The sequence below is a fragment of the Anser anser genome (genome assembly GCF_964211835.1).
Source record: "Anser anser genome assembly, chromosome: 4".
Taxonomy (NCBI): Eukaryota; Metazoa; Chordata; class Aves; order Anseriformes; family Anatidae; genus Anser; species Anser anser.
This window is the reverse complement of record NC_139724.1, coordinates 12,839,835-13,993,267: the sequence shown is the minus strand read 5'-3', so window position 1 is coordinate 13,993,267 and position 1,153,433 is coordinate 12,839,835. Positions and strand designations below refer to the sequence as shown.

The following is a 1,153,433-nucleotide window of genomic DNA, read 5'->3' as shown; positions in this document are numbered from 1 at the left end:
TGACTTCACAACCGTTCTGGACACAAAACACATTTCATGTCCTGGAGCTCAGAGACATCCAGGAAGTCCTGAAAGACAAAGGTGTTACCCCATGAGCTGGACTACAAACTTCTGCCATATCATCACGATCTATAACTTCCTCATGGAGGGAAGCAGAGGGAGAGGTGCTGCTCTCTTCTCTCTGGTGACCAGTGTTTGGACCTGAAGGAATGGCATGAACCTGCATCAGGGGAGGTTCAGGCTGGGTGTTAGGAAAAGGTTCTGCACCCAGAGGGTAGTCGGGCACTGGGACAGGCTCCCCAGGGCAGTGGTCACGGCACCGAGCCTGTCAGAGTTCAAGAAGCATTTGGAGAACGCTCTCAGACATGTGGTCTGATTTTTAGGTAGTCCTGTGTGGAGCCAAGAGCTGGACTTGATGATCCTTGTCCTTTCCAACTTGAGATGTTCTGTCCTAAAAAACATGCTCCAAAAGTTTACTAACTTGTGCATGACTTAAAAATGATATTGTAAGTGAGAAAGACATCTAGCTGAAGATATAAATACATCTTATGAGTATAGGTACCAGCAAGAGATAAAAAACACCACTAAGCTCCTTGGTCAGGTTGATGGTTGGACATCATGATCTTGATGGTCAGTGCCAATCTAAATGATTCTACGATTCTGTAATCATTTGGCTAGACCCAGAAATGCTGCTCAACATCTGTGAAGATTTTTTTTTTTTTTTGTAACTTTTCAATTCATGGTCAAACAATAAGTAGAGCATGAACCTTTGGCATTTTAAGAGGGAACGTTGTCTGAACCTTCCCACACAACTTCTGCAGTGTGCAAAAACAGTAGTGTTCAACATCCTAATAAGAACAGTAGCCAGAAAACTATAGGGCAAATTTTATAATCACTAACATTTCATTTACTTGTGCATTCACCCATTTCATTTTCTTTCAGAAATCATCTTCCAAGGAGAAAATTTGCAGTAATTTTTATGTGCAATGAATTACTCACACCTTCTAGGACAATAAAAATCAATCACCGCATTGTTCAAATTCCTGTTGATTCGTGTTCCCACTAGAATACTTACTTTCACTTTTATTTTAGACAAAAAGAGAATTTACCCTAGTAGTTCCACTCACTGGCACCTGAGAAAGCTGCTAAGATCTACCAAAGTAATAAGAAAACTCACTATAATACAAAACCAAATAAAAATCACATGTTGACAGCTGACACCCTCAATACAAGTCTTTTCGTCTCAGGGCTCAGTTGTATTCTACAAAGGAGCAAACTAAAAACAAACACGGGGCCTAGTTGCTACATCCTTCCTGCTGATGGAAGGTCCATTTAGTACACCAGGAGAGTGCAGGGTTCATGGCTTAATTATATTTGATAGTTTTTATTCTCAATCTTAATTAAAAAAAAAAATCAAGAAAGAGAAGAACAGGCAAAGCCTGGAAACAATGGTCACAGGTATGTCATATTTAAATAAGAACCAAAACAGCTCACCCAAGGCAGACAGACCTCAGTTACGGCCATGTTTTGTTTGACCATGCATTTCTATGGAAATTAGCACTCATGATGCTACAAATTTAGTTCTCTAGAAATTGGAAGAAACCTGATGCAGGGAGAGAGAAAAAAAAATTAAGAAACAGAGACTCAACTTTTTTTTCCCATCCAGAACTTTCCTTTTCAATCAAACTCCAGTGGGAAGTGCATGATGAAACCCTGCTGCCAGCTAGAGCTCTGCCACACACACCACTCCAAGACTGCAAACTCATCTCCTGAGGACCCCAGAGCCCTCAGGACCACACTTTGCACTACTTTGATGACTGCAGTTATGGCTAACATTCCCTGTTCAATGTCAGATATTCTGCTGCTTTCTTAGCTAGATAGTCTCCTTAACCCTCTTTATTTTAATATTAATTTTTGTGTAAATGTTTGTTTTTCCTAAAACAAACAAATAAAATATATGTGTGTGTGTGTATACACATATTTAAAAAATTTCCAGTGAACACCGAATGAAAGAGCATTTCAGTTTTGCAAGAACAAAGATAATCCTACAGAACAAAATTCCAGGGAATTTCCAGTTCAGTTTAAAAAATTAATATTTTCTATAAAACATTCAATTTAATGCCTGTAGTTCTCTTCACCTAACTTTTTTGGCACCTAACTTTGCCACAGGTTATTAGGTTTCTGTAAACTGCCTTTACAAACCAACCAAAGCAGGCACGAGAAAGAGCACTTCCTGACACAACATGCCGAATTCTTACACTCAATTACTTCCAAGTAAATTTTTCACCAAAGATTTTAACAAATTGATGGTTAAGTCTGTTAATTGCAATAAAATGTATTATAGGAATTTCAGCACAATACAGTAAATAAGTTTGCAGCTACATTTATCTCCTCTGATGTTTTGAAAAATAGCACAGTGAATCAGCCCTGGAATAAGTGATATAGTTATAAAACCTGACAGGTCACACAAATGATTTGAGAATGTAAGTTACACTTTCATGTATGACTTAAATTTACTTTGAAAGGTTATTCGAAGCACAACAATGTGAATATATACCTAGTAAGTCAGATTACCAAGAAGAGTCCCAAAGAGGTGTTTCTTACTCCAGCATTGTCCACTGACAGCCTGGACAAAGGGATACGAAGTACTCTTCCAAAATTCACAGATGATCTGTACGTGATTCGGGGTCATGAGCAGGCAGAATGACAGAATCCAAGTAAAAACAACCTTGACGAACAGAAAATTGGTACTTTCAATGTATGAGATTCAGTCTGCATGGGAAGGTTTCTGCTCTGGGAAAGTGATGCACAAGTTCAAGATTGTGGAACAAGCTGGCTGAGGAGCACCTACAGCAGAAAATCCCTGGGGGGCTATCAGGTAGCATAAGGTCTCCACAGACTAGCCCTCAGCAAGTCAAAATAATCTGTCACAGGTAAGACAAATGTTTTGGCAGGAGATGTAAAAAGAGTAACCTAAGCAACAACAGACTGCTCCTAGTCTCAACAGCAGCGAGCTCACGGAAGAAATGTTCGGCATGGTTTGACAATTCACATAGGACATGGACAGGGCAAGAGAAGGCCAGAGGAGGACAACAAAAGTCAACTACAAAACATGTAAGGAAGGACTAGAAGACAGGCTATGACCTGCGAGGTCACTGCTAAAAGTTTGTTAAATACACAAAAGGTTGTTGCAAAGGGAATGATCTGTTTACCACAGCCATGAGAAAAAGGTCAAGAAATCACGGTCTAACACTTCACAGATACATCAGACTTTGGGGAAAATATTCCATCAAGAGTGAACTAAAATTGCTTAATAGGGATGCCAGGCTTTCAGCTCTGAGAGTTTGGAAGGATGGATCCTACTAAGCTAGCTGTGCAGAAGCAGCAGCAAAATTAGGCTAAGACTCCTCTTCTGCAGCTTCTTAACTACAGGGAAGTAGCAGAACAGCTTCAGCAAGAGTGGGTGTTCCTGCCCACGTCAGGAGGCTTGGAATTAGGTGATCTTTAAGGTCCCTTCCAACCCAAACCATTCTGTGACTGTGTGACAAGGCACATAAAAACTAGAGTTAGAATTCAATAGCTCATACTCAGTGACACAGCCTGCTCCCTTTCCACTGCCATATTCCCACCAAGGCAACAAACACCAGGCTTGCTTGTGCCAGTGGCCTGAGATGCTCTGACCTGTGCTCTTAAGCCATTCAGTAACATAAGTTATGGAGGAATCACCACGGGATGTAAGGAGGCAAGGAGTCCTGATGAATGTTCACGAAGGGCTACAGGTTTACAGAGATCCCGGTGAAGATTAGAATCCCCTGTCTTTTGTTCTCTCCCAAATACGTCATGCTGCTCATTTCTCTGCCTACAAATACACAAAGGATTCCTCAGAGAGGCTTACATACTGTCCATACATACACAGCTATACTTCTTCCCTGCTCCTTCACATCACGGGAATAAACAAGCGGCTTACTCCAGGATTGCACCTTCCTTTTTCATCTGTGTTTTGCATCAGCTTACTAGCCAAGGACCAAATGTCTACATCTGAGCACCTAGTGATTTTATTTGCCATTTCAGACAGCACCTGCTTAGTTAATCTCATCTCCTTCGCAATTCATTTTGCTAAGGGGCACCTAAACCTTTCCAAAGTGTGCAGTATCTTCAAATATTAGTACACAAATGAATAGTGCTGGCACACAAAAAACATTTTGCTGAGCACAGGGCATGAATTCTGGCAAGCTAATACACATATACTGTAATTTTAGCTTGATGACATATGGATATTTCAGACTAGTTTTCAGCAATGGCAGTGCTATACACACAAAATATTGATATAATATTTTCCCAGATACCAAAAAATCCAGAACACTACTAAAAATGCAATTAATTGACTCCTTAATCCAGATTAAGGAGTAATTCAAGCAGTGCTCTGAAACACCGGTCAGGACACAAACATGGGACTCGTTCTTTCATTATACAGAGTACCTTACGTATTAATAGGTTTCCAACCTCAGACTGACCAGAGAGACACAGAAGTGCATCCAGGCAGATGCCACAAACGCTCTATTTGCCAAATACAGAACAGAAAATGTCAGGGAGTTCAGGCCATTCACAGCTTCTCTTGCTGGAGCCATGTAAACTGCAGCAGCAGGGTGTGGAGAGGCTGTCAGAGACCACTTACATAAGGCACAGGTCTTCATGCTGGACAGTACATGTAGGTTCCTCCATCCCCTGTGTGAACATCTCTCCTCTTCCACAAGGCTCTTTACATTACGGTAGGGTTTGGCAAAGCACCAGTCAGCATGATTTAGATTTCTCACCCAACTATTTTTCACGAGCATGTTAATTTTAAGTGCTCTAAACATCTTTTAAAAATCAAGTTTGTTTATTTAGAAACATGAGTAAGACATGAGGATCCAAACTGGGGCCTTGAGGAATGTTTTCCGGATCCTACCTAAGCTTCTGGAAAGGTATCTGTAGACTGGCTCTAGGCTGCTTTCTGTCCAGTATCTTACTTAAACTGTTAGACTCACTCCGTTGAAGTCTACAAGGGCATTGAGCTTCCTTTACTGGCTATGCAAAAGGTAATCAGACTACCAGAATATGGTCCACAGCTTTCAAACCTTCACCTTCTTTCTCATTTGGTGATAAGAAAAAAGGGAGGTACTGAAAACTCAGGAGCTCTGTGTAATATCCAGTGCTGTATTCAAACAGCAACCAAAACAATGAAAACCATATTTCAATGAATGAAGAGCTAAAGGTTACAATCCAGATATATTCTCTTTAGTAGCATCTGATTTTTATCCAGTGAAAGATACAATAAAAAACCACTGTTTTTACCACTGTTATTTCTCCTTATAGAGAAGCATGCCTGGAAAAACAGTCCAAATCACTGCATCATCTTATAGGGGTGCTACATTTATTGAAAGATTACTCAGAAGTCTGGTAACACTTCTGTAGTAAGGGTCATTCCTTTACATACAACAGGTATTAATCACCTACTTCAACTTCATCATGTTCAGCAAAATCACAGCTGGGTAAGCCCTGAGCTGCTAAAGCTCTTCTATAACAAGATGTTAATTACTTTACTTTGTTGAGGGGTGAAAGCTTAATTATTATGGATTTGTAACCCCCGTTTGGCACTTTGGAACAGAATTTATAGTATTTCTTTCAATCATCAGGTAGTCAGGCTGTGTCATACACAAGGGGGTAGTATAGCACAAAGGCATAATCCTAGTTACATCATGTTGTAAGGCATGCAGAAATAGAAAAGCAATGCAGAAAACATTGGAGGTAGCAATTTCTTCAGCTTTCTTCTCTTCCCTCTCTCAAAAATAATCCATACCAAATCTGAATGCACATTTTGGATTACATTCTCCACAGTTGTAAACCAGTCTTTCAGTGACTTCATGGAGCTCTGCCAGCTTATGTCTGCTCCAAGCCTGAGCCAAATGGAAGTACGAAATGCTGTCTGTATTTTACCCTTATAGAATGTTCTCCCTTCACCTAGGTAAACATCCTCTAAAAGAACACACAAACTACCTCATTCCAAAAATGGAATTATTTCTGCTTCTTTAGCAGTTATCTCTTATCAGTTCCACTAGCAGCAAAGCAGAAGTTACCTGTTATTAGCCATTGGGCCTCAACAGAAGGCTGTTCTGTCTGATCATGTCATATATAAATTCTGGAGGATCAACTTGGAATGAAACCATAACAACTTCCTTACTGGGTTTAATGGTAATCTTTACGTTGTCATCTTCACATGTTTAGTATAAAACTCATTTTCCAACATAAGGAGATTAGAGTTATAAGGAAATAAAGTACAGAGAAGAAGATAACATTGCTCTTTGGCATGAAGTAAAGTGAAGAATTTCCATGCAAGGCACACATCTCAAGAGGAAACCTTTACTGGCCAAACTACTTGTAAATATTTTTGTTCCAGTCTCTTGCTGTACACTCTCGAGATCCTCAAGTTGATTCCCCAACCAACCACAAGACTTGAGGCATGGCTAACACGGTGAACACTACTGGTTTGAAGTCAAGTGGCACACGTGTAAAAGAATACAGCTGCGCTACATCCAGGCAGCCTGGCAACGCCAAAAATGCTTATTTTCACCTGGTAAACTTGTTAATTGTGTTTGCAGAGTCTGTAGCAACTTTTCTCATCTTCAGTGCTAAAATGCATGTGAAATATTATTTTAATTTGCTGTTTTACAGACTCTGAGGGCTTCTGCTCCTCCATATGGGAAAGCTGTGCTATACTTCAAAATGATGACCAGAGACCAAATGGAGACTCCACTCCCCACAAAATGGGTAGCCTTATTTCCTGCTATCTGCAGCTGGCACCGCGCAAGTTCAGCCCCTGAAGGACTCCTTGGTATGAAGAGAAGGGAGGAGGCTTTCCCTCTGCATACTAAATTAACTCTAGAGAATGGGGCAAATGATACTGAATGAAGAGAAAGCGGCACTGACCCAAATGCCTTCCTCATTTGTAGCCTAAAGGATTTAACACAGGGTTTCTATCGTTCCCTTGAGAGACTAGTGAACCTCATTGTTAGGAAATCTTACTTGACATTTTCTTTAATTCTCCTTCAGCCTATTTCTCTTAGTTACTTTGCCTTAGCACAGCCCAAAAAGCAATTCTTGACCTTTTCTCTGCATTAAACTCTTGAATTTCACTTTAGAAACACTTCTTCAGAGGGAAGTTGACCTCTGACAAACATGCACACAGAATCAAACCTAAAAACCTCACAAAAACAAACAAACCATTCCGTGTGAAAGCATTGTACGTGCCTGACTGTGGCTTTAGTTCGGCAAGCCCCTGTCCCCACCAACAGCTCAGGTTCCTCGAGGCACCACAACCCTTCCCCACCAAACGTCCTGGCAGCACACTGGGGCGAGTCTCTGAACTGTGGGGTTTGCAGGGAGGATTTACAGAAGAAAACAGATGGGCAAGTCACCTGCACAGCAACTTCCATTGCAACAGATGTATGAAAACCTGTTCAGGATTGCAGTAAGATACACACACAAATCCTCTGAAAACAAGGTACTTAAATGTACAATACATATACTGAGAAATAAGATAGGTGTTTTGAGCTTTTCCATCTAAAATGAGCCCAAAAACTTGTGGCTCTGAACTATACAGCTAGGTTATTTAGCAAAAATGCAGTTGTATGGGATCACAAAGTCTGAACAGAGTGTGATTCAGAACACCTGTGTCATCGCAATTAGCATGGCAAGATCTAACATCTACACAATGAGGGAGTCAGTCCCTTTCATTTTAAGGGTTCCTTTTCCTCAAGTCTTTTGTCCTTTCTTTGCAAGAGACAATTTATCACATTTGCTGAATAGAACATTATAAGCTATATCACAAGATAGCAAATGCAGCACAAACTACTTCTGAACATGACCTTTCTTATACAGGTACAATTTATAATGCATATACAATTTACAAAGTTTTCTGGAACTCATGCTTCAAAAACTAAAGGTGAAAAGTGTTACCATGGCTAGCAATTCTGTTATTTTTAAAGGATGTATTTCCTACAACAGAAATGTTTGACCTTAACTGAACAAGCTCTGGTTTTAACAAGGAGTCCACACTTTTAGATATTTATATTAAAAATAATTTAAAAAATATCTTTACAATATCCTGCATTTCCTAGGAATCTTCCTAGGAATCGTCAACATTTTAGGATGAAGACTGTGATTTTGTCATGTGTTTATATATAGTGTCACTAAGAGGCATCCTTGTCACCAGTCAGGTCTCCTAAACAGGTAATATGAACAATGAATTTGTAGAATTCTTGTCCCATAACTAGACATAGCAACTGCTTTCAGACAGTCTCTGAAAGTTTCCTTTTAAGGAGCTTTCTCATTTCTGTTTTAAAGTTAAACCCCAAATTGGTGAATATTGGTGTATCACTGTCCCCAACTCCTCTCCTCACTCCCCCTCCTCATGGGAAAATTACCACTGAAGGATGTTGCCTTCAGGTATATGTTATGAGCACTACTGCTCGAGGATATATCAAGGAAGTTTTCTCCCTTCCCATCTGGAAGAGTAGTTACTTCAGATAATTATGAACTGAGTTTAAAATACTGTCTTGCTGTCACTCCCCATATATCTCATGGAGGTTTCCACTGCCATGGTATTTCATCTTCATGGACTCTTTGATCTATGTATCGCACAACTACTGCAGCTAGCCAAATTGATTGGTTGATACGATGGTTTTAACAAGGATTTCTCTCCATTCTCAAAGAGAATTTTAATCCACATTGATAGTCTGCTTCCTGCACTGGGTGCTTCCATTAGCATGTAACTTCACTTCCAAGGAACTAATACTGTCATTTGTATAGACTTTGTATCCAAATACAGGAGAGTCCATTTTTTTTTTTTTTAACATTTCACCAAGTTTCTAAGATAGATGTTGTATCAGCATCTTCAATTATATCAGACATTTCCATTTGTTATGGCTACTTCCTAGTCTTCTCAGGAAGGTTGCACACATTTGGAGTCAGGCTGGATGTCTCCATGGCCTGATAATTTGTGACTTCACATTTTTCAAACTTTGCTGTTGTTGTTGTTATTCCCCATCTTATTCTTATCAGTTCTTGTCCTGCTTATTGTCTAATAAAATATTTTTGTAACTTCTCCCTGAAACGATGCTTCGCCCATCACCATCTCCCCTCAACACGTCTACATTGCTTAGCTTTCCCACACCTTTCTTTTGAAAAAAAGATCTAAATGAGCTTTAAATTTCAAACAGCACCTGGCTGGTTCAACATAGGTTTTCTCTCCCCATACAGCCTCCATCTATCCCAATTTTTCCTCCTTTTTTTTTTTTTTCTCTAAAGGGTATGATGTCCTTTCCCTATGTTATTTTCCTTTACTCCGCAACCTGAGATTTCCCAACTCCATCTGTCCCTGCATGTGGCACTGGCAGCATTTCAGAGAATGCTATCACATACTCTCGTCTCAAATCTTCTACCTCAGGCCTTGCTATTGGATTCTGTAACTCATCTTTTTCCTTTCCACTTGATGGGAACATGCATGCAGAGACCACAAGTAACTCCACTACAACATGACAAAGGCTGTGCTTGCCAGACACACACACACACACACATCCAACTAGTCTCTACACAGCTCGCACTGGCGTAAAAAGTCTTTCTATCTACATGTGTTATAGTCAAATTCCCAGTTTGATAACCTACCTCCTTCCAACAGCTGAGATATAAGTCCCACCTACATTATTTTTCTTAGCTATCATCCTTGTCAGGTCCTGTTACTTCCCCACATGCCATCAGCTCTGTTTCCCCCTCAGAGAATTTGGTTTCTGCATTGGCGCTGTCTTTCCTAACACCATCACTTTTAAGGGATAACACATGACCTTGAAACCAGGACTGAAATGAAGTGAAAATTTCTGAGCTACATACAGTTCTGGTCTCCACAGCAACAGAGTGATCAGATCCATGCCCCCTGCTGTATTTCAAAAGCAAGACATAAATATTGCTTAAATAATACAGGGCTGTGGAATCAACAACCACACATACTTTTAGTTTGAAATAAACACGTTCTTTACCTTCTTTTTTAAAAGAATTAGTCCTACCAGTGGCGATACCAAAACTAGACCTCCTTCAGCTTTGCCTTTCCTTTGGTTTCACTGCTCAGTTCAGACTCTCCCTCGGGTATGAATGCAATTCTTCCATAAAGTGTAACATGCACAGGGAATACAAACTTCTCTTAAATATGTCAGGACTCTCCGAAGAAGAAAGAGCTTTTGAGGTCTGGCTCATCTCCTCTAACGTTTTCCAACATCTAAATACAATGACATCTTGAATTAAATTAGAAAGCACATAATGGGTCAGGTAACATTAAGAGGTGAACTTTGGAGGTGGATATGGCGTTGGGTTCTTATGACAAACATTTATTTCACCAGGGAGATGACTGATAAAATTTTGGCTTAATCTTCCTTATCTGCTAAAAGAATAGCAGGTTGTAGAGGTAGTAGAGGTTGGCCAATCAAAAGAATAAAGAGACCCCAAAACAACAGCCCCTCTATCAATGCAGATTTTAAATACTAAAGGCATGTCAGTAGTAGGAAAGCAGACTGTGTGTGCAAGTAAGCGGTCTGATTTAGAAGCTAATAAACAAACAAAAAAAAATAAATCTTTGCATGTAATGAGGAACACTTCTAAAATTACCCCTTTCAGACATCAATAGCAGTACTGCAGGGCCTTGCTAATCTCTCCCTCCCCAAATCACAGTCACCTACTTTAGATCATTACAATTAGCACCAGCACCAGATGTTCATTTACACCTTCAGAGATCCAGGTTTGTAAACTGAACGCTTCTGTGTTATGCTAATGTGATTTTAACACTCTCAACAGGCTTCTTGTTTCTTTCTCCTCCGTTTTAGAATCTACTGATAATTTTAATCTAAGAATATTACTCCTGGCTCTAGAATAAACTTCAGTTTTGGTATCATTTACTGGGGTGACCCAGGTGCCTTGTTGGGGGTGTTTGTCAGCACACACTGGGTGCCAAGGACATCTACACGCAGATGACAAATATAACAGAAACTGTGGGGAACCTTCAACTTTCTGGATAACAAAGGTATTCAGATAACACAGTTATCTGTTACATACTTCAAACTTTCCTCTAGAATCTTTGATAACTATAAGGCTGAACAATATTAATTTTTCAAGTGACAAGTAGGAGGCTGAAACCTTAGTTCAAAGCCAGAATCACATTTTGCCGAGCACATACGTATTAGGATTTCCAAATTTCCTGCAGCCCGTGTCCCTGTGCACCCCAGCACTTCTGAATATTTTAGGTTAACCTCCTTTCTGTAGGCAAAGTTCTACTCTGTTTAAAATGTAGGCACTGTGATGCTTGACCAATCTCCATAACTTTACCTTCCAAAATCCGTTTGATCCAAAATCCACTCAAAACCAAGATGTATCCCTCTGATTGAGTCAGTCCTGGACAGGTATTGAGACTGCAGCATCCCCTGAAAGCCACTGCATTCTGGTGATTGCTCAAGTTCTAGAGTCAGAAATACCTCTTTAAAAACACGACAGCTCTTCCATCCACGAGTTTTCTAGGATGAGTGTTTCAGATTCTCTTTACTGGAAATTGAGGATGTTGGCCCAGTCTCACACTACCTCAGGAGGTGTTATCATGGTCTTATTAATAACAAATCAAGCCACTTCTTCACTTCAAAAAATTAAGGGGAGAAGTTTTTTTTTTTAATTTTTTTTATTTTTTTTGGGTGTGTGGTCTTTCCCAATACCTCGTTTTCCCTACCTCTTCAGTCATTCTGTGTCCCAAAAAGCCCTCAGCTACTCAGCCACTTCTTATTTTAACTCAGCAGAGGTTAATGTTGGACAGCAAAGCGTGGACGTGAGCTCCTTTTAGCTCACCGTCAAGTATAAGATTATTGGCAAAAGCCAAGATCTTCATTAGAGGTCTAGCCAAACAGTTCATCAAGATATTTACTTCTAAAATCAACACGTAAAATGACACACACCTTAATATAAGCTTTAGGGCATGAGAGGCAACCTTGCTGACCTTAAAATAATCAGCCAAACCAAGCTTCACCACATAAGGCAAATACCTGGCATCCCCAAGAGGAGTTTTTAGACCAGTTTGCAGATGGGCATGACAAGACTTCCAATAGCCCCAGCTTTGCACTGAGATGTATGACCGGGGTGGGCATTCAGGCGAGCCTGGGGACACCTCAGCATGCACAGCATTCACCTCCCCTGTCCTCATTCAAACTACCTCTGTGGGAATCAGAAGCAACTTTACTCAAGCATGGACAGGAGATAAACCATTGCTGAAAAATGAACAAGCTGAATGAGTTCCTAGAGGAGCCCCAGAGAGTTACTAACCTGGAAAGATGGTCACCAAATAAAAAGATGCTTGCGTATTTCTGAATCATAAAAGAGACAAAGATGCAAGAGGAGCAGAGAGATGATAATCAACAGCACTGCTTGAAAGGTACTAATGCCCGATAGCTAAAGAAACTGTTCAGTGTAAAAAAAGTTTTTGCTACATATAATGGGTGATTTGAAGGTAGGGAAGACATAAGGTGAACATCACAGTGGAGGACTAATGCTATGTAACAATTTGACAAAGGAAGCAGAAGTTTCTTGACCGGCACTCCTATTATTAGACCAAATCAAAACTTTACAAAGAACCAACTCTTCAAACAAGCTCAGCAACCTGAAGCTCCCAGCTGATCTCCTGAAAGCCAGAACAGCCAATTCTGAAATTTCTGTCACTTTATTTACTCGGTGCTCTCAGCAGGAGCTTCAGTACAGAGATCTGGCCCCAAACTCCCATTATCCAGCCCACGTAAGACTCCCTTCTCCACCCAGAGTTTTACCTCTAACACTATTAAAAGGAAAAACAAAGCACTCAATGAATTGCAGTGGCTTTTTCTTTTCTCCCCTCCTGTAAAGATGTTGACTAAGAAGAATCAAAAGGAGTGTGATAGAGAAAAACAGCTGCTGCTGTTTTAGATTAGCCTTACAAAAACCTGTTTAGTCTGAACACGATGATGATGAATTAGATAATTAAACTGCACTCAAATTATAATTGGAAATATCTTTTCAATTACAGCCAACCCTGAATATGTATTCCTGATATCTGTTCTTTTATGGCTTATACTGATGGCGATCTCTAACACGCACCTTCTCAGTTAAGTTGGTTGGATGCATTAGACATTGCTCTCGTGCCTACACGAGAGGTACACATGCAGAGGTAAAAGGACACAGAAAGGATTATTATTATAGCCAACATGTCTCAAAAGCTTCACTAAAAATATCAGCCACTGGAGTGGATTAAACCCATGAGTACTGAGTCTCATACCCAAGCACTGACAGTGGTTAATGCCAGATACCTCAAAAGAAGATGCACGGAAGACTTTTGGACCAAGATACAGAATGGCATCCTCCCAACTTTGAATATGCAGATGGTGATCCCTGTTGAAGTATGTTTTGTTTTAATCTCTTCCAAAATACTCTCTTTTGTTTAGTATTTTCTCTTGCCAGTACATAATCTAGTTATCACTGTAGTATCCAAGTTTATCTTTAATTCTGTTAAGATTTTCACCTGAAATGAGTTTCATAGGTGGCAGAGTGCAGAAAAAAAATCACTGCCTTTATACAGGTTTTTACCATGTTTGTTATCATGGCTACCTTTATCTAGAATTCTTCTGGCCTACCTACAGCCTAAAGACAAAGTACAAAAATCACTGTAGTGGTGGGTAAACCCTTCCTGGGGACATCCTGGGCATTTCAGCAGTCAGCTGTTAGGCTGCCATGAACTTTCTTCCTGGTATACTGACGAGTCTATGAAAAAGAAATTAGGCTGCAATATTCCTTTTGACATTGGAAAAAGCTGAGACTGAGCAGTTCCTGAGGTCACCAGGCTTTCTTTTTTTTTTTTTTTTTTTTTTGAGGGTGGCTTTTTCCACAGATGGGAGAGCAAGGAGTTTTCGTTTATAACAAAACCCCACAATGCTGGACCATGAAAGGGTTTTAATAGCTTGCTACTTTGCATTTATCAGGAGTGTACTGAACATGTATCACACAGGTGCTAATGAAAAAGAGAGGCAGAAAGACCAGGCATTCTTCGGATAAATAGTTAGCTATTTGAAGTAACAAAACAAAGAAATAACTGAAAGGCTTCGGCAATAAACGCTTAACAGATGATGCACTGACAAACCACTACAATTACAAAACGTATTTTCAGAATAGTATGGTTAGCATAATGTACCCTGCATGCATTAATGTATTATCAAGGCACTTGTAAATCACTTTATCAATTATTGAACTGCAATAAAATATTTATAAATGGGCCCTTAATATCAAATGCAACCATGACAATTTGTAACTGTGGAAAATGTAAGGGAATGTGTTTATCTTTTCATTAACAGAAACTTGTGGAGTGTTAATAAATGGCTTTGCTTTAACTCATGCTTCGCATGCTTCTATCTTCAGTAGTTCTGACTTCTAATGAAATACAAGTGAACAGTTTTGCCATGGTGTACCCAATAAAATAACCCATTTACAAGAGCATTTTGATATTGTCATGAATTACAGCCACTACTAGGTAAAGAAACTACCTAGTTTAAGTGGGTAAAACTGTAAGGAGATCTCCTATGAACTCTTTTTGGACTTGTTACTCGCTGTAAGAACTGGTTTGAAACCATTGCATTTTTTCCATTTGATTTTGAGGCAATCAGCAGAACACGTAAGAACATTTTCGATGAAATGTGTGTGTGCAGAAATACTCTGTTCAAGATAAATCAAAAAGTTTTCACCAAGGAGAAAGAAGTTTGATGACTGTCATCCCGAAAAGCCTGAGGAGATCCAAGGTGCTTCCCCTGCCTCCTTCCCTCCTCTTCCTTAAAGAAAAACAAGTAAACAAGACCATGAAATACCTAGGGCAAAACCTGGCCTTTCATTCCGAAAAGGTGATTTGGCCAGATGTATGTCACCCAAGAAGCCTTCTCAAAGGTTCTGTATAAACTCCAGTGAAAGTGGACATTGCTGTTGAAACAACCTCAAGAGTCATCACCATTGTCCAGCTTCCATAAAAATAAAACTTAAAATTACAAAAGCCAAGCGACAATTATAATAGAAACAGTTTATAAGGTGTCTTCTGGATCCCTGAATGAAAATCGTATGCTTGCTTTTTATTTTTACAAGGTTAAAATTTCCAAGATATTCTTCCATAACAAAACTGGAACAAAGTAGTCAGGCTACTATTAAATCCCACCTTGGTGGCACTGGCAACAGGGCAAAAGTTAATAAAATCTTCCCAGCAAGACATGACTGACTGCATTTTTAAGTGGGAATCTGCTGGTTTGCTCAGCACAGTGGACATGACAGGGCTTTAGTCATCCTGCCCTCGGGTTAATAAAAGAGAAGGCAAGGGTATACAAGAAAGGAGGACTCGACTACCATTGACAAGGGACTGTAGGCAGATATGTGTCTGACAAACTTCCACCGTCACCGACAGACTGTACAGGATGAAGCATACAGCCAGCTGCACAAATTCTTCTGCCAAGCCCTCTGGCCAAAACTCAGAGGCTCTTTGCAAGATCACTGTCAGAAAAGGAGTTTCTGAGAACCATCTTTGCTCCCATCACCACAGCCACAAAATTGCAGCTGTCAGAGAGATTCTGTATTGTAAACCAGCTAATCACAACCTGATTGCAGAGTCCAAACATCATCTGGAAGCCTTAAAGTGCTGCAGAGAGCATCATTTTACATTGTAAAACAAATTGGTAAATACGGGTATGCTTGATGGGGGTGAAACCACCAAACAAAAGTCTGTGTTAAACTCCTCCTGTCCCATCTCACGGGGCAGGTTCGGGAAGCTCTCAGAAGCAGGGGGATGCTCTGACACTCATTGACGTGCATGTGGCTCTTCAGAAAATACTAATACTTGCTTATTTTCAATGTTTCCCTCAGAGAATAAAACCTTAGAAAGCCACAGTGGATGAAAATGGATGCATCTTGTTAATCTCAGCCTAGGAGATCTAGCCCTCTCTCTCCAACACAGGTTGCCAACTGCTCCCTTTCTGAAGGCCTTCTCTGGTTCATCTTGCTGTGAGCAAAAGCCTTTGGGTAGAGTAGCTAAGACACAGCTGGTAGAACTGCCACTGCAAGCTCTTTCCTGCAGGGACAGCAGCAGCGTATCACAAAGCCTGAAGGAGACGAGTGCTTGGATGAAGGGCAGCCTGGCCAGATCCACCGCACTGCTTTGTCTGCCGCTTTCCTGAAGGGTGTCCAACCTACTGAGTATGGCTTGCACTGGGAAGTGCCAAGACACGGTGGGTGAGCAGACCAAACCTCCATGTATCTTGCCCTTTGGGAAGATTTCTACTGTTCTTTTCAAGTCAGTCTCCAGCCATTTTTAAAGGAGATAGACAAGGGAGGAAGAGAAAACACATTTATGGCCACTTCTTCTGGTCTCTTGAATATCTGGGCTGACCCTTCAGTTTTTCATGCTGGGCGACAGTGTTTATTGCCCAAATACTCCTTCATCCTGATCAAAAATGTGGAGAACTACCCATGTTCCTAGGTAAGGTGTTCGGTGGTTAATTACCTTTACACATACCGTTCCTAACAATGTTTAGCGTTGGCATCCATGCCCTGAACTCTTATCAAATTTAAACAGCATTTTGAAAACCTGCAGTAACGAATTAACCTTCAATTAACTTTGCTTCCACTGAAATTAATCCTGAGCCTCTAAGACTACACAGCTATGTTCCCCACATACTACTGGTGGCACACATAAATTACACACTCCCCAACACCATGCTGACTGCTTTACTGCATACAAAGAGTACTAGACTTTCTAGTTCACCATGAAAAGCATTTAAAGTGTCTTAGCTCCCCTTTGCCACATATCAGATACACAACCACAGCAAATTTAGTAAGAATGATGGAATAAAGTTAGATGCCACTGGTAGCTGGAGCAGTTGCTGACCCTACCCGCAGCAAATTCTGCCTTCAGAAATTACTTGGCCTCCTACGAAGAAGCTCCACAGTGGTTTGCAGCCCAATGTATTATGGTAAATCAAAACCAGTGCTGATTTACTTTAATGCACTAAACAGTAAACTCCAAAATTTTTTTCAGAAAAAAAAAAAAAAGCTACTTCTTTTTGGGTGGCTTTCCAAGAGCTGTAGCTTCCCTGCAGTGGCACAGAGTGGCACGACCTCAAGGTAAGAAACGTAATAGCATGGGACAGACAAACAAGTATAATACATATATGTTGCAAGCCCAGATGTGCCCTGCCACTTTGCGTGAGAACTTTAATTCAAGCCACCTGACAGCTGAGCAGTTATAAGAAAAGCCCAATTCATCCATGTTCAATGTCTGCCTGGTTTTAATAAATGGGCAGAAGGCACTGAAAAATGTCAGTATGCATATGAAAGGTCTACAGCTGAGATAGCCGTAACTGAAAAAATGTCTTGCAGGCATCTGTCTCCCTTGTCATTATTTTCCCTAGCCAACACATGGTTGACTGGGGGCAGAGCTGATGCACATCAGAGTCAATAGCACTCTGATCATAAGCCCCAGTAAGAGCCTGAGCTGCCCCATAATCTTTTGATAACTAACTCGCTACTTTGGCATCTTCATGTTTGTTGTGCACAAAAACCAGGATGAACAAGGAGTATGCTGCCTACTGCCACAAGACCAGCACCCACGCAGGCTTCATCTTGTAGGAAGGAAGAGATTCCTTTTAGAAGCTGAAGAGGTAGGAAATGACTACCCTGGCTACCCAGCACCCTTTTTTATTATTTATTTTTTAATTAAAGCTCTAGTCTGAGATCCAGTTCTTTTTCTAATAAAGCATTATTGTTTCACTAGCACCACAAAAGTAACTGTCTGCAATTTCCTAAGTGGAACAAAGGGTTCCTCTATTTTCCTCTAGCAATTTCTGCAACCTTTGTTAAAGAACTCATTACAGAAACACTTCTGAATGAATGACAGCACCTAATGATATTCTTCTTACGGCAGCAATACACAAGTGGGACTATTTTACCTAATTTTTCTGCAATGGCAGAACACCCCTGCCACAGTTATGCTAACTCAGGCTACCCTCATCTTCCCTAGTTATTACAATGACATTTAAAAAGCAGATCTTAAATAGACCCAGCAATTATCTGGGGTTTAGCTAACAATGCCTACATGATAGTTATGCTACACAGCAAAGATTGTGCATCCTTTACATTGCAGAACAGTCTCTACCTCACAAGACAATAATTGAGTTAGAAAAAGGGCTTTGTGTACCTAATGAAAGTATGGGGGAAATAATGGTCAAATTTGGTATTAAAATAACCCTAACCTAATAACTTTTTGGATTTTCTTATTTTACTTTTTTTTTTATGACAATTAAAACCTGATTTTTTTATTGAAAGTGTTTTTTTTATTTTTTTCTCCTTACTCTGACCAATTCTATTCACTGTCTGCAAGTCCTGTTGTAAGCCTAGACTAACTACCACAAGTTTGGAACTCACTGTGTCATCTTTGCAAGTCTTAGATTAGAAAGACACTGTGTGAGTCTTTAAAAAGTAAATCCCATAATATTTAAAATTTACCAGTAAGAAGCTTTATTTTCTCAACCTCCCTTCTCAACCTTCCCCAGAATACTATCAACTCCTCATTAACAAGTTTTTAATCCAGTTCATCTCATATTCTGCCCTCAACATATTCATCCTGCTTTATTAGGTATCTGCTGCTTTTATGATTTACCAGGACCCAAACCAACACTTCAGAGAGGAATAGAAAAAGTACCTCCATTAACAAACAAAAAAGTATCTGTACAATCCCAGTGTCCCATACAAACAACAAGAGTCTGCCTACCTTGAGGGTTAACCAACCTAAATCTCTCTGGGCTCAGTGGCATTTTTTTTTTCAACTGTCATTTATGCACTGCTATGGCATGACATTCATTAAAAAAAGCAGCATGACTGAAGTTCAGCAACAGATAGCGGTGTCACAGGATAGATCAAATGTTCCAATATTCAGCACTTGAGATGGGATGCAAACAGCTAGCTCATTAAACCCAAGCTAACAAAATTGTTGTCGTGTCTTCTGTTTTCCATCTGCTGCTGAAGGCTTCATTGCAAAGTTGGGCTGATAACTCAACTCTCCTGTTTTGCCACAGTTTAGATTTGCATTTCTGCTCAGGTGTAATGCTCCTATTCAAGAGAAAATGTCATCTCTACAAATTTTGAAGGGAAAGTCTGATCTCTCTCCAGGTTACAAGACACCTCCAACACAACCACCAGCACAAGAATGATATTAAAGACATTCGCTATTTCTTGTGGGTCACACAGAAGTTATCCATGTTCAAATTCCCCTCCTGTTCCTAAGCTGACAGATCACAAACACATCAGGGCAGAGGTCTCAATCTTTGAAATTATGAATGAGTTCTTTTATAATCTGTCTTTATGCCTTGAACTAGCACTGGCATTTGGAAATCAGAGAAGCTATAACATAAACAAACGTTCACTCTCAGTGCACTGAATGTACACTTGCAGTACACATTCAAATGCACTGGTCCAAATATACAATATGTAATTCTCGACAATCAAAATAGTCATTAAATTGGCTTACGAAGAAAGGAGCTTTAGAAAATGCAGCTTTGGTTTACTGTTAAAAACAGGTCTGCATGAATAGAGAATTCTTCGTAGAAAACAGCACGTTACTGGAAAGGAAGCAAATAGCTGACACACCGTCAGGAATCATACCCTACTTTCCCTGCTTGGATTGTGTCTCACAGCTGGAGAGAAGTCTTATGCAATAAAGATAATTGCCCACCAGCAAAGACGTAAGACGTATACAGGCAGCCTCTACTAGCCCTAAACAAATAACTGCTGACTTCTCCTTCTCTCACCATGCAAAAACAGATGGAATTTGCCAAAACTCTGAATTCAAAGAAGGTACCAGAAAAGGAGAGAAAGCAGGACTGGACAGAAAGCTGTGGACATATTAATGTGTTAACCTTTGAAAACTCAAGCTGCTTTTGTTTTTAAAAAGCTCTGAGTTCTGAACATGGGTTATTAGAAGTAAAGCAATGCCAGCTCAAGCAGAGGCACACTTACCCTATGGTAATTTCGGAGTCACTTGCTCACAACCTGAAATACATACAAAATCTGGTTCTACATGTTTGCCTGTTACACCACAACCTGCCTCAGGCTAAGGCACGTGGCACTTACAAACATACTTGCCCACAGTTTTGGACATATGAAGGTCAGCTTGGGACGACAGGGACAGAAGAAACTCTGCAACTGGAGGTTTAGGATGCTATCAGAGACTTAAAAAGGTGAGTCCAAGGAAAGCTCCTCTAGAATAGGAAACAGAAAAACATGACATTTAAGAGAAAAATACTGTCTCATAAAAGCCATGTAGGCTATTTTAAGTATTTCAGTAAATACTCTCAGCGATATGGGCATTGTCACTATCTCACTGAGTTTGTTCTTAACATTTAGACTGATCCAATGAGGCAAAGGACAGAAATATAGACAACAGAGGAGGAAGTTAAACATCTGGCCTCTCTTGAGGACATTTTCACTCGTAAAGCATTTCTTAGCCATTTCTTATGTTTTTAAACCTTTCTGATCTGAGCTTTAAAGGGCTTTTTCGTTTTTCTAGCTACATGCTCCTCATCACCAGAGAAGCTGTCACTGTACAGTCACTAAAGCAGATATAGCCCCAATACTTTTAAAGCAGAGAAGTATACATACCTGTATTTTACTGTTTTCTAGAATAACCACCGCTTTGCATCTTTCACTGAGATGGGGGACCCCACTTCACTCAAGATCACCTCCACTGCTATGAACTGCTTTGCTTACAACAGTAATAATATCTGTGCTTTTCAGAATACTTCGGCACTGCTGTTACTGAGCCCATGTAAAGCTTTAGCTATATTTTCTGGAGATTCAGATCTTATTTCAGACATCAGAACCTAAAAGCCCCCATTTTGTACAGGCTCCTTCTACCTTCCTTTTTGAAAAGGCTTTGAAACAGAAATGAAATCCAGTCCTCTCCCCTATATATTGACCATCACAGCAGTACTTCAGAATCCCTTCTAAATTTATTTATCATAAAAGGCTGATCAAGTAGCACAATTTCTCCTGATTTATGGGGTGGGGCAACAACTGCAGAACACAGTCTTCGGGGACACCCTCAGCTCCTCTGGAACCAAGCAGTCAGTCAGTCACTCCAGCTATACCAAGGTGCTCAGTGGTGCACACACTCCCAAACCCAAAAAATCTCAGACAGGAGCACTGACCACAAGCACAGCTGCAGACCTTCCAGTCTGCTGCTTCTGTCCAGAGATGCAAAAGCATAAGATGGAAGTACTCCTTCTAGAAATTATCCTTCTATTTAGTGCAGCTCTGGTCTCCCAGACAAGTTAGGGTGTGCCTAAAACACAAAGCTAACAAGCCTTGATGTGAATCCTGTAACAGGGCAACAGGATGCCTGTGTGTTTTCTTAAGGCTGTTTAAGAGCAATAGCTGAGCTGCACTATACAACAAATATGTTTATACACACCTTTTTTTCTTGGGTAACAGAAGGAGACCAATTATCATCAGCTATTGAAATGAAACTGAGAAAGAATGTGAAAGAAAACTGCTAGGAAAGGATGAAGATCCCTACTACACTAAAGTTTAAAAAAAAAAAAGACACACCTCCTGAAACCTCCTGTAACTACTTGGCAATCCTGGAGACAACCACTTCAAAGCCAAGTTGACAAACTTCAATAGGAGATGAGTTTTGACATTCAGAAGGAGGAAGATAACTTGGAGTAATCAAACCAAACCAAACCAAACCAACAGCTTTCCACAGCAAGATGGGAATAAAATAAAGGGCTACAGGCATAAAGAAAAATTCCTGCCACATCTTTGACCTGCACTCCCAAGGAAAAAATCTCGGCAATCTGGAGAGCAACCATCTTGGGTAGTCTCCAAAAGAATACAAAAGAAAGGAAAAATGCTTAAGGAAGGAGAAATGCCAGGGGTGATTCCAGTAGGATTAGACCTCAGGTACTCACCCTCTTTCTAATATGATATTCCTTTCTTGTTATTATTTAAGAAAAAATTGAGTTTCTTTTAAAATAAACAAAACCCACAAACATTTCCAGAGATTTCATTTCAGTTGCAAAGCTCTTTAAACTGGCCCATGGTCTCACAGCAAGTTTATTTTAATGCAAATTCCAAATGAAATGCATGTGATGATGCAAAGGGTATTTATTTCTGAATAGTTTCCAGCACTGTTTTGCTTTGAAAACAAATTCTATAAATAAGAAGAAACTACTGTATCATTTTGCTTCAATCTGATCTGGATTCTCATTCAAGATAAACAGGCACAAATTTACCAAGGCAGTGGAGCTGAACCCACTTACACTGCCTGATACTCAGCTCCTTATACGTACCTTAACCATGTGCAATATAAAATGCAGGCTTCAGAGTGGTACTTAGGAGGAAACGTGATTCTGCTGTAAAGCCCAATTTGTCAGGGCACTAATGCTCCTCACTACCACATCTATGAAAGACATGCTGAGGATTCCCTGATGACGTCACTGATGTAAACTGATATTTATCATTTACGCCAACCCTTTTCCTGAAGCATAAACATTGTAGAGAACCAAGGAAGTCAGGGCATTAGGAGCTTGGGTTTATTGATTTTTAAGCACCAAGGGTTGCAGGCACTAATAAACAGAAATATTTGCAACAGAAGAATTATTTGGGGCAAATACAGAAAACTGAGCAGTCCACTGATGCCCTGCTCAGTAACGATACCACCAGTTTTGGAGCTATTGTTTATTTTATCTGCAGTGCCAATGTATTTGTCTTGCAAAGCGATTCCCTCTGGATTGAGCTAGCAAAGCTCAGCACTATGGACAACAGTGATCAAAAAGGAGAGAAAGTCAGATATACCATGTGACTAAAAAACCCACACTTTCAAACTGCTTGATTGTAGATACCCAAATTTTACTGCTCTGCAATGGCCACGGGGCACTTGATTCCCTTAGGTTCCTTGAAAAATTCCAGAGCATATTGCTTCAGCCAAATCAGTTGGCATATCTCACTTTAATGTTGCAATTCTGAGGAAGTCCTTCACTCATTCCTTTAATCCTTTACAGTGTGAGAAACATCATGACTGCAAGTGGGCAAAACAGAAAGTTTGGGTCTACAGAGATTTGAAACTCCTTCCTGCTAGCAACAAAACTGCCTTAGCTCAAAGTCCTTCGAGCTGCAAAACCTACCCAGCACAGAGGGTAACGTCACGTGCAGTCAGCCCAGGCTGATCCTGCACTGTCATCCCTTCTTTGCTGAATAAAACCATTCATAGCCACTTGAGTTCCACCAGACTGGTGTAACTAAAGTCAAAATATTCATTGTGTTTCAATGTACAAGGTTTCAAGAACATAAATTCAAATACAGAACAGAGTTCCTTTATTTTGGGCTACCCTAACACACCATTTCCTTTTGGAATATCTTTCCCTAGGGAGAAGAAAATCATCATACATCAGCAGAACCTGCAAAACCAAGAACCATTCCTTGTGTGCTGTAATGAGAAACAGGATTAATCTGTTCTAACTCGGAGTGTCAAAAGGGAAAATTCATAATTCATAAATTCTCATTAAAAATCATCATCCTATAACGGTAGTTAGTTTACAGATGACAAACCTTATTGCTCAAAACCCTCCCGTAATGAGACAAAGTTGATATATCCAGATCCAAATCTATCCTGTTTTGCATGCACTACTTTTTACATTAAATAACTAAATTTGCTGACAGCATTCTCCCAAGAATTGGTCTTTGTTCTTCACAGAATGTTGCACCTTTCTGTTTTATACAAACACCATGTAATTTTTATTTACTCCTGTTCTCATAGACGCTCCATTCTTGGTTAGAGCTGATTATGTGATATACACCCAAATGCTTCCTGCTAGGTCGATCAATATTTTATTTACAAGTTAACTGCCTTATTTACATTGGGGCAGAAGCAAAATATTTGCTGAAACACTGGTGCATAAATAAAATGCTAAAGAAGAAGCCTGAATAGGAAATTTTATCTAAAGAACGCTGTCTGTCCCACATAGAGTACAACTGGTACCTTGAGTAAACAAAATCACAGGGCTAGCATTACATCATGTTATAACATCTGCTTCAGGGGCCTCACAGACAGCCGCCTACATCAGAAGTACTGAAAGCCTGCTAATTACAAGGCAAAAATCAGCACGAAGAGCTGCCCTCGCATTTTCACTAGCTATGCAGGGAACAGTTTCCCTTTCTTGGGACTCTCTTGTGTTCAAGGATCTTCTGTCCTGTATCCGGGCAGCATGGGTATTTTTTGAAAGGCTGCTTTTGTTTTGGGAAATTCTGTTTTTGCAAGGAAGTAGTATTGATGAGGAAGGGGGAGGTCAAAATAGAAAAGGAGAGGAAGAAGATATAAGGAAAAAGAAAGAGGAAGGGAAAAAAAGGAAAGAAGAGAAAGGCATTTCCCAGAACAGCAGGTATCTCAGCTGATTAAACACTCCCTTCCATAATGTGGCAGGAGAACTCGTATGAATTATGTTCTATGACAGCACATAACTTCGCTTTCCACACCCCACACATTTACCTTTCTTCTCTTGGCCTTCCTAAAGACTCTTGGCTTGAAGCTCTATCCAGAGCTTGAGAAGCCTTTTCCATAAAAGCTATTCTCAAAAATGGCGCCTTCTGGTTTCGATTCAAAACCAGCTCATTCAAAAATTCCCAGTCAGTTGTAATTCTACAACTGAACGGTCCTGAGAAGACATGATGTAGATACCTCTAAGATCAATTCTGTGTGATCAGAGTCCTTTTACTGCCTAGTTTCTTCTTCCTGTAAAGGTCCTTCAACAGCAATCAGGTCACCTCCCAGTCTCCTTCCTGATAAGCCGAACAGATGGAGTTCTTTAAACCTTTCACCCACCACGTATTTTCTCCAGCCCTCAGCACATTTTTATGGTTGTTTCCTGCACCTACGCCATTCTTCTAACAATTTTCGTATTATATTTAGGTATCTAAATAAAAGCTTGAGCCTACCTTCTAGGCATCTCTTATCAGAGAAATTGAACACTGTCCACCTTCAGTGATTATAATTAACATAGTCTCACATTCTGTACCGCTCAAATTAAGCCTTCTAACATGTATGGCACTACAGTGCATTACTCATCCTACAAATACATCACTACATTTTTCAGCGTTGACTGTTTTCATTGTATCACCCAGTCAGTGTGTTTTATTAGCTTACACAGGAGCTCTTAGCACTTTTTTGACACAGTGTTGACTACTGTGAATGCTTTACATTTTGGCAATCCACTTCCTCCAGATTTTAATTTCAGGTTTGTTTGTTTGTTTGTTTTTTAAGTCACGTTCTATTTTTCCTCAAATGTAGTATCTGCACACTTGTGTTGAGGTAAACACTGAGATTTCCTGTTTTAAATATATTTTTTATTTTTTAAATATTTTCTTTCAGGCAGGGTAACATAAAAATCACAGAAACATTTATGCATCTGCCTAAGGAAAAGAGAGTAAATAAAGAAATTTCATAGAATCACAGAATGGTTTGGGTTGGAAGGGACCTTAAAGATCATCTAGTTCCTACCCCCCTGCCATGGGCAGGGATACCTCCCACTAGACCAAGTTGCTCAAAGTCCCATCGAACCTGGCCTTGAGCACCTCCAGGGATGAGGCAGCCACAGCTTCTCTGGGCAGCCTGTGCCGGTGCCTCAGCACCCACATAAGAAAGAATTTGTTCTGAATATCTAATCTAAACCTACTCTCTGTGAGTTAAAAACTGTTGACCCTTATGTCAACGCTAAGACTTTTCCAGGTAAAAAGTCTCTGTCTTTCTGATAAACCACTTTATATACTGAAAGGCTGCAGTAATGTCTTCCCAGAGCTCACCTCATTTTAGAGGTGGGACTTCATCTCAGAAAGGAGATGAATAGAACACAAACAGCATCACAAACAGAAGGTCAGGTAGGAAGTTCCCATTCTCCTCAGCACAAAACCCAGAATCACAGCTAGCGACAGGAAAGCAAGGGGACAGACATCACGTCTCACGTGCTAGGACCGATTTCAGCCCTTTCCCATGTGGGAACAGGCAGACATGGCTGCAGGTTCCAGCCCACTCCCTCCCCAGAGCCCCCCCGGGCACAGCAGCTGCCCAAATCCACCAGCAATACCGGGTGCTCCCCTCAGGCTGGCAGTCAGAGGACCAGGGCAGCCTGAGGGATGAAGGTCCCCCCTTCACCACTGCTCTCCTGACTATTACCATGGTGTCTCCAAACAACAAAATACGCTTTCTGTCTTAAACTGGCGCCCACCTATTCCATGACATGAGTCTTTACAGCAAGACCTCTTCACATCCAGACCAGACTTTCTGGAAGAAACACTCTAGCCAGATGCTGGCTTCTGCTTGGAAGTAAGTGGATGAACAGGATTGTAACAGAACATTTCAGGAACCATAAAAGTGCTGTTATATAGTACCATTTTCCATGGTGAACTAGTATAGGCAAACAAAGAGTTTTGAGATATAAAAACTTATGTACTAGGAGCAGCAGGTCAGGAGAAGGAACAAGGATAGGTTTCTTATGCTTACTGTAACATGACAGCTTCCCGGATCCCCTGTTTTTTGTGTGAAATGTCATAAAAATCCAGCATTGCTTCCTAGCAGCTCAGTTTCTCTTGGAAGAAAGTAATTAAATAAGGAATAATGCTACTTGTCTACTCCATGTAACATTTGCTGATATCAAGGGGCAACTGGATAATGAACTGCATTACACTGTGGCACCTGTGCAGTTCTGCAGCTTGTTCTCAGTAGCTGACCTATCTTTTGTTCTAGAAATCAATAAACAATGATCAAGAAAAGGGTGAAGACTGGGTTTGTCACTTATATTCTGCAGAAAACTGAGAAGACAGCGCCTTAAAATAGCCAACTACCCATCCCACTAGCTCCACTCCTGAGATCCCAACCAGAACAGGAGAAGAAGATTGTGGAAGTATCCTCACTTGACTTGCTAAAAATATTTGCAAAATAAAGATTTGCAAACTGCCTGGAGTTTTTCTTTGCTTTAAGTTCCTACTTCTGCTTATCCACTACAAGCAGTATGTTTCACTTCTCAGTGCTTTGATAAGAGAGTAATTCTGGTGGCAGTTTCAAGCTTGCCAATGGAAGGGAATATTTACAGAGGCACTTCTGTTATTCTAGTTGGCCACCCTGTCTTCCCAATGTTCTGTGAACACTGTGCAAGGTCCTGGGCAGTGATCCACAGCAGCTTGTCTGTGGAAGCACTAATCTCATTACAAATCTTCATGGTTAGGGGGCCAAATATGATTCTATGAAATATTTTGGGGCAATTTTGAATAAACCCGACTGAAAACAGAGGGAGACAAGGACTTGGGAAGGAAGGCCACAGGACTCTGCAGATGGTGCACAGAATACCAGCAGGAGTGCAATGACTGTTTATCTAAACAGCCTGTGCCGAGGTCACATGAATATTCAAGAGCCTGATGAAGCCATAGAAATCTATGAGCGGGCCTTGAAGAAAAATCCAAAATATCCAGCTTCAGCAAGCAAAATTGGAAAAGCCCTAACCAAAACTCGTAACTATTCAAAGGTATTCTGTAAATACTCAGACTAATTAAACATTGATTTCATTATTGTGAACATGTGGGCTTTGCCAGCTTTTGTTTTGTTTTCAGGTTGAGTAGAAGAAACCTTTAATTTTATAGTAGTAAACAGACTTGTTATCCTGAAAGTAAGTTTGCCACGTAATACGTATCTGGCCAAAGTCACAGATACTGGTGGGTATAAACCTGACGAATTGTAGTTCTGGTGACACGCAGTTGGTATGGGCTTGGGCCAAGCACTCAAAACCATGGTTAGATACTTCTCCATTGGCCTAGCTTTGGCTTATTGTTGGAAAAATAGAAGACAGTTTTGGGGAAAACTTGTAAGGTTTTATGTTTTTAGTGTTAAAGTCCTTGCCTCCGTTCATGTTATTGTTATGATCAGCTCAGTATGATTCCTGTCTTGTGCCATGGTATTCCAGATCTGTGTGGAATAATCTAATGTACGGTGATTAAGGTTGGACCAGATGATCTTAGAGGTCTGTTCAAACTTAAACGATTCTATGATTCTATAAAAGGGAGGACACTCAAACCCAGACTTGCCCCATCTGACTCATGGTGCATAGCTGAACCACTTCAAGAATCAATGCAGACAAAGAGAGAAAAAGGTGTGCTGGATCACCCTCTGCAGAGGCCAGAGATTTGAACTGCTTTCCACATCTTGTTTTTCTCTGTTAACAGAGGTATAAGACGAGCAACGTGGAAGCACTCCCGGAACTAGCTAATGCACTCCCAGTTAAGCACGCAGCAATGGATGGGATAAGCCTCAGCACACTGCCCCATCCTCCACAGGCACCCCAGTAAGAGATAAATTTGCTGCGTAGGCACAGAGGACTTGAGCAGCAGGGTCTATAAAGCTCAAAAGTATCAGCCTTAGAACCCAGGGGAAAAATAAAGGATCAAGATACTCGTGTCAAGACTTACATTCGTAGAGTAACCTGACTGCATGATAGAGGCTCAACGTATTTTTCTTCCACAGCTCAAGAGCTGAATCTCAGGGAAAGATTCCATTAAGCCAATCCCTTCTCATCTTCTCCACTGCTGCAGTAAGTGGCTGTGAAAAATTAAGCACAAATGGTAAGTTCCTCTTCAGGACTTACTCCACTGAAGGCCATACTCCCTTATGAAGGGAGCTTCTCTTTGACATCTGCAGCCAGAAGTGTTTGCATCTTTTTCTGTCATTCACAGGACAAAGTGCCCTGTAAATTTTAAAGGGGTTGCAAATGGACTTCTCTTGTTAATGCCCTGTCTTTAACCATACAGGAAAATGCAGGCCACAGTATCACAGTGAAATGACCTTTAAAATCATCTTATGCTGCAGTGGAAATGGGCATGATGCCCCAGGGCAGGGCTGAGAAGCCTCTGGGTCAACCACTGAAAGTTAACCGTGACGGAGAGAAAAAAAAAAGATGGAAAAAGAATTGGGGATCTGTGGGGAGGCTAGGATAAACAATTAATCTGTCAGTAAGTTTGATGTGGGTGTCCCCCCCACCCCCAATATGAAAAAATAAATTAAAAAATATATATATTTTAAGTGGCTTTGGGCTGAGAGTATTTCAAACTTCCTGGCAAACTGAAAAATGTGTCTGTATTACATTCTTGGTTCTCAAGCCTTTCTACGTAAGAAATTTTGTCATCAAATGTGTTTCAACAAAACACTCAAATTCTGACAAAAAACTTTCTGAAAAGACTGAGAAAACATTGTAGCACTGTAAAAACGTTCCTAAGGAACTTGGATACCCCAGAAGTTTTCCATTAAGTATTTGAGTTGATCTAAAATTGCATCTGTGGGTGGAATGAATCTACTGAAGAATGCCACTTGGCTTTTGCAGAGGAGGAGGAATGGAGTGCCTGAATCTCACCCCAGGCAGGTACACTACAGGAGCACAGGGAATGGAATAGGCTGGGAAATGTGACCTAGCAAAGTGCAGAAGCAATAGAGCAACAGAGGGAAGCAGTTCTGTGGTCGGACACGTAAGCTACATTTGGTCAGAAAATGCCCGCTGCAGCACACAGCAGAGAAGGCAGTGATTCTCGCTGTCCTACAGGAATTGAGGACAGAAAGCAGTGTAAGATTTGCAAAAGGAACTAAGGTCCAGGCTCTCACCAGTGCTTCTGTTCATACTCACCCCCTAAATAATACAAAACAGGCATAGAAACACAGGGCAGCCAACCTGACACCGAACATAATACTTGGCAACCACAGCACCCTGAAGAGTGACTAGCAAAAATCACACACCTGAGATGCAGTCCTGAGAAACCCGCACCCTTGGCAAACATTGCCAGCAGGAAATACTAAACACAGCTCACCTGAACTCGCATCCCTCTCAGGGGTGATGAGCCCTACATCCCCAACCAAATAATCCCTGCAAAGGATAACCTATATATCTCTTTTTTTTTCCAGGCAGTGGGAAAAGCTGTGGTTTCAAAGTGCAGTAACCAGGGGAAGTCCAATCCACATCACTTTGTGTATCTTACGGACTCATCTCCTTGCTCTCACTGGTTGTCAGCCCCACTGTTTCCTTCCTGCATGACTGAAGATGAAGAAACTTTAGACAACAGCCGAGTCATCAACGCATTTTCCAGAATGGCAATAAAAGGGATTTAAATGGGATTTAGATCCCCTTTAAGCTGAGGAAGAACTGTCTGGAGGTTTCCCAGTCACCTAGTGAGTGCTGTGCACATGAAGCCCCTCAGGAAAGCTGGAAAGAATTTAATAGAGCTAAGGGTGGAGCAATGACAGTTATTGAACTGGGTCAGTCCTGGACGTAAGACAAGTCCCAGCTACGTTTCCCTTAAGACCCTAGGGAAAAAGAAAGATGATAACTTGCAATACCTTTGGTCCTTGCATCCAGCTTGCAGCTTTTTCTAATGACATTTTGGGATTCTGATCCCTAAATTGCTGTGAAGTTTTGCTTTCAGCACCTAAACATATTAGGAGGCTATTTCTGAGACACGAGGAAACTCAAGGCTCCAGGAAGGACAGCAGTACTTCAGATTGATTGGTACAAAAATCACTCTTCAAAATAGGACACGGGCTTCTAAATAGCCCCAGGCAATCAGATAGTTTTAGCCACTACAGATGTTCTCTATATTAAGCCCTCAACAAAGGTTTCAATCAGCAGAAACCAAGGTTCAATGAAGGGCTGAACCAAAGGCCTAACCCTTTAAACAGTCAATTTAGTGCCATGAAAGATGACATTTATTGAACTCCTATTTCTATCCCAGCAATCCTATGGTGCTTGAATCTTAATCCATTGTTCAAAGGCTGATTGGAGCAAGCCTGAAATAAAATGTTTGAATAAAACAGAAATATCAGTCATAAAATCTGCTTTCAAGTTTTCTGGCAGCCAGTGCAACCACAATAAAGCAGAGGGCTACGTAAGAGTACACTGGAATGGTTAAGACCATTCTTGCTTGAACTGTAGCCATGCCAGTTGTAAGTAGTCTTCTCTAAAGAGACCTCAACACAGATAAACATGCAGGTTTTTTTCAGCTTACAGTGGGCAGTTTCAGAGCACTGATGCAGTAAGGTAGCTTTTGTTCCCTTCCTCTCCTGTGAAGCCCCGTTCATGACAGCCAAGCTTACAGACCATTTTCTAGTGAGCACTGTGGGGTCTCTGCAGCTGACAGGAATTAACACCTGTGAGTAAGACCCCATCAGCAATGCAGGAGTACAGAAGCTTCGGAGAGATGGGGCAAAATCTGGCATCTTCCTTGCTCACCTAGAGCCAAAGAGACGCCGCAAGCTCCTAGGGATGGTCACTGCAGCCTACAGTAATGCTGCACAGACTCACGTGCAAATCAAAATCTAGTGACCCGTCACCACATCTTGAGAGCTAACCCAGGCCCGCCGAGGTTAGCAGCAGCAATTGGATGAAACCAGCAGTGACAGCCTATTGCAGGCACGCACTGAGGGACCTCAGTTCAATTACATGCCACTGCTACATCCTCCTACCCCTCCACACCATACGCTCACAAATCACAGCCTTCAAGCATTTCTTGCACGCAAATAATGAAATACCACTGTCTATAGTAATAGCTCATGTAAAGACAGAGTCTTCTGAGGTAAACCTTGGCACTGAACAGCAAAACTTTCGTTTCTCTTTGGGAAGTTTGTGAAAATTTGTACTTAGGAATGACCTAGCAAAGCCCAGTTCTCCTTTGTGCTGCTCAATCCCAAAGAGAGGAACAAAGAGAGTAAACGTGTATTCTTCCAGGACGGGAGACAAAACAAGGCCCAGCAGCAGCTACCAGGCTGGACAAGCCCAATGGAGGTAACTGCCTGGCCGAAACACAAAATGGCACACACTCATGCCCCTTCCTCAGCTGCGCAGGGTAACGACCCCATTTCAGGAATGCCACCAGCAGTTACCCGTTTGACATCACTGACAAATCAGACTCCTGAATTTTAAAGGCAGCACCAATTACCCAACCCTTTTGTGTATCATTAACAACCTGGAAGCTATTCATCTACCTAATTGCAACAGTAGCTTTGTGTCTGAGGACAGGACTTCAATCGTTAATATCTGACAGCCACAGACTTCTAATTACTATGTTTTGGAGTTAAATGGAAGTGGGGAAAATTGACAGGCAATCCTTCAGCTATCTCCACCTCAACCTAAGAGAGCTCTTACTTGCCATCCAACCTTAATACCCCCTCTTCTATTTTTCATCCTGGAACAGCACCCCTGTGCTAATCTAGCACGAGATCAATATTCCAGTAATCATTCGCAGAAATATTCTTGCCTGTTAACTGCAGGGGAAAAAAAAAAAGTCAGTTCAACTCTGCTATCACAAAATATACGTAGGATGAATAAGATTCAATTTTCAAACTCTAGACAGTAAGAAAATTAAGGATAGATATGAACTGAGATGAAAATTGAAGTACAATGTAGATTTGTGTTAATGAAGAATCAGTTAATAGGAAAATAGTGAAGGAATAAATTGTGAGCAGCTGTTAACAGGCTAAGGCTTACACGAAACTAAAGGAAAAGGTCATGAAAGACCACCAATGACCACACTGTAGCCCATGAGATTCATTCAGAGACCTGAAAAAGCAAAAGAATCATACAGCAGGAAAACCTACAAGTGTGCTTTTGAGCTCTCCGAGATTGCAGTTCTAACAGGGGAAGAAGTTGCAGTTTGCTTTTCCGATGAAGAACCAGTTTTCGTATGGGAATAAGAAAGTTCTCACATGAAATATGAGAAACAAAATGGAGGTCTGAAGCTATATTGCAAAAGTCAGCAGCAGAACCAGGACCCAAACCTTAAGGATATATTTGTCATTATATTACCTAGTAATTGGGATATAGTGATATACTATTGTATTTATAATACATAGACACACACACACAATTTATATATTGGCAAGTTTGCCAATATATTAAAGGGTGAAAGTCTTCCCTTTCCCAGTAACCATCACAAGACCACAAGAGGTGAAGAAAACATGATTTTTTATCTTCTTTCTTTGAGCGTAATGGCCACCTGACTTCCAACTTGCTTGAAAGAACCATTACTTTCTGCATTTATTATCACTTTATTATTTTACTGCACCACATGGCTGCACACATAATTAAGGATTTAAATAATGAATAGATATTAGCATTACGTAAATCATCATAATTTTCCATTAATGTGAACTGGTGGTAACTGCCTGTGAATCACAAGCATTAGAAGTCAGACAGTCATACATTTTTAAATTTGAAACTATATACCTGTTATAAATTACAATCAAAGCAGCTCTTTTGACTACTCTTAGATTGTTCCCAACTCAATCTGTTGCACATCTGTTAGCAAAACTTTATATCCAAGGCCCTCAAGAGAATATGGAATATATTAGTGTCTTGAATTAAGACAGCATGGAATGTTCAAACCATGATTATCCCAACCAAAATTAAATCCTCTGAGTTAACATTATGTATGTCTATTCAAATTACATTTAGCTAAGGTCAGTTATGAAAAACAATTGCCATCTCACCACTTACTGCTCTCATCCATCTTTTTTAATAAACTCATTACTGAGATATAATTGGAGAGGTTCGCTTAGCGGAGCACTGGAAAGCATTACATTTCTTAATTCTTCTTGCACTTCTTGCTCTATTTCCACTGTGGCTTGGGGCTTAGCCTGCTGACACCCCAAATAATGAGTGCAACAGGCAGGCAAGACAACAGAATCTATTCTGGACAGTACACTGCACAGTTCTCTTGTTCTACATATATATTTTATCTATATGTATTGTCGGTTTTTATATATTTTACCAGTTTCAGTGAAAGATACTGAATGAGCAGCAAAGGCTACTGGACACCCTTTTACACCACTCTGTAGTGCTCAGGATTCAGTGATAAGGTTCACTATGCTAGCTTCACAGTTATCCATACGCAAGCTGTATCACTCATCAGGAATGAGGTCCTTAAACTGTATTTCTTATGACATAACCTCTTTTTACATTCGAAGAGACCAGAAAATCTAGTGCTAACAAGACTAGTTCGATGATCATGCGAGGATTTGTAGAACAGGGTCTGGAACTGGAGTCTAGGGACTTAATCTGTTCTCTCTCTTTTGCTTCTGCCAGCACAATAAGAACTACAACAAAATAGTTTTGCAGTCTACAGTGTTCTACCTGATCCTACCCTGTTCGGCAGGGTAGGACTGGCTGTGTAAAAGTCTGCTGAGGGAAGTTCCACGTACCATTGTTTTACAACAAGATCACCCATCTAGTTGGCCAAAGGAAGCCAGTTGGTGTAATCTTTACGGATTTCAGAAGAGCTTTTGATACTGTCTCTCACAGTATCCTTCTGGACAAAATGACCAAACAGGTCATATCATATTTGTCTAATTGTGCCATGGTTTCCAACTCCTCCTGCTTGTTTCCCATGCTGTGTGTGTTGGTGTAGAGGCACTTCAGCTGGCTATTGGTCATGTCACATTTCCAGAACCCTTCCTGATTACACTGGGACAGTTCACAAGTATTTCCCTGTTGTTACCTGGAGTGATAGCGTTCACTAGTATTCTTTCTTCACTCAGAGGTGCATCCCATTCCCCCACATCTAGTTTAAAGCCCTCCTGATAACGGAAGAAACACTGAAAAGCATCTGTATCCACCCTTAAGCTATTTATAATTATATAGCCCTACTGTATATTCTGCAAAATTATGCTTTCCAGAAACAAATACACACAACTTGGCAAACTATTCCTTATTCAGAATCCTATCCATGCCTCTGATCTTTGCTGCTTGTCTGAAACTTCCTAACTCTCCAAAATGGTTTCTGAGATCAGAGGACAAAACCTGCGCACATGTCTCAAGGTATAGCACAATGATGTTTTCTGTACCGCTATTTTTTTCATAGCACCCAACTCTTCCTCCCCTCCCCACCACTTCCCAGCTCTGAGGTGATGTTTTCATGCAATTAGTTTTCATAGCTGCAAGACTGCTGCTTGGCAGTAATGATTCACTCAGAGGCCATTATTGTGTTGTTCTCCCCCAGCGCATCCTTCTGCTTTTGTCTACACTGAATTTCATCTGCGATTTTAATGCCCATTCACTCAGTTTTATAAGATCATTCTGTAAACCTTCAGACAGCCTTTGTCCTTGCAAACCCAAGTAACTTCATATGAGAAGCCAGCTTTATCACTTTAATGCTCACACCCTTTTCCAAGTTGTTTATGAACATCACAGACCTAGCAGAGAATCCAGAGATTGCTAACCTTTCACCAGAAGAGCCAAGCATTTACTGATGCTTTACCTTGCCCACGCATCCAAGTGCGCAGACTGCACGCCGAGGATTAATCACAAATGACAGGGATGCAGCTGATTTATGTGATGAAAAGCCCTAGCACCAACACTCTGAGTAAGGCAATAGTTTTAATTACAGTGGATTATAATGTCTGTAACTTAGAATCACAGAATCATGATCAATCAAACTTGTAGTCGCAGATCACCACTCAAGGGATGGTAGCCTGCTTTGGCAGTGGAAGTGAAACCTCTTCATTAGTCTCTGGGTTTGTCAGACTGGTCTTAAGCAGTTCAGGTGCCCAGATCGCCTTCCACCAGCTTCCTAAGCAGAAGCACTAGCATTTGCACTGCACTAGAACCAGCCTATCCAACTATATCTTAACTGGTCTTCATGTAGATATTTCAGATCGAGGTTCAGCATGTCTTAAGATGCTCTGGAAAATCATGGGAGGTTCGGGTTTTCTGCACATGCACTGTAAAGCTGATCTGCATAGGTGCAGGGCATTTTTGTGTGATTTCTATCAGGCAGGAACCTCTTTAAATCAACTGCCTGGCCTGAACTGCTCAGCATCCATGAGCACTTAGCAAACAACCCTAAGCTCTTTCTTGCCCTCACCAACACAAGATTTCTGTGTGAGATGGACAAGATGTTTGCAGGAAACCAGACAGACTGCAGCAATACACTGAAATAGCGACCCTCCTAAGTACTCTATGTTAGTCCCACAAGGTGTTGTCTTTTCTCAGATACAGAACAGAACGCTTGATAAAGTAGTGACATTTTGTAATGAAGCCCATGAGAACTGACAAAACAGCGCTGAATGTTATCTGTATTGCTTGCTTGTGCTGAAAGTGCTGCCCAGTAACCCGATGCTACTACTTAGTATTACAGGTTGGCTTTACCTTCTAATGGATGAACTTGACTACATCAGAAAAAGAAGTAACGCCCAGAGAAATTATCAGGTTGAGCTAACGAAAGGCAGGCATTAGATACTGGCTCACAACTCCGACTGCTTCTTTTCCTGGCACAACTCCCATAGATGATGCACAACAAAATACCAGAGGGAAGTTATGTGATCATGCTCCAACTGCAACACAGGGTTGACTGCCAATAATATGCTAATTCTAATTAGGAATATCAAAACAAACATTTGCAAAACGTCATTCAATGAGCCAGTGCTCCACAAGTCCCTGCTGCTAGTTAGAAGCTAGGGAGTTAAAAACGAAGCCTTTCCATCTCTCAGCCCTGCTTTAGCTATTATTGTCACTCTGATAAGTTTCAGCACACACAAAAAGCAGACAAGTTGTTGATCAATAAATTTATGTATTTTTAAAACAACCACAGAATTTTCATGACTGATTTTCACTGACTGGGAATTCTACTAATAGCTGCACTCCTTTCCAGTCTGCCAACCTCATACAGCTAGACAAGTACGTAATAATATGGGTGAACAATTGGCAGACAGAGCTCAAAGATTTACAGTAAATGGGGTTACATCAGGCTGGTGGCCAGTCCCTGGTGAGGTTCCCCAGGGCTCCATTTCAGGGCCGGCTCTCAATGTTTCTATAAATGATCTGAACGCAGGACTTGAAGGCACGCTACGTTTCTGGATGATACTAAACGAGGAGCTGTTGAGTCCCTCAGGGGTGGAGAGGCCTTGTAAAGAGGTCTTTACAAATTAGAGGGCTGGGCTACCACCAGCAATATGAAGTTTAATAAGAGCTAGGGCTGGATTCTGCACCTGGGACAGGGCAATCCTGGATATATGTACATACTGTGGGATGAGAGGCTGGAGAGCATAGGGAGATTAATGTAATTTATTGCCTATTATTAACGAGTTAGACCTGTGAGAAATTCAAAACAAACTAAAAACACCTTCCCCTCCATCCACACTCTTCTACATTCTACCTCCGAGTATTGCAGGGGAACAGAGAATGGGGGCTGCAGTCAGTCCATTGCACTTTGTCTCCCACTGCTCCTTCACGGTCACTTTCTGCCCCTGCTCCACGTGGGGTCCCTCCCACGGGATGCCGTCCTTCCTGAACTCATCCTACATGGGCTACCCACAGGCAGCAGCTCTTCAAGAACTGCTCCCACACGGCTCCGTACCACAGGGTCCATCCCCCAGGAGCAAACTGCTCCAGCATGGGTCCCCCACGGGCGGCAGCTCCCCCCAGACCCCCTGCTCCTGCGTGGGCTCCTCTCCACGGGCTGCAGCTCCGGCCCGGGGCCTGCTCCTGCGGGGGCTCTCCATGGGCCGCAGCCTCCTCCAGGCCACATCCACCTGCTCCACCGGGGGCTCCTCCACGGGCTGCAGCGTGGAGATCTGCTCCGTGTGGGACCCGTGGGCTGCAGGGGGACAGCCTGCTCCACCAGGGGCCTCTGCACAGGCCACAGGGGAACTGCTGCTGCATGCCTGGAGCACCTCCTCCCTCCTGCTGCACTCACCTTGGGGGCTGCAGGGATGGTTCTCCTCACTCTCCCAGCTGCTGTTGCACAGCAGTTTTTCCTCTTTCTTAAATATGGTCTCATGGAGCTGCAAACAAAATCACGTATTGGCTTGGCTCTGGGCACTGGCAGGTCCCTTTTGGAGCCAGCAGAAAACTGGCCCTTATCTAACATGGAGCAGTTTCTGGACTCTTCTCATGGAGACCACCCCTGCAGCACCCCACTACCAAAACCTTGCCACGTAAACCCAGTACAGGGTGCTACAATATGAGAAAGACATAAAACTGTTAGAGTGTCCAAAGGAAAGCTAAAAAGGTGATGAAAAATCTAGAGGGCAAGACATGAGCAGCAGCTGAGGTCCCTTGGTTTGTTCAGCCCAGAGCAGAGCAGGCCGAGGGGAGGCCTCATGGCGGCCTGCAGCTCCCTCACGAGGGGAGCGGAGGGGCAGGCGCTGAGCTCTGCTCTCTGGGGACAGCGACAGGACCCGAGGGAACGGCATGGGGCTGGGACAGGGGAGGGTCAGACTGGGTATTAGGAAAAGGTTTTTCACCGAGAAGGTGGTCAGGCACTGGGACAGGCCCCCCAGGGCAGTGGTCACAGCACTGAGCCTGTCAGAGTTCAAGAAGCATTCTGTCAATGCTCTCGGACGTGGTGTGATTTTTGACTGGGGCCACAAGTTGCACTCGATGATCCTTGTGGGTCCCTTGCAATTTGGGATATTCTATGAAAAATATATCTTCTAGAAACCAAAGGTGCAAGTGACTGAGTTGTAAATGAATCCCTGCCCAAATCAAGTTTCACAGTGTCTTTGCTCTGCAAGAGCAGCAAGATCAATAAGTGGCCAGTCTTTTCAAAACTGCCCTCTTAAGATCAGCCATTGCCCTGGGCACTGCTGCCAAATCAAACAATCCTCTGCAAAGCAATTCTGAAAGCCACTTCAGCTCCAGAGAAAAGAGAAAAACTTGTAACAAGGATCATCAGACACACACAGGCAGTATGGAAAGTTTCACTTCTCACACAGAGGAGACCTAAGGAACCTGCCCTAAGGGTCTCCTGAGCTCTCTTGAGCACCAGTAATACTGATGCAAAGCCTGACGGAGTTTAAGAAGCATTTGGCTGAAAAAGAGCATTAAGAAGCTCTTAGTCATATGGTCTGAATTTTTGTGTAGACCTGTGTGGTGCCAGGAGTTGGACTGGATGATCCCTATGGATCCCTTCCAACTCAGGATATTCTATTCTATGATTCTACTCACAGCCTTAGCACCTCACTCAGAGGGAGTTCCAGTATTTCTCCTTCTAGACCTGGAAGGAACCTGTCACAGCAGAAATGGAAAAGACAATGACAGGAAGGTTGTCATCAACACAACAAGATGCGTTACCAAGTTCAGGGAGTCCCACACCAGCAGCAACAGTTATCCTTCTCCCCAACATCATAAAACAAACTTGCAATCATTCCACATAAAAAGGCAAGGTCTCAAAAACTACAGCATGCAGCAGAAAGAGCAAAAGAGATCAAAAGTATACACCAATGTTAAGATCCGTGAATAGCAGGGGAGTTGTTAAATGAAAATACTCAAACAGTCTGACAAGCAGTCTCAGATACCACTATACAGACAAAAGAAAAAGTTTGGACCACCATTCAGCTGAGACATTAGCAATATTGAATGGGAGTAATAGTCTTCTGTATGAATTTTTATTATTCCCTTTGAGTCATGGAAAGAATAAATATGAGGTTTCATTTCACTTTAATGATTTTCAGAATGAGGCTCTGAAGATAAAGTCAGAAAATAAACTGTTTGGGTATCTATTTTAGCTTTACTGTCATACTGCCTCTAATCCCCAGTCCTGGATGAGGAGATCTCAGCCTGGCGAAGAAAAGGGCCTGCCCCACATGTAATCTATTAGGTAAGAAATGGACAGGCAACAAAACACAAGGAAACAAACTTGTCAGCAACATTTGTTGGACTGAGCACACCAAGGGGAATAATTAGACCACTTTATTTTAAAGTACTTAATTAAGAGCCTTGGAGAAGTACAGTGGGAAAAGTAATGGTATTTAAGTGCTTCAGAGTAATAAAATTAGGATATAACTAGACCAGAAATTAGTGGATTCAGGGAATTTTCCTACCACTGCCCAGGCACTGCGTAACTACCAAAATGAGCCTAAGTCCAGACTGCAACAGAAATATTAACTTCCTGGTTGTGTATCATAAGTATCCATGAGGTCAAAACATAGTCTAGAAAATTCCAGTCAAATATCTTTATCATGGATGAACATTTATCTGAGCACCCCTAGATAGCATACACTATCAGATGAGTATTCAGCCCCAGTCCTTTCAGCTGAATATGTGTGGGTGGTGGGTGGAGAACTCAGAGCAAAGAACTGTCCCTTAAACATTGTGAGAACTGCAGCTACTGTCAGCAGATGGTGCCAGTCAATGCTGAGGAGAATCTTTCTGATTTAGGCCAGCTTGAACATTGGGCCATTAAAGTTTCATTGAAGAGGCTGAAATTCAATACATTACACTGAATTTTAGCCACAAGTTTGGTGACTTTTAGAAACATAATACCTTTAGAAAATGCACTGATTTTCCTTTTTTCTTAGCATTATCAAAAAAGAAACCTTATCTATGCATTCTGATTCACATCTCACCTAAAAACAGCTGTAGCTTGCTATTTTTTATTAAGGAAATATTTTGCATAAGGCTGACATTCCTAAGAATTAGAAGCTATAATTTCTGCAGAAGTGCAATGCCTTGAAATCTCTCAGAACCTTCTCATCCATGAGTTCGAACCAAGGAGCATTTTGTATCCCATGACACATAAAGGAGCAATCTTATCTGGATAGCTAACATCTCTGTGACTATTTGCTCAAGTTCAGACCAGATTATTTTCCTGATCTTCAGGCCACACAAATCCATGAAATAAGCAGAGACAACAACTCACATAAAAATTGCAGTTGGGTCTTTGCGTAGCTGCTAACCTGTGATTAAAGATGGCCTAAACATATCTTTGTCATCATGTGTATTCAATTTTAAGCATTTTTCCATAAACAGGCCTTGTTTCCATCTTCTCTTCCCCCCCTCTTTTTTTTTTTCTTTTTTTAATTAAAGCTTTTCTTTAAGACACTTCCTCAAATGATCCGAGGAGTATTCCCCAATGATATTTTACTGTTGAGCAATAAACTACTCTTGGTGCTTTCCAAGATCTCTTGCCAATGTAACCATGGAGACCTTGCCAGCTGCTAGAACATCTTGAGGAATTTTGTATCTCTCTCAGTAGCTTCCCCAATGACAAAATCATTATTCAAAAATGGAGTCGCAATGGCTGCAGGATTTTTTGTTGTTGTTTTTACAACATTTACTAGCTTACATGCATATTTTGCCAACTGTTGCATTCATTGCACATTATTAAATAACACTACTTGCTATTTGCGTAAGAACAGCATCAAGGGGAAATGTACAGAGGTTACCAGGTAAAATGCATGCATTCTAAACTGTCAAAGGTAAAAGGCTCCAACACAATTCATGATATAAAATAGTACATAAAAACAATGAATTAGCTGAAACAAAAACCTGTATTCATCTGCCTTCAGATGGTGTTAGAATACAGCTACTGAATTAGAGCAGCGTGAACTTTCAAGTCAAAGAATCTAGAAGCACATGCCAAAAATTAAACTTAACTGCTGAAACTATAAATGTAAAAACAGGTTCTGTTTTTCATCACCTCCTTCCAGCATCCTTCATGTGGAACAAGTCAGGAAGCATAATTCAAGCAGGATGCCAAGAGAAAAAGTGGGTGGGGGGAGCACAATTACCACCATTTTCTTAGACCTTAATTGTGATGTTTTTCCACTCATGCTGTTACTGATGCTTCACTGAGATTCTGATTCCATAACAAGGCAGAGAAAAAGACCCTTCTAAGTCCTTTCCTTTCCCCTTCTTCATTTACTTTTTTTTTTTATCACTCTTCTCTTTCCTCCACAGGGCATGGCTTGCGCAAACAAGGCAGAATCTTTTGCAGCACTGCTACATACCAATAGATAAAAGCACAGTGGAAATCAAAGCCTTAAACATCCTATAACAAAGTAGCCCAAACCAAGCTAGTACAAACTAGCCATGACGAACAATGAGCCACGTCCATTTCTACAGCACTTAGGCTACTGGTAATGCCAACGCCAGGTGTAGTTTGTTTATTTTGCTCTTGTTTCCTCAACCCTCTGAGAAGTATTCATTCCTAATTCCTTTCAAGGAAACCTGATCACACTTCAGGAACAAGAACTCCAGCAGTTTTAGCCCATCTCACCTATTTTGTGCTCTTTTTCAATCTTTTAATACCAACAAAAGGCTTCAAAAGTATTCCTCCTCTCAATCACTCTGAAGAAAAAAAATAAACAATATTTGCTAACTACGTCTTACTGTTTAACCCTTTACATTTCTAACGCTGCAATCATATATATATATATATATTGACTTTCCTTATTGCATGTATAAATGAAACGTGGCCACTACTTTTAACAGGCATTTTTGCCTATGCACTAAGAGAGTTCAGGCACATACAGGGCTCCCCTACTTCTGACCCTATTAATTCACCGGTGTTGTGTCCACACACAGCAATAGGCAGCCTCCATCACAAACAGCTTGCATAAGCTAGAGACGCACAGATTGGGTTCACGGAGAAAAAATATCTCTCCCCAAAACTCTCTGCAAAACTGTCTCATAGATCCTGTCCACAGCAAGGCACGTTTCCTGACATGGTCTGGGGCAACTGATCCTGCTGGTCTGTGGTACAAGATCCAAGAGAACACTGACATCTTCAGACCATTTTAAACGATATAAGAGTGTGTCAGGAAAGGGACAGAGCAATGCAAACACCATGAACCTGCCTGTGGTCAATGGCAAACCACAGCTTGGCATTGCTGTGGTCATGGATATTGATTGAGAACGAGGAATGTTGAATGGACTGTAAAGAGAAGGCCTGTCATGAGATGCTGAGACCCTGCCAAAGAGCCTGTCAGGATTGTAGCGACTCTTTGAGAAGAAAAAAGAGGGACAAATCTGCCTAAGTGAGCCCTACCACAACCAGTTTTCCACCACCACCTCCAATGAGCTATGTCACAGGGTTTACCGGAACTGCAAAACACTCCTGATAGTTTAAGGTACTACAGCTTCTAGGTTATGTTTCTTTCTAGACTTCCCTCCATTCCTAAAATTGGTTTGAGACCGAGTAGAAGCTGCACAGCTTCTGGGGCTTTTGTAGCAAAGACGAGTCATTCCCACACCACGCTGTCAGGGAATGTCACTGCCTCTTCACAGCCTAAAAAGATAGGGCTTGAGATCTATTACAGGTAGCAGAGCATTTGCCAGAGCTCTAACTTTACTTCCACAGTATGCGAAGGCACCCAGTTATTACCTTTTTTTTTTTTTTTTGCTGTAAGGTTAGAATCTATTCTAATATGAGATATATAGTTCTCATGCTGTACTAACATGCTGCAGCGATGTAGAGCTGTCCAACTTAACAGGTACTCTTGTTCTACTTCAAAGGTCTCAAAGGAAGCTGAAGCATATCTGTTAAGTGCACAGCAGCTTGTTAAGCATGGGTGATCTTTGCTGAAGTAGCTCTCTCCCTGCATTTTACTAAGATATATTTGTCAGTCAAGAAAAAGTTGGATACTGCACCTTTTTGAAAGCTTGTAAGGAGAGGATGCTAAACACCAACAGCTCAGAAATACCCAAATCTGTGCTAGCCAAGCATTTCACTCATTTATTAGCCAACAGTTTTCACATAGATGATGTGAGCAGGCCCTTCGTATGAATTGGTCAATGGACTCTACAGCAGTAGCCCTCACAAATTTTGAGCTATTTCCCCCCCCAAAAAAACTTCTCCCCATCCCATCCACCTGAGCTATCATAGGACCTAGTCAGAAGACGTAAGTGAGCCTCACATGCATACTTGCCATAAACATTAGATAAAATTAGGTTGCTTATTTATTTTGATGGGAATCACAAGACTTAGGGTAGGAAAAGACTTCATACTTGAAGTCTAACCATTGCTTTACAAGTGGAAGAGAGCAGGCAAACAGCTTCCTAACAGTTCAGTCATGTGCAGAATACATGTATACCAGGGCAGCCAGCCTTCCAGGTGTCCAGGTGACATGCAGTACTGGAGAAGGGCGGGAGGTATCGAAAGTATGGGCTGAGAAAGGATTAATAATCTGGAGTAGAAAATGAGAAATTGAACAAACCCCCTACTACAGCTCCTTGAGCATGTTCTCTTGCTCTAGCAAAATGTCTGCTAAAGAGACAAGGATAGAGGATTCTGTAGGAGCAAGCTTCCTGCCCTAGGTAGTCTGGTATTAGACCCAGTTTGCCATGTGAGAGAAACAGAGGAGAGAGAGATTTAACACAAGGAGAGACAGATTTAACACAAATACCTTTCAAAGATGATCTGGCAGCAAGTAAGCATGTTCTTTCTTTTCCTTTTCTTCACTTTTGTCACTATAATAAACTTATTTGCATTGACTTTGCCTATTTTGTATTTCGTTAATATCTTTAACTTGACCTGAGTTAACTTAACCTGACTTTAAACTGCATAACAACACAGCAATCCATTCTTCTGTGCTGATAAATTTTCAAAGAAGAAATATCTTCTAGTGAGAGGTGTAAATCAGGACAACCCTAGCAGAGTGGGGCAGCAGGTAGAAAAAGCCAAAAAATAGAGTCTTGGGAGAGCACATAACACCCTGAAATCATGAACTTATTTTTAGCTTAAAGGGCAAAAGCCGTACCTTCTCTATAGGGGAGGAAAAAAAAACAGTCCTCTCAGCCCCACATAGATATCTTAGCTTTAAAAGGACAGTGAAGCAATCCACGTTTTTTGCAAGTGTTAGCTGTGAAGGTAAACTCTTCATTTTAAACTCACCCTGCTAATTCATGAGAAGATTAAAAACTGCTCTGGCATGACTAAGACTTTAATTGAAGTTCATTACCTTGAATTAAAGAACATCCTTTCTTCTCCACCACACCCCCCACCCCTCTCTGTGGCAGCAGTGGCAAGAAGCCATCCTATTCTGAGAGCATGTGTAAACAGGCTCCTCAAAGTGCCCGTCAGCAGCCTGCCAAAATTGCTAATCCCAGTAACTTCAGCAACAGGAAAGCAAGCCCAAGGCTGACCACTTCTGAAAAGCCTCCTTGGTTCAAGTATGTACAAAATTGTTCATCGTGATTTAGGTAAGTCTGCACCTTTCCTATTGCCCTCCACTCTTAGATGTGGTCCCTGTGACTCAGAATTTTAGGACAGCCTGGAAAGTTTTTCTCCTCCATTCACATATGACACTGACTTCAGCTTAAGCTAGAATTACTACAACAGATTTAGGCTAAAATGTTAAATTTTGATACTTCCTTGTGAAAACGTCAATTGGATGATGCCAAAATGTTTAGAAGTGTTTACACATAATATGAATATTAAAGAATTTTAAAGAATTTGAAAAAAATAGATTTCAAAGGCTTTTCATTTCAAATGCCCTGTTGGTGTGTGTTTGGTTGGTTGGTTTTGGGGTTTTTCTCCCCAGCAACAGCAGGAATAGTAGCAGAGAATGATACCAAGGTCATCTGAGCTTTCTTAAGTAAACACCAGCTATGTAAAACATATTCACAACGTATAAGATTTTTAAATTTGCAATACATAAAGAACTTTTAATCAGACTTCCAGAGGAAAATGTAGAGCTGAGGCCCAGATCAAAAGGGTAGATACCATGGGAAAACATATCCCGAAAAAAGAATTAGCAATCTCTCCTTCCACAAACTACTGATTTTAGATCACTTTCAGCCATGTAGCCTCCAGGTGATTATCGCTGGATTCACAGCAAATGAACCCCTCACAGCTCTCTTCAATTTCCAATCCTATTTTCTACCTGTAGGCTTTACCCCAGTGATTGCTGGGCTCTAAACACCACAGCGCTTCAGTTTAATGGCACTCTAGCTTAGCAAAACTCTTCATGGTCATTAAGAGAAAATGATTGAATTAATTCAGGAACTCAAGAGCATTCAGCTGAACTGATATTAAACCTCAAGAATACATGAGCCAAAGTCCATTTAGGAAAAGAGAAGGTAAAAATGGATAATAAGAAATAGGCACAATTCAGTTTGAATCGAACCAAAGCATCTTAAGATGAAAACACTCTAATGAAGCACTTAATGACTACTTAAAATTATTTTAACAACTGATGACTTCAGAGAGTTTAAGAGATAATTTCCCATCAAAAAGCTTTATGCAAAGTCACACCACATATCCATTAAGTCTAGGAATTTAGGTTGAGTAACCTTACATAGCTACTTCACAGAAAAAGGACATGCATGTCTTCTAAAGGAGATGGTAGTGTTCTGTGTTTTATTTATTTACATACACACAATGAACTAATGGGATTACTTTCACAGGAACATAAATTCATCAGATATAAGAAATTAAGCCCGGTTCTTTACAATCTGCACAATACTTACCAAGTCCAGTACAGCCCACAGTAGCAATACGTCCAGACTCCCCCAGACTAAATTTCACAAGCAAGAAACTTCTCTCAATGTGATATATAAAAATTTTAAGTCCTTCAGTAGCAAACAGGTCAAGACTTCAAGAATCAGAATGTGATATAAAAAGAAGGATCGTGAATGCCTAAAATCCTTTAAATGCCATGGACATTGTCAGATAGAAATACTAAGCTAGTTCTAGTAGTGAACCAGGCTCCATGTTATAGAGAAATCTGTCAACTGGTTTAAAACAGAGCTTGTAGCTCCCTGGGGGTTCTGAGTATGGTAGGTGTCCATCCTGTCTGCCCCCACTCCCCATTTTTCCAGGTTGTGTCAATATCAAATTCTTACCAGGAAGGTGGATATGGGAAGGAAAAAATAAAACACCACCACCACCAACAACAAAACTTTAATGATACCTTCATTTAGGAGACTGCAGTATGCTCAAAATAATTAGTCCATTTGCTCAAATAAACTCACACCCTTTCATTCTGGCCTAAGCTGTAGGTAGCAAAATCCTATTTATTACCTCCTCCTATATACGTTTTATTCCCTCCCATTCCTCTAGTAGCTTAAAAAAGTAGAATGAGGAGAGGTCAAAGGTATACCCACACCTACTTGGTCCACTGGGTTAGCTAAGTTATTTGTTTCCATAGCAATGGCACAAACAGGTGAAATCTGGCCAGCATTACAGTTCATCTTCGATCCCCTACCCCAAATGCTTTTCTACTCAATTTACAGCTATACCAACTGCACGCAGTTTTCAGCAGGAGCAAAGATCAAAGTCACGCGAGCTCCTCAGCAGAAGACATTGCCCCACCAGACCCCATGAGACTGCAAGTCCCAGACAGCTGTTCCAGATTTCTCCCTGTCAGCCTAAAGTAAGGAAAACTTGTTCCTCAGCTGGTCCAATCTTTGCATTTTTCTCCACTGCAACGTATTCTCTTTTTGTTCCTCCTAGAAGTCAGACAATCCCACCAACCTTCAAATATAAATGCCCTCACTCTTCTCTGTGACCCTTCTGATGTTACAAGGACTGTAACTGTTACAAAGACCGTAGGAAGATGACTATAAGTCGTCATCTTATTAACCACAGGGCTTGGAATTTTCCTGTATGTGGTAAGCCTTGCTCTACTCAGGCAAGCATCCAAGAATCTGGACTCTAGGCATCATAAAGCTGGCCCTCAGCTAATGTGTCTGCATTAGAATTATGTTATATTACCTCACAGTATGAGGAGTGCTGCTCAGCAATTCAGCTTTTCATCTAAGCTAGTCATGTACTAAAGCGGCAGTTCTTATACCTGATTCTCAGCAAGACAATTCCTTTACAGATGTTTTCATGGCAAACTGATTTCCCTTGTGTTTCACTGTAGTTACAGTCAGCACTGTTAATTTATTTTTCCTTCTACAAGGCAATAAACTGTTGCACGTTTTCCCTGGAAGGGAGAGATATTACTGATTTATGTTGCATAACAGGAAAGTCTGATACCAACCATTGATACAGATGAGCAAAGGCCACTGCAGAATCTTGATGGAGTCAACACAACCTACTGAAAAATATCACTAGCTTAGCAGGTGACAATGACATCTTCTGCCTTAACGTTTATCTTCACTATCTTCAGAGCAATTTATTTGCAGTATATTACTATACTTAAGCTGTATCTTTAGGGAAGTTATGATGCTTAATGTTTCATGCTTGCCAACTGTCTGGAATTCAGCTCAAAAATTTCCAGGTTATAGCAGCCATTCGCAGTACAGCTCCATGAGAAGTAGGATTTGTCGTGGTTGCAGCAGCTTGCAGATATCACGGACATGTACAGCACTTGCAAAGAAGAACCCCTCTCCCAAGTATCAATGCAGAAAGGCAAGGCTTCCCATGGTCTTCAAAGTGAACAGGAAGAGATGATCTTTCAGGACTTTTCACTTCAGACATGTCAGACTGCTCAGAGAAGAAGCACTCATCACCGACTGTCTTGAAAAGCCTAGAGGAGGTTCTGTTTGAAGTTTGGACATCTCTGGTATCTCACAAAAAAATTACAACTCCAGATTGCCTCAACCCACACACCATGTTTAGGTCTGCCTTTATTTATTTATAATACCCCATGATCTCCCACTGAGTAATGCAGGCATAGCAAAAGGACTGGAGTGGCATTGCTTCCTGTCACAGCACTTCCAAGTAGCCTTGCCACTAGGAAAAAAAAAAAAAAAAACCAAAAACATTGTTATGTGATGACACAGGGTTAACTCTGCATTCACGGGTTCATCGTAAGCCTACTAGGAGGCAGTCAAGAAGGCAATGCAATGGTTCCAGATAAAGAACCTCCCAATAAGCAGGGCAGGAGACTAGTAAAAAATGCCTGCAGTCAGTTGAAGAGACTGCTTTCCCAGAGCCATGCTGCTCTTATGCCAAGCTTAGGAAAGAAGAGATCTAATCGACCTGGCCCATGGGGATTGGGACCCAACCTACATGAACAGGGAGACTGAAACAGGACAACAGATTCCTGCTCAGGTCTAAGACAACACTAGTGTTTTCCTAAGTTTCCAGGAGATAGCAAGCCTTAGAACAGATGGAAGTATACACGTAGTCTGTTTTTTATTTTTATTTTTTATTTTGCAGGTTCCTCTCTGTCAGTCTTACCTGTTTCCCTTGTTATGAAGATTTCACAATGCTTTGGTTCAGTTATGTTGCCATATTGCACAATCGATAGCCTTTGCAGCTCTCTTGAGAAAACCTGTGTGTTGCCCACTGAGAAGTCATTGCTGATCCACACAACACACTGCTCTAGGAAAGAATCCACCACAGGGCTTTACCCTTGGGTAGGGGAGAGTAAAGGGTTACCCTACTGTATGCCTGTGCCCAGAAGGCAGGCAAGGTCACCACTGCACTTTGCTTGGCTGATTAACAAAAACACATGGGATGGAGAGGATATAAGCTATGTTTCATTATTAGACCAGTTACAAATGTTTAAAGTTTTTTTCTTTGAAAATAAGTCAGAAAGACATTTGTTTTTGACAAAAAAAAAAAAAAAAGGAAAGAAAAAAAATGTTTTGGAATATAATACAACAAAGACTATTTCTTCCAGACTTCCCTCTTTTGATTATTTTCATTAAGAAAAGAAAGTAACAACAGCAAAAAAAAAGCAGAGATGACAGATGACTGAAGCCAAAATATTAATCTGCCAACATTTACAGCTTTGTCAAATTATTTGTTAAAAAAAATCTTACAGAACAGTCAATTGCCTCACAAATTTAACTACCTACAGAAATAATTTTTCAGATAAGGAGAGCCTCAACACTAAAGGAAGATGTATTCTGCATAAGATGGTAACAGTGAAATTACTTGTATGTAGGCACAGAGATTGTACAGTTACAGTGAAGAATTCGGTGTCTGAAAGACAGTAAGCAAGTAGAGGCCTTAAGGCTGATTCTATCTGTTGAACACATGGCAAGCTCAACTGAAAGGCAACTCCTTACACCTTCCATTTGTGAAGAAGTCAGCTATGCTTTGTCTGTGCATTCACCCAAAATGCTCAGTCTGCTTCTTGTCAAAGTAATACCAGAGTCGTAGCCTCACATGTGCCCTGAGACTTTGGTAGAATTAAAAAAAAAAAAGAAAATAATAAAAATTTGTACCCCTTAGGAATTAGAGTCACTGAAACCAGCACATCATAAAAGAAGCATGCGAAGAACAAAATAAAGTATTTTGTTCTTCTAGTTTTATAACAATAATGCTTCAAAACTTTTGTTTTTGTAAATTTTTTGTTTTTGTAAATTTACCATTTGTATGCTATAAGCCAAAGAAGTTGACTGATCTCGTTATAATGTATTATCTTCTTGCGCTGTGTCTTAAGGAGCAGAAAAGTATACAATCACCGTATGTGTCCCTATTATGCCAAATAATGTCTCAGACCATAAGACACATTAAACAAGATCTGAGAAAGGTTTCAGATATGGATTTTCAAGGCCTATGAGGGAAGTGGCATGTAAATAGAGAAAAACAGGACCAGTGGTTCCATGAAGAGTAAGGCTAGTCATTCATGCCAGGGAATCCACAAAGGTGAGAGCAATAAGGAAGTAGATTCCATTCATTCTGCTGCTCAGAGTAAATGGCTGGTCCTGCAGTAGCTTTTACACTTGAACTTGCTGAGGTGAGGTCCTCTGTTACCAGAAATAAAGCACTGCCTTCAGAAGAGCTTGATGATTATTTCTTCGGGGGTGTATTTGGATTTGCATTTTTGAATTATTTTAAAAGTCTGGGTGCACCTCTCAAATAAGCACTTCCTCTTAGATACCTAAGAGACAGATGAAATAAGAACATAAATATCTGTCCCACAGTGTCCCCATACAGATCAAGGATTTTGTTTTATCAGCATTTCACAAAACAATACTGAAGGAGAGGGGGAAGCAATGTCTAGTGCTATAAATTTCTCCTCTTAAAGAGGGAAATTAAAGAAGAAAAGAACAAGGTAAGTGAGCAAGATCAGAGATTTAGCAGTGGAAGAAGGCAGAAGTTCAATGTTTCCTACCAGGAACATGTTGGGATATCTCCAGACTCTGCTATGAAGTAGGGACATGGACATCGTGTATCAGGTATATACCAGATCCATCAGTGGATGTTATCATCTCTACAAAAATTGTTAAGGGCAATGACTTGTCCACAGAATACCCTTAGAGAGGTAAAATTTTGTGCAAAAGAAGTAGATAAGATCTTCCAGCTGCCCGCACATTGCATTTAATGTGGCTTTTCATTGCAATTAACAATTTACCCAAGTAATTTCTTTTCTCTGTGGAAAGTAGGATAACTCAGAGTTCACTGAATTGACTCAGCCCATAGCTGAGTCAGAGGTGAAGTTTTACAAAGCAGTGAGAACACATTCAGGCAGTTAGTAACAGCCTGGGGAAAAATAAAAATAATAATAAAAAAGCCTTAATCAATAAGAAGTTAGGAGATTGGGAGGATTTCCTCATTTCTGTTTCAGTGTTTGTTATTCACCACATCCACCACCACTTCACACTGCCATTTCCCCAGCAGTGCTATTTCTATTTGTTCAATATGCTGATTAAGCCTCCCACAGTGCTTGCAAAGGTCTAACTGCTATACCTATTTTCTAAGAATGCTCAGTAAAAATTAACAGAAAACTGTTAATTTTTTTGTTAATAATCTGCTATCATAGACTGTGGTGAAACTAGGATCAGCTTTAGTAAACTGTATGTGAGGCAACCAGTAGGCTTAATAATTCAAAATCAGGTAGAAGAAAAAGGACCAAGTAACTTCCACTAAGTAACACAGTACGCCTTCTAATAATTTTTTGTTGTTGTTTTTCCTGAAAAAAAGGGGAAAGCTTGAGAACATGAAATCCTCTGGCTGCTTTAATTTATGAATGCTAGTCTGATAGTGGTGTTTTTTTCCCTGACTACAGGGAAAAAAAAAAAAAGGAAAAAAAAAAGTTTTATCTTTTGTGTCTTGCACACTTTTACTTGCACAACAGGGTGCCTGACAGCACAGTGCTGAGCCAAGAAAAATAAACTCTGTCTCCTGGCTAGGCTAATTGCAACAGGTTTAGTTCTATGTTGACATGGTTATACTGCCTCCAGACTTCGTGACAGGTCTGTCAAATGTAACTTGTTATTTCTGCCTCACTACTTCTGCACAGAGAAGACATGTCCAGTGTCTTCCTACACACACTCAGTTGCACCAGTTTAATTTTACTTCTGATGAAAGTGGGTGCAAAAAAAGTGGGTGTCCAGGCACAAGTAAGAAATCAGCTCTAAATATGTGTCTTTTAAACTGAAACCAACTGCGTTTGACCAAAATGCATGTAATCATAGAATCATTTAAGCTGGAAAAGACCTTCAAGATCAAGTCCAACCATCAACCTGACCTACTGAGTCCCATCACTAAGCTATGCCCCTTACTGCCACACGGGCAAATTCCTCTAAGCTGACTTAAGTGACTGAATTAAAGATTTGTGTAGATCCCAGGGCTACTGCCTGTCAGCTCCTTCCCCTTTTCCTCATGCTCTAGTGCGGTTATTATTTCATGATGGTTTACAACAGAAACAAATGTCCCCACTTGATAACTTGCTCAGGCAGAGAGTGGCTAGTGCACTGGCTACACTCAAGGCAGATAGCAACCACAATATCAACTCAAGCTAGGTGCTGAGAAACTGACAGAGGTCTTGCTCAGCAGCTGAGGGCCAACGGAGCATGTGCCAAAAAACAATATGACTATTAGTCCATCATCTTACCCCATAAATAGTGAGCAGACCAAGAGTCCTCTCAGCTCTTCTGCATGACATCTGGCTGCATGGCAGGATCTCCCCTTGACTAGAATCATTAAGGTTGGAAAGGACCTCCAAGATCCTCTGGTCCAACCATCCCCCTACCACCACTGTCACCCACTAAACCATGTCCCTAAGCACCACGTCCAACCTTTCCTTGAACACCCCCAGGGACGGTGACTCCACCACCTCCCTGGGCAACCCATTCCAATGCCTGACTACTCTTTCTGAGAAGAAATGTCTCCTCATTTCCAACCTAAACCTCCCCTGGTGCAACTTGAGGCCATTCCCTCTAGTCCTATCACTGGTTCCCTGTGAGAAGAGGCCGACCCCCAGCTCCCCACACCTTCCTTTCAGGTAGCTGTAGAGAGCAATGAGGTCTCCCCTGAGCCTCCTCTTCTCCAGACTAAACACCCCCAGTTCCCTCAGCCGCTCCTCACAGGACTTGTGCTCCAGGCCCTTCACTAGCTTCGTAGCCCTTCTCTGGGCATGCTTCAGGGCCTCGATGTCCTTCTTGTAGTGAGGGGCCCAAAGCTGAACGCAGTGCTCGAGGTGCGGCCTCACCAGAGCAGAGCACAGGGGGACGATCACCTCCCTGCTCCTGCTGGCTGCACTATTCCTGACACAAGCCAGGATGCCGCTGGCCTTCTTGGCCACCTGGGCACACTGCCGGCTCACGTTCAGGCGAGCATCAACCAACACTCCCAGATCCTTTTCCTCTGCACAGCTTTCCAGCCACTCTGCCCCAAGCCTGTAGCGCTGCATGGGGTTGTTGTGGCCAAAGTGCAGGACCCGGCACTTGGCCTTGTTGCCTCTCAAGGTCCCGCCTGCTGCAGAGATCCCTTCTTCCTTGTGAGAGATTCCTTGTCACAATAGATACTCAGAAACTGATTAATAGCCTTCTAAACCTCGTAAGTTTCAATAAGATAAGTATTTTCAATATATTAAGCTAGTAAAAATATATTCATTTTTCCAGTGTAAAAAGTTAGTGATTTTTTTCACTAAAAACTTAATAAACTATTATATATTCTGTTGCCCCAAGACTATGTTTTCCAAGTCACATGAAATTAAGAAAAATATGATTTTACTGAGAATTCATTCTGTCCCAAGCAACTTTGCTTTTGAAGAAGTCTGGGTTTTGATACAGAACTAATTTTTTGATCTAAAACCAGCTCACCAGCACTCAGTGCTTCCACATATCCATCAGTTTGCATCAAAGAAACTGAGAATTATACTTGGAAGGGATAAGGAAGAGTTAAAAATATGTACCATTTTCCAAGGAAAAAGTGTAAAATTTCTTTAGAGAAACAAGTATAATTGCCAGGCATTGATAAATTGTGTAAGGAACGCTATCGATGATTCATACCAGTAGAACTTGCTGCTAAATAAACTCTGACCTTGATACTCAAGAGACCCACTTAGAACATCCTGCAAGACAATGATATATTTCTCCCCACTAACCTTTGCAAGCAGTCTGCCTCTTCAGCTCCTTGAAACAAGCTAGTTCCAATTAAAGAGGAGAAGTGGAACTGTTTCATACATTTGTTTCAGTGACAGGATACGCAGGGGTTATGATGTCATAGTGCCAAGAATATCGGGCAGGAAAAGCTGGGTATGGGCTTTTTTTCAAATTTCAAATATGTATTGTTGCAACACTGCAGAAAATATTTCCTTCTTTATGAAAAAACCTGAGCTGTCAGAAGGAAGGTGAGGGAGAGAAAATGATTCAGAAGATAAAGCCTAGAGCTGAAGGGAGGTAGTTGTGTCCACATTCCTGTCCCATGCTCACTGTGCAGAAACAGGCAAGTTATTTCACCTTCCTGCCATTCAGGTTCTCAGCTGCAGTGTGGAGAGAATAATAAAAATGTTCTACAACTTCTACAGTGCTAGGCCCTACCTTCTGCACAGTGCACTCACAAACAACACAATTTGGTTTTATGTTACCAAAGGGATAACTCCCGGTAAAGGAATACTCAACAGAGAAGACAACCACGAGATGGCACAGTCTTCAAGGACAACTATCTCTATGAGAAAATGGAAGTACTTCCCACTAAAGGCAAGAAAGACACTGGGGAGAACAAGAACAGAAAGAGATCAGTAAGCTTCGGACCCCTTGGTCTCAGTGTCTGAACCTGAGTGAATCAAAATTTTGGAAGGGAGCCTGCAGCAGCCTGGAGGGAAGGACCCCACACTGCTACTCTGTTGGCCATGCTCTTCTGTCCCAGTTGCATTATTTATGCCAAAATATTGAAAACAGGTCCAAACAGCAGAACAAGTAGAAATCACTACCTGTGAATCTAGTTACTGAACAAGTTGTCTGAATTTCTATCGAATGGATAAGGAAATGTTTAGGGTGGCATCTGTGTCCAGAGTCACTTTCCCTTCACAACTGGAAAATTAGCCTGTAAAATCTTACCAGGTGTATTTAAGGCTTTCAGTAAGAAGCTGCTGAGCATCCAAGCCACAAAACGTGGCCTTGATCCTAGACCTTCAGGCAGTCCAGGCTTAGGATTCAAAGAGCAGCTGGGATGGACTTACTCAGCGTTGAGCAGCAAGTTCACACAGCAAGAGGAAGACAGGTGCAAATGTACTCCTGGAAAAGAGTAGCCAAGAAGCTGGCACAGTTTGCTTAAGGAGTTGAAGCACGGAAAGAGGCAGGAACATAAGAATAGGTGACAGTGATGGAAGTGAATAGGATGTAGGGGATGTTTCATAACATAACATTAGAGAGGCATTAGCATGTTTGAAAGCAAAAAGACAGTGACTGATGCAGAGCAGCAGTGGAAGGATGTAGGAAATAGCACGGCTGGTGAGGACAGGGAATAAGCAGAGTCAAGGGATTTGTTTTCATCCTGATGTATGCTGAAAGGAAGTCTCAAAACATTTATTTTCTCCTGTGAAGGAAACTCTATTCTCCAATCGCATTCAAAAGGAAAAACAAGGCTGGTGAGGACTCAGTTCTGAACTTCCCCAGGATGGAAGGTGATTGATTCAGGCTTGCTTCTCTTTGTTTTTTAAGTGTGAGTGGCATCCAGCTATGCCTATTACTATCAGTTAATGATAACAGAAATCAAACCATAAGTTAAAGCCAGAAAAATCCTTTGCATCATGGCATTTCCTCTGTGAGTCATTGTTGCCTGCAAATGAGGACTTCTTACCATACTCCCAATGTACATCAAGTCATTAACATTTCTGCTTTTGCCTCAGCTGTAGAGGAATAGAAAAAGGATAATTTCAGATCATTCTCAGAGTTTCAGAAATATATTTTAAGAGATTAAGGTAACTGAAACTTTTTTTCCAATTACCATGCTATTTTCCTCTAAGATCAGTCTTGTTGTGCCATTAAAAACAAACAGCAATTTCAGGTATTTGTGGTGGATCCCACTGTTACTGTACTTGTTCAAGTTAACAAAGTGACATTCTCTTTCTCATGCAAGCAATGACAAGGACCATTTAAAAACACTGATTGCTAATCTTACAAGTAGAAATGCAGTATACATAAGCAATAACAAGCAGTAAATAAAATTTTCTTCCTGTCTCCATCCTTACTTGTACAGAAAAAGTAATTTCAGCTGGTTGAATGCTGGATCCCTGTCCTCCATCTCAGAAGTTTTGTGTTTGTTAAAGACACTGCAGAAAGTTTCATTATTAAATGAAATTGGTAAATGAAAGTCCAAGCTATTAGTTTCACTAGAAGAAGAATGGTCCTACTGATCTGTTCGAACCTAAAGGCTGTTACTACAGACACTAATTGTTGTAGGCTGTTTCCTCCTGCCTTCCAGGTCTACTGCTACTATTCTCAGAAGATTCAAATTAATTCACTTGATTTGTTGCTAACCCTTACCAGAACAGACTTTTATACATTGCTGGTGCTTTAAAAACTCACATAGCAGGATTCCACAGTAAATTTTATATCCTAAAAAAATAAATAAATACAAAAAAAAAAGAAAAGTAGTACATATAATGCACAGAAACTTAGTATTTAACACAGACTTTTGGGTAATCATCTGTTTACTTGAAGGGGTTGTGCATTTTCCGTTTCTCTATAGCAGAGGCTTCATTTCCTACATGCTGAAGACTTTTGTGTTCACATGCATAGATATTTCAAATCTAGAACCAAGCCAAGACCAAAGACATGTCTCTGGTTCATAGCAGTCCTGTAAAAACTCCATTTTCAGTTTAATATGCAACGTTAAAAGTGTCCTTTTTAAATAGGGTATACATTATGTTTCTATTTTCATAATAATGATAGTCTCCACTTTACTACCTACAGCATATATCATCTCATATAATATTAGCAACATAAACAATCTGGGCCTGATCTACGGAAGTTAATGGGAGTTCTTCCCACTTTGAAAAAGATGCAGTGAAATCAAAATAGAAAATGACCTACTTTGAAACTAAAGATGCGATGGCAAATGTTTATGTGCAGCATAAACATTTTAATATGAAAATAAAGAAAGACCAAATTTACTATTATAAAACTCTTTGTGGCATAGGAAAGGGTATGTACAAAGAATGAAAAAGTGGTAGTAAATTAAAAACAAAACCAAAAAAAACACAGAATTCTTATTGTCTCTAAAGCAAAATCTTTGTTACAGCAGATCTGATTACAAAATAGAAGCCCTTCAAACTAGATGCCCTTTCCAAAGGAAATATCGATGTATAACAGTGTTTAGGAGGAAAACAAAACAAAACAAAACAACAACAACAACAAGCCAGTTTCTTGTTCCAGTCCCAAGAATCCCATCAGAAAAAAATGGGAATTTGTTGGGTGTGGGAGTCCAAGCTGGCTGCCTTACACTGCAGTACTGACAGAAGCTAGCTGCTTCTGTTCTTCCTCTGGTTGCTCAGGGTAGCAGGTCTCAGCTGTTAAGTCAGCCTTCTCCCAGGAGAAGTGAGCACAGAGATAAGATCTATCTTCTAGTACAGATTCCCAGCAATAACGTGAAATTTCCTACAGGAAAATCATCTGAAAATAATTTCTGAAAATGTCAAGACTATGCCTAACAAGTATGGGACAAAGGTTGAAGGTGCATGTCCTTTAGAAGAATTTCAACTACATTTCAGGTGGGCTTTCAAAACCATTGGCCTGGCCTGGACTAAAACCAAAATGTCTCACCAACTGTGTCAGCTTGGTACGGAGACTGAGACATCCACCACACACATACATAAACATTTCAAATTAAATGCTAAAAAAGCATGTTTTGCTCTGAACTTCAGCCTTAACACTACCTCCAAATTGAAGGTATCTGTAGGCCAGAAACTTTGAGGCACTGACTACATCTATATTTTCAAAAAGCTGTGGCAGACCAGCATTAACCATATCCAGAGCAGCTGGTTACACAGATTCCCAAGTACCTGCCTTGTATTGCTTTTGCAGAAGAAGAAATATCTGCAGTGCATCTGGCTGAGGAGCAAACACCTCGATGGCAACTTTAAAATATGACCACAATACTCACTTCAGCTTCCTAGTATAAGCAATGAGTATTAAATAAAGTTTAAATACATATAAAGTGGGTAAAAGATGATAATACAAATGCCTAAAAGCGGAGCTGAAATATCTCTGTCCTTACTTTGTAGTACGCAAGTTCACTAACACAGACCCAGCAGGCTGCAGAAGTAAAAATGACTTCAGATAATTGGTAAGATACAAAGAAACTTCTACTTGGACAAAAACATAATTAGAGTGTCCTATCCAAAAGGAGCAGCACAAAGCAGGAGATCTCAGAGCCACTGTGGTGCCATGGAAATATTTTAAAGGGGAGATTTTTGTCACATCCTTCCACGTAACATTGGAAGCATTCCAATATATAATATCACTTCACAATAAAAACGTAACATCTTTGAAGCAGCGAATATCTTAGTATCCTTTGGAGGGTGTGGGGGAGAATGTAACAGAGTACTGGACCTCTTTGAGAGTTAATTTAACACACCGTAAAAATGATTACACTTACAACAAGAAGAATCCAGAGATGAAACAATGACGCATGATACAGCAAATTACAGAGATTATATTAAGCGTTGACATTATTGGTGGTAATACTGCAACATGCAATTTGCAACATCATGCCCTAGTTTATTTCAACACGGAAGAGAGTCTAATAAAAGCAAATCAACTCTCACTGGAGCTGCAAGTATTTCTCATTTCCCAAAGCAATGCTTCAATCCTTCAAATCCTCTCTCTAAGAGGGGATCAAAATTGTGACTAGGAAATCTGGCCAAAACAGCACTGACAGCCTAGGAAGTGTTAGAGGGCTAGGGCTGGTGGGTTTATGGGTTTTTTTTGTTTGTTTGTTTTGTTTTTAAATTTTGGGTTCAGCTTGAACGAAACTCAAACTTCTTCCTTCCTTTCCTCTCAGAAAACCAAGATGCCCACGCTGATTCCAGTTCCATTCGAGCACACAGGCTGGATTCAAGCCTAGCCCCACCTGTACCAACTCCCCAGGGGCCTGACTCCATCTCTCAGAGCTGCCTCCCCTTCACCCAGAGAACCCCAAGGCCTCGGTACACAACTAAACAGCTCAAATGAAGCAAGCTCTATTTTTCTTACACGTTTACTTTCAGCCCAAGCCATAATACGTAGAGAAAGCCATATGGCCAGCAATGACAAACATGAACATTTGTCTGCAATCTCAGATGGTTTTGAAGTGGCTGTGAAGAAAAAGGTCAGCCCCTCCTGACACTGGTTTTACATCCCCACTAATGAGGCCATACATACACATTTGGTAGTTTTTTGCTCTAGAAGGTTTGGCAGCCTCATGGAGAATAGTCTTCACTGCAGCTGGAGATTTACAGTCTCTGGGAGTGCTCAGCTGGACACGTACCTTCCTTTATAAATCTCTTTCCTTTTGGGACGTGGTCAGAAAAACAGTGACATGAAAGATATGTAGCTATGGGAACATGGAGTTTATCGGTAGTCTCCGTATCAGGAGACAGAAGAAGTTCAGAGAGGAGCACAGTAACTTGGTCAAGAGAAACATGAAGCTTCATTCAGGCACCTCAACAGTAGCAGGAAAGGAATTTTCCAATCAATACACAAGCAGCAATCCTCATTGATAAATCAGGTAATAAAAGGGATAGCCACAAGAGTCTTGAATATGCCTAACCATCTCGGATAATCACTGACCTCACTGAGATCAGAGGCAAGTTTCTGGCCCTTAGGCTCAGGATCTTCCACCTTCAGCTCTCAAGGCACAGCTACCCCACACCTCATCCCCCACAGAAACTGTTTTCCTAAACAGAAAGCCATCCCTGCGAGGTCAGGGATGCCATTGGGAAAGCACTGATAGGATTCTCGGTGGATGTCCCATAAATAGCCCCCCATCTCAAATACAGTTCTACTCTTGTATCACACCACAACAGTACCAATACTAAAATAGGTAATTAAGTTAACTGAGAAGAACCAGTCTTCTGACCACTAAGCTCCTTAGGGAGCAAACTCTAAATTCAAGTAGTTATCCCTCAGGCAGCAGTAAGAATTACAATAATCCTCGTGTTAAAAAAGAAAAGTATTTTTTTTTTTTCACAAAGCTGGTGGATGGGAATAAATTGTTGTAGGGACTAGAACACTGATAGGGAGAAAAAGGGGGGCGGGAAGGAGAGGGGAAAGGATGAAGGAACAAAAAAAGTACACCTGGAAAAAGACTAGAAAGATGCTGATGTAGCATGGTCTTGTGGGCATCCTTTGTCAGGCACGTTCCCTGTCTTTCCTGACTAAAAACATTTATTTTTTCTGATTATAGAAAGAAAAGAGAAGACTCCGTAATTATTCATTAGATACAAACATAGAATAAATTGATCTTTGCACATCATATCACTTCAAACTTTAAATACACAGAGACATGTGGTTAAATCAATATTCTCAAAGGAGACAACACTCTCTAATAGCTGGCTTTAATAACCATAATTTTGCAACCCACAGTGGTTTGAACACAGGAACGAATTAACCATGGCAAAGCCAAGTCCCCCCAGGAAGGAGGTCAGCATTAGTATATCAGAGCCTTCTTTCAGCTGTGGAAACTGAGGCCAAGGGATTACTGGCAGCATTTACAAAAGGAGGAGGCATTTAAATACCATGATCCCACTGGCTTTCTGTCTACACTTACAAGCCTATTTCACTTCTGAAACACCATTTAGAAAATGAATTATTTTAATGGCCAAATTTCTATAAGCACGTTTGAAATCCCTCAAGACACAGGTAGTGATCCAGAAGGTAAGTAACAGCAGTCACTAGGAGAAGACTTGCTATGCACCTGTCTTGATTAAACAACAAATTCCCTCTTGGAGTCATATAAAGGAGAAGCACTGACTCTAAATTGAAACTGAATTTATCTCCTTTTTTGTTTTGTTTTGTTTTGTTTTGTTTTTGGTCACATCTCCACTTGAATTATGCATTCAGGTCTGGAACTGCACTCACAGAGGCTAATCTCCTATTGGTTTCCTTGCTAGACAGCTCAGTCCCTATTCCAGCTCTAATAACTATCAGCATGTGACATCTGTGGATCAGGATGTGAACAGATTTAATGATAACAACATTGGAGCAAGCAGATCCAAACAATCCCAGCATGGACACAGCACTACCAGAAGATGGAACAGAACCACTACGTTTCTTCAAGAACACAAAAAGAAGAACAATAAAGGCCACAAAAGGCTGAGAAGATTCTCTAACTAAGCATCTTTACTACAAACCACAGTGGAAAAAGCTCCACACCATTTTCCACAGAGAAATGTATTAGCAGACAGAACAGAGCCCAAGAAACAGCTACATCTGGGAAGATTTTTCCTATAACACAGAAAATCAGGCTTTATTTTTCTTGCAGATAAGTGTCCTTTAACCCTGTGGTCTGTCAGACACCAGAACTGTATTTTCGTGATGCACTTTACTCAGGAGAATATTGTGTTAGGACACCCAGGACCCTATCTCTCTACCCAACATTTGTCTTGGGGTTGCGTGCTTCCTTTGTCTCCTGTTTCTCTGTTGTGACCCTTTGTACCATTCAGAGACAAACAGGGGAATTCCAGATGGCACTGCACTCAAACACAGCAGTAGGTTGCCACAGACAAAGATTTCCAGGTATCAGAAACACAGCACCAGAAAAGTAAGAGGAGTCACTCGTGGCAGCACCCACAGAGAAAGCACTTGGCTCCCTAGGGCTTGTTCCTGTGCTGAACCAGCTGAGCACAGCCAGGTACAGTGGGAGGGACACACGAGCAATTGTCTGCACTAAATGCCACTTTCTGAAGTACCAGCACCACAACCAAAGTTTTCTATGACCCTTCTGAGACTCAGTGCATGCTGAAATTACAATACAAGGAGGAAATGCCAATTAGTTCAAAATTCATCCACGAATACCACTGCCATTACTATGAGCTAACCGTTTAATTGTATCGCTCAATACTTAACTCCAGATTTCTGAGCTCACAGGTTCTTGGAGAGAATGTCTTTCTCTACATACACGAGCATTTGAAGAATTAGATGCAAGGCAGGGGGCAGCCATGCCAGAAATTAGAGGAACTATGAGTAGGAGGAGTATCTTAGGGGAATATCTGCCCTGTAAAATTGAAGCCAAACAATTTAGCTGCATGAGGAGAGGTTTGTGTTTGCAGCAAGCAGTAGAAGCCAAGAATAAAGCAGTAGCACCACATTTTCAAGACCGATTTATCAGTCATAAAACATCCCTTAAAATATCTATCTTGTAGGTACAGTTTGATCTTGCATATAGTTATTTTCTGACACTTAATAGTGCAGATAAAGTTTCCAATATGTCCTAAATCTGTATGTGCATTCCCTTGCTTTACAGCTGAAATTGCCGAAGATGTTCTGGTGCCTGATAGCAAATGAAAGCAGCAAAAGCTCTGTAATCTCTGCAGTAGTGAAAGGTCTCACTGAAGGAACCTGATGCTATGTCAGGGACATTTGCAATAATCACATTTAGGAAGGGAATGAGACACCACTTGTTCGATGTGATTGAGTCTATTGCAGAGACTCATACTAGCTAATTAATCACCAGGATTGCTGAAGGGGAAGAATTCTTTCCAGGCAGATTTATAGGCGTAGCAGGAATATGCCTGAGAACTTTGTGCTCTCCTTCTGCGTGTGCAGAAAGGAGTCAATTGTGAGGCTGGCACTTGCATTGCTGATCAGCAAGTGCGCTAACAGCAAAACACAGTTCTGCTGGAGCTGGGAAGCTTACCCCAGCCTTAAATAGATAAAGCCCTTCTACGAATTTCCTCTGCAAAAGCGGAGATCAAAGTTGAAAAATTGTATCACATATCAGGCTCTGAGCTGTAGTGACAGCTGGAATAATCTGTTCAGTATTTAAAATATTTTAAAATTCACTTCTATTTTTAGAGATCCTGATTTTTGTCCTCCTTAAGCCATACAAAAAAATATGCAGATTGTCAACTTCCTACCATTAATGCAGATGAGATCTGCTTTTATTATCAATAAAAATTAGCTGTGTACCTTGCAAAATCTTCCAAATCACCCTTTTCAATTTTAAGGCCCAGATACTATAAAATTATATTCACATGCAAAATGGCAAGCTTACAAAGAGCATTGCTGCATGCAGGCGAAACACCAGTGATCCAATCAATTCCCAGGGGAAAATGCACCCTTCTTTCTCCAATGACTCAAATTCCAGTAGGAATGGGATTTTCCTTGCAAAAGCCAAGTGCATCTTAATCAGTGCAGTAAGAAAAGTGCAGGAAAATACTGTATCAAAAGAGAAAGAATGCGTTATAGAAAGATAAACACCAAAACAACAAGACAAGAGGCAGGCTGACTCGTATGTTTGTTCAGCAAGTTGTGTAGACACCTACAGCCTTCAAACAGGCTGGAGTGGTTAGAACTTGTTCCAAACTGAGAAGTTTTTTAATTGAATTCAGTGCATAAGATATTAGACTAAAAAGTTAGCTGGCTAATTATTCCATACTCAGGGAGGTGCACAGTGTAACTGCATTACGACATCAAAACAACCCACTACAACTACTAAGTGTTGATACAGATACAAAGAGTAGACAGAATAGCAAATCCTTCCGATTGGGTTTCTGTCAGAAGTATCTTTATCTTGATCCTAACAAGACAATTCTGCCTAATCCAGCTATACACACAGGTTTTCAGCATCTCAGTCATCCTCCTTGGCTGTTGCTGCATATGTGGACTTCCTCTGAGCTTCCCTTCTGGTAGTTCTGCTTTCAGACCACAGAATTAATGTTTATTTCTTATTCATAAATTTCCCATAGCATCCCGAACTGAGTCATTTCTTTTTTTTCCAGATGCTTACTACTACCCTAAAAAAAAGCTGCACAGGGTTTGTTCAAGGGAAAAAGATGAGTGATTTTCAAGAAACATGATAGCATTTTCTGAAAGAATCTATGCCTTGAGGCACAGCAATTGTGATTGCCTGATTGCGTAGCAGCACAAGTATTGCGTAAGCAGCACTTATATTCTTTTGTTGTTAAATACACCATCAAATTGGATTTTAAATACACCATCAAATTGGAAATGGAGGAGGGGGGCACTCCTTACTGTGTTGCTTCTTCCTCCTCCCTCCCTTCCTCTGCCCCCTCACCTTCTAACAAAAAAGTATTCCGTAGCATTTCTCAGATGACAATATTGAATATAGGTTTGCCCATGATGGTTCCAAGTGAAACAAACATGACCAAAGTACATTTACATGAAGACCAATTCCAGGAGACCCTGTGCTTCAGGAAAGCAGTGAAGCATATGACTATCACAGAAGAGATCAATATATGCTTCAGTAACTTTTCTATGCTGAGGTTTTAAGGATATAATCCAGAAAAATTCTCTTGCCCAAGTCCAAGTACCTTTCCTAGCTGGCAAAATATATTTTCTATTTCAGTATGTATTCCAGTCCATAGCAGGTTGAGCACAATCTTTTTGAAGATTTTTTTCCTTTCTTTTTCCTCCAGAGAAACACAGCCTTCTTATACCCAAGCAAACTCACACATGGCCATTCAAGTGGAAAGATGTTGTTCGAGATATTCATTTAACTCAGATGAAGCACGATCTCCTAATCCCACAAGAATCACCTCATCAGCTACCAGAAATTCAGGAGTGGGTGTCCCCTCCTTGATTTCAATCACAGACTCCTCGCAGGGCACATGGGGATTATTTTGCACAAATTGCAAAATGTGGTGCAGTGGAAGATGTCACAAAAGATTGAACCCCTGAACTGCTTATATGTGAATACACAGGAAGAGTCTGTGTTTGCTGGAGTAGGGTCTTCTTAAACCCTGCTCCAAGGACCTGGTGCTTAGGGACATGGCTCAGTGGGTGATATTGGTCATAGGGTGATGGTTGGACCAGATGAAATTGGAGGTCTCTTCTAACCTTAATGATTCTATGATTCTCCTTTAAGGATCATACACTTCCGGTGGGGAAGAGGAGTACTATCTGTGTTGCGATGCACAACTGAGAATGATTTAATGGAGTATTCCATTTGGTTCCCATCTGAAAAATTATAAGGTAAGAATATGCATCTCCCCAAGAATAAACTGTGAAATTTATTTAAAATGTATTTGAGAATGCTTACAGTCATGTTTCTGAGCCTCCTGCTGGTGGCAGTGATCAGGATGAAATAGTATTAGTGACATGAACAGCATGACAGCATTATGTAAGAGATTATGAAGCAGTTTCAAACCTGCTTTGATACAGCATTAACAATCAGCAGGAAAAAAAAAACAACTTTGTTTAATATTTCAACAACATGTTTAAAAGTTAAACACTTTCATTCCTCTGATGGTGTAAAATCCTGAGCAGTACTGAGATGGAAAAAGAAGAGGGAGACATGTTGAGTCTTTTGTCTACAGTGTAGGACTGTCACAGAGATCTTTTCAGAAAACATCCTTGCATTTTCACAAGATGGCCAACATCAGCAGAAAACCTGACTAGCAGCTGTTTCCACTGCATTTCCTTATGGGTACAACGTTGCTTTCCTTGTCATTCTTATACCACGAAAACTATATATGCAAATTAAAGCAATTTTATAGAGCCTGAACGGAGACCTCCCTCTTCACTTCCCTCCTCAGCCAGCTGCAGAGAACAGTAAGGTCATCTCTTAGCCTCCTTTTCACCAGACTAGTTAAACCAAGTGTCTTCTGACTCCCCTCACCGAACGTGCTCTCCAGCCTTTTCACCAGCTTTGTCTCCCTCCTTTGGATGCATTCAAGCACCTTAGCATCCTTTTTACGTTGTAGAGCCCACAGCTCCACACAATATTCAAGGCGAGACCACACCACTGGTAAATGTGAGAGAATCACCTCTTTTGGCCGGCTGTGTTTAATGTACAGGTCTTTATCTCACAGTTGGACAACTTGTCCAAGAAGGGTGCTTTGAGGGGCTGTGTTAAAAGCCTTACTAAAATCCAGAAAGATGTCTACTGCTTTCCTTTCATCGACTAAGTGGGTGTCCTTATCACAGGACGAGATCAAGTTACTAAGGCTGGACTTTCCCCTGATGAACACATGTTGACGATGCCTGATAATAGCTTTGTTCTTTAAATGGATTTCAGTGGCACCCAGAATAACCTTCTCCATATTTTTTCCAGGTACTGAAGTTTTGACTAATAGATCTTTAGTTTCCTGTGTCTTCTCTCCCACTCTTCTTGTAGATTGGTATAACATTGGCTAGCTTCCAGTCAGCACAGACCTCACCAGACGCCCAGGACTGATCTCCTCATTCTGGAGGCTGGGTGCATGTTTTCCCACTATTTTAGCCATATGGAAGACAGTGTCTATCTCAAAATGGGGTCAGACATTTTAAAGCCTCTTGAAAAAATGTATCACACTCTGAGCCATTACAACTGGCTTCCTATCAGACATTTCATAACAAAATGAGAGTAACATACTGATTAACAATTAGTATTTTTCATTATTGTGTGTGGATAATAATCAAGCAATGAGGCTACTCCATCAGTAAAGGAATTGCACCACTGTCGGGACACACATTGCCATTTTGGGCCTCCAGGGATCTTTCAGATCCGTTCAAAAAATTTTAAATGCCAGAAAAATTGTTTCTCTCCTTGGCATAAATCTAGCAAAGTAAATTAGCTCTGTTATTGTGAAGCACACGAAATTTGTTTTGTTGAAGTCACCGTGGAATTGTTAACACTGGAGCTGAGACCTGCCTACTGTAGAAAAGGTCACAGGTCTCAAAGTCTAGATCCTGGCAGGGATTAGGGAACACCACTGCAAACATTTTCTTGCCATTTGCCCGTGAAAACCCAGACTCATCTTTTCAAATGTCTTTGTCATACTTTATTCTTGTGCTCTATGAATCAAATTATCACTCACAAAATCATCATTGCATTGTTGTGCAATTAACTACGTTTAGATAATTTTAGGTAACGACTGCTATATTATTTAAGTATTCTTACTATGAGGAAATATGTGAACAGTCCATTTCCTGCTGAAAGTTTAATATATTTCTAATAGGCAGTTTATACAGTTTTTGATGGCACACTAAATCATCTAGTATTTAACTGTGGCACTAAGATTGATTCTGCTTTGCAGTGGGAATAGGACAACTGAATGCAGACAAGAGTGTCACCTAAAGCTGAAACATGCATAAGTTAAGAAATAATGCTACAGTACTAAATCATAAAAGAATATGGAATCTTATTCCTACGAAACTGAGCTCAAGTAGGATAAACAGCTTCCTGGATCAAGATACAGAATCCTGACCAGGGTTCTGATTTATTTTTTTTCTCCTCCTGGCTGTCCACTTCAGGTCAGTGAAGAAGGAGGGGGAGGAGGCGCTCCAAGCACCAGAGCAAAAGTTCCATTGCAGCCTGTGGAGAGGCCCCTGGTAGCACATGCTGTCCCCCTGCAGAAATTAGTGTACCACAGCAGAGTAGATAGCCATGCTCCAGCCATGGAGGAGCCCATGGTGGAGCAGGTGGATCTGACCTGAAGAAGGCTGCAGCCCATGGAGAGCCTCCACCGGAGCAGACTCTGGGTGGACCTGCAGGTGTGTGGGAAGGAGTGGAGCAGGCGATCTGGTGGGAGCTGTCACCTGTGGGGGGGACCCAGGTTGGAGCAGTGTGCTCCTGATGGATGGACCCCGTGGTACGGACCCATACTGGAACAGTTCTTGAAGAGCTGCTGCCTGTGGGCAGCCCCCGCAGGATCAGTTTGGGAAGGACGGCATCCTGTGGGAGGGACCCCATATTGGAGCAGGGTAAGACAGCGAAGTTCCCAAGTCCAGTAAAGAGGCTGATCTCACCAGACAGATCTGAGCATTTTCCATCGCTTCTCACTGCCTCTCTGCTGAAAAATTTTGCTGCCTTCCACCACCAGAGTGTCTTTCTCCAACCTGGCTTGGCCCTCATGCAATATCCCAAGCAGACAAAAAGCCCAGCACACCTGCAAATGCACTTCTCTGGTCTTTCCCTCCTGATAACGTTAAGAGGTCCATGCTCAGTTGCTTGCCTAGAACCACTTTTCCTTGCTCCTAATCCTCTCCACATACTGTAAGGAAAGCCCAAGACCTCACTCAGAATTAAGAATTTCCTTACACCGCATAGCCCTATGCATTAAATATCACAATGTTTAAACATAATCATCTACGTGTGCAAGGGCTACAAACAGGGAGATATTCAGATGCCAAATGGTTGCTTATTTATTAGGTGCCTGAAGATACTTAAAAAAAAAAAAAAAAAAAAAACTTTGGGTGTATGGTGGTTTTACTCAGCTGGGCAGCCGAGCTCCACCACCCCTGCAGCCCCCTGCTACCAAAACCTTGCCACATAAACCCAATACAGGTGCCACGATATGAGAAAGACATAAAACTGTTAGAGTGTCCAAAGGAGGGCTACAAAGATGGGGAAGGGTCTAGAGGGAAAGACATATGAGGAGCAGCTGAGGTCCCTCGGTTTGTTCAGCCCAGAGCAGAGCAGGCCGAGGGGAGGCCTCATGGCGGCCTGCAGCTCCCTCACGAGGGGAGCGGAGGGGCAGGCGCTGAGCTCTGCTCTCTGGGGACAGCGACAGGACCCGAGGGAACGGCACAGAGCTGGGACAGGGGAGGGTCAGGCTGGGTGCTAGGGAAAGGTTCTGCACCCAGAGGGTGGTCAGGCACTGGGACAGGCCTCCCAGGGCGGTGGTCACAGCACCGAGCCTGTCAGAGTTCAGGAAGCATTTGGACAATGCTCTCAGACATGTGGTCTAATTTTGGGGTGGTCCTGTGCAGAGCCAGGAGTTGGACTTCATCATACTTGTGGGTCCCTTCCAACTCAGGATATTCCCTGATTCTATGACTAACTACGGGGGACACACAGCTAAGAACTCCTATGGATTTCTCTAGGAGCTCTGTACAATAAAGCCTTCCCTTCTCTACTGGCACACTTTGTATTTCCCTCCTAGGGAGCTCAGCTGAAAACGTCAGTCATCCCCCGCTACAGAAAAACTTTGACACTCTTAAGTTTAGAGAATGCACTGACAGAATCTGTAATTATTTATTTATTTATATTTCCTTTATTTTTAATCCTTTGATTTGCAAGAATCACTGCCTAAATTTCCTGGCATAATAATTATAAATACTTCATGATAGTATATGAATGTAAAAAATTCTATTTGAAGTTTTGATGAGTCCGTGATGAAACATTCGCATATTGTGTTTTCACTCATCTGGGGACTTCGATGCCACAGTCATTTTCAGAGGATAAAACTTCTATGTTACTTCCCCCTTTCCTCATTATTTATCATTCCCTTTTCTCAGCTCAGAGTGCCATTTCCCAGCAGAAAATTCTGTTGATTTTAGTGTGAGTTACACACTTAAAAACTAGAAGGAACTGAGGTAGGTTCAGCCAGACAAAGAATATACTTGGCAAGAATGCACACATATGAAAACTTATTTCAGCACCAGTAACATCAAGCAAATGACAAGCTGGAAGCTACCTGTACCCCTGACAAGTGGAGATGGCTTTACAGCACAAGAGTACAACATAGCCCACTCCGTACACAATTCTGTTGGGAAAAAGAGAAATAATTTCCAAGACCAAACCACTGCTTAGCCCTGAACACATCATCACAGATGTGTATACTTCTATTTCCTCAATTTTCTCTGCTGGTCTCTAGAGGCTAAGTGACAGGATTCTTCAATACGTGTCACATAAAACCCAAAACAAAGTACTCATGTTAGTTGCAGCCCCTGAAAATAAAACTGTAAAGCTACCAGCAAGGCAAGGTTGGTTTTCAGTTCTGAATTTTGAGATGAAGCTACACCTGGAACCACAATGTATCATCTCCTCTGCGGAGCTCCTGCAAAGGGTGTGTGGTGATACTGAGAAGAGAACTCATCCTAAAGGATCGCCTTGGACTAGACATAGAGCATAATAGTGCAAAAGCAACATCCAGGCAAATGCAATATGGAGCAAGTAACTTACAGAGAGTGAGAGGGAAAACAATACATAGAATGTAAATTCCTACCTGTTTGTCACTTAAAATGTAAACAGCAATTAACTCTACACAGTAAAGTCTGTAATTCAAGGATACTAGCAACTCACAGTCATGAGCCTACTTGCACAAATGAGAACTCACCTAACACAAAGCGAGATTTTCCTTAGCAGATAGACCATAGGAAGCAAGCAGATGCCTTTCTTTTTCAGAGATCAGATGAGCAAAGGCAGCATGGTCAGAACAGAAATTCTAGTCTGCATGTACAGTTTAAGTGGAACCACGTAGGTGACTTCCCTATGAACAAGGAATTTACTGATTTGCACATATAGTCACCCATTCTACTTTAGCAGCAGCCTTCTGATAGGATATTGATGAAGTTTTGAGATTAATTGAGAAGTTGCAATGTGGGCCCTATATGCCTTTTCTTTCCCATACCACACTAACAACCATTCATCAGGCCACTAAGCAACCTTTGCAGTTCATACAACAACTGGCTTCAAGTAGGCAATATGGAAGCATCAGGTATCAGGAAAATGGGCTTCTGAAGTAGCAGTATCAAAAGCATTGGCAGCAATGAAGGAAAAGGAAATGTTATCTTAAATAATCACAATGATGACAGGGGTTTCAGGAAAAGAAAATAAATCCTCAGTTTTATTTCAGCTCCTCAAACATCACATCGGTAATTCTGAAGCAGAGACTAAAGTGTATCTGTAACTAGCTTTATCTTTATTACAAAGTTAGAGCTTTTATTGCAATTGTCACCTAAGCTTAGAAGTTCATATTTACATTTTACACAGTGCTTATGATTTGTTTACAATGCCGGCATTTTCAATCCAAGCTCCATAAAATATGAAGACAGAAAGAGATAGTGTACAACCAGCTACAGAAACTTTCAAGCAGTCCACTAAAGCTCCACAAAAAGGCCACTGAAGTTACCAGAATTTAAATGCTCCAAATAAATAAATAAATAAAATAAAATAAAATAAAGATGACAAGGAACAGCCTTGTGAAATATCATCTCCTTTTGCTTCTTCCCTGAAATGATCCATCTCAAATTTGCTTTTCAGGTTAACCCAAGAAAACAGATCTGTCATTTTTAAACTAAAATAATAAAAATAGTTTCTCCTTTGAAATCTTCATTAGCATGCATTATATCCATTTCTAGCATGGTAGCAGTACTGACATTTTTAGATTTTCATGATTCTGAATGTCAAGCTCAGAAAGAAGTAAAAACCACAATGAGATTATTCCTTTTGAAAACATTCTTTAAAAATAAAAGACAGAAATTCTGATGAGAATGGTGATAAAGCAGCCAAATCTTGATATGAATAACTATCATTATGCTGAATAGTGAAAGGAAAGACATATAAAAAGACCTTTAAAATCACACAGCCAGTTGCAAACCAGACTGTGACTACTGAATTTCTTACGTGATGATTGCTCTCTGAGTCAGGAAAACCACACGTGCAATCCCATACGCATAAAAGGATGGAAAATCAGAGGCACTTTTCCTTACAAAGAACTTGATTCATTGGGCCTTTACATAATTCACAGCACTGAAAGTGCAGAGGATATCCAGAGAAGTGTCATTTATGACATTTTTCCATTGCCCCAGTTTAAAAAAAGCTGCTAAACAGGATTATGTAAATTATGTGAATACGCACACATTTATGTATGGACACAAACCTCTGCCATTTCTGAGGCACACGTGCCCTTTCACATTTTTTATGTCACAAAGAACATAAAAACACTACTGCCAAGTTTTTAAGTCATCACCACTGCAAATGAGCTTTTTCCATTTGATCATTAATTTAAAAAAAAAAAAGAAATAATAATGGAGTACATGCTACTTTTATCCCTTTTAAAAATACCTTCTACTTGATGCATTATGTTTTGCTATATACCAGTCAAATTAAGCAGAGGCTGGCAACTACATATGGCAACCTGATTAATGACTTTTAATATGATTTATGGGCTTCACTTTAGTACATTGGGTCATTCTGATTTTTTAATATATTCCTACAGATGTGAATGAGCACCACATTAAGTTCTGCCTGAGTAAAAAATTTCCCATTGAGATTGAAATGACTGAACATTTTCATTTAATGAGGATTGTCTAAGGGTTTGGGATGATTTTTTTTTTTTTTTAAGGCAGCTCAAGTGCCATCTAACAGATTTTCAGAAAAGCTGATACCAGCAAATATCAGGCATTTTAAAGACACTAATAGCTATTGAAGTGCACATCTAGGTACCTGAAGCCTACAGAAGATTCATGCCTTTTCAGATTTGGTGGTTCTCTGGGGCTGTATCGGTCTGCACCAAAGTCCACTGACACCACTTTACTACAGCTGAGGTTTCTGCCCAGCCCCTCTATGTTTTCACATTTGCATTGAGCAACAGAGCCACCGAATGTGTATGCCCCAGCAATAAATGGTTCCAAATCATTCTGCATCAAGATCAGCTATCAAAGACATGGAGGCAGAAGAGACAACACCAGTCTCTTTGTATTTTTTCCTCCTTACAGCAGGTAATAATAGCAAAAGAAGAAACAATGGGATCCAACATTCCCTCTCCATCTCTCACCCACTTTCAGCAAATGCTTATATTACACACGGAAGAATGTCTGGATTGAATGAAATGCTTTGTTACACCATTGGTTGTCTGGAATGACGAGGATCAGTTGATTAGAAGTCTTAGGGAAATGCAATTTTTTCATTATTATTTTTTTTTGCCACGAGATCCTGCACAGACTTCTTTTTGTTTTGTTTTGCTTTGTTTTACAGTTCTGCAAAATTGAATGAGAAGAAACTAGTTTTGTCTTTAAAACAGCTACAAATGCAGCATTACTTTGGAGCTTTCTCCTGGCCCTAATACTGCTTCTTTTCATGTCAAACGACGAAAAGAACTAGGCCATTACTAAGAACTCTGAAAATCGAGCTCACTATTGAATACTTGAATTATCCAGCTTCTTTCTTTTGACAACAGTTTCAGAAATAATATCAGAAAGTAAGCTAAAAAGAGGGTATAAACACAGCAGCAAAATATTTGTTGGAATTCTGAAAATTTATAACCAGTCTCTACAAACCAGAGGGTAGAGGGAGACAATGGGCTAAAATGGAATCACAACATTTTCATTGTTTTTTTTTCTTTTTTTTTTTTCCTTTTTTCAGTAAACATGCTTTGGTCAATTGCAGATATTTCTATTTTAAAGAAACACAATTTTGCAATACCCTTGCATTATGCTTGCAAGAGCTTTTTATTATATCTCTTTCCCTTACAGTTTTAGGCAATGTTTGGGCCTATCTGGCAGTAAAGACAATTCAATTCATTAAGCTCAATTATATGGGATTGGAGTCAGGGATTAGTTTATTGCTTAAGTGTACACAGTTATTATTACTGATGTTAAGAAGGATATTTAATCACTAAGAGGATCCTACTGCATTATTGTTGGTGACACTGGCACCAGATTGCCAAAATTGTGTCTTCAGGGTTCATCAGCATCACAGGACGTTTCTCATTTTGTTCCTTTCAACATTTTTTACTTCCCTTTGTTTTGTGGACCAACACAGGAAATACGGGAGCGGGCCTGTTCATCTCATTTCATTGGGGAAAATTAGCAAGCACTAAGACTCAAGCAAATCTTACCGATACAACAGATTTTTGTCCCAGGACTTCAAAGTCCAACAAGTCAAAAGAGTCAACACACAAAGATGCTTAACGTTGAAGTTAAAACTGATGCAAGTTTCTTCATCCTTCATTCACAAACCGAGGCAGAGTTTGCAGGTTACAGCCTTCAGTAAAACCTTGCGAGGCAGTTTCCCATCCACCATACAGTTAAGGCTGTTTAGTCAAGGACCAGGCTGCGTTTTATGTGTTTGCAGCAATTCTGGATGCTTCTGTCTAGTTCTACCTTAGTTGGTCAGTGTGGTGTACGAAATACTGTCAGGAGAGTCTCCAGACTAGGGAGTTAGGAAATCAGTCTTCTATCAATGGTCTCTTGTCATCCTCCAAACCAGGCCAAATGACACCAAAGCAATAATCTGCCATAACAGAAAGCAGCAACTCAAACCTTTCCATGCCTTTGACCTTCTGGAATGTTTCCAGTCTTCACAAAATCATTATGATCTTGCCAGTGTTTGTTTCAGGACAGTTACGTAATCTACGTCCATTTTAAAGGGCATGCCAGAACAAAGTTGATGTGCCCTATTCTACCTTGTCTAATTTTAAGCAAAGTTGCTGGACTCTGCCCTTCTTTATACCTAAGATATATGAACCTGTCAAGTAAGTACGATTGTTTTTATAAACTCTCTAAAAAGAAATCCCCATCAATCCTGAAAACAGTAATATATGTTAATATTCTGATACAAAACTGAAAGTGCATCATTGTTATATAATCACGAGGGAATAGAAACACAGAATTAAGTGTGAGGTTATTTGCTATGTGTGTTCTCACAGCAGGTAATGCTGCAGCTCACTGTTCTGTAATATACTGCAGGAACTGTTCAAAGACAAGAACGATACTTTAACTCAACTGTTCATCATAAACTCATTTGGCTGGTAATAAACTATTTGTCTGGAATGCATTACACCAAATGATGGTAAGCTACTTGATGGGCAAAAGTATTATAGAGCTCTTACAAATAGCTTTCTTCATGAATAACTGAGAGGTTGCTTATTAAAGAAAAGATTTCCAAATATGGAGAAGGAAAAGAACTTGCAACCAAATCGTTTTTTTATTTATGATACATTAAAAGAGTATTTTTTGTTCTAGTCTACTAAAAGAGTTTAATGCTAAACTAAATCTTGTTTTCTGTGATATTCTTTAACTGCTTCTAAAAGTTCTGTTCTGTCTAGACCGTTTGTTAAACAACAACAACATCCTGTTTAACACAAGCAACTGATACGTTTTATTTCTAAAGTCTTTCCTCCGTTTTACTGCTATCAGTTGGTCTCAAGCTCAAAATACCTCAAAATACATTCTAACCTGACTCCCCTCATTGGGGGAGAAGAAGAAAAACTACAGAACATTGCATTCAGAAGCAGAAGATAAAAAAGAAAAGGCCTAAGTATCAGTAGCCTTGGTCTCATTTCCCATCCCCTGGGGCTGAGCTCATGGGAATATTAAGTGGTTTTCACTGCAGATTCATTTTGCAGCTTCTCAGCCTTTGAAATGACATAAACCATGCCTCTGCCAGCCACAGGAGGAGTCTGGTCTATGCTTCCCACTTAGAGCAGAAATGGAAACTCAAACCAGCTATTGGACATTGGCCGTAGAGGCAGTAACTGTTGAGGATACTACTATTATCCTAAGTTTCTGTTTATTTATTTATTTAGTCTAATTAAAGATATGTGAAATCAGCAACAACAATATTACTCTAGGGCAAAGAAAACTAACTGATCATAAAAGGGCTTCTTGTGAGAGAGAAGAAAAAAAAAAAACAAACGATTTTGGAGAGCAGATTCCTTCCTTCTGTATTTTACGGAAAACTAAACATGTGAGTAAAGCTCAAAAGGAAGCAGGAGTCGTACTACTTTCAGCTGTAGCAAGGAATTTTCTCTTGCAGTTTTTCACAAACCCATCCAAGCTCTGGAACCCACATGCTTACAAAGGACGGCTTCTCATCTTGTGCTGTTCTAATACTTGCTGGCAGGCCTCAAAGACTGCAGAGATATATTACCAAACCATTGCTCTCTACATCTGTGTTTTCTACCACAAGCAGTATTAATAAAAGAACTATTAATAGACAATAACGATCTGTGAAAATATTAACATCATCCTATTACTAGTCTATGATTCAAGCAAGGCCAAGTAATCTGAAGTACTCGGGTTTGATCAGGGTATCTATTTCCTCCTGTGGACTACACAGCTAGCCTGCAACTTTTAACAAATAATTTTTGGGGCACATGCACAACATAACATCGCAAGGTAGTCCTATCTCCTCCCAGAGTGCCCTTGTCTTCAAGCCCATCTATTTTCACTGTATCTCAAGGCTTTGGTGTGTGCTAACTTGTTTAACATGGTAACATTTTTAAGAACTTATTCACTGGATATGAATTCTATCTGTAACAAAATGTAGAAGGGAAATGCGAAGATGCTTCCCACGTAAAACACAAAACACAAAGCTTCCTAATTGCACTCTGTGGGCCCTACATTTCCAGGGTTACAGAGAAAAATGAAGCTGCATCCTAGTATAAAAGGTGACTTGGTCCACTGTGCGTTAACAGCAAAGCTACATGACTTTCAAGTGCATGCTGTCCTCAAATGCTAAAAATCAGGAAACACATGGTGCCTGAGATTAGGAAGCCAGGAGGGATAATGACCATTTCCTTCATCTGATCTTTTTCGTGTCATCATCCATGCCTCCTAATAACCATGACAAGCTCATGATGACCGTCAAATCCTTAGCAGCTACTTTACAAAGTTAAAGAGTTCATCCACATGATAGTGAAGTTGTACTAGTGCTTAGTTACCTTCCCTGACAAAACAAGATGTGCCTTATTCCTACCTGCTTGCCAGTTTTTATTCAGCAGGAACAACTGTAATTTTTAAATCCGAGTTTTCTGCTGTTGCTAAGCTTTCAGTCCTACTGGTGGATGAATAAAATGGCTCCATTTAATTAGCAAAATAAGTTCTACAGGGACAGCAGAGTTACCAAAAGAGCCAATACTGTAGCCTGTAATTCCAGTGCAGAGCTGGACGGCCCATCTGAGGACACACGCAAAGAAAGGAAGAACCCAAGGGGTGGGGAGGGCAAAATTTGGAGGGCGGGATGAAGTTTCAAGCCATTTGATTGCCACTTCCATATGGGCAAGTTTTCCCACATGCCCTAGCAACTTGCACTTGGAAATATGCCTGACTAATTACCTTCACTTGCCAATACTCAGAAAGTGAAAAGTATGTGCACAGAGTGTGCAGCTTTTATACAAACGCACGTACTTTGCTGTAAAAATGCTCTCTTTGTTCCTTACTTAAGTATAAAGGTGATAGCATCATACAATCAAAGGAAGAAGCAAGAGCAGTTCAAGGAGAGAATTATTTTTATTGTAAATTTCCAGAGGGAATTAACCAATTTTCTGTATTATGATAGAATCAGCATATTGTAGATTGAACCTGTTGATAACGTCAAAGCAGAAGAGGCGCTCTCAGATTTGTGTGTCTGCTGAATCTCAAACACAAAAGGCTGCCTTACTTTTGTTTGCTCGGCCATTTTTTCATCAGCGTGCACATTATTGGTCCTTACCGTGGTTGCGGCAAGCACTTCAGCCTGGCTGATGAGAGAAGTGAAAATACCCCTTGAACCTCGTATGATTCAGTACTTGGCAACGACCGCCCGTCCCAGCAATGCATGGGTGATGGAGAAAGAACAGGAAGGAAATGAGATCATGGCCATAGCCAAAGAATTTTTTTGAGCGTGACTACATACCACACTGTTTAAAATAAAAATACTTATTATTGCTATCCTACAACCTAATCCTGAATATAATTACTTTATACAGAAAAGAAGTTGGCAGACAACCAACATAAAAATAAGGGCAAACACAGAATACCTAGGAAAAGCAAGAGAGCTCATAACCTTCAAATCCCACTTTTCTACATTCAATTAGCATATATATTTTAATGGCTGCTGCAATGTTCAGGAAAATGACATAGTACCCTTCTGGATATATTTTATTGAAACTGGTGGATTCAGTGGTAGATTTAATGAAATAAGCATTAAAGATGATATTTTACTTTTAGTTTGAATTAATTTTTAGAAGAACAGGTATGAGTGAATAGGAAAAAGAATGGTACTGAGCTACTCCAGTAGCAAGCTGTCATTTTAATCTAATAGATAAGTAAATTTAGTAATATTGCAGAAATGGAATGCATCCTAACTTCCTGCCAGAGTTCCTGTATTTCTTACTGTTCTCCTTTCTTAGAGAACAGATGCAGCAGACCACTGCACCTTCTAGTCTTGAGAGCAGTAAATAGGACAGATCCAGTTTCGTAGAACTGAAAATAGCAGAAAATAAAAAATAAAAAAAATCAAGTAGCCACAAACTCAGGGTTAAGTACTGCACCAGAACACGGGTGGTACAGCCATTTAAGGACCACTTTGACTTTCTACCCTTAAATCTGGTATGAAACACCCTCTAGGACTGCTTTGTTATTTAATCTTCACTGTGGCACAGGAACACAATAACCCCTGAAAACTTGTTTCAGGCATTAATTACCCTGATCATTCAAACCGAAGCTGCACTTTCAATTTATAGTTACTGTATATTGCAGCACCTTCATATGGTAAAAGGTATCTGGCTATCCAATTTTTCAGACTTCCAAATTAATATTGCTAGACTGTGATCAAATTATTCCACTTTTTCTTTGAAGAAATAAAATACATCAAAAAGCGTGCTTATAACAAATAGCTCAATTCTCAGGATCTCAATTAGCCTTCTTGCACTTCTGCTCAAACTTCTCACTCCTGCTTACGCTACGGACATGAAAATTAAAGATGCATTCCATTAATGGTCACACCAGCACCAAAGCACAAGTAATGTAAACGCTGTTCTCCTATTGTGAAGTGCCATTTATGTATTCAGAATTCATATAAGTCTCTTGACTCATAATCACAGCGGGGCATCCATCATTCAGTATTGCATCCATCACCCATCATTTGGGCCAACCTATCTAGGTTCCTGATAGACACACATGTACTTCTACAGTGATTCTAGATTCACTGTCCAGGACAATAGAGTGATCAGATGCAGCCTGCATGGGTTTAAGAAAGGCATGTCCTTGCCTGACTAACCTGATTTCCTTCTATGACAAGATGACCCACAAAAGATGAAGGAAAGGCTATTGCTTTACTAAAACCCAGGTAGACAACATCATTTGACAATGTTTCCCCACAGCACTCTCCTGGAGAAACTGGCAGCTCATGGTTTGACCAGGTGTGTAACTTGCTGGGGGAGGAACTGGCTGGGTGGCCAGGCTCAAAGAATTGTCATGAATAGAGTTCGATCTAGTTGGCAGCAGGTTACTACTGGCATTCCCCAGAGCTGAGTATTGGGGCCAGTTTTGTTTAACATTTTTGTCAGCGGTCTGGATAAGGAGATCGAATACACCTTCATTAAGTTTGAGGGTGCTAGCAAATTAAGCAGGACTGCATCTCAAGTACTGTGTTCAGCTCCGGGCCCTTCACAAAACAGATAGAGTTTCTTGAGCGTGTGCATAGAAAAACAATGAAACTGGTGAAGGGAATAGAAAACAAGACATATGAAGAGCAGCTGAGGGAATTTGGGTTGTTTAATCCAGACAATAGGAGGCTGAGGAGAAACCCCATCGTTCTCTAAAACTACGTGAAAGGGTGTTGCAGGAAGGAGGATGTCATTCTCTTGTTTCTGGTGATGATAGGACATAAGGAAACAGTCTCAAGTTGTGCCGAGGGAGGTGTAGGCTGGATATTAGGAAGACTTTCTTCATGGAGACGGTAGTCACATATTGGAATGGACAGCCCAGGGCAGTGGTGAAGCTGTCATCCCTGGAGATACTTAAGAGATAGATGGGCATGGCCCTAAGGGACATGATTTAGTGATGGGACTTAGTAGGTCAGATTGATGGCTGGACTTGATGATCTTGAAGGTTTTTTTCCAACTTAAGTGATTCTATGACTCTATTGTAGTTTCATATGGACCACATTGATTTTGTACATTCCTGTTTAAGTAAAATGTCACGCAATACCATCTCTGCACTAAATCTCTTCTGCAAAATGGATAATAAAAGTACTTTTCTGCTTCACAGAGATATGAGAGCCTGTACTGAAACACTTTCATACTGTGGCATTAACAGGCAGCAAAGCGATGCAGATATCTGTTTTAAATTAAGACCATTCAATTTTTTCACACACACAAAAAAAAGTTCTGAAAAGCACTTACTGCTTTAGAACAAGACCTTACTGGTGGGAAAGCAGCGTGAAGAGATTTGTGTTTCTGAAAAGTCAGGCCCAAAGACTTCTGTGAACAGTCCTGGAAAGAGAGACCAAGTACTGGAGACAGTGCTTAGTCAAAAAAGCAGGCAAAGACCTGGCGTCATCAGAGGGAAATGAATGCGAATGCTAAGGGAGAAATTCTAAGTAGGTGCAGCGCTGAGGCAGCAGACCTGCACCAATCTAAATCCCTTGGTGCTATTGCCCGTTGAAACCACATCTTTCTACTGGAACCTTCAGAAAGAATCCCTAATAAAATCCCCAGTCTATGGGTGTACAGACAAAGTTTCAAACATGCTCATCACCTTGCAGCTCCCTTTGTTCTCAACGGGGAAGCTCTTCCCCATTGTTCTCAGTGAGAGCAGCTATGAGCACTTCCAAAAGCCTAGCCCGTAATCTCAGAACCCCTTCAATTTGCAGGATCAAAAATAACTTTCACAGTACATAGCTTTACAGCCAAGAGGAACGTAATTCACACCGATGCTGGGTAAATAATTTATCCATGTATTTGTTTTAAGTCTTAATGCCTCTTTTAAGCAAAGCAATAAGGATCTCTCTAGCAATGTTACTGTGCAGTTTTAATACCCAGAAATAAATTAAAGAGAGTACATACTCTAACAAAAAAAAAAGGGAAAGCATTTTTTTCTTCAATGCAGTACATAAGCTGCAGAATTGCGTTAAGTACAACTGATCACCAAAAGCTCATATGAATGAAAAAAGAGGTGCATTTTTAACATTTGATGGAGCTGTGTGATGTCCTATCCCTGTAACAAAGACACACCAGAAGGTTCTTGCAGTCTCTCTGATCAGTAGATTTAAGTAACAGATTACAAAGTCACACAGAAGGTTAGTAGTAAAAATGTGAAGAAAATACAAGTCCTTCTGCACTCCCTTCAGTATTCTGCCCACTAATAGTTAAGAAATCAATAGTGAACAATAATAATGAAAAGAATTTAATTCTCAGAAGGCATCTTCTCTTTCAAGGGCCAAGAAAGGTAATTAAAACGTGCACCCTCCATAAGACAGGCAGATTAATCTCAAGTTTGAACAATTTTTACATGCTTTTGTCATTGTCCCTGCCTTCCCACCCCCTTTTTAAAGTATGTATCCATCAATGTTCAGATACTCCACTCAACTTCAAAAGGAAAGTAGCATCCTTCTGCACACAGAAAGGAAGATCGTGATGTCCCGTAACTATCTCCCAGTACAGGTGTATCTTCCAGAGCCCAAGTCCAAAGTGCTGTGACAAAGCTCTCCAGACTGAGCATCTTGGGAGCTACATTACTCCCCACCTGGAGTACTGTGTTCAGCTCTGAGGCCCCCAGCACAAGGAGATGGAATTATTAGAACAGGTCCAGAGGAGGGCCACAAGGATGATCAAAGGGCTGGAGCACCTCTCCTATGAAGACAGGCTGAGGGAGTTGGGGTTGTTCAGCCTAGAGAAGAGAAGGCTCCAGACAGACCTTACAGCGGCCTTCCAGTGCCTAAAGGGGGCCTGCAGGAAAACTGGGAAGGGACTCTTTGTCAGGGGGTGTAGTGGTAGGACAGGGAGTAACGGCTTTAAACTAAAAGAGCTAAAAAGGTTTAGGTTAGATATAAGGAAGAAATTCTTCACTCTGAGGGTGGTGAGGCACAGGATGCCCAGAGAAGCTGTGGATGCCCCATCCCTGGAGGTGCTCAAGGCCAGGCTGGATGGGGCCTTGGGCAACCTGGTCTGGGGGGAGGTGTCCCTGCCTGTGGCAGGGCGGTGGAACTGGGTGATCTTCAAGGTCCCATTCAACACAAGCCATTCTATGATTACCTGCTCCACCTGGCAGCAAGCACTAGGCTCCATGATTCTCTAACTATCAAAAAAAAAACAAACCAGTGAACAGCCTCCTGAGGTGAGTCAGATTCCAGGTAGGAAGTCACAGTTTGCATGTGAACAAATCAAATAGCTCTGCATCTGGGGGTCAGGGTAACTGAAAAGCATCTTGGAAGATTGCCTAAGCCATCCCCTTCCTCTGCAGAAGTATGTCCAGGCTTTTCCTATAAAATCTCTGCTACCCGAGACTCAGCATCATACCCAGGCAGTCCAAGGCCCTTACCTACTCCCACCGTTACAAAATTTCACCTAACAAATCTTATCCAAACCTTCCTTTCTGAAGTTTAGGCCTACCACTACTGGTCCTATCAGTAGAGCAGCCTTGTATATAACCGCAAAAAGTCAGAGCTCTCCTTTGATTTTTCCTTTGTAGGAAAACCCTTTCCCTTTACCAACAGCAGAATATTACTTCACAGTGAGAGACAGACAAAAAAAACACTACTAAATGGAACAGCAGAAGCTCCACCAGTTAAGATGTGCCAAGACAAACAGACCAGATAAAAATCAGTTGCATTGGGAACAATTTGACATTTAAAGGAAAGTATTTGAACTGAATAACCCACGAGGAATATTCCAGTTCTTTGAGTCAGGGAACGGCTCTCAGAACACTTCTTTCATTTTCTTTTTTTAAGGGTCTTGTTCATACAGATTTTACGTTGAATATGCTTTGCCTGTGTACAGAACCTAACGCTCAGAGGCCTGATCTCTGCTGAGATTTTTAATTGTCTTTTTAGCAAGAATGCAAACTAAGCTGATATTTGATTCCAGTTAGTGTCAACAGCTTATCTTTTGAGCATCCTGACTGTCCTCGACCAGCTAGAAATACCATCTGAGTTATGATCCATGTATGTCTCACATTTACAGAGCACTTCAGAAATTGTGAGCTAATATTTACCTTATAAACCGATTTTGAATCTACTTGTTTCCTTCTACTAATTGCAATATAGTTGATTTGAAAACAAGGTTATATTTAAATCTTTCAAGCTACAAAATTATTACACAGCCATGGGGGGGGGGGGGGGGGCAACAGAGAATTATTTCAAGAACCCAGCGTATAACATGCTGTGTCTGTGAATAAGCATGCTAATCCTTTCCTGCTTTTATTTTACAAGGACTCAGCACCAGTCTATGCAAATGGACTGTAATTATTCTTGTAACCTACAAAGACCTCGGATGTCAGTATCTGGTGGAAAATCCACAGAGCAGGTAGCTGTGATTTTTCTAATTTGACATATTCCTGTTTGCTAAAGAGTTTTTTTTTTTTTAATTGGAAACTTCTCTGGTGTTGGAGAGATGTTTTAATCAGGCATCAATCTCCAACTTAAAGATGTAAAACAGGAAAAAATGAATTGTGAAACTAAAACACTTCTACGTGATGAATTCCCAGCTAGGTCCATTCAGGAAGATTTATGAGGAAAGATTTATATATTTAACTACCTTTTTTAAAAATTAAGTAATATGTCTTCTGAACATCTTGCTTTTCTTTATCACCTAACAAAATAATGTATGGCATATCATCTGCACATTGTCTCTTATCATGTAATCTGAATAGGGAGGGCTATGATTTTAAAAGAGATTTTAGGACAGTTTCCAAAAAAATGTAAAATAAAATAATTATCCTCATAATTAGGTCTGTAAAAGTCAGGTACATAGATCTTTTGCCGTATTGCATACGACAATCTTGCTTTGGGCAAGAAATCAATGCTGGACATTCGCAGCTCTTCTTCTATATCAAGCCTGTTTAAAATCATTTGGCAAACTGGGTCTTTCCAGAGTGATTTATGGCAAGAGGGTCACAGTCAGTCCTGGATGCTTTGGGAAATTCCACCAGGAGCACCCATGTCTTCATCAGTCATGAGGTAGTGCTCAGGATCTGCCGCTCTTCTTACTTGTTCTACAGTGTCTCTGCCATCAATAGCAAAGTTTGATTTCTCTGTGGCTGCTGAGCCATAACTTCGCCTTTCCCCATGATATTTGGGCTCAAGAAGACCCCTCCACCCAGATAGGTGAAGACAGACATCCATGAGGAGGAACAAGACAATTCCTGCAATTTTGTTTCCCAACTTAAATAGAGCCTGAATGCTTGTTTGAGAAGTGGAAGGGCTAGAAGAGTAAATACGCTCCAACAACATTTTAGATTCTGTGATGAAACAATCTGATTGCTATAAAAACAAAAGGGCTATAGAGCTTCTCATGCTGTCATCCTGGTAAGACAGCTGCTGCTCTAAGGAAGCCAGGCTTCTGTCATAAATTAGATTTCTCCTCTTTTTTTTTTTTAATTAATTTGATTTTTCTCTCTCATGCAAGATGAGATCATGGGAGCAACCTGAAACTGACCAACAATTAGAACAACGACAAAACTTAGTAGTTATTTTTCAACAGAAACCCAAAGAAAAGCTGAGCAAAATGCAGACGTGTCAGATACTAGGCCTTTTATTCCTCTCTCATGCTCTTTCAGTGCCTTTCCACATTTCCCACAGCAGACGACAAAAGCTGGACCTTATCCAAAGAAGAAACCACCCTAGCTAATGAAGGCATGATCTTTCCATCCCTGCTTAAGCTAAAACAAAGACGACTAAAGGCAATGTGACCATATTTCTCTGCACATCCTTCCAAATCCTCTCGACTCTCTCCCCCTACCTTTTATCCCTTTTAGACCGCTTGTGTGGCATCAAGCGTGATGAGATAGAAGCATGACTGAAGCATGCAAGCACCAGACTGACACAAGGAGATAACATGAACACAGAAAGCTACAAGGAACAAGTGAGGCATGACAGAAGGAGCAGTGCATCAAGTTAAGAATTACACTGGGTTTACAGCCACTGCAGATCACCAGAGCAGCACTAGTCAATTAGAGATTTCACACAGCTCAGGAATACCAGTGATCCTTACAGGAGACTTTTTGATCTAGCACACAACACAACATTATCTTAGCTAGTATATCCATTTTTAAAACATAAAGCTTGAGATAAAGTACTGAAATATACCTCTGTCTTCAAAGTGTACTTTCACAGTCTGTGTACTTTTCATAGCCTTTGAAGTTCTAGAGCCAAACTTCAAAGATAAATGAATAAACAAATCCCATCTCTGCTTGGATAATTTTTCCAAACTTTACCTATGCAAAAATTAAATGAGGTCTAGGTCTTATGACTCTTTCAGTCCCCCTTTTAGGGGAAGTATTTCCAAAACATTTCGGTCATTTAGGAACTAGGGCAACTTAATGTGCATAGACTTTGGAAGAACTAGGAGGCTTAAAAAGCTTAGATCCTTCTGAAAATTCCACCATCTCCACATTGCAATCTACTTTGATCGCTATCAACAATTTTCTGTGGTTAAACTGCCTCCTCAAAAGCAGTAAACTAACTGTCTTCCTGAACAAGGTACCGCACACATCGGTCATTTTAAATTGCTGTGCTAATGTTTCCGTTCAATACATATAACTAATCTCAGCAATAAAGTCTCTGTTGGTATGGACAGGGTAACCAGTGCCATGTAATCATATATTTGTGTGAAGGAAGTTAAACAGATACCCACGGACTGATGTTAATCCTGATACAACTGACAAATTGACACAGGAGTGAGCTGAGAATATTTTTCCTGCCATTTGTCTATTTGTTCATAAGAAACACAGCAGCAACTCTGTTTGCAGATGTGCTTGATATATTTAGATTTCTTCACCTGTGATACAGACTTACAGAAAGTTCTTATTTGGAATAACAAGCAGACGAAATAATTCAGTATGGAATAAACTGTAAATAGCGCCAGATTCTCAGGGCAACATGGAAAAGCAAAAAGAAAAGGTGAACAATTTCTCGTGAAACTAAGCAAATGCATTATTCAGTTACCTGCTATTTAATTCACCCACTGGCATTCTCTGCCTCTACCCAGCAACTGCCAGGACAAGCATTTCTCTTTGACATACTTACACACCTGCTTCAGACAAAGGACTTAAACCACCTGACTGCATTTTATTCCTGCAATCTCTCCTGCATCATAAAGAAGAGAGAAATATTTCCGAAGTTCATGAACTGCTAAGGAACCCCAGTTTCCAGATGAAAGTCACTGGGAGGTAGGGACCCAAATGTCTTGAAAGATTTAGGTTGTTAGGCCCCTCTGTGCCACTCAGCTGAACTTTGGTTTACACCCACTTAAAAGCCTTTGAAAATGGGTTTAAGTGCTTAACTCACATTGACACTTAAAAACTAGGTCCATGCTCAGAGTAAAAGACTGAGCAATAAATTCTCAATATTATCCTTGTTGTTCTTCCTAGGTTGGATGCTCACTGGGGACCTCATCCATTCATTATAGCTCTCCAAATCAGGTGTTGCCAGAGGGTAGATCTTGCAAAAGAATCACAGCACAACAAAGCATCTTCTTGTTATTCTCTGCAATAGGCATATCTCCTAAAATTACCTGGAAAGTATATGACCAGAGCACCACTCACTAATTTTACTTGGTGCTGAATTTAAGGGACAAATTGCTCAGTTCCAATTACCTAGTTTAATTCAGATATTACAGAAGATGAAAAAGCAGAAAGCCTCTCTCAAACATTACATCTACTGTAACTCTTTTGATTCCTACTTTTGGACACTCGCGTTGTGTTTTGATGCAGTGCATGAAACAAACCAGCATAGCCTATGCCAAAGGTAACATACCAGACATTCTGTCAGGCCACACAAAAAAGCACGCTGCAGTTTGGGTTATCAGGAAAGAATTTCTACCAGTGGTAGCATTTTACATGTCAGGTAAGTTTGCCTCCACCTCCAACTACACTTGTATTCGGTGATGCTGTTAGAAGGTTGAACCAGCCTAATCAAGATTCTCTCCAGGCCTTTCTCTTCCTCCTCCCATCATAGACCCCTCTTTTCTCATTTCAGCATAGAGGCTACAGGGGCTGTGGTCTCACTGAGCGAGAAAAGCACAGATCTACTTTGCAAGAACATAATACCTGGCTGTACGATCGAAAAGATCCAGCCTGTCCACCAGGATGCAAAGTTTTGGCCCAGCTGAGGCTTTCTCTTTAGGGAATAAACAATGTAACTTGGCAGAGGCTGCCTTACCTAACTTCAGTCAGCTATCCAGCCTATGCCAGTTAAATAAGCCTCCCATTAGGACCCAAAAGAGGCATCACCAAAAGGCAACTCATTTCGCCCACCAAGATATATTTTGCTCTACGAGAAATCTTATTCAGACATAGGAAGGGCCTAGACAACTAGCTCAGATGTTTGCCTTACCCTGGGAGAGATCACAATCCCTCTTGGTGACTGACAATGAACTCTGAGGTTCCCACAGTATCAGTTGGGACTATCCAGATTATTCTGCTTTCACCACAGAAGACAATTGATGGGGCTCTTCTCAGGACAAAGAAAGAAACATCATCTTGTCACCTGTACTACATCTCTTTTCAACATGTTCTTCAACTGCTGTGACACTAGAGAGTAGACTGTGAGCAAATACCCTCTGAAGTGTTCCTCTTATCCTGAAAGCTGTTCAAACTCCCCACTTTTAACTGTGCCTGAAATCAGCGGTACCACTTACGTTAATCATTTTCTCATGCGTCTTCATGCATAGTAGCAGAGCCATCTCAACAGGACTATCGCACAAGTAAGACTTGTCCCCTTCTCATCACCAAGTTCCCAGTGCATCAGAATATTATTGTCACACCTAATAAACTATTCCTACTTCCAACCTAACTCTAAAACATGCTGCACTTAGCTCTTTCCTACTATTCTTTCCCTGTGCCACAAGTCTGGGACGCATCCCTGCAAGGCGGAGGAAGTGAAAGCCTCCAACCATCCATGCCAATTTCTTATCTCACCCATTCAAACCAAAGAAAGAATTTTGGCAGATCTCCTGAAAAAATGAAGACATACTTCAGTATGTCTGTGACAAATGAAGTTTTTAGTAACTCCATGTCCAATTAAAACTTCTGTGATTTAAAGAAGAAATGTAAGAAAGGGAAACATACATGACAAATTATAGAAGCCAGATTGTAGATACAAGTTGCCATGTATCTGAGAAATTATTACATGTTGACTATTTATTACCTGTTGTAACAGATTATTGCATTGTAATCATTTTTTCTATAAAATCTGTGGTAGGAGCAATCACCAGGTTCCACCACCAACAATTCTGTTGCATTTTAGAGAAAGCCATGTAATAACGTGAAAGGGCATCACAGACTCTGACCTTGTGGAAAGGTTGTTGTAAAATGAATCACAGGAGCAGGCCTTGCACGCAAGGCCAAACATGCATCACTGACAGACACACAAATATTTTCCTTAAATCCTACTCAGAGACTTTCAAGACCAAATAATTTCCCTTCACACTTTGAATGTGACAGTAGAATAAAGCACTGGTTTTGGTCTTTTCTTCCATTATTTCCATGCAGATAATCACAGAAATAAAGCATTAACTACTTTACAGAGGTATATGCTGACAGTATGCACACAGGTGATGGGCAGGAAAAGCTGGCTTCAGGAGGAAAGCCAAGTATTTGCATGAGTTTCAGCTGGGCCAAGAGTTTGATGAAACAGAACAAGCTGCACCTCAGAATTCAAACCTTGCCACAAACACCTTCCACTCATGGCTAGGTACTTCAGAAACACTCCTCTCTACCAAGAGTATCTGAAATGAGAATAAATACAGGATAGGTATAAAGCTATATGTAACACAATAATATAAACCAAGTGTGCTGCTTAAAAGACAGTTCAGAAAAGCTCAGCTTGCTTTCCACTGCTTTAGAGTGAGGAAACATGCTTCGATCACATGAGCCAACAGAGCTCCAAATTGCGTGGTATTTGAACAACTATCGTGCAGAGACCTGCAAGGAGAATCTCATTGAACCATGAAGACAATGAAGGTAATTCTTTTTTGGCCCTAAAAAAAAAAAAAGGTTTTATAAAGACACCACACTTGGACTTGGCCAGCCTCTTGTGTCCCAGGTGAGTGTCCTAATTTACAAGCCTAGAACCTCAATCATTTTAACTTCTCTCTGGGTCAGTAGCATTTACAGAAAGTATAGTAATTTCTTACATGACAGGCAGCTGAGAAACTCACACTAGATAATCTTGTAGACTGATTTTCAATAGAAAGAAGAAAAAAAAATCCTAGCCCTAGCTCTGAATCATGTAAACCAGAGCCCTAAACCCTACCTCCAACAGGGGCCGAGAAGTATCCCAACTCATAAGCTATTCAATGTTCAACCAGAAAAGAGAATTTCCACCACGATTGAGGGATGGTTCCAAATCCCTAATATGAATTTCAGCATTTTGGAATGAACAAACTTTGTCAATACTTTCAGCAACCACAAAAAAATAAGATTAAAAATTAATCATTAAGAGCGGTTTGTAATTCTGCATTAAGTCTGTTATCTTCTCTTCTGAGCAGTTTCACTAATTCTGAAAGGGGTTAATTCTGCTGCCAGTGGCAAGATGCTATCTCTTCTTTCTTATTAAGTAACCCACCAATCAGGCCAGAAAAAAAAAAAAAATATACACATGCCTATGAAAGGAACTCAATAACTGGGACTGTTCAGCCTGGAAAGAGGAGGCTGAGGGGAGACCTCATGGCGGCCTACAGCTTCCTCACGAGGGGGAGGGGAGGGGCAGGCGCCGATCTGTTCTCTGTAGTGACCAGTGACAGGACCCGAGGGAGCGGCTGGAAGCTGCAACAGGGGAGGTTCGGGCTGTTATATCTGGAAAAAGTTTTTGGTTTTGTTTTGGTTTTTTTTTTTTTTTTTTTTTTTTACCAAGAGGGTGGTTGGGCACTGAAACAGGCTCCCCAGGGAAATGGTCACGGCACCTAGCCTGCCAGAGTTCGAGAGAAGCATTTGGACAACTCTCTCAGACACATGGTCTGATTTTTTTTTTTGGGTGGTCCTTTAGGGACCCAGGAGTTGGACTTGATGATCCTTGTGGGTCCCTTCCAACTTGGATATTCTATGATTCTATGAATTCATACCCTTCTGCATCTCTAAGTCCTTAAGATAAACTACAGAGAAAACTCGTTTTTTTTTGTTTTTTTTTTTTTGTTTTTGTTTTTTTTTTCTATGAATCTAGAGATTTGTACCTAGCCAGTAGAGCTGCCCAAGAGCCAAACTGATGATGCTTGTGTATGCCCTTCAAAAAGCATGATGATGGGCTTTTAAAACACTGCAGGGAGAGCCACCAGAAATGATGAAGCGGTTAAACGTTAAGTATCTGCTGTTGAAATGATTAAGATGCCCTAACTGATATTGGCAGTAGGGGTTTTGGGCTGTGTTAGAAAGCCACAACTTCATCAGGAGTAAGCTTGAAAGAAAAATTAAGCTTTTTCTCTTCTTCGCTGACATAATGAAAGCTTTTTACCTCCCTGTTCCCATCCATGTAGGTACAGTTACAGGTGGTTTTCTTTCCTAATCATCCTTGTAAAACACTTTTGCAGGATGATTTCCTTGGTATTGTCTGGCATTTGAATAGCACTTTTTCAGTTCCTTTTCATCTGTTCAGTCTGTATTATTAGATTAGATGAGCATCTTTATGGAGTATTCTCTGAAGCTATTTTTTCATCCCTGGCTTTCCTCAGCACTTATAGGCACAATCCGTAACAAGGTAAAGGGTAAGGGAGCTATTGATTATAGCGCTATCACCACCAATACCATCGCCATAAATAAGAGATTTTAACACAAACTGGCCATAGGACAAAACTGACAGGATTGGTTCTGCTTTGCCTAAAGAATATATATGCATGCAAGGGCTGTTGAGCAACTAACATTCATCTGCAGACTTACCAGTTACACTACTTTGAAAATTAGTATAAAATGTTAAGCAACAGCCTAAAAATGGACAAAGGAATGAAATCAAGACAGAATGAAGAAATAAGCGCCCAAAGAAGCGGTATTAGGTACCTGCCTCACTTTGGCCTTTTGTGCTTAGATTCTTTTGGTGAAAGCTGTGCGTGCTGCCATTATCCACCTGGAAATATTCCTAAAATCTGAAGGAACATGGATATCTTGGGAGAAGGAAATTTGGAAAGGACAGGCTCCTTAACATATTGAATTTGTTCAACTTTTTCTGCAAGCTTCCATGGGTTTTATAAGCTACTTATGCTATACATACAAGATGCACCTGATGAGATTCTGTTTCAAAAGATCAATCATCATATGACTTGTGATCATCACATCTTCTTGCATTATTCATAAGGAATTGCTTTTTTCACACACCCAAAAAAAAAAAACAACCACACCAACAATAAAGCTTTGGGTTAAAAGCCGTAGTATTGTATTTCACATTGTGCTTTCTTTAAGGTGGCTGGATGATTCAGCACATGGTTATTTAAGCACAGGCTTATTAAGCACAGGCTGAGGCAGTTGGGGTTGTTCAGCCTGGAGAAGAGAAGGCTCCGGGGAGACCTTACTGTGGCCTTCCAGTACCTAAAGGGGGGCCTACAGGAAAACTGGGGAAGGACTCTTTGTCAGGGGGTGCAGTGATAGGACAAGGGGTAATGACTTTAAACTAAAAAAGGGTAGAATTAGATTAGATATAAGGAAGAAATTCTTTCCTATGAGAGTGGTCAGGCACCGGCACAGGCTGCCCAGAGAAGCTGTGGATGCCCCATTCCTGGAGGTGCTCAAGGCCAGGCTGGATGGGGCTTTGAGCAACCTGGTCTGGTGGGAAGTTTCCCTGCCCGTGGCAGGGAGGTTGGAATTAGATTATCTTCAAGGTCCCTTCCAACCCAAACCATTCTGTGATTCTTCACTGAACACTCTTCAACCCCATTCAAGACAGCATTTCCTTCTTCAGGGGCCTGTCACAGCTGCGAAGGATTGTGGTATGATGCTAACCAATACGCAGAAAATTGGTATCATCACCATTACTCAAATAAGGACTGGAGGAAGGCAAACTGTGTGAGGAGCATTGTAATTACAACCACCTAAACTGAAACATGAAGGATTTTTGATTTTACTCTTCAGGGCATGTAAGATAATGCAACTCTATATAACCAGATCTGTTCCCATCTGCTGTAAAACTAAAAATGACTGACCACTCAATGCTATAAGCCAAGTTACTAGGCACACTAAGTTGATTTAAAAAATCTGCTTGATAACATTACACTACAGCTTTTTATTTACTGGGACGAATCTAAACACATGGAAACTTTTGTCACAACATCACTAAACCCAGGAGTGGTGGGTGCAACAGCTGAGCTCTGCTTTGAATAAGGCCTACTACTGTATTTTCAACAAATACATGTGGAGTCCAGTTTTCCACATATCCACTGATACCAGACAAGGTTAATGCTTGCTCAGCGGGCAGCTAATGGGTATGAAGGCTGTTTCTTTTTTAAGGGTCAGCCAGATCATTCGGAAACATTTGCTACGCTTACCTCTTCAACTCATGAAACTCTGCAGCTATGTCAGTGAGTGAGCCTACCAAGAGGTGGCACTGGAAGGACACCGTTTGGAAGAAGCCAGGCAAACTTCTGCCCCAGTCAAGGCTGGTGAGAGCTTGCACATAGAAAACCCCAGGAAACCCATGGATCGTCTGTTTCAACATGTTAACTGAACACTTCCACCTAGTTCTGCAAGCACATCACAGTAAAACTCATCACACAAAACAAAATAGATGCATACTCCAAAGAATGAAGGGTTCATGAAAGGTCCTTTCATTATTTTTTTTTTTTAAAAACACAAGTACTAAGCACTAAGAGAAGCTAGCTTCAATTATGTTCTTTTCACCAAAAGAAAAGTTATCAGAAGAACTATTTTGCTATTTTTTGAACAATGCTGATAATGAATTGGAAAGAAAAAGGCCAATAGCAAGACATTCAAACTTAGTTTAAAGCTCTATTTAACCTTACAACTCTGTACAAATCTATGACAATTTCTAAGGTTACTAGTTTGCTTTTAGTGAGTTTAAACCTAATACACAGGAATGCATATTTACCATGGAAAAAATTTCAGCTACCTACAAATGGGAGAAACAAAAATTTACAAATCACGGTGTTAGAAGAGTTCCTATAATATTACATATGGCAGGGCACCCATACTTGTAGTAAGCACAAATTATCATAACAGTATCTAAATTAAATTTTAGACACTTTGCTAATGAAACATTTCATTAGTATCCATAACAATACGGATCGATGATCCTGAATCAACTTATTGGAAATTTGTATTCTCTGGGAAGTTTCAGAGGCAAGTTTTTCTTTCTGGCTGGTGAAGAACAGCTCTCATGTCATCAGCCCTCCCTTGATCTTCCCCAGCAAACCAACAGTTTCTGGTCAGGCTGTTTTTGTTTGTTTATAGGCATTCCAACAAAACAATTTACCGCAATATATTTAAGTCCTAATCCTGAGGGAATTTATACACACGCTTTAGTTCATTGTAAATGAACAAGCTGCTGCAGTTAATCCGCTCATAAGTAAATCTAAGTGTGTATATTTGCATGACATGGACTCTAAAATCAGACAAAAACTTGGCCATGTTCAATGTAATCACATGTAATAGCATCTAAGTACACATTTGATGCATTTTGTTTATAGTTTATTTTGAATAATATATTTCTGAATTAAGGTTGCGTGTGCTGACTTGTGTGCAGTGGCCCAATTGGCTTTTTCTCCAGACATACTACAAGATGGAAATAAAAACATCTGGTTTAACTGACATTTGAGGTTAGGTTGGTCACTCGGTTTCATCACAAGGAAAAAGTTGTAATATAGCCTTTATAAACGTTTACTAAATATTGAGCAAAGTCTTTATTAAGTGACTGCATAGTTTTGCAATTCATCATAATCAAGAAGTAATTCATTTACAACATAAGGTAATTCTTACGACTAGCAGATGATAACCGCAGTGGCAGAGTTTATACTTGACATAAATTCCTTACAATCCACACCTAAATTACACCTCTGTATGTGCACGCTTAAATCTGTTTTATTGTCATTGGGCAGTAATAAATTTGTTGGTGGGTTAATTGATTATTTTTGGTTGGTAGGTATTTGGTTTATTTGTTTGATTTTTTGCTTCCAATGGACATCACAATGGAAAGAAACAAGTAAGACTGAAAAAATATCAAATGCTTCATAACCATCTGTACAGCAAGCAGATGGAAACTCATTTCTTTTGCCTGTGTGAAGGCAAAAAGAAAATATCTGAGAAACAAGTTGAACTCACCAATTTGTTCCAACACAATGTTATCAGAGTCTGTCACATTTCAATTACCTATGTAATCAAATCATAAATGAAAAAATCACACAGCATTCAAAATACCTCTAATGTTCCAAGTCAAAATATATTTTTTATAGAGAGGGGTAACTCACATCGTTATGCTTCAAATTGATTACCACAAACTGTACCTATAATTAGATATAACTAATGTAATTTAAAGAAGAGAAAACTAATATTTGAAACTAAACACTGTAAGTAATCTTGTTGCCTTCCAGTCAGTTACCATGTAGAAAATGTGCTGTCTCACTAATTTATTATTATTAAAAACATCAGACTCTTAATCAATTCTGAGGACATAACTATGTTTCTAAAGTAGTATCTCACAGCTGTATTTCAAAGGAACAAACTTTTTTTGTTTGTTTGCCTGTTTGTTTTCTGAAGTAAAAAGCACACAGTTCCTCCATTATTACTATGAAAGGACGAATCAGAAGAAGCAGACTAGGAGCTGCTGCAGTATAACTAATATTATAGAAATCTGAAATTAAAAAAAGGAAAATTTCTATGAAGGTTAAATGACAGCTGCTGTTATATATCCAAAGCAACATTTGGCTTCATTACAGCTAATACCTTTCTTAGAAACCTCAACAATTCCTGCAAGATTCAGGCGACGGGACACAACCGTTCAGGCAATATTCTCTAAGTACCACCTCCCCCAAGTCTGTCAGATGTCTCTCTTCTCTGACTGTCATTAACATGATTAGGACTTGACATACAAACAGTTTTTCCTTCCTACAGCAGGTATAATGGGTTCCACTACCTTCACACTAACCTCATGTTATGGTCTCATCCACCCAACAGTTTCAGATAAGCACTGCTACCACATGCTAACTGTTGAGGTTTGCACAGCAGCCTCCTTTGCTCCATCCATAATAGCTGAAGGAAGAGCATCACATGCCTGCTAGTCCCCACGGCCAAAGCTATCAGACATAGGCATTTTTCATCAACTACCCAAGTAGGAGGACTGAAAGAAGAGACCCTTCCGTTAGGACCATAGTAACAGTCTCTGGGCCCTCTCAAATATTAAATGACAAGGTTTCTTCTTCCTCCTAGCACCTTCCAAACTGTACAGTGTTCTCTCCTCCTGCACTTCGCCTGCTACAGCCAAGTCAGGAAAAACGGCTGAACCAGGAATCGTCCTGCTCTTCTGTGAGCAGCAGCTCTTGGTGCCTCTCCCTGCTGCCTCCCAAGGGCCCCTGGCTGGTGACAGAATATAACCCAAGGCAAAAAAAGAAAACAGTGCTACCTTAAAGTGCAGTTCTCTGAAACAGCAGCAAGTAAAATTTCAGCAGAACCTCAGGAGGGGTACAGTTCACATACCAAGCACTGCTCAAGCCTATGCCTCACAGCACAATTTGGTTTCAATTGCTTAAAAGAGTCAAACTCATGCTTGGCACAAATTAGCAACATGGCTTTCATCTCACATATTGCTGGAATATAGTAAGACTGTGCTCTTTTCCACATGCTAGAAATTATGATCGTCTCTGTCTAGTTGCCCACAGCCAAAGAAGAAACAAAGATTATGTACTGCTTATTACCAGGGCAAGAACAGCACGGCAGAAACAGGTAGGGCCTGTACTGCAGACCCGCTCTGAAGAACCCCACGCAGGACCAGAACTTGGTACTTCTAGATTCAGAAGATATAAAACCACAGTAACATGTTATTACAGGATGAAAAAGTCTTACTGTGCTAGCACAGGCAAAGCTCTGTTCTCTAAAGCTACGCGTCTGAAGCTCAGGACCACTGCAAGCCTCCATTACAATCTCCCAGATGATTTGCCATGCTGTTATACTCCCTGCTGGCCAGTGAGCCCAAGATACTGTGGTTTCCAAAGGTGACTCGTGGCCTGAAGGCTTCACATGAACAAGGAGACATACCAGGCATTTAAACTTACCTGATTTAATCTCAGTTTTCAAGCCCTCTAATACGAGCCCACGACACAGCAACACTTCATATGGAGCATGACTCATCCACCTGTACGGAAATGGTCTGAGACCACCCACTTCTACAAAGGCCACCAGACACTACCTTCTAGCAAATAACTTGCCAGCATAACTAAATTTAAACTCTTGGCATCACACTGAAGTACCATCATGCCTGAATTCATCACAACTTACAACAGCAGCAGCATTCTGAGGAGTATATTCACAATTTTCACTTTAGGGTAAGTACTGAATGCAGACCCCTTCTCCCACACAGAGAGAAATGGAAGAGGAAATCTTGTTACAAAGATGACTGTCATACAAATAATTCTGAGCTTTTGTGAGGCACAGTGCTCGCTTTAAAAGCCAGTTACACAGCATCCAGAGAAAAAAGTTATGTTTTTCTACACAGCTGTAGTCATTCTATAAAATTGAACAGGAAAGAGTAGCACCAACTTTATTTCTAATTTCCTCCTTAATGCCAAGTGCCCAAAAGCCAAGTGCTTTAAAGATCTCAGTTTGGCAGCAGGGCAAACCATAAAATTACAGTTCTTACTCTTGCATCCATACAATCTGATCTAACATTCGGGCAAAGTATTTTCTGACAGACCCTAGTGTTCCCTTTTTTACCTTGCAAGAGCAAACACCTGACTATTCAGAAAATTAAAACAACAGAGGCGGGCAGCAGCAATACTGTAACACTTGATGCAAGTTGGGCTTCAGCAGGTTCACCCAACTGACCCACAATTTCCCATATTGCAGGCTCTGAGCAAGCATCAATGTCTGCAGTCATGCCTAAATCTAAAGCCTTCCCGTCCAAATGTGAGCCTCTGTGGTGGAGAAGGCAAAATACAACACGTTTCTCACTAAGAACCAGTATCCACAAGGATAAAGGCATACTATGAAACATCTCAGAACAATAGGTAAGACCACTGCTCCCCAGCGTCCCCATGGCAGGGTGTCATAGGGTGAGGTAGCTGCTAGGGAAGTGGCCAATATCTCCATCAAGCCAAGATCTTGTTGCTCAGCATCTGTCAACAGTTTTTCTGTTGGACTGAGTTTAATTCCATGGACAACAAGGTAAGAAATATAAGAACCTGGTACCATATAAGCACACACCCAAGATATGAAATGAACACAGAAAATCAGTTGTCTTCTGCCATAGAAGAAATAAAAAAAATACATAAGCACAGAGCAACGCTGAGCATGTACACGTAATTAAAGAAATAACCAGAGATATTCAAAAGTCTAACACTAACGTTTTACAGGTGCTTTTTAGCAAGTTAATCCACACAACAAGGATGGTTGCTCACACTTGATATTATGCACACATGAACCATGCTCTTTCAAGAATTTTACCTCAGTTTCAACTGCTTCGTTTTGGGGGGTGGTCTTTCCCCCCTCTAAAAATCTCTTGCTCTACGACAAGAATAAGTTTGCATCACACACCGATATGTGGAATATGACCATAACACTGTGAAATAAGAAAACATAACTGGAGTGGGGCAGGGGAGAGGAGCAGAGCTGTCCTCTGGGAGAAAGAAAGTGAAGTGGCATCAAAGGAAAAACTACTTTCTGTAGACTGAGAACTGTTATTGCTCCAATATTTCATTTGGTGATGTTATCATTGAAATTCTCAGGAACTGCAACTTGTCAACCTTCAATGCACTTTTCCAATAGTGTGATCACATTAACCTTAACCTAACTGAAGGTCACCACACACACACTGAGAGCGAGAGAGAGAGAGGGAGAGAGAGAACCGGATATTGAAATTAGGGATTATATGCAAGGAAGAAAAGACAGACGCAGAGAAATTAGTATTATGCTCTTATAGCTCCCATGTTGATATTCAATGGCTGATGTTGAGTTTTAGTGGACACATCATTGGTTTGTTAATAGCAGCAGCCATAAAAGCCTTAATGAAGCCCCCATATGTGCTCTGGCCACATAAGCTAAAATCCTGTATTCTTGTTTCAGCACCTTAAAAAAAACAACAGATCTTTCCTATGTGTTCTTTTTTTAATTATTATTTTGTTGGAACATTAGGTTCATATTTTGTTTGCCTTTTCCTGTCACTAGCTTTCACTTTCAGTATTCTGATATCCTGAACTGTTAAGAGTCAATGTGTAACAGCTCTCAAACTTGGTTGTCAAAATACTGGAACAATTTTCTTGTGTTTATCTTCTTTGCTTTCTAAGCGTTTGCAATAAAACCTGCTTCCAAATTCAATGTTTGTGTTTAAGAGGCTGTAGTATTAGCTAGAGAGGCTCAGAGTGCAATCCTGGTGATATTACATACCATGAAGCTAGCGCAAAAGAAATCCAGAGCTTTCTATAGCCAACTTTTTACTATGTAATGCGGGAACAGACATTTATTTTTTTCCCTCTTACTCCCTCTCTGAGAGACAGTTCATTAAAAAAGCATCAGAAATTGCTTTCTCTTTTTTTGTGATGGATTTTGTGCTCGTAAGAAGTGACAGATAATGTTGGTAGCTGATGTTCAGTCTTTGGGATGTTCATCTGCCCAAGAAGCCATCCCAATTCCCAGTTCACCAGTCAGGTTTATAAATCGTGCAGCCGCAAGTTTTGTTAAATGGAAACGCGATGATGTTCATTGCCACAAAACACCATCTCTGAGCCTTTGACACCAGTGATTTAATAAGTTCTTCTCCATGCTGTTGCCACAGGGTTTTAAATAGGTCTTCCTTACAAATTATCATCAAACAAGACACAGGGCACTAAATTGCCTGCCATATAAAAACTGCCAACATTCAAAGCACTTGTCATGATGCCATACAACAGTGACCTGCCAACATAGGGCTGTTAAGGAGAATGCAATGCCTTTTATCTCATTCCACTGGAAGCACTGGCAGTTCTGCTCCACTACCTCCAGTGGCAACACTAACTTCAGAAAGTAAAGATCACAGCTGAATTTCACAAGACAATTCATGCAGTCAGATGGCACAATTAAATTAAGAGTCATCACAGACTCACAATGGAATAACTGGTAGCAGAGCACAACCATGTTCCTAGGTTCTTCCTTCTAACCCACTGCAGACCTAATAACCCACCATCCTTATCCTCCTCTGACAAGTCGAGACTGTTTCAGAACATGCAACACAGCTGCAAAAATTCCAGTGAGAGAACTGTACACAGCCCACCTCAAAGTCATTTTGCCAAAGCCCGAACTGATTTTTGCCAGTGTTGAGAAAGTAAAGATTTGCTTATTTTACACGCACAAACACCCATTTCCTAGGAAAGAAAATAATGTGGAAAATTGAGTGCCTCTTCCAAGTTTCACAGATCTCTATGACAGGCTAGTTCATAATCACAATAGCCTCCAGAAGCCTGAAGTCTATCAAAAGAGATTTCAGGGCCCTGAGAGGATGACTAAAGAATTCAGGAGCACAGATAGTGTTTTCTTCAGTCCTCCCAGTAATGGGGACAGACAGGAAAAGAAGCAGGCAAGTCCAGGTCAGCAGTGCCTGGCTCCAGGACTGGTGCCTCTGCCAGAATTTTGGGTTTATAATCATGGAAGAATCTTTCAGATGAGAGATCTGCTGGCACCTGGTGGGACCTACATGTCTCAGTGGGGGAAATGTTTCTTGGCCTATAACCTGGCAAGACCAATTGAGAGAGTTATGAGGTGGGACAAGTCTCATGATAGGAGTGCTATCAGCTGTTCAGGAGGGACAGGCAGGGCAAACGAGGTGGAGGTGTGGCACTGTACCTGCGGGAGAGATTGGACCGTACGGCCATTGCCTTTAGGGATGTCATGGTAGAGAGAATCTGGGTGAGGATTAAGGGGGTGGATAGCAAGGCAGATGTCACTGTAGGTGTACACTGTCAACCACCCCACCCAGGACAACGTCATGGATGAGCTGCTCTATAGGAAACTGGGGGAAATCTCAGGATCAGTTGCCCTCATCCTTCTGGGATACCTCAACTTCCCACACACAAACTGGGAACATCATAGCGCTGTGACAAGGAAGTCTGGGAAATTCATAAAAGATGTTGAAGACAATTTCCTGTTACAAGTACTGAGTGAAACGACTGGGAAAGGTGCCCTCCTGGATCTGTTGTTTGAGAACAAGGAAGGCCTTGTGGGAAAGGTGACAGTAGGTGCCTGTCTTGGCCATGGTGATCATGAAATAGCTGAGTTCAAAAATTTTGGTGTAAGGAGACAAGGTCAGAGTTGCCACGCTGGATTTTAAAAGAGCAAACTAAGTTTCACAGGGAACTATTTTAGCAGTGTCCCCGGGGAACTGGCTTTAGGAAAAAAATGTATATACACATATATATGACCTCTGGAAGCAAGGTCTGGCTTCATGAGGAGATTACAGAGCTGCAGTTTACATCTGCATGGAGAACACAGGAAAAGTCGAAACCCAGCTGGAGTTGACAGCGGCCACTGTGGTGTCAAAAAATAAAGTTTTTTTTCAAGTATGTCAACAGCAAGAGGAGGTCAAAGCAAAACACTGGAAAGACACTTGATGCAGATGGTCAGCTAACAAGTAAGGACAAGGAAAAGGCAGAGGCATTTAATGCTCTTTTTGTCTCAGACTTTAATAGTAATGACTGTTCTTGCCCAGACCTCAGAGTTGGCAGCCCACAACTAGGGAAACAGTGACTTTACATCTGCGGTCATCAGAAGTGTAAGGGATCAATTGTGTCAGCTGAACATTTATAAGTCCACGGGGCCTGACAGAGTACAACCCAAAGTACTGAAGGAGTTGGCAGATGTTATAGCTGGAGCCCTCTCAACAATTTACTGGAAGCTAGCCAAAGTTATACCAATCTACAAGAAGAGTGTGAAAGAAGACCCAGGGAACTGCAGACCTGCTAGTCTGAACTTCAGTACCTGGAAAAATTACAGAGAAGGTTTTTACTAAGGTGGGCAGCCAAGCTCCACCACAACCACTCTCTCACTCCCTGTCCTCAAAGGGAAAGGGGGAGAAAATACGAAGAAAAGGGCTCAAGGGTTGAGATAAGGACAGGGAGATCACTCAACAGTTACTGTCATAGGCAAAACAGACTCAGTATAGGGAGATTAGAAAAAAATATTGCCTATTACTAACAAGCTAGACCAGTGAGAAAAAAAGAAAAACTAAAAACACCTCCCCTCGCATCCACTCTTTCCCACCTCCTCCCCCTGAGCAGTATAGGGGAACAGGGCAATGAGGGTTGTGGTCAGTCTATAGCACTTCGCCTCCACCGCTCCTTCACGGTCCTTCTCTGCCCCTGCTCCACGTAGGGTCCCTCCCACGGGATGCCGTCCTTCCCAAACTGAGCCTGCGGGGGCTGCCCACAGGCAGCAGCTCTTCAAGAACTGCTCCCACACAGCTCCATACCACCGGGTCCATCCCCCAGGAGCCATCTCAGGACTGAAAAACATTCTTTCCAGAAAACAACACACACATTCCTTGCTGCTTCCACCCTGAGCTGTGCACTTGCTAGGCATCTGTTAGCAAATATGGCAGGTAAGCCTCTACACAGGAGCCAGCCTCACAGTGAAACCAAGCATGCTGGACCAACCCAGCTGTCAACGGAGCAAGCCAGCTGGGGGAGAAACTTACCTTAATATCAACCTACCTAGATCTGTTGTACGTAACTGAGCTCACCTATGACACGCTGTCCAGCCACTGTGACAAATAATTTGCTTAAAAACTGTCCAAACCACTTGAAAACAAACAGAAGCTTAGAGACACGTTATGAATGACACCGCAGCCAGGTAATATTCTGCATGATTTACACTGCATGATTTACATTAATTGCAGCAGAGTTTCAGTTGCATCAGGCCCTAAACCACGGCCTGGGCTGTAAATGTTGTTGCAAAATGCACTTAACATGTTCATACCTCCTGAAGAGATTAAATAATTAAATTAATGTCCATATGGTAATCTGGAGGTGAAAGAGTGTATGGACATCCTCTCCTGACTCATAAAATCCAGACTTCTACCACCGTAAACACAGTTACAACCATTAAGTGATCTAACTCCATTTAAATGCAGTTTGGTGATCCCATTGCCCCCCTTCAAACACATACAAGCTCACTGGGAGGCTGTTCCAGAAGTTCACTCCACTTCTATACAGCAAAATCTCTTCCAGTTTCTGGTCTAAGCTAAACCTGCAGTCAAGTTGTGGCCATTTGGCCACATGTGCCCCCCCCCCCCCCCAGGTGTTGTCAAGGAACTCAAGTAGCTCATTTCTTTCCCCAGCTTTTAACTCCATCTATTTAGAGAAAGCTTACTTTGTCTCTGGTCACAACGTGCCTGGTTAAAAAGTCACCTTTTCCTAGTTCTGTAGTTCTCTGAAATGAGACAAGCTTTCCCTTCAACACCGTTGCCCCCGCTGGGGCACCCACCTTCCTTGATCAAGAGACCCGATTTGCACACATCATTCTCCATCCTCACCTCTAGTAATTAAATCACTTATTTAAGAACAAAATGGTACACTGGGAAGAAAAAGTCTTCAACTGTGGAACACCTTGCACAGTTCCTAGTGATCACTGACCATCTTTCTCTTTGCTTACTCCTCCCACATACTCTTCCAATAGCACAAAGGGCCTAGTAAATAGAACCCATATCACCTTGAGCATTTCATTTCAGGACACTGTGGAACAACTCAGTTAAGGCTTTTGGACTGGAAGGGGGGAAAGGGCTGGTAGCGTCTTTCTGAAAGGGGACAACCATTCTACAGAAGCATTTGAAAAGTCTCCTCTGAAACCACACATACATTGAAGGTTCTGCTTAGACTTGATCCAGAGCTTGGTCTCTGCACAAAAAAGACAGTATTCACATGGACTCAAGGACACCTATCATGCACTTATTTGCACACCAAAATTAAAGTCTAGCAATAGATAAGCAAGTATGGGATGGGTAGCACTAGAAAGATATATCTGAACATGGGTAGCTGTAAGTTAGTTCCTTGCAGGAGCAGTTTGTGGTCTCTCTTAGGAAACCACTGCAACCTGCATTTGACTTCTCAGGAACCTAGGCTCCCAACACAAGATATAAATGCTAGCTACTCTCTTCAATCCATACCTGAACATTACGACACATAATAAGGTCTGATTTTTGCATCTGTCAAAGAGTAATAGTGAAATGCTATTTTATTTTCCATTACACCTCTAACACTAGAATGCAGAAGGTACTCTTCGTTTATCTGTTGACACCACAGAAAAATTTTAGGCTGGTGCCTCAGAGAGTAGAAGCTGAATTTCCTCTACTCCATAAAACCTGAAAGGTATATCTTCAAAGCAAGTACTCCATTTATCCAGAACTATGGAGTGTGCAACTTCACACATCTATCAGCCAGTCTATAGGCTACACTTTGCAGTGCACTGCTGTGTTTTCTCAGCTAGGATCATTTTGATGAACACAGTGTGAGTGACTAGCAGAATTTCATTCAAGCCCAAACAGGAGGGGGGAACAGACTGATTATGAAAGTGTTTGTCTTCTTGGGCAACTTTGAGGCCCTGCTTCCCAAGAATTGGCCTAACATTGCTTGCTTATGGGAAGCAGAGAATATCTTTACTCTTCTTTTACTTCCAGACAGTTTTTTTTTTTTTTTTTTCCTTTTCATCAGATTACTCCTATTTCAAACCCGCAAAGTTTTTTCCTCCATCTCTTTCCCCCACCATCCTGCTGAGGAAGTAGAATGAGAGAGCAGCTGTGTGGTAGTTAAAACAAAATGGGGGGGATGGATCCTTGGACTGTGTGCAACCCAAAGCAACTGAAATCTGTGAAATTAAAGTGGGACAAAGAAACTTGCTGAGCAGCGTGGAGCTTTTTAGGATTCCCATTAAAAGGCTGCTTCACTCAGCAGATCTGAACATTCCTTCTTTAGAAGCTTACCTTGCCTCAGTGCACTGTTTTGTCCTTCAAACAAAACAAATGACTAGAAGTCTTCACTTATTCTTATTTTGCCCTTATAAAATAAAAATAGAAATAAAATAATAAAAAAGAAGAGCAGACCAGCCAACCTAAAGACGGGAAAAATATGGTAGACTGTCCCCATTTTTCTGTAGTGAACTCAGCTCTACCAGGGTTCCACTGCCACATGGGCCACATAGTTTCAGTGTTTACTGTTAAGATGCTTTTCCTAGTATTAACCTTAGATTTTTATTGCTTCTAATTAGGTTAAATACTTCCTGGCTTAACCTCAAAGAGAGGCAGAAGACGTGTTCATTGCCCTCCTCTTGCGAGTGCTTTATACACTAAAAGAGACCTCGTTTTTAGATTGAACAAGCAGTTGCTTTTCTTAAAGGTAAAATTCAGTAACAGTTACAGCTTACCATTCTTAGTAGAAAGGGATAGAGGTTACTGTGAGACTCTGAGATGAATCTATATATTCTTGCAACACTCACAGGAATGCCTAAACCAGTAATCTAACTGGATTCTTCTATCAAATAATAGAATAAGTACCTCTCCTAACGTATACATTCCTATCAATGCATCTCAGCATATTAACAACTACATTTTCTGCAATGGCATTACCTTGTTGCCTGTACTATGTACTCCAGTACACCAAAAAGATTGTTCTCGCTGTTTCCCAACCTGTTTTACAGCTGCCTGAGATTCCAAGGGATTGTATGTGTCCAAACTGAAACCAAATGGCTGAATGCCTTCAGGCTCAGACCTTCTTTGTGGCCTTGGGTAATTGTTTTACCACTCATCACTTTGGAAGGCAAAAAGCTAAACCAGAACACTCCAAAGAGAACTAGAAAAGTTCATGACAAATTAATAATGTTTACACACAGCAGCTGGAGGCAACATCTAGCAAGAAGCTCCATAACTAATGATTAGTGCGATGTCATTTGTAGCTGACCACCTCTTACTACTTGTCAGCTCCAGTCCCTGCCAGACAGAATCCAGGGCTACCAGACAAGTTCAGCTGTCTGCCTCTTACATCTGCCGTATGTCCACACAATGCATGGAAGCAGATCTCAGGAAACATGTGTTCGCTAATATGGACATCTGTTCCCTAAACACAGTTGACTTCTCTGAGATGAAACCATGGCTCCACAGCCTCCCATGTCTGCAATTTAATTAGCTCCCCGCACCTTCAGTCCATTCTTCCACATTGCAGCAACTTCTCCGTGGGCTCAATTTAGAGAACAGTCAGGGTAGCTGTGTGAAATAGCCAGCAGTCACACTAGAGACAGGCTAGCTTCATTTGTTCTGCTGAGAGCTAGTAAATTGGTTGGGAAGCTGTCAAGTGTTGAAAAATTGTCCACAACAGTTTCTCCTTATTTTGAAGAATGCATTACTCATTTGATCTAGGTTTTTAAGCCAATGAGATTTTTCAAAATATCAACAAGAAACATACACTTTATTTATAGAAAAAAACACATAATCCAAGTATTTGAACAAAATGGTATCAACTTTAAGTTCCAAACTGGATTCGTTAATCCTGAAGTCTTTACCCTGTCACCCTTCAGAGCTAGATGAACGACTGGAAAACAGCTCTACTCCAAGTTCAGCCCAAACTTCCACTACTCCACTGCGAATTCAGCAACTGGAGCCTCCTCAGAGCAGGGACCACAGGGCTTCCAGTGCTCCCAGACTTGCAGTTTCACTACAGCCCAAAAGGCAGGGTGCTTTTGGAAGGAGGAGCTGTTAGAGGACAAAAATGCCACCTTTTCCCAGTCACAACCTTCTCAAGTGTCCACCTCACAGCAGGATCACTACAGAGAGCTGGAGTCCACCTCTACACCAAGCCTTGGCCCAGATCCTGAGAATGATCAATGCCCTCTGTCCAAATACACTGTCACCTTGCTGTACCAAGGAATGCATGCACTCCCAGCCCTATAACCAAATGCCTCTGATACATATGTCCTTGTGACACACCTGGGAAACAACTGAGTGCTATTAGCCCTTTTTATGCAGGGGTAATGAACTAAAAAGACCAAGGATTCATCCTCAAGGAAAAATTGATGTGTTCAAGCATGTATGGAAACTTAACAGTGTGACCAGTACCTGTAAAAGTTTATGTGGAATGGCAGCTCACATAAAGAGCCAAGGTCTTCATATGCTGTATCTTTTCTACAAGAAAATTAACACCGTTGTTCATTACTCGGCTACTCACCCATTACTCACTGAGTTTTCTATTCAAAGTCCAAGCAATGTATCTACAGAGTCATAAGGAATTCATGGCAAGGCCATCTTTCAACGCAGCTCAAGTGTATGCCAATTTCCTCACACAGTATACGGGAGGTTCACATCCTGGAAGTCTATTTATAAATCAATTCCAAGAGCAAAGCTTCCTCTTGACACGGATATTCTCTGCGTGCTGCACCAGGCAGGTGAATGTGGCTGAAGTGACAGCAGTTTTACTTCCTAAAGCCTCTTATTTCCACTGTAATTAAAATGCATTCACAGATAAAAGGTTTGTGGTTAGATTGAAAGGAATAGAAAGATCAGGCTGCAAGTGCCGTGCGTACTCTTCAAAATGGAAAGGTAAATCAAGTTTTAAATTCAAGGTGCTATTTTTGGAGTGGATTTGGACACATTTCCACTCTTAACCAGAAAAAAAAATGGAAGAAGGAGGAGGTAATGTCAAAGTTCAGCAGCACAACATTAAAATCAGAATCTCACTTTGGCCTCCCAGCAACTGATTTAATAACAAAGGCAGACAGGAAGCACAATAACGCACTTTGGCTCCTTATTATTATAATGCAGAGCATTTAAAGTCTAAATTGTCTCACAAAGGTAAGGTCTCATCAACCCCACAGCATGGAAAATTGAGATGGGAAGCAGTCGTGTGATCTGCTCCGCTCCAAGGCAGGAAAATGGCAAACACAGCATATTACCCATCAGACTATACCTACGGGGAGCTTACTGTGGACTTGGGCCTTCTACTATACAAAGAGATGCACAAGTTCAACATTCAAGCTCCAACGTATCATAGTTTATAATCTGTTAATGACTAGTACTGGTAGCAAGGCTTAGAGGGCTGGACAAAAGTCTCAAGTCCTCACAGGCCTGTTTCTGTTGCTAGTCCATTTCTGCGTTCATGAACTGTGTCAGGTTGTGCCCAAATACGAGACAGCCTGCTGCAGGAGGTCCTGGATGGACAGCAAGCGGATCCATCTCCACATGGATCAGATCCTGTTTCTACTGTGGAATCTAATAGGAGACAAGTCACTATTTGCAACACTTCCATATAGAGGAACTCACTGCCCAATACCACTGCCATGCAGAAGATAAACTTATCCTAGGGAAGCATAATTATCATTACAGCAAATCCTGCACAAAATTTCCTGAGGCATTACCACAGGGTAAAAAGGTTATGATCACTGACAGTGATAATTACAGCTAACAGAGAACTCCAAAATAGAAGTGTGCTTTGGACTAACCAGCACCATCAGATCATTGTTGTTGACAGGACTTGACCACATGGAAAAATTAAGACATTTCAACACTGCTTCATGCTAAAGTGTATGAATTCTCTAGTTCACAGCAGGTGCAGAATATTGATCATTATTCTATTCATAATTCTTTCAACAGAAGAGGTTTTATTAATTTATTAATATATGTGGCTGTCTCCCAGATAGGAACGTAGCACACATCATCTATATCTAACCAGTCTCAGCCCTGATTAGCATGTTTTCTTCAAGATCTAAGCTTTCAGAAGTCTCATAACAGAAAAACAAAACAAAGCAAAACCATTGTTTTCCACCTGTTCTTATAGGGAAACAATGCTGACTTATAGACAGGTTAGAAACCCAGCATAACTGGGGGGTGAACACCCTACCTGTATGAATGCAATCTTAAATATCAAGAAGTCCTCAAGACTACTCATTTATAATTCCAGCCATTCCTGATCATTCTTTGCTCCTAAGTTACATGGCATAGAGTGCACTTGATAACAAATTATCTCCCTTCGTCTCCTTGCCAGAAGAAGAAAGCTGTCACTAAAGCAGCATACAGTATATTTATTCTAGAAAATACATTTATATCCTTAAAAATGAAGCCTCCTTGCCTAAGTTTTGACAGGCCCTGAAACAATTCTGCCAGGCACTTAGCTTAATTTAAAAATAATAATAGTAAAACACACACGCACTGCTGTAACAGGCTAGTAAAGTTATGTATTGAAAAATATGGCTATGGGAAATGCATGATTAGATTTGAATAACTCCGTGACTAATGTATATTTGGAATGGTATGCGTTTCCAGTGGGTATGTACACACCATATCAAAGAACGGAGGAAGAGATGAGAAATGAAGAAGCAAAACAAATCCATCGTTCCCCCATTTGGTACTGGGGTGTCCAGCACTCATGTCTAGAACTGGCCCAGAGCTAAAGAAAGAAGCGCCGTTCTTTCATATCCCATCACCCTGAACATTTTTTTTTTTTTTTTTTTACTTCCTCAGAACCAAAACGATCCTCTAGGTGACACAGAGATGTTTGCATCTGTGATCAACTGGAAACATGTTTCTTGTAGCTGTGGATGATCATACACCTAGGTAAAAGCCAACAGCATCCTTCAGCTCTTCACAACACAAATTCCTTGCTGTAGACACTATCAACATCAGCACGTGCACAGAGTTTTCAGTTTTCCTTCAGATCCTACAGAAGATATTTCATTTTTCCTGTCCATCATCCTCTCTCAAACATGCCAAGAGTTTCTACTACTTTTTAGCTTCTCCTGTGGTAGAATTAATTGCACTCCAGTAACACAGTCCATGCTCCAGTAACACATGTACCATGCAGTTGAGTACCATGAGAAAAAGTTAGTCCAAACCTATTCAAATTATTACAGGCCATCTGCCATTTGAATGAGGTTTTGCTGTTGTTATTTTTCTCAAACTGATCACCAACACAGCCAAATGTCTTTCAACTATCAGAGTTCCCTCTACTTTTGAAGAGAGTAGTAATGAAGGGGTTCTGAACACAATCTTTCTGCAGTCGTGCTACAGATACTCAGCTTATACCAGGAACAGAAGACAGTACTCAAAATCTCACTTAAAAAAGTAAAAAACATGCACCCCACAACACCCACCACATCCCTATCCTTTGGCCATTCCAGAGAATATAGTTGATTTCTAACCTGGGAAACAAGCCATGTTGTTTGAAACAAGTCATAGTGCAAAGCACTATGTGATGTTGTCTCCCAAAAGGAGAGAAAGATGCTATTATTTTTTATTTTTGGTTCATGTCTGGACACTGCACTCTTATTCCCATTTTCAGAGAAATTTGAAGGATGTACATTTCTCACAGGAGACAATCGAAGCTTTGGGGACCCAAACAACATTCCTATGCTGAGGAATGCAACATGGACTGCTGCAAGAACTCAGCATAGGAAGAACTGGAAGGGGAAAGGTGGCAGAGTCAGCCTCAGTTCTTCGGTGGTAACTACATAGTTAAAAATACAAAACAAATACCAACACGTCCAGGAATGCCTTAATACCATATCTGAGTTTGTGTCACCTTTGACAGACCTGAATCTCAAAAAAAAAAACACACCTGTACTTACTTCTGACTATCCAATATATGTACTTTAGTCTGGATTAGACACATTTTCAAGTCTTTTCTTCTCAAATAGTTGCTTATATGTCTTCACTTTTCTTTAAGATAAATCCCTTGATCTCACCATCTCTATCATCAAGTAGATAGAACTACTGCGGTTATTTGCTGCCTCCATGTGCAACCTGTAGAGTTGACTTAGCCTCTTCCCTGTGAATCCAGAGAAGGCATTTTAAGCTACTGTTTTCATAAAAGCTGAAGATTTTCATATGGGCCATCTCTTATGAATGTTCAGGCTCACTGTTCAGAAGTTTATATTAAAAGTCATTCCCAAATATCATTTCAGCACAGAAATCTCTAAGTCTACCCTTTAGGAATCTCCTATGTCAATCAAGTCAATAAATAGACCTTCATTTATCAGAAACACTGTACACTGCTGGGCCAAGTAGTTCTTCTCATTACTATGAAAAGCTGCAGTTCAGATTAAAAAACAATGACATTAGTTATTATCCATTCTGCATCTCAGCATAAATAGACCCCCCCCTTTAAATGTACATATTCTGCCAAATAGTTATGAGGCTGAGTTTCTTTTTAACTTGAAGAATATCAGTCACTATCCAAGACACACTAGTAATAAGGTCAGCCAGTGGACAAACTGAGAAAGAAAACCGTAAAGCTTTCTGGGCCTCCCACTCACCACAGCATAGTATTCTCTGCCCCTGCTTTATCATTTGTTCACTGGTTGTTCAGAATATCAGCTCCTGAGCAGGTCTGTGAGTTCAGACAGCGCAATACCCTGCTATGCAGATGGACAGCACGTAGTGCTAGACACAGAACTAGGACTCAAATTAGCGGGGCTAGTATGATAAATTGTCAGTGCGTGGCTTGTCAGAACATTCGTTTTCAAGACAGCAATTTATTTTCTCTTTAAGATATGCTGCTTGTACCCATTTGCATGTGAAATGCAAATGCAATGTACTTTATATTCACTAGGGAATTGTTTCAGAAAATAAACATCTCAAGTCCCAAGCCAAAGCCATGAGTTCTGTGAGGGAAGCCAAAAAGGGAAAGTATATCTCTGCCCCATATTTTAAAAGCTAGGGTTGACGATTTCACACAGATAACATTCGCCATACGCCGTCACCTGCACATCACCCTGACAAGTCAGCTAGGTACCTGCATGGAATCAAGGCTCCTGATCTTCGGTAATACCCACTTTAAGTTAGATTCTACCATTGTTTCCATTGAGGTGGTGTCATGGCAAAACAGAAACAAATGAGGATCCTGTTGTCATAAATACAGGATACAATAAAAGTTTTTTGCGCCCAGGAGTTCTCAAAGGAAGCCTCATGTCAATCATAACCAAAGAAAAGGATCAAACAAAATGCCAGAAGTAGGATAATCAAATAATTAAACAGCATCAGCTAGCACCAGATCCACATTCCCTCAACTTTCCCTCAACTACAAAGACTTCACAGCGAGCAATCAGCCGCTGCCAGAAAGCTGAGCATTTGGGAGCAACACTGAAATGTCTTACACATTTGAAGTATTGGCATTTATATGGCAATGTAATGATCTGCAGCACCGGCAAATGCATCATGACAAACTATTATCCATACTGAGACTCCAATCAAGTCCCTGTTGGTAAAATCTGAAAAAAACTATTTTATAAAGCTTTTTGTCAAGCTTTATCAATACCCACATGTAATTGTAAATTCAGGGTTTAAAAAACCCTGAAAAAAAAAATCACAAATCTAGCACTACTCAGTCAAGGGGACTACAGTAAGAGAGGGATTCGTGGTTGTTCTGCTTGGATTTTAAGAGGGCACTAGATGGCAGCTGACTGCTTAAGCTTCTTTAAGTTTTGTTTTTGAAAAGTCTGCTAAATCAAGAGAGATAAGCCATTAACTTTAAAAGGCCCAAACGTTACTCCAGATCATTTTTAAACTGAGTTGTTCTACATACTCAGTGGTAACCATGAAGCTTTGACTTTCCTTGAAAAACAAAGATGCACTCATATAATTTCCAAATCACTTGTAAATCCTGAATCACTTTCCTCCCACCTATTCAAGGGGCTATTATGGATGTAGGCTTTATGCCAAGGTCATCAGTTTGCACATATTGTAGATGTTAGGATATTTTACTAGAGTTTAGGGATGGAAACCATCCCTTGCCTATTGATTTGATAACTAAGATTTACTCCTGAAAAATCTACATTTTCTTTCCAAGTTGAAAATCTAAGGCCATATGGTTGTTATATAAACACTTCACAGTGTCAGGTACATACAACTATTAATTACTATGGGAGAACCCTGCTTTTGTAGCTTTCAGTCTGAACTTTATTTAGTGCAAAGCATTTTGTCTTTATGTCTTCTTGTATTTGACATGCCCTGAAACTGCTTAAGTGCCCATAGAAATGTAAACGAAGCCATGAAATACTTCAATAATTACTGTGCCTGACCTCTGGCAAAGGATTCTCCTAAATTAAAACCTATTTGAATGAGCAGACCTTGTAGGAAAACATCCAGTAGGGATTAAAAAACGTCCAGAGTCAGGGACAACCACAGCCTTTGATAAATTGTGCTGTGGCTCATTACCCCATAGTAGGGTTCTCATTCTGTTTCACTACTTGAAAGTCCTCTCAGTCCTACAGACAGTTTCAATGCTTGGTATTTTCATTCCAGTCTGCCACAGCAAGTCTGTACAGCTCGGAATATGACCGTGTGCTGACCCATGCTGGCTCTAATTCAGCAAAGCACTGAACAGCATACTGAGCTTTAAATAGGCACTTGTTTCCACGGCTTGACTATGTGGAGTCACTGCTACCTTGACCAGTAGAGACCAGGGATCTGATCGGGACACCTATGAAAAGCATGAAGATAATCTTTTAGCTGGGACTGTAACAGATTCCATCCACTATCAACCAGGGAGGACCTCTTCTATCTGTTGGTAATTTGCTCCTACCAACAGATTACATGGTCACTTCACAAAATCTGGAAGGAATGCTTCTCTGGTCTGTTAGATAAAGGAAGGATTTTCATACATCAAACAATACATCTGAGTATAGGCACTTTATTTTCCCCAGAACTTACTGTCAGAGGAACAGTACTATACACACATGCACAGGAGCATGCCACAGTTGTTTCTTGAGAGCTCAAGATTTATTAATTATTGCAAATGATGCTGTTGCAATCACATGACTCCAAGAGTCTAATAGATAAAACCTCTACTCAGCTGATCCAGAGATTTATGTCATGTCAGTGAAGTAGTTTTCCCTCACAGGGATGTTGCAAAAGAGCTTAGGTTGTCTGTGCCATGGGCACTACCTCTCCCCCATGACCCTTAGAGGAACTGAATGTTAACTTCTTGTGTCCAGCCAAGGCCAAACAAGAATATATGGACACTCCAAAAAATGCATGTCCACAAAGACAGCAAGCCTCTTAAAGAGAACATACTACTTCACAAATACAGCTGGCAATTCTAGAAGACAAAACTTGGTCACTGACTGCTGATCTAGTAGCACAGCCTCATTTACCATCTTTCCTTCCTGAATGAACACCTCTTTCATCTTTTTTCCTGCATGCTACCCCTCATTTTGCCTTTTTATTATTTCCCTTGCCTTGAAATTAATCTACTCATTCTCCAATCTAACTTTTTGTGCAAGCAATTTGTGTTCCACAACTTCTTATTCCTTCATTCAACATCCTAGAAAGTAGCTTACGTTAGGGACAACAACAATAAAGAGAAAATAAATTTCTCTAATGAAAGCAGGCTGTGAACGACTTCCATTGAGGTTCAAAAGTCTCCTCCTCTACAGAGTTGCAAGGATAGCTAAAAAAAAATAAATCACAGTTTGTATTGCATTATGCTATGCATTTGAATGAATAAAACACAGGTGAATGCAACACCACCTTTAACACTAATATTTTGATCAATACGTTTAAAAAAATCAAACCTCCTGAAAAGACAATGATCCCCACAAATAGATAATTCTCCACGACATCCACAGAAATATATATATATGTTTTATTATTATTTTTTACACAAAAACCTTACATAATCTATAATGGGTTAACTTTTCTCAAGTATTCTTATTAAGCAGTCTCAGTCCCCTTGTAAAACCAGAGCAAAACCTGGTTTCTGTCACAGAAGCCACAGTCCAGTGAAAGATTTGCTTTCTGTTGTGTCTATGTTAGCTCTTAGACTACGCTTTTCATTCCTGCAGAAATTTTAATTGGGACCATAATTAGTCTCCACCTCCCTGCCTTCACATACCTTTTCCCAGCTCCTTTTTCAAAGTGCTAGATCCTAACAATATTAACATTCTCCTCTAGAACCTCTTGAGATCCTAGCAGTAATTTCATGCACCAATAATATTTTGCTGAAAATAAACAGACCTAAAACATTAGTAACTTGGGAATTACCAAGAAGTCACACGTGTCCCGATGCACAGCCAAACTGCCTGATGACCTCTATAATTACGTCACTCATTAACATATCCCTAGCCAGACCAATTTGCCTCTTGGTGATGGAAAGCATACCTATCCAGCTAAGCAGACTGAAAAGGTGTGACCGACAAAGGCAATGAAACCTAATTGGATAGAACCCAGGTGCCATAAAGATTTAGGCACACTGGATTGTTTTCTTGTAAGGGCTGATGATCAAATTCCAAGCCTACAGCAGGAAACTCTTATTTTGTCTGGCACAGCTCTCATATTATACTTTTTAAAGAATTCAAGTCACCTCTTACATTTCTACTAATTACAGGCCAACCTCTACCAGACCATTCTAGACAGAGACATGCAAGACTTCACTGCTGTCTAAAATGAGGAAACTATTCCCCTGCAAAGCACTAAGGTCTCCATATCCATAAGCCTCCTTCTCAACAGGCAACATGGGAACCTTGGTCATGTGCCAAGGAATGGGTGAATGCCAGAAGAGGAATACGTTAAAAATAATGGAAAAACAAAACAAAACCAAAAATATCGGGGCTTTAATCCTCCAAGCACTGAGATGCATTCAGAAGAATGAGACAATCTTCATCCATACTATATTCAGTAATCTCTTTGCACCAGTGAAACACTTCCTGTCATCCTTTACAGAATAAATGCCTGGTGTTTCTTTTCTCCAAATTATAAAAGTTGACACATCTGCACAAAGGAAAAAAAAAATAAGGCAGCTAGCATTTTAACCTCTAGACCATCTTTCTCAATTGCAACAGAAACTTCAAGGTTTTAGGCCTTGAAAGAGATTGCTTAGGGTGATGTGGAATCTTTGTTACCAGTGTGTTTTTTGGAACTTTCCAAACAAACATGCACCAAAGAAATATACAAGGGTATCTTTCTCAGGTCATGGGAATGGAGTACCTGGCCTTTGAGATTCATCCTTAAATAATTTTCCTGTGATTCCACATCATTTCTTAAGGAATTTTATAACAAAGTAAGTAGTAGATGGACAATACATGTTTTCCCCTAAATTCTTCTTTGCTTTCCAAAAACTCAACCACAAAACATCTTGGTCTGAAAAGGTCATTTCCTAAAGATTAACTTTCTCATCTAAGGTAGTCCAATGCAGAAAGACAGGTACTCCAAAGTTCTGTTCAGATACTGCCTTCCAGATCAGGCAGGTTGAATCAGCCTCTGACACATTCTCTGCCCAAAGGCTACTGGCAGAGTCTGATTTACTGTTTTAGACCCAAATCTAGCTACAAAGGAAGATAAATCCTTCCCTTGGTCTGGCTCAATCAACAGGCAACTGGAAACAGTTTCTAACACTAACAGGCAGAAAACACTACAATATTCTAGATCTTAAAGCAAATTACTATATTCTTAAAATATTTTAATTCAATTCCTATTTCTTTGGTCTTAAATACAACCGAACTCACTTGTCTCCATTTTAGACAACAGACATTTTTCTGAATTTTCCATTAAACTAAAATGTGGAGAATGATTTTGTGGTTTTCATCCATTTTCTTTTGGTTTTAGTGGCACATTCAAATCTACAGAAGAACAATCACTTGCTCTCATTATATTTCAATCTTCGATTACAGCACTACAGAAAAAATCTTATTTTGAAATTACTTTTCTAATGGAAATAAGTCAATCACAATTTATTGAGTTCTCAAACTCCAACTACGATGGCAAACACTGCATAAACTACATCAAGATAACAAATTACAGTAAGTAATATCCAACCACAGGAATGTAATTATGCAGTTTCAGCATTTCTTATCAGGACAGTTGAAAGAACTGAAATGAATTTGAAGTCTACACTGAGTTGTGTTACATCGAGCCTGAGATCCACCCAACGTGCCAGAGCCCACTGGATCCAGGCTTCAGGATCAAGCTCTGCAAGACGGTAAGTGCTTCAGGAAAAAAGGCGTTAAAATATCCTCACATCCTAGCCTTTACAGATTCATACTCATTCTCATTTCTGTTGAGAAGAAACTGGATTCCATTTCTCTTTCTACACTTACCAGTATCATTAAATACTATAATTCTAAGTATTAAAGACAAATCTCTAGTCCATCACTCCAGCACTAAGGACTGGGACACATCTGAGCTGCCTTTCTTTGCTGGACAACAGGTATGGATGAAGCAGAAGCAAACAGATACCTCACAACCTGTCATGCCATATATGAAAAGAGTAGGAGTGCACATATCAACAGTTAGATAAATTATGGCCCGACAGACAATGGGTTGCAGTAAGACTCCTAAATGATGCCAACTCTCTCCATCAGACTTTGCTATGACCCTGAGCCAACTGTTTATCTTCTTTCCCCTCTCTATCATAACAGCTCAGATTGCAGCTTCTTTAGGAAAGAAATGCATCTATTTACTTAGCATAAAGAGTAAGAGACCCTTATCTTAATTTGATCCTCTAGGCACCACTGTAATTACAAACAACAATAATCAGTGGAAATGATCAAATAATTAATATGAAAAAACACTGAGATGCATCTTATAAATTATTCAAGCAGCCACAGTTATTAATAACTTCCTAGATTACTGAAACTAAGCCAACAATAAAAATTATTATTTTTTTTATTTTTCCTTAACCAATTCCTTCTGCTACCATCGTTCTGTAAGACAGAAAACTACAAAGGCACATTTAGCAGCAGTGGTATCCTCACTGAAGTTAAGTGTTGCCTTTGGGTAAAAAGTTTTGCAAGGGAATTTTTCCATTGCAATGATTTGCGAAGTCATATTTGTGTCCATATTAAATTTTATAGATGCCTTTTTATTATTTTTAATTACCAAATATAAATTTGGGTCCTATATTACCCGCCACACCATCTTAAAATAATTCATAGAATCATTAAGATTGGTAAAGACCTTCAAGATCATCTGGTCAAGGTTATGCTGTCATCCCGTAACTCTGGAAATTTGTAATCCTAATTCAAGCACTAGAAATATAACGTGTAATGTACATCAAAAGAAACAACATAATGCCAAGCACAATTTTCTACTACAATAAGCTGGTGATTGGCTGAGCAGAAAATTCATCTTTTGTGTTGTATGCATCAGTAGACCATAAGTGAAGATCAGACCTCTATCAAATGCTTGAATGATAATGACTCTTGTGAAGCCATTTCCAAAGTGTCAGAAGACAACAGAAATGGTTTTCTGAAGTCCTGAAGTCAATTGTTGGCTCTCTAGAAGTCAAGGTAACAGAGAAATCTGGTTTTGCTCACTTTCACATTGTTCTCAATATACCCAGCCTTGGCTCCAGGTCCTCTGCATTCCACTTTATCAGAACAAAGTGTTCCTAGAAGATGCAACTTTTGCACTGATCCAGAATTACAAGGCAAAGCAGCAATGAAATGATTTAGCTTCCAGAAGCCAAGAGAAGGGAACTTACTTGTATTTTACATAACCAAGACGGTTAAAAGGCCAGGAACTCCATGCAAGATACTTCACAGTTGCATTGCCTGGCAACCTGTTTGTAAGAACTCTGTTTTGCCACACTGTGCTTTATGGTTTAACCCAGCAGGTAGCTAGTAGCCACTTCCTCCTCACACCCACCCAGCAGGATAGGGAAGAGAACTGGAAAAAGGTAAAACTCATGGGTCAAAATAAAGACAGTTTATTATGACAGAAAACAAAAGGAAAATAATAAATAATAAAAAGAATATACAAAAAATGAGGTACAATGCAATTTCTCACCACCTGTTATCCAATACCCATCTAGTCCCTAAGCAGCAGCAGCCCTGCCAGCCAGTTCCCTCCAGTCTTATTTTTCAGCATGACACCATATGGCATGGAATATCCCTTTAGCCAGTTTGGGTCGCCTGTCCTGGTTCTGTCCCCTCTCAGCTTCTTGTGCATCCCCAGCCTCCTCACTGGTAGGGCAGTATGAGAAGATGGATAGTTCTTGACTTGGTGTAAGCATTGCTCAACAACAACAAAAACATCAGTGTGTTACCAACATTATCTTTGTCCTAAATCCAAAATAGCACCATATCAGCCACTATGAAGAAAATTAACCCTATCTCAGCCAAAACCAGGGCAGCATGACACACCTAACATACTAAGGATTTCACAGCCCCGTGATTCAGCTTTCAATACATCAGATTATATCAATGATGCAGACTTGTCTTGTAAAGCAACCCAGCACATACTGATGAAAAATACCATTCATTGAGTCTTATTATCATTGTTTCATACTGAACTATAATTCCACTTAGTGGGAAGACAGCATGGCACACAAAGGTAAGAGAGAATCTGCTCACAAGTACCAGGTTCAGCCAGCAACACCTATTCAGTATAGTCCTGGACTACAAATGTCAATAAAGCAATAGCTTTACTGAATGCACCAATGTATGAATGTTCCACATTTGGCTCTATGAAACAGTATGACCTGCATCATCTTCACAGCTGTCTCTGTGCACACATGTAAGGAGATGGCTCATTTATATAGCTTTCTCCAAGATAGAAACAGTTGAAAAAGTAGATGAAGTCTGAAGACTTGCAGTTTTACAAAATTTGCTAAGACAAAATTATTAGTTGCTACACGGAGGACGCCTCCACTGTTCTCAGCAGCCCACATTTCATAGTTTTCCATAAAACATTCTTGAACAGGACCACAGAAAAAAAATGTGTCTGCCTCCACCCCACTAAAGGGAAAGTGCAATTATGTTATTTTTCATTATCATGCAAGTGCTTGAACTGCAGGAGCACCAAACCCTGATGATAAATGAAAGTGCAAGGAAATCAACATACAACATAAGAAATGAAGCACAGGTCAATGGCTTATGGAAAAAGTTCTGCTCAAAGAAACAACAGAGCAGAGACTAGCCATAGTAGGAAGAGAACCTGCAGTCTTACATCAGAAAAGGCACCCTTTCATGAATTACACAGAACAAGGCACTGTGCTAATACCATTTCTTCCTGTATAGTCAAACACCTGACAGAATGTAGCTAACAGCAGAAAAAACGTGTAGTGAACCCTTGGAAGAGACTTGTTAGCAAATCTAGTATTACTGGTACTGAAAATTACTAACACCAAGAAACATTTCAAATGTATTCCTCACACTTTGTTTCAGAGCCCATGACTTTGCTGTACTGACATGTGGGCTATGAATATCCACCCAAGAAATAGCACATAGCAATACTACCCCTTCCCACTCAATAACCAAGACACATTTCAGACCTATAAGGAAAATGAAGCACAGTAGAATCACAGGTCCTTTTTTTTTTTTTTTTGGCCTTAGGACAATTACCACTTTGTGACATGAAAAGACTAGCACCAAGTTAATAACTCCAGACACTAAGTTTTCACCTTTATCATGCTTAGCAACCATGAAGTTTTGCATGATCTTTAACAATGTGTCCCTAACTGTCCAAGTTGGAACACCTAGTCAAGGAACAGGAAGTACAACTGCTGCTGCTGCTGCTGCCGCCGCCGCCTAGAGACTGGAGTTTGACACCACAGAAGAAAACAAAAATTTATATAGCTAAATAATTTAATTGAGGTAATAAATGAATATTTTTACTGATTCTAGCCTGACTCCCTCTATGACTGAATCTCAGCTACAGGATGAAGCCAATAACAGTAAAATGTACAGTGATGACTCAAATAACATTAAGTATTACTCTAAGAAGCAGTCATTGCAAGTAACGATTGAAAAAAATAAACATCTCTTACCGTCAGAGCAAGATACAGACGGCATGCAGGTAGGAAACGTACAGGGACTGATTCTGAGAAGCACAACCAACAGTGAACAACTACCAGTCCGGCAAGTGCACTCTCTGCCCAGGCTGAGAAAGGGATCCTATGGGGAAAAAAAGCACAAAACATGATGATGTATCTAAAACCCTATGAGACCATACACATAGAAAGGGACAAGCGATCAATGCAAACCCATCCATAATCAGAAAGCTTTATAATTGTTCAGCATTGATTTGGAAAGCTTACCCACCTCTTTCTCTTTTCAGTGGTTCTTCAGTTTATAAAATCATATTGCTTAATCTTCCACAGAATCATTTAGGTTGGAAGAGACCTCCAAGATCACGTAGTCCAACCTCTGACCTAACACTAACAAGTCCTCCACTAGATGCAGAGCTTAGTGATATGGTTTAAACATCTTTTAAATACCTCCAGGGATGGTGACTCAACCATTTCCCTGAGCAGCCCATTCCAATGCCTAACAACCCTTCTGGCAAAGAAGATTTTCCTAATATCCAACCTAAACCTCCCTGGCGCAACTTCAGCCCATTCCCCCTTGTCCTGTCACCAGGCACGTGGGAGATTAGAGCAATCCCCACCTCACTACAGCTACCTGAAAGGAAGCTGTGGAGAGCAATGAGGTCTCCCCTGAGCCTCCTCTTCTCCAGACCAAACACCCCCAGCTCCCTCAGCCGCTCCTCACAGGACTTGTGCTCCAGGCCCTTCACCAGCTTCGTAGCCCTTCTCTGGACACGCTCCAGGGCCTCGATGTCCTTCTTGTAGTGAGGGGCCCAAAGCTGAACACAGTGCTCGAGGTGTGGCCTCACCAGAGCAGAGCACAGGGGGACGATCACCTCCCTGCTCCTGCTGGCTGCACTATTCCTGACACAAGCCAGGATGCCGCTGGCCTTCTTGGCCACCTGGGCACACTGCCGGCTCACATTCAGGTGAGCATCAATCAGTACCGCCAGATCCTTTTCCTCTGCAAGGCTTTCCAGCCACTCTGCCCCAGGCCTGTAGCGGTGCATGGGGTTGTTACGCCCCAGGTGCAGCCCCCCACCTCCGCCCCCCCCCTCCCAAGGCCCGGCTGTGTAGGGCCGGCCAGGGGGCCCTGCCGGCCCCGCCCGCGCCTCCTCAGACGCCCTCACGAGGGCTGCCGGGCCCTGGCGGCTCCCTCGGCTGTCTTGAGGGGCCTCGGGGCAGGAAAAAAAAAAACTAAAAAAAAAAAACAAAAAACCCTGCCCGCCGCCATGCCCCGCTCCACTGGGGCACGCCACTGCCCCGGAGCCGATCGCCTCTAGTATTACAGGCAGACAAAACCCACATGCATACAACGTGAAGGAACAGGTGTCAGGAAGGAGAGTGCTTACTGCCTGTAACAACCACACACCCACAGGGATGGAAGAGGCTTCAGAAGTCACACAGTCAGCTCCTGCATCAAGGTAAGCTCAGTTTTGCCAGCGTCATAACTGATCAATATTTGCCTGACCTGCTATTAAAGACCAGCCGCAGAGACTCAGATCCTGACCAGAAAGTCTAATCCACTGTATTTTTCTGTTGGAAAACATTTTCCTAATATCTACCTTTTTCTTCCAGAAATTTAGGTCCATTAAGTCCTGTGCCATTCACAACATTTCCCTCCTCTTTTTAAAAGGAAGCTTCTTCCAAAGATGTTGATATTCTGTAGATCACCATTACTCTTAAGACAGGAAAATACACCCAAAATCTGGCAATACACCTCCCTATCATTCTAGTGACAAATTAAACAGACACTGAAATGTTACTGTTTTGGGGAAAACATTTTCCCTATTGTTAACAAAGAAGTTTGTACATCAGAGTTTTTGCCTCTTGCAGTTAGCACTACTTACTTTCTGGTCAGCATAAGCTCATTTGCAAAGTCTATTTCTACAGAACATAAAGTTATACTAGGAATAAAATTGAGTCATTTTTATGTTATAAACATACCACAGAGGAAAGTTTTTGTCCTGTTTTTAGCAACAAGCACCCCAAAAATCTCAAAAGGTGAGTTTTCATCAGAAATAAATGAAGCCAGTCACCATTTTTATTTAAAGGAATTTAAAAAAAATCCCTCAAAAATACCAAGGAGAAACACGACTATAAACAATCCCCCTGCCTACTTTGCCTTCGCTGCATGTCTTCTATGCAAGGCTTCAGCCACACCTCCAAGGCTCTCTGGGTCATTGCAAGCTCTGCATGAGCCCTGAGATCCTGACGGTGTGCCCATCTGTCACAGCAGAGGCCAAACTGTGCATTCACTTCCTGCACTTTGCAGAGCCGTATGGTGACCTTCCATCTTCCCAACAGCCCTAAGTCTTCCAGCCTTCTCACAAAGTAAGACACGTATCAGCTCTCTTTTAAGAGATTAATTCATGCATGCAAAAAGTAAATCCACGCAGGCGTTTTTATAAGCAAGCTCTGACTCAAGGTAAGGGAAATGAAGAATGGGACTTTCTGGCAGGTTTACCATAGATCTGAACAGAAACAGAGTTAAACCAGTGATCTCTACATTATATTCACCAGTGGTAGTAAAATGTAGCATTACTAAAGCCAAAAAAAGTTCAATAAAGATTAAGGAAACTATTTAAAAAGAAAAATAATGATAATAATAATAAAAAAACAGCTATTCATGCTGTCAATTCTTCAAATGGTCTGATAAACCTGAAGGCAAACAAGCATTCTGAAGCCTGCTCCTCAGGAAAAGTTAGAGTAACAGATTCTGGGAATTTCTCACATATGTTGTGATCAAATGGCTAGCAGTATGTCTCAGAGTTGACATGTCTACACAGAGATGGCAGCAAGCCTTGCAGAGCATAGTTTTTGCTCTTGAATTGTCATCACATCTCTCCTGGTCCAACTTAGTAGTCTGAACCCAGGAGCATTCATCATTCACATAAGGTCCTTCCTTCAAAAAGTAAATGCCTGACTAGTTTAGCACAATCTCTTTCTGAGGGGTGAGGGATGGAGCCCCTTGGTGCAGAAGAGATAGCAAAAGGCAAGTGTTTTATTTTCAAAGTAAATCTGCTTGGAAATGTATTTGCATGTGTAGGATGAGCTTTAGCACATACATCCTTATACTTGATAAGCATAAAGCTAAAAAGAAGTTTGGTTTTTTTTTTCTCTGAAGGGAACACATGGACAAAGATAATCTCACATCAAGGGCAGCTCTGCAACTGCTGGCCCAAGGGGCAGTCACTGAGAACCAGCTCTTCATCTTTTCCATATACAATGGTGCAAGTCTGTTACCACACTGCCCATTGCACCTACTTGAAACCTAGTTGTGAACAAGAGCACTTATCACTAGAACAAGCAGGCCCTCAGCTTTCTTTCCTAACATGACTTTAGACAAATCTCCCACCTGCATTTTAAATCTATAAAGCTCTTCTTTCGAAATGACACTAAAATGAGGCTTGTGGGTATTCAAGATTAGCTTACAGTAAATGGAAATTAAAGATTAGCTCTCAGTCAAAAATAGTGGTTCACAGTTCTACACGCAGCTTGCAAACAGACTCTGGAAATATAAGACCCTAAATAACAGATGATATTGCAAAGTGAGTGGATGCCACATGGTGAGATACAAAACCGTCAAGGAAAGACGACATTTTGTAAAAAGTAAATAAAAATGTAGTACCAAAAAGCGCCTATATTTATTTCATACCCCCATAGGATTTGGTTTCATTCCCAAATGTTGCTATACCAATAAATCCTCCTTCCCTAGGAAGTTACAGCAGCACAAAGGATAGAGGAAATGACACATAAACAATCTGTGTGTTGACAAGAAGGCAATTTTGTAATATGTTGTTATTTATGGGCAACACTTAAGCAGATGGAAGATGCATCAAAATGAGAGTTTCATTTAGAACATGCAGGCCATGGACAAGTCTGTGCAGAAATGGTGCGCCACGGGGAAAATACAAGGAACTGCATTCCAACATTTAAAAGATACACATTGTATGTAAGGAGGAGCGTGGAGCGAGGCCTGAGGTGCACCTAGCTGTGAAGAGCCCTCTTGCTTCCAGAAGATGCAACGGGCAGATCATGCGGTCGATCATGCTGGAAGTCTTCACCAGCACTGAGCCCACAGTCCAGATTTTGCAGATGGACCTCCCTGCCATTTTACTGCTCCTTACAGGTAGAAGTCTTCCCTTTTACAAATGAAAGTCCTGAAAGGCAGTCACAACGGTGAAAGCAGCTGCAGGATTTGGCCTCCATTCTGCGCACTAGCTGACTGGAATTGCATTCATTACTCCACTTTGTTCATGAGATCCCAGAGGCTACAGCAGGGGGAAGGAACAGGCTGGCCTAAAAGGCCAATGAGCAATTTCCACCCAAACTCTGAGTAACACAGCATGCAGCTCCCCATGAATGCACTCATTTTAGCTGCATTGCTTTCCATCGCATTAGCTCATGCATGAAAGGGGGAAATAAATTAGCAAGGGAAAAATATTTATGCCTCCTCCTCTCCCTCCCCACTATTTCATTTGATTCTAAATCAATTTGGAAGCCCTGCTGGCTTCAGGGCCCTGAAGTGCTGACAGCCTCAGGGAGCTTTTAATATCTGAGTCAAACTCTCTATTTTCCTCTCAATTGGCAAGGACCCTTAGTCATACCATGGGACACAAGAGGGAGGAAAGCAGTTTTAAAATAGAAGTCTTTTTCTAATAACCAATTTCATTTCCTGATCAAAGCTGAATTTTAAGAGTTTCCCACCCACCATTGAAGCATCCGCACACAATGCTAGGATAATAGCCATCTCACCCCCCTCCCACACCCTCTGGCAGTCTAGCTCCTCACGTCAGATGATTGTGTTTACCAAGGGTTAGGTTTGTAGCTTGGTTTCCCAAACAGTTATGTGGTCTGAACGTGCCTTTCTGTCTCCCTCCGCTAATTCCGAGCTCATTAGCCTATTTCAACTGCTTTTGGCAGGAAGGAAGAGGCCTCAAAAACGCTTATGCTTTTTGCAGGAATCAGCTGCAAAGGGAGTGAACAGGCCATTTAGGACCTGGCTGAGGAAAAGGTTGTACTGTGAGTGCTCCCCCTGGCCGGGCACCAGAGAACCTACATAGGAGATGCACCTCAAGGAACAAACTCATAGGAAACTAAGGTTCATTAGCTGTGCTCCTCCTTGAGCTATTCTTTCTCTTCCTTCAGCTTCATCCAAGTTTCATGATGCTAAACACCAATTCAGCCTGCAATATTTAACAATATTCCGTGTCCAGCAAAGTACTGTATGCAATGTGGGAGGATGTGGGGAAGCAATGAGCAGAGAGCCAAAAGCACCAATGCCAGCAACAAGCAGTATCACAGAAGGACTCTTAATGCAATTCAGGTTCCTTCCACCTTGTGCAGCAAACATCATGCAGCAAACATCAGACCATGTAATAAAGCAGTGCCACTGCCAAAGGAGCCTGAGATGCCCTCCCTTCCCAGCAACTCATTCTTATCCCTGAAGCATGTTGATATAAGCACCTGATTTCCTTCAAGGATTCATGGGGCAGGGAAACAGTCGGGCAAAAGAAAGCGTCTGCTGCTTGTGTTGATATCCAGGCCCAAGCATATAGTTCACAGCACAGCCACGTTGTATTCATGCCAGGACAGAAACATTCACAATAAGAAGGGGTGGGAAAGAAGCCGAGACTAGGGTCTCCTTTTCTTTTGGTGATATAGATGGCTCAAATGCACGGTAAATTTCAGAGCCTATTTCTGGAGGTGATACCTGAGGTCTGTTATGTTGATAACTGCTAGACAATGCTCTCCATGTGAATATAGAATCAGCTACCAAGAAATACAAGTTTAAAATACAGTTTCGGTTTGTCTGGTACTACTTGCAAGCTCAAGTTAAATTTAGCTGATAGATACAGCAGGGAGTAAAAGACAGTAGAAATGAAAACGGTCAAACGAACTACTTAAAGATGCAGTACTTTGACGCTTCTCTTCAAAGTGTTTTTCTCTTCTCCAAAATTTGTGGGTTTTTTGTTTGTTTAAGCAGTATTGTCTCTCTCCACCACTGAAACAGTGTTTCACCTAATACTTTTTACAATTTTTGGTAGACTTTGAAAGGCTGAAGTTTCTGCTTTACAAAAAATATGGGAACAAAAATTTTCACTTTCAGATCAATAGGAAAAATATTTTTTTTTTTTTTTTTTAGAGAAAAGAAATCTGAAATTCCCTGAGAGCTTCTCTTCTACAGCTTTTCACAACTTTGCATCATTAAACTACAGAACAGGCTTGAAAGAGTTGTGACTTCTGCTTTGTAAAAATGCAAGTAGTACACTTTTAGGTGTGAAGCCTAAGAGGGCTTAGTACAACTTAAGAGAGCTAGCTCATAGTCAGTACTGAGACTACAGGCATGCATAGCATTAGCTTAAACACACAGGTTAGAACAAGCCCAAACATTAAAAGCTAGAGTGGAGAATACACATAATACAGCCTGTTAAAATGGGTTGGTTAAATGGCTTTCTAGATTTGTTTTGGCACTGGTAAACACCCACAAGGTGATTTAACAGTAACACAGCCATAGCAATACTGTGACTGCATTGCAATACTGATGTCAGGGAAATATTTTACACAATAGCCTCCTAGGAAGAGTTGCCCAGTGTTGCAGCAGGGCACATCCCCCAGTATTGTTTATGAGCTCGGCAGCAACCCAAATATGCAAAAAGAAGTTAATGTAGAATATATAAAGAAGCAAGATCAAGGTTTTTTCAAGAGTCCCTTTTCTCAGGGGTAATGATTATTAAAAACCTTGATTTGCTAATCATAAAGGTTAAACTAATTTTAAAAGCATGAAAATGAATATGGATTAGATACTGTAAACTACCTTGTCTCATTATTCTACATCTTGATAGAGATGACTGCTTTGGCTCTACAGGAGAAAAAGAAAAGTGAGGGAAAGAAAGAAATACTAATTCATTTCTTCCATGGTTTTGCTCAATACCTCCAGAGGCGCACATCAGCAGAAAGCAAGCCCCACGTCACAACAGTCCCTTCACCCACACAGAAGTCCCCACTGAGCATACTGCAGAAAAGAGAAACAAAATCCAGGTTTTCTGATCAAAAGACAGGAGTAAGCACAAAAGCACAATGCAGACATGCTAAATATGACCTCCCCTCTCTGCTTACTTTAGGGCTAGACCAGGCTAGGCTAGGCCAAGGGCAGAGGCACAGAGTGTTATTTCAGAATCCACTCCCTCGGCCTCTGGAAGGGTGATTAAGTCCCCCAAGCATTAGGGGCTCAGGTGCTGACCATTAATTAGGGTTATGTGAGCCCCCACCCTTCCCTACCAGCTGACATCAATGGCCAGTAGCTGCTGTGGCTATAGAGGCTATGGGAAGCTTCTAGAAGCAATAGGGAATGACAAATTACATCTCCTCCTCCACCCCAATTAATAAATGTTACAAATTTATTAACTAATAAATTACTGAAACACCAGGTTAGTTTCGCATCGAACCTGCATGCGTGGCAAGCTGCCATTTGTGTAGAGCAGTGCAAGGGGATTCCTGGGCTGCACCTTGCATCAGGAGAGATGTAAAGAAACAGACTTCTGAACAGCAAATAGCCTACCATCCAAATAAAAGGCATGAAATGCCTAATCATGGTGCTGGCAGAGAAGAAAAAAAAAAACATCTTTTTTGATGCAAACAGGATATTTTAAGTTCTATTCACCTCAAAGCTTCCAAAATGTGCCCTTCCTCTCAATTTATTTCATTCTTACAACGTAAGCAGTAGTCAGAGTATTATGAAAATGTTTACATGAGCTTTTCAGATGCAAAAGAAGAAAAAAAAAAGAGTGGAGAGGGCAGGAAGAGGAGAGGAAAGGCCAAGGAGAAGAGTGGTCATCCACCAGACCATAAGAATCACAGAATCACAGAATCGAAGGGGTTGGAAGGGACCTCGAAAGATCATTGGGTCCAACCCCCCTGCCAAAGCAGGTTCCCTAGAGCAGGTTGTCCAGGTAGGCGTCCAGACGGGCCTTGAATATCTCCAGAGAGGGAGACTCCACAACCTCCCTGTGAAGCCTGTTCCAGTGCTCCGTCACCCTCACCGTGAAGAAGTTCTTTCGCATGTTGGTGCGGAACTTCCTGGGCTCCATTTTGTGGCCATTGCTCCTTGTCCTGTCCCCACAAACCACTAAGAAGAGGTTGGCCAAATCCCTCTGTCTCCCACACCTCAGGTATTTATACACATTGATAATATCCCCTCTCAGTCTTCTCTTCTCCAGGCTGAACAGACCCAGGTCTCTCAGCCTTTCCTCATAGGGAAGATGCTCCAGGCCCCGTATCATCTTTGTAGCCCTCCGCTGGACTCTTTCCAGGAGATCCCTGTCTTTTTTGTACCGGGGAGCCCAGAACTGGACACAGTACTCCAGGTGAGGCCTGACCAGGGCAGAGTAGAGGGGGAGGATCACCTCCCTTGACCTGCTGGCCATGCTCCTTTTAATGCCCGCCAGGATCCCATTGGCCCTCTTGGCCACCAGGGCACACTGCTGGCTCATGGCCAACCTGTCATCCACCAGGACCCCCAGGTCCTTCTCCTCAGAGCTCCTCTCCAGCAGGTCATCCCCCAGCCTGTACTGATACATGCGGTTGTTCCTTTCCAGGTGCAGGACTCTACACTTGCTCTTGTTAAACTTCATTTGGTTTCTTCCTGCCCATCTCTCCAGCCGGTCCAGGTCTTGCTGAGTGGTGGCACAACCTTCTGGCGTGTCAGCCACTCCTCCCAGCTTCGTGTCATCGGCATACTTGCTGAGGGCAGACACTATTCCCTCATCAAGGTCATCGATGAAGATGTTGAACAAAACCGGACCCAGCACCGACCCCTGGGGAATGCCGCTAGTCACAGGTCTCCAGCCGGACTCTGCGCCACCGATCACCACCCTCTGAGCCTGGTTTTTTCCTTCCCATCCCCTGTTTATTGCTCATCTCACCTGCAGTCCCAATTTTTCACATATAAAATGCATGTGGCAATCTCAACTGGCAGAAAACAAGGGCCAGAACATATCAAATTCATTGATTTACACTTGCTTTGCCAATGGTCCTCTCTTCCTCCTCCGTAGTGCAGTACAACTCACGTGGTCATAAAACAATGAATAACAATAATAGAAGTGCTCTGCACACATTCTAACTCGAATAATTGCTTTCTGTCTCTCTACATTCCCCCCAAAGTCTCACCAGACCACAGCGACTCCCATTACTTACTTTGTTAACATGAAAAACCCAAGCTCTTAAAGCAACACATCCCCAGGGACATTAGGAATGTATTTACACAGCAGAGACACCTTGGCAGCAAACGCCAGCATCCCCGTGGCTGCCTTCAGAGATACGGCAGGGAAACAATCGCAGCAAGGAAGGCTTCAGCACATTTGCCAGGTATGGACTGACTAGGAAAACCAGGAGGGCTTTCAGCTCTTGCTCTAAACATCCAGCTTGTGTTCCTTCACTGTGGTGCTGCAAACTCATGTGCTCCCAGAGTAGGGCCAGCTAGTTGTCTCAGGCACCACCAGTACAGGCTTTTCTGGCTAGCAACACCAGGCCAGCTGCCTTAGTCACCTAAATATCTACCTAGCTCACTGAAAGCATTTGTACCCTTTCTGCAAGTATATATTTAGTCCTTGTTGGTACGTTATTACTGCCTTCCTTTCCCATGTCAACACAGAGCAGTACACGTTTTCTAGGCACTGCTATAGGCATGCTCATTTTACTACAGAGCACCGAAACAAAATGCCGAAAGAGTCCGGACAGAGACGATGTTGGCAGCCCTGTTACACACCAAGTGCCTCACTGTACAGTTCCAGCCATTTATAGAGAAGTCAGATTTACAGAGAAGTGAGCTGGTTCACTGACCCTCAGCTGTTTGCTCAAGACCCTCCAAGATCATGAAGACAGAAGAGGTATCTGCAGCTCTAAAGGTCTAGGTTCATCCTTGGTCCTTCGCAGTTACTCAGTCATCCTCTAATCCTTTCTCACACAGACCTATCATGTGCTTCCTGGCCTAATCTCCCCCATAAAAGAAAGAAATCAGTAAAAGAGCCCTGGGAAACAGTAGAGAAGAGAAAGAGGTAAACGGTTAGAGATTTGAGGAGATAAGGTTGGAGAAGAAAAAGAGATTGGTAAGAAACGGTGCAAGGTAGACAAACCTGGGAAGGCCATGTATGGTTTTATACTGAAATGGAACAGGGACATAAAAGGTGGGTTGCCAAAAGCTCTGTGTACTGGTCTGCCTCTTCTGTTTATTTTAGTGATAACACTCGTACCAATATCAATGCTCAGGTCAGTGCTAAACAGTTGAGGAGCTCCCCACAGGGAGTGTGCAACATAGATTAAAGTTAGCATGCAGAACTGGAGGAAAAGGGACTCAGGAAAAGAAAAAGACGAGGGAGAATAGGATCCTGCTGTGCTGGAAGACGTGCTCCTTTGTGATTATACACGCTCAGCAAAGTGCTGTTAGCTTTTCTCTCGGTCCTTGAGAGAGGGAAAGTCCATACCTATGCAACCATGACAACAGCACACAAATACAGATTATCTGCACAGTAAAATATGCACTTTAAGAGACCAACACAAGGCCAAAAAAAAAAAAAAAAAAACCCCAATCTACAAGGTTTACAGCATGAAACTATGAAACTCTTCAGTCACTGGACCACTAGTATGAAGCTGGCCACCACTATAGTCTCAGAAAAACTTCAGAGGTTAGTTCACATTTATTGGAAACATCTAACCACTTTTGGTATGTCTAAAAAAGCAAGCAAACAACAACAGTAACACTAAGCTGTAATTTCTCTCTAAACTTCAAAACTATTGATGTTTTTAGTATTGTCATTATAGCTTCAGTCTGGTGTAACCCTTAACATCTGAAATGGCTGCATTTATCCATTCATCACCATCTGCTGCCAGAAGAGTGACAAATAACCAGTAATGTCACTCAGCTTCGTTTGAATGCTGTTGGAAAAACAAGAGCCACTGTTCCCAAGGTAGCCACACCACACCAACCATGTCCCTCCGGCTACAGAAGAACATCTGTGAAGCCTCAGCACAGCCTCCCAGTCCCAGCCCTGGCTTTTCCTTGGTGATTCACTGGCCGCTCAAGTCCAGCAGAACCCAGTGCATCGGGCTATTAAAAGGTTAGCTTTGTGTTAGGGAGAGGTCTGTAATATGGCCAAATATGCCTCAAAAAGGATTTCATCTAGGGCCCTGTGGGAACAGCTTTGATACTCTGTCTGTAATGAGTTATTATTGTGAATCTTAATATTGGTTTATCATCTAGAAGCTCCAGGCAAGATCAGGCCCCCATAAATTTTTGTGTAGCACGCTGAGAGAAAATCTCTGCTGCAGACCTCTCTGGTAGAAAGCCTGGCCCATTTCAGTGGAGCCAGGATGTAATCCCGAGCCAAGAAGAAGGCAGAAAGCCACACAACACAGTAAGTCTCCAGGGGAGCTTGATGGAGAGTGCTGGACTCCAGATTCGCACTGTGATGCACCACTCGGCAGAGCACTTTTCCTCTCCAAGATGTAGCTGGTATGTCAACAGACTGATCCCTGCAATAGCAGCTTTGCAGAAGGGCAGCACTGGGCAATACAGGTAATTCTCCTGGGCAAAGAAACACACAGGCAGGTAGCTAATGCCACCTGCCCCTGACAGCCTTTCACATCACAAGTCTTCTCAGCAGGGCAGCTCCACTACCACTGCACGTATTCCCCGTTACATCGGTTTGTGTGAAAGCTGACTGATCACACAACCTATTCAAAGCCTTGCGTGAGGGCTCTCAGGGCTTGGTGGTGAGGAAAAGAAACTTAATGCAATTTGCCTGCCATCAGCCACAGCTGAGCAGCAAGAGATACACCAAAGCTACTGATCCAGCCGTCTTAGGAGGGGAACAATCGATGGCCACTTTGGAAGCATAACATCCTGCTTCTGTACAACGTGGAGCCTGCATTTACTAGGCCATACATCGAGGCTGATGCATTGGCTTGTGTAACAGGATGATTATTTTAGCTACTGAACCTGTAACTTTTACAGCCAAAGACTCTACGTTCAAGCCCTGTTGTCTACAATCCACCACAGGGTGCCTTACATTATACTATCTCTGTACAGTAAGGGTTACCATGGCTTCCAGCATCTTATATTGCTACTTTTAAATATCACCATGTCAACTAAAACTCTACAAGGAGTTGCTGTGTTTCTCAAGGGATTGGAAGTTCATGCTTTATGGCAGTAATTACATCTTTTTTTTTTCTTCCTGCCACTGGTACACAGTGAAATGCAAACCAGAAGCGGTGCCATGCACAAAACGGTGCTTGGGGTTTTTCAAGTCACTGTGATTCATTCTTGTGCCTTGTCATCCTTCCAGATTAAAAAAAAAAAAAAAAAAAAGAGAAAAAAAAGAAAAAAAAAGTGACATACTTCTCTGTAAAGTATAGCTAGCACACAGTGATCATTTCTGACTATACTAAGGGCGGATTGTCGTTGCTATGACAATACAGTAAAAAAAAATGGAAGGGTGACTCCTGAGTCCATGTAAGCCATCCTCATTCATCCCCACATCACTTCACATTTGATGCAGAAGCTTACTCAAAAGGATCACTTCTTTTAAAGAAAGAGGAGGGCTGGAGGGATATACAGTGCATTACTTGCAAGACCAGGAGATTAAAGTTTGGGAGCTCAAGGAGGGATTTTCAAAACAGCTCAGCTTTGGTGTAACTCTGCTTTTAACACAGCAGCGATAAGACTCCCATTGTCTACAAAGTGCAAAATGCTACTATTTTCCTTGGTGAAAGAGGATCAGCAGCACGTGGTTTCAAAAACGCCCAGCAGTTCTGAAGTTGTTTGGTACCACCGAAACATGTTTTATCGCTTCATACATGTGTTTTAATCACAAAAGCTTGGAGTCTAACAGAATTGCCTGTCTTAAGAAGACAGGACACTGGCTGCTATATACGTATAATAAATAGCCTTTGACTGAGACCTAACGACCCTGAGTGGGGACTGTGGCAGTTTGCAGAAGCTTGTCCTCGTTTTTCCTCAGCCCATCTCCTGGCTAATGCCTGTTGCTGTGCTCCAGAAAAAAAAAAGAAAAAAAAAAAAACCACTGTATGGGAACAGATGTGATATACCTAAGGAGATGGCAAAGGACAAAACAGAGACAGGTTAAGTGAAAAGACTTGGAAACAAATGTCCCTATCCACTGTGTCTCTATAAAATCTTTCCTCTTGCTTTCCAACTTCCTGAACAAACTCTACCCAATGTTGAGTGTCTGGAAAAATACACGTATCTACAAAATGAAGGAAAAAAAATAAACCGGGAAAGAACAGCAGAGCACTGTGAAGAGCAAGTGTTGTTGTGCTGTACCCAGCAGAAGGGATGGTGAAAGTTTTTAACGGCAATGTGGCAAAGAGAAGACAGAAAAAGGCTGGTGGACAAGAAATCTCATCAGAACAGAGGCAGTACAAGAGAGAGGCAGTTCTTTTAAGCCGATAATTTGGGGAGGGACCCCAGACAATAAGACCAGTTTGCATCTGCTGAAGGTACTCTCTTTGCTTACCACCATAGGCCCAACCATACCATCTACATTTGCTTTCTGGATGGCAAGCAAGCTGAAAGGAGAAATAGATTAAAGTGTCAAGGGATCACAGAAGCCCTCTAAGGGTACACGCTTCCCTTCCAAACTCAAAAATGCTGGCAGAGGTAGTGCCCACCTTGAAGCACAGCAGATACTGGCATGGCAGCGATGCTGGATATCAGTTCACAGTCACCTGTTCTTTACAGGCACCCAGGCCCACCCACACAGCTAGATTTGAAAGACCGTTGCCTAAGCAGACAGCTCTGAGGCTCTACAGCCACAAAACCACAGAGGCCATTACAGAGGGTGGTCCGTAAGCTTGGGTCAAGTGGTATCCACGATCTGTTGTTGCCCTAGAATTTACTTCCACGTACCACAAACTCCTAAAGCTAAGGTTTCCTTTTTTCTCTCTCCTGTTTTCCTCTTGCCATTTCTAACTGCATGATCAGCCCTTACTGTTTTTTATTTGTTTAAAATGAAATGAGCCTAAGGCTGTGCTTGGTTTCTGCATATTTTATTTGATCATGCTGTACTTCAAGTATTACATTCCTTCAGTGATGTCAGGTCTCAGCAGCTCTGCTGGAGCTCTAACACACAGAGAGGACAGATTCACTGCCTCATATATTTTCAAAGGATTTTTTCTCTTCGTTCACTGAGAATTATGCAGGAAGCTCAGGCAGAACCTTCATATATTCTGCAGAGACCTTTAATTATAAATTTCTAGGATGTATCCAGCTACTAGATTGTACCATTTGAGGATAAAGTAAGAGAACGTGGTGCCCCTTTGCCCTACCACTTACACATCACTTTGAGTCCTTAAATTAACATTGTGTGCCTGCTCTAAAGGAACACACGATCCTTAACCATGAGGTATGCATGCCCCTAGTCTCATCCATGCAGGTCTCTTGTTTGCACCCTACACACAGCCCTGCTTAGCTTTTCGCATCAAATTAATTAGGCCTCCTACTCATGTGATGTGGGATCCTTTTAGCTTGTCCCCAGTGGGAAGAAAGAAGTTAACCTCACATTGCACAAACTCGGTGAACAAATTTGAGAAATACGCTAGCCTGGCTTTGTCAGTAAAAGTCAGGAATCCTCATAAGGGTGTAGCTGCACTGATAAAAACATTTATACCAGTAGTGTTTCCCTAAGATATACTGTAGTATGCATAGTACAAGTATAGCTAAATTAGCTAGGCTGGTTTAGGCAATAGCTGGGATATTGCCAAAATATCCTATGACAAAACCAAGAGCTAGAAACACAAAAGAGGCAAAGTGACATGCCCAAGGTTTTAGAGCAGTTCAGTTGTAAAAGCAAGGCTAGACTTGAATTCTCAAAACTCATAATAGTGTCTGCCCATCACATATTGCCATCTCCTCGTTAGGACTCTGCCTCAGAAGTCAAAAACCTCCCTTTCCTGGTGTTCAGGGCTTTCCCAGTACGGTGTCCCAGCCGAGATGGGATTCTGACACGGGCAGAGGTCAGGAGCATCTTCCTCCCCTTCAGACAGCACGGGTAAGTTCAGGTAGTGCTTACAGACTGAACTGTCACAATAACAGATCACAAAAAGCATGTTCTGAATGAAGTTAATCTCAGGCTTTAGACACATTTATCTCCTTTCGAGCCCTACAGCCCTTACCTCTCACTCCGTAAAACAGACAGAGCTAAAGCCTATGGCAGTTGCCTTCACTTAATCACTAGATCATACAGCTTGTGAGGAGGAATGAGTCAACAAATCACAGGCATGGCCAGGGCCAAGAAACAAAAGTAGTTTTAAATGTCAAAGCAGACGTCTGATAAGCTCCTGGTGGCTGGGGTGAAGAAAGCTGCAGTTCAGGGAGGAGGGACACACACTACGCACAGTTTTTTGGCAAGGCAACGGGACGTTCAAAATACAGTCGAACTTGAGCAAGGATGCGAAGAGCAATTGGGGGGACAAAAAAGTTTGGGGGACAAAGCCAAATAAACAGAACAAGAAAGTCTCTCCCTCACCTTTTCTAAGTTCCAGCCCCAGAGAGAAGCGGCTTCAGCCTTGGAGACAGCAGCAGCCACTTCAGCAGGCCGTGGAGGGGCTAATATTAAAGGTTAAGCCAAACTTTCAGGACCTCTTTGCAAAAGTGTGCAAACACAGCTAGAACTGATACCCACGCACTCTAAGTAACCAAAAGTCTTCAAATAATTCTGCAGGCCAAAGAGATGAGCTTAGGAAAGGCAAAACAGCAAGGAACTGTGGAAGGGACTTAAAACAAACAAAACAACAGAAGAAAATCCCCAAGCACTGCAGGATGCAGAAATGACATTATAAACCAATGTATTACAATTACCAATTAACAGTTAAGAGCACCAGCATCTAACTTCTTTCTGGAATAAACTCAATGCACATGCTAGATGCAGATGTATTGAGTTCATTCAAGCATATCTTCCTTCGCATCAAAACCAAATCTATACCTGTATTTCAGTTTACCTGGTGGCATCAGTCGAAGAGCAAAGAGCTTTGTTTACTCTAATCATCTGAAACTCCGCGGGAGGCTAGAGCTGCCTAGTAAGCTGAGTCTCACATTTTAGAGACTGTGGAGCTTTTTCCTTATGAAAATTTTGGCTTCAGAATTAGTACAAATCTTACACTTTGCACACAGCAGGGCAGGAACAGTCAGTATTTTCTCCTACCACCAGGATAAATTCCTTGTAATGCTTGCGAACTAGTAACACTACTGAAACCATCCCATCCACTGCTATTGTTGAATTTCCAGCTTAATAAAGGGAGAGGAGGTTTAACACCAGCTCAGGGCTCCCAGATCTCGCTAGAAATAGCAGCTATATGGCTATATGGTGTTCTCTCTAATGTAAAGGAGAGGAGCACTCAGCTGTTTCATGTCATGCTTGACAGTAGCTGTCAAACAGTACGATTGGGTGAAGCAATCAGAGGCAGTGCTCTAGCTACATCATAGCCTTTGCTGTTTCTAACATCACCTGGTATCAAAAAGGGGTCTGGAAGCAAGCTTAACTTGTTTATATTGCAAGATAACCTGAGAGAAGGTAAAAAGTCGTAGAAAATAGAGTTTGGTTAGTTCTGCTACATACTGAACTGTTTATTCCAAGTAGCATATCCATAAATATGATTTCAGTGGAAGGTTTGATGAGCTGTGTTATTTAGGTAACTCTAGGCAAATAGAGAACTGCTAGAGGCACCCGGTTCCCTAAGGCCTGTATTCGTGTTTATTTTGTGCGTGTGTTTGAGTTTTGTTTGTTGAGTTGAAATGACCTGAAATTAATGTCTGTTTTACATTATTGGAAAACTTCATTCTGTATTCCAAGAGGAAGTACTGCTGATTTGGGGATGAGACTCTGCATCTTCAAGGCATAATAAAATGTTGACCTGTAGCCTTTGAGAATGGAGCACACCTACAGAAGTAGCATTCACATTGTCCCCTTGCATACTCACACACACACACTTAGCTAACACCTCCGCCAAGAAGCTTCCTACATGCTCACAACCACATAAAATAAGTGTTTTTCTTCCATGAAACACTTCTAATTCATTAATTTGACCGATTTTGTTTCATGTGGTTTATTCATTTCATTCCTACCACTTCATTTTTTGGGTGAGTTTCCCCCAAAAGTAAAGCATTAGCAGCTTCCTCAGGAATGGGAAATTTCATCTGCTATTGCACAGGTTCCCAAACCCTACTGCTCAAAGCCTAGCAGTGGTATTTTTATTAAGAAAAACAAAACTCAATTGGAAAGTTAGCCATTTCATTAACAGAAATCAGAACACCATGATTTTGGCAGCATTAGAACAGAACTGTGGCTAAAAAGCTTATCTCTATAAAGAAGTGCAGGAATGTTATGGAATTACATTGTTGCCATTACGGAGTTGAATTTCACACTATGTTGGCTGCAGCATCAAGAGATTAACTATTTTCTCATTTTATGTATTTTATGGAGACTCAAGCTGCACCTCTTAGGGGTTTTACAAGGAAATACAAGAAACATTTATTTCCAGTTTATTAGAAAATGTGAATAAATTTAATTGTAACAATAAGTGCAACTGGAAATAATGGTTGGTAAGAACTGGACATGACTAAAATTCTGGATGAGAAGTAAAATTTAAATTCTTTTTGATACCTGAGTTAGAACTACATTGCAGTGTGTGATATGCAGCACGAGAACTGAAAACAATACTGAAAACTATGTGGAAGAAACTAACGGGAGAATGACCGTAAGAACAGAGGGAGGATAAAAACAACTTTCCAGGAGGCAGATGACGTTCACATGCAGTACACCACTCATTATTTTTCTTCATGCTGTCCCACGCACATGTGAATAATGCACCCAGAAATGACTACAACAGAAACTCAAGATTAGAAACACATCCTGTCACCTTCCTCTGTTTGAGAACCATAATATCCAGAAATCATGGCACAGTTTTGTCTTTTTTTTTTTTCCCTGACATCTTGTTATATTCTGCATTTGAGACATCAAAGGGCCATCTCGTCACATCTAAAGTTGGGTTGCTCCACTAGTGGATGAACAACGTAAACCCCTGAGCTCCTTCTGAACTTAGCCTCATCTCTTGAAATTCTTTTGGGCATCCAAAATTATCTGATGGATTTAGATCTCTAACTTTCCCTTGGCTTCAGCTGTAGCCATTCAGAGATACTGAAATCCAATTCTAATGCAAATCTACTTTATCTGAGGGCAGTTAAAGCAACTCATTTCTTTGATTGTAGCTTTTAACACTCTAGAGATGTCATGCTTGTATGCACTTGCGAGGTGCACTTTAGTGTACCTAGCTCAGGGATGATGTGTAAAAACATCATCAGTATGGAAATAATTATTACTTATGAATTAAGATTAAATGATTTTGACTTCAGGGAAAAAAATAATGACCATAATAGAAAACCTGGTTACAAATGCTGTGATGTAACTACAATCTCTGAAGGACAATGTCCCTTCCTAGAGTAATTACTCCCCACTCTCATCTGGAGGGAAAAATAATTGATTTATGGTACATGATTAATAGGGTTCTACTATATATGCTATTTCATACTGTGAATATTTAGCAAACCTTTATGATGACTTTGTGCTCAGCAGGGAAATTCTCTTTGCACATCCATGCAAAAACAGCCCCCTTAGCTTATGAGACAAAGGCAAGGTGTCAGGTAAAGCAAAGGAGATACTAGTAGTTTTTATGGTAGAAAAACAATTCTCTCCGCTATTATACTTGATTTTTTAATTAAGATTTGAAATTCCTCATTGGAAACCACTGCCACCAGTAATCCTTTTAATTAACCAGTATCCAGAATCCCATAATTTCTGTGTTCTGCACATTAAACCAACTGAGCACTTGCGTGTTGTGTTTCTTTAACATTTTCACTTTCTGGGCTGGTGCTTCAGAAGAATTAGCACTTGAGGAGCATTAACCTAAGGAAAGACAGACGATGCTTTAAGGTCAGTCTTCAAGCCAGAGCATGGAATGAATTTGGCATCCACTGTGTCAATGGAGGTCTGCGTTATGTAGGAGATGGATGTATGCTATTTTATTACTATATCTCATTACTGATTTTATTAGGATCATTTTGCAGGTTTTCAGAGGGGATGCTTTTTTTTTTTCTTTTTTCTTTTTTTTTTTTTCCCAGTATTATTATTCAATGCCTTCTGGAAGCTGATAGGGGGAGCTATTATCACAAAATGTCAAATGCCAGTAATGCAGAGACATACCTTTCACTGCAGTACAGTGGAAGTAGATTCAACAAATTTGGTGCCCAGTCAGTACTGGGAAATGCTGAAAGCAGTTGCAGGGAAGGCAATTGTGAGACTGGTGTGATGAGAGAGACATTTTTCAGTGAAGTGGAACAGGCTGAAGTGATGCTCAGAAACCCTGAGAAGTATTACATCTAATTAGTGTGGCTGTGCAAATGATGTAACAAGGCATTTGAGAATGAAACTGAATAGCAGTTGGATAAAAGATTAATAATCAGTATGTCTGACATCTATCAGATGCCCAAGAGAGGAAAGGTCCAGATATAGTAATCCACACTGAAATAAGATGGTGCAGATAGATACTGGAATAGTCAGTTAGAGGGAGTAGATGAGCAGCTGCAGAGTGGAAAGCTGAGAACAGATGAAGTCCTTACATGTGCATTTCGCTTTGGACCATGCTTCTGGTGGCTTGGAAAGCCAGCTGCCACTTTGGCATCAGTGTTTTTTCCACTGCCTTGAGTATGATCTCTTACTTACCCAGAGTAGTATTTCCATCTTGAGTGCTAAATATAGGAAATTCCCTTTTCTCCTTGTCCTCCTCCAATATATTGACATTATTGTGTTGAGATGGTATTAGAAACACAGAGGGAATTTTTCACTTTCAGAATTATGGTTTCAGATTGTCTGCAAACTTGGGAGGAAATAATAGACTTATTTGCATGTTGATTATTACTTTTTTTTTTTTGAAAAAGTGAAATAGAAACATAATATAAGAGAAATAGATAATCCCATAACTCATGAAGCTGTGACTATATGCACCAAACTTGGGCCTGACCACTGGGATGTAAGCATGTCTCAGGATTCAAGTTTAATGTGTTATTTTATGGCTATTATTTTTACAGTTAAAGTAAGGGATAAAGGATGAACTTTGCATATAGGTCCGCTCAACAAGAAAAGTGTAAACTGCTGCTTTGCCAGAAACTTCAAAGTGACAAGGGCATCAGCCTTCACTCACTAGCCACAGGAAATGGCCAAAAATTCAAACAAAATCATCCCATTGCTCTGCCAAGACCATGAGTCCAAACGGATCATAAGTTATTTGGTGAGGGAGGGAATACCTCTATTAATATTAAAGAAATTACACTAACAACTCAGTTAGAATTTGCCCAATGGGCAATGACCAGACCTAGCTACAGTGATTAAAGGACCTCATTCATATCTAATGATCACAGAGAGTAATAATCTCATTGTAAGAGGCAATCAGACACTTGTTCGCTCTTATCTTTTCTCCACATGTGTAGTTACTAAGAAAGGATCTGCCTTTGATCATTTTTCCTGCGTTGCCCTTTAAGTCATTTCATTAAAGGGCCAGAGTTTCCTGGATTAATGGTCATTTGTCATTTCCCCAAATCAATTTTGCCTCTAGTCCGTTGAGACTTCACAAACATTTCCGCAAATGTTTTTCAGAACTTCGGTAGTTACAATGGTTTCTTTCTGAAAGAGCACTGTATTTCAATAAAATATGTGCCATACTAAAAACACTTCCTTCATGGGGAAGACTTGCATTGTCTCAGGGTAGCACAGCTGTTCTGATTGTTAATAAAAGAAATTCACTCCTTCATATCAGTAAAGGGCTGAAATTCAGAGGCTGTGCTTTTCTTCAGCATTCGGAGTTACCTGGGAGACTGTATTAATGCCATCTTAATAATTGGACCCGACTCTTTTCAGCAGGGATATATTTTTTATTATTTTTTTTTCTCAGACAGAAGGAACTTTTCATTTTTTCAAAAGCACAAAATCGGGGCGGGGGAGTTCAACTGCTCCATTCCCATCCTATGCCAAGACCGCTCCCCTTTCAACTCCAGCACGTTTACTAAGAGGTACAACAAATTTAACATAACTTCACAGAGAGATCTCATACCACTTTAAACCAAACAATACATCTTCATCCACCAAATGTAATTTATCCCACTTTTACAGTGGTGGTATAGAGATAAAGAGACACTAAGCATTCACTAATTGTGTTTTACTTGTTGGGCACCTACCACAAGACACTTGTGGCCAGATTTTCAGAGTGCTTTTGAGGCCGGTAACTCCAGCACGTAGATTTGCAAAGCTGTTAGTGTGTTAGTCATTAGGGTAACACCAGAGACCCCTCTGAGGCTCTCTAAATATCAATGCCAAAGTTGTTAGATCGTGAGTGGTACCAGCTAAGAGCCTGAGCAGGCCTTTTTACCTCAGCAAGTGAAGTCCAGGCCTAAACATGTGACCAGCTGGGCCTTCCCCGACATGAGGCCTGGGCAGGTGCCATATTTCTCATCTCTGCTGATCAAGTGGCTGCTCTGTAGTTTGGTTTGGGCAGGTGAGAAGACACATGAGCTTGGATATCAGGACAGACAGTTCCTGTTAACGGCAGGGCAAGAGCACACATGCTGCTGCTAGCAAGCAGTAGTAGGACATGACAAGTTGCCCACCCCTGACATCCCTCTTTAGTTAAGTCCATGCTAGAGCTGAACCTATATACTCATCACATTCATGGGGATTGACCATATTGAAAACTGGGGCTGTCAGGGTTTGCTCGTGGTCAGTCACAGCACTGTGCAAGCCACAATACCACATTCTGGTCATCTCATTAGATACCTTCATCAAGCACAATTGCAATTTGTAAATGTGATCGTGTTGCTTTTATTATTTTTGTTTTTAAAATAATAATTCACCTAAGTGACTCCCATCCAATTGACAGGCATATACAGGTTACGCTTCGTTCAATTCAGGTGTTTCAGTTCAATCAGCACTCAATTCTTTTCAATGAAACCTTCCAGAAGTAGGCTGGCCAGGACCCATGAGATGCAATTGTAATAATAAATGCCAGTCTTTTTGAAGTAGGTCTGAAATGCCTGACTGGCAAGACAGAAGGCAGCAGAGAGCTGAGGAATCGAATCTCATAAGAGTGCTTCTTAAACCCAAAGTGATGTGGCTACCAAGCATCTCAGTGAAACAATAAATACTATTTCACACAGATCCAGAGAAACAAGGGATCCAAGGAAATGTTTCTCCAAGCTGAATGGGCATTTCCCAGGACTTGTTGATTTTATGACCTCATCTGTGCCCTTAGCTGTCAGCAAAACAGTGCTGAAAGCTCCCCATTTAAAGCAGGCCATAGCAAACAGAGATTTACCGTCTGTCCAAAGCTTGTATAAATTTACTGTGGGCAAAAGCTCAACAAAAGCTTATAAAAGAGGTACCTGTGGCTTCCAAATTAAGCTCATTTTCTCTAATTAGCCTCCTTTTTCACAGTTTTCCTTTTTCCTCCACTCTTAAAAAAAAAAAAAAAAAGCTGCAATACCGTGAATGCCATAAAATTCATCTGCTTTTACTGAGCAGAGACTTGACACTTTAAAATTTTGCTGGAAGAGAAGTACAAACTTCTAGCTCTATTGCAAAGCAGACAAGGGAAAACAGGCACTCTGGTTGACTTGGATGTAGCGGTCAGAAATCTTATACGTTTGCCTGTTACTAATTTCCATCTGGTTATATTCCAAAAGAATCTGTCCTCTCCTTGGACATTAATTCCCATCATAATTGTTCATTGTTTGTAGGCCAGTTTCTGTGTTACCCCTCTCCACTGACAGACCAAAATTCATTTAATCTGATAGAAGTCTTACTGAAAGCAACCAGTACAGAACATGTTTATGGCAAATGCTGTCCTTGTCATTAGATTATCATTGCAAAGAAAAGGAGGCAGGCAATTTGTTCATTAACTTTAAGCAACTGCAAATAAAAGACTGGTTTCCTAGGACCAGTCTATAACAGAGGAGCTCTAAGCTCCTAAAATAATTATTTTAATAAGCAGCTTAGGAGGAGTTAATGGCTCTAGGAACTAGAAATGGGCTACAAAGCAAAGAATGAGGTGCTCTGTGAGCACCCTGAGTGCCCTGTGCTGGGCTCACCCTGAAATCTTGTCTCTGTGAAAGCCCAGTTCATCTAGCCTAGCTTTAACCTCTCTCTGCAGCACTGGGAGAGGCATGTACAGAGAGCAAAAAAAAGAAAATCTACAGTTAAGTTTGGTGCTCCAGCTGGATTCATCTGGTCCCAAGAGCATCTTAGCTCTCCCAGCTGTCCATGACACAAGGCAAAGGATACCTTCTGCAACCTCCCATGGGAACAGAAAGCATAAATTGGCCAGAAAACCACAGCCCGTGACATGCAGCAGAGCTATCGTGTCCTCATTTTCAGCAGTTTCACATTTCAACCAGTTCTGCCTTGCATTGGGCACGTGCTATTTTTTGTCTCAGAAGAAAGGTGAATGCGGCCCATGGCACTGGGGTTTATTTGCATATCCCTTCCCAGCAGCAGCTCTGCTATCTGAAGAGCTAACTCTTCTTCCCCACCGAGGCAGCCACAGCTGCTCCCTGCTGTGGGTTACTCATCCATCTCCAGATCTACTGCTCATGTGAGTACTCCTGACATTTCTCAACCGAAGTCAGAACTGTAGTTAATAACTGCTCTTTGCTAACATTGGTTCTCTTGGTTGAAGCAGATCTGAGGAGATGGAGACTTCTGAATGGGAGAAGGCAGTGAGCAGGATGGACGGTGATCTCTGTGCAGCATCTGCAGTCCAAGGATGCTACCCAAACGTACCTTCATTTAACTTAAACTCATCTGTCTCCACAAGGCAGTGAAAAATCACTGTGCTTTCAAACAGTCCTGTACCCTGACTTAATTGCAAGAGAAGAAAAATAAGTCCAACCACCAGGACTGTTAGCTGAATCACTCACAACTTAGCCTGCAGGAATGAGGCTGGATAGGCAGGGAGGCTCTTTCTGCTCCTAATACACATTGATCTATTCACTGCATGCTGAAAACCTTCAAGCTTTTATTCTGTACCAACAAACAGTGCAGTCATTTAGGTTGTACCAGATATTTACCCCCTCCCTATCTCTCCTCGCAGACATGAATACCATTATGAATGCAAATAAAGTACCTGTGAAAAACAAAGGGTCTCACAATCAGTGAAATGCAAACTGGGTTTAATAGAGCAGGCCTGGAAAATCTTCAGTAACGAGTTCTCCATAAATGTATCATAGGGAGGCAACGTGCATGTAATACAAGATTTTGAGTTGGCTCGTTTGTTTGTTTTAGCAAAGAGAGTTATTATCAGACTACTTTGAAATGTTTACACTGAAGATGAGGTTTTCTCTCTATTTATTTGTTGTCTGCAAAATATGTTCCATCTTTTCACACAAGGATCTTGATTTGTACCTGCATCCAAAGCTAATGATGCTGACCCAAAAATAATTCAGTAAACCTCTTTAAAAGGACAATAATAAATTCCTTCAAGATAAGGGGAGAAATTTAGGACTAATAAGCCAAAGAAATGATAGATCAGAGAGGATTTAAAAATCACCTAGTTGTTGCTCAGCCTAATTTAAATACAGGAAGAATATCACATTTCATCTTCATCTTCCATCTTCAAATTTAAGAGCTCCTTAAGTCCTCCTTTATACCTGAAGTGTCACTAGCACATACATTAATGCTGGCAAAATCCATTTACCGCAGGCAAGGTGTTCAAGTTCATCTCCTTGTTTTCCCCAATTGTGTTAATTTCTCTCAATGTTCTTTGTTTGTAGTAAAGAAACAAACAAGCACTTTGTGTTCATTAATCTGAAGTTCCTCCCCAGTCATTTATGTGCATTTTGGGACTGTGCTTATGAGCATTGCCAGCATTCAGCCTAACTGTGCTTTGAAATCCCCAGCTTATTTCGCCCTTTGGACATGGCTCCTCCATATCTCACTGAAATAAAATGTAAAATAACCTGGCGTACCTAAACACATTTCCTAAAAGTACTCAAGTCTTCTGAAAAAAATGAAACCATCCAAATTTTAAATAGTAATTAAAATTAAAAATAAACAAGGACTTTGTCAGAGACTCCCAGGCATTACTGTTCAAGGAAAGCCATACATCAAGGAAAGCCATACATCCTTTCCCATCTTCCCTCAGCCATAGAAAGAAACCCTGGGGGAGGTGACTCACCCTTTTGCAGCATCCTGATTTGTATCCTGATCTCTTCCCTAGGAAAAGAGCATCTTCTGCTTGTATCTGAGGAGGAGATACAGCAGGAATTTACCTTACAACTTGATTCTTTGGGATCTGACAGGGCACATGCTGTAAAGAGTGGGCCTCCTCCCTCTGCTTGGGCACCAAGTCTCATGAAACCAAGATCCTAAGGCATCTGCCACCTCAACCAACTGCACCTAAAATTGGCCCATTCAGTCAGATATTCCTGAAGAAGGACAGGAGGGAGTCAATCACTTCATACCAACCTCATATCCTTAATGATATAGAAAAAAAAAAAAAAGTCTTTCTCAGACTCCTATTCTTTACATTTCCTTTTTTCTTTTATTTCCTCCCCCCATATAGACATAGCCCTGTGACATGCAGCCATTCACACTCTTCAGAGAGGGGCCAGACAAGTCCATCCCAGCAGACATCCTAAGAAAAGCAGAGGAACCTTTAAAATTGTGTCAGTTCATCACCGAATCTCAACCTCCCCGACTAGAACTGTAGCTCCTTACAACAGCTGAAATACCGGAGTGAGTTCCTTACTGGTGTTAATTAGTTGCTCGCAGTTGATTTATACTTGCTGTCATCTGCTCCAGTCTAGCTGTATTTACAGTGCTGCGTAGAACATACCACTGGTAAAAAGCTTTGGATATTCCCTGCGGTAGCACAACCCTTCATCATTCAGCTATCGTATCTACAAGTACAAACCCCAGTGTTTCTGCACCAACACTCATAAGCACCCCATGACCATCCGTGGATTTCCAGCACCACTTTGGTCCCGTTTCAGGAGGTAGAGGGAGGGTGCTCAGGTCCTTCTGCTCTCTTCTCCCTGGTACCCCCTCATCTTTGCCCAAACTGACCTGGATCCTGCAGGGAGCTCAGCTCACCTTTCTTTGACTTTTCTTTCTTCAGAGGGGCAGCGACTGGGAAGCCAGAAATCAGACTTGAAAATGGGTCATTGCTCTACACCTTGAAAGGCCTGTAATGTGGGTTAAACCTGTTTTTAAAGCTCATGGTGGTTGTACTTCTGTATGGGTCAAAACCTACTTCAAGATGACTTCAAGAGTTTTCACCCATACCTCACACCGTGCTCCACTTTAAGGACAGACCTAACACTAAAGCCTTAGCTACATTCCATGTGCTGTTAGCTATGCCTTTAAGTCCCTATGGTTCAAAGCATCGGTGCACTCCCATCTATCATTTCTTCCCCTCATCTCCTCTTCCATCATAGACCACAGCTTTCTAAAACATTCATTTCTTGCTCAAGCCAGAGCCTAACTTTTCCCTTCCCCTCACTTTGCAAGCCTTGCTAGGACCCCTCTTGGTCACATGTATAGTCTCATGGGGACATATGTAGTGGATGGTGACATACCTGTACCTCTCCATGCTGACAGGCTTCTTCTCACAGAATCACAGAATGGCTGAGGTTGGAAGGGACCTCTGAAGACCATCCGGTCCAACCCTTCAGCCAAGCAGGATCACCTAGAGCACATTGTGCAGGATGGCATCCAGGTGGGGTTTGGATATCTCCAGAGAAGGAGACTCCACAACCTCTCCGGGCAGCCTGTCCCAGTGCTCTGTCCCCCTCACAGTAAGGAAGTGCCCTCTCATATTGAGCCAGAACCTCCTGTGCTTCAGTTTGTGCCCATTGCCTCTTGTCCTGTCGCTGGGCACAACTGAAAAGCGACTGGTTTCTTGTGCCTGCTGGACGAGCCCCAGGCAGGTGGGAGAGCACAGAGGACACAGCTTGTTTGCAAAAACACTGACAGTAGAGGCCAATAAATTTAGTTCACCAGAGGAAGAAAAAAAATAACAAAAGGATCTTTTGCCACTTAATTGCTCTTTTCTTTCTTTCTTTTTTTTTTTTTTTTAACTGCCAATTTCCTGCTTCCTTCTCATTTTTTTTCCTTTTTCTTTCATCCAAGGCTGTTTTCTTCCTGCTGTCTAAGAAACCGAAGCAAATTGTTTTCAGTGGATCTATCTACGTGTGTGAAGATAGGCATGAGCAGAGCTGCTCATAAAATCAGCACCCTGAAGAGATGAGATCATTTCACACGTGCTGTTTGTTTCCCGTTATACTGGGGAATTTACAGTGGCTGCTGGCCACTATAAATACTGGACTGGTATGAAGTATTTCTCATATATTTTACCGCAATGTTCACTGCTGTGTTTTTGTCCTAAGAGTCATTTGATTTGTTGTAATTGATTTGGGTGGGTTTTCTTTCCTAATTAACTGTTGTTATGATGGAATGATGCAATCCTTTTCACAAACCAGAGCTTAGAAATGAAATTTGGAATAGGGTAATAGCAGGAGAATGGAGGAGAGCCTTACCTACCAGGAAGGCCTACTGATGGACTGTGAATCCAATTAGCTGTGGCATTTTTTGGTGCTGCTCTCATTAGTGGTGTGAGTGGACATGCTCAGTTTTTCTGTGCTTGTGGTCAGCAGCCTGCAAAATGCATTTCTTTTTAAGACTTATTAAAAACGACATACATCAAGAAGAGCTCCTGAGCTAATGTTGTGGCAGAACTTGCCTTTTGCTGGTGGTTGCACACATCTGCCCATCACTAGCCCTACTAGCAGAAGAGTGAGGCCATGGAACTTGGCACACCTGCTGCCATCTCTGCAGAAGACTTCATCTGCACAAGGGCACACACACAACGGAAGGAGAGATCAGGCAAGGCTTGTAGAGAGAAAGAACACCCCAGTTGCACTGCCAACCAATCTTGATTTACTTTTGGATGCTTAAGTCCAGGATCAAATGCTGAAAGGCAGGCTAGAAGTGAAAGCATATCTCACCATTTATCCTTCTGTCAGGCCAATGCATTTACCTTTGTTTAACTGGAATGCATGCTGTTTCTGCTTGCTTATTTTCAACAGAGGGTTGAGAGTACTAAAAATGTCTACATTCAAATCTTTTTCAGTTGTTAACCATGATTTTGGGAGGGGACTGAAACCAGGACTTGCAGGATTTTTTTGAGAAAACATTTGCCTTGCCTTGCCTCGCCTTGCCTTTCACCGGGCCTGTTCAGCCTGGAGAAGAGGAGGCTGAGGGGGGACCTCATCGCACTCTACAACTTCGTCGCGAGGGGGAGTGGAGAGGCAGGTGACCTATTCTCTATAATCACCAGTGACAGGACCTGCGGGAACGGTGTTAAGCTGAAGCAGGGGAAGTTTAGGCTGGACATCAGGAAGAGGTTCTTCACCGAGAGGGTGGTCGCACACTGGAACAGGCTCCCCAGTAAAGTAGTCACTGTACCAAGTCTGTCTGAATTTAAGAAGCAATTGGACTGTGCACTTAAGTCACGTAGTCTAAAATTTTGGGTAGACCTGTGCGGTGTCAGGAGTTGGACTTGATGATCCTTATGGGTCCCTTCCAACTTGGGATATTCTATGATTCTATGATTCTTTCCCTTCCCTTCCCTTCCCAGAGATGCCAGGCAGTGAAAACTAGGGTTTGGTTTGGTTTTGTTTTAAATCAAACCATAAATTATGCGTATTTGACAATTTATTATTAAAAATTTTTTGACACTCCGGGGTTCAGATGCTGCAGGGTGTCATTCTCTTCTGCAGAAAAGGCTCTCGACTTGGTTTTATGATGCACCAAGGTCAGGATTCACATGATGTCATTGCCCTCCCAGGAGTCATTAAGGGTAGCCTGAATGGATCAAGCCAGGGTACTTTGGGCACCTGCTTTGTCTGTCTAGGTCAGGATTGCAACTTCTACAAGGCAAAATAGAAGCATTTCTGAATTAAAGTCTTTCTGGATATAAACCAAAAAAATAAATAAATCCATTTTGCACTAGAATATTCTAATACTGAAATTTCCACAGGGGAGAAAATCTCTGCCAAAAACAAAAAACAAACAAACAAAAAAACCAACCCACCCCCCCCCACTCAAAAAAAAAAGAAAAAAAAACATTTCTGGGCACAACAATCCCTTACCTAGAATGAAAGATATTACAGAAAGTCTTTTCCATTTAGTTTCAAGCAGACAAGCAAAGATAAGACAATGGCAAGCTTTCCTCAAGTCACAGCCTCTATGTCATTATCCATTTTTTCCTTTTATGGAGATGTCCATGCTGGGAAAAAAATATGGCTGGCTTTATCTGAAACAAAAATGAAGTTACAAGGAAGAAGTAACATTAACAAACTGTTCAAACAGTGTTTAGTAAGGAGCATAAATGATGCTTTCCTATTGGCAAAATATCTCTTCTGATCCTGGGTTTCAAGAAATGCTGGGTTTGTGGATGATGCACATAGAAAACAAATGCAGATACGCTTATTCTTTTTTTTTGGCCCTGAAAAATGTTGTTTAATTAAATAACCAGAAACAATTTTATTCAGCAAGAGTTGATCCTCCCTCTGCTTTGCTCTTTCTTGTTTCCTTTTGCTTCTCCAGTCCCTTAATAACAGATGGGCACAATGGTGTTAAAAATATTCCCGGCATTCCCAATGGCAATACTGAGGAGACCTATATGCTGCTATTAACATTAATTGGCAACATTGCCCTTGATGGACAAGCTATTATCTTCCTAAGCTTTAGTTGTCCCATTCTGAATACTTATCTTTATCCAACTGGTAAAGTCAAGGTCCCACTCTATTGTTTTCTCCCACAGAGGGTGATTTATTTGATAATACGGTTTCAAACACAATTTCTTCCTAAATTGTCCTATCCATTCCATTATTTCTTTTCTATTATCTCCAAACTCCAAAAGACTAGGTAAAAAAATTAGGTGCCAAATTCACTGGAAGTTTAGAAACTCAGACTGACATCTCTAAATCCCTTTGATGAGATTCTGTGATGTCCTTCTGTCTTTCCAATTAACTTGGAGTGGTGCAGTTGTGATAAAAAGATCTGGTCAGTATTTGTCTTCCAGACATTGTGTAAATAAAAGTATCTGTATTTCATCTACACTTAGTCATTGTCACAGTTGCAATGCACATTTTTTATTTGATAAAGGTCATGCTTACTTCCTTTCCATGCCAGAGACACATTCTGCATGTGCAGAGAGTGTCATGATTAAATAAAATTTAAAATAGACTGGAACAGGTACTAGTCAAAATGCTCTTGGGGAAAGCGGTGATGTTTATATTATCAGGACAGCCAAATCTTTAATGCTGTGATACTGTCATAGCAGTTCACAGCTAAGCCACTTTATAAATGTTAAATTCTAAGGAAATGGAAATTTGTGTTGTACTAGTTTCAGAACGTTACTTCCACATGTCACTTAGATCCTGAAAGTGCAGTCGCTGTAAAGCAAAGAACTTTTCCAATATAAAGAGGTAGGTGTCGGGATTTTCCTTCTATGTTTGTATGAAAAGCTCAATTTTTGCTGCTCTGTTTTTTTTCTTTTTCTTTTTTTTTTTTTTCCTGGAAGTCATGTAAAAGTCTTTCTTCTCAGCATGGTCTTCTGATCACAGGAAGATATCTGGGGCCCAGTTCTGCCAGTGCATAGACAAAAACCAGCAAAAAAAACCATTTCCCTATTGCCTAAGGAACAGCTATTTGAGGCCAACACTGTCTGTTGACCAAAACTCATCATCTGACAACAAGACCAAAAGGCAAATTGATTTTGTCTGGCTGGCAGGCAGGCTGGAGCGCAGATTCTGCAGCTCTGCCTCCTTGGCCCCATTCACTAGACTTTGCTCAAGACAGACGATTACAGAACAGGCACAGAAGCTGGCAAATTGACATGATTTTTTTTTTTTCACTAACACAACCCCTGGGTGTAGCTAGTTTGCTCATTTTCCATATACCCACTCTAAAGCACTGAGTCTATTTAGCTAGGTAGGACAGGGTGAACTCTGTTTCTTTGTTACTGCCTTGAAAGCTCTGTAATAATGCCTTACCATTTCTTCTTCCGCCAGGTGAGAGCCCTTCTCGGCTTTCAGGCAACATCTTGCAGACAGCCAAGAAGAGACCCGTGTGTTCAGCGTCTTGTAATAACTTGAATTCTTTGCTTTACTTCAAACTCGTGGCTTTCTCAAGAGCAGGGTCATTGTACTGAAACAGAAGAGAGCAAAGCTCCAAGCTATCAAGCAGAGTACAAGCAGATTAGGAAGAAATGAAATTCATCAATACAGTGCCCTCGTGGTCAAAAGTTCACTAAGAGAGAAGGGAGCTGTACGATGCCCCCATCTCCTTTTAATTGGCTTGGAGCTGTTTCCTACCATGCTCAAGCAGATGTGGTGTCAATAGAAGTCATGCAAAAGCAGAAACTTTTAATTATTTTAAAATAGCCTGCGTCATCCTGGGGAGCTGTACTTAGGACTTGACAGGGAGAGAGAGAGGAAAAAAAAAAAAAGAGAATGAGCTAATATTTGCTAGACTAAATCTCTGAATTTGCTTCCAAAATATTTGTGCCCACTGTTTATTAATGTAAGAGTTAAGTTGTTCAGCAGCACATAAGGAAAAATAAAACACTGTAAGCATTTTTGCAAACATGAGTATTTGTGGCAGAAGCATTGTGCGATTACATGGGATTTATTTAAATCCTTCTCTTAACTCAAAAAATTGCATCTGTCTGGCAAGAGAAGAAACAGGTCATCATGCAACCTACTGCAAAGCACAAAACAACTAGCTGTATATTGGGTATTTGAAACCTTGGCTATAGGGCAGAAGTTAGACTGAAATACCTTTGCCACAGTGTAGGCAAACCCATATTTGAAATATGGCCGCCATGGGACAGATCACAAGCTCACGATAATGTTTAGCAAGAATGAAACTTAGCTACAGCAGGCTCACCTGAAGATAAGCATCTCACCTTAGCACAATGAGCAACAAATGCATAACCAAATGTTATGAAAAGCAGAAAACTTCCTGTCTACCATCATGGCAAAAGTGTTTTCTAACACTGATTTGGCATTTCTCACAAATATTTTATTGACCCATCTTTCTTAGCACTGTGAAATTAAGCCACAACTGAAACTCTCTGGTTAAACCTAGCTCCAGGTCCTACATTATCCAAGTACCTCCAACCAATATGAGTTTTTAAAAGTGCTTACTGTTCATTCATTTCCCACTAGCTGTTATGAGGCACTTTGCCACTGAGTCCAAAAAGAGATTAATGAGGCTACTACAGCAAGCTTTGATATACCCCAACCTACCTTTGTGTTCTGCCTTATGAAGCAAAAGAAAGATCAGAGGAAATATTTGTTGCTGATCAAATATTGATTTATTACAATAAAAATTCTGGCCAGTTATGATTATCTGCCAGCCGTATTTTTGCAGGGCTGCTCTTGGTACCTATGCCTCCTGGGACTTAGTTTAGCACATCAAAGTGTCTGTCAGCACCAGTAGTTCTTTGTAGCACTAACAGGATCAGTTCAACAGTAACTCCCCTTGAGGACAAATGTGTAGAGCTGCTGAAAAGCATCCTAGAAAACAAAACAAACAAACAAAAAAATCTTACCAAAAAAAGAAGAAAAAAAAAGACGAGTTTGTGCAGGATGGGGCAATAACAAAGAGGAAAAAAAAAAAGTAAGCACTTGCAGTGAAGTCTCTAGATTTTTTTCTTATGACAAATACCCTCTTTTCAAATTTCAGAAGTGACGTGTAATGTTGTAATGTTTTACTTTTTGGCAACACCAAGTAGCCACAGCTAAGTCTGATTTCTGCAAATGCCCCCACACGGACTCCTTCAGGCAACACGGGCAGTCCTTCTGCAGTCTGTGGACAGTCTTGTCTATCCAAACAGCGTAGTTGGTGCTCTCCCCTCCCTATGGGCTCTCCAGCTTGGCACCATACAGAGTCACCAGCTGTCCTGGGACACCCAGATGTGTCTGGAGGTACATCCAGTAATGCCCAAGCCCAGGCTTCCAGGTAACACAAGTACACTTTCAAATGTGACTTTGATGACATGTTTGAAACCATGCACCCCTCACCTAATGTATCAGGTGTAGGATGCACTTAAATGCCTGCAGAATTAGGGCGCTGCTCGATACAAAACATACTAATAACCATCCTGAAAGCTTAACTGCTTCATGCTATAAATAACTGATTGCCTTTCTCCCCTGTGACTGTTTGTGTATTTCTTTAAGATTCTCAGTTTAAAATAAACACAGACAAAAACAATACATTAGAAGGTGCCAAACTGTACATAATGGAAAGGCATGTGGAAGAGCGCACGCTATTTCTGAAAGGCTGACAGACTCAGGCAATGTTTTTCTTAGTTTAATAATAAATAATCATAACATTCAAAGCACACGTATTGCATTAACAAGCACAGGATGACACGGAAAAATGCTCAGGTTTTTGGCTGGTGGAACTTACTTGCACAAACTGTTTGCCAGAAGTGACAGTTCGAAGGAAGATGGGAATACATCTCCTTGGATCATAGGGGCCTTTCATCTAATTCCTAATTACTGTAGGTGCCCCTCATTTGTCTGTTGTTTTGTGTTGACCTATTTTAGTCAATATGACTTCTGGTGTTTTGCAGCAAGGATCATTGTATGGGAGTCACAGTGAAAAAAGGTCAGGGACTACAGCTAAGCGAGAACTTTCTAACCCAGAGGGGAGCCCAGTACCTTGACCAAGGTGGAGCTGAGGCTGGGAGTCTGAGCAACAAGGATGGCCCAAAGGTAGTCCAATGGTCAGGGACATTCAAAGTCCATCAGGCAAGGAACAAGGCAAACACACACACAGAAGCGAGTCTAGATGAAAAGAAATCACAGAGAATACACTACAACTGAGTCCAAAATAGCAGACAGGTAACTCAGTCATGAGAGGCAACAAGACTTCAGCAGTAGAAAGCAAGAATAAAGAGGGATCTATAAGAAACGCAGCCACAACCAATTAGCAGGCTGAGCAGCAGAGAGATTACTCTTGGGTTCCTGAGAGGATAAATTGCTTGAGATTTCCAACTGATTATGAAGACCCCATTCTAGGCTCCCAGTTGCCTTGTTTTCTTAAGTGTTGGATGTTGGTAGATCGGGACATAAGTGGATGGATGTCTTCTGGTCACTTTGGACAGAACATTTGTTACCCATGACAGCAAAGGAATGGACACAGCAGGGCCAGACTATGTTGCTCTGGTTGGCTTTTGATCCACAGGATTACATTGCTGTTCCTCTCCATTTTAACCAAAAGAAGACACATCACAATGCACTCTTATTATGGCCTCACATCTTCCCACAACCTTCCTCATCTGGAAGAGCTTGACAGAATCCAGCAGCTGCTGCTCCCAGCTCACCTTCATTCCCTTTTCCTGTTGGCTTTTCTTCCAGCTCTCAAAATCAGAGAGGCTATTTGCTTCACTCCACACAATGTGGCTTTGCATTTTGTTGGGCTGCAAACCATGCTGGCATTCATGTTGACTTTGTTTTATTCAGCTGTTTCCCAGCCACACATGTACAAAAGCTGTTTTTATCTTTCACCTCTCATTCAGATGTCATATACACCTCGACTTTTCTGAGCTGTGCTTGCTTTATGACCCGCTCACTCAAAGTTGGCAGGTGTCTGCTGCATTCGTGTTGGGAATTTGTCTCTCATCTTCATCAAAACTGTCCTGGAGATTTTGGTCTAGATGACACCTTTCATATGTTTTTAAGATATCATCTGGGTTTAGCCAGGAAACCTGGACTGATATGACAGCCCACCCTACACAAAGGTAGAGCCAAACAGTACAAGTGCATTGGATACCTGTGGATGTGTCTCATCCCCATGAAGGCAAAAGGAAGATTTTCTCCAGAGTACCGTCCTCCATTCACGGTTTGGATTTCTCAGTGAGCTTGAGTAACTAACAGGTAATGGTAGTACTTAACTCAAACAGCAGAGCCTGTCAGGTGCAGAGGGGAAAGCTTTGTAGAGGGAGCAAGGAAGGAGCAAAATTCTGTCTCCAGAAGTAAATGCTGAGTGATGTCATACTCTGCCAGCGTGGCGGCCGCAGCTGGAAAGCATCCTGTTGCTTTCTAAATGTGAAAGTCATTGTATAGTTATATTTCATAATCATGTACACCTTACATTTTTAACGTTGCCGGGAAGACTGTTTAAATATCTTAGCACAAAGGGAGTGTTTGCAATAATCCTGTCTCCTGAAGAGACACAGCCCATAGAGCTCAGGATGGTCTCTGCTGCCAACTCTCCTTTTAGCAAATGAATTCCCATCTGCAGGGGGGTGGGGGCTGTGCTGGAGAAATTTCAGAGAGAGATAATAAGACATTTCTCCACCAGAATTATGGCTAAATAAAATTTGGCATAAATTCAGCCTTGTCTAGCCTAACAAATACCTGCTCCTCAGTTTTGTTAACTGGTTTGTCATAGTTACACATACAGGCACACCTGTACACACACATGGTGCTTTATTTATTTATTTTTTGACATTTTAAATTACTAAGAACAGAAATAGTACATTAATGCCCAGCCTGTGCAATCAGTACCCTTCCCACTAATGTTTTCCTCCTTGATTACTGATTACTCCTTACTGATTTCATACTGTTAGTACTCAGTTGTACCTTTCATCTATTTATGAAAAAAGTATACATGCACAATTGTACACTAGTTTTAGACAACATTTTGAATGTAAAGCTGATCAGACAATAAGCCTGTTTCTATTTCATGGTAGCTATGGAAGTTTTGAACTGTAGCGTGGAGCATAACCAAACCTCACTAGATGCTTTTTGCAAAAACTGAATCTCATGTCTTTTTCTCTCCCCTGCTGCCCATAGATCGAAAGTTAAAAGTTTTCCTGCATGTAGCCTTAGGGCTACTCCATTTATATAAGCTCTTTATAGTCCTTAGTCTGAATTAAGGCATGATTTTTCACCCTGGATGTCTGGAGCTGAGAGTGCAAAGGTCTGAACCTTTTTTTCACATCCAAAGCTAGTGTGTTAAACCCCAAGAGTTTAAGAAAACAGAAAGATGTGGAAACATCACTAAAAGGAATGCATAGCCCAGAAGTGTTATGGTGTGACGTGACATCATATACTGGCTGAGACTAGCTTAAACAGCAATGTTCTTACTGGTTCCTGTACAGTTTAGCTGAAGGCACCTCCTGTAAGCATCAAGAATGGTTATTGAATTGCAGACCATATTTTGTCTAGGGATCTGCTAATGAAATGAAATCATTTCTAGGACAGATTGCAGGCGCCAGCTTTTCAGCTGCTGTAAATCAGCATAGCTCCATACGTTTATACCAGTTGAGTGTCCAACACGTGTCCACCCCTATGCCTAGTTCATTAAGCTGGAGGAGGAAAGGCGTTTTGAGGATGGGGTGTACACCCTGTATTAAGTGTCAGTACCCCACATATGCTTACTTGTGTCCCTTGCATAGTCATTTGGTGGCAGACCTGTAGAGTGTATTCAGGACTGGACCCAACATTGCGAAATTTGCCTGGCCTCTGGTTCAGCATTTCAGTTGAAAGCAACCAGACTCCAAAAGCTACCAAAACTTGTTGGAGGAAAAGACTCCACATACTGCCTTAAAATAATTTATACAGGAGGAAAAATACAGCTTGGGGCTTTCAAAATGTGTTCACTTTGTACAGACGGGAGTCCTTAGCATGCTGGAACAGAGCAGAGCTTGAAGGAACATGGTTTTACAATGTCAGAGTAAATTAGAAAAATAGATAAAATCCCCTCACAGTTCACAGTTAAAGAATAATCATACAGCATCTGCCTTCATGTCTGAGGCTGCATTACAATGAAGGACACATTCAGTCTCGCAAACACACATTGCCAGCATGGCTTATCATCTCCTACCTCTCAAGCTGATCCTTCTGCCTCAGTTAAGTAGTTTTCCATTGACTTTTTCTGTTCCTCTTCAATGCAGCATGAGCTTTTGATGACATTGGCAGTTATGAAACTTCTAAAACTCAGATCTTGTTTAATATGAGGACAATCTGATTTTATGGTATCTTTTCTTTTGTACTTACCCTGAAATGGTTCAGCCTTTTTGAAAGGACTCAGACCCCTGAAACAGAGATGGATTTCTCTAGAGTTCAGCTCTGCTCCTGTAAAAGTCAAGAAGAATGGGCGGGGGGGAAGAGAAATGCATTACTGAACACATACCACTTCTGATATTCAGCCCCTCATTTACTTACATAGAGATGAGGGGTATTGCTAAAATCTCTTTAAAAACTCACTGATTCAAAAGTTTATACTTTCATATCAATTTCATGGTCCCTTCTGTCTTTGAAGAAACAATAACCTTTCCTCCATAACTTAACCCTCATTTATTTATCTTTGCCTTTTTCCACCCTCACAACCCCGCCCCCTTATATCTAGCTAGTAGCCAGTTTCTTTTAAATATCACCTGTTATGAGGAAGGTTGTTAACCTGTTACAGATCTCAGCTGGATCGTTACATACCCCCATCTGCTCTTGGTAATATTGCAACTCTGGAATTGTTAGTAAGTCATTACAAACTTCCTTTCCCAGATACTTGCATCTTTCATGGTTCTGTTACAGTGCTGCCTTGAAGCTTTTGGGCACTCCTGATTTATATAGGCGTGTCGGGCCACAAAAAAAAAGGCAGTTTCCATAAGGATGTCCTGCAGCTCCTTAATGTGACCTGCACAGTGCAGAGGATAATGTCTCCGCAGCATCTGTGTAAAGCTGATTTTGTCAAAGAGAGAAGATGTGACTCCTCTGTGGTCATGCATATGCATATATATATAGATATATGTATATATCTATCAAGAACCACCTCACTCCTTCTCTTAATGTTCATGATGGCACCAAAAGAAAAATACTCAGGGATTCTGCAAGGCTGCACCTCCTCGTCCCACTGCTCACAAGTGCAGAGGCTTACGCTGTTGCAGAGCAGAGGTGACATTGACAGAGAAGGATAGCTGGTGCTCAGGGAGGGCAAGCACAGCTCAGTGCTTGCATGCCACACAATGCTGCTTTGAAGGGCTGCAGCGTTAAAACCCTTAGGTCAAAGCATTTGCTGCAATCTGAAATGCTTTCCCCCATGCTGCTTTAGGGTCACCATCAGCAGATGGCAGGAATCACAGCTCCTTTAAGCCCAGCAATGATTCCTTCCTGTGCTCTGGCTAGCTTTGCTAGTAAGCCTCCGTGCTGGATCTTGATGCAAATCTGTGGTTTAAAGCCACTCGCTGCCTCTTTACTAACTGTCAGCACTTGGTAATTGTCTTAAATTTTGCTTTACGTCACCATCAATGCAGAATGCTATGGCAAACAAATACAGTGGAGGAGAGCATGGTAAATAAATCTTCAAAGACCTGTTTGTATTAACTGTCACAAAAATATCTGAAGTGTTGACAAGCAGAAATCAGAAGACTGATTCAGACATGTGGGGCAACCATTAAGAACATGCTTAAATGGATATATAGGTTTAAATGCCCTCCTGAACCTGGGACTAAATATTTGCAGATTGAATCTGCGCTGATTAGCACCAATAGCCATGTTAAATTTCCACTGAGCTCATAATATGCTCCTCCTTAATAGAGTGGCAAGGGAGTAGTGTACCCTTACTTCTTATTCAAACAATTATGAAATTATTTTGATTCCAGAACTAATTAACTGGACTGTATCTTAATCATTCGTACTAGTATCATACAGACTGTAAGCAAGCTATCATATGATTCCCTACCAGCCTGATATATTTCAATTTAAATGTAACTTAATAATTGCAGCACCAATTAGTTAAAATGTAAGTAGGAAAAAACATTGGATGGAGACATCTTAATTTAAATATAATCCATTAAGTAAAAACTGCTATTCTAATTAGTGATAATGTAGCACAATTAGGAAATAAAATTTGATTGGTACATTGGAATTTAAACTTAATTAGTAACTGCTATTCTAATTAGTAAATGCAATACGTTTGGTGCAGGGTTTTGTCAGGAAGAAGTGCACACACAGTAGAGATGACAGCGGGGAAAGAGGCATGAGGAGATTTGAGGTAGGTAGTGCAGAGTAGAGGAGTTCAACCAAAGTCAAGCTCAACATCCTGTCTGAACCAGCACTGACCTTGCAGTAGGAGAGGTTTGATATCACTCGAAATCCTTGACGTGGAAGAGAATTTGCCATCACCTTCAGGTGGTCTGCTCCCATGGTTAAATACTTCCAGTGCCCTGATTGAGAGCTTCACTTTGACTTTTACAGTTTTGTTTCCAGATATGGATCAGCAGGGCAAATTTTGATAAACTAGGGAAAATAACTGTGGAAGTCAGTTGTATCAGAGAACTCAAGGTTTTGAATTAGGAAGTGTCTAGGACAGCTTTATATCAAAGGCACTAAAACTAAGACAGATCTGCACTCTTAAGAAGGGGAGAAAATTGGAGAAAGGAGCTTGAGACCTAGCTCGATCAATAGCCTTCTCGGGAAAGATATTACAAATTTTTGTTTTAAAATGAGAGGGGAGGAACAATAACAAAAAAAAGGCATTGGGTGTTTTCTTTTTTCTTTCTTTTTTTTTTTTTTTTTTTTTCTTCACAGAATAACCACAATAATTACAGCATCTATTTCCTGGAAAACAGTTCATTTAAACTTCTTGCTCGGGATGCATATTTAGCACTGTTTTCCATTGTATTACTTTGCATTTATTGACACTGAATTCTGTTTTATCAAGCAGCCACTTCCTGTCTTCAACTCTTCAATGGAAATTTTAGTTTTGTTTTTCTGGGATAGCATATTACTGCTGGGGAATTCTGCTGCTTCCCAATCACCTTTATTCCAGTTGCCTCTGACTTTGCAGAACATACCAAGTCCTAGTACTGATCACTAAAGGATGTCCCTTTTTTCTTCCCTTCATTGCTTACCTTTTAACAGAGAGAAAACATTGTATAGGAACAAATCCATTACAAATAATTAATATATAGGAATGCTATATATACATCAATGAACATTTTCACTTATTCCATGGCTTTGGTGGAAGAGTCTTTGTCAAATGACTTTCAATATCCAATGTTTTATATTGATTGGATTCTCCTTTATTAATATATCTGTTGCTACAGAGAGCTTTAATAGATTTGCATGGTAATAACTTCCCCTTATAAAAACTACATAGACTTTTTTTTTCCCACTGTATCATATTTGTCCAAATGTCTACTCATTCCATTCTTAATTACAGTTTACACCAGATGCTCCCAGACTTCACTTCGAAAACATATGTTACATTTTCCATTCTCCTGGTACAATGGGCTATTTAAGGAGCACATGAAAGACACAGCTGGTAGGTCAGCACTTTCATACTTGAGTTCCTTTACACCCCTTGTGAGAATTAGTTAGTACTCACAATTGGTTACTGTTCATCTTGTTAATTTATTTGGAAACCTTTTGTATCAGTAATTTAATTTCTGATTGCTTGTCACAAAAGCATCCCAGAAAGATGTTGCAATGTGGGAAAACTCCCTCGGTTCCAAAAATAATTAATTTTTTATGACTTTTTATACATAGTCTGAACTTTCTGATTGTCCCCTATTGTGACTCAATCATTTATTACCCTTATAGACTAGATGGCAATATCCTTATTTCTGATGTGTTTGGGAAGTAGAAAGTATTCTCTTGTATTTAGCAAGAAACATCTTCTTGGCTCTTACTAGAGTTCAGCATTTAGCTTTCCAGAATTTGAGATTTCTTTGGTTTTGGGTTGTGGTTTTCTTTTTTTGTTTGTTTGTTTGTGTGTGTGTTGAAACAGAATTTCTATGTTTCCTTAGTGTCTTCTTTTAGCACCCTGTTTAACAATAATACCTTTATTTATTTATTTGTTTATTTTTATTTTATTTTTTACGGTGGATAACACATTTACTCTGAACTTCTACTCTGCCATACATAAATGTATAGATTACAGAATAAATGAATGCTGGTTAAATCCAATAATTTGACCCTTTCAACTGCTCCTTTCATGTATTTATTCCTGCTTGGTTTAGCTACATGACTAGAGAGTAAGCTTTCTCCTTCTTATTCATTCTTTTTTAAATTTCCCGTTGTGAAGTTAAAAATCTGGAAACACATTTTCTGTTTCTGGATGTAAAGGTGGAAGCAAAACACTAGTATGCATCCCCTGTGAGCAGCATGTAGTTTCCACTGCCTTCATGAACAGGTTACAAAAATATCAATTAGAAGCTTTATCGGGATAACTGGGTTGGCTTTAGGCAAGTGTGGGGACTAGTTAACCATAAATAGTTGCTTGCAATGTAGGTTTTTCTGCCACTTTACAAAATATATGAGGGTTATAAACACCATATAGAAAAAAAAAATATTTGTTTTTTAAGCTGAGGGCTAGAACTGGTACAAGTATAAATGTATTTAGCAAAGTCATGAATAAATTAAGGCTGCCAATTAGAAGGCAGTTCATTCCTATCAATGACAGACTTCCAGACAGAATAGTAGTTTAGGAAAACGCTAGTTTCAATATGGGGATTCCTTAATCTATGGGAAAGATCATGGGATTTGCTTTCTATTGTGGAAGAACTCAACTTGCTAACTGAAAAAGATCCAGGTCTTCAGGATGTTTTTTTTTTTTTTTTTTTTTTGTGTGTGTGTGTGTGTGCGCGCCCTTTTCTGTTGGATTAGAGAATCCTACCCTATGAAAAAACTTCTGTGCTTGAAAAGTGATTCAGGATGTAATTCCCTCCAAGATCACCCAGCAAGGAGCTGAAATTCCTCCTCTAACATTTGTCCAATGCCCCTCCTGCACAGATTGGTTGTCTGCTTTTCCAGTACATATTTTAAATAGGAGAATACATGAGCCTTTCAGTCCCAAGGAAAGATGCCAACCCAGCCAGCAAAATCTGCTTGTATTTTGGCCCTGCAGTGTCATATAGCTGTACTGTCAGAGGTGTTCTGTTAAACCAAACACTCTACCGATTTGAGTGCACAGAGATTATAGTCCATAGTAAGTATGTAAAGATACTTGTCTGGTATTAGGGACTCCTTGAGGCAGAGGAGATATAATCACACCAAACCAACCTTGATGGGTTTTTCCCTTCCGTGAACTTGTCTAATCTCTTTGAACCCAGGTATGTTTCTAGGCTAGCCCATGGTACTGAAAAAAAAAAAAAAAAAAAAAAAAAAAAGGCTGCTTTTGTTTGTACTGGATCTGTCACTTGGCAATTTAATGTTCCTAGCTCCTGAATTATAAATACAATTGACTTTCACCCCTCTACCACACTTTCTATAGGTTTCCCTTGTATATACCCCAGGAACTTCTTTTCCAAACCAAAGAACATTAGGCCGTTTAGTCACCCCTTATATAAAGCCATTTCATATTTCTGATAATCCTTATTGCCTTGTTTTGGACTTTGCCCAGCTCTGCTAGATCATTTTTGAGCTAGACAAACTGGAATTGCACACAGTGCTCAAGATGTAAAAACACCACACATTTAAACAGCAGCCTGAGGGTATTTTCTGTTCTCTTTCCCTAATAATTTTTAGCATAACTGCTAATGAGGACTGAGCAGATGTTGGAACTCCAAGACCTCTTTCCTTACTGGTAGCAGTCACTTCAGAGCCCATAACTATATGTGGGAAGGTTTGAAGATTTTTTACCCCATGCAGGGCTGTTGTTTCTAATGAGTTTTTTACATCCTGAAGAAAAAAAGGCTTTGAGTCACCCCAACTGGCAAAATGTCATCTCCAGCATATAATTCTCTAACTGATATGTACCAGAAACCACTCACAAACAGTTACATCCACCCAGTGTTCCAGACGCCTTGTAAACCTGGATTCTGGATATTTCTCTCTTGCAATGCTCTCTCCGCTAAAGAAACTCACGTAAGCATCTGCTTAATACCACTGCTGTTAGCTAAATATTTAAGCACATGGTTACCATTACACTCCTAGCAAATCTTCTCATCTCCAGCAACATTTCAGCATTTGCTTGAATTTAAGTGTAAACTTACGCACTTTCTAAGTGGAGTTGCCTTCCTGAAAAAAGATCTTACTGAATGAATTAACTAAACAAACCCACACTTCCTAAATCCTAGGTTTTCTCCTACTGGGAATGCATGGAGTGTGCATAGCTTAAGAAATGAACCCCGTGCTGAAATCACCCATCAGAATTATTTTACACCAGAAAGTGCAAATGTGTGCCTTCTTAAGAAATGAGAGCTGCATCCAAGACAAACTTTGCTAAAAAAGGAGCTGCAGACTGAGGGGAGATCTTGAAACAACCACAGCAGGCTACCAGGTGCACACATAGAATAGAATCACAGAATGGTTCACGTTGGAAGGGACCTTGAAGATCATCTAGTTCCAACCCCCCTGCCACGGGCAGAGACACCTCCCCCCAGACCAGATTGCTCAAAGCCCCATCCAGCCTGGCCTTGGGCACCTCCAGGGATGGGGCATCCACAGCTTCTCTGGGCAGCCTGTGCCGGTGGCTCACCACTCTCATAGGAAAGAATTTCTTCCTAATGTCTCATCTAAACCTACCCTTTTTCAGTTCAAAGCTATTACTCCTTTTGTCCTATCACTGCACCCCCTGACAAAGAGTCCCTCCCAGCTTTCCTGTAGGCCTCCTTTAGGTACTGGTAGGCCGCAATAAGGTCTTCCCAGAGCCTTCTTTTCTCCAGGCTGAACAACCCCAACTCCCTCAGCCTGTCTTCATAGGAGAGGTGCTCTAGCCCCTTGATCATCTTTGTGGCCCTACTCTGAATTTGTTCTAAGAGGTTCATGTCTTTCTTATGCTGGAGGCCCCAGAGCTGAACACAGAACTACAGGTGAGGCCTCATGAGAGCAGACTAGAGGGAGAGAATCACCTCCCTCGGTCTGCTGGTCACACTTCTTTTGGTGCAGCCCAGGATATGGTTGGCTTTCAGGACTGCAAGCCCACAATGATGGCTCGTGTCAAGTTTCTCATCAACCGACACCGCCAGGTCCTTCTCCTCAGAGCTGCTCTCAGTCCATTCTCGGCCCAGCCTGTATTTGTGCTTGGGATTGCCCCGGCCCAGATGCAGGACCTTGCACTTGGCATTGTTGAACTTCATGAGGTTCTCACAGGCCCACCTCTCAAGCTTGTCCCAGTCCCTCTAGATGGATCCTTTCCTCCAGTGTGTCAATCGCACCACACAGCTTGGTGCCATCGGCAAACTTTCTGAGGGTGCACTCAGTCCCACTGTCTATGTCATCAACAAATATGTTAAACAACATGGGTCCCAGTATTGACCCCTGAGGAACACCAATCTCCACTGGGACATGGAGCCATTGACTGCAACTCTTTGAGTGTGACCATCCAGCCAATTCCTTATCCACCAAGTGGTCCATTCACCAAATCCATGTCTCTCCAATTTAGAGACAAGAATATCATGTGGGACAGCGTCAGATGCTTAGCACAAGTCCAGGTAGATGATGTCAGTTGCTCTTCCCCTATCCACCAGTGCTGTAACCCCATCATAGAAGGTGTCACCAGATGTGTCGGGCACAATCTGCCCCTAGTGAAGCCATCACCAATCACCTCCTTGCACATCACATCACCATTGCCAAATCTGAATCAATATAAAACATCAACCTCTCTCTTTAAAAGCTTCTCTGACCTTGGTTTAATGCCACAGGAGCCCCTTGAGGTGTATGCACATCAGATTAATCGCACTCGTGGTTTTAAAAAAGTAATTATTGAGCTTTAGATTTCCTCTGATAAGTCAGTATTCGAATCAGATCACTGCCCTGATGTTCTGCCTGCTTTTTGTTTGGGAAGCAAGAGCCACTTAATCTGACCTTTTGTGTTTTACTGGGAAAGTATTTCTTCTTGGTCTTCTTTCGCTGCCCAGGACATGGAAAGCCACACTGCACAGAGGTGCGGAGCTGGGAAAAGCCTTTCCCACAGGAGCTCCAAGCACGGCAGTGGGTGTGGAAAGCACAAAAACCTCTCCAAGGAGAGAGATGTTGCTGTGACTGCCAGCTTGCATTAAGCTACACAAGCATATATTGACCTGCCTTACCAGTTCAGCACACTGCCTTCACATCCAAAGCTTCAAAAGCCTCCCCCAGCATTTTAGAGCAAGCTCTACCATTTTACTGCATGTTTTTACAGCCTCTAGCACAACAGCATGGTCCATGACCTGAACTCTTTGGCTAAAATGTGATCCCAAGACCTGATCGGTAATCAAGAGGTCCCTGTCAAGCTGATAAATGTTTTTCTGCAAACTGCCATGGAAAGTAAAGTAAATGGAGATAAGGGACTTGCTCTGAGTCACATCATGAAATAGTGTTTGAGGGAAGAACATTACCTGCCTGTTCTGTACAAATTGCATTTCTCCTCCATCTGCATGAACTGAAATTACAGTTTGGCTCATACAATGGACCTGAAATAAGCACAGCATTCACATTGAAGGACTTGTACCATTAGGCCTTAGTGGATAAGTAGTGTTTGTTCCCAGAAAATGATGGTCATGTCCTCTAAATGCCCTTTTGCAGTGATGTATTTTGATTAAGGATCCTGAAGAGCCCCTGATAAAGAGCCAGCGTGCCCTCACACCAAGCACTAAGCACTGCAAGAACATCTCAGCTAATTTCAGCTGTCAAAAGATTAACGGCCTCGTCACAGCAGTCACCTGGGTACACTGCACTCAAGGGAGGTTTGCCGCTCTGGCAGGCTTCGCTGTCCCCCAGAGATACCTGCCTCTCTGCAGGACAGGGTGATTCATGTTATCCTCAAATAGGCACGTAAACTAGGGATTTGCATCACATTTTGGTAATACTTCTCTCTCCTCCTCAGTCCCTGATGACTCTCAAGGGAGCCCAGATACCCAGGACTGACCCCAGGGCCAGGTAGTTAAAATAATTTAAGATAAAACCCTTGCAATGAGCTTTTTCTGGCCCCAAGCAGCCAGCCACCTAAATCGGGTAGATCTTCAGCAGAAAGCTCTACGGCTGTCAAGCCTGCTCCTCTGTGCAAGACAAATGCCATCCTCACTTACAGACATGGATTGCAAGTAATTGCATTTCAGACAAGATTTTCTATCCTTGTCTCCGCCGAGCCACGTGGGGATGTTCTCTTTTCAACATACGACTGAGCATGGCTTTGGCATGTTCTGTGCAGAGTATATTTGACATTTTAATTGATGGCATTTGTTAATTAAGAAGGATAAATGATGACAGGGAGAGGGGAGGAGATCTTATAAAGAATGAATAATAACCTCATTCAAAAGCAGGTAATGAGGTACCAAGCTAAAAATATGTAATAGCTTGCAGAACTGTCTAAATGTTTTTCAGAAATCCAGCGCTGCCTGTCTCTTCTTTTCCTTATCACAGAAATGTCAGGGAGCCAAATTCATCAACGACTCCTGACACAGGCTCTTTGCTCAAGGATTTGCTCTCAGGAAAGGCATACGGACCTTAGTTTTGCCAGCAGTGGCCACGGTGTAGATTGCCGTTTGCCCTTACCTTTCTCCCTGCTGGCTATCACCACAGTGTCCACCATGCAGAGGATGGGGCCACCATGCTGGGGCTGGACGGGGAAGCACCAAGCAGCATCAAGGAGGAAGGAAATGGAGTCAGTGGCATGGTACTGAACACTGATTCCCTTTCAGAGGCACTGGCTGTGTTTGGGGATTGTTTTCCCTGAATACTGTCTGTGTGCTGTGCAAAGCCCCTTAACAGAGATGAACAGAGCAGTGTCTGTTAGCCAAGATGTTTGCTCTACTGAAAAGCAGATCCAGAAATGCCTTGGGTCTTGCTCCTGTTCATGCAGACACACGGTCAAGAGAAATTGGAGGAAAGGCCAGGCAGAGGCTGGAGAGGAGAGAAGGGCAATTGGTGCCACCTGACATGGGGAGAAAGGATGTCACATCCAAATTGCCCATAAACTCCTCAAATATGGTGTTTAGCACAAAGCAGGGCTCTTATCACCATCAAGAGGCAGACTGTCTTTCCTCTCTAGCTTCAACTACCCTTTCCCACCCAGCTCGACATGGCACTTCTGCCTCTCCTTCTTCCCTTCACAGGGCCAGGCTTGGCTCAGAGATGCTCCCTACTGCCCTGAGCATGGCCCAGGCTCACCTCTGTCTTTCTGATCTTGCCCTCTCTCCTCTCTGCTCTTTGCACTCATCTGGAGAAGCACTGGTACCTATTTCCATCTCCGTATGAGGCATAGTACAGTAAATTCTTGCATCTGATATGGGCTAGAAAGGCTGCACACGTGGAAGCTCTTTACCATGGTCTATAATGAACATACAATGTATGCTTCCTAGGACAAAGGGTGAGACAGTTTACAGGAGGTCTCCACATCAAGGAGCACAGCAGTGAAGTTGTGTTGTTGGAGGAACCAGCAATGCACCAAAAGATCCCACGCCTCCGTTCTGGCTTTTCTTGGGAGTCTGGGTTACTGTCAGCAAGCCTCCCACTTTCACCGGGCCTCTGTTACCTCCAGTACAAGGGGGAAAAGCAAGGATGAGCATAACCCTATCCAGGGCTGGGAGATGATCCCAGTACTAGGGCAGTGGCAGGGGTTTCCACGTGCAGATATACTGCAAAACTGCCAGAAAAGTTCATCTGAACTTAAAAAAAAAAAAAAAAAGAAAAGTTTGCGGAGGTGATTAAACCCAGCTCCAGATTGGTGCAGGCTGATTGTTTGTAATTTTTATTTTTTTTTCAGTATTTGTTTTAGGTTGTTTACTCAAAGTATTCATTTGTTTACCTTGTTGTTTTTCCACTCCCTGCATCTGTTCATTTGTTTAAGTATGAGTCTCCTCATTTTCCACTTCTGTTTCCTCTCATTACAGTGGAGCATCTGCTTAGCACTTAAAAAATCAATCAAAAATAATCTTATACCGTGGAGCAGAAAGTTTTCATGAAGTACAATTGAAGAATGATTATTATCTGCATAATCCCCTTTATTATTACTGTTTGTTTAGACTCCAGCTTGACAAAAACTCTGGAAAACCTTGGCAAACCTTTTTTGGGGAAAAAAATGTGTGGGGAGAGGATGCTCTAATAGAATACCAGTGAGAAAAAAAATCAAAGAAATGAGACCATTGCCTTTCCCTTCCTTCCATAAATCTTTTCAACATCCAGCTTGAGAGAGGAATAATCTACAGAAGCCTAGGATGTTCCCTGCTAGCTGGAAATCCCAAGTCAGGACAAGGCTAGCTGTGACCTGCCTGTGGAACCTCAAATGGAAAGCTCAGATGGGTACATTAGTGCAGGGCTCCTGGGAAACACAATATGACCATTGCCTCCAACAGCTCCCCTTCCTTGCTGTGCCCTCCTCTCCTTCCCCCCATCCTTGACCAGCAGTTGCTGTGGACACTCACAGTCCTCGTCCCCTTCCCTGCTGTCTGGAGGGGAGCCAGGAGAGCATTCCTTCATTCTTCTGCCTCCTTTCTGGTGCAGAGCCAAAGCTCTCACTGTGTACTTGCATTGAAGAATCTCACCTGACCTGGTGAGGATTAGAGGGAATTGTTTTGTTGATTAAAAGGAAGGCATGGGGTCTGGGATAAAAAGATATTGGGAGCGCAAAACGTGACATGACACCAAGAGTCTTCTTGCTGACTTCTGGCTGCTATGTTGGGAGTTTGGCATGGGTGATTAAACAGCTAGATGAACCTCTTTCAGGGAGGGCTTGTGCTTTTCCAGCAGGCTCCCAGCCTATCTCCAGGTCCTGCTTACATCTAGGAGCTCATCCTGCTGCCAGCACTCAATCCCCGTGATTCATGATTGCACACGCCACATCCCTAGCTCAGTCCAACCTTCCAGATTGTTTATTTCATTCCGCATCCACTGCTTTCAAAGAATTGTGAGCAGTGACTCATTAGAGATTTCCCCAAGCAGGAGTGCAATGGGTTAGTTGTAGTAATTCTAAAGTAATAAAAACATAATTCTCTATTTTCTCCCTAGGATGTGATCACAGACTGCACTAATATCTTACTTCCTAATGTTGTAGACAGGTCTTCTTCACCAATCACTTGGACTTTTCTGGGTCTCAGTGCCCTGTTTTTGAACTTGGATGGCACTGGGGAGCCCAAATATTCAGAGGAGAGCAAGTATCACCCTCAGGGCTGCTTTCCTCCAGCACGTGTCAAAATGGGAAATGCAAGGAAGACCTTTAGAGCTGTGTTCAGCCATGGATTGGCCTCCCCTCTGCCACAGGCAGACAAGCTTGCTGTGTCCATGAGGGTGAAGCTTCATGGTGCCCATGTGGGGATGTGCCACCAGCTCACATTGCCACCAGTATCCAGTAAAAAGCTGTAAGGAGGTTTAGAAGAATTTGCTCTGAATCTACAATTGCCTGAAGCACCTGTGCCACCTGGTATGAGTCTGGAATAGTGCGTCTGCCCTAAGCATGTTGAGAGAGGTAGGATGAACCTACTCCCTGTGAATAAAGAGAAACTGTAGCAGATCTGTACTCATTCTGGGCTGTTTACTCAGACACTTCTTTCACCTCTCACCAGACACAAGATAGGGAAAGAGCTTCTACAACACAAGATAATGCTTACTATATAAAAGTACTGTTCCTCTAATTAGCAGAGATATTCAAGGTAGTGAGTAGAGGAGAGCTTTTTTCTGCCTTATTCTACTGTAAAGATATGCTATCATTGAGAACATCGCTTAATTAAATATTAGAAATGAGGACACTTTGAAATTAAATAATTCTTTTCTTTAACATTTCTTTCTAATGTTCAAATATTGGTCAGAGAAAAAGATAGCCCTGCCACAGTCATCTGGTACTAACTGGTTTTTTATTTAGTTCAGTATTAAAGCACAAATTTTGAGGAAAAAAATTAATTCATTGCTCTCCAGTGTGGACAGCTCACAACGAGTAATTGTGCAGAAAGAAAGAAAACAACCCGAAGTCTTTGTAAAGCCCAACATCTGATCTCAGTATCATCCATCATCCTTTACAAAACTCTAGCTGACGCAGGACATACATCTTTCCTATGATAAAAAGACATACATCTTTCCTATGCTTTCCTAGCATTAAAAAGCAAACTGAAGGTAGGATTTTCAAAAGTACTTACTTCCTTCTGTTCTCTCTAAATTCTCATTGAAGCCACTGCTAAAATGCGTACTCCCTTCCCAGAGACCAGGACAAGCCAAGCACATTCAAGCACCCCACATATATAAAAATCAATAAATGCTTGTTTGTATCATCTTGATTGTGTTGGGTTCATGGTATAGAGACCCAAAGGTCATTTGGACCAACCCAATCCACTGAGGTTACTCCTCCCTTCAAGTTGTCTCTTTAGCCCATGAAAAAGCTTTTCCCATGGTCCTGGTTGCTCAGGAAGCAGAGGAGACCCTGCAGGTGCCTTTTTCTCCTTTTGGCTTTGTTCCAGTTCACAAAGGTATAGAGAAAAGCAGCTAGAATCCCCAAGGGCAGGAGAGAAGAGTGGTGGGACTGCTTTGGGGTGCAGTGCCAACTTCCACAACGGGGGCTTGGCAGCCCATGTGGCCATCCCTGTGCTTTCTTAGACAGCATGCACAAGCATGAGCCAAATTTTCTGAAAAGCAATACCAAGACTTGTGTCAACACCAGCAGGAGCTGGAGGAGGGCTTTATACATGCCTGGTGCATCAGGGAAACATGCAGTTGGGGATAAAGGACAAAGACTTGCTCAGGCCTGCCAGAAAGCTGAGAGTCTGGATGCAGAGAGCAACTGCTGTCCCTGTCCTCCCCTTGTGATGGTCTTGCATGGATCTGGCACGGGGTTGCTGGTCCCCATCCCAGCTCCTGCATCAGCAATATTATGTGAGCGAGGATGATCACAGGGAAATTGCATGTGTGAGACTTCGCTGGAGAAAACCTTTACAGCAGACACTGTACAGGTGTGCTTTTAGGAGAAAGGGATGGGTTTGACCATGTAAAAAAGCAGATTAGTAAAGACAAGGCAGGTCCTAATTTCTGCTCATCAGCCAATCATTTCCTCTAACAAGCTATATTAAAAGTTATAGACTATCCTGTTTTGCATGGCTGGTTTTCAAACATATCATGCTCTGGGGACAACACTCTTCATGGGAAGACAAAGGAAAGGGGAGAGGGGGGAGCAGAACACAAAAGGAAGCTACAAAATCTCTGGAGAATTAACACACAAGGAGGTGGCAGTCTCTTCATTAGTACTGAATAGGAGCAGTTTCAAAACACGTGAAACACTTGCAGATCCTTTTGTTACACCATCTGTTTTGTCCGGCTATATTCTCATACTAATCATCTTTACTCCTTGTGAGTAAATCCCTTAGGAAAAAGCTACAGAGCATGTTTAAATTTATTAAAACTATCACAGTTTATTAAGAGTCCATACCCAGTATCTTCTCCCTTATGCACCTGCTGGTGCAGAGAGAAAAATGGTGGTGATTGCAAAAAGGTTTCTCTCATCTCTATACCTCCCACTGTTATGGGAGGTATAGGCAGTCACAAGCATTGGATTTGCTGTTATGTCTTGTGCACATCCACTGCAACGTGTAAAATACTGCACCAACATGCCACGTCTTTCCAAAGACCTTTTGTCAGAAGATTAAGAAAAGGTGCAGATACAGTTAACAGCCAGTCTAAGGAGAACAAGGATGTAAATGAGAAAAGAACAGCATCCATGAAAACTCTCAGCTGCTCTCCCATTACCTAGAGCAATGTGTTGACACAGCCAGACTTACCAGTCAGCATTGGCAGGCATCAACCACTTAGAGGTCCAGAGCTGACATCTCCCAAGACAGCAGAAGTAGTTTTCTGCCTTCACCATCCTTTGTCAACAGAGGAAAGCAGAAAACTAGGCTGGTGTCACACGGAGCCAGGGAGCATGTGATACACCACATGGCTGAAGGACTTTGTACTCAGGAGTTTTCAAGACAGCTCTGAAAGCAGCAAGAGGAAATACTGAAACAGTTTTGATTGAGCTCTTCAGCTACATCAAGAAGGAATGATTTTTTCAGTGATAGAAGAACAACTCATTTTTTCTGGTCTGAATTATCACACTGTGCCTCATTTTCCTCCCTATGTAAGGAATGCCAAAATATTTTCTTTCTTTATCAGTAGTGGAGGTTAATTTCCGTGCACACAGGGCTGCCAAGCCATGGCCAAAGAAAGAATAGGACTGCAAAGTACAAGACAGAGCTTGGACTCAGGTTCACTGAGCAGTTTCTTCACTGATGTTAACACTACTGCCACTGCTTTGGTTGCAACCCCCTGCCTAAGCCTAACCCACACAAGATGTCAGAAGAGCAGCTTTCCTAGCCCATCAGCCACACCATTAATACAAATCCAGCTTACTGGGCTACAAAGGGCTACTAAGATGGTGAAGGGCCTAGAGATGAAGTTGTACGAGGAGCAACTGAGGTCACTGGGCCTGTTCAGCCTGGAAAAGAGGAGGCTGAGGGGAGACCTCATGGCGGCCTACAGCTTCCTCACGAGGGGGAGGGGAGGGGCAGGCGCCGATCTGTTCTCTTTAGTGACCAGTGACAGGACCCGAGGGAATGGTGTCAGGCTGTGACAGGGGAGGTTCAGGCTGGATATCAGCAAGAGGTTATCCCAGCTCCTGTCAAGCACAGTGGGGCTGCACCTCTTGCAGGGAGCCACGTCTGTGAGGGGTGTGTGACCCCTAAGCCTCCCAAAACATCATTGTCACCCTCTGGTGGCACAGGGATCCCAGGAATGAGATGAGGAGGGGGCTGGAGGCCAGGGCACAGGAGGGGAGGCAGAGGGCAGTCCCTGTGCCCAAGGGGCAGCCTGTCTCTCTGGCAAGCAAAACGTCCCGAGAGAGCCACCACCAGAGAAGGGGCCCTCAGCCCCCCGACCCTCCTCCTCCTTCCACACGAGGGCCTCTTTCAGGCCGCACAAGCCCCCTCCCAACACGGCCATGTTGGGCCTGGGGCATGGCGCGCCACCACAGCGGCCATCACAGAGGCCTCCTGATGTCACAGTGGCATCTGCCCCCCCCCCCCCCCCCTTTGTCCTGGAACCTATAAAAGCCCCTGCGCCTGGCCCCCCACTCACTCATCTCCCAGGTCCTCTGGCGAGCACCAACCATGGTTGGAATTAAGAGGTCCTGGGCTGATGGTTGGCCACCCCTTTGTGGGAGCAAGTGGTTCGCAGAACCAGAGAAGAAGTGGAGGCGGAGGAGCGCTGGCCGAGAAGGAGCAGCCGCGGCGGATGGTGTGGAGCCCATGGAGGTGGATCCACCTGCGGAGGAAGAGCTGATGGAGGTGGATCCACCTCCATCCTATCTGACATGGCACAGCGTCATCGTGCCAGGGCTCCCACCAGCGAGACCATACCATCGTCTTCGCAGAAGCGCCCGGACTGCTCCATATTCCCGGCCCTGCCTCCGCCTCCGCAAATAGGGGGGAGAGGCCATCCAGTTACCATCATGCAGGCTTGCCTGTAGGATGGCCTCTTCCGCCCCCCCCCCCCTCCCCGTCCCTTCCCCCATCCCCACCTCTCCTGTAGAGGTGTCACCTCTTCTGCACGGAGTCCCAAGCAGTGGGCAAGAGCGCACTCGGCTTCCTCTGGGCTGCTGCACCGGGGCGACAGGAGAACCCTTCCGAAGGCCACGCTGGGCATGGGGTGTCTCGGCCTGAGGACGAGAAGGCTGCCCAAGAGGTGCCTGAAGACGAAGCCGCGCCCTGCAAGGCGGTGCACAGAGAAGAGCAGCAGATCCCTCAAAACGGTGACACAGACAGCTGCTCCTCTGAGGAAGCAGAAGTCTTCAGGTCTGCCTGGAAGAAGCGCAGGAGTGCAGCGTAAAGGCCCTTCAAGATGCTTGGTTACCAGTTCTTCCCAAGCCAGGGCAACAAACTGATAGAATTATCCTAAGAAAAATAATAAATAAATAAATACATTGCAACAAGAACAACAATAAGAACAATAAAAATAAACAACAACTAGTAAAACCACTTTCCTCTCTTCTTTGGTGTCATTTGTCCCAGCCAACAGGGGTTCACGAGGGGTGGGTCTTGTTAAACAAATTTGATTTCCTTTTATGATAAGATCACCCATCTAGTCGATCAAGGGAAAACAGCTGATGTGATCTTTTTGGATTTCAGTAAAGCTTTTGACACAGCTTCCCATAGGATCCAACTGGACCAACTTCCCACTGGACCAAATGTCCAGCATCCAGCTGGACAAAACCATCATACGATGTGTGAATAACTGGCTGACGGGTAGGGCTCAAAGGGTTATGGTAAATGGGGCTGCACCAGGCTGGCAGACGGTCAGCAGTGAGGTCCCCCAAGGCTCCATTTTAGGGCCAGTTCTCTTTAACGTTTTTATAAATGATTTGGATGTAGGACTAGAAGATGTTGTGAGCAAATTTGCTGATGATACCAAACTGGGAGGAGTTGTTGACTCTGTTGAGGGTGGAAAGGCCTTGCAGAGAGATCTGGACAGATTGGAGAGCTGGGCGATCACCAACCGCATGAAGTTTAACAAAAGCAAGTGCCGGGTCCTGCACCTGGGATGGGGCAACCCTGGCTACACGTACAGACTGGGCGATGAGACGCTGGAGAGCAGCCCCGCAGAGAGGGATCTGGGGGCTGTGGTTGACAGCAAGCTGAACATGAGCCAGCAGTGTGCCCTGGCAGCCAGGAGGGCCAACCGTACCCTGGGGTGCACCAAGCACGGCATTGCTAGTCGGTCGAGGGAAGGGATTGTCCCGCTCTGCTCTGCACTGGTGCGGCCTCACCTCGAGCACTGTGTGCAGTTCTGGGCACCACAGTACAAAAAGGACGTGAAAGTGTTGGAGAGTGTCCAGAGGAGGGCTGCAAAGATGGTGAAGGGCCTAGAGGGGAAGACGTATGAGGAGCAACTGAGGTCACTGGGCCTGTTCAGCCTGGAAAGAGGAGACTGAGGGGAGACCTCGTGGCGGCCTACAGCTTCCTCACGAGGGGGAGGGGAGGGGCAGGCGCCGATCTGTTCTCTTTAGTGACCAGTGACAGGACCCGAGGGAATGGTGTCAGGCTGTGACAGGGGAGGTTCAGGCTGGATATCAGGAAGAGGTTCTTCACTGAGAGGGCTGTCGCGCACTGGAACAGGCTCCCCAGGGACGCAGTCACGGCACCAAGCCTGTCAGAGTTTAAGAAGCATTTGGACTGTGTTCTTAGTCATAGGTCTGAATTTGTGTGTAGATCTGTGCGGAGCCAATGTGTGGAGTTGGACTCGATGATCCTTGTAGGTCCCTTCCAACTCGGGATATTCTATGATTCTTACTGAGGTGTCAGCTACTACATGAGGCCCAGGGCTGAAGCAAGGTCAGCGCAGGCACATAGTCCTTTCTGCCCACTTCTCTCTGAGGGTGGTAACTTCTGGAGGCTGCAATTTCCCAAAGCCACCAGCCCTTGTAAACCACAGACCACATCTGAGAACAGTTTCACCTCGTGGCTTGCGTTGTAAGAGCTATGCCAGGCTTGGTTTGTATGGGACAGAGTCACGTGACAGTTGAGCACATCTGAGTTTTCCAGCCAGAAACGAACAGATACAATTATTCCTGCAAAACTTTTTTTTTTTTTTTTTTTTTTCCCAAGCTTAACTCGCTCCATCCAGTCAACCGCTTTAATCTGTACTGGCCAGTGACTCTCTGATGAAAAAACTTGCTTCTCCTTGAGGAGGGTGCCAACCTAACTGGACTCATGTGCAAAACCCACTGAAACATGAACAGGCCATCTAGGGTTCTCAGAAACCTGTTCCTTTGTAATTGGTTTACTTAGTGACTCATGCACATATTCACAGAGTATAGGAAGGCTTCCCCCTCAGATTTGTTCACAGTACATACAGCTTTTCACCTGTAATATAAAAGTCTCTCCCCCCCCCCCCTTTTTTTTTTTCCTTTCCTGAATTAACCAGGCATGGAAAAAGGGGGGATCTGGCTGAGTACCACAGCTAAAGGCTGAAAATCACACGCACACAGAGAGTGAGCAGGGACATGCCAAAATGCCATATGGAGGGTAAACAAGCTGTAGTGACCTTCTCGGGCTCTATCAAATATTCATGGGAAGTAGGCTCGTGGGGATACAAAACTAATAATAATGAACCCACCCAGCATCCTGGCACTCTGGTTCCCTCTTTTGCAGTGCTACCTCCCCCCTTGCACACCAGATGCCTGCCAGCCCACCAGGTCAGGCCAGACCCAAACCAAGCCACCTGGTGGGCTCCAGCCCATTGGTAATACTTGAAGCTAAAAGCAAAGAAAGGGTTTAGTGTTGTAGGGGATTTATTTGCATCCAGGCCTTTTTAAATGAGAGAAGAGGTTGGCTCCAAAAATGATGCCAAATACGGTGGGAGAGAGAAAACTGTGAGGCCTTCAGGGAGACCTGGCAATCTGTTGACTCCATCACATTAGAAGATCAAGATGGCTGTTTTGCAATACCAGTGTCAATTTTTTTACATTTATACCTTAAACAAAGACCTAGGGGGTTTTAGCCTTGTGGAACATGTTCATTGGGTACTTTCTGGACATCGGGGAAGGCACATATTGCCAAATTACCGTCCTCAAACATGAAGAAAGTCATTTCATTAAAAGCCAGCCATTCAACCTTAGCAAGTTACAGTTCTTGAAGGATGTCAACCTTGAGTTTTCATTCTGCAATGCATTTCAAAGGAAAAATGGGACCTCCTATACAGATAGCTGGAAGAATGAACTACACAGGATGAGATAATTTTACCAAAGGACAATGATCTATTTGAAAGCAACAAGGATATGCTGAATGGGAATGATTCAAATTACATTGATGTGAATACTTAGGAAAACTAAACATGCATAAGTCTTAGCATCATCAGTGTTTTCAGCTTTAATCTCCTAAAAAGAAAGGGAAAAATGGCAATGTTGTCATTGCTAGAAAGACAGCAGCCGTATCTTGATTTCAGTATTCTCTGCTTCTCTTTGAACTGTTTTCCTTTCTCCTACATGCTTCAAAGCTAACAAAAGGTATTTTAAAGTAGATGCTATTGCCCAGAGGTGAAATGGAAAAGAAAAGCAAAAGAAGAGTTGTATGAAGACAGAGGGCAAAAATAACTAGACATGTATAAAAACAACCTGGTCCCCAATAAAAAGAGTTGGAAGCTTTAAGAAAGGGCTTAAATGTTGCAGAAAGCAGCTTATATCTCTTGCAGTAACTACCTGAAGGTGAACATTTAGGAGCCATTTGCAATATATACTTTTATATATATTTACATAGTAGTATGGCTGTAATTTTAATCACCTACCTTATGCTTAGCCCATTAATTCAGTATATATGGACTAACATCTAATAATCCAGACCTTTGAACAGATCCAACTGCTTAAAAAAAAAAAAAAAAAAAGCCATCATACATACAGGGAAAAAAAAAATCACAAACAAACCAAAAAGCAGCAAACAAAAAGAAGCAAAAAGCAACAGGAAAAGAGATAAAAGCAGAAAATATTTTTTCTTTGTTGTCCTATGAAGTTGCTGCAACAAAAATCACATTCATTTGCGGCTTATTGGTGGAAAAATTTGTGTTAAAGTATTGGGAGATGTTAAGTGAGGAAGGTCAAAGTGAAGGCAAAACAAAATCCTGCAGATACCTGGGAAGAAAAGCTTGAAGAGAGGAGAGAAAAGGTGCTTAGAAGATGATAGGAGCAGATGGGTATCTGTGAGGTACCAGGGATGAATAGAAAGACGAGAGCAAGCAGGTAGCTGTACAATAGGGCACTGCAATAATAGCTTATTGTTGATCATGATGTTATTTTAACCCTTGGGGTGTTTTGCTCTCCCTCATAACCTAGGCAAATGTTTTCCTCCCACAGGCAAGCACATGCACTCAGGCATGCATATACATACCCCTCTCACACAGCCTGGATCACGAGCAGCATCCACCACATTATCAGAAATGGTCTTTCTTTTTGGCCCAGCGCATCAGCAGTTCTGGAGGGAACGTCCTGTTATAATTCCTTATTTTGTCCAAGGAAACTCTCCTTTCTCCCCACACCAAGGGATCTTGAGCATAGTATTATGTACCAAATGACCTCTGGAAATACGGCTTGCTTTGTTTTTTAATTCAATCCACCCTTCTGTTCACTTTGGTATTCTTTGCTCAATGTCACAGCAAGAACAGCTTTGTGATTACCTTGCTACATGTTTATAATTAATTTCTCTCAGGAGGATTACAGCCAATATTGTTACCAAATGCATTTCCTAAGTATTGAATCAGCATTGGTTCCAAAAAATACATACGATTTATTTTCCCCCTAGGGAGTAGGTATTTGTAAGCAGCAGATTACTGACATGCTGCAACCGGAAAGCAAAATGTATTAGCAATTAATACAGCATTGTGAATAAAAGCCTGCTCACTTCAGAAATCTCTTAACAGCAGCAACTCAGCAGCACCCATGTCATGAAATCTGCCTCAGGACTCAAAATACCAACCAAGGTTAAGAGTAAGAGCAGGGAGTCTAAACTCACTGTGGCAGAGACTATCCTTTTATTCTGTCTTTGAACAGCACTTAACAGACAGTAGTCCTGCCCTCCACCTGGTGCTCTGAGTGCTGGCACAAGGGATGTAGGGTAGTGCATGCCCATGAGAAAGCTTCGTGTGTGTTGTAGAAGAGCTGAGGCCTTCTAGTGGGATAACTACCAGAACAAGTTTTCTTTTTAAAACCACCATTATTTCAGAGGGAAATGAGAGATTTCTTCTTCCACAAATCATGAGCTTCTCCCCGCCCTCCCCTCATCAGCTTTCTGTATTATTTTCCTTAAAACTCCCCTACATCTGTGAAAGAATAGCTTCTGTTGATATCGTCCTCAAGCAAAAGCAGCTTTTCCCAGGAACACTAGCTTCTGAAGAAGATATCTTTAACCAGCTCTGAAGTAATAAAGCAAATAACCATGGCGTGATCTGGTATACCTTGTAAATCAGTAACCCCTCAATACGAAGGAGCACAATAAGTCTCACAGTACTCGTTCAGTTGAATAGAATCTTACCCTTCCTTGCTGAGCCATTCATTGAAAGGAGCAAAAGAGTAGTATTTAATTAAAAAATACACACTGACTCATGAACCCAAGCCATGGATGCTTGCTAGAAGTACCTTCGTGAGGCTGGAGCAAGCCGTAATGTCACAGCCCATGCCCCTGCATGCATGCATGCTCTCTACAAAGCTAGTTGCACTGTGCAAGGTTTTTTGTTTGTTTTTCCTTTAGTGCAGCCCTAGAACCTCTTCCAGGGGTCTTGAAGGAAACAGTCTGTGCTCAACACACATTCTTCCTTAGGTTTATCTTTATGCACAGACAATGCAGGGAGGAAAGCATGTAGCAAGAGGCCTGCCAGCTGACTCTGTGGGCCTGAGCCTATAACCCTTAAGCCCTCTCCATTGTTAGCTCCAAAGAGGTTGCAGGTTGTGGGAGCACAAAGATGAACAAGCCATCCAGGAGCTCAGTAGCACGGGAGGAGGTTGCATTAAAGAGTGTTGGCAAGCCCCTGCTCACAGACAGTTTGAAAATCAATTTCTAATTGCCAGTGTAGGTGCGACCTCAATTGCTTCTCACACAAACACTTGAGATATTGTACAAGAAAAGCTGCTGAGAAACAACCAGTGAGGGCTTTTAGCCCTTTCCAATAGCACTTGGTCAGTAGGGCTGAAATGGTGTAAAGTGGATCTGCAAGTGGATGGCAAGAGTCCATCCCTCCCTCCCTCCCTCCCCTTTATTCGCCCATCTGTACAACCAGTATGTAAACCTTTACTGGATGAATAAGGTAATTTGCAAATGTTAGTAAAACATTTTGCAAACCAAAAAAGGGAGAGAGAAGGAAGGTTTCAACAGTGTGATTTTCCTTACCCAGTGGTAGCTTTTACAGTAGTCTTAAAGCGTGTGCCCAAGGCTAGTGGTAATTGGTGCACGGGGGAAGCCCAAACATCGCCGAGATCTCCCGGTGGATATCCTAATTGTTACAGCATCCAAGCTCTCACCTAAGGAAAATGGTCTGCGAGGTTTTTAAGATGTAATTAATAACATTTAAATGTCAACAGCCTTAACCTTTTCACTACCGTTTGCTGAAGCAGAACATCCAACTCCCAGTGCTCACGGTCTGCGGTTGCCCCAGTACCCTTTGATGCACTGTGCATTCGAGAGGATGGCATGTTACAATTAAGTCTGCAAGTCTGGATTTTGAAAAAAGTGCTTGGATGACAGGAATAAGTGAGCTATTCACCTCCAAATTGCACCAGCAGGACTGATGACGGTAATGCCAATTAAAAAATACAACGTGAAACTTGTTTTCCCCTTCCCTGACCCCAAAGCTCACATTGCTTCATGCTGTCTTTCTTTTGATAGCTATGAACTTGGAGTCTGGCTCTCAGCCAGCTTTGTGAGTTTTTCAACATTTTTTTAAAAAACTTCATGTGGTAATGGAAGCTCCTTGGAAAACAAGTGTACAGCAACTCAGCTTTTGTCATGTGGTATTGACTACGATAAAGTTAAGGCTATTAAACCACAAGATCTTGACAAAACTTCTGGCTTTTGGTCTTATTTGTGAGTGTACTTGCTGGGAGATATTACTGTATGCAAGCCTTGTTCTTCTTCCTCTTACCTCATCTTGTTTGAAAATGGGATACTGGGCCACATGGACCCAACGTCTGTCCCAGCAGGACCATTCTTACAATATTCAAGACATACAGGACAAAAAATCACTAGACTGCTGATTTGTCTTAAAGCATTTTGCTAAAATATTTCAAAATATATTTTCCCCCCTTGTTTTAACTAACAGAACAGATTTTCCAGCTGATGATGTCTTGAGTTATGGCACATGCATTCACTTGGTAAGAAATGGTAATGCCTGCAGCTTAGCAGGAGTGTACAAATGTGTTTCTCACAGTATAACCTCCAAAGTAGGGGGAAGTCAGTATTCTGAAGAACAATTTAAACAGAAACAGATTTGTTAACATACAATTTGGCTGCTTGCTTGAAAGTCATGGCAAGATGAATTTCTGGGTTGTTTGTTAAGGCAGAGCAAGAGTATTTTGTTTGCTGCCCCAGGACGTCAGCTCTGAATACATCCCTGCAGCACAACACATTTTAAACCTGGATTCGATGCTGCAAACTGCTACTGTTTGAAACAGTGAGCTGGTCCACAGGGAATCAGGATAACAGGGCAAGAATGACAAAATTTCAAAAATAACTCATTTTGGGTTCTCTGCATTTTTATTCTTTGATGTCAACAGTTTGGAGAGATATATTTTATGTCCCTTCCTGCACTGTAAAAGCAACCTCCTGGCTGGGAGGACCCCAAAGCTAAATGAATGAAGCAATATGTAGGGATCCCTGTAAAGGGTGTAAGTTTCCAAAGGTTAACTCTGGTGAATAAAAGCCTAGGTCTCTGCTTTCCAAGTGGTAAGCTGTTTCTGCATATTTATTTTTATTTATCTGTTTTGTTTCCCACCTCTCTCCAGCAAACAGTTATGAGGACAGAAGAATGACTCACGCATTTCGGGTATCTCAGGTAAGAGGAACATCTTAATTCTCACTGTGACACAGTCTGACCTCATCCTCTTCAGGATGTTACACTCAGTTTATTCACACCCTCACAAGGGAAAACACATTTCTCCATACATTCACTGGGAATTGCATACTACTGTATGAATTTTTATGTAATTTTATGTACCAGTGCCTAAAACTTGTTCTAATTACTCTCAACTTTGACAAGAACATGAGCAAAAATTCAGCATACTGAAACCAAAAGGGACCTGGATCAGATGCAATCCATGTGTTGAGTATGTAAATTGCCCCACATAACCATATCTCATAATCATAACTGTATAATCTGATTGTCTGAGTCCAATTATTTTAGATACTCCTAACAATCAATAGAGATTCATCCCTATAAACGTATTTGACCCCTTTTCTCAATGAGGCATGATTACACACATAACAGTCCTCCATTAACCTTTGCTTAGGTTGGAATTAGTGATCAAATCTGACATACAAGTGATGGAAAGTTGCCAGGCAGCCTCAAAAATCCATCATCAGAACGAACCCAACACTGTGGCCCTTTCAGGGAAAAGAATTTCACCTGACAAGGTGGATATTAAAAGATAAGAGAGGATTTATTGATCTTTCATTTCTCTCTACTGCTCTGTTGTTAATTGCAAATGTTACAAGGAAAAGTATTCAGAGTAAGCGAAGCTTTCCAATATTAACCTCAATAAGTGAATTAAGCAGCAATACTCCGCATAAAATTGGAGATCACTAATGGGTCAAAAAATGCAATTCATTCTTGCTCTGGGCAATCAAGACTCTCAGATGATAGACCTCTGCAACTTACTGCAAGCCTGGTAATTGCTACCCATTACTGCAATAATCAGAGTCTGACCCCAGGGATGAGCGATACCAAAATCCTGTTGGATTTCAGTGGCACTGGGGCAGCAGCCCCCACCAACGGGCCTGTCCTTTGAAAAGCCCAGCCAACAAGTCACCCTACACACTTGAACAAGACTAAGTAATTTAAAATGCTTCCAGAAGAGCAAGGGGTTAAAATCATCCTCAGGCTATGCTGCTCATATCATGGTAAATCTGGAGCAGTGTTAATTAACAACCACAAGAGATTCTTTTCCAATTAGCAGTAAAAAAAAAAAAAATCCACACACATGACCATTCACAGGCAGCTGTATTTCAGAAGTAAAGGCATAAGTGATGCTGAAAGCTTCCAGGTTAGCCTCCAAATTATTCCTTAGCATCGCAAAGCTCAGATGAGATACAGAATAATTCTTCTACAGGGGCAGGCATCAAGAGCAGCTGTGCAGGCATCAATAAAGTAAAACCAGGGGGCGGGAAAAAATGTGAAGCCTGGAATAGCAAATACAATATTGTTCCTTACCCCAATGCAATTTGCTTTTACAACACGCGGAATTTGTCATACCTGATTCAAAAGTCCGACGATGCCAGTAGCCTTCCTTTAACAAAAACAGCACCTGATGCTTTGAAAGAAGGCAGAAAAACACCAAGCCTGCGAAAGCACACACAAAAAATAACAATAATAATAATTTAAAAAAAAAAGTATATTGCAATGTAGGAAGGTTCCTACACATCATTCTACACTAGCTCCTGGGTTAACAGTACTAAACACCAGCTTGGCCTTGCTCTCTCAAGGGTATTCCAAAGTCTAAGGCTAGCTGCAGTGCAAAGAAATAGGTGAGCTACTGATCTCAGCAAAAGGGAAGACTAATCAAAGGTTACTGAAAGCAACTAAAATTGCTAAAGTAGCACTTGTGATGGTTGAAGTTCTCTGCCAGTATCTTTTTCTTTGTATGGCCCTGAGTGAAGCGAAGGAAAACCAGGTGGCTTTTGTCATTAACTTAGTGACGGCACCTAGAGAAAGACTTCAGAGACACACATGGGGTGAGTCTGGATTGATTTTGTGTTTGGCTTGTCTGTCAGAGATAGATGGAAAACAGTGGCAATATGCATTTTAATGAGTTAAATTGTGAGGATACCAATAAACCATGACATATTATGGCATAGAGGTAGTAAGGTCAGCTGTATGAAGATAAACCATATGAGAAATTATAACCTCTAAAGTATGAAAAAATTAACAGCAACTACCTTATATTTGAGCATATACATCCAATTCTGGTTTGAGCCACAAACAGCAGATGAACAGGTAGTAACTCAATCTAAATTGTTTTCTTCATCTTGCACATGGACTAGATCCTTAAACTTCTGCCCTAAAATCAGCATGACAGCTCACCCACTTGTTGATATGCAATACACTTGCTCTGTCCTTTTCTCAGCACTCTACCTGAGCCTCCCACCTCTGTGAAGCAATGGAGAGGTATTATTCCCTCTTTGCACAGGTGACAAATTAATATAATAAATAATAATTTAAAAAAGAAATAAAACAGCAAGCCAAGTCCTTTTAAATTAATAGAGTTAGGCATCTAAATAACTGGGTGAATATGGCCATTAAAGAGTCATCTGCTTTTAGGCAGCAATTCCTCCTGCTGTGCTTCACTTCTAATTTACAGATTCAAAGGCCTACCTTCCCCCTATTTTTTTATTACTTTTTTTTTTTTTGCAACTTGTGAGCTTGGAGCTGACTTGCACTTTGTGTCCTAAGAGCTGTTTCATGGGTCCTTCAGCCCAGAGCCAGCAACTCCCCTTTTCCACCTGCCACTTACAGCAACGAGCCTATGAAGAGCACACTGCTGTGTTTTAACCCATGATTTAGAACTCCCAGAGCAATGGTCTGAGCAATGGACTTCCCCATGGAAAGCCTGGGACATCCTGGAATAGCTCAAACCATCTCTAAATGGACAAGAAAGAAAAACACAACAAAACTCTGGCATATCAGGGATGTGACAGACTTTTCCTCTGTGCAAACACAAGTGATTCAGAAGTCCTCTATCTCTCCTTCAAGTTCAGCAGATACTTTGCTTCCTTGAAGCTCTTGTTTCAAACATGTAACACTGTGCTTAAAATACACACACCCATGTTGTACTTGCAGCCCCTTTTAATGAAACCGATGATGCCACTGACCTCAAAGACCACATCTAAAAGTTCCTTGCCAACAGTATTTTCAAGAGAAGATAGCAGGGTGACTACACTGGAGTTCTGCTGTGAAATAATTGTACTTTTTATGTCCTTTATCTTCCTCTAGCACTGATCTTGTGGGCTTCAATGTACTGGAGTTCTCTATAATTCAGTGACATGAATATAAGCACCTTTTCTATCCAGCTACAGCCAGCTAGTTCATATATATAGCCTGGGAGCCAACAGCAACCTACATTTGTGACAGTCATCGGTAGACTTTGGTCACAGAGCTATTCTTGACGATGTTCAGAAAAGGCTTTGTTCATTACAGACATTCCAGAAAGCCATCCAGGATATCAAAGAGCTGTTTTACATCTGCCTATCTCAGTGCTGTTTTGTGTATGTGACTAACTCCCCTATTAATTTCTTATCTCCAGTGTCCCAGTTTCATCTCCCACTATTAAGTTGTCTCCCTGTCAGTCACTAATGATTTCAAAAAAAAACTTTCAAAGTGGTATTTGCTCTTTTGAGATCAACCCTTTTACAATGGAATGAGTGAGGAAAGCAGGCACAGGATGATGCAAAGTATCAAGGGAAGAAGAGCCAAAAGAGCCCGTTAAAAAGAAGTTGCTTATGTCATTCATCCATTTCATACATAACTGCTTCTTTTCCCACAAGTAATCGCACCATGCTGAAGATGGGCAAAGTTCTCATTAGATAGCATAGCTCTTCAAAACAAACCCTGTGCAGTGCGGGCATGATTCATAAAGGGCTGTAAGGCGGTGCGAAACATGTTGGCACAACCGGATGCTCAGCAGCATGGGTAAAAGCACATGCAGAAATTATGACAATAGTGCATACTGAAACCCTCACAGAGTTCCTTCGCCCCTAAATTGCTAGGAAGTGTGATAAATCCCTTCTGCAAAATTGGTGTCCCTTTCTCTCTCCCCTCCCGCAGTTTCTGTAACGGTCTCTCTTGTGCTCCTACTTCCTTGCTGCTTCTCTGAGAAAGGACAGCAATTCATTGTGTGCGGGCAAGAACAAAGGTGCTTTAGTAAACCATTCTTTCATACATTTGTGATATTTTATTTCTCCTAGTTCTGCATGTTTGTTTGCATTTTGCGGCTTCCAACAATTTCAGAGGGCTGCATTCATAGTTTATTTTTATCTTGTCTCCATGGCTTGTAAAGGAAGACACAGTACTTCATCCTGCCAGGTAACACAGCAATATTTTTTTTAAGGCATTTTGCTTAAAGTATTCTTTGTTCTTTCCATGCCCTTCATCCTTCACAGCCCAACAGCAGTGTGTAGATAGTCAGACATGTGAATGGGGCAGCAGTGCCCAAGATGTACGCTCCTCATCCTGAGCTTTCTGCAGCCTGTGATGCTGTGCAACAGCAACAAGCAAACTCAACGTAACTACTGGCCTCTTCACACACAATTTGGCTTCATACCCACCTCTAATGCGTTACCTCCTCCCTGCCTCCATGTGTGTGGCTATACATGGGCACTGACTGAAGGGGGTCATTCCTAACTTGCATCAGTGCAAGGGAAAAGAGGATCAGGCTTAAATCCAACTGGTGCCCCAGGATCTTCCACAATGTATCGAGTGCACGGCAATTTTATCAGCAAGTCAGTCACACAAGTCTAACCAGTTTCCTTTTTAAGTGGTTGTTTTAGTATGTTTTGGCCCACCTAAATGTGTCACATAATTAGGAGTGATCAGCTGAAGTGCAGGCACAGGTGTCTCTGCTTGTTATTTATCTGTGCTGCATGACATTTAGATGGGAAACAGCAAATACCTGTGCAGTGCATCTTGTGACAGCCCCAGCCTCACTGTGGAGGAAAATATTCATCTCAAAAGCAACACAAAGGAGCTGGTGCCACCCTCTGCAGAGCCTTCTCTTCTACCTCAGAGATCCAGTACCCCAAGGAAGGCATCTCCACTTGTCTCACTGCTTAGCCACCATGGAGACAAAAAGATGCAGCTATTCTTTCCTGCATATTGAAAATCAGTTTCTTGTGTACTTTCCAGTACCTGACCGTAAAACTTCAGGGGTATTGATACTGAACTTGGGCAACGGGGCTACGGCATGCTTACGTAGTCCTGCCCATGCCAAAATCCATCTAGCAGCTACAGTGTGACTGCCACCTGGATCACCTCATTTGATCTGGCTGCACTGTGCTTACAGGGCTGGAGAAGTGCTACTGTACTCACCACTTCCAGCAGGATGTATCCTCAGGGCTAGGAGCAATTCCCTATGATGATTAGCAGAACAAGAAGCCAAACGAGTTTTAATCTAACTATTAACTACAGCTACAAAAGAGAGCTGCTGGGGGTAGGTGACTGCTAGACCACATAGCCCCACCAGTCCCTTCCTGCTTTCTTCTCAGCCTCTTATACCACAAAAAAAATATTAATTTCTTTGAAAGCAGGGACAGAATTACTCTTTATACTGCATTTTGAAAGTGATTGTGAGATTAAAAAGTGGGATCTATTTGCATTCAAATCCCAACAGAGCAGAAAGACATACACTTGTGACTTGTCCCTATTTAAGTCCACAAAGAAATTCTATTTAATCCTGTGAAGTAATACGAAGTAATGGGTCATGACCTCTGATCCAAGGGTGTAAACTGAGGTCCCTTCTTCAACCATCTGGTTGCTAATAGGGAAAAAGCATGTGCAAGAAGCAAGACTTCAGCTGGAGATATTTTCCCATAGTTACATTTAATTGTTTACTCAATGACTCCCATTCATACCCATGGACTAATTCCCATTTGCCCTTTTTGGAGTGGAAATACTCCAGTTCCAAAATCTTGTTTTATTTTAATGCATAGGGCATTCAGAGTAACAGCTGAGATCTCCAGAAACCGTATGTAACCCTTTTAATGTGGATTGCATTGGTTCCACACAGGCTACACTAAACTATATTATTTAGTAGTTCAAACCACATCTGTGAAAAAGATCACAATCTCAAAAACAAGCTGTTGAGTGGATTGTAGGAGAAAACTTGTTCAGAAAAGAATAGATCAAATCCTTGAAAACCGGGCCCTGATGTTTTCTATTGGCATTGCAAATGTGACTGTAATTGGAAGCTGTCAGCTCTCAGGTAGCAGTTGCAAATTAAGGTGATGAACCAAGGTAGGAAAGGGAGGCGATAAGCAGAGACACACTTTACTGTCTGCAGACACACGCTGTCATATGCGAAGGCTGTAACACAGAGCACTATTTATAACAACAATCCTTCGGAAAAAGCTCCTAGTACTATGCCAAGTAGCTACAGGTTTAAAAAGAAAAAGGGGCAGGGGGTGGTGCAGATTTTCACGCTGAGTTTTCTTCCGGTTGCTTTCCCCCTGCTCTGCCCCTGCTGAATTCTCCCTGCAGCTCTGCAGTGGGTTGCTCTGTGATGGTGGGAAAGTGCCTTCAGATCTGATACCACTCGTTGTCCTTCTTCGCCTGATTGTGCAGTGCATCGTGCAGGCCTTCCATTTTCTCTTTGCAAAGTTAACAAGAACTGCAAATGAAAGTACGGCTCATTTTCCTCCATAATCTGTTTTAACTACAATCTCACATATGTATAATAGCATGTGGCTTAGGCTACTGTATATCTCACCAGGATCCTTGCCTTCTGAAGCAGATTTTGATGAGCCACATCTCTGCACGAATAAAACAAGGATGTATTCTCATGACGCTTCGAACATTTTCTCTCAGAACTTGGATCAAAAGCAATGTGTCCATTGTACTGCTAACTCTGCTATGGATGGATCTTCTCTTATTCCTGCTGCAAGGGCAAAATGAGTTAGCAACCTGAATGGGCCAGTCATGCTCCATGTATTACCACCCAAACAAAGCCATCTATTTCCAAATCCAAGTTGTGCCTCCATTTACATACAACTGGGTAGATTGGGCTGTACACCAACTAGTCTGTGGGGGTGCCTTGCACTTCACATTAACTGTGGAGGGAGCCTGGATACCCAGGAGCTTGCCTGCTGTTGATGGCTAACATTAGGGGAGATGGCTCCAGCTATTTTGGCCAGGTCCTAGAACTCCTGAAGCCAAACGCAGTCTTTCCTCTGGCAGCTTGGGCTCACACGCCAGTAGTAAAGTGCAATCAGCGTTAGTTCAGCATCCATTTTGCATTGTGGCAAGTGCTTATAACACAATAAAGCACCAATTTCGGGGTTTATTTTATTAGCTACGTTAATTACTAATCACCCGATTTCATGTTACAAAACCTACTTTCACCAGCCTCTGTCAACTCCTCCCTAAGGCTGGCATAGGTTAGGGATGCAGCTCTCATTTTTCATGTTGGTGCTCGGACACACTTCTCCCCACTTAAGTTGATTATGGCTAATTAAAAGTTTATATTATAGAAAGACCAGATAAAATGCACTTTAAAGTCATTCCAGATATTTTGCCAGCAATAAAATGAAAGCCTTTCTTCCAGGCCATGTTTTAAATTCAGACTGAAGAGCATTTCCTGCAGTGGTTTATTCCACTGCATGTATATTTCAGGCTTCCTTCTTTTAAAGGAATTTATTAAGCTCAGGAAGATGTCCAGCATTGTGTCAGTTTTGTCTCAGGTTAGTTACAAACAGTTAATGGTGCAGTCAAAGTGGTTTGCAGGTGCACATCCCGTGAAGTGGCTATGCTTTCTTTCCAGCTCTCTTGTAATGCTAGAGCCAAAGATTTGTATCAACCAGGGCTGGGAGTGCCCCACGGTTTTGCCTGCTCCTAATTTGAGGAAGCAGACCTCCTCCTTCCTCATTTGGTGACTTCTCATTTCTTGCCCTATAGGCTAGATGTACTGCATGAAAGTTTCAACAAGATGTTTTGCCTGTGTGCTATACATACATAAGCCCGCAGGCTGAAGGGAACTCATCATAAACACCCTCTGTTACTGCTTTTTATCATAATATGCCAATATCCTGTTTAATATATCTCCCTTAGCATGTTTTACTTTAAAGATGACAGAAACTTCCCATTATAGAGCATGCTGACAGTGAAATAAATCAATAAATAAATTAAAATAAAGGAAAAACATCCTTTCAAATGCATAAAACTGCAGTAACTTCGACCATTACTGTTTTAAACATCAAAAGTTACACCAGTTTCCGACAGCTTTCCTTGATTTACTGACAGTATTTAAGAAGTGCATATTTTATAGCACGTGCTGCTACCAAGCTGTATTTCAAAGCATTCAGCCCACATCGCATCTGCCTGCTTGAGCATGGTGTAATAGGAGAGGACAGCCTATGCAAGCTTGGTTTGATAGTTCCAGGCATATTTTCCACCAAAAATCTCATCAAGTTCAAAGTCCATAATCTAGATGAGGTCAAGCACAGGATAAAAAAATACATTGACCTACCTTTGACTAGGACCATGTCTAGCTGTCCCACTTTTCCTTGCTGGATTGACACACAAAGGAGGACGTTCTCCCTTTATACCTCTGCTTTAGAGGTTCCAGAGAGAAAGCAACGCATGGGATTTTCCTGCTATCCACTCACAGAGACAGTGAAACCCTCCAGACTTACCTAAGATGGAATTGGGATGTCCGTTTTATGGGTATTTTGTAGCTGCTGACCTGATCTCAAGATCACTGAAGTCACTAAGAAGTTTCATGGCATCTTCAGTGACGACCCCAGGAAAGTATAATACAGAAAAGAAGCACTTATTAAGTGAAGGTAGTAAAACCAGCGATTCAAGCAGCATCAATCTCCACTTCTGTATCCCATGCCCAGGAGATCTGTCATGAAGATGTCTGTGGGTGGGAATAATCTGTTTTGTTTTCCTACTTCTATTTCTGTCCAGGAAGGTTTTTAAGCATCTCTTTCTTGAAAGCCTTAGAAGGTTTCAGGGTGTGTATGTTGGGGTGTGTGTGGAAAGGCTGGCAATGCTGCCACAATACCACCTAGGAGAGGTACTTCATGATCATATTCCTCCAAGTTCCCCCATGTGGACAGCCCATACCATTAGCAAAGACATCACCTGGAGTTACACCCAGACAAAAGAGGGTTTTTTCTGCCTTGCACCATCATCACAATACTGATGATTGTGGCCCTGAGACAGCACAGTCTTGAAGGATGTTTAGTTATCAGGCTTTATGCACTTGCTAGTTGGAATTACTAGTTGTTGTCAGATGACACTCGGAAACCATGAATGGCCATGTAACACTGTTAAAAAATAAATAAAAAGGAACTTCATATTTTCACTGTGCTTCAGTCCTTTAGTGGAGGAGAGCTCAGACATATCCTTTCTCCAAAGCCTTGCAAAGCAATTCATGTACCCAAGGGAGCTACCACTAATGATATACAGCAGAGGTGGTCAGGTTGGTGGGAGTTACACAAAGCAGGCAGAAACAGGCAAGGATCCAACCCTGCGTATATTTATAATGAAGAGGAAATAGCTAGAAATAGCTTTTACAATGCCTTAAATGCCATTTTCTTACTGCAACATGTGTCAGTGGCTGCCCAGCTTGATACAAGTGAATATAACTTTGCAAGAGCAACCAGGACTATGCCAGCTCTCCAGTGTTTCTCACAATAAAAAAGCAGTTCCTCTGGCCCTCCTGTGTGACCTCCTGTGGAGAATCCTGCTTGGAAATATCACTAGTGTAGCAGTTCCTCTGAGAAAGGAATGAGTCCCTGTTCACCTCCCTGTTCACCTCAGTACCATGCGTTTGTGTCATTGGCCACAAGCATTCCTACCCAGTCTGGTTTCCTCTGGCAGGGGCAGTTATGTGATCTTGCTGTGTGCACTCTTGCCTTTCCACTCAGAGGTTGTTTTTTAACCTCTCTGGCCATTTGTTCCTAAACACAACAGATGGATCTCTCACAGGCATTTAGATCCTACACGTGTGTGATGGAGTTGGGTTGTAGGTAGGGAAAAATTCCTCCCTCTCCTTAGCCCCCGGGGAAATGCCTAATAAGCGTTATTAAGCATTGGCATATCTGCACAGGAGAGAGGTGGTAGAAAACAGGCTTCACTACCTCCAGTGTCTGCAAAGAAGCCTGGTTTAAAGTACTTACTGCAATAGCCCTAATGCAACGCGCAACTTGTGTTTATTTGTCCTGAGGCAGCAAAGGGCTTTACCTGGATGAAAGACTGATTGGGACTGATAGACCAGCTGTGTATATCTAAATACGAGTGTGAGTCCAAGGTGGTTGTTCTGCACACAAGAAATTTCTGTGCACATTAGAAATTCCCATGCTGCCTGCATCGGTAACATGTCTGTGACTCCAGAAGATAAGACATACACAAGAGATCCAAACGTTGGAACATGAAGATGACTGGAGTGCAAGGCTGGGTTTATCAAAAGTCTATCACAGGCAGATGCTCTGCAGACTTCAATGAATACTTTGCATTTCAGTTCTTTTCAAATGCAGCTCTGTAAACAGTGAATAGTCCCACTGTTAATGACTAGCTTGCTGTATTTATAGAAAGCCAGATGTTATTTAGCTATAGTGGGATTTAACAAGCAGTCTAAGAACTGAGGGCTTTTTTTTTTACATTTTTTTTTACTTTTTTTTTTTACTTTTTTTTTAACATATTTTACCTTTAAAAAAAAATAAAATTTTCCAGCAACTGAATCATTAAAGTTTTGTTGCAACAACAGCCCCTAATAAAAGAGCATCTACGATGCTTAGCAGCACCAGCACAACACAGGACAAGGGGGTGATGTTTTTTGTAGAAAAAGTTATACAATCTGGAAAGGAGACCTGGGTTCAAACAGAAACAAATGTTCTAGCACTGCAGTGATCCTTCATAAATCAGTCTCTCTCCTCCTCCTCTCCCACTCTCTCCTGCTTTGAGCACAAACTCTTTGCAGAGAGGGAGTGCTTGTACAATACACGTGTAACAATACTGGGAATCTTGGGGCTCTCTTGTTGGCAAGAGCATTTTTTGGCATTACTGAGATACTGATAATAATCGTAAACCTCTTCCTACCGATTCCAAGTCTATTTTTTTTTTTTTTTGGTAAAATTAATATTTTGGTCCCCATCAGCTTTAGGTGCCTGCTGTCCATGTCAGACTGCTCTTCATCCAAGCAGCTAGGGCCAAAACTTGAAGTAGAGGTAGGGAACAGTCAAGACAAAAAGGAAGTGCAATAAAATAGAATTGCTAAGCATAACTGAAGGTCTGCTGGCTCTGCCATGGACTGATTCTATGCTGTAGATGTTGCTTTGATAATGCTGCTGATCAACTTATGAATATCAGCTATTCAAACTCAAAATCATGGTATTCAAACTTCTCTTTTAAACTAAGCAAGGGCCCAGGACCTACAGGACAGCAGTCTTTGCAACCTGCAGAAGAGGTCTTAAGACTCTACTGCTAGAGCTACAGCTGCCCAGAGAGCCCAAGCAACATTTTCTTCCTGATGTGACAGTCTCCCTAGCACAGCACTATGTAACCATCTGTGCTAAGGCTGGGGCTAACTCAGGAAGATCTCCAAAAAGCCAGTTCAGCCTGCAGCGCTCTTACTTGGGAAGGGGCATCCCTCCTTTTCATTGCAGCAAACCCAGTAACTCTCCACATCCTTCTCCCACCCATGGGGAGCCAGAGACTGGGGTCATGCCGCTTTTTGACAGCACATTCCCAGAGTACTTTCTCTGCCTTCTGAGACTGAAGGAAATTTGTTTTTTTCATGCACAAAATTGAGTCTCTCAATTCCAATGAGGACCCTTGCTCTGGTTGAGAATGGTCTTTCATTGAGTTTTATGTGGAGAAGAGCTGTCTTCCCTTACTGGCATTTTAAATTTTTATTTTATTTTATTTTATTTTTATAGCAGGTCAGGCTAGTTTCTTGGTATTTCTTCTGCAATGCGGCCCCTCCAGGTCCTGCACAAGTACGTTCACGGCATTTTGTCCCTGCCCTGAGCCTTATATACAGAATTCAAAAGCAAGCTGCTTTGTCTCAGCCAGCGTCTGGCTGTGTATGTGCAGAAATACAGACTCCTTTCACAAACCCAAACTGATTTCTTTCCTCCACCCAAGAAACATTCCAGCAGATATTACTGTGAGGCTGACAAGGCCGTCTTTCTTTCCGGGTTTAAGGCAGAAATCCATACCTCACTTCTGTGATATACGTGACTCACACTATCAACATGTCAGCCTGGATTTAAAGAAAATACATGATCACATCTCCTAGGGGATCTGAAAGCACAGACTAGAAATGGTAGGCCATCTGTCCCCAGATCAGGGAAAAAGTTGATGACAGGTGCAGTGTTTGCCCTGCTACCTTCAACGTCTCATTCTGCAACTTGTCTTTTCTTACACTCTTTTCCTCTGTTCATTCAGGCTAAGGCAAGGAGCCTTTGTTATTCAATGCGTAGAATACCTTGCTGCCTCCTAATGTAATGCCTCTACCCCATGGGAGAGGGAGGGAGTCAAACACTGGCCAGCCTCTTTGGGTTCAAAAGGTGCCACACTCTGTGAAACAACGTGATTGATCTCCAGGTGAAGGCACTGGAAAATAGTTCAGAAATCAAAAGGAAGCAAAGCAGGGAAATGCCATAAATTGGGAGCTGAAGAGCCTGCTGCCCCGTTTAGCAGAACAGTATTTTCCTTGTCAGGCAGCAAGTCATCGTCTGACAGATTCATAACAGCAACTATTAGCTGGTTCGTGCTCCTTATTCCTCGCCTCCACGTTTATGCTCAGCTGATTTTACTTTTCAGTGCAGAGGAGGCACAGGCAGATGAACCTGTTGTTGTTAAAAGCCTGGTTTCCAATCTTGAAACCCTCTGTGCATGCACCTACATCTGCACTTAGACCTAAAATTGGCACTTGACACCCACTGAAAAAGGTAAGCGCCGACAGGCTCTCTGAATCACTAATCAGTGTGCAGGTGTTTAATTGCTGAATTAAGAACCTGATTTTGAAAACTGAACTCTAAGTGTCTGCATTTCTGTACTAGCATTAATACTGCCTTCAGAGTTTTTCTAGGGGAAAAATAGTGTGCCTGGTTACACAGGACAGTTCCCATGTTTTTTTACACACTGATTCATTGCTGTGCCTCTGCCTAACATCAAGTTTCCACCCCGTTTTCCTTAGGCAAAGGGGATAACAAAGGGCAAATTATTTCTCTTGTAACTTCTGCTCCTGAAAGCCTTCCTCCATGTTCCTGGTCCTCCCAGCCTGTATGAAAGTCAGGGGAGATGAGACTGGAGGAGCTGCAGAAGACTTGGGGCATACCCCTGTAACTATTTTGCGGTGGCTCTGAGTGGCTCTTTTTTGTTAAGAGACTGGAGATTGAGCAATCAACTTTTTTTTTTTTCTTCTTCTTCTTTTTTTTTTTTTTTTAAATTCAATGCCTTGTCTTTAGAAATAATTATGGTTGAAATAAAAGTTGGGAGAGGTCAACTGAGAAATAAGTTGCAAGATTGTTAACAGCAAGATCCCATGAGATCTGATGCATCAGAAAATGTTGTGATTTCTCTCCTTTTAAGGTCATATAACTAAGACTCCTTTTTTTTTTTTTTTTTTTTTTTTTTCCATGAAGATCAGGTTATAAGTAAAGAAAGGTTGCCAGGTTCCCTGTAAGAGCAGCTGGATGAAATGTTTTGCCCCCGGTTCTTGAGGCTTAATGGAGGACACCGGCTCCGTTCTCGCTTTCAGATCTATCAGTTTATCATTCCTTTATAAAGGACAAGCAAGTCAGGCCCAGAAATAGTTAACAAAGAGCAAAGCCCATTTCACTGTCTAACAGCACAAGACTTCTGACTCCACACTGGAATAAAACTTGGTGATCCACCTAGGGATGCTGGTTTGTCTAAAGATAAACTGTCTGGAGACACGTTGTCAACAGGAAGCTTTGAGAGGCATGTTCGTTCAATTCAGGTGACCCCAAAAGCCAATACAAATAAAGCAGGAGAAGAGAAGGAAGTTTTTTATAGAGGAAGATGGTTTTGTAGGTATAAATTAGCATGCTACAACAAAAATGTAAAAGCAGCTGTACAGCTAAACATAATCTCGGGCTACACAGAGAAAGATTTTATATAAATATATAAAATTTCCTGGAAAAGGAACCAGAACAGTTCTGCTGGCATAGAATAATCACATTCTAGGGGGAAACTAAAATCTGAATGCCAGAGAAGAGAATTCAAAAATCATTTGCCTTTCCACTCAGGTTTTAACACACCGATGTCAGTAACTGGTCAGACTTCAAAGGTATGTAATTACGTCTACACTTAAACATACCTGAGTGAAGCAAGGCTGCAGGCTACAGAATACAAGACCTCTACAGATGGCTCATTCCAGGGCACTTCTAGACAGCAGTTAAAAACATTCATTTTCTTTGTGCGTAACTTGAATTCTTCTCATGGCAATTTAAGACCACCAGTCCTTGTCCTATCCACCATACAGAGGCAGCTGATCTCCAGACTCTGGTATCACTCACATTCTTATGCAACATAACTAACACCTCCAGAGAATTATTTCAGACTACCTGCAAGTTGTAGTAGTTGGTCTCTGCTCCAGCTTCTCATAATATGTGTGATACTCCCTATAGCAGAGGGACTTTTTCTATGAGACTGTTGCTGTAAGTGATCACCTTTGGCTCTGTATATTTAATATTCTCTTCTGATCTTTTCTTCCCTTTACAAACACTAGTCCTTTAAAAAAAAAAAAAGTCCTTTCAATGCCGCTGTATCATACTTTAATATTTAAACAATTGCCTTTTTAAGGAACTGTCTATAAATCTACACTGTTGTTACAGATAATTTGATGGGTTGATGGGTTGATGGGTTGATGGGCAGAGGCCAAGGGGATGAGGTTCAACAAGGCCAAGTGCTGTGCTGGGTCCTGCACTTTGGCCCCAACAACCCCATGCAGCCCTACAGGCTTGGGGCAGAGTGGCTGGAAAGCTGTGCAGAGGAAAAGGATCTAGGGTTGCTGATTGATGCTCACCTGAACATGAGCCAGCAGTGTGCCCAGGTGGCCAAGAAGGCCAGCGGCATCCTGGCTTGTGTCAGGAATAGTGCAGCCAGCAGGAGCAGGGAGATGATCGTCCCCCTGTGCTCTGCTCTGGTGAGGCCGCACCTCGAGCACTGCGTTCAGCTTTGGGCCCCTCACTACAAGAAGGACATCGAGGCCCTGGAGCGTGCCCAGAGAAGGGCTACGAAGCTGGTGAAGGGCCTGGAGCACAAGTCCTGTGAGGAGTGGCTGAGGGAGCTGGGGGTGTTTGGTCTGGAGAAGAGGAGGCTCAGGGCAGACCTTATTGCTCTCTACAGCTACCTGAAAGGAAGGTGTGGGGAGCTGGGGGTCGGCCTCTTCTCACAGGGAACCAGTGATAGGACTAGAGGGAATGGCCTCAAGTTGCACCAGGGGAGGTTCAGGTTGGAAATGAGGAGACATTTCTTCTCACAAAGAATGGTCAGGCACTGGGACGGGTTGCCCAGGGAGGTGGTGGAGTCACCGTCCCTGGGGGTGTTCAAGGAAAGGTTGGACGTGGTGCTTAGGGACATGGTTTAGTGGGTGACATTGGTAGCAGGGCGATGGCTGGACCAGAAGATCTTGGAGGTCTTTTCCAACCCTAATGATTCTATGATTCCCGTCCTCTATAGCTCCTCCACAAGGTCCCAAATGAATTGCTCACCTCTACAACTCAGCTCATGCTTTCAGCATACCTCAGTTCCCTCTTCTCATATTGAGCCTGTATTTAATTTCTGAAATGACACCCTGGGATCACCCGAATGGAAAAATCAGAAACTGGTTCACCAGAAAGTGGCATCACATTTGAAGGAGAAAATACAATAAAAAGTCCAGCTGTGTGTGGCACAGGTCCAAAGATTTATACCAGTCTTCCTTGACTTCTGATCAACTTTTGATATGTAATCCTAATTTCAATTGTTAGACCCAAGTTTTTGTACCAAATCACCCTCTATCATATAAAATAGACTAGGTGAAATTATACAAACATCAGAACATCTGATACCACCTGTGTCTTCACAGAGGACATGTAGAGAATTACCCCAGACAATGACAGCAAAGCCTTGCCTGGCCTCCAGCTGTTGTCACAATTATAACGAGAATGGCATGGGACCAGGTCAAGCTCATTTATCATAGAACCACAGAATCATAGAACAGTTTGGGTTGGAAGGGACCTTAAAGATCATCTAGTCCAACCCCTCTGCCATGGGCAGGGACACCTTCCACTAAATTAGGGTCTGACTTGTGCTCCTCACAGCCTCAGTGAGCAGTCTGCTACTTTCATATCAGCAAATAACTCACCCTTGGGGATGATGTCCACTGAAGTGGCAGTGCCCTGGTACCATTCCCCTGCTGGGGTAGTGAAGTCAAGCCAGTCCCATACACAGATGAAGCTTTTAACTGTATGTTACTAAGAGCTAAATGTCCCCACCTCATTTCTACGTAACCCGTTCCCTTTTTCCTCACACATATTGGTTGCATTTTTTCCACACTGCTGCATGCTCTTGGCAGTAGCTTAGCTCCCCAGGACAGCCTCAAAAAAATGCTTGCCCTTTTGCTTTAAAGGTAACTGAAGATCATGAGAGCAATGACAATAGAGTGTGGTCTTCCTTGTAGGCTCCTCCCTACTTCACTAATGTTATTTTAATACAAATAGCAAATATATTACCTTTAGTAATGTAACATATTCCCATTTGCTGAAATATATACTGAAATTATTCCAAGTTATTCTAGATCTTTATTGCTACTTATTTTCTAGATTTTTTTCTATAAACTATACAACACCTCATTATTGTATCTACTTACTTTCTGCACAGTACTTCTTGTTTAAATTTAGCTCAGTCTTACCATTTAACTTTTCTGAAAGTTTCAGAGCAGAGATATCATCTATTCCCTTTATTCCTTACACAGATACATCTCTCTGAGAGCAGCTCAGTGAAGATTCAGACAGTGGCTAATTCAACCTTCTGGGTCCTCCGGAGCTTTGATGTGCTGTCAGAGCAATGGGAAAGCCATGGCTAATCTGAATTTGGTAAGAGATTTAATATCAAGCTCAGATGGAATAAATGAAATGGAAAAAAGATGGCATCAAACACACATGGTGGAGAGATCATGGGGGGTTAATTGGCAACCTTTCCCTTTGATCATGATCCAAACATCACTGAGCCTAAAAGCCAGATGTTTGGTTTGCTACCTCGAGGAACCAAGGGGTATGCGTATAACTTATTAAAAATAAATAAGCTATGTTTTTTTTTTTAAATGCTACCTCTGTGCATGAACTTTTAAAACTTTCTTTGTGAAAGTCTACTCAAAGGCCTTTGAAATCAAGCAGGCCACAGATGAGGTCAATTTAATAGATGATTTGTGTTGTATGCAACTTTTCTACATCAAAGTTCTCTTTAGATAATAAAACGTTGACCACTTTCATTCTCTTTGGTTCATACTTTTTATTTTTAAACTTAGCTGCTTCAATATTGTTGTCAATAATAAATTCTAAGCACGCATGGGATAGCACACACCTAATTATACTCTGAGGACAGACTTCCAGAAAGAAAATCTACATTGTGGCCCATCAGCAGCATTTCTGTGCTGCACTCCACACATTGCAACGCACGTTGCTTTAAATGATTCTCACACTACTCAGTTCTGTCTTTCACTGCTTTTTGCACCAGACAAACAGTTCAATCATTAGCACAGTGACTTGCATTCCTTTATAGGAAAAATAGATGTTTATGATGGTAGGACAGGACCTGAGACACTGCTGCGTGTATAATCAGATCTAGTCCAATAAATGAGATGCAAAGGACCAGTGTATGGTGAAGATCCAGGCCAGACTTACAAATGAGGCTTTTTTTTCTTTCCTCTTTTCTTCTTCTTCTTCTTTTATTTTTTTATTTTTTTATTTTTTTTTTCTGGACATTTTAGTTGCGGATGTTTCTCTGATCCATCAAAAGAAATGCAATTACCCACTGAGCAATAACTGCAATAAATATATGAGCTAATTCTGTACTCTAAGTATGAAATAGGGGATTTGAAGTGCTGCCTTAGATGGCAAGTTCAACCCAGCTCTAGTTTGGCATTCCTACCAACCTCCTCCACTGTATATTTGCTTGCTCCAGAGATCGCTTCAAAAAAAGTTCAATCACTACCTTGGAAATTAGAACAAGCTTGTGACTTTGATAACCTTCTGTAAATCAACTTGTGTAGTGCATTTCTGAAATTGAAAAATTCTAAATCTTTTCATCAAATATTTAAAAAACAGCTCATATTAGACTGAACACAAATGCTCATTTTCGTGTTGAAACCTCTCCCGGAGCTTCCTAGACCTCTGAACACATCTAAGTCGGAATGGAAGTGCCAGCCTTTTTGTGGTTTGCAGCACCAAGAAGCTAGTTATAAGGTATTTTCGGACAACTAGACAAGCCTGGATAACAAACTGAGCTTCTGGTGCTCATTTGAGCTGAAGCACCCAAACCCTTTGATGTTTTCTCATCATTAATTATTTTAGCATCACTGTTAATTGCCTACACAATGCATGGAATTGACAGTACATCGAGGACTCAGCCTGCCTACTTTGTAGCCAGCTAGCTGGGGATGCAACTGCTTTGCTGTTCTCATTACTATTCTCATCAGGCCAGACATGAAATAAAAGCAGTGACTATTTTTTCCCCCCGACAGTCTGTTGTGGGTGCGAGTCAGATCAGATAGTTACCAACAAGAGAGAAAATGGACTCAACTGGCATCGCTATAGAAGTCCACAGACAGTGTTTTTCCCCTTTTAATTATTAGCTTCAAAAGATAAATGCAGGGATGTTAAGGCAGGCTTAGAAAAGGCTGCATAAAACCGTTATACATGCTCTTACCGCAGGGACCAATTTGCAAAATTAATACAAAATGGAAACAAAGAATTCAACGGATATAAAGCAAAAATATACTGAAACAAAGAAGAAAGGACAATAGGATTCTTCCTCCTCTGCTGCAAAAATGCATCATTAACATCATGAATCATACCAAAGTTAGTCCAGGCTCAAACAGCTAGGGCTGCTCAGCAGCCTGTGCAGTAACCCAGTGTGCCACAGTCCCGTAATTATAGCCGCAGCAGCTTGCACACGTTCCAGATGTGCACACTTTACATGCTCTACTCAGAGAGATGATAGCATTTTAACCCACAGCATGCAGAGGTAATCTCACGGTTTATGTCCCTCGTGCGTCTTCCTTCCTCTTGCCTCCTGGAGGATGCAAATCTGTTCCCAGTTTGAAACTCCTCCTCTTCTGCAGTTCAGGGTGGAGGAGCTTGGGAGGCTCTGCTCACATCCACACCTGGAAGGCAGTGGATATAGTGGGGTTACCCACACACGTGGCATGTATCCAGGCTCAAATCATCCTTCCACAATGTGGTTCAGTCCAAATGGTCTGGATCAGCAAAGACCGACCAGATAAATGCGTTAATCTTGGCCTGTTTTTGTTTTGCTAAGCTGGACTGGGGGCAATTACACTGCAATTATGTTGTTTGAACTATATGAAAATGATGATGACTGGCAGCAAGAGGTGAAGAGAGGGGAGGGAGCCCAGCATGGGGGTGAAAGGCTTCTTCCATGAAGCTGCAGGTGGAGCAGGATACACAAGCACAGCCTGGGCACTGCTGGAAAACCCTGTGCTCTGCCCTTTCTAACACAGCACAGTGGATGAATAAAGAAAGCAATACTGAAGCTATTTCCTTCTGCGGGGACTGCAGGAAGCTGACAGTGTAGCGCTGTTTAAATAACCAAATCAATCTTTTGCACAGAAAAGCAAGGTTTCACCAAACTCCCTGGGATTTAGAGGAGTCCAAAATCCCACTAATCTGCATGTGTCCCAGATGCAGGGGAAATGCAAGCCCCGGTGGCGATCTTTACATGCAGACTCAAAGGAGGACTGCAGAGATGCTCTATGGTGTTATCAGCTTCCCACTCCTAGGAGCAGGGCATGGAGGGGCTGGTTCAAGATGCTCATAAGTCATCAGAAAAAAATACCTTCAGCAGCCAGACAACAGCCAGCAAACTGTACTTCTGGGTTCTGATTAAATATAGCCTGATAAGCTACAGCAGCTGGTGCAGGAACCCCTCAAAAGCCCCATTTTCCTCCAGAAAGGCAATGTTTCATTTAATCAGCTAGCAAGTCGGCAATATTGATCCCATGTTCCACAGCACTTGAAGAAAATGTTTCAGTTAGTACCTGCAGCACATAACCAGTTCCACACAACTACATCTCATCAGCCCTTTCCCAGTTCGAGTTTGGGTTTATTTTTGTGTCTTTGTGGCAGCACCTCCCTGTTTCTGCACCCATGTCCTCCTTAACACTGCTAAGAAAAAGCAAATGCATGTGGATTGCCATAATAGCCATCTTCCACTGCACAGGACTTTCGTGAGCCAGATCGAGAACATTGCAAGTTGGCAAAACAGATAACCAACTGGCTGCTCCTCATACCATCCCAGAGGCATGGGGTTATAACCGAGGGACAAGGATACAGCATGTGCATGGCCTGAACACACTGACACAATAATCTCGTAGCAGCACAAAAAATCCCTGTAATGTTGGGCTGAATGTTCTGAGCTCCATGTTCATGTCGCTTTTCCCTATACCTCTCCTCTTGTTACTCAATCAAGTTTCTTGTTTATAAATCACTGTCATGGTGGCCGCTTCTACTTAGATGCCTAAGTCTTTGCAGGCATTATTATTATTATTATTATCTCCAGTTTTTCATGTTTCGTCTCACTTACTGCAATTTGAGAGCAAGTTGGCAACTGTCACAGACCTGTAATTGGAGTTACTTTGATGTCCCACCTAAGGAGCCAGTGGTAATCCAACAAGAAACCAGCTAACTCCATTTTACCCAGACTGGGACAACTCTGCACTCTGGCTTACTGTATATTATCAGCAAAGGTTTTAGGCATGCCTTTTGTCTCACTGTGGCTTGGGGTGTTTAGCACCACGGTGTCACTTAGTTCTTCTGCCAACTAACTTGCATCTTCTTGACAGCAAACAAAGAAGGTGATAATTTGAAATGTTTGCACCTAATTCAGCACCTGTAACAGTGTTTATGTCACCCAGAGCCTGTGCCAGTGTGGTTCCAGTTTCTTCCTCTGCAGTTTACAAAGACCCCTTTGTCACACACACACCTTTCCTAGCAGCCAACTCACTGCAAATCTGAGCCACATGTACGCTGAAATATTGGTGTGTTTTAGCAGAAAATGGTATCTTAGTGCGTTGTTCAGTCTGTACTACTTCTTGCATCATCTTCCAACCTAACACGTGCCAAGGCAGACAAGAGACCAGCCCAAGCAGCACAACAGTCTGGCACAGTCTCATGTGGAAAGCTAGAAACTTTGAGGCCCACCTCCCACCACATGCACATCTAGCAAGGAGTCCCAGCATCCTTCCAACCCTCTGGTCCCCTATTCCAGGATTGTATAAGTGTCACAGACTGTCATAGTCTAGTTTACACACAAGAAATTAGTAGCCAGAGTTATACTACTAGTTCACCATCCCTAGAAGCTTTGGCTCTAGAAATGGAATTGCAGCACACCCAGGACAGGCAACCTGCAAAGCTGAACCTGGATAGTCTGCCCTGCTTAAGGAGCACACTAGGTCTCAGGTCAGAGGAAAGCTTAAAGTATAAAACGTACAATTTTTGCGTCTTAACAGAGGACCAATCCACCCACCCATTCTGTTTAGGAGAAGGAAGCCCATATCAGCACCTGCTAAGAAATATGCCTGTGTCAGGCATCATAGACTGGGGCTCACTCCACAAACTTTATTTACTACACAGTCAAAAATGACACTAAGCCCTGGGTTGCCTACTTGTTTGCCCATGAGTTCAAAAACAAAAGCAAACTTTCCCTCCTCCTCCCCCTGCAACAAACAAGCAAAAAAAACAACCCACAAAAACGTACAGGGAGAAAAAAAAAACAGGAAAAAACCACAAAACAAACAAAACCAACCAACCAACCAATCAACAACAACAAAATAAAAAACACATACAGAGTTAGATCTGATCTATGCAATTATTTCCTGCATCAGGTACTGGCTGTCCTTGTAAAACCAGCATAAAACATGGTCTCATGTTCCCCAGTTGATTTAAGGAAAATGTGATCCTGTGTATGGCAGGGAGATCCTGCAGTACACAGATTTGGTGGGAATGGGTGGGAATGACCACCACACTTACCTGCTCACTATAGTCAGCAAAGAGAGATGGACAATTTTGGTCTCCAGGAGGACGAACCCATCTCCCTCCTTTGAGGAAATACCTCAACTCAAATTCCATATGGCTAAATTCTGTGTTCCGTGATTGTCCCCTTTTGGGAGATGCAGTCCCTGGTGAGTAGAGATTTTCCTGTCTGAAAAAAGCTATAGGTAGGTGGAGAGTGTGGGACAGAAAGGTAAAATGGCCTCTCCGAGGCATCCAAGAAACTGAACTGGTCACTGTGCCAAGTTATTGCTTGTCTTCTCTACTCCCTCATGCTGCCTTTCAGCATGAATCAGCCATCTGGCTTTCCCTTCGCTTGTGCTTTGCTATGCCAACAGAGCTCAGCTCCGCCACGCGCACAGAGCTATATTTAGGGGAAAAGGACTTCAGCTCTGTCCAGCCAAACAGGTGGTGGAAGGGCTTTTGGAGGCATCGCTCCTGCACAAGGGGATAGGGGAAGCAAAGCTAACCCCAGCGCCAGACATGCTACAGCTGTGACCTCTAGCTACCCCAGAGCTGCTCCTGTGCAGTCATGGCATTGAAAGCAACGTGGTACCTGATGCAAAAGCAAACCACACTGTGAAGAACATGGGGAAAAAAATGGCAAGGAAGGACATCTGCTGTGATGTGTATTTCCAGAGTGCCTGAGGAAGGGGCAGCTGGTCACACTCTCACTGCAGCCCTTGGTGTCTTACAACCAGACCATCTTGCTTGCTCTCTGCAGCTCAGTACGTTCAAAGTCTTTTCTTAACAGTGGCTACATGCTGGGACTGTCTTGCAGTGTCATTACACACATGCCCTCTCTGCTGTCCAACAGAGGTTTTCCGTTTCCCACAGATGCTCTAGGGCCCCACTTCTCTGCTCTTTGGCCCTGTTACTCTCCATCTCCCTCAGTCCATGCATCAGTACACATCACTCCAGCTCCTCTCAGCTTGCTTTCCCTCATCTGTCTGAGTAGGCAAAGAGTGAGGCTCTGTGCACCTCCATCCCTTGCACCTTGAAGGGGTTACAGCATTATCTTGGAGCAGAAGAGGAGAGAGGGATGGAAAAGGTTAATGAGGCAGGTTCCTGCCAAGCCAAGCACAATCCAAACAAAAGGCATTTAAGTGGCAGAGTGCATTTGCAAGCCTGAGAGACTTCACGATGAAATGCCTTTTCTTCTTTCTTTTTGTCTTCTTGTTACAGGGAAATAGCAACTGGAGAGGATTCTCCTGCAAGTTTCACACTGTCTTCACTGACAGCTAAATGATGTCTTGATTTTGAAACCCAGAGACCGCATCAAAGAGGATCTGAAAGGCTTTCTCTCCCCCTATATGCAGCAATCTCTTTGAAAATGATACGCAATCAGAAAGGCAATTGTCAGCAGGCACCGGTTCAGATGATGAATTAGGGTCAGCGGTCCACCTCCTTGCAGGTATCTGCTCTGTCCACTTGTGGAGGGACACAGGGGGCAGGACCACTGCTCACCCTCACTCCTTTGCCAAGGCCCAGAGACGAGGTCTTACTTGTGTCTGTACAGAGTGAATTGCTAAGTTTACAGGTACTAGACTTGAAACAGAAGAAATCTCATGAACAGATAAAGAGCAGCGTTATATTAAAGGTGAGGCAAGGAGCAGATCCAACTGAGATTCAGGGAACTCCCTCCTTTGGTCATGGTGCCAGCAGGGATTGCTAGCACTACCTGTTCCCCACACTGTGCTTCTGCCACCCTATTCCTCCTGAGTCCAATGTGGTTTTCACCTATCTGCTTGGACTGTAAATGCTCTGGAACCGGCTCTGTATCCTCTCTTTGCCCAAGGATGCTGACAGAGGACTGTTACCATGGTGCACGCAGTACACAGGCAGCCGGACCCTGCCTTGCTGGAAGCAGGAGAGGCCATGCCTCAATGCAAGTAGCAACAAAATAAAACAATCTCCCTCGTTCTCATTATTATTATTATTATTTTTTTTTTGCGTGCAGACTCTAGCCATCAAAACCTATTAATGTAAAGTGCATTAGCTTCAAAAGTCACAGCAGCCCAAACTACGCAGATGGCCAGCAGTCTCTCCACACTAATTCAACCTTGTCTAATACTTGCTAAAGAATTGTCAAGTCCCCTTTTCCTTAATGCTTTAAAAAAGAAAAAAGAAAAACGCAAACACATACCAAAATAATGAGTACAAAGGGTTATTTATCTTTTTTAAGCATGCAAATCATCCTTTTCTCTATCCTTTTAATCTCTCAGACTCATCTGACTGCAAAATTCAAAAGGCTATATTAGCCTCAACTGAGTAACTTTTATTATCATTTCCCTTCCTCCCCTCAATCAGCAGATGTAACTTTCCTCTGGAGCAGTGAAGCTTTACAAGCCTTCAGAAATGATTCCAAATAAGGACAAATTAACAGGCTGCCTTTTCTTTTCCATTAAGAGGCTCCCAGGGCATCTTCCAAGGAGTTCCTGTGGGTCTGACCTCAGACAACACTGTGCCCTCTGCAGTAACTCTTCACGTATTTCATCTCTCATCCTTAAGGACTCACCCCAAACCACTCGTCTCTGTAAGCCCTGCCTGATGAGCTCATCTCCTGCAAAGGGCACTTGGTTCCTGGGGACTTCTCTCCTGGGAATGCACCCCAGGAGGCACTAAGCCCTCTGGGCTGGCATTAATGCCTCTCCTCAAACACCCCTTGAGTTTCTCCTCCAGGAGTGACAGGACGGTGGTCACACACAGCTCTCCAGATGCTCTCCCTGCTCTCCAGTGACAACATGAAGACTGCCTCCTAACTGAGACATTAGACGAATGCCCGAAGCATGATGTGGGCAACCTGCTTCACGTCTCCTCTCGGTTTCCTCAGCAGCCCAAAGCTCACCTGGGAAGATGGGTTGCAAATGAACAGTCAAGGTTCAGGCTGTTGTGAAAAACCACCTGGGAGAAGCTTGGGGCTAAAAGCTGACAGTCTAAAACACTTATTAGTCTAATTGTTTAATAAACTAATAAACTGAAGGCACTTTACAGTCTTTTTCTACCTAAAAATAAGAGGAGGCTTTTTTAAAAAAAGATAGTTGGATGACTAAAAGATATTTTTTTTTAAACCACATCTACCTGTTATCACAAAATGCCGTTGCAGAAAGTGAGTCTGTAAGGTCAAATGGTATTTTACATCTAACTAACAAAACCTCACCTTGACAGTCGTTTTCATTGCGCTCCAAACTGACTGACAAATTGATCATTGCACACTCAGGCACGTCTTTCTTTCAGAAAAGAGAAGCAAGTGCAAAGCAGTCTTTGCTGGTTTTTCTCCCCAGACTATTTTCCTCCCCAGAAGTGCATTGCATTCAAAGAATCCCACACAAAAGAGAAGTAAAATACTACTTCTGCTGACTTGTATAAAAAAAGAACCTTCTAAAAGGTTCAAATTGTGATTATAGAGCTGAAATATTGCTAACCCACAAGTGGTTGGGAAAAATATATATAAATTGCAGTTTGGTGTTTTACAACAATTATATTTTACCTCTTAAACTGACTTGAAATCCTGACAGATTTACTGCAGATTCAAATTAACATACCATAGCTGAATCTTACCGTTGCCTTAAGTTTTATTCTAACAGTTATATTCCCAGCAGCAGCAACTAGACTTTTATTGTTGAATAATTTTCACTAAGTAATATAAACACCCTTTAGATTTCGGCTTTTGCCTGTAATTCAGCTGAGGATGTTACCACTCAGCACCAAACTGCACCCATCACTCTTACTACCAGGGAAGTCATACATCCATGTATTTTTGCTCTTTGGAGGCTGGAGGTAGCAGGAACTTATGAGTGGAAAGGGGGCTGGAGGACTAACCAACACTCTTACGGGCTGGGTGCTGTTGTCCACTGATGTTGCAATGAGAGAGGTCTTTGGACCCACTGGAGGACATCATGGACTTTGAAATAATTCCCATGATAAATACTGGATTTAAGAGGTATTGAGATGTGATTGTAGGGCAAGGCCTATTTATTTTTAAAAGGAAACAAAACCACAACTTTCTAACCAGAATTTGAAAGGCTATCTGGGGGTATTCAGCAACAGGAGAAACTGGAAAGATCTGGAGTTGGGTTACTTGGGAAAAATTCTCTTTACTAGGTATTGAGACAGGCAGCTGGATTCATACACCTGGGAGCTCTGCAGTACATTGCAGTACATGTGAAATTTGGGCAGGCAGGTACCTGCAGCCGTGCTGCTCCTCACAGGCAGTGAGCTGAAGTGCTAGTGAGTAACATTGTCCCTTGACCTGGGGCCAGCAGCACGGGCTGCGGGCACACGTCTGGTCTTACAGCAGCTACAGTCACCCGCTGAGATAACATTGCAGGATAACATCTTTCACAAGGGCTCGCTCTTGTAAAATATCCTCTACATAATTGATCACAGCTTCCTTTAAAGACCGTCAGGAAGACTTAACGTGAGATGTAAGGCACATTCATGGCTGCAGTTAATGCCACCAACGGGAACCTGAACCTGCTGTAGCCAGAGCCGTAGTATAACAATACGCATTACACAAAGGCTAGCAGTGTGACATAAGACAGACTGAAGTCATGGTTTACCCAGGAAATCCACTCTCCTTTCAGCAAAACAGCTCATTCACACCTTGCAATGCTTATGCTCCTACAAACCAAGCCTGAAAATGGCAATTTTCAGGTGACTTTCAAGTCTCACCCTTTGTGGACTCAAACCAAAATACTCAAAATCATCTGTTATTCAACATGATTGATTTGTTATGAATGCAGAGAGACTGCTTGCTTGCTTATTTATTTATTTATTTATTTATTTATTGGGGGGTGTCAAGTTCCAATGCATTTGGTTTCTCAGTAAAAATAAAATAATGCTACGGTACTTTGACAGACAGTATTTCAAGCCTGCAATTAAAATGAGCATTTCCTCAGCTGTGAAGTCTTCCTCTGCCTTCACTGTTAAGAAGCTTCACATCGTTACCTTGGACCACTGCTGACAAAGTGAAATTTATTATTAAATTCAAAAGATGACTTCATTATAACCTTGTTGGTCTGCTGATAGTTCCTACAAAAGTTGCTATACACATACATCAGCCAATCGTTACCATTTGTCAATTGGTATGTCCCATATATCAGTACAGATGGGAGAAAAAAGTTAATATGTCCAATGTCCCTTGCTTACACAAAAAGTTCATACCGAATTTGATGTTTCAAATCACACACTTGACAATTTTATTGTTGTCAGTGATAAGGGAAAAAGCTCAAATGAAACCAACGTCCTTTGCTGTCAAAGACAAGGGTATCTCGTGTCTTGAATGCCATCACAGACAGGAAATTGCCTGCACTGGTTTCAAAGAGATTTCTGGAAGAAGAAGGGAACAACTTCTTGACAAACCACACTCTTTTTGAAAATTGTCTGTCAATCAAGGAAACCAAATCTGCAGTTAGATGTTAACTCTTTCAAGAGACACCGTAACCTAATGTTGCCCAAATGGCATATTTAGACACATACTTCAGTACAGCTTTATTTGGCAGAGAATAGTTTTGTCTGATTACTGAAGTTATTGGGCCTATGCTACCAATTTGACAAAAAATTCGTTGATCGTTTTAGTCACCACCTATTTATCATTTCTTTCTGCAGGTGTTTATTGCCCTGAGCAGTGGCTCTGGAAATGCTCAAACAACCATTGTTTGATTCATAAGCCCGGAAAGAGACAACCATGGTGTTCACAGCTCACAGAAGATGTATAGAAACAGGGGGTGCAGATGCAAACTGGTGAGAGCTAAACAGCACAGGCCTGGACAACAGGAATCCTCGCTTGGGAGGGCTGAGTACTGCTATCTTCTAATAGAGAAGAAGGAAAAAAAAAAAGATGAAAAAAGATGAAAAAATATGACAACAACAACAAAAAATCCAATCCCAGCACAGGAAAATCAGAGGATATGTGCTTGGTTTGTGATTTGCAAGAGTACATATCTCCCACCAAGACCATCAGGAGCTGTTTCAGCACAGCCCCTCTGTGAAAATCTGCCCAGACTGTTTCGGAATCCCACAGCTCTCATTCCCACAGACATAGGGTTTACCATTTTATGCATACACAGCACCTAGAGCAATGATGCTAAGACTTTGATAGGGGATCCCCCTGGGCATGACTGCAAAATGAAATTAAACACTAAAGCTGGAAGTTTGGGAGTTACAGAAAAGAGGGCAGTAAGTTCACAGCAGCCTTTCCCTCTCTTCCACTGATGAGCAATTCAAACAGACCAAACTTTGTACCACGGAAGTTTGGAACAAGATTTGTGTCCAAAACTGCATAGAACAAGATCAGAAAATGCTAAAATGAAAGGCAGCACAAGAAAGCAGCATATTGTACATCACAAAATATTAGGATGCTGGCCACAGTAAGATGTTAACAAAGTCAAAATCAGTAAGTTCTGGCATCAGACATTTATGCAGCCCTTCAGAGCAGCAATAGAAAATACTACAGGGTTATACAATCCCCTGCTACAGGATTTAAAGTAATCTAACTATGAGATAAAATTAATATAAAGATCAGATTATTCACTCTCTGCCCACTCCTCTTTCTCCCAGGGCAGCTGGGTAAATTGTTCAGGAGACTTTCAAATTGCTGGGAGGAAGCCCACTAAATCTTTTTACAGCATTCTCTGGGTCTGATTGGAAATGGGATTTCAGCCCATGCATCATTTATCTGCTTTTGCAATTTTTATCTCAGTTGCTCTCCACTCTGAGACCACATCTGGCAATATCTACAGTCGTTCTCTACTCATGAAAACGTGATGAATACCAGGGATTGCCCAGGAGATTCATATTAAATCTAACAGCTTTATAATAGTCAATAACTTACCTGTCAGGTCAGGCTATTTTATTAAAGACCATACTAAAGGCTTTTCTGTATTATTACGTTATTGAATATTATAGGTGGTCTTCACCACAGAAGAAGAGAATGTCACCTCTTCTGGTTTAGTAGCTAAATAAATACAGATATATGTGGGGGAAATCTACATTAGTTAGCGGCACATTTTTGAAACACCAAGGCCCCACTGACATGCACATATGCATTTGCTCTGCTCCATGTATTTTTGTTTCTGTGTTGGCCTACTACTTTTCCCTCTGTGCCAAACTAGCATCCCCTGAGAGGTCCAGGACTGCTTCCTGCAGAAGTTGTTCTATTTCACCCTCTGTCGTGATTTGGTTTTTTTCCTCCCTTTCCCTTAGGGTAGGATTACTCTTGGCTAACATCAGCTGCTGACCATTTGCTCCTCTGAATTACCTCAGACTGGTTGCAGTGTGAGGGATGGGGGATCTGATTCAGCCCAGTAGCCTCCAACCCCATGAGCATCGGTACTGAGTGCTGCTCACAGCTCACAGCAAGAGATGCAGGTCAACAGCACAGGCTTGGGAAACTCACCTCATTTTGCTACCTGTTGGGAATATGTCTGGTTCAGTCCCAACTATTCATTACAGGGACAAAAATTCAACGATTAGTTTAAATGCTGTATTCTGGACAGGACGTACCCTCTGCCTCCTAACCTGATCTCCCATCACAGCACCTGATCTTATAACACTGTCCAGCAGGCAGTTAACCCATCCCATCTCCTAGGTCAGACTCTGCACATTAAAAACAGTTTTGTCCTCACTTGAAATTGCATTAGACTTGAACAATGCAAGGTATGATTAACCCAAGGCACTCCAGCAGCCAGTCACTGCAGTTGCAGACCAATGAGACCCTCTGCTCCCCCACTATGGGAATCACCCAAGATGTTTCCCACCAAGTGTTTTTTTTGGGGGGGGGGAACAGGGATGACCTGTGGCGTGGGAGAAGGATGAGAGGAAAGAGGAGCTGCTTTGAGGGGCTCAGCTTTTCTCCCAACAAACATACCAAAGCAATGAGCAAACACTTGCAAATGATTGATGGGTTGCATAAACAACGTGATACAGCACATCATGTTCATAAACAGAACAACTGCTCACTACAAACCCAGGATGAAGAAGCTGCGTTTTAAATCTCCGCTCATTTAGCAAGCAGCACTGAGCTCAGGCACCAGGCTACCGTGACTGACATGCGTGCTCAGGCTCCACCTCAAACGGGAACAAATGCTGCTACTCTTGAAGTCCATTCAGCAATGTTTAAGCTTGTTCAGCTGTATTGGGTTTACCTGGCAAGGTTTGGTAGCAGGGGGCTGCAGGGGTGGCCTCTGCGAGAAGAATCCAGAAGCTGATCCGTATTTGATAAGGGCCAGTATCAGATGGCTCCAAAGGGACCTGCCACTGCCCAGAGCCAAGTCAATAAGCGATGTTGTTTGCAGCTCCGTGAGACCATATTTAAGAAAGAGGAAAAACTGCTGTGCAACAGCAGCTGGGAGAGTGAGGAGAACCATCCCTGCAGCCCCCAAGGTGAGTGCAGCAGGAGGGCAGGAGGTGCTCCAGGCAGGCAGCAGCAGTTCTCCTGCGGCCTGGGGAGAGGCCCCTGGTGGAGCAGGCTGTCCCCCTGCAGCCCATGGGTCCCACACGGAGCAGATCTCCACGCTGCAAGGACTACAACAAATATACATGCGAAAACTAGAGACAAACGTGGAATGGAAATGCAAAAGAGACCAAAAAATTCTGAAGATGTTTTCAATGCCACAAAACTGTGACTCCCAGCACCCACTCCTTGTTAGCTCCGTGTGGAGCTCTCCTGTGCGCTTTGCTGAAATGCCATGATTTGAGGGCTAAGGCTGGGAGGAAGGGATGTCTCATATTGCAAGCTGCAGCTGGGTTCTGTTAAATATTGCAGGTGATGGCACCAAATTGTCTCCCTGACTGTGACCCCAAAGTGATAGTTCGCCCAGCCCAAGTAACACCGGGCACAAAACAGCACAGGGCTCATTTGGAAACGCAGGTGCTGAAACCAGGGCAATGGTACCCAAGCCAACAAATAAAAGAGAAGGTGCCACCTGACACAACCCCTCAGGATGCTACCCAAAAGCTTGTGCTTTGTGGCATGACAATGTCTGAGAAGGAAAGTCAGGTTACAAGCATTCCCAGAGCCCCAGTAGCAGAAAAACTGCCTTTGCTTCCCAGCCCCAGAAAGCAGCTGGACCCCACATCTCCTCTCTCCACTTGAACACCCCCTTACATGGGTGCATGCACACCCTTTCCCTCCCTCACCACTACGAAAATGCCCAAGGTGAGATTTCTCACTGATCAGTAAAAAGGCATCTGAAACTGCTAATGTTGTATAAACATTAGCATCTGAAACTGCTAATGAGTGTAAACCCTTAGAAGCCCATTTAAGCAATTTTTCCCCCATCTCAGACAACAAGACCAGAACTGCCTGGTTATGTTTCTTTCAAGGACTTGCTGGGTGTTACACTGCATATATGTGCTACAGAGGATGGAGGAGACAGTCTGGGGAGATACAGAGGTCTGTACGTACTTGCTGCAGTCATGTAAAGACTCTCTGAAGAGGACAGATCTCGCCTTCCCTTCCTTTTGAAAGGTGGGTCTGGAGCAGAAGTCCAGAACGGAGTTGAATTCATGGGTATGGGCAGCAAGCCTGGCTGCTGTGCTGGGCATGCCCTGCTTTTGGTGAAGCAGCACACTGGATCCTGCCTCAGTCTTTAGGAGGGAGAAGCAGTAGGAGTTGATTTCCTCATTTGTATTCCTGCTCAGAAGCAAGAAGCAAATCTGTTCTTCTGAATTCACATCATGTATCCAGCCAAGCCACTGTATGCCCTTTGGATGGATTAATCTACCTGCTCATAGCTTCACTCTCCAATTCCCTCTCCGCCTGAGCTGCTATACAGTATTCTTCATCATGCCACAGGAGCTCTTGTCCAAACCCTTTCCTAGCACTGCTAGACACAAGACAATGAATGCAAGGAGCTGTGCTGATGCCAGATGCCTCTTCCCCAATTTAAGCAGCAAGGTGTGCTGACAGAATGCTCCTGGGCCACCCACCCCTGAGCTGATCAGCATGGCCTGCTCATTTCTCCTTCAGTCTCAAGCATCCAACCAGTAATGCCAAATGAGCCATGAAAACTTATGGGAAAATGGTGACTTCAGTTTGCCAGTGACTTAATTTTTTCTTGTTACAACAGTGTATATGGAGAGTAATTATTTCCGGAAAGCCTTTTCATACTCTATGGAGTATTAAATAGGCAACATTGGATTCCCTTCATTTAAATTGTTTCCTCTGTCAAAGTAAATCCTGTGCTCAGATTCCCTCCATCTCTTGCTCATTTTCCTGGCTTTAGCAGGCTGAGTCTCCCTAATTGACCAATTATGACCACTGTAACTAAATCAATCATCCAACTAGAGGTAGATACCTGCATTTATTTATCTGGATCAGGAATGCTGTAGATGACAGGTCATTGAAAACTACACTTTCCAAGCAACAGATATCACGAGCATGACGGGCAAAGAATGTGCTTTCAGATAAGAAAGAAGGAATAAGAGGGTCAATTAGGTTATAATTGGCTTGGATCCCTGCCCTCTCATATACCAGCTTTATTAAAACCTTATAGTTGGAAACAATAGCTTATCTTTGCTTCAGCAGAATTATTTTTAAAATAGGGCTTCACAATATGGGGATCACCAGCATAAAATATCTGTTACCAACAAATCTGAGATTATAAAACCCTAAAGGCAATCAGATTGTAAAGCCAAAGGTCATTGTGGAGAGAAGATAGAGGACAAAAGTGCTCTTCCTCTGCCAAGCTAAGCTCAAGCTTTTGGAAAGCGTGATTGACTTCTGAAATAAAACACTATTGGTCTAAAAAGAGCCAGCCTGCCTGAAGTTACTTGAGCCCTGCAGCTGAGCCATTCCTCTTTGCACTACGGTGGGGTTTCCATAGCCTGGAAATGGCTCGGTGGCTCCAGGGATATCACAAAGCAATCTCTCATTATGAGCATTTGCTCTGGGGAAGGAGAGAGAAACTCCTCTTAAGTCTTTCTCAAACTGACTTTTTCAGCTCTCACTCTAGATATCTATTTTCAAACTAGCCATATGTGATGAAACTGGCCAGTAAGCCCCGAGCCAGGAAGCTGGTGATGAAGCACTGTCTGCCAGCACAGATCCAATGTCATTTCTCTGACCAGGCCTCCAGGAGCAGGGTTCCCACTTGTTTTCCTGCTGCCCACTGTCTGGTTTTGCAGACTACCTTTTCCCCCCAGCACTGATCCAAGCATCCTTGCTCTGTGGGGTCTGGCGAAAGTGTTGCTGTTGATTTGCTCCACGGCTTGGTTGGGAAATGCTGAAAAGGCATCTCATGGCTCCCCTGGGGGAAGCAGAGTTACGTGAGGTCAATCCTTGGGTATTTCAGGTAACAGGGAAGCCAGATTGCTTGGAGGGAAACAACCAGAAAAGCATCAGAATGAGCACACGGCACCTGGTGATCATCATCAGCTTTTTTTTTTCTTGTTGCACTACTGCTCTCACACCTCATCTTTGTATGACAGGACTTTGTATGAAAGGCATGGGAACTGAGAACTTGAATCCCAGCCTCATTTCTGCTCCACACTTGCCATTTGGCTTGAAGCAAGATATTCATAATCTTATATATCCACTTTTGAAGTTATCATGAGGACTAATCAGACCCAGGTTTATAAATAACAGCTTCTACATGCAGCATTGCACGGTTTACAGTCAGCATAATGCTGGGCCTGGGGGAAAATGGCAATGCAGTCCTTCTGATAGATCCAAAGTGTCCTGAGGACTGTTATAGTGAGGGCTTCTGAGATGGCTGACAATCATGACACCTTCCAAATAAATCTTCCAATTAGAAAGAAAGTCTAAGGATGGATTTGGAGAGTTGCACACAGTGTTTTTACTCATATAATTCTTCCTCATTTCTTACAAGCTATAATCTTCCTCAAACACTGGGGAAAGGAAAAAAAATATTGCAAAAATTTGCAATATTTTAATCCCTAGGAAGTATAAAAATTCTTTCAAATCTTGTCTCCATTTAATTCACCCTGAATATACATGCATGTCTTAACACTCAGAGTGGTGACAAAAGAAATTCCTCCTCTATAGGGGAAGCAGCAAATTTTGATTAAGCATGCATTTATAGAATAAAATTTCTGTAATAAGTGTCTGCCTTTTTAACCATATATTATAAAAACTGTCAGCTACATCTTACATGTATGTGCAACAGCCACATATTTAAAAAGAGAGAAAATGAATGCATTTTTTACCCACATTTAGCCTGGAGAGACTTCATAATTTATTACCTCAGTTTGCTGTTGCTATGATTGAGCGATGAAAGGGAAGCCTCCAAGCAGGGATCATGGGAATATAAAGGGAATTGGCACACGCAAGGAGCTGAGAAAGTCTTGGGCTTGTGGCCTCATTTTGACTCCTATCAATGCCAAGTGTAAAATAATAGTCTGATTCAGAGCTAAATGCCATCTAGATTTCCCACTGAGTCCATTAATTCTCTTCTTTTATTGTGGCAGAAAGTATTAAATACCTCATGCTAGAATCAGGGTTTCATGCAGGATCTGTATTCCAATTAAGCAGCATCCTTTTCCAATTCAAGACATTGTATTGATTTGTTTGGGGGTAGGGGGCATTCTTTTTTTTTCCAAGTTAAAATGAGCAATTTATTCGTTCTTTATCCAGTAGTTCAAATTGCAGATTTTTTGTCAAGCTGCTTCCCATCAGAGCTGGTGCATTAGTGAGGAGAGTGGTTGCTCTCAGAGTAATATGTGAATATTAGACTTGCTTTGTCCAGTCAGATCCCCTCTCTGCAATCTTTGAGGATTATCATCAACTATGAATTCCGAAGTGACACCTGCTAGAGGCAGTCCAGCTAATTATTTGCAAGCTTCTCTGCTTCTGCTGAAGTTTTGGCAACTGGCCTGTAAAGAATGACTCTGAGCTGTGTTTCCACAATAAAGTGCCTCTAGGAATGACACAAACTGCTTTTCCCAGCCAATGCAAAAGGCATTTGCCTCCCTATCACCACAAAAACAATATTAAGCAGCTGCTCAGCACTCTTTCTGAAGGCACTTCTGTCACTGATCAGAAGAATTTAATAATGTCCAGATTTAATCCTGCAGAACAGAGCTGGGCTCCCAGCAGAGACAGGGTGTGTGGAAGCTGGTTTTGAAATTTAAGTTCTCTTATAGGCAAGGGAACAGCTGGAGGTGTTCTGCGTTGAAACATTTAGTGAAGTCCAAACGAGCAGATTGGAAAGGACAGTGGCAAATTATACTTTAAAGTTTATTTTTCATTCCGTGCTGGAATCACTCTCCTAAGAACCACCAAAAAGAGTTCCCTATCAACTTATACATATATAAATATGAAATAAATATATATAATTTGGAAAATGCAGTTTACAGAAATGCAATGAAAGGTCTCATTTAGCTGGAATGAAAAGCAGCCTACCCGTTATCCAGAAATTTAAACAGAAGCACCTTTGGGGTACACAGATCCTATCAGGGTGGGTGAGGGGACATCAGTCTGGAATATCAATGAATTTCCCAGCAGGCAGACTCAGGAATTTCCCAACAGACTGTGTTGTAAAACAGAAGCCTCACCATCCCAGGCTTTGTGGTCCCTACACAGAAGTGAGGACGCTCTGAAGGTGGTCAGTGTACCCAGTGTTGTCCAAGATGCCTCAGTCGGGTTCTTCCAGTGCTCGGGAGTTAGTCTGTAAGAACCCTCCACAGCTTTTCTGTTTTACCTCACCCTTCTCTGTCCATCTACAGAAAGGTCATTTTGACACCAAGGTAATTCAACTATTCTTCATAAAATGTTCTTTGTCTGGTAATGGAGGGTATTTGGTGAGGTAAGCAGAAGCAAGTGGTTAGAAACAAGTATTTACAGAGGTTTGCGTAAAGCCCAATATAGATAATAGCTGCCGTTTATCCTATAGGACAGATGTCCTCCCTGTTCTTATTTTATTGTTTTACCCTGTAAGAGTGGGGCAAAGATTAAGTTAAAAATCACAAAATCTGCATAGAAAATAAGTCCCAAATGTTCAATTAGAGGGCTAGGTGCAGGGAAACATGGAATACTTAGCTCAAGGAAAGTCACCCTAAAAACAACCAACCAACCCAACAACCTCATATCAGATACCTCTCTTTTCTGCATTCACACCTGCCTTGCAATTACCACCTTCAAGCCTTCCTGCTCCCTTGTGCTGCCGGAGCCTCCTGCCTGCCTGCAGGAGGGAAAGCGCAAAGAGCTGATGGTGCTCGGCTATCTCCATCCCTTATTGTGATTTTCTTGCCGTCACAGGCAGTAAGGATGCTGGTTATTTTCAGACGTGAGATGTCTGGTGTTTTTATAAAGCTGAGCAGTCAGCCAGGTTATCCATGGGACTGCGCGAACCAAGAAAAGAATAGATAGGAGCTTTTATTCTAAGTCAAGGTGGTTAGCATTAGGAGGTCAATCAACATGTGCTCTGCTGGCCTGTCTCCTCCAGGAGGAGAAATGTTATCAGGAAAGGGTTTTCTTTGATACAAGCCTGCATCTTGACAGAGAGAGTACCCAAAGCCCCCGTTCTCTAACCACAGCAAACATCAGGGAGGAAAAACACCAGTTTCCAAAAACTTTCAAGATTTTCTTCCCCGAGCCTTCACCCCAGAGCACCCTCTCTCTGGACATCACCCCATGTAAGTCTGTCTGTGCTCTTCTCACTGATTGCTCCATTGTGTAGCTCTCTTCTCAGCCTGTGCCTGCTTGTAAATAAAAGAGCCCTGTCACATGCTAATCACTCCCCAGCATTTGCCGTCAGTTCCAGATATCCCCCCTCACTGAAACCACTTACTGTCTCTCCAGCCTTTCTGGTGACCCCGTTTTGGGTCACAGTTTTATACCTGCAGTCATCTTACTGCAAGATCCAGCTTACCTCCTCCTGCCTAAACAAGAAGCATCTGCCAGTTTCAGAGGGGCTTCACCTAACCAGCAGCATGCTGTGAAGATAACAATGGAGAAACATCTCTCTTTGCTTAACTGAATACATAAATGTGAATTCCAGAGTGCTTCTATTTCAGAGTTTAATAAAAACAGTTTGCAAAATTGACATTCTCAGCCAAAAAAATGTTTGCTCCCTTCTACCCCTTATCCTTTAATAAATCCTTGGCTGGAAGCAACCCCAAACCTCAGACAGCGCAGCACAGCATTTTATACCTTTCCTCCTTACAGCTGAAGCCAGACTGTACTTCCCAGAGTGGAGCCAAATGTCCCTTTTGGCTCAGAAAAGGGCATCCTGGGGAGGAAGCCCAGCCCATGGGCTATTTTTATGGGAAGGAGATGTGGCACTGGGGAAGGACAAGGCACAAACCCTTACGAGGTACCACCAGAGGTACATTTTAACCACTACAAATTGCAGATTGTTTCAAAAACTCCACAATTTTATACTTTTTCCTTGTTTTGAGGATCTTAAAGCATATCTTTGGTACCTTGCCTTGTCAGCAGAGGCCTTGCAAAGCCAAGCCAGAACCCCATTGCTCCTTACACTTGCACCAGAGATGCTGAGATCCTGCCTCAGCTGTTCTTCACATCCTTCATTAACCAAATTACTTCACACATTCTCGGAAGAGGGGGGTAGCTTCCCCATCACTAAGAAACAAGCAAGGCTGCGGGTTTTCTTGCCAAAAGTAACCTATTTTTTGTCTCCAAAACAAAAAAGTAATTCCGCATATTTTTCTCTTGATAATTCTGGGCCAGAAATTGAGCTCAGAAGGGCCGGTGTAACTTTCTGCTATTCACTGGAGCTGGGACAATTCCCACCAGCAAAGAAATAAATTGTCATAAATGAGGAGTGATAACACTTGGTTTCAGTAATGTGAGATTACAAATGAGAGATTTCTATTTTTATTTTTTACTTCTGGTCTCAGCCACGTATAGGTAGGGATATTTTTTTTTTCCTGTGAGTTTTTATTCCAGCCCACCTGCAGATGATGGTCTCTGAAAATTTTCCCCCTGAGGAAATAATAAATTCCATTTTCAAAGTTATCTCAGCAGTAGGTGGCACTGCTGGGACTGAAACCTCTGAAAGGGAAAAGCAAAAATGCAAATTTCATTCACGGAAAGGACTGTTGGGATTATAATTGCTATAAAATATCCCATACATGCAGGTTACCTTAATAACCACATATTGATTATAAATTGTTTCCATAATTGCATTTTTAATGCATGAAGTTTCTGAAAGCTTTGCACATGCTCTGTAGTACCAGACAGGGACGTTGCATGGCCGCAAGCAGACAGGCGGGCTGGTAGCAATTAAATTTTGATTTGTGTATCACAACATATACCTTATAGTTAAGCTTTTTTGGAGTGTGGCTGATTGTTTATCTGTCTTACAGGGTAATGAAGAAGCTTCCTATTGTGGGGAGCATTTGATTTATAGTCTGCAAAATATCCTTGCTATTATTTAACAGGATTAGGCTGAGTTCTTTTCTAGGCCTAATCTCTATTAGATATTGTTATAAAATGCGGTTACACATTATTTAAAGCATGAACATTTATAATACTCGGGTGGACTGAAGCTGTTAAGCGAATGTGCCGTATTTCTTTGAGAAAACCTGTGGGAAAGTAGGAGTACCGTGACCACCAGGAGAAATTGAGGTGACCTCTTGGTACAGAGCCGGACTTATCCCACCAACACAGGTGCTCTGCATTTCACCTTGTGTTCAAGCGATTCATCATTTCTCAGTCCTTAAAACAAGCCTTTTTAGGGGCTCAGCTCCAGGCCTGCAGGCTCCATTTTCATCAACATGGGTTACTTTGGGGTGATCGGATTTGTACTGGTGTGCTAGCATGCCAGGTTCTACATCAGATGAGAGCATCTCCTGCTTTGCTACTTCAGCATGGCAACCCAGCTTTAAAGAGGAGAACAAAGAGATCTTTTAGGGGGGTACGGGCTGTCTGCTGGCATTTCCCTTGTGGGTGGGCAAGAATGGAGATTCGGATATTGGTCAGAGATTCGGATTTGGTCTATTCTCCCACATTGCCCGTGATAGGACGAGGGGGAATGGACTAAAGTTGCAGCAGGGGAGGTTTGGGTTGGATATTAGAAAAACTTCTTTACTGAAAGGGTTGTTAGGCATTGGAATGGGCTGCCCAGGGAAGTGGTTGAGTCACCATCCCTGGAGGCCTTTAAAAGACGTTTAGATGTAGAGCTTAGTGATATGGTTTAGTGGAGGACTGGTTAGTGTTAGGTCAGAGGTTGGACTAGGTGATCTTGGAGGTCTCTTCCAACCTAGATGATTCTGTGATTCTGTGATATTTCACACCATTAGTGCCCAAACCCGTGGAACCCCAAGGGTAAATTTATACAAACTTATAGCTGAGGAAGTTTGGAAATTGCAGCTGTTGTTAAGGAAATCACTCTAGCACATCTCACTTAAAGGACACTCTTCTGTTCTTTTGATTTCTGTGGGATCTTAGGCTTCGGAGCAGTCAACCAAGACCTCTATTTGCACATAAAAACCTCGAGCCCGTGGAAGAGCATGCGCCTGCTTTGAAAAAACATATGACAAAGCAGAAGAAAGTACAATTGTATTTCTCAGTGGCACAGATGTCTATGAGTATCTGGATGTGCTAGTTCTTAGTAAACAACCATTTGCTTAGAAGAGATGGGGCGGGGGGGAGAGAATTAAAAAGCTGGGAGAAAGTATTTCCTCACATGTAAAAAATAAAAGAAGAAAAAAGGAAAATTGTGCAAAAGTATTTCTTCCACAGCGAGGCTCTGCCTGCCTTCACAGCTGCAATGCAACAAGCGAAAACAAAAAGCACCATTTAGGGCAAACTTCTCCAAAAATAAGATACGCTTATAAATTATGCACTGGAACAAAAAGGGATAAAACCAGCGTGCCAGCAAATGATGCGTGTGCCAGCAGCTAGCTCTTTTAGGTGCTACTTGCAAAACTCACTGGACAAGAAACTGAAAAGTGCTGTTACATGACTTAATCCTGAACTGAGCAGGGTTTTAGCTGGGTACCCCATATTCACCTCTGACTCACTTGCAAGTGCAGGTAGGCTGAGCAGCTCTCAATTTTGGGTTTGCAGGTCTTAATACCTGTACCTGCTGCTTGTTCTGTTTATGGGTTGTGCAGGACGGCTTGAGGAGGCTGGACATCCAAAACAGACCTTTTTTTTTTTTTTTTTTTTTTTTTTCCCCAGTCTGTGACCTCCTGAAATTGGGGAACAGGCATTCTTTTGTTCCAAACATTGATCTTATTTTCAATAATAGTAATAATAATAATAAATCACCAGATATAACTTTGGACATATGCTGGCAGCTTTTGTCACCATGCCAGAAAATGATTAAAAAAAATACAGAAATTACTTTTGAAATAGCTTACCATTTCCTCTTTATTTTTTTTTAATCTCTTTTCACTTTGTTTTGGTGAAAAGCAACAATAAAAAGTCAGATGTGGGAGGAAAGACATTTTTTTTTGACAGAATTTTGGAATATGCAACTGTTTGGGGAGAAGCACTTTTTTGTCATTCTCATTTGTATTCAATAATGCAGGTTTTATTTATTTTTTTATGTACACATATACATGTACAAACAAGCAGACACTGCCTGGATAATTTTTTTTTTCTGCATTTACAGTGCCTTTTCTACTTTGCCTTTGTTGTCATTGTTGTTTTTTAAGTAATAATCATTATCCTAGCATTTCATTTGAGAATCAGATCATGCCAGGAATGTAAAGATGGTAGCACCTCGTTTTCTATGATCTTAAAATCAAAATGTAAGTGTTCTGCACTTGAATTGTGTTGTATGTAAGCAAACAAAGAAACAGCACAGCTTTGTTGCCTTCTTTGGGTTTTGGATTCCTCCCCCCCATAAGAATAAAGGAACCAAAGCATTAAAGGGGGATAAGTATCATGGAAAGGGTTGTTGTTAAATAACAAAGCCTTTCTTTTAAAAGATTTAAATGTATTTTACCCACTTCTTTCAATCTCCCACTCTCCTGTTCCTCTGGCTGTCCTATAACTTCAGTGGTATTTTAGGCAGAAGGAGATTCACTAAGTATTGTTTATTTTGCTCAGCGGGGATAAACTAAAACAAGTTCTGGAGCAATTTTTTGGGGTTGCTACATGTGGAAATTCAACTGTGTCTTCTGTCGCCATTTATCACGCTAAAACCAAACTCGGGACTGGTTTCATTCAAGTCATGTTTCTCCAGACAGATGACTCCAGGTTGCTCTCTGTGTGTTTCAGAAGGCAAGACAGAAATATGACCCTGCGTTAATGTCTGGTCCCAGGGCCCCTAGACATCAGTGGAACTATTTCCACTGGTTTCAGTGGGGTTTAGATTAGAAGTCTAAGGCAAGTTGCATTTTTTTAAACAAAATTCTCAGCACTCGACAGCTCCTACTGCAACTTGATAGATACCTCTGGAGACCCCAGCTGGCTCAGTCATTTGTAAATCAAGCCACTTAACTGGCTGCCAAAACATGAACTTGGGAGTGTGTGTGTGTGTACATGTGTATATATATATATAAAAAATATTGGACGCAGTTTTAAGGTTAGCAGCATTGTAAATTCCAAATGTTCGTTTCATGGTGCCTTGGACAAGAGAAAATGTGAATGGGACTTGTCCTCTTTTAATTTACAAAGTTTTATCCTGGTGTCACTCTCTTAGCTTTAGTAGTGTTATTCCTGATTTATAGAAGAGGAAAGTGCTGTTTTGCTGTCTCTGCTGGTATTTTCCTTACTGTCTGTAGCATGTCCCTGTAGAGCAGTGGAAAAAAGGGAGGGAACTATTGAATATTTGGGAAACGAATGTAGCTATTGACTTTCAGTTTGATGGCACATGTTGTGGTGATCTCATCCTGACTTCTGACGATCCCCTTTATGCACTTCCTTCTCATCAGCAGTTGTGATTCAGGATGGCTGCAACAGAAATGAACTTCACTCCTGCAGCGTGGCTGGGGAGCCTAGCCGTGATGTTTCTGTAGGTATGAGACTAATAGCGATGAAATCTCTGAATCTACCTGTGAATTTGCACAGGAACACCAGGAAAATATATTGCACGCTTCACAGGTGCTAGGAAACACAAACCAGAAGACACTTTATTCACCAGTGCTTTGTCCCTAGGACTCATCATTTACACCCCCCCCCCCCAAGTTAACCATTCAAAAGGAGACAAGACACATGAACAGGAAGCTACCTGGGAAAACCTTAGGGAGTTATGCACAGCTTCAGGAAAAAGCAACATTTCAAGGATTTCTCCAGAGAAGACCTAAGCAGAGCAGACAGTCCGCTTGTGCTCTCCTTAGCTAATGATCTCGTCCCATAGCCTGGGTTATAAAATCAGAGAGGGACCTGCTCTGTCTATTCCCAGAAAATTGAAGATCCAGTTTTGCGTAAGAGAAATAGCAAAATATGGAGCCCTTAGCTTATCAATTTGCCTTGTTTCCTCGTGTCCCCCCAGCTATAACAGCAGGGGATAATACACCTTCCTGCATCCATCTCCTGCTGGCTCCTGCGGCTCCTGCCTAACCTATCTAACGATCCTGGCACCCAGCCTCCCTTTCACTGCAGTGGCCTCTTTTGTCACTTGTCAACTAATTAGACCTCGCAGGCACATTACCAGCATGTGCAGACAACAAGGCCTAAAACAATTATAGTTTTTATTTAAAAAAAGGTACCAGATGTTTACTGCATCTTATCCAAAGGGGTTTTATGACAGCCTCGGCACACTCCCAATAGAAGAGCATCTGCGAGTCTCCAAACTGAGAGATTTCATTAATTCCTCAATAGTCTCACTTCTATAGGGGCCTAAATTTTTCTTGTTTTTCTCCAAACAGTGCAGCGGATCTCAATGGAGAGGGATTGCTACTTGTGCCACGCAGCAGCATTTCTTGGCAGACAGGGCATTTTGCGAAGTTTTGGCGTGTCACCAGTCCTCAGCATCAGAACGTAAGTGAAGGATGCAGCTGAATTTTAGGACTGGCAGGGTGCCTAACTTTCTGTGAAGGCTGAATTGCACCTGCAGGATGGGAGACTAATTTGAATTCTCCATGAAAAAAAAAATAAAGACCAGAAACTAATATGAAAAAGCTCATTATCGCTAAAGGACTTCATGGTAAAGGAGGAAGGAGACGGTAGGTCTGTGGTGTGTACATGCTCTTCAGTCCCGTTTATTAGGAGATATCTCCACTAGAAGTGCGTTATCACCCAGTATTGTGGAGCAAGACCAGCCACCAGGTGATCATCACTTGCTGACAAGATATTATCACTGCACAAGAGCGATGTGCCAAGGCTCTAGTCCTCCCAGTGCTGGGCAGTGAGCTGACCCTTCCTCAGCAGCCTTCATGCTCCGTGCACCTGCAGCTTGGCTGGACTGCTGTTGGCTGTTGAGTCCCACATCGGGTGATTTATGAAGGCAAACTGTCTCGTGAGGCCCCTCTTTGTCCACAGGCAACACTGACACCATCATTTCAGTCTGTGGGAGACTGAGAACAGGCTCTTTCCTGGGAAACTTGCTACAGCAGGGCCTGGAAAGCTAAGGCTGCTCATAAATCACTGCAGCGGGGGAGAGGAAGAGACCCTTATGTCTTTATCAACATGACCCTTACGTCTGTTCTTTGTCTGACAGTCATGGTTCTGCAATAAAGGCAGAAATATTGTTGGCTTCCACAGCAATTTACTACAGGGGAAAAATCAGGTAGTGGCTTCAGTGAAAACTTGACAAGTACAACTAGCACTCAGCTGTGTGCTGAGGAAGCATGACCCTTTACCCTACAGGGAAGGAAGGTGGGACTGCTTAAGGTGTTTTCCCATTATTTTTCAGCCTTTACCCTCTTCCCACCAGTCTCAGACCCAACTCCAAATTCTGTTTGCAAAGAAGAAAGCCACGGAGGTGTGCATCCTCACTGCCTCCTTTTCCCCTCAGATTTCCCTTTGGTTTAACTTACGCTGCTTCTCTGGAGTTTTGTCCAAGAGAAGGAAAGAAAAAATGAAGCCAGAGGACAAACACCTCCTAAAGGAAGGATTGCCACAGGCCAGACAGCAACCAGAGCTAGGGATCTGTGTTTTCTAGACAGAAAAAGGAGCAGTGGTATCCTTAAAGTAAAACGTGTATGCAGAACAGTAATTTAGGTGACCAAGAGGACACACAGCTAAGTTCCTGCACACCTTCCCAGTGGAGGACTAGTTAACTGATAATTTTAATTAACCTGTTTCAAGCTCAGGGTGATTAAAAAATAATCAGTGGCTGGATGAATTAGAGCCAAGCCTCCTGCCCCCATCTTTCTCCTGGTGGAATCCGATAACCAGTGGAATTCCTACAACAGAGGGATAGTTTGCTCCAGTAAAAGCTTAGGTGTTGTTCAGGAGCTAATTTTCAGCATCTTATTTCATGTAGAAGTAAAGACATATTGAAACACCCAAGCTCACCTCCTTTCCTTCTGAAGAGTTTGCAAAGGGGACAGCAGGGAGGCATCTTCCAGCATCCAAATTGTCTAGCAAAGGAAATGCAAATCAATATTTTTTTCTTAGTATACTTTTTTGCCTTTTTTACAAAGCAATACTTTTTTCTTCTCCATGTCTTCCCCTTTCATTTTCTTTTTCTACAGTGACCTAGCCCTGGACTCATTTGCCACAGCTTAAGAAAAATAAAAAATAAGGATCTTCAGAACATCACCACAATCCTTACAACCACCTCTCCTCAGCTCCCAGTTTCTTCAGCTAATAGATTGAGGGCACACTGCAAGCAGTGTTTCAATGGATGGCAACTGCACGCCCATCCCCTCACAGGTGCTGAGATGTTTAGGGAGCCCCTCTTCATCTCTTCCACTACTAAGAAGAGCTCGATTCTGATTTGTGGGACAGGGGACCAGAGGGCAGGGGACCAGCTGGTTAGCCCCAGCGGATAGTATTCATCATATGAGCTTCACAGTGAGAAGTTAATGGCGGGAAGGCAGAGAACTGAAAATACTCCTTGAGAGCTAAATTCCCTCTCATCTCAACCCTCCAGATGTCCATTTTCCTCCTGCTTTTTTTCTTTTCATTGGTCTAGCTGAGAAGGTGCCTTCTGTCCTCAGCTGAGTGCAGGTCCCATTGCATAGACTAGTGCTGGTGAGGACCACGTCAGTGCAGTCACATCCACACTGCTGGATATATCTGTGAGAACAATCTGTCCTCCTCCTGCTGCATACCACAACCTCTGGAGGTGTGTGTGGGGTGGCATTTGGGCTGGTCTAGCTTCAAATATTAAAGAGCACATGTTCCCAAGGATGAACGATGAGTGCTGTTATCAGGGGAACTTTCAAAGGGCTGGTTTTGAGCCCATCTCAGGACAGCACCGATAACCCTTGCAGGAGCATGTCTCACCACTGTGTGTAGGAGTGGGGCCACGGTAGTCCCTCCTTACATGCTGACAGCTGTAACAGGAGCTGTGGGGTGCTGCAGCTGCTGTAAGGTCTTCCCACTTCATGGGTCTTCCCACTGTAAAGTCTTCCCACTGTAAGGTCTTCCCAATTCCCACTTGCTCCCTGCTGGAGCAAGCAGGCTGCAAGCTTCACTCTTCAGGGTAAATCAAGAAAACTAGAAGTAAAATTGACAGCAATAGTAATTTCGGTGGAATGGTGTATTACCAGCAGTGTTATTGCATCCACTGCCTTTATTAGAGTGTATACGCGGTGTGTAATAATGTAATTAGATTTCACAATGTGTAATAATGATTTTTATGCAACTCAACAACCGCACATTAGGGGAGGGAATTGGTTCCCATTATGGAGCCAGAACAGCTCTTGGGCTGATACTGCATACCTGATAGCACATCTGTCAGGCCACAGGCCCACGGCACACTCCAGTGAGAGATGGAGAATATCCCAGAGCAGGGATTTTATCCTCTGCAGCCCCCCAGGTGCCTGCACTGCCTTCTGCCCCACACCTTCCTGCACTGGCAGCATCACCGGCTTCCTTATCACATCCCAAGGGACCCTGATACACAGCTCCTTCCCGCAAACAAACAGCCTGAACTGTGTGTGGGAGGAGAAGACCCTTTTGGTGAGAAGGGAACATCTTTAGTTTCCTTGGAGAAGGCCATTTAGGAGCCAGGTTGTGCCCACGACAACTGAACTTGACCTGCTGGGAAGCAAATGAGGGGCACGGCATTAGATCAGGGAGGGAAAATGAGCCACCATGTAGCTGGGGGCTTATCAGGGGCCAGGCAGCGCTGGAAGCTGAAAATAGCACAAATCCCACTCCATCAACCTCTTGGGAATGTCTTTAAGTACATTTCCAAGCCTGGCCTGAGTGAATGGCTTGAGGCAGGAGAGGGAGCCAGCAAGGAGCAAGCCACTGACCACCTGAGGCCACTGGGAAGGTCAGGAAGAGCTGGGACTGCAGTGGGCCTGGAGCTAACAAAGGAAAAGGGAATCCTAAAAGCAGTCTTTGACCACTCAAATATGTGGTTGGGAATTAGGAGACGTTTCTTCTCAGAAAGAGCAGTCAGGTGTCGGAAGGGGTTGCCCAGGGAGGTGGTGGTCACCGTCCCTGGGGGTGTTTAAGGAAAGGTTGGACCTGGTGCTTAGGGACATGGTTTAGTGGGTGACAGTGGTGGTAAGGGGATGGTTGGACCAGATGATCTTGGAGGTCTTTTCCAAACGTTATGAATCTACGATCCTGTGATTCAACAACTGCACTGAAACACGTGCCGCACACACCAGGAAAGGGTGCAGCATCCACCAGCTTGCGCCTCCAGCGATGCAGCGCAGACCTGCAGCAGGAGTGCAGTGCTCAGCTTCATGGCAAAAGCCTCGCTGATCCCTGCCCGGCCAGGAGCACTGCATGGCTCCGCGCTGTGCACTCGGAGAAGCTAATTGTGACAACAAACATTTTACTGTTTCAGAATAAATCACTTGGCTTTCCCTCCAAGCAGGCTTGTTTCAAATGCCACTTGCTCTGCCACCACTGCTAATGAGCACGAGTTGACCCATTTATTCTCTGATGCACTTTCTGAAGCAAATCACAGCTTTACTGCAAAGGTACAGAATATTAGAGCCACAATTTCATTGGCAAGATTTTTTTTTGCTTGTGAACCCATTAGTATTTTTCCCTGAACAGTTTTCCTCCCTCGTCTTGCTAGACTGGAGAATTGCTCTTTTGCAGGTCTGTTCTTTCTGCTATTCCCTTGGCTTTGGTGAAATATATATGAGATGACTCAGAGTTTGAACTCTCGGTACTTGTTTCTAATACAAAGTCTGTGTGTGTCTAGGGACTTAAGACAGATATTTAATTTTAGATGAGAAATGCTGATGACATCATGCCTTTGATTTCCTTGCTGGATGCATGTGCAGCAAGCACATGGTGAAGCTGTTCAGCCATGAGAGCCTCACAGCACTTAGGAAACTGCTTAATATTCAGGATACCTAGAGACCCATGGGCAGCTCCTGGGTGCTGCTTACCAGGAGCATGCACCAGAGCACTTAACCCAGGTGAATCCATGATACGCATGTAAGGGTAAAAGAGCTTGCAAGGAAAAAAATGTGTTTTTCTGAAGAGTGTTTAATGCAGCTGCTGCACACCCTGGACACCAAAGCTCTAAGCAGAGGATGTCAGCGTGGAAATCACCCACCATCACCCCACGCACCATGATACATGTGCTGATTTACACACACACACACACACACACACACACACACACACACACACACACAGCCCCTGTCCAGGACAGGTTGGATTCAACCTCGCCATTGATGCCTTCAGCTTCCCACAGCAGCAGACGCCAGCAAGTGCATCCGAGCAGAAGGGAGCACGCACACAACAGATTCGTTTTTAGCTTTAAAGCTAAAAAAAGAGGCATGCCTCGATTTTATTTTGAAACATGACTAACTAAAAGCTCATCCGTGTGGAGGGAAGCTTGTGAAAAATCAGACTCCTGCAGCACCACCTTTTAGTCAAGGCCATTTTGGTGACATTATGGTGACAAATTTTCAGCCTTTCCTATGATTATATACCTCCCCTACACAGCAGGCATTATCCAAAAAGATCTAGGAGGGATATTAGCATGGATTAAACAGGGCATAAGACAGGAAATAAAATCTAATTGTTCAGACAAGAGGCAAACTACAGTGCTTGTACATCAGCAGGAGTAGTTAGCATGTAGAGTGACTTACCAAGGGGTCCAACACGTTCCTCATTCCTTCAAAAGCTGCAGTCACTTAAAGTACCTTCCTAAAGGATAGTCTCTGGCTCAGCCAGAAGTTACAGACATGATGCCAGCACCATCAGCTTCGTTGCTTGTGTTGCATGAGGTGTCAGTGTCCTTGGTTTGCTAGGGGGGCCTCTAAGCAAGACCCAAGCATCCTATGGTTAAGGACCATAGCTGGCATCCAGGTGGGCACAGAGCTGATTAAAACATCTCATTTTTAAGACCTTGTCAGGTGCATCTCCTAGTTGCCTTAAATTAAGGAGTAACCAACCTGCAGATTATGAACATCACAGATAAAATAGTAACTAGGTGAGAAGGAACAGTGGGAACCCACTTGCAAAGATGCCCGACACATCCCAAACAGCAGCTACAGTCCTGTTCCAAGGGGGCAACGCATCTCACACCCAGCAGTGTGGTTTGGTACGGCCCCAGGGTAAAATCAGCCCATGGTGCACTTGAGGATGGCGGGGTGTCGTGTCTGTCCTAACGCCTGAAAGTCTCACAATTAGTGCATTTCCCATTCCCGGTGCTACAAGGCCAAGAGCTGCCTCCTGTATAAACAGCTCATGAAGCATGACTAACTTCTTAGCTTGTACTGATGTTTTTGATTAATTTTGCATCGCTCACATTTACAGAGTCTCCAAGAAAAGCAACTAAAAACTTCAGTTTATGCCCCAAGGAGTGTGTGCACTAGTCCTTGGTGAATTGAGTTTTCCGAGGCTCAGCTGCTCTCACCAGATTTGCCCATTGGGGTAATTTCCAGACACTATAAGCTCTGCTGGCTTTGCAGGCTAAAGACCGTGAGGAAGCAGAAGCGTCCCATCATTTGCATGGAATATAAAACATGCTGGTTACATGCAGCCTCTGCTAAGCTCAATGCTGCCAAATATTGCTATTTGTGCTGACAAATAGCTGAGGCTGAAGGCAGTGCCACTGAGGTCCATGGGAATTGCATGGCTAAATAGCAGTCTGTATGGTGGCAGGCAACCTTCCCAAACATTCACAAGCGATGCACTGGCCATGGGAACAAAGCATTTCTGGACAACGATGCTCCCCGCGTGCTCTGCTCTAACTCCTAATAGCTCTGCAGTGAGGAGGTGCAAGGGTGTGAGGCATGTGTAAAAAGTTATAACATTTTGCTGAAGCTCGTTGTCCATCATCTTACTGGTGTATTGGGTCACGGAGTGCATGGGGTAATTGTGTGCTGGGTAATGAGGTAATGGTAAATGCCTTTAACTACATTTAAGCCTTCACCTCTTCGTTTCCCCACACAGAGCCACTTGCTGTATTACCTAAGGAGAACTGGCACGCTCAATTCACCTTCTCTGGACACTACTTATTATTTTATATCCCTCTAACATGTCACTTCTTATGTGCCCTGCACTAAAAATATTTCCATATGGCTCCTGAAAGGAAAGTCTCCCCCTTGGTTTAATAAATCCTCTTTACTCAGGATCCCTGCGAGGAGCAGCATGGTCGGAGGGCAACCCAGCTCAAAGCAAACACGTGCCATCCATCAGCAGCCTGGGATTAAGCCTCCTCACAGAATTATTCCAGCAAAAGCCCATTGTTGCCTGGCCACTTTCCCAGCTGGGGTGCTCGGTGGGCTGATGTCTTCCTTCCCCCCTTTGGCCAAGTTCTCCTCAAGCTGTTGCAGCAGAGAGCTGAGCAGCTCAAATCATTCCTTCCAAAGTGCGCTGAAGCTTTTCACTTCATTTTATCTGGAATCGGGGTTTTCTCATGATCTTTCAACCCAGCACGAAGCAGAGCCCTGGGTGGAGATGTAGCAGGGGCGATCCTCCACCTCCACGGAGGCTTCGGAGGCTGTCTTTTACAAATGCTGGCTGTGTTTTTCACATCACGTTGTGTTTACATATATATAACTACTGCCGAACGCTCAGAGGACAGCCCAGCCAGTAGCTTGGCACCTACAGCAATGCTTCTACATAGTTGGGGTATTTATGGTGACTCTGACATACTACCACTCAGATCTCCTGTATTAGGGTTGTATTTTTTTTTATGTGAAGGATTGCGGTAGCTAATTGCAATTACCAGAAAGCATATACAAGAGAGCTTGTTGATTGCCAGTAGACAAAGACACTTTGGAAATCTTGGATTTTTGCTATAGATGAAAGCCTATAAATTTAAAAATAGACACCATGTTATCATTTACAATTCCCGTTTGCTAACAAATTCCACTAAACAAAATTGGTGGCTGATTAAGTAAACATTTATACATAAATAAAACAGTGAAGATCTCTTCAGTTATTGAGATGCAGCCAGTTCAGTCTCTTGTAAATAATACAGTGATGAATTCTGTCGTTACAGTGCATGATAAACCTACCTAGCCTCAAAGTCTTAGGCAAACTAATCCATACGCATGAATCAATCAGTTCATTTTAGTCATACCAGCATTATATAAATGTCACTAAAATCAATGCCTGAAAGACGTAACAGATTAATAAATCCTCATGCGGTACATCTACCTGGGATGCAGACCTACAGCACGTAACTTGCACCGAATACAACTATGTGAGTGGTTTGAACGAGGCATTTTAACAAAAAAACTCAAAGGCAGGCCTGTAATGAGCAGGCATGGATGAGAATAGTCTGGCGTATTATTAATTTCAGACAATACCGAATTCTTTTTCATAATGTACATTTTATTAATGCTCTCCGTGATAGCTTTTCATATGGTTTCATCGACAGGAGTACAGTAATTACAATGTATTAAGATTCATTCCATGCCTGAGGAGTAAGGAAGTTCAGTTAAGATATGTAAAGCGAGTGAAACATAAATCACTGTTGACTTGGGGCTGGATTAAATCAAAACTCTGCCCCGGGGAACCACAGGGCCGAGGGGTTTGCTAATGGGATATGTTGGCTTTGCCAATTAAGTTCCTGGATCCCTTCGGTGGCAGCTGATTGTCTGCGTTATCCCAGGGCCCTGGAGAAGACCACGCAAAATGCACTGGTGCTCTTCCAGCGATTTCACGGTGGCTAATATCTGCAAGAGGTAACCTGTGTGCCATCGGTGTGGAGGCAGTAGACAGGATTCATCATTTTTATTGGGACTTGGGCTGGTCTCTACAGCCCTCACCATCAGTTACCAGGTGTCAGCCTTGTCAGGGCTGAAGAAAGAGACAGCGACCGTTGTCGTAACCGGCTCCAAGAATAACTCTTCTAGACATCTTGTCAAAGGTTTAAGGTGCAGGATGATAGGGTTGTCTGGGGAGAGAAACTAATAGTGAGGGCTTGAATGAAAAAAAAAAAAAAAAAAAAGCAATCCAGAGGATTGCTGCTTTCCAGTAATCTGTTCGAAAAAAACAGGGGATTTCTGCTTTCCTGCACTTGCAGCCCTCCTTTCACCCCAAGCAGCACCCCAGAGCTCCCAAGGGTTGGGCAGCCTCCGGTCAGGATTTAGCACTGCCCTTCTAGGCTCTAGAAACCATAAGGACCATCCCCTTGTGACTGGAAAAATCATGAGGTTTCAAACTTTTTGGAGCTTTTTATTTTCTTCCAAATTCCCTGTCTAGTTTCCAGAACCTTTCCAGCATAAAGCAGGGGAGGTTTTTCATATTTTGTCCCATTCTTTTTTTTCCCTGGTGGAAAAACTTACTGGTGTGGGTGCCTAAACCCCTTGGCAGTATCAGGCAGTTTCTGATAAGCTGCTGGCCTTTCCCTGCAAGGAATGAGGGCTCTGCCCCAAATATCATGCTAGATTTGTGCAATAGGTGTTTCTATAGCTACCAGCAAGCTACCAGATAGCCGTGCTATCTGGCTTTTCATAGGGAGGGGACACTTCCACATTGGCACTGCTTCACTGAAAAGTGCCAGGCAAAATAGAGGCTTTTACGTCTAGGGAAAGTTATTCTGGGCCATTTTTTTCCATGTGCTATGTAATTTTCTTCTGCTGCATGAACCTATGCTGTTGGACTCAGGGTAAGTAAGGACTAAGTAAGTTCTGAGTTGTGCAGGACGAAGGGGAAGCTCCAGAGCTCCCCTGTGGTTTCCACCAGGAGCACAGCCCTGCTCTACTGGGAGCACACAGCATCGGCAGGATGGCCACACAGCCATGGAGCTCGCTGCTGCTGCATCGCGTGCAGGGACAGCAGGTGACGACTCAGTGCAGAGGAGTTGGCCTAACACCACTAACAAGTCTTCAGGGTTTGGTGTACGTTTTCCCCTTTTTTTTTTTTTTCCTCTTTTTCTTTTTGTAATTAATATTAAAAGCCTCAGGGGAACCACATTGATGGGGTCTGCATCCCTTACTGGTGATTTCTGCCCATCCCACCTGCCATGCCTGCACGGAGAAGCCAAAGTCCTCAGCAGGCCATAGCTCCCTGGGGAGAACACGGGCCAGAGAGTTCACCCCGCTGACAGGAACGAAGGCGAAATGTCTGCTGAGCCCCCTGCCCACCGTCCTTCAGGTGCCTCCTGCACCTGCCGCAGCGGCACACCTGGGCTGCCAGACCCCTGCCGCAATGCCAGGCTGATGCCGTGGCTTTGCATATATCCATTCACAGCTGAGCTGATGGAGAATCGTTATCTTCGAGAAACTAAGGCTTATTTTTTCCAAAAAATATCTCTATTTACACATGACAGCGAAATCCAAGCAGCATTCCCTGGAAGCTTTTGCTGAGCAGAGCTGCTGCTAGACGTACGTGCCGGTCCCTATTTACAAGTGACAGCTTGAGAGCACTCTGCTGGCAAGTTCACCTTCTTCTGGTGTGAGGGCTGTTTCTTCATCCTTTTTTTTTTTTTCTCCTTCCCTTTTTGACCCTCCCTGTATTTACAATAGGGCCCTAGCTGCAGCAGGGTCGCCTTTATACAGCCCAGTATGTGAGCACATAGCGGGGTTCACGAAGGGGGGTGAGCACGCTCAGCTGTCTTTAAGCGTTTTCAAGTCAAGAAGCCGACATCTGGAGCAGAAAGGACTCCTTTGTTACTACAAAAGATATATATATATATTTTTTTTTTGCTTGTTCTGCTTAAAAGAATTGGCCAACCAACAAGCGTGCTTCCCGGGGCGCTGCCAGGCACAGGGCAGCAGAAATCTCAGCGGGGCTGGTTTCTCCGCGGGGATGAGAGTGTTTGCCGAGGGTTTTGTTGAGACTGGTTCTTGGGCCTCTCCTGTTGTGTGATCCCGTTGAGGGATGGGTAAACTGAGGCACAGAGGAGCTGAGGCAGCACAGCAGCACGGGCTCGCGGGGGCAGGCTTGCGGGTGCCCCGGGCGCTAGATGACACTGTCTTCCATGGTCACTCTTCTGAAGACCGGCTCCTGCTTGGGCGTCCTGCTGCTTTCTGTGGAGAACAAGGAGAGAGCTGGTAAAGCCCCCGAGCAGCACCCAGCCACGCTCCACAACCAGCCAGGTGTCCAACTGGATGCAGACCTCCCTGATGCAGCCACTCGCTACTTTTAAGAGCATTTTGACCCAACCAAAAGATGACAAGGCTTCCCTCAATATTTACGGGACAGCATCCCATCCTCCCACCCCTTCTGGTGGAGCCAGTGGTACGGATTTGCTTGGCTTTGTCCCCAGGAGAGGCAGTAGGTGGTTAAACAGCAGGATTAATGGCAGTGGCCACCACTGCCCACTGCTCACGGGAGGAAGTTGCCTGCTGCTCCTCGCAGGTAGCCCTGCTCCAGCAACGGGAGCCCAGAGCAGAGCTGCAACCCTGAGCTTACACCAACCCAGTGGGGCTTGCTTGAACAAACGGTGTTTTTCATCCACATGGATGTTCCCCATCCACACCCTTTTTAATCGGTAGGGATAACTGCAGAGTAAACATATTTGTTTTTATATCAGATATTATCTGTGCCATTTGAGGTGGAGTGGACACACGCAGACACTCTCATAATAACATTCAGAGAGAGGTTAAGAAAGACTAGACACATCCAAGAAGGATTAATGTTGTCCCTGAGCTGTTTCTTAAGCATAAACCATTTCATCCCATCTCCCACCCACCCGAGGGCCAGAACATCCCTGTTGCAGCAGATCTGCACGGTGCCATTGGAAATACCACCAGGAAGGTTTGGGGGTGGACAGAGCCAGAAACTACTGAGGCTTATCCCTCAATGTGGCTATTTTTGCTGCTCTTCCGGGGTTTTCGGAAGAGAAGGGAATTTCTTCAGTTCTCGTTGCTCATCTCTTTTTTTTCCCTAGCAGTGGGATGCCCTTTCTCCTTTCGTTTACACTGCTGCTAGCTCGGTGGGTTGCTTTGCATCGTGGCGTAAACTGCTAGCAGCTAAAAACGCCTGCATGCATATTGTAACCGTGGGGAAAAACTAGAAAATCCCACCTATTTAATATGAAGCAGTCTTTAATGTCATGCTACCCTTTTATCCATACATATGAGTGGCAGCAACACAGGCAAGAAGGAGGAACCTGCTCAGATGGAGGCTGTCGAAAGGCAGAGTACAGGTACATGCAAGGCCGTGAAGGCACCTGCACCAAAGCAGCACATTTACCTCTTGGGGTGAGCCTCTCACAAAAGGGCTGCCAAGGCTGTGAACCGTAAAACTTTCCTTTTTAAAGAGAAGAGACTAGGGGCGAGCTGGTGCAGGTGCCCGACAGCTGCAAGACATAAGCCTGCTGTTCCCAGCCACGCTGTGTTGGAAATGCTGCAGCTCCAACTGGCCCCCCATCGTACCTGGATGGTGCTGCTCCCTGAGTGCCATGCCCTGAATCCCCTTTTTATCTTCCATAAAATCAGCCTGGCTAACAAGTCTGTTGACCGCTCACCCCCCAAAAAACATTTATCGGCAGAGGTTACTGGAGGCTCGTGCCTCCAAGGTGGGACACAAAACCTTCGAAGCACAGGAGCTTGCTTGTGCTTTGAGCATTGAGCTTTCCTGCCATAAGGACCTGAACTAAACTCTGCGTGAGCTGCCTCAGAGGGAAGTGGGAGAAGACAGGTTGAAAACAGGTTTATTATAGCCATAATTTACCCACGGAGCATCCTGCTGCTGGAAATAACCTTTCTAAAGCCGTAACGGCACATGCAGCTGATTATAAGCGGCAGTCAAAGATACCAGGTCATCTGTGTGTGTGGAGTTCAGAGCAAAGCACCATTGCTTTTCTGCACCATAGAGGTATGTGTGCTGCCCCTCCGGTCACGGGGAGCCGGTGTGAATGATGGCATGTGTGGCACCAAGGGGAAACCATAAATATTCAATGCTTCGAGGCCAAAAATAAACAGAAAAAGAAAAGACAAAAAAGGAAAAGACACCTGTAGGTTCTTGCTATATTCACTCTTGTCACCAGGATGGAACTATTTGCCTATTAAAATGTGGATGCTTCTTGTCTTTGGGCATAATATCCCTTTTAAGGGTCTGGGATTCAGGCCCCAGTCATTGTGAGGCTGTGAGCTGCTGGCAGCGCTCCCGTCACACCAGCTGAGTCGGTCGTGCAGCTCGGCTTGTGCATTTAAGTTGTTGTTTGGGGGTTTAAGCAGCACTGTGAGAATATCAAGCATTTGCTTCCAGCACATAATAACTGCTCTGGGTTTACCAATATATATATTTTTTTATTATTGAGGTTTTAGTTTGGGTTTTTACATGTGTACAGAGTATTTAAGGAGTAGAAACATAAGAAAAGAAGCAAGGGAGGAGGAAATAAAAAAGACAGCAATTAGTTAGAAGCTGAGTTTTTTTGTTGGCATTGTGTGGGAGAAGACTATCACCACCTGGAGTACCAGATACGACGAGCAGTAACCACCTGTAAAAAGCTATTCTGGCGTGCAAAAGTAAGATTTCCAAGCTCTGGCTGTCCTGACTAGTCTCAACATTTCAGCATTACACAGATCACCTCTCCTGAACTGGGAAGACGTGTGACCAGGTGTATGACCCACATGTCCCCAGGGCTTGCTGCCCTCCTGCGGGTACCCCTTTAGGTGCTCTGCCAGCTCCCCTCCAAGCCAGCAATGAGCCCCTTGCTGCTGTCCTGCCCCTGGCCAACACCCAGCAGCAGAAGTCAGCAGCAGCAGTGATGATTTCCTCATCTATAGCCTCTGCTATTTCCTCATCAATAACCTCTGCTGTTGTCCCTGCCAAGGATGCCCATGGATAATGCGGCCACCGCTGCTTTCCCCAGCAGCATTAATCACTGATTTTATCTGGTTTCAGCTTCATTCCTTAGGATGTTCTCTGCTCTGTTACCAGAGAACCTGCGACAACATGACACTTATGTAGTAGTGTTCATGAGCACAGACTATTTAAACCCTGAAATATTCATTAAATAAAATTTGCATAGAGTCTAGCTGAATGCAGCAGGTAGCTAAAAATAAAGAACTTTTCTTTTTAAGTGTAAGGAGGAGATCAGGGTGTGACAGATGACCAAGCTAGTGCTCTTAGGCTTTCCTGAGAGAGCTTTTTATAAGATGAGCTACCCTTTTATTCCTGTTATCTAGGCAAGTCTGCAGGGTATTGCACTCTTTATAACCTCGCAAGATCAAGAGCATGTGGGATTGTACTGCAGAGAGGCTGGCCAGGCAGAGAAGAGCCCCAGCGGGGGAAGCAGGATGGAAGCAATAGGGACACAGGTAGCGAAACACAAAGACCTCTCATGGCTCAGCACCTCCCTCTCCCCCATCCCTCTGGAGCATCTTGCTGCTCATCGTCTGGGGGCAAGGAGGAAGGGAGCAGATTGGTTAGCAAACACAGATTTCAGGGAACTAAATGCAATCAACAGGAGGAAAGGAGCAGCACTGTGGTAAACAGTATTGCCTACACAGTGTCTCCAAAGCTGTGATGATCCCCCCCCTACTTCCAGCCTACATAGTCCTGTAGTTTGTCTTGGCGTGTGTTTCCCGTTGTGTCTCTCCTTCGCATTTTTTAGGGAGATCTTTACAGTCTTGTGCAGCTTGTCTCCTATGGTTCTTGCAGAAGACTGACAAGCAATGCCCATCAGAGCCAAAGTGTCCTTGCGCAGTAGGAAATGTAGTGATAGTCCAGCAAACCTGTGCATCAGGTAGCTATGGGGCATTCTGTGACAGGAATGCACAGGGAAAGTAACCCTGGTTATGTGCAGATTACAAAAAGCAGGGGGAAAAAGGGATTCACCACTTGCAAAACATCCCAAGATGCTTTCCAGGAGCATGCAATGGACAAAGCGTGGCTCAGTGCTCACCTCACAGCCTTGTGCTTCTCCCTTCCCCTTTCCCACTTGCAAGCAAGACTTTATGAAGGAAGGATGCCACGAGCTACATATTGACACTGGAAAGTCTCACTCCGTACATGCCCAGCAACCAGCATCTCTAAAAGGCAGTGCCATGTTTCCAAAAAGAGCAGTCTATGTATCAAGTGGATGGCTTTGTAGGACCAAGCACTGCCTTTTTGCCTTTAGTCTGTTTTTCATTGAAAGTGGGATGCTTACCGCAGCTGAATGATGAAGTTTTAATATTCTATCTATCTCTACATGCATTTTTTTCCTCCCTTTCTTTTAACAAAGCTCTAAAAAAGCAGATCCCTCCAGTACGGGGCTGGCTATACGCTTCGACCCGGCTTGCCAAATTGCGTGCCCCAAGCGTTGGTACGGATGTAATACTCTAATAGTTACTTCATCAGGCTATTGTGTGTGCCACGTGCTGTTCTCTCATATCTCTCCACCTTTGCCCACCATGAAGAAATGCCTTAGAAGTTCTGTAGTTCTCCCTCACACTCTGAGAGCAGTTTAGGCTCCAAGGGCTTGAGTTGAGCTTCATGTGCTGCAGTCTGCACAGGCAACACTGCTGTGTTCCCAGTCACATAATGCCTGCATCTACTGAGCCATTGATCAAAGAGCAGAAACCTTCACCATGCCCATAATCAACTATCTGACATGACAAGAGACTGCTTTGATGGGGAAAAAAATCATAAAAATAACCCCCATCCTGCTCCCTGCCCTCCCCGAACCAAATGTCAGTTTTAAAACATTTTCGGCTTAATGTAATTAATGATGTCTATTTCCCCTCTTTTGTGATTCAGCTGTTACCAAATCTATAAGAAGCACCAACAGCGAACCCTGTGGTGCCAGATCAGCCTGGGGACGGAAATAATCAGCTTGAAAATAAGCAGCAGTTTTTGCAATCAAAGCGCTAATAGGCAAGTAGGCCGGAGGAGAGACGCTCAAGAAAGAAGGGATGGAAAAGGGGGGGAAAAAGCCTGTTCACCAATAAATCAAAAACTCATGGGAAGAGAAAGAAAGAAAGACAAAGATATTCGGTAAGACACAAGTCACTCCATAGCAAATCCATCACTGGTTTGTTCTTGCATAGTTTCAGACACACTGCACCGATCACCCCCCTCCCATTTTATCATGGCAGTATTTGCTACAGTGGATCTCACTCTCTGCGTGACATTAATCCCACCTGGAAACCTGTTTTTTTGGAGACTAATACTAGTGGGTAGAAGAGACTGATACTAATGGGCCCTTTTAACTTTCTCCAAAATACAGGTGTGTCAAGTGTTTCAAGGCTTTGCAGCCTCGGTTGGACTGCTGCACAGATCGGCGTGGCCACAGGGTCTGAATTGCTCATTTTACTTGCATGCACAGCTCTGCCACACGCCTCCCAGCTCAGTCCCTGCTGGCGTGAAAAATAAAACCAAACAGGGAGGCACAACCTGGCTGGCTGACAACTGTTACGCTACGACACCAGGGGATTCCCAAGGTCAGGATGGGAAACGCTGAAATCTAGACCCGTCGGGAGGCACAGCTTGGTCAGGAATAGACCTCATTTCCTCCCCATGGCATTTTGGCTTGAGCACCTGGCTGCAGGAACATCTCAGGTGGCCCAAAACAGACCCTTGCACAGACCTGATTGCTCCTGAGGGATATGAAGACAGGCTGGGCCCTTGGCCGTGGGATGGGAAGGCTGACGGGGTCTCTAGTGCAACGTGGCTGGCGGTGGCAATGGCGCCTTCTGTGAGGAATAACTTTGCATACGCCCGGAGCAAGAAAATAAAGAGACAGCAAACAAAGACCGAGGAGGCCTAACGGGGACTTGTTTTACTCTTTGACATGCTACCAGCAGTTTTTAATCTCAGAAGAATCAAAATTTAAAAAAAAAAAAAAAAAAAAAAAGGAAATTACAATGATTAAAAAGTACGACACATGAAATACTATACTCAAATCATCTGCATGTCATCATCTAGTATATACAGTAGGCACAAAACAGACCTAGAATAACCTGCGAGAAATGTGGACCAGCTTTGTTCTCGCCCCTAAACAAGTCTCGCTAGCCTGATGTCTCTAGTCAGCCGTAGCCGCGTAACGTTTGTGCTTAAATTGCTCAGCTCGGCTTCCTTTCTTTGGCATTGCTCACCCATGCCTTACAGGAGAGGAAACGTACTGAAGACAGCAGTGGAGAGAGGAACAACAGAGAAGAGCGATTAACCGTACAGTACATACATACAGTGTCTTCTAAATTGTGATCAGTTGTTTATTGGTTGGCAAACAAGCTTCACTTTTACAACAAATATTAGTAATGAGGTCATTCAACTGCTGAGACCGTACAAAATGATCATAAATTAAAAAAAAAAAAGCGAAAAGAAAAAAAAACAAAAGAAATTATTCTCCGTGCTGCTAATTTACCTCTGGAAAGCCTATGTTACTTAAAATCCTGTCAAATAAATAACTTTCCTGTTAGGCAAAATAATGAACAGAAGACTTCTTTTCTTTAAAAATCACTGCAAAAGTACTTTTTAGATCACTACGCATCAATCAGTTTTCTTCGTAACCACTGCAGTACAAGTGCCTAAACTGGGGACCGGGCAGAGCCGTGAAGGCCCTTGAACTCCTACGGGGAAGTCGCCGTCTCATGCAGAAGCCCCGCTATGACTACAAAAACCTCTTGGCTTCTAGATGCGAACCTACGGCCTGGGTGAGGGGCTGCTTGCCAAAGATGCTTCACAGGATTACTGTTATGATCGGTTGTGCACTGTAAACAGAAAGTTTGCCCTGCTCTATTCTGCAAAAGGTCTGCCAGCAATACACCGGCTGAAGAGAGAGACACAGCAAGGAAATAGAAGACTCCCCTGGCTGGAAAGAAACTGTTATCGTGTTACTAAAAATGGTCCTTAGAAAGCGGTGTTTGTATTTTTATATTTTTTTTTTTGCCCAGTGAGACTTTTTACCAGGATGGGAGGGGCAGGGGAAGAGGCAAAAGGAAAGAAAAGAAAAATAGGAGTTATGAAAAACCTTGCTCCTACTGGTAGACAAACTTACAAGACCAGCACAACAGAAAAGTTCTTATTTTTTTTTTCCACTACATTAACAGGGACGCAAGTTCTGGAGGAACAGAAAGCAGACTATATGTGCAATGCTAGTATCTGTACATTACATAGAAATTGTTCGATTCTCTTTTTTCTGCCATTAGTTTTTTATCATCAGTTAATACGGCAAAACGTAAAATATGCGTTTAGCATATAATTCTAGGATTCCCTTCCGTCTCATTAATTTTTGTTTGGTTTGCTCCGGCAGCAAAGGGTACTGCGGTCAAACCGAGCTGTGAGTGACCAAAACCCATTACGTGATCTGGATTTGTAATAAACAGCTTTGCTAGCTTGTTTGTTTTGTGCAGCACTCCCACCTAGATGCGTCATCTCTACTAGTTTCAAATGCACATTTTTGGCCTTTTTTTTTTTCTTTGCTTTTTTTTTTTTTTCTTAAATCAGGTCTTCGGTATTAAGAGCAACACAGCATCAAGGATTGTTTAAACAAACACAGCATAACTTGAGAAGGCCACGAAGTGTGCCGTTATCTGTCCTATCTCTTTCATTAACATAATGAAGTCTGTCTGAAGGGAGGAAGGATGGGAAGGAAGGGGGGGGGCAGCAGTTCCTGTTTGTTTTTTTTTGTTTGTTTTTCCGGGCTGGCCTAAAAATTCCAGTAAAAAAAGTCCAAGAGTTTCATTTTGTTTAGAACAGCATGAAGATTTAGGAGTACACACAATATTACCACTGCTTGTATTAACTCAGAACAGTAAACCGAGTGTTACGGAGGGGCTGTTTGTTGTCTGTTTGCTTAATTTTTGCTTAATCTTCTATAGACTAGTGACCAAGTGAGCGGGTCCTTTTGCATTGCCGTCCGGGGGAGTTCCCTCTTTGTTTGGCGGGACTATAAAACCGTCGCTGCTGCCTCGACCTAGCTGGTAGTACGTGTGTAGCTGATGGACGTGGTTTCTGGAGCCTAGGTTGGGCATGCTTTTGTAGTAAACATCATCGGCATCACCGCTTTTGGCTGGCGGGGGGTCGGTCTGGGTGCTGGCGGTGACGCTCTCTGTCATGGGCATGCCAGCCAGCGTGGGCATGCTGGTGTACAGAGAATCCCTGTTGGGCGACTGGAGGTCGTCCGTGTGCTCGTTGGTCAGCAAAGGGAAAAAGCTCTCGCTGTTGTCTTGCGGGATGCGCCGCCGGCTGTAGAGGTGGGGCTGGTGGTTGTCTGCTGAGTACACCCGGGGGGGCAGCAGCGGGGCGTCCGACTCCTCGTGGATGAGCTCCAGGCCCAGGCTCTCCTCATGGGTGAAGGAGGTGGCGTCGTCCAGCACGATGGCGTCGTCCTCGCTCCCGCCGCCCACGCTGTTGACGAGTTTGTTCATCAGGTTGCGGCTCTGCTCGCTGGAGCGCTCGTGGTTGTTCAGGTAGGAAGGGATGTAGTTGGAGGTGAGTTCCTTCAGGATCTTTTTCTCGAGGGCGTTCTCGGTGTGGTTGTACCCGCGGTCAAGGATTTGCACGCAGTTGCTGAGGTACTCGCCGCTGGCGATGCTGTAGCTGTTGCCGTGATTACCATTCAGTGGTAGAGTATCCGTGACACTTGTATCCCTGGCATTGTTCAGAAGCCCCTCTGAAAAACATTACACAAGAGAGGGTGACTTGTACAAACAGGAGGACACTCACGCGGGATGTGCACACTCAAAACCCCCTTCCTAGGCTGCCACGCTGCTGGGGGAAGGCAACTGGTGGGCCAGGCTCAGCAGCGAGAAGAGTGCTTTGGCCAAAACAAGAGGGCATGGCTCCACCTCGCCGACTTAAGGTCTGGCCACTGAAAAATGGAAAAGTGCTGCCAGGTGTTTTACTTGATGCAGCAAGAGCCGGTGGGAAGGAATAACCTCTCCTCACCAACATAGCCTATGTGGCTATAGTGCACGGCTGCTTCCAGAGGCTCGGGGCTTTGCTCTGTATGTCTTTGGGGAGCTGAGGGATACGTGAGCCTGAGCTGGTCCAAACAGCCCTTGCTCCATGCTCTTTGGCAATTCACCCCAGCTGAGGAAATGTATTCACAGCACAGGTTAATCATTACCCTGACTTCACTTAGGACTGTATCCTTACTTGCTTTGAAGGTGAAAAATAAATCCTCTCTCCACGTCAGAGGAAAGGCATAGGCCCTAAAGGCAAGATTTGGTGATTAGCTTGTGCAGACATGCAAGACAGGGGCACAGAGCGCTTCCTGTCTGAAGCTTTTTGGGAACAAGGCTAAATGCCCTACCTCTCCTGGTCCAAGGCCGTGGCCAAAATAACTTATTTGATACCGGACACGTGGCATTTCTAATGTAATCAGTGCCGCAGACAGCTGCTGCAGGGTCTTGCAGAGCCTTTAGAAGTAGCTTCTATTTTACTTTCCAAGTTAAAGCAGAGGGCTTAATGAAGATAAACTACCATCACTGCCACGGTATCTCAGGCTCAGGGGGACCTGCACAGAGTGACAGGGTCTTGGGGATGCCACTAGGCCTGGCTCGCTACCTTTCTGCCTTGCCTGCTGTGTTGGAAAATGCAGCCCAGTGAAATTCAGGTGCCTGGCTTGCATGAGGAATATATAATGCACATACAGCCACAGATGAGACATTTGGATTTTAGCAACAAATGGGCCTGGTCGCTTCTGTCCCACTAACTGCCTGCGTCAACACTGCCAGCAGAAGTCCGGGGCTTGACTCGTGCCTCCCTCGCACTGCAGGGGATGGCGGAGAAGTGCTTTGAAAGCAATGTGGGACGAGTGGGCAAGGGAGGATAAAGTCGGGCCACTGGCAGTTTAAGCTGCCGTGCTTTCTTTTTTGTATTACTGGCCTCCCCAGAGCGAGGAATGCATGAAATCATGTATCTACCTTTCAGCTAAGGGTTTTGGGCGTTGCCAAAAAAATCACAAGCAACTCCCAGCAAGCAGCGGTTGATTAGAGGAGCCATTAGCCAACAATTTAGGATTAACAGTTGCTCACACCATGCTTGGTACATGGCATGTGTACCTTCTGAAAATACAGGGTTTAGTCTATATCTGCGATGTAGTAGTTGTGTACGTCAATGGCTGGAAAATGCTACTGCAGGATTTTGTTCTCTTTTGAGTGAAATGCCCCAAATGTGTCTGAGTTTAGGTTTCTGAAGCTTAGAGCGTGCTGCTGTGTCCCGTGTTTCCAGAAAACAAGGGAGCTATGCAAAAAAGTTAGCTAGCCATCACAGACATAGAGCAAAGCCACTTATTTTCATGTTGGAAGCTCTCCCAACGAGCCATGATGTTTAGGGAGAAATGAGAAGTGAGCGTTTTAGGGGAGGACTGTATGCAACGGGAACAGTGATTGTCTGATGGTTGGGCACTGTATGCATTGAGGCACCGAGTGCCACTTCTGCTGCCAATGCATAGAGCTGGAGGCCGGGGGGTTCAGCGGGGAAATAAAACGGAGGCATTGCATGTGAAAACAGAGTGGGTTCTGTAATGAAACACGCCGTATAAAAATGCTACGACCTTGCAAATTAAAAGGTGAAGTTCAAAAGAATTGTACGCACGGCTAAATGAAAAACTAGGCTGGGTAAATGATACCACAAAAACGGGAAATAAACAAAGAAGGCACCATCTAATCTTATCTCTCTCTATATATATGTATGTGCACATACATATATATACCCACACACATACACACGCACACATGTATATATACATATGTATATTCATAAGCTTTAGATTCTTCCAATTTCAAAACTGTGAGATGAATTTCCTTTATTAACTACATCATCTATATGTGATGCAATAAAAGTGAACTAAAAAAAATTACATTTGATATGCAATGTTTAGCTTTACTCCCATACTTGTCTCTCTGTAGGGCTCTAAACGACAGCATGAAGAAAAGGAAAGAAAAAACAACAAGTAAGCTTACAGCGACAGTAGGAGAAACATGAGTAAAAAGCAAGTTGATGATATGCAGAAGAGAGTTAACGGAAATAATTTTCACTGCCCAGAATACATGAATTTGTTACATGGTTTATTTCAGGTTAAAAATATTGACATTTTAGACAGAAAATTATTTTACGCGCAATATCAATATACTACATTTTATTAAAAAAAAATAATCACATTTAAAACTTTTTCCAATGCCATTATAAATGTCCAGTGTGCAACACAAATCAAGAAATAATCCCTGGAAATTTTAAGAAAAGTCTAAAGCTCGCAACAGTCATACTTGAAAAGACAGGCAATGTCAATGTCATTTCCAAAGTCTTAAAATGAATGGCTTTACTTACTGTTAGTTATAATAACCCCTGGCAGTTGAAACTGAAATCCATTTCCTTGCTAAAATGTTTTGCTGTCCATCCTTTGCAACAGTGCTTTGTAAGAGTACGACTTTGCTCATCATGGGGCTGCTGGCACGTTACAAACTTTTGCAAGGAAGCTTTTTTTTTTTTTTCTGGTTCTTTTATAACCAAAACGCATGGAAAGCTACATGGACTTTGCAAACAAAGGTGAGAGAAATAGTAGATCGAATAATGGCATCTCTAAATGAAGCTATCGAGAAGGAAGGATTAAAAAAAAAAAGGAGAGCCAGAGATGAAGATGAAGAGCCATTGTTAACTGTCAGCTTCCCACTCTGCACTGGTCTGTGGCACGCTGTGATTTAAGCAGAGCTTGTTACGTGATTTCCTTCTTCTCTTAAAATTATCAGTCATGGAAGCGGTTAGGCCATTTTGAGACACTTAGGCATCCAAGAGACTGAGCGAGCGTACATCCATCAGCTGCAAATGGCAGCAAGCGCTGTGCACGTGCTGCGGGGTGCCAGGCTCCTCACCTACCACCTCCTCCTTCTTCTACGCTCTGTCCCACTGAAGGAATTGCTTTTGCCACCAGTAAACAGGCTTTGGCCTTTTGGGTTCTCATCCCCAGCCTCTTTTCAATGCTTTTTAGGGCTCCTGTTGAGACTCTAACACAGATGTGGCAGCTTCAGCTTGAACAGAGAGGGTATTTTAATGCATGTAACTGGGGAGGGGGAAGGAACGGACAGAACAGGTAAGACCCCAGGTTTACCCTCTTTATAGTGTCCTGCCTCTGTCAATGGACAGCACCAGAAGTGGCAGATGAAGGTGCAAAAAAATCATAGCCTTGGTGACATGGAGTGAGTTAGTAGAGTGACGTTAGCTAGCGTGCCCTCACTGCACACCAGTCCTAGCCAAGGCACGCCCAGAGATGGTGCCAAGTGCCTACTTTTACAATGCACTATCCCTGCTTTAGCCTGGCTGCAGGGTCTTCAATCCCAAAGAGCCCAAACTGCTTTTGCTAACCTTTGTTTCCCCTGCGGGATCTCCTAATATTCACACTTTCTAATGGAATGCTTGGTCCCAGGACAATAACCAGTTTGAAAAGCAATAGCTATACCACTTTCTTTGATCATTAATTAACTTGCAGCTTCCTGAACACAATGGGTTGCATTCTGCTGCCTGGTAAAGTCAATGGTAAAGCTCCTGCAGCTTAAATGGGATCAGTAGTGGTCCCACTTTCTTTAATCTCCTACGGATGTAGACTAGGCAGGTTTCTCTGTTTTCCATCTGCTTGTGTTGCACCAAATAGCACTTTCAAATCAATAACACTATTTGTGGAACAATACGTTGTTAACTCAGGCAATTGTATCAGAATCCAGTCTTAAAAGCTAGAAGAACACAAGATTATTAAAATGTACGTAAAACCTTTTTGTCACATTTCTGCTCAAAACACTTTTGTTCGCTCAAGGCACCCAGACTTGAACATTAGGGCTTGTCTTAAGCCAGATGTTGACCCATCATTACCTGCTGCAACTTATTTTGAAAGTCCCTCAAATCTCAATATTATCATGCAAAGAAACATACAGAATATCAAAGCTTGTTTTGACATTTACGATACATAGAAGTTCCTAAAATGCAGAGCATTTCAAGCTTAACAGTAGTCCCTTTTAGAAAAAGCATTAGTGAAAGCAAATTTATTGCATAAAGTTAGCATGGCTTAGGAAATTTATGAACAGCAAAAAGGTCAAACACACATGCTTCCTTGTGGTTTGAATGAAAATACCCTAGTGATACAGTTTGATATCTATTTCTGTTGTAAACAATACCCTGCTATACAGCATACGGGGATTTTACTGTTTGCATGATAACCATCATTATTCTCCCTTCCTTAGGGATCCTTTACTGGTAAGGGACACCTTCACAGGGAGGGGACACCTGACATACTTGTGCTTGGAAGCAGCTTTACTCTGTAAGGATTTGGCCACCTCTCAAGCAAGCCCCCCAGAATCAAATGGAGGTGGCAGAGCCAGACAGAGCCGTCAGCAGAGAGGAGCTGGCAGAGCTCCATCCTCCCCAGCTGCCCCTCAGGTCCTGGTTAAACACATCTGCCTGTCCCTAGCAGCAGCACCAGGACATCTGCCTACAAACCCCAGTGGTCCCCACGGCTGGAGCAGAGACGCACACGTAGGTGACAAGAGGCTGATCTCCCAGCAGGAGCCTCAGCTAGGTACGACTGACTCTACCTATTCCCTTTTCATCGCCACAAGGAGGGTATGACAAGAGCTCCTAGTCTCCCCTACACCTTTTTCTATTCTTTCTTTCTTCTTACTTTCTAATAGCATATAGAAAACGTATTAATGCAAACGGCAAAACATTTCCTACAATGTCTAAGCTCTGCTTGTTAGAGACGACCTCCACTCCTTGCTTCAGCTGTCATTTTTTTCCTACAGATCAAGGGCGGTTTTGCTTTGTTTTGCATTTTTACTCGTGTAACCTCTGGCAGACACGCCGGTGCGCTGCTGACCGCATTTCTCTCTGCCATTTCGAACAAGCAGCTTTGGTGTCAAAGGCCATTTTAGCTTCACTTACCTTCAAAGGTGTTCCTGTTTCTGAAATGAATGGTTTAACGAGGAAATGTGCTGACAACAAAGAGAGGAATGGATACGTCTGACAAAACACAGACACAAGACCAAAACAATACAAAAGCACAGGGGTTAAAAAAAAAAATCAAAATAAAAACTACTATGAATGCTTTGAGTGGGACTGATGAGTGTCTCTCAAAGTGAACTTGATCGCTCATGGAAAAAAAGCCTAAGGAAAATGGAAAAATGCACTGAAATGAAAGGAAAGGGGGGGATCATTTTTGTGCCCAGTTCCAAAAAAACAAAGTGTGTGTGGGGGGAGAAAAAAAAAGGAAGAAAAAAAAAGAAAGAAATGGGCCAAAATAAGCCACAGAAAATGGAATTCTCACTAGAAAAATTAGAGAGAAACTCCAGCACACCTTGTGCGTTGTACATGCTGACAGAAGGGTTGTTATAGACCGCCGATTCCCCGAGCAATGTATTATAAGGGTTGTTAGTGCCATGAGGACGAAGCAGAGCATTGGTTATAAGATGATTAGCCATGGCTCCTGGAGCAGCCCGATAGAAAGACAGAGAAAAAAAAAAAACAACAAAAAAGGTCAATCAGGCAAATGTGGCATAAAAAAAAGGGAAAAAAGAACATTCAGAATGACAACAGTTGAAATAGTCCTGATTACAAGCAGCCAGCTAATTAGACTCAAAAACTGTAGGCCACTAAAGCAGCACAGATGTTACTGACGATGCACAAATCCAAACTGATGCAAAAGAAAATGGATCAGAAAGCAGATAAGCTACATTTATGGTGGTTCCCCAGTTGCTCTGAGTGTAAGCAAGGCTATGCCCACATGCTTGCTACAAATAAACACAGGAAGATGGCAGCCTACACAATGGGGGGGTGTGGGGGGGAACTCTCCAGAAAGTACCAAATGAAGAAGGAAAAAAGAAAAAAAAAAAGATTAACATAAAACAGCACATTTAATTCCCACTGTGTGTTAGGATCTCTTTTGTTTGTCCTTTGAAACACGTCTAAAATTGAAAAAAGCGTAATTAAAAAGAAAGGATGGAAACTGCATCCTCTCCTAAAGGCTCTCGGCACTTATCGGAGAGCTCTGCTTCACGAACCAGTTTCTCATTGCTAAGAGGGCAAGTTTCACTTCAGCTGCTGTTCCTGAAAGCTTCCCTGTACCTCCTGGCAGGTGGGGAGTAAGGGCACTGCAGCCCCAGCAGGTGTTCCTATCAGGAGCAAGAGGGGACCATGGAGATGTGCTTTTTTTTTTTCAGCACTCCCTGCCTTCCTTGCAGTCATTTCTGACCACGCAGCCAGCAGTCAGCCGCCTGCTTAGGTCTGTCCCTTGTGGTTGCAGCCTCCGGTGCTTTTTAGGATCATCAAGGTTGGCTGCTGAGACCCACCGTGTTTCCCACCACGGGCATCAACCCACGAAGCAAAGCCTCCCCCCTCCTTTTAGCTGACCTGCAGGACCACGAATCTATTAAGCCCTTGCCCCATTAAGACTCCTCTGGGATCCAGAGAGGCAGCTGACACAAAAACTCATCCCAGGGCAATCCCCAGGAATACTGAAGGACATATATTTTTTAACCTCTTGGGCTAAACCATTAGAGCAAAACCTTCCCAAGAACAAGTAAGTTTTTGATGGGGTGACTACAGCCAGTCAGGACAGGGCTACCAGAGAGCAAAGAGGAAGGGAAGGAGCACAGAAAACAGACCACCACCTTTTCCCCAGCCTGCTGCCATGCCAGGGCTGTGGCAAGCCTTCCAAATATTCCTTCCCAGCTTACCACACCCTGGCTTGGCCGCTAGTCAAACTGTTTGCCTTACCTGGCTGTCACCAATACCTGCTGGACCAAACCCAAACGAGCAATCAAAAAGCCAATTCCTCAAAACCAGCCACTCTCACAGCGATGCCTTTGTCACTTTTAGGGTAGGGGAGACCACCATCTGCTTCCTTTGGTGGTGGAGGTGGCCCTGTGGAGGCAGCCTTCGCAAGGCACGTGAGGTTTAGGGCACAACCTCTTCTCTGCAAATAATTACTTGGCTTCTGCTTTGCCTTGCCTTGCCTTATCAGCAAACCCTCTGAAAGCTCATACCAACAGAGTATCTAAAGAAAGCAAAAGCTGGCCAAACCCAAGGACCTCCAGAGCTCCAGAGTTGCCTCCCGCAGTGCTCGTACACTGGCTCCACGTCCCATGATGGCACTGCTGTACGATTGCAGAGGATCAGGAGAAAGCAGCCTGCTGTCCTGCCCCTCTTTTCTGCTCCCCCCCAGCCCTCCCACCCCGAGGCACATGGCATTAGCAGGTCACTTGGCCTTTTGAGCGCAGGACATGGTAAGAAGGCAGCACTGCATGAGGGCTGCATGCCAGGGAGGCTCCTCAACACATGCAGCTGGAAAAAATACTGTTGTCTCTCACCTGATGGTTTTGGCTATACTGATGAACTGTTGTGATTGGAAATAAGGAAACAAAGCTGTCTCCTGTAAAAAAACATTATATAAACACTTAACTAAGCAACCTTGAATATAACTCATAGTCAAATGAGTCAATCCTTTCTTTCAGGTAACGCATTTATCCATTAATCTCATGTACATGTGGGGCGAGGGACTGTAGGAACAACTTGTCTTCTTGCACTAGCTTTATACCAGTGTGACTATTAGCTGCATTGAAGTGTTTCTGCTTATGCCACTTCTAAACAAGCTGGGCCGTAAAAGATTTGAAAAGGGACTCGCTTTTGTTCAGGTAACAGGGATGTCCAGAGCTAATGCCAGTCATAAATCCAGAAGTGATATAATCCTCCCATTTGAGATTTAACCCAATCTCCAAGTTGGTCACTGTGAGATTTAATAAGGAAGAGGAGGATATACCTGCCACGTGATTTTGAATGCTTTTGCTCGAGGCGTCTCTAAATGGCAGCTGCCAGAAAGAGCACCTCACTCGATATATTCCTGGTCTGATCTTGTCTAGAAGACAGGGCTCCTGCAACAAAGACAGGGATGCTCATGGGGTTTGCTCCCTGTGTCAGCCGGGCACGTCGGACCGTTTAGCACCAGGGCTGCTTGTGCCGCATGACAAGAGACAAGAAGGGACAGATCTGTGTCAGCACGCAATGCTTGGCTTGCCTAGAGGCACCAGGGGGGTTCTTTGCTGCCCAGTGGGCTCTGAAACGAGCTAAATTCACACAAACCTGGCTCTTCTGGACTAGATCATTTCTGGCAACTTTTAATGCAGAGCCACGATTCCAACTATAAACACCACCAAAGGCTGAAAACTCAGAATAAGTCATTTTCTCTCTCTCAGGTGTGTAAAAGAGGATGCTTGGTATAACAAAACAGCCCGTATGCAGATACTAAGCAAAAATATTGTATCTTCTGCCTTCCTCTCCCTTTATTCCCGAGGGCAAAGATTTTTTAATTTACTGATCTAAATGCCATTTGTGATGGCAGTGCTGAGTAATTCTCCTGATGCAAAGCCAAAACAAACCCACCCATAGCACTTTCTGATTGCTTTCAATACTTTTAGGCACTGGGCTGGGCCCTAAGGACTCAGCAGCAGGTGCGCTGGCCACAGCGAACTTCACCTTCTGTGCAGGTCACGGAAAATTTAACCTCTGGCATCTTAAAAAGAAAATGGCATACACCTTGTATTCATTAATCTGGGCTCTTGTTTCTCCTTAGCTGCTTTAAAGCTGCAACAGTCCCTGCCTCAAAAGATTTTGAGAGAGAACTGCATTCAGGCTCCAGAGAGCCTGTAGTTAAAGCTTTAGATAAAACAATAATACAACAACCAAATCCCCATTATTGGGTTTCTCCTTCCCAGGAGGGAGAAAGGAAAAGGTAACACCAGCCATACATTTAAGTATCATCCTGCCTTTTTCATAATACTTTATCATTGCTATAGCAACCAGCAGGGCTATTAGAAAGGATGGATTAAGTCTGCAGATGAGGCACGAGCACAAGAAGCAGGTGGGCTACCAGACTATGACCCCGTTTGCATGAAAATGGCCTTGGTAATAAACAGCCAGCAAAGCTCGATAAAGAAAGCCTGGGATCAAAGCAGCACTCTCTCCCTAAATACGAGAGAAAGTAAATAGGCTTATTTGACCCTATGTGCCACAGTCTCACGTGTGGGTGCGCAGCAAAGACGGGCCACTGGCGCTGCGATAGCTGCTGCTGGCAATGGCCAAAGCAAGTCTGGGGACTGAAAGGCAGGAAGATCAGGGCTGCTTGTACCAACTGACTGCCCCGAATCTCCTCCTTCGCGATGTGAACCTCGGCAACTACCTGGCTTGAGGCTGGCCATGTGCCTAACATCCTCAGCAAGCAGCGTTTGTCCATCACTTGGTTTTCTTTACTCACTTATGGCTGGGTCCTCAGCTCTTGTCCGCTTCTGAGGCATGACACCGACTTCTCCCAGCAAATCACGGAGTCCTTGCTTCTCACCCTTTCGGCGGTAACATTCCCTACACAAATGATCCCTCTGCCATCTCCTGAAGCACCTGAGCCCAGCACGCAATTACCAAACGTGCTCTTTATTTGCTTAGTTACGCTGGCTGGCTTCGGCTCAGCTGCCTTGAAACACCTTCACTTCTGTTAGCCAAAAATACCCTGCTGAAATGAAATTCACTCCGTTTCCAAACCTGTCTTGTGTTGTGTGCATGTGGCCCTTACTTAAGGGTGGGAAAAAGATGAGGCTTCAAACTCAAAGGCTCACCTGGGCGTCTGCTTGTTCAGTGGGATGAGAGGACCACAACCAGAGCCCGTATTTAACATCAGTAGAGCAAGAATTTGGTGTTATGACCATAAGAGAAAGCTGCACCCTGTTAAACATAGGTAAAATTTAGACACTAGCTAAAAGCAAAGGATGAAAAGAAAGATGACAAGTGTGTGTCACCAGACTCTAGATTGTATCATTCGGAAACAAAATTCAAACAATTTCTCGTGGGCAGCTGGCTGACAAAGCCACACAAAGGCATTTAAGCTAACTTGAATCATCTGCGTGGTCTGCTCAGCAGGAAGGGAAATGTATCCGAGTGCTCTTCCAGACTTTCTGAAAAATAACGTCATTCAGCTTGGTCCAGCCAGGCTGCAAATGGCTTGAGCTTGACTGCTTTAGTCTGGGTCATCTGTCCACAAAGATAATAACGCCCTCACATATCACTCTTGGCTTTCTATCTCTTCAATCCCATGCCAAAATTGGCTCTAGCCTTGCTATGTGTATTTCAGCAGAGTGGGAACACGCTGGGGAAGGGAAGATTTCCCCAACACCCAGCAGACATGTCTGAAGTGCAGTTTTGCAGAGAAAAGAGACCAAAGCATTTAACAAATTGAATCTGACAAAGTAGTGAATCAACTGAGCATTTCAATAATGTCCAAAGAAAACCCCATGTTTTCCAAATGAAAATTATTTTTTTTGGTTGTTTCTAAAGAGTGGTTTGTATGAAAGCTGACTTGGACTTTTTCTTATGATGTCATCTTTTCATTAGAGTAGTAACAGAAATAAATAGCTTTGAAAAAGCACATCTGAGTTGTAACAAAATGTTTCATTGCCTCTGACCCGGGAGTCCCCAAATGTAATTTTTCTTGGTCTTTTTTCGTTGTTTCCCAAAGAAAAAAACAACAATGAAAACATGTACTGCTGTGTTTTTGGTCAACCTTAATCTTTCATCTTACTTCACATTTTCCCATCCGTGCAGCTCTTGCTACTTCCATCCCGCAGGGCTAGGATAGGGCGCTGTGCTCCCGCCCACTCTGCCTCCTGAAGCAGCCAACTTATCTTTCTGTCCACAGCCACCATAAATCAAGCACCTCAGCTTCTCACACTTCATATATTTGACTTCAGACCACCCTGCAGAGAGAGAACGGACCAGTCCCCGGGAGGTACTGCAGTGCCTGAACTACCAGCGAGCACAGGTGACTGGTGCGTCCTTGACACCAACTAGGTGGTTAGAGATGACTCTTTTACTCAGTGCTCATATAAAAACAAAACCAACCAACCAAAAAAAAAAAAACCAACAACACAAAAAACAACCAACAAAAACAAACAAACAAAAAACAATAAAATAAGCAAACAAACAAATCTGCCTTATCCTAACCATAGTAAATAAATCATTTCCTTAACCTGAATGTTACTGAACCAATCTTGCTGCGCAGATCTCAGTTTGTAAGTTCTGGCTAGCTCTGTACATCACTTAGCATTAACTTTTTTATTCCGCTTTACTTCCAGTGAAAGAAAATACATTCAAAGCAGGTTTGTATGAGTCAAATCTCCAGTTATTATCGTGACTGTCCTTATCAGCATTCAGTAGTGTCCTTTACTGTATTACACACAGATTTTTCATGTATTTAAAGAATGCTGGTCTTCCACATGTTCTCTTGCAGTTTATTCAAACGATTAATGCAATTATGAAAAGTGAAATCACACATTTGCTGAAGGACAACAGGCATCTTCGGCATTTTTCCTGGTTCCCTTCAACGAATGCTCTGATGTTTAGATTTATCGAACTGTGTTCTTATAATAGCCAACAGGATTCAGTTAATAAACTTCAATAAACCTCCCTATTAAATTTCTCTCAAATAGGTTTGTTGTCACTTGCAGCATCTAATCTATTCATTGAGAAGCTATTAATACTGACTGCAGTGAAATGGAATTTCAGCAAATGAGGTTGTTAAGCTCTGGGCTATCCAGAGCTTAACAAAATGAAACATCCCATGCTTTTATGCAGAGACAGGGCAGGGTAAGTATTTCTTTTTCCCTATTTTCCTCCTTTCTTACGTAATGATTTCAGATGACAAAACTCTGCTGGATTATAATCTGCAGGCCACGTTCCAAACATATTGCTAGTCTACAGTGATTTATAAATATTTGCCCCAGGATAGAGGCCATCACTGCACTGATTCCTTCTCAACTCCTCAGAGCAGAAACACGTACCCAGAATGGGACATTTCTTTTTACCATTGCTGCCCCTTCACAGGGTTTATAATTCTCTATACCGTGACTATACAAAGGTGCATTATCCCTCATTGTTCCTCTTTATACTTATTTCTCCCTAGTCCTAAGCTCTTACTTGTAGGGAGCCTTGCCTATGGCAGAAATTGGCCTGTACTTACAGGAATCTGTATAAGCAGCCATGCTTTCTTCCTCCCTCTTTCACAGTCATCATATTAAGATTGCTCTGCAGCAATACTCTGCTGGATCTAATACTCCCCAAAGCCCGCTCTGATTTCAGAAATTGCCTTGCCCTTACTTTTCCTCTTTAAATCTGATCCACCTAATGACTGAACTTCCAATTATATGGCTGTCAATCCTAAAATCAAAGCCAGTTCATAATATCTCCCAAAGGAAGAATGCCACGTCACTCACTGAAATCACTGCAACAAATCTCAGCTAACTCAGTCCCAGGCAGCAGAAAGGCAAAACAGACTAGAAGACAATCAGCACTGGGATTCATTTCGCACGTAAGCAGAAATATGAGTTAAATTCCTTAAGTTTTGATCCTTGATGCAGAAAATCATAATTTTCCTGGCACAAAATGTATGGCTGACTGGAAAAAAAAAGTACAACAGAACAATAAAAAGAGAGAGCATGGCAATCACTAGTCCAAAAGGATACTGCATTTACGTTACAAAACAGAAAATACTAATTTGCTTACAGCTACCTCAGCTCCCTGGAATTCATTTCTAGTTCATATGTAATTATCAGGATGGTTCATTCTGATGCCAGATACTGACATTTAGCCAAAACAACAGCCACTTAACAGGGTTGCAGAGATTTGTGCCTTGCAAACGGCAATCCCTCCCGGCTGATTCAGTACAGCTGCACGTGGACTGCTTCATCCAAATACGCCATCCGTTTGGGTGTGGGACCCAGGTGGGGGTATCCATAGGGCCAGGGAGTGTAAGGGGAGGATGTATGTGCTCTGTAATGGTTACAGAGAGGTAACAGAAAAAGCAGGGGGCACAGGGTGTGAAATCAAAGAGTTAAAACTTGGGCAGTTTCATCAGAAAAATGCCAGGGGCAGTGTGATGGTGAGGTAAAGAAACGGCCTCCTGCGCTGGGCAAAATGGAAATTTCAGAGTCTTGACATAAATCAAGCTTCTGAAATCCCTGGGCTATTTCTTCTGGAGGATCTCCCCGCTGTTGTGACCACTGGCACAGGCATTTATGGTGCTGGGACAGCATGTGCTCTTGAGCACCGCTCTCCCCAGAAAGGGAGCAGAAGCCACAGCACTCATGAAACTGTAGTTAGACAAGATGCTGGAAAAGAGCCTTCGGGCTTGCTCTGGATTAGCAGATGCCTCTGGGGACTCTCACCCTGCTTCTTGCCCTTTGACTTCCACCAAACATCCAGGGGACACATAAACACCTCAGAAAAGCACTACTCCACTCTCAAGAGGCAGTCTTGACCATAAAGAAACAGAAATTGAACAGCTAATCATACGCCTGAGGCAGGAGGAAAGTGGGTTTTCATTGCTGTTGCTGTTTGTGGATAAATCAGACGCCTCCAGGCTCCAGGACTGTTGAAACCCTTGAAACCAGGGACTAAAGGACTAAATTTCCCAGGGCTGGGGCTAAAAAGTGGGAAGGGAAATGCTCGAGGGCAAGGAGCGCTGTGTCCTCTGGGTCTGTGCAGCACTGTGCACCTGCTGACTCAGGGGAGCATTGAGCATAGCCACCTCTCAGCACTCTGCAAAAAGGACAGGCTCTGGGAAAAGGTGCCCTGGCTGAAAGCAGTGTTGATGATGAAATGAGATTTGCACATTGGCAGATGATGGTCTCCAAATGGTCACAGAGGCTGCATCCCCTACCAGGGCCATCCCTGGCTCAACTTCAAGAAGTACTCTGTATTTACTGCTCCTCTCCAGAAAACCCTGAGAATCACTAAAAAACTGAGCACAAATCATCTAAAGCATCTCCAGGGCAAAGCTCAGCTTTAAACAGATGCACCTCTTGCTCTGCACCACATCCCCAGTTGTGCAGCAATGGTACTGCCAAGGGCAAACTGTCTGCGGGAGACAGACACTTTCCTTTAGTCAAATTATTCTTGAACCATTTGGTGCTTAGAAAGAAAGAATGTAAAGTAGTTTTACACCCAGGAATGTTGTGATGAGTTCCCTCTAGGCATCTGCAGATTCATTCATGAACCAGGAAAGCAACCACAGGTGCCTTGGACGTACTGGCGGTCTGCTGTGCTGAACCTGCCTACGACAGTGCCACGACAGGAGTGAGGATAAAAGAAAAAGCGCAACCCAGCACATTTGAAAATGTGCTTAAACGTTGTACTGCTCACCATTAACTCTGCCTGCCAACTTGTGTGCTCATATAGCCACATCCTGCTAATTTATAATGAAAACAAAACTAAACAACAAACAAAACAAAAAATCAACAGACAAACTATCTTTGTGAAAGACACGATATGAAAACTGACTGGCTTCACAGGAGAAACTGGAGCACTGCCTGCTGCTAACTGTAAAAAGAAAACAAATGGAAAGAAACCAGAGAAAGTATTTATTCTCTAATATCTTCCAGCCACGAGAAGAGTGATTGGTGTTACTCAGAGCAGGTAAGAACCGTTTAGCCTGACTGTGATATATCAATTCATGGCGCCCTCCGAATATCCTATTGAGATGAGCAGAGGCATTCCCACCTCTCCCAGAGCTCAACTGCTCGCTATTTATCTTATATGCAACATAAATTCGGCAGAAATCTGACTGTCACACTGGTCACATAAATCTATCAGGGAGAGAATGAGCCATTTGAGAAAAGACTGACACCTGACAACGGTAACGCTTCCACGATCCACATTTCCACCTGCCCTCCACTTTCTCTAGGCACTGCCAGCAAAGGGTCAGCTTTTCAATGGGCTCAGATGAGCAACAATCACTCTTTGAAGTGTATGGGGATGGCTCACCACGGAGAAATTATTTAAGCTCATGAACAGGGGCTGACACGGCTCGCATGGCAGCTCGGATACCTGCTCTGAAGCCAGCAACTGGAAAAAAATGCTGAACCAGGTTAAGCCATTCCTGGGCAGCTTAAGTTAATTTGTGGGATAGGAACTGTTTTTATTTTTTTTCTTTTTAATTTTTTTTTTGCTGGGCACAGACACTGGCAGTTTTGTGGGGTATAATTTGGTGAGAGGGGCAGTGGGATCAGCAGGAGCTGCTGTTAGCGTGGCTTGCTGGAGCTCCTCTACCAGAGAGGTTTGTGGTTTGAGATTCCCGGGGAATGTTGATTTTTTATTTTACTCTTTCTTTTTCTTTCCCTTTTTTACCTCTTCTGTCTGTCTCTCCTTCTAACCACACCAAAAGCCACTGTTTTCACTGCTGTATTGCCAAGTTATGTCCAGACCGTGACACCTACTACCACCAACCCTATGCAGACAGCTTAACCCAAGCATCTTCATCTCACCCTATAAAAGAGGAAAATCTGGGGAAAGCAACCCAAACTGACTCACTTTAGTATTTCTGTGCTTCCCTGGTGCTAACCTGCAGCTACTGTCTTTTGGAGTGACAGCCTCCTGTCAAAGGCAGGATTTCACCTTCTGATGTGTTTCCTAAAGAAATATCTCCTAAAAATTCAGGCTGATATGGCCATCTGAAGGTAATTTAAAACTTCACCCACCCTCCCTAAAACACACACAGCCCTCCCTGCTGAGTTAATGGCACAGATAGGGTTTCAGAATGGAAATCACAGCTTAATTATATTTTTGGGTGGGTGGGAGGAATTTGATGGGAGATTTCATTTAGGAAACAATCAGGTCTCAGTTGGGTTAGAAATCAGGATATTAATGTTCTTCATTTTAATTTTCCTCTCTGACTCAGATTCCCACTGTTTGAATTTGAGCTCAATTTGTTCTGTTCATTATGAAGAAATCCACATGAATTTGACATTAAACTGATTATCTCTGAAAACAGTAGCAATAATTTCCCTTTTTCCTGTGTACGTTTCAGATTATGTCTTTGTGGTTGATATAAAAATACAGGGGAGAAATAATAAAGCAAAGGGAAATTGAGTATTTATTCTGAAGCACTACTTAGAAGATGAGACATGCAATGACACTTAGGCGTTTGGAAAGAAAAAGCAAGGGACAGGGACAAAGAATGCCCTCATTTCCATTTTCCGTTTCGGTTCATTTTCATGGGAAAAAACATGAAGTGAATGGTGTTTCTGATGGTGTTTCTGATGTTCATACCCCCATCCAGCATCTAACATTTGCTAGCAAGTACATGTATGCCTTCACCTTTGCGAGCAGACTCCAGGGCCACAAGGAACAATTCATATTTAAGACTTGCCACCTTGCAGGAGGAGTTGCCAGAGGTCCTGGACTCCAATCCTGCACCAGCTTTCAGGGTTTTTCTGATGTTTCTGCCTTCTAGGACATGGGGAGCAATGCAGACTACCAAGAAATCTCTCTAGGAGACCTCTGTGGATGAGGGTAGAGGAGACTGTGAGCACTGCTTTGGGTGTGAGTGGACTAAAGCGTAGAGCCAAAAGTCAAGGAGTGCACGTACTCGTGTTTCTCTAGGAAGACTGGGACTGGACTATTAAACTTGCTAGTTTGTAAGCCAAGACACATAGCACTGCAGTGGGAGTACAGCACTTGACCAAGCACAACAGACTTCTGGAGTAGTTTCTATTTTCTAAGAAACTTGGTAGCTCTATTCCTAGCTCATGTATTTTCCCAAAGAGGAAAAATCCACTGCTAATACACCAAGTATTACTAATACACTAAGTGCTTGCCACGAGTGAAGATACAGTTCCCCTTACCTGCTAACTTCAATGGACATACATAGCTCTATCAGCACATTTTCCTGTAACAAAATACTATGTCATACCAACAACAAACTCTTCCTTTTTCTCTAGTGCTCTCAAGTCTCACCAAAAGAAGCACTCCTTCCTTTAACAGGTAACTCCCACTTTTCCTCTAGAAAAATACATCAAACCCCTAACTTGAAAACCTGAAAGGTAACAAAGTACCATAGGGTTCATGATGACTTTTTCTCTCTCGGTTGTTTCATACCCTGAGAGAGAGAGTAATTACTGTATTACCTCTCACCTAAGACATGGATAAAAATAGGCTGGAGTCACATTGCTGTCTTGTGCTGACTGCTTGTTTGCAAGGTTGTCTAAGCTATCAGAGTGGTTTCTGACAGTAACGCTCCCGAGGTTTAAACAGACCTGTCCCTCACGCTCAGGATGTAGACACTCGGATGTACCCAAGGCTAAGGTCCATGCCATACCATCAGAGCCCAACATTCACATTTGCAGTGGCCCCCTGCAATCTGCTCCTCTTGCCATCAGCACAGTGCTGAGCAACAACTCCATTCCAACCCCGTCCACGTGTGCTGTGCAAGCCCGTGACTAGATTTCAAAAGCAGAAGTGCAATAGAATTGGGAAGACAGTAATGATGTTAATTGCTTTTAATCTCCTGCTCTTTTTAAATACTGTCTCAACCCCAGGTACCAAAGGATCTGCTGTTACAACCACACAGTTATCTGCTCCGTCTTCTGATGAACCTAAGACAAAGTGAAGTTCTGCCTGTTGATTTCTCTTTATTCCTTCTACTTTTCAGCCTTCATGGAAACATTTCTAGCCAACAGCCCATCCTTCAGGGATCCCAGCATGGTTTTTTGGTCCATTTTTTCAGCGTTTCTTCTGAGTGTCTGTATCAAGACCTCTTAAGCCTCCCAAATGTCCTATAGGCAAAGGAAGACTTATTTTTTCCGCTCACAAGGTGATCAGCTTGGTTCAGTTTTTATCCCACTCACCTTTTGTGGCTCACTCTGAAAGAGCTTCCAGTTATAACTTCAACACTGTGAGCATGCCCAACCCTAGCACTGATGGGACATGTCTGGCTTGGGCAGGCTGTTCCTCAGATGTTAAACAACCACATCTGGGATGCTAATTCAACACTGGTCTAGAGCTCCAGCATTACTTTGCCATGTGGCACTTGTCCGAGCTCAGCACAGACTCACAGCCTTGGCGTAGGTGTAGCAAAGTCTAAATAACTCTGCATCAGAGGAAGCAACTTGGGAGACTGAAGTCAGCTGGAAGTCATGGCATTCATATCCCAGCTGCATCAATTCCTAGTCAGACAAGAAGAATAACAAAATGCAGGCTTGGGGACTTTGCAAGCACGCTGTTCCACAGTGAATTACAGTCTAGTCATGCCTAACATAAATAAAGGGCAGTCCTTGCTGTGTCACACATGAGATATAACAGGACAGGAATGCAGAGAAAAACAGAAACACTAAAAGGATCATGAGCACAGGTAGATGAGGAAAGTCCCTGAAGTAATGTCTGTGCTTTTTATCTAGCAGGGATTGGAGTCACGGACAAGCTGGAGGACCACTGAGACTAAGTCCTTGAAGCAGCAGATCCATCTCAAATCTTCACTGCTGGGAGAAGCACAGGGTGGATGTGAAATAGATGGCGGAAACATCCAGCCAGACCCAAGTGGGAAAAATGAGGGCAAAGTTGCAGAGCTGGAATGTGAGGAGCAGGAAGGCCCCTGGATCCTGAAATGGAGTACATGTCTACAGGATGGACTGGCATGGTCTTCCTTTGACAGTAGAGGGGGAAATCCACAGCCAGTTTCTATTCCCTTCCTCCTGGTTTCAGTGGTATAACTATCCCAAACCCGCACACTAAGCTACGACAAGAAGCAAGGAGGAACAAAGCCTGAAACATTTTACACTAATCTATAACTAGAAGCTGCCTTCAGAAAATACCTGAAATGCTCATGTACGTCTTGGGAGTCAAGAGTGAGTATAAGTTTCATTACAGAACATGATACATCAGGCAAGTATGGGTTTATGTCTGAAATTCCTGGTAGGAGAAATAACATCAGGCAAGAGGTGAAAAAACAACGTTACAGCCAATGATTTTGTGGGGAGGTAGCGGGTGAAAGAGGGGCTGGAGCTGGAAAAAGCTGTAAGCAATGTGACTTCTGCTAAATCAGAAAAAGGTACATATACATGTCCAAAGGAGGGATGTGCCAATACAGGTATGATATTCCAGACATGCCTATGAGATTCATGGAAGAAGGAGAAAAAGGGATAGGGTGATATAGGTGATGTTAATCTTAAAACAGGAAAACAGATAGCAAGAGCAGACTTGCCTGGGACGTTAGCAAGCAGCAGGGGGCTGCAAGTACTGTGAATGCGATGAAGGAAAAAAAGGCTTCAATGAGAAAGTACCCAGTTAGAGGAAGTTTCACTGCTTTCCACTTCCATGACAGGAGCATGAAAAGTCAGCGACAGCTTAGGAAATATTGAGTCAGATCAGGAGCTGAAGGATGGGATGATTCTGCAGAGAAAGGATCATTTTTTTCCCTACTTTAGAAATTGGGTTGCTGTCTGAAGGTTCTGGGAAAAATACCAGTGCACAAAGAATGTTTAATTTGGGATTACACAGACAGTTTCATGTAGAAGGTATCTAGTCTGGGAGGCCTAGAGAGAGACTTCTGACAGGGTACACAAGCCTGCTGTATCAACCTCAGGCAGGGAAAGATACCAACCAGACAATTCAAGGTTTGTACTTGACTCCTCTGAGCTTTAATTGCACACTTGTAAATAAAACATTAATGAAATGGCTCCTTTAAAGCTTGAGATATATTAAAATATTAAGAGGAAGACAAGAACTGTGAAAACCACATTGCCCCACTGGTCCGTTCAGGCTTCAGCTCCCTCTGGAGAGATTGAAGAAACAACTTATGCTTTATGCAAAGCCCTAAGACCATGAACATTTCTTTCCAGCTGGAATAAACAGGATAAAGTGTGAAATATCTGGGGCCCCGTGCAGCTGGATTCCTGTTGATGTCAGGTGTATTTTCCTAGCACAACTGACCGCCTGCTGCTTCAGAGACACTAACTCCCAAGGAAATGTTTTAACCTCCATTTTGCAGATCTGTCTACCAAAAAAAAGACAGAAAACAAACAAAACCAAAATAAATAGTTTGCCTGCTTGTGTGAAAAAGAGAGAGGGGTGCCTCTGAGTAATAGTACAATTTATTCAAGTCGCTTAAGTTTCCCACCTAAAAGGCATCCCTTTGAAGACAGTTACCGAGCTGTTTATGCAGTCTGTGGAGAAATTCAGGCCCTTTGGGTGATTCATCTCATCCGATGGCACACAACAGAAATAGCCGGATGAAATCCACTTTGAAGATGCCTCCCCCAGCAGTTCATTTCCCAACTGACCTTCCAATAACAGGTACATCTAGCAACGGGCTCTTGCCACACTGGGATGAAGATTACCCACTTAAAGCCTCTTGATAGCTTCCCCAGCTTATGGTCATACTCCCATATTTGCAAGAAAAAAGCCAAAACTGAAAAGGGAGGGATACCTTTCTTCTTCCAACAAACCCAAGATGATCCTGTTTGCCAGAGCACTTCCCTTTTTAGCCTCAGCTGCATCAGAGAACAAGGAGAAATCTGTGCTAACTAGAGGAGTGAACATTTCATGCATAACACATTTTGGTTTGCCACTGAGACTGAGTGATGGATGGCAGAGGGGAACTGTGGTTCTTGCTGTAACCTTTTTACAACAACTGATCCCCCTCTAAATTAGCCCCAGAGAAGCCTGGTTGTAGCTCTCCACTCTTTGATGCAAAGATGTAGAGAAATGCAAGGGCAACACACATGGATAAATCAATATGAACAGAGGCATTTGCAGTAACGGCATCTTATAGCCATCTTTCTCAACAAATCTCCAGTGCAAAATGAAAATATACCGGCACAAAATCCTTCAGAGTGGTTTGAGGGATAAAATAACCTCCATGTTAACCACACTGCCTTCCCCTTTGCACTGATTTGGGCAATATATGTAATGTTCAGAGAAATTAATCATATATCCTTAGTTCCCCAGCACTCAGTTGTCAGTGCTACTAAGTACTAAGTGCTACTAGTCAAAATCCTTCAAGCCTATCCTTATATTATTACACAGGCCAAACTTGCCCTAAAATCAGTGGGAATAATGGGTGAATAAAGATTGAAATAGAACCAAAGTCCCAGTTCAATTTTCAGTTGAGCTTTCAGTCTGACCATCAGCACTGGAAATACTTTTGATTTTCACCGTCATGAGAGAACAGGTGGGCCCAGTGACTCAAATTCTGCCCCCTCTTAATTCCAACATAAAGTGGGTGGGCACTAAAAGCAGAATTTGGCATCTAGTTTCTCAAAGTTGAGCATTAAAGTAATTGCACTGGAGGTGAAACAAACCAATCTCTGAAGCTTTTTTTCTGGTATTCCCATACTGTTGTTTTCCCATAACTTACTGAAAAGACTTTTTTCTTAAAAAAAAGCTGTTCAGATTTCCTCTGGTGCCAGGCACCACATTTTGTTTGTCATGCCTCTATTTCTGTACTTCTCTGATAGCCTTTCCTCCACAGATGTCTGTAAAGTTCACGTTAGTCAGTTCTTCAGACTAGGTATTAACATCGACGCAGACCATTTTGTTCCAAGCACACAGTTTTCCTTACGTATGTGCTCTGCTGTTCATTTTTCCTTCCACAGAGATGACAGAACTGCTATGTACCCAAGGCAATCACAATGTCTATGATGCTTAACACAGGCTGTACAGTACTGTGACGGCCCATTTTCACCGCCAGCAATGAGGTCTAACACCTCAGCAACTTATGGCACTCAGTTTGTCTGGGGGAAGGTGGAGGTTTTTTTTCCACTTTTTTTTTTTTCCTTTTCCTAACTCCCTTCTAGAAATGACAGTTCTTAAAAATGCGTATGTAAAAATAGAGAAAGAAAAGAAAACAGGAAACAACCACCACAAAACCTCCTCCCAATTAATAACATAACATGTCTTGTGTGAGTGAATAAGGTCTGATGCCATCTGAGGTAAGGAGAGGGGAAAAAAGGGGCAATATATTTTAGACTCATTACAGCCATCACAAGAGTTAGAGATAAGAAAAATAGTTTATAATTACCTCTGTTGAGTGAAGCTGAACTGTTTATATCTCCAGTAATAAAGGAAGACTCGGACTGCTTTCGAACTGTGTCATTCCACATCCTACGAATCCGGCTCTGAAGAGGGATTGAACCACAGCAGGTAATGAATTTTTAGCAGCTGCAGATAGGTTTCTTTCTGCCTCACTAAAGATGGCTATTGGCATGTCTAGCTCAGGATGAGACTTGTTTCTATCCAGCTGTAAGCAAGCAGTTGCTGTTTCATTATAACCCGCCTCGTGTATACCAGACACTGCCTGCCTGACTTCATAACACAAATGCCTACCTCAAATAAGATGTGCATAATAGGATTGCTTGGATTGCTTACATCTTAATTAAAAAAAGCAATAGAAATCTCATATGAGATGAACCCAGACCGACACGAGCTACAGATTTACCAATATAGCACCCAATAACTGAAAAATAACTTACACAGGGAAGCATGCACGCCTCCTGTATTACCTTGCATAGCCTGTGTCTAGTTTTTGCAAAGTGTAACAGAACAGTTGATGTGTGTCTTGGTGTTCCTGAATGAATGGAAGTTTTCTACAGGTACGATCCATCTTGGGGAATACAGGTTAAAAAAAATCCACCACAAATGAATAACTTCTGTTCCCCTACTGAAAAGTGTGTTGATTTTGCCATCTGTGGTATAGCTTCTGCTGCTGTGTCCTGAATGTCCTGGCCTTCTGTTTTGTTTCTTAGATATACAGTGAAGCATCTACCTCCATGGCTTTTACACCACTGTCTTGCTCTTCCCCATGTAGACCTTGCAAAAAATCAAAAACTCAGCTACACACATCTCGTGAGTGGTCCAACTACAGCCCCCTTGCCAAGGGGGCTCACCTCACCTCAGAGACTATGATTGATGTATCCCATGGCTGTGTGAAAGTGCTGCCAGGTTGTCCTGGGGATCCAGAATGCTGTTTGCCACTGTGACAGACCATGTTTTTTGTAATAGCTAACAAGACAGTGCTCCCTGTAGTGGAATTGTAGCCATGCAAGATCATCCAGGCCTTACTCATGTGGTCACAGCTGGAAAGTGTGTCCTGCCCTACTCGTTAGCTATATATTAATGGCATCTCCTAATCACGCATTAGCCCTCTAGAAATGGAACCACAATGTAACATGCAGCCCATGCACTTTTATAGCAATTATTTTTCACCTGGACATTTAATCTGTTGTATTCCTCTGACATGATACATGTGGATTAATTATTCTGTATCCTAAGTGCTTCTCAGAGGTAAAAAAAGGATCTAATGAGTTTTGCTCCTCTTAGACTTTTCTAGTCATTAGTTAGGGGTCAGATATACTCAACGACTCAGATCTCCATCCACTCTCTGAGGCTTCTCCTGCCTGTGATAGGATTCAAGCATTTCCCTCGTTTCCAAGGACAAGCCTCTAAATGAAAAATAATCTGCCTCTGTACTTCAAAACTCCCTTGCAACAAGGGGGTTGCTGCCAGTGGCTTTGAAATCACCCACCTAAATGTTACTGGATACATTATTGTTGTACATTATTGATTACTATAGGATTTGATGGCCTTCTGGGGAGAAGCCCCATATTCTATCGCTGCTATTTTTCCTGCATAACATCCAAACCTAAGTAAATGTCAAAGTGGAGCTCTTGGATGACATCTTGGAAGCCATAGAAAATAAATAACAATTTGCTCCAAGACATAAATCGCACATTATGTTTTCCTGGGAGGTTATAGACTGTTATTCGCTGCATGTCTTTCATAATTTAATAGTTGAACTGTCATGTATAATTACTTCCATTAGTAATACTGAATAAATTTGTGTTTGGTTCCTATTGATTAAGAAGTAAGCTTCTTCATTTTATATTAACTGTTCTTCCATAAATCTGTATCTGTGTGTACAAGTTAGCTTGAAAATTACTAAGTGTACAATCTACACAAACCCCAAAATTTAGATGACCAGAGCATAAAAAATCCAGTGACTTAGTAAAATAATCTGGCCCCAATGGATTCTCTTAACAGATCTATAAACTGAGGAATATCGAGTGAGGCAACGGAATTGATCAAACCACTGAATGCCATAAAGCCTTTCACTGTGAAGGGCTGCAAGACTCTTGGAGTCCTTTTCTAGCAAGAAAAATACTTGTTTGTTATTATATCATTCCTGTACATGGCAATAGCAGTGACAAGAACCTTCAGATTCGCAATTAAAGGACATGCCAGGATGTAGAACAACGCTGACAAAATGCTCCCAGCTCCTGATCTCCATGGAAAGCAGGCGGTGCAGCTCTGGTTATGAGCACTCACTAGCCTCTGGGAGGCAAATTTGGACTTTTTGCTCTCCTTGCAATTATTTAGAAAGTTCTTGGAGAGGCACTAATTGCCATCACATCCCAAGAGAAGCAGTCATGTTGAATTCAGGTCTGTGAAGGAGGGAAATCTTGGCAATGTGCTCGGGATAGCTCTAAGGCAGCTTCTTGCTGTAATCTGGGAGGGTGAGGCATGGAGAAGAGCTTCCCACCCGACATGAACGATACTGGTGTAGAAGTGCCAAGTGTTGGGATGCGCACAAGAAGTGTGGGTTACCTGTGAGCCTGTGGAATATCTTCCAGGTGTCCGTGACCCCGAGGTTTTTCCTGAGCCAATAGAGCTCTCTGTACTTTTCCCACTACAGCAATGCGTACGCAGGCATTTTCCATACTCTTTACGTACCTAGCCAAAGAAACAGTAATGGTGGTTAGCAGGCAGCTCCTCCTCCAACCCACAGCCTTAAGATTTTCAACACAGCCCCTGATTTTTCCTTGGTGGTTCATTAAAACGATAGCTGTTGCAGGGAAGAAGCCTTGCAGCTGAATGCTCCCAACATGCTCCCAACATGTTAGCTCACCATTTACGACGGCATAAGGAACTGCTTTTATGCAGCAAAGCTGCTCGTTGACAACAGTTGGTTGTAGCTACCTCTGAGGCACATCAAAGGAGCACTGGAGAAACTACAGATACACTATTTATGACTGAAAATTAATATCCTCATAGATTTGATGTAAACTGGCATATTGGCTCATCAAGCTACTAGAAGTTATTGCTTCTGGCAAGGGACTAAGAAGAAAAAAAAATCCAAAAGAAACATATTGATTTTTTTTTTTTAATTTTGTTTCTTTCAGTCAAATTGAAATTTGAGGAAACTGTACAGCCAGCATCCCTAGTGATTATATTCACAGGCTGTAGGGGTGGCTGGAGCCACAGCACAGCACAAGCCAGTCATGGTTTCAATGGGCACTGCAGTCAAACCAGGGCAGCTCCTCACCTGGAGTAAAGCCTTGCCACCTTTTTGGGAGCTACACTGAGCTGGGCCAGGGCAGGAGCTAAGCTGCAGATCTGAGTACGTGTGATCTTAATGGGCAACGATACCCAGAAAGCAGATATGGACTTGACTGAAAATGAACAGACTGTACTGAAAAGTCAAAAGTCGGTCGTGTTGCCCATTGATGGGAAAAAAAAAAAAAAATACACGCCTACCCAAAACACCAGTTGAGGTTACTTGGAGCATGCAGTTAGCTGTGAAATTTCCCCAGACCGTCTATGAGCATTTGAAAACTCTGTGAAACAACTGTTTAAATAGCAAATTACAGCTTTTTCATTAGGCTTTTCCTTAAGCGCTTGAGACAAACACAATACCACGAGTGCCCAATATACTTGAGTGCCTAATCAATCCTTTGCTGAGGGAAAATAATTCAATTGCTTTAATTAGCCACCCACTGCTTGCCTCTCTGCAGCTTTTTGCTGATTTTCTAGTCCATGATAGATAGGAAAGGAAGGGATTTTTTTTTTTTCTCCTCTCAAATAATTCCTCCCTCAGCTCCTGGATCAGAGAGATGTACCCCCCCCACAGCCAGGTACCGGCTGCACTCTCCTCCCCTCTATGTAACCACAAATCAGGAGCGATCCCACAGTCATCGGGGATGGTTTAAGAGTGTAGACTGGCTTGAGGGAGAAGGGAGCATGGGTTTTGAGTGTCAAACGAGCACCCCGATAGGCAAGGAGTACAGTGTCGTACTGGGATGCCATGCTAGGGACTGACCCTTTGCGAGGCAGGTTGGAGGTGAGAGGATGGGACAGTGAGAATGGTGCAGAAATTCAAACTCCTTGTCAGAGGGGCACCTGCAGTTTTAATTAGCACTGGTGAAGCTTCCTACATTCTTATTATCATCTTGCCTGGAAACATTCTTGTCAAACGCTTTAGGATCATCAGCATTGCATTTGCATCTAGCTAAAGCTTTAAATTGCACAAATCTGAGATGAAATGTCATGCAACAAAACTCTGAACCACGAAAGTCTTCAGATTCAAAAATGATGTTTTCATATGGCTCTGCAGATCCTCCCGAAGCACCACTTGCAGAGTGCACTTGCTTTGAGGAATTTCGTTTCTGTTCTCCTAGGCCAGTTCTCACTTCCCATTCAAGGCTATAGGAAAACGTGTGATGCAGGAGAAAGCCTGAGGCCCTTGGGTGAAGAACAGACCTCAACCCGGCCCTGACTTTTCCCAGTAAGCCATTCCAGCAAAAGCCACTGGTCACGCTGGGAAATTGGGGCCCGGATGTACCCACATCTCTTCCCTATGTTTATCTTGGATGAAGAAACTGGCCTTTGAAACCACGATGTACATCGAAAGTTATCAGCACACATGCACAGATTGGGAGGGCTCTGCACTACTGAATTTCAGTGGAGAATAAAATGGTTCTTAAAAATATTTACTGCTGACTGCCAGAGGTTGTAAGTTTGATGTATATATACACAAAGATTTTTATTTTTCTTTTTTTTTAATCAGAGTTTACCTAAGTTATTCCACTGTTATCTTGCAAATGTTAATTGGGGCATACTTCAAGCTCCACCAAGAAGCACTTACTGTGCTTGTTTCAAGGAAGATTTTCAAAATCCCCCATTAGGACCAAGCAATGAGAAGTCGAATGAACTGTTGCAGAGCATAGGTCCTTCAGTCCTCAAGAGTAGGGGAAGCAGTCCCTATTACATACTTCCCCCAATATACACTGCTGCAGAAAGGGGTGATTTCCTGCAGGGCCCAAATGAAGATGTAAAGCCTCATTTTGCTGTGAGAGCACTCAGCCACACGAGGACCCTCTGGATGCCTGTGGAGTCGCTCCCAGCATCTCACACTGGCACAACGGAAAGGAGAATCTGCCCGAGAGCCGGCAAAGCCCTTCTACAGGTTTGCTACCGTAAAGCCCTGCAAACCGTGAGCTGTCTCGTGTGTTGCCTCCACCACACTCATCGGCAGCACCCCGGCTGCTGAAATGCCACTGGCACATATCTTCCTTATCACCTCATCCCCCTGCACCTGCAGCTTTCCAGCCTCAACACCGCCCTTGTTAGGTGCAGAGAGACAAATCTGCTAGATAGGAATTGAGAGCACACAGATAACGTTACGCTGCGGTTGTTAGGCAACAAAACACACCATTACCACCGCTTTTGCCACTGGGAACCGTCTGTCTTACCTTTTTCTGGAGGACACAATGGAAAATGAATATAAACATTCCCTGCAGAGAATTGAATATGGTGAAGAGATACGCCATGATGACTGTGCTTTCATTAATATACATGAGTCCAAACGCCCAGGTCAGTCCTAATAGGCAGAGTAGAGCTATTGCACCTATAACCCAGGACCTATTAGGAGAAACAAAACAAAACAAAAAAAAAAGGGAAAGAAAGGGATTAGTTTTTCGTCTACAAAAGAAGGCACATGTCTGCAAACAGGGAAGGCTTTGGCTGTGGTTTTAGCAAAAAGAAAATAGCATATCAATATGAGTTGTAGGAATTTTTGTCTTCAGTTGGATGCAGTTTGCAAGTCTTCAAGCTTGAGGAAATATACAGAAATGGAAATGTTATGAGCATGGAAATTTATCATAACCAAAGCATATTTGTATCTGCAATGTTTCTGGATTTTTGTTGTTGATGTTGTTTGGTTTTTTTTTAATGTAAAAGCAGTGCTTATGTAAATGATATGTAGATGCTGGTTCTGTACATGGCAGGAAAAAAAAGAAAATAAACCAACCAAAACAACAACTCTAAATGTCACTTTTTTAGTGTCCACTGGTTTCACTGGGGCAGGATTGCCAGCTGGACTAGCTGCTTTACCATTAACACCAAGACACATTTATTGCTCTATTTTAGCTAGTCTCCCATATACCTGTGAGCCAGACAAACAACGACAAGCAGGTGGGCAAGCCCTCACCTCCTGCTAGATCAGCTCCACCAAAGGAGGTTCTCTGTGACCCTGCTTCACACTTCTTCCACTGTGTGATGAGGGAAATACATATATATAAACATCTGTGCACTCTCACACCACGTTTGCTCCAACAGCAGCTGCTGCCCTGAGAAAAGGAGTGCCAATCCTACTTCACATCAGCTGCAAAACTAAGATTATTGCTTGCTCTGCCCCAGGACGGTTCTGTGAGCAGGGGGCAGCCACTACCTGGCCCAAAATATTCCTCAAGCAAACACAGGCAGGTTGTAATTTTGACTTGCTTACTCCCAGCAACCTTCTGCTAGCATAGACAGTCCTTCTGCTGCGCCTCTGGGAAACGGTGCCTGGCTCCCCCGTGGAGATGCCAAGGACAGGCGGAGGAGCCAGGGACGAGGGATGGCTGCTGCGTGTTTGTTTTTTTTTTTTTTTTTCAGGTGGATTTTAGGCAAGCTTTAAGCCCAGCTGAGATGGCAGGAGAAGCATTCCATGTCACCGTACTAAATAACAGTTAGCCATGTGCTAAATTAACTCCTCAGAGGCTAATCTTCCAGTTCCAGGACACAAGGTAAAGTGTGACAAGCAGGATAGGGACAGAGGGGGGACTGGGTCCTGCTCCTAACCATCCACCTAATTTCCACTTGCTAAATTACCTACAGCTATAAGGGAATAGCTGCTGCATAGAGGACAGAGTCAACTTCCAGCTGGAAAGCACAGCTGCATAGCAAGCAGCGCTGTGAGCATCCCTTTGCCCTTTCCCTCATGACCTTGATTTTCTTCTCTCTACCCCTGGCATAAACAGGTATAAAATCATAAAAATGAAAGCCGTGATACCCATCAGTCATCCCCATTCTTTGCTCCTTTTCCTCACCATTTAACCCTTTGGTTCCCCAGAGCAGACAAGCCTGCAGCCAACTGATAACTCTGCTTCCTTGCCTGCCCCGAAGCAGCCCAGGGTGCTACAAAAGGGCTTAAACGACCTGCCTAAATTTTAACTCACTAAGACACTTCAGCCTCGTAGAAACATGTCTGGAGTTTGGGCATATTTGGTTTTTCGTCTGCTAAGCAGGGAGGGCATGGGGCAGGGGAGAGAAAGATAAGGCAGCAGCAGCTTAGGGGAAAAAGAAGTCGTGTGCAGGGCAGGCTGACAGTCTCTATGGCAGCTGCAGCTTCGAATCCTCTTGCTTTCAGCAGGGCTTGTCACAAACAGAATCATACTGATGTCGTATTCATGTTCACTGTTGTTTTTCTTTAGGTATTAGAATGAAAATACAGCATTATGTCTTCCGCTGAAGTTTATAAAATATGTATTATTTAACCACATGACCAGCAGAGCTCCCTAAGGTAACCGCTTCCTTAGACAGTTCTTTAAAAATCCCTATTATGTATCTATCAGACCAGAACAGCTCCTTTGAAGCATTTCCAGTCAATCCTGCTAATAAATATTTACCGTGATGCAAATTGAAAATGCACTCTCAAAACACTTCGGGAAGGTAGCCACTAGATGAAGTTTACAGATTTAGCCACTTGGTTTATTATTCTCCCTGAGATTCCACCATCAGTGAGAGCACATTATCATCTTAATTGCAGGCCAATTTTTAAAATACAATTTTTTTTTCTCCTTAAAAAACAACCAACAAACAAAAATAAATGAAGTGGAAAACACCATTTTATTTCTTCCCCCTTCTCACCGTGATTAAAAGGTTCCTACATTAACAGTGTCTTTCAAAACTGATCCACAGGACATCACAAAACTATGCTGCCCTAAAGTGTAGCCAGCTCTTGAACCCGATCAAAGAGCCTTTGGCTGCAGCGGTGCGCAGGAGTGAAACAGTTATTTAGCAAGGAGAGTGGAAATATGCTACCTTCAGTGATGGAAAGGAATCTTTGGGTTAGAAGACCCTCAACAGGGCAAACTGTACGAGATACAGGGTTGTGCTTCAGAAAACAGACCTGGAGATAAAGAGGGCATGGAGATTACTTTGAATGGGTCCGTCCCACACCCGCAGAAAAAAGAACCAAGCAATGAAAGAGAATGTGTGAATGATGCTGCAGGAATGGACACAAAGGACTCTTCACCAGAAGAACAAACTGAAAGTCTACTGCAAAGTCGATCTGCTTCTATTTTGTGCTACTGTGCTTTACTTTTTGTTTGCAGGAGAAAAAAGCACGGATGCCCTAAGGCACGTAATTTCTAGGCATTTTTGGCTTGCTTGGCGTTTTTGGTTTTGTTTTTGTTTTGGTGTGGCTTGTGGTTTTTGCTTTTTCCTTTGTACAGACTTGCTGTTGGTTTTTCATGTTTTTTTCTTTTCCATAGTGCAATTTTGGAGCAATAAAGAAATAAAACCATCATGTTCTGGTATAATTGAAAATTAGAGGCGTACAATTAGGGACAATTGGGTACTCCAGTGTGTAAGGAGACTGTGCACTGAATACAGATTAGCATGCACTGCACCCATTAACCAGAATGTGAATCGTGTGGAGTACCACCCGTGTACCTTTTTTAAAATTGACTTCTGTATTTGTATTGTCATAAAGCACTTTCAGGGATAGAGCACAGCGGACTGGAAGGTTGCTATTGGTATAACAAGTCTGTACGACACAAGATTAATCGGGAACTTTCACCTTGAATTCAAGTTATGCCCAATCAAAGAACACAAAGCCAATACAGCGACAACTGGCTGGCGATACGCATGCAGCACATTTACTCTGCATGTTAGCTGTATGCCTGGCCATTTTCCTGCACAGTTTGCTCTTCTGCCTCAAATGTGAATGACAGAAGCTTTAATGATTTTTCAATATTGATCTGACAGCTGGTTCATGGGACCACACTGATAAATGAAATTTATCAGCCATTCAGGTCATTCTTACTTGATGAAGGGTCTGTTATCCTCATAGCTAAAGAATGCGTAGACATAAAGACAAGAACACCAACATTAGAAATATAACGACGTATAGAGAATATAGCTTGCTGCTAGTCACCCCCCCTTCTCCCACCAGCCATCACCAAAACCGAAGGCAGAACCACATCAGGTGTGCTTGGTACACACAAAACGTATCTCTCTGGAGAAAACTAGCTTTGAAACTCCTGCACAGCCACCATGGAAAGCTTGCACACATTCAGATGGCAAAACTTCACTGCACCTCCAGTGCTCTCCATCTGATGCACTGTAGTGTATTACAGGAACCTCCTTATTGCTTTTTATTTTTTCGTAAGCGTAACTCCCAAGTTGCTGACTTAGGAGCCAGACTACAGCGTTATCTTCTTTTTGAGATAATGGCATTAGGATCTTCTAAAAGCCTGAAGACAGAAACCAATGACCTATTTACTCCCATTTCACAGGGAAGGACAAAGAGAGGACTCAGCAGAGCAAAGAAGCCTGCTGCCACTGGTGAAGGAGCAGCTTGTGTCCCACTCCAAACAACTTTCTGCCACCATGGGGACAACAAAATTAGCTGTACCCATAACTCTGTGCCTCTCTCTGCCTGCATGATGGCTGATGTACAATGGGTGTAGAGGGTAGGCCACCTCCCAGGCCCTCTCTCCCCTCATTGCCCAGTGCTTTTGACCCAGTGATCCATGGCAGTGGCGCCACGGGTGCCAGAGGTAGAGGCTGGCTCAATATGTTCATTTCATGTTAGATTTAGAAAGAAACTGGATGATGCTGAATGATCTTCGGCAGTAACTTTTGACTGAGAGGGCTGCTAGGTATCTCCAAAATGAGGCTTTGTTTTTTTCTCCTTGCAATGGCTAGAGCCATGTAGGGACACCTTCTGCATTGTCCTTGGCTGAGACAGAAGAGGCAGTGATGCTGCTCCCAGCTTCACCCTGGCATGGTCACTCAAGGGCTTTGGGAAAGAATAGGAAAAATCACCGAATGGGCTGATCTGGCCACACTTTGCCCTACATTTACCCTAGCCCCCTTCTGAGCAGTGAGAAACAAGTAGATGGGCAATAGCCTTGCAGACTAAAAAAGCATTATGTAGGGTGTAAGGAGATCATTAGCATCTTTCAGAGCTTCATGGAAAATAGTTAATTGTATTAGTATGTGAACATATGAACTGGTTTGCTCAAGTTGGTACCTAAACCTATGCCTGGCTTCAACAGGGCTCATCTGCAGGAGGAAAAACCATGGGGGACAACTACTCAAGGAACTGCTGTTGTAGCCTCCTGGGACTGAACTTGCCTTCATCCTCACCAGCCACTGACAGATCCCCAAAGCTCTGCTCCAGCATCCAACCACCCTTTCATCTTCCCAGGCTGCCGTCCCTGCAGGCTCTCCTCCATTCATCTGCTGCCATGCTGAAAGCTGCATGCCTTAGATCTTGTGTCATATCTGCCGGCCCTCTGAGGACATCCAAGCTACCCCATGGCAATGAATGCCTCATCCCACACAACTGAATTGCACCGCTTCTGTCTGGGTATAAAGGCAATATATCCACTGTTCCTGTGCCCTGCACTCATCTCTGTGCTCAGAAAATGGGAAATTGGGCACGCCAATGCAAAGAACGAGAGCTGAGCCTCAATAACAGTATCTAATGACAAATGAGGAAAGCACAAAGCACACCTTGATAGTCTTGTTGCACCGGGGAAGTATTAATTCAGTGATAAATTCCCTTCAAATGCTTCAGCCTGTGCTGATCAGGAGGGATAAATGAGTGCAGAGGAGGTGGCTTGATGCAGGAAACTGAGTCCCCACTTCCAAGCCAAAGAAAAGCTCAGCTCCTTTGGCTTAGCACCTAGGGCTGAGGCAGTGTGCTCTTTGTGCCTGCAAATGCATCGCTGGAGGCACCAGAAACAGAGAAAAGCCTTTGGTATTTAAAAACCACAAGAAGAAAATAGGGCCTAGTGGCTCCTTTCTGGGTTCGGCTACAGACATGCTGCATAATCCTAATGTAGTGCCTTCAATGGATGGAAACGTGTGATAGGTACCCATGCGTGTCCCATATGATTTCTGTGCATAGCCACCAAAACGATGGCCCTGCAGAGGAGTGACTTTTTTTTTGGAGGAGTGACGGAGGATTTTTTTCTCTGTTGCTGCTACCCAGACCCTTGCAAACGTAATTCGGTGAACTGCAGTAGCCTTTCTTCAAGGCAACTGAAGGCTCTGTTTCACCTTTGTACAGACAAAACATGAAATCACTAAACTCGGATTGCTTTTTAGCTTGAGGATAACACTTCAAAGCAGCTCTAGAGAGAACTGTCAAAAACACCCAAGCAGTTTGTACCCCATTTCCACCCCATTTGGATATGGATGTGCCTAGGAACTACTGCCCAAAGCATGCAGGTGCCTAAAGAAGTGAGACATTCAAACACTTAACTCCCAAACACTTCACTTCTCTATACATATGGCCCATAGGACTTACTCTCTGATACTCCTCGTGAAATACAGATCCTTCCTTTTCATTTTAACAATTTAAATGTCCTAAGTAGCCTAACTCTTGTGTTAGCAACAATTCATGTCTGACAAAAATTACTCCAGAATGTTTTTGGTTTTTTTTCAGGTAAAATCTGTGAAATCTATCAGCGCTGCATTAATACAGTGTTATTATCTGCAACACGTTTAAAAACATCACTTAGATGAGAAAAAAGCCTTGGAACAGTCTTAGCTCAGGGGAAAATGTAGCTGCTAACTGGAAAACTGAGATTATGTTTACTAACAGTGCAAGCAAATAATAGCCGAAGCATAAATCCTTGGAAAACCTAGCCTTACACAGCCTGAGAGGCTGGAGATAAAATGGTTTCTCCAGAACTGATTGGGATAAATCCTTCCCGGTTCCTGGTGGTAACCATGGAATTCAGCCCGTTCAATTTTAACTATGCAGCTCTGATCTCTTCACAGTTAACAGGAGACTGGCACCCCCAAATTGCAACTTATCCCGACTAGGTATTTAAGGCAGGTGAGACTTTGCCACTCCTTGAAGAAATGCCCTTCTCTAATGACTAGGGAGGAAATCTGAATAACGTCTTAGTTGGGGGCTTAACTTTCAAATACCTGAAGTTAAAAAGTTGATCTTCAGTAGCTGTATTATCCCTATAACCCTGCAAATCTTACCTTCCTTCCCTTGAGTTTCTTCACAACCCAGATGATGGATAGTGGATGGCCTACCAATCCACAGAAATACCTAATCCATTTTCTAATCTTAAAAAAGCCCTGACATTACCTTGGGGCAAAGACTTCTTAAGGTTAATTACACATCATGTAAAACTCTTTCAAAATCTTATTTAAGTTAGATGTCTTTCATTTTCCCTAAGCACTTTTGTTGTAAATTATGAGAAAGAATTGTTCATATTACTTCCTACGTTCCAGTGATATTTCCAGATCAATACTGATTTTTAAAGTTGCTAATATTAGCTGCTTATGTCCTTGTTTGGATGCTTAAGAAATTTCAAAACTAATGCATCCTGGGCAGTTTTCAACACACAGAAAAGACAGAAGCTTGGAAGTCTCCTTCGAGCTGCCTGTCTTTTTAAAACCCCAGCATGTACCTTTTTGACACAAGGTGATCGAACTGCCAGAATATACTGAGACAGCTCAATACAGGGGCACAGATAATCTGTAAGTTATATATTACAGTGTAAACCACTTCCACATAGGTAGTTTGGCATCACTCTGGATTATTAAAGCCTTCACTTTTTGGAAGCAGGAACAGTAAGGCAAGAATTTACCTTTACATTCATCTTAGAAAGCTGATGAACTGACAATGCCTGTTATCGAAAAGCAGCTATGCAACTCTCATTTAAAAGAATAATGACTGTTCTTCGTACATTTTGAAGAGTTTTTTTTCTATTTAAAAAGTGTAGTTTTTAGCCACATTTACTGTAAAACTACACCTCTAATAAAACCTGTGTAACCAATCGACTTCACATGTTACCATTTTACTCAGCCCTTTATGGTTTAACTTCATCTAACTCTATCTTATCACTCTTTTCACAAGTTGAAGTATTTTCCCATATCTCTGGTATCAGCAAAAGGCCTGAATGGAGTAAGCATGTGGACTCAGAGCTTTGGCCCCAAAATACATGGTTTGGCTCACAAGCAAAAAATGCCAAAGTGAATGCACAGTGAACAGGACCTTTAGTAGCTGTTATGAGTGATGAAACCCAAATAAAAATAGATGGATGATGCGTACCCTCTAGTACATTCAGAAAGACCCATGGAATTCATTTTAATATGGCACAAATAGAGTACAGAGACAGATGTTTCCTGCAGAAAAGCACGAGAGACACAAAATAAAGCGTGCTATTGTGCCTCCCCACTGTCTGCCAATATGAGGCAATAGGGAGGTTTGTTTGTTTTTTCCTTTTTTTTTTCTTTTTTTAATTTCAAGGATTACAAACGATTGATTTATTGAACTTCTGAAAATCTACAGGAAGTAGCTGGAAAGTCCAGAACTGCCCTCATAAAGCAAACGAGTTCATCGCTAATTAGTGGAGGAGCATCTTCACGTTGAGAAAAATCAATAGCAAGCAATAAAGGAGTGCTTAAAGGATTTGTCTTCACATTTGGTGACAAAGTTACCACGTAAGTGGCATGAAGCCAAATCTTTTCCTAAGCACCTTCCTTAGGCTGCTGATGTAGGCTTCCCTGACATCACACAGGCTTCCAAGAAATAATCCCTAGGTCTCGTCTTTTGGCTGCTTCCCCGTCTTTGGCAACAAGTCTCCATCCTCCATTTCCCCCCAGCCCACTGGTGCTTATTTGTGGGTCTTGCTTTGAAGGAAGACTGTCTTGTTTGTGAAAGGAGCCGTGTGCCTTTCAGTTTCATTTGCAGAAGAAACCCCTGGCTTTATGCTCCTTGGAAATCTGTAAAGGTCGGGGTCCTACCTCCTGGCAGAAGGGAGATGCCAGGCAGCTCCTGAAGGCTACAAATCCTTTCACCCTTCCTAGGGAAGTGATGATGAGCACACAAGGGCTGTGTGATCAGAGGTGGACCCTCCATGGCACGTGTGGCCACCAGACATCCCATCTGCACTGGGGATGTGCCACCAGTAGCTCTGAAGATTTTATCCGGACAAATGAAACCAAATTTCCCTTGGCCCTGCATGATTTGGGGTGGCCTATGTCTGCTTTTCTCTGTCAAAGGCAGAAGTATCACCCTTTTCCCACTCAGCTTGCCTTGGGAAGTCATGGCCTGCTTTCTGAGATTTGTTCTTAATTATTGCAATTGGAAAGAGCAATTCTGTTAAGCTCGCCTAATTTTCTGTAAGTAATTAATTACCCTCTGAATTGCCTTCCCTGTTTATTTCCTTCCTCCTAGCTTTGCAAAGGCATGCCATGATTATTCAAAACACGCTAATGTGTAACCACATATCTGATTGTTTCCACACGATCCACATTCTGCACAGCCTTCAGACACATTTGTATTTCACAAACAGCACCAGCAGGGCTTGCTGACAAAATACTTAAAATGTATGGCCTTTTAAAACAATAATCATGATTTATGGGTTCACAGAAAGACCTTAGGTATTTAATATCTTCCAGAACACACTCTCAGATCAATAACCACTGATTGATTTTTTTTTTCCAAATTCTGGGAGGATGACACGTGTCAGTGGAAAGATTAGTGCTTTCCAATCACCGTGCAACATTAACACAGCCATCGCAAAAGCCACAGATAAAGACGCAAAACCCAAAGCCCAAACAGTCAGATATTAACCAAACCATGCTGTAAAAAACTGAGACAACAGCAAACAAAATCCAATGCTTCAGTCGACATCAGTGGGCAAGAAAGGCACATGGAAATACAATCTCAGATGGTTTTTCAGCATAAGCAGGGTTTCTGTCTCCAGGGTGCTCACACACTCCACGCCCTGACAAAATATAAATGTGTTATATCTTCTCCTGGTAGGAAGCTCGTAAATACTTCATTCTGTGATTCTCTAAGTGATTCTTCTGGGTTTGTTTTAGGCTGCCTGCTCAAAGTTTGCTATGGAGAGATGTAGATGAAGGCTATATAGAAATACCACTGAGGTAACCAGGGGACTACAAAGCATGGAGTTTTCTTGCCCAAGAGCCAGGAAGACAAGAAGCCAACCATTGGGCTGATGAAGGCACGGTATGAATGGATAAGAGCTCTCAAAGCCATATCGGAAACAAAGATCATAGCCTGAGCTCCTAAACTTTGTGCGGTGGTAGGATTTCTAAGGGAGATAAAAACCTATGCTTTGTTTTCAGAAGCACACAGAGCATTCAGATCATTTGACCATGCTTACAAAAAAAAAAAAAAAAAAAAAAAAAAAGTAAAGTCTTCCAGTGACAGAGAATGGGGGCTCTGGTTGTTCCCTGGTATCATGTTATTCTTCCCTACAGAGGAAATCAAAGGATGATTCCTCCCTGAAAGGCACCCCTGGAGCTGCTGTGCTCCCAGCCTGCTGTCCCCAGAAGTTAAAGAGTCCAAAACTGCAGCATACAGCACAGCTGGCAGGGAAGCAGAGATTTTCAGTGCAACCTTCCTGAACAGCCCACTCAGGTTGTCTTGTTACTTTGTTAGTAGGGCCATACAAAAATTTTAACAGCCTGTTTTTACAGGCACTGCTGTATTATTTAACACGCTAAGTTATAGGTAATGCACCAGTCAGGGTTTCAGGTCATGTTTAACAGAGGTTCACTGTGGCTCCTGTAACTGTTTGTATTCTGTAGCTTGTGTTTCAAACCCTTTGTACCTTGTCCTTTCCACCACTCCAGCCAACACACACACCTCCTAACATCCGCACGGGGTTCAGTGTGGGTGCACGTAACCCCCTCTCCCTGCATACTGCCCCAGCTGCTGTCTTCACAACCTCCTTTCTGTCAGTTTGCACATACCCTCAGCTCTTTCTCTGATGGGGATCGAGAATGCTGAACACACAGGATTGGGCCTTCTGCATCCACTACAACACCCAGGTGCTGTGCTGGGCGTGCTCCCAAGGGCTGGAGCCTTACACCGTGCTGCATCCTCGCTGCGCACTCCCAGGCAGCTGCAAACCCAGACGTATTGAAAGATTAAAGTGCTCTGCAAGTCCAGCCCCCCGGTATGAATCCAATGCGATATTCAATTCCAGAGCCTTTGGCATCACAAACTATATCCAAGTTATAGTGTCTTAAAAATAAAATAAAAAATCCAGAAACCGATAGGTGAATCGACTAAATCTCAATAGAAAAAATATGAAATAATCCTTGCTGTCTCCCTAGTTTCACTTGTTTTTAAAATGGCTAAAAGCACAAATTAATCTTTCTTTAGTAAAAGGATACCCTCCACAAATGATTTGTCTGCACCAGTAATGTAAGCTCTTCCTACCACAGGATAAGGAATCCTGCGTTTTCAAAAATCTAGCTCGCTCCTCACTGCACCAAACCCAGGATGTTTACTTTTTCTGCATTTCAATCAGCTGAGTAAATAAAATGAGATTGGTAAACCTCTGTTCCTGCCAGCACAATACTGCCGTGTTAAATCAAAGATTTCATTTAAACAGTTCTGCAGATGTTTTTTTGGAAGTTCTATTTAACCTTTAGTTTAAATTTTATACCTAACTCTCGAGGAGTTTTTTATGACTTAAGAAAAACTGCAGGACTGTAACAACAAGCTAATCTGGGGGATGGAATTAGTCATGTCTCTTTAAATAAAATACATATGTTGAGAAGCAAGAAAATGAGCAGATAATCACTTACACCCATACAACATATGGGGAGAGCAGGATATGGAAATGGTTTGTAAAGTTGAAAAGGAGGCACATTTTGGAAAAGGGGCTTCTCGTTTTTGCGTCTGATGCTGTAGTACACCTGACCATAATTCCCAGCACGACAGACTTTGTCTACAGCATGTAACTTCCCTCACCCCTCGCCTCCCCGTGCTTGGGCCAAGCTCCCAAAAAGAGCCCAGATTTGGCTATGTGAGGTTTTATATAGCAATATTAAATGTTGAGTCTTTGCATTTGGCTCCTGATTTTTGCTTTTAGGTCGCACATTCTCAGATTTATTTCTGTAAGCCTGTGAGCAAGAGACTCCTATGGAAAGAAAAAATAATTAGAGGAGCATGGTGTGAGTCTTGTTTAATTTGGGAGCTGAGGCTCTAAGGAAAAAAAAAAAAAAAAAAAAGAAAGGTCTACCAACTCAAGGTTTGCTGTAAACCCCAAATGGTATTGACAGTGAAGCTGTATTACCCTCCTCATTGTTGTTAGCTCTTACTAGAGCTCTGTGCTTCCGAAAATCAGGCCTGAGTATGCTGCAAAGGGGTGCCCTGTGAGTCACGGAGGCCAAATGCCTGCTTTAGACACTCAGCATTGGTGTCTTCCTCTCTGAATAAGACGCATCCTCAAGCAGGACAGTGTAGCAGGTTAACCTGCTTTTCTCTGTGCTAGTGGACACAGACAAATGGGTATTTCCCCTCTCCCAGCACCTCCTCCTGAGCTTGGTTCTCAATGATGGAGCCTACGACAGCCCACGGCGCTACTGGCTGCATTTCCTCGGAGGACAATTAGCAGATGAGAAACGTGGCCTTTCACTGTGGAGTAAGTTCAAGAGAGAAAATAATTACTGAAGTTAGCTGAGACCATTCAGCTTTCTTCAAGTCAGAAACCGAGGAGAGCATACACTTTTTTATTTATCCATTAAATCAGGGCCGTGTGCCTTGAGCCTCAGACCATTTGAGGCTCCCATGGCAGCTGGTGAGCCTGGGGAGGCTCACTTTGGTTACCTGGAGGCTAGGGGGGTGGGATTGATTTCTGAAGTGCTGGACATTTCTGCATCATCCACGTTAATAGGATTTCAGCATGTGTTCTTGTGAATCCAGCCACAATACCAGAAAACATTCTTTCCTGCGTGTTCAGAATAAATACATTTTGAAGGAAATTTCGTTTTTTTGACTGAGTGCTTATCCTATTGTCGAAGAAGAAGAGATGGGAGCACGTTTACACAAGAGGGAAGAAAACTGCAAGAAGAGCACAGCGATTAATGCCAGGATTAAACTATCACAAAGCCCCTAATTAATACTGACTCTTTCGAAACAAAAGGAGGTACCAGCTAGGAGTCTGGATATCCCTGTCTGAAAGAAAGACAGAAAATTGCATTTCCTGGATGATTTTGGGGCAGGTTTCTCTTGCACTGGACAAGCCTTTCCCACAAGCCCAGGACTACAGCCCGACACACTCTTCTTTGAAAGGGTCCCCAAAAGTTTTCCTTTCTAAAGAGCATCCTGGTAGCCTCAGCACAAGCCAAGCTATATCCTGGCTAAAACAACAATGCACCCACCTAAATAAGACAAAAGAGGAGGGAGCTGACAAAGCCCTCTGCTGCCTGCCTTCTTTTTAGTGGGTTTGTAACTGCGCTCAGCAGCTAAAGCCTACGTGTCACCCTTCCAAAGTAAATAAAGTAAAATCTCACTGCCACATACTGCAGTGCAGAAGGACGTCAGGAAGGCTCGTGTAGCTGCGGGAAACACTAACAAACCTCACCGCAGCAAGGCAGCAGGGGGAAGAGGGAAAAGCATCTGCGGGAGCTTCAAAGGGAAGATTGCATCTGTAAGGAACAGCAAGAGTGGCTTCTGGTCTCTGCTAGGAGAAAGCAGGTTTCACTCTCTCCCCTCTGGGCAATTGGAGATCAGCTGGGATTCCTGTGTAATTCCAGGCATGGCAGTGTCCCAGCCACACTGATGATTTCTTCTAAGCTGCCTACAGGACCTGCTTTTATTAACTAAATAACTGCTCTCCCTACCCAATTTTCTACCAGTTTGCCATTTCGTTAATTAACAAGCCCTATACTGTGCACCACACAGCAGAGAGGACCTCAGATTTCAGCAGACATGGTGAAGACCATGTCTGGATCAGTGTAGCCCATCTTTTTTTTTTGTTCCTTTACTAAAACCCTAATGACGACTCTAATGAGCAGTATTTAAACGGCTGCAGAACAAGGCTTTCATGTAAGCACTGTACTTATCCTGCATTTTGCACAGAGAATGGGGTTATGACTTTGGAGACATACGGATGCTTTGTCATGTTGCAGCATCTGCTCCAGGTCGGATGAAAACCTGACGTGTGAGGACCTAGTCCAGCAAGTTACGTGCCTTTGCACCCAGAAAGGATGTGATGGATGGAAAGCTTAAGAACCGTGCTGGACTAGTTCACATACAGATGCATTCTCCTTTGTCACATAAGGATTCTTAGAGGAATGTGAATATAAAAAAGATGCACTGTACTCCCGTCCCCGACAGTCTGAGACATTTCACACATCTAACATCTACCCGGCACAATGGCAAAGTGTGAAGGAAAGGCTTAGAGCTACTCGACTCCAGAAATCATTCCACACAGCAGCAACCTCCGGTAAAACAGCCTCACAGCTGGTCTAAAGTATTCCAGCTGGTAACATGTCTTCACGAGGAGCCATCTGCTAGCAAGGGTGCATCAACTCCGTACCGATATGCCTACAGTCTCCACCTCGCAGGCTATAGATGCAAGCCGCACAGCAGGCTCTCACCATCCAGAAAGCTGGCATGTCCCTGGCTTGGAAGAACTGCCTTCCTATCAGCAACACGCTTTCCTTGTAGGTTCGGAAGAGCTGCAGGACCTAAAACTCCAAAACAACACTTTACCAGATACCTTTGTTGATGGTGGATCAGTTTGGGTTTGTGAGTAACCTCGTGGACCATTCACACCCCAGTTACACTCTCAGATGGGCCACAAGTGAGACACAAATGATGCTGACAGAGCTACCAAAGCCTAAAGGATCCTCCCTGCTATCCATTTCAGCTAACCTGTGTTTGCCAACAAGCCACAAAGAGAAGAAAGAGTGATGGCCACAGTGGGCCTCGACCTTAGCACACTGGCTGAATAAAACAACTCCAACCTAGAAATGACCATTGGAAAAGGCTGGGAGGAAATCTTCCCTCCCACTCAGCATCTGAGGAGGCAGGGTCAAAAGCTACGTGCACCACCCATGCATGCAGCCTTTTCGGTGTCCTCTGCCCTGCTTCATACAGAAGTGATTTTTAAAGGGCAGAAGAGATCCCTACCCAGGGCAAGCTCTTAACGTTTCTGTTGAAATGCATTGAAGGCAGAAATCAAACCCTTCTGTTTCAAAAGATCCTGTTGACAGTACCTGTCGTGAAATGGCATCTAGTCTGCCCTCCTGGTGTCAGCAGCTGGCACAGAAACCCTTGCAAAGCTGAACAGCACATACACAAGCTCACATCTCCCCACCACACGGGAATTTTTGATATGGAAATACAAACAAAATAAAGCCTCTCCCTCCGAAAATGCAACCCCGCCATGAGAAACCACATGGCTGCAAAGCAGGACTGGAGCAGGAACCTCACTCTTTTAGGGGGTACAACCCCCTGAATTGGCTCAATACCCACCTGACACACGCAGGATGCTCTTCTAGTGGAGAAGTACTAACTGTGCCTACCCAACAACAGATTTGTCCTTCCCCAAAGTGCTGGGCTAAGCTGGAAAAGTTAATGTGGGTGAAAAGTAAACCAGCTATTTACTCGTTGAATCTCTTGCTGGGTAACCCCTAGGTACCCAGCACTCCACTGCAGGAATGTCAGATTCTCCCATGCTGGCACAATAATACAGAGCCTGTTCCTGAAGGTTAGGGAAGTTTATTTTTACAACTTTGCACAGTGCCTACAAATCTTTCAGCTGCACAGCATCTGGTTCAGGCACTGCCCTTTGAATGGCTTTTCTGTTGGTGCAGTAATTAAAGGTATCCCAGGTGACACCTGATCCCTTATCAAGTTCATTAATTTAAGTGGAGTTATTTGGCTCTCTATTTTCTATACTTCATAATGTATTTCTAACCTTTAAAGTGACATAGGCAAGCACCAGATTGCAGGAGCTCTTATTAACAGCCTATTAAAATATTTTATGGCCTTTATTTTTACACTGCCACAGGGAATCAAGTATTTTGCTGTTGTTGAACTGGCTCAGGATTTATGTTGCAAGAGCTTCGCCACAGCCCAACACAGAGCAGTGCTAGGAAATGAACTGGGAGAACAAACTCCCATTCAGCTCCCCATGTGCCGTAAAGCTGTCAAATGCAGATCACAGCAAGGGGCCCTCCAATCCAGGCCCTAGGTTTGGTTTGTTCTTTTTTTAATACAAACTGACAAGACAAGATCCAATGCTCTGGAACCACACTGAGAGCCACTGAAGTCAGCGTGCATATAGAGAAAGAGATCTGGGTATATTTTGACCGACCCTGTAAAGCCACAGAGGTAAGCTCAGAAAGGCTCTTTCTGGTCACCTCTAAAAAGATTTAGGAAGATCTTGTTCTTACCTAGAACAAGACTGTGATCCTACCTAAAGGATTTCTGGAGATGGTGAGTCCCTCACATCTCTAGGAAAGCTATCTCAAAAAGGTAAATTCCCCTCTCTGTTAAAAATCTGCACCTTCCCCTAACTCAAGTATATCCGATATTGCGATAACACATAACTTTGATTTAGAAACTTAAACATCTAATTTCTACTTAGGTTTTCATAAATTGCAATCAACTCACTTCTGAAAATCTTGTTTTGATAAACTCTGGCTGAGCTTGGGGTCCTCCTGAGTTTACTTTAAGTTCTCTCTTTTTTTTTTAAACAAAAAATCATTTGTAGTGAAGCAAAATGTTTGGAAGGCTATCAGCAACATACTTTAAAGAGTTTTAATTGCTTGTGTTTTCAAAATGTTTTAATGAAGTCAAATCACGAATAGACACTCATCTGCCAAAGAACCTATAAAATATTTTACAATGACATGGTAATTGACATAACTGGTTGTATAGATTCCTGGCATTTTAAACAAAGATACTACAGATTAGCACAAGCAAGATTATTCAGTAGGCAATTATTATCTCTGCTTTAATTATAAGGGTTTTGGTATTTTTTTTTAGTTGATTTTTTTCCCCAATTTTTAATTTAAATGTCATCCTGAATGGCTTTCTAGACAGATTTTGTGTGGGTAACCTTAGAAAGACTGTTTCAGCACACAACCCCATAGCACTAATGCATGACGAGTAGTCACGTTGCAAGTCCCAAGTGTTATTAAATGGACCATTCCTTTAGCGCCTCATCCAAGTCTGTCTGAAACGAATGAAAGACCGTCATGCTGGGCTCAGTCCTGGACATCCAGGAGGGACTGCTCCTGCAGTTTTGTCTTACAGCTGGGTGACGGCAGGAGAAACAGCGACACACCACAGAGCAGCCTGCCCACAAGCCGGGCAGGGACAGGTACGGCAGATGAACACCCTGCAGGTCCCTGAACTCACAAAATCACAGACTCACTTAGCTGTGCCTGCATGCTTGCAAAACCAGGTCTCCTGCATTTGTAAGGGAGCTGGTCCCGTTTCCTTCCAGCCCTCCAGCAAGAAGCTGAGCCTAAATATAAAAACTTCACCCCAAAGACCATGCCATGGCATGGTATGCCAGTGGCACAGCGAGCCTTGCCTGCTGGGGAGTTTTTCAAGGGGAAACCGATCTACTTTGAATTAAAGCAACATCTGCAAGAGCAGCTCAGCATTAACAACAACTTGCTGAGAATCGTCTTGCAACTGCGCTATTCAGTCATTTCCTATCGAGCTCCCCTCTCGCCTCTTCTCCTGCTCCTGTCATGGAAGAGAAGGGACAACCAACTTCCAGCAGCATTATTGCAAAACACGCTTCTTTCCTGGATGTGCACTAAAGCACTGACGCCAACAATTTCCTCCTGAAGTTCATTAGATGGTTTTCTTAATTAGCCGGCTCCCCATCTTATCACGCACTGCACCTGAAATCCCAGTCATATTTTCGAAGCAAGTAATTAAAGCCAGAAGTACTTGGATAAACAGGAACTGGCAGAAACTAATATTCTATCAATATAATGAGGCAGCTTGCTAGACAGTAAGATGCCCTGGCTCAGACATCATCCATGTCAAGGGCAAAACATGCCTAGGATGGCAAGTGCATCCTCTGCTGTGGGCACCCCCAGGTAAACCCTGGTAGCTTTGCTGAAACTAATCAGGTTGTGTGGAGAATTTGGGTCATTAAATCTGTCAGTGGCCAAAATAAACAAAAAAGAAGCAAGGCTGTGCTCACACCGCAGAGAAATAGTAATGATCAATAGTTTCAACACCTTCCCTGTAGAAACTGCAATAATTACCTGGTAATTACTGGGCACAATTTCCTCTTATGTAAAGGGAATAGGAGGTTACCTACTTCAAGGACAGCAAATGTAACTTTGCTTCCTTCATGCAAAATTGAATGGAAAATGCCACCACAGGCACTGACTGAACACTAATGCAAGCTGAGTCACTTCAAAGACAGTCCTTCATCATCAGCCACTTGTTGGTATCCATTAGAAACCACTCTGCAGCGCTGTAATCCAGTCTATTGCCCCTTATTATCATTGCTGTCAGCAGAGCTGATTCCCCTGTATGCCTTCAGAGAAGAACAGGGGTATAAACAGCAAAAGAAAGAAAGAGGCAGAGAGAAAGAAAAAAAGACAACCACTTACTTGATATTGTCAAGACATCCAGATTCGGGTTTCAGTATGGCAGTATGATGAAACATTTTATAGAGAGCAATCCCAAGGAAGATTACATTAAGCTGCAAAAGAGAGAAGGGAAAAAAAATGGTTACATGACACGGCAGAACGTGATGGGGAGAAAGTCAGTCTCTCCTCTGTAACAGATGAGTTGCTTTAGAAAATTAGCTCTCACTACAGTTTTATACAGACTGAATCACAGAAAATTGCCAAGCGTTTTATAAGGTGACCTGGCCTGTAGAGTGCGGAGCAGCGATGCCACAGCTTTACCAAAGCTGTGGTGCCAGGTGTGTTACTGATATAGGGCTGGTTCCAACATCAACTGTAGTGCTTCAAATGACGTTATAGAAAATGAAAAGCAGTTGCTCTAATGGCTCGTCTGTGTCTGGGAGGTGTAGTGTTGCAAAAAGTCACTCAAAGCTTCTTGCTTAGCTAGCCCCATAGAAATCAAACCCCCAAAACCCATCTTTTTCTGTGAATTTCTGTGACTTTGTCTTTTAAGTATGTTCTAATAGGGGAGATGGGCGGGAAATTGCTATTGTTGATGATGCTTAGCACAATTCAAAGTTGAAAAAAAAGAGTTTGATTTGTTCAGTAAAAGACATGATGCTGTTTCAATGCTTTAGTGCTAATAGGGCCACCAGTTCCTGGAAAAGAGTTTCCAAAAGCCCGGACCAGTGTTTTAAACATTATCAGAAAGGGAAGATATCTTTTCATTAATGCATTGCTTACGGGGGAAAAAAATACCACAACAGTTTTGGCTAGTGGTTCAGCCCCCTCCCTGATGCGGAGGGCTGCTAAACAGGCCCCCAGTTGCCGGAGAACCAGGGACAATGTCTGCATTGACGTGAGAGTGCCTGGTTTGCTGCATTAGCCAAACCCTCGCTATTCAAAACAACGGATGGTTTATTTAAGCCATATTGTAGCGATTAAAGTTTGAGAAAACTCCAGCTGTCTCTAAAGTTGTGTGCTCTACCTTGCCGCGGTGTTAGCTGATACGCTGGCAGCGTGCTAACTGTGAAGTCACAGGAGTTCCAACTTCTGCAGGGGAGGAAAAAACCCCCATAAAACCTCTCTTCCAGTTTGGGCTTTATTTCATCCCCCACACCTCAGATTTCCCTTTCTGCAGGATCCATACACAGGTTTATTCGAGGTCAAAAGGGGGGACAGCAAGTGGCACCAAAGCAGTTTGGCACTGCTACGCATCCAGCAGTACGAACCAAACTGTCTGAGCACCCGCTCTGAGGCAGTGTCCACAGCACATACCACATGCCCTCCCCTCCCTATTCTGATCAAGTGTTTCACAATGCAAAGAGCCTCCCGTAACGAGCATCTAATTGCTTGTGCCAGGTGGGGTCACAGAAGAACATGCCTTTCTCAAATTAATCTGTGTAAATTAAAGATACAGAGTAAAGGGACAGCAAAAGTTTTATTTCTTGACCTGAGAGATGGAGTAGTTAATTAGGAGTTCTTACCATAATTATCAAGGTCGCTGGTCCTATAAAGCTCCAAATGAAGTAGGTGTCAAGTCGGAGCCAACATCTGTAATGAAACACAGGGGAGAGAAGGCATTCAAGGACTGCACCCAGGACATACATCAAGAGTGAGCGAGTGACAGAGAAGAATGTGAGCTGCAAAACACGCTGGTGGGAGACAGGAAATATTACATTGCTTGTTCATTTAAATGCTGAATTATGTGCCCAATTTCTGACAGTGCTATTGATGGAGTAAGATAATTACCTCTGGAGAAAGGAGGGGGAAAATGGCACAAGGCCTAGTTGCTACAGCTTTCTGTGTCAGTTGGAAAAAAATCTTAAAACCATTTTTTTTTTAAGGAAGGAGTCCGATGAGCAGCCGTGGAGCTTCTTCGCTTTAAGCTCAGCTTTCCTCTCCAGCCCTGATGCAACACAAGCTGTCTGTCAGCTGTCAAGCGAGATGACATTTCTCCATCAAGCAGATCGGAGCAAATTTGGTGCAAACAGGAAGCACGATTTTGCTAACAGAAGGCTGAGGTTTAATTAGGTTCAGCAACTTCCTCTTTAGAGCGTTTTATTTCCCTGAACCTCCAGAGTGTTTTGTTTCCACTAATGTTTCGAGCATTGCATATGGTCTGTGCTATTCCATGAAGTTGATTCATGGCCTAAAACTAAATTATTAATCGCTTAATTTCAGCTGCATTTAATACTCCCCCCATTTTTTAGGCCCCTGGGAAATTACATTTCCATTCCTAGTTCATTCCAGGCGACAGGAAGATAAAATGGAAGTGACTGGTTACAAGACAGATGAATGTAAATTCTAAGAAAGTTTCACATGATGTTTAAAATAATAATATCTTGTCGTGTTTGCGATGCTGCAGATCACAGCTCCATTTATACGCAGAGGACTAAGAAAGCGTAAAAACACTCTTATACTAAACGTCCAACGAAATTTCATAATTAGATAAGCGACAGGAACTGTATATATGAATTTATCATGGTGGAAGAGACAGCGATTCTCACAAATGACAGCTCTAGTGCATGTGCTGAATTTTTTCCCTTCCAATGGACTTTGAAACAAGCAGAAAGGTTTGTGCCAGCAGCCCCACAGAAGAGATCAACACGAGTCTTCTGCTGAGAGAATAAAACATGCCCTGAGCCTCAATGGCTGGGAAAAGTCAAGATATGAATAAATTCAAGGATGTAGATAAAGCTTCCCATTTCCCTCCCTGACTATATACATTTCGTGTCTCAGCAGCCTTAAAGATGTATCAATGTTTACGATCATACCCGTATTTATCACAAATTAAAATACAGTCACTTCCATGACACCACTCCCGAACTGACTCCGCAGCTGTTCATCAAAAATCTTAATGTGACTGCATCCAAATTGTGATGCGAGCGGCAAGCAGAGGGGCCTTCAGAGCGATTGCATGGAAATCTTGTTTCCTCCACGGCTGCTGAAGTTCAAGGTGATTTAGATGCAGCTGGTGATGGAGCAACACGACTGACTCTAAAGTATTTCAGCCTGATTTCCTATAGGAAAGGGTTTATGCGATCATGACATCTGTGCATCACCCATAACAACGCCTGAAATGTCAGCCAATTGCAACTAGATTTGACAGAGGAATAGAGGTTTCAGAGACAATGAAGTACCTGTAAAGAGTCCCCCTGCCACGAAAAAAGATGTTTGCATAGCAGCAGCTCACGCATTATGGGACATTTAAGTCTTAATACCTACCCCATCCCACAGGGAAAAAAAAATTACCTAGTGCTTATGCCTCAGCTGCCAAACATAAATCGAGAAATAGACAGCCCCACAACTTCTTCCCACTGATACAAGTGCTGGGTGGAATGTGTGTGGGAGAGGACCCAGTGGTGTTTCTTTTTTTTTTTTTAATGTCAATATTTTGAGCCTTTTTGCAAATTTATCACCCACAAAATCCCCCAGCCCTGCTGCATGGGAGTTGGGAGCACGATGCATTGCAATTGCCCAACCACTCAGTTTTCCTTCGGCATGAAGTGCAAGACACTTCTCAGAAAGCCAATGGAGGACAAAAGGCATAAAACCTGTCTCCATTTCTTAAAACACATTGGCTAGCCACGTGGTCACAGCTGATGCATCTGGTTTTGATCACGAATAGATTGGGACACAGGGAAAACCTGCACCTATTTGCCTACACCCACGTCCTGCCTCGCCTCTGGGAGGGATCCCAGATCCCAGCTTCTGGATTCCCCACGGATCCTAGGACTGAAATACAACAAGATGAGGGAAAAGCTGTGTCAGGCGGAGCAAAGAAGTGGGAAGCAACTGGCTCCTTCCCTGCTAGCCAAATGAACTTTCTTGCTTTCCCCTAAAAAGCTGTCCCTGTGGTTATGCAGCGCAATGCGGTGACGATGGAGGGGTCCCGTGGATGGCAGGCAGCCAAGAAGGTAGGTCAGGGATTCATTATGCTGGCATGCAAAGGTCCTGTTCTCCAGCCACGTGGGGCAGACACTGAGCAGAATGGTCCCCATCCCCTGAGAGGCAGATCCATCTGAGCAAGAATGAGAACGCAGCTTGCAAAAAAAGCAGAATGGGCTTTCTCGCCTCTCTGCACGCTTTAAAGAAGGCGATGCGATTTTTTTATTTGTTTGAATAAAAAAATTGACTTTCTACGAAACTTTGTATGACAGTCAGTGCCGGGCAACTGAACTGAAAGCTGCAGGGTTGCATCTAATCCACACGGGGATTTTAAAAAGCCAGGCTTTTCGTGGTCATCGGCGAGCGGTGCAACTCTGAACCCATTTAAGTCCTACCTCATTAAAAATGCAAATTAAGAACAAAACATCAAAACACAGGCGTCCTGCCAATTCTGTTGCAGAGATGTAAATTGCTAATCAGACAAGTACCACACTGAGCTTTTCTTCCCTTAAAGACAAAACCACATGCACAATGAGCTGCATAAATGAGCTCCTTGAAACAAGGAAGCAATCAGGCAACTCACTTCCAAAAAGTTGCTAATCTTGGGCTGCTGAGTTACTTCTGACCCCCATGCACAGCTGCACTGTGAGCACGGACTTGCTTATTACAAGTTTATACTCTGCTGCCATTAAGCAAATGAGCTGCTTCAGGGCTCAGCACAATGCAGAGCAGATTATCTGCACATCCGCGGATGGGGAAACGCTGCTCCAGAGCCCATTACCGTTAGGAAGAGTCACACCAGCATAGTCAGTGCTGTGCCTGTAATGAGTGCCGTGGAGCTGCTTTCCTTTACTTTTTAATTTCCTCCTTTTCCACAATGACAAGTCGCTATATTCACCTACAGCTTTTTCGAAGTAATAAAGACTACAAAGAGTTTGCTCGATTTTCTGCATGAAGAGAAATCAAATACTAAACTATCCCTGGTGTGTATTAAATATAACCAATAAACAATCATTAGCTGCCATTGGACCATAAAATGCGAAGAGCCCTAACATATCATGTTGTTCATGGGAGTTCAGCAGTTCGTTTCAGATGGCCATACAGCCTCCTTGGCTGTGTGTGGTAATGGGATATGTATGAACAAGCCGTGCCTTTCAGGGGTGCAATATATGTTCTCCAGCATCCCCATTGCTCACGCTTCCTCCACCAAATACCCAGCACAAGCACTGAAAATAAAACAAGTTCATGGGGCCATCCAAGAAGTACCGTGTTGGTAGGAGCTATTTTCCAGCAACATTAACATGCAAGTGATGTCGGCAGCTGGCTGATGGAGTTGGAGGCTGTGTATATACACCAGGCTTTCATTTTGCTTTATGACAGCTGGATTTCTTGCCACGTATATCCTGCTTTATGGCATACCAAGGAGGGGAGGGAGAGAAACAATAGAGAGATTCCTGGCACGATGAATTTGATCACCAGTAGATGAATATACCTACAAGTACGTTTCGTAAAATATATTGAGCCATTCAAAGCAGAGCTGCTCTCCTCTGAGATTTGTAATAGGCATTGATATAAAACCCAGGGCAGTATGTGATATAGAGTAGCTTCTGACTGTCAATTTAGGATGGCCTGCTACTTGAGCAGGTCTTCTCACAGGGAGGCTGCTAAAGTCTTAATCCAGGTTTTTACTGAATTTTAAACACAAGTTATTTTCACACAACAACAACAACTGCAAATACGATATTTCCTCTGCATTTTGCAGCACTGCCCATTACATCAGATGTGGACAGGAGATAAATGGATTCGGTTAACACACAGGACAAGGCAAGTGCAGTTTTTAAAACTGCAATCCTGATGTCACATTTTTTTGCAGCAAAACTTGAGATGTGGCCATTTAAGATTCAGCACCTGATTTGTTACAGCCTTCAGATCATGATGCTTGCTTCCAGTTATTTTTTGAGACCTCAGGTTTTCTCGTGCTGCTGAAAAGACCTGGTCTGTAAGAAATGTCCACTTGGAGGTTCACGTGAGCACTGCCAGAATCACCTGTGGTCTCCTGACATCAGCGTCTGCAGTGGGGCTTACCTGCTTTTCACATTTACTTTAGAAATGACAGTCAGAATGAGGCGAGATGCAACATTTCTGATGAATTTGGGCGAAAGGGCAAACAGGGCTCAGCTTGCTCACATGAATATTCCCAACTGACCTGAATGGGATGGTCTTTTAATGTAATCGCTACGCTACTGCCTGGTTATAGCATCGAACTAATTAGCCCTAAATCTTCTGCTGTGGGTGATTTGAACTTCTCTTAAACAAACAATAATAAAAGGGAAAGAATCAATGCCAATTTTTGGAATAATTAACCGTAAGACAGTATCTTTACTGGGCAGCTACTCCAAAATATCAATATGAACACCGGGGCAGAAAATCACAAGCACCAACTGATGAGCAAAGAAACAGAGAGAGGAACTGTTTTTGACTGTATTTGCCTGTTTTTGACTATATAATGTGGGCATGAGGTTGGATTTGGAAAGGAAAATGAAATCAAGAAACCCTACATGGGGTGTCTAAGCAAATCCTTCTGATATGTATGAAGGGTGGCACCAAATGCCAGGCAAGAAACAAATAACACTAACAGCTCCATAAGTCCTGCTTAAACAAATGCAATAAATAATGGAGGGAGGCAAGTAATATATTCCAGAGGATGTTTTACAAAACCCGGCAAAACCAAGCAACTTCTTGCAATCAAATTATGTATGCCTGGCATATAGTTCACTACAAATTCTAATCAGTTCTACCCTTCTAATAACATTACACAGAAAAATACATCATCATCCATCAACCAGATGGAGCATGATAGTTATACAAAACATATTGTATGTTTTTTAGTTTTCCAGTATGAGAACGTGATAAAATTGTGCACTCTAGAATTAGAGATTATAAATAAATATTTTAGGCTCTACAAATCTCTGTAAATATTTATTTGCAAAATATTGTATATACATGTTTAGTCATTAGAAATACTACTTTATGCTGTGGGGAGGGGGAGAGCTTTTGCTAGCAGAAGCATATGGCTGCTGCCTCATCAACACAAAGACAGCAAAGTTTTGTTGTTCACCTCCAGCGAATTTCAGCTAAACTTTCTGCTTGTACCACCTATGTATGGAAATATTTGGGCTGGGAAAAGGCAGCGTCTTCCACGGAATATGTTTATTTTGCTGTGCTTCAGAAAGGAACTCATACACACTTATAGGAGTGGAAATGTTGCAGCAATGCAAAGCTGCCATGGTGCTTTATGGGCGCCATGGTTAGGTGCCATATGTTCCTGCTCTACCAACTGGCTGCTGCATGCAGGTAACTGTCACAGCTTACATTTGTATGTGGTTTGTCCCTGCAAAACATCCAGATGGACTTTGCAAAGACGGGAGAGATGCAAGTCAACCAAACTCTGATGTAGCACGGTTGTCTCATGTCCAAAGTGATACCTTGGGCTTGAGGAATTCCTTTAACTGCAAGAAATTCTCAATACCCAACAGCGACAGAGCACTGTAAAACAATGTGTTTAGTGCTACTTTTCGTCAAAAACTAGCTGCTGTGATGGGTTTTCTTGATGCACAGCACAAAACATTGGGAAAGTATGCAGAAGAATTGCTGCGGTGCTTAACTCCTGCAACAGAAATCATGGGGTGAACAGCGTGGGAGGCAGCCAGAAAAGCAAGCCTGCGCCTCGTCATCCAAGTTACTCCCTGAGGGCACTAAACAACCAGACTGCCAAACAGACTGGTGGAGATGCAGCTCCAGCAATGGCAGATGCAAAAGAGCATCTCAGCTGGCCTTCCAGGGGTCCAGACTTATGTCCCTTCGGCCCTAATGTGTCCTCAGTAGAAACACCACAGCAAGAACAAATTTGCCTGAAGGGATGAACAGACTATTGAGGCAGAATGTTTCAATACCTGATTTGTCATGACAGGATGTGAACAGCAGGAATCAACTGATGGAAACACTCTCACCTACTGCACAAATTCCAGAAACTGCAACTGGATGTTCTGCTACTTTTTCTCTAACTCATAGGCCTGTCAAAGTAGGATACACTACCTGAGATAAATTGGTAGAGCTCCTTGAAAACTAACTCCCTCTTGCCCTCATCCTGTGTGGGCCATTTCCTTTCCACCAAGTATGACACATACAAATTCAGGTTGCTTTTCTCCCACTCATGGAAAAAACAGGATGCAAATATCCAGCTGGGATCGACCCTACCTGTTGGCACAGTAATGGATCGTGAGCAGCTCCACTGCACTACAGATTTGCTTCTGCAAAGAATCGGGTTCATATATGGCGATGAGGTTTTCAGGCAAAAATTTTGCAGTTAGATTTAACAAAATATCAACTACTGCCACAGCCTGACCCAACCTCTGCTCAAAAAGAGCTTTAGAAACGCCACTGGCTCATTGCTACTTGTGCCTTCAGACCGAGCTCTTAACTGAGTTAAAATGACAAAGGAAAGGCAGCCTGACAAGGGAAAGCAACAAATAAAATAAAATAACATCAATAAAAATACATTGTTAGCGCTATTGTAACAAAGCTGGCAAAGAAATCAAAGGCTCAATTTTCCCTTTGTTTTCTATTAGACGGTGTTGCTGAGCATCTAAATTGTGCTTTGATACCAGCTTCAGCAATACCGAAGATATTTAAGAATATTCATAATGGTAAGCGATGTAGCTGTTCTGATTTGCAAAGAGGGTAATGTACCCTACAGTCACCACCTAGCTGAGCCTCCAAGCAAAATAATTTGATAGAACACATGAAAAAGAAGAAGAAGGCAATGTCTCATCATCTATGTGAGAAATACTCTTTGGTTAGAGAAAAAGGATGACCTTGCTGATACAGGACCAAACTGAGACTTGGGCTGTCTGGGCAGAGACTTGGGACAGCCACCTCTGCTGATATTATGAAATGATGTGATGAAATTTTCCCCATCAGACTTTCCCAGGAAAACACCTTTGCAAATCTCTTCATGGTGGGGAACAGTCCATGATCATGGACTACACTGGGAGACACAGAGCTATGCCCTCCAGTTGAGTGCTGCCTGCACAAGCAGCTTTCACCTTTTGGCTTCCCTTTGTCCTCCCCTCTCCCATCCTCCGGCCCAGATCCAAGTAATGCCAAGCCCCACTCACACTTTGTCTGTGCCATAGCTCCGGTAGTCCACTGCTGCTGACACAGCCACGATCAGTGCAGGCATGCCGTAGCCGACCAAATAGAAGTACTTCCTCCGGGAGTGTTCACTCTCAAAAACCTCCACCAGCATGATGTAGAGCTGCACCCCCTCCAGGAACATCCAGGTGAAAGCCGCCAGGAAGAAGAAGTGCAGGAGGGCAGCAAAGACAGCACAAGCGATCTGCAGACAGGTATAAAAGAGCAAGAGAAGGTGTTTGTACTATGCTAACTTAATGCAACAGTCAAGATTACATGCAGATAGGCTCTTACTGGGAAGTTTCATAAGAATGAGGGAGTTCATCTCCAAAGTAAGATTTTTTTTTTTCACTTGGGAAATGTGTAAGAACTATTTCCAAAGAGACACATCTGAGCATACAAACCATATTCAAATATACAAAAGGAGGTATGTATGTAATCTGGCAAATAAACATATAAAGATGTGTGTAGTATAAGCAGATTTTTATAACCTGTTGATTAAACACATACACGCGCATTATTTACAAAGAGCATACAGCCTCTGAAATGAGAGCAGACCTTTTCCATCATTCCTGTGATCTCTGAGTCAGACCCTCAGCTTCCAGTGTGTCTCCAGGGAGCGTGCATGTGTGTATACATATATTTACTTTTCTGACTGGTGTGTGTGTTGACAGACAGAGTCATGAATGCATGCATACATGTGCAGAAGTGTGCAGACTAGATCATAACTGCCCCAACACACTGGGGTTTTGTCTGTAGATTCACAAAGGCTGTGTTTCTCTTCCCAAATTCTCCCCATTGACTAGTTTTGCCCGAGTGACTTTCCAAATGTCAACATGCCTTGTGAATATCCTTGGGTGCTGTGGACACAGTAGGATGCACGCTGGGGGTTTCCCAACAAAACAGTTATAGTGAGAGGAAGGGAGTTAGGCAAAGGGATTTGAAAAGCTGGAAAGACTATGAAAATGCAAAATCCATTCCAGTTCTATGAAGAGGGCCTTTTCTTTTCAAAAACTGAACAGCAACATGCTGTCAAGAATTAAACAGATGCAGTAAGGCATCATTTAGGGAATAACTTTTCCCACTCATCCAGGAAGAAATCTCAAGACAGCTAATACTAGGAAGCGTCTTGGTCTTCTTTTGGTAATTAAGATCTGATTTCCAATTAACAACCTCACCCTGCAATGACTCATGCATGAGTTTAAGGCAGCACTAGAATATATCCCACTCCATGACTGAACATCCTATATGCAGAGGTGAGAGTGCACTTTCTGCTCCCTCCTGCAGCGGGAGCACGAAGTGCTTTGCCTCTTACCGGCTGGTCAGTCCGGTTGATGCCAATGAGGAAGAGGAGTTCTGCTACAAAGAGGCTGATGCACAAGTTCTTGTGAATCGTGTTGCGGTCACTCTGCAGCCCACGGAAGAAGCAGAAGGTGAAGATGCAGATCAGGAGGCAGACGAGTGACAGCAGGATGCCAACCCATGTGATGAAGTCCAGGAGCAGGTCATGTACTGCATCGCTGTGCTGGAGATAAAACCAAAAAAAAAAAATCAGTCATATGCTGTATGATTTCTAATTCATCCCAGGCAAAGGGTGAGGTTGTCTGAGACACTTCCCCAAATATTTTTTATCCAGTCACCAAGCTGTGCCACAAGGGACTAGTTTTGGCTAGGATACAGTTAACTGACTTCCTAGTAGCTGGTATGGTGCTGTGTTTTGGATTTAGGATGAGATTCATTTTTCACAAACATGGCAAACAAGAGGACACACTGTCTAAAGAACCATCACACACTTTGATTAGGTGTAAAAATGTTTCATATGAACAACATTGTGGAGATGAAAACCACGAGTCTGTTACAACCATTTACCAACAGTGAAAAAAGACTCTCTTTAAACATCCACAGAGGTGTATGAGCTTGAAGGGTTTGGACAGAAAAAGATCGCTTAAATGTCTTGTCTTTCTTTCCACTTGGGAAAGAGAAGGGAATTTTGAAACCCTGGAGCTGTATTTTAAAACTCCTGGGATGTCCGACTGAACCCTGGAACACTACCCAGAAGAAAAGACATCACTTTTCATTCACATTAATTTTGTTTTAAATTGAAACAGAACAGCAATTTGAAGATTGTCTAGAAAGTTCCCTGTGTTGAACCTGTAACACGGATTTACCCCAAACCATGCAAGCATGGCCATTGCAGTGGACTAATCAGGCAACCCAGCAGCAAAGTTTTGCAAAGGGCAGCATAGGTGTGCTTGGGTTCTGCTGATAAACCTCTGGATTCTCTGCTGATTATCTCTGCTGATAAATCTCTGGATTGCTCCCAGGCTTGCGCTGCATTCACTTCTCAAAAAAAGGAGGGGGTGCTGAGACCCTAACACCGAGGGTATTCCACCACCTTACTAAGGCTGTAAAAGTCACCAGTGACTCCACAGGTTTCCACCAGATGTGGTGAAATTAGAGATATCATTACTTAGTAAAATGTAAATAAGAAATGAGAAATATATGGTGAGTTACAAGGAGGCTGCTCGGGGCTAAGTGGTTAGAGTCAATGAGCTGAGGGAAAGATTGCCTGGAAATCTCCAGGGCCTTTTCAGCAAGACCTGAGAGCCTTGAAACCCAGCTTTGTGGTCCGCCAGCTTGTGTTATGAATGCTATTCACATTCTCCCCACTTCTGGCATTTTGATGACTTCGGCATTATATAGGCTGGCAAATACAATAGTGTCACACTTCAAAAAGCCAGGACAAACTGGAAACATTTTCCTCCCTGTAGGATAAAAGCCTATGACAGATGGAGGGAAAAGGTGATTAATTTATCCATTTTCTTTGCCTGCCTGCCAATGATAAAGCCACATCAAATGTCAGGCCTTTCCTGATATACACTCTGCTATGTCAGCACCCGTGAGCAGCAACTCAAACCTTTCAGCTCTTTGGCTTTATCAGCGTGAGTGATAGGCATCAAATGATAATGAAAGAAGGGGAGTGACTTTCCCCTCTATCTCTTCCATGATGGAAGTTTTCTTTCCAGGAAGACTCCCCGAAGGGGGTGGAGAGATGAGGGCTCCTTTCCCCAAATGCTCCTGCAGTTCTTTCTGAGCATTTCTGATCTCTAACGAGCTAAGGGTCTCGAGCACAACAGAGAGGCGAGAAATTCTCATGTGCTTCTTGCAGACCATGATAGAAATGCCTATTACATCCAGCTACTTCAGCAGCACCCAGAAAAACAAGAAGACGAAGTGCACATCATTTTCCTGGTGGCTGCGCATTGCTCTATCTCGGTGCCGTTCCAGCTCATCCATCCCTCTTAACTCAGTGCAGAAAAATGTTAATGCAAACATCGTGTCTTGCAAATCACTCTTTCTTTCATCTGAGGCTGCCGGTGGAATAGCAAGATAACATCTCCCCGAGCAATCGTGCCAGCTCACCTGATTAGATGGACCTGCTAAGCAGAAGTGACAGAAGGCTCTGGGGCTGGTAGGTGGGTGGATATAAGGAGAAAGCAACCACACAGACTTGGGAAGACTGAGTGACACAAGGCCAACGGCACAGACTCACATATCTCAAGAAAAAGCTAGCCTGGCACAAGGAACACTCTTGGAGCATCTTCCTCTGCATGAAGCAAACCTCACAAGGTCTCAGCTCCTGCACTTCTATCAAGAAATCACTGCTCTACTGACACGAAAACACAATGCAGGATTACGGGTGGTTTCGCTTGCGGAAAGGAATCTTGCTACCTATACAGAGCATGAACCTCAGGGAGGGGCTGCTTGCCCACGACGCTCACCCTACTTAGCAAGGAATGCCAACTTCATTCCTGTATTATTGTTATCACTCTTACTGCTCTTCTTTTTAATATTAATTGTAACGTTAATACTGCTTTTATGTACATCACCCCGATCCCTGGAGTACTGGGAAACGACCATAAAAACAACTTCTCCATAATTACAACCTCCTCCCCAGCCTCAACAAACTCGCAAAAGAACAAACAAGGAGGAATAATAACAATAAACTGGGAACAAGAGCAATTTAAAAACACCTCAGGGCTAAAAATAAAAAATAAAAAAAGATTTTGCAGCTATTCTTGTAAAGTCCAAGAGAAGAAGTGGGACAGATTTCAAAGGCTAGGTGTGCTCCATCTCGTTTGGGATAACCAATTTTGGGTGCCACAGCAGAATCCCCAGGGCCGTGAGGACTGGATAAGCACCGGTTTTCTTTCCCTGGCAGTGTCTCCTGTCCCTTGGCCAGATACATGCAGAGCTTTCACACGAGCAAGTCCAACAAAAGGGCGTTTTCATTTTTACTGGAGACCAAAACCTGCAGAATACTGCGCTGCCAACAGGTCAGATAGGGTGTGCCAACTTCACGAATACTGTGGAAAAAGGAGTAATTAGGGTTAATCACTCCTCAGTATCATGAGATTATCCTTGCCACCACCTGTATCACGGCATGACAAATAAGGCAAAAACATACCTGGTTTGTACAAACTGCATGTGGCTTTGCAGAGTTAAGTATGATAAATAGCAAGCTAAGATTTTGTACCTGCATCACAATGTCTGAGCCCATTACCCCGACCACAGAGACCCACAGAACAATAAATTCTTCTCTTTCCCCTTCTCCTGCCCAGCACTGTTCAAGCATTCCCTGACCGAGGACAAAATGGCTTCGATACAGGCACTAATGACATCATTCCAGAACTCTGCAAGTCCTAAGGTCCCTAAAGCACGTGAAATGCATCTGAAACCATCGGTGTGCTGGTAACAGTCAACTTGTGCTTCTCAATAATCTCCTGAAGACCTCGGCAACCAGAAGAGCCCATGGGAGATGACAGATGTCAGGAGAAGGGACAATTTTCTGATAGTATCAATCAAACACCAACTTGCCCGAACACGTCATGACTTTCAAGACTGGTGCTACATAACCCAGCGTGCAAGCCACTGAGTTTTGTTACTGCTAAAATGATGTAACTTTAAAGATAAGTTGACACACGGATTATTTTCAGCATAGGAACAGCTTCATAAGTAAACTGTGTGAAACCTCCCAGGTGGATTTATTCCTTTGAATTCCATAACTGCAGGGCAGGCTTAAAAGATAGCAGCAAAGTTTGCACGAGCATTGTAAAAATAGAAATAAAATAATCCACTTCTGTCAAAGGGTTTCTCAATTAATTAAGTTTTACGTCTGCAATTTGGGCATGAGCCTGACCCAAAATCTCAGCGAAGGAAGAGCTCCCTGGCTTTGGAATAAAGCCCTGCTTTTGGTCCAGAGGGGCCAAGAGTGCTGGTGGAAGGGAGCACTGATGGGAAGCTTTGCAGGAGGAGCTATAGGAGCGCTGGTAGCCACCACAACAGGGTGAGCAGGCAGCCGAGATATTATCCGGGCCGTGAAATCAATGAGCAGCTCTGGCAGTGCCTGCACACCAGAGCTGAGCTAATAAAAACAAATCCCAGGGAATGTCAGCTTATGACAGAATGGCTCTCCCCGAGATGAACAGCCATTTCCTCCCTTATTAAAAACATCAGTAGAAGAAAACAGCAGCCAAACTCAGCTGCCAGCAGCAAAGGACACATTCCTTTGCCTAATCTGTCCCTTCAGGAAAGGAAAGAGTAATATGTTTGGGGGTGGAGGAATAAGCAAGCAGTAAATAAAAACACAGTGTCATTGACTTGCTCAGATACGACTCCTTGGTGCCCAGCAGGAGCTGGCAGTGCAGGGCTGGGCAGAGACCCAAGTGGGACAGATCTGAACTCCTGCACGTTGCTAATGCTGCTCCTCAGATTTGTAGCTCTCCAGAGCCGCGTGGGCTCCCTCTGCCCTTTTTCCCCATCGCTGGTGTCAAGAGAGGATTACTGCTACAGCTTCGCTCTAATGCTTCGTGGCTAAGTACAAAGGACTTACTTTAGAAGCAAATGGTTTTGTAGATATGCCAGAAGTGTCAGCTGGGCTACACAGACTGGGAGGAAACCCCAAGGGTTCTTGTGGCACGTCTGTGCTGCCTGATGGCACCACTTGCCGTGGTTATGCAGGCACGAGAGGTTTCAAGGGGGCTTTCCCCTCTCCATGGCTATGCAGGACATGCATAGGACATGGGAGGGATCCCACTGCTCTAGCACCCATCCTGTCCCTCCTTTCTGTCCCTCTGCTCCACAAGGACAAAGCAGCCACCAACCAGGTAGCACCCCCTCCGTATTCTGCAAAGGCAGCACATCTCTGTCCTGCTGTCACAGGCACTGCCAGGACCTAATCCAGGAATAGAAGAACTTCATTCCCACCTGAAGCCCCTGTGCAATGTCACTGACTCCTGACTGTGGTCATTTAAAATAAGGCTCGCGTCCCCGAGCACTAACGCAAAGTCGCCTTTCCTCTCCTCGTCTTAGTCCTCACAGCTGTTTTTGCATTCTGCACAGGCTGCACAACCCATCCTCCTGCTCCTCTGCCTTTCTTGGTAGATGAAGTCCTCCTGCCAGAACCCTTTCCCACAAACTTCTCCCCCAAATGCAAAAACCAGACACAGCATCCAGCACAAGCCACTGAGCCCCTCACTGCCAGAAGAAAGAAATACAAGGCCATACACAGACAGATAAATGGGTGCAGATCTCACCTCACCATGCATTATAGACCATGCTGTGGATGTAGGGTGTGGAAAGAGCTCGGGGTTTCCATCTCATTTGCTCACACTGCTGCAACTTCCCTGTGGCAAGGAGAGACTCAGTTGTGTGATGCAGCGAAGCATCGGTTGTGTGAAGTGGCTCAGACCAGTGATTGCAACGTCCTGGCCCTCTCCCATGCTGGCTGGAGTTAGTAAAGCAGCACAGCTTTGCTTACTCATAAGGCATCTCTAGCCCAAGAAATGAGCTACGGCAGCGGTGCCAAGCTCACACTGCAGATGTCTAGCCAGCCTAGCTGCTGGCTCGTTTGCTTGAGTTCCCAGCAAAATCTGGTCGCAGCATCGCCAGCTTCTGCTGTCGCACACTGATGGCCTTACCCAGCCCGGCTCCAGGAGACAGCTGGGACGTGGCTGTGCCACACCATGACCTTCCCTTCAGTCCTCAAGTACTCAGCTACACTTTCTAAGCTACAAAACAGCACAAGCTGTGTGTCCTCTCGTCCACTATCTCATCCTGCTTACTCTTGTAAGAGCCAAAACATAATCTTTCCCTATTTTTATTCACCTCATTCACCTCTTTCAAAAATGTGACTTGAACTGGTTGCCAAAGACCAATCCAAATGGTTAAGACACACAGTGAGCCTGAAAAATTCAGCCTAAATATGATCAAGGCACAACAATCTCCCTAACTTAAGGACTTTATTTAGGGGATGGGATGGTAGGATGAATTGGACTGGAGGGATAAAGGTCAAAGAGATGCACATTTAGCCAGAGATGAATACTGTCTTTCATAGCCTAAAATCTGACCAAGGGGGAGCTTGCCCTGAACCTTACACTTAGTGAGAAAGGAAGGTGGTGGCAATAAAAAGGCAAGGCTTAGTGCTTGTGAACAGGAGCTATTTCAATGGTGAATTTTACAACAGAGGGGTGATGCAGTCCCCTCTCTGCGACACAGTTCCTTACCAAGGGTCTAGCCACAGCTCACGAGTCAGAGAGCCAAGAAGGATGACGCTAAGTAAATAAATACTCACTGAACTGGTGGGAAAGGAAGCTATGGCTGATAAGCTTCTGTGTGCTCAAATTTCTGGCACCTGTAAGTGCAGAGCTCAGAAACTGCAAATTCAGTAAGCAGCAGATTCCACGGTTCAGCCTAAATCTTTTTGAAGCCAGACTCTACATTTTTTTTCAGGCTAGGCACCCCATAGTTACCTGAGCAGATCTGCATCAATACTTCAGGGAATGCCCAGATGCTGACCAGCAAGAAAGTCCAACTGGCAGAACTAGGACTAGCAGGACAGAGCTACAGCTCAGTTCAAAACAGTGTGTGTTAAACTGAGGGTTGGGAACTCAAGGAACTCCCTGCAGTGATTTACTCGCCTACCTAGACAAAAAGCTCAAGGGTTGCCACTGGTTACCACTCCGAATCGACCCTGTAGGCATAGATTACTTGACCTAATAGGTTCACCATAGATAATTTCTGTGATTCATGACAGGGCAGTCAGAGAGCACGCTAGATATTCTTAACAACAAGGTTTGGGTAGTTTTCCAAGAGAGGCTAGACAAATGCTAACATCGTTTTGTAGGTAAAACATTCATAGCAACAGCAGTATGCAATATATAACTGAATGTGCCTTTTACGTCTTATTCTTGGAGTTCATCGGTGTCACAGATTTCTATTCCTAACACAAACTGAAATATTGCTGTATCTGGAATTTTAAAATCTCATTCAAGACAAGCAGATTTAATAACTTCTCTGCTTAATTAAAACAGTTCTTATTTAATAACCTTACAATAAGTTACGTATTACAATGTGTAATATACCTTTTTTTGAGAAATAACACTTTTGATGGTACAAAATGATTTGTCTTGCAAAATTCATCATATAACGGTTTCAGTAATTTAATTCTGCAGTTAGTGTTTTTGCAATCCTTCACCCACTTCTGCTTTCATTCACTGCTGTTTAATCCCACAAGTGCTAATATATGGATAAGACAGCACTGCAATAACTTTAGCTTGCTCTTTTTATCTGAAATGGCTGTATTGCTTTAGGCAATGGACCACTGCATTCCATTTAGACTTCATATATTTTTATTCCTTTCTCTCCCCAGCTTGCCTTATGCTTCCATTCCCCAAATAATTAGCATGATGTAATGTGTGTGTGGTATTGAATAACATTTGAAAGCTTCAGATTAATTGCTAGAGTTAAAACACCTTTCTTTTTTTTTCACTTTTCCTTTTTGTTTTATTTATTTTTATATTTATTTAAAGAAGAGTAAGCTCTGGCATTCACTACACACTGATAAGCAACATTTATCAACCCTAAGGTACCTTTGTTTATTCCGTTTTGGGTGATTTTTAATTGCATTTTCCCACTAGCTCTGAACTTGTTTTCTGGCTGCATATTTTTCCCATGGTACATTTAAGATGCATCTGCTATAATTATTATGATGCAAAGCGCAAGCTTATATGAAAAACAGCTTGTAAATTTTGAGAAGTAACTCTGCAGCAATTACATAGGAAGAATGGCTTATTTAACTATGGGCTTTCTCCCATGGCATGGTAACCTCTGTTTTTATAGCATTTAAGGGTCATAATGATCATCTCACTGATACAAATAACTGATAGATATTTCACATAGACCTCACCCATGTTGAATGTATCTCATAATTTAGCAAAATATCCACGAGACTGCAATAATCTTCCTATAAAACAAGCCAAATGCACTTCCCAGCTGATGAAAAGAGTGATTTGTTTCCAAGTCTTACATTCTCTCTCCAAAGACTGGTTCCCATTTTCTCTGGAAAATTGTCCAAAAGGGCAAGGACCACTATGGGTCCATAAGGTCAACCCTTGCTGGGAGAAAGCATGAGCAAGGTCCTGCTCACAGGTCACTACACGCATGCTGTTCTCTTCCCATGCTACACATGACCCTGACAGCAGCCTAAGGGGTACTGCAGGTACCCGTGGTGGCGTTGCTCTTCCCCGCAGCTATACACCCTGACTGTGTGCACAGCAGGCCTTTGGGTTGGGGCACTTTTATTTACCCTGCTGAAATATATTTGTCCCGGTCCTGGAAAAGAATATCTAAGGTAGGATTTTTCTAGGCGTGCCTGTTTTCCATGGCCACGCTTTCTAGAACAAAGTCACTTCCAGGGGGGCTTCTAGGTGCCTCCAAGTCACTGTGCATGTAAATCAAGTCTGCAGGGAGGCTTCCTGTTGGGGTGCATAAGCAAATCCGAGCCCAACTTATTTTAACAGGCAGAAAGCACCTTCCAAAGTAAAATCTCCTCCCCTTAATGGAAGTCCTATTAAGACTGGAATTGATACCAGCAACTTCGTCTCTTGATGCATACCAATAAATCCCTGCCACCCATGGTCAGCCAATGTCATTTTCTGCCCCTCCGGACAAAGACATATTGCTGTGTCATGCTGAGAGCCAGATGGCCATCAATCACCTGCTCAACGGTGCTACCTTCCAACTCCGCCTTGCCACATACGCACTGCTAATAATTAAATCCCAGCCCGCAGCTCCCAGAGCAGCCACTGAGGTCTCCTCAGGAGAACACGGTCTTTTGCCATGCTATCAGGGAGGGAGATCATTCATGATCAGAAATGACACTTGTCAGATTGGTACTGCCTTTTGATTAAGGAGCAGGACTCAGATGTCCACTTGCCATGACGTGTGGTGTTCAGTCCTGTTAGGTAAGGTTTTGAGAATACTCATTACAGTGAAGAAACTACGGTTTCAAAAACCCACCAAACCGAAGTCAGTAAATTACAGATCTCGATTACAGAAGAAAATTGTTTTTGTGGCATAACTTCTAGAATACTATTAATTGTGTATATGCCAGTCACATTTAGGGACCCTAGCCACTGACCAAAACGCCACTGTGTGAGGTCCTGTACAAGCACGCAGCATCCTTTCCCCAAGGACTGTCCTATCTCAAAGACGACTAAAAAGTCTCTGAGGCAAGGAATGCTTTTTGTACAAAACACAAGACAACAAAAAGACAGTAAAGTATGCATGCAAGATATGAGTGTGAGTCAATGGATGACAACAATCCCCATTTATTTTTAAACCACCACCTGTGGTGGTTTTACTCAGCTGGATAGCTAAGCTCCACCACAACCACTCTCTCACTCCCTCTCCTAAAAGGGAAAGGGGGAGAAAGTATGATGAAAAGGGTTCAAGGACTGAGATAAGGACAGGGAGGTCACTCAACAGTTATGGTCATGGGCAAAAAAGACTCAGCACAGGGAGATTAATGTAATTTTTCACCTATTACTAACAAGCTAGAGAAGTGAGGGACTGAAAGCAAACTAAAAACACCTTCCCCCCATCCACCCTCTTCTACCTCCTCCTCCTGAGCGGTGCAGGAGAACGGCTACGGGGGCTGCGGTCAGTCTCTGATGCTTCATCTCCTCCGCTCCTTCACGGTCCCTCTCTGCCCCTGCTCCACGTGGGGTCCCTCCCATGGGATGCCATCCTTCCTGAACTGAGCCTGCGGGGGCTGCCCACAGGCAGCAGCTTTTCAAGAACTACTCCCACACGGCTCCGTACCACGGGGTCCATCCCCCAGGAGCAAACTGCTCCAGCACGGGTCCCCCACGGGCGGCAGCTCCCCCCAGACCCCTGCTCCTGCGTGGGCTCCTCTCCACGCGCTGCAGCTCCGGCCCGGGGCCTGCTCCTGCGGGGGCTCTCCATGGGCCGCAGCCTCCTCCAGGCCACATCCACCTGCTCCACCGGGGGCTCCTCCACGGGCTGCAGCGTGGAGATCTGCTCCGTGTGGGACCCGTGGGCTGCAGGGGGACAGCCTGCTCCACCAGGGGCCTCTCCACAGGCCGCAGGGGAACTGCTGCTGCCTGCCTGGAGCACCTCCTGCCCTCCTGCTGCACTGACCCTAGGGGCTGCCTAGGGGCTGCAGGGCTGGTTCTCACTCCTCTCTCTCCCAGCTGCTGTTGTGCAGCAGTTTTTCCTCTTTCTTAAGTATGGTCTCATGAAGCTGCAAACAATATTACTTATCAACTCGTCTCTGGCCAACAGTGGGTCCCTCTGGAGCCATCTGAAACTGGCCCTTATCTAACATGGAGCAGCTTCTGGATTCTTCTCACAGAGGCTACCCCAGCAGCCCCCTGCTACCAAACCCTTGCCACATAAACCCAATACACCACTTCTCCAAACCAGCAGGTATTTGGATAGCAAGACTTTAAAATCAACTCATTGCAACAGAATAAGAAATGTGATACATGCTACTTCCATTATTTGCCTCAAGTTAGCCATAAGGCCATCTCCACCAGCAGACCAGAGGAAGATGGTACAATGAGGAAGAGCAAGGTGCTGAGTAGCTGGAGGGAAGAGCTACGGATGTTTGCAGGGCGAACACTTGCCCTCACCCTGAGACTAGCATGATCAGTAAGACAGACATGCCAGGAAGCTATCAGGTTGTATCAGAGTCAGGAAAGTGGGGCCAATTTGGCTGTTAAATCAACAATATTTTGGCTTCAGCAAAACAACAAAACATGACCTGAAAATCTTGAGAGCACTCACTAACACCCAAAACATCTGTGGGCAGATAGCACAGTGGTTTGGCACTCAGGAAGCTTCCAGTTGTAGGTCTTTCCAAACTGTTGGATGAGCATGGGCAAGCAAGGGTCTTGCTTTCTCCTGCAAGATGAGATAACACCAGCACTACTAGTCTAGTGTGGTTCAGGTGAAATGCCATGCAGACAAGGCTGACCTACTTGAAGTTTGGGAAGAGACCTGTTCAGTGCTAGCCCATATCTGCATCATGCAGTACAGCTCATGCTCATTCACACCAGTGGAGTGGAAAGCTATCTGCATTTCCCAGGTGCAACTTCTGACTTTGGTGACTCAGGTATATCTGTTAAATCCAGGCAGGTGATAACCAGACAAACATACATTTCTTGTGAAAATTCAAATAGTTGTGGGAAACTGGCAAAAACGGACTTAGACTGCTGAATACCATTATCCTGTAAGCATGTGCTCTGAATAGGGCATTTCTTCAGACAACCCCCAGGATAATGCCATAGCCATTTGATGACACATCTCCTGGACTGGTAGTGAATCCTGCAGAATACAATGAATATGTCATTCTGCAGCAGCAGATCCATCCTGTCCTTCTCAGCTGGACCCAGCTGTTGTGGCAAATGAGCCGCCAGGCTCTCATTTCTTTTTTGCAGAGCTTTGGTCATGCATGACAGTGCTTTAATATATATTTTATTGCAGCTCTTCACATTCCTCTTCAGATTATTAAGTGAAACAAAAATATACAAAGGAATGACACTGGAAGACTATTTAAGAAAAGGTCTTTTAAAATTATAATAGCTTTTGTGGTTATGCAGCCATGGAAGTGGCTCTGAAATATTCTGCCCGCACAGAAGCTCCTACAGGATCTAGCTCAGAACAGTGAATCCTGCAGTGGTGCCAGGCACACAAAATGGAGACATTACAACACAGAAAATCGTGAAGACAAAGTCCTTCAGGAATCAGGGCTTTCTCTTCTTTCTACATCAGGTGAGATTGTTTTCAACTAATGACTGCCAAGACAGCTCTGGAAATGGAGGACTGACTCAACCGTTCTCCTATTCTTGAAAAAAAATCCCAACTGAAAATCCCATATTTTCAGGAGTAACTTCATTAGCCCCAGTGGGGATAGTCATGTGAGAAACCACCACGGACCTAAATGCAGGCGAAGGAATTAACTGCTCATGTACCAGCCTTGGGTGGATGGACAATCCAGACAGGATGGTATAATAGCTTCCTTTTTATGTGTAGCTTGCTGCCACATAGTGAGACACAGAGAATGTATCTTTAGCTGGTGGCTGGAAAAAACGGCTCCACACATGCACCTCACTAGTAAGTGCAGCACTGTATTTGCCCTGCAAGCAGGGCACCCAACTCACACCCCACAAGGCAGGCTCTGTCCGATCCTGTCCCACCACCCACGGTGCTCTCTACTCCCAGATGGCACAGTGAGGACCCCGCAAGCAAGGACCCAGCCAGGAGATGTTCTGGACCAGTAAAGCAAAGGATGTGGTATTAACGGCCAATTTTGCTCACTTGTCTTCTGCAGCTCTGAACTTCCCATGCCAGGAGCTCAGTGCAGCCTTTGTATAGGTGTGACTGTCTCCTTTTTCACTATGTTGCAGAAAGAAGGTTTACATGCGATATTTCCCACCATTTGTTGGTGTGAGTTGCCACCACACAGCAATTTCCCTGAGCAGCTGCCCTTTGTGGGGGTCACACATAAATTGTGTTACATTAGCCACTTTTTCTGACCAGTCCATTGGCAGCCTGTGAATTTGCAATGCCTACCTTAACTTCCACGTGTGCCATCAGGACTGCGAAGTTGGTTAGGTGATTACATGAGCACGTGGTGTGTGTCTTGTTAGTTGTCAGGAGGCGACATCCTTGGGTGGACCAATACCCTGTCATTGTACGCTTGGTATAGCTCCAGAATGAACAGTTTGGATTGAAATTTTCTTCTGACTGCTGCAGGGAAGCAATGAGTAAATGCAGTAAAATGATAGGGTTTCAGAGATTTCTAAATGCGTTATTTATTTATTTATTTTTTCCCAGAGGCATTTTGTAACTCTTACCCTTTAATTTTAGATAAATAATCAGCAATGACTTAGACGTCAAGTATTACTTGTCAACACCAAAGAAAGTTAGGTTGTTGATCCTCTGTTTGCTAATGCAAACTTAGTTCTTTGTTCTTGATTAATTTCAGACATAGACTAAATTCAGCTCTAAAAACCAGATTACTTCATTTGCATTGCAGAGCAGAGAAATTAATTGCTTTAAGCAATCAACTTTTGCAATGACTGTGCTTGGCTAATAGGACTAGCTGTCCTCTTTCACTGTAATTCCACTTTCCTCTAATATCCCCTGCCACCATGATAAAATAACATTATGGCCCATTCTAATATATTGTTAGTTTTTAATTACAGAATGACGTGTGTCAGCAACTGAGCAATGGACATCAGCTCAAAGGAGACTTTCGTTACTTTTATTAATGCAATGTAAAAGAGACATTTGCCATAAATAACACAAAGTGCAGAGGAAAAAATGTATAATTCTAAATCTAATCAAAGTCTGCTGGAGGCCTCAGATCAGCCAACTTTTGTGGCACTTTGTTTTAGAAATTGAAAAGAAAAAAAAAAAAAGCTTTTCAAACTCACTCACCTTGATATGCTTGACAGTAAACACCACGGGATCAGCTAGGTAAACCTTATTGCTGAACTCTTTGTTTATTGCTGCCGTGATGACAGGTGAGTTGACAATGACGGAGTGATTAGTCGACATTGCTTCTGTTCCTAATTTCATGCTGGCATTCTCCGTGGAGAGATAGGTGCCCAGGTTGTTGTACAGCACAAAGGCCACCCTGATTTCACCTAGAAGGGTAGTGAGAAGTTCGATATCCAGGTCATCGCACTAGGTTTTGTTTTAGATGACAAACCTCTTCTCTGAACCAACTTTAAAACTTTTTTTGAGTAAATGTTAGAAGGACCAAGATGTGGCATATGAAAATTCATGTTCTCCTGCCTATTCCAATGAGCACCGTGAGGTGCGATAGGAGGTCCAAGGATGAGAAGAGCAGAAGCAAAGGTGGGCTTATTTTTGGCATAAGTGGGAGTAACGGGCTCCAGGGAAAAGAGGCCAGGTGGCCCATTTCCCATCTGACTTAACACTATTCTCCAGGCAATGCTTGGGAAACATATTTCATTCTGGTCCGCCATGGAGATGCCATATAAAATATATCATGCCATAATTTAGTCTAGTGCAAACTCCATTAATAAATTAAGACAACCTCAGAAAGTGTGGGGTCAAATCTGGGAGAAGAAATCCAAAACTTTCCAACACAATTCCAATCTCACATGAAGGATAAAACAGAAATTGCAGAAATTTGCCAATCAGATAGCCCCTCTTTCCATAAAAATCCACCAACAGGGAACCTGCAGAAAAAACCCCACAACATACTACCAACCATTTTTTTTTAAGCTGAAACCATCCAGTTTGCCTTCAGTTTTGCATATTATTTCACAGACTACAAATAAGAACCAAATGTGATTAGTTTGCCTTATAAATATTAGCTGTGTGGAAGCATCTTTTGTTTCACCCCAGCTTCTGCAGAAGGTGAAGCACTGATGACTCTGAAGGCCCTTCCCAACCTAAATCCTTCTATGACAATGTTATTCCCAGCTCTTTGGCAATCTCTGTGTGGGTGCCAAGCTGGTACAAATTGATGGGGGTCTCCTGATTTGACCAGAACTCCACTGATATCATGCTCAGAAATACAGACTTTCCCTTCCCTGCTGCCAACAAAATTTCTCTTTCTTGTTTTTTTTTTTTTTTTAATCTTCTCCAAAGTCCACTAGTGGAGTGAAATACAAATCCCACTGCAATTTTGCTACTCATTTTGGGTTTTACACCAACTCTAAATGAAACTTTCTTTAAATTGTACATACAAAAGTACCAAACCCCATCAAGGAATTCTATGGCAAAGCTCTCTTTCTGAACCGCCAAAACCAAATTCTTCTCTCAAAAACTGTCAGAAATTTTGGCAGTTTTAATGCATCTGGTCTGGCTGTAATAATGTCCTATCATTCAATGCTTTGCCTACAGTGATCAAAGTCTGTAGTAGAGTGCTTTCCCCCTACATACAGGTTAATGTTGAAAAGACAGCCCCCATGGAATGCAGACTCCTTGCAGTGTGGTAAAGTACCCAAATGGAGTACAAGCTTTAAAGGAACTCATAAATAGGAGCATGTCAGGCCCATTAGTAGAAAGCCTGGCAGTTTGAAGTTGGTCTATAGTGGGGCTGGAAAGATCAACAAATGTGTCTGTTCAAATTCCTGATCTGGAAATAAATGACTTGGCAGCTTGAAGACCGTTCACGTACAACATCATCTTTAATTTATGGTATATCAGGAGCTTCATAAGCTACAGAGAGAAAGGCACTGAAGATTTAGACTCTTAACAGTTAATCAACCTTTTCTGCTACACTGGCTCGTTACTAATATATGCTACTATTATTTCTTCCCTCTCTTTTCAGATACTTGCAGAGTGCCCCACTGTGGAACAGGTTACTCAAACAAGCCTCTTATCCTATATGAAGGCTCCCACTGCAGACAATAGTAGTTACAAGGACTTTTTTGGACTCAGCACAGTGCCCCAACAGAAACATCATGTAGGGATCTGGCACATTTTTACCAGCACGTAATGCTTTTGAAGGCTGTCGGTCACTCGGCAATACAATACATTCCTTGTCAGCCAACTTAGCCTGCAGTTAAGGGCTTGGTAAGCTGGTATTAACATTAATGTAAATATTAACACAGTGATTAATACTATGCTTACAATTGGTTAAACACAAAACAACGTTTACAAGCTGTTCATAAAAAATGCCTAAAGCATGACTGATTCAGAAGGCCAGCATGGCCAGAGGTTCTGGACCTACCATTTCGACCATTTTGTTTCAAGGTATTTGCTGACAGTTGAATGGCACTACCATGGCCCATGTTCTGGGGAAACTTAAGATCTTCCAGATTCCCATCTGTGCTCAGTCTTGCAACTTCCAGCTCTGCATGCAAGAGAGACCAACAATAAGAAAAATTACTACTGAAACAATCCTCTGCACAACACTTTGAAGTTAAGAAATGGTGCTCCAGACCACCTGAAAGTAGAAGAATCAAGTTACAGTGTTTCACACTAGACTCTGTTTGGACTCCTATTTCTTTTTAAATCTCTGCCCTGAAGAAGTTTTAAATTTAATTAAAAAAAAAAGGCAAATAAATTCTACTCTCTGTGGAACACAAAAGACAACCAGTTCTTGTAAACAAGAACCTCAGGATATTAAGGACAATGGTTAAAATGAAAATCTGAAAATGTTACTTCTTTGCCACTGGCGATTGGTACTTTCTGTAAATGTTATCAGTGCTCAGGATCTGTATTCATAGAAAAAGAAAGAAGAGTTGTTCTCATTTTACATATGCACAGTGGGAGTGCTGGTGCTTTCCATCATGCTTGTTTTTTAATTAAAATCAACAATCAGCCAAATAAAGACACAAATTTGTATGAAATGAAACACAATTGCATTACAATGAACCATCTCCCTTTGAAGCGATGCTCTCATTGCCCTAGCAGATATTTTGCACTTAAAGCCAGGAGTAATAAAGGCAGTTTAGGTGTTCATTTTCCATGGGATTTCAAGGGTAGAGAGTTGCCTTATTCCTTTAGGCTCTTTTGTAAAGACTTCTAAGTCTTTCAGACAAAATGCCAAGCCACATCTAACAGATTGCTCTCCATTTAATGTATGGCCAAGACAGAAGCCAGGCTCCCCAGCCCTTACTCTCCTTCTGGCTGCTCTCAGTATTTATGGGCTCTGCTTCTTACGGATATTGTCGGTGTTTTCCCGGACGATGTCCGTCTTCAGCAGGTTATCAGCCAGCACAAAGGCACTATCCTCCACGGTGTCGAGTAACTTGGTGGCTGCGCGCTGCTGTTCACTTGCATTCAGGTCCCTCCATGCATTCAGAGCCTGTGGCTGCAGGAGGTTGTTCACCGTCTCCACCATGGCCTGTAAGGGAGAGGAACTGAGTAAGAAAGGACTTTAGCGAACCTAAAGTCGAGACCTCTGACATGCACTCATTTCCCTCCTCCACACACATTAGTTTATAGGGGCAGGGCAACATTTCCTCTCCCTGACCATCGGGGCAGCCTAAAATGGAGTTAGTTAACATTTATTGCATTAGACAGGAGAGGGAGAGGTCTTGATTTTATTCTAATGCAGGTTGGGAATAGTGCTTCTGTGTTCATCAGCTCTGTGCTCAGATTAAGAAGGAATTAAGAGCCAGGGGTGACAGAGTGGGGATGGGGAAATCCCTAAGGAAACATGCACAAAAATATATTTCAAAACCCATTTGTGAAGCAGGTTGCTGCTATCGGCTGCACCAGAATTTGGAAGCAGGGCTGGGGCACCCATGGAAGCTATTCAGTAACTATCTGCAAGGGTTAGGCTCCATACAGAACACTTCCCACCACATAACCTCTGTCAGGCTGTCACGGCGATGCAGAGATAGTTGAGTTACACCGCTTCATCCAGAGAACCAGCAGGTGCCCCCACGGAGATTTTGATAAGCCGTGACATTTCAAATTGCTCCATTCAGGAAGGAGCCAGCCCCACAGTAACAACTTCAGGACCTCCTGTGGTGCACCTTACGCCCCGGGCTACCCTGCGCAAAGAGCTTTCCCATGGATAGCTTCCCACAGGTTAATCTAGAAGCACATCCAGGGTCACACGGAACCATGCTGGCCTTGTGATCGCTAAATTACAGCACTAGAGGCCTACCCAACCTGAAGGTTTCGTTCAGCCTTAAACCTCTGCTTAGTAACTAACCAGAACTGACTCAACTGTCTTCCAGGCAAGGCTTTTTAATGAGACCAGCCGCACCAGCTGGTGAAACTGATAGTGCGGAGATAAATAATATACTTTGACAGTGTTTTCTTCTGCTGGTTAGTGTCTAGCTATGAGGCAGGCCTGCCCCACAAAGAAACACCTCCAGCTATCACTGACTACAGAATCCAACCTTCCCTTTGAGATTAAGTTGCCATTCTCAACAATTTTCTGCATGTTGAAAGTGTAGCCATCAAACCCATACCTCTGATCTTCAAAGCAAAGACAGTCCCATGGGATTTCTACATGTTGCAAGCCTAAAGTACACTCCATGGCTCACTTTAATGAAAATACTTCAGTATTTACTCCTGACTGTTTCGAAACACACCCACAATGTGATGTGTGAAAAGAGGTTACAGCACGGCCTGTTCTCCAGCAGAACGCTAAGGAAGAGCATTACAACAGCAACACATTGCACAAATGCCTCATTGCTCTCTCCAACTACCTGAAAGGAAGGTGTGGGGAGCTGGGGATTAGCCCCTTCTTGCAGATAACTAGTGATAGGACTAGAGGGAATGGCCTCAAGTTGCACCAGGGGAGGTTCAGGTTGGGAATTAGGAGACATTTCTTCTCAGAAAGAGCAGTCAGGCATTGGGATGGGTTGCCCGGGGAGGTGGTGGAGTCACCGTCCCTGGGGTTGTTCAAGGAAAGGTTGGACGTGGTGCTTAGGGACATGGTTTAGTGGGTGACATTGGTGGTAGGGGGATGGTTGGACCAGATGATCTTGGAGGTCTTTTCCAACCTTAATGATTCTGTGATTCTCAGTGCAAGGCATGTTGATGTCACCTCACCAGTCACAGTCAGATACAATGGGAGAATAAAACCACATTGAACCAGAATTGGATTTTATTGTTATATCCACGTGACCTTCAAGAATTTTCAATTACAACAAGGTTAAAGGAGAAGCAAGGACATCTAGACCTGCCACTGCTAGTGCTCTTAATCCCAGCAAAGACGTTTCACTTAGATAATGCCATGTGTATCATAAACTTAAATGTCCTTCAAGTTGGATGGTTTCTCATATCACCACAGCTCCTGTTGGAAAACAGAGGCAGAATCGGGCACCCCTGACAGTAAAAAGCCCCTACTCTCCAACCTAATTAATGACAACTTAACTCAGTTGCTTTTGTGCCAAATCTCTCCTTTACCTTCAGCAGATCTTCCCCTCCCTGGAAGCTACTGCCCTGGTCCCATGATTAACAGACAACATTTCTCCTGAGCCTCACAGCTTGGTTTCCAAAGTATAGAGTAGCCAATGCTTCCATCACTGAAGCAAACTAAAATGGCGGAAAATCTCTTCCTTTATTGCTACTGCAAAAATCTTTTTGTTGTCAAGCTTTTACATTTCAGAGCTGGGATCCCGTTCTCATTTGCTGTTAAGTAGAAATTACTAACCATACATCAATTTCTTAAACTAATTATTAAACTAATTTTCCTAAGTAGTCTAAAAGTCATCTTAACAAATGTGGTGTGTGCACAGAAAAAACAGGTTAACTTCAATGGCCAAAAAGAAATACTAAAAAAACATTGCGTTTTAAGTGTGTTTTTTCTTCAGTGTTTTAAAATCTTGAAGCCTAATCGCTGTAGCTCTTAATAAAATTCTATAGTTTACTTCGGTAGCTTATCTCCTTGCAGGCAAAAAGGAGGTGTTATTCTTTCACAGTGACCAAAAAAATCAACTATTTTGCTGTGCTGGCTCTACACAACATGGAGTTTTCTCGCAAAGATCTTATATTCCTGGAAAGCAGAAAATAAGGATTTTTCTCACCTTTCAATATTACTGTGCAGACTACAATTTGCCTTACTTCTATTTAGCTCAGCTGCTAACAGTGTTTTTAAATCTCTGCTAAAACAATATGCTTTCATCAATATCTGAGTGGTGGAAATAGTCTTTGCAGCAGATCTAGCTCCTGGCTCTGGATGGAAAGGTAATGCTTATTTGTCTAAATATGAAACAGATGATTAAATATTTGTGTTATGGTTAAACATATGCTGCAAAATTATTTCCCCAGAAAAAATAATTTAGCTATTATTTATTTATTTATTAACAAAGCATGTGTGCATGTATGCATACAAAGCTTGACAGAGAACCTCGGTTTGATTCCTCCTGCAAAATGTGTGCTCTCCATCCAATGGACATGGTGATGCTGAGCATCCTCTAGAAATGACTAACTTGAAACCAGCTATGTCCTATCACTTTGGATCCTGGGTCTGACGCTAAAACCCTGGAAAGATTTCCAAGGACTTTGGTTCGGGTCCTTAACACAGATCTGAGTGAAGCTGGTAGACTGTCATCACTGGCATTACAACCAAGATGAATTTAGTCCATAGCTTTTCCCAGAGGGTCAATCCCCTCACCTGCCTCAGTGCATTAATCAAGTGTTCCCTGCATTATATTTCTGAGTGCAGCACTTCATTATGGCTGAGTGCTGCAGGCTGAAGCTAAGGAGATGAGGTGCTAATGAAATGTTTGCATTTTGGACATGAGCTGAGGTAGGTGTTTAAATGAAACAAAACAGCTGTTAAAGCAACAGTGTCTCTTGAGACAGAGATGCCAACTGGGAAAAGTTGGGCAGGGAACCAGGAACTGTGGAAAGTCAGGCACATGGGACAAATACTTGCCTGTGTCTTTGCATTTAAGCTGAGACACTGTGGTTTAGGTGGATTTGGCACCAACTCCAATGACTTTGTGGTCTGATGAAGCTCCAGCATAGGAGCAGCAGTGCCAATCTTCCAGCAAAGCCTCTCAGTGACCAGCAGAAGGGTTAGCCCTGACAGACGACCTTTGAAATGAAGAAGGCATGAGACAGGTCTGCTAGTGAGCTGATGACTTGTTGGGTTTTACCTGAGACTCTTGGTGATGCTGATAAAGGTGGGTATTTTCAGAGGGAGCTAAGGAAGTTTTGACCCAGTTTCATCCCACCTCACTTCAAAAATTTAACACACAGCCAAGTCAGGAGCCCAGAAGCTCTCTAGTGTCTCTTCCCAGTCAAAGTAGAAGGAATTATCATCTTCATGTAGGTGCCCAAAGACACGTGAGTTTAATCCTGTCCCCGAAGGACCCAAAACCTATTTAAGGGTTCTGCATGTTTACTTTACTGAAGACCTTGTCCCTGCTTCCCAAGCTGAAGGTATTCCACTGTTGTATTTTCCTTCTCTCCCCTGCCTTACTCCTCTTCCAAAAGCAGCTCAACTAGGCGAACAACTTCCAAGTGAGCCAAAGCACTCTTGTGAGCCTCATGGACTCCAACATAACTCTACATCCCCTACAGCACAGCACAAAACCAATGCCAAGGTTGCAGAGGCTTTAAGAATGAACAGCATACGCACATATATGCCCAGGGAGAAGGACAAAAGTAACTTAAATGACATCAAGGGAGTGCTTTCAAAAGGCATAGCTTGCTTGTTTGCAGCCTTAAAGTATGAAGAAATGAGGGAAAAAGAGCACCAAGAAAGAAGACTTCCCATCTGTGTTTTTATCCTGAGATCTGTAGGTGTAGCTGTATGCTGACTACGGTAACAGGGTACCTATACTTTCACTGAATGCTAAACCCTCTTAATGCAAGCCCATACAGAACAACCATTCTGGGTCTGATGACAGGTTCAGTGAGTCTAATATTCTGTCTCCAACAGTGGCTTCAACTGGACATTAAGAGAAGAGCAATGCCAAGTGCGGAAGATAAATCCCAGGATGGTGATTCCTTTCACTATGTGGCTATACAGCATCACAGAGTATACATTCTATGTAAATAAATGTTAACAAATTGCAGAGGGAGATTTTTTTTTCCCAAATAAGGGCATATGCTCATAGTTTCTTGATTTTGTCCTGAGGTTACAAAACAGAAACAAAATGTAAAACATCCTTCTCAAACACTTATAAATTGGTATTAAAAGATGTTTTGTCAAAAGGGCAACTAATTAGGAGTCTTACAGTAATCACACATTACTAAAAGGCTGATCATATATGTCCCATTGATTTCCTCTGTGACAGCTGCTTCATTCCGTAAAACTGAATTTTGCGTGTTGATTTATTTTTATCTTCTCCCCCTCTAGAAATGCCTGGCAAGAATATCTATGTGACACATAGTTTAAACCTACAGGATAGTACATACCCAGTGATACCACATCCATTTGTTTATCTCTCACCATAACAACACCTAAAGCATTGCTGTTTGACAAAAGTAGACTGTAATGTAAAATCTGGCTTCAACTGGGAATTGAACCTCGAAATTACCAAGAGATGTCAGACCTGCTAATCTCATTGCCAATTTTGGACCAGAGCTCATTGTGCCGTGCTTAAGCACAGCAATCGTAACCTTAGAAAACCAGCAACTCTCCCGGTGCTAGGTCCTAAAGGTGTTAGTTCCTAAATGTTTATAGTTCATTTTAGCCTTTCACTGAGCAGCTGATGGAAGAACAGAAACCCCAATGAATTTAGGACTGGAGTACATTTTCAAGGGTGTGTGAGAAAATATTGCTTCGTGCCAAGTGAATACCAGCAAGCCCTACAGGGAACGCTGGTTGAGCGCCTCTGCTCAGTAATTTTCAAATTCACGGGTTGTCCTTCCTTACAAAACAGCACCTCCTTAAGATGAGACTGAAAACAGTATAAATTATTTTGCATGCACCTTATATCAAAGTCTAAGATCCTATAGCAGCACTGGGTGAATAAGGACAGTGGCATATGGCATTAAAGTACCACTTTTGCAATGACATTTCTACTAAAACTATGTGCTTTTTATAATTTATAAAGCCCTACCTCACACTGCTAACACTCGTCTTCCTTGACCTAACAGGAATACTTGATGCAATGCACTTTCAAAAATTAGTACAGAAGGAGCTACATCAACAAAGCTGTGCTTTACATTGATAGACTGAAATCATGGCTGGTGCATGAAAAAAAGCAGTGCTTGTACAGCTGCCCCTGTACAAAAGGTGTTTGTTGGTACAGCTTTGCTAAGAAAGGTTTGCTCACTCTTTCCTAGAACAGTGGTGCTAAGACCATAGAGGGCAATCACATAGATGCAGCCTTTGTCTGTGCTTACAGTTTGAGGTTCTGGTCCTGTTTGAGGCCTCTGGGTACTACTCCAAAACAAGTGCATCATCATCTTTATTCAAAGCATGCAAAAAACGTTATTAGCCCACTTTTTAATAGCAGCTTGAGATTTTATGGTAAATCGGTGGAGAAAAAAAGCACGAAAACCCTTTCAGGTCTAAAGTGCACAGTGAAAATGAAAAACACTTCAGAGAATAGACGCACTGAAATGCGGATATGGTTCAATGATTGCAATATTGTGCTCTTTTTTCCCTCTTTCTACTAGAAACTAGTAGTACTTTAAAAGAGCTTACCTGCCTCCTTGCTCAAGAATAGCTCATTTTTGTCTGTATTCATATGAAACACCCAGTGCCAAAATAAACCCTTTTTTAAAGCTATCAATATTTGCAAGACTCCAAACTAATTGAGTTAAAGGCACAATCGATGATACTGAAGACAAGTTCTGCTGGAAGTTGTGCAATTGTTGCCTCTGGCCCTAAAAAGTACCAGTACAAGAGAAGCTCCCATTAACTCTGAATATACCCAGTATAGCCAAAATGGGCACTCCAGATAAGAGGATGGGGATGAAAGCCTGGATTTGGGCATGCAAGGAGAGCTGGTTCTGGCAAGGTAATTGCACTGAAAGGGACCAGCTCATGAAATGATGGACTTCAGAATGGCATCCCAATCTCTCTACAACAGGATCACCAATCATACCGAAACAGTATTCTGCTATGTAGGACTTAAGTCAAAAATAGATGTACACGTTATTTCCTCAGTTCCCTAAACAAGAAAAGCGTCTTTTTGGCTAAATGATGGCATTACATCCTGTTTCTTAGCTGAGATGTGCATTCAAATATGTCTGACAAGGCTCTTCACCCTTGCATGTTTTTTTCTTCTTGTCATTTACTAATTCCAAATTAAAATTAGTCTTTGGTCAAAGCATAAGTAAGCACACTGGAGACAATTTCTTACAGGGAAGCCCAGCCAGTGTCTAAGGCTTTTTGCAAAGCAATTTGGTCATCAGAAAACAACGATAATATTCACTGAAATGGATAGACACATATTTAGATTGAATCTATCTGAACTGTGGTTAAAAATAAAAATCATTAGAATACCTACTGCTAATTTCCACATCTGCCTTCAAAACTAACCCGGAAACACCAGTCTACGTCTAATACCAGAGCAGGTGACTGGCAACTGATGGTATCAGTTTTGGTGAACTGAACCAAAACCCACGATTACCACTCATGGTGAAGGCAAGTAGAGATCTTCAACTGGCCTTGCAGAGGAATTTCCAAAATGACTCCATAGATTCAGGGTATAGCTTTTCAATCTCCTCTTGTATGCAATCTCCTCTTCTAAATGCTACAGAAAATGTGTCTGCTCCAGGCACAGGAATTGTACCAAATCAGAAAGAGCCTGAATTTCTGCGGCGCTGAGAACTCACTGCAGTGGGAGTAAAGGTACTGACCTTTATTACAATTAGGCCATCTACAAAAGCTTTCTTATGGAATTAATGGTCTTGCACTAGGCATGCAAGGTTTGCAATCTTGGCCTTGAACTACCAGTAATCTCCTAGTGGGAGCACAAAAAAAATAGGAGATGTAAGAAATAAAAGAAGGTTACAAATTACAGGGTATGGTTTTTTACTTTGCTTAGTATATGAGGAAGAATATTTTAAGGTCAGAAGGCATATGTAGGACTGAAATAAAAGCAATTGATTGGGAAGAAGGAAATAACATATGATCTATTTCATCTAATGAGATCTTCCCTGCAGAATAAGCTGAAAACTGCATTTATGAATCATCTGTATTTGCTGCCCTACTGTTTGGGATTTGAGACTATACAAGCAACTGCTAGAATAATCACACAGGGGAAGTGAGCAAAGATGTAGAAAAAAAAGAAAATGGCTTGCAAACAATAAGTGCTTTTTTGATGGAATATCCATAGCCTTCAAGGGAACTCCTAGGGTGTCCATGAGATTCTTCTTTTCTCCCAGTGGTCCAAATTAAAGGGACATCTCCCACTGGCCTCTACAGTAACTCGTATTGAGACTTTTTTCTGTGCCACCAGATTTAAGGGCTGACTCAGCCTAAAGCAGAAAGTAAGCACACGGTAACACAGAAAACGTTAGGTTATTTTTTTTTTTCAGTTTTGCTGTGTTACATGTGACAGTATCATCACATATGTAGCTTCGTTGTAGGTAGAGGAACATGTGGTCACATTCCTTTTTAATATTTATGTGAAAAATTTGGGATTCCAGCGACAAACCCAAGGCTGCGGCTTTGATCCTCCTCTCCCCTAACAACAGGCTCAGTGCAGCAGAAACATGCGGGGTAGGGATTTATATTTTTGCTCTTACTGACACAAATCAAGTGCAGGTTTATCAAGCTGTGAAGTATATTAAGTTCACAGAGTTTTAACAAAGGGCTACCAAACCACAGAACCCTGCTGTGAGTCACACTTCTTTCAGATGTCCTTTTAATTATATTAAATGAAAGTCTGGGGCACTTTGATGCTTATGGGCAAACATCTAGATATCTTGAAAAAGCTGCTGAAAGTACTCCCCATAGCTATAGCTAATATCCTACATTGTATGCACACTGCTAACCAATTTATTCCAGCCACTTTAACAACGATACCTCTCCTGACAGGCCACGCAGAACAGCATCAGGAGTTGAGCAAGGCACGAATCATTAGAGGACTCTGAAAGTTGTTTGACACGCACCGCGGAGCTCTTTGTCATACAGCCAATTAAGTGACCAAACAAGGAACTCGAAAATCCTCATTAATTTGCCCCTTTCTCTATAAATGGAGGTTAGAGTCTTTCTTGTTGCAGGCACAACAAGAACACAGCTAAACGTGGCGTAATTCAATTTACTCTCCGTCTCAAGAGCTACAAGTTTCTTTCGTTTCATCCTCACAGAAGTTTGAGCCAACTGAGCAAGCAAGCAAGAAGGAGAAAAAAAAGAATTAATCCACTTTAAATATTACTGGCAAAGTCCCAGACATACCTTTTATCTACCAAGAGCTGCTGGGTTTGAAAAGAAAAAAAAAAAGTCTCTTCTTTTACTCAGTCCTAAACTTAATGGCTTGAATCCCCTGGGGGAAAGCCTTTCATTTTTGCTTAGTACAGCAATTCCAATTCCGTGTTACAAGTGTGAAGTGTTCAGAAAACTTCCAGGAGAACTGGAAGGCTGAGTCTGACTGCAACCACCTGCTGCCATCTGCTACCTGGACCCTGCCAGGGTCTCAACACTGGCTTCACTGGTGGCTGCAATGACACCTGCACCCAGAAGCTCTTGGGGTCCTCATGGAGCAGGTGGCACCTCCATATTCTCCATTTAGCGTACAGATAAGCTCCGAATTACAAAACAGGGCAAACTGGTTTACAGGAGAGCCCAGAGGATAGCAGGAACCAGAGCAGAAAATGCTGTTAAGCCAGGAAAATGCTGCAAAAGCAACACTCTGCTGCTTCCTTCCACACCTCCCACAGAACAGCCACTCTGTCTATCTATTGTATTCACCATCCTCCAGCTTTGAAGCAACTGAGACTGGCTTAAAAAAAATAAAATAAAAAAAAGAATAATGGGACCCCCCTGGGAAGTTTTTGCCCTCTGAGATCTGCATCTCAAATGCAGCACACAGTTTCACGTGGGAAGGGGCTGAGAAGCTGAGAAACAGTGAGCATGTGTCACTTGCTGAAGGGCACGGAAAAAATCTGTGACACCAAACCCAGTTTCACAGTTCTCAGTAGACAAATGTTTAGAGTTTCCTACAACTCCAGAGCTTCACTATAAGGAGAAACACCTTCGGAAAATGAGTAAGTTCTAAAAAAAAAATCCAGAAAATTCTGGCCAGCTTATGTCACACATCAGTCACCAAATGAGGCTACACTCACCAAGTGTGTCACCCATTGTGACTCACTCTCCTGCACAAAGACTTTTTCCTTCCATTCCCAAAATAGAGTGCCAAGAACAGTGCACTGCAGAAAGGTGGGCCTGAGTAATGCAGGGAGGTGCAGCTCCAAGGGGAATTGGTGCAGAGATCTTCAGCCACTGAAAAGCCAGTCACCTGCTCCAAGCTCTCCTTAGCTGATGGAGAACCCTTCCAAGTCCACTCACCCCATCCCTGTTGGACATCCACCTCTGTAAGCTCAGCCCACCTAGGTGACTCCTACTATCACAAATTAAAATTTATGTTGCAGTTTCTTAAACATCATGGTGATTGGCAAACCCCCAAGCTGTTGTCTGGTCATTATATTAACATGTATTTATCATATCACCCATCGGATTGGCTCTTGTTGGATTTTTGAGAGAAAAGAGATCATCTACCACATATGCAACTAAAAGAGGAGCATCCATAATCTCTGTCTTCACTAAATAAAATCCCTGAACTTATAACTCAGTAAATATTGTGGCATTTTACAGACATATCAAATCAATGCTTGTTTTAATTATTACATTACCCAGAAAAATAAGATGGTAATCTGATACTGCATCCCCACCGTCTCATCTTTGAATAACTCAGAAAATTTCCAGTTCCGTTTTACACATTTATTTGTATTATTCATTTATTTTGGACTCTATAGGACTTTACACCTCAGCTGACACAGGGGCTCTGTCATAACCACTTAGGTTTTGTCAGCCCAAAGAAACCACTAAGACTGATATTAGTAATTATTATCTTCTCAGGTTACCCTCCCCTTCCCACAAATTCACCTGTTTTCAATTGCACATTTGATTTTTATAGTTACTGAACATCTCTCACATAGACTTTGTACAGTGTTTTCCTCTGCCTAGGGAGCACAGCTGTGGATGCTCTTCATGACAAAGGGATCAGCAAAAGGAGGTCATTGCAGCAAGGCTGAAAACTACATTTCTCTGCCATCGGTGGCATATTTCCATGGAGTATCCACCTCCCATTGACTTCACAAGATCTGGGACTTCCCCATTTAAGATCTGTTGAAAAATTATTGCTAAGTTGTCTTTGCCAGCCCAGACATTTCACTGCCTGGTAAAGCATAAGTGGCCTGTAACAGGAATACCTGCAGTCACATTTAATTGCTATGACAGACAAACACTCCCTCACAAGATTTTTTGCTGACTTCAGCGACATGATTTTCCAAATGGAAACATACTGTATGAAAATATGTCTAAATACATTATTTTACCTCCATATATTACAAAGCTGAGCTGGAAAGGTTCAATTAGGTCATCTAATTCATTCTTCAAGCCCTCCATTACAGGACTGTCCACTTCAATAGATTTACCAGCTTTGTTCATATTTACACTAAACAGCTTAGGCAATGAGCTTTCATCAGCTTTGGTCTACTACAGATGTAGGCAAATGATTAATGTTTAAACATAGAAGTAGTCTTCCCAAGTGAAAGGCAAGGAGTCCTTGAAATTAATGGTAAGCTTAAGTCTACACAGAATTCAAGTTTTATTCTATCAATGCCAAGATTTCTGTAGAGTATATTAAATCCACTATTCAGTACTGTTCGAAAAAAGACAAAAAGACCAGGAGCCTGCAATGAGTCTGCAGAGTACACCTGTGCAGCTAGGGAAAGGACAAGGTTGAGTAGCATCCAATATCCCCAACAGGGGTGTGCAGTCCATGGTCAAACCAGCTTCACCATGTTTCAACTGTAGGTAAGATAGCTAAACTGGGAGTAAGCACTGCAGCGTAAAATTTCCTTAAAATGCTAGTTACCTTCTTCTGGATCTTAAGGGAGGTCAGTCCAGATATGCTACATATAACTCCATAACTCATCTTTATCCGTTAATGTTTATGGAAGGGAATAGATGAGGGATGGCTTTCTGTCATGACCAAAGGGAAGACAGACAGGCTACCAGCACAGAGGTGAACTGTTTTATATTTAATGCCCTAGAAATCTAAGCCATCTAATCTTCCAGATTAAATGAAGTATGCACTCACAAAATAAAGTCAATATGAGCTGTAGGAACTTCCACTATGCAGAAAAAAATCAGGTACTGACAGCCCCCTCCGCAAACGTGGGTTTCATTTTCACACCTCTGTTATATATACACATATAAATAATAACCAACCATCCGTAAGTTTAACATCGAAGTTCATAAGCACAAGACAGAAATTAGGAGGTAAAACATTCACATTTCTTAAAGCAGAATTAACTCACCCATAGTATACAAACAGCTTTATACAAAAGTCACTGGAGCAAGTGCTACAAACCTAGGTGACAGGATAAATAACATCATAACCCAACGCCCCACTCTTGAAAAGACTACAGGCAGGTCTTTCCAAAACACCGGAACTTGACTTCGTTCATGTAAATACAATATGAGCCTGCAAATTCAGGCCGCAGCTGGGTGAACTTTATGGGATGTTATGTTCCTAATCCTATATTTAGTTTGCAGCACTCTCCTCCTTCTTACATCCCTCTGCGAGGACACTCTGCATTTCATTATGATTCTACCCCCTCCCTCATGCCAAGTGCCGCAATTCTGAATTGTTTCTAAATTTGCAAGAGAAGAAGGAAAAACAAGAAATTGCATGCAGCAGCTATTTGAGTGACATGTTGCTAGCAAAACCCAGGTGGTCTGGAGACACCTCTGTGAGCAGAGGGTTTTGCATTCTGGAATTGCATGCATCCAGACTGCTCTGCTTATTCCAGTGTCTGAATGGGTCTTGTCAGATCTCTCTCTCTCTTTTTTTTTTTCTCCCCCACTTTCTTGTTCAGAGTTTTTGTCCCACATTTTTGTCAAGGCTGTGAACAACCGGGCAAGTGTGGAAGGGAAATGAATAATGAAATGATCATATTATCCTGTAACCTTAACCTTAGAACTTGCTGCCACAAAGATGGTAAAATCAGACAAGAACCACTTCACAGTCACTCAGTCAAACAACAACTGGACATGTGTATTAAAAACACAAGAAATACCTGGACATAGGCCCTGCAAGAGCGCTCCCTTTTCTGAAGCTGAGTCCATAAAGACAGCAGATTAAAGACGGAATAGAAAAAACAAGTTAGTGACAGAACAAGGGAAAAAAATTTTTGAAGAAAATGCCTATGCAAAAACCTCATTTCTCTTTTAAACAGCTCTTGAGAACAAACCAAACCAAAGGAAGCATGAGAGTTAGGCAGCAGTGGAAGGCTGGAAGGACGGGCTCCAGAAATAAAGGTTAGTCCTTTTTCAGTTAAGCACGCACCGAGAACTTTGCAAGAGCAGCTGTTAGATGGTAGAGACACTTAGGTAAAGTGGAGGTGGTCGGGAGACAACCTTTTCCTTACAGCTTGGAGTTTTCATGTCAAACAAGGCTGGGAAGGAAGGGGATGATTGTTATTTATGTGAAAGGAGAGTGGGCTCTGCAGCTGGAGAGTGCTGATGGCATAGTGAGCTATAACCCAGCTTTGGACAAGCAGGGAGCAAGCTGTATGCAGGATATATCTATAAACAGGCCTAGACTCATCCTGAGACTCAAGGCAGAGCCTCTCGTCTAGCTTTACCTCACCTTAATGCCAGCTCTGGAGCATGTCAAGTGCGATCACACCTGAAGCTGTGGGAGAGAGCATTGCCCAGAGTTCCTGAATGCATAAATGGCCATTGAAAAGCTTATAACTAGGAAATGGGAATCAGATTTAATATTTCCAGTTGAGGCCATTTTCTCCTCTTTGGATTAAGCTGCTTGTTTAGGACTGAATTTTCCAGTTTTCTCTTATACTGCATTGTGCTTTCCTTTGTAATTACTGGGCCTAAATACTTTATAAGCTGAATAGCTTTTCCATAAAGAATCCCGCCTTCTTAATAGGAGCCACATTTAAGACTGTACTTTGATATGCACTTGCATGCCTCCTGCCTGATAACTGCACTTCAATGTGTCATGAAATTCAAACAGGCACTTATTTACCTCCCTGGGACTTTGCAGGCTGTCTGCAGTAGTGAGCTAGAGATGAGACCGCTCTGCAGCAGTGCAACTAAAGTCAGGCTGCTCGGAGCCACTGGTTTTGCTGGGTTGTTTTTTGCTGATGTACCTGAGTTGGAAATGCCTGTCAATGGAGATTCGGGGTAACACACTCTCAGCTCACAGCAGTGCTATCCCATTAGGACAGCTGAGAGCCAGATTTGTACCCAAGAGTTCTGAGACTCTGAAACAAACAAAGTACACTCAGGTATCAGGCAGTGTCTAATTTCAATTTCTAATTCATCAATTTGTAACAGTAGAAACCTCCTCTGGGTAAACTTGGCCAGTATGAAGACTTTTCAGACACAAATGGAGATCAAAGAAAGCCTTGCTGGAAATTACAGAGCTATCCACTTGGGGGTCTCACCAGTCTGCTATAGAACGATTATCACCTTAATTAAGCCTGATCCAGGGGAAAGCACAACGCTTTTAGTGACAGGAAAGTGGCTCCTGAAAGATGACGGCTTTTAAAAACTCTGATTATGCCAGTTTACTTCAATTCATTGTACATTAGTTTGTAAAAAATAATAAAAAACAAAAGAGCACAGGTGAATGCTTTCAGATGGAGCATGAAGGCAAATCCCCAGCACATTTCCTTTAATGATTAAAAGAATATTTAATGGCTAGTGCTTACTTTATTTCTCCTTTCTGACTAAACAACACTAACTAAAACTCTTCGTAAATTACTTTTTTCTTTTTTTTCTTCTTTTTTTTTTTTTTTTTCTGGAAATACTCTTGATCAGTGAAGGGGAAAATGGAGCAGTAACTCTGCTGCCTTTTGTTTGCCCGATACTACTTCCAAGTTGAATTCATGCATTCTTAAATGAACACAGAGCAGTTGCTCTTCTAAAGAATTAAGTGGGGAATGAGAGCAAGTAAATTACCGAGCCTGTCATTTGGATCACCGACTCGCATCGTTGTTTTGCAGGACTCCACACGGTCCAGAATTTTAATGTGGAGTGCAATTGATTTGTATGAGCTGCTTGTGCAAAGCTGATGGTGGTGGTGGTGGGGGAATCTGCAAGGGGAACCACAGGAGGGACAGCAGAGCTGAGCAGCTCTGCCTTTCCGAACCTTCCCGTGACATCGATAACTCCCCCCTTTCCCCAAGATACAACCCCATTTCGTGTAATCGGAACAAATATTGGAAGGTAGGATATAAAAAGATGAAAAATATGTGTTTGCAAAGCTGAAGTGACAAAATGTTGGGTATGGCTCGGACATACTTAGAAGAGCAAGCAGACTAGAATCATGAAACCCGTTAGTAGGTGACATTAATTGCTGGTTTTACCTCATATTGTCAGATATTGCCATAATTTCAAATAAAACCATGGTTGGATTATAACAAAAATGTTATGCTGATGTAACAGTTAATACAAGTATTACCTACATTGTTATAAAATAGCTGGAAGCAGCGCTAATTAAAAGCATCAGGACAACCCAATTCATAGCACATGCAAAGCACATGATATGCAGGACTTCAATTCCCATGTGGCTGTAATTTTAAACAATCCTGAAGCCCTTCTCATTTAAAACAGAATAAGTCCACAATAATATTTTACAACAGAAAGACAACGTTATTTCCCTGAAAAATATGTTTCTTCAGAAGACACGGAAGAAATTTCAGGCTTAGCTGGGATCATTTATTCCCTGTATACCCTTGTGACCAAATTCTGTTCTCACTTACATGGATGCCTGAACTGTCAGAGCCAAATACATAGCTGAGAACAAAATCTGGTGTCTTATTTTAAGTAGGTGGCCAATATAACCATGTGCTGGTAGCCACAGGATTCAGCTTCTCTTTGTTCTGATGACCAGGCCTGCACAATGCACTACCTGAGTCCCAGATAATTCTTATCCCATGCATTTACATGAGATTCGGTGATGAAGGCGGCTTTGGACCAAGGAAAAACTCAACTTTAAATATATTCTTACAGACTCCACAGCCAATATTTTCTCCCATAATTGGCAATGTCTAGCATCTTTAGTATGTAGCAGGTGCACTTAAATATAGAAATGACAAAATGACTAGTAATTCTTTTTCTTCAGAGGGCACATAAACCACAGAGTCATCGTGCAGAAAGGTGCTTCTGGACTGTCACAGGTAATTATTACAAAGGCCCTCTAATACTAAAACATCGTAAGCACCTTAGACGTAAATAAGCTGCCATCTAATGTGACTTTGATAAATGTATCTCAAGTGTAAATAAATGTTTATCTGCTTTTATTTGTTCATATTTATGCATAAAAGTGCCCATTTGACCTTCACATCCAGTGTCTTTTAATGTTACAAGATGAAAAATCGAAACTCAGACTCTCTCTGCATCTCAGGGTTTTAAAAACTCAAATTTTCTGGATTATATTACATGTCATTTCACAGACAATTCAGCACTGGAAACGCTGGGCAAAAGTCTAGTCTCAGTCATGTTGGCACAAATCCACAATAATTGCCATGGTATCACTTGAGTTATTCTCATACCGAGCCACGAGTGCTGAGACCACACTGAAGTACCAGGAGTACATATATCTACACATCTAAAGGTATACATTTCCCAGCACCAACAGTACACTTGGCATTTACAACTGTTTCGTTTCTCAGCAGAATAAAATGCACTGTAAACGAAAAACTGCCAGGTACTCTTGTCTACTAAGAAAGAATGGCTGCCTTAAAATGGCACTCATTCAGAATGAGATTTCTAATAGCTCTCCAGGGACAGCCAAACCTTTCTTCAGCCTCCTGTCCTTTCCCAAGGCCCTTTGTTTTTACCTTATTTAAGCTGCGTGCAGCGCTGTCCTTCCCGCCTGGAGTCAGGTTTCGGAGCTGCACATCAAGCAAGTTGACCAGCTGGACCATGGCAGACACAGAGTACGTGATATCACCAGCGTACAAGTGGTTTTTCGTGTGCTCCGCAAGTTCTCGGGCGATATTGGCAGCCATCTCCCCCGACTTCATCTGCAGTTGAGAAAGCAGGGGAAAAGGTTGTCCCTAACTGTTAGTATGACATTACTCCAGGCCCCCAGCCCCACAGGTTTAAGTGAGTCAGCTCCCTGCAAAGTAACATTCTCAGGAAGGAAACTTTGATGAGGGTTTTCAGGACTTGATCACATACAGCATTTGAGTATGATTCCCATGCTTTTGATACACGTGGTCACCCACCAAGCTGGCTTCAACACAACCATTTCTGATTTTCTCACAAGGCACCACTGGAACTCAGAGGCTGCTAATTCTTCGCTCTGAAGCAGATGCAACCAGAGATGTCATGGCTTTCCAGGAAATGCTGATGCTAAGGAGAGCTTCAGCTAGCTTGTCCCATTGTTTTATCTATTCCACTTGAAAAACAAACAAACAAACAAAAAAAACAAGCCCCACCCAACAACATGTAAATAGGTTCTCCTATCAAGAAAGAGCTGATTCTGATTCCAGAAGTTTATTTGATAATGGAGAGATGATTTTTGTTACAACTCCTGCACAAAAAAGGTCCTTGAAAAGAAACAAAAATAGATGACATAGCTCAGACAAACAAGAGAAAAAAAGCTGACAAATTCCATTGCATGGATTTAGCAATCAGGTGTTAATTTAACACTTAGCTCTTGCACGCAAGAGATGTATTCCTTACCACAATGGCCACTACTTCTTTAATAAGTCTAGTGATTCTTAGCTTAAAAACATACTAACTCAGGAACAAAAGGTTTAAGCCTTCAAATAAAGGCTTGCTGGAAGGGAAAACCAAGTAGGCTGTTTGGTTGTATCTGCTATTAAAAGACTCTTATTGTCTAATTGAGTCATAAAATTCATGACTCACCTGTAGAGAAATTCACTGTGTAATTATTTGAGAAGCTCTCTCTTTCCATAATGTTTTTTCCTTCTTTCTTGCTCTGTATTGCTCTCCTCACCTGCTGTCCCTTTCCTCTCCAGTGCCACGAGGACTGGGGTCAGGGCAGCCAGTCCCATCTCCTTTCTATGAGCAGCCCACTACAGAAATACTATTGCAACTTTCTAATCTTCCTTCATTATATGCCACTCCAATTTGGAATGCATATCCATAGGGAATATGCGAGGCATAAGGAGAAATTACACAGGATGACATTTAAATGAAGGTCCCACTTCTCCATCAGGCTTAATGACCAACTCTGCTGGGTTCTTCATATGAAATTTCCAATTGTCTTATGTTCCAACAGTTAGAAATCAGATATTTCTCTTCCTCCCTCAATTTCTGGTGCTTATTGTAAAAGCAAGATTCCAGAGAAAGATTGCAGACAGAGCTTCTACCTCTCAGTAAATCAATTAGCTCAGTTATAAATGAATAACTTACTTCCATCAATTTGACAGCAACAGCCCATCTGATTTAATGAGATCTAACTGAAGACGTTCATATGCTCATCTTCAGAGAATTAAAGCATATGATGATATAGATAAGACAAATAAAGGAGATAATGTGTTGCTCTTCCCATTAGAGCAATGATAACATATATTCAAAAATTGAATGATTTCTTCCTTGTAACACACAAGGCTAACGCCATAGAAACTAGATCCTATTCTTACAGCTGCCTGATCTCCTAAGCAGCTGAAGAAAGCCACATGTCAGCACAGGGGCTGAATTTTAACCTCCTCCATTGGCACCCAGGCCTTTAAAGAATGACTGCATCAAATCCCTTTACATATAGAAATCAATGACAGGATTTTCCTGCAGTTTGTCCCTGGAGCTTAACATGTATCATGACAGACAATGTTTTTGTTACCCCTACAGAAAACTGCAGAAGTCCAAGAAGTGCAATTTTTACTGATGTGTCAGAAAAAAAACAAAAACCCTGCTACTCAACATTTGATGTATCCATTTTCTCTTGGACCATGCACCTTTGCAGACTGGCCTACTCATAACAAATGGCTCAGCTTCTACAAAGTCAAACCCAAGAGTTTTCCTTCTCTGGAATAACCGCTTGTTGTATTGAGCTGCAAGCTATCATCGCTCCTACCTGTCTGCAAAACCAGTTTGGGCTGATCATTAGCTCCTTTCCTTGTATCTTAGACAGATCACCAGTCCTAAAAACTGCCACTCTGAGGAGTTCTAGTGTGACCAAATAACTCCCCCAAAATAGGCAACAACTGATGAAATGCCTGAGGAGAGGCATATTAAAGATCAAAATTTGTCAAGTCTCGGGACCCAGAAGTATTTGCTCAAACTCACGCCGAAGCACCCAGATTTCCTGACGCACCATTCCCTTGGAACATCGTGTCTGGCTGCGCGGCTGATGAACTACTTCCTAGCACTGACACTCATTTCCAAACATCTTCATTGTCACCCAGAAGATACAGCTACAAGCCACCACAACAGTGCTGAGACACTCCTTCCATCCTGCCTGCGTGCATAATGCGAGTGGTGCCCACAGTGATGGCCATGAGACCTGTCAATGTCAACCTCCCTAACTCTTTCGAGCATTTGAAGCTGCAGTTTAGGTGTCCTCCATGCAGTCCTGTCAAAACCAACTTCTGCTATTAGTCCCTAAACACTGACTAAAATGTATGCCTGGTGTTGTGTAAAAACATGACTGAACTTTTTGCATTAATTATACGTAACACAGCAAAGCTCACTGCTGCCCAAGAGGATGCATTTAAGTAATATTCCTTGGGAACTTCCCTTCTGTAAAGCACCTCTCCACAGCTTCCCGTTCATTACTGCTGCACGGAAGACAAGCTTCTTATTAGTTATTTCTTCCCAAAAGTGCAGTACTCTTTAAGTCAAACACTAAACACAGTCACCACCATCCGCAGGAAGCAGGAACAATCTTACAAGGTTCTTTGAGGGTCAGGCTGTCGCTGCAAGGCAGGCAAGAAGTAGAGAAAAAAAGGTACAAATAACTGAGTTTTCTGCTGGTAGGCTGAAGAAAAATAAATGAAGTAAAAATAATACATCTCTTTTTGACTTGACACTATTTTTTTTTCCATTTTCTATCTTGATTGTGAAAAAAATTAAGATTAAAAATAAAGAGGATTGTGGGATAAAAGAAAACATTCTGTTCAAACTAAATTTAATTTCTGGTTGTTTTGGGTGGTTTTTAGCCTTTTGCAAATTGGTTAAATCTGGTCTTAGAATGCTAATTTGAAGGAGAGAGAATGTGTTCCCTGCCAAAAATCTAAGCACACAAAACCATACTTTTCTAGCTCTGTCAAAAAATGCTCCCCTCTTCATTTGAGCATGCTGGCAGGATTCAGTCCAGATTTACAAATGAGCACTGGCACACCTGAAACCATGCTGTGCAACCCTCACTAACATTTTTCTAATTTATACCACCGTCTCTTGTATTCTTACGACTGAAAAGACTGTGAAGTAATGGTTGTTGGGTAGGGCATGTTTTCTTGCCTGCTTCATATACTCCAAGGAAGAGAAATAGGGAGTTTTGTCTGGAAAGACTAACAACAAGCCTTCTGCGGCGTGCTTGCCGTTTCATCCCTACCTTTCTCAGAGGGAAATGAATGAAGAAGAGGACGGTAGAATAAACATGAGGGAAATTGCAGAGAAGACAACTTTAGGGAAGAAAAATCATAGGTAGTAAGAAAGATGCTGGGTACAGGAGCAAATGTGCTGAAACATCAGCAGGCATAATGGCAAAAATATTTTTCTGCAGCCTGGGGCCGACAGCGATATAAAAAAACAAGAAAAGATGATATGAAAGATTGAACTAGGATTTTTAAAAATAGTGGCATACAGATGGACCAGTCAGCTTTAAAGGCCACGGAGCTGATGTCATTTTCTGGAGGGACAAACATCTGACAGGTTTCATCAGGACTCACCAGCTGCCAGCAGGGCCAAAACAGGGGCTGTGGGACACCTTCTGACACTGCAAAGACTTCGTGGCCATTTTGTTTCCTTGGCAGAGGTTTCATTATGCACATGCATTCACACAGTAGGGTCAGAGCATATCTACCATCCTTCTCTTTTTTTCTGAAGAAAGTGTCACTCCAGCTAACTTCCAAATCCAATTAATGTCCAATTAATATCTGAGAGCTGTAGCACCTGCTGCACCAACTACATTACAGTGCTCTCAACACAGTCAAAAGCACCCTGGATGCAGAATTTCATGGTGGTGTCGCCAAGGCTGTAACTTCACCCTCAGGCCTGGACACAATGAGGTGGTGATATCCTCCACAAAACCCGACTCTTTCTGTCATACATGGCCAAGCAGATCTACGAGGCCTGATGAATGGACTTTGAGCAGTAGGGTTTATCTGCTCATTCTGCCTGTGTCATCTGAGAAGTTTGAGACCACCGCATGTGGCTTTTCGGGCATTCCTGGAGGACACTGCACTTCTTATTATCCTACAAAAAAAGTTATCTTCTCTTTCAGAGCCTCGAAGCTGGGCTTAGTGGGAGGACCCTCCACTGAAAGTCACAGTGAGGAAAAGACATCTTCAGGCATCTTGCACAGTATGCAAAGGCCAGTACTGATGGAAGTAAGAGATAAAACAAACAGGCTAAGGCTGAACGTATGACCTCATGATTAGGGCGATGCAATGTATCCAAGCTGACCTTTTTGCTTCCTTTTACTGCTTCACTCTGGAAGTAACCCACACAGCAGTGCATAATTCAAAAGCACTGGCAAGTTTATTCTCCTGCTACAGTACGAGGGCATAGTAGGCACCAACAATAAAGTTAAAGTAAATGTCAGGGGGCCAATGAATTGCTGAAGCAGACATTCGTTCTGATCTTCCATCAAGCACGATAACTCTAATGGAAGCTAATAGAGGGTTGTAAAACCTAATACCGTGATGCAAGCAGGCAAACACCCAGCGTACGGTTTGAGCAGAGCAGGAGAAAGAACAGAAGTAATAATCCTTACTTCGCTATAGAGATGTGAGTGCAAGCATGGCATTCCCCTACCATCCCTACCATCCCTACCAAGGGAATTGCCCTGTCCAGACTGGGGATGCGTAAATCCAGTGCCCAATTTATGAATAAATCAGTCTCCAACTCTAAGGCCAGTGATGATTTCCAATCTCCTTACTCAGGCAGGCACACCAAGTGGTTATTGGTTATTTCATAAGTAATTTAAAATTCTGTTTGCTATAAGAATTACTGAACGAAAACCCCAACGCAAGCCTCTAGGTAAGCCTGTCATGGCTTTCCTCTCAGAAGTCACTCCTGGAAAGGCTTGAGGCAGATCTCCATAGTGGCTGGGCCACACGGTCCCAAGTTCCCAGAAGATTCCCACACAGGCACCAAAACATTAGATCCAGAGCTGTTTGGCAGATCCCCCTAGTCTTTTCATTGACTGGTGAAAGGTCCCCAAAGCTGAACGTAGCTAAATTTCTCCAGAAAAACAATATCTTCCTACCCTTCCCCCCTCAAAAAAAAAAAAAATCATTCCCTGTTGTGGCCTGCTCAGCATTTCTGAAAACCTGGCTCTTCAATTTTAGCCTCTTTTGAAAGCACGTAACAAATTAAATGTGCCTCATTTGTTAGGCAAATGATAGCTGTGGTTTCAAATAAAATAAGCCTAACCTTGATGGAAATTTCATCAGTGCAGGCTATTATTTCCCTCTGCTAATGGCTAACGGCCTAGCCATCTTCACCGAGCAGCAAGAGGTCTCCCAGCTGCCTGGGTGAATTATGGCTAGAGTAAGTAATATTAACCCCTCCAGGATAAGTACGTGGGTCATAAAACAAGAGTTGCACAGCTGCTAATGGCAGCAAAGGCAGTCTTTATTAATCAGCTAGCCTTAGCATATGGCAGGAGAGCTGCCCAAGCTCCTGTGTGGGACAAAAGCACCGGGAAGGACCAGGGGCCTCATAATGGCTGTGCTGTACCACAGCAGCCCCACATTAATTGATGTCTTCCCCCGTTTTGGGGGAGGTATGGGTATAAATACAGATGAAGTTGATTGGGGGTAGTCAGTCACAGATTGCTGAGCCTCAAATAAGATGGGGGACGGGGAAGAGAAAGACAGACAGCCCCATCTGTAGGGTCATCCCATCCCGTTCACCAGTGAGCACAAGCTCTCCCAGAGCGCAGCACGGCTAGCCTGCAGTACTGGGAATCTCTTGCTCCAGCTAAAGGAGTGAATAAATCCACACAAATTGCTATAATAAGGATTCAGCCCACAGACTCTATGGCGTAAACACACATCTGGTCTCTGTTTGTAATGAAATCAGCTGAAAGCACCACTGTGCATTAATAACAAAAATGTTCAACATATTGCTACCAAATAAGCTCTGCTTGTCTTGAACTTCCATTGTCACATGTTAATGCACTTTTAACACTGATAAATGATGAAGTGCTACAAAACATTCATCAAGGGACTTAAAAGTCAAAAGATATGCATTACTGCAGCATTGTTTTCTATTCCACCACTCCTTTTACAATTTGGGAAGAAGTTAAAAACGGAAAGTCAGTAGTGCAATACAAACATTTCATACTGAGCCTGCCTTTCTTTGGTAAAGATTTCTCAGCTACAGGGTTTATCCTGTGCTTGCATGGCAAGAGAAAATCCTTGGGGATGCATGAAAGGGAAAGTTTCCTTTTGCATTAAGTCGGCACTTTCCATATGTCCATCTGCCTCCTCCTCTCTCTTCCTCCTTTTCTTGCCACAAACAAGAACTATCATTCATTCCAGTTTAATTCCACTCTCCAGCCCCTTTCCTTTTCCTTCCCTCACCCTCTTTACTTTATTTTCCATCACATTTTTACAGTCTTTTTTTTTCTCCTTGCAATACTTAGCTACTACACACGGCTCATGCTTTAAGAGTGATTGTTGGTGACTTTGGGTCCTCTGCTGTGGAAACAACCAGGGAGCTGAGGAAGGTCACTGCACAGACTTGGCATGGTCAACATGTGGAGAAGGCTTTACCTTCTGAGTGATGTGGTTGATCCAGGGAGAAGAGCAGTTGCTGAGGTCTGGTCCTTGGGGCTCCCAGATCCCATCTGGTGCAAGACACCGGAAAGTCGCAACACCTGGAACAGGAAAGGCACCGTGTTCAGTATTATCAGCTGAATTTCTCCCACAGGACTCCATCTCACAGGCTTCATGTCATACTGACTGGAACATCATGCAAAGCCTGGGAGCTTACTAGCGCTTAGGACCTCAGTAGGATGTCTCTGACTAGTCTCAGTGCTCTAATCTCCCATCACCTTATTGCTTAGGGCTCTAAGGCATAAAAGACTAATGAAGTAGGGCAGGGATACCATTTCCATTTCACCTAACAGAGACTATGGACAGACGTCTTTGCCTCAGGCCTGACAGGAAAGCTCCCAGGGAGTAAGAAACTGAAGTTGGATCTCAACCACTGAGCCAGCATCCCAAGTGCTGGGCTGGCCGTTCTGCCTGCTCTGCCCCGCTGTTGGTGCCTCAGCATCAGACCCCAAGCTTTGACTTCCTTGCCCCCCACTGCTTTATGAAGGTTTTACTGCTCTGAATCATCATTAAACCATTTGGGTGGAACCACGCAAAAGTTTAAATGCTAAAAAGCTAAGATGTAATGCTGGGCTTTACCATCCACCCCTGACCATTAAGAAGGACTTTAGAGGAAAGTTTTGTTTGGCAAATACCTCCCAGATCCCTGCTGCAAAAGACAGTAAAGAGTCTCTGGCCCTTCCAGACAAAGAGAAACGCATCCAAAATGATGCAGTTAAAGAACTTTAAAAAGCAAGAAAGCCAGTACATAGATTAAAGACTCTGCAACCTATAAAGTGCTCTACCCTGCAGAGCTAAACTTTTCAACGGGGGAGTGAATTACATACTAGGTCTGATAGTAGCGCCGATTAAAAACAGTGAGGGTTTGCTGATGCCTTCAAAGGGAGTGGGAAGAGGCCCACTGCTAATATACCATGGCTTTTAACAAATCACATGAATCACTGAAATTAGAGACTGGAAAGGCTTATTGCCTACACCAGACCATCCCCTGTCAACAAGTTGGGTTTGTTCTTTTTTTTTTTTCTTAGCTATTTCCATCCAATCCTTTGCTCTTCTGCTTAGAAAATAGCTCCCTACATCCAGCCTTCATTTTCCCCTTTTACCATTTCTTTCCCTTTTCACAGCTTCAGTTCAGACTACCCTTTCCTCTCTCTGGGAACCACATGATACCTTTTGCACACCTAATTTTACCAAGCAGGGCTGAGAAAGACAGTAAAAATGTTTTTTACCTACTCTCACCATTGATGTCTTTCCATGCCTCTCATACTTGACGTACATTTTATCAGCCTGACTTCACTGAATTCAAGAGAGTCAGAATTTGTATACACAGGTGTGAATGGCTCTCCAGGGCAATAGAGTGAAGAATTAATAGAGCCTCCTCTGCAAGCCAGATCCCTCCAGCCCTTATTTTCAGGCAATTTCCTCCACCTTCCGATTTCTTCTTGGCAAGCTGGTTCTCAGGTCTGGACACCAAGACTAGCTTGAAAAATAAACTCTTTCTCAAAAACTGCATTTGTTAAAATACAGTAAACTAAACCATATGTCAAAGCCCATTATTCAGTCCATTGTGTTTTAATTTGGAGAGAAAATCTCCAAAAGCAACCTTTCGGGAGAAAACAACTGAGGGGAGAGTAGAAGAAAAGGAACAAAACCCAATAAACCATAAACCATTTTGAAAGAGTTGGCTTTGTTTTCTCCCTGCGTTCCCTGTTGATTGCACCGGATGCTGGCTGCAGTTTGAAAAATCACTCATGGTGGTTCAGGAGTACTATCTGGGAATATCTGTGCTTGGAAAGGCCAGCCACTGCCTTTGAAATGCAAACAGTGAAGCAGAGAGCTTCATCAAAATGTATGTTTTGTTGATTTTTTTTTTTAGCCAAATGAGTGAAGTGTCAGCCATCAACACACCAGTCAGTGAGCCCACAGGCTACAAATACAGCCAGAGCAGGGATAACAGGCGTACTGTACACAGCTTGTGGAGGCAGGATTTCTTATAGCACATCAAGCTCAACCCCAAAAGGTTATTAGCTTCTCCTTTCCTTCAGCCATTGCTCAGGATGCCAAAGATCCTGCACAATGTGCTCAGCACATCAAGGCTTCAGCCAGGCCAGCTGTCTGCCATACTTCTTCAAGGTAGTATAGACCTGACAAAGGGCAGCAGCGTAATCCACTGATGAAAATGTGTATGCCACAGGGGCCTGTGGTCAGGCCACCTCTCGACTTACCTATCGAGCCCATGGGACACGGTTGCTTTGCCACCTGCCCCTGCCGGGTACGAGACCACATAATATCACGAGCTTCCATGGGGTCGCAGCTCTCTGCACCCGCTGGGGGCAGCTGGGAGGAGGCAGGCGGCAGGTGTGTGGTCATTTCGTCGGGGACGTCAGCCATGGGCGACGGCGTGCTGGTGCTCCTGTTCCTCCTGCCCAAGGCGGAGGTGGTGGTGGGGCGGCCGGTGCTGCTGGTGGCCATCCGCGGCGTGGTGCTGGCAGTGGTGCTCCCCGGGCCCAGCGCCCCTGACGTGGATACTCCTGAAACAAAGCCAAAGCTGGTTAAAGAGAGGGAGGAAAAAAGGCAGATGGAGTGGATTCAGTCCCGAGGATGTCCCCTCTGCCTACCACTCAAAGCAGCCTGCAGAGTGTAGCAGGAGCTACAGCTAGTGTGGTGCTTGCTGCCTTTAAGAGAGATGCTCAAACTCACAGTTAGGGAAGCACACAGGGGGGTAATGACCACTGGAGCACATCTGATTTTCCAAAAGCACTAGCATCTGATGAAAATAAAGCAGCATTTTATGCCCTCCCCATTTTTCTTTCTGGCATTTTAATGTACAATCTTATTTTCCATCTTTTAGGGAGCACCTAGCACAGAAGTGCTTTTAATTTTTTAGTGTTTCTGAAAACCCAGCTGGTTTGGACAGGAAAACATTTTCCATGGTATAATAAAAAAAAAAACAACAACCTGCACCACAAACCCATCCCCCCCAAAATGAAGCTCACGGAGGGATGAATACAGGGGTGCTCTCTGAAGCAAGTCCCTCGTTTTCTCTCTTGTGTCTTGCTGCCTCATCCCAACAGCAGTGCTCAACTCAAGCTGATGGCCACGCAGCAGGCACAAAAGCACACATCAGCCCAGCCAAATCCTCAAGAGTTTAATCCTCAAAAGGCTATTTCATTTACAACTAATGGTGGGCAGTCATGCAGCAAGAGGTGGCGAACTTCTTTTAGAAATGCATTAACCCGCCCTACATCCTGCCAGAGCTGCGCTAAGTGTGGTAAATATTGAATGATGTCCACCTTCTAATTACCTTGTTTTGCCTCCTGTTTATGTTTAGACCGAGTTTTTTGCACTGACTGCAGCTTCACGTGGCCTTCTTTGTGGCTTGACCTGAAATCTCAGGTCTGGAAGCCGAGGCTGGCTACCGCCACCACCCCTGCCATGCCTCAAAGTGCAGAGGCTTGTGCAGAAGTCTGCTTTTCCTCTGTTCCAAAGATAAGCACCCTCCTGCTTCTCTCAACATAACAATTCTACTCTAGTCAATAAGAGATGTTCACGACTGTCCCACCAATCCCCCCAGCAGTACAGACACAACGAGCCAAGGAGGACTTGTCTGTTATCAGTCCCTTTTAAATTCCCATGCCACATCTCCCTAATGTCTCTTCCAGCATCCAAAAATCATTCAATGTGATGGTTGTACCACGTCCAGCAACAGGAATTTGAGTTTCTACATTAAAGACAGCCACATGTGAATGCCAGCCTAGCCAGAAATTAAAATTAAATGCAGGAATCACCCTTTCACCCCGAGGAGCAGCGTCGTAACAATTCAGCTGTGTGAGCAGGCTCAGACTGCAATCTCCTGAGAGCCAAGACTTTCCTTTCTTTGAGGACTGGTGAAGCAGACCACTTTCAGTATTAATGTAATATTCGTTATTAATGTGTAATGATATTGCTGTCACTGGAGTTCAGGTAAACGTTCATTCAAGTCAACCTATTTAAAGCACAGAGATGACTGCCTTTAGTGTGGAGCAGGAGATCTTCCATCCTGAAAGCCTTTTTTTTTTTTGTTGTAATTTAAGTAATTACCTCGTGCCAAACCATGGTGCTGTGAGCAGTTCCCATGCCCCAGCATAATCAATAATGCGGCAGCTGAAGCGCACGCTTGCTCTGGGTTTAGATAATTTCAATCCAAGCCTGAGAAACCCTCTCTGCAAAATTTAAAACTAAGTCAGAAGCATCATAAAGACAACTTTCTGAGGCATCAGTGCTTTTGTTCCAGAAAATGTTCCACTTAAAAATACCAGCTCCATGATTTCTAGGAAAACTAGATTATCTTCTCCCCCAGCCTCCAAAAAGGTGAGCAACAGTGCTCACCTTTATACTGGGATATAGGTTAAGCAACGTGATCCAAAATCTAGTCTCCCACCTGAGCCAAGAGGTTGGTGGACAGCAGGACTTCAGAGATCTACTTGTGTTTGGTTTTTTTTCTGCTATTGTAGTATATCAGATGCCCTTGCATCAATTCCTTGCTCTTTGCATTTCTCCCCCTGTTAACATCGGCTCAGCCCCCAGCCTTTGCACAAGTTCCCCTGTTTTTAACTTTGCAGGGAGGCACTTCACTCAGATGCAGGTCAGCAATGCTCACAGGGACTTTGACTGATTTGGGTTAAGGGCCTTGACTGGAGACTCTCCAAGCTGTGCTTGTCAGCACGGGGGGCTGTGGTTTCTGCATGTGCACTTGCACACACACACACGGGATGCTCAGAGTTTTGGGAAATGTCGACATTTCAGCAATCACAGAACTCACTGATCAGACTTTCCAGCCTTCTCGTGCCACCTCCCTTCCACTAAGAGCCTTGGGTTTGAACGAATTCCAAAAAATACAAAGCCAAATTCTGCAGACATTGACAGATATCTTCTAGGTCCCGCTCAAAGCTGTGCTACATCACGAAGCGGCACGATTTCCATCTGACATTGCAGGGAGGACAGAAATTTGTAGAGAACTTCAACAAAAACTGTTTTTACTACGGCAGGTCTTGCCATGAGTACATATTTTATGTCTTCATAATAACAATCAGTCTGATAAATAACAACCTGCAGCTCTTCTCCCATTTAGTCATGCAGTAACAAGTTACTTTCCAATTGCAAAATGAGCTACACCATAAACTACAGGCACAGAAGTACCAAGTAGAAATAGTGGATGCAGTTTTAAGGGCAAAACTGGTAAAACACCCTTAAAATCATTCTTAGAGTCATTTGCAAGCAGATAGAAACAAATTTCCAGCAGCCAACAGAGAAGAGTAACTACTAGCTGAAACTTAAAAGACAACTTTTTTTTTTTTTCTGTAAAAGTTCCTGAAAATGAGTTGTATTGAGCCCTAATTAGGCCATGGAAGATGCAGCAAAGTGCCTAGGCACCCAGGAGCTCCCCTTGGCCTGCTTGCAGGGGTACTGCATTTCTGAACCTAGTTTTCACTGATGATTATTGAATATCTTGTGGCATGTTGCTTCTGGAATAGTCCTGGCAAGTTTACTGTGTCAGCTATGCACAAGGGACTTACTGATATTTTCCTTCAGCCATTAAAAAAAAAAAAAAAAAAAAGTTTTTATCTTTCAACCCCCCTTGGCATTGGTGCCAAAATCTCTTTGAGGGCTTGTTCTTATTTTTTTCTTCTTCAGCTGGGCTTTCTCTCTGTAAAAATACACATCTCTGCCATTTACATAGCATACATTATAAAAAGATACAAAAGAGCCGACCTGAAGTGGTCTAATGGAGTGAGATGGATGGGATAGCACTGGGTTCAGCTCAGAGGTCTGGTTATTCAACGGCTCAACTTGGTAACGAGCCCCAGTGAGCATGACGAATGCACTAACACCACCCGGTTTCAGAGGCCCTGCCACTTGCTGATGTTGCTCACACAGCTATGTGCTTTAAAACAAAGTTAATTGGTTAGAAGGGAAGGAACGAGAGATCAGCATCATTTACATATAAATGATTCTCAAATCCAAGCAAAACCACGCAAAGACTGCAACCTGTACCAAATTACCTAAGCGCAGACCAGAGATCAAACCTCCAGATTATCTCAGGCTGCCAACAAACTGCAATTTTTTAACTTGGAGAAAACCAGCACTGCTTGAGGTCACTTTAATAGAAGGACTCTTCTGAAAATACTTCGTAGTAAAATCCTTGCCCATAGACGAGTGGTGACCTTTAAAAATCATCCACACAGTTACGAATAGGAATGTATAGTCTTGATTATTTTAATTTTACTGCTTGCTTTCACCATGTTTTGCCATATCAAGAGTTTAAAAACACGTTTTAGGCAAGAATCGGTTTTTACTCCTACACTCAAATCCCAAACATTCACGAGACTTTACAAAACTCAATCCCACGAAGCACCATCCCCAGCACAGTGCTGGGAGAGGTATTTTCACAGTGCTCCTAAGAAAGCAAAGTGTGGTTGTGGAAACATCTCTTTCCCAGAAACACCCCAAAGTGATACTTCGCTTTTTTTCTCCCCTGTGCTATCCAGAGAGCTGGCACTAAGAGCAGAAGACTAAGTTTTGCCATCAGTCAGTCCAGAGTGGCAGGTATAAAAAAAAGCATTTCCAGTTCCACAGGGGAGTAATTGCAACTCCCAGAGGAACCTCTCTCTATTCCCTGCACATTTACTGGCGAGAAAAAGAAATGGCCAATCTTTTCCCCTTTCCTTTTTCCCGTACACATAACTCAGCCTCCTGGTGGAGGAATTTTGCATGGCCAGGGGAAAATCATGGGAGGAATTTGCTCACAGGAAAAAAAAAAATCTCTCTATATAAATAAAGTTCTCTTTCTTTTCTCTCTCCGTTTCCTTCTTTTCTTCTTTCCTGGCCTAAAATGACAAGCACACAACCAACCAGCACTTCATATTGGCAACTATGAAAATCCAGCACAGATGTCTTGCTTTCTACTCTGTTCACATCTTCCTGGTGCTCCCAGCCATGGGTGACTGGTCTTTGAATAGCGTTTTCCTATCACAAAAGATTGTGCAAAGCAGTCTTGATTGCAGGCAAGAGTATTTGCCATCGCTACCAAGCTTCCTTTTCTCTCTTTTTTTTTTTTTTTTCTCTTTTTGCACCAGTATCCAGCCTATAACCAGCTCTTGTAGTTGGAAGGAGAGACCACACTTGACATTTCGTGAGCAAGGTCCAAGCAAGCCCTGAGCAAGGTCCAAGCAAGCCCTGATGACTTCACTCTCCTGTGAGTTTTGCGTTCCCCAGCCTGATGCTGGAGCAGATGTGTTGGGGCACCGGTGTTCAAGAGCCCCCGCTTGCTCCCTGCGCTGCACATGGTGCATGCCAAGCCACTCGCTGGCAGCTCTCAAGCAACTGAGGTACAACTAATCCAAGGGGTTCAACTTTTGGGGGAGGATAAAGCAATCCAGCTACCCTCTTGAGCACGTCCAGGCTGTGTTCACAATTATTTATGCACGTTAACTGCTGCACAGAGACAAACGTAGCATGGCTGATTTCTGAAAGGCTGCACAAACCACAAAACCTGAACGTCTCCCATCTCCTTTAACTAATTTTGTCCTTCTTGTATTTGGCAAATGCATCATTTGCTTACATCAGTCCACTTCTTTTTTTTCCATTTCTTCTGCTGAACAATGGTGCAAATTGTATTTAAATAGCAATAAGAAGACTTAGGCATGTCTTGAAAGAAGAAGCCCAAACCTAATGCAGTTGGAGGATTATATCACAGCTGTTTTTCCCTTCCCTGGCACATAAATGCATCTCCTGGGAATTAGTTTTCTACAGGCATTTTCAAACGCACTTCAGAATATTTTCTGAAAGTCACTAGAAAAAAATATTATTTGAAAATAAATATAGCCCCATTTTTTTCCACATACTAGTGTTCTGCAATGTTACACCAAGCCCATGCCTCAGAAGACATCACCCTGCAAAACCATCTCAGACTGGATGTCCAGTGGAAGACCAAAGGCCACACATCAGTGCCACGCAGGAGCTGCAGCATGAAGAATCAACAACGCCAGATTAGCCCAAAATTATGTACACCTCCTTTCATTTGTTTGAGAGAAAATATGAACTTATTTTTATTGCAAGTGAAGGCCAAGCAGGCTTCACATCAGATGTCTGAACAGCTCTCACCTGTACTCACACACCCGGTGAACAGCTTGTGTAAGCTAGGCCAGAATCGTATGTGAACATAAAAGTTCACACACTGTTGTGCGTGAACAACTTCAGAGGGTTTTTTTTTTTTTTTTGGTTGTTGGAGTTTTATTGACTGAGACTGACGAAAAGCTCACAAAAACTATTTGTGGGAAGAAAGATTAGATATATGATGGTCCCAAAGTGTTCAGCATATCATGTCGTCTTGTACAACATGACTGCATGTAGTCCTGGACCCTGGGAAAGTTGTATAAAGTATGAGCGCATACTTACAGATATGTAGTTCTTTTTTTCCTCGCCCTTACCTAACATCTGAGATAGCAGAAAGGAGAGAAGAAAGGTGCGTTTCTGCACCTGAGAGAAGAAAGGTCCATTTCGCTGTGGACTGCTGCCAAGTGGAAACATCCTTTCTGGATTTTTTTTTTCCTACCTCGCGTAGCAGGGGACCGTGATTTGTGCTCAAGGCTACTCTGCCCACATGTAACAACTCTGCTGAGCCTGGATGGATGCTGCGATGGATATGGGCCAGATGTTGAGTGAGTTCCCAGCACTAGGGAGAAACTTTCTGCTGTGGTCCAAGATCTGGTGCAAACTCAGCTGTTTCTCTGCACTCCAAGCTGGAATCACTTAACACACTGTTTTGTTTTTTTTTTGTTTTTTTTTTTTCCCCTCTGGATCTCCATTTGAGAGCTTAAAATTAACCCAAAAGACAAAGAATGAGAACTCGAGTGTGCAAAATTTTCACAACAGGTTCAAATCCAGTCAATCTGCCCAAACTCATCCCTTCTCACTGCACCACAAATATCAGCAAGGAAAATTAAAAGCAACCACCACATGGGACCAATTTCCAACAGGCAAAAACCCATCTCTGTCCAAGCCCTTTTGAATCAAAACTTCACATTTCTGACAGTGATCAACTGCTCACTATGTACACCGAATTGGTATGGAAAGGTCAAGTTTTGTGGAAAGCGGTCTAGTTATTATTGTAAAAATTCCACATTTTGCCTGAAAAAAAAAATGAATCCAAACAACTAACTTTTTTTTCTTCTTTTTTTGGTGAGGTATCCACTTTTATGAGTCTTCTCCCTCCCAGAAAAGTGTGTGTGGGTTGGGGGGTGAGTACTTAATATCATTCTGGCTCCCAGCAGCTCTTGGTGTGAGATCCCCAGTCTAGTTGTCATTTGAGTAAAATAAGCTACTTTTCATTTTCTTCTTTCTCTTGGACCCATTCTTATCCAAGGAATTATGGGATCCTGCTTAAAATGAGTAACTTCAGAGACATCAGATAACATTTTACCTGTCACTGGCAGGGGGCTGGAGCACAGCAGCATACCTAGTAAGGACAGGAAATTCAGTGCTACAGCACATGAGCATCGGCTGCTGTCTCCACCACAGTCCTCTTCTGTCAGTCTCAGTGGCCAAAGACTGCACTTAAAGTCTTAGCCCTGTTTTTCTACCCAGGATCTCTGTCAAATCCACCTTTGCGAACCTCTCGTACCCGTCAGTGCACATCCAGTGAGGGCACTGATGCCATGTTGCTATTTCAAGACTTTGCAACTGATTCTGATTCAACCAGGAAGAAATTTAACTGGACCGTCATGTATAAGACATAAAAAACTAGCATCTTTTTCAACATCGTTCTGCAACGCTTTTAGAAACCTTGATGAACTATGCCCATAGGATGCCTGGTAAACAGGAAAAGATTACAGAAGAGCAGATCTAATAGACAGTACATCAGGATTTATTACAAATGGACTAATCAAATAGGTTTGAGAGTTCAGTTCAAGAGCTATTTTTAGGCAATCTAGCTTTATACCGCTCTAGTTCTCAAAACCACTGTCAGATATGGTTGCTTTTATTTTGAATTCATGGATTTTAACATATAAAATCTGACTATTTTTTTATAATCCACATGCTATTTCATACAGGGGGAAAAAAAGCACAAAATCCCTTTTTAAGGGCACACCAGCTGCATATTATTACCGAATGTATGGAGTGAACTTCTAACCTCCACAACAATCTCTGTCCCCTGGCATGATTTACATCCATCAGAGCCAGTGGTGCAGATCTTATGTACTGTCTTTCAACCTGAATCCTTCAAACTCTATTAAAGAGAAACCCAGTAGGAATTCCCCCGTATCCCATTGTTAGAGGAATCGCTTTTGATTTCAATAGCAGGTGCTGTCAGTTTTTCATTCAGACCATGCTAGAGCACAGACACGTGAGCGCTGTGCTTACAGCTTCAGGAGTTTCACTGGAGGCTGACATTTTAAGGTTTGTAATTTTTTTTCTTTTTAATTAAACCATGTATATGTTTTATTCGTGCGAGCTGAAATGCCCCTTTAGATTTCTATGCAAAACAAGCACGTGTGTAGCTGCTAAGGGGGAAAATAATTTTTCCTGTCCATTTGGCGACGGATGTAACTTTATCTTTTGTGTATTTTCTGCTTTTTACCTACACTTCTGTGTCTTTAATCAAAGAACTTGCAAGCCTTCTGCAGAGTCAGTGCCAGATGGAGCCAGTCCTTCTCCAGCAGTTCTCCACCTCTGCATTCGCGATGAATGGAAGCAAGTGCAGGAGCCCTAAAATGACTATTCACGCCCCAGCATTTTCTGACCTACCCAATCAACACGACAAGTGCTTCCAGGTGCCAACGGCACTCAGCTTATATTGCTGTCTGAAATGTTTCTTCAGTGCAAGCTCAGGCACAACTTTAATATGAGCAAACTATCATCTTCAAGTAGTCTCTGCTCATCTGTGTGTGTAATATCTCCAATCTCGATGCTAGGCCGCAAGATGGCCAATTGCATTCAGATAAATGCCTTGGACTCCTTTAAACATATCATAATCTGCCTGTGAAATGGCTGGATAGTTACTTTCCAATTTGTGAAATGGTTCAAAGACTGTAAATAAAAAAGAAATTGGACAGCTTTCAAAAGTACAGATTAGAGTTTTCAATTCTCAGTGATACAGTGCTTCCCAGCTACACTCCTGTGATCTCCGTATTAATATTTAAAACCTGATTGTGTTGTGCTCTTATCTTGAACAAGAGAGCAGAGTACGACCAAACCCAAGCAGACGATGTGCTGAAACAAGAAGATGGCAACTCCCCAGCCCTGCAGCACGCACTTGTGTGAGAGGCATGGGTGGAGAGGTGGGTGGGAGCCTTCTGGCCTCCCTTCCTCCCATCTGATTTGGCATATTAAAATTACGAAGGCTGCTTTTCGCATTTACTGGGCATCTCCCCTTACACTATGTGCACCATCCCTCAATCCCAGCTGCTCTGAGGCTCGGGATTTGAGTTCTCTCTCAGGTTTGCATGTCATTGTTGAGCATCCAAATAAGCCCTGATGCCCAGCATTTTAAGTGCAAACATGCTCCATGGGTGGGCTGGTCAACTGAAATAAATAAAAAAAAAAAAAAAGGGAAATAGGATCCCAAAATACAAAAGGTGGATTTAGGGCTGCTTGTACCCTTCTTCATCTAGCCAATTTTAGGACTGACTTTGTCAGTCCTAAATGAATGGGAAGGCTGAAAGCTGGGACTGCCGTCTATATAGTAAATGCTAAACCCATACCGCACTTCTAGCATCCTCTGGAGCAAGGGGAATGATAAACCTACCAGCAAAAGCTCACTTTTTGTCTTTCACCAAAACTGTCTATTTTCTCCTCCTGCTACAACCCACTGTTTATTTCAAACCTTTTTCAGAAAAACCAAATCCTTCTCCAAAGCTGCCAAGTGATTTTTCTCTACAGGGGAATTGCTCTGCTCAGTCTCTGACTGCATTGGCTTCTATGTTATTTATTTATTCCATTTATTCTTGCTCCTGCAAGAAAAACAGCCTGAGCTCTGAGGAGAGCTGATTATTCAAACTAGCAGGAATAGGGAAATGCTGAGAAAGGCTGCCTTGTCTTGTCCTTCAAGTATGCTCTCATGCACCTCAGTGTGGATGTGGGGTGAAGACCTCTCCTGTAAGTGACTGCTCCTGAAGAGAGGGTAGGGATGGCCTCGGCCTCTCAGCCACATCTCATTTTGCATTTTATAGTGCAGATTAGGTCAATCCTTTCACCAGACTTGCCAGTTTACCATACAGCCCTGGCAGGACAGATAGAAGAAAGGGAGGGAACAAGCTAGCGCTAAACACACAAAAATCTTTCATAAAACCAAATTCTAAGAAGCTGACAAAACTCCATTGTGAGAATATCAATATTCAGCTGCTTTAAGAAAATAAGCAGTTTCCCTGACAAACCGTAATACTGTTTAGCTCCTTTCCAAAACTCTTTATTGCTTATGTAGAAACGTCAATATTTCATAAAGCTCACTTCTAATAGCTGTATTCATGTTGGCTCAGGGATCTGCCTAAACAATGCTTAACTAGAGGACTGGTATCTAAATTTGTTTTATAGATATCTGGTGTTCTGTGGAGGGCTTTAACAATGAAAGAGCCATTAATATTATGAAAAACACATTTGCTTTGGCGAAGCAGATTTATAACAAATAAACAAATTGTGCGATACGGGGAGTTTTAAGTTGAAGCAAACTGGGTAACATTTTCATACGAGCATTTGGCACTTAAAGACACAGGCAAAAAAGTACACTATCAAAACCACACTGATGTCCTACCAAGGCTGACACACAAGCATCCCTTACCTGTATTGTGGGAGTATTTTTGTTGAGAGAGGACACTGGGGTGCAGGTAGTGATGCTGAATATGCAGTAATTTGCCTCAGCATCATTTTAAGGAGATGCAAAGATCTCCAGCCTGAAGACTCTGGTGCTGAAGTCATTGTCATGGCTAGTCATCTCTGTTGAAAAGTCACACTACAAAGCTGAGAGGCTGTAAGGACCAGCATCCAGCTTCAAAGAAGGAGGTTTATCCCTACTTGTTTGACTCAACACCACCAAGAGCTGCCAAATCTCATCAAGTCAGCTCTGGCCAAGGTGCAGTTTCAAACTCTAACTAGAGGGGGTTGATAACAAGGTGACAATATGTAAGAACAAGGTGGAAAAGCCTTCAGCACTGATTTCTAGCTTTACACCTCTCGGCTTTCAGATTATTCTTGCTAATGGCTAGTTCAGACCAGCACACTGCAAGTAAGTTTAGTATTTGTTCTTGTGAAGAGGATGAATATACTCATTAGCCTTGTGGGGCTTTGAATTAGTCCCACAGGAAAGACAGACATCAAAAACCTACAGGAAAGTGAGTAGTGGTGTTGAAGCGCACCATATTTTAGGACAAAGCCATATTCCTGCCTCCCCAGGTTTGGCACCTGGTTTTGCACACAAAGTGCAAAGAAAAGAGAAAATTGCTAAAGATTAGGTACCCAGAGGAATTACTGGTCCAAACCAGAGCACAAAACACACAGAGGAACATTAAGATGCTGCTGTGTTAGAGAGGAGATTTTCAATAATGTACTCTTGACCTGGAAGCCTAAACTGCACCTGATCCACCTGGGCTACCAACAAAGGTGTTGTGGATTCCTCCAAGCAGCAGCAGAATAAAAAGTTGGAACTGGTAAAAAAAAAGCAGGTAGGATGACACAGGAATGAGAGAAGTAAATGATAGCCTTTAGAGATTTTTAAAACGTGTAAACTCATTGCCATTGTGTAATATATATGCCAGTAGAATTAAGTGCCTGAGTGCAAAGCAGAAATGTGATACTTTGAGCAAAAGAATCATGTCTCTCGTAGGGGAAAAAAACAGATTCATATATTCAACATGTGAAAAAAGAGGAGATGGGAGAGAGAGAGAGAACAGGAAGTCTGACCTGGTCTAATGCACATATCTTAAAAATATAAATACTGTCTAGTTAAATGTGAACGCATTTTTATGTGATTAAAAGACTCAAAAGCATAACAGAAAACCAGGAAAAGAAAGAAAAAAAAAATAAGTAGCCAAGCAATTTGTATCAGATTCTGAAATACAGCAGAGACTCTTTGTTCAGATATTACTGTAAGTATAGGATAAAACTACTGACACAATACAGAGCTAGAGAGCTGCTGAATTCCTCTAGCACAAAGGCTAAAGCTCATTTTATAGCTCTCACAGGCAACATAAAATAAATACACCAATCTAGACTGTGATTATTATCCCCCTCCACCTTCAGCATCAAATACTGAAATATTTTTGTTTTGTAAATATTTCACATCGGACCATTTAGTGCATGTGTTGGGACCTGTAATGCTATTAGCCTTGAGCCTTTCACATTCCATACATGCATCAAGACGTCTTGTCAATTCATGGGGAAGAAGTATATTAGTTTTTTGAGTCATCGTAGTGCTTTAAAGGTACTAAAACCTCAAAATCCCTAATATTTTACATTATCCAGGCAGAACTCTCATTTTATAATAATGTTAACCCAAAATCTGCTCACTTATGTCATCAAAAGCAACTCTTCTTCCATTATCTTAAATGTAAATGAGAAAAAGCATGCAGCTGAAGCAGACAGAATAATTTATAACAAGAGGAAATCTGTCAGGCCAGGAATGCTAAAAACAGAGCATAATACTGAACTCATTCGGAAATAAATGAAATAACTGAATTTCGAATATGCTGGTCAGGCTTGAGATGGCAAGGGAGCAAGAAGGTCACCTGTGATAGACCCTCATGGTCAGCACTAAGCAAGACAACAAATGTTTAAATCTTCTAAATTAAAAAAAAAATAAAAAAAATAAAAAATAGGAGTAGAGCCTGACTGACCATTGATCTGAAACACAGAGATTCTTGGCATGCCAACCTGGAGCCACTCAGCAAAATGGAAATTACAAGTGTAAGTACTGCAGCAGCAACTGGCTTGCCCATTCTGTTCAACTACCACAGGGATTGACTCGGTTCAGAAAAAACACACGACTTTGCTTGAAGAGAGAGAAAGAGACAGAGAGGTTTTGATTTAAGAATCTGAATCAGCCAGTCAATGGACAGGGAAAAGTAGCAACCAAAAGCCCAGGACCTGAGGTGTTCTTTGGAGGTGCCTCACTACATTGATGACAACAGGAGCTTACAACATACAGGTTCCTGCAATGCCATCACCTTCACCATACTAAAATTTCCATGCCTGAGACTGCAAGTGCCTCAACTATTTGCTCACCTTTCTTTAGATGGTGCTGGGGAGGGCATAAACCTTTCCATGGATGACCGGAAAATCCCAAATTTCATCCAGGGTGGATGATGATCACAGACTGGTGGGCAGAGGCAGGGCAAAACTCAACCCAAACCAGACAACTGGCTGTCCTTATTTCCTTCTCCTCCTGCAGAGGACATCATCCACCACAGTCCACAACCCGCTCCTGGGAGGTGCTGAGATGTGCCAGGGATTACAGTAAAGCAAGGAGGGCAAGGAATGCTTTGGTCCCCCTGTGTTACAGTATGAGGAAATTGCTAGCTAATGCAATAGAAAGACCCCTTCTCTCGCTCCAGGCTATTCCCCAAGGACTGTCCCTGTGAAAAGTCCAAGGCTCAGACAAGGTATGGGACCGAATGGACTACTTTTCCCATCTGTGCCAAGCCTGGCATGTCCACAGTACATTTCTGAGTACAACATACAACTCTCTAATCCTCTTGGCAGCAGTCACTTGTACAAGGTCAGTCCCCCTGCCCTACAAGATGTTTTTCCAAATTAAACTCTTATTTTCCCTTATTAAACTTCATATTTGAGCTAAAACAGCGACACTGATTCAGTTAAACCACCGCTGTCTCCAGCTTTCGTCGAGAGCAGAGTGCACAGAAATCTCATAGACGCTGAGATGCCTGGGCGAACAGGCTCCAACGAAGCAACGGGTTGTCACAAAGGGAAATGCAACTTTATTTCTGCAACGTGCATCATTTCCAGCTCCAGGGGCACCAATGTGAAATTACGAAATATCTCAGTGAGGATGCATATTCAGTAATAGCAAGGTGCTGCATCCCGTACTGAAGAGATCCAAGAGCATGTCTGAGAGCAGCCTGCCCAGCGTGCTCCAAGCCACCCGTACCTCTCAGGGCACGGTGACCCAACATTTATTTGTCACACGGGGCTTTCAGCCCAGTGCCAGCTGCTGCTCTCAGTGGAGACAGGGAGGTGTGTCCCTGAGAGGAGCTGGTATTCACCAGCTGTTCACCACCACTGAGGGAAAGAGGTGGACGTAAGGAAAAAACTCACCTCCTGGTCCAGCCAGCTTATAGAGATGAGCAAGCACCCACCGGATAACAAATCTGATTAATCAGCTTTGGTTGAATATGCTCTAATAGAAAGGAAATGTTAAGCGTGTGCAAAGAAAACCAAATAAAACACATAAGGAAGGAGCTGGGTCTAAAAGCAGGTATTAGATTTCTTTTGTCTGTTGCACTCTGAGCAAATATTGTTCAAGGATGTTTGACAATCTGTTTGCCAGCCGAAGCGTGCAGCATTCCGATAACAATATAACAGAAAATTATGTGTCCGTTTCTGTCAAGCCGAGGCAAGTCCAAGCTGTGCTGTTTGCCTACATGAAAAACAAAACCACGGAAGAACTGACCTGGGACAGCGTGAGCGTATTGAAGGAGAAGGGACAGTGCTGGGGAGCAAGGGAAAGAGGGAGCCGAGGGTGTAAAATGAAAACCACGTGCCGGGGCCAACTCAGCTTAACGATTCCTTCCTTGTACAATTAATGTGAAGTTGACCCTCCCTAGGTGGCATGTTTTCCTTTTTGTACTATTGAAATCTTAAAGCCCAGCCTGGCTGGATGAAAGCAGTATGAGCTAGCCAGTGTCGCTGAACATTTTTTTCTTTGGAGACAATTTCTCTGCAGGGATCCTCCAAGTGGGAAATGCGGTGTTAGATTGCCTTCATCAGCCAAGAGAAACACTGTGCCGGCGAGGCTGAGCCCTCACAGATGATAGGATTCCTGCTGAAACTTCAGGCTGACATTCAGAAATCCCCCAATCTCCCTCTTACCCAGATTTCTCTCCCTGCATGCTGAATAAAACTTCATTCATGTGAAACCTGCATTACAGCTCTCTGGGCACGGTGCTGGCTTGCCTCCACCAAAAGGGAACTTAAATCACTATTTTTAGCTCTTTTCCTTATCCCAGGTCAGTTCCAAAACTTACCCCTGCATGCCTCACCTGTCATTGCCTACGAACCACTTCTCCATCTGCCCCTTGAGTAACAAGTTGCACCTTCCAGCTTTATTTCTCCATTGTTTTCCATCTGCTTTGCCTTCCCAGAAGAGCTCCTACTGGCAGACACATCCCGACCTGCACCTTTCCTCAGCCTCACGCCCAGATCTCAGCTATTTCCTTAACTCCAAAACCAAGGATACTCCCAGTGCCAACACGTTTGGATGTCTGTCCCCCTCCTAAAAGTCCAGTAGCCATAATTTAATTGCACAGCCCAGTAGCCACAATTTAGCACCCTAACTGTTGCCAAGTCCCCCCCTCGCCTGTTTGCAGACTCGCAGGGAATGCTAAGGCTTGGCTGCTTTGATAGAGCACCGAGTTTTTAAAATTGCCTTGCTTTCCCTTAGGGGCAGGAGGGTTCCTGTGCAGAAGGGGAACATATATGGCCTTTCTGCCCGGGGCTGCAGATCCCCAGAGCATGCCTCAAATTCTCCCGACAAACCTTTTCATATTCCAGGTAGGGCTCTAATGAACCGAGCGAAGCCCACCTGAGCACCAAGGGCAAGTGACGCTTACAACATCCCAGGCATTTTGCTAACATTGATCATCAGCTTTCCTTCTTCAAAACCCAACACAGCAGGATACAGGGAGGGGAGAAAAAAAGCCTGCTTTCTGGCTGACGTGCTACATCCCAGTGGTATTATTTGGTGAATTACCACTTTGGAGAGCCATCACCAGTAGGGCAGTGCTGAAGTCTGATTGCAAGGTGGAAACAACATTCATTTTCCCACCCTCAGAACCACCAGATGAGCTACCTGCGTTTGTGTGTGTGTTTATATTTCTGTATATACTCTTTTTTTTTTTCCTCCACAAAAAAATTATAATTAGAGTTAACTGCATCTGATCAAATAGCGCATGAAAAAGGATGTGACAGAAGATTTTCACTCAAAACACCTGTCTGTGTAACTGGTATCCTTTAAAAGTTTTGTTGTTTGTTTTTTTTTTTAAAGACAAGCTAAACCATAACTGATATTCATAAAAACCTTTGTGATTCAAGCTTCCTTAAGGTAGGTGTGTAAGGTAAGCAAAGACGTATTTTTGCCCATGATAGCTGAGCTTACAGAAAAAAAGTAAATTACAAGATACTTAATCCTCTAACAACCAAGCTTGAAGCCCAAGGCATCTTTCATAGGCCAGAATGCATTTTGTAGAACAAAACTTCCCAACATAACACACGTGTCAGTGAAATCTCCCTTGCTGCATGCCTCCCCGGCCACTCTGCCATGCAGCACAATGGGACCACAATGAAGCTCTGCTTAAACCTTCCTTCTGGCAGGGCATCCTCACTTTTGTCTTTGAAATACGGGCTCGCTTCACACTGTCCTTGGTGGCCAAGGTGAGGTGAGCTGCAGCAGATGCGCAGCTGGCACGTGGCAGGCAAGAGTGATGTGAGGCAATGATTTCAGGAGCACGGCCCCGTCATTTGGGCCCTCAGAGGGAGACACGGAGAAGGATTTGTCTTAATGCCTGCCTGCGGAGAAGGTTTAGGTTGCAGTTAGAGCAGCTGGAAATTTATTCCAGCCCGGCGATGCTGGAGGTGGCACAGGGTGTCAGGGAGGAGGAAGGCATCGCCCCCCAGAGCGGAGATGCCAGCGCGCATCCAGCAGGTCACGGCAGCCTCTCTCGGGTAAAGCAAAGCCTGTATTTCCCCAAGCCAGGAGGCCAAGGATGAAAATAGCTATAGAGAGTGAAAAAGTACTTCAGACCTTGAAAAGCAGGGCAGCTAGCCAGATGCTGTCCTGAGAACACCAACAAGTTGTGACAGAGATGTGCCGGCAGTGAGAGAAAGAGTCAAGCATACTCTCCTCGGGGAGCTCCTGCTCCGCAGGTCAGTGACAAAGCTTGGAAAGGAGGCATGATTTGGGGCTCCTTGGTTGTTTGAAATTATTGCCTTGGAGCTGTTGCAGTCCTATGCAAATAAAGAAAACTCCTCAGTCACTAGATACTTACAAACCCATTGTCTTACTGAGAGCAGGAAGAGAATTGTGCTGTGCCCAGAGCCGCACGCAGCCCATGCCCTTCCACGTGGGTCAGGCAGGACTCTGCAGGCTTCCCTTACCCCTAATTTTTGTTCTCATTATTTTTGCCATCGGAAAAAAAATGCAGACACAATGAATAAGACATGCAGGTCAGGACTTTCATAAACAGTACCCTAACGTTAGTCTCTGAAAAAGTGGCCTGATTTTAAAAGCACTAAGAAAGCAGTATCTCCCACTGACTTCAAAAAGCACTGCCTTGTGCTCAGCCCTTTCATGTATCAGGTTATTTAGGTGTCTTGGCCTTACTTTCCCTTTGAATTTCATCTTTGCATAGCATAGGTTCAGCTTGTGAGTCCAATCTAATGAACTCGCACATGTGAGGCCAGACCTAACCAAGCCCTAAAAGATTAAGGCACCCGTTTCGCTCAGCCTAGCTGGGAAATCCTGACTGCACCTTGCAAAGCATCGACTGCAGTATTTACATCACTCCTAAAATACCTGCAATTACTGGAAAACCACAAACATCCACTTCATGCATCTCTGCACGTTCAATTTCTGCATGTGCTTTTGAATCTGAATCTGGAGGTAATCCCTCAATGGCAAAAGGAACCCGACGAATAGTTCAGTCCATCTCACGGTGGCTGAAATACCTCCCATGGTTTGCTGTGGCAGCACACGTCACATCTTTGTTGGACAAAATTAGCAGCAAGGCCAACGTTTATTATGGTCAGGTTGGATTAGGGCTGGTAGCTAGAGAGCAGTGTCTCTGCTGGCGAACTAAGATTTGCTCTGAAAAACCTGCAGAGAGCCTGTGCTGCCCTATTTCTCTCCACTCACTGGCAAAGAGTCCTGTGACAGCCTACGTGTGCGTTCTGCCTCCCACGTCACTCTTAGAGCATCAAATAGAGTGCTTTTGGTGTTCGAAAAAATCTTTTCTTTTCAGCTTTTTACCAAGTTTCACTGCTGGAAACAGCTTTTCTATCCATGTATTCTGGGATTGCATCGTACAACATACTCTAGAAGTCTTCAGAAAATACTACGTGAAATAAAGCACTGGTGGGTTTTGTGGTATCGTCTTAGTGATATGGCTTAGTGGAGGATTGGTTAGTGTTAGGTCAGAGGTCGGACTAGGTGATCTTGGAGGTCTCTTCCAATTTAGATGATTCTGTGACTCTGTGATTTGCACCAGAGCTGAAAGAGACGGATAGTTTTGAAGTATTTTGATTTGCCTTTTCTCAAAATAAAATAAAATAAAAAAACTGTGTAATTACTAATAATTATATGTGACATAACTTTAAAAAAAACAACAGCTGACCGCATGTTAACCTTGCTAACATGGCAGTGCTGACCGTGGCAGCATACAGTTTCCAATTCGGTACAGTTTTTAAGCCTAGGCTTAAGGTTATTGGAGCCAACACTTCAGAATATAGCATGGGCTGAACTCCTTTCCTAGCCATAGACCCTAACTTCTAAACTCTCGTTCACTCCTGTTCTCCCCTGGGAGATGGAAAAAAAATCCAGATAAGGCAGAATTAACACGGGCATCCAGCATCTCCCCCAAACAGCATCTACCTATCGGCTGAGATCTGCCGAGTCCAGGTCAGATTACAGAGGAGAAGAGCATATGAAATGCATTTTGCTATGAACCACAGAACAAATGAAATCATATATAAGGGATCAAATGCTTCAATAGCACAAGCCAGGCACTGTTCTGTGTGCTCTGCCCATCAGCTCGGTCCCAACAAGGGGTGAATCTGACTTAATCTTCTGCACAAACTCCACCAAATGCCGTTTCAATTGAAAAAGGCTTAAGGTGAGATTTACTTTTTTCCACACAAACTCCTGCCACAAGCACTGTCGAGATACTTGCATGCATTAAAACATGACAGACACTAAATCACAGAGTGTGTTATATTTATTTTTAAGCACAAGCAGGCATTTCTCTGAAAAGGACTTGTACCATCCTAAATTTTAATTCAGCTCCTGTTTGTCTAAAAGAGGCATCCTCAGCCTCTGCAGCCTCGCCTTGCTTCTGTGCTGCAGTTAGCGAGGCTACCAAAACATTACCCACACATTACCCACGTGTAGGTAAGCACTTTTTTTGTCATTCCTCTGGATATACTTATAAAAAATGGATCAAGGTTTCTCCAACCTTGTTTGCTACTTGTGTTTGTCCTCTCCTTGTGCCAGGAGCACATTCTGGTTAAAAAAAAAAGAAAAAAAGCTATTCGATGCTAAAGTTACAATGCCACAGGCAGAGCTTGATAGGAAGGGAACACATAACAGAAATAAATTAGTCTCTTACTGAACAAGGACCCTGTTTCTGAATAAATGTCCTCAAGAGGAGGGAAAAGCTGTAATGAAAACATAAGATTTATAAAACATAACTAATTTGTTAAATTGCCTTGGAACAGATTTTTTTTTTTAAGATTTCCATGGAGATACCAGTGTTCCTTCCATAAAGCACTCTAAAAGCCAATAATATAAAATCTGCTGCTTTGACACCTCACAAGACACCCGACACTCAGCACTCCTCGAACTGTGCTGGTGCTCCAGGTGCTGGAGGTGGCGGTCCAACATTTTGGCTGTTTGATTAGAAGAGATCTGCGTCCAGTTATTGCTATTTCCAGGTTTTCGATTTTTCTTTCAGCTGCCAACAAATTTTCAAACATATTACACGCCGCAGATCTTGTGGTTTGGATTTCCTCCAGCACTTCGCTAACATCTGCCAAATTCCTGCTAAATCCAACCCTGGTTGATGAGCGCTTTCCGATGGTGTGAAACTTAATGCAAGTAACTAGTGGAAGCTTGGGAGCAATTAAATTTTAATCAGAGATAAGTTTAGTTTTCAGCATTGTGAGTTATCTCCAGTGTCTAAATAGCTAATATATATAATAATCCTCTGCTCCCCTTGTAATCGGCAGCGTTGAGCCACAAAAAGAGAGAAAAGTAACAGCGTAAGAAGCCCCGTTCCCAAGAAAGCCACCTACCGTATTAATAACCCATACAGCCTTCCTCTCTGACATGCCATCTGTAGCCCAAATTGCTCAGGTGTGTTATCCAGGCAGACTCAAGCATCTGGCCCTCTCTCCTCACTCTCCTGCCCAAGATCAGCCCTTGTCCCTCTCCGCCCGGCTCTGCTGGCAGAGCTCTTTATCTCGCTGCTCTCAGGCCCAAGAAGCAAGACTAGTGCTTCTTTTTGAAATCATGTTTTGCTGCCTTCCACCCTCCTTCTAGCATGCAGCAGGTCCTTGAGCACAAGTTTGCTTATTCCTGAGATCTTGGCTTGCTTTTACCTGAGATCTGGCTCCAGGTGCGCCCGCTGCAGCAGGACACCTCCAGCCCTCCTCCAAACCCCTTCTTCCCCCAGGCCACCAGTTTATGTTTGTCTCCTCCAGATCTCCTGCCAAACCCCTGTCAAAAGCTGCTGAATCCTCAACCTTCCATATCCTTGAGGATGCACACAATGAAAGAGATGGCTTCTCATAAAATAAACCAAGCCTTTCTATCTCTCGGTGAGTGACGGATGCGAGTCAGTCCCTTTACTACGCTGCTACAGTGGGCTCAAAGCTTTCCCACTGCTCTTCTGAGTTCAAAAATCTCCCGTTGTCAATCTAGAGACTATTTTTGTGTGTGCTCTGGCAGGACTGATGTAGCAAGTGGAGCTCAGCAACTCCCAGGCTGTTTTTAATGGAAAATGTACCCCCAAACACAATAGTTGGCAGCCGAGGGCTGGGAACCATTTGGAGATGAAGTGGAAGGATCCCTGCGAAAGCCACTCTTTGGCATGAAATCTTTGTTCAAAGGCAGCCCCACAATCAGAGCCAGGCTTCAGGAAAGTACAAAACACAGCAGTGGGCTCCCCTGCCTCAGAAGACTACACAGGAAAGGGGGAGAGATAACAGAAGCTGGGTATTTTTTATTTCTTTGCAAGTGAAAATATCCTAAACACCCGCAGCATGTGCAGCGTGGGGAAGTTAGATGAACAGCTGCCTGGAACCAAGCACTAATTCATCCATTTTCCTCTCCGTTAATGAATATGGACAATGGAAAATCAGTAGATGCAGAAAACCCACGATTTTTATGGATTTACAGACTGATTTTCCTTACCTCATCTAGTCATTTTCTGCCTGTGCAAAGTGACAGCACAGTTGGTGTAAAATAGTACCAAATCATCACGGTGATATTTTTACCCTCAGTTTCCTTCCACTGATGTAGAAAATGGCTACAGGTGTCAAAGGCATAGAAAACGTGTCTTTTAGCAGGGAGGATATCCCATTCAGCAGAACTAAAAATGAAATTAGTTTTGTTATCCCCACCGTTATCTCTAGTTCAGATAATGTGCACGAATACATTAGGCACTGTCTCCTATAAGCCATGTTTCCCTCTCTACCCCTGCCCCAAAATTTTGCCACGGCAAGTGGTGCGCCACCTGGGATCTCTTTAGAGAAGAGCCGGAGGAACACCAGTCCCAGCTACAGTTTTGGGCTAGAAACAGCTGGTTTCTCTCATGTTTTTCACACTGTTAGAATCACACCCCACTATACATTTCTCTTGGTACATCACAGCTTTCAGCTCAAATCCAGCTGGATTAGTGATGGCCTGAGCTGGGCTCAAGGGGAGATTGAATATGGAGTGAACAATCCGTGCTCTGACTTGCACAGCCCCTCCTGGGTCCTAGTTATAAGTTGTTTTTTTCCTAAACACTGTGTAGGGTGAGAGAAACATCTTCGTAAAATGTGAGTGCAGCTATGAGACAATCTTCTTTTTTTAGTTGATGGCAAACTTTAAGGTCACGTTCGTTATGACAAGACAGCTATTCCCATGCGCAAACACAAAATGCCTTTGATGTTGAATATATCAGCGGTTAATAAATGCACCAAATCCCACAGAAGGCTGAAAGGAGAAAAGGGGAAATTTCATTTCCAACCAAACCTGAAAGGATAATGCAGAAGGCCATTACAGGATGCACATTCGAAGAAACCATTGCTCTTCAAAAACACAAATGGACACTCTAAGAAGGCACAATGTCGGCAGCAGCTCTGACCTCTGGGGAGCATGGCCAGTTCTGTCCCAGCCTGGGTACCTCTGTCCCAAACAGGCTCTGGGGTTTGGGTTATCAGTCTTGCTGAGTAACTGGCACATGTGCCTGCTGAGAAAGCAGGGACTGTTAGCCAAAAATCTGCTTGCCAGCCTTTGTCTTTGATATAGGCATTGACTGCAGTGAGCTACTTACAGAGCTACTCAAGCTACCCCAGCATCATCAAGCAGAGCCCAAACAAGCCACCATTGGCCTTACTCAGTGTCATTTTTGTGCACACACACACACAAATACCGCATAAACAGACAAGCAACCCTCCCCAAAACTGCAGGTAGAGTACAACCAGACAAAATCTCCACTTTAAAAAACAGAGAAAATCCCATCACTTTTTTTTTTTTCCAGGTGAAATTAGCTACATCTATATTTGGTATCTGGAATGCAGCGAATACTACAGTCCCAAAAAACCATGGCAACCAGAAAATCTGAGCAACACCATTATTATTATTATCATTTAAATAGTTCTTCACATGGCTGAGACTCCTGCTTTGGTTTTTCAGATAAAAGTGAGGCGGCTGGGAGCCTCCAACCTGAAGCATGTCTGCTGGATGAGCTGTGCATCATTTGAGGGCTTTGGGAGATTTTGCACCGTGTTTCTTCAGCTTTTCACTCAACCACTTTCAATCAAAACCTTCAGCTATCCCCCACTCACAGCCAGTGTCTCCATCTGTGCACCCACCCTAGGAAGGGGTTTTTTCTATCTGACAAGCGGTCATATCCAACAATATGAGGTATTTGGACACAGACCCTTTTCTTTTCTTTTCTTTTTTTTTTTTTCAGTTCTATATTACATTCTTTTCCCTATAATCTTTTTTCCTTTTGTCCACTTTAAAAAAAAAAAAGGTGAAATGCCGTCAAACAAAAGCAGAGCAACAGCTTGCTTTAAGGCTTCCTCCCAGCTGAAGGAGCGTAGCAATTTACAGCTCTCTCCCTGCATCAAGGGTAGAGATTACTGCCATTTAAACCCACTTCCACCTTGCAATTTCCACCATTTCCTACTACTTTGCAGCCTGGACTATTAAAAACCAAGACACCAGAGCTGAGGTCTGACTTGAAGAGAAGCCCATCTCCTTCTGCTCGGGAATAACATCTTATTTCAAGGCACTGCACATCTTTCTGTGGACAAAATTAAGTCCAATAAAACCAATTTCCGCTCTGACATTATTCAAACATGGCCACAATCAAATAGAGTAGAAAGCCAAATGAAAATCCCAAGCACTAAAGTGATTTCATAGATGAAGGCTGGAAAGCTTCACAGATTTGAGCCCTTCCTACCAGTGAAGGATGTCCTGCAGTATATTATCATCTGCATACTGCTAAATTCTGAAGTCTGGAGAGTCTTAGCTATACTCATCATTTTAAGTGGACTCCCCTCTTTGATGGTTTAAATGCCACTATGTGATTATCTTTTCCTTTAATACGTCACTTTTCAGAATATCAGTCCATCAACATTGGGAACAAACCCCAGCAAAAGAAATATAAGGATGGAACAAGCACATGCGGGGTACAGACCAAAGGCAGCCTCAGTATCTATGCTGGGGGTGGCTGCAGCTCACCTTTGCTCGGGGCTGTTGCTGGAGCTAGGAGAAGCACCTTTGCCTTTTGAAAGCTGCTGTACAGAAAGCTCTCAGCTACCCAATCAACAACATTAGCTTCTGTAAAGATTTCTGATAAGCTGTCTTTAAGCGGAAAGAGAGAAAAAAATCTTCATACATTTGGATCCAATAAAAGTTCCCTGCATTTTCTTTTTCCCTTAGCTTGTTTCTTCACCTGTGCATCTTTTGGCCAGCTGCCCGCTGCTCTGCCCTGTCTCCTGAGGCTGCAAGAGAGTGGCAGAAGAGATTTTCTCTAAATCCTTGCTCATCTGACAGTGACTTGCAGTCCCCAAATCCGAACCCTCTCATCTAGCATGCTGTCACAAAAATGCACGGTTGCAGCTTGCCCCTGCAGCCCCAACACAGCTTCAGGAAACAAAGCACACGAGCATATGCATTTGTGCCATTTAAATACGGGGATGCATGTTAAAAACAAACATCTAAGCAGTAAACTAAACATACAACGTGCCTCCCTGCTCCCTGCCAGCCTGCAAGGCACAGAGAAGCAATAGCTGCACTACCACCCTGAGGACACAAAGAGCAGAGCCAAGGCTGCCTTTCAGCCCTGCCTGCAAACTGTAGCGAGTATTTCCAATCCTCTTCCTTTTGTTTTTTCCCTCTTGGTTTTTTTTTTTTTAATTTTTTTGTTTGTTTGTTTATTTATTTTTTGGCATGTGAACAAATGATAACTGAGAAAATCAGAGAACAAAGGGAAGATCAAAGATTGCAGGTAGCTAGATCATTATGTATCCTAGCTAGGGCAAGAGTTTAAGCCTCCAGAGCTTACTTGCCAAGTTATTTTAGAGTTATGCCAAGCGAGCTGTGCCCTCTGAAGCTTCCTGGCATAGGAACTGTTGCGAGGCAAAGCAATGAGGTTCCCAGTGCTGCAGGAGTGATGTCAGGCTGCAGGAGCCACCAACCACACAGGCAGCTAGTTAATTCAAGCGCAATTACAGTCAGTAAAAGCTGCTCGTTACTTAACATCTCTTCAGCATCGGAGCTGGAGAGGTGCTGGGGCCCTCTCTGGGGGTGAGGATTTTGGAGAAGAGGCTGGTGTTGCCACACAACCAAATGCTAACCTCATGCTGGTATTTCTAGCAAGCTGTAGATGGTGCTTGGTCTTACCCCATCTTGGTGTTCTTGAAACAGGGAGGTCCCAGGTGGAGAGACCCCTCAGAAAAGCAACCTCTATACGCAGAAACGCTCAAAGATGCAGTTTCAGTGGGTGGGAGAACCTACCTTGCTCAGCATGCACCTCTGTTCCTCCATCCTTACTGTTCCCATAACACACCCAGTATCTTCCCAGCACCTCCTGCATGGCTGAACCCAATTCATCCTAATTAGCTATTCACACAGCTCTTTGTTTTCTCCTATTTTGCCTTTCCTCCCCCATTTTTCTTCTTTTCCATTTCTATTGGATTTTTGCAAGACTTGTAGCTTGGAGCCAGCAGTACAAGCTACAAATGGGGCTAAAACGCTTTGTACTAATACATTTTCCCCTTCCCATGCCAATGTTCTCTTATAAAGCACAAACACACCTCTGGGAGTATACTTTCTTGATCTAATTTGTAATTGTCTGTGCAAACAAAACAGAAGGAATATGCTAATTTCACTAGCTACTGATTGCAAGAGTCGATGCTCCTTGAGCTGTTTGTGCCATTTCTCATCACGCCAATTCTTCCGAAGAAATAAATTGTCAGAAAGTGTAAAATGTTTTACCCATGTGTGCAGTTTACCACCAGCATTGTCTAGAGAGCACAACAAAGAAAAATGTATCTAAAAGTACTTTTTTTTCCCCTTTTACGTGTGTATAGGACAGGGCACATATTTCTGTCAATACCTGCTCATTTCAGAAATATTAGCACCATAATTAAGCTGTGTCAGCAGTAACTGGCCAGCTCCACGACTGCCTTTTCTATTTTCCCCCAAAGCTGGAACTTCTAAAGAACCAAAAAGACCACAGTACATGAAATAAATACCCACAGGGCGCCAGAGTTAAAAAACACTTACTACAGAAGCTAGATGTATTTGTGGAAGCATGAAATTACTAATCCCACAATCAGAACAAGGGAACATAACAATAAAATCTGCTCCCTGTATGACAAGAGATGGCTTCTTGTTTATGCCCAATGTTTCCCTGTACGACAAGCAATGGCTTCGTGTTTATGCCCAGCCTTTCGTGTTATTTGGAAGGAGCGACCCTTCATAAATGATATACCACAGGGTAGGGAATGAGTGGGTGGGCAAGGCAGTGCCTGGAGATGTGCCCCATCACATTGCTCACGGCAGGGCTATGCTGATCAACAGTGGTCCTATTTGTAACTGTTTGGGCGTTCTGTCATTCATTTGCCCACAAGCTTTATCCTTCTCAAAGCCGTTTTAGCTCTTGCTCTCAAGTTCGCTTCCATTTGGCAAAAAGGGGAAGCACATCTTGCAGGAGGGACGGGCTGAAAACCCTGTGCAGAATTGGTCTCTGCTCCATCAATACTGCCTGGTCCCCAGCTCGGCAGCAAAATTCAGCATCACTGTCATGCTTCCCAGTGCTGGTTTAAGTGACTGCTGCGAGCGAAGGGCTCTAAGTGTATTTAGTGAGCAGGCAGAGCGGCGCTGCCATGGCACTTTGGCAGAAAATTAAGCTCCTCAACAGGAACCATTTTACTGAAAGCAGAGAGCCACAGAGGTGCTGTCTGCATGACCACACACGAGCCCTGCATCTGAAAGCTGGGCCGCGAGGTTACGCCAGGAGCAGAAATCCCCTCCTGCTAAAGGAGGCTCGGCACCTGCCATTCTCCAGTCTTAGACATTCATTTGCTCCGGTAATGAACACCTTTGCAAAAATAGCTGTAGATTAGAGAAGGAATTAACCTCCAAACAAAGGAGAAGCTTAATTAAGCATTGCACTAAATGAAAACAGAGGGGAAGTACAGGTAAAAAAAAAAAGACATGACAGCTGCGTGGACTTAATTCCAATTTCCCCTCTTGTAGGTCATTTTACTCAGTGTAATTTCCTTTCTGTATTTGGACAAGTTTGTTACTGAGGCACTGCCCGTTAACAGAAGGGGTTTTGTCACTTTCCATTCACTCATACGTTTTTTAATGCTTTGCATTATGAGCCCTCCATCAAAAAAGCAAAACAGATTTAAATTAGACTTTGGGAGTATGCCATTTCATAAACTTCTCCCCAAAGAGATTCAGCTAATTAAACAAATGATTGCAAAATACTCACAGTGTCAACCCTGTCAGCTTATATGCGAAGTATCTACTCCAAGCTGCGGTTATTTAACCAAACACAATGTGGAAGAGCAATGTGCTTTAAAGATAAGCACAAACCATTGGCAATGAGGGGGCACACACTTTTTAAAACCATGGGTGGATTACTGGGGGGCAAAGACTCCAGACATCCCTGTCCGCAGCCATTGGAGCCAGCAGGTACAGATATTCTGATCTGAAAAGGACAGGAACAGAAGATTTGGGTGGTCCATTTGACAAGGAGACTTCAACAGATTTGAAAAACATGAGCGATCTGTGCCACTCTCAACTTTTGGGCTGAGCTCTGTATTACTGCAGGTTAGGAGCGGTTAATGATGCTTGAGGAGAATGCTGTATTTTTGCTGTTAGCTTGCAGAGACTTGGTGCAAAGCTAGGAAGAAGAGAGCTGGCAGGAACAGGTGCCTGGGGTGGGTAATCAGGAGAGTAAGCAGTATTTTATTACTGTGTGTACAGTTGCCGGAGGAGGTAGTTCATTTACTCCAGCAGCCAAAATTCCCACCTGTCCCAAACTAAAGCATTGGAGGAGGGACATTTTAAACCTCTGTACATGTTATGTATAACATAACACAGGCATTTTATCCTTCCCTTTCCAGTTCATCTTGCTTTCCTCCACTCTGAACTGTGTGACTTGCCCAACAATCCCTCTCCTCTCCTCGCCTCGCCTTCAGTTGCAAACCCTGTTCTGCTGAAAATGCTTGAAAATGATGGAGGCAGTAGGATGAGAAAAAATTATCTGCCCTCAAGTGCTGTGCCCATTATAACCCTAGCTGCTCCTGAGGACACTGTCCTGGTGAAATCAGCTACGTGCAGGGCTCGCACTGCAGGGTACGCGAGCATTCGGACGAGCTCCTACCCATTCAGCCCTCTCTTTGTGGCTGCTTCATGCCTTGGCAGCACTATTAATGAGGAAACAGTTTTGAAAGGGGAAAGTCAGTTCAGAACATTCCTTTAGGAGGAATGCCAAGATCTTTCCTTGTTTATTTTCCTTATTTTGTAAACATTTTTGTAATACTCATCAATACAGTCTGTATAGCATATTTTTTAAAATACCCAGCATGGACATCATTATCTTGCTCATGACTTTGTCCTTTTCTTTGATTTCATACACCAAAACTAATGCATTACATCGCCATTTTACTTTATGTATTGTGCTGTGTACTACTTGATTGTGGGCTCTTAGTGAATCAACCTAACATTAAATGAATCAGAAGGTACCTAAATCACATAACAACAGCACTGGAAATGGTCAGGAAACAGGAATTAAGGATGAATGTTCTGTTTACATGATCAAAACACATTAAGGCATGAGAAATGCTGAGAAATTCTTCACTGAAATGTCTGGTAAAAGCATTTAGTTTGCTTCTGCCAAGTTTTCTTTTAGCAGAGCTGGTTCCAGATCCCTACTGCTAAGCAAATTAAAAGTTCAGTAAATAAATTCTGTCAATTGTTTGGTTTTCTCACATTTTTCTCTTTGAATTCTTCTCAAATTCAAGCTTGCTTTTTGTCTTTAAATGTGACCTACAATCTATGGAGTATTAAATCAAAATGGTGCATTAACTTCACTTTTTCCCCCGTAACTTTATTAATGTACAAAACCCAGCTTGCATAGTTATTATCAAGAAATATTAACATAATGTACCTTTTCCTTAGCAACAGCTATAGTATCTGGGGAATGCAGCCCATAATAATGCAGCTTGATCTAGAAGCACAATAAAATATAAATAAGCTTGTTACACTTCAGTGGCACACAGGATTCCATCGCAAAAGGCCTTCATGAATTTAGAAACCTTGTCTTCTTCTTACTCTCAAGCACAGATTTTGTAAAGGAAGATTTATGGACACACATTCCTTTTTATTCCAGAAAATGAAATGTAATTGTTTACTCAGTATTATTTTGCTGCATGTCTACTACTAAATTTGTGGGCATAATACACACACACACACACACACATCTGTGCAAAGCAGCAGTCTGAAAGGAATAAAGATGAAAACAGGACATAAAGGAAAACAGCAAAGCTAAAGGGGAGACTGCCAGCATAGCACCCATAATTGTGGTAATTTTTTAAACGAAGAAACACAACTAATTTTTTTTCCAGGAAAAATACAGATGCAGTGAAGCAAGGGATATACTTGCTACAAATTAATATGCTTAATCTAAAGCTGTCCATTCATAAGACTCCCAGTGCACCAGATCTGTCAAAGGAAAAAACAAAGAGGTGAGAGCCTGCTTAGCCCTCACACCCATAGGGGAAGAGGCTTTCATGAAACTCATTTCCTTAGCTGAAGGTTGGTATATTTGGCTGCACTGAAAATACATCTAAAACACAGAGTTGCCATGTAAAGGTGTCTTCAGCTGGGTGGGAGCAAAATCTTCTCCTTGCCCCATGTCCAGCTCGTTCTCCCCATCCCTGAAAACTTGGCCAACAGCCCCACGGCCCGGATCGTGCCCTCACGTCCTTCTAACTCCTATAATTACATCTTATGAACCATGATCTCCCTTCTCAAAGGTAATCAAGATCTTTTAAATACTGTTTTCCATCAATTTTCCAGGAGAACGAAAAACATTGAACCAATTTGAAGGCAATAACAAACCATTTGGATCTAGAGGACAGCAGTTCTTGTCTTCTGAGCAAATATTGCAGTTATCAAGCCAAAGTGACTTGGCTGAAAGTCTTAAATAATGAGACGTCTTAAGAGAGAGCCAAGTTACAATCTTAACAACAGGTCTACATAATGTTTATCTGTTAATCAGTATGTAGTATGCATTTATTAAAACTGGGATTTCCAAAAGCACACTTCAAGAGCTGGGTACCCAATTCATGGAAATAAATTCCCTCTGAATGGATTATAACACGTCACCAGAATTCCCCTGTACACAGCAATATAAAAAGTGAAGAATCAAATTGCCTTAAGGAAATTCAAGAGCCAAAATGTTAGAAGGAATCAGACCATTGACTCTGTGGTGGAAATATCTCATTTTTTCTCAACAATTTCTGATTCAACCCAAAATAATTCCGAGTGTCAAATAGTGTAAAAAAAATAAAAGGGAACAAAAAACCCCACAACTGTTTACCTGCAGAAAATCCCACTGCAGAGCTTTCTGAAGATCCACCAAATGAACATGAAAACTCCTTCCCCTTTTGACTCTGTGCTGTCAACAGCAAGCATGAACCAAACATGATTTGCTCGTATGAGGAATGGGTTGCCTTTCCAGAGAGGCATGAGTCTGACGAACTTCAATGAGATTACATCAAACGTACTGACTGACTACTAAAATACTTCTATGCTTTATTGGAAGGCAGCCAGATACCACTAGTGAATAGCCCAAGTCTTTATCAGCTGCTTTTCCTAACTTGTCTCATATTCAAATCTAGACTTGACCACAGGGTCATTTTGGATCATTTTTGTCAAGTAATTTGCTACCGGTGAATGTAGTTGGACATCATTTATGAGAGGGACTGAGCCTGTTTTATTCCCAATCCAGCTCCATACCATAGATTTTACTGGAATTAAAGTAAACCTTACATTTCTTACATTTCTTTTGTAAGGGGAAAAGACCTTCCAAAGGAGTGATTTTCATTAAATACATACTCACAGTGAATTTTCTAGCAGCTTTTGTTGATGACATAAAAACTCTAAAATAACAATCACAGAAAAAGAAAAATATAAAGAAAAATATTTGCCAGTAGAAGACGTCATAGATGTAATGCAATATTCCACCGCTGCAAATATTTTATCATACATGCCACTCACAAATCCAAGTTATAAGTCTGGGAAGCATTAATTTTTTGTTAGGTAAACATACCATTCATTATCTAGTCTAAAAATCATTTTGTGCTGTCAATGGAAAACTCTATCAGACACTGAGAAGTCATCTGCTATTATAAATGGTGTTAACTGGATCGTTTTTCATCCAAATTTATACCTGATGAAGAATAAAACAAACACTACCTCTGTAGCTGCAATAGAATAAAACCCGTTTTCTCATTAAGTAACTACATCAACATTGCAACAAGAGGTGGCTTCCTATCTCGACTGCTAACTAACTGTCTTCCCAGATTTAGAGTATCAATTTGTTCTCCACCAGAGTTCTCCACCACCCAAACTAGGCCATATATTAAAAAAAAATCATAAAAATGCATAAAAGTAATTCTGCAATGGGACCTGTGTCTATCTGACCCTTTGAATTTGTATCTGTTTATGAATATCCACCGGTCCTGCCCCAAACAACAACTGGGATCTTATGTCCCACTCTAATGCAAACACATGTTTCTGAAGGACTCCTTTAAAATAAAACATCATCCTCATACGCCCCACCTTAGTTTTTCAAGTTATGATGAAATACTTCGTCATATAAGTCATGGAGCACTTCTACAAATAGGCAGCACATGACGCAAGAAGCAAGATATTGAAAACGATGCAAACAGCATGGTTGCCCTGCTTTCCAGGGGCTAGGTCCTTTGTGTTGGAGAGTTCCCATAAGAAGTGCTATCTCACATCGTATGCCTTTTAAACTTCTCTGAATGGGCAACATGAAGGCCAGTTATGCCTCTCAATCAAATTGCTACAGACCGATACCGTTCCCTTTTAAACATACCTATGGCTTCAGTAATCAGTGGACCTGAAATCTGATCTCTTGTATGATTTATTTGCCATCCTCTCCCATTACACAAATATAAATATAACAGGCATTTTTCTACAGGCCTGAAATGATTCAGAATTAATACCAGATGACAAAATGGACCATGTACCAGGAGGGGAAAAGTTACGGTAAAAGCTCCTTCCCATTAATGGGGCCATTCATTCATATGGCCACTATTCCACAGGGGAGCTGGACATAAATTATGTATTTGACATCTAGTTATAGACGATTATATCTGACATAATGAAGTTATAATGGAAGGAGTTTGCACATTGTTTGGTTATTAAGTGCCCATTTCTTGTCCCTGCACCAGGTGCAATGGTGATAGGCCATACAAATCATCCAGAAGAAATGCCAAAATGGGCTCCCTTACTGATAAAGCACCACACATGTTTATTAATTTAACAGCTTGTCTTATGTCTCCCCCATCTGCTCATTTAAAACAGTTATTTGCCCTATAAATATTTCAGAAAGAGAAGTGTAGCCAAAAATTAGTCTGGCAGAAAAGAGAAAAAAAAGAAGTTTGAGAAGAGTCTCATGCTGTACGCAGTGCCGTGTTCGTTTTCCACATTGAATTAGTTCCACGGCTTTTTTCTGAAGCTGGTAATAGGACATTCACTTTGGATTAGTGATGCTTGAGGGTGTACTGCCATAGCTGCCTCTGCTTTCCAGCTGTTGCCACTGTCGGATGGGTGAAAACTTCCCCTGCTGATGGCAACTGGCACAACTCAGTACAACAGAAAATGAAGCCCACTGTCAAAAGAATCTCCTGGGTGGACATCTCTGTCCACTTCGAACACATCAGGTTGTACCGTAGCTTAAAACAGCCTAAAAAATAACAAAATTTCAAAGCATCTTTAAATGATAGTCTATGCTGATCTCCATAGAAAAACTCCTAAAAAAAAAAAGGTAAAAAAGCAAGTCATAATGCCTTTTTTTTTTTTTTAAAGATTTGTAGGAATAATGGCAAAGGTGTTAAACATCACTCAGACTCTTTCTTCCCCTCAATTCCTTAAATATTTTCAAGTGGTAAATACTTTGAACAGTTCCCACCAGCATACAGGATTTAGCACTCCTCCTTGAGAGACTTTGTTTGCTCCGGTTTACTGCTAGAGAAAATGCTGTTATCTTATAAATAAACAGCAATGCCCTGAGGTGCCCCTCTGCAATGAAAACACACATTCCAAAGAAGTAAGAGCAACAGTTCAACACCACAGTAAAAAAGGAATCGGCGAAAGGCATTCAATTAACTCTTTCTGACTATGGATAGCTACAGGATGTAAAGCGGACCTTGCTGATCATAGCAAGCGAACAGGAGGATTGCAGGCTCGCTGCAAGGTTTCCAGGAGCTCTGGCTACTCTGGTTAGGATACTAGATATCCTCATTCATGCTATCTAAATGAGGAATTAATAAATACTGAGCATGGCCCATGTTCAAAGCAGACGCCTGCTCCAGGGAAATCAGTGTATTGCAGGCAGATGAACGTTTCAGTGCAGATCTGAACTGTGAGGACAGATTTTTGAAGAGCTGTGGCTGAGACTGGGAAAAGCATCACATACTTCTATCAGAGCTCACAATTAATCATATTCACAACTCAAACAGGCTCCATACCTGGCAGCCGCATCCCTGTGGCTGCATCTACCACACTACCCCCCAAAAAAACCCCTCCATCTCCACATTAAGTTGTTTGAAGACTCATCTCCAGCATGGAAGCTTTGAATGAGCAGCCCATCATGACAAAAAGCCAAGTTCAAATGAAAAATAAACAGCAAAGAAGTCAACAAATGGATCTGCACAGATGCGTTCAAGATAAGGCAACTGAAAATTCACTGCACATATGGTTGTTGCAAAACCTTTCCATTGACAGTAGGTTTACAGTGAGCTTACTGTGAATGATTGCCTCTCAGTTCAGTTGGTGAAACACCAGTTACCTCTATGCCTCATACACCCTACTTGCCTAAAAAGCCATGTGGGACAGACCCGATGAAAAAACACTGTGTTTTCCTTCCTAGCTGCTTGCTGCAGCTTAGGGGGAATGAGATTCTCCAGTGGGCACAAAGCAGCTGTGAAGGAGAAGTCCTAAGAGCAGCCATGGCTGGAGAAAAGGCTGAGCAAAAGCAAAGAAAACCAAAGGAGAGAGACAGGAGGAAGAGCAAGGGACTATGCAGAAACTCAGGTGGTGGAAAGGGAGTGAGGGCCCTGAGCATGGGAGACCCCGACTACAACCCAGTACATGCATCGTCCCATCTTGGCTCTAAAGCAGTGAAATAACCTCTCAGCTGGATACTCCCTCCTGAAAAACAGCAGGAAAATAATCTCACCTTAAGAAGCTGGAAACATATTGCTGTAACTAACCCTAAAGAGAAGGAGCAAGGTAAGTAGAAGTGAGACCTCATGGAAAACCAGAGAGGCACTGTAAAGGATTCCCAAGCTACGTAAATTAGGGGGACTCAAGCCAACGATGAAAAAGCCTGGAATTAGGAGGTATCTGGCCACCATCAGCTCAGAGCAGGGCCATCAAACAACACAACTCTCTCACAGCACTGTAACTGGGGAAGGAAGGCAGAAGGGTGGGTGTTTCAGGATGCGTGACTCCGTGTGTCAGCTTGAATTCATCCAGGACGTACCATAGGGCCTCACTGCCCTGATCCCCCCTTTCCCTGGGTCTGGGAAGGAGGACCGGGCTGCATCTGCAAAGCCATCGACCCTCTCTGGGACCTCTGGGAGGAAGAAGAAGGAAAAAGAAAAAAAAAAAAAAAAAAGGACCCAGAATGCATGCATTCAAAAATCAAAAATCTGATCTATTTTTGGTAATAAGATTTTGCAATGCTTCTGATGTTCAGGAACAGTTGATTATTCTTCAGACTTTGCAAATGCAAAGATAAGTGATAGAGTGGGCCCAGTTTTTGAAGCAAAAATGCATGAAGGGGCATACCACTGAGTTGGAGAGGAAAGACAGAGAAAGCAGCAAAACTTCTGTTTGTCTCCCTGACACCATGCCCTATAGGATTCCCTAAAGGAAGAGATTCTGCATCTACGGAGGTTGAACCACACAACCGAGGTTTAGAGGAGAAAAAACAAAGCCTGTACTGGGGCCAGAACAACTTCTTCACTTGAGAAATATGCATGGAAAGGTGAGAACCTCTCTCTCCTATTTGCTATGTACTTGTAGAACTGGGGACCAATAAATGGTTTTGCTTATAATTTCGTATTTTGGACATACACTGACTTCAAGTATATCAATCTCCAAGACAACTCTGTCTCCTGAGATTCAACTTTGAAGGAAACCATTACAAAATGCTAGCTCAACAGGGTAGGAGTGCTTCTTGGACTGCCTTGCTGTAAAAGCCAGGCATATATTTCATGTTTAATATGATTCCACACATACACTAAAATCTGCTTCTATAAAGCTTTATAAATAGTTTTAGTGTGTAGATTCAGTAAGTTTAATTCACTCTATTCGCTGTATTTTAGTACCTGGCAGAAATTGAGTCCAAACTCTAAATTTAATTTATTGCTATATATGATAATTCCATAAAATTCCTTTCTAAGCCAGAGTATCAGAATTACCATTTCTCTCTGAAATTCCTTGCTATTGTCAGTAACCAACGATCCATTTTTAAATGCAGGTTCAATCCTCAGCCTAGGAGACCACAGCTGGCGGGTACAAGAAAAGTTTGACTGGTTTGTCACGACAGACCAACGATTAACATCTACGGCTCAGTAAGACAGGGCTGCCCGAGTGAAAGGAAGAGGCTCCTGAAACACTAACAGCTAATAACTACTCATGGAGGACACGAAATAGAGCTCACTAAGGTAAATAGATTTCTGCTCTTTATGTATTAGCCTCAACATCCAGCCAACAGTCCCGGCTTGCAGTATCTTCAGGACCATGCATGATGAAGCTGAAGACACAACTGTTGCCTCAGCAATGTCACAGCATTTTACTTATTTCCAGTGGTGCAAGGTCTTGGCTACCCCTGCAATCATTCTGCATGCAGATGGTGTAAACAGTTGTGCAAAAATAATGTAACTGCATCTGGATCATCAGAATGAGAGGAGCTGTAAAAATAACGGTGAACAGTGCTTCGTATAATAGAATTAATTTTGAAACACCGTCAAATTAAAAAGGGGGTGGGGAAAAGTCAGTGTCTTGCTTCAAGTGCTGATTCAGCACCTTATTTCTATTAAGTGATTTACGGTGTCATTACTGCAGTACTATACAGAGCAGTGGCTCAGAGTAATTACCCTGTAATGTATGATGACACTAATGTACTAGTAAACTACTGGAGTTTATACTCTATTCAGAACTAGCATCAGGACTCTGAAAGGCAGGTAAAAATGCACTGCATGCATAAACAATGTGGGTAAATGTCACCAGTGATAAAATTTTTAAAAAGGAGAAGGAAGAAGCAGTTACAAATAAATCTGCCAGCTGAGAATTGCAGCTGCACAGACCCACAGCAGCACTAAATCTGTATCATTTTTAATACGGGAAGGAAAGATGTTTTTATAACCCTACCCTGGCTTCATTTCCATTTATTATAATTAAAACTTTAAGGTGGCTACCACCTTTCTTCTTTCTGCCACTGTAAGTGCAACATTGACCTGTACATGGTGTTCAGTCAGTGCTAGGGGGAACATGGAAGAGAAATGAAGGGCATGAGAATGATTATTGGCATAAACTCACATTTTTTTTTAAAGTACCAGCTACTGGAACTGTGGTGAATCAACAATAGCTTCAGAATAGAGGTTTTTTTTGCCCTCTCTGTTTAAAATAGCCCTCGTGGTTATGAGATAAGGCCTAGAACATAACCTGAGTGTGTGTTCCATGGTGTCAGGAAATGTAGCCAAACAAGCAAATGAAAAATCTCATAACCTTCATACACTCAGAAAAAAAATACGATTTTTAGAACATCCTAGTAGATTTGGGGTGCTGAGGCTGGAAATGAGTGAGCAGATGCATAAAGAGATGTACATGCCCCTGGGCCGAAAGAAAGCCTTGCTCTTCCCTGGGAGACAGTAACAATTACCACATTTTTAAGACCTCCCACAGTCACCAGCTAATGGATTGATGTCTTCAGAGCTGGCTGCCTCCCTGGCCTTCTCCTGTTAAATTATACAAGGGATTCAAGTCCTTCTTCCAGTATGTGGCAGCAGTAATATCACTCCTTCCACTCTAAGCAGTCCTTTCTTTAAGATGTCTCAGCTGGAGCGTGGGATGCCCCAGTGGAAGCAGTTAATGCAGCCATTTATGTTGAATAAACTCTATTTTACCTTCTCTTCAAGTGCTGCAACTGTTCTGCCTGACACACTTTGCCCTGTTCCTGGTGGCAGGAGCATCCATCTCACAGAGGTAGCTATGCCCTTGTGAACGGCAGACTACTAAAAATTTTTGTCAGTCTTTAGTTCTTTTACCTTGGAGAAAGCAAGGCATGGCATCATCTTTGCTGCTGTTTCATCGTCCTTGAGTCTTTCATAGACTGCTCGAGACCCCACGGCAAAGATTTACATTGACCTATTTTAAGTAAGCTCTGAATCATCACATTCAACCTCAAAAAAGTTTTTAGTGAGAAGGTGCTGGATGTCCCACCTGTCTCTGCGTTACTGAAGTGCTCTGCTAAAATATCTGGCTAGCAAATTTTATCACAAACCTGGAGGTTTTCCAAGTGGCTTAGAAGTTGACAATCTCAAGTGCATGTGTTGAATCTCAGGGTAACTCACCCAAAGTTGAATGGAGGTGGTGGACTGCCAGGAGATTGTATATGACCAGCCTCACTCATGACAAGCCCAGCTTTGGAGAGAGGACTGTGAATCTGGCATCCTCATGCCCAGGCTCTGCCACCCAGCACATGGTTCCACCTCACAGAGATGAGAAAGGAACCACCGATGAATAACCGTGCTGAGGCTGCTTTTGTACAGCAGAGTCAATTCCTTAGTTTCCATTACTGCATCAGCTAAGAAAACACGCATTCACACTTAACAAAGGGGGGGAAAAAAAAAGCAAATGTTTACTTGATCGAGTTACACATCAAGGCACATGGATGGTGATGGAAAAGCTCACTTGAAATTAAGGGAGCCTTTCATGCCAAGTGCATTAACAGTATGCTTTCATTTAGCCTACAAAGTCCTTGGGCCATTGGAGGTGCAGGGGGATGTTTGCAGTTGCAGCTGCAATTCACCGATACAAGGGTTGTTCTGTCTCAGAATATTAGCAAAGAAGTAAGATTTAGAAGACAGGTTTCTTCATATTACATAATGATGGTGGGTCTACCCAGATTAATCTTGCATTAATGTATTTTTCAACCGCGAGCACTTAGTGAAACATATACGCACACAAACTTACTCACAGCTTTACAGCACGGGGGCATGACAGCAACACCACTACAAAAGAAAAGCCTGTACCCCTCCTGTCACTGCAACACCATTCATACACACTTGTGGAGCTGATGAAGAAATCTCACCATATGCATCTTCACATGGCAGTATGGATGCATACTCTGGGTCCAAGTCCCTTTCCCCAGGCCACAGGGCAAACAGTGAGGGTTCATCACTACACAGACAGCTGAAGATCCTTCAGATCAGACTAGGAAATCAAAGGCTCACATTCACACCACTTTATTTTCACCACTTAGCAGAGGCACCTATGCAGGGCTTCTGTGGATTCAATGCATATATACTAGCTACTAGCGTTGCTCCCAAGGGCAATCAAGTGACTTAAAACTGGAGTTAACCTCTGGAGTGGACACGTCTCTCTACCAACTCGAGAAAAAACCTTAAGCAATGTCAATGTGGGTTGAATCCAAACCCAAACCACCGCGCAACTCCTTTTGTGCCTTCAGTCACCTGAAGGCAGCTGAAATCTGCTTTTCTACATCCTGCCACCAGCCCCCTTTCCCTGTGCAATACCATTAGGAAGGAAATGAGAAAGGCAGAGGGCAGGAGCTAAAGTACACATCTCCCTGCAGAAGTAAAGTAGTGAGGCAGCAACGTGGCTTGTGAAACAGATGGCATATTTAAAGCTACATAATGCGGCACATGGGACATGGTCTTCTCTCATACAACTGTCCCAGAGGAATTAATTTGTTCCCGAGAGTGTCCTTGGATGGAGCATGGTAACTTTGCCGTGGAGGCTCTATGAAGAAATGAATGAAATACACTCATGTCTATGGCTCTTTTGCAATGCATGTGCATGGAGACTGCATCACTGACTCACCCTTGGATGGTGGTCGCTCCAGATCAGAATCGAGGTGGATCGGTGGGGCAATATAGGAAACTTGCCCATGGTGAGCCTGCCCTGTGGACAAATAAGTGTTTTAGTGGCACTGTTTCCTGCAGAGATCTATCAGGGCTATAATTAAACATACAATATTTTTATGGCATGGGACTCAGAATAGGTTTGCAAGTATTTTTTCAAATGCATGTTTTTCACATTCGTTGACATTCAAAACAAAGATGAACTTCCATTTTGTGGAAAGTGATCATTTTTGTGATCGAAAGTTGAAAACACTCCCATTTCTTTTGCTTTTTCCTTGCAGATACAGGTAGCTATTCGGAACTGAAGTTATACCTGCTTTACCACTACCATGTACATTTTGCACAGTGTTCTCTTAAGAGGCCATATGCCACAGAAGACAAGCAATTTCACTCAAGCCCATTCAATCTGTTAATCTTACGCTGAGAGGGAAGCAAATATTTCTGTATCGCAACAATTTGTGAAGGATGTATGGCATGAAGTATAACTGCATCTGTTTGTCCCACCTGCAGATACGGGTTTGTGGAGCTTGGCATTGCTTTCACCTGAATGGAAGTTTTTCAGTTCTCAACGCTGCTGTGCAGTTTCCCAGTTGCTAAAGACTCATTTCGTCTCCAGCAATTTGGAGGTAACTATATCAAGAAACTTTTATTTATAATAAAAACATGTTGTTATAATTCATCTATTTACTGTAACAATTTACAGGGTTATTAATCTCTTTTTCTAAACACGGAAAGTTAATGACACATAGATTACGATAACAGCTAGAGTAACCTTCCTGTTTCAAGTAATATTCGTGCTGCAATAAAAGCAGTTGATTCCTCTTATGAGGCACATTCCAAATAATTAATACGGCTCCCTGTTGACACTTGCTGTTGTTGCTCCAAGCAATTTCCAAGCTAGCGTCACAGGCAGTGGAGCAGTGGTACAGTCTTCAGGCTTCTTTGTAATGACATCCAGGAATACCATGAGCACAGTATGCTGGTGTACATAATATGTTGAAAGCATCTCCTCAAGGGGATAAAATATTAATGGGAAAGGGGAGAAAAAAAAGAAGTGTGTCTGAATGGACGGGATATACTTACTGCTTTACACTGAGCCTGACTTAGATAATTTGCATTATTAGTAGCCATTACAACAACTGGACGCTATTCAGGTTTAAAATCTACTGACACATCATAAATTCTGTCTTTGCTTTTAAGTGCTTTAACATGGGAAATCTGCTTCAGGCAAACCCGTATTCTAATAATGAGTTACTCTGGTTTCCCCTTCTTGTTTACATGTTAAAAATCCATTTGATGTCATTACTGAATGCAAGTTATCATCTAATAGCTGCTCAGTTCTGCAGTGGAAATAGGTAGATGGTCTACTCTCACTCCAAGCTGCTCAATGAGCAGAATCGGTGCCCTTGTAACTATGGGACAGGCTCCCCATTTGCTGCATCACAGATACCACTGAAATGCAAAACAGCTGAGGCTGGAAGGGACTTCTGGAAATTGCCTAGTCTAGCCCATGGGCAGGAAGAGCTGGTTGCCCAGGACAGCATCTATTTGAGGTCTGAAGATCTCCAAAGCTCCAAAGAAGGGAGACCACACAACCTCTCTGGGCAACCTGGGCCAGTGCTCAGTCTCCTGAATAGGAACAAAAACAAACAAACAAACAAACAAACAAAAAAAACCCTTATTCTTAAGTTTAAGTGGAATTTCTTGTATTTCAATTTGTGCCCATTGCTTCTTCTCCTGTCACTGGATGCCTCTGAGGAGAATATGGTTTTGTATTCTTCATTCTCTATCACCACACTCCCATCATGTACTTATGTACATTGATAACATTCCCCTGGACCATGTCTTCTCCAGGCAGAGCAGTTTCAGCTCTCTCAGCTTCTCCCCACAGATCTTCAGTCATCTCTGTGGCCCTTTGCAGGACTCATAGAATCATTAAGGTTGGAAAAGACCTCCAGGATCATCTGGTCCAACCATCACCCTACTACCAACATCACCCACTAAACCATGTCCCTAAGCACCATGTCCAACTTCTTTAATACCCCCAGGGATGGTGACTCCACCACCTCCGCGGGCAACCTGTCCCAATGCCTGACTGCTCTTTCTGAGAAGAAATGTCTCCTCATTTCCAACCTGAACCTCCTCTGGCGCAACTTGAGGCCATTCCCTCTAGTCCTATCATTAGACCCCCAGATCCCCACACCTTCCTTTCAGGCAGTTGCAGAGAGCAATGAGGTCTCCCCTGAGCCTCCTTTTCCCAGACTAAACAACTCCAGTTCCCTCGTCCGCTCCTCCCTGTCTCTCTTCTGCTGCTAAGCCCAGAAAGAGACTCAGCACCCAGGTGTAGCCTCACCAATACTGAGCAGAGGAACAGGATCATCACCCTTAATCTGCAGGCAATGCTCTGCCTAATGCAGCCCAGGATACTGGTACTCTTTTTTGCCCCTTGGGCACATTTCTATCACATTGCTAATGATCCAAAACAGAAAAAAAGAATGATTCTGCAAGTTTGGAGGGCTAGGCTGGAGTAAAGATACATATGCAGTATAAAAGACTACAGAACATCTGTAAGTTTAGACACTCATTATGATTCAGTAATAACTAAGGAAGTTTATGAATGTTTTATAAAAGCTTTTACCTAATATGGAGGAAGCGGTAGCATCAAATGATTACATGTGATAAATGAAACAAGTTGCAGAAAGCTTTTATCTACTTGCTGCTGATAGAAAAGACTCTAATCCCAAAAATATCAAACTTGACTCCTGTTAGACTGTATATTTCTCACAATATTAATAAATCAAATTTTGGGTTTTAATACTCTCTCTATAAAAAAGCAATCCATACAATTGCTGTACTTCATTTTCTGGGCAAGAATGCCAACTTAGTTTCTCTTCAGACTCATTATAGCTTTTCCATAAGAGCAAAAAAAAAGCTCTCCACTGTTATCTATGGCCACAATTATATGCTCAGGTTCAAGATCCTTTGCAAACCTTCTTGTTAATCAACAGAAACATATTTTTTCTTTGATTTCACTATTACTTGCAATAGTTACATCTGAGTGGGTTGAGGGAAGGGAGGCAAGGCAGGGAGACTGGAGGAAGCCCCAGCAATGGGACCACTGTGCAAGTACACAGAGGAAACTGAGTCAGGGAATCAAACTTGAGTATCAGAGTATGGTTCTTCTGGCTTTAGCAGTATTAAAAGTTTTGCCAATGACTCCATTAAAAACCCCAGCTTTGTCAGTGAAACCATGCAAGATTTTGAGGCTGATATCACTGATGCAGCTCAAGACAGACTGACAGGACAGGTTTGCCAAACGATGCCAAACCCTGTCCATTTCATATGAGTTTAGCAGTTTCAGGTGCTTACTTCAAACCTCAGCTTTAGGACTGAGTGACCCCAGACAACCTCCCCTTTCCAGTTCCAGCTACCACAAACACTTGGAAAGGGGAATGAGAAAATCTTTTTTAAAAAAAGGGGGGGGGGGGGGTGCAGAAACACTCAACATCTTCCTCTCCAAATCCCCTAGTCCTTCTGGTGTTTGCATGTGTTTGGTCTGTGCTGCAAACCTTGCAGCACCAGGAGGTGGGATGTGGGCCTCCATTGCCCACATAACCATCTTTCAGTATATCAAGCTTTGATTTACACCTGCACATCTATTGCTCCACCTCCACAAACCTATTTGATCGAGTCTTCAAAAGCGTGAAGAGCTGCCCACATGCTAACCAACACTGGGCTGTTGTTCAGGTACCCATCCCTATGGGAGAGGAAATGGCTAGCGTCAGGCCCTCCCCAAATTTTACAGAACACTCTAAAAATAACTGCACCTCTTCAAATAAGTGACCCACTTTTAAAATATTTAAAAAAAAAAAGGAGAAAAAAGCCTGTTTCTAACAAAATACCAAAGGTCAAGATGTCTCCGTTTCTGATGGAAAGTTGGGCATGCCTTGTATTATAACAGCTTGCACGGCCCTCTCCAAATCCCACTCTGACTATAACCATCTGGTGTTTCTGCAGCCGGCTCTCAGGTAAAAAAGTAAACAGCAATCAAATGTAATCATCAAAGTAATGCGTGATGAAGTTGCCAATTTTGTATCTAATCACTTCAGTCGGGCTCCGTTTCCCTCACTCCTCTTGCTCGCAAGGCCCAGCCACCGTCATGGCGGCGGCCTCCTCAGGCAGGCGGGCACTGATGGCTGACAGTCTTGGCCCCCCTGTGAGTGGCAAGAGATGGGCAGAGAGGCTCTTGTGCCATACAATCTGCTAAAAACAAGGGCTAATGCTGGAGTGCTACAATGGTTCAGTCCCTGTCTGTTTTTTTTTTTTGTTTGTTTTTGTTTTTGTTTTTGTTTTTGTTTTTGTTTCTGTGTATCATGCTGTAAGGATTCAAGCCTGGCCAATGCTGCATAAAGATCAAAAACACCTTTGCCAGCAGCTTCATGCTCTCACCCGTACGTCAAGTCAGCCAGCAAACCCCGGCTCCGCTCCCTCCCACTGCGGCACAGACCCTCAGCCAAGGCAGAGAAAACACCGAATTTGACATAGGCAGCTACAAACGCCCTGCCTCCCTTCTTTCCACCCACACTGCCTCCCTCAGCAAGGATAGGGAGCATCCACAGCAGGCAGGCCAAAAGCACATGCTGTGGCACCGGGATGTTTGGTAGCTGCGATTTTGGGAGAGAATCATAGAATCATAAAAGCTTGGAAAAGAGCTCCAAGATCATCTGGTCCAACCATCCCCCTACCACCACTGTCACCCACTAAACCATGTCCCTAAGCACCATGTCCAGCCTTTCCTTGAACAACCCCAGGGACAGTGACTCCACCACCTCCCTGGGCAACCCGTCCCAATGCCTACTGCTCTTTCTGAGAAGAAATGTCTCCTCATTTCCAGCCTGAACCTCCTCTGGCGCAACTTGAGGCCATTCCCTCTAGTCCTATCACTAGTTACCTGTGAGAAGAGGCCGACCCCCAGCTCCCCACACCTTCCTTTCATGTAGCTGTAGAGAGCAATGAGGTCTCCCCTAAGCCTCCTCTTCTCCAGACCAAAAAACCCCAGCTCCCTCAGCCGCTCGTCATAGGACTTGTGCTCCAGAAGTATAGACATGGCCTGGAAAGTCCACCTGGTGACATGGCCTCCCTCAGGAAAAGGAAACAGAGGAGATGTTTGTGGATTACAAGGAGCACCTGGCTTTTCAGGTCTTATACATGAGAGATGCAGCACATCTTAAAAAGCCAGTAACTTACAAGAACAAAGATGGTATTTTGTGAGGACTGTGGGAAACATAATAGCATGCATGGCTTGAGGGATTTTTTTTAAGGGATCTGAATGCTTACAGACACAAAATAAACATTGACACATCTTCAAAAATCTGGCCTTAAATAATTTAGTCTACAGATTTTTGTGATAAAATTACAAAAGAAAATCTGCAAATGCATGAACTAAGAAAAAAAAAGTAGCAATACAGCAGTGTCATCCATTTATCTATTAAAAACACTTCTCCCTGGTTCTTTTTGGAAACATACCTACCATTTGTAGCACATAACAGTGCAGAACTCCCTTCTGACCCTATTCCAAGTTTCCAGTGCCTGGTTATCTCAATGTTATCTCTACTGTCCCCAACCAGGCGAGATCACTGCAACACATTTCTTTGCTGTCATGTCAGACTGTATCTCTTGCTTGTTTTTCTACCCATTTTCCAGCCTCTTTTGGTATCTTTTCTCCTTCCACTGACTCCTTTCTGTTCTTGAGATCCTTCTTAGACAGTCTAGCTAGCATTTCACCCAGAGTGTTTCATTTAATGTTGTGCCTGTACCTCTCACAACTCACTGCTCCCTTGCACTGCCTCTCCTATGCCCCTTGCTTTCAGCACCTCTGAATACAGCCACCTCTGTGGACTGAACTCTTCATTCTGTTTATCCATCCACTAACAAGTAAGTTAATAACCGTGAAACTGCACATTGATTCCTGAGACTTTGATTTCAGTTCTTCATCTAATTTTTTTATAATAATGGGATGGGCACACACCACTTAATCTTAATATACATATTCTAAGAAAAAGTCTCAGAAAACATACCAGCAATTTTAATAAAATTGTTACATACAAAGTTTAATTTACATGCTACAGCTCCCTCCTTCCCCCCTGCTCCTCTCCCCCTCCAGTTGAACATTTCCATTTTCAAAAGCAATCTAGTTTGTCTGGTATGATTGATCTGATCTGTAAAAAACAACATTACTTTTTGACCACATTTCTGTAATCCTCTGTTAACAGGATTTTTTTTTAAATCTAATTTATTATCGAGATGAAGACTACATTCACTTTGTTGAATTGCAATTTCCAGGATCATCACTCTCGTCCTTTTTAATTTCCAAAATTAGTACATTTTTCTTGTCATTTTTTCTCCAGTCATGGGTCTTTTTGAACTGCATAATATGTATGCATATATAAAAACATATGGAAAGAGAAATTAAAGAGCTGGTAGGTTTGCTAACAAACTCTTCTGACATGCCATTAAACAAATTTCATTCAGACCTGTTACTCTGCATATATTCAGGCTTCTCCCAGCAGCCTTTTTACTGCCTTTCATCAATGACTATCTTTGCAAAACATCATTTCCTCACTGCCCACCCTTTTCCATTTTGCATTAAAAGCTTTCTTTTTAAATAAAGCTTTTATAAAGCCATTCCCTACCTCAGAAATGTCAGAGTTAGCACTGATTCTGTCCACCGCTTCATTTATTCACGGACTTTTATGGGGTTTCTCTCTTTCATCTGTACATCTCTCTTTCATCTTTCATTGCCCTTTTAAATCCTTAAGGTTGTTGTAACTCATCTACTCCCTCTTCTTCTCTCTCTCCCAGGATTATTTCTTCATCCTCCCCTCGAAGTCTTGCACACTTCCGAATACAAGAAAACTTCTTTTCCAAAGGGTGCTCTCTGAGTACATTAGCTCTGCTCTTTCGCCATTTTACCTCTTTTATTTCATACTAGGAATGATTGCAAGCTTAAAGCAACTGCAAAGGGAAAAGTATGGTATCCGTGAGCAAAGCTGTGTCCAGATGCAATGTCTGTGGGAAGGGCAGGACTGCTAGGAGCAGCTCTGAAACGAGGAGGATGGGTTCCATGGCACCATGGTCGTAGGGTGGGCAGCCTGTTTGGGCACATGGTAGCTGCGTGTGGAGGATTTCCTGGTCACAGCTGCTTTTGGCAATTGGAAGTTACCAAAACCTCAAAAGCCTCAATGGGCATTTACAGACAGCCTACAAATCACGCGAAGGAGAGTGGTTCTGCACACAGTCTGCATAACAAGAAAATGTTTCTCCTCCCATTCTATTCTTGACCGAAGCGAAGTTATGTTATTGCAACTCTACCCATTGTTTAGTTATACATTGCTTCTGAAACTGTCTCAAAATGTACTTAACAGCTCTCACAAATGCCAATGCTGTGTGCTTATGTATCTTATCTTTCAAGAGTGTAGGGAATGCAGGAATGCACTTTTTACTTTTGCTTTGTTTTTTTCACCAGAAATCTGCTTTGATACATGAATTTCACTGCTCTGCCTTCCAAAGACAGGTGTCTACAGGAAAACCCATGAGGAATCAGTCTGCAGAAGAGGAGAAGGTCGGTTCTCATCTCCCTGTAGGAAGCTGTGGCTGAGTTCCCCAATACCGACAAGAGAAACCTGCAAGCACAGCCACAGGGCTGTTAAATGCAAAAAAACCCACCTTGGAGTTAAGGAAGAAACCTTGATAAAAGAGGCAGGGAGAGGGGTGAGTTGGGAAGATGTTTGGCTAAGTCCCTGTCCTACACGCATCTCATGTTTTAAAGTAAATGCAAATCCATGAACAGTGCCTGACAACGTATTTGTGTGAGTGGAAAGCATGGTAAAATGGTCTAATCTTCTCCAAGAACGTACTATTCTTGTTTTGAATCTGTCACAATAAACAACACCCTTAACCATGGGGGAAAGGAAATCAAAATGGCATTTTTTGATGACCAAACTGTCCCTCTTTTGACAGCCATTACACAGGAGGATCTATGCTAGCTGAATTTCTAGGAATGCTTTGCAACTCAGATTTGAACTATATACAAAGATAAAGACAAGAATAATGCCAGAGGAATGGATTAAAGACTGACTGTTACAGCAGCTGAAGCAACTGGAGACTTTTCACGAGTGGCAGCTGCATACTTTCAAATGAGCTTTTGGGACTCAGAAACTCAAGCCCCATCTGAAGTCAGAGGTAAGGAAGCTTCTTCAAGTTGTACTGAGATTCTTCCCTATGCTGTGCAAACATTGCAATTTGTGTTCTGTGTTTAGATGAACCTCACCCCTCAGTTAAAGACTTAAAACATTGGCTTTAGCAGGGCCTAGATTCCAGGGGTGCTCTGCAGACTCCAGCAAACGTCCCAGAATTTACTCTGCAATATAAGAGCCTGGTATGCGACGGAGCAAGAGGAAAAAAAGTCAGGAAATATTTCACGTATTATAATTGAATAATGTTAAATACCTCCTGTCTTCCCCACATACTGAAGAACGTGGAGAAAGGCCCTCTCCAGGTCTGGCTTTCCCCAGAGCCTGAGGCAGGGAGCTGACCTGCAGGGCTGTGCATTTTCTAAGACGTGCTCCCCAAAAGCTTGCCCAGCAGGCTGAAAGAAAGATGACACATCATATTATCCTTCTCCTCCCAGACGTGTTCATCGTGCTATGAAATATGATTTACCAGTCACCTGCACTGGAAACTGGGGAGGGGGGAGTGCAGACGAGACTGAGGGATTTGGAGCAATGCAGTGCTCAGAGCCGGGGAGGAGACAATGAATATCCATAAGCAAGAACTGTCCAGAGCGGCTTTAGCAGTGGCAAACACAGCTAAGCCCCAGGAGGTTTTCTTGGCCACCTCTCAAAGATTTAATCTGATATGAAGAGCACTGTGCCAGCTCTTGCTGTCCGAAACTCCTCTCTTTTCCCAAAAGTCAAACAGGAAGTTTTCAACTGCCTTAATGGGCTGTGGACCAAGACCAGCAAATTCTGCCTCAGATGGGACTGAAAAGACTTGGGACAGAGAAGTTTGGAAGAGGGGAAACCCAGCCAAAGCCATCCAGTCCATTTTCTGCAGAGGCAAAATAGTTCCTTATGTTGTTTTGAAAGGTATCTCCTCGAGGCTGCCCACTGCTTCCTCCAAGACACCAATCTACAGATCGTGCTGTCAAGATTACATCTTTGTTTTCCCTTTCCTGGGGGAGGGATTCTGCTGCCTTCCTGCCTGTTTCTGCCTTATTTTTTCCCGTTTCTTGTTGCTTTTCCCCACCAGCATTTCTTTAGCCCTGCACTTTGTTGCTGTGGTCTCAATAACGCTCACATTTCTTCCCTTTCCCACCTCCATGAGCTGGGCATTGTTAAACAAGGGTGCAGCTTCACATCATAGCTAACCCATTTAACAGTGGTCTCCTTTCTCTCAGGACACTGCCGTGCATTTCCACTCTCCCTCACAGCAGATCTGGCAATTAATGCAAGCAGAGAGCAAGCTAGAGCTGATCTGATGGAAAATGACCCACCGAAAACAGTAATTAGAGGTTTTCAGCTGGATCAATGAGCACCACCATTTCAGTCTGCCACGGCAGCAGCGCCAGATCCGATAAAACATGAAAGAGCCAAGGCTGGGGGGGTGATGGGACAGCTCTCAGTCTCGGTGTAACATAAAACCACACCTGGGAACAGCAGTAGCATTGTGTCTAGATGCCCCTCTGTTCCCACACAAGGCTCTCTCCCCACCCCAGGAGAGTCCCACCAGTTGCATCTTTTCTTTGCCACCTTTCAGACAGCTTTCAATCCACCTGCCAGGATAATTTAGAGAGCTACATCTCACAGCTCCAGGTCAAAGGTTCTACTGAAAGCCACCTGCATTACAGCACGCTCACTCCTTGCATATTGAGCTCGGGACACAGCCCTGTCTTTCAGTTAGTTGGGCAGCTGTTGTTAATGCAGGAAGGGGAGCAGTGGGGAAGAGAAGAAATCAGGCAGCACTTCTTGCAGTGTTGAGCTTAAATTTCAGCGGCAAAGCATCCAGGGGAGGTTGTCAGAGAAATCAGCTGAGATGCCGGATTACATGGTAGGAGACACATTTGAAGCAGACAGGTAGATATGTGACTCACCAGCACAGAGATGGTAATTGAAGTGTCTTGTGGTTTCAAACAGTGTGAGATGCAGTCCAAGAATTTGTCACTCTCGCTTTCTTCCATTTGTGACAGCCTGTAGCAGATGTCCACTCCAATATGCTTTTATTTTCCAGTCTGTATGTCTTTGCATAGCCAGCACGGTCTCCATCCCCATGTCATACCTCCCTGATACTGCCTATACCTCTGCTGTGATCCTCTCTCCCTCTGTCACCTCCTGAGTAGGTGAGCCGTTACTTTTGCTCACCTTCTACATCAGACAAGTCTCCCTCCAGGAACTCACGACTACAGCCTCTAAGAAACAATATAAAAACACGCAGGCCTGCTTCCACAGTTCCTTACATGCAACCTCTCACCTTGCTTAATGACCTGCATCTTCCACTGCCACAAAACCACACACCACAAACATTAACTCCTATCTTCCACAGCTTTCAGATGCACTTTCTGTGACTAGTCCTGCATTGTGACTGCAGCCCAAATGGGACTGTCAGACAATGAAGAGTTACAAGAGCCTTTCTCATCACGGGTATTTTTATCAACTTCTATCATTAAGGAAGTGCAAGAAGATGAGTAATTTGTTTTCCAAGGGGGTCCGTGCACCCTAACTTCATTAATCACTTCTTTTGATTGACTACAGAAGCTTTGAGATGAGCAGCACAGCCTGCCTGCCTCTGTTGCCAGCTTATTGCCAAGCTTGAGCTAAGCTAAGGTGCAGAGTTCCTGCAAGAGAGGATATACTTAACCCTAAAGCAAGTGATCAGACAGTAAGAGAGATCAATACTAGGTTATTTGGTAAAGAAATGAAAGGAGGGTGGATATTTTCTCCATGAATTTAAAAAAAAAAATAATCTAAGCCACCTCACCCCCTTCCTTCCTTTTTTTCTTTTTTCTTTCTTTTCTTTCATTTTCTCTTTCCTTTTTCTTTTTTCTCTCTTCTCTTCTCTTCTCTTCTCTTCTCTTCTCTTCTCTTCTCTTCTCTTCTCTTCTCTTCTCTTCTCTTCTCTTCTCTTCTCTTCTCTTCTCTTCTCTTCTCTTCTCTTCTCTTCTCTTCTCTTCTCTTCTCTTCTCTTCTCTTCCTTTTCTTCTCTTTTTGAGATAATATAAAGTATGTCTCAGCATGAAGGACACGGCTGCCTGTAGAGAGATTTTGACAACTCCCCTCTGAGTGCTAAAATGCTGTCAGCTGAAAAACTGAGCTGTTTGGGCAAATTGATCCAACTCTGACAGACTTCCTCTCTGTTTTCATGTTTTCTCTCTCAATCAAAAACCTTCTAAAAAAGCAAGGTTTTCAGTCCCATTTTAGAGAAGCGGAAGAAGAGAAGAGATCGCCTACCTTTGCTGTACTGCTCTTTAACCTAGGTGGCTGGACAAACCCACGAGAGGGAGAAGAAGGTCTCAGAAATCATTTGCAGCTCCCCAGTCGAGATGTCACACACAGAAAGAGGATCTGAATACAAGGGCTTCTCTAACTTGCAAATATCAGCTGTGTACGACCTTTCTGACTACCAATGAGGACTGAGTTGGTAGATTTTGCAGGTACACGGTGACAGCATAGGAAGCAGAGCTTTTAGGCCCGAGTTTATCTCAAATGCCAATAACATGCAAGCAGCTGGAGCAACTGCCCAAAGAAAGCCTCACTGAGGTTTTTTCAGTAATCATCAGGAATCATCTCCCCCTTCCTCAGCCCAAAGAAAATGAAATCTAAGCATTTTTAAGCCTTGTCCCTAGCTGTGAATATATCTGTAACCTTTCCACATCAGTGACAATTTTGAATACAATTTTTGATGGTCAAATCCTGGGAGCACTCTTACCACTTTATAGCAAAGATTAAGCATGCTGCTGTCACAGTCAGTAAAAGAGCATCTTTTTATAGTGCCTCAACTGGGAACTCTGGAAATCTCTAGTCCTCTAAGGTGAAGCAGGGCCAAGCAGTCTGAAAGCATCTTGCACAGACAACTTGGGGCTGCACTTTTTTGCACTCTTTTCACCTTTGCATATAACAGAGCTTTACAATTTGACTTCTAACTTGCTCATTGGGAGCTTCTGCACAGTTTTTCTAACCAACTATCAAAGCACGTTGATTTTTATTTCTCTTCCCACTTTCCTCACCTGCTGTCAACTCAGCTAAAGGAAACCACGCTCAATGTCACCAATTTTAAAAATAATTTTTAGAAGTTATTTTAAAAGACCTGTGCAGCAGAATTGCTGATTTATATATTCAAAGAAATCTAAAGTCTGTGGTGTAACAATTTTGGTGAAGCCCACTATGGACTCCATAAACATCATTACGTCCCTTTCCATTGCTTCACAAAGCCAGAAATGACACAGGAGGTTTCACCATCTGTTCCTGCCATCCTGCACTTACTTCCTTCCAGACGGCCAGGGACTGAGGAGTTTGCAATGGGTCACAAAGTGCATAAACCCACCAATATAGCTCTGTGCAGAGCATAGGTCCATATATTAAACATCACTCTACAAGCAAGATGTTTCGTACAAGGTCAAAAATATACATATCTATTTATATATATATTAGGAGTAGATATTCTGTATTTTGAATGTAAACTCTAATTCATTTCATTCAGGTCTTTAGATTATTCTTTTCTTAGTTCCCACAGTGTTACTGTAAGGCCTTTGGATGACAGTTTTGATTACAATTCTGCACATTTCCTAGAATAAAACAATCTTGATTGGTACTTGTTGAATAATACATACTAATTCCAGCCCAAGCTTCCTTCACACTGTATGAGCTATGCTGGATGTCTGTCCTCTTCACAGGTAGTAGCTGGATCTACAAGGGCACTGCTCTGTGGTACTAGCACTGGGACAAGAGTCTTGAGGCTGCCAAATTTCCTGACCCATTGATCTCTCTGTGTACACAGAGCGGGAAGAGCCATGCTACACGGTTTCTGATGCACCTGTCTGGCCCAAAGAAGGATTACAGGAAAAATACAGCATGATTGAAAATGAGGTCATGGAGTCTGAGGAGTACACCCAAAAGATGGTGAGTTTCAGCCCAAATGAAAACTCTTTCAGCTCCTTCTGCCTTAGGCTCCTAGTCTTTGCAGTGAAAGATGCTCCTTAAAAAATAATAGAGAGCTTTAGTTCTGAATATTTACCTTTGCAACAGGCAACGTTCAATTTGTCTTTAGTCATATACTTCCTCACCTCTGAAACATCACCCAACAGCGAGAAAAAATGATATATACTTTTAAATTATTTTAGGGGTACAACCCCTTGGTTGCTTTAATGAATATATAGATTTACATGTCCATATGCTGGTCCTGACCACTATCTCAAGCTAAATTTCCTCTAACAGGCTAACCTTTGACCTTGCATTTGGGTCTTAAACAGTCTTTTGATCAAAGGACTGACAAATGCAAGCTTCAATTCCCTGGCCAAACTGGCAGCTGTCAGTGACATGAAGCTCTTTCTTCACCCTCTCATGACCTGAGCAAAGAAGAAATGCCAGTATTTCTGAATAGCTGTCCCAATGACATGGGAATAAAAACTTTTAAAGAATTAGCTTCACACTGAACAATGGTAATGACTACCTCATTGCTGAGTAACCAAGGATGGATAAACGCTTGTCTTCCCTGGATCAGGGAAAGGACAAAACAACTGTGTTTAATCATTGTTTTGCATCTCAGCATTTGGGGTTATACTAATTGCATTTAGTGGCTTTGATGCCACTCAAAAGGAGGAATGATTTCTGGGTTGGCTCCTTGAAGACCCACTCTCAATAATACTGGCCACTCCAGCTCTGATAGTCACGATAGATTCAGTTTTAAGTAGCAGTGGCTAAATGGCTCACTCAGTGGCTACTAGAGCAAGAATTATGTGTACATAATGTACACATAAAGCTCCTTCTCACAGGAGATTTCTTTGGGTGGGAGCTCAATCTTCCATTGTCCTTCCCTCCAGGGATGACTTAGGGTTTTTCTTCTCAAGTTACTGGATTCAAGGAATCACGCTGTTGTTATTTCCAGGACATTCAAACAGAGGCAAAAATGGGCAGGAAATAGTGGGAAAAAAATCCCTAAACAAACCAAAGAAACACCTGACACATCTACGAACAGCACAAGACTTGCTTGCCTTCACTGAAGGTTGGAGATCCTGGCATTCAATCCCATATCACTACAATCATGGAGCTTTTAATTCTCAAGAAGCCAGCCAAAAATCTCCAATTAGTTTCACGTAGATGAGAGGCCGGATTGCAAAGTGTCCATTACTTGATGCAAAGGTGGCTTTTTGCTTAGGACAAGCAGAGGTTTAAAATACTAGGAGATTTTATTAAGGGATGAGATCAGGAGAAAGGTGCAATCACAAGACAAAGCAGAGGGGAAAAAAATACCTGCGCTATTGAGGGTAGATACCTATATCTTCTGCTTTATGAGCTGGATGAGCAGGGAAGCAGGTTTTCCCTGGGTACTTCAGTCATGCTGACTGCAAAGGTTACAAATGACTGGAACAAGCTTAGAGCTCCCAGGACAAACAGAAAAAAGAAAAAAAAAAGAAAAGAAAAAAGAAAAAAAAAGCCTAATGCCTAGGTTTGTCAGGAGCTTGAAATGACATTGCTCAAAAGCTGGTGCTCGTAAGACATTTCACTGTTAACCTCTGATATAAAAGTCTGAAGAGCCACTCCCTAAATTCTAAAATTATTCTAAGATTATATCCTAGGACTTTTAAGCAAAATGCAAATAAAACTCACAAGAAATAAGAATTATTATGTATCTAGGCTTTTCTTTACTATGTCCCAGATCTTCGTGAACTGTATTTTAAAGCATTTTTTCCGCTTAGAAATGCAAGAAGACTTTTGTATTTTTAAACAAAACTGAAAATACCATGATCACAGATGCTGAGGGTCTCAAAAAAAAAAATCATCACTGAGCTCAACAATGCTGTCACTAGAACTGACAGTCCTGGAATTTAACTTCAGAGATCAAAATGTCCTACCAGCTCCACTGGGAATATTGTCTCCCCCACAAGGAGATGATGAGTTGGGAACTGGAACATCTCTAAACAGCCAAAGTGTCTGGGCAGCTCAGGTCTGCTGAAATTCATGGCACCGTGAATTACAGCCATACATTTTAGCTATTCAAGGCCTATACCAGACACACGCACAAAAAACAGTGAGACGGCCTGAATTGTTCGGTGGGAGAAATCATATTTGAAACAGCATGACAGGTTTTGATTAAACTGGCAATTATGAAAGCAAGGAGCAACATGCCCTGGGGTTGCAGAGATGGTAAGCCATTTTCAAGACAAATGGACAAATCTTCAGGTGGTGCAACCAGCTGCATTGTCTTCAGCAGGGCTACACCCTTGCACACGAGCTCTGGACCTAGCCTCTCCAGTCTGGGACAAGACCAGTGATATAAACAGTAATGAACTGCATTCAGCTGGGAAGAAGCCATTGTGCAGGAAAGGAAAAATTGACACTTTTACAGTGGTTTCTGATACAACACGGGCTTGCAACACAGGGACTGGCTGCCAGCAACAATCCTCATCCGTGCTGACCTGCCTCGTTTGTCAGTAGGCTTCTTTAGAAGGGGCAGCTGGGAAAAAGGAAGAGATCAGGAGAGGAGCAGATACCTGGCATTACACTCTGAAGCTGGTAAGGATCTTCAATCCTGTTTATGAAGTTTGGCACCACTCAACAAACTGATGCATCTTACATTTTCACCATGCAGATGACAAGGAAAACAGCAATTTTACCATAATCCCCAAAAGTTAATGATTATCTACTAAAATTTCATCAGTCTCATCTACAATGACCTCCCATTGAGTAGAAGGTCTCCAGCATGAAGAAATGAGGGTCATCTGAGGTCAGCGGTCCTACTACTCAAACTTTAGGTAAGAAAATTGTCGTAGACAAATGAAGCCATTGAAAACTTCAGAACTGATCGGTATGTACCACCCAAGGATAGGCTGCTGTCAGGTAGAGATTGTGTAGGCACGCTTTAATGTCAGCAAACCCTTTTTGATCTGGTCCATGTCTCCCAATTTCAGACCAAAGGTCCAGAATTCAAGTTAAAATACTATCAATACAGCACTAACGTGGACAGAAAGGAGTACATGATAAGCTTAGCATGGAGTGCAATGAAATGAGAAAATATCATGACCATCTGAGGATGCAAAATATGACTTAGCTGGAATTTCAATGAGCATCCAAGCATTCAGGAGATGCTGTGCTTGAAAGAGGGCCCTATGATGTCAAGACGAAGAGTAAGCCTGTGCTACTAGGAAAGGACTGTGCACCCTTCACGTCAGTGAAACAACTACAAAATAAAAAGGGCCGTATTCACAGTTAGCTCTGCTGGCCACCTCTCTCTCAGGCCTCCACTCCTGGCATTGTGCATTTTCAGCCACATTATGCACATTTCAGCTCCCCTTGCTGGCTCGTTGTTAGTGTGAGGCACCCAACCATCACAACCCTGGCACACGCAGCATCCCCTGCTAAATGCCAACCCCACTGTACAAGCCTGAAGCTGAATCTCAGCCTTTGCATCTAGCAACGCAGAGGAAATATGCAGATTTGTCTTAGTATGTAATTAAACACTGGACAGTGCTGGCTAACTTGAGATACCAAATGCAGCTGGGGTGGAACACGAAGGTTTGCTCCCTGTGCAGACTTCATGTGTTGATTTTTATATAGACAAATATGTCACCAGCAGGCATAGCTATATCTTCCTAACACGAGATTTATGAAGATAAAAGATTCCATTGCAGAATTGCAAATAAATAAATCATCCAGTAATTCACTTGGCGTGCTCGCTGCTTTTGCCCCAAAGCAAAATACAGGACACATGACTGATCTTCTTACTCGGTGATCAACAAACTTCAACTCTCCCTGGTCAGTCCAGCAAGGACTGCTGAGATTTTCTGATGTTTGCCACCTGCATAGAAAAGCTACAAGCTACAGAAAAAGGCAGAGTATGAAAGAGTCACAAAATAGCTATAGCGCCAGCTAGAAAGGTCAGGAAATACTCCTTGTAAGATCCTCTCTAGGTAGTTAAAACACATGGTTTCTCTGCTTGGTCTAAAAATGCACCTTGGTCCAGGGTGTAGGGCTCAAATCAATCACAAGTACAAGTGCTTTACATTGCTCTGGCAGGACTGAGGAGCCAAACCAGTGCTGGTCAGAAAAACCTGCCCTCTGAAGGAAATTCTGACGTGTGAGGACCTATTTTTGCTATGGCCTTGAACACAAAGCTAAAAGTTCTGAAGGACTGTGGCTTTCAAAGAACACTGACTCAGAGGTGACCAAACCTTTCAGTTTCATAGAACTGATTTTTTTCCCCCTCGGGTAATATTAAAATGTTCCATGTTAAACATAAAATTCAAATAATAAAAAAAGAATAATTAACGTTGCTGAAGGCAACGGTAGCATCCAAGTTACTTGTTTTGATACTTTCCTGCCAAAAAAGGACGAGTGCCTGCCTGCAAAATATTTTGGTTTTATATCAATGGGACATTTTCCAACATAAAAAAAAAAATGTTCTAATGACAGTCCATTGCTGTTCTGTGGTCTAAATGTATATTTTTTTTACTTTTAAGCCCCAGGGTGGCATAAAAAACCTTTAACTGTAATGGAGGAGGATGCTGAAAGCAGCGGCGTCTCAACTGTCCCCATTTGCCACCTGGATGACTCTTTTCCTGCCTGTGAAATTCTGCCTCTGAATTTCCATCAGGCTGACGATCTCTCCTCTTCACAGCCGTGCCTATACTTGGGAGCATCGGAGGTCAACTCAGGAACCTCTGCTTAACAAGTCAAGAAAACATTACAGTGTCAGAGTTTGGACTGAAGTCGTTGCTTCACTACAAACTGTAGGAAGATGTCCAGATTATGAAAATCTGCCCATTCCCTCACAGCTGCTGTCCCAAGTCTTGCTGCGTCGCTTTAGTTTGGGGTAGGCCTTTTGCCAGAGCATTTAATCTTACTGTTGGTCATCCGATATTATCCAACAGAGCCCATGACTGTCATTACTTTGCTACAGTCCTACTTCATGCTAGTCTCACCCAGAGGATCCTGCAGGCAGGAAACTAGGTGAAGTGACGGAAATGTATCAGTTCCCTATACAGTATTTGGAGTACCATGGGGAATCAAACAAATTAATTAGGCCTGCATGGCATCTTGATGTCTGACTAAAGTCAGGGAATCCTACCAAACGCTTTTATCTATCAGAACATGTGCATTGCTTAGGGCAGCTTCATCCAAGGAGAAAAAAAAATTAAACATAAAAAAAATCCACCACCACCACCAAAAAAACCTCCTGTCTGTAAAGCTACCAAGTATGTCCCTGTCTTCCATGAGAATAAATGTATATTTAGTTAAATCACCTTGGCAACCGAGTCAACTTGCAAACCCTATTTTTCCAAATCTATCTAATTAATGTGCAATTATCTATTTCTATATATACACGCGTACAGACGTATCTCAAATGTGTACAACTTATTGTTGACAGTACTTCCTCCAGCAGCATTAGCTGCAGACTAGTCTATGCTCAGTGTCTGATTTCAGCTGCCGAGAGATGAAGCCTGAATACCAAACAGGCCTCAATAAACATCTCAGATATGCGGGGATGGCTTTTACCAGGCAAGTAAAAGGGCCCTCCAGATGCCTGTCCAAAAGAACTGTCCTGCTGAAGCAACACAAAGCCTTTCTAGAGAAGACTTCAAGTCAGGTTCTTCGTCTCCTGAAATTTAGAAATGGGGCTAACTTTGACCTTGAAGCACTGCTCATAAAAAAAAAAAAAAAAAGCAGTGTATTTCAGTAGACTACAAATCCAGGTACATAAAAGTCTGTAAAGACAAGATGATTTTTTTCCTTAATGCTTTGAAATTGCCTGAAGATTTTTCTTTTCTAATAACTGGATCTATTTTTTCAGGCATTCAGTAGAACAATCTTTATGTTGTTAATAAACACATTTGTCTAATGAATATCTCTTGGTAATCTTGCCTGTAATTCAGGAAACCCAAGTGCAGATGAGATAAAAATATGCACATACTAAAAGCTCAAATTGAAGAAAAAAAATCAATTCAAAGTTAAATTACCCATCTTAAATTTCAGTATAAAGGCTACTAGAAATACCGAGTTCTTGAACTTCAATTAATCTGTAGCTATTAAGCCAGAATGGAAAAGGATTCTTCAGAGCATCAGAAGGGAAGCTGCACAGAGCTCAGGCCAGCTCGTGGCTGGACGTCACTATCGCTTAAACTACCATTCATGGCTCCACTGGGCTGTTTAACTCGTGCTTCTCTCAGACTCCTTTGGGTTTCTTTTTTTTTCCAGGCATCCGCGTGTGACTGCCTGCATGTGTGTGGCACACATTTTCCAGCTTCACTTCTCAGGGATTAATTGGCAGAAGTGCTTGTCATGGTTAAATAATTTTATTTAATTTGCACTGTGTGAAGATATTTGGGCAAAAGGGAAAAATAATTAAAATTTAATTACTTTTTTTTCCCCTTTATAATGAGAAACAGTTGCATTCCTTGGAGACTCAGTTAGGAATAGAACATCACTCATTTTTATTGTTAAATATGCAATTTAAAAAAAAAAATCAATCATCAATCTGTTGTAGGAGAAGAGTGACATATAGCCAAGCCTAGAATAGGTAAAACACATTTCTAGAATCAACAACAGCTTAGGTTTATTAGGATACTTTGGGGACAAGATTACATCAGCATCCCATAGAGAAATTTTTAGGGGACTTTCACACAGTTTCTAGGTAAATAAATGCATACATACAAACATACTTTTACCGAAGGGCTCAGAGATGTCTCTTCAGTTAGTCACACCAGCTACGGGAAGTGCTACCCCCAATGATAGGTCAGAGGCTTTGCCACACATGTTAAGAAATTTCATGAAACTTGACAACCTCTCATTTTTTCTAGTTTCAGGCCCATCTCAGGCATGAATACTTCTGATTAAAGAGCTCACCCATTGCCAGACGCAAGCCTTGCATTTTCCCTGGCTCTCTGCTTGATCCCAACAGCTGCAGCCACTTTTGGCACGACCTGCCAAAGCTAACAGACAACCTCTGCAGTAAGATTCACCCACAGAGATGCCACGTTGGCATCCTTGGCTGGTCCCAAGCTACACGGTAGTAGATAACCATACAAATCAACCAGTGCATCTGCTCCCTCAAAAGCTCTTCACCTCCAAGAGAAGAAGCAACAAACTCCTCTAAGCTCCTCCAGCAGCACCACGATGCCAACCAGGTCTCTGCAACCCATGCACAGCAGCAAGACTTACGTTTAAACACGAGTCAGGAAGTTTCGGGTGAACCCCCGGTATGCACAAACCCAGGTTTGCTGTTTCAGCATCCACAAGACTTCCAGGGGAGATGGATTAAAGAAATGCATGCTGCATTTTTTAACAGGTATTCCTTTTGCAAATTAAAATCAGCTTTCAAATTAGAGCATGGAGAGGACAGTAATGTCTCTGTAACTAAACTGTCACCATTTTTTACAGATCTAGATCTACTCTCTAAAGCAAATACATTTGTCATTGATAAATGTCAACTAACTGTAGAGAGAAACTATTCCCCAAATCCTCCCCCCCAAGTCTGGAAGTAACAAGGGGGAGCAAATTCATTGCCGTGCTTAAGACCATGGTTGGGCAATGCAACGGAGCATATGCTTACTGCCTTCCACATCCAAATACAAGGCACCACCTTGTGCACCAGCTAGTCCCCAAGCCATTTAAGGGTCATTTTGGCTCGTTTGGATATATATTTGGCCACAGTTGATGCATCTGCTGCCAAATGCCAATGTTAAGGGAAGAGAGGACTTGCGTAGCACTCCTTGATAAATGGTCATTTTAATGTTTCTTCTTTCCAACAGAAAAGTGAGAAAGAGGGGGTAACACACCAGTTTTCACAGTGCTTAACGTAATGAAACCACAAGCCTAGATGAAGCCTCTCTCAGCTACCGTAGGTTTCTGGTGGTCAATAACCATAAAGAAATGCCCAAAGGTGAAGCTTACCCAGAATATCACAAAATATGGTGTTAGAATGAAAAAATACATTATTTATATAGTAATATCACAGTATAACAAGTGAGACATTTTTTAGTGCAGCCAATTCACGATTTCATATTAAGGAAATGGCAACCTCTTTCCACCAGAAAATGCTAATACATGTTGACATGAAAAACCCAGTGTGACTCTGCCCGTGATATAATTTAATGGCCATTTCCCAAAGCGCTTCTTCTATCCTCTGTGGTTCACTTCCTTGCCTGTCTTTTACTCAGTATAAATACAGGCTCCTTTAAACAAAATAAGTGGGGAAAACAAAAGGCAATAAACCTGAAGCAACAATCAGAAAACCCATTTGGAACTAAATCTTCCAATACCTTATGGAAAAACTGCTGGAACGAGTTTTTGCCCTTTCCAATGGACAGATGTTCTCATCAACGAGAAAATTAGAACTTGATGACAAACTCTGAGGTTTAAATGTCACTCCCTACCACACTGGTTCAAATAAAAATGGAAGTGGCATTAAGAGAGCAGTATGCAAGCACTGCAGACTGGTAATTTCTTCTAATTAAAAAACAGAGTTTACAGAAGCATTTAGCGACGCTCATCATAAAGAACAAATCCAAAAGTAGAAGGCTCCTTTCTTGTTTTCAGTGCCCAGCAAGCTACTTTGCCACTGCTAGTGAATTACTTTTCTCAGTCTATTCAGGAATTTCCAACTCAACATAAGAAATTTCTAACACCTTTAAAAAAACATAATCTCAGAGCTACCAGTGACTCCTGCAGAAGGCAACCTCCTGAGCACTGGGTGAGTAAGGTGCAAAGTGTGTAATTCAAGCAGCACTTCTGTGACTTTTACACATAATGCAAAAAGGTACAATTGGATTCAATGGCTGGGCAGTACAACCAAACATTTCTAATACAAGTATTATTTTACTTCTGTAGCATGGGAGAGAATACCCTCACAAGAAATGCACCACTCGAAGTGCCACACTGATTGTCTCTTGGAGCCTGGGTGCCCTTTCTGGAAGACACACTTTAGTTAAAGTCAAGTCATTAGGCTCACTCCAAAAGGAAGCAGATGAAATCCAATCGAATGCATTACAGAGGTCAGACTAAATGAGCTAATGGTCCCTTCTGGTCTTAAAAAATCTATTAATCTAATTTAATTCTCTGTTCTACTCTTCATACCAGAGTCAATTTAAACTCATTTATACGAAAAGAACACATTGCAGTGGCCTTACACAACACGCCATGCTCTCACCATACACTTTTCGGCTACCCAAAAGCTTCGCATAGTTCCCACCAAGCTCAGAAGGAGGCTTTTGTTGTTTATCTGCAAGGAGAGCTTGTATTTACAAGGAAGGCACCAGGCAGAGGACCCTCTCCCAGCCCAACACTGAATGAATCTCTAACTTGTATGTAGTGAATGCATCAGAAACTTTCCTGAGTGCTTTCCACCTTGGCTTGTTTGGCTGGCGTTCCTCACTTGCCCTGATCATTGCCGTGGTGAAGAGAATGATACTTTTACCAATAAAAGCAGTTCCAGGTGCTCTAAGGGTATTCCTAGTAACATAATCAACACTGGACCAACAGAATACTTGGCAGACACTGCCCAGTAAGAAAAACAAGAGCTTAGGTGGAGAGGGTCAAAAATATTCATTGCTCTTACTGAGGTTCCCACCTATATGTACCCTAGCTCCAGTCAAGCAAAGAAATTTTATTACTTCTCCCTCAATAAATAAATAAAAAAAATCATTCTTTTTCTTCTTCATTCTGCCTTCCCTCCTGTAGCCTCAGCACTCACGGAACTGTTACCAGTCATTTGCTTAATTCAGCAGTACAAGAGCAAAAAACACCACGTGAGTTCAGGCTGACCAACCCTGGCAAGCCTCAGCATCCTTCATGCATGCTTTAGACAGAGGAAATAAATTAATGCAGTTAGGGGGACAACTGAATTTAAGGCCAATACATGGAGGCTCACAAAAGTTCTTCTTCACATGGTGTGTTGGAAATATGCTACCAACTGACTAAGGAATTCTTCATCTTTGCTGGCACATCTCTACTTGTTGCCTTTACTTTTTCTCTCCATTTGCAGCACACAACAAAACCCTCCCCTGGCCCCTTCCCCGTGTCCATCTTAAGCACCAGCAGATGCAAAAGCAATGCAGAGCTGTCTGCTGCCTGATCTCCCAAGTGGCTGTGCCAATTTATTCCAGCTATTTGAGACAACCATGAATGGCACCCCAGTAGTTCTGCACAGACTGGTATAAAGGCAGCTGATATTCCCATCTTCTGTAATGGCCAATGTAAACATTCCTCTAGTTTTCAGCTCTGATATTTCGTTGCTTCCCTCTCCCCCAGCCCTTTTGAGCCTGAAGCACCTGGTACTTTGTGAGGACACAGACCTGAGTAGGTATGTAACATGAAACATTTGCTTATTCAGTGCCAGTCCTTTTAAATTGTCTTTTATGTTTCACTGAACGTACCTTAAGTCCTGTTTCCTCTCAGCGCATTTTAATCAAGGAAAAATCCTATTACAGTGAAGAAATCCTGTTGCAGAGAACAATCACTGTGTTGTTTTAATGGATGCATCTCTTTCAGCTAAGCCTTCATCATCTGCTTTGCCCCCCAATCATAAGCACACCCTGGAAAAAAGCCTTTTCAGAACAAAAATGCAGGGCAGATACTGTGACTCAGTTTCACGTGGGCAGTCACTATTTGTTTCAGCTTACAATTTATATTGTCCTCTTCTGATGATTTAGACATGAATTAGGAAATCAAAGTGCCCATTCCTTCCAGGACTCGTTCCTGAAGTCCAGGTCCAGACTCCCACCAACTTTGGAGGATTTATCTAAAGAATGGCTCTCCAGGAACTTAGGGATTTTGTTCCAGAAACTTTTTTGTTGTATTAACCTTTGCCTGTACATGCTTGGAAGACTGCTTACCCAAAACAAATGAACACTGTTTTATTCTTGCTTTCTTCATTACCAATTCTCTTGATTTAACATCGTCACTATGCCAAAATGCACTTCAGGAAGATATGCTTCAAAGTGTCCTTTTTTTTTAATTTATTTTTTTCTAGGCTTTGCCAGTCTTCCCATGTCAGGTTGTTGACAGCATCACTTACTAGCATTTCACAGCCCTTCATGGCTGGTCCCACTTCTCCAGAAATGTGAAGATCTACAAACCAACTACCAAAACTCTTTTTGCATGTTCAATGTAAATTCAATAATTTTCCTATAATCAACCCATCAATCCAACCCTACCATGAGAGTTCAGGTGGATTTCTGAGTATTAGGCTGACCTTTGCACTCCTCATATATCCTTTGGGTACTTTTCATCCCTGCAGTTATACCTTAGGTGTCTGGAAAGTTTACTTGCTGCTACATCTGAAGGATGTGGAGATGCTAAGGGCACAGCTTCCTCAAGTCAAGGGAAGGCTCTGTAAAGCTTCCTTCAAAGGTTCACTAATTTTGTAGCTTACTCCTAAAGACCTTTTTTACTCCTCTTTAACCTGAGTATCAAGGCCAGCATACTGAAAAGCATCCATTGCGTCCTCTGCTTGCTTTGATTCTAAAGCAGAAAGCATCAGGGCATCTGCATCTGCTTTTTTTGGCCTAAAAAGAGGAAAGAAAACCTGGCATGGCAGCACTGCGGAGTGCTGGCGGCACTGAAGAAGTTAATTAGCAACGCTGCACAAGGCTTCAGGAGACGAGTCTTAATAAGTGGTGCTAAAAATATTACAGTATTCATTTCCAGAACAAACACAATCAGTGGTAGACAAGCGAGGAGAGCCATGGTGGAGGTATTTTCAGTGGGGAGCAGGAAAAAGGCTGCTCATTGAAAAAATACAGTAGCAAAAAAAAAAAAAAACAAACAAGCTGGCACACGAAGAAGGCAGCCTTGTCCCCATGTCCTGAGCCAAGCGAGTAGCTCTGCAGCCACACCAGAGCAGAGCTGCAGGGAGCACAGGGTGTTTACACCCTATGGGGTGAGCCACGAGGAATTAGGTGCAGAATTATAATCTAAATCGAGAGGGCAATGCATTGAGAAGAAGCCTGGCAGGTTATACTCCTCTTCTAGGGTGAGAGGAGAGGATCTGGTAAATGTGACAGCTCAAAAATGGAATATTGTGGAGTCCCTCACTGGGCTGAACCCCCAGCCCCATGCAGACCTCGTTCCTTGCAGCCAAACCAGAGAAACCTGCTGGCCAAGGGCTAAATGCTGCATGTCAATAAAAACTGCATGTGAAAATGCAACACTTTAGTACTTGATGCAATCCTTTCCTCCTGCAAAAGGCTGTCTCGGGTGTTTGCTGTGTGTCGCCTCTTCCCCTGCTGCTGGCAAACCGCTCAAACTGCTCAGTCCTGCCCCTGAGATAGCTGGGTTTGGTGCACAGCATTTGCATCAGGCCGATAAGCTGAGCTGGATGGTAGTGCAACAACCTAGTGGTCTCGAACGTAATGAAACGACAATTAATCACAACTCCAGGCTGGTGCCTAAAGTCAAGCAGCTTGCTGCAGAAATGGAAAAGCCGCTATCCTTCACACACGTTTAATGTCTTTCTTCCCTCTGAGACCACCCCGCTATCTCCAGCAGTACATCCAAAAATCACTGGCCTCCTTTTGTTTTGAAGCTTGAAAGTCAAGTTTCGCTTAATCATTTCTTTCTCACTGACCTTCCTCTATGCCAACCCATGCTGGCTGCCCACCAGCCCAGTCCCAAAGCACTCCAGCTTGTAAGCCCCCAGGTAGAGGACACGGACACGTCCCAGCCTGTGGGGAATAGGAGCTGTGACCTGCGTGCAGATTTTATGGTAAATTCCCATATGGTTTGCAACAGGGACAACTCAACTCCAAAGAGATATAGCAGCAGCCCAGTTTAGCTCCCCAAGGGATTAGTTCTGCTGTAACATCTTCTGAGGGTGGCTTAAATAGGTGCCCCAAAGAGGACTTCTCTGCCTCTGCATGGTAAGGCTGCCTCCCATTCCACACCCACTGAGAGAAGTGTGTTGTTATTTAGGAGAAGGGAGCAACCACATATTTATTCGTACTGGAGAGGCAGTGAAGATACTCCCGCTGTGCTAACCAAACAGTATTAATATTTATGAAATGCTCCACAAAGGGAGTATTTTGAAGCTGAGGAATCTTGCATTTTAAGTTTTCCTTTTTTTTTTTTTTTGAAAAGATAGAGGAAGGAGCTCAAACTTCAGCTTTCTTGGTAAAGGGCAGAAATCACTAATTTTAGAAAAGTGTCCAGTGGTATGATGCTTTGTTATTTTGTAATCTAACACTTCTTTATAAAGAGGAAAAAAAATAAACAGGACAAAAATGAACAGAGAGATTAGGCCTCAAACTGGTGAACGAACATGGTTTGTGCACTTCTGGATCCCAGTGTATCCCAGTTAGGTGAAATATCCCCCTGTCCTTCTAAGCTTAATGTACTGCCTGTCCAACAAATGTAGGTTGAGATGCCAGCTTTGTTATAAAAGATGAAGAGTCTCTGTGCTGCTTTCCTCACCTCAGAACTTAGACACGTCTTTCTATCTTGAATAGCAAAAAGGGGACTGAAATATTTATAGAATAAATGGGACAGGCATATATGTGCAAATAGTGAAGGATAAAAGCCAAGACTCCAATTCATGATATGAATTAGCAAAGGTTGCTGAAAGCAAGGGCTGATCTCTCCAAAAACCTCCAGCAACACTGTGCAACCAGCAGCTGTCACTGTAAGCAACGAAGAGGAACGGGAGTGAGAGAGCTAGGGATGCTCCTAGATGGGAGGAAAGCAACTGGAAAATAAAAACACAGGAGAAGCTGCAATTAAACACTCAGCAGCTCCCTAAAAACGGTCCTTGTCTGCCAGGAGAAGCTGCTCACCGAAAAGGCTCAACTGGCCTTTTAAAATGCAGCCTGGATTCAACTTCAGAGATGCTAAGCATGTCTTATCGCAATGGGATCTCGGAGCGATAGCAATTCATATCCTGTGCACAAGTGGGGTTTAAGATTCGGCAGCCCTTTTGATGCATTTCCCAGGCAAGGATGTATGGCATTTAAGGCGAGCAGTGCAGGAAGCTGCTCTCAGCTACCTATTAGCACGTGACAGCTTTGAAACGTTCAAGATCCTCTGCCCACTATCCACATTACTCAGCTGTCAAAGTAAAGGCCTCAGATTTATGATGTGAAAATTACATTTTAACGAGGTGTCATATGTGTTTAAAGTTCTTATTCATCACCATACCGCCACATCTTTTACCCAAGACACAAATGCACTTAATTAGCATATTATAAGGACGGAGGGTTCACCTTATCTGCATTGTAAAACTGCTTTAGGAAAAAAAAAAAAAAACACATCACCCTTACCGAATAAAATGGTTGCAATCACATGTCAAGAGAGCATCCTGCAATATTTAAGACAAACGTGAAGGATAAAAGTTTGACAGGCACCCTCTGAGGTTTTTAAAATATCATAGATATGGATGGAAGGCTCACATCACATTTCATTACCAGACTGGCACTCCACAGTGTTAATATGCAATATAGGAAAGCCACTTAAGCACAAAGAGGCTGTATTATAAGTCCTATATCATGACACTATCTTTCTTATATATAGGGCATATTTATTTATTAACTTCTTACGGCCATTAAATAGCCAATATTGCATTTCCAGGGTCTCCTGGACATAACTTAATGGGAAGAACAAAATGTCTCCTCAAAAGTAGTAGGTCTGCATTTTCTTTCCCGCCACAGAAAATAACTAGTGGCCTAAATGGAGCTTTACCAGCAGAAGATAGCTACGGCCAGGCAATGATTGCAGCACTTCTCTCCCCACTGCCACATGCTCCAGTTCTACCATCCATGTGCCTGCAAAGAGCTCCGTCATCACCAAGTGTCACTGCAGATGGCTGCCACAAAACCCAGATCCCAAACGCGCACATTGGGGTCCTTATCTTGGTGCCGATTTATCTCGAGGCCTTACTGCAGCTGCCCAGGGAACTAACAGGAGCTATGTGTGCCCTGCTGAGGGGGTTGCAGGGAAGCCTGAAGCTTTAGAAAGCCACGGTCGTGCCCTGCCCAGAGAGGCCACGTACCCCTGGCCTCCACCAAAGCCCTCCTGTCAGGCTCCGCCACTTCAAAACACCCCTCCGCCAGAACGCAGCCTGACAGACCGTGCCTTTATAAAAGGTTACTGGTATAAATTGCACTGCAAATACTACCTTAGGGCAGATCCTTAATCACTCCGTGCCATCAGAGGGAGGTTGGGGTTGAAAAGGGTTGTGGCTACGGCTGCTGACCCCGTGCCACAGCACTCAGTGACACGTGTGTGTCACGGCACAGCCGCCCCCATCCCTGCAGGGTACAGCACCGGGGTGGGCACAGCGGGTGCTGGTGGTGTGTCACACCGCACTGAGCAGCCATCTGCCCCAAAAAGACCACTGAGAGAAAATCCTCGGCTCTGGGTTTCTTCACAGCTGAGCTATGGGACAGGGCTCCCCGCTCTTTACCTCTGGCCTGAAGGGACCGGGCATCCTGAGCTCCCTCACAGGAACAGCACTTCAAACCTTTAGAAGACAAAACTTTTCCTCTGGCCTATCTGCCACTGGAAGATACTGGCCATTCGGTGCTGGGCTGGGAGCTGTGGAGAAGCCACGAGGCGCTTGTTTGTATGCAGCGATGTGAGGGAGCGCAGGATCAGAGCTCTCAGCTTTTTGGAGAGGAGGATTTGTTGATATTTTCCTGAGTTTGTTTATGCAGACTGTATCACAAGTGGGTGATGATTAAAATGGGTAACTCTGCTGAATATTAAGATTGATTAGGTTGTAGAGAATTTTTCATTCTTGTTGATACAGGAAGGTTTACCTCTCTGCACATCTAGTGGGGTACAGAAAACATCAACCCGAACACTCTCTGGGTTAAGCAACTTGAAGCATGTGACAGAAAATGCTTCTAGATTTTCATAGCTATTCCCACTATCTCATCAAATCAGCAAACTCAATAGCAGCTACACAAGAAAAGAAAAAAAAAAGAAGAAAAATAACAACTCAGGAGCATTTATTGAGAAACACCTTCAAAAAAAAAAAAAGACTAATTTAAGAGGCCAAAAACTGAAGGAAAAATGCTTCAAAGATTTTTGTTGCCTTCAGGTTCACTTCTCGAAGTGACTGGTTTCATAGGGGTTTGCAGGCAATCAGGAGTATTTACTTTCAAAACTGCTTTTGTGATAACTGAAAATAATCCCAGGCAAATCCAAAAATTCAAAAGGAAAAGAAAAAAAAAATGGGGCAAATCCTTAAAAGGCACTGTTTTCAATTTTTGAGAAAAATTAACACTTGGTTTAATTCAATCCAGAGCCCTGAATTGCTTCTAGGTCAGATGAATCCAGCTTTGTAGCTCACCTAAGATTTTAGTATTTTTTTGTCTTTCCTTGTATCTTTAGCTGCTACAGAAGCCAAGCACAGAAACTTCTCATTTTGACACATTTTCTGTGAGATGTAAAAGCCCATTTTTTCAATCAACAAGTTAGAAAAGCTCTATGACATTGAAGATCTCACAAATGCACCAAACCTACTTGAATAAATAGACCTCTAATTAAAACATACAGAAAATGTTTAATCACTGTGAAGAGTAAGAGGATACGATCTCTGCCTTTCCTGTAAGACAAAAGACTTCTGCCTCCTCCCAGTTTCCCTGGACAATCTGGGAAAAGACTAAAAATGTTTGACTCTAAGTGAATTGGACCCTCCAGCACCTGTTTTTTTATTTCACATATCCTTGAAATGCATGATGCTAGAGATTTCAAATATGTTTCAAATATGTTACTGGCTATTTTGGTTGCTAAATACATCACTTCTCTTGTTATGATCAATGCTTTGGTTTTAAGAGCTCTGTTTCTAAAACTTCACCCTTAATTGTTTTTTAACAACCAATTTGTTTGACCCATCAATTTTACAATCGTTCTTTTATTTTCTAATTAAGCTGATATTGTTTACATATTTTGTTACTCAAACTGTAAAGCTATAGATAGTAGCTGCAAAAAGCATTCTCTGAACATTACCTTGCTCTACAGAAAGTGAGAAACAATGGCAATTTTGAAAGAGGGAGAACATATTCACAGTCCACTATTTGTAAAAATGAATAAATAGATAAAAGAATATTAAAAATATGTCCTGGGTTTTCACTGCTTTCCCAGTGTTGCAGTGACTCCTGTTCTGCTCTTTGATGGAAGCGCCATGATGGGTTTAATCCAGCCATATATGTAGTATTATATATGGAGCAATGCAGCATGAAATTTCACATTAGCCATAAAATGTGTTGCATTGGATCCTGAACTCAGTAAAAAAAAAAAAAAGAATCACATGGACCTGGTCTACCAGCTCCTCTCTACAAAAGAAATTGGTGTCGAGCAAGTGTTTGCTCACCTATCCAATTCAAAATCAGTGCTTCTGTTTCACTGACTAGCAAAATAATGTTCCCACTAATCAGGCTGTGCAGGTAATGGAGCAGTGAACTGCCTCTGCAAAGATATTTTTCTTCACTTTGAAATGCCGTGGCCCATTTGAGCTGTCTAATCGAAAATTTCACTTTCTTTCAGAGCAGTCCTCTCAAAAGTCCTGTAAACCCGTAAAACAGTGAGGTAATGGGATACTAACACAGTTCTGCCAAACAGGAAATCCCAGCAACTTTCAGAAAAGAGAAATGCATGTAAAATTCAGCTTCATGCCCACATTACAAAGCTATCAAAAATGAACGAAAGGAACATCCGAGAATGCTTACCAGATTCCTTGACATCAACTTAACCCTCTCCTTTCCAACATCAAAAGCCAGTATCTACCTCAGCTTTCCATTGTAGTCACTGTTGGGTTTTAAATTCTCATCCAGACATCAGCGAAATTAAAGGGGCAAACAGAATGACATGGGGATACATCAAAGCCTTACACCTAACAGATTTCCATACCTCTACAAGATTTTCAGCTGCCCTCACATCTCGCCAGCTTAGACTCCGTTGGGAAAATGGGATGTGGTGAAGGCATTTAGTTTTTTCACCAAAAAAGTGCAGATTTGAGTTTTTCATTGATTACAGCTTTTTTATTAAAGATGCTATTACTGAAAATGGTCACCGTATGAAAACGGAGTAGTAGAGAGTCCACTGTAATACCTGTAAATGATTCACTGAAAAGGAGAGAAACCCTGTGAAATAGAAGGGATGCAACTGATTTTCAGTCCTTGGGGATAACCAATAACTCACAAATTGCTCTGCTTCACTCCACCACTCAGAAAGTACATGCTCATCATTAAGCTGGGAGAATGAAAAGTATTACTTCATTTTTTGCTCATCTGAGATCTTGCAGAGGTCAACAACATTGAAAGGGTCCTTGCTCTTCCCTTAACAGTCACTTGGGCTTGTTCATTTGCCTCTTCATGATATCTTTCTCCTCTTCCTTACATTTTTGTATAAAATTGGAAATTCACTGCTCATTTACTACTTCTGTTCCACCCCTCCCCAGATTTTCGTATCGTCAGTTTCTTTCAGCATCTCTTTCTTTTTTCTTTTTTTTTAATATGGATGACATGCTGCACAAAGGAAAAGAAAAGGTCAGCAGCAAAAACCTCTTTGCTCGTCTTTTGGCAATCTGAAGCTTTGAATCCACTGATCTGCTTCCTAGTATTTCTTATTATCAAAAAAGAATATTTTTGGCATAACCATGTTACTAACCAAGTAGTTTACAGTTTACATTATATTTCTTTCACATTCCTTTTTCAGCATTTCTGAATACACAGTCCACCACAAGAAATACCTGATAACTCTGACTAAAATATGTTTATGTATAGCAGTAATCATTTGAAAGATATTGAGCTAATACAGTTTGGAAATTCTTGCACCATCAAACAAGTCTGACCACAATTTAGGCTAAGTCATGGTACTAATCAAGTAGCAACTGTAACCACAATAGTTGCAAAATGATGAAGTTGGTAATCTTTAGTGACTATAACCCAAATAAGTAATTACCAGTGTAATTTATGACACGGAAAACACATGAGAAAGCTGGAAATCCTCTGAGGACTGGATATTCTTATCTTAGAGAAAGTATTCTAAGACATAGACCTGAACGAAATGGAGGGAAAAAAAAAAAAGAAGAAGAAAGAAAACAAAAGAGCAACTTTAAAGAAAGGGAAACAAACCAACAGTTTGGTAGATTTTGTTGTCAGTTCCTCTCCTGACTCTAAAGATACACTTGTGGGTGCACGCTCACATGTGCAATTATTGTTGGCTTCTGTAAAAGGCCCAGACTCCCCCAGCTTAATGGAACTAACTCATTTAAACTAGCTGGCAATTTGCCCCATGCTGTTTGCAGTGACAGCATCTTCCATGCTTCATTTTGCCAAAATTCCTGCAGAAGGGATGATCATCTTATGTATGGAGCAAAATTCAATTAAGAAGAAAATAGTGTTACTATTCCTGTGATGTGAAATAGAACATGGACATTTGGAGACTGTTTTGGGTTAGTTATGGGTAGCACACTCCTTTCTCTATTTTGTTTCAAGCTAAGATGTTAAAAATACATTCTGCGTGTATTAACAACTGAATATCCATCATAGGTCTTGTGGTGGGGCTAAATTTACAAACACAGGCAGATCATTAACACAGAAGCATATTTCAATTTTACACCCTATTTGTGTGGACAAATAGAGAACCCAGTATATATTTTGGTTCAGTATCAAAACCCTTACCTGCTCTGCTGTCCAGTGGGCCAAAATCCAAGGAATACTTCACTACATGATAGTTGTTCCATACATAAAGGAGGTTGTCCCGGGGATTATAATCCACAGCAGCAATGTACTGATAGGAGTTTGGAAAGGGCACATCCACCATACTATCCTTGCTTTGGTCAGTGTTATATATGTAGTCTATTTTATTCCCCGTGGCTTCATTGTCATCATCTTCATACACAGACTTCACCACATATAAAATCCCACAAATCATGAAGGCGTTAGAAGCTGACCTCTTGTCATAGGCAGTATCCCATGTCCCTTCTATCCTTAATGTGTAAGGGTTTAACTGGCTAATGACTATTTTGCCATTATTTTGTTCTGTTGCATAGATTACCCACAGCCCGTTCTCATCCACGGCCAGGTCTATATCAGACTTGCCTCCCCAGCGGTAGGGAGAGGTGTCATGGTAATTTGCATTAGCTATGATCGCCTCCCCACTTTTTATTCTTGTCCGCAAGTCAAACTTGACTATGTTTCGGGTTCGCTCCTTGTTGAAGAACAAAGCCCCATCATACACCACAAATCCAGTGCCATCCACTCGGTGTGGGAGTTTGTAGGTTGTGGTTGGCCTCCCGGCAATGAAGTCATCCTTGGAGGAGTACTCCGTCAGCGTGTCTGTTCGGTATGGTGTCCAGGGCATGTAGTAGATCTTGTCAGATGCCTGCAGAGGGTCTTTGCACCAGGCACCGGACTGGTGGTCAGATTCGAATAAGTGTTCGCTCTGGTATACTCCTTTTAGCAATCCAGGGCAAAGAAAAACTGTTGGAGAGGAAAAGAATTTAAAACAAAAAAACAAAGTTAATGAGAGTCCGGGGGTGCTTGGCCCAAACATCGAAACAGCCTCTAGTTCTGCAGCAGAGGACAATTGAGATCAGAGGAAACCCACAAGCAATGACTTGTAACTGGAGACCAGCCTTTCCAGCGGCCAAGTCTCTAGAACAAGACTTGCTCCACCAAATTGATTGTTTTTCTGCTTTTTCTATCAACTTCGGCTCATTTTCTTATTGCTTTTCAAATCTATTTTCGCAGGTGTACTTACTTGGACCACTCGCCTTTGTAAACTCTGAAATGAGTATGTGCCCCCAAAGGATTTCTGGGTTTGTATTTCCAGATTACATTCTGCAGTGAATCTGTACCTACTAGGTGAAGGAGTAAACTCCCGGGGAATTGTTCCACATAGTTATTTTGAACAGCCCACTGAAGAGTGGCCTAGAAATGGAAATAAAAGAAAGAAAGTCCCATCCTTATAGCCCAAGTGATATTAAATATTTAAAGGGTACCAATAGCAAAGCAGAGGCGAATCCCTTAGCAACTCAGAAGAGCATTTAAAGCAAAGGGAGTGGAAGGGAATACCCAACTACAGACTGGTAGTGTAACTAGGAATGAGGTTTTTGAAGCCGCTACAGGACACACAAAACATGCAGTCCACACAATTGAAAATGAATGATGTATGAATGCTGAAAGGAAAAGGAAAGAAAGAAGGAAGGAAGGAAGGAAGGAAGGAAGGAAGGAAGGAAGGAAGGAGGGAAGAAAGGAAGGGAGGAAGAAAAGAAGGAACGAAGGAACAAAGAAAGAAAGGAAAGAAGGAAAAGCATCAAGTTCACTGGAGAGGAACCCAAGGTCTAGATTTTAATCAGTTAAAAAATGTCCTGTTAAATATAGTAGTAATTCAAACTTAAGAACATATACCTTCTATTGTTACATGAGAGGAGCACAGAGGAGCAGTGGGACTAACCAGGGTGCTTTGCTGCTCAGACTTCTGGGGGGATGCGGGGGACTGGCTCGTGGCCGAGGCATGGGAGGAAGCTCTGGGCAGATGTTGGCATCATGGAAAGGCCAACAGCCCAACCGGCTGCGCGGGGAGACAAAAGCGGTGTGTGAGGGATGCTGCGGAGCAAAACAGGCTCGCTTGGCCCTCACCATCCACATAAGCACCCTTCCAACCTGGAGGGGCTGCATGTGCTTCGGGGGAGAATATTTGTTGGTTGTTTGTAATGCTGATCTTCATGAGCTTGAATAACCACCATGATGAGATAGGCGGTGGGGAGCCATGAGGAGCCATCCCACCACGGGATTATGGTAGCAAAGGGCTAGCAGATGGGATCCCACATTTGTACTCCCTGCTTGGAGTTTAACCAATTATTTTTGAAAATTCAGAAATTGATAATATCCTCTGGAGAGCGAAACAGGAGGAAAATCAGATTTAGCAGCTGGTGTAAAAGCATATTGCTCTACTGGAGTCTTGGTAACCACCCCATGGAGCTGATAAAGGGGTGCCATTTCTAAAAGGCTTTTGCAGCGTAATTAGATATACTTATGCACATACGTATGTACGCATGCTTTCCAAATTCTTCGAGTCAGGAGAAAAGGGAATTATCTAAACCTTTGAATAGAAATTTAATGAAAGGAAGTGGTACTGGTAAAACTTTTCAGCAAAAATGAGTTATCTCGTGAAGTTGAGCAGCAGAGAGACTAAATAAACTTTAACAAAAAAGTAGTGAGAATTAATGACAAAGTATTTCAACTAAAACGTTAAACTGTTAAATAACTTAGCCTATACATAAGTAATATATATATATAATTTGAAAGGTATTTAATTACCTTTTTGTTCCACTTCTATTGTAGAGAGAGAAGTAAAGAGAGAAAGGAGAAAAGAGAATAGATTAATGGTACTGTATTGGCCAGGTACTTTTCTTTACCTCTTTCATATGAAAAGGAAGATTTAATAATTTACTTTAGATACTACTACATTATGTGAACATTTTATATATATATATATATTTAAAGCCCTTCTGCCCATATACACTGAATAATATGCAGACAAGCTGATCAAAATACAGGCATATTTTAACTTTACAAGTATTTTAAGAGGAAAAAAAACAATACTTGGGACATACCAAACCCCCTGAACTTTCTGAGATACCTTGTCAGCAGCCTTGGACTACGTTCATAGAACAAAATGAAATACCCATACTCTGAAATACAAGTGATCCAGATTTATATATAGAATGAACTCGTCCAAGGAGAAACATTATAAAATATACAACCTCATATATTTAGCCAAAAACCTGTAAAATAGAGATGCCTACTTTATTAAGCAGAAGAATATTCCCTTATGACACTAATAGAGAGCTTATGAGAGTCAAATGAAGCCCATTGGTAGACATTTGCAGAATATTGTCCCATGTCTCAGAGAAACAAGCTTAGGAGGACTTGGAAAAAAAAACCCACACATTTTAAATATTGTAATACTTACATGATTGTCAGTAAGAGTCTGAAGACTGATAATGATAACAAGTTAAAAATATCTAAGCGCTCTTTAAAAAGCCCAACCCCACATCTTGCAGAATGTTTTTATGTGAATTATTCACCATGCATAATAATGCTGCAGAAGAGGCTGTGTCCCTTTGGACAAAGCCCCTTGCAGTCAGAATAAATATATGCAGTGCACTTACTAATCTCTAAATGCTCGCTTTCTGTATCTAACAGCCTCCTGTGAGAGGCTCTGGGGGCTGTCATCTGAAAGCCCCCCCCCCCCCCCCCCCCCCCGTGGTTGTGGCACCAATCCCTTCTTCTGGCTGCAGCAGCAGCTGGGTGCATCCCAGGGGGATGAGGGTCCTGCCTGCCTTTGCCCCATGCTTGGCTGTCTGCAGGGCAGGATGCTGCCATAGGGTCAGCAAAGAGCTGGTGCTCTGGTTGGATCCCTGTATCGTGAGCTTGGCCCGTGCTGGCTCACGAGCCATGCCAAGACAGCAGTGCACAGCAATCACAGGGCTGAGTTGGGCAGCCTACAGAACAAGCCAAATGGCCAAATCTCTGGAAAACAAAACAAAACAAAACAAAACTATTTCTTCAGAGGAGGGTAGAACCTGGAAAATGAGGCACAGCCCTAACAAAGGAGCAGTGCTGTTTTCTGTGCACCTGCCTCTCCTTCAAGTGGTACACAGAAAACCACATGGCAATATACTGAAATGTCAGGATATCGCTCCTGCGTTTACCAGTTGCGATGTGTTGTGTGTGTCAGTGCGCACAGCACTTTTCTGAAAAGAAAACCAAGAATATGGCAGGGTGAGGCCCCCAAACAGCTTCCGCACTCCCCTTCCTTGGGTTTGCTGGTTCTGCAGGGCCTCTTCCCTGAAGGTATAGGAGAAGACAGACCCCATAAAATATCACCAAAGGAGAAGTGAGAACTTGCCAGTAAAACAGTACAGTTTTGACAGCTGAGAGATCTCTGTTCAGAGAAGCGAGACAGGAATGCAAAGGTATGCACACATGCTTTGTTTTCGCTTGTGCAGAGCTCACTCTGGCCCCTTCCAGACGGAGACATTTGCCAAATGACTGTCCTCCAGTGCTGGGATTGCAAACCCTCTGCATTTAAAAGTCTCGTTCATTTGGATGGGAAACTGCAGGCTAAATGGAAGATCAACAGGCTCAATGATTTCAGGATAAGACTGCAAATGCATTGGCTAGACGTGTGGATCTGCACTTCACCATGTGCAGAGGCGCGTGTCCAGAGCCAGCTATATAACAGAAGCTCCCAAAACGAACATTTTTCCAAGCTTAAGCAGTCTTTTTTACCTGGGCTTTGATTCAGACTGTTTTCTACCTTGTAACAGGTTGAGGTTAAAGGTAAATGTTTTCCCCATGTGGCTGTCAGGGCTCTAGTGAGCAGAGACAACACATTTCAGTGCAAGTACCTGATTTTGCAAGGGAAAAAGCCAGCAGACCTAAAAGGCACCGGACCCAGCGACTGGAGAAACTCACAAAGCAATTGCTCTTCCTGTCCCAGGCTGTGGCTGGGCACGGTTAATAAGGTATTAATAAAAACACCAAATATCCCTTGCAAAAGCAAGAAAGTAATGACAGACGTCCAAATATATGCCTTCACGCAACACCAATTCTTCTGGTCTAATGGGATGCTGTACCTCTGGCAGCGTAGATGGTTGTAATTTATGTTTCACAATGAGCAAAAGCTTTTGCAATGCACTCCAACAACCGAGCAATATCCTGAAGTATGAAAAGGGAAGCTTCTGCAGGATATAATATATTCACGACCAGTTGAGTGACCTGAAGCATTGATTACCCTTATCCCGAAAAGCTTGTGCGTGTTGTTAGTGGTCAGTGCCATAGCCAGTTCTGTTACAATCCCAGACACGGTGCCTGTTTTGATGAGCTCCTGAACGGTGCTTTTGGTGCTTTCCGTTGCATGCATCCTGAATAAATACTTTCTGATTTAAGACTACGCTTTTAAATGCCACTAACTCCTCTGCTTATACTGGGACAACATTCTGTTATTCAAACAGGTTGCAAGGAAAGCTTGGAGGGCTTACCTCATTGAATTATATCAAAAGGAAGGGTTGAATTAGGGTCTGATTATCACCTCATTTATGCAAAATACCACTGCAAATCTGTTTGTACACAGCATTGACAGGATTTTTTGAATTTTGTCTGATTACAGTCCGTTTTACACCTCTGCAATGCCAAAATACATTAGAAGTGCCAGTTTGTAGCATTTAAAAGTACAGGAGGCACCTCATCTTCCCCTACAGGGATCTAAGAAAAAAATGTGTACACACAGTTATTTCTCTTTCAGTGAGACCTTCTGCTTCTACTACTGACGGCAACATTCGTTTGAACACAACAAGGGTATTTCACCTTGATTTCCTATGCTGCTTGCAGGCCGGTGCCTTTGGCTTCCACAGCATGAGAGGCTGGAAGGAAATCAAGAACCCCTCGGTGAGGCTGGGGGAAGTTACAAGACTTTCCACGCGCCCTGATTTTCACCCATTTCTTCAGATGGGAGAGAAACCAAGCCCAACGTGTGACTGTCAGCTGCTGCAGCCTGCCCCTGCTGAGCCCAGAGCCGAGCAATCAGGCAGATTCCCTGCCACCCATTCAGAGAAATCACACAAACAAATTAATTAAATACTCTTCGTGCTGCTGGGTATAGAGGCTCTGAAAACACGCTCTTAATTTCCGGCACAATTAACACTTGAACAACATTAACTGCTCATTTTCTTACCACCACGTTGAGTTGCACTCAACTCTACAAGGCACAAGCACACTGTGGCATCAGTAGGGTCCTGTAGAGAGCTCTCTCTCCCTGGCACTACTTCAAACCCACAACATGAGCACAAAACTCCTGGAAAAAAATGATCCGAGTAGGGGGGATGTTATATGCAATTGCAAAAGTAAATAAAAAGTTGTGCCCTGTACTTTGCCACCTGTTTTCTTCAGGACAGATGTGTAACAGCAGAGTAAGCGAAATCCAATCCCTGTTGCTGTCCTTCCCAGGTCAAACTTAATATACAGACACTCAGCATTAAACACATAATTAATGATGAAATTGAAGGACTTCTAAAACAGTTTTTTGAGGCTGACCTTAGTGGTATAAGATGCAGCATTTCAGCTGTTCTGAGGGTGCTCCATGCCAGATTTGACTAATTGCTGTTATCTTGCCCCCACCAACCAGCTTGAGCAGATGCACGGGGAGGTGAAGCCAAGAAGTGGTGATGGCAGTAGGAAACAAACTGGGGAAAACTATCACCAGAAGGCACAGTGCTGGTTTTGTGCCTTCCCGACACATGACCCATAGTGCGAGGTGGTGACTGTCACACCATTTGTCCCTGAAGTCTGCTGCACCAGGCTCAAGCACTGAGCTCCCTCTAATGTGATAAAAATGAAATCTGGAAGCTGCCTCGTGCCAGGGCTCCTCGTACAAGGATGGTCTTGGGATTTCCAGCCTTTTCTTTTTCTAACCCCTAGACTCCAAGCTCCTTGGACCAACAGCAGAACAGCCACAACTCTCTCAGCCTTTGACTTGAGGGCTTTCCTACAGCACCCAGAGACAGCTTTCCCAATTTACATGGCTCTCCCCAGCACACACATGCCTTTCAGTGGGTCAGAGAAATATGGTCGGGAACCTGCAAACCTAGCAAGGTACCCCAAAGCATGCCCAGGGAGAACTTGCTCAGAGATGAAGATGCTCTTCCTTTTTGAAGACGCATCTGGGTGCAGGATTCTTGGTGTTTCTATACCAAAAGACTGTTAAACAAGAGACTTGTTCAAAATTCAGTCCACCAAAGCACATGTCAATAAACTCCCTTTTAGCTATCACAACAGAAAGCAGTAGTCTAGGCAATTAGGCAATACACAAATGATAACAGCATCAGATTCACAGCATGTTCAGCGTGGCGGGTCGTTGATGACAGGACCCAGCAGTCAGTGCTAGAGAAACTCCAGGCTACAGGAAAATCTGCTGCTGGGTAGGATGTATTCCCGGTGATGCTAATAGTAATAGAGCACACACGGTCCTGAGTGGTTTCTCTTCCCAATCCCTACAATTTATAAAAGTGGTTGAGGTTCCCAAGGAAATACGTCACCCAACAGACCATAGGCAACACAACTGGGGCATGCACCTTGCAGGAGGGTCATCATCTTCTCGCCAGTTCCCTACCTCAGCACCCAGCTGGAAAGGCTGAAGAGGACAGTACCATTCTTCATCAAGCTCCTGGTGCTCTACTCTACTTCAAGCTCCTGGTGCCACCAGGAAACATGGATGTTACATAGACAGATCCTAATCAGGTAGCAGAGTTACAGGAAAGCTGACCTTTGCAGCAGCAGATCTGAAGTAAACACCTCTAAACCCAGAGAATGGAAATATGTTACTGTTCATTATTTTGTACTTAAAAGCACACAAGCCACAACGTATGGTTTACCAAAAGAACAGTCAGAGAGATAGATAGCTCAGCATCTATATGACACAAGCTGTTTTGGCAACCTAAAGTTCAAAACACTGCGCAAATACCAGTCCCTGTTTTGTTTTGTTCTCCTGACACATAATTAAAATGACAAAGGAGACCACATAGCTAAGCTCAGAGCTCACTCCCTGCAGCACACATGCAAACCGAAGCACGTCAGACCATTTCTGTCATCCTTATATGAAAGCCTGGGGTCCCACTGTTGCACAGCAGGGTGGCTGCTGCACCCTAAACACCCTAATAATGAGCAAAAACAGTCACAGGCACTGCAGCAAGCTGCACCCAGCAGAAGGCTGGCTGACATTTGGACTTTTGGGAAAGGAAAAGCAACAGCAATACGGTACATAGCAGGTTGGTCTTTGGTCTCTGTCCCTTCAGTGCAACTGTTCCCGCTACGGAAGACACAAGCCTCCCTCCTCACCAAGCTGACCCCTTAGCTCCTGGCCTGTTTGCCCCCGTGAAGCATTTATTTTATGAGCTTTTCATGTGAAAATTTTGTAACGTGCAGCCAGAGAAGCTCTCTTGGGTCTAGGCTCAGGAGCAATCAGAGAGAATGGAGGAATTAGGTTTTCTGAAACTATTTTGCAAATACAGTATGTACTGTTGCCACCTTCCCATTTTTGCCACCTGATTCCATTTTACCACTTTTCTTTTCTCTCCTTTTTTTTTTTTTTTAATTTTTTTTTTACTTTGCCCTCAACATGACAGGTTTACTAGAAATCATTTCCCTTACTTTTCAGAGCAAGAACAATGTCAGGTTCCTTTAGCAAGGTACAGTAAATAAATACATAACAGATTGTGCTTTGTGCCCTGCCACTGCTTTACCTGGGGGATCTCCCCTGGGGGAACAGGCCCCATTAACGTTACCTGCCTTAGCAGTCCAAGAGCAACTTGACACTTGAATGTAAAGCACACAGACTTCCAGTCTCCAGCCAGAGGAATGAATAGATTATTCTTATCAATTATTGCTGTTAATTAACCTTCTCACAGCTGCCAATTTCTGTTATGAAAGAACCCCACACAGCTTTGAGCCTCCCTACTGCATTTCTCCTCCAGACCAAAACTGTTCTGCAAGCTAAGTTTTAAACTTTTTCCAGCTGCTCTTCCTCATGCCTGTCCCGCCCCATGGGGTTGTTATGACCCAGGTGTACCACCTGGCACTTGGCCGTGTTGGATGCCATACAGTTGGACGTGGCCCACCAATTTAGCCCATACAGATCCCTCTGCAGAGCCTTCCAACCCTCAAGCAGATCAACACTCCCACCCAACTTGGTGCTGTCTGCACATGTACTGAGGTTGCACTTGATCCCCTCATCAAGATCATTGATGAAAATGTTAAACAAAACTGGTCCTGACACTGAACCCTGGAGAACACCGCCTGTGACCAGCCACCAAACGGATTTAACTCTACTGACAATGACCCTTCGGGCCTGGCCACCCAGTTTTTTACCCAGGAAACAGTCCAGCCATCCAAGCCATGAGCAGCCAGTTTTTCCAGGAGAATGCTGGACAATCATGACTTATTGCACAGCAGAAATGCTTGCATTTCACAGCAAATAAAGCGCTAATCCTTTATTTAATAAAAGGGAGGAATACTTGCTCCGTTTCCAAATTATATTTTTCATATAATACCCAGGCATCCATAAACAAAGGTGCTCTGTAAGTACCTTGTGTTACAGGGGCCTCATATAACGCATTCCCCAAATTATCACTTCCTAATTAATCTCACTGTGAAGTTACAGAGATTGGAAATGTCAATAATCCATAAACGCTTTCACAAACCACAACCTAAATGAGATCCTTAAATACAGTATCTATGGATTTGCAGAAATCAAAGCTGTCATTTTTCATAAATGGATTTATTTTTTTTTTAGATTTTTATTCGTCTGATAAATTCGTGAAACCTTTCAAACCATTAATTTGGGCTTCCTTAAAATGTCAGTGCTTTCAGTCTGCTTTTTAATACATAATAACTAAATTTAATAGATGTTCACTAAAATAATACTAAGGATTATTAATGTTAAAACACACGTCAGCGTAACTTACAGTCATCAGGACCCAGGAAACCACTAATGTACATTAACTCTTGTCCACCAGAGGTTTCTGCCAGATGAAAAAAAAAGTTATAGCTTCCTACAAAATTGTTTTGTGTATTATAGATCAAATTTTGGACTTTTTGGGTAGAAGCCATCTTTTTGTTAGAGATTTGTATAATGAATGACAGGCATCGGAGGCCCTAGCCCTCATGTGGACTCTCCCAAAAATCCAAGAAATAACAAATGCTTTTCCATGGCACTGTCCCCTCGAGCCCAATTTTCTAGGAGCTTAAATATTATGACTTCATTTCCTCATTTTAGGTACCAAAACACACAAAAAGTTATGCCTTTAAATATTTTGTTAAGGGGAAAGAAACTAAAAAAAAAAACAAGCATCAGTCTTGCAGAAAGCCAATGAAACTTCTGGGTTCTGAGTCTTGGGGTTAAACAGTAAAACCCCTGCTAAGTGCCCAGCCCTGCAAGAGCCTGTGCTCTTTGGCAGAGCAGAGATCAGCGAGACAGTTCTCAACTGTTTTGCAACATTCAGATTTCCTGAAATTCTCTGAATAATTTCTATTCCTCCTTTGACTCTCTCCTCTTGTTATTATTCTAGGTGGCAGTCACAGTGACTGGCTCCCCTGAAGAGGCAGCCACTTCATCAGCTTCAGCAGATGCTGAATGTGATTGTGCTGTGCTTCTAAATGTATTACCCAAGAGGTAAATATTTTTTGCTCATGTAAAGATAATTCACTTAAGGTATAATGAGGCCTGAAATATACTACACTGAATAAAATATATATTAAAAAAAGAAAAAAGTAGCAGGTATTGTTATATTCATAGTTCATCTTCAGAAGAAGTATCTGATTTTTTAATGTGTATAAATCTCTTCTGTGGTGAGATTTTATGTTTAGAGTGCCATTCTAGAGATAAAGAAACCTGAAAACCCAATTCATCCTTGATAAGGCATTCAGGAGACAAAAAGGTTGCTTATGCTACTCAATGTGTTTGTCAGAGGTGAATCATTTAATTTTCTCTGCTCTGTCTGAAGAAGCAACATAACCAGGCAAAACGGGGCACGGCCGCACTATTGAGTAGATAAGACAATGGCCACCACTTTTGCCAGATGGGAGAAGTGCCACGAGCATTGGCCACTGCTCATCATCAGGGGCAGATAAACAAGCCAAACAGACTTCTGGTGTGACCCTATGGCTGTCGTGCATCCTTCTGTTACCTCTAGATTATATAAAAAACAAGCAGCAACTTCTTAATTTACTGCAACTCTCCCAAGTTGTTGTGCACCAGCATTTTCCTTTTGAAATTCAGCAATTAAAAAGAAGCAGCAAGATGAGTTTGGTGCGAGAGAAAAAAAAAAAAAAGGATCGTACAAATACTGTGTGAAATTCAATTACAGCTATACAAGTCATTCAGCCAAACTTTCGTTGGCAGTTGGCCTCGTATTGTTTCCAGCATGACAGCAGATGAGTGAGCTGCTACTAAATTGCAGCAGAATCAGCCACCTGGACAGCATTCTCCCATAATAAAAAAATAAAATAAAATAGAAAAGGAAAAAGAAAAAAGAAAGCCCAGATCCAGAAGGGGATGTGAGCACTGCAGGGCTAACTGTCTGCAGGGCTTTTGCAGCAGCTGGCTACTGCTGCCAATGACAAGCCTTAGGCTGAGCACCCACCAGCCTTCTGCAACACAGCCCTGCGGCTCTGAAGAGCAAGAGGTGGAGGTCTGGCCCCTGAGATGGAGGCTTGAATTAAACCTCATTCAGGCTGTGAGCTGCTTTCTAAAATAGAGAGGCATTGCTGTGCATTACTTTCAGCTCCAGGTTAAAAAAAATAGATAGCCAAGCATTTTCCAAGAACGTTTAGTGTCCCTCTGAAAAAAGTCTGGGCACAAAATGAGCACTGAGCTGCTGCTCCCCGCCATCAGGAAAGGCTTCTGCACATGTGGAGGTGGATCAAGAAGTGCTGGCAGCAGGGTTTTGTCCTCCAGAACTGCTGAATGCAACTTTCCAGGACAACAACCTACGGTGCACCTCATTGTCCGTGTTGCCCACTCAGCCCAGGAGAACTCAGAAATGGGGCACAGACAACAAAATGGTTTAAAACCCCACAAACAGCTTTTTCAGAAATAGTTTTGCTTGGTACAGTCAATCTAACCCCTGGAAGCTCTCGTAAGCAAGTTGGAGTCTAGGTCTTACCGGTCTTGGTCATTCAGTCCACCTGTAACTGGGTTAGGTGAACAGGGCCAGAAAACCACCCCAGTTCTTCCTCCTCCTGCGATGTTAAAAGCACTGAAAGATCACTTGGCAACACGGCAAATGTAGCTAATTCAGATAATTATTATTTGCATAGCTATTTATATCTTCTTTGCCAGATTAATTGTAAACCCTCCTTGTCTGACTTTAAAAAAGGAACAAAAGCCTGATGTTCATTAAAGATTTGTCCTCATCCAGGCACGAGATAAATTTGGGATGTCGAGAGCCCGACAGAGCCATCAAGGCAAACGTTAGGTACCTTGCCTTAAGCCATAAGTGGGAAGGGAAAACATCCTAGGTGGGGGACTGCTGAATTGAAGCTCTGTGTCTTTTGGTCAGATTTCTCTCCAAAGAGGAATAAACTGTTTGTCATACTGCCAGTTCCGAGACTAGCTATAAAATAATGGATTCCACAGGCCCAAATGAGGCTAATCATGATTGCCAAGGCATGTCTGTGCTGCGAGAAGTGAGTGAAATCTGATGCTCTTCAGAGAAAACATTTTTTGAAAAGCTCTTTGCTCTGCAATAAGCCTTGGCAGTTATCTCATGTCTTTGAGTATCTACCATATTTCTTGTTTGATTGCGAGGCATATTGCTGACACCGGCTGCTATGGCTGAGTTTCCTTTAATAATGCTTGGTAGGTAAAACACCACTTCGTTTTAGCTGTTGAGAAAACCTTGAGGACGGATTTTGCATCAGCTGCCTCTCTCAATAGTACTTATTCTTAAGTGTCTCCAACTGGATGCTGGAGTAAAATGCCCATCAAAACAAGAAAAGTCTTTCCACAAAACCGAGCAATAAACCAACACATTTGTTTTCTCCTCTCTGAATCGGGGAACACCTACGAAGTAGCTGGAGAGGTGGGATTTTACCACAACTGCTATGGAGAGCGAGTCAAGAGCAGAGAAAGGAGGCGTTGGAATTGGTGCTTTGGAACAAGGTTTTAAAAGCTGCACGGCAAATTTTAACAACATGCACAACTTAAAAAAAAAAAAAAAAGAAGAAAAAAGAAGAAGGAGAATCAGGAAAAAAATCAGGGCATAACTTCTAGTATTTTCAGGTGTAAGTAATTAACCCAAGTTACACGTATGCACAGGAGTGATTTGCAATATTTCAGATTTAAATAATTCACCCAACCATGTCAAATGCACATACACTCATTTAGGTACTGGCATAGATTATGCTTCAAGGCACGCTCCCAAAATGCTCTGAAGAAACAGTCACTGGAGCAGCAATAGTCTGACACCCACATCCAACTACACATCACCAAGGCAAGTATCGCTGCTTAGGAGTCTTCATTTCATCTTCTGTTTTCCTCCAGCTCTCAGCAACAAAATCTATGCTGAGATGCAGATTTTTTTAGAGGAGATCATGTCCCGCTGAAGGTGAAAGGCCAGGCTCCCGTGGTTTTCCCCCCGTCCTGCTCCAGATGTGCTGGGGAGATGGGAGAGGCTGTGGGCACGCCTGCATACGTGCAAGACAGACAGGCATAACCGCCTCCTTGAGGGATGCAGATTTAGGCAACACTAAACGTGCTGCTTCAGAGCAACTCCTCCACTAAACTTCAGGGTGTCCTCCAACCCCAGCTGAGCAAAACTCCCTCTCTCTGCTGTGCAGCAGCATCTTTCTTACCTCTGTTTCGCTTGTCTCCTCGCCGCGCCAAGAACTCATTAATCACTAGCTACAGGACCGCGCAGAAAGCCCTTGCATACTTGCCGAGCTGACGAAGGAGCAGAAACGGAGCCAGGGGCTGGCAGGGGTCCCCACGGTGCTCTGGGGAAGGCTGCACCAGCCAGGCTGCCACCGGCTGCGGCTGCCACACAAGCGGACCTCTGGCAGGTTGGCGTTGGGATGTGTTGACTTAACGAAGCACGCAGGTAAACGCATTAACGGAGGGCAGCTCGCACAAAATGTGTGCTCTGGGCCCACGCACGAATAAAAAGCACTTTTATGTGTTTCAGGATTTGGTTCCCTACTGTATGAACCTAGGACTACGAAGGATGACATTATATTTTATACTTAGTTTTTTAATGAATAAGCACTGATATAAAGCAGGGACCTAGCTGGAATGAACTGTCACTTTAAAGGAATACATCTGAGACCTTTAACTTGCACTGGTATATTCGGTGAAGTAAAAATATTATTCTGCTTGGGAGAACCACAAATTACAGCAATAAAATATATGCGGTGAATACGTAGAAATTTGGTACTATTTGCAATGAACTGAATATTAGGCACTACTAAGACCTATCATTTTCACCATTAATGAAAAAAAGACTATTTTATTTCTAATTTAAAGCATATGAATTTATGAAGGTTCAGAAAAGTCTTTTGTGTGCTTTTGCAACAGCTTAACTTCTAATATATTTTATATTCGGAAATTAGGATCCTTGAGCTCTTGCACAATATTTACTGGTGTACATTATTACAGCGGTCAGTATGTGGTGCCCTCTCTCTATTTCTTAGCCAATGCAGTATTTTCACCATGGCACCAATAGATTAAAAAAAAAAATCTCACTGAAGTAAAAAGAAAAAAATTATGTGACAATGAAACACACTCATTTTGCTATGAGGTAATTCAATAAATCTGTCCACTTTGCTAAGGCTTAGTTTTTATGTAAAACAACACTTACTTATCTTGCTAACTTCAAACTGGAAAAAGAATTAAGGGTGAGGTTCAGTTTTCAGCCCAGCTTTTAGTAACCTGAAAATAGGAAAAAGGGCTAAAAGGGACCCTAAGAGGTCAAAGAGACAAAGCCAGACGCCGGGGTTATGCATGGTTCAGGTAAATGCTCTTTTGAAATCTCTCTTTTGGACAATTTAGATGAGGAAAAACCCAAGAATCAAATGGTCACATTGCTGGAGGTTCCCAAAGAGACATCAGTGAAGTCATGCCAGTATGGTGGTGGTGATGGGACATCAGCCCTTTCCTTTCATTGTAGCCTTTCTCTTCTGTGTTGTTGGGTGGCCTCATCTAACAGATCTTACGGGAACACGTTAGAGCCTAAGCCCATGAACAGCACAAACAAAGCTTAGTGTCTCCTGGGAAAGGCTTCTGAAGATGCATCTTTCCACCAAACTACTAAATAACCTTGGGGGTAGGAGGGAAAGGAAGAAGCTGGGCATTTGAGAAGAATTGGACCAAACCCAAGCACACTTGGATGACCTAAGATCACCTGGTGAAAAGATGCTGTGCTAGGCTAGAAGTGAAACAGTTTAAGACGCATCACGGTTAAGATTGGTGAGAAAACACAACCCGGAGACCATGCAGCAACATGCATTCATCTTCCTGCCACCGCAGCTCATCACCAACCCAGCCCGCTTTCTTTTTGCACCTCTCTGAGAGAGGCAGCAGTTTCTGATGACCAGCAGAACAACAAAATGATAACAATACTTGAGGCTAAAAAAACCACATATCCCGGAAATCAGTGAATCATTATAAAATTCAGATGACATGTAGGCATAATCCAACAAAGGTTTGATCAACTGTTTGGCCTCAACAAGCTTATGAAACCCTAGGTGTTGCAAGCAAGAGCAGTGACTTGAGTGAGAGATTGTGGGTAGCCCACCCTTCTAGTAGAAGAAGCTCATGTGGCTTGATATTTCACAAATGCCTACTTTTATAAAAAATGTTAAGAACTTTCAGCGTGTTACCACGTTGTCCCTGAGCTAAAGGGAAAAACAAGAGAGTTCCTGTGATGGCTCTACCTGGCCCCAGTGAGCTGGAACACCCGCTTGTTGGCTTCAAGGGCATTCGTTTAAATTAACAGAAGTCCAACCCATTTTGAAACGCTCAGAAAATGGCACAGAAGAGCAGTTCTGGCTCTTCTCCTTCAGTGTCTGATCTAGGGTATTTTCACCTCGTGTTGGAGGCTCAAAGACTTTTAATAACACCAGATTGTGTGACCTGAGACTCGGAGAAAGGATGAAGTGTATGTATTATCTACAAAGGCCGAGACTGCCCTTCTCTGAAACAAAAAGGAGGGGGTGACGGGAGGCAGGGAGGGGGCTCCTGGCAGCTGGTGCTGCCTGTCCTGGTGTCAAACTCTGACACAGGGGAAGGAAAAAAGGAAGATGAATGGATCAGCTCCAGCTCTGCATGCTCGCAAGCAGCTGGGAGACACAGCTGACACAGGAGGTGGAGGAAAAGGCAGCAGAGCTATCCTGCCCTTTGGCACGCATGTCAGCAATGCGATGTAGTGAGTTTTTGATGACCCCAGGCCCAGCTTTCAGCAAAGGAGCTCGTCACTGGCTGCAGTGTTCAGGCCAGGCCAGCTCATAGTCTAGGATTTTTTTTTCATGATTTATGACTTCAACCAACAGAACGTGTGCCGCTGAAACACACCATTGGAAAGGAATACAAAATGAGAACAAACATGCTTTCTTTAGGCTTCCTCAGTCACTTCATACTGCCTTTCAGGGCGCATTAGATGAAGAAAAGGCATCCCCATCCCCACAAAAATCCCCACAGCGCTCTTGCAGGAAGGCACATCCAGAAGAGCCTGAACAAATCCACGCTTTCTTGTCCTCTGCTTATGTGACCACACATCCATCTCTTCCAGTCGACTTATCTGCCACTCTTGCCCCCGCAGCTGTGCAGCAAATAAAGTGTTCCCCACAACAGCTGCGAAATGTATAGGTAAAGACAGAGCCGATCAATTTACAGGAACCCCCGCCACCAAGCCAGGCTGCTAAGCAGTTCATAACCCCAGCAGATGCCTCTGGTTTCAAGCCTTGGGAACCTTCTTGACAAGGCTCTGGCATCGCTCTTTTCATGACCAACAGGCAAGAAATGCAAACTGGGAACAGCCCGCTTTGCTGGCTTCCACCTCTTTCCGAAGACCTCTCTGAGAGTTTGCAAAATACTAGAACTAGGTATTACACAGCTACTCCCTCCAAAACTGCACCTGGGTAAGAATTATCCCCATTTTACAGGTAAGGAAGCAAACACAAATGTCAGCACCCTGAAGCCTTGTCAGAGCAAGGCTCAGTGACCCCGCAGAGCTGGCCATTTGTCAGGTATCTAATTCACTGCTTATGGCAATTCTTAGTGCACAACTCTCTAGGAATACTATTACTGCAGTTTTCAGGATGGCAAAAGGAAAAAAGAAAAGATTTTACAGTTTGCTCCACATCGTGCAACAAGGTCAGAGGAAAACTGAACCAGGTGCTCACAACACAATCTGTAGCGAATTAAGTGAAGTGAAATTGTTTGACATATGCACAGCCATGCATGAACGCAAGGACAGGAGAAGTTTGTTCAACGAAAAACTGAGATGACAGGTCCAGTACTGTCAGAGCTCTTTGGAGATCTGGATGTCCCACAGAAGACCTCCATTTGCTAAACATGCATCATTCCTTCCTGAAACACAAGTGGAGCCAGGAGAAAGCATTCACGGTATAAACAGCAGGAGCACATTACAATCTCTTGTTCTCTCTCTCTTTTTTGGGGGAGTGGGGGCTGTGAAACTTGAATATATGTAAGTTTAAAAAAACAAACAAACAACAAAACACAACCACCCACACCAAATTAGGTATTTTAAAATATTTAAATAATAATAATAATAATAATAATAATAATGATAATAATAATAATAACAATTTAATTCCAAAGCCACATACCCTTTGGATTGGAGTTGCAATTTTAACTTCTCAAAAACTTGTTTTACTGCTTAAAATTCTGGTCGTCTCTGATTGCATCACAACCAAATATAGAGACAAAATACCAGCCAAAAAGAACAAGGCTCATTTTCCTAAAGAAAAGAGATGAAACAATGGCTTCATGACCTATGTGCACTGGAAAAAAAAATACTAGTTTAAGAACTATATATATAGTCTCAACTTGTCGTGCTGAGATAAAAAGGTATTTTGTTTTCACTTGGTAAAAGGTAGGAAAATAATATCAACACTAAATAAAAAGTAAAAATCTCTAAGACAGTCGGTTTTGCCATGAAGAAAGATGGCTTCTTCATGGATGTACCTCATTTTGTTCTTCATAATCCTATTTTAAACACAAGCCTCACAGATGTTGCAAAACTGCTTCTCTCAACATTCCTGTTATGTATGCTGGGATTAAAAAAATCCCAAATTGTGGATCAACAAGCCAGCAACAGCACTTCCACTGGGGGTGTGACTGCCACAGCTGCAAAGATAACAGGCAAGGAAATGTACTGTTGCTTTTGATGGTACTTTTCCTATAGCAATGCCCCAGGGCCTGAGTGGAAACAGGCAATGGTCCACTGCTAATGTGAGAAAAGACTGCTCTCCCAGCAGCTTGCAAGCTAAACAAACAAAAGAGTCAGGGTTAATTAAAGATTGACTAAGATTCCCATTTGGGAACAGCGGCAGGAAAATATTCCCTGATTTGTCGAAGGTCACTCAAGGAAGCCATGGCAGAAATAGGAAATGGTGCCAAACGTGGCTTTAACCATAGTCAAATATCAAATAAGACACAGTGCAAGGGTAAGGGGTGGCCATGGATCCTTTCTTCAAGAGATGATAACTGCAAATGCAACTATTGGCACCTTTCCAGTGTGTTGTATGCAAGTTGGCAAGGACACCTTGCCAGGTACTTTTAAAGGGTGGGGGAGGATCACACCACGGTAAATTCCTTTTAGAGATCACAGAATCATAGAAACATGTATAATGGATAATTCTTCAGTCCATCTAGTCCTGCAGCTTCAGTGTTGTGAACTCTTGTGGATCACTTCTTCTCAGGGTAGAGCATGGAGAGGTCAGATTCAGATGCTGTCATTCAGGCCTTTGATGTGTTTTCCATGAACTCAGAGCTATCTTCTCTCTTGCAGCCTACCTGGATGCTTGTTGGTTGTTGTCAGCAAAGCCTGGGTGAGACTAGAGAATGACTGTGCATGAGGGAATCTGATTGAAGGGACTGAAAACGTTTCTTGCCTTAACAGCATCGTTTTCAGCTCTCGGGCTTGCCAATTGCCCAGGCACTTCCCAGTGACAGACTCCCCAGTACATTCAACTCAGAAAGGTTGGTTCTTTGAGTAGCAGGAGGAAGAAAAGCCTGTGTGGAATGTTCCTCTGTCTTCTTCAGCTTGTCAAAAGCTTGTTTCTTTTCCTGTGAGAGCCAGGCCTGGCCTCTGCCATTTTAAGGTCGAACTCCCAGAACAGGCCGCACTTTCGACAACCACCAGGAGGTTAAATGTGACGCACAACACAGCTGCTCCCTTTTACACGTCAGCTCCCAAGAGGAGGGGTCGTGGTCTGTGCCCTGGACAAAGTGCCAGTTGCCTTCTGGATACACTTCAAGTCACCACAATGCTTGGCAAAGACCCCAAAGCGTCTCCCCCTGGCACCCTGTTGTTGGAGCAGCTGTCTGTGAATGAACCTGCTGACGGTACCCATCCCGGGAACAGGAACAGCCAAGGAGGAAACAGCCTTCATCTCCAGCAGTAAAAGCTGCTGAGATGCCACCAGTACGGTCACCAGTGGTGATCCATTGTTGTGAAGAAGGCCTGAGGCAGCTGGGGATGGAAAGGGGGATGTTGCTCAAGGGCACCAAATGCAGGGAAACAACATGGGGTTGGAGCCACGGCCCCTTTGGAAACTGGTCCAAGGGTACTGCTGTCCTTCACATCTCTAGCAGAGCACCAGGGCATATGGTGCTCTCCCTGGTGCTCCTTCTCCCCCATTCCTGGTGTCTACACAGCCTGATAGATGCCAATTTAATCATGAGGAAGAGTATGTGCCAATTCACCACTAATTTGACAAAAACAGAGCTGCCCCAGTTTGCACTTGCAAATAGATAAAGGCCTGTTTTCTTTTCTAGTGATGGCAAAGGAATCGAAGGATCACCAAGATGCCACCTTCAAAAAGCACAAACCAGACTCATCAGAAGTAGAGAAGACAACAGCAAGAGCAGGAGCAAAATGAGATTTCAGATGCTTCAGGAAGATAAATGCCAAGATAGACAGGTACCAGTGGGGCACAGCAGGGTAGGCCCTCTGTTATGTTTTCAGCTTTGCCTGGCCATGACTGCATGAGCGGTGTAATGCTGTGATATTTGTGACATGCACACATGCACACAACAACTTGTCACAGGACCTTTGACTCTGAATCCTACTGTAAAGGCAGCAATAAGCCTATTAGATTATACAAAAAGTCATTTAACATATTCATACAGTAAGGACAGAAAATAAAGAAAACAGCAACCCTTTTCCCCCTCCCCAAGAAACAGTATGACATGTAGTTCTTTCCATGAAGGGGTTAAGTGGCTCTGCAAAGCATATCGTGCTACCGCTGCTCACGCCGAGGATAAATAGAGAACATTTGGTGTTCAGAGAGGACCTCAGCTCCGAACACTGCAGTCCTCGGGGAGGAGCTCTGGGAGCAGCTCAGCATGATATTTTTTTGTTACTTTCTTTGTTAATAAATCTAAAGGGGACTTCGGGCTTTACATGCAACACGGACCTTATTTATAGAGCAGGTCAGGGAAGACTCCTGCTCACAAAGTCGATAGTGGAAAATGGCACCGCTGTACACAGTATCATCACACCGGGGACCTGAGTGTGCAGAGTGCTGAGCTTGTTGACTGTAATCAAAATTTCTGATTTGTCTTCCAACCTTTAGCCATATAATGACTATGTTTCACAAGCAGAAAACTGGAACAGAAAATAGTAGCCAACAGGTTAGGGCATAACTGGGTTTCCTTCTGGACCATCAGGATTCATCCAAGTCACATCCAGTCAACACAGTGTTTGCAATCGTGACCTTCTCTGGCAATTACAGCTCCACTTTCCTTTTAAAATGCTTTATCCAGCAACGATTTTGCAGCTCCATGAAGCATTCCTGATTAGATTTTCAACACTGTTACACATGAGGTCTCTTGTACAGAATAGTTTCCACACAGAGAATGTGAGAATCGCCATTCAGCAGTTTTCAGTGCATGTTTGGAAGAAAAATAGAAAGAGAAAAATAATATATATACACACTTTTTTTTTTAAAGGACTTTAAAAGTGCTCGAAAATTCTTTTAAAACAAGGCTAAGGCTTTTTTTTTTTTTCCCCGTCAATGTGTGCATTTAAGCAAATGCATATAAATAAATGAAGGTGTGTCCAGAGCACAAATTTAACAACTCATAGGATCATACGTGTTCAGAAACTGCAATCCAAAATTACAACCACTAATAGCATCATCATAGGCTATTGCCCTCAAGTTTTATGGCGAACAAAGGAGGAACAAAGAGACTTTTCAGCTTCTCTAAGATTAATTCTACATATTGGAGTTGGGGATGGGAAATACGAATGGGATATCCAACAGTCTGTAAGAAACCTTCAGTTCTTATCAGACAAAGCATTACAGTGAACGTTTTAAAGAGAAAGGGAAGAGAAGAGGAGAGATGCATTATGACCAAAATAATTTGCAGTCCAATAGGAAGAACACTGCGTTTACTAGTGTAAACTCATTGCTAGTTTATTTAAAAGCAATATCCAGCAGAAGGAAGGATGCAGAGAGAGATCTTACACCTGCTTGAAATACAGCCTGTAGCACCAACGTGAAGCTGTAAAGCCAAACCCTGTTTCCTTCCCAACAATGGAAATCTAATACTAGGGAGTCAGGGTATTAGCAAGAGCGAAACAGGAATGACAAAAAAAAGAGAAAAGAGAAAAGAGAAAAGAGAAAAGAGAAAAGAGAAAAGAGAAAAGAGAAAAGAGAAAAGAGAAAAGAGAAAGGAGAAAAGAGAAAAGAAAAAGGAAAAAAAGAAGGAAAAAGGAAAAAGGAAAAAGGAAAAAGGAAAAAGGAAAGGAAAGGAAAAAGGAAAGGAAAGGAAAGGAAAAAGGGAAGGGAAGGGAAGGGAAGGGAAGGGAAGGGAAGGGAAGGGAAGGGAAGGGAAGGGAAGGGAAGGGAAGGGAAGGGAAGGGAAGGGAAGGGAAGGGAAGGGAAGGGAAGGGAAGGGAAGGGAAGGGAAGGGAAGGGAAGGGAAGGGAAGGGAAGGGAAGGGAAGGGAAGGGAAGGGAAGGGAAGGGAAGGGAAGGGAAGGGAAGGGAAGGGAAGGGAAGGGAAGGGAAGGGAAGGGAAGGGAAGGGAAGGGAAGGGAAGGGAAGGGAAGGGAAGGGAAGGGAAGGGAAGGGAAGGGAAGGGAAGGGAAGGGAAGGGAAGGGAAGGGAAGGGAAGGGAAGGGAAGGGAAGGGAAGGGAAGGGAAGGGAAGGGAAGGGAAGGGAAGGGAAGGGAAGGGAAGGGAAGGGAAGGGAAGGGAAGGGAAGGGAAGGGAAGGGAAGGGAAGGGAAGGGAAGGGAAGGGAAGGGAAGGGAAGGGAAGGGAAGGGAAGGGAAGGGAAGGGAAGGGAAGGGAAGGGAAGGGAAGGGAAGGGAAGGGAAGGGAAGGGAAGGGAAGGGAAGGGAAGGGAAGGGAAGGGAAGGGAAGGGAAGGGAAGGGAAGGGAAGGGAAGGGAAGGGAAGGGAAGGGAAGGGAAGGGAAGGGAAGGGAAGGGAAGGGAAGGGAAGGGAAGGGAAGGGAAGGGAAGGGAAGGGAAGGGAAGGGAAGGGAAGGGAAGGGAAGGGAAGGGAAGGGAAGGGAAGGGAAGGGAAGGGAAAGGAAAGGAAAGGAAAGGAAAGGAAAGGAAAGGAAAGGAAAGGAAAGGAAAGGAAAGGAAAGGAAAGGAAAGGAAAGGAAAGGAAAGGAAAGGAAAGGAAAGGAAAGGAAAGGAAAGGAAAGGAAAGGAAAGGAAAAAAGCATGACTTGTCCTCCTTATACCTTTACATTGCAATGCTTCTGACCAAAGTATAAAACATTGAGATGCAACTGGTTTAAATTAGCTCCATAATCACAGACAGCCTTCTTTTGCCTAGGATGCTATGTGGCAAGCCCGGGCATCCCTTGAAGCACTTTTCAAACAGCTTGCATTTGGCAGCTTCATTCTGCCACCAGAAGCTAGGAGAACAAAAACCCCAAGCTGCAATTTCGGCTCTGCAGGTATATGCATGTGTTAGAGTAACAGCTTCATTTCAGGGGAGCAGGTATCAATAAGAGAGAGAGGTACTGGTGGTTAGTTCACATCAGTATTGGAAACTTCAATGTTTAGAAAAAAAAAAAACACAAAAGGAACTGGAAAAAAATGATGGGACAGACCAACAGCTGTCAGTTCCTATGTGGTTACTCTATTACTATGTCTTTCAGCTGATAAAGTTCTAACTCTTTTAAATCAATTTATTGAGAAGTTCAGATCAACCTACAGGTTCTGCACTTACTGTCAAGTATGCACAGGCCTGCAGTCAGTAGGCTTTTTATTATTTTATTTGGTCAATTTGCTTAAAATCAATGAAATCTTAACATCAACAGATTTAGTTAAGCTCCACCCTAAGTAACTAGACACGAGATTTTAAAATGTTGCTCCACTACCAGTGAAACTGTCAAGGATTAGTCCTTCTGGACTCTCTAAAAAAAGAGAAAGACTGCCCAAAAACTCTATTAATGATGACTTCACAGTAAATGGAAGACTATTTTTTCTATTATTTCACTTGCAAGGTTCACCTGCCAGGCTTGCTATTTTTCTCACTCATCCTTTTACAATTACTCAGTTGCTTGAGCAGCCAGGAGTATCACAGGCAGTACAAAATGTCCACTGCAAAGCACCTTTAGCAAGATAACCACCAAACAAGGGTGCATTAATCATTTCTTGCAGACTAAACTTTACAGAGACATGACCGTTTTTTTACAACACTTCACTATTTCTGTGTGCCTATTCCAAAAAATTGAGGGTTAAATTGCATGCTGCAGGTACACAACAGAGTATTTATACTTCCAGCACTTCCTTTTTCTTTTTGTTTTAAAGTCTGTGTCAATTAGGTTTGGAGTTTGGCACACCATGAAGTCGGAAAACCTCTTCCACTAGGTACTGTACTAGTGAGGAAGCTTCACCTTTGTACAAGCATGACAGATCAGGCATCTCCCTGAGAAACTACGGTGATTTTTGTTTAGATTGAGGATAAGAGGAGGGCTGAGGAGGGCTCGAAGGTTTAAGTAGCAGTGCTGAAATTCTCTTTTCTGCTCCAACCCATTTCAAGGCAGGCAAAAACCTTCCCAAAAGGCCAAACAGGAGCATTCTCCAGTTCAAAATTCAGGTCCATATGACACGCTCTTTTTCAACTAGAAAGACAAGCAAGTAAAGCCACAGTTTTCTTTACTTGCTGTCCAGAGCATCACTTGCTTTGCCATGGGTTTTTACAGAGCTGCCACACACCACCACAGAAATGTCTCTGCTGCAGGACTGGCTGAAAAGAGACATTGGGATGCTGCTAGGTTTTAATTTACATGTGAAAGAAATCTTGGCTTTTCCAATAAAACGTGTTTTAGAACAAGAGATATTTGCATATTTATTTTTAATGGAACTAACAAGCCACATAATAAAACCTACAATCAAAGGAAAAACACTATAACATTAATTTTCTCTTAGGTACCTCCAATTCAATATTTTCCGTAGCACATCATTCTTTGGAGCTTTAATGTCTATGCTTTTATAGACCTAAAACCTGCAGGGTGTGAAAAGGAGGCTCTAATTGACTTATTTTGTTTTATGAAAAACTGTGTCCCCAAATTCTTTATGCAGTAAATTGAATTTTCAAACTGATGCTTATCATATGCACAATTCTTTCCAGAAATGAATTTTTAAAACACTGATACTGGACAGACGACTGGGGGTAAAGAGCTTGCCTGATGTTTTTAAAACTAATGGTTGCAGTAAAAACGTCAGTCTGAAGAGGAAGTAACAATTTTGGCTTTTACTGCTAATTTCATAGGCTTCAAAATTGTATTAGGACTTCCATTTATTGCCAGTGTTAATCAGGAGACATATAGCTGTAGGTCAGTGCAATTATGTGCATTTAGAAGCAAGTCCATCATTTCTGCATAAGATTTTTCTTTTTAAGTGAAGAACAGTTTTACAGTGAATATATACTGTTATTCTTCAATAAAAGCATATTCCTCCTTATTTTTAGATCTATTACACATACACGATTCATTCTGGGAACTTGTGCAGTTGAGATTGGCGGGCTGTATTTAGAACAGAAGTTGTTCTCAGTTTGAGGCTTTCTTACTGATCATTAACTACCACGCAGCTGGCAATGAAATCAACCTCACAATTGTCTTCTGAATGCGATAAACACATAACTGGGTCATATCATTGCTGTGAATCATCTGTAGCCACTTTTACATCATGTAATTTAATATCCATTTGTAGAAGAGCTGACACTACCGCTCTATTCTTGTTCAATATTGGAAAATTTAATTGGCTACCTATTTGACTTCAGGCAAACAGTGATATAAACCAGACAAACTCTCACCTCTTGACCCTATTGATTGACCAAAGTAAAACACACCATTGATGCCGCAAAAGCCATGTGAGCATTAAGTTAGGCTAATTCTGCATTCCTGGGGCTGAGCAGACTTTCAGTACTCTCTGCCAGCATGACGAGAAAAAGTTATGAAAAAATGGCTTGAGCTGAGCGATTAGCAGTAAATCCAACGCTCTACAAGCTGACATCCTCCTGGAGCCTCGTCTTCCAGGAGACCCTCTGCTCCTGAAAGGTGAGGTCAACTGCAAGGAACAGCATTTGGATTTAAGAGGCTGAAGCTTGTAAAGCCATAGTCACATCCATGCAGGTATATTTATGGCAGAGTAAGCGAGAATCCGAGAAATGAAGTGGAAAGAGCATAGAAGGGGGAGAGGAAGGGTGAATTTTCAATAAAACCTCCCTGAATTCAGGCAGAGAGAAAAGAAAGCGATAAATAATCTCTCTGCAGATAGCTTGCATCTCCACACTGTTTAATGGCATTCTTATGCCTGATTTCCATGTACTCTGGATATCACATGAAAACCAACAAATCTTGGCTACCTGGGGCTCCTTCCAACAAATTCTGCTTTGCAATGAGCCTGTCAGCCTGCTCAGATTTACTCAGCCTGCAAACCGCACTGCAAAGGTAACGGACTGCCCATTAAATGGAGTAGTTCAGTGTTGGACCAGAAGCATCACAAGGAGGATGAGCAGGAAGGGAAGAAGAAAGCTTTCATGTCTTGTGGAGCTTCAAGTAGCCAGATTTGGGTGGTGGCAGGAGGTGCTGTCTGAGGTACTCTTGCCTACGTACTTTATCCATATCTAAGTCTGCTTCTTCTCACCCTGAAGTCTAGGAAAAAAAAAATCCTTTAGGCCTTGCACAACTCCCACTGCACTCCTGCAGAGAGTGAGGAAGACCCATAGAGCATATCTCGCTACAAAAAGACTAAGTATGCTTTTTCATTGGAAATCCTCTATATTCAGGTCTGACCAACAGTACAATACAGGGAGTTTGTCCCATGCTTAGCAAAGAACACTGCAGAATTCCCCCAATTTTTTCTGATAAAAGTGAAATAAATTGTTTCCAATTAAAATAAATACCTAACACAGAACTTAAGATTACAGCTTTATTTTGATTCACTTATTTTCTTTTCCTGAAGAGAGGGCTGCGTAAATGCTGCACTGTTAAGGGAAAGAAGTTCAAACTTTATATAAGGGCTTTTTGCCCAGTGTCTCTTGGCATGCTTCCTTGGGTTTTAGATTGCTTTGTATGGTGAAGCATTACAGAATAAGATAACACTGTGTTATCTAGGCACTAAGGAAGGGCTTTGCGCTAAAGAAATTGAGCCAGAATTTCTTTTCAAGGAGAGCAGAGAGTGCATTTGAATAAGCACTAAATTCAGCAGGGGAATAACTAATATGATTGGTTTTAAAGATGCAGAAATGAATATTTTGATGTATTATGAATGTTGTGTGAATTTTAAAAAGCTGGAGGAAGAACGTACATGCTTTTTACTCCCATTTCCAGCCAACATGCTGTAGCAATTTTATAAATCAGAAAGTAAGCAAATGCTTGTGATTTTATTTTTGAAAGGCTACTATCACAAAATACCTTTGGCTCATTTGTTCTGGCAATATGTGCCTTAATGATGTATTTCACATCATAGCCAGCAAATGTTTTTGCAGCATGTTTTGTAGAAGTGATGAAGATTTTTAACAGCCTGTTCTCCACCAAATTAAGCACTGATCCTGCAGATGCTTACACAGTTTACTTGTTTCCACATAAGGCATGTGCATAGATAGTAAAATAGTAAAGATAGGCGCATGCTTAGAGAATGTAGTCTCCAAGATGGTTAGTCCAGTTTCTGAAGACCACTGGGCTGGGATCATCTGAATGTAAACAAGTTACATCTTTGCTCTCATCTGGATTGCTCTTCAAGAGCCATGTTTTTATTCTGCAACGATCTTTCACGTGTTGTGTTTAGAGAAACCATTTTATTTCTCAAACAAAGCAATGCAACAGATATTGATTGAAAAGAAAATCGGCTTACTGAAGGAAAATGCAGCATTTTCTACAAAGCCAGGCACCTGAAAAAGCACTCATCAATGTCACCACAATATGCATTGGTCTTACGTTGCAAATTGGCCCCTTACAGTAGCACTGCAAAAACTTCTTGAATCTTCAGGTGAGAAGTTATGCAGGACCTCTATTAACCAAGGCCCCTTAGGAAGGGCTGACCGGTACTTGTGCTGCAACCATGAATTTCACCCTTGCCCAGACAGGTGCAGCTCTCACCAAGCTGAGCTGAAAAAGAGCAGGATCCTCTTACACCGGAATTGATGTTTGCTCACAGTTTTCCATCATGCAGTATTTCATGGTCTCCATTTTCAGGTTATTAAAATAGGATATTATCCAACAAGTGGAGGGGAAGAAGGGGTCAGGGAGTTGGTTCCTGTCTCAGAAATGGCAGCTAAAGCTGCTGAGCAACATGTGTTTCTCATTTGAAATGTATCACTCATTCTTAAAAACAATAATACATACCATCTGTTGTAGCCATTCATAATTGATAAGATTTGGGCTGAGTTTGACTGTGAAAACCCATTTTACCATGAGTATCAACATGCATACGAAGAAGTGTTGCAAAGCAATTTGTTGTTCCTTTCCATACATTACAGCCAATGATGGCCAACTGTCACTTGGCACACACATGCTGCTCTGGAAACCCGATTTATCGAGTCATTGCAAGGCATCAGCATCTGCCCTCCACAAAAACGGGTTAATAATTAGGCGCTGTTTCCCTCAAACAGTTAATAACCAAATTGCTAGATGTTTGTATGACTGGACAGGACGGTTGACTCTGTGTCAACAGAGCTATTAAAATGCAAGGATACACAACAGAAAGCACTCTTTTTCTCATAAAAAGTAAAAAACTGAATGGTTGTCTTGTATACTCTAGGGCTGGTTTGAGACTTTGATAGCCATTTAATTTTGTCTCGGAGAAGAGAAGGGAGGATGGAGTAGTCCCCTTTGAGAAAGAAAAGCCTTTCCTTTGCACTGCAAATGTCTCTCCCTATTAACATCACCGCAGCTCAAATTTCTCAGCTCACAAATCTGAAGCCCCAGACTCACCCCATTTATTAACCAAGGCTACGCTGATTCTAATGCTGCCCAATTTCAATCCGTACATTCAAATTACCTCTAAGTCAACGAGAAAACTCCCAGATGTTTCAGTGGGTTCTCATCAAAAGCATAGGCTTGGAGACAGCTACACCTTTATTAAGCCCATTGTTTGCTTGGTTTTAAACTCCAGAAATTAAAGATGACAATTTTACCAGGATGTGTTTGCAACGGACTCGATTTGAAACACTGACTTTTTGTTTCCAAAGCACCAGCACCAGCATGCGGATTTGTCACTTTATGATAATTACTATGTCCCCCCACACCACAGTCATCTGGAACATATTTCATTATTGACTTCATTTAAAACGTACACGGCATGTGCTCACTCTTCTGAGTAAGTCTTTAAATGGACAAAGGCTGATTTGTTCCTTCTTCAAAAATCCAGCCTCAGCATGTAAAGCTATCCCCAATTTAGGTTTATGCTATTTGTGTATAGCATATATAAAATGTAAACACGCTGACATTCATCAAGCATTTAAGCACATGCCTAGGTGTAAACACACAGGTGGTCTCCCTGGGAAAAGCCTCAGTGAAACCTGGGGTACAACTGCAGACGTTCTCTGTACATACAACCTGTGCAGTGTAAATACACCATGTGAATGAAACCTGTTGGCAGTACTCGCATACTACTGCATTTTCACTGCTACATTTTAATGTATGATGCCTCCACATTTTTAGCTTTATATCGAGTATCAACTAACAGTCTTCCCTTTTTCAGGTGCTGCTAACCTGAGTATAAATACTCAGAGAAGCAACAGGACACAAATGCAATTGGAGCAGGGCTAATTTCATTTTATGATAACAGAAAGACCACCAGTAGCGATTCAGTGTAATTTTACACCAAAGAGAGCCACTAGCCACTCCTTTCCTCTCTCCCAAGCGAGGCTACAATATCAAAGTCACGTACCTTACAATTTCAATGTTTTGTGCCAACTCTTACCAATAAAAAAAAAAAGTCTCCAATATCACTTACATATCGTTTCCTGAATTTTCATCTCCTTAGGGTCAAATTTTCAAGCCTGAGTCTGCATTTGCTACAACGCCTTTACACACACACCTTCCCTCCTCCTGCCCCCCTTTTAGCTTTGCTGCAAAAACTTGGGAATGTCTCCTAAGGTTGCATTCGGAATAGCACTTAAATGCACGTTATGTTGCTTTAAATAGTAACATAAGTGGAGTAACTTTAGAGTGTTTCATATATAGACATTGAAAGTAGATTTCCAGGGAAGCTTAGCTTTCATTAGGGCACCTAAATGTAACGGGCTCATTTTCAAAATCCCACAGAGTGCAATAGCTCCTATTCTGTTTAGCAGAACTATGATTTTGCAGATCTGAACATCCGAGGTTTCTGAAGCTTTCAGGTTTGCGTGTCTGTGTGGTCCCACAGGCCTATGCAAGAGCTTAAATTGAAGAATGTGCAATTATTAATTTTTAAAGCAAAAGGATAAATGCCTGACACTGCTTCTACTGTGTGTGTTATTAAAAAAAAAAAAAAGACGACGACTTGGTGGATTATGCAAGGATATGCTAGCCCCAGCCTCTGCTGAACTACTCTGTGCTCTCCAGCAAAGGAAAAGACAATAGTTTCACTATGACAGACCACTCAATGCACAAGAGAGAAAAAAAAAATTGAGAGTTAATGAGGCACTGCTGAATAATACCTTCACAGAAGCAGAGAGAAACCAGGTAGATGTCATCTGCAAGGTAAATTAAAATTATACATCTCTGAGGATTATCAGTGAAATTTGAGATCTGGAAGGGAATTTGCTTTTGATATTGGAAGGGATAAATACTCCACGTAAATCCTTTTATGTGGGCCTGTAGAGCGGAACAGAGAAATTAAAGATAAATGAGATTAAGGCGTTTTTTAAAACTACATTAGACATATTTAAGTTACCCATGGAGGGAAAAAGACTTTGGAGGAGGAGATTAGTTTAGACCCTCAGCAGTACATTCATCTGGGAAATCATTTGGAACAAATCTTTTCTAATCGGAATCGGTCGCTACCCTGGCTCCCAAAAGGCAGACAGCCCCCTCAGCCCCCTTCAGGAACAACCTGCCATAACTGCACAGTCTTTTCTGAAGCTAGACAGCATCTAAAAAATGCACTGGCCTTGCAGCTCGTTGCAGCTGTGAGCTAGGAATCGCTGGCTCTGCAGCTGAGGCCTTCCTCCTGCAGTGCCATGAGAGCTGGTCAGGCAGCTGGCAAGGACATGAGCCCATTGAGCAAGTCAACATTTCTGCACAGTCTGGCAACTGGCAAATTTTGGATGAGGTTTAGGAAAGGAAACTCATAGGGATAAGTTATTTTATTTTTATTTTATTTTATTTTATTTTATTTTTTCAAAAGGATGCCCTGGGGAGGCCCCCTTTGCCTTAGCTTCCCACAAATCCTGCCATTTAATTCCTCTTGGAAACGGAGACAGAAGCTAACCAAAATCAAATGCTGTGCAGTCTGTGTTTCTGTCTCCCTTGCCAGAGTTTGAGGTATATACAACTATTATGGTTTTATACAGGCCTATATTGTTATTAAAAGTTGACTGGAAATGTTGTTAGCAAGGAAAGTGGAGGAAATGAGTAAAAAAGTAATACATTCAGATCCATTTGGCTCTCTTCCTGGGAGCCCTTTTAATATAAAGGAACGCAACAAAGCTGTATTTTTAGATCTGGAAAGATGCGTTTTACTATTTCGCACACTAAAGGGATTTACCTTAATACACTCAAAATTTCCCCCTCCCTCCTCCTCCCTGATGTGCTAGAAGAAATGAACTTCAATCCTAAACTTAACCACTGGATACAGATATTCCCTTTTCCCTATTGGCCAGAATAAAAACCAATAAATGTATTTCATTTCTTTTGTGGATTTATAATAGCACCTGGCAAGGATGGTCTTAATCTCCTTACTCTGCTTGCACCAATGAAAGAAACCTTTGCAGTATTTATTGTGAGAGATATGAAAGGATAACAGGAATAAAATCTGGAAATATAAATATTATCTTCATGAAGATCTGTTATAAAATATATGAAATCCATATCAGCCTCTCTGGAGGGTGCTCGGCATAATAGCGCAATTTAGACAATAGGTTGTTAAAGATGGGAAGAAATACATTCCTCTTAATGACACAGAATTGTTCAGAAACAATTGTGAGCTATGGGGTCATGTTTAGATGGCAAATTGGTGGCAAATACCTAGAGGTACACCTGTCAGGAGTAGACAAGAAATATTGGTTAGTACAAAGGACCTAAAGTCAGTGGTTTCTTCCTGTATGTACAGCGGACAAGCATGATTGCAGGGGCCAGACTGCTATGTTTTCTAGCCATCTTTATTAATTAACCCTACACAGATATATGTCAAAAATTAGAAAGATGTTCCATTATTTGGATACGGAATCATCAGCCACTTAGGTGGGGGAAATCATGGATTATTAATATATTGAGGAATTCACCAGAATTTCATTATTCTTTCTGCCCAGCATGGTTACAATTTCCATTATTAGCTGAGATACTCTCAATTACTCACTATGCTGGAAATGGGTGTGACAAAGATGGATTTCTTGAAAAAGATGAACACCTTCAGAAAGCCTTGGGTTACTAGAAACCTGGCACAAAGTTTGCTATGTTGAAATAAAGCTTCCCAGTGCCTTTAAAGACTTTTTGATTCAGATGCAAAGGCATTCAGACAACAGATTTAAATATTTTTAAGCAAATTTTAGTTGAAGTGGCTAAACCCAGAGCAACGGTCTACACTTTCTCACCAGAAGTCGGACAAGACTGGAGAGGAATAACAGTGCTCTGAAGTCACGCTAGTAATTAAGTTACTCCCTTAAATTCATAATCTTCATAAAATGAGATAAATCACACTATTCATCACAGTTTTCCATCTTTAGTTTCCATAACAGAAACCAATCATAGAGGCCTTAAGGAGAACTGACAGAGGTCTACCTCAAGGAGAACATCCAACATGAGAAACACGCAGCATATCTATGGTAAAGTCTTTGACTTATTTGAAGTCTAGGTCTCTGCAATGCAAAATTTGTGAGCATGAGATGACGGTAGGGATACAGATACGAATGTACTATCTGTTCCTCTACCACAGGAAACTTTTCAGATTATCCAAAGAAAGGAAGAAACCTTCTCACAAGTGTATTTGCTAAAAACTTTAATGAACATTAAACTACTGTCATGCTTAGCATGCTCCCCGACATTCCCCTCAATATGTTTGTGAATTTTACTCTTGCAAACTTGTCACTGGTTTCCATTTCACTTTACACCTACTTAAGAATTAATTGGAAAGGAAAAAAATAATTTCTTCTTAATTATATCTGTCACCAGAATACTCAAGCTTTTACAGGAAAAGAATTGCACCACTCCTGCTGTTTCCCTCACATACGTTCAATGTTTCCTAAAAGATCCTCAGGATTTTCCAAAGAAATGGAAAAAGAAGTTCTGAATTTCCCTCAAAAAAAGTAAGCAAACATAAAGCCATTTTTCTTAAGTCTTTGTATTTGGGCTGCGGGTGTTAAATTTGTGCCACGTGTAGCCCAACACGTTGTGCCATTCAGACACCTGTCGGCAGATCATGCTCTTGGCTGCCGCTCTCATAGTTCATCATGTAACTGGTCAGTTCAGCCTTCAGTTAAAAAAGCCATTTTGTAATGCTGCAAAAAAAAAATATTTTTCTTTGGACTGAAACACAAAAAGTCTGGAAGTAATGAAAGTCTTACAATAGGACTGACAAAGAAGAATGTGGAGGGGTGTACATCCTCCTTGTGGTCAAATTAAACGCTCCCCTGCTATCTCCTGTAATATTTTGATCTTCACTGTGCTTGAGTGTGAGACCTTCAACAACTATGAAGCTTGTAGGTGTCCAGCTCAAATGTCAGACTTCATTTTAAGGCTTACTTCACTTCCATGATTACTTAGGAGTGCAGTTTGAAAACAGGATGATCAGAGAAGTAACTCTCAAAGATTCACATGACTAAACGTGTACTTACTGCAGCGACTCTTCCGTAACAATCTGTTCAGCTGGTAAGCTACAAAGCCATTTTTCTAAGTGATGTTAATACATGTCCATCAGATTTTGTCCCTACTAACTTTGACAGCAAATGTGGAATAAAACACCCCATGATTAGCTGACAAGTTCATGGATGCCCAAGCTATAACCTTGTCCAACCTTCTTCCCCTGCCACATTTCAGATCTAATCCAGTTCAGCTCAGCAGAAACATTATGATGTCTTTTCCAATAAATAAGCGTGCACAATTCAAAGACATCAGCGAACACACCCTGTCGGGCATGCAGATATGATTTTCAGAACCAATGTGCGCTGTAAAGACCGACACATTAGGTAATGGAGGCATTTCAATATGCTAAGCCTGGGTGGTGAGCCAGTTCAGGGGCTGACCTGCCGAACACTCAAGAAAAAAAAAGAGAAAAAAGATGACTTTTCACAGAAACACCCATGTTGGCACAAGTTGGGGAAGAAATGTCCCACAATCTAGAGGAAAGGACAGAGATGACAAGAGCCAGCAGGAGCTGGTTTTTCACAGGAACATGCTGGAAATAATGGATGGAGCACGTTGTGGTGGCCTTCATGATACAGAATTGGCTAACATTTGTCTAACTTCTCCTCACGAGAAAATCCACAGTACTCCTGCTGACAGCAGGCCTTTAAACAAGTATGCATTACAGGCATAAACACTTTAAATCACCTTGTTCTTTAATTTTACTCAAATTCAACTCATATTTAAAGATGAAGCACGTTTTCGTACATCTCATTGATTTCACCATTTCTCACAAAAAAAAAAAGATCTTTTTTTTTTTCATCTCAGGCTACTTTCAAATTTTCAAACACATTTATTTTCCCCATCTGTCAGCATGTAGTTTTCCTCCCATTCCTGAAAACCTTGCCTACACCTATGCAGATAGTTCAGCCTCCATGCTAAGAGACTTCAGGTTCGCAAAGCCCCGCAATATCAAGTTATTTTAATTAAGGGTGCTTTCCAAGCAGCTATTGTGTATGTGCACTCTCCCCACCAGTAAACAGTGAAAGAAGACTGATAGGGGAAGTAACAGGTCCTTTGTTTCTGCCTCCTTGGACAAAGGACCGACAAGCAAAGCTGAGAATTTCAGTGAATACAAAAGAGGGTTTTTGGCTGCAGTGCCTGTGAAATTGTATGCCTTGGAAGAAAGGCAATTTGTCAGCAGGATACAAAGTAAAGAGTCTTTGCTCAGAAATAATCATAATGGGTACTTAGTTATTTTTTTATTATTATTATTGTTCCTAGCCCACACGCACAAATCATTTATTTAACTAAAACAAAGGATGCCCAGCTTTAGAGGGGGAATTCACTCTTTACTGACCAAAGTGTCAATAGCCTTGTTTAATCCCTTGGCATTTTCTCCATTTTCTCTGGGGGAAAGTTCTCTTGGGGAGAAAAAGGAAAAAAAAAATAGAGCAAAAGAAAACTGGAGAAGCCACAAGCCCATTTGTTTACCAAAACATGGCATTGCTCTTGGTGGGCACAGGCTGCTTCTCAACCAATAGGGAAGGTGTCAAGAAAACACACAAAGGGAAAATGTGGAGGCCTCATAAGAGTCTTACAGCACTCCAGAAATAATTAAGAACCATGTTCTTGGAAAAAGTGGTCTCATTAAATTGTTTTCAGATTGTAATTTGCTCCCCCTTCTTTCCCTTTCCACCAGCAATCTTGGAGCGATGAAAATATCAGTTTGCTTTCTAGTGCTTGTATTCTCTTAAAAATGTCATTATTCAATTATCTGTCTATTCACTGGCCCGAAGGTCCAGCGGAGCAGATATTGTGAGCCTTCATTTAATGTTTTTAAATGCACTTCAGTCCACTTGTGATACAATAAAACTTTATTGAATTCTGTTCCCACATCACACTTACCATCCCTCACTTTTATTGATATGTGAGCCTATCTACTCTTCTGTCAGCAATAAAAGGAATATTTCTAGCAAAGAAATGACCTTTCCTTCTGTCAATATAGCAATTGGGAAATGTGATTTCAGTTTCCATGTTTAAAAATAATAATAACAACAACAACAACAAAAAGGCTTAAGAAAAGATAAACATTGCTCCACCACTGTTTTCCTTCCCTTTATTAGCATTAAAAGACTAGGAAAATGTCTGTACGCACCAAAGGTATCTGATCCCTCTCTAACATTTATTACCTAGAGGAATGGAAAGGGAGGACAATTTATCCTTCCTCAGAAGTCACATTTTTCCCTTGCAGGAAATAGTCCTTGGAATAGATCTTTCCGATATTAAAACCTGGTAGTAGACTTGTCGCCCGGACGAGCTGCAAGTTATCACAGTGTGATATGATAGGTGAGTTGCTGCCAAGCCCAGGGCATGAATCTCATTCCCTCCTGCTCCTGCAGTCCTTTCTATCAATGCAGCAACACGCTTGGTCCTGTGGAGCTCCCACCCTTTTTTTCCACTTTGCCCTGCTCTATACCTCAATATTTCTAAGCCTCCTGCAGGTTTTCACATTCTTTAATAAAACAGCTGGGTTTTGAAGGACAACAGCACACAAGATTTTTTTGTTACCTCCAAAACCTAGAACCTAGGGGACTTCAGAGCTCAGGAAAAACTGAAGGTAAATTTGACCTAGCTATCCCCTTTCCAACAACATGATGGATCCATGAGAGCCTGAATAGTTGTCTGAAGGGGAAAATGAACAGATAAAACACTCCAAAATACCTCTGCACTTCAAACTCACACCTTTTTCCAAGCTGAAATGGAATCCAAATGTAGGCAGTCCCCAGGTTTCAGCTGAAGCCAGTGGGAAACGCTTGCTCACAGATTGGAAAATCTGCCCGTGCTCTGACTTCAGGTGTGACCCACCAAGTGCAACACTATGGCCACAGCCCACCAAACATGTGTGCTCCGGGGACTGAGGGAAAGGAAGTTCATCAGCCTGGAGTATGCCCTTCTTTCTCTTTATCCGTCTCAGAAATACAAGCAAGACTACAGAGACACACAGGGCTTGAACTGCAAAGTGCATATACAGGCTATATTTGCATAGGCAAAACCAATACATCGGTTTGGATTTATCAGATTATAAATAGAAAATGTGGCTGCTAACGATGACAGCTAGCTCAGCAGCTCTTCTACCACCATTAGTCCTGGAGACTCTTGCTTGTCACCAGTCTCGTGTACGGATGGCAGTGGATAAACTGCTCATCTGCTTTCTGCACTGGCTCACAAGTAAAATGGGAAGTCCCTTAGCACATTACAAAGATGAAATAAGGAAAATTATACTCCTAGACATACAGTCACTACGAGAACAGGAGAATAAAAGTGCCATAAACAGATACATGCTGGAAGTGTTTCTGTAGTATCCACTAAGAGTGTTACACCCAGCTTCACAAAACCACTTCCAACACGGCTGTTTCCATTACCTGTTTAACACTGCCCAGAAAAGAAAGAAGGGGAGACGGATGTGCTAAGAAATAACAATAGAATACGGGATCACAGGGATCCTTGCAACACGGGGTTTCTCATACATACACACAGCAAAATGTAGCTTAAAATGCAGTCTCAGACATATCTCTGCAGTGTGCCACGTCTCCACAACAATGGCAAACTGCAGGTCTACAATAGCACATATTTAATAGAAAACCATGGAAAAGCTCTCTTGGTCTGTAACCATTAAAATAAAATTCAGCTAATCCATGTAAGAAACATGGATTGAAAAAAAAAACAGTATTTCAGAAGAAAAGGAAGGGTATTTCAAAGAGACATCAGAGAAAAAAACAGTATACACCAAGGTCTGGTTTAAGACAAGATTAATTTGGTGACTGTTTCTGAGATCAGAAAAATATGGTAACTGATGCCAGTGAAGCCTATCAAATTAGGTCATCTTTTTACTTGCTGCAATCACCTGCTGCTTTTCACCTGATTGTTATTATCAGAGAAAAAAAAAAACAGCACAAAAACAACACACACGGCTTCTTGTAATGACTCCCCATTTATGTACATAGCATCTGCCATCACATAAACTTACTGCAGGGTCAGGAAAATGAGGAGAGGATAGGACTACCTCTATAGTCATCTGTTTTCCCCACATTGAGAGTAAGTGCAGCCTCATGAAATGCTCCTTGTCAGGGGTAACCCTAGCAAGCACACAGGAGTGCTACAGGGAGGGTAATATAAAGGGTGTTTTAAAATATATGAGCTACTGAAGTTAGAAGAGGAGGTTTTCCCCTCCTGAGAGGAAAGGGGGATATTTTCTTCTTGAAAATGTTCCACGTTATTGGAAAAAACTAAAGTGAAAAACTAAATTAAAATAAAATAAAAAAATCACAAGAGAAGCGGGCAACCCAACCGAGAGTTTTAAGTTCCGTAATTTTTCTCCAAGGGAGTGTATACACTAGCACTTTATTGAGTGTAAGTGTCTAAGGTCAGTCCTAACATCTGTTAAAGACGACTCCTAAACGCTGCTCTGCTGAGACCCACACGAGCTCCCCTCTGCCACCAAGTCAGTGCTTGGCTAAACTGTACCTCGCTGTCTACAAGCAACCATTTGAAACCTTAGGGAGTAAACCATCCTACCCGACAAAGCAAGCTGAAATTGCACACAAATATACGTGCCTGCTGAAATATTAATTCCTTTGTTACGCAACTGCTGTGTTTCTTTAGGAGATGGCCATCTGGTAGATGCTGCTGTTCACCAAGGGCTTGGTGCACGAAACTGCGGAGCAAATGCCAGTGGCTGAGGAAGGATTTCCCTGGCATCGCCCTAGCAGCACTGAAGAGACCATACAGCCTGCTCCTCTCCTGCAGCCAAGCATCCAGAACTGTAGCTGGGGTCAGGCAGCAGTGCCAAGAAAAATGGATATGAAAGGACTTGGGCAGCAACCCAAATTGGGCTGAAGCACCTGGGCTTGGTGACAAGAACCCAGTGGGATACGGTGCTTCTGTGCAGGATCAGCTGAACCATGGCAAATGGCTGAGGCGTCACCGAGGGGGAAACAGATTTTATTCACCAGGAGTAGCTTTGGTCCAGATACACCCTTGCTGACCTCCTTCTCCTGAGCTCACCCCATTCCCCATTGCTTGTACGGTTTTTGCTTGTGGCACTAGCCATGGGGTGCTCCTGTGGCCCAAGTGAGGAACATCTGCTAAGTCACGCCAGTCATTTTCAGAGAGAAGAAGTAGAAGGCAGTAACAAAGCCAGGGAGAGACTGAGGTATGAGAAGGCCTTAGGTTTCACACTTCATCGCAGCAGATGAGAGTGCACGGTTTGCATGAATGCAGGCTTGTGAGACAACTTCCATGGTACTACACTCATGAGGATTTGACCCCAAATTTCTTAGTCAATGAAAGGACGCAGAACAATAAACCTGGGAGAAGGCATCCTATGTACAACATGCTTGTCCCCCGTTGCTTCCCATAACTCTACTCACATAGGCAGTATATTTGATTCATAAGCAAACAGAGCAAACAGCCACCAAAGTCACTAACTTAATTGCAAAGGTAGCACAGCTTGTTTTTGTTGTTGTTTTCCTCACATCATTCAGGTCATTAAAACACATTCAGTCCCTACTGTACATTTGGTACTGAGCAACCTCTCACAAGAGTTATTTTAAATCTTGTACATAAGGCCGATTAACACCTCGGGGCATAATATTCACATATTACCTTTCTCACAAGGCACCACTATTCCTCTTTGTTTTATATACAACAAAGGCTACAGAGGGGTACTAGGTAATGACTATTGCTTTACCAGCCCAGTCTCAGGAGGGAACAGCATACCTCATGCAAATCACAAATCATAAGGAAATACAACCTGCTATGATAAGTAGAAACCTATCCCCCCTCACCCTCCCTACGCACAGCGTTGTTTGTACAATGAAAGACCTCATTTAGAGTGGAATACCTTCAAACCAGTCATTTGCTAGGGCAGACCTTAAGCCCTTAATGTCACGCTTCCCATGGGTTTAATAGCTCACCCCATAAAAAATATTCCATCACCGTATTTAGAAGCTGCACATTTTTGTGTAGAAAAATCAAATACAGACCCGCTGAGCCCCCCCCCCTTCACCCGAAGGCAGAGAGACACAGAGTCCCTTAGCGAAGAGAGATCCTTCTGCTCAGAGATGAGGTCTCAGCTGTAGCCCTCACTTTGTGGTTTCCGACTGTCTCACAACAAACGAAACCCTCTGCAACCTTTCCATGTCACAGTGGCAGGCAGGCGGTCACCACACGAGGAACTGCGAGGTTATCGCTTCCCCTCCAGACAGCCTGCCTGGCATCTCTCAGCCATGTCTGCCCTCCTGCAGCCCATGCTTGAGGCGACGGTGCAGTGCCTGTTTGCAACAACGATGCTCTTAGTCCTCCAGCTGAATCTTAAGTTTCGTCAAATTGAAGTCTCCTGATACTCTCTCAACACAACTCTGTGGCTTAAAAGCACCCGTTCCTGAGCCTGTCTTCTTATTTTGAGAGGTATACTATGAGCTTTGGGTTTTGGCCTTCACAAACAGAAAACCTAGAAATAGCGCTGTTATTCACTGCTCAGCTCTTTACAACTGCTAATAAAAAGTACACTCCTGGTATTACCGGTCTTACTTCTTTTTGAGGTATGCCATTTCTGACAGCATGACCATAAGTGCATCTAACAGATTTGCTTTCCACAGAAAGCAAATTCTGAGGTACACTTAACTTTTTGCAACTCTGACATTTCCCATTCAGCCCATCTTGCTGTAATCCCAGATGACTGTCTTTCCGCCCTCAAAAATTCAGGCTAAATGGCAAGTATGCAATTTACCTTCATAATTTTTGAAGCTTACAAATTAGTAGTTTCTACCATCAAACATCACATTTCCCAAAACATAAGCTTTCTATCTCCTTGCTGTTACAATACTGTATTTAAGGCACTTATCAAATGTCACCAATTAAAAGGACACTAAAAGGAAGTGCACTGCTATTCAATGACAAGCATAAAATTCTGGAAAGAGAAGCTATAAGCTAGCAATAATGTTTTATTCCTACGGTATGCATTCACTAATGGAGCTTTACAAATGTTTTCCAAAAAGGTGACACATAACTGTAACACTGCATAACAAGGCAAACATGGGGTACTATTAGGATATTTTTAACCTAAGCACAAACCTTGCACAGAGGACAGTTTTTCATATCTTATCACCTCAGTCTCATATGATGCACATAGTTTGTCATTGAGTGTTTATTTGTCCTCAGGCAAGAAGAGACAAGCTCAAGGCTGGCCCATTCTCCACAATAAATCAGTTCTTCATTAAAGAAACAAATGCAAATATATCAAGATACATACTGTAAGGGACACATTCGTATTGAACTTCTAGGTATTTATATGTCCCAGGGCAAGGGTCTGGAAACACATCAGGGCCAGCCACAACTGCACATTGGGTCCGATTACTGCATCTGCAAAGCAAAAGAAGAGAGTCAGAAAATAGCCTGGGCAGAAGGACAGGTCTGGCACATCTTCTGGCACAGCACCAGCAGGAGTGAAGATGCAGAAACTGGAACTTCAGCATCAGCTCGGGAAGCTCCCCAAGAGAGCATACAAGGCTGATGGCAAACACTGACGTATGTCCACATCAGCTTATCACCGCTCTTTAGGCAGCCATTTTCTTGCATGCTGTCTAAATTCCAGCTAAATCATACCCATAAGATAATGCTTTGCCTGTACACATAATAAAGAGGCATTTTTTTTCAAAAGGGGAGATGAACAGCGGCAAAACCCCTTCCCCTCCAAGCAGTTCTTACAGCACCAAGAGGCATTTTTTTCAGAACAAATTGAGAGGAAGATTTATAAATAATGAATATGGGTGTGTGGCCCTCTAGTTCTTGAAATTAGCCTTAAATATCAGCGTTACAACTAAATGAAATGTAAAAACTAAAGCAACAACATTTGTGGCAAAAATAATCATTGTATATTTTATGGCAGGCATAATAAATAGATTTTACGAAATATTTATAAAATGTTTCCACAAAAACAGTCATCTTGAATGATGTTGTTTAATGCAAAGCAAATAATGGAAACAGTAACACTGAGAGGAAAAAGAACTATTCACCAAATATACTATCTAGATATCTCTGCAGAGAGATCTGAACAGATTGGAGAGCTGGGCGATCACCAACCGCATGAAGTTTAACAAGAACAAGTGCCGGGTCCTGCACCTGGGACGGGGCAACCCTGGCTACACGTACAGACTGGGTGACGAGACGCTGGAGAGCAGCCCCGCAGAGAGGGATCTGGGGGCTGTGGTTGACAGCAAGCTGAACATGAGCCAGCAGTGTGCCCTGGCAGCCAGGAGGGCCAACCGTACCCTGGGGTGCACCAAGCACGGCATTGCTAGTTGGTCGAGGGAAGGGATTGTCCTGCTCTGCTCTGCGCTGGTGCGGCCTCACCTCGAGCACTGTGTGCAGTTCTGGGCACCACAGTACAAAAAGGACGTGAAAGTGTTGGAGAGTGTCCAGAGGAGGGCTACAAAGATGGTGAAGGGCCAAGAGGGGAAGACATATGAGAAGCAGCTGAGGTCACTTGGCCTGTTCAGCCTGGAAAGAGGAGGCTGAGGGGAGACCTCATGGCGGCCTACAGCTTCCTCACGAGGGGCAGTGGAGGGGCAGGCGCCGATCTGTTCTCTGTAGTGACCAGTGACAGGACCCGAGGGAATGGTGTCAGGCTGTGACAGGGGAGGTTCAGGCTGGATATCAGGAAGAGGTTCTTCACTGAGAGGGCTGTCGCGCACTGGAACAGGCTCCCCAGGGATGTAGTCACGGCACCAAGCCTGTCGGAGTTTAAGAAGCATCTGGACTGTGCCCTTAGTCATAGGTCTGAATTTGTGTGTAGATCTGTGTGGAGCCAGGAGTTGGACTTGATGATCCCTGTGGGTCCCTTCCATCTCAGAATATTCTATGATTCTATGATTAAATTGGTTCCACAACATAAAAATTAAACCTTTTACTTAAGAAAAAAATAAAAAGACTCACTGAAAGTCTCCTCACAAGTACAGTAACCTCACCACATTTGTTTGAAAAAAATATATTTGAGGATCTTGTTATGCTGTAGGCAAGCTGTTTTGAAGATGCCTGGGTGGACATGAATTACATTTAGGAAGACACTTGTAGATATACAGGGGTCTATCTAAGATGCGCTAGATTGAAAACTAAATGTTCTTAGGATGCACTGGACAGCAGGTTGTTCCAAACCAGCCCCGCTTGTGGGAAAGGAAACGTGTGAGCCTGGGGCTCTTTCTTCTGCAGAGCTGCATGGCGGTGCACAGAGAGCAGCAGCAGATCCCTCAAAAGGGTGACGCAGACAGCTGCTCCTCGGAAGAAGCAGAAGTCTACAGGTCTCGTGAACCCCTGTTGGCTGGGACCAATGACACCAAAGAAGAGAGGAAAGTGGTTTTACTGGTTGTTGTTTATTATTATTATTGTTCTTGTTGTTTTTCGTGTTCCGGCTTCATCTTCAAGCACCTGTTGGGCAGCCTTCCCGTCCTCAGACCGAGACACCCCTTGGGGCTGGGGGCACAAGAGATGGCACCTCCTCATGCTCCAAGGGCAGGGGCAGGTGCTGGGGACGGCAAGGAAGGGCTGGCACACCACTCGAACACCAGCAAGGCTTTGATCGACTGCTGGCAGACCTAGCGCAGGCCGGCCGTGCCACCCTTTCCCACAGGTGGGATATCTGCATGCTTCGCCCCATCCCAGCTCCTGTCAAGCACGGGGGGCTGCACCTCTTGCAGGGAGCCACGTCTGTGAGAGGTTGGGGGTAATGGAAGACCCCCAACCCTCCCAAAACATTGTTGTCACCCTCTGGTGACACAGGGACCCCAGGAATGAGATGAGGAGGGGGCTGCAGGCCAGGGCACAAGAGGGGAGGCAGAGGGCGGTCCCTGTGCCCAAGGGGCAGCCTGTCTCTCTGGCAAGCAAAATGTCCCAAGAGAGCCACCCCCAGGAAAGGGGCCCTCAGCCCCCCTGACCCTCCTCCTCCTTCCACACGAGGGCCTCTTTCAGGCCACACAAGCCCCCTCCCAACACGGCCATGTTGGGCCTGGGGTGTGGCGCGCCATCACAGCGGCCATCACAGAGGCCTCCTGATGTCACAGTGGCATCTGCTCCCCCCCTTTGTCCTGGGGCCTATAAAAGCCCCTGTGCCTGGCCCCCCCCTCACTGATCTCCCAGGCCCTCTGGCGACAACCAGCGACTGTTGGTATGAAGAGGTCCTGGGCTGACGGTTGCCCGCTGGTTTGTGGGAGCAAGTGGTTCGCCGAACCAGAAAAGAAGTGGAGGCGGAGGAGCGCTGGCCGAGAAGGAGCAGCCGCGGCGGATGGTGTGGAGCCCATGGAGGTGGATCCACCTGCGGAGGAAGAGCTGATGGAGGTGGATCCACCTCCATCCTATCTGACATGGCACAGCGTCATCGTGCCAGGGCTCCCACCAGCGAGACCATACCACCGTCTTCGCAGAAGCGCCCGGACTGCTCCATATTCCCGGCCCTGCCTCCGCCTCCACAAATAGGGGGGAGAGGCCATCCAGTTACCATCATGCAGGCTTGCCTGTAGGATGGCCTCTTCCCCCCCCCCCTCCCCGTCCCTTCCCCCATCCCCACCTCTCCTGTAGAGGTATCATCTCTTCTGCACGGAGTCCCAAGCAGTGGGCAAGAGCGCACTCGGCTTCCTCTGGGCTGCTGCACCGGGGCGACAGGAGAACCCTTCCGAAGGCCACGCTGGGCATGGGGTGTCTCGGCCTGAGGACGAGAAGGCTGCCCAAGGGGTGCCTGAAGACGAAGCCGCGCCCTGCAAGGCGGTGCACAGAGAAGAGCAGCAGATCCCTCAAAAGAGTGACACAGACAGCTGCTCCTCTGAAGAAGCAGAAGTCTTCAGGTCTGCCTGGAAGAAGTGCAGGAGTGCAGCATAAAGGCCCTTCAAGATGCTTGGTTACCAGTTCTTCCCAAGACGGGGCAACAAACTGATAGAATAATCATAAGAAAAATAATAAATAAATAAATACATTACAACAAGAACAACAACAATAAACAATAACTATTAAAACCACTTTCCTCTCTTCTTTGGTGTCATTTGTCCCAGCCAAAAGGGGTTCACGGGGGTAGGTCCTGTTAAACAAATTTGATTTCCTTTTATGATAAGATCACCCATCTAGCCGATCAAGGGAAACCAGCTGATGTGATCTTTTTGGATTTCAGTAAAGCTTTTGACACAGTTTCCCATAGAATCCTACTGGACCAAATGTCCAGCATCCAGCTGGACAAAAACATCGTACAATGGGTGTATAACTGGCTGACGGGTAGGGCTCAAAGGGTTATGGTAAATGGGGCCGCATCAGGCTAGCAGCTGGTCACCAGTGGAGCCCCAAGGCTCCATTTTAGGGCCAACTCTCTTTAACGTTTTTATAAATGATTTGGATGTAGGGCTAGAAGGAGTTCTGAGCAAATGTGCAGATGATACAAAACTGGGAGGAGTTGTTGACTCTGTTGAGGGTGGAAAGGCCTTGCAGAGAGATCTGGACAGATTGGAGAGCTGGGCGATCACCAACCGCATGAAGTTTAACAAGAGCAAGTGCCGGGTCCTGCACCTGGGACGGGGCAACCCTGGCTACACGTACAGACTGGGCGACGAGACGCTGGAGAGCAGCCCCGCAGAGAGGGATCTGGGGGCTGTGGTTGACAGCAAGCTGAACATGAGCCAGCAGTGTGCCCTGGCAGCCAGGAGGGCCAACCGTACCCTGGGGTGCACCAAGCACAGCACTGCTAGTCGGTCGAGGGAAGGGATTGTCACGCTCTGCTCTGCGCTGGTGCGGCCTCACCTCGAGCACTGTGTGCAGTTCTGGGCACCACAGTACAAAAAGGACGTGAAACTGCTGGAGAGTGTCCAGAGGAAGGCTGCAAAGATGGTGAAGGGCCTAGAGGGGAAGACGTATGAGGAGCAACTGAGGTCACTGGGCCTGTTCAGCCTGGAAAGAGGAGGCTGAGGGGAGACCTCATGGCGGCCTACAGCTTCCTCACGAGGGGCAGTGGAGGGGCAGGCGCCGATCTGTTCTCTTTAGTGACCAGTGACAGGACCCAAGGGAATGGTGTCAAGCTGTGACAGGGGAGGTTCAGGCTGGATATCAGGAAGAGCTTCTTCACTGAGAGGGCTGTCGCGCACTGGAACAGGCTCCCCAGGGATGTAGTCATGGCACCAAGCCTGTCAGAGTTTAAGAAGCATCTGGACTGTGCCCTTAGTCATAGGTCTGAATTTGTGTGTAGACCTGTGTGGAGCCAGGAGTTGGACTCGAAGATCCCTGTGGGTCCCTTCCAACTCAGGATATTCTATGATTCTGTGAAAATAGTATTTTTTCATACATAGCCAACGCGCTTGTATTAGCTGTAAATGGCTAAGTTTTATTCAATCATTCTGCCCAGAATGGATGCATCTCCTGAGGTGGTATGCTTTCTTCTGAAGGCTAACATTATTCTCACTGAAGATCTTACTGTTCCCCTGCATGCAGAGGGAAGCGACCCTTCCCGTTGCAGAGAGTGTCTTTCAGGTGAAGAGCACACCCAGGCTGGGCCCTGAGAGATACCAACCCTGCAGCACACATGGCTCACAGTTATGGGTGATTGACTTGTGCGTGTGTGAACACCCACATTTGCTTCTGTTGTCATGGTACAAGCACTTCTGTGTACAACTTTCAAGTATTTTGTGGATGCAAACATTCAGGAAACAGCAATCCTATGGAGAAAATTCCTTTACTTTTTTTTTTTTGTTGTTTTAAACAAACAGGAGGCAGAAAGAAATACAATTAGTCTTTGATTTTTTATCGTTTTGCATGCCAGAAAGAGATCTCCTAAGGGCTAGACCACTACATTTACTTTCTCTAAGATGCTGCCTCCTCCGATGTGACATGGGACCTCTGACCCCACTGCTCTTCTGGCAGAAGCAACAACAGACAGTACAGAACACATTTAGCTCTGCAGTGGAAATGCTTTGTGTTTACCTGAGGCTATAGTTTGTCAGGCTTAATGAGGATTTTATTTGAGCCCATAAATTAAAATTGATTCATTAGTCACTGCCTTAAGCTCCATAATTTCTTTAATTTTACGGAAAGATTAATAAGAGCTGATATGCTTGCTCATCAGGCTCTTTTGCTGGATAACAGATAATCCAGAGGGCTGGGATGTTTTCATGTTTTCTTGTTGAAAGAAGACAGTTATCACAGCAAGTGACTAGTTTTATCATATACACAGAAAAATAATTTTATTAACAGAAAGGATGACTTTGTTGTCCTTACCCTCACTACTAACAGACAGGTGGCTTGGCTGGGATATCACAGGTAGTTTGGACTGTGTAAGTGGGCAGCCTTCCAGGAGAGGCACTGAACATCATCCAAAACTTCACTTTCAACAAAAATCCTTTACTGGGCTCAATGTGCCTTTCAAAAAGCAATTGCACCAGCCTAATCAATAGTTTCGCTGGCAGTAGGGACAACCCTGGGCATGTTACACAGAATATAAGAGCAATGGATCAAAGAGACATTTCAAAATCATGAGTCAGGATCCAAAATTATTAGGATTTTGAAAGGGGGGAGGAACATGGAAGGGAGCAAGAACAGACACATTTAGGGCCCATCTGCATATATTTTCTTGTTTTTCTGTCTGTAAAGAAACATTTGCTTTGAATGGCCAAGCCTTTCTCTAAAGCCATTTCTTTTTCATGCTTTCAAGGCAGCAAGAACTTGGAACCAGCATTTTGAATGCAAAAACCAGAAGCAAAAACACGCAACCTAGAAAGCTCCAGGTTCATAACCAATGTTTGAAAATCTGGGTTATAAGCCCAACTGCTTCGGGCTGCTAACACCAGCTTTAATATCCCCCGAGGTGTGCTGTGTTCTGGAATATCACCACAATATAAGAGGTGAATGGGGAACACAGGGTGCTAGGATGGGCTTTTTCCCCTAACTCTACCAAGTGCTGCAGCCTCCCTATACATTAGCAGTTCCCTACATAGAGGATGGCAAAACATGTGCCTACCAAGCACAGAAACTTCAGAAGAAGATGAGATCAAATTGTCAGTGTGTCAGTGCCACCTGGGGAAAAACAACTGAAAACAAAATGAAAAACTCCCAAACAAAATCTGAAATACTAAGTGGTATCAGTACCCCACATAACTTTCAAAGAAGGGCTCATAAAAACGATAAATAAAATCTTTCCCACACACATTTCGGCACATTTCATACTGGCAGCAAAACTGTGCCCTGTACTTGGCATTTTGAGTTTCTTTTTAAGACCCTGAGATGAAACCTGCAGGTTTTCACTCCAGCATGCTTAAGGAAGAAGGCAATTTGGTCTAAGAATGTTAGAAAAAACTAATACCCATTCAACCAACTATTACTGTCAGACATCAGCCTACAAAATTTTTAAGGGAAGGAAGGGGTAAGAAACACTCATCGGTAAAACTTTGGTTGCCGTGGTTTTGCTCATACTTTTTTCCACTTTTATAACAGCTTCTTGGTCTCTTTGGTTTTGTCATTTTTCATTCCAGACAGATTAAAGGCCCAGATGACGCTAAGTGACACACAAGAGGTGACTTAGAAAAGGAGATGCATAAAAGAAGATGCATCTGAAGCCTTGAAAAGGGAGGGAAAAACATATAATTGTACCTTATTCTTTTTCCAGCAAACCAGCCCACGAGCAACACTAGGTTTTCTTTCTAAATCATGGTATTTTATACTGATTTCTTGTGATTTCTTGGCACTAATGGCAAAGCAGGCTCCTTTTATTTGCTGAGATGAATTAGGGCAATTGCAGCCAGGGAAAAGATAACTCAGGGATATGCCACCTTTCACCTCTACCTTCGAATTCTGCCCAAGTCAGTAATTGCAAAAAGTCATTACCATGGCAAGAGCCCTTGGTGGCCTACTGCCTGCTAAGCGTCTAATGAGTTGGGCCCCATCCAGTTTCTGGTGGGGATATGTCTCTGCTGCAAAGAGGGCTGCCCTAAATGGCACCCTGTGCGTGTTTTTGTGGAGACCACTGAAGCTAGCCAGCTGTGGAAAGGGGTCAGCATCCCCCTGCATTACACTACAAAAAAGCAGCTCCACATCTTGCTTGATCCCCCTCCAACAGGGCAGGATCTGTTTGCATCACTGGCTCTAGGATAACAATATTCCAGGAAATCACAGTCACCCTTTTCCACATCCATCTATGCCTCTTACCACTGCCTTTTCACAAGCACCTCTTATTTCCAGTGCTGATCCATCGGCTCCTTCAAACAAATCTACTTCTTTGCAAAGGTACAGGTGCCTAACAAGAGAACTGAAAATGAAGCATAACCAGAGATCTCCATTTTCACCCCAACTTGTGAGACTGAACGCTGTATGCTCAGGAAAGGAGAATACCCCAAACCCTCCTAAAAATCAGCCTGAGGCACTCAGCAGCATTAAGCACCCAGCATCTGAGAAAGAGAAGTTCATGTTATTTACATACATGTTTTGGAGTGAAAACCCATCTCCTGGAAAGCACGTAAACTGTCCCACTCACAGGAAAAGAAGGGTAGCTTTGTTATTTTTTCAGCTATACTGATTTCCACTTATCAAGGTAGCTGTTTTGTCTTTCAGATAAGGAAAAATGTTTATCCTAGAAGAGAGGTGTTGATCCAGTACAACACATACACTGTAACAGAAAATCGGGATTATTTTTGCAGAACTTCTTCCTGTTCCAGTGGAAAATGAATTTCAGGAGTTTAATGTGAAACAATAATAATTCATGTGGTATTTGTTTTCCATTTACAACAGTGGGATTGAAGGAAACATTTGAGTTCAGAACCAGCTTCAGGGCTCAACTCTTGTTTGCAACTCTCAATTCAGACTTTAAAAAAAAAAAAAAAAAAAAAGAAAGAAAAACCACCACCAACAAAAACTTAATTTCCCTTCAGCATACTTCCATTCCTTCTCCCTAGCAACATTTTTATGATTTTTAAGTGACAAGGTCATCTTATGATAGTGAGGGAGAAGCACTTTAAGACATAAACAGCTGCTTATTCCTGGTCTGACATCTTTGATTTTTTCCAATGCTGACATTGTTGATATATTTACGAAACCAGAAAGAAAGAAAGAAAGAATAGTTTGGCAGGTGATGTTTATTTTAGGCCTTTCCAGAAACTTTAATAGCACAGACATGTCAACAGCATCAGGCTAGACATGTCTGGGGTGTTATGTTTGCCAGAAAAAAAAAATGCAAAGACAGCACAAAATAAAAGATCAATCCCAAAGAGAAGCCTTTCAGCACTAATCATCACAGGCACAACAGCAGTAAGCCTTCCAGCTCCCCCCATCCAGGCAGATGGGTCATTCGCCCCAGACAAGAAAAGCGAGTGCCAAAAACCATGGGGGCAGCCTCCTTAGAGCTAGGGACCTGGGAGAAGAGCAAGCAGAAATCTTTGCACAGGGCTGCAAAAAGCTTCGAGATCCAAATGTCCATTTCATCCTCAACACACAGTCTTCCTCCTGGTCCTTATCCCTCAGAGGCATTCTTCTGAGGTGGAGCAACCCTTACACAATGGTGTGGCCGGGAGCTCCTGTGAACGGGGTGTGCTGGAAGCCACTCCAAGTGGGGACATCACCCACCTCCCTCTGACTCAAGGGGAAAGCAAGGATGCAACTTATTAGACCTCAAAACCCTGGAGTAGGGTCTCAAACACCTTTGAGGTGCTTAGCCTCTATCTCTTAACCAGCTCTCACAGCCCTGGTAGTTTCAGAGCTGTATAATTTACCTTGCTCAGAAGATGGATTTTCCCGGAGCCACTGCAGTCACCTTTCTGACCCCGGCGCTATCCTCCCACTGAAATGCCTGATCTCACGCACACATAGCTCAACTTTTAATACGTGCTTTTAATAGTTAAAATGTTTATTGGCCTACAACTTCAGGGCGTTTTTACACTATTTGCTCTAGCTTTTAAAGACAGGAAGAATGAGAATTAGGCTATTGCAGGAGAGGTCTTAAACACAGCACGGAAAATTTCAGGCTACAAGGCCATGAACCTGGATTTAAACTGGAAAGCCCTGAGCTGCCATTTCCTTTACTGCTGTTGCCAAGCCCTTTTTGTAACTTGTTCTACCCTCCTCCTGTAGCACAAGGCAATTCTTAATGCCTACGTGTGCCCACCAAGCCTGCTCATCTGTGTTCATTAGCGCTAGTCACCAAAACCCAAAAATATTCTTTCCCTCTTCGCTCAGTTGAAACACCTATTTCACATAGACTATTTTTTATGTAAAGACAAGGAAGCCATCATGTGACTAGACATGCTAATATAGCCAAGACATCAATATCCAAGCCTGTTTCTCAAGGTCTATTATACTTTTCTAATGGTTTTACAGTAAGAGACAGACTTAATTCATTATCCTTCATGGCAATGCTGCAAGACATCCTTTTCCTTCTCTGAAACACGAAAATCTTCTCTCTGGATGACTGCTTAAAGAAAAAGCCTGTCATGGTGAATAAATCATCCAGGAGTGTGTACTTCCCTGTCAATATGTGATATTTCCAAATCAACCCTTTAGGAAGGGCCAAAAAGAAAGAAAAAATAATAATAATACCCTGGAGAAAGTAAACAGGAACCAAAGAGAAAATTCACTTATAAGAGGAATCTAAGTGGAGTCAACATGATGGCTTGCAAATAAGAGGAAAATTAAAGAAAAAAAAAAAGGAAAGGAAAAAAGAAAAGGAAAGGAGGCAGCGGAGTGTGGAGGGGGAGAAGAGAACCACAAGCCCTGGGAAAAGCCTTTGGTTCCCCACATTTGCTTTCAATAACGTTTGCACAAAAGCAAAGCTAAATCCTCCGCATGTTTAGCTTTCAAAAACAAAGAATTCCTCAACAGAATCTTTCTCTGCCTCTGCAAAACCTTAAAAGCAAAGGACCTAATGACAGGGAGATGAAAATCCAGTTCCTGTAACATTTTCCTCATTACGAATTGGTCTTTTTTATTGATCTCTCGAAGCATGGAGAAGCTGGCTTTCCAACCTCTGCTGTGCGGTGTAATTATCTGTGGTGTTTAATGCTAGCACAGACGAGTCCCACTGCACGCTGCATTTTGTTGTTTTATTGACGGGTTTTAATTATCTATCCAGGTGCCCGAGCTGTCAGCTAGGCTGCTTCTTATGTGATCAAACTAATAGAGAGAGAGGCACAGAGCACTCTAATTGCAGCCACACCAAGCGGCTCTGTGGAAGCATGCCAACGAGATGCATTTAAACTGCTATGGTTATTGTAAAATCTTACGATGTTTTATTTGAAATAGATTCCTCTCTCTATAGCTTCGACCCATTTCATTCCTCTGATTATTATTTTATATTAAGCAAAGCAAGATTGAAGAAAAACAAACCACCGAAACCACACCAAAACCCGAGCCAGGCAAACAGCAGAAAAATCCTGCAGAGCCAACCTGAATTTGAGCAGTAAAGGTCACCGAGGGGACTGCCTAGATGTATGAGGGAGAGCCTGGGAGCAAGATGGAAAATAGGTCCTGGAAATAATTTAAATACCAGTTTTACATAGGAAAAAAGAAAAAAGGGGAAAAAAATGTAATTAAGCCATTTCAACACATTGATAAGGCCCTTAAATTTTAACAAGAAACATTTAACAGCAAATTCACAAGATTTAACAGATTTAAGAGCAATCCAGGGCACCCCTTGACATGCTGCATCTGCTCCAATGCCAGGGATTCCTCAGCTCAGGAGGCTGAGGTCTGGGGCAACACCTGCCAGTGGGGACAGCATGGATTTGTCACCCACCCTCCAAAGGACAGTCCCCCCAGGCAACAAAAGCTTTCTCTTCCATGCTGCACCGTTGTGTGCATTAACTTTTCTCTCTCACATCCCCAAAGGCAAGCAACAAGCACCCCAAGAGGAAAGCCTGACAAGTGCCTTGTACTAATGTGCCTGGCTACAGCCACCCTGTGGCAACGGGGAACCCGAACTTGCCTGTTGCAAGAAACACTTGTCATTAGGTCAGAAATGACAAAATTACAATCTGTGCAAGCAATCCGGTGTATTTGGAAAAAAGGTTGGGGTTAGCATGGAGAAAAGCTCTGCACTGAGCACCTCTGAAGTAGTCGCAGTGTTGCTCCAGCTGCGAGGAGCTAAGGACACAAGCACATTTGCAATGCTATCACCTTTTCTTGTATGCATCTGTAGGGCTGAAAACAAAACCAGGCAAGCCTTATGGCTGTAAAGCTCATCTTTTAAAGGACTACATCTCCGCTTTTACAGGTACTTTACTTCTTCCAACTCCATAAACTCCTGTAGCACCCTAATAAAAATCCACTTTACAAAACACTGGCAGGAAATCTGGAGAGGAGAGTAAACACCTAAAACAAACCAACCCATAAAATGCTCGGTGGTTTAGCCAGAGTTAACACTAGTTAAAATAACTGTGAACAGAAAACAGTCTGGCTTTTAATTTGGGTTAGGAGGTCAAATTAAAGGCTAGAGGAGGTCTGGGCTGAATTTCAGCTGGCACTCCACCCTACTTTGTCTTCATTGCCATTTTAACACAAGCCAATGCAAGCTAAAGCCCATTTTTTTCTGCTTCTTCAGCGCTGCCATCAGGAGCTGGGATAGCCAGAGCAACAGGTAAAGGATTATTTCCTCTACGAGAGCTCTGAAATGCATTCAGAGCAGACTACCATTACCTACTCATCCCCTGTATCTACAGCACAGGGAGGTGGCCCATACACAGAGATGATGCTATGGCAGACACCAAGGTGCTGCACAAGGAGCCTCACACTCACAGAGCAGCCCACTGTGGTGGGTGGAGGTCCCAGCCTGCAACTGGTGCTGACAACTACTGATGCCCAGGACTTTTCCCTGTGTTTGTGCAAGACATTGGGATGTGCTCACAAGCCTACCACCGTCGCTGTGCCAGGCAATGCTGCCCCTGTGCATGCTCAGTCTGCTGGAGGGCTGCTAATTCATGCGGAGCCTTTGGGGCAGTTGCAGGCAGCAACAGCTTTGACTACTGCAGCAGGAACAGCCAGAGCTTGGGTCAGGAACACACATTTCAGGGCAGAGAGGAGAGGTGGCTCACGCGTGATGTGCTTCACCTTCCCAGGCATCAATAAAAAGACTTCATTTTCTTTTCCTGTCATTCTCAGAAGCTGCTGCTACATTCCACCTCTTCTCTCCTCAGAAGCCAGTCATACTTAGGGCAAATCCGAACAAGAACATTTAGACACTTTTTAAATGTATTAATAAAAGCTAATACAAAAGATATTCCGCCCTGTTCTTAAAAGAGGAAGGGAAAATCTTGTATTACTTCCACTGCATCCCCACTCAATAATTGTCACATTTCCTTGCAGTACAAGGAAGGAATTACACAGCCCATAATAGACGTGATGCTGCAGTTCACTGTCAGCACCCAACGCTTCCCTCCTGGCCAGTGACAGATTCCTGCAAAAGCAAAAAGTGAGATTAGAGAACACTGTCTCTAAACAGGCTAAAATAATCTGTATTCATGGGCTGGTAGGTTTAATGTATTAGCCTTTCACCTCTGTGAATAGGGTTAAAGAAAGGTTTGGGGCCAAAATCATTTGTATGGCACTCCATCTCAAATTTGACATAATAATTGAATGTCTGAATGAAACAAAAATGAATACGTCCAAACAGCACAGGAGGTCAAAGCTGGGCAACTCCCTGATGAACTCAGGAGTGAACTGGAGGCACCGATGCAGCACTGTTTCTAAAACTCAGAGCAACCTCTCTCTTCATCATTCTTGCCAATGGCATGATACCGAGGTGATTTTTTTGTGAAGGTCCACGCTTTTTAGTTATGAAAGCAAATGCCCCTCAGCCTTGTGGGGGGAAGGCTGAGATAGGGAGCTTCCCAACCAAGTAAGCCATAGGATCAACATGTGACAGGTTATGTCTTTAGCATCAGAGCTAAATCAGTTCAGACAAAAAGACGGTATTAATGAATGAAACAGCCTGCCAGGGTCATATACTATTAATACAGCATCTGTTAACAGCGCCTGAGTTTGTACAGCACCTTGTGCAAAGAAGTCTTGGCCAGTCTCTGGTTCAGGCACTAAAGCAGTAAAAATAATAATCAGAAACAAACCAAACTTTCTCAAAAAAAGAGTCCTGAAATGAACCAAGTATGGTTTTGATATTCAAAAGGGATTATTTTTTTATTCCAATGTAGCCAACTCTGCCTCTTTGATCTTCAGCCCAAAGCTTGAATAAAGGCAGCCTGCACTTTGATTCTAAGCTCAAGAGAGAGCACAGCATCACAAAACCTTCATGCGCTTTCCAGCCCAGTGTTGCCTAGCCAAAGCATATACAGAGGGAAACTTTTTTTTTTTATTTAAATAAATAAAAAGCCTGATCTTAGACATTTTACTTGAAACTGCCATTGTCAAGTTCCTCACAGTGTCTAAACGTATCACCAACCTTTCTGTGGGTGCATGCAGAAACGCGGGAGCAGATGAAGGGATGCATTTTTGAGTACATTGGTCCAGTAGATCCACTGGGCATTCTCAGTCGTGCTCAACACAAAGCTGAGAGAAGTCTGGGATCACACACCTCTATCCTCCCACCACGCCATTCCCTCCCCACTTGTCCTTCCCCATCCTTCCTGGGGGAGGTTTCAGCTCTACATGCACACCGGCTTTTCTCCCTACCCCATTCTCTCCAGTCACCCTCCTGAAGGGGACAGTGCTTGCACATCGTATACTTTATTTGCCCTTAGTTACATGGTTAGAATACATACAGATTTGGCCAGAAAGACTCCCCCAAGAAAAAATCTGTTAGGAAAGCAGCTTCTGAACATCGGTAAGACAACAACTACTAGGAAGAGAGTAATAGAGCTACGGGGAAACCTCAAGCCTTCTTTGTAAAGATGAGGAAAACACTGTATTAGTGGAGTACTGGCTATTTCGTACTGCAGAGTCTGTCTAATGCTATGCTCATGGAATTAAACTTGCTATATATAAAAAAGCTTCCTTGGAAGAAGCCAAAGTTTTCCAGAACAGTTTTGCCTCCCACCAGAGGTGAATTTTTCAAATGAGTTTGGTTCTTGGAGTAGCTACAAAAAGGCCCAGCTGTTTGAAAATAGCCTGGGACTCCTTGATTCTCATGGAGAACAGCAAAGCCGATGGCTATTAAGTGCTTTTCAGACAGCAGACAGCGGGCTATGTCATGGAGTGCCTAACCACTTGGGTAATCCAACCCAGATAGCTCTGTGGAAAACAAAACAAAACAAAAAAAACCTGCCTGGGATTGCAGAGCAGCATTAGGTGGGGCAGAAACTGGGAAAACCACATTCCTGAGCATGGAGCATGTCTCCCGCAAGACAACTTTAAAAAAAATGTGACTGATGCTGCTCAGACATACTAGCTGAAGTCCAGGGAGATGGATGAAAGGGTAAAGATGCAGGATAAATTCATCAGATGTCTCCATAAATCATTTCTATAGTTCACATTTGTTCTCTGCCTTTCATTACTTACATTTCTAAAGCCACTGGGTGCCTTGGTGCACTGGATCTAATAAAAAGGAAGATAAATTTTAACATCCTTTTTTGAAACATCTTAAAATGATCTAGCTTTCTTCTGCATGCTAATGGCAAGCATTACAAGGAACGCACTGTCTCCAAACAACTCACCAGGGCTGGAGGTGAAAGCAGAGCCCCACTGCGGCCTGGAGATTCACAGCCCTGGTTCTCCCCCTGACCCTCCCCTTGGCTAGTATAAAAGATCTTATTTCTGGCCCTAATTTTTTGGCAGCCTGAACTTTGTCACCAAATCCCGTCATCGCTTCTCACAGACCCTCTGACTCAGGGGCGAAATTCCATACTTGAGAAAAGGAGGAAATATTTTGGAGATTGGTAGTTTGCGAAAGAACTTGAGCTGCCTGACAGCTGTTGGGAGATGTGAGCTGCCCGAGGGGTCCCAGCGGAGCACACGGTATTACACACACGCACACAAAAATCATTAAAAGTTTCTGTCTCTAAAGTTTCACATTTAATGAAAGATAGCGTGCGAGATATCTGGAGAATTCTTGGGTTCTATTAACAGCTAATGATACTCGCTCTGCCAAGTGCTCAGCCCCGAGAACCAGCACGACAGCCCTGGCGGAAGCGATGCGGGGGACCCACCGACACGTAAGCAGGCCAGCAGGTAGAGCTGTCCTTCTCTTCCTCCCTGATGTCAGGAATTGAGCAGGGAGCTTGCTGTTGTATTGCTGGAGCTGTTGGCGTTGTTCTACTACAGAAGCAAAGACCTCTGTAACAGAGTTTAATCTGGCGCAGGTTAAACAAAACAAATGACTGCACAAGTGAGCAATTAAAGAGCATTCCATAGCCAGCACTGGGAAAGCCTCGCTGTTGATTAATTAGGTTCAAAGGGGCAAGGCTAACCTCCCAGTCCCCTGAGAAAGAGACCACTTAGCCCCTTTTAAAAAAAAATAAAATAAAAATCCAGCATTCTTATTTAACACTTGAGCATCAGTTAAACAGCTGCTAAAACAGTGAAACAATTACTTGGGACTGACCTACATTCAGCTGTATGACTTTATTACATTCAGGAGAAACTTAATTAAGCTTCTGTTACTTAATAAAAGCAAATAAAATCCTCCATTTTATGACAAGGAGCTGCACTGCTGCAGCCATGTGAAGCTCTCAGATTTGGCAGTGGGTTTCCCAAGAGAATGCTGCTCCCTCCATCTCATTCCTTCCCGTTGCATTTGAAAGCTAAGAACACACACGACATTTTTATGCATTAAAGCTCCTTGAGTGGGGCTAGCTCTGTCTCCTCGGTAGTACCAAGGTGCAGAGGGCTGTAGCCTCTGGCACTTGCCTAGGTTAACTTATGAGATCTACTGTACGTGCATGCTATGGTCTGCTCCCAGCAATGTCATGGGCTTGGCCATGAATACTTCAGCCCTGCCAGAAGGAAGTCATCCACGATCAAGTGCACTCCTCTCTTAAGAAAATGCATTAAGAGTTTTAGCAGTCCATTCACTGAATAGACTCCCCAGACTGTCCACCCAAGATCTCCCTTGAATAGAAGCATTTTTAAATTATAAATTATAAATTTAAGTCACTACCCTACATTGCGACCGTGACCAACTTTCCTCGAGGATTATCAGCCAGGTACCACATTCTCCTCCCTAAAATGCTCATTTTGCTTTCTTGTTCTCCTGCAGTCACACAAACAGGTCACAACCTCCGATTTACCAAAAGACCTGGTTTTGAGGGAGAAAATTTGGCCCCGGTATTTTACAAATAATAATAAAAAGTGCTTAAATTGCAAACATCTGTCTGAAAACACTCCCTGGCTTGCCCAGCCCCTCTGGATGAATAGGTTCATTGAACTGACCATGGATGCTCAGACAAATTTTGGAAGCTTTTGGTGAGGTCGTGGGAAAATTTCTTCCCTGTGAGGGATAAAACACAAATGGTGGTCCTTGCTGAGCTGGAGCCACAGCTGGGCAGCTCTACACCACTTGCACCACAGCCAGAAAGTGACTTGTGAACATATGGTAGCTCCTGCAGTGCTTCCCAGCCAAGGGGTGACTTGCCAACTGGCTTTTGGTCCTAGTGAACTCCGTGTTGGATGACTGACACCACAGAGCTGCTACCGGACCTTTTTGCCACATCCAATTCTACTCATGCCCTGTGGACACGTATATTTATAAAAAACCTTGATTGTCTCAAGGAGGGGAAGACACGGGTGCAGAGGTGACAGCTACAGTCCCGTAGGGCCACCTTAGAGCTGACTCCTTCCTTCTGCAGCCTCATTACATGGGGCCCCTTGCATCAGCTGAAGGAGAACTGCTCTGTCTGACAAGCTACCTGCCCTGCTTGTGACTAGCAAGACTTCCCCTGTTCTTGTTAGCCAGCAGGCTTCATCTCAACAACTCACAGAAATTAACAATAACGTGGCACCTCGCAGGCTTAAAAATCACAAAAATCTCTGAAGTCCTGCACCCCATCAGGACCATAATGCTGAGCATATTCGTTTGACCTTAGCTTGTCCCTCACTCCTCATTTGTTCCTACTCTTTGCAGTAATTCAGTGGTTGCAGGTTTTGTTCAGTATCTGCAAGTTGGATTTAATTCCATGGATGGCCATCGACCCTTAGTTTGCATCCTCTAGCAGAACACCATTATGGGGGAAAAGTCCAACTTCTTCCCTTTGCAATGGGCTTCACTTCTTCTCAGTAACTGAGGAAGCACTTTGATAGGGGCTGAAAATGCCATCCTATCTTCCTAGTAAACATTGGACTGCTAGAATAAAGTATTAGGCAGACTCTGCTGTTATCTGACTTGGTGAATATTTGACCCGTTTATGTGTGAGTGAGAGCAGCATTGGAAAAAGTGATACATTCAGTTCCATGTATTGTCATTAAAATTATGATGACTTAAAATCCTGCAGGACTTCAGTAATCCATTCGGCAGCCTGGCTCTCCCAAGTATTTTTCCAGTAAAAGTGAAGAACAGTGGAGAATGGTATCTCAGGTGAGGATATCTTGACTTAGCTTCATGGTTAAAGAAACTCTTCATATACTCACTACTGCTAACCCTGACGACTGAAGAAAAACAGGCTACGGGCAATGTTTTATTTTCTTTCTTAGTATACACAAAAATAGTATGTTCGGTCACAGGTGGCACCCAATTCTTCCTTTTTTTTTCTCAGTGTATCTATGGAAAATCAATTCTTTTTCAAATGTTGAGAAGATGGGATTTTTCTTATGCCATCAGTGCCCTTAATAGCACTGGTGTCACTCCAGGCATTTTAAACTGTTGTGTATGAATAGCCAGTGCCCTTCATCATGCTGAATTTAGTGTATGTAGGCATACAGACACTGCTGAGAAATAGTTAACTGTGAGCAGATTGATGAGCAAACCCTAAAATATTAAATATTAATAGTAAAATAGTAATATAAATATTAAAATTGTAAAGTAAGAAAACCCCTTTATCCCAAGCAAGCCTCTTATCTGTCATTCCCTGGAACCACACAGCCCAGGAAAGTGATGCTTCGGTTTCCCAGCTAACGACTACTTACCCTGTAAGTAATAACCAAGGGCTCAGGCACTTGATGCCATGGCCTCTGTCTTTATGAATACTCTGAAATCTCTCTAAAAAAAGCCAGTGAGTTTCATTTCACTTACTCCAACATGACCGAGTAAATAAATAATGCTATTTATGCACTGCACACCATTTGTCAACCCATTTGTCATTTCTGATCTTTCATTGCTCATGCAGTAAAACTATGCAGGATTTTATTCAAACCTCCCTTGCAGGTGTGATGAATGCTTTATTTATACAGCAGCATTTCATCTTGCAGAACTGTTACTATGCAAATACAGGCCTTTAGGACCCCGTGTGGTGTAAGCAGAAGGTGTAAAGAGATGAAAACTAGATGCAGTACCATTATTAAAGCCGAGAGGTGAATTGAGGATGGCTCAGCTAAACTGTGAAATATACGCCATAAAAAACATACCCCTTCAGAAAAAGTGTTCACTCTCCATCATCGGGCAAAATGAAGAATGAGGACCTGTTCTCAAAGACCGTTTTAAAGGTCGGCGTGATGCTGCGAGACCATGCCCAGCTTATCAGTGCAGCCATGACATTGGCACTCGCTGTTACTAGCAAGAGCGCTATTTCGAGACAAATCATCTCCCGTTGACTTCCCCCAGTCCAGGATTTCAGCCAAAGGAATGAAAAACCTGGAAAGAGAGGCTGCTACAAGTGATCATGGCTGAGTGAGTGACGAATGAATTCCCTCGGGCAGCCTCTTCCAGTGGCTGGAAGACCAGGTAGGGAGCGGTGAAGACTCTCCTGGGAGTTCTGCTACCAGGTAGAGTGAGCTTGGGGACATCTCTTCTTCTGGTACCTTTCTTCCTCCCCCTGGAAAATGGGAAGCATTACACTGACCTCCCCACAAAGCCATCTGAGATCCACAGATGAAAAAAATACTGTTACTACTACTATTATTTACTGAAGTGAATCTCCTGTCAAAACCTGCTGGTTCTTCAGGGACTCCTTTGGAAGTAAAACATCGTTGAGATTAAGAGTGTCAAAATATGTCCTCACTTTCTACTTCGCATTGCAAGCAATAAATCGTGGCTTGAGTTGCACTCACTTATGGCATGGAGCGCACCAAATGCTCCCCTGTCTTACAGGAGCTTCACATCCATTTGACTTAAGCCAGTTTGTAGTAAAAGAGTAAAGGATCAGCCCCACACCAATGGGTCTGGTAAGGAGCTTCCTTGGTAATTTTGATCAACATGAAGAGCATGGAGGCAATATCTCATTAGCTCCAACCCAATTTTCCTGGCAACTCCCGATTGCCTTAGATAAATCCAAAAGGGCTGCCACCTAGTCTTGTATTTTTGAGGTAGCTGGGGAAAGAAAAGGTGAGAGAAACAGCTGTGGGCTGATTTAAGATACCTTCGTCTCAAATCTCTCCTTCCTCCACTTTTTAAATTTCAAGATGGGGGGGATTCATAAAGAACTGTGTAAACAGACTTCAGAATCATGTTTATTGCCTAAGCAATAAAAGATTAGAATTGACAAATGGAGAGGTTTTTGGAGACACAGATGCTACAATCATTTTAATATAATTTGGATTTCCAAATCAGTAATTACTCTATCACATATTTATAATTTTGTAGATGCTACTAGAAATGCTGATGTCTTTTTCTATGCATAGTAATGAGCAACAACAAGGGCTGTTAATATAAAGCCTGTAATGTTTGTATTCATATGTAAATAGGTTATGTAAACGTTTTAGACATTTCTCACTAAACCGCTGAGTTCCACTCTAAGTGGCTCTATTCCTAAAGTAGAAAATCACACTCTGCATAGAAATTGTTTACTGGTCTGTCAGCAGAGCCGCCAAAGCAGCGAGCTGAATTTATAGGGGTATTTACATCTCTCCATTAGTGGTGATAACAAAATAATTGGCAACCTATAAATGCTCAGACAGACACACAGGTTGGTATTTAGAAAGTTGCTTGCTTGCATGTAGTTACACGCACATTCAACACATGCACACATCTTTTGTGTACACACACGTGAGCACAGGTAACCTTTTTGGGAGACTCCTTGCAGTAGTGTTTGATTTCATTAAACTAATTTCGTTAAGCTGATACAACCCCCTGGTTAAGAGTAAAAGAATCAGTTTAGTTTATACCTGCTCCTAATTGACTTATGATAAAACTGAATAAGGCACATTAAAACACCAACATGTGTCTCCAAGCAAGAATAAATGAAACAAATTCAAAACTAGAAATTTATTTAACTCCAAAGAATGCTCTAGACAGAGGGGATAAAAAAAGTGAGGTTAAGTGCCCTAGGGCCACCCTTTTCACTCTGGGATCTCTGTCCCACACAGGATGTTACCATTTTTCCTCCAACCCTTTATACTCAGGCACCTGCAACTGCAGTCTTCACATGTCCCACCAAGTGTGGAGAGCTTGGTGAAGTCCCCTGGGGCTTCCACAGGCCACTTCTAGCACAGCTGGAGCATGGATATACCACCATGGTACTGTCGTTTACATGGCTTGATGTGCCTCCCGAAGCAAAACCCTGGCTCTCACATCTTTGAATATCGTATGACTACCTCCTACTAACCTTGATGAGATCTGTTCTTAACTGTGTGATACACAGAATTACAGCTTCAGACTTGTTGTTTGGTCTAACAAATCACATTCAGCTTCATCCCTTTCTCTTCTGCTTGAACATATGTATTTGCAAAAATGATTAGTAATGGTAAAGGCTTTGGAAAGACAGCCTGGAGACCCCCACACCTCTGCTATAGCACATGAATAACTCTCATTTGTATAGAAGACAATAAATGTCTTTTCATCAGCAAAAGTGAAATGGAAATGACAACAAGGAAGCAAACATTCAGCTGTTTCTCCAGCAACTTTCAGCATCCTCTACCATTTAGGAATACTTGGAGAATACTTTCAAGATCTGTTCAGTCCTTTGTTTTCAACAAGACTGCCAAAAGCTGCCAGGGCAGCTGGTGGCATTTTGACCTTGCTCTCTCCTGCTTTCCCCGCTCCTCCTTCCTCCTTGATTTCTCTTTGTTTCACTTTGAGGCACTCCTGCTCTGCTCCTGGAACTGCATTAACACCTGAAGAGCCAGTGCACATTTATATCCGATGCAACTGTAGTGCTACTCACCCTGCCCTCTTAACTGCTGCCTTACAAAACAAAGCAACACCCTGCCATAAGACATCCGGGGAGAGCAAGGCCGACAGTGATACTGCAAGCGGTGCAATTATTGCCATTTCACCGGTGAGCTGAAGTGATGTGGGATGACCTGTGACAAACACAAGGTGGTTTCCACTGAAAATAGGGGAAAGAAAAGAAGGAAAACAACAACAACAACAAATCAGGCAGATAGCTTTACAGAAAAAGCATAATAAATTTCTCCAGGTCTAGAGTGTAGACTCTACTATGCCCCTGCCAAGAAGCGTTACTGATGCGAGTAAAATTAAGAGGACTACTGACGAGGTGAGTAAATCCTTGCACACTTTTTTTTGGAAGGAAAAAACCTCCCCCTGGCAAGGCTCTGTTTGTACACTGGTATAGCAGTATTGATTTCAGCAGTTATTCCAGTCCCTCAGCACGGGAACTCTGCAGTGAATCAAACCCTCTGCAGCTTTGCCCCTGCAATTACGTTTGTGCTAAGGAGCACCGCGATGCCCACTGCTAAGAAACTGGGTCATAGACTTCTTTGGATTATGTTCCTTCGAAAGGGGACACTCTGGGATATGATAAATGATCAGCACTTTCTCGTGATGATGTAAGTGTTAAAATCTGGTTGCATTTATTAAAAAAACAGTCCAATAACAGAGAAGTGAAAGTCGTTTTGCCTGTTCACCTGGAACTTGTTACATAAAGTGAAATAGCAGACAAGCACTCACAGCAAAATGAAAGCTTTTTGCTCCTGTTTGGTGAACCTTCACCCATAAATTTTAGGATGAAAAGGTAAATAATCAGACATATGGCACATTTGTTCAGCAGCACTGGTGGTCTGACATCACTAGGTTACTTCATTAGAGCTGTACACTTACCAAATCTGATCAGATTTCTCATTACCTAACTGTTTCCAAGCAGGACGATTATTTTTACTAGAACAGTTTGAAGAGTAACCCCCATTGGGGGACCAAATCCTGCTCTGGTATTGTAACATAGCTCCTGACCTGATGAGTTGGTAGTCCAGCCTGCAGGCCCTGCAATAGACTGGATGATCTAAATAATATTCTGAAATTAGGGCAGCATGCGGGACTCCTACATCATCCAGGAGAGAGGACCTTGGTTGGAGGAGCTAGCCTTTGCCCAAGGTCTGCACGACGAGCAAAGTCAGCAAACCTCCTAAACATTTCTGTTAAGAGTATCAGTAAAAGTAAGGTGGGATGAATAAGGTTTGGCATTTGCATTTAATAAAAATAATGCTTGCTTCATAAAAACCTCTTTCTGGCATAACCATATCTAAACTAAACCAACTCAACACCATCATGAATTAAACGAGGCTAATAATTGAGGGCCTTTTGCTGGTAGAGCTTTCCTCATCCTCTGTAAAACTGGCTACCTTGGCCTTAAATTATTTGCTAATAGAGCTGTCCTCAAATTGTGAGTCCTAGAGGTGTGGTGGAATGTCTTCCTATGCTGCAAACCAGTGTAACCACATTGGAAAGACTGTTTAATGCAGACCAGAGTGGAGACAGATGTCCAGTGTGACTGCCAAAGGCTTCCACACACATCAGGAAAATCCCATTCGGCTTTTCCGTCCTCTGGTGACAATGTATTGCTAAACATCTGCTCTTAAGACTGCCCCTCCACGTTACTTCACAGCATAATTATGAAGGCATAAACCTGGAATCTCCCTCAACATACACACCAAACCCTCTCACCCTGCCTGCCTTTTCGCATATCGTCCTGCAGTTCAGGCAAGTGCTGATAATAGCAACGCAAAGGGAATCACACACCTTGGTTCAGATGCAGCCTAAATATCCATCTACAGAGACTAAGCATTTATATTAGTAGGTCAAGGCCTTTCTGCTTCTTTGCCCCCTTCTTTTTTTCTTATTTTTATTTTTTGCTATTGATGCTATTTGCTACTATGGTCTTTCGAAAAGCTACTAAGAAATTATTTATTTCTGTTACAGCTGTGTCGTTTGCTCACATAAGAAATACTGTGACAAAAGATATTTAGGTCCCTATCGATTCATCCTAAATCCACTTGGTTGCGGGTGGGAGAGAAAGCAGGAAGGAAAGCTAAAGCAGGAATAAGTTTGTAATTTCATACCACGCTCCGGAGGGCTGCAGGGAACATTCATCTTGTCAATTCATCTGCTTAATCAAAGAGGTTTAATCAAAGTGCAGTTCTAGAAACCACTGGCTAACGTGGACAAATGATAAGAATAATTAACCACTCAAATCATCTGTAGCTTGTCTGTCATCTGCTTCTAAGCACATTGGAGGTTTGAAATGGCGTTATCTTGCATATTTAGTAAGCTGGATCCTTCGCAGGTCTGAGTCAATAAAGATTCCACGGGGCTCCCCCTGATATCCCCAATGCAAGCAGAGCTGTTACCGAAAACCACTGCACTGCTCCAGCCTCTGCTCTTCTTCAGACACTCCTAGGTGTCCACACAAATAACAGCTGGGTTGTTTTGTATCAGCACAGGTGAATCCATATAATTGAAACAGTCAAGTATTTTTGATGGACTATTTTCTCGTGGAAAATGATGAACTGTTGAATCAAAATGTCATGTGGGAACCTGCCACTTGTATAGTGTCATTTAGGGAAAAAAAAATCAGTTTAAAATGCATTTTATGTTCTCTTGTTAAAATTGATAACGTAGCTTCGAAAAGCAAAATATTCTGATTCAACAGAAACATCTATTTCAACGGAGAACTAGTTTTATGGATAATTTACAAATGTTTGATCTTGCACTGATTCAGATTTGTTTTACATTGTCATGCAATGGCAGAAATTCCTGCAGCACAGAATATTCAGTCTCCAGGCAACTCCAAGAATCGCTTTGTTTTCTTCACATCTTTTAACTCAATATACAGTTGCTCTCCAGCAGCTGAGTGTGTTTTCAGCAAATGTCAAGTAATGCAGCCCTTGTTCACTAGCATACAAACTACCTCAAACTGACCTGAGATTACTACGGGTTTTCTCAGAATATTTATAAAAATGTAATTGAGAGTTACTGCAAAGCCACTGACCTCCAGTACCCTTCTAGCCAGCCAAAGCCATTCCTTGGTTCCCAAATTCTGGATGCTTACCGTATTTCAAAGGATTGGCTGAACAGATCTGCAAGCATTAAGATGCAAAGCGAGTGCGATCATGACCATGAGAGCACCGCAGCCTGGGAGGAAGTGGTCAGAGAGAGACAACTCGAATCTTCTGCAGGAAGCAGGCTCACGAGAAGGGAAAGATTTCGGAATGGTCCAACTGCACTGTAATATCTTTTAAGATGCGCAATTTGTATACCACCGAGCATTCAGTTTTCGTAACAGCACACTTATTGCTCACCAAAAGGTATTTCCCAACTTTTTCAGAGAAGGTTTGCAAAAAGGACAAATAGCCACAGTGAAGGTAAGATGATGACCAAGGTGATTTTTCCATCACCGTTAAACCTAAGAACTGGGACTGCCAGAAGAATAAGGTCAAAATCTTCCAGTTACTCAGAAGAGTCAGGGAAAGAAATATTGCAGCGCACCCCTTGGGATGTGGGAGGGCTGCAGCAGTCAAAAAGAGGACAAGGGGATCTTTTACTCATAATCAGTAAGATGGACCTTTTAACTTGTGTCTCCAAACACCGAGACTATGAATCGGTAGGGAAACCAAAGCACCACCACAGGTTGACCATGATCTTTTTAAGAGCGAGCCCTAAAAAAGAAAGTCTGTTCAGACTAGCCTGGTGAAACTTGATTTTGTTCATCTGTTAATTTCCATATATATATATACAAACTTATTATCTAACATGTTGCAGTGGCAACTGCTGTTTATTACCACACGCTACGTCACTGTTCACTCAAACACCCAAGAAGAACAATTTCACTTCTCACCTCGTATTGTTCGTTGGGGTACACGTTCATGTTGATGCTACACGTCATCAAGCTAAAAATCACACATTAGAAATGTAAGTTTCTACCTGTTTGCCCCTTCGTTTTATCAATGATGATCAGATTAATCGAAGCAATGATTTTTTTTTTTCTTTCATCTGCTTCTAAACACATTCTACTGTAAGTTGTTTTAACTTGGGTCGGGAGACGGCTATATAATACATTAGACATTTGCTTTTGCAGCCTTGGAAAGGGATTTAATCAGTACATGAATGAGGCTTAAAGAAACAGAAAGCTTCCTAATGCAAATGCAGCTGTGACTGATAAGAAGGACAATGGACAGAAATCCTTGACTTGATTAACTTAGTGACCTAGAAAGAGGGATGTGTCTCATTCCAGCAGTGCAGAACAGAGAAACACTCATTAACTGTTCCATTCTGCTGAAAGGATCCGTGGCGCTCACTTCCGCACCCAAAGGAGCCATTCACCAGAAACTTGGACACACTAGGGAAGCCTTTCTTTAGGTTTCTGGCTGTACAAAGTCAAACAGAGGGACAGACTTCACATAAATAAGTGTCTTTCTCTCTCCCCCTCTCCCTCTCTCACTCCCTGCTTCGCCTTTTCAGAGGGTTCAGCTGGTCCTAAACCACATACAGTAAGAAAGATTATTTCAGAAGGGCTTAATTCACTTTGATGTGTTGTTTTGTTTTAATGGGATGTCTTTTCTAAAGACACACGAGAACGATTAACTGTTTCATATCTGCACACGTAACGTGTACATGTGTATTGTCATCATTGTAGAGGAAAGAGCAAAATTCAGCACAGTTAATCTTAGCAAAACCTTTAAAAATATTTCAGACACCCTGTACACCTTCAAAGCCGTGTGGACAGGAGCTAATTAAATCTCTCAACACTCCTCTGATACAGATGGGTTAAGAGTAGTTATCTCTGCTTTGCAGGTGGAAGGAGGGAAACAACATGACACGCTCCCGAATTTACAGAGGCTGCAGGCATTTTGTTCTCCAGCACCTGGCTCTAAGTGCACACCCCGAAACCTTGTGAAGCTGCGTGGGCAGAGGGGGTCACGGCCTGCCCCAGGGTGTTCGGGCACTCTGAAAGAAGATGTGAAGCCAGAGCCAGTCTCCTGGCCCTAAGTACTCACCCCACAGAGCAGCACTGACATTTTTACGCAGAAACTGAACACAGAGGCCTTGTAAAGAATCAATTAGACATTACAAGAGGATGCAAAATAAAGGGGGAGAGGGGACAGGCTATCAAATGGAGAGCAGAACCGTGTGAGTATTTTCTCCAGAGCGTTAAAGGGCTGGCTCACATCCCTACCCCAGCTATTGTGGGGCTGACTGGCAGGCAGGAGGATGGGAATTCAGAAGTGTAAGAGACCTGGAAGAGAAGACTGACCTTCCTTATCTTGCCACTGTGGTCCCATTCCTCCAAGTAACAGGGGTTTTGAAAATTAGTTAACATTCTGAACGAAAAACCTGACCGTAAGAGCAGGTTCCTAATTATCTACCGATTGTGCTGGCAGCCTGCTTAAGAGTCAAGGCTGACTGTACTGACCACGCAGGACAGGGTGCAGGTCCTGATCAAGTAAAAGCAAACAAACCTGGAGACTGCTTACTGCAGCGGTTCATGGATTTCGGGACAATAACAGCACACTAACATTGGCTTATGGGATGATGGGATTGCAGCATATCTCCAAGGATATTAACGGTGCTTCCTAAGAAATAAGACATGCATGCCTCTGAATGCCTGTGTGAGCGTAACTCTTTTTTTTCTCTCATCTCAAATCAGCAATGTACAAAAAAAAAAAAAAGCATACAAAGTTATAAGATCTATCTGGATAATATCACTAAGAATAACTCATGCTGGGTCAAGGATTATGGAAGGGATGGGATAAAGGTATGGGAAGGTGGTGGCAATGCCAGGACTCTTCAATGGACGTAGTTCTTCTACAATCCTAGGCAGGTAGAGTGAGAGTTAAATATCTTTGATGATCAAAAGAGCAACAGAGACCTTTGGGAGCTGGAACAGTGGTGACAATCTCTGGGAGAGCTGGCTGAGATTTCCAAGGTAATTTTAATCTCCCCAGTCCCACCAGCATCGCCTTCCACACACACACCAACTGCGTCTTCTCATAATGGAAATCTTCTCTTTTGGTGGGGTCCAAATTTCCCCCTGGAGCCACATCTGGATCAGAATAACGTTCAAGCAGTTAGGGCAGAAGAGAGTTTATGGAGAACTAGGGCAGGAGATAAGAGCTGGGTAATATAAAGTGAAAGGCACTGAGAAGCAGAGAGGCTGAAGACCACCTAAACGCAGCTGGATGCAGTTTGCAGGGAACGCACATCTTGAGAGCCAGGCAGGGTGAGGAACCAAAGGCAGGATGAGGAACCAAAGGCAGGATGAGGTGTGCAAGGGAGGGGGCCAGCTCTTCAGGGCACAAAGCACACAAAAAGCAGCAGCGAGTCCTTCCGGTGAGGATAAAGGAACAGTCCGAAAGTGGGATCCTTTGGAGGAGGGGGGAAGCAGGAGGTGCCAGCTTCTCCTGCCAGCCTCTGAGGCTGGCACAAGGTGATTGATGGGGAACACGTGAGATGCATAAAGAAAAGGAAGGAGAAGGAAGAACCGGCTAATTTACCCACAAGCAACTAACGGCGCCAAAATTGTGCTAGGGTCAGGAGCCAGGCAAAAATCAGCAGCTTTGACTAGACAGGAAGATGCTGGGCAAAGAGACAAAGACAAGCCAGTTTCCCTGCAGAAAGGCAGTGGAAATGGAGGTAGCTAGGAGGAACACAAGGAGTGGTTAAAGAAAACACTCAAAAACCACAGAAGGTATAAGAAGAAAGAAGGCAATGAAGGAAATTTGATCTAGAAAGGGAGTGGAGTATCTGATATAAAGCTGCAAGGATGAGCTAGTCAGTGGCAAAAGGAAGAGGAAGGAGAGATATGTGAGTTTGGAACAAATCACTTAATTACAGATGGAAGGAATAAAGCTTTCACCTAAAGCCTCCTTCTTAATGCAACTCCCAGACAGTTTGGTGTGTGCCTGCCGATAAGGAGCTAGTTCAAAATAAAAGTGCAAATCTTCGAGTGCTTAAACAGTTTGTGCATCTTACCCTGCCAACAAGGTTCATGTGACCACAGCCAGCAAAGTCCAAGCAATGGACGTTTAGCAGCCAGGCAGGACTGCAAGAGGAGCAGGGCTCTAATTCTGAGTGAACCAGCTGACAAGGGCACGTGGAAACAAACACCTAAGCAAGCTGCCAGAAACACAAACTACAGAAAGCAGCCTCTACGTAGTCCAAATTAGGGGCATACATGAGGCCTGATGAGAAATAAAGTCTGTAACTCTAGTCTGAAATGAAGAAGAAAAGCCCTATTACCTCTAAAGGAAGGCTTGAATGTTGTTTAATTCAAAGCAAATGATTGAAAAATTGCAGGAACCTCTCTAATCCCATCACTGACACCTTATTTTCCAGACACCTTATCTAATCTTCTTTCAGCAGGGAGAGAAAAAAAAGATTTTATTAATTGAATTAATAAAATCCCTTGTTGACTCCGGTCCATCCTTGGTGATAACAAATCCTTTCCAGATGGATTGTAATTTCCATTTAATCTTTTATTCCTCTGCCAGTCAGCAACCAACATGGTATGAGAACTCATTTCTGGCTATCACCAACATGGTGTTAGATGTTCTTCAAAAGGCCTCCGAACCCTTAAGGGGCACTTGGGAAAGATAACGCTAATTTAATAAAGGTGGGAATTTAAAGGTGATGAGTTAAAACTGCATGAAGACAACACACGGACTCTCCCAGTCAGAATTAAAGAGGCTCTAATTCAGTTCGGAGCATTTCGGAAGGGAAGTGCTCGATGTCAATTTTCCCCTTTACTCAGAAAATGAAACAAGCTACAAAGCATCAGAGGCACTTCTTCATACTGATGGAGGCAGCCATAAAATCCCATTAAATTACTTTAATTAATCCATTTTAAGAGTACATTCAAATCAGTTTACTTTAGTATCCCCACGTAGATAATGCGGTCAATTGGGCCTGAACCCTTCAGTTCTAGCTGTGAAAATCACTCCTCCTAAAATTTACCCGATGATAGCAGGGTCTGCTAATATAAGTTTGGTTCAAAGACTGGAGTCCTAGATTTCAAAACATGCTACATGTTAACTTCCATTCTCTAGCCCCTTAAAATCACAAATCACGGTTGTGGTGTTGCTCAATGTTGTCACAAACGCGCGTCCGTGTTGCTAAATTACTTACTGAGGCTGCTTGCACACAGACTTTAGGAAGCTGTATTAATAGCACAATCAAAGCATGCAGGAAGCAGGTGAGAAATGCCGTTCTTCTTATAATTAAAAAAAAAAAAAAAGAGGGAGAGAGACTGTGGACAATCAAGAGCAGAAAATTCTATTTCAGTGCTGCGGTTGTGTGTGTGCTGATCTTTAATGAACCCTTTGCACGTCACAAAATTCAGCCCTCCGGTTGTGCTGTAAGCTGAGTTACACCAAGGATGCCAGCAGCTCCCTCTCCTCCTCCTTTTCCTTCCCCCTCACGAAGCAGCCACAACGAAAACCAGCATACCCAAGGAGGGAGAGAAGGTTCCTCCTAAGTTGATCCTGGATAAGGAAAGGTGGAAAGAGCAATGCAGACAGCAGCTTTTCTCAGCCGTTTTTTAAACAATATATCCTTATATCATCAGTAATGCTTCCCTGAATCAACTTGAAAGAACAAGCTCCTTCCCTGCTCAAGTATAGTTAAGGGCTTAAAAAAAGAATTTCCTCACTGTAAGTGACTGTCACCCACAATACAAATTCCCTACCCTGAAGAAAACCCAAAGAAAACATTTCTTTAAAAACATAGGAGGGACAGAGGCAGGGGGAGACACCAAAATCCCTTCCAAAAAAAGAAGAATCTCAAAGCCATTTGGTTGTTGGGAAAAGAAAAAAATAATAATAATAAAAAAGTAATAACAGAGGGAGATGCAAAATGTAAAGGAATGGTCAGAACCACAACAAAGTGTTAAGCCAGACTTTGTTAGACCTAGGGTTTAGATTTCCATTCAAAAGAAAAACTACCATTCAAGCAAATCCAGAAGAGAAACCATCTCTCTCCTCCTAGCATAACTTTTTCAAAGCAACTCCAGTCGCATTAATTTACCTATGCTTAACTGTTGTAGTCACATAAAAGCAAGTAAAAGCAGCACTGAAGGCCATAATGAACTAGTATGTTAAATGAGTTCTGACTCCTCTCTTTAGTGGTCACTTAGCTCTGCATTGAGCCAACAAAAATAATGTTTATTTAAAGGACTAATAAAGAACAGCCTTGATAAAATTTTCCCTAATTATTTTTCCTGTTTCCTTGAATGATTTACCTATGCTTATTGAAATGCCATTACCAAGCACCAGCAGGTAGACAGCTAATGATTTTAATAGGGACGGTGTTTCAACCATTATGTTCAGATGTTAATCACATCTGTATAAAATCACATTCCTAACAATAGAATGTAATTCTGCACACATTCATACAAAGCAGTTACACGCAGGGCTATGCTAATAGTAAGTTCGTAGTCTGAAACACAACTTTACTTGTTTACTTGTGTCCTGGAGGCATACGTATACAAACGCACATACATATTTTCAAAATACACATACAAAAATATATACACAGGTAACATCCAGGTATAATATATTCCAGAAGACACCACCCAACAAACAAAAGAAGAGAGGAGTCCAAGTATGACCAGTTATGATGTACTAGCACGTGTAAGACTGCTCTCTGAACAGGTTTCCTGGAAATTCTGTTTGGATGGCTCTGAGGACTGCTTGCACATCTACGATGGTGAATGCAGAGATGTCCGGACAGCTGGTAGCCCAGCTGGAGCTACTGTAGGTCCAGAAATCTCGGCTGTGCACACTGTACAGGCACCAATGAAATTGCACAGCACAGGCACAAAGGGTCCAGTAATTTAGGGAAATGTTTGGTTTAAGGCACATGCATGAGGCAACTCATGTACATCCAAATGCTCATTTCCATGGAGCATTCCGCTGACTTTCTGAGCAGGAGAAAATCAAGCAGATAGCCATGGATACAAGCTGGAAGCCTCCTGCATGGCATCACTGAAGCACTGCTTCAAAGACACCTGGGACAGAATTACAGTACTTCTAAGATTCAAGGCAAGGAAATCCTCAGTGCTACATACACTGACATTTTTCTTCATTTTCATTCAATTAAACTTCTTTGGTTAAATGTGATACCCAAACCCAACACACCATCTGCTTAAAATATATTGAAAAAAATCTTGATTTACTACGTTAAATGAGAACCAAACTCAGTATATTAGGACATTTCTGATCTAAAGCATCTGAAGGGACTGTATCACAACCAAAATCTATTACATATTTTTTTTAGCTGTAGAAAAAGTCAGCTGAGAGAACTTTGACACACTTGCCATATTGGGCATTCTGTGCAAAAGTGTTCTCATTTCCCTCTCCTCCTCTTGCTGTCAAAATGAAGAATTGGGAAGCATTAACCCAAAGATTGGCATAGTCTGTCAAAGATTTAGCAGTGTAATTGATGGGAAATCTAGCGTGTTTAGACAGCACTGACTGACATTAGCCTCTACACCATAGTATGCCAAAATTCTTATGCCATTACAAAACACGTCCAATGAAAGTGGTCCAAGCTCTGGCAGCTTGCAATGGCAGCTTGTTTGGATATGACCAAAGCAGCTTCATCCAAATATAAAACACAGATTTACTCTGTGAACTATTAAAACTGGGTTTGTGGCCAGTAAAACGTAAACGACATGGGAAAGGACACTGTTAAACAACGGAGGCATAAGATAGGTGATAGCATTCAACAGTAAAGTTGCGTACATAAGGATGCAGCAGTTTCGTAACAAACACGGACTAACACTATCAACAATTAGTAGGAAAGTTTCAGAATAAAGATGATGTTCATTAAGACAAGAGGTTACTGACAGGGAAGAGCTCAATACATCAAACATGGTATCAACAAATGCTTATGATTCAACTGTCTAAAAATTTTTAAGTTGTATTTCCTGTGAGGCACATTATGTGTGATATATGCAGGCTTAACATGAATGCTCTACGTCTGTACACAGAGCTATACTACATCTTTGCTTTTGTTTGTTTGTTTTATTTTTGCTTTATTTCTTTTGAGAAAGTCTGTAGGCAGACAGAAGGTATACAACTCCAAGCTCCCCAGAAGACAGCTGAGAATATATATTAGAAGACAAGCTTTGAAAGATCGAAGAAATGTCCTTGACTGAAATAATAACAATAATGGTCAACTGAATAGCATCTCTTTTTTGACATTCTTTAAAAATTCAGTTTTAACCAAATTTCTCTCTCCCTCTGTCAACTTGTCATCTAGAACTAAAGCCATGTCGTGCCACTGCAAGCTTCTTATGCAATGATACCATAAGGTGTAAAGGTGTATGGACATAAAGCAAGGCAAGGTCTTTTATTACATCCCCTGAGCTATACTAGGACAACTTTTCAGATGCATAATCTCAAAAAAAAAAAAATTCTTAAAAGATTAAAAAAAAAAAAACAGAAAAGGAAAGTGCAAATTGAAGTATTGAAGCATTGGTCTCTAAGACATTAAAGCATTTACTTACTAAAATTAGTACTGTGATGTTAGGATGTGATAAACAACCTCAGATTAATTATCAGTAAGAAAATCTTTTTCTTTTTTTCAATGTCTGCCATACACCTTAAAGCAGGGTTTTATAAGAAAACAAACTCTGCAGTATTGGAATTTAAGAAGGGAAGGCAGCTTTATATAAATGTGCTTCCTGATTAGCATAATTTCCATGGGTAGCAGACCATACAAACCAACAAAAATATGGAATTCTTAAGTGGGAAAAGATGCACGCCCTTATTCCTAGTTAACAGTAAGGTGGTGATGTTTTCTTTATGTACAGTTTTTGCTGGGCTATTTCTTCACTGTAATAATAATTCTTCATTTCTTCATTATGTAATATATTATAGCAAAGAAATACAGGGAATTGAAGGAAGTAGTTAGGATTATGAAGAGTATAAATAGTGGCTTATTATTTCAGTATTTTGACAAAAGTTCTTTTTAGGAAATGGCTGAAATGAAAACAAGATTCACCCAAATCATGTTTTCATTAGCAAGAACCTATGCCAATTGTTAACTGAGTAGCACTGCCAAACGCAAATGCTTAAACATCATGAGTTAATCTCCTTAAAATTACTAAATTGGTTTAAGAAACAAACTATGTGAAGAGCAGAGATATTTGTCTTATACCTTTGAGCACAAATCTCTCTCAAAAAAAAATGTTTTTGAATAGCTGAACTTTAAAAATATTGTTTCAAAATGTTCAAATACAACATGCCTTCATCAGTTAGAGATTAAAGAGAAAAAACATTCAGTCTGCTAAAGGTGAAAAGAAAATTACTAGCATTGGAAACTTCAAAAAGCTACTCCTCGGTTTCTCTCCACTCTTCAAAGCTGGGATATTATTAAAGTTGGAAAACATCAGCTTCTCTCGTAGAAGCAAATGATGGTTCTGATCCCGCAAACAGATTGCTAGTGTTTCCAGGACCAGAGTGGATGAATTGAAATCAATTCCTTTTTACAGCTTGTAATAGCAGGATCATCTGTATTCTGCACAGAAGACAATCCATTGCAGGCAGGCAAGCAAATTAGATATTCTTGGGGTTTGCAAGCTGAGCCTGTTATTTATCATTAACAACTGCAGTAATTATGCTGCAAATAGCCACCTGTTTAAATTACTCAGGTATTTGTGTACCAGGCATAGTGTTAGGAAATCTAGGCACGTGGGGTTTCAAGGAAGGAAGTCCACAGTTCAATAATTGAGTCGGATCTTATTAAAAACAGAGGGATGCTTGGAAAAACTGTAAACACTTGCAGACTGGGGAGCAAGCATGCACACAAAATGCTACCACACTACACACACGCTTGCAGAATATGGATACATCCTACCTGCTCCTTTGTGGAGCAGTAACTTGATTAAGCAGCTTAATTCCTGATTTTCCTTCTGCCTCCCGATCCCTGGCTGCTCCCTTCCCACACCCAGAGCACTGCCTTAATTCAGAGCTGTTCCTTGATGTGCTCTGGCTTCCTCGCCTAAATTTAAACGTTCCCATTTTGTTCCACATTTCCTTGTCGCAATGCATTCAGCGTTTACCCATCCCAACTATTGTTCCCAAAAAGACGCTGTCAGATTTTGTGCAGGAGAAATCTGCACACAAGTTATTTAGACCATGCATCATCTTTGCCCAGGGAGCGTAGTTCTGGGAAGAGATCTGAACGTACAGCCCTCACAGAAGACTGATAGGAAGTGATCTAAAAGGCTTTAAATGAACTCTTGTTAACTGTCCATTTCAGAAACTTCAAGAAAAGCCACTAAACACAGAAATTAATTTGCTAACTAATTAGTTTACAACTTCACCATGTCACCAATGCACATGTACCTTCAAAGTACAAAGCAGTGGGACTCCCAGCTCAATGTAGCTTCTTGGTTATATTTTGTGTATTACGATCAAAATATTGCAATGATTTAAGTGCCTTAATGTGCTAGTACGGTTGACAGTGTCAGTACCCAACAATATTTTGGTTGTTAAATGAACTACATTGCATTTACTATGCAATGCAGGGAAGGGAACGAGGAAACTGCACTGACTTGCAAAAAGAGGCATGGATAGTTTTTGGCACAAAATGCAGTGTGATAGACTATTAATAGGAAATGCAGCCTTAAACAAATATTTAAGAGTTCCAAATAAGACGTGAAGAGCTTCTTGGCATCATATTAACGACTTCCATTTTCTTAAGATAATGCTGTTGCATCCTCAAACAAGTTCTTGGATACAGAATAGAAACGTTAAGCCTTAGTTCTTGCTACTACTAGCCAGTTTTCTTAGACAAAAGCTTTAGGGCAAACTACTTTTGACTGCTGGAAAATACCCATACTTTACTCAAAGGGTTAGTGATTTTATGGTATGCATTTCTTGCCAACCCTCTGTCAATTTACTTTTCAACTAATTTAACACATCTTGACTCTGAAGTGTTTTTTTATTTTCTTCCCTGCTGATATCACAATGTCAGAGATCAAAGGCTCACTCCCATCTTCCAGCTCGTGCTACACTGAAGCAAATTACCAGATATGTTACAGAAAATTCGCAGCACTCACCCAGACATGGTCACAAGCAACCCAACAAAGCCTTGAACACGTCACAGACTCAGGGGTACTGACAGGCTGGAGCTGGAACGGCAGGCTAATGAACTAGGAAAATGTGGCTCCTATACCAAACAGGCATGTACACATGTGTGGGCTGGAAAGAAAAACCCCAAATCCTATTGGGGAAAAAATAAAAGAAGGAAAAAAGATACAGGCAGTTTCATTTAGTTTGTTTTAATAAAGCTAGTAAAGAGATTTGTAAAGATTTGGCAGGTCTTTTTTTAACCTGTTCTTGCCCATACGCGTGAAGAAGGACTTGCAGAACGCTCAAAAGAAAATAATGAGCAAACGTCTACTAAAGACCAGGTCAAGCGTTTCTAGCTCACCTCTCTCCCCCTTTCAGCACGAGCTAATCCTCCTTTGGCACCGAAATAAAGAAATGCAAACAGAAATCCCTTCTGCGTTGGCTGCCTGCCTGAACTATAGTGTCTGTAAACTTTCATTGAAAGCCACGTTGGAGCGAAAATGAATTCAGCGAAGACAATTCATTGCTACAGTAAGTGGCCCTTTCATAACAAAACATACCTGACAGTTTGGTTTTATGACCTACATCGGAGGAAAAGACGTATGTATATACAACACATGGCAAACAGGCATGGAAAATAGTGAATAGATGGGTTCTGACTAAGTTTGGAAGCATACTTCAAAGTAAAAGACCTGTGATAGTGGTGATATTGCACATGGAAAATGAAAGGGGGGAAATTTTTTCTCACTTCTATTTTCAGTGCTTTGTTGTTTACAGCAACCACCCCCACCCTGCCCAAGAATTCAAAGTAATTAGCTCTGATATCCTTAAACCAGTAACTAAAAGATAAATTAACTATGCAAAAGGACTAAATCGAGCCAGCACCACTGCCTGGGGCAGAGCCTCAATCTGAGGTTATTCTGTGGAGAACTCCACAGCAAGCTAACCAACACTTAGCAAGAAATATCTAAAAAACAAAACAAAACAAAACAAAAAAAATAAAACCAAAAAACCTACCAACAACAAAAGCCTGAGCATGTGCTACTTGTTACAAATATAAGAAAACAAATCAGGGTGAAACCACTAACTGAAAAAGCTTCAACATCAATTTAATCTAATTCAAAACATTATAGAAATGAAAACGTTGCTAGTTTATGATTGCTGTCACATGAAGTGCATTTGGAAAGCCATTCAGGATCTTTCATGCCTCTCCCTTCTGCTCCACCTTTAATGCTTCAAAACAATTTCAGTAATACTTTTGCAAAACCCCAAACTGGCTAATAAACCAGAAGAAAAGCCACGTTCCCAAACACCTGGGCAAACCTAAGTGGAGTGTACCCAAAAATCCCAGCTGGATTTTTGGAAATGCATTTTTTTGACCATTTCCCAGCGGTTTTCACGGCATATACCTTCAAGCTATTCAACTGTACTACCTATCTATCAGATGTAATAGCTAGATGGATAGCAGGCGATTAGCATCAGAAATTTCTGGTTAGGTGCTGAAACACCCAAGGCATTCAAGAGGGAAAAAGGAGCAGGACATAAATAGTGTGAATCATATAGGGTGCTTGATAATTCAATACAAAAGGATTTTTTCTGCTTCTCCGGGAGGGTGGCAGTGACAACCACCAATGAGGAGAAAAACAACTCAAGACAATCTCAACAGTTAACTGCGACTACAAAGACAACAGCTTCCACAAAGAAAAAGCTGGCAGGTTACAGCAGCCAAGCATGGAATGAAGATATTTAAATTAGATAGTTAAGTTGTAATTTTTTTCCTCTTTTTTTTTTTTTGGACAAAATCAACAACCTTCCAGAGGTGTAAACTTTCTCCTACTTATCAGTGAAAAATCAGAATTTGATTGAAACTTCCCAGGCAACTCTGAAACGTGTGGTTTTAACACCCAATCACTTTCTTTGTACAGCAGTTACCAAAAGGCTCATACCCTCAAGCTGGCAGCTCCCTGTGTTGACACGGTGCTGACAATGTGCCCCAAACAAAGTCTGCCCAAACCACTCCTGAGAGCATTAGTCCAAAGTGAACTCTCAGAAACCTCCTACCAGAGCGCAATTCAGGGCTGATGGAGTTTTCCCCAAAGATTACATTACATGACACGCAATGCAAGGTACCATGTTGCTCCAATTTAATGAAGGGTGCAATGCCAAACCAGCCTGAATGCAAGATACCAGTGTGAAGTGCCCTGAATCACACCTATCGATGAAGTGGTAGCCAGCTGGCCCAGCCAATGTACACAGAACAGCTTTCAAAACAGGTAATTTATAGAAATTTATTCTATAAAACATCACACACTTATTTTCCCCATTTTACTAGCACACCGGTGTGAACATCAGTGATCATCCCACCCCTTCTGATGGCACACTACAGTTGCCATAGAGCAGACAGACCTACCAGTTCTAAGAAAACTGAAATGATGACTAGAGGACAGATGTTTTCAATTATGTTTTTAGGAATCTTATTGAGTCCTCTTTCCAACAAACGGCAATCGCATGCATCTTGCTCGTGTAAATGTGAAATACCCAGGATAAGGTTATACGAACGACTATCATATTTTCTGGACTAGATTCTCCCAAGTGCTCAGCTCCTGTTTAGGCTTTCAAGTGAGCCAGCCCATCCTTAAAAGGTCTGGCAGCCAGCAAAATAGTAAGTCACACTGTTATTCCCCAAGAAAGCTACTTTCCAAAATGACAAGCCTTACCCCTTTCAGTTGTCAAAACACAAGCACAAAGCCATACTACCATGCTTCGTCTGGAGCAGAGATTGTACCGACAGTAAATGCCAAATCCCTCAAAACTGGATAGTCACACGTATCATCACTGGAAGCACATAGCACATAAAGTTGTTTTCATTTGGATTATTCATGGACTCAGTGTTATTTAAAAAACAAACAAGTCTGTCTTCCAGACGCTTCTTGAGCACGCACCTCGTTTTAAGCTGGGGTCCATCCCACAGCCAACCACATCCTTAATTACTTCTGTATTTTCGTAAGTCAGATCATTCTGCCACCAGGTCTACAGAAATAGGGAATTAGTTGTTTTAAAAGGAGAGTCAGAATTAGTCTCAGCAGTGTGAATGAAATAGAGGTCTTACTAATGGTGAGAGCAGCTTGTTCACACAGAGTGAGCTGACTCAGGCTACAAAATCCATCTGAAACTCTAACCTCCCGCTTCACAGAGGGCATTTTAACTCAGGTTGATGCTGTCCGTCCAGTTTTAATTGCCCTTTTTCTTTCATCTGTTTACTCCCTCGATATTCCTTATTCTTTTAAATCCACACGCGATCCTCGCATGGCTTCTAACTCACACACTTCAAAGCCTCCTCCCCGAGCAGTTTACCATGTGCCGGAGCTGACTGTGTGCATTTCGGCACTGAACACTGATGCAATGAGAAAGGCGATTTTACCCACAGCTCCTTGAGCATGTGAGGGAGCTTTCTTTTACCGTGAATGGTCTGTTGTCACCTTGGCTGCAATCCTCCATTAACGTGACTTGGGAGCTGGTGCCAAGCTGCAGCCTCTGCATTGTGACCCCCCTTTTTATCAGCTTTTTTTTTTTTTTATATTAGCTCTGCATCTCGACAAAATGACACAGAATATCTTCCTCAAGAATGAAAGCGATTTTCTAGCCTTTGATTGCTGAAAGCATGTTTGATAAATTGAATGAGAAGGCATAAAAAAAAAGGGGGTGACCGAGAACAAGAGATGTTAACAATGGAGCTCTTATATGAGGAGGATTCAGGTCATCAATTTTCCTTCAGTATGAATCAAATACTGTTAACAACATGGAAGCGGCTCCACGATAAGACGCACAGACGCGCTCGAGAAATTTAATGCTTTGCCCCTCATCACAGAATTTACAGCATTTAATCGACCAAATGGAAAGGCAGAGGCTCTTATCAACTGGAAAGGGGAAGGCATGACAAGAGAACGGGCTGGGATAACGAATGCACAGTGAAGTCATAGGACTGCTTGTAAAGTCACTCCAGTGTCTCAGCGACACTGAGGTTCTCGCAGATAATTAAATTACATCTCCCCCATGGGCACAATCTAATTTGGGATATGATGGAAGTAAGGGACAACGTCCATTTTCTTCCATGCCCCAGAGGACATGGAGGATTGCTGAGTTAGATGCCTGACGATCCACATCAAAGTTTGCATCTGTATCAGCGAGCTCTTCTGCCTCTTACTTCTGCCTTCAACCGGAAGCTTTCCCTCTCATCTTCCTCAACTCCTCTCTCCAGACTCCTTTCCAAAATACTTTCCTTGAACTCTCTCAATCATCATGCAGACTTCCATCCCTGCAACCACCCCATTTAAGATTGACCACATTTGTCTGCCTCCAGGCTGTGCCCACTGCATGCCTCAATCTCTTGCCGTTCTCTGAATTAAACTCACTAGTATGTAGTACATCACAGGCAACACCAGCCAAAAAAAACAGCAACGAAACCAACACAACCCCAAAACAACAATAAAACAACCATCCAGGACTGTACAAGATCATCCAGTCCTCCACCAGACCCTCGTGCACATCTCTTCTACCCCAAAGGTGTTTCCAGTAGCTTGGGGGTTTGTTTCAATCTAAACTCCTCTAAGAGGCAGGAGTGAAAGAACTGCTTGGTATGGATGCAAACCCTTACGTGCAGAAAGATCTTTATTAAACACTGTAAAGGATGCAATGTTCAATTAAAATAAAAAAATCTACTAATATAGACTCTGTCATTCTTCCCCATTACCTTTTTAATGGTAACGGAAAGGATGCCAAGTGAGCTTTACAGATCATCCAATATGTTTCTGGCCTCTATTGATGTAACCATGTATTTTAATACACGAGAATGTCACAGACATGAAGTTTTCTAATATTTATTGGAAACGGAATTTTACTTACTGTTCACAAGTAACCCGTCCCATATAAATTAATGCTGAAATTAATATATAGCACCCATTTCCACATCAAACAACCTGTAGGCAAAAAATTGAACAGAAATTGAAGGTTATTGGCAGTAATAGTTGCAAACGGCTGTCCAGGGGAGTTCCCTCTGCTCATAACATTCATCTAAACATTGATTCAGCACACAAAAGTCATCTTCAATAATCTGAATTTGATCTGCTAGTACATTTATTTTGTATTTTTTATGTTAGTTGAATGAAACGGTCTTTTGGCTTCTGGAGAGCCGAGAGACAAATATATTCCTCTGGTAACTACGGCATCAGCCTCCCTCAACACATTCTTCCCAGGATTTCTGTGTTGACAAGTGTTTCATTCTTTCTATTGATCCAAAGCACACATTAAAATGGCTTGCAGAGGAGGAATTGCTCTTTTCTTACTTTGTTCAATAGTTGCCGTTCCATAGGGCCCGAAACCTAGTGCCTTCAAATTACAGAGAAGTGGACAAAGTGCAGTTTCCTATAAGATGTGGCAGATTCCTGTCACAACCAGCTTTCCTGTCCATTCTGGTCTCAGTGCAGCAGGGCTCAGTAGCCACTTTTCTGTGGAGATCCCAAAACTCTCATGTGGCCACAGGGACCAGCCAAAGATCTGGGAGAGGCTCCATGTGCACTGTGCCACTTGTGAGTGGTCACAGTCGATGCTGCTGATAACCTTCCTTGATAACCTAGTACAAACTCATCATCTCTGGTATAGGAAGGATCCATCCTGGATTCATGCATTTACTTACTGAGAAAGGGCACCGGTGACAAAATCTCGGTAAGCAGTCTGTAACCTTCAAGTGTCACAACAGTTATGGCAAAAAATAAATAAAAAAATACAGTACTCCCTTCAGCCCTGTAGGAATTGCTCACAGGACTGCAATCTCAACAACGCATTTGTCTCTTGATAAGCAACACTGAAGCTGAAAGAGTATATTTCCATATAACAATAACAGTCACGTGAACAAGGATTATTAAAGAATAATTCTCATACTGCATTCACATTTTGGTCAATACTCTATATGCAGGCATAGATGTAGACACAATCATTTTATCACAGGAAAGACTACACGAATGGCATCAGCTCTCATTTCAAAAAACAGAAGCTACTGCAAACCTCAGCTGAGGGGAAGTCTATTTTCTTCGGGTTGTTTCCAAGAAAGCACACAAGAAAGAAAATTATATGAACCTCTAGAAATGCCAGAGGTTTTGACCATGCAACTCAGCACCTAATGCCCTGCGGAAATTTTCATTTGTCTGTCACCTATACAAACAACAGAGGTACACACAGCCATGAAATACTGCTATTGTATCTTAATTCTTGACATGAACAGGTATATGCCTTCCTCTTTAGGACAAAAGAGAATGGGAATTATCCCAGAAATCCATTCATTGCATGTTTCTGCGTGGAATCAGGATGAGAGGTGGAGAGTTTGGGAATGAGCCCTTTTTCCTCTCTGTTGAGCTTGCCATGGGTGTGTCTGCACTGAAAAAGGGATCAAAGATCCCCACCATAGCATTATTTTGGCCTGTATGCCTAGTAAATTGTACACTGGTTCTGTTTTACTGTGCAGGAGTAAAGTAGGAAATAGAAAAAAAAAAGGAAAAAAAAAAAAAGGAAGCAGCTTAAGTTTGAATTCTCTATAAGTGTGACAACATTATTTGCAAGCAAACCACGTTTTATGATTTTCATGACTGGAGTGACAAATTCCTGACCATATTATTGCGGGTGTCATAGAGACAATTAAGCGATCACCCAGAGATACAGACTATCACACAATCCTGCTGTCAGCAGCAATCAGAAGCATGAAGTACATCTGCAACAAAATGGATCAGCAGAAGCAGGATCAGCGACATCAATTCACTCTAAACAACTTACGGAAAAGTAAATGCCACAGACAGGCACAAAAATAGAGATCTTTCTACATTGGACGGGTATATATGCATTAAAAACCCCAGAAGGTGTTTGCACTGAGAAAAGCAAAAGCACAGTGCTGGCAAGCCAGCCGGTTAGGACCACAGAAACTTCTGCCACTTGCCCCAAGGGTATCCAAGAGCTCTAACACAATATTCGGATGCCAGAAAAACAGAATAGAGAATAACATGATGTGTAATATTATATCTGGTGAAACCTACTAAATCAGTGACAGCAGGGATCGGAGAGGAGAGAAGGGAAGAATTTGCCTTGAAGGCAAATTATACCACAACTGCCTGCTTCACAGTGTCCTGAGCACTAGTCTAGTTAAATCTCCATGAAATCAGTAGGGGATGCAGAATACTCTGGGTTTCAAAAATCATTACAAAGATTAACATTTATAGTAATAGCATGCATTTGCATATACTGTAAGTGGAGAAGTCATTAGCAAATAGCACATGAGTTCAGACAAGACTCAGTCTAACAAACCCAGAAACCATTTCTCCCCTCTCTGCGTTAATTCTTGGTCCACAGCGTGCTGGACAATGACAAAGCACTGTATGGTTTTTAACCAGAGGATCAATGGCACCACAGACAACATTCCAAGGCTTTCTTTGGAAATGGCCCTTTTTCCCCACCCCTGCTTCCGCCCACCATTGTAATGTAAATCAAGTACTTTGCAGAGGTTTTGACTTCATAGAGAAGTTCCTCTGGCTTTGAGTAGAAAGTTTTCCCATACCTACGGCTTTGGCCTCCTTAAAGGTATGAGGAATAAAGATAGCCTGAGATACAGCCCTACAGGATAAATTCATTCTTTCAGCACAACCAAGCTGGAGGAGCCAGGAGTATTCACTTTTCATGTTATTAACTCAATTAAGCATGCAGTAAGGATTGCTGTATAAAATGCAGTGTATCTATGTGGACGTAAAACGCAGACTCAAGGAGTCTTAAAATGCACTTATAAATACAGCAAAAATAGACCAATAAAATATTTCGTAATGACTATTTATGTGTGTATAACAACTCATTATTTCAATTCTCCGCATCAGGGATTTCTTGTTTCTTTCCTCTACCCCTTAAATAAATCTAAATAAATTATACATTTAAAAACAGTCTATGCATCTATAACAACAGAAACAAATTTCATTTAACATCCAGCTGTCAAAGCCAACCCTTCTGTCACTCTTTATTCAAGTCTGTTTTACATAATTCATGTTGTCTTAATTATTTCCTTCTCTTTCTGGTTAGGATAGCACTTAAGGATGAGCCACTTACAGTGCAGTCATTTCCTTTGGAGATGACATGACTGGGTGACATGATCACTTACAAAAAATTACACTGATGTTATAAAGTCTACAGGTGGGGAATTATGTATACGCAGGGCCTATCAAGATAGGACATCAGTAGATCCGCATACTACAGCAATAAAAATAGCAGTGCATATGCATAATAGTAGGGTTCGATGCAGACATCCTGTGCTATTAATAGCCTTCCTTTTTGCTCCTTTAACTCCTTTACAAACAGAAGCTGATAAGTTTATGGCAAGCAAACGAACAGAGCCCTAGATTGAATCAGACGGATTTTTTTTTTAGGAAATCCCCCCAAAACTAAAAATTCTTAAGTCTCAGCCAAGGTCCTCCCCATCCTCCACCACTCCATGCAATGAGTCAGTTGGTAGGAATTACAAACAGAGCTTTAGTCACATGTACACTAAACTATATCTAAAGCAATACACACATCACTCCAGAAATATCCTGTCCCATTTGCACAGGATAAATAATTAAATTGTTTAAAGTGGTCTAATTTATTAATGCCTGGAGAGGCCTTCATTTGGCCACTAAATTTCAAGAAGTTATGTTCATCAGTTCAATATAGTTAACAATCATAAATCAGCTTCCTCATCATACATGACTAATGAATTTACAACATGATGAAAAAAGCCAATTCCTCAAATTAAGGTTTCACTCTAAAATGTTCTTCTTTCTCCCTACTGCCCTGCACTTTCTTCTTCCCTCTCCCTCCTCTCTGTGGGCTCCTGAAATCTGCAGCAAAAGATCTTCAAAAGTAATAGGCTGGATTCTGCAAAGATTTGCTCAGCAGACTGACCACTGCCCCTTAAGCAATGTTCTTGGTTAAACTGAACCATTGATGAAAAAAAAAAAGTTCTTTAAAATATTGCAGCCCTGCCAGAATTGGATCCAGGCTCTTGATATTCCAAAGCCCCACTAGAAACTTTAGTGACCGCTGCACACACCTCCACCACTACAGTCTCAGCTGGCTTTGTTCCTTTTATATATAGCCCTATACTTTCCACCGTGCTCTGCTCCCCTGATTGCTTTGCATCTCAAATTACTCAGAGCCTCAATGAAGCATGATCACTAACTCAAAGCTGAAATAAAATGGCAGGAACATCCCCCGTCTCATGGCTTTCACTATCCCACAATGCAGCCCGAGGCCAGGAATATGAACATGGATTTATCTGTTTCTGATGGCCATATAGAGCCACAAGCACAGCCCAGCAAAACTCAGGGGTTTTGCCTCCCTGCGTAGTGGAAAGATCAAAGGGAGTGAATGCTGTCAGAGGACAAAAACCTTGTAAAATATTAACGTAATTCTATAATAGCTGACCATGCAACACCAAAGAAATTACCCTCTTCACCAGTTATGTGATATATCCACCAACACAGAGACTGATGTCAAAACTGTTTGGTGTCAAATCTGGATGCAAAGATAGCCTACCCATCCAATGTTCATTATAATGCTGGTCATGGGAAATCACTGAACATGGAAACTGCCCTCCCTGGCATACAGGGTGATATCCCTGCAGAAAGCATTTGCTGTTGCAGCAACACAAGGGCTGTATTGAACAGTATAGAACCTCAGTGCTTGCGAATCAGGGTGCTCTGACTACAGTTGGCAAAGTGCAGCTAACCTAGAGAAGTTCAGGACAGAAGTCCACATAGTCTAGTGAAAGTCCCTGCAACCACATCAAAAAGATACAAGGATTAATCAGAAATATGCAACAGCACGGGTTTCACAGTTTCAGAGAAAACATGGTGATCACCTGGGAGCAGAAGGACTCTGAGAAGCACCTAGCAAGAAAGAAGGAATCGAGCAGATATAAAGTCAGGATAAAATAGAAAACATTAAAAGCAAGAGATACGGCTTCTTCCACTGCCTGATAATAAGATAATAATAAAGAGTTTGGATAAGATGGAAAAACTTAAGATGATAAAAGCCAAAGGCTATATGCTTGAGCACATTATGGAGCTAGCTCCCTTGGACCCTATTTGTGAACCATGGTCTTACACACCACGGGAAAAACAAGCAGATATGGTCACTCTGTCAGTTCATAGATTTGCAGTCATTAAAAGTCTGGAGGTGCTGAGCTGAAAGTCATGACACCTGCATGTGACAGCAATTTTTTAGCATTACATGTGGTAGAGCAGCACTAGTTTAACAGATATCCAGGGCACCTTACTTGCTTCATGGTTTGAAAGAAAAACAGATGACCAACAAATCACTGAAAGATACATAACATAACAATCTGGATTTGCTAGCATGCTGCAAGACCTTTAGGGTCTTCTGAACGTTGATACTGGCTTTAATTCTCCTCTAAAGAGATATGCATTGCTTCCTGACTTTAAATCAGTTCTCCTCTTTGTGTAAGTGAAAGACACAAATCGTAAAGTTTCCTCTTTAAAGAGGCTGTCATTTGCTATTTTTCTGCGCACATGTTGCTGTACTTTCGTATGTGTACATTCCTCTTTACATATATGCAGTCATACAAGAAGTATATACAAACATGCCAAATATTGCACATTAAAGAAATGCATATATTTAAAACATCATACTGTATATGGTCTATTATGGCAATAGCCATCTGGAAAGGAAAAAAGTAGAGAAGAAATAATTAAATGTAACCGTACTAGATTTTTATACTTCTGCCAACCTACAGGAAAAATAATTACTTGCTACTTCTTGCTCTGTGAGCAAATTAACCATTACTGCAACATTTTTTTTCCACACAAAGACACCCAAGCTACATTATATGGCAACGAACTTCAGCAGATTAGCTTGCACATAAGCATGTTTTTAACTGCCGCTGAAGGTAGGACAGGACAACTTTCATCACCATTAAAAGACACAGCTCTGCCAATCTCGATCTCTCTTTCAATAAAAAATCTATTTTGTCGTGTGGTCAAAACATCTTAGTACCATTTTGTTCTTGTTAAGCCCTCCCTGTGGTGGTTTTACCCAGCTGGGCAGCTGAACTCCACTACACCGCTCTCTCACTTCCCCTCCTCAAAGGAGAAAATGAGAGAAAATACGATGGAAAGGGCTCAAGGGTTGAGATAAGGGTTGATTCCTTCTTGGGCCTCAGTTTGACCAGCAGGGCCTTGCTCAGCCATCCCGGTTGTCTGCCCTCCCTGCCCGCTTCTTTACGCAGGCAGGTGGAGAGCTCTTGTGCTCTACGGAAAACATTCTTAAAGAGTCTCCAGCTCTGCTCAGCTCCTTTGTCCCTAAGGACAGTGTTCCAGGGGATCTCAGCTACTAGGTCTTTAAATAGCTTGAATTTTGCTCTGCGGAAGTTCAGGGTCCTGACTTTGCTCTTTGACAGGCCCATATTCCTCAAGATCACAAACTCAACCAGGGCATAGTCGCAGCAGCCCAGACTGCCTCCAGTCTTGACCCCTTTAATCAGCTCTTCCATGTTAGTGAGCACCAGGTCCAGTAACGCTTCTCCTCTGGTTGGTTTGTCTAATACCTGGACCAGGAAGTTATCCTTAATGCACCCTAGAAATCTTTTGGATTGCTTACAGCCTGCTGCGTAGTTTTCCCTGCAGACCTCAAAGATTATTCAACATTTACCTGTGGTCTTTATAGTCATGACTAAATACTACAGCCATTTCAGCTGCCAGTGCTAAGCATGTCTTTAAATCAGTGCTGCAGCTACTGCTGCTTTGTTTCTCTTCTAGCTGAGTAACACCGGACTGTAACCAAAGCCATGTATGTGTCCTATAGACTGCCTCCTTTCTGTTAGATCCTTAATAAAATTTGTGATATTCAAAAAGTGTCAGGCTCTTGATTTCACATTCCTCTTCCACAGCTGCCTTATTCTTGCTGAAACAGTCGAATGAAATTATGCATGGAAACTCTGCTGAGAATTTTCTTCTTCATGGAAGAACAAAAAACACCCGACATGCTCAGAATTCAAATCGGAACCAAAAGGGCCCTAATTCCATATACATGTTATCAATATGGTACACATTTGAAAATTGCACAGTACTTGCCAAATTTGAGGGTATGCCCCTGGGAAGAAGGGATTAAGATGCAACCTTGGGTCAAAAGAGGCTACACAATCAGGATTTCCCATACCAACACTGAGGAAATTAAATTCATGGTGGAGATGTTCAACTCCTAAAATGCAAGGAAACACTGGAAGAAACTAACATGATTAAAAAACATGAATTAATTCTTTTATGCAGGAGAGCCCAAAAACACAGATTTGGCAGGAACACTCCATAAACTCACTTATTTATTCATTCATTTTAGTGGCCATGCTCTACTTTGTGAATTATTACTGATAATTCAAGCAGACATGTAAAAATGAACTCAGTTTCCACATATTTTAATACATATTATAGAGTCTCAAAAAGCATAGTCTTTCACTATAGTAATAGTTTCTAAGTGTGCATATCTGTGTACATCTCCAAAGATGACAGCTGAAAAGGGGGATATTTGTTTTTAATTTCTTAATTATACTTTTTCCCTCGGTGCATTAATTTGGCAATTAAAGGTTTCTGCTCTCACTGAAGGGTGAGAAAACAGAGCCTATTGGAGCCCTGGTTTTTGGCACCACCTCACTCCTGCTTTCTGCTTGAGGCTGCTTCCCCTCTGACTGATTCTTAATTTGAATGAGATTTCACTGAAGACTGTATCAGGACTGCAGCAAGCTAATCTTATCAAACCATACGAGTTTAAAAACTCAGAGCTTGATGTCAGGCAGCTGTTTCCAAATTGGTATACTTAAGATCCAAATTAGATCATGAGTGAAATATTAAAAGGCACTAGAGCCACTTAAGAGTGAACTTCCATTTCCAAAAGAAATTTCTGGACACTGGGAACCTGGGACTCATGCCAGTTCAGTGGGAGTCAGGTTCCTGGCTGCAATGAGTTGTTTTAAGTGTTTTAACTCTTAAAATTTAAGCTATTGAGAAAGGCTGTTAAGACAACAAAGGATGTTATTTCACTTTCTCAATACCAGCACAAATGTATGGCCCTTCCCAAAGGTACTCCCACCCAAAGGCTCCTGACAAAATACACCTTAGGGGGACATGATGTTAACTGAAACTGAGCCTATAAGCTGATGCAATGAGATGTCTTTCAAGAAATGTAAAAGAAACTTTTCATCCTCTTCCTTCCGCTCCCTCTGCTCTTCTGGTTTTTAACTAATTGACAACTTCAGTTTCACTTCAGCCATCTCTGGATATAGAAGACTGCAGTAATTTGAAATGGGGGAAGTGACGACAGTAGGATGCCACCCACCCTTGGCTTGCAAAGCTGCTCACACATGCGGTTTGCAGGGAAGGAGATGGCTGCCTAGTCACCTGTATGTCCCATCAACCTCCAGCTATTGAGAGATGACCCATCAGGTGCCATCACTCTTCGGCCGTTTTCCAGACAAAAAAAAAACTAACTTTGCAGAGATCACCTTAAGCTCTTTTACCTCTGCATCGACTTCAAACAGCTCCTTTCACACATGCAGAGTTATACAAGCACATGAGTGTTTTCTGGATCCCAACCCAACACATCAGACATTAGCTTGCATTGTTTGATGCCTGACTTTAACTCTTTACATCTAACTACAAGTGCAACTAATCAACTGAAATTGATTTTCCAGAGCTCAGTCTAATCCACTGCATTGAAGGTGACCTATATTCTTTGTGTATACATGCAGTTAGGGTTTCTGGTTGTTGTTTTGTTTTGTTTTTGTTTTTGGTAGGGTCTCTTGAATATTATATGCCTGTGTTTAGCTGTCTGCAACTTTGCCAGTAATTCAGAAGGATGCCAAGGAACACTTCTGACACAGGCACATTTCAGAGGGATATCTTCCCTGCTCCTACAAATACCAACAGTGAAAAATCACTCATCTGTTTTTGCACAGTCAACCCTCAACTACCCAACAGAAGATTATTCAAGGTACTAACTTGAGCACACACCCTGATCCACCAACTTTCCAAGTGGCCAAAAGAGCTGATCATTTATCAGGAACAGAACAGACATCTAGGGGAAGGACATTATTATATCTGTGTGATTCGTAATACTGAGTCAAATGGGACTTTCTGTGTAATTCAAAGCCACCTGGGAAAGGGAGAGAGGAAGCAGGCTTTCCAAGGAGGCCTCAAAATCTTGTATTTATCACAAACAATTTTTTCTCCCCTCCTCTGTCCATTTGCTTGTGCTTAAGATAAAGAAAACCTTCATCATATGAGTAGGCTTCACAAGGAAAAAAAAAATGAGTACAAGTAATAAAAATAATATTTTGCCTTTCTATGGGTACATGATGCAGCCCGAACTGGAACGCAGTGTACAGTACAGCTCATCTTGTCTCAAACATGGCAAGACAGAATTAAAGGGCATTCAGAGATAAACAATGGCAACCTTCACACATACATGACAAAACCAAAAACAACTCCCCTAAATAAGTATTTGAAAGATTACAACTTTCTCCCTTGGAGAGAATACATTAGAAGTAACACGACAAATATATACAAGCTCATGAATGGAAATGGAAGAGGTAGCTCGGGTACCTCTGTCTTCAGTCTGAGGACACAAGATGAGGAGGACAGCAACGAAATTAAAACCTGACAAAAACCAATCCTTTTTTCACATATTAAGCTATTATCCTGTTGGACATAGAGCTCCTGGAAGTCAAGACCAGGGACGTAATGAAATTCAGAAAGGCTCTGGGCATTTGTGTGGATATCAAGAATACCCAGCAATTACAGTTAATGCTAACAAAGAAAATCTAGAAAGGATATGAAAAAGGTCTTGAGCATTCGGGTGAAAGCCCCTCTCGAACTACAAAGGATTAGGATGAAGTAAGGTGTGGGGGTGGCAGAGACAGTCTGTGTACCTGCCCGCAAAGGGTTGCCACGTCTTGCCCCATGAAGCAGGCAGGACTGGGCATTGCAGGGCACTAGGGCAGACCAGTGACTGCACGGGGAAACCCCATTCTCTTTCTGGCTTATTTCCTTCCAGCCAGCTCCAAATCCCCCCTTCATCCCCTGCATTAGTTTTATAGCTTTGTACATTTCTCTTGCCCATGACTCCATCTCCCATTCCTCACGGTGTCTCTGCAATAAAGTTCTTCCTTCTTTGTCACCAGTCCTACTCTGAGTAAAAGCATGTAATATACTGCCTACTACGAACTGCAACACTCAGTAACAGACTGAATGCTGAGGCCGTAATTCAGTCCAGAGGCTCTACTACTGCCCATAAACTACTTGCTGTCTCCCAGTTTACGATGTCAGCAGGACTCCAGCTGAATTAAGGCTTCTACTGTATATAACTGACACCAATGCATTATCTTATGCATAATGCATAGAAGATGGCTCTAATCATAAATCCCACATCCTGCCCTTCTTTTACATCACAGATGCGGCATGGCATCTCGTACGCTCTGCTTACTGATACATAAAATCCTTATCCTGAATCATAATGGCAGCAGAACCTTTTCTTGGGTCACTGCTTCCAATAAAAGCCTTTCATTCCCTCTTTTCCCCAAAGAGATTGAAATAAACTTCAGTTCATCCCACTAGCAAAACTCACGCTTAAATTTCGGGACCACATTGAACTGACGATCCAGGAACCCTGCCTGCGCCAGGCCGTATTTTTGACACTGGCAAGTGAAGGATTTGTGCCTAACAGCCATCTTTCACCTGTTTGGGTCTCATCATCACGCAGGCAAACACACTGAAGCTTCACAAGCATTTGGTATCAGCAGAGTGATCACAGAAAATGCAAAGCCCTGTGGTGGCTGCCAAACTGCTGGTGTGCGAAGGTGAGAGTAAGGTCTGCAGAAAGCATCTGCAGTCCTGCAGAGAAATGCAGAAATCCCAGTCACCCACATTAGGATGAGCTATACAGGCCATTGCTAGTTTTACCCATCTGAGAATAGAATAAGGAGTTAAAGCATCAAACAGTCCAAAAATGATGCAATCAGAAAAATCTACTAAATAAAAGCTCTGAAATATCCCAGGAAATTGAAAAACCCCTGTGTATAAAACCCGATTTTGACCTCAGGAATAAACTAACTGAGCTCTTTTGTACCAAAAACAAGCAAACAAACAAAACAAGAAACCAAACCAACCAACCAACCAACAAACCTACACAGCCAACGAACCAAAAAACAAACCCCAAACCACCACCACCAACCCACCAAAGCAAAACAAAACAAAACATGATATAGATGACTTTAAAGTCATCCTACATCACAACCCTTTAGCCATTATTTCTAGCTAGAAGACTAAATGAAAAAGGACCGCCCATGTATCTTTCTGCTCAAACTAAATTATTTCTTTGCTATTTTAAGATAGTATAAGTCTGTTTAACCTGAAAAAAAAAACACAAAACAAAACAAAACAAAAAAACTTACACAGTGTTGTGCAATGCTCCAAATCTATCTAATCTTTTTGACAAAAAGACCAGCCACCTGAAGACCAAGCCCTGTGACGGCCTTGTTAAGACTGTCACATTCAGGTAGGTTAAAGATGTAGGAAGACTGAGCAGAAGCATCTCAGTGCTCATCACTTCAGCAATTTAGGTGCTACGGTCAGGGTGAAGGTGCCTGAATTCAGATTTTGCACTTTAGGCACCTGAGATAATCGTACAGAACCTACTTCAGCAATAGGGGAGAACTGTACCTGAGGCCTAGAGCAGCACGTTCCTGTACTGCCCTCCTTGCAGTTACAGGAAGGCTTTCTGTGTGCTTGCACCCACCTCCTGCAACGTGGTAATGAATGCAGTACACGTCTCAACTGGCAGACTCCACTGTCAGCAACATCTCCATCTCTGCTCATCGGTTCCTCCCCGGGCACAAATTAGTAGCTGTTCTCAACAAGCCTCAAATGTTTAGAAAAAAACAGATGACAGGAGCACATTTCTCATAGGTCTTCTCCCACCGGCAAGAGCTACACGCGGCAGGCTGCCAAGGGTTAGCTCGTCCCTTGCCTCTGACAGGCTTGAGCCGGCCACTTTCACACTAGCAGAGTAATGGATGGAGTAACAAACCTGGATTTTCCCTGCACGGATTCCAGCACCTGGTACGTTCAGCAGTTCTGAGGCCTCTTCAAGCCATGAGTTACCCGAGAGATTATCCTACGTCTTCCATTTGTCGGTTCAGGCCAGCGGACGGTGTGGGGAACAACCGAAAAATAAAAAAGCTGGCAAACTGAAACAGCCTTAGAACAGTTGCCTGATGTTTTGCCAGCTCAGGCCTCTATTTCTTCAAACAGTAGCACGTTGGAGTCACATCTTAACAGCAACCAAAAACCAGCAGCCACTGCACACTGCGACTGTCTGCTTATTTATTTATTTTTTTAAGTGGGGTGTTTTATAGCTGGCCATGGCTACCAATTGGTACCTGGGGAAGCCTAGGGCATTACTTTTGATCTACAGAGCCTTCCATGGTTTGGAACCTAATTACCTTCCGAAACTACTACCTTCTCCTCATCTGTTACCATGGCAGCTGCAATCAGCAGAGATGTTGGGGCTGACAAGCCCTGATTTACTGGGATACCAGGGCAATTCCAGGGGGCTGTCGTTTGCAGAATTTACTCCTGCTTGGTCTGACAGCATTTTCAAGAAAGGAAGAGGTAGGATAAATTAAGACCGTACAGGCTGGGAAGTAGCGATCTTTTTTTAGAGTGATTCAACAGTTCAGTGCACACTGCTCCACTAGCATTTGATTATTTCTTTTTCCTCATAGTAATAGTGTACGTGCCCTTGTCCCAGGGTCAAGGTGCAGATGAGATTAGTAGACTTTGCTTCATTTTAATCTATCTTCCTGCACAGCAAGAAAATAGATTGCTTAACCAAGTGGTAAGGTTTGTTTTCTAGGATTTAAATTCAGAATCTGATGAACATGAGCTTCAGTATTCCCTGTTCATTTCTACTGGTTACAGAAAACACTGCTTTAACTGAAACATTAGTATTTTTCCATATTGATGCTTTTCATATGGTGATCTCAAAGCGCCAGACTCATGCTTCCCAGTGAGAGAAAAGCCTAGCTTCCCACTGCAACATCTCAGTTCTTCAGAAATGCACTTCCCATGCCATCTGTGTAATAACAAATTTAGAAAAATGAGTAGTATCTTGGCAGTCTTCACAAAATGTACTCAGGATGCAGGGGAAGGCGGAGGGGTTCCTATCAAATGGGGCATTCTGTATCTGAGTCAGAGGTGATGACGACGTCTAAGCAGGGTGCTGTTTTCTGAGAAATACGCCATCCATCTTTTAGGGCCTGATACAAGTGTGCTGCAATTCAGCTGAAATCTGCTCATTCAGTCCTACTGATGGCCTTGTAATCACATCACAAGGCAGAGCCTCCAGGTCTGCAGTTCTCCTTGTCCTGCACATCTTCTGCATGCTTAACAGAACAAGCTACTTTACATAAACGATTCCAGGAGAACATCCCAAAATTGGCACGATCAAAACCAGCAGACACTTTAGGAATGATTAACGTGAATTATTCTACCTGTAAAATAGAGATAACCCGGCCTCTTTACTTCCTAAGACAAGAGTAGATCACTGGCATTTGAGAAGCGTCTTGAAAATCACAGGTGCTGATAGCATCAATAACAGCATGCTACGAGACGCAATATTATTACAATAATAATGACAGTCGTTTCAGACTCTTGCATTTTTCAGGTCATCAACCAAAAACATTAACAAAACACAGCCCTTCAGGAGATGAAAAATCTTTGCAATGTAATGCAAGCTGGTTCGTACAATCTTCTCCCCCACCCCGTGCAAAGTGCCTGCCGGCATCCTTCCAGCTCCCAGGGAAATTAGAAGTGCCCCTCCTCACGTAAAAGAATCAGGCCCTCTTGTGGAGCCAAATGCTTCACTGGAAGCCAGAGAGCATCTAGGAGCTGACAACACTCTTATGCTCTTAATTTCACTGACTTTCTTTGTTGTTGTTGTGTTTTTCTTTTTCTTGTTTTTTTTTTTTTTCTTAGTATTCTAGGTCTTGACTTACACACTTCATCAGCAATCAGCAATGCCACCACAAAAACCACAGGGACCAAACCATGCATATTAGACTTGAACCTAAAGGAAACTACCTCAGCTATCGAACTGCAGCTCAGCAACTAGAAATTTTCTCTCTGCTCAGCCAACAGAGGTAAAATGCAATGCCCACTTGCAAGGCCCAGGCCCTGCACCGTGTCAGGGGACTTTGCTGGGGGGGCAAATGGCACCATGAACAGCCACAGCGGAGCAGATGGTACACAGCTCTGTGGGGGGGGCTGTACCTTTCTCTACACACTACCAAGGCAAAAAACGGGACTTGCACAAGCTGTGCAAGGACTTGTGCAAGTGGTCCCCTTGGCATACTGATCTCTGAGTTTCTGAGAGATACAGGAGAGCTCCCTAGCAAGAGCTTTCCATATTTTCTACCTTCAAAAATTTGAAAAGTGAGAAAGAATTTGGCTTTGATTTTGGGAACAGATGTTAAGACCTGTGAATATTTCTCCCCTGGCTCCTCTGTTACACCTGCTGGTTCTGTCTCATTCCTCTCTCCTTCTTCCTCTCCTTCCTCCAGCTTAAGAGCAACGGACAATGGCTGGGGTAGAGAAGAATCATTTTTTTCCTCATATCTAGAAAGCAACAAGAAAGCTTTGAACTTGCCTTTAAGGCAAAAACTGCAATTGTTTTTTTTGTGTGTGTGTATTCAGACTTTCCCCCTCATTTCAAGGTTAAAGCTGACAGGAAAGGACAAAAAGCTCAGTAAAACGGTCTGTTTCAAATTACTAAGTTAAAAACAAAGGTGGTACCAACAGCGTGCAGTCCTGCAAACATCCACGTGAAGCCTGATCCACCTACCACCTTCCTTCCATTGGCTTTAACTCAGGAAACTACATGGGCAGATCTTCGCTCAACAAAACACTTCAGCATGTGCCTAAAAAGAAGCACATGCTGGCATGTGTGTCCGAATCAAGGAGGAGGCAAATAAACATTTAACTCCCTTGCCTGAGCTGAAGCCTTGAATTTTTGGGTCAGTTTTAGCCAGCGACTAGCTCCAAAGACTGCAGTGAAACCACGAGCACGCAAAAAGAGCCACGCTGGTTTTATCTTTCTGGGACACGTATTTATTTCCTTGGCGGAAAGCATCCACAAGAAATGCAAGAGAGAATGCTGAAAGCAATTATTCTTCTTTTCTTTTTCTTTTTTTTTTTTTTTGTTTTTGATAGAGTAAATGACAGTGTTAACATTTATAAACACAAAGGCAATTCTTATGGGAATAGGAGGCTGCTTTTCCCTATTGTTTGAGGAGGACTCTGGCTGTCTGAATGGATGACACGTTAACTTTGTGGCATAGCTGCTCAAGGGAGAACATGGTGAAGTCTCCCATGGCACTGTACACACAGTTTACAATGGACCTGGTTAGAATTTAATTGTTTGTTACAGCCCTCAAAAAGACATTTCTCCAAAGCAAACATGCTATGAAATAATTTTTCTCTAATTATATCAGAATAACTTCAGTCCATAAAGCACTCTTTCTGAGCTTTTATGGGCAGCTGTTGCTCTCATGCTGGAAGGAAGAGCCGGCAAGTTTGAAAACAAAATAGGCCACAGAGATTTAATTTCCTATAAAATAGCTCCCTACAAGCTGTTTAAACTTTCTTTACTTAGAGAAATACTCTGAAGATTTTAGAGATTTTCAGGGCAACAGTTGCAGTAAGAACTCCTTGTATTCTCACTGCTCAGGGGGCTCCGCAAACACAGCATCAGATTTATGCCTTTCCCTTTCAAAATAACCCCATGCACTCATCTGCAAAATTAATTTAAATAAACATACAGAAGAAAGGAGCATGCCAGCTCAATTTCGGGGGGGAGGGAGGAGTCCTTGAGGGAAAAATTGCTAATATCTACCATAAATCTGCTCACTCGCAGCCTTGGCTCACATACTAATAGCTCCGTCTCTCAGACACACACTTTTCTTCCCTACCTTTCACTCTTCTCCCCGCAAGCCACGCCATGATGCCTGTAAGTTGACTGGACAATGTTGCTGATTAAAAACTGCTAGCAGTTAGAAAACTTATTATAAAACCTACAAGGGGACCGTGTATTTGTGAATACAATAATTAATCAATGCAGAATAAGCATGCACTGTGCATACGTTTTTTCTTTCCATATGCAAACAGCTTCGATTACCACGAGGGTTACGTTGCCCCCACTCTATTGCATTAGCAAAGACAAGTTAATTGTGTCAAAACCTGCATTCATCTGCAAAACCACCTAAATAATGCTGAATTGATTAATTTTGCAGGTAGAGGCTTTTGGAAGAAAATGTCACAGTGACTAGGCTGTCAGGATTTTCCTTTTACACTATTTTTTTCAGATGCTCAGCTATAAGGCATATTCTGAGCTGTGAACTGGCAGACTGGTTTGCATCTTAGGAATGTATTTCATGTTAATGGTTTTATTTTAATTTTTTTTTTCAACTCTTTGAATTAATGGAGATAAAACAGAAATGAGAATGGCATATAAATGCAAAATGGAGTGTCGTCGTCATCCCCCTCCCCTTTTAACTTGCCTTTTAACTAGAAGCAGGTCATATTTACTTTCAAGAAACTCACAAGTACCCAATTAATAACATGATTGCGCACTTCTTCAAGAAAATTGATCATCACATACTTAAATGGAAAAAGCTACCACCCTTTCCTGAGAGTCCTTACTGAAAAACAGCATCAGGCAAGGATATTAATACTCAGCCAGGAGGGATTCACATTTCCCTTGCAAAAAATCTCCCCCTCACTGGTCATTCCTGCCTAAATGGGAAAACAGAGATGCTTTGCCTTAGAGATGTGCTTCCCTGCTAGCTCTCTGCTAAGCAGTTTGGGCTGGCAGTGACAGTGTGCAGAGCCAAGTAATCAACGTGAGTTTTCATCCCAGCACTGTGGGCACACGATATGATTACGTGCTCTCCTTGAGCAAGGTGCCAACATTTATTGCAGTTTTGCTACACATGGGAACTGACCAGAAGCTTGCAGAGCTCTGTGTGTGGTTGGGAAGCTAGTGCTTGGAGGATGTTACCATATATATAAATATATATATATATATATTAATACTTTGTAATGGACCCACAAAGGGGATGACATGGTTTTCTTCTGCCAATATGCAGATGATAAAGGGTTTCTGCTTGAAGCGACTAACAACCCGTACAGGTGAATTACAGTAATTCTACTAAAACCATGCCGAATTCAAGGCACTGGATGATGTCATGTTCTTACCCTTGCCACTTGTTTTGAAAAAGTAATCATCACAATCTTACAAACAGGACTTCAAGCAGCAATGCAGGGGGGTTCGACTTAAAGAAGTGCCAAGTCAAAAGCCATTTGCAGCAATGAGCACATTTGTCACGAGACCTCTCAGCAACTTGGGTTCTAAATCTTTGACATGGAGCAACTCTGAAGGGAACTCAAAAATATCCATTAACGTGTCAAATATAGATGAAACTCATGTTTTCTTTTCTGTTGCTCACACAACTCCATTTTTAGTGCAAAGTATCTTGCAACAAACAATAGCAAGATACTCCATTAAAACCTTGCACTGCTTTAGCCATTAGGTCACCATACAAACACTGTTGTCATGACATCAATTAGCAGCACTTTGCTTATGTCGATACTATTATTAATATAAATTAAAACTCTCATTTCTATTACTATTTAATTAATAGCAAAATGTACTGAATAGTTATTCGTGTGTAGTTATTAAAAGAAGCACACTGAATGTGATTGAATATCAAGAACTGTGACTTAGAAATCCTTCCCACGCCACTTATTGTGGCGAAGAATATCCTGAAAAATTTAGCAATAGTTAAAGGCTTTTCATAACCAGGATATCTATAAATTGGAATAAACTGTTAGGCCCTGGCTCTGCACTACGAGAGTCTATCCACATGGAACGTACCTCAGTTCCCATTTTCAGATGCAGTGTTAGCAACTAGTATTTATACAGAAATTTAGTAAGTCTTCTGCAAAAGCAGTAATCCCAAACAAGTTCTTGACTGCAAATTCAGATCCCACCTAAAACTGAGGCTGGCAACATGATGAGCGTTGGAGAATTTCCTTTGTATTTTAGAAAACTGAAAATGTTATTCTGAACACAAAATATTAATAGTTCAAAGGAAATTACTGGCCATCTATATAAAGACAGCAGAGCAGAAGAAAGGCGCATATGAGAAAGACTTCACATATATTCATGAAGAGCATTGATATACAGGCATTTCAGAGGTAACATCGAGAGTCTGTGGATATCAAGAGGGCTGATTAGCAGTACTTACCGCAAATGTTATTTATATTGTTTGATCCTGACCTACTCTGGTAAATGCACAGTTTAGCAATGATAGCTGTAATTCTGTGCCCATACACAGACACTAAGTACCTGCGTTTTTTCATGCAAACACACAAACAAACTGGTGTGTACATACCGGATTAAAAAAACAACAGCCAGCAAACAAAGAATATTAAATGCTATACCTTTGAGTCATAATCTTATAGGCATCTGGCAGATAACAGCGGATATTCTCCATCTGAGCAGGATCAGAGTCACAGATTTTATCGTCAGTCCTCCCGTAGTTGGCACTTTCAATCATGATAACATCTGTTCCCGGGCAGCGGAGCTCGATGGGGTAACTCTCACAGGACAGCTCCCTTCGGACCACAGCCATGGGGACCGGGGCTCGGCTGAAAGCTGCAAGGATTAACACAGAAACACAGCAAACATTTACTTTTCCGCACTGATAGGAGGATTAAAAGCAGAATGACATTTAGCAGTGTTTTTTTGCCTCTATGCTGTAACGAGATGCACTCTGGATAGCTTCGGTACCCTCGCGATACGGCCTGCAGAAGTGAGGGCTGATCCCCAGCCTGCTGGCCACCTGGAGAAATCACTTCCCCGCTCAGCTGTTTGCTTTCCTCATCACAAAAAACGCAAACGATCCCTTTTGTAGAGGGCTTTAGAAACGCCGTATTGAAAGAGGTAAACAGCAACTATGGCGTTGTTATTACTTCGGCTTGCTAGGTGAAAAGCTCTGATATATAAAATTACAGCCCTGTGTTGTGCTTGATCAGCTGGGGGAAACTGTCTGTCAATGAGCAATGCAAGCACCAGGATCCCACCTGCTCAGCACGACTGCAGCTGCCCTGCTGCATATGTCCTAACATCTGCATTGCTCCCAGTCCTTTTCTAGGTCCTCAGAACAGAGGTGCCAAAAGGTTTTCAACACCGCCTGCAGCATGCCAGGGGCTGGCCTGCAGGTTCCGGTAACCACCCTGAAGTTTGGTACCCGCAGTGATATTTTCCATGGGAAGGCCGATCTATGTGCACTCGATACTGCCACATGCTTGGGAACTTCATTTAAGCAGATATCAGAAATCTTACTATTTAAAAAAAAAATGTTGGCTCCATGTTGGCAATGAAAAAAGAAACGTGCTTTGAGATGCCTTGAAAACAAAGCCCAAAGTATTAGTACACAAACTTGAAAGACAAGAAGCAGCAATACTTCTCATCTCCACAGTCTCTTTGATCCAAAGATCTTCAGCAGCCTGAAAAATGTGAATGCATCAATGCCCTCAAACCCACGTGAACTAGCTACGTGTTGTCACTCTCATTTGAGCCGCAGAAGCGTTATGTGTCTTCCAGAAGCTCTCTCAGGAAACCCATGGTGAAGCTGGGAACCAACTACTTGTTTTTCAGCCAAACGTTCGGCCATGAGCTGAAACAAAAGCCAACACCTACTTTTCCTAATTCTACAAGGATGAAAACCCCATAGCACAAAGGTTTCCAGTTGTGGGGACAATGTGCCATTGCATCGATGTCTTCTCCCATAAAACTTCAACCTGGTGCACACACTCTGTGCTTCCTTATGGAAAAAGAGTGCATTGCTGTTTGTATACCCCTTTGCTGTATGAAGGCTGCCTCTGTCTGTCTGTCTGGCAGGCAGCAATCCAGCACATTACATTAACTTCTGTGCAACATCCTATTACTGTCAATTGTCTCATTGAGATCCGCATTATCGGACAGATAAACGTTTCCATTTCTGTAAATTTGCGGGGATTACTCTAAAAGCAGATACTAGTGATGTGGTAGGGTTGTGGACTAATTGCCAAACTCCTGAGACAGACATGCATTTTATTCTTCAATAATAGCTTCTCCAATTACCATAGCTTTAGGGTTTGGATCATGTAGGATGTGCTACTTTCCCGAGATTAGAGTAACAGTTTTGCCCTGGACTCTTATTGCACCATACATCTGTTTAATGCAGTAAGCCCTTAGTGAAACCAAATTCTCTTGTTTCAGAGAGGGGAAAGCCAGGAGAAAAAGCACAAGCCTCCAAGATGTAATACCTCATTCTTACCTTTGGCTTTATATTACTAACCAACTACGAGGTGAGTGGAGGAGGAATAGGACATGGAGGCATAGACAAGATCTGAGCAAAGAAAAAAGCCGAACACTTGACTTGATGGCAAAAGGGAAGAGTTTCTATTTGCCTGCGTTACCTTTCGTTATTACAGGCCCACTGCTGACCAGAAAATTTCAGGCTCTGGAAGAAGCAGTGGTGAGCTCTCTCCCTGCTAGCTCCGTACTAAGCCTGAGCAGATTGGCGGTATGGGAGGCAGGTGGTTTCGAGCAGTTTTTGGCAGAATGCTGAGGCCAAGAGCACTCTCTCCTACTGCCGTGTGCTTAGAGGACTCTTATTAAGTGCCAAGAAAATGGCAGAATGAGGTATACAGCTCACATTAGCTGTTTGGGACTAAGGTTTGGCCAGTTTCTTGGGGAATTTGGATACTTTTCTCTAGGAGGTTAATGACCAGTTCTGTTTTATGCAAAAGAAAAGGGTTGAAAACAGAGCAGGCTCCTCTCTTGCCACTTGCTCCATTGGGTTGTGGATGTGTCTGTAGACTACCATAACTGCAAAGACAGTTGCTGAAACTAATTTATTTTTGCAGTTCCCACTACAAAAAAAAAAAACAAAAAAAAAAAACAACTCAAACCTCTGGTTGACATGCTTCAGAAAGTGCATTTTTGCCATTAATTCCTATGCCTTTTTTGCAGTAACTATGCTGTATTGTCAAGGAAGGCAGGCATCAAACATATGATGGCTGAGGAAAACCCTGCTTAAAAATCATAGAAATTAATTGACTAAGAATTCACTTATACAAACCTGGTGCATTTGTCAAAGAGCAATCCTGTACGTACGCAGCTAATCTTAACTCTCATGTTTTATTAGAAATAGGACATTAGGAGCTGCTACCAGCAATATGGTTTCATTAAAATAGAAGTTTATCTGAGGGCAAAGACAGTGTCCTAATCTCACAGCAAGTCTATCAACAAGGATGATGCAGCACTTAAGGTTTCTAGTGGAGGATTTTACAGTTAATATGAAAATACAGAGGTTTAATAAAAGCTATTACACACAGTTCTGTACCAGATGTGAGCACATTTCTTGTATGTACTATATGCACGTGAGACTTTATGGCATCCATCTACTAAAACTGCATGAATGTCAATAAGGGAAGGGAAGGGAAGGGAAGGGAAGGGAAGGGAAGGGAAGGGAAGGGAAGGGAAGGGAAGGGAAGGGAAGGGAAGGGAAGGGAAGGGAAGGGAAGGGAAGGGAAGGGAAGGGAAGGGAAGGGAAGGGAAGGGAAGGGAAGGGAAGGGAAGGGAAGGGAAGGGAAGGGAAGGGAAGGGAAGGGAAGGGAAGGGAGGGGAAGGGAGGGGAAGGGAGGGGAAGGGAGGGGAAGGGAGGGGAAGGGAAGGGAAGGGAAGGGAAGGGAAGGGAAGGGAAGGGAAGGGAAGGGAAGGGAAGGGAAGGGAAGGGAAGGGAAGGGAAGGGAAGGGAAGGGAAGGGAAGGGAAGGGAAGGGAAGGGAAGGGAAGGGAAGGGAAGGGAAGGGAAGGGAAGGGAAGGGAAGGGAAGGGAAGGGAAGGGAAGGGAAGGGAAGGGAAGGGAAGGGAAGGGAAGGGAAGGGAAGGGAAGGGAAGGGAAGGGAAGGGAAGGGAAGGGAAGGGAAGGGAAGGGAAGGGAAGGGAAGGGAAGGGAAGGGAAGGGAAGGGGAGGGGAGGGGAGGGGAGGGGAGGGGAGGGGAGGGGAGGGGAGGGGAGGGGAGGGGAGGGGAGGGGAGGGGAGGGGAGGGGAGGGGAGGGGAGGGGAGGGAAGGGGAGGGGAGGGAGGGGAGGGGAGGGAAGGGGAGGGGAGGGGAGGGAAGGGGAAAACCAAACAACTCATATTCGACTTCCTATTAAAGAATACCTGGACAGATGCAAACGTTTCCAGATGTGGCTTGCTATATACTGAAATTCACCTTTTTGTTTCTCACACAGTCACTCAACCACTTGCTATCAGAAGGACAGCTCTCGCTTATAGATACCTTACTGTGGTATCATGCAGTCAACAGTTATTTCCTGGATATGTGGCATAAAATAAATGTGACACCTTGGACAAGCTTTGTTTGGATCAGGAATTAGGGATAACTGAACACCATAATACAATAAAATAGGAGAAATCAATGGTGCATGTTTTCCATCCTGCCATTCTCTGTCAAATGAGTTGCTCCATGTGGCTTTTTTCTACCCTGATATCTGCAATAAATACTCCAAAGAGAGATTTGAGGTTGGCTGTTTATCTCCTTTGCAAGCACATTTGTTGACATTGTGTCCCTATGTGATAATCTCACTTTATCATTTTTACTGGTTTTCCAGTGAGAAGCAAAGATTTTTTTATTATTATTTGTGTGTGTGTGCTTCTTGCTATGAAATAAGATACATCAAAGCCCATCTGTGAAATACACAGCACGACTGTATTAATTCATTAATCCATTCTCTCTCCTTTGAGCAGCTCCCTATCTTTGCAGTCTCTCACTGAGCTCCTTATTTAATCTCCTAAATAAGTGACCTAATTGTTGGCTGGGAGTCAAGAAGAGCTGATGGCTGCTCACTACGTCGGAAAACAGGTGCCTTTTTCCAGGATCCTATGTGCAGACACCAATCTAGTACAGACAGCTGAACCTAAAAAAAAATTGAAGAACACTTTTTTTTTTTTTTTTAACATTTAATCGTGTGCCAGTTTGAATCTTCTAACTGTGGCCGTTTGGTGGAAACCCATGCTCCTGAGCTTATACAGGGCAAAGCGAGAGCACAGGGAGAAACAGTCAGAGACAGTGACAGGATTTTATCTCAGCGATTTAGAACTTCTTTGTCTCTGCTAATTTGAGGAGCTTGAAAATTAAGTAAGTCATCAAAATCTTGCGCTTTTTCTCCCCCTTGCTTTTGACCTCAGAACATAATTGCCTCTTGTCATGCCTGCAGGGCATGGGCTTGTAGTTATCACTGTGTGCTTAATCAAATGCTGAAATAGCCTTTAAATTACGTCTCTTCTTGGCTGCTGGAGACTTGTTGAGCTCTGTTACATTTAGAGGCATGATGGTAGTAGATGTACTTTTAAAAGAAAAGTGTGGGATGATGTTTTTAATTAGGTATTATACGCAATTTTCCCAGAGAAATGATGTTCTGGCTCAGATTTTTCAGAGTGAAATTTAAGTGCATATTTAAGTACGGCGAAACAAAAAGCTGGAAATGTAGAGATAATTATTTTCACAAGCTCTGCACTGGATTTGGTCTGCCCAGCTAAACACCTGACTTACTGTTCCCAAAGGCAAACACAACACGCCGGAGGAAAAGGTTTCCTGCTAGTTTGAAGAAATGCTTCTGTGTTTTAATTTCACAGTACTTAATATTCCCACCATTCATTTTGATTCTGCAGGAAAAAATAAATAAATAAATATATATATTTATATAAAGCCACCCTCTTATTCTGAAGCCTAGTCTGGCATGGGTACAGGCTGAAATCCCATTTGGGTTAAAAGGCCTTATATGACTGTCACTCCCCAAAGAAAAGCACATGCTCAAGTGCTTTTCTAAACCAGGGTCCCACTTTTCCTGTTAAGAAATAAAGCAGCGTTACTGCATTCATTTGCAGCATGCAAACATAGCTCAGTGTTTCTTCGCTCCCTTAATCCAAATTACATCTGGCCTCTGATCTCACGAACAATATTGGCAGCAAACAAAAACTCAAGTTAAAGATAGCGACAACAAACATTTCTCCCATTTGCACTGCGCCCATTCCCCCAGCCTTTTCACGCTCACAAATATTAGTTTAGTTCTGACAAGATTAAAAATACCGGTTGGTTGAAAGTTCTCAGAAAACTTGTGATTGGAATACAAACACGGAAATGCTGTTCTTTCTCCCCCACTTTCTTCTGCGTATGCTGACAACAAATTAAATAGCAAAGAAGCCCGCGTCTTTTCTAGCGGGACGGGGTAGAGGAGCCTTTCTTCTACTCTCAGCCCGCAGAGGGGTTAAAGGTGGATCCTACAGACAGTGGCTGGTGCCGAGTCCTTGCAGCAGATGCTTCCAGCATCCATATCCAGGTTCTCCAGGGAGGAAATGAAGACTGAAGGCAGCCAGCGTGGCCAAATGGCTGGAGCCTCCGACAGCGCAAGGCTGGAGCCAGGCAGTGCCGGACTCCACTCCGGGCTCACCCCTCTGTACCTCAGTTGATTGCTGTCTTATTTATGAAAATGAGAAAACTATCTTCACCATTAAGCACTCCAAAACCTGCTAGGGAAAGGAAGAAACCCCAGAAGGTGAAGAATGTGGCTTCAGCCTGTGTTTCCCCATATGAATTGAATACCCACACCCCCAGGCTATCCTGGGCTTTATTATTTTATAGAAGATATTCAGAACAATTTGTGACTTTCCTTTGTGCATCTTTACCCTAAGCAGAGCCCACCCCCACCCAGCAAACAGCCAGCTGTGAACAGACTTCACTAACTGCAGGATCATCCTCTGGAGTGGAGTATACAAAAAAGACCGTAAAAGAAACGCAATGCTGTGCAAGAACCCAGAAAAGACAACCAAATAAAAGTCAAAAACCAACCAACCAAACAAACAAAAAAAACCTCAAGTCCTTCCCTGTGCATTTTATGTGGAATTTGAGGTCATATATGGTTCCATAAATTGCTTAATCCACTTCCATTATAACATTCAAGTGACACTTGCTAGAGATTTGCTCCCAGGTGATATGAGTGAAATTACAAGGGGTGTTTGGCAGCATGTTCACATCCACCACACTCCCTCACGATGAAGAGGGGACACAGGAGAAGGATGTAGCATAACATGGAATGGATTTTCTATAGGGGCTGCCAAACAGACACACAGAGAGTGCAGCTTCCAGGTCAGCACAGGCAAGGATGCAGACAGGAGCACCACGAAAAGCTTGGCCACGTCAAGAAGAGCACATCTCTGAAGCAAGCCTCTGCCCCCAGGCACCAGCTTTCTGGAAGTTACCCTTTATTTCCGCAGGAGCTCTCTTCCTTTTGCATTTCCAGGCATCCCAGAGGTCAGATCTCTCAGGATAGTGCAGAAATAAACAGACCTTTTCACCACCCCCTGCAAGTCCAGAAAGCCCAGCAACAGCAGCCAAAGGATTAAGCACCTGAGAAGCTACATCCTGGGACACTTCTGCTTCTGCTTCATACCACTGATGGTCCTCACCTAATCCGTAATGTTAGGCCACCGTAATGTTAGTAACAGGACACTGTACTCTGAGAATTGCAACAAAAAAAATCTTTTCATGCACCACCAGCAAATCTCTCACTTCTGCAGCTAATATTTACCCTGGATCACATGGCAAGCAAGACATTGCCAAGGTTTCCATGCCACTGAAGAGGTAGAGAACCGGGATGAGCCAAGTTACCAGGCCACCGTTGTTGAAGCCCTATTCAGGCCTCTTGTCTCCAGCCCACGTGCTTCAGCTGCTGGTCCTGTGCCCATACTGGTGCTCACTGGAGCCTTTCATGAGGCAGGTTAACTCAGTAGTCTGCCAAGGAATGAAACCAGCAGGAACAAAAAGAAAATATAGGTTTCTCGTTGGGTGCAGAGTTGTTTCAGCTCACAAAAAGTTAGTTAAGATCACGGAAAAGAACCAAAGCATTCCAAAAGGAAGGGTGGGACGCTGAATTTAATGTGCTCTTAAAAAATACGTGACAACCTACCTTCAAATTAGAGGTCAAAAGTCCAGTCCCAGCCTGAGTTAAATGTTACTTAACTGAATTTAGTTAAAGTACAAACAACAAGTTGAGAACAACAGACAAAAGACATCCTGTCTCCAAGGGGACAGTCCAAAGCAAGTATATTAATATTTAGGCCACATCATGGGAAAAATCTATTCCCAAGTATATTTCCCTTGCAGTGAATCATCTCATTTGTAATGAAAGGCATGGACAAGAAGATACTCAGATACAACTGCTATTTAAATTCACAGTCTTCTTTTGCGGAAATTAACTTTCAAGCGTAGGAAAACTGTAAAGATAAGGTAAGAACCTGTGGTTTAAGTCCTGCACTGCAGAACAGAAGACCTATAAACAACTCTCATGCTAAAGTTACCCTCCAGTCTAACACAGACATCATTTAAATATCAGGGTTTCAAATCCTGAAATCCTCGTCCTCAAAATTCAGACGTTGGGGTTCTCGATACAGGAAACATTAAGTTCTGTGCAACAGAGACCATTCTTCTTTTTTGTTTGTTTGTTTTATAACGAATCCACATACCACAAACCACACCAGAGCCCTGAGTAAGGAAAAACATGCCATTTACCACCTACCCAACCCAAAGTTACTGCTGTTACAGTAGATGCTTAACTGTCTTCAAAAAGCAGGGGAGCTTTGACTTTGACATTGCCAAACAACCTTGAAGTCTCAAATTTAATTCAGTACAGATTAATGTGGTGAAGCGAGTGGAATTTGAGTAATAACAAAATTCACCTCATTTTAAATGACTCCACTGTAGCTTTTTATTATAGCCATTAGTAAGGTTAATTTTTTAATCTCAGATAAAAACTTTTATAAACCACCATAGCAGGTATGCTCATAGAGGCACTCAGGTAAATGAGTATCAAGGGTTTAGCCCTTGTAAGGAAAAAGGATCTGTTTATCCTTCTCAGATTTCATATTAAATCAGAAGTTCATTTGATATTACACTTTATTACTGCTTCCACCTAAAACACCAGATTAAATTCTTACAGATGCTAAAATAATGTAAATCTGGAATAACTTCCCTGTTAACCAGTAGAGGTTTTTTTTTTTTTTTTTTAGATGTCATCTGAATGGGCTTCAATGCATACTAAATCATACACACACAGGGATTAATGGTGTCCCCAGCTGGATATTGCCCAGGAGCTGAGGACATGCTGTTCCCCATCACCTGTACCACCATGAACTGGGAGGTAGCAGCATTGAAGCAGGACAGGGATAAAGATAAGGAGATCAAGGAGACTAGACCCAATTTCTATCCCACTGTGGGGGAAAACAAAAACACACAAATTAAAAAATTAAAAACAAACAAACAAGCAAACAAACAAACAAAAAAACACAAAACAAATTTAAAAAAAATCAGGACCCAATCCAGAAGCCAGCAGGTTCAGAAATCCTTTTTAAGGTAGATACAAATCAGACAGGTTAGACGTATTTGGGGTTTAGCTGAAAAACTGTGACAGCAAATAATGTATTCCTACCAAGTAACACCTCCTCAAAGTTAAAGTTTAATTTTGATTTACAGTTCCCTGAATAGCCTCTGAAGGGGAACATTAAAGCTCTTGTAGAAATATCTGCATTATTAAAGAAATGATGAACAGCATGGTGAGGATTACTCAGTGATGTTTATGGACTTGTTTAGCAAAGCAGTAAATCTATTTTTAAGTTTGCATTGCCCAGAAAGGAGAACTGTGTGAAATCTGAAGAAATGTCCAGAGAGAAAGGAAAGTAGGCAAAAGAGAAGAATTTCTCTGCAAGTTTTACAGGCTATTATTCAAAGACGTGTATACAAATTTTGGGTGCCAAACATTTAACATTTAAACCAATTCTGTCACATCACAGAATGCCAAGAATGACTCCCGTAGAGTTAATTTTACAAGAAGTTACCCAGAACTTGAAGCCATTTTTCAGGAAGTAATATGGCTAAACGGTAGACCATTAAATAAATAACTGTGATTTTTCTTGGTGCTTTAGACATCACAGCCTCTTTGAGTCTCTGCCATCAATAGCAACAGAGAATTTGCTCTTTCCACTAGCCGTAACTCTGTGAAAGTTTTGTAAAGAAGTCAGACTGCTTGAAGATCTTGCCTCTCAGAATTGTAATCCATCACAAATTTTATATATATATAATATATATGTATACGTAAACACACACACACTTCTATAAATGCATGGTATGAGTGCAACAGGCAAAATGGAAAGTGTAGTTTTCCAAATATCGATATGTAATTTGAGGTCTGCTACTTGGCACACCTTAGAAGTCACCGATCTTTAGAAACACCTGGGTGCTTATCAGCAAGTTCTGTGACTAATCACAGAATCACAGAATGGGTTGGGTTGGAAGGGACCTTAAAGATCACCTAATTCCAACCCCCTGCCACGGGCAGGGACACCTCCCCCCAGACCAGGTTGCCCAAGGCCCCACCCAGCCTGGCCTTGAGCACCTCCAAGGATGGGGCACCCACAGCTTCTCTGGGCCTGTGCCTGTGCCTCATCACCCTCAGAATAAAGAATTTCTTCCTCATATCTAATCTAGATCTACCCTTTTTTAGTTTAAAGCCATTACCCCTTGTCCTATCACTGCACCCCCTGACAAAGAGTCCCCCCCCCCAGCTTTCCTGTAGGCCTTTAGGCACTGGCAGGCCGCTGTAAGGTCTCCCTGGGACCTTCTCTTCTCCAGGCTGAACAACCCCAACTCCCTCAGCCTGTCTTCACAGGAGAGGTGTTCCAGCCCTCTGAGCATCCTTGTGGCCCTCCTCTGGACCCATTCTAATGCATCCATGTCCTTCTAGCGCTTTGGGCCCCAGAGCAGCACTCTAGGTGGGGTCTCACAAGAGCAGAGCAGAGGGGGAGAATCACCTCCCCTCGACCTGTTGGCCACATTACAAAGGCAACCCATCCCCAGCTGCTGGATAGGGATTTATAAAGCATGGCATCTATTAGCTCCATCTCAGAAACAGAGGCATGAGGTCCAGGATTCTTTTTGCTGATACTTTAACAAGAACTACAAGTAGGCTTTGTTAAGCCGTTCTTTGTGACCCTCCAAATCCTGACTCTCAATGAGGCCTTTAATGTAACTCTCCTCTGACTTTGAAAGATCAAGGATTTCACTCCAAATATACTAATATCTAAAAAAAGCTTTGCAGAAGTGTACGCTTTCATCTGAACGTTGGCCAACTTTATCTACTTCTACCAAGCTTAAAAATAAAGAACAATAGGAGAATTAATTCTGGGAATGAACTGAAATGCACACACATGCTCCAGGTGGAAATATATTCCAAATGAAAACAGATTTTCAGGGAATCACATTTTTGTTTCCTGCAGATAACTCTCCTCCTCAATGGAAAATAACAAAACATTAAGACTAATGAATTAAATTACCTCTACAAAATGGTTCGCTTGCTAGGAAGCAAAACCAAAAATCCTAAGTGTCCAGGTTTCTTACTGCACCCACCTGCTCATAGTAAACACTGGGGTTAAGTATTTTCCCCCTAATGCATCCTGTGCAGGTATTGATCTGGAAATAGTGAGTAGGTTCATGTGCGTATATATGAACACACACAATACTGCCCATCTCAAGGTGAGCCAGAGAAAAAAATCTGAAATAACGCTTACCTGTAGACTCCCCAAATGCTCTGAACAGATTAATTGTTCCCAAAAGAGCCAGGTGAAGAGGTCTGCAAAAGAGCTCAGAGCTCATAGGGTTCACACTGGGGAAGGGATGCTTGTCCTGCGGTACCACCATGACTGCCACTGGAAAACCAGGGTGGCTGGGGCATGCCAAGGTGGAAGCAAAAACAAGCATGAATAAAGTCACAAGGACACCGTGCTCGATGAAAGCAACATGGCACCAGTTGAAACCTGTCAGGTTTATGAAACTCCAGTTTATGAAAGTCTCTACAGCTCTGGATATCATGATTTATGGTTCGTCCTGTGGGAAAGCATAGGGCTCTGCCACAGGCCAAGACACAACTGAACCCAAAGAGGGTCTGTGCTGCAAAGGACATTTAAACTAAATTAACAGAAGAGGAAATATATGCACATTCGAGATGGGAACGATGGTAGCACAGAAAAGGATAGCCATGCAGCATGGATAACAAACAGATACAGATGTACTTGAGGGCACAATGCTCACCAGTTCCATGAAAATATGGCTGAAGAAAATCTAACTTGCTTCAGGAAAAACACACTGCAACCAACTATGATGGATGGAAGGCTTTATTTCTAAACACATTCACTAATCTCGTTTCAAATTCTCCTCCTGCAAGAGCTCTCTCTCTAGGTAGATGAAATTAAATATTTTGTTGATATGTCATCAACAACAACAACAAAAAAAATCTATCTACACAACAAAACCAGATAGAGATAAGGGCAAATGAAAGTTTTCAACATAATACCTGATGAAAGATTCCATTCCTAAAAATGGGGCTGTTCCCCTACAGATACAGCGTCAGAAAAAGCTGGGCCTTTTCAAACCCCAGATTAAGACAGAGCTGCTGGGACAGCAGAGGAATCACAGGCAGCAGGGATGCAATTCAGAGGCAGCCTGCAGCAGAATTGGAAGGGCAAAGTTAGTTAAAAGTTCTTAGTTAATTTTCTAATGTAATTATGTTACAGCGCATTTATGTGAGCTTTCTAATAAAGGATCCATTTCAAGCACTTTTTCCTGTACCTTTAATAGCCATTTCCTTCTGTAGGTATTTCAGGCATTGTTATCCTGGAGTCATATATATTTCACATCTAGAATTTTCTGCCTTTTCTCAGAATAAAATTGTTGCATATTTCCATCATCTTGTGCTTGCAATTCATATTTGAGGAAATTGTTCTGCTACCACTGCCCTCCAAGGGCACTGCTGGAGTACGAGGGAAGACCTTTATAAATGAAATCAGACTTTTTTAGTTTTTATTCTTCTGGCCTCCTATTATTCCACAGTAAAGCACCTTAAAAACATCCCCGCAGGATTTACCTTGGCAACACTCTGCAGAGGTAGGGTTACAGAACTGTTTGGCAGGGGATGTAGGGAACTACCTAAAAGTACCAAAGGTCACAGAGAAAGGCTGGTGTTGAACCCATTTTTTCTTAAAATATAGTTTTCAAAGCACTGGAACATTTGCCATTGGGACTTTTGGGTGAAGGTGCTACCACATGGGATGTTGCTCTGGTGGAGGGTTGCCATTTCCGCCCGACTCAGATAAGGAATGAGGAAGAGCAGCTCCTAAATCTCTCTCTGAAATTTTTTCATGGCATTACTGTCTGAGAAGTATATGCTAGAAGTCTCAGACATGACTGGCAAAACTAGTAAGGTATTGTTGCCTACTTTTGAGCACAAAAAGTTAAGGAAATTTTATAGCAAGATTGTCTGAGGGTAGTTTCATACAGGATCCTGTTCCTATAGTTTATGTCTGTTGAACAAAGACAAAGACAAAACAAAACAAAAAGGTGCCGATGGCCAAATAATCACAAACCAATTTAACTTGGAAAGCAAAGTTAAGACCACAGCCCTCTCTGGTAACTTATCTACTTGGGGGTTTTACCCAGAACAGCATCCTGTAGATGAAAATATTCCACACCAAACTGAATAGAAATAAAAATGTACGCATTTAAATGTGAACAGTAAATTGAGAAGTCCAATTCCAGGTGACAAAATTCCCCACTCTACAATCACGAGAAAAAGCTTCTTTTGTTAAAAAGTTTACCCTCACTTGAAAAAGAAAACAAAGGCAGCAATGTAGTTAACAAGTACAAATTGCAGTTTGGAAACAAAGCTTGCAGTTATGAAAGCTCGAAGTATTAAAAAACAAAACAACAGCAACACAGAAAACCTGCCTACCATCAGATTAAGAAAAATTATGCTTGTAAAAATTTTAAGTAGCAGCAGTATTTTTAAAATAGTAAGGTGTATAGGACAAACACAACCAGTTATCAGGCATTAAATAAACACTCTACACATGTTCCCCAATTCACTCCAACCTTTATTTGGAAAGAAGCAAACAGATGTACTCATAATTCAGAGAACAAAAGCACCTCTTTATCACCATCCGATATTAGGAAAGATATAACAGCAAGTGCTACAGCCTGGTATTTTTCATTCTGCAGAATTAGATACCTTATATCTAAGAGTTTGTAGAAAAAAGAAAAAAGACACCCTCTTAGGAACCCCGTGCTGCTTTTTAACTTGATCTGGGACACTGGCACATTGCTACTGGCAACTCTTAAAGAAATCAAGGTTATGAAAACAGAACATAACTCCTATTGCACACAGAAAAAAAATGCATTAGCTCTTGCTTCTCAAAAATAATGTAAACATGGAATTGTCATCCCTACTTGATGCATTTCTGGAAGTTCAGCAAGAACCTCATCAGTCCAGTATCATTCAACACACTTCTTGATGATCTGAAAGAAAATAAACTCAAGGCTTGCCAAATTTGCAGTCAGTGCAAAACTTGATAAAATGTTAAGTAATGATATGGACCTTGTCAGTTTTGCAGATTGATCTGTATAGTGTTCGAGCAGACCATGCTTTAACACAGACAAATGCAAGCCCAAGGAGGAATACAAAAAGTGCTCATTATGTGAGACCACAGCCTAGCAAGCAGTCACTCTGAAACAAAACTGTTTACATGATTGATAAGCATTTGAACACTACACAGTGGCTCAAAGGGCAAACATGATCTTTGTGAGTATTAGGAGGTGAATACAAGGAGAAGTGGGAAGACAAAATTGCCCTGCATATGATATTAATGAGTCCATTACTGGAACATGTACAGTGTGGTTTCTGTACTTCAAAAAGATTGTCAGAAACTTTGAAAGAGGTTTTGCAAAAGAGCTTAAGATAAATTTTAAAAAATAAATGAAGTAGAGTCTGGAAAACCAGATTTACAGTGAGACAGCAAAGGTGCTTAGTCTGTTTAACTAGTTCAAAAAAACACTGCAGTCTGGAGGTTTCTACAGAGGGAAGATATTTCTAAGGATCGTGAGCTCTTTAGCAGCAAAAGGCAAGCACGATGCAATGGTCAGAAGCTGAAGCTAGATAAATTCAGGCTAGAATTAAGGTACATATTTTAACAGTGTGAGTAATTTACCATGGAACAGTTTACTTAGGTATGTGATGTATTCCTTATCAGCTGAAGTCCCTAAGCTATGACTGGGTATTTTTCTGGAAGATATGTTACAGCTCAAACTGGAGATATGGGAGCCTGATTCACAAATCACGGGGTGAGATCTCTATTGTGCACAGTCTGGCTTGTTGATCATAGTAGTCTCTTTGTATTTTAAAGATCTATGAAGATTTAGGAGAAAGAAAACAGGAAGAGAGAGGGACGTTTGGCAGCAAGGAACTTGCCGAATTTATTATCTCAGTAAAAATAAAAAATAAAAATGTCTCAGTCAGCTTTTATGCAGATACCTGCTGCGCTCATCCATGCAAAGAAGGTTTGTATCTTGCCTTTATTTAGCGGTTGTGAACGGACAAAAATGTTCCAGGACAGCTTCCTTGAATTCCTAGGAATAAAAGACGCCAGGGAGGAGGAAGGGAATTGTTTAATGCAAACCAACAGATGGGATTTCAGTCAGAGGCTGGCTTTGTTTTCATAATGAACCATAATCTGTGTAATCTAAAACAGTTTTTATTTGTTGCAGGGAAACATAAAGACTGCAGCTATGGCACTTGAATTGCTTTCTCAACCATTTGTTACCAAAGGTGCCTCTTCGTTGCTGAAGGTGCACTGGACCTGGACCAGTCAGCCAGATGGACAGTTAGGACAGATGAAAGCATAGATGTTACACTGACATTTTCAGTAGGTTTGTCTGTGTGTTGTTGTTTTTTTTCCTTTTCCCTTTTTGTTTGCCTATTCATTTCTTTATTTATTTTTAACTTTAGCCTTCTAGTATGTGCACAGTACAATACCACATCAACAGCAGAGGCAGTTATGGTCCTGGTATGATGTTACTGGGATGGGTTGAAGGCATTATTTCCCAAACCCTACATCCCAGTCATGTTGATGCAAATGTCCCCTGTCTCGGCGTGGTCCCTTAAGTCCTTTTTGACTGTGCAGCCACTCGTGTCAGGCATGGAAAGTTAGAGAAAGCCAGCAGCACTGCACAGATACAGGGCCTCCGCTCCACTGACAGCTCTGTTCCACAAACCTGCTCTGCCATTCAGACCAAGCAAGGCATATGTTACCTTATATTACATTATGTACTATACCTCGACATAGAAAGGTGAGCAATTCAATGTTAAGGCGCAAAGAAAAGAAAAACTTAAGCTACTGGGAAGCCTGGAGCTGCAGACAGTGAGTGCCATGTACATTGCTTATTATGTTGCTACGGCCCAATATTTAGGTCTCAGCAATGTCAGACATCTATTTGTGGCTTCTCAGCACACTTACATCCCTATAATGCTTTGCAATTTAAAATACTGACTTCTATTCATACATATTTCCTCATGTTATTTAAGTTCATCTTCATATTAAAAATAAATGGATTTAAAATGTAGGCAGCTATGCATATAAGCACTCTGCTTGAAAGACATACTTTATCTTTAAATAGCAGCAATCAATACACGCAGTATATAACCTAAACAAATTTTTATTATGAATCCTTAATGGATGTATGCTTTGGTCATTTTTATTACTAATATATTATTGATTTACAGAATACATTACCACCTTAGGCACTGGGATCCACTGGAGTCCTTTGGCTGTGTATATAGTTTTAGTCAAAACAGAAGCTGAAAGTCAATAACCCATTTACCACCAGTGTAGACCCTCTCTAGTGTTAGATATTTTAATGATGGTCTGACTCTCATAGAGGAATCACTTGTCTTACAGTGGCATTTATAAGTCATCATTATTAATGTAAAATTATCCGTGAGGCCTACCTGCTTATCTTTCACACTGCTTCATTGCCAAAACGCTTTGGGAGTCACAATTACGAGGAAGGCATTCAGACTAACCTTGCAGAGCCCTCCCAGGGCAGGGTTTCTATGAAATCAAAGCACCCGCTTGGGCTCTTTTGCTCTGAATCAACGAATGGTTTCTCTGCCTTTGTTGCCATTCACATCAGGGAGCAGTGATTGACTCCTGCAGTTGCCCAGGAGAAAGGGAACCAAACAGCTTCCTTTGATATGAATACTAATACCACCAGACAGGCAGAAGACACGCCAATCAGCCCCCCCACTACCACCACAAGCAGGCTGCAGAGAACATATCCATCCTCTGCTACTCGGTTAGGCTTCAGGAAGAGTCTACAATAAGGTGGGTACGTCACAATATTGTTACACAAAGCAAATCCAAAATGTTCCTTTACTCCTATAGACAGAAGGGGTGGGGGGGACGATTAGGGTTACAGTTACTTTGGAGAAACAATCCCATATTGTTAACAAACAGCTCTACATTTTGAAGGCATGACAGTGTGCATGTCTTGCTGGGATATTATGCCTCAGGCAAGCGAGGCTTTACGCCAAAAGCCAAGCACAGAAATGGCAGAGATACGGTATCACAAGCATCACACGTTCTTCAGCTGCTCAATGAGATTACTTCACAATCTAAAAATCAGATACTTCCAGAGTAAATCCCAAGTAGTATAATGCTTTTCTGCTTTTAATACATGTTAAGAAACAGATGAGAAACTCATTGCTTGGAGAGAAATGTCTGAAAGTGGGGACCCCAAGCCATGCTTTTGTTTCCTCTTTGCTTCTTTTTTAAGCAATGCATGTGAGGACAAATTAATAAAATACATACAGAATAGGAGCGCTTTGCTCCCCTTTTGCAGCAGAACAAACTACTGCAACAGAGACAACAGTAATCAGAAACATGCCTGAGAAAATAACAGCTGCAAAAGCAAAAGTCATATCAATTGCTTAGGCCTCTATGCACACGAAGTTAAGTGAGGTGAAGCGAAAACGTTTAATTCACTGAAATTGCTAAAATTAAACTAATAAGCCATCTAAAAAGTGGGAAACGACTTCCTGAAAACCTTTCTGTAATGCACACTGTCACACTGAAAGCAGATTTCTTTCATTCTTTCTCCCATTTCTAACCTATGGCACAGTGCTCACTGTGCTTTCTTGCCCATGTAGGGATGGTTCCCCAGTAGGTGCCATGCAAGGGATGCACAGCATCAGCCAGACTGGGAAGCCAGCTCCGTCCTGGCCCCTGCTCTAACACCAAAGGCAACAGAAGAGCTCCAGCAGCATTCTGGGAGGTCCTAGAGCATAACAAGAGTGTGAATGAGACCATGATAGTGCTCTTGACAGCCCCAAAATGTTGCAAAATCAAAAAGACTAACCTTTGAAGCAGTACAGCAAAAAGCTTACAAAGGCCCAGATTACATCCACGAGGTATTTTGTAAGCAGCCCTTTCTGCTTTCACCTTCATTCACCAGTGCCAAGAAGAAAACGAGACCAAATACAAAGTTATTCTAATTAATTCTTCTTATTAATGGATCTGTCACGCAATGTGACAATGCCCCCTCTGGCTTGAGTCCAGAACCCCTAGGTTTGATGGCAATTCCCATTTTTGTGACCACGTTTACCAAATCGCCATCCCTTTTTCAGCATTTGCAGAGCACAGTGATTCTGGTAAACTCAAGAGTTATTTCTATACATCTTGTGCCAGGCAAGGACAGGACAAAACACTATGCTTCTACAACTAAATTCTCTTTTTTAGTAAAATTACATAAGGAGGTGCCACAACTTCAGTTAACTTCAAAACCATAGGAAGAAAGTTGTGGCAATTGCTTTTTATCAACTGTGTTATTCTCCCAGATTCACAATGAACACGGCAATCTGTAAAGCACACCAGAGCTGGAAAGTAATATTCAAGTAATATCTCCCTCTCTCATTTTTAAACACATAGCCAACACTGCTCCACTAAAATATCTTCCAAACAAAGCAAATACCTTGCAAAGATATTTTTCTTTCCCTAAATGATATTTAAAACAGCTAAGCCAAATAAACAAACAGAACCCACAGGAAATGTTTCCTTTCAGCCCAGCTGAAAAGCTTCGTTGGATCCGACAAAGCAGTTGGGGGGGAGCTTTTTTTTTTTTCTTTTTCCCGTTCTACTCCTCAGTTGTTTCATCAAGAGAACTGGGGCAAAGAGATGGAGAGATGCAGGGTAGGAGATGAGGGAGCTGTGGGCTATCAGCAGTTGGGTTTGGTTCAATTTGGTGACTTTGCCTGTATTTTCTATTGTCCCCCCTTTACGTGCACACAGATCTTTGCATTCTGATTTCTGCTGGTCATCATCTGTGATGTCTTTGTGCTCCTGTCACACAAATACCATGAACAAAAATCTCCATGCCTAGAAACCCTTCCACCACAGGCAAGTGTTTTCAGAAACACTGCAATCACTTCCTGACGTCAGGAAGCTGAGTAAGTCATCCAGGTCAGCTTGCCATAAACCACAGCAACAGCCATTTTTATTACCAGTAAAGAAGTGTACTTTTTCTCCTTGGCAACAGCTTCTTTTCTGCATCCGCGTTAATGTTCTTGGACTGAACCAACTCCTTGGTTTCCTAAAGGGCTCTCCTGATGCTGTCAGGCATGCACTGAGGATGGGGTGGTATCAAAGGATGCAATGATTTCTCCACAAACACTGGCAGTACTTTGTGCTTCAGAAGTCAAAGAATCATAGAATATACCAAGTAGGAAGGGACCCACAAGGATCATCAAGAACAACTCCTGGCTCCGCACAGATCTACACACAAATTCAGACCTATGACTAAGAGCACAGTCCAAACGCTTCTTGAACTCCGACAGGCTTGGTGCCATGACTACCTCCCTGGGGAGCCTGTTCCAGTGCGCGACAGCCCTCTCAGTGAAGAACCTCTTGCTGATATCCAGCCTGAACCTCCCCTGTCACAGCCTGACACCATTCCCTCGGGTCCTGTCACTGGTCACTACAGAGAACAGATCGGCGCCTGCCCCTCCCCTCCCCCTCGTGAGGAAGCTGTAGGCCGCCATGAGGTCTCCCCTCAGCCTCCTCTTTCCAGGCTGAACAGGCCCAGTCACCTCAGCCACTCCTCATACATCTTCCCCTCTAGGCCCTTCACCATCTTTGCAGCCTTCCTCTGGACACTCTCCAGCAGTTTCACGTCCTTTTTGTACTGTGGTGCCCAGAACTGCACACAGTGCTCGAGGTGAGGCCACACCAGCACAGAGCAGAGCAGGATAATCCCTTCCCTCGACCGACTAGCAATGCCGTGCTTGGTGCACCCCAGGGTACGGTTGGCCCTCCTGGCTGCCAGGGCACACTGCTGGCTCATGTTCAGCTTGCTGTCAACCACAGCCCCCAGATCCCTCTCTGCGGGGCTGCTCTCCAGCGTCTCATCGCCCAGTCTGTACATATAGCCAGGGTTGCCCCGTCCCAGGTGCAGGACCCGGCACTTGCTCTTGTTAAACTTCATGCGGTTGGTGATCGCCCAGCTCTCCGGTCTGTCCAGATCTCTCTGCAAGGCCTTTCCACCCTCAACAGAGTCAACAACTCCTCCCAGTTTGGTATCATCAGCAAATTTGCTCAGAACTCCTTCTAGTCCTACATCTAAATCATTTATAAAAACGTTAAAGAGTTGGCCCTAAAATGGAGCCTTGGGGCTCCACTGGTGACCAGCTGCTAGCCTGATGCGGCCCCATTTACCATAACCCTTTGAGCCCTACCCGTCAGCCAGTTATACACCCATTGTATGATGTTTTTGTCCAGCTGGATGCTGGACGTTTGGTCCAGTAGGATCCTGTGGGAAACTTGTGTCAAAAGCTTTACTGAAATCCAAAAGGATCACATCAGTTGGTTTCCCTTGATAGACTAGATGGGTGATCTTATCATAAAAGGAAATCACATTTGTTTAACAGGACCTACCCCCGTGAACCCCTTTTGGCTGGGACAAATGACACCAAAGAAGAGAGGAAAATGGTTTTAATGGTTATTGTTTATTGTTGTTGTTCTTGTTGTAATGTATGTATTTATTATTTTTCTTATGATTATTCTATCAGTTTGTTGCCCCGTCTTGGGAAGAACTGGTAACCAAGCATCTTGAAGGGCCTTTATGCTGCACTCCTGCACTTCTTCCAGGCAGACCTGAAGACTTCTGCTTCTTCAGAGGAGCAGCTGTCTGCGTCACTGTTTTGAGGGATTTGCTGCTCTTCTCTGTGCACCGCCTTGCAGGGCACGGCTTCGTCTTCAGGCACCTCTTGGGCAGCCTTCTCGTCCTCAGGCCGAGACACCCCATGCCCAGCGTGGCCTTCGGAAGGGTTCTCCTGTCGCCCAGGTGCAGCAGCCCAGAGGAAGCCGAGTGCGCTCTTGCCCACTGCTTGGGACTCCGTGCAGAAGAGATGATACCTCTACAGGAGAGGTGGGGATGGGGGAAGGGACGGGGAGGGGGGGGGAAGAGGCCATCCTACAGGCAAGCCTGCATGATGGTAACTGGATGGCCTCTCCCCCCTATTTGCGGAGGCGGAGGCATGGCCGGGAATATGGAGCAGTCCGGGCGCTTCTGCGAAGACGATGGTATGGTCTCGCTGGTGGGAGCCCTGGCACGATGACGCTGTGCCATGTCAGATAGGATGGAGGTGGATCCACCTCCATCAGCTCTTCCTCCGCAGGTGGATCCACCTCCATGGGCTCCACACCATCCGCTGCGGCTGCTCCTTCTCGGCCAGCGCTCCTCCGCCTCCATTTCTTCTGTGGTTTGGCGAACCACTTGCTCCCACAAAGCAGTGGGCAACCGTCAGCCCAGGACCTCTTCATACCAACAGTCGCTGGTTGTCGCCAGAGGGCCTGGGAGATCAGTGAGGGGGGGACCAGGCGCAGGGGCTTTTATAGGCCCCAGGACAAAGGGGGGGAGCAGATGCCACTGTGACATCAGGAAGCCTCTGTGATGGCTGCTGTGATGGCGCACCACACCCCAGGCCCAACATGGCCGTGTTGGGAGGGGGCTTGTGCGGCCTGAAAGAGGCCCTCGTGTGGAAGGAGGAGGAGGATCAGGGGGCTGAGGGCCCCTTTCCTGGGGGTGCCTCTCTTGGGACGTTTTGCTTGCCAGAGAGACAGGCTGCCCCTTGGGCACAGGGACTGCCCTCCACCTCCCCTCCTGTGCCCTGGCCTGCAGCCCCCTCCTCATCTCATTCCTGGGGTCCCTGTGTCACCAGAGGGTGGCAACAATGTTTTGGGAGGGTTGGGGATCTTCCATTACCCCCAACCTCTCACAGACGTGGCTCCCTGCAAGAGGTGCAGCCCCCCATGCCTGACAGGAGCTGGGATGGGGCGAAGCATGCAGATATCCCACCTGTGGGAAAGGGTGGCACGGCTGGCCTGCGCAAGGACTGCCAGCTGTCGATCAAAGCCTTGCTGGTGTTCGAGTGGTGTGCCAGCCCTTCCTTGCCGTCCCCAGCACCTGCCCCTGCCCTTGGAGCATGAGGAGGTGCCATCTCTTGTGCCCCCAGCCCCAAGGGGTGTCTCGGTCTGAGGACCGGAAGGCTGCCCAACAGGTGCTTGAAGGTGAAGCCGTAACACAAACAACAAGAACAATGATAATAATAAACAACAACCAGTAAAACCACTTTCCTCTCTTCTTTGGTGTCATTGGTCCCAGCCAACAGGGGTTCACGAGACCTGTAGACTTCTGCTTCTTCCGAGGAGCAGCTGTCTGCGTCACCCTTTTGAGGGATCTGCTGCTGCTCTCTGTGCACCGCCATGCAGCTCTGCAGAAGAAAGAGCCCCAGGCTCACACGTTTCCTTTCCCACAAGCGGGGCTGGTTTGGAACAACGTGCTGTCCAGTGCATCCTAAGAACATTTAGTTTTCAATCTAGCGCATCTTAGATAGACCCTTGTATATCTACAAGTGTCTTCCTAAATGTAATTCATGTCCACCCAGGCATCTTCAAAACAGCTTGCCTACAGCATAAAAAGATCCTCAAATATATTTTTTTCAAAAAAAATGTGGTGAGGTTACTGTACTTGTGAGGAGACTTTCAGTGAGTCTTTTTTATTTTTTTCTTAAGTAAAAGGTTTAATTTTTATGTTGTGGAACCAATTTCATCATAGAATCATAGAATATTCTGAGTTGGAAGGGACCCACAGGGATCATCAAGTCCAACTCTTGGCACCACACAGATCTACACACAAATTCAGACCTATGACTAAGAGCACAGTCCAAACTCTTCTTGAACTCTGACAGGCTTGGTGCCATGACTACGTCCCTGGGGAGCCTGTTCCAGTGCGCGACAGCCCTCTTAGTGAAGATCCTCTTCCTGATATCCAGCCTGAACCTCCCCTGTCACAGCCTGACACCATTCCCTCGGGTCCTGTCACTGGTCACTACAGAGAACAGATCGGCGCCTGCCCCTCCCCTCCCCCTCGTGAGGAAGCTGTAGGCCGCCATGAGGTCTCCCCTCAGCCTCCTCTTTCCAGGCTGAACAGGCCAAGTGACCTCAGTTGCTCCTCATACGTCTTCCCCTCTAGGCCCTTCACCATCTTTGCAGCCTTTCTCTGGACACTCTCCAACACTTTCACGTCCTTTTTGTACTGTGGTGCCCAGAACTGCACACAGTGCTCGAGGTGAGGCCGCAGCAGCGCAGAGCAGAGCGGGACAATCCCTTCCCTCGACCGACTAGCAATGCCGTGCTTGGTGCACCCCAGGGTACGGTTGGCCCTCCTGGCTGCCAGGGCACACTGCTGGCTCATGTTCAGCTTGCTGTCAACCACAGCCCCCAGATCCCTCTCTGCGGGGCTGCTCTCCAGCGTCTCGTCGCCCAGTCTGTACGTGTAGCCAGGGTTGCCCCGTCCCAGGTGCAGGACCCGGCACTTGCTCTTGTTAAACTTCATGCGGTTGGTGATCGCCCAGCTCTCCAGTCTGTCCAGATAAGTCATAGGGGTATTGCATGGATGGAGGGAATAGGAGAGAAGGCTGAGAGAAGAGGCTTACACTCACCTTGCACTGTAGACATTCTTTTCCTTCAGATGCATCCTTATGTTACATTCCAACACTGGACAAGGCCCAGACATCTGTTCTGCCTCCCCACTCCAGTATATTCCTCAGTGCTGTGCTACAACTACATCCATGCCTCACCATGGATGGTATTGCTGTACATCAGCTGCATGAACCTCCAGGCAAAAATGTATATTCTTGCATAGACTTGTTATCACAACATGCTTGTATTTGCCCACTAGTCTCAGAATGATTGCACTGTATCTCACCGAGGTTTGGTCATATTTCCCTAGGCTTATATTTTCCACTTATTAGTGTGGCTGGGATTACACAGATGCTGGCTTGGACACCCAGAGCAAATTGAATGGGCTGTTAACTTGTAGCATAGCTGCAGATATGCCAGTTAAATGTTTGGCAACTTATTCTAGGCAGACAGTAGGTCTGCACCTCCTGTGCTCTGGGTTCCTGCAGTCCATGTGTGCTTCTGCATTATGTTTTCAGTCCTTCACTGATTCTTTCTGTTAGTCTACACTCCTCCCGTTAATATGCATGCATCACATGAATTCCCTGCTAGAGAGTCTTTACTGTCTCCAGAAAACACATGCCAGAGCCACAGCTTTCAGCTGTATAACTGAGTTAAGTCTGCCTTCTCCTCTACCCTTGTTCTGGGGTAAAGAAACTACATTGCTCTTCCTGGCGCAAGGACACTCAAAACCCCAGTCAGCCTTGGGCAGTTTTCATAGTAGCAGCTTCTCAGTATGGGAGAACAGAGGCCCCAAGATAAGTTGGAAAGCAAATTTAATGGTTGCTTTCTTATCTTTATTCTCCAGGTAGGTCTGTGCACAGATTCACATCTTCCTTTCCATATCACCCTGCTCCTGAAAGGGACTTTTGTTCGGAAAATGTTTTGCTGTGTGCTTGCGATTTTGCATAAAGCTCTTCAATATAGTTTGATAGTGGCTTTCTTTTTCTTCTCCTTTTAATCACACTTTCATGTTGATGTATGGTTGGCAACTGTCCTGATTTGAGCAGGAAGTTGGACTACAGATCTCCAGAGGGCCCTTCCAACCAGCGCTGCTGTAATTCTTGCCTGTTGTGAGTCTCATTGGTACCACCATATTTTACACTTCATATTCTATATAACATCCCAGGCTGAACTGTTACTTCAGGAATAGAATTAGCAAAGGTAAAGTTACAATTTAGCACATACCCTGGCCATATTCATAGGCTGCCTTTCTCTTACTTCTCCAGTCTGGTTTCCTTCCTCCCCATACCTGTGAGTTTGCTATGGAGACTTCTTCAGAAACAGAGGAAAACAAGAAACACAAAGCACTGAGAATAGCATGGAAAGAGTAACAAGCATAATGGCGCAATATCCTTTGCGTTGATAAATGTATTTTCCTTAAATCTTCACCTGGAAACCTACTGATAGAGAACAGGTCCCTCAAATGCTCCTGCTCTGCAAGCACAATCCCCACTGTGCTTCACAGGCACTTCACTGTGCTAGGAGCCCCCTGTAACACAACACAGAAGGAGGGAGAGGTGGTGCATATATGAGTTCACATGTAAAAAGACTAAAGTAGATGACGTGGCATCAACTGAAACAAACAAACAAAAAGAACATCTCTGCACTTATCCTCTTCCCACCGAAGCAGAGAGTCCACTGCCTGGAACATCCTGCCAGCACTGCTTTTATGCAAGCCTTGCCTCTGCTACGAAGCAGTGTTAGGGGGCCAAGCTGCAATTGCACATGCTGCACAAAGTCAGGGAGAACCCAGACCCAGACGCTGCGCCAGCTGGGGCAGGGGTGGTCAGGCAGCATGTCAGTGTACACCTCCCCATTACGTAACGGGGACTACTCAATGTAGTAGAGTTGCATCAGGCTGGGGAAGTTCCAAAGATGAAAAAAGACAGTGGTTGGGCAAGCACGGGTGAGAGGCACTACACGTGCCTGCCCTGTTTTTTCTAAGAGCTTCTTCTACATGTCAGCAAGCGTGTCACCATGTTCTGACAGTGTGAGTGCTCCTACGTACTTGCAGGGGCTGCCATACAAATACAACAACTGCAAAATGCTGCAATCCTGTCAAAAGAAACTGCAGTACGTCTTTCACAAATGTATGTGCTAGGTCGTTTATGGCTCCTGGTGGGTGTTCTTTTCATCTTGTTTATAAACCTGGTTTGCCTCCAAGATTAGGGGCACAGGGAACTCATGAAACAAACTGGTCACAATGATTAGTCAGAACAAGCTATAAGACCTTTTTATGCTAAGAGCAGTTGCAAATGCCTTAAGTCATCACTACTGGCTTTCAACACTTTCTCTGAGATGTCCGTACAGCTCTCAAACAAAAACAAACTGGTAGGCAGGACAAAGGGAAGATGTCAAAGCAAGGAATGAGAAGGAATAATAAAGAAAAAAAACCACAACACAACTTGGAACAAAATTTAGTGGCAAATTACAACAGCAGCTCTGTTCTCAGCAGTACTCAGGGCTGCTAAATGATCCTGCAGACATCTATCACCAATACACTAAAAGGATGGAGAGAAGCAAGGCCTAAAAGAGATTAGAAAATAGGTACTTCTAACTACACAGACTGCTCCAGTTTTCTGGGTTATGCCTTATTTTATCTCCTTAAAACAAATGACAGCACCTGGTGGTTGTTCAGTGTTTTCAATTTCTCTGGATATTGACCTCGTTATCTTCACTTACTCCCAGTATATTTGTTGATAGAGCAACATTAGGACCTTAACCAGAGTCTGAAGACAAACGCAGTCCCCGGTCAAGGCTATTTTACACACTTACGTAGGCACAGTTCCCACAACATTTGAGCACATTTCTCATTTTTCTGCCTGCTGGGCAATGGCAGACAGAACAGTGCTCCTGTCCTCACTTTATACACTAATGTTGGAAGGGATTTTGAGGCAGGTCCAGAAAGGAATTGTTGGAAGGACTGGTATGAGCCTTGATCCAAGACAACACTCACCCCTGATTGTGCATCTCCCCTACAAGCCTTAATTTTGCAATTCTATCAGCATCTCTGATAGCCTCACGATTGCCAGAGCCGCATTCAAGCACCTTGTTCCCCCTCACCAGCCATCTCAGTGAGCTTCGTAACACATGGTAACGAGTCCAAGCACCTCACCAGACTTGCAAAGAGTCTATGCAAGAGCAAGACCCTCAGCCTAGATAGTTTTGCTAGCCAGTTGAGAGGGCTGGAAATTTTTGGGCAAGGAAAGCCACTGCTGTGCCTCTCTCCTTGCCTCAGGACTGGTCAGACTGTGCACAGTGAGCAGGCAGCATCCTGGTGCATGGGCATGCTGACAAGCTGTCTATGTGCATATGCCCCAAAGCACAAAGCCCTGTTATTATGAAGCACTCTCTCTCCCAAGCTTTCCCACACCAAGGAAGTTCCTTGCTCTAAGTAACTTTCTGGCTTTCACCGAGATCATTAAAGAATCAGCTATTAACTTGACAGGTAGGGGGAGGAGAGGCAATTCAGCTCTGCAAAGCACACGTAAGGCACGAATCTCTCATTGCTGCAGAAAAAGACGCAGACAGAGATGAAGGTACAGCAGCAAGTTTCATGTCTTCTTAAACTCCAACAGGCCCATCAAAAAAGCATCCCCATCTAGACTTCACTCGAAGGCTGCTTGGTTACTACAGACCAACCATTGGAGATACGGGATGGTGTCCATCCAAGGCAAAATTGAAGTCCTCTTTATAAATATGCTATGGAAACCCTGAACTAGCTTCATCAGCTTGGAAAAGAGACAACAGCAAGGAATATGCTTGACTTATATGACATCAGTAATGGTGTGAAGAAGGTAAAGAGGAAGTAATTTTTCAGTACTTCTCATGATACAACCAGGAGGCAACCAATAAACTGCTCACAGTGTCAAGGCTCAAACAAGCATGATGATGCAATTTTGCATGACATATAACTACTTTGGCAACTCATTGTCACAGAATAATGCAGAAGTCAAAGACATTCAGAAAGAACTAGACACATTCATGTAGCATAAGGTCCATCAGTAGCTTTAACATGACAGTCCAGATGTTATCTCTGGATTAGATAGTCTTTAAATCAGAATCATGTAGTGTATGCCACAACAAATATCACAGATATGCCCTTATTCTCATACTGCTTTTCCCCTTACCAACATCTGCTGCTAACAATGGATGGAGACAGGACACTGAGTCAGGAGGTCTTACAGCCTGATTCAGTAGGGCTTTCCTTATAGTTCTCACTTCGTGGAACAAAAGAAAGAGTAAGGTAGGGGGATGCTCGAAGTCACCTTAAAGTTCGTAAACAAAACGAGGTGTGATTGTGAGAAAGAGGGGAAAATCAGGACTAATTAATGTCAGTCACGTTCTATCCAGCTATTGCACAGAGAAAACCTTAAGAAGGACATGCATTACCCTCCTCTTCCCTGCACCCTATTGCTCTATTAAAGAAGGTATCATTACATCAGTAGAAAAAGTTATTTCCTAAAGAAAAGATTTTCAAAGCTTCCACTGGCTTAATACTGCTCTCCCTGAACTCTGTTTAAACTCCTGTTGAGTTCAATGATAGCACTGAAGGGAGGTAGCAATGGCAGCAGGGGAGAGCACATCTCACATGCTAATCCTCCAACTAAGGCTAAAAATCACTAAGGGAAACATTCAACAGGAGCCCAACACACGTTTTCTGTCTCTATCACCTCAAATGTTAAGAACTGAAGTAGAATATAAAGTTCTCAGATAGCAACACGACAAAGTCAAGTGTGATCACAGCAGCATGGCCTGGCTTGTTTGCACAAGAGCAGTAGAAACAGGGACAGACTGAAGACCTCAACTCCAGTATAACCTTATACTGTGCTTGGACTTAGCATTAGTCCTGTTTCAGATGGCAGCAAGTCTTGTGTAATATTGCTATGTCCAGATCTGTATTTATACAGCCCACCAAGTCACTGACGTTTGAGTAAAGGAAGAGAGATTCCACTGATGATTGGCTTCCTACCTATTCAGTAAGAATTAGCAGCCAAGCAGAAGAGAGAAATCCTATCAGCACAGACTAAGTTGTAGTTTGAGCTCAGTCCATAACAGACACTTAGAAAATCCAGTATGCTTTGTGCCTTCCCAAGCACCGTTTTTCACTCCCACATGTGAAGCACTGCAATGCGCAATGCCCGGCTAACCCAAACCCGATATTCAAGTCTCAGGAGTCCCCACCACACCAGAGGAGCCACTCCACACGAGAGTTTAACCTTGTTCTGCTTTCCAGTCATCAAAATACCTTTCCCAGTTCAGCCCCCTGCTGCCAACCCTGCAGGAATCAACCTCTAAATCCCTTCTTCTTGGATGGGTACCCTTCTTCTAGGGACCAGCATCCTAGGGGTTAATTATAAAACAAATATTGATCAAATCTAGTCTATCCCACACCCAGCCAGGTGGTGCAGCTGTCAAACAGCTCTGTCATTGTGTAGGAAGAACTAATTGTGTGCTACTGGTCCTACCGTAAGCTCACGGCAAAGTTACATTTTACCAGTCAATTTCAAGATTTCACTTTGTTCTTGCCATTTTAAATCACCATTTTAAAAAAAAAGACACAATATTTCCAGACTATAATAAAACACTTTCCTGTGATCTTTAGCATGGTTCTATTAATACACATCACTCAGCTTTTATAGCTTCTCCCAGCAAGCCTCACGTGAGATCCATGCAATAATTCAGGAAAGGTTTGCCCTCACTCCTCGTACATACCTGAGACACTTCTCGACTGCATTTTAATCAAATCTATAGCTTGCATAAAACTAACAAGGTATACACGGCAGCTCAAAATTCACCTACTAAAAGCTAAAAAAAAGCTTACTAAGCAGCATGTACTTATGCCATTCTATCAGTGTTTAAAATATTTATATTAAAATTATGTAATACATTGAAAATATAGAGGTATAGTGAAATGCAGTAACAGCCTGGACAGGCAAAATCACCAGGCCATTTCAGAAAACTGCTGTTGATGTCCCCAGATAACACAGGCAATGAAGTACCATCACAGATGCTGAAAGAACAGATGATTGGACTAAAAAGGCTTCGCTGAAGTAAGGAAATAAATCCAAAGAAACCTCAGAATAGTCACTTTGCTTAGCAGAAGTTGCTGAAATCACATGACATATAGCAGCACCCAGGTGAAAAATAATATTTAGGTCTGAATAACTGTCTACTGGAGTGTTCTTTCTCTTTCTTTCATATCGCGAAGAACATTGGAATTGCAGCTTTCGAGGTGCTTGAAGTGCTTGCACCATTGCATTTTAGGGCTTTGAAAAATATCTGCCTTCTGAAAGATAACAAAGATGATCTCTGAAAGTTAGTAGGGTGGGTGAGCAATAAAAAAAATAAAATAAAATAAAATAAAACTAATAATAACAAATAAATAAATAAAGGGAAAAGCAAGAGAACCACTACCTTCCAGCCTGGTCTACGGCAGCACCCCCAGCCCATGCAGGAAAATTACTGAAGAGCCTCAGGTTTCTTCCTTCTACTGTTGTCTATCTACCCTTTAAAAGATGCAGGAAAGACTATTAAAAATGCCTTGTTTCCACTAAGGTGAATACTGGAGTGTCTGTATCTGCAATACGGAGGGGTCTAGCGCACAAAGCCATCAGACAGCCTGGCAGGAGCAGCAAGCACCATCATCTTGCAAGGATCACTCTTTTCAGAAGAGCAGAGGCTGCCCGGCTCCACAGCCCACATCTAGAAGATGACCCATTGACAAGCGATTGAGGAAATCAGTTTTCTGCTATATTTCTGCTTGCATATGGGAAAACACGGTTAAGGGCTAACATCAGTCACACCAGCCTACCAGAGACCTCTGGGTTTACTGCATGTGGCTGCATCTCTGCTATCCCCACCTATAACACACGACCTGTCTTCTTTGGAAAGCCCTTTCACTTCACTGAAAAGGACTGTGAAAGAGGATTTACTAGAAAACATTTATTATACCTATTTCTTCAGAAAAACTTCGGGTTACTTAAAGCCAGGTTTTTAAACACTCTTTTCAGAAAAAAAAAAGACAATTCATTTTCACTCTAGCGTAAGAGCTGACTTCAAAAGCCAGCAGGAGAAGTTCAGGCTGCACCAGAGATATTTCAGGTATTTCAGTTTTGAGAACAGCAGCTTTTCTGAGAGAAACACAAGTGTGCATCCTACAAGGCCTGCCATGTGTACAGATGCCATCCCCACAAGTTATACATTTTCAAGCTACCCAATATAGCATAAGTATAGTCCATGGCAGAACAACACGACTTCCTAACAAAGAAGTATGCTACTACTTCAGTTTGACACTATACCACCCAATTTCATTGCTTTTTTCACTATAGAAATTACACACAGCTACTTTTAAGCTAAAAAAAAAATAAAAATCTGTAAGCCATCATTGGTTCATCTCTAATTTGCTGTGTTATTTGGGAATACCAAAAAGTTAAAAGAGACAACAAAATCTAAAATGTTTTTCTAGTTAGCATCTACCTGTTTTTACACTTGGCTTGACGCACATGTGGGTTAAGAAAGCCTGCTTGTCAGGCTGATGTTGTTCAGTATGTATAGCACCGAGAAAAGCTGGCTAAGAATTTTCTGACAAAACTTGTTCTTTCATCAGAAAATGATGATCTGTCAAAACTAAATCTGTTCATAGGAAGAGAGGAAATTCTGAAAAAAAAAAAAGGTTAAATAAAAAAACCAAACCATATATATATATGGTTTATATTTATATACATAAAACTTCCAAATTGTCAAAACATCCTACTTAAACATTTTCTAAATGAAAGGATTAAATTAGTTTAGAATGCCTTTTAATTTCCAAGCTCTTACGATTTTTTAAAAGTATTCAAAAGGTTTTATTATTAAAAATGTTGAAATTAAAATGTAGTGCTTCCAAATACAGTAAATACAATGCTTTCACTGATGAGTTGCCATGCCCTCTACCCTACTCCCAAATTATACACCGATTACGTTTGATAGACTAACATTCCAGTCAGGAAAAGGAAAAAATTTCCTTTCTTTCTACTCTGTCTTGGACATTTCAGCATGATCAAAAAAGCCTTTTTTCCTCTGACTTTTCTGAGTAGGTAGGGAGTTTGTACTGTCACAGCCATGCACACAGCCACACTCCACTGAGTTCCTCTAGGATTAGGATTTTATGGAACAAATAATCTCTAATGAATGTTGAATATGAGAAATAGAAGACAGCATGAGAAGAATAAGTACGTTTATCGTAAAATTCAGTTTCTTAGAGAATACCAGAGAAAAATCCCCATTACTCACTGCAAAGCCTCGCCACAGATGACACATTTTAGGAGCTAGCTGTGTAGGAAGAGATGTCTTGTAATTCACCACCACCACCACCACTTTCTGGTAAAAGTAACCTCTCTGACAACAACTGCAACACAACACAAATCCAGACTCAGGTGAAGTAGTTATAGCAGCAAAACCATTGCAACCTTTTTGCCTCTGAGCTAGAATTACCACTGCCATTTTCACCCCATGCTTCTGACACTCGAGACATCTGAAAAAAATCGTCCTTTTCTGGACGTCTGACTCAACCGGGAAAACCTGAAATGAGACCTGGTCATTTTCCATCAGGACGAGATGGAGAAAAGACAGTGCTCCCAGGAGATTCTTGCAGGATTTTATTCCCTTACCTGATGTGTTTTTAATTTGCTTTTCTTTTTTTTTTTTTCCTTCATATGAAGTAGTTTAATGATTTCTCCTTGCACTGGGAACTCACCTACCTGCGAAGTTTGAAGATAGGGCACACTATACCAGCACCATTAAAAAGTTTGCTAATTTGGTGAGCACCATCTGTCGCCGACTGTTCTCACCAGTTAGCAGAAGAGCAGCGATCAGCACAGAGCATAAAAGCCTTAAAGCCAGGCAGAACAGCTGCATTCACTATAGCCATATTAACGATTTATCATTTTTTTTTTTTTTTTTAACATGAGGAAATGCTACATGGCACAAGCAGAGCTGACAGTGGGTTTTTGAAGTTTCTGCAGGCGACCTTTGGGGTGGGCAACGTCAGAGAGCTGCAGCGTGGGAGCCAGCTCCTGATCCTGACAGTAATGGGCAACTCCAGAAGGTCACAGCTGTCGAGCAGCTAATTGTGACTTGAAAACCTGAGTTCTGGGTTATTAATGTTACTGCTGATCAACTCCCTACTACGCTTCCCCCACAGCCATTATCGCTTTTATTGTATTTCTGATACACTCCGTGCTATTTACGTGGTGAGCACCAGATCAAAGCCGTTTCTAAAAAATGCATGTTTTGGTATTTCTCCCGGTTACCTCCCTTCTGGCCCAGCAATGCCTCCTTGAGCTCCGAGACCGCTGTGAGCCTACTATGCCAGCTGTGCCAAGCGTTTGGTTTGAGCTAACTTCTCTGTACAAGCTATTCTCCTGTTGTCTGTCAGGGAAAAGACAAAGTTTCAGTCTCGTCGGGGAAATGAGATCACCCATTCCTTCAAGCCTTGCCTCATACACTTGCAGTGCCCACGCTGATCCTGGGGTAAGGTCCAGACAGTCGCTGTCAGCCATGAACGGGGCAGAACAACTGAAAACTGCTGTGCTTATTAACAGCAACCCGTTAACTAATCAACACCATAAACTAAAAGCAAATAGATTTTAGACTTGACTCAAGACCTCCTTGAAATGTGAAGTCATCTGAAACAAAAATGTTAGTTAAAATGAATATATCCTGCCTGCCACTTGTGGAAAATTAGATAGGCCATAAATGTCATTAATCCCCCAAAACATGTACGTCTCTCTGCCCTCTGCAATTTCAGTTCCGTTCCAATTTCACTCCCTAGCTGCAAGCAAAAGCTTGCAAGTCTGATTCAGCTCTGACATGCAGCTTGCTTACCAAAATAAATAAATAAATACACCGTGGCAGGGCTCCGATTTTATTGTTTCTGTGATTTCCATATTAAATGCCAGCAGCACATACACACAAATACCGCAGGTTTGCTGGGGTCTTTCAGACATGAAAACAGAGAACAACAGTGCCTCACTGCCAGTGCCAACAAAAACTGAGCCTGGAATGAGAAAACCAGCCCGGGATCCATCTCTTTTTGCATATCATCGTAAATAAGAGAAGTTCTTCGGGCAAATTAAATCATAGCTGTTGCAATTTAATGGCATTTATTGGAGATGCACAAGTGTAACTAATTATCCATGTAGAAGAAATTTAGCAAGCCATGCTTTCTCCAACACAGCAGAGAAAGAATAACTTTCTTAGTTCAAGTTTGCTAGCAGGAAGGTTAAAATATAAATATAGCAATATTGTTTTCTGCTGGGGCAAACAGGAGCTGGAGCAGGAAGGTGACATTGCATCACAATAACTTAGTCAAAGCAGGTGATCTCTTTACCTATGAAAAAGGACATTTCCATCCAACAGCTTCCTGAGCAACCAACTGTTGTAGTCCTAAAGAACTGAGCAGTTGATGCAAAGCATGCAGCTTTTTCTTCACTGCCTCTGGAGGCAGAGCCCGCTGTCTCCATAACCTGCTGAGACTACTGAGCATCCAAATCGTGACCTGTGATCCAACACTGACGTTACAGGAAAATCCACGCACAATTTAGTACTGGGATTTCTTTCTTTCATAAGTTTTTGCTCTGTTGAATGCTGAACACAGATATCCACAAAAGTACCAATGTTCTCACATCTATTTCCTAACTTCCCATGGATTTCAATGACAGCTGAGCTGCTTAATTATTTTCCTGGATCCAGCTGTAGCTCCCTTAAACCTCCCTGAAAATCCCAGCCTGAGTAGCAGTTGCGTGCCTGATCAGTAGGCAGCTCATATTGCCTGTGTACAGTTCCCCTTGTGCTAAGGGACTGCAGGTGAAAAAAAAAAAGACATATGCAGCGAGCCTATCTCCCTTCAGGCTGTGTGTGTAGCATCCCAAAACTCCCTCTCCAGTAATGCAATATGTACAGAGAGAGCATGGCTTGTGTTCTTATTAGCATACGTGGCAGCTAGTATCATCGCCCAGTAACTTTTCATCAAATTTCCCCCTTTTGCCCCCAGCACACCTATAAAGATGTTAAACTCGATTTGAGCCCAAATGCCTACCCAATTAATGTAGCTGTCATTTATCTTGGTGTTTTTGACATAAATCTTGCACTGCTAGTGATATCATGCCAATAGAATCAGATCATGTTTGTTAGGGATGCAAGAAAAAATGTTTTGTTATTTTTTTTAATGACCTCCCAGTCCAGACTGTTTAATCAAAACTATAAAAAGGACAAAGTTTCAGCAAAGGAAAGTCTCAGCACTCTGCCGTTCCTTCCCCGTTACCATCACAACAACTGCAGTACCATAAATGTACGTGGCACCTTCCCAAGCAAATAAAGATGACACAAATGAAACACGCTGTGCCCCAGAGAACTTAATTTCTGGCACATCTTGAGACAAAGAGCAACAGTTCAAGCATGAGAGGGCAAGGGATCACCCCGCAGATGGGGGAAGAGACTGACGGTAGAGCAAAAAGGTAGAGAGAAAAAAAGAAGTTATCCTTTTTCTTCCCCTTTTTTTTTTTTTCTTTTTCTTGCTGCACAAAGGGCAGATGGAAAGAGGAGGGGAGTAGGTAAGGAAAAAAAAATGCTTCAGTGAGTACAAAGCAGGAGGAAATACAGATCTCTACTAAAATACAGGAAGAAAGAGAAAACCAGTGAAGAGATGGATGAGACGAAGCAAGTGTTGTGGACAGAGCGAGCATCCTCATGTGTCTTACTGAAAATGTCAAGACAGTCTCAGAGCATCCACAGCACATTTAACTCCTGGCACAGAGGGTTTACAGTGACCTTGAGAGTGGAGATCTGTTTAAAGGACCATAAGCTTCTAACATTTGGAAGACAAAAAAAAGTCTTTTGGCAAAACACTACAACTGAAGTCCACTGTGCTCCCCTTCTGGATGCTAACTCCCAGCCTCATTCTTGCTGTTTTTTCTTTACCAAATTATTTACTAAGTGCATTAACATAAATGGAACCAGAAGATTTATTTTTAATTAAAAAAGAGAGGAAGAGACCTAAGCACCCTGTTAATATTGCCAATGCCTTTCATGACTTCATTAAAAAATAAATTTTAAGATTCACCTTTAGTAGCTATAGTAATAGAGCTATTTTTCATTGACTCAGTGAAAATTCCTTTCACATTCCTTTTATTATGAGAATGAAATGTAAAAACAGATCTCATTTTTCTAAACCAGAGACTTCCTCCAATAAGGAAGCAAAACAACTAAATTATTTAACTGCCATGTATAGGAACAGTGAAAGGAAAATTAAATCATTAGCTTTCTTCAAAACAGGAAAAGAAAGCAATCTCTCATCAGATACTTGCTTCTTCAGCTATGAATGTTGCACTAATTATATTCAGAAACACACAGCAGGATTATTAGGGGAAGAGGAGGCATTTTCTAGCACTTTCAAAATCGAGCTTGTCTGCCTGTGTCTTCCATGTTCTCCTGCACTGACCGATGACTCTCAACAGCACCCTGACTGTTTTTTTGAGGGCAAGGAATTGCTATCATCCCTACCCACGTGGATCAAGGGTAGAGGCAAACTACTGGCACAAGACCCATGAATTGCCTCTGGGGATTTGACCCACCTGATAGAATTGACAGATAGCCACACAGCACATGAAGGCAGCTGAGCCGGACAGTACCTGAGAAACGCATTTTGTCTGCCTTCCTCTTACCTCCCCACTCTTGACCCTACAGTCAAGAGAAGGAGCAGCCAGCGTGCACCCACCACAGGATGCCCGGCCAGTAAAATACAGGCTGCTCTCCACCACGAAGCCTGAATCAACTGCAAATTTCAAAAGCTCTTTCCCAGTAATCCAGGCTTCTAAACACCGTGCATATAAACTGCTATTTACAACTATTCAAAGAGGGTCTCAGTGTCCCAAAGTGCCAAACAATGAAGCTGAGAGCTCTGAGCTAATCCAACACTTGCTGTACAAAGGACTGCCAAACTGTAAGTAATTGCAAAAATCTAAGCACCATTAATATCTTCCCCCCCACCCCCTCAAGGAAGAGAGAGTAGCAGAAACAAAAGGCTATTACACTTTAGATAAACGCGTGAGGGATTATGATTTCCTTTTAGATATAAAACAGAACAAAAACAATTTGTTTCAAGGACAGAAATTCAAATAAGCAAAATTAGAGAACCTGTTTCCTTTGATATCCACGTCTGCATTTCATTGCAACCTATTAAACACAGAGGGCTAAGGCCTTCTATTTTTCAAGGAAGTGTGAAAACATACATATCACAACCTTACACAAACATTCCCACGTTAATATTTGCATTCATTTTGTTGTAACATCTACTCCATACTCCCCCACAGCTGCACCACGGAACAACACCAGGTATTTAAACGGTGACCTGAAATTTTCTAAGAATCCATTAGCAAATTCATCTGCACGTCCACACCCAGGCGTGCCGACATGGAATACAGCAGGAACTGTGCCACGGGGACAGTTTTGCTGCTAAATCCAAATTGTGATGGAGCCGTGCTGGAGGGAGTCCCTTGGAGGGATGCCAGCTGGGCCCGGAGGCACGGCGCAGGGCCCTACCTCCGTGGCATTTGTAGCTCTGCAGGAGATACGACCCGGGAGGCCAGTTGCTTTCCAGATTATCTTTCCTGGTCTCCTTCAGGGATTTTGGTTCAGTGCCACTAGATGCAGTCAAGTGTCCCTGAGGCCTCAGAGCAGCTGCCCATCAGCAGCTGCAGGGCAGGGCCCGGCCAGGCCGTGTGGCTCCCGCTGCCGAGCTGCTTGTGGATACCGCTGCTCCCTCGGGTTTCTTGGGGAGCAGGTATTGCTTTTCATGACAGAATGAGTTGTGTTTTCAGGAACCTGGGCAGTATCTCCAGGTGCTGCAGGGGCTGCGCCCTCCAAACCAGCACAGGATTGTCGGTATTCAAGCATGGCACCATATTCAGTGCGACCTGAGGCACACTCCTGTCACGTATGAACACAGGGCAATGTGAGAATACAACATATGCAAGATAAAAAAACAAAGACTGCCCCCCAAAAAAACAACACTGAGATTTAAACAAGACCAGGACATGGCCACAAACACCAGCATGGGATCTTCCACATAGAAGCTGTCAGCACTGGTCCCAGCGTAGGATTCACCTATAGCAACAACTTTCTTCCAACATCTGGCTACGGCAAAGGATTTAACATTGGCAAAGGACCACGTTGTCTAAGTCAGCTGCATGCAGTCACCCTGTTTTGGAGGTTTATATCTATAAATATCCATCTCAGAGCAACAGAAAATACCCAGGCCCATGAGACATCCCAGTGCATTTGCTGGGGGACAAGCAGAGCGCATCTAACTCTCATACCAATCCCTGTGATATTGCCAAGTGTTTGGACGCTGCCATGGCAAAGGCAGCCTAAGAGCCCGAACCACACAGACAGTATCGGCGGAATCCACCCTCAGCTGCCTTAGAAAATGGGTGGTCTGATCACCGCTCAAGAAGGAAGGAGTGAGCAATTCCTGGGAGTAAAGGATCTATAAGACATACTGGGGAGGGTCTGACTGCACCCAGTCAGGCAGACACGCAGACAAAATAAAGCAACCTCGAGATTATAGCAGCCGTGCACTTACAGCATTTATATTCTTGTTTATACAAGATAATAATTTTCAGCAGATCTCGTTATTTAAAATCCTTCAAACGCCCCCATGTAAAGCCGTGAAAAAGGTTAAGGTTTCATTCCCCCAGTGAATTCTGTACAGTGGTAAAGCACTGTTTTTGTTCATTGGGCTAAATACAGACCCTGACGCATCATTGGGGATGCTGTAGATACCAGGCTCTCTAACAGCCTACCGTGTATGTTTTGGCATGGGCTGTCTTTGTGCATGCATGTTTCTTACAAGAGATGGTTTGCAACAGCTTTTATGCAATGGTAACGGTGTTAATGTTTGTCTCTGCTTCCCAAAACACAAACTATACCCACTTCCCCCATCTCAAGTAGGTAATGTGACCCAGAGCAATGCCTTGAATATTTGGAATAATGACTGTAATCCTCAGAGTTTGATCTTGTGAGACTCTAGCTGCCCAGAGCTCCCATATAAGCCATCCAGCAATGAGATTACTCTGCTTCTGGCAAAGGACGCTTTATAGCACCTCACAGGACTGAGCTCTGCCTGGTCTCCTGAATCCATAAACCACGTGATATGGCTTGTCTAAATCGCTAACCAAAATCAAATCAGATCAAATCATGCACTGTAAGCATGACAGCCAAACAGAGCCCTTAATCTCAAATAATACAGCAGCAGCGCATAAAAAGCAGGAGTGATAGTGCAGATAGCTTTAAAATATATTTTTGCACTGTACAGCAGCCACAGGTTGCAAATCTTTCACTGAGGGATGAATCTTGCAGACTTGCAAGATGTCATGGTACCTACGAGGGGGAAAGCATATGTGCTCGCCTTCCTGATTTCTGCTAACCTACGAATGCATCTCCATGGATGCTGTGCATGGAAAAAGCCCCTTGTGCAGCCCTGAGAATTGCTGGGAGCAATGCTATCAAGGAGGAAGGTCGGCACATGGTCAATCCCCTTCATCCCAAGCTTTCAGCTTCTCTTGCCCAACCTTTGCTCTAAGTAGTCTGTCTGCAAAGAGAAGCCCTTATGAGTGTGCAGAGAAGGGCCGAGTCCTGCTTAAAGCAGGGTAAACCCCTCTGCACTTAGGGTGGAAGCAGGAAAAATACAAATGCAGAGAAACAAAAGCAAGACTACATTTTCAAACAGAAATACTAAAATATGTGGTATCTGTAAAAGGAGAGCTACAACAGAAGCATTACTAAGAACACACCTCACCTCAATCAGCATGTAAGGACATCTTTAATTGAGCCAGCGGAGGTACAGCTGGCAATTAGCCCAAAGCAACACAAGGTCTAGTCACCAAAACCCCAAGACATTACATTGAATATCTGCCACTGCAGCTCCTTCATTTCTATCACTGATGTGACCCAACAGAGATGGGAACCTGAGGTTTATGCTCAGCTGGGTACTTCCATGCACACAGCGACTGCCTCTGCAAAACGTACAGCAGTGACGCGGTCAGGTCTGAGCAGCTCCCGTGTGAGACATGAACCAGGTGAGAAAAGGGTCTGTTACTCAATATTGGAGATTCAATACCTGAGGCTGTGCCTTTCTGAACACTCATTCATATGTGATTTCAGTGACTGTGTATAATCTTCCACAAGAAAGTGATATCCACAGTCAGTGGTGGTGTTGATGTTAATTACTTAAGTTTAAATACAAAACATAATGAGATGCTGTAATTCCATTTTCAGACAGTTTTACCCTGAACATTAAACAGCATTCAGCTTATAAAAAAAAAAACACTTTAGCACAGTCATCTTAAGGGACTCGCATGTTTTAATCATCAGTTTTAATTAGGCTAAAAAGTAGAGTATAAATCAAGGCCCTTTTTGAGGCACTCTCAAAAGGCACAAAAAAGGTTCCATTCTTTATCTGACTGAAGTGTGCATTATGCTAAAGTGTTAATGAGAGCAAACGAGAGTAACTGAAATCAGTCTCCTGTTAATTTTCATAATTTGTAATAGAACACTTTTCTAATTAATAATAGACTTGTAGAGACATCTATGTTGACAAATACACACGTGCTGTACTTCTTTACCTTTCTGGCATCTCTCCTCAGAGAGATGAGCGGCACATGTAAGGGTGATTTCATACCTTGTTTCCTACAAGCAGGTTAGCATTGAGAACTTGCATTTCTCCATGAGCCTTTTGATTGCACTGCCCTGTCCAATCATTTGTGAGTCTACTTTAGATGATACTGATATTTTGCGAGTCTGAGAGACCCAGTAACAGCAACACAATTCTGCATTCAAATATACACTGAAAAAAAATGGGTTTTACAGAAAGGTTTGTCCAGCAGAATTTGTAAGAAATAATATGTTAAAAAAAAATAAAACGCGTTAATTAGGTTTGAATTTCTCTGTCTTTCAAGTCTACAGCTTAATTATGTTGCTTACATGCCAGGAGCTGACAGGTGACACAATAGTCCGAGTTAACCTATGCTATCAAGTGTATCATGGAAGGATGCATTTGTGTGCCTTCGGTACCTGAGGATACCAGAGATCGTTAATCAGACACCATAGGTCATGAAAGGTTACGAGGCTTTCTGCTGCTCACTCTGACCAATTTTGTCTTACACAGTCCTAGAAGTGCATGGAGAAAGGCAAATCATCTCATTCAACACAAAATCCACAAAGACGAGGCACCCCAGTCCTTGCTGTCTGTTTGCCATGTGAGTCCGACACATCACATGCGCAGTTCCCATGCTTGCAAAACCTGTCTTCCAGCACAGAGCAGCCTTAGTAGTCAAAACCGAATAACAGTGTGGTAAACAAAAACCACTTCTGCTACTCAGATGTATTTCGTTCTAGCTAGCACCCAGTTATAACCTGTTCATTGCATTTTCGTGTGTAGCATGATGAAAAAGCTGCTTCCTATACACTACTTGTTACTTACACACTTCTGCATGCTTTTGCTCTGGCTCCCTGAAAGCTGCTGTACGCTGACAACAACAAATAGCATCAAACACTGCTAGAAGGCAGCGTTCATTTACCAAACTATCCCACAATGCAAATCAATCGATTGCATTCCTCAAGCATTGCCCACATCAGCACTGCAGAAGTCAGTCGTCAGGCCTAGATTTGAAAGCATTTGCCTTGCCCTCCTAAGACAGGCAATTTCATTTCATTCTCATTTGTTTTAAAACGCTGTAATCTCTCTCAGAGCTCATCGCTTCTCCTGCCTGTTCCAGCTCCCTGACTCAGCTCACGTTCCTGCCATGCATACCACCAGTGCTTCTGAACGGCACGAGCAGCAAAAGGCTCACGGGAAAGGAAGGGGCACACCGCCGAGAGGCAGAGAAATCTAGGATGGTGGCAGTGGTGTGAAAAGCAAGGAACATGAATGTAACCAATGGCTTTGGGTTTATGCATGCAACAGCTCAACTCCTACCAGCTCTGTAAAGAGATTTTCCTACTGTTTTACTGCTATACACTATCCACCTCACATGTCCTTTACAGCCTAAGTCCTTACTCACATAACTTTGGATAAAAAAAGGTGCAGGCGGTATCTCCTTTGGGAAGTGTCCAGAGGAGGCCTACAAAGATGGTGAAGGGCGTAGAGGGGAAAAGGTACGAGGAGCGGCTGAGGTGACTGGGCCTGTTCAGCCTGGAAAGAGGAGGCTGAGGGGAGACCTCATGGCGGCCTACTGCTTCCTCACGAGGGGGAGGGGAGGGGCAGGCGCCGATCTGTTCTCTGTAGTGACCAGTGACAGGACCCGAGGGAATGGTGTCAAGCTGTGACAGGGGAGGTTCAGGCTGGATATCAGGAAGAGGTTCTTCACTGAGAGGGCTGTCGCGCACTGGAACAGGCTCCCCAGGGACGCAGTCACAGTACCAAGCCTGTCGGAGTTTAAGAAGCATCTGGACTGTGCTCTTAGTCATAGGTCTGAATTTGTGTGTAGATCTGTGTGGAGCCAGGAGTTGGACTCAATGATCCTTGTGGGTCCCTTCTAACTCGGGATATTCCATGATTCTGTGTACATCTAACCGCATTGACCACACAGAAGGGAGTCTAGCTTAGCACACTACGCTCATTTTTATCAAGCTAAAGAGTCAAACAGCAGGAGTCTTACATGACGCAAACAGGAAAACAAAGCCAAGCTTACTGTGAGAGGTAACTTCATACACACACATATCACCAGTTTTGGTGTGCCCAGCTATATCTGTATGGTGATCCTGTTTCCCTTATGGAGACAGCAACTTTAAGCCATGTCTTAAAAAGGCTCACAGCACTGCACGGAGGGTGATACAAGTTTTGCTTTTTTATTTTTAAATAGAAGTTGAAATTCTAAGGTAATCACTTCTAAATATTATGTATTTTAGTAAAAACACTAAAAATCACAAGGCATGCCACAAAATGTCACAAGATATAATTTAACCATGTCAACTTTGATGCTACGGGAAAGGAGACAAGCTTTTTCTGCCTAACACGTGATACGAGTTTTTCAATTTAATAAGTCCAGCCACCACAAAGCATCTCTAAGGTTTTTAAGTGTCTTCTGTAGGTTTATTTTGAGATAACCTAGGAGTTACAAATAACTGGTTAGACTGAAACATGATTAAAAAAATCTAAAAATGAAAAATAAAACATTTTGTTTGTATCCATGATGAAATATAATTTAATCCAAGGTGTTTTTTGTCAATAGGTTTCCTCCTGGTTAGAAGTTCCAACTTAGAAAATTGATCCCCCACCCCCCAAGGATTTAAAGAAATAACTATTTTTCTTACTTTATTGCTCCAATTTCTGGCCTGGCCTTCAAACAGAAAAATCACATTTTTCATGTGGATTTGTTTTTCTCCGTCCAATGAGGGCAAATGAAGCGTAAGAGGTTTCCAGGAGCCTTCACAATGATACAGAGCTTTCTTAACAAGCACATATTGAATATGTCTCCACCAAAACTCAGCCAACAGCTGGCTCTGATGGGAAAAATCATGCTACAGTAGGAAAAATGTCAAACCTCAAAATAGGAAATCTTATTTAAAAAAAAATAAAACCATGAGTCAAGTGAATTATTCCCTCTGTGAAAGTTTCCAGCATTTTTATAGAGTGTCTTTAACGTCAGGAGTTTCAGGAACTATTTGCATCTTAGCAGGGATCTAAGTGCATATGCTGTTTCTGATGATGACCCAGCTTGTTACTAAAATAGCTGGCCCAAAATTAGGGAAATACTTAATAAGACCCATTAAAGACAGAACTTACTCAAAGCAAATATTTTTCCTGGATGATTTTCTTGGACTTACCCAAGCTCATTCTCCACGGAAGTGTGAGGGAAGCCGTGGTTAGCTTAGGCTTCAGCAAGCACTGGGGTGTAATGAACAGCAAGACTGGATTTGACTGCTTTTACCTCAGTTCCTGGGGGAAGCATAACCCCAATATCAAGTCTCTTCCATCTCTATTGATGCACACACAGACCAGCTGTTGCTCCCCTTTAGATACCACCCTGTAATACCACTCTAATTACCAGGCAAAGAAGTTATCAACTAAGGTAAGGAATGACACCAACAAGGGTGTTATTCTGACTGTCCCCTCAATTTATCGTCATCCAAAACTGGGCAAAGAAAGGAGGCAGCCTATTTGGTAAACAAACGAATGAACGAACAAATAAACCCTCTGAGCTTCAGGGAAATGATATTCTTATCTGGTGATAAGGAAAGGCCTCACCTGAAGCACTGACATAACATGTTCAGAAAGCAATCCACATCGTTTGCACGGTGTAATGCCTGGTGGTGGTGGTGATGCTGCTGCACAGTATTCCCAAAGGCAGATTTAAATTATTACAGTGGCAATTCCTTGGTTCCTTCTCACAGCAGCCGAAACTAAGTCACCTTTGGGAGAGATCGCAGCTGAAGCCACAGTTGTGAAAATTACTCAGTGCTAGGAGTGCTAAGACACATAGATGCCTGCTCCCTCTTCACATTTTTCATTTTCTAACTTCTGCTTTTTAACTACTAAAATACTACTCATGCTCACATCTCTAAGAGCCAGCTCAGAAGTTTCAGTACATATCATCTAAGAATACTACATCGTTACCAAAAAGGGAGAGCTGCCCACATTTCAGACACAGTCACTCAGAAGCCCCATGTGAAGCCGTTGAGTGGAAACCACAGCATCCAGAAAAATCTAACAAAGACATTTGTTGCAGGGAAGACAAAATAGTTGATCGCACCACCACCAAGCAGATGGAAATAGCAACAAATGGCAGATAGGAATAGATGCTGGCATAAGAAGATGAAATGAAATGAAAAACTAAATGTACTAAGACACTACATAGCCTGCAAAGATGTTATGCTAGATGCTCTGCAATTAACTAGCAAGCAGACTTTGGCTCCAAAGACTTCATGTTTATAGCACCTCAGCAACAGGTGTCATTTTGTCAAATTCACCATGCCAAGGACACTTGGATTTTAGCATTTTGCTATTTTTCATTGTTACCTTTGCAGACTTAAAACTTGCATTAGAAGCAGAATTAAACTGAAGTAAAATCAAAATAGCACAGAACATAAATACAAGCAGCACCAAGCATATTTGTAAAGTACGGAGCACAGAGGGTATCTTCATTGTAAATTCACATTGATACATTCTACACGCATGAAATGTAAGGGACTCAAATTATGATTTAAGAGGCATATAGCCCAGTCTCAAAGAACATTGTTCTGTTTCTATTTTATGAGATTTTATTGAATTTTGTTAATAGTCTGTGCGAATTTCCACGTGATCTCCTGAACATAAAATAGGACTTCTCTGTCAAAAAAAAAAAATGCTTTGTATAAACACATTATGGTATTTTTCAAAAAAAAAATAATAAATTCAAAGCCTGGGAGGAATTAGTTTTTTGCAAAACACAAGAACTAAAGTATCAGTTTACTGCTAATTCACTATGCTGCAAACGCCCGCCCAAACGCAAATAAACTCTGTGTCCTTTAGGTCAGGTAAATGAAAATAGTCTTTACAACCTACTACCAATAAAAGGCATCTGTCAAATTTGCAATACGGAGATGAAAAGCATTTGAAAGTTAAATCTGAAACCCCAGACTGAAACAACACTGTGCTTTAATTTAAACACATTACACTGCATGGTTATTATTAAGCTCTTCACTCAGAGTGTAATTTAAGTGCCATTTTGATATTCTGTTTGAACAAAGAGGTGTCAAATTAAGGAAACCGGTGTCAAGTCCAGAAGCTTTGGGAAAATGAAGCTCTATGTGTAATAGTACCCTATAGGGTTTCATTTCAACAGCACTGTCGCATAGCTTCAACGGTGTTGGAGCATTTACCTCATATAGACCCCCACCTCCATGAGCATCCTCTTTCTGCTTAGCTATGAGTGCTGTTGACAGATTATATAGAATCAGCTTATTCTATACAACTTTTGCTGCAGTTTACATGCGAAGCATAGGACTGTGAATGGCGTCTGCGTTGCTATATGCGAAACCGCACGCTTACACCAACAGACAGCCCGTGTTTCCCTTAAAGCTTACTTGATATTCAAGGCTACGGAGTACTGTGGCCCCTACAGGGTTCCTCAACCTTATAATGCAGAGAAGGATGAAGGTGTTGGGCCAGCAGATGCCATCCACGCAAGGAAGAAGCAGGCAGCGATGAAGCAGTCAGAATGAATGAGGGTTTGGTTTTGTTTATTTTTGGTTTTGTTTCATTTTAAACTTGTTTTGGCTCCTTCTTTGAGGATACTGAAGCTAATACGAGCCTGCAGACTATGTCTATTGGTCAGTGTCCCCCTAATCTATTTTAGTCTGGTGTCCATTTGGATCCCAGTTGGGCAAAATGACAGAGGGCATCAATGATTTGATTTCTGTAACTTTCATGGAAGTGAGCAGTGGAGACAGATCCAGTGAAGAAAAGAATTCAAAACAAGAAATCAGTCTCCATTACTTCCTCTGCCCATGAAGCAAGTTACGTTTTCAAAATGAGAAAGCTTGTTTAGTATCTCCCCTAAGGAACACCAGGGAAACCTCTTCAGACTATTTCCCAGAAGTTCAGGGAACTTTTCTTAAGTTTTCTAACTTTTCAGGTCTTTTTGCATAGAATACAGTTATGTGAAGAAAAGAGTTTCCCCGACACCAACGTATGATCTGCACTGAAGCTGCCAGAGAAAAAATAAGATGGTTTCCTATGTTCCTTTCTTCTTGCTAAATGGATATATTGCTTGTGCTGTGCCCATAATTTCAGCTGGGGCTGCTGATGTAATAAACTGTTTGCTACAGCTCTGAATTAGAAAGGGAGTCAATTAGTTAACCGGCCATCAGTTAATACGCAGCAAGGAACAACACGAAGAAAGGGATTGTTCGGAAGAACACAGTTCCCGAAACAAAGAGTGTGCGTTTAAACCAGATACCCCTGTATTCAAGCCAATAGCTCGCTTCAGTGAATGCCTATTTTAATAGATAAGCGGTCACATTTGCTAGACATCCTGTTGACACCTATTTAATCCTGCCCCACTTTGGCATGACAGTCTTGTGCATTCTGCAGGGTTCAAATGAGTACTCAAATGTATTCAAAGCATTATAATGCAATGTATTTGAGGGCAAAAAGGCAAAAGCTTTGTTTCCCAGAACAAAGCCTGAAGGGCAGCATCCCCTTGAGGACCTCGCAAACAAAGTTACCCTGGAGACAGTCTCTGAGGAACAGTCACAATTTTCAGCAGACCAGATGATCTTCTCGGTTTGGTATTTTGGGGGGGGGGGGGGGGGGGGGTTCTCCGTTCCTTGTCTTGGAAGTAGGAAAGGAATGAAGGTGAAGGAGGGAAAACGAAAGTTGATTATAATTTTTATAAGTTTTTTAAGGACCTTTATAATGAGAAAAGTTCTTTGCTCCCTCTACAACACAAGAGAATCATTTTACTGGCATGAAATACATAGCATTTATAGTTTATTCGCTTTCTTTGTATGGTTTTCTCCCAAGTTTTGCTTTGAACTCTATAGTCTAATAACCTAATAAAAGCAGAACTTGATCAACCTCTCTGCTCAGGACTGGAAGAACTTGCAGTGTCTGCATACATGAGCTTTGTTTCGCACAGCTTATCTTAAAGGGTCAAGTCCAAAAGATTTGCCATAGATGTGAGACCGTTTAAGCTTTTAGCAAAATGCTTCATTTGCGTGACACCTCACATTTCATTCTGGGGCCTCGGGTAGGTGGCACAGAAATGTAACTCCTAAAATTTCTTTCAAATTAAACCTCTCCCTGTATTGATGGTATCCCATTTGCCACCTTCTCTTTTGACCTGCAAAGTGAAGGTGGGTTACCTTAGGAAATGCATTTTGGACGAAGAGACTGACCAGGAGAGGAAAACACCCGCAGGGAGCTGTGGGATTTGCGAACCACCTGAGACATCACAGCAAACGCTGTGTCAAAATAGATTTTTTAGGCTGTCAAAGCCACCTATTCAGCTTTCTAAACAAATATTCCCCCACGCTTCCCCAGAAAGAATACATGTGCTGTAACACTTCAGCACAGCTCTGGCTAGTAATACCAACCCTTCCAGACGATGCATCTCAGTGCTATACGTCTCGTACGTGTATTTTGCTTCCTATGTAAAGCCGTAGCAGTTTAGGCATTATTACTCCAAAACCACCAATGGATATATTTATAAAAAGTAAGCAACATTTGACAGCTTTGCAATTGCCACCTCTGTGAGATTTTCAGATCGCCATATCCCAGTGCAAACCATCAAACTCGCAAGCTGTGGGGAAGGGTACTGAAATGGTCTTGGCATCTAACCTAGCTGTGAGTCTAGCTTTCATAGAGGTCTGTAACTCGTAGCTCCTATTGACTTCAAAGTTTACCCTTTCTAATGCATTGCATTTTTATGAGTGCTAGCTAGACTGATCCCATCTCCTTGTATCAACTTTCTTGTGCCCTAAGCTTGTTCCTGTTTAAGCTTTTCACTACAATAGCGTTCCAGAGTGATATTGGATACGCCATCCCTCCTCAAAAGTTATTCTTGATTGCATTTTGCCAACTGGCCAAAAAGGGATAATGAAGTTCAACATGTCAGCACTCCCCCAAGAGCTGGAGAATTTCACATCTGTCATATATTTACTATCCCCAAAGAAAGAGGCTGTATTTGTACAAGGAATAGGGCCTTGAGAAACAGGGTCACACCAGATGTTCCAGGGCTGCAAGTCTGCATAGCCTCAAGATGTAAGGCTAATCAGTACAGACCCTAAATAATTAAGTTACTATGCTTTGTGAGATCTGCTGGCTAGTTAGAGGAGAAAGACCGCAATTCAATGCCGTAGTGAGAGAAAGGCAGGAAGAGCTCAGATATTATATATGTGGATGGGAGACAATCCAGCATTACTGGGGCGGACAGAGCACAGGACACAGAACATCAATCCATATCAAGCCAGGCATCAAAACAGACTGGTCCTGCCCCCTGAAGACTGCTATGAAGTTTTTGGCACTAGCGCTACAAATCATGGCATACAGCAAGACAGCCTAAATCATCCGGGTTTCTGCAAAACAGGATTCCTGCCTCCAGTTTTACATCAGTTCCCCAAGGACGCCTAACAGAGCATACAGGTTCATCCATTTTGTTCTTCATCTCCTCCATCTTACTCTTTTCCACCCCTTTAATCTATGGCTCCCGTGAATTCAGACGCTCTCTAAAACGAGGATTGTGGCTGCCAGGATGCAAAAACATGCTTGCAGCTCCTCGTGGTGACTGTTTTGTGCCTGGAGAGGTAGAAACGCTAAGCACATGCCAAAATCCTCTCACAACTAAGTGCTCGTCACCTCACACAATTTACAGCCAGACCTGTTTTGTCAGACAGCACAAAGTTAAGGAAGAACTTTATTTTTGATGGCTGTCTGACACTATAACATACAACTTCCAAGCCCTTTTATCAGCAGGGCTTGGAGACTCTGAGGTGTCTGCTGATGATACGAATTCATTATATATTTGGCTTCCGATCAACAGGCCTGTTTATTTATTTATTTTTCTCAATCAAATTAAGGAAAACAACCAAACATTATTAGATTTCTTAGGCCTCAGAATTCCCCCAGAGTAATATCTAATAGTAAGATTTTTAATTGCATATGCCTATAAAATTACAAAATGCAACGACAGGCCACGTTTCAAGTCACGCCGATGAAATGAAGGCTTGTTAAAGAGTTCCTTGCATTATTCTAAGTTTAGCCAGATCACCTCTCTACAGGTTTATTTGTATATATAGTATGAAAATTATATATGAGCACAAATACACATACACACATAACATACACAAAAAATTAATCCAGCGACGTGGATTTTCCTACAGATATTACAAGTAGGCATTCTTCCCTAAAACATGCTACAAATTACATACGCATAGATGTGAGCAGCAATTCTAGGAAGATATTAAGTGAGAAGTAGGATTTGGCCATCAATCTGCCTCACAGAGAACAGCCTTGCCTCCGCTGGAGGAGTAAGAGGGGGTCCTCACCGGACCACCTGTCAACACCAGTACCGACTTCTCCTCTGCAGCAGGGGAGCAGACACGTAGCAAAAGGGAAATGCCACATTTTTGAGATGTGCACGGTAGGTAACCTGGTGTGATTACCACTGCCTTTGTGGAGCACCACCCCAGTTTTCCCTGACTGCAGGGAAACCACTGCCATGTGGGTTTGTTCATCTGCACCCTGAACGCCAAAGGATCCCAGCTCCCAGCTCAACGCCAACTCGATGCAGCTAGCCTAGGCAGTCTGATGTCCTTGCTTGTAAACCAACACACATATTTCCCCTCCAGCCTCACAGAGAGTGGAGCATTACGTGAGATTCTGCTCTCTTGATACTAAATCAACCCTTATTGCAGCCTCCAGCATTTCAGTAATAAAACTAAAACACCGCAAATTAAAAATTGGAGACAGGTCTTTGAGCAACAAAAGCCACAGAGAAAAGAAGAAGAAACAAAAATCATTTGAATCAGCAGCACTGATGACTGCTAATTGTTCCTATAAGAGCTTGAAGGGGAACAGCATCCCCTGAGAATAAGGACTGCGTGCAGTGCTGTAGTTCTTGGGGCAGGTGAATAGCCCACGACCTGGTCAGCTCACTGAGCACTAAAATTTGGGAGAAGCTTTTGCAAACGCAAACCCAAGGTATGATCTCTCCCACATTACGCTCCAGCTTTCCCCAGCCCTCCAGGCTGAGTAGACCAGATTCAAAGTACATTTATATAGAATGCCTAACTTGCATGGTATTTGGATCAAGCCCTAAAAATTCTGTATTAACACGCCATTTATTTATGGCTTCATGTTCTGGAAATTTAAGAACATCAAACAATTTGACTGAGCTCCTAAAGCCCACCAAGCACTCCAGTTTCTACAGATTAGGACATAAGAGGCAGTAACAGTACCAGAATTACATACATCTATCCCATACTTCTTACTCTGCGCAACCACCCTAATGCACAGACTGACTCAAGGATCTTTGGCATCTATGAGTATTAAGTGAATCTGAAATTTACACCTCAGGATCTGCAGCAAGGCACCCAGCACTTTTAGCCACTTCAGAAAGCAGCACCACACAGCAAAGCACGAGGAAATATGTTAAAGAAGATATTGCTTTGGGTACAATTCCTTGAGTTTAAGGTGTGTGTTCAATACCGCACCGTGACTACAAGCACATTAATCCGCTCCTACATGCTTTAGGATGGGCAGACTGCAACATCTGTGTGGTGCTGGCCGAAAACCTTTTGAGCATCCCCGGGCTTGGAGCAGATTCACAAGAGGACATAGATGGTCCTGCCAGGCACCGGGAGGGTAATTCAGGTCGCTGCCTGGCACCAAACGATTTCCTGGAAATCATGGAAATTCTAAGTGAGGGAAAGCATCTAAATGCCCTGACACGCTTTTAATTTCTTCCCTTTCCAGAGTGTCTTTCCCAGATGAGTTGCTCATTGAGCAGCAGGAAACCTTTCCAGATTCAAATGAAACCACATTACCAAACAACATAACCAATTCAAGAAATTGTGATCGCTAAAGGAACCGACTGAACAACAGTGAATGTGCCCTAGAGTAATAAACATCAGATGGCTCTGGGATTCACTTAACATGACTGCAGAGTTGATAAAATGGATGTTAAAGATTTCTTCTAGGGAATCAGTAGTTTCATTTGCAATAAAGAGCTTCTGCTTGCTATTAGTGCTGGGCTAAGGGTGCTCTTTTTAACAGAGGAGAACAGCAAATTTGCCCCGATCCTGGGGGAGAAGGTTAGCAGGAACTGAGGAAGTGGTAAGAGAATGAAGGTGGCCATAATTCATTCCCCCATTCTCGCTCTTTTCTCATTTCAGCTTAAAGTACTTCACTGTGCCCAGCCTTTAAGGATGAAAGAACTAGGGCCAGATAACCCTGAGAAGTAATTTTTTCCCCCTCTCCAACCCCCGTGGTTTAAGCTTAGCTGAAGTTATTAGGAAAAGAAACAGGAATGACATCCCATCTGTGGGAGTATTCACTTCCAGAAAAGACGTGTTACAGATGCAAGCTTTCAGCCCTTTCAAATCCTAGCCATGGCTCCCTTCCTGCGCTGCTGGAAAGGTGGCTTTGCCCCAGCACTGCACAGCTACGTTGGCTGTGAAACTGTCTTCAGGTCCTGCACCTCCCCAAGCATCAGGGAGAAGATACAGCCTTTTGGCACAGCCTCATTCATCAAAACCCTGTACACAGCCCAGTACAGCAGGCTCTCTCCATCCCCTGGGGTAGCTTCCTGACATCTTCACCGTATAAAAGCTTTATCAGGAAGTTTAATATTAGCAAAGTATTAGCTAGAACTAGCGATGAGCCACATAGATTTCCATTTTCCCACTCAGGTAATAATGCAATAGGTGAAAGCAAACCAAGGAGGCAATTATCTCCACTACTCAGTACGAGTATGGTGTGAGGAAAGGGAAGCTGCCTGTTCCTATTCCTCTTTCTCTCTCTCCACTGCACTAGCCCTACTTAATCTTGGCACCAGTCCCTTTGGAGTATCCTACATGTCCAGGAGGACAGGGGGCAAGCTGTCCTCTCATGTCTAGAGGTAGCCACAGGTGTGAAAACAGTCCTGGTGCTACATGGTACCACTGGTTGTTGGCTAAGGAATGCCTGTATCTTTAACAGTCAGCTTGGACCCACTACATTTTTTTTTTTAGTGCTGGTTGCTTGGGATTATTAACTCCCAAAAGTTGTATAAAAATACCATTCTGATGTATTTAACTGTGAAAAATCAGTTGTTGCTGTTGGTTTTTTAATTACAAATAATGCTTACACCTAAACTCAATCCATACTAATTATATCACAGGCAGTTATGGCTTACACAGTACATTATCGTATTTTTTTCACTGGGACACTATAATGTTCCTAAAACCCAAATATCCACCAAGAGTGAAACAGCCTTAGCCCCACTAATATCCTGATCAGCTAGAAGTTTCTGGGATTATGAGTAAAACTGATTCAGAGAATAAGTCTCTTGGAAGAGTCCACTTTTAATAGCTATTGCATATTTATTTTGCATTTAGGCAGGACGAGGAGTAGTCAAGGACAGGACTAGGTAATGGTGCTTGCTATCCAGGTCTTTCTGCAGAATAGACACACCAGGATCAGTGTGGACGAAAAAATGCAACATTCACCTGAATCACGAGAGAAAGAAACATCCAGGCACTTCCCCAGAGATCCTGTCATCTAACCAATCGATGTCCCAGGTATGTTGGAGCTCTTTTATCATATCACTGAAAACAATTCACTGATAGGACAGTTTTATCCCAGCTACCCTTAAGCAATTAATCCCATCAGCCTTGTTTTTCCAGTGTTTTTTCACCCTCCCGCAGACAACCCATCCTCTACTCACTCATCACTGGCTAGGACCCAAACCAAATCTGCCAGCAGTAATGAGTTTCTGATGTGCACATTTGCATAGTCTGAACCGAAAAGAGATTAGATGGCTCAAGAGACTGGTTGGGAGCTAAGGTTTCCAGATCAAACCATACCAGGTCAGGAACAAATAAACCTAGCCATACTACTTAGCAACTGCTCGGCACCCGAAATGAAATGAATAGCTAGTGTTAGGTCAGTTTTTAGATGGCAGATGTCTGCACCACAACACCCATTCATTTCCTAGGGCTAATAACTACACAAATACACCTAAAAGCCTATAGATGCCAAGATTCAGCAAAACCTCTTCCCTCTTCTCCTAAAGCTCCTTATCCTGCTTTGTGACAAGATCTGTGTTGTACTTTTCAATACTGTGTTTTCAAAGATAACTTTCCTTAAAGAAGTTCACTAACAAAAACAGTTTTATAATCCCAGTAAAATATAATGGGAATTAAATTATGGTACAATAATTCACACTTAGCTGCACAGAGGCCATTTGGCCTTCATCTTTGTGCCTGAATGTGCTGGGCGTGAATTACTACACCATAATTCACATGCTGTCACATCTTATAGCTCAATTAACACTACAAAAATCAGAGTGCACAGAGCTGGTCACTAGAGATCAGAAACCAGCCTTGTCAGGAAACAGTTACAAACGCAACGAGCACCAGAGGTTATAGGCCTGCAGGACAATACAACTCCCCACTTCCTATTGCTATAAGAGCAAGAACTCTTTCTGTTGCTGGAGCCCACAAAGAAACGAGCATGTCCTGCTGCTCCATGCCATCAATATTCAGAAGGCTACAGGAAAGGATAACTTCCATACATTAATTTGGGCCCTAGTCACTAGTCTGCTTCTGTAGCTCCAGTCCTACAGCTTCAACTTCATTGCAACTACAGCTGTGCTGATGGCTATGGGTTGCATGGAAAGAGTGCTTCGGTGCACAAGCACCTAACACTGCAAATGGCAAGTGAAAATGGAAAAAGATCCTGTTTCCTACCATAATGTAGGAAGATGCTATGAGCACTTGCCAAACACTGGAAAAAAAAAATGGAGGGAAAAAAAAACACAACACACACACACGCAAAACAACCATTATCAGGTTAAAATCTCCTTCTTTATTTAGTGTGAAATTTGGAAATGAGTGAAGTGGGTCTGCACACAGACCTCTGCTCATGCTTAATGGTTTAAGTGAGAATTAAGTGGTGCATAGAGTCTTTGCAAGGTTGAATTTCACCCTCTATCAGCTTATAGATTGGTCAATCATCAGATGGAGAACTTAATACTCCTGATTTTAGTACACTCCTACTAATGAAAGCACTGTAGTATATACACAGAACAATCACCCTCTTTTGTCAGGGAAAGCCTTCCTTGATCACTTGTTCTGCTGCTGGAAAGGTGGCACTGCTGCAGGTAATACAAATTGCCAAGAATAGCAAATATTATAAATATTTCAAGGATGATTAATCTTTTAGAACAATGAAGTTAGGCAGAAGCCTGGAAGTCAGCTTGGCTATTTCACAACTAATAAAACATGTCTCTTGTATTTCATTTTGACTATATGAAGAGTATTGTACAAGTATAAAAGAAACACAGTATGTATTTTAAGCAGTGACAGCATTTTCACTGTATTAAAATAGTAGTGAGGCAAATGTTCAGCTCACATTAAACGGCACTCTGTCACTGAGGACCAGCTTGCTAGCATCATATATTCCCCCAAGAAAGATAATGCTGCTTGCCTTAACAGAATCATTGTCACCAGGCAACTGCCAGTGCTAGTCAGTAATAAATATTTCCACTGTTCCCACAGAAACTAGCTCGGCATCTCGACCTGCTAATGCCTAGAGAGATCAGCTTAACCTTCCAGGGCCACCTTCTCACAAAGACACAGCTGTACCTCACCATCATCATCTCCCAGAAATATTGGGACAATGCTGCAGAAGCGTAGAGGGGCACAACAGTAGACCAGATGAGGCTCTCTTTCTTGCTGCTGAAGTGATTTGAGAAGACTTCAAATTTCATTTCCTACTCTGCAAACAAGTTAGTTCAGCCCCATCTTGAAATCTTTGCTACACCTGCACCTTGCTCTATGATCAGATGACTCTTGTCTTGCCTATCCGTGCTGTAATAGCAAAAACTACTCTAGTACTAGAGATCTACTGATCTGTGAACGTCAGGCTTGGCTTTGGTTATATTATCACCTAACTTTTTTTTGCTTCAGTCTTGTTGAGCTTTGGACAAGTGTATGGTTCTGCCCCTTCCCCCAGAATCAAGTTTTATATGGAGAAAAAGATTTATAAGCCTAAGTAATCAGAGGAATCACTAACTAACCCCATGGATCATCTGGAGATAAAGTGCATAACCCACTAACAAACACAGTGTTAAAACATAAAAGAATAACCCCAAGCACACTGAAGACCCCAGAGGAAGAAGGAAGAAACCCCCACAGCTGACACTGGGTGTTGCTCAGGCAGGAACCTGGAGGCTAATGGTTCCCTCTCACAACGCACTGGCAGGACAAGGGCTTAGCAGCAGAGGAAACGGGCAGATAGCTGTGCCTGATGATTTGATTGCATTTGTAATGACCCCCAAAGGAAAATGGGCAATTTGAGTTATTGTTTCAATCGGAGTAATAAGCAGTTGTTCTATTTTGGATCAGACTACTAAAGCATTACAGTGACCAAAAAAACCCTCATTCTTGGATCCTCAAATACTGTATCTTTCAGGTGGCTGTTGTGAAACTATTTGCACAATACAATCCCTAAAAATAAACAATAAAACAATCTGATGGGATGATAAAGATCTTGGGATACAACAGGCCTTCAGCATTCTTCCAAAACCTAAGATAAGTAACTCGGTTGAAGACATGCAGAATTTCATTTTATAGTATCTTTTCTGCCCTGCTCTCAGCAGCATGACGTTTTGAATCTTGTTATTTCTATTATCATTTTTGTCCAGTAGCCTGGAAGTTTTAAATCTCAGCTCTCAGCCACACATGAGCATGAAAGCAATGTGACAGAGCAAGCGTACATCTCTTCAGGCTCGCAAGCTGAGCTGCTGCCTGTCACGTCTACCTCATTTTGGGTGAACTTTGACAGCACTCATTTGTCGGTAAAGAGAAATCTGCTCTGTTTGGGATCAAGGGGAAGAAGGTTGAGGAAGATGAGAACAGCTGCTCATTCCACAAAACGCCTGTGGGAAATTCACACATTACAGGATCAGTTTGCTCAGGTGTGCATAGGGTGGATGCAAGCCAAGCAGCACTTTCCTGGGAGCCCAGGCTTTTGGGTGCTTTAGAAAAAGACTTTGAACGAGCAGCGAGGAGGTGGGGGTGCAAAAGCAGAGTCCATTGCAGAGTCTTTGCAAAGACTGACAGCATTTGCTTTGTTGTTATTTGCTATTTTTGTTGGTGGTGGTATTGTTTTTTTATTACTATTATTATTTTTTATTCCCGGGCATTGTTGTTTTCTATCTCAGTTAATTCTCTAATTTTGTATATCTGGTTTAGTTTTACTCAACAGATGGATTTACAGACTTTGCTGGAGCTTAAAAGAGGGGGAGAGCATCCTGGGGTCTTTTGCACTGATCCACTGGCACACAACGCTATTTTCCACTGAAATAAAGAGCAACAGTAAAGAAAGCATGCACTACTCAAATCTGCTATTATCTTAAGTATTTCACATGTTTTGAGCATTTTCTGAGCTATGATTCAGAGCAGTCTGGGCAAAACCAGACATCACAGTGCCTCTGCATTTAGGATACAGTAGATTAACATAATCACCAAGAAACTGCAAGGATTCAAGACTCGTTCGCCTGTCATTACTGCTGCAGAACAACAGCAAGAAGGCACTGTACCAGGGCAGTATTCTGGGGGATTACTTTCCATCTTTGCAGATCACTGAAGTCATATAGCTGTTGACTCAACGCTTGTCATAACCCAAGACACAAAGTACACCCCCAGAAATGGGAGCTAAAAAAATGTCGGTCCTGTCCCACGTCCCGCCTCTCTCACCAAAAAAAGAACAAAGGAAAAAATAATAATTTATGGAATCCATCTATTATGTAACAATCACTGCAGATGAAGAGACTGTGTAAACTCAAACAGGGAATGAGATGTAGTGAGCCACGAACTGCAAAAGCAGTTTGTATCAACTCAGGTAATCGCTGCAGGACAGGAGCCCTTACAGTCCATGACACAGGGACTCGAATGTTCGAATACCGTTAAACGAAATACAAAACCTTTCTAGGTATAATGAAAGGGGATTACTAGAATAGAAAAACTGAGCAGGGCTTAAATGGATCATTTTTATATGCAAGGTGAAGTTGAAGGAACAGAAGGAACAACTTCTGCATTGACACCATCTTGCCATCTGCTTCATGCAGCTTTCTGTAGGTGCTTGCAAGGGGAAGGGCAGTGAGGGAGAGTACCTGAAAGCCATCAGATACTCAGTGTCCAATTTCAAAACCTTGGAAGCCGTATTAGACGATTTATTTCAACTTCCAGTACAACTCTAATGCACATGCCCTTTGTTCTCCATGGGAGACTGAATGGGTTTGACCGCCCAGCGCTAGCTGATACCAAACATACTCTTATCATGACACACAGCTATATTGTAGTTTTTTCCCTTTGTTTAGGATAAAGAACATACCACTTCTAAAAACCAGACACATGCTCAGTATCTGCTTCCCTCACAAAAAGCAACAGAACAAAGTTCCGAGATGCTAACTGCATCTTGGTCAATATTAGAGAACAAAACAAGGAGAGCTAAATTTGATTCCAAGTCCTTGTGCTCAGACCAAAGGTCTTCACTATCCAATACTCAAAAACGTCTAGGAGCCTCTACTGCACTCTTATTAGCAATTTACAGGGATGAGAAAACATGTAAGGGTCAGATTTACCACTATTGACTGCTACCAAAAAAAAACAACAAAAACAACACACCAAAAAAACCCAACCCAAAACAGACAGACAGACAAAAAAAAAATCCACAGCAGCCACCCCATATACCTACTTTGCAGAAAAGCATAAAGATTACAACTGTAACGACATTTCCAGGTGCCTAGTTTCTACATCCCTGGTATTTGCTCGTCTGTAGCACAATATGACTCTTAAGATACTTGTGACATTTTCATTTCTTGCAACTATCATGCAGGATTTTCCAGCTACAGTGGCACTTTGATTTAAAAACAGAACTGCCAGAGGCATGTTTACATTGTTAATTGCTTTAACTGTTAATATTGTTTAATTATAAAGATTTACAAAACATTTACCATTTAACTTTCCTGGAAAAGAATGGAGAGCACCTTTCCTAATAGCTCTTTCCATTCCACCCCAGTTGGTTTGCTCAGTTTAATTATTCATTCTAATTTTCAAATCAGTGAGGAGTTTTGCTTGAAGAATGATAGTACAGATAACCTTTGTGCACAAAGGTGTTATAAGTGATATGAGCAGACGGGTTGTGCTCTAGAAATAGATATGTTCAGTAAATTACATGGAATTCATTTTTTTTAGCCTTCTTTGCTGTAAAACTTCACTTTAGAGTCTTAGCACACACACAATAGATGCTGAGCATATAGGCCTTTTTTTTTTTTTTTTTTTTTTTTTTTGCATTTTCAATGCAGAGGCACACAGGCTAAATCCAAGGAGTTATCTTATTTACAGACATGCTCCCATTGAACTGAAATTAAAATGGCATACTCAGTGGAGCTCACCTTCCATTTGGGCATCACGTAACTAGCCAAATTTTCCAAAGCTCTGCTCTGACGATTTAGGAACCTAGATCGATTACTGAGATCGATTACTGAGAACAGGAGCTCCTGAACCCTTTAGCATTTAAGAAATCTGGACATTTACTTGTGTGGCCTACATTGGGGTTTCTCACATTAAAAACAAGAGCAAACAAACAAAACAAAAACAACCCAAGGCCTTGAAGTCTTATCCCAAGTAATTAATCATGTCATATTTCACTTAATTTTTTCCTGGCTAATAAAATAAACAATTTTTTTCCACTTAAATATATATATATAATGGACACTGTAGGCAACAGTACGCTGTACACAGACTTTGGAGTGAGAGCTAATATATCCCCACAGCATAGTAGTGGTGCCTTATGATCTTAGCTCAGCTCTCAGAGGCTGCCTGGTTGCATCAGCACAGTGCTACAGCTAATGACTCTGCGCTTCCAGGTGGGTTACACGGTATACCAGGCTAAAGGCAACTACACAGTTTTTGGTTCTCATGGTCTGACATGACAGTGATTAAGATCCCACCCTCGCTGGAGCTGTGGCTAAAGAGGGGGACACAGCCCCCTGTCGAACAGTATTCACAAAAGGGAAAATCATTTCCCTGCAGAGTCCAGGAGAGACAATCACAGTGACACACATCCAACAGAGTAGGCTTGGGCATGAGGAAGAAAGTCTGCCTTATTGTAGCAGCTAAACTCAAGAACAGAAATCTTTCTGTGACCAGAATTCTTTGTTTCAAGACTTAATTAGTCATAACGTAGCCTGGGAATTCAAAGACCTTGGGGTGGAAGTGGGAAGAGAAAACAACATCCTGGAAAAAACAGATTAGGTAGAAAAAGTAGAGACATAATCTTTGCTATTTTCCATTCTCTCTTCCCGTCCCACGGGCAAATTTCCCCGTCTCTCACTCACCATGGGCTAACGGTGTTAAGAGCATTGTGAAGAACAGCAGCTGTGATGACCACATGACTGTGAAGGAGGGCTTGAAAGTATCCCAGCAAACAAGGGTTCAAACAAAACAAGGTGAGCGTCCTCCTGCGCTTGCTTCCAGCACTTCGACTGTTGGCCTTCGACTCACATCCGAGAAAGGGGAAAAAGCCAATCAAAAATGATAATAAAAAAAAATAGTAATAAAAAAAAATCCCACAGACAGTATCCAGAATCTGAGACCTAGAAATGAGAAAGGAAAAAAAATGTCGTTAGTAAAACACTAAGATAGGTGTTTTCAATCAAGTCTTGCTGCATTTCTCTGCTGCCAACAGCTGTAAAGGCAAACATATCTTCCCCCCAGCCCTTCAGATGTTCTTTATGTACAATAGGAATTAAAACTTGTCTCCAAGAGAGACAGTTTGTACATCACTAATATTCCACTTCACCTCTTAAAGCAGGGCTTAAGGCAGTGGTTTTGAACATAATGCCCATGGGACCAGGGAGTCCACAGGCCTGAAAGGTGACTGGAAAAAACAAGTCCGTACGGATTGCACTAGAACCTACTACATACATGGGACTTCTAAAACAACCTGCAACTCTCTGGGAAACGCTTGTGTATTTACAAATCAAAAAATGAGAGAAATTTCATTGCTGAAAAGGGTTTATTTGGTGCGGAGGCTCTGGGCCTATTTCTCTGCAAGAGATTAATTTCCACCCCAGCTGCTTCCTTTCCACCCAAAACCCTCAGGTACAGGGCCCAGCAGTAAAATCAAGCTCCTGAAAGAGCAAACTTGCCAGCGTGTAGGCAAACCAACAAACTTCAGATGCCAGGGTTCACTTCACCATTTGGTCTAGGCCATACCCGTGAGCACACATGGAAGGCGCAACGCGCTTAAAATCATAGAGTCTCTTAGGTTGGAAAAGATGGATTAGTCGCAGCCTAGGGGTAAGATGCCTGCACAATACTCCTGCTTCTCGTTAATCTTTAATCTCTAATTTTAACCCAGGTCGATGCATTGGCCAGAAGTTATCCATGCACGTTGGCCATGTGTCCCGAATGCCGTGACTCAGGCAGCACCATGGTCGGCCTCACATTTGCACGCCAACAGCATGGGAGGCCTCTCAACAACTTCCTCCTCACAGCACCGGGGTTCCCTCTTCAGAGTGATGGTGAGCAAGGGAAGGAAGTTAGGTTTTAACCTTGCTGAACTTACCAAAGTTGACAGTCCTGAAGACTTGGGCAGAAACTGAACCCAGTTCTTCCCCACGTAGCTGGGCACCATATTACTCCTTCCTGCTAAAACCTTTCACTCCCTCTGTCGAGGCCCTCACCAAGATGCCAGTCAGTGAGGTCAGCAACATGGTTTGGGAGTATGTCTGCTGATAACATGCCTAAAAGCTTCTATATCCCCTCTCCTTTGAGGTCTCCTATATGGCTCTAAATCACCAAATCTGGACTAGGCTTTGAAGCCAAGTAGAGCCTGGAAGTCCCACTTACCCTGCAGCTACCATCTCTGGTTACTGCCAGTGGCTCAGTCGCTCACATCTAGTCGAGCTCACAGAATCACAGAATTCATTCACAGAATGGCTGAGGTTGGAAGGGACCTCTGGAGATCATCTGGTCCAACCCCCCTGCCGAGCAGGGTCACCCAGAGCACGTTGCACAGGATGGCATCCAGGTGGGTTTTGGATATCTCCAGAGAAGGAGACTCCACAACCTCTCTGGGCAGCCTGTCCCAGTGCTCCGTCACCCCCGCAGTGCAGTTCTTGTCCATCCCACACTCTTACAGGAAGGCATGGGGAAATTGGAATCTATGCTTGAATAGAAACATTCACTCATTTAATTGCAGAAAGGATTCCAGCTTCCCATCATTTTAATCTCTCAAGAAGGGGCTAGATGGCCACAGTGACTCAAACTTGGCAGGAATAAAACAACAACTGTACAGAGTTAAGCCATGGCATCAGTTTGAGACTTAGCTCCCTGCTGACTTTGAAATGATGATAAAATATGAGGAACTGTAAAGTACTTTGCATATCTGTTTTGAACTCGCTAGACTCTGCAGCCTTCACAGCACTGGTCTAATTAAAAATCTCTCAAAAAAATCTCTGATCAACAGAAGTTATTCTTCTCTGAGCAAAGAAGCTGTTTTTGCCAATTTTTGTTCTTACCCAAAACCCAGTTTGAGCCAAAAAGCTCTATGAAAAACTATGCTGCATGCCATTGTGATGTGGATATATTCCTGAAACTCAGGCATGACAAAGTGGCCTTTGTTCTGCCTCCTATCTTTGCTGATCAACTAAGTCAAACCCCACATTGTTCAGCACCAAAGTCTATAAGGAAGCTGCATTTTTTCTGGTAAGTATATCTGCTTGCTCTGCCAAAATTTTGTTCTCCCGCTTTTCTCTCCTCACCAGTCTCCCCCTGTAATTTGTTCATTTAAATGTAGCATTTAATGTCTGAGGCTTTTTCTCAGTTCTGACTGTGGTGACTAAAAAGCCCAAGGTCACTATGCAGGCAAGTGGCTTCTTTACAGACAAGCAAGAAATGGGAACTTGCTCAAGCTAGGACAATAGCCACTGACAATATTTAAAGCCTATTTTCCAAAGGAAGACAAGACCTATGAAGATTTTAAATTATATTTTTGAAATAGTGAACAAGTTTTCCATTTATATTATAGAAAACTAGCAGCGTACATCAAAATACCCCACGGGCCATTGTTTACGTGTGCTATTTCTATAGCATCATCATTATAAAGAGTTTTAAAAGTGAGAAGCTTTTTGTGCTACAAAATTTGAAAAGCTATACACAGAGATAGGGGGAAGCTGTCTGATCTCAGGTACACTGCCCTGAAGAAAAAAACTCAGTCAGGGAGCGAAAGAGTGGAGGTTTGTTTTCTAATTTTTATTTGTGTAAACTGATTCAAGTTCTGGATAATCTGAACCTGTTAGAAAGAGATAACATTATGATGCAATAAAAGCTTTTTGGGTATAAACTCAAGAAGTCACAAATGATTTATGATACCTATCCCAGAGAAGGGATAATTGTCAATAAATATTTACATGGTAGTCTTTAAAGTAATTTTTATTTGTCTGCCTGTGTTTTCCTACATGATTGAATTCAATAACTCTTCTGGGGTCTCTTGGGCTGTGACTCAGGAAGCAAAAGGATTCACCTGCTTTTCAGAAAGTCCAAACACTAAATTGGGGACCTGATCCCCTGCAACCTGACAGAAGTGCAAATAAACATTTCATCCTACCAGAAGGGACATTATCCAGTCACAGAGCTCCTGTGCAAAACGGAAGTGATAGGACTAGCTCATTAGGCACCCTTTACTCTGGTAAAAAGTCTGTCCCAATACTACATGTTCTTTCCCAACAGAGTAAAAAGAGCCAGAGACACAGCCTGTCCGGCTGTTTCCACTGGTGGACATGGCCTTGCCCTTAAGCTTGCTCCTACAAAGACTTGTTCAAACCCTTAAGATTTGTGCATGAGCCTACCAAATCCACAACATGCATAGAGAACTGTTGAAGTTGCTCAACAACTTCAGCACCGCTGTATGAACCAAACACATTGTAGTGCTACAAAATTCTGTTCGGTTTTGTATTTTTTTATGGTCAAATAATCGCACTGTGTTCATGAACATGAAATATGCAGAACAATTACATAGAAAACAAGTGGAGCAAACCTTTTTTTAACGGTCACACAACCTCTCTCAAGAAGCACTTATGAGATGCAAAAAGAGGTTTGCAAAACAAAATTCACTTCATCTTTGGATTATCTCCACGTAATGTACAGCCAAAGGGAGAAACCAGAGCACGTACCCGTGAACTTTAGAGTTCTATTACATTTATTGATGCAAGAAGGGGATATACTATCACAGTGAAAGAGTTAAGGGTTACACTTGACCTAAGGGGTTTGGATTTGAACCACGAGGATGACACAGCTCGCATTAATTTACAAGAAAGTTCTTCTGCTCAATGACCTTTCTGCCTATAGGGCTGCCCCTGACAGCATCATGGGCTGATCTGCTGCCAAGCATCACCCAAACCTGATTTGCATGCTGACAGTTCCCAAAATCCAACCCAAAGTGGTACTGACAGGGTAGGAGAAAGCCAAAGGAAACTACAGCTTTGTGAGGTAGAGATGTGCAATGAAGTATTTGTCAAGACATTCATGTATAAAGGAGTATTATGGATACACTAACTCAACATCTACCCAAGGCTCTCATTTGGTAGCTGATGGGAAGCAGCACGCTGGGGCGTTTTCTGAGCTCACCTCGTGACAGCGTCCAGACAGGGTGAAAAAGAAAAGGAAACCAGTCTATCTAGTGAGTGAACAAAGTCTGAATTCAAAGCAGAATTTAGAGCAGCACGAGCCAAACCTGTCACAAATCCCCCCTAATTACCGCCTTTGCCCAAACATGAGCATTTGCACCTGCACAAAGCCAGACACTCCTCTCCTTGCCCGGCAAAATCTTCCTGCCTTCCTCAGGCACCCAGCATGTTCTGAACAGTCATGGTGTGGCCACAGGAGGGGCAGGAGTGTTTTCAATGACATTGATTTGCAAAAGCCAGATAGAAATGCACCGCTTTTCTTGCCCAGTTTTACTTCAAAACAATTTTCTCCCCTCCCCTGAAAATGTGTTTAGCAAAACTAACTTAAAATTACAAATCACTGATGCAAGGATTGCTTTATATTCCTTAATAGAAAAGATTCCTACACGTATCTCCTTCTTTGGCAGAAGTTGCTTACTAAGTAAAAAATAAGTATGTTTCAAACAAATACTGATTAAATCCACTATTTACAGGAACAAAAGTTTGGCAGTAATAAACTGTTTGAAGCTGATGGGCCAAATTGGAACCATGGATGCGATTCTCAGCATCTCAGCATTTGCTACTTGCAGAGCAATTTATACCAGAAACTATTTTCAGAATTTTACTAAGAAAAGACAGAAGGGAAATAACCACAGCAAGAGAAAAGAAAAAATGCAATCTCTTCAGAAGTAAATAAATTCACTGGAATTTAAAGTTAAAGAAGTCTCTTTCAGGTAAGAGAATGTCCTGCATTGCTGCTCCCATTACGAAGAGCTAAACTAAAGAATTATTGCTCTAATACATTTGGTTACAAGTTATCTGCAAAACACTTTTTCTTTTTTAATTTTTTGCACCACTACAAAAAAAGAAGAGTTTTGCCCTTCCCACCTTTATCCAATTTTCAATCCTTTCCCCACTCAGGATATGGCTCCATGGTCACCTTCAGGGGCAGCAACGCAACCCACCATGTAAGGGTCATGTCATGGTACAAACCAGTGGGAGCAGGGCAGCACTTGTGGCATTTCAATGAAACCACAAGCACCTTCACTCCTGTCCACCCACCGAAGTTGCCACCAGAGGGACGGGGTTATTTAGGAATGGATTTTTTCAATGATCATTTTTGTAAGTCAGGAACACCTTACTGATACATGAACTCTGGATTGTCTGGCAACTTTTCTGTGTCTGCGTTTAGCCCAGGAGAAGATTCATCCTATATGGCAAATGCTGATAAAGTTAGAGATCTCACAAAGTTGAGGAAAACGAGTTTTGGTTACTCAGAATTAACAGTGGCAGCCCTTTTGGCGCTTCATTTCAGGTTTAAGTTTGTTAGATGGATGCGCTACGAGAGTCGGGGCAGTCGGCCCAGTGGCCCATCTTAGGGTGAGTGGGTGTACCAGCTTGTACTTCAACCTGCTTTGTGTCTACACGTCCTTTCTGTACCACAGCCTCTATTCCCATTTTTCCTCACGTCTCTGCTGGGCCTGCAAACGTCGAAGGAAGCTACGCAACCCTCTCATCCCAAATGCACAAAGCAACAAGATATTTCCAAGTCCCCATTCCCAAGCAAGGGTTCAGACAAGAGCACCTGCACCTCCGTCCCCAATGGCACATGCCTTCATTAATATTGTCCATATTGTTTGAAAACCTAGGTGCATTCTGCCCTTTACTCCTCCTCTACATCTCGCACTGTAGTGTAGCACTTTGAGAAGTAATTTTAAAAACCTTAAAAGCAGGCAACAATGGCTGATAAGTTCACACTCATTCTACGTTCTCAAATATCATTGCAGCGCTACTTACACTCCCCCAAGAGGAGCAGCAGAGGCAGCAAGGAACCACTGTCAGCTCAAACCAAGCCTCATCAACCACCTGTTTAGGCTGTAATTCAAAGTGACAAAGAACTCTTTAGATGTACTACAGGATTCACGGCAAAATAACTCTCAAGTGTTAAGTGAGTTAATTCATTTCAGATTAATCAAGCCTTTGATAGGAGCACACTCGAATACAGACCAGCTGAATCTAATAGCTTTTTTTTTTTTTCCTCCTCAGTATAGGTGAAATGGGAGGTTTTTGTGCTCTCCCAAAGGTCAAAGGGGGAATTTAAGCTATCAGCTGCTTGTTGGTTTTCCCATTCAATCCAGGATCAAAGCAATTTCAGAGGAAAATGGTAACCAAACTAAAAGTGAAACTACTCACATGTCTTGTGACTACACATTAGAAGATAGGGGGGAAGGAACAGAGAGAAAAGTAAAAGTCTTGGAAATGCTTTCCAGAAGCTTTTAAAAATTGTACTGAATTGTATCCACCACAATAGCACCGCTACTGAATGCTCTCGCTTTAAGTACCTGCCGGTTATCCTCTGCAACATACTTCATTACAGACTTAAAAGAGGAACGTACAGCATTCGCAATGTCCCTAAATGTATGCAAATATACGATAACGCTTACAACATTTCAAAAGGCAGAGTGTATTATTTGAGCATGTGGTTAAACACGCAAATATTTGTACTCCTTTACTGCTCCTAGATCAGCAGGTGTTCCCAAAACTGATGACAAAAAGCTTTGTAAGTCTCAGTGGTTAAGCACCGCGTGCTAAAGCAGCTCATAGATTGCAAGAAGCAAGTCATCCCCCTCCACTACTCCAATGTCAAGGAGAAATCCCCCCCATATGCCTTGCAAACAGCTAGGTAATCCTAAAACTTCTGACCACCTGAAACAATTCCATCTCATTATCACATACAAATCATCTACAAAATAATATACTGTTGTTACAAATATGGTCTGAAAACTTTATTTTTTGGATGGAGGAGGGGGAATTAAGATCATTCTAAAAATTTATCATACCTACATCATATGCCATCTTTCTCAAATGTATTAGGTTGTAGTACATCTCCTTTACGAGGCAAATAACACACAGGCAAACGCTCCTAAGAGCATTGCCAACAGTCATGATTTCATTGCGTGACTCTCAGTATGTGGCAATTCCTTGGAATAATGAAAATTTCAGCTTCATTTTCAAGTTAGTTTCTCCTTACAGAGAAAAGCTGAAAAATAGGACCCAAATGCAGTTTAGTGGCTCAGCAAATCAGTGGTAAATAAACACAACTCAACATATTTGTTTGATTTAAAATTCATATGACTTTTAATCAATCTCATAATTTTTTCTGTGAATGATTCATGCTGTTGAAAGCCTGGGTTTGACAATACTCTCATAATGCTTATTTGCATGTCACAGAGCTTTGGGCAATTCTTCCGTGACAAATAAAACATGTGGTGCACGCGTCGCAAATGGAGACAAGCTTATCTCCTGGGTCCGCATAAATTTAACTTCCCTTTGCTACCATGATCACCGCTTGTATTTTGAGGCATCACTTCTCCCATACATACTGGCCCTGCTGAATATATTCGAGTGTCTTATCAATGCTGTAATTGTGATGGCACCGATTCTGCATAGGGTCTTGCTTTAAACCAAGAAAGTGACAGCCTCCAAGAAGCAAATTAGCCAAAAGAAATTACAGAAGACTCCATGAGAGTTTAAATAGCACATCTTCAAGTGAAGTGCGATATTGGGGCCAGAGGACGCACACTCCTCAGTGTCACTGGATGTAACCTTTAAAATAATTTTCAGTATCTCCGCTCTCTCTCACTTCCCTTTCATCCCACCTCTAATTTTCTTCCTTTAGGATGGTGCACAAGCTTTCAGAGCTGTTTGCTGTCAAAAAGTGGCAGACGTTAAAGATGGCTTCTTGAAATGACCAATCTTTTTCGTGAATCGTGCAGTTTGGAAAAGGGGGAAAGAGACTGACTGCCTCGTGTCCACCTCTTAGTGGACTCCTTCGCAACCCAGCTGGCCCCATAGCTCTTTGCTGGGATATGAAGGTTAAACAGCAAAGTTAGACACTAACAGCTAGAGAGAGATGAGCAATGCTGAGCTGAAGCAGGCAGCCTAGCCTCTGTGACGGCTTGTTTCATGGGGCCCCAGCAGCAAGGACCTGACAGACAGCAGTGCGTGAACTGAAATACCAAATGCGGTCAAAACCACATTTGTCATAGGAAGCAGTACTTTTGACACTGCTGTATTTCCTCAGCCCTTGACTGACTCCAGTTGCAGTCACTACGTGCGTATATAACTAACTATATGCAGTAATAAAAAGGAAAAAAGTACTACTTGCCTGAGCGATTGCAGTGAAAATAGCGCCAAAGCTGTGATCTCTCTCCTGTATGTAAAATGTGTCTCCAGTGCCTTTTTATTCTGCTCTTGCTTACTATTCCTTTCTCAAATGGATGGTAACAGATATTTCTTGTTTTGCACTAAGAAAATGTAATTTCCTTCACTTTTGTGCTGATTAGGAAATTAACAGGCAGTATAACCAAGGTTAATTGCTTTTCCCATTTAAAATACACTGCTGTTGAAAGAATTAGAGCAACAACGAAAGATCACCTATACACGTGTGCACACAACTGTGTGCACGTGCACCCTATCAAATAAAAAAATCCCTGGCAAATGAAATTAATGGGAAAAGCCAAATGAATAACACTTTTTTTTTTAGAAGAAAGTTATCTAGGAAAAAGTTAAGTTTAATTGTCTTTCAGATCTGTTATGATGTAATAAATGTCTATTAATGTTAAGCTGCAAATTGGGTTTTAATGATCATTGCTATTTTTGGCTGGTGGGTGACATGTAGTTTAAATATAAAACAGATTTATGGTTTACACCGGGATGACTTTCTCGGACGACTCTCCTTGACTTAACCTCTTCACACCCCACAAGACATTTAATATAATTTTATTTCTAATAGACTTCAAGCCAATAGGATCATATTTGCTACTACTGATGTTTTCAATGAGAAATAAAATCAATGAGGTTTATGCTGAAGATAAGTGTAAGTGATTACTTAAGTATAAGTGGCTTGGAAAATATTAGGAGGGTTATATTATTCAACCAAATGATGCAAATTAAGAAACAGTCTGGATAGAAGTAAAATGTATGAAAAACTCCCGACCTTGCCACGTAGAAGAAACTGTAGATATAGATATACATATACATATATCTATACATATATATTTTTTTTTTTATATATGTATTTTTTTTTTATGTGGGCACTCTCAAAAACTGGTACTAGAAAGGAAGAAACTTGGATTCATTTTTCAAAACAGGTGGTTAACGTTAAGCATTCATACCTCATGGTAGGGAAAAAAAAAAAAATCTCTTCTTAGACCCAAAGACAATAAAGCAGCCTGGTTGCTAGGAGAAAAACAAACAGCACTCAATGTAGTCTAAGAAGAACGGGCAAGCAAGGCAAAGCCAGTCCACAGCCTGAGTGGGAAAGCAAGACAGCAACACAGAAGTGCCGTGTGTCAGAAATAGTAAGGGAGAGAGATGCATGCGGAAGAGTAAATGTGATATTTAAATTTGTGGGTGTGGTATTTTCCAGTGAGCTACACACACAGGGATAATAGAAAACCTAATAGACCACGTATCAGAACAAAAAGAATTTGCAGTTCCCTGTAACAAAAGGCTATGTAGTAATAACAAAGAGGCTGTTTTTTCCCACATTTTACCATGTTAATGACTTATGTTACATATTAATCAACAGTTCAGTCTCTTTGATCTTTGGAGAAGAAAAAGATTTAATTATCATACTCATTTTCTGCACAGTTACTTTTTTATTATTATTTATATTTTGGTAATAGAGGTCACCATCTAACCCAAAGTCTAGTTTAGAAAGGTCCCAGGCATTCTCACAGCAAAACACATCTTTTGTCCCCCTTCCCTTTTCCTCCCTGGTATTATCCAATCAACAAAAGATGGGAGAAAAAAACACACCATCTCTTTTGCAGAAAATAGTGTTGTAGAGATAACGGCTGGGATTTCCATGTGTGCCATTCTACAACTCCGAAAACGAAGCTTCAGCCAGTAAGTGGACTATTTCCAGCTGACTTTGATAACAAGTAGTAAATGTTCAGCACTTCTTTAATCCCTGAAGAAACAGCCCTTCCCAATGAAAGCAACCATACCCAAAACAATCTCTGATTAAAATATTTATTTTTTTCCAGTAATAGGCAGTTGCCTTAGCATTGTCTGTCTCCAAAGGTGCACGCTGATCCTTTGGGATCTCTCCAGACTATTACTTCAAGACTAATGTTCAGAGGCCTGCTCCAAGACTGAAGTTCAATTAGTAAACTGGATACTAAAGCTCTCATTGGACCTTCCAGAAATTAAACAACAACCCTCAGCATCCCTCTTACTGCCTTCCTGAAGATGAAGGACAAGTTTATTGCCAATAACGTAAAAAGTGCTGCTGCTAAACCCACCCAATGACAAAGCAAGGGCTCACCTGTTTGTGAATGTACCCCAGTGAAACCCCGAGCCCCTTCCTCAAACTCCAACTGACCGACTGCACTTTCTTTGGTTCCTTTGTAATAAGGAGCATTGTACAACTAGACATTACGGTGATTTACAACCACAAAGGGCCACTGCACTACAGCTGAAAGCCAACGCTTCTCTTGGTACTACAAAGGAAACATTTTATACCAGAAACTCTCGATGGATAAAATATTTATACAATATGGATCGCATACACTTCTCTTTTCCCTTTTGAAGTAAAACAAAGGCCAGATATTTCCAGCTGAAATTACAAGAGGGATCTTAACTAAACAGACCTTTTAAACATGGTTGGAACTTCACCAGGAACTTCCAGTTGAAGTCTCTGTGCTTGCATCGTGCCTTGGAGTTATCAAGAGCCATGTGGTGGCCAGTTCTGCTAAAGGAATGGCCCTCTAATTCTTGCAAAAGGCATTTTTAAAGGCAACATACGTCCTTGCAAAAGAGCAGAGACTAACTCTAGTTAAGCATGTATTCTTTTTAAAGAGGACTATAAAATGTCTAAACAATAAAACGTTTGGGTGGGTGAAAGGCTAAAATTAATTAATTCCTTGAGTGCTTTCTTGCTGAAATTAACTGCTAGGACAATCAGGACAAACGTGCTTTTTCAGAGAACTGTCTTGGGCAGCAGCATGAGGAACGTGAGACATTCACCCTATTTTCATGCCTCATAGCTGAGGATCAGTAACAACTGACCAAAACAGAGAATACACCTGTTGGGCAATTGGTCAAACTATAATCTGCCTGTCTTGATATGCCACAAATTAAACACGTTTCTTAATAGCCTATTATAGAGTATCAGTCTCTAAAATACTCGAGGGAAAACTGAATGTGATTCTTACCACAGAAGGTTGGATTGGGTATTGGGTATAGTATACTTTTTTTCTACAATACTTATATTAACAACAGTATGTACATCTGTTAGACCAGGCCCAGAAGAAGGCCACGACATTGATCAGAGGGCTGGAGCACCTCTCCTATGAAGAAAGGCTGAGAGAGCTGGGGATGTTCAGCCTGGAGAAGAGAAGGCTCCGGGGTAATCTTATTGCAGCTTTTCAATACTTAAAGGGGGCTTATAAAAAGGATAGAAACTTTTTGCTTGGACAGACGATGACAGGACAAGGGTTTTAACTAAAAGAGAGGGAGATTTAGATTAGATGTTAGGAGGAAATTCTTCACTCAGAGGGTGGTGAAGCACTGGAACAGGTTGCCCAGCAAAGTTCTGGATGCCCCATCCTTGGAAGTGTTCAAGACCAGGTTGGATGGGGCTTTGAGCAACCTATCGAGCAGGTGGCATCCTTTTCCATGGCAGGGCGGTTGGAACTAGATGATCTTTAAGGTCCCTTCCAACCCAAGCCGTTCTATGATTCTATATGAACAGAGCTGTAAAACGTTAACACCATGATCCACAAAATAAGTTTTCTTATCTTTGGTGTTCCTTGTTTTTGGAAAAAGATTTTTAAGTGAAACTTTCTACATGATTTTTCACCAAGTAGCTCCTACTTGACTACCCCTGAAATACAGATACTGAAATTAATCTTTTACATAAATTATTGCAGGACTGGAGAGACTGTATTCAACAACAGTGGTCTCATTTGTAGGTTTCCAAACTGAGGCGATGAACTTCTATAACATTCTGCATTTTTAAATACACATTGAACTTAAAATAATCAAGAAAATATAAATGGGTAGCTCAGAGGCATCTGGCAAAAATCAATCGCCACCAGATACAGTCAGACTGAAATGTAATGGCAGTACCACCGGGACTCTGCAATGAACTTAATTATTCAGTTTCTATTACTTCCAAAAAAACAGCAAACAGTAACATTTCCATATACCCTAAATATAATAGTTGTACAATTTGCACTAACACCTTTATTTATGGTGGTACATATAAACTAGGAAAGACCACTACTGATTTTAATCTTAATGCAGTGCTTCCACCTAGAAAAATGTGTCAGTAGATGTCTCAGTAGTCAGGGAGAAACATTTAATTGTAAATATCACATTTGATTCCAAAGAAGAAATTAAGCACTTCTGGTAACTATAAAGGAAGATAATTCATCTGATGTATGGACCTGTCTTTTATGATATTTTGCAAGGGAAAATTTATTAAAAAAAAATGTAGCTATGTTTGATATGCAAGATGAATTGGTGGTGTGGGGTGCATTTTGGTACTCCCTGAAATTTTCCCTATAAGAAGCCCACATTTCTGATCCTCTGCAGGTGAGGATTTTGAAAGCACTACTCAAATGCTAGATCATCTGAGGTAACAGGCAGAATCCCACTGATTTCTGTAGGAAGCAGCATGACCAAGAGAGGGCCTTTGAAAATATCACCCTACATATAGCAAGCAGCAAGTAAAACCTTTGTTATTTAAGGTCATAGCTGGAACTGGAACTGCAATAAAGTATTTCATTCAATTATCTGAAAAGCCATTCACGATAAACAACAAACTGACTTTTTACTACATCTTTACTTCGACTTATTTACTGTAAGAGGTGTAAGCACTCTAGTTTATAAAACAAAGGGGAAACTGACCCAAAGAAATAAAAATAAATAAATAAATAAAACAACTCTAAAGGTTTTGCTAAAGCAATCAGTCCTTTGTTCATTCTGTTCTCCCTATAAGGGAGATTCACAAGGGCAAAGAGGGAACACCAGGCTTCAAAAGTAACCAAAATTGGCAAATTGTGCAGAAAGATATATAGTGTCATTGTTTAGCACTTGGCACCAGCCTGGATCCAAGCAAGCAAGAACACAGATCGCCTGTGATGGGAAATCTATCAGATGTAACAGAGCCAACTGATGGCTAAAAATCTAACATTAAGATCCTTTCATCCACTGCTTACCTTATATTTACATAAGCTTAACTTCCAAAGCAAAAAGACACCAAAGAGGCAATGTCTGAATTGAAAGAAAACTGTATTTCAGCTCAGAGGAAGGCCAAGATCTTCTATGAAGCCAAACTGACCACCAACAAAAAGAGCAGTACCTAAAAGTAGTGTTCTCCAAAGTGACATTTTCCCATCCAGGCTTTGTTTGGATTGCAATAGAAATAGGGAGGGAAGATTGAGGCTGTCTTCTGACAAGTTCCTGGCATTAGTGTCCCTTCCAATAGCACTATTTAACACTGCCTTTACCCATAAGATACATTTAGCGTAAAATCAGCCAGTGTAATTCAAAAGTGTATCATACACAAACCCGCAAAGCAAGATCCCAGCCATGCTGTCTCACTACTGAAAACAGAAATAGCATTCATAAATTGGACACAATCACCATGAACAGTTTAGCATCAAATGCTTTGGAAATCTGTGTAGAAAGCCAAAATATAACATGCCAGTAGATTTCATGCTGCAGATAGCTTTGGATTGAGAAACTAGGGAGAACCCAAGCGGGACACCGCTTGCTATCAGACCCTTTATCGAAGAGTTTCTGTGTTATTTCTTCTTCATACATTAGGAGCTAAACCACTGATGATCAGCAGCGATGATCACTGAAGATCTACAGAGTAAAGGATGGAAAAAAAAAAGCACAAAAAAAAACCCCATACTTTCCCACAGCTCAACTTTGTAATCACAGCTATGGAGGGAGAGGACAATGTCTGCCAAAGAGAATTCTACTGAAGGCAGAGGTTGAGTCTTCATCCATGAGGAGTTATGCCGAGGTGCCACAGTCACACATTGCACATTAACAGCAGGCAAAAAAATGCTTTTTACAGCAACCAGGTTGGGAAACTTCTAGGAACTTCCTTCCCTGTTATAACTGCCCTCATTTTTAAAAGCCTTTCCTTTTTGAGAGCAACAAGGTCCACTCCAAACAGAAGAGCATTAGGTTGTCACAGGTGCTTTTACAGGCCTGGAGTCTTTATGAGCCACATCACCAGAAAAGGAAGGAGCTGATCATCTCAGAAGCAATGAAAACATCCAAACCCACCCAGCTACAGAGCTGAATTTTACTCTATGGCTCCAAAGACCCTTTGCTCACTTGACTGGGGTACAACAAAATCTCTTCAACCAACCTGCATGTAAACAGAGATATCCTCAAAAAGTTACCTTAATCTCTTCCTTGGCAGATGTAAATTATCCTTCTAGAACAATAGAAGATACAGCTTTGCTATGACCCCAGTATTCCTAATCCACATGAGGTTTTTTCTGATTTTTATGTTCTCCTGAAAATAATCAGGTTACCCATTTCAATATTTTTAAGATGAATTGTTCCAATTATCCAATTAAAAATTACACTTTCTGATAAGGTTTAATTTTATGGGATTTCATTTTATGAAACAAAGGTGCTCAGACTAGAAAAGATTTCAGTTTTGTTGAAACATTCTGGCTGGTACCTTATTTTGAAGGGGGGAAACGATCAGTTTGCTGGAGAAAATAGCACACTCCCCAGATTTTTTCTCCTAAAATGTGCCCAGTGCTTAGTTTTCTCTTTTCTACAGAGAAGATCTGTGCAATGCAATGAATCGAATCACTGTTGCATAAAATGGTCAGCACATTGGGCACCCTACTATGAGCTGAAGATAAAATTGGGAGGACAAAACATCCACAAAGGAAGGCTGGTGCTGGAAGGCCCGCCCTGGCCCCAGCAGTCCCCACCCCATTTCAGCTACACTTCCCTCAGCAAAAGGGCAAATCTTTTCTCCCCCTGGCTTCCTCTAATGCCAAACCCACATACATTTACAAGTGCATTTTTTCCTGCTATGATGTACACTTCAGCCCGTATACCCTTAACCTCCACCCCACTGGACTCATTCCCAAACCCCGTACTTTTTTCCCTGAACATCCTGCCATGAGCCCAAGTCTTTCGTTACTCTAGGCAAAAACAAGACTGAGAAGAGAAGTTACAGATCAGCCCATTGCTTAAGGCTAGTGAGTGAAGAGTACTTGAGAAAACAATTCTCTATGGAATTATATTCTCTGTACTAAGTAATTAGAAATTAGCCACAATTAAACCCAAACAGCTAGCCAAATGATGGAAAACTCCCCTGTACCAGCTGTAAGGATGAATGCAACGTGGTCTTCTGTCCATCCCTGCCAACTGCAGCATTACTTAGGCAAAAGAGCAGGGAGGTAGGGAAGAGAAGCAAAGAAATACAGCATGATCCAACATTGCCATCCTCAAGTGCTACACAATCAGTTCAAGCACTTTCCTCTGCCAGCCACACAGACTCTCTTATGTTTCATTTCCCTCTACATACTTCAGTTTCCACCTGCCTTGAAATACATTCACTAATATTTAGCTTTCCAAGAAGCAAGGCGTGAGACTGAAGAGTTATTTCACTGATCTTTCTCTGACCTAATCTGGGTTTCGCTATTCTCATCTACAAATGACTGGTACCAGAGAGGCAGTGTTAGAGTCTTCCTGACCACACATGACAGCATTGCCCAAGTCGACACTGAAGACCTAAAAAGCTCATGTCAGGAATAAATGGAATTAAAGTTTCTGTTCCAGGTTCTCTGTTTTAAAAGAGAGAGAGAGCATTTATAAAAAAGAAAAAGGGGGAATTCTGAATTAGATAGCATAGTACTTTTGATCTGTAGGACTTCCTTTTAATCTGTAGGCCTTGCTCTCCACAGCATTTCACCATCACTTTTGATTTTTTTCTAAATACTAATCTTCCAGTTGGCAGCAGGATTTTATCCACTTTAAGTGAGAATGTAAATTAGTCTGGTTTACCCTTCCAAATGAAGACATTGTCATATACATAGTTTCAGGGAATACCTGCAGTCCACGCTTCAAGACGTTACCAGGAATAAGCCTTCCTTACAGCCCTGGAGTGTCTGCACATCTCACTGCTGTAAATTAAACTGGAGAAATTCCTGTGAAACACAGCAAGCCCTAACTGTTAAAACATGCCCCTTCATCATCTTATCCAAATAACGCCTGAAACAGGCATATCAGAAACACCACAGTGTGCTTATCAGAGGCAGAAGCAAAATGATTGCTAGGATAACCACCAAAGTGAGAGCTCATCTTCACAAAGCCAATAATTCCATCCATGAGGCTAGCAATTCCAAAGGGAGTCTGTATGAAAATCACTGCAAATTGGAAACATGCAACTTTTTATCTCTGTGGTACCAAGTAAAGCTATTTTGTAGTAATAGTGGAAAAAACAAAACAAAACCCAACAAAAATCAATACTCTTCAGGGCCAATATTGGTAAGCCACTAACCAAAGAACAGCAATGTTGAACCTATTGATTCTGTAGAGCTTCACTTCTACATTATTTTCTTCACAGTGTGAAATGTTCCTATCACCTTACAAAACCGAAAATAAGAGACAAACTTCTAATTAATACTTCCTAAAAATCTGTAGTTACACTTACATAATTACAAAAACCCTTAGTGGTATGCTCTGCTTTATACATTTGTCAAAATACCTTATGTTAAGAACAAAAATGTGTGTTTTTTTTTTTTTTAATAATAATTATTTTTTAAATGATTCAGCTACAGGTTTATCAGGATGAATAGTTAGTTATGACAATCTTAGACAGCTTAGCAAGGATACCTGAACTGGTTCATAACATGGTACAGCTGACTGACAAACGTGCTTGATGACATCAAGATAATGCAAATGCACAAATATCTCTTAATATTTAAACCAGGACATCAATGGATGCCTCAAATAGTAGTAATTAGGGTCCAACTTACTGAGTTATGGTCAACTATTGTCCTGTTTGTTTACAGGTATGTATACACCCCCACAAAAATATATTCCCAGATTACTCAAAAACGTGTTTTTGCTATTAAATAGTGAAAAGGTTAGGCCAAAAACCCGATTTCCCTTAACACAATGTCACCTTAAGACCTGTTCATGAAAGGTTAGAAGAACAAAACTGTACACATCACTATATGGGGACAAAAACAAGTAAGTTAATGCATGGGATTATTTTAACATGTGTCTATAGGAAGAAAAGCACATCAGACACCAGAGACTTAGTTGGGAGTTTGCACGTCCTGGTCTTTCTTCCCAGCCAGGTGAAAGACTTCTGAAGATGCCCTTAGCTTCCCCTCCCTCACCTCCTCCTTGCTCCGTCCCCCCCCCATTCCAGGGTGAAAACCAGGGCACGATTAGAAGAGAGCTCCGGGATAAACACATCGCTAAAACAATAAATACCAGCTAGACAGCTATGAAGGTCAAGAGATGTTTAGGAAGATTACAAGTTCAAAGACCACAGTTGCAGCATGTACTGACAGATAAAGCATATTTCTTCTTCTGAAAAATATATGTAGGTTGTATACAGCTAAGTTTATTATTATTATTTAAATTTTAAAGAGAAAGAAAGGGGAAAAAAAAAGGCCTGGAAGATAAAGGGCTACTTTTCTTACTAGTGCTGTCCTACTGAGCACTGTCTCCACAGAGGGCTGCACGGGGAGGAAAGTCTTTGACATAGTACCAGAAACCTCCAAAGGGATTTCTTTAACAAGTTACAGGTTGGGGTTGTGGATGACAGGGTGTTTTGAAGAAAGCAGTGAGGCTAAGAACTGGCATTGTGAGTCCTGTGTACCACCTGAGCTGCTTCTCAGGGGAGGCCGTGCCCTGGGCCTCAGGGAGACCATGGCCGTCACCACCACCAGTGCTGCTCGCTCCCCTCACTGGGGAGGGAGGGGGTGAAAGCCCCAGTCAGGACAGCACCACCTCAGGGCACTCAGCCCCTCTGTGCGGTCCTACTACCCTCAGGGGGTATGGGGCCTTCCCCACAGCCACCTCCCCAGGGCTGACTGCCAAAGGGCTGCCCCATTCCTCACCACCAGAGTCCCCCAGGGCTGCAAGTACCTGTCTCCACTGGTGCCCCTCCGTGGAAATCTGTGCTAAGGGTCCCAAGGGGCCCCAGCCACCTGGGAGAGGAGACCCAGCCTCTGATGGTTCATTCAGATCTTGGTCCAGAGGTATTCAGTATCAATTTAACAGCCTCTTGGTATAACACGGCTTTTACACCAAGCAGGTCTATGCGCATGAATGGCGAGGAATAATGGTTTGCAGAAGACTCATCATCTGAGACTCAGTGTCTTGAAGCCATTGGGGAACCCCAAAGTGGCTCAACAAGCCAAAGTGCAGCAAGAAATTGGCTGCTGCCTTTCGCCAAATAAAGAAAATTTAAGTAGTGAACAAGCACCAACAATACTACTCTATAAACAATTCATCATTTGGAAAAGGTAGCCTAAGATCTATAATGCTTCCCTGCCCCTCTCCTCCACAATAATCACATTTTAAATATATCCTTTACAGCAATGGTCTAGCCATTAACAGTAACTGTTTCTTATGTGCACAGTAAAAGACGTAGTGCTACAGAGACTAAATGGGACTTATGGAAAAGAAGCCATAAATCTTTGTCAGCCTCTCAGAAATGAACACTTAATACAACTAGCTTGGAGTACTTCACTTCTCCCTCAGCCGAGGTACCAATTATAGTAACGCTATGATAAATTTTAATCATTGTTGTTAATGGCTCCCCCAATTTATTTTATCCCCTCTGTACACTAATGAGCTGTGCTCAAAGTCTCATGATTCAAATACTATTCCCTCCCCACACGTAAGCAGGATAAAGCAATCTTTTGGATATTGACCTATAATACTGCTGACCTATTCACTAGCATATGAAAGGACTCAGAGCATTTGGGAATACAGAAAGTTTGGTCGGAAAGTATAGTTATAACACGGCCAGAAATCATTTATTTCCACTTTCTTTCCCAAATTTCTACTCCAATTCTCCAATACTCCCTGTTTCCACCATTCCCTCCAGTGCTTTAATTTCCTTATCATCAAGTGAATACTTTCTTTTTGTGTTGTAAAAGTCAGTATAAAACCAACACATTGTTTAGGGCCACAAACAGAGTTGCCTCCTAAATCTCCACCACCCCTTTAGTTACTAGCTGGTACTAATTTAACAAGCAGTTTTACACTCACAGAACGGTAAAGCATGCTCTAATCTAGGGAGAAGCCTCATTGCTTCTACAAAACTTGGTACAACTCCGATCTTTTTATCCCAGTGGTGCAAAGGAAACCAATAATTCAGGTTCGCCAAAGCAAAAACAATCACAGATACCCTGCTTGCATACATCCTATGCACAATGGAGACACGTCACCGAAGGTAGACACCACTTTCAAAGCAGTGTTGAAGTTTGATTACAACAGATGGTTCAGGTAACCTGGACACTTGCTGTTCACCTTGCAGTAACATTAAAAAGCAGCAAATCAAAAACAGCCCGAAGAAATTCTCCCCGTCCCACCTAAGCCAGGGAACTCACTGCCACAACAGGGTGATGAAGCCAATCCACAAAGCAGCAAATGTTTATATACCGGCCCCTAATCCTCAAGAGCTCACAAAATCCTTGTGACCAGGTTATCCTGAAACCATTTATCAGACATTTCTTTCTACAAAGCAGAAAGTTCAATGTTGTTAACAGAGGGGATGAGAGGGACCTGGCAATTCCTGTACTGCTCCTGATCTAAAGAAACAAGAGAGAAAAGTCAAAACTTTCAGGTTTGTTGCAACAGTAAGTGTTGGAAGCAAACATTCTTACTAGCTTTTGCCATCACCCCAAGGAATTCATGACAAAAGTAATCCAAGCAAGAGCACATCAAAAACAACTTCTCTTCCATGTTAATGGCTAAAAATAAATAAGCAAGTAAGCTTTTTTTTTTTAAAAAAAAAAAAAAACATATTTCTATTCCCCCTCCCTTTCTATACTATCAACCATAGTCTTTTCTAGCTAGTTCTAAATTTTTAAGCTTTCTTCCTGCTGTGTACCAAGAATACGGGAATTTTAAGTAAGAGCCATTTTCAAAACTTTTTTTTTTTCTTCTCTGGAAAATACACTGATAAAAATGATAAATATTCCCAGTGCCCTCTCTGCATGGTATCAGCCATCTCCACATACACATGATCCTAACCATCCCCCAGAACACACTGCTCCCTTCTCTGTGGGTGGCAAAATCTTCCTTATAACAAAGTTTTGCTTGTGAGCTGTTTCATCTTTTGCAGAGCTTTGGATGCTGCTGTGACAGCAGGTATCTTCACGGCTCTGAAGACCTGCAGGCCTTCAGTTATGAAGAAGCATCCCCTTGTGCTGTACGTACGGGAGCCAGATTCAGGGTTTGATCATGGTGGCAGTTGAGTATGGAATGGTCCCATGGAACGCAGCAACATATTTCATGGGGAATTTCCTCCTTGCTCTCAGCCTGCAAACTATGTGCCATATGGAGAGCTGGCAAAAGGGAGAGGACAGATGTCTGGAGACATTACAGTTACTACGTTAACTGCCTGTGAGTTTATTCATCAAAAGGTGATCACCCTTTGTTCTGGTAGGGATTTATTTTAACTTCCTTTGCAGCTTTGAGAGGTTGACAGCAAATCACTATTACACAGTTTTCAAAAAGTACCAAGTGATTTGCAGCCTGATTAAAAGGCACATTTCTTGGCCTGCAATACCAAATGTTAAGTAAAACCTACAAATGAGGAAAACAACTAAGAGTTGACAGCAGCAGAAAAGGATATAAATGGAAACCCTCACTGTAGCTGTCTGCACGCTCGTGTATGACACTGGACCAGGCTGGATGTCAGGGCTGCACAGAAAAGTGTTGCTACATGAAAGAGAATCTTCCTTCTCTGAATGCAGAGAAGGGAAAGTTTGAAGCACTTGAACAAAAAGAAAAAAACAAGTTCCCTCTTCTTAAAAAAAAAGGACTTGGATGTGCATGCTTAGAATAAGAAAACAAAACCCACCACAAAAGCTATTCACTTTCCAGCAGTGTTTCACAGACAGATCTCTCATGAGACACCCTTTGATTCAACCTGGAGTTCATTTCCTGTGGACTAGGGAGAGCATTAAATGCCCATGTGGTTCTTGGAATATAAGAAGTAAAACTGGAAGACTTTCTCATTTTGAAAGCCTTTTTCAACAGTACATCTGCTTTTGGAGTTTGCATCCTTTAAGCAATGCTTCCTGCAGAGGAGTAGCCGTTGGCCATGCCTGTCTGCTGTCTCCTGTGCTGGAGAAGGAAGTTCGAGTGAGAATTCAGCTCACAGGCAGGCACAAAGCCCAAAACTTATACTGTTTTAGGAGCAGAGACACACAGGGAAGACGGTTTCATCCAATCCCAATTGATGTGGAGCCGAGGGGAGTCACCTGAGAAGTGAATGGATTGCAAAGATGAAACCACAGGCACTCAGTCAGAGAAAAGGGAGAAGAAGGTAACTATTCCTTTTTCCTAAGAAGGCACATTTTAGAAGAAAACTTGCAATGCTGCTCACAACAGAAATCTCAATCAACAAGTGATGGAGTAATTTGGCAAAAGGGGTAGGAGTAGGTAGCATTTTCCTCAAGTTTGCTACCATCACATATAGATAGTGTTCCTCAGCATAGCCCACCTATCAGGTATCTTCACCTAATTTCTGTTAAAGGGTTATAAAATTTTACCCCGTCCAAGCATGGCTGTAGAAGATGCTTTTTACTGTACGTGGCTGTGCAATAAAAAGAGAAGCCTTAAGGAAAGGAAAGGGGAAAGAAGGGGATAAAAGGGGGAAAGGGAAAAAAAGAATGAAGTATCCATTCTTTGTTTAAGCACCACTGTATCCTAGCACTACCTTCAACACAAAAATGGTTGTGTCCCTCCCTGAAAGAGTTTATCATTTACAATTGGATGGGAAAAATGGCTGGAAACCACACCAGCAGTTCAGGAGATAAAGAGCTGTGCAGTTCTCTAGATATAACAACATTTGCCAGTCTATCATCTATTTCTTGTGGCACTTGATGAAACTGCCTGTTTTTTCCACCAAAATTCAGGTCAGTCACTGTCCCTCCTTCACAGTGTCACAGCTGCTCTGAAAATATACATCAGAGCACTAGCTGAAATCAAACTGCCAAGCACCACTGCAATGCAGGTCAAGTACACGGACATTTTTCATTTTTTTCCTGAGCAAGAGGCCGTGCTTATCCCCCCCAGAACACAAACCCCAGCCATCAGCAAGGAGGCAGATGTAGTAGCTGAGCAAACGGTGCTGTCCTGTTGCTGTTAAGTGGGAAATAACACATCACCTCCCACAGACCTCACCTCAACAGGTGACACGCTGGGCCGCAGCACGTGCACGCACACCCTTCCTTCTCCAGCCTGCCAGCCCACACAGCCCATAAACAAGCAGGGATCTTCCCAAGGTCCTTGACACAAAATGGTTTTTAAATAGGTCCTTCTCCAAAGGAAAGGAGAACTTAAGAGCAAAACAGAGACTTCGATAATTAAGTGTTCACAAGGGCTTTATCTCTGCAGGGGAGGGATTTGTTGGTTTTAAGTTCTCAGCCAGCAGATGATGAAACTCCTCTCCCCAGGGTTTACTGACCAACAGTAAACAGCGTGCATATATGCATGCTTTTTTTTAAAAGCTCCTTTTACCTTTAGCATAGGTTTAAAAGAACCTAATATTGCACCTAAGCAGCAACAATTGCATAACAAGTGCAAAAACAAATTTCATGACTTGCTTCTATTTCTTTTTTTCCGCCTGCTACAAAGCCCCCACTCACCTGCTCATAACATATCAGCACAGAGAAGCATGAACACAGGACAGAAAGCATTTGTAGTATCAAAGGGCTAGAGCAGGTTCCAGAAGCTGGAACCTCTGCCCCGATGCTGAGACAAAATAAATAAGAAAAATAATATAAATAAATAAATGATGATTTTAAAAATTAAAAGGTAGGGCACAAAGGCAACCCTCAAATTGCTCTTAAATATCACTTCGCCTCGAAAATTGGGAAGTTAATTTTTAAAGGGAGAAAACCCATGCACACACAGGTACCTTCAGAACTGTTTGGATTAATTTGCCTTTTATGTCCTTCAATTGTGGGGGGGAATGGGGAGACGTACAGCTCAGAGACCAAACCTGAAGCTGCAGTTCTTCTGCAATAACAGGACTGGAAGAGCTGAGGCTTCGAGAAAGACAGCAAATACAGGAAGTTTCACAACTGAAGTGCTGGAAGAAGCAATTCTGAACAGTCATTCTCACCGGCTCGTGCTGCCAGCAGACACCATTCCTGCGTGTAAAGGCACAGCTCCTTTTCCCCAGCCATGGTCCTCTCTTCTGAGAACACAACGGAGGGAGCCTCTGAGCTTCCAGAGAAGCTAGAGGAACCCTCTTCTCTGAAGCAGCTGCTCATTAAACTGCGCTCAAGGCCAAAACATCCAATACACTGAAGTAGCATAAAACTGCCTCAGACAGGCAAGGATTTAGTCGGAGTAGAAGTTCTTTCATCATTTTCGAATGCTGTGTAATGGCCTCATCTAAACTGCACTCTGCCACAATAGGAAAGTACTGATGGATATGAATAAGCAGGGAACTGATGCCTAGCTGCAAACATGAAACATTAACTTTATTTTGGCCATCATAGTTTTTTTTAATTAGAACAATAAATTTTAACAATAAAAAGTTCTATTTCCCAGGGACCCAATTGCTTCTACCATAATTAAAGGAAGATTGTGGGAATTGGGCCAAAACAACACTGCCAGGAACAGCAAAACACCCATAAACCCCATGTTAGCACTGCACGGTCCCGAATGCTGTGTTCTGAAACAAGTTACCATAGATCACACTCTCTGGTAAATCCATACACACACTTAATTCCATGGTAAGCATGAGGCAGTTCTCACAGGAGGGCAAGCTCCTATCTCAAATCATGTCCTATTCACTGCAGAACAACAGCAGATGTGTGCCCATGGACCATGAAGTGCCAGCACGGGGTCTCTCACTGTAATTTCCCTATGAATTAGGTATCTAGCTGTGGATATGACCTTCGTGAGAAAGCACACCTGAAATTTCTGAATTGCACTCAACAAGAGTAGTGCAAAATGCTAAATAATCGGTCCTGTCCCTGCTCTGTAACTCCATTTCCTCCCCCAGCCTTGTGCTTATTTTGGTTACTTGGATGAGCAGCAGACAGCTCTTACATATCTGGCCATCAGTCAGCTGCAGCCTGTGTATATTACTGATACTGTAAGATTTATAAAAATACCATAGATTCACAATATATAAAAATAAACAGAGTTCTAAGTAGCAATCCTGCACCTTATTCTTTATTTAAAGCAAAACAAAACCAGAATAGAATCACATTTAAAAGTCATTTGGAGAGAAGATGCATACTCAAAGCAGGCAGACACTGCTGCTCTACTTCCCCACACATCCCAAAAGGGCAGGGATAACAGCAATACTTAGCACTAACTAAAACTTAGGCTACAGGGATCTAGAGAGAAGCAGCTCAATAAGTAAATAAATAAACAAAATCTCATTCCTGACATGCTGGAAGTTAAAATGGATGATCTAATGGTCTCTCCTAGTAGTAAAAACCTGTAATAGCTAAATCCAAAATGCCAGACAAATGGTTAGCCATCAATTATGTATTATCAAACACGCCAGCAAGGCGCACAATGGTTTCGAAGATGGAAACATTGGGAAAGTCAAGGCACTTGTGGCAGGCAACAGAGGAAATCACTGGCACCCAAGTAACCCACGAGACTACAGCTCCCCATATTCCATGGGCAACTTGCATTTCTTTACTCCTTGTTCAGGTTAGCTGGCAGTATTTCTGCTCTGTTTTTAAACACATACTGCCAAGATCTTATCGATCTCAAAAAAAATAAAATAAAATAAACAGTCTGAGGAGCAAGGAAGCAAGGTAGGTACTGCCGGACCCTCAGCTTTGGGAACCTTCCGGGGGAAGCACAACGGCACAAATTTCTTCCTACTTGTGTTGGTTAGGTTGTTAAAAGCATTGGCTGTGTTTTGTGCCATGTTATAACGTCCCTCTGAGAGGGAGAAAGACAGGTCAACGGGATCATTTAAATTGGACTCAATAGGTATGAAAGAGAGCGACCCTGTTGGAACCGATTCATTCTTGGGGGCTGAGTTACGGTCACCATTATTTCAGCCCCCCGGAGAGCGCAGCAGGCCAGAATACAAATTAAAAGATTATAAATAGCACCGAGCAAGGTTTTGTTACCATCTCTGAGGCAGCACTATGCTGACCTGCATTCAGGTTTCACTACAAATCTGAAATTCAGCTCGAGCCCCCAGAAGAGTTCACAGAAGTGTCAGCACCACCCCAGCGAGGGCCGTGGGCTGGGATAACCCCTCGCTTTCTCTCACGGTGCCAGACAAGTATTTATGACTTCAACTCAAAGCCAGATGTAAATGGACAATTTTGCACAGTCTTCAACCAAGACCTGACATTCTCTCCAAGCATTTTGAGCAGCAATTCAGCATGCTCTGGGGGAACAGAGAGACAGTGCGTGGTCCAAGACCAATAAGCGTATGCAAAGTTCAAATTTTCTTTCTCTGAGGTAAACTTCGGGCCAAATCGAGCTGCTTGTCGTACCCCAATGGAAACAAAGCATTCCTCTTGCCCTGCGTGGTGATGAGGAGCGGCACAGTCCATGGGAGAAGCATGAAGCTGGGATTTGGGAACCCGATTTCTGCTTGAGCCTCTTCAACTCATCCATGACGTAGGCCTAAGGAAAGCTCTTGTCTGGCTATCCCGACACACTCCTGCATCCCACCACTTACGCTATGTTTGGTTTCAGATCCCTCTTCTAAAGAGGACCACACTCTAGCTTGTTTATACACCTCACATTGACTCTCTGATATTTCAGAAAAAGACTTGGGACCAAAGACAACTGCTTTACCATGACTGAAAGATTTTTTGTTTGTTTGGGCTTCCGGTTGCAAAGCAAAATGTCTTCTCTGGAATAATGTCAGCAGAATGAAGACCTTGCTCCTGGCTCAGAGCCCCATTACCCTGGGTGGTATAATGACACTTTTTTTTACCTCCGAGAGCTCACCATTTCCAGGTGAAATAAGTGACATCTGATGGCAAGATGCCAAATAAACTGTAATGGCTAACCCTGCCTCTGCATAAATAGAGGTCATGAGACTCATTTTGCAAAGCAGGGCTCTTCACAGTCCCAGCTCGTTCCAAGGATGGCAGGGCTGTGCAGCAGCTCTGAATTCATGGTAATGCACCCACCGTTTTCTAGCAAAGAAGAAAGAAAAAGCAAGGCTTCGATCACTTTAAACTCGCCAGGGCAACAGCTGAACCTTATCAGTTTTGAGGTAAGACAGATGCTAAACTGACCTCTTAGTGCAATGTTTTCCAAGCCAGAGGGGAGGGTTTCTTGCTCTTGATCCTCCCCCTTCAGAGTTTTCCAGAAGAGCTGTGAAAAGTGACTGGTCTGAACAAAGGCATCCTTCACAATTATCTGGAAGCCTTTAGAGAAGGCTGATGTTAAATGTCATGTTTTATGCTGCTATCTCACAGGCCCGAAGGAAGAATGGAGCTTATGTCAGAGGCAGTGTTTGTTTTTCCTTCTGTGGAGATACACACTTCAGCGTGAAGGCTTCTCTCAATGATACATTTGTTGAGCGACATAGAAATATGAAAAGAAGGATAGTTTGAAGATTTCCCCCCTCCCTCTTAATTACGGAGTTTTAATATAATGCTCGTGGTAATAAGAACAGACTATCCCACCAATATTCACACTGAGCAGGGCTTAGCGCACAAAAGCTCTCACCAAAACCCATGGGAATCAGAAAACCAAGCTGCTGAGTGCAAGCAGAGACCGCAGGATCTGGCTCAAAGAAAATCTGTAGAACTAACAGCCCCTCATCTCTACAGAGACCATTTAATGATAACACGACTGCCACGCAGCTCGAAGATGGCCCATCTCTGCTTAACAACACGGATGCTCTGGGAGAGGTCTCTGCTGAGCAAGGATTCAGAAACTCCCAGTTCTCTGCCACCAGCTGTCTCTCAATCCCCTCATGCACCCACTCTGTCCCTGCTCTGCTCCCATTGCTGCCTTTCTACCTCAGCTGCTGCCTTCTGACCTTGCAGACAGGACCAATGACTAAGGGACCCGTTTGCAAACACAAGCAGACTCACGGCTCTTCCCGCAGGCATTCACCAGCACGTTTTAGGAAACTGTTTGCACAGATGGCAGCAGGTTGCTGGAAAACTGTTTAATCCTCTTCCATGTGCTTTGAAGACGGCATTATGCTTCGAGCAGGCAGCACTGTCTTGATCTGCTGTAACCAAACTATGGCTTTATCAGTGTTGGAGTAATTAGAAACTGGCAGTTCACTCTGAAAAAATGGTGCTGAGGCACTTTCCCTACACATCAGTCAGTACAAGCGTGTGCCCTACAGTGGGGAGGCCAAGCAACCTCCAGGACCGGCTCACTTCTTGTCTTCTACCTTGCAGCAGGAGCATGCAGTCTTTCAAAATTTTCTTCCCCTCTTGGAAAACACACAGCATGCTTTACAATATCCTTCCTACCCGGGGGTATGTCCAGCAGGAGCTACTAGGAGAATATCTGTGCACTTTTAAGCCATACTGCATCTCTTTTTCCTCTACCGTACAAATGTACAAAATGACCCAAAAGAATAATTATAAAAATAAACAGAAATCCCCTACCAGGAGGGCCTTCATCTGCAAGACCTTGTTGAACACCCTTAATTCAGTGACATGGAGTAAGTGCCGGAGATGCATTGGAAAAGGGGCAGGAACAAAATATATAAAAAAAATAGTTAAATGAAGCTGAGATGAGTACAGCCTGTCCAACACTTTAAAAAAATAAACAAAAAAAAATGCACAATCATTTCTTTCAAGCAGAACCTCCAGTCAGCCGCCCGATGTGCTACACCTGAGTAGAACCACCTGGGAACAGTCTGCCACGGAAAGATGAGAGGAATGGAAACCAGCGGCACGAGGAAGCAGTTAGGACAGAACAAAGTATCATGGCATGAACACTGGACAACTCTTAATGGCCATCTGGAAACAGAACAGCTCAATTAATTTTTCTTATTTAACAAACCAGCCTTCCTGTCCTAAAAGTCAGTGGGCCAAGCTTAGACAGAGGCAGGCACTAGGCACACAGATGGCTCAAACCATCTAAGCTAGAGGGACACGTGTATGGGAGCACACCTGGCTGAGCTTCCTTCCTAGACACTGCACCCAAAAAACTTTTGCAGAGCTCGTTACAATTACAGAACAAAAACGTCTAATGACAAAGGAGAAAATGGGAGAATAGAGCAAAGGCTAAATTGAAAGCAATTCTTTAGAAGTAAGCTGTTTCTTGTTTGGAGTCAGGCTCAATACTGCCACTGCCCATACCTGGTAAAACATCCACATAGGGTTTAGGATTGGGCACATATATTGGAATGATTCAAAAAAAAATGTAAAGGGGAACAAGATATGTAACTTTTTCTTTTTTGACAGAAATATGAATCATTTCAATTTCTAGGCTTTAAGATAAACTGCATACTTTCGAAACTGCGGAAGCCTCAAGGCACATTTGTATCTCTGTCAAAGGTGAGATTAAAACATGTCGACATACCTGCAGTGTGCCTGATCGCCCCAACTCAAGTGCCAGGAGGAGTGACAAGGAGCCTGTCCCACCACAGCTTCCCTGCCATTGCTGCCACAGTAAACTTGATCAAACAAGGTCTCGCGGTACAACTACAATTAACAATACTACTGTTTTGTCCTTCATAGACTCTCAAAAGAACTTTAGCTGACTTTTTTTTAGCTGCTCTGACAATTTTCCTAACTAATCCCTCCTTTAAAGATGCCCACATGACTGGAAAGCCTAAACTGCATCATTTTTAGTGGAGCTATGGGTTCTGACCAGCATATGGCCGCACATTGAAGGTCTGAGGGGCTTCACTAACTCCAAAGATACATAATGCCCTCCTGAATCATCAGCAATAACTGCTCTTGCCTCCCTTTTTCAAGAGCAGTTACTGCCCAGCCCTGCTCCCAATTCATCACATCAAATCTGATTTCTGGTATCATGCTCTGACGAGCCAAGGATTAAGTCACGAATGAGCACTACCTGGCTGTGCAGTAAGCCTGGGGACAGCAGTTGAGATGGAGAACTGACAGTCTGGCCTGAAATTAGCTCCAGAGTCAGCCCATTGCCCCGGGAAGGCATCTCATGCTACAAGGAGAGACACTCACATGCAATTAATTGTCACATGAGCTAGTTGTCCTGCCCCCCTTGTCTGTTAGGGCACTGGTGAAAGGATGTTGAAAAGAAAAATTGTATCCTCCCGTTCTCTCAAGAGACAAAGTCCTCTCCTTCCTCCTTCTCTAGTTGCGCTGTAGAGCCTGAGTCATGGTGCTTCCGATGCCACCTCATCCCTCCTCACCCACCTCACCGTGCTGTGCCTTCAAACTGCGACTGAACCCCTGCTCCAGTGACAAAAGAAGAAATTACCAGCGGGGATTATAATGCAGACAGCAGTGGCCACAAACAACCTAATTTCCCCCGGAGGCAGGCCGTGTATGTTTTTTGTTGTTCAGAGCCATCTGCAAGGAACTGGATATTTGCAAATAAAAGGAGATTAGGACAAGGCATTAATCCAGCGTCTGCTGCTCATTCATGCTGTCCCCTGAAAGAGAGCCCAGATACAACATTTAAGTTGCTGCATTCAGTTCTGAGCTGCTGGTAAATTAAAGAAAGAAGAAAAAAAAAAGATAATTAAGAGATCCACAAAGTTGGGATGTTACTTTCTATACCAACTAAGCCCCGGGAGGGCGGTAAAACACAAGAGCCGTAATGAAAGAAAATGAGATTGCCTTTGAGGAGAGGCAGCTCCCCCTCAGCTGTGCCCTTATGTGGGCCCAGCAGAGAAGAAACATGTCCCAGAAAGAGGGTGGGAGCAGAAATGGGGAGAAAACCTTGCTCTTAGGAAGGCCTAACTTGCTTGCTGTTGGATAGGAGCATGTGGCAGAAAATGGCACCCGCGCCTTTTACAAGAAGCTACGCTCTGCACACCATGAGAGAGCAAAGGCATCAGCACAGCAAGCTCACTTTCACATTTTGTTTTCTTCCTATCCACAGTAACTACGTAGCAGTCAGTGCTGCCTTTCCAAACTAATATTATTATTATTAATAAAGCTTGGGAAAAAGAAAAAAAAGAGAAAAAAAAACATCCAGTTCAGAAACAGATGAAAAGCACTTCATCTCTGCGTACTGTCAGTTTTTCAACCGGCAGCCATTTTCACAGAGAGTTTTGCCTGACAGAGCTGATGGGCGCTCACTGCTGCTGAAGTTTTGGGTTTGATACCTTTCAGATGTAGCTGGCGTGCTCAGCGTTCAAAGGCATCGCGCATGTGGCACCACCTGCATCCCCTGCCTTGGGAGCCGAGAGCGCATTTCACATCACAAACGCTGACTGTCAACCGCGGGTGCCTGATGCTTTCTGTTCAACATTTTCCCAGCTTCGTTTTGTTTACTTTAAGATAAAAAAAAAAAAAAAGATTTTATTAAAGGCACTTCCCATAGCCTGCTTTAAATGTAGATGAGCCAACATACATTTTCATCATGTCTGTGTCTCTTTGCTCTACCTTATGTCTTCAGCACTGCCTTGTGGATCATTATTCACTGTACCCTATTGTAATTCTGCCTCACTAATGCAGAAATATCCTATGTACAGCAAGCCAAACTTTCGTCCCACCAGAATTCACTTCACTAACATCTCAGAAAAAGTTGGTCTTCTGGTGAAAATTCAGGTCAAATTTCAGGTGAAAGACCTGGCCAGTCGCAAAAGACCTAGGCTGGGCTCCTTGGAGGAAACCCTTGTAATAATTTTTGGAAGAGACCTAAGGGGATTTAGGAGCATGAGTTTCAGACACACGGAATAGCCTCAGCAATCGGCCCCACTACGCCACACGAACCAGGGGAAGGGGACATTCAGCCTAACGGGCTGACTCCAGGTGGCAAAGCATGGTTCCCATTTGGGACCACGGATTGCAAACTGCCTTATGAGGCAAAACAGCATGCCAGATATCCTAAGAAAAATACCTATTTGCAGCTGAGCACATCCAGCCCAGCACAGCAGATAATAAATAGGTGGGCTGGCTGAAGCTCCTGGAGTTGTCGATGGGACACACAGTAACTTTCCCAGCTCCCTCCTCTTCCAGCGTTTCTGAAACCAGCCCAAGCATCACTCAACCCAAACCGTGTTTTGGTGTCCGTACGGCATTAAAGCCACCCATTTGCTGGCATGCCATTAGTTTAAATCTGTTCTACAGCCAGTTCCACGATCAATAAAATGCAGAAACATGACTGGAGAAAGGAATTAGCATCTGTAATCCCATGATTACATAAACCCCTTTGGTCAATCAGTTATTAATGGCTGTTATATTTATTGGGGTTTATAGCAGGCCTACAAACCTGAGCCATCAGAAGCAGACACTGAAGGAGACACTAAAAAAGCCATTTGATTACTGACTCCTCACAGCAAGTGCTGACAGAATACAAATTTGGCTCGCTCTCCCTCCTCTTAGCAAGCCTGCTAATGAGCTTGCCAATTAAGAGCCAATCTGAAGACCTTGGAGGGGAAGCTGTCAAGAACACAAACCCCTGTGCCTCCGAGAAGCAGCTGCGGGACGCGTGACAAGGGCCACCTCCGAGGCTTACTGCTCACACCACCCACTGACCCCTTTATCTCCCCAGACTCATTCCCTTCGCCCAGGAAACACAAACACTTGTCACACGTGCACAGTACAGCTTCTCAGGCGTGGACACTGAAAATAAACACACGGCAATGCACAGTAAAACCTCCCTTGATCCTTGACATCGCAAAAAGCTTACTAGTTCAAATGCTAGAAATACTGGGTAAGTGCACAAGCTTTAAAATAATAATAAAAACATCACTAATTAAACATCACCATGTCTATCTAATTATTTTGGGATAACTGTTTCATTTTTGGATGTATGTGTTTCTATTTCAGGAATCAAGGACACTTTGGGCAAGGGAATTTGGGCTCCTAACTCTCTGCGGGTATTTCTGTGCATGTTCTTCCCCTCGCATCAGCAATTAACTTAATGCAGTTTACGGAAAGGCAAAAGGATAAATATCCCACCAGATCCAATTCTCTGGTAACAAAGCATTATGAGTTTCAGTGCTGCTGGCCATGGAGTGCATCACCGTGACACTTGGATGGGGCACAGACGTGTGATCGCTGCACAAGTCTCCCACGACAGTAATGTCCTTAGGCAGCTGTTTCCACTACACCTCTCCTGCTGCCTGGCCTCTCCCTGCCACAGCAAAATTCATTTCAGAACCACACCACACTGTATCCCTTCATAGTTTTCCTCCAGCAAAAAACATGATCATTTCCAGTAGAGGATTACAACCAGCATACTTCACCCCAACACCTCCCCAGCAGCTGTTCGTAGGGGTCGGACAGTATCGGGACGCTTGCTTTGTCCAGGAGACTGGGACAGAACAGGAGCTGGACTCCTGGTCTCGATTTTCTTCCAAATTTATCAGTCGCCCATTTATTTCATCACACCACACGATGAGTAACCCTCTGGAAATAACCTTTAGCAGAAAGCCCTGTTACTGAAATAAAGAAATGCCATAGTTTCTCTGAAACCATATCCTTCTGCTGAAACTAATTATGAGAAAGCTGTTGCTTAATGAAAGTTTGCTTTAATATGACTTATGCTATTCATAAGTTTGCTTTGGACTGCATCCAGGTTTTTAAAATTAAATATTAGCAGTCTGCTAGCCTATCAAACAAACCTAAGCATGTCAGGTTAGTATTTTAATGGTGGTGTGGGTTTGTTTCTTTTTTTTTTTTTCCTTCTCCCCCTCTTCTCCCAGTTTAGGTTTGGCTTCCTAATTGACTTGCTGCTTTAAAGTTAGTAAACTCAGAAGTCTGAGGAGAAGATGTCACACTTTAATGGTTTAGGAGTACATACTTTGTCTGGGTGATTGATGGATCAAATGTGTGCCGAGGAATGCCGCAATGTTTCTTTCATCATCTCTGCTTCTCGTGGGGATGAGAGCTGGACTATCTCTAAACCTCTTTGCTGCTAGCAACAATAATCAAATTATCTCATTCATTATAAATGTAAAAAGCATCTTACTGTCCTGAAGGGATGTTATTGAACTGACATTACCGCATGAGCACTGACAAAGGTGTAAGTGTGAATTTATCACCTAGGATTCTGTTGAATATATGCACTGGGTCTGGTGCTCAGGCACGCTGGGCTCTCTCTGGCTCATTACGCTCCTTTCTGGTTATTGCCAGTCCCAACCTGTTTGGCAAATGAGATATGGAAGAGCTGCATTGACACAGTGGTGACAGGTCTTTCAAAAATACATGCGATAAGTGGGGTAACATTCACAGATGAATGGTAAAGGAAGGCTGACGCATTAATCGAGGGTTGCATATCTGACAAGAGACAGAAATGTAGACAGAGAGCACTTATTAAAGCAATATTTAATATTTTCAGAGTTCTTTTCAACTGTAATTATTTATTTTCAGTGCTGCCTAACCAAGTCAAGGACTGCAGTGTTTCTGATCTTGAGATAAGGGCTGAATGGTAGAAAATGTTTTAAAATAACATGTATGCCAAAGTTACTAATACAGGCTACACACATATTCACATGCTTATATCAGATTTGCTCAGCTTCTGACTGCAAGCCCTGCCAGTGAGATGTAAAAGTGAGGCAAGTTCCTTAAAGCGCTGACATCCCATTTATTAAAGGTTTTATACTTATAAAGCTTAGTTAACAAATCCGCTGACAACGCACAAGCCAGAGTAAAAGCCTGCTCCTTCTCTGGAGCGGGAATGCACTCCCAAATTAAACGTGAGCAGAAAAAGCGTTGCAGCTCACTGAAGTCAGGTAAAGGGGCTGGCAAAATATAATTAGGGCAAAGCTGCTGGATAGGTCCCACGAAGAGTGGACTGCAAGAAATCCCTCAAGACTCAGAGTCCCGTGCACTGGAGGGTAAGTAATCAATCAGAGGAAGAGTGGGGCACAAGGGATCAGGAGTCTTGCCAACGCCTTCGGGCCCTGAAATAGAGGATTTGCTAAATCCCAGGGAGTGGCCCCAGCTCTATTCGGCAAAGGAGAATAGAGCAAAGCCCCAGCAGTGACGGCAAGTCTAGAGGGGTGGGAGCTTCCCTCCTGATCCCAGATCTGGGGATCACAGCTCGAGCCAAGGAGCAGGGCGCGACAACCAGGTACCTGAAACACGTTTGTGCCCCTGCAAACAGCTGCCAGCACTGAGACCCCACAGGGATTTCAGCAGGAGTCAACTTGCATTTCAGTCCCTGAACAACGTGGCCTTTATTAACGTTGCTCTGGCATTTGTCTACATATTAATGTAGCTCTGGCATTCAGCTACACTCATCATCCTCGTCGCTTCCTCGAAGTCCCAATCTGTTCATCTGCAAGCCTAAAGGGAGAGGTTGGGTGCTTTATCTGTGAAATCCTCCTTGACCTGCCTCAAATAGTTTCATCACAGTGCTTAGCTATGCCTCTTGTTTGTTGTTTGCTTGTTAACCATTGCAATAAAAAGGAAAAGATTCAACACTTGCTGTGATATATCCAGTCTTGTACTGCATCTGACTACACTACATACCAGCAGCGAGGAGGAATTGCAGGAGCCAGCTGTGATTTTTCCTCTGCTCTTCCCAATTTAATTTGTAGGATAGCTGTTGTATATCTTCACATTTTACAAAGACCTCCAAGACTGCTTATTTATCTAGAAATCACCCTTGCCATAAAGACAAGTCAGGAACACCAGCCCCCATCCACTCTCTATAGAAGTAGAGAAAATAAAGCACTAGCACTGCTTGGGTAGGTAGACACCTACTTCAACCAACATTTTCCTTTGTAAAGAGTCAAGGTCAGGTGCACCCAAAAGCACGATCTCCCCTGCAATTTTTGCAGAGGGTAGATCGTTCCCACCAGTGTTGTGCACTGTGGTGCTGCTGATGTTTCACAGTACCACCTGCAAAGGAACTAGGGATTGAGTTGCATCCAGGAGAGCTCACTGGTCCTAGGACAGTCCTGCCTGCCTTTGTTACCCATCTCTTTTCTTCAAACTTGCCTGGTGCTTCCTCCCTTCCCCCCCGTGCTCTGGCAGGGATGCCAAATGCTGATGAGACAATACTTGATCCATCTTCAAGCACTTATTTTCGGGCAATTAACTTGGCATCATAGAAGCACTTAAGAAACCTGGCTTTCCGGAGTGGGAGACAACTGACTAAAAAGCTAAGCAAGGTAGTAAATTGCTGTCAAATGGCTGAAAAAGAACAGGAAAGGGGAAAAAAAATAAAAAGAAACTAACACTTTGATGGAAGATGTTTGCTGCTGTTGGACCAAGTCTGAGATGTGACAAAAAAATAGCCCATCTAACCATTTGAGCAACTATTAGCAGGAGTCCAATACCAGCCACTATCAACTCTGTCAACACAATAATTATGTATCAATTATTGTAGTAACCATAATTATGCTTTGCCATTCAAGGATGAATGCCTCTTTTCTGACATCTCCTCATTGTATGTTACAGATTCATCCTTGCAATAATTAGCCAATGCAAGCCATCTATCCAGATAGCTCCCATTACTCTAATGTTCAAAGACCTACCAATGACTAGTGGATTTTATTGTTAACTATTTTCACCCTGAAAAACTTCTTTCCTGCTTTCACCGGCAATAATTTACACATTATCAATGCTGTACTTATCGTCTGGGTCTTAATTTCAATTCAGGGAAGCAGAACCAGAAGCAAATAATTCTGTTTTCCATAAAGCAAAATCCCAAGTTTTCCTTGTGGCATTATTTTCCTGTCCCCAAAAAGGACATTTCCAAGATGCATTTGCTTTTCGCACCCTGCATGCAATTTATCCTGCTGTCTGACCGTTCTAGCTATTGCCTCACCCCATTTGTGCACTGCTGTCATCGGTGAGAGCGATGCCTTGGAGCCGAAGCCCCAGTGCAGCACTTGCAGACACAGGTACCAGGGCTGCTTTCAGAAACAAAGTGGAAGCAGGTGGGGACAGGTAGACATAGAAAGAAATTCCCCTATTTCTCATGGCTTGCAAAACTTGCCAACTAAAAATGTTCCTTTTTCCTGACTGAACTGACAGAATAATATAAAGCCAACATATGAAAAACCACAAAGTGCACAGAAAAATCAGCCTGCCATCCTCCTATATAGCAGCTCACACAAAGAAGCAGGGATCTCAGACACCCAGTAAGTCTAATGCTGTAATTTATGACTTATTCCTATTAACTATTCAGCGTTATAAATCAAGCCCTCTGTGTTCTGATACTTTATATAAATAAGTCAGGGCTCTCACACAATAGTATCCTACTTGCATACATTTACATTGTTACCTCAAAATAAATGTATATAGAAAAAAAATGTTTATTTCATGCAACACTACCCATGCAGTCCTCTTTGAAGAGAGTTTAAAGGGAACAAAACCTCAAATGAAGGCAGATGACATCTTTAAGAGGAAATACCTTTAAGAGAGATTGGCCAGGCAGCATACAGCTGTTCCAGGTAATGGGGCAAACTGAAGGCCACAACCCTAGGTATTACAATGTATGATGAACCAAGTTTTGGGTTGCACAAGAGAGGAAGCCTAAGCCAAACAGCCCCATTTTCCCCACCTGGTTCTCTTCTTTCTACAAACACCCTACATCCTACAGGATGAGCTGGTGTTGGTCCAGAGATACAACAGGGACACAGACATGCTATTATATTCCAACATTGCCCACAGTGGATGCCAAGCCCAGAGCACCAGGACAGGATAAGCATTTAGTCATAGCCCTAGACATGCTCTTAGACATAGCCACAGACATACTCTCCCAGACCCAAGCGATTCAGGGACCTGAAATTAGGCAAAACTCAGTTCTGCACAGAGGTCCTTCCCAACTAATGGTTTTCATTAGCACTAACCCAGCTGCAAAAATATTTGTCAGTGCTTCATTAATGCCAAATGAGCCCTGCAAGCATGCAGGTTTTGTTAGGAGATCCTGAGGTACTTGAAAGGTAGGACTTCTTTTTGTTGTTAGTTTGCCCTTTTTTTCTTCCCTGTTTTGATTTTTTTTTGGGGGGGGTCCTCCCCATGAAGTTCAAAAGCTGGTAGCAATTTAGAGCAATTTACAATTTAAAAAGGTATGCACATACATATGTGCCTGTGCACGCACACAAGCCAGAAAAGTCAGCAAATCTCTTTTAGGGAACAAAATCCCATTGCGGGATTCTGGACTCGGTACTCAACAGTCAAAAGGGGACATTTGCTGGCTAATCCTAATGACAGCTTCGGGCAAAAGATTTCATTCCGGCAGATGTTTCTTCAGAAAGAACACAGTGATCATTATATACTGCTATTACCAAATCAAGTTTGGAAATGCATAAATCTTCCTGCCCTGGAGTCATATATAGCACCTGCCTATAGACCGGAGCGCTCCATGCACCAACTCCACCTTGCTACTGCCCCTGATGAGGAAAACTCAGCAAGGGATTTCAGGCCAGTTTATTAACACTTAGAGATGTAAGTATCAGCACCGTTCAGGAAAGCATTATAAAATAATTTATCCATGCAGGCATGTTCTTACCCCAAACTCCGCTACCTATACATGCCAAGAAGGACAGACCTCTCAACATCTTATTCCATGTTTGCCACAGGGCTAAAGAAGATGAAAGGCAGAAAAAAGAAGTCTAGAGACCCTACTAAGCTACACTTTTCCTTGTCCTCCACTTACGCCTATGCCATGAGACTGGATACACTAGCAACATGTTTGAATGTCATATACATAAGCATTCTCATGGAGAACAAGCAGGCCTGTGCCTTCACCACATTTATTTGGGGTTTCTACCTGCTGAAAGACCAGGCTTAAGGCACCCAACCCGCAGGAGGAAAGCCTGATGAGAATTAAATCTTTGCTGGGGAAGCCAAATGAAATAGAGCAGAGACGATTGTAATCACACATAGCCATAAACCCACAGATCCTCAGAACAGAGTGCAGGATTACAAACACTGCTCAGTTTCACCACGGAGTTTGTAGTCTTGGTGAGCCTGAAAAGGATGGATTTCAGCACATTAAAACCCTAACAGAATGCCAAAAGAAATGGCACGCCACATGTGGTATGCAATCTTCTGGTTTACCAGAGTATTTCACAAACTTCCAAAACCCTTTCATGGAAGATCCGTGGAAATTATAATGGACATCCACACTCCATTGGGGATTTGCAGATCCCTGGACCTGAAAAGACAGACTCACGGGCTTTACAAGTACTGTCGACTGGCCTGCCTAGCTTTTAAATTTCATGAGCCCTGAAATGAACAACTAACTCATGGAGATTATAAAACATATCATTTTGCTACAGCAGTTTGTCGGCTCAATAAAACCCGAAACAAAGGACTTGGGGGCTATTTTAATTTCTACCAGAGGTGTCGCCTGCAGACGACAAACTCGGACCCAGACACATTGTATAGCCTCTATAGAAAAGAATAACGACTACTATTAAGTGTGTATATTCCTTCGGTAATGGCCAAGCAACCTCCCAAGCTCACCAAAGTACATGCTGAGATGACACAGAGCCAAAAGATGAGCCCTTTGCCTTCTTAGATGCTGATGCAAAAGGGAAAAAAACACAGTCTAGCATTTTGGAAACTCTGGCACCCAACCACTAGGAGCAGTTTCAAGTACTATTGCTCAATGAGAATAGACTGATGCACACTTAAATAGACCCAAGGCCTTTGTGAACTTTAAAAGATCTTTTACATATCAAAGAACCCTTTGTGAAATGTCTTCAAACCCTTTATCAGAGAAGTGCTCTCCTTTTCCCAAGCTGTTTCCTCAGTCAAGAGAGAAACAGGTCAAACCTCCAAAGGAAAAAGAACCTTCTATTCCCCCCCTCCTTCCTCCAGGAATTGTTCTGGGTTTGGGAAAATAACAATTTATATTTAAATCGTTTCACGATCTTCCTGAAAACATTTTAATTGCTTCCTCCAGGTTCTCCATTCAGCATGTAATGCTCAGAAACATCCAGATGGAATCCCAAGGGTTCATCAGGATTTCTAATTGCATCACTTAAAACAGTTTCCTATCAAGGATCCACACCAAAAGCAGGTTGGAGGCTTTCAGATCAAGGATATTTCGATGGGTGATGGAATAGAGATAAGAAAAAGGCAGAGGAAGGACATGGTGTTTTTATAAACTATGGCTAGCTAGTGTCTGAATAAGCACCCAGGTGCAATACAGGGCTTTGTTTTTAACATCCTCATTTTCATACTTCCCATAAGTTTTCAAAACATTGCTTATTATACATCTTTGTAGAACAGGCAGACTGGGGTTGTTCACATCTTTGTAAACACGCACATTTTAACAGATCATGAGTCTACACAGCTCAGAGGTGTCAAACGAAATAAAAATAGACTGCATCATAATGAAGTTCAAGTAAGGAAAGAATTTAATTATGCATACTTCTCCAATGCTTTGGACATCGCTTTTAAAGAAGAGAAAGCGTCATAACTCAAAGGTATTTAATCTAATGAAAAACTACAATTGTTCATGCTGTTTCCAATATATTCCAATAAAAGAAGATGGGTTGAGATTTTTCCCTTCAAGAAGAAAGCTCAGGAAATTACATTCCCTACAACCCTCCCCCCATCTTTTTGTCAGCAAATCCTATAAACCCACAAAATGCCAGGAATTAAATGCTAAGGTTGGCAATCTGTCATCGACATATGCTCTTGCCATTTTTTTTTTTTTCAACCAAGACCTAAGATAGGGCTGCAGTTTCAGCCTTAGCATGGAATTTCTTAGCAGGGGTTATTATTTGTTGTTTTTCATCCTCCCCCTTCCTTTTTCCCTTCCCCATCTCTAATCAACGTGATTTACTTTTCTGTCCTACATGCCAATTTTTCAGGAGTCCTTGGGAAAAATAAAACAACACGACTTGTAGGGAGTCAGGGCACTCAACGCATGTAACAGCATGCTCTGAACCACGATCATCAGCTTCCAGCATGACACTGGACAGCCCCACGATACGCTGCCACAACAAAATAGGTTCTTCCCTTTGGAAAACCCTCACCACAAGCTGTCCAAACATTATTTACAGTTTCGAGTGTTGCTTCATTTATTGCTGAAATTCTCCTGTTCAGTAGAGAGAGTAACTGAGTAACTTATTAGGAATGTTCCTGGGGAATGGGAGAAAGGGGGAAATGAGATCACTTGTAAATCCAGAAACATTTACAGCTTTTATGCAAAATTTGAAATTGGAGCACTATCAAAAGAAAAAAAGAAAAAAAACGCAACACAGCCTCAAGCTGGTAGTCTGCCAAGTTACAGGTGGGCTCTGTAAGAGGAAGAGGATTCCAGATTTCTTGTTTGGAGAAGAAAGCATGACTTCTGGGAAGATGAAATATTTGAGGTAGATATATTTACACAATATGTGGGAAGTGTGAAGAGATGCTACCTAGGAGGCCTCCCTCATGACAGCATCTCCAGAACATAAAGGTTATTTTTTTAAGGAGAAGAAAAAAAAAAGCATTTTGCTATAGGAAACAATGATTTCCTGTGGACCTACAGACACTGTTATTAATAGTGTTTGTTTTTCCAGTAATTAATATAAATAATTGTTGTAGCCTTCTTACCTGTATCAGTACTTCTGTGGTGTAAAACTGATGTTGCCAACACACATGGACTCAGTTTGAGTGTTAAATACTGTTAGATGCCACTTGCAACAGCAGTAAGTATGACTACTCCCGCTGAAATCTCTACTGGTTACGGATGTTCCCTACAACTGCAAATTCAGCCCAGACACTGTGCTTCCCAAACCAATGGCCTGGGTTACAGTCAGTGGCTACAGTAGAGGTTTTCCAACCCATGGTAGGAAGGCCTTCTCTTTCAAAGATACCCTAGGATAGAGCAAGATGAATCTCCCCCAATGCCAGACAGACGAAGATATCAATAGGAGAATTAAGAAAAACAAACGGGATGCACACCACCAGACCTTCTTCTGTTTAGTTCATTAGAAAGCAGGGCCCACATTGCTAATGACAAAGAAACGATATCATGATTTGTTTGGTTACAGCTACAGGCATCATTATTTTGTGAAGAGTTGGCAGCTCCCAAATAGTTGACTTCCAGAGAGTTCAGTTAAATATAACCCTCTCTGACTGAGCCAGGAATAAAATCTATTCCATTTAATGTGATTTCTGCTAAATCTGAAGAGTTAACAGCCAAAGAGCTACATATTGATTATGCCACTTCCATTCTGATGAAAAGGACTTAGAAATAGCACCCAGAATCCAATATTTTCCTTGATGCCATTAAGTTCTGCTACCAAGGGTTTTCTAATACCCCATTTATTTTTATAATAAAGTAGCGTACTCACAGGCATACTTCCAGACCCTCCTCAGACGTTTATCAACCAATACAAACACACACATATGACTACATTCTCATGCATATATACACGAACATTCATTCCTCCACGTGCACTCCCCTTTTTCTATTTTTAGGGTAGAAAAAACAGGGAGACTGAATTTGTTTCAGTGGCTCAAACCAGCAATGAAATTGGGCTGTCAGCTAGACAAAAGCTACTCAACGGTGCTGATGGGAACAGTCACTCAAGCTGTTTTGCAAGAAGATAAATAAATAAAGTTTGATGTGCATATACACAAATACCATATATACCAGAGAATATGGCTAGTGAGATAACCTGCCAAGTTTCTCCTACTTCTAATGCTTCACAGTGATTTAGCTCTCTACCCTGAGGGCTTGTAGGTAGATAGACAGGCAGTTTGAAGACTCTCCCCTAGCTCATTAAAAATATCAATCAGCAGAGCTCTCTTCTGAAGTTAAGTGCGCACCAGCCATGTTAAAGTAATCAAAAGTACTTCCCATCAAGGTCCGTGTGGAATCTGTCCTTGTGCACAGCCCATACAAATGCTTGTTCCCCATAACTAATCTTTACGTTGGAAAGATATTTTCCTCCATCTTATGTCACTGCAGGAAAACCATGGGAATAGAAAGAATGCCAGGATGGTCACAAATCTGACTGTTTTACTTGCTGTGGACATCTCTTAACTAATGTTTATGCCTCAAAATATAAATAAATAAAAACAGTGTTGTTCTTTCAGATACTTTTAAGATAAATGCAGATACCAACTGCATGGGGCTGGGCTATGTAGAGATGTCAAAAAAATGTTTAAGGTAAAACTGAGGGAAAAAACACAAGTAAGGTCCATGGCTTAACTTCTCAACTGCAAAGTAGCAGCTTTTGATAGAAGTTTTCTTGTACTTGGTATGACTCCTTAGAGTAACGAACAGTAAAGGTTAAAGGAAACTCAGAGAAATCTTATTAGGTTCATGAAAATAGCTAAGGGTTAAGGACCAGTAAATACTCCTGCCCACTTCTTTCACCAGACTGTCAGTCGTGAGATGTCCTGCATGTTTGCTCACCATTTGCCTCATCAATGAATGGCTCCGCCAAATCCAGACCAAGAACCACACTCATGACAAAACAATCTAGGTATTTCCATTAGGACCATTACAGCACCTAGATAGCTGCAGATGAGGCATCCAATGATCCTAGCTGTACAAAGATGAACAACCCTTTCCCTGAATAGGGCTTGAGCTCAAGAGATGGATAAACCCTCCTTTAGTTTTGATCCTGTCCTCTGCAGTGCCTGGTCATCTTCCAAACAAAAAGAGAAAGCAACTATCTTAACATTCACTACATCTTAAATCTGGTTTCAGTATCAATAGAAATTCAAGTGCAGGATAACTTCTCACAATCACCTTTGCAGGGCACAGTAGCAGAGCACTGTTTCACCTCCTGCAAGGAGGTTCAGAAATTCTAATGCAAACTTCTGTAGCACATTCTAAGTTTTCCAGTTTTCCCCTATAGAAAGTTATTTGGTCCGTTAACAGGACGAAGACAATCTGTATTTTTTGCTTGCTACATTTTCCCTTTCCCCTGCCATTTTTCAAGGAGAGATCTAGAGATCAAAAGAGGAGAAGCCCTCGAATTTCATCATTTTTGACTGGTTCATCAACCTGATAGTAAGGTTCACAAGAAGGACTGCCCAAATTTGTGGCATCTAGCTAAAAAAAAGAAGTCAATGCTTCCTAGATTTAGTGCCAAATAAGTCTGCAAACAGATCAGCATAAGTAACATTGGACTCAATCATGATTCTTCTGTCTTCACTAGCTCCATTAGCAGCCTTAACCTTTCTACACAGCAAACTGTCAGGTGAGACACCATCATCACAGACTGCACAAATCCTGCACAGACGAATTACAGAGAAAAATGAGCTGCAAGAAAAACAAATGTATAAGGACATCATATGTTAACCATTTGAAGTACGTATGAAACTCCAGTAATTACGTGTTTGCTGAGAAGGCTGATTGCAAGATGTATCTAATCACCAGCAAGAGCTTCACTGGAGCCAGATGTCCCAGGATTGCAGCATCACAAGTCTGCCCCCATGGTCTCTTCTCTTTCTTTGCAAAGAAAGAAAATTAAGGTCTTGGGTGTATAAAAGACAAGTGTGGCCTTTTCCCATGTTTGGCTTCCTCCTCTGTTCTACATGGAAAGCTTCCCCTTCCATGCCATACCACATCCCAGTTCAGAAATCAAGCAAGTTCAATACAATTTGTTGTTTGTCTCTTACTTCATCTGTGCCAAGTTATGGGTATGTATATAACTAAAATGCTGAATGCAACATCCTCAGATATCCTAGCCAGAGTCCCAAGCAAACCAATGGAAAAGCCAGAGGAGAAACTGTTATAAGAAAATCTTTCCTCCCATTTTCACCTTGAGCCAACAAAATATGGCAACACTATATATTCCAGAAACATTCCTCAACGCACTTCAAGACATCCACATTTCAGTCAAATTCTCTGCTGTGAGTACTCAGCTCCTCTAATGCAAGGCCTCAAGGGTATGGCACAAGTCAAAGCAGAAATTACAGACAGCAGGGCAAAAGCAACAAGTTTTCAATCACCAAATCCAGCTTACTCTTTAACACTGTTTAAAAAAAATAAAATGCTCTGAAACCCATGTGGCTTTTGACTTTGGTTTGGCAGAAGGATAGAAGCCTGGTTTCTGGTTGCTTGAGCAATACGTTCCCAAGACCCAGGCTTGCTCCAAACATCACGTTGTCTCAGTTTTTCAGTTCACACAACTTCAGCTCAGCTCCAGCCCTCAGCAACCAGATGCCAGAGGCTGAGGATTGATTTCAGCTTGCATCCAGCCTCAAGGCCCCCTCTGGGGAACCACCACAAGGAAAGCCGAGTGGGTGTTAGGGAACAGCGCACCTGAGAAACTGCGACCGACATCTGGCTCGTAACTCTGTGACACGCTTTTGCTCCTTGCTGCTTTGATTTAGAAAGCTCCTATTTAGGGATCCTTAAAAGAATTAAAAGCATGGGGGGAGGAATGAAACACCATTTGTAGAGTCTTAAGAACTAGCGTGTTTCCTCCATAATCGTTTTCAGGCCTCTCTCAACTTCAGTGGTACCAGGGTTTAAAGACAAACACAAGTTACTCATAACTCACTGGGAAAGCCCCAAAGAGAAACCATCTTAAACATACCCATTAACTTCGAAATAAAACATTAACTTGTTCTGCTTGTTCAGTGCAGTGGACATGAATTGCAGGAGAGGGTCCAGTGACAACACAGGACAACAGCCATCGTTCAGCAAGGATGGGACAATGAGCAACCCAACGAGAAACGTTGTAAAACTCCAAGGACTGTACACACCTTCATTAAAGCGACAATGATGTCTGCTGTGTGCTAGTTTACGTCTCCGCAGCCCTTTAATGGTAATCCTTCAGGTGGTTAAAACAACTGATGGTTCACCTTAGGTATAATGTCCTTCATCAGAGCTTCCACCAATAGTTATAAACCAGATTTTGTCCCACTTCGGAAACTGAGCACACCTGAGTTTGGCTACTGCTTGAAAGGGAGAATAAAAATTTGGACCCCAAGCACCTAAGGCAAAGACCATTGAGCCACTGTTGGTCAACTGATGCTTTTTCAACCATAGAAACATTGGACAGAGTTTCACAGTGGCATTTTAGCAGCAGCCAAAGACTGTAGGAGAAATAGCACTGCCTGGACAGAGCATGATTCTCCAGGTCTTTATTATGGTAGCGTCACTCATTAAGCAACTGATGTCATGAAAATCACGCTGGCAGAAAGCCACCACAAATAAAAGAAAAGAAACAGATACTCAAAGGTTATGAACCTGTCTGTGCATTTCCAAGTTTCGGGTTTCAGTTCAGTGAAGGTGCTGACTCAGGGAGCCATGCCAGTGCGCTAACACCAAGCATCGGCTCAACCGCAAGCAGGAATTCAGAGCACCTAAGCCAGTCTCTTCTTAACTAAATCACGCGCAGACTCATACCGAGGCACCTCCCTGTTTCAGAGCCTAGAACAAAACACCAACCTGTTTAATGTGCAAAAATCAAGCCGCTCCACAATTAATTATAAACATTTGCCTCACTTAGCTAAGATCTATTTGGCACAACAGTCGAGAGTCAGATTAAGCTTCCAGTCTGTCTAGCTCTGTTTTCTGACTTGGTAAGTTAATATGTTGTCATATTACAGGTGACATGCTTTCCTCATTCTACTTCACATAGCAATAACTGCTGATTTTCTTCAGTGCGTTGGCCAGTAGCAAAATGACCCACATACATGGTTGCTAATGTACACCATCATGCAAAAACCAAACCCAAGTCTCCTCATATGGAAAAGGCATGCAAAGATGGGATAAGACTTGTTTTTTTGTTTTAACATACATAGACACACAGATGGTTGCTGGCAGAGTGTTTTGTTTTATTTTTTGGCAAATACTTGGCCTGGCCTATTACATACCAGGCACACAAACTAAAAAAGCAAGCTTGGAGCTTCCCCTCAGAGAAATCAGAAGAAATTTCACTCTGCCTTATTCCATCACATTTCTCAAAATGAGATTACTTTGCAAGATGTAACAAACCTGTAAGTCTACAAAACTAAGGACCTTTTTTCTCTTCTGCCTCAGTAGAGTCCCTGTCAAATAAGGATAACCCTCCTTTTTTCCTCACTTTTTGTCCATCTTGTCTACCCAGAGATGCATATTTTTCAGGATGGAACAGTGTTTAACTACATGCCTAAACCAATGAGGCTCTCACCCTCAAGAAAAAGAAAAATAAGAAAATAAAAAAAGAAATAAATGAGCTATTCCACTTGCATTATGAACTCCAGACACAATTTTCATTATGATTTAGAAAGAATTAAAATATTCCACTAAAAACAGTATATTGCATGATGAGGATGGATAAAAGACAGGAACATCATGTGGAGGGCTCATCTACATTGAGAATTAATCTCGTGTTAGATCGTGATGCTTGAAGACTGTCAATAACACCTGGGATCACCTTTTCAGATGGTATCATCTGGCACTGCTCCTACAACTTTTTTCATGATGCTTGCACAGATTTGCACCATACACAGACCTTCCCAGTGCTTAAGGGACTGAGCTAACAATCGCCCTCTGAGGGTGCAATGAGATATTTAGGACAGTTTAAGCCAAGTTGATCTAAGCATATTCCCCCAGAGGGAGGGAAAAAATAAAAAGCACAAAACAGTTTTAAATACTTCTCAAGACCTAAAATTCAGCCAAAGTAAACCAACAACAATTCGTACAATGCCTATAGGAGTGCTGGGTCTTCAAAAAAAAAAAAAGTGCTATAGAAAAACTTTCTTTCAACACTACAGGAAAATGATCAAACTGACGAAGATTTTATGGTCAGTGGCTTACATATACAGTGTGTAGGTTGGTTGGTGTAGGGAGCCACCACATAGACAACATCCACTTTTAACAGTCCCAGCACATCCTCATTTGGGAGAATCGAGCAAGGACTGACTTATATTTCCAACTCTTTGCCATCCAACCTCCTTCCAAACACATACTGAGTTCAAGATAATGGAAAAAGTCACAGTTACCACCTTCACAAGTCGTGTTAAATCAGACAAAATGCAGATCTGATGCTCTTCTCTGAGAAGTAAGTTGTTGAAGACAACAAGAAAATAGCACGTTTCTGTAAAATATTCAGTTTGTTTGTTTTCCCTCATAAATTTTCCTCAAATAAGTGAGAGAAGGAGTTCTACTGGAGAAGTTTTTGCTGCAAAAATGTTGTCAATATTCCTGTTTTCAAAAATATGTTTATGCGCTCCTTCCAGATATTGCACAGAGATTGTGACAGAAGACTTCAATCTGAGGGCCAAAATAAAGGTCAGGGAAGGTCTGACATGTGCTGTTCACAGGCAGAAAGCTACAAGGTTTCCTACCTCTTCTGTCAAAAGACCGTCCTCCACTTCTCCATGCTTCCTGAGTCAACGCCACTTTCTCCAGGTAGCGGGAGAATTTCACCCAAAGCAAGGAAAGCCTTCCTACATGCAAAAGGACAACCTCAGCCATAGAATTCGGGTTATTTAACACGAGCATGTTTTCTTTTCCCTGTGGCAAAATTGTTTAAAAGCTTACGGAACAGTACACTTTGAATCATAGTAGATTGATAGTCAGAGAAAAAAAAATGTTATTCCTTTTTCTTTCCTTGTGCTAACTTACAAGTCATAAAAAATAATAAATTCAGACTTACATCCTGATAAACAAAACCGCAGCAGAGCGCGGCATAATTTCTCCTCTTCTGCTGCTGTCTACCTCAGCTTTCTTAATTCATGCCATATTTAATCTACGTGTAGGAAGCCCACATTTGTTTCTAATAACAGAAGGAAAGTAATGAGATGTCAAGGAACAGTTTCCTTAGGCCAGAGACTTCAAAGGTGAGTCTGGCAGCTTGTCCTGCATTTATTGTTTGTGTCAACCTTAAGATTTTCTAAAGAGCAACTGCCCATTTAAAATAATTATAAGCTGCAATTTAAACCCGAACAGCACATGAATGTATGATAAAACACTTACACCATCATCCAAGTCTCAGCATCAGCCCTATATCAGAGAACACGTAGCTCCAGATGCTGGATTAAAACAATAAGTACAAGCTGAAAATGAGCAAATAATTCTTTCAGCTAATGCACAATGGTCATGCTGCTTAATGCAACAGCAATGTTAAATGAAAGTATGGACTACATTATCTCAACGTATGAGCTGCAACAACAGCTACTTCTGCTGTGCCCATCGGCTATATCTATCCTGGAGAAAGAGACAGGGACTCCAATAAAAAGGTAATTCCACCGAGGGATTATTTTTCCCTGACTACTCTTTTAGTCAAACTTCTAAATTAGAGCAGAGTTGGGAAAAACGGTGAATACATAAGGGAGGAGGAAAAAAAAAAAAAGGCACCCTGCTGATTGCTTTTGTTAGCAAGCTGCTCCAGCATGGCCCTGCTGCTTGTTCAGGACCAAGCCTTTCTGCTGCTGAAGTCAGAAGTCCCTCTGAAGGTAGCTTCAGAAGTCCCATGTCCCTCATATGGCACTGCCGTACAATGCTCGGCATGCCATTCCCTCACGGAAATACCGCTTCTGCTACGCAATCTCAGCTGGATTTGGAAAGACATCCCCCTTGGCCTTGCTCTCGTCCTGCCAAGATCAATGGGGGGTTGGCAATCAGAAGAATTTGGCCAACAGCAAGCATTTCTGTAGGTCCCTCCAACCCTAAACATACACCACATGATTGAGTAACATGCAACTGCTTGAATGGCGTGGACTAACTTCACACTGGCTCCAACAACAAAGAAGGGAGAGCCTTGCATCCTTCCGCGTTGTGGCTGAAGGGCTTTTTAAGAACTGGTTTTGCCTTTGAAGAAGGCAACTCCAAGCACAAGTGAGCTGCCACCTCACCATGGAAAAATTACCTTTCCCCTCCCACAACCATTACTGTTGGGGTTGATGCCAGCTAATATGCAGAAGGAAGTACCCTTAAACAAAAAAAAAGAAAAGCACCAGAAGAGTAGATAATAAAGATTATTATTATTATCTACTAGGATCCAGGTTCAACACTAAAATTGAAAGGAAAAGGCGGCAATACTTTAATAAACACAATACGAAACCCACAAGCTCTAGGTTGTGCAAACAGTGAGACAGTCGAAATTATTAAATTTGCGTATCAGTGACACCATCACTAAACAAGGAATGTACCTCCTAATTAATACCATTTTTCGTCCCTGTGTGCGCATGTATTTATAAACACGCGCGCACTTCACTGTTTATCATCTTTCAGCACACACTCTGAGTCAGCAGCTAGAGGGAAATATGTTTGAGGAGTGTTTAAAATGACACCCTTTACAAATGAAACCATCTAAATCCGGTGTCGGGGAATTAATGAGCTTCTCATGTAAATCACGCATAATTTACAGTGGAATTTGTCCTGGTGCCAGCAGCAACTCATGCTGCATCGTAATGAAGGCAGGGCTTTGGAGACGTGAAGCTACCCACAACCTATTTGTGCCTTACCTCTGCATTTCCCTGAGTAACCTAAACGTTATAAACCCTTTCAAAGAGCAATTATATGAGGCAGCAAATAACACAGCCTTCATCTCCTATTTCTCATTTCCACCCCTGGCTGAGGAACGTTGCAGACATCACCAATGCTCACTCATTTTAAAAACTCATCTGTTTGGGCACTGGGTTGCATGCCTGAGATGAAAATTAAGCCTTCACGATGCCCTTGAAGGCATGACCTGTATTCTAGGCAAAAGGAGGAGCAATGACAGCAGTAAGGAGCAGAGGAAGCCCCGGCAAGCCAGCCAGGCACACATCAGAGCAGCAGCGGATGAGTACAACAGAAACAGACTTAGCCCCACGTTGCAAACACTTGGATTTCATTTCACCCAAACCCCCATCTCTTTCAAAGCTTGAGAGACCTCACAAACACAGCCCCAAAAAGCACATTTTCTGCTGATTAACATTAAAGCTCACTAAAACACTGCCTTGCATACCAATACCCCCCTCCCCAGCAGTCCCCTCTCACCATCTTATGTCAGGAACCTCCCAAAGAGCTGCAAACAGGACCCCCACGGGCTGGCAGCCTCCTGGCAGGAGAAGAGCTGAGTGCCTCCACCCTGCACGCAGCTGGGAGCTATAACACCTCCTTCCAGGGGGAAGGGGAAGGCCTGGGGGCTGACCGCACACCTGGGCAGCCTGGCCACAGACATCTCCTTACTCCCTCCCTGCTATTCCCTTCCCTTCTGGGGATGCTGCAAGTCTCCTGGGATGGACACAGTACAGCAGCAGAATGGGATGTGCATGGAAACAGCTAACTGTCCTTCCCTCCCAAAGCCACAGATACAAACCTGCCTCTGTATCACCTCCACTGCCTCTCTAAACGTATTTACAAGGGCTCCCCTGTCTGTCCCTTTCTGTTATTACAAAGCAGTTATATTTGACGCCTGGGTGATACCAAAAGGCATTCACCTATCATCTCCTACCACTCTGCTTAGCAACCTTATTAAAAACAAAAAATAAAAATGAAAGCCCTCGTGAAGGAAGCCTGCATTATAAAGCCTGGGAAATCACACAGTTGCACTGTGCAAGGCAGCGAGACTGTACAGGAGGAAGCAATAAAATCCAGAGTTTTGACTTTTTAAAACAAAGGGCACATCCTGCACAGCACACCCATGGCTCCCAGCAGCAACAAGTGTTGGTGCCCACAGAGCAGGGGAGCAGCAGGTGGAAGCGTGTCCCCATCAGCATGCAGTGGGTGTCTGCAGCAAAGTTACAGCTGTCACAGCTTTCCCAGGTGCCACAGGTTTCCCTCAGATTGTGCTGAAGGTCCCCAGCCACAGTTCTGTGTTGGGACACTTATTATTATCGAAGGAGGTAACAGCGGCATCTTGTTTGGCTTTCTCTATCTAATGACATCACCTGGCCAGTCCAAGTTATTTTTAGTCGTTCAAGACTTTTCCTGCCTCCTCTTGTCCTTCCAGGCGATCCCAACCAGTCAATAACTTTTATTAGTGCCAGCCATTAAACACCCAGCTCTGAGACAAGACCAGTGGAGCCCCCAAAACCCAACATACGGAGTGTGATGCACATCCCCAGGGCTGTTAAATGGTGATGAACCCACATGCGTAAGTGAAGCCAGAACCACTACACAAAGTGCCTGCTAAATTAAATGATGATTTCCCCTTTCACTATAGTTTTGAAAACCTGATGACCAACAGACATGAAACTATACCTACTCTGACATCTCTATTTTTTCTCGCTGAGTTGTCGCAGGAAATCCGATGGGACTTTTGGCAGTTAATTCTACTTCCACGGGAGGGAAGGTAGCAAGGTCTGTGCCTCATTTTGAGCAGCAAACTCACATCTGCTGAAGCACACTCGAGAGATAACTGGTCTCTCAGATCACCTGCAAAACATCAGGTATCATCAAAATCCTAAGGATATTGCTCAGGCAGATGTGAGAGCTGAGTGCTGGCCCCAGACTCACCATCACAAATGGGCTTCCACAACCTGGTGGTCCCTCTTCTGGGATCAGTGACAGAAGCAAGGCAAGAAGCAGAAAGTCCAAGCCCTGTGACGGGTACTGCTCAGCTGAGTGGCTGCTACACAAGCTTCTTCCAGCCTCCACTGAAATCTGGGATTTTCTGTTACCTGATTTTTCTACAGGTATCTCCCAGGCTGGAAGCAAAACGTTCAGGCAGTCCCCCAGGGTGCGAAGCAAGCCCTTATACTCATCTGAAATAGTCATTAAGTAAAAATATAGAAATAATGGCCTCTTTTGTCTGTGGGTGGTCAGGAAATAATGAGTTAAAGCTCTAAGTAGCCCTGACTTCTCGTTAGCTTATCTCAGTGGTCATTAATTGGACATTACTGGTAGAGATAGAGGCTCCTAATGCTTCCCTATAATGCAGTATTGCCTGCACACCTCCACACCATCCTACTGTTATGAGGGATTCATGGCAGGCGATAAAAGCATAATCTCATGCCATATATTCGAAGACATCGCCCTGTAAAACAAAACCGAAAGGGAAGCAGATGCCTGGAGAATGGCATCGCACGACAGAGCCAGCGAGGGGGAGCACCTAAATCCCTCTTTCACTTCACAGCCTTTCCTCCAGACACAGCAGCTCACCTTTGCACATCAGCAAAATTAGTTCCTGCTCTTGTATTCCTCCTAACGAAGCTTCTCAGAGCAACCCAGAATTACAAACATTTACATAATGACTTCATTTTTAGAATCAATTAGTACTTTTTAAGAAATCCTTCTACAACCAAAGCTCTAGCACCAAACTAGGTGCTTTGCACTTCTCCCTTGCAATGGCAAGGAACCTTCCTTCCAGTTTCAGGAAGCAGAAAACACTGTGGTTTTGAACCCCATCAAATGACAACTGCACAAGAAAACTGAAATTAAGGTTGGGCAGAAATTCCACCACATTTAAAACAAATAAAAAAAAAAATCTCCACCACTTAGCAAGAAAATTTAACTAACAAAATTAATTAATTAACAAAATTTGCTAAACAAATTTAAATTTGTTTAAAACTAAAAAGCAATATGTCTCTAGATATAGTCTCTCCCCCCATAATTTAGGGGTGTAAGCTTTCTGCTTGTTTCCTAAGGAAACGAGAACAACACAGCCACACTTTGTTGGTCTCTTTATTCGTCTTCCTGCCCTATACCTCTGAACCCACTGGCTGCTTTCAATCATGTTTGAAGGAAGGGTAGAGAGATAAATTGATTTTTCATGATTTGTGAATGCAGGCAGCTGGATAGAGGAGGAGATGCCAATCAGCCCACTGCCTAGGGAAAGGCAGGTAAAATTCAGCTGTTAGATGCAACTTGGAAGTAGATGAGTGACTAATTAGTAGACACGAGCTCAAAATTAAAAGCTAATGTTTTACTCAAAAATGAAATCACCAGAGTTAAAACAAAACAGGAACTACAACAAGCTGCCCATGAGATCTCAGGATAAAACCATCTTTAGTGCCATGACATGGGAAACTATGCTCCTTCTGCACGGGGGAGCCCCGCTATGCAGCCTCCCCTCCAAAACCATTTTATTACAAAAATTTTAACCACGATGTGAGGAGCAGCCTGGGGCCATTTTGCCCTATTTTTTAACTTCCCAGCCCCCACACCCCAATTTTGCCTTTCCGTCTTTCATTCCCTGGGATGCCATTGACTTCCTCACTGTGCCCCAGTACTCACAGGTGGCAGAGCAAGCTCCTGCACAGCTGCTGCATCTTTCCTGGGGCACACTGACAAACAGGGCACATCCTGAAGACTAGGGCTGTGTTGTACATGCACAGATTTACCTCATTGCAGCTGAGAAGGGAGCAGCTCACAGATCCATGAAAAGCCAGAGCCCTTCCTCGTCACATTATGATTTGGTTACTACAACATCCTCTTTTACGGCCTGAAGAGAAAGTCATCTTACTGTGTTTGTTTTTCTTTCAGTGTGCTGTCCTGAAGACATCCTTTCTGCACTTTGCTGCTTTGACCACATCCCACTTCCATGTTTTTCTTTTGTGGTTGCCTCTGCTTCACACTTTCACAATAAATGCTGTGCTTTTAGCTCTGGGGTTTTGGGTGTGGTTTTTTTCTTTTTTTTTTCATGGCATATCTCCATCTTGAGCTTCACCTCTCACTTGCTACCAAGATGTCCTTCTATTCTGCCACTAACAGGAACCTTTTCCCCTGAATCACTCTATTTGAAAAACAAAGGTGCTTTGTTTTGCAAAGCCCTGGCATTACACATGCCACTAAAATCAACGTGTGCCATGCAGACCTACCTGCACCTATAGTGAATTTGTGTGCTGCGTTTTTAATGGGTCTTGCCTTTTGGCATGCCCAGGCTCACAATGGATGTGGATCGCTGTCCTGTTTCTCAGAGGCTCCCAGCCCTCTTCCTCCCTTCTAACACATTTTTACATCCTTGCCCTGTTCCAGCTGGGTCACCTCCTGCCAGTCAGAGCCCTGGTTATTTTCAGTTGAAGGCAGGAGGGGCTCAATTTAATAGAAAACAGGTAGGTTTTGGTTTTCATCCACAGGGTTCTGGCCAGTGTGGACAAACAAAAGGCTTGGACAAGGGAGGAAAACAGCAAAGGAAAACTATGGAGCAAGCCACTGCAACCCAATTGTTGCTTTGACCAGGGTAGCATCCCTGCATCCTCAGGAGCTAGCAGCCAGGTGAGGAAATCTGGGCTTACCCCGTTTCCCCCTGCTAAGTCTGCTGCCAAACAGAGTTTTACAGTTGGTAAGATGAGATTTCCAAAATGAGCGTGCTTCACAGGGGTAAATGAGTAAATGCTGTCCTTCTGCATGCAAAGCCTTCGTACGCTCAGCCAGAGGTTTAGAAGCAAAGGCTGGGGTGGGTTGGAGTAGGGCCTGGAAATAGTCAAGTGGTCTGCGTGTGCAGGGCCAATGTTGCTTCCCACCTGCAATAATGTATGAAACAGGGATGCAATGACTGCACAGCTCGTGGAAGACTGGGAATTTGGCTATAACTAATTCTCTTTTAAAGCAAACATCACAAATGTTTTCCACTGCTCCCAAGGACTGTGCATTCAGACACATGTCTATAGATTGGGCTATTGTGCCAAAGGTGGCAAAACAATGAACTGTGTCTGAGGCATACCTACAACCGTTTCATAAAACCTATCCTTCACACTGAAAAAGAGCAACACGGTTTTGAAATACCTCTGTGTTCAAAGTAAAAATGTAGGACAGAAATGTGACTGCTTGGGCCACCTTTCTCAGATGAACTCACTTTATCTGTGGGGTTCTAATTGCCACTCTGTAATTCGGCGATGTGTGTACTCATGAGCCAGTGCCCACCCATGTGCTGGGTGAATAGAAATGAGCTTATTAATGGAAGTTTAACCTTGTTGAGGCTTTTTTCATTATGTCTTCTTAGAAGACTGCCATAGCTCCTCTATATGTTTAACAGCGGGGATGAGACAAGTTGAGTGTTCTGTCAAATTTGGGGTCAATTTTGCAAGAATTATAAGAAAAGCAAAAAAAACCAAACTTTAGGTTCAACATACTTCTGGAGTTTCTTAGGCTCCTTTGAAAGTGATAAATGCTTAAAAAAAAAAAAATACACACAAAACCAAAACACCAAAACCAACCAGACAGTTAGACATTAACATTATTTTCTCCGTGCATGCTATATAACTTAACTAGCTATTTGGCATTCCAAACCTTACATCTGCAAAGAAAGTAAAGGAAGACAAAATGTTCTGCAAATGCAAATATACAACTCTACATTAAGCTGAGTACCTTCTGATATCTCTATATAAAATGAAAGCAGTGCTTAAATTCTAGTTCTGGAGTAACTGAACTCCACAGAGGAAAAGCAGTTCTTAAAAAGATCTATTATTGAACAGTCTGAAGGATGACACATCTGCTTGTTAATATATAGGAGGCTGGGAAGGCTGTGGCTGTGAGTGATGGATTCTGAAGTATTGCCCATGTACATCAAATCAGACTGCAAAACAGAGGTTTGGGAAATGGAGCTCAGGAGAGAGAAGTTTTAACAACCAAAATATAACGGTAATAATTATTAGCTTCCATTGTTTCTGCAGACAAAAGGGCACTCACTTTAATTCTTCTACATCTTGCCAAGTCTCTTATTTCTAAACTCTCAACAATTAGCACGCCAAATGAATATGAACCAGGATACAATTACTGAAGAGCCGGGAAGGGGAGGGAGAGGCAAGGGAAGGACTGCATGCTCAAATTATTCTCCTTTAAGGAACATCTCGATGAAAACAGCTCAGGCATACTATTAGCTGAAGTAAAATGAGCCAAAAAAACCTTGCAGAAGAACAGCCATGAAACCAGACCCTGAATTCCCCATCCTATACAGGCTGCGCGTGGGAGAGAACCATTCCCCCGTCCCGAACAAAGACCCTGTATTTGCCACTGCCGCACACATGTCTCCTCAACGCAATGTTGATGGGAACTGATAAAAACAAAGTGTTTCTTCTTCTTTCTTGTCAGCTGAGGTTTATCTCAGACAGACATACACCTCATGTCATAGGTATTCTCAAATCTCAGCAATCAGTTTCAACAGCTTTTCTGTTTTAAAACCTAAATTAGGTACACACAAACTCCGTATTATCTTGCAGCTGCATGAGCCTCCCCCTCAAGATAAACATGGTTTTCACACATATGAAGAACTTTTGTTGGTAGGTTAATATTGACAGCATTTTTAAAAGCTTTCATGGAAAAATAAAAATCTAAGTCAATTTTCAGAAAGCAAGATGAAATAAAATAAAACCATTATGTTTATGTATTTCCAGTGACATTTTCCCAGTGTTAATGTTTCCCATGTGAGCCCTTACCGTCGGATCTATTTGGCATCTGAAGGTGAGGGACAGTGACAGGGCATTCATGTCAGCACCTGGCTTTCAGAGCCAGGGGAAGACCTAGAAGAAGAGGCCAGAAGACAGTGGGGTGAATGGCTCCAGAGCTGTACACATGCAGGTGCCCCTTTACATACAGCTCTGGGAAATCCTGCAGTGTGCAGCGGGCTGAAGTGCATTCCCTCTGCCACGTAACTGATGGGCTTTTTACACTTTTTACACAGTTATTCTACAGCCCTGTGACTTTTAACCTTTTTCAGCCTGCAGAAAATGAAAAATGTCCCAGTCAAGCTCATGTCCTGAGCCATTACCACGAGGGTCCTTGGTAGACCAGCTTGGGGTGCGGGGGTGATTCTGCACTGTTCCCTTTTCTGCTACAGCACAGACATATACGCTACCCACATACACATGCGCGTGATTATATAAACCTTGCAAACCAAAACACTTGACTTCACATCCTTCTTTCCCCGGGGAGCAGATGAAAGAGCTCATACAGATGTGCACTGCTGGAAGCCATTTGGAAACTGCAGCGATAAGAGCCGTATCAAGAAATGACAGAGCAGAGAAAACAGAAACACACAAAATCAAGGTGAAGTGGCATGTCCACCTGGCCCCAGCAGGATGATCGGATAGATTGGCTTTCAGTTAAAAATGACCTTAGATGGAGTGTTATCAGTCCATACATGTGAATGCATAATGCACATTTTTTACAGTGGAAATGCATAAGGAAGAATAAACGCGTGGTTCCTGCAAAAGCCCTAACTGTGAACTTCCTGACAGAGCCACAGCTAAGTCTCTGCCTCAATAATGCATGTGTTTCGCATTATTTTTTATTGACTTTTCCAACTCATAAAAGGAGAAATTAAAACAAAATCTCAATGACTAGTCACACAACAGATCTATCTGGGCTCATAATCCCACAAACCTTTACAACGCGGTCTTATTTTAAACGCCACAGTAATCTTGTTGAAGTCAGTGAGATTACTCACGCTCGTGAAGTCAAAGATGTGAATCACAGTGTGTCCCTGCTGGCAGGAAAGGCATGACTCCCACAGAGACCCTTGTGAAAGGCAGAGCAAACACCAGCCCCAGTGGTGAGTGCCTGGATTTTTGATTTTTTTTCTCCACATTTTTCAAGGGGAAAACTAAAATAAGAACTGATGCAAGCATGAGACGCATCAGCCTCTTGTCTCAAGTCTGCGGAAAATCAGAAATGTCTGAAAGGCAACTCAGAAGCCGGGGGGGGGATGAAAAGTTAATGTAACCCTGGCCTGACCCACAGTCACAATGTAACTGCTGAAGCCACAGTGGATTCTAACAGGAATGAATATAACCTGCAGCATCTTCATGGAGCCTTGGCAAAACACAGGAAGGTCACCAACTAAGTAAGCATCAAACACGGGATTAGCTTCATTTCTAAGGAAGCCACTGCAGGGGAAAACAGACCGAGCAACTTCCATCTCCCGTGGGATCATGTCTACCTGTTTGAGCTAAAGGCAATCAACTCCATCAACAATAATTCCATTTCAGATCCGTAAATATCAGTCTGATGCCTAGGAAGAAACACGATCCACAGACATCTATGTATTTTTCCTTCTGCCGATCTCCAGTTCAAGTGCGGACCAATTCCAGCCCTGCTGCTCATTTAAAGTCACACGAACCCAGGTATAATATTTCAAGCATCCACGTTTGGGTTGTTTAATTGCAACTTTCTGAGACTTCATGATTTATTCATCTCAGGATGCACTCAAAAGTCTACTGTATCGCCGTGATCCCTGCACAGCACACTGTTAGCTTTAAAATTTCATAAACCACCACGCGCTTGACAAGTTGAAAAGTTAACAAGGGTGATAAGGCAGCAAAAAAAGAGCACGCTGAGCTCTGATCAGCTCAGGCCCCAGAACTGCAAGCTTTTCAGAAGTGCGGCACACAGCTTGCTGTTAAAAAGGGAGACTCTATTACAATATTTGGCTTTATTACCCATGTTTCCCCCATTCCTCAGCTGAGATAAAATACATCTCCGTTTTAATGAAAGCCATACTTACTTCATACATACTGGCTGTAAACTATCAAATAGGATCTCTATCTGAAGAATAAATGAAGTCTCACTAGCAGCCTTTCCTAAAAAATACCTTTGAAAAGAAAATGGTTTGAGAGGCTGCTCGCTCCTACACACACACACACACACACGTGAAGAGTCAGGAGCAGCCAAAACCTGCTTCAAGCCCCACGTGAAGCAATGCCCAGCTCCGTGATGACCACCACATGCTCGGGAGCAGTCCTACTTGTGCCAGCTTCCAGCAGGCAGCCATCATCCTCCACCAAGAGGGCTTTCCTACTATGTCAGACCTCGTACCTCTTCAGGAATAAATATGTGCTGAGGCTTTAAGTGAAGGCTGGCCTGTGTCCATTTTATTCGTTCTTCAGGTTGCTCACTCTGATCCAAAGGAAACAGCAGAGGAGCTGCCAGACTGCCCAACCACCGATTTTAACTAGCTGAGGCTCCTTTGGCCTCGAGCAACGAAGGGGAAGACAGGAGAAACCTTGCAAATTTGGAAATGAGGGATGAAGCCTCCCATTTCCCCTGCCTTCGGCTCTGAGCCATTAACAGGCTTATGTGCAGTTAGATCCTCACCAGAATTCTAAATGGCAAATCTTGGCTTATTCTGAAATCCATGGAAACCTCATTAATGATTTTGACAGCATCAGGATCTCGAATCTCTCCCTTCTCACCTCTTGCTGTGTCATCACGGCGTGTTTTATCCACCCTGGTGCAGCAGCGAGGGCATGCTGTCCCACTGTCCTTTTGTCAAAAGGATGATTTAAGACATTGTAGTTAAAATAAGAAGCCTCTTTATGGGAGATAAGTACCAAAAATTTCAGCCCGAGAAGGCAAGAGGCTTCTAAGAGGGTGAAACATGTAAGGTCTCGACCTAAAAGTTCTCAGATCCAGCAATGTTTGCACTGGGACCCACGGGGAGTCGGGGTGGATACCCTGCTGCAGGGTGTCTACAGCATCCTGCGTGCTGTGGAGCACCACATGGAGTTTCAGAGGATGACAAAACTGTCTCTCAACTGCTCTTCAAGTCAATAAACAGCACTTTCAGAGCAGCTGACCATTTCAGTAGTCCCGTGAATGGACTTTCGCAACGTGCAAGCAACAACATTCATTCACTTTCATACCAAACTAAACAAGAGGACCACAGCTCAAACAGAAACCATGTGTGTATGACAACAAAATATTTGATTATTACTTCTGAAAATACCCAAGCATGTAAATCTGCCAGCAGACTACGCTGCACCATGTTTTCATTTTCCAAATGCAAATGGAATTTAAGTGGCTCTGCAAAGCCCGTTTTGTTAACAAAATTAGTGAGCGGTGTGACACTGCCCTGCCTCTCTTTTGCCTACATTAGACAGGATGGGATCGAATCTACAGGCCGGGGACACACAGGCATGGAGCAATTTGTTTTCTGCACCCAACTCAGAAATTAGGCAAGCCAGTGAGAAATTTCAAGCTTACCTGGTAAACACAAAGCTTATGAGAAAACACACATTATTAAAAATTGGGCTGCAGCAGGCTCTCCTTGCAGTAGTGATACTGCAAACTCAAACAGAGGCATAATAAAATAAAATGTAGTGGGATTCAGGCTAATCATAAAACTTGCCATGATGAGCAGACTGAACGAAATTGCTTCATCTCATCCATTATGCCTTTATTTTTTATTATGGAAACAAAAGCCGGGAATCAAAATGTCAGGCTTTTTCATCCCTGATGGGTTCCTATGGATACTGGAAAGAAAGAAAGCACCTTGATTCCTGTAGAGATAATTAACAGACTTTCGGAGTGAAAGGTAGGTAGAGGAGAGCCATTAGTGGCAGGCAGGCAGCTCCCTGGATGCAGAGGACGTGTTTAGTCAAACACCAAGCACGGGTATCGCCACAATTACATCCTGCCCCAGTCCAGGTGCTTGCTTTCCCAGACCTTCTGGCCTTGTCTGTTTTCATTAATGGTGGTCAAAACCTGTTAGCCTCCTGGGGAGGCTCTCCTCCTCGTGAAGGTGGGTATTTCCCTGGGATCAGAGCATCTCTGCAAATCCACAAAGCAGGCTGGGGTGTCTGCGCTTCTCTCTGGTTCATCTGACATAGACAGGGTGGTTTGATATTTGAGACTTATACAATGCCCGAGCAGAGACCTCAAATGCACTAATAGATATAACGTTAATATTATACTAGTACTCAAATAGACACGCTGAACACATTTTCCACTAAATCCATCTGCTTTAGCATACTGGTTATGCAAAAGTAGTTCTGGAAAGAACCTTTAATAAAAAGCCAAATCTTATCACTACATTGATTTCTAAAACGAGTACATAAAAATACATTTATTTCATGCTCTTGCCATGACATTTCATTACTTTCCAGAAAATGATATGCACTGGCTCTTGTTTCTTACCCGTTAAAATGTATACTGTGATGCATTTTGAAGTATGGAGTAAAAAACTCCTCAGGCAGAGAGAGTAAAGGAAATATATGAGTCGATACAAAGCTTAATAAAGCTAACTGGCATTACATGCAAAATCTTCCTCGTGCCACTCTCCCCAAACTCTTAGGCTCTCTCTTTCGAGGCTATTAAAGCTTTTAAGTTGGGTTTCTTTTAATTTCTATCCCCATGCTTCCCAGCCACGAAACAAAAGGCTGATTAAAAATCTGTGATCCTTCCCGAAATGATGCACACTTGCATCTGCCCAGGCCTTTCAGCAGCAAGCCTGCTGTCATGAATACTCGCACCATAAATCTGTCGCTACTGGTTGACTCCCTGCAAGCCTGATCTGCATGCAGAAAAAAAAATCACATCACTGGATTATTTTTTTTAATTAGCATTATTTATGAACGTCAGTGACTCCCAGAAGGCCAAAAAGTGAACTTTGTTCCACGAGCGGAGATTTTTTACTCACCCATGTGTCAAGTTCACGAGAGCACTAGAGCCTGACTTCCAAGCCAAACTGTGCTTACATTGCTGGTGGTGGTGTTTAAGGACAAAGCAGGCACTTAGATCACTCTCTAAACTGTCAATGCAACTGTCTTTCACTGCGACTGCTACCACAGCCTGCATGGATAAAATGATTAATCGCTTCGACTCTAGCAGCCATTATTTCTAATTAAAAACTAACCCATAAATACCTATTTTATTGCTGGGTCTGTGTGGTAAATAAATTCAAGCGGTCAGTAAAACACTCATGAAGGAAATTACCTTTAAAAAATGACTTTTCATTTCCAAGTGTATCTTCCTAATTAAAATGGCCGTTTCCCATACATATCCCAGCAGCAGAGTCTGCAATAATTTAAGAGTCTATGAAAGCACAATTCTCAACAAAACCATTAAAATAACTTCCTGCCATCGTCCGTTCAATGGGAACTATAGCATTTTAATATTATACTACACTTCTCAATGTTGACAACTTTACTGCTGCCCTATCTCCCAGCCAGGCGGCAAAAAAAAAAAAAAATTAAGCACAAGCAAAAAGAAAAACATGCAAAATGTGCAGCTTCCTAAACAGGCGACTTTACGTGTGCTGATTAAATTCCCACCCCCCGCACCCACAGGGCTGATGACAGACACAAGGCTCTAGGTATAATTATAAGAGCCTTGCTTTCCAGGCAAATCTCAAACCTACAAGCGACTTGGGGCACCTTGGGACTTCCCTGGTAGAAAAGAAAACTCCTTTTTTTTTTGCTGTAGAGAAGCAGAGAAGCTGCTTTGTAGCAAGCCCCGAAGGTGGGACTGCCACGCCAAGACACTGTGTGTGTTCAGCAAGAACATGCAAATGTTAACACCCTCCTAATCATCACTTTGCATTTAGTATAGCAATAACTTACTTCTGCGTGCAAGGAGCCCTTAAACATCTGGTCTGTCTCAGGCGCCCCAAGAGGGCACGCTTCACAGGGAGCAAAGCAAACTCCTCCGTTCCTGACAGGGACCATGGCAAAGAAATACAGCCCTGCTCCCTGGCACAGTCTCAGTGCCTGCAGCAGAAAACAGAGCCCCAGACCCTAAGACGTGTTTCACAGTTTGAGTTTCAAGAGGATGAAGCAGAAGGATGGTGCTGGGCACAGGCAATGTTTTCAGTGCAAAGGAAGGAAGGAAGAACGGCTCAATTGAGACTTAAAAAAAAGGCAAATGCTGCAAGCAAAGCAGCAGCTGAACTACCATCTATAAATATTTGAATTATTCTATGCAACGTTTCAGAACATAACAAACAGACAGCACTGGGATTTATATTAAAATTATCCCTCTGTGTTGATTCCTGTATGTGCATATGAATCATACATATTCTTCTTCAGATGCACTGCATATAAAATTATAGATCATATAAAAGCTAAGGACCAGAATTTCAAAAGCGCTCAGCACCCATTTAGATACTAACTGGCAGCAGAGTCTGCTGAAAAAAAAAATCATTTGATTATTTTGAAGGTAGTAAGAACGGCTGAAACCACCACTACGCTCCTGAATTTTGCTGATGCACAGCCTGGGTGCAAAGGCTTCCAAAACCAGGCCACAGTGCTTCAACGCTAAACCGTGTGTTAAGTGCACTTGAAAAAAAACCTGACCCTAAATGGCCAATTTTACCTCCGTCGACTCTGTTCAAAACCACAATAAAGCTATGGCTTAACATCTAGCACAACTATAGCGCACGTGAAACATTTAAAATGTGCCGTATGCATTACTTGTTATTTATTCTTTAGTCTAAACACTTAAAAAATTAATTACACGCTCTGTCAGAGCTGTCTAATATATAGGCAATCTCACCTATAAAACACCACGGTGCTCTTTTCCATAACCTCCCCCACCCTTTGAAATTACCTTCAGATGTTTGTTAAGGGACATTAATGCCTCCGAAATCTATCAGCAGCAAGAGGTAAAGCGTTGGCCTCAGTTCAGTGCCATGTATTTAATCCCTGCATCATTAACTAGTGGCCACTAATTCTATCCTTAAATGACGATACAATTTTATGGGACTTTTGCAATTCGTGTAACTCTTGCCACTATGGGAAGACAAAACAAAACAAAACAAGCAACCAAAGAAAAAACCACCAGCGACAAAAAAACACATCCAAACAAGTCCATCCTGAATTACCATCCTCCACCTCAAGTGGTTTTATAAAGCCTTAGGTGCTGGGTTGAAGTGCTACTAAGGAATTTTACAGCACAGCTCTCCGTCTGCCTGGATGGACACACAGCAAGAACACCTCTGGCAAAGCTGTCTTCAGCATCGTTTCCATTAAGCCGGCAAAGATTTCACTGGAGTTAACTGGAAGTAAAATGCTGGAGCATATGCACAAAATCACACTGGGCAACAAGGTATCAGAGAATGAGCTTGGATATATGTTTTTGAACTGAAAAAGGAAAATAGAAACATGAATATGAGTAAATCTTAACAAATGACCTTTCTCCTACTATGGGCATGATAGGAAATCATCTCTCCACTTCGGAAATTATGCAGGAGAAAATGAAGACAATGTATTTAGCAAGAGGTGTTTTCCCTATTTCATTAACTGCAGGGTGATTACCAATCAGTTGTGAAAGTTATTAAAGCAATTTGTAACTTTAGGCATCTAATGGCGTTTATGCGGGAGGGAACTGGCAATCAACACCACCTAATGCAGCTTGTGGTGTTTCTGTTTTTTTTTAATATATCATAAGTGAATTACAGCTGTGCTCCTAACGATACACCACGTCTGAATCCTACCCTTTGTTAGCGCTATTAATTTGCACCTTTTTAAGCTGACTGGAGCTCACAAGCAAAATAAACACATTCCCCTCCCGCGTACGGCTGTAACCAAAAACTGGAGATGCCCCAGTAACCTTCCGGGGAAGGCAAGGCTGGTGTCCTGTACCACCAGCCGCAATTCTGACGACAATAACTAGCCACAACGTCCAGGCAGCAGCACCCAAGGACACCGTAAGACTGTTCCTTGCTCTCCTCGCTCCCTTTTTTCACATATACCTGAGAAAAGAAATACCAGTCCTTAAAGCCCCATTTTGCTCTAGAATAAATGCAATTCCTCTTGAACATGCAGAACTCATTTTAATAAGGTAGAGAGCTATTTACAAAAAACCCTTACTCCTACTCAAATATGTGGGACTCCTTACTTCTCTCGCTTGGAACAAGATGTAGTAGAAACAAGACTTACATCGAAGCCAGATGAAGGCTATAATTAACATGCATGCTTTAAACCACAAGCAAGTCAGTGAATACTTAGCACCTTGATATTCCCTTAAATACCTTTTACCCCCTTCAAGCAGATGTTTCCTATTCTTTTTCCGGACCTGAAGATCACTGAAAACATAGACACAACCTGCTGATGGATTCACCTTCGATTCTAAACACTTGTACCAAACCCTTTTGCAATTGTAGTACACAATTTGAATGACTCCAAATTCTGCAAAGCACAACACGTTACGCCACCATCTTCAGTTTCCTAGGACAAAATGTTTGCGGTGACTTCCAACTTACTATGCAGGGGAAGGAAATGCAAAGTCACACACAAACATTGACAGAACCAGCGAGTGCACCTCAACAGACACAATCTTGCAGAATCACAACTAATCAACAGAGCAAACACAAAATGCTTATGGAAATCAATTACCCATTAAGGGCCGTTTATTTTTTTTTTTTACTGTTGAATAATTCTGAACAAACAAACATACTGAAGAGCAAAGCAGCAAAATAAATGTATTGGCTGATGCTTGCCTTATTGATATACCACTCAGTTCCCCAGGCAAAGTGCTCCTTGGGCAACCGCAGCTACTACGAGCAGAGCTGTGATTTTGTTGGTGGAGTTTCTTCTAACCTTCCCAAATGAAATAAAACACTCACCGATTAATCTCATTGTGGCACTATTCATTATGTTTGTCCTGGTATTCTGATCACAAGCCACAGCTCATCACAACTCTTGAGTGATGTAGATATGAGAGCAACAATTCACACATAACCTTGTCCTAAATCACCCATTACGGACTGCTTCCACATATGAGACTATCGGCCAGTAAGTTCTCACACGGAGCCCTTTTGCTAGGAAATAACTGAAATCTCAACCACCTGACATTTGAATATAATGTTGACTTTTAAATTGCTATCTTAATGCCATGGTTAAGCAGTATGAATACAAATGTGTTTTGCAGAAATAAATTGATATATTTCCATCACTGAAAAAAAAAGGCCCATGGAACCATTTTGACTGCAGTAAACGCATTACTGTTTCCCCCACTTTCTAAGATTTTTTTTTTCCTTCCAGGTGTGATAGTAAATCTGTCTTCCTCTCCTCATTTTACAGACTCCAGCCCATGGGCATTTGTTAAGGTATGTATCTTAATTTCTGACACCAAGCACTGCTGCATTTCTGAAGAACCTTTTGGGAAGGTGTCAATCAGTTCTGCATGCCTCTGCATCCTCACAGATGTGCCTCAGGTACTCAAATCTAAATGAAGCAGTCATAAAAATGGCCTTTTTTTTTTTTTTTAGCAACTTTCCACCAAGCAGCTTTTGTGAGGAATGAGGAGATCTGCTGGCTTTTGATCCCATTGTAAAATATCTCCCCGCAGTCTCCCATGCAATCCTCTTTCAGCCACCAAGCAGAACCTGTGAGGCTCATCACTGTATGGAATAAGGAAAGGCAGAGTAAAGAAAGATCAGACACCTAAGGTGGAAACTGGGGAGAAAATAAGCACCTCGTTCTAGAAGCTGCGAAAGTCCAAAAGCACCATTTCTCACGTTAAAAACATGAGAAATATTATATCTGTTGCTTCAGCTCCAGGACACAACAATTTTTTTATGCCTGGCGAAACGGTGCCCATTGGAGAGATTTACAGGAGTGATACTCACTTTATTACCATTACTTTGGGGAAGGAGGGGGAAGTGAGCAGATTAACGTCATCAGAGGTTTCATGGCTGCAAATAATAGGAGAAAAATACTCTTGGATAATAATGATATGCAGCCACCCTCTGAAGGTTTACATTATAACCTATCTTCTGAATTTCCTCTGGGTAATCTGGCATCTTGCCATTTGGAGAATAGTTTCTGTGATTTAAACCTTGAGACCCTCAACTTTCCCCTCTTTGTACCCAGGAGGTTTCGGTGCTTACTCTAAAAGTAAGGTGCAGCTAGTGACTGTGGGATGCTGGTTGGGGTCGGGGTCAACGGGAGCACTTCTGCTCGTAGAGGGTTTTGAGAAATCCTCCTTGTCTTCTGTCATCTTCTATTCTTAGTCATCTCTCCATGCCCAGGAAGGATGAGGAAGATTTTTCCCTTTGAGAGTTTTCATTCCACGTTCACAATAAATAAATAAAGTTTTACTGCAGGCGGGAGTGAGGAGGGTATGGTAGCACAGAATAAGTTGATTTCAGGATGACTGGGAAAGGCTTTTTCTTCGTACTTATAGCTCAAGACTTAGTGAAGTTTAAAATTTGAAATGTTCAGGTTGGCTGATCCCCTCCGGGGCTTTGCATTACTGCTAAAAGTTATGACAGCAAAAAGACCTGGATTAGAAGTTGTTACAAACTCCATTTTGTCTGTAGGATAAAATTGATGGGAAAGCACCAAGGGGAAAGAAATTGCTGAAAAATTCCAGTTATTGTAATACCATGACACAGGTTATATTCCAAACCCACTCTTCTGCTTTGGTCTTTTTTTGTTGCTGTTGTTTAAATATGCTCTTTAATGCACACCTGAAACAGTGCATGAGTATATACACGTAGGTAAAAGATACCCAGTGCACTGGGCACAGAGAGGAGCTGTGCTAGGGAACACAGTTTGGGACATTGATGAGTTTGTTTGCATGTACATCAAACTGAGGGCAGACACACACAAAACGTTCATGGCCAGGCTGCAGTCCCCTAGGAACAGCTCTGCTTCCCACGTGGTCCATCAAGAACTGGTTCAGGGTCCCACAAGATAATAAACATACAATTTTTACACAGCCTTTCGCCTTTAAATCATGTATTTAGATGCAGTCTGTTAATAACCACCTAGATACGTGCACACCGAGCTGCCTTTCTGAGACCTTGCTGCAGATACTGCAGAAGCTGTGGATTTTGAAGAAAATCAGGGACTATGCCCATGCAAGCAGAGGAACCATTTCACTGCAAGACAGAGAATAAGGGAGGCAGCCTTGCTGCTGTATTAACTCCATCGAACCAGGACACAACTGAAGGAAAAGAAATAATGTTCATTTAGGGATGTTTTTAGCTGTGGTGACACACAGCAAGCCTGATCTATAACCCACCAATACGTACTGCCTCTCTGCCCTCCTCGGAATTGCTTCCAATCATGAAGATCAGTGAACCAAGCTCACAGCCTAACATGCCCAGTTCCAGTTATCTAGCAAGCCTTTCCTCTAGAAAAAAAAAAAAAAAAAAAAAAAAGAGACCCAGACAAAAAAAATGTTGCAAAAAACAGGGAATAATTGGGTTTTAAAGAGCAATAGATACAGGATTTATGTATGTAATACTGGAAAAAAAGATGCTCAAGCCATAAGACTTTCACCGTGGGCATTTTCTAAGCACTTCTTACTATGTTACACAGCAGTGGTTTTGTTTGTACGTTGTGCTGATTTATAGCTTTCCCTTCTAAAAACGAAACAAACTGACTCCCCTCTGCAAGAAGGGTTAAGTGTTTAAACTTGACACTTTTTCAGAAAAATTACAAATTGGGCTATGAAGCCAGTGAGAAATAAAAGGAAAAAAAAAAAAGTCTTAAATGGATAAGCTATTCTAGCAAGCTCTGATTGTTGTATTGAAAGCACCGTCTCTTTTTTACATTACATGAGAAATCTAATTAAGTGCTTCAAGGGGGAAAAGCAAAGTAGTTCTCCGGCAGACTATATTTGACCTTTCTTCCTTCAAGGTGACAAACAAACAAGATGCTAATTATTGTCTCAGCTTGAATTTGCACTTGAAAAAAGTCAAGTTTGGCTTAGGTGAGACTGAAAGGAAAGTTGTAAAGTTGCAGAACAATACAGCCCCACTTTACCTTGCTTTGGAATCTGATGTCAAACAAGTATTCACTCCGGACTCTTTTGCCAAGCTTCTAGTTTGAGCTGAGCTGTGAGTGTGGATATCAAACCTGTGTCAGCTCCATTCTGACCTGCCAAGCTGCAAAGCACTTGTTACAAAATGCAATCTGATGACGATTGGGTATATATGGAGAACAGCCTTGTCAAAAACTGCCTTGATCAGATGTGATAAAACTGGACTTCTGTCATCACTACAGGAAACACAAGGGGACGGAATAATTCAATTTGATTTTTGGAAGAACCCATCAGAAGGTACGCCTTTTTCTGCGGGATTTTAAATAGCACAGACAGCAACAGTATCCTCCAGCCAATTCTGACTTTCCCCTCAATGAGCGATCCTGTGTAGCAATGAAATGCTCCTGCAAACAGGAGACTGAACCACGACTCCTGCGATAGCACGGTGACAAAAAGCTGCTGCCGGTACGGCATAAGAAAAATTCATAAATAAATTACATTTTGTGCATGTTCCCAGCAGCAGAGGAACGTATGCGTTTGTCAGTTCTGTACAACAGATCCATACAAAGGATGTTAGGAAACGCTGCTGCTGAATAAAGAAAACCTGCCCTGCAAACAGCCCTGCTAACGTTATGCACCTGACCATGCACTTGTGCCATGTGGAAGCTCAACCACAGGAGCAAGCCCACTACCTGCACAGGTGACACTGCACGTACATGCAAACATTTCCATTCTAAAAGAGAATCATGGAATGGTTAAGGTTGGAAGGGAACCCCGCAGGTCAAACAGAGACACCCAGTGCAGGCTGCTCAGCTCTGGGTCCAGGCAGCCTCTGAAGATCTCCAGGGACAGAGACTCCACAAGCTCTCTGGGCAGCCTGTGCCGGTAGATATCAAACCCTTGATGCAAAGCGTGAATTACAGCCACATAAACTACCATGTGGGTGCTGTCAGGAGAGGTCACCTCACTCCATGCAGAAGATTTGAGCCTGCATGTTTGAGGCTGCTTTTGTGTCAAGTCAGGCACTTTCCTCCATGCTCTGCCCTTGGAATGTTAATCCTCTTCAGGGAAATCCTTGGCCTACCGATGATGATGGCAAACCTCCCGTTACCAGCCTGAGAGGAGGCCAAGATTTTACCCATGGAGCGTTCATCAAAATTAAAACCACCACCGGAACCTCTCTCAAAACCAGCAGGAATTACAAGTGCTCTTAGGCTCCCAGGCTCTTAGCTGGTGTAGGTGTGATTCAGAATTTCATCTAGCCAATCTATCTTTTATTTTTAATCAATGATATGTTCTAAAAAGCCACGGGAGCTGCTAAGATGTACCACTTACCTAGGAAAATAAAACCAGTTTCCTTGTTCAAATGCCTATCTTCAGGCTTCTGGGTTTATAAAACCTAAGCTTTGAAGATAGCACATGGCTTAAACGTTTATTTCTTGTATTAGTGTTGACTTGGCAGCATCAGGAACATAAAAAGGTAGCCTCACAGAGTGGAAGAGGTACCTGCCAATCATTTCAGTCCAAGGAAAAAATCATAGCTGTGGGTTAGTGCCTGCTGCCCAGAGCAGTGCTGGGATGAGAGGCAAGACAACTCGAAGCTGGGGGCCCCAGAGAGAAGCAGGATAAATAAGTGCAGGTGCAAAGCTCTTGGGACACTGTTATCCCGCTTTCTACACAAAAGCTGGCTCCTCATGGTGCTAATAGCATGAAAATTTGCTGAGGCAAAGAAAGAAAAGCACTCCCTTAATAGCTGTTGATGTCTATATGGTATAAGTCATTGGTCACTCATGAAATGTTTCTCCTGTGAGCTGCAGTATCAGAAGGAGAAAAGGTAGGCGGCACTTCCTCATCCTACTTAATGTCAACAGCACGGATATACCCACCTGTTCACCCCTCTGCTTCAGACACCTGCTTTTTATGAGCCATATTATGGGTTTTGAAGGACGTCTCACTGGAAAGAGTGGGGTGTCCTGCTCAGGAAAACTGCCCAAGGCTGGCTACCTGAGTGCTGAAAGAAAATTGAGTCATGGGCAACGGGTCAAGGAACAGTGAGAAACGTGGGAGGAAATGCAAACAAAAAGCTATTAAAGGAAATAAATGCCACAAACACAGGTGAAATTACCAACGCTTTGTGGCAGTGACATCAGTGGTTTGCTTGTGTTGTTAAAGCTCACTTGCCATATTTTGCAAAGTAAGCCAGGGTTCAGAAGAGTTAAAAAAAAAAAAAAAAAAAAAGTCAAATCCAGGGGCAGAAAACAGCTCCTCAAAATAAAATCCGTTAGATGTAGTCAGGAAAGTGCTTTTAGAAGAATAAAAAAGCCTTATGCTACAGGTTCTTTATGGCATGTTGGGAAAGTGCTTTTGTTCAGTGAAACTGATTAAAGTATTTCTTCTCCTCCTTGATCTATGCGCCACTATGTAAGCTACAATGGGAAACAATCCCGCGCACCTTTAAATATTTTATTGTTTGAATCAAAATGGCTCTTCTATGCCTAAAATGGACAGAGGTTTATTTTTATAAGGAGGAACTGCAACAAATCTTTTAGAAATCTTTTAGAAATCTTTTATCAATGTTCCACTTTGCAACATCCCTGCCATAAATTTCGCAGTGAGGAATTCATTACATAATTGGATGTGGCTCTACACAATTTATTTTAGCTTCCTGAGAATCCAAACGTAATTCATGATTCATGTATAAATTATACACAGGAGCAAGTGATCTGAGTGCAAACTGCATATTGCATTAAAGAATACTGTGCTGCTGAGCTTTGGAGTGTAACAATTTCATTTTAAAATGGGAAATAAGTATGGGAAAGATTTTTGAGCTTTCCTCAAAATGTGCGAGAGAATGAAACACAGCAAGTCCAGAGGGTGAAGTCTATGTCAATCTGAAACAATTGATAAAAAAAAAAAAAAGTACATTGGTAAACATGTAATTTATATGCACCTTCAGTTATACCAGTCCAGAAAATAAGTTAATCAAGACAACCAGCCAGCAGGAGCTGGGACAGGAAAGAGTTATATATTAGGAAGAAAAAAAAAAAAGTTGTGGGACTTTTGTGTTTTGTTTTTTTTTTTTCCATAATTTACTCTTTTTTTTCTTTACCCTCTCACTCAGCAGGTGAGTGTATGCCCCAAGAAAGTAAATCCAGACTTTTAAAATAGGTAAAATAATTCAGGGATGAGTTTTTAAAAGTCCTCAGCTTCTCTAGGTAAGGCCAATTTTTCAAAATGTGTCCCATATAGTAGCTCCCAGCCAGAATAACAGGAGCTTTTGAGCACTAAGCTCCTCCAAAAAAAGTTTTGTACTTAATCTTCCAGGTAGAAAAGCCTACAGAAAAGAATACCAGCTCTGACTCTGCTTTTATTTCGACACAGGTATTTCCAAAAGGGCAAAAACTGAACTGCCTGGAAAAGCTGAAACAGAAATGTTGACATTTCATCAACATCCCAAGAAGAAAAAATATTAAACAAAATTCCCACCAGGAAAACTAAAGGGATTATTTCAAAACCACTTCATTTAGTTGAAACAAGCCAGAACAATTTGGGAAACAGTTTTCTACCGGTCTGTCCACTACAGTGCCTCTCACAGCATGGAAGCACTCAATTTTCTCCTCTGGTTCGTGCTCCCTTGATGAAGAAGCTCTGCTAATCTACCAGTGGGCAGCCTGGAAGTGACAGTGTTGTAAAGCATCTCAGGGAAAGCAGTTGGGCAGGGAGCTCAGCTGGCAGGGGAAAAGCTGTGCAGTGCTTGGGAAGTACGACAGTAGCTCAGGGTGGCGTGAACCAATGTCAAAATGACCTTGGAGAGAACCAGTTACACTCTTCTGCGTGGTCTTCCCTGTAAGATGGTCTTCCTTTTTATTTATTTATTTATTTTAATTGCAAACCAAACCCATTCCCTTTCTTCCTTTGCACTGTTGGAAAACAGTGAGCACTCATCACCTCTAGAGCAGCCGCAACAGGATGCTGCTGGGCCTGAAGCAAAATTGGGCAATTCCCAGCAGAGCACCCTCACCAGCACTGGACACTCCTTCCAATGGGACATGGGACCTACGGGCCCCAGGGTGGCATGGGGCCATTTGGGACAGCTAAAATGGACTCCAACCAGAAAGAAAGAGAGAAAGAGAATGCCAGAAGGAGAATATAATGACCAAATATTTGCTGAAGCACTGAAAAAAAAACAACACATGAAAGGACTTTACAAAAGGCAAGTAATAACCAGGAACAGTTTTGCTTGAACAGGAAAAAAAAAGGTACAAAGCATTCATTTTTTCACAGAGCTCCTTATCGACCACACCTCAGTCTCCAAAGGAGAAGGAAGTTAGGGAAGGGAGAGAAAAAGACAGGGGAGCTGATGACAACAGCAGATAAAGCATGTCATTCACCTGTCCATCTGGAGCAGGTGAAAAATAGGTTTTAGCATTTTAGGAATTCATTCCTAAGTGTTTTTATAGGCCTTGATTCAACAGCAACTGTGCTTGATTTAGCTAGCATGGTAGAAAATAATGTAGTTACTTACAGTTGCTTAAGAGCAAAAGAAACCATCAGACTTCTTTGACCTAGATCAACTTTTATCTAGGCTTCCCAGAGAAACCCACCAACGCCTGGTGAACACTTCCTCCAAGGGATTTATGCAACCGTGTCTACACAAGCATCTCAAATAAGCTTGTGTGTTTGTGCCATAAGTATTATTCCTGCACAGGTGCCTTAAATATCTTCAAAGAAGCAAAGTTTATTTTATTGGTCTGGCTGGGGACTTCCTGATGCACTATTTCCATAGAACTGCTTAAGAAAACAGAAAAAAAAGCAATAATGTTGAGCAACGATCAGCACTGCAACTAAAATACCATCTGCCTCAACCGAAATACAAGTTGGGGGGGTTCCAGTGTTTACGTGGCTTCTTCACACAATAACCACAACAGGCGTTCTCATAAGCACCAGCAAAGAAATTCAAACTTTCCCAACAACAACAGATGCCATTCAGTCACCGCTGTCTGCCTGGAGGTGGAACAGTGTCTGCCCAAAGGGAACCCAGCCTTTTGCTAATCCTCTTGCTAATAAAGAGGCCCTATTGCCTGTAACCTGTTTGGCAGATATGTACGGCCACAGCCCTTCCACCTAACAAATAGATATGTTCAGCAGTCACAAAAATACTCACCAGTCTTTCCAGAAAAGGTGTTTTGTACACTTACAGTCCCAAGCTTTTCGAGCTTCCAGCATCCAGCACTAAAATCAGCCAGGGCTCTGACAGTCAGAAAATAAGCCTGCTACCAATGCTAGCAGGTACCATCTCCCAGCAAATCATTTCACACATGGATGTGATGAGATTTTCATCACGCTGTTCTCTAGACTCATTTGGAGCAGAAATGAGCTTGCAGAGTCATTAAAATGCCAGCAAACTGCCATTAAAATGCTAACAGTGTCACCACAGCTAGCAGGGGCATAACATTATTATTGTTTAAGTGAAACACCAATACAAAAGTGTTTTGTGGAAGAAGCCCGGGGCTTCGGAAATACCAAAGTCCAGTCAAGGGAAAAAAAACATCCATGACGTTATGGCTACAGGCTGACTGCAAGGTCCTCTACTTGCTGCAAACCAAAGCAGAAACACGCTGTGATAAAGGAGAAAACAGAGATCTCCTCTCATCTTTGCAGTATCTTTCAAAAAACAATGACCGTTGGTAAGAGCCTCTCCTTCATTCTTCATGAGTGGAAAATTATCTGGTTAAATACACACACACTTCCAATTTCTTATTTACAAGCACTGGGCATAATTTCTAATATAAATTAGGTCTTTATAAATAAATGCAGAGGCCTGCTAGGAACATCAGCAAACAGCTTGACTTACAGCATTTCAAATGAACCAAATCATGGCACTCAAATCACATTAAAGTAATTTTTCTATGGAAAATTGGGTTTGCAATTCTCAAGCTCTACTATAATAAAATACCCTATTAGTGTATTTGTATGTCAGCTGATTCCAGGGAATGGTTTGTGCTATATGTTCGCAATTATTTAGTAAGGATATACCAATGACACAACCCTAAGACTATGCAGGCGAAGCTCACCTCTGAAAGAACAACGCTTGGAACGTTTTTGTATCAATCCTCTACAAACTTTACGTAATTTATGGTTACTTAAAGTTTTACAATCCTAGAAATTCTGTGTAGACTGAACCAAATGCTAATCTTCATTAAAAAATATATATTCTTGAACCCAACAGAGACATAGCATCGTTGATTAATAACCAAATTTTTCATCGTGTCATCTTTGAAGGATAGTTAAGGAAAACTCCTTTGTGAAATGTACTTTTGAAACATTACTGATGTCTGAATTCCTTTGATTTTCCTCAGTCTTTCAGTGCTCCACTCCACAAAAAGCTTCTTTGTATCCTTCAGAAATTATGTTGGTAAGAAAGTTCATCACTATAGGAATAAATACTTATATATATATCTATATGTATATTTACATCAAGCCACTAAGTCTGGCCTTTTAACTAAAATTACAATTAACAAGTTATGGGACTGAAATCAGTCTCTGAGGCAGATTCATGATCCCAATAAGGTAAATTGTAATAGCTATCGTTGACCTCAGTAGATCCAGAATTTGGCGCACTGCAATTTTTACAAGAATTATTTAAGAAGTAAGTCGCTAGATACCCACCCAGAAATCAAGCACACTATTTGATGTTTACTCTTGCCATATCTCGTGCACTGGTTGTACTTTGATAATACAAGAACCAACATTAGACTGTGAATTTGTATGACCTCAGTAATATCACCCTATGCAAACCAACATGTGTAATGGCCAACTATTAACATTAGAGCATTAACTTTTTAGACAAGCTTACAAAATAATCCAGAATTAGCGTCTCACAGTACTGCATTCCATGATGATATTATTCTAAATGCCACTCTATGTAGCAGCAACCTCTACAGCTGGTATGCAGGCAAGTCTTGCATTCGATTTGGTGAGAGATTTCAGAAAGTGAAGAATGAAGAGTTTTGGCCACTGACATACGAATTTACATTCTGGAATCTGACACTCACTCTTGAATTACTCAAGTGTTTACCCTCCTCTTTGTCATCTTCCCTAAATCTTGGTAGACACAAGGCATCTGCCGTGAGGTTGTGCTGAAATCAGCAGGCAGGTCCCATGGAGGAGCTAGCTCTGATCTGCAACTGCTCCAGCAATAAAATGCAATCAGCGCCTTCTTGAGATTGCTCAGTACGCATCAGCCAAATGAGAAAATGCAGTCTGATTAGAGGCTGCATTTTAATCAAGTGCAAAAATAAAACCTTCCCTTTCCAGAGGGACACAGATTATTTATTAGTGATTATTTCTCTTGAAAACTCTTTTTTTCCAGTAAATCATCTTTTCTCTCTTCACTTCAGAAAGTTTACACACAGCTTTCCAGGATGTCACTAAAGTGCGAGCAAACTATTTACATTCCTGCCATATGTCTACCGATATCCTGCAGCTGTCTATCTAATTTACAATTAGATACCAAACTTCTGCTTGCGTAATGATTTGCATACTTCCCTAATTGCATGTTTTTAACACCAGTTAAGTAGATTAATTTTTTTTTTTTTGATTGGACATTATTTTTTCACCCCCACAACTTATTCAATGCATTTCTCTTATTTTAAGCATTCGGAGCCCTGGGACAGGACATCAGAGAGATGGCGGTATCTCCACCAGTGCAGCGGAGATATATATAGTATATAAAAATGTTTATATATATATATATATATATGTACTTTTATAGCTCAAAGTTAAGATGCAACGGAGCCAAAATGTAAACTCCAGGGCTGTGGTTACCCGAGAGCACCTCATGCAAATTTCTTTCTCATTGACATGATTTTCCAGTGGCCAGACGCAGAATTTCCATCTCTCACCACCATGTTAGCCAAAAAAGCCAACACAGAAGCTCCATGGACAAACCCCATACCAGTGGCCATTTGTGTAGCCAGCAAGTTTTCCTTTTTGGTGAAACAACATTCTAGAAAGAACCTCATTTTAGGTTAATTAAAATAAGTTACATTAGATGAAAAGCAAAAGCCTCATAGTCCTCTTTTCCCATTAACACACAGTAAGTCACAACTCTAAAGATAGTCACTTTACACTAAAAATATTATCAATTCTGCAAATATCAGGAAGGCATTCTGACATTTTCTGAATTATTTTTGTCTTATTTCCACGCAAAAGAAAACGTCATTAAAATTGATGAGTTTTAACAACCAATTTTGTGTTGAAGAAACAGTCTTTTCTGAGGGAAAATTGTTTCAGTGGAATTTCTTCTGGTTTGATCACTAACTAATTATTCGAAGATACTGGAGTTCTCTGATCCTGGACATATGACATGGATTATAGTGAAACCAGCTGGAGATTAAATTTCTCACTCACATATGGAGCTCATGACCCTCTTTATGAATCATCACACCGTTTGTTTAATATTTAATGCAACTCTTAGTTACTCCGAAGAAAATGTTGAACAACAGGGGCCCATAAAATTAAAATCACACAGCAAAATCACAGCTACTTGCAAATCTTCTCTCTTCTTTGGGACTTCATCACAAATCTGTCTGATCTAGGTTCATTAAGTTTATTTTTTCACTCCCGAGATGGTAAGATATGATGGAACACTAAAATTTCATATAAACATATCTGATTACAGCTTGCAAGCCTCAAGAGATCCAGCCTCGCTTTTCATGCAAACCTAGACATGGCAGTATCTTGAGCTTGAGAAGAAATATTTCTGAGTGTGTTAATCTGCTGAACTTAAAGGAAGAGTGGGAAATCTAAACAGTGCAACAGAAGAGAACCACTGCTCTAGGCATAATTTCACTATCTTAAATGCATAGACTGTACAAGATGGAAATGTAACTGCCTCAGTCGCGCTCTCTCTTTCCTCTGCTCCTGAACTTACCAACTTGAAAAATAAATTCAGAAAACTGTCAGTAAGTAACTACATATCTCAATGAAGGCAAATCTGCATGCAGTCAGGAACATTTTATCTACCTATTTCCCCAAAGCTAAAAGAAATACTTTTTTTTTTTTTTTTTCTAAATGCATTTATACAGCTTCAAAGAATCACCACTGCATTATTAAATTAGCTGTGCAAGAAGTTTAAAGTTTCCCCAGACCTCACCATCTGAGCAAGGTCAGCGAAGTCAAGCCAAAACCCAGCTCCCATTCTGTCAACCTGAATCTGCCTTTTGTTCAAAGACCTGTTTCCACTCAATATTAAGACAAGTCTTGCCTCCAGCTTTTAGACCAAAGCACAGATTTGCATCCAATCCACAGCAGACATCCAACAACCAAAATCTCTTTACAGTTGTGCTATTTTCTGACATCATACTCCCTTCTGCCTTCCTTTTCATAGAATCATAGGATGGTTTGGGTTGTAAGGGACCTGCGTGGGCTCCTCTCCACGGGCTGCAGCTCCGGCCCGGGGCCTGCTCCTGCGGGGGCTCTCCATGGGCCGCAGCCTCCTCCAGGCCACATCCACCTGCTCCACCGGGGGCTCCTCCACGGGCTGCAGCGTGGAGATCTGCTCCGTGTGGGACCCGTGGGCTGCAGGGGGACAGCCTGCTCCACCGGGGGCCTCTCCACAGGCCGCAGGGGAACTGCTGCTGCGTGCCTGGAGCACCTCCTGCCCTCCTGCTGCACTCACCTTGGGGGCTGCAGGGCTGGTTCTCACTCCTCACTCTCCCAGCTGCTGTTCCCAGCAGTTTTTTTTCCCCTTTCTTAAATCTGCTCTCACAGAGCACAAACAACATTGCTTATTGGCCCAGCTCTGTCCAGTGGCGAGGCCCTTATCTAACATGGGGCAGCTTCTGGATTCTTCTCGCAGAAGCCACCCCTATGGCTCCCTGCTACCAAAACCTTGCCACGTAAACCCACTACACCCCGTTATGTATTGGAACACTGCTGTAAGGTCTCCCTGGAGCCTTCTCTTCTTTGGGCAGAACAACCCCCAACTCCCTCAGCCTGTCTTCATAGGAGAGGTGCTCCAGCCCTGTGATCATCCTCATGACCCATTAGCTCTCCAAGACTTATTTAACCTTGTAACACCAACAAATTGCATATAGGGGAGGAAATATACGGGCAATTCCAACGAAATCTACTCACAACTCTTTTCTCGTTTGTGGTTGAATACTCCAAAGGCCAACCTTTGCTAGTTTCATCGCTAGGGTTTACAAATGCTTTTCAGGAGAGCACCTCTTTCAAATAAGTCCTGGCAGATGGAAACTTTTGCGTGCGAAGGGCTATCTTTGCATCACAGCCCTGCCATGGCCCTTACTCTTAAAGGCTGTGAGTTAACCATGTAACTCAGTAAGGAAAAAACACAGTAAAAGACCCCCCAAAAAACTAAGCAGTTCTCTGAAATGGGTAGAAACACACCTGATACTGGCCATGAACTAACATGCCCCAGTCAGGCAGCAGATTTGCCTGCATTAGCCTACATGGGTCTCCTGGAACTTCTTGCACTTTCCTCCCTCATGTTTGCCAACAAATTTCTCACGTCAAATGCTGGGGTACAGCCAAGACTTGGAAAACAAAAAGTGCAACTTGCTAATGCATCGCCCATCTCCCTCCTCGCCTCTGCCCCTCGTCCTGTCTGTCTGAGGCACCAGCTCAGTGTTGCCTCAAGTAAAGCCCTTCTCCCTGCATCAGCTTTTTCATGGCCCTTGAAAGACTTGGGAAGAAAACAAAACTTACAAGCAAGATGCACATTTCAACCTGGAATTGACTGATACAGCATTAGTCAAACCTTATATTTTCATGGTTCGGTAGTAATTACTTGGCGTCAGTAGGTGTCATCATTAAAAAGTTCCTTTTAACAATACAATGACCGGTTGAGTGGATTCAGTGGTAGGAGCTCCTCATCCTCTCCCATGCAGGTTCACATGCCCCACACTGTAAACATGGCTGATTACACGGCCCTGATAAAGAACAAATTAAGTGTTTCTGCACAGTCCTTTTTGCCAGCTGTGCCATGAAAGAAATTACTTCATGCAGTAACATCACAAACTGCCCCTGCTGCCTTTTCATTCATAACAACGTCAACATCTGCATGGGCAAAATATTTTTGCATATGCAAAGAGCCACAAGAGGTGAGCCTAGCAGCTGTCCATCTCCAAGTCTGCATGTGCAGAAAACATCTAATACATTTGTGAGATTTTTCCACGTGAAAAGCATGCAACTGCACCTTTGGCTTCTGCACATCCTTTATCTCAGCACCTAGGAACTGCAGAGAACTTGCCTGGCTGCTGAGGTTACTGCCTCTACAAGCCTGAACCCATCTGAAGAGGTGGTTGCAGGCACAGAAATCCCAGGTCACTCTGTCTCTGAAGCAGGGCAGCAGCAGTGGTGATACACCTTCTTCCTTTGGAAGCACTGAGTACCCACTTGGAGGAAAAAACAGGCATCTTAAGGTAGGTTTTGCTCCCATGAAACCACTTGTTGTGGAGCCCTTTGCAGAATTATGTATGTAAGTACAGACCTCACAAGCCCAGAAATACTGTCCTTGCCATCTCTCCCTGCTTTGCAGTCTGCATAACTATTCCAACACCACTTTCTTGTGAGCTCCCCAGCAGAATTAATTAATGTTTGCACAGGACTTTGAAGATGAAAGTACTACGCGAGTGCTAAATATCAGGCCAGATTCTCAGCTGGTTTAAAAACTGGCATTTACAGCATGGCATCTAGACCCACAATCACCCTGTCTTATTAGACAGGTTCTGCAGAGAATGCAAACAAAAAAGAATAAGACAAAAAGAAAGAAAAAATACATAAGAAAAAAAAAAACATAAAAAATACAAAAATACATAGAAAAACAGCATCGTAGCAATAACTTTCATGCCTTTTCAGAGTCACTGTTTCTGCAGGTGAAGAGTAAAAATCCGCAGAGCCACAGTACCATTCTCCTTCAAATCTCCTTAAAACTCACCTCTGCTGTGATGACTACAAATCATTCGACACTGATTAGCCAGCTGATGTTCTGTGACTTTGCACATTACGCTCACCATAACCATCCTGCTCTTACACTGGCCTGCCCCAGCTGTTTACTCAACGTGCTGCTTCTTTTTCTTTCCTATCCTCTGCCTGTAGACTACTTGAGCTTTTGCAGGTGTTTTTTTTCTTTTTTTTTTTTTTTTTTTCATATATATGGGTACCAGGTCCAGCCCAGGGATACATACATGTAGACAAAATGTCTTTCCAGTCCTTTGCAGGCTCCATGTAATATTAGGGATGTGCAAAAGTCAGTCACAAAGGAAAAGACTCCATAAGTGTAGATCCACTTAAAGAGATGTATGTGTTCTTCTATACAATGGTTGATCATAAAAATCAACCCAGGAGGGGTTGATTTCAACTCATGCACTTTTATACATAAAGCAGCTACGTGCTTTTACAAAAGGCACCACGCTATTGCAGTTTAAAGGCTAAACTTACTGCTTATGCAACATTTTTTTTTAATAGCAGGAACCACACTTAAAATTGCGAACACATGGTTCGAGAGGAAGTTTCATCGGCAAATCAGTCTGTCACTTGAAAAAACTACAATAGTTATAAGGAGAGACAAAGTGACTCTTTAAATATTATGGAAACTGGCAAGACTGCCTTTCCTTTGGGGGCTTAAAATAACACAGCTGCCGCCGAGCGAAGAGAAAGCACCAGCAGGCTGCACGCATCTCATGCCGGGATGCCCCGGCTTACCAGGGAAGCACCTCCACCCACTGGACGTGGGCCAAGTGCCGATTCTCCAGAAGGACAGAGCACCTCCAGATCAGACCTTTCAGCTCCCTCAGCTCGACAGGAAAAGAGAGCGGGCGAATTCGAGGCCACGGGGCTGCGTTTGTGCACAGACACGTGATAAAGGCAGCACGGTGTTGTGCTGAATGGCAAATCCACAGTGCGTGCCTACTGCCTTTTACTCCCTCTTAACTGCTATCAAGTTTTTGGCGTGTGTGTGTTTTGGGGGGAGAGGAGGGTTAATGGGCTGCATCTGGAGGGTGTGCGCTATTCCCAACTAACTGCCAGGCCTTTGGAAATAGGAGTTACTGTGCTGGACCACCACAACACCAGTGTGAGTGAGACCAGGCTCAGAGCCACTGCCAGCCTTACAGGACAGATTTATCTGACTGTTTCTGTCACTTTTTTTAAGATAGTACCAGGGTAAACCTCACTGCAAGTCCTCTGCACAACTGGCTGGACTGGGGTCCAGTGCAATGTCCCAGCACGCCGGGACAAGCATTTTTACATGTTTTTAATAGCAGTTGCCAACAATATAACAAAGTATTGGAAGGACAGGCGTGGGCATAGACAGACCACACATCACTTCAGCCCTGGTGAAGCAAGCCTGGGTATCCGTGGGGAAAGCTGTGCCACAGGGATGCTTTTCTGTGAGGTGAGATAGCCATGTGCCTGGAGTGGCCCAAAAATATATGGGACCACTCTATCTTCCTGTTTGGGTGGTAAAGCAGAAAGGTGGTTGCTCCTTACCCTGTAGCTCTGGGAGTTCACCTCCTCTCCTTCTCGAACCAGTTCCTAGGAGGAAGCAGGATAGCTGCCTACCGAAACCCTGAGCCCATTTCACAGATGAATTATATAGATGAATGACCCCACAGACTGTTTTGTACAAAAAATTCTATAATAGGCACCTCATTTTTTTATTGCAGGATGAAGTGTTAATGATGAAGATCATCTGAGGGTGAGGCATTCAGAACGGATCACCTCATTGATGGCAAATGGACTGATGCTACGTGCCTTGGATCCAGACAAATCTCATATCACGTCCACATGATCTAGGTGCCAAATTCAAACCTTAGAGGTCACTTTAAATTATCACAACTATTTCACTATTATTTCAGTAGAAAACCGTGCATGGAAAGGATGCTGATACTCTTTCCATGGTCTCCACTAGGCCTTGCATTATCAACTCCTTTGCTAACTCAGTCACATGCGCTATTCATAGAGATTCGAGAAAAGAGCCCTCAAGCCTTTTCCCATGTTCAACAGCAAGACTCTACCCACACAAATACCTAAAATACTTCACTTTTAAGTAATAAAATGAAAAAAAAAAAAAGCACTGGAAATGAGTTCCCATACTATGAGATTCCAGCAAATGTTATAAAACCCAAGGACACAGGCTTTGCAACAAGCCTTCTTTTGAAAGAAGACAAAATCAAAGATAAACCTGAGGCTGGCAGCCTGAAGCGTCTGATCTGTACTCCCTACATGTAGCAGTTCTGCTCAAAACACAGGAGAAGATGCCCTTCCCACCCCAAACTAGCAAGTCTGCCCATACACACACACTGCAGGTAGCACTGTGTTATGGATGCATATAAATGGCTTAACTTTCAAGCCCCAGCAACTCATGCCTGGGGCAAAGCTTGATATTTCCCCATCTGAGTGCAGCTCTTTCTTACCCCTCCAGTCTGTTTTGTACTCTTAATTTCCTACTGAAGCCTCTCTCCATTGAGAAACATCCCTTCTGCCTCTTCAGCATGACTTAGGCTGATGCTCTGCACTCATAGCCTTAATCTCTAGAGAGCCTGGATGAGATTTTCAAAAGCACTTAGTGTTGACCTACCTCTGCTCCAAATCAGTCTGATCATATTAGGTTAACTATATTTAAGTTTGGCCATGTATATTTTGTCATAATAAACTTACCCCAAAGGAATGCTGCTGCTTTAAAACAAGATTACTAAACCCACAACTATTTATGCATCTCAATAAGGAATCTGATTTTCCACTTACAGTTCTGCAGATTTTTTGGAGCATGTTGAATATTTAGTACTGGCAGAACAGAGGTCAATGCAATTATATTCTACATCTTAAGAGGAAACAGTACCCTCTAAATTCAGTGCTAAAGAAGGGCTGTACTAGAGACCTGAAGGCTCAAAACTCCTAAAACTATTGTTGAAAATTAATAGCAACCTCAACCCAGCCAGAATGCTCATGTTTTGGCATCTGTGAACGGCTCTGCAAAGCCATGGCCCAAATACTGACATAAGAACTCATCTTTCTCCTCCTCCCAATTCTTGTTTTTAGGCCACCAAGCAATGAGGGTTTCTAAATGGTACAAGGACTGACTGTCAGCTGTCACCATTTTTTTTCCAACACACAAACACTGAAAAACCACTTCTCAATGTAGTCCATACGGCACCTCCACAATGACCAGAGCCATAGTTGGAGAGTATTGGCCATGAAGCTCAAAGTGTAGGCCTAAATATACCTTTTTTTTTTTTTTTTAATTAGTATGTTGGACCTTCTTCTGCTGCATTTTTCCCATTTTTATGTATATATTTTTAACTGAATCCATAATTGGTCTATCTAAATGATTGACACCGAAGGTGAAGGAACAGCCTGTTAGTCTTGACTGCTGGGGTAATGAATAGAGAAGCTGACATGTTAAATTTCTTCACCTCCAATTGGAGTTATAAATTATAGAGTTCTTTTGCATTATCTTAATACTAAGTTCATCTTAAAAATAGAATGATTCCTTGGGGGTGTATTTATAGTGAAAAAAATACATATCTAATGCTACTGTACTTTGCATACCTTCATATTTTAATATAATTGGATTGATTTTTTCCATTTTGTTCTTATTTTTGGATATTAAGGATCAGAATCAGATCATCTTACACTTTAAAAAGGCTCCGTTTTGCTTCGGCAGGACATTCAGAAATTTTCAAAATCTGTCTGTAATTTAGCATATCTACCTGCTTTTCCTACAGCTACTTTGACAGGTTGCATCTTCATACATTGGCCAAAGACCACTTTATCTGAGTTTCTACAAACTTTGCAGGATGGGGAAACAGGACTTGAAGAAGTCTGTAGGAACTAAAGTTTCCACCCCATAAAAATCCTTAATTCGGCCTTCATCCCTGTGCAAACAACTTCTGTGAAACAAATCATCGACTTCAAATTAATCAGTTTATGTGAGAGCAAACACAGCTCATCAATAAAAAACAAAGTAATAAACCACAGGAAAATGCCTCTAAGCCAGACACAGTGCATTTAAACTCTCCAATTTATTTTGCATGGGAAGGAGGGGAGATAGCTCTTAAAACTTTGGTCTAAATTAGACTTAATTCAAATCATGCTGCTATGAAACCTCAAGGCCCAGCTCCTAACAGCAGTGCAACCGTCTGTGGAAGTGAGTAGGAGATTAAGATAATCTGCACTGTGGGATGCCAAAAGGAGGTGGGAGGCCAGCCTGGAAAGGATGAGTCCTTCCCTCAGTGCTGGAAGAGAAAGAGGAGGGAAGGAGTAGAAGGCCCAGGTCCAGGCTCTCCCCTGGGCCTTTATCTCTTTATCAAGAGATAAAACTCTTGATCCACCCCTGTGATGGTTGGGGTGTCTGCCAAAGTCATGTCAGAGGAGGGTAAAATGGAAGTCCACCACAAGAGCACCACCTCCACCACAGTGCTTGCTGTTCCCCCGTGTTTTCGATACCTTTAATGCATGCGGCCCTGTTGGCAATGATACTTCCTCCTCAATATCCCACAGGAAAATATCAGCCTCAAGTCATCAGCACCATGAATTCCCCTACAGCTCAGTTAAATGCTGCATGTCTTCAATTCGAATTGTGCGCTTCTATCTGATTAAGTCTTTCCTATTTCCAGAATTATTTTGACATGGGGAAGAGGAGAGGAAGGGACAGGGGAGAGCAATACACTTCAAATAAAAATTGCAGCCATTCAGGATTTCAATAACCTCAGCAAAAATATGCTTATGACACAAATATATGCATGTTATTAAGTTAGCAGGGTCTTCTCTTAATAGTGCAATTAGCTTTCATAGGAAATAGACCCCTGTACCATCTTGAGAATAGACTCTCGGGCATATGTTTTTACATAACACCAGGAACACTTCTTGCAAATTAAAGAAAGCATTTGTCATCTCCAGTGTTTACACTGAAAAAGTGGCGTTTTAAATGCTGCATTAGCATCAAATCCCAAGGGACACCATGAACAGCCTCAAGCAAGGAGCGCTCACCCAAGCAAAGGCCGCACTAAAGTGGAAGCTCTGGCCATGCATCCTTGGTTTAATATATTACCAGCAGGAGGAAAATCTGGTGCCAGCACAGCAAATTTCTGCACAGAACTCAGACTGTCTGCTGCATCAGGGCCTCTGTCAGGTCTCTGTCTTGCAAAATACCCCTGCCTCCCTCCAGCCTGGCTTGAACCTACATGAACCTTCTGCAATTCCCTTCTCACTGCTTGAAGGAGGGGAGCACTGCACTGGGGGGTAGGCAGCAAGACCTCCACACCTCAAAGACTGTCTGTGAGCTCATCGACAAGTCATGCTTGGGATGTCTGAAAGACATGAAGACTTCTCTTCTTGCAAAGAAGTGACGGGTCTCTGCAGCAGCCCCATCCCATCAGGACCTCCTGCAGAGATCTGAAGCTTGCTGGCCCTGCACGGACATACCACTGAAAACCTGCATGTCGCCTGCCACTCTGCAGATTAGGCAAAAGCAGCTTTGTTTTACTTCAATTACTCTGGGGTTCGTAAATTGTCACCCTTATCCATCAATAGGATGGTCTTCATTAGTCTGTTCCCCGTCATTTAACATGCCTATAAGCCATTGCCAAACAGATTATACTGACTATTCCATTAATATCCTGTATTCAGCAAATGGGGAGGAAATTGTATTATTCTGGTAACTGTTTAATGTTTGCCACCAGACACATGAAGCAAATGTGTCCAGGAAATGCTTACTTGCCCGATGTCACCTGATGAATAAGTCCAGACACCCTATTCATTTGAAAGGAAGCCACAAGAAATAACTGCAAAGAAAGTAGAGCTACTGCACATAGCAAGAAGTAAATGAGCTAATAAATACTGCCATACTGTATTCTCGCGTGCTAAGTAATGTTTTATTACAGCCTTTAAAATTAATGCTTGATATTTTGTTGGTATCAACACATGCTCAAAATGTATGATACTTCACACTACAAATGCTATCAGGTGACAAAGCAAACCCCACTGCGGGCACTTCATCACCTGAGCAAAGGCACAGAGTAAAAAACCCAAGTCCCCACCCTCCCTTCCGACCGTACATAACCAATATTAAAAGCGGCATGAGCCATTTTATTCTTGTCAAGATCAGTTTTCTCACCTGGCTACCACAAGCCGTGTTTTCATTTCCCTACAATAGTTTTCCCCTGTCTCCTACTTTACCTAAATATAACCTTTCAACCATGTTATTGGCCTGAATTTAACAAACAAAAAACAACAAGCAACCAAACCAAACCAAACACACACACACACAAACTAAGAAATCCCAACCACCTAATACCTGGATAGTGGCGCTTGGCTGATGGGAACGTGCTTCCTGCTGGCTCCTTCTGTGACCAGAGGAGAAGTAGGATTTCCAAGTGCACAACTCACATCTCAGATATGCTAAGTCACCTTCCGAGGTTACGCAAGTTTCTCAGCCGGTACAAGAACAGTACAAGGCTCTTCATGACAGTACCCTCAGGAAGATGCATCCTGACCCACCTGGAATTTATTTTTATTTTCCTGGTTCGGTCTTGACATGGAGACAGGAGGATGCTGACAACAATACTCAGTTTTTATTACATCCTTTAAAAATAAATACTTGATATTTTGTTGGTATCAACACATGCTTGGAACATCTGATACTTATACTCCACAAATGCTATGCAGAGACTAATCAAACCCCACCATGGGCACTTCACCACCTGAGCTTTTTGTCAGCCTACTCATTTAATATCTAGAACATCTACCAGCTATTTTGCTAGGAACTGCACCTAATTACTGCAAAATACACTGGGGATATGTACAAATAAATTCTGGCACATCAGCAGCTCTATATCAAATAAAACAGACGTCTGACAATTGTTATGCCAGGACTGTCCATCAGTTCAGAAATAAAAGTGCCTTTCTGCAAGGTGTCCTCTAAGAGGGAAGCAAACACACAGGGGCAGGGAGGCAAGGAGAAGAGACGGGGGGAGGCAGAACGTCTGGTGTCTGAGATGTCACTGGCAACAGGACCACACTGTCCAGCAGAAATCCCAGAGGCTCCTAATCCAGCGGGGCTGCTGGCTCCTTGCTCCAGCAGATCCCTTTTTCTTTCTCAGCACAGTCACTTCCACCTTAACGTGCAGAACTCAGACCCATCCTGCCTGTGGTCTTTGGCGTACGAGAGCAACTGGCAGTTCAGACCCATCCACTAAAGGCCAAAGATTAAACCCAACAGAGGCTGCATTTCCAGGGAAATGAGGCAAAAGTACACCGTGCCCCTCGTTGGAGTGGTTTCACAAGTCCGAGTGCTCTTGTTTATGTCTGAGAGCACCAGAGGGGCACCTCCCTGAACCACCTGCCTGCACAGCCCATGCTCTTCAGCCTTATCCACGTTTCTAATGGCATGTTTAACTGATCCATTATACACGTGTCACAGCCAAGCTTTACAAAAGCTGTCAAAGTGCAAGCCTTGGCAACAAAACCAACCAAAGATATGTAAGCGGCAATCTGAGAAGATACTCCCCAGGAATTAGATTTTGTAAACAAACATTTCAGCTAATTGCATTCTTGTTCTCAGTGCAATGAAGGCCCCATTTAGCCAGAGCATTTGTCTACGGAGTTTAGTTTCTTCCACTTAATGAATGCTGATCCTGTCTTAGCCTCGGCTGGTATATCATCAGGATCAACATGAAATGCTAATGGAGAAAGATGCTTAATATCATTTCAAGTGTTTAAGTTACAACCACAGCTATTAAAGCAAATCCATTTTACCTGTTCCTCCTCAGGCTCCCCAGTGAGACAGATTTAAAAGTTTCCGTGGGGAGAAGTGATTCATAAATGGCTGCACAGATCAGAGAATAAAGCCTTTCACTGTTAATTACAGCCAGCATTTTCCAAACTGAAGCTGGTCATTTCGCCGGCAAAACGCATAATTAGCAAGGCTCATTTTATATCATCGCCTTCACAAATTAGTCCACTTTTTAAAAAGCAAGGTGGCTGCCTCTGGCAGTAGGCAGCAGCATGCTGGCCAGACAGGAAAATGAGGCTCTGTTCTCTGCTTGTAGTCCATGGCAGAAAATCCAACAGGGTCCCCAGTTTTCAGTTCCCTCGTGGGTTCAATGTGGAAATCAGAGTTCCTCGCCGTGGCATCACTAACATGAGACTCTGCAGTGCACCCAAGTAAGGTGATCACTGTGGTCCCACAGATCTATTTCTTCCTTGCAAGAAAAGATCCCTCATTTCCAAACTTTCCCACTACTAAGTCAAAGCACAGGACGTGAAATAGCCATAGCACTAAGGAGGAGACAGTGGAGGAAAAAGCACCTTTGGTTAGCAGGCGGTAGTCCCTGTAGAGGAACCACACCGGGTCCAGCCCAGGTGGCATCCATGACTTCCTTGCTTCCACTTTGGGGATTTCACAGGAATAGCAGGAGAGGCTGATACATGAAAAGAGATGCTGCTGTTCACTTGCTCAGAGAGAACGCTCTCAGACACGATCTGCATTTTAAAGCAGGTCTGTTTCCTTCTTCCTGCGGCTCAGACTGCCCCTCACCTTTTTGAGGAATAACTTCACTGCAGAGGCTTCTGGTGGATGTGCCTGCCAAAATCCCCATTTTGAACAATGCACCTGAAATACTGGCTGGGACCCCGAGCGCTCACCAGGCAGCACGCTTCACCTGCTGCGCTGGCAGCGATCGTTGGAGATGCTGAAGTTACCCTCGTGCAGATTTTAAAAGGCCACTGTTTATGCATGTAAATTCTGAAGGGCATTAGCGGCATAGCTGACACACACTGACAGCCAGCGCAGCTCCGGGAAGGGAATAAGCAGCAGCGACTGCCTGAATAATTGATGTGCTTTTACTCTGCCCCATGGCCCAGTTATTACATTGCTCACTCTCTTCAACTGCCTGTGGTTTCTAAATTAATTAGAAATCTTAATGTCATGGCCAGCCAGTTAAAAAAGAAAAAAAGGCATGGAGTACAAAAGAAGAGAGTGCTACTGATGCCCTTGAGCCTTGGGATCTCTTACGTTGGCCTGAGCAAGCAGAGAATAAAAGCAAAATCTCTATTTCTAGAATTTTGGACCGATGCTAACAGCTGAGCCAAGACAAGAGCAGACCCTCACGTGGCATGAAGTCGACTCCATCTGCAAAAAGCCCTCAACTCCTTCTTCGTGGGGGTGAATACCCACATGGAGGTCACCTCTCCCAGAAGATGAGGCAATGCTTTTCCAGGGGATAGACAAGCACACATATGGAGAAGCTAGAATCTATTCAATAAGATGAAAATGGTGCAAGCATCTGACATGTATCTAACCTGGCCACAGCAACCTGGTGACGCATTGTACCCAACAAAAGGACACTGCTGAATCCAGGTCTTGAGAAATTATGGAGCTGGTGGTTGCACTGCTCGTACAGTCGACAGAGCTAAATGTCTCTGTGGGATCCGTTTCATGGGCTTAAAAAAATTGTGTGTGACTTGACCTCAGAGAACAGGAGAAGCTGATAAAAATGACATATTGATCACGCATAACAACAGGGGTGGACATTTCTTTGCAACACACAAAACCCTATCTACTTACAGTATTGTTTATGTCTGGACTTTAAAACAATGCCTATAGCTTTTAAGAAACCCAGTGGGAATAATTCCCCTGTTTGAGCCACATTGCATTAAAGCACAGGGAATTTCATTGCAAGTCCTTTGAAAGCACTTAGCCATGATGAATCGGGGGTATATTGAGTTCTTTCCTTGCTTGCAACAAGAAATACAGATTTCTTAGAAATCTCCTTAAAACTGTACCAAAAGCATAAATAAATATAAAGGATTGGATTGCCTAAGATCATTTTAAATTGCTCAGATAACTTAAGAGACTAAACTTTTACTTTTTTAAAGAAGAGAACCAAGTAATCAAAATACCAGTGAACTCCACAGTGCAGCATAGTTCTTGTCTTTGCCACTACATAGCACGTTACTGTAACCTGCAAGATACCTAGGGGGAAAAAATGTACAAAACACCTTTCCATTACTGCCTTTTTAAAATTTATGATTTAAAAGAAATTGGATTTTTGAGTTTCTCTTTTTAACATGGATAAAATAACCTTATACTCAGAGCAATGAATTGCTTGAGTCCCCATGACAGTTATTGTACACTTCCCATACACATTATAACAGTCCAAGGGCAGAGAAGAGAGCTGGGGATGGTCACACAACGCTTTACAGTTTTATGTGACACTGTAAATCCTAATGGGAGTTTCCAACAAAAAAGAGTCCCATTCATCATCACATGGAAGGAAATTCAAAACACTGTGAGACAACACTACAGGGGAGTGTGGTTTGTAAAAACTTAATGCATTTTGTTCGAATGTTTATTTGATTCTAGAGCTTCTCCTTCAATCTCATATTTTTCCTCTCCTGTCATAATTTCCTACTAAACTGATGAATGCAGTCCACCACAAAACATACACAAGAATGAGAGCAAGTTGCAAATGTAAGCCCTTTTATTGTGTTTCAACATATTTGCTGAGAACCGAGATGACGCTTCCATTTGCTGTGCAGGAAAATGGGCTTTTAAAGAACTGTAATACTGATACACGAAGGTGGCATCGGTCCACTTACATGATTTGTTTGTGCTTGCCGTCTTTGTTTACATACTACCTCTAAAATGCATGTGCTAATTATTTGAGAGGGCACTTCTTTACTGGGAGAGTGACAGAGCACTGGGACAGGCTGCCCAGAGAGGTTGTGGAGTCTCCTTCTCTGGAGATATCCAAAACCCACCTGGATGCCATCCTGTGCAACGTGCTCTGGGTGACCCTGCTCAGCAGGGGGGTTGGACTAGGTGATCTCCAGAGGTCCCTTCCAACCTCAGCCATTCTGTGAGTCTGTGACCAGTACAGCATTGCAGACATACTGAACACAAGATGTCACTCACATGCATTTTTCAAACCAAAACAATGAAATTAAGTGTCTCATAAGAAGTTATGCACTCATAAGTTAGGGGTGCATATGGAAGCCTTCCTGACCCTCACAACATTCCCTGTTTGTGCTCTCCGTATCACTTCACATCTGTGTTTTTAAATATCACCGTGCTAACTTTTTTATACCTAAGTGTACAGACTTCACATTATATATTTCCTTTTGCTCTCCATACTGTGGCATCTGCATGTAGGCATCTCTCCTCATTTTGAAGTAATGACTTCTATACAGCTGGAAGGAGGAACCAGATGAAATAGGACCACGATTCTTCAACATGGCCATGCCCTCCTTGCCCAACTTGTATGTCACTTGCCTCCAGAAAGAAGGAAAGTGCAAAAACACACTAGGTCCTGCAGAGGTGCGTGCCTCTCAGCCTTGGAAAGAAGGTGGAACAAAATACACGAGACAGTGGCTGAACGAAGCTGCACCGCTTTCCTCGCTGCTTTCCAGAGCCTACTCTTTCAAGATGCAGCCCCTGGCAAAGTGGCTCATGAAAGTTTGATGACCAGCATTTTGTTTAACACCAGCAACTGAGCAACAGCCCTGTCGAGCTGCAATACCCAAGCAAAATGTCACGACCCAAGAGGATCAGAGGACCTGACTGAAGGAGGCAGACTCACAGGCAGCAGAAGACCTCACGACCCCCAGAGCAGGGTGCACCACCCCACGAGTGACTTGGTCACCAAAACATGGGGAGGCTGCTGTTGTAGTGCTGAAAACCAAGCCTCCTTCGATACCTGCACCCTGTGCTACAAGGCTGTCTGAGGTGCCCTTGCAAATATAAAGAGCTCCACAGCATTTTCCATTGGCACATCTAAACCTTGATTTTCTCTTTTATCCGTTTCACATTTACATGCACTGAAAAAATTCACACTATGTTATTCCATAGCATTTTACTTCAGCATTTTTATGCTTTGCTGCCTTTGTTTCCCTCCTCCCTTTCCATACAGGAATATTTTCAAGAAACAACTGTGAATGCATAACTGAAAACTGAAATACACAAAAGCCACATACAGAGACAATGCTATAGGCTCACACAACATAATCAGGTCAAGAGGTTTAATATTTTAGCATGGCTAAGAAATAAAGGTAGACTTTGAGATGCAGTAATTACCTTTTCTTGTTCTTCAGGTGCTAAAAATCCATACGCTAGTTTTGCAGAGTACCGAATTCAGCATTTCTGGAAACAAAGAGAAAAAATAATTAAAAAACATTTATACTTGCCTCTGAGGACTTATTAGGCACTCATGAACTTTCTGCTCTACAGAAATACATAAACGTCCTCTGCAACAGAGGATACAGCAAGGAACAAATGTTTTTGGACAACAGATCTGATTTTCAAAAGCCTGTACAATTTATTTTAATCTTTATGCAGCACATCTCTGTATAGGAAGACAGTAATAGCACGCAGCTATCAAAGGCTGGATGAAAAATCAGTGGAAGCTATCATTGCCAACGGGAAAAATAAAGAAAAAAAAAAAGAGATACAGGTAACTTTCAAATATATGTGCACATATATGCACATACACACCATGACAGTCACCAACAGGATCTGGATAAACTACTTTTATACTTGAGGATTTATCATATGGTTTTAGAGGTTTCTGCGCCTGAATATTAAAGAAACATCTGGTTTGCAAATAACATAAAATGAATTATAATTGTAAGGATGCTATTTCCTGTTCCTCAACAGTTACACCATAAATTTCCTCCCCTTATATCTTCAGTATTTTCTTCTACACATAGTGCTAGATGCTAAATGTAACGTTAATTGATAAAAGCATGAAATGCGTGGATCCAAGTCAGCCTCCTGGAAGTGCTGAGTTTACTAGTAGCAATTGCACGTGAAAATTTGCTCCTCCTAGCTGGGGTTGCTACAAATGAAACTTCAGTGGGAATCAGTTTTGTCAGAGCCAAGCTGGATGGCGCAGGACCCTGGGATGCTACCCAGCCCCATTCAAGCAATTAGAAAATAAAATAAAAAATCCACAGAAGGGATATAGCAATGACTTCACCTCCCCACATCTTGTTTCCAACAAAAGATACAAAATTTAGAAGAAGTATGTTAAAATGGCAAACAGCAACTGCAAAGCCTGAAAACAGAAGGATCCCCATGTTGAGTCCAGTTGCTTCCATAGTCGTGTGTGGCAGTGGGTCCCTAAAACCTTTCCTGATACGGACTGCAGGACAGCTTTCCCCCTCCTCCTTCCATTGCCATGGCCCCAGTTCCCTACCCCACAGCCAGCTCATCCCATACTGTAAAAACTCTGCAGACAAAAACCAGCAGCCCTAGGGCTGTGGTTTCACAGCACAGCCAATCTAGAATGGTCGTCTTTAATCTCTGATGCTCCAATGAAAATTTCACCCCAGCTCTACGTATTCTTCAACAGACAATCCCCAGGGAGTAGGAAAGGAAGGAGCTCATATGGCTGAGGCATCGGTCCCCAGTGCATAACTAATCTTATTTACGTACTAAAGGAGCAATCACTTGTATGCAGTAACCTTGGAAGTCAGAAGTAAATTAAAACTTAAAACAATGCTTGAGAGTCCAGCATGCGAGCCAGTTTTTGAGTGATTTCTCTATAATAGGCAAGAATGGATGCTCGGGAAGAAAAAGAGACTGTTCCGTGCCTGTACGTCAGCAAAATTGCCTCTGTAAGCAATAAACAGGTTGTGGACAATCTAAGAAATGTACAGGCAAACTCAGGGTAAGACTGGCTATTATTTCTCATTGTACAAATGAAAAAGTCCCCAGATGTGAGCTGTTTGCAGCCTTGGATTTTGATCAAATATATACCGGTTCAGTAGGAAAAACGTTTTTGCAACTGCAGAGCAGATCAGGCAACACCTCATGAGGGCATCCATATACTTTATTTCTAGGAAAAGTGCTATTTGTTTAGACTACTCTACTTATATTTTATTGCAGAAACTCCACCTGACTCCGAGAAGCTGTTGGAGAATAACCAATTTGATGGCAACTGTTTAGAGCAGGAAGGGTGGTTCGCAGAGACTGAACAAGTTAATGTCTGTTACCCCATTACCTTGCAATGACTTTTTAAATGAAATTAAGACAAGATCTTTGTTTCATTTATGATACTCAGGGTTTCGCTTCTGCTTAGATCATAAAGGGCTAGAGATAGCACAACATACAGTGGTTTATGGCTCTGCTGTGCTGTTTTAAGGATTCAGTGCATGTTCTCCTCACAACTTACCTTTATTTTACCATAATGTGAGCGTACTGACTGGTAAATCTTTCTTGCTTTCCCTCCCCAAATGTCAAGTGTATAACCTTGAGCTGGCCTCTGCCATATGCTATTTCTATGCAGATTTCAAATGTGGTTTGGGGAATTTTTGTTCTTATTTTAATCACAGAAGGGAACGATACCTAGACTCCTGCACAGCAAAGATTTTGCAAAATACTTGCTAGAGAGTCAGAACTGACTGGGAGTGGGTGCAGAGCAGGAGCTACAGGGGTTTAGCATTAGATGATGCCCTAAAACATAGAACGAACACATTAAAGGAGGAGACGTTGCTTTATCTCTGACTCCTGTTAACACCCACAGCCTTACAGCACCTGCCCCCTGTGCAGTGGGAGCTCGTTTTTATTTTCTTTCACTGCTTTCCAAATCACTCTACCAACCTGCTCTGAAACCAACAGCACTTCTTCTCAGGAAGCATTTGTCATTTCTCACCCAGCTGTACTCAGCCTGGACAATGGACTTGGGGTCACATTTCTGAACCACAAGTGCACTCTGGCATGAGGTTTCACTTCAGATACTGATGAAGTGGGGGAAATCATCGTTTCCCTCTTGCTCTGTCACGTGTTATTTGGAGCTCTACCTGCAGAGATTACTGGTAAAGGGGTAGCATACATACTTCAACAAAGCCTGCTCTTCCTAATGTGACTGCTGGTGTTCATGTGGCTAAATGTTTCCGAATCTTCTGCTATGGTGAGTAACGCATCCGCCTGAGCAGGACACGGGCATGCTGCTCTGCCTCTCTGGATGCCAAAAGAAGGGCAATTAATCTGCAAACCAGTGCATTGCTTCACCCCTGTGCCAAAACAGAAGCAGCTATTAGGGAGAGGAATGATAAACACTGTCTGTTCAGCAACAGCAACGGCTGGGAGGAGAATCCATCACGATGGGATGGCTCACCCACAAGCTGCTGTCTTCGCCACAGCGCCAAATGGCCGACCAGCCATTGATGTTCTGCCTCTGTTCCAGTACAGCAGTGAGCGCCCAGCTCAGTGCTTTTGGGGTTGAAAACCCATACGGAGCAGCACGGCACCACTCCTGGACACCAGTGTCTCTGCATCAGCCCTGTGAAACCAAACCACGAACTCTCCACCTACAGTGGCTTAATTAACATGCACCCTTACAGATCTTTCCAAAACCCACACACTGACATCCTCCATTACCAGGCTTCTTCTTTTTTTTTTTTTTTTGGATGAAAGTGATTAAAGCTAACAATTATAATTTGTGTTACAGAAGCCCCTAGAGGCGCTGGCTAGGCTCAGACTTCATTGTTCACAGAACACAATGCAAACAAATCTCTCTCCCGAAGAGCTCATCCTCCAAGATGAGGAAATCAAAGAATAGCAGAAAGACAGGCATGGAGACAAAAAAAAAAAGTTGCTCAAGGTCAAACAGCAGGCCACTGGAGGAGCTAGAACAAAGCCCATTTCCTCAGCTGTTCAGCCACAGCCCCATTCATGAGGCCGTGCTGACTCTCCCATACAAAGCTGATCAACTAATACACTTTATTTATCAAGTGTCAAGAGCAGGTAAAGTGGTTCATAGTGTTCTTTGCTGTTCTCTGTTGTAATACGTGTTTTTGTGGTGGCTCTCCACGCAAAGCTAGCCATGGCAGTAAGAGTTACCTTAAGTGGGCATCACAATTGTAAGATAGTAAGGGAGATTTAGACAAAATATGCATTCCCCATGTGCAAAACTGGAGCCAAAAAAACTCTTTGCTTTGGTAATGGTCCAGTCCCATACAAAAGTACACCTGCTGTTTCCCCAGGCCCTTTTTCCCTCTGCAAGAGCCTCTTGGACCTAAGCAGAGACCAGCTTTAAAACAACAGCCTATACTTATTGCCCCCATTGCTCAGTATCTTCAGCATCCCAAGACACACATTTTAGTAGAGGACAGACGTGTACCCAGTCCTTTGACAACAAGGCACCCAAACACTGAACTGTGAAAAGAGGAATGGTTGACACAACCCTACAACATGACAAAACCCTACCACGCGACCAGCTAAACATCCACCATGCGACAGAAGTGGACGAGTGCCTGACTTGTGACAAACCAAAGCTGTCACTTAATAATAGAAGTGTGAGTACCACCTGATGGAGGACATCGCCGCCATCTCTCTGTTTTTCACCTGACAAATACATCTCAAAGACATGCAGAATATAGTCACAGGGGATGCTACAGGCTTGGATCCTCTTGACCTGTTGGAGCAAGAGGGATGGAAGAGCAGGACACAGCCACAGGGAGCCTGCTTTGCCTGTGCCACGTGCCAGCTTTTGCCCCTCTCCCACCGTGCACTTCCTTTCACCTTCCATAGAAATTCTTCCCGTATGTTTCGAGCACATTACTGACAAATCGATCCCCCCTCAACTTTTTATTCTTCCATCAATGCTTTCAACACAGAGTGATTGCTCAAGTGCCCTTCTCCATCTTGCATTTCCAATTCTTTAAGGAATGGTCAATCTCGGTATGCATAATTATAATTGCAAATGGATCGTTTTATCTTGTACTCTTCTATTTTAATGGGATTATGGACAGTCAAATCTCTATGGTAACATTTAAAGTCAAAACCTCCTATGTTATTCAGTTGTGTTTTACATACTTAAAAATATTAATATGCAACTAGTGATATTGTGAAAGATTAGATTTCTAACTACCCAGACGAGATACGACACCATAAATCTTATATAGTTTTCACTGATTACTAGAAAAATATTTCAAAGACAGTATAGCTGCAATTTAGTCAAACTTCCTGCCATACAATTAGTCTGCAAGAGAGTGCTTCTGTTACGCTTTGTATTGTGAAAGGACAAAGTACTAGTGTGCAAAGTGAGGGAAGCTTTTAGTCTTTGTAAACAACTTTAGCACATAAAATATTAAAAGCAATGCTAAACTAATCTTTGGCAAGAATTACAGGCAATTCAGGGCAACTCGTATTATGAATTCGTTCAGTTTACCATTTAAAAAACATTAGAGTCTACCATTATGGTTGTGTATCACAGTGCTGTACATTAACCTCTGTAATTTTCTAACATGGTATATTGCAGTAACACAAATTAGCCTATCTGGCAAAAAGGCTTAAAAAGATGCAATATTTAAAGTGAGCAGACAGGAAAGCTCTTCTCTCCTTCCTGCCAAAGACAGCAAGAGAAAGGCCAGTCCTCTTTTCCTCAAAGCAAATGGTAAAATCCCATTAATTTCCACTGGAACCGACAGATCCGCAGCATCTGGGAAAGGATTCAGTCTAAATACATCACAGACATAACAGATGAATGATTTGGGGTAGAGGGGTCGTCTGCTCTCATTTTAACACTTCTGTATAACAGGAACGGAGCAGGTCATTTCTGCAAGCTTGAAAATGCTTTGTGGGCTTTCAGTAGGATTTTCCCTTCAGCAGTTTTTTGCCTTCTGTCTCCATTTTCTTCTTGTTCATATGCCTAATAGCTTTCAAATCTGTTATCTGAGTGGAAGAAGCTTAAAGCCCACCACCGTTACTGTTGTGGTGCCCATGTGGATGAAAATTTTGTTCTCCTATAATTAGTAGTAAAATATTTAGATTTCATATGTTCTGTAACAATCACATCCTTTCCACTATGGAAACAAATTGCAAGCTAAATTTTCACCTACGTATTCCAGGGAAGCTTTCATTGCAAGACATCTATTTTAGGTACAGAAAAACAATCACAATAAAATACTTATTGTGTTTGCAAATGACTCTAATTTCTGAAGTTGAATTTGTCGGTCTTAAATATACTAGCAACTGAAACAGAAAGATGGATTTGATTCCAGTTTTTTAAAGATTTTTTTTTCTCTCAATTTGATTCCAGTTTTTTAAAGATTTTTTTCTCTCAATGGGATGAGAAAGAGACTTTAAGAAATGTAAAGATTAAAAAAAAATGGAGGAAGAAAGAAGCAAAAGAAGAAAGAGAAACAAAAGAAAAAAAGAAAAACAGAACAGTGCCTAGTACTGGGACAGCATCTCTCACCTAAGGGATGTTGGAATCATGCTTCTGCTCTGCATCATGCAGAACACACACTTAAGCCTCATGTTCTCCCCTACGAGGCAGCTGGGACACTGTTCTCTTTCCAATATAACTACCTGGCTCCCTTCCCTCATTTTCCACTTCTAACATATCAAACAGAACCTGAGAAAACTCCATCCAAAGCCATATGCTTCTGTGAAATATATTGAGTTTGAGGATAAAAAGGTCAGCTTCATTTTGTCTCAACTGGCTCTAGCTCCCAGCTGTGGGGATGGATGGCTGCTGGGATTAAGCGAGACTTTTGTGTGTGTCTTTGGAGCAGAAAGCAGCCATTATTTCACGCTGGCATCCCAGGGACTTTTTCAAGCAATATACTAGTCCCAAGTGAGTTTGGAAGCAAGCAACCAGGCAGCTATGTGAAGCTCAGGCCCTGGTATTGGAAGACCCAGTGGGTTGCCTGCAACAGCAAGTCATTTAATTTGAGAGGAGAAGGGAGCCTGGGGTCCTGCCAAATCTAATCCTGCGTATACGTGTCACAGCTGGATTTCTTCAAGCAGGGGCTATTACACTGGCACACCGCTGACCAAAGTCTTCTGTTTCATGTAAATTCCCAGCAAAGACCTTAGGAGATAAAACTGATTAATCCTAATTAAAATGAGAATCAAGGAAATGACACAGTCTGTTGAATCTACTTGATGAATCAAAAGCCTCCCTCATTTCTATGCTAATTGTCTTTTTACAAATGTGCAATACTCTCATATGCACAGAATAATGTTTTCATATTTCTCTTCACTTGGAGCATCATAGGCCAGATGTTAGAAAGCACTCACAGAGCCCTTCTGCATATTGGACCCCCGCAGAAATGCCTAAATGCATGTGGAGTACTTCTCAGACTTCTCCTGCCTTTAAAAAAGCTCAGAGCCTGCAGCAGTGGGACAGCCCAGACCTGCAATTCGGGTAGAGCCAGCACTGGACAGGACAGAGCACCTCCCAAGCAGGACAAAACGTTGGCCCTGCTGCTTCCAGCTAGAGGGAGACATCACCCTCAGAGCCCCAGAGACGAAGCCAAGGCCTGCTAGAAAGAGGGGAAGCAGCAAGCAGCAGTTCTTCGTGGTCCATTTGTCAACGCAAAACTTGAGCCTGAGCCTAGAGAAGACATGCTGCCATCCTAGACCCAGTGCACCCCCATCCCATGAAAATAAATATTATAGACATTTAAATACGCCATAAAATGTGTAGCACTACACGAGCCTAGATGCCCCAGCAGCTCTGGGAAGGGAACAAGTGATGAGTTAAATTTAACAAGATGAACCCAACAAATCCTTCCTCTCAGTTTGCACAAGACTGATAACACTTAGAAGAAATACTCTTTCTTGAATTAGATGAAATGTTACTTGAATTTTTGTAAAAAGGCTACTTTCATATAACACCGTACCGCTGTACAGACATTTGGAAAAGCAATCAACGTGCAAAGGCATTCTTGAAATGAAGAAATGCATAACAGATCCTTTCAAAGACAGTTCAACTCAGGATGTGAATGATTTAAAGAGGAATGAACACAGCACACTGCTAACCCCAGCAAACCGAGAGGTGGGATGCATTTGGCACAGGAGGGGTCTCCTTCTCTGTATGTATGCAACACATTAAAGAGAACCACATTCAATTTGTATTCAGTCAAAATAGTATGTTGCCTAAAGTTGGGGGGGCAAACTAACCTACAAAAAGTGGTGAAGACAAACTGGATGAAATCCAGAATCTGCTGTGTTACTTGCTTAGACACCATTTATTATGGTTACGTTTTATTATACAGTAGTAAAAAATTACAAGGCAACATCCTGTGTTATTTCCCACTGGGATAAATGATACAGATGTACTATTAAATCTCAAAACCAGCACCAGTCTGCCAGGCTACATTCCATTTGTGTCTTTATAATGTGTCAATAGGCTGACATTTATGCCTTCTGATGGTAAAGCTATTTATATTATAGACATTTAAATACGCCATAAAATGCGTAGCGCTACACAAGCCTAGAACCCTGCCAATCCTTACCAAAACAACACACACAAAGCAAAAATCCCACCAGACACCACCATCCGAACTTAGGAGATACTGTCTCCATCTTTTCCATGCTAAGTCAATCTTCTGAGGGTTTCCTTAAACATCCTTATAAAAGAGGGTTAAAGCAACCTTTCTGCTATGCACAAGTTCAAGCCATAATTAGCTTTCATCTTGCTTTATAAACTTTTGTGCTTTCCCAAAACAGCGTTCTTCAAAACCTAAATCATCGGCCTTGTGATCTGTTGGGTGACAGGACATGGCAAACCCTTAAGCAGAACTGCAGGCCACCAGGCAGCCCTATCCCAAAATTTGCAACTTAAAATAGGAGCTGCGAGGCATCTACCCAGCTCTGTATTGCCGTTGACAGCAGCTGGGGAGTCCTTCATGAAGGTCCATCGCAAACCACTGCCCAAGGGCATCCTGAACTATGCAAATACACTGCTAAGTGGATGGCCCTACAGGCATCCCACTGAATCTCATGGAGAACAGATGGGGATGGTCACTGTGGGCCACAGTTGGTGTGTGAACTAAGATGCAATCTCACCATAGTCACTGGCACCAAGGATTTGAAGAGCGTCTTGTCCCATAACTCCTGAGTTAAAATGAGATCTCTCTGCCTGGGTGCCCAGCAGTTCCTTTGAAAAGGCCAACCTTGTCAGAAATCATGACAAAATGCCCACAGATCCTGTTATTAAATGGCCCACCTGTGGGAAACATGAAGACAAAAACATGCAAACTAACATACAGTAATTATCTTGGCCCCATTGATGGTCTCTCCATAACACTGTACCCCAAAATCTGCTAACTTGAAACAAGATGAATGGCTCTTAGAAACTGAGGTCAGAGAGCCAGGTTCAGGGACACACAAAATCATTTTCAGTGCTAGACAGTCAGAATTCAAAAGTCCATCCACAGCGTGATTACAGGAGCTGCCCAGGCCAGAAGTAGACTGGGACAGTGGTAGCAATGCACAGGGACTGCAGAAACAGCAAAGGAAAAAGGGTTTGGTCTGAAACCAAAGCAGACAACCTCCCTGTGCCCCAAGGCTGTTGTTGAGGCACTTCTTGTATGTATCAAGTTCCTTAATACTGTAAAAGATAAGCAAACAAAAGCAAAGAATGAGTCCAGAAATATGCAGCCAGGGAGGACATACTGGAAGGAGGGCTCCATGCTCCAATTACTATCCCCCCAGCAACTGGCAAGCAGGGAGAAGGAAAAGTTACGCGCATGCTACCTCATAGCTTACTGCAAAGATCACATCTTGAAATGGTTATGGTTGAAGTAAGGGCTGCTGATATTTCAGGGGCTTATTTTAAAAATCCTTATAAGAAGATTACCATAGAAAACAAAGTTCTACGTGTTTTTTTTCCTCCGAGAACGACATCAGAGCCTAACGCATTAGAAATGCAACTGCACCAGACGCTGCACTAGGACTGCCTATGCTCAGGCTCCAAGAAGTGAAATGCCAGGCAGCTCCACTTCATTACAGTGCTTACAATCAAAATGAGACAGAAAGTGGTTGCTTCTCCACTCTGACAAGTTTTTAATTGCACCTAGAAATTACCTCCTACTTTAAATTTCATTTGGAGATAGTGTCTAATAGAGGCTGCTCAAGATGAGTTTTCCACACTTCTAAGTAATTATTATTAACGTGACACTAGCATCCTTCACTGGAATTTTATGCCACCCAAATAACTTTTTTTTTTAAAGATGTATTTATCATGAAACTTAGAATTCAATATGACTGAAATGCAAAATTATTCTGACCTTTTGATTTTGAGTGGCTCACCAGCCACAGTTCCTCCTTCATGCGGAGGCCCATCCCCTTTTCTATTTTGGTGACATTAGTAAACATCTTCTGAAGTGCAAAGGAAGACCTTCCCACATCAGAGTTTGAAGGCCTCACATACAGGCACAGCCTTAGATGATATTAATATCCAACACAAGAATAAAGACTGCTAACAGACTGCATTGTCTCAAGATGATGAGGTCCAATCTACAAGTCCCAGGATGGCCAGATTTTGATGAGTGTCTTCCATGACCTTTAAATGAGCCTTCACAAGCTCATTTTATGAGCTTTGCAACCTGTCAAGCAATATATTGCATGCGATTCTGACACACCAAATATCACCAACTTCGGGGTATCAGCAGAGCACAGGCTTTGGAAATCCTGTACTGGGATGAGAAGCAAGAGCTTATATAGTGGAAAAGCTATTGAAAGATGTGCCTTGGCTTTTTGGTCATCATTGCTTGCATTCACAAAATGGGGCACGTGAATAAAATCCAATGTGAGGAGTGAGCATGTACTGTAAATCTTCACCATAAGGATCAGCAATGAGCAGGAGCCAAAAGCCACCATGGAAACAGGAGTCTCTTTGCAGATATTCTCACAAATTCAATTATCTAAATTATCTACTATTGCAATCCAGGGGGATTGGCCCTCTAGCTAATAATAAAGATTATTAAAATGGAAGGAAAAAAAAAAAAAGAAAAAAAGAAAGCTTCCTGCTGCTCCTAATGCAGAAAATAACCCTTTACCAAAAGGACAGGCTACAAGGACATTAAGGGATGCTACAAGAGATGTAGCATTAAGGAATTCTTAAAGGAAAATCCTTGAAGTGTCTCCCCAGTTAGAGAATCACAGAATGCTTCAGGTTGGATAGGACCTCTGGAGATCATCTAGTCCAACCCCCTGCCAAGCAATACACAATAAGTTACTATGCAGTAAGAGTGTTCAATACCTTTTTTTCTGAGAAGTGAAATATACATAAATATAAGAATGACAGACATATAAAGACATCTCTGACTACAGCTATTTTGGAACCGACTGCAACTGTCTTTGGTTTCTTACTCCAGATACCACGACGTTATCAGAAGCCTTTTAGTATCTTTTAAGACCTTTTCCAGTTATTCCTAAATTATTAGGTGTGAATATGTGCATGTGTGTGGTATTTCTTTATTTCTGCAACCATGTGATAAACTGCAGTGCCACAAGATAAATTGCATTCAGTTTACACGTTTGACCTCCTCACTTGAACTCTGCCTGCTAATCCATTTCAGCTGGGACTATTTCTAATACGCCATACTTCCGAACACCTTTCCAACAGCTGCAGGGGCTGTGTGTGTGTGTGTTATGTTTTAAAACGGATTTTGCGTTAAAAATATTTTCTTCTTTGCACCAGAAAGTGGAACAGATCAGAAACAGAAAGACGATCCACCTGGCTTTGCCGGGCTGACATCGCTTCAGCCTCCAGCCGTGCAAGACACCGCTCCACCCCGCTGAAGCCATCAGGGTCTCTGCTTTCCATGGTTTTCATTACGCAGTTCTCCGACATGCAGAGCCTGCGGTTCGCAAGATGTCACACCTCCCATCTGTAAACAGGGTGATTTATAGCAGAGCTATTTGAACAGCTGCCCTGGCTCCTAGGAGCGCCGGGATTGAGTGTCAGACACGTCTTGACCCAAGGGGCAGCAAGTGCTGCTATAGGTGTTTGGCAAATATTTCTGAGTGTGCATCTGATGTTGGGCACTTGCACCTTGAACAGCGTCCCTACTAACGTCTGTTACACACCTATGCTTCCATTAAAAACCTCCTCATAAGCAAGACTTTTCTCTACAAGCATTCTCTGGAAGGTTTGGAGACCCATACTTGGTCTTGATGCAGCACGCTACCTCACACGGGTGGGGTAATGTCGTAATGTCCCTAATGCCATAGAGAGACGTCTGTTGTGACCTGGGCACGCAGTTAAAACAGGCACTCAGCTGCTTGCTACCTGCTGAACTCCTGCCAAGCAGTTTGTACAATCCTCCCTTTTCAGGAAAACTGCTGCAACTTCTGGAATTAAGAACAAATAGCTCAGCTCGTTCGTTGCGATATAAAAAGGGTAACCAAGAATCAAATTGATTTGCTTTTCATTTCAAAGCAGGTAACTCTAGATTTTAATTGTCATTGCTGTTGGTACCCAGAGGTAGCACATACCCAGCTCTCACTAACACAGATTTTCTCTGTGTATTTGAGAAGGTCACTGCTTTTCAACCGCTTAATTTTTTTTTTCCTTTTTTAAATTTCCTTGCTTGGTTTCACTCTAAATTTTTTAAAAGGTAAACAATAAAGTTTTGTTTGCAGTTAGCCAGAATAAACAAATCATCTCTCAAATACTCACCACAATTTTTCACAGAAAGGACAAGAATAAGTGTTATAATAACTTGCTTAAATATCCGTGACAGAAGAGTCCTTCTGTTGCAAAGCTGCTGCTTGCATTTGACACACCTGACCAAACAGCAAAAATATCACTTTCTCAGCTTCTTCTTGAATCTCAGGCAAGATGGATGTTCCTGGTAGCACTTCTCTTTTATTTAGTTTATGAGTACATTTACTATCCATTCCAAAGCCTGAGAGCATCTAACTGCACAGTTTAAGCATGAGCTTAACTCTATGTATGCTCTAAAACCCCAAGATTCACCGGCGCATGCTGCCATGCCATCTTTTATAAATGGTTTAAAACTTAAAACTTAGCATTACTGCTGCAGCAAGGCAAACCAGCCAGCCCTTCTCAGCTTCTGACAACTGAGGGGTCTCATCAGCATCTGTAAAAATACCATGGACGAAAATTAAGGATGTGAAGGACCCTGCTGTACTGGGGCCTGGCTGTATTTTTCCAAGGGAGGCTTGATCACATCAGATACAAGAACACAACTGGCTGAAGCAATTAGACCTGCATTTGTTATAAACTGCAATCAAATATTCATTTCATTTTGCAATGTCATCAGTAGTCTGACACAAGCAAAAGCAATTTAAGATGCAGGCAAGTATTTCAGGTAAGCATATATTTTTTAAAGGAGCTAAATTACTGGTTATTTACATCACAGAGACATATTGGGTGGGATGTCTGCAAGAAAAACCTAGCAACTCGCAGACTGGTTTCAGGGAAAACAGCTTTTGTGTGGTGGTCCATCACAACAAATACACCAACACACAAGGTGACATTTCTGTACCCACAGTAAGCCCACATCACAGATGCTTTCAGCTTCTAGAAAACTGTACTCATTTGTATCCAATAGCTGTGTCTGACTACCTTCTAGGCATATAGGTTTTAGTGGACACATTTTTTTCTACAGTCACGTAAATAAATGAATAATCCCTTCCAAATTAAAAATAAATAAAAAAATAAAAGGCATTAAGCAAAAGTCCATTTTTTCTTAAGTGCTCCTTTAAGGAAGTTTTGCACAAACAGGTGTCTCAATGGATACCAATGTTTTTTTTATAGCTGTCTTGTTTTCAAATATGAGAGATGGTTCTTTGACTCTTAAAATGACGAGCACTCCTCTGGCTTTCCTTAAAATGGAAGCAGCAGTGCATTGCCCAACTTTTCCAAGTGTAACTGTTGACAGAGGCTAATCAAGGGGGGAGGAGCTTTTACTAATGGTTTGACCTGAGAAAAAGATGACAGAACTCCAGTAATTGGAGCAAAAAAGGCTTTAATTTTCTTTTTTTTAATGAACCATTACAGAGGTCATTTGTCCAAAAATCATCAGCTGCTGAACATCTCAGAGCAATTTCTGATTATCCCCATTCCTGCTGGTGCTTCTTCGTTGATATGGAGAAGTAGAAACAGAGAAACATTGTTCTAAACATTTTACCAGAGCAAGGGTATTGGTTGAAAAAACATCAAATGAATGACAAAAGGAAAACACAATCATTTAAACAGCATGAAAAAAAGCAGTGCTAGCCATTTAGCAGAATATTGAGAAGCAATATATTTGCATGCAGTATTAGATTTATCAGTAAAAATTCCGCTTTGAAGAAAGCTTTTCGATCATGGTTCCTTTCTTTTTTTTTCTTCCCTCTAATGATCTGTACACACACAAAGGAAAGTAATCTTAAAAGAAAAAAAAGTCATTGTGCCTCAATGGTGCATGATGTAGTGGCTGGTGTTGCTGAGCACCCCTCGTATATGCTGGAGCAAAATCCATGCCCTTCATACAGGCGGATTCACAAACTCTGAAAATTAGAAGATTAGAATCATAGATTTAGATTAGAATCATAGATTTAGATTAGAATCATAGATTTAGATTAGAATCAATTCTATGATTCTAATTTTCACAGAATTCTCAATATTCTGCTCAATTATGGTTGTGGGCACCAATTCCAACACAGCTTCCTCTAATTCCCATAAATTCTTCCAATCTCCTACCCCACAGCTTCCAGCAGAGCTACTACAGACCAAAAATTGTAAAAATGGTTGGTAAAGTTAGGGTGGGGGGTACCACTCTCTTGCTTTACTGAAGTTGATGGTAAAACACCATTGATGCAAAAAAGGATTAACAAACCCACTGCAGATCCCGATGCCAACCACCACGCCACACAGACTGGCTTGGGAGGACCATGCCAGCTGAAATATGAATTTCTTCGAAAGGCAGTCCATACACAAACCTGACCAGCATCTGGCATCACGAGGAACGTTCAACGTCCTCAAATTGTAATTTATCAGGCACTTGCCAGCTGGAATCTCCTGGAATGCTCATCAAAACCACTCACATCTATTCTGAGCAGCGGGTGATCTCACATTAGAAATGGGAGCAGCTCTTTGCTTGTCCATCTCAATCCCTTGCTCAACACCAGCAACACAAGGACTTCCCAATAACCCCTATCTTCACAACCTCTTTCCCTTCCCCTTAAGATACATATTTATTATATATATACATTATAATATATAAATAATACATGTAATTAAATATATACTTATATATCTACTTCCCCTTATGTTTCTGTTATTCACATGGTACCAGCAGGGAGAGAATGACAAAAAAAAAAAAAAGTTGCAGTGATAAACAAAATGTATATAAGCAGAGCTGCCAGGAAGGTGTGTTTTTGCTGAGCACTATCAGAGAAATAAATTATAAAGAAATGTAACTGCTGCCTATTAAGAGACAGATTTATATGATAGCTAAAGCTTTCATAGTTTATGAAACAATGTCTAATAAAATGGCACAGCTATGATTTAGTAAGGTGTTTAAATTCGTTGTTACATATATTTTGTATTTCAGACTGGTCTTCGCTCCCAAGTCATACATTGGCTTTGTCTGATACACACATCCATTTTTGCATATGTAATGAACTTATCAGTTTCCAGTAGAAAAGGCAATTTTAGAGCTGTCTCCTCCTAAGGTTTGCACTTAAACACGCCAGATGACTCATTCGCTGTGCTAATACGTACATTGAATTAAACAAGGCGAAAAGGGTTAAAGGGTGTGACTGTGCAGCACAGTAGGAGGATGAAGAGAATAAAGAAACTGTACTGAGAGGGACCACCTCACACAGCAAGACACGCTGGGGGTGGAGAAAAATAATGAAAAAAATCTTACATATTTTTATCATTTGCTAGGACCACATAGTTTCTTGTACGTTAAACCTTGATCAGGTGGGCAGCCTCTTCACTGCTGTCAACACAAGTCTGGGGGGCTGCACTGCAGAAACAGAGGCTGAGATTTCCAAAATCACTGAAGCCAATCATTTTCGGTCACCTGGATAAGGAAGCTTCATCCTCAGGTGTGCTGAGGCTCCCAAACCAGCTTCCAACATCAGCAGAAACTGGTGGGGGGTTAAGCATGTCTGAGATTTGGGAGGCTGTATTTCAAAGCCTCACTTTGGGCATTGTTCTCCTGGATCCCGGCCCAGACACACAGATCTCCAGGCTGGAAGGGACTGATGGATCAGCTGCCCTTGGGCATTCTGTGTAACACACGCCAGAGGATTTCAGCCTGATACTCATATCAGACTGAGTGCACTAACTGATGGTCAGCCTGTGCCCTGCTCCAGAAAGTGGGAAACTAGAGGTTATTTTATCAAAACCAACATTTTTAAGGTTCAGGGAAGAACTACATCAAACTCCAGTTCCCCTCCCTGGTCTCATCGTACACATGGTTTATTCCAGCCACAAGAAGAAAACAAAATCTGCAGCATTTGGTTCTGTAGTCACAACAGAGAACCAGGGCTGGGCATTAAGACAGCCAGTTGCATACTGCAAGACCGCTTTCTTAACAGAATCCCCATAATTTCCATAAATAGTTAAATGAACAAAACCAGAAAACCACAATGAAAATGGATTGCCCAGTTACAACATTTTGAAAACAAAGTCCGAAAGACTTCTCTGTGGGATTTAATAAATGCTGAATTTCAAATGAACATTTGGAGAGAACTTACAATTTTCAGAGCACTGTGGAAATGCAACATAATGAATAATCTATACTCCTGCTCAGTATGCCTGCAGCCCTCTGTTTGCTGAGTATCTGCATGCTTCAGCCTGACTTGTGTCCTGCATCCCTGTGACCTGAGAGCCACCTAAAACCGATGTACTGGCAAGGTGCAAGAATTTCCTATCAACAAGAGCTCCAGACACTACGCTGAAAGATCCCTGATTTGGCTCATCTCTATGTTTTAAAGCAGTTTCCAAGTCAGAGTCAATTTGCAGCCAAGATCTAGTTAATACAGCTCATAAAATACTACTCCATTACTCCATCCAGCTAAATAGGGAAAAAAATACACAGCGCGGCAAATAAACAGAAGTGTTTTACCGCTATTATCTTTTGGACCGTTTTTGCAGCTCCCGTTTTGCGTTCTGCTTTTTTTTGTTTGTTTTGTTTTGCTGTTTCCCAAATAACAGAGGACTTCTTATGTCTATCATCAAAGATGCTTACAAGTCAGCTCTCTCTTTTAGTCACAGCACTTAGGAGAGTAAATAATCTTAATTGCCTCGCACATTGCTGACTACATCAACAGGGATACTCCACAGAAAGAAGCTGGTAAGTCTCTCTTGTCATCAGGGATGAAAGAAACTCTGGTGAAAATACAAGGACTGCAGGAGCCCATGGAAGCCTGACTGATGGGTCAATGTGCCAGGACAGCTTCTGACATCGAGGCACATATTTATCTTTCCTATCTAGCTAGCCTACAAACTTACGTATGTTCAACTGGGACACTGGACACCCAATCTCAGATGGGAGACTGGACCAAAGAATCAACCACCATTAACCCTAAAGGAGGTGGATATATTTGCATGAGCCTCGTCAAACCAAAGCATGCACCTGCGTTTCTGAAAGCAGCTGCTGGAGTTCCCTGCAAGACTTGAATTAGAGCCTGGAGTGGAGGGCAGGAGAGGCACAGGCTTGGATTTCTAGGAAGAGAGCAAAAGACAAACTGTGAAATGGGGACAGATACTGTTTGATAGCCTTGTACTGCAATCAGAATCATACAGACCTACAGTTGTTTTGGGGATATTAACACTTCAACAGTGAAAATGTCTGAAAGCGCTACAAAGCCTCCAGGTTTTTGAGGGCAATCAAGAGATTTGGTATTTTTGGCAGCACACAGGAAATCCAAGCAACGCCCTGTACTTACTGAAGGTATCAGGACAGGATTGCATATCTTCTGCAAATATCAACCCTTGGCTACAAGTACGAGCAGAGACAGCTTTCCAGGAACTCTAAATTTCAAACAGGCAATCATTAAGTGCATGGGAGAACACTGCTGGGTGCACTGGGTGCTCCTTCTGGCACTACTTTGCTTTTACCTAATGTAATAATTTCCCCTTCTGCCTCTTCCTGCTGCTCCTAGTAGGGTAAAAAAAAAAATTAAAATCAAGGCAAGGTCTGCCCGTCCTAGGGATAAATAGCAGTGTACGATGAAGCTGCCCTCCCAGATTAAGCTCCTACTCTCTACTGAAAAACAGCAACAGGTTGTTGCCCCAAAGACCTCCAACCCATATGCATAATTTATGACACTTAGCTTTGGGTGACCCATTTAGCTGCCTCAGGCAGAATGGAGCACGCACTGAACTACCATCCACCCTCACAAGCCCTGTGGGCCTTCCTTGCATCATTTATATGGTTGCACCAGATTTGCCAAAACAAAGAAACGCCTAGATTTGAAAACTGTTTTCCTGAGAACACAAGTGGAAGACAGGCTACTGAGCTCAATTCCTTCAACGGCCTTGAAAAGAGGCAGCTGGAAACTGGCACAGATTAAAGGGAAGACAGGCGTTTGTACCAGCTACGTACCCACTGTGGCTGGCTAGGACTCCTCGCCCCACTCTGGCAGCTTCAAGACAAGGACAGTTAGCTCCAGCTTATCATCTGTTCCCGTTGCTTAAGGGCAAAAATATGCTACACTGCATGACAAAGGCAAGGGGGAAGCTTTGATAGATACATTATGCCTAAGCCTGGAAATAAGACAACACAGAGAACACTTACTTAAGAGGAAGGGCTGAGCATTTTACAAACGTTCTTCCCCTTTCTGTCTCCTCCGCTTTGAAAAAAGCACAGAAAAGAGAGAAAGCAGCAGGACCCCAAGCATCGGCTTGCTTCCAAAGTCCACTCTGACTTTTTATTCCTGGAAGCAATTTTGTTTGCCAGGGAGGAAGAACTTACTGGTACCAGGAAAACAGCAGTGACAGCTTCCCAATTAGCTGTGTGGAGCCTGTTTGCATCTGGAACAAAAGCAGCCTTGCCCCCGGGAGTCACCGCAGCAGGGTGAGCAGGCACTGCTCAGCCAGGCTTCCCATCCTCTGCTGTGGCTGGAAGTCAGCCACAGGCAACATAAGGCTTCGGAGAAACCAAAAACCCAAAGCGACTGTTAAATTTTTTTACACAGATAAGTAATGGAGTATGGAGTAAAATGCCTAGAGGTAATGCTTGGCGCTGGAAGCCATGGAGCCATTGCTCAGGGCTGCTCCGCTCACCCCAGCCAGGGAATCCATCCAGAAGTCTGGAAGCTACTTCTTAATCCTGCAGACATCATCTCTTGAAGGCTGACTGCTGAATTCCTGAGGCGGGGAACCTCGCAAGGGACTTGACTGCAGGAAAACGAACTCAGCTTCACAAGGAAAGAGCATATTCAGCAGAATACAGCCAGACTTGGAGGCATGCAGAGCTGGCAGGACCCAACGAGATAACGGCAGATGAGTGCTGGGAGACACTGGGCACTCAGCAACACTTCAGTGGAGATCTACTCGTTCCTCTTGGGTCTGCTCCAGCCCCTGAAAAAGGGAATTAATTCATGGCTCTGGCTTTTCCAAAGTGGACACTCCAGTAGGATGGAGAACAGGCAAGGATGGTGGAGGGGAGCTGAAAGAAGGGGAAGAGGGTCTGAGGCTGTGGACCTTGCATGCCTTGGGGGAACTGGGCTCCATCCCTGCTGCCCACAGAGCACTCACCGATGAAGGAAATCCATGGCATGCATGCTTTTCAGAAGTGGACAGTAATTGTATATTCCTCTTTTATGGGTTTTTAGATCCAGGATCTCTGTTTCAAAACTTGTGTACACACACAATTACAGATGAAGTCCAGAGAGCCCGTGCTTTGATTATACAAAGCAAGACATGCGCTCACTACGTGGGCACATCCGACCGCATGCACTGCATGGGTGCATGAAGCTCACCATGTACAGCACAAGGCTCCCGTTCCCAAGGGGAGGAAGGCTAACAAATGGAGCTGACATCTCCACACTGAAGCTACTGACAACGGGAAAAGCACTCAAGCTTTTTGAGCACGTCCTTCCACATGGCCTATTGCTTGCCGGATAAAATGAAGTTAGGACTGAAATGTTTTAAAGCCAAATATGCTCAGGTCTCCTAGGGGCTTCTGAAGGCATCCGAAACAGTGAGAAAAGCAAGTTCCTTGGGCAGGCAGAGAAACCAGGTCATGTCATGTTTTCAGAAAATGTTTACCCTTAGCTACCAAGCTGGTTAACCTTGTTGGGGAAGAAAGGTTTCAGCAGAGGGGAGCCCAAACACTGTTTCATTTCCAGCTTCAAATTTCCTCCCTCCACCACCACCCCACGCGCACGGCCAGCTAACAGCCCCTGGCAGCCCGACTTCCAGCCAGGCAGCTCAGCAGCCATTCCCACTTTTCAGAGAAAAACCACGATTGTTTTTAAGAAAACCACAGCCCTCAACCACTACGGTGGATGTTTCAACCCTTAATTTCTCTGGAGGCAAAACAGTGCTCCACACCAGGCAGAAGGGAAGAAACTGTGCAAAACACGTCCTACCTCTGCTTTAAAATATAGCATGTAAACTCCATCATTTTGATTTTGCCAGTCTCATAGCCATACTACAAATTATTTCTGCACTGGGCTAGACTTCCCTTCAACACAAATTCTTGACTTCCCTTCAATGCAAACTCTAAGGAAGGGTTTCCTGCCCTCCTTACTGCAGACAGGTGTTTGCTACAACTGGGAATCATCTTTAATATTCGACTTGCAAATTACAGTAGCGGGATGATGCAGGGTGGCATTTAACCCCGTACGAAAATACTGCAAACAAAAGTTGGAGCATGATACCGATGCATGATGACATGCATGATACATACCTTCAAAGCAATGGAGGAAAAACCTTGCTTTGAGGACAAATGAGGCTACAGGTGGTCCCCTCGCATGAAAAAGAAAAGGCAAACATTAAAGCTCACTGCTTTTCCCCAGGAAAAAGCAGGAAAAAACCCCACCAAAAGCAGGTCCTGGGTGCCCGCTCCCTGCTTTGTCACAGGCTCCTCCTGCTCCATCACGATGAGCGCCACAGCGAGGGCAAAAGGCAGCCACTGGCAAAGCTCTTGGCTCAAACACTGTCAGAGAGGTGGCTGCTAATTCCTTGTTTTCTTGTAAACGTGCCAAGGAGGGTGCAGTGACTGTTAGCTACATGATATCATTGCAAATTAAGGACCTTGTGAATAATTTATTTACATTTAGGGAGGCACTGATCTCTTCTCTCTGGTAACCAAGGATAGGACATGAAAAAATGGCACTAAGCTATACCAGGGGAGGTTCTGACTGGATATTAGTAAAAAATTCTCTACTGTGAGGGTGGTTGAACTCTGGAACAGGGGTCCTAGAGGGGTGGTTGGTATCCCATGCCTGTCAGTGTTCAAGAGGCCTCTGGATAATGCCCTCAATAACATGCTTTAACTTTTGGTTAGCCCTGAAGTGGTCAGACAGTCGGACTAGATGATCTTTTTAGACCTTTTCTAACTGAACTACTCCATTCCATTACCTAGTGGATATGCATATATATACATACAGACACACATCCATACTCTGCACTGGTGCGGCCTCACCTTGAGTACCACGTGCAGTCTGGGGTGCCACAGTATAAGAAAGATATTAAGCCGCTCAGAGAGTGTCCAAAGGAGGGCAACAAAGATGGGGAAGGGCCTAGAGGGAAAGACATATGAGGAGCAGCTGAGGCCCCTTGGTTTGCTCAGCCCAGAGCAGAGCAGGCCGAGGGGAGGCCTCATGGCGGCCTGCAGCTCCCTCACGAGGGGAGCGGAGGGGCAGGCGCTGAGCTCTGCTCTCTGGGGACAGCGACAGGACCCGAGGGAACGGCATGGAGCTGGGACAGGGGAGGGTCAGGCTGGGGGTTAGGGAAAGGTTCTGCACCCAGAGGGTGGTCGGGCACTGGGACAGGCTCCCCAGGGCAGTGGTCACAGCACTGAGCCTGCTGGAGTTAAAGAAGAGTTTGGACAATGCTCTCAGATACACGGTCTGTTTTTCTGGATGGTCCTTTGGGGACCCAGGAGTTGGACTCGATGATCCCTGTGGGTCCCTTCCAACTCAGATATTCTATGACTCTATGCTAACAGAACATCTGGCACACAGTGTGCTGGGGACTAGGGTATCCTTGCATAAAAAATCCTTGCATAAAAAAGGTATTACTGACTGTTAGGTACCATCCTAAGCAATGAAATCAGAAGAAGTTTTAGATATACCTCTGTCAAGTTTGCAACGCGATCCTGAGGTTTTCATACCCCTGACAAAATGGCTTGGTTTAAGGTTTTTTTTTGCTTGGGGGGCGGAGGGGGGGGGGGAAGAGGAAAGAAAAGACAAAAACAAAGCCACAAAAAGCAAATCTTTGAACTACAGAGAGGAAATGAGAAGTGCACTATGTAAAAACAGATCCACTTTAAACCCTTCAAGTCCATTTGAAGCTTCTATTTATAAAAACAGCTGACTAGAAAAGAAAAAAAATTAGGCAATCAGGTCATTTTTAGGATAAAGGGTGTCCCTTTGACTATACACAGCTCCTCTTCCCACCAGCCATTTCACCTGCCTTTGAAGGCTGCAGAGAGCTTACTAAAGCAGAACAGAGCATTTCATCGGTATTCACTCCAAATTACGCTTGTTTGCTTTTATTGGTGAATTAGTTTCAAGAGCTGCAATAAAGGCTGCAACAGACTGCCTAAAGGTTTACACTAGATTCCTTTGCCATCTTGCCTCATTTAAGGCCAGAACAAAATGACATTTTTTTTTCCTTCTTTTTTTGTTTGGTATGACTATACTCTGACAATCTGCACATTGTAACGCCTGAGGCAAGGATATACTGTAGTAGGTTAGGAGAAAAACTGCACAGTAACATCTTACAACTATGCAGCTACCTCCTGAGGTCAGTTTTCTTATTCAGACCTTAATTAAAAGAGTAAGAACTGAGATTAGCAGAGTCCCTCTTACTTGAGTGCAGTGGAAAATCCCAGACAGCTTTCCACCAAAGGCTCCCCACAGCTTTCCCTACAGGATTTCAAATAGACTTGGAAGAAGCCCAGCTACCTCATCTCCTTGGCCAAGGAGAAGAGAAACACAATGGAAATGTGTGACACCTTACCTCAGCTTGACAAAAGGAGCCTTTTTGATGCAACTGGTGAGATGCATTGCCACGAGGCTGCACTTGGGGTGACACATGGGAATTTGACTGGGTGACAGCATCTCTGAACACAGCAAGCTGCGTGTTACACAGCACTTGGCAGAAATGCTCAAGGAATAGCAAGCCAGCCACGCACCGCTACTTCTGGTTTTTCAGCGTGGAGCTACATTCAGCACCTTTGTATGTGTCAGTACACAGCTGGAAAAGTGAACATGCACACAGGTATACAGAGAGTTTGAGGGAGGACCACACTCTGGCAGTAACAAGGAAGCAAAATGAACAAGACTATGGGGGATTTTTTTTTTTTTTTTTTGACACCTATTAAAGTTTCCTCTGCATAAGTTAGAAATATTCTGCTAATCAGGTATTTGCAGAAAATCCCCTGTCCCCTGAAGAGCTATTGTGCTAAATTTGTAGGCTAAATCTAGTCATTAAAATTGAAAATAGAAGGACACTGGTGCATGGCCCTGTTCAACATCACAGCTGTTTCTCTTCCACTTACAAACCATCTCTGCTTCTGTCCCTCAAAGGCTAGAATTGCACCCTGCGGTCAGAAAAGGAAGTGACATTCAGGATCAGAAAAGTTAAGCCTCCAAAGTTCTGACATATGGATATCAGAGCACGATTCAAAACATAAAAGTCGTTGCCTAAGGATTATTTGACCTGAATAGCCATACATTTTTCCATACATTTATAGTCCTTCCTAAAAGAGGTGAAAAAAAGGAGCAACAATCTTAAAAAATCACGCAATTTTTCATTACTGGAATTATTTAAATCGGTATTGACAAAGACTCTGTTAATTCCAGGAGAAAAATGGAATCTCTACTTTAAAAAAATAAATAAATAAATTTAAAAGGAAGTTGCATGATAAAGCACCATTCTGAACATGGCCCACAAAGACCTTGAATTAAGTAAGCTCGCAGGATGTTATGGTTATGCTTATTCTTTACAGGCATACAACAGGCATTTTCAAACTATTTCCAGTATTTTAAAGAAAAATCAGTTGTGATACAAAATTGGGTGTGGGGGAGAGGACAACAGATTTGCTTTACGTTGGAGAACATCATGTGTTTACAACCCTGCTCTCCCACCCCCGACAAGCACATATTTTAGCTACGAACAGTTGGACAAGGAGAAGTTGCCAGTGAAAGTCACACACAGACGTGCAGAAGGCACAGAAGGCACCCCCCTCCACCACCACCACGTCAATTAGGAAAAGAAAAGCTTCATCGTTTAGACATGGGGATTAAATAGACGGATCCAACCTCCTCGTTATCAGAAAAGCTGCTATTCCCCCAAAACATGGAAGATCACGGTCAAGATTTATGGTTGTCTCTTGAAAGGTGGCCATGATCCTTCCCCGTTTCTGACACCCTGATGATACCTGGCCATACTGTGCTCCTGTCTTACCCTGAGTCATGGAGGGAAGAGATGAAGAACCTGCCAAAGAGTCAACAGGGCAGCATGCTGCCTCTGCAATATGCGGCGATGCCTTTGGCCACGGAGAACATATATATCCTTTTTATTGCTGACTTACGATAAAGCAAACGTGTATTTCAGCTATTCTATCAGATGACGAAGCTTTGTTTAATTAATCTCTAATCACTTTAAAAATGATACATTCCTGCGAGTCACTGGAGACCTGCTGGTCACGGCAACTGGCACATCTACAGAAAGGAATTCTGAGAACAAGATGAATTTGCTTTAAAAATTATTTAAAAGCCACTTGGTCTAATATACTCTATAACCATTCCCTAGCAAGTCTAAGTACAGATTTTCAAACAAGCATTTAAGGTTTTGCTCCAGCATACCCATTCAAGCCAGGATGTGTCTAAATTTGTGAAAGTTTCAGCAATGATTCCTAATCATGGCGTAACACAAACTTCTCAAGGGCATGTCAGGTTTATCTTCTTTCAAGTTTTTTGCTACACCACTGAATTTTTAAGCACAGCTTCAGTAAATAATGAGTTTACAGATTGGGACTGTTCCCAAAGCAAGGTACCTGCAACTGGTAATGAAATAAAAATGTAAAATACATGTCAGTTGCATAAGCTACATATCGCTTGTGAATTGTTGTATGGACTAATGGTCACAGGAGACCATTTCAAAGCTGATATGGTAGCTTTATAGGCAGAAAAGGGGTCAGGATGGCAATGGTAATAAAGTGGGAGGAAAGCAGAGTGCAAGATATCATTCATTATTTTACTGCCGCAGTACCCAAAAATCCCAGAGGAGTCCTAAGCTCCCACCCGCTAAGTACTATACACACATATAGCAAAGCCCCTTCTCCCCTGAACGATATATATTCAGTATGTCTGAGGACAAAAGACTATGAAAGAGGCAGCAACATCATCCCTGCAGCGCAGACGGCCAACCGAGGTAGCGGGAGGTGACATGCCTTGCACAAGGTCACATGAAAAATCAATGGCAACGCCAGGAAGCAAGCACAGGTCACCTGAATCGCAGTCTGAAGCCTACCACAAGGCCAGCCCCACAACTGAAGCCTGTGCCAGTACTGCGAAACACCGTGGTGAGGTACTTCATGCACCTTTCTGCAATGCCACTCTCTGCTATGGCAGGCTGGTTATTTGGCAAGGAAAAGAAAAGAAGCCCAATGACTGCCCTACAAAAAGTGAGTGTTTTGGAGCTGTGCTCTGCGCCTCTCCCAGGATTTTAGGACCTAACAGATATATGAGGTAATCAAACGCCCCAACAGATACTAAGCGTGCAGAACATATGTCCCTTAAGGATGCAAAACCTTCTGATAACCTCCGTTGTCAACACAGTCACAAAACTCCACACAGCACTCAGGACTCACTAAATTTTAGCAAAATTGCATAAAAACAGGAAGGGCCCCGTTTGCAAAGAAAACTTGGCACAAGCAATTAAAACCACCAATCCATGACAGGAGGGGAAAAAAACCCAATGTCGTGGTGCTCCCTGGAGTTCATTCTGTCTCAGCAGCATGGCTCACTAAGGGAGGAACAGAATGAAGCCCAGCAGCATTCCTCCAGACCTTCAATGTACAACCAAGCTATGCTCTCTATTCCCATCAACTTCACAGCTATCACTACGCTGTTCCTCTCTGGAACAACAGAAGATGGCAAGCTCTTATATTTTATGGATTCAAAAATCAACACAAACTCGGTTATGTTACTCTTAACTGATGCAGCCATGTTTTGCTCTAAATGGTAAGATTTGAGCGGCACCTCTGTAGCAATTCCCTGCGCTAACTTTAGATTGATTTGGTGTTTTATTTACTTTGGTAAAAGGATTTTTTCAGACATAAACACTCCTAGTTTCTTAGGATCGTCATAGCAAAGAGAATAAATCTCATCATTTTGCTTTTCCGTCAATCACAGCTCCTTAACACAGAGGCTAAGAGTTCACCCATTAATGGGATAAGGATTCATAATCTATCAAGAATATATGCCAACATCTAATCATTAGATCCTCTATAAGCCTATACATTATTTACTTTTGACAGATTGTACAGCTCTTTGTTTTACTCAGAATATCAAAACCTGTTCTATACTCACATCGCTCTTGAATGGAAGAAAAATTGCTAGAGAGGAGAGCAGTGTTTAGTACAAGAAAACCAGAGAGCCTATGTCAGCTCCTCAGATGAGATAAATCAACACAGTCACTGACCCAGTTTCTGTGGTGCTAAACTAATTTACATCAGCTGAACACTGGGTCCATCATCAATAGATTTAGAAATGAGCAAGCAGACGCAAAAACTCATTTGGCCTTCAAATAATAAGAGCAAGAGGCTATTATGAAGGTTTCTTACGGAGGGTTTGACTTTATGGTCCTACTGATGAGTACCTGGCTTGTGCACAGAGTCCATGGATCAAGCTTTTGAGGATATTATAGCACAGGGCTCTTCAAAAGCATGGTTTCCAGTATGGGAAAAAAGGTTTGGCACCTTGTGACTTCCACGTGCATCCCCAGGGATCAAGCTGGCTGGAGGACAGAGAGGGGTTAAAGCCATGAAGTACTCCTCTCCCTTGACTCAGCTTAACCATTCTCCACCTGAATACCCATCCCGAAGAGTTTCAGCCCAGAAAGGAGCTAGGCCATCCAGACTTGATTGCTTTTGTAGTTCTGGAAAAGATAATCTAGACTCAAGTCAAAAGATAACTTCCATATTCAAATAGCTACACATTCTTTCAACCTATTTCAGGAGCACAGGGAAGATAATAAGAAGCTCCACTTTCCAGGCTTACCATGCTAAGAGGATAAAAAGAGAACTCTTTTTAATGCTTGTGCCTAGATTGTAGAGCATTACGACTTGGTTTCACAAAGGGATTTAGGACTCTAAGTCCCACTGAAATCAGGAAATGAATGGGACTTAGGCTCCTAAGGGCCTTTGTGAGTGCTGGTCTAAGTGCCTCCTCTTTTTGAAGCCAATGGGAACAATGCCATGGCATTAAGCAAGGGCAGAGCCTGCCCACGAAGCTTTAACTCTATTAAAAGACTAGAGGTTATCTTGTGACAAACAGGCACAACACACTTGGTGAAGTGTCTCTGGCTTGAATGCCTTTAAAGCTTCCACCACACTCCATCAAACCGAGCTGAAGCAAAGTCCATACCTGTCGATGGGAGTTTTGCAGTGAATTAAGATTTCAGTCCAGTCCCTTGAGTCAGAGGCAAAAGAGTTGCTACTGTGAAGAGAAATGCTGCCATTAACAAGCCTGGGCCATGTACTGGTACCGCACAAAGCTGTTAAGGTAGGCAAAGTGCAGGGTATAGTTTCTCCAGTTTCACCAGTGAGCCTTACTTGCTTTTCTGTGATTAAAGCTTGACATCCTGTGGTCCATGGTAACTTCAGAAATGTTCTGTAAAGTAAATACTGTTTTGGCATTTCTACTTTTTTCATTATTGATATTTTGCACACACATTAATAAAGATCAGTGGCATGCACTCCTTTAGGAGAAAAACTGTTTTTCCAATATTGGTATTAACAGCATAGCTAAAATTTCCACATTGGTAAGGTGAGAAAAAAAAACGTGCCCCACTTTCTGTAATCCTGTACAAAGGTTAAGAGAAAAAAGACATTATCTAACCAAGGATCAAGTATTTAAATATTGCTAACCGCTAATAAGCTCTTCATTGTGCTTGCATAAAATGTCCCTTTTGCTTATATAACTCCAGAAAACTTGATGGTGGACTAGTGTATCCATACATTGAATGGAAATCACATCTGAATGGCAAACTTCTTGCCAGCCAGCCACCTGAAGGTTTCATCTTCTCTCCCCTGTGCCCACAGAATGAGAACTGTCCCCTTTGTGTTGCCACGCGTGTTCATGTCCCATCCTACCGGACCCAAGATATTTCCTGTCCTACTGGATATGTTGAAAGGTAGCCGCTGGAAAGGTCCAGATGGGAGGGCTCTCTCTTGGGCTTGTGCCAGGATTAATCCTCGCAGAGGATTAATCTAGCCCAGCTCAGCGGGAAACAGAGAGAGAAGCCCAGCCTCCGCATGCAGCACCATGGAAAGACACCGAGCCACAGCAGTGATGACCCGGGACCATGCAACACACCAAAGAGTTTGCCACACCTGTGTGCAGTTCATGGCCACCTAAAATGCTTTCTATATATATACACACATCTCTATAGACCCAATGCAAGACTAGATACCCATATAATTAAATTCTGCATTTAACAAGTTTTAGTGTGATCTGTATAGCTTGTGTGCTTAGATCAGACTTCAAAGGTCCAAATATGCAAGGCTGATACGTGAGAAGCACTCAGCCCCATCTGAGGCACTTTTCTATTTCACTTGAACCACTGCACATAGCCAAGAGGACTGTGAACGTATTTTACATGTCACAGCATTTTTGACAAATGGTCCTTCCTTAGAAAGCAGCCCTGAAATCAGCACACGCTGCAGACAATTTGACACAGGGTCAGGAAAGATATTCATGTATCACTGCAGCAACGCTATCCAAAACTCTCCAGTGCATGTAGCTAAAGCTGCATCTGCTTCTTCTCTACCTAGTCTGGAGGAGTGAAAAAAAAATAAAAAAAAAAATCAATAAACACCAGCACTTCATCTCTGCTCAATTTAGCCCTTTCTGGGAGCATAGATAATTCCTGATGGCAATTGTCCAAAGTGTCCGAATTCAGACAGTCTGATAGCCCTTTCAGTCAGGTCAGTCCTACTGGAGACAATAATCAGGCCTCCCACGATGAATTTCATTCACAGAGCGGCGCTGATTATGGAGTGGGTCGAATCATTGCACAGTATTGACTGTAGATCAATTTTCAGCTTGAGGCATTGTGGAGAACATATAGTACACAGCTAAGCTAATGCAGGGAGTAGGAATTCAATAGTCTACCCAACCATGTCAAATAAAAGCCTGCACAGATAGATGCTACAATTTTTACCCCCCGAAGCCTGTGTTTTTAAAGATACACACTATGATGAAACATACGCCCTCAGGAACTGTATTTCATCATTAAGTTTTGCTGCATCATTAAAACCACCACTTGATTTCTCCACCCCAAATTTCTTCCAGGTGATGCACTCTGCATTAAAAAGACAACTTGCCCGAATGACTGTTCCTTTGATCCCATCTGTCCGTAATTAAAATGCTCCAAACAAGGTAATGACTGCTTGTCCTGCTGCAGATGATTTCCCCTTTTCTTCACCTCTAACTGTGCCAGGCGTTGTTGCTTTCAGCTCTGACCCCACACCAATGCTACCTTTGTAAATGAAAACCTGGTGATGCTATGTTCCTTGTAGGCCCCACACTCCGCACGTCGTTTGTTATTCACTTCTAGCCCTATGCATCTTTGAGAAGAAACAAGTTTAGAGGTAAGGAAATACAACATATCCTTAAAATATGAGGGGAAAAAAAAAAGGCTCTTGATGAAAGATTCCTTTCCCATTTACACTCACTATAACTATTACAGGTTCACCGGTTCTTCAGACCACTTAAAACGAACTGGGGCTTGATCCATATGAAGTTACAATAGCTCTGCAGCAAAGAAAAGGAGGAGACGAAACCATCTGTGCTGAGCTGAAAATGCCTGCCCACAGGACTAAAAAATGCTCCAAAAGCTGGGAAATTGCATGGCTTCCCCTCACAGGTGTTGCACGTTACTGCATCACGTATCGCACTGCAGTACCTATGGGGTCAATACAGAGGATTTCCAACAGACCTGGGACAGGGCTCTTGGAGAGACCCCACGGCATCCTGAGGCTGTCAGTGCCATCCACGGGGTCTCCCCCATGGAGGTGACACGCCAGCACCCAAAGACAACAGACATGAAAGGCGCTGCTGTGCTGCTTGACAGCAGGGAAACAAAGACCATAAATAAAATTAAAAACACTGCTTTCCTTGCTGAATTATCACACTAGACCTGCACCAAACCTGTACTCTAACCTAAAACACCACCTTCACAGCTGAAAACTTCCAGTGACATTTGCAGAGATGACTTCTGAGTGTGGCCATTTTTCAAGTGTACAATGGTAAAGATCTTCATCTTCTAGGACCGAGGATCTCAATGCTTTTTTAACAAAGATTTTTTACACATCAGTTATTTACAGAACCCATTTTACAATTACCACAGAGCTTAAAGAATGTTAACACAATGTGTCTTTTGAAAACAGACAAACTTGAAAAGAGCTAGAGTAAAAATCAAATGTAATCACCTGAAATGTAAATTCAGCAACAGTGAAACTGCTCACAATGTCATTGAATAATACTGTTATAACAGGGTTGTAGCGTAGTAAGGAGGCACAGATTTCCAGACATCTGCCTCCCCGCCAAAAGATCCAGGTTAATACAGAAAATAATAAACCATGAGAAACTCTCAGTTCTAGCAAGTGGAATTCTGACCCTTCACAAATCAGCAGCTGTACTGACTTTACCTCCCACATCTACATACAAAAAGCAGAAGCTTATTCACATGGTAACATTTCAACATTTTGCATAAGATTCGACTGTTTTCCCTTATTCTCTAATTTTCTGTTTTCTTGTTTTCTTTAAGCTTACAGAGATATTTAAGTCCTCTTACTTATACATGTAATTTCTCCTGACTGGAGCTGTTCTCTAGCCCTCTTTGGGTTCTCTCCAATCTTCTTCATTTGCTTACTAAGTCATTGTTAAACAAACCTAATTTGGTTATCAGTGGGTAAAGAAATAAGATTTCGTGGTCCTAGAAAAAGTAAATTAAATGATCCCATGCAAGCCTAGCTACAAGAACTACCAACAACATATAAAAATAAGGAATTGTCAGAAGATTTTTTTTGCCTATTTTTAATCAGCCACAAAGTAAATGTAAGACAAGGACCAAAATAAAATATCCATGACAAAAAGAAAAACCTGAAAAAAAAAAAAAAACTAAAACTGTGCTCGACATCTGAAACAAGCCAGTGAGTTCAGTCTTTGGAAACTCAGCTTACAAATCTTACCTACATAAGTCCTCAAACAACGCTGCAATGCTAATGGGGTAAAGTGTTATAATGCATCGGAGTTGCAAACAAGGGATTGGTATCCTGCAGTGCCAGAAAATTACTGTTGGATGACAGGGCCTGCAAAGTTAAATTGTACTGCTTTAAAGGAGAAGATAAGAGTACCGCCAGGAAATGCAGGTTGCCGTACAGTAGAGCATAATATGCCCACACCAGGATCAGAGGTCTCTTTCTTGTTATTCGGCTATTGTATCGACAAAGGCATGTCAAATGAATTAAGGAACTTCATAGTGGCTTAGAAGTAGAAATAATTTCAATTTAATAAAAATATATATAAAAAAGACATGGCCTGGAGCTTTGCAAATCAATGAATTCCTGTGAAGTATTAAAAAAATATTAAATGAGAATTTTACCTGCTAGATTTACAAGTTCTCTTCTTCCCTCTAGAAGAATAAATGAGGTGTTCCTTCTTTTCTAACGTCAGCCAGCTACAACAGTCTTTTCTGAAGATATTTCTGTGCCTTAGTTTCCTTGCAGTGCTTTATACTAGGGAACAGCACTTGTCCAATGGCCTCCCCATAGTATTGTATGCAACACATCTTAACATTTTTGTACTTCTCTCTACTAGAACAAGTATCTGTCTCTCATAATAAAGAGAAAAAAATAACCACCCAAATGCTTGTTTTAAAATCAACTGCTCCTTTCAGTGTGCAAAGCAATTTGTCTTTAGGAGGATATATTTTGGGGGGGGGGGGGGGGGGGGGGGGAGGAAGTGGTGCATTGTTGCCCGTTAAAAATGAAGCCTCTTTAGAAAAGCCCCAACTTAGGCTTCTAATAAGTGTGACACACTAGATCTCTGGTCTGTTTGAAAATCACAGCCATGCCTCCTAACTTTAATCCACTGCCTCTTATCTTCTGAGAAGTTTATTCTAAGCTGGCCAGTTCAACTACCCAGCAATAAAATTAAAAAATATATGAATTTCCATTTCTGTAACATGAAAGCTTCTTTAATTGAATAAATCCAATCAGCAGTCCTACAGACTGGACACAGCCCGTTTCATAACAAGAACGGGTGAGATAAGAGGAACAGTTCAACACGACCCCTGTTTCTACACAGAAAATTTGCTGCCAATTAAAAAGTCTGCACTTGGGGACAAACACGGACTTGCCTTTCCACTGCGAAAGAGCCGTGAGAGCTCCAGATGCACAACTCGGGCAGATCCTCAGATCCTCCTTACTGCTTTTACCTCTGCAGCTTCCCTGTGGCATGATTTCCAGGCAGCCCGATGAAGCTTAGCTATAGTTAAGGTACCGAAATAATTTGGTTCATCACTGAGAAGCCCTGAGTGGCTCCAGAAGCTGGTGTGCATTACCTCTGTGCCTAGCTATGGGTTTCAGTGCCCCAGGCTCCGAGTGATCAAGGTCTGTCAATACTTGCCTGCAAACCGTCTCCTGTCCCACAGCACAAGGGCTCGTTTGAAAGAATCTGTTTTGATTACTAACATGTGTCCTCACTTACAATATTTTATTTCACGGTGAAATTCAGATGCAGTTATGATTTCGAGTTTTAAAACACTGCAGCAGTGGATTTGAGTGGATAAACAGACTAAGCACAGTTAAGAGTCCCACTGAGACGTCTTAAAAAGACTAATTTATGAATATGCAAACACTTTACATGTCACTCACTTCTGATAAACTCCAGTTGCATAAGCCTGCAAGAAAAAACTAGCAAGATGAAGGAAATCTGATACTAAACAAAGCCACAAACTGTAAGAAGAACAACTTACAAAAGAGTGGTTATACTCAGGGACTCCATCCTTTGCAGAAGGTTTCCTTTCAGACAGATTGGGTTCCTGTGCTTTCCTGAAGACCTTAGATATCATTCCTTTGTGACTGGCTTTGTCCTTACACAAGCACGGTGTTAATATGAACTCTTAACATCTGCATTAAACCAGCCTACAAAGTTTTGCCCTTTCTGTGGTAAGTTGTATAAGGAAAAGAAGTGGGTCTCTTTTTCCTCCTGAGGTACACAAAGTCAGAAAGGTAAACGTCCTGTTGCAACAGAAAGAAGAAGATTGCTACTTGCACACAGAAAGCTTATCACGTACAAAAATACACCCTCCCTAGTAATGTAAAAAAAAGCGTCAGTGGTGATGCACAGGGCTTGCAAAACTATCTCCTTCTAACTAATGCCACCTTTGCTGAAATTAGCAGTAAAAGTGCCACTATCAGCTTGGGGGTGCAATTTTGGCTGTTGCTTTATTAGAAGCACAGGCCAACAGGCAGCACAGGGAGCAACCACCCCCCTTAGAGCAATCAACCATTAGACGTTGGGCCACAAAGCAATTTTGCTTATTGCTAGCCACCGCATGTATCCTCTGTACTACGTGCAGTCAGGGCTACACTCTGACCCAGGCACCCGCCCTGTTTCAGTTGCAAGTGAAAGAACAGCTCTTTTATCATCGTCCTCGTGTAATATTGTTCTAGGTACTGTGGCTGATGATCAGCTGGGGCTAACGAAGCACTGGTGTTAACAGCTGACTGAGCCATCCGCTCATCTTAGACCACCATTTCACTTGGGGGACAGGAGAAAAATCAACCCTACATTATCAGCCTGCGTGGCAGGAGCAGGGGTTGGCACAGCCCACGCAGGAAAACACGGCAGCTCCTCCTGTGGCTGCGAGATGCCAGAAAGCCCACGGCCCCATACAGCCACCGGGAGAGCAGATGTGCTGCCAGCGTCCCGTCAGGGAAAGAGACAGGACTAATTGCAGTGCTAAAGATCACAGGGTCCCTGCCAGTACATCCGTCCCTGGATGCCGCTGGATTAAATAAACGTGGCCAACCAGGGCTGCAGGTTAAATGGAAGCACGTTAAGTGCCCCAGACTCCAACCATGGGGGTGGATTTCCTCCTTTGAAATCTATATGTTTAATTTCTGCTTCCTCTCTCATTAGCCTGGATTGAGACCACCACCACAGGAGGATTTTCTCATTTGGCCAAATACACATAGATCTGCCCTGGGACCAGAGAGCAGCAGTCTCAGTAGCCGAAAAAATACAAAGACTGGGACAAACATGGTTTTCAGAAATGTTTTTGTCTTGCAAAAAGGACATATGCTATCTTCCCATCCTACCCTGAAGCTCACGGAGTTCACATGCTGTTTTGGGAACAGCTCAAACCAACAGGTGAAGAGGAAAGCAGGTAGCCAGGGCTGGTACCTTTCCAGGGCAATCATCAAAGCTTCAGACTGAGGACACGATGGGACATCCTGACATCAAGGGAGCTGGTGAGGGACCAGAAAGCAGGAAGAGGAACACGGTGAAAACAACAACACTCCCAAAATTAAAACCTCCCTTATCACATGCTATTGAGGACAGCTTAGAAATAGATAGCTGAACCAAAATGCCTTCCTGGTGATTTAGGGCCAAAGCTGCTCTGCTCTGGTCTGAGATAAAAGCACCATGAATGAGGTTTTGGTTCAATTTTGTCCTTTGCTTAAAACAAAAAACTGCTTGAACTCAAATAGCTGAAAGAAAAAGGCTGATCTTTCAGGCATTTCTGAAAGATGATGGGCTCTCAAACATAAGCAGGAGTCTAAAAGCCCTAGCTGCAAGTGGTACAGGATGCAAAAAGCCAAACTTGCTTCTTTTCAGCCCGTAATGACTCATTTTCTGGCTGATTACTGACATATGATTATTAACATCTAGTATTTCATAAATCTGCATCAATAAAAGATTATGATGATATTTTAAAGAATGTGTAACTATTACATTTTCCAAAAGCTTCTAATTTAAAAAATAATGACTTCCTAAAGTAAAACATCATTCTTTCTTTATCAAATATTTTGCCACCTGTAAACACACCCTTAGGGTGAGGAGGAGGATATGTGAAATGTAGCAAGGACTGGAACCCGTAACAGAAAAAAAAACAGGCAAGCTCAGTGACTTGAATGTGAACGCACCGATGGTGCAGACCCTAGGAAAAGAGTGTTTCAGCACGTGAAATTACATCCCCTGCCAGGCTGACTCTAGACCCCACTAGCTGCAGAAGCTGCTGCTCCTCACATAGTCCAAAACAGGGCATTGGAGTTGAAACTGAATCACGGCCAAGGTTCTTGATTAACAAAGATGTTCATGCTGTTACGCCTCTCCTCCCCGAGCGACACAAGTTAACAAAGACAACCGCTGGTGCTTGGGGAAGAGAAGAGGCTTCCAGCAGCCAAGAAACAGAAATATAGGTAAGCTAAACGGTGAAGTTTCTTAGCTATGCCACGTCTGAGACACAGGAGGCACATACACTTTCAGTGTAAAAGCAGATGTAGGAAACCAAAGAGAGGATTGAAGTCTGTATGAGTAAGGTGCAAAAGCCAAGAAGTCAAACCAGTACCTTAAAAGTCAGCTGGTATCTAGATCCAAGGAGGAATATTGACTTTGGTGAGCAAAGCACAAAATGCAAGATTAAAAGGAATTTTTCCCTACTGACATACAAAAATGCATACTCCAAATAATCAAAACCCATAAGATGTGGGAGATCTGGAAAGACAACTTGTAAATTTGTGTGTAGAGGGGCTGGCAGGCAAAAAGAGGGGGAGACCAGCTTTTGTGGGTCACCTGGCACACTAAAGACAAATGAAACTTTAGACAAACATGGCAGAAAAGCTCCCAGAGATGAAAACATTCAGCTCAGAGCATTCAGCTCTCATCTCTTCAAAGGAGAAAGGCCTCCCCGACAAACCAGAAGCACGCAGAGAAGGCTGGAAAGGTCTGGGTGCATCCATGGAGGTATCAGTGAGATTTAGAGCCAGGAGAGGAAACTAAAACAAGCATGCAAAGTAATAAATCAGCAATAAGTAATAAACAAAGCCAAGACAACAGCAGCATATTCTCTTTGTTCTCCCTAAGCACAGCTCATGTTCTGGGTGGGGCATCAGTCCCTGCAGGAGCAGCCAGAGCCCCCGGCAGAGATGCTCCCCAACACAGGAAAGGCTTTCCCGGGGGACCTGCACCACTGCTTCATTAAAACTACACAACTAGATAGAGCCACAGGCTGCGTACACGCAGACACATACACTTGGGAGGAGCAGCCAGCCTGGCATGGCAGGAAGCAGCCCCGTGCCCCAAGGGACCCCTCTGAGCAAAACAGGAGGGACGGAGGGACGGGACACAAACCTCCTGCAATTATCAGCAGCTGCTCCTCAGGCAGCCAGGCAGCTTTCCTCTACCTGGGGTATTTGGCCACATCTGCTGCCTTTGTCAGGGGAAAGGGATGATCAAGAGCAGGAAGACAAGGGCACGTGCTGCCACTCTGGTATTTTGTGCGATATGCCAGTGTAACCCCAGACCCTCTCAGCGAGCGAGAGCTGCCCCAAACCTTAAGATGGAGACTCTAGGAAGTATACGGACAGAGAAACCTTCCTGGAGGCATGGCTCTGACTGACAGACAGGTTTGCCCAGAGGAAACCAAATTTCAGGGCAAGCTGTACAGGTTTAAGGGTTACCCGTACAATGGGCAGGTTAAATCCTGAAGGAGGGAGCTGGGCTCCATATAACGCCAAAAGGAAGAACCTAGGGGGCTGCAGTCCCAAAACCTACCTGCCTCTCCACCTCCTGGGTGCTTTTATTATAGTCAGCAGGGACTGAGTCAACAGTAGTTAGAGGAACCCAGGGAGGGAGTCCTCTGACCCAGATAGGGGTGTCTACCAGCATGTACAACTAGCAAACTGCTTGCCAAGAGGACAGGCCAGCGGAGAACATGCTCGTCTTCATAGCTGCAGCATAACTTCTGTAGCTACTGCACAAAGATGTAATTATGGCCCTTCTCAGACTCAGGTTCAATTTTGCAAACGGGGCCCCAGCCGTCAGAGTAATATCTACCAAGGGAAGCAGGTATTCCTCTTCATGCCCAGCCAGCGTTCCCAGCCTGGAAAGTGCAAACTGAATGTAAGTCAGTGCACGAGCATCGTCCTGCCCCTGCAGACGGGCAGTGCCCTGCTCTTGGCATATGCATAAGGCTCTGCCAAGCAGTGACAGCCTTGACACTACACCACAGTGCTGGGTGAGGTCTGGGAAGCTATCGTACAGACAGACATCACTCCAGCTGTTTAGGAAGTTTATACCCAAAACCTTGGGAAAAAAATTAGGTGAGAAATTCTACTAAGGAATATTTCCCCATCAGGATCAATTGCCTTTTTTGTGTTCTTTCTTTTAAGCATATCTAACTCTGCTGAAAGACATGGCTAGATTTGTCCATGCAGGCTGTAGCCTATCTTGATTTATTTACTTTTATTTATTTCCTTGCTTATTTTCTTCTGTGCCCTGGATGCCCTAGAGAAGAGAGGATTTTTATGTATGAAGTTTGCCTGAAAGATGAACCACTGGAAAAGCCCTCTGTCTGCCTCCAGTGTAAAACTCTACATCAAGCCCAGCACTGAATTCACCCATAAGGAGCCATCACCATGCCACCTCTCTGTCTCTCTGCCAGGGGAAAAATGTGCTTTTCCCACCTCATCCTCAAGCACCACTGTCAAGGCAAAAAACACACAGAAATTGGAAAAAACGCTCGTAAAAGCAAAAGGTGGACAGACAAAAGAGTAAGAGGAGAAGAAGCAGGGGAGTGACAAAGAACTACTTTACCAAGAAACAGGCTGGAGGTGCTGGACACAGAGGCTGGTGCCCACGCCACCTTGAAGTCAGCAAATCCGTACCCTTTTGGGATGCTTCTGCTGTGTGAAGGCGTAGGCTCGGAGCCTCCTCTGCAGAGGTTTGAGCAGGGAGGTGTGGAAATAGGAGGAATAAGGCTGGGAGCCAAACTGGGGTGTATGGAGGGTGTGGAGGGGGGTGGGAGAAGAAGGGCTCTTTGCTACGTGACTGTTCAGGAATGTGGCTCACGAGACCGGGCCAAGCCTGTCATCTGGGTTCGGAGTTGCACAAGGGCTTAGGAAGCTCAGATCACCCCCACACAAAAAAGAAAAAAAAAAGCATGCAGGTAAGTAAATAACTGGTAGTTGTGCGGCCACAGGATGCCCAGCTTGGTAGAGGCTCCTTGGGCTAGCAGCTCCTTCAGGAGAAGGGAAAACACAGTCTGTCCTCCAAAGCTGCAACAGTTAAGGACACTTCTTGTAACTAAAAAAGGAAAAAAGAAGAAAAAAGTAGGACAAGATAAGTTCTGACCAAACAAAAACAAAACTAAGGCTTTTGATACCGTTTCCCACAACATTCTCTTCAAGAAACTGGCTGCTCGTGGCTTGGACTGGCGTACGCTTCGTTCGGTTAAAAACTGGCTGGGTAGCTGGGCCCAAAGAGTCGTGGTGAATGGAGTTAAATCCAGTTGGAGGCTGGTCACTAGTGGAGTCCCCCAGGGCTCAGTACTGGGGCCAGTTCCCTTCAATATCTTTATTGATGATCTGGATGAGGGGATCGAGTGCACCCTCAGTAAGTTTGCAGGCGACACCAAGTTGGGTGCATGTGTTGATCTGCTCGAGGGTAGGAAGACTCTGCAGGAGGATCTGGATAGGCTGGACCAATGCGCTGAGGCCAACTGCATGAAGTTCAACAAGGCCAAGTGCCGGGTCCTGCACCTGGGGCGCAAAAACCCCAAGCAGAGCTACAGGCTGGGAGATGAGTGGCTGGAAAGCTGCCTGGCCGAGAAGGACCTGGGAGTATTGGTTGATAGTTGGTTGGATATAAGCCAGCAGTGTGCTCAGGTGGCCAAGAAGGCCAACAGCATCCTGGCCTGCATAAGAAGCAGTGTGGCCAGCAGGGCTAGGGAAGTGATTGTCCCCCTGTACTCGGCTCTGGTGAGGCCGCACCTTGAGTACTGTGTTCAGTTTTGGGCCCCTCGCTACAAGAAGGACATCGAGGTGCTCGAGAGCGTCCAGAGAAGGGTAACGAAGCTGGTGAGGGGTCTGGAGAACAAGTCTTACGAGGAGCGGCTGAGGGAGCTAGGATTGTTTAGCCTGGAGAAGAGGAGGCTCAGGGACGACCTTATCGCTCTCTACAGGTACCTTAAAGGAGGCTGTAGCGAGGTGGGGGTTGGTCTATTCTCCCACGTGCCTGGTGACAGGATGAGGGGGAATGGGCTAAAGTTGCGCCAGGGGAGGTTTGGGTTGGATATTAGGAAGAACTTTACTGAAAGGGTTGTTAGGCATTGGAATGGGCTGCCCAGGGAAGTGGTTGAGTCACCATCCCTGGAGGTCTTTAAGAGACGTTTAGATGTAGAGCTTAGTGATATGGTTTAGTGGAGGACTTGTAAGTGTTAGGTCAGAGGTTGGACTAGGTGATCTTGGAGGTCTCTTCCCATCTAGATGATTCTGTGATTCTGTGAAATGAAGGAAATACAGCATGGCTGTGGCAAGAAATGGTGCAGATCAAAGCAGGGCTGTGGGTTTTCAAAGTCAGTGGTCCAGAGGAGACAGCAGGGGGCTCCTGTTGCTGGTTGAATATTTAAAAAACAATTTATGTCACTTAAAAACACAAGCTCTTTGCACCTTACCAAAAAGAACAACAGGCACAAACACCATTTAAATGCTTTTCTTGGCCCTTCTTTTGTTGTTGTTGCTTTCCAGTATAACTATGAAAAAGTTTAAGGAAAGGTGAGTGGGACAACACAAGAAGACAACCTTTGTATGGACCTGTTATCTGGACTCAGAAAGAAATCCTCGTCGAACCTTTTCAGACCCAGTCTTACATTTAAAATGGAGTTAGGGAGGTAAAAAAGCCTCTCAAGAAAAAGAGGTTTCTTATTTTTCCCAGCTGCTCCCCCCCCCCAAAAAAATAATCTATGAGACTTCCCTCCTATAGTGTGAAACCGAGGAGATTCAGAGACCTTTTAAACTTCTCTCTACCGCTTTCACAATTTTTCTTATTCAAGCAGTGTTCCCAACAATTGGCTAATGTCAGCCTTTTGGGAACATCTGTTTGCTTCCGTATAGTCCTCACGCTCACTTTAGAAAAAAAAATAAATAAACTAGCAAATTTTCTTCCGTGCATCTCCCATAAACATCTAAATGACTTCCTCTAACAGAGCAAGCTGCTTCAACGCCATCAATAGAGGTTTTCACTTGCATGTGGCACTCTTTGTGCTGGCTAGAAGAGTTCAGCAAAAGGTGGCAACGTCGCACACAGCCTGGATGAGGCATCGGAAACTAGACATGCCTGAAAAGTTAACAGACAGCTTTCCTTTGTTGATCTCAATCAGTATTTAAACGTTGCTCGTATTTAGATGAGCAGGATGATGGCACAGGCAGAGTATATCACTTCAGATTTTGGGACGGCATGACATCTGGATAAAGGCAGTTTGGATTAGTCAGCTATCGTGGAGATTGCAGGACTGATATCTTGAACTCGCGTTGGACGTTTATATTTGCATACATCTGCACAGGAAGCTAGCGCAAACTGTTTGCAAAGGACAGGGAAGGAATAATTCTGCTTTACTTTGTAAATTACATTCCTTATCCTAATTAAAGAGGAAGAACGAAGCATCACACTAACATTATTATTAGCTCTTCAGATGCACTCACTTGGAAAAATAAAACAGTTGCACCAAAAAAACAGTACTTGTCACTCATTTGCAATCCAGCTTCCATGTCAAGAATAATCGTGTTGCTTGCTGGGCTGTGTTATCTCCATATCTCTGTGCTTATATGCTAATATACCTGCAAAGGCATTGAAGGTGAGCACTGCAAAACCTCCTTTCAATTGACTGGAACAGAAAAATGTCTGAGAAGTAAGACAACGTGTTTAAAACGCTCCTAGAAATTGGGCAAAATTTAAGCTCTAACTCCCACAGAAACCAGCACGAAAATTATGCAATGATTCACTGGGAAAAGTAAAGCCTTCTGTGACTTCAGCCATATCAAAGCATGCTTTAGAAAAAAAGATTATTTCCTGAATGCTGAAGTTTATTTCAACACAGATGCTGAGCAAAAACCACTTCTCCAAACTTCCAGACAGGGATGTGTCAAAAAGCAGAAGATAGCCACATTGCTTTGCGCCTGCAAGGACCTTTATTTATTATTTTATTATTATTTTAATGCCGAAGCAGTTGTCCCAGGGCTTATTATTTGGCTGAATGAGCTGAAGTGAGACTCCCCGGGCAGCTGCTGACATAATGAATGATTGTGTGGTGAAGCTGAGAATGTGAATGATGAAGAATTTTGAAAGGCTCTGGAATTTGTGAATAACAAAAGTAGCTACAGTCCCCAAAATCTCACCATTTGTTCTCCGCAACAAAAGAGGACTCAAAGGCCTTTGTTTAACAAAATGATTCAAAAACAGGATACGAAAGGAATTAAGGGTTATCTCTACTGGCATAATACAGCAAGCAAATTGTATCCCTAAGAAGAAAGAGTTATGAATGTATTCTGTCGAACATATTGTTAACTGAATTACTACAGTTCTGTTTCTTTTATCCCTTTTCCAGTACTGTTACCATGTTTCCTGTGTCAGTAATTCTCAAGGTCTTAAGGCCTTTCAATCCGGAGTCTGAAAAAGGGGAGCCACTCTCAGCAACTTCCAGGGGCGGACCTTGCACATCTGATGTGATGGGCAAGGAGAAAGCAGCCAACCATGCAAACCCCTTCCCTTCCTCCCAGCACTGCCATCAGGCACGGGCTCGTGGCTTACCCCACTTCTTCAGTGGTATTAAAAATAACCACACTTATGTTTCATCTAAATATTCAATTTTCATAAAACGAAACAAAAAATTATTGGTGTCTGTCACTACTGCAGTATTCCCAAGGGATCAATGGTGCAAGCACCAGATGGGCACAGGATACACGACAGGCATGCCCCAAAACTGTTGCACTTACCCTTAGGGGGAAATAAGCCTTCCGTTTTCGGAGCATGGGATTATGTACGAACTTGGCAAAAGATGAGTGAACCTGAATGAAGATTCATACCGCAACGACAAGTGCTATCCAAACAAATATAAATTCAATTAAAAGAACTCTGTTGTGCGAGTAATAAACCAAGAAGTGCGCTGAATGAAGGAACGGAAAGCCAGCTCACCCATGAAGGTTGTCAAGCACGAGAAATCAGACACCAGCCACGCGCCATGCTGGTGGTAAACCCAAACGGGGCGCCGTCATTCAGAAGGACGGTGCTCCTGGATGAGGAGGAGAGGGACACCCACCAAAGGACAATCCCAGTCCCTCCTCCTGTCTGGGACCTCTACCCGACGTGAGGCACTGGCACAGGCTTAGCACCCTGGCAGCTCCACTGCCCACAGGACAAGCTATGCCAAAAACCTGGCCCCAATTCCAGAGGCTTGGCACTTCTGACCCATCATGACTCCCATTTGTAGAAGTAAGTTTAAAGAACACAGGACGATTACACCAGTTATCTCCTCTCACACAGAGCCCCCTTTCAAACCATGGGGAAGGCTTTACTTTGCCATTTCCAGCCTAGCTTCGTTCCTCTTCTCCAGGAAGAGATCTGACAGGGTGAACAGAGCAACCTGTCCTTTCCACTAAGAGCCTGCCCCAAAGCCTCTGAGGGTCAAGCTGAAACTAGGGTGCTCTGGAACCAGGCCCCAACACAGAAAACACATTTAAAACATTTCCAAGCATTCAGGCATTCATTATATTAAACCACGCATTTCCTACTGCAGCAGACAAAGTCAATGCTACCTGTGGTGTCTTTTTTGCAAATTGCTATAATGCTCTAGCTGCAAGCAGTGCAACAATACTGCCTGTACTATCCCGACTGCCTTGAGTCAATGCGAATTTGGCAATCCTTTCAATGAAACTAGGGTTTCACCTTCGGATGCAATTCAGACCTGGAAGAAAAAGTTGCCCTTCCATTAATTTCTACAGGTACCTCATCAGCTCATCCTGTCTCTCAGAGGAAACACTGATTAGACTACAATAAAACGCAGCAGTAACCTGTGAATAAAGAGTATCTTCAGTTCCAGGCCTCCTTCATTTCCCTGTGCACCACACAAGCCCTGGCAGTAATAGCTCTCAGAGAACACGAGAGATTTGCCAACAAAGACTTCTGTCTTTACAAAGACTTCCGTGCGCCTTTGCTGACTTTCACTGCTGGATTTTGTTGCTTAAAGTATATTTTTAATGAAAGCAGAAATTATCACGAAATATTGCAATTCCAGGAGCTGTACCAGAATTAAAAAAATAAAATAAAATCATGAGAAGCATGATAAAAATCACAAGATAAGACAGCAACATTGAGTAGTTGCCTAGAGAAGATAAGAGGAAGAAATCTAATATGAAATTGTCATGCCCAACATGAAATAAAGCCCCTACAAAACAATGCAGGGTTGGGGAGGCTGAAAAAGTATGCTTTCCAGTAGTGAGGACTATGAAATATGGTTTAACAGCTGTTATTAATTCTGCTGCACGGCATATTTGCACCATTACTTCTTCCATCTCAGCTACAAATTCAGAAGATTGTGTCTCAGTCTGACATTAAGCTATGGAAACACCACAGCTAGAGTTCACCCATCCTGCATGTTCAAAGGAAAGTCGTCTTCTCTCTACATTTGCTTGGCATCTTGTATTTTGACATGCAGTAGTTTTAGCTTGCCATTTAAAAGAAAACTCTTAATTCCAGCCCAAGACCTATTATCCCTTCCTGTCAACCCCATTTTAGCCGTTTGCCTTCAGCCATGGTAATTTATGGATAAAGATATATGGCACGGCAGTAACTGTATTTGAGCTGCTGATTTGCATCGCTTTCTTGTACTGAGCCTCCAAAACCACACGTAGGTTCCCCAGTGGTTCCCTGTTACATTTGCAAGACATTTCAGGAGCGGGAGCAACACCTTTGCCTTTGTTCCTCTCTCCTGACCTTGCCCCTGCCTGAAAGACCTGTTTTTCAGAAAAGGCCCTGTTGCCTCTATTTCATTTCCTAACTCAGTTCTGAACACAGCTTTGACTATTTAGGAAAAAAAAAATAATTAGAAAGTCACTTCTTGCTTGTAATATAGCCAGAGCAATGAATAACTGCACTAAAAAGGCCAACAACTCAAGAATCTCATGTTAAGAGGGTGGCAAGTAAAACTTTGGAGCAGACATCCCCAAACAAGGCTGCTCCTCCCAGCTTTGGGTAAACGACTACACTCTTCAAAATTCCCATGGCCTGCATTTTTGGGGGATTTCTGCATTGCCACAGCTTGGCACTAGGAATTACTCGGACCACAACACTCACAGCATACCCATCCCAAAATGTTCCACAGATATTTCAGTATGTTGAGGCAAAACATCTCTTCACATGGTTTTGGGACATATAAAAGAAAGGGCCTGGTAACTCATATAATGAAGGTTGCCACGACGTCCAAGGTGCGACTGCTTTTAAAGCCCCTTGACATCCTCCAAGGGAATGCTCTGGAGGAAGAAAACATTGGGGTCACACACTGCTGGAAAGTGGGCCTGCTCCATCACCACAGCCCTTCCAGAGAGGAGGATCCCATTTGCACAGCAATATGAACAGGAAAATGGAGTCCCTGCCCAAAGAGCTTCCTAACCACAAAGCATGGGGGAAGACAACAGAGTCAGCAGTAGCTTGAGGGAAATCCAAGGGGGGCATCAGCGGCCACTGTGTTTAGTCCGGCAGGCACGAACCCACGGCAGCCCTTACAGTTTTTCCAGCATCACCCTGCCCTCACCCTGACAGCCTACGAGAATCGAGCTTGGCCCCCGGATTTTTCAGCTGCCTCTGATCTCCGTGGTTATTAATGTACAAACAATAGGGCTAGTCCTGCGTCCCCACTGCCGTGCCCTGCACATGACCTGTAATTGGCGCGGGACACAAAGGGACATAATGGGACACAATGCCCGATTCAAAGCCGCTCCTGCCGACCATGTCGCTTCTTACTTACGCTCACCAAAGCACAATCGTCGCTTCTTCCGAGCAAAAAGGTTATGGATTTACTTTGTCAGGATAGAAGGATGCAGATGGTTCTGGGGACAAATTGAAGCTCCAGTTAATCTGTATACTACAGTGCACAAACACATTGCCTGCAGGGTGGGGGGGTAAATAAGATGCTTGTTGTGAAGGAACGTGCTGGCAGTATGATTTTATTTCTCCAGGACATCCAAAGATAGTATTTTACCTTATGCACTAGGAGTCTACTAAATTTTGTGTTACAAGTTAGAACTCTCTCTGAAGTCTTCAGGAGCATTAAAAAAAATAAATAATCACCTGTTTCTCTGATTTCCTTTCTCAAATTCTTCAGCTAAATAAAAATCAGCCACAGAATTCCTCACATCTATGAGCCCTCCAGGAAACAGCAGATGCTACCCTTTCCCCCAAGCCCCCTGGCCACACAAGCGCCTTGGCTCTTCCTAGGTCTGCTCCCCCAGCATCTCCAGGCACATTCCTTCCCCAGCCATCCTTACTTCAGGTTTTAAACATTCACCCATCTTCTTCCCATCTATTTGATTTTCATGCTGAGGATACCCTTCTCCCCCCTCCCTCGTGGACACCACCTGTAACAATCACATCCCACAAATATATTGGAAGACGTACGAGGAGCGGCTGAGGTCACTAGGCCTGTTCAGCCTGGAAACAGGAGGCTGAGGGGAGACCTCGTGGCGGCCTACAGCTTCCTCACGAGGGGCAGTGGAGGGGCAGGTGCCGATCTGTTCTCTGTAGTGACCAGTGACAGGACCCGAGGGAATGGTGTCAGGCTGTGACAGGGGAGGTTCAGGCTGGCTATCAGCAAGAGCTTCTTCACTGAGAGGGCTGTCGCGCACTGGAACAGGCTCCCCAGGGACGCAGTCATGGCACCAAGCCTATCGGAGTTTGAGAAGCGTTTGGACTGTGCTCTTAGTCATAGGTCTGAATTTGTGTGTAGATCTGTGTGGAGCCAGGAGTTGGACTCGATGATCCTTATGGGTCCCTTCCAACTCGGGATATTCTATGATTCTATGATAAGCAGAGTATGTGGTCTGCAAAGAGGAGAGAAGGCATTTTGGAGTGAGGTCCAACAAACTGAAACACCCTGATTCCCTGCGACTAACTCTGTTCAACAGGCCCTCCTGTCCCAACATACCTCCTGCCTGAAGCAGCCCCCTACCACCCCAACTGCTGCAATGACAATATTTGTATTTTCAGTTCTGCCACCTCTAGCATCTTACATGGCACCCCACTGTTCAAAACAGTGTGATGCTCAATGCTGTCATACTGTCCTTCAAGTTTGGTATCACATCTCCAAAGCAATTTAACACAGACTGAAAATCAGCTCCTAACAGGTGGCATTACCTAATCTCAGCACCCCATGACTCCTTTAAAACAGCCATAGCCTAAATGAATAAGAAGGAGCAATGCTTCCCCTGGGAAAAGCAGCATCTTTTCCGCAGCCCAATCATCATTTTATTACGTTGGCTACAGAACGCATTTTGAGGTTTGTACATGCTCTGAAAAACGGCAACATTTGTTCAACCATAAAACTTTCCCAGAAGTAATACTAGGGTAAATTAGCTATCATTTCTTCAGGTGGGCTGTTTTTCTTTTCTGCTGATGATTTTTATGCTTGTGGTGCACTTAAAGGTAGCCTCACCAGACAGGTATAGTGCATTAAAATGGAAATGTCAATATGGTGAAACAGGATGTGTCACATTAAACAACATCATTACATGTATTTTTACTGCAGAAGGCAATGACCACAAGATGCAATGCAAGAGCAACTTTATCTGCATGTTATTAAAAACTTCTAGCAAGTCAGGTGCCATGGCAATGTGCTGTCTAGCACCTGTTATTGGCAACAGGGATGGTCATTTATAAAAATGTTGTATTTATAAATATATGTTATGTTTACCAGGCAGATAAATTCTGGAAATAGCTTTTGCCATAAAAACAAAATGTTTTAAGTTGCCCGTTTCGTACATTTAAAGGCTTCTTCTTTCTTAAACTTTTAAGATTCTTAACACAACAATACCTTGGCTATGCACACAGGGAATTTAAATGTTTCAAACTTTAAAATTATCGAATAAACTTTCCTCCATCTCTGTTTATTTTGTTGCTCCTACTAAGATTATGGATAAAACAGTCAAGGGCAATACGTTCCCTTGTTCTCACCTGCCAGCCTGATTTTTTGGCTGGCTTCATCCTCCTGACCCACAGGTTGCTCCCATCCTGCATGCCATCTCAAGCACCCACCTGACATGCCACCCCACAGCCCACAGTGGTGTTGGTCCATGCTCAGCTGCAAGGTATGAAGCATTTGGGTATCAGCATGCTCTTGTTCAGCACAGCACTATCAATATTTCACTGATTTCTGACCTAAAAACATGCTTTTCTATACTACTTTCTCCCTGGATACAAATTATTCCTGCTTAAGAAAGACATTAAAAAGAAGACTTTAGTCATTTGAGCTTAGAATTTGGGGACTTATAATTTTGTTCAGCGCACACATATCACAGATCCTTTTTAAATACCATTTATGAAATCCAAGCCCCAATGAGGTCCACGTGAATACGCCTTTCAACCTCAATATAGCCAGGATTTCAAGACTGACAATGTAATTAAAATCTTTAGATTGCTGACTTGCTTCTGCAGTTCTTGAAGATGCAGCTGTACAGGGACTTCTTCTGTACAGCATGACAGAACAGCTTACGACCAAACTCCAAAACGGGCCTGCAGCCTTTTTACACAGCTTGTTTTCCCACTGCATGCTTGCACACAAACACACACAGAGTTTAAATGCATCAACCAGACACTGCATCCAAAACTGGCTTGAACGAATGAGTTTAGAAGAGAAATGCTACAGCCTTTGAGATCTGTGAAGAGAGGAAGGGTTTATCTACCTTCTACTAGTACTCACCACCTCTGCCACCACCAAGAGGGGAAAAAATACAGTACATTTCCCAGATAGTCATAAAAAAAGAAGCACTTGCTCAGGGCCGAGGTTTTGCTTGGAGTGAGAGACCAAGCAAAACAGACCGTAAGAGTTTGTTTCTTTTATCTTCCCTTACCAAGATGGTTTGGCCCACACAGCATCATTAGCTGGCAATTAAGCTAGGCAGGCACATGAACAAGCGGACATAGCCCTCTCTTCTCCTCACCTCTTCCCTGGCTCATGGTACAGTTTGGTGGATGTCTTAAATATCTGCAAAATACTGTTTTCCTAGCAGAGGAAGGGAGGTTACCAAAAAGCATCACCAGGAGGTTCTGGACAACATTTCATCATGTTTCAGAGCGTAGCATTTCCCTGCTGCTTTCATAATTTTCTCCTTTCCATAGGGACTGTGAGCACTGCAGAAATATCAATGACCTATTCATCTTTCCAATGTGTTGGAACAAAAATATCTAAAGGAAAACAGAGAATGCCAATCTATTTCATGCAACATAATCATTTTCCTAATTATTTTTCAGTCTACAGAATTATACCTACAATAAAAACAGTTATCTCTTTGGTAGAGGTTGTTTTGAACTCTTGATTGCAGGTTAAATATTTTAACGTGTTGCGATAATATCTGGTATCTCACTATAGCAAGCAGTGTGCCCAGGTGGCCAAGAAGGCCAACGGCATCCTAGCCTGTATCAGGAATAGTGCAGCCAGCAGGAGCAGGGAGGTGATCGTCCCCCTGTGCTCTGCTCTGGTGAGGCCGCACCTCGAGCACTGTGTTCAGCTTTGGGCTCCTCACTACAAGAAGGACATCGAGGCCCTGGAGCGTGCCCAGAGAAGGGCTATGAAGCTGGCGAAGCTCTCTACAACTTCCTGAAAGGAAGAAATAGCTCCTCCTACAGCTAGGGATGCTTAAATTTTCATTTCACACTGCTGTCACTTCATGAGTGATGTCAGGCTATTTGGAACCATTAAAAAAAATCGACTAAAATTAAGCAATAATGATAAGAAATAAAAAAAAAAAAATCAATCACTGTGACAGCAATCATACAACTGCTACTAAATAAAAATAAACCCATCTCTCTGAAGACTGGCCAAGACTTTTACAAGCAATGAGCAGTTGACTGCGTTTCCATTTTGGGAATGAACAAGTTTTAATGAGGTTTGTCCAACAAAATTGTCAAGTCTGGCTATCTGAAAGTAAAGCAGCTCCAAACCCAAGGTGCACCAATATTCAGGTGCCCATTTCTTTTCACAGTAATAAATACAGGGACAACTAATACTCAGATTACTCACAAAAGAGGACTGCATTTTAACCAAAGAGTTACATTACTTCTAAACAGGTAAACAAGAGCGTTTGCATTATTTATCCATGAAGGTTAGCTTCAGTGCAAAATACATGAAAATACTGCACTTCATTTTATGGTTGAGACAAGTAAGAAATACATATGTGCACAGGAAGCATCCTTTTACAGATTGCTCTAGCACCAGCTTGATGATGCATTGTACACAAGTTTAGTAAACTACCGACCTAAGCAAAGATTTACCGTAGCACCACATGGGAGAGGCAAAGCGAGCAGAATGCCACACAAATTTAAGAGCAAAAAACGAAAAGCCACCTTGGAGCAAGCACCTTTGTGTCCAAATGGAGCAGAAAGCATGGCTGATGATGTGCCAGGGCTGCTAATTCCTCCATTCACCCACACGAGCTAATGACAACCAGAAAAATCATTGGAAAGGTCAAAAGCAACCTCACTCAATAAAACTCATGTCACTACAAGCGAAGTACCAGTACATCAAAATTAACAGATTGATTCAAAATTCTTTTTGCTGCAGAAAATCTGGAGGAATGGCCGACAAGATTTTTTTTTTACTCAGGAAAGGTCTCGAGTTTCTGCTCAGCTCCAGAGCTTTATGTCAGGGGAGGAAGAGTTGAAGTAACCCCCAGAGGGACACATTGTCTTCAGCTCCCAGGGAAAGATAAATGGCACATGAACTCATCACCCACCTTAGCAATAAATGCAGGCACTCCCAGGAATTCGTACCAGCTCAGGATCAATTCATGCCAACCAGACATCTGCTCTGTTTTTTAAAACCAGCACGTAATTTAGCTTTCACCAATACAGCTTTATATTCATATTAAAGTCAATGGCATTTTGCTGCTCTACAATACACTTACACAATCATTCGAGATTTCACAGCAATCAAATTGATGACACCAGACAGTTTGGGAGATAAACCAGAAGTGCTATAAAAACTGCTCACTGAACGTTTACTCGAAACTTAAAAATAGTTAAGAGGCAATGATGGTAGCGATAATGAGTCGAGTGGCAGCACGGAGAAAGCAACTCCGGCCTCTCAGCAGGACCCTCCGTGCTGCAGCAAGCGGCCTCTCCAGAGCCACCAGCAGCACTGCCACAGAGGGACATTGAGCCAGCAAACCTTTCCCAAATTAATCTTGGTTGTTTCCCTGTTGGTGCTTCAGAGCCCCTTCTCCAGGGCTTCAAAGCTGCAAGACCTCGGAGATGCTATTGCATTTACACTGGCCAGAAGACCTAATATATTGGGTTTACACTGGCAAGCAGCCCGCAGACTCTCACACCTGGCTGACAGGCTCCTGCAAAAGCTGGGCTTTGCTCCAGGAGCTGCTATCTTTACAACTGTTTCAAAGCAAGTATTTATTTAAGTCTCTGAAAGTTTCCCTTTGAAGAAAACTTGTGGAGGGGCTAAAGAGGCCTGGAGGATCTCTGCAAATAGCGGTGGTGAGAGAGGGGATAAGCATTTGTGTGTTTAGGAGGGTTATGTTATCTCTTCTACATCACTCTTTATTTTATGGCAGGAAAAACTGCTTAGAAATGTTTTGAGCAAGAAGTAAAGCGAAAGTCTTGAGAAATGGAGACGAGCTAAATTTAGCAGGTAAATCCCTAAGCTTTCCTATAGCATCCCCAAGCATGCTCGCTGGCAGCAGTATTCAGAAAACAAACCCTTAATTCCTAAATTTAAGGTATAATGATTGTTCTAATTATACTAGGAGCCAAAGCAGACTATTAGGTTGAGTTACACCCTTTCTTGTTTGTTTGTTTCCTAACTAGTTCCAGTGTTTTTTTTTTTTATAAAAAAGTTATTTTAATTGCAAAACACGAGGAAATTCCCTCCTCCCTTTCCCCCACCACAGAAACACCACACAATGCCAACAGCAGTGTCCCATCAGCATGCTGCAATTCCAGGAAAGCAATGCTTTAAAATATTTTACAGGCACTCAGAGCCTTCTCGTAGGTATAAACACTGAAGCTGTGAAACAAGGAGATAGTGCAATCCAGGGCTGGGACATGGCTCACTTTAACCCTGGCTCAAGGTATCATCATGAACTCCCCTGCAAGATTAATGGAGATGGAAAATGACAGTTATGCTCTACAGCACCCCTTACAGCCCTCAGTGTTTCTCAGCCCTATTTTTTAACATTAGGGGCTAATTTCCAAAAGACCCAACCACCACCCAACCTTTCTTTACTGATTTCCCCGGCTGGAACCTGTCAACAGCCAGGGCAGCACACTGCATGCAGAAAGAGACAAGAGAGGATAAATGAGGATTGTTTTAGGAGGGAACGGTTTTCACCCAGGACAAATCTAAGCTGAAAATGTTCTTTATACAAGGCACCATTTCCTCTTCTGAAAGGTCATCCTGCCCTTCTTCAAGGGGCATCCTGTTTCTTCCTGAACGTGTTGCTATGAGATACATCGCTGTTCCTGCCCCAACTGTATGGGTTCGTACAGAACAAAAAAAGTGATGGAAAAAAAGCATGCTAAACTTGCAGCTCCCTCTGAAACCAAAATAGGAGATCTTCTGCATGTAAGAATTTGCAGATACATACCTTGACCCAGGCATTCAGCAGCAGCTCCCCTATACTTAAGCAGCTGAGCCAGGGGTGCAGAAGTGCTGCGGACACAACATCCCATCCTCACTTTGAACATTGGCAAGCTCCCGATGAGCATTTCCCCATATGCAGCTCAACCCTGGATCAATTTAAGTGCAAATTTATTTTGAAAGTCAGATAAGAATTGATCTGCCCACTTGCCTAAGGAGTGATAATAGATGCTATATTAACAGTAAAATGCTTTTCTTCTCCTCAGTCTTTATAATTAAGATTTCTATATCACTTTAGGGAAAAGCAGCTCCTGGTGTCTTGCCTTACTCTCCGAAATATGAAGAGCCTCCACGGTTTCTACTTTCCACGTGAAACAAAATAGAAAAGGCAGTGAAAAATGATCCTTGGCCAAAGGAAGGGGCCTTTAATTTGTTTTAAATAGGAAACCCACAATCATTTCAGGTTATCAGCAGCGCCTAAGCAACTTAGTAAAACAAATCCCAATAGCTTCCAATGGGGTGTCTGCTTCCAAAGCTGTTAAATGTGATTTTCAAAGTGCTTCAATGACATAAGCACACAAATCCCACTGACTTGTAAAGTGCCTTAAGTGCTACCAGAAAGATTTTTAAAAGGTGTTTAGGCTCCTATTTCCCACTGAAATCAACAAGAATTAGGCACAGACCTTTAAAAATATTCCCCAAAGGCAATATAGAATTAAACTTTCAAGCTATTTAAAGGAGGCTTTTTCAGTTCATAAATTACCAGTACTTTCAGCTCCTATCATTTAATGGATGAGGGGAAATGAAAAAAAAAAAGGGAAATAATACAAAATAATATAAAAATAAAAATACACCACGTTTCCTCCTCCTTTCTAGAAACGCTTTTCTTTACAACACTGAAAAAAACATGGAAGCAGAAAATAATGATCAATTGACAGAAAGATTTTTAAGCTCAGAAAGATACTTAGTAAAATATCTGAATTTATAACACTTAATAACATCTTCACTCATATTCCAGTATTTCCTCACTCAATCTCATCAAGGCAGAAACCTGCCATGCAAGACTCCCATTAAGCATCCTTTTTCATAGCTGCTAATGATGGAAACATTCATTTCAAAAAAGACTTTTTTTCCTGTTTTTGAGACATTATAAAAAAAAACCAACAACTATGTAAGATTTCAGCATGTCATAACATGTAGCGTTTAAACGGGTCATACTGTCTATGGCTTAGAGGATTGAAGTACCTGGCTGTGCAACACTACCTATATAGTAGGTCTGGGATTTACAGAGGATTTAAGAACAGTGTATAGCACCTATTGAGTTTTCCCAACCTTCAGGACTGTTTGTAAATCCTGCCTAACAACTCTTTGCAGCAATAAATTAATACCTCAATAACCAGTGAGATAAAGTCTTTTATCTCCTGGAAAACTGGTTCAGTGATTGTGTGATACTGATTCAAAACAACTTTGTCCTCTCAAAATTGTGGCAGTAAATACAGGGGCTTTGTCTGTCTCTAAAACCCTGGTCAGGGATACATTCCTGGGTAAATGCTTGCCCTGTGGATATGCAAGGAGATGAATAAGGTCAAAAGTCCAACAAAGCTCAGCTAGCTCAGACCAGTACTGGTTATGTCCTTGAGTCAATTCGGGAATGGCAAGGCCAGGCTTGCATCTGGACTCCTCACGCTCCATAGCTGGAATAATTAAATATCCCTGTGTAGCTGCAGCTATAGAAAACTCTATTTGGCTGTCCAGATTGAGACCAAAATGCCCCAAATGAGCCAAAGGACAGGACACCTGAATTTCTCCAAAGTTTGTGCATCCAAGAGTACCAAATGCACAGGTATAACATTTACTTCCCCATGACTTATTGCTCAGATGCAATATAACCTAAAGTGCATCTTGTATATACGACATTTCATTCCTCATTGTCAGCAAACATCTCCAAGGAGAAAAGGAAGGCAGGTGAACAACTCTGTGCCTGGTCATTTGGTGCAGTGAAGTACCAGCCTGGAGAAAATGGAAATTTGCCTCTTGTGGAAAATGGCTACATTTGCTGGATTTTTAAGAAAAGCTCCTCTAACATTTTAAAATGTAGTGGCAGATTTGGTGAAAGCATGAAATAGTTCATAGCACTGGTTATAAATTCCATCTCTGCAGAAAATACAGAACAGTACGGTTTTCCATAAATGCTCTAGGAAAAAAAAAAAAACTATTTATAGAAAATGAAAATATGTTGTAATGCTAACATTTTTCATTAAACAATTTACTCAAAAAGACTATTTAGTTAGTAAACCTGGGCTCCATTTTATTCCTTTTAAGGTTAAACAACCTTTTTTCTTCTCAGACTAAATTGAGACTCAAAGTCCAAAATTACTGCTTTTAAAATGCAAGAGTACAACAGTTTCAGATCAAAGGCCTGGTACCAATTTGTTCTTTTTTTTTTTTTTTTTTTTAACTCTAAGTACACTGTTTTCAAACCTACTGAAAGAACAATTCTGACTATTTGCACTCTATAAGGTCTAAGACCACAGCTCCCACAGGTGGTGGACCCATTTTGGAAGAGAAGGAAAGGGAGCGCTTTTTGTTCCATTGAAGTGAAAAAGAGGTATAAAATTGGCCTTGGTCAGTTTATTGCATGAGCCTTGCTCCCAAGTAGCAAAGTCTTCTACTTTTTAACACCTTCTTTCCACTCATGTTCCACTTTTCTTGCTTCTTGTGCACACACTTGTTTTTATTTTTTCTGCATTAAGAGTAGTCACTTTCTCCCTAATTATTTTCTGCTTTAAGCCATTTTGGAAGGAAACGGTAAACTTCAAACAGCTGCTCAAAATTTGCAGGCCATACTTTCTCTGCTTCCTTGTCCTGCTATCATTTCGGTTACCCAGCTGCATCACATACACATCATTTTCTTTTCTTCACCTCCTGATTTAACCATCGTGCCTTAACGCTGCAAGCAGAGTACCCCCTGGACCATCACCCCAATAAACAGCTTGCAAATACCTGTCTCTGCAAGGCTGTTTCGCATTACTTTCAACACGGAAAATGAGTTGTGCATTCATTTGTCCATAGCCACAAGCCAAACACCTAACCGTGAGCTGGACAACAGCTAGGAGAAAGGGGTTGGAACAGCACCATATCAGCTTCTCTGCTGGTCCGTGCTGAGCACTGCTGGTGTGTATAAAGTAATGCTTCATCTTACAACACAAGAGCCTGTGGGATGGTAAAGCATGCCCAGCCTCACGGCTTAATTATTAATGAATTACATTTACCTAGGTGGTTTTTAAATGCAAGAAGAACAGCATGCTGTGCTTATCGGATGAAAATTGGAAGGATTAATAAAAGGCTTTTCTCCCGTACAATAGAGCTAGCAGGAATCAGCCCCAAACCTACCTGAAGTAGGCTTTGAGGCCTACATCTACTGCTGGCCAGGGAACATAGACATTGGGTTTACGGGGACAGTGCCTGGCCTTGATCACGTACGAAGCTCTGCAATCAGCAGCAATAGCGTTATCTGCACCTGAAGCCCTAATTTGTCACACTGGGATTTAAGGTACTGTGAAGGATAAGGCTGGAAGAATATTGCAAGTTCGTCCAGGCCTCCACTCACTCCTTTCTGCAATCCTTCAGTCCTCCTCCTACCCCTTCCGAGGAGTCAGCTCCATCTAAATGATCCCTAATAGACAGCTGCCTAAACTCTTCTTTCCTTAAGCCTACAGCTCTCCTCTCTTTAAAGCCTTACTAAAATCCAGCCAGTCTACACAGAGGACACCGAGGTAGATATTACTGACCACTGAGGACATTTAGTCCTGTGCAAAGTCACAGCATGGGCTCTGGAAAGCCCAGCCCAGCTCGTGGCCGCACCAGCGAGGAGAAAGCAGGCGATTCAGCAACATTCATCTCTCACAAACAAAGAAATCTGATCATCCCCGGTAATTTCCTTAGGATAGATTGCAGGAGAAGCCTAGAGCAAAATTAACTGAATGTTCTGTCAAAGCCATTAGGCCTGGACTGAACTCAAAGAAAATTATGTTCGCTGATGTCTTCATATTTACTTTAAAATGCAGTCATTTTGACAGGCTCATGAGGTAGAAGATCTCATTTTATGAAGGTCTTAAGGGACATGAGGAACAGAAATATAACATGCTGCTGTCTCAGTCAGCGAAATCATTACAAAATTACTTTACAACTGACTTCCAAACCCAAAAATCCAGTTATTTTGAGTAATTTCAGCCTTTTAAAAGATACACGGTGCTTCAGGTTGACCAAAAAAAGAAGCGAACTCGGTAAGTATGACTGGGACAATTTTCCTTACTTGTAAAATAATGTTTGCTCACATAGCCACGTTCATCCCCTTCAGTTCAAGAGCGATTCAAGGAGCACTGCCTCCCAAACGGACCACCAAGCACAAGTTTCATTTGCACCATCACCTAACTTCAGGGTCTTCAGACAGAAGCAAAACCAAGGTAACTGGGAAGGCAGGAAAGCAAGAGAAACAACCTATTTGCTCCTCTTGATGCTGAAAGCAAACACCAGGTTCTTAGTGCCCTGCTCGCATGGTGCCTAACAGAGAACTTCTGGGGTGCTCAGGGTGACACACACCTTCACAGCTATGCAGTATGCAACACAACCATTTTAAGTCATTTTCAAATATATAATATATAAAAAAGTAAGTATGTGAAGCAGGCCACAGAACCAGCTACATCACCTTGTAATGTGGGCTATCTTAAAGCTGCTCTGCTCATCTCCAGAAAACACACTGTGTATGCCCAAAAGGCTGCAAAGGGTTTTGCCAAATTCAAGGTTTGCCCCAAATTCTTGCAAAGGTTTGCAGGATACCAGCACTGGTCTCCTGCACCTTTGAGCAGCTGCTTCAGATCCCAGCTTATGATTTGTATCCGGAATGAGACATCCAAGTTTCTCCAACTGTAATCCTCTTCTTTTAATTCACTGCCTGCTTTGCATCAAAGGCACGCAGCAGCCCTTTTGGGGATGACATGGCAAAAAGATAAAACAAGGAGAGGCCAACTTTGATACTAACGAAAGGAGGAAGCACTTCTCAGAGCTGGCCATTACTGCTCGTAAAAGTACTTGCCCAGTGATGCCAGGATGGGGCTTCAGAAAGGCTCATCTTCCCTGCCGAGTCAACGCTTGCAGAAGCTGTGTTTCTCCTACAGAAGGTAGGAAATACACAGGTTACTGCACAACACACGAACGGGGGCTTATCGAGAGCTCTTAGGAGCAACTATCCTAATAGTAAAGATGCTAAACCATCTTATTCTGCAAAGACAATATAGTACAAATTGGAAAATATCACATAATAACAATCGCCTGGCTGTAATTACTGCATCCGCCAGTCCAGAAATTACCTTAGCGCTCAAAGCCTTGCTCAAAGGTGGTTGAAATGTGGTCTTTCAGGAGAGACTTTTGGCAGAGGTTGCTGCTGTGCTGAGTTTTGCTGTGAACAGAGCCGGGCACACCCGATGCCAGCAGTGAGGGTTTAGCAGGACTGCTCCCAACACAGCACTTGCCCTGGGTGCAAAGCAGCATGTTTTTTTTGCTGAGGAGCACCAGGGCTCTTGTGATGAATCCATGCGGTGGTAGCACAGCTGCCAGAGTGCTGGGTTTGCTGGAGGACAAGGGAAGCCCATCAGAAAAGTCACCACATCAGCCCAGCCTCACTAATGAGAAGGTTTTTCTTGTTGTTGTTGTGTTTGTTTTGTTTTTGTTTTGTCCAAGCAGGGAATAGCCCAGAGCAGGAGCCAAGCCATAGGTGGCAGAGACAACGCTGGGTTATATTTGAGGCAAGAAGGAGCTATTTCTGCCAGCCCGGTGCGAGCCCCAGCAAGCCCAGGAATGTGCCACGACGTTAAATCCCTTCCTGGGAATCTGCAGCATGTGTACCCCGTGCTGCCCTAACATCACAGAGAGCCTAAGCTCATCGGGGACTGGATAATTAGGCAAAACACAGCTTGTAAAATTATCAAAGGACATCCGAGTTCCACACAATGCCACAGTAACTGCGATATCTGCATAACACGTCAGAAACAATACGAATAAATGAACATTCCTGTTATTAATGCTGAAGTAGTCTTTAAACCCATTAAAATCCCCGTAGCCTCAGACCCAGGGAGGAGAAAGGTGGCGCATGACATATGTGCTGATCACAAGGAAGAGGAATCCGGTCAAGCTGGTAGATACAGTGCTTCATTCCACACAGTGCTCGGAAAAAGTTATTATGCCTTGGTGAAAAGGAGCAGTGGACTGGACTGCATCAAGAAAATAGAAATAAATCAAGGGAAAAAAGAAAGAAACCCCCCTCTTAGTCCCCCCAAATCCCTCCTCTCCACCCAAATTCCACCCACCTTTCCCCTGGAAAAAACAGAAAGATGTAGAATATATTTATTGGAAATTAGATTTAAAAAATAAATACCAGTCTAGCATGGTTCATTATATAGACATAAATTAGCAATAAATAAATAAATAAATAAACGAAACCCGTTGAGAAACTCGTGGCCAGAACAGACAATACTTGTTTTTTGTTGTAATGAAGAGTGGCTTTAACGGATAAATGTTGATTCTGGCGTCCTGTCGTTCGCCCAGAAGCAGCCACTTATAATTTCTGATTACCATTAGCATTTCAAATTGCCCAGAAAGTGAAACTGTCTGAAGTTATCACCAGCAATAAACAGAGTGCCAAACCTGACTATCAAAGTGAAACGCTGATTTTCAGCGAACATCGCATCCCGTCGAGCCTCCCCCTGCTCAACAGGAGGACACGGATTAAGACAAGGACCCAGAGCAACAGGCAGATTTGGGATTATTACAGGGAAGACAGAACGGCGTGCGGGTTTTGGGCACACCCCGATGTTGCAAACAGGCACACGCAGCGCACATTCCTGGAGCAGGATGGTGGTATGTAAACAGAGAGGGCTAGACCCAGAGATCGCATTACAGATGTAGGTCAGGGATAAAAGTCACCTTGGGCTGGAGTTAAGAGTACGTAAATGCTTTCTGCGTTGAGCACAGGCCCTAAGGTGTTCGTTGTTGCTCCCTGGAGCTCTCCCAGCCCACTGAGCACGGAGCACAGCAAATCAGTTCCCTAAGCACCACAGTTTGATGAACGCCAGACAACAACGACAAAAAAATCAACCAAACAAAAAAAACACAACAAAACAAATCTGAACCAAGATACTGTGGTTCATTACTGTGGCTTTTCTCCCTCCCACAGAGAAGGGGTCTTGTTTTATACAGCATAAAATGGGGGGGGGTGGAGGGAAGCAGGGAGCGAAAGCTGCTTTGTGGTGCCAAACGCAACCCAAGTAACCCAGCTTTGACATGAAAAAATGTGATTTTTCAGAGTTCAGCTCTTTGCAGTGATTCACAGCGCTACTTTCTTCACAGCCAGCAGCAGGCAGCTTGCTCACCAGCTCTCACAAGCAAATTGGTTTGCTCCTTGGGGCAAAAGCAACTACAGATTCTCTTCTAAAGAAATTCCCAGGACTCATCTTTTAAGGATGATTTTTTTGTAACGGGAACTGCTTATTATCTAAACAAACTTCAGGTGGCTACACATCCATTCTCACCCCAGCTACCTGCCTAGCTTTATTTCCACCTGCAGCCAGGATGGCTTAGGAAGTACACCCGGGTGCACACGTGGCAAGTGAGCTTGGCAAACGTGAGCCATCACCCAGCTTTTTACACCTTAATGGTCCTGATTGTAGCTCCTGTCATTGCCAAGCTCTTCTTGTTAATAATGTATTTACCTTTTGATGCTGTGAAGATCCTCTAGCATGTAATTAAGTCCAGGGAAGTCCTGCAGGCAGCAGTAGGATGAAACTGATACTGTGCTATGTAAAGTCTAGCGTGTAGGTTATACAGTTGGTGGGTATATATAAATATATGTATCTGCATATAACATCTCCATTCCTTTGCACACCCATGCCTTCTGAACATATTATTAATAGCAACAGCTCTCAGAGCACTGCATACACAGGGACATTGTTGATGTAACATTTCACGTGTTTATTCTCAATGGATATTTGTGATTAACTCTGTGGGACTCTTCTTTTGTTTCTCTGTCAAGAAAATATTATTAAATGGAAATAAAGCCCTTCTTGCAGATGGCCTGAAGATTTCGTGTTCTGTTAAAATATTAGTTACAAATTAATTTGGAAAACACAGTAGGAAGGACAAGCTTTAGTCCTTTAGTTAGAACTCTGATATAGCACAGTCCTTTGTTTCACTTTTTCCTCTGTTTTAAGGAGCTTTCTTACAGAGGAAGACGGGAATGGCCAGAGACTACAAAATCAGTTGTAAATCCCACTGACTTCTGTACTACATCTAAAGCCTGGTCAGCATAATATTTCATTTCTATCAATTGTGAACATTATCCTGAACACAAAGAAATGCTTCTGCATATCAATTTTTCTTCAGAGCTCTCTAAAAAGGGGTTTACAGTGCTAAAAGTTAACTACCAAAAAGTCCCTTAAGTGCATTTTTATTAATTATACTGCAAAGAATAACATCACAATCCTTATTAGCACTTAGTGAGACCACTGACATTGACTCAGTGTTTATTTTGAGCACTAGCTCCTGATTAAAAATAATATAACATGAAGTTAACTGAAATGTCAGCCATCATCCCACACTTAATCTACAGCATCAGAATTTCAAAATGGGATATAAAGAAATATCTGCCTGCACACAGAATAGATGTAGAAGGTGTTCTGACACTGACGAACCAGTGTTCCCTGCTTTTCCTCCTAAATTCTGTATTGTTTTGTTTTTATTTAAACAAATAACAATAAAAAAAAAGATCCACATTGTGCTCAGGCAATAAAGATGTAACCCATGGCCACCCAGATCATAGAAGCACACATGTCTTTTTGTCCCTCCTGAGAGCAGTTATACACTTTTTATTGACTCGGAGATTCAAATTCCTGCTTCTTATTGTCAGCAGACCACTGCATGGCGAGCAATGCTGGTTTTTCAGCCATGTGCCTTGATCCAGACGGTGGGGTGAGAAATGCATGGCACCACCACACAACTGGGCAGCCGACCTTTTCTTCCCTAAGGCTTAGCCAAGGTGAGACACAGTGGCTTTTTTTCCAAGGTAACTACGGGAGCTGAGCCTTAAAAACAGGGGAAAAACACTTTGCTGCCACTCTGCAGGGAAGCTCTTGGCCTCACATGGACTTGACCTGCCCAAAACACCCATGGCATCTGCCATTTCCCTCTGATCTTTGCTACATGACTTATCCTCAATAGCAGAGGCTGCATCCACGCTGTTTTGAGGCCTGTCCTTCCCTAAATCAGTATGTGATTCTGCACTACTAAGCCTGCAGTGACAACCACTGCTGACTTCAACAGCTGCATGATCAACATGGACAGCAACGTTGTAGATCGGCCCAAGGCCAGCATAGCTGTATGTGAACCCAAAACCCATACTCAAAAACTGCCTGGGAACCACACCTGCAGAGATGGAGAAACACATCTGGAACCCAGGAACCCACTCGCACAACTAGGCTATCCTGAAATTGGTGCTCCCATGGGTGAGCTGCAAGGAGAAAGCAAGCTACGTGCAGAAACACCAACCCAGCTGTGCTGCAGACACACACAAAGCAGATACAGATGTCCAAGGGAGTTAAGTGTAGGGCTTGTCCATGCCCACCTTCTGCTCTGCAGGTGCACATATTGATGTATCATGCATCTAAGGGATGGGGCCTGAGGAAAAAGAGTGCAAACTGGAAGACGTGATAAAAAACTACAAGGAGTTAGCAACAAGAGGAATTTCATCTGGTGCCAAGAGCACAGGATGAAATCCTTTTTTTTTGTAATTTGCATTTTCTATCATGCAAACTCTACCCCAGAACAGCATGAACTCAAAATATACAGCTAGGTGGGAAAAGAGGAGTGCTCAGCATCTCAGAGAGCTTTTTTCTTACTGTGGGTCTGTAAAAATGGGCATTAATGGGGTCCTGATTCTGGTTCATAATCTGAGAATTAGCACACTACAAATACATAATAAAAACTAGTGCAAGAGGAATTTATGGTCTGTCAGTGTATGGAAAGAAGCAAAATAACAATAAAAAATTATAATGAATACTGCTTGCAGTGCTATCTTTGAGGATAAAAGCATTATTGCTGATAGAGCTGAGGCCTGCCAGCTGCCAGACAGAGATGGGGAAGTCGTTCCTTGATTTGTATCATTGCTGCTCGCACCAAGATACTTACAGCATTGGGCAGGGTTTTGGTAAGCACTGCAATAAATCCTAAATAAACACAGAGCGCGATAAATCTCCATCTAAAATATTTTGCTGTTAGCAGAACTGGGGCTCAATGGCCATTTCTCAGTTATGTGGCTCCAAGCACAGGCAAATGCTGGCTGCTCACAAAGACAATGCCCATTGCCCGCTTTCCACTCCTCTAAATAGCCACGTGGGGCAAGGATAATAAATACAGAAATAAATACAGTCACATAATCTAAAGACAGTGCATTAAAACACAAACAACAACAAAAATGGCTTGCTTGTGGGGTCATGCTGAGCAGAACTGCTCTAAAATAACCACGTTAATTGGGAACACCACAAACCTCTTGAAAATCTGAGGAAAATTTTCCTTCTCATTTTAGTGGATTTGAATTCAAGTCCATTGAAGCACTCTGGAAATAAGGCATCTTCTCCTTCGAAACAGCAAGTCATCATCATATGTACTGTAAACTTGAGAAATAGCATACCCACATACTGCAGGTGTGCATTACTACATGAGAACCACGTTTGGTGGCAGGTAAAAGATGAAGACGGGGGTACAGGAGATGAGAAGCATCAACAGGAAAGCCCCAGCTTTGACCATGCATGAAATCACTGTCTCCTTCTGCCTGACCTGCCCTTGTACTGGGTGAGACCTTTCTGCAGCCCAGCAGCTTGTATCGGTGCCATTTTAGCAGCCACCGAGGATATCAGCTACCTCACTACCTTTCTCAGCAAAGCATCCCCCTTTTTTTTTTTGCCACTAATGGGGCCCCGGTGAGTGAAAAGGAACAGCTCCAAACTGCCTTAAAACACCTTGGTCCTTCGCTAAGCAAACGTGAGTCAGAGCCCAGTGTCACCAGAGCCAAACTGGGACACCTCCTATGAAACTGCTGCTTTCAGTAAATTATTTTTAGCTTTCTAATTATACTGTTACCAAACTACCAGTGAGGCTGAACGGGCACCTCCTTAAGAGGGAAAAAAAAAGAAAGAGTAGCAGCAAGTGAATACAATGAAATGGATTTAGTAAGCCAAAAAAAGTGACTACCAACATTGGAGACCATAATGCACGAAAATCCACAAGTCTGACAGAAGAGAAACGCAGCAACAAGGTTTGCAAAGAAAATACCAAGAAACACCCATTTGATGTAACACCACTGGGGCCACCTCCCCGCTACTCTCCACCCACAGAGAACTCCCAGAGCATGGAAGAGCTGAAAATTACACCATAACCTCTCCATATATCCTGGGGCAGCGGCTGACATTTCCAAGCACCTAGTGAGCTGTCAGCAGACAGAAGGAATTGTTATAATAGACTGTCTATCAGCAGCAAAGTTGCATCATAAACTGGTAATAATATCCTACGATGGAGCCTTTTAATTTATTTTTAGTGCTTTAACGCCCAGCAGCACAGGAAGAATACATTTGCAAACGGACCGCCTGTCTTACCACGTCTGCCCCTGCCTTCTCCAAAAGGCTTGGGCTGCTGGCATTGGGGTAAGGGGTCAATATTTACAGCACGGCAGCTGCCTGGGATAACTGGAGCCTCTTCTCACCACTATGATGATGGATCCTCCCTTTATCATCACGACATGAAGTTTGATCTCTCTTTTCTTGCAAAGTTTAGTTACAGATTTTAGAAGATGGATATTGCACGGTTCAGATGTCTTGAAGAAAACCAGGTCTGGGAGGAGTGGCTGTTTCATTTTCAGATATCCCCTGAAAGAGGGGATGCCAAGATTATTTTTTTTCCTGAAACCTCTATCATATGAGTAAATTAAAAAATTCACAGACACAGTAATCCTCCCTCCTTTAGGACGGTCCTTCCAAACCAACGCGACTTTTAATGATAACAAAAATGAACATACAAACAAGATAAATGTATTTCCCTTATGTTTTTGAGAGGCAGAGCAAGCAAGACTTCCATCTTTCATAGTCATGCTTGAAATTAGCTCCTTCCAAGAGTGTAGCACAGGGGCCTGAGATGGCTGACCATGCTGGCACCTAAGTAATATGAACAAGGCACCACCATTCTGCTCCAGGAAACAGCTGATGCTCTTCTCTGCCCAAAGACAAAGCAGGAAATGACAACCCCAGCTTCAAACAAGGAGAGTTGTTACCCCCCTGTGATCTTCCTGGGCTGCAGCAAGAGCAGGTTCCCCTTCCCAAAACACCCTGTGTTTGAAGCACTGGGCATAAACCAAGCAGATCTCAGCATAACTGATAACAGCTATACACAAAACAGAGTATGTCATTAGGAAAAATACGTTCAAATTAGAAACCAGCTACTACTGGCAGAGATAATCCCCAGTCCGCCTCTGGTCTTAGCCCATCTCCATCGCTCCTGCCTTTCCCAACCAAAGACCCATTGCATTTTCCTTTCTTTCCCAGTTTTGCTTATCTCATAAGGGACTGTCATTGGAGGGCAGGGGAAGCAGCACAGGCTCTTCCCCTTGACCTCATCTTGGAAATCCATTTGCTGCAACATGGCCAGTCAGTACAAAATTGTTTCTTCCTCCTATTAAAAAACAAGTGCCAGCTCTATGCGAGAAGGGGACAGGTATTTAGCAAATATAAATACATTATATTAAAATATACTAGTATTATATATTATCATATAATATATATTATATAATGTAATATATAATATAGATTTAGTAATCACCATTCCCACAGTTTAAGGGACATTCCCACACCATGGTGCACTGCTGTACTTTCTACACATTAAAGCCCTGCAGTGCTCTGGGAAGAGGAGGAAGGAAATCAGTCAAATTTACCATGATTCTTTTGAAATCCTAAGGGCTTATTTCAAGCCTTCCTCTGTTCCAAATGTGCAAGTCACAGTCCTGCAAAACTCCAGGTGCTTCTTTTCTGGTCCTGCCTTCCAAAAGGGCATCACACTGCACAGCAAAGTACAGGAAAGAGCAGCTTCCTGTGAAACACAGGCTACAAAGATGCACATCTTAGAATTAGGTAGCAACTGCTACCCTGTGCTGATGATGCTCAGAAAGACCAACATGGACTTGCAACAGATCCTCTAAACATGTGCTTTTGTAAGCAGCTGCCAGCACCTTACAATCACCAGGACAGGGATTTACTTCTCATGTAACTGTGATGCTAAGTGAACCCTTCCTATTAGCTTTTCACCTACTACTTTCCTACAGATTTTGTCAATGGGAAGGAAACAGTGGTTTGCAGAAGGGCTTTTGCTTGGAGCACAGGGGTAGAAGGCACAGAGACTCACAGCATCCACACAACGTATCAGCTCCTCCACCTGGGTTCCCATCTTGCTCATCTGAAGTTGGGATTCCTTTGCCTCACCTCCACCTGAAGGTTACTACTTCTGCTGACCACTGGTCTCCAGTCAGAGGAAAGGACTTGACAACACCAAAAGAAAAACAAGAGCTGGACAAAGATCACGCTGTTACAAGTCTCAAAGCTCGTTTTGTCCAGTGAGACCCTCTCTACCTACACAAGGTGATTCCACCTTTGCAGACAGCAGCTTAGTTTCTAATAAAATGGTGCAGGAGTCACCCAAAATCAGACTGCCATGGATGTCATTCACGCATCCTCCTCAAAGGCTTATGGCACTGTATGGGATCTTGAATTTCTTCAAGTAACCACATCAGTACCATGTTGGGATGCAAGCTGGCATTGTTAGTGAACTTACGGGTTGGTCATCTGAGTTATCTGCAGGAAAACAAGTGTTTCTGAAACTTGTTATTAGTGTAATTTATTGCCAGCTCAACATAATGTGAACAACCTCTAGCATAAGCACATACTCTGTTTTACAAGTCTAAACAGATTTAGTACTAGCTGCTGGCTTGAAACAAGGTAAAAAAATTAAAATAAAAATAATAAATTTTTCATCCTTCGAATTGTTTTGCACCCATTTCACCAGACCAGTTTTGTACGTGCTTGGTGTGCACTACCAACCAAATGTTTTGTACCAGCTCTGCTCTGAAACCTTGCAAAATCTTAGCAGGTAATTCAGCAAACTCCCTGGAATCAACGAATCTCGTGATGGAGTGTGTTTCTCCCTGCAGGTGCAAAGAAATGGAAGACCCAAGTATTTTTTAAATGAGCAGACATGTGAAAGGACTGAAGCAGTACCCTTCTCTCGTCTGCTGCTTTTCATGCAAAACACAGACAGATGGGCGGATGACATTCAGTCCCTGTTTTACTTAGGCTCTGAAGAATGTGTATGCTACATCTTCCCTTTCCTGCTCTGCCTCTGACCTAACGTATCAGCCTGAATTTGAAGGTGACTGCTGCTATCCACCTGCCTCAAATCGCTCTAGGGCAAAGGCTTAGGGAAAATGGGGAACCCCAAATGATGGGTTTTGAGCTTTTGTACCGAAATCACGTAGAACTTCAAGGAACAGGCATGCCAGCTGCAGGCACACAACCCAGCCACAGACACAGCCTCCCTCTCCACCCTTTCTTTAGAAATGTCCTCAGCTGTCATAAAGCATGGGAGCAACAAAGAAGCTGACACAAAAAGCACATTTCTGGCAAGAAGTCAGAAGGGTGAGTCAGCCGGGTATTAGATCTGTGATGGGAATCAAAGAACTGCCAGACTGGATCTCCATGCGCGTCCACCATCCGCTCGCAAGGAGTCCACACTCAGATGGAGATGCCATCGGTTAGTGCTTGGTCCTACACCAACTATCTGGGCAACGGAGGCCAAAATACCTCTAATGGATTAGCAGAGATGACCCGGACAGAAAAGCAGGTTCTCTCTGCTCCAAATGGCGTGTACTCTGAGGGAAAATACAGAAATACTGAATGCACTTTAATGGTAATAGGAGGCATCTCGAGAGAACGGGCACAGGAAATCTGCCAAGCTTTTCTGTTGAGAGATTTCATCTTATTTCTTGAGGGGTCTATTTTAAGCCAATTTCAGTGACCTTACTTAACAGAGATTATGCTGTGTTTCAATTAATTTTTACAGCATTATAATTAATATTTTGGTGTCTGCTGGAAAGCATGCTGAGCTGTGTAAAATCCACACGCGCGGCAAGATGACAAGTGCTATTATCGAGGCGGAAGGAAGGAGATGAGAGCCCTCAAGCCTCACCTGGCAGGGCAGAGCACCACCCCTTCAGATGCCTGCTCCTAAAGGACCACTACGCCAAATCCTGGGAAAGGTCAGCATTGCTCTTCACGTTATGGATCCAGAATTGTCAGGGAATATTTCTTTGTGCTAATGAATTTGCCCATGCACCCACACTGTGAGCAGAGCTGCTTCCCACTACCTGCTCGAATAGCTGAGCCCCAGGAGGTGAAATCAGCCAAACCATCATAGCTCATACATATGCAGTTGATATTAGCACAGCTTTTCTTTCCTGTTCAGACCACTGAACCTTGGCTCACTTCAACCAATACACCAATTCCTGTGCATGTCGATCACCTCCCAAGTAAACCATTCTCACACCCCTGTACAGGCTTCTTTCTGCTGGGCTTATTTCTATTTCTGTTGCACCCTGGGCTTACGGGAGACTTGAGGACATGGCGTGACATCATCCCTCTGATGCCATAGTACCTGCAGGCTCTCTGCTCCTCATACTTTGCATCTCCAAGACAAGACAGATCCAGCAGTTTTGCCAAGTAAAAGATGGCTTCTATACACCCATGTTTATAAACACCCATGTCTATAAAGGAAACAAAACTCAATGGGACATTGAACCAACCCATTCAAGGCCATGGGGGTGGTACTATATCCGTGGCATTCTCCCTCCAACACTCGTGTCATGCTCTCTTACATGGGCAGCCACTTTGCAGCGCTTGGTGGTAGCACAGAGGCACTCAGCTGTGCAGCCTATTGCACAACGCTCAGCGTTAGGCTAACAGCCTGCCAGCAGCTCATTCACTGAACGGCTCGATGCTTCCTTATACCAAGCTAATCCAAAAATCACAGCGTGGTTAGAAACGCATCGACTTCAATTGCTGATGTTCCAGCAAGCCCCAGCTTTTGGCTGCTTTTGCAGAGCAGGACCATGGCATCGCTGCGTGAGTAGAGTCACAAGGATGCTACTAGCCACGCACTTACATCAAAAACTGCGCAGCTGTCAGGGGTCAGTATACGTGCTCAAGTCATCTGCATTTAAAAAAAGTTTCAATGCATAATAGAACAAAAATAAGTAACTTATAGTTCAGGAAATTCAGACAACTCTGCAAATGCTGAGCACTGTCATGAATGTAAATTTCAGTCATCTAAACCATTGCAGGAGATTAGGATGCTGCACAGATAGGTACAACCAGCAGTCTTGCTTGAGGCTGCCTCAAACATTTCTTCACGAGTTTGTAACAAATTCTACATCAGGAGGAAGTGAAGGAAGGTCATGCAGTGGAGAAGACCAAAGTAGCCCTTATTTTTTTTTTTATTTCTTCTCCTACTTGAGAAAGACTGACTTCCACGATCAAGGAGGTAAGGAAGCAGCAGCTCACGAAGGGTTATTCACTGCAGTACTTTAAACTCCATTCTTGATAGAACAAAGCAAGCACACTGATGGTATATAGCATGGAACACAGTCTTCCCCATGAAATGAATGGTTGGTCAGCTCGATATGGTGTGCAAGGGTTCCTTTTTTGAACAGTTCCCTAGTTTAAAAAAAATATAAAAACCCTGATAGCACATATGAAATTAGAAATTCTCTTCCAAAACAGCCTTATACCATTAACAATAAAGACAAGGTTACCTGTCTAACTTCAGATCACTTACATCTGTGGCAAACTTAGTTCATGATGTTGACTGTGGGCTGGAACCACTCCAAACATCAACCAAGAGCCATCTTCAGGACAACTCATATCTCATAATTTGAGTTCTCATTCCCTAAGCTATTCACAGCACTACCTGATGTACACAAAGCAAACAAGGTATTTCCAGTGCTACTTCTCCAAAGCTCCTCAAAAGTCTCCCCATATTGTTCAAGCCAGCGCAGGTAACAACTTCATCTTCCAAAACACCCTGAATTCAAGTGGAAAGATAACACAAGTAATTATCTGCATGCATGAATTGCAGAAAATAACGTTGCTCAGAGAACGAAGACTGCCTCACCATGATTAGCAAACAAACTTCAAAAATGCCTCCCGCAGGGGACCTCATATCTGGGACTAGCCTGAGAAACCCTTAATCACCCAAGATGAAGAATAAGCCCCACGTTTTCTATCAATGCACAAACTGCACAATGCTGACGGGTCCATAGTATGGTATTTTAGAAGTCTACCATACGGACAGATACCTTCTGACAGGCTCAGAGCCTGTTGCAGCTGGCAGGTTGTCAGCTATATTTGGCTCAGGTAGGGTACAACCAACCCAACCACTCCGTTATTTATGCAGTGACAGATAAAGGAAAATGATGTGTAGCCTGACAAACAAGGTCTTGCCATGCACAGGTGTAGACACTGATCATTCATTGGATTGTCAGGGTACAGCCCTCATTATAACTGGAACAGTAAGAAAATTGAAGTATTCAGAACATTTCAAGGAGAAATTATGTTTGCCAGGAGCTCCAGCTTTATTTTCTTCCTTGCTCTGAAATCAATTAGATGTGAGGCTGATAGAAAAAAAATGGCTTGCATCTCTATGGATAAAGAAAACAAGAAAAATCAAATGTATTCAAATGCAAAGAATCTACCTTCAAATGTAAAGCTTTTGTCACATGCTTGTGGCTATCAATTGCTTCCTTGTCATCACATTTATAAGCAAGACAGAATAAAAGCCTTAAAGCTCAGGTTCGGGGTAAGGAAGTAATCTCAACAGATGGAGCAAAGGTCTCAGGCCAGCTTAGTAGCTTGCACACAGCTTGCTTGTTGCTACTGCAAGAGGTTTTGTAACATGCCATGCTTATGTTTTAGAAAGCACAAGGACCTACAAAAGCGCGAGTATGTTAGTATAAGCAAGCAAGTACAAAAGGAGAGCACGGGGTGTGTGTGGGGGGGGGGGGAGACAAACTTTTTTGGTAAAAGCTATATATAAAATGGAGGGTGTCAACACAAAGTACCTTTCCTGCTTGCTTGGGCTGTCCGTGGGGATTGCAAAGCCACTCCCAAAGTGGGCTTCGCAATCTATTTCCAAAATATTGATGTGTGCTCAATGAACTCTTAAAAGAGACTGAAAAAGGGGGAAGAAGAAAAAAAAAGAGGGCACACTGGATCCACTTTTCTTGGACGTGTGAATTTTTTCTAAGCTTCTCGCTTTTCTCCTATAGGAAAATAAAAGCTGTTGTACAATCAGAGAATAGCTGTTCTGATAGTGGAGCCTGAGAGAACTAACAAGCTAGTCAACATAGGGCAAGACCTAAATCCTCAAATTACTAATCACTGTGCTGCCCTCTTAAAAGTGGATTTAAAATAGGGACGAGAAAAGGAACAGAAAAAGGAGAAGAAAAGGAAGGGCAATGTTGGCCCTAGGACTGCAGTATTGATCCTGCCACGAGGAAGAAACAAATGCCAAATCTATATATTTTCATTGCTCCTCACGTGAAATGATCTACGCAGTTGCTTCCCCATGTTTCTATGACCTTTAAGAACGAGCCAGAAAAAAATAGCCTCGAGAGCCACTGTATGAACAAGGCATTTCTGCAATACTACAGTTTCCACTTAAAAAGGGCGACATTGCTTTACAATTCGCTAAACAACATATTTACTTGCACACTGACTACATATGTTGTACTTAGATGTCACAGCAGATTACTTGCTAATTACACTAGGAAAAACCCAAGTAATTACCACTGACTCTTTCTTCTGGTTCAGGAGAGGTTGGAGCCAGACATTTACATGACAAATAATCATGCCTACAACGAGCTGCGGCTGCTTCCCAGAAAGGACTCCTTGCCTTTGGACACATGTCATTAAGTAAACCTCTTTATTCATTTATTTTAAACCACAGTAAAAAGTGGGCATGAACCAGAAACACGCATACTGAAAAAACAGTGCTTTCGCTGTTAAGGATTCAGTCTGCTCAGGCCAATGGAGCAAAATCAAATTCTTTCCTAACATTTTATCTGATATTTTAGGCTGATAAAAACTTCTTTTTTTTTTGCTACTGAATGAAGGAAATCATATTACCAGAGCTGATATTCATCAGAAATATTTTGAACTGAATATGTGAACTGCTTTTAACTGAATTTAAATCGATAATTCCACTACTGTGGTTAGTTTTATTGAATTGTACATTCCAATAATATAATTTCAATTATGTTATGATGACAATATTACACTCCACTACAAGCTGTATTTATTCAGCTGGAAGGTGAGATGTACTACTTCTTCATTTAACAAAAATCAGACTCACCATAGCTTTTAATGTTATTTCATTGAATAATCTGCTTTGCGTGTAATGTACACTTTCCTTGAAAGGTCAACACCTTGAACAACCTTGATGTTTGATATTGTTTCTTTTTTTCTTTCAGAAATAAAGTACTGGAGGAAAGTTCGAATTGGGATTTTAAAAAGAAGATAAGGAAATGAAAAGGCTATTCTTGCAAGAGAAATTAAACCAAATTCTCTCGAGTTAAGAGATTAGTTTTCTCTTGGTGACACATCACGCAATTTGTACCACACCTCCATTCTCCTCATGGAAGTAACCCATCCTGGCCATGCCCATTGACTCAATGGCCAGGCACCTCCTTTCTCCAGCTGTCTCTGGCACGTTGCACCAGTGAAAGCAGCAGATAGGGCACTTGTTCCCTGTGGGTGCCATGGTCCCAAGCACCAAGCTCCATCACTGCCTCTGCTGTCCACAAAGCATCCGTGTCCCAGCAGTGTTCTGCTGTCCACCAAATGTCGATGTCCCAGAAATGTTCACCGGTTGCACTCATGTTACTCAAGACTGAAAAGTTTTGTCCACACATCCTGTTTCAGATCTTCAAAAGGTCAATTTTCATTTGAGCATCGTTTTTTCAAAAGTCAGATACATTTACAGGGAGAAGGTTTCAGGCACAAACATCTAGCTGAACCCCAGTACAAACAACACTGGGAAAAAAAAAATCTTGAATCCCGTAACTCCATTGGGCTTTGGACCAGATGCTTGAACAGCTAAGCAGAAGTGAGTGCAGGTGTGGAAAAGGATAGGGAAGTAACGAAAGTAACTTCTGCACAGGCCAGATTCATTAAAAAAAATCATTTTTGCTTTATTGTTTTCTTAACACATAACCAGCACCTCAAAGTTGCACCAATCACTCTATTATCTTCAGCGTATTTCACAGATTAATATTACCGGACAGAAATCAAGTTTCTCACCCCAAACCGCTCAACACATGGCTGTTTTTTTGCTGTTGTTGCTGTTCTTTTTAAGGTAATGCTCTGCATGTTCCCATACTCTTCCCGCTTCACAAGGGCAAATGCTATACCTGACTGAGGTTGCTCCCAAGGCCCAGGACAGAGCTGGGACCTGTCTCTGGATTATGTTTGTACCTTATGAAAGAGTTGTTCTTAAAATTAATTTAAATCCCAATCCACTCCCCTTGCAAGCACACACTCATAAAAAAACACCCAAAACAGTGTACATTAATTACATATTGCTCTGCACCTAAAATTACTAAGGGCTGCTTCCACAGATCTGAGTAGGATTTGGATGCAAGGGTGGGTGGTTGGGGCTATGGGGGTGTAGGTTTTGCACACAAGTATACCTAGACATGTGAGATGATAGCTAAATCTTTATCACCTCTCCCTAGTGAGCATACAGGAGGGGAATAGTCTGTCAGCTACTATAAACCTCTGAAAGCCTCATTACCTGTTAACATCCAGCTTTAAAGTGGGAGGAAAAAAACACATACAGATTGAGACTTCAATTCTACATTTTCTCCCAAAATATTTTCATTTTTAAAGCATCAGCTTCACATGCATGAAGTTTGTCTTTTTCTTGTTTAACTCCAAGAACATTCAGAAGACCGAAAACACAAAAACAGTGCGGGAAGCAGAAATAACGTGTCACTCTGATACACCACTTCTCAGCAATGAATTTCAGAGCACTTGGCAAAGGTGGTCAGAATCACTAACCTTATTCCTATGGGCACAATGGAGAAGCCAAAACACAAAGAACGACCTGCACACATGAGCTGGGAACAGTATTCTGCTCTCCTGTCCAGCCCTGGAAACACGGCAATCACATTTACTTACTATGAACATTATGATCATTATTGTAGATGTGTTCTATAGAAAGCTCCTTTTCTTCCTCCAAGCACTAAAACTGCAAACTCTAAAGCTCCATTCCCAAACTGTAATCAAGTAGCTTTTTCTTCTTTGGAGAATCAAAAAGTGGAGCTGCTGAGTTTCGTCTAATTGTTTGAGTAATGGTAACAAAAATCACCATTGGCTTCAATTACCTAGCAGCACTATAAAGGCACATATAAAGTATTTCTCCTTTACATGGATAAAGTGCTGCTAAACAGATTTCCCCACAATAACCAATCATCACCTTCTAGGTCCAACGTTACCCAATTATGTTTTCTTTTCATTTACTTTGAATGATGCTTTTCATCACCAGAAAAGAAAAAGTCTCCCTCCTACCGACATCCGTATTTCATTACTTTCTGTACCTGGGTCCCTCTACAAATCCCTAACATGTGATAAATGCCCTGCCCTGTTCCTCACCTCTTGCTTCCTCATGGATTCCTCCTCCCTTGACTACTGCTTGGATTTTAATTAATTTCAGGGGAGACTCGCTAGAGGAAGATCACGTGGAATAGCTGCTTTGAGAAGCAAAAGTCCAAAGTGCAACACGCTCTGCCCTCAACCAACAGTGCCAAGAACAGAATTAGCTTGCCTTTTTTTTTTTTTTTTTTTTTTAAATATCAGAAACATCTTCACTAGAAAACAGCAGTGGACTCTGTCCATCTACTGTGGAAAGGCCATTAATTCAAGGTATTTCAGCATGTTATCAACAGCTAGAAATTAATTTCTAACTTACACATTCACTTTTAATGTCTGTAGAGGTTTATGCTCTCAGGGAAGGACACCAAATGAAGTCAAGACAACACTGAGTGTCACCCAGGTGTAGACAGCTAATGAGGGGACCCAGAGAGCCATACAAGCCCAGTTCAAATAAACCTTCACTTCTGCAAATAGGGACATAAAGTCATTGCTCTCTTGTTCTTTAATTTAATCTGAAGTAGGACTATAAGAGCCACAAACGTCACATGCTTCAGCTAGGTCTCCCCTATCTACAAAATAACATTCCCAGAAACATCCGAGTCTGTGTGTGCTGCTGCAGCCTAGCCAAGAAACTATTACCATTTCACAGCCTTCAATTTAAGAGCATCAGTGTGTGACAATTAGATACATTAAATTCTGTTAGGCCAACAAAACTTATGATTTAACTAGCAGAACACATACCAATAATTTCTGTGTAATTTTTCTATCAGCAATTAATCCACTAGACTTCATGCATTGATCATACTTCTGGGTTTCACTTTTCCATAAAAACATTACAGATATTCAGGAAAGCGCCAAGTTACAACACTACCTATAATTTGATTCTCCTTTCTGCCAAGTTGAGCTTGGGTCTTTTGCTATGCATACAAATGCTAATTACAGCTCAACACTAATGCTAATCCTGACATCTGCTAATTAAAAGATCACATCTTCTGCAGAGTCAGCAGTGCTATTCAAATGAAAACATTAATCAGTTTAAAATTAAAAAAAAATAAAATAAAATCAATCAACAAAGCAGGAATTCTAGTCCTTGGTTCAACCAACATCGAAGTGCAAACTGGGAGTACTCAAGAGCAAGGGCTGGTAGGTTCTCTGAGAATATCTCATCCTCAGTAAAAAAGAGGATTTTTCAGCACTGCATGATTTCTCTGTTCTCAGTAATTGTCCACTTTCCCTCTTATTCCTTCTTCAGTCCTTGTTTCTCTATAATCACATCACCTCTGGAATCCAAACCCAACCCTAACCAATGGCTCAGAGTACACTCCTCTACGCAACATGAATTTAAATAGCTAAGATGTCCTACTTAAGCTTCATGGTACCACTCTTTTCTACAGCTAACACGTGCATCTATGGGATCAGGGCCCTTGTGGGCAATTACAATCCCTCTTCATTGTTTTCCATCAGCCCCCTCTTGGAGACGACAGTCCAGATTTGTTTCCCATTTAAACACACACAGTGGACAGGGAAGCAAAAGCAGGATGCAAACCAGATGCAAAAAGCCACTATTAGGGCCCCTCTGTGTTACGAAGCCATCTCTTGATGCTGCAAACAGTCCATGAATTAAACATTCAGATCGTAAACAAAAAAATGCTAAGCAACCCACACGTTCCTGTCCAAATTATACATCAAATATATACATAAAATTATATATAAACACTATTTGTGCTCCTCAGAAGCTGTTTTTTCAGTCCATTGCAGAAAGCCACTCAAGAAAGCCACTTAAAAACTTTTTTTTTTTTCCCCTGGAGGGGTTGCATGCACATGCCGTGGTGATCTGCCGACTGCCACAGGGATGAGAGGAGTAGAGCTGGCAAAATGGGTAAACCAGAGCCATTTCAGCAAAGAAACCGGTTCCTTCGTCTATTAGTGTCTCCACACTAATTGTGGTAATGGTGCTCTACGGACAAAGTAGATCTGAATAGACAAGGACCCTCTTGCTCTCGGGAGTCCCCAAGTCCCAGGTCTTCTACCCATCTTTCTGGAAAGGTGGGTGCTGCACAAGTAGGCATTTCTGTTCATTCTTCAGCTCTCTTTTGAACACCAGTGTGAAAACCCTGCCAAAATCAGAGGCATCTGCCAGAATGAAGCCTGTCCTTTGCCAGACACTAAACACCTTAGGTTAGTTCTTCCACAGTTCTTGTTAAGTTTGGATAGGGATTCTGTGAGCTGCTCTGTTCCAGAGAAATATATTTGCATTTCTGGGTGAAGAAGGAGATGAAGGTGTTGAAGTATCTGTCTCTTCATCCAGCTTTTGCTCTAGAGACCTCAGGCAGGTGGGCTAGGAGATCCTAGAAGTCCAACCAAGCTCCAAAAGCACCATAGCCAGTGAATGTTGTAAGAAAGTCAACTCTGAATAAGGCCAAGTCCCATTACAACACATCCCAAGAGTCAGTACATGCAGTTTGTTTTATTTTGCTTTTAACAGAGATGGGGTTAAGTTGACACATTAGTCACTGGAAATTTTGAGAAGATGATTTTAGCTTGTCTTAGCGGGGTGACAGACCCACAAGCTCAAAAGAAAAAAAAGTCAGTTAGCAGCAGCAGCTTCAAACCCAACATTGGGCCAGCAGCAAAATAAGGCTCTTCACTCATTTAGCATGCTGCTGTTTAAAATTTCTTTAAAGTAGTCAACATTTACTGTTCTGCTGTAGCATAATGTGGGGAGGAAAAAAAAAAAAAAAAAAGCTCTCTGCATTTGCTATACCAGTTATTTATAAGGAAACCACAAATCAAGTTTACTGCCTTTTTAACAATGCTAATATGAAAATGCTCTTTCACATAAGGTGCCAAGGTTTCTTTCCTTTACCTTCTCAGCTATATCCCCTGCAATTGCCATCTTACTTGCACTTTAAAATTTCCTCTCTGGGGAAGTCTTATACTGTAATATATCTATGGCTAATAATATACATGGCCAGTTATAAACGAGTCATTCTGACAAACATGTAGCAGCCCTGAGAGGGACTTGGGGGTATTGGTTGATGAGAAGCTCAACACGAGCTGGCAATGTGTGCCTGCAGCCCAGAAAGCCAACCATACCCTGGGCTGCATCAAAAGAGGCATGGCCAGCAGGGCGAGGGAGGGGATTCTGCCCCTCTACTCTGCCCTTGTGAGACCCCACCTGGGGTGCTGCGTTCAGCTCTGGGGCCCCCAGCACAAGAAGGACACAGATGTATTAGAATGAGTCCAGAGGAAGGCCACAAGGATGATTAAGGGGCTGGAGCACCTCTCCTGTGAAGACAGACTGAGGCAGTTGGGGTTGTTCAGCCTGGAGAAGAGAAGGCCCCAGGGAGACCTTACAGCGGCCTGCCAATACCTAAAGGGGGCCTACAGGAAAGCTGGGGAGGGACTCTTTGTCAGGGGGGTATAGTGATAGGACAAGGGGTAATGGTTTAATCTAAACCTACCCTATTTTAGATTAAAATACTATGAAGAAATTCTTCACTCAGGGGGTGGTGAGGCACCGGCACAGGCTGCCCAGAGAAGCTGCGGATGCCCCATTCCTGGAAGTGTTCAAGGCCAGGCTGGATGGGGCTTTGGGCAACCTGGTGTCGGGGGAGGTGTCCCTGCCCATGGCAGGGGGGTTGAAATTGGATGATCTTTAAGGTCCCTTCCAACCTAAACCATACTTCCATAATTCTATAAAAGGTCCAAAGTCACCAGTTATCATTCTGTAACACACAAGCAATATTACAAAGTCTTATTTAAATAGAATGGGCGATTCAATCAAGAAGAAAGTGTGACAGAGCCTTCCAACTGCAAAAGAATCTTAAATCATTAATGAAACTAAGAATTTAATGTATGCAAATTAAATTATATATGCATATTTCAACGGGCTAAAAGTTTATGTGCATACTTTACTCAGGAATCTGTCTTATGATACAATTAGAAAGAAATGGTGACAATTCAAATTTTTTATTACTTTGGACTGTAAAGCATTCATATAATTTATGTTCACTTAAAAAGGTACAAAAATCCATCAATTAAAGACAGATTTCAGATGGTATAAATAGAATGCAGTCCCATTGAAGGTGCTGGAAGCACTGTCTCAATACATCATTGAGAATCAGGTCTTGCTAGTCTTAGGTCGTAAAAAAAAAAAAAAGAGGTTATGAAAAGTCACATTTGTAACATTATCAGTAATATCATACCCTCCAAGAACAAGTCACTCCACCAGGCATGAAACGAGAAACCTGATTTATAAGGGATTTGCAAAGGAAGATGTGGATGCTTTGAAGCATTACAAAGGACCAATCTCATGGTGAGGCCCTCACCATAACAAGATGTTGATGGGACTCTGCCTGGGCAAAAGCTTTTACAGAATTTGGAGAACTGAATTTAAGACCTCTTCTCCTCTGGCCACCAGTAACGAAATTCAGCAGCAGGTTCAAAAGCCACCAAGGCATGACACAGGGTAATCCAACCTCTGCAACTATTAAATAAGCCTCTTTCTTTGTAAAAGACTTTTTAAGGTGGGAAAAAGGAATGATATGTGATAAAGTATTTATCTTATTGATTGTGCCGTAAAAAAAAGTTACAATCCAATTGCAGAGGATATGACATTTTGTGGTTATTAAACTTCTCTTAAAAAATAGCATGTTGAAGCTCTTCCCCTTTCTAGTGGAGTAGAAGGTAGAAACATCCTCTCCAATCAAACATCAAGATTTTGGACTTCTGAAACCTAACCCATTGCTTCCTGCTATAAACCACTCACTGACAAGACAGGAAAATCAAGGCAGCCAAAGGGCCCTTTATGAAGTTTTCCCCCCAGATAGAATTGCTCTATTATATTGATTAAAATATACACTTAAGTTACAACAGTGAAAGCACCCATTGAAACTCAGTGCAGTGAAAAACATGATGTCATTTTCCAAGCAGAATTTACCTTCCAGCCCCTCTCCTCCCCCAACAGATGAACAACATTCCCAGAGCAGAAATACAGCAAAGGATAAATACCAAGGCAAATTCCTAACACGCAGCACCACTTCCAGCTAAATCTGAAATGGTGTCCAGGGAGCCCAGCTCACCAAGTTCACCAGTTCCACTGCACCACCTCCATCTGCCAAGGTGCTGAGCCCTCCTTTTTTAAGGAGGAAATCCATTTGGGGCTCGAACCTAGCAAAGCCTATGCTCAACTGCAAAAGAGGATTTAAGCCCTAGTAGTACATCTGTATAAATGCTTTTCTGAATTAAGCCTCTGCCCATTTACACCTCTTCCTGTTATCATTTCTCTCTGGGCAATCACCAAATCACACAGGATCTAATGACCCAATTAAAACATTTCTTAATGCTCACAGCATTTGTGATGCCAGCTTTCAACACAAATAATAGCAAATGAAGGTTAATAACTCGTAATTATCATACTCCTTTTAAGATTTTTTTTTAACAGAAGAATGAAAACATGAAAAATAAATCACTGCAACAAAAGAACAAACACAGACACCATTCCTGAACAGTGTTAAACAAACCAGTGCTATTGTACACAAGGCTATGTAAGCTATAGAGGCCAAATATTATTTAAAAAGTCAAGTTAATCTTATAAATGTTAGAAACTGCACATACCCAGATTTTCAGCTAAAATAAAAAAAGCCACTTGATAAAAAAAAGCTATCAATGTGTAACCTTACTAAGAGACCATTGACAATTCTCTGCAAACCAGGAATATGATCTAAACCTGAATTCTCTTCAAGGTGTTAGGTTTCAACCCAAGCCCTGAAAGGCAAATACCTGCAGGGTCACTCCTTTGAGAAAGGGTGTTGGGAAATATCTTCAAGATGGGAAGAGGAACAGACAAGGGCTTGTGCCATTAAGCCTTCTCCTGCCTGAGTTCACTTTAATATGGTTTAACAAAGTCCTGACACTTGACACCTCATTAAAAACATCAAATAGCCTGGAAATGTAAATTAGCAAAAAATCTGAAAGACAACAGTCTGCCTCTGATCCATTCCTTAGACCCCAGAGTGAGTCCAGCTCATTCTTGCAAAGACAAGGAGGGTAAGCAAGCCCATTTTGTATTCAGACTACTGCCTAAGATCATTCTGTGTTTTTGCATTGTTTCACACGCAGCTAGAGCTTCTTTCCCTGCTAATTAACTGCTGCAGTTTCGGGTTAGTGTACAGTAATTTCCTGATATCTTGGGAAATTTCCACCAGGTCTCGTGCATGCACATTTGGAGTTAATGCTGCCTGTTTTCATGCAACATGACAAAAAAAGGGGGGGAGGGAAGGGGAATAAAACCTGAAGAGTAACCCTATACTAGTGCTAAAGCTAAAGCCAACCTATAGAAATCAGACTGATGGCTGCTAAGACTATTATTGAAGCGCACCCTCTAACTTCTCATTGTTTTGAGGTCTGTAGACAAGCCTGTTGTTTGCTGCGACTGTCCTTTCACGTGTCTGCCAACCAGTCTCCATGCCCCAATTTTTCTAACGGAGCTCCAAATTTACATACTCTCTAAAAAAAAGAAAAAATCTTACAAAATAAAAATCAACACTACAGAAGTCAGTGCAGCTCTGCAAACAGTTTGTGTTAACAGCTGCTGTAAAACCAGAAGGAACACAAGCCTGCATTAAAATAATATTTAAGATTCTCACAACAAGAGAGTAGCAAATTTGCAAAAATACGGGATGATATTCCGAGAGAAGTAAATGCTTGGACTTTGCTATTCAACTGTGTCATTTGGTAGGAAAGGTTGGTCTTAATGCAATGCTTCAATGCCATTCAGGCTTGATCAACTCTTTCTTACAGAGGCAGATGCTAAAGCTGTATTGACTGGTGTCCCTAGTGCACCATAAACTCTAACCAGAAATCTAAGTTTTGTCCAATAAGAGGAGGATTTGTTCAGGTTTCAATTTTGCAAATATTAGAAAAACTAATAAAAAATAAGATTCAACCAAGATATCATTGAAATACCATATTTAATTCCCTTGGCCCCTGGCTCTGTTTGTAAGTACTGCCCTGGAGAGAAACAGGCAGATTTTGAACTCAGACTTATGAGTTCTTAATTCATAGCCTTTGTGGTGCTTACACTGTTTTTATGCAAATTAATTTTATTCAAACAGAATGCACCGGTCTTTGTAATCCAAAGACATTTTTAGGAATAGATCTGTGCAAAAGCGTATTACACAGCCACAGTAGATATGGGGTAAGTAAGAAAGTAAGCAAAAAGAGTTTGGTGCACAGATAAAACCCCAATACTTGGAGTAAATCAACATGTCTACATTGCAAACACACCTAAAGAAATCCTAGAAATGCCCTAAATCTGAGAGAGTTCATTTTAAGTAAACACGCACAGTTTCACAAGATCATGGAACACACGAATATACTTCATAGCCCATGACTTCTGAAACAAAACTACCAACTCCAAGGGCTACCAAGTAAGCCAGAAGAGAATACTCCAAAAATCACATGAATCAGAACTGGTCATTTTCAGCCAAGGCAGTGAAAATTGTCAAGTGATTTTTTTTTTTAATTTTTATTTTTTAAGGCAATGAGTCATATCAAGTACTCTGTTGGATCCAACCCCATGTGGCTTGTGTTCACTTTTTTAATTTGATCTGACTATTATGACTGTAAAGCACAAACTGAATTTTTAAACCACGCTGAAGTAAATACTCAGCTACAACTGCTTTGTTTTCATTGTTTGTTTAAAACTTACTCGGAACAACAGAAGTTTTATTTTTTTTCCATCATTAGCTAATATTCTAAAATGCACTTTTTCTATTGCAGTACTTGGCACATGAGTTTGTCTACCTTGTACACCGTAATTAAGAATGCAGAGATCACTTGATCATAATTGAACACAGCAGCTACCACGGAGGACACAAATGATGGCATCCCATTAAATACTCTTCTAGCACACTTGCACAGGCCAAACGAAGGGAGGCTCTAGATCAGCTTGCACAGATTCTGCCACAGCCACCAGAGTACTGCTGCTTTAGTGCAGTCCTAGGAATCTGAATCTCCATCCAACTCAAAATGAAGGGCTGTTCAGGGAGTCAGGCATCTGCCTAAAAAAATTAAAGCCAGCAGCGCAGAGAAGAAATCACTACCAAATAATTAGGAATAGGGTGAGTGAATTTAACACGACGTATCTGCAATATTGATGGAACTGGGCATGTGCTATCCATTTATAGCACCGCTTTTAAGATGCAAGAAGTGCACTTTGCTCTCATGTCTCTCAAAAGTTCTGTGCAAGTTGTAAATTGAGATTGTATGAAGCTGAGGTTAAATTCTGTCCTGTTTTTCTTGAGTGTATCAGAAATGGTTGGAAGGAAGAGAAAAACAACATATCTTGCATACCAAGTTATAATATATTTATACAGTGTGTATAATAATATACGCATATACACACTTATCCATACATAAAAAAAGGAAAAAAGAAGAGAAAAAAACAATGAGATATCTACCACACGTGTTGTAGTTCAATGAACATTTCCACACAAAAAGTGATGATATTTTGAGCAGATCTGACCCCTGTGCTGTCCCGTAACATGTGCTAGTACCACACAGCTACTCAAAATCAGCTGTAAACCAGCCAGGAAACCAACCCCAGTTGAAAACAACCCATCAAGAGCTACAAACCAAATGTAGGTTTTAAAATTAGAGATGCATTTCCCAAGCTGGTTCCCCATACAGCCGCAGAAACAGATGGCAAAAGGAAGGGTTTGCTTTGGGGGCGGGGGGGAAGCAGCCAAAACCTGCACTGAAACATCTGTCCAGACCGCAGCTCTCAGTGACTCAAGGAAGGAGAGCAAAAAATACATTTTTTTTCCAAGTGCTATGAAGAAACAGTAGTAGGATCCATGCATTCCATATTCAGGGGACATAGTTTCACTAGCTCAATCCTTCATTTGTCCAGGGGCACAAGGAACTCTGGGCTGCCACCTGGGAAGCTCTTCTGCCACCATCAGGCTCACCATCCCAGACACCTGCCCTGGGATGCCTTCCCTCACTAGTTGAGGCAGACATGTCCCCTAGCATCCGCCTTTTTAACATGTTTGCAGACATTTCAGTTTTTGAAAGAAAATGGGAGGTGAAAGGTGGAACTGACCAGGCTCATGGATGGCCGTACTACACAGCCTCGGGGAAAGAAGCAGGGGTACAAAAGCATGCAGTGGGAATCCCACTCTCAATGTAGAGCATAAACCTTTGATATCCCACTAAAACAAACAGCAGGGATCACTCACATTCCACCACCCTTGTGTTTATTTTTGTGATATTTAAGGTATGTGCATTAACGCCAACGTGATTCTTGAGATCTTCTCCTGGGTGCAAGCTACACGAAGACCTGGGGCCATGTCAACTCCTCCACAGGCACTCCCAGTGACTCTGCTGGATCAGCGCTGCTGTGCTCTGTGTACCAGCTTATCACACAGATCCAAATTTAAATTGGAAATGTACTGCACGCCAAAGAGAGCAATTTCCTGGGATTCACCTCCTCTAACTGAAGGTATCCCACAACGTAAATGTCTCTGAGTTTTTCACCTTAGGCTTCCTTTACAGTTAGTTGAGAGAAATAAGCATTTTAGGGTGCAATTCCTCTGACCTATTTTAAATGTCTGCATGAGAAGGAAAGAAATCAAAGCACCAATCCCACAGCAGCAATTGGGTAAAGAATAAAAGAATAGAATTATGAAAATATCAATTAGCTAAACAACCAAGCCAGAACAACGCCTGCTTCCTGTGCACCACACTTGAGCACTGCAATAAAACCTCCCTAATGACTCTGTGAACCATCCCAGGCTTACACGCCAGCAACCTACAGCAAAAACCAGCTGATCACTAACAAGGAGGGGCTGGTTGAAGCAGTGAAGGCTGAGGGCAGCCTCAGTTGCAGCGACCATGAGATGGTGGATCTAGATGGGACCTAGACAGGCCGGGGAGTTGGGCGGGGAGAAATTTAATGAAATATAACGAGGGCAAGCGTAAAGTTCCAATGAGTCTCCAGCTGGGGCAGCCTCTCGCTCTGCATGGCTCCATGACTGCCCTTGTACCAAAAGAGCAGCTAGACTGTGAAGCTTTTCTAGATACTCCATAGGATCACGTAATTTTATTCAATAATTTCTGGGAGAAGAGAAAAAAAACTTTCAAGAGTGCCGTAGTTGTCAAGAAGCAGCCAGCAGAAGCTCAAACAATTTGGAGTCAAGGTTAGAGTCCAAAGAAACCAAAGCAGTTGTCAATTTAAAAATACAAAGAAGTAGCTTCCAAGTATCATCCACTATTTCTACACAAAATAATATTTTTTTTTTTTTAAAAAAAATGCATCTTTTTTCCTTTGCTCCTTTCATATCTAGCTTATAACAGGTGTTCACTCCGGATCAGCAAGAACTGCTAAGGTATCTCTGAAATTCACAGGCTTTGGCATGTCGCGATTTTGGTGAAGTCATTGGACATACGCACCTTTCAGCTGAAGCACTGAAACATCATTTTTAATTAGTGGCATACATATAGTTGTCTAAAAATAGAAGGCAAGAGACCAGAAAGGTCAGCAGAGACTGAAGCAACTGCACCAGGTCGATCGTGTGGCACAAGGGGATTACACCAGAAGAGAGTGCACCACGCTCATTCGATGGGCTGAACTTGAAACTTCTTACCCCTCGGTAAGGACATCCCAGAGACATCACGATTAACAGTGTTAGCAGGGACCTGTACCAGCTGAGACATTAGCAGCGAGGCACAGGCACGCTCTCCCTGCGACCTCTCCTTCTAGACAAGGTCTGGTGAGAACAGCAGATCTCCAGATAGCATACCTGAACTCAATACCTCTGCTGCTGGCACCAGCAGGTGATGGCCCTGTTAATCACATGTAACTAACAACCTGGGAGTAACATAACAGGAGCTTCACCTTCACTTCACAGTGACTTGGCCAGAGATCAAGATCTCAAATTCAGAACCACTCAGCTTTTTTCACTGCGCTCCTTCTACCAGTACAATAACTTGACTGAAAACCTTCTTGCACGGTCCCCCCCCCCCTTCCTAGCCCCCAGCCTGTGTGATTCCAGCTCCTTCCTTGCTCCTTTCACACAAACAGCCAAGTGCCCTCAGCATAAACCACACACGAGGTGAGGTTTTGAGATCCAGATGCTGCAGACCATTCAACACAGGACAAAATAATCCTTCAGGCATTCACTGAAAGCAAGCAAAACCATAACCTGAATGCAGCCAAGGCACATTCAGCTGAATACTCATGCAACAGTTTTGCAATCTTTACCCCTATGGCAAAGATGAGTAGAAGGAAATTCTGATTATCTGCTCTCCTGTTATTATTAAGATTATGCAGACAGTGTTATGGCTCAGGAATTCCTGCACCAAATGCAGTACCTAAAGCATATATTTTAGAGAAGTGCCTCCTGGTGCATTCAGGAATCCCAGTGCAGAGATCTTCCCTTGTCTCTCCATCAGCTCCCCTAGCTGTGGGGGAGCATGTGCCTCTCTCTGAACTGTGCAACATCTACTTACAGCAAATACAAATATACTTCTGAAAGCCACAAAAGTGACAAGATGCAGCACTTATAAAGAAATTTCAATTTCCCACATATTTTAGCAATATTATGAGTCACCACTAGACTACTTTTCAAATGTATCTTTATCCCTTTCCAAATTGAAGGAAGCAGGTCTTTGCAAGCATCTTGAAGCAAATTCACTCTTGCTTAACCAGTAAAACTCTCATCCAAGCTGAAGTGCAGGAAAATTCAAGTTCACAACGTTCAGCTCTCAGTAAGGGACTACTTTTAATTAGCTACAAATGCTATATCCAACAACTTTATCAGCAGCAACTGGCCTGAGTCAACACACGATTTTTGAGGAAAACAAAGCAAGCCCACACAAGAAAACCTCTGCTGGCCTCTACCCAAGCAAACTACGGGACATTTTCCTATCACTCCAAAAAGTTCAGAGAATTGGCCAAAGCCAGGCTCATAAGGGAAAGCCAGCTTCTTCTCAATTTAAAAGAGAAAATTGACTCTTCATTATATGTTTATCCGACAAGAGGAACATAGAGACAAGAAAATCCTACTGACAGGAAAATCAAGGGAATACATTTTTCATTGGCCTGATATCCTAAAATGTAAATAAGATAAGAACCAATAGGCAAGTTGGTGATGGTGAAAAAAGACAAAAGAAAAAAAAAAATCCCTCCCAGCTCACTGCAGCCACAAAACAGGGTTAACAGCAAGGCTATCTGCTCATCTTCCCCCATCAGCACATGCTGATGGCTTTCTTTGCTGTGAAGCCAAATCAGCACCTATAGCTGAATGCTGCAACGCAAACATTGCGAGGGAACATCAAGATATCAGAACGTGATTCATTTGTGGCTCCCAGCAGGTCTTCCCAGATGATTAAGCACCTTGCCAGCTGTTGAAATCTCAGCACCAAAGCCACAGACCTGTATTAAACAAAATGGTGCTCCTACGAACCAGTATTTTATCTTGCACTATCGATGAGAGATGTCCTCTTCCTTAATTCAAATAATTGGTCTATGCTACAATAGGATAAGTTGATACACATATTTTTAAATACCCTAGATATCCGATGTGATGAGTCTGAAAGTGCAAAAACTATCAGAAAATAGAGCAGGCATATGACTGGGAAAAGCCTGGGGTGGTTAGACACCAGCACCTGCCTTGCTGAAAGGGAAGACACTTGTCAGGGCACAAAGGGATCTTCATTTCCCCCCTCAATCAGCAGAAAATTAGCAAGAAGGCTAGAAATTTAACATAATTACACAGCCACCTTTGAACCTTATTACTGCAAACACACACAACAGTAACTGCACGGTTGTGATTAGTCTCTTGCTCCCAAACATGCCAAAAATTAGCCGAGACTTGCATGGTTTAAGCCATAACACTCTACATGTGGCAGAGAAACAGTGAGTTCAAGAGAGGTTAGATGAGCTTTCCTGTCAACCACAGACACAACCCCAAATCCAGCAGAAGACATAGATGCTAAATGACAAGAGGTGATTAATTTACACTGGAGAAAACCATCACTGTAACAAGAAAAAAGAACACGGTAACAGAAAGCAAGCAGCACTACAAAGTGGAATAATTAGGATACACTGCAGCAAGACACCTTGTGCTGCCTCCAGCACAGGCACTACCCCCTTTTGACACGTTTTGTTCAATGCCTGGCAGGGTCAGTTTCCCCTTGGTTTTCACCACCAAGAGGAAAAACGGTGTTGGTAAACGTGGGACCTTCAGCAGGAACCAGAGCCCCAAAGTTCACACAAAGTCCTCAAGTTCTGACTTTCTGGTTGGGCAACAGGACCATGAAAGTGCCTCTCGTAACAAGGAGAAGCACAGCTCCCATGCACACTTGCCAAGGATCACCGCATTTCTCAGCAATGGAAGCATCAGCAGAGCATCCAAAGCATGAACATATACAGCACCCCAAGCAGGTGACGTAATTATTATTTTTTGAATTAAAAACATGGGATTATCTTTAGAAGCAACACTAGTAAAAAAAATGTTACATCTAAAAATTCATGATGGATTTTTCTTCTCATTTTATAGTTCCATTAAGAGTTCAAAATTAGGTGAAATGCTCTGCAGCATTTGCATAAAGATAAAAGAAAGGAAAAAAAATACATCCAATTACCATTCCCAGTTCATAAACTCGTTACCACGAACTCAGCTTTGAAACTTCCCTTGTTGACCACTACATATGAAGTTACTTAGACCGAGCTACTTCTGTAGAAGAGCAGATGGCAAACAGACTTGAGCCTGGTCAATTTTCCATCTTAATTTTCCTGACTGACTTCAAACTCAAACAGAGCATAATGGGACCATTACTTTTTCTAGCAGGCTGTCCTTTAATGTGCAAGCTTCACCTGCAGAAAGAATGATTTAATATATATATATATATACACACACACTGATGTGTATTAAATATTTAAATACATTTTTAATATTTTAATTATTAGAAGTTTAAATATATTATAAAAAGTGATGGTACATGTATACATACAGTATATGCATGTGTATATATATATATACACACATATATACATATACATATATATATATCAAGAGACTGGATTCTAACCGCTTCCCCACAGGTAGCCAGAGGTATGGCCCATCTGGGCATCTCTCTATGCTCATTTAAGAGCCAAGCACACCTGCCATCCTTTCACAACCAACACAGCAGCTACTAACGTGATTCTCCTTGTCTCCTCGCCCCTACCTTTCCTTTGTGCACTGCCCGCCGCCATCCCAGAGGGAGGATTTCAGCACAGGAATCACTGGTGAGTGGATTCACCACCGTCATCACCAAACTGGCCGTGGAGACACCATCCAGGATGCTCACATGGACCATGTGTGGTGTCCTTTGACCCACGGCTCTGGGCTTGCTGCCTCTGCTACAGAGAAGACTTGTGTCCAGCTTCAGATCTATGAAATAACTCTTTAAAATACGCCAAAGAAATAGTGCCCATAACATGTAAGGTTCGCAGGCTGTATTCTTCAGTATACCGTATAAAGAAATCACCTTGCAAAGCCAGGCACCTTGCAAACAGAAATCATCCCCCAAGCTGAGCCAAGTGTTGTAGCAAAATATGCAGGATTTCCAGATGCATGAATTCCCCTACTTCACAACCAGTCTCAGGAGTCTATATTTGGCACCTCCTGGGATTAGCTGCGTGACAGGAAAGAAGAATGGCTCTGTAATTAAAGGTATCCAGAAGTCCTGAGAGCCGTTCAGCCTTTAAGAAAAATAACCACACTACCCAAAGAGCAGGGAAGATGAGCAGCTGGAGCATCAAATGCTAGAGGAGTCCAAACCTCGCACCTCAGCATATCATTAAGGCATCGAGCTCACATCTTCTCCCGACGCATGTAACGGAAGGCTTTGGTTTTACCTCTGGAAGGAGAAATTGCTTAATCACCATCTAACCTGATGTAAAGACAGCTGCTGTACAATGCAGGGGAGCACTGGGGCAGATGGAGATTGATCAAAACGCGGTTTTACAGCAGAGGCACTCCGGGACTCCTTTCATTCGAAAGCAAACTTTCTATCTAAAAAAAGGCCCTTTTGCAGGGAAAGACTAAGCTTCTCAGAAAATTCACTCATCTCTCATCCTCAGAGATCACCACAGTATATCCTTTTAATTCCGCTACTGGGGGGAAAATTAAAAAAATATATATTATATATATATATTTTCAGGTATCCATGTTCCTTCTCAGCTTCACTTTGGGAAAAGGGAGGCATGTAATCACATGTTGATAGCTGACAATCCTGTGCAGTCCACATGCTCAACAAAGTCTTATCTCTGTGAGCTGGATGGGAAGCTATCATGAAGTTGACTGTTTTGCTGGGAAAAAATGACAGATGTATAAAATCACATCTCTGATAATGCTGACCCCAAGAGTCAACTACCAAACTCTTTTTTTTTTTGTTTGTTTAGAGATTTTATTTTATATTTTTGGTTTTGATATTTCCATTTTTTTACTTCCACAAAATCTAAGTATCTTCACAACTCTAGCTGGAGGATAACACTATTGATACAGAGTCAGAGATGCATGTGCATCACTTGATATGCCAAGCAATACAACAACGTGGAGGCCCCAAAACATGCAAACCTTGGCCCAAATGCAACTCTTAGCAGAATCAGGGCTTGATTTTGCCCGAAACAACATCAAATACAAGGTCCCAAATCTCTGCTGCAAGGTACAACAGGATAATTTCTCTACATACACATCCTGTTCTCATTCCTGTGCACTTGTATTATCTTCTGCCCGCTATCACATTGCAACTCCCTACACATTTTAAAAAAAAAAAAGCCCCAACCCAAAAACACGTTGCACAGCTATCTCACTGTCATCTATTATTCAAGAAAGGTCTCATTGAATAAATGTCTGTTCAGAGGCTCTAAACAAATTTCATTTCTGAACACCACTGTCTGCAGCCCAGCGGGCCATTTCACCAAGATAAGATCACACATTTAATCAAACGCTTCAAAAAAGAAATACACACCAAGTTTGCTTAATAACGTCAAATAATAAAAGTGCAGCACTGGCAGCATACTAATTTTTAGTGCTCTTTCTTCTTTGAGGGTTGTCTCAATAGTCAAGGTCAACCGTACATGGGATTTCTTCTAATTAGGGTTTCTGGTAAAGGCTAGACCTGCTTACTCTCACCACTTAACCGTGGTTTTCCCTAAAATGAAGACATCTCTCTTTCATTTTAAATTAAATCACTGCAGTATCCCACCCAAGTGTGACAGACAAAACTGCATAACTCTGCTAATTCAATACAGAATGCACAAGAAAGACAACAAAAAACACATCTTTTGTGGTCAGTGAGGAACCACCCACATAAAAGTCTATGGTATAAAAGAAAAACTGATTTACAAAAGAAAAAAACATGATTATCTGCTCTGTGTTTGACTACAGCTCCTGTTGCAGCGCTGCACAGACTTATTTTAGTTATGAATCAGGAGTGGACCTGGCACCCCTGGGTCAACATACACTTTGCCATTCATTTTATTGCAGCAGTAAGAGGAAGGACCAGTTGAAGAAGCAGTGTTACTTTACCACATTTACAAAATACATCAATATTACTACAGATCAGACTTCCATAATATTCATCACTAATTCGTCCAGTACATCTCTCTATTATTTCATTTATTAAGTTGACGGCTGTACCACAATGACTACTGATGGAACAGGCTTGAAATTACATGAATTCGGGAAGAACCCCGGACCCTAGCTGTGATCAAGCCCACTGCTTGAAAAGGGTCAGACAAAGGCTTGGATCCTCACCCCTGCAGCCTGGCCCATAGGTTATGCTGGTCTGCCCTTCACTCACAGAAAGTGATCGAGCGTAAAGATGCTGGAGATGACAACTCCCCCATCTGCTGCTCCCAGAGCAAGAGGAGACAAACAGGGAGGCAGCTTCTAGATATATTCCCCCACCAAGCCTTTTTCCCTGCTTGAAACGCCCCAATGAACACCTCTTTCACAGACACCCTGCTGAACACAGCAGAGATCCAGATTTTTCCCCCTGAATGGGAAAGTTACAAATTCTTAGTTTAGCCTGGCACAAACAACATCTTTCTATTGGTGCTGATGAGTTACTTAACATCTCAGCCCTGCTGCAAGAGTGGAGCTGCTCACAGTGTCAAGCACTCTATAGACCCTTATTTCTTGTGAAATCAAGGATATTTGCACAGATGTAATTATCTTGTTACATTTTAGCCTTCCTTCCAAAATCAGCAACGTTATATGGAGAAGCGCTCCCTACTCCCACAATCGAAATGCATTACACAGGCTTTAGGAAGACTCATTGCAAATTGGTGACCTACTTAAAGAGATCTATAAAGTACATTACAATTGTAACTGTGGATTGCTCGTCAAAAGGTCACAAATTATCACTCTGTGCAGCTTAATCACTATATTTCAAATACCTATCAGGGTAAGTTTTACACGGGGACATGCATCACTTCACAGCCACACCAGCTACAGCAGCCTGTAACGTTATCGTCCTTAAAAACAAGAGAAAAAGACACACACAACCACTCCACACACCTGCATCCATTAAAGATAATCCAAAATGACATTTTCCTTGAAGAAGGCTGTGCTGCGGGAGTTTAAAGTGCAGTAGTCACATCGTAATTTCCCTCAGAAGGAAGTGGAATATATACACCACGTTTCCAAATGATTAGAGGATGTGATTGCAACATCCTAAGTCTGGAGGAATAACAGTTTAGATCACACACGGCTCCAAACAAAGTCAAGCAGAGGCACGGCATGCAGTTTAGCAATGTCTTGCATGCTGGAGGTAAAAATGACTGTTGTCTGGATAATCTATTACATAATTACAGACCAGTTTTGTGCACCTAGCCTTAACATAAAGGGTCATTCAGGGCAGAACCCAAAAGCCTTTTGTTACTGGTGTGGGGGGAGAATTACCCAAAAGAACCCACAGACAGAAGTCGCAAATTAGGATTTGCATTATGTGGCTGATATTTCTCGATACAAAACCTTCAGTATACCTCTTACTAAAAAAAAAAAAAAAAAAAAAGGAAAAAAGCATACACAAAACTCTCTCCTTTGAAAGGAGTGACAGGAATTTCTAAATGATGATGTGACAGTAACACACACAGATGCTAAAGCAGTGTAAAAGAAAAGGAGTAAGAGGAGTTAACATGATCTCTGAAGCCCTTCTCGACTCTATCCAACAGTGAAACCTATTCAAAAGATGGCTTCGATGAGTGCTTTTTTTTTTCTTTTTTTTTTTTTCCCCTTTTCCCCAGCAGTCCTTGGAATGGCTTTGAGGGAAGGAAGAGAAGGGGAAAAAAAAAACAAGAAAAAAAAACCACAGAGCTATTGAAAATCTCCTTACAGGGTCAGCTGTCACTGAAATGCATTTTAGTATTCAGGGTACCCACCCATGCAGAACATCAAAAACTGGGCTCGGGTCCCTCCCTTATTCTCACAGGCTTAGGCTAACGCTCTGCTTCTGACACCGTGCTGAATAGCAACGCGCGCTGCCTCTGCAGGGCTTGTAAACAGCAACACAAGGCGACCAAACAGAACGGGGGTGTCGCTTCTGCTTAACGTTTCCCTTTTCTCCCGGTGTACTCGAACACAACCAACCGGGTACATTAAAAAAGTCAACAGCCCACAGCTCATTGTGCCAGGCTCTTTGAGTGCTCACCCACCACCGGGAGTAGACACAGAGCCTGCGAAACCTACGGACCGTCCTCACTGCTTCAGCTGCAGATTTTATTCACAATCTTGAAGCCACTTTTTGCAAGGAAATGTTTGTGTGGCTGTTGAGATTTGCAGGCTCGAAGTCAGTTTGTCCTGACCCTTCCTAGCGCGGTTAGGAATTAAAACATCTTCAGCATTGGACAGTCATGGTCTCACCTCGCTGTGTAACGATGCTGTAAGCAAAGTTCAAGCTTACTGATGCAAGTGATATCTCCTAAATGAACTCTTGCAGCATCTTCCTTTTGCTTCTCCTTTATCCAGGTTGCCTATAAGTATGCAAGTCTTATATTCCAATATAACTGTGGAAATGATTGGAAAGAAAATACAAGACTGAACTGAAAGTCACGCAATTATATATTCGTGATATTTCCAGATTTTTTTCTTCTGCCGTATTAAGCTAAACCAAATGAAGCTTGCAGGCTGCTCAGCTTCTTGGCCCGGCTTTGCCTCTTAAACTAAATTCTCTGTCTAAGCTAGATCACCTCAAAGTTGGCTAGCATACTTATCTCTGACATATCCCCTACCCCTCACTTAATAGAAAATTTTAACATTCCCAAGAAAGCTGCAAACTGCACTTTCACAATGCAATGACACTTCTCTTCTGCTCTCTTTGAGGGCAGTGGAAAAATTTCTTATTAAGACAGGACCGGAATCAGTAATTTCAAAATGGAGAGAAGCTGCTAGAACAAATAGACAAGGACCAGCACCAACTCTGATAAAAACAGTGGTTGCCCAGTTTATCTGAAAAAAATTGTTTGTTTTATTTTGGCATCTGACCACTAACCTAGAAACTCAGTCAAAACTCTGAAACTGTAAAAAAGTGTTTTGCTGTTGTTGTCCATCAGTGCATCTACATCTCTAGAACTTGAAAAAGAGTCAGAAAATCAAGCGGGATAGAGAATTTTCCAGCAACAGAATTTTAGAAAGACCTCTATGAATCAACAGCATCATTCACAAACAAAGCATACATACACGCATGTACCTGCATACATATGTTTGGAGTATAGGTGCAGCTCTCTATTTTCCACTCCCCCAGACCAAAGACCAAAAAAACAGAGCTCTGTGTCTGCTCCCCAAAAGACCACAACACTTTCTAGCCCTCTAATTTTAAACAGTGTTCATTCATTCAAGTTCCTCATGCCTGCAACTAGATCTTTGGTTCCCGTGGAGTGCGAAAGGTTAAGTGTTAATAGAGAAGGGTCTTGTTATATTGATGAGTATTACAAGTAAACAACTCGTTGCTGGTTTCTACCAGTTAGAGCATCTCCAAAGTGTAATCTGAAGGCATCAGGTTTAGACTAGAACTCTTTTCAGAGCAGCACCAGTAAACACTGGCACCTTTGCACAGGACTCCATAGTATGGCAATGCTTATTAAAAAAAAAAAAAGTTGAAAACGTGGTAATGTGAGGCCATACATTAATGGATGCTCTGTAATAGTAACAAATTTCTAGTCATTGAATTTTCTCTGATTCCTTCTGAATGATATCTATTTCATGCCCATCGAAACCAAAAGATGTCAGGTCTGAAACAAAAATGTCTTACTTTTATCTGTTTTCATAAGCAGATTTTAGAAGCCTGCACATTCTTCTACTTTTCACCTGTTCACACAGCTTTATTCAGTTGGAAATACCACCTCTGCCAAGGCTATTCCAATATAGTTACTAGAAATGTGATGCTGAAGTGGGGGCATGTGTCTGAAAAGATGCCACATCTAGGATTCCTGAGCATCAGCTCTTCTTGACCCTGACAGGGGAAAAAATCATTACCCCATCTTCATTACTCGTAATTCACATTAGAAAACTAAAACAAACAAAAGAACAACCACAGAACTACTTGCTAACCAGCCAAGACCTTCAGATTAGATAAATTAGGATAGGTTTCGCTAGCATACAATACGATCTGTTGCCTGCAGGTTCAGACAAGATGCCCTTCTGTTCCAGTGCATTAACTACAGATGACGCAGTATTTTGCATGGGTCATATTTCCATCACTGTGCTCTGCAACGGTATTTCTTGAGCAGATGCAGAGCTTCTCACGGACGCCTCCTTTCCCTCTCCTGCACCTGAAGTGGCTCAGGCTGAAGCCAAAAGAAGTTCTCCATCGACTATAGTGGGAACTCGATCACAGCTATAGTGACACCTCCCTTGGACTGCTACAGGCCTGAAGAAGTAGACATGAAAGGTTAAAAAAAAAAAAAGCCATTTTAAAATCTTCTGGTTCCTCTTTCTCTGCTAGACTTAAACGTAGTTATTACTATGTTGTTACATAGTTATTATAAATATAGCTATTGAAAAAATGCCATCTTGACCACTACTTAATAATTAATACAGTGGTACAGAACAAATTTCAGATGAAGTTTTTATTGCCTGAAAAGGCTAGCTTCCTTCCTATAGCTACAAATGTATGGTGCAATGACTGGTAAATGCGCTTGACTTATAAAGTCAGAAGGCTCTTCAAAAAGACCACTGAGGAAAAATGGGCCTGCACGCTGGGCCCATTTTTCCCAATCCGTCTGCTGTCTCGGTTTTGCAGTTTCCGTCCCGTATGTGCCTTCTGCAGAAATCACAATCTCTGCCCTGCTGCATTACTCAGTAAAAGAGCACCTATTCATCTCACAGGGAGCAACGACTATGTATAGATGGCTTGCAAAGTTCAAAACAGGTTGAAATTGCTACTTGGCAGCACACAGTAGGGTGACTGAATCCCACAGACTCTTACTCATTAGGGAAAATGACAATGGAAATCAAGGTGCCTTTAGACAAGTCATCTTAAAAAGGAACACTTGGCTGGCTTGCATGAACCAAGGAAACACATGCATTTCAGACCATGCACTGCAGATATTATCTAGTGAGAAATGTAAAGAAAGCATTACACCGCAAACTTGAAGGCTAAAAACAGGCAATGGGTAACGTCTCAGATATAATCGCATCACAGATTTGAGTAGGAGGTGGTTTCCTTGTCATTAAAGTAGCCAAGAATTAGAAGTAGATGCTTAAAAGCAAACTCCCCCTCTTCTACTTTAGCAGTCTGCTTTGAGGAGCTTCCACTGCCTGCAGACATGAGAAGATCAGGGAACGCTGGAGGATCTCAGCACCTACAGAAACGAGGACATATTCACATGCATCCCAAGTGGAGACTCGAGTGTCTGATAAAGTGCTGGTGAGGATGCTGACAAAGACTTGTGAAGGTAGACACAACCCTAGGAAATGACGCAGTCAGATGCCAGCATGCCTTGCCTGGGACAGTTACGTTCCTACAAATAACCCAGGGCACAATGAACCGCTATAAACAACACGTTTCCCAGCTCCGTAATACAGACATCTGAAAGCATGGCCTATAGATATAGCAGAGACTGAAGTGTGTATATACATGCAAAATTTGGCAACATGGTACATTTCGAGTATTCACATCCCAGCAGGAGTGCATCTGTCGAAAAAGAAAGGGGCCAGCAGGGAAGAACGAGTAGTCCATATGAGTTACAGTAAAATCTCTTCAAAGCTTCAATGCTTACCACGTACATCCCACTCTGGTAAGCAGCCTCATGTAAAGTGGCAGGAAAACACTTGTTTACTTTGCAGGGCTGTCCTGGTGGCTCAGCATTCTCCCAACCGACACATTAATGCTGTGATGCCTAGCTCTCAGAGCAGTATCATCACCTCCTACAAAATAATAATTCTTGAGTTGTTTTTCCAACACTCTCTTGTGATGTGCAGGAATGCTCCAAGGAATAAGAAGTTTTGTCAAAACCACCCCAATCAGAGCATTGAGCTGTTTCTACAACCAACAAGCAATATAATTAAGTTTTCTTCTTTTTAAAAGCATAACAAGCCTTGTGCCCATCCTCCATATTTTAGCTTTTCCCTGATCCATTCTTTCTCCTCGAATTTCATTTCTTTCGTTGGTCTTCAGCCTATCCTTTATACTATGCCACGCATGAAACAGTTTCCTAGTCAATCTACACCAGTCCCAACACTATTAGTATCAAAATTTGCAATAATAAATCAGCAACTCCCAGGACTACTCCATTTACAAAGACTGCACTCTCCTGTGTGCATCTCATTTACTCGTATTGATGATGCAGACACTCATGCTCTGAATGCGAAAAGCCCTCAGAGCAGCATCATGCTCCCTAATTGACGTGCTGACCGAGGCTACAGGTCACGCATTTTGCTCTCCAGCGCTGGCCAATAATTCAGTCCATCTGCTTTTATACCTTTATCTCTTTTTTCTAGAGAGCCTGTTTCCATGACTCTTGCTTCAAAGAGTAACGGTAACAAATTTGCTTCCATGCTTCTGAACCTTCTGCTAGCAAACTGAGAAAGTGTATCTAATTAGACAGCAGCAGCTAAATGGGTTCATATCGCATATCATTTAATGAATTGAAAAGGAAGAGGCGATCGGGAGAATGCAACAGCAGACAGCCTTACGAAAACCTTATAAAGATCTTCAGCTAAGATCTCCCACTGCATGCTTCGCTGGGAAAACAATCTGCGGTTTCACCAGGCGGAGCAGATACCTTAAGGACCACAGCCCTGGGATTGTGAAGCGTGCAGACACCCAGCTTGTCAGCTGGCAGCCTCCATGCATCTTCACCTAAAAACCTGCTCGCGTTTCCCTCCCGACCAGTAAAGGGCATTGGCTTCTTTTTTTTTTTTTTTTTTTCCATGCTCGTGGGCAGGGCGATTCATTTTCTGCTGAGGGAGCAAAAGTCTCTTCTGCAATTAATGCCAGGAGGCATCAGCTGAGCAGCTCCACTGCATCGCCCCGGCTGCACACCCTGGTGGCATCCCAACCTGGGGGATGCACGGCCGCTGAGCGCCAGCTGCAGCAAACAAAGGGCAGGGGACAGACCCAGCCCCTGCCACGCGTGGCCTCGAATGCCCCAGGGGACAAGTTTCCTGAGCTGAGAAATCGCTCCACAATTTCCAGAGGGCACCAGGAAACCAAGTAACCCAAATTTTGAGCGTAATCGATATGCACCGTCACTTAGCTTGCTCTGGAATTAAATGCAAAATTAAACATATCCTCTCCTAACGGCCCCCTGAAGAAAAGGGAATTCATATTTTATTGAATAACAGAATCACACAGACGTCGTGGGCCAATCCTAGCTTTGTAAGAACTTCAGTCCCTTTGGAAACAGACACACAAGAGATCTGTGTCAGCTTTATTTCTGCTGGCAGGTACCAACACAACAGTCACTGTGTAGCAAACCACACTAAATAAAGGAAAAGTACTCCTAACGATCTGGAGCAGCCTCCACCACAACAAGGGGATTGTAACCCTTCTGCTAATGCCGCGCCTCCTGCAACCCGAGAGCAGTTGTTTTACCTCTAGAAAAATACCGCTTTACAGTAGAGCCCTAATCTGAACTTTGTCACCCACCGTCAGCACGGGCACGCAGATTTTCTCTCTTCCTGGTCTGGTATTCTTAAGTGACGACTGTAGGCTTTCTGACAGCAGCCTCTTTAACCTGCAACACCTGGTTTACCCCATAAAACTCAGTGGAAGGATTTTTCCTAATGAATACACAGTAGAAGCCTGTTCATATCGCAAACCCCTGGAAATTATGATAAATGAGCTCTACAAGGCACACACTACTACTCAATACCAAGCAAGCAGTATTGGCTGCAATCTTTAAGAGACGGCATTCCACAACAAAAAGAAATGTATTTATTTTTAACTCCAATGAACTTTTTTTATTTTTTTTTTCCCAGCTTTGAAAATCTTGGTCTAGCACCCTGGAATAATCCATGCCACACACAATACAGAAAGAAGGTGCAACTAGCATGCTAGCAGACCACCTTTCTGCCTTATAGCAAGACATAGATGGCATTTTCACCCTTTTTCCTGCATCTCAGCCTCCTCCTAAGCAGCTAGCTGCCTGGAGAGTGGAAATGCTAATACCTCCCAATGAGTAATCTAAACAGGAAAGTAAATACAACAGACCTCCGTTGTTTCGGCTAAAGCTGCGAATACTACAGCGACAAGGACACAACAAGCCATTTCTTTTGGCCATATAAAAATCGTTTTAACTACAGCAGGGAAGAATCACACGCCTATCAGGAAAGGAGAGAGAAAGAGAGGCTCCTTTCCTACCTTGCAATCCCTCCTGCAAAAACAAACATCTGCCTATCTATAGGGAAAAGGGTGAAAAAAACAAGTAAATGCATGGCTGGGGGGGGACAACGATGACGACTATGCTGCTCCTATGGACAACTCTGGACACAAGCCTGCTGATCAGACACAGACCTCAAAAGCTAAGGTACCCAGGACGCATTTCTGGGGCACTGTACCTCAGTCTTCATTAGCAATAAAGGCACCAGCGTGAGCAAGGCTCCTTAGACTAGGAGACAGGAAAGGACTGCTCTCCGGCTCATGGCAGGGAGCAATCATCAGGCTTACAAGCATATTTCCAAGTTAAACAATCAAAAAATGATTGCAAGGGAAAAGCAAATAAATAATTAAGCAAGCAAATAACAACTCAAACAAAGAAGGGGGGGAACGCAATTCTCTTCCTCCACCCATACATACTGATCCCTCTTACTCAAAGAAATCTCTCTGCTGAATACCAGCCCTACTGTTACAGCCAGCAAACACAATCTTACAGGCAGGAGGTGAGAAGCACTAACGTTCTTAACATCTCTAGCAAGGCATCTCTCTACCTGAAGCCTATGTTTCCCTCTCTGGCTGTAAGGCAAACAGAGGCTCGCGCCTACCTGTAACCCAGGGAAGCTCGGCTGGATGCAGACCTCTGCCCTACCCCACGTCCACACACACACAGCCCCTGATGCACCCCAAATTCAGCAACATCCCTGCCCGTGGCCCCTGCCCACCCACCACCTCCTGCCATCCAGGAAAGCGGGTGCTTCTTGAGGCACCCTTCACCAATTAAACAGAAACATACATCCACGAAGGGGTGAGCGACCAAGCAGCCAGGAAAACTCGGGAATTTCTCAGGATAACGGCAGCACCAGCCCAACGTGTTGGTGCCTTTCATAGAGAAAGGGAAGGGAGAGGGCAGGAACAAAACCTATCGGGGCTCTTCTGTCTACCCGCCACCCTAGCTGTCCACAGCCATCCCTTCCGAACCCGGCTGGAGCCAAGAGGAGCCAAGAGGCATTTCGCAGCTAGCGGCACCCCCCGGTCCCTGCTGTGCCCTCCAGCATGCAGACCCAGAGGTGTTCCCTCGTTACCTGGAGGACGCAGCCCCCCGCACCTCTCCTGGAGGCAACTATCCTTATTATGAAACCATTCGATCCAAGCGCGTGCCCAGGGCAGCCGGCACCCTTCAGCCCAGCGCAGCCAGGCGGGTTGGCGGGGCTGGGCTCGGGTGTGATTCACGGCCAGGCGAGGGCTGCTGCTGAGCATCGATCCGTAGGGTGGTTAGTTACCTTTAGTCACCTCCGGCTCCTGAGATGCAAGTCCCCATCGGCTCCTCAACAACCTGCAGCAGGGAGCCGCTGCCACAATCCATCCATTAAAAAACAGGGGGGGGGGGGAGTGGGGGGGGGGGCAGGAAGCAGACCTGGCCACAGTACCGAAGCCCCCCAGACAGGAGGAAGGGAACACGAGAAGCAAGGACTGTCGCCCAAGGAAGGAAAAATGGAAAAAATTAAAAGGAAAAAAAAAATAAAAACGAAGAAGAAAAAGTCTCTCCTTTACAGCCTCGTTCTTCTGCAACGCTGGCTCCCTCCCGGAGGACGGAGGGTGCGTGGGGATGGGGGAGGCGATCGCTGCCTCCTCTCCGCCGTCGTCGCCGACCCCCTGGGACCGCAGCCCGGCTTTTACCTCCTCCAGGTGGGCAACTTCAGGGCAACGACACGGCCCCGGAGCCGGCACCAGCGGCCAGGCGAGTCGTATGCGGCACAGTCATTGCCTGTGTTGCTGCTGCTGCTTGCTGCTGCTGCTGGGGAAGAACAGCCGCTGCCGGAGAGAGAGAGAGAGACCACCAAAAAAAAAAAAAAAAAAAAAAAGGGCAAGAAATCTTCCACCATCCCCCTTTTTCTCTTCCTCCTCCAGCACCAGCCGCTCTTCGCATCCGCTACCCTGCCCCCGGCCTCTCGCTCCGCCGGGGCTCGGGGACGACACAAAGGCGGCCGTGCAGAGGGGGGCGGGTGGCCCTCAGCCCCCCGGGCCCCGCCGGCACCCCGAATCCTTCCTCCTCCTCTTCCTCCTCCTCCTCCTCCCGCTGCGGACACCGCCAGCCCCGGAGCGGCTCGGCTCGGCGGGCGTGCCTAGCGGGCGCGGGGGGGGCCCATGGCCGCGGGCGGCCCCGTGCACACTCACACACACTCGCACACACACAAGCACGCACACGGCTATGGGGGGGGGGGGGGGGGGGGGGGCCGGGAACCGCAGCACCCGCAGCAGCGGGGCCCGGGAGGCGGCGCGGCGCTGCTGCCCTGCCCGGCGGCGGCCGCACGGAGCCGGGCGGGCGGCGAGCCGAGGGGCGGGGGAGCGGCGAGGGCCCGGATCTGGGTTGCGCGGACGCGGGCTCCACCTAGCAGCCGGCCCGCACCGCGCCGAGCCCGGCCGAGCCGAGCCACGACGACCCCCGCCCAGCGGAGGGCCATCGCCCGCTGGATTCCCCGCCTGCCCATTGGCTGCTCAGCCCGTTGATCCCCTCCCAAGCGGCCAATTGCAGCCGGGATGTCGGGATCAGGCTGCTCCAGGATGGATTCCCCACCTCCGGATTGGCCACACTGCAGTCCCTCTGCGAGCAGCCGCACGCAGCCAGACACCTGGCCACCAACCTTCTCCTTTCTGCCCTACCTAGGGAGAGCTCCCCAGTCCCACCCCAGGTCCCCAGCAGGTGGAAAATCATAGAATCATGGAAACACAGGGTTGGAAAGGACCTACAAGATCATCTATTCCAACCGTCCTCCTATTGCCAATACTGCCCATTGAGCTACTAAATCATATCTCATAGCACCTTGTCCAGGCACTCCTTGAACACCACGAGGGACGGTGACTCCACCACCTCCCCAGGCAGGCCGTTCCAGTGCCTGACCACTCTTTGAGAGGAAAGGTTTTCCTGAAATCTAATCAAAATCTCCCCAGGAACAACTTGAGGCCATTCCCTCTAGTCCTATCACTAGTTACCTGTGAGAAGAGGCTGACCTCCGGCTCCCCACACCTTCCTTTCAGGTAGTTGCAGAGAGCAATGAGGTCTCCCCTAAGCCTCCTCTTCTCCAGACCAAACACCCCCAGCTCCCTCAGCCACTCCTCACACGATTTGTGCTCCAGGCCCTTCACCAGCTTCGTAGCCCTTCTCTGGGCACGCTCCAGGGCCTCGATGTCCTTCTTGTAGTGAGGGGCCCAAAGCTGAACACAGCGCTCGAGGTGCAGCCTCACCAGAGCAGAGCACAGGGGGACGATCACCTCCCTGCTCCTGCTGGCTGCACTATTCCTGACACAAGCCAGGATGCCGCTGGCCTTCTTGGCCACCTGGGCACACTGCTGGCTCATGTTCAGGTGAGCATCAATCAGCACTCCCCGGTCCCTTTCGTCTTCACAGTCTTCTAGCCAGTGTACCCCAAGCCTATAGCACTGTATGGAGTTGTTGTGGCCAAAGTGCAGGACCCGGCACTTGGCCTTGTTGAACCTCATCCCATTCGCCTCAGCCCAGCAGTCCAGCCTATCCCGATCCCTCTGAAGGGCCACCCTACCCTCAGGCAGATTGACACTACCTCCCAGCTTGGTGTCATCCGCAAACTTACTGAGGATACACTCTATCCCCTCATCTAGGTCATCAATAAAGATATTAAACAAGATAGTCCCCAAATCCCCTGTTTCCCTCCCCAAATGTGAATCCCCTGCTCTCCGGAGAGCCAGGGACAGTCTGGGCAAGGGACAAGAACTCTGTTTTGCTTGACAGTGTGAACAGTTTTTTTCAGTGCTAAGAGCAGGCCTCTAGAAATAAAGGTGCTTGGTTGAAACATAATAAATATTTTCCTCCCTGACCTCATTGTCCATTTGCCTTTAGTTTTGGAGAGAAAGACACAAACCAAATCAGATTCAGTCTCACAAAACACAGGGTGGCCACGTGGGTGGCCATGCTGAATTACCCAAAGATGTGCACCCACCACCAACATGGGCTGGTGCCTAAGTGCTGACACAAGCAACGCTCCATACTTTTTAGCAGTGACCACAACTGTCTGCTTAGATACTGTATTGCTGGCTTTAAATATAGAAAAATCGTAGTCCAGAGAGCTGGAGAGGCCCAAAAGCGGCCACCTAGTCCATGCAACTGCCCCAGTGCAAGAACCAACACATTTATTATCCCAGCCACATGTTTCTTAAACAAAATCTTAAGGATCTCCAATGGCAGAGGCTGTGCAACCTTGCAAGACTGTCATTTTCAGTGGGATAGAGGAATTAATTCATCTCATTTGCTAGCTCAGACCACAAGTCAGAAGAATTCCAACACACGTTCCAATATGCATTGCTGGTTAGGTAGGCATGGAAGTGCGTATTTTATGTTAAGAAGTGATATTATGGAAGTATTAATGTGCTGTGGAAAATTAAGACTGATACACATAAACCCTCTGTTTTCTCACTAATAAAATCACGGCCCATCTCACTGACACTGCAGAAATGAAGAAAAAAATGTCAACCATGTTGAAATTCAGGTAAAAAAATATCTAAAGTTACAACAGATCTGTCTCAAGAGTTTCCACTTCCAGTAGACCTGTGTGAAGTCATATTAAAGAACACCTGGCCTCCCCCACAAGGCTGCAGAATAACCCCAAAAGTCCAAGCAAACAGGGCACAGCCTTCTGCAAATGTTTACTTTACGTAAAAGTAGGTTTTAAAACAATTAAAAGGCCCATTGTGTTTCAAGCTTTGCATTTGGCTCAGCAAAATTGTTCTCTCTAGTAGGAAAAGCACTCACTTCAGCCTTAGGGAATCTATTGCTCCATTCTCAGGCCTTCTTCCAGGGGCCACATGGAAAATAAATAAATAGAAATAAAAATAAAAATAATAATAATAAAAGAAAAAACACTCATCCCTTCAAAATTTGTATTGCTACCTCTGTTGGGGTACTCAGAGATATGAGATTCTCCAAAATATGATTACCTCTCTGATGATATTCACCACATCTGCTCTGGGAATGGAACGAAGCTGTACAAGTTGAAATTAGTTTTGCTATATATTTTTAAGCTCTGTTTTAATGGAGAGGTGAGAATGAAATCAGTGCTTAGTCAGCAAGTGAAAAAGACAAATTACCACCAGCATTATAGTCCTATTTTTTTTTTTTTTTACTTGTAGTATTACATATTATGAAGATGAAACAGAGACAACAACAAAACAAAGAATTTCAGGGCAAGTCAAGGAAGAGCTTCAGAAATTCACCAGCCTGTCACACTATGGTTGCATATTAAAAGTGTGATTTGGGCTTAATATTGCAATCAAGCCAGAAAAACTTATGAGACACAAAGGTCTTGTTGGGTCATGCCATTGTAGTCTCCTGTAGAGGCAACTGCAAGATTATTCCTTAAAGGATATTTTCTTGGTACTTTGTCCAGTGAAAATTGAAAGGTGTCCAGGGATGAGGTTTCTACCAATTCCCTTGAGTGATTACTCCCTCGTCTCATATATCTCACCATTTGGAAGATTTTCCTGCTGTTCAGTCTACATTTTCCGTTTCTTAATTTCATCCCATTACTTGTGGTTATGGCCCCAATTAATCAAAGTACTTCAGTGCATGCTTAAATTTAGGTATGTGCTTAAGCTCCGTTGAAATCACGTATGTCAGTGTTTTGCAGAACTGATGGATATGTCCATGTGTTTAAGTACTGTGCTGAACTGGGACCATGCATCATCTGAAATACTTATCCGTCTCTTACATATTTTTAAACCATTACCCTTCCTTTGCTTAATTATTGATTAGATAAGGTATATATTAAAGCTACCTAATTTCCTCTTGTATATCAGTCTTCCAAGCATCTGACATCTTTTCTTCTCTGAATCTGAATACCCTCAAGTTTGTGTTTTGTAAAAACAGGTAATGAGGTAGTGCAATATAATGTCGTATTCCATACGTGAAGAAGAGTTAGTTTTTGCTGTTGAAGGATATAACCTACCTGCACTGGCAACCCCAAACTGCATTGATTTGTTTTGCTGCTCTATCATTTTGTGAGACTCTCTATAATCTACTCCGTTATCACCCTAGCATACTCGGGTTTTTCCTCACACAGACAGATAGACCTTAGGCCTTCAAATTCAGTTTGGTGTTTTGCACTGGAAAACCTGTGCCAGATCCAAATTGCATCCTTAGAGGTTTCCAGAACTCTTTCTCACATGAAAAAAAAAAAAATCAAATTAATGCTCTCCAGATGCATTATGTGAATGTGCTCACCCAATGTTTTGGGTTTCCAATCCATTTTCTTCTTCAGGAGAGTTTGTAAAGTACTCGTGGTATTTTTGGCAAATATAATAATTGATCCTTTCACCCTTCCCTACAAAAAATCATGAATAAAGACACGAAATACAGCATTTGTCATCGCATTGCCTCACCAGAACAGTCTTCACGTGAGAATGCCAACAAGTGAATAAAAGTCTGTTCCCTCAGTCTGCTCCCAATCCTGGTGACAGTGTTCATACCCAGAGCAATCTGAATTAACTGCAAGAGCCAGATCTCATTTCACAAAACAGGCTGAAGCGTGCTTTGCTCATATCCTGGTGCTGTCAGTGTGGCAGGTTCCCCTCAGCCACCAATTTTGCCATTCTTCTGAAGAAAGCAGTGAAGCAGTGAAAAAGTGCATGGGCTGCCCTGTCCCACCACTGCAGGCTGCTTGTTATTTCATTATCCCCCAGGTAGATGCAGAGCTTTAATAACTGTTTCATTATTTTACTGTGGATTAAAATTAGGTTCAATGGATTGTAATTGCCTGTGACTGATTTATTCTTCTCCCTTCCTTCCTTTCTTCTTCTTTCTTCCTTTCCTTCTTCCTTTCTTCCTTCCTTCCTTCTTTCTTTCTGAAGATCTGTGTCCCATTTACTTTCTGGCTTTCTCTCAGATTTTCATGAACTTCCATAAACAACTGTCACTGAGCCATTACATTCTGTAATGGATTACCTTACTCTCAGAGATGCATGTCATCTGCACAAGTTCATGGGTACACACTTATGCTTTTCAGGCTTTTTATTTTTTATTTATTTTTTAAGCCAGTTCTCCTGTACTAGATATGTTTCGCAATGCTTTCTTTACCTCATGATCAAGTATTATGTGGATTGCTTTTCACTTATTTTTCCAATGTGAAGTTTGTTATAACAAAAATACAACAACTGTAAATATATATATATATATATGGCATGATACAAATAAACAAAATGGGCTTCCTAACAGATCCTGCAAAACTCATCTCGTCCCTTGAGCAAGATTCTCATTTGCTACCTGCATCACCTTCCTCCCACAGACTTCATGCCAGCAGCTGTGCTGGGTGTGCGGAGCATGCCAAAGCCCTTTGCTTCCAACTCAGTCAAGAGCAGATGGTTCCCACCCCACCCTGCTTCTCCCTGCACATGCCTGGTAGCCCAGCACACAGCTTTGCTTCAGGATTATGGTATAAACCCTTTTCTGCCAGGTTAAATGAAAAGAGCAGGTTCTGGCTCTCTCCTCCTTCAGGAGGTGTGTTTTCCCTGCTGGAGTTGGTTTCCAGAAATGGGGGACCAGACGTGGGCCTCTTCTGAGGTCCTGCACTTCTAAATAGTAGCACACAAGTTGCCTGGGCATCAGGATACTGGTACCCCAATACCAGGCCTACATAAATCAATGGGAGTTTGACATTTGGGGCTAGCCTGGGTAGTCAGGCTGGCCATTACTCTGCTGCCTCGTACGAAGACATGAAAGCCTCTTGGCAAGAGGAAGAAAAAAGCTACTGCACAGGGGCTTTTAATGTTCAAAACACTCATGCTAATAATGCTTTTTTACTTGCTATGTAGAGATGTCATGCCATACCATATAATGTGATTAAAGCATTTTAGTCTTTGCAGATTCAGTTTAACTGTTTTTAAAAGACATCTCCCATTTTAGTCATGAATTTTTGCTTTCATAGGAATCAAAAACAAGTCAGAGGTAAGACTTTTTCAGTACTTCAATGGTACATCTCTTGCATTATGGTTCACTTTTCTTTCTACAATAAGTGAAACTCTGGGGATGTGCAGTCATTAGTTTGTGGACAATTAGCACAAATTTTCCTTCTTTTTCAGTCTCTTCATGATACATACCTTCACCTTCATTTGAATACCATTTCTCTAGGCCCATGAACATTCTAAGTGAAGAGCAAGTTTGGGACCTCCTGGTGCAATTTAACAGCTACAAGTCTACGAGCCCTGATGACATGCATCCCAGGGTCCTGAAGGAATTGGCTGATGTAGTTGCCAAGCCTCTCTGCGTCATATTTGAAAAGTCGTGGCATTCAGGTGAAGTCCCTAGTGACTGGGAAATGGAAACATCATTCATATTTTTAAAAAGGGCGGAAAGAAGGACCTGGGGAACTACTGATCAGTGAGCTCACCTCTGTGCCTAGAAAGATCATGGAAAAGATCCTCCCGGAAGCAATGTTAAGGCACGTGCAGGACAAGGAGGTGATCGGAGACAGGCAGCATGGCTTCACCAAGGGAAGATTGTGCCTGGCCAATCTGGTGGCCTTCTATGATGGAGTAACTGCATCAGTTGACAAGGGAAGACCGACTGATGTCATCTACTTGGGTTTCCGTAAGGCCTTTGACAAGGTCCCACATGACATCCTAATCTCTAAATTGGAAAGATATGGATTTGAAGGGTGGATCATCCAGTGGATAAGGAATTGGCTTGAAGGTCACACCCAGAGAGTAGTGGTCAATGCCTCTATGTCCAGGTGGAGGCCGGTGATGAGTGCTATCCCGCAGAGGTCTGTCTTGGGACCGGTGATTTTCAATATCTTCATCAATGACATAGACGATGGGACTGAGTACATCCTCTGCATGTTTGCAGATGACACCAAGGTGAGTGGTGCAGTTGATACCAAAGAAGGAAAAAATGCCATTCGAAGAGACCTGGAGAAGCAGGCCCACGTGAACCTAATGAGGTTCAACAAGTCCAAGTGCAGGGTGCTGCACATGGGTCAGGGCAATCCCGGACAGGAGTACAGGCTGGGAGAACTCACTGAGAGCAGCCCTGCAGAGAAGGACTTGGGGGTTCTGGTGGATGAAAGGCTTAACATGAGCCAGCAGTGCGTGCTTGCAGCCCAGAAGGCCAACTGCATCCTGGGCTGCATCAGCAGAGGGGTGGCCAGCAGGTGGAGGGAGGTGATTGTTCCCCTCTACTCTGCCCTTGTGAGGCCCCACCTGGAATACAGAGTCCAGGTTTGGTGCCCCCAGCACAAGAAATATGTGGACCTGTTGGAGAGAGTCCAGAAGAGGGCTACAAAGATGATCAGAGGGCTGAAGCATCTCTCCTATGAGGAAAGGCTGAGAGAGCTGGGGATGTTTAGCCTGGAGAAGAGAAGGTTCAGGGAAGACCTTATTGCAACCTTTCAGTACTTGAAGGGGTCTTATAAAAAGATGGAGAGGGACTTTTTACTTGGGTAGATAATGATAGGACAAGGGGAAATGGTCTTAAACTAAAAGAGGATAGATTTATATTAGACATTAGGAGGAAATTCTTCACAGTAAGAGTAGCGAGGCACAGAAACAGGTTACCAAGAGAAGCTGTGGATGCCCCATCCCTGGAGGTGCTCAAGGCCAGGCTGGATATAACCTTGGCCAACCTGATCTAGTGGGTGGCATCCCTACCTGTGGCAGGGCAGTTCGAATTAGATGATCTTTAATGTCTCTTCCAACCCAAGCCTCAGAAAGTACAACCAAAGAATGCCACATATTAATTAACAAATTCAATAAATAATTATTTTTGATTATTTGTAAGACATAATATCAAATAATACCTTTTCATTTAATAATAATTTTATTTAATAATAATAATTTATTTAATACTGGCACACCAGCCAGTTAAAGCAGGTTTGTAACAGCTTGGCACCATCAGAACAACACAAAGGACAGAAAGTGCCATGGAGCATCCAGTCCCTAATTTGCAGCTGATGTATTTCCTCTCACTCCATATCAGTAATCCCAAAGTCTTGCACTGTCGAAGATGGGTTCCTAGTCTCTCAGGGGAAGAGGTACTCCTTCTGTACTCCTCTTTCTGTAAGCAGTGGTGCTGTTTCTGTGCTTCTTGAAGGGGAGGCAGTAGGGACATAGGAAGAATTTCTAGCACAGATGCTCAGGGTAGGGTGCTGCCCCCAAAAGCATGACAGCTGGTTGAAGCAGATTACCATTCTTGATGTACGTACCGAGATCCACCTTGCTCACAAAGCCATTGCAACTGGGAAGGCCATGCAAACACACTGCATAAAACTGGTGGTGACTGGTAGCTTGGACATGGATCACAAAATGGCTCTGCATAAGAATTATCTGAGCTGCTGACCCAAATCTGTCCATAGTTGAGGTAATAATGCAATTAGACACAAAAATCATTAATAATTTAGCTTAATTGAAACTCAACAATACCACGTTCCTGTAAGACTTTAGATGTTTGGAAAGCATGACCTACGTTGTTTCAGTATATAAATAATGTGGTAGAAAATAAAAATTGTCACTAGAACCAGTACTTAGAAAACTCATTTAGTCTTGTTTTTCATTAATTTGATCTCTGAAATTAAGTTTGACTCCTGAATTCACAGATCTGGCTCAGCATTTTTGAAGTGCTATACGCATTTTGGAAAAGGAAGGTAAAAGCCTCTCCTTGTGGGTGGAAAAGTTAGTCTGGAAGATGTAAATAACTGTTGTAAAAGAGGGGCTTTGATCTAGAAGCCATGCTAAAGCACATGGGTGTGCTGAGTACACTTCATCCAGGCTAAATGGAAAGAGCAATTAAATGCCCCTCCACGTAGTTATTGTTGAAACAACAGGAAGCAGAAATAGGAGAGGGAAAATAAGCCATGCAGCCAGAGAGGTTTCCCTGGGACTGGCAGCAGATTTGGAGGCCAAGGGTTTGATTGGTTGCAACTGCTGGTAAAAGTTGGAAAACTTCAGGGAAACTAGGAGAAACTCAAACAGCAAAAGCAGCAGCAGGGATTAAGAAGAAGAGTCAGAATGACTCTCAGGACCTGTGAAGGAGGTGGGCAGTAATTTCCAGGCTGCTTGTCAATTCATTCTTTTATGACATTAGAGAAAATACGATGCTGTAAATGAACAGTACACCACCACCTATCTACTTGGCACTCATATTCCGTAGGAAAACAACATGTTAGTCTTAATCTACAGGATATTTGAAGCTATATGCTGTGTGCTGCACCTTAGCGTGACTCCATCAGCCAGGACCACGGAGCCTTTACATGCTACAAGAAACCAAAATCTCCCATGAAGAAGAGGAGGAAATCCACTCCTGGCATCCATCGCAGCATTAGCATGCAGGATGAATTATGCTGATGTCCAGAAGAATAAGGTTCCAGTTCACATTGCTTGCTGGGCTTTAGAGAAATTTGAGCTACTGGCAGGAATATTGTATTGGCCCTCAGGGACTGCTGGGCATGGTGCTTTTGCAGTACTTTTAGCCATGGATCCTATAATGCTTGTATCATCTGTAACCACTTATCTCACCTAGCTCCTGGTGAGCAGTATCAAGAGAAGATACGAAGGGAAAGATACGAAGGGATTGCTGCTCTTCTTGCAACACAGTGAGAGGATTTAAATCCATTTGTGTAACAAAAGTAGGAAATGATCATAGCTAAGAAGTCAGTGTTTTAAAGGCTCTCTCCGAGGACTTCAACCGCAGTGATGTGAATTTAGTATGCATGGTATCAAAGACGAAACTCTAAACTGAATAGGAAATTAACTTTCTCACTTGGGGTTATGCTGCAGGGGTAAAGCGATCCTAATTTTTAAGGCGGCTAAATCAGGTTACAAAAAGAAAGAAATCAATATTGCAAGGGAAATTTTGGAAGATTTCAAATAATGAAACCAGGTAGACTAGTTTGTACCAAACAGTAGAGAAGCCCCCTTCAGTTAAACATACATAAAGTGAAGTCTTAGGCAGATACTTGGTGCATACAATTTGGTGAAGACAAACAAAACAAACAAAAGAATAGGTAAGACTGAGTCAAAACAAAACCAAAGTGATTATACATAAAATCATGGTTTTAAGAAATCAGTTGCTGTGTAAAGACAGGTGACTGATCTTTTTGGTCTCCTTCATGATCTTTTTGCCTTCTGGGTTCCATTTCAAAAATCAGTGGAATGATTTTTTAATAAGTTCACTTTTCTTTTAACTTGTATCAGCTGTCATTGAAATATGATTTTACCCCCTTCTGTACAGCTGATTGGCACATCTTTGTTTTGCACATTTATTTTATAAGTCTTTTTATGTTTACTTTGATAGTGTCACAGGAAAATGATCCACAACAAATGGGAGATCTAATCTTCAGATAGTTAGTGTAGTGTGAGGTGATGAAAGAGAAAGCAAATCAAACACTGAGGAACAGAACAAACCCAAAGAGACTAACAACACATAGAAAGGCCAAGTGGACCCTCACTAGAGGGCTGTGTGAGATGCTGAGTGCCAGCATATTTGCCATTGCAAAGATACTGACACTGATAGTATAAATAGGGCAACTTCAGTGCTAGATGTTTATAAGTATGGTTATAGAAGAACCCAATTTGTTTTATGCTCATTAGAGCTGAGAAAGACTTGCTGAAACACATTCTAAAAGAGAAGGAAGAGCCAGCAAGATGTATCTAATACCTTGTATGAAGGCTAATAGGCTGGACTATAAAGTTTTATCTACTAGCACATTGAAAAAAAAGGGGGAAAGGGGGGTGGGGGGGGGGAAGGAGGGTGTGTGCACTTTCATGGACCTTTCAGTATCTAAATGGAAATCTGAGCTTGATTGATAACAGGAGCAGATTTCAAAAGAAATTTCAGGCACATCATCTCACCACAAGCCAACAGGACTTGTGCTCCTAAATCCCTTACACATTAATCCATACTACTTCGTAGCTATTAAATAAAACAAATATGTAGAAAGACTGTAAGTAGCCTGATATTAGCATGTATAGAATGTGTCATGGTAGCATCTCCTTGAGTTTGAACTCATCATTCAGTAACTTCGCCTGAGCAGCAGTGTTTATTATTCATAACACTGAAATCCGTCCCATCCCACTTCATTTTCTGAGCTGTACAATCAGTAATTCAAGTACGCCTTTTAAGATTTCCAAATTAATCCAGACACCCTAATGTATAGGATGTACCACAAATAGATTAGTATACACAAGAGTTTCTCTGAAAAAAGGTGAGAGCAGAATAGTGACTTGAGGGATATGAATATTGCTATAATGAAGAGAAGTACGCAGTACTTGGAATAATGTCCAAACTGTTTTCCAGATGTGGTACTTTTGGAGACTTTGGTACTTGTGGTACTTTTGGGGCCTGGTACCAGTACCAGGCCCCTGTAAACTGACCAGCAAATGGCTGGCTCCTATATCACCACACTCTTTCACTGGTCTCAGTCGACCCCCCAGATACCAGTAAACAGTGACAGAAGTTTCAAGTCTCATTTTCCAAATAAACTGCTACGTCAGTTTTGACTTTCATCCATATTTTGTGCTCTTCAGTATTACACATGAGGAATTGCAGTCTATGAAGACACCCAGATGGAGGAACAAACAGAAGGAGCAAACTCCCGTTTCAACACTCAAACACTGAGCTATAAATAGGTTGGAGACGACATCAGTTCTGTGCTCAAAACAAAGCCTCAGCAGTTGCCAGCAGGTTCTTACCTCTCAAGAGCGCTCTGTTGATTCTGAAATCTGAGGACAGCCACAAAGATGAACTTGCTTCCCCAGAAAATGTGCCATTGGGCCCAGACCTTAGCTCACTTCAGCTGATGTATATTCACCAACGTGCACAGAGCATACATCTGTTTTTCTTTATCCAGGACACCTTTTTCCCCGGTATATCCTACTCAGCCACAACTTGCTGATCTGTGCAGCAAGAGAACTGCACAGCTTGTTTCTCCAGTGTTTCTCACCTGGTGCCACATGCCTGTTCACAATTATTTCATGGAGATGGATAGATACCCTGTATTTGGGAATGGAAATTCCCAAATCCATCAAATTTGATGGAAACAAAATATCCACTTTGTAGTGATCTGAGATAACCTAGATTTAAGTTTATGTTGGGCATGCGTTACTTGCCCATTGCTTTTTAAAGCTCTGCAATAGACAAGTGTTTTTAAATAGAGCCCGTAAAACTTTTTGTATTGTGTGTCTGCTTGCATGTTGAAGATAAGCACTGGCATGCAAAGAAGATAGAAATCAGGTTTACCCATGAAATTTGTGATCCTAAGGCAGCGTAACACCATTGACTTCTGCAATATTCTGTCTCAAGTCAAAAAACATGACAGCACTACATTGGACTTCTGTTGTTGTTTTGTTTGTTTTCTTTTACTTCCACTGCTTTCCTTGTTATCTCTTGCATACTAGCTGTTTGCCCTTCTGCTCTGCTATACTGAAGCAGAGATTAAGCTCTTGGATTAAGTTTTTCTTCTATTACTGCTGACTTTACCAATGGACTAGTTGGTATTGTTTGTTTGCTTGCTTTAAATTGTGGAAGTGGCTGTCCTCTAATTTGAAAGACTCAAAGCTCTGGTGTTGCCTACTCCTTCATAACCTCCCAATGACTGACATACATGTGGATATGTTGTATGTTGCCTTCATGACCAAACACCTGCAGACTTCTGGCTTTCCCTCTTCTGACCTTGAACATCTCCCTCTTACAAGTCTCTGGGTCTCATTTATACTTTTAAAGCAAAACATATTTACTTTTACGCTCAATTGAAAGGGAAAAGTTTTCCCAAAAGAGATAAAACCACTGTTTAATTCAGGGAGGGAAAGAGGTAGTAAGATACTGCACTCACAGTGGGGACCTTTAATTGTTGCTTCAGAAGAATAGTCCTGCATATCCCAGCCCCTGGGTTAAACAGGGGTTGAAGGTTAGATGTCCTCAAGCCACAGAATTTATCCTGCACACAGAAGCTGGAGGGGGTGAAGTAGGCAAGACAGAAGAGTGCGTTTTAGCTGTTCAGGCTTACCTGTATTATCACTTATGCATGACCTTCCTGTGCAAAGAATACTAGGCAAGAAGAGGCCACCTGCTTCATCAGGTTGGATCCATTCCTGTTGCAGACAGCCACATCTCAATATTCATCTTGAAGCATCTGGTTTTTCTATTCTATAGTATATAAATACTAAACATTAGTACATGTTCCTGTAGATATATTGATAATAACCAAAGACCACTGTTACTGTTTTTATTATTTTTCCCCCTCTACTATATATGTTTTCAGGGGGTTCAGCTATTAATGAATTTGAATGCTATTACTTTGTTATTTACTTTTTTTTTGGGGGGGAGGGGGGGTGGGGGGGGAGGGAACCCATGATTTGTGTTTCTAATATATGCAGTACTGTACCAGTTTTCCTGTGCAATTTTCAAGTAATTGCATTTATGCTTTCCATGTCCTTGTTGATCATACATATTTGTCATTTCCCACATTCTCAGTCTGACAATCACATGAAGTAGAAAAGCAGTATCCATGATGTTGTAGTATCCCTCCCTTCTTTTGAAGGCCACTATGCTGGATCTGCTAATGCATACCTTATGCCCATTAAAAGGAAAAAAGAAAATCTCAAATGGATTTTTATATGTTAACTTTTCTCACTTGGACCAAGATAGCAACACATCTCCAATTACTTTCCTATTGTTTTAAAACTTCTTGTATTCTGTATCTCTTGAAGAATACATGGTGCACAATCTGACAGCCTTTTAGGCTGCACTGTTTTAATAATCTCTAGCCATACTGGTGTGATTATTAGCAGAACAGCTAATAGCCTCTGAAACCTGACTGCAATTCCCATGCTGTTCTTCTTTCCCTCTATTTTTATTTTATCATCGCTCGTACAAGAAGCCCATTCCTTTGCAGCCATAATTAATCTCTCAGTGTCTTTTTCCAGTCCTTTTTTTGACAGTGATTATCATGTCTTTTTTTTTTCCCCCTTCCAGTTGCTGAAACTGTCACTCCAAAATACTTCCCAAGAGCAATGTTCAGGGTTGCAAAAGCAAGAACAGAAGGAAGTCCCAAAATTTGATCATCATTTCAAAGATAAGGTCCGATCAGGGAGAGAAGGCTGCTCAGTTTCAGAAGTTTTAAAAGCAGCAGATGGTTCATGTTCTGGATGAAAACAGCTTACGCACACACCACATGTTCCTCCCTAGATGTGTTCATAAGGGTACAGCTGGAGTACAAGAGTGGCATGAGCCCACATGGTACTTTTTCCTAAATACTTTCCCACCCATTTTCTTCTCAGGGAGTTTCTCATTTAAGTGTGGTTTCTTCAAGCTTAGTAATGCTCTCTGCATTTCTCCCATATAAGCTCCTTTTCTCCCTTGAAGCCACAAAGATGTGAGGCACCAATAGAGCAGCCCATGGTAAAACCTCAGCAAAGCTGCACCCCACCACCTCCATGGGTTTCCTCTGTGTCTGCCTCATCCTAGCATTATAGCCTACAGACTGCCAGGTTTCCTCTCAGTCAAATCTTCCCTGGAGCAAGAATTCATAGCTTGTTTGCTCGTTTGTCATGGAGAAACTGTCCCACATTCTTTGGCACCTGTGTCACCCTCCTCTGAAAGTCTTTCCAGTCCCTGCTCTTTTATTACCTAGCCTCTCCACCTTAGAATATAATTTGTAATTTTTCAGTCAACCCTTGTTTTCACTTTATATTCTTTATAAGTGTGTTGAACAGGACAGCTCTTAGCATGCAGCTTTTAGGAGCTCTGCCAGCAAGCTCCATCCACACTGAGACCAGTCATTAACTCATACCACCTACTTTACCTGCTTTCTGTCCTTAACCAGTGACATAGCCAGGTGCTGCCCCTTCATAGGGCATTTTTTTTCCCTTCCAGTTAAATTGATCTGTCATTCCCACATGTTCCTAACCTACTTTTAAGGAATCACAGCAGGTGTCTCCCTGTCCTCGCTTCCCCCACTATGACAAACTTTAGGGCACGAAACAACAAAAATAACAAAACCAACTACGTGAGAAGAATTCTCTGTTCAAAATAAATGTGAGACCATTGCATTGCCACATAAACAATTATTCTGCTACCAAGATATATTTCCCTATTCTCTAGGGACAATTAAACACACAAATTTTGCAATACTGGAAAGTAGTCGCTTACTGATAATGCGGAACAATTTGGAGATGAGGCTGATTTCACTGGCAGGGTTTAAGTGAAAAATAAAATAAATATATACACCGTTTGGAGTTGTCTGAATAAAGCATGAATGGCTTGTAATGAGAACAACAGGCAAAATAGTACTTCTAGGCCTCAGCAGCAACATTTTTTTCAGTATGGAATCAGGAAGACGGTCGGGGCAAGTAACACTCTGGAAGTCATATGCTAGTTTACCACCTTTAGGTGCATCATTTCAAGCTTAAAGATCTATAAAAATGTCTGTGGTATTATTCACCCCCACCCTTTGAAAAGAGTAATATCACAGATTTTGGAAAGCACTCACAGCATAAGCTTGATTTAGGGATCTAGGATTAAGGGCTGCCTTGGCAGCAAGAAGACTTGTTCTAGGTTGTGTCTGAAGCACTGCTCTCTGCCACATAAATGATCCACCTCGCCACACAGCACCAAAGGCTTCCTTTTGGTCTTTGCCACATTCCCTGTCGCTCTTTATCAAGAGGATACCTGTCAGACTGCAGACACTAACTCACTCTTCTTTCATTCCTTACTGATGGCTCCATCGACTGCTATAGAGCTGCTCTGATTATTCCCAGCTGAGAACCGGGTAATTGGTGCCTGGCCAGGAATAATTAGAGACATACCTGTGGTTCTCCTCATAACTATGCATGGAAGATTTTTCTTCATTTGATTTAGCAAGCAATGTCATTTTATTTGGCATCCACGCACCTCGTTTCTTTTGGATTATTTATTCCCCTTTCTTTGATAGTAGCATGGACAATTCTTACCAGCTGTCCACAGATTTCATTATGTTTCTGTTTACTCCTGCTTTCAGAACATTAATGAGAATGTCGACTAAGTCAGGACCTGCCACTAAACTCTGCGTTACGCCACCTGATCACGTCTCCATATTACGTGCTGTTATTTACCATTGCTCCTTCCGTGGACTTTTTGCCAGATCTCAGTACGCTTGAGAGCAGAACTGGGAAACAATTCATTAACGACTTTGCTTCTTATTTTCATTCATGAAGTACATACAGTCTGATTGTTACTGATTTGTTTGTTACTTGAAAATTTTCAAGAAACGTGTAATGCAAACATGTTTAATATGCTGGTTGCTGGCAAATTACATTAATACATCCCAGACTAATGCTTTTTGCGATGTGATCAGTTACTTAAATGGTACAGTACTGCTTTACCTCCCCTGTGTGCTAAGTGAATATTTTAAGAACCCCAATTAAGAAACCATAAAATGACAAAAGCAAGCACCGGGCATTTATGAGACTGTTACTAAGCTTTACCAGAAGAAGTATCTTGCAGCAAAATTTACAGAGAACAAATGAGAGTTTGTCAGTTCTTTACAGGTGTTTTTCTTCTAGTGAGTGATCACAAACACTTGGTTTTTGTATTATGCATGAATCTACTTCAGAGTCTGTAAATCAGTTTATATTTCTAAAATACAGTTCCATAAAAAATATCTTATGAAGGTATAAAATCAATGGCACCACATTTACCAAACACCTTTTACTCACTTATTCTGTATTTTATTTTTTGTTAACAAAATACATATAAATACATAAAATATATTATAGTTATATATTATACCATATATTAAAATATAAAGCAATAAAAATCAAATAAATAAAACATTCATTTTATATTTTATATATTTTGTATATTTTATATTTTATATTTTATATTTATTTTATATTTTTAATTATATATGCATGGAGATTTATTTTTTATGGGATCCAGCAGAGATTATACATTTTTTCTTCCTCTGTGTGCTCAGATGTAACTCCGCTGATATCGGTTCTTTCATTTTTTTAGAAGATTTATTTCCCTATGATGCATTTTCACCTTTTACTTTTGTTTTTCTTTCAAAAATCAATACCATATTTACCTTTCACTAATATATTGATGGGTCTCTGGTTGTTTATGAGTTCCCAGTAGTAATTGTTGTGCTATAGTAGAATATCAGGCTGAATTTATTTCTTGAAATACTTCTCATTGAGAAATTGATTTTTTATTATATTTTGGTGGGAGATAAAATATCTGTTCTGTCATAAATAGCTTTGCCCTTGTCAGATAGCTAGGCTGATCAAATGAAATGTATATTTCAAGGATTTTTATTAAGGAATTAAAACACTAGATAATTTTTTTTTTCATTCTTATATTATTGGGGTGGGGAGGAGGGATAGAAATCAGTTTAATACCTCAAGATCATCTAGGTCCAGTGATTTTTTCTAATATTAACACATGCATTTCTACATAAACATATATGTTCAATATATATATATTTATAATTATATATGTTTATATTTGTATATTTATATATATATGTGCACGTATATGTATGAATACATGCATACATGTGTATATATGTAGGTTTAGCTCACCAGTGTGGATCTTTTCCCCAGCACTCAGCAGAAACCACAGAGAAGCAAGGCCGGGGGCAGGTGTGGGCTCCTCGCGCTGTCTCAGCCATCAAAAACAGCTGATCTGGTGGGAACCACAGCAGAGGTGTCCTGGAGGAGAGCAGCAAGGGAGGGAATTAGTGAAGCAGGAGGGGAACTGCCGGAAAACACCTCTAAGAGCCAAGACACAAAGCCTTTCCTGTATGCAACAGCTGGGATACTTTCATACCTCATTGTGGAGTGCGGCTTTACTGACACATAGGTGCTTATGTTGGACTGGTTTATTCTCATAGCAGAAGTGTGCTTATGTTGGACTGGTTTATTCTCATAGCAGAAGTGGGTAAGTGGTATGGATACATATACAGCATCACAGGGTTTGAATTTAGCTGTATTTGTCACATTTTTAATGATAAAACCCACGATTTCTAGTGAGAATGACAATTTCAAATACAACACAAACACAAAAATTAAAAACAAATCTGGCTCCTTAAATGAACTGAAAAATGCAGAGCCACCATGGTGTAAAGTGACACAATACACAGACTGAGATCAAATCTCAGCTTGAACTCTATTACACTCAAGCCCATCTGCACCTATCTTGCATTTTCATCTTGGTGTAGTAGTATTGCCTGGGTGTTGCATGCTGCTAAGCAGTGGGTGTGCCGTGCCCTGGACAGAGCTGCCCCTCACATACAGGTGTAATGACTCCTGTACATCTGCTGGTAACCAAAATCCAGCCTTCTGCTAAAAGGAGGATGTCTTACTTCAAGTGCCTCAGAAGTAGCAATACGGGTGCAAAACTTGCTGTTCAGTGACAGATGCTTCACCACCAGATCATTGAAAGAGGATGAACATAGTGGAGGGAAAAAAACCAAACCCTCAAACCCAGACTCGAAGCACAACATTACGCCACTTCAGCGTATGTTCTATTTTCAGAAAATGCTAAAGGAGCTGAAACACAATGGGCGATGATTTCTTATGTTGCTCACAACGGAAAGTATTTGTACAGTAATGCAAATATGTGGCGGTGGCCTGCAGGGCTGTTGTTGAAGAGAAATGTTTACAGGGATGTTGGATGTGATTCACTGAGGCTCTGCAGCAGACCATGCTGGGATACAACATATCTGGACTGCAGGCAAAGCACGAATAACCATTTCCTCACCCTGCAGAAAGTGTGGTGGGGGGACACCTAGCAGGGTAGGTGAGGGACCACGGCCACCCTTGTCCCTTCCCATACAGCTTGGACATGAAGATGCCAAGTCTTTTCTGTTTGATCAAATACTTGAAGAAAGTGGAAGACAACTGTACTTTAAGATACACAGCAAATAGAAACAGAAAAGCCAAGAGAGCTCACAATGTTTTATCGCCAAGGAAAAATATCCGAGACATTCTTGTTTTCTATTCATTAAACATGGAGAGTCATTGCTTGCCTAAAAGGAGAGAGATTTTGATACAAGCAGCAAGGTGGCTACATAAAGAATGGTGGATGGGCTGACCAGACCCTGAATCAGACTGCAGGTGAGCTTTAAATAACACTCTTTCAATTTTTTAAGGAGTTCCTTACACTAGGGGAAACCAGCTAAAGAGGAAGGGAAAAAAAAATAAAGAAGGAAAGAAGGAAAGAAAAAAAAAAAAGGAAAAGAAGAAGCCTACTGCTGTAGGGAGTCCTACTTCATGGGGAAACACCAGTCACCCACCATGGGAGCATTAGGACCCCATTGTAAGGGAGTACGTGCCTAAGCTGTGTGCGCTTGTTTTCATCATGCTGCAAAACCACAAAGTTCTTAAAGCAGTTTAAGCACTAATCTCATTATCACTCCCCCACATAGAGAAGTGGAAAAAAAAAAAAAAGAAAAAAAGGCTGGATGATATTGTTTCTTTGGTAGTAACTCTTGCCCCATCTCCCACTCTCATCAATGGAAGTGATTTTCTCGAGCCTTTACGAGTGAAATGAAAGTAGCTTTCCCTGGCATCAGGCAGAGGTCTAGGACAGGGATGCTTCCTCGCTTTTGCTTTAAGGCTCTTGCAGGGCTTATAAATATTTAGCAACTACTCTTAGAAAAATGTGAATTTAGAAGCCACCCTATTTGGGACCAGATCCTTGGCTTGTGCAAATTGTCACAGCTGAGTTGAAATTATTGGTACAATAGGACATTTTGCCTCAGTTCCCTGCTAGAAGCCATTAAATCCCAAACAGCCTCTGTGAATGGTTGTGACAAAACCCTCCCACTGTCAGCTCAGCTAGACAAACGGCAAAATCCTAGGTTGGCCTGTTAACACAGGGGACCAAGGAGAGAAACCAAAACCTGACAGGGATGCAAAACTCACAGTACACATCAGGGCAGGTTTTAAAAAGAACACAGCACTTGTAACTGGGCCCAGATTTTCAAAGTGCTCTCTAGGCTATAGCATCCATTGTCACACCAAAGGGCTGTCAGATGCAGGCAGCTAACTAAGCACTGGCATAAAAGGCTAAGTTGCTATGCCAGTGGCTTTTAGATTTAACCATCTTAGATGCTCATATGAGGATAGTGCTGGAAAATGAAAGTGCTGCAGATAAGACTTGGGTGTCCTTCTGTGGTTTGAGCCTGGATGCAACTGGAAAAAAAAAAAAAAAAAGCATATTGAACAGGGATTGATGTCCCATCTCTTCCAGTTTGGGAACTAAAAGGCAAACTGAAACCAGGCAGGGCCAGGATCAAAACATGTGCTCCTTCATGGCTTGCGTCATTAGATTGGGGAACTCATGGCCACAAACTGTCATAGCTGCTGCAACCTTATGTAGATAACAAAAAACAACAGGGCACATTCAAAGAAAATAACTGCTTTGAGAGTTATTAGATGCCAAGTCACCCACCCCAGCTCTAGGAATTCACCCTGCAGAGCCTGGGAGAGCACTCTAGGGAAGCACCACATCATGTTTGCCCTATGCATACTTCATAGCGGAGTGTACTGGAAGAATGTCCAGATCCAGCAAGGCATTTTCTTATACTCTGGTCCTTCTATACCATAGCCATTCTGCAATGTGGTTCCTATATTCTTATGTATTGGTAAATATTTTGCATGGTGGCTTGACCAAAACAATGGACTCTCTGAGAAATGGGCTGCAAAGGATGTCTTCAACACCTTCTTCTAGTTTTCTAGCTTTCACTTAAGTTTTTCCACTTTATATTCAATTGTCTCTGTTCACTGAATTTACCTAGATTCACAAGTAGCTTTGGGTTGATGGAAGATACATTTTTCTGTGAATAAATTATTTATGGACCAAAACAGACAAAAAAACAAAAACAAAAGAAAACAATTAAAAAAAAACTTTCACTTCAGGCTGTTCTAATTTAAGGACTTTCTAAAAATAAACAGAAAGAAAAATATTTCAGGAGTTAACCTAAGAGCAAAAGATTAATTCATCCAAATAAAGACACCTAAAGGCACAAGCCGTTATAAATGTATCCATAAGCATACCTATATTAACACACTTGACACAATATATTTCTGTGGGAGACTAATGTAAAGAAACAGGTTTCCCTTGTGAAAAATCTGTGATAACACCTGCCTGTTTTACCATTTTGTGATCAATCACTTTTTACAACATATTATTCCTTATCTATAAGGTTTATTCAGGTTGGGTTGTATATCTAGCCTTTATATGTGTGTCATTCCCATGGCAGTCAGAAAATGGGAGCACTGCCTCATTATGCCCTAAGTCAGGAATTCAGGTTTCAACTTGTTTTGCTGTTGGAAAGATTGCCCTTTTTCAAATCTTTTTTTTTTTTTTTTCCCCTTTTTGGAGAGGCATGCTTGTTGCCACAGGCTTGCAGCAGAAGTGATTCATTCTGGGTGAGAAAAATCATCTCTGTTATGATGACAGGGGAAAGAGCAGGCTTGGGTTAGCATAGAAATTATATCTACCAGGAATTACATCTTTATTATATTTTTTAATCTATATGTGTATTATATGACACGTATTTTTCTTATAAGGATGCCTGGCTTGTTTTATGCAATACCATTTTTGCTTATTAGCATTACATTATTTTTTTTCCTTGTGCACATAACTCTTTATTTCTTTATTCTCAGGTAATCCTGCAAACTTTCCACCTCCTCTGTACTTATGCAATACTGGCACAGCACCTAGAAGGAGACATAGTTTCTCAGACAGGGAAATTAAATCTGAATGCCACCCATTCCCTGGCTTTCACAGGAGAAATTTGATGGTTAGCACTATGAGAGTAGGGTGGTTTTCCAAAATTTCAATATCTGCCTTCTAAGGATCAGAGGGAGACCAAATTATTTGACATAGCCTGCCAACATTAATGACTTCTGGTTACTGCAGACAAAATATACGCTCCATATAATTATTGTCAGCCTGTGTACAAGGCTATTTCTTTGTGTCATGACGAACTAACCTGTGAAATGAGGCGGGAGTTGCAAAACAGGTAGAACAGCAAAAAACTATGGCAAATACGGGTCCATGTGGTATTCAGTTTGTTCTCTTCAAAATGAAGTGAATGCTTGCCTTTTATGGGGAATCAGATCAACAAGAAGTGGTCTGTAAAAATGATAAACTGAAAAATTAATGAGAGATGATTGCTATACCCTCAGATTTATAATGATAACCAGGGAACCTGTGTCACAATAGTTTTTGGCCTAGTTCTTTTCTTTTCTGAAATCAGAGGTAATCTGAGCTTGCTTGACTGAGAATAGAGAAAAAACAAGACAAGCAGAATTTTACAGAACCAACTCCATAGCTCAAGAGATGTATTTTATCAAGCTAGGCACTACTCTTTAGGTAGCCTAGGTAAGGTAGTTGTATCCAGCAGAAAAAAATCTACAAGAGATATGGGACCAGACTGATTTGTGCTTTGTGATCTGGAGTCAGTTTTCTTCCTTGCTCTTTGGGTCATTCCTTGCTATAAGCAGTGAAGGATTTTGGAAGTCCATTCACTGAGATCCAGAGGCCTGTTTGTCCCATGCTTTGTGTCAGCACTTTCAGAGGATATGATAATCCTTAAACACTGCTGTTTACCATCCACTACATGAGAATATTTTCTTTGAGTTGGTTTCCCGGTTTTCAGAATACCTCTCCACTCAAATTGGCCAGCAAATTTCTTACATTTTCTTTAAAGTTTTTTGTTCCCATTTTTGCCTTTAAATGATAGAAAACAACACCACCAATTAGCAGTGAAAATAGTATTATGTCCATGTATTTTTCAAGAAAATGACAAGGAACATTTGTCCAGGCAGGAGAAAGTTATGGAAAAAAAGAGTGGTTGGGATTAAGTTTTTTTCATTTTACATTGTAATGCCATTTCCAATCACTTGAGAACTGTGTGATTGCCTTTCATAGCTCCTGGGAATCTTGACTCTGAGAGAGAAATGTACTCTGAAATAATGGCACTAGTTCTAGATTTTATCCTTAAAAGTCCATTGGATCCTGATGAATCAGTTCCTTTGCACAACCCCAATCATTGTGTAAGCCTGCCCTCTGACAGTGTCTGCATGCAAATACTTCATGCACTATTCTTAGCAAAGCCTTCTGGTGAAAAGACTGCAGGTAGTTGTCATTTTCAGTAATGCACCTGGCCCATGGGTTCACTGCCATTTTGGTTGCTTTTAATTTTAACTTATTTATTTTGGTTTGGCTTTATTTGTATTTGTATTGTATTTGTATTTGTAATTGTATTTGTACTTGCAATTGTATTTGCTTTTGTATTTATCTATTTATTTATTTTTCTCTGAACTCTTTTTTTTTTTTGGTCTTTCTCATACCAAGTTCTTCTTACTCAAATAATTACTATAGTCCCCCAAATGTTGGGGGAACAAGTTCCTGAAAATGTGGAAAGGAAAGGAAACACAACAATGATCATTTAAAGAAAGCCTTATACCTCATACTTTAAAAATCCTAATTTACATTAATATAGGAAATTCCACAGGCAGGTCTGAGCTGGTCCTTTTAGGTGACCAGCTCTCCTACTAGATATTGGGCTACGTAGCCAAGGCACAAAGGAAACTGGCTTCTGGAACAAAATGGCTCTGCCTTTTTACCCTTGCCATTGTTGGAACTGCCAGGGATAAACTGTCTTGAAAACGAGAACACTTTTAGATGCTTAAATAGGGAAATCAGGTTTTTGGAATACCTAACTGCAGTTGTTGCATCATGTTAGTACAAGAGGGGAACTAAAATCTATGGTGTAATTAGTATTTAAATAATCTCTGAAATCACAGAAACACAAGGTACAGTCTTTGAAGTTTAATGATGAGAACCATCCTTTTCCCACTTTTATTTCCTACTTTTTAGACAGAAGGCTTACATTTTATAAGAGGTCGTTATCCTGTTATGTATGTACATCTCCTACCTCCCCATGTGGTGCCGGTACTTCTGCACTGCTAAACCCACCAGGCTACTGAGAACACTTTTCTGGGACTCAGATTCTACTTTAATTATTTTTACAAACAATTGTACTTAAGAAGCATATGTATTTATTATGAATTGTTTTGCTTTCCTGTATCCATGCATAATGAATTTATTACAGTCTGGCAATTTAGCACACCCTTGTTTTCAATTTTAATTGTATTGTTTTTTATGTCCGTACTTAACCCTCAAGGTGAAAGATTTGATATTCCTTCAGGAGTTGTATTTTTCTTCTTCCATTGTAGACCTTTATGTGTCTCTCTTTGTTGTGAAAAATTTAGATATTTTAGGAGGTTATGAATCATAGAATCATAGAAGCATTAATGTTGGAAAAGACCTTCAAGATCATCTGGTCCAACCACCCACTTACTACCACTGTCACCCACTAAACCATGTCCCTAAGCACCACGTCCAACCTTTCCTTAAACACCCCCAGGGACGGTGATGCCACCACTTCCCTGGGCAACCTGTTCCAATGCCTAACCATTCTTTCTGAGAAGAAATGTCTCCTCATTTCCAACCTGAACCTCCCCTGGTGCAACTTGAGGCCATTCCCTCTAGTTACCTGTGAGCAGAGGCCGACCCCCAGCTCCCCACACCTTCCTTTCAAGTAGTTGCAGAGAGCAATGAGGTCTCCCCTGAGCCTCCTCTTCTCCAGACCAAACAACCCCAGTTCCCTCAGCCACTCCTCACAGGACTTGTGCTCCAGGCACTTCACCAGCTTCGTAGCCCTTCTCTGGGCACTCTTCAGGGCCTCGATGTCCTTCTTGTAGTGAGGGGCCCAAAGCTGAACGCAGTGCTCGAGGTGCGGCCTCACCAGAGCAGAGTACAGGGGGACGATCACCTCCCTGCTCCTGCTGGCTGCACTATTCCTGATACAAGCCAGGATGCCGTTGGCCTTCTTGGCCACCTGGGCACACTGCTGGCTCATGTTCAGGTGAGCATCAGTGTGCACCCAGAGATCCTTTTCCTCTGCACAGCCTTCCAGCCACTATACCCCAAGCCTGTAGCGCTGCATGGGGTTGTTGTGGCCAAAGTGCAGGACCCGGCACTTGGCCTTGTTCAACCTCATCCCACTGGCCTCTGCCCATCGACCCATACTGTCCAGGTTCCTCTGCAGGGCCTTCCTACCCTCCGGCAGATCAACACTTCCCCCCAGCTTGGTGTCGTCTGTAAACATACTAAGAGTGCTCTCAATTCCCTCATCCAAATCATCAATAAATATCTTAAAGAGGATGGGCCCCAACACTGACCGCTGGTGAACACCACTGGTGACCAGTCGCCAGGTGGATTTCACTCCGTTCACCACCACTCTCTGGGCCTGGCCATCCAGCCAGTTTTTAACCCGGCAAAGAGTGTGCCTGTCCAAGCCATGGGCTGCCAGCTTCTCCATGAGAATACTGTGGGAGACCATGTCAAAGGCCTTGCTGAAGTCTAGGCAGACTACATCAACAGCCTTTCCCTCATCTACCAGGTGGGTCACCTGGTCATAGAAGGAGATGAGGTTGGTTGGGCAGGACTTGCTTTTATTGAACCCATGTTGACTGGGCCTGATCCCCAAGTTGTCCCACATACATTGCGTGATTGCATTCAAGATGACCTGTTCCATAACCTTTCCTGGCACCAAGGTCAGGCTGACAAGCCTGTAGTTCCCTGTGTCCTCCTTATGACCCTTCTTATAGACGGGTGTCACATTAGCAAGTCTCCAGCAATCATATCCCCCAACTCCCTCAGCACCCTTGAGTGGATCCCATCTGGCTCCATGGAAGTTAAAAAGCAACTAATTTTGCATGTAATAAGAATCAGAATCACAGAATCATAGAACAGCTTGGGTTGGAAGGGACCTAAAACACCATCTAGTTCCAACCCCGCTGCCATGGGCAGGGATGCCACCCACTAGATCAGGTTGCTCAGGGCCTCAACCAACCTGGTCTTGAACACCTCCAGGGATGGGACATCCAAAGCTTCTCTGGGCAACATGTTCCTGAGTTGTTGAGTACCTCAGCCTTCTCCACATCTGTCATTATCAGTTCATCCTTCTTGTTTATCAGAAGAGGTATGCACTCCTATGACTTTCTTTTCTGACCAATGTACCTATAGAATTCTTTCTTGTTATTTTTTGTGTTCCTTGCCAAGCTCAGTTCCATCTGTGCCTTGGCTTTCCTGATCCCATCCCTGCACATCCAGACAGCATCCCTGTACTTTTCCCAGGCCACATGTCCCTGCCTCATGCCATGGCCTGTGCATTTCCTTCCTGCACCTCAGTCTGACCAGCAGGTCATTGCACAGCCATCCCAGTTTTCTGCCCTCCCTGCTCATTTTCTTACACAGGCAGATGGAGAGTTCTTGTGCTCTAAGAAAAACATCCTTAAAGAGTTGCCAGCTCTGTTCAGCTCCTTTGTCCCTAAGGACTGTGTTCCAGGACATCTATTAGGTCTTTAAACAGCTGGAAGATCACTCTTCAGAAATTCAGGGTCCTGACTTTGCTCTTCACCAAGTCCATAATCCTCAAGATTACAAACTCAACCAGGGCATAGTCACAGCAGCCCAGACTGCCTCCAGTCTTGACCTCTTTAATGAACTTTTCTGCATAGGTGAGCACCAGGTCAAGCCATGCTTCTCCTCTGGTTGGTTTGTCTAATACCTGGACTAGGAAGTTATCCTCAACGCACTCTGGGAGTCTCCTGGACTGCTTACAGCCTGCTGTGTGGCTTTTCCAGCAGACAACCAGGTGACTGAAGTCCCCCATCAGGATGAGAGAGTGCGAGCTTAATGCTCTTGTAGTTGAAGCAAGAAGCACCAACAGGCTCCCCTTGATCAGTAGGCCTCACACACAAGTTCATAATAAGATAACTTATTATAAGTGCATGTCAAAAAAATAGAACTATAGTCAATGCATTTTTGAACTCTGAGAGGAATTTTCATGTGAAAAAGATTTTTTATTTTTATTTTTTAATTTTAGCAAAATGCAAAGCCAGTTTTAAAAACAGTCAGTTTTGGAATGCACATTCTACTAGTTTTTGTTGGTGGTGTTGTTTGTTTTGTTTTTAATAGGAAAGACTTGTTGTTACAGTCTAAAGATAAGACCAGAGCAGTCTGAGATAAAGTCAGAAATGCTTAGATCAAAATTTTAGGGGGAAATGGAAGTACTGTTAATAAATTGAACCAAATTTTTTGTTTAAAGAATTACAGGCTAGGAGACTAGGCTTTCTTGATTCTGTCTGCAGCTATCTTGATTTTGTCTGCAGCTATGAGAGAGAAAGACCTATTTCCAAACAGCAATCTGGAGCACAGTCTTAGGAGTCTACTTAAATGCGATTTCTACATCACTCCTTGGAGATGACCCTCTTCCCACCCCAAGAGCCCAGTTTCTATAGCAATTGCATGAGCACTCCCCTGAGGCTATTTGGCAGAGTAAACACCGTGGTGTCACAAGCCTTGAATACCATGGTGTGAGCCTCCCCACTAATGAACCTTCTCCTTGAATGCAGTAAAACCTTCAGCAACAAAACAGTACTCCACAGCAGCTCTGAGAAAGCAATGGGCCTGCTGATGGAGTAGGGCACAACTCAGCAGCAGGAAGGCAGTTAGGGTCTGTCACTCAAAGTCTAGGGTAACTTCAACTGTACCATGTTGTCAGAGCAAGGCTGTTTTGAATGCTTCTGATATCTTCTTTCAGCTCTGTCTACATAATTTCATTAATCTCTTTATTTTTAAAACATTTAAAGAGTCAGAGACAAATATTCTGTTATTTCTTTGGTGACTCTGTCATGCATCCTTCCGTAGTTATATTTCCGTGTGAATTTTAAATATTTTTTTATTTAATTCTTATTAGACTCCAGATATAAGGAGCATAACATATGATGAAAATGGTCATAAAACTATGTCGCAAGATCCAAAAGACCTTGTTGATGCTGTGTTTCTTTTTTTTTATCATGAAATCTGAAACATTTCAGGCAGAAAACCTATCAGATGTTGTTCTTATTTTCAGTTTTGATAGAGCCAAAACTTTTAAGAGTTTAGGAGGTGGCAGGCCTATTCAGCTTAGCTGTGTCATTAAATGCAAATGGCTACATTAGAGCAGCTTTAAGGTTCAGAATTCAAACACACATAATTCATGAAAACTGAAAGCTAAGGTTCCTGCGCTGATATTAAATCAATCCAACTGCTCAGACTGTGCACATTAAAGAGTATGTTTAATCACACAAACCAAACAGTTGAAATAACATCTACACAGTATTGCCAGCTTAACTTCAGTGCAGAGCATTAACAGCTGGATGAACTCTCCCTTTCTCTTTGATGAGAGCCTGGACCAAAGGGAGGAGATGGTGACGGACACACAGGTGTGTGGGGCTAGGGGTCACATCTGACTTCTGGTTTCCACTTGACCTGAAAACACTAGGAAATGTTCCTGATACGTTTCTCCACATCTCTGCTGAAAGGTTATGTCCTCCTTTCCGTTTAGACGTGAAGCAGTTCAGACAAACAAACAAACAAGGTTGTTGTAACAAAATGCCTCAGAGACACATTTCTAGACAGGAGTTTTATTTTCTTGGTCTAGAGTTGGTAACCTAAGACCGTCTAAGCATTTCAATACGTGACCTCTTGTAAGGCTGGAGGGCACTAGCCATGCTGCTTGAATTTAAATAACAGAGTGAGTTCTGCTGATAATTTAAGTCATATCAGAAAGCAGATGAAGAGTTAAGGCTCTGGTATCACCCAGGGGTACTGCTATTTTGAGTACCCCAATTTTAACTTGACTTTTCATGTCTATTTAATCCTACTGCTTTCTCTGTCCTCTGATCCTAGAACTTCCTCAGAAAGTTTAAGCCTGGTGAATTCTGAATACAAACAACAAGAAATGCAATGTTTTATTTCCTTACCAGGAGTTGGCACTTTTAGTGGGAGAATTAACATAGCTTCAGTGAACTTTCACTGCTGACCAGAGGACTCTGTTTTGTGCTTAAATGTGGTACAAAAGTCTGCTAGCCTTTTGTTTCAACTGGTGTTGAAACTGTTGTTTGGCTTGAAACTTTATTAGTGTGTTCTACTTATCTTCTCCTTTATACCTGTATATTCCTACTGCGGTAAGTCAGGCAATATTTGTCTTGTAAAACCACTATTTCTAGTGACAATGCATAAGCATAAGAAATTTGGCCTGGCTTTGCAAGCATCCCATGAAATAGGATGTGGAAATGGGTGACACACAATGAAAACCCCACTTTTACTGTAATCTTTTCCCAAGGTAAACTTTGCCTTCATGCCTTTCCCTGTGCTGGGCATCCTGGAGGGGTAACATAGGTTCTTATAGCCCCCAACCCTGCAAAGACTTAAGTGCCATATCAATAAAAGTACTCACAAGTCATTTAGTATTTGCAGGACCTGAGATGTATAGGATGAGCTGAAAAAAATAATAAAAACAAACTCTTAGTGTAATACTACCCAACAGATGGTGGCACCAGCCTTTTAGCTTCTTGCACAATTTCATAAGTAGACGTTTTTGTCCTTTTGAAACTGGGTAAAATGTTTTTTGGATTGCATATTCCCTACTGTTTTTGATAAAGCCAGCATACAATTTTGGGGGCTGATTTGTGACTTTTGGGGCTTTTTTTTAAAGCTGCATCATTCCAACAATGATTCTTGTTTGACAAATTCCTATTTCGTTTCAACATCACTGGAATGGAGCCTTCCCTGGAAATTATTTTACATATGAAACATTAAAAAAAAAAGTAAGAATTGATAGAAACATTCCAGGTGCAACCAAATCAAAGTTTCAAATGATATCTGATCTCAAATAAATTAGCTCTAAAGTTTATATTGGAAAAAAAATCTTATTTTTAGGTTCACTCCCCAAAATGAGAACAAATATCAAAATAACATAAATTCCTGTAGAATGGAGATCAATGAGCTCTATGGATTTCAAATGACTGACAATAGATTAAAACAGAGAATCAGCTGTAAATAAGGCCACTAGCTGATAATTTAAAGTTAAATTTAACATATTTATTTTGCAATTTTCTGCTTATATTTAGAAAATTTTGTTTGGCTACCCAAATGAATTTAAATATACTACTCTTCTGCTATCAGAGTTATGACCAATGTTCATATTTCCAGTGTCAAATGAGGCTCAGTGTAGGCTGCAGTTTTCTCCTCTTAAATATTCTCTTAAAATTTAAAGAAAATTTGTTTTGCTCTAGGTCTATTAAGAGTTTTCTTCTCACTGCTTATCAGAAAACAGATTTATTTTCATAACCTCTTTGCATAAATATAATTTTTCATTTCCATGAATGTTTTCTAAAACCAAAATCAGCAGTTTGAACCGATCAATGGGGATGATATGACCCTTGATTTGGCTGCTCAGTTAAGGGAACTGCTCCAGGAAACCCTTCCAGTCCTGGGTGTCCAAGAGGGAGTGAGAAGACCTGTGACAACCTTGATGTTGCTGGAGGTTGGTGAAGGCAATACCCTGAAATACAGCCACAATTCCACCCTCAAGTATGGGAGTGTTCACTAATACCATATGACCAAATCACAAGAAGGATGAAAAAGCAATAATTATGCCCTACGCAATTTGCATTAAATTGTATTGGATGTCTTATTACTGTCCTTGCCACTCTCTGCTTCAAAAGATACGGAAAGGAGTGCTGGGAGGTTAAAATGATTTATTTTATGGAGGCGTATTTCTGTCTACTCTTTCCTGCTTCCAGCTCAAGCTCCAAAACTCTTCAAAGAGTCAGAAAAACAGGAAAATCAAAACTCTTAAAAGAAACTACGCATTTGCTGAGAGAGTGATCAGCCTACACAACCTGTTGCCATGTGATACCCCAGCAAGAGGGTTAGATGTTTATATACGCCATCAGACCAAAAAAAAAAAAAAAAAAGCAGGACACTGAGGGCTTCAAACCTTGCCAGTGGAATCCCTTAAGCTCTTCCAGAAGATATCTATAGACAACTTAAGCAAGGATGCTTTTCTATTTGACATTCAAGTTCAACAGCAGAGCTCTATAAATAGATTATACACACAAAAGAAAAGCATAACTAAAACCTAAAGATAGAAAGATGTTCTTTCAGAGTTGCAGATTTATCATTAGCTCAGTTACAGGGAAGCTTATTTGGGTAACTTGCAGTGGCAAAATGCAAACTAGCTGATGTTCAATGTCCCCACAGCACTCATGATAGTAACCCTCTATAATACTCTACTTCATGCCATGCTTATTGGAGTTTAAAAGATAGGTGCTGTTAAAGATGAAACAACACTTTTTTGTTTGTTTGTTTGGTTTGTGTTTTTTTTTTCTAGGAAATTTTGTAAAAACAAGACCTCTGCATTTAAACAAAACCCAGCGATTATTATACAAGCTTAAGAGGCCACATTCTCCTTTCAGCTCTAGCAATATTAATGTGACATAGAAGAGTTAATTCAGTTAACTTCATCTTTTCTCAGAGAAGAACAAAACTTAACCCAGATACCCTTACCACCTCTATGGAATAACAAGGACAGTCTTGCTTACCCTGATAATTACATGAGCCTCCAACTGTTCCCTGTTGAAACAATATCCAACTTGTATCACAGATCACCCCCATTTCTTCAGGTATCTAATTTTTCAAATGGTTAACAGCATACCTAATGGGGAGAGTAGGAGGACCCAGGTACATAGTCAGGCATTGCTCAGACAGAAGATGTCTTGGAGATATCCTGGCTGTGTAAGAACCAGGCAGGGCCCTCATGGCAGCCAGCTGAATTGTTTGGTGGGGTCTGGTGTTGGAGGTGGTTGGTTGGTGGGTGAAAGACTTATGTTTAATTCTTTAATATTCCACAAACTGTCCTTGGCCATCCTTCTGGAATATAGGACACATCACTCTTCTCTGCTTGATGCTGATACAGTGAGAGTCAATGCATTAAAAGTCAGGCAAGCCAAGGCTAAGGTGAAAGGGAACCTAAACATAAAAGACTGGAAGTACTGAAGGTGAGAAAGTTTCCTTGTACTGCATTTCTTCTCTAACATGAGTTAAAGCAAGGTTTTAGCCAACGTCTGTGCTTAACAGATAGAGCTTAACAGGGAGAAAAGTTTGCATTGGATACATAAGGCAGAGGATGATGGCATAAGAAAAAAAAGTGTTTTTTCTCTAAATTCCAAACCTTAAAAAAGTCTTAACATATGTATATCAGAATGTTAGAAAATAAATGCAAGGGAATGGAAAATACTGCAAAATTAATGCACTATGTGAATCATAACAAATAGTAAATAAGGTATAGGGTAAGCAAATACATATTTTATTAAAGGAGATTACTAAATAGCCAGCTGAGAACTCACTTTTTCTAGTAAGATGTTGGGAAAAGATCTACAAAATATCTCCCATGTGGGATTCCTGAGCGTGCACGCTGCATCCTGTGTACCTTCATACATAAATTAGTGCAGAAAAACAAGTGTGAGTTTTTGTTTATTTCTCAGTAGTAATTAAAATCTGAGATGTGTGGAAGAATGGGGATCAATGTACCGGAATATATTTTCCCTGCCATTATTTACAGCAATTAGCTTAACTTCCCTCCACCATACTCTGCAGAGCTGTTGTACAGCCATTGTGGATCTCTTTCATAAGAAAGGCTGTGACTCTCAATTTAAATACTCACAGACTTTGCAAGTGGAAGGCATCTCATTCAGAAAAAAATATTCTTTAAATAGAGTGCCTTTAATTTAAGGAGAGTGTTTTTTGTTTGTATGTTTGTTGTTGTTTTATTAAATGGGAAGTTGAGGATAACAGCTTGCCTTTTCCTGAAGTCAGTGGGAATTTTGCTGTTAATTTTGGTGGGGCTAGGATCATAGAATCATAGAATGGCTTGAGTTGGAAGGGACCTTAAAGATCATCCAGTTCCAACCCCCCTGCCATAGGCAAGGACACCACCCACTACATCAGGTTGCTCAGGGCCTCATCTAACCTGTCCTTGAACACCTCCAGGGATGGGGCATCCACAGCTTCTCTGGGCAACCTGTTCCAGTGCCTCACCACCCTCTGAGTGAAGAATTTCCTCCTAATATCTAATCTAAACCTTAAACCCTCTTTTAGTTTAAAACCATTCCTCCTTTTCCTGTCATTATCTGATTGAGCAAATAGTCCCTCTCCATCTTTTTTATAAGCTCCCTTTAAGTACTGAAAAGCTGCGATCTGGTCACCCTGGAGACTTCTCTCCTTTAGGCCAAATGGCCCCAGCTCTCTCAGCCTTTCTTCACAGGAGAGGTGCTCCAGCCCCTGGATCATCTTTGTAGAGCTCCTTTGGACCTGTTCTAACAGCCCCACACCCTTCTTGTGCTGGGGGCCCCATACCTGGATGCAGCACTCCAAGTGGGGTCTCAAAAGGGCAGAGAGAGTAGAGGACAATCCCCTCCCTCCACCTGCTGGCCACTCCTCTGGTGATGCAGCCCAGGATGCAGCTGGCCTTTTGGGTTGCAGGCACACACTGCTGGCTTGTGTTGAACTTTTTGTCCACCAGAACCCCCAAGTCCTTCTCTGCAGGGCTGCTCTCAACGAGTTCTTCACCCAGTCTGTGCTCATGTCCGGGATTGCTCTGGCCCATGTGCAACACCCTGCACTTGGACTTGTTGAACCTCATTAGGTTCACATGGGCCCAATTCTCTAGCTTTTCCATTATTATTATTTTGGGCTGTTTATTCAGACAGTGCTGAGTACAAACCTTGATATTACAAACATCAGATGTGGAAAGTGAGGAAAAAACAACTGATGCTGTAACCCCACCATATGATCAATTACCAGCCCTTGGAAGGGATGCAGTACCTGCAAGGAAAATCAGATGCCCGTATAAGCAGCTGCCCCTGTGTAGGTGGACTGGAAGGAGGCTAAACAGCAAATGTCCTGACTCTAATCCACAACTGCCTCTGATCTCAGTGCTCCCCCTTCCGCTGAAATCTTGATCTAATTAAACTGTCATCACACCGTTAAAGTAATGATTCCCAGCCTCTTTATGGAGCTTAGATGAAGTGAAAATGGGGAAAATGAAGGAGTCATTATGTCCACGACACAAGGCAACACACACCTGTATTTTGGTATCTATTCCCCTCCATAAAAGTGAAACAGATTTAGAACTAGATGAGGAAGGAAAAAAAAAAGGAGCAATTTTCATGATTTGCTTGCCTGACCCTTTTTCACAGGATGTCACTGTCAGGCTTGACATCATGGCTTTGAACCTGTCTGTGCTTAACAAAGAAGAGCCGTACCAGCTCAGAGAGAGAGGAGCCCCCAGATTTTGCCTCTGTAGCACTACTGGGGTGTTTAGCTTGTGGGCACCAGGGCTGAGGGGTTTCCCCTCTGGGAGGTGGGTGTGCAGAGGAGCACTGTCTTTGCTCCACTCCCAGCCACTCCTCTGCCTCACCTGAGTGCTTTTCCCAGGTGCACTACAGAGGGTATGCATGCATGCGTGTGTGAGACAGACTGCCCCACCACATCCCAAAGGGATGATCCCCATAAAGAAAATAAGTTTTAAGTCTTTTCCCCATTTCATTGCTTTCGCCATATTACCTGTAATTTCTTTCTTTATTTATGGCTTGATAAGAAGAATTTGTGTGCAGACATCTGAGTGCCAGATAAAGCAAAACTATGTGATGTGCTGTTTTCCTCCCCCAGCGCCTTCTTCCACACTATATTCTTGTTTCAGACTTTGAAGTTTCACACTGTTTCCAGTGCTTAGTGCGTGGGCTCCAGAAACCAGTTCTCATCACTGAGTAACTCCCTGTCTTTCATTTCCATTTGCGTCCTTCAACTTACTTTGGCATTCGTGTCTGTACTCTGTGTTATTACAGTAGGAAACACTCAGCATTCACATGAAGAGAATAGGGCTTGCAATTTATTTTCACAAAGCTGTTTTCCTGATCCTGAGGTTTTTCTAATTATACCAAGAGCAAATATCTAACATCACACTCACAGGGGCCATGCTTAATTCAGCTAGAGGCCCAGCTTCTCCTGAAGTGAGTGGAGAGCCCAGGGATGCTTAATTAGCTCTTTAGTTGGTGTTTTGCATGTAGCAAATCTCCCCGTTCCGAAACTCTCTGGCTTTCATCAGCTGCATCTCTGACACCAGGCACAGCTTGAAACCCTGGGCAGGAAACCACCTGCAGCATGAAAAAGTGTGAGTATGAAAAACAGGGCTCCACCGTGCACTTAACTGCACGTGCCCTGCAAAATCGCTTGTGCTTATGCTGTGGAGAAAGACGTATTTCTGAAGGTGGGGATGGGCAGGACAAGGTCTGCCACAGGCCTGGGATGTGCTGGAGGCATGGACCGGTGCTGGCTTCATTTCCAGGCTTGTGCTTGTGGCAGGAGGTGAGGCTGCTCATGGGAACAGCCCCGTCCTGATTCTCAGGAGAGACAGAGGTCTCCATCTGGTCAGCCGGTGCATAAGAAGTTACACACCCAAATAAATCATCGCATGACTTCGGTGCTTGGGCTGAGCTTTTGGCTGGGGCTCTGATTGCTATAGTGATTCTTTTTTTTTTTTTTTAACATGACTATTTTTAATAACCGTATATTTTCTAGGCAGTTGTTATGTGGAGTTTTTAAACATGTAAAATACCAGCGCTGAAGAATTCAAGGGCACTCACGCATGTGTTGCACCCAAATTGCACTTGCAGCGAGCCAGACTTGAAATGGCTACAAATAAAATCAGCAGGAGGAAAGCAAAACAGAAAAGAAAACCACTCCTATTCATGGGAACAAAGGTATTTTCCATCAGACACTTTCAAAAAACCTGAAGTGATCCATTATGGATCAAATAAACACATCTTTAAGGAACTGTAAATGCACACGTGTATTCGCTTTCAGTACCTGTGTAACGGTGGCAGTTAAGCCATCACAACCTGCCCATTGCTAACTGCCACTCTTTTCACTTAAAAGAAAGCCACTGAAGGCAGTATGACTGCCGGAACAATAATACACGCTTATTTCTATTCAGATTAACACGGTGAGTCAAAAAAATTGTTGCATTAAAAAAGCAAAGAAGAAGAAAAAGCTAATAACACAAAGAGAAAGATAGAAGATTTCCAACAAAACCTTTCTTTGCCAGAAGATAAGGCTTAGCTAAAATCAGAATACACTTTGGATACGTGTCAGTTCTGCTAACAATTTTTTTCAGAGGTTGATGAACTCTTCAGTAATTCTTGGAATTGAAATAGCACGGATTTTTTCCATACTCTGTTCCTATTGATATCAAAAGTTGATTCAGCATGTGCAACTCATTTACAAGCATGCCTCCGATATGAAATGCTCCTTAATTATTACTGTTGAACACAAATAGAAACATAGTCTAGCTTCCCTATATGTTCTTCTATTAACTATTCTGGTCAAGTGTTTTGCAACTTGTGTACTTATTAATGCTGAAATAAAACAAATTAGTAACAAAAGCCTACTGTTATTTTGTTGATTAATTAGCATGTTTGCTAAAGTGTGTAGAGGATGAAGGAGCTCCTGTTCAAATCACTCTGGAATTAGAAAAGAGCAAATCAGAGCAGAGTCTGTCCTCTGAGGGCTAATCCAAAGATACTTGAACCTAATGTGAGGCTTTCAAACTTTCATTTCATATTTGTTGTGGGTAGGATTTTTAATTGTATCTTTTAATTTTTCTGTCTTTCAGAGGAAAGGGAAGAGTCGATGGACTTTTTTGTAATTATTCTCTTCTTGCTGCTTCAAATAAGTGAAATCCTGAAATTCTGGGGTGGATTTCATTTTGGTGAAAATTATGTCAGTAAATTAGTGCTGTGAAAATTATGTAAAGGAGCAAAAAATTGTCTTATTCAATATCTTTGCATAAAATATATAACAGTTTTTTCAGCTCACTATGGCATATACTTTTTAGGGAGGATTATGGTCTTTGTCTAAGCAATTGTCTCAATCCTTCCCCCCCCCCCAAAAAAAAAAAAAAAAGAAAGGAAGAAGACAAAGAAAATCGTGTTGAAGTCACAGAATTACATAAATACAATAGCACTAATGATTTTGGCATTACTGTAACAGGAGGGGATTTATTCATGTGGCCAGGCTGCTTTACAGGAAAACCTGATGCTATCTTTAGTTTTCCTATTTAGCAAATGCATGAAGTAATATTCTGAATATGCATCTAATGGCTTTCATAACCTTTTGTAAACTAATTAGATAACAATACCTAGATGGTCTTACACATAGTCATATCTAAGAAGGTCAAAGGCAGGTGTGCACTACTAGTAATCAGAAAAAGATATCTTCTGACACTGATATTTATTTATTTATTTTCCACTTAAGTTTATGTTTTCTATTTTAGCATGATGCCAATTCCCCCTTCAGTGAGCCAGCCAAGCCTCCAGGCAGAAAAGACTTTCAAATACCAGATGCCCTGGGGTCTTGGTGCAGCAAACCCCTTGGAGAACGCATAGAACTAAGCACAAGGTGATAATTGTCCAGAGTGAAGATCAAAATTAAGCTTTTACTCTAGCTGCTTAGGAAGCCATACACACTGTTTGCTGTGTATGGAAAACAGGATACCATCCATGTGAACAAAACCCAGTTTTGTCAGGGGGTAACTATTTTAAATAAGCAGGTATAAATAATGGATTTTAAGCACTGCACCCCCAGCAGGCGATGCTGTGTCTATCTGGATGCATCAGCAGCACCTGTGTGGTACCTGGTCAGCTGAAGGCTGTTTTTATCCCTGTGCTCTGTGGCTGTGGGGCTTAGTGGCACACCAACCCCTACTGACCCACACGTGGGACTGTGGATAAACACATACCTGCTATATGGACTGAGGAAGTCTTTCTGAGCGCTTCTGCCAATGCACAGAGTCCGCAGGCAGCAGGCAGACTCTGCTCCCTCTGCTGGGCAACGTGTTCCCGCATCTGAAAATAATCAAGCTTGGCCTCACTGCAAAGTTACTAAAAGCACACATTAAAACTACCCCGTGGTAATTGCCATCCTTTTATTATTATTATTATTATTATTGTTTTTAAAGGGAAGTTTCTGAAACGCTTGTGGTGATGAGAGAGAAACCTGCCTGCTGCCAGCAGACACAGGGGCATCAGGAACTGCCCTTGAATTTTCATCACACACAACTCGAAGTTTTTCTGCTGTGCTCATTAGTGAGAGGTTATAAAATGTGGTTCATTCTGGATGCACAGGATATGTATTAATGTTTAGGCAGCAAAAGTGCCTGAAAAACTGGGAAGGAGGCTTGAATGGGATAGCACACTAGGGTATCCCTCTCCCTCACTACAATCCTTCCCTCTGCTGTGACCAGTAGCAAGATTCAAAAAGTTGCTTTTGACAACCATTTGTAAACTGCCTGGTAACATCTGGGACAAGAATGAGATACTAAAGGTGAACAGGAGTGTAGGAAGGTAGTGAGCCACTTAAACTCTTCCCAGGGACATTATGGTTGTAGAACAGCAGCACTTAGAAAAGAAAGTAACACTTCAAATTGTCTCATAATCTGGACAGCACATAATTAATCTCCAGAGCATCCACAAGAGGCAGGAAGCTCTTACCAGTTTGGAGCTACAGAAGAGAAAACTGAGGCAGGTAGTTTAAGAAATGGATGCGATTTCAACCAACCCCATCTGCTGAAAATTTTCCTAAAATTGGGCAATGACTCATTGCATATTTATATCTGAATGACTTTTTTAAGTGCTAAAAATAATTTCAAAGTACCAGGTAGCAGTGGAAGACCCTTGTCTGGCAGTTTAGGATGTGGTGTTATCACTCACTGCCCTTTAAAACCAGACAGCTAAGAGGTAGCACAGAGCTAAAAGTTTGCACAGGACACAGACCAGAAGATGAACATTAATCTCTGTTGAAGATTCAGATGTAGGGGAAGGAAGGCAGCAGGACTCATTGGAGGCCACTGGGACTTACAGGCCCATAAGATCTAGGTCTGGCCCAGCAGCTGCACCTCTTTGCCACCACCTTGCTCTCTTTGTACAGTCAGCCCCAAATTTTATTTCAATAATTACAAGGTAGAAGATACACAAAGGTTATTATTGTCTCTACTACAATGACAGCCTTGTTGAAAACAAAAGATGCAATTAAAAACACCCTCTAAAGCCAAACAAAGACACTGAAGATCAGTGCAGTGGCAGGAAGGTGGATAAAAACGGAAACAGCAAAGAAAATTCTGTGATTTTCAGCAGCAAAGTTGCAGCATCACATAGGTGGGAGGAGCTGAGGTGCAGGATGTGTAGAAGAGGATGCAGAGAGGTGTGCTACCCTTGGAGCCTCCTGGCTGGAGCATGATTGCCCATCCCACAGTGCGATACAGACACCACCGATCCCAGTGCAACCATCAAACCAGCTCCTTGCTGCCTCATGACCATGTTGTGTCTGTCCCCTGCGTTTCACAGTCCTGAAGGCTTTTCGTCAGGGTAAGATCTATTTCACAAGCAGGACCCAGTGCTGAGCTCTCCCAGAAAGAGAGCAGGAGACAGGTGCCCACTCTCTCTTATGTCTCAGAAATGCTTCTTCTTGAGACCTCAGGGACATGGGGAAGGCTCTTCTAAAGACCTCCTCCAAAGGCTGATCACTGTGTATAACTACACTCCTTCACCATCCTTCTTCCATTGAACTGAACTACTCTGATCTCACCACATAAAAAAAAAAAAAGTAATCCCTTTAGTCACCGTGATGGTTGTGGCACAGTGTGATTATAAGGCAGGATATGGATGTCACAGATATTGTAGGAGACCTGCATACATCTCACGAACAAGATGACAACAATAAAATTTATAAGCATGAAAATTTTGTTTTCAAAAACCTCACTCTTCCCTTCCAATAATTCAGTGAAACTCCAGGCTGCATGTACAGCAGTGATCAGTGAAAAGGTTTCGTACCACAGAGTAGATGAAGACAGAAGCTGTATAGGCAGTTAAAGTGCCTGGACAATCTCATTGAGATCTGGCTTGAGATTTGCCTGATTTACTAGAAAGTGGAGACTGCCCACAGTAGTGATTTACAAGTTTTTTAGCAGACAGATAAAGCTACAGTATTCTGAGCTGTTGAACGCAGCAGCAGTGTTTGTCCCAGGCAGAGGATTATAAACAGCTTCTTTAGAAGGTCTTTAGAGCTGTTTAAGCATCTCAGTATCTTCATTAATTATATTTTTTTATGCACATAATGTAGAAAGGAAAAAAAAAGAAATAATCTTAAAAAGAAGGAAACAGCATGAAAGGGAAAATCAATGAGAGAGAAATAAATTATATAGGAAAAAAAGCAGCTAGAACAAAGCATATCCTGTACAAGAGATAAACTATCTGGTGTATTTTATCTCTTTGTACTCGCGGAGTATGGATGAGTAGATCACGACTTCTTTAGACTTAATACTTAGAGTCCCTTTAATGAATTACTAATCACTTTCCCAGCTTCATAACTTGGTCCCTTTTTTCTCTGTGCCTGGAAGGTATTTGCTCTTTTAACTGTAGCCCAAGGGAGCCTGAAAACCCAGTGTGACACATTTTCCTGTGGACTGCATGCTGTGAGCTTTCACTGTACTGCCTGCGAGCACTGCAGTTGCCCAAGCCTGGTCTAATACCTCTGCGTCTAAGAGCAGACAGGCTTTGGGATCCAAGAAAATACAAGTTGCAATTGGGGCTTTTCTTGTAGCCAGGTTTTTGCTAACAGCTCACTTCTGTGCTGTAGCTCTGACGACTGACAAAGTGTCAGCTCATTCCCAAATCACCTTCATTTAGCTATTTCCTGCAAAACTGGTTGCCTCCTTCTGCAGATTCTGCAGAAAAATAAAAGCTTGGAAAACTATGCCCTGTGTTAGATCTGCTTCAGAGAGGTCTAAAAGGTCCAGAGTTTTGGGGAGTAAGGGAACATAGAAGAATAGCATGTTTGCCTAGCCTTTCTTTCCACAGGAAAATATAATAATAATAAAATAAAAATCAGATTATCGCTATGACTAACCTCTTGTGCAAAATACTTAAAAGGGAGTGGCTGAAACACAAATACTATATGAAAATGTTCTCCTATATCTAGCATGATAATCAAATAAAACTTCCCCTAACTTCGGTGGAAGCTAGCTGGCAAGGCAAGCTGAATGCGTCCCCTGGTACAGCACAAGATGCAATTACAGTGCACAGTTAAAATGGTAGAGATGAAAAACAAATATTTTTCTCACCCCAGTATCAAGTTGAGTACAAAAACCAGTGGTGTATTTCTATTCTCTAGATATATTTATTTAAGTAAGCACCACAAAACATTATCAAAAAGACATTTCCCCCCGATCCACTAACATTTGTTATAACTGGTATTTGGTACCTTTCTAAAGAACCATGTGGATTCTATTTCAGTGATTCATCTCTGTTACCTAAGCAGACAGTGCTTTAGTTCCCAATATCATAACAGTCTTGAGCTGTCTTTTTGCCTAATTGGCTACTGATCTTATAATCATTCTTGCTGTCAAATGTGCTCTGCTCCATTGATTTCAGCACAGCTTTGCTAGGGTACAAAAATATGGGTTAATAGCCTCAGCTGCAGGATTAGAGTTTATGGGACTCTCACATGTAGGCAGTTGAAAAACACCAATTATTTTTCATAGGAACTTTTTCATCCTAAAAAAATGCCTGAGAAAACAATCTGTTTTGTTGCAAATGAAAAATGAAACTTAAAACAGAAAAGACTGACCAAAGCAATAAGAAAGTGCATTTTTCCCCTTCCTCCTATTTTGTTTTTCTGCAAGATATTTTTTTTAAAGGAAATAAAAATGATGCATGACCCATGAAAGCCCATTGTATGTAGAAAGTTTTGTTTGGTTGAAAAGATACCAGCGAGCTCTTCCAAATAAAGCCATGGGACTACTGTAGGCCACAAATAGTCAGGAGCACAGTTACGTGCAGCAGTGGAAAAGGTAATCCCTTTAGTTACTAAACCACACTGCAGTGCTGCTACTGCGGAAATTCCTTGAGGAAGTCAACAGTTCCTAAAATACCAGCACCTCTCACGCATCTTGTGAGTGGTTTTTGGAAGCATCTCACTTGCCTAGGCCATTTCTTGCTTGGGTTGCAGGTTTTGGAGAGATCATAGTCAATGCTTGGTACAATTTGATAGGAAGACATCAGGCTCAAAGTAATTCTTTCAGTGACACTCTCAAACCTTTGAGATCAAAGGTGCTGACTGAAGTTGGTTTTCACATAGAGATTACAACATTATTTGATTTCACAGTAGTGAAGTCCCCAGAGAGGACGTGAGTTGACTATTCAGTAATTCCAGGAGTGCCTCAAATCTCCCAGAGATTGAGTTCCATGAAATGAATTTTCAAGAAAGGACAATTGACCCTAGTGGCATTTTTTTTTTCTGTTGTTTTTAGGAAAACTACAAACTTTATTAAGATCAATTGAAGATAATTGAGGCTGACAGCCCATGGCTTCAATAAGCTATCTGCTGTGGGTGGGGGAAAGACTAGAGCCATGTTCACTCTCTCATTTGAAAGGCACACTGCAAAACCAGAGGTAACAAGCAGCCTACAAGACCCTAGGGAGAACCATACAGCATTTTTCTGCAAGTCTGCAGGGAAGTTCATGCCACTGCATGTCGCATAGGATACACATGTAAGGTCACAAATGGAGAAGACTAAAATTAAGACTCTGAGTTGTTTTTGAACTAGATCACAACCTAGAAAGCCATGTACCTTCGCAGAGTGTTAGGTCAAGTTAAAGACCAGCCAACAATACAGTTTTCAAACAGGCTAACAATGAAGATTTTCATGCCAAGAATTGACATAGTGCATGGCAAAAATTATTGATACATGCTTCACATTGTCAGATTTTCTTCCTCAGAGTAAACTTTCCCCAGCCTGTTGTTTTGGGGGAGTGGGTGACGGACAGACGATGGGACACAACTTTTTCTACAGCAGCAAGAAGGCAACACTTTCTCTCCCAAAAAAAGGGTCCAGATTGAAGACACACAGAGAGAGATTACTAAGGGAAGGGCTTACAGTTCCCTAGGGGCCTCCATGTGAATACACACGAAAATGTTCCCAACAGCACATACCACACACGCAGCAGTTGCGTTTGGATGGCTCTCAGGTCAGGGTGGGTAAGGCCATAGGTACATCAAGCCCACAAACCATAGTTGTCTGTGGGTCTACAGATCTCCTCTTAGGCAGGCAGTCATGGAGCAATACCTCCCATTAGCAAAGGCATTGCTATTTACAAATATGTATATTGTATCCTATTTCTAAATGATATTTTAAAACCGATGTTAAAAAGCAACTATTTCATCCATTTCTACATTATTTCTAAAGTTGCTTTCACCATATATTATTTCTAGAGCATGAAGACAGATAATTACCTGGCCTGTGGGAGGAAAATGATACAAATATCTTTTTGAAGAAAAAAAAAAAAGCACTGTAAATCATCTAAAGAAGAAGAACAATAAGAACAATGTGCCAAATGTATTGGTCATTGCCATTCATGGATTGAGTTTTGTATAACTATTTACAGTTAGTGATGTTAAAAAAATGAAACCTTTCTCAGATGCTGGGTCTAATATTAAGTCATAAGCAGTGACTGTGTATGGCAGAATGCCAGGGCCATTGGATGTACCTGTGCACAAAGAAACGACCGACTTTCTTGTTCCAACTAGTGAACTGGAAAGAGCTGTGTTTTCCCAAGAGATAGTCTGACACTACACGAATACTTCTTTCCCTAAGCAACATACAATGTGAGAGACCTAGCAACAGAATATTGGAAAAGAAGCTAAATGACTGCTCCCCAGCACTTCCATGGATCCAGTATCTCAGTCTTTTGAAAAATAGTTGGAAAATGCAAAGGTCTTTGAATCACATGAACTATGTATTATACAATCTTTAATCTTCCTTTTGAGAAACAAACATGCTGCCTCTGAAGGAAAAAGACTGTAAAGAATATCAGGTGTTTTTGCACTTTAACATGCTGCTTCCAAAATCAAAACTGCTCAACTCTATTTGCCAAAAAGCAAGACCACCTTAAGATCACAGTCAATGAGTCACTAAAACCAAGGGGAGTTTGAGAAGCCCAGTGACTGAGGTGCTAGCACTTTTACATATATATGACCGATAATCAGATAAAGAACCTAGTTTCTGATGATAGTCAACTGGAGACTGACAGGGTCACCATACCACCCAGTTCTGTAGAGCTAACTATGAACATAAGTGCAGGAAAAACTCTTTAACTGTTAAGTTTCTTTGCAGAAACAAAAAGCCACAAGAAAAGATTTGAACTTTTTTTCCCCCTTTGGTAGCAGTGGCTCAAAATGAGCTGCCAGCAGGATGATCCTCCATGCAAGACCCAAGGCAGGAGAAGCTAGCAGACAGATTCACTAGGAAACAAGCCAGTAATCCAACAGCAGAAGAAATAGAAGCTAATTTCTTACATTATGTTGCTGAGTTGTCTGTCATCTGCACGTAGCCTAGGAAACTTTAACGATGAGAGAGATTTTTTGTGAGCAAGAAAGCTCTAACATTAAAGAAGAAATTGTTAGGAAAGACAGATGAACCCCTAGAGAAATGCTTCTGAATAGCAAGGGCTGGTGGGATATTAAGGAAAGACAAGACAGCAACAATCACCAGAACGAAGTGTGGCACCAGGATAAGATATGTCAACTATGAAAAGCATCATGCACACGGACACCAAAGGAGAAGTTATCAGGACAAAGCTGCCAGTAGTAAAGGCAGCAGGCAGCTGTTGAAAGAATCAACAACCCAAAGCTTTAATTAATAAGATGTAAAGCTCCAGGTTGTGCCAGGACACCATATGAGGAGACAACAATTACACTGATTATACATTGAGCTGCTTGGCAGAACAGAGACATTTCCCTAAAACCTTAGGAGAAAAGGGTGAGCTGACAAAGATACTGACAACCTCAAAGGCATGTGATATCCAACAGGCTGGAAGCACTAGAAATTGCGGTTTTGTCCTTGAGTTAGGTAAAGCATAAGGTCAAGGGAAATCAGCACGAATGCTGGCACAGAAGATGTAGCCACTACTGTGCCATTAAGGAGAAGAGTTGGTGGCCAACAAACAGCTTCATCACAGAATCACAGAATGGCCGAGGTTGGAAGGGACCTCTGAAGATTATCTAGTCCAACCCCCCTGCCAAGTAGGATCACCTAGAGCATGTTGTGCAGGATGGCATCGAGGTGGGTTTTCAATATCTCCAGAGAAGGAGCCTCCACAACCTCTCTGGGCAGCCTGTCCCAGTGCTTTGTCACTCTCGCAGTAAAGAAGTGCCTTCTCATATTCAGCTGGGACTTCCTGTGCTTCAGTTTGTGCCCATTGCTTCTTGTTTTGTCACTGGGCACCAGTGAAAAAAGTCCAGCCCCATCCTCTTGACACCCTCCCTTCAGATATTTGTATATATTGATAAGACCCCCTCTCAGTGTTTTCCAAGCTAAACAGGCCCAGCTCCCTCAGCCTCTCCTCATATGAAAGATGCTCCAGTCCCCTTATCCTCTTTGTAGCCCTCTGCTGACTCCCTCCAGTAACTCCATGTCCCTCTTGTACTGGGGAGCCCAAAACTGGACACAATCCTCCAGCTGTGGCCTCACCAGGGCTGAGTAGAGAGGGAAGATCACCTCACTCAACTTGCTGGCAACACTCTTCCGAATGCAGCCCAGGATCCTGTTGGCCTTCTTGGCCACAAGGGCACACTGCTTACTCGTGGTCAGCCTGCTGTCCACCAGGACTCCCAGGTCCCTGTCTGCAGAGCGGCTCTCCAGTGGGTCAGCCCCCAGCCTGTACAGGTACATGGGGTTATTCCTCCCTAGGTGTAGGACCCTGCATTTACCTTTGTTGAACTTCTTGAGCTTCCTCTAAGAGCAATGCTCCAGCCTGTCCAAGTCCCCCTGGGATCAAAGCAGCACTACCCGTCAAAGAAAAGTTTGGAGAAAGCACTGCTTAATGAGACTGGGAGCACAGTGCTAAGGTGCAGTTGCATTTACAGCAGTGCCATACACTGCTCTTTTCATAGCCAATAGGGATTTTTTTGGTCTGATTTGGTTTTGAAAACAATGCATCCCTCTCCTATCATTACCCAGGATGTGGCATGTGAAACAAACATTAAATAGCGTATTTAAAAATAAGCATTTTGAACAATGTGTGCACTTTGTTTTGCCTAAACTGGCACTCTATTAATTTTAACCTAGTGATCAGGGAGCACCAAAACACTCAGGATATGTCTTTGGAATCAACTTGGACAAAAAGAACCCACCAACAACAAAAAAGTGTCGTGGTCACTTTAATTCTGCCACAACCAGCCTGCCAACATGTACATTTACTGTTTAGTCTTCATATCATAGAGTCACAGAATATCCTGAGTTGGAAAGGACACATAATTGTAATTGAGTCCAGTTCCTGGCTCCACACAGGACTACCTAAAAATTTAAACATATGCCTGAGAGTGTTGTCCAAATACTTCTTGAACTCCAGCAGGCTTGGTGCTGTGACCAGCTCCCTGGGGATTTTGTTCCAGTTCCCAACCACCCTCTGGGTGCAGAACCTTTTCCTAATACTCAGCCTGACCCTCCCCTGTCCCCACTGTCCCCAGAGAGCAGAGCTCAGCGCCTGCCCCTCCGCTCCCCTCGTGAGGGAGCTGCAGGCCGCCATGAGGCCTCCCCTCGGCCTGCTCTGCTCTGGGCTGAACAAACCAAGGGACCTCAGCTGCTCCTCATATGTCTTCCCTTCCAGACCTATCACGACCTACCTTTGTAGCCCTCCTTTAGAAGCTCTCTTAACAGTTTTATGTCCTTATGCTGTGGTGCCCAAAACTGCACACAGTACTCAATGTGAGGCCTCACTAGCACAGAGCAGAGTATAACAACCATTTCCCTTGTCTGGCTGGCAGTGCTGTGCTTGATGCACCCCAGGGTACAGTTGGCCCTCCTGGCCTGCCAGAGCACACTGTTGACTCACATTCATCTTGCCATTAAACAGAACCCCCAGATCCCTTTCTGCAGGGCTGCTCTCCAGCCTCTTGTCTCCCAGTCTGTATATATATTCAGGGTTGCCCTTTCTCAGGTGCAGAATATGGAAATTGCACTTGTTAAACTTCATACAGTTGGTGATAGCTCTCTAGTTTGTCCAGACCTCTCTGAAAGGCCTCTCTACCCTCAAGAGAGTTGACAGCTTTTCCTAATTTAGTATCAGCTGCAAACTTACTTAGTATGCCTTCAAGTTCTGAGTCCAGATCTTTTATAAAAACATCAAGGAGAACTGTGCCTAAAATGGAGCCCTGGGGAACCCCAGCTAGTGACTGGCCACCAGCCTGATGCGGCCCCATTTTACAACCCTTTGAGCCTGATCCATCAACCAATTGTTCACCTCTTTTGTTATGTACTTGTCTAGCTGTATTCTGCACATTTTGTCCAGAAGGACACTGTGAGAAACAATATCAAAAACTTTGTTGAAATCCAAAAAGATTACATCAACTGGCTTCCCTTGGTCACCTAGACGAGTAGCGTATTTCCTCACCGAACACATAGGCCTACTTTTGTCAGGAGAATAATTCAGGACTACAGACATCCTTTTCTTGGTCATGGCCTTGCAGCTCTGCTGAAATCTATAGGGGAGAACATCTGTTAGAAAAAAAAAAGTTAGAGTTTGACCTTGTCTGCCTTACTAAATTCTGCTTTGGTATTTCATTTCTTTTTCCTGTGCCCAACTTCTTAACCTTACTTCTCCCTGGCTGCATAACCTCATGTGTTTTTTTCCTTGGAGGTGGTATTGTGGAACCGAAGCACTGGATAGTTAACTTTTCCTCAGGAATTTCCTCAGCCAAGTTTTGAGAAAGTCTCATTTGGTGACATGTACACTGGAATAAAAATCACATATTGCTGATGGGGAATTTTTTTTACCTGGTGGCAAGATGAGATGTTTGCAGAGACTGACAATGTCTGAATACTTATCTTCTACTCCAGGTGCTGCCTTGAAAAGTCTTGATTTTGTGTCAGCTTTGATTAAGCATGGCTTGTCTCTCTTACATGACACTTTATGGCAGGTTTTCTATCTTTTCACCATGCTTGTTGTAGGTGTTTGCAAAAATTGGTGGATATGATCATCTATTTCTGTATTCTCAATGGTAAACTAGATTAAAGCACCCTTCTTATATTTTTCAAGACATTAAAGAAAACACTCACATTGTACTTGATTGGTGATTACTGATGTAAACACAATATCCCACAGACATACCTCAGCCCCTCCCTTCCAATGTGTTTTCTTGCGGTTTTCCTACACACATATTTTTTCCTATGCAATGCTCAGGACAAGAATTCCTCTGGGTATGGAAGTAAAAGTACATGTAATACATGTAATTTTATGTAATACATAAAACTTTTGCTCCAAGGAAAAAAAATATGCATTTCAGAGGTTTTTATCCGCACATGCTGTGCACGAGTGCAGCTTGGATTAGCAGTGTGCTGAAGAAGCATTTTTGCCAGGCACAGCAGGGGACAGTACATGAGGATGGGTGGCTGAATGAGTGAGAGCAGCCCTGTTGGCCATACAGGGTGAGGGCATGCTGGCGTTAGCTCCTACCAGGTGGCTCAGAGCTTCCGACTTTCCTGTGGACTTTATCTAGCTTCAGTCATTGAAGCAATTTCCCAGAAAAGTGCTAACAGAACAGTGACCTAGATATGGGACCATGATAGCAAGAATCACAATCAAATAATTTATTGTACATTAACTTTTTCTAATTTGCTCTTCCTTTCAATAAGAGCTTTAGGAAAGAGCATAAGTAAAGGAAGCAATAAAAGTTTATCTGGCCTAGCGTGAAAGCTGTATAATTCCAGTGAGCCTCTGTGATGACCTCAGTGCGAAGCTGGAGCCCTAAAGGGCGTTTCATTGGCAAGTCTGGGAGAAGGCAATGGCTACACTGTCTCTTTGGTAATGCCTTTCTGACCAGCAGCATTTTCCACCTTCATGATGCCAGAGCATGGCAATGTCCTTCTGTGTTGTGCAGAAGTGCCTGCCTCTGCACACCCAACACCACACCTTTAAGCTGGCCTGTCCAGGCATCTCAATGGATGCTTAATGTGGTTGGCCTGAAAGGTTGCAATATAGCCAGCAAGTGCATGGGTTATCAGAGGTACCCTGTGCTCAAATACTTGGGAGGACAATATTTTCTGGGGTTCCACATGGGGCAAGAAAGAACATTGCTGCAGCAGCTGGGCATCTTCAGATGCACTCCTCTTTCTCACATTTTTTTTGCAGCCATATTCCCTGCTTTGCAGACACTAGTTGGAAGATGATAAGCAGCACACCCTCCAAGTATGCAAATAGCTGGCAGAAGTGGTCCTGATTATGTCCTAGAAATACTGAGTAAAATCCTTGCTCATTTTGAGTGCAGGAAAAACTACGAGCTGATTTGCTGATGTCAGGATGCTACCCAGAGACGCGATACCTCCAAAGGATCTGCAGAGACCAAGAAGCCTTGCCCTGCCCTCCTGCTGCAAGGGGTGAGAGTGCTAACACCACATTTCAACTTGAGGCTTTACACAGCCTTAAGGATATGGTACAGGTGCCTGTTGAACAGCATTGCTTCACTGACTGTTTTGGAGGTCTGGTACAGACCAAGGATCTGGCCTGGAGTTTCCAATTATGGTATCAACTGATTCAAATTATTGACTTTAGTAGCTAAAGAACAGATTACCACATGCCTGTCTGACCACTGCAGATCAAAAAGCAAACCATTTTTGCACTCTGCAAAAGACAGCCTTATTCTTTTGAAGACAATGCATAGAAAATTCTGAGTTACACATGTTAAGTCAGGAGCTAGGTTGACATACCATGTTTTGTAGTGATGAAAGGTTGGTCTAGCAGACTGCCTCTGATTTTAGCTCTAAGCATGCATTTCAACTGAAACATGACTTTTCTCTTTGAGCTCACAACTTCCAAACATTTACTACCTTTAAAAAGCTGAATGGAAAATTCTGCAATATGGGGAACTCAGATTTTGATGCTTTTCTCTGCAAGAGAAGTAGGCATAAAAGAAAACACAAATACAGGAACAAGTTAAACCTGGGAGAAGTGAGACCAACCTGCTGACTGCTCCTGATGACTGAGATGTGGAAGGAAGCATTTTCCTACACAGATCATGTTTTTCAGGAGTGTTCAGCCTGGCATCTAGTTGCTTGCTGGGCATGGACTAGCAGCATTTCACATTGCTCCTTAGTGGCTATGGACTGATGGCTTTCAGGACATGACACAAAACACACTTGTTCTTTCCTCAGGCTACTAGAGACCAGGAAAGATGGAGTGATGACTGTTGTTGGATGTGACATCTCCTGTTTATTTTTCTGGTTATTTTTTTCTAGCTATGAAAATAACAGCTACATTACTAATTTAAATATCTGTTGAGAACAGCTAGAGGCAAGGGCTTTCCCCACTTGGATGACAATGCAAGTAAAGAAATGATAAATATCCACTTTTTGCTTGCAGAATTATGATGCACAACTCACAAATAAAAAACATGTGATGTGCTGCAGGCTAGATCATTGAAACAATACTTTCAGACTTACCTGTGGGTGCCTTTGTTTGTCTATTTATGTCACCGTTCCAGAAATGTAATGAATAGAGAGCTGGTAATTGAATTTGCTTCTCTGCTTCTGTGACCTGCCTTGAGTGGCCCAGTGGCCAAATTGCCTGTAAATTCATGTGGATGCAAGAGCAGCAACCAGCAGGTTGCAAAGCTTTAATTTAATCTCAGGCCTGACCAGATAACTAATAGAAAGTGATCAGGCAGTTAAGGATGCTTAAGCAGATGGAATTCCATGAAGTTATTTACAACCATGTGGCACTGAGCTTCCTGCCCAGGCATTTAACTCTCCAAATATGCCCACTGTTCAAATCACCCAACTGCAGCAGATGGGCAAAACTGCCTCAGTGGGGCTGTGACCCTCAATGACTTGGAGAATCAATATAGTCAGAAGAACCTTGTGCCTTTGATCACTTTAGCAAGGGCTAAATCACTTTAATCCACTTCATGGTTTATCCAATTTCACCATTATGATGTGCAGAATATGCATGTGATGGCACTGACTCTAACCAAATATTCTGCTAGAAACCCTGAAACAACTCCAGGGCTGCAAGCATTATTGAGTGTGTGCCAACATGCCCACATACGTGCACTGCTCTGCAAGTGATCTGCAGCAGCCTGCCCCTCCCCAGTGTGCCCTACCTAAGTAGATATCTGGATGCTGACCATTATCTTGAGTCTAAATGTTCACCCGGCAAAGGTCTAAATGACCAAAAGGCGGAGCAATCCTTGATTCCTCTGTATGCCCTCAATTCAAAGAGGCTGCAATCAGATTTGTGTGTAGCTTCCCCGCTAGCTTTGCTTTTGAAACAGAAACACATTCCTTCAAATATCGTTGTTTTGTCACCATCCAACATGAAACCACAAGGATATATCAGTTCAATAAAAAATATTCCCCAATTCCCCCCCCACCAAAAAAAAAAAAAGATGGACACAAGATTTCTTTTGTTCAGAAAAATAACACTGATAACTTCTTGTATCACACAGCATCAGCCCTACAGGAGGTGTATACCAAACCTCCTGCACTGCTGCTGAATGGTGAGGGATACCTCTCTAAGTCATTATTTTGATTTCTTGCACACCACCAGCCAGATGTTCAGCAGCAGCGAGATTTGCACCAGACTCGGAGGTGTTCACTCTCCTCAGTGTAATTCTGGCAGATCAGATGTGGTGACTCAGGGCAGCTTCTTCTGCTTTCTCCTCCAAATGAATTCTTCAGGAACTGCACAGATGACTCAGTGCTAACACGCAAACCACATCGTGAGACTATTTGACCTGAAAGGTAATTAGCAAGAACCTCTGTAAGGAATGATTGAAATACTTATTTCCAAGAATAAGAGATAAACCTCTGCCCTGGTTAGTGAAAAAATAAGAAATTGGCAGTTAAAATGCCACAGAGAGGATTTGTTATATTTTAATATTTTAAATTCCTTCCATACGTGAAGAAAGATGGGACTATAAATTAACAGAAGGAGGAAGGCTACGCTGGGAACAATCAATGAAGAGCAAAGACAAACACCTAATAAATTAGCTGTGTAAATGTATAAAAAGCCAGATTAAAAAATAAAAATAAAAAATGGTAACCCCCCCACCACCACTACAAAAACCACCACCAACAAAAAAAGATTGTCCAGATGAGCTCTTTCTGTAGTTTAAAGTACATGATTTGAGAAAACATTTTATTGCCACTCAGAGAGTCTTGTCTCAATTTTCAAACACACCCACTACCCCTCCCCAAATCTCAAACAGTACGTGCCAGCGTTTTTAGGTAAACACTTCGTAAATGTGTAGCATAACCTATCCTAGGTCCCACATACAACTTCTAAAAGGTTTGTACTGAAGCTTAATGCAGCATCTCTGTTTCCATTTAACTCTGCACTGTGGGCTTCCCATCCCCTATGGGGAATTTTCTTTAATATATGATTTAAATTTCAAAACAGCATCACTTTAGGGACCTATTCTGCCTTTACTTATGCACCATGGGAGATGATTCATCTGCCTACTGATAGCAGCTTTAACCAAAAAAAAAGAATATTTTCAATACAAAACTAAACAATTAATTGGATGCTTTAGAGAACAGGTACATTACACTCTTGTCATGGGTCCTGGGAGCAGCTAGACTTTAAAACTGATAAATAAGGTGTCCTTGTATTCTTTAACCATCCCACAGGAAAAGTAGTTTGTAAAATAGTAAAATTGCTCAGGCACAAATATTTATCACATATCCAATAATATTTTATGTGCCTTGTAACTATAATATTGCATGTTTTATGCTCCTTCAATCTTTGGTTTAGAGTGCATCCAGTTTCTTCAGTATAGATAACTTCACAAGCAGTGGAGATTTGTAAACAATATTTTATTACAGCCCCATGAATACTAGCTTCCACTATTTCCCCTGGGGTTTCAATGAAGCTTTATTCTCCCTGAACATACATTGTTCATGTCCTAAAAATGCCTGATGCAAAATGCATAATTATCTTTGTTTTATTAGATTTGTCAGGTTTACACAGTTTTCAGTCCATTAGAGGTTAGCCATCATTACACAAGCATACCTATTTAATTTAAGTACCTGGCTATTTCATCTCATTCAGAACAGCTTGTACTTTAAAAATACAGCCACAGCATCACAAAACCAAGGCAACCACAAAGGCGTGCTTCGTCCTGCCCCTTTGATAAAAAGGCAGTTAATGGAGGTATTAAATATTGCATCTTCAGGTGCACAGCTGAAGACAGGTTGCTCAAGGCGAATTAGTGCAAATCACTCGTGGCTGGCTGGAAGGTGTAGCTTGAGTATTAGCACAGCTGTTGGAGTCAGGATCCATAGATCCCAGCCCCAGTCTTGGCTGGGGCACAGAGGATGTACCACTAGCCAGCCAAAGCTGTATTCCTGCTGAGAGAAACCTCAACTGGTAAACCTACTGCAGGTTCACGTGGCATTTCAGCTGTTAATGCAGGCTCTGGCTGTCTGAAAAGAGCAGCGTGGCATTAAGCAGCCACTGCTAGACCACTCATTTCTCTCTGCCGTGTCAGCACAAGCAGGGAGCTGGAGAAGGGAAGTGATTTGACTACAAAATACCCCCTGTAAAGTCAGGGAAGCGGGTAGGGAGCGACTGCTGAAGCAGCACTGTTGCAGGCTATCCGACACAGGCTCATTGAGTTGGGGAAGCAGCCCTGACTGAAAGGGGTGCCCCAGACCCATTAAAAATTAGTAATGAAGTCTTAATTTCACAGATATGCAGCCTCCTCTCTGAGCTGGATGTTCTGAGCAACTTGAGCTGCGCACAGAGAGACTTTGCAAACAGGATACACAGAGCAGACTAGGGTGCATCAATTACTAACTGGTTGGTGTGCACAGTAGCTAGACAGACTAACAAGCTCACAGGCTTGGAATTAACACATCCACCACCGCAACAAGGCAGCTGCTGCATCCCTCCTGGCACAGCAGGTGAGGAAGGGGATGTCTCCATTGCTGCATGAGAAGAGGCTGATCCTTGATGTTGCCAAAAAGCCATGAAAATGATGTTTTTTCCTTAGGGTTTTATATCTTTGTCAAGACTGTTTTCCTCCTTTTGAATCTGTGGCCTGCTGACCATCCCTGTCTCAGAAATCACACGGGTCATTTTAACTTCTCTCATCTTACATGTCTTTTAGCTCATGGTCTTTCCCACATCTTAATGGCAATTTTTTCAGTTAAATCAGGTGAGGTCACACAGCTGCTCTGCACCAAATGGGCCTTGCATCAGCCAGCTCAAATGTGGATGAAGGTTTGGAGAGCTGCACTGTTTTATGTACCCATGCATACTCAGTCACCATCTGTTCTTTGGCACCAGACACAGCAAACTTCCAGCTCCACTCCCTCCTGGCTTTCCCAGCCCATACACTGCTTCAGTAGACAGGTATATAGAGCTCTCTTCTTCTTCTGGATTGGCTAAGAATGGATGTATTTTCAGTCCAAATGACCTTTGTTTTATAACAAGAGAATAACAAGTAGAATTTCCTTGGGTGAAGATATCTTAACCTCCCCTGACAGTCTGTGCAGACCATAAATAGACCCACCCAGATGCCTCTGTATGGTCTCCTTGGCTTTATATTCCTCACCAATGGGAAGAAGAAGCCATTTCAAGCTGAGGAAAACTCATGACCTAGCTGCTGTATTATCCAAGATGGGTAGAAAGAACAAGCAACAAGCTTTCTTACTCTATTTTTATAACCCTAATCACTAGGCAGCTGAGTTGCATCTTGGAGGTGGTATGTGCTGCTGGAAGAAAGGTAGATATTACATGATTCAGGAGATGATGATTTTTATTGTAGAACACTCCAACATAAATGCAAACAAAACATTGCTTCCTAACTTGCATTCATAATTCTTGGTTATCCTCTTCTTCCAGGTGTGCCCAACAGTCTTGTGTCCAGAAAAACAAAACAAAACAAAACAAAACACAAAAACAGCAACAAAAACGTCTTTGCATGAAGCCAAAAGGGAAAATACTAATTAGTACAGGTGACAGGAGGAGTTAAGTCTTTCAAAAGATCTTACCTTAAAAACTACCACTATAACAATAAATTTATTCACTGACAAAAGGTTGTGAAACTCTATGTAGAGAGAGAAAAAAAAAGCAAGTGGAAGGGACCAGCTAAAAGGCTTAGCAACATACTGTAGCTCCAGTTAAATACAGAGGATGAGGAAGAGGAAGAGGAATTAAAATGGAATGATCAGGTAGCTGCAGATGTCCTGTATTTTTCATCAGATGCTGTCACCTCATAAAGAAGATTGATGTTCCTAGAAATCTTGTAGAAATATTGTTTAAGGAGGGACTGAGTGAGAGTTTATACTGGATAACCTCAAGAGGTCACTTCCACTCAGCAGTTCTATGGTTTAAAGGGCTGGAGCACAGAGGACCAAAGACCTTTGGTCATAAGGAACTGTATGAGTGAAGTTGGTGACAAGAGTGGAGAACAGACAGGAAATTGGTGGCTGTTTTTTTCTGATTAAAGAAATAAAGAAGTAAAAACAGAGTGGCCAAGCAAACTTTGCGCAAAGTTATATTTTTAGATGCTTGTCTTGAAGTCACCTTTTATGTGATCTATTTAAAGACAGCAAAATATTCTTGAATTGTCAGCAGATGAACAAGCGCTTGGAGGTACTCATCTCCCTGTCTGATGTCAGCTGGCAAGGACTGCTCACCTTCCCCCTCCCTACCAAAATTAGTCAGGAACCTCCCAGCGACTTCAGTGAAAACAGTCTCAGCCTTCAAGCACTTGAAAGCCACGATATTTTAATATGCTGATAAACTCTGAAAGTATAAGGAGATCAGAAATGAGAGAAAGGAAAACTTTAAGTTTATATTTTTGTTTTATATATTTTTCTTTAGTAATATAAACAAAAGGATGATTCTTTTGTTTCTGTGTAAAAAGAAAAAAAAAGTCTTAAAAACCCACTTCATCTATCTACACCTATTTGTCTTAAGGCAATGTCCCCTACCTCTGTTCAGACAAACAGAACACTAAAGGACTGCCCCAACAGCCTCCATCTACACTGTTAACTCTGAGAGATGACCCCACCATTGACATATCAGGCACAGGATAGCTCACAGATGCTCTTAGAGTGGCCGCACTGTTACTGTTTCGGAAAGCAGATGGGATTGCTGATCCACTGCATTCAGTTCACTACAAATTTGAGGAGCTAAATCTGGGTATTTCCAGCATTTAAGTCCTTCTTCAGACCTGCCGGTTGACATAGGCTGTAGACGCAGCCTTTACTTACCAAATAGCGAGATAACAAATGGAGATCATGTTACAACCATGTTTTTAAAGGGAAGGAAAACCTGCTCTAAATGTAGTGCTGATTGCCATTTCTCTTCATCTCTGATGTTTCAAGAACATATACGTTCATATAGCCAAGTCCTCTAGAGTATCGTTGGGCAGAAAACCAAGACAGAGAGGTTTTGCAGAGGCTGTTTTTGCCATTATGTTCCCTCCTCAACGCAGACATGAAGACGGCCAAATTGAAACTGAAGACTTCAGAGGAACTCCCAGGTCAAAAGAGTCAAATCTATGTATTGAAATGAAACCCCATCATGGATGTTAGCAACAAATGCATTATTCAAAGTAAATAAAGTTTTTTTTTAATGTAGGTTACTTACATGCAGTCTAATTAAAGCTTGCTTTTGATTGATTCAAAAGTGAAAATAGTCAGGTCTGTACTCCTTTGTTTCGTTTACAGGGTTTTGAATCTTTAAATTACAGTATTGTCAACATCAGCTATATAAAAATAAAAGTAGGCCTCCTTAAAGAAAAAAAAATTCTCAAGACCATAAAACCCCAAAATATTGATTTCATTCTTAAAACCATTTTTTCCTTTACTCAGGGAGAGGGTTCATATTTATACCTTTCCTACAGCAACAAAGCATACTAAGGTACAGTATTCAGTATTTAGTAATACAGTGACTGTTGTAACTGTTGGTGTCTACATATTGATATAGAAAGCTCCACTCCAAACATCTGTGCTCTCTCATCTAAGGTTTTTCAGTATTTCTCAGTAGAATACCTGGGCTTCATTTATAGCTTGGTCTGATTTAGGGAGTTGGCTTTTATTTACTTTTTAAAAATGTATTTAATGTGATAAGGGGCTTAGTGTTTCACCATCAGTAGGGGCATTGAACTAATTGGCAAGAGCACTGCCCACCCTGCTTATATTTTTAGCAGGTTACTTTTAGTTTGACAGCGCACAACACTGCTGTTCTCAGCTCCTTGGCTGATTGCTTGACCTGATTTCTAACCCTTGCAACATTCCTGTGTCTCTCCCAGGCTGAACAATGAGGACAGCATGCTCTGTGCAATCTACTCAGGCCCTGTGAGTCATTTTATCAGGTGTACATGTTGCGATCAGATGCCTACATGAATTTTTAGTACACAGATTTAGCGAGAAACTGCTTGTATGTATTTCTAGATTGAGCACTCCCAAGACTATTTACCTGGAAATGTTATGAATACTTTATTTATAATTTCTGTGCCATGTGGGAAGAACTATCAACACTCACTTTCCTTATAGGCTTGTGATGTTGTTGGATGGCACTGGTGATTCGTCAGGTGGTGATTGGCTGCATTTGTCAACAATTGTCGTCGAAATGTCCACCATTTCTGATGGTCAGAGGCAGAGGCTTAGATCAACCTGCTTCCTGGGCTGGGCGTTGAGTGAACACCTATGACAAACAGAACTTGTACATAAGACACAAGGGGCTCCTAAACTGTCTTATTTCTCTGCATGACAGGAACATTGCATGGGGAACTGCAACAGTTCTCTCACCCTTTAGTTTTGTTTTGTTTTAGTCTGTTCCCCCTTTTCCCTCACATTTAACTGGAAGTCAGTGTATGCTGGGTTTTGACGCTGAAGCCTGGACAGGCAAAAAGAAAAAACAGCAGTGAACCAGGGGAGATGAGAGGACTAATTGGCAGGGCAGGCAGTTGCTGTAGCTTTCACAGATAAGGCTAATGGAGACAGCATCAAAACTGTTGAGCTGCACATTATTCATTTTTATGTGCCGTTAGTAGTTACACTGAGCCCTTCTCATCAACCTTTATATTATTAATACCCTCTAGCAACTCTTGATTGTTCCCTCATCCTTTGCAGACTAAAAAACCAATATTCAAATATGAAACCATTATACAGTTTTCAACAGGCATTGATACAAATAAGGTGCTTACAAAACAAAGACATTAAGATATTCCGGATGTTTTCTCCACAAAATGCAGAATTCTTTATACAGGAGAGGAATTTCCATTGACAGACTCCCTGAGCCTGCAAGAACTTCACTATACCATCTGATATTGTAAGCATAGATCTCTTAGCTTAAACAAATAAATGGAAATATTGAATAGACATAGCAATGAATCCCAACTCTCAGGGGAAAACCCACTGTCTCAGATAATAAATCACTGAAAGAAAAGATAAAAGATAAAAAATAAATAAGGACAATACTGCACTTTTAATTTTTCACTTTCTTGCTATCCCACGAAAACCAGGAGGAAGCTATTCTGAAAAACTCATTTAAGGCAGCAAAGGCACTCAAAGTTCATTTAGCAGTGTGATCTATGAAGCATTTTATAAGTGGATGCTATGAACCCCAAGTTTCTGCTGAGCTGATTCACAGCTGCACTACTCTAGTTTTACCCTGTGTGCCTCCATTGATTTCAGCATAAAACTGGAATACTGCAAGGATGATTCAGACTGCTTTTGTTTCAGAGGAAATGGCATAGAGACATCTAGGAGCAGTAGAGCATTCACTTATTTAAACCCTTCCTGTCCTTGGAGCAAAACACTGATTAAAAAAAATAAGACTCCTTCTGAAGAGCTCTGATCAGAGAGCACAGCTTAATGGATGAAAGAACATACCTTTCATAACGAGATTAAGTGCAGTCTTCAGAAGGAAATGTGCCATCTCCTCTCAGACAGGATGGCACAGCTCAATCAAAGCAAGATGATGGCAAGAAACTGACATTTTAAGTGTCAAGATAGGGGTGGTTTAGAAGCTGAAGTTAACATTAAGAGACTCTGGAGCTTCAACATTTTCGGATCTCCAAGAGGTTGCTGAAAGTGGCTTTGAGGACACATTTCACTGCTCTGTTGCCCTTCATTGCGTTGCATTAATTTAGGACTTTCAACACTCACTTCCAGAAGTACCAGAAGAGAAGTATTTTCTATTTTGTGCATGGAAAATTGTTTTTCCCTAAGAACAGGTCAAAAAAGACCATTTCTTACCCCTATTCTACACCTCTCTTGTGCTGGCTACTTCACAGAGTAGCTAAGCAACTTCACTGAAATTCCTGTCATCACATGGAAATAATGATATTTCTGTTCTCATCCTGTGAGATGGTCTTGGGAACCAAATTAAGCCAGAGAAACTGAAGGTCTAATACTTAGAGGGTTTTGGCCCTATATGGAATAAGTTAAATAACTATCTCAGACTGCCTGAAACCAGCATTAATGTATAAACCCCACAAACACAGGAATCAAACTGCATGAAAGCACAGGCAGTAAGAAGTTGCTTTGAAGTTCAAGCAGCTTGACAAGAGGGAAAAAATAAATAAATAATTTCTGAAGTGAAATCCTTGTTTCCTGGTATGGCCTGCAGAGATGAGGCATTGAAGAGCTCTTGGCTCTCGCACCACTCACATCTCATTGAGCTGATGAAGAGTTTCATGCTGATTTGGAGAAGTAAAAACTGGAAGAGTCAGGCCCATCAGGAGTAGGTGCCTGTGGAATATCGCCAGGCTTGTTGGTGTCAAAATAGTGAGTGTGTGAGCATAAATCAGAAGAGAATTGCTGAGACTGGGCTTGAACAGGAATGTGAGTTAAATAACATGCAGGAGTGTGAATTGATTAATATGCATACCTTTCTCATATCTTGCTGGCCAAAGTACAGGACAGATGTTGGAGGTTTGCAGCTGAACAATAGGCCCATCAGCCACAGCAAATAAGCAATGTCTGGGATGAGATGGAAGCCTCACATCCTGATGTTGTTCCAAATAAAGCTGGGAAAGCAACTAAATGTACCAAATGTTGGCCTCAACCCCTCCTCCTTTTTCCTTCCTTACTAAACAACTCAACAAGCTTTGTTGAGAGCCAATCAGCACACAACAAATGACTTACTCCTACCTTGCCAAAAGTATAAATCTGGTTTTCAGAAATCCCCTATTTTTGAGGATGAGAACTCCAATTATTGGATGGATTGATGGGCCTGGACCTCTCTTCTTCCCAAGCAGGGATGCCTCTTTTGTAAGACTCTCGCCTCCAACTGTGTCTGATGTTACCTGGAAAAATATTGATAACTAAAGCACTAAACTATTAACTCAAGCTCAATTATTGCATTAAATGAATTTACCAATAGCAATTCCAAATATGTTATAAATATATGTATAAATATATATTTATATACATAAAGGTATATGTAAATATAAATTACCCATCTGTTCAACTTTGTGAAATTGTCAGTGAAAGTCCTTGGCAGGGCTCTGAAACAGTTAAATGTTGACTCTAATAAGTGGCTATACACATAATCTTTTAGACATAAACTACTGACCAAGTCTGGGACTAGGACTGGATCTTGCCACACCTAGTCTCCTCTCTGAGAAGGAATCTAGAAAACAAGGTGTACATTTCTGAACCTCGTGACTCAAGGGGAGGGCCCCCCTCAGCCATACACCCTTAACGTGACAGTGCCTGGTTGAAAAGCCAGCCTAGATGTCCCCGCAGGGACATCTAATATAGAGTTTGTGTTACTACACCTTAACAGGATACCACATATGGACAGAGCTGCAAAACAAAAACCACAAGTGCACGTTTTTAGCTGATGGCAGATGTAATAGAATGACTTCACTCAGCCTGCAAGGAATGAGAATTAAGTTAAGTTGCATTACCTTGCTTTTGGCAGGGTCTATGGGAGTTGCACAGACAGCTATCGCACCTCAGCTGGCTCATGGTATCTTGATAAGCTATGTTATCTGGGTTGTGTGAGCCCTGAGCTGAGTTCTGAGATAGCAAATGTGCAATGATCTCTGCTGGGAAGCCACATACCTCTCTGAGAGCATGATGAGATTAAGCACAATGGTTATTCCCATGTAGCCACTTGAGACTTATTGGAAGAATAGTTTACTCTCTGGTGGCTGTTCCCCAGCCAGTATCTCCCTGTGGAAAAACACTTGAAAGAACACATTTTCTGCATCAGGAAGTTGCAAGAGATGCAAAAGACCCTCCACATAAATTGTGGATAGCTTATCAAAAGCCTGTAATGAAGAGACAGACTCTATTTGCTGAGGTAAAATAAAGCATCCTTTTGCTCCCTCAGTTATAAAAGTAACCCAATTAAAGCCCTACATCTGAAGTCAGCAACCTAAGTAAGAAGATATTGTAAACAGCTGAAATCCCCCTGCAATTGGTTCTGTAACAGCAAACAACAAGTAATGAGAAACTAGTAATAAGTGCATGTATTTTCATTCTTCTTGAAAAATAGCTCAGCAGAGAAAGGTCAACACCAACTACACACGTGCAACTCCTCTCTGACCACAGCAGAAACATACTGAGGTAGGAGATGGCTGGAAATGGAGTGAAAAGCACAGCAAATCCTCTCCACCACTGTATCTCTATCAAACCTGCTGGGTTAACTCAGTGGTTTGTCTGACTTGCTGTAGAGGCATAAATCAAGGTACTTAAAAGATTAGTGGTGGGTAAAGTGTTTTCAATAAACCCATGTATTTCTATGGGTTTATTTCCCATCCATGAACTTCAAGGCCTGAAGCACAGCCAGCTAGGCTGCAACAAGCCCCACAACACTTATTTGTTTGGTTTTCTCTTAGGCAGTTCAGTTTAGAAGCCCATAACAACATGCTCCAAATATTGGTGAAGGGTCTCAGCTCCATTCAGTACTGTATCATTCTCTGGCAATGACATACCTTGAGTCTTTCACTCTGGAGGTAACAGCCTGAGGGCATGTTACAGGTCTTGTTGTCCCAAGCCACAGCCCAAAATTAATCTAGGTATGTTTCAGCCAACTTTGAACACAACAAAGTTAAAAAAAGAGGTTGCTTTAGGGCCACAAAATTTAAACCTTCATCTTTATTTATGCACCAACACCAATCCTTGCCCTTATTACCCGTAACTCTGAAACAAATGCTATCCAACTTCATCAGTACTGTCATGATGAACATTTATTTATCTACCTCTTCAGCGAATAAAGGAGGACAGAAGTTTAAAACCGTTCTTACCAGACATGCTGTTTGATCTTTTGTCCCTGCTGTCACTCAAAAGTTTTAGAGTTCTCATCTCCAAAAGCCCCACAGTTAATAATGATAATGATAATAATAATAACAACAAATGTAATGATAATAATAGTAATAATAAATCTGCAAAACCCCACTGCTTTGAAGATGGTGACCGTCCGCCAGCCTGATGCGGCCCCATTTACCATAACCATTTGAGCCCTACCCGTCAGCCAGTTATTCACACATCGTATGATGGTTTTGTCCAGCTGGATGCTGGACATTTGGTCCAGTAGGATCCTATGGGAAACTGTGTCAAAAGCTTTACTGAAATCCAAAGTGATGACATCAGCTGGTTTCCCTTGATCGACTAGATGGGTGATCTTATCATAAAAGGAAATCACATTTGTTTAACTGGACCTACCCCTCATGAACCCCTGTTGGCTGGGACAAATGACACCACAGAAGAGACAAAAGTGGTTTTACTGGTTATTGTTTATTATTACTGTTCTTGTTGTTGTTCTTGTTGTAATGTATTTATTTATTATTTTTCTTATGATTATTCTATCAGTTTGTTGCCCCGTCTTGGGAAGAACTGGTAACCAAGCATCTTGAAGGGCCTTTATGCTGCACTCCTGCACTTCTTCCAGGCAGACCTGAAGACTTCTGCTTCTTCAGAGGAGCAGCTGTCTGCGTCACTGTTTTGAGGGATTTGCTGCTCTTCTCTGTGCACCGCCTTGCAGGGCGCGGCTTCGTCTTCAGGCACCTCTTGGGCAGCCTTCTCGTCCTCAGGCCGAGACACCCCATGCCCAGCGTGGCCTTCGGAAGGGTTCTCCTGTCGCCCCGGTGCAGCAGCCCAGAGGAAGCCGAGTGCGCTCTTGCCCACTGCTTGGGACTCCGTGCAGAAGAGGTGACACCTCTACAGGAGAGGTGGGGATGGGGAAAGGGACGGGGAGGGGGGGGGGAAGAGGCCATCCTACAGGCAAGCCTGCATGATGGTAACTGGATGGCCTCTCCCCCCTATTTGTGGAGGCGGAGGCAGGGCCGGGAATATGGAGCAGTCCGGGCGCTTCTGCGAAGACGGTGGTATGGTCTCGCTGGTGGGAGCCCTGGCACGATGACGCTGTGCCATGTCAGATAGGATGGAGGTGGATCCACCTCCATCAGCTCTTCCTCCGCAGGTGGATCCACCTCCATGGGCTCCACACCATCCGCCGCGGCTGCTCCTTCTCGGCCAGCGCTCCTCCGCCTCCACTTCTTCTCTGGTTCCGTGAACCACTTGCTCCCACAAAGGGGTGGGCAACCATCAACCCAGGACCTCTTAATTCCAACCATGGTTGGTGCTCGCCAGAGGACCTGGGAGATGAGTGAGTGGGGGGCCAGGCGCAGGGGCTTTTATAGGCCCCAGGACAAAGGGGGGGGGGGGCAGATGCCACTGTGACATCAGGAGGCCTCTGTGATGGCCGCTGTGATGGCGCGCCACGCCCCAGGCCCAACATGGCCGTGTTGGGAGGGGGCTTGTGTGGCCTGAAAGAGGCCCTCGTGTGGAAGGAGGAGGAGGGTCAGGGGGGCTGAGGGCCTCTTTCCTGGGGGTGACTGTCTCGGGCTGCCTTGCCAGGAGAGGGTCTGGCCTCGTCTGGGCTTCTGTGCCAGCACAACTCAGGGAGTCTGTTTAAAGACTGTTTAAAGTGCGTCACATTGTTGGTCTTACCTAGAACCCTAAGAAGGTTCACATGCAGGTGGGTTTCAAACATCTTCTGAGGAGACTCCATGGCCTCTCTGGGCAACCTGTTCCAGCACTGTGTTACCCCCACAATAAACAAGTGTTTTCTCTCCTAATCATTTGGAACTTGCTGTGTTGCATTTTGTGCCCGTTGCTTCTTGTCTTATTGCTGGGCACCACCAAAAGGAATCCAGAGGATAAGAGGAGTCTTATCAATACACAGGGATAAGATCCCCTCTCAGCCTTCTCTTCTCCAGGCTAAACAAGCTGAGCTTCCTCAGCCTTTTCTCATAAGAAAGATGTTCCAGTCCCCTAACTGTCTTTGTAGCCCTTTGCTGGACTCTCTCCAGTAGTTCTATGTCCCTCTTGTACAGGGGAGCCCAGAACTGGACATGGCTTTTATAAACAATTTGGATGTAGGACTAGAAGGTGTTTTGAGCAAATGTGCAGATGATACCAAACTGGGAGGAGTTGTTGACTCTGTTGAGGATGGAAAGTCCTTGCAGAGAGATCTGGACAGATTGGAGAGCTGGGCAATCACCAACCACATGAAGTATAACACGAGCAAGTGCCGGGTCCTGCACCTGGGACGGGGCAACCCTGGCTACACGTACAGACTGGGCAATGAGATGCTGGAGAGCAGCCCTGCAGAGAGGGATCTGGGGGCTGTGGTTTACAGCAAGCTGAACATGAGCCAGCAGTGTGCCCTGGCAGCCAGGAGGGCCAACCGTACCCTTGGGTGCATCAAGCACAGCATCACTAGTCAGTTGAGGAATGGGATTGTCCCGCTCTGCTCTACACTGGTGCGGCCTCACCTTGAGTACGGTGCGCTGTTCTGGGCAACACAGTACAAAAAGGATGTGAAAGTGTTGGAGAGTGTCCAGAGGAGGGCTACAAAGGTGGTGAAGGGCCTAGAGGGGAAGACGTACGAGGAGCGGCTGAGGTCACTGGGCCTGTTCAGCCTAGAAAAGAGGAGGCTGAGGGGAGACCTCATCGCGGCCTACAGCTTCCTCACGAGGGGGAGTGGAGGGGCAGGCGCCGATCTGTTTTCTTTAGTGACCAGTGACAGGACCCGAGGGAATGGTGTCAAGCTGTGACAGGGGAGGTTCAGGCTGGATATCAGGAAGAGCTTCTTCACTGAGAGGGCTGTTGCGCACTGCAACAGGCTCCCCAGGGACGCAGTCACGGCACCAAGCCTGTTGGAGTTTGAGAAGCGTTTGGACTGTGCTCTTAGTCATAGGTCTGAATTTGTGTGTAGATCTGTGTGGAGCCAGGAGTTGGACTCGGTGGTCCTTGTGGGTCCCTTCCAACTCGGGATATTCTATGATTCTATTATTCTATAATAAAATTGGTTCCACAATATAAAAAATAATCCTTTTAATTAAGAAAAAAAAATAAAAAAGACTCACTGGAAGTCTCCTCACAAGTAATAAGTACACCAACCTCACCACATCTGTTTGAAAAAATATATTTGAGGATCTTTTTATGCTGTAGGCAACCTGCTTTGAAGATGCTGGGGTGGACATGAATTACGTTTAGGCAGACACTTGTAGATATACAGGGGTATATCTAAGATGCACTAGATTGAAAACTAGATGCTCTTAGGACACACTGGATGCAATGGATGCTTAGGATGGAAAACTAGATAAACAAAAGTCTCAGCAGAAATCTGCTTGCACAGCTAAGAGTGAAGTCAGCCTTTCTTTAACTCATACTTGAGAAACCAAGACTGAGAAGCACGAAAGCTGAACTACTGTCTCTAGCCTTATATTCAGCCCTGAGATGGAGCCAGAGGTGAAGCATAAATGATGCTGCATAGATGGATACAATTTTCAGAAGATCAGTTCCAGAGTGCTCAGGAAAAGACCTGATACTTTTCTTTTGTTACCAGGCCCCACATGGATAGGAGGGAAATGCTGAGGAAAAAACACACATTCATTCAGGCTTATATATTGTGTGATTTTGACTAATCTAAATACGTTCTAAGTATGCTAAGTAATCTAAGTATGCTAAAGACTGCATGCAAACTTTGTATTTATTTATAGCCAACCCAAGTGTCCACCAACACAGAATACACATATACATACACATATACTTATATACATACCCCTTCTTACTTCTCGCAGTTAGGAAAACATAATCAGTATCATCCTAGAAGAAAACCTAATTGAAGCACTCTGCATATATAAGGAAATGGAAGAAATATAATCCAAATTAAAATCAAAATGCATGTGTAAATCAGTGGCCTAAATAAGGTGACATAAAAATTTTGTGCATCTCAGGAATAACTTAAGTTGTCTGCAGCTAGAACAGCTGAGAGGACATGCAAGTGGAAAGGAGGTGGAAGCAATTCTAGTTTGGATGTGCTCCTCAGATTTTGAGTCATGATATACACAGCTAGCCAAAAGTACTCAGAGCCTCAGAGCACAGCTCCTAGAAAGACTAAAGAAGGGGGAGGTGAATCAGCTTAGACATTTTGTCACATTATTTAGGCTTACATCTGGATTTGGTTCAAGTTCTTGCGCCTGAAATGTAGAAGACATACCACAAAAATGCTGCTGGTGTAGCTATAAAGAGCACTGAGTTCATCCATGCTCCATCTAAATCCAGCTCAGTCACATGGGGGCATTTACAAAAGCCTTGCTTTCCAACACAGCCAAAACATGGTCCTAGCTGCACCAGAGAGGCAAGAGCTAAGAAATTACCTATGCAGCCCTCTCATACACCAACACCATTCAACTCTACTAAAGCATTTCCACAAATATTACATCCTCCCCATGGGTTTTGCAGAGCTCTCTGCAAACTAGAAAAGGTGATGTAGTCTTAGGCTCATTGTTAACACATTTCACAGCAATACTTAGCCAACTGAACCCCTCTGTCCACTTCCTATAGCCCATGGTAGAGACTTTCTCCTCCTCTCCTGCTCACATTCAGACACAGCACACTCCTTCGGTACTGCACAGCAGATAATACCTAGCTTTTCTAGGCATCCTTCTTCCAGTTGCATACTCTTGTAGAGTCCACATCACAGCCTGGCCTTGATTAAGTGACTATACTTTTCCATCCTGCTAAAATTACTTCTCTACCCATGGTAGTTCCCTGCTTCACCTCCCTAATCAACTTTCTAGACTAGATTTTTCAATGATTGAAAAACAGTAGAGCCACAATGACTTCAACAAGGTTCTGCTGGCTGTGTCAGCTGAAGACATATTTTCTCTGGCTCCACATTGGTTGGTGGCTTCCCTTTTTTATCCCTGGCAAGTTATGTTTGCAATTATGCATCTCTATCACAACATGCAGATAGAAAATTAGTCTTCTGAGGCCCTCCCTTAACACCCTCCCCTCCACCCCCCCGCTCCCCACTCAGTCCTTGAAAAGGCCATTTGAGCATGCAATATTAATCATTTGCTGTGCAATAATCTTGGAAAAATGTAATATATTCTGGCAAATCGCAGGGCCTCCAGAGGAACTGCCTGCCTCTGAACTAACGGCTCTCATCTATTATCAGGCAGCGATGAATGCAGCTCCCCGCTTGCTTGCCCCATCAGCATGCAAACAGTGACTCAATTCAATTGTGAGAAATGGGAGGAAATGATCTGTATTAATAAATGGTGAGAGCGTGAGATAGCCTGATTTCAGAAAATAAGATCAAAACCACTGAGCTCCCTTCATTGTCTCATTTGATACCTTCCCTTTGCTGTAAATGCAGCACTGGGAGTAATTAAGCTTCTGAAGGAAGTTTCACAGTGAAGCCACATCACCCAAAACAATTAAGACAAACATTTTGTGCACATTGTCATCTGCCTTCAATGGTGTTTAAAGGTCAAGGAAACATTTCATTAGGAAAAAAAATTGAAAGAAAAAAAAGGTAAACTGCAGTACACTCCCTGGGTATGTCTAAGAAAAATGCATGCAAGGAATTAGTGTTCAAGCAAATGCACATGCAGAATAACATCCATCTGGATGGCAAATATTATGCAAATTGCTTGGTTTACTCTAATGGTGTCTGGAAACCTCAGTGAGATGTTGTGGGATATGCTAGGCCCAACGAGGAGGCATGCTTCCTAGGCCCCATAATGCTCACAATCGGATCGCACTAGTAGACACAAAAGGTGGACCAAAGAAGACTTTGATGGTAATAATCATATGAGTATACTTTGCCTTGGCAAGCAACAAAGCAGTTATTGCCTACTGAGAGTGCTGGAGAAATGTAAGCCACTGTTACTAAAAAAAAAAAAAAAAAAGTTCTAAAAAAAAAACCAAAAAAACAACAACAAATAACCTTTATACAGTCCTAACCATCAAGAGTGATCTCCATTTTAGAAAACATTGTTCTCAATGCCACGTTGCATGTATATGGCTAGAAGAGCAGACAGATATTACTTTGCAGAACATTTTTTAACAGCAGAAAATGAAATGTTTTTAAAATCAAAATATTTCATGGGAGTATGTCAATTTCAGATTATTCTTTTGACAGGAAAATGTTTAAATGAACCATTTCTATTTTTTTTGTTTTGTTTTGATAAGGCATGAGCGTTTCATTTCAATAATGTGAATGTGTTTTGTTTCTGCATTTTCAGTTCTGTTCATTTCAGCTTGTATGGCATAATAAACTATGCATGGTAATACTGAACTTACACACCTCCTTTATTACATGTATCCAGCATATAATTTTGATAATAAATGATATAATTCAGCTATTATCAAAAAGAACATTTTAATCTTACTGAATAATATGTTTTCATACTACTCGATTGAACAGAGTAGAAGCCATCTAGGTGAACAATTTCTGAAAGTTCTGAATTCATTTTTACCAGCTTTTATCCAGTGTGAACTTTCTTACTCTGACAATGTGCTAAAACCATCGGTTCTGTTGATTGAAGGTGGACCATCTTTCCCTTTTGCATTGCTCAGCTCCTGCCACCACCAGGTCTTGAACTTGTGGCTGCTATTTGTATTATCATTCTCACCAGCATTGATTGTAATACAGATCAACAGAGTGTAATACGCTCTTTCAAGGAATCACGTCATCATTTTTGTCCCTCACCAGACCAGTTTACAATACAGTGACAGCAGGTGCCTGAACTGGCCAGGTGGTGATCTAAACCCAGCTCTTAGGGAACTGGAACAAGCCACTGTTAGCTAAAGGTTCTGCTTGGGCTGGGCTCAATCCACAAGCACTAGACAAATTTTGCAGTTCCCTGATTCCTGCTTTCATTTGCATGGCATTGGGTTTGATAGGACACAAAGCAGTGTTCCAAACACTTCTCCAGGGCACCATCGTTGACAAGCTTTGTAATGTCTGTGTTACACACTGCAAGGTTGCAATGGTTATGTGTGGAGGAACAACCAGCCTTAGCTCATGTAAATACGGAGGATGGGATTTTAGAAAAATAAGCAAGATGGACAGTGTGCAACAACCCAAAAGGGCAGAAACCAAACCAGTGTGCAGCTAGGGGCTGGTGGGTAAGACTGAAAGGCAGATTAGGATCTCAAGACTCAGGAGTGTTGTCCCACCATGCATAGATGTGTTATATTGGCTGTATACCAAATAGTGGCCTCCTGCTGGCTGAATCTGCTGGTACTAGATATATGACCCAGATCGGTTTGAGCCATCTATTTGCACTTGTTTGAACCCAATAGCATGTGCCATTGGCAGGGTTTTACCATTCACTTTCCCTATAATGGGTTAATTCCTGGGAGTCCCCAGCAAAGTGAACAGGCCTTCTCCTCCTCAGGGGGTAAATATTATCTCTGAAATGTTAGGTGGGGTTCTGGATAAACAAGCACAGGAAGGGGTTGCACGGGGATCCACCCTATGATGTCCTGTTCCTATTGTGTCCCCTGCAAATCAGAGCTGCCTTCTTTACTGAGGCATCTATTAGACAGATTTGTAACCTGGGAAATCTTCCAGATTTGGGGTGTTAAATATTCAAAATTAATAAAATTAAACCAAATACAATCAGCACATGACCGTTCAGTACAAGATGTGAGGGAATATAATTTAACACCTCTCTACTAAAGTGAAATTAGAAAAATATTTAAGATAGTAGCATGAAATTCCACAGTTACATGAACAGAAATATACAAAAGAAAGGGGAGAGGCATGCACCTTTAAGTGGACTGATTAAAATTAAAATTAGGGGAAAGCAGCAGCCCAGGCTTGGAAAAGATTTTTTTTTTTCCTTGTCCTCTTGGCTAACTATGGTAAAGAGAAAAGAACACACCTCAGTAATATCCTGACCCTTTTCTCTATGACTGCATTTTGATTATACATAACATTGTCATATAAAATTACATTTCTAATCAATAAGAACCATTAAAATAATTTCAAAGCATCATTTAAATCCAACTCTAATTTGATTTCACTCAGAATTTGCTTAAGCATGCCACTTAACATGTGATTTGGTTCCAAAAAATGGCTCTTTCAAAATATCATTCTGGAGTGCTATGTTTATTGAATCATACTAATCCTGCATTAAAAGTGCTCCACTTACAAGTAAAAGGGTTCCTCTTCCTTAGCTGCTTGCCTCACTAACAGTCTGAATCATTTGTTTGTTCCTTTTCAAACACCATCATGAGTAATGAATTACTAGCAGGTCTTGCTGACTGCTTCTAATTGCCTTGTAAATGTGATTAGCAGCATGTCTTAGGACACTGTTTTCCTCCACCTAAGGTCAGGAACACCCCCTGCATTCCTCAAAACCACATTTTTTAGCTTTTTTGCCCCAAAATTCAGAGCTGGGAAGGCAGGCTGCTGCCGTTCACATTTCTCCAGAGATGGGAGCTGCTGGTCCCATGGTTTAGGTATGGCCTTTGGGTCCTGAGGCAAATTAATGCCACTCAGCAAATTTTCACTGATGTATCAGCCAGCAGATCAGCAATTCTGCTGGTGATGTGTGATAGCTGGTATCTTGGTTGATGCTAATGGCAGGACCAGGAGCCTCTGCAGTCAGAAGCCCAAGTAGTTCATCTATTTTACGTTCTCAATAAATAACACATCTGCAAAAAGCCAGTGCATTTGCTGCACTCTCCAGCTGCTTTGTTGATGCTCAGGAGCTAATGGAAGCAGTAAAACTTATTTCTGGGTCTGAATTAAACCTCTGATTTTAACTGATTATGCACCAAGGACAGATACACCAAGCGAGGAGAAGCTGGCTCAGCTTTCCAGTAGAGACAAATGATTCTGAGCAATTCTCAATTTTTGGACATCGGACTTGACACACTCTCCAAAGGGTGTGGTAATCAGAAAGAGCAGAGTGCATATCTCCAAACATTAGACCTCTCCAAGGCATTCTGCGTTGCTTATTCACAACCACTTCTCACTTTTAAACACTTCAGCTACATTTCTGACAAAGTCGTTTCTCAGAGTAGCACTGCATTAAAAGAGCAGAAGAAAAATATGAACATCCAGGATCCTGAGAAATCTTTTATCATGTCTTACAATAAACCAAAGATTAGTTTTCTTGTCATTCAGCTAAATATTTTGAATTACAAAAGTTTCTAGCTGCATTTCTTTTTCATGTAGCTTTAAAAGCACAAACCAGACACTTCTTTAGGAAGCACAGCTGAGCAACTGACATTTCCCAACCTGATTGCAATTATTTTGGAATTCATTTTATACCACAGTTAGTTATACAGTGGATCAAAACCAGAGAAATTCTAGAGAACAATTCACTCCTATAGATTATCCAATGTGTAAATGCCTTTTTTTTTTTCATTTTTCAGTTCTTGTTTTGTCTTGCTTGGATTACTGTAATAGTGTATTTACCGAATCACGGAATGGCCAAGGTTGGAAGGGACCTCTGAAGATCATCTAGTCCAAACCCCCTGCCAAGCAGGATCACCTAGAGCACGTTGCACAGGATGGCACCCAAGCGGGTGTTAAATATCCCCAGAGAAGGAGACTCCACAACCTCTTTGGGCAGCCTGTCCCAGTGCTCTGTCACACTGTCAGTAGAGAAGTGCCCCCTCATATTCATCCGGAACCTCCTGTGCTTCAGTTTGTGCCCATTGCCTCTTGTCCTGTTGCTGGGCACAACTGCAAAGAGACCAGCTCCATCCTCTTGACACCCTCCCTTAAGATATTTGTATGCATTCGTGAGATCTCCCCTCAGTCTTCAGTTTTCCAAGCTAAACAGGCCCAGCTCCCTCAGCCTCTCCTCATATGAAAGATGCTTCAGTCCCCTTATCCTCTTTGTAGCCCTCCTCTGGACTCCATCCAGTAGCTCCATGTCCATCTTGCACTGGGGAGCCCAGAACTGGACACAATCCTCCAGGTGTGGCCTCACCAGGGCTGAGTAGAGGGGGAGGATCACCTCCCTTGACCTGCTGGCAACACTCTTCTGAATGCAACCCAGGATACCGTCATTCTTCTTGGCCAAAAAGGCACATTGCTGGTTCAAGGGTAGCTTACCGTCCACCAGGACTCCCAGGTCCCTCTCTGCAGAGCCGCTCTCCAGCAGGTCAATCCCCAGCCTGTGCTGGTGCTTGGGGTTATTCCTCCCTAGGTTCAGGACCCTGCACTTGCCCTTGTTGAACTTCATGAGGTTCCTCTCAGCCCATCTCTCCAGTCTGTCAAGGTCCCTCTGAATGGCAGTGCAGCCCTCTGGGGTATCAGACACTCCTCCAAGCTTTGTGTCACCAGCAAACTTGCTGAGGATGCACTCTGTTCCATTGCCCGGGTCACTGATGACTAAGTTGCACAAGACTGGACCCCAGTACAGACCCCTGGGGGACACCACTAGCTATAGGCCTCCAACTAGACTCTGCACCTCTGAGCACAACCCTCTGAGCTCTGCCATCCAGCCAATTATCAACCCACCACACTGTCCGCTCATCTAGGCCACACTTCCTGAGCTTGCCTATGAGGTTGTTATGGGAGACAGCATCAAAAGCCTTGCTGAAGTCAAGGTAGACCACATCCACTGCTCTCCGCTCATCTACACAGCTGGTCACCCCACCATAGAAGGCTATCAGATTGGTTAAGCATGACTTCCCCTTGGTGAATCCATGCTGACTACTCTTGATCACCTTCTTATCCTCCACATGCTTGGAGAAGACCTCCAGGAGGAGCTGCTCTATCACCTTTCCAGGAATGGAGGTGAGGCTGACTGGCCTTTTTTTTTTAGCTTTGCTGCTGTGAATGCTTCTTCCTGAGGTGTTCCATTCACATGAGGGGTTCTTAGATGGCCTGGCATTCAGTGTTGTGATTCCTGACCCTGCTTGCAACCACCTACTGTTTCACCTTTCTCCAGAGCTTTAACAGCACTCACATCCATCAGTTATGTCCTTAACTTTGTAGATGGGTTATTGCTGTCAGTCTTTGACCACAACCTTTCCAGGAATTCTGTACCATTCCATGGTTATATTCCAAGATTCGCTGTGGCATAACCTTAAAAACAAAGCAGTACACAGCCCAGTCATCAGCACACCCATTTACATTGGAAGTTCTCACTGAGGTCTACCATTTCCTCAACCACTTGGGAGAAATTTCTACATGCTGTCCTTGCAACTGAACCTGACTACCTTCTTCATGAGACCATTTATGAGACCATATGATTGCCTTGAAGACCTCTGCAAGGTCTTTTTTTTTTTTTTCCCTTAAAAAACTGCAGACGGCTAGATACAATTTTTTCCTTTATTTGTCTGTCTTTTTTTTTTGATCCATTTTGTCTCCTGGAGTGTTCCCTAAATGCTTGGTTCATAATCTTTCAGCGTCATGTTTAGAATATGGTGATTTTTTTTCCCCTTGATGCATTCTATCCTGACCAAATGTCTTTTTAAAATGCCTGCATTGCACAGCCAAAAGATGTGAGGTTCAGGCAGGATTTTCTAGCCTGACCTATGTAGCACAGAAGTGGGCCTAGAGTTATGTGAGTAGCACCTTGCTTCATGGTGCTCTTACATGAATCAAACAATTCTACAAATAAGCTTATTTCACACATTATCTCTGAGAGAAAACAAACAAACAAACAAAAACCCTCTTATAGTCCTGAAATTGTTGTTCAAATATTTTTAAAACCAAATGTCAGTTTTTCATTCTGAAGTGCATTTTATGTTACCTTCTACCATCTTCTGCTTTTTGCAAATAAAAGTGGTGAATCAAACTAAATTTCCACTATTTCATTATTTTATTTATTTATTTATTTATTTATTTATTTATTTATTTATTTATTTTATCCATTGTGTTGAATTCAGACCAACTTTTTTTCAGCATTTTCTCTCATGGAGAATTTTCAAATAGTCACCTCGGGTCTTAACTGGAAAAACTGAATGTCAAAAATCTAAAAATCTTGCTCTCCTTATAGTTCTAATGCAGAACATCACAGTAGATGGTTATATGATCCCTTTTGGCTTTAAAAGATATTAGTCTGTTAGTTATAGATCAGTGTCAGCATTGCTGCTTTGGACTTTGGCTTCAGCTTAATTTACCTTCCTTAAAAAAAAGAAAGAAAAAAAAATATTTTATCTCTAGGTTATCCCTCATTTTGGTTCTAGAATGGGCTAAATCTCCACCTTCTTACTTTCCTCTTCCTTCCATTGCAAATATCTTTCCTCATAATTATTTTCATGACAACACTCCATCCACTTGGAGTGCTAGCTGCTCGCGAGGAGAAACCAGTGTCTATCCTATTTTTTTTTCTTGTCAGATGTGTACTTAAGGCTAATTTCAGTCTGATTGTTCTCTGTGTTACCACCTGCACCTTGAAACATTATCAACATTGTCTTGGTTGCTAGCTGTCCCTTGCCTTTACTGCATAGAGAGGGGCCTGGGAAAGTAGAAGGGAGAGGTCTCACAAGACAGCCTTCATAGGCACCTCTCCCGTAGTAGCCCTCTGACATTTTCCAGAGTAACACATGTCATTTTGTATTCAGTGAAATGCAAACCTTGGTTCCTGCAGTGCCTGACTGTAAAACTGAGTTTGTGCTGCTGTCCTCAGCAGAGGACTCTGAGGGGGTTGTTCTTCTGTCTGCTTGTCTGGAAAAAAAAAAAAATAATAATAAATAAATAAATATATATATTTAAAGGAAAAGGCAGACAAAGGACACCATGATAAAGATGAGCAGGATGCTGGTCAAAAGTAAGCAGGTAGTTGTGAAAAGGCTACTCTTGTTTTAAAGGCATTAAAGCTTCAGTGCTCTGGGCTTCATTCCTACTGGGCAAAGTATTTAGGAAATATCTGCATTGCCCAGTGTAGCATCAAGAAGAGGCCCTTGAGATGGCCAGTGTCAGCCTGGTGTCCCTCAGTGTCCCTCAGCAGGGCTCAGTTTAGGTGCTGTATCAACACCGCCGTCCTGCTCCTGGCACCCATGCTACTTACCTCTGACTGATAACCAACTTTGTTGTGTAGTCATGTGGACTTGTCTTTAGCATGAATATCCCTAATGTGATTCTGCTAGCCACATTCTTAGTGTCTCTATACCCTTCCTCACCTGTCAAAAGGGTGTTAATATTTTCTTTGTCTCCTTTGTCCATGATAGCTCCTTAGTATTTTATATTTTTCTCAACAAATTTTGGGCAAAAATAATGTCCATTAAAAACTGGAAAACACTTCATTGCACTTAGGGTTTCATTCAGGTCTGCAGCAATCATCTGTTGGATACCACAAGCTTGTCATATCACAGCAAAGCATGGTCATGATGCTTTAAAACAATTGTGCAAACAAATTGGTTCATATATGAAAAGTTACAATGTTATTTAGCAATACTGTGACTTTATAGTGCCTGAGAGGACAGCAGTGTGCTTAAACATTTCTGGTCGCATTGGTAGAATTTCAGATCATTTAGCTATCAGAATACTCTTTGTATAACTCTAAGTAATCTATTAGAACAAAATTATGCCTTGCCTTCCTGCTCAGATTATTTTACTTCCTCTAGTAATATGTCATTCTGCATTCATTTAGATTCTCTGGAGTCTGCAGCTAATTAGGTGTGCCTACAGCTCTGGAAAATAGGTCTTCCATCTTATTTTCATGTTTGGATTCAATTTTCTATATTGAACAATTGCTTTGCTCTGGGATCTGTCAATGTTTTCTCTTCCTGTCCTGACCATGGCTGGAGAGGTAAAAGCAAAGGTGAGCCTAAGACGGCTTAGTTCTTTCTCTTCTCTCTCTCTATTTTATTTTTATTTTTTTCCTTTTCCAGCACTCTCTGTGGTCAGTCTCAGGGAGAGCTGTTTGTTACAGATGTGTTCAAATGAAGGATGACTCCTGCCAGACCATTGGAAGAGGAAGAAAAAAACAAAACAAAAACAAAACAACAAAACAAAAAACCTACTTTCCTGGATAACCAGAAGACTTTTCTGGATACATTTGCTGTTAAAACATGTTGTTACTTGGGTTATGAGCTCATTTGTGCATGAACTGTTTTGCATCTGCAGAGTGACTAGGGAAATGACCCAGGAACAGGTCTCCAGTGATGATGATACATAATGAAAACAAGTAGTAATAATAACCACTAATGCTTTCGATTGCCCACTTAGTCTCCAAGTGCCTCTGAGCCACATTCTTGCTCAAACGGAGATAATGCTTACCTGTCTATAGAAAGTTCTTGAAAACCTATGAAAGTAAAGCACTTTCTGTGTGCATGCTATCTTTTAACAGAATTTATGTTGTAGTTTTTTTTTTTTTTTTTTTTTTTTGGTAAGAATGTGTGTGAAAGCCTGGGGTAAGCTGGGAAATGCCCTCCAAGCAGATTCTCCATCTGTTCTGGAGGCCAAACCCTCTTCTGAGTCCTAGCACTGCGGGTCTTTTTTTCGCTTGTCGTATGTTGAAAGGAAGACAGGATCAATTCATATGACTTTCTGGCCTTCCCTGCTATAAGAAAAGGATGCAGTACTTTAAAAAAAAAAAAAAAAAAAAGTAAATGTACTCAGTCATGGCTGTGGATGCCTGAGGAGCCATTAGGAACAGCATTAAGTGGTGACATGCAGAAGAGAGCAGCTAGTCTAACACCTCCCCTCCTCTTCCCCCATGCAGATATCATCTGCAGTTTGCAAAGTGAACAGATCGGACACTTCAAACCAGTCACAAAAGCAGGAAGCATCACTTGTTTTGTCATCTTTCACAAAATCAGCATGTGTCAGGAATTTGGCTGTTGAACTCTCTGACATCACAGAATCAGTCCTATGAGAAGCTGTACTGAGCACATGCTTTTCCTTAAGTAACACATCTTGTTGAATTATCTAAGGAAGAGCGCTGCAATCCAGAATTAATCTCACAAAGATTAAATCTGATTCTAGTACACCCAGTACAGAACCAGAAAAAAATATATATTTTCAGCACAAAGGCCACAACAAGTTATTACAGCTCTCCAAACCTGACAATCTCAATACTGCACAAGAATCCTGAAAATGACTGCTCTTGCCTGAATCCTGCAATCTCTGATCTTGAGGCCAGATTTTGAGCCTTTTTGATGTTTGCTGATTTTAAAGAAGAGTATTCTCACCTCCTGCTGCCTTAGTATGTGTTGACTGCAGGTTTGCATTTAGCAGATCTGGAGAGAAAACAGCAGGGCCTTCTGAAACTTCTCGGTCTATAGCAACATTTAAGTCATCACAGTGCTCCCTTCATTCTTGCTTAGCCTCATTTTTCAATCGTTGCAGGAGCCTAAGTGGAGCAATATGGCTCTTTATGTTCTTTTTATTAAACAGTGAATAAAGGAAGAATATGGCTCATTCAATATGTACCTCAGAAGACATGAACATTCAGTTTGCCTGTCAGTTAGCTGCTCATGAACGCAGAGAACAGCTTCTATTAACTCCAAATGCTTTTGTCATACAAAAATAAAAAAATAAAAATATGCCACATATGCAAAATGCTATTATCAAAGACTTATCACTTGACCAAATCTGAGCTCATTTTTATCAAGCCACTCAAGAGAGCGTTCTGATGAGGCTGAGGCCTGCTTCCCTTGCTCAGTGGTATATGCCCATATCTAGGTCTTGTGAATTGCTTGTAAAACAGAAAATACTAAAACCTCTTAAAAATCAAGATCACTTTAAGGACCAGGAGAAATGCATTCTTTCTCCCTCAAAATCAGTATTCATTCATGTTTGCAGTAACACCTCTACTATGTTTATTCTGGTTTTCCAAAAAAGTACAGTTCTGGGGGAAATAACAAAAGTGTTAATGCAGGAAATATATAACTCAAATGGTCTAGTGATTTTCTCTCTTGGTGCTGGTTAAATTTTAGCTGTAATAAATACAGTTGCATTGCATCTTTCCTTGTTTGTTGTGTAAAATTGTTAAGGCAAATCACCCAGCTGAATTGCAGTGATTAATGTCTCTCAAGCAATCCGCCCTGCCTCAAATCACAAGAGAGTATGAAAAGACATAATTTGTCTGCCATCAGCCCTTTTACAACAGCGAATTAATTCCCACCTCACTGGGCTGAGGGACCAGGGTGGAGCTATCCACACACCTCAGACCACTTGGCCACAATGGTACCATTTCAGGGAGCCCAGTCACTTGTACCCACAATGGATCATCAACGGATGCTCCACCCAACTGACTTCATGTTAAAGATGACATATAGTCAGGTAGGCACTCACGTAGTTCCTTTGTCTGGGTTTTAGATGAGTTGTTTCCATGGAAATAGGTTGTTTCTGTTTATTCATGCCTGCACTCTGCTTAAAATCCTTATTGTACAGCCCTTTCTTTCTGGAAGTGACTGAAGAAGGCATCTTGAAGCTTTTTGGCTCCATATCTTTTAATTTAGTTTTTCCCTTAAATTTATAAACAGAAAGTTTACAAAGATCTACCATTACAGAATTGATTTGCAATATATGTACAATATTAATGAAAAATAGCAAACAGTGTTACAAACACCTACTGCTTACTTTAATAGCAGAACATATGTGGGCAGCAAAGCAAATTAAACTTTTTTTTTGATCTTTTTTTTTAAAAAAAATTTATAAATCTCTGTCAAATTAAATCATTTTTAAAAGAAAATTTGTAAATTCACAGGAAAAAAAGTACTTTTCTGATGGAACTTATATCAAGAAACATGGTATTTTCAACATGGTCTTTTCACCAGTGATGCAACATTTCACAGGACAGTAGTGGCAGGCCTACTGCTATATGTCTAGCAGAGAGGTGACTAGATATAGAACATATATCACAGGAAAAACAAATACAGAAAAAAAAAAAAAAAGGTATTGCATCTCCCTTACTTCTTTGGTATGTGCCTTAGCACTGTATGAAGTTTCTTGGTAGTGGTGAAATAACAATAGTACTTTTCTACATTTCTTTTTTAATCTGCAGAATCTTTTAGAAGAAACTAGTGAGCTGGGTCTAATGATGCCTTTGGGAAGAAGACAGGTATTGTCTTCCTTTTACACGTGATGAAAATGATAGATGAAGGGTTTAAATGATGACAGGGAAAAATCACCTTCCCCTTTCAGGGAGGAGATTTGGCCTCAGACTTCTCAACTAAGGTAGTTTTGTTGCACACGAGGGACCTGCACTTGAGAAAGAAATACCATGCCCCCTTGCAGGACACCCCCTCATAGGTCTCCCTGGACCTGTTAAGATAAGTTAACAGACTGAGCAAATTCCTGATTCAGGGGGCACAGATGTGAAACGGAACCGAAATCAAACAACGTGCCACAGCCACAGCTATCCATGAGTGCAGCTCCTTGACACAACGACAGGAGAAGGTATGCAGGTTTTGGAATGAAAGAAAGGGATTTGGGAATCTGCATGCTTCAACTCAAATGAATGTATTTGTTCCAGAGAAACAGAGGTGGTGTAATGATATATTGTGGGAAAAAAAAAAAAAAAGTACATTGCAATTACTTTGTGATGTTCCCACCACTGTCATCATGTACTCAGATTAACTTCACCGTGTCTCTCAATTGCATCAATTAGAGCTGTACATTCAATTTTGGGGATAATTTTCTCAGTTTGGCACTGTAAAAGGGTGCTTTTACCTTCCTTATGTTCCACAGGACTTTACATCTTTCTTGGCCTATTTTGAGGCTGTTTGCTTACTGTTTTCACTGCCCCCTTTTATTATTTACAGTTATTATTATTATTATTATTAGGCAGACTTTTTGTTACAGCCACATTTGTTTTGTCTGTGTACTGGAAACTTTCTCCTGTACAGTGAGCAAGCTCTTGATATTTGATGCAGCTTAAAGAACATGCATGATCCAGCAAGGGTTTTTCTTTAATGTAGACTTCATGGCCCTGTGGGAAAGGAATTCGCAGGGAGCTTTGTGCTGTTTCACATGTCCCTGAGTTAGAGATAATGAGGAAAACAGCAGTAGAACCAAAAACTTGAGGAAGGTTGAGATAAAGTAAATTGGCTACAGTGTTAAAGATGAGCTTTGGGCAGTGGCCAATTGCTGCCTGGCTCGAGGCATGTGTTTGAGAGTCTCTAACCAATTGTAAGACAGATTCGGGCACGTGGACAGCACGTGGGGCTACAGGGAAAGTATATGTAGCCGTGAAAAAGGGTAATAAACATCTTCTGTTCAAGAGCCATCAGGAGTCCGTGTCTTGCATCCCTTCATGGCCCCATCTCCACTTCCACCATGTGGAGATTTCTTCAGCCACATCTAAGCATCCTGAGAATAAGTGGAAACATTTTGCTGAGAGCAGGGTTTGAATACATGCCATGAATTTATTAAGTCCTCTGTGCCAAACTGCTTGAGGTAAAACTGATCCTGCATGTGCAGGATAAACATTCCCCATTGACATGGTAAATTAAGCAAGCCCGCTGAGTTATCCTGGGTTACAGACTATATAGTCATTATCTTCCTTAGCACAAGATGCGGAGACCTGGTGAAAACTTTCAACATCATATCATCAACCTTCATAAATGCACCATCAGTCTGCAAATATTCCATTTTCATGATGCAAAAAGAAAATGAAATAATACCAGCAAACAACAAACAAACAAAACCACTACCTGGGCACCTCTCTGTTTGAGAAAAAAAGGTGGTGAAGCTTTGCTTTTTTTTTTTCTGCAATACATGGACAAAGAGGTTTCCACATTCATAAATCGAAACTGCAGATTTTGTAGCATCTGCTTGACTGTTTTAGCCATCACTATAACAAATGACCATCCAATCGATACTAAAGAGCAAGAATTGTCAGTTCAGCTGCAGAATCTCTTTCTATCCCACAGATTAAAATGACTTGTTTTTCAGTGACTCCTTTGTATTAAGGATTTGAAATTTGGTGGGGAAGCTGTTTTGGGGTGTGGCAAAGCTGCGGAGCAGACGTGGGGATGCTGGACCCCAGCTTTGCTTTTAATTACATGGGAACAGACTTCAGAGGCCACACATTTCCTTTTGCCTTGGGTTGCTGTGACTTGGTAGCATCCAGCAGCTGCAAACAGGACCTGTGTTCGCCTGCAGCTGAAATGAAGCCACCCATGTGAGGAAACAAAGCATCTCTATAAACTATGATTTGGGAATGATTTTCTCCTATTCTGTTGGAATTTCAGGTGAATTTAGGTAGGCTTAACACGTGTAGTTTCAACGGTTTCTGGCTGAGACTGTGATGTTAAAACACTAGTCCATGGCTTCTGATAGCACTGGTCTGTAAGAATTTGTGGTTTACCACTTGCTTGAGTGGCAAGGAAATCACAATATCTCCAAGGAGTTTTCAACATATTCTAACATGTGCTATCAGTCTACATTTTCTGAAGAATTCAGTTACTCAAAGCTCTTTCTGGGTAGAAAATATTGGTTGGTGATCGCCCAGCTCTCCAATCTGTCCAGATCTCTCTGCAAGGCCTTTCCACCCTCAACAGAGTCAACAGCTCCTCCCAGTTTGGTATCATCAGCAAATTTGCTCAAAACACCTTCTCGTCCTACATCCAAATTGTTTATAAAAACACTGAAGAGGACTGGCCCTAAAATGGAGCCTTGGGGGACCCCACTGGTGACTGGCCACCAGCCTGATGCAGCCCCATTTACCACAACCCTTTGAGCCCTGCAAACACATTCTTGTATTGAATGGCAAATCCCACCAGGCTTTTAATGATGAAATTCTCTATTCAGAGTAAATCCCTGGTGCTGCACGGACACGAGATAGCATTAAAGCTATCACTGGGGATGCTGCATCCCATCTATTAAGGTGCTGTTTAGTCTTTGTTCCCTGCCGTCAGGCGCTGATGGCAGGCAGGTGCCTCGGAGTCCCCAGGTGCTTACACCTGGGGCAGGGGGAGTCGGGCTCGGTTCTGAGGCTCGGGGAGGGTCGATTTGGCCCCCTCCTCGGGCAGGGACCTGGCAGCTCCTGGCTCCCGGCTCTGAGGGAGCGGCTGCCTGAGGAGAAAGTGTGGGCTTCGGTCAGTCGCGAGCTCCCTGAGGAGAAAGCGCGGGCTGAGGGGGTGGCAGGCTCTCTGAGGAGAATATGCAGGCTGGGGCCGGGGGTCCTGCGGGCTGTGGAGGGTCCCAAGCCCCTCCAGGCTCTGTCTCTCACTGCTTCCCCCTTGCCTTGCCCTGCCCTGCCCAAATATGATGCACAGAGGCTTGGCAACTACATCAGCCAATTCCTTCAGGACCCTGCAATGCATGCTGTCAGGCCCCACAGACTTGTACTTGTTCAGTTTCATCAGGTGGTCTCGAACCTGCTCTTTGCTTACAGTGGGAGGCACTCTGCTCCTCCAGCCCCCACCTGGAGGTTCGGGGACTTGAAAGATGTGGGAAGCCTGACTGGCAATGAAGACTGAGGCAAAGAAGTTATTAAGTACCATCTGCCTTCTCCATGTTTCTCTGTCTTTATTTGTCAGAGATGGTACATGTTCCCCTTAGTCCTTCTTTTGCGGCCAATGTACCTGTAGAACCCCTTCTTGTTATTCTTTGCATCCTTCACCAAGTTTAGTTCTGTCAGTGCCTTGGCTTTACCTATCCCTCCCCTGCATGTCCAGACAGCATTTCTGTACTCTTCCCAGGGCCCATGTCACTGTTTCCTCTGTTAGCGCATAAAATCTTTGGGGTTGCTGCACCATTTGGGAATAAAAACCAGGCCTCCCATATGACAGGCAAGAATTTTATCACTGAACCACCAATGCCAGATAAAAAGTCTTGAAGAAGGCTATGAGAAGATGGCTCTCTGAGGAGGCTGGTTGAAGCAGAGAATGGTGGTAGCTCAAACTCAGACCCAGCAGCCAGAAAACACTGTTTTCAAGGCACAGAGCTCAGAGAACTGAGGGTTAAGTCCAGTCCAGATACAAAAATGCATCATAAAAATGTCCTGTGCTTATCCCAGTTGGCCTTTGGATCACAAAGACAAAATGAGACACAGGATCCTGCAACATGAAGCCTTTCAATATGGCAATTTGCAGAGCTTTGCTTGCCCTTGCTACATTTTTTGTTTTGTGTCCTGATGAACTTCTTCCTATTCAAGCATGCTGAAGACAGGAAAATAAATAGCAAACTGGTGTTGTTATATATAGCACTGATTTCCCTGTGGGAAGCTGTCTGCAAATCATTACATTCATTTTATGTACCTGAACTGTAACTTGCACTTCCAAACCTTACTGAAAATGCACAGCCTTCTACATACAATGTGTTTCTATTTGATTCATTTACCTCAGCAAGAACTTTTAAAGTTAGAATATGACAGGAAAAAGTAAAATATTTTTAAGTTTTTATTTTATTTTTTTTTTATTGTGATATTAAGATTTGGTCAACAATGAAAGAGTAAGGGAAAAAATGTATGAAAGAACAACTTTGTGAAGCTGCATGACAGGATTTGGAAAGAAAAAGCACTTTTTTGCCCTTTTCTATCTTTGATTTAGCAACAGCATTGATGTGACAAAGCAGAAGTTGCCCACGTCATCTCATTTTTTATGGAAGATGAAGACAAGGGCATATGCATTTAATTCTCCCATAGGGCAAAAACAGAGCCCTACCACAGTTACAGATCATTTTGCCTTTACCTTCAGTGAAGTCATGATATCAGATCCTCCTGCTGTAAGGTGTGTCAATAAAGAGGACAGTGGGAGACCAGCCCTCTGGGATACACACATAGCCTTTGCAGATGCTGTGTCAGGTTCTTGCCAGCCACAAGACTGTCCCATTTGCCAGTATCCTTTCTTGCTTTGCATGGTTGCCCAGGACAAAGCAGAATTTAGGCATGATGTTCACAAAGCCTTGTAACCTTACCACAGGCTAGTGAACAATCTCAGCAAACTAAAAATGGTCCACTTAAAATGTTGCTCTTAGCAGATATTATTTACCATTTTTCTGACAAGGTGAATCCAAAGTATGAATCAAACTTCGCAGCACAAAGCTTGTTAGTTACCACGTTAGTAAATCAGCTCACCTAAATAATCTTGAGCTTTTGACAATGATGCAGCCTTCTGGATTGAAAATTCAGCTCCAGTGTGTGCAGTGGACTTGATCTACTGACATTTCAAAGGATTGAGATCCTATTTCTGATGGTTCAGTTTATACTCAACTATAAACTACTTTCGGCAGTACTGAGCTGAATACAAACAGCTGATGTTCAGGTCTGGAGTCAAACAGTCTGTCTCGTCTAGCCTAAGTAGAGTAGGTTAGGGAAAGCACATCATTTGTACATGTTTTCCAACAGAAAATAACAAGCAAACACAGGAATACATGGAGACAAATAATGCTGCACATAGAAAGAATGCTCCTGGGAACTGCTTTTTGTTTGTTTCAACTTTTCCATTTGGAAGGCAAATCTGATGTTTTCAGTCCATACCTTCAAGCTTATTCCCAGAATAAAAAGCTTGTGTTAGAGTTATGTGATTTCTGATTTTCGCAGAAGGTCTGGTATTGTTTGGCAATAAATTGCATTTTATACAGATACAGTTATGAATCTGCTCAGATCTGACAGCCCTTAATTATTCAAGACATGAACTAATAAAATCTACATCTGGAAACAATGTCACTGATTTTGGCACTGGAAAATCTGACTTAATGTTAAACACATAGTTTTAAATGCAAAGCTTTGAGAGATATTAATACAACTGTAAAGTCCTTTTACAGTAAATTTTAAAATACACTGCACATACCTTTTATTTAATAGTTACAATGTTTCACCACATTTCAGTGTGCTGCATTCTCTCCATAAATCTACCAGCTGAGTTTTCTTGTCCCAAAAATCTGATGCTTGCTCTTGTGTGATTCTTTCAGCGTAGCCGTGACAGGGAAGAGTACTTTCCAGGATTCAGAACTTGGCTGTTTTCACACTGCTTGACTGGGTTTTCTGATATACGATCAAGATCATATCTGCATCGCTTGCAAATATGCTTGTCAAGATGCTTACTCTTCAAATAGTCACGAGGAAAGGAAAACAAGGATTTTCTGTTACTGTCCTTTTCACATATAGCCAGGGACATTTTGAAACTAATACAGAATTGCTTTAGTAAATAAATATTCAACTTTAGAAAATCTAAGCTACTGGATGAGCCAATAATTAATAGATCTGAGAGTTACTAGAAAATTTTCTAATGGAAAAATAAGCTCATTTTTAAATAAACTCTAAGGAAAGCCAGATACCAGCCTCAGCTCAGTAGTGTTCATAGCATGTGGAATAAAGTTTTCCAGACCATTTGAATTCTGGGCAATTTTTTTATTAAAATGATAGATGGCTGAAATACATTCCTGCCATATTCACCAATGGCATTGCTGGCAGAACTGTCAACCACAGAAGATGCCTTCAGACTGAGGGTTTTGTGCTGCATTTTTTTTCCCCATACTAAGACTGGTAAACAAGTCTAATAAGTTTAGCAAATACCTTTCTGCCTCAGCTTAATTAGACTGGCATTTTATAAGAGCTTGTTATTGTAAATCATCCATCGCTTTGATTAGAATCCATATATATGGAATAAGGTGGAGTCAGTTCAAAAAGTATGGTGTTACAGACACACTAGGGTGTGCTTGGAAACCACGCTACCACCTGCCATACTGATTAGATCATCTACTGGTGTGAAGAGCTTCAAACTTAACTTCCCAATAGTATCTGGTAGCACAGCACTGTCAGCACTGCTGGCATGAAAGCAGAGAACAGCTATTATACAAAATGGAAACAATCAAACCCTGGCAAAGTGTGCTGTGACCAGCCTGTTGAAACCCAGTGGGCTTTACTGCTGAGTTCCATGCAACCCTGTCTGGAAAAATACTGCAGAAAGAGTGAAAGGATGGGGCTCTTTAAATGATGAAGTTTCAGTAGATAGCTTTCCTCTTGCTCATCGAATTTTCATTAAAACCCCTAAAAAGCTTTAAATATTTAAATAAGCACATCAGTGTTTTGAACCCCGAAACTGTTTTTCTCAGCAGGCTACTTATGGAAACACATGGTGTTTCTGAAGGTACACTGTACACCTATAAGATCTATTCATTCAATATAAATTCCTCTGTCAGTCCCCGAAACTTGGAAGGTGCAAACATAGTTTTAAAATGGCATCACTTCCATCCACACGTAAGCTCTGCAATGTATTTCTTGGCCGTGTTCTGCAGCAGGCCTGCGTAGATGTTTTTTAACATACTGAGGTCCCAAGTCAAGCACTGCTTATTGATGAGTGGTTTGTGAAGTTGCTCTTTTTTTTTTTTTCTTTTGGTTTATTCATCTATTTTTACATTTATTCATCAAGCGGGAGATAAAAGAGTCACATAATGGTACAGAATGAAGTAACAAAGTTGTTCACAGCAATTAGAGCAATTATACTAAAAAATAACAGCTTCTACCCTTAAGGACTGAAAGTAATCAGTCAAGTATGCTATTTGCAATGTACAAGTTGTTTGAATTCATACAGGGAGTTTTGCTAGCAAAAAACACACAATGAAGGGTCAGAGGGCAGCCCTGGAGAAAATAAGAGAAAAAAATGCAAAGTTTGGGTCTCTACTTATTTTCCTTCAGGCATGCTTGGTTCATATTTTCAAATTTGTCCTTATAGATATAGTTTAAGCAAAAACTATGATCTTAATATAAAGCTATGCATTGCCAGGAACTGGATTTTAAAGTAAATCTCACATATTGTAATGTAAAGCACAAAAAATCAATGTGTCAGAGGCAATATCTGATCTTGGTTCTGATGTGCAAAACACATACTCCTTGTAGCATTCAAGCACAAGTTCAACGGCATTCATGTTTCCCAGGAGTGAAAAATGAGGGCTCTGTCACATTTCATAGTCAGTTACTATATTTGAGTGAGGGCATCAAGTTTAAAAGTACCTAAGTGGCTCCAACTAACAGTGACATTATTATCTTTCCACTATAGTATCATATACCTGCTTACAAATGACATGATTTTAAGTAAGATTTGGCATTTTCACAGCCTTTCTTTCCCTCTTCTGGAAAAATGCTGACATTGAATCAAAATCAGACAAAATGCTGAAATTGAATCTGTGACACGGGTATTGTTGCAATATCAACAATGTGATGTCATCATCACGGATTTGTGACTTCACTGCAAAGTCCAGAAGAAAGCAGAGGTGTGCCCTGAGAACATTTAAACATTAAAGGAAAATTAATTTGGACCTCAAATTTCTATTTCTTTCTCTCTCTCTCTTTTTTTTTTTTTTTTGTGAATTTTATTTTATTTTTAAAGAACAAAAATAAGGAGTTAAATCTGTATTTCATTAGCCAACCACCCTCTTTTCCCACTGCAGATAGCAATATCAGCTAATTATTTCACTGGAAAACATCCGCTAACCTTTTTGTGAATGGATATATTTTAATGGGTACTCCCTCTTTCCCATCTTAAATACAGGGTGTCATGTGAGTTCTTCTGCATTCCTTAGACATTTTAGCTAGCATCAGTGAAAATATCACAAATGTCTACAAATGGTTTGTTTTTTAATTCCTTCTGAGATCATCTTCTATCAAGTCCTGGAGCTATCTGAAGGTTCTTGACTGATCTAATTCCTTCCTGATTCTTCTAGTACCTTTCTCACTTGTTAGCTGTTTTTCTCCTGCATGCAGCAGAAGTATTCCTGCTTCCTCAGTTTTCCTTGGTGAGCACAGATACAAGGAAGTCATTGAGATTCCTGGTTCTGTACGCTTGCTTGCCCTGTCTTTCGAAGCCTAGAGTGTTGCCCCAGAAAGACTGCTTGGTAGGACTGCAAAATCTTTTATTCATCTTCACAGCTTCTGCAGTCCTGGTTTCATTTTCACTAGTGGTTTTCCAAGGCTGTTCCTTGTATTCATTGATCAACACAAAGGTAGTGTTTCATCTACAAGGTTAGTGTCTTCATACACACTTTTCTTTATCAGTCCCTGTGTTTCCCTGTTCAGCCATGTCTGGAGTTTACTACTTTTAGTAAATATTTATTTCTTAATGTGTTTTATTTTATTTTATTTATTTTATTCTATTTTTCACAAAGGGCTTGGAAAGCTGCTTCTCAGTGCTCAGTTTTGCTTTCATCTGCCTTATTCTTATTTTATCCAACAGCAGATTTTTATCAGTATAAACTTTTCTAAGATTTTAATGGCTGAATTGGACACTGGTGTTTTCATTCGGGAAATGAAATGCCACTCTTTATTGCTGACAAGCACAGGCCAACTTGTGAAATCCTGATGAAGTTAATCATTCGATTCCACTGGTGCCTGATCTGTAAAATCTGAGCCTGATTCCTTCTTGCTGCTGTGTATCCACATTGAATTAAGTGGTTTCTGCAAATGAAAATGAATAAAATATGCTCATGATTAAACAGAGACAGAGGTTTGCTGTTTCCTGTCCTCCTGCCACATCTTCTGTCCCAGCCAACAGCACGTCATGCTCAAAAGTGCCTCAGGCATCAGAAAGACCAGAGATCATTCTGGGTCTAATCACTGCCTCAGGTGGACAGGACTTCCCCCGTATGGGTTGATAAAGTTCAGCATTAATCATATGAGGTGGTCTACAGTGTGCCTTGACTGTTGCAGTCATGGCCTGGCTGGGGCTACGTACGTGTCAGGATTAGTTGTAGGCAGGTTGTTGGGGATCATGGGCTGGATCCTCGGCTGAACCAGGCAGGAATCACCTGGTGTCTTCACGCTCCCCAGTAGATGTCTGTTCCTGCTTACTCACTGCAGTGTCTTTGCACAGGCTAGAGAAGTGGTCAAACTACAGTTTGACCTCTCAGAAGGTTTAGAGAGAGATGATCCTGGAGGAGGACAGAACCCCAAAATAGTTTCAATTTTGTATTACTCAAATAATGTCTAGGGTTTAATAGCCAGTCCCCAGGAGCAGATGCCACAGTGCTGAGATAGGTACCAGAGATGAGGCCTCTGCATGTCTCAGAAGAGGAATTTCAACAGAGAACAGAGACAGGGAACTCTTCAGCCATCCAATACCAAATACTGGTGAGGGTGGACTGGCAGAAAATGTCTTTTTTAATTAGGTGCACCAGAGAAGGTCGGGGAAACCCACCCTGTGCTTAGGATAAGTTGTTAGGCTCAGTCTTTTTCTGTAAAAGATGGGTGGAGGAGTTCACAATTTCTATAATAGCAGAGGTTAGAGCTGCTGATAAAGGCATAAAGCAGAGGGTGGAGGAGGAGAACTGTCCCTGTGGTAAATTCCCTAACCACCTGTCATGAAACAGGAGCAACAGTGCTGCTGAAAATTTTTGTCTAACAGAAGGGAATTCAAGTCTCAGGGACCAGAAAGAACAGGAGAGGGAAAAGACCTGGTGGTAAACGGGAACCCTGGCTGTTCTCATGGATTTATTTGCAAGTCTTATATGAGAGAGCTACAGAAACAAGCCCATGGACTCTTTCCTAATAGCTAATCATTACCAGCAAAGGCACAGCTGCCTGGAATCCCAAATTCCTCCTAGAGTGGAGGGAGAAAGTCAGCAGAAAACAAATTCACCAGATGTTCTTCTACTGGATTTCACAGTTAGTGCTCATGCTTAAAGAAAGCTATTGTATGGGAGTGGTGAAAGACATGATTCAACACTTGTGATCAATTTAGAGGTTAACGAGCTCTTAATTGCAGATTGTGCTTTTTCACTGCCCATTAAAGTAAGGTAAAATTTCTATAGAAACAAAACAACAACAACAACAACAAATCAGCCATAATAACCCAAGAGTCCCTCTGATCTTAAATCCTCTCATTAATGGTCTGTTAGTTTTAAGACAGATATCATTAGCGGCTCACTGCTGAGTGTAAGCTCTTTGGCTCTAGAGCAATAGCCCAACTTCTGTTGTGTGAATTGGTGTACAAGTTTCAGGAGGCCATTTATTTCAACATTTGGCTATGACCTCACGCAAGCCCACTGATCTCTTGCTTCTTCCTGTCACCACAAGGCACATCTAATTCCTTCCCTAACTTGGGAACAAAACACCCTAATACAAAGAAATCTCAGAAGAGCAAGCTGCAGTAGGCACACTGCAAACAAGTAGGATATACAGCAAACATACACATTGAGCTCGTTCCTTGCACGATGGCTCATTTCTGCAAGCATCCACTTTGGAAAGAGTGTTTAAAAATGGTAACTTCAATCTGTAGCTGTAGACATAAGCAAGCCATACACTTACCCTGTGTGAATAATCTGGCCTAGGAACTGGAACGTTTTTTCAATTAGATGGACTCAAAATTTAGCTTCTGTGCAGCTCTTTTTTGATTTACTCTGAATCCACAGACAAACTGATCTGTGAATAGCCATTGATTTTGCAGAGGGATTTGATTTGAGGAATTATGGCCTAGATTCATCATACCAATGACAGATTTTCATACTTTGGATTTTATTAATGGCATGTTCTTTGCTTGTTAACATTCAAAGGAGATCAGTCACAAGGTATTCTGCTGCTAGAGTTTTCTGGAGCAAGGACAGCATATATGGAGACAGGAGTACATGTCAGCTTGTACCAGCCTCAGAGAAACACAATGCCTTTACTGTCTGGGAATAATCGGAAACGGGTCTAAATTTCAGCCAGTACAAGAATATCACTGATCTCTTGTAAAATTCTGCATGGACTGAAATGCATTATTATCAGTGTGATTTTGTTCACAATGCCTTGATTATCCCCCATCCCCAATTAATGGAAGAAAACATAAAATTTTGTGCAAAGCTGTTCAGGGAATATACATTTATCAAGCACTCCTGATAACCAATACTGTGCTCTGGTTACTAACCCCTGGTGCTTTTCTCCATTGATAGACTACCCAAATGAACTCTCCAATCTTAAAAGCCTTGGGCCCTACTCATTCTCTGGAAAAATCAGCTACCACTTCCTCAAGCATGCATCATTTAACTCCTTGAACCTGTGCCAAAGTAATCAGTACTATATAGGAAAACTGTATTAATGTTAAGCAACCCTTTTATACAGCCCATGCTGTGCATTTTCTTTTCAACATTTTTGGCATTCAGTGCTGTAGTTTAAAAACTTTCATTCACAATTAAATTAGCTGACTGAATAAGCTCTATGAAAGCTCTGTCCAGCTGCAGAGAAGAACTGAACACCTAAGTTCTGCAAGACTGTTTTGTGTAAGATCACTGAAATAACTACCTAGTATTTTTCAATTCTGTTCATTTTGGGCAAAACCCTGTGTGATAAGAAGTCAAAGTTTTACTTTAGTGACCCAGCCAGCCCCATGCCTGGGAGACGTCAAAGCACTGAAATGGTCAGTTTGCTGTTTGTCAGGCACTTCAGAGCATGGAGCCAGCTTATTAGCTTCAGCCTCCAGACAATTCCCAAGAGCACAGAAGGCACAGGACACTGAGAGAATGGCATAACGAATATAAGAGAGTGATGAATGTGTTGTCCTGGCTTTAGTGTTAGCAAGTTTCTTAGCAACAGAAATAATTCAGATGATCACATTCCTAATTTGGAAAGGCTGAAGTATTTAGCTGCCCAAAGGATACTTAAAATAGAATATAATTTTTATTTTATTTTATTTTATTTTATTTTATTTTATTTTATTTTATTTTATTTATTATTTATTATTTTATTGTATTTTTGATGGAAGATAGCAAGAACAGGATGTATCAAGGACTGGGCTAGTTGATCTGCACGGTGTTCTCTTAAGTGTACCATTGGTTTCCCTTCTGGACTTTTGGGGAAAAAAAGGCATCCCATCAAACCACTCGTTCTTACTAAGGTTGATATTTTTTCTTTTCCTGTTGATTCTCTTTGAGCCAACAGTTTTCTTCTGGCCTTACTTTGGAATTGCATGTATATTTTTTGAGTGCAAAGCTGAAAACAATATACTGGCACACACAGGAAATGGACATTCAAAATGGGTGTTCTTTTAATCCTTAGGAGTTTTGCTGTATCTCAGAATTTGTTCTGAAGTTAATGTTATTGCATATTATATACTTTACAGGTTGCCTAGCTGATCTTTAAGGTCTCTTCCAACTCAAACCATTCTATGATTCTATGATTCTATGCTCCTTGTGGGGTTGAGAGGAGGAGACAGGGGGGCCTACCTGAAGGCCTGTACTCTAGACATCACCATCACAGGTGGAGCATGAGATGTCACTGCACAGTCAATGGGACTATGCCCAAGTGCTGGTACATGGCCTGCTAAGGGAAAATTTGAGTTGGCTGAAAGGGATCTTTCTGGAAGGAGCTCCTTTCACCAAAAGTGAAAAGTGCCCATTAAGCAGGGCAAATAGAAAGTGCAAATATTCCACTTTCAGGCTCCATGAACTTCCCTGAACTGTCATTTATCAGATGACGTCCATAATTTTTAAAATTGATTTTTCCTACCTTCACATAGTGCTGAACAAGATGTTTACTATGCATATTTCTCTTTAGAGATGTACATATTTACAATTGTGTGCAACTGGTTTAACAGCTGGTTTCAGAAGGAGGTGGGGATAAGTATATAACTTCATTATTCTAATGTATATTGGCAAATAAAATTGCCATAGCAAAAACTATCTTTGACTAGAGTCATGTGCCTAAGCCTTGGGAATATATAGGAAGGCAGTGAAAATGTAGATCATACCTGTTTGATTAGAGGCCATCTCCCAAGCCTCATGTCAGCCTCGCAAATGCATCATTGTGTAGCTGTACTGCAGGACTTGGGATGTGCTGAGCATGACGTGTATTTCAGTTTATAAGTTCCCACCTGGCTTTTGTCCAAATGATACTTTAATTCAACTGTAAGTGGAAAACATTCAATTAGATGAATATAGATCTTAATAAACTGCCTGCTTCACATCACCACTTGGAAAAAATGTATGCTAAATACTTGTTGAAAAATGCAGTTTCACATGCGAGGACTTAAAAGATAGTCTATTTGTCCTGTAGTGAGGAAGGGCTGGTTAACCTGCTTATTTGAGGCTCAGCTACAGTTGTAAAAGACACATGTTAACAAGCTGAGACTGGGATGACTATCTTCGTTTTCCCAAATCAGCCCTTGCCCTCTCTATTGGCGAAGATCAGGAATAGAATGCACAAAGCTGCAGCAGACGTTCTTTGTTACCAACCTCAAGATGCACAGCTGAGGGTCAAAATGTCACACTGTTCCAAACCCTGAGCTTTCAGTAAATTGTGCCTGGGTGGATGGCAAAGCCCAAATCTCTGTAAATAGAAATGCCTCTGTCAGTCCAGTGTAGTCTGCAAGGACTGTGGGCTAAGCAAATGCTTTATCTTTTTATCAAGTGTCTTATGTGTTTAAAATTACATCAGCACGTGATTCATTCAACAAGAAAGAGGGGAGGGAAATAATAATAGTAGCAGTAGTAGCAGTAATAGAAACGCGTCCCTCCTTCTCCACAAAGGCATAATGACCTTTATGAACCTAGTTTCTTACTGCTTTTATTACACGAGAGAAAATAGACGCTGGAATGTGTTTTCATATCTTATTTTGAAAGACAAAATTCTTCTTGATGGAAGTGAAGATTAATTATAAGCAACAACCTAAAATATTACAGATCACAGGTCAGCTCTCTTCTCCCTCCCCAAATAACAAGATTGACTTAAAGGACACGAGTATTGTTGCTTTCTTCCCTGAACAGATGTTGCATTCTTATTAGTCCCCTCCACATCAGGGGAGAACCATCTACTCAAAGCCTCTCAGTAAATGTAAGGAGCTGCCTTACTTGTTCCTGATTTCTACGATCTATACCCAGAGGGAAGGGAGGGGCTGCATTTTCTACAAGTGAAAGGAGGAAGAAGCAGGAGGAAGAGGAAGGGCACTGAATTTTTCCAGATGCCAGAGCCAACAGATCTTTCAGTGTTTTTGGCATTGCCCACCTCCAGCAGCAGTCAGGTTGCAGCAGTATGTGCCATAGCCCAGGATCCACAGCTGAGTACGGATCTTCAGAGGTCAGATCAAAAGACCTCAAGGTCAGATTAGAAGGCCTCGAGTTTGCTGTTTGTTGCCTGGTGCCCAAACTAGAGCTATCTTTTCACTCTGCACATGCAGCAATAAATATTACCGAGGAGGCAGAACGTTGTCAGCAGCCAGAGCAATGGCTGAGCATGGCTGAAGGGGAGGCAGGAAGCGGCCTGCATCTAAACTGGTCTGACCGTGTACCACTTCCAAAAACAAGATAAAAATTGTGGCTTTCTGAACCTGATGTCCACAGGGAGCTGTACAACAGAGCACTTAACTACAACACTTAGCTCAGAATGACTGTGGAAAACCAATTGCCTGTAATACTGGATTTCAGAAAGGAGCTCACTGACCAGACCATATGGAAAAACAGCAAACAACAGAAAGCTCCCAATACTACCCAAAGCAAGCTAAAATGCAGTGTTACTGGTCTTCTCCAGACAAGGGGACGTTGGAAGAAAATGGCATTCTGAAATCACTTTGCATGAATATAGGTGGCAGGCTCAGCTTTCAAATCTACCTGTACACTGACAGCAGTTTCAAAGTATTATTCTCTTCCATTTTTGGTCTGCCATCCACAGAAGCTGCTTTATATGCTTTTAGGCACAGCATGTCACTCATTTGTCATCTCCAAAAATGTCTCCATGTCTGAGTTTTATTCTCTCTTATTTCTCAGAAAACAAACAAACAAATAAAACACATATTTTTGTGGACACCTGGGTAGTTTATTCCTTCAGCAGACTAAGAGTGAACGATTTGTATATTTATTTTATTTTTTTTATTTTTTTTATTTTTTATTTTATTTTATTTTATTTTATTTTATTTTATTTTAACTGGTTTATGTCACCAGTTCTCCCTAAATGGAAGTATTAGAGAAAATGCCATTAAACAGGAGAGTTACAGTCATGTTTTTCAGGAGCTTCTTCAAATGCTTTAGGTGACTGCTTTCATAGTCATTTTACTTCCAGATTGTGCCAATAGACTGAAATATTCCCCTCTGAAATTTGAAGGAGGTGGGTTTGTTGACAGGAGGCATGACAAAGTTACAGGATCTCTTTATTTTCAATAATAAAAACAGCAAGTCAGACTGAACTTATGTTTCAGCTTCTGGCCTCAGCTTCTCCTTTTTTGATTGCCTGCCTTGATTGGACTGCCCAGACCCACAGTCTTCATGCCAACCTGCTTAACCTAGGGACAGAAGAAGCCACAGCAATGACAGACTAACAATGCCTTTATCTCATATTGTTACAAGCTTCTTTGCAGCTTTGCCAAACTTCTGTAGATGCAAGCAGAAAACTCGGGCACACACGGGAATATGACAGTATAATATTAAGTGTCTGAACTGTAGATTATTCAAATAATTAACCATCTACTTGATGATCTACCTTAAATGATTAAATCTCTGGAGGTACATGCTGAATCAGATTTTAAATGACTGATATGCTTAATTACAATAATTGCAAGCAGAGCACATATGAAGCATTTTATTACAGACTTTTGTGGACTAAGTCTGGCTTAATTGATAAACTAATTAACCAGCAGAAGGCGGCTTTGGTGAATTTATGTAAATGACAATAGGCTGGAAGGGTTTTAAGGTTTGCATCCTCTGGCTTTGCCATTGGGGCTTTCTGAGGGTATTGATGAGATTTATTCTATATACTGTCCAAGGAAAATCAAAGCAAGAAGGCAGAAGGGTGTTCTTTATGCATTCATATGCCCAAACTTACAGTGGCTCTAGTACTATTACCAGCTTCTGGCACCTGATTTCTCTGAACATCTGCAGAAGCAACCTTTTGCTCATAAAACTGTCTGCCAAAACAATATGCATGACAGAACAAACCTGCTGAGACCATGTAGCTGTTGAGACTCAAGAGACTTATGTGGTCAAGTGAAAAAATTGTAGCAAAACCGGGGGCTTGCACTTTCCAGAATCCCTTATGATTACAGGAGAATCTCTGAGGATCTTCTGCAGAGTGCTTTGCTAGAACCCCTTGCTATGATCTGGGTGTCCAGCTCCAACAGATCTTCCTGGAAATCCCAACCATGATTGTCAATGAAAGAGTAGAAAATACCATCATATGCCAGTAGATAAGTTTCACAACATAAATATCATTTCATCAGGGATAAAAAAAAAAGTCTACAAAAAATGCAAGAGACGTGTTTGTATTAGGGACATAAACACTTTTCATGTCATGCTCCCCATATGGGATCCTGATGATGATCAATTCATGTCTTTAAACCACAAATTAGGGCATTCCGCTGAAAGACCAGGGAAGAGATACTAATATTTTCAGAACAATTGAGTACAAGATTTTTATATCACCCAGCGTATATCTCCTTTATCCATAAGCAGTTTATTTATCAATAACTAATAAGCTCAGTATACTGAAGTGCTCAAATTAAAAAAAAAAATACAAACAAATAGAACCTGGAATGTGACAGAAACCGTGAGGGATTCGTGCTCTTAACGTTGTGATTCTTGGCTGTATGATGTGGATGATAAATTGACTAATTATGTTACAATATGGATTGCCAACATCTGCAAAATTAATCGGTTTGAAATTAGAATATTCCATTTCATGTATTTTCCATTCTATGTATGAATGTATGTATGTATGTATTTTTTTACTTATTTCGGTAGAGTCTTAAAATGTATATATATGAAGATTATTTTAATGTATTTAATTAAGCTCTCAAACCCATATGAGTTTTTTTTTCTTCTTGGAAGAAAGAAGAAAGGGCAATTTCTATTCTGGAGCTACAATAACGGATCACACTGCCTTCTCCTACACAACAAAATAAATAGCATACAGCACTAGTCTGAAATGAGATAAATAATCTAGAGCTCGAAGGTCAACAGCATGCCTGTGGGAGAGAAAAATGTATGTTAGAAACACCCTTCAAGGTATTTGTGTGTATGTATGTTCTGGGAGATCTGGTTACGGATGGTATTCCCCAGTAATTCCTAGAACAGGGAACAATGATGAGTTGTGCCTCTCTAGATGGCTGTAATTAATAATGCAATTGCAACTGCAGAAACAACTGCAAAAGGTATGCAGAGAGTGATAAATGTGGAGTTATTAGAACGCATGCACCGCAGCCATCTGTGAGTGGTGATATGAGCTAGGAGGAGGCTGGGGGAGGGAAGGGACAGAGAGGAAATCAGTGCAATGAATGTCTCCAGCCTGCACATGTGAGAGAACCATGCTCAGTAAACCATTTCCCCTACAAAACAGCTGGTTGTGAATAAACTCGACTGTGGGGATTGATCAGCCTTTTGTCCTCAGACAAAGGAATTGCTATGTTTTAAGCCTGTCTGTAAACATCTTAAAATGATTGACATTAGTATTAGCATATTTGACTTCCGTTTGTGACTTGATGGGTTTTGAAATTCTATTATATCCTGTTTGCAACATGAAAAGAGTGGAAACGAATGGACAGAAAAGAACAGAGGATGAAAAAAGGCAGGGGGAGAACAAAATAGAAAGCGTTAATTTGGGCAGATATAAACCAAACTTTTTAAAACTAAAAATCCAGCATAAAAGCAATGAAGTGCTTTTGCAAGATGCTGGCCAGCATCAAAGTAAATAAACTATCCTAGAGCTTCAGTTTGCTGATTTTTTCTGTTTTGAGTTATGAACAGCACTCCCAGCTTAGAAGTTGAAACTGACCAGCATCTTGCAATTATTAAAAGTCATTAGAAAACATTGAAATGCTTTGATATTACAGGCTACAGTTTTTCCTCAAAAAAATTGTAAGCTTCAGCCCAAAAATTCATGAAATCACATTTTTGAGCTTACTATCTTCTGAAAAGAATTTGCCCAGCTGTATTTTCAGACTTCAGTGATAAAGCATGCCTTCCTCAAGTCTCAATGCATGTTTTCTCAATTGATGCCTTTAACATTACCACAACATTGGACTGGCAGCAAGTTTTGGGCATCTTCCACAGTTGTAATCCAGAAAACACTTCATGTTGTAATGACAGTTTCTAGGGATAGCAATTCTAGAGACATTTATCCATCTCTGATCTGCACGTCTAGTTTTTCCAGTGGAGGTTTGGATCTCTATTAATTGAATTCAGTTTACTGAAAAATGGCCTAGTTTTTATTGCCTTTTGCAAGGCTTACAAATAGTCCATATATTTCCCGATGACTGCAATACGGAGGAACACTGAGCTATGCAGAACAAGAAGTCTGTATTTGACTGGCTGGGCTAAGTCACATTTACATTTAAGTACAGCGTGTAGGAACTGTTGGAATGGAGACCTAATCTGTCTTTTCCAATGTATGTTATGCCACCTTTAGCATGAAAGAGATAAGATCAGTATTGGCTTTCACAGCTTTCCTATGCACAGTGAGTGTGATCAGGTTCTGGCAAATTATACAGAATGTGGAGGTAGCAGCAAACACACAAGCAGCAAATCTCAGTGGACAAGACTGTTGAATTCTGACCTCTTTACTGAAGTTGACTGGAATAGATTAAATATTTCAAAACAAAGTACTACAAAGAATCTCACCCAGTGTGTTCCACCAGAAAAATAAGAGTTGTGTATCTCCCTGTTGCATAAGTTCAGCCCTAGGAATCTGAAAAATGTAGTAGGTGCTGACACTCTGTGCTTCTGAACTGTGGTTGTGTTTTAAAATATATATATGTAATTGCTCTTTGCTTTGGCTCCACCTCTGTGCTCTAAGGTAACACTAGAACCTGCTAATTTTTTCAGAACCTGTCCTTATTCTTTCATTATCTCAGAAGAATGTCTTTATTTTTAAATTGTGGATGGATGAAATTGTATACTCTTGATTTTTGCTAATACTTTATACCTGCATTTTATCTCTTAATTACAGCAAATAGAAAATCTAGACAAGCATGAATACAATAAGAGAATGTCTCTTAACAGCGACTAATTAAACCACAAAACAAGACATGCTATTTAAGGGATAATGTTCATGGCACTTAAACACATCAAGCAATAAACTGTGTTTGTAGTTGATTAAATGTCAGAGTGAATGTGAAGCATTAGATAATTGCAAAAATCAGTTTCCTGCAGGTATGCTAATCATATGAATAGGTGGAGCTTCACAATGGATGGAGTATGGATGGAAACATCCTGGAATTACAAGGTGGAGGAAAGGTTTGATCCAGAACCAGTGGTCTATTGCTGAGCTGTGGACAAGTATCAGATGAGAAAGCAGTGCTGTGCACACTTGAGACGGCACTCCTCTGATCCTGTATTGCGCCAGTCCTTTTGCAAGGTGAGAAATGGGTTGATTTCAGCCCTGTTTGGATGTTTTTGTTTTCTGAGGAATTCAAGGGGACATTATATACTCCTGACATTTTCTGAAAAAGTAAGGACATGAAAAACATTGTGGCAGAGTGTAGACAGGTCAAGGTAATAGCTCCATGCTTTCTCAATTTCTTCTCATGGTTATGATTTAATAAGTTAAGATCCGAGTCTTTCCCTATCTCAGTCATTAGTGTTGCATAGACAATTCACCAAAAAAAGAAAAAAAATTCATTGTAAGGTTAAAAAAAGAAAAAAGAAAAAAGAAAAAAGAAAAAAGAAAAAAGAAAAAAGAAAAAAGAAAAAAGAAAAAAGAAAAAAAACACTTTATTGCATGTAGCATTAGTTTACAATGCCCTGTAGGATACGTATTCTTAAGCAGAATTATTTGTTGTAAAGGATCATGTATGGAAAGAAGAAATTTCATCTACTTTTCTGTTGTGGTTCTATAAACAGTACTTCTCACTGATTATTAATACACTTGCTGCTTGACTTTAAATTGTGGATATGTGGAAATTGACTTGCTGCTTGACTTGGGTCACTGGTCTCAAGTATCAGTGGATAAATATTAATGAAAGCTTTCTGTTTGGTGATATGTGTAAGCTGCTTGATCACATTGGTGCATATTTTCTGGACCCAACCTTATTTGCTCACAGTTGAAACTATGCACACTGTTGCATTGTGGATAAGTTTCAGACTCATTTTAGAGTATCTGTTATACAGCTTCTGGCCCACAATTGGCTATAATCCCTCTCCTGTCATCATGTAACTCTATAAAGTGTCTTGAAAAAGGAGAGATCTGGCTAACAACATCTCAGTGCCATATAATTATCAGACGGTAACTACCCACACTGATTACCAGTCAAATTAAACAGGAGTTTAAAGATGGATTTGTGTATGTACATGTGGGTGGTGCGTGTGGCTCATCTGTGCCCAGTCTCTTTGGCAGTAGGAAACACAGGTACTATATTTCCTCAAGCAAGAACACTAACTGAGAATTCCTAGCTAGAGCACAGAAAAAGAAAATAGGCCTCAGTCCAAACTGTTTTAAGAGGAAGAAAAAAAAATATATTTCCTAACTTGGCTTGTTTAACATCAAGGGGAACTATTGCTACAGAAGGGTCTATGCTGAAAGTTACTGCATTCATGCAACTTGCTCTGTTTTCCTTCTGCTACCTCTTGGCCAAGTGAGGGTTCATTTCTGGGCTTGTAACAGATCAATATACATTGCTGGAGAGAAAGTGAGGTCACAGAGCCCAGTCTGGTTGTTTTTGCTCACAGAGCAGGCAGGTGCTCTAACTACGGACTGGATGAGAGCAAGAGGATGTAGTCACCAAGTCAGGGAGTAAAAGCAACAGGTGCCTCCCAATTTAGCCCCTTAAGGATCTCCAGCTATGCAATACACTGCATTAAAGAAGGAATCATAAAAGAGCCTTGACTGTCTTTGTAGCTGTGGTCCTCACAAGTGTGGATGACTATACATTTCAGTTATCTCTCTGATACATTACACAGATTTTTAACTGGGACTTCTACCGATGTTTGACCAGGTTGCCACATCTATCAAGTTTAATAAGAACATTATCTACAATGGCATTAATCTTCCAATATGTTTTTAAATAAATGAACGTAAATACAAGTTCAATTCTTCTAATCATGCAATTTACAGTAAGGTGATCTGTGAACAGATGTGGAAGACAGAATCATGACAGTGCATCAATCCATTTGCAAGAGGATTATTTTACAGTTTCTGTTATTACCTAGATCATCATCTGAGAGGCAAACCAACTTCACTCCAAAGCACAACTGTAGTAGGCATTTCCATTTCCAGACTTTTGATAGAAGATAATGAAAGAGTTTGGATGCTTTAAAAAGGAACAGTTAGAGTCTGGAAATCTCTACCTGTAAACACTGTAATTTTCTGTGAGCATTTTTCAACAGGAATCTCAAAAGCCTATTTTTAAAGAATGGTGATGACTTTAGAGATCTAGCAAATCTGGATGCTTTTGGAAGTAGGCATTTTGGATTTTGGGGCTTCAGGTTTTCCCCTATTAAATCCTGGTCTTATTAATAAATGGTATGGGCATGGACAAGAAGAACAGAAGTTGAAGGGAAACTACAGCAACTGTCAAGCAGTCTTGGACATTGCCAAGCAGAAGGGAAAAAAAAAATTACAGGGTTTTGTGGGGGACCAAGATGGTTACCACAATATCAAAGGTCATTTTGGTTGGAAAGATGAGGTGTGCATTTAACAGGTTTGACTTGCCTCAATGTAGTTGGGGACAGGGATGTAGTTGGGACAGGGATGTTGTACACATGACTGTTCTAGTGAATTCTAGATGAATACTAAAGAAATCCAGCTGGTACAATGTGATTAAATATCATATTGGCAAAACAGGAAAAAAAAAAAAGAATCAGAGCCATTTTATTACCATTAAAAGTGGGTGTATACATGTTAAATGGTTAAAGCCACCACGCCTCATTCCAAGGTACACGATAGCCATCTTTCCAATCCAAAAAGGAAAAATAAAAAAAATAAAAAGAATGGCAGAGGGTATTTATCTGATCTTTGGTGTACTATTTCTCATAGAAAGACTACCTGGCCTTTTTCTGCATAGGTACTTCAGCTTTACATTCTGTACAATATTAGATGAAGGCATCACAGCTCAAGGGAAAACTGTCATTCAAGAGTCTCTGCCTCTTTTAACTCAATGTTACAGCAGTGGTATCATCAGATATGGGGTCAGATTTCTCAGATGATATGAGAAGAAATTCCTGTCATTTCCAATTATACAATGTTATAAAGTTATACCACTTTCTCTTATCCAGCGGTCAAAAGCTTGGAATGCTATTTCAAGTTATAAATTTAGGACTTTTGTTTTTTATTTTTTAGAATTTCTGCTGGCATAACTTGGTTTATAGCCCTATTAGTTTGAGGTGCTAAAGTGTTACACAAAATAGCAGTAGTGTTCAGACAGATTTTGGAGGTGCAGAGCCATACATTTTGACGGCATTTTATTTGATGAAAGTAAATAGTGTCATTTTCCACTTTATGAACTCCATTTGACATACACTCTGATCTTAAAAATTTATTGCATTTGGAGAATGGAGAAGATGGGCTGTTCAAATTCTCCATGACCAATAATTTATCAAATCTATCTGCCATTTTTTCTTCACTTACAAAAGACTCTTCTGCTAATGTCCTCCAGTATTTAAAGCTAATGGGCTCTATTTGGGGTATTCTATTATCTAGAATATGTGACAAATATTAAGCATTAAAGATGTCTGCTGAAAGGGCAACATGATTTATTATTAATCAAAAGCATAAATCAGGTTTCCTTCCTCTTTGGCAATCCTTGTCTATTTAAAATGGTTGCTAATATTCCATTTCTCACATCTCATTGCTAGTGAAGCTACAAATGTTTCTGTTCCTGTGGGGTTTTAAAAAGTTTTCATCAATTCAACATCTATGTCCCTATAAAAGGGACATCTACAATTTCTGGTTCTGGACTGAGAAGTGCAGGACAATAACTGAATACTAGGCATCAGTATCAACATTGCATTCTTTTTGAGAACATATTTGTGTTCCAAGAAAAAAACCATCATTGCTGCTAAAAAGGCTGTTTGTTGGGTAAGCCTTACTTTTTTTTCAATGATCTAGAAGTGCAATGACATAGCTGCGTGCAGGTCAGATATGGGACTCAACAAAAATCCAGTGATTCCAATTCCTCTCTTCAGCTGCAGCCTATAATGGGAAGAGACATCTGTCCCCATCATATCCAGAATATGGGGAGTACACTGTTTGCACAGAATCATAGAATCATTAAGTTTGGACAAGACCTCCAAGATCATCTGGTCCAACCATCCCCCTACCACCAATGTCACCCACTAAACCATGTCCCTAAGCACCATGTCCAACCTTTCCTTAAACACCCCCAGGGATGGTGTCACGACCACTTCCCTGGGCAACCCGTCCCAGTGCCTACTGCTCTTTCTGAGAAGAAATGTCTCCTCATTTCCAACCTAAACCTCCTCTGGCACAACTTGAGGCCATTCCTTCTAGTCCTATCACTGGTTACCTGTGAGAAGAGGCTGACCCCCAGCTCCCCACACCTTCTTTTCAGGTACTTGTAGAGAGCAATGAGGTCTCCCCTGAGCCTCCTCTTCTCCAGACCAAACACCCCCAGTTCCCTCAGCCGCTCCTCACAGGACTTGTGTTCCAGGCCCTTCACCAGCTTCGTAGCCCTTCTCTGGGCACACTCCAGGGCCTCGATGTTCTTGTAGTGAGGGGCCCAAAGTTGAACACGGTACTCGAGGTGCGGCCTCACCAGAGCCAAGTACAGGGGAGCGATCACCTCCCTGGTCCTGCTGGCTGCACTATTCCTGATACAGGCCAGGATGCCGTTGGCCTTCTTGGCCACCTGGGCACAGAAGTGATTGAGTAACTTCCTCCAGCTGCTTATAGAACTCCTCATCTGTCTCCTCATCCTGGTTTGGTGGTCTATAACAGACCCCAACCAGGATCTCTGCTCTGTTGGCCAACCCCATAATCCTTATCCACAGGGACTTTACCTTATCATTCCCAACCCCAAGCTCAGAGTATCCAAGGGGAATACAGCTTCTAATGAACTGATGCTCCCTGAGCCTTTCAGGAGTGGAGACAAAGAGTTACTAGATCTTCATGAGAGGAGTAACAGAATACAGCTGTTTCCACTGCCTCAGCTTCTATTTTTTCTCTTCTTAACATGACAATTGCGTGCAGATACTCATATACCTGTCATAAACCCTAATTCCCACTTCATAATCCCTTGGTGGGCAGGATAAGAGGCTATTTAGTTACTAGGTGAGCCTTCATTGCAGTGCAGTGAAAGAAGGTCAAATTACATCGAAAAAGCTTTAGGAATAAGAAGGATGTGGTCCATAGAATGTGACTGCTGGGAAACACTATCAAAGGCAGACAAGCATTTCCAGCTGGGAAGACCTAGTTCCTCCTGTTGCTGGAAAGCAAGATGAATACAAGATTTTTCTTCAACATCTTGTGCTCCTACCTAAAGATCCAGTTAGATGATACACGACCTGATGAACCTTTTATAGAAACCAATATGGCAACACTTATGTGAAGAAATGCTGTTTTGGGTTGATCATAATTTCAAAAATTATCTGACAACATTAGATGGGAAGAAGAGCTGTGGAAATCAGACTTCCAGTCCATTACATTTTCTGTTAAATATAGCTGTGCTTAGTGCTCCCAGTTGGCTTTTCTCCCTCAAGGCAGGGATTCTATTTCAAAAAGAAAAAAAAAATCCAGACAGTTTGGGGAGGAGGCAGGGGAGAAGAAGCCAAGGAGAAAAACAAATCAAAACAAAACAAAACAACAACAACAACAACAAAAACACAACAACAAAAACAGGTTTTGACAAACTTATTTTCTGACACTCAGTGTGTTTATTCTGATCCCTAGCGTCCAGCTCCTCACTGGGAATTGCAATTTGATTAATGATACCATGACTGTCCTGAAACGAGAAAAAGTAGACATGAAGATAAGCATAAAGAGCTGTTGGACACCCCAGCCCAGTGCACAGAACTGATACCATGCCCAAAGAGCTAATGGTGCTTTTGCCCAAGCACATGTACAAGTCATATCAGTGAGAGCTCTTTAGGGAAGAGATGACTTCTTCTAGCCCATCTTTCCTTTTTCTCCTCTCCACTCACTAACTTTGGGTTATGTTAAAGCCACAAATTATTTCTCAAAGAAGGGGAAAATAAGTTCCTCTTCTATCCTCTCTGCAAGCAATCTTTAACTCTGGTCAGTCAGTCAGTCAGTCTGATCAGTATTCCAAGGGATATTGGCACATCATCTACCCTCACTATTCTACTCCCAAATTACTCTCATGAGATGCCTACTTGACCACCTGGACTTCTTACATGACTAGATATTCTGATGTAGCTGAAGCCACTGATGCCATATGGGGATTTTAATCCTCATTTCTTTCTGTGTTTTGATATGTGTTTCCATCTGTATTGTTAAATTAAAATAGCACGAGGAAGGGTAGAAAATGAGAAAACATTAAGAGGATCTTCTTAAATATAGCCTCAAGTCTTATGTGAAGACCTCACTATGGAGATAGAACATTTTTGTTATTTTACTGTATATTTTAGGAGAGAATAATGTTTCAATTCTGGGCCTGTAATCACTTGCCTTTGAGATGTTTAGAAGTCTTGCTCCCTGCCACAACATAATTATACAGCATATAATAATTATTCTACAGTCAATTAAGTACACTAAATGTGCATATTTAAGAAACCTGATTTAAACATCGTCTCTACCATGTTGCATAGAACACTTGTAATTCCTCCATCTAAACCACAGATCAATTACGTCACTAATGAACTCAATGTCTCAGCCACCTTCTAAAGCAGTATTTGAAAGTTCCGTTTCAAGAACCTGCCTCAAAGCTTGTTCTAACTTGTGTATTGCTAAAATCAAAACTGTAGAGAAGCACCATAAAACTTACTGCTTCAATTCCAAGAGTAAGATTTCTTGTGGCAAAGCAATACATTTTTAAATCACATATCCCATAAGTCAAAGAAAACTTACATTAGACCATATTCACAGGATGCACAGATACTCTGTTTTTGTTAATGGCTGAACAAGGGTTTATGAAAAGCTCTTATTAAGAAAGATAACAGTCATGTAGAAGTGATCTGGTGTTGGGGGGTTGTTCTCCAAATGTTATTATAATATTAGAAGAATGACTAATATTACGGTGTGCATAAAATACTTTCATCTTCTCTGGTGCACAAGTTCTTTTAAGTCTACAGATTAACTAATATGCATGTGAGGAGGAGAAATACATTGATGCAAGATGGAAAGTTAGCTGCTTTTCCACCCAACATTTTACTACACTACTTAGATAGAAGACATCTGATATGGCCACTAGACTAAGTAAGGGATGCCACTGACTTTAAACAGAAGCAGAGCAAGAATGAACCAAAACAGTGAAATAATTAATAATTATAATAATAATAATAATAATTCTTTCAGTGAGAGTTGAGGCACTACCTGAAACAAGTTCTGAATCTTGAATGTTTCTTCCAAGTATATTTAAAGAAAAAAAAATGCTTTTCTTGATTTTTTTTTAAACTCTACCTGCATCTTAATTGTTTATTATTTACTATGTTTTACCCTTATCATCTACTTGCAGTAGGCAAACACAGAAGTGAATAACACAGCCCAAAAGGTCATCAGCTATCTGGGGCTTTTATATTTAGCCAACCAAATGTTCTGTTAGTAGCACCTCTCTCTACTTAACATAACTGTATTATGGGGGACAAGAAGAAAAAAATTGTAGTACTACAAGGTTCCTGTCCTGTTCTGTGATCAGTCCAATTAAATCTCCTGAAAACCTCTGTCACTTTAGACATTCCTAAAAATAGGGATATCATTCTGACAAGGATGTCAATGCTAAATGACAAGGGTTATCTCTTGATTTCACTGAGCTGATCCCAGCTCACATACCCCAAACCTGGTAACTTCTAGGATGCCTGAAATGTTCCCCCACTCTTTAACTCCTCAAGCAAAATGTCCTTTTATTCTTTCCTTAAAAAAAAAAAAAAAAAAGGAAAAAAGAAAAAAGCAAACAAAACAGACTTAAGACATACTCCTGAAGCAACCTGGATTGTCCCTGTTCTTTATCAGGAGCTAGCAGCCCAGTAGAGTGAGTGTGATAAATTAGATATGGGGTGAAGGAAAACGATGAATGAGTGCAGACTCTGTCAAGGTTTTTCTGGTAGAGAATGTTAACAAAGTATTTGGAGTTTCATGATAACTCTGTCAGATGGTCCGTTACTGGGAAAAATCTTCCCACCCAACACCATACCAATGTAGCTGTGGAGTCAGAATTTAGAAGTAGTGGCACTTCCACAATGAAAAGTGAAGGTAGTTTTGTTCTCTGGTGCCCAAATAAAGGACTGAAACAAAAATTTCTGTTTTGTCTGTCATAAATGCAGTCACTGTACCTAAGTGAGAGCAAGGTATAAAGGGCTTGTACAGCAATTCAGGCTGTTTTGTAGGAGTACAAATTCAATGAGTTATCTTTCTGGCTGTACAAACAGACATTTCTTAAGCTATTTATGTATGAGGGAAATGAGATGAACAGCCACCTCAAAGGACTTAAAACATATTAATTACTTGCATTTTTAAAAATATAATTTAATTTTAGTATTAAGATAGGATTTTAATCCAGCTGCTCAGAGGAGACATCTCCCTAAGATGAGTGAAAAAGGTAAGGGGAGACAACCCTGTTTCATGATTCAGATGTCAAATAATTTCTTCATTCTTTCAAATTTAGGCAAAAGATTAACATGATCTCTCATGGGTTGCTGAGGGCTCTCCATTAACTCCAGAGGCCAAAGCATTTTTGCTTTGAGTGAATATGCTATTCCTGCTCTGCAGCATTAATTTTTCTACTCAAATGCAACGAAATTCCTTTAGCTAACCTTGAAATAAAACCAGATTGATTAATTCTGTCTGGAAATGAAATATACTTCTGTATTGAAATCAACACCCTGCTGTGTGAGGGGTGGCAGAGAAGGGGTGTTGAAAAAGGGCTTTATCTTAAGAATTTAATGTTGCTTCCCTTGTGTAAGGGAAAACAAAACAAAACAAAGCAAACAAACAAACAAAAAGTACTTGCCTGTGTAAGCGTAGCTTTAGATGTCTTATGAACTCCAGTTTATACAACAATTATCTCTCTGAAAGTTGTCCTGGGACTATCCTTGCAACTGTGAATTTATAATATTCCTTACCAAAGGCTTAAACCTGGGAAACAAATCAGAATAGTCTATATGTTAGCTGTTTAAAAGTAATTTTTAAAGCGTAAGGGCTTGATGTCAGTGTACATTTTGTGTAGCTACTGTATCTTTTCCAGCTGCTAGAGCCTGATCAAAACTGCATCAGTGATCATTCTTTACATGACATTCTGAAAGAAAGTTCACCAAGGAAAGACTTTATATGTAAACACCACCATTCCAAATTTGAATAGGCGATATTCATCTAGAAACTCACTGGATATAAAAGAGAACAAAAGAACAGGACACATCATTTGAGTTTGTATTCAAAATGCAAGTGCTCTAATAGAAGAACAAAATCAAAATAAAACTGGGTGAGTCTTTGGCAATTGCAGTTACACGCACACACACAAAAGTACAAAAGTAAAAATAAAAGATAAAGAAGTTTGCAGAATCAAGACTTGGGAACTAGTAAATGCTAGAAATATGAGTATCTGTGAATTATATTCTGCTCCCAAACAAGTATGATTTTAATGAAGCAATTACAGACTATTTCTTTTCCCACAAGACACCTGCCTCCTCCAGAGCACAGGAGGGATGGTGTCTGTGGATGAATCAGGCTTGTGGAGTGAAGGAGACTGTGGATTTGCCTCCTCTCATTTGATCGAAGCCTTGCCAAGAAAATTCTGGCATATCTGTACTTTTTAAAAATTGCTCCACCAGATGGTTATTATTCAGCTTACGGGGGAGGCACTAGGGGAGTTGTTTAGGAAACCAGAACTTTTGTGTGTGCATGTCATCAAATTAATAAGCATTGTTTCTCTCAAAAAAGAACTTGGTCTGATCTGGTGCAATGTACGGGCCTCTGGTATACAAGACTGGAAATAGTAGTATGATGCCAGTATAAGCTGCTTTCCAGGCTGGGCTGTCCTCTTGCTATGGTACCTTGCATTGGCTATATTCCTTCAGTAAGGTGGGATGCCCACAGAGATACCAGGTAAGGAGTGAGGATGTAGGACATAAAAACATAAAAACTACCGAGGGGTCACTTAGTGATCCACCTATCTGAGGGCCTCTTGAGGGTCTTGACTGGGAACTCCCATGGGCAGAGCAATATATTCACAATGCCTGCTGGCAGGCAGTGTCCATGGGGTCTATTGTGGTTGCTGGAGAGAGACGGACACTCCTGGTGAGGTCAGTTCAGACCAAGTTCACACCTTGACTACCCTGAACTGCCCTCCATGGAACCTACTTTCCCTACATTGACAGCAGAAGGGAGCAGGGGTAGAGATGCTCACTAGATGTACCAAGGGCTATTCACACAGACGGTACTGACCTAGCATTTCTGACAACCACTCATTGAGCTTCTAGACAAAAGAGGAAATGGAGATATTTCTAAAGTTGCTTTGACAATAGGAGAGCTCAAGCATATATCTGGAGTCAGACCAGAGGTCAAACCATTCCACCTGATCCCAATGTGGAATAAGAAAGTGCAAGCGTGCTACATTTCACGTGGGGAAAATGGCCAGGAATTGTTATCTCCGTGTTTAGATTTTCATAGCAAAGCTGTCTGACGATAAAGTCCCCAGTGTCAGGGTTTGTTCGTTCTATGTATTTATTCATGTATTTATTTATTTATTTTGAGTCCACACTAAGACTTTTATTTTAACATCCTCCTTTACTCAGAAATATTTATTTATTTTTTTTAAATGAAGGAGGAGAGAAAGAAGGGGTGAAATATTTAAAAGTGTCTACTTAGCTGGGTTTGAAAAACCCGAACACCTGTGTGAACATGGGAGAATCTGTGGCTATTTACTTGCTCTGAGTGCTGTTCAGATGTGTTTTCATCACTCAGTTTTCATTTATAACTTCAAATGTGGCATGTTCTGCAAGTAGTCTTTGATAAAGAAAACTTGCTTCTCTAAGACTGAAATAAAAATATTAATTAAAATATGAAATAATTTCAGTAAAAATGGTCAGTGATATCTTGGGAATATCCAACAATTTTTTTAATGGCTTCTGGTGGGTGCTGAATCTTATCCCTATACCCATGCAACAAGGCCATGCAATATTTCTGCATCTCTGCACACAAAAACTAGTGACCAAGGATTCATAAAAATACACTGCCATGTGCTTACATCTTTATTCAGTTACTCAGGTAGTCATACCAGTGCCCTGTTTTAGTTTAACTCAGTTAAAAGAAACCAGTAGGTGTTGAAAGTCTTTGCAAGTTTGACAGATTTGTTTTCAGACAGGCTTTGTCTGTCTTGTTTAGATAAAATTTTTTGAATCATACTGTGTCCTTCTCTGGGCCCGCTTCTCAACCATGGAAGCTAGGAGATTTACCTTGTCAGATTTATTTTTTAAAATAAGATTTATCTTATTTTTTGCAGGAGCTTGGGCAGAGCCTATTGTGTAGGACTTGGTGTCAGTAGGGTCTCCAGTAATACTAATGATTATTATTAAAGATAATTAATTTCTGTGGGCAAGGACTGACTATTCTTTAAAGAAGTTGCTCCCAGTTGCACCCACTCGTCATTGTCCTGAATCTGCTGGCACTGATATTAAGAGAAGATTCCCCCTGGAGTTCAGATAGAAGATACAGGCCAATACTAAGTGCTTCTGAATATCCCAGTCTTACAATCCTTTTATTTGAATGGATGCATTCTCTCTGAAAATGGAAAACTGAACAGGAATTTTAAAGGCAAAATGTTAATGTCATTAAATATGGTGGACATTTACCCTACATCTTCCAGCCCAAAGAGTAGAAATACACTCAGCCTATATATGGAGTGCCTCGATATCCTGATAAACAGTGAATATATCATCAAATTGTTCTGTTTGTCAGCAAATGGGTAGGCAACTCTGGTACACATCAGTTGCTGGGTTGCTGAACAGTTGCTATGAATGAGCCTTAAGGCAAGAACATCAAGATAAAACACTGTTCTCAGATATTATCTCATGAAAAGTTTAATATCCATGCAAAGAGGCTAGGATGTGACTTCTTGAACTCCTATCTGGAAAATCCCCAACCACTGCCTACCTACTTTTGCCGAATAAAGGCATAAATTCATGGACTGTAGAGGCTGGTAGGCAGATGTGGAATGGCATGAAGCTTCCTGTCTGAACAGCTGAAAAATACTGAAATTTTATATGTGTGGAAGTATGGAGAATTGCTATCATTGTGCTCTCATAACCTCTTATTCTACAGTAGAAGAGTACAGCAACAAACATGGTACAGATGGGCAAAATAGATATGAATGAAACTACACGTTAGGGGTGTAACAACCGTAGTATTGATTGTATAAAAACATGATACTTCCACATTTTATGCCACAGGCATTGCCCTACTTTCATTTTACAGTGCACTTCATAGGCTCCTGAACTCAAGTAACACCTAGAAGAAAAAATAAAAGCTGACGAAGGAAGAGTTATCTGCCAGAGGGAAGGGAAAAAGGACTGCCAGTGGATAGCTGCAGGTGTCTGTCCGCAGCTGGAGGAGATGCAGGAGGCAAAGATCAGGAAAAGGGAGAGATTCACATAATAAGATCTGTAACAGTAGAGGGTCAGTGAAAACTGACCTAAAACGTGGAAAAGAGCAGTAGATTGGTGAGGGAAAAATAGCTGCCACTTGGAGACTTCCAGAGTGAGTTTTAAATATTGCTGAGACTACATTGCTCAGAAGCTAACTGAATTGTCTGGGCATAAAATTTCATTTAGCACACTGCATTAAAGTGCTGCAGCTGTCTGCAAGGGTGGCAAAGTTTTTTATGCAGTCTTGTGCATTACACCCATCACAGTGATATCTGGCAAGTTTGTGTGTAACGCGATCTGACATGTATCTCTCAGGTTATTCCCCCTTCCAGTGGGGCAATGGCATGTGTATTATTAATGGATAAATTTTATATCCTGTTGGATTTTATTTCATTTGTACGTTTCTTATTAGATCAGGAGCAAACTTAGAACTAGCTAGGAAGTAATATGTTTCCTCTACAAAAGTCTTAATTCAAAGCAATTTATTTTCACTTTGTTTTCACTGACAATTACATTTGAAATGCGAGGTTTTTACCATAAAACTGATTTTGATTAAAAATATTAGTGCAAGTTTTCACTTCTCTGAAATGATATTTTTTCATAGGAAAAGTAAGTTTTTGACACAATTCTTTAACGAAATTAAATAATAATGAGTTTGTCACTGTGATAGAAATCTACCATAGCACTTGTCACCCTGGAAGAGCTCAGACTTAGTAAACAGGCATTACTATGAAGCAGTTTGGGAAATATTTTAGCAGCATAAAAGGCAGTGGATGAGGTTAAATTGGGAATATAATCTTTCAAGTGATGTAAAACAGGATATTTAAATATTGGCATATTACTTAAGTTGGAACCTTAACCTTGCCACAAGCTCGTATCTTGACTGAATGTGAATTTTAACTTTGCATTGTTTAACATACCAAAACCCTTTTTCTGTATCTGAGTGGTTGGCAAGTAGGTGTGAAGATGAACATTAATATAACTGTTTCCCTTATATTTACAGGTGTCCAAAATGTTGGCAATTTGTGCCTTTAAAAGTGTATTGGAAGTGTATTGGTGTAAAATACCAATGAAATGCCCTTGAGAAAGACAGAATGATTGGAAAAAAAAAAAACCTGTTTACCTGTTTTAATCTGCATTGTAAATTCGTGATAAAGCACTGATGGATTTATTTATTTGTTTTTATAAATGAGAAAATCTGTCAAAAATTTTAGAGTTGTGAAGTTTTAAGAGGCCTGTTAATTCAGTGCTCAGCTTATCTGCAGCTTCTGTGTGCAGCTGCAGAGCACTATTGTGACAAATGTATTAAAATGAGGCACTGATTTAGTAAAAGGGACTCTGCAGGAACTGATGAAAGCAATCTCTTGAAAAAAAGAGGGAAATATGCTTCTCCAGAGCTCTTAAAAGGGACACTTTAACAATGCTCCAAGCAAATTGGAAACTCAAATGAAAACACACAAAGTCTGTATCATGTAGCTATCCGTGACAAGGTGGTTATGAGATGCCATAACTCAGTACTCTCCTTATTCAGAATAGATTATCATGTGTTCAACCTTAAGACCGAGTTTAGGTCTTGCTGATTTCACTGGAAGTTAAATCCACACCTAAATTAGAAGCACATCTGAGAAATACAAAAGACTTTGTGAGATGCAGCAGATATGTGTGGAATAATTGCTTGAGGTGACTTGGAAATTAAACTGATATTCACATTTTAAAGAAAAGGTACAGCACTGAAGAAGCTTCCAGGATGGATTTCAGGGGAACTTGGTGTGCTGACTCTAAGAGGAGCAGTAGGGAGTGTGGAGTGGATTAAATGGATTAATACAATGGATTAAAATCACAAACTAGATATTCTCAGGCATTTGCATTCAGAAGCTGTACCATTTTTTTCAACCTGTTTGAATGCTGGTGCGAGTGGGATGAGTTGTTTCTGCTCCAGAGATGGATATGGTGGCATGATGGCACATTACACCAGATGGACAGCGTGAAAGTCTGCTTGAACATATCAGGATCTGAGCATCAGAATCAATATACTAGAAAAGTTACCTTTTAAAAGAATATCTTCAGGCTGCCTTGATCACCTCCTTCTGAGGACACAATGGAAAGCTGCTGCCCAAACAGGCAGTCTGGTATCTTCTCTTCCTGAAGTTCAAAGAAAGGTAGAGTTGCCCTTGTCTTCCTGCCTTCAGATGCAAGCAGATCCTTCCTCATCCCTCTGCAAGCCCCTATGCACAGCTTTCTTCACATGAAGGCTGAAAGCTCCCTAAATTTTTCACCTAACTTCACGTAGTCACAAATGTTTTGTTGGTATAAATAACTCAACTCTTTTAAAATCCCGTTAAACTCTTTTTTTCTCAACTATTTCCTGTGATATTGAATTCTATGGGCTGATAATGTTCTACTTTAAGCAGCTTTCCCTTCTGTTCATTTCACATTTTCTGTGTGCCAATTTCATCAACTTTTCTCTTGTACTTGTGTTATGGGGCTGGGACTAGCTGTGGAGTAATACCAAATCTCTTTCACCTAAACCATACATTATCTTTGGAGGGCCTGCTAAAAGTCTTGCCTTCTAAACTGAATAGCCTTGGTCGTTTTAATCTCTGTCAATATTTAATCTCTCCTCCCCTCTGTTTTCCCCTGTCCACCTAAAGCTTTACTGTTTGTGTTACACTTTAGCTGCCACAAACTAATGCATGTCACAATATTAAGGGAAAGAGTGTATCACCAAATTACAAAATCCTAATCCTGCTCCAATATTTTCTTTAGTGATCCTTGCCAATTTTAATTATTTTGCCCAATCATTTCCTTTTTTGGTTGTTGTTGATTTGTTTATATTTTCACCAACACGTCAGCATACTAAAGACGAACGCTAGACCCTATTCCTGAAATACTCTGGGTAATTTAGATCCCAACGTTGTGTGAACAATACTTAGGATCTTTCTCCTACTTCATATCAGTTTGCATTTATCTAGTTTAAATTGTGGCTGCCACCTAACTGCACTGCTAATAGGTTTGTTCCATCCTCTTGGAGCTCAAATATCACCTAGCCAAGTTGCTATCATTTTGTTAACTCTAAATTAACAGTACTTTTCTACTCCCTAGAGACAGAGCAAAGCTAAAGACATAATGGGTTTAGTTTCAGAGCCTAGACAGTAGAGTGTTGGGGGATTGTTTGGCCTATAATTTGTCTCATGCAAAACACACAAAATATATGTAACCCTTACCTTACCACACAAGATATTTATTGCCATCAGAGTATCTAGGCAAGAACATGTGACAAGGATTTTTTATGATCCTTTATGTTTATGTTTATTTATTTTTATTTTTATTTATTTATTTTTTTGCTAGTAGACCAGTGACGGGATAGTTCTTGGGGCTCCATTTGCAAGACAACTCAGGACCCACTTAGTTTAATTTTGGATTTGTGTTTTCTTTCACACTTGGTTATCAAAGCTTTTCATGACAATTCTTTGAAGCTGTAAAAAAATGTGTTTGGGTTAGAGGTCCAGAGAATGATGGCTAGTGACATCTAAAACATGGTCTAGCAGTATATCCTGCTCTACTGCCGTAATTGGGTCATGCTCAGATCTTTTAACTATGCATTTCTTTCAGACTTTGAATTCAATGGAGCTTGAATCTAATACATTGGCTGGTAGGCACATATGAATCAAAACTGAATGTAATGGCCAAAGAAGAAAAGTAGTGTAAAACTGTCTGTCTCAGTGTTTTTCACAGTGTCTGTTACCATAGTATCTAAACAATTATGGTGTATCAACACCTGCAGCTGCTGCTGGTTTTAAGAATACTTCCAGATTCTGTGATTAAAAAAAAAAAAAAAAAAAAGGATTTTAGATCAACAAACACGCAAGACGTTCTTATTAACACCCACCCACAATTTTTTTTTTCTAGTGTTCAGCAGATTTTTACACAAACCTGATAGGATATTGCAGCCAACAAAATGAGAAGCACCAAAAAATGTAGCAAGCTTTCATTCTGGCATCATTGCACTCCTGCATGGACTGCATCAAACATATCCTCACCAGGTTGCTCAAAGTGCTGGCTGCAAGTAACCTAATAAAATATAGCACTTGTTTTAACTGCTTGAGGCACTCATTAGTATTATATTCACTGTTAATGAACTAAAGTGCTGTGTTATATTAGCAGTTTGATCACTGATAATGAGATAAACTGGCAAAGTTTCTTAGTTGTTGGCAGTTTGATTGCCTTTCATTTTTCAGTACCATGTAAGATCTTTGTTGAACTGTTGAACTGATAAGGATACCGGGATGGTAAACAATGATAGTTCATCAACCACGTTTTCTTTTCAGTTAACTGCGGGCGTATGAAAGTAATGCACTGCTTTTCTGTATGTTGTGTTTTAGCCTCAGCAGGCAGCTCAGTACCACACAGCCACTCACTCACTCTCCCCAGGTGGGATGGGGGAGAGAATAGGAAAAGTAAAACTGCGAGAAATTGTGGGTTGAGATAAAGACAGGTTAGTAGGTAAAGAAAAGGCTGTGCATGCAAGCAAAAGAAAATAAGTAATTCATTCACTACTTCCCATCAGCAGGCAGGTGTTCAGCCACTTCCAGGAAAGCAGGGCTCATCACATGTAATGGTTTCTTGGGAAGACAAATGCCATCACTCTGAACCCTCCCCGCCCCCCCCCCCCCCCCCCCCCCCCCCACCTTTCCTCCTTCTTTACACCAGTCTTTACTGCTGAGCATCGTGTCATACGGTATGGAATATCGCTTTGTTCAGTCTGGGTCACTTGTCCTGGCTGTGTTCACTCCCAGCTTCCGGTGACCTTCAGCCTCCTCACTGGCAGGGCAGCACAAGAGGCAGATAACTCCACAGCTCTGTGTAAGCACTGCTTTGCAACAGCTAGAAACGATGGTGTGTTACCACCGCTATTTTAATAAAAATCAAAACCACAACATCATATGAGACTCTATGAAGAAAATTAACTTTGTCCCAGACAAAACCATGACACTATGAAACATCAGATGCTGTATTGAACTTCTGTGGTGAGGTTTTGGTGGCAGGGGGCTGCAGGGGTGACCTGTGTGAGGAGTCCAGAATCTGCCCCAGGTTAGATAAGTGCCAGTTCCAGATGGCTCCAGAAGGATCTGCCACTGCCCAAAGATGAGCTAATGAGCAAAGATCGTTACAGCTCTGTGACAGCATATTTAAGAAAGAAAAATCTGCTGTGCAACAGCAGCTAGGAGAGGGGAGTAAGGAACTGAGAGAGAAATATCCCTGCAGACCCCAAAGTCAGTGAAGAATAAAGGGGAAGAGAGACTTGGGACCCAAGGGGAACCATGGTGGAGCTGCATCCCACAGGATCCCATGCTGAAACACGGGAAGAGAGTGAAGAAGAAGGAGTGGCTGATGACAAAGTGTTCTGAACTTACAACAACCCTTATTCCCAATTCCCCTGTGCCACTTGGGTGGAGGAGGTAGAAGAGGGTGGAAGGGGGAGGATGTTTTTAGTTTCTTTTTAATTTCTCACCGATCTAGTCTGTTAGCAATAGGCAATAAATTATATTAATCTCCTTACACTGAGTCTGTTTTACCCATGACGGTAATTGTGGAATGATCTCCCTGTCCTTATCACAACCCAGGAGCCATTTTTCATCGTATTTTCTCCCCCTATTCTGCTGTGGAGGGTGAGTGAGGGAGCAGAGTAGTGGAGTTTAGGTTCATCATTAAGAAACCACCACAGATGTGGAAGAGGACAATATAATTTTTTCTGCTTTGGAAATTATTGGTAATTTGTAAACATATAGATGAGATTGATAGAGGTTGCTTTGACTTTGTACCTTCAGAGCATCTCAAATTTTTAAAGGAATTGTGATAGTTGATTATAAACTCATGAAAAGAGACAGTGATCTGCAGAGACAGATTAAGTTCTTGAGGTTTTCAGTTCCTATATGACTGCCTTCACTCTCATCTCAGCTTCTATTGAAAGAACACAGTCATTTTTTTTTTGTCTTTTTCAGAAGAAAAATCTTTACAAATGTAGTTTAACATATTAGATACTGTCTGAATCTACAGAGGGCCAGAAATGATGGCCAAAAAGGGCCACTGGACAATGTTTCAGTGAGTCAAACTGTGCAGACAAGATAGTAGGGCAGAGCTAGAGAACAGCATATGCTGTAGCATTTTGTAGGCATCAGACTTCCACCAAAAATATAACTTCCTTTCTCCAGCCATTCTGCCTGGCCTTGGGGACCTGGGATTCCTGAAGGCCAGTCTTGCTGGTGAAGACTGAGGCAAAGAAGGCATTCAGTACCTTGGCCTTTCATTGTCCTGGGTATCCAGGTTTCCTGTTTCCTTCAGGAGAGGGACCACATTTTCCCTAATCTTCCTTTTGTCATTGAGGTACTTACAGAAGTCTTTCTTGTTGCCCTTAATGTTCTTGGCCAGATTCATTTCTATCTGGGCTTTAGCTTTCCCAACTTTTTCCCTGGCTGCTCAGACAATTTCCCTGCATTCCTCCCAGGTTACCTGTCCTTGCTTACACATCCCATAATGTAATGTACTTCAGCAAGTATAACAAATACATACAAAGAAAATACATGAGTGAAGGCAAACAACCACTAAACACCAGAATGAGTGAAGAACTGAAGAAAAATAGACATACTCAAAGATCTGATAGAGAATATTTCTCACAAAACAGTGATTTCATGTTTGCCTTTTCAGTTCTTATCCTCGAGGGAAACCTGTAAAACTGAAACCTTCAAAATAAGTCCCTGGGAACTAAAATTCGTAATGCTATTGGATGCCAGAAATCACAGATTGGCTAGAGATATACTAGTTTTATGGTAAATTATGCCTTCTTTTGCACACACTCAGTAACTCCTGCAAGTTCAATTGATGATAAATTTCCCATCTTGTTCACACAGGAGATAGCTATCTTATCATCTCTTCTGTTGCAGGTGTCATTCCTCTGTTCCAGAGGTACCTGCTACCTTTCCTCTCAAATGATCTACCTGATTAGCAAATTTAAAGTGATAGTTCTCAGCTTGTATTTAACTCCAAAGATCTTTGCTTCTCTTTCAAGCCTGAAGAAGGACTTACGTGCTTGAAAGCTTGTCTGTTTTGCTTCCATCAGTACTTAAAACAAAAACCAACCAAGCAACTAAACCAAGCCAAACCAACAACAAAAAACAAACAAACAAACAAACAAAATTCCCTATCCTTCAAAACTTGCCTAGTTTAGGAAGCATACCTACATTTTTAGACAATCAATTATGTAAGTTAAATGTCATAGTAAAAGACTGGGTATTTTTATTCTGCTTGGATACACACTGAAAAATGAAATAAAATCTGTTTTATCCTTTGAAGTAACGACACCCAATATCATATCTTACTACAGGAGTTAAGACAGTGCAAAGATAAATAGAAAGCTGATGTTTATAGAAATACTGTTCTGCAAAAGGCTAAAGGAGATAAAATTCTCTGATCATTGCCTCCTGCTGTCTTACACATATTTAATAAGCCACGTTGGGCCATATTTGAATGATGTAATTTACCATACGCAAATCTTTTAACTGCTCAGATGTGTGCGAAAAGCATTGTGTAAACATCACACAATGCTAATCAGTCCAACCACTCATATATCTTAAGAACATTAACAGTTTTCATTCATCAGGAAATATATTTCTTCCCCTTGTAAATATCTCTGAACACAAAAACAGTTTGTTAAATTGGACAAAGCCTATGCTTTTAAATAGAATGAATATATCTAAAAATATATTTTGTTTTGTTTTGTTTTGTTTTTCCCTAGTGATTGTACTTATTTATTTGGTTTTGATCCAATTTACTCTTTTTTTTTCCTGTTTTTTTTTTTTTTTTTCCTGATTGCTTAAAACTCCATTATGGTTGGCTTGATCCTGTTCTAATCGTTTGGGTAGCCCATACTTTGATTCTCAGTGAATTCAGACAGATACGTGCACAACAACTGTCTGAAGCATTTGTGGATACATAGTTAAGTCTATCTACCAGTTACTATCTAAATGGGGGATATTGATGTTGGCTTTGGTAGCAGCACTCTGTCTGGGCTTCAAGGTTCAGGGCCTGGCAAGGAGGTAAGTGCCAAGCCTCTGGGGAGCAGGGAAAGCACGAATATGGAGCCTTTGTAGTGGCAAGGCCCTGTCTTGTGCATTTGTAAAAATGCACAGGGAAATTCAGAATGGAAAGAAAGCACTGTCTGCAGAGGGTGGCAGATGCCATCTGTGCCATCTTTAGCCACATTCCCTGCACTGTTCGGCCCTGCCAGAGACTTTTCCAAAGAAGGCAAGTGCTTTTCCTGACCACTTCTCCCTCTGCAGAAATATTTGTTTTAAAGATTTATTGGTACTTACAGAACAGGCCAGCATATAACGCTGTCTAAACTCGTCTGTTTTCTACATTTCAAAACACAGTAGGATAAACTTAGGGGGGAGTGAATATAACACTGAACCCCAGCAGTTGCAGCTCAAATCACTTGTACACACCATGGTCAATTCTTTCTTAATGTAGCTGCACTTACTGTGAGGGAATTAGGTTAAATTTGCAACAGAGTATGCCGCCTTACATTTACAGGTCTTGCAGCCTTGGGCATAGGAGAACTGGAATTTAAATACTTTTATAAAAACAGCCTAAATATAAGTGCTTGCCCATTTTCTCCTTCCCACCTCCTGCACAAACTGCTTTTCTGAGAGAAAAAAATAGCACTGATTCAAACAGAAATAAGTTGTGTTAGTTGGCACATCCAAATCCACAACATCAAAAAAGATGAGCAACATAGAAATCCTCCTGCCCTTAAATATGGTGAAACTTCAAACATCCCTGAACTGTGCACTGCACCAGCTGATGGCTGGGATGAATCAGAGTAACCATATGGCAGGGAAAGAGCTGCAGTTATGAAGCAGGAGGCTTAATTTGCTAAGCTTAAGAGGGGATGTCAAATAGCCTCTAAAATAAATAAGGGGTAAATAAATAAATAATGGAAACTGCCTGAATTCAAGTGAGAAAGAATGTTTTGGGATGAATACACACCCAGGAATATAATACAAACACACCCAGTGCTTTTCTAGTGCTGTGCTCTTCTGCTCTTTTGAGCAGCCGGTAGAACACATTGGGTATATAAATATCCTGCTCTGTGAAGCATTCTGTATCTTGTGCTTGTCATTACAACAAAAAGAACATGTGCTGGTTTGTTGTGGTAGGGTCAGCTTGCATGCAGTGGTAAATCAAGTGGGTTTTGTGTCCCATTTGGGATTTTGGCACATAGGGATGTATCAACAATCTTATTTCATGAAGACACTAGAGTGCATTATTACCATGACTCTTAATTTACATACAGCCTTTGTTGTTTTAAGATGACAGTGTCCTTTTCAGGGTACTGCTGCAGCAATATCTGGGCTGCTCTCTGGCCAGCTACGTAGTAAAAACACCAGGGAAAGCCTTTGACTTTTTTTTTTTTTTTTCCAAAGAAGACACAGCTTTATATGCTTTTATAGCTTTTGTATGGTCTAAAGCTGCTTGATTTGAGTCCCATCTATTCAGCATCCATTTAAAGAAATAGTACTGGAGTTTTCTATAAACTTGTGAGGAACTACAGTCCTCCCTATTAACTATGTCACTTCACAGAAAGAGTCTAGATGTACCTCTTCTTTGCATTTCCACCAAGTCTTTTTGATACACCTTGTATACAACACTGAATCACATCTAAGTAGCTGAAAGGGATGGTACAGATTCTTCCTATTTCCACTACCAGGGAACATGCTTCCTGAGCCTGCAGAGTATCTCTAAAAGCCCTCTTCTCCCTTATAGTCACACACAAACCACATCAAGGAACAACAAAGCTCCCATTTTCTTCCTGAAGTTAAAGGTATATTGTTCTGCAAGCACTCAAAAATATTGTCACACATCCAAAACTTTGTCATCTCAGACTATGACTTCTTTTCACATACCATAAGCAAATTTATAGTGATTTTCAAAGCTGGTGCATGTGCCAATAATTTTCTATTAGCAGAAATATACTCAAAAGAACTCAAGATTTTGGAAACATTTTAATTGCCAAAATGTCCCCTGTTGAATGCAGGGCCATAGATACTACGGATCTTTAAGCTGCAGGAAACAATATGTTGGACTGTATTTCATAGAATCATAGAATCATTCAGGTTGGAAAAGACCTCTAAGATCATCTAGTCCAACCTTAAACTAGTACTGACAAGTCCACCACTAAGCAATATTACTAAGTTCTACATCTACATGATTCTTGAAGACCTCCAGGGATGTTGACTCAACCACTTCCCTGGGCAGCCAATTCCAACATTGCGCAACCCTTTCAGTGAAGAAATTTCTCCTAATATCCAACCTAAACCTCCCCTGGTGTGACCTGAGGACATTTCCCCTTGTCTTATCACTTGGTGCCTGGGAGAGAGACTGAACCCCCCACCCTGGTACAACCTCCTTTAAGGTAGTTGGAGAGGTTTATAAAGTCTCCCCTGAGCCTCCTTTTCTCGAGGCTAAATAACCCCAGTTACCTCAACTGCTCCTCATAACACTTATTCTCTAGACTCTTCACTAGCTTCGTAGCCCTTCTCTGGATACGCTCCAGGGCCTCGATGTCCTTCTTGTAGTGAGGGGCCCAAAACTGAACACATTATTTGAGGTGCAGCCTCACCAGAGCCAAGTACAGGGGGACGATCACCTCCCTGGTCCTGCTGGCCACACTATTTCTGACACAAGCCAAGATGCTGTTGGCCTTCTTAGCCACCTGAGCACACTTCTTGCTCATATTCAGCCAGCTATCAACAAATACCCCCAGGATTCCATCAGGAAGCTTTCCAGCCACTCTTTCCCCAGCCTGTAGTGCTGCTTGGGGTAGTTGTGACCCACTTGGCCTTGTTGAACCTCATACAGCTGGCCTCAGCCTATCAATCCAGCATATCCAGATCCCTCTGCAGGGCCTTCCTTCCCTCAAGCAGATCAACACTCCCACACAACTTAGTGTCATCTGCAAACTTACTGAGGGTGCACTCGATCCCCTTGTCCAGATCTTTGATAAAATACATTGAAGAGAACTGGTCCCCAGTACTGATCCCTGGGGGACACCACTTGTGACCAACCTTCAACTGAATTTAGTTCCATTCACTACAAGTCTTTGGGCGCAGCTGCCCAGCCACTTTTTTTCATAACAAAGAGTGTACCTGTCCAAGCCATGAGCAGCCAGCTTCTTCAGGAGAATGCTGTGGGAAACGATGTCAAAAGCCTTACTGAAGTCTAGGTAGACAATATCCACAGCCTTTCCCTCATCCATTGAGCATGTCGTCTTGTCTAGAAGGAGATCAGATTTGTCAAGCAGGATCTGCCTTTGATAAATCCATGCTGAGTGGGTCTGATCACCCGACCGTCCTGTAAGTGCTGCGTGATGACACTAAAGATGATCTGCTCCATTTGGAGTCCTGTGACTCAAAGCCTCATCTATTCATTCCTGCACAGCAATGTGTGTGACATTTGCTACCTGAAAGGAGTCCAACTAATTTGACATCAGGTGTCTCCCTCATCCTGCTCTGAAAACAGAAACAAACAAACAAACAAACAAACAAAAAAACACCCTCTCCTTTACTTTTCATTTTAGTATGATTCAATATCAACTAAATTTTCTCATTCAAGATCTAATGTACTGCTGGTCAGTTACAGTCAAAACCAAGTGGCTATGCAGGAGAGCTGCACTGGGAGTGTTTTGCTTTGGCACCCAGCAGTACTTTTTCATTTACTGTAGCAGGACTGTTTGACAGTTACCACAGTAAGTAAGATCACATACAGCATCTTGACAAGAAAAGCAAATTCTATGGTGTTTAATAAAGTAACCCTCCCACCCACACCACACTTTCTAAGGAAAAAACCATCCAGGAGATTTAAAAAAATGTTTTTTGGATCAATTTATCTTTAAGCTCTAAATTGAAGCTAAATGGTTAATTAATCACTGATTACAAATCTTCTATAGTACATTGAGTTTGTTGTGTTTAACTTTAGGAGGGAAAAAGAATCTGAAAGTCAAGTGAGAAGAAAATACCAGTAACATTTCCATGACCCAACAGGGGATTTACAAAACATTCTTTTGTTTTATATGCCAGTATCCAGCCATAATTAACATGTTCTGAAAATAATAAGATAATCTCTTAATTATTTATATTTGCATACTTGATTATTCATTAGAATGTGTTGGTTGTAAATTTAAAGATGAAACTCAAAAATTTACTGCTACCAAACCTATTCAGGTAGTGGATCAATGGATCAAAAAATGGATCAATGTATGCACAAACATCCTTTTCTGCATGCAGAGGACAGTATGGAAAACAAAAAGAGAGCAGTCGAAGATGTAATAGACTAAATTTATAAAACAATACATGTACATTAGTTGTATTTGTTAAGGCTCTGAGCCTGCAATCATTTATGCCAAGGGACTATTTGGAGTACATGAAGTCTTTTAGTATCTCAGCCTATGCTATTGAACTCAATATTTTGTGTTGAACTCAAATATTTTGGTGCCTGTTGTAGAAATGAAAGAATGTAGAAGTGTATATACAGGTAACAAAGTATTTTATTTTATTTCATTTTATTTTATTTTATTTTATTTTATTTTATTTTATTTTATTTTATTTTATTTTATTTTATTTTATTTTATTTTATTTTATTTATGTATTTTATTTTATTTTGTGTATCTTCAAGACGCCTACTCTCATCATATACGTTTTACATGTAGGTTAGGTCCTTGGCTGGCATAAAACAATACAGCTCTGCTGAAGTAAATGACTCTTTTCCAATGCATATGGAGTGAACTTTTAGCTCTGAAAGCAGATTCAGGACAGCAGAAAATACAGCAATTGAAATTCCCCTACAAGAAGAGGTAGATCAATCACCACAGAAAGAAAGAAAGAGGCCCAAGTCTCAGGAGAGCTGATGTAAGACTATATCAAAAGAGGGCTATAGTACATGGAAGGAAAAGATGGATATGTCTGAACAGGGCACCTTCTCATAATTAAACATGATCCAGAAATCAGGCATTTCTCTGTGTATGTTCTACAAGGAATTAACTTGGGAAGTCTACTGGGAACCTCTTTACCATACAAGAGGATTAGATGTCTGTGAAAGGTCCACATGCCTGCCTGTCATTTTCTGCTCAAGGTACTGCTGGAGGAATCTCCTTTTAATGTGGGAGCACTCACCTACATTTTGCTGAAAATGCAGGCCTAGTTTAGTATTCTGCCTCCTGTGATTCAACTCCACCTCTTTATTGCCCAATCGAGAAGCATAGCTATCAGGCTTTCTGCTTTTCAGAGGCGTGTCTGTGTAAAAGGGTGTTTTTCGCTCCTTATGTTGGCTTTATGCAGAGGAGACTACAGGATTCATTTCACCAGAAAAAGAGAGTGAAAACATTTATGACCTTCTCTCCTAATGGCAGTCACCCTGGATAGTTAATGCTAAGTGTTGTACAGCAGCTGGGGAACAAACACAGGTTTTCTGGGTAAGCTTATTCTCTCTCTCTCTTTTTTTTTCTTTTTTCTTTTTCTTTTTTTGCTTTTTTTTTCTCTTTTTTTTTTTCCCACATGAAATAATCACTGGATAAAACTGTGAAAGTTAAAGCATAAGAGCTTATGAAGTACATTACCATGCGTGATTTCATCTAATGACTCATTCAAGCAGAGTAGCAATTTGTAAAATGCAATGTTTAATCTGTTGGTTACTAGAAAGAATTCAGTTAGATTCTAGACAATATTAATGAATTAATGCTCTTTTAAATTCTTACTTAATGTTCACTCTTCAGGCAGTGGCACTTAGCTCTGAGTGGGTGTTTTAGGTGGGGCTGAATTTCAACCTTACTTTGGATTGTGGTATTGAATATTTATTCACCTGTTTCACTGGGCCCACTTGGAGAATAAGGTCTTAGTGGAGGGCAACAAAACCAGACTCTACTGAAGTTCACCTAGTGGCTGAGAATAAGGATTCTACTGAAAAACACCCATGTCTTGTAACACAAATTTATAAGGATTCTTCTGAAAAACACCCACCTCTTGTAACACAAATTTAATCTTAGTTGTCCTTCCAATTTAATAATCTATTTTTCACCATTTCTGATGATCAGTCTATAATAAATTAATGGTGGAAAACAATCAGAAGATAGCCTTTCAAACACCGAATGCTTATGTGAAATATTCTGTAACATTTACCCTTATCTGCTTATTAATAAGAAGAAAAATGGTGTAATCTTAGAGCCTCAGTTTCTTATGAAGATGTTACATTCTGGTGGTAATGATGCATCATGGTACTTGCTGCTGGAAGTTACGAATTCAAATGATGCAGGCATTTTCTGATCAACTGGACTATGTCTGTGATTTATTGTTATTGTGATGTACTGATGTTTGAAATCTCTTATTAATGTATTCAATGTAAAATGAAAGGCTGAGCAATGATGGCAGTCCAGCAACCAGAGACTGAAAATCAGAGGAATTCTGAAGCAGAGAGGAAAGGCTGTCGACAAGATATCTAAAATCCTAAACTTTTAGGGCTAGATGCTGCAAAGTCTCCTGTCTATGCAACCAGACCTAGATTTCCTCTTCATGTTTTTAAGGAAAGTGTTGTAGTAAGAGGTGACAGTTGATCTAAATACTTTTTACTCATACTTTCTCATTCTGCTTCACTCCCAGACCCAGAAAGAGGTGTTACACACAGTGTGTACACAGTGTGCATAAAGCAACAGGAACACCGCCACAGGTCTTCACTGAAGTATTAGTGTTGTTGTGTGGAGCAAAGATGGATCTCAGTAGGGTTCACTACCGAAATAAGGTAAAAGCATTTGTTCTTTGCCATATAGCTTATTACAGTCTATTTTTTGCTCATTTTTGCAGGGTATTTTTGCTTGTATTGTATTTAATTATTTTGAAACTATGTGTTTTTATATGTTTGCTGTTATCCAAAACTACAATATAAGGGAAACAAAGCGACAGACCATTAAAACAATAAATAACATCTAACAAATCTCAGAGAGAACAGACATTGCTTTTACAAGAATGAAAGGGGAGATATAGACATTGAACAGAAAATAGAAGAAAGATTTTTATGATGGAGTTTAAAACAAGGATCAAGAAAGTGATGGTGGGAGCAAAGAAGTCAAAAAAGTTGAACCTGAAAGTGAAAGCAATATTTAGGAACAACAACAGATAAGAAAATATGCCAAGGTCATTTGACAAGAATGAACCAAGAAAGACAAGAAGACAGGAAGCGTTTGTTTGAGCACAGCGATTTCTATGATGTTGAAGCCTTAAAAACAATAACAGTAACAGAAATGAAGCCAATAAAATGAGGAAAATAAAAACAAGATGCATGAAACAAAAGATACAACAACACTTAGTCCAGTCATGGCTGATATAAAGTAGAGGAAGAAAGACGTTGAAAAGGCCATTGAATGAGCTGGCCTTCAAATGAGTGGAATATCACTCTGGCTGGCTTTTGTACTTTGCTGTCTTGAAATAAATATTTTGCACTGCAATGTTTTGGATAGGGCAACGCCAGGAATTATCACTGGAAGAAAGTGTTGAAGGAAGAAAGTTGTCTCCAAAGATGGAAATACACAAAGTTTCATTGTAGTGGCCTCTGGCAAACTACAACTAGAGTAAGCAAGTAAAAATAGAAGAGCAGATAAAGAAAGTAAACAGATGAAATAGAAGAATAAAGCAAATAAATGCAATAATTAGAAAAGCACAGATGCTATTTCAGAAACATACATGTGCATAGTTGTTTTGTCTCCACTGAAATAGTAGACAAAGCAAGAGATTTTGAAATGTATTTATATGAGAAGAGGTACAGCTTTTTTGAAAAAGCTGCCTGGCAGTACATCTGACTTGCAGATAGTTTAGAAATGATGATAATAAACTGTGAATGTGTTTCTGGCCAATCTTGATCTCTGGTAAGGATGTATGGCTAGTGTTTTTGTTTGAAAGTTTGTCTGGTTAAATCCTTATAAAGAAATAATATTCTGTACGTGAGTACAGAACACAGGAAATCCTGAAATACTGAAAAGAAAACACACTGCTGTTTATCAGTTGTTCCAGCAAAACAGATTACACAAATATTTAATGTAACATTGTATGCTACTCTCAGTACAAGCAAGGTGCTACACAGAACTCTATGTACTTCCTGTATGTGCTGAAGAGAACTAATAAACAGATTTCCAAAACCACATGAACGAACTCCTATAGTTTTGGAACTTACGATCAAAGTATAAGCACATAATTTCCAGACTATTCCTTATACTGTGATGCAAAGAATAAGCTTTTCCCTTTTCTTTGAGAGCACAGTTTATGCCAAACCCCCAAGTAACTTCGGTCAATGGCCTTTGAATACTCTCTAGTGTAGTGCCTAACATGATGCTGATTTTACATTTGTTGGAATAATAACACAAAGAAATTATAAGAGGCTTTCTAAGTGAAATGATAGCTCCAGCCATCTGGAAATAGTTATAAGGTTTATATATGCACTTCTGATTTTACTAGAGTGTCCCTATCAAGCATTCAGTGCAAAACTCAAGAGTACAAGTATAATCTGTGTATGTTTGCTTCTCTGTAAGTGTGACACAAACAAGAACTTTTACATGCCTCTTTTTTTTTTTTTCAAAATGGAAAAAATCTTGAGTGCTTTTGCAGTCAATGGTAGCAGACTAAGTAGTCTGTCTGTGCTACCAACCAGCACATCTCTTTAGTACTTCACATGAAAAGTATCACCCAATCTGTGGGTGCTGGCTGATATCCTGCAGCATCACTCAGTAGCCAACGCTTCTACCTGACCATTCCCATTCCCTCACTCTTTGTAGTGAAGACTTTACCTTCAGACATTGACATCCCATTGGGACTAAAACCTCATAATTTCTATGGGCCTTAATTTTTTTATTTTTATTTTTATTTTTTCCTGAGCACTACTGTTCTCCTCTCCTCCAGAACTTTTGGTGAGATGCTTGCTTGCTTCTGAAGAGCTCATGGTCCAGTGTAGTCAGGGCAGTCCTGTAGGAAGTGGGACAAAAGTCTGAGAGGGCCTGATTCAGAGCCTTAGACTTCAGTATCACCCATCCCACATGAGAGTAGGAAATTCCAAGTAACTCACTTCCTGGCTAGACTATCCTTCTTACTCTCTGAGTAATGATGAGTTTTATCCTAATATATTGAACAAGGCAATCCGTAGCTGAGAAATTTTCTGAAGACAGAAAAATCATTTTGCAGTTCTGTTTATGGCATCTGGACTTATTGATGCTCAGCTTAGTGGCAAACTTTTTCTGATGTTTTTCCTGCTGGCCAGTTCTCCATTGACGATACTTCTGGAGCGCTGAACTTGTGACTGTATCTGCTTGTCTTCAGCTGAATTTCTGGTTGAATTAACTGTACCTATTTTAAGCCAGAATTAACTTGTAAGGGATGGGTAGCTGCTGACAACTAAGTCACTCAGACATGCAATCCTGGACTCCCATCCTCAACACAATTGTTTGCTGCCCTCTGAGTATCTCCCTGAAAGTTAAAAGTGGATTGAATCTGCCAGGCTTCACTGTACAGTATTGGATCTGAATTTCCTGTATCCATTTCCATTTGAATCAGCAATCCTAACAATGAGGTTACCCAAAGCTCCCGAGGGGAACATGCCAGGGTGAGATACAAAGGTTCATTGAGAAGAAGTTATCAATTAGCAGATTCCCATTTGCTATTCAAGCTGCACTAGAAAGTAATTAAATTTAAGCAGTCCTTCATTCAAAGCTGCAGGGGCAAGTAAATAAACTCAACAGAAGCCACAGCTATTAAATGAAGACATATGGCCCAGGCAGTCAATGGCCGTAAAAGACTCCTGAGAAAAGAAACTCTTTCAGCTTATGGTTGAGGAGGAAACATAACAGTGGACTCTGACCAGAAAAAACTTTCTCTAGATTTTGGAAGCACTTGCTGACAGCATTGTAAAGTTGAGTTTTGTTCTTAACAAAGGTCTGGGGTTATAAAAAACACTATGTAACATCTGCAAGTTGACAGCACTTATTCTCTGTGTACAGGATGACTTTTCCTATGAGTTACAAGTAAACCATTAGTTTACAATGTCAACGAATTAAATGGAACTCTCCAAAACACGTTAACTGTTATGGTGTGGGTATGCATAGTATGCATAGCCATGCAAAATAAATTCTCTTTGCTAATGCCAGTGGAAGGCAGGGAAAGAAATGTCTTTAACAGAACATTTTCATTTCATTTGAGTCAAAGGTATCCAAAGTGCTTTTGTTGAAATTACCTTGGCATTACATGATATTCCAAAGGGACAAGATAAAATTTCACTAGTGCCAGGAGTACCTCTGTGGTTTATGAGTAGCTGGGATAACACTGCAGGAAACTTATGCAGCTTTTCATGTTGCATATACAAATTTGACAATGTGGGGTCATGTATATTAGGTTCTCTTGAGCATAGCTATATGAACAAAGTCATACTGTGTTCTTTATTCTACTTTTTCTCTGTTATCGAACTTTTAAAATTACGTTGAAAACATTTGTTTTAGGACCTTTTCATGTGGAATATTTATGGGAAAATTGCCTTTTCTTTATCATCTCCAGATTTATGTCCTCTTTCCTCTATCTAAATTTTTGAATGTGGACTCCTGTCCTTCTACAGTACATATCTCCATAAAACTGGTTTCAGGGATATTTTCAACCTACATCCGTTTTCTACAAAAATAACAACATTTGTTGTTTTTAGCTCTGTCTCAAGGTTGGATCCTACTTATGTTTGTGATCAAAATAGGAAGCAAACAATTTATCATGCTCCTTATTCTTGTACACTCTTGACTGAATTTTTAAGGCTCTTTATGCTCTCTCTGTTTTGCTTTGACTCTGTGATTTGTGATTTGGTAATCTAGTCCACTGAGCACCGAGCTTTCTCTCCAACATGTTGAGACTGATCTGTCTCTATCTTATAGGTTGACACCATTTTCCTTTTTTTTTTCCCTAAGCCTCAGTCAAGATCTTCTAATTGTCTTTTCTGTATGACTCCTCAGAAATCCCCCAGAAAATAAGCTTGCTTTTCCTTGTCTTAACTAGGCTGTTAAACAAGTATAATGGCACTGTCTTGATAATGTTAAAACAAAAAGTCCTCTTTGTTCGTCTTTTTCTCTCACACTTCAGTTAATTTTCCTACTTAAACAGCTCCTGAATTTCTGAGCCTCTCCTCACTACCTTCTCCCCAGTGGTTCTATTTCTTACGATTAGGCAGGGATTTTTTGTGGAAATCCTCATGTTTCAGCATGTAATAAAAATAAGTATTCATCAAAGTAGTAGGTTTAAAATACAATAGCGATAAAAATTATTTAAAAGGGGTAAGAATGTAGACTTATCTCCTAGTTAGTCTAATTAATGCTGGTACTGTTGATAGTACCTCTGGGAACAGATTTCCTGGCAAAAAGAAAGATACTGTGTGAGGTTCCTGGCCTATCCTTGTAACTTGATGGCATATTACTTGGAGTTCGACCTCCATTCCTCTACGTATATTTGGGCTGAAACCTCTAGATGGTTCAACCTGTAGCTTTCCAGAGCCCATCTGTAGATCAGCCCTCAGTACTATGTCCAGCTGCCACATAGTATCATCACAAAAGACAAAGTCAGGGAATCCATGAAGCTAAAGCAACATGAAAAACAAAGAAAATCCTACTTCACTCTCTCCTAGAGCAGAGTCAGTTACCAGAAAATACCGGTATCTTTTGGCTCAATCCTGCTGCCATCATCAAGGTCCATAGGAAAATAGAATGAAAAAACCTCAAAGCACACAATGTTTAGCCTGACCTTTCAAAACAACACTTTTAGAAAGATGGTAACAGTTACAGTCTTAGCACGACAGCTATAATTGTGCACATGCCTCCACATTAAACAGAAATCAGAGGAACCATTAAAACTCAGGTATAAATGTCAACCTTCTGGTGGACGTTTATATCTTTTTTTTGGGGGGGGAGTGGCGGAGGGCAGGGGGGATTCAAACAATTGTTTCTTTTTTCTGAAATCCTCCAGATCTGTAATGCCTTAAAACGTTTAATATATTTGACATGATGTATTATTCTGTGTCACTCTGTTACACAGGATGCTTCCTTACATTGTATGACACAGTGTCACAGGGGGAAAGATATCAAGAGGAAGTATCAAAAAGGCAATATGCTTTTGATTTCACCAGGGTAGCCAGAATATGATGCAAGGAAAGGTGCATTGTATGTGTGATAGCATGTACAGTAAGGTCTTTACAGTAGACAGGGAAAGGAACAATTTTGGGGTGGTTGTTCTACAGATCAGAATCTTTAAAATGATCATTCTCCGTGGTCAGGACCCAGATATTTAGGACCGCTCAATGTGGAATCATAGAACAGTTTGGGTTGGAAGGGATGTTAAAGATCTAGATCCATCCCCCCCGACATGGGCAGGAACACCTTCCACTAGACTGGGTTGCTCAAAGCTCCATCCAACCTGTCCTTAAACACTTCCAGGGATGGGGTACCCACAACTTTTCTGGGTAACCTGTTCCACTGCTTCACCACCCTTAGAGTAAGGATTTTCTTCCTAAAATCTAATCTAAATCTACCCTTTTTCAGGTTAAAGTCATTACTCCTTGTCCTACCACTTCAATCCCTTATACAGAGTTCCTTCCCAGCTTTCTTATAGGCTGTTAAAAATCGCCAAACCAGGATGAAGAGATGGATGAGGTGTTCTATAAGCAGCTGGCAGAAGTCGCTCAATCGCCCGTGCTTGTCCTCATGGGGGACTTCAACTTCCCAGAAATATGCTGGAAAAAAGATACAGCCCTGAGGAAGAAGTCTAGGAGGTTCCTGGAGTGTGGAAGACAGCTTCCTGACTCAGCTGGTCAGTGAGCCTACCAGAGGGAGTGCCCTGCTAGACCTGCTGTTCACACAGAGAAGGGCTGTGTTGAGTAGGGCTTTCCCAGAAAAGGGGGGTGTCGATCTGCCGGAGGGTAGGAAGGCCCCGCAGAGGGACCTGGTCGATGGGCAGAGGCCAGTGGGATGAGGTTCAACAAGGCCAAGTGCCGGGTCCTGCACTTTGGCCACAACAACCCCATGCAGCCCTACAGGCTTGGGGCAGAGTGGCTGGAAAGCTGTGCAGAGGAAAAGGATCTGAGGGTGCTGATTGATGCTCGCCTGAACATGAGCCAGCAGTGTGCCCAGGTGGCCAAGAAGGCCAACGGCATCCTGGCTTGTACCAGGAATAGTGCAGCCAGCAGGAGCAGGGAGGTGATCGTCCCCCTGTGCTCTGCTCTGGTGAGGCTGCACCTTGAGCACTGCGTTCAGCTTTGGGCCCCTCACTACAAGAAGGACATCGAGGCCCTGGAGCGTGCCCAGAGAAGGGCTACGAAGCTGGTGAAGGGTCTGGAGCACAAGTCCTGTGAGGAGCAGCTGAGGGAGCTGGGGGTGTTTAGTCTGGAGAAGAGGAGGCTCAGGGGAGACCTCATTGCTCTCTACAAGTACCTGAAAGGAAGGTGTGGGGATCTGGGGTTTGGTCTCTTCTCACAGATAACTAACGATAGGACTAGAGGGAATGGCCTCAAGTTGCACCAGGGGAGGTTCAGGCTGGAAATGAGGAGACATTTCTTCTCACAAGGAGTGGTTAGGCATTGGAACAGCCTGCCCAGGGAGGTGGTGGAGTCACTGTCCCTGGGGGTGTTTAAGGAAAGGTTGGACGTGATACTTAAGGACATGGTTTAGTGGGTGACATTGGTAGTGGGGTGATGGTTGGACCAGATGATTTTGGAGGTCTTTTCCAACCCTAATCATAATATGATTCTATGATTCCTTTCTTTAGTAAGTATAACTAAATCTCTTTCTTTGCCTCATACAGTACATTTCACAACTTCAACTGAAGCTTTCTAGAATGATGGTGACCTAGAAAATGATTTGTTGAATAGTACAAACCCATCAGTTTTAACTATGGTGCATTTGGACTTCTCTATGACACCTTTTTTTTTTTTTCCCAGATGAAATGTTTTTACAGTTGGAAGGAGCAGTGCATGCCTGGGATTTCTGGCATTGACCTTTCAGCTTGGCAGACCTTTGGTTTGACTCTGAACATGCAGAAGTGCCAGTCAAATGTTAACTGCAGACCTGCTATTCTTACTCAATATATCTGAACTCTTGAGAATTCCTGTGAAGGTACTGCCCACACACAGAAAATCAGACATTTCACACAGGGTTAGATGGAAGCATAAAGCACGTGCACATATTTCTAGCTAGGAAATGCTAGGAGAAAATGTGTGGCTGCTTCACCATACTCTAGGGCCACCATCTTTTTGCAGTGTAAATACAGGAGTTTTGTTATCTTTGCCAATGCACAAAAACAACCCAGTCAAACTACTGAAGGTGAGGGGTTTTTAATTGGTTGTGCCTCTTATCAGGTAGTATGATTAGTATTATTTTGGTTTTCAGTTTCCCAAATGTCCTTTATTCATCACTGAAGGTAGTGGGACACCTCCTATCAATTAACTACTGCAGGAGTGCATGGCTCTGTCCTTCACCTCCAGCTCCAGGGTATTTTAGTTACCATCCTGAAAACTGCCTATTACAACTGCAGAATAGCTCCTTGTCTGAGTCTCCACCTTTTAAACCCGTCAAATTATTTCTTTTAGTGAGCCCAGCTACCCTCCTGGGTCTTTCAAAGACCTAGTGCTTTTTGAACTCAGGCTTTCCCAAGATCTGATTTTTTCCATATGTGAATGTCTCTACTGCCAAATAAGGCCAATTCTACAACCATGACTCTGCATGATCTGGCCTTCCCCCAGCATCCTTGTTCCCAGCGTTTATTTGCAGAAATATCTGTGCAAGAACATGCTTGCAGATGTCAGAAACGCTATGCAGAGTGTACTGTTACTATCTGTATATTTAAAAAGAGCCCTAAATCCCTTAAACAGACTTATTCACTTATTTTGCCCTTAAAGTTTCTATTTTCTCTATGTGAATAGCACATATTTGATACATGCAATTTTGTTACCTTTTCTTACTGGTATAATAAAGTTGTATTGAGCTTTGTAAAAAAAAATAAATATATATATATATATGTGAAATTTAATGAATGTTAATTCTGTTTTAGAGTAAACCTGTTACAATTTTAATCCTATTTTATCAAGTTGACTCTTAAAACTTGTCTATAAAAAGTCATTCTGGTTTCAAATTAGGCATGCAAAATTCTTAGGCAAAATAAAAACAATTAAAAGGCAGAAGAAATAGGCTGGTTTTGAATGATACATGTTAGGTCAGAACAAACATGCCAGTTTCAGACATCACTGTAAAAAAAAAAACAAAACAAAACTATAACTTGACAAGGGAGTGGTTAATCATATTTCTTATTAGGCTTTTCAGTCAGCTTTCCAAATGAATTTGATAATGACATTGAAAAAGTTATACTGAGAGGGCACAGCAGTGTGACACAGATCGTTTTGTAGGTCTGTTGTCACCAAAATGCATAGCTACTTCACATTGCAGGTGCAAATGCTGTTTGCAGAACTGTATCCATCTGTTAAATGAAAACATCTCTGAATGAAATGGATCCCAATGTAAATTGTTTTTATATGGGTATTTAAAAACCCATATAAATAAATGCTTGTATGCTCTTGTAATGTACCACTATCTAGGAAAAAAAAAATCATCATTCTGTAAAGCTTTTTTTTCATGTGCTTAATAAAACGTCTCCCAGGTGAGACATTTTAAGATGGATTTTGAATTACTACAGTATATTATAGAATGGAGAGATGTGCAGAAGACATACTTTAGATAACCTCTGCAGACCAAGACTAGGCTGTGCTTTAAATCAACATGGATAGTCAAGTGACAATTGTGTAATCTGCCTTTCGACAAACTTAAAACCAAGATAGGCATCATATACATAGATTCAGATCTCGGCCCTAAAATCGTTGACCAGCTCCCACAAAAGATTCCCAAATAATCAAATTCAACACCTTAATTAATCCAAATATAAGCCCTCTATTCTGAATACACCAATACAACTACATCATTCCAAGAAGATAGTACCGAAAAATTGTAGAAACTAAAGCACAGATGTGAATTGGGTAAAGAAAAATGATTATTAAAATCCAGGTAAAGTTTATGATAATAATTCCAAAATAATCCTAAATATCTCTCTTTGAATTTTGCAGAAATGTCCTCATTTACTTTCAGTATGATCGGGACAATTTTCCATTTAAAGCTAACTTTACAATAAAAATGAAAGAAAATGACTAATAAAGTTAAAATAAGTTTCAATTATCATGAACAAAGTCTGTAGCTACACTGTGAAAGAACAATTTAATATTTCTTCAAAAAATAAAATTGTCTGTTAAGAGGAAATACCTAAGGGCTTGCTTCTGACAGGTGCTGAGTGCCTCACAGAAGAAGCTCAGAAGCTGTCAGTATCCTACTCAAAATGTAGGATTTTCACAGAAGAGCAGAATAACTGTGAAAGCACATTTCTAACCTCAAATAAACACTAGTTTACCAACTTCACTGTCTAAACTAAACAAAACCAAAAACTATTACTTATGCTTAAAAGACTTTTTCCTTTCTCTCTTTTTTTTTTTTTTTTAAATTTAAATTTTGAATTTATGGACAGGAATGTGCTTAATGTTAAGGAAAAATTAAGTTTGTTTGCTTTTTATTTTCAGTTTCTCGTCACTGAAACTGGAGAAACTGAAAAATTCTCATTAAATGCTAATTCATCTGCATCTTGACCCAAACTCAGGATATGAATGAGATGTAATGTGAACATTTCTTTTGCCATCAGTCTGTTTCAGAGTAAGCCTCTGGCTAACTGAGTAGGATCTCTCTCCAAACTTCTCCAGACCTGTTGCAATCTGAGCTACAATCAAATGCTAACCTTAAGAACTCCCAACTTTTGCCATAGCCTTGGTTAAAAGGTTATTAAAATGCTAGTGAATACTGCTGAAAGACGACAACTTCAGCCATGAAAATCAAATTATCATCATTACTCTTTACTTTACACTTATGAAAATCAATGAATTAATCATGTCTTCAATTTTTTGCTTTAAGACTTTCAGTTCATTTGAGCTACAACTTTACTATGACCAAAGTATAATTATTTTCAGATTGCCTTTGCAATCATTTTTACATGTTACCAAGTAAAGTCTCAAATCCAAAATATTTTTGTGTGTACACGTATGTTTGTTTGTTGCACTACTTTTTGTAAATTGTAGAAAATAAACCTCAGATTGCTTTGATAGATTATATCAAAAAAATTATGCAGGGGGAAGTATTCAAGCAGATCTTTTTCTCCCTCAGATTAGATATGAATTTCTTAGAAAATCTTGATTTTCTATGCATGAGACAAGGTAAAGAAGAAAATTAACACAGCTTAACACGTTCTGTTTAAATTTCAGTCCTTAATTTTATGCAGATTACCATGTAAACACAGCTAAGTATAATAAGACAGAGTATTGCTGAAGACTACTAATGTTTTTGTGTACATGAGAAAATTAATTGGCACTAGAATAACTGTGGGGGAGCTATACCCTGACAACTCCCCGCATATATGATTCTGAAATAAAAGTGATTTTATTCTGGAGTGATTATTCCCCTTTGGAAGAAGAGTAACTATTCTGGAATAAAATCACTTTTATTCTGGAACTGAATGTCCACACTAGGGAGTTATTCCAGAATAGTTAAATTGCACCAAAACAGCTATAATGGAAGTTATTATGGAATAGCTCTACCGGTTAATTTCCCCCGTGTAGTATAGGCCAAAGGTTGAATTGCACCAGAATGTATTATACATAATTATGTGATCGATTGCTGTAGAGTAAGAGGGGTTTTAAAAGAGAATAACTCCCATTTAAGGCCATTTCTCCTACTCCTCCTCCCCCAAAATGTAAAATCCCAGATAATTAAGTATTGCAGTTTAGAAGGCTTTGAGAAAAAAAACAAAACCTGAATGGGTTCCAGATCAGGACATTAAATTACTGTCGCAAGTTCTACCCAAATTAGAAGGACCGTCTGCAATTGGCACTACCTTGTTTACTGTCTCATACATCTGTCATCCATATCATGTTGTCCTCCTCTACATTTGCAGTGACAGCTGTCATAGTATTCAGGAAACAAAAACATCTTGCATCTGTTCTTGGTAAACCATGGTTGTTTCAATAGGTTTTGCTGTATGTACTGTAAAGTGTGAAAAATCAGGAAACATCATTTGAATTTGCTTTTCTGAAGGAAGCCTTTCACTCTGTGCCTCATCTAGCTAATGAGGAAGAGAGGAGGAAAAGAGATGGATCTTATAGCATTTAAAAACAGGTACTTAGCAGTAATAAAATAAACTAGGGGCTGTAGATAAGACAGATCTCAGCACAGTAGGTTGAAAATATAGTGGGGATAAGCTTGAGGGATTTTGTCAAGCCTCTACCTAAGGCTTTTGTTGTCCTTTCAGTTGTAGGAGCTGGGTATCATGGTGAGGTCCAGGATCTGGACTTTATAAACTGATCTACACTATTAAGGCTGTGGAAAGCATTTTAAAACAAGAAGTATTCACTTGCACTCCAAGAGCTTACTCCAGTTTGAGGTGGTGTATACCAGCCCCAGCTCAAATGTGTGCCAGGTCCCCTGACTCCCCAGCTGTGTTAAATGAGCAGTACTGGGATGGGTATGGTCCCATGCTGCAGAGTTCTGGCATGGCTCTGGAAGCCACTGAGAGACACTGATTTCTGTTAGATACACTGAAAAACAGCAACTCAAAGAAAAGTTGGGTGAGGGGAGAGACTAGGAGCTTGGTGTATCTGTGCATTATCACCCTGGAGAAAAGGGTGTTGCAACAGGCTGTTCCTGGATCTGAGATCTAGGTGTTTTGGCTGGCAGTGCTGCGCAGAGGCTGGCTTACCCCCATCTGTCAAAATCTGCCCCAGTGAGTTCTACTCCCTGTCACTCCCCCTCTCTTTCCTGGAGCCACTGTAGGGTGCTGAGGACATGAACTTCTGTTTCTCATCCCCTTCCCCAGCTCATGCTCTGACACAGAATTTCTCCTTTTTGTGCGAGATAGATAGTCTAATCCTTGCTGGCTATTTGGCATTAAGCCTTTCTTTTGCTTGCTGGCAACCCCCTTGCAGTACGTTGATGTTTTCTTGAGAAGTAATATTTGCTGGCTGTTATTATTTTTAGTGAGAATGAGCACTATAAAGGAATGAAATCTCACTTGCAAGAGAGAGACACTTATAAATATGATGAATGTTTTATTCTGGAAGTCACATTCTCATCTGCTCCCAGGTGTTTTCCAAGTAATTGGATTAATCAGATTAATCCTGCAAGACCAAGAACCTGTGACTTTCATGATGGCTTCTTTAAAATTAAGTCAACAAGAGCAATTTAGTTATCAACAAGAGGATGTATAATCTTGTTGCTGGAATGACTACTACTTTTGCCCAAGTAAGGGACTGGGAAGGCCTTCAAAGCTACAGGAGAAAAAAAAAAATCAATGCAGTGGCACCCAGGTTGGGCTGGTCTGTTAATCCATGGTACTATTAAAAAAAAAGGAAGCTAGATGTGCCTTGTGGTCATCAGGAAACTTTTGAAAATTTAAGATCAAAGTCAAGTAAGATCTTCAGTAAGTACTGAATTGTGTTACCTGACATTGGAAGTAAAGTGGCCCAATTATTCCAAATGGGAGCTGCTGAGTGTTGAGCCCTTTGGAAATCTCACTCACCAAGTAGCCTGATAAGTGAACAAGTCTGATCCATAGCATATATTAAATTTCACTTCAGTTTTTGTCCTCTTTTTACTTGTCTCACTATGTGTACAAAATGTTGGGTGTTCATATTCCTTTCTGCATTCCTCCTCTCAGAAAGTCAGGTAAATTGCACATGGACTTTCCCAGCAGTGTTCTAACATAACATTTATCAAAAATGGATGATCTATGTTGCAACTTTAACTATTATTTCTCAGGTACTACTTCAGGGTGGATGTACCAGGGGGAACTATTGTGCAAAGCACCTGCTAGGAGGCTGGGATGGATGGACAAGTGAAAAGACTGTGTACAGAATATAGGTGTGAGAGAAAAAATATTTCTAACTAATGTATCCACTTCTAATTTATTATCTGACTTTTCCAGTAACCTGATCTAATGAATTTTTCAAAATATGTATAGACACTGAACAGGGCACAAAGATGGTATTTCATCATGAAAACATCGCTTCTTCAGTTTTAAGACTTCGATACAACTGTAATACTGAGTTTACAGTTTTAGTCTCACATTAAGACATTGGAAATTTAGTGTGATTACAGAGTCTTCAGCTTATTAAGTAAGTGTCCTTGCTGCATACGTCTACTACTTCTGGGTGGTCAGGCAGCAACAAAAGGTAAGAAGGCAAACCACAGCAGTCATACATTAACTGATCACCAGATTAAAAAGGAATAGAGTAACAGGCTATACGGATCATATGAAGTAAATGGCTTCCAGCACATGACCTTGCTAGCTAGCCTTCCCATTGCTAGAGAAAGGGAATTCCTGTAACTAATGCAGTGGCTCCTCAGTCTCCACTCCATTTTGTTTGTTTTCTCAGACCCTCTTTTCTAATGCATTTTTTCCTTTTAAATTACAATATTGTTAACACTGAATAAAAATTACCTTATGAAATATTTAAATATTTAACTTACTTTAATCAAACAGTAGATATATTGCCTCTTCTTAAATGTCCTTGTGACGAAGGAATTCAAGTGAGTCATTTCTGTTTCATCTTTAGCTTCTCTTCTGAGAAACTTCAAGTCTGGGACTGCTTGTCTCTTTTTTTTTTTTTTTGCCACAGCGTTATTCAGGTCTTTGTTTCATATAGTCTTACACCTCTAGTTTTACCTTCTCCTATCCACAGAAATCAAGAGGATGATCTGCCACCTTTCTGTACTGACACAGAAGGGGCAACAAAGAGTGAATGCTGTATGTGGTCTTCTGGTTTAAGCAAAACAGGGTCTACGTACACAGTATGGTGTTTCTGAAGCTACAGTCAGATCCAGAGAAATCACTCTTTCCGCACCATGGCTGATTACCTGGCACCTGCTATTAGGTTCCCTTCAACTGTGTGGTAGCACTGAAGTTAATTTGCCATTTTACACCAACCTAACATGCTGGTCCCAAATCCATGGTAACTTGGATTACCATCTTACTCCAAAAATGTACCATTGAGAAGTGACCCAACAGATTTCATAAAGTCAAAATATTCAAGACTGCAGGGTCTGCTATGGTTTTTCAGTATATCCTACAGCACAAAACAGACCATACTGTTTATACTTCTCCTTGGATTATGTCTTTTCAAGGACCAAGCAACTGCCAGAAAAGCAAAACAAAATGCTACATGCTAGGCATTCTTCTCCAACTGACTTGATTACCTCTTTACCCATAAGCCACAAGTCTGAGGACATTTGGTTTCTGCCCTTTACGAGCTTCTCAATTAACAAAAACAGATTTAAGAAGGACAGCACTCTTTTCAGGACAGATTTTGATGGATGCTAGAACATTAAATGTCAAACAGAAGAGAAATTTCTCATTGGGGTCATTTTCTATTATATTGTATTGCGCAGTGTGACTGCTTATCTCAGGTTGCAGAGGTTATTTGCTGCAGGGAAGGCTGAGAATGTCGTTAGTGCACTGTGCCCTGAGATAACCTGCAGCATATCATTAAACCATCTAATGGCTGTATGGCCCATTGACCTCCATCACTCATTTGCTAACAATGTTTGTTATTTACAGGCACTAGGGAAATTACTGTTGAGTTATTAGTCACCCTTCTCTTGCTGCTGCCACCACAATATTTGGTGATATCCAACAGGAAAAATTAAAAAGCCAGTTAATTGACTTTAATAACATGATCTGGTGTGCACACAAATTAATGTGGGTGTGTTTAACCAGTCCTCCCTGTCATCTGTTGCCCTCCCACCCCCAAATATTCTGGTAGATTGTTGTTGTCATTGAAATAACGTTTTCACTTAGCAATGTCTTTCCATCCAGCTTTGGAGTCCAATAGGTGTGCTTTTCTTTTAAAAGCATGTTATGCAACAATCTGGTATGAAAATGAATCCAGTTTTGGAAGAAGCTAAATGATATCTGTGCTGAATATATCACTTTAACCCAAGACTCTCTATTTCTGCTGGTGTGAGGTATTTGCTGCCACTCTTATTAAAACAGCATTGCCATTAATCCAGTTATTTTCAAAGGCACTTAAGGCTATTAGCCATTTAAACCTCATGGGAACTGAAAGGTATTTGGCTCTGATTTTTTTTTTAATTTTTTTTTGGTTTTGGTACAGAGGGGTAGAAGGTGAAGAGAGTGAAGACAGTATTTTATTTATTTTCGGTTAGTTTACTTATTTTTAGGTTATGTTATTTATTTTTCAGTTTATTTAAACTATTTTTAGTTAAAATGTAACAAACAAAATTCATGTTGTTTTCATTAAATAGAAATCTTTTCTTGTAGTTAAAGGCCTATTCAGCAGGCTAAATTCATCTGCTTGAACTTTTCGTCTGAATTGAACTTTTATTTGAGGTAAATCAAGGCTAAAGAAGAATGTGGAATACACATGAAGTAGTATTCCAGTCACGTGCTTGCTTGAAACCTCACAGAGAGGGGTATAGCTTTCACCGCCTTCAGTGAATTATGACAGAACAGAACAAGGCGTTGTGTACTGCTAGAATTAATTAGCATCACTGGCTCCATTCGAGGGTGACCAGATGTACACAGCCAAAGCAGGATGCCTATCACTGTCTGCCAGGATTTCAAAAGTGATAGGACAACAATGTGCAAATAAAGCCACATTATGTTGGTATTACAAAAAGCGCTTCGGCTTTTGGGTTTTCCCGTGCAAAAGAAGTGACAAAAGCAAGGGTGCTCCTATGGCTTCAGTGGTGTTTCTGCTTGAGAGAGTTTGATTCAATTACCAGAGCTACTGAAGTTTTCCTTTTTGAAGCAAGAGTAAGTATGCTGGGTTCATGAAAGTCCCACTCACTACCACTTCATCACTTCAATTTCCCATCTGTAAAGCAAAGTTAATAAATAATATTGTACAGGTAACAGTGTTCAATACACTGGATTGTATGTCTGGGATACAGGTCCAGCAACAGCAAATAATCTGTCCAGCCAAGGACATTCTGGGCATCAGCTCAAAGCAGTCTATAGAGCACCATAACTTAAGGAGGTTATTAATAATATTAAGAAACCAAGTAAAGTTTTACAAAGCTAAAGAAAGTTACAATCAAAAGGTATACTGTTGCAGACTAATAATATGAAAATGATCCTACTCTAGGATACACCAAGAGCTGGGAAAAGCTTAGCATGAAGATGCACAACTTAACACACCTTAATGATATATCATGCATCAGCTGACCTACAGGAGCTGACTATAGCAGCATCCTTTACCACCAGCAAATGCTATCCAGAATGCATTAATCTAAACCACAGTGCAATCGCTAAGCTGTAGTAACTTCACTTTATTTTGTTTCACACACCTTTAAACTTCTCACTAGGTCTCATTAAAGCCAGTGTGGATGGCTTCAAAACTCCTGATCCTCAAGGCAGGGAATTCAGTGGAGAGAATATCATTCAACTTCGTTACATTCCGGAGTTGGAATCATGGAATCATTCAGGTTGAAAAAGACCTTCAGGATTATCTGGTCCAACAATCACCCCACTACCAATGTCACCCACTAAACCATGATCCTAAGCAGTATGATGTAGAGAGCCATGCCACCACCCCTCCTTATATGCCTGTCCCTTCTGAAGAGCTTGTAGCCATCCATTGCAGCACTTGAGTCAGTGTGGTCCCACCACGTTTCAGTAATGGCAACTAGGTCACAGTTTGCCTGCTGCACAATGGCTTCCAGCTCCTCCTGTTTGTTGCCCATGCTGCGTGCATTGGTGTAGATGCACTTGAGCCTGCGGGAGCAGTCCCAGGGTTGAGGGTGAGGGCAATGGCGTGACTCATCTCTATCAAGTCTTATTTCCCCCCGTCCCTCTTCATACCTAGTTTAAAGCCCTCTCAATGAGCCCTGTCAGTTCCTGGACTGGAGTACATTTCCCTCCTTGGTACAGGTGGGACCCATCAGCAGCCATCAGGTCAGGTGCCAAGTAAACCTCCCCATGATCAAAAAAAAAATCCTGTGAAAACACCAGTCTCTCAGCCATGTATTGATCAGCTGGGCTTTCCACATCTGCTCAATTATCCCTCCCCACCACTGAAGGGATAGAGGAAAACACCACCTGCACATACACACACTGTCTAGTAACTGCCCCAGTCCCCTGAAGTCCCTTGTGGTAGCCTTCAGGCTTCTCTCAGTTGTTTCATTTCTGTCAGCCCAAATTATCACTAAGGGGTAACAATCAGACAGACAAACAAGGCCAGGATTTTTCCTGGTGTTGTCACTGACCTGGGCCCCAGGAAGGCGGCAGACTTTCCTACGGGTAGGGTCTGGATGGCATATGGGGCCCTCTGTTCCCCTCAGAAGGCAGTCGCCTATGACCATTACCCTTCTTTTCTTCTTGGTGGAGGAACTCTTGAGGTGTGGAGTCGACTTCCTTGCCCCAGACAGCCTCTTGGGTGGACTTTTCCCCACATCCTCACCACCCTGTCCCTTGAGCTCCATGGCCTCAAACCTACTGCATAAGGGCACCTGGGGAGGCGAGGCAGGTAGGGAGGGGGCTCACCTGCAATGCTGAGCCAGGACCTGCTTCCATTCTTCTTCATCTCCCAGGTCCAATCCCTCTGACTGACAATCAACAGGGCAGGGGGCCCACCACTATTTCAGGTGTGTGTCCCTGGTGCCTTTCTCTCAGGAACGGCAGGGAGTGACTCCACCAGGCCTAATTCCTGCTCACACTCCCTGATAAGGGACCCTAAAAAACACTAACATCACCAGTTTCTCCCAACAAAAAAAGTGCTCCCAACGGAAGCCTTTGGGTACATCTGAACTCCCTTTGGGAGTCTTTATGCAACCCCACACACAATAGGACTCTGCACTTTCTCTCTTTTCAAACTGGAACCGCCCTGCATGGCGCATGCTCACGGTGTACCTGGCAGGCCCCCACACACACCCTCTCTCTGCCTGACTGTGACCAATCCTGAAAGGCCCCATCCGCTGCAATGACTTAAAAGCACATATCCTTGCCCTATGTGTCCATTCACAACCCCAACCCAAACATAGCATTTGCCCCCTTGGGAATGCTGGGAGGCAGATTCCATCCTCAACAAGGAACACAAAGAACAGGCAGGACATTGTTTCAGGCAGAAGGCTCCTCTTCACCTGCAGAAACAAATCGTCATCAGGCACCAGCACACCAGCCAAACTTCTTCCATTGCAACACCCTCCTCAGAAGTAAAACAGTAGTCAACTGACCTGTTCTGCTACTTAAGTCAGATAGACCACCGGTAGACAACTCTCTGCCTCCCCCACCACACACAGTATTTGCCCCTTGACTTGATTCTCAGGGGTCAGAATCCATCCTCAGCGTGAACCCATGGAGGCCTACTAGGATGTTGACAGTTTTTTCTTCATCCCCTGAAAAGAGGAGTCACCCAGAGGTGGATCGATAGACTGCCAAACCAAAAACCACACTCATTTTTCAACTTCTCTCCACTCACCTTCCCGATCGAGGTTTAGTGCTTCCATTCGCCATGCCAAGCCAAGGTCACAGTGGTTAGATCAAGGAGAAAGAACAGTAAACGTGACAATCCACAAAACAGTCTATTCCCACTCCTCTTCTTTCCTCCCCTACTCCAACAGCCAAGCCCCAGACCCATGTCCCCCAACACAGTACCACCGCTTCACTCACCTAATGTCCCAAAGAGATGCATCATGCTCCCTGCTCCTCTTGCACTTTGAGGCTTCTCCAGTATTTCAGGAACCGGAACCATTGATGTCTGGCATGACACAGGACTGTGGCAGGAGATGCACACTGCTGTCGCAAGGTGCTTACCAAGCCTGCCCACCAGGCAAAACAGACTAACAAAAGCAACCGACCAACTCACGGCCCACAGTGCCATCCACTCACCCTCGTGCCTCGTTCAAGCTTCCAGCTTAGTCTGTGCCTATGACCTAGGCCACAAGAAACAAACAGAGACAGTCAGGACACACAAACAGTACAGCTCCTTGCACAGGACTCAAGCACAAAGACCAGAGCCAGAAAAAAAAAAAAAACAAAACTCAGGTCCAAAAATGCCAACAGACCATGAATGCACAGCAGCCCCATCAGGAGTAATCACGGACTTATCCTTTACAGCTAAAAAGGGTGACCCTGCTCAGTCTCTTGGTAATACTGCACCTATGTGGTCAAGCCCCTTGTGGTGCGTACTAAAACTCTTTGTGAATCCTCTGGAGTGTTACACAAATGGCTTGATATATCTAGAGATTAAAATATAACACAAAAACAGAAGCATACCCCACCATGTCCCAAAAACAAGTTGACCAGGAACTTCTGCTAAACATCCCTCTATTAAGTGAATTCCAAACACTTAAAATCTAGAAGGCTACAAGGTCTAAAGACTCTACAGCCAGCAAAACAGCAGGAAAAAACTCCAAAAATATAGCAAACTGCCCCTAACCCTGAAAAAGACTACACCTTATGTGCCTACTGCTGCTGTTTTCAGGTACATTCTGGCACAGGGAACTTGGAGGATATATTCTTTTCCCCTAAACCCTACTCCCTCACTTTACCACCTAGGTTGTAAATTTGATAATATCTGACATACAGATTAAGACAGAAGGTCACATTCACAGTAAGCCCTGTAATTCTGCAAAAATCAGAAGAGACCTAGAACCACAAAGCAAACACGCAAAGTAACATTGTCATCCTATCTGTAAACATGCTATAAGAATTACTCACCTGAAGAAGAGCTGCATGCAATAAAGGCACCTACTACTATATAGATTGCTTTACTCTAAAAGATCCTACTAGTTGTTACCTCAAAAAGATGTGCTTACCTCTCTCAACTTGGAAACGCATCAGTCCATAGGCTCTGATCCACCTAAAGAACCCTGCAACTGACTGAAGGAAAAACAACGCACTTACCCCAAAGAGCAGCTCAGGCAGAAAAAGCTCTCTGGTGGGATGCCTGTGGCTCATATACCATCAGGCCCCACCTGACACCCACCCCAATCACCTGGGAAAGGGGAGGGGTGAAGCACAAGAAGGGAGAAAGACAGCAGGAGGAGTAGCAGCTCTATGTGTTTATTTATTTATTTATTTATTATAATTATTTTATCTGGCTTAGCTCAACAGTGTGCAGAGTGCAGACAAGAGAACTGGTCTGTTTCTAGAAGCAACAATTCCTGTGCTTTTGCTTCAGCTTTGAATATGAACAATATGACCAAGCAAGTAACTGAAACTATTTCAGCTGAAATTAGCTCAAGCCTTTCTATACATAGGCAAAAATAATCTAGGAGCATAACAGATTACACGCCAAAAAAAATCAATTCAGCGTAGTAACATGACTCGCAGGAGAAATCAGGCACTTGAGTAGGCGATCTGAAAACCGAAAGGCTATGCTGATGGGTCAAAACACACTACAGGACACTGAAACCTGGCCTTCTGCTGCACCGACTTAAAAACTACTCCCACACTCACCAAGGCACAACCCCAACTCAAACACAGACACAGCATTTCAGCTCGACCTTGGCTTTGGTGACCGCTGGAAAGCAGGCTTCATCCTCAACGAGGCATGCTCAGGCTGCACGGGATGGCACTTCAGGCACCTCCTCACCTACGGAATATGACTGCCATAAGGAACTGCAATTCCAGACAACCTTTTTCCTCTACAACACCTCCTCAGGAACCGTGCAGCATTCAAGTGACCTGCCTTGCTCCTGTTCTAGACTATCACAGCCCACCTTGCCTGTGGCACCTGCTAAACAAAAGAGAAAGCAACCGCAGCAGCAAAAGCCACAGCACTCCAAGGACAGTTACTCTCCTCCGCTCCTTTACCTCAGCCGCTCACCTGACCCCAAGGCAGATGCTTCCGTTGGGAGCACTTTTTGATGGGAGAAATTGGCTTCCTGTGGTTCTCTGTTGCACTCTAGATCCTCTGCAGGTCTACCAGGGCTACCCAGTGCCCTCTAGCTCCCCTGGAAAGCCTCCCAGTGACACCCTGTGTCCTCTTGGATGCCCTAGAGGTCTCCCAGGGCACGCTAGAGTTCCCTACAAGCCTCCTCTTGCACCCTAGAGGCAAAATTAGGACTCTTCCAGGAATCTAATGGCCTCTGGAAGCCTCGCAGGGCTCTCTAGTGCACTCTTGGGCACACTGCAGGCCTCCTGTGGTCCTCTGCTGCACTCTAGATCCTCCGCAGGTCCATCAGGGCCACCCAGTACCCTCTAGCTGCCCCAGAAAGCCTGCCAGTGATGCCCATTGTCCTCTAAGATGCCCTAGAGGCCTCCCAGGGCACTCTAGGATGCCCTACGAGCCTGCTATTGAACACTAGAAGCAAAATAAGGACACTTCCTGGAATCTAGTGGCCTCTGGAGGCCTCGCAGGGCTCTCTAGTGCTCTCTCGGGCACACTGGAGTCCTCCTGTGGCTGAACAAGTATGGAGGAGTTCTGTAGTATGTCATAAGGTAAATAAGAAAATTATCTGCTTTCGTTCCCCAAACCTTGGTGCTGCTGGAATAAAGGTCAGTGTGAGAACTGGTCCTGAGCACATCCATGGGGGGAGCTGGAGGGCGGGGGGGGGGGGGGGGGTGGCCATGGGAACGGCCATTGCCCCGGTGCAACAGTGACAGAACCACGGCCCAGAATTGGGTCCCTGGGGGAGCATCGTGGGGACGATCCTGTCCGTCCCTGTCCAACCTCGTCCCCTCCCCAGCCATAATGACGTTGGTGGCGGGTGGCGAGCTTTACGATATTGTGGACATGGTGGGTAAGGGGACCTTCGGGGAGGTGGCCAGGAGCTGTCGGAGGAGCACGGGAGAGATGGTTGCCATTAAGATCTTGAGGAACAAAGGCAACCAAGGCCAGAGCGCCTGGAACGAGGTGAAGCTGCTGCGGGCGCTACAGGCAGTGGACACGGAGGCAGCACACATCGTCCGCTTCCTCGAGTCCTTCCAGGACAGTGCCTGCACCTACCTGGTCTTCGAACTGCTGGAACAAAGCCTCTTTGAATTCCAGAAGAAGAACAACTTCTCGTCGCTGCCCGTGCGGCACATCCGCACCATCATGGCGCAGGTGCTGGTGGCGTTGGCCAAGCTGAAGGAGCTCGCCATCATCCACGGTGACCTGAAGCCGGAGAACATCATGCTGGTGGACCACGCGCGTCACCCTTTCCACGTGAAGCTGGTGGACTTTGGCTCGGCCTGCATCTTCAGCGAGGTGTGCTTCATCAAGGAGCCCTACATCCAGACCCGCTTCTACCGGGCGCCCGAAATCCTGCTGGGGCTGCCCTTCTGCGAGAAGATGGACATGTGGTCCTTGGGCTGTGTGGTGGCCGAGCTCCACCTGGGCAGGCCGCTCTATCCAGGCAGAAATGAGGACGAGCAGGTCCGCTACATCTGCAAGACGCAGGGTTTGCCTCCAGGGAGGCTGCTGTGCACTGCCCGCAAAGCTCAGCGCTTCTTCCGGCGGGCGCCGGATCCGGCTGGAGCTTGGCAGCTGAAGCCAGAGGTGATGGTGGTTGGGGCAAAGGTGACGGTGGAGCGGAGGAGATACATCCTCTCCTCGCTGGAGCAGATGGTGGCAGTCAACGTGCAGCCGCTGCTTGGCGCCAGGCAGGAGGTGCTGGCCGAACGCTGCGACCTGCACGGGATGGTGGAGCTGGTGCAGAGGATGCTCACCTGGGACTCGCACGAGAGGATCGCGCCCAGCACCGCCCTCAAGCACCCGTTCATCTCCATGCGGCAGCTCGAGTCCAGCTTCCAGGCCACCCAGTACTACCAGCTGTGCCAGCAGGCCACCCAGGCGTCCCGCGAGGATGCTGCTGGTGCCGCTGCCACTCCGACTGTGGAAGAAGGCATCGCATTCCCACCAGAAGAGCATGGCTATTGCAGTGTGAAGAGAGCCACCACCCAGATGGACAACCTCAGCCTAGGCGAGGAGAGCCAGCACGGCGCCTGCCACCCCATCCCCTGCCACTATGGGAGCTGGCACCGGGCAGCGCAGCACCCACAGCGCCGCAAGAGGAACACAGTTTCGGGTAACCTGATTGTGTTGGGGCCACGGTCTCCTCCTGGTGGCGTGGCCAGGTGGCAGCTAGGAGCAGAACATGCACGGGGGAGCGTCCGCCTCGCCCCATGCCAAGGTACCACTGTGGGGCAGGGGGCTGGCACAGAGTCCAGGGTGCTTGGGGTCCCCCGGGGGTTTCAGGTGCCTGGGTGCTCCAGGTGCCTGGTGCTCCATGTCCCCTGGTGCTCCATATCCCCCACTGCTCCATGTCATGGGTGCTGCAGGTCCCTGACGCTCCCTGAATCCCATATCATGAGTGTTGCGGGTTCCTCAGGGCCCCAGGTTCTCCATGTCCCCATCAGGCCCACATCATGGGTACTGGGGTCCCTGCCATTCCATGTCCCCATCAGCCCCATGTCCCCATGTGCTCCCCACATCACGCATTTTGGGGTCCCTGCCATTGCATGTCCCCATATGCTCCCCATATCATGGGTTCTCCCTATCCCTGGGTCCCCAGCTCCACACAGAGACCCACAGCACGGGCTGTGACATGTCCCCCAGGCCCCCCCCAGCGTGCTGCTCACGCCCCGGTGCTTTTCTCACCTGCAGCGAGCCCTGATGAGACGGAACAGCCCTGACACCCCCATCCCATCACCGGCCCTGAGCACGGCTCATCGGACCAGGACTCGCAGGTCCTCCAGGCCCCCCACAACCTGCAGTGCCACTGAGCTGCCAGTGAGAGACAAGAGACCCTGCGCCCGCCTCTGAGCATCCCGGACCTTCCTATTCCTCACCTCCACACAACCCCTCTGCTCCGCTCATCACCGGGTGCTGCTGGGGGGAGTGGGTGTACCACCCTTGTGGGCACTGGCCATTGCAGTGCTCCCCAATAAAGCATTTGCTGTTGAATGAACATTTTGAGTCTCCTTGATGGGTGCAAGATGGATTTGGGACCGCAGGGTGTCCCAGGATCGCGGGGTGTCCGGGACCGATGCTTGCTTACACCACACAGGGTGGCACGAAGGATGCAGGTGCTACCCAGAGGTATGGCACTCACCTCTAATTTCAACAAAAAGTCTACAAAAAGTGCTCTGTACCCCCCAGAACACCCAAAGCATAGTGCTGGGATCGGCTGGGGTCTGCTCCTCCTCACCTCACAGCAGGAGCTGCACAGCCGCTCCCAGCACCCCGCATCGCCGATGTCCATGCCGTACGGAGAGCACCAGTCCCACTTGAACACCGGCCACAGCTGTCCCTGCACAGTGTGTCCCCCTTGGTGTGACACCCCCCCCCCCCCCAGTGTGTCCCCCCCCCATATGTCCCCCCCAGTTCTATCTCGAAATAATTGTTAGATTTGCACCCAGATGCCTAGAAAGGCTGAAAAGGCCTTGTCCCTGATTGCTATTTCCAGCAGCAACTCTGTCTGGATTCTCTAGATTTCTAAGGACAACAGATCGTACTCAGTCACAGGAAGGAATAGATTTTGAAGTTGAGCTTCCTAAATGTATTGGGTTTACGTGGCAAGGTTTTGGTAGCAAGGGGCCACAGGAGTGGCTTCTGTGAGAAGAATCCAGAAGCTGCCCCATGTTAGGTAAGGGCCCCACTGCTGACCAGAGCTGAGCTAATAAGTGATGTTGTTTTGTGCCTCTGTGAGAGCATATTTAAGACAGGGAAAAAAATGCTGCGCCACACAGCAGCTGGGAGAGTGAGAGGAGTGAGGAACAGCCTTGCAGGTGCCAAGATCAGTGAAGAAGGAGGGGGAGAGATGCTCCAGCTGCCAGAGCAGAAGTCCCCTGCGGCCTGTGGTGAGGACCATGGTGAAGCAGGCTGTCCCCCTGCAGCCCATGGAGTACCACGATGGAGCGGGGTTCCACGCTGCAGCCCGTGGAGGAGACCACGGTGGAGCAGGTGGACCTGCACCGACGGAGGCTGTGGCTTGTGGAAGACCCCTGCCGGAGCAGATTCTGGGCCGGAGCTGTAGCCCGTGGAGAGGAGACCACGCAGGAGCAGGTGACCTGGCAGGAGCTGCTGCCTGTGGGGGATCCAGGTTGGAGCAGTTTGCTTCTGAGGGATGGACCCCGTGGTACGGACCCATATCTGGAGCAGTTCTTGAAGAGCTGCTGCCTGTGGGAAGCCCACACCGGATCAGTTCAGCAAGGACTGCATCCCGTGGGAGGGACCCCACAGCACAGGGGACAAGAGTGACCGAGAAGGAGCAGCAGAGAAGAAGCACTATAGACTGACCATAACCCCCATTCCCCCGTTCCCCTGTGCCACTTGGGGGGAGGAGGTGGAAGAGGGTGGATGGGGGGGAAGGTACTTTTGTTTTTTTTTCCTTTGTTTCTCACTTCTCTAGCTTGTTAGTAATACACAATAAATCTTACTACCTCCCTATGCTGAGTCTGTTTTGCCCGTCACGATAATTACTGCGCGATCTCCCTGTCCTTATCTCAACCCTTGAGCCCTTTTCATCATATTTTCTCCCCATTCCTCTTTGAGGAGGAGGAGTGAGAGAGCAGTTGTGGTGGAGCTCTATGATATTGTGGACATGGTGGGTAAGGGGACATGGTGGGTAAGGGGACCTTCGGGGATGTGGCCAGGAGCTGTCGGAGGAGCACGGGAGAGATGGTTGCCATTAAGATCTTGAGGAACGAAGGCAACCAAGGCCAGAGCGCCTGGAACGAGGTGAAGCTGATGCAGGCGCTACAGGCGGTGGACACGGAGGCAGCGCACATCGTCCGCTTCCTCGAGTCCTTCCAGGACAGTGCCTGCACCTACCTGGTCTTCGAACTGCTGGAACAAAGCCTCTTTGAATTCCAGAAGAAGAACAACTTCTCGCCGCTGCCCATGCGGCACATCCGCACCATCGTGGCGCAGGTGCTGGTGGCGTTGGCCAAGCTGAAGGAGCTCGCCATCATCCACGCTGACCTGAAGCCGGAGAACATCATGCCGGTGGACCACGCACGTCACCCTTTCCGCGTGAAGCTGGTGGACTTTGGCTCGGCCTGCATCTTCAGCGAGGTGTGCTTCATCAAGGAGCCCTACATCCAGACCCGCTTCTACCGGGCGCCCGAAATCCAGCTGGGGCTGCCCTTCTGCGAGAAGATGGACATGTGGTCCTTGGGCTCAAACCTTTCTTTACATAGGCAAAAATAATCTAGGAGCATAACAGATTACACACCAAAAAAAAAAAAAAAATCAATTCAGTGTAGTAACATGACTCGCAGGAGAAATCAGGCATTTGAGTAAGCTATCTGAAAACCAAAAGGCTGTGCTGATGGGTCAAAACACAATACAGGACACTGAAACCTGGCCTTCTGCTGCACCGACTTAAAAACTACCCCCACACTCACCAAGGCACAACCCCAACTAAAACACAGACACAGCATTTCAGCTCAAGTGTTAACCCTAACCCTAACCCTAATTAGAACCCTAAAAAAACCTCCTTAATCTCTCCATCTCCTCCTTGAGCTCTGCCACCAGGCTCCTCCACCTGCTTTCACCTCACACAGGCAGTATCTCCGTCAGCCTCCATTGGTAGCGGCTGGCTCAGGCACTCCGTGTAGCCAGAGGCCTGAACTGCTGCATCTTTCGGCAGGCACCCGGTCTGTGTCACCACAGTCTTTTTGATGAGTGCTTTATTGAGTGTTTGCCAGCTGGTGGTGACCATGGCTGGGGTTGCTGCTTGTACAGCCCGGCTGTGTAGGCCCAGGCAGAAGGTGCTGCTGGCCCCGCCCGCGCGTTCTCAGCCGCCCTCACGAGGGCTGCCGGGCCTTGGCGGCTTCCTCGGTTGCCTCAAGGGGCCTCGGGGCAGGAAAAAAGCCCTAAAAAAAATTAAAAAAGCCATGCCCGCCACCATCCCCCACTCCGCTGCTGAACATGTCTGCCCCGGAAAACGCTCATATCCAGATTGCCAAACTCTTGAGGAAATACTGACCCAACAGAAATTGTTGCCACCCTATCTATCCAGCAAGTAAAGCATCCATTCTTTAGGTCAGTAAATATTCCGACAGTCAGTCTGGCCTGTTTCTGACTACAAGCCTGAGAAGAGGACACACACGCTGCATTAAACTTGTAACTTCTCTAAGCATTATCAGGTCTTTCAGGGCTCACAAGATTGTTATGAAGATTTCAAATGACACAGATATCATGGCCCCTGCCAAATCATTTCAATGGTTAACTGCCCTTCCTGTATAAATCAAGGGTTCCTTTCAATCTGAGATATAGTCCTGCTTCAGTTATCAGATATTGGAGTTTATTATGGCTCCTACTGACCTGTTAATAAGCCAGCTCTTCAGGTCTCTTTATGCTTCTAGGTGTGAAACTGTAAACTCTCGTTTTGTATGAGAAACACCGTCTGCTTTCTCTGTTATCTTTCACTTCTGTGGCCAATGAAATTTTGAGAGTTGACATACAATTAACATGAAGAATAATGGAGTAAATGACTCTCATCCAAGGAGAAGCCCAGTGAGGCACTGAGATGGTAACAGCACAGAGAAACCCCAACCCTACCCTGAAAGGGAACAGTTCTCTAGCACAAGAACTTCCTTGTAAACAGCTGTTGGTGTAGCATCTTAAAAATGTAATGGAAAAAAAAAAAAAAAAAGGTTGTAAGGGGCATCAGTCTCCTGGAAAGAAAGGAGAGGCATGCTTTTGTTGCAAGTGGATCTGACTTAGCTAGTGAATGAGATAGGTGGTGAACTACTTGTGAAAGAGAGCTTGTGTGATGTGATGCAAAGAAAAAAAAAAAAAAGAAAAAAAAGTCAAAATGAAGGATACTATGTTCCTTCAAAAATCCTCACCTATCTTCAAAGGATGACCAGGCATGGTGAAGAACATGAGTTAGAGAAATGCAACAGGACTGTACATATCGTTTTTCTGACAGATTTCAGAGTAATTGTATAGAATCACTTATGTTGGCTATGTGTCTGCATGATATTAATTACCAGATGTACTCGGAGGGTCAATTCATAAATCTGGAGAAACTGCAATATTTGGGAGACGAGAAAAAGTGTGCTTAAATTACTAGACAATCTGAGAGCAATAGTCCTAGGGTTGTGGGACAGCATCACAATATAAGCTTGTGTCTGGCAGGAAATAATGTGGTGGAGGAATCGTAAAGAATGTGGAAGAAAAAAATGGGATTGTACTGTTCTGAAGTTAAAGTAATGTATGGAACTGGCTTCCTGGGATTTGAACACATCAGCCTGGCAAGCTTTCAGGTAGGAAAAGCTCACCTAAAGCTATGTGAAAGATACCTTTTCTTTTATAATTACTTGCAGACTGTGACAAAGCTATTTCTTGCCCTTCTCTCAGCTCAAATAAGGAGGAAAAGAAGTCTAAGGCTGACCAGTCAGAAGCCCAGCAAGGGGTGCAAATCTGAGACAAAATAATGTGAGGACAAAAGATCATAGCATCACAGAATCATAGAATATCCTGAGTTAGAAGGGACCCATAAGGATCATCAAGTCCAACTCCTGGCACCGCACAGGTCTCCCAAAAGTTTAGACCATGTGACTAAGTGCACAGTCCAATCGCTTCTTAAATTCAGACAGGCTTGGTGCAGTGACTACTTCACTGGGGAGCCTGTTCCAGTGTGTGCAAGGTGAAGAACCTCTTCCTGATGTCCAGCCTAAACTTCCCCTGCCTCAGCTTAACACCGTTCCCGCGGGTCCTATCACTGGTGTTTACGGAGAATAGGTCACCTGCCTCTCCACTCCACCTTCCGAGGAAGTTTTAGATCATCTTTTGTCTGGGACTTTATCTCTTTTGTATGCAAGCCTCTTTGGATTCTATCATTAAAAGCACAACAGTCTGCTCTTCAATGGTGCTTACATGTAGTAGTCGGTGCAGTGCTGGTGTTAAATATGCTGGATACTGCACTTCGCTTTTTGGTATCCTTCAGTACTTTACTGCTTCCTTGGCAGTCTACAGAGGTGATAATTGTGTGTGGATTGGGTTTTTTGAAGGTTTTATTTTTAAAAAACTTGGTAGCTATTGTGTATTTCTGTCACAGCTCTTATTATGTTCCAGTGATGGTTTGACAATTTTTATTTTCAAATTGACAGTTCCAATAATGATGTACCACTCAGGAAATCCGTAAATCTTCTGGTAGATAAATCCACTGTATATTTTTGTTTAATGTATTTGACAGCATTATAATGGATTTAAAATTACATTTATTGTGTGTGTTACTGTGTGACAAGGGATGGATTTCAACCATTCATTTCCCAGGAAACACAGCATTATTACTTGATGCAGAAATACTGCTTTTACATATAGGCTACTTATCACAATTTATACTTGCCCTCTGACAGTGATTCACATAAACCTTGCATGCTCTGTGGCCAAACCGGGAAAGCTCAGCAAGCGCTGAGTATTATCAGACTCTCATGCTGCAAGGGAAAATGTAGGGATTATGATTATATTAAAGCTACTGATCCTGTTTCATGCTGTACCACCATCATGTTGCCAGATCTAAGAGCACCTCTCAACTCTGCCCAACATGGAGCCTTTCTTTCTGACCATGTGTGTTCTTCACATGCATCTGACTGCAGCAGAGGATCAGGGAAAAGGGAGCAGCAGGGCAGGACACCTAGCATCTCTCTGCTCTTGCACACATCCAGGAAAGATATTTGATGAGTCCTAATAATTCAGATTTGTTATTTGAAACTGTTTTTGCATGTGAAAGTTGTTATTCAAAACTGTTTTTGCATGTGAAAGTATACTTTATCCTCTCCTGCTTGAGTAGATTTAACAAACAAGCCAATTTCACAGGCTTTTACCATGGGATAGGCCATGATATCATTACCAATTTCAAAATTATGCAAGAGTTCTTTCCATCAAATTCCCTTTCAGATCTCTTACAAATAATTCTCCATCTTTATGTAACACCTTTCTTTGTACTGGAAGACTTTTGTGAGACCTTCTGTGAGAGGGCTTTCAGTACACTGGGGGTACAGGGACCCTAGCCCACAGGACTTTTGATTAGCTTTCATGAGTTAAGTATGAATCATCAATTAAAGTTCCATTTTTGTGTGTCATTAGAACAGATTTGCTTCAACCCACACTTACCTATTCCTGGCAAAGCTCTTCTTAACAGCAGTTTACTGCTTTTCTAGATGCCCACTAAACTGTACTATCATCAGTGAGATTTACAGTTCTTGAACAGACTCTCTTATCAAATGAACACCCTTAACTTTGTTAACATAATGAATGTATTTGCCTCACACAGCTTGTTCATAAACTATGTCCTTCATACTGCTGGCTTGTCAGTTAATTAGCCAGCACAGGCATCAGATGGACTTTCATGCTCTTTCCCAGCTTATGCTTCCTTATCCACTGTACCTCAGAGAAGGGCTGCCTGTGTAAAACCATAGATCCTATTAGCATGTGTGGTGACATATGCTAAATTGAGTGCACGGCTTCCTCTCTCTTCTCTACCTGTGGTTCCCCCGTGGCTCATATCAGGCTTGTGGCTACCAAGGATAGAACATTCCCTCCAGATTCCTGCCACTTTTGCTCTCTACAAGCAAGCAAACAAACAAAGAAACACAAAACATCACCACCACCAAAAATTCATTCCTAAGTGTTCCAGAAAGGGAAGGGGAAATGGCAACATTTCAATTCAATCAGAATATTTTATTTTGGCTTTGATGCTTTTCCCCAATGATTTAGACCTGTCTTTCCTTAGTTTTCCTTTATTTAGTATGTGGGTGAGAGGGCAAGAACACAGACAAAATTGATTTTCCCCTTTTTTCTTTTTCTATTCCCTCCAGTGAAACTTGGAGAACAGTTTTTGTTTTGTTCCATTAAAAAAAAAAATCAGCAAGTGGCAAGAAAATCCCTTCCTTTCACTTTCCAGTTTGAGAAAATGAGGTGTTGGCCTGTTTTTACTCTAGTGAGATAACGTGTTGTTACTGCACTTTAAAAAAAAAAACACAAACAAGTGCATTAAAAAAAAGTGACTTTTTCTCTAGTAAAGTATTCTCTGATGAATGCATTACACCAGTATATTGATAATGGAATCATTTTCTTTCTTACCTGCAGTAGCAATAACTGCAAACTTTGCTATAGAATCGTAGAATCATTTAAGTTCAAAAAGACCTCTCAGATCATCAGGTCCAACCATTAACCTAACACAGCCGTCTAATCCTAAACCATGTCTCTAAGCACCACATTTACACATCTTTTGAATATCTCCAGGGCTGTTGACTCAACAACTTCCCGGGCAGCCTGTTTCAATATTTCACAACTCTTCCAGTGAAGAAATTTTTCCTAATACCCAGTCTACCCCCTTCCCTTCCCTCCCCCCTTTCCTGGTGCAACTTGAAGCTGTTTCCTCTTATCCTATCACTTGTTGCCTGGGAGAAGAGACTGACCCTCACCCTGCTACAACCTCCTTTGAGGTAGTTGTAGAAATTGATAAGGTCTCCCCTGAGCCACCTTTACTTGAGGCTCAATAACTCCAATTCCCTCAACCACTTCTCATAAGACTTGTTCTCTAGACCCTTCATCAGCTTTGTTGCCTTTCTTTGGACATGGACCTTGATGTCCTTCCTGTAGTGAGGGGCCCAAAACTGAACACAGTATTTGAGGTGTGACCTCATGAGGAGTACAAAGCCTAGTCTTGCTGACCACTCTATTTCTGGTAAAAGCCAAGGTGCTGTTGGCCTTCTTGGCCACCTGAGCACACTGCTGGCTCATGTTCAGCTGGCTATCAACCAATACTCCCAGGTCCTTTCCCATTAGGCAGCTTTCCAGCCACTCTTCCCCCCAGCCTGTAGCACTGCATGGGGTTGTTGTGCCCCAACTGCAGGACATTACTTGGCCTTGTTGAACTTCATAGAGTTGGCCTCAGCCCATCAGTCCAGCCTATCCAGATCCCTCTGATCTACCGTCAAGCAGATCAACACTCCTACCTAATTTGTTGTTGTCTGCAAGCTTATTGAGGATAAAGTCAGTTTCCTGGTCCAGATCACTGATAAAGATATTAAAGGGAACTGGGCTAAACAAGCCATCCCAATGTCATACCTGGACTGCAGTTTTGCAGAACCCTTTTAGACAACTGTCCTTGTCCATTTATTTCAAAGGATTTCTGTGGTTGCCTAACTAAACATACGGTAGGGTGATTAATATAATCTAATCTTTTTAGACTGTCCCATCACCACTAAGGACAGGAGGTTATGCAGTCTTAAAGTGCCTTGTAAACACTGAACCAGAGAGCCTAATGAATCTGAATTTATGTGGTTAATTTGAATGCAACAGTGAAATCTGAGTTTACAATGCTGGAAAAGCTGATACTGTCCTGAAATGGAGATAGTATTGCCTCAGTGCTCCCAGTTGTCTCCATTCATTCTTTTTCAGGATTTTCTTTTCTATCTTTTCTTAGTCTGATGATGATAACTTATTCGAGAGTTGTTAAGGAGTTTACACATTCTTACTCTCCTTTTTTCCAGGGACTGAGGCTCATTAGGAACATCTAGTTCCAATGCAGTTTTTATCTCTTTTTTGTCTATAACTTATTAGCTCTTAAAAAAAAAAAAAAGTTAAAAAAAAAAAGAAAAAAAGTAAAAAAAAAAAAAGGTTAGTATTTCACTGCAGAATTCACACTACCAATGAAAATTTCCCAGACAGAAGTTAGCGGAAGATATGTTATAAACTATATCAAACCTCAAATAGAAGCATTGTATATGGTAAAATTTCCTAATACAATTCAGTAGACTACAGTCACCACTAAATCATTCATGAAGCTATGAAAATTTTAAAAAATGATAACTTTGATGTTATTCATTGGGACTTTAAAGAGAGTAATTAGCATTTTTTTCTCCCTTGACACCATGACTGGTTTTCCCTCATCATTCTTTCTTGAAAAGAATCTTCTCTCAGAAACACAACTAAATATTATGAAAAATTAACAAGAAAACAAATGTGGGTGAGTAATGTTGACTACACCAAGGGCTGTGACATAATTTCTCTCTCCTATCAGCAACTGCTTGCACAAGCAGGCAAAGCACATTTAGGAAAGTCACAATCATACGATCTGTTCCATTGAACAGATGAACTTTTGACTTTTTACCCATGAGTTCCTTTTACCCTCCATTACTGAAAGGCTGTGATCACTTGTTCTCTTCTAGAGCAGAGGATGAGTGTTGAAGAGGTTAGTATGTCTTGCTAGCAGCTACTCATTCCATTTTGGGAGGTTATTGTCCTTAAAGATTTCCTAGGGGAAAAGTCCATGAGTGCTCCCTCATCCACTTCAAGCTAAATTGATCAGGTTAGTTCATCACTGGGCACTATTTGGCACCTTAAAGCAGATTCTTCTTGCCTGTATGGAGAAAAGGGTTCTTTTTGCTTAGTCTAAAATGCTCGTCATCTTATCCAAACTGTCCTTTGTGGATTCCCCTCATGGTCTGTTGCCACAAATATTCATCACATAGCAGTAGACTGAATTGCCTCTATGATTTTCAAAGTTCCTTCATCAAGTATCCAAAGAGAATCTAGCTGAGACAAAACACCGGTTTTCAGATGGTGAAACTTAGATGAGATGAATCCTACCCTAAAGTAACATAAATTGCATTAAGAATCTTCCAAACTGCTTTTTTAAGTTGTTATTTTTTAAATGGTATTATTCCTTCTGTGATTTAAACAGATTATTTATTTGACAGTGGTTTATAAAAATCCAGATTTGTAAGAAGAGAGACTTTAGACATATTATGTATTACTCTATAACTTGGACAAAGCCAATTCTGTGCACTGTTTCCAAGTGGCCTGACTCAAAAATCCATTTAGGTCATTTATTTTTATTATTTATTTTTGTTTGTTTGGTTGGTTTTATTTTTTATTTTTGACTTCCAATAAAACTATTGAGCAATTCATTTTTATAGCTTCAGGCTATTGTCTAGTAATAAGCGTTATTTACCCATGCCATGCGTAGAAATCTAGCTAAAAGAAGCAGCCAAGTATTTTGGTCCAATTTTTCATGGTCTTCATGGAAATGAAAGAAGGGAAAAAAAATCCACTTATTAAAGCTTGCTCTTGTCCATTTAATTCAAATGGGTCACAGTTCGTTTCATAAGTTCCTAAAAAGTTATACTTCTGCTAGCAGTGATTCCAGAACTTATTTGAGTGAGCAGGGATAAGACTTATCCTTATCCACAGTGACTAATTGTGAATGGACACCTGTTTATAATGTACTTTTAGAATACTTCTCTTTAAAAATATTCACAAATATGTTAAAATTGAAATCCTACATCCTTTTCTTGGACAGCATTTTCAACATGACTAATCCATTTCTAACTCAGCTCTGTATTACTCAGTGAAACACATCCAATTAGAACATTCAGTGATACACATAAAATAAGGTAAAAGACATAAAAACCCTCACACTTCCTCCTTTAAGATTAGCCAGATGAGAAACTGATTAATTAATTTAAATAAATAAATAAATAAATTGGTGACACAGTAAAACACAGAAATACAATTCCTAAACATATCCATGCTGAATCTTGCTTCAGATGAGTGGAAATATTTCTCTGGAATGGATTTCAAAATGTAATTATGAATGTCAAACAGGGAGTCTACACAATTTTGTATCTGAACATTTTACTGTCTCTCTCCCTCCCTCTCTCTTCTGTTTTTATTTTTAAATTCTTAAAAATAAAATAAATTAAAATCAAAAGCTATTAAGTAAGGGCTTTGAGTTTTTTAACCCATCACTCTGATCATAATGTAGAAATCCTAATGACTTCTGCTTGCCATCCAACAGAGCTCTTGAAACTGCTAACAGATGTATTTTGAAGAAGAAACTCTCCCTTACATCGCCTTTTTTATGGATCATCCATAGCTGAATCTAACTTTAGCCTTTGCCTAAACTTTGTCTAACTTTAGCCTTTGCCTAAAACTCACATTTCCCGATTTCAGTGAACGCTGTTTGATCTTTTTCTTCCATAGACAAAATAAATATTCAGAGGACCAATACCAAGCACCTATATTTGAAAACCATGGTCTTATAAGCATGTGTAACTGTCCTTAGATACACAAATTTAAATACATGAATTCTGTCAGTACCTTTGAGAAAAAAATCTATTCTTTCTTGGACCATAAATTAAGCTTTTAAATTTATTTTGCAATTCGAGCTGCCAGAGAATGAGATCATTATTATTTATTTATTTATTTATTTGTGGCAGCTTTGGAAGCTTCCAAATATTTCCTTGTTCACTAGAATAAAATGAGGGACTCCAAAAGTGTTTGGGTATTAGGAACTTCATGAAAACTTCTGTCTATACTCAAAGTGTAGTACTTTCCATCAAGAAGAGATTATTGAAGAGGGAAATCTGAAATTGTCACAATAGTTTGAGTGAAGCTTTCCAGGAAGTAGTATGTTTTTAGCATTTTTTGTATTTTTACCCACATTGAGATGTGGGAATTAGAACTGTGACTTTTGTAAAATTTTGAAAACTTATAAAAATACTTTTATGAAGATTTTTGTTTATTTTTAACTTCACTGAATTAATAGAAGAGAATAGAAAATGATGTGTAGCATAGTCAAGCTGTATGGGCAGGTGTGGTGGTGGTTTTATTTGGGTGGATGGGCGGCAGGATGTTATCTTAGCGTTCTATTTCTAAATTGATCTGTGTGTCAGAGGCTGTTCAGATCTTGTTAATGATGCCTGTAATTGCCATGGCTAAGTCTTGTATAGGATGGATTCTGAAAGAAATGGAATAATTCCATACTCATGTAGGAAACCACGAGGGAATATTATCATGATGTACAGCAAGTATTGTATCAGTGTCCTATTTCTCCACGCCAGTGCTACTTTTAAAATCATTTTCTCTCTTTAAAGTTCAAAAATATGTTTGTTTGTTTGTTTGTTTGTTTGTTTAATTTCACAAATTGACATTTGTCCAGATTCTTCAGAAACTAAACAATCTGTTAAGAGACAAAGCAGCAACCTCAGGCTAGATACCATATCTGAACTGTGATTTTATTAGTCCTGGTTATGGCTTCAGGCATCTTGGCAAAGTTTTGCAACTAGGTTAAACCGTGCTTTTCAATCCCCTGTTCACTCATCAGTGGAGGGTTAGAAAAATGGTAAGCAGGAAGTTCGTATTGCTAAGGAAATTAAGATGATTTTGTATATTGATTCTGCATCAAAATTAAAGCAAGACCCTTTCAAAGCTTTTCATCAAAAACCCCAGTAAGGGACACATGCTCACGTCTTTCTCCTCAAGGACTGGAAGGAGATTAGATTGTGAGATTAGCCCTCTAGTGTTTCTTCTGGTGTCTGCTTCTGTCTCTCAATGATGTCCTCCAGATAAAATAACTTTAGGGGATTTTTAATCCTGGTTTTGACACACCATGGAGGTAGGCAGCCTGCTCTTAGCTAGGATGCCAACACATTGCCTCCTTTTCTTGTGCTTTCACATACAAACAGAATTAAGCTATTGTAAACAAGAGTGTAGTAGCCAGTACCCACTGAAGAGGAAAGATTTACTGCTGAATAGATGTGCTGGCTGCCAGCACCTAGTCTCATTTTTCATCTGTTCTTCAGGCTATTAAATTATCAACTGGTATTCACTAATGGGAAGAGTCATATGGTGTCGATGTGGCAATGCTAACTCATTCTAACCCTGGGTTACCAACACACATTCAGTGGGAGGTACTGTGCCAGCAAGGCTGTGCAAAGCAAACTCCATGTCTCTTCCTTAAAGACACTGCAGTTTTGTGTCCCCTGTCTTGTTTTCTCCAAGGAGTTCCACATTAATGGCAGTTCAATTTATTTGTGTGGGTATCAGCATCCAGGGAAGACAATGGTAGAAAGCCATCACTGAGGGGCTGGCTATTTACCTTGGAGTTTGTCTAAAAATGTCTGAATATCCATGCTTTGAAGCAGAGTTTTTCAGAGGATTAGATAAACATATTAACATTAACTCTAAGCTCAAACTAAGAGGTATTACCTCAATTAAAGCAGGGAATTGAAGCCAGGTTTCCAAGTCTATCAACAAGTGTCTGTGCAATATATATTCTCATGGTCATTTAGGTTCCTCTCACATATAACATTGAAAGCTCTTTTAAATTCCTCATGACAAATAATCTCCAAATGTGGGTATATTCTGTGTAGTGAAATTATTATTTTCACAATAGCCTTGGTCAACATACATTAAGGAAAAAGGAGCTGTCCAAACATGCTTGTTACTAACACAAGCCAATATCCAAAGATACGCCAATCTCTTTTGTGAGACTGTGAAAAAGTTTTCCGAATTAGCAAAATGTAAAAAGACAACTGGACTGCAAAACAGGCTCCTTCTGATGCTATGCTCTTGTCTTATAATTTAAGTAACATTATGTGATCTAATATTCCTTTCTTGCTTTAAGAAATAAACAGGTCTGTGATCTCCCATGCTTTTGATGGGAGGGTATTAATGAAGATTTGTTACCTTCATGTCCAAAATTCAAGAAAATGGTATAAGAAAACAGCCTCACATATAAGGTGTATTTGTACAAGTGTGTGGTGAGAAGGTTACTATGCTTCAAAGAAAAGGTCTTAAAGAAAGGCCACTGGTCGCTATGCCTCAGAAGCACAACACAGAAGCAGTGGTAGGGTGAGGAGAAAGGCACAGCTTGTAGTGCTGAATCAGAGGATTGGTCCATTCCTGAATTTCCTCTCAACAGCAGCTTTTAGTTGACATTTCAAGGGGAAATAAGGCTAATGATCAAATACTTAGGCCTACATTACTTCTAAAAGACTGTATTGTTGATACAGTATAAAACTTTCAGCAGTTTCCTTATCTATATCTATTAAAAATGGATTCTCCTATAGCTATAATATGGAGCATCATTAATTTTTTTAGCCAGGAAAAAATATTGTTGTATAGCTTCTTCAAACGCTCTATGCATTCAACCCCATTGGAAGCATCTCTAACTTCAAAATGGGGGAAAAAAATATTTTTTTAATATAATGTAGCATTTTAAAGTAATTATATTCTGATCTTAAGTTACTATATTCTACATTAAATTTCCACACCTCAGCTTACTTATCCTAAGTAAACCTAACTAAACTGATAAGTAATATATATGGTTCTCTCCCTGATGGAATAATAGAGCCAAATCTGAAATGCTTTATGAATGGACAGGCCAAACCGTTACTATGTTTAATTATGTAGAAGGAGGTTTAGAAACTTTATATGCGTAAATGATGACCCAAGCCTGGAGGATGTGTTTGAAAAGATTAAGTGAGGAACTCGTGGTCTGCATATGTCCTTGGCCATGTAAATAGCTTAGTATGCATGCCTAAATTGACTATTGACCTATGAAGGAACAATGGAAGAACCTGAAAGACCACCAGTAGAAATATACTTTAACAAGTTTCAGAAAATAGTGTGGATATGTTAACTATTTTTTTAATCTAGTGAATATGTATGGTTTGATTGTATATAACCCCTGTAGCCTGGACATTTTGGCACACACACTGGGCAGAGTGATCTCTTGTGCATCTGGCACCACAATTAAAGAATGTCTGCTTTCTAAAACTCCAAATTGAGTCTTAGAGAGTTTCTTTGACCGACTTTTACAGCAACAAAACCTTATTTCTGAATTTCCTGCATTTGTAATATCTAAGCTGGAGATAATTGCAATGCCTCTGATGTTTGTTTGGTCTCTTCCTTAAATTGCTTCAGTGTGATTTTAACCTCACTGTCACTTTATCAGTTTCTGTTAGAAAATTAATAAATGCGCTAAGTTAGGTTGACCCTGACAAACCACCTCTGTGTTCCACTATGCTAGCCCTCTGCCCTGAGGAAACCATTTATTCCTGACCTTTGCTTCATGTGTCACAGACATCTCCCTGCACCTTTATTGCCCATGATGGGATGAGCATGAGCAGAGCAGGACACAGCACAGGTGCCCTATTGTAATCCTGAATATACAACTGTGCTTTGAGGGGTAACAAATACAGATCTCATTTGCTGCAGAGCTGCCTCTTATTGACTTATCCAGCTGGCTTTTAGCTTTGCCCTGGACTGTACTGCTGATGGAGGACAACAAAGTTAGGACAGTTATGGCAGGTACAGCAGCTGGGGCAGGTGTGGCATTTGGGAGAGTTGGGGAGGTGTGCCAGTTTGATACAGTAAAAGTCAGTCAAAGAAACTCTCTAAAACTCAATTTGGAGTTTTAGAAAGCAGGCATTCTTTAATTGCAGTGCCAGATGCACGGGGGATCACTCCACCCAGTGTATGTGGTAAATTGTCCAGGATACAGACAGTATATACAATTAAAGCACACATATTCAGTAGATTTCTGAGATAATTAACATATTCCTATCATTTGCCATAATTTGTTAAAATATGTAAATGTTCCTGGTGCATGTGCATTTGTTTCCACTAGTGGTCTTCTGGGGGTCTCTGGTGGTCATCGGTAGTCTTCCTCACTATGTTCTTGTGCATGCTCAGATCATCTCCTTCTTTCTTATCTTGTTGTTCCAACTTAGCCATGCATACTAAACTAAGTCATTTACACACCCAGAGAGGTGCATACCATGAGTCCCTCACCTATTCTTTACAGACACATCTTCCAGGCCTAGGTTATCTTGGCCCCCCCTTCCCCTGTCCGTGTTACAATTCTGTATGGTCTTACATATAAGGCTGGTTCTTTAGTGAGTAAGGCAGCATTAGACATACAAAGTGTCTAGTCTTCCTTCTAGCTAAACATAGAAAAACATTTCAAATTTGGTTCTATTGTTCTATCAGGGACAGAACCCTACGTCCTTCTGACTCGGTATAAAGTGCACTTAGGAGGTGCAGCAGTTGGAACAGGTGTAGCAGGTGAAGCAGTTGGGAGGTGGGGCAGTTGGGGCAGTCGAGGCAGGTGCAGTAGTTGGAGCAGGTACTGTAGTTGGGGCAGGTACAGTAGTTGGGGCAGGTGCAGTGGTTGGGGCGGTTGGGGCATGTGCATCAGTTGGGGAAGTTGTGGTAGTTAGGGCAGTCGGAGCAGGTGTGAGTGAGAGGCTGGCAGAGGCCTGGGGCAAAACAGGGTGTGCACAGTAGCTGTTGCCAGCATTGTTGTCAGCTGCATTGCATCAGGTGCCAGATAGCGCAGTGCTTGCAGAACTGCAAAGGCAGGAACTCCTGAATTAATTTTTAGTCATTGAAGATGCTTTTGGGGGTGTCAAATCTCTACTCCAGTGGGAACGCCCATGTTTTCAGATCACTATACTGCTGTTATAAGCAGTGCTGTCACTAACTACATGCTTTTAACCAGGCTTTTTTTTTTTTAAAAATAATATTTTGTTACATGGGAATGGTTCTTAAGAGATTTCAGGACTGGAATGGCTGCAGATGCACAAGTCTTTGTTGCAGAACTCTTACAAAAATTGGAGCCTCCCTATGAGGCCTACAGAAATGTAAAGACTGCTGCTGGTGGCAGCACAGAGTAGACAGTTATTTAAAATGCTATTAACACATGGTATATCACAATGCACCAGTGCTGTAAACAGACCCAGCATGTACACCAGTGGTTCAGTTCACCTATCAGTTTTCCCTATAGCAGCCTATATTAGGCTACATTCCACTGGGCTAAATTTCAATACTTCCAGCCAACACTTCCTATAACAGTTTGCCTCAGCAAAAATGTTTGGTTTATTATATTTTCCTTATTTGATAAAATTATTTATTAAATTAGGGAGAATTCATTGCTTGCTTTGTGCTGAAACATCATAGCTGTTTCTGGAAAGAAAAAAAAAGTTTCTTTTTGTTTCTGATGGGAGCTTGCAGTATGGCTGTCTGATCTCAGGGAGATGCGATCCTAGACAAATTTAAGGTTGTCCAAGTTCAAAGTCTCTGACAAGCCACCTTTCATGTTGTGTTTAATAGAGATGTGCTTGCACCTAAATCCCCTGAGGCCTTGCACTGCCTCTGAACACATGCTGGGAACATGCAGGAGCGGTGCTCCAAGCATGAGTAAGGGTGTGTGTGTGTGTGTGCAGGCCCTCTCCAAGTGGCCCAAAACAGGTACCTCAACATTGAAGGGTTGAACAAAGCTTTCAAGGCTACTCCTCTGTTGAATCATATATATATATATATATTTGCAATTTGTTTTAAAAATTTCAGGGCCTCTAAAGCAGGTTTCCAAGCCAGCAGGTTGTTTTAGCAGTGAGGGTGTTGCCATGTATTAAGTGCTGGACTTCACTGCCTGTTTGTAAAATGAATCCCAAGGAGTTCTGACATTTCCAAATGAATGCTTAGCTTTACAATATTTACTTTGTTAATACTTCTAGCACACTTTTAAAAGAAAGAATAATGTTCATTAGGCTGAATTTTAAGAATGATGTAACGCATTTTTACATTTGTGGTTTAGAGTGGGTGTGTGTCTCTGAGCATGTGGCGCAGTGATGAGCTGCAAGACCAGGCTAGTATTGCACTTTGCATTTCTCACACTAGCCTCCTCATTGAATTCTGTACGGACAATTTCCTACCCAGTAAGAATTACTCTGGTTTCTTTCTAATTGATGCAGTTTCTCTCCTTTCTCTCCTACAAACCTATCTGAGGCCCAGGATAGATAAAATCTGCTCTTTGCCTGGTAACAAAGCAAAAGGCCAAAAACCTAGATGCAGGAATTTCTGAATCATTGTGGAAATGTATGCATACTGCATATGATTTAGGTCCGGTAAGAATCAAAGATGGCTGTTTTGGTTTAGCCTCTGCAGGCACTCACCGCTCACCAGGAAAGAATAAAACAGTAATACAAAAAATACTATCTAGACCTCTTTTCTTCTATTTACATTCAATGCAAAAAAAGTCCTTTCTATATCATCCCTCTACACATACCTACCTGGATATCAGTTAACCGATGACTAGCTAACCATTTGGCACCTTGGCTAGTTTGTAAGGTAACTTAATAAATAGCTAGAAAAATGTTCAGGTGGCTTTATATAGCATTCATTAGTATAGCAGTAACACCATAGCTATTTGAACAAAATGAAGTTACTACCAAACAATAAAAAACTTTTTAATTTGGTTGAAGAATATTTCTGCTTTATTTTGCTGTTAGTGATTATACAGGAAAGTTGTAGTTTATTGTTCAAGTTGAGCGTTGAGTGGTCTCGTTGGTATAGGTCGGCCTGCTGCTGCATGGTAGAAAAACAGAGAGGAGTCCTGTACTCCTGGAATTTGGTTGCAGGGTTTTGGTTGCTACCGGAAAGAAAAATCAGTTGCTGAAAATGAGGCTTTGATTTTATTTTATATGTTTTATCATTTCCAGGAAGTTACCACTGTGCAAAGCACCTAGCATGTACAATGCCTTCTAGCTATAAACACTTAACAAACTAACCTAAAAAATATGCAATAACAAAGTCACTACTGCTTTCCTTTCCTGTGACACAGACTAGAACAACTGTTGCTGGGAGTCCTTGGCCAAGGAAGACAGTAACTCTGTGATAATAATATGATTGTTTAAAACCATGTGATTACCACTTAATGTAAAAGCATGTGCTCTGCATGCAGTTTGATAATGAGAATGCAGCAGACACTTTGCACCACTTTTCTACTCTTTAATTTCATTATTCATTCACACGTTCACCTTGCCATCTTTCTCACTCCTTTTTCACCTCTTCAGTGCAAACCATGCTGTTTTATCAGAAACAAAAAACATATTTTTTATCAGAAAAAAAAAAAGTCTGTTTTATTAGAAATTTCTGGTTAGTTGTCTTGTCCTTTGGGGCTTTGAAATGGGAATATGCAAATGGAAGGATACCCTAATATCAAATTGAAGTGTTGAGCTCTGGTGAGCTGCCACCCTTTCCATGTACCCAAACCATAGATCAGACAACAGCATTAATACATTCTCCTTATCAAGTTTTAAGACAACAACAACAACAAAAGAGCTATTCTAGGTTTTAACTGCATACTTTAGAAGTCATTTCCTCTTAAACCTCACACTACATCAGTAAGTCCAACTCCAAAGATTTCTGCATTTTGTCACTACCAATAAATAAATCGTAGCTTTATTGTTTCCAAAGCTGATGGTAAAGTATATGTTCACCAAAGAGAAAGTTCAAACACTTTTCCATTTTACTAACATTTTCAAATGCAACAGATCATCATTAAAATCTTAGTTCTCAATTCTGTCTTGCTAAATTACGTTTTCTTAAGAGAAACAAAAGATATTTGAGAAAGATTTACCATGACGCTATCCTTTTGTCCTGAAGTTAACTGACAGTTGCTCTTTCCTGACCATGTTTCACTTTTCAGGGATGTTGTACTTGGTTTTAGTGATGCTCTGGAAGTGTAATGTTACCATGTCTGGAAAAGAAAAAAGTGAAAAGAGTTTCAGTTTAGACATTCACTTTTACAGTTAAAAACACTTCTTTTAAATCTCTCATGTGAAATAAGAAGAAGATATAAAAATAAAGTTTAGTTTGAATTAATGCTATGCTCAGCCTATGGGCAAATTATGAAAATCCCTACAGTATTTAGATCCTTAGATAAATAATATTTTTTAAAATGTTGCATAAAAATTCAATTTTACATAGATCTACAAGCTAGAATATTTCAAAAAGGCAACATTAGGAGGCACACATTGCTATTGCAGGAATTGCAAAAAGTGCACGAAGCCCACTGTGATGGTTCTATACTGACTACACTTGGGAAAGCTACATTCATTCCTGGTTTGGGAACAACATAGTTTATGTGTGTTTATGAAAAATTTACTGTCATTTTCAGACAAGACTGTGCATATAGGAGCCTAAGGGAAGTTAAGAGATTTAGATACCTATGTACCTGGGACTCAACTCCAATATGATGATTGATTCAAGCATGTACTGGCCATGGGTATTTAAGGTCTGGCTCCCTATGCAGTGGATCGAGAGATGTAGTTACAACTTCTGAGTTTAGGACCTGTAAGGGGACTGATTGTAGCCTCCAGGCTATTCTGGAAATCCTTATCGGCATCTCCCTGTACCTTTTGATGCCATAATACATTTAGATTTTCCAAGTCAAACCATAACAGATGTAGCATGACTTTCTCAAAACCGCCAAAGGTTTCTCCCTTTCCTAAATATATTAGTATTCTTTCAGTTATTGTTATGAGAAGGCAGTTGTGCTAAGTATAAGGATGAAATACCGATAGAAATACCTTGTTTAAAATTAAAAAGTGCTCATAATAAATTATTTTAAGTTCTAAGAATTCAATAGTTTGCTTATAATTATAATATTTCCTGCTGACACTTTCATAAACATGTTATACATGATCTTATTGGTAATGTACCTTAGGATATCTACTAATGAACTATTACAACTTCAAAAGCATTTACAATTATCTCTTCGACACAGAATGAAGCCAAAAAGGGCTTATTTATCTTATGAAAATATATATTAACTAAAAATTGCAGTGAGCCATGTGGATAGGCATTGCTGTATGCTTTCATCTATTTTGAACACAATCTTTTGCCTCCTTTTTTCAGTACTAATGAGTTTAAAGGCAACTAATGCTTAAATGCTACTTGATGGGTCAAGTAGCATCATGCTGAAAAGAGACAAAGGAAGACAGTTTCTAAGAATATTACTGCTTTAGAATTGCATTTTATTGACTGATCCATTGATTTCTTTATTGCAGCAAAACAGAATCACACAATGGTTTAGGCTTAAAGGTCTGGAAGTCATCTTGTCCAACCCCACCACTCAAACGGAGTCACCTAGAGCCATTTGGCTCAGGACCATGTACAGAACTTTTCTAAGTATTTCTAAGGAGGGAGACTCCACAACCTATTGGAACAACTTGTCCTCAGTCACTGTCACAGTAAAAAAATATTTCCTGATGTTCAGAGGAACGTCCTGTGTTTCTGTTGGTGCCTGTTGTCTCTTGTCCTGTCACTGAGAGCCACTGAAAGAATCGTAGAATCATTTAGGTTGGAAAAAACCTACAAGATCATCAAGTCTAACCATTAACCTAACACTGCCAAGTCTACCACTAAACCATGTCCCTAAGCACCACAACTACACGTCTTTTGAATATCTCCAGGGATGGTGACTCAACCACTTCCTGGGCAGTCTGTTTCAATATTTCACAACCCTTTCAGTGAAGAAATTTTCCTAATATCTAACCTAACCCTCCCAGCTCAACTTGAGGCCCATTTCTTCTTGTCCTATCACTTGTTGCTTGGGAGAAGAAATTGCCTCCCACCCTGCTGCAACCTTCTTTGAGATAGTTGTAGAGAATGATAAGGTCTCCCCCGAGACTTCTTTTCTTGAGGCTAAATAACCCCAGTTCCCTCAACTGTTCCTCAGAAGACTTGTTCTCTAGACCCTTCACCAGCTTCGCGGCCCTTCTTTGGGCACACACCAGCACCTCGATGTCCTTCTTGAAGTGAGAGGCCCAAAACTGAACACATTATTTGAGGTGCAGCCTCACCAGAGCCAAGGAGTACAGACAGTCAATCACTTCCCTGGTCCTGCTGGCCACACTATTTCTGATAAAAGCCAAGATGCTGTTGGCCTTCTTGTCCATCTGAGCACACTGCTGCTCATATGCAACCAGCTATGAACCAATACCCCCAGGTCCCTTTCCACCAGGCACGTTTCCAGCCACTCTTCCTTCAGCCTGTAGCATTATGTGGGGTTGTTATGACTCAAGCGCAGGACCTGTTACTTAGCCATGTTGAACCTCATACAGTTGGCCTTAGCCCATCGATCCACCTAGTCATTTTTTTATGCAGCAGAATTTATGATCTTCCATGCTATGAGCAGACAGTTTCTCCAGAAGAATGCTGTGGGAAACAGTGTCAAAAATTTTACTGAAGGATAGGTAGACAATATCCACAGCCTTTCCCTTATCCACTAAGTCTGTCACCTTGTCATAAAAGTAGATCAGGTTAGTCAAGCAGAACTCGGCTTTCATAAAACCTGATGTGGGCCAAATCACCTGGTTGTCCTGTATGTTCTACATGATGACACTCAAGTTGATCTACTCCATAACCTCTCCTGGCACTGAGGTTAGACTGACAGGCCTGTAGTTCCTTGGGTCCTCCTTCTAGCCTTTCTTGTAGGTGGGCATCACATTTGGGATGGTGCCTGTCTCCATCCTGTGCTACCTCCTTTCAGGTATTTATAGACATTGATGAGATGTCCCTGAACCTTCTGTTCTCCAGGCTGAACAGTTCCAGCTCTCTTAGCCTTTCCTCATACGAGCAGTGCTCCAGTACCATACATCATCTCTGTGGCCGTTCGCTGGACTGTCTCCATATCCTTCTTGTACTGAAGAGCCTAGAACTGGACACAGTACTCCAGCTGTGGCCTCACCTGTGCTGAGTAGAGGGCAAGGATCATCCAGTAGAGGGGAAGAAATATAAATTATTTAGCTTTTTGATGCCAATTTCAACCTGCCAAAAATAAATGTATTTTAAAAATGATGAATAGCTTGTCCTTGGTTAGTAACACGGCCTTCAGTAACGGTACCTACATGCCAAGCTTGAATTCATTATTTTAAAGAGTTTCTTTCTGTCTTCCTTTATGCCTCCTCTTTTCTTTCTTCCTGTCTACAGTCTTTTTCACTTCCATGGAAGCTGATTTCCCACAGCTTTTTTCTCACTTTCTGCCCGCAGCATACAGATGCCTGTGGCATATAGGTTTCTTTGTCCTCTCAAAACTTTCACCTCTGTTATTGCTCCCGTTATTCCCATTTTGTTCAAACTTGTCCCTTTTGACTGTATTTCTTGCTATAGTTCTGATTGTACTGCCCCCTGGAGCTTGTAGGATGTAACCCGGAGCTCATCTCTGATGGTGAGCACTCAGCTAAAACAAGATCCAAGTTTCCTTAAGATTTTCCTTTGGACTATACTTTACAGTTCCACTACCAACATCTTCTCAGACTGAGCCCATGTTCTCCTGATGGCTGGATAGACGTATGCAGGGTGAAACAGCTTCTGCCTGGAAGTAGCAGAGATGAATTTTACAAGGAAAAAAATTACCTGTTGTGCTACGTCTACTTCCTCTCTTTCCCATTAAAAGGTCCAAACTCTTCTGCCATTGTATCTGAAACCTCTGCTTCTGTTCAGCCAAAGATAGCAGCTTATCCTGTTCTCTGAAGTGTTTCTCTCATTTAGCTGGCGTTTGTGGAGCAGACTCACAAAGGCCACAAGTCCACTACATACCTTCCTTCCTATCTCTGGGTTACTTAGATAGCAACAGATAACTGCAAAATGATAGGAGCCAGATCCATGACACATTCAGACTTCTAATCAGTCTTCCACATATTTTTATTTTCATTTACTCTGTATTTCTATTTTGCCTATTACAACTACCTGTTGCTTCTTATAATCCTAGGGCATTTGAGTTTGTGTTTCAGCTGCATTTTATAGGGCCCCAAGCCAAAGATCTCTAATACTTGTTTGGGCCCTGTGAATTCTACTATAATATTTAAATACTTAAATGTTTGAATATTTTGCGTAGTACTGGGCAAATATTTTAATATTCTATTTGTCCTAGTTACTCTGAAATAAGAAAAATATTTCCTGTTGTTTCATGGTCTGTGCTACTCACACTATTACTTTTAGACCCAGAGCTGGCAGAACAGGATGGACTATGTAGAAGATGATGGATGACAGAAAAGGAGTGCTGAATCACAAGAAGGGCATCAAACCTTGCCACAGCAATCCAAATAAAGCCACATGATGTTGGGAAAAACACTCGTCTAATCATGTCTTGACATTTATACATGCCTTATTGTAAAGAGGCATTTCTGAGTGAAAGACAGCCCTCTGCTGTTAACGCAGGAAGCAGAGAAAGAGAAAATGAGAAGAAAAAAATTTCTTTTATTTTACCCTGTAGTATGTGTATATATGGGGTCTGTTCTTTTTGTTTGTCTGTTTTGTTTTGTTTGTTTAATGTTTGTTTGTGTTTGTTTTTTTTTTAAAGTACATATTTCATTTCATTCTTCTTATTTTAATTTCTTCAAATATGTTCATTCTTTCACTTTTATTCCCCTCAGCCCATCAGTGTGGACTGAGATTCTTAGTATTTCCAGTTTCATTTGAATGGTACACCTGCTAGAACAAAGTATTATTCAAAATAATCAGGATGGACAGAATCTTCCCTAGCACTTTTCAAAGGAGTCTTTCTCAGGGTACAGAAAGAGAAATATTTTGGCTGACTATCTTCTTTAACTTCTGCCTACTTAGCAGTCTTTGATATTCATAAATTATCCCAAGTACTGTCCACTTCTCCAAGGGGCTGTATGAATAGGAAATGTCTCCTGCACAAAGCGGTGTTGCTTTAGTAGAACTGTTGCTTGGCACATTGTTGTGCTTTATGCTGATGTGGTGGGGTTCAGTAGTTGTAATTGTCACTTTGATGGTATTCTGTGGAATATTATTGTGGAATATTGCACACACTAATGTTGTTAACTGTCTTGACCTGTTTAACATGCAGTGAACATGTTTCTTATCATGTTTGTCAGAGTGAATTCCATTTCTGTATTTTGTTTCTTTCCTTTTCAATTTGAAATTCTCTTTTTTTCCTTCCATCAAAACTAAATACTATGATTAAAATAGCCAAACATACATGCATAGGAATGGGTAAGTTTCTCTGAAATATTATTAATTTCTTATGATTTTGAACATTTTGTTCCGAAAATACTAATTAAAATTAGGCTCAGAGTTTACTATCAATCTTTGCTTCTGTTGCAAAGAATGTATTTCTGAAATTAAACATTAGCCTTAAATGTATAATTAACTATAGCAAACTATTAGCTATTAGAAACTTCTATTTCTGTTCCATAATAAGCTCAGATCACAGCTAACTGTATCATCAGAACTCCAGCTGTGTCTCTTGACTTTATCACATTTCTAACCCTGCTTCTATGAAATCAGTGTTGGTGTTGGCACATGAAATATCACACATTTACCCAATGACATCAACATTACTTGCATCTTGAAATGCAGCTGTCTTTCTCCTCTTCTGAGTCCAGACTGACTGCTAAAAGTTCAGTCATTCTAGGCACCCATCCACATGCCATTTTTTAAAATAAAGAAGCCATGGTTAGGTGATTAAGTTTTAGGTCTTGTGGATGGGATAAAATGTAAACATCTTTTTTTTTTCAACCAAGTTAAAGTGGGTAAGAACTGTAAGTGAACACCAACTCTGAATATCAGGGCTCACCACCAGTTTGTAAAAGGACTCACTCCTCAAAATTTCTGGCAGAAGCATTAGAAGAAATGGATATTAAACAGGTTTCAACATCATTTCAGGTTCATAAAATAAGCTAATATTGGAATTGCTTGAACTGCTAAGCATTTCTGAAAAACTACTTTTTACATAGGTTTTTCAGAAACATTACATTATTTTTTTCTTCCATAGACACGTTTTCTTCCACACACACGTTTTCCTATTGCTCCAAACCTAGGGAAAGTATGTTGTGGGCTCTTTCTAAACAATACTATTGCTTGTGAGATTTGTAATTTCACTTCCAATCTGTTTTACTGGTTCTACTTTCCTCCAAGGAAGAAATAATTCCTTTATTCCCTTGGGATATTGTTTAACAGGGACGTATTAGAAAATTTAACATATAACAATAATGGCTATTTATGGAATACAAAGTACTCAACAAAAATTACCAAACCTACTATTGTCTTAATAGTAATAACACAGGAGGTCTTTAACTTGGAGACATATGTTAGGCCACTTTTTTTTTTTATTTATTTAATGTTGGGATTTTTTTTTTCTTTGAGGAATTGATTCCTTCCTTTCTACTTCATAAATAATTCTCAGATAGATGGAATTGTGCATAAATTATTAATTCAGGTAAACTTTATATCATCCAGTCTGTCTAGGCAAGTGCTGTCTCATCTAAACTTTTCACCAAGTAACAGACAACCATTTTCTCACGTCAAGAGAAGGTAGAGATGAGGAAATAACAATTAATGACAATTACAACAGCAGGCCTCTCTTGGGATTTTTAGTATCGTGATCAAGGGTTAGAAGGAGCTGCTCTGAAGGGATGATTTGTGGACACAATCCCTTAACCGGACAGGCATTGCTTCCAAACAGGTAGATTTCAGTCACTTCTGAGGCACAGAGTATTTTAGATTGTCAATAATGGAATACTTACAATTCATTAGACCCCCCAGGTGCAAAGATGTCTTCTGAGTTAGACGACTCACTTCATAATTCCTTGGCCAAATGCAGCAAATGTGGAAAACTGAACATTTGACTTTCCAACACAGACTTTTCAAACCACAGGCATTTAAATATCACACCTGCTGGCCAATTCATAGAATCACAGAATCATAGAACCATTTAGGCTGGAAAAGGACTCTAGATCATCAAGTCCTATTATTAACCTAACCTAACACTGCCAAGTCTACCACTAAACCATGTACCTAAGCACCACATTTACACATCTTTTGAATACCTTCAGGGATGATGACTCAACCATTTCCTGGGCAGCCTGCTTCAATATTTCACAACCCTTTCAGTGAAGAATTTTTTCCTAATATCCAGCCTACCCCCCCCAACCCCCACCCCCCCAAGTTCAACTTGAGGCCATTTCCTCTTGTCTTATATTTTGTTGCTTGGGAGAACAAAACATCCCGTCCTGGTGCGACCTCCTCTGAAGTAGCTGTAGAGAGTGATAAAGTCTCTCCTGAGCCTCCTTTTCTTGAGGCTAAATAACTCTAGTTCCCTCAACTGTTCCTCATAAGATTTGTTCTGTAAATTCAGTGAGCTTGTGAGCTTTCTTTTTAGTGATAGAGATTTTCATAGCATGTATATCAGCCCATGGTGTACCATGGCAGAGCAGATCTCCACACTGCAGCCCGTGGAGGAGCCCCCGGTGGAGCAGGTGGATGTGGCCTGGAGGAGGCTGCGGCCCATGGAGAGCCCCCGCAGGAGCAGGCCCCGGGCCGGAGCTGCAGCCCGTGGAGAGGAGCCCACGCAGGAGCAGGGGGTCTGGGGGGAGCTGCCGCCCGTGGGGGACCCGTGCTGGAGCAGTTTGCTCCTGGGGGATGGACCCCACGGTACAGAGCCATGTGGGAGCAGTTCTTGAAGAGCTGCTGCCTGTGGGAAGACCATGTAGGGTCAATTCGGGAAGGACAGCATCCAGTGGGAAGGACCTCCTCATTCCCCTGTTCTCCTGTGACACTCAGGGGGAGGAGGTAGAAGAGGGTGGATGGGGGGAAGATGTTTTTATTTTTTTTGTGTTGTTTTTTTAATTATTATTATTTGTTTGTTTGTTTGTTTCTCACTTACTAGCTTGCTAGTAATAGATAATAAATTACATGAATCTCCCTACGCTGAGTCTGTTTTGCCCACGATGATAATTGCTGAGTGATCTCACTGTCCTTATCTCAACCCTTGAGCCCTTTTCATTGTATTTTCTCCCCCTTTCCCTTTGAGGAGGGGGAGCGAGAGAGTAGTTGTGGTGGAGCTCAGCTACCCAGCTGAGTAAAGGGACCACAGATAGAAAGTTTCCAACTTCATGCTGGACTGGGTGGGTTTGCCACAAACATATAGATCATATCAAACAAATGGGAATTCAAATTCCTGCCCATGGCAGGGGGGTTAGAATTAGATGATCTTTAAGGTCCCTTCCAGCCAAAACCACTCTATGATTCAAACATACACGAAAAACAAGTGTGCATACAAATATAAATCTCAGCAGGACTGGGCAAAGGACTGAGCTTCTCTAAAACCAGTCTAGGGTGCAGAAATGTGTACATCGCTATGCTTTATTTAGCTCAAACATCAACCAACAGGAAGAAAAACACATTAGAAGTTATACCTAAGGAATTCTGTTCAAGAAGTTGAATACATAGCCTGTCCCTTTCTTCCTTGTGCTCCAAAGTACTCTAAAGACTTGAGACAAGCATTCACCACCCTCTCAGTGAAGAACCTTTTCCTATTATCCAGCCTGAACCTCCCCCAGTGCAGCTTCACATCTTTCAGGTCCTATTGCTGGTCACTAGAGAAAAGAGATCAGCGCCTCCACATCCACTCCCCCTCATGAGGAATCTGTAGACAGCAATGAGGTTATCCCTCAGTCTGCTCTTCTCTAGGCTGAACAAACCAAGTGACTTCAGCTGCTCCTCATACATCTTTTCCTCTAGACCTTTCACCATCTTTGTTGCCCTTTGTTGGCCTTTAGAGAAGGACATTTATATTGAAATGCAGCTGCAGCACAATTATATCTTTTGCCTTCTTGGCAAAGAAGACTTCCTTATCTTCTGAAAAAATGCAGCATTGTGCCTGTATTTTTGTGTATACTGTCTTGAGAGGGAACAAATTTGGATTAAATGTTGAAAATTACTGGACCTTAGCACAGTCTCATCCTGAAAGAAGGAATCCCAGGAGTGAAATACTCCCTTTTCAGCAGGATGTTAATTTGGCAAGTCTTTTGGAAGCCTGCATTAGACATGGAGAACCTTCTACTTGCAAAAGCTTCCCACCAGATTTTATAGATTTCAGTCGAAACCTAACAGCTCTTGAAGAGCTTCCTCCTACACTCTCTTCTCCTTTGGCAGCCTCTACACTAGTCATACGGAGCAAAGGATGGTATTTCAAAATGTTGTGGCTGGCTTGCACAACCCTATTGACCACCTTCTGAAAGAACGTTGCAGCAGTTTTTCATATGGCTGTTGTCTAGTGGGCTTTTAGGAATTCAGAATCATAAAGATTTTGCCTTAGACTAGCAGGTGAAGTTAGCGTAATGAGATCTTTAAACAACTTAACAAAAGGCAAAATCAATGCAGACTTTTGCTTGATCTAAAGCTCTGGTAAGAGAAGACATTGAAGCAGGAGGATGTCTGAGGATAAGGAATAATATGGAAACATTTATAAATGTCATTCTTTACATTACTAATTCACTCTCTCCTCAAAAGCTATGTTCAGTTGTGGGTACTTGATCTCAAAAAGCATAATACAGAATTAATTGAGGTTCGACAAGAAAGAATAAGGGTAGGGAAAAATGTTTATAAAACAGGAGGCTGAATTAATTGGGGCTTAGAGATTAGGTGTGTGGCTGCTGTAGTTTAAAGTAATGCTGAAACTGCCATTAATAGCAATGGAACAACATCAATGAGCAAACCAATCTGAAGGTGACACAACAAAAAGGTGTAAAATAAAGAAAGGACATTGTAAAAGTGAATCTGCAACAGCTTTACAAACAGGAACTAGGAACACTGGATTGTAGCAAGTAAGCTTAAGCCCTCTGATGATACCTCAGACCTTGAGGCATTTAGCATCTTCTACATAACAGACCAGGAGAAAACATTGTTAAGTTTTGAGCTGTAACTGCTGCTTTATGGTTTCTTACACATGCGGTGTAAGATGACAACCCCTCTCCCAAGAACAGAAGGTTGTGTTGGGTGTTCTGGGATCTGCCAGGCACCTCCTGTGTTTCTACAGCCTGGAAGTGGAAATCTCTCCTAGGGTCTGTTTCTTCTGAAACCATTGATGTTAAGCTGAGGGCACTGAACTTCTGCATTTGTTCATTTCCAATGTAGCTTTAGAAGTTCTTCAAGAGTCTTCATCTATTGAATAAGGAAGGAAAGGAAGTCCTGGCACCCTGAACTGTTGTTTGGGTCAGGGCAGTGAAGTAGTGTTCATTATCATAACTCTCCTTATTTTAATGGTCTCCTTCACCTCCTTGTCCCTTAGACCCTCCCCACAGCCACATCCAAATCTTACTTTTAAATTTTATTTGCTTCCAAGTCCCCTTCTGTAACTCTATCTTCAAGGGTTGATTGTTGTCATTCCTTTTTATGTAGTCACATGGTAACATTCTCAAAAAGGGCCCTCTTGAAGGCAAACAACACAAGCTCCTGTTTGTGTTTTGAATTACACGTGTATTAAATCACCACTGGCAGTAACAGAACTGACCCCTGTCTGCACTTTTCAGACACTGATGAGGCATTCTTTGATGTAAGCTTTACAGACTCCTGATTTTGGCATCACACAGGGGCCCTTAGTGCCTATGGCCATGATTAGAGACAAACGTCTATTTGGTATTCAGTGATCCCAAGACAATGTATGGTGGCAGATATGTTTAGTGAGCTTTTTTTTTTTTTTTAACAGGAACTTTGCTCCTTTTTGGCTTTTATCTTGCCTCTGTTCCTGTATATGGCAACCATTTTGTTTCTGCTTGCCACTAACTTCACAAAGGTGCTTGTCAGTCATAACATTTTCCACTGGTTGTTTACTCTTTTTATTGCCTTTAAAAAGTGGATTATGGAAAAGGAATTGGGGAAAAAAATGGTCTCAGTCAAAACCAGGGTAGAGAAAAAAATAGAGGAAAAGCTGTTCTTTTTAAAAACATTATTCAGATGAAACAAACAAACAAAAACCTGTAAAGAAAAAGAAGTATGATTCTGTATAACATTCTAACCCAGGGTTTGTTTCCATTACCTTCCATCCAGATATCGTCTATCACAGTGCAACCACATGACTGAACTTGGAAATTATCCACCTTGATTAGCATGCCAGGTTAGGTAATGCCCTGGTTTTATCTGGGATAGAGTTAATTTTCCTCCTAGTAGCTGGTATGGCACAGCTTATTGAACAGGTTACCCATGAATGAGAAACATTCTGCAGTCAAGCAAGACAAGTGGTCAAAGCCTCTCTGGTGTAGAGTATGACGGCTGAAAAGGGAGGCTGGCAGATTGATTATATCACACTTTCTTAAATGTACAATGGCAAGTACCACGTACTTACAATGGTGGGAAAGCAACCATTGGATGGCTGGAAATATATCCTATGCCCCATGCCACTGCCTGGAACATACAATTGGGCCTTGAAAATCAAGTCTCATGGCAACATGACACCCCAGAAAGAACTGAAACACACATGGGACTCATTTCCAAAACAACCTCTTAGACACCTGGGCCAAAGAGCATGGCATTGAGTGGGTGTATCACACCCCCTATCATGCACCAGCCTCTGAAAATCAAACAGTACAAAGGACTGTTAAAGACCACACTGAAAACAGTGGGCGCTGGGACATTTGAACATTGGGATACATATTTATCAAAGGCCACCTGGTTAGTCAACACTAGGGATCTGCCAGCTGAGCTGGACCTTCCAAATCAAAACTCTTAGGTACTCTAGAAGGGAATAAAGTCCTGTAGAGCACATAAAGAACCTGCTAGGGAAGACAGTCTAGGTTATTCCTGACTCAGGCAAAGGAAAACTCATCTGTGCTATTGTTTTGCTCATGGACCTGGATGCATTTGATGGGTAATGCAGAAATATGCAGAATTCCCATGTGTACCTCAAGGAGATTTGATGTTGGGTGAGAATAGCCCATGGCTAGGCTATGAATTATATGATTTTAATTGCTATATAATACTGTATGTCATCACTACTATGGTTACCATATGCCATATTAATGCTATTACAGTAAGAGTCATCCAGATAATGACAAATGAATTTTCATAGACAACTGGACAAGCACAGTGGTGATGGAACCAGAACTGGCTTCAGCATGCAACAATCCAGCACCATGCACCATATCTTCTGTCCTGAAAGACTGTCATCACAGTTGAAGACCAAAGTCATGGACTAAACAAACTGAATGGACATTTTTGAAGGATGGCTCAGAGAATATCTCTGTGTATATATATATATATATACACACTTACAGAGAGAGAGCCAAGAAAAGTGGTGATTACTTGGGATGTATAAGAAAGTGTGGGATGCAAGCATGACATAAGTGGTATGGAATACCATTGCCCAGAGAGGTTGTGGATGCCCCATCCCTGGAGGTGTTCAAGGCCAGGCTGGATGGGGCCTTGGACAACTCATTCTAGTAGGTGGCATCCCTGCCTGTGGCAGTGGGGTTGGAATTAGATGATCTTTAAGGTCCCTTCCAGACCAAGAATCATTCCATGATTCTACGAATAAGGGGTGGATATTGTCCTGTTTTTGTCTGGGACAGAGTTAATTTTCCTCCCAGTAGCTGGTATGGTTCTGTGTTTTGGATTTAGGATGAGGATAATGCTAATAACACACTGATGTTTTAGTTGTTGCAGAGCAGTGCTTACACTGAGTCAAGGACTTTTCTGATTCTCTACTGCCCTGCCAGCAAGGAGGTTGGGGATGCACAAGAAGCAACCAGGACAGCTGATCTGGCCAAAAGGATATTACACACTATGTGATGTCATGCTGAACAATTAATATGGGGTGGCTTCCCAGGGTGTGGGGGACCTCTGCTTGGGGCTGGACTAGGCATCGGTCAGTGAGTGCTAAGCAATTGCATTGTGCATCACTTGCTTTGCACATTCTATTATTCTTATAATCATCATAATCATTATTTCCTTTCCTTTTATATCCTATTAAACTGTTGTTGTCTCAGCCCATGAGCTTTTACCTTTCCCCCCCCAGTTCTCTCCCCCCATCCCACGGAGAGGTGTGTGTGAGCAAATGGATGTGTTGTGCTTAGCTGCCTGATAAGTTAAACCACAACAGATAACTTCCTGATGTACGTTCCAAACTAACTTATTAGATAAATCTGTGTTTCAGCACATCGTGTAGAGATTGCATAAGCATTAGGGCAATATGGTTACTACCTGACCAAGAGGACAATATTTTTTTAACCTTTTTTTACACTGTCTTTGCATTTCTCTCAGTTTAACACATTTTGGTTTCTCTTCAATTTAACTTTATTAGTGAATTATATGAGGCTTCCCAGGAATTGCAGCAGCAGTATAATACTACGTTTACAGATATGAATGAGCTCCAGTTTAGCATAATTTTTTTCTTACTCTGTTTTCAGCATTTCTGAAGAATAAATGATATCAATACATTTTATGAGCTCAGGCTTAGTATCACATTTGGTAGTTTCCTCCCCCCTCCCCTCCCCTCCCCTCCCCTCCCCTCCCCTCCCCTCCCCTCCCCTCCCCTCCCCTCCCCTCCTCTCCTCTCCTCTCCTCTCCTTTCTTTTCGTTTCTTCTATTTTCTTCTATTTTCTTTCTTTTCTTCTATTTTCTTTTCTTTTCTTTTCTTTTCTTTTCTTTTCTTTTCTTTTCTTTTCTTTTCTTTTCTTTTCTTTTCTTTTCTTTTCTTTTCTTTTCTTTTCTTTTCTTTTCTTTTCTTTTCTTTTCTTTTCTTTTCTTTTCTTTTCTTTTCTTTTCTCTTTCTTTTCTTTTCTCTTTCTTTCTTTTTTTTTTTTTTTGACAATGTTCTGTGTTTGATTGATTTGATTCCAGTTTAGTTTTCCTTGTCAGATTGCATGATGCAACCACAGGCTGAGCGTAGGAGATGCATGACTAACTTTGGCTGACTCAGAAGCTGACCATGCCAAGGGAATTTTATAACTTGCTACTAGAAGAAAGTGAGTTTTTAGATATGTTGCCAAAATTTTTACTCAGGTCTTAAGCAAACACCTGTGGTTACAGAATCAGTCTCTAACCTGTAAATCACTTATGTGACCACATTCATTTCATTTTGCATGTATTACCGTTGTGAAGGAGGCATCCATAAAGATGCTAACTCTATATTGCTAAAAATGCATGTCTTCTAACAACGAATTACAAAGGTTAGTGAAGAATTATGCTTAAAAAAAAAAAAAAAAAAAGTAACCAAAGTAGCCACACCTCTCTCTCTTTATCTATGTAAAACATACTGCCTGATAATTCTATGACATTTCTTCTAGTTTGGGACATATGAGCAATAAGGCCTCATGATTTTACCATTTATAGCTTTAGCCTAAATTAAACAGTTACAATGATATTTTGAGCATATTTCACTTTGTTGATGGTTTTCTGGTTGTTTTTTAAACCCCGCTCCAAGATGCGCTCTGTTACTTTTCATCTGATGTAGTCTGTTTTAGTTGCAGGCAGTTGAGTGAAGTGTAGGGTTTTTCTGCCACCATTAGGGTGGGAGGCGTACTGCAGCAGCTCAGAAGCAATGGAGGGGCTCTTAGAAAGGCAGAAGAATGAAGACAAAAGAGCGCTTTCTTATTCCTAAAGGTCTTTTAGGTTTATGCAGCCAAAGTAAAAGAAATTAGATGCCCTTGTTCTTGTCTTGCAGTTCAGTATCAAGGCAAAAGGGCATCATTGCAGGTGAAATAACAATGGGTACAATGACTGAAAACTTAGATATCCGCCTACTATAAGTGACACATTTAGTAAGAGCACTGCATTAACTCTGGAATCAGCAAGTGACATTACAGCCGATTATAAGCTGAGATATAGAAATGACTGTCTTCATCAAAGACCAAATTGTCCAGCATCCCACTTGCTCTTCAGAATCAACCAATTTTACTCCTTCACCTCTGCCAAAGGGTGATATATTTCCTCAAGTTCATAAAACAAATGCAGTCGCAAAAGGAAATAAAATGTTTTCAGTGAAATACCTTCAGTAAAATTGGAAGGTTAAGAGAAATAGCCAACATGAGAAAAGACTTTTTGTATTTTATGTGATTACAGAAGATGGATATATAGAAGCATGTTTTCTTTTTCTCTCTCTCAAAAAAAAAAAAAGTTCATATACAGATTTCATTTGGAAAGAGTTTGCAGATATAGCTACAAGTAGAAGAGGAAGGCTTGGAAATGAAGAGAGCTTATATTTGCTCAGTGAGGGGCTTGTTTTGAATTTTTTCCCTTAGGTTGATTACTAGCATTTTCAGAGAAATCAGTATGGGTGATCTCAAGATTCTGAGATTTGCAGCCAATAAAATATGAAGCAATCAAACATTGTCTTCTCAAAACTTTAAAGAAGACATGGCTAGGAGGAATCCTTTCTATTTCTCATAGCACCAGAAAAATTCTCCTTCACCTTAGTACAGCACAAGAAAAGCTGAATCAGATCAAGTAACCATTCAGCCTTGTACCTTGTATTTTCTGGGAGCAGTGAGAAATGTTAAGGGAAAAAGCACTGAAATATGGGATTAGGTGATAGGGTGAACTCACATGTCATGTGTATCCCTCCCACTGTTAGTCCTGAGAAGGACTTTTACTCTTCCTGTATTCTTCCTCCATGACAGTAGCACGATTATGCTCGTAAACCTAGATTTCACTTCTTATTCAGTTGCTTATCAGTTCTTGGCAAGTCACTCTACATTGCTCTGCCTTGGTTTACCCATCTGTAAAATGGCAGTGATGCTTTTCCCTTTGAAAAAAAAAAAAAAAAAACATTCTGGGAGCTGCAGTAAAAGGAAGAATTATGGGTACTTATGGCTGGAACATTTGTCTTTATGTCACTGGCCACCTCTAACAGTCTTGTTTCCATCTTGCTACCTATCTCCATTAAAATCTAATCTGAAAATTTATTTTTCTCTCTTTTAATTATATCTGATTTTATTTCCTCCTGCCTTTTTATTATTTTTTTTATCTCTGTAATTGTATTGTTGAACAGTTTTACAGATTTCTCAACTAATAATTAAACTGTTACTTTTATCTAAGAAGTCTTCCTTGTATGTCATATTGAACAAGTCTCACACTTTTATTGTCCCATAGGGTCAGATTTATCCACACTATAGCAAGCACATAAAGTTGTACCTCGTTCTGTTGAAATGCGTTACCACCTGCATAGCTTTTCCACTACAGGAGGAAAGGTAACAATCCCTTAGCTCTTGAGTTATTCTGGGGAAAGGAGTCTAAGTTTTCACCAGAAACTGTTGGAGACCATCTGGCTGTGCCTTGCTACATGTGGATTGTCCATGACCTTTACTATTATAACAAGAACAATATTTTGGCCCATACAGGTCAACTTTTATCTTCTTTCTTGAGAAAAAAACACAGCCTCAACGTGATGCTGAAGTAGGACCGGGTGAAGTACAAGCATTGCACGTAAGCATTTGTCACGTTTCTAATCATAGGTTTGATTACAACAGAAGCTTAACATTCTTTTTCTGCTCTGTAAATTATGTTTCTGTCCTCAACTAAGTGCAAATTATTAAAAGAGATGGCTAAAGTTGACAGGCCAATGGGAACAGCAACTCAGAGGGAACACAGCTCTATGCATGTTTAAACAAGCTTAACACTACACTCTGCTGTCTGGATATTGTCCAAGGTACATCTAAGATTGAGGATGTAGAGGTACAGCTACAGGAAGTACTAAATCATAAGAAATAAAGCCTTGGGACCTTCATTCTTGGCTGGGTGGATATCCTGCTTCTAGCATACTGGACTGCATTGTGCTGGGCAGCAGACATGTCTTTGTTGTTTTTTCTTATTTTACTTAAATTATTACAATTTACATGAAGGTTTTTTTTGATCCCTCTTCATTTAACTCCAATTCTGATGCTCAGGATCTCTGGGGATTTCTTTCCCTCAACAATGTTACAGCACAATTTGCTTGAACAATTAGCATTTTTAAAAATTATTTTTAACAACTGGTTCCCTCTATGAAATGCACAGACCAGCTGTGAGTAAGTGATGATTATGAGGAAACATACGGTCCTTCCTTGAGGCACACTACTGAGGCTCAGAATGTAATATACATGTATGGTGTTTCTAAAATTATTACATCATACAGCTTTCCTTAAGCTCTCTTCATTTCCAAGCCTTCCTCTTCTCCATAGATGCTAAGATTTTATGACAGAATAATTTTTGAGAAGGTGACTGTTTATTTGTAAGTGCTGTTTTCTTGCTCAAATTCAGCACTAAACTGGCCTTTTGTTGCAAGTCTTGAGTAAATCCCAGGCTTACATGAAAACATACATAGAAGTAATAGAAGATGTCTTGCTGGGCTTGTCTTTCTTAGATGATGGCAGGAATTTGATACCAGCCTATTAATTTATTTATTACTGCTTTATTCACTAAAATGAATCAAAACTCTGAGAATTTTTTCTTTTCCAGGAAAATAAATAAATAAATATATATATATATATATTTTTAAGATATAATTAATTCCATGTGAGTTTGTAGTTTTTTGTTGATGTTTAAATCTAGCATTGAATTGTAAAAACAGTATGGGAATACAGACAAACTCTTAGTGTAGAACTGATAGTATTGCACGAAAAATCAAACTGTTCAGTTTAATGTCCATGTTTAACTGATCACATGAGAAAATCTGGCATCAGAAGCAGTGCATGTAGGGAAACTGGATCCTCAGGAGGCCTAGCTATTTGGGATATTTCCTAATCTACATAAAGGAAGCTGGATAAGCTGACATGGTAAGATTTGTCATTGATTCAGAAGGCAGCTCCTCCTTTTGGTTAATAGATTTATAGGGCAAAATCCCTTTGGGATGTGTAGATTTATTGGATTAGAAGTGGCTTATGCTGCATAATGAAAATATTTTCTTGAAACACATGTGTTAGGCTGTTCTGATGCTGAAGATCTTTGAGATTTTTATAAGAGCTCTAGGAGTTTATTAGAAGTATCAATATGGAAGCAAGATAAACAGATATGAAATAATATTTCACCTGTAGAATCAATACTCCTCATCTATAGTGGTATACATGTGTCTATTTAATGCTTTAAATGAATATAAAGCTGAATAAGGTAACAAAGTGTGTATCTGAAGGGGTAGGAGCATTTTGAAATGATACCTTTAAAATGTGCACACATTTTTCTGCCAAAGACAGAATGTTGTAAATATAGAAGGAATAATAAGTTGTTAGACTAGCTTTGTGAAAGTGGTCTTTGATCCTAAAGAACACTGATTGTACCTCTTCATTCTGTTGAGATAGCCCTACAATTTCAATAATAGCTTTAACAAGACTAGCTTAAAACATTTAAGAACAGTAATCCTCATGAATGTAACCTTCCTCATGCAATGGTCAACAGCTTGTTGTACAGGCTTTCTGTCTCCCAAGCTGGTCAGGAAACTTCCTTCCTTCTTCTATCTCTCCCTCACACTTGTTGGCTCTGTGTCTGCAATAAGAGCAGCTGTACCAAAATGGTGGACATGTTAGATGGTGCCCAGAGCCCTGCTGCAATCACCAGCTATGTCAGTGAATGTCTGGGCTTCTCATGGATCACATCTACTAGTCTCACTGATAGGTCCTGATAAGATCTTTGCCTCTCCCACAAAATGACCACAATTGTTAGATGTGGCTAGATTCCTCTGTCTTCTTTAAGGGTCTTAACTATCTTGACTGCCAATGTTCACACACAGAAAAGCTCACATTGCCTTCCTATACACAGAGGCCAGAGAGATCTGAAGATCACTGTCTGAAGTGTAAGACAATGCAATTTTACAAAGTCTTCATGACTATGAGAGGGCAGGGAAGCAAAGGCAGAACTGAAGCACTGTGATGGGGGTTATTGGAGGTGCACGCTGTAGCCATGAGAACCTAGTGGTTAACAGGCCAGTTGTATTCTTCCTTTCCAATTTCTCTGTTGTTTTTGTTGTTTTTTTAGGATTTGGTCAAAGACACAAAATATTTTTATGTATATAGCATTTTTTGGAAAAGAAAGAAGGGGAGTTTAAAATCTTCATTTCATTAAGAAACTTTTTTTTTTTTTCCTCTGGAATCAGAGAATCATAAAATATCCTGAATTGGAAGGGACCCACAAAGACCATAGTGTCCAACTCCTGGCTTCACACTGGACCACCCAAAAGTCAGACCCTATGTCTGAAAGCGTTGTCCAAAAGCTTCTTGAACTCCGTTAGGCTTGATGCTGTGACCACTGCCCTGGGGGCCTGTCCCAGTGCCCAGCCACGCTCTGGTGGAAAAGCAGAACCTTTCCCTAACCCCCAGCCTGACCCTCCCCTGTCCCAGCTCCGTGCCGTTCCCTCGGGTCCTGTCGCTGTCCCCAGAGAGCAGAGCTCAGCGCCTGCCCCTCCGCTCCCCTCGTGAGGGAGCTGCAGGCTGCCATGAGGCCTGCCCTCGGCCTGCTCTGCTCTGGGCTGAACAAACCAAGGGCCCTCAGCAGCCCCTCATACATTTTGCCCTCCAGACCCTTTATCCTCATTGTAGCCTTCCTTCGGACACTCTCTAATAGCTTTATGTCCTTATATCTCAGCACCCAAAACTGCATACAGTACTCAAGGTGAGGCCGCACCAGTGCAGAGCAGAGCGGGACAATCCCTCCTCTCCACCAGCTAACCTTGCCGTGCCTCATGCACCCCAGGGTAGAGTTGGCTCTTTTGGCTGCCAAGGCACACTGATGACTCACGTTTGATTTGCTGTCAACCTAAAGACATTTTTACTAGGTATTTTGTTCCTGCTCTATCCACTGCATAGGTAGCAAAGCAGAGGGAAGCTGTTCTTGACAGGAAATATTAAGAGAGAATGATGAAGCACATCTTAGCATAATTACTTCCCCAGAAAATAATAATATACTACACTATAAGATTTTGTTTTCAGTTTTCTTTCTTTCAGACACACATATTCCACTGGGAAAACTATTCAGCTTATAGAGATTGCTTTCAGAAGAGGAGAGGTTGCGGAGTGGGGAATGGGCAGTACTTTTTCTGTATGAAATTTATCTCAGGGCCTTTCTGTGTTGCAGCTGTTTTAAAAAATGTTCACTGTGTATGCTTGAATGTCAGGACTGGAAAAATGCTGCCAAAATATTTCTCCCCACAACTAAATTGAAATTTTAAGAAGTGGTTTATAATTGAAGGAGAAACTCCTCCAACACTCACTCAAGTGAAAAAAGATAGATAGATACTTCAAAATAGAAAATTAGGACAGTTTCTGATTCACAGGAAAACATCCAATCAAAAATTCATTTACTTTACCTCAGGTGAACTAGATTACTCTCTTTATAGATTCCTATCCATTTGCACTAGCAATGCCAGCACCGTATCTGAATTAACTCTAAGGTCAGCCTGCCACAGCTTGAAGTTTTACAAAATGGGAAAAACAAACAAACAAACAAAAAAAAGACTTTCAAAAACTTCTAAGTTGGGATATAATCTGGCACAAAAAGAAAAAGGGAATACTTTTCCATTTTATGTCCTCATGGGTTAGTGCAGTTTTGAGCAACTATTCTGAAATGATGAGGCAATCTCATTGCACACATGCAAAGTTTAGGTGCAATGTAGTGAATAGCATAACCTATCAGCATAACCTGATATTTTAATTACTCACTGTTTGTAGCAACTTGTCTAGGTTTTGATTCCTTTGGACCTGATTGCAGATAGCTTAGCAAACTGTATAGATCATTCTCACTAGACCACAGTAATAGCATCATTCATAAATTGAAGCAATATATTCAAATTATATTCCATAACATATGCTTATCCCCAAGTTACTACTGGCTAAACTACATACAGTGAAGAACAGCATAACGGTATTGCTTAGCCAGCCTGAGTAATTAATTCCCAGGGACCAAATTCAATACTATAGAAACATCTGGTGGGTAATGCCATTACAACAGAGTGAAATTTTCCCACTCAACTAAATGCATCTGATACTCTAAGTTATGGATGAAGGCAGGTAGAAGTTTTGTTGACTAGCAAGAAGAAACGTATTGGGATTGTGTTATTCTTCTAATAGTTGAGGTGTTCAGAAAGTGAAAATTGCTTCCAGGGAAAACTGCATCATAAAATGTACCCCAAATTTTGTATAAGAACATGGACAGACATTTTCACTGGAGGAAGTTTTCTTTAACTTTTGCTTTTTTAACGTTTGCTTTTAAGCATTTTTCTTACATTCTTGCAGCCACACTTGAAAGAAGGCACTACACCTTACTGGAAGTTGAAAATGGTTTGAGTAGAGGCATCCAATTAGAGGTAAGGGCAAGGAAACTATCTCCTAGTTCCTTTGTAAATCTACACTCACACTGTTGCTGGCTTCATATATGACCACTTAATCCTACCCTCTTTCAGTTCATTTGATTTTAGGAGGATATTGCTTTTGCAGTACATTAATTAGCTTTGGAACAGGTAGCAAGCTTTTCCTATCAGTTACATGTCAAGATGTCTCACAGAACAGCAAACATAAAAGCTTACATAATGAACTTTTTTTTTTTTTTTTTTTTTTTTAGGGAACAGGTTTCAGAGTTGATGAATCTATTTTGGACAAAATGTTAAATAATTGTAATAGAGCAAAAGACCTGCCTTTTGTGAATAAATTAGAGAGGAACCCAAAAGGTGAGGTAGCAGGGAAAGTATTAAGATACAGTGCTTCATTTTCTTGCCCTTCTCTTTCAAATTCCCATCCCAGTAGGATGCTGCTAAACTGGAAAAATAAACTGAAAGAAAAGAGGAGACAAAAAATGCCATCCATACTGAGGAGCTGTGTCCTAAATTGCAAGAGAAAAATGGAAACCGGAAGCTAGTATTTTAGTATGTTCACAACAGAAAGTTGATTCTTTTATATGGAGCCTGTGATAAAAATCAACAAGGCTTTAAACCATTGGAAAAGAATCATGCTCTTTTCAGTATAACTAGTTTGCCTACCATAAATCTGGATAAAGAAGCACTTGATTGAATAAATATTGAAAATGTTGAGATGGGAACAATTCAAGGGAGGAGAAACTTAACAGGAATTGGAAAAACCTTTCCCATGGTTGCTGCCTAGGTAGAAAAGTTAAGTTTGTTTCTTTTTTTTTTTTTTTCTTGTTCGTCACACTTTTTTTCTAATTTCTACTTGCAATGACCAATATAGGTGACTTGCTAAGGTTGAGCTGTATGGCTTCCTACAAAAAAATGTTTATATTTAACTAATATTTGAACTCTGTATTTGGACAGAGCAAAATAGGGAGGTGAAGTCTAGACAGAGACAATGTCCTACAGCAAACTTTTGACTTGCTAATGCAATGCTTTTCATTATTCCCCATAGGAATGAAACAATTGTACTGACCTCCTTCCTCAGTCAGTGATCCCAGGCCAGAAACCTTAACTATTAATACCAGTTGGGATGAACTCGTCACGATGCTTTCAAAAGCTTTGTGTATCCTTCTTACCTTATATTAGTCAGAGTAATCTTTGCAGAATAATAGATCAGCAGAGAAAATGGTGTAGTGGAAGGTATCCCTGCCCATGGCAGGGGGATTGCAATTAAATGGTCTTTAATGCCCCACATAACACAATCCATTCTATGATTCTACAATCTAATCTTTACATATTTTTATAGTCTCATCCAATGACAATTTTATTCAGTTATTTATTTACTGCTTCAGGTGTACATTTCTTGTCCCAAACAGATTCTATACAAAAGTAGGTAGATAACCTTTATATGCGCTATCAGTATTTTTACATTATGAAAACATGTTGGATGAACAGTAGGGCATCTGCAACACAGAACGGGTAGGATCCACCTCCAGTAATTTTACCTTTGTTTAGAAGAGGGATTCTGCCTCAGTAATTTCACCTCCTTCTATAAAAAAGTCATCTGCTGTAGTGAATGCATAGTCTTAAACTGGGGAAAACAAGGAAACCTTGAAGAAAATAGGGAGGCTTGTCACCCTGTGTAGTTTTTAGCTGAGAAAATAAGGAAATCTTAAAGAAAACAGGGAGACTGGTAGCCTTGAGCTAGCAGAAGCAAGGGAAGTAAGTGATGAAAGGTAAAAAAGCAAGGAGAAAAACAGCTGCAGGAAGATTCCAGACTGACCTATGGTAACTTTTTGCTCATTAAGGGTCATTAACATATTGAAAACACACCCATCAAAATGCTAATGCATGCTAATATGGGATCCCCCCTGGCTGGTCCTCTGTAATGTCTGTAATGCACAAACTCCGTAGAGGTAAGTTAGGTGAGCTGAAACAGCCAATTAAAAGTAGCCAGGTAAATAGTTTCACAAGTTTGTTCTATATAAATAACGGTGATTCAAGCCAGAGGTGTGCTTCCTTTGTGAAAGATTGTCAAGCATGTGACTCTGCAGAGTTACATAATTAATTATTTAATTAAAAGACCTTCATGTGCATTCTGACTCTGTGTGGGTTTTGGTGGCGCACACTGGGCACAAACCTACAGATAACAAATGAAATTATACACTTCACTTGAGAGAGGGAAATAGCAACGTATTTTATTAATAAAATGTAGCAATCTAACAGCGGAATCAAAAGTAAGAGTGACTTAACAGGATTCAAGATGGCAAGTTACACTATATTATTTACTGGAGCAGCAAAGAATACTTAATTATGAACTACATAAAAGGCATTACATAAAAGACATTAGATACTACACAAAAGCTACATAGAGGACTGGGTCAGATGACATCACATCATGGAGACCCTCATGTTGAGTTATGGGGTCTGGAATGGAGTCCCTGTCTGAACTCCAAGGAGTCTAGATATGACTGGATCCTATCCCACTCCCAGCCTTAAGAGTGAAACCTTTTTTCTTTCTCCAAACTGCTCCACAGAGGAGTCCACGTACAGCTGAATCCACCTTCAGTCCCAGACTTGGTCAATGGGTTACGAAAGCTCTGCAAGGTTTCTACTGGCTGTTAGCCCATTACAGGACCCAATCTAAAATATGACTTAGCCAAGCATACAAAGGTTTAGTATGCTACTCATCACTTACCAAGGATCAGTCACAGCAAGCAAGTCTCAGCTTCCTTAAGAGGTGTCCCTACCCAAGGGGAGGTCCTGTCACAAAGCCCACTCTTATGCAGGAAAGCTCAAAAGGCTCTTGGGCTGTTTACTATTTATGGGGTAAGACGATTGACTCATAGTCATACTGTTTACCAGTTGATCTCAGTAGGCACATTGCTCAAATTAGCCCACAGCTGTTGAGCAAGATGCTTGCACATTAATTTCTCCCATTAGTCCCTCCAGTATCTTGCTTGAGCTGGACAATAACCAGTATTGTGGTTGCTGAGCAGGGCTCTGTAATTAGCCCTCAGCTGCTAAACAAGGCTTTGCAATTATCCCTCAGTTGCTGAGCAAGTGATTTGGGTCAGACAGTCACACTGAAGGCAGGGGAAGCAAGGGGAGCACACTGTCATGCTTGGTGGATGAAGGTAAGGCAGTGGATGTAATCTTTCTGGATTTTAGTAACATTTTAACTACTGTCCCTCAGGGCATACTTCTGGACAAACAGTCCAACTGAGAGATAAACAGGTTCATGCTATGCTGGGTGATGAACTGATTCAATGGTAGAGCTCAACATGTACTCATGAATGAGGCTACAACAGTCACCAACAGTGTTCCCTAGGACTCAGTTCTAGGGCAAATTTTGTTGTATCTCCCACCAGACCAGCTTGCTCAAAGCCCCATCCAACCTGGCCTTGAACATTTCCAGGGATGGTGCATCCACAATTTCTCTTGGTAACCTGTTTCAGTGTATCACCACTCTCAGAGTAACGAATTTCTTCCTAATATCTAATCTAAACCTACCCTCTTTTAGTTTAAAGCCATTATCCCTTGCCCTATCACTACAATCCCTAATAAAGAGTCCTTCTCAAGCTTTCTTGTAGGCCCCATTTTGGTACCGGAAGGCTATCTTCCCAGAGGCCTTTTTATTAGATCATTTAGGAAGGTCATTTTCCTCAAAGTGCTCTTGATTAACTTTTAATAAAGGAACATGCATGTGGTTATAGAAATCTGTCATGTAGCCTCTCTCAATAACCTGTTCTCATTTGTTTTTTTCTGTTGTTCAAATGTGATTTTGAGGAGATTTGGTGTATTAATAAGCCTGGTTGAAAACCGGCTCTTGTGACCTGTTATTATGTTGTTGGAATGAATGCTTTTGTTAGGTCCTCAGATGTATTTTCAAATACTCTATTGATGTCTCCCTCTGAGCATTGAAGGCTGCATCAATTATATGACTTTCCACATCTTCATGTAGTACTAATGACCAGACGCATTCCTCAGGCTCTGCAAATGCCTTGTTAACACTGTTCATTCTTTGGACTAGACTCATTTCATCAATAATACAGGCAGATGGCTTGGTACGGTTTCAGCAGGGATCAGATTCTCTCCTACCCTTTATCTAAAGGATTTTTTTTATTTTTTTTAATAGCAATCCATCTGATGTTGCCTTGCACTTGGAATGCATCTGTAGGGTTTGCTGGTTCTTTCTCAGTTTCCAACTTTCTGTGTTAAACAGCAGTTAATATGTTTCCAAATAACTTCTCAGCTGCTTTGAAAATTACTAAGTTTCTAATGTACTTACAACCTTGTGTTGGCCCTTTTTTTTTTTCCTGTATGTGTCTGGTGAGAAAAAAAAAAAGAAAATTCTATTTAGTCATCTCGACATGGCATTTCTGATAAAGAGTCTAATCATCAGAACTATAAATGTAAATATTGTGTACTTGCTCCTCCATTCTCTGTACTTTCTTCTAGTAATAACTAGTAGATCCAGATACATACCTATTCTACAGCATTTCCAATAAAGCTGCAGCATCTGCTCAGTCCTTGCAAACATTAGGTATCTGTACAATTTAACTTCAGGTTAAATGGCTGTATTGTATCTCTCTTTTGTCTCAGGCAACTGCTTCAGTGCTCAACAGTTAGATAGCTACTGACAATTTCTTGCTTGAGATTCCTCTGAAGAAGCTTAAAGAGTCAAAGTGGAAGTTATTTCCATGCTGATCTAAGAAAATTCCTCGTATATATCATTGTGAATGGAATATAATGACATTGCCCTTCAGAACTGCATTTTGATTGCAAATCTGGGATGTACTCAGAGACATATTATAGCATTAATGTCTCCAACTGACAGCAGATTGACATAAAGTTATTTCATATTTGCATGAATTATATTTTTTTGAGTTTACTTATTTGTCAGAGTGTTTGTTGTCTTTTCTTCTGCTGCTTAATGCCAGGGAGCGTGCTCGTGCATTAAACGCTCAACAGAATTGCAGGTATTGTGAATGTCACAGGACTTTGTTGACATTGTGCACATAGGGCCAGGAATAGCACTTGCATGGCTCCCCTGATACTCCATTATTGAATTTTCACTTTGATTATTGTCTTTGGCTATTGGAGAAACTCCTGCAGTGCTAAGAATGTTGCCTATAAAAAAAGACCAATGATCTGTAGACTAAGCCTATCTGATTCAAAATTTGCCTCATGACACTTTACTGCTTTTTTTTCAAAGACAAGTGAATGTTCATAGAGATGAATGGAAGTACATTACAATTCATTCTTTTTTATCATTCTTTCTCATCACAATATGTGACTCTAACTGAGCTAATCACTGTCAGGGTTACTGGACTCACTATTGCATGCTGTAAGGGAAACTTTCAGAAGCATAGCTGTGATCAGTCACCCCAGGCACACTGTGGTCCTATGTGTTTTAATTGCTCCTGCAAAGTTTCTACCAAGACCCAGTAATCAGTTATACGTACTGTTTAATACTTCTATACAGTAAAAATAAAAAAAATAAAAAACTAATTTTAGATGGAACATAGTGTTTGGGATATGGAAAGGCTTTACAGTGAATGTGTGCATTGTATTGATTATCAAGAAGATGCTTTCATTTGACTTAATCCCTCTTCCTATTCAGTGAGTATCTAAAGGCAGTCTAAGAGAGTTTACTGTCCCACATCAGGACAGAATGGCAATTTTTTTCCTGTGCCCAATTCATCACAGGGTCTGAATGTGGGTTTCCTACTTTTCTGGGTACTTACTGGTTTCTCTACACTTTTTACTCAATTACCTTGAGCAAGACACAAACACATTATTAACCCAGAGATTGTAATAATTGTTAGGAGCTTATATTGTTGTGATGTGGTGAAAGGACAGGGGCTGGAGTGTGTGCAATTGTCCTCCTCTGATGGTATTGTGACAATGTTATGTTGACTTTGATGTGGGGGATTCTTTTGGTTGATATAAGTCGAGTTTGTGAAGATTGTGTGATGAATATGTGTTTCAATGATAATTCTTATAATTCCTATAAAATCTGGAAGTCTTACATAACAAAAATATTAATCTTCACAAAGTATCTGGACAATGCGATGGTAATTCTTACTACTAGCAATTCAGTACATAATGTATACAAAAATACAAACTTTTTTGTACAGTGCCTGAGCATAGAGATTAAAAGATGAATTTTTAGCTTTTCACACATAGCTTGAAAGACAAACATCACAAATTAAAAGTGGTTGCATCAAGTGAAATCAGATGACCAAACTTAACACAAGGACATTTTCTCAAGGAATAAGTTCTGGGCTATCAGAAAGCAGTATACAAAATAGCTAAACACAAAGAAGAGTGAACCAAAACCTCCAAATCAATCAATCAATCAATCAATATATATGTATATAAAGGTTTTATGCAAGGATCTAGGGTTGTGTATTTCAAAACAAAACCACATATATAAAAATATTTTATGCAGAGGTCTAGCTTTGTATGTTCCAAAGATGACATATTCCTGGGAATAGTGGTGTTTGTTAAAACAGTTATGGAGTATGAATCTGAGTGGTTGCCCCAGAATCCTGCTCCAAAGGGGGACATTTTTTCTGTACAATATGTGTGGATCATAAGGGACAGTGGTCATACCCTACTCTTTGATGATGTTTATGAACATTTTATTAATATTTCATTTAAAGTTAATAGATGTTCCACCAAACTTTCCTTACATGTTAATAAGCATTGACTAAATTTTTAATTCCAGTGGCTGCAAACTGATAAATTGTTCCTAATAAAGCCCTTCAAAAATTGCCTTTTTTATCTTTCGTAAGTCTTCAAATATTTTAACACATACTAGGGGAAAAGAACTCTGCACAATTCCTGGATTTTTCCAGTAGAACATTTCAAGCTATTTTTCATCTTTTGTAGCTGTACTTTTAGGCATGAAGTATCAACTTTTTGCCTACAGAACTGCAGTAAAAATTGTTCCACTAATATAGGTATATGGACCCTGTAGCCGGGTAAGATGTTATATGAGGAGGACACATGAATCTAGCTACCACTGGTGCGTGCACAAATATGTTCACTCTCACAGGCAAGGTCTTCCTTTGATTTCTGGAGACATTTAAACCTTCAGACTCACCACTTTGTACACTTCTGGCCTGCTTCTCATTGCTGTATCTGATACTCCACTGGTGGCTGTACAACCCAATTGATTTCCAGAATTTATACTTTAAACACGGGAAGTTGAAAGAAAAAGAAGAAGGTTCACACTGTCTAAATTTTAGTCATCCAATTTAGCTGCTTAGAATTGCTTTCTGGAAGTCTCTTTGCTAATGCCATAGGAAATATCTACCAGGAAATTCAGATGTGGGAAATGTCCTATCATAGATGCCAATATACTCTAAAACACCTGGTAAACATTCTGCTCTACTAAAAGAATTCACTTTGGGAGAAGAAACCTTTACTTTCTTTGCAACAATAAATCTAGGAGAAAATGTTCATAGTGTGCTGTGCAGGGCTGACAAAAGGGGAAAAATAGATTGTTCACTAATTCATTCAAACAATTTGTTATGGTATTGCATTGAGACATACGGAAGGTAGAGTTCAGGATAGAGTTGGCTTTAAATATTCTCATGCCTTGAACTAGCCTAAAAGAAATTAGTGGTATATTAGAAAAATATGTAAGACCAATATGCTGCTAAAAGATACCACTGTCAGAATAATTCCGTTTTAATGTGTTGAAGATGTGAGACCTGCTTTTGCAGGATGAGCATCACTTACTTGTGGGGAAGAACTAAGCTATGTGTAATACCTCTAGCTGCTGTTCCTACCCTACCATGGACATACATGTCACTGTCAGAGGCCAAAAGATTTGAGTACACTGAGTGTATATGCTCAGCTACAGACAAGGATAGTTGCAAGGTCACCAACAGAGAGCAAAAATGTGATCAACACTCATGTTTCAAATTAAAAGTGTTTTGTTCATAGAATAATGACACAGAGCATGCAATGTCACCATGGTCCTGTGGTCACGAAAGGAAGACTACGATAAAAATGACTCATATTCTAACAGGACAAATAAATCAAAATAACTTCTGGCAAACATTTTCCCTATTTTTAGACATGTTGTCTGCTGATGTTACAATGATATAGCCAAGCATAGGAGAAAAATTGATTCTTCTTCCTATGAAGACATACGTCTTTAAATATCCTACTGTATTTCACTAGCTTCTTTTCCATGTGCTAGAACAGGTTATTTGTGTATGTTTCATCTGGACTCCTTCTTGCTCTGTGAAAAGTACATTGTAGTCCTGGCTACACTTTTGTCACTTTTTTTTTTAATATTAATGTTTGCTTTACTGAAAAGAAGACCAAATTTGCCTCGTCTTTTTTTTTTTATTTTTTTCTGGAGGAAATCAAACGTCTTATTTCTTTTTCTTTTGTCACTTATGTCTATTTCCATGGCACGTTTCAATACCATATTTTTTAATTTTAGAAGTGGACATGTTTGAAACTCAGCTGTAAACTTTGTCATAACCTAGCAAGATGATTCTGATACTGCCTTAATACCTATGAACACAGAGATGTAAAATTCAAAGTCCTATCATAGTATTCCTGACTTATATCTTAATATATTCTGTGATGCATTAATGACTTAGATTATACTTGCCAAGTTATGGTTTGAATTTACTTTATTGAATTCTTACCTTTATATTATATATATTATTTTATATTTATTAATATATATTATTTTATATTTATATAGAAGGATATACAGTTAAAATTCTGTCCCAAGAGATTCATTTGAATCTACAGACTGCATTTTGCATTTCAGAAATGGAGTCTGCAGGATATGATAAACTGTATTTAAGATTCAGGCAGAACCATATATGTGAAAGAATAAACATTCATATTAAAACATATGGGCAAAAAGGATTTTCTTGAGTATATAGCAACAACAATTTAGATTTATAATGCTTTAGTATTTTTGCTAGGAGCCAAATTTTGGTGTCTGGGTTACCTCTGTTTTGGCTTTATTTTCCTTGATTTTGAGCTTGAGAAAGGAGTATGGGAATGGGAAAAATGAAAGGAAAAGTGGAAGGAAGATCTTAGTTAAAGAAAAAAAAAAGTATTCTCTATGATGGGCTGCTTTGTTGTAGTTCTGGAATTCCTCTGCCAAAAGAACTGAAAATTTCAAGTGATCATCTCCTGCAGGCAAACACAACCCAAATAATAGACTTTAACTAACATACACATAAATTAAATTTGGACAGTATTTGGCTCAGTATAAAAGCTGAATTGTCAGCTTGTACAGAGGAAGAGAAGCCAACTATTGTACCACTTTGCAATACCCTTCATCTTAAGGAGAGAATGGATTAAACATGACTAGTGTGATGATGTTTTGATTTCTCCTGGATGCTGTGTGATCTGCTGAGGATGCTGCTCATCAAATTTGTCAAAGAATTAGTTGAAGAATCTCTGCTGTTATCTGAAAGCACACAACTCCTTAGATCCATGGAGAACTACACCCATCTTCCCTCACCCCTCTGACACACACAGGTTATGAGAGGACCATCAACTATCTAGTTTCGCTGTAGTTAACTGCTTCTCTTTTTGGGGAAAGTCAGGCAAGTTTCTGTCAGAGTTGACACCTGCCATCTGGTTCCTCAGTCTTTTCTCATTCAATGGCACATGTTTTCCATTAATTGTTCCAAGGCCCTTTCTATTTTTCATTATCCCCTGCTCTTAAACAGATGGTTTCAAAAACATCTATTCAATAATAGATATATATTTGGGCAAACGAGGACCGTGAGAATGGCTGAAACTACCAAAGGGAAATGGTGAACGTCACTCTGATGTCTCTGATGGTGTTAATATTGCTGTTCTGTTGGGCCGGATGATTTTTCTGTCCCTTTAGGTTCCTTGTGGCTGTGGTATATCCTTCCTGACAGAATTCCTCTACTTGTGTGCTAAGCTGAATTCTTTCCACCTTTTTGAATATGATCAGAATTAAATTATTTCCTTGCTCGATTCCAGAATGTACCTCTTTGCCTCAGTCTTCCGCAGTGGTCAGGCTTTGACATCTCTCAAGTCCCCAACCCTCTAGGTGGGGACTGGGGGAACAGAGTTCCTCCCACTGTAAGTGAAGAGCCCAGCTGTTCGTGATCTCCTGTCACAATTTAACAGCTATAAGTCTATGGGCCCTGATAACATGCATCCCACGGTCCTGAAGGAATTGGCTGGTGTAGTCGTCAAGCCACTCTCCATCATATTTGAAAAACCATGGGAGTCATGTAAAGTCCCCAGTGACTGGAAAAAGAGAAACTTCACTCCCACTTTTAAAAAGGGCAGAAAGAAATACTCGGGGAACTACAGACTGGTGAGCCTCACCTCTGTGCCTGGGATGATCATGGAATGAATCCTCCTGGAAGCAATGTTAAGGCACAAGCAGGACAAGGTTGTGATCCAGGACAGCCAGCATGGTTTCACCAAGGGCAAATAGTGCCTGACCAATCTAGTAGCCTTCTATGATGGAATAACTTTGGCAATGGAAGACTGACTGATGTCATCTACCTGGACTTCTGTAAGGTTTTTGACATGGTCCCACATGACATCTTAATCTCTAAATTCATTTCTAAATAAATGTACTCCAAGTTGGTAAAACCGGGCCCAGATCACTGCTGCTTCCTTTGCTTTTCTCTTGTTTGTGCCTCAGCTCACATTCTAGTATCTTGTGGGTGATAAAGACGTGACCATCTAAAACTCCATCATCACCAAAAATTCCTAAGTTTTCCATGTATTCCTATGCACGTACCCACCCACAGACAAGTTTGCTTTTATAACTGGGGTCTCATCTTCATGTGTCATTTCAGAAGGGTGTGAGGCGTCATTGCCACTTGTCTTCAAAAGCTTTGAAAACAGCTGCCCAAACAAGTAACGCCCACTCATGCTCTGTTCTATTTTAACCACTGGTGTCACTGTCTATACCCACAATGATTTTTCTACTTACTTGGAGCCTTGTAGTCCCTATGACAACGATAGAAATAATCTGTGACATGGTTTGTGTTGCTTGGCACTCTGTTGCTGATTTGCCTACCCAAACTAGAGAGTGAAGAACCTGCCTTATAATAAATGTATTTCTTTATTCAGGAAGGATGAAGATGTCCGTGATGGTGAGCTGTGTTTGTGAACTGAGATGTGTCTCATTATAACCTTCTGAGGGATGACTCACCTTAAAAAGAAGTGATTCATGCTGCTTTAGAAGCAACTTCTGCTCAACTTTCCATGCATTAAAAAAAAAAAAACAACTCACATTATTCCCACCTTGTAGATGTGTGGAAGCATGAATACATGCTAGTATCATAGCTCCTTCATGAGCCAGAGCAATAGGTGATTATTAGTCCTGTTTGAAGGTTCTCCATCCTCATTCTTCTATTGGCAGGAGGCATCATATACTTTCAGGAAGGTGTGTCATATGGATAACATGCTCAGTAAGTCTTCCATTCTTCATGGTATCAGCAAGGTCCCAGCTTAAATGCTATTCTGGTTTTGGGTTCTGATCATCAAAAAATGACACAGTTCTTTTCGAACAACCACAGAAGTTACAATAGAGGATGACAGAAGATCTTCAAAAACATCCCAATAACCTCAAAGAACAGCAGGTGACATTTAAATTCTGTAGAGAAGTGAGTCATTATGATTGTCTTCAAAGTATGTAAATGACTGCTGTGAAGTGCAAGAGAACAAATGAATAAATAGATTGTTCTGTGTTCACTATGGGTGAGACAGCTTTGGAGGCTGCAAATACAGTAATGGAAATTTAACTAAACTATTAGCAAAAAAAAAAATATCACTAGCATTGACACATGGAATAAGCAACAGAATGTAGGAGGGATGAGACACTGAGGAATTTTAAGTTGATATTAGATGTGTCTATTGGGTGGGATGGGACTAGAGATACATTTGTGCAAGGAGTTCTGCATGGTTCAGCTTTATTTTTCTGGCCTCCTTTATCCAATTTTTTATATAGACAATAAGATAATAATACTCATCTCTAAGGAGTCTTCTCAGGGACTTGATATTTTAATGTATTAGATCTTTGTGGTCATTCAAACATTGTAGATAGTTATATTCTGGTGAATTTTTCCAACCCTTTGTACCTACAAGTTCTTTTCGATGATCTGTTGCTGTAACTGTGATACAACCTTTTGAGGCCCTGGAATACTTGACATGAAATGGTTTATACAGTTGCCTCTTTCACCACAAGGACATTGGTAAGCAGGAGAAAATATCTTGTGATGGTAAATCACAAATTTTAAGAAGGCTGTAGATGGTGGCCCTCAGTAGTCTCTCTCTTTGTCAGTAATACTGATTGAAAGTGATGAATGGCACATGCATCTGAACATGCGGAGAAAGCTCTTTATGAACAATGACATTTCCCTCTTCCATGAATCAGTGTGCCTTGTGCTGGTGCTCAGCAGACCTTGTTTAATAACACAAATAAGCCCAGTCCTTGTTTTTCTGTATTATTGTTGTGAGCTATGAGACTAGAAGTGTCTGGTCAGCATTTGTTGATTTGTGTTCATGTATTGCTGTTTCACATAATGTCACTAAAAGTAATTCTGCTTGCCCAGCATGTGCTCGAGAGGTCTGGACAGAGGAAACTGCCGTACCTGTCTCATTTCCCTCACTTGAAGAACTCTCCTCATCCCCATGACAGCCTCGGTGCAGAAGAAAACATCCTGCTGGCACCCTCACCAAGACCAGTGACTCCAGGCTAGTACATTGCCATATGCTGTGAGGGAGAAGCAGCACTGGACTGCATCTGTGTGGAACGTATATTGTAACAGCAGCTGACAGAGCATGACAGCTAAGAGCCTGTCATCAGATCACAGAATCACAGAATTGTAGGGGTTAGAAGGGACCTCAAGAGATCATTGGGTCAAACCCTCCAGATCTGGAGTCAGCCCAGCCTGCTCCCTTGCACAACTGTGCTGGTGGAGAGAAGCCTTCACATCCCCACTTCCCACCTCCCTGCCCTGTGCAAAACAACATACTCTTGCTGCCCACCCATTTAAATTTTACTGTCTGGCCCCTCAGACCAAATTCTGCATTCATGTCAAATTCACTCCTCTAAGTGCAGAAAAATTATTTATTCCTACCACCAGCTAATTGTACTTTGGCGAACCATCACTGAAGTTATATAGATTAATAAATACTCCTAATAGGACTATAAACCTAAAGAAAGTTCTAACTCTCTTGCCCCTAGAAAACCCCAAGGAATTGTAATAAAAAAAGGAATTAGCACTGTATAAGCAATTATACTTGATTCTGCATGCATTTTTACTGCTATTAGCACCTTGCTGTAAAAGCAGAATTTCTACTTCCTACTAATAAGAGGAAACAAACTACATTTTCATATCCATTTTTTTTAGTTTTAGGGCTTTAGTTCTTTCAGTTTCTTCTATCATATAATGAATTTCATCGTGGCAACAAATTGTGATTGCATCTTTCAACCAAGGACAGATCAAAGTCTAAAGGTGTTCCATCCTCAAGGGAGTTAGTAACTAAATTATCTGATTAAATTCTAAGTAAGGAAAAATGACAATATGCATACATGTACTGTACATATCTGAGTCTACGTGAACACTTCTGATCTTTTTATGCCTTTTATTTATCTAGAATCATGTCATTATTTATCTAAAATCATGTCGTCAGATTTTCATTAAAAATCTGGAATCTCTATTGCAGACATGCCATCTTTATGTCTGCAGGCTGAAATTAAACTTATTTAAAATAAGTGAATAATAAGACTGGAGGAATCAGGAACCTGTAAGAGGTGTAAATTCGAATGATTGTGGCACGGATCAGTGTAAATTCTTGTAGTAACCAACAGACAAAGTAAAGTCTCTTTTCTGTACTTTGGTCTGCAGAATGGTGTCTATGACCTGGCAAGAATTTGTGCTCTACAGAAAGGCTTGTTGGAAAGAAATTCAAGAGAGAAAAATAATAATAAGGTACAAAACCCTTTGCTGTTAGAATATTGATATCAAATTTTTCCAGGGTCAGGTGTCACCAGAAGATACCAAGCTAGAATTGTTCATGGACTTTGTAGTCTCTGGTTGTCTACTCCAAACAGGTCCACGTCACAAAGATGTTAAAGAAATACTCTGAAATAAGAAATACTTACTGCTCTAAGTCAAGTTTCAGTTGATGTCCAGGCAGTTTCTGATATGTAGGCAAAGTACTTGCAATGAAGATTACTCTCCTTGGACATAAATTCTGAATAAGACCAATATGCCACCAGTTGTTACAGGGCCATTATCTGACTACTGAATTTTATATAGCAAAGTATCAATTTCAAGCCAAAGTTTTTTGTAGAGATGGAACAGTCTTTGACTAGGAAACATGATGAATTGATTCCACTGTGTTACATGAAGTATACATGAGAGTGAAAGCATCACGCTAACCATTACCGAAATGAGACTGCAGAGTTAGAGGAGATGAGGTGGAAGGAAAAAGCAAAGAAATCAGGGGAAAACTTAAAAAAAGGCAGGGGAAGGGCAGATGGGTGGCAGAAGAGAAAAGATAGATAGTAGCTTAGCACAAAAGGATATAATAAAAGGCGTGGGGAAAAAAAGGGGGGAAAAGAACAAATCGAAACAACAAAAAGGGAAGGAATAAGGAACAGATAAAAAAAAAAAAGCAAAGATAGAAAAGGAATTTACATGATACAAGTATTATTCTTTCAATTACAATCAGAGTTGACTGAAATTATCAGTTATTTACAGTTGGAAATTGAGGTCTTGGGTGGCATGAAGAAGATGCTTCTTATTACTTCATGTAAAAGGTGAATGAACCTGCAAAAGGAACATATTATTGGAAAAAAACTAGATAAAAGTCATGGTCCAAAAGAAAATCATTTTATGTCTCAGAATTCAGGTTTTTCTCTTTTTGTTTCTTTCTTTCTTTTTAGGGGTGTGGATGGTTTCTTTTTTCTCCCCTGAGAGAGTAAAAGGAGGCATGGGATAAATTTCTAAAGTAGGAGTATACTAGTTATATCAACACAACTCCTTAACGAAAATATCCCTGTTTTTCTCCAGGGGAAAAAAAAAACAAACAAACAAACAAACAAAAAAAAAAAAACGGAGAAGTAAAGATACATCAACTATTGTGAATTATGAATGGTCAAGTCAAATCCAGGATAAATTCATGTGTAAGTGCGTAATGGGGCTCTAAATCAATAGTATATCCTCCCAGATGCTTGTATCACTCAAAGAACAACACAACTCTAACATTTCAGGTTGTAATATGCAAAATGAAATTCAATTGCCCATTGATAAATGTGGATTCAGTTACTCATTTGACAAAACAGCATCAACTGTGAAATAAAATATATGTTTCTTTGGTCATTAAAAATAGCTAGGGTGACTTACACCATCTCTATTAAAAAGTTAATGGTCTACTGCTAGAAATAAAGAAGACAAAAGAGAAGACCTGTGTTACAAAATTTGAATGGAACAGGGATAAAGTATAGAAGGAAAGAAGAGCAGGGAAATGGGTAAACTTGGGGGAAATCGATGTCCATCCATCTAAGGTGGAATACATGGGAGACAGTGACCAAAAACACTTTCAGGAGAGAGTCAAACTGAGTCAAACTGTATGATTTCCAGTGAGGTATCTAGAGTGCAGGAGAGTTTCCAAAGCACATGGACTTGACTCCCAGAAAAGCATGAAAGTTAACACAAAGAGTCATGAGGGGTTGAAAATGTTATTACAATTTAAGCTGAGAGAATCTCCCTACACAAAATAAAAGTCAGGCTTTCTTGCCAAACTCTTGAAACAAGTACGAATCAACAAGACAGGCTTTTATCTCTACTAGTGTTTCTATTCTGATAGTGAAAGTAAGAAGGCTGGAAAAAGAAAAAAAAGGAAAAAAAAAAAAGAACTTCCAAATAGAAAAGCAGAGAAAGGCTTATCCAGGACATAACTCATGGAAAATTCACTCAATAAATTAACACACACTTCCATTAAAGCATATGTGTAATTTACTCCATAGTCATCAGAGAACTTAAGTCTGTGCTACACATGGATTTAGTGGAACCACAGTACACATACAAGATTAAACACGTGTTCAAATGCTTTGCTGAATCAGGGCATGGGTTAGGTGACAAGAAACTGTGGTTCTGCTCTCTCTGCACTTACTAAATTTGGCAGAGTTATGCAGGTTACTTCCCTTCTGTTATCATCTGTGGGAATACCATACTGTAGCACTGACATACAAGGAACTAATGAATATTTCATGAAACTCTCAGTTATTGTTTAATCACAGCTCCTTTATGAGCTGATGGAATTTGTGTTGACTTGATACAAAGGGAAAATAGCATGGCACTTTCCGAAATGTAATAGTGAAAACAAAGCCAAAAATAAACTAACTTAATATTTAAAATGTGAGAAGTGCAGAGGAGAAATATGAAGAAATGATTTAAAGTTAAATACAGACATTTGGAAGTCTTTACCAAAAAGATCAATGCAACAGCATAAGACAGAAGTGCTTATTTCTACGATATGATATTTCTATTCTTATTTATGTTGAGGATCAGCTCCTTCCATGAATATCCCATGAAACTACTGATTAGTCTGAGTCAGGGCTAAAATGAATTGCAAGTAGAATGAATGTGACAAGTACATAAAATGCTGGTCCATACTGCTCAACTTTTTTTCTAAACCTATCCTTGTCTGAGAATATGCAGTATGGAAAGTATGGCTATTCAAAAAATGAAATCTTTTCTTTGCCTATTAAACTCCTACTATCAAAGTTAACAGCCCAATCAAGATTATTAACTCTAAGGTTAAATTTTTAATAATTTATTTAAATTAACTGGATGCGAGGTTTGTTCTTCCAGACCACTGTTATTGTGGCCAGTCTTAAGCAGAAACACACAGTACTTCAGATTTCTTAACATCCATGTGCACAACCGCTGTGCACATACTATGTTCTCTTAACTGCTTTAATAGGGCCTAATCTAAAGCCCTTTGAAGCCAATGAAAAGGCTCCCACTAACTTCGAAGGATTTTAGGTCCAGGGTATTTTCTTTGCAAGGCTTTAGTACTTGATAATATCTGGTCTAGTAGGGAAAGAAGGTGAGAGGGAAATTGATAGCAAGCTTAGGAGATCTTCCTCAAAGAACTTCTGTGTGTATCTGGCTATTTCAGGTCAGTCACTGCTTAACAAAAAATTGCATTTAATTGTCCAGGTCTTTGCAAAAACAAAACAAACAACAAGCAAACAAACAAAACCACACACAAAAGAAAATACAGCTTTCTTAACAAAAAAGCCAATGGCATCCTGGCTTGAATCAGGAACAGTGCAGCCAGCAGGAGCAGGGAGGTGATCGTCCCCCTGTGCTCTGTTCTGGTGAGGCCGCACCTCGAGCGCTGTGTTCAGCTTTGGGCCCCTCACTACAAGAAGGACATCGAGGCCCTGGAGCGTGTCCAGAGAAGGGCTACGAAGCTGGTGAAGGGCCTGGAGCACAAGTCCTGTGAGGAGCAACTGAGGGAGCTGGGGGTGTTTGGTCTGGAGAAGAGGAGGCTCAGGGGAGACCTCATTGCTCTCTACAGCTACCTGAAAGGAAGGTGTGGGGAGCTGGGGGTCAGCCTCTTCTCACAGATAACTAGCAACAGGAGAAGTGGGAAGGGCCTCACATTGCCCCAGGGGAGGTTCAGGTTGGAAATGAGGAGACATTTCTTCTCAGAAAGAGCAGTCAGGCATTGGGATGGGTTGCCCAGGGAGGTGGTGGAGTCACCGTCCCTGAGGGTTTTTAAGGAAAGGTTGGATGTGGTACTTAGGGATCTGGTTTAGTGACTAATATTGCTGGTAGTGGGATAGTAGGACCAGACGATCTTGAAGGTCTTTTGCAACCTATGAGCAGCTTGCTAACTACTCCACTCTATATTAGTGGAGATGTAAGGCAATTAATTGTGGAGATGCAAGCTGTTTTTGGAGGTGGCTGGGCGCAGCAAGCAGGAATGCCTTTACCCCAACTGTCCTGAAATGTAGTGGCTATGGTGCTGGATCTTCCCAAAACACAAGAATTTTTCTAGCTGCTGTTTTTCCTGTCACATGCATGTTCCAACACCTCAGATTTTTTTCTGATTTTTTTTTTAATGGTTTCCATCCCTCTCTGCTATGCCTTAAAAAGTAGAAGTTTCTGTTACTACTTTTTTGCCTTCTCATGTGAGGCAAACAGAGTCCTCCTGTGCATTCTGTTGAAAACTGTGGAATCTAGTGGGGAGATGGTAGCTGATGAGTGTTTTGAAGAGCTCAGGTTTTGACAGGAGGGAGTAAAACCTCTATAATCCCTACTTCTGGCACATAAGACTTGCAGCGGAGCTGGAAGCACAGGCTTTATTGCTGAATTATGTGCAATCCTCTATCAATTAAAACAGAAAAGTTGTCCACATTCACTTGCCAATGAATCATATTATTGCAGTGGTTGCAGAGTGTCACTTTCCTGCAGACCAACTGGAAATGTGAGCCACCACTTCAACAGTTACCAAAATCTTTTCTCCTGAATTTTAATGTCACTAATTAGTGTTACTGAGTAATTGCAAAAAAAAATGTGGTGTGATTTGTCTGATGTTTCTTTACAAGTAGGGCATGATCATTTCCTAATAGGATGCCTTTCCACTAAATAAATAGCAGTCCATTCATAAATCAGAAGAGCAGTAGTGCAGGAATTTCTTGGATTAAGATACAGTCATAAAAACAAATCTTGATAGAAAAATGAGTGGACATTTCAGACTTATACATGATACTGAGCTGTGCATTCACACAATATTTGGCGAGTGTACATTTTTAGTATGAGACACGGCAAGAAGGGTAAACCTAAATTGTCTTGCGCTGACAAGGTGATTTACCTGCTGGCTTCCTGCTTTAGCTCTTTCCTTACACAGCTATTCTTTGAGGACACTGCATTTCAACTAATTTGCTTTTTATAAGACTAGGTAGATATGATTTTGTAATTAACCAGAATGTAATGAAATGTGGCTTATCATTTATCATGATTAGCTAATACTCTATTTAATGAGTTTTAAAATGCTGCCAGAAAGCAGAATGCACATCCCAAAGCAGTAGAGGTGCCTATGAATCCCAATTGCTAATAGCTGGAATAATAATTGTCTTGCATTGATGTGCCATTTTGTGTGCTATTATGGTTCATGTTATGTCCAGGAGTCACTACTGTATCCGCTTCTGTAGCCACAGCTATCTGTAGCACTCACATTTTATTTACACATTCCATCTCAGCACCACACAAATGTCCGTCTTCTTGTATCTCTTGTCTAGGAAGGCCTAGATCCCAGACCTCCTAACACCAATGGAAAGCTTCTTCCTGAGCTTCCTGGGCTTTGGATGAGGCACACAACTCACTGCCAGAATGATATCAAGTATCCCTAAATTACTGAGCCATTATTTTGACAATTTTGATAACATTTTTGTTATTTTCAAAGCAAGTGATTTTTCACTAATTATGATGATGATTACAGTATTCATCTCCTAGCTGGGAAATTGTTCTTGCAAAGGAAAAAATGCTAGAACACATTTCATAAGGAATAAATGAGTATCCCAATATACAACTACCTTAGTTCCCATAGGTAGGTCTGTTGGGGAGCTTGTTGCCTGAGCAAGTTTCAAGCAGACCAAGCAAAACTGGGGGCACACAGGAAAATACATACAGAGCTGTCTGTTCTGCATTACTTCTTGAATGAGACAAGATTTATTTGAAAAATTGTTTGCTGAGACTAGCTACTTTGGTTTAATTTAACTTCCAGAGTAGTCCTCTGGGTTTCTAGGCAGATCACCTCAGGGTCAGAGGCTCTGAGACCCCAGTGTCTGTAGCAATTTCCAGGGACTATAAACAATGTCACGTTTTCGATGCAGGTCACTCAAGATTACCCTTCTAACAAGGTGTGCAGGGGGTTTACTGGCTTCTTTTCTCAAAAGCAAGTACTGCAGAATTTGTATGGCCTGTCCACAGGGTACCTGGCTTTTAAACACTGTTCTTACCCAGGCCAGGTCCTCAGACTCTGTTGACAAAATGAAGAGGCAGGCACATCAAATCTTAATACATTTTACCGTCCTATGTCAATCTTAAAAATTAGCAGTCCTTTCCTCAAGTTTGGGATCTCCCAGATCCATTAAAATTAATATGTTAGTGAGGCATTGTTACAGTGTGGAAGATGGCTTCAAAATAAAAGTGTTTTTGAAACTCTGGGCATGGATTTGTTTCATGACAACAAAGGTCACATTAGATGAATAGTATCTATAAGCTGATAGGTAATAATGGTTCAGTTTTTTCAGAGGAAACACAAAGGCTGCCAATGAGTGTTAGAGCCTTGCCTTGGCAAGAATCAAGGCCTAAGAAGGAGCTTTTCAAATATTTTTATAGTTAACTGCCCAAATTCCATCTAATAGGAGAGAAAAATCACTAAAACTTTTTCTCTTTAAATCTTTCCAGACATTGGATGAAGAAAGAGAGAGGCTTTCTTGGAGAGGCTTTCTATTTTCAAAATAGTTTATTTTTAGCTGAAACCATCAACCCTTATGGCCCAGATGAAACCTTTTGTGATGAGGAACAGCAGTTTGCTGGTTGGTCGCAATGGTAGTGGTAGTTTGCCTTATAGCAGTGTTGCAGAAGCATTGTCTCTGCAGGCCCTGAGATCATGGAGATCTCTGCAGTGAGAGATTCAGACAGCTGAGGGGCATGTGGAGCTTGTTGGGCAGTGGACCACTGAGCCACCTGCTTAGCTACCCACTGACATGGAATAATGGTACGAGAGAGCTGACTCATCAATCTCCTGATATGCAGGGATTTCTTACCGGTGGTTTTTGGGTCTGTTTTCAAGAAAGATTTTGTTCTGCTCATGTCACCCAACATGCCTACACCACTCTTACCCAAGACAGAACTTGCAGATGACACCACCACTTATTGCAGAGAGGCCTAGAAGCATGACAATATCTTTGCTACATCGGCTGCTGCAGCTCAGCCAGGACAGCCAAACCATGGAATATCATGGCTTCCATCTACACGTTACCACAGAAAAAGCTGTTACACAGTGATCTCCAGCAAGTTCAGCCTGAATTAACCAGAATAAGAACTACTGGGTCACATTCATAAAAAGCTAATGTTAAACAAATTTCCACCCACCACTTTTTCTCTGGATTTCCTGAGGGAGCAGGCAGATCGGCACAGTGGTTTGATGGAAGCCAGGGCAAAGCCGATGCAGTGGCTATGTGTGTGGTAAGATATAGCATAACATTGGGAGTTGAGCATATCTCAAAATTAGTAGCCTGGATTGACCCATTTCTCTAATTCCTTGGTTTGGATACTCCTACAGTAGCCAGGCTTGATCAAATATTTCTACTGTCTGGCCACATGAAATTATGCACATAACAGAGCAGTAAACAGGACATTGCTTGTTCAGAATTACAAGAAAAACTGTATTTGTGATGGACCAAATTGTGATGGCAGCTGTCCTGGGAGATTGTGCTATTACCATCCTGTCTGTCAGAGTAAAACACCTTGGATCAGGCTTCACAAGCTGAAAGAGAATTGTGTCCTCACCTCTCCCAACTGGCAAACATAAAACTGAGCAGCCTTGGCATGTTACATATGGGGAAGATTGAACCATGATAAAGGGGGAGGAGAGTTTCCAGCTTGGCAAGCCCTGAAGGCATGCACCTGTTCTCATCCTGAGCCATCCAGAACCATCTCAAGCTCTTAACCTTTCTTTTCCCCTGGCACCACAAGAGAAGTTCATTACACAGCACCATCCCTTTCCCTAACATCTCACCCAATGTATGGAATAAAGGGGATGTTTCTTTCATAGCAGAGGTAATTATCTGCATATCATCTAGTAATGAGGCCATAGCAGAATTAGAAAATTGAGTGGATTTTATATATTGAGCAGAAAAGGGAAAGGGAAGAAATCTCACAGCTCACTTCTGTGTGTTACCCTGTTGCTGTTCCTCCATCTCAGTTCAATTCAAAGCTCAGTATCCCACCAAAAATAGCTTTGTGGCTTTTGCTATGAAATAAACCCTTACTGGTGTACTTAGTAGACTAGAGCAAAAGAGTATGAGACCTTTCTTTCCTCACCCTTTCTAATGTCTCCAGCAGCTGACATAAGACCCAGGAAGATGGAAGCAATGTACAAAACCTATGTGATACTGCTGTCCTGCCAGCTCACCTGGGTCAAAGACGCTGCAATGTTATTGTAAACTCCCACAGCTGATGTGGGGCATGGCCTAATGGTCATTATGTAAGTTCACAAGTGCTCACCCCTTTTAACATAATTCCCATTGCACTCAAGACTACAACAAAGGTATAAATTGAATCTATACATTTTGGACTCAGGTTCACCACTCCCATTTTCATGTTTTCCTCTTCAGTATCACACACTTCTGCAAAATCTCTGTGTACTAAAGCTGAGTTGTTGTCCAAAGCAAGAAGGAATATTGCTACACAGAACAAAGAGAAAGGAGAAAAAATAAATAGTTGGGACCAGGTCTATAGAAGATGGTTCCTATGCTGTCTCTTGTGCTTTGCCTTCTCTATGCATCACCATCCAGTGGGAAAGGCTTCCAGTTGCATGAACTGCTGGTATTCAAGCACAACAGCATTAAAAGTGGAGGACAGTTTTAAGCCTGTTATAGAGACCAGATTATTCTCTGTGTAAACTGTGATCCTGAGGGTGCAGGTGAAAGGTGATCTTGGAAAACTATTTGGTAACTTAGTTTGGTATTCGTCATGCCCAGAGGGACTGCCAGGCTGGGAGCAACTCAAGAGCACAGGGCTAGTGTCACATTATAGACAAATATTATAGACAGAGTCTTTATGGCAATAGCCATGGGCCAAAAAGATGCCCAAAATGCCCTCTTCCTTGAACTTACCTCTCATGTATCTGTGCTGTCCTCTCAATATTAAATAGAGCCCATCCTGGTGGAAAGCACAGGATCATGCTTTGTGAGCAGAAAAGATAGGGGCTTGTGCCATTTATATGCTTGTTATTTACTTTAGCCTATCTCCTTTTGCAGTGCACATGGGAAAACAGCAGCTCAGAAAGCCCTCTGTGGAGTCATAAATAATTCTTTTGAGAGCATATTGGAAGTTGTGCTCATCAAAGTTGGAATGAGAGTTTGCTAGAAAATATCATTTAATTTTTTAAGCGTATTTGATAATTGACTTCTATTTTGGCTCTGTTGTGTGCCAAAAAGCACAAAGGAGTATGTGTTATGTTCCCAGCAGAACTTTCTTGTGGTCTGTGATTCTGTACCAGAGGAAAAGAGGGTGGGAGAGAAAAGATACAGAAGTGATGTAGGGCTCTTTCTGGATCTCAGTAAGAAAGGCCTGACAACAACCGGTGTAATAAAATGGTTGTTTTAATAAGACAGAATAAAGAGGCGTACAAGTAGTGAGTAAATCTCACATCCCTTTCAGATGCTGGAAACTCTGCTTTTGTGCAGCATTGAAAGGAACCTGCATGGATTTTCTGGAGACACTTTGCACAGAGCATGTCCTGTTCACAGGTTGCTGCTTGAGAGAGCCCAGCACAGGGCCACGAGGATGATTAAGGGAGTGGAGCATCTCCCTTATGAGGAAAAGCTGAGGGAGCTGGGTCTCTTTAGCTTGGAGAAGAGGAGACTGAGGGGTGACCTCATTAATGTTTATAAATATGTAAAGGGTGAGTGTCAGGAGGATGGAGCCAAGCTCTTCTTGGTGACACCCAATGACAGGACAAGGGGCAATGGGTGCAAGCTGGAAAACATGAGGTTCCACTTAAATATGAGAAGAAACTTTTCATGGTGAGGGTGAGGGAGCGCTGGAACAGGTAGCACAGGTAGGTTGTGGAGTCTCCTTCTCTGGAGACTTTCAAAACCCACCTGGACTCATTCCTGTGTGACCTGATCTAGGTGTTCCTGCTCCAGCAGAGGGATTGGACTAGATGGTCTTTCAAGGTCCCTTCCAATCCCTAACATTCTGTCATTCTGTGATTCACGGAGAGAGAGAGACATTCCTCCTTTTTGGTCATTGAAGATATTGTATGTAATTTCTTACAAGAAAACAACTCTATTTCTAATGCCTGCTCACATGAGAACTTCTTGCTACGCAGTTACATAGAGGCCAGGCCACACAGATGGTGCAATTGATGGTACCCAGTGGGTACTACCCTCAGGCTCCTCTGTTACAAGGAGCTGCTGATCTTATCCTGTGGCCAAGGCACCTGTGCAACACAGCACAGCCTGATGGCCACATGGGACATGCAGCACAGAGCATCACAGGGCTTCACCTACTCAGGTTGACCATTAATCTGGATAACTAATTCCTCCGTGTATAATGGTCTCCTGGTCAGGCTCACTACAACTGCTTCACTAGTTGTTGTTCTGCTTTGCTCTGCTTGTTTATGCCACAGTGCTTGGCACTGAATCACATTTTTGTTTGTTTGTTTTAAAGAAAAAAAGACATTTCCATTAAGAGCTTTACCTGAGATAAATTCCCATTTTCAACCAAGAAAGCAACCGTATAACCAGAGAACCAGTAATCAGTAAGACAGGACTCAAGAATTTTTCCTGATAGAGGGGAAGTGACGCTGTACAACTCATTAGAATGTGATAAAGAACTAAACTTCTGCTCAGCTTCAGTAACTCTTGGTGCCACCTTTCCCTGACTGCTTTCCAGTATAGATTAATGTTTGGTTGAACAGAGTAAAGTTATTAGATCTATGCCCCTCAAGTCCTAATCCAACAAAGTATCCCAGTATCAGACTTGCGTATTACTGCACGTTTACATTTAAGCACTTAACTTAAATCTGATCTGTGCTGGTGTGGGTGCATATATTGCCCCGAATCATGACCAAAAGGCCAAATCCAACTCTCATTGTTGACACTGGGCATTTTCCACTAACCACAGTGAGCACTATGTTATAAGAGGTGTTATCAAGCCCTCAGAAAGAGTAAGTGATAAGATCATAGAAAAGTTGGAAACTTTTATCAGTTGGAAACTGATAAGATCATAGAAAAGTTGGAAACAATTTAGTCAGGAGACAAAGGGTAAACACCAAGTCCCCCTGCATTAATAACTATTTACCGTATTTTCAACATTTTTTGAAGTCACAACAGGTGACTGGTCTCTTTATTCAAAGAATTTAAAATATATAATACTGAGCAAGATTTTTATTCTATCTGTAGTCCTTATTTCTGCTCCCTTTTCCTATATATTATTTCACAACTTAAAAAACAAAAACAAAAACCAGGCTGTCTTTCAAATTGAGCACTTTTCTCCTTCTTGGGGGGAAGAAAGAAACAAAGAGTTCAGATGGTTTGAGGCCACAGCTACTAGAATGCAATCTTTCTTCAGGAAAATAAATAAATAAATGGGAGGGAAAAAGACTAAGTAATGTTTCTCTTCACATGCAAACCTTACCTGAAGAGTTGTTTTGAACTCTGACAGACACAACACTACAAAATCTGGAGGCAAGGGTGTTAAAGTGATATTAAATAAAAAATCAAATGGCTTTATCTGGACATCTCTTCTGATATATCTTTCCAAAAATCTGCTTCCAGAACTTACAGTCACAGCTGTGAAAGCATAAAAGAAAAGACTCCAGTGTTAAAGAAAATGTGCATCATATCTATGCATGTCACAAAGCATGCTGTCATAATTTTAAACCATAACACCGCGTAGGATGTAGTGTGTCATGGAATAAAAATAAAAATCTGATTAGGTACATGCAACAGCTTTGTCTACTTAATATCCAGTCTGAGAAATTAGTGGTCATTCAGCAACCTGGTTCTGTTCCAGCAGTGGGAGTTTCAATTATTAGAACTAGATCAGATCCAGGGATAATTTAGTATCAGCACATTTCTGATTGAAGGCTTTCTCCCACAAAGCATCTGATGAGGCTAAGGGGTTCTTTTCTCATTCTGTTTCCTCACAGTTGATTTTTCTCCTTGCTTTGCATTTTCTCATAATTAATATTTTATCTTAGCTAATTTAATGCCATTCTTTCCTCTCCTTATGTGTAATTTATTTCCACCTAGAGAAAAAAAACATCCTTCATAGTGCAAGTTACATACAGGAAGGTTGAAAAGGAGAACAGCAGAAAAAGTTCTCTTGGAATTCCTTATTTTTCTCTAACCACTCACATCCTAATAGTATCTATTCCCAGCATTACCAGTCTTCCTCACCCTGTGTCTGCAGTTAAGGTTCTTCATATGGCCAAGAGTTCAAAGGCTTGCACCAAGTATCTCAGGCAGCAAAGGAAAGGATTCACAGCTAGCACCAGATAATGTTTCTTATGCTTTCACTGTTCTGCCAAGGCATGGAGTTCCAATTACAGAGCCTTGTTGGCAGTGCAAACTGACTGATAATGATTCACAAATGCTTAATTGGAACTGAGCCTTTATAGCCATATCAAGCAGTTTGGTCCCTGCTAATTGCTCAAAGTAATGCAATCCTTTTAAAAGGCTTGTGTTATTGCTCCCAGTCTTACAATCTGACAACAAGAAGACATCCTGCCCAAAGCTCCTGAATGTATTAACTCAAGACACTAAAGACACAAGCAAAGACGTTTACAGTAGAAGCAATGGAACAAGCCAATCACCAACCCAACCTTGGTTGTTGCCTATTTTCATGCTGTAGGATGTAGGCACCATTAAGCAAAGGGTTTGTACATAGGAATGACAGCCATGAAAGAAACATAGTCTTGTCCTTCACTTGTAGTTGCTCACCATCAAGCTACAGAGGCAATGCATGGGCATGCTGGATAGTGGTGGTGGCACCAGTCTTTCTGGTGCCCAGCTTTGACCATGCTTGGTTTTACAGCTACTTTCCCATCAGGGCAGCCCATCTGCTCTGTGGCTATGCAGAGAGCACAATGACCCAGTCTTTAAACATAGAAGCATTATTGTAAGCTGCCAGCCTTTACTGGTGGGCGTAGCTCTGTTATATAGACATAATGGACGTCAGTGGTACATTGCAGTTGTTTTGGAGTATAAATGTGTATGTATATATACAAACACACATATTCATGTTTGTGTATATATATATTCTCTAACGGTTTTCCATCTACTGCTTTTTCTTTCTTTTTTTTTTTTTCTCCTTTTGTAACCCCTTGGTGGGTAACCTTGGGAACCCCTGCAAGGAAGGAGGTGAATGCTGAAGGGAAGGATGTAACAGAGATTGCACAGAGGGAAGAAAAATACTTAAGCAAGCAAATGATTGAATCAGCGACTGGAACAACCAGTTCTCTGCTGGAGATTAGTATGAATGAGATGTGATGCTTCATTGACTGAGTTTACCTAATTTCTTTGAAAAACAGTATTGTTTTTATGTTGCAGTTGCCTAAGTTAGTTCCAATTTGCTATTTAATCTATAGAGCCACTATTAGCTGAATGGTGATTGTTAAAGCAGAAGAAAGATGCTCCAATTGTGCCTTAATTATTGCCCTTCACCTGATCTTCACAGAGAAGATGCATGGCCCTACCCTTCCTTGTTGTTCTCAGAAACTCACACTTCAGCCATAACTAACATTATTGCATCTGTTTAAGAACAGAACCAAATGTGTTTCCACTGATTTTCAGAATAAGCTGTAAGTCTACAAAGCTTTGTTTGCCTTCCCTTCCTTCCTGTTCCCAGGCATCAAAAGGAGATATTTGGTTAACAGCTAATTAAACACTTCCAATGAGCAAGCCAGAGCTCTGTAAATCCACATCTTCCTAGCTGCACCTTGGTTTGGAATCAGTTGAAAGTTTTGAGTTTGCATTTCGCCAGGTTGAAGGCTATATTCACACAATTGGAAACTGTGAAGCAAACCAGCAGGTTCTTAGACCAAGAAGTATGAAGTGGAAAAAAATCCACAACTCTCCCTTTAGATAGAGACCTGAAGATATATCCTTGATAATAAGGTGCCGTGCTGGCTTGTTAGACCTCTGATCATTTAAAATGTAAATCCTAACAAAGATACAAAGAGCTATGGCAAATAGAAAGAGTGGGTTGGTTTTTAATAAAAGAACATGCCATCTGCCTCTCATATCCCTCAATAAATCAAGCAGTGCCATCTTTGCAATTAGCACTTACAAACAGCACATTCCCAGGAAACAGGGCAGCGAGATAAAGTGGATTAGTTTTGCACCCCCCCTTCTGAGCTAGCATGGGGCCAAAACTTGGTTCATGTTACGAAATGATTGCAGTTCCTGCCCAGAAAAGAACACCGGTACAAATAACAGAGAGAGTAACTGAGGTACACACATTATCACAAAAGCCTGTGAAATTTCTCTTGAACATGCAGTTACACCATACTGGAGGTGGCATTTAAAACCTAGGGGGAGGCCATAACTGGGTAGAAATAGGGCTCCTTCTGGCTCCCTTCTTTATTTCCTACATGGTCAGCAGGGAGCACAGATAGATTAAGAATAAATCCCACTGGAGAGCTATGATAATCCCATAAAAATTCATCTGTAGGAAATATTTGACCTGAAAATAGGAAGATGGTTGTCTTTTAAAAGGCAAGCTTGTTTACTTTGTTGAAAGCCTGTATCAACAATCTTTTTTCAAAGCAAATTGCTGAAAATATACTGAATCTGTTGTTTCAGCTCCTGGTACAGGCAGCCATTAAAGAGGCACGGATATGTTAAAAGTGGACATTTCTAGTGTATACAGACTATTGCAAATGGAACTAGCATTTTGCCTTTCCTTCCTAAAGAAGAGAGGATATGGCTATTTACATTACAGAGGAATTCACTTCACTGCAATTTTGCTGATCTGCACAGGAGGGAGACACAATTTACCTCTTAAGTCAGTCACAGAAGCTTTGCCTGATGCTTACATCCCTGGAAAGTACTGCTGAGCTACTTGCAAACATACATTTAGGGATTCTGTTGTGGAGCAAAAAATGCACAGGATACCCATGAAACACGCAGAAAACATTTATATATATATATATGTACATACATAAATATAAAAGAAGAAATTTGTAAATAAGTACATAAATACATGGAAAATAAATCTTTTCTATTTGAGGTGGTTTTTTGAATTTTATTTTTTAGGGAACACATAGTAACTGAGTGTCACCATTAGACTTGTCAGCATAAGATTATTCATTTTTGTTGTTGAACCTTTTTGAGGGCATTTGATGAGGAATATAATGCAAAATCAAAGAATATGCAAGAGACTGCCCAGCTGAGTTAAATACTGGCTAATTTTGCCATTTGTTCTATGAACTGGCATTTCAGAGGGGATTGGACATTGCTTATCAACAGTAATTTATACTGACATTAAGAAAAATTCTCTCCTGGTTTTATCTTCTATTTGTTATGTGGTATAGGAAATTAAAAGTAAAATAAACAAATTAAATGTTCCATTTAGTAAATTCGGGTCTGCAATCCCAGAAAAAAAATTAATACTGTTTCATTTGGTGACAGCTACACATTTAAAACTGTAGGAGAGTATGAATTATTGAAGGTCTATCTCTAAGTCAGGTAAATACTGAGAACATAAATTTACCTGACTTAGAGATATCAGTGTGCGTTCACCAACTTCAGAAAAAGCTAGTCAAAAAGGACAATAAAGTTTTATAAAGAAAATCAACAGTTCATAGAATTTCATAGAATTTATCGTATTTAAGAATTTCAAGAATTTATTGTATTAAGTATTTAACTTAGCTGGTTCAAAGATGATTTGCAATGCTGGAATCTTTCCACATCATGTTTTAATTTATAAAGAAATCTTTTTAATATGATTCACTTTGTATTGATTAGAAAGACCCACTTCTTGCTTTTTAAATGTCTTTCTCCACGATAAAAAGGCAAGAGAATAAAAAGCTGAGATAAAATGAGCTATTCCCATTTATTTTGGAGCAAAAACTTTCAGAAGTTGCAAAAAAACATAGTCTGTGAAATTATTGTATTTTGAATGTTGTTGCAAAGAATTGGCATTAAAAGGAGCTTTAGTTCTTTCACAAAAAGTAACAGAAAGAAATAACATTGCTACAGGTTTATTTTTTTCAATCAGAATTCTCAAACAAATAAGCAACATGGTTTTCTACCCATTTTACTAACATGTTTTTGAACTTTTTAAAAGGGTTTGTAGCTTGCCATAGCTGCAGGGTGAAATGGGTACACTTTTATATATTAGCCTGGTCTCTTATATGACACAAATGATCAGTGCACATGATTCTGTGGAAACCACACCAGACTGAAAAAGATTAAGTTTCATTATTAAGAATCTCAGGCAAGACCAGACTTCTCACTGGCCAAGCCTAGTTTTATATGCCTCTGTGCAGAAATGGAGCATGATTCCTAACAATTTAGTTGAGTTCCCAGACAAGTGTTTGGCCACTCAGAAAGAACACAGATTAGCAAAGAAGAGTAATGTAAGTAAAACAGGTCAGTAAATCCTGCAAAGAGCCAGAAGCACTTCTGGTGAGGATATGGAAGGAATATTAACTAAGTCAACAGAAGTTTGGGTTGAGCCATGAAGCAAAAGTATTTTAAATCATAGACATGACAGAGTTGTAAGACTGAAGGAAGATACAGGCCTGGTGTCGCCTGTCCAGGGGATCTCCTCTTTCCTTTCATTAAAGGTCATCTACTTTTGGTTGCTTGCTTGTTGTGCTGCACAAAGCCAGATGTGGTTCAAAATAAATAATTAGGTCAGCAAGGGAATCCTAACTACAAAGTGAAAGGGGCAGGCAAGTTTTTACAATGGAACATTTTCTGTTCTCAGCTACGGAAAGGAGCCACAGCACTTTTGCCTTGTAAACTAGAAATCCTTAGAGCCCCAGAACAACCATTATTGTCCAATTTGATTAGGGGTAAGTGTAGAAGCAGGGCTCTCTTCATGCTTAAAAATACAGCCAGACAGTACAGCTTCTTTCTCCTGTTAACTGCTTTCTTTGGGTCATACTAAACAACTGAAGAAACCCACAGACTTTAATAGATAGCCAGATCATTTGAGTCTGTGGCAAATGCAATAAAAAGTCCAGGGGAAAGAACAGCAATGCTAAAGATAATCACAGAATCACAGAATCACCTAGGTTAGAAGAGACCTCCCAGATCACCTAGTCCTACCTCTGACCTAACACTAACAAGTCCTCCACTAAACCATATCACTAAGCTCTACATCTCAATGTCTCTTAAAGACCTCCAGGGATGGTGACTCAACCACTTCCCTGGGCAGCCCATTCCAATGCCTGACAACCCTTTCAGTAAAGAAGTTCTTCCTAATATCCAACCTAAACCTCCCCTGGCACAACTTTAGCCCATTCCTCCCCCAAAAAAGAAGCACTCGCACAACCCCTGAGAATCATCAAGAGTTGTTTATTGCTGGGACATCTTGCAGGCAAGCCTGCGGGATGTCCGTGGTGTTTGGTGGCTCCAAGCTAATGCTTGAGATGGAGCCTGAGCAACAAGTAGGGGGCTTGTTGGGCATTCCTGGGATGCTGTTGGTGCTCTCGGATGGCAGAGCACAAAGACATGCCGCAGTAGTCCCAGGTCTGTTCTGGCAGAGGTGGATCCACTTCCATTGGTTCCTTCACATCTGTGTATCCAGCTCCATGGGCTCCACAGTGTCGGGCAGAAGGCTAAACCAGTCTTTGCCCGGGACTGCCCAAACGGGATGCCTTCCGTCCGGAATGTTCTCAGGCCAGAGTGCTGAACCAGGGGGTTGTCCAGTCCCACACCTCGGTCCCATGCCACTGTCAGCTTGATTTTCATGCATGGGTCCGATGCTGCTGTCTGGTTTATGGCCATTAGTGGGTCACACACTGTGCTCTGGACTATTGGCACGCCTCTGATCCCTGCGGCTGTCTGTCTGATGCTCCCACCTTTGCCCCACATCACTGTTGCTCATATGGTAAGGCCCAGGCCCCCTGTCGCTGGGTGTGTGAGGGGCTGGCCTGTTCCCCGCATCGTTGCGGTGCCAGTGGTACTGCCTGTATCTGTCTGTGGGCTGGGCGCCAGAGGTCCCTTGGGCACTGGTGTCTCTTGTGCCACCGGCGCTATCCCTCCACCCACGACACATCTCCTTCTGGTCAGGTGCATTCCTTCTTGGTGCTTCACCGGACTGCATGGCTGTCCTCGCACACCAAGGAGGCCTGCTGCTCGCCTTGCTCTTCTAGTCTTCCTCCTGCCACACAAGCTGGCAGTCAGAGGGCCTAGATGCTCTCTGACCTTTTGATTCAATGTCAGTCCCAAGGGGTGGGAAGTGCTTTACTAAAGCACCTTTCAACTCACAGGAAGCTGAGAGCCTGATGAGAGCTTTTGAAAAAATCTGTAGGCCTGGCCATACATACTTACATACATTTTGAGGAGCTCAGTGCAACAGATTGTGGAGGTAGGCTAATTGTTTCTTGTCCAGAAACAAGTGCTTGTTTAGAACAATACTACTGAAATAAAATGACTCGTTTTTAGCACTGTGAGCAATGTACCAATACCACTTGTCTGTGCCACTAATAGAGATTGAAACATGATGTGAATAAAAGCGTGAGCTCCAGCAAAACTAGATGTGGTAACTGGAAACATTAAGGGAGAAGAAGAGTTTCTCAGCTTTTATTCTTAAACCTTAAATACAAATGAAAGTGTTTCAAGTATTTTTTTCCTGAAATACATTTACATCTTTATGTGTTTCCATGTTGTTTTATAGTACATCATTCTGTAGCAGTAATTTCCTCTGCAACATTACTAAACACAGGCAGATTCAGCAATTATGAATATAGATACATATATAAACACACATACAAGTATAACAGAATCCAAAGATTTAGAATCTGATTCACAAATATTTAACCTACTAGGGAAGTTATTCTTTAACTTAAGTTGCAACAGAAGACTATTTTCCTTTCGAACAAAAAGGAAAATTTACTGGGAAAAAAAAACAATGGTAACACAATCACTCAACATTTCTGCATTCTCCAATAATTTATTAGGAATGGTCTTAGAGAAGTAATTTGTAACACATTACCAATGGATCAGGCTATGGCAACCTGCCTCCCAGTGCAGCACATAAGTTAATTTTCATTTAATGCTTCTCCATGTTTGATACATTATTCCCTGAAAACCATAATTAGGAGTAACTGAGAACAGTATAAGGAGCTAGAACTTGTCTTCAGCAGAAGGTAGCAGGTATCTGAGCTTCTCTTGAGGAGCCCAAGCCTGCTGCTCTGTCCTTGATAGTCTAGAGTTTCCTATTTTCTACCTGTGTGTGTGTATATTTTATGTCAGCAAAACACTCTGTGACCTGGAACAGGGGGTACAATTCCTTGTTACCTTATATATTTCCTAACCTACCTACTCACTAATTTGTGGGCAAATGTGTATTTGGGAAGCTAATGATGAAAGCGCTGCTATCAAGAAAGTCAGAAATAGGAGGTTCAGGTGGAGTGGCTCTAGGTGATGGCCTCAGCTTGCTCACACACCGTTGAAAAGATATAACATCAGAGGACTAAAAAAATCAAGGCAAATTGGGGATGTCATCTGGGGCAATGAGTAATTGATTGCTAACGCACAAGCCTTTGTATAGTGAAACTCCACAGAACAATGTTCTGCTAATGGGTACCAATGATTTAAAATGCCTCTTGTATTTATTTTTTAGATCTTCTGGGGTGAAGGGGATGCTAATCTGCATAGAGTATTCTGCACCTGTTTAACTTAATAAACTGCATCAGTTAAAGATTTATTTATTTTCTGTATTATATGTCAGTTTTAATTAAATTCATGTTGCTTGCTAGCTTTGGGACATGGAGTGCCATTTTATAGGTATCTATAACTCACTTCTTTATTCTTCATGTTTCGATAAAACATTCTGACATAGCTACATCCTGTTCCCTTGCAACCGAATGGACAATGACAAGTGCTTAAACAACCATAGAACATTACTAAACTCATAAATATAAACAAGTAAAGTATTCAGATTCACTCATTTTTGAGAGAAAATTCATCTTTTCTTTATATTTTCTTTTTAATCTATAACACAAGACAAAACTCTTTGGAAACACAGAGTGCAGAGAGAAAAACAAAAACAAACCCAACAAATAAATAAAAACCAGCTGCTTTTAACGGACAGTGATTTGAAAATCAATTTACTAACACTATTAAATCTCCCAAGTTGAGGAAAGGGAAATCACTGATAAATAACTTCATAGTTCTGACCTGCAATGGTACAGGGGGCTTGTAAACAGAGGGGATTTGTCTTTTTCTTTCTCATTAGAGCTTGTAAAGACTCCAGGAATCACAGAAAATTATATTAAATTTTACAGGTCTAAAAGGGAGGAAATAAAATCTCCATATTTCTTTCCCCCGCCCCCCCAAATTGTGAATGAATGAATCCATTTCCTAACATCCACACTAGTTTTTTTCTGTTTTTTGTTTGTTTGTTTTTTACAATGACAGCATAGGCTGCAATGTTTTTGGTAAATTCCCCTGTGTTTTGTGATTTGAGTTGCCTAGAGTTTGCAAGGCAACAGGAAAATATACTAGAAAGCATTCCCTTACTATAACGATGGTAACCGTTGACTGTTCATTGATGTTCACGTCAGTGCCCAGCATAGCATGAATGTCCGAATTAATTTTTCTTCTGTATTAAAGGTGTAAAAGGAAAAGGGAAGCAGTCCTGAAAGCCCGGGGAGTGATGGCTTGCCATACAAGAGAAGGTGTACCATTATAAGATACAGAGCTGGAGCAACAGCATGAACTGGGTTTTCTTAACCTAACTGACCACGTTCTCTGCGACAGCAAAGCCAGGTCAGCTCATTTAGGTGGAGCTGCCTGTGGAACAAATACTTCACAAGTCACAGACTTAGAAGCTCTAGTTGGATTTAAATACATTTTCAATGCTGAAATTTCATTTTTCAATTTTCAATTTTTTTACTTTTTCAATTTCAATTTTTTTACTTTTATTCACTACATCTTACATCCTGATGTTACAATTCAAGGAAAGGGCTGCTTTATTCACTTACACTGGTGAGAATTTTCACTCCTGAGTGAACAACTGAGTAGGACAAGCACCAGTTTGCCAATTCACAAGTAACTCTTCTTTAAGAACATTGGGAAAAGGCACAGCCAAAAGCAACCTCAATCCCAAAATTTTGTAGACAGGAAGGGAGGTTGTGTGGCCTTCACCCTCTAAACAGTCTCTTTCTGTTCCTGGGCTAGGTCTGTCTGCTCCAGCACTGCAAACTTCTGTATCTTCAGCCTTCTGTACCCTCACTTCATTGATTTAATTATCTCCCTACAATTTTCATCCTGAGCCCAGGCTTTCTTCTGTTTCCATTGCCTGAAGGCTTCACAAGGTGCTTGTTCTCAAAGAGCAAGAAGGTAAAGATTTGAGAAAGAATCAAAAAGGAAATGACTGTTTCTAGCATGACCACTCTGATGGACTGTCTGCCTTTCTCAGCAGACAGGTTCTCCCACTAGGAGAAATTTCTCCCATGTGTTTAGATTGACATAAGAGGGAAAGCAGCCCCAGGTTCTTTTTATTTTGCAAGACTGCTATGTAACAGCTCCATTGTCTTGACCACATCCCTAAGCACCAACTCAGGATCCCACTAATGTTTTCATATGCAGACAACATCCATTCCCTGTTGCTATTAGGGTCAGAAACACATTTACTTACAGACTGCAGACATGATGTCTATCAAGGGGTATGTCAGTGGCTATTTTAATCTGCAGGATACTGAAAGTGTTTCCAGTCTGCCCAAGCAGAAAGACTGGTTGAGTTTTACCCTCTGATCACCAGAACAAAGAACATAAAGACCTGAGAACACATTCCTGCTTTCCTGTGGATGTCACTAGCAAGTGATGAAAGTTGTCTATATAATTGTTGTCCTTGTCTGCAGCAACAAAGTCCATGTTTCAGGCAGAAGCCGATGAAATTACAAACAAGAAAATGAAAAAAATTGATTATTCCTTCTCCCCATTCCACTGATAATGTATTAGTCTGAAAAGCCAATGTTCATTGACCTAAAGAACCACATATATGTCATGCAACCACCTGGATCAAATGACACTTATCTCGTCCTTCTCCTCTTCCTCCTCCTCCAGACCTGCAGCTACTCCATCATCATCAGTAGCTCTTTGGCCCTGTGCCTGACTTGCTAATATGGTGACTTACTAATAAGGTCACCTGGGATCTGCTCCTTCAGTGAAACAGGGACCATCTGCAGCTGTGAAGCTCATACGACACCAGCACTCCTTCCAAAGCTTTTATACTTCACCTACAGTTCAAGTCAGCATCCTTACTAGAGGATGTCAGGCCATTGTATGTGAGCTCCAAATAGATATCTCTCCCTCTGCTGGCTCTGAAATAAGGCAGATGTTACGCACATGGCTGTGCAGCTGGGCAGGCAGATGGATGCAGTAGCTAGACACACAAACCCTAGATGTAAAGGGACGTTAGCACAAATGTGCTTTCCCACTACTGCTCTTGTGGGAGCTGCAACTGAAGATGCTAACCGGCTTGAAATCAGAGCGAATTTCAAATGAGGAAATGTCACAACCTGGGCATTCAATATTATTCTCTACCCTGTGTTATTTGCTGTATGTAAAATTAATTCACTGTCTCACCGAAGTGCTCTGTACCAATGAAATGAGTTGTATTCTCTCCCCTGCTCATGTGGTATTGAAGGCTTTTTACAACCCCTTGACATTATTTCAGCCTTAATGGATACATTATGAGTTAGTTTATATTTATTTTATTTTCTAATGCTCTATCAGCATAGAGAGAATTTTCTTTCACTAACTGAACTTGTTCCCTTCCGATCCCTACCAAAGTAATCCTGTATTCAATATATCTTTAAAAAATGTTGCATATGTAAAAAAGCACACAACACCTCACACCCCTCACCCTAAAAATCTACAGTCATTTCTAGTGAGTGTCTCAATAAGCTTATTCTATTACGATTTTATGGAAGATTGTAGAAAATTTATGGTTACCAAGAATATAAGAGCTGATGTCTGTATTTGGAGAAACATTTTCTGGGCACATGCCAACATATCTTCAATTTCTATAAAACCAGTTAAAACTATTACTGTCACAATTGCCTGATTATGGTCCATTATAACAGAATTAACATAAAACTTGTAGAGAAGCATTTCAAAGTGCATTCAAAATTTTTTATATAGTAATCTGATTTGAAGTGATCACTAACTGAGGAAAATTTACTTGAAAATTAACATGACACCTTGTGCTAATGCGGAGATAAACACTCCCATGCTCTGATTGGGAGTAGCCAACTGAATGCATTTGTCTCAAAACACCCCTACAGATCTGAGGGAAGCCAAGAAAGCATCGAGGACTGAGAACAGGGGAACACACTGTACCATGACTGAAGTCAGCAAGAATTAATCAGATATCAGAGATCTGATCCACATCTTGTACAGATGATAATTTATTTTGAAATAGGAGAGATTTTTTTAAAGGTGAAGTCATGAAATATCTGAAGGAACCATGGTTTTCCAAGCTTTCAGTCTTTGTGGTTGCTCTCATGCTGGATTTAGATTTCACAGCCTGTTAGAACATAGAATATCACTGTCCTGTTCCACATTAGCATCTGTAAAGGCAATCTGATAAAGAGCCTAAAAACTTCAGTCTCAGCATTATAACTAATCACATCAGAGCACGTAAGATGCCAGCCCACAGTATAGCCTAACTGCCTAAAACAGCACACAGCAAACTTGCTGTAACAACAAAAATGCCCAAGAATCATACCCTGGGAAAAAAAAATATATGTATATATATATATATAATTGGAAGATAGTAGCAAAATTAAGATTTCAAAAATACAAATATATTTCCGTAAGTGCTCAACGTATTATCTTGCCTTGCACACTCATCTGCCTCTGAAAGTGCTTACATTCATCATCTGGTGACCAACAGCAGTGCTTTTTACGTTCAGGGCAAATCAACGCTGAGTCATTGAGAGTGTGGTGAACACAGGTAAAGATGAGCAGCACCAGGAATATCTGGATTTGCCTCGACAGGCCAAGTATCAGTTGTGCAGGTATCGCGTTAAAGGTTAACGTAATTGGGAGTGCTGCTCAATTAGCCTTTACAAGTCCGGTTGCATCCAAGGTATCAAGATATCACGATTATGGATTCACAGTAATGACATTATAATGAGCAAATTTCACCAAAAGGACAGCATTTTGTCAAAAACATGGCAGACCATTGGCCCAGGGTAGCAAATGTGCATTTTATCAGTTCTGATGTACCTTTGAATTCCCATCTTATCACAGAGCCTGGCTGTTGTCTCCACTCCACCCTCCGTACAGTTCCTCTTAGAGTCAGCACACCACGTTCCCCCAGTGTGGCCAACTTCTAAGGTTGGAGGCCTAGGAAGCTTCTATGGAATGCAGCTACATTCCACCCTGGAAGCTTCTTCGATGTTGTACCTTTTCTTAAAAATGTGAATATAAGCTTAATTTATAAGTCACCTTAGGTAATTATTCCACAGTAGGAAGAAATGAGATTATGAGCAGAGATGCCATTTAAATTGAAGATAAGTCATTTATCAAACCTAAGAAGGCTTGGTATACTCTATTACTCATGATTTCAAATTACCAAGTGGTTAATTTAGTGTTGTTTGTTATGTGTGGGTAGCTCTGCTACTGGCTGAGTGGTTGTTGTTTTTTTTAATATGAATGAAGAAGAGTTTTTCAAAATAACACATTTCCAGGTACTTTGGGAAATGCCCAGATATATTAAAAAGTTCTTTGCAGATGTGCTTAGCAGGAACTGCTTTGGAAAAAAATGACCTGTGATATGTTTCATAATTTTAGAACATAATACCCAGATGATGGAGTAAGATACTTTCATATATTTGTATTATCACAGAAAAAAAATCTCCAAAAATGTCATCTCCAAAAATGACTGTCTCTGAGACAGTCTCAGTGTTAGTCATGCTTGCCTCCTTCTTTTTCTGGAGGACATTTACCGCCCAGTCCTCCATATCATATCTTACATCAGGCTTTTTTCTCTTCCTCTATCATACACAGTTGTTTTAAATACAGAAATAAATACATCCTTAAAAATTCCAAAATAAACATTGGTTTTAAAATTGTTTCTGATTTGTTTTTAACAGGAATGATTCAAACTTGAGACAAATTTTGGAAAATTTTCAGTATTGCCAAATAGGCTTTTTTTTTTTTTTTTCTGATGAAAATAAGCTCCAAGTGAAAAATTTTGTCAAGATCTAATGTTTGAGTGCTCTGCCGTGTTGGACCCAAGAAGGTCAAGTGATTTGCTAAAGGTTACACACAAAGGGTTAATACTGGAGTGGAGTATGGAACCAGACACATCCTGGTTGTCCAAGTGCATGAACTTCCCTAAAATATTGCCTTTTGTTAAGTGCCTTTGCAAAGAGATGACCTGCAAAGTGTCATGGTACATTGTAGAAAGATTGGTCTCTCTTGATATGTGTTGGTGCCCTTATCATATATACCTTATTACAGGTCTTTGCATTGTAGTTCACTGTTCAGAATTAGAAGAATAATTCATTGTTTTAATAGCTGCCCTTCAGCTAGCTATCAAGGAGATATTATTTACACAGTTCTAACCTAAACTAAGACTTTACTACCTTTAGAGTATCCAACCTCCCTATAATGCTGCTGTATATCACTTTCTGAAGGACTCAGATATAAAGCAGAATGACTTCCCACTGTAGAGACTGTTCAGTAATTCTAGTCAAAGACATACATGAAGCAGGCATAAAACAATCATTTAAGCACAGTTCATTCTACCTTACATTCACGACAGAGGTAAAACAAAATGATCAGTGTTGTCAGCATAGAATGCTTGAATTCAGATAGCAAAACTCTGTTTACCTTAAAAAGCAGTGCTCCAGGGAGCTGACCATCATACTGAAATCTATGGAGCATATTTTCTTCTGTGCTCTAAAAACTACACTATTTCTAGAGAAACTAATACAGGCGCTGCATTAGTTTGAGAAAGACGTCTTGATGTAAAAAGACAACAGACAACTGTTCCTATTAGAACAGCAGTTACACACTGCCTAGATGTGAAAGTCAAATCTTACTCAAGGTCAAGGCTGCATTCCTTACAGCACTGAAAAAACACATAAGGAAAGAAAATCCTTGCCCTCAGCAGGTCCTGTTCAAAGCTGAGAGGTGAAACGAGCTGCTGGAGACTTGACAGCTCCCAAGCAAAGCACACGGGCTTACAAATTCCCACTCTTAAGGTCTTGTGCACCTGCCCACACTGCCAGGTATGAAACATAAAACTGAAGGAAAAATTGTCTTTGAAAGTGTGAGCTGGTACCACTAAAGCTAAAAGGAGATAAAGCTGAGGTGTCAGTGCACACACACAAATGGGGGCAGTCTGTTTCTGACAGAGACTGAGATGGAAAACAGATTAAAACAACTCCTGTGGGGCTCCTGTTCAATTGATTGGAATTACTAATTGTTTCTGGTGCTCCAATACAAACCAAAAGGGGATATTAGGGTGTTCTTGAATACATACATGGTTTCCCCCCACCAGTAATAACATTTCCATTTTTAAGACTGGTGTTTGAATTGGTAGCATGCTGGGCCCAAAGCCTGAACTGTCTCCCAGGAGTGTGCAGTGCAGGAGTTCCGGCTCCAGAGGGGTCCTGGCTCTGAGCCTGACTATAATCATCTCCAGTGCTCTCTGCTAACTGGCTTGTGTGCTTAATTGAGCAGATTATCAGGCTCAGTACTCCATCTGCATGTCTCAGATCATGAATACGGCTTCTAGATACACAGGTTTGGTAAGAATCTGGCCCTTCTTAAAGTCAATAGGATTTTTACAGACTTCAGTGTGATGTTTCTCACCATTTCTGGATGGCAGGACAAGTGGTTAGGGAGAAGGACTGTTATGAGAAAAAGAGAAAAAAAAAAAAAAAAAAGGAAGTTTGCTCACAGACAAATAAAGCCAGGGAACTGTCTGGGAGTTTTTTTGGTTTTTATTTTTTTGTCTCCTGGAGTGCACACTGATTTTTGTTGTCAAACAACCCTTAGCAAGTGCTATCCTGGAATTGGTAAATTCCATTAGGAGCTGTGCAACTGTTCTCCCATTTTTATCTCCAAAACGTACTCACAGTTTCTTCTAGGTGCCAAAGTACATCAAACGCCATCCACAGGATATGCCAGTTCATACTGGCAGAGAATGAGAGATTGGCATAAGGCATGATTTGGAATTACATTAAAGCTTTTGGCATGCCATTGCTTTACATTCCTCTTGCAATTAATTATGTTCAGTCCTACCAGATGTGATGTGGAGTAGACTTTAGAAGGGTAATGTTGGCTTTTAAGTTGGCATATTTATGTTAAAATTAAGGGGTTTCCTTTTTTTAAACAGGAAAAAAGAGGATTGTTTGGGCCACAAATTACGAGTAAAGAGTATTTTTCCCAATGTATGTTCTCAAATGTGTAGTCTAACAGTGTGATTAGCTACCACAGTAACACAGTTCATATTCTGTTTCTCCAACTGGATGATGAAATAATCATTAATTACCCACATGTTGGGACAGTTACCAATCCAAATGAATTTATTTAAAAGTCTGCTTTCAGTGGACGTCTCTATAGATTTTATCTGTGACTGAGTAGATCAGAAGGCAAGTGAACAAGGTTGAAGAAAGAATTTATTCTCAGCTTTCCAAAATATCCCTAATTGCTTTCTGCTTCGATCCACCAGTAACAGTTGGTCCCAAAATACAAGTGAGTGGGATCCTCAAAATGATTTCCTACCATTACTCAGCCTCTTAAAGCTAGTCACAAAACTTTCTCAACTTCGATCAGATTTTGGCCATTACTTAAAGCATTTCAGAATGATCCTAAAAGACAACTCTGAGAGCCACACACTGTAGACAGAGGTCAAATTTTGCTCTGGACTCATCCTGACAGCCACTTTTAGTTGTGTGTGTTCACAATTCATCTTAGAGAACAAAAGTCAGCAGACTGTGAAGTAAAATTTACTTCTATACTGTAAGTTAGTCTTTATGAGGACATTAGCATGAATGTAACCTAGGCTTCAGCAGACTAGGGCCTAGGAAATTTAAGATGCCTACACTGTCCTTCTGAATCTATATCCTAACTATCATAATGAATAAGAAAGAAACTAAAATAAAGACTTTCTGGGAAAAAAATAAATAAATCTGTAAAGGCCCAAATCTCTCACAGAGACACAGAAACATCCATGCATGTGACTTTTTGACGCAGAGGACAGAACTGATGCCCAAATACCAAATTTTTCCAAAGGGCTTGGCTTACAATATGAGTCCAGAAGGTTTTGTCCCTCAAACAAGATGACATTGGCTTTTGTGTTACTTTAAGGAAGAAAACAAATGGTAGAGGAGGTATTATGTTTGCAAGCTCAGATTTTCCACAGACACATTCTTTAGGAGAATTACGTTTGAGAAAAAGAAGGAAAAAAAAAATGAAAAAAAAATCAGTCAACCTAAGATAACTGTCTTAAAGTAGTAAATAATGGGATAGATGCTTTCACATGAAATATTTTTCCTGGAAAATTTTACTAAATTTTACTCAAAACCCAGTATGATTGGGAAGACTGATGGTTTTTCAAAACATAGTTGCTTCAGTCAAGTTGTTGCATGAGTAATGATTCCCAAACATATTCCAAGGTATTTAAGGTGTCTCCAAACGCAGGAGAGATCCCTCAGTCAAAATTCTAGCAATTGATTCTGAAGAACCTCAGAGAATCCCACCTGGTACATACGGCACAGTTTCAGGAGCCCTAAGTCTTCACAGAGTTCATTCTAGTCATTTCAGAGAACTTATGTTTCCCTCAATAATGAAATCTGTGCTGATCTGTGATCTGTGCTGATCTGTGCTGTCATCCTTATAGGAACCCATTTTCTGTTACAGTGTCCCTTGCTGCATTATTTCACATTCCTGCAATTAGTTTTCCCCTTGTTAATATCACGGTCATACAGTAACTCAAGTTGGAAGGGAGGCTTCAAGTTCAATCTCTTGCACAGAGCAGGGCTCCACCAGATGAGGCTGTTCAGGGTCCTGTCCAGCTGAGTTTCAAAACTCCTCTACAGGGACTGAAATTTCCCAGTCTGCTCCAGTGCTCAGCTGCTTTCACTGCACGGACATTTTTGTTAAATTTAGCCATAATTTCCACATGCAATAATTCACTCGCAACCATAATTTACAACCAAGCATATGTAAGCATTGTCTTCTCCTTCTCCTGTGCACCTCCAGAAGAGTTTAGCTCCGTCTTATCTGTAGCTCCCCACACTGGGTAGTTAAAGAGAGCAATTACCCTCTGTCCGGCAGGGTGCAGCTATTGAAACAGCCAGGCCTGTTGGCATTCACTGTGCGGGGTTTGTTTCCATAGACACCAGCAGTTCTTACAGTGATCCCAGCAACTGCTGTAGAGTTCCCTTATTTCAAGAAGAACACCGTATTTTGAAGTTACATTAAAGCTACCAGTGCATCTAAGAAAAAGCAGCATCTGGTTCAGATACCAGATAACTACTTTGGATAACTGCTTATCAACTTTATAGAAGTCAGTAAGAGCTAGTTAATTAAAACATAGTGTGATCAGAAAACTGTATATTCATCTGATCAGAATAGCTGCCTCCCACGTCTTCACTCTGATGCTTCCACACACATTTTGAAACTAATTAAGGCGGCGCCAGATTACATGTTATTCTTAACATTCCATGTAGTATTAACACTTCAAGAAGATAATTTTCCCCTTTACGGAAAATATAAACATTGATATTTTTACCACATTTATCACAAGGAGAGCTTCTATTTCATAAAGGGAGTTATTAAAAGTACTATTTGGAGGTTTCCTTTTCACAACAAACATATGACTGAACAGAAGCATATGCATAAAAATAAACATACATGCTGACACAAGTGGGTTTTCAACATATACTGTCAAATCTGAAGATGTGCTTAATTTTTATCCTGGCCAGAAGAAGCCTTCTAAATTTTGATTTAAATAATATATATATATATTATTATACTTATTTAGTTATTTTCTGGTAACTAGAAAGGCTACTTGCAATTCTGTTCCTAGGTACCAAATCGGAATCTATAAGTGACTTGATTTTGCTAAGGGTAGAATATCCAATACCACCCATGGTCCCTCTCTTTTTCTGAATAACACAGCTTGTGTTATGAATGTATATGAACAAGAAAGCACAGCTAAGGCTCACAGCCTTACATTTTATGCTTTTTTTTTTTTTTAACCTCATGTTTAAAACCATGTAGCCCTCAGTATGATCTTAATGTTGGTGCAGGCTGAATGGTTGTGTGAGTTTTATAACAAAGTTTGCATCAAATGCCCTCAGAAAAATTCTTCCTTTGAAAAGTGCTTGTGCTGAGAAAATTGGGCTTTTTAGTACTTGCATGTTCCAGGAAGCTGTTTCAATGATGAATGCCCGGTGGGATCAGACATAGCAGCTATGAGTGACAAGCTTGTAGAGGGGTATCGTGAGCTGTATCAAGGCAAAGGTGGTTGAGCTTGGGATCAGCCTGTGCCTTTGAAACTCCAGCTGACAAAAAGCCAGATCTCACATCTCAAGGGGACTCCTCCTTCATCCCATCTTGCTCACAGTGTGGCTAACTGGAAAGGTGTCATATAAAGCCTACTGTACAGAGAGCTCTTCAAAGTGCAATCAGTAAAACAAGCTATTTTTATATCGACTAGAGGAGAGTGTATAAAAAGTTATAATTGAGTATAATAATTTTCCCCTTGAGTAAAATAATTTCCCCAAGTTTGTACCATAGATAGACAGCATTGACAGTATCATTGGAAAACGTCTCAAATAGTACAGAAGCTGTGGGAAGCCAGAATATATGTCATTAATTCACACCAATGTGAACTAGTAGGTTAGACTGGAGAAAAAAGCTCTGTAAGCATATAGCCTCTGATGTGAAATGAAAGTCTTCTTATGGAGTAAAAACGCTGCAGTAGCATTCAACCTATTCAAAATGAAATTTTATTCCACCACAGTGAAGCACTGCTCTTTTCCCTTTTTTTTTTTTTAATTTTATTTCCCAAATGAAGAGCATTCTGGAAATCCTTATTGCAGAGATTAATGAGCTCAAGCTCTCAACTCAGCTATCCCAAACTCACAACACTGTCTGTCTGCACCTACCCCTACACCAGTCAACTATGAAGGCATAGGTATCACTTAAGCTAAACAATTCGTAAGTGCAAAAAGGTACCTGGGAGCAGCAGGAGGTGAAACAAAAGCCATCTTCTCCCACCTGTGGAGGATTCTGGTGTGTGAGGATGTGGTGGTTTCATACTGATGAACAGATAAACTCCACAACACTGCTCTCTCACTCCCCCTCCTAAAAAGAACACAGGAACAAAATACAATGAAAAACAGAGTTGGATGATCTTTAAGGTCCCTTCCAACCCAAGCCATTCTATGATTCTATAATTATTCTGTGATACAGGCCTGCCAGTCTGACCTTGGTGCCATGAAAGGTGATGGAACAGGTTGTCTTGAATGCAATCATGCAGCATGTGAGGGACAACCTGAGGATCAGGCCCAGTCAGAATGGGTTCAATAAAAGCAAGTCCTGCCTGTCCAACCTCATCTTCTGTGATCAGGTGAAATGCCTGGTGGATGAGTGAAAGGCTGCTGATGTAGTCTGCCTAGACTTCAGCAAAGCTTTTGAAACAATCTCCCACAGTACTTTCCTGGAGAAGCTGGCAGCCCATGGCTTGGACAGGCACACTGTCTGGGTTAAAAACTGGCTGGGTGGCCAGGCCCAAAGAGTGGTGGTGAACAGAGAGAAATCCAGCTGGCGACTGGTCACCAGTGGTGTTCCCCAGGGATCAGTGTTGGGGCCCATGCTCTTTAATATCTTTATAGATGATTTTGATGAGGGAACTGAGTGCACCCCCAGCAAGTTTACAGACAACACCAAGTTGGGGAGAAGTGTCAATCTGCCAGAGGGTAGGAAGGCCCTGCAGAGGGACCTGGACAGGAGGGGTCAATGGGCAGAAGCCAATGGGATGAGGTTCAACATGGCTAAGTGCTGTGTCCTGCACTTTGGTGACAAGAAACCCATGCAGTGCTACAGGCTTGGGGCAGAGTGGCTGCAAAGCTGTGCAGAGGAAAAGGATCTGGGGGTGTTGATCGATGTTCACCTAAACATGAGCCAGCAGTGTGCCCAGGTGGCCAAGAAGGCCAACGGCATCCTGGCTTGTGTCAGGAATAGTGCAGCCAGCAGGAGCAGGGAGGTGATCGTCCCCCTGTGCTCTGCTCTGGTGAGGCCGCACCTCGAGCGCTGTGTTCAGCTTTGGGCCCCTCACTACAAGAAGGACATCGAGGCCCTGGAGCGTGCCCAGAGAAGGGCTACAAAGCTGGTGAAGGGCCTGGAACACAAGTCCTGTGAGGAGCGGCTGAGGGAACTGGGGGTGTTTAGTCTGGAGAAGAGGAGGCTCAGGGGAGACCTTATTGCTCTCTACAGCTACCGGAAAGGAAGGTGTGGGGAGCTGGGGGTCGGCCTCTTCTCACAGGTAACTAGTGATAGGACTAGAGGGAATGGCCTCAAGTTGTGCCAGGGGAGGTTTAGGTTGGAAATCAGGAGGCATTTCTTCTCAGAAAGAGTGGCCAGGCATTGGAACGGGTTGCCCAGGGAGGTGGTGGAGTCACCGTCCCTGCAGGTGTTTAAGGAAAGGTTGGATGTGGTGCTTAGGGACATGGTTTAGTGGGTGACAGTGGTAGTTGTGTGATGGTTGGACCAGACGATCTTGAAGGTCTTTTCCAATCTTACTGATTCTATGATTCTATGAAATTTTAATTGACATAGGAACAGGAAATCATACTGTCAGCATGAAGAAGATAAAGAAGAATAAAATTACACTTCTTTCATGTTTTTATACAGATATCAAATGCAGTGCATGTCAATACTATTTCAGAAGCTTTCATTCTGGTATATGGGTATTGTTCAACACCTCAGCTGGATCCTCTGTTCTGAACAGCACAGAGCCTAGGGACAGCATAGCGTTAAAATAGCTGACTCAGCTGCTGTCAGACAGGCGAACAGAAAAGTAATCCAGAAACACCACCTTACTCCCCACTCCCCAGAACACAAACAGGCAGACTGGCTTCGATACTGCCTTCAAATTTTGCTGTTGATCATAAATAAATCTGTCACTATACCTGATTCTCACCTAGAATGAACTGAGATAACAGACAATGGGCAAAACTCTATCTACAGATAGTTGAAAGTCTGTCCTTTTCTAGTTACAATGATTAGGAAATATATGTCCTCTTTCCAAAAGGGAAATACAACAAATTAAAATGTGTCCACTAACCTGACTAAAATATCATTTATTGTTAAACTACAAGAACTTCCAAAACCACTAAAATTAAGCTCCCTTTTTGTTTTAAACAGATCTGGATGGTATTCAAAATTTTAAGCTAAACCATTTTTAAAACTAAGATCTAAAGTCACCTAGGTTCCTTTGGCAAGTGCTTGTCTCTTATTTTAGTCTGTATCCTGTTCGGGAACTAAGAAACAATGGATCTAGCCATACTGCTAAACTAGTCTTCTGATTCTGTTTTCATGAGTAGCAGCTCCACCTCTAATGAAATAGGCACGTCCATAGAAAAGGGGGAATGTTCCCTGACATAGATAGGCACTTTCATTTTCTATCAGCATATTTTGGGTTGGATTTGGCAAATCGATACTGACATCAGATTAATGAAGATCTCTACACCAGGAATAGTCCTAGGAACTGCACCAAATACTCTTCTACCTGCTAGGTGTCTACAAGCACACTAAGAAGAAAAGCAAGTAAGGAACAGTAGGAGGGAGTCAGGGAGAAAAATTCTGCTCTAGAAACATGTGTGCACTTGTGAATAGAGTACACTTTTCAAAATACTAGCATAATGCGCCAATTTGTTAGCGCCTTCTCTGAAGTGCTGTGATCAAGACATCAGTTCATTTAATCATTCATAACATACATCACCATTACCTAATCTTTGGAGGATGCGTACTCCCCTAAGAATCCCTTATTTTGTGCTATTAATTATGGTTAATAATAATTTTGAATGCAAGTGCAAATGACACTCCCTTTACTCTTTTTTTTTTTTTTTTTTTTTGGAAGCTGCCAGAAGCATTTGGTTTGGAATTGATACATATTGCTCCAATACCGATAAAACAAGGCTTTGATTTCCCTTTTTTGCTCCCTTCTCTCTATCACCAGATTACATTCCATAAATCAGGAGCAATGAAAACTGCAGGCTAGGACCTAATATTAAAAATGTAACTTGGAAGAAATACAATTTGTACCATTGTCCTTTATCTTTCAAGCAGCTAAAATGATTACTAATATTTCATAAATGAAAGGGGAAAATTAAAATGTAACCATTACAATTGGATTGGATTACAGACATAATGCTTACTAGGTAGATTCTGAGAACTCTTAAAAAGACAAGAGTCTCTGAGAGGAACTGAGCTGCATGCTCCTCTATGCCCTAATGCTACCTTTTGAAAAATATCCCCTTAAGTCATTAGATCACTTTAAAAAGTATCACAGAAACAGAGAAGACAGTATTATGGAAAGTCATAAATTTGACTTGGTTACTGAGGGACCAGAGCTTGCAGACTGTGTGTGGCCTTTTTATTTCATCACACTGCAACCCACTACAGAATGGTCTGCCTCCTCACTTATACAGTGACTTTTCCAAGACAACAACTTTTTTTTTTTTTTTTTAATCTGGCATAGATTCTGGACACTCTTCTGTTTCTCTGTAGACTAGTAGAGCAGTTGTTTCAAGCTTTTTTGGGCTAAGCCTCATGACTCCCCTTACCTCCCTACAGAATCACAGAAGGGACCTCTGAAGATCATTCAGTCCAACCCCACTGCCAAGCAGGATCACCTAGAGCACATTGCACAGGATGGCATCCAGGTGGGTTTTGAATATCTCCAGAGATGGAGACTCCACAACCTCTCTGGGCAGCCTGTTCCAGTGCTCTGGAACAGTGCCCAGAACTGGACACAGTACTCCAGATGTAGCCTCAACCAGGGCTGAGTAGAGGAGCAGGATCACCTCCCTTGGCCTGCTGGCAACACTCTTCCCAATGCACCCCAGGATCCCATTGGCCTTCTTGCCACAAGGGCACGTTGCTGACCCATGGTCAGCCTGCTGCCCATCAGGACTCCCAGGTCGCTCTCTGCAGGGGGACCCTACCTTCCACCCCAGCTACTGCCACAGCCTTCTAACTCACCCTCCTCCCTCCACAGTGTCTCTGTGCCCTCCTCACCTTCCTCTTTAATCCTGCCTCTTGTTCCAGCTGTACCAGTGGGGACCCCAACCTAACAGGCCAAGTAAAAATTATTAATTTGGGACCTGCTGTAGAGGTATCTTCCTCCAGTGCTATAGTGTTTCAAACAGTGAGTCACTATTTCAGCTAAAATCCAACACCACCAGGAAATAGTGTTCCTACAGATTCTAGGTTTTAAGATGCATCATTATTGATTTCTCTGTTGCTTCACGTTTATTCACCTCAACCGAAATGTGTATTTTTGATATAAAGTAATTCTCTGTTGTCTCCATTTCAGATCCCTAATTTGAGAAAATGTCCTGGAGTAATAAAAGGCACTTTTGAAAACCAAGGCTGTTAACAGTCAAAGAAGGTTTGGAGAGGAGTTTTGTCCTGTGGCAGTCACTATCAGTTTATCTGATGGAAAATTTTCTTCCTCCAGACAGTAGCACAGCCACGGCACAGTCCATGTCTGCAGCAGCAGGATCAACACCTGCCCTCCATGCAGTGTTCAACATAAACATTTGCAGCCCACTCACAAGCACAAGTGATCCTGTGTCTCAGCCTCCATTCTAGCCTGCTAGCTTGCACTAGCTCTGACCAGAGATGCCTCTGGATCCTGACTGAGAAAAGCCAAAAGAGATATTCCGGGAAGGAATATAAGAATAAGTCTAACATGCAATGATGTTTCCCTCATATATTCCCCTACCTCTAGCTTCCTTGTCTGGACATGCTTTTTATGTCTTAAAAACCCTCACAGTGTACTTCTCAATAGCTTCTGTCTCAGACTGAACCCCCTAAACTCCTAGCATCCAGTGCAGTTTTGGTCAGTAGTGCCACACACAGGTCTCTGAAGAACTGCCTCTATCTGCTGGCTTTCGATCTACCTCATGCTAGTTTCATCTGACAGCCCTTATTCTTCTTTAACAGACATAGTGAGCAGTCATTTCCCTCTCCATTCACATCAGGGACCATTAAGGAACATTCAAGCAGACATATTTTAAAGATACAAATTAAGGAATCTGAGAATCGTTTAGAACCTAATCGCTGAACCAGTGTATTCAAACTTTTCATACATAAAAAGTTCTTAGGCATAAGAGATTTTTCCAAGGTCACAGAAAAGGCCAAAAGCAAGGAATTCCTTGTATTTGCCAGTGCAAGCAGGCAGGTACTCAAGCTGCAAGACCAACTTTCTCCCCTGGGTCAACAAAGAGCTCTACAACCTTGTGAAAGCTGGAAAGAATTCTCATATACAACACATCAATTCATTATGTCCCTTTTTTTTTCCCCTTTTGAAATGGCAGAAGAAGTTTTATGCAGTTTCACACACTTTAAATGAACAATGGTGATGATGAAAGAACTGCCTTTCGAGGTGCAGAGGAGATGCAATCCCACACATCTCGAAGTTGGCTGCACTTAGCCTTAAATGAGACTCTCAGGAAGGGTCTGTGGATGGAGAACATTACCAAAGCCCCTGCATACTGTTTGTGAGCTTTCATTTACATTAAATAGAGATAAGTTGGCCACCTACTGTTCGTATTTGCATATCAGATGGTTTTGTCTCACATCAAGAGAAACTAAATGGTTTTAGTTTAAAACAGATGGCAAACTGTTGGCAGGGGCTTTCAGAGGCATTAAACAATTGTACAGTAAAGTAGGACTCATAGGACAGATGAAAAACAAAATAGCCAATGATAGAAAAGTGACCTGAAATGAAATTCAAGGTATAGACCATCACACAGCATGATGTTGAAAACCTTCCTACAGATCTGCATTCTGCAGCTAGCTCCTGTCTCTTTCAAGGACAGAGCAAAGCATCAGGTTGAAAGGAGATTTGCTCCTCAGAGCAACGAAAATCTACATCCAAGTCTAGATCAGAATATTTGCATGTTTCTCACAGATTATTTCAAGCAGAGTTTCCATCTCTCTTGAGCCAGGTGAGTAAACCTCTAGGTGAGACAGAACAGCTGAAACAAAACACTGTAAAATCAATTTGCAGTAATAAAAGTCTATCAAACAAGATTATACAAAAGATATTTCTGAAAAACACACTTATAAATATGTACTGTCTAGGTTCTCATCTGCAGTTCACCTGCCTGAAATCCCAATTTAGACATCTGACCACCCAGCACCAGGGAAGATACTGTTGTCTGATAACAGGCTTGGATTCATTACCCAGTGTGCAATAAGCCAAATACACACACTAGGTTGAGATATTGTTTATTTCAGAGTCATGCAAGTCTAGGTACCAGGTGGTTTTCCACAGAGCTGTCCCAAATCTGTACCTTCTCTGTTGATTTTTATACAATTCTACGTAGTCATTATCATATTAGTACATCCTACTAAATTCTAACTGGACCTAATAATAGTCTCCCTGGTAACAATACTGCTGTTGGGATGCACAGGCAGATCAGTAAGCCTGAACGTGCTGAGAGGTTACCGCAGCTGGCAAAGTTGGAAAGACTCACATTTTGTCTTGCCTCAGTGCAGATTCCTAAGCATGGGGGAGCCCATGGGACCGCGGCTGGCTCTTTGTCTGGTGCAGGAGCTGCTGCTGGGATGGGAAGCACTCCCTCAGAACAGGGACAGAGCCCAGAGGCTGTTCCTGCTGCAGAAGATGAGTCTGAAAGCTGCCACATAAATACTCTTGCTGCTTAGCAAAGGAAGCACAGGCCAAGGGCTGTTTAATGCAGTCTGGAGGAAATGAGTCAGCCAGACATGCAGAGTAACAGCTGTTATGTGGCGCTTGGATGAAGCTGGCCATACAAGCTTTTGCCACAGTGCAACCATTTCTACAATTTTGCACCATTCCTACATGCCAGTTAACTCTTTCCCTACCATCATCACCACAGACAGTCAATCACTATCCCTAATCCTCCTCCCAGCATTCATTCATATTCATCCCTTCATGATGCCCTGAATTTTTGATCCCAGGATCACACAGCCCCTTTCCCTCACACTTTCTCATAACTCTAGTGAGTCAAAAATGCTTTGCAGATGAGCCTAAGCTGAACCAAATGCTTTCAGAAGATGGTGTGTTTTTCTTAAGCGCCTTTGCTTCATGGAACAGTTCTCAACTCGGAGCTCTTTCTGGAGCCTAGCCCTCCTGTGCTCATTTATACTACACCCAGGCCTTCCCAAATTCCCAGAAAAAGAGTAATAGTTAAGTGTGATCGGTGCTTAGGTTTCCATTTTCATGTGAAAGATTGCATACCACTGGTTTAATTGATTCGGCTGTTGTTTTCACTGAATCATCAGAATAAAACTGTTACAAATCACCTAAAATAGCACTTAGGAAAAAGTTGACATACAACATTTTTGCATCCTTTTGTATCCAGGACAAGTTGGCAGGATTGCTAGATATACATGTACTACACTGCTGAATCTTTCATTTTTAATACAAAAAATGCTTCAGTCCAAAGATTTTTTTTAATCTCACCTCAATGTTCTTGCTCTCACTTTTTTCATTCAGTCCTTTCCAGCACATACTACTGCTTATCTCTGCATCTCCAATATCCTACTGCTGGAAGTCATTCCACGTAGTAAAAGATCTTTTTTCCTTTGTTCAGAAAGGCTGACATTAGTTAAAATATATACGTGTTCTTACAGGCCATTAGAAAATCAGCACACAACCATAAAACCTTCCAATATAGTAAAAAAAAAAAAAAAAAAAAAAGAGTAATAAAAACAAGTACCCCTCCCGGAGGGGTACATTACCATGGATTGGAATGATACAGAGAAGATTAGCATGGCCCCTGCGCAAGGATGACATGCAAGTTCGTGAAGTGATCTATATATTTTAATTTTTATATTTATCTGCTTGAGGGTAGGAAGGCTCTGCAGGAGGATCTGGATAGGCTGGACCGATGGGCTGAGGCCAACTGTATGAAGTTCAACAAGGCCAAGTGCTGGGTCCTGCACCTGGGGCACAACAACCCCAAGCAGCGCTACAGGCTGGGAGATGAGTGGTTGGAAAGCTGCCTGGCAGAGAAGGACCTGGGAGTACTGGTTGATAGTCGGCTGAATATGAGCCAGCAGTGTGCTCAGGTGGCCAAGAAGGCCAACAGCATCCTGGCTTGTATCAGAAACAGTGTGGCCAGCAGCGCTAGGGAAGTGATTGTCCCCCTATACTCAGCCCTGGTGAGGCCGCACCTCGAGTACTGTGTTCAGGTTTGGGCCCCTCACTACAAGACGGACATCGAGGTGCTCGAGCGAGTCCAGAGAAGGGCAACGAAGCTGGTGAGGAGTCTGGAGAACAAGTCTTATGAGGAGCGGCTGAGGGAGCTGGGATTGTTCAGCCTGGAGAAGAGGAGGTTCAGGGGCGACCTCATCGCTCTCTACAGATACCTTAAAGGAGGCTGCAGCGAGGTGGGGGTTGGTCTGTTCTCCCACGTGCCTGGTGACAAGACGAGGGGGAATGGGCTAAAGTTGTGCCAGGGGAGGTTTAGGTTGGATATTAGGAAGAACTTCTTTACAGAAAGGATTGTTAGGCATTGGAATGGGCTGCCCAGGGAGTGGTTGAGTCACCATCCCTGGAGGTCTTTAAAAGACGTTTAGATGTAGAGCTTAGTGATATGGTTTAGTGGAGGACTGGTTCGTGTTAGGTCAGAGGTTGGACTAGGTGATCTTGGAGGTCTCTTCCAACCTAAATGATTCTGTGATTCTGTGACATTCACGTTTTGGCAGCAGAACAGAATCTTGAGGGACGTGGTGCCCAGAGTGAAACCTTTTGCTTCATTATTTGTTCAATTAATATTAAAGTTAACACCCCTGAATATGACAATGAACTTAATGAAGTACATGCTAAACATATATGACTATAGTACTTGACTCTTCACCCAAATCATGATAACAGTCACCCCAGGGGAGGAACAGGTAATAGCCTTTTATATCCTTTTTAGGATATATGCTTTTTAGGATATAAAAGAGTGCTAGGAGTTAGTGTAAAAAGTTAGGGTGTTAGGGAAAAAAAAAGTTAGAGTGAAGGAAAAAAAAGAGACAGGGATGCCTTCTTGGTAAACTCTGCACCTTCACCCTTTGGTGAAGAATTTCCAGGACAACATTTTGCTAGCACTATTATGATATATTAGCGCTATTGCAGTAAGTATATTTATCAATGGCAATTCCAAATCTGTTATATCTGATGCCTAATTAAATAGGTTCAACTCCATGAAACTGTCTCAGTGAAAGTCCCTGACAGGACTCTGAAGCAGGCAAATGTTTGACTCTTATAAGCCCCCTTTAACATTCAGGCAACACTTCAGGCCTATTGGATTTTATAGCAAAAAAGAATAAAGTTAAACATGCTCTTCCTTTAAGGAATACAACTGATTTGGAAAGTATTCTCTAGATATTGTCCTTTATCTTTCAGTTATTCACTTTGCTGTATCTGTTTTACAAAAAGGGTGAAGAAAGATGCAATGAAGAGCAAAACCTGGAGAAACTTACCTGTGTGCGGCTTTTACATTGCTATAAGAGTGAAATCATCTCTCAAGGAAGGGTTTACAGGCAGCCCCAGCCGTGTTTAAAAGGAGGCATGGAGATGAAAGTAGGGAATAGAAATAGCTGGAATCTAACAGCTTGTAGGTCCTGTCAGCATTTATTAGCCATAAAGAAGATGTGATAATTTAAGAGGATGCAGAGTGAAAAGCACCTCTATTTTCTGGATTATAGTCTTTGTTAAAATACCTGACTATAGTGTAGAGCAATAGGAGTTGAGGTAGGACTCTGAAAAGACTCTGACAGTTCTACCTTCTCATACTTTGTTGAAATAAAATGTAGAGAAAAGTGATAAGACACAGAAGACACATAATTTATCTTGAGGTCATCAACTCCAACTAAACAGCAATCGCTTAAGAAGCACATTACATGTACTCTCATAAATGAGAGTACAAAGCTGGCATGTGAACTTTCCACTGCTGCAAAATTTACTCATCTGTTGATGCACCAGAGAGACAGTCACTCTGAGTGCTTAAACTGCAAATTTTACTCGACCGCAAAGTTATAGAAAATACACACAAGACCCCTGTGGTGAAAAAACTTATTAACGGGTAATTGTCAGAAACAGTTTTGTTTTTGTTGGTTTTTTTAACCTGGGAATTGGCCTTGAGCTTTCTAGTGTATGAAAGAGCTCACCGTTCCCATTTAGCTGCTCTCCCTGTAACTCACAGGGCCATGGTCTGAAGACCCTACAGTCTGGTAATGGTAAGGAAGTAAAAATGAGTAGCTGGTCTAAAACAAAAGTTTCATGGCTGACCAAAATTACTTCTGACTGGTTCTAGAAAAAAACAAATGGGATAAACCTGAGCAGAAACATTCTCCACCTGACCACAAAGAAGAACATTTAAAAAATAAAATATATATATATAAAAAATAAAATTAACAACAACAACAAAACACACACACGAAAAAACAGAGCATAGAATTTTCTTTTCTGGGATTATTTTACACCTAAGAAAATACTCCTGAATCATGCAACAAGCAATGGATTTACAATCAGAGCCTTGTTCCTGTCACATGGTCATCAGCATCAAGACAGGATCTTGATGGGTCATGCGAGAGCACCACAGTGCTCCTCATCATCTGAGGGGACCTGATCTGCCATTTCACCTGTGGGTACAGGCTATTGGAACAAAAATAATCATGTTCATGCTGGATCAGTTAATTTTGTTGTGTGACTGCTGCATTTCTGGTCTGAGGAGGAAGGTTTTCATGTACTTTAGCCATTAGCTAAACCTTCAGCTGAGTTTTGATGCAGCTTTGCTGGCCGAGGAGGCAATTATAAACAGCCTGCTCCTATTTCTTTCTCACTTACCATCAGCAGAAATCTCCACCCCCTTGTATGAGCCTCCCTTCAGACACGAGCTGCTCAAGGAAGCACCCTGCTCACATGGCACAGCCAAAGCTGAAAGATTATGTTTGCCCACAGCCTTATACTTTGGCAAAACATGAACATAAGGGACCACATCATCAGCTACTGTGGACAAGCTGTTGAGGATCTCCTCCCATCTCCACAGAGAACTGGGAGCCAGGCAGTCTTTTGTGGCTGTTTCAGCTGCTTAACACAGCATTGCTGCATCCATGCAATTTCCTGCCACTGATAGTAAAATCACAAGAGTTGCTTAAAACTTCTAATCAGCAACATAGTAATGGTATTAAAATGGTGATGATAGTGAGGGATTTGAGATTTTTTTCCCTCCTTTCACAATCTAGTTCCTGCTTTTAGACATTACTCCATGAAGAACTACAGTCTTTCCTTTTACTTTTGTGGGACATATTCAACTGCAGAGTTATTTCTACTTCTCACAGATGAGGTTTGAGAAAAAATTCTCCACTGACAGTGGTGAACTGGTGAAGAGTCCAGACATTTTATGCTGCTCAAACCTCAGAAGCCAAATGGATTGCTGAGGGCCACAGAGTCACTTCTGCTCTCCGAGACCCAAACAGTCCCACATGTAACAGGGGATTGTTTCTTTTCTTTGTGAAGCAGCTTGAAAGACACAAACAGAATCTACAAAAGCCTTGGCAGAGCAATTATAAGATATAATAATTTGAAAGCATGTCTGATGTACAGTAGTTTTATATCAGTGGCTAATTGTACACGAGCTGAGTGCATTCAAGGAAGAGCTTATTGTTCCTCTAAGTGGTTTGAAAGTAGCAGCAGGAAAAATATTTTGCAGGGCTGGATATGCTGAGTACAGAGTAACACAACAGAGCTTGGACCCACCTGTGAACCATGGGCCTTCTTTTAATGGGAACAAGTGAACAGACTGTCATTAAAAGCTGGAAACTCCTGGATTTTGAAGGGTTGGTTGGTTTGTTTTGGGCAAATATATTTCTACAGAGAACTCAGCTGGCCTCTGTCACAGTATGGGACTGAAAAGAAGTTCTCTCTACTATGAAGATGTTCAGAAGTTTTTGAACTTAATACTGTTAATGATTAGAAACATTTAGGCAAGCTTTCAATATAACCGTGGGCTGTCTGAAATCAGCAAAGATTCTATTTAAAAGAAAGACGGGTGAAGCATTTTGGAAAAAAATAAAATAAAATAAAATTGAAAGTCTGCAAGATTATTATCCAATGATTTAGGTAACAACTGACTCTACCAGCAGTCTTATTATCTGGTACTTTCTTCATACAGTAAACATTGTTGTCTAGGATCCTGATTCCCAGTGAAGTAGAAGTGCCAATTTTGCTCCATTCACCTGGGTAATCGTTGGCTGCTTCAGAAGCCCATTTCCAGGTAGATACTCCTGATCAGGTCCTGACAACACTCAAGGTGTGCATCATCTGGCCAGATGCTATGGGAAGTAAGAGAGGTTTGAGGCACCGACCTCCAGGTCAAGGCCAACATGGTGCAGTACACCAAAAAGTCATTCCCACCCAGCTGGCTATGACATTTTACAAGTGAAAATAAAAGATAAGAACAAATGAAAAGATGCCAAGAAGAACAGACAAATCTGAAAGCAGAAAATGCTGATAAAATCTGACTTTTTGGCACAGATTACAAGTTTGTTACAAGTAACAAATCTTTCTCTGTTCAGGGCTCTGTTCAACAAGAGAAATAAGGTAGCATGAGCAACGCTCTGGTTCTTTCTGTAATTTGTTCACTAGTTCAGGCAGAGAAAAGGAATAATTCCAAGCATATCACAGGTAGAAAATTCCTTCTCATTTGTTCAGACCGATGAATGGAGCATGCAAATATGAGCTTTTCTTACTCCAGTAACAACTGAAGCAAGAACACAACCTTACTGGACTAATGTAGAGCAATTACAGGAAATATGGTTTCTTTTAGAAATGAGAATTCCAAACTGGAAGAAATTAAATTGTTTAGGAGAGGTTCAACAAGATGTCTTTAAGAATAAGTAGATAAAGAAGAAGCAGTGGTTTGCAAGAGCTGTTGGAAAGTAATTAAGATATTTGTGTTGATACCCTCAAGGCGTAGATGTCTGCAAATAATCTAAATCGGCAATCTACTTTAAGGAAATTGTACTAAAAGGGACTTGCTCGTATTGTTTTTTGTTTATCTTGCTTTCTTGCTCTGTCATAGGTAATCTTTCTTTCTCTCTCTCTCTTTCTCTCTTCCCCTTTTCTTTCTTTTCTTTTTTTTTCTTTTCTCTTTTTTTTCTTTTTTCTTTTTTCCTTTCCTTTCCTTTTCCTTTTTCCTCTTTTTTCTCCTCTCCTCTTCCCTTCCTTCCCTTCCTTTCCTTCCTTCCCTTCCTTCCTTCCCTTCCCTTCCCTTCCCTTCCCTTCCCTTCCCTTCCCTTCCCTTCCCTTCCCTTCCCTTCCCTTCCCTTCCCTTCCCTTCCCTTCCCTTCCCTTCCCTTCCCTTCCCTTCCCTTCTCACAGTAAATACAAATACTTTTAAAAGCTGGGAAATGTAACTTCAGAGCACAATCATGAGCACCGATATAGTTGTAGTTCTTCAATACTCCACCCTCACCCCTCTTGTCTTTTTCTCATGTTAATTCCTGTCCAGGAAAGATCCTCTAAATAAAAATTTACCCAATGCTATTTTCTGACAGGACAACAAAGCCTAAAAAGGAGGAAAACCACAAGCAATATAACAATACTAATCTTGAAGAATAAAACTCTTATCACATCAAGTTTCCATTAAGTTGACCTGAAATCATAGTTTGAAAACAGCAAGAGAAATATTAAATAGTGTCATCATGCTGTATTTCTTAACCCTCTGCTACATTTATAGCTTCTTATGTCCTCAGATTAGGACTACAGTAGGACAATTCTTTTCACAGGTAGCCAACTTAGCCTTATGTTAGTAAAGACTACAGTGGCTTCCAGATTTCTTCATACAAACAATGATGACAACAAAGCTGTTCGCATCTTTGCTGCAAACATCTCCTTCTTTGTTGAAGGAATGTTGAAGGAATAGCAACAAGAAAAGAATACTTGTTTTGTCTCAATTTGCTTCTTTCCAAGCTAGTACAATTTTAAGCGGCACAGAAGCAACTACTACTCTTAGTTATTGACTGCCAAGGCTCCTTGGGACCTTCCTAGGAAAGCCTCATGATCAACAGAAACTACTGTTCTTCACTGTTGTCACCAAATGATTTACAAGATGAACATCTTCTACATCTATCTGTTGTGTAACCATCTCTCACACTTGGAGCCTCAAAATGGTCTCAACATCACCAAAAAAATAATAACGCTCCTACTGGCAGTGTTTATCAGTTAAATCTAAACCTTCTGACAACTCAGAGAAGAAGCTGATTTACTTCAAGTATCTAATTTTTATCCCTTTCACTACCAACTCAGTGGCTTATATTTATACTTTTTCATGACCTTATCCCCATTCTTGTCGCAGCAGGGCCACCTGGCAGTGAACAGGACCACCAGGACGAACTTTTTCATAACGTTGACTGAGTCAAACATATAACATGTTTTTAGAAAGTTTTTCCTCTGTGTACTGATGTGGTTTTTTTTTGTTTTTTTTTGTTTTTTTTTTTTAGCTAGGTACAGAATTTGACACATGGGTTGAATCTGCCAGAAAAACTGATGTGCAGCCAACAAAATGAGGTGGTGTTTTATTGGTTTATTGTTTGAGTTTTCAAATCTTGAGCTTTTCAAGGAAAAAAAAATCATGTGACAGGTGGAATAGGTATGAAGGACATGAGACACAAAAAAACCACAAAAGGTGAAAAGCTAAACCAGCATTGCCAGTTGCCACAGATTTACTGCATGCCTACCAACATTTATAGGTTTTATGAATCCCTGAAGTGTCCCTCAAATAACCTGTCAGTTTTCTTTCTTGGATGGGTTTATGAATTTGTTTTAAGTGCACACTTCTAGCCATATTTAAAATAGGAATTCTAAGTACTAGACTCAAAAGACTTATAAGAATATGATGCAACTCTCAAAGACCTTTCATAGCCTAAACGTTATGTTTTTCAGCAAATAGCATAATTTCAAAGGTGTCACTGTTGTTGGATCAACAGTGTAGCATAAAGTTACATGGTTTTAGAGAAACAGCCTGACATAACTTCTTCGCCTGATTCCTTAGAAACTGATTTTACTCACTGAAAAAAATAAACTTCAGATTCTGGGGAAATATAAATGCATCAACAAGGAACACTTTTAGATCACTGTGACAAGTTTTCAATGAAGTCAAAGTGCTATTTTTGGAATGTATTGTATAGATCATGCTCATCTTGCTTACTTCTTTAAACTTCTGGATTGCACATTCTTAAGCCAAATTATTTTGCTTCTTTGAAATAAACTGAAATTCTAAGGACTTCCTTAGTATTTCATATGAAGAAAAAAAATACAAACTGACAGTATATTTATGTTCTTTAAGCCATCAGTAACACTCTTCCTCAGATACTGTACTTAGGTGTGACATAGGAATCTAGATGATAGACTCGACGCACCCTTCCATTCTGCATTTAGTCTCAAATGAGTTTCCCCACTAATCTGTGATTAATCTGTGTATCTCTTGTCTGCACACAAGATATTAACTCCCTAAATTCAGATTCTGCTACCTTTCATCAGGAGATAGATTGTTTGGATTTACGTGATCCCATGGAAAGCCATGAGTCCCAGTGTACCTCAGTCTAAGGGAGGATTAGAATTCGTCCCCTGGTCCCTGCAACTGCACTGACAGTGCTAGCTGCAAGCAGATGTTCCAGAACTGAGGGAATGTGTGCTTCCTTCAACCCTTCAGAGCTGTGTTTGTGGTGAAAGAGCACCTGAGCTGAAAGAGCACCTGTTGTGCTGATGAAGAACATCATCCTGTAAATTCATTAAAATTATCCTGTGAATTGATTAAAACCTTGATGCTTTATACACATTCTGACTATAGCACTTTCCAATTCCCTGCCCTTCATATTCTCTTTTTCCTTCCACGTTGAGCTTCTGTCACTGTCCTTAGAGAGAGGGCTGAGGCAAAAAAAAAATCACTCAACCTGCATAGCATATTAAACTACCCTTGATATTTGTCCCATCGTTACAGCAACAAGGTACAGAAAAATAATAATGTCAGTGTTCTGTAAGGGAAACAGAAGAGTAGCCATAGTAGTTCAGATAACAGGTTAGTCTGAACCAGTACAGTGTCTTTAAGGCAAACACAGAACAACCTTTCCTTATTTGTGCAATCCCAACTTCTGTTATTGTTCTGAGGCAGACCCTTAGATGATCATACTCATGGGCACTGGGTGTGCTCTATATCATTCTGCATGGATTTATTCTTGAGCTGTCCTTCAAGGAGTTCCACAGGTTAACTATCTGTTATGCAATATAAGTTGCTCCCTTTCATTCATCTTTAAGTTACTATATATTGCTATTTCCTTAGAGGTTTTAGATCTTCCTTCACTTAAAAAGTGACCAACTTCTCCCCACCCTCTTTCATAATTTTATGCAGTTGCATTAGATCATCTCTTCCAACAGGATAATTAAAACAAAGGCTCTGCAAAGGTCTATTTAGAAATGCTGTTGCTTATCATAGTCATGTCATATCACATGAACAGATGGGACCGGTATGTTCAAATTACATATCAGGAAAAGTTGTGATGAATTTTAGATGCAACTGACAAAATCATGTGAAGGCGGGGTGAACTGGCAGAGAAGTTCAGTAAAGGTCTGTTGAAGGGACAAGACACCAGAAGGAATATACACAGTGACGGCATGTTGTTCAAAAGAGCCCAAATAGTCTCTTACACTTACAGCTGTGAAAAATAAAAAGCACAGAAAATTATACTGAAACCATTTAAATGCATGAAGATAGTATCGAGGTTGAATTCTCTGAGGGAATCCTGTTCACTTCTGATTATCTACTGGGAGAAAACAAAAAAGAGAGAGAGAGATGGAAGAGATTCTGCAAAGAGGAACTAAAACAGCCATAGGCCCATCAAGACATGGACAGTCTGATAGAGGAAATAAACCAACAAGGAAGACATGGAAAAGTGTAGAAGGTGTTTGCTGCCCAAGAATGTTTTTGAGAAGATGAACTGTAATCTTCCTAATGTAAAAAAAAAAAAAAAAAAAAAAAAAAAAAAAAGAGATTCAGTGAACTAGAAACGTAAAAAAGAAATAAAAAGAAAATCCAAGAAATAACACCTAATTAGAACGGTAGAACATGGTATATTTCTCAAAACCTAATATAACAAACTGATAAAATCAGTATCAATATTTAATGATTGTGGCTCTAAGTCTTTTTTTTAAAAGACTTGCCAAGCAAAAGCCTTCCCCACTCCATTTTACCACAAGTTAGACATTTCTATTGAGAGCACGTAGGCTTATGTCAGAGTTGATTTTAATTCTTAATGGTCTTAGGGATCTGTGGAGGTCTCAGTCAATTGGAAGCTGACAAATATTGTTCCAATTTTCAAGGAAAGCAAGAAAGAAGACCTTGGTAATTAACGGCCTCTCAGTCTCACTTTTGTGCTTGGTAAAATAATGGAGAAGATTTTTCTGAGAGTTACTGAAACAAACTTGAAAGACATCACAGTTACTGATTACATTGCCAACACAGTCTCACTGAGGCAATCGGCTCCAGGGTAGACACGTTCTGCAGAGGAGCAGGGATGGTGGTGTGCAGGGGTTCCCTGCACTGAGGCCACTCAAGGCAGCCAAGGGAGCTGCCAGGAGCCAGCAGCCCTCATGAGGGCAGATGAGGAGGTGCGGGCGGAGCCAGGAGCACCCCCTCTTCTCGTACAAAGGCAGCCCCAGGGGGACCTTGAGCGACCAGGAGTGCAGCAACAGAACGGAGCAACTCTGTGCCATGCCTGCAAGAAAGGCAGTGGGGTGATACAACCCAAATAATGGTGGACCCCCTCTGCCCTGTAGATGCTGGACAGAGGGAGGGGACTTGGGACATGAAAAGGAATGGAAACAGGTCCCTGCTCGGCATTGCAGGCAAGCCCCCTCCTAACCCACCTAACCACCTCCCCAGGTGCCCTTACACAACAGGTTTGAGGCCCTGGAGCTCGAGGGATGAGTAGGTGAGGATGTGGGAGAACGTCCACTCAGGAGACTGTCTGGGGCAAGGAAGTCGACTCCACACATCAAGACTTCCTCCACCAAGAAGGGTAATGATCGTAGGCAACTCCCTTCTAAGGGGAACAGAGGGCCCCATACGTTGGCCAGACCCTACTCATAGGGAAGTCTGCTGCCTCCCTGTGGCCTGGGTCAGTGACATTATCAGGAAACGTCATGGCCTTGTTCGCCCCTACGATCATTAACCCTTAGTGATAATTCAAGCTGGCAGAAATGAAACAACTGAGAGAAGTCTGAAAGCTATCGAAAAGGACTTCAGGGGATTGGGGCAGTTACTGGACAGAGTGGGTGCGCGGGTGGTGTTTTCCTCTATCCCTTCAGTGGTGGGGAGGGATAACTGAAAGGACGTGGAAAGCCCAGCTGATCAATACATGACTGAGAGAGGCTGGTGCCATCACAGGAATTATTGTTTTCTCCAGCTACCTGAAAGGAATCACAGAATCCTGTGAAGGAAGTTGTGGGGAACTGGGTGTCAGCCTTTTCTCACAGGTAACTAGCGATAGGACAAGACAGAATGGCCTCAAGTATCACCAGGGGAGGTTCAGGTTGGAAATTAGGAGACATTTCTTCTCAGAAAGAGCAGTCAGGCACTGGGACGGGTTGCCCAGGGAGGTGGTGGAGTCACCGTCCCTGGGAGTGTTTAGGGAGAGGTTGGACATGGTGCTTAGGGACACGGTTTAGTGGGTGACATTGGTGGTAAGGGGATGGTTGGATCTTGGAGGTCTCTTCCAACCTTAATGATTCTCCGTGATTATAGCCAATACGGGTTCACAAGGTGAAAGTCCTGTTCAATGAACTTAATTTCCTTTTATGACAAGTTTGCCTATCTAGTTGACTAAGGGAAGAGAGTAGATGGAATCTTTCATGATTTCAACAAACCTTTTGATACTATTTCTCACAGTATCCTTCTAGACTGAATATTCATCATACAGCTAGACAAGTTCATAATATAATAGGTGAACAATTGCTCTTCACTGAGAGCATGGTTGGGCATTGGAACAGGCTCCCTGGGAAAGTGGTCACAGCACCAATCCTGCCTGATTAAGAAGTGTTTGGACAATGCATTCAAAAACATGGTTTGATTTTTGTGTGGTTCTGTGTGGATTTGGTATATATATTTGATTATCAAGTTGAACTTGATAATCTTTGCGGGTCCATTACAACTTGGGTTATTGTAAGATTCTATGATTATCTTTCTCCTTAGGAGTTCTTGAAAATATTTAAATTATTTACTTCAGGACACATGAAACTGTTCATCTCTGGACATCTGAACTGAAATCTTGTCTCTAAAATAAGGTCTGATCTTAGTGTGTTGTTGTAAAGAACCACCAGCCCAATATGACCTACCAGAAAAATAATAATAATTAAAAAAAATAGTCTTAATAGCTGCATGTCTATAGAGATAAGTTCCACAGCAAACACTAATAGCTCTTGGAAGAACTAATCCCCCCCCAAAAAAGTTGTTACATCTGCATAAGGCCTGTGTAAGGTACTGAGCACTTATCCAAGCATTTTGCTCACAGGCCACTGATTCCTAATCATTTTGTTCAGTAAATGACAGTCTTCATTACCCCAGTTAGCTACAATTAAAGCTAAGTTTTCAGTCTTGCACAGCATGTCTAAACTCACAAGTGGAGCTTATTTCTTCTTTAGTTAAGCAGAGAGAGAGAGAGAGGCCACTGTTGCAATTTTACTTCACTAGATCAGCCTAGCAACTCTAATTTGCCTGTGGAAAGAACAATTTGTGTAGTATTTTATCTGGGTTTAATTCCAACTATGAATTTATTCAGCCTTCCTGTTTCCTTTCATCAGTGAGACTTTCTGAACTCATAATATCGTACGTCTCTACACAAATGTAGACAACTTGTGACCACTTGAATTGAATTCAAAATGTTTCTCTGGATCAAATTATACAGTAGCAAAGTGTTTTGAAACCACCTTATCAGTATGATAAGTTGCTTGTAGCTGAAGCTTGTTTATATGTGTACAGGCAAGATGTGTGCACAGGACATCTAGAGACTAACCTGGAAAATGTGGTTTTTTTGGTGTTTTTTTTTTTTTTTTAATTATATTATCATTTCTAATCTGAAGTCCTAAAAGAAATATCTACTAGGATTTCTTTCCAATTGCTGTGTGAGATTTTTTTTTTCTAACTGTAGTGCTCTGTGCCCCACTTCACTACATAGAACATTTTAAACTCTCCCCTGTTTATATCAGTCACAATGAGAATTGCTTCTAGCATACAAAATTGAATTATTTTCTTTTTTAGAATGGTTAAACCTTTTCCATTTAGGTAGTAGTTCAGCAGGCTTCTTAAAAATCTTAAGCTGAATTTCGTAGTAAGAAACACATCCTCCTAAATAAAACTTGTCTCAGAGGTCATAGTGTTGCGTATGTTCAAGATGCACCTAAAGAATGCATATTACTGGGAAAAGAAATAAGCTATATATTTTACATGACCTGAAAGTTTGACATCTATAATTCAGATAATGAAGAATATCAGGTGGGAAAATGATAACATAATAGGAAACAATTCATAGCTGTGCAAAGCCATACTAATATTCTGCAGTACTGTTGGAAAAACTGTAGAAAGGATCTCTGCGTTACAGTTTTGCAACTGAGTTGCTGTATATTTGGGAGTAGGTGGACACAGTTTGACTCCTGGTCCATCGCAAGTTAGATTTTCTGAGCACTGGTCATTCCTTCTGACAGTGGATGGAAAACACTTTGTCCTAAATAATACCTAGTGTTTAAAGAACTCCAAAATCATTTTTAGTTATTCAGAGATTTTTTTTCAAGTATCATGTATGTTAGAAAATGAAACTGAAATGACTCTGTTTCTTTGTATTAGTCTGAATTCTGCATGTGGTTTTGTATCCAGGTACTGGATGCTTGCAATGAAATGTGACATTTACATTGGCTTTTGTAAGTGTTGCTTTAATTAGTTTGGTTTCCATGGGACCCTAGGTGTCATGAGATATGGCTAACGGGCAAGGACAATATTCATAAAACAAGTGAGGTCACTTCTGTAAATGTTTGCACAGCTTTTCCAATACAGGAATGGATGCTGTCAGATGGCTTATACTAAAGAGGATTTTTTTCTAAAGCCCTTCAAGAAATAAGGTATAACCCTATTGTGTTCTCCTCCAAATGCTGGTTTGTTGGGACTGGGGAGGAGAAAACCTTTGAGAACTATACAGATGTTTTCATTGTTATTCTCCTACATACCAGAAGGAAAAGCAAGACCATCAGATCGCAACACACTAAACACCTGCCTGACAAGCAAGGCAATATAAAGGCAAAGAGCCACTAACACCTGATGAGATACAGGGCCTGACGGAGTGCCCAGACAGCTACTTCCCAGTCACGTTAAAAGAATTTATAAAATAGTAAGTAAGTTATAAATAATAGTAAGTTATACAATAGCAAGTGACTAAAAGACTTGTGGGATCCAGCCCCCTACCACTCGCAGCCATGTTCCCTGTCAGCAGCCAGAGGGACTGCAATGCATTGCAGGAAGCTAAAAGGCAGGGGGATCGATGAGTCCTTAGAAACTCACTTAAGTACAGGAGTTCTTGGGGGGAGGGAGGGATACAGGCAGGCAAAATACACCAAAAACCACACATACACAAACATGCCAAATGTCACACAAAAAATACAAGCTGAACTCACCAACCACCTGATCCTAGACAAATCAAACTGTAGTATTAATAGATGTATGTCAAAAATAATAATGTTTTAGTAGATTTTTCTTCATTGACACCATCTGGTGCACTATGATGTTGCTACAGTAACTGGGAAAAGCACCCTGGTAAAGGCATTTAATGTTAAACGACTGTGTTTAATGATAAGCCAGTGTCAAAGTTTACATTCTCAGCAGAAAAATAGCTTATAAAACATGTCTTCTGACTCTTTCCCTTGGAAATGAGTCAGATTCAGACAGACTACCACAAACTCTCCTGGAGATCTTCTGAAATGGGGAAGGAAGAAAAAAAATACCAGTTTTTCAACTGAGAAATAGATTGTGAAGTTTGTAAAATTTTGCACAAATTAAAGAAGGACTAAGACTTTATATCAGACATTTGTCCCCTTCACATGTGTTTTCTGTTTGCATATATTGGATATTGGATCTTCCAAAGATGCTGAGGCAAAAAAGCAACTGGACATGGTATGAATCCGTGCACAGTTTGAAGCACTTACAGGAACTCTTTTCTTCCAAAAGTGCTCCCTCCTGCTAGACAAACTCAAGATGCTACCCTGTCTGGCTTACTCTTACTTATTTATTTTTTTTCAAATGCCTAAATGCATGCCTCAAACAAATTTATGCTTGCTGTTGCTGTCCAGATGCAGTGTGACCAGTGCACTAAATAAAACCTGAGTGATGTGAATTGGACAGCTGAAGCCATCATTCAGCTCACTTCAAACCTCCTCATATCTATCCCTGCAAGATATCATCCCTCTGAAGAAAGCACATGCAGCTCAGTAGATCTGAACAACTGCAGTTCTGCTGTCACTCATTGTAGGCTGTCTAATGCATAGTAGCACCACACCAGGTGATCAAGAGCACCTTCACCTCCCCAGCATCCATGAGAGAATGAACTGTCATTTTCTTCCTCCAGCCCTGGCTTTGCAAGTGGGAATCACATTAGTATAAAATGCAGGGACTTACCCAAAGCCAAACACAGGAATAAAACCTATCTTTCCAGTCTCCCAGGATGCTCTGTATATCTTTCATGGGCCAGGTGGTAAATATCTTTAACCATACTCAATGGGGCCACTATTTCCAGCAGCACTCAGTGTTTCTTAAGGTCCATGAAAAGAAAACCATTTCTGATCTGCTTTGTACCCAGGCACCCACTGCATGATTAAACATCTGGCTCTAAGACCCTGTCACCCAACTTTACTCAAATGTTAGGTGTGTCATCAAAGTTTTCAGGTGCATAAACTATAATTTATCACTTCCTCTGAATCAGGAGACTTATGATACTGATGCCATGTACTATGTTATTGATTAGCAGTACTAAGACAGCATCACTCTGTAGATGTGTTTCCTTTAAATTGTGACAAACATCTACATTAATATTGCCACAAAAATTTATTTCATTTAAGACTTTGATTTTGCTGTGTCAGTTTACCGATATTTGGAAGAGAAATGAGTCTTTGCAGATGATACCTTTAACTCCTGATTTAAAACTCTGAGTTTGTTTTTTTCCTTAAACAAAAAGGAAAGCAGAAGAAAAAACAGTTAAGATACCTGTTTTCTTTAGTAGTTCTGAATAAAGCCTTTCTGTATTATCAAGACAATAATGACAAGGTTGCTGCTGTGCTTGGAAGATCTACTGACCCTTTATGAGCTTTGTTGGATATTTCAGTAGAAAGACCTGGATCTGGACCATAAGCAAATCAATGACTGCATTAGCAGTCAGCTGTAAAATACACTCTGAAGAGACCCAGAGTTCAGTACAAAAGGTTTGGCAGTAGCAATATCCAGTATTCTAGTAGTCATTAGTTCCAGATGATCTACTCTTCTTGACATAGAAGAGGTTCATTTCAAACTGTTTTAACTCAAGAGGTCTCCTCATAATGAAAATGAAAAGCCTGAGGTGAAAGCGGTAGAGTTTATGACTTAATTCTTCTGTTTTTATGGTGTCATAGCCATTTCAGCATCACAACTGTGTTAATATTTTATGTTTCATTGAAGACATCATGGAGGACCCTTGTAGGCTGCACGAGGTTGCCACTTACAAAGTCTTTTTCCAAACAAATGAAAAAGCCACTTCAACCCCCCAGAGGATAACTGGAGCTCTGGCGCACAAACCTTGAATATATCTAAACAGATAGAATCATAGAAACACAAGGTTGGAAAGAATCTAAAAGATCTTCTAGTCCAACCATCCTCCTCTCACCAATACTGCCCAGTAAGCTACTAAACCATATCTTGTAGCACCTCATCCAGGCACTTCTTGAACAATGCAAGGGACGGTGACACCACCACCTCCCTGGGCAGGCTGTTCCAGTGCCTGACCACTCTTTGAGAGAAAAAGTTTTTCCTGGTATCTAATCTAAATCTCCCCAGGTGCAACTTGTGGCCATTTCCTTGAGGCCTATTTTAGTTATCTGGGAGTCGAGGCCGACCCCCTCCTCATCACAACCTCCCTTCAGGAAGTTGTAGAGTGCAATGAGGTTTCCCCTGAGCCTCCTCTTCCCCAGACTAAACAACCCCAGCTCCCTCAGCCACTCCTCACACGACTTGTGCTCTAGACCCCTCACCAGTTTTATTGCCCTTCTCTGGACACGCTCCAGGGCCTCGATGTCCTTCTTGTAGTGAGGGGCCCAAAGCTGAGCACAGTGCTCGAGGTACGGCCTCACCAGAGCAGAGTACAGGGGGACGATCACCTCCCTGCTCCTGCTGGCTGCACTATTCCTGACACAAGCCAGGATGCCGTTGGCCTTCTTGGCCACCTGGGCACACTGCTGGCTCATGTTCAGATGAGCATCGATCAACACTCCCAGGTCCTGTTCCTCTTCACAGTCTTCTGGCCACTCTGCCCCAAGCCTATAGCACTGCATGGGGTTGCTGTGGCCAAAGTGCTGGACACAGCACTTAGCCATGTTGAACCTCATCCCATTCACCTCAGCCCAGCAGTCCAGCCTATCCAGAACCCTCTGAAGGGCCACCCTACCCTCAGGCAGATCACCACTACCTCCGAATTTGGTGTCGTCTGCAAACTTACTGAGGGTACACTCAGTTCCCTCATCTAGGTCATCAATAAAGATATTAAACAAGATAGGCCCCACTACTGAACCCTAGGGGACACCACTTGTAACGGGATGCCAGCTGGACTCAACTCCATTAACTACTACCCACTAGGCACAGCCCTCCAGCCAGTTCTTTACCCAGAGAAGATTATACCTGTCTAGGCCACAGGCAGCCAGTTTCCCCAGGAGAGTACTGTGGGAGACCATGTCAAAAGCTTTGCTGAAGTCTAAGTAGACTACATCAATGGCCTTTCCCTCATCCACCAGTCTGATCACTTGGTCATAGAAGGAGAGGTTGGACAAGCACGACCTGCCTTTCGTGAACCCATGCTGGCTGGGCCTGATCCCCTGGATGTCACGCACGTGCTGTGTGATCTCACCCAAGATGATTTGCTCCCTAACTTTCCCTGGCACCAAGGTCGGGCTAAGAGGCCTGTAGTTCCCCAGGTCCTCCTTATGGCCCTTCTTGTTGATGGGGGTCACACTGGCAAGCCTCCAATCCTCTGGGACCTCTCCAGGTAACCAGGAACACTGATAGATGGTGGAAAGTGGCTTGGCAATCACCTCCGCCAGCTCCCTCAGCACCCTAGCGTGGTGCCTTTCTGGTCCCATGGACTTGTGATATTTCACGTGGAGGAGCTGGTCTCTAGCTGTCTCTTCCTGAATCAAAGGGGGTGATTCTTTACCTGAATCACAGGGGACTTCCAGGTCATGGCGTAAAGTACCCTGAGGACAACTGATCTGACTATTAAAGACAGATGTAAAGAAGGCGTTGAGAACCTCAGCCTTCTCCTTATCCTCAGTGATCTCATTCCCTGCTGCATCAAGTAAAGGATGGAAATCTTCCTTGGCTCTTCTCTTGCTGTTAATATATTTGTAAAAGGATTTCTTGTTTTCTTTAACTGCAGTGGCCAATCTGAGTTCAAGCTGGGCTTTTGCCTTTCTAACTTCCTCACATCTCCCACCAGTACTCCTCTATTAGTGAAGAGCAGGTCTAGCGGGGCACCTCCCCTGGTAGGTTCTTGAACCAGCTGTGTCAGGGAGCTATCTTCCACACACTCTAGAAACCTCCTGGACTAGTTCCTCTGCGCAGTATTATACTTCCAGCATGTATCAGGGAAGTTGAAGTCTCCCATGAGAACAAGTGCTGGCGATCATGTAACTTTTGGGAGCTGCTCATAGAATGCCTCATCCACCTCTTCATCCTGATTAGGCAGTCTGTAACAGACCCCCACCAAGATGTCACCCCAGCAGGCCTTCCCCCTGATCCTTATCCATAGACACTCAACTTTATCATTCCCAACCCCAAGTTCTTCAACATCAAAACACTCTTTAATATAAAGAGCCACACCACCACCCTTCCTTCCTTGTCTATATCCCTTCTGAAGAGCTTGTAGTCCTGCTAGCTCCTGCGCTAGGATTCGTTTCCCCCTTTGAGACAGGTGAGTTCCATCCATTGACAACAGGCCAGGGGTTGAGTAAACTGCCCCATGGTCAAAGAACCTTAAGTTCCTGTCTCGACACCAGCCTCTCAGCCAATTATTCATTGTCTGTGTTTTCCTAGCCTGCTCTGTGTCCTTCACCTCCCCAGAATGAATAGAACAAAACATGACTTGTGCTCCCACTCCTTGAACTATTTGCCCTAAACCCCTGAAATCTCTTTTCATAGTTCACAGGCTTCTCTGAGCAATCTCATCACTGCCCACCTGAACTATGAGTAATGGGTAGTAATCACCCTTCTGAGAGCACAAGAGCTCCCCTTCCCTCAGCAGAAGAAATCGAGCAGAGGAGGCGGGCAAGCGCCATGGCTGAGCAAGGATCTGCAGCTTAAACTGAGGGAAAAGAGGGAAATGTACAGATGGAAGCAGGGTTGTGTAGTCTGGGAGGAATACAGGGGTGTCATCTGGATATGCAGAGACAGGATCAGGAAAGCCAAGGCACAGATGGAGCTGAACTTGGCAAGGGATGTGAAAAAATAATAATAAGGGGTTCTACAGATAAATAGGCAGGAGGAGACAGGCCAACGAGAGTGTTCCCCCTCTGATAAACGAGACGGGAGAACTGGCTTCCACAGACATGGAAAAAGCTGAGGTACTCAGTAAGTGCTTTGCCTCAGTCTTCACTGGTGGTCAAGTTTAGAAGGACTTGCTGGTCCTGATGGACGAGAAGCTGGACATGAGCCAGCAGTGCGCACTTGCATCCCAGAAGGTTAGCTATGTCCTGGGCTGCGTTAAAAAAGGGGTGGCCAGCAGGGAGAGGGAGGTGATTGTCCCCCTCTACTCTGCTTTTGTGAGACCCCACCTGGAATCTGCATGCAGGCCTGAGGCCCCCAGCACAAGAAAGATGTGGAGCCCTTGGAATGGGTCCAGAGAAGGGCCACTAAGATGATCAGAAGGCTGAAGCACTTCTACTATGCAGAAAGGTTGAGGGAACTGGGCTTGTTTAGCTTGGAGCAGGCTCAGGAGAGACCTCATTGCGGCCTTTAGGTACTTGAAGGGAGCGTAGAGACAGAAGGGAGAACGCTTGTTTACATGTGTTGACATGTTGTTGACACAGGACAAGGAGAAATGGTTTTAAACTAAGACAGGGGAGATTTAGGTTAGATATTAGGAGGAAGTTTTTCACTCAGAGGGTGGTGAGGCACTGGCACAGGTTGCCCAGAGAGGTTGTGGATGCCCCATCCCTGGAGGCGCTCAAGGCCAGGCTGGATGCGGCTCTGGGCAGCCTGCTCTAGTTGTTGGCAACCCTACCCAGCGCAGAGGGGTTGGAACTACATGATCTTTAAGGCCCTTTTCAACCCAGGCCATTCTGTGATAATCACTGGGGTGAACCAGCTCCGGGAGTTTTCTAGTTATGTCCCTGAGCCGGACCCCAGGTAGACAACACACGTCCCTACAGCTCGGGTCTGCTCTGCAAATGGCGCCCTCCGTTCCTCACAGAAGAGCACCGCCTCCCACAACCACGCTCCTTCCCTTCACCCCCACAGGCACGGGGCCGCCCCCTTCGCGCCCGGCGGGAACCGCGCGGCGCCGCCCTCCCGGGGCTGTCTCCGGGCTGAGCGCAGGGGCACGGTCGCCGTCAGCCTCTGGCGAGAGCCGCGGGTGCGGCTTGGTCGCGACGCTGCCCCGGGCCGCCCCTGGCGAGGCCTGGGCCCGAGATCCCCCAGTAAAGCGCGGTCGGGTGCTGCGACCTGGTTTTCTAACCTATTACCACCTCTCTCTCTTTTTTTTTTTTTTTTTTTTCCCCCTCCTATTTAGATCACCCTCACTGACCACGATCTTTGAAAGCACTGTGCTTTTCAGAGAAAAGTAGTTTGCCAGGCAGCAAACTGGGACATTGTGAAACTCTGTTCTTCTGAAAAAACAAAAAAATCAGTCTAAACTGATGCTGGAAAACATGGTAAAAGTGGCCATCACGTAAGAACAAAGTATAGATGGAAGCTCTTGACAAAGAACTGGTTTCTATCACGTGAGATCCTGGAAAAAGGGAGTAAGGCCCTTCTAGTAGACAGGTCTTTTCAAAAAGATCTTGTAGTGTCCTTTTTTTAACCAGTATGGTTTATTTATGCACAACCTCTTATTTGTAGATTGTTAATAGAGAGACTACTCTTATTTTTCTAATATACCTTAAAGCATCCCTTTAAAATGCCAGAAGATAAGCACAAATCCTAAAGAAGCTCTTCGTTTCATTTAACAGAATGATTTTGAGTCTAAGAAAATAGCACACATCACCAGAAATAACCAACTGTGCTGAAGGATAGTGTAAACTTGGACTTGAGCTATTTTTGTGATTGTTTAAAAAGTTAATAAGCAGACAAACTATTTCATTAAAAATCATTTAGCAATTCCAAGCTGTATTTGCATTATTTGATAGCTAAGAGAAAGTGAACTCCATCCTCTTATTTTCCACAGGTCCCAATGTTAACTTTAATGAGCCTATGAATGTTGAAGGTCTATATCCAATTAATGCATTTGTGACATGTTTTCATAGTGAAAACATTGGTTCAGCTGAACAAATTACTTCCAAAACCCAATATTTTTGGTGTAAACTCTGTTACTGCTGCAAAGTGAAATGAGCTGGAATAGAAGCACCTGCTACACATCTGTAACCCCAGGTATCTATAAAATCCTAGTGAGTTTTATTGAACCATTAAGCTGTGATACCATCTACAAAACTATTATCACCAACAGAAGACCATAATTATGAGAGTGTCATAACTGTGCCAGCCAATCAGTAATCTGAAGGCTGCAATATGACTTTTGGACACAGTGTGCAATAGTGGAGCAAAACAATAAGAAAGTTGCTAACAGCAGCAAAGTTGTGGTAGAAATACAGCTATTCCTTCTTGGGCCACAATGTGGTTTCACATTAAGATCACCATGAGCAAATGAGGAATACAGTCTTGTACATGCCCTGGACATGCCAGTTTTGGGGCCAAAGGAGTCATGACTGTAGAGAAAATTAATCTGAAAGAGACTTTTCCTTTGAAGGGCAGCACCCTTCTACTGGTAGCTCTGCCTCAAAGGATTTCTTCCAAAGGCCTAAAAGCACCCTCCTGGAAGTAGCTTGTTTCTTTGCCCCAGACACTTTCACTGGGTTCCAGAAACTTGCCATTTTGATGGCAGGAACCTCCTCGTAATTTCCATGCTTCTGAAATATATGGCAACCTTCCTCTCCATGTTTTATCTTTCACTAGAATGCTCCATAGAGCACTAGCTGGTCCTGCTATACTTCCCACAAATGACAGTAATATTCGCCTGTCTGCTAGAAATACTCCGATGGGCATGCTGTACTACCTGAGCTGCAATGTCCACAGTCACACTGTTAGTAGCCAGTAGCCACCCTGGAAATAAATAAAATCTCTTTCCTCAGTAAAGCCCATGCAGTGGTCTTGCCATGAATGCTTTGCAGGGCTAGACTATCTTTTCCAGGAAGAGATCCCAATTAGTGTAAATGATTTGGTGACAGAGCCCTCCCACTGTTACACCAAAAGCCTCCCACTGACAAGTTTCCCTCAGCACATGAGAACATGTGCTTAATTTATCACAATAAACCCTGTTCAGATTGCCTGTAAAGACCTTCTTTAAGACCTCATTTTATCAGGGAAGACAAAAATGGTGTCAAATGGTCTGACTGGACCAGAACATTGTTTCTTTCCAAAACTATTTTAATCTTACTGCAGGAGAGGAGGAGGGTTTTGGTGACTCATTCCTTTTACGTAAGGCATGCTGATGTCCTCCCCTTTCAAAACTTCCACTGTAGAGAATATTTTTGTAATTTTAATTTCATTTTATTATTCTTTTAAAGAATAAAAAGAATAAGTGTCTCAGTGTTTAATACAGGAAAAGGAAATGTGACTCCTTTTTTCCTTGTAGCCAGTATGACAGCATCAGCATTTGTGTTTGGAGTCTGGGCAGCAATAGGAACAGACCATTAAATTTTTTCTTTCTCTCTGTAGACTCTTCCAGCCACAAAGCAAGCCTCAAATGAAGGATAAAATCTGGTAGCTAAATGAATTCAAGGGAACCCACTAAGATCTTGAACGGCCTTCAGGAATTCAGCTCAAAATGTTCCAGAAAGAATGCAGTGTGTTCATATATTAGAGGCAGTAAGATAGCACTGAATTATTTAAAAATTTAGTTAGCTTCCTTTCCTTCATCAACAAATGTTATTAAATTTTAATAAGTAAAATGGTGCAATAAAACTAACAAAGTTGGTTTTACTAGGAAAACGTAATAAAGAACAGTAACTTTTATTTTAAAGGAAATATATGTTTAGTACAGTTTGTTTTATAATATAATAAAAGGAAGATTATTGGTTTTCATAGTTTTGGCATAAGCATTCAGTTTGCAGTTAGGTCTACAAGTACAAGAATAACCTTAGGCAGCTATCATGTGAACAGTTGTTCACACACACAAGCTTTCCAAGCAGAATCTCAAGGGGGAAAAAAAAAATCATCATGGGAAAATATAAAGCACCTTTTCAAAAGTGTTTATGGGGTCAGTGCATTAGCCTAGTGCCATCCTTAAGAAAGGAAACCAAAATCTGAGTATAAAATACCTCACAAGACATTAAGCCATCTGTGTTTTAGATATGAACCAAATCTTAAATATCCCTCTCTCAATTAAGGAGGCCTTGGAACCAAAGCATGTGATAATCTATTGCATAAACTTGTAACTCTGGGACTTGAAATCAAATGGCATCATTGCCTTCAGGGCCCTTTCAGTATCCCTTTCCTTACTATTGCATAAAGAAAGCAGAAATATTATGTTAATATTCTGGCAGCCCCTACTCTCGTCTTTTTTTTTTTCTGAAAAGGATCAGGTAGAATAACAGCACTAAATATCCAGGAAGCAACTCTGTGCAGTATGTTTATGCTTCCCTTGGATCATACAAAATTCCTTCAAAGCTGTTTGCGTGGCTATTTCAGGCCATCAGATAGTTCTGTGAGTGCAGTGCTGCTAACTATTGTTCCCTGTGCTGGCTCTTTCCTGCAGACTTTGGCTTTTCTCGGCAAGTATCAGAGATTGGACTCATGTTCACACTTGACTTCATCTTTGCAAGAGATGTCAGTGCATGCTTTGATACCTGCTACAGAACAGCTGACGAGCTGTTATTTAGAAGACAGATGATATCAAGGGGGTATTGAAGCTCCTGAACGCATCCACTAACTTGTACAAGAACGCTGAAGCCTTGGATAGACAGATGCTTACAACACAAGCTTCTGCATTAGCTTCTTGAGGACAATCACACCAGTAGGACACGAAGTGTGTTGATGGGCCTGCTGAAGCCCATGGGGGCAGCTTTTCTGTACAAGGGCACAGAGTGCTGCAGAACCCTCATCTAGTACAGCGGCCAAGGCCTTAGCAGAAACTCTGTGCTGCTCATTTGGCAGGAAATACTACTTGATCAGGCATCCTGCTGTTTCTCAGGGCACTCACATTCAGGAAATTATACAAGGAATCTTCCTGGCCTGGTTCACCTCTCCAATTCTTACCCCTTAGTGATAATTCAGGCTGGCAGTGATGAAATCACTGAGAGAAGCCTAAAGGCTACCAAAAGGGACTTCAGGGGATTTGGATGGTTAGTGGATGGAGTGGGAGCACAGGTAGTGTTTTGCACTATCCCTTCAGTGGCACAGAGGGATACTGAGTGGACCTGGAAGGCCCAGCTGATCAATACATGGCTGAGAGGCTGGTGCCATCACAGGATTTTTGTTTTATTTCTATATTTAAAAAACAGATTTTTTAAAAAACACATTTAAAAATATATATTATATTTAATATATATATATTTGTATTTAAGGAAATATTCTGGTCAACACTGTTCTTAATTCTACAGAGCACAATGGCTCATATAGACAGTAATTCAGATGGCCTCTGGGTTAGGCTCCTGCTATGATCCATCAGACTGGGGGGAAAAACACATGCCTGTCTGTCCTGACAAGACAGAACAATTAAGAACAAAAGTCTTCCACTGACAGATAAACAGCACAACCATCTTTTATTCCACAGTGCTTACCCTTAGTGTTGTAAATTCACCCCACAACCTACTAATGACTTGACATCCACAAATCCATGGGCCCTGATGAAATGCACCCACAGGTGCTGAGGGAGTTGGCCGATGGTATTGCTAGGCCACTCTCCATCACCTTTGAAAGGTCACGGAGAACAGGAGAGGTGCCTGAGGACTGGAAGAAAGCCAATGTCACCCCAGCCTTCAAAAAGGGCAAGAAGGAGGACACAGGCAACTACAGGCCAGTCAGCCTCGCCTACAACAACATGGAAAGGTGATGGAGCAGCTCCTCCTGGAGGTCATCTCCAGGAATGTGGAGAATAAAAAGGTGATCTGGAGTAGTCAGCATGGATTCACCAAGGGGAAGTCATGCTTAACCAGTCTGATAGCTTTCTATGATGGGATGACTGTCTGGTTAGATGAGGGGAGAGTTACAGTTAGCTTTTAACAACAAAAAAAAATAGAAAATAGAAAAATAAAGAAAATTATAAAAATAAAAAAAAAGAAAATAATAAAAATAAAGAAAGTAGAAAAAAAGGTTCTGTCTTGATGACAGATTTAGGGTAGTTTTCTGTGTGCCAGCTGAGCATCAAAGACTCCAAAATATTTTCACATCAATTGGTCCTCTATGCTGCCTTAAAACAACTCTTGTGAAGCAGGCAGGCAGTGTAAAGAGACAGCATCTGTGTGTTATAATATTACAGCTAGGTAACTAACGTTCTGTTGAATGTGTAATGGCTACGCTTTCAAAGAATACATATCCAGATTTCCAAATAGGTAACATTTCATGTGTAGTAAATGGGCTTACTTTTCGCCAAGATAAGTTTCATTTAAAGTCCATTTCTAAAACCTTTATTCACAAGCACAGTTAATTGGATAGGGAATAGGGAGGAGGGAAGCAAAACTCTTGTTAGTTGGCATAATGCAGCTTCTCTAATGGTTAAACTTTTGATGGTTTCTCTGGTTTTCCTTAAAGTCCTATTTGAGTTTGTCCATGGGTGTGCTAATTAGCAAGAAAAACAAATTTCAAAACAACAGAAATTAATTTTATTTCATACTTAAATCTTTTATATGTTATCTTAGGAACAATCCATATCTGTTGAAGAATATGTAGAGGTGTGCACACCTAAGAACTGGAGTCAGGTATAGATTAAAGGAAACCCTAGAGCAGTTATGAATCGAGTAAACATGGGATTTAACCCCAAGCACAAAAGTCTCCCCAGGCCACATGGCTAATTCAACAACACAGAGAGGCATTGCTGAGAATCTACCACTTCAAAATACAGAGAATTTAGAAATAAATTTACAAATCTCAAGCAGTGTTTTCTAAAGGAGGAACAGTAATAAGTACAGGAGATTTTAACGTCCATCTCTTTGATATGGAAAGGTATCTAAGTATGTTGCCTAATTTCTCTAGTGAAGATGACATTATCCAGTTTATTAAGCAGAGTTTTCCCAAGTTGCCAGGGCTCATTTTGACGACCCAGGTAGGCCTGGGAAGATTTTACCGAACTGCTGTTTGAGATGCAATTTGCCAAACCCAATAGTCGGAGCTCCAGCACTTGTTCAAACACAGTACAGTGACACAGAAAAAAAAACAAACAAACAGCAAATCTACAACTTATTGCATGTTTTCATTCTCACCCCAACTTACTCAGCAAAACAACATTTGATTATGTAAAACCACCATATCAATCTAAGGTTATAAGACAACTCAGTCAGGAACATTTCTAAAACCAACCTAGAGACAAAGCAAATCTTTCTGGACTATGCTTGCATACAGCAATGAAAACTATTTATCATGTGATATCCAGACAGTTCAGAAACAACGTAAGTCAAGATTGTAAAATGCAGTAGAGAAAAATTAAGCTTCTAAATCTGTATAAAGTAGACTTAGATCAAAAGCTTTTCATCAAAAATAGCTTTTCATGTAACCCAAATATTTTCTTGGAAAGTTCACAAAGCCAACTTCCAGCAACATTTGCTCTTCTTAAAGATTCATGAGATTCTTGTCCATGATGGGGAAAAAAAAAAAAAAAAAAACATTTTCCCAAACAGCTCTAGAATATCATCCTAGTTTTATTTTATTTATAGTAAGGCAATGGTGCATCACCTTTATTCTAACAAAACCTGGATTCTTTACCTAATATTGAAAATCTCAAGTAAGTGGTATCATTTCTAAAGCTTTTGATCAACTAGCAACTTCTGCTGTAGTTAACTAGCTCTGAGAGGACAATTTTGCACAAAAATCAGTCCAGGCCCATTTAAAACTTACAAGCTGTTAATGGACTTAACCTTATTTGCTCATTAAATTAATAATAATGATAGAGGTGAGCTGTGACCATGACCCAACAATCAGCAATATAATTTTTTTCTTAGAAAATGGTAAGCTCCAGAAGGCATTTTACAAGCACCACTTTCCAAGTAATTATATATGCCTGGTTAAGAAAAAAAAGGTGACATTAATGCCAGTTAATGCTGAATTACAGGCAAAAACATACTGAAAAAGCACCGCTCTCTTAACACCTGCAGAGCAAGTAAGTCCTAATGTAGATTTGGCATCTACCTATTTTACGCACCAATATTAGCATAATTATTTATCTTACAACAGTGCTCTGGAGACCAGCTTTCTCCTCCTCCTTCTGTACTACAGCAATTAGCAGCTGCTGATGCATTTAAATTAGCAGTCCTCAGACTCAGAGGAGCAGGGGCTGACTGATGGGCTTTTCCTGTGAGGCAGTTCCCACTTTAGGATCTTGCTGCTCTTGTAAATGAGAAATCTTTCACATCTGATGTCGAAGTAGGTCTAGAAGTTAGAGAAACTCCAGAATAAACATATCATTAAGAAAGATGATGTAGTAAGAAACAGATGGGCAGAGGCCAATGGGATGTGAAACAAAAATTTCATCTTCCATTGCTGTACAGAACCCATAGCTCCTGCAAGCCCTGGTTCTTTCCAGATATTTCTAACTTAACATTGCTATACACTGCAGATTGACCAAATTTTGCCTTGAGACATGCTAGAGGAATGCTACTTTCTTTTTGGTAAGCACCAAAGACTGACATAAGGGACAAAAATAGTTATTAATGGTAATCCCACCAACAAAAGTCCACCAACAACATCCTGTGGTTTTCCTTCAGAATTAAGGAACAGGGGCCAAACATTCCTCTTCTGCAGGAGTCCTGATAGCTGATCTGCAGCCTTCAACTTGTCAGCTCCACTTACTTGATACTTGGAAGAAATGAACTTGTAGACCACAGCATCCCACTACTCCTCCCTGTGGGAGGTTCTCACATAGATGTTCTCGTAATGAAGCTCCACAGCAGTTGGTGAGGCTTATTATGTCAGAGGTTTCCCATTCACCACAGGTCTACAACACAACTTTAGTATTAAGAAATTAAGTCAATGTCTGTTCATTATGTAAAACTGTTCAGAAAAACTCCTGTTCTGCTGCTTAGCATGTGTTAAAGTACAGACTTTCCACAAGGTGAGTGATGCAATGACTTAACAGAAGCCCTAGGAACACCTTCATTTGCTGAATGCTTTCAGCTGACGTAGTCTGACACAGATGCAGGAACAGGACATGGTAAATGTACCAACAATGATGCTCATGCAGAGGTTACTGACCAGTTTAGCTGACAGGGAAAATGGACATCATGTTTAAGTTATTTAAGCATATATATACAGCAAGAACTATGACATGCAAGCAAGAAAGCAGCAAGTCAACAGGGGGTACATGTAGCAGGCAGTGTTTGGAGGACCTTGGTGTCAAACTCTGTATATTGTCTTCTCACCTTAAAAAAGTCATAATGGAAGGGGGAGTTGTCATTCATCCTTATTTAAAATTTGGAGGCGGGGGGTTGCAATTTGTACTTATATTATCATAGATGAATGACCACTGCCAGAAGTGGTCTACTGTAAAGCAAACTTTACAGGTGAGAAGGCTTTTATAAAATTTACGAATATTTCTAGAAGATTAAACTGAAAGACAACTCCGTACTTCTTTCTTTTCCTTTTTTTTTTTTTAATCCTTTTCTCCATAACCGTCAAAACTATAGCAATACTTGCTTTCAGCAGGCCTAAGGGAGCAGCCTTGTGCTTTAGGTGAAGTTAGAATGACAACACTGGGAAAAATTATACCTTCTTAATATGGATCCTGCTGAAGTTCCTTTAACATTGTTATCCAAGTTTTTTAGAAGAAATTTCATTGCTAGTTTGTGATGGCATGGGGAACTACAGAAAAAGAAAACCCAAAACCTCTGTATGCAAGACCCATATCTTTCTTGACAAAGACATTTAAAGAAATCAATTCTAATTTCTTTCTGAAGCCCATACTTTAGCAAGGGAGCACAAAGAAGAAAATTGAATCTATGGCTTTGTATGACAGTATTATATATACTGTCCCTATTGCATTTATTTACTATGGTTTGAAGAGAGGGCAGAAGATGGAATGAATTCTGATAGACAGAGAGAGAAATTTATTCCAAGGATATACACATGCACAGTTCCTGCTGAAGTCTACTGAACTGCTATACGTTTAATGAAGTCAGCAAGCCAAAAGTTAAAAGCATATAGTTGAGGGCACTTTCCAGACATCTCTTGAACACTGACATTGTTCAATATCCTAGTCAGTACCTGTGTCCAGCATTACTGTCCTAGGTGCAAGACTCAGTGAAATAAACTCACCAATAACAACTATCACAGGTGGAGGATAGCACTAGAGTTACATAAAGGAGGAAGCCTTCTGAAATGATGCAAATGGTGATATTGCCAAACACTACTGGAAATGTCTGCAATAATCCTCTAGACTCCCTTCCACTCAGCGGAGACAAATTGTGTTTTAATCTGTTTTAATCTTTTTATCTGTAGCAGTTAACCCTAATTTTTAACTCAGTTGGACTTGTCTGCTAATGGTCTGCAGGAACATCATGCAGGATACCATGCTTGCCCTCTCAGTAGTCTCTACAGCATTCCCATTTGAATGATGAGAGTCTCTTTTGTACATTTTATGCCACAGGAGTAACCCAGGAGTTTGTGCCTCAGATTCATTTAAAGGCACAGCTTCACTGCTGGCTGCATGCAACACAACACAGAGGAAATGCTTTTCTTTGAACAGATGTTCAAAAGCTTTGTAGAAAGAGGTCACCTCTGCCAGTTTTCTTGTTGAGATAACTGAATCATGGGGTGATTGAGGTGTCTAGATACTCAGCAGGACAGTAGTAAGGCCAGAGTTGATTTCAGTTGTCCTGAAGTCCAGCGCTCCTTTTATTAACACTCATGACTCTTTAAGAGTATGCTGTTGCTCTAGATAAGAGCTTCACACAAGTCACTGACCCTTCATATTAATACCCTGGGGAGTGCAAAGAACAGAGACAGATGGTATTCCCACATTTATTTTTATTTATTTTACTCTTGGCAAGATCTGCGATTACCTTCAGTGCCTTCCACCTGCAACCCAAAGAAGCTCACTTCATCACACAAATTAACGTGCCACATGGTCTTCCCTTTTCATTATGTTGTGCAACTACAAGTGAATCAACAGCACCAAAGTAGAGATATGCCTTCAGCTACCTGCAACCAATGAATAAATAGGACATGCAGCATCAGTAGCAAGCATCACAGGTCAGAGAACTTTCTGCACTGCCCCTCAACACGTCAGAATAAGCCAAGTAGAGCACACCACTTATTACTGTTTCTTTCACTCATACCATGAAGAATCAAGTTGCAGATAAATTGACCTTTAGGAAAAAAAATAAAGAAAACATGAAACAATGTTTCTTAGGTATTTTGTTCTTTAGAAATTCCCTGCCCAGGGACTTTTTGTAGCCTATGAGATCACTATCCCCAACCCGGTTCCTTCAAGTATGCATTAGCTAGAAAAATGTTAGCTGTGATACCTAGGCTTTTTGCAATACTTTGCCATTTAATAACATCTCTTCATTCCTTCACAGCTGTCTCCTCTGCTCTTCATTTCTATGCTTATTTAAGCTCCTAGATTAACTTAAAGACCATGATGTGCTATCAGTCCTTTCTCAGATAGTTGGTGACATGTCATACAGGCCTTCTCTTGGCTGCGTAATTTGTCTAAACATTCTTACTGATGACATGAACCTTTATCTGGAATTTTCATTTAAACTTGGGTTCGAAGTTCTATTTGTATGCATCCTGCATCTTCATAGCATTAACACAGCAAGACTGAAAAATGCCTGTGACAAAACTGGCGCTACTGTTCATTTTCTGTGGGCATACTTATCTACAAAGAGAGAGATGCCTACATAAATATCTATCCATACACACACACACAAATGCACTTAGAATCATAGAATCATTAAAGTTGGAAAAGACCTCCAAGATCATCTGGTCCAACCATCACCCTACCACCAATGTCACCCACTAAACAACATATTTGTAGAGTGCAGTAATGTCTCCCCTGAGCCTCCTCTTCTCCAGACCAAACACCCCCAGCTCCCTCAGTTGCTCCTCACAGGACTTGTGCTCCAGGCCCTTCACCAGCTTCGTAGCCCTTCTCTGGACACGCTCCAGGGCCTCGATGTCCTTCTTGTAGTGAGGGGCCCAAAGCTGAACACAGCGCTCGAGGTGCGGCCTCACCAGAGCCGAGTACAGGGGGACGATCACCTCCCTGCTCCTGCTGGCTGCACTATTCCTGACACAAGCCAGGATGCCGCTGGCCTTCTTGGCCACCTGGGCACACTGCTGGCTCATGTTCAGGCGAGCATCAATCAGCACCCTCAGATCCTTTTCCTCTGCACAGCTTTCCAGCCACTCTGCCCCAAGCCTGTAGCACTGCATGGGGTTGTTGTGGCCAAAGTGCAGGACCCAGCACATGATAAACTGCAGCGGAGTGACAGTTTAGGAAGCTGCTGCTGCCTTTTGCACATTCCTAGTTCCTGACTGAGACCCAGTTTCTATCTAGATATCCACAGATTCAAAGGGATACTGCACTGTGCCTCTGGGGCAGCCTGCAATGATTCAATGCTTCTCATATATTACATAACCCTAGCACTTGCGCTGCCTTACCATGGAAACCAGAGTTAATTAAAATAGTTAATCAGAGGACTTATCATGGAAGGAAAACCAGGTGGGTATGGAGTTTGGGGGGAAAAAATGCCAATGCACGTCCACGGATAGTACAGCTTCCAGCATAGAGTCCTAAATTTGTTCATACTGAGGTAAAAGGACTTTGGCTTGACGTTTTGCCAGTCAAACCACATAGGAACCTCAGGATCTAAAGCAAAACCATGTAGCTACACTCAAAAAAGCATTAAAACCTCCTAAAAGACAGGCAGGCTATACACGTGACTCTTACAAATTTTGCAAATTTCAGCGTTAGCTCCTCTGCCTTTTGAAAAGCCCAAGTCCTTGTTTATATGCCCATCTGTGTCAATATAACTGTGCATTTACAGGATGCAAAGTAGCAAATTTGCTCTGAGTTAATTAAGAACTATAAACTAAAACTAAATATTGTGCTAATGCATGGGACAAAACAGCAAAGGGAAAGGAGGTAGCAGGCTGTCAGGCACATCAGCATCCCTAAACCATTCTGCAGTGATTCTATAAACCTGGAGAGTAGCGCACACACACCGAAACAGCCATCAAATGAAGTCTAGATTGATCAGCACCCCGGGTGCTCTGCAGGATCTGAGGATGTAACTTCCGTATGGAAAGACACCACTGTCCAAGAATCTGTTACTGTGAAGGCATTAATGATTCATGTTATCAGAGCTGTTGGAAAGCTATCTATCCAGCTATTCTGGCTCATGCAGCAGTGTACTAGAAACCCAATGGGGAATGTCTGTGATATGGAGGTCCTGAAGTTTACATCTGAATTAAGAGCAATGCTAGATATGCTCCAAATTCTTCTGGGAAGAACTCCCTTATTCCTTTTTTTATCCTTCCTTCCCTCCAGGATTCAGAGAAGCCCATTTACCATTTTGCTATGAGCTTTCTGTTCTCGCTCCATAGGGATTACTGAAGTATTTACTCATGAAGTCAGTTGTATGCATTTTCTGAGTGGTCTGTTTATAGAAGTAATGCAGGAAATTTTCAGATGATTACTTTGTAATTTGGGAGTTTCAACAATCTATATTTTCATGGCATATACAGTAGCTATCCTGTGGTTCATCCCAGTTCCAATCTTAATCAATACCATCTTTGTAATACTATTTCCCACACGGAAAAGAAAAAACAATTTCACTGGGGACTTGCTTCATGCTCTTCTCACAGGACATGCCTTTTAGCCCTTTTACCAGCTTTGTTGCCCTCCTCTGGATGCTTTCAAGTACCTTAACATCCTTTTTATATTGTGGAGCCCGGCATATGGAAGACCATATAAAGCAAGTACACACTGCAGTAACAATGTAGTACCTCTGCAGTAGCACTCAGCGATCAATCTGATGAAGGCTTGACCAGGCTAGAAGGCACACACAAGCAGACAGGTTGCAAACTGGCTCTGCTTGGAGATATTTCTAACTTACAATCAGGTGTTCAAGACACTTGCCTATGTTCCTGTACAAGGATTAAGGCAGATTGTTACCTACTTTACAATGAAAATTATTTTCACACCTTTTTGTTGATACCTCATTCAGCTTGCTTTGAGGACACATGTAAATGTAATGTTAGGAACCAAAACAGCTTTCTAAGATCAGCGATAAGAACCAGATGAACAAAGGAAGATTTATCAACCCCTTTGCCAATCAATTGTTTGGAGATACTTGTGGACAAAATACAAACAAAGGCACCTATTATCAGCCAGATGATAAAGGCAGAAATTAAATCTTTGCCTGCTTCATTTCTACCCCTTCAAGAACAGAAAGACCCTTTGCCCTCTGGGAGCAAGGAGAATTCCCATGTTGAGAGAAATGTGGACATTTGCTCAGGAGACAGGAGAATATGGGAGTACATTCACAGAGCTCACATGAGAACCCCAGCCCACATCGACCCTAGGCAGAAGTCAGGGTCCAAAAAGCAAAAAAGCTCCACTGTGGTGGCAGAGGCACAGGGCTCGCTGCTTGCAAATACTACCAGCTGCTACTGATGGGTCAGCCCCATGTCAAAGGCTGCAGTGAGGTACACCACGGACCAGAGGCCTCTGCTGCACCACGTGAATGCTTTAAATATCAGCTTCAAAAAGGGTAGGGGAAGAAGAGTTAGGACTCTTCTCCCAGAGAGAGGAAACATGAATGCTTTCAGCCTTTAGAGAGAAGTAGCTTCTATGTTCATTGCTACCAAAGAAAGCCTGATTGATTTTGCCCACCTGCACAACAGGACACTGCCCTTCTGTCTTTGATAGGATTAGGCTTTTTGTTTTACCCTGGACTGCTTTTTAACTTGCTACTTTTGACCATTAAAAGTTCAGTTTTACCCTATAAAGTAGGAAAAAAATGACTGTATGGCAGAAATTTACAGAGCTGAATTTTGTTTTTCAACTTTTTCCATAGTTCCTTCTGCTAGCCATTGCATCAGCAGCCAAGTGCACACTGCCTAAGGTGCTCTGTCTCCAATACTCAGCATGAATCAAAATGCAGAAACAATAAAGCAGACATTTAACTCTGGCATTCAGGAAAAAGGACAAAGAGCAGCATGGTTAAAAACATTATCTCTTCCCAGTCTCCATAAGGGCACACCTTTCCAAGGATAAAAAAAATTCCCCAATTGTGGATACGAGCAGTGCTCTACCATTTGCTTTTTCCCCCTGTTGTGCACCCAGCCTTCAAAATTCTGCCGCCAGTTGGTCTTTTTAATTTAAAGCATATTCATAAGTAAAGAAGCCTCCCCCCTCCAGGTTCATTAAAGTCCCTGGGTATTTGGAAAGCCCTGCAGCAAGAATTAAATGACAAATATGCCTCTGTATCTGAGCTCTTGATTCACAAATAAATCAAGCTAAACAGGTTTCCAAAATTACCTCTCTACCCTCAAGTCAAAGCTGAACTTTTAACAGTAGTAAGAAATTTTAAAAGTATTTTCTTTTAGTTATTATGGTAGCTCCATGTTACTTAATTTACCTTCAAATTTTTCTTTTTTTTTTTTTAAACAACACTGTATGAGCTGCTATTACCTTCTGATAATGAGAGGGACAGAGGGAAATTAAAAGATCCACTACTACACTTGCTGTACACAGTCTCTAGTGTGCATCACCTACCTATTGTTTATTGTCGTTAAAATATACTTGATTTTCACCTGCTTAAAGCTAATAATACTCCTTAATGCTTTAGAGACAAAATGCATTTAAACAATCAGTGTTCATAGCTCAGAAAGCACATGTCATCTTCAGTTTCTAGTTGGTCAAAAAACGTTTAGGACTCCCCAGTTTCTCATTCTCTCACCTGGCAAAGCTCAGGTGTCCAACAACACTTGCACATTTTGTAGGGGCTCTGCTTAAGTCACTCAAAGCTGGGTCAATATAAAAACAAAGAAAAACCACCACCACCACCACTCACCCACATGCTTTGCTCACCCCACTGCACTGAAATTCATTCTCTGGGTCTAGTTTTTCATACGAGTACCACAAACAACCATGCCAGCACAACTGAGAAAACACAGAATAAAGCGTACAGAATAGTGTTAAGCTGTGGAGGTGCTGGGGAAGGCTGGACAAGATCTCCTGGCTTGTCCAGTGCAACATGTAATTTAAGAGTGCACAGGTAACCGTGCATGTTTATTCTGACTACCTCCATAAACTTGCAGCTCATCATGTTCTGGGAGCTTAGTGCTCTGAAGATTTTACAGAACAAATCTGCTTCATCCACCTTGAGGCACTCCCTTGACAGTATGGGAATAATTCAAGGACTTCAAAAGTGAGCATTTAGTAACTCCTCTAGGACCTGGCCTGCACCCATCATCAGACATCTGAGTCATTCCATCACCTGTTCACTTGATTCAAAAAAAAAAAAAGGACTGATATTGCCAAGAGGCAATTTTAGCCTTTCCATTTCCAAACTCTTTGTAATTGTTAATTTCCAATAGATGCATTTCCAGGTATGCATTTGATTTATATCCAACATAATCAACACAAGTGTAACAGTAACTAGCTAACCACTAATTCAAAGCTTATGCCAAGCTACACTAGCTGAAAGGTAGAATCCAATTCAGAACAAGTAAGAAGCGTAAAAAGGCAATTTTGTATTTGACCTAATGTAGTAATACCAAATTAACATTTTACCATTTTCAAAGCAGTAAGTTTATCAAAGGTCAGCAATGGGCATTTTTGACAGAGTTCTGAGAGCCTTGGCTCAGATCAGCATGACCTGATTTTTACTGTGGTGATCTTGTCAAGGGCCCTTTCCCCCCATCTCAATCCTTAATAATGATCTAGAAATACGAAGCAGATAGAAAAACAAGCACAGTACCCGTCTAACACCTATACTAAGCATAATACACCTGATACAGGTAAAGCACTCTTTCAGAAGGTCCTGATTTTTTTCATTCTTTCTAGGATGTTATAGAAGGCAAACATATCCCTGCATCTAAAATTTTATTCTCCATTTCTAGGAAAACAAAATGCCTTGAAGTACGTTATGCTTTAGAAGACCCCTAAACATCTAGCTTTTCACAAGTTTAATCTCTAAAAGATTTGTGGAGAATATATTCTATGCAAGTAGCAGAATTGACTATCTGTCCTGTTGGGCAATTAGCTGGCCTTAGGATAACCCACAATGTGTCATATAGTCTGCTTAATTTTAATACTCCTAATGCTTATTTTTGCAGGAACTGTTAATTCAGAATGTTTGAACATGCAGAATATTTTATGTTCTTTTACTATTTTCAGAAGAAACACCAAGGATCTGATTACGTTATTCTTACTTGTAAGGGGTTATACCTTCCACAGTAATAGGTGTAGTAATACTGAAGGAACTTGGGGAATTCTTGTGTTCAATGTAGCTAAGAAAGCATCTGATTCAAACCTGGATTGACCTTTGATACCTTAGTATACCACAGAAATGCGGTCCAATAAATGTTAAGTATTTAGAGGTAGGATTTTGTCAACAGTTTAGATATCCACCCCTTGGAAAACCCTGTAACTCTTGAAGATGGTGAAGGCACAAGTAGGAGCGTATCCAGTGAAGAGTGTTGACAGCAAGTCTGTATAGGTTTCAGGACAGCTCATATTACCTGTAGCATCAGCAGCTGGAGCTGAACAAAATGACACTGTTTGCAAAGATATAGGCTGCACCACACAAACACATAGGTGTTTCCTATACATAGTCTCATTGAAATCAGATCACTTATGTAAGTAGCTGTGTATCTGCAAGGTTGGGGCTGTAATATGCTGTGGGAAATAGCATCTTGGCCTCTTTCATTTTAAGAAAGAGGTGCCTTTCTTATGCTACTTCTGACAGCAAGAACCCGTGTGACAGACATTAAACACCACATACCGAGGGAGTAGTAGTAAGTGCCAGAAAGGGTTCATTTAAACAATAAATTGCTTATTTGTAAGCAAACAAGGCAAATTCACAGTTTAAGCAACTGCTTTGGAATACAAACTAAAGTGAACTCATAAAGTTGTCGGTACCCTGTAAAATAGAGCTCTATAATGCTGTTGAGCTGTGAGTATAAACTATGTAGGAATCACTGCCCTGGCATGCATTACATATGCATATGAGTATCTGCCTTAAGGTAAAACAGGAGTTTAATGACAGGGGTGGGTAGATAGCTGTATATTTTTGGAGAAAAATTCTGAAGGTCAAAATGGAACATAACTGGAGTGAGGGTGGAAAGAACAAGCAAATCACAGAAACAGGAAACAGTAGGGCAGAAGACAGCCTTAGAGCATAAGGCACACAACAGCTGCATGCAAATGGACCAATGGTTTATGAACTCCAAATTACACAGAGAAGAATGAGTTTGCAGTATTTTTAATCTCTAAAAGAGTGTAATTCTGCACCCGCTGGCAAGATGCACGCTGGACACCAAGGCTGGTAATAAATTCATTGTGCACAGGGTTTGAGACATGACAGCCAGTTTGTATTACAATTTCCTACCTTCCTAGTTCTGGCAGAGAAATAAGGAAACTCATTTGCTTTGCATTATCATGGTCATGCTGACATTTATTTACCTAAAGGGAAGAAGGGAGAAGATAAATTCAAGGTAGGGAGTCCCATATCACCTACCAGCTCCTCATTCAAGACAAAGATCTTTGAGCCTGGTAGAGCTCATGATAGGTTACGCTCCTTCCAGAACACTAGTAGGGTCTAAAGGAAGGCTGCTCTCTTTTAGGATACCAGGATGCTTCTGACCTACCACAGCAAGTGGCTGGTTACAGCCAAACTTAAACATAAGAATTAAAGACTGTCAATCATATTTTTTTCAGTCATGTCATACTGGGCACAAATTTTCCATGTTGCATTTGTAGTAACAGAAATATTCCTGCATGGTTTTCTATACCACTTTGTAAAGAGTGTTTCAGGTTGGAGACAAATTCTGTTTGGCCTATTCATATCGCCAGTGACCGGGAGAGGATGCCATACAACGCACAGCAACTTAATCTTAGACTCAGGACAAGGCATTAGCTCCAGGGATGTATGTGCCTGAGAGCAATGTTAAAGAAAAGCTTGAGCTGTGCACTAACCACCATTAAAATTAGACTCATGAGAGGGGAACTTCAGCTTTTCTACCTGCAAAATTAGTGATGTAAGATCAAAGGCTGACAAGATTTCTTAGAGCATTAAATCTTGTCTCCTAATATTCAGGACAAGCCACATTGCATAATTCACTTCCAAAACTGTTCTGTTTTCACATCATGTATGTATCAGTCTCTAGCATACCCTGCTTTAAGCAGGGGTGTAGAACTGAAAAAATACCCAGAGGACCATTTCAACCTCAAGTGTTCTGTGATTATATGATTAGAGTTTGGCCCTGAGATACCAGATCTCAATTTCTTCTTCAAATCAGCCATGACTTTACGTTACTCAAATATTAGAATTTGGAAAATGAGAAACAAGCTATCTGAAATGCTTAAAATTCCTCTTTTTTTGACTATCACAGCATATTGAGATACAGTAGAACATTCACCAGCCTGCTTATCCACCTCCTACTCAGACATAACTGCAGCACATCTCAACTCCATACAAATAGCAGAAACATACTGCTAAATTCATCCTGCTCTGGAGACTGCATTCTACTTGTAACTTTACTCCCATTTACCCTGTCCTTGGTACCATCCCTAAGGTGGTTGTTGTGTTTTGTTGTTTTTTTTTGTTTGGTTGGTTGGTTGGTTAGTTTGTTTTTCAAGTTTTTATTAAGTGAATTTTCTTCAAAAGACTGCAGTCTCCTGATCATCTCAGGCCATCACAAATGGAAGATCCTACCTTGAGATCAGCTGTTACTGAACATTACTGTGATGGAACCCTCTGAACAACACCAGGCACAGCCTTCAAAACACTTCACATTCCCCCGCCCCCCCCCCCCCCCCCCCAGCACAAGACAAATAAAAGGGCAACACGATAACATCATACAGTCACACCTTGGTTGGAAGGGACTTCAGGAGGTCATCTAGTCCAATCTTCTGCAGAAAACAGGTCCAGTTAGGGAAGGCAGCTCAAAATTATCCAGTCAAATTTTGACATCCTGAAGGATATGTAGATCCCAGTCTCTCTGATTACCAAGAATGACTACCCTCATGATGTGCCAGTGCCATTGCAAGCATCACTGCTTCCTTCTGGATGGATTCAGAACGGCCCTACTGGATTTTGGTAAGAACCTAGAATCCTTTTTACAATCAAGTGGAAAGACTGATGTTGAAACTAGATCTTCCAAAATGCAACTATACTGAAACTCCACGCGGTTGCAACAGAAGACTGTCCCTATGCTGCCTTTTCCAAACCTCATAGCTCCACCACACCCTCTATTTAAATTGGCCATTATTGCTGGTAATTAGACTCAATCTATACTGCTGAAACTGAAATAACAGTAAAGAAGGTATTCAGGGGAGAACTGAAGACAGTGAAGGAAAACATCTGAAAGTTTCCTTTCTTCAAGGCAATCCACTAGACCTTCAATTCAATGGGTACTGAGAGCAACCCCCAAGCCCCTTCTGCACCTACCCACCCAGCTGTAATTCAAATAATGTAAAAAAATCTCCTGTGAAGTTCTTGTTCCTAATACATTTAAGAAAGCTTAATATTATTTGGTAACTTGTTCTTCATATTTCTCTTTGCCCTTTCTGCTTCCACTCTTAGTATTATTGTATTAGAGAAACTGAGAGGTCTTCATGACAGGACAAAATAACAGTAAGATAAAGTACTGTGCATTAAAGTACATATCAGATATTTCTGCTGAGAACCTGGATGATGTATTTTTTCCTTTTCATATCGATTTTTTTTAAGCCTTGCTACTCATACAATAATTTGTTTTGTTTTTCTTCTAAGACTACCATTTTCATGTTTCTGCTTCCTATACCAGACAGTACCAAAGCAAACTGAACACTAACTGCTGAGGAATAAGGAAACTACCAAGGTGAGATTTAACTTCCCTTCTTTTCTTTGCTGAATGTTGCAGCCCAGGGGCATGGTATGTTTCACTGGCGTCCTGTGGATTGCACTGCCCTCAAAGTAATACTCTGCAAGGTACCTGGAAAAGCTCTCCTCTTTCAAATGCAAGAATTTCTCATTTCAGGTCTTGCTGTTGTCTCAACAAAGTGTGGTGGGTTTATGTGGCAAGGTTTTGGTAGTGGGCGGTAGCATCTGTGCAAAGAATCCAGAAGCTGCCCCATGTTAGATAAGGGCTAGTTTCAGCCAGCTTCAAAGGGACCTGCCACTGCCCAGAGCCAAGTCAGTAAGCCATGTTGTTTGCACCTCTGTGGGAACAGATTTAAGAAAGGGAAAAATAAAAATGCTCCACAATAACAGCTGGGAGAATGAGCGAAAACCAGCCCTGCAGACCCCAAGGCCAGTGCAGCAGGAAGGCAGGAGGTGCTCCAGGCACACAGCAGCAGTTCCCCTGCGGCCTGTGGAGAGGCCCCTGGTGGAGCAGGCTGTCCCCCTGCAGCCCACGGGTCCCACACGGAGCAGATCTCCACGCTGCAGCCCGTGGAGGAGCCCCCAGTGGAGCAGGTGGATGTGGCCTGGAGGAGGCTGCGGCCCATGGAGAGCCCCCGCAGGAGCAGGCCCCGGGCCGGAGCTGCAGCCCGTGGAGAGGAGCCCACGCAGGAGCAGGGGGTCTGGGGGTACCCGCCGCCCACTGAGGACCCACCGCCCATGGGGGACCTGTGCTGGGGCAGTTTGCTCCTGGGGGATGGATGGACCCCGTAGTACAGAGCCACATCTGGAGCAGTTCTTGAAGAGCTGCTGCCTGTTGGATGCCACCACAGGATCAGTTCAGGAAGGACTGTATCCTGTATGAGGGATCCCATGTTGGAGCAGGGGCACAGAGTGACCATGAAGAAGTGGCGGAGACAAAGTGCTATATACTGACCGCAGACCTCATTCCCCTGCACCACTCGGGGGTGGATCGGAGGGGAAGGTGTTTTTAGTTTCTTTTTAACTTCTCACATCTCCAGCTTGTAATAATAGCCATCAAATTCCTCCAGCCTTCCTACACTGAGTTTGTTTCACCTGTGATAATTGTTGAGTGATCACCCTGTCCTTGTCTCAGCCCTTGAGCCCTTTTCATCATATTTTCTACCCCTTTGCCTTTGAGGAGTGGGAGTGAGAGAGTGGTTGTGGTGGAGCTTGGTTGCCCACCTGATTAAAACCACCACACTAAGGCATTCCCTAACAAAACCTTAATTCTATTAACTAAAATATATTTTCATCTGATAAAACTACAGGGGAGTCCCTAGTGATGCCTTTGGGAACACTGAAGCAGCCCTAACTACATTACAATCATCCCCTGTCATCACTCACCAGCTTTTTAATAAAGAAAGTTATTTCCATATCTTATTGGCATTTCAATTCTTACCCAGGCAGGTATAGGAAGCAAGCTCTGTTATATGCCCTACATCCCTTTAACTGCATGGAAACCTTTGAACACAGACGTCCACAAATAAGCTATTGGAGCATTAGATGTGCAACATTCCATCAGCATATAGTAGGTGCTGCCATAGTTGTTGGGCATGTGTGCAGATTTTCTACCAAAATTCTTTCTCTTGCAGCCCCTCAAGAAATTAAGGTCTACTTTCAAGAGCAGATATTACACATTTGACATTTTGTTGCAACACTACAATTTGTTAGTTTTTTCTCTTTTTTTTTTTGATTGGGGGGGAGGTTGGGAGAAGGAAGGTGTTCTTTCAGTTTATTCAGTTATTCTGCTAGTTCTTAATTGCACACAGCTTCAACAGTTTTTCCAAAATCACATCCTCCATGAGGCACACGATGGACATGATGGTCTTTTAGAAGTAGGACAAGCATGGCAATCTCAAAAAAGCAACAGCCACACATGAGCGAAACCCTCTTACTACTGTTAACAGGGCCTGGGTAATGCACCAGTAGGCACTAAATATACAGAGGTCACCAGTGACTGAATGCAGTTCTTGGTATTTGATTAGCTTTATTCCTTGTATAGCACCGCAGCGCACATTTCAATTGTTCAGGTCCATGGTGAAAGCAGAGATCAAGGCAAGTGAGTGAGGTGGAGTAAAGAATGGTTTAAGTTTTCTGTGATCAAGAAGTGGAAAGGTACATGCAGAATAGTATCCCAGCTATTTCTACTGCAATTTCAGATTCCAGAAAAGTTCTCATCTTCATAAATATTTATTTTAGATTTACTTAGTTACAGAAGACAATCACTGACTGTGCCTGTGATTAATAAATCCAATGCATCCAATTCTTGAAAGACCTACCCTGCAGGGTATACAAGAACAAACTCCCTGCACAGCAATTGGGTGTACAGACTGCTGCTAAGTAAATAGAAGCAATGTACTATTCATTCTCTTCACTCTCCTGTTCAGTAAATCAGACAAACAAGCAAAAAGTCAATGTTTAAGAGAACTTTTTAATTATTCAGACCACACAGTAGCTTTTCTCCTTGGGTGATGATAAAGATAATACAAGAATAATGTTCATGTCCTTATTAAAGTTTTTAGAACCTGTTCCTAATGAGGATCTTGCAGCAAATGCAATCCCCCAGCAGGGACAGTAAGTGACTAGAACCCTATCCTGTCACTTCGTATCCCACAAGTATCCATCTTCAGCAGAGTTTTTACATCTGCAGTTCAGCAGGTCTTTCTTTCCATCCAGATCTGCATAGCCTGTCAATTATGTCATATACAAAAAGTCCTCAATACACATATACATATCTATAATTTTCTTCCTCTTATGAGTACAGTCTACATTTGTCTCAAGAAAACGATGATGTCATAGGGCTAACAATATTTTACTTTGCGATCATGACAAAGACAGAGCAATCACACAGCTGGTTACCAAAGCTCAGCCAGCAAGCAGACGCTTTCTAAGTGACCATAATTGAATTATGTTCAGTTGAGAAGTAATACCCATATTTTCAGGAAATGAGTTGTAAAGGAGGTGAAAAAGAATATTTGTAACAAATAAGGCATCGTCTCCAGCTAGAGATCAAAGCTAACAGTGGATCAGCATTCATTTCATCAGGTCCCTGGATGAGATTTCCCTCTGCTCTGCTTACAGCATACCAGAAGTCCTACAACTTTGCACATGACCTGGAGCCATTTTGCCTTTCACCAATGTGATTAGCAATACAGGTTGAAAACAAAATGAGTTGTTTTTCCCTCTCAGATTGTTAGGATACAGAAAACATTTATTTCAGCCTCCTATCATAAATGGTTACCTAAGGTATTAGAAAACCCTTTAAATTAAGTTGGTCTCATTAGCACATAAGGTAAGGGACAGTGACAACTTCATAGAGCATCAGGTACAAGCTTTCACAGCTGAATCAGAAAGTCAGCAACATTCTTACCTGAACACTAAAGCTAAGGATACTCCCTTTTTTCATGATGGGAGCAATAAACTCCACTAAAACAGAAATGGCTACTGAATCCTATCTAAACCTCTCACTAACACAAACAACTGATAGAAACATGCATAACACCACACAAAGACCTCTTAGCTTTAACTGTCTTTTATTTACCACAGATGTGCAGTGCTTTGACTGTGTGGTGGTTAAAGATGTAACATGCAGCCAGTTGGAAAGCACGGACAGATATTCCCTATCCATCTCCAAATGGGATTACAAGCTCTTGTTTCCCTTCTTTAAATAAATAAGACTGGATAGTTGCAGATAATTAGGTTAGAAGGCAGTCAACGAATACTCTCCAGAAAAGTTTGAATCTTGTAATATTGATCTACACTGTACTTGCTTCTACATAAATTAGGCGCTACAAAGTAGATGGCATAATACAATATGTAAAAAGTTTAAATCAAATATACTTCATTTCCACACATAAAGGGGCAGGAAGTGGGGACAGGAACAAGTAGAGAAATCATAATAAGTTTTGTATGAGATCAATAGTTTGTTCCTATACTTACGGACAGTGCAGCTCAGAGGCTGTATGTGTCCAGCCTTCTTACACTTCTCTTTGCAAATACTTCCAAAAAAAAACACCTGTGGGAGGTATGCACATCTCACATCTTGAGATATGTAGGATGATCTCAGAGGTGAGACTACTCAGGAAAAACAGCACAAGGCATCTAAACCAAGAACATTCCCAGAAGACCCCACAGCAAAGTTTCCTAGAAGTCAGATGTTCTGGAAAGGTTAATGAAAACAGAACTTTTTTCCCCATCCAAGACAGAGGAAAGGGAACAAAAGGTTCTCTTCAGCTTTATTTTGTAGTGTTACAGACACACAAGCAAGGACAAAGAAGGACAAGGCTGACATAAATCTGCCATTCTGCCTCCAGTAGAGGCACAAGAGATATCAACCAGTGATGTGAATACTGATTACTTTAAATGGAAGGAAAAAGGAAGGACAAAGGAGTGAACAACTTGGAATAAGACAAGGATTACAAGCTTTGAAGCAGATGGGTCTATAGTACTGTGTGAAAATGCAGAGCAGAACTCACTGAGCCCAATTCTTCTTGCATCTCTTTGTCCAAACCTCAACACAGAAGCACAGAGTTGAGCCAAGATCATCCCTTATTTGAAACACTTAACAAATCAGATCAAAACTACCAAATATCAGAGACCTGTAACTCTGTTGGCTAATGCCTCATTGTTGTTTTCTTTTCCTCAAGACTTCAATTATTTGCTAATTGCTCCTGGGAAATCTGCGTCCTAGTTTTCTAAGGAAACACAAAACTTCATAATTACATAAAACTGACTAATTCATGGTTGAAGGAACAAACCTCACAAAAAAAAGTTTTAAATGATAAACAATGGTAAACAAGTAGGAACTAACAGCATAAAGATTAGAAAGAGGAAATTATTATTCAAAGCAGTAATAGAAATGGATACAAAATATAAAATGATTTACATCACTTTGGGTCCACTATGACTTTACTTTGATTTTGAAGTATGCTTTATTCCTTAAATCAGGAGACAGCACACTTCTCCACGTAGACTGATATGGATTTTCATTAAAATTGTTATGCTTTCATATGCCCTCCTCTACAGACTGTTTATAAAAAAAGAAAACAAAACTAGTTCACAAACTTCATCATTTTAACTGTTGGATATTATGTATAGTTCGGGGCTTCACAGTATGAAAAGAACATTAAGATACTTGAAAGCATCCAGAGGAGGGCAACAAAGCTAGTAAAAGGGCTAGAAGGCTTGTCCTGTAAGGAGAGGCTGAGGACACTTGGGCTGCATAGTCTGGAGAAAAGAAAGCTTAGAGTCAACCTCATTGCTCTCTACTACTTCCTGAGGAGGGGAAGCAGAGAGGGAGGTGCCATTCTCTGCTGAAAAGCAAATTAAATTTCTAACTGCTTAGCAATAGTAATTAGTGGGGAAAAAAATCTGGCATGGAAGACAAGAAGGCCTAACTGCTGCACTGGTTAAGCTGTTTGGAAGCAGGAATGACAGACAGAAAGACTGCATGCAATGTAGTCGAGTTTCCCTTGGTGATAAAAAAGGCCTCGACATTGTCTTGCAGCAAAAGCAGGAAGTGACCACTCTAGGGTCTCCTTTATGCAGTAGAACAGTACAACAGTAGTTGTACAAGTGTTTAAAAGGAATCAGTTCATGACACCCCTTGGCAGACTCCTTGTCGAACCACTAATGGAGGTAAGACTGTCCAATTTATTATTCATTAATGTCTTTATATTTAAGAACAAAAATACGCTTATTTACCTCAGGCAGCGCGATAAGAATTCGCCAACATTATATTTGTGTTTCACAGCAGCTGCATGATGCCTTCAGCACAAAGATCACTCCAAAGTACCTCCCCAGTAGGAAGTCAGATACTCACAAAACCAGCTTTATTTACACAGGAAAATCTAGCTCTACAGTCTTACCGCGAAAGGGACTAAAAGCAGAAAGAAGCTTTAAGGAACTTCAATCAAGGTAGAACTGTCTTCGTGGCAAAGTGTGGCAATGCCTTTTTTTTTTTTAATTAAAAACTAGCTGTTCACGATGTTGGCTTAAGAATAAAAATCATTAAACTATTTGCTGAGCAAGACAGAACTACTTAAAAAGAGATCTGCCATAGCTTTTGTGAAATATAAAGTGTCTTTCATGAGGTGTCACTCATTTACCAAGAAGTAATCATGCCTGTACATTTTAAAAAGCTTTTTTTTTTTTGACCTGACAACATAACAATTCACTTGCTGACACTGTGAAATGAACAGCTCAGAATGGAGAGGGCAGTCTACAGACTGGGTCACAGCTGTACTTACAAGCAGAAACCAGAGGAAGCCCTGTTAGATATTGATCCAAATCAGTCAAATTAAACCATAAAACAAGACCATTATCTAATAAAAGTCTTCTGGAGAACCCACAGCTGAGCTTTTAGAAGTGAAACCATTCTCAGCATTAGATAAAAAGACACCTTCATCAACTACCATGAGGAGGAGTCTCTATCTGAGCCCAGATAATTCTGGGAACTCACATAGGTAGTGGGATCATGCACACCCATGGGTGTGCACCATCTAGCTTATCTGAGCCAGCTCTGGTGGAATTGAAAGCTCAGGAAAGGCCCCACACCTTGGTAATCTTCCTCTGGTGACCAGGTGCCAGTTCTAGCTCAGCCTTCCTAAGCAGCTCCCAGACTTTTCTGACTGCTGGGAAAGCATCACCACCTCAAGGTGGGACAAGGCCCCCAAAGGATAGTTGCACTCAAAGAGTTACAGTCAATGGCTCAACATCCAGGTAGAGACCAGTGATGAGTGGAGTTCCTCAGGGGACAGTGAAACCACAGACTTGTTATCCTTGCCCACGAAAGAGAGGTTGGAACTAGATGATCCTTAAGGGTTTCTTCCAGCCCAGGGTATTTTATGAAGACATATGAAGGCAGAAAGGACTGAAGCCTAGCAACACTGTAAGAGGTGATATGAGCATGAGCTTTAAAGTATGAACATGCTTTAAAACAAACCATCCCACAGCCCCTAGATGCACAACCCTAAGAGTTATCTGGATTGCCCCCCAGGTAGTTTTAAGTTTATGTTTTAAAATGGATAGCAAGGCTAAGAGACAAGTTTGGTTTCAGGACTCCTCAAACACAGCAAGGTAACAACAAGCAGAGAGATTATGTTTACTTTAGGATGTTTATTTCCCTCGATTTTAGCCTAGTTTTGTTATATTTAAACAAGCCTAATCACAGGTTGAATGCAGATGCATAGAAAATTAACATCACAGACCACAGAAGATGCAAAACGCACTCCATATCAACACTGTATTCAGATTTGCTTCAAGTGTTCAGCATTATAGCAAAACTGCCAGAAAAACAACAACAACAAAATACCATTATTTACTATTATCTCACAGAGGTGCAACTGACATCGCTCGTGACTTGGCTCTGGCCAGTGGCAGGTCCCTTTGAAGCCAGCTGAAACTGGCCCTTATCTAACATGGGGCAGCCTCTGGACTCCTTCCACACACACACACTTGGCATTTACAATACAAGTTGGTAGTTATCATTTTTGTCAGAAATGGCACTATTCCATCCTGGTTATCTCTGCTTTTGAGCCAGGACAATACACTGGAGGCCAAAGACAATAAACACCAGGAATTAGGTGTGACATAAGTTTTCAGTCACGTGAGAAGAAACACCACATTTCAAGGTTGACCACAGAGTAACAGTTCTCCAAGCCCACAAAGTTACTGAAAACCTCAATACCTTCAGAGCATATGATACTATTTTTGAGTTTGCTACTTGTCCTTTTATGCTCTGGTACAATTATGCATCTACAGAGGAGGCAGAGCACCTGGATTTTCAATCTTGTGGGGTAGAAACACAAAATTCAAAGTATATTATTGAACATTCACCTAAAGGCTAAGCCTCCCCAGTCTATGTGAACTAAATCCTTTTCCCCTCTTCCCCCAGCCCCTCAGTTCCTTACCTCTTTTCCAAAGCTGACTACAGTATCTCTGAAGAGCAGGCAGCCTGTAAGCCTGCACGTACAGAACAACCTCTAGTTATCAAATAGATTACTACAGATCATATAGGCAACAGTAACTTCTCTCAGCAGCCAGACCATGAGATTTCTCTCTCTGTGAGAAATTCAAGGACACTTGTGACAAAGTCCAGTGCATTTTAACATCTACGAAGGATAACAAGCACTGACAGCACTCACAGTTAAAAATAAATAAATAAGATTTGAAAGGAAATATATTTTAAGTATAGTTAGAACATTAAAAGCTAGGCCATCTTGCGCCTCTTGAAGGAAGAAGATACTGAAAAGTCACTGCCCCTGCCTCAGCTAACACCCTCACCTCACACACTAACATTAAAAGCAGCATTTTTGTGATACTTTACCTTCTGCTTCTCAAGGTGGGCAGAGGCTACAACACCCTACTCACCAGACTGCAGCCACCTCCTAGAAGATATGCACAATTCCTCAAACCATGGTGTGAGCAAAATGAAAACAACCTCTTGCATCCCCTAAGTAAGAGAGGTGCAGATGCAGTCCCCCCAGCCTCAAGAACACAAGGTCTTCAGCCACTCTCCTTGAACGTGGGGTCCCTAAGATCACTGACTCCCACAGCCATATGCTTTCTGGCAGGTGAACATCATTTACCATCATTGTGATAAGTGTTGCTCACTCTATAGATGAGCTTGCTTCCACAGCTGCACCATCTCTGTTCCCTCTCCTGCCTGGGCTCTGGGCCCATGGCCCCCACCTGTGTCCTGAGGGCAGGCTTCACAGCTTCTTCCTTCAGGTAACTGCCAGCTTTGACCCAAGAAAAATGTTGTGTCCTCCCTTCCCTGGTATCACAGTTATTGAAGGACGAAAATGCGATGAGAGTAATACAGCAGACAAGCCTCCCAGGCAGAGAGTGCTCTGCCACATGCCAGTGGAAAATAAATAAATAAATAAATAAATAAATAAAGTGAAAGTTCTCTGTGGGTTTTTCTACTTCACTGTGCTCTGAACTAAACAGAGCTCTTAAAATGCCTTAATGTGTGGCAATAAAGTCAGTGGGTTTGGCAGCTTCAGCCACGAGTTTTTCCTCTGAAATGGCTAAGATGTAAAGTACAAGCTCCAGGGGAAAAATTTTTGTTCATTTGATTTTGACATAGCTCACATTTAGTGTAAACTTCTGCGGAATAAGACCTTTCCATACTTTCTCCCTGTGGGTGCATGCCGAACATAGCACTCCCTAGACAGCTTTCCTAACCCTTTCTTGACATCTTAAAGAAATGTTTCCTAACGTTTGATAACTGGCTGGACATTGGAGGACTTCTCCCATTTCGTGATATGGGTCTTTTTTGCACAAGCTGCTCATCTCTTGTGATAACTTACATGAAAGAATTTACTACCATTATAATCATTTCCTACTTGAGGGCTATAAATCAGATGTGCTCTCATAGTAAAGATCGCCTTTTTCAACCTCTTTTCATTCATGCTTGAATATCACTAGACTGTAAGAAGAGTTTGTGTGTGGCTTTTAGGCAGCAAGTACATTTAGCAGCAAGTAGATATCAACATATTGTGCTTTAATATGTAAAGTTGTTCAGGCGCTGCAATAGTAAAGTGATTTATAAGATGAAAAATTATTATAAATAAACTCTAGCGAATACACACCATGGATTTATCCGTAATGGGTATCCGTAAGGGGTAATGAGAGACTGTCTCCTACAGCTATAGAATATATAGAATATAGTTCTTTTAAGAGGAAAACATGATTTCTATTATAGCCCATCTAGTGCAACTGAAACCTGAACTCTGGTATCCTATCAGAGAATCAAACAAAAACTGTCCTTATTTGCAAATCCATCATTCCTGTGACTTCACAGGGAACAGGACTGCTACAGAATGAGATCATGCTAACAAATTATATTGAGTCATTTAACATCCAAATGTAATTCTCTGAAGAACAGATTCCACCCAGACAGTGTATTTATATGTCCTTTCATTCAAAATGCCTTTGGAGGTCAGTGTATTCAATACACTCAAAAGTGAAAAGCCCATTTACAAGAAGAATATTCAAATATTAAATACCCATAGTGCTAAGGAAGTGCCTGGATCGAGGGTTTAACTTTAGATCTGCCTCTGGTTAGAAAGCCATTACTCTGAAAGAGTAGAAAAATAACTGACCTACAGTGAAAGCAAGTAGTCTTGGGAAATACATTTCAAAGAGCCCAAGGACACAAATTATCAACATAAAACAGACAAAAAAAAACAAACAAACAAAACAAACAAAAGTGCTTTCAAGTGTATCAGTCAGAACAGTCTTAGAAAATTTGTGGGGTTTTTTGTTTGGTTGTTTTATTATTATTATTATTATTATTATCATCATCATTTTTAATGAATCGCCTCTCTTTTCTATCTCTACAGGTTACCTTATTGCACTGGAAAGCAAACCTTTAAAATTTCCAAAATAGAAGATAAACCACCATGCCTGCCATTAGTTAGAGCTTCTGTCAATGTAAACTGCAATTGTGGTTGAATTCAAAGCAAAAGAGAAAAGTAACCTTAGGATTGTTAGTACGAAAACTCAGCTGAAACTCACCTCTCTTTAGCAGGAATGCACCTAATGAAACTCTGCCAGCATCTGAGCTATAGATCAGTTGATTCACCTAACTTTATAGTGACTTTTAATTGTTGAGTAGCAAACCCCATTTCTTTCATGCTTCATGGTTGATGTTAGTAGCTGGAGAAAAATGTGGCCAGAGATGGTGGCTTTGTTTCAGCATAGCACAGCAGCTACCTGATCACCAGCTTGTATTAGACTATCTCCTGGCTGTCTTTTTTGCCTGTTCTAACCCCAAACAAGATCTCTTGATGTTATTATAAGGTAAATATATGACAGCAATGACATGAGCAATACCAAAGGCAGTTACAAATCCAAAATTTACCCCATATCTTTGTAGGATGTTTATTTATTCAGTGTCCATTCTGCACTCTGACAGCTGTCCTTTCATTTGCCTCCATTAAAGTTTTACTCCCTTGACAGCAACGTTCCCTGTACCAGGCGATGTAACTGCTTAGGCTGAAGAGTAAGCAGTAAATGGACCTAAAATCAGAGGGTTGCAGAAAAACCTAAGGGGAAAAAAGCAGAAAAATCTAAGGGGGTTACATACTGCCAGAAGGAGTTGACACTTCACTACAGAGGCATAGATACTGAAGCTGGAGTCCTCTTAAAGAGTTTTTTAAAAGGGTCTAAACAGCTATCCAAGTGAGTGACACGCCCTCGACCCCACCAGAGACAGTGTCAATACTCACAAAAATGTCTCCTTCATTCTCTACAGAGATAGTTAGAGGTGATGCTAATGTGTCTGTGTAGACCACCAGTGTCCAAGAGTGCAACAGAGTAGATTGTGCTACTCCTTCAATTTACTGTCTTCCACAGTGACAAACAGCCCTGTCTCAGCAAGAAGACAGTAGACAGCCAACAGAATTCCTCCACCTAAGCAGCATGAGGGATTAGATCTCTCCAAGGCTGCCTACTGCAGAGCAGCAGACCAAAATAGGCTAGGCAACAGGGTAGTCCACGTCTCATGTCATGTAGCTTATTGCAGTGCAATTCAAAATTAGCTATCCTTTGGCAGTGAGCAGGGTGGATTTTTATTCTTTCAGAAGGTTTTCATATCATACCAAACATTTTAATCTTACATAATAACAGACAACAGGAGTTTGTCTGATTGCTCAATTTTGAGTACATGGCTATTTTTAGACTTACAATAATACTATATAGATGTCTGCTTAAGTGCTGAATTGAAAATGCCATCACTGTTGACTACTAGCCCCCAGCGTGGGTTCCACATATTCTAATTGTGGAGCAGAGGTATTGCACAGGAAAGGACACTGCTACCTCCCTTTTTCTTTCCCTCTGTAAAGAAACCATCTCTACCTCTTACATATTTCCTCTCTAAAATGAGATTATATCTCTTCTTCCTTCTTCTCATATGCTAGGAGAAACAAGCAGGCTGCATTCAACCAGCATCAGTACATGGATTGCATTGTAAGCTCCTTTGGATACAGAACATCACATTCCAGTTTGCCCAGATGTTGTCAATGAGCAAATGTTTACATACCGTTTAAAAGTCACACGTGATATGCCTAGCAATGCTTTTCCCAGCTTTCTCAACAAGTACTACTCTGTAAAAAAGTGTGAAAATGTCACACATTAAAACTGATTTTAATCCTGATGCACGCTCGCTCTTTCCCTAGCATTTTGGTTTTCAAAACAAGCTTCTTTTTTACAAAAACATTTTGGGACATGTAACTCAAGGTCAAGATTAGAGAGTGCCATAAAAATCATCTAGTGTGACCAGATCAGAAGAGAGCACATACAGGTTCACATCTTGCATAAGCACAGAGTTGTCTCAGACAGACCCAGCTGCAGGGTGTAAACCCTTACAAAGTTAATTCTCCATGCAGTGCTTGGAAAAATACACACATTTGTTTCTGCTGAAAAACAAAGGGGAAGAAAATAAAGGAACACAACACAAGCATCAACCAAAAGTGAAAATAGCATTTTGCCTAAATAGGAAAGTCATCAAGCTATGATTTTGTGACTCTTTTAAACTGTGTGAAAGAGCCTTTTAAAGACATATTCTTAAGATTACAAAGTTTATTCTCCACGAAGTACCTGCTGGAAGGAAAATGCAGTGCCTTTAAAAACGATATACATCCACATGACACCAGCAAATGTATTTTTACTGAAAACTATTTTTGGTCAGATCACAATTTCCCATTCATTACGTTAAGCTTTCAATCTTAGTCATGGGCAACAGCTAAAATACCTCACTGTCCTGTTCATTTTCAAAGGGCATCCATCAGTTGTGCCTTTCCAAATGAGAAAAGCAGGGTCAAGAATGAGTCTGGCAATCTAGACCCATGTCTCTTTCTGGAATTAACGACCCATTTATCCAGTAGAACTATTAAGGAGATAACCAAAGTACTTCATGTATCAGCAAGAAGAGCAAAGGTCACTGATTTTATTTTTTATTCCAGTTGGAGGCATTTTCTACATCCTTGTCCTGGTTTTGGCTAGTATAGAGTTAATTTTCCTCCTAGTAGCTGGTATGGTGCTGTGTTTTGGATTTAGGATGAGAACAATGCTGATATCACACTGATGTTTTAATTATTGCAGAGCAGGGCTTACACTAAGCCAAGGACTTTTCAGCTTCTCAGTCTGTCCTGCCAGCGGGCAGGCTGGGGGTGCAGCAGGATTCTATCCCTAAAACAGTGAAAAAGTTTTGATACTTTGACAGGATTGTTTTAAACTAATCTCATTCATTTGGGTAGGGAAAGCTCATACTTTCTAAGAATACTTGTGACTGGGGGTACTATGCACAACACAATTTAAAGCATAACCCATTTTTCTAGTCCATACTTCCACCAGTCATGAGAGAAGTACACTTGTTTTTCAAGAGAGCAGACACTCTGAGGTTATTAGTTTTACAGTAGCTGTGATTCCTTGATAAAGTACTGCTGTGTATAAATTAATGTAGTAATGAACAAATGAGTTATTTTCTGACACACTAAATGAAAACAAGGTCCAGATTTATGCGCTGTGCAGCGGCACTCAGGGTGATACGCACCTTTAAAAATAATTTGTTTATTTTTAATAGAAAAATGCAAAGCTGGAATAAGCCTCAGAACACTGACAACTTACAATCTATATACTGGATATGTTAGGTCCTAAAAGGATTCCCTGGAATTGGAAGCTCACTTATGTTACTTTGCATGTTATACCAGAGAAACTTATTTTACTGAAAGGAACAACAGAGCGAAATGATGGCAAATGCAAGTGTACTTGTTATCTTTCTGTTCTGATTTCAGAGCAATTCAGTTCACGTATTCTGTTTAATTGTCATAGGCAGAGGAAAAAAACAAAGATTCCCAGTAAATATATTTTTGGATAAATATTGTTTTACTTTTTTCTCCATTAATTGCTAAAAAACATACTGAAATTTCTCACCTTAATATATGCAAACCTGTTTGAATATTTTTGGATGGAGGACAGCAAATGAGCTTTCACAAATATTCAGTTGTTTTCTAGGTTAATCACTTCTGCTAGGTGATTTCATATATACAATTCCTTTAATATGTGTTTTATGCAAGCAATCAGCATGACATAAGTGGAAATTTCACAAAACCAACTTCAAAGCAAACTCTTTTGGGGGAATATTTAAGCATAGCAACCTCAATATTTGATATTTATCAATACTGTAATTATGTCAGTATAATTCCACTATTGCACATTTATAGAACCTGATCCTCAAAAAGACTGTTTACATTCTAATTAAACATCTGTAGACAAATGTATCTGCTAGAAAATAGCATCTTCTTGTGCTTCTCCATTGGAAGAACTCTGCAGAAATGATGGAAAATTAAATATTATAACATATATGCTTGCTCCCCAAGAGAAGATGATAGAAAGGTGAGCAGTGTGCATCTGTAAGAAGAGAGAAACAGCTGTGTCACTTTTTTCTGTCTTATGTAGGAGGTTGCTTTGTTCCATAATGCTTTTTATACAGAACTTCATGTAACTGTGCTCCAGATCAGCTTATCATCCTACTTCAAAACACTTAAGTTCAGGATAGAACCCATACATAAATACACTTGTTTAAGATGCCTTGAAGCATATGCATGGTGATCAGAAACACACTAAGGAAAATAGTTTGAAATGTGATCTTTTTATTTTGATGTTAGGAGTTCTCATGCTGTTTTTGCCTGCATTTAAAAGAGAAAGAAAATGCAACAGGGAGACCTTTTTTATATCTATCTATCTACCTATCATCAGTACATTTTAATATAAATTAAATTGTCGCAAAGTTGACAAGGTGACTATTATCAGGATTTAAGGCACTCTCTAAAATTTTGGAGGTTTGCTATCTTGTAGCTATGTTTTTCTGAATATGCTTACTTTTAGATGCACTGATTTTTATCTTTTTAATACAGATTTTAACAACTCTGTAGTAATTGTAATTTTGCTTTGACAGAGTCAAGATGAATGACTGCAGAAAAGGACTTTTCAACTAATTTTTCCAAAGAAATGAAGGTGCGATAAATGAATGGTAGAGATGAAACATCTATGTTTCTTGGGTTACCAAGAACAAGTACAAAAATGACTAGATGGACTCGGTGGCTCTATGAGGACATTACCAGCCCCTTTACTTTGACTCTATGCATAACTTGAGCAGCCCTTTAATGTTCAGCTGTGAAGAATGTGTTGCCATTAAGCAAGGATAACTGTGCAGTTTTGCTCCATTTTGGTATTCATTCACCTTAAACATAAGGTTCTACTCTGTAATACCATTAAAAAGAAAGGAACTGAAGATACAGAACAACCATAGATGAATTTCTGTATTGGTGATAGTGCACATATCAATTAAGAAGACGGTGTGAATTCTTTCCTGTTATTTCTTCTGAATACCATGATTGATATGCCATACATAATACTCTGAAAAACATCTTGACGTTGCAAACTGGCAGAATTTGACTTATAATCAAAGTTTGCTACAGCATCACTGAGTTTCTCCTTTTCTTATACATTCTGATATCTGTGAATGGTGTTCTACTCAGAAATCAAGGCACTCCCAATTTAAGGGGGAAATGTAACACATGCTACTGTGGTGCTGTCTCCTGAAAAGTGAAAATTAAACATAGTTGGCATTGTGGATACAGAAGAGGGAAAGACAAGACATGGTACTTAATTATAAAAGCAACTTGAGAAGGTCTTCAGAATGGAGGAAATAAGATTATATCAGCAGGCAAAACTTCACTGAATAGTGATTTACTTCACTAAAAGTCTATTCCTATTTGTGTTTTATAAGTCTAGTGAAGAAAACAAAAACAAACAAAATAAAACCAACAATGAAAATCCAACAACCCTCATATTCAGAATTTAACCTTGTTTGCAAATCAATTGCCTGTTTTCCTGCCCAAATCAGCCTAGTTATCCCCTTTATAGCATTACTTATAGCATTGTGGCTAGATTGAGAAAGGTCGTCATAGGGAGAGCTATGGTAGCAGAGCATGGAAGACAGTATTTCTGTCTGAAATAATCATGGTGACTTATATCTTCCAAATGGTTTTCATGGACTTTCTTACTTCTTACTTGGAAAATAAAACAAATCTATTTTAACAACTAGGGAAATAGATCTCATGTTAGCATGGTAATATAATAATCTTATGTTAACATGGTAATCTTATGTAACATAGTAATTTTATGTTAACATGGTCCTTCCATATCTAAACATATAACACGCTACTTACAGAAAATAATCATTTTAAAACTATATTAGTAAGAGGCACCTGTGTGGTGGTGCTACAAGGCCTTGGCACAGCAGGATCCCAGGACCTGTGTATATCGAAATCAGTAGCACTATGGCTACTATATGTAGCATAACATTTTGCTTCCATGTTCCTTTCCTTGTATGAAAGAAACCAAGATGAATGTTGGACACCTAGTCACTGTAGGAGGATCTCCTTCAAAAGCACAATATATGTCAGACATTTACTGAAAGCGGTAAGAGAAAAAAAGATATGAAGGGGCCTTTTATTCCCGCCTTAATATTTTCTGTTGCTTTCCACCTCCTGTCCTCAAGCCTTCATCTCTCTTCATCCATGTGATTGCTGAGATATGTAACACCACTTTCACACATTTCCCTTCTTTGGCTTCATTGGAAGCTATTAGTTCTTTTGACCTTTAACTGTGCAAGTCCTCAAACTGACAACAGTGAAAATTGTATTTCTTTCTTCCACTACTTACACGTAGACATTTTTTTTCTGCAGTATTTTTTATATCAAAAATGACAGTTCATCAGAAGTAAAGTGTTTTGTGAAATTATTTTTGAAATGAATATTGAAAAAAAATGTTTAGATAGGTAAAAGCATTTCATCTTGACCTTTGTGGAAAAAAACATTCTAATCCTCTATTTTGAAATTCTTTTTTATTTCTGTATTTTCTTTGCTTCGAATTTATAAAACAATAGAAAGGAAAACCTCAAAAATGAAATTTAATATTATTGATTTTTCAACCCTAATGCAATATTGAGGGATGTTTAACTTATCAGAGCATTTACATGAAAAGCTTTTGTTCTTCCACAGAAGACATTTCAAAGTTATGAAACTCAGCTAAAGATACGGCTCCTGCACAATTTTAATGAACAGAAAAAAAATACATGTGTGTTATAGCAGTAAAAGATTTCATGAAGTGTGCTATAATTCTGTTAGCTAAAAACTGATGCCTATTTAAAACTGCATTTGGCAGTAGTGAAACAGTTCATACTGTATCTCACTCATAGATGATGGTTTATGAATATACCAGTTTTAAGACTTTAGGAGTTTTAAGCACTTAAGGTATAAGTTTGCTGGCTTCTCTTCTCCGAGAAACAGTCTATGATCAGCAGCTGATTTCAGAAGGGCTGCCACACAGCAATATAATTGTAGTTCCTTAGTGAAATATTGTTATTTATAATATTATTATCATTAATGACATCGGACTAATTCCAACAAATGCTTACATGCTTAAACATATAATTAATATTCTATAAAAAATTCACCTTCCTCTAAGTTTTGAGGGGAAGAAAAAAAAAAAAAAAGGAATCACTGATTAGCAACATAGATACAAAAAATCTAAGCTTATGCATAATACTGTAACAGCCTATGTAATGTTCTTCAGCTCGAATATTGGGTTTTAGATATGTGGGTGTAAGTAACATTTGAAGAGCATAGGACTGTACTATGAAGGATGACAAAACCTACCTAACAGAAAACTAGATGTTCAAGAAAATACTACTAATTTGGGACAAGCAAATATGTCTTATAGTTGGATACATAGAAAACAAGTACTGAGAAAGAGCAAACTCTTTTCCTGCATCTGGTGTGGAGAATTCAAAAATCTGTCAATGCAAAATTATTACTGTGTTCAAAACTGGCATTCAAATTTTAAAAGGGACCACCAAATTTAATCAAAAAGACCACCTGAGGGTGCTGAGGTATCAGGTGGATGTGACTGATGAGCTGCTTTCCATCATCTATTAGTGGTCACGGTCAACTGGAGAGGTCCCAGGTGAATAGAGACTCACTAATGTAATGCCCATCTATAAGGAGGACACAGGGAACTACAGGCTTGTCAGTTTGACTTCAGTGCCAGGAAAGGTGATGGGACAGGTCATCTTGATTACAATCATGCAATGTATGTGGGACAACCAGGGGATCAGGCCCAGTCCCCATAGGTTCATGAAAGGCAAGTCCTGCCTGACCAATGTCATCTCCTTCTGTGACCGGGTGACCCGCCTGGTGGATGAGGGAGAGGCTGTTGATGTAGTCTGCTTAGACTTCAGCAAGGCCTTTGACACGGTCTCTCACAGTATCCTCTTGGAGAAGCTGGCAGCCCATGGCTTAGACAGGTACACTCTTTGCTGGGTTAAAACCTGGCTGGACAGCTGGGCCTAGAGAGTGGTGATGAACGGAGTGAAATCCAGCTGGCGACCAGTCACAAGTGGTGTTCCCCAGGGGTTGGTGTTGGGGCCTGGCCTCTTTAATATCTTTATTGATGACTTGGATGAGGGAACTGAGTGCACCCTCAGTAAGTCTGCAGACAATACCAAGTCAGGGGGAAGTGTCCATCTGCTGGAGGGTAGGAAGGCCCTGCAGAGGGAGACTCAACATGGCTAAGTGCTGGGTCCTGCACTTTGGCCACAACAACCCCATGCAGTGCTACAGGCTCGGAGCAGAGTGGCTGGAAAGCTGTGCAGAGGAAAAGGATCTGGGGGTGTTGGTCGATGCTTGCCTGAACATGAGCCAGCAGTGTGCCCAGATAGCCAAGAAAGCCAATAGCATCCTGGTTTGTGTCAGGAATAGTCCAGCCAGCAGGAGCAGGGAGGTGATCGTCCCCCTGTACTCTGCTCTGGTGAGGCCGCACCTCAAGCACTGCGTTCAGCTTTGGGCTCCTCACTACAAGAAGGACATCGAGGCCCTGGAGCATGTCCAGAGAAGGGCTACGAAGCTGGTGAAGGGCCTGTAACACAAGTCCTGTGAGGAGTGGCTGAGGGAGCTGGGGTTGTTTGGTCTGGGGAAGAGGAGGCTCAGGGGAGACCTCATTGCTCTCTACAGCTACCGGAAAGGAAGGGAAGTTGTGGGGAGCTGGGGGTCGGCCTCTTATCACAAATAACTAGTGATAGGACTAGAGGGAATGGCCTCAAGTTGTGCCAGGGAAGGTTTAGGTTGGAAATGAGGAGACATTTCTTCTCAAAGTGTTTAGACATTTGAATGTGTTGCTCAGTGAGGTGGTGGAGGGCTTAAGGAAAGGTTAAATGTGGTGCTTAGGGACATGGTTTAATGGGTGATATTGGTGGTTGGGTGATGGTTGGACCACATGATCTTGGATGTCTTTTCCAATCTTAATGATTCTATGGTTCATTAGGAGGAATAGTTCTTAAATTAACAAGTGCAGAAAGAAAGGTCCATGTTCTTTGGAATGCAGAATGCAAGCAACAACTACATATATTTAAGATGAAAGGCTGATATGTGCAAACTTGATACAGGTATTGGAGTGATGATTGAAATGCTTAGGCTTTTATGCTTGTTATATCCATGCTACTGGTCCTTCAAAATGTTTTCATTGTTATTAAATGCTCCTGTTACTTTTTTATCAAGTTGAAAGCACCAGCAAACTAGGAAAAAAAGTTGGGAGCAGAAAGTTCTGTTTTATATTGTTACAGTAACTGAAGTTTAATACTAACCAGATTTACCAGAAACTTGTGAAATGTTGTACTTGGCAAACTTATATTAAACAAATTTCTAACTTGTATAATTATAGTCTCTTAAATAAGGTCATTCAAATATCATGAATAATGCAAATCTCATTCATATTCACCAAGGACTTTACTCATAATCATGCTCATCAATCTGGACAATTTGCTTTTGGGGGCAGAAGAACAGGGGTTTATCCAAGACTTCTTTGAAGCATTTTACCTTCTGCAGTTCAAAGAAAATAAGGACGACAGTGTGTGAGGGCTGATTTTATTTGTGTTCCTCACTGCAGTTTTACAGCAGGACTTGCTCTTTTTGTCTATTACCTCAGCTCCTCTTGGTGGCTCCTACTCTCAAGGAAGTCTGCCTTACTTCCCTTCTCGTAGAATCAGTTTTCTACTTCATTCTTCCCATTTTTTCATTCTTACTCCTCTTTCACTCTTCCCCTTCTTTCCACTTTGTGCTTCTCACTATCTTTCTAACCCCTACTCTCTTATGCATTTCTCATTTAATCTTTTAGATAATTTAATCATTAATAAGAAGTTGTAAAAAATAAAAAAAATCTAACAGATTCAGTTACTTCAGCGAGCATCCAGAATATGCCAGTTAATTTTGCAACCTGCTCGTGTACTGTATGTGACACCCTTGGCCCAGGTAGGATTTATCCAGTGAGAATGAAAGGCCCAATAAGACTGACAGCAGAACAAACAACTTGGCTTTCCTCAAAGATTCTACTGATGCTCCCCTAGTTTAAAAAAAAAAAAAAAAAGTGGGAGACTTTGACACAAGTCTCCCAGAAGTAAATATACTGATGGGACACGAGATAAAGCAGTTGACATGCTTAATAGAAAATACTGATGGAAATTGTCACAGGCTATAGACATAGGACATCTTGTGACATGGATAGCATTTAACACCTAACACAATTCCAGTCTTTGAGCATTCATCCACTTTAAGTCTGAAATACTTCAGCAGAAAAATGGCAAATCTCTCAAACTAAATAAGAATTTGATAAAATTCAGCACTGCCTAATTATCTGATGAAAAATTACAGCTGCAACTGATGATGCTCCTCAACAGGCTTCTGAGACTCCCTATTATCACAGAAGTCAGTAGTTGAGGCCGAGACAATAGGCCTAATTCATAACCACAGTCTATTATTTAGGATAAAGCTTTCCTCTCTAAAGCAAAGATAATGACAAGTGCATTTAGCCATGAAGAAGGCAGACAGCCTGCATAAAGAGTCCTCTTGGTCCAATTTATTTTTAAGAAAGAATAAGATCTGCACTTTTAAATCAATTATTAAAATGAAATTACCACTAGAGAAAGAAACAGAATGAAATTCTTGTCCAAATGAAGCCAGTGGCCATTCAGATAAATAGGACCAGAATTAATCTCCATAACCTCATTTTCTATTTATAGCATGGAAAACCAGCTTTCACCAAGCTAGCAACATCTGGCTATTCCAACCATGCTGTTTACTGTCATTCCATCACTCTCCTAACAGCAGATGAGCTTTTTTCACCTTCAAAGGCCTCTGCCTATGGTAAGATCATTTTATTTCCTCCCGCTACCTGAATCCTAATTTACAGTTAGCAATTTGAGTACAATTGACGGATCCATAACATAGTGCTCTGCCAAACAGAAGTACATCAAGTGTTCTTGTCATAAAAATATTAGTGCGCATTTTCTGAATGCATTATCTACATTTAAGAAATCTCAGACATACTTCCTCTCAGATAACAGTGCTGGATTTTGCTGTGTGAAAGGGGAAAGGGGAAGGAGAAGCAAGGGAGCCTATAACTTAGCTTTATATGAGAAGTGGGTTTACATGGCAAGGTTTTGGTAGTGGGGGCTTCAGGAGTGGATTCTCTGTGAAGAATCCAGGAGCTGCCCCATGTTAGATAAGGGCCAGTTTCAGCCAGCTTCAAAGGGACCTGCTGCTGGCCAGGGTTGAGTCAATAAGCGATGTTGTTTGCACCTCTGTGGGAACAGATTTAAGAAAAGGAAAAATCAAAATTAAAAAAATGCTCCACAATAGCAGCTGGGAGAATGAGTGAGAACCAGCCCTGTAGATCCCAAGGTCAGTGCAGCAGGAGGGAGGAGGTGCTCCAGGCAGGCAGCAGCAGTTCCCCTGCAGCCTGTGGGGAGGCCCCTGGTGGAGCAGGCTGTCCCCCTGCAGCCCATGGGTCCCACACGGAGCAGATCTCCACGCTGCAGCCCGTGGAGGAGCCCCCGGTGGAGCAGGTGGAGGTGGCCTGGAGGAGGCTGCGGCCCATGGAGAGCCCCCGCAGGAGCAGGCCCCGGGCCGGAGCTGCAGCCCGTGGAGAGGAGCCCACGCAGGAGCAGGGGTCTGGGGGGAGCTGCCGCCCGTGGGGGACCCGTGCTGGAGCAGTTTGCTCCTGGGGGATGGACCCCGTGGTACGGAGCTGTGTGGGAGCAGTTCTTGAAGAGCTGCTGCCTCTGGGCAGCCCATGCAGGATCAGTTCGGAAAGGATGGCATCCTGTGGGAGGGACCCCATGTGGAGCAGGGGCAGAGAGTGACTGTGAAGGAGCAGTAGAGACAAAGTGCTATATAGACTGACCGAAACCCCCATTTCCCTGCTCCCCTGTGCTGCCTGGGGGGAGACGGTGGAAGGGGAGAAGGTGTTTTTAGTTTGTTTTCTTTGTTTCCCACTTCTCTAGCTTGTTAGTAATAGGCAGCATATTTCTCTAATCTCCCTATGCTGAGTCTGTTCTGCCCATGATGATAATTGCTGAGTGATCTCCCTGTCCTTATCTCAACCCTTGAGCCCTTTTCATCATATTTTCTCCCCCTTTCCCTTTGAGGAGGGGGAGTGAGAGAGTGGTTGTGGTGGAGCCTGGCTGCCCACCTGAGTAAAGCCACCATAATATATTCTCAATTTTCAAGTTAAGGAGACAAGTGGCCACTTTCTTTCAAACCTCCCATTATAAATGGATTGATCTTAAAAGCTTGATCTTAAGCTTAGGTTTGAGTCAGGTGACCATTGGACATGTGGACACAGCCTGTAAACAGCACATTATTGAAGAGATTTTACCAGCTCAGAGGCACAACCATCCTGAAGGGAGACTTTTTTGTGTGGTTGAGACATGATGATGACAGGGACCTCACAGGGCTACACCAAATCCTGCACCAGGTGTATACAAATCAATTCAAGGAATAATATTTTGTCTAAGTGAACCAAAAGTATAAGTAAAGATTGTTATCTTCAATTGCTTGCCTGGGAGTAAAGTTCTTTCACAAAAGAAGAAGAACCTAAGTGTGTTTTCCACATCCCACTCCTTGCACTTGCAGCAAGAACAGCTGTGGGCTGGGCTAAAAATAAGGTTGTTTTTATATAGCATCTTTCACCCTGATGGTCTTTCCCCAGTGTCTCACATTTCAAGAGCTGTCACTCATGTTAGCCTAGCTCAGCTTTGCCAGTTTTTCCTTGCCTTTTTTTCTTTTCTTTTCTTTTTTTTTGTTTTGTTTTGTTTTAATTTGTTTGTGGTTTTATTTGGTTAGGTTTTGTTTTTCCTTTGGAAAGTGACTGATGTGGAAAACTGAACCCATCAGGATGAAGTATCAGTGTGCCAATTAGATTCTAGGAAAAATTAGTTATAGTCTTCAGCATTTGAAGGACTCTGCATAATTTTTATTTTTGTGTACTGCCCAACAGTGTTTTTGTTGTACACTGACTTCCTATTTGGCTTTGAAAAGAATGAGAGTTTAGGGCAGTGCTGCCAAATCACCTTATACCGTGCAGTACAGGGATCATGTACCTCAAATCTCATCTCTTTAGGTAGAAACAGGATGTCCGTTCAGCCCTTGCTAGTCTACATCATAATTAAGTTTTGAAAGGGAGAAATTAAGAGCATCTTCCACTAGGTCCCTCTAGTAAAATCAGAGGCATATAAAAAGTACCTCAAAGATTTTTATTTTTAACTCGATAACACTCTCAGGCATATAAGACATTACCTACAATACAGTCACCAAAATTATCAGTGAGATATTAATGAATGCTCCATACCCTCCACAGTGGAAAAAACTGCACATCTCGCATTTAAAATAAATGTCTCTGCTTGCATCTACTTACAGATTATTAAAATTTTTGTACTTGTTTCTTGCTTGCAGCTTATATTGATCTTCCTTGTCTACATTTCACTTATAGAAAATCAATGGCAGTCAGCGCATTATGATCAATATTGTAGCAATTTCCCCAATTTCCCTTTAAGCTTGCAATATATAACAAAACCATACTTTCTATTAATAATCCTTGTATACATGCAGTTATTCAATATTTAAAACTTACCCTGTAAATTCAATATAGTGACTTACTGCAGTTTATGGCCTGTACAGAAACAAACCCTTTAAAAAATCAATCAGCTCTTTCAAAATCCATTAAAAAGTAGTATGTAATATAAAACCTTCATTTTAAGTGCCTTAGTCGGGCAATACTGGAATATTGTCTTTCATTATATTAAACTTTGGAAGGACACACCTGTAAAATAAAACAGTCATGAAGAGATTTCTATCAACATCTAGGTCAAGCAGGTGGTGTATGCACAGTCTGCCAGAGATGGACAGCACAGCTCTCCCACATGCACTCAGGAATTTCAAGGCTTCATGATGCCACTGATGGAAAAAGTGTTGGTAGCCAGGAAAGAGCATTGGTTAAATTTTCTAAAACTCTGTGATTTATTTTTCTCACTAATTTGGGCTTTATTCAGGAACTGATGTGGGTTGTTTCATTTTGGCTCTAAGCTGTATTTTTGAGATTTTGGTTTCCAAAAGCATGTCTTTTTCATTGTAAATCAAGTTTTGTTTTGTTTTGTTTTTTTATTGAAGTATTGAAAATCTTTTTGTGCAGGTTGAATAGAACTTTCCAGATCAATACACATTTTCTTTTGTCATTGTTCTTTCACTTCAGTCCAAGTCCCCCCAGAATAGCTGTTTCAGTTCAAGTAAAACTTATTCTTCCCTCCTAGATTTTTTTTTAATTTTTCTACTGAACCAAAAAAAAAAAAAAAAACCATTGTTCATTAAGCTTGTCTCTGCATTTCTACACTTCCACCTTCTCTTAATGCCCCCAGTACATTTACTTATCATCCTGTCTCCTGTGTGGGCTCTGCATCAGCTATAGCATGTGAAGGATATATGTGTTCACCTTTTTCCCTAAGGTCAAGAAAAAGAGGTGGTTTCAAGGGCAGGTTTACAATGTTGTTGCCCTTTGTGAAAAATATAGCCATTTAATCTCCCTAATAGTGGCTCTAATTTAGGATGCAAATATTCAATTAATCTGGAATACACAGTGGGCTTCACAGTTGAGTGAAATAATGTGAATGAAGTATTTGGCCCGGGACCACAATTTATATTCTCTCCTCTTCACAAAAGCAGTGTTTTGCTATGAGTTATGTTTTATTCAAACACTTGGGTGCCAAAGTCCTGGGGATTTGGGATATTTAATTACATCAAGTCTACACCCCAGTTGCATGCACAATGGTGACAACTCACAGGCCACCTTTTCTATTTTCCCAGCATTGCTAGTGTACTATCCCCCCATTGCTCTCCTGGAAAAGAGGACATACATATACTTCCATACTTTCCTACATGGAAGGGCAGTTTTGAGGAATGTCTATTTACAAAGTACCTAGAAGACTGTATCTCAAAGTCATTCTTTTGCATGGGTAACACTGTTAAATCTGCTCCAGATTTTGTGTGAGCTGTGAATAAATTTTCTATACAACTTGCAACTCTGTAGTCCCTTTGTGATGGGTAGGGCATTTTCCTTTCCCTCCCTAGCTCATTTATGCTAATGATAGATTTTCTAAATTCTGCCCATCATCTGGAGATTGCCCAAAGGGCACAGTGGAGACAACTTACTTCAGCTTTAATACAAAAAAAGCAACCTATCAACTGGAGTAACTCATTCAACTCGCCTCCATCCTTGACCCTGCCACAGTGAAAGCCCTTGCAAAATATACGTCTTTAGTGGGAAGGGATTCTTGGATGAGTCTGCTATTTTAGGAGCCTTTTGCCCAACTGAATGGGGAAGCAACTGGGATACCAGGTTGTACACCTCACTGCTTCCTGATATGAGTTAAATGGATATCTTATCTTACAGCAGCTGCTCAGATTAGGTAGTCCCTTTTTCCAAACAAAGGAAGGAAATATCTGAGGAGTTCTCAGCCAGAAGATCATTCTGCCTGGCTGGAGAACAAAACCAAAAAGCTGGCTGTAAAGCTCTGGAACAAGCACATTCAGGTTAATGGTAATTGCTAAATATCTCATTCTAGGGTATCTACTATCTTAATGTCCTTCCATCTCCAGTAACTGAAAAAATATACCTTATTCTTTTAGAAGACACGTGTTTTCAAAGAGTACTTTCTTCATAGTATTGTGTTTTGAGTTCATATTTTTTTCCTTAAAAAAAAAAATGTTTTCCCCAAATACTAGGAAGAAGTAGGAAATGCATATTCTTTTCCAGACAGATAAATATGAGGGATCTATGTGACACTGAGTGATTCATAAGAACGAAAGTGACAGTGCTACAAACACAAAACAGTATCCTACAAGAGCAAAATAATAGCAGAGGAGATATTTTTCCTGGTTGAATAAATGACATTCTTTCATGAAGCCAATTTCACAAATGTCTTTGTCACTAAAATCCACTTCAAAACTACTTCAGTTGCAGCACTAAGTTCAACTTTTATAAAACTTGTCATAGATTTAGGGTTCAAATCCGTGACCTTGTCAGAGTAGGATCTGCAACTTCTTATTGTATGTTAAGTTCTCAAAGCTGACCTAATCATTGCTTGTAAAGCATTTACACTGTAGTTCCTCACATCTCCCCAAACATTAGTAACTCCTCTTGTCGCTTAAAAACAAAAAAAAAATCCAGACAAATGGTTTGCATTTTGAAGCAATACTATAACAAGAAAATGTGTGTATAAAGAAAGCTGAGGAGAAAATCCATTTCAACAATAAAACATATTTCATTTTCAAGTTCCTGAGATATTTTTAAAAACAAAGAGCAGAACAAATAGGCAAGGAAACATGAAAGATATGTTGACAGAGTTACAGTAAACATTCAGTAGGATATTTAAAGTTAAGATGATGCTCACATTATGCCTCTAGTAATGGCGTCCATTAAGGATTCCTTGGGCAGGTTTTCATTTCATCTTGAAAGCTAAAGATCGCTATAATCTTAATTTAACATGCTGTCTCTGGTTGTAATACCTACTCAGAATGTGAGAAGTCTTATATGGTTAGTGCTCTTTTTATTTGGCATTGCATCAAACAGTTCAACAGACAACACAAGCTTGCTCTCCAAGCTTGCAAAAACAATCACACACAAGGCAAAAATGTCATATTTTATCCACTGCCCCCCAGCCTTCTCATGTATTTGTGTATTAGACTATGGGAAAGAAACACAATGCCCAGGTCCATCTGGCTTGTTTCCCTAAGACTGCGTCTCTAGTTCCTGCAGAATGCCAGTCATCTCAGGAAGTGGCAAGGTTGAGGTAGTTGTCTTCTTTGGGTACTCTGGAATGGCATTGCAGAGAAGCTGCTCTCTCGCTTTATTTGCAACAGAAGCAGCCTAAGGAGACTTCCCAGCTGCCTTAAACAAATATGTCAATTATTTGAAGTATGGCCACATTAACACTCCCCATTTATGAGACAAGGTTATACAGCCATAAAGTACATTTCTCTAACACATATTTTCAGAAGATCTGGTTGTTGTCTTCAATATGGAGCCATTTGATACCTGCCATGCATTATGCAAGAAAAAATGAAATTACCATTAGTTGACACATGCTGTTTCTGAAACTTCTGAAACTGAAAGATTTATTGGTTCAGCTTTTGCCATATTCACAATTCCATTCTTTTCCAAACCACACCATAAGTTTGAGAAACCCTCAGTACTGCTGTTTTTTTGTACAAGTATTTTTACACTTAGAAGTTGCTTATTTTCATTGAGCTCTTCATTTTATTTACCATTATTATCCTTAAAATTCAGCCCCGATGAGAACTGCTAGAGGGGTTACCCACGCTTCTCATCTTTCACTGTTCTTTTAAATCTTCCTAGACTCTCCAGAGAACTGAGAACAGGAGCTTAATTCAGGTACACTCAATTGCCCCTGCAAGCAGCTCTGTCCATGGTTAGAAGAGGGTGATTCCCTGTCTGTGGACCTCAGTTATATGGTAGAGTTAAGTACAGGGAATACCCCTCAGACTTGCTATGGAACAGAGCTTTTCTTGTATTTACAGCATAATTTTGGTCCTGTAGTCCCAGGTAGCAGCTATTTTAAAAGGATTTAAAAGCATGTGATTTGTATGGTACATTCCCTCTCTTTTCAACTGTTTATACGCATTTTGTGTGTTTTGCTCTCTTTATAAAAATCTGGTGTGCATGTGCAGTATGAATATGAAGCCGCTAAAAATGTGTCAGGGTAAAATTGTATATAATATTTAACCAGTCTTCAAGAGCAAGGGAGAAAAATTCTGAAGTGTTTGGAGTTTAAGAACAAAATAAAAAGAACATTTTTTATTTCCCAGTTTACCATGAATTTTCAATGTCTGAGATGGTGGTTTGAGGTACATTACCTGATGTTTTAATAATACATGCAGTCTGCAAGCTAGTGCTCACTATTGTTTAGCTTGGTTATTCCTGACATTTTACCCTAAGGCTCACCTTCTCCTTGGGAACCAACCAATAACCTCCCTATTTGAAAGACAGAAACTAATATCTAAAAATATACAAAAGTTATTAAATAAGAGGATTTTTTGAGTTGCAACTGACTTGCTACAAATTCCAGCAGTGGGTCAAAGGGTGGGAGAAGGGGAGATGGCATGTAGTATCTGTGCAGTAAAGCATTACGTTCAGATTGAAGAGCACTCTGTCACTAAGGACAGTGTGTCTGCCTATTAGTGCATGCTCCTGACAGCATCTCACAGCACACTCCTGACTTCTGATGGAGCTATGAATTTTAAATCTTCCCCTAAATTGATCATATACAGTGAGCTCTTCACAGGTAGTGATTTACAGGTAGTTCTACAAAGATGTGCTACCTTGCAGTGTGCCTTGATAGAAGAGCAAAAAAGAAGAGGAACTTTGAAAGCCACCGTTGACATCACATGGAAAATAAGGAGGTGATTGGTGACAGCCAACATGGCTTCACTAAAGGCAGATCATGCCTGACAAACCTGGTGGCCTTTTATGATGGGACTATAGCACTGGTGGATAGGGGGAAGAGCAACAGACACCATCTACCTGGACTTCTGTAAAGCATCTGACACTGTCCCCCATTTGACACTGTGCAAGGTGCTGTCGTCCGTCCCCCCGCCCCGCTCAAAGCAGGACCAACAAGATCACAGCAAACAGAGCCACATTTGCTCCAGATCTTTCCCAAATCCCAGACACACAGTATTCCCCACATCCCTATGGGAATTTTGTTGTTGCTGTTGCTTTTAAGTCACTCTCTTGGTCTCTTGGAGAGAATCTGCAGCATACCATTTCAGCCCATCCAAACCACAATCCAGATAGGGAAGGCTTTGGGAAAGGATTACCTCCCAGTTGGTGTAATATGCACCATCACCCATACACACATATCAAACTGATTCATCTATCCTGGGAAAGGGATGAACACCACGAAGCCCATGAAAACAATATGTATGTGTCCAGGCATATAGATTTCATTTTCCCTATGACTTATGAGGTATCTACAATTTAAGCCTTTTTAGCTCGTCCTTCCTTCTTGCACTCCCCAGTAAGATGCTTTCCAGGGATAAGAAAAATCTGTTTTTCACCAGATCTCTTTTGTCATTCTGTTATTCACAAGGAACATGTTTCAGGGACTTCACTTGCTTCCCTCATTTAATTAAGGTCATCTTAATTAACTCTAGTGTCTAGTTCAGCTACTGTAGGTGTCTCCTCCAATTTAGATTTAGATTTCATCCAAAATTTCGGAATCATTCCAGAGAAATGTTGTTAAAGAGGAAAATTACCAGAATTGTATAACCTAACTCACGGCAAATATATTGCAGTGGCCTATCTGCATGTATGCAGAATAGTGAGTGAGTCTATATTAGTATTTAGTTTTAACTAAAATTGTAGCCTCTCATAATTTCCTTCTGCCTTGCCCTGAAAAGCCCCATAAGGCGTAGGTTATACCTAAATATAACAGAAATAAAAAACTACTATTACAAAACCTATTTGCCCATTGTGAACTATTAGGAACTATTTGTCTTGTCCTGTACTAGCACCCTAGCACCCATCCAGATCATGCTCATTGTAAACCATCAACCCATTCTCAAGATGCACACTTCTAGCTTTAAAATGAGAACAACCTTAAAATTGATATAGGAAAGCAAGCTATCATTTAAGCATCATTCATTTTCTGATGTGTATATTTATGCAAGAGATAGATCCAACATCCCACTTTTCAGCACTCTATGCATCTGGTATTATGAAACAAATTTTAGAGCTTTTAGACACTAAATATCTAGAAAGATTTTTAAAAGGCTACACTTAAGAACATAAACAGGCTCAGTAGAAAGTGCATTTGAACAGGGGCCAAGAATTTTAATATATTTTCAAGTTCTGTTATTAGACTAGAACGTGATGCATGACCTCAGACAACCATTTTGTTTCCTTTTTCCTTCAGGTAAGGATGCGTGAATAATGCTTTGCAGTACAGAGTACTTGAGAGTACAGAGTACAGAGGTTCCCACACTTTTTGCCTCACATGTGAGGGTCCAAAAGCGTTCATTAGCTGAAGAGCACAGTAACCAAAGCCTAGGGAACTGCAGAGATACTAGTCTCTAGAGTGAACTGCAAGCTTCCTGAGTTTATTGCATGTATGGAACAAAGGAAATTCTGAAGCAATTTTGCACCGTTCTCAAATTCCATTAACTTCACTAAATTCATGTTGGTTTCTCCTCTAGGTCATTAATAAGCCCCCAAAGTTGTTATGTAACACGTTTTGTCTGCTTGCAATATCTTACAATTAATTTGCATTTTCTTGATAGATTACTGTTAAGGAATCTATATTTCTTTTTCTAGTCTGCTCACCATCCAGGAAGTCTTTGTTTATTATGCTATAAATATTTATTGTGCTTAGTTGCTGACTAGTGTCTACTTTGTTTTTTCCAGTGATTTTTTGGGGGTTAGAAAAGATCATTCTGGCCTCTCCTCTAGCCTCATGGAACAAATTCTACTGATGCTCTGTCTGTCTTGGACTTCCAGAATCTTTACATCAGGCCTAGACTTAGATAGCATCACTGCAACATCGAGTCTCTGTGAAATATCTGAGGTGATACAGGAGTCCCCACATTGCAGGATCAACCTGGCAGCCCACCTCTGCCACCTCCACAGGGGAAGGGGACGTGTGATGAGCACCTTTCTGCTCCTGTTCTCAACACCTTGGCAGATATCAGCCCCTAGCAGCAGGCAGGCAGTAAAACCATGCTAACAGCTAGCCTTGCTCACTCCTCTGATGCAGCCAGTGCTGGGGCTGGGATGCCAAATGGTGGCTGGCCACTTGCTGCTCCTCTCTTCTGCCACCCGCACTCTGTGCTGAAGCTGACTTGGAAAAAGCAGCATCTACCCACTTGCACTGGTTGGTGTACAACTGAGGGTTACAGTACGCTGCCTATATGTTGGATGCCAGCTTTTTGACCTAGGCATCCCCTGAATTATTTGGGCTGATACAAGCACCTGAAAAAAATGTGCTGTTTCACACAACAAATCCTGGAGACTCATGCAGTCTACTGACCACCTGGAGTGAAATTCAGCTTTCTTATATTGGGCAAGACTTCCATTTTTAAAAGGATGATTTGTTTTGTCCTAAATAAACCTCTTTCCTTGCCTTGCCTTGCCTTGCCGTGTAAATGCAACTCTCCCTGTACCATCCATTAGGATGATCTTAAAGTTTCCTGTCATCTTAACTTTTTTGTATTCACTTTGCTTTTCATTGTGCTTTTTTTTTTTTTTTTTCATACTGGTAACTTATAAATATGTCCTTTCTAAGTTCACTGCCATTGCACTTTCCCTAAGGGAGTCATGCAGCAAATCTAATTGTACAGCGATCAAAATTGCCCTGTGGAGATTCTAGATTCCCTGCCTCTATTAAATCCTGACTCCTACAGAAAAGTCAAGAGTCATCTCCTGTCCTGTAGGCATCAAAAACAAAGCTTTCAAAAAAACTTTAAGCTGATTTATTTCTGTGGTTTTTGTTTGTTTGTTTTGATTGTTTGTTTTGGTGTCCTTTGGGTTGACCAAGGCCTACTTATTTTGTATGCTGAATTATTCTGAAGCCTGTAACATAAATTTCTTTAAAGGGGTAATGGATCTGGGAGCAATGGCTCAAATTATCCCTAAACTGCTCAGAAATATTCTGTCATTAGGGTAGAAAAATAGCAGCTGTGCAGGCGGGAGGAGTGTCTTTATTTTTGCTAGCTTTAAAACATAACCAACTTTGATTACAAGGTTCAAAGAAAAAAAATTAAATAGTGGAAAAAAGTCTGAGTGCAATTACCAAGATGACAACATATGCCAATGCATGCGCAGGGAAGTTATTTAAGGATTTAGAGTGGCAGAATAGAAATTCCATTTGGAGGAAGAAGGAAAAGGAGGAAGTATTACCGCCAAAGAAAATGAACGCTACCACTGGCAAACACCCTCTTAGATGCCAAGATACTCTGCTAATTACACTTCTGGTGGCTGTTTGTAATCTGTTAAGCAGGCCACCACCACACAGTGCACCCTGTAAATAGCACCCACAAGACAACCCAATGAGAATGACTGTTTCCCAGGCTTGGGTGTTGCTCAGGAAAGCCTACCTGACTGCTAGGGGCTTAAAGCAATGCTCAGAAGCTGAAACTGCTCCAGAGGTTCTTGAAGACCCAACCAGACTGATTCCAGAAAAGTAAATGTGCTGTAATGATGTAATGATTTGTTCTATGCCATTCTTCTAGTTTCTAATTATGACCACTAATTAGAGAACTGCTCATCCAATAAGAGAGTAAGTACAAAAGGCCACCTTGATGAGAATCACCCATCACAATGGAAATAATGAACCAGGTCTCAGACTTTGTTCTTTTCATTCAGGGCTGGGGTTTGCAGGTGAGATAAGACCCTGGCACCTATATCCCATTAACAAACTCCAGTACTCACCTATAGCTGTATTTGCTATCACATTGTCATTGATTTATGAATTCATCTGACTACAGTTTTGCAATAAACGCATTTACTAATTCTCCTGTGACTATTTTAACTCTAGGAACTTGTCATTGATAGCAAAGAGAAAACAAATGTAAGCCACAAATATGGTAAAATAATTTTGAAAGTTGCAAGGTCCACTTAGCGCTGCTGTCATGGTTGTTTGAAGGATGAAACAACGTGGGCAACCCGATCTAGTGGGTGGCATCCCTGCCCATGGCAGGGGGAGTAAAGAGGGGGTGGAATTAGATGATATTTAAGGTCTCTTCCAATACAAGCCGTTCTATGAATCTATGTATATAAGCTTGTCTTTGCAAGTGAGATTCCCTATAATAAACACCCAGGCTAAGGTGATTTAAAAACACATCTGACATTAACATACCTGTTTATTATTATTGTTGTTATTATTATCATTATTATTATTATCATTATTATTACTATTATTATTATTATTTAGGAAATATACAGCAGTCATGCCTTGTCCTCTCACTTCCAGAGGACCAAGAAATTGGACAAACTACTAGGGACCTAATTTCACCCACTCACATCCCAAATGAAATGTGAAAGTAGCTCTGTAAAATGGGGGACTGGGCACAGGAAAAAAAGTGGAGCATTAAAGCAGAGTAATAAAGAGAAAAATACCAAATTAATCTATGAAACATCAGGTGCTTAACCACTCCTCTCTGTGTTCTCCTTTTATACACACATACAGGTATAACAAACATTTTTGAAGAATTATAAACAAATGAGATCATAAAAAATAGTACACAGTCACATTATAATAGCAAAACTAAGACAAAAGTTTCCTTGAAAGAATTCTCTGAATAATGACTCCCCAATTTCTATTTCATGTCTGCAAGACAGGTGGTCACATGTAAGTGGTGACCTTGGATTAAAAGGCTTGCTCAGGTAGTTATGCAACTGTTGGCATAAAAATAGCAAAATGAGGTCCTGCAGTTTTCTGTGCACCAACCCTTTTATAGTATCAGTAAGATTCAATGTAGTCATACAGGATCATTTGCCTGGGTTTCTCACAGGCTCAGCTTGTTAATATTTAACATGGCCTCCAAGAGCCTTCTTACAGTTGCAGTGTAACCACATATACCTTATACAGTATAAAAACGTGGAGTAAATCAAATAAAAGCCAGATCCTTTGCGAGACAAAATTGGTGCTAAAGATGATTTTCAGGAGCTGAACATCTCATTTATTATTTTTCTTTACTGTCTTTAGTGTGGGCCCAAAATTAAACAGAGCAAACATTTATGATAATTAAGGTATGCTAAATTGCTAGTGTACCCTTATGTTATGCTGAAACCTTGTCGCACAAATCAGAATCCACAAGTCTTCCCCAGTAGAGTTGCTTAGTTAGGCAGTGCTCATTAGTGCTGATTAGGTCTGTTCCCTGAAGTATAGGTCTTTAATTTAGTTGTAGTTGTTTGCATGTTGCTGAAGGTCTCAGTTATGAAAGGAAGGGATGTACAGATACACAACTTTTCTTCTCTGCTTTTAAAGAAGCAGGACTGGGGAGGAGTACACAGACTCAAATGAAGACAACCACAAATGAATCTGAACGGATTTTTCCATCAGTAGGAAGGATTGTGATGACAGCAGTAAATAAATCTATTCACTCTTCGTCTTCTACGAAACTGGTGAAGAGCCTGGAACACAAACCCTATGAAGAACATCTGAGGGCACTGGGGGTGTTTAGTCTGGAGAAGAGGAGGCTCAGGGGAGACCTTAGTGCTCTCTATAGCTATCTGAAAGGAAAGTGTGGGGAGCTGGGGATCGGCTCTTCTCACAGGTAACTAGTGATAGGACTAGAAGGAATGGCCTCAAGTTGTGCCAGGGGAGGTTCAGGTTGGAAATGAGGAGACATTTCTTCTCAGAAAGAGCAGTCAGGCATTGGGACGGGTTGCCCAGGGAGGTGGTGGAGTCACCGTCCCTGGGGCTGTTCAAGGAAAGGTTGGACGTGGTGCTTAGGGACATGGTTTAGTGGGTGACATTGGTAGTGGGGTGATGGTTGGATCAGATGATCTTGGAGGTCTTTTCCAACCTTAATGATTCTATGATTCTGTGATCTGCACTACCATATACCTTAGTGAATGTATTTAGTCCAGCTGTGAAACCAGTGTCCTGATCTGTGTTTTTAATTCAAGAAACAAGAGAAGAAGGAAAAATAGCAAGAGAATGTGACAGGAGGTGGGATCAACTCTCCAGTGCCAGCAAACAGGTGGAATTGAATTCATCTTCACATCCAGTGCTATTCCTTGTTACAGACGAGGCTTGTCTTTAATATTTTTCTGTCAAAGTCCTATACAAAAACAGAGAGATTCTCGCCATCACTGGTGCTGCTCTGAGCAGTGCACAGTGCTTTTTCTTACAAGACAGCAACTCAAAGGAAACGGCTGGGAAATCTGTGCACAATGTCTGAACAGCCAGTCATGGGGTGCGGGGGTGAGCAGAGAAGGAGTCCCTAACAGCATTGCCATGTCTGGGCTTTCACATGCTAGATGGACAAGCAGCAGTTGATTAAAATTTTCTTCTGCAATTTTTTTGAACTTAAAAATATATTTTTAGAGTAAAAATGTGTTTGAAAAGTTGATCTTAAAATATAATTTGGCAGGGGAAGCTGTGAGTGGGATAAAAAAAAAAATCCTATATTAGATTTTTACCAAAACTTTTCATTGCAACAAATATCACTTCTGGACCAGCTCATGAGCATCTGTTGGTCTGAGTACACTTCCATGTATTTGTGTGATTGTGAATATATCCCTCAGGAGGCAGAATGGAATTCTTATTTTGTTATGTCTCATACCTTACTAGCACAAAAGAGGTATTGCCTCTGACTTTCCACATAAAACAAGTTCCCCCAAAAAAAGTTTGGGGCTCTTGAATACCTAAGCCTCTCTCCCTACTCTGTTAGTTCAGGTATATATGGCTTGTATATTTTCAAGTATATATGAGAGATCCCTACAATGCTGGAGAGGGGTAAAATTGTTTGGTATAAATAAGGATCAGACCTTCTTGTGTTCTATATTAATTATCACTTTTACTTTTCTCATTAAAGAGGAGCTCCACTAAGGATCCATTAGAGTGCATTTTTTAATCAAGGCTTAAATTACAGTGCATGCTGCAATCAAAGCTATTGTGTGACAGCACGAACAGCAAAAGCTGTATAAAAAGCAGCAAAAACACTGAAATAAAAACATATTGCTATGCTAGGCACAGTGTTATGAGATAAATTTGCAAAATATTTGGGTACCAACCAGAGCTATAGGCACATGAACAAACTTTATACGGTTGATTATTCAGCAAGTTACATAATGTATTTGTTTAATTTTCTAGAATTTTGATAGCTGCTCTTCTCCTAATATAAGGAATCAGATTCCTCATGTGCATTATAGCGTCAGACATTTGTTTTAAATTTGTAGGCGTACACTCTCTTGATATAAATTTCCATTCCCCATTGAAATGCACATGCACACATCTTCTTTTGAAATGTTGTCTTTCAAACAACTTCTCTCTCCTCATGCAAATCCTCTGCCCACTCACAACTGGGTGCTGCAGCATTGCTCACTTCTCACATTTCATCAAGAACTTTAAAAGTATTTTTAGTCCTATTGATTGTAGGAAAGAAAACCATGACAGAAGCCCTCAAAATCCTAACCTGCAGGTGACAAAGTAAAAGACTACCTCTTCTTTGTACTCAACATTCTTTATGTTTAAATCAATCCTAACTTCTCAGTTTTTCATTTTGTCCCCTACTCAGTTCCCATGGGGTTGACTTCTTTTCTGGATGATCACACTGTCCTGCTGCTTCTTTCTTAAGCTTCCTTCCCTCTGAAGCAGCCAGCCTCCTTTGGTCTCAGCCTCAGCAGCTCTTTCTTAGATCCAGTTCAGCTGGAAAATATTTCTGCTCTCCTCCACCTGTCCTGTGTTACAGCCCTGTTTTAGCATTGGGATGGCATGCTGTGGTATGCTTAGCCTCAGAAAACAACTAAAAAATAAAACCAACAACAAAAAAATCCAACAACAACAACAAAATGATCAAAGATTTAGCATATAGAGCTGAACAACCAATGAAATACATTAATACATAAATTTGACATTTCCTTAAAATCTAGAAATTCAATAGTTTCTCAATTCTATTCTTACAAGCAGAGAAACCATTCATTTGCTCCTTTGAAGCCAAAACTGACTTCTGGAAGCTTGACACTGTGCCTTCTCTCGCTATCACCAGTTGAACTCCAGACTAAACAGCCCACTTGAATTTCCTCATTGGCAATCCTGAACTGATTATCCTTGTGCACATACCTCCAGGCTACTAACACTCAATGCCCATCTGGTAGGATGGCCGTGTGCCAGCTCACAAGCTTGCCCTACAGCTTAGGTAGCTTGCCCTACAGCTTAGGCAACATAGACAGGTAGCTAGCATAACAGCTTCCATCTCCTCTACAGAAACTCCTTCTTCAGTGGAGAATGATGAAGCATTTCCAGAACATGCCCAGCCATAGAACACACCATCAGCTTTGACAGTAGAAAAGGTGCTTTTATTAAAATTGCAGGATCATTCTTGTTACCTGGAACTGTCCAGCTACTCCTAGGGAGTCAATCATTCTCAGTACTGATGAGAAGCCAACAGTTCAGCTGCACTTGTCAACCTGACCCAGAGGAAAGCTCCTGACTCCAGCTAGAGGTACACAGCTTTTATCTAAGGAAGCCAGGCTGCAATCAACATCCATTTCTGTGGGAGGCTGATTAGAGCAGCCAAAGGCCAGCAAATCTAATTATACATTTAGGAATGAATGAATGGAGGAAGGACACTGAGTGACTGGGCAATAAACTTGCAGATAGCATTCCTTGTAAAGTAAAACAAGAAAAAACAATCCCAACGTAAGTGTACAATGTCAGCTTCTGAGCTGACTGTTCCTGCTCAGAAAGGAACTGCTGGATAATAACACCTAATTGCATGAAAATATCAGCTCAGTGCTCAGCAGTGATCATAATTATTAGGAAAGTAACAAAGAGTAGATTATGGCACTAAATCAATGCAGCATCTGCATTTTCAGCACTGTACAGAGCTCTGATCTCTTCTGAAAAGACAGAGTAGAACTGAAAAAAGGGGAGAGAAGTTGGTCTCAAGATGAGTTTGGTCATCTCAAGATGACCAAAGGCCTCAATAACAAGAACAGCTTAAGAGTGAGGTTCATCAGCCTGGAAAACAAATATAACACCCACACATATACAATTTCCTCAGAGGCCTGTCAGTTTTTCTGTGCCATCAGTGGGAAGAAGAAAACATACCCGAAAGAAAAAAAAAAGTAATAAAATAATAATAATAAATAAATAATAATAATAATAAAGGTATAGTTGTTTAAACTTTTGCAAATTTGAGAATTGCAATAGCTTGATTCTAAGAAGTAGTATTTTAGATTGTAAGGCTATTTGAAGACAGCATGCCCTGAAAACTCTGTATTCTAGATCAGATCACAAGCAGTGTATTAAAAATATTTTTAAATTGAATATTCATACTAGAAAGCTGAATGTGCAAGTTAGGTTTCAAAGTTTCCTTCTGAAGTCACTTGAAAATCTAACCATGCATGTGTTTAAGCATCATGTCTGTTTACTCTGCTATATCAATATCCAGTAATAATGCTTACAGTAAATGAGTTACATTTGTTTTAGCATGCAACTAATGCTTGCAGAGCATCAAGCTTTGAATACATATAAGTACTTTGATAGGATATTTTATTTTTTTAATGCTTTCCTCATTTTTTTGCTTTCAATGAACAGCTACAGCAAAGTCCAAACATGTATCTAGTAAGCACAGATGTTTGCTCAAAATAGGCACAGACTAGACAGTCATAAGACTGCCAAGCCCCTAAAGTCTTTTCCATCCCAGTATGCCCGTCATTCACAGCAGCATTACAGTACCTTGCACGAAGGGCTGTGATTAATAGTTCCCTGACTCATCCAAGAGAAGGGTATGAGAGTGCAAGATGGGATGCCATCCATGTGCAGTGGCATGCTCAAGTGTTTTGTTTTGATGGGACGTGATGTTTTTCAGGCCATGTTTTGCTGTGCCTACATCTAAAACAGTCAGGCTTAACGAGAAAGAAGGAGGAATGGAAGTTCAGCTTCTGAAGTCAGCAGTACTAAAAGCTTTGTAAAGAACAGCAAAATTTTCAGGTTATAAACAAAGTCTTTGCTCAGGTTATATACCAAACGCAAAGCTTGCTTCAGATTTCTTTTTCACAGAATCACAGAATCACAATTTTCCTCATCACAATTTCCACCAATATCAATTGAAGATTTTTTTTTTTAATCCAAACTAAAAGACAACAACAAACAAACAAACAAACAAAACACACCCACAATCTAATTACAGCTGTATTGGAACAAAATAAAGCAAAAAAAGCTGTCAGCATTTCTTACCGGACAGCATACATGTGAAAAATGTTCACCAATTAATTTATTGTGAACAAAATCTACTCATTGTATGCTCGTTCTCACTTATTGGAAACTGAATGTATTTCAAATCTCAAACTTCAAAAGAAACTATTAATTGATTGTTTAGAACAGACTGTTTGAGACTTTACTAGAGTTCCCTTTCTTCATATTTTGTGATCAAATACAAGACTTAGGCAAGTATAGTCATCACTGACGTCAGACAGAGAAGTAGCAGGCTGTTGGCAGGGAGATTTTTGAGACGGGTTAGTATGGTGGAAGTAGGTCAATTATTTCAATGACAATTTAATCTGATAAATAAATCACACTTCTATTTACTTTGAAAAAAAAGACCATGTTTTTTAGCAATGCAATGTCCAACAAAACTAGTTTGGACAATTTTTCAGTACTGAAATACCTTCCCCAAACTACCTAAGCATAGCTAACAGGGCAGATCTGTATATATGTATTTTCTGTATTTTAGGTATTATGTTAACTTCATGAAAGTTATTGTTTTAAAATAAATAAATAAATAAAAAAGGACTTAAAGGACTTAGATATTCCAGTAATCCAAAATCAAGTGGTCTGCTCCAGCAGCACTCAGACTATGACGTATTTTTTCATTAATTCAGAACATATTTCTGTGCTATTCATGTAGTTTGGCTTAAGGAAACCTGTATCCTTAACTGACAGGAGTCAAACGAGGAGAGTGAAATTGTTCTCTTACTTTATAGATGAACTGTCCAATTCTTCTTCATCAATGTCTAGACACAAAGCTTAACTGAAACTGGAAAATAAAAGTATAATAGAGTCTACACGTTAATTCTTTTGCTATCAGGACATTTTAACACATCATGAAAAGTGGAAGTACATGACATCCCAATTCTGTTTCCCAATGTTACATACAATAGTCCTACAGTTATACGTGCAAACAGCATGTTTTTAAAATGTCTAACAATGTAGAGCACATTAACAAATTACACTGCATATTTTCTTAATTAGAACAAACACTAATTCTACATATAAGTGCTTAAATCTTGTGGGCAAAATAAGCATGCATATCTGCTTTGAATTTAATGGGGTTTCCTCTGCCTGTGGAGAAGTAGAATATGCACACTATTACTTGTCAGCATAACAAAGGAGAGGAAACCTGAAGGAGCGTGCATCTAGGGAAAATCACTTTTACAATTAGTCCCAGTTCCTGTAGCTTTAAATCCTTTAGTTATATGTAGCAAATACATAGAAATAATGTTTAATTGTATTAAGCATTTTGCTCTTCCTAGACCGCAGGGCACATTTTATTCAAAACTCTCAGTTCTTGGGCTGAAATATCTATAAGGGAAACACGTCTTCTTTTTTCCTTCCAATTCACAATAGTGATATTCTTAAAAGTGTCACCATTAATGAATGGTCAAAATCACTTTGGGTCTGGATAGCAAACTATACCCATAAATCACCAGCCTCTCTTTTACTTTCCCATTCAGAGAGTGAAGTTGGCTTAGATTAATGTGCACAGCAAGCAACATGGCAATTCACCTCTCATCCTTCCATCAAGTACGGAAGAAACCTATTGGACCTCTTTACAGTCAGACAAGTCAACGAGTTGGCGTCTAAATAATTCATGTGAGTGTCAATGACTGCATACACCAGAATGTGGAGCTTCATTAAACCTCGATAGAATTAATATGAAGTATGGATGGCACTTTATATTCACCCACCTCTGCCCATTTACTAAAGTGATACTGTGCTGATATGTCCAATCCTATCATGCTGCTGACTAGCCTTGTCCAAGCCTTTCAGAAAGTTTAATTACTTTTGTGTTTTAAAACCTAGTTCATGCTAGATTTTTCTCAGAAGCCATGATATATATATACATATATATTTTTTTTTTTTTTTTTGGTGCAGGACTATATCATTGGTCAGTATTACCACTGTTCACGTGTGTTAAAAACGTTGATTTGGATTGATGAGTTTTTTTTGTTTGTTTGTGGGTTTTTTTGTTGTAGTTGTTTTTTCCCCAACTCTCCAATGTTCATGTACTCTGAAATCCCTGCTTTTACAGTAATTCACATACCCATCATTCTTCTCTGCCACAGTGTGCTCTGTTGAAACTGAGGTAGGGAAGAAACTACTACTATGAACAGCAAGAGGCCTGGCTGGGACAAACCTCAATGCAGCTGATGTGGTTGTCACTAATGGTCAGACTTACCAAAAAGACCATGTCAATGTGCTGATGAACTTACCTAATGCAAGGACATCTGAAATTGTCAATTCCTGACATACAGCCCACTAGTTCCTGCCCATCTGATCCAAGCAAGGAATACATAAGTAAATAGACTGTCTCTTTTCTGCACAGCCAAGGCTCTGGCTGTATGATGCAGAAATTCAGGACAAATCATGTTCCGTCCTCACTCTGGTCAATTAGTAGAGCAGCAGATAATGCTCTGTCAAGGCAAATGGATCACTTTAACTAACAACTCAGACCCTGAGATATGGGAGTAAACCAAGAATTCATCAGGCAGAGGTAGATCAGCTCAATATCCAAAGCACATACTTCCTTGTGAAAGACTTTTTTTGCCTGAAGGGATTTTATCCTCTACACATAATATCAAGCTTTTGAAGGAGACAATGCAATTCAGCATCTAAAATATCATACTCTGAAGACATCACCCAGCTCTTCTCATGCTTCACGAAACAAAGAGATGGAAGAAATGAAGCCACATTGATGGTTTTGTTCCATTTTTCGCAGAGAGTATATTGAGGCAACTTTCTCTATCACTCAACAGTTCCAATCTCTCTTACATCTAACACGGATTACTGTGTTCACCCTATTGCACTTGAATATTTCATTTGCCTACTTCTCTGAAGCATAACACCAAGTTTAACACCATGGTGTGACATGATAAATGTCCCTGCTTTCCTGCGTGGCTGAAGAGGATTTGTTCAACCAAGCTTACAGGTACTGTGTATCCTCACCTCTCTTAGGCTGTGTCCTCAGAAAAGCATGTAGTACCTTCAGGCTTCTACAAGAACCTGAACATTTGGATCAGAGACTATCTTAATGTATTTTGACAGCATCAGATTCCTTAAAATTTCCATTTACCACAATGACAATACATGGTTGGAAATTAATAAATTTGGAGCTGCAAATTTAATTTATGGGAGAGACCTTGCATGCCACCCATTCAAATCATCAGGAACCTTCACATTTATTTTCCTGGGGTTAGGTGGGAGAAGTCAATTCACTGAAGAGCTTCATCTAAAAAGGCTCCTCGACCTCTTTGAGACAGCCCAAAGACATCAGTGCAGTTTTTTCTTCATAATTCTAATTCATCTTGGCCAAGATTTTAGATTGTGACTAGATGTAATTGAATTGTTTGAGTTAATACCTTCATTTTGTAACTTTGAGACAAAGGTGTTTAAAGAAATTCATTGCAACTGTCAAATAGCACGCACGGTAACCACAGAATACGTAACTGCAGCACCAGTCTGTCCTTCATATTTTTTATTTTATTTTTTTTAAATTTTAAATGGAGAATAATTATAGTAAAGGCATCTCCTATTCTCAGAACAGATATACGCACTTAAAGAAATGTTCAGAACAGTCTCATTTAAAACAACATATTTATTTGAGGTTTGTAAGCCTTGGGTAAGTGTGTTTAAAGACAATGGAGATTTAAAAAAAAAAAAAAAGAGAGAGAATTTAGAACAAGACTGTGACTTATAGACCTCAACCCAAACTCTTTGTTGGACCTCCCTTTTCAGCAACTAGCTCCCACTGCACACAATACAGGTCTTAAATTTCTTTTTGTGTTTGTAGTGTAAGTGACCATGGAATCTACTTCTTGCTACCTCAGAGGAACTAAAAAACAATATGGGTTGTACAGTGATGCTAAATCAATCCCAAAGCCCAACAGTAACATTTAAAGCAACCTCTAAATGTTGTCTGGCAAATTGTAATCTTGGTATTACAGTTGTATCTGTACCTCTTTGTGAAATCTTTCAGAAACCAAGAGACACAATTTGGAAGGGTGCTTTCAAGCTACATACACGGCCTTTATTTGAATGAAACCAAATAAGCCAAAGGATACTGCTAAGGACTGAGGTATGAAAGATTGCAGAGAATCTATATAAGACAGCAGCTGATGTGTACACGAACAAGTAAAAGGGAACCCTACATTTGCAAAGCAGAGTCAGGAGAGAAGTGAATGACAATATCTGTCCTGCATCAGTACTGAAATGTTTGTGCAAAATCCTGACATTTTTGATGGATCAGAAATTTTAAGTCAAAGAACTTAGAGAGCTTGGCAATCACCAACCATATGAAATGTAAATAAACAAGTGCCAGATTCTGCACCTGGGACAGGGCAATCCTGGATATACATACAGAGGGGGACAAGATACTGGAGAGCAGCCCTGCAGAAAAGGATCTGGGTGTTTGGTTGACAACAAGATAAATATGTCATTGTACAACATGCCAGAAATACTGGGCAGTTGTGGCGTCAGGAAAAAAAAAATATTAAAACACCACTGGCTGTGAGGTTTGTCTGAGACAGTGGGAAAACTGCAAATACATACCAGACCAGGCAGAGAGAGATTTAGAGGAAGAAAGTGGAAGGGGTAGAGTTGAAGGGAGCAAAGAAGTAGTCTTGGGATCCTCCTGTTATTGTTTCAGACCTTGACATAAGTTGGAAGTAGATGGTAGAGAAGTTCTAAGCACTTCTTTTCTTTAGTCCCTCCTCAAAGAGCAAGCAACTTGAAGGTAGAAGCTAACTTCTGTGGGCATGCATTCTTCAGGGTGTGGCATACAATGTTTGGCTAGCCAAGTCACTTTTTCATCTTAGACTAGGACAGAGTATCAAGCTTGCCATGCTGAGAAACTGGGACAAGTAGGACAAGGTACTCAATGCTTTCTTAGTCATTCAGTGCATCTTACTTTCAGAACCAGGCAGATGAATGATCTAAATGATGTATTTGTTGAGGTTTGCTACCTGCCCCTCTCAAACTGGGAATCAGCACTGTCTTGTATGTGGCTTCCCTAAACAGGCCACAGCTTTTCAGTGAGTGAAATCATTGCACCAACACTATGAGTGTGAGTGCAATGGAATGGGGGGTTAAAAAATTAAAGGGGGAAAAAAAGTCTTTTGGCATCTCTGATACCTAGCTGCTTTACAACCTTGGGTGAACAAACTAGAGAACAGAGAATAGCAGTAACAAAACAAAAACAAACAAACAAAAAAGGCAAATATAAGAATTCACAGCAGTGGAAAATATTGCCCAAGTAGTTCTCTATTACTTATAGGTTCTGTGCAAAGTATTAAAAGTATTATACCAACTTTATTCCTATCCCATAAAGTATCTTTGTATCCTCAGGACAATGGACACAACCAACGTACAGAGCCAGGATGCAGAGAAGTATATGGAGGTATTTTCAGTAAAAGGTCTTAAAACATGAAAGTTCTTGTGAAAATGAAGTATGTCATAGAAAACAGGGAAATCAGTCTAAGCAGATCATAAAACCAAAACTGAGTTACTCTACTTACTGATGAAAGAAGTGAATCAACAGACCTCTTCAGAGTGAGATGTTTTTGCACACAAACATACAGACACTTCTGCAGCAATCAAGAGTGGATTTCAAAATTGAATTTGAACCTTGTCTTCTTTCCCTTTGCAATGAATTAGCTTTGTAGTGGGCGGCACACAAGCACCTACCTAAAGCAGAACATAATCAGATTTACTTAGCTTTATGATTTGTTAACTGACTTACTACTAATGAAGAAGCTCATGAACCTTTCTGTTGTGAACATGGACTGTCATCAGGGTCTTTTGATGTCAGCTGGATTTATTGGTGTCAACTAGCCCTGAACCAAATTGATTGCTCTCTGAACAATTTAGCAGTAGATATAATTTAGTATGTAAGTGATACAATGAATAAACATTACTCAAGAAAAGGTGAGGTCATTCTCCGAAGGACAGTCTTTGTAATGACTTGCACATCTAATATAAAAGATGTAATATTTTACACCATGATAGGAGTCAGATTCTGATTTCATCTGTGTTTTAATATATTGTGTCCTTAATTTACCTTGACATATATACGTTATTTTTCAAGTTTACTTTAGGAATGTGGAGTTGAGACAGTCCTAAAATAAATGTCTGTATATCTTGCACAATTCAGAGCAGGTCATCAGTAAGCAAAACCATACTCCTTGTTCTGGAACAGTTCAGGGTTACATAGCAACTCAGGCTCAGGAAAGATCCAGTGTTAACATTGCCTTCAGTCCTTAATATGACACATGCCATGTGACAGCCACTAAGAAACTCAGATGTGAGTAATGAATTGAAATTACATTGCAATCCCATACAAAGCCTAAACTTCAACTTGAGACTCTGACATTTGCTATAGTTGACAGGTAATAACACAATCTCCAACATAATCATCATCATCATCATCTTGTAAGGAACTGCCATAAGGGGAAGAAACACAGTCAGTAATTATGCAAGGCTCAGGCAAGCACATTCTTCATATTTTATTAATTTTACTACATATTTAACCATTGAGCAAAGGTCTCTGGTTTCCATGCCTTCGGTTGTTATGTGAAGGCTTTTATCTTTGAAAAAGAAGGATCCTTTAAAATCTTATTCTTGGAGAAAAGAAAAACAAATCAACCAACCAAACAAAAAACTACAAAGCAAGGAAATAAATATTGAACAATGAACTATTGAACAATTCAGACACAGTCTGAATGCTGAAGAGTTCAGAGAATGCTGTGGAGCACTCTTTGTTAACTTTGGAGGCAGTATTTAGGTAGAGTAGGAATTGCAAATTTCTGATAATGTTGATGGTCATGTGTGGCTTCTTCTGTAATTCATTATATATGTATTATTTTGCTGAGATTTTTTTCCATGTTCTTCCCTCACCTTCAGAAGTGCAACATACTTAAAAATTTAAAATGCTACCTCAAAAGATTGTTCATTCTTTATGAAAACAACCCTCTTTAGAGTGAGAATGGAAAAAATTAAACCTGTTTCTAAATTCTAATTTTAGCACACATGCAAGTTCCAGGACAAGCTCATGCATGAGGTCATTACTCATACTGCACACATATAGTAATATACAGAATGATGCCATAATGCATGATATTACTTAGCACACAATACAATACAACTGATTCAATACGCACAGCCTGAGTTCCTAGCATGTCTCCAATGCCTGCAATGAAGGTTCATTTTGAACCAGGGATGTAGAAGCAAGTGAAACCCAACACACTCACTCTGATACATGATTGTAAAAAGGAAAAGTTACTGATTAAATAAAAAAGAGGCCCAAATAACAAAAGCTAAATTGAAATTTTGATTTCTCTACATTTTCACTGCAACCAGTGAGTGTACTTTCAGCCCATTACCCTGCAATACTGCCTTCTAGCTCTTTAGTTGGAGGTAGCTCAAGTCATATCACAGACTCAAAAATGGATACACAGAGCTGCCTTCAGAGACAATGATGTACACATCTGAAATAATAATTTCAGTGAATAATGTTGGATAGAAATAAAATAGCAATGATCATGGATGTCAGAGTAGTTTGTTCTAATTGCCTTCCTACAACAAGAATAATTTTATATGTCTAGTCAATCACTTGAAGTTCTGCCCATTAAAACTGCGTTAATACATTATTTTAAATTTTAAGTAGAACACCATAGAAGCTTCTTCAGGAATATCTGAGATGACATGTGCCACATCTTACTTACAATTTTACTACCTATGAAGTAAAGCTTTAGCTCCTAATTTAACCCTTCCTATACGCATTGTTCTGACCTAATTAAAAAATTAGTCCCCTTCAAATCTGTTAGATCAAACTTCCAAAGCCCTTCTGAGTTTCCAAAGAGATGAATTACAGGATGAAAGGAGACAACATGAAGAAATCCATATTGTCTGTGTCCATTTGGGAAGCCACAGGAGGACCTTAAAGGAGGCTGTAGAGAGGTGGGGGTTGGTCTATTCTCCCACGTGCCTGGTGACAGGACAAGGGGGAATGGGCTAAAGTAGCGCCAGGGGAGGTTTAGGTTGGATATTAGGAAGAACTTCTTTACTGAAAGGGTTGTTAGGCATTGGAATGGGCTGCCCAGGGAAGTGGTTCAGTCACCATCCCTGGAGGTCTTTAAAAGACGTTTAGACGTAGAGCTTAGTGATATGGTTTAGTGGAGGACTGGTTAGTGTTAGGTCAGAGGCTGGACTAGATGATCTTGGAGGTCTCTTCCAACCTACATGATTCTGTGATTCTGTGACCCAAAGGGGACTCCACCATGTTGTCTTCTCTTTCTGACTGCTGCTGCAGAGATAAGGCCTAAGGAAACAGACAGTACAGAACAGTTTTACAGAAGACTGTAACCAATATTGTAAACCCACATGGAGGCCAAGGCACAGTCAGTCCTGACACAGAGTACCAAACCTGTGGCCTTCTGAACACACTCCTCACTTAGTGAGCAAGCCACCCTGTTATTCACTTTGGCTACATGGTGGAGTCCCAGGTAGAGCTCCTTGTCACCAGCTAACCCAAGCAATAAGCACATGCAACAGAAGAAAGTGCAGCTGGGTTGGTTTTACACATTCTAAATCCTTGACTATCCCCCAAAATATTTGGAATTTAAAATATGAGAACATGTTTAGAGCACATGTAGAGCAGCCTGTACTGACCAGAAGGATTTGCAACATTAGCATAGGACCCATCCCAAGAATTTACACAGTAATTCTATTTTGTGATACATGACATTCACATGTTTGAGATGTGCTGGACACTGCAGCACATCTGGCTCCAAGAAAGAGATGAATTTGACTATCCCTTGCTTAGTTTTATTTTACATGTTGGGTTTGATTAAGTATGAGCACTAAAATGAGCCACTGCTGGATGGTATCAGCAGGAAGTTAATCAGATCATGCACAACTGTTACTTGCCAAGTTTCAGAAGCATACAATGAAGTCAAGTGAAACAGGAGCTAACACTCCCTTTGCTTCGGAACCTTTGGTGAGAACATTTCACCATAAAAATATAGGGAAGATGTGAAAAGGAATTTGCATTACATTACATATTACTAGCAGAGTGTAGTTATACTGTGCTTAAGTGCTTGCAAACATAATTTCATGCACTCTAACAAGATATGACAAAGATCATTATTTCCAGATTGAGAGTAAAGGATTGCAGCCCCAGTATCTGTAGGCAGCAATTACCTTTCATAAGATCACTGCATCAGTTTTCAACTGCTAGTGTTTTGTTAAACACAACAAAGGAATGACACTAGCACTAGAGGAATTCCAAGTAACACAGCTAATTAAATGCAAACAGACATTATATTCCTACAAATCCCTCTCAAAATTTCATACGGCACAGGAAAGAGCACTACCTGGCTTAAGCTATTTAAAAGAATACTGCCTGCACAATTCAACCTGTATAATAGTTAACCTACATAGTTGGAGTTACAAGCAGGACATGCTACTTATAGAACATGGAGTGCAGGAAAACTTCAAAGTTTTCACGTAGTGAAAGAACAAGCACAACGCTAGTAAATAGTACAAGCACTAAGATTTGGCTGAAAATATTAGCAAACCTAAGTAATAGCATATCAAGTGTGCATTTGCTGAACCAGCAGATTGATGTATCAAAAATCAAAATACGAGGGACATATTCTGTAAGAACATTTTTCAGCAAAATCAGTGGATGTTGTACTTACTCTCACAGTTCAATAACAAGAAATTATGTTATGATAAAAGCATAGGCTCCAGTCCTAGAAACATTTACGCGTGTTTTATTTCCTATTTCTTTCATTTATTTCAATGGCTTGGAAGCTGTGCAGAGGAAAAGGATGTGGGGGTGCTGATTGATGCTCACTGAACGTGAGCCAGCAGTGTGCCCAAGTGGCCAAGAAGGCCAACGGCATCCTGGCCTGTATCAGGAATAGTGCAGCCAGCAGGAGCAGGGAGGTGATTGTCCCCCTGTGCTCTGCTCTGGTGAGGCCGCACCTCGAGCGCTGTGTTCAGCTTTGGGCCCCTCACTACAAGAAGGACATCGAGGCCCTGGAGTGTGCCCAGAGAAGGGCTACGAAGCTGGTGAGGGGCCTGGAGCACAAGTCCTGTGAGGAGCAGCTGAGGGAGCTGGGGGTGTTTGGTCTGGAGAAGAGGAGGCTCAGGGGAGACCTTATTGCTCTCTGCAACTACCTGAAAGGAAGGTGTGGGGAGCTGGGGGTCAGCCTCTTCTCACAAATAACCAGTGATAGGAGTAGAGGGAATGGCCTCGAATTGTGCAAGGGGAGGTTCAGGTTGGAAATGAGGAGACATTTCTTCTCAAAAACAACAGTCAGGCATTGGGACGGGTTGCCCAGGGAGGTGGTGGAGTCACCGTCCCTTGGGGTGTTCAAGGAAAGGTTGGACCTGGTGCTTAGGGACATGGTTTAGTGGGTGACAGTGGTGGTAGGGTGATGGTTGGACCAGATGATCTTGGAGGTCTTTTCCAACCTTAATGATTCTATGATTCTACGATTAATTTCTTGTGGTCCCAATGATATCTGAGGTCAATTGCATTTACAGGTGATCCTTTCCAGGATCAAGGATTTCCTTTATTAACCTTCTACTGATATTGAAAATATACATAAAGTTTATCTTACCCTGTTTACTGCATTATTGAGTTTGATGTGTATTTGTTATACAGTAACAAAAAACTTCAACAAAAATCCAAATAAATTACAAACAAGCTAAGAAAATGCTCACATTTTTACTTCAGCACGTTTAATATTTGATCCTATATGTGCAATAAATGACTTTTATTGCATGCAGTAATTAATTTCTATTCACAGATATTTGTGTGTGAAATTAAATATTTCATACATTCATTAATTTTATAATTTTAGAAGCTAGTCACTCTGAGGTGCACTAATCAACTTTTCCATTTTATGTGAAAGCTAATTCTTTAATGGGCAGTAATAATTTTCTCTGCATAATAAGTCACAAAGCGTGTTCTGAATCCTGATCTCTTTAAATATAGACCCATCTTTATCAACTTCAGCAATGTTGTCATGCCTTTTTATTCACTGAAATTGATTAATCCCTTCGGCATCCTCCCCATACTTCAATCTTTACCTAGATTAATCAGACCCTAAAATGGTTTTGCCCTAATAAGTTTCTTGTTTTCATTATGCATTCATCCCAAAGCACACCTGTTCATCCATATTGAAGACGAGTGTTTTTAAACACTAGCAGTACGTATCCTTCTATTAGGACAAGAACAGTGTTGTAACCTGTACAATGAAAAACCTAGCCAGGAGGTCTTTAGAGAATGGGTGCTTACTCCCTATTTCCTTTGTGACCTTCAGTGAGCTATCTTTGCTATGTCTCATTTCCTCTCAGTTTACCCACCTACAAATTCATGTAGATCAAACAGCCTGCTTATTTCAGTCTTCCAGATATAAGACATTGAATAGAATAACATATCTTTCCTTTGAAGCTCTATTTTGTTGCCCAAGATTTCTGAGATGGAATGTTTTCAAATTATTTTCTGTCCCATAATAAAAAGAGGACCATTATACTACAAAAAATACCTACCTGTGGTGGGTTGATTTTGACTGGGCCACCAAGCTGCTTACTCATTCCCCCTCCTCAACAGGACAGAGGTAGAAAATAAGATGAAAAAGCTTCATGGGTTGAGATGATAGGGAGATCACTTGCCAAACATCATGGCCAGAGTCAGCTTGGGGAAAATTAATTTAATTTTTGCCAACTGATAATGGAGTAGGGCAGTGAGAACTAAAAGCAAACTATAAAACAACTTTCCCCACACTCCCTTTTTCCCAGGTTCAACTTCATTCTCAATTCTTCCAATAGGGGTTGTTCAGTTCATAAATCTCTGCTCCTCCTTCATCCTCACACTATTCTCCTTCTCCAGTATGGGGTCTCTTCCATGGGATATGATCCTTCCCACAGGCTGTAGTTCTTTAAGGTCCACTCACATGGTGCATTCCTTCAGGAACAGATTGCTCCAGAGTGGGTTCCTCTCCACAGGCCACATCTTTCTTCAGGGCATATCCACCTGCTCCAACATGAGGTCCTTCACAGGCTGCAGAGTGGATATTTGCTCCAGAGTGATACACCATGGGCTGCAAAGGGACGATCCGCTTCACCAGGATCCTCTCCACTGGCTGAAGGGGAATATCTGCTCCAGCACCTGGAACACGTCCTCCCCCTCATTCTTCACTGACCTGGTATCTGCAGAGTTCTTTCATAGAACACAATAAGTTGGAAGGGACCCACAAGCATCATCGAGTCCAACTCCTTTCTCTCACATATTCTCACTCCCCTCTCTCACAGCTGCTATGCAGAGGTTTTTATCCCTTCTTTAAAACATTATCACAGAGGCACAACCAGCAATGCTCATTAGCTCAGCTTTGGCAAGACGGGGCAGCTTCTGGGCTCTTATCACACAGGCCAACCCTGCAGCCTCTTCCACTACCAAAACTTTCTCATATAAACTCAATATGCTATCAAAACTACTCTTGCAACATTGCAGTAGTTAGTAATCCTAACCATTGGAAAAAAAATAATTTATATATATATACATACATATATATATATATAATAGACATTGATTTATGCACTTAACTGGTTACTAAGATCCTTTTAAAACCCAGCCTAATGAAAATAAAAAGACATTTAATTGTTAAGTTCTGGACACTTCATTCCAATGTGACTGTAAATAAGTGATGAAAGATGCATAGGCTAGAAAATTGGAGATCTGAGTTAGTGTAAAGCTGAAAAAAATATAATGATCCAGTCTATGCCATTGCTAACTACATCTCTTTCTCAATCATACTAATTCATGTTTTTCAGACAGAAAACAAACAAACAAACAAACAAAGGGTCAGAGAGTAGAGATTGCTCACTCAAAGAAATTAAAACTGACTGTAATAGTAGGGACTGGATTCCACATAACGCAGAGCCTACTTGCCAGAATAAATAAATAAATAAATATCAGCATGTTGATGCCCTTCATCCTCAACAGTAAGTTACGGGCAAGAAAAGGCAAATGATAGGGCACCTCAAGAAAGACAGAATATGGTTATTCATGAACCTTGGAAGAGATTTCATACCTCTTTATCTTCTCTCACTACAAGAAAGCACTAGCCTTCACATATGTTTCTGTAAATGAGCCATTGGAAGACCATAGATATTTCTACACAGACATGTGTCCTCAGGACAGGTTTACCCCAGGAAAGAAGCAGCCCTTTTTCTCAAAGGGGCTTAATCCACACCCAGGCCACTTTCTAGAAGAACCAGCACTTTATGCTGTTGGCCTTTTGCATTTCAGCTTTTAACTGTAGATGTGATATGCTTTGAAATCAATCTCCAGATTCTGGGAAGCATAAGAAGTATACCAATACTGCTGAAGTGTCAGAAGTAACATGTGGGGCAGGGCCTTCTCTTTCAGTGAGCACTGAAGCAAAAGGTTCACTGGACAAACTGCTAAGTTTCATAAAAAAAATTGTGCATTTTAAAAATAATCCCATAAAAGAACACTATGACTTCCTCTGGCCAGGAAGGTTATTGGAAGGTTAGTGTCTCTTTTTTTCAAGCCATTCCACCCGTAAAGGCTTTGTGAGGACCAGTAACTTTACTAGCATTAAACATACTGTGCTGTACAATTAGCAGCTGATTCAAATGCAGGTCTGGTTTTGCCCACTTTGTAGGCAGAACTAATCCATATGGAACCCAGAACTAGGATAAAATGAAATTTCTATACTTCAGCTCCAGAAGTTTGGGTTGAACTGAGAATCTAAGTCAGGAAACATTATTAATCATATACCCATACATTTTCCCTTTTTAGATTTTGCTTTGAGTTTCTTTTACTGAATCATCAATAAAAAATACACCAAATCCCATTTTCTTTACAATTCCCTCTTCTATAATATGCCAATATAAATCTCCTTAAAATCTCTACCCTTCAATATGTCTGAGGTTTGCCCCCCAGTTTCAATTTTGGGATTTCCCACAACCTGAAAAATATACAAAAAAGTCTGATCCAATTTTCAGTGTTACGCAGTTCTCAAAAAGTTATTCCACTCATCAATGTATCTTGTGTGACAATGGAACTGAATAAAACATATTTCTTAATAATTAATAAAACATTAGAACTTAAGACAGAAGAGAGTATTTAGAAAAATAGCTGCCTCTATATTTTTAGTTTATGTACTGCTTGCAAGTTTTGCCTGGAAAAAGGTCTGTAAAACAACTGCCACGTCGTCTGTTGGCCATTCACACGCTCACAAGATAGAGAGAGGAATAGTGCAGCAATGAGAGAAGTGAGGAATGTCCCCCAGCTCTACAAAAAGGTTCTGTAAGAAAGTTTGGATAGTCAAAGGCCCAAATGAAATGCCTGTACACAAACAATCACAGCATGAGTAACAGGAGAAACTGGTAGCCACTGCCAAGCTGGAAAACTATGATCTGGCTGCCATCACAGACACTTGGTGGGATGAATCGTAATTGGAGTGCTGCAATTGATGTTCATAAACTGTTCAGAAGGGACATGCAAGGAAGGAAAAGTGGGGGAGTTGCCCTCTATGCAAGAAAAAAGGGAATTGATTGCATGGAGTTGCCTTTGAAAAACAGCACTGAATAGGTCAAGAGCTTATGGTGAAAATTAGAGACCAAGCCATCAAAGGAAACTTTGTGGTTGGTATCTACTACAAGCCACCTGATCAAGGAGAGGATGTTGGTGAAGGTTCTTTCTTCAACTGCAAGAAGCGTCATAACCACAGGCCCTGATCCTGCTAGGTGACTTCAACTACCAGGAATCTGCTGGAAAAGCAGCACCGCAAACGGCAAGCAATCCAAGAAACTACTGGAGTGTGTTGAGGATAACTTCCTAGTACAGGTTGTAGAGAACCCAACCAGAGGAGAGGCATTGATCACTAACCTGTTGCTCACTAATGCAGAATAACTTACCAGAGAAGTCAAAATTGGAGGTAGCCTGAGCTGCAATGATCATGGCCTAGTAGAATTCTTAATCTTGAGGGGTATTTAACATCTCTGTCAGTGACATGGACTGTGAGATTGAGTACACCATCAGCAAGTTTACTGACAACATGAGGGTAAGTGAAGGGCAGATTTAGATTAGATATAAGGAAGAAATACTTTACTCAGAGGTAATGCACCAGAACAGGGTGCCCAGAGAAGTTGGGAATGCCCTGCTCCTGGAATTGTTCAAGGCCAGGTTAGATGGGGCTTTGAACAATGTGATTGAGTGAAAGGTATCTGCCCTTGGAAGGGGGTTGGAACTAGATGATCTTTAATGTCCCTTTGAACCCAAACCATTCTATGTTTCCTTGAATTCAAACCATGAGTAATGAAACAAGCCCTCCAAACTCTTCAGACAAACTCGTAACAGATTATTGCACTTTTAAGATAATCTTTTTAGGTTCCTTTAAAAGATTTGAAGGTGTGACCTCCTTAGGATACACATACATCACATTTTCATGCTTTTTCCTCAAAAGACAGGTTAATGGAGCAAAATATATTTCTAAATGAGTGAGGAACAGGGAACTTTGGATTCTCTCCTAACCACATTACTCCTAGAGTTAGGATTTCAAAAGCAAACACTGGATGTTTTGAGAGTAATGACAAAAAAAAATGAAATAAAATTATTTACACTCACAGTATTTATTTATGTCTCTATAGAGGTGAGAAATAGGAATTCTACTTTTTGTTTGTTTGTTTGTTTGTTTCCAAATTCCTATTGCCATGCTAGTTAATCCTTGGAAGCATTTGAATATCATTCCTAAGGCAAAGATTATTCTTATCAACATATATAGAACTAGTAGGAAGCAGAAAACAGTCAGAGTTACTCAATAAAAAGTGAAATTTAATATTATTATCTTCCACTTGCATCAAGGACCAGCCTTCCCAGTGTGATACTTCAGCAGCAGAGCTATTCTGAGTGTAATCCTTTCACAAATCTGGTTTTGTTATGAAATGATCATATTGCTTTTAAAGCTTGTCAGGAAAACAGCATGCCCTTGAGCCAGTGAATGCAAAAGCTGTGCTGCAGAAACGGACCTGGGTCTGGGCTTTTAAAAACTGCATATCTTGAAGTTTCATGGCTGGGCCAAGATTTTCAAGATGAAGATTCTGAATGATTATGGGCGCTTAGTCAAGATTTCTTACCAGGTAGCAAGTCCTATTGAAAACAGAAGGCATGACACTATATAATTTGCTTTTGAAACCTAAACAACCTTACATGGGTATCAAATGGTATGACACAGACAACCATTAAAAACACATGCTCTCAGTTCACCCAGGAAATCAGACCAGGCTGGAAGAGGGTCTGTCATCTTACACCAACTGAAAGGGACAAATGAACCATTTCTGAGTAAAGAACAAACAAATGGCCATAAACATGATCCTCAAATTGGGTTTCTATTTGCAAAATAATTTAGCCTTCTGTGGTGGTTTTACTCAGGTGGGCAGCTGAGCTCCACCACAACCACTCTGTCACTCACCCTTCTCAAAGGGAAAGTGGGAGAAAATATGATGAAAAGGCCTCAAGGGGATAAGGACAGGGAGATCACTCCACATGGTGTCCTTCCCACAGGACGCTGTCCTTCCCAAACAAACTGATCCTGCAGGGGCTGCCCGTAGGCAGCAGCTCTTCAAGAACTGCTCCCACACGGCTCCGTACCACGGGGTCCATCCCCCAGGAGCAAACTGCTCCAGCACGGGTCCCCCACGGGCGGCAGCTCCCCCCAGACCCCTGCTCCTGCGTGGGCTCCTCTCCACGGGCTGCAGCTCCGGCCCGGGGCCTGCTCCTGCGGGGGCTCTCCATGGGCCGCAGCCTCCTCCAGGCCACATCCACCTGCTCCACCGGGGGCTCCTCCACGGGCTGCAGCGTGGAGATCTGCTCCGTGTGGGACCCGTGGGCTGCAGGGGGACAGCCTGCTCCACCAGGGGCCTCTCCACAGGCCGCAGGGGAACTGCTGCTGCCTGCCTGGAGCACCTCCTGCCCTCCTGCTGCACTCACCTTGGGGTTTGCAGGGCTGCTTCTCACTCCTCTCTCTCCCAGCTGCTGTTCCCCAGCAGTTTGTTTGTTTGTTTGTTTTTCCCTTTCTTAAATCTGTTCCCACAGAGGTGCAAACAACATCACTTATTGGCTCAGCTCTGGCCAGCAGCGGGCCCCTTATCTAAGAGGGAGCAGCTTCTGGATTCTTCTCACAGAAGCCACCCCTATAGCCCCCTGCTACCCAAACCTTGTCACATAAACTCACTACAGAGCCTAAAAAAATTCCAGAAGATGTGTCCTCTGGAAAGAAAACGAGTAACATACTCAATGACACAGAGACCTGGTATATCTGTTCTTAGCCAGTCTTCCTCTCTAGCAGTAAAAACCCCAGTGAGCTAGGGAATGGGAAACACCTTCAGATGAATTGGGGGAAAAAAAAAAAAGATGAAAATGTTGATTTTTTTCACCTCACCCCTGGACACTTACTGCAACTTTAGCCACAAAAATCTTTGGTCCCCTGTTGAGGAATGGCTAAGGAAAGGTTAACACATTAATCAGATATTTGATTCATGACATCTCTTCTCTATGCTTGTAGGATTTTCAATGCATAGCTATTTGCTTCAATAGAAGTGCCAGGTCAAGTTTCACAAAGTTTAGGTACTAAGCAAAACTCAATATTCCTGGTCTGTTTCAACACTTCTCATGTAAATCACAATACAGACTGGCAAGTATATCAGCCACAAGAAGAGGATACTTACCATAATTACATTGCTATGCCTAAAGGACTGCAACAGGCAAAAATATCTAAATCAGTTATGTCACAATGTCTCCAGCCATTGACATGTCTAAATTAATTGTTCAGTGTCCTGCCTGAATGGTGTCACTTATCCATATAAACAAAATAATTTAAATGGCTAGTGTCAAAGTTATGCAGTAAATGAATTAGTTGCTGAGTTTACTGGAGTCAGACTGCTAATAAATAGGTTCTCTGGACAACATTTGTAAATTAAACATGCCTAACAGTGTCAGTGATGAAGTTTGAGAACTGCTTTTTTATTGAAGACTTGAGGAGAAAAGCACAATAACAAGTCAGAAATAGCACTAAAAAAAAGCCTAGGAAGCTTTTTTCTTGAGATTATAGATGAAGATGGTCCACCCAACCCTATTAACAGCTTGCTGCCAGAAGGGCCTCAACTGCTGAGATGAACATCTTCCCTTTGGGATATCCTATGCCATGTTTTCTAGAAACCCCATCTCTGCCTTACACTTCATCTCACCTGACACTGCTGGTAAGTGCAGTAGACCACTATTCTGTTCTTATGATATGACATAGACAAAAGCAGCAGTAACACAGGAATAAAAGAATAGGAAAGAAGGCAGATCTGCTATCGCTTTAGGCTACACAATCCCAGTTTGTTACCTGGCACACCCCAGCTATTCAAAGAAGAATGAAGTTTTAAGCTCCTATTTCTATAGCTCTGGAGATTCTCCCCTTCTTCCCAACAGCACTGCTTTTGCTTCTTGCTCATGAAAACAAGCACTCTTAAATATTGCAGTGATCAACAGCAGGACAAAGGGAAAACTGGAAAGCATCTGACAATCCTAGCCAAACACCTGATCTCATTCAGAAATAAATCAGCATGAAATCTCAGGAATTTGATTACCAGTGGGCAGGCATATACAGCATCTCAGTCCATGTACTGTCCCCACAGGTCCGTGCCTTTCAGGAAAGGAAAAACTATTCCGGGGGAAAAGGTGTTGCTTCTTGAATCACTGGACAGACGCTGAGACATAAGTGGGCTGTGTTGCTCCAGTCCTTTCGTTTGAAATTACCTCTAAGACACTTCAGTAAAGTCACATGTAACATCTTAACACCTCACCAGTCATCTACATGAAAGTGTATCCCATTACAGAGACAGAAACAGGCTCTGAATGAGAAGTGAGTGTTAAGACTGTGTACCAAAACAGTGGATGAACAGCTCCAGTTGATTCATCTGAACCTACAGCAAAATCATTCAGTGAAGTTCTGCTAAACACCAATAAATTAAAGCACATTCTTCCTTCCAAATATACGTATTTGTGTTTTGAGTATGGAGCACTGAGAGGCAATCAGGATGACATTTAGATAACTTTGATCTATCCTTAAAATTATTCAGTGCTTACTACTGGAGTATTATATCCTATATCCGCATGAATGATACCAAAAGAATTTACCATGATTAATGTTTTTACAATCAATACTAAATGAAGTGCAAGTAATTTGGTACTCATTGTAAAGCGTTGCCAAATTAGCCCTCAGTAATACTTTGATCATATATATACCATTACATTCTGCTCCCTCCATATAAATAGAGTGAAAAAAAGTCCAAGTGGCAAGTATGAACAAATAAGGTAGCTATGCCAAACAGAAGCACTGTGTTCTTTTTTGTTTCTTTTTATGAATTTGGTGCTTGAAAAATCCATTCTTTAAGCTATTTTCTTTGCATTTCATATTAACCAGTCCAAAATGAGCACTGGCTGGTAAACCATGCCCGCCGTACTGCCTACACATTTTTAAACTGACACCTTTTATTCAGCCTTTATACTTATTCACTCACTGATCTTCCAGCTGGACAAGAATTTACAGGTAGACACAACCATGACTTGCTCCCAGGATATGCTGTTGGACACTAACTCCACAGAGGCACCTGAGTAACTATCAGACAAATAATTCTGCTGCCGAAAGCCTGGGGCTAATGCCACATGAGCATCATAAGGCAAAAAAAGTCATTAGTTACTTTCTTGGCCTCTTGAAAACTGACAGCGTTTTCCCCCAACCTCTTCTGTCCAAGGAAAGAAATATCTGGATACAAATTTACCCAGATATTATGGGAAACCGGTGGGAGTCAGACATTTATCACCCCTAAGCTGCTGATCCATTCACAACAGGATCCATCATGCTGCTAGCATGACTAGCAGTGGGTGGGGGAGAATGGGGAGTATGTGAAATCTGTAGTGTGAGAAATATGGCTTTGGAATGAAAGCGAAAAAAACTCAGATACATCTTTCACTTAATTTAGGAGCCTTTTAGGGATGGAGAAGTGCACACAGCAAAATGCTTCAAAGCTAAAACCAAGACAGACAAATGGCTAAAGGAAAGAGAGGCAAGAAAGCTAACACAGCTGAAAGAGATATACAACTTATGAAACTTAGCCCTAATTTTTAGGAATGTGAGATGGCAGTGAGGCTCTGGTATTTAAAGCTAGATTATTTTCCACAAGCAACAAGCATCTAGCAGCTCCCATTGAAATCAGTGAGATACAGTGACTGCTCAACCTCCATTTTGAGACATCCTTCTACATTGAAATGTGAAGTTCATGGAAAAGTTTTACTCATTGCTTTCTGGTAGGCCAATCACCAGTTTGTTGCAAGGAGGTCAAGTTCAAATATTACAGCCACCATTGACTATTAAGAACAACAATGTCAGAAGTAAATACCCTTTCTGGAACAGACCAGAAAAAAATCTTGATATTACTCAGGGCTTTGCCAAGATGACAAGCAGTTAAGCAAAAGGAGGAAATGAGTGAAATAAAATGGGATTTTGGGGGGAAAAAAAATAAAAACAATCTAATCAACAGTCAAATCCAATAAGAGACAGGACAGCTCTACTAGCTTTCAATCTCTTCAAGAAATCCATCAGTAAAAAGATGACTTTGGAGGATAGTTGAGGCAGGTAGGTCACAAGCACTAGACTTCTTTTGTGGCTCCTCATACACAGTATCATAGAGAATCCTGCAAAGTGGAATGAGTCTGCGAGGCAGTACTGCCTTGATCCCAAACAGCAACTTGAACAAGCTGCATGGGGACAGCCTGAGACAATTCCTCTTGCTCAGTTCAAAAGCAAAGGAAATAGAGGAAATGAGTGACACAAGAAGATAAATATAGACATATCAGTTAATAAGTCCACCTAAAACCGTACCATGTATTTACAACATTAGGCGTTGCCTTCTGTTTAGGGTAATTGTATAAGAAACAGGTCAGAACAAAATAGACTGGGAGAATATGCCAGCAAAAGGACCGGTTTCATGCAAACAGACAGTTTGAACCAAACTCCCATCCGAGACCAACATGTACTGATCACTAGTGAACTGAATGCATTGCAATTCATGCACACTCTTTGTTCCCCACTTTTTTACTCTTTTCCTACCGCTTCTCTTCAACCAATAACACCTTATCTGGCTATATCACATATTTATGTTCTGCAGCACAGGTGTGAATCCAGGGCGTTATATGAAGGTATGCCCTAAACAGCTGGTATTACCTGGAACCCAGACTACAGGGTGACTGAAAAGACCTCCTGTGAATGCTTCTACCCACAACAACTCTGCAAGAAAACAAAACCAAACAACCAAAAACCCGCAACCACTGTATAACACATTCGGCGATTTTGCTGTGTTTATCTGTCCCCTTCTATTTCTTGTCTTATTTTGTTATCAAGGACTTAAAGACAGGCACTGGAATACTGCCAGGAAATCACAATCATTTCTTCCTTTCTACCCAAAACTGCAGTGAGAAAACTTTAAAAGCAATCTAAATATTTTTCTTCTGTACGTAAGTCCCTAAATCTAAAGGGAAAGGGAATAAGGAACATTATCAAAAAGAGAAATCTTACTTTGCATTTGGTATTCCTAGTGTTTTAATACTCTTTATATATGTATATAATATATCTACATGTATATGTGTATATATACTTTATATATGTATTTATAAAGGTATATGTATTTATATATATATATATATATGTATTTAAAACAAGAGTAAAAGATCTTAATGGGAGCTGTTAGCTCAGAAAAAAACAGTTGGCCTGTCCTGTTCAATGCCCTTCCTTGTATTATTACACAGACTTGTAATTTCTTTTACTTGCCTTCCAACACAGCAGGAACCAGGTTTCCAAAAGGGCACAATTCCCATGCTGTAAGTGAAAACTAAGCAGCCAAATGACAGCATCAGATATGCCACTTCTTCTTTATAGGAGATGTTGGATTCTGAGACCTTCTGAGTCTCTAACAGGAAAAATTTGACTTTTGGTACAGCTTCATTTGCCTGAGTTTTGCCAGTGGCAAGCTGACCCCATGTTCCCGTCTGCAGCAAGCAGTTTGACTATGCTGCTAAACTCTGAAGAGCCAAAGTAGAAAATCCAGAAAGAGAGAAGACTAAGGAACTCAAGCATGTTGTAATATACACATATTTTAGAGTTTCAGGCAGACAGAAAAGGTCATAGTCTTGAGATATTTCCATGGTATTAATATGAGATTTTAACCATCTGAATGCGCTTCAAAAATGTCAGTGCCACAGAGTGCATTATATATACCAAAGACAACACTTCACCTGACAGCATTGCTGTCAGAAAAGCAATTCAAGCAAGGAACTAGCTATGAACCATACGGAGACAGAAATTATATTGAAAATACATATTTATTATGCTCTTCATGGTTCTTACAAAAATATGATAGTGCAGGCCTGGGCATGTGACTAGTCACCTTGTGGCTTAAGCGTATGATTTTCCAAAGTTCTTAACCAGTTCAAAAGCACAAGTCTCAGGGGTTTTCACTTAACTACCTGATATCACACAGCTCCCTGCTGAGAAGTTTTGTGGTTTTGTGCACCTTGCTCTTAATGCTCTGCTACTGAATACTGCCAGGCAGAGGATCAGAACAGTGCTGGCACTTTCTGTGCTCCCAGTGATGAAATGTGTAAGTGAAATGAAGGTCTTTAAGGTTAGTGGAGCATACCTATACATCATCTGGGGCTGTACAGCAAGAAGCATGAGTCAGGTTCCAGCTGTTCCATTATGATAAGATTTCACAGAGGATCTAAAACCAAAACAATACTGTTCTGAAAACCAAACTGCCAGATTTTCCAGTGTTGCTTTAGTGCTCTCCCAGTGCAGCTCAGGACCCTTTCTGAACTTTGAGTGTTAAAAAACGAATCCATGTGACAAAGCAAAACTCTTCCAAGTGAGCAAGGATTCATTTTAAACAGGTGCACATCTACGAACAGCCACATGAACAACAGGCTCTGATAAAAGAAATTAAGAGTAAGGAGAATCTCAAGTACTTCGCATAACATCTGCCACAACACTTCCTCTTAGAAAGTTAGTCCTACCCAGATTTGAATGGTTAGCAGTGCTTAACAAGACCTAGACCTGCCATAGACCACAAAACGTTGTATGGCCACCTCTGTTACCACTCTCAAGGCAATGCAGAAGCACACACAAATATGAAGAAACTCACTGGTATCAAGCACATCTGTCTTCTGTATACATCATTGCTTCGCCTCTGAGAGCCTCGTTTCCTGACATCCTCAGGTATTTGACCAGCACATGTATTCAGTTGAGTAAGAGAAAGTAGAATCCAGCTCGCTAGGAACAGATTTAGGGCTTCAGAATTTTTCTTTCCAGTGTGTCTACAAGAGAAGCCTCTCATCAGACTGAATAGCTTGCTCAGTCATTTTAACTGTAATGATTACCTAGCCCTTCAGTGCAGGTATGTTCAACTTTACAAAGTTGCCAATAAAATGGTAATGATTTCAGAGCCTATGTTAACTTTCTGTAAACAAAACCATTTATTCCAAAAAACAACTTTGCAGCTGGCAAAGTATATAAGAAAAAATGAAACCAATCAGTCTTTTTACCTACTTATTAAAATTATCTTTAACATTAATTAATTGACATAATATATTATTCAGACGTTTGCATACAGAATTAAGTAGTATATAAAGTGAAGGTCATTTATTTAAAAGGAAGTAATATATATAATAAAGTGCTGTCCTTCTAGAATAGCTACAAATTTGCAAATATATTGAACCTTAGTTAGCCCCGTTCTTGGTGGGAAGCCAGCTTTCATCCTGTTTAATGACACATTTGTTGAAGAGCTAGCTAGTAAAAGAAAATCCTAGCTCTGACACATGAGAAACAGTCGTTTAACTTCAGAAAATGACTCACGTCTAAATCCTTTCAAGAGTCATATGTCACGCAATTACTATTCTTTCCATTAGATCAGAAAAAACTCATAGCATCAAGGAGGAAGGACTCTGACAGTAAATGGAACACAGGGCTGGACCAGTCTTCAAAGTCATCCAAACATCAGTAAGCAGGAGACATCAAATCATAATCCTCTTGAAAGGCTGACAAAATTCCATCTTAATATTTCCTGGGTTTCTTGCTCTCCATCTCTCATACTAGAAGGATGCCCCAGAACCTCTATACTCTTGATATTTGTGCCAGAGTTTGGGCTCAATTTCTTGATTTCGCTATTTCTAAGTTGATAGTAAAATGCAATCTTCATAGCCCAGCCCCATGTCCAGGTTTCATGGTCTAGAGGGTAACTTATTTCGCACTCCCTCATCAAATGAGCCAGGTAGTAAGCCAAACAAGTTTCATCAACAAGGTGGGAGTCTGGACTCATATCCAAGCTCAAGCCCTAAATTACATGATTTAACAGACATAGATTTATTTTCCTAGCTATGTCATTATCCTCATTTCCTTCAGCAAAATAAGAAACTGTATTTACCTCTCTGCTTTCCTTTCACTACCCCTTCAACTTGCATCTTTGTTCTCTTCAGGCTACTACAGCTGTGGCTCAGAATCCTAATGAGTGACAGGAAGACCTGTCCCTGGGCAAGTAGATTTAAGTAATTAGAGTGGTTGCTCTACATCTTGCTTTTACTTGCCAGGTATTCAGCATGTCATAGTATATGCAGGCATATTCTAGTTATTGGGAACTATGAAGTATTAAATTAATGACCTAGCTCTAAGTATTTCCTTCATTGAGTTATCATTCAAGAAATTAAATTATCAGTGCATTTAGGTGAGGTGGAGGGAGATCAAATAAATTGTGTTTGTTTTTTTAAAAAGAAATTTTTGCTGTTACTTAAGATTGAGAAAGGCTAGAACATGGTAATTACTTTGATTACTGGTTACAAATTTTTAATTACGCAAGTATATTATAAATCCTTTAAAGCTTTAACCTACCTCACCCTCCTAAGAGGTGAATCCTGAACTCTAGTCTGTTTTCCTCAAGATACTTTCTATTTTCGTAGGAAGCAGTCTGTTTAGAAAACAAACCAACCAACCAGCCTAGGACAAGAGCCACTGTTTCATCCTTCCCTCATGAGAGACATATTACCCTCTGGTTAGGGACAGACCAGAGAAGGGGTGGAGGATTTATATTGCATCATTTCACCATCTCAGCTTTAGTTAGCAGCTTTAACATGGTCAGACTTGTCAAGATAAAGAAAGTTTTGAATCTCCATGGAGACCAATTCTTCGTCACCTAGAAAATCAAAGAATTAGACACCCATGAAATCAAATACATAGATGGAGCTTTAAAGATTGCCATTTTGGGAGCCACTGTATCCACTGTACTTTATCTTATTTGGGGGAGAAATCTGACTTCTAACATCACTGAGATTCCCCCACTCTGATAAAGAGGAGTAGCCACTCCCTACCTCACAGCACAAATAAGGACCACCACATTTAAACTTAACATACTAAGACAATTAATGAGACCCCTCATGAGCTGAAGGACCACGTAAGTGCCACAAGTCCAGAGAACAGAATAGGCCATGTCTTGCTTAGGAAGGTCATATGCCACTGTTGTGATTCTGTGCAGTAAACCTACAACCTAAAAATCCACAATTAGTAACCACAGGTGTTAGTAAGCACATCTGAACCTCCAGGCCCAACCCCCTACTAATAAATAAAAAAGAAAGTTACACAAGAACTGCTATAAAGTGACTTAACAGTAGAGCCTTGGTCTGTTCTGCGAGGAAGAGAGATTAGTTTGATGTCACCCACTTGAAGCTACTTATATCTGTATATAGTAAGCTTAACACAGACTATCATCAACTTTGAACACTCCTTTTAGGAAAATGTCCAAAGTAAGCATTTCAAACCGTGATGAACCTGTTTGTTTTTTGTTGTTTGGTTGCTATTTTAAGTCCAATTTGGTACTTAAATAAATGCAGATCAGGAGCTTGTATAAAATGTCATGAAAACAACTGATATAGTTTCCCAGCAACTTCTTGGAGCTTTCTGCTAAGAAGCTTAGGCTTAGAAAATCCATACCAGAGAATTCCCATTGATTCCAAATCCCATTGAGGCCTGAGTGTTGTCCCTTACAGCATTTGAGCAGTCTGAAGACTGAAAGGAAACTAAATGCCTTGGGAAAAAACAAACCTCTCTGAGCATCATACTTGGTGTCTGGGCTTTATTTCATTTTAGATCTCTTATTTTGAAACTTTTCAGGTTTCTTTTAGCATATATATACATATATATTTAATTAAGACTCCTTTTCACAGCAAAACATAACATTTCCTTTTGCCTTTTCCTATGTTTCATCATGAAGGAGAACTTTCTTCTTATCAGTGCTAGGGAGTGACAACATAGCAATTTTAACAGAAATATTATCTCTATTACATAACAATGTCTTTCTCAGCAATATCTTCAGATTATTGAGCAATTCAAGAAAAAAAAAAAAGAGGAAAAAAAAAGGAAAAAAAGGGCCTCCTTGTTTTGTGAACTTTTGAGAATCCAGCTCATGATTTGGCAAGCTCAAATGCTTTTCTGATAAAGTGGCTGTCAGGCAGTCACAAACAAAATGCAAAATACAGTTTGTGTACAACAAGTTAAAAGGATAAAAGCAATTGAATGTATTGATATTGACAGAACAACTCGGCCATCTTTGTTCTGAAGATGGAAGAACATTTTGTACATTTTTGACTCATTTATTGTCTAAAACTGGTAAAGTCTCATTCTACATGACTGTGGAGTGCTAGTATTGTGGTCGAGTAAAAGCTTCAACATTCCTCTGCTTCAGCTACCTTCTTCAGCCAGTGCCTTGTATCACAGAAATAACTGCAAGGCATGGAAATACATGTTTTCACAACACTGTGAAAACAGTGACTATCTTGGCTTTTTCTTTGTTCATCATGTGCCAAACCCAGTGTTGCTTGAAAACACCTGAGCACCATGCCAGAGCTGGTCTGTTATGAGCCTAGCAAAGGCTCAAAATGTCCTCCTGGAGGTAAAACTTCCATGGCCTCAAGTGCAGTCTGAGACCTGCCTCATACTTAGCAGTTGCAATTTATGTTAACTGCTGCTAGTACTTCTTGCCTCTGAGGACCGTGGAGAGTGGTACAAAGCATCTCTGCTCAACTTATCCTCTTTCCCACCTCTTGCACAGAAGGCTCCATCTGTTCTCTGGGTAAGAAATCCCAACGCTAAGGCCCTTTGTCCAATTGGTATCATAACAACTGCAGAAAACAACCCAACCTTTCTCCCCTAGTCCCCTGTTTGCCATCCCACCCTGGAAGTCCTCCATCTCATAACCCTGCTGCAGTAAATATTCCTACATTCTCGCATGCTCTCATACATTAGTGTGAATGACCAGACTTGGATCCCATCGCTTCCTCTCTTTCTTATTATCTCTTGTTGCCTTGAAAAAGGACCCTTGACCTTTAAGGAGCAGACACTCTCCTCACGTACCCTTACACTAACCATCTGTGTATGTATTTTAATGCAAATATTTTTGCTCTCTATCCAGTTCTTCTGGTAACTCATTTGAAAATCAGGTTTAAGTAGTATCTTTGTAAGTAGGTTATAGAAAGCCACTGACTCTGAGTAACAAACATTCTTTATGTAATCACCAATACACCTCAACAAATGTATGTTCTGGTGTGTAACTGTACTTTAGCTCATTCCAATACACTGTTGCAGTACTTCTCAGCAGCTGTAGTTCATCCACCTAATGGTTCTGGTTTCATTTTGTGACCTAAGTTCCTCAGATGTTTCCTCCCTTCCCATACGGCTCCACTTGCCAGGTGATTGATAGGATACGTCAGGGGCCTCTGACCTACGGATGAAGAGACATCTTAACAGGAGCAGGAGCAATAGCATTCCTTATATTATGAGTTCAGTTATATTAATACAGGAGGTTTCTTAGCTGGAACAATCCAAGGTAGTATGTGTTTTTTTTTGTTTTGTTTTTTCCCAAGAAGGTAACTGTTTCTACCTTTGTAAGATACAAAAGAGTAAATTTATGAGGGGAGACAGTAAGAAGCTGAAGGCACTCTAGCACAGCACTCAGTATTGGCATTGCATTGTGTGGAAAAGGACTAAGAGTGCAGACCATGACTGGGCTCACCAGAAAATGGTCTTTGCACTATTACTTGTTTGTTTGTTTGAAGATAGCCTTCAGAAATAAAGCAGAAGATGCTGATAAAAGGCAAAGCCAAACTCAATGAGAAGTAGTGCTGCAAAAGGTTTGACTCAATACTAACTACGCATAAAACAGAGAACCCGCTCAGCTTGCTTGAAAAAGACAGGTTCAAGTATTTGTACTCCAATCTATTTAGGGAATTAGAGGTCTACCTGAAAACATAACTTTTCAATTTTTTCAGTTTGGTTGTGAATATTTTGCAAGATTTCCAAATAACATGGAGGGAGATGAATTTTTGCTCTTCCACTGGTGGAAGAGGAACCGACCCTGTTTCCGATGACACTCCCAGCAGAAGGATTTTCCATCCATTTAAGAGTGACATTGACTCAAGGTAAAGGGTTAGAATGGTATTTGAATTCTACCTACCTCTAATCAGCTAAAAAGCATTCTTCTGAAGTCTTTCAAGTTTCATCTCATTTTGAGAACTGTTTTTATTGTAACAAAATCAGAAATGTCTCCTAGGCAACAGTAGCAAACAAAAGAGGTAGTAATAAGGAATCCATACAAGTAATAAGAAATACAGTCAATAGGCTGCTGCAATCCAAATGTAGATGTAGCGCATATACTGAAGAGATTTCATTTACCTTCATCCTTGAAGAACAAACTCTAGTTTCAATTTGTTGAATAGGATTTTAGCACAATTCCCATTTAAGACAGTAGAAAAGGCATGATTAAAGCCTCAACCTCAATGGGTGATATTTTTGTAGTAAATTCTTAATAAAATACTATTCTGGTGTCCTCAGAATCCTAAACTAATTAAGGCAATTAATCATTTATTCTCTTGTCCATAACTAGGGAACTAGAGTCTTGATGTTTTTAGCCACAATTATTTCTACAAATTATTACTACTAGTAGCAAGAAAGTGCCAAGAAAATATCAAAATGTACACCAGCTAAGTAAAGTAAGGGAGTGTCAGAAGTTTGTTTGTGTTATCCAATTTTCAGGATGATGTGTGACAGTTAACTGGTATATCAACGTAGAAAAAAAAATAAAAATAAAAATTCTGTGATGCATTTTAAGAAGCTAATTGGCAGTAATAGTTCTTTTCTGAGAAAAACACAAACCCAGAAGTGTGCTGTAACTGAACACAACCGCTGTGGCATTTGTCCACACAGTCACAGTATAATTAAACTGTTGATTTATAAAGCGCTTCCAGAATCCATCACACATGCAGCAGTATGCGGCACCAAATTTTATTCTGTACAGCTGGAGTGGCCCTCAACTGGTCACATGGGAAGCACATATGAAATATATACACATATATAATTTCTGACATCATAATTTCTGACAGCCTTATGCATTTCCTATACCTTCTGCGCACAAGAATGCCCCAACACACTGAAGTGCATCTGCTTTTAGTCTGGCTGAGTTTCTGAAGTTTCATTTCTGAGGAAGAACTCTGCTGTATAACATAGACCTGAAGCAGCCAACAGAACTGTATGCTGGCTGAAGTACACAATCAAGAAGCGGAAACTGTGGAAGTGAAACATCACTGGAAATTATAAAAGTTGGGCAGATCGGCTTTTTCCTCAGGGAAGAGAAAACAAAACAGAAAACCCCAACAACCTATGCTCACAAAGAAATTGTGCACCTTCACCTTTATTTTTTAAATAGCCAATGGTTCCTGGAGAACTCTGGGGAGCCACTGATTACTATTATTTTTTGCCTGCCTGTTCCATATTCTGCAAATCTTTCTCCATAACATTTGTGTTATGACAATAGGGGCATTTGTATGCGAGCAGGATGTTTGTGACTTATGAACTTGTCTGCTCCTGCTGTTCATTCCTCACCTGAAGCCATAACGTGCTCTCCTTAACATCATAATCATGTACACAGCAACTCATGTTGATGTCACAAACAAAGGCTTATGGCTTCAGCTGAGAGATCAGTAGGAACAGAAGGGCTCACATAAAGAAAGATAGTCTACATGCAAATGCGTCCATTTAAGATGGAAAAAAAAACCGAGTGAGAGTCATTAATTACAAAGTGATATGTTAGCTGAGTTGCATTCTCATGGAATATTTTTTTAGACTCTATGAAGCATTCAGTACATCTTAAAAATATAAAATAAAACACAAAATGGTTCCAAATTTTCACTGTTATCTAATTGGTACAGATCACTGGATTCTAGCCCACCTGCAATCTTCTACAAATTGGGGTTTGCCTTTTGCTTACTCCATGAAGACGATGTTGGTACTTTATATCTGTTTTTATCATCTAGTCCCAGTTTCAGTTCTGTTCTTTATCTGAAATCCCCTGTGTTCAAAGGCTGCTGTATGCCAGAGAGTGGCACTAGAGCTTAGCATCAGCTGTTAGTAAATAAGATAGTTGAAGAGCAGGGTGCATTAGAGCCCTTGCTTGCTCACACAGCAGGTGCCAGTTGAACCTTAATGCCACTAAATGAGCAAATGTTCTGCAGTGAAGTTGGTGGTCAGGCTGCTACCCTTACTGATTTCATTCAAGGGCAAGGAGTATGAAAGATTGCCTACACACTGAGAGACGCAACCCTCCTTCCTCAGCTAGAAGAGTTTCTGCACTGGACTTTGGTCCATGCTGTCAGCTTTTAACCTGGAGAAGGCTGAGAGGGAAATTTATGTATCAATGTATATAGATGATTAAACATATAAATTATTAATTAGTAATCAATAATAATGAGTATTATCAATATAATTATCAATATAAATTATATTATCAATATAAATTATCAAATATTATTTTTATCAAAGTATTAAAATATTTTAAGGGAGGGTATCAGGATGATGTGGCAGATTCTTTTTCAGATGTGCCCAGCAAAATGATAAAAGGCAATGGGTACAAAGACCTCTTGAAAAAACTAATCCAAGACCAAGAAGAAGTCCAAGGCCCAGTCTTACCTGATGTAACCTTACATAGCTCATTAAACATATCTGTCCCCAGTTCCCTATAAACTCAATTGAGAGAGTCTGCCATCGGCAAAGTGAGACAAGAAACAAAAATGTCAGTGGTCTGCCTGTGCTTATCTCTTACCAGTGATGGAAGGAGCATTGAATGACTGGTCTTCTGGCTTTGGTATCTCAATTTGGACCATAAATCCAGTGTTTACATTCACACCTAAAACTAACTGCATCTTTCTGCATAAAAATAATTTACTTTTTGTACATGAATAATTATATGGAAAACAGATATATTTTTTTTGTATTCTCTGTTAAAGATCTCTGAAGCATAAAATCATGTTTTGTGTAGGCATTTCAAAATATTGTTAGAGAGAGCGATGCTGCTTTTTTATATAAACATTTCCATTCTAGCCTTTAGAATTTCATTTTTTGTGGATACGTATTGCCTTGACTTTCTCTTCTGATACAGAACTGAAAAGTCCAATTTTTCAAGACTGAAAAATGCCAGTATCAAAGAATACTTAATGGCCTACTTAAGAAATGACCACTAATAACTATAAAATAATTTAATTTTGATATGAATATTTTCCTGAGAATGACAATGAGAATAAAATTCAATAGCAACATTCTAAGATTTGTCTGCATATTTTTTTTTTTAGTGCTAGATATGCCCTGTTTAATTGCTGAATTGCTGCATAACTTGTCAGCCCAATTACTATGTACAATACAGCTTAAGCTGTGGGCTCCAGCTCAGAGATAATTTGAAAAAGTTTGCTAGCTGATAAACTACTGAGAATCCAGTAAGCCCAAAACTAAGACTGCTAAGACTGACAAGGCTTTTACATCTTCCTATTTGGAAGAAAACTCTCAACCTCATTTACAATGATGCCTAAATAAGGTATGCCTGGTAGGTAGTACAGCTGATCACAAAATTTTCCAGTGAAAATTGTCCCTTGAGAAGATCAACTTGTTGCAAAGATGGGAACATTCTAAAACCTCCATTTTATCGAAAAACTAAAGGGAAGAAGTAAAAGTTTTGATCTTTCTCCTCCATTTACAGGAGGAAATGACAAAATGAGTTAGACTGCTCCAGTTTTTGCCACTACTGTAGTGTCTGGAAAGCGTTGGGAGATGCCATGACACCAGCCATTTTCTTCTTCTGTAGATATTACAGAACATACCTTCCTTATTTTATTTTATTTTATTTTATTTTATTTTATTTTATTTTATTTTATTTCATTTCATTTCATTTCATTTCATTTCATTTCATTTCATTTCATTTCATTTTTTTCTGTTGGACTCCCCTCAGCCTTAGGCTCCAGCAATCACTACTCTCTTCTAAAGTAACCCCACCTTTGGTGTGTTGCTTTTGGTAAGGCAGTGACAGTAATGAAGAGATGTTTACACAAAGATTTCCTGATTAAAAATGTTGGGGACCCTTTGTACCAGTGTGATAATTTTAAGGGTAACTGCTGAAAAAAAAAGAATATTAAAATGTATTCATGACAGCCCAGGTCTACACACAGTCCTTTAGTGAATGTAATTCTTGAGAGAAGATGTATTTTCTCCTTAAGTCATCATTCATGTACCTTCTTGTTTAGATGGCATGACTAGAGGTGTGTTCATGTGTGTGATTTCATCGTCTCGGGGTTGTCCTATAATACACAATTAACCCTGTACTTTCTAATTTTTCAAACAAAGGAGAAGCAAGTGGCAAATTAAATACTTCCATTGAACAAATAACAAAAGTGACAGCCCCTAGCCTCCTCTGTACTTCCTCTATAGGAATTATATATATCATGTTTTAGTGATAGATTCGGTCTGTCAGACACATCAAATTGTTCTACACTTTTTTTATGTATTCTATGTCCAGTCCTTATATAAGTCTTCTGAGGTGGTTAAGCTAAGGGAGGTAGTTGGATTTTTCAACTGTTACTACTTTCATAGAATCATTAGGGTTGGACAAGACCTTCAAGATCATCTGGTCCAACCCTAACCCTACTACCAATGTCACCCACTAAACCATGCCCCTAAGCACCACGTCCAACCCTTCCTTAAACAACCTCAGGGACGGTGACTCCACCACCTCCATGGGCAACCCGTCCCTTCTTTCTGAGAAGAAATGTCTCCTCATTTCCAACCTAAACCTCCCCTTGCACAACTTGAGGCCATTCCCTCTAGTCCTATCACTAGTTATCTGTGAGAAGAGGCCGACCCCCAGCTCCCCACACCTCCCTTTCAGGTAGTTGGAGAGAACAATAAGGTCTCCTCTGAGCCTCCTCTTCTCCAGACTAAACACCCCCAGTTCCCTCAGCCACTCCTCACAAGACTTGTGCTCCAGGCCCTTCACCAGCTTCGTAGCCCTTCTCTGGGCACGCTCCAGGGCCTCGATGTCCTTCTTGTAGTGAGGAGCCCAAAGTTGAACACAGTGCTCGAGGTGTGGCCTCACCAGAGACAAGTACAGGGGGACAATCACCTCCCTGCTCCTGCTGGCTGCACTATTCCTGATACAAGCCAGGATGCCGTTGGCCTTCTTGGCCACCTGGGCACACTGCCCAGGAAAAACATTGGTATCTCAGAGTTTCCATACAGACAGCTATTTGGAAAGAATTGCATGCCCATAATGGCTGGGGTAGTGGAGTAGGGGGGAGGAGGGTAGTTGCATCTGCACTGCTGTCTCTGGTATGTGCCATATTTTTTATTATTATTTATTTTAAAAATATATATTTCAATATGAAAAAAATAGTAATAGGTGTGAAATCATTTAGGATACATTCCCAGCCTAAGTTACAAAGGATGATAAACTACTTCAGTTACGTATTATCTATCTTTTCTCTCCAAATGCATCGAATGTGCAAATTCATAGTATCTCTAGTTCTTTGTACACATCTATTATTTTATTAGCTATTCCAGTAATTACATGAAATCTAACCTGCCCCTTCTTAACTGAAGTAGTTTACATGATTGCAGACTCTGACCAAGATTCACCATCAGTTCTGTCCCCAGCAGTTTAATAAAGCTTCCTACTGTGGCGTTTTCAGGATAGCAATACAGGTCCTATCCAACTGTGCAACATAGCTTAACTGTAAAGGCTCAGAAAATACTGCATGAGCTATTCAACCATTTTTGCCCAAGGTATAATAGCCCACAGTCCATGTGTGCAGCTGTGTTAGAGCCCTAATGGCAGTAAAGTAACTCAAATCTCCTTCTCATGTCACAAGAAGCAACCAAACACAAAACATTAATTTCCCTAGTTAAACATTATCATTCAGTTGATCTGTCAGCTGACCATATATATAGGCTACTAATACATATATAGCAGAACTTGGTGACAAAGAACCTCAGCCCAAACACAAGGAAGATGTGCTGCAATTCACGTTTTCAGTTTCTTTACAATTGGGTTGCAAGAACTTTTCATCTTACGTCATGCAAATGTTTTCTAGTGTAGTACAGCAGTACTGATATTTCACTGCTTCATCACAACTTTCATTCAGTTATGTTCTCATCTACCCTTTCAGCCAGCTCTCACAAGAACTGACTTACAGTGCTGGAAAAAAATGCATTGAAAAAGAATAGGTCACTGCAAGTGAAAAAAAAATGATTTTATTTTTAAAAAGAATATAGAATCCCAATGTATGTATGAGCAAAGGCCAAACAGCAGTACTAAATAGTAAGACAGTGGAGAGAAAAAAGATGTACTATAAAGCTGTACTCTAAATGGTAGCCATTAAGAGAGATAGTAAACACTATTCTTTGCAATGGACACCACAGATGGACTGCCCGTAAAAGTAAGCAATAAGGAAATTGTATGTGTATAGAAGAAATGTTAGACACAAGGGACACTGTTGGAAAGTGACATATATCTCAGGGCTGATACATGGTATGCAAGGAATATGCTTTCAAGGGCATAGAAGCCTAGACAGAGCATGGAGGTGAGCAAAGGGTTGCAGTCTGAATTGACTTGTGGCAATACATGGAAGTTAAAATGAAGTCCATGAAGAGTAGAAAGATATTCTTGGAGTTATAAAGATAAAATAGCTAAGCAACTGTACACGCCTAGGCAAGGAAAGGCTACAAGGTTACTACAATCTCTTTCATGTATTGCTTCAAGTATTCCAGAACCAACAGCTTCTAAACTGTTCACTGAATTTCTGCTTTGCTGTATACCATAGCTCATTTGATGGTGCTAATGACTTTGGTCAGTTGTAGTGTTACTCTAACTATCTTCTCTCTGGGATTGTAGCAAGCAGCTGCTGAGCTGTGCTCTGCAACAAAGCTCTACTTGGTACCTCACAGCTATCTTGGGGATCTATAACCACATAATGCATTTCACTGAGGGATGGACCTGCCGTTAATCTGCTCCCTTACTATGAATATTGCCAGCTGTGAAATCTTATGCAGGGCCTTCCCACGTTTACTTTACCTACAGAAGAGACACAGAAAAGCATTTGGTTTTCCAGTGACTGTCATGAGATAAGAAATAAGAAGTGCTCTCCTAAAAGTCTGCACTACAGTGCATCCTCACATTCAGCCTCAAAGTGCCACTGTAAATCCCCGAAGATGTTCCTGAGGTAGCATCTTGCCAGAGGCTGCCTGACTCACTCCTTGTATACCCTGCAGGACTGCATTAATACTGCAGCTGATAAAATAAATTGCAACTCTTAGAAGACCTCTGGTGGCAGCAGGTTCCTGAGTTTGCAGTATACTGTCTTGTCATATCCCCCTAGACATTAAAAAAAAAAAAAAAAAAAAAAGGCTGATGGCTTTCAATTGAGTGAAAAGAGTTTATCCTCTTCTAAAGTAGACAATCTTTGGTATGCACCAAGAAGGTGAAACTGGTTCTTTGAACTGGTTCTTTGCCCAGTTTCCTAGTGGGAGGTTATAAAATAGCCTGCCATCTGTTTGTCCACAGAGGTACAAATAAAGCAGCACACAGACAGTGGTTAGTGAGTGAGCACTGCTTCCACAAAAGAACTGTGATGCCACCGGGGGCCACAGCAGCCAGCAATGAACCATTCTTAGTAAATCTCCAGCACACAGTGAGGAAAGACATTAACTTTAGCTGACACGGCATTTCTTCAAGTTGTGTTTGTGTCACTAAATTGACTGTCTTGATGGATGTATTACAGTAAATTACGTCAGATAGAAAACAGCCCAGAAAGTTAGTTAATTACCTTTCATTGGGTAAATGTTTAAGTGCTTACATTCCATCTTCCAGAAAGACCTGGCAATATTTTTCAAAATATATTAGACTGGCTCAGAAATATGTAAATGACCACTGGGGGAAGTTTTCAGAGGCTTGTGCCTGAATTTTTAAATGCCTAATTTTAACAGATTTGTGAGTGAAGAAACAGTGAAGCCTAGTTTCATAGACATTCTTGTCTCCAGGGGAAATCCCCTCTGGTGGACTCTCCAAATGTCTAATGGAACAGAAAATGTACTGTCATGTTTTCCTCAAGAAGGTTTTAGAAAGTTGTTTCTTGGCTACCTAAAACAAAATATATTTATATTAAAACAAATATATTTTTGACTCCTCTCTTTTGTCAAATCGGATTGAAAGAAGCTGTTTTAAAAGCTAATCTTCAGGACATAATGATGTAAATTTATGCAACTACACTCACTCACTTCATGATTATTTTGACCATGTTTCTTAGGTCAGGCAAAAATCTGTCCTATAGTTACTTAGCCCCAGATTTTCAAAGGTACTTGGGCAATACTCATAGCACTTGCAAATGATTTAAATGGCTGCCTCCAAATTTAAGTACTCTGACTGAAGTCAACAGCAGTATGTTTGATAAGCCACTTCTGTCACTTTTAAGAGGATTTAACACTTCTATAACATGGAGTATTGGCGCAGTAAAAGCCTGGCTTAATTCTCACATCTTTGAAAGTCCAGTGTCACTACCTTTCTGTGAGGCTTGGTCTCCAACTTTCAAAGCTTCTGGTTCAGGATTAAATTAAAATACACCTTTAAGTTTCCTGCTGAGTCAGCTCATATACACAATATTTCTACTGTCTTACTGTAGGAGTGAGAATTAGACAATCCGTTTTGCCTGCACAGTGTCATATGTCTATGCTAATCATCTTTTTAAAGAGGTGACAGAGCTAGGTGTTTATTCATGACTTGCACATAAGACATCCTTCCAGGGGTTTGCTGGGGAGAGGCAGGAAGAAAATCTCTGGGCTAGTTCTTCATCTATTGTAAGCCGAAAGTACTGCGGTGAAACCAGTGAACCTTGAGCTTCCAGGCTTTAGATTAATCACAGAATCACAGAACTGTAGGGGTTGGAAGGGACCTCAATAGATCATTGGGTCCAACCCCCCTGCCAAAGCAGGTTCCCTAGAGCAGGTTGCCCAGGTAGGCATCCAGACGGGCCTTGAATATATCCAGAGAAGGAGACTCCACAACCTCCCTGTGAAGCCTGTTCCAGCACTCCGTCACCCTCACCATGAAGTTCTTCCACATGTTGGTGCAGAACTTCCTGTGATCCATTTTGTGGCCATTGCCTCTTGTCCTGTCTCCACAAACCACTGAAAACAGGTTGGCCAAATCCCTCTGTCTCCCACACTTCAGGTATTTATAAACATTAATAAGATCCCCTCTCAGTCTTCTCCAGGCTGAACAGACCCAGGTCTCTCAGCCTTTCCTCATAGGGAAGATGTTCCAGGCTCCGTATCACCTTTGTGGCCCTCCGCTGGACTCTTTCCAGGAGATCCCTGTCTTTTTTTGTACCAGGGAGCCCAGAACTGGACACAGTACTCCAGGTGAGGCCTGACCAGGGCAGAGTAGAAGGGGAGGATCACCTGCCTTGACCTGCTGGCCATGCTCCACACCAGGATCCCACTGGCCTTCTTGGCCACCAGGGCACACTGCTGGCTCATGGCCAACCTGTCGTCCACTAGGACCCCCAGGTCCTTCTCCGCAGAGCTCCTCTCCAGCAGGTCATCCCCCAGCCTGTACTGATACATGCGGTTGTTCCTTCCCAGGTGCAGGACTCTACACTTGCTCTTGTTAAACTTTATTTGGTTTCTTCCCGCCCATCTCTCCAGACTGTCCAGGTCTCGCTGAATGGCAGTACAACCCTCTAGCATGTTGGCCACTCCTCCCAGCCTTGTATCATCGACATACTTTTGCTGAGGGTGGACACTATTCCCCCGTCAAGGTCGTTGATGAAGATGTTGAACAAGATCGGACCCAGCACTGACCCCTGGAGAATACCGCTAGTCACAGGTCTCCACCCAGACTCTGCGCCACCAATCACTACCCTCTAAGCTCGGCCAGTCAGCCAGTTCTGAACCCACCTAACTGTCCACTCCTCTATCGCACACTTTCTCAGCTTTGCTAGCAGGATGTCGTGGCAGACGGTATCAAAAGCCTTGCTAAAGTCAATGTAGATGGCATCCACTGCTCTTCCTCCATCTACGCAGCTGGTGATGTCATCATAGAAGGCAACGAGGTTGGTCGAGCATGACTTCCCCTTGGTGAATCCATACTGACTACTCCTCATAACATTCTCCTCTTCCAATTGCTTGGAGATGGCATCCAGAACAAGCTGTTCCAACACTTTTCCAGGGACAGAGGTGAGACTGACTGGCCTGTAGTTTCCCGGATCCTCCTTCTTGTCCTTCTTGAAGATGGGAGTGACATCGGCTATCCTCCAGTCTTCAGCCACCTCTCCTGTTCTCCAAGACCTTTCCAAGATGATAGAGAGCAGTTCGGCGATCACCTCTGCCAGCTCCCTCAGCACACCTGGATGCAACCCATCTGGGCCCATGGATTTGTGTGTGTTGATCCCATTCAGACACTCCCGAACCACTCCCACCTCAACCAGGGGGGAGCTCTCCATTTCCCAGACTCTTTCTCCTCACTCCAGGGTCCAGGAGTCTTGGGGGAGAGTCATTGAAGCAAAGACCGAAGTAAAAAAGGCATTCAGTATCTCCGCCTTCTCAGTGTCCCCTGTTACGAGGACACCACTCTTGTTCAACAGGGGACCCACGTTATCCCTAGTCTTCCTTTTACTGTTTACATACCTTAAAAAAAAACTTCTTATTATCCTTTATCTCCTTGGCCAGCTTCATCTCCAGGTGGGCTTTAGCCTTCCTCATTGCATCCCTGCAGGCCCTGACAACACTCTTATACTCCTCCCAAGAGGACAAGCCCTTTTTCCACATTTCATAGACCTTCTTCTTCCTTTTGATCTTGTTGATGAGCTCCTTGCTCATCCACGCAGGTCTCCTGCCCCCCTTCCCCAATTTCCTACTCTTAGGGATGCACCAATCCTGAGCTTGGAAGAAGTGCTGTTTAAATGCTGTTTAAATGTTGCCCAGCTCTCACAAGCACCCTTGCCTTCTAGCAATCTAGCCCATGAGATACCCCCAAGAATGTCCCAGAAGAGGTCCAAGCTGGCTCTCCAAAAGTCCACGGTAGCAATCCTACTTTTTGCCTTACTTCTTCCACCAAGTTCCATCTTTAACACATCATATCCATCCAGGATACAATGTGTTAAAGAGAAATGGCCTTAGCACCTTGTATCATAAGGAATATTTTCATTACTAGGATATTAGTGCAGAAGTAAGACAGAAGGCACAGAGATGCCTCTATTGCTTTCTACTGTTTTATGATGGCCAGGACAATTGTGGTAGAAAATGGGAGAAGACAGACACTTCCAGGATGAGAGGAGGAAATACCATTTTCTAAGCTGTACTCTAATTTAGGACATATGCCAGTCCTGACTGGAAAAAGGAAATAGAAATTAAATGATCTGAATCTACTGCCAACTAAGTTATACGAAAGTAGTTGGTTCTTGAATTTCAGTCACTGCCACTACACAAATACAAATAACATTTTCTGTAAAAACACTGTTATAATTTGTGCTTAGGGTTGGGTTTTTTGTTTGTTTCTTCGTTTAGTTGGTTGTTGTTTTATACATAGAGGGTAACAATATAGTTGTCATAGTTTAGTTCTCCTTCCACTAATAACATTAAAAATATAGCAGCAGAAAAATACAAAAACCTTATCTTAGCAAATTCATCATTTTTGAAGCATTTGAAGTCTAAATTAGCTCCACTTCATTGACTAAAAAATATTGCTTACAGTGATTTGCCAAAAAAAAAAAATACATTCATAAATTTAAATTAGGTTAAGTATTTTTTAGTAGAGCGCCATAATAATTTTCCAAAGTAATAAAATCAGTTATCAGAATTAATGATACATAAAATTCATTTTATGATTTTACTTACATTACTTTGCTTTTGCTCCCTCATCTGTTTTCAAATCAATTCCCATAACTTTGTAATGTGCTTTTACACCATGCAGTGACTGTTCCTGCAGCTGAAAGAACAACACCATTCAATACAACCCTTTTAAAATTGCCTTGTTTCTTCAAAACAAAATCAAAAGGAAATACAGAAAAACATGGGGACAACCTTATAGAACAGTTGTAACTGCAAAACAATGAAAAGCTGAAAGGGTGGCAGATGTCAAATCAAGCAAGATCCTTTAATGTCATAAAAATAGTATAGTGCAGAATTAGGTCCTGGATTTCCCAGTGCTTTTAAGCAGAGTGAATGAAGCAGACACTGCTTCTACGATGTAAGAGACTATGTATTTAGCATAAGAATCCCCTGCCAAGTTACAACCAAAGTTTTTCTCCAAGGCACAATTACTACTTTTCTAGCTCTTCTAACTGCCTGCCCATGGCCTGGACAGGTACACTCTTCTCCGGGTCAAGAACTGGCTGGAGGGCCGTGCCCAGCGGGTTTTGGTTAATGGAGTTATGTGCAGCTGGCGTCCCGTTACAAGTGGTGTCCCCCAGGGGTCGGTACTGGGGCCTATCTTGTTTAATATCTTTACTGATGACCTAGATGAGGGAACTGAGTGCACCCCCAGTAAGTTTGCAGACGACACCAAGCTGGGAGGTAGTGTCGATCTGCCTGAGGGTAAGAAGGCCCTGCAGAGGGATCTGGATAGGCTGGACTGCTGGGCTGAGGCGAATGGGATGAGGTTCAACAAGGCCAAGTGCCGGGTCCTGCACTTTGGCCACAGCAACCCCATGCAGTGCTACAGGCGTGGGGCAGAGTAGCTAGAAGACAGCAGAGGAAAAGGATCTGGGGGTGTTGGTTGATACTCTCCTGAACGTGAGCCAGCAGTGTGCCCAGGTGGCCAAGAAGGCCAATGGCATCCTGGCTTGTGTCAGGAATAGTGCAGCCAGCAGGAGCAGGGAGATGATCGTCCCCCTTGTACTCTGCTCTGGTGAGGCCGCACCTCGAGCACTGTGTTCAGCTTTGGGCCCCTCACTACAAGAAGGACATCGAGGCCCTGTAGTGTGCCCAGAGAAGGGCTACAAAGCTGGTGAAGGGCCTGGAGCACAAGTCCTGTGAGGAGCGGCTGAGGGAGCTGGCGTTATTTAGTCTGGAGGAGGTTCAGGGGAGACCTCAATGCAATCTGAAGGGAGGTTGTGATGAGGAGGGGGTTGGCCTCTTCTCTCAGATAACTAGTGATAGGACTTGAGGAAATGGCCACAAATTGGGCCTGGGGAGATTTAGATTAGGTATCAGGAAAAACATTTTCTCTCAGAGTGGTCAGGCGCTGGAACAGCCTGCCCAGGGAGGTGGTGGTGTCACCGTCCCTCGCGGTGTTCAAGAAGCACCTGGATGAGGTGCTACGAGATGTGATTTAGTAGCTTAGCGGGCAGTATTGGTGATAGGAGGGCGGTTGGACTGGATGATCTTGTAGGTCCTTTCCAACCCTGTGTTTCTATGATTCAATGATTCTACCTCTGTAGAAGTCTCAGTAGCCGAGGCCGGCCGCCTCGGAACGGCCCGAGGCAGCGTCGCGACCACGCCGCCCCGCCGGCTCTCGCCAGAGGCTGACGGCGACCGCGCCCCTGTGCTGTGCCCAGAGACAGCCCCGGGAGGGCGGCGCCGCGCGGTTCCCGCCGCCAGCAGCGGTGTGGCAGGGCGCGAGGTTCGGCGCGATCGCGCGCACACGTTCTGTGGCGTCCCCTAGGCACAGAGCTCGCCCCAAAAGCACTGTGGCGACCCAGACCGGGTGCCTGCCCAGAGACGCGCCTGTGCAGGCCTCTCGCTGCAGGGAGCGCCTGAGCTTGCCGCTGCCGGGGGAGGGCAGCGGGGAGACCGCCTGTGCTCAGGGGAGGGGCGGCTCGCCGTGGTGGCTGAGCTCAGGGAGGACGGGGAGAGACTGAGGAACATCAAGGAGCAGGAGATTGCCTGGTGGAGTCGCTCCCTGGTGTGCCAGAGAGAAGGCTGCCGGGGGGATGCCCCCCAGAGCCTGGTGGAGCCCCTGCCCTGTTGCTGTCGGGCAGAGAGAGGGAACCAAAAACACAAGGAAGGTTGTAAGAAAGTCCCAGTTTGGTGCCACAGGCAAACCCCCTTCCTACCTACCTCGCTTCCCCAGGGGCCCCTCCGTAATAGGTTTGAGGCCCTGGATCTTGAAGGAGAGGTAGGTGAAGATGTGGTGGAAGGCCCACCTGTGAGTTCACATCAGAAGAGGAAGCTGACAACACTCCTCAAGACTGCCTCTGAAAAGAAAGGGAAAAAAGAAAGGAACAAAAAAAGAGAAAGAAAGAAAAAAGAGAAAGAAAGAAAGGAAGGAAGGAAGGAAGGAAGGAAGGAAGGAAGGAAGGAAGGAAGGAAGGAAAGGAAGGAAGGAAGAAGGAAGGAAGGAAGGAAGGAAGGAAGGAAAGAAAGAAAAGGAAAAAGAAAGAAAGGAAGGAAAAAAAGAAAAAGAAAAAAAAGAAGGAAAAAAAGAAAAAAAAAAGAAAGAAGGAAAGAAGGAAGAAAGGAAGGAAAAAAAGAAAGAAGAAAGGAAAGAAAAAAAGAAAAAAAAAGAAAAAAGAAAAGAAAGAAAGAAAGGAAGGAAAGAAAGAAAAAGAAAGAAGGGTAACTGTAGTAGAAGATTCCCTTCTGAGAGGAAGAGAGGGCCCAATATGCAGAGTTGACCCTCATCGAAGGGAAGTCTGCAGTCTACCTAGAGCCCGGATCAGGGATATCACCAGGAAGCTCCCCAACCTGGTGCACTCCACATACTACCCACTACTGATCTTCCAGATAGGTGGGGAGGAAGCTGAGTCCCATAGTCTGAGGGGAATGAAGAAAGACTTACAGGCCTTGGGACAGTTGGCGAAAGAGTCTGAAGCACAAATCATTTTCTCTTCCCTCCTTCCATTCTGGGTTGATGACATGGGACAGAATAGAAGGATCCAGTCCATAAATGATTGGCTGTGTGACTGGTGCTACAGGAGGGCTTTGGGTTCTTTGATAATGGCTGATTTTATAAGACAATGGGCCTGACAGTAATACTCAGGAAAGGTTTATCTCACAAAGGCAAAAGGGTTCTGGGACAGGAATTAGCAAGGCTCATTTGGAAAGCTTTAAACTAGATCTGAAGGGGGATTGGGTTGTAGCTGGGCTTGCACCGGTGGGGCAGCACCCTAGCAGTGGTGAAGACTGCTCAGCTTGCTCCCTGAAGTTCCTGTACACCAATGCACGTAGCGTGGGGAATAAGCAGGAGGACTTAGAAATCCATGTTCGATCAGGAGAGTATCACAGAATCGTTTAGGTTGGAAGAGACGTCCAAGATCACCTAGTCTAACCTCTGACCTAACACTAACCAGTCCTCCACTAAACCATATCACTAAGCTCTACATCTAAATGTCTTTTAAAGACCTCCAGGGATGGTGACTCAACCACTTCCCTGGGCAGCCCATTCCAATGCCTCACAACCCTTTCAGTAAAGAAGTTCTTCCTAATATCCAACCTAAACCTCCCCTGGCGCTACTTTAGCCCATTCCCCCTCGTCCTGTCACCAGGCACGTGGGAGAATAGACCAACCCCCACCTCTCTACAGCCTCCTTTAAGGTACCTATAGAGAGCCATAAGGTCACCCCCGAGCCTCCTCTTCTCCAGGCTAAACAACCCCAGCTCCCTCAGCCGCTCCTCATAAGACTTGTTCTCCAGACTCCTCACCAGCTTCGTTGCCCTTCTCTGGACATACTTGAGCACCTCGATGTCCTTCTTGTAGTGAGGGACCCAAAGCTGAACACAGTACTCGAGGTGCAGCCTCACCAGAGCCGAGTACAGGGGGACGATCACCTCCCTGGTCCTGCTGGCCACACTATTCCTGATACAAGCCAGGATGCTGTTGGCCTTCTTGGCCACCTGAGCACGCTGCTGGCTCATATTCAGCTGACCATCAACCAATACTCCCAGGTCCTTCTCTGCCAGGCAGTTTTCCAGCCACTCATCTCCCAGCCTGTAGCTCTGCTTGGGGTTGTTGTGCCCCAAGTACAGGACCTGGCACTTGTCCTTGTTGAACTTCATACGGTTGGCCTCAGCCCATTGGTCCAGTCTATCCAGATCCTCCTGCAGAGCCTTCCTACCCTCGAGCAGATCAACACATGCACCTAACTTGTTATCATCGTCTGCAAACTTACTGAGGGTGCACTCAATCCCCTCATCCAGATCATTGATAAAGATATTGAAGAGAACTGGTCCTAATAGTGAGCCCTGGGAGACACCACTAGTGACCGGCCTCCAACTGGATTTAACTCCATTCACCACGACTCTTTGGGCCTGGCTACCCAGCCAGTTTTTAACCCAACGAAGGGTATGCCATTCCAAGCCATGAGCAGCCAATTTCTTCAGAAGAATGCTGTGGGAAACGGTGTCAAAACCTTACTGAAGTCAAGGTAGACCCCATCCACAGCCTTTCCCTCAACCACTAAGTGCGTCGTAGAAGGAGATCACTTTGTCATAGAAGGAGATCAGGTTGATCAAGCAGGACCTGCCTTTCATAAACCCATGCTGACTGGGCCTGATCGCCTGGTTGCCCTGCAAGTGCCACATGATGACACTCAAGATAATCTGCTCCATGAGTTTCTGTGGCACCGAAGTCAGACTGACAGGCCTATAGTTTCCCGGGTCCACCCTCCGGCCCCTCTTGTAGATGGGCGTCACATTTGCTAGCTGCCAGTTGACTGGGATCACCCCTGGTAGCCAGGACTGCTGGTAAATGATGGAAAGGGGTTTGGTCAGCTCTTCCGTCAGTTTTCTGAGTACCCTCAGGTGGATCCCATCCAGCCCCATCGACTTGCATACATCTAAGTGCTGTAGCAGGTCGCCAGCCTGTTGGATTATGAGGGCCACATTCTGCTCCCCATCCCCTTCCATCAGCTCAGGCGGCTGGGTACCCAGAGAACAACTGGTCTTGCTGCTAAAGACTGAGGCAAAGAAGGCATTAAGCACCTCAGGCTTTTCCTCATCTCTCATCACTAGGTTTCCCCCCGCATCCAGTAAAGCATGGAGATTCTCCTTAGTCCTCCTTTTCGTGTTAATGTATTTATAAAAACATTTTCTGTTATCTTTCATAGCAGTAGCCAGATTGAGCTCCAGATGAGCTTTGGCCTTTCTAATTTTGTCCCTGCACAGCCTCGCAACATCCTTATCGTCCTCCTGAGTGGCCCACCCACTTTTCCAAAGGTCATAAACCCTCTTTTTCTTCCTAAGCTCTAGCCACAACTCTGTTTAGCCAGGCCAGTCTTCTTCCGCACTGGCTTGTCTTTGGCACATGGGGACGGTCTGCTCCTGAGCTTTTAAGATTTCCTTCTTGAAGAGTGCCCAGCCTTCCTGGACTTCTCTGCCCTTCAGGACTGCCTCCCAAGGGACTCTGCCAACCAGTGTCCTGAACAGCTCAAAGTCTGCCCTCTGGAAGTCCAAGATAGCACTTTTACTGATCCCCGTCCTGACTTTGCCAAGTCACAGGCCCTGGTTATTGTGGAGGATTTCAACTACCCTGACATCTGCTGGAAGGCCTACTCAGCCAGCCATCTGCAGTCCAGGAGGTTCCTTCAGAGTATTGATGATAACTTCCTGATGCAAATGGTGGATGTGCCAACTAGGAGAGGAGCGCTGATGGATCTTGTCCTCACTAACAAGGAGGGGCTGGTTGAAGCGATGAAGGTTGAAGGCAGCCTTAGTTGCAGCAACCATGAGATGGTGGAGTTCAAGATCTCATGTGGCAGGAACAGAGTACCAAGCAGAATAGCAACCCTGGACTTCAGGGCCAACTTTGGCCTTTTCAAGCATTTGCTAGGGGAAATCCCATGGGACAGGATACTTGAAGGAAAAGGGGCCCAAAATAGCTGGTTAGTGTTCAAGGACTGCTTCTGCCAAGCTCAGGAACAGAGCATCCCAACAGGTAGGAAGTGAAGAAAGAGAGCCAGAAGACCTGCGTGGTTAAACAGGGAATTGCTGGGCAAACTCAAGTGGAAGAGGAGAGTCTACAGATCATGGAAGGAGGGGCTGGCCACTTATGCTGTTGTCAGAGGATGTAGGAAGGCAACTAGGAAAGCTAAGGCCCCCTTAGAATTAAACCTTGTGAGAGGGGTCAGGGACAACAGAAAGGGCTTATTCAAATACATTGCGGATAAAATTAACACTAGAGGCAGTGTAGGCCCACTGATGAATGAGGTTGGTGCCCTGGTGACAGAAGATAAAGAAAAGGCAGAGTTACTGAATGCCTTCTTTGTCTATAATGCTGGAGGCTGTCCTGAGGAGCCCCAGACTCCTGAGGCCCCAGAGGAAGTCGTAATAAAGGATGAGCTTGCCTTGGTTGATGAGGACTGGTTAAGGACTGATTAGGCAAGCTGGACATCCATAAGTCCATGGGTCCTGATGGGATGCATCCGCGGGTGCTGAGGGAGCTGTTGGAAGTCATTGCTAAGTCACTCTGCATCATCTTTGGTAAGTCATTTGCATCAGGAGAGGTGCCTGGGGACTGGAGGAAAGCAAATGTCACTCCAGTCTTCAAAAAGGGCAAGAAAGAGGACCCGGGTAACTATAGACCAGTCAGCCTCACCTCCACCCCTGGTAAGGTGATGGAACAGCTTACCCCTTTTTAATACTATGTAAACCTTTAACTGTGAAAAGGCCACAGTGAACCTCATTTTTAGAGACCTGGCGGTGTATTTTAGAGGATAACCTGAACATTTCTTACCTGTAGCAGATGTTGAGGATGAGTGTCTCTAAACTATTTTTTTCCAAGTAGGGGATAGATTGATTCCCACGTGTTTTATATTCAAATATGTGAAATAAAACCACTAAGTTAAAGTAAATTGCTTCTCAGCCGTTCCAGAGCAGTGGGACTGTGAACATTTGATCCAAGCAATGAGCACATATAACAGCAACTAAAAGGTGGGATTCTTATCTCCTTAACTCCTTACACCTTCCCACCACTATAAATACTTTTAAAAGGTTTGGCATCAGGAGAGCTGACAAATTTTTTTGACAGGTTTTGTTTAAAGTTCAAAACTAGATGAGACTCATGTTGTTCTGCTAGATAATCTACACTGCTGGTATTTCAGTACAACCATTTCTGCAAAGCAACTCTGATATAGTTACAAGGCTACAGCTTAAAGGATGGGAGACAATAAATAGTACTGTGAAGATCTGGGAATAAGAAAAAAAAAAAGGAAAAAAAAACTTTTTCTGTGAAAGAGAGCTGAAGAATTGGTCTGGATGAGATGGTAAGCAGATAGAAAATCTGCAGTTCTGGCTGCTTGGGTCAGCCTCAGGAAAGCAGGGATTTCCACATGCATTTTATATGATCTCACAAAGGGCTCATTGAGTTTGGCTGGAGTTAAGGTACGGTAGATCAAAGCCTACTCATAGAATCACAGAATCATCTAGGTTGGAAGAGACCTCCAAGATCACCGAGTCCAACCTCTGACCTAACACTAACAAGTCCTCCACTAAATCATATCACTAAGCTCTACATCTAAACGTCTTTTAAAGACCTCCAGGGATGGTGACTCAACCACTTCCCTGGGCAGCCCATTCCAATGCCTCACAACCCTTTCAGTAAAGAAGTTCTGTTCTAGTTCTGGTTCTAATCAGAGAAGTTTTGAGACCTTCCAGCTCCTTAGAACCTAATGCACTCTCAGTTTGAGCTAATGCAGAGCTGAAACATACCATTTATCATGCTGGATGAAAGTATATTTGTATTGATTTCTTAAACTATCTCTATTTCCTTTTGCAATGTGAAGTCTTACTGGTTTCACTATGAATACTTTCCCATTCACATGCGGATTTGGTATGTAGATAAAATGTGACAGAATTTTCCACAAAGAAGAGATTACATTTTATACTATGGAATTTCTGTTCTTTCTTTCCTGGAATGTTAGAAGATTTTTAAAGATAAAATAGATATTTTTAATATGGAAACTCTTGTTTCAGAGGGGAAATGAGACTGCCTTTTAAATAGTGAAGGGAAAATGTTAAGGTAACAAAGAAACAGTTAATAATACTCAGCATTTGTAAACTGGCTTTCATCCAAGTGTCTCCAGAGCATATTACAAACAGTAGGACTCACAACAACACTTAGAGATCAGATAGCATTCTTTTTATACTAGGTGATCTCTATCCAAGAGTAGGCAAATGTGCATTTTCTGTAGCAGAGGGAAGGCCAATACCCACAAGAGCATACATTTTGAAACAAATGTCAAAGATGAATGCACACAGAAAAATTAGTTAATTCTTGAACTAGAATTAATTCTTGACTAGAATTCATTTTCAACACTAAGGTGTTTGAATTCTCTGTAAGTCATTTGAATTATTTCCCAAAGCAGCCATATCTGGATGAAAATCTTGAGAAGGAGAGTAGGGAACTAAGAGTAAAATGCCTTTCACACCTCTGATCTTTCATGTCACAGTCTGGGATATCAGTGCAAATCCACTTTCATTGCCCTTTGAAGCAAGTATGTTGGACTGTAAAAAGGAACACTGATACTGCAGTTGTCATTGTGGAGACGGAAACATCAGGTAAATGGAGAAGGCTGCAGAGGTTTAGTTGCCATTGCTATAGGGCCCAGAAAAGGTTGTCTGTGAAGCACTGGAGAAAATATCAAAAGGTTTTTGAAATGGATTATGATTATTTATTTGTATTTCATTTCAGTCTTTGACACTTGACTGTGTTATTTTTTTGTACATAATGTTACTGGAGATGCCTCACACTCAGTAGCTCACAGGCTAACGTCTCATCAGGGATTTGCAGCTGACACTCCAACCACAGATCAGAGACTGGGTTGCATAGCTTCTGGGATTTAGAGAAACTTGGTGTGAGACTAACTGCTGTTCGGACTCTTATACTTGGGCTATCATCATTATTGCGTGCTGTGCCAGGTTTTGTCTCAACATTTCATCTAGCTTGTACACGTTTGTACCAATTCCCTAGCTTTTTCACATCAGCTTTGCCTGGCCACTAGTTAAAACTCTACTTCCCACTGTGAACTGGTACTCCACCTGATTCCTCAGCTTCTAGATCTCAGCTTGACCCTGACTCAAATGGCAGTTTCCACTTCTGGCAGTACTGTATGCCGAGAGACAGATGAGATGAAGGACTAAAGGATGCAGTGGCTTCCTCTTTCTCTGTGAGGAGAAGCTCAAACTCAGAAGCTCAGAGTAGCTCAGCATTATACCAGCTCTTCCACAAGGATCCTCTGTGAGAAGAGGACATCAAGCTTTCATTGATCTGGGTTGTGTGCTAGTACCATGAGCACATCATGCTCCCTCATCTTACCATGAATAAATGGATATCTTGGATATCAGCTTATCTTTGGTAAACTCTTTGCTTAGTCTTCACAATTATACCTTCTGCTTAAAGGAAAAGGTACCTTCATAAGCACCTCAAATAAGGAACCTGGACTGTCTATGCATAAATGTTAGTGATCCTAGTACTGAACAGCATGCACAACACACTTGCAGCTTTTCTTGCAACAAAGACATAGCTATTTCCTTGAAACTTATAAGACCTTAATGTCTTTGCACATTTGACCCATCTGTCAAATTTGTTTGAGGTTTACCAATGCAGACAAAGATCATTGACAATAGCTTGAGGAAGGGAACAAAAAGCACAGTGTGGACACTGGACTAGAAATGAGGTTGCCTGTTCTGTATCTGTGAAGATCTATGATCCAGAAGTAACCACAAAAGAGGCCAGAAGGGCACAGCAATGCCCCAGGTCCATGGAAATACATACAAAATGGCTGTCTGCTCTTCGTGCACATCACTGAAAATGTTTGGTTAATGAGACTTGGCTGGAAAATGAAAGTTAGTAAATTTCTCAGCTTGCATGTAATTACATGCCCTTATTATGAATAGATATACAAATATAATGTGTCTAATTACAGTTCCATTACTGAGACAAAATGTATTTTCTCCTATTGTCTTTCTGAACATTTGCTATTTTGCGGGTTAGCAACTAGTTTATTCCCACTTAGCAAAGTGGGTCAATTAGCAGGTCAATATGAACAGAGCTAATGGATGACAGTACAACCCTTCCTTTTATAACGATGAAGAGTAGGTTCCATGCCAGAGAGCAGATCTTCAGTTCAACTGATTGCATTTATTAGGGCAACAGTTCTCTGCAGCTTTGATGACATTACATTCCATTAGGGGCTTTAATTTTAAAAAGGTATGTGATTAATTTCTAATTCATCACCCAGATTGTTTGTTACTAGGAATAAGGATGGGGTAATTACTGGCATCCTATTCTGTTTCTGACTGGACCTATGTAATGGGACAGAAGGAACTGAGGCTGCCTAAAAATGCTGGAGAACTTTAAAATATTTTTACATGCATCATCCTAGATGGACAGAATGTAAGAACTGCCTTAAGTAGCACCGAATTCTTTAATAAAGCCAAAAAGCAGGAAAAAAAAATGTATCCTTCAACTAAACAACATGCATATGTCAACTGCCAAATGCATATAGAGCCAATGGAGAACTATTTGAAAATCCTTCTCTGTTTATGAAAGGACAAAAACTAGAGAAAACTGCAGAGAAGCATTATATGTGGATATGGAAAACCTTGGTAGCTCAACTCTGAAATGCTCTAGAACAGAAGCACCGTTTAAGGCAATAAATGATACTCCACTGCCAGGAAAAATGCTTGTCTTCTTTTTTAAAAAGAGCTGGGATTTCATTAATTTCTGGTAAATAAACCAAAGCATATCAAAGAAAGAACTTGAATTGTGCCCTCTGGTGGAGAAGTCCTAAGTGCTGCAGGTATGTTCTTATCAAAAATGGTAATGATACACATATTCATGTTTTGGTTAACAATTTCTACCACATCATTATTATTATTATTGGTGTGGTTGTTATTGTTGTTGTTGTTGTTGTTGTTGTTGTTGTTGTTGTTATTATTATTATTATTATTATTGATGTTATTATTATTAAGCATGTTCCTGTTCTCTAGACACACTTTTTCTTTGTACCAAACATCAATAACAATGCAGCACATAAACATTAGTTCCATATCTTGCTTCCCTGAATTAGGAAGCTTCCATTTTGGAGTACAACATCCATCACAGGCAAAAAGCAGAAACTGGAATCTAATTTAAAATAACATATGTAAACATAAATATAATATATATTAATACATTACATATATCCAATGTTATATAGTAATATATTAATATTGTATAAAATATATAGAATATATAACTATATTATAAATTATATATAGTTATATAAAAATATATAGATAATGTAATACTTATATTCATTTTATTATATTATAATGACTATAATATATATATCATTGTATTGTTTACATATAATATATATTTATTATAATAATAATTACTGTTTGGTTTAATTAAATATATAAATGTATAACCATATTATAGAAAGTATAATTTTATATATATAAAATATTTATAAATATATAAATTATATATTTTATATTTATTTATTATGTTGGGGTTAACAAAACATCAATATTAACTTAGAAACGTGTTATCTTAGCTCCTGTACTGGGATGAAATTACTATGTGTTCAGAGATAAAATACAGCTGATGTGTGAACCTTAGTGCAATGATTTTGTTAGTACAAATATTACAAAGAACTTTGCGTGTATGTATGTTATAAGGTTAAGTGGTCAGAATTTCAGAAGAGCTTAGCAGCTGTTTGAAATTCTGATGATACTGTGTGCTGGGTCCTTTGGAAAGTCATCTGGCATCTGGTTACGCAAATTTTTTCCTTCTTTAGTTACTTCACTGTATTCAAAGTGGAATTTAAACAGTGCATATCATGGGCCTGGTTCTCTTTGGGTCAACTTCAGCTAAGACTAAAGCTTCTCCCAGCAGCCCATGGCTAGCCTCAAGTTTGCTCCAGCGTTCCCTCAACTGTTTGTACCAACCATTGAGCCTGTCTATAATGCTATCTAGGCTTTAATGATGAGGTGTCAGGGCTGCATTTACCAGCTGAATTTTCTTCCTATTTTGATTTTTAATTGAGGCTGTAAGAAGAATTGGAGTTCTCATGTTATCTACATCTAATTTATGTCTTCCTAATATTGTAGGATTCCCTATGTAAGTGCTCTAGTTTGGCTATCAAGTCAGGTATCCTCTTATTCTGAAGTCCATTGCAGTTCAGGATAGTCAGTTAAACATCTGATTTGTTTGCAAGTATCTGCTCAAGCCCAGTAGAATTCAACAGGGCTAAAGAAGATGTTTAACATAAAGCCCAACCTTATGTGAACTGTCCTGAAAAGAAACAGAGACCCTCCCTTGAGATACATTCCTTGTGAATCATTTCAGCTGTTTATTCCTTCAGATCTTTAGCACTTATGAAACTGCCCGAATGATGGAAAAACAAAAGGGTTTTTCTTCCACATCTGTTAAAATAGGGCATTTTGTGGGTGAACTACCTTTCTTTGTGTAACTTGAAAGACCTTCAGAAGAGATGCTTATTGAATAGAACAGGATGCATCATACTCCAAAATATCATCCAAAAGACTTCTATTACACAGAAATTCAGTTGAAAGAAACTTTTTCCAAGAAAAAAAAAATGTCTATAACAATAAACCCAATAAACCTGAAAGCAGGTGTCAAATGGCACTGTGCAGCAGGACCAATATATAAGGCAAATTTAAAAATCTAGATGTGAAAACCAGAATACTTACAAATAACTTTATTATTATTCCTCCCCTCACACATCCCTGGAGGTGTTCAAGACCAGGTTAGATGAGGCCCTGAGCAACCTGATCTAGTGGGTGGCGTCCTTGCCCATGGCAAGGGGGTAGGAACTACATGATCTATGAGGTCCCTTCCAACCCGAGCCATTCTAGGACTCTATGATTCTATAATTATTGAGTAAATTAGTAAATTACCAAGTACTGAGCATATGAAAAAGTGGATTGAGTTGTACTGGGTTCAAAATCCAGTTCAGTGGGAGCTATTCTGTTATGCTGTAGAGAGTCGGCTCAGCAAGCAGCAAGAATTAGGCTTAGATCTGTCAACCCTTCCCCACAGAAGTCCTGCTCCCTGGTGAAATTCACAGGCTTGGACGTGTCCCCTGAGTCTAAGGAGACCTATACTACTAAGACGGGATCACACCAAAGCCCATATAAACCAGAAAACTCATTTCGAGGAGAAGGTCATAGTTTGAAATTACCCTCACTCATTGATTTTGGTAACCCTTTTCCATTACCCTCTCCAGGAGTTGGAAGGAAAGTCAGTTTAGCCTCACAAAACCCAGCTGTTGGAAGAAGTATCAGAAACTCTGCATCTGTTAGTCAGAGGTATCTCTCCAAGGTGTGGGAGACTGGGTGGTGAGTCCTGGCTTGGGGTATGAAAGCTTTAATACTGTGTCAGTGGAGGTGAAGCACAACAGAGCCACAGCTTTAAGAAAAAATATACATATATCACACCTAAGCTTACAAAGCCCAATATTTCTGGGAAACACTTTCACAGCATGGAAGAGAAATATTTAATTAAGACAGTAATAAGACGACAGTAGCTTCTCTTATTTCCTTCTATTCCCAAGACAAGGACACAATGTGTAAATACTAGATCTGCTTTGTCTGTTTTTTTAGTTCATTTGCCTACTGACTCATGTTTACACAAACTCCATGCTGAATACCCTGGGGAATTATCTGGCCTACTTAGTGAAAGCAGTGCTGAGTGTCTGATTTCCTTAAATTAAACTAGACAACTTCTCAGGTTAAATGTTGCTTGTTTATTCTTACAGATAAAAAGCTAAGGCAGAAAGTAGACAATGACAACTATTTTTCTTTTTTTTTTTCTTTCAAGTAATGACAATTCAGAAATGGCCAGCAACACAAAGTCCTGCTTCCACAAATGTGCAAACAGCTTAACTCCTTTGGGCAACCATATTTGTAAGAGATGTTTGCATCATTCTCCCTTGTCACGGTCTCTTTGTCAGCATTCCCATATGTAACACATCAAGCAAGGAAGGTAGGAAACCGGCATGGCTGAACAAGGACCTGCTGGTCAAACTTAGGCAAAAGAAGGAAATGCACAGACAGTGGAAGCAGGGCCATGTGCCCTATGAAGAGTACAGAAATGTGATCCAGGTGTGAAGGGATGGGATCAGGAAAGCCATGGCACTGACAGAACTAAACTTGGTGAGGGATGCAAAGAATAACAAGAAGGGGTTCTACAGGTACATTGGCCACAAAAGAAAGACTAAGGAGAATGTATCACCTCTGACAAATGAAGACAAAGAATAGGTAACAACAGATAAGGAGAAGGCTGAAGTACTTAACAGCTTCTTTGCCTCGGTCTTCACTGGTGGTCAGGCTTCCCAGATATCTCAAGTCCCTGAAACTCTAGGCAAAGGCTGGGGGAGCAGAGACCCTCCCACTCTAAGGGAAGAGCAGGTTCAGGATCTCCTGAATCAACTTAGCAACTACAAGTCATAGAATCATAGTATCATAGAATCAGAATCATTAAGGTTGGAAAAGACTTCTAAGACCTCCAAGTCCAACCATCCCCCTACCGCCACTGTCACCCACTAAACCTTGTCCCTAAGCGCCACGTGCAACCTTTCCTTGAACACCCCCTGGGAGGTGACTCCACCACCTCCCTGGGAAACCCATTCCAATGCCTGACTGCTCTTTCTGAGCAGAAATGTCTCCTAAACAAAGGTGCCAACTACGGATATCAACTACATTTTTTTCTATCAGACAGAAATGTCCTCAGCTAAACTGTCATGTGAACTGATCTTCCTTTTCTGCCTTATAATTTGTAGCTTACAGTGAAAGCAATGGTACTGATCTACCTATTTTTAATTTCACCTCAGATTCCTCTGACTTTCAGGAAACTGTTTAGAGAACTTTTCTCTTTTAACTAACTTTTTTTTTCATTTGTGCAGTAGCTTGGAAGGGCAACTAAGGGGACTCAGGGACCAGGAATTACAGAATGGACAGACTTTTTTAAGTTTGTCTGATTCCCAGAAAGTGGGTGACAAAGGAGTGAGCAGGGCTGGGACAATCTCAGATCTGATTTCCACAGAGCCCCTCAGGATTGCACTTGAGAAGTGGAGCTAAGGACTGTACCTGCAGGTAATTGGCAGGTTGGGGCCAGCAGAACACCACAAAGACTGATCAGTCATTTCTGTAGATCTCACAAGATCACCATCACAATCGGTTTTATACCTTACTTCCACAAAACTTACATACATAGGAATATGGCTAATGATGCAGGTTGCATTTGAAAGACTTTTGTGGTTGAGGTGTCCTTGAACTTGAAATACTCTCTGGAGTTTGAAGTCTTAGGTCTTCTGTATCTTGAGCTCCAATTAGAGCTAATGGATTTTTTTTATTTTTATTTTTTACTGATCAGCCTTTAAAATCTCATCGGTCTAATGTGATTTGTTTACTTCACGTAAGCATTTCATCTACATTTTTGTTATATGCCAAAGTGTAAACTGCATAATGAACTGGAATGCTATGTTCCAACCTCCTATATAAATCATCATCATTTCAGTACTCATCATGGTAATATTACTAATAGGTCTGTGGAAATTTTTATTAACTTTTGTACTGGGAGAATTTGGGTTGGGAAAATTAGTGACAAGGTTCTCAGTTGCATTTATTACCATGTGAAGAGAAAAGAGAAAATAGAATATTTTAATTTCTACTTTCTGGGAAAAAAAAAAAAAATCACTGGCCACCATAAAACACCATGATATATCTGTGTAACTCAGGATAGCTTCTTGTAGGTCATATGCCCTTTAATCATTCTTAACAAATTCGCTAGTATAAGAAACACCTCCCCACCCCCATCTGAAACAGTAAATGAATGTTTTGAGAGCATTGACATTCCCATCCACATATGAATTTTGAGGAGTGGAGTGTTAAAAAAGAATACAGACTGCACATACATGCTTTTCAGTATGAGGAAGAATATTTATCATTGATCGAGTAAATAATAGATTTGAACAGTTAAAATCAGAAAATTATTTCGCAAATGAGTTAAGGAAGAGATTGAGGGAGACTGCAAAACTCAGTAGTTATATCCAAGAGCCAACTGCCAACATGTTTTTAAGTGTGCAGAATCCTGAAGAACTCTCTAGATGATGGTTTTGACTGCTTAGTGGGTTTGGAAGCCATTTCTCCTTCAGAATTAATAGGATGGAGTGTCAGTACAATTAGGATTCTTTAAAAACGGTCTTTTTGCACAAACAATGTTACGTTATATGAAGTGCCTAAGTGTTTCTTGCTAATATGTTCTGGTGAAAAAAAAAAAAAAGTTTTGTATGAATAAATGTTGCTTTCTCTATGCAAGTCAGCCTATTTACTTAGAAAATCTGGCAACATACTCGATAAGGTACTTAGCATAGGGGAAAAGTAGCATGCACAACATTTGTCCATCTATTTACTTAAAGTAGATGAATTGTTGCATGTCTTAGGAGTTTTTGGTTGGTTGGTTGGTTGTTTATGTTGTGTTGTGTTGTGTTTGTTTTGTGTTTTAGCCTTCAAACAATTTAAGACCTGAAGAAAGGCAGCACTAGTAATTCAGCCCAGGGTTACTATTTACAAGACAGGCTCTTAATCTGCTGGAACAAGTGTTTAGCAATATTAACTCTGCTTCTGTGTATAAACTTAATAGTAATTTATGTACCTCTTTATAATGCTGAGCTACTGTTTGGTGCCTCCCATCTTTAGACAGATACTCTTGTAACACTGTCAGGCATTAAGTTAGCTGCAAATCAGAATGCAATTATTTTTATTCTTTTACTTATTTTTTCCTTTTGTTCATTGTGAGCAATTCACTGTAACAATAACTATTCTCATAAACTGCCATTGCCAGTGTATTGGTTTGATTATTTTTTGCCACTAACTGTAGTGTTTATGGTAGTTTTGACATTTCTCTTTAATCAGAAGGATGTGCTGTAAGTAAACATTAATTTTAGCATTATGTATTGCTTTAATATACATTTATTCACATTCTTAATGTTTACTTTTTCCTAGTTTGTTGAGAAATAAAAATTATTTAATTCATATTTATTAGATAATTATCTTTTTATTCATTGTTGGTGTCAAACTAAATTTGCATGAAAATTGGAATTCAACTAATGCAAAAGCGCAGTTTAAAATTGTTTCTAATACTTGATTAGAAAAATTTTTATTTTCTTTACAGTTCGTGAAACCTTGCAAGTTGTTTGGTATGTCTAATGATAAATTCAGAAAGGAAAACCTAAAAGCATTTTTATGTTTCAGCTTAATAGAGTTAAAGCAAAACCTTTAATGTTTTAAGAGTTGGATTTTTGGAAAGAGATTTAAGTAGATATCACTTTGATTAAGCTTCAGGTCTCAGCTCCTCAAATGTGGGTGTTCTTTCTTTGTACGCTATCACTTTTAGTGGTAGGAAGTTGTGTCTGTGCCAGGCTGTGCACCAGTTGTACACTTTATAACACTGTTCTGAGAACCTGTAATTCTGGGAGTATGGTATGGGTTAGAAAGGTTCATTTCTTACGTTCAGTGTTGTTGCTTGTACGTTTGGTTTGGGTCTTTCTGGTTAAGTGGTCTTTGCCTTAGCATGTATGAGCAGATTTAATTGGTTGGGTTTCTCTGTTTAAACAAAAGCAATTTAAGCAATTTAAATACAAGCTAATTTAAACTGTAGATTGGTATATATCTACCTCTAATTTTGAACACACTTATTCTTCAGAAAATGTTAAACAAACAAAAAAAAGCTTTTTTTTTTATTGTTTGCCCTATTTGCCTTTTCTAACACAGAATCCAAATAATTCAAGTACTAACTCAAGAGAATTCAACAAAAGGGAGAGCCATTTGCCATTTAACTGACATGTCAGTCGATAGAATTACTGGGATTAAAATATACTCTCCACTCTCAGATGTCCATCTTGAAATGTGTCTTTTGTAATATTAAATTGGTTGGTTTTGTGCACAGTCCCTTTTCCAATATGAATTATTTTGAAATGGTTGAGTTTTACAAACTTTTAAAAACAAAGCATTTTGTTTGAAATGCATTTTTTGTTTTTAAATGGCTGAGCCAGAGCTGAGGGTCTGCTAGACAAACCTGGCATATCTTTTTTTAATCTGAGATGTAGAAGAAACAATTGCATATGTAAATGCATAAACAATGTCACACTTCTCATACTTGTACATCATGGTTTACAGCCATGTTTCCTTGTTCAGTTTAGGACTTAAAAGCTGGTAGTGTGTATGTTGATTTTCAGTATTGTATTTTCTGGTTTTACATACTTTCATGGCTTTGCTTATGTATCTGTTCTTTCTAAAGCATCTTGAACTGTTAGAGAAGCCAAGATTTGTTTAGTGTCAAGTGTAATGATTACAAATGGAGTTCTAAATTTACAATGCATAAACATTTAAGAGAAAATGAGTAGCTATTGACACACAATAGCAGTAGGGTTTCATGTGTTAAAGGGTGGAGGTACCAACGGTCAGAACTTAATTTCAAATTAGTTGATTTTGCAGTATTAGAGGTTAAAAAAGGGGGGAAATGACAACTCTACACTTGGATCCATGCATGCCCTCCCACTTAAATATTTCCCTTTTTCTCTTAATGATACATAATACAAAAGCCTTGGGCAAGGTCCTAATGAATCATAAAAGTGCCTCTTATGAAACAAACAAGTGTTTGTTGTGCTGGAAAACAAGTACGTGTATTATACTTCCCCTCACTGCAATTAAAATAGAAAGAGCCACCACTGTCACACACAGAGCAAAGGATCCCTCCTTGCAGGAAAGCTGGTTTTTAGTTGAATGGGAGAATGTGGAAAAGGCCCTTGGTATGGCTATTAGAGTAGCAATTGTAGCTGTATTAATGGCCACTAAGAAAATTTGCTGAATAGAAGTTCACAGCAGAGCAAGGACAGAGATGCCAGTCTGTAGTTAAAAAATAAGAGGATTGTTTGAAGACTTGGATGTGCTGCCTTTCAACTCATTTCACCACATTTGATTACTGACCTGAAAAAAAATAGAGTAATATTAATGTGTCTAAAATCTAATTGTGCTTGTTTCTGGTTAACCAGAACACTTGCTGCTAGCTTGATGCCAAGAAGCTCATACAGCAGTTATTGATCCATGCATTTCCTAAAGGGAAAAGAATCAGCTTATTTATTTATTTATTTATGTGTTCCCAGTTGCAAGGATTTGATAATAGCCGAAAGGAAGAGGTGGATTTCACAGGAAAACTGTTTTCTAAGTGGGTTTTTAGAGAGCATATGCAGCTGATATCGAGTCAGAAGGACATATGGTTCTCTCCCTGATAGAATAGTAGAACCAAACCTGAAATCTGAAACTTAATTTAACTTTAATTGTTTAACTTAAACAATCTTAAAACTTAATTTTAAAACTTGAGTACAAAACTGTCATTGCTGGAGACGGTGACAAGTGTTTTAAGATTTCCAAGTGAATGTCACCTAGGCAAGACCACACATACTTCATGTCTTTAACATGTTATGTGATAAAGATTATCACTTCAAGACATGAAGTTCTTGTCAAGAAAGAGGGGGAGGGTTAAGGGCAAACAAGGAAAGAAGAAGGTGAGCACGGCTGTCGGCTGCAGATGCTTTCAGTTATAAAATGAATTCCAGTCCTTTATTCTAAATTGGCATACATGTTTTGGAAGAATAAAATCCTGTCCCTCTCTCTATAGAGAGACTGCAAGCTATAAATCCATTTACCAGCATTTTTCACACAGTAATACCTTGGTTTAATCCACCAGAGCATATCTTGAGTGTCTTGAGACCAGTACAGTAAGCAAGCTTTGGAAGGATTTACAAAGTGAAAGGGCTGGGACGTGAAAGCAAAATTTAATATTTGTGATACAAACAGTGTCACAACCCCTATTATTACACACTGAAGCAGACTGAGATTAAGATTTTGCTAAAACATCTAAACTGAGCTTTCTTTTCTGATTTAAACAAGCAACAAAACTCATTCACAGATCCATGCATTTGTGCCAAGCAGAACTATATTGAAAGTGGAAAAAAAAGTAAAAAGAAAAGGAAGAAAAGCAGCAATAATAAAAAGTAAGATTATTTCCTAGGTTTACATGAATCATTTATCGTTCTGTCTATGGTATAGATAACTAAATAGAATTAGTTAACACTTGGCCTGCTACTGTACAACCTGCTGTTTAACCGCTATCTTGAGAGAAACCCTAGCAATGAAAGGTTTATTTGTAAAGGTAGGGCAGACAATAAATTTCTCTTTATCAGTCATCACTGTGGAGATTTATCTCCATAACTCCGAACTCTGATTTTCCAGAGTTCTGAATTTAGCTTCATGTTAGGCACAGAAACCTGAAATTTCCCATATGTATCCTCTGAAATTTTCTTTTTGACTGCATGTGTATACATGTTCATATATAGATGTACTTAAAAATATTTATATTTTGTTAACTTAGAGTTGAAACGATTTGTTGTAGTACTTGATTCAAATGACTGTGATCTAAACTTGTGTATTCCATGGTTTATGAGTACTTCATCACTCTCATTGAACACTAATGAATGCT

At 41.9% G+C, this 1,153,433-nt stretch overlaps 3 protein-coding genes and 6 long non-coding RNA genes across 53 annotated transcripts; 2 read left to right on the top strand and 7 right to left on the bottom strand.

Moving 5' to 3' along the window:
- Positions 1–20,183: 20,183 nt before the first annotated feature.
- On the bottom strand, positions 20,184–120,717 carry LOC310899492 (uncharacterized protein; the record flags this gene model as incomplete). 2 transcript variants are annotated; one of them, XM_083835882.1, is made up of 4 exons in its annotated part: positions 48,292–48,582; positions 49,033–49,176; positions 119,669–119,795; positions 120,517–120,717. In XM_083835882.1, the coding sequence occupies 4 exons, from the start codon at positions 120,715–120,717 to the stop codon at positions 48,485–48,487; spliced, it is 570 nt and encodes a 189-aa protein (XP_083692008.1). In that variant the 3' UTR covers positions 48,292–48,484. The 2 variants fall into 2 exon arrangements, with proteins under 2 accessions (XP_083692009.1, XP_083692008.1); XM_083835883.1 differs by lacking the exons at positions 48,292–48,582; positions 49,033–49,176 and adding an exon at positions 20,184–20,366.
- A 278-nt stretch (positions 120,718–120,995) lies between these two features.
- On the top strand, positions 120,996–151,020 carry LOC310899497. 2 transcript variants are annotated; one of them, XR_014584347.1, is made up of 5 exons: positions 120,996–121,131; positions 145,385–145,557; positions 146,953–147,150; positions 147,953–148,130; positions 150,900–151,020. It is a non-coding gene; the product is annotated as an uncharacterized lncRNA (long non-coding RNA). The 2 variants fall into 2 exon arrangements; XR_014584348.1 differs by having other exon boundaries at positions 121,013–121,131; positions 143,504–145,557.
- LOC310899495 lies at positions 148,203–157,265 on the bottom strand. 6 transcript variants are annotated; one of them, XR_014584336.1, is made up of 8 exons: positions 157,113–157,265; positions 156,903–156,980; positions 156,730–156,805; positions 153,558–153,683; positions 152,139–152,408; positions 150,882–151,035; positions 148,974–149,137; positions 148,203–148,751 (listed from the first exon to the last, which is right to left on the bottom strand). It is a non-coding gene; the product is annotated as an uncharacterized lncRNA (long non-coding RNA). The 6 variants fall into 6 exon arrangements; XR_014584338.1 differs by having other exon boundaries at positions 148,216–148,751; positions 153,558–154,940; XR_014584339.1 differs by having other exon boundaries at positions 148,216–148,751; positions 152,278–152,408; positions 153,558–154,940.
- Positions 157,266–179,508: 22,243 nt separating this feature from the next.
- On the bottom strand, positions 179,509–208,122 carry LOC310899496. Of its 5 annotated transcripts, XR_014584342.1 has the most exons (6): positions 198,109–208,122; positions 195,779–195,944; positions 189,869–189,961; positions 187,948–188,115; positions 182,724–182,810; positions 179,509–179,792 (listed from the first exon to the last, which is right to left on the bottom strand). It is a non-coding gene; the product is annotated as an uncharacterized lncRNA (long non-coding RNA). The 5 variants fall into 5 exon arrangements; XR_014584344.1 differs by lacking the exons at positions 179,509–179,792; positions 182,724–182,810 and adding an exon at positions 182,836–187,848; XR_014584345.1 differs by lacking the exons at positions 179,509–179,792; positions 182,724–182,810 and having other exon boundaries at positions 182,836–188,115; positions 198,109–198,252; positions 200,272–208,122.
- Positions 208,123–232,232: 24,110 nt separating this feature from the next.
- ADGRL3 (adhesion G protein-coupled receptor L3) lies at positions 232,233–768,684 on the bottom strand. 28 transcript variants are annotated; one of them, XM_083833096.1, is made up of 28 exons: positions 767,602–768,681; positions 724,690–724,765; positions 667,634–667,699; positions 605,480–605,647; positions 574,648–574,905; positions 514,957–515,170; positions 455,301–455,410; positions 414,403–415,203; positions 381,481–381,561; positions 342,605–342,910; positions 340,317–340,420; positions 333,240–333,425; positions 329,451–329,489; positions 316,431–316,614; positions 315,496–315,618; positions 313,224–313,432; positions 312,354–312,530; positions 299,731–299,940; positions 298,400–298,620; positions 290,819–290,885; positions 289,314–289,405; positions 274,738–274,764; positions 271,121–271,289; positions 268,197–268,322; positions 265,615–265,711; positions 249,082–249,210; positions 245,640–245,657; positions 237,098–243,411 (listed from the first exon to the last, which is right to left on the bottom strand). In XM_083833096.1, the coding sequence occupies exons 5-28, from the start codon at positions 574,700–574,702 to the stop codon at positions 242,612–242,614; spliced, it is 4,545 nt and encodes a 1,514-aa protein (XP_083689222.1). In that variant the 5' UTR covers positions 574,703–574,905; positions 605,480–605,647; positions 667,634–667,699; positions 724,690–724,765; positions 767,602–768,681; the 3' UTR covers positions 237,098–242,611. The 28 variants fall into 28 exon arrangements, with proteins under 28 accessions (XP_083689218.1, XP_083689220.1, XP_083689222.1 ...); XM_083833085.1 differs by lacking the exon at positions 724,690–724,765; XM_083833097.1 differs by lacking the exons at positions 724,690–724,765; positions 767,602–768,681 and adding an exon at positions 767,404–767,591.
- Positions 768,685–856,657: 87,973 nt separating this feature from the next.
- LOC310898383 lies at positions 856,658–857,997 on the bottom strand. Of its 2 annotated transcripts, none has more exons than XR_014583263.1 (3): positions 857,515–857,997; positions 857,209–857,404; positions 856,658–856,931 (listed from the first exon to the last, which is right to left on the bottom strand). It is a non-coding gene; the product is annotated as an uncharacterized lncRNA (long non-coding RNA). The 2 variants fall into 2 exon arrangements; XR_014583264.1 differs by having other exon boundaries at positions 857,671–857,997.
- Positions 857,998–893,120: 35,123 nt separating this feature from the next.
- On the top strand, positions 893,121–919,600 carry HIPK4 (homeodomain interacting protein kinase 4). Of its 3 annotated transcripts, none has more exons than XR_014584544.1 (3): positions 893,121–893,657; positions 894,838–894,976; positions 918,923–919,600. XR_014584544.1 is itself a non-coding variant. In XM_083836427.1 (2 exons), exons 1-2 carry the CDS (start codon positions 917,027–917,029, stop codon positions 918,949–918,951), a joined length of 1,452 nt encoding a protein of 483 aa, XP_083692553.1. In that variant the 5' UTR covers positions 916,910–917,026; the 3' UTR covers positions 918,952–919,600. The 3 variants fall into 3 exon arrangements, 1 of the variants encoding a protein (XP_083692553.1); XR_014584545.1 differs by lacking the exon at positions 918,923–919,600 and adding an exon at positions 902,174–911,205 and having other exon boundaries at positions 893,122–893,657; XM_083836427.1 differs by lacking the exons at positions 893,121–893,657; positions 894,838–894,976 and adding an exon at positions 916,910–918,449.
- On the bottom strand, positions 911,213–916,824 carry LOC310899695. 2 transcript variants are annotated; one of them, XR_014584546.1, is made up of 3 exons: positions 915,147–916,824; positions 914,218–914,254; positions 911,213–914,102 (listed from the first exon to the last, which is right to left on the bottom strand). It is a non-coding gene; the product is annotated as an uncharacterized lncRNA (long non-coding RNA). The 2 variants fall into 2 exon arrangements; XR_014584547.1 differs by having other exon boundaries at positions 915,235–915,255.
- An 80,268-nt stretch (positions 919,601–999,868) lies between the features above and the next one.
- On the bottom strand, positions 999,869–1,061,584 carry LOC310899696. Of its 3 annotated transcripts, none has more exons than XR_014584548.1 (3): positions 1,061,370–1,061,584; positions 1,005,178–1,005,306; positions 999,869–1,003,376 (listed from the first exon to the last, which is right to left on the bottom strand). It is a non-coding gene; the product is annotated as an uncharacterized lncRNA (long non-coding RNA). The 3 variants fall into 3 exon arrangements; XR_014584549.1 differs by having other exon boundaries at positions 1,061,414–1,061,584; XR_014584550.1 differs by lacking the exon at positions 1,061,370–1,061,584 and adding an exon at positions 1,011,711–1,012,895.
- Positions 1,061,585–1,153,433: the final 91,849 nt, after the last annotated feature.

Bases quoted from the DNA above. Each gene is read 5' to 3' on its own strand.
- ADGRL3 (XM_083833095.1), bottom strand. From the start codon at position 574,702: ATGTGGTCATCACAGCTGCTGTTCTTCACAATGCTCTTAACACCGTTA. The intron at 290,886-298,399 runs GTGAGTGGGGCT...GTTTCATTACAG, and splicing joins AGCTATGGCACAGACAAAGT to ATGTTGGCTCCGACTTGACA. The intron at 274,765-289,313 runs GTAAGTGGTTGT...CGCATTCTTTAG, and splicing joins GGATGTCTTGACAATATCAA to CTATGAGGATAACAGACCCT.
- HIPK4 (XM_083836427.1), top strand. From the start codon at position 917,027: ATGACGTTGGTGGCGGGTGGCGAGCTTTACGATATTGTGGACATGGTG. The intron at 918,450-918,922 runs GTACCACTGTGG...TCTCACCTGCAG, and splicing joins CCGCCTCGCCCCATGCCAAG to CGAGCCCTGATGAGACGGAA.